At 38.3% G+C, this 1,153,433-nt stretch overlaps 4 protein-coding genes, 3 non-coding genes and 3 pseudogenes across 16 annotated transcripts; 5 read left to right on the forward strand and 5 right to left on the reverse strand.

Annotated features, from left to right (window-relative positions):
• Window positions 1–71,080: 71,080 nt before the first annotated feature.
• Window positions 71,081–71,187, reverse strand: LOC123461811. Its single transcript, XR_006637876.1, has one exon. It is a non-coding gene; the product is annotated as a U6 spliceosomal RNA (small nuclear RNA).
• A 52,688-nt stretch (window positions 71,188–123,875) lies between these two features.
• On the reverse strand, window positions 123,876–124,518 carry LOC101594891 (annotated as a pseudogene).
• A 113,847-nt stretch (window positions 124,519–238,365) lies between these two features.
• Window positions 238,366–755,777, reverse strand: Tafa2 (TAFA chemokine like family member 2). Of its 4 annotated transcripts, XR_006637686.1 has the most exons (8): window positions 754,923–755,777; window positions 754,199–754,565; window positions 467,194–467,268; window positions 385,912–386,018; window positions 277,448–277,600; window positions 276,359–276,483; window positions 250,061–250,296; window positions 238,366–240,512 (listed from the first exon to the last, which is right to left on the reverse strand). XR_006637686.1 is itself a non-coding variant. In XM_045151649.1 (7 exons), the coding sequence occupies exons 4-7, from the start codon at window positions 386,015–386,017 to the stop codon at window positions 240,501–240,503; spliced, it is 396 nt and encodes a 131-aa protein (XP_045007584.1). In that variant the 5' UTR covers window position 386,018; window positions 467,194–467,268; window positions 754,199–754,565; window positions 754,923–755,776; the 3' UTR covers window positions 238,366–240,500. The 4 variants fall into 4 exon arrangements, 3 of the variants coding, with proteins under 3 accessions (XP_045007584.1, XP_004650101.1, XP_045007585.1); XM_045151649.1 differs by lacking the exon at window positions 250,061–250,296 and having other exon boundaries at window positions 754,923–755,776; XM_004650044.2 differs by lacking the exons at window positions 250,061–250,296; window positions 467,194–467,268 and having other exon boundaries at window positions 754,923–755,776.
• On the forward strand, window positions 434,726–436,247 carry LOC123461542 (transcription factor BTF3 homolog 4-like). Its single transcript, XM_045152238.1, has 2 exons — window positions 434,726–434,819; window positions 435,826–436,247. Exons 1-2 carry the CDS (start codon window positions 434,726–434,728, stop codon window positions 436,245–436,247), a joined length of 516 nt encoding a protein of 171 aa, XP_045008173.1.
• Window positions 513,361–513,463, forward strand: LOC123461817. The gene has a single exon (XR_006637882.1). It is a non-coding gene; the product is annotated as a U6 spliceosomal RNA (small nuclear RNA).
• LOC123461819 lies at window positions 620,910–621,012 on the forward strand. Its single transcript, XR_006637884.1, has one exon. It is a non-coding gene; the product is annotated as a U6 spliceosomal RNA (small nuclear RNA).
• Window positions 755,778–755,876: 99 nt separating the features above from the next.
• On the forward strand, window positions 755,877–954,736 carry Usp15 (ubiquitin specific peptidase 15). 3 transcript variants are annotated; one of them, XM_045151648.1, is made up of 22 exons: window positions 755,877–755,958; window positions 841,385–841,512; window positions 849,441–849,571; window positions 859,148–859,274; window positions 866,000–866,145; window positions 872,776–872,837; window positions 890,541–890,627; window positions 898,069–898,213; window positions 925,759–925,932; window positions 929,695–929,853; window positions 929,938–930,162; window positions 936,415–936,498; window positions 936,588–936,682; window positions 936,774–936,965; window positions 939,045–939,160; window positions 939,586–939,858; window positions 940,458–940,528; window positions 941,057–941,172; window positions 942,263–942,412; window positions 943,914–944,017; window positions 949,005–949,093; window positions 954,281–954,736. In XM_045151648.1, exons 2-22 carry the CDS (start codon window positions 841,458–841,460, stop codon window positions 954,473–954,475), a joined length of 2,796 nt encoding a protein of 931 aa, XP_045007583.1. In that variant the 5' UTR covers window positions 755,877–755,958; window positions 841,385–841,457; the 3' UTR covers window positions 954,476–954,736. The 3 variants fall into 3 exon arrangements, with proteins under 3 accessions (XP_045007583.1, XP_045007581.1, XP_045007582.1); XM_045151646.1 differs by lacking the exon at window positions 755,877–755,958 and adding an exon at window positions 816,698–816,835; XM_045151647.1 differs by lacking the exons at window positions 755,877–755,958; window positions 890,541–890,627 and adding an exon at window positions 816,698–816,835.
• Window positions 954,737–1,000,519: 45,783 nt separating this feature from the next.
• Mon2 (MON2 homolog, regulator of endosome-to-Golgi trafficking) lies at window positions 1,000,520–1,125,896 on the forward strand. Of its 5 annotated transcripts, XM_045151509.1 has the most exons (37): window positions 1,000,948–1,001,025; window positions 1,023,024–1,023,087; window positions 1,026,013–1,026,029; window positions 1,036,222–1,036,349; window positions 1,037,148–1,037,279; window positions 1,041,555–1,041,684; window positions 1,046,505–1,046,599; window positions 1,047,182–1,047,307; window positions 1,055,727–1,055,921; window positions 1,059,789–1,059,913; window positions 1,060,337–1,060,473; window positions 1,061,106–1,061,259; window positions 1,064,713–1,064,945; window positions 1,067,433–1,067,514; window positions 1,068,574–1,068,758; window positions 1,069,254–1,069,366; window positions 1,069,745–1,069,849; window positions 1,070,071–1,070,151; window positions 1,070,235–1,070,308; window positions 1,070,393–1,070,483; window positions 1,079,211–1,079,312; window positions 1,080,198–1,080,200; window positions 1,080,390–1,080,500; window positions 1,083,632–1,083,807; window positions 1,085,294–1,085,456; window positions 1,086,780–1,087,073; window positions 1,088,329–1,088,527; window positions 1,093,843–1,094,471; window positions 1,100,886–1,101,029; window positions 1,101,655–1,101,672; window positions 1,101,961–1,102,089; window positions 1,105,354–1,105,544; window positions 1,108,710–1,108,770; window positions 1,111,147–1,111,270; window positions 1,115,448–1,115,655; window positions 1,116,676–1,116,758; window positions 1,124,742–1,125,896. In XM_045151509.1, the coding sequence occupies exons 3-37, from the start codon at window positions 1,026,023–1,026,025 to the stop codon at window positions 1,124,903–1,124,905; spliced, it is 4,992 nt and encodes a 1,663-aa protein (XP_045007444.1). In that variant the 5' UTR covers window positions 1,000,948–1,001,025; window positions 1,023,024–1,023,087; window positions 1,026,013–1,026,022; the 3' UTR covers window positions 1,124,906–1,125,896. The 5 variants fall into 5 exon arrangements, with proteins under 5 accessions (XP_004650102.1, XP_045007443.1, XP_004650103.1 ...); XM_004650045.2 differs by lacking the exon at window positions 1,026,013–1,026,029 and having other exon boundaries at window positions 1,000,520–1,001,025; XM_045151508.1 differs by lacking the exons at window positions 1,026,013–1,026,029; window positions 1,101,655–1,101,672 and having other exon boundaries at window positions 1,000,520–1,001,025.
• On the reverse strand, window positions 1,029,503–1,032,559 carry LOC101595481 (annotated as a pseudogene).
• On the reverse strand, window positions 1,044,106–1,044,579 carry LOC105943865 (annotated as a pseudogene).
• Window positions 1,125,897–1,153,433: the final 27,537 nt, after the last annotated feature.

Raw genomic sequence — 1,153,433 nt, forward strand, 5'->3', positions numbered from 1 at the left:
TATCCAATGTTGCTAGAACTGTAAAGAGGTAGAACTCTTGTTACGGAGGTCGAATATTTAACTATAGTTTCAAGCTAACAAAAATCTCTCCTATACCTGACATAAAGTTTTTCTCTATTTTGTTTTGTTTATTTATTTTTATTATTAGATATGGACATATTTTGTATGTAAACATCACATGTTGGTACCATCCACTCTGCCGCTTTTCTGAAGAGGCCTTTCTCATTGGGGATGCAGTTCAACCCAATGGGGTGTTTGGGGGTGGGGTGAGGAGAGAGGCATATTTCTATGCAAAATGTAACTTGTGGCTCTAAAAATCTTTCCACCTCCTCTTCCCCAAAATTACCTGAGCCATGCTGGGAGCATTTTAAGTCTACTTCAGTGATGGGCGCTTAGAAACATCTGCATCTCTGGTTTGGTAGGTGTTGAGTGTCCTCAATGTCTTTTTCCATCACCCTTGTGCTGATATCAGCTTAACTAGGAAAGCAGCACTCTAACTCATTACCCCAGTTCCTTGGTTGTTTAACCTGGGGCCAGGGTGGAGCACACTGGGTCATTTATCTCAAGTCCAGTTCTCATCAGAAAAAGAGAATTAGATTCTCCAACAGAGAGTGAAGTAAGTGCTGGTTAAATGGGATAACCATTATTAATTTAGAGAGAATTAAAAGGGCTTAGACACTCTTATAGTCTAAGGTTAGTGGGAGCTTGACAATGGAAAGCAGATTCATGTGTGATTATGACTTGTTTCCCAATTCCAGATATGGTTTCCTTTCCACTGAGCAGATCTGTTAGCCAATTCAGGAGCAGTTGGTTACCCACAATGGCTGTGAGCCACTATTTCATTTGGGTGAGCATCACATCAAGTTGTTTGCTTCTGAGTCACTTGCACTTTGAGTTCCTTGAACAGATGGTGGCCACTTTCACATGGTAGCTCATGTAGTGCCTTCCAGCACTATATGGGCTAATTGTCTGAGGACAGTCTCTCCTCCAGATTCCAACCAGATCTCTCTATGGCCCATGCCCAAAGTATTTATTGTCTTCAGCAGTAGGGTCTTACGATTAATGTCTGATGGGTAATCAAGTGCTCTGACAGAAGTCTGACTTGTTTGTTTTGGGAGATTTAGTAGGTCTCTCTGATCAATAGCTTATTGTGGATGTAGACCACATCCTGGTACAAGGAATTACAGTCCATCACCAAGGGGAAAAAAAAAGAAAAGAAAAAGCCAGAGAAGAAAAAGAAAAAGGAGAAATCTGAGGTTAGGTTTCATCTCACTCTCTCTAGGACCCATTGAATCAGGGGCTCCCTTTAAGATCCCCTTGAGGGTTCCAACTTTTAGTCTGACCTCTATGATATAGGATTCTATGGTGCCAGTTCAATTTGGGTTCAGCTTTGTATCCCCCCACACACTTCCCTTTCCCCCAAGCTCTCCCTCCCTATGGTCCAAGCCAAAAGATGGTATTTAGTTAGGTCAGGAACTTGGACTGATCCAGGTTAAGAAATGCATATGAGTGAGATCATGTGACAGTTGTCTTTCTGTGATTGAGTTTACTTAGTTTTATCTATTCCAAGTTTGACCATGTTTCTACAAATTTGAATGTGTCATTTTTTCTTACTGCTGAGTAGAATTCCATCATGTAGATATACCACATCTTGGTTATCCATTCATCCAATGATGGGCACCTGGGTTTATCCCAGTTTTTAGCTATTATGAATTGAGCAGCTATAAACATGGCTCAGCAAATATCTCTGAACTGAGATGTGGAGTTTTAGAGTACATGCCCAGTAAGGGAATAACTGGGTCTGTTGATAACTTTATATTTATCCTGTTCAGGAGTCTCCAAATTAATTTCCACACTGGCTGTACCAGCTTAAATTCCCATCAACAGTGCATGAGTGTTCCTATTTCTCCACAGCCTTGTCAACATTTTTCATTTGAATTTTTAATGATTGTTATCCTCACTGAGGTAAGGCAGAATCTCATACTTGTTTTTATTTGCATTTTCCTAATGGTTAGGCATGTTGAACATTTTTTTAAGTGTGTGTTAGTTATTTGAAACTCTTTCTCTGAGAATTCCCTATTCGGTTCTCTTCCTCACTTTTGGAGTAGGTTCTTTGATTTTTATTGTTTAATTTATTGAATTATTTGTAGATTCTAGATATTAGGTATCTGTCAGTGGTATAGTTGGCAGAAATTTTTCTGCATTCAGTGGGTAATCTATTGGCTCTGCTTATGGCATTTTGTCTGTGCAAACATGGTTGAGTGCTTGTTTAATTTCCTTGGCTACTGAGATTTTGTTCAGAAAGTCTTTTCCCAGTTCTATATTGTGGAGAGTGCTTCCTGTTGTTTTTTTTTTTTTTTTTTTTTTTTTCTTTCAGTAATTGAAGAGTTTCAGGTCTTATATTGAGGTCTTTAATCTATTTAGACTTGATTTTTGTGCAGTTTTCTTCATATGGTCAGCCAAGTTGTCCAACAACATATGTTGAAAATGTTGTCTTTTCTTCAGTCTACATGGTTGGTACCCTGTCAAAGATCAAGCAGCTGTAGTTGCTGGCCCTAAGGTCTGGGTCTCAATTCTGTTCCATTGGTCTATGTTTCTATTTTTATTCCCATATCATGCTGTTTTTGTCCCTATGGCTTTGTAATATAGCTTTAGATCAGGTATGGTGATATCATCAGAGGTGTTTCTTTTGCTGATGACAGGTTTAGATAGCTGAGGCCTTCTTCCATTTCATATAAATTTTGAGATTATTTTTTCAGTATCTGTGAAGAATGATGCTGGTATTTTTATTGGTATTGCCTTAAATCTGTATATTGCTTTTGGTAGAATTACCATTTTCACAATTTTAATTCTACCTATCCAGGAGCATGGGAGGTCTTTCCATCTTCTCAAGTTCCTCGCTATTTCTTTCTTGAGTGTTTTCATGTTTTCATTATATAGTTCTCTCACATCCTTTGTTACTGTCATTCCAAGGTATTTAATTTTTTGTTGCTATTGAAAATGGGACAGCCTCACTGCCCTTTGCATATATAAAAGCTACTGATTTTTGTGCATTGATTTTGTATTCCTCCACTTTGCTGAAGTAATTTGTCACCTTTAGAAGTTTAGAAATTTTGGGATGGACACTTTCAAGTCACTTATTTTTTTTAAGTCATTACCTACATAAACTCTACATAAATCTTGTACTCTAAACTGTTGAATAAAATTTTTAAACTTACTGCTTCTGGACTCATGTACAAAAAAAAAAAAAACCTAGAGTCCCCAGGTTCTGTTGACTCACCTCAGCCACAACTCAATTCCTTGTCACGAGTCATTCAAAACTGAAAATAGCTTCAGCTGGCATCAGCAGATAACGAAGCCAACATACAACCACTATAGAAATCATTATAGAGACTTTCCAAAAAGCTAAAAATATATCTACCATATAACCTAGATATACCACTTCTGAGCATTTATCCTAAGGACTCTGAACTTCAGGCATACTTTTTCATTCATATTTATTGTTGGTTCTACTGACAATAGCTAGGAAATAGATTCAGCCTAGGTGAATATCTACTGTTGAATGGAGAATGAAGACTTTTCATATATTCAAATGTAAACTAAAATGAAATTACAAATTTTTCAGGAAAATGGATGGATCTGGAAGTAATTGTATTGAGTGTAATAAACCAGCTTCAGACAGATGGGTGTTGCCAGTTATCTCACATGCAGATTTGAGCACTGTTTTTTTTTAGTTGTATGTAAGTTGGAGTAACAGTGAATATTGGATGTAAAAAAGATATAAAGAGACTAAGAAGGAGGGCAGAGGAAGGCTTAAAGGGAAAGGATAATAGATATATAAGCAGAGGTATATAATACTGAGGGCAAGAGGGAATTGCTTTCAATGTGTATATATGTAAGAAAATTATAAACAAATATTATACAAATATACACATGCAAAAAAATGAAAATGCCACCTAAAATGAATGAAAACCATTCTTTTGAAATATGAATTTTTAAAAACAACATACAAACTAAAAAAGTATGAATTTTTGATCAATTTTCTTATAAGAATGTAAGCTTTACTGATAATGTAGCATATTGTATTAGGTCATGACATGCTTTATTTAATCAGATACCTAATAATGACTAGGTGGTTACATTTTGTAGACTTTGGTGGTTCTCTAAGCAAATACATTTATGTAATGTGTTTGATAATTTTCTTAGAACACAGGACTAAAGTGGAATATTAGAGCAAAAGAAATATCTTTCAGGCTGGAGAGATGGCTTTGCAGCTAAGGCACCTACTTCCAAAGCCAAAGGACCCAGATTTGATTCCCCAAGGACCTATGTAAGCCAGATGCACAAGGTGGCACATGCATATAACGTTCATTGTAGTTTCTGGAGGCCCTAGCATGCTAATTCTCTCTCTCTCTCTCCCCCCTCTTTCTCTCTCTGTAAAAATTTAAAATGAAACATAACCTTTTCAACCTCAGATACATATAGGAGCATCTATGTCAATAAATAATAAGATGGTTTACATTGCAACAAATATTTTGTCATAGCTTTGCTATGACAAAGAATATATGACAAGAATAAAAGTTTTATCCAACAACATTCCAGAAATGTCCGTCTGTCTATCTATCTATCTATTTATCAACTATAATCTATCTAACTATCTGTTGTCAGTCAATCTATTATCAATCTCTATGTATATGTATTTCTCTTTCTTCTTTTTTATTTCTTCCCTATTCAAGTTCTACCCTCCCTCCTCCATCTCTTTTTTTTTTTTATGTTAACACATTTATAATAAAAACGTGGCACTCATATGCTTTCTTAGGTTCTGGTTTTTTGAAACATTTTTAGTGACCTCAAATATGAATGCTGACATTTTAGGATAAAAGATAAAAAAAAGCAACAAGCTGTGGTGGTGCTTGCTTTTAATCCCAGCACTCGGGAGGCAGAGGTAGGAGGATTGATGTGAGTTCAAGGCCAGCCTGAGACTCCATAGTGAATTTCGGGTCAGCCTGGTCTAGAGTGAGACCCTACTTTGAAAAACAAGATAAAATAAAATAAAATAAAATAACAGGGAGAGATTTTTTAAAAAGGCCAGGTATGGTGGCATACACCTCGCACTCTGGAGGATTGTGGTGAGTTTGAGGCCAGTCTAGGACTACAGAGTGAATTCCAGGCCAGCCTGGGATAGAGTGAGACCCTACCTTGAAATTAAACAATAATAGCAGCAACAACATAAAACAACAAAAGATAAAACAGAGCTGATTGCTTCACACAAGGGACAAGGAAGTGGGAGGTTTTCCTGAAAGAGTATGAAGAAAGTGGAGGAAAGGGCAAAAGGAAAAGAGAAAAAAAAATCTTATACATGGACAGAGGGAAAAGAAGGGAGAGAAAAAGAATGAGAGAAAAGCAGAAGAGACAGAACAAGCATTCACATTATGGAAAGACTAATAAGTTTAATAGCAAAGAAGGTGATCTCATACAAGAAAGCTAGGATCTCACAGGTTATGGAGGTACTTGAAAGGGAAAATAAAGTGCTTTAACAAAAAATCTGATATTTGTAGTAAAGACATATAGAGAAATCTTAAGTAATCAATTTTTCAATTAGTAAATGATGATTTTATCTTTAATCTCAAAGTTCTTAGCTGCTATGGACCCCTGTAACAGCACATAGATTAACAAGAGACAAACACATTTATTAAGATGTACATTTTATCACCTTCTGGCACTAGACACATTGACTGTCTGGGAACTGACTCTCTTCCAGCTTCTAGCCATGTCATTCCATTTTACATGTCAACCGCATATGGTGTCTTCAGCAGTAGGGTCTTACCACTAACCTTTGGTGGGTCATCAAGTCCTCTGACAGAAATCTGTCTTTCTTTTAGGAAAACTTGTAGGTCTCTCTGATCAAAAGCTCATTGTGGATGATAGCCACATGCTGGTACTGGGAGTTACAGGTCAGTGCCCACTAAAAGAAAGAAGAAAAATATAACTAATATAAAAGTTTTAGAGAGAAGAGAGAGAGAGGGAGAAAAACTATAGAAGAATAAGGTCAGTCTTCATCATACCCTCTCCAGTGCCTTGTGGCTCAGGTGTTCCCTCTAAGGGCCTGGTGAAGGTTCAACCATTTGATCTGCCTTTTAGGATGTAGAATTTTATGTTACCATTGCCATTTGGGTCTAGATTTGAGTCTAACACCCCCTCCCTTTCCCTCCCCTCCCTCCCCACCCACCCTATTTTCTCATCCTCAAGACACTTGCTGGCTATGTCAGCATCTTGGGTAGATTCAGGTTAGGTTCTGTAGATGAGTGAGACTGCTGCAATTAACTTTCTGTGATTGAGTAAATTCACTGAGAATGATCTGTTTCAGGTTCAATCACTTTTCCTCAAATTTCATTGTGTCATTTTTTTTTCTTAGTGATATGTAGAATTTCACTGTGTAGATATATCACGTCTTAGTTATCCATTCTTCTAGTGATGGATATATGGGTTGATTACAGCTCTTAGCTATTATGAATTGAGCCGCTATAAACATGGTTGAGCAAATCTCTCTGGCCTGTGGTTTAAGGGTTTTATGGTACATGCCCAGTAATGGAATAAGTGGGTCTGTTGGTAACTCTCTAGTCAATTTTTTAAAGAGTCTCCATATTACTTTCCAAAGTGGTTATACCATCTTACATTCCCACCAACAGCAGATGAGGGTTCCTACTTCTACACATCCTTGCCAGCATTTATTTTTATATGATTTTATGATGTTTGCTGTCCTTACTGGGGTAAGGTGGAATCTCATAGTTGTTTTAATTTGCATTTCCCTGATGATTAGAGATGATGAACATTTTCTTAAGTGTGTGTTTGCCATTTGTATATCTTCCTCTGTGAACTGCCTGTCCAGCTTTTTGCCCCATTTTGTGAGTGGGTTGCTTGACTGGGGAAAAATGACCAATATCTGTCCAAGTAACTCATGGTCTAACCTACTTACCAGTAAATAACCTGTTGTGATGCTCACACAAGTGCAATAGTGGCACACAGCCATGGTGACAAACCAACTTCTCTTGATTTGGCTAACTGTTCCATTCAGTGGAATGAGACCAATAGTTGGAACTGGGAAACAAGTTGGAACAATTTCAAGCACCACCAATCATAGGCTACAAGAGGGTCTACACCTATTAAATTCTCTATTAAAAGATAAGGTTTATTCCATTTGTCTGGTGCTAACTTTAAACTCCATTGAAGAATCTGCTTATCTTTTTAAAATACATGCAGCTCCTAAGGACAGAACCACCTCATCATACTTCAAAAGGGCCCCAGCTGAAACTAAGAATAATTGGTGAAACAAGCAAGGGTGCTGTTTTGTTGGTGAACCGGTACCAGCACAAGGGTGAAGGAGATCAACATAGAGAACAATCAAATCCTACAAAATCATATATCCAGAGGCACAGTGGCCCCCAACACCTCATCACTGAAGCAGACCAAAAATGAACCCAACATGGCTCAAGGAAATTTTGCAGAAGAGGGGGGAGGAAAGAATGTCAGAGCCACATGTTGGGTCATGATACGCAGAGACATTTCTCCTACCCATAACTGTGGGATAACTCCACAATGCATGACTCATATGCCTCAACAAGGAGGGGCCAGGGGGAGGGGGAGCACATGGACAACCCTAACAATGGTAACAACTTGACTGTATTCGCTGAGTACAAAACTAATTAATAAAAAAATAATTTAAAAAATTACATTTTAGATAATGTGCTGGTAACCCTTATCCAAAATAATATACAGGAATGTTTCAAAGTTTTTCAGAATTTGAAATAGTTACAGAAGTTACTGGTAGAGTTTCTCTAATCCAGAATCCAAAGCACATTACTTAGAAAGTTTTGGACTTTGGAGAGTTGTGTATTTTAGAGTTTCAAATTAGATTTGTTCAATTTATATGCATTACAGAGTAACAGTCTATGAGTAACTCTCAAAGAGACTTCATTGAAACCTTCAACAACTAATAATGCATAATAAAGTGATAGAGAAGTGGCAAAAGACTCTGAGTCTTTAGGATATGTACTAGGAACAAGGTAGCTTTATTTGTAGGCAGTTGGCAAGATTCTGGCCCAGTGGAAAGGAATGCCACCTTGCCTTGGGGAAATGACAACTCCAGACTGATTCAGTCTCATCCATGATGTCTTAAGCAGTAGCAGCCTTCTGATTCTTCCTCAACTCTTCCAGGGCTTAGCCCCATGGGCAGAGCCCTTCCTGTGCCATGGCCCTCTTGGGCCCAGTATCTGGTCAAGATATTTCATATTCATTGAAACCTGGCAGAGATACATCCTAATGGGATACCTAATCCATATAAAATGCATCTTAGCCACATGTGTAGGGAGACTTTACAGGTGAGATTCTTCATACAGTCAGCTCCGCTCCCAGATGTGCTGGCTGGAATAAAAAGGAATTTTTCTTGGCTTGGGAAGTGCCATGCTCTTTTTTTGTTTTTAATCTCTCCTATTTCCAACCTATTTTAATAAATCTTACATAACTTACTCTTCTCTTAGTCCATATTCTTAAATTCTTTGCTAGCTGTGAGTGACAATCTGAGGCTTGAAAGTCTTCTGCCTGGGCTTCCATGCCCAGAATCTATCTAGTCTCTCTCCTCCATTACTCCCAGAACATCAATCCCACAATATCTAAAGTAGAAAGTGGGAGGAAGGCACATGATAAGCTTTTCAGTATAATTTGTGTAGATTGCTTTCCTGAGGTACCCAAGTTGATAATAGCCTGGAATTATCTTGCTATGAGTGAACTCCAGCCTTCCTGGTAGAAGGAAGTAGGAACACTTTCATTTATAAACACATGCCTTGCTTTCAGGAAAGTAGTAGGTCTGAGGTTTCCTTGTACCTGTCTCATCTTCACTGGTCCAACTTGAAACAACCCTTATACTAAAGCTCCATGTCTGGGGAACCTCCACCAATATGGCTGTGATTTTGATTCTCAAAATTTCCAGCATGTTGAAATGGGCAATATGGGCAGTTCCAGGCAAGTAAAGACCATCCAGTATTGAGTTTAAAAAACTATATCCAAATTTTGGTGTCCCCTTTTGAGTAATAGCAAAAGAATAAATGTCTCTAGACCAACATTTCTTCACTAGGAAATTTTAAAATATGACAATATCAAGCATTTTGGGTTAGAGTGCTGAGTAAATAATACTTAAACAAAAGAAGAACAATAGTACAATCACTGTCACTTAATACACATCAATAAATGTCTACTGGGCTGGAGAGATGGCTTAGCGGTTAAGTGCTTGCCTGTGAAGCCTAAGGACTCCGGTTCGAGGCTTGGTTCCCCAGGTCCCACGTTAGCCAGATGCACAAGGGGGCGCATGCGTCTGGAGTTCGTTTGCAGTGGCTGGAAGCCCTGGCGCGCCCATTCTCTCTCTCTCCCTCTATCTGTCTTTCTCCCTGTGTCTGTCACTCTCAAATAAATAAATGAACAAAAAATAAAAAAAAATTAAAAAAATGTCTCCTGAGTCCACACACATGTGCTGAATTTACAGAAACTTAGGAAGACAGAAAGCCAGAATAAGATGTAAACATCAGCAGAAACCAGGGGATAAAGAAGCAAAGGGATTTTATAATTGTATAAAGTAAGAATTGTCCACCACTAAACATACACACACTCACACTCACACACACAGAATTCTCCAAATTATTTGCTTTTAATTTGAATCTATCTCCTATACCTAAAAATTGTTATGTTGTCTTTCTGCACAAAATAATATTAAACATCAATATGATGGTTTGAATGTAAAATGTACCACATAGCCTCATGTGCTTATGAGTAAGCCTCTGAATTGATCTTCAGCTGATGGAGCCTTTGGGCAGCAGAATCTGGCTGGAGAGGTTACATCACTGAAGTAGGGCATTAAGGTTTACGAGTCCAGCCAAACTGAGTATTTGTGGCTCAGCTCATTCTGTCTCTTTGCTCACTGCTGCTCTGTATAGATGTGACACCCAGTTGTCTGCTCTTGTCATGCTTTCTCCATCATGATGAAACTATCCTACAAATAAACTTGTTTAAGCTGCATCTGGTCAGTGGTGTGAGCCAGCAATTAAAAGGTAACTGTTACAATCAAGCATATTTGAAAGTTCCTATAAAATAAATACAGTTTTTTAGTGGTTATCTTTTCTTTCCTCAAGTGTTTGAAAAATAGTTTACTTCATAAAATATTTGACTAAAACCCAGCAATATTGTTGATTTTTGACTTCTTAAAAATTCTTAAATATTGAAACTTATTTATAAAATGCATTAAGGTTTTTCTACATTTTAAGTGCTATTGTGTGCTATTTGTATAATTAGAAAGGTTTATGGAGACTGTGTTAATTTTTAGTCTAATAGTGATTTTGATTAATATGGAAATATATTGAATTACTTACAAGACAGTTAACTAAATCCATTTCTTCAGAAAGTATTGACTGAGAAAGCTCTAACAATTTGTTATAAATATATATACAGACTATTTTAAAATATGAATTATTGATCAACTAATAGCTCCAAAAGAGCTATTAACATCCAGCATTCAAATCATTTAATGACATTAAAAAGTAATAATTATTCACCCAATTGACCATAACAATGTCTTTGAATATAGTTATGATATATAACCTAGTATCTAGGTAAAGATATTTAAAAGGTGAAATTGGTTCATTGTAGAAATAAGAGGTTACTCTATCTCTGGGGAGTAATTTTTAACATTGCATCATCAGATATAACAATGGAATCAATGTATCTGTCAAAATAGGTTGGAAGATTAAGTGTGAGGTTTAGAATGACCCTATGAACTGTCTACTTTCCAAATTTCTCCTCATTTCATATTCTCATTTTCTCACTCCCTTCCTCATCTCCCTAATTCAGTTTCTCTTTTAAATATATAAACTTCCCTCCATGTAAAATGTTGAGTATAATCCATCTTTCCTTCATATCACAGCAGACTAGTAAAACATCACAATGAAAATTCATTGTTAGTACACTAAATGTCATGCAGCATGTGCCTGGCATCACAGTAAATATCTTCTACCAGAGAGGAGATGATTCAAAAAGTGCTGAAGGTGTAAAACCTGAGCTTTTAAGGGATGTAATCTTCTCAGATAGCTCTGCAGAGCCAAGGATTATCTACCTATGCTCCATGGTAAGGAATCCATAATTAGGCCAGTCTCTAGCAATCAAGACAGTTAACTAGTTTTCTTTAGAGATTAGCCAGATGCAACCCCATATCTTAGTGTTTGTATCATCACTAAGAGCCCTCTGATATTGTACTGAGACTCCTTGTAATGTAATCTCACAAATGAAAATAAATAAATAAAAAGGACTGTTCTAAGATAGGACCTTGCTATTCCATAGACATGATAACAGAACATGCTAGGTCTTCATTGGGGCTTAGACAAAGAGTATCAAACAAATAGTAATGAACTTGTAGTGAAGTGCTATATGACTTGACTACAGTTTAAGAATATGATCCTTCCTAATGTTAATTTATTTGAAATAGTATCATAATTTGCAAGCAACCACCTTTAACCACTGAGCAATCTCTCCAACCTAAAGCATCATAGTTTGAACAGAAAGGGTTAATATTTACTCAAATGTTTTGATGTATTTACTCAATAATGAGTGCTTTCTTATTACTGGAAAATAAAACTGGGCAGTAAGTTCATGATACCAAGAAAATCTAAAATTTCAGCTTTTGATCCAAAAATTAGTATATAATATAAAAGAGAGAAAGACATAGTACCAGTGAAAATTATTACTGATAAAAATTATTTAAAGAATACAACTCTAGCAAAATTTGTTGATTAAAGTCCCACCTTAAATTTTGACTGAAAATCATACTCTTAGGACTAGGAAAACTCATTTTGTCTAGTGCATGCAGTGTGTCACATCTAGAGACATACATTTTCATTAGCGCACATAGTGACAAGGCATGAAAATAAACTCTGTTATTCTTTGTTTCCTTTTTTTTTTTTTTTTTTTTGGTTTTTGAGGTAGGGTCTCACTCTAGCCCAGGCTGACCAGGAATTCATTATGGTGTCTCAGGGTGGCCTCGAACTCACGGTGATCCTCCTACCTCTGCCTCCCGAGTGCTGGGATTAAAGGCATGTGCCACCACGCCCGGCTAAACTCTGTTATTCTTTATAGTGTTTAATTGTATCCATATATGTGTAGGTTTACAATTTGAAAGATTTAGAATAAAAAATATGGTTATCACAAACTTTAATAGAAACATAATTGGAAGCATGCAATTTCTGTGTATCATTTTATATCAACTTCCATAGGACATGCCCCTGTGTATACACAAAGGCTCTTGTGTAAACTCTATGCTGTGTACATTGGATATTGTAGATAGGTGATGAAAACTAATGTAATATAGTATGATGGTTAATATCTAGAATCCTTCCGCATTGATCTAGAATCACATAGGAGAAAAATGTCTGAGTAAGTATATTAGTCAATTATCATTGTTGAGATACTTCACCAAACCAGTTTATGGAAAGAAATGTTGATTTTAGCATTCAGTTCCAGCTTACAGTCTAAATCACATCAGGGAAAAAATGCTGATAGGAGCTTGAGGCATCTGGTCATATTCGGTCCATAGTGAAAATGCATGGAGTGATGAATGCTGCTGCTCAGCCAGCTCTTTCCATTTTATATAGTCCAGTAACCCAACTTGTAAAATGCTGCCCCCAGAGTTAATGCTGTTCTTCCCACTTAAATTAATCAATTAAATTAAACCTAGTCAACATAATTCCTTACATGCATACCCAGAAGCTAACCTAATCTACATAATCCCTCACAGGTCATTCTAGGTCAGATCAGGTTGACCATCAATATAAACCATCACACCATATCTGTGAAAGATTTTCTATATAGGTTAAATGAGGTGTGTAGTGATCTATATGTATGACCCCATAGACTCAGTCTTGAATCTTGAGTCTCCAGTAGGCACAGCCCTATTGGGAAAGAGGTATGTTACTGAGAGTGGATCTTGGAGTCCAGCTCTAAGGTGTGTTTGGGGGTGAACCTTAAGTACAGCCCTAAGGTATTGTAAGAGCAGTTTGAACACTGGCTATTCTGTCTTCATGGTGATTTCTGACTGTTTACTGATGACTCTCTGCTTGGATCTATAGAAATGAGTCCTTGACAGGATTTGAAACCTTGGTCTAAGAGATGCCTTGCAGTGCTGAAGGCAGAGTTTCATGGATCATTCTAGCCAGAGTTGAAAGACCTGAATACAGTAAAAATTATGGGCTGAGGATTTGGCTTACAAGGGGAAGAAAGAACATTTTGGGACTGGTCTAGAAACAGTTTGTGTGAGAGGCTTGCTGTGTCCTGCCTGCGTGTGTCTTGATAATGTGTGCAGAATAGTGTTATGTAGAAATGTACTGGTATGAGCAAATGTATATGGCCCAGAACGAACTAAAAGCTTTGGACTGAAGACAGCAGCTCAAGCTGGAAATATGGCTTAGCAATTAAGGTACTTGCCTGCAAAGCCTAAGGATCCAGGTTTGATTCTCCTGTACCCACCTAAGCCAGATACACATGGTGGCTTATTCATCTGGAGTTTGTTTACAGATGTATATATATCAGCAACTCGGTTCAGCTGTGATTGTTTGAGCGAATATAAATATTGAGATTGGGCCAGCTGATCTGAATTGAGGCAGCTGATAAAATGTAACTCTTTTGAAATTAAGGGTCTTCAATGCGGAAGGAGTTGTCCTACTTTTATTTTATTTATTTTTTTTAAATTTAATTTATTAGTTTTGTTTTCAATAAATACAGGTAGTTTGGTACCATTGTTTATTTTTTTTATTTTTATTTTTATTTTTATTTATTTTTTTTTTTTTGAGTTGTCCTACTTTTAAAAGTCAACTTTATTCCCCAGGATTAACAAGTTTAGTAGCCCACCTTGTACTCATACTATGGAGTAAAACACATGCTGGAAAGAGAGAGTTACTGGATTTGAAACACAGTTTAATTTCTGGGAAATGGCCATGGACAATGTGAAGTAGGCTTGTTGGAAGTCCCTGCATGGAGCACTGGCAGAACCATGAGCATGAACTGTGGGTTGCAGTGGAGATGCCAGGACTGTGGCATGACTGCCAAGGAGGGCAACAAGCTCAAGTGGAGTTTTTCTATGAGTTTGTTTTAAATCTTGTATTGATTCATCTTTCTTTGCTGTGCCCAATGCCATCTTTTGTGATATGAATGTTTATTCTGTGCCATTGTGTACCTTGGTTTTATGGCTCAGAAACCTTGGACCATGGGAATAATTTAATAGCATTGGGATTGAAAAAAAATATGGAGACTTTTAAATTGGGCTGAACTCATTGCACTTAAAATATTTTTTATGTTTTATTTATTTATTTATTAAAGAGAGAGAGAGAGAGATCAAGAGAATGAATGGGCATGTCAGGGCTCCAGCCACTGAAAATGAACTCCAGACACATGTGGCACCTTGTGCATCTGGCTTATGTGGGTACTGGGGAATCAAACCTAGGTCCTCGGACTTTGAAGTCAAATGCCTTAATGGCTATGCCATCTCTCCAGTCCAACATTGCATTTTATATCATGTATGGATATCAGTTTATGGTGGCCAGAGGTGGAATGTGATTGTTGATTCAGGAATCCCCCATAAACTTATTTGTTTTGAATGCTTGATCCCCTGCTGGTGGCAATCAGAACCTTGTTCGAGGTGTGCTCTTGGGGTTGGGCTCAGGTATGTTATAACCAGCCTCCCCTTGCCAGTGTTTGGCACATTCTCCTGCTGCTGTTGTCCACCTGATGTTGGCCAGGAGGGAATGTCCAGCCTCTGCTCGCGCTATTGTTTCCCCTGCTATCCATGGAGCTTCCTCTCAAGTCTGTAAGCCCAAATAAACCCTTTCCTCCCACAAGCTGCTTCAGATTGGATGTTGTACCAGCAACACAAAGGTAAATGCAACATCATGGGAAGAATCACCTTGAACATGGGTAGTATATTATTCCTATGGGCTGGAGCCCCAGAATGAATGAGAGGGAGAAATCAAGCTAATTTCCAGGGCTTATTGCTGTCTACTTCCTGACTGTGGATTCAATAGGACTAGCTGCCTCAGGCTCCTACTGCCGCATCAATCATTTTTCCTCAAAGTGTAAGCCAAAAGAAGCCCCTCCTCCCTCTAGTTGCTCTTGTCAGGTACTTAGTAGCAACAATAAGCAAAGTAACTACTATACCTACCAAATTGCTTCAGATCATCAGCTAAGTGATTTTGCCTTGATCCTTGAAATGGAGAATGATCAAGATAAATTATATTATAAAACAGTAAAGTTATATTTCTGCAAAAATGACTCTGAACTATAAATGAAGAACAGATGAATTGGGAATGAGTCTAAATTAAATTAAGCTAATCAGTAAGGCATGATTGTATATTGTAAAATTCAGTGTAGAAATAACATGTTCTATAATTGAGCAATGTTATAAAAGGATTGTGATTAAACACAGAAGTGTATTCAGGGGCAAGAGTAATGGTAAAGAGGTTGATAAAATCAGATATTTCAGAGGTAAGGAAAGGAGAAGAAAAGGATTTGTCATTGTTGTTTAGCTGTAGAAAGTGTGACAGGAGAGATCATGTGTTTATTTTTGGACATGTTGATTTTTCTCTGGCTTTTGCCATCTATTTTATGATGTCCAATAGGCACTGAGAAATATAGGTGTAGGCCTGCGGGGAGAGGTCTGAGTGAGGGATATTGGAGACATAAATTTGAGTCATAAAATTGGAAGTCATAAATAGAAGTCATAAAATCTGAACTTAAAGCTGTGGGGATGGCAAAGGGAAAGCCAACAAGATCAGATAAGGAAAGAGCAGATGCTAGCTACAGCTTGAACTCTGCTTATCCCTACATGAACAGGGCAAGTGGTGGAAGAGCAGCTCTGGAAGAGTCTTAAGGAATGAGCCTTCAAGAAGGGAAGAAAAATAGTAAAACAAATTGAGATCATAATATACAGTAACATACAGTATTTCACAAGGGAACAATTTAAACCGCAGTAAATGGTTCAGAAAGACATTCACTTACAATTAGGGAGTATGAATACTTTCAGAGAATGATGTGCAAAAATAAATTGGACTTCCTAAGAGTAAATTGTTGGAGACCAGGGCCAATTAGGAAATGACCAGGAGAAACAGGTCGTACAGGGACAAGTACACAGAGCCAATGCTTGGTGTGAGCAGAAAGAGAGAACATTCCACACGCTGAGAGATACACAGAATGCACACATAAGATCAGAATAAGATCCTTGTTTAACTGTTTCTAAGATTGGACATAGTCTATAATTTGCTTGAAAGAAATCATTGCACACTCAGATGTAGAAAAACATAAAACAACTACAAGAATAGGCTTCGAATAAAGATTATACTATTAGTATGAACAGAAGGAGAGGCAAGTTTTCTGGCAAAGAAGAAGGACAGAAAAACAGGAAAGACTGTAGGGAGACACTTGGTCTCTATTATGATACAGAATGATATTGATATAAGCTGGGGCTCTGAGGACGGTTGATTTGAGATTGAATTCTAGTCACATCATTCATAGTATTTCTTGGACATTTTCAATCTTTTATTTGGAAAAATGGATGATACACCATTTAATTAGATAATACGTATCAAGTGATAAAATACTGCAGAGCAAATTGCTTAATACATTTTAGAAGCTATAATTTTCTTTAGGAAAAAAATGAGGCAATCACAAATGTGTCTTAAAGAAGTCTTCTGTATTATGCAGGTGTTATCTCGTGGAATAGGGATGCAGGTGAGTAGGCTAATCACCCAAAATATTGGATAGCATTTAGAACTTTCTTGAACAGAGTTAGATGATTCATATTATGTTTCTCTGGCACAAATTATTTTGAAACTTCTATCCCATTCTTCCTTTATACCACCATTGATTTCATAATGCTTCAATGGCTTTTCACCAGAATTTAATCTTTCAGTAGTTTTTACTGAGCATCTTCTCTGTAGCACACACTACTCTAGTTGATGGAGAAACAACACTGAACAAGAGACAAAACTTACTGCCATCATGGGATTTCAGTCAAGGAAGAGCCATAAATAAAGGTGAACTAGCAATAGGCTGTATGCATCATGCTAAATGATGGTAGACACTACAGATAGAATGAAGCACAGGAGAAAGAAGGACCCAGAGGAGGTCCTTCCAAGTATACTGTTGCACAAAGACCCTAGAGAAGAGCAAGAACAAGTCCTAAGGATAACTGGGGTAGGGTGTTCTAGGCAATAATGAGAGCAAGTGCAAAAGGCCTGAGGTAGAAACACTCCTGATATGGCCTAGAAACAATGAAGTTAAGAAGATGAGTGAATATGAAAATGGAAAGAGTTCTCAAGGTGACATAAGTATGTGAGAAGGATACCCACTGACATTGAGAAAACCTTACTACTGCAGCATGATCAGCAAGGAAAAAAGAAAAGAACAATCAGAAACTTCTACAAAACACAGGTAGAGAAGCTGGTGACACCTTGAACCAATACAGAGGAGGTGGTAAGGGCTGGATTGACTCTGGATGTGTTTACAAGGCAGAGCCAAGTTTAAGGTACTTAAGATTTTTCTCCCACTGAGTGGATAATCTATTGGCTCTGCTTCTAGTATATTTGCCTGTGCAAAAGTTTTTTAATTTCATAAGATCCCATTGGTTGAGTGCTTGTTTAATTTCCTGGGCTACTGGTGGTTTGTTAAAGAAGATGTTTTCCAGTCCTGTATCATGGAGAGTACCTCCTATTTTTCTCCCAGTAGTTGAAGAGTTTCAGGTCTTATATTGAGATCTTTATAATCCATTTGGATTTGATTTTTGTGTATGGTGAAATGAGAGGGTCTAATTTCATTTTCCTACATATGGTCATCCAATTTGTCCAACACCATTTGTTGAACATGCTGTCTTTTCTCCAGTGTACATTATTGTCACCTTTGTCAAGGATCAAGTAGCTCTAGTTACTTGGCCTAAGGCTTGGGTCTTCAATTCTGTTCCACTGGTCTATATTTCTATTCGTATTCCAGTATCAGGTTATTTTATTTTTTTGTTTGACAGAATTCAGGTGAGAAGCCACTGGTCCTGGACTGGGGAGGTTTTTGATTAACTTTTCAATCTCCATGGATGTGATAGGTATATATAGGAAATTAATCTGCTCTGAGTTCAGTTTCAGTAGGTGGTATGTGTCTAGGAATTCATCCATTTCTTTGAAATTACTCAGTTTTTTTGGAGTACAGGTTTTGGAAATATGGCCTAATGATTGCTCAATTTCATGGGTATCTGTTGTTATCTCTCCCTTTTCATTTCTGATCTTGTTCATTTAAGACCTCTCTCTCTCTCTCTCTCTCTCTCTCTCTTTCTCTCTCTCTATCTCTTTGCTTGACCAAATTGGCCAAAAGTTTGCCAATTTTGGTTATTTTTTCAAAGAATCAGCTCTTTTCTTCATCAATTTTTAAACTGTTAACTTAGGTTCCAATTCATTAATTGCTGATCTAATCTTGATTATTTCTTTCCATCTGGAGCTCATTGGGTTGTATTCTTATTTTTCCAGTGCCTTTATGTGGAAAATCAGGTAATTAATTTGGTATCTCTATTTATACTGAAGGCATTTAGAGCTATGAATTTTCCCCTTATGCCTTCCTTATGTCCCATAAGTTTGGGTAGGTTGTGTTTTAATTAACATTCAATTGTAGGAATTTTACAATTTCTTTTTTATTTCTTCCATGAGCAATTAATTATTTAAAAGTGTGTTGTTTAGTCTCCAGGAGCTAGTGGAGTTCTTGATGTGTCTCTTGTTAATTTCTAGCTTTAAGACATTTTGATCTGACATGATGCAGGGAGTTTCTTCAATTTTCCTAACTTTATGGAGGCATGCTTTATGGTCTAATATATAGTCAATTTTGGAAAAGGTTCCATGGGCTGTTGAGAAGAATGTATATTCTGTAGAGTTGGGTGGAAAGTTCTGTAGATATACATTAGTTCTAGTTGATCTATAATGTTGTTGAGCTCTACTATTTCCCTGTTGGTTCTCTGATTGGATGATCTGTCTATTGATGATAGTGGAGTACTGAAGTCTCCAACTATGAAGGTATTTGAGGTTATTTCTGTTTTACTGTTGAGTAGATTTTGTTTTATAAACTGTGTGGACCTGTGTTTGGCACATATATATTTGTAATTGTGATGTTTTCATTCCCTTGCTGAGTAAGATGTGGCCTTCTTTTAGCTTTTTAATTATTGTTGGTTTGAAGACTATTTTACCAGATATTAATGTAGCAACACCTGCTTGTTTCTTATTTCCATTTGTTTTGAATATCGTTTTACCACCTTTCACCCTGAGAAGGTATCTATCGTTAGTTGTGAGGTGGGTTTCTGGAAGACAACAGATAGAAATATCCAGTTTATTGATCCACCCTAATAACCTGTATCTTTTGATGGGTGAGTTAAGTCCATTTATATGTAAGGTTATTACTTTGAGATTTGAATTAATTTCTGTCCTGATGAGGTGTTTCTTGGGGTTTGGTGCACTTTTGTGTTTTATACTATTTGAGCCTGGTATATTTTGGTTATTGTGATCTTCTTATTGGCTCCTGATATTGGTTGTTTGACTGCTCTGTATGGAGTATTCCCTCTATTATGGGGGATACTTTTGGTAGGTAAAGTAGATTGGATTAGAAAACATAGTTTTTTCAACTTTGAAGTGTTCCATTAAAGGCCTCTGGCTTTCAGGGTTTCCATTGAAAAATCTGATGTAATTCTGATGGGTTTGCCTCTGGATGTCATGAGTTGTTTCTCTCTTGCTGCTTTTAACACTCTTTCTTTTTTTCTGTTGTTGAGAGTTTTAACTATGATGTGCCTTGGAGAGTTTCTTCTTTGGTACTGTCTGTTTGGTGTTCTGTGGGATTCTTGTATCTGGATGGGCCTCTCTTTTGAGAGATTCAGAAAATTTTCTTCAGTATTTTTGTTTAATATGCTTTCTATGTCTCTGGCCTGGATTTCCTCTTTTTCTGGTATACTCATGATCTGGATGTTTGCTCGTTTTAGGGTGTCCCACAGTTCCCTCATAGTATGTTCACTTGATTTTTTTGAACTTAGCAAAGTTTTTGGCCTCTTGATCCATTTCTTCTGTCATGTCTTCCAGATAAGAGGTTCTGTCTTCCATATCAGTAAATATGGTGGTGTGGGGTTCTAGAGAGGTTTTTATAATTTCTATTTGATTTTTTTGTTTCCTCTTGTGTTATTTTGCATCATGTCCATCTCTCTTATGAGGTATGATTTAAATTTGACTTCTGATTTTCTTGATCCTTCCTGGAATTTATTTGTGGGTTCCCATATCCGCCAGGGCCTGGCCATGGTTCCCTGAAGGCACCCAGGCAACCAGGGTGGGTGAGCCACATGGCAAGAAAAATACTCCTGGGAGACAGTTGAACAGCTCTCTTCTTTTATTGTCAGTGAAATGGGTTTATAAACATCTGAGGGTGGGGGGGAGGGCCCTAGGGGGATTGGATGTACCAAGTTCATTTTGATGACTAATTAACATATTGGGACATTCATTCTAGCACATAGGCAATGGCAGGGGTGTGTCAGGTGATCCTGGGTCTCAACTGTTTGAAGGCTGCTGGCTGATAAGGAGTTTACTAGGCAACTGGCCAAACACTACAGAGCTATGGGGATAGCCTTTGTTTAGGAGTGCTAGGCTTGGCGAGGGAGTGGCCTACTGTAGCCTGGGGGTCCTTAGCCATGCCTGGAAACTCAAGGCCCTCTCCTGAAGGCTCCAGCCTGTGCCTGGCAGGGCCTAATGTCCATTCTTGCACTTGATCAGGTCTTCATTAAGCTTAATCAATCTTTTATTTCTTGACTCACCTTCAATTTATTCATAACCTTTGGAGGGTTCAGATGTTTTCTTCCATCATGTTAAGCCTACTGTCAAAAGCTGAATACTCTAGGAGATGATTCTGCTTGATTTCATTGATGTAATTGTTGGTTCTTTGATGGTTTGCTTTCAGTTCAGAGTTTTTTGTTTTTTTTGTTTTTTTGTTTGTTTTTTTTTTTTTTAATCAGAGTCTCATTGGTTGTGATGGTTTCATTTGGGAAGAAATTTCTGTTGCTAGCTCTATGATTTCATGGGAGGCTCCCATTGAAGGACTAGGCATCCTTGGTGGAGATCCCCTCAGTTCTCTGACTTCCTTTCTTTATCATGTTGTTGTCTACCCATTTTAGGGAGACTATTTTATTGAGAAGGAACCAAGTTTTTATCCTTTGGCCCATTCACCCTCTGACTTGGGTGAACGTGAATATTGGTGCCCTGTGGCCAGTAAGGATACAAGAGCAAAAGCCCCAATTTCCCAGCTCACTCAGGGAGCAGGCTTCCCCAAGCAGGGCACAATGGGACTTACCAGGACCAGGGGACTGTGAGGAGCTTAGAGAAGCCAAGAGACCAGGCCACTGCCGTGTTTGCTCACACTCTGTCTAAGCAGGGAATTCAGACCAGGGTGTTAGGAGGAGCCAGGAAATAGGGATCTGGCCTACTCACTCCATACCACAGTGTCCACCTACACAATGCCTGGGAAGGGAACCCAGGCCAGGGCACTGAGTGGAGCAGGGAGACAGGGGTCTGACCTACTCATTCCACACCCACCACTGCACCACTGCATGTAATTATCTTGAGGTGACCCTATATAACAGGATGTTTCTTATTCAAAGCCATCTGACCTCTAGAACTTTTAGTGACTACTATAAAATATGGATAAGAATACCTGCATGTGCAGACAATGTAGTCAAGTATGGACAAAGTCAGACTAAAAAGCAGAAATCAATGTCAATAAATTCTCTGAGACACCATCTATTGATGGGATACCACGCCAGCACAGGTGAGTTCTCCAGGTTTCCCAAGAGCCTTACCTGTGTATTTGCTGGAGGCATTTTTTGCCTATATTTTTCAAGATGTATTTTTGTATTCATATTTTACCGACTGATATAATGCTTTTTACAACAAGTGAATGGTTTCCTAAAACATGATGATTCTAAATGATTTTAAGTCCCTTTACAAAAATAGCAATGCTTGAGAGAACATAAAATAACTTCCTGGATTGAGGAGTATGAGGTTAGCAATATGAGATGTTGATCCCTTTGGCAAATGTTTTCATGACACTATGTGAGGGCTTTTATATTTATATTCAAATATTATACTTTTTAATAAATCATGTATGCAAATACTCTAATTCCTCAGCAGTGAGTTACTTGAAACCAAAGATTACATTTCACTTTTCTGTTTTCTCAAACATATAAAGAATAGACATTTGTGATACATTTGGGGCAAATAGAGACATATATTTTAGAATTGAGCTATGAAAGGGAACATTTGTCTCTTTATATCTTTTTAATTAGAATTTTTATTCCATTAATAATAGATATTTTTATATTTTTTTATTTATTTGAGAGAGAGAGAGGAAGAGGCCTATAGAAAAAGAGTGGCCACACCAGGGCCTCCAGCCACCAAACCAAACTCTAAATGCATGTGCCCCCTTGTGCATCTGGCTTATGAGGGCTTAGGGAATTGAACTAGGGGCATGGGGCTTAACAGGCAAATGCCTTAACCACTAGCCAATTACCCCAGCCTGTATTTTATATGGAATTATTTGCTTGAAGTTGAAAATGATAGCTCTTTTAAAGATATCATTATATATATCTTTATTATGATATAATTCTTTGTTACAAATTAAGAGAAATTTAAGAAAAATATTTCTCATGCTTTTGGTCCATGGATTTTATGTAATCACATATAATCATATATGTATATATAAAGTGAAAGTAGAAGTGAAATTGTCTAAAGGAACAAAAGGACAAATGAGGAAGAGTGGTAAGACAAGGAGGAAATATATTCAGCATTAAAATATACTGTACAAAAATTGTAAAAAGTAAAGCCTCCATTAAAAATATTGTGTTAGCAATATCTGAACCCAAACTGAACTGGTACCATAGAATCCTATATCCTGGAAATCAGAATAAAGGGTGGAACCCTATAGCAAACCTTAGCGTAAGCACCTGAAACAAAGGGGCCTGAAGAGAGTGAGATGAAACCTAGCCTCAAATTTCTCCTGTTTCTCTTTCTTCTCTGGATTTTTCTTTTTTTCTTTTCCCTTGGTTCTGGCCTATAATTCCCTGTACCAGGATGTGGTCTATATCCACAATGAGCTGTTGATCAAAGAGAACTATTTGATCTCTCCTAAAACGAATAAGACAGACTTCTCTGAGAGTACTTGATTACCCATCAGACATTAATGGTAAGACTCTATTGCTGAAGACACGATCGCTGTTGACATGGATCATAGAGAGACCTGTTTGAAATCCAGAGGAGAGCCAGTCCTCAGACAATTACTCCATCTAGTGCTGGAAGGCGCTACAGGAGCTACCAGGGGAAAGTGGCCAACATATGTCCAAGCAACTAAAAGTCTAAGTGACTCAGAAGCAAAGAAAGTTGTGTGATGCTCACACAAGTTCAATAATGGCACAGAACCATGGTGGGTAACCAGCTACTCTTGGATTGGCTAACAAATCTGCTCAGTGGAAAGGAAACCATATCTGGAACTAGGAAACCAGTCAAAATCATATCCAGATAATAATTCTGCTTTCTATGGTCAAGCTCTCATTAACCTTACACTATAAAAATGTCTAAATCCTTATAATTATTTCTAAATTAATAATGGTTATCCTATTTAACTGCCGCTGACTTCACTCTGTTGGAGAATCTGCTTCTCTTTTTCAGATGGGAACTGGACTTGAGATGAACGAGCCAGCACACTCCACCCCAGCCCCAGATGAAACCACAAAGGAATTGGGGAAATGAGCAAGAATGCTGCTATCTTAGTTATGTTGATATCAGCACAAGGGTGATGGAGAAAGATACTGAGTCCACTCAACACCTACCAAACCAGACATCTAGATGCTCCTAAGTGCCCATCACTGAAGTAGACTTAAAATGCTCCCAGCATTGCTCAGGAAATTGTGCAGAACACGGGGCAAGAAGATTGTTAGAGCCAGAATTTGGGACATTTTGTACAGAGACATTGCCTCTCCCCCATAAATGACTGCTGCCCCATAATGCATGACCCACAGTACCCATGGGATTGACCTGCATCCCCAGTGAGGAATGCCTCTTCAGAAAAGGGGCAGGGTGGAAGGAAAGGATGGTACCAACATGTGTTGTTTACATACAAAATATGTCCATATCTAATAATAAAAAGTTAAAAATAAAAATATTGCATTAGTATTGACCTTCCCTTGAAGATCATGAATCTCTATGACCTAAATAAATAGTATAAATATATTTTCAAAGTAGCATATTAAAATTATAATTAATCACTTTTGCTATTTAGGCATTTGAGGTATTCAAAACTATAAATCTATATTAGTTTGACCTCTTTCCATATATAAACATGTTGTAAATTCAAACAAAATATGTGATAGATGAGCTATGGTTACATTCATTTCCCTCTTGACCCAGGGCTTTGAATGTATTTTAGGGTAGCATCTTGTATGAGATTGCACATAATACCAAGACTGTTTTCCTGCACTGTCAAAAAGAGAGAATTCCATACGTGTGATTTGTAAAGTTTCATTAGAAGTCCCTTTCATTATTCTACAATATTAATTGTTTTCAGGTCAATTACAGCCATAAGGTAACCAAACCCCTGTTCACCCTTCTGTAAACAGGGCATGTGATTGTGTAAAGGGGAAGGTCCCCCATCTCTCAAAATCCCCATCCAAGCTCTTTTGTGTCCCCACCAAGTCAGCTTCTTGTCTCCTCATCTTTTCATGTGCCCTCCCACACACCCTTTTGAGTCCTCAAGGCAAGGCAAACACTTCTATTATATACATTGTTCTCTTCTTGTTCCAGACACTAATAATAACAATGGAATTGCTAATTTAGTGTTTAGTATCTCTTATTGCTTTTGAGTAATTTGGGGAAGAATGCAGGAGAAGATCATGTTAATTAGATATTTTCTGTAAATCAATGAAGAAAACCTTAGATATTTTTCTTTTTTTTTTACTGAGGTGAAATAGCATTTTAAGAAATGACTGTCATAATATATTGATCACCACATAGCTGTTCTCTACCTGCAAATTCCCCTTGTCTTTGACCTATTGTTTCTTCCTTACTTCTAACACTGAACAAGCCACATCCACAAGCTCTATTCTGCCCACCAGGAAAATATAAAATCCCTTTGTGGTCTTCAAACTGGGGCAAAAAAAAAAAAAAAAATAGAATACCATTACACAAGATCATTGGCTGTGATTAATCCCCACTCCCCACATAATAGACTATGTTACCTATCTTTGTATATATAAAATTGTAAATACTTGAATTTTATCCTACTTGGTGACCATGTTTATAATCTATACCATCAAAAATACTGTTTCCCTATAACATTTTGTTATAATTGATGTTGTTTATTGCTGTTTTGTGTTGAGTATTCTACCCATTAAACTCATTCCTAAATCTTGCGATTTATACTAGCTTACAAGGCTGTCCATCCTTTTGTAGATTTACAATCTAATATTTTGATATTTTTGATATTGCTTAACTATTATGTTGTTATTCTGAACCTCCTTGAGATTAAAACGTGGACATGTACCCACTTCTACTTGGCTCTTAATTTCTAGCATGCAGCCCATAGCCAATTCTGAAGCCCTACACTTGGCATCAGTAAACCAAATATGAACCACTTATCAACAGAAACATGGACTGCTCCACTAATTTTCTACTATACCAGTCACCTCTTAGCAAGTTATGAATGCCCTTAAAATACTAGTTGTTTTAAATATGCAGGAAATAATATTCTTTGCAGTCTTGAGAAGTTTAGTACATACTTTCTGTTAAGTACTTTGTGCTCAATATTATGTCATTATAAAACAGATAATGTTTTAAGAACCAAGAGAAGCATAACATGAAAAATACAAGTGTCAACTGTCTTAGAGTAAGCAGCTGTGGCCTAGATTGGAATAGCTATAACAGTCAGTGGTGCTCTCATTTTTAAGTGAAGCCTGTAAAAGGCTTGAGTGGCAGATACTCAGAGAAACTATATTTAAATATCCATGTATAAGATTAAAGAATTTTATGTAGACAGCAGTTGGTGTCCTAAACATTTGATCTCCTAAACTAATGTCCTACAAAGCTCTTTAGCTTCTAAATTAATTATAGAAATTTGTGGATGAGTATGCAAGAATTTGTCAATATAAAAGTGAATGCAATGGTAGAAAGTTAATATGTTCTTAATATACTCAAAGAATGACATTCTTTCTCACTTAGAACTGCTATTAACATTTACATAGCACTATTTTGTTAAATATATAATATCATTAATAAATCTATTTTAACTTCAGTAAACATATTTAAAATGAAATTGACAAAACATATGAATTTGAATAAATTGTCATTATTTGTTTCAATGAGTTTCTATATTAGAATGAAATTTAGGAAATGGTTAGTATAAATTTGAAGTAAGGGAATGTTTCACACCAAAGTAATAAATCCAAATTATGTGAACAAAAATACAGAAATATTTAACTAAATGAGTGATAAATATGCTGCAAATGGAGTTCAATGACATGAAAGATTGCAAAAGTATTGGCAAAATAAAAGACAGGTAAAGAGTCAGTATAATGTGCACTAGAATCTATATATCAATTTCTATATAAATATTAGTATAATTTATAGATTTTATGGGTCTGTAAATTGAAGAAAACAATTTCAAGGAAAATCATCATATTATAGAAAAAATATTTGGCTCTGTGCACAGGCTTTATCCCAATAATTCAGAAAACTATCAAATATACCTCAATGACTAGAAGGGTCAGATAGTTCTTCATCAAAAATATCATCCACAGAATAGAAGAAGCAAGTATAAATCTATGTAACTATAGCCACCTGATTTTTGACAAATACAAAACAAAAATCACACACTGAAAAAAAGATAACATTTTCCACAAATGGTGCTGGGGAAAAAAAATAAGTAGAAAGCTACATGTAGAACAATGAATCTAGGCCTTTATCTCTCACCCTAATCAAATGGATCGAGGACCCCATGGTATGACCTGAAAACCTGAAATGACCAGAGCAAAAAGCCAGGAAGACACTTCAAGATACAGGTGTAGGGAAGGACTTTCTAAACAGGACCCTGACAGCCCTGGGAATAGGCAAGCAAACAACAAATGAGGCCTCATGAAACTAAAACACTATTATACAGCTAAGGAAATTATCAACCAAGCCAGGAGCCAACCTTCAAAGTACATATCTATAGCTATATATCTGACAAAGGACTAATTACTAGAATATGCAAAGAACTTATAAAATCAAACAATAAAAAATCAAGCAACCCAATCCTAATAGGTAATAGAACTAAATACAGAATTCTCAAAAGAAGAAATACAAATGACCAAATATATGTGTACATATATATATATATATATATATATATATATATATATATATATATATATATACACATATATATATATATATATATATATATATATATATGAGGTAAGATCTCACTGTAGCCCAGGCTGACCTAGAATTCACTATGTAGTCTCAGGGCGGCCTTGAACTCACAGCGATTCTCCTACCTCTGCCTCCCGAGTGCTGGGATTAAAGGCGTGTGCCACCCTGCCTGGCTATAAATAATATTTTTTAAATGTTCTACATCTTCAGCCACCAAGGAAATTCAAATTAATACTACTTTGAGATTCCATCTAACTCCAGCCAGAATGGCTGTCATAAAAAATAATATGACAAGCTGGGCATGATGGCGCACACCTTTAATCCCAGCACTCAGGATGCAGAGGTAGGAGGATTGCTGTGAGTTGGAGGCCACCCTGAGACTCCATAGTGAATTCCAGGTCAGCTTGGGCTAGAGTGAGACCCTACCTTGAAAAACCAAAAATAAAAAATAAAAAAATAATAATAAATGACAACAAATGCTGGTGAGGGTGAGGCAACAGAGAATCCCGTAGCCACAATTAGTGAGGATGCAAACTTGTGCAGTGATGATAGAAATTAGTATGGAGTTTTCTAAAAAAGTTAAAAATAGATCTGCTATATGACCCATCTATGCCATTCCTGGACATATATCTTAAAGACTCTATACTTTACAGTAGAGATACCTGCTCAGTCAAAATTTTTGCTGTATAATAGCTAAGAAATGGAACCAGCCTAGATGCCCATCAATGAATGAATGGATAATGAAAATGTTGCACATGTACACAATGGAGTTCTATTCAGCTAGAAAAAAATGGGACTTGCATGACAATGGCTGGATCTAGAAAACATAATAATAAAAGGGAAGTAAACTCAGACTCTGAAAGAAAAACAACACTTGTTCCCTCTCACATGCAGATCTTACCTTTGACTTTGTCAGGTAAACAGGTAAATCAGAACAAGAGTTAATAGTAGAGGGCAGGAGGCTAGAAAGAGATCAAGAGGGAGGAGAATGAAGTGGAGTTAAGGGAGAGGATAGTAGACATAAAAGGACAGAATATAGAGGGTGGAAAAATCCCAATGAGATCAGAGAGAAGGAGAGAGGAGGACACAGAGTGCAGGGAGGATTCTACAAGCAAATTGACATGAGCAAACTATATGGAAGCCATCCTTAGCTGATCAAAATGTATAATGTCAGTGAAAGAGAAAGGCCTACTTGGGTGTAGAATAATATGCCCAGAAGTCATAGGTTGTTACAGAAGAATTCCAGGGCCAATGGTGGGACAACCTCCAGCAAGTTGTTAAGTCCGAGATGTCCGTGAGTCTCCTCCCAAAAATACAGGCCCATGCTCTTGCTTACCCACTAGAATGAGATGGTAAGACTTTATTTCTGAAGATACCACATGCTGCAGTCTCAGAACACTAAGAAGTCAAGCTGGAACTGATCTGAAATCCACCTACCAGCTGCCATAGGGCTGGGAAGTGTCATTAACAATCTTAGCCAGCAGAGGATCCTAAATGTTACACAACCAACCAGACAAGTAAGATGTCTCCACTGGTGCAATAGTGGAGTATAATATAACCAAGTGCCCTCTGATTGCGTTTGAGGTATGTTTTATGGAAAGGTATGAAAACTGATTTAAAATCCTGTGGCTCAGAAGAGGCCTTGAAGGGAAGCTACCGCTGTTCATTGACTAATTAGATATCTTGTGGCCATATAATTGCCTTGCAAGAGTTTACGTTTATGCCCATTGGTTATTGCTATTCACACTGTTGGTTAGGAAAACTTCTATTGCAGATGGAGGTAGCAACAGGGGAGATCCAAAACTCATTAAATTGATGATAAGAAATAACACCTGTGTGCTCAATACTAGGTAAAATATCTCTATCAGACCTGTCATGACGCAGGGAACATTGTGGAAAAAGTGGCAAAAAGAACAGTAAGGCTTTAACCACCTAACCTTTTTAGATATGCTGGAAAGGCCCAAAACTCATTAAGTGATGAAAACAAGAGGCTTTAGGGAGTTCGGTTACTGCATGTGACATTTCTATCATATCCTCCAAGGCACAGGAAACAGTGCAGAAGAGAGTCAGAAAGAATGTAAAAAGGTCTGTGGAGATGGCTCAGCTGTTAAAAGCAGTTCCTTGTAAAGTCTGTTGGGCTGGGTTTGATTCCCCAGTCCTCACATAAAGCCAGACACACAAAGTGACATATGTGTCTGGTGTTCATTTGTAGTGGTAAGAGGTCCTGGTATGCCCATAATTATTCTTTCTCTCTCTCTCCATTCTTTCTTATAAATAAACAAAAATAGTTTAAAAATAAAATATGTAAGAACCAGATGGTGGGGATGAGTACCTTGGAACATTATCCTCTGAACATAAAGGGATTGGTGCATTCATGACCTCACAATTGAGGTCACTACTTCCATAAGACATGAACAGTATTGAGATCATAGATAATGGAGGGCAAAAACAATGAAACATAAAAATAGATAGGGGACTACATGGAAGGAGAAGAAGTTTCACTGGTGTTGGAGAGGGGAGCAGGGAGTGATATGAGTAATATAAGAAAAATATAATTAAATTACAGTAAGTTTATGTTCTAAAATTATCAATAAATTTGTGAACAATATGTATCCTGTATCCTTACAATTAATTAATAAATGACACTTTAATTTCTTTGTCAGAAGCCAAATCATCAATGAATCCATAAATAGATTTCTTAACTATTTTATAGCTTAGGAAATGCACATAAAATGAATAATATTGAGTTTTTTTAGATCATTATATTGGCAAAAGTCTTTATTCAAATATATCTGATATATGGGTATGTATAAATGTGCATCCTAAGTTATTAGACGTTAAATTTTCATAAGTATTTTGAAGTCTAACTGGGTAACAACTATTAAAATTAAAACTGCTTGGGTCCATTAAACCTCCCCATTCTGAAAAATAGTCCTACAAAAATGAAAGACTAATATGATAATATAAACACATGCATATACACAAATGCTTGTGTATATATGCAAATTTTTATTGTAGTACTATTAGTAGAAAATTGAATCATGCCAAAAACAACTTAAGAGCAACAGTTAGTAAACAATGCAGTGGGCAGTGATATGCATATGTACATGTGCACATGCACAAGCATGAATAAATAAATAACTTTTACAATAAAACTTGATCATTACTCTTCATTATAATTTTCGTTGATTTTATAATTACATTTAAATTTTATGATATAAGGTAGAGTACCAGTTTGAAATCCAAAATCTTTTTGTCAGTCTGTTTAGTTGGAATATGTTTACTTTATAATTTTCAGAAAAAAAATAGCATTATACCATAGTTAACAAATCTTACCCAAAATATGTACTTTTATAAAATTGTATATTCTTTTAAATATTAGGAGATCATTTGCTCATGGTTTGTATAACTGCCAGATAAAGTATCTGACTCAGCCACAATTGAATAAAACTTAAAAGAGTAGGCTTATGACTAAAGCCTATTAATTAAGAACACTACCAAATTTCAGTAGTCACAAATTATTAGAGGTGTCTTGTTGAAGATGCATCCTATGTTCTTAAGTTTGATAAATGAATAATAGTTATTTAACTTGTTTGCTCTTTTATGCTTTATCTAAGTTGCCCTATGCTAATAATATTTCAACCTACACGAGAGAAAATGACATGAAATTAAGGTTAATTTTTATTAACACTTAAATTTATAGATAAATTATAGTACATTTATCAATATACACCTCATTGAATTATAGTGTTACATATAAAATAACTTTAAATATATTTATATTTAAGAATACTTCCATGTTTAATGTCTATAATTTAACATGTCAAAAGAAAACAAAATTGATACATTTGATAAACCTAGTATAATATGAGAGCACAAGCTAACAATTTACTCTTTGAATTTTCTCTTTTTCTTTTTTTTTCTCAATTTTATTAACATTTTACATGATTATAAAAAATATCCCATGATAATACCCTCCCTGCCCCCCACTTTCCCCTTTGAAATTCCATTTTACATCATATCCCCTTCCCATCTCAATCAGTCTCTCTTTTATTTTGATGCCACTGTTGAATATCTTCACTGGTGGTATTTCTTTCTCCCATTGAACTACATGTAGAATGGCTTCTTCCAGCTTTCTGTCAGCTGGTCTACATGGAGGAGGTTATCAGCTCAGTTCCAACAGGATTTCTCAGTGCCTTGTAACCCAAGTATGTGGAGTCTTCAGCAGTAGGGTCTTACCATTGAGTCCTGGTAGAAAACAAATGGCCTCGGCAATGGCCTATAGTGTTTTGGGGACATCAGGGACCTCGCTGGCCAACAACTCACTGGAGGTATCCCATCCTTGGCACTGAAATTTTTCTAACAACGATCTGTGGCTCCTGAGTGTTGCATTGTCCAAAACCGGAGGATTCCATATGATTTATTTGTATCCTCTTAGATGTTGATTAGCCCTCCCTCCACCTTTCCTTTACTCAATCTCTTCTCCTGAACTTACTTTGGGCCTTTTCTTTATAAAGAATTCTCTTCAAAGAATACTTATTTGCTCTTTCATTCATCATAGTTTTTTTTTTTTTTTAACTAAGTAGAAAGTTTGTATGGACACATCATCTGTTAGTACCATCATCCAGACCCCCATTCCACCTAGTGCCCTCCTTAGTGGAATTGGTGGCATTCACCATTGGGTTGTGGGTTATGATCAGTAGTCAGTTATTGTGTGGGATGGGGATCAATGCCTATGGAACTTTCCTCCCACTCTGTTGGCTTTTACAATCGTTATGCCCCCTCGTCCACAAAATTCCCTGAACCATGGCAGGTGGGTTTTAAGTCCACTTTAGTGTCATACTCACAGAAGCTTCTAGATTTTGCTCTGGTATGTTTTGAGTATTCTCAGTGTGAGTCTCCATCACCCTGGTGAGGGTTGTCAGGCTCACCATGGAAGGAGCACCCTTGCTAATCTTGCCACTTTCTTCATCATGGTTTTAATTACCAAATCTTCTCTAAGAAATGTACTAGTTTTTAAGAATATAAAAATGTAACACAATAGATGGCCAAGAAATTAACCCACACTGCTTTGAATACCTAATAATTGACAAATGAGCCCAAAATATTAAGTGGATAAAAGCAGTCTATTCAACAAATAGTTCTGGAAAAGCTGAGTATCTCTCACTCTGTAAAAGTGTCAGTTCAAAGTATGTTGAAGACCTTAAGCTTAAGCACAAAACACTGAAGCTGAAAAAGGTAAAATAGGATGTAAATTTCAAGACAGGCATTACCAAGAACTTTCTGACTAGGACTCCAACGGCACAGAAAATAGCCCCAAGAATTTACAAATAGGAGTATATGAAATGAGAATTTTTCTGCCTAGCAAAAGAAATCAGCATAATGAACAAAAATCGTATAGAATGGGAGAAAATTTGTTAGTATATTTCTGTCAGGGGTGAATAACTAGATTTTACAAATTACAAAAGGTAAATACCAAAATAAATAATCAAATAAATAAAGCCAAAATAACCAAATGGGCTAATGAAATGGGCAGTTTACAGAAGATGAAACACAAATGGCCAATTAAGTTTTTTTTTTTTTTTTTTTTTAAGGTACAGTTAGCCCAGGCTGACCTGAAATTTACTATGTAGTCACGTGGTGGCCTTGAACTCATGGCAATCCTCCTATCTCTGCCCCCAAAGTGGCCAAAAAGTATTTCAAAAAGTGTTCAATATCCCTAGCCATCAGGGAAATGCAAGTTAAGACTGCTTTGAGACATCATCTAACCCAGTCAGAATGGCTGTGATCCAGAAAACTGACAAGAAATGGCAAGGATGCCAGGGCAGAGTGATCAGCTACTGATGGCAGGAGTGCAAACTAGGACATCCACTATAAAAATCAGTGTGGATTTATCTCTGAGTATTGGAAGTAGACATCCACTATGAGTCAACTATGCCCCAAGAACTCCACACTCTACTGCAGAGCTACTTGCACAATCATGTTTACTGCCGCTCTATTTACCATAGCTAGCTAACAACTAGAATCAGCTTAGAAGCTCATTGATAGATACATGATGAAAATGTTGTCCATATACACAGTGGAATTATATTCAACAATACAAAAAATGAAATTTACCGGCAAATGGATGAATCTGAAGAAAATTATATCAAGTAAATTGGCTCAAACTTAGAGCAAAACTACATGCTCTCTCTTACATGTGGATCCTAGCTTGTAATAACTATAAGTATGTACATAAAAAGGGGTGATTGTGGGGAAAATGTTTAAATGTAGAATGGTAATCAAGCAAAAACAAAGGACAATAGACAGCATGTAGAAAAGGGAAGGCTTACGTCTTCCAGGCGGATGCATCCAGGCAAGAGAGCATTCACACATATTTAAGTGTTGTGCTAGCAAAGATGGGTAGTTAAAATTGTTCTGTTCCATTAATTTTTAACCTCAAAAAATGGTAAAAATAAGTGAATATTTATGAACTATCTCCATCATGCTCATAATGACTACAAATGTTTTTCAAGCCCTTAATATTCATTATTGAAATACCTATTGTCAGAACAGATGTAGCTATAACTACAGGTTTTCATGAGAAATTGCTAGGATAGGAACCTCATTATACCTGTAGTTTACAATTTTGCATTTTTAATCCTTAATGTATTTAATGGAATTAAAGCAATATTATATTTTACAAATTATTTTTAAGAATTCACCCAAGAGCACTAAATAGATGTTGCTATGAATAACAAAGTCAAATTTCCACAGGGAATATTTTCTTCAAAATAAAGCAAAGCAGATTTAGGCATGTTCTATAATGTTTAATATGCAGACCTTGCAGAAAAGCAAAAAGCTAAGACTTAAAAAGGGTCAGAAAGGGCAAACAAAATAGTCTTTTTGGCAGAGGAATTACAAAGTAATTCAAACGGTATCAATATCACTAAGTACCTTTGCCCTCTTGGTACCAAGTCATCTCAGCTTGAGCTCAGTATGCTTATTATGCTTCTTCCCTTTGTTTCCGCACACAGCCAGGTTCGTCCTACCTTTTCTCTTATTTACACTGGCTTGGCCACTGAAGTGTTGACTTACATTTTGAAAGATCCTCCTTGAGAACTATCCATGGGGCTTTCCATGAGCATTCTATCTACAGCACCCTATTCTTTCAGGCACTGACATTACCAGTGGCATGCCTCTCAGTCATTCGTCAGCAGTTTTCTCGTATACAGGGCCAGGCGTTGGACTAGTTGCCAATGAGTAGTGTTTCTCTCGAGACACTCAGTCTACTCAGAGAGAGAGACATGAAAAATTTACAACAGAATGGGTATTGGACACAGTCAAGAAATGCCAAAAAGGATAACAGAGGCAGTATGCATAGCCTTATTTAACTTTTATTTAAACATTACATATGACCTACATATTTCCATATATGTTCTCTTTGTTTTCTAAACTCACAGAAAATACCACACCCAACATGCAGTGGTCTATAAAATGCGAGTCTCTTTCTCATAAAGATAACCAATTATTTTTGATTTTTAATAAATTTAAAACAGTCCTAAGATTAAAAAATGTTTAAAAAACAGTGAAAACAATATCTGATTTACCAAAGTTTCTGTCTATTCAACATACATTCTCCTCTTAATAATTTTTCTGAAGCCTATTTCTTACACTCAAGCTTTTTAAAAATTATCCTGTATTCCCCTAGATCAGTTTAAACAGCAAGTACTAATGGTAGTTTAGAACAAAAAAATATGTGTTCATTTTAACATCATAAATTGAGGCTATCCATTTGCTGCATATTCCCATGGAGCTTGATACCTGACTGTTAAACGGGTTTGCTACTTTACGAAGGGGTCCTTTGTTTTTCTCTGTGGAGGCAACTTGAGATTACATATTACTACTCACATTGTGAAATCTTTTGTACCTGCTAACATCTTATTCTTGTAGCAAATTATTCTAGCTTACTAGCTTGTAACAAGAAAATACATTATTTTACATTTGGGGGAGTTTGAAGCCTGAAATGTCTCTTATTGAACCAAAATCATATATCAGTAGGCCCAGCTGTGTTTTTCTGAGAGATCTAGGTAACTATTTTTCTTGGCATTTTCTGGCTTTCAGAGACTACCAGTTCTTTGATTCCTGGCTTCAGTTCCCTGTCTTCACACCCAGCAACATCAAATCTAACCCTACTCACACTGCCATCCCTCTTAGTCATTCTTTTCAAATTTGTTCAACAAGGAGAACCTAGGTGATTATACTAATCTCACTTATGTAATGCATATAAGATCACATACCAAATATCAGTATCCTTTATTAGATCTGATAGCTAATTCCATCAACCATGTACCTTAACATGCTCATAGACCCATTAGAAAAAGGAAAAAGGATATTCTTTTTTTTTTTGTTTTTGTTTTTGTTTTTTTTCAAGGTAGGGTCTCACTCTAGCTCTGGCTGACCTGGAATTAACTCTGTATTCTCAGGGTGACCTCGAACTCATGGAAATCCTCCTACCTCTGCCTCCTGAGTGCTGGGATTAAAGGCGTGCACCACCATGCGTGGCCTGAGAAAGGATATTCTTGACAGGCTTTCATTCTCTCTAACACAATACTAATTAAATGTCAGCCCTTCTCTGACCAGAAAGAAACAGAATCAGTGTTTCAGGGCTCTATGGAGAATGAAGCTATTTTAAATCTTCCCTTCCCCTAGCAAATGCTAGTCCTTGAATGATGTGGCAATGACCACAGTGTACCTTTTCATGAGTTATAAATTTTCATTTCTAAAAGCCGGGTGTGGTAGCACATGTCTTTAATCCCAGCACTAAGGAGGCAGAGGTAGGAGGATTGCAGTGAGTTTGAGGCCACCCTTAGACTGCATAGTGAATTCCAGGTCAACCTGGACCAGAGTGAGACCCTACCTTGAAAAACCAAAGAAAGGAAAAAAAAAAGGAATTTACCTTTCTAAGGTGGTGCATCTAATGAATCTGTATTGTGTGTGTTAAAGTCATTGAGTTGAAAGCCAAAGAACATGACTTCAGCTCTTTGGAACATCATTTGAATAATTTTGTGGTAGACTGCCAAGCTTCTATTTGGCCATCAGATTAAAAATAATCCTGAAAAGACATTGTTGTAGAGAAAATACAGGCATCATTTCTGTAGTGTGTGAAGCAGAAGCATTGTTTTAGGGGGGTTTTGTACTGACAATGAGTTTAAGCCTTATTAATAATAAGCTGAGGGCTGGAAAGATGGCTTAGCAGTTAAGCATTTGCCTGTGAAGCCTGAGGATCCAGTTTCAAGGCTGGATTCCCCAGGACCCACGTTAGCCAGATGCACAAGGGGGCACACGCGTCTGGAGTTTGTTTGTAGTGGCTGGAGGCCCTGGCATGCCCATTCTCTCTCTCTCTCTCTCTCTCCCTCTCTCTCTGTCTCTCTCTCTCTCTCTCTGTTGTTCTCAAATAAATAAATAAAAATAAACAAAAATAATAATAATTATTATTATAATAACAATAAGCTGGGAAAATCATCTAGTCATTCACTTAACATGAAATGGTTAAATACTACTTTTTGTCAGAGCAATGAGCTAGCAAGTGAGGATCCATTGGAAATAAAGACTGATGAGAGCTTACATAAAACCACATTTTACTAGGAGATAAAATGTGAAACTGCTAATTACACAATCAGTTATTTAGTTTTAACTTTGGCCTGGGCTGTGAAGGAGAAAAAAAAATTATGTACCCAGTATATCATCATGTATCTTGCTCTCATCAGTTAAGTTTGAAGTAAGAGAACTCACAAAAAGCAAATAAAAATTCTACCCATTTGATTTACCACCAAGTATGTATCACTTTGTACAGAGCATGACATTTACTAGAAACTTATTAAATATTTACTCAACGAAATAAGATGCTAGAATGGAAAAACCAGGGTGTTTTTTACGAGGAACTACATTATTAAAAATGCATGCTGTTCGAACAGCAGAGCAGCCTTATGTAAGCCAGGCATCCCATAGATTCATAGGATGGGAGATTTTTTTCTGTATTGGACACATATCCCATCCTATTTTATATCAAGATTTTTGATTGTGTTTGCTCAAATTTTTCTAACCCTACACAAGAGCAATATAGCAAAAAAGCATGGATTGTTATATCGCAGATATTAGAGCAAACACAGCAGGCAAGCCTTGAAGTCTGAGACATAGAGGAAAATCTAAGGCCTGTGCTCACAAAAATCTGTCTTAAATTAAATGGAGCAGCAAGTCTGAAAACAGACTGACATAGGACCCAGAGAGGAACTAGAAGAGAACAGAGCTGACAAGTGCCTGGGAGAAGCAGACAACGACATTGGAATATTTTTCTCAGCATTGCTCTACTTGTATTTGCAAAAATTATGCTCTCTAACTTGAAGTATCTTACAAAAGTTATACAACCCACATCTTATGTTGAGGTGTTAAAGATTTTCAGGACAATCCAAATCTGATATTAAGAAACATCTCTGTAGAGAAACGTGGATGAATCACAGGAGTGCTTTCATCCTGTAAAGCAGCATGAAATAAAATTAAGCACAGAGAGAGGTACAAAATAGTTTTACTGTCCTTGTTTTCAAGATATGTATAATTTCCTATATAGTACAAAATCAGCCCCATAATCTTTTTTATTTTTTTGTTTATTTTTATTTATTTATTTGAAAGCGATGGACAGAGAGGGAGAGAGAGAAAGAGGCAGATAGAGAGAGAGAGAAAAATAGTGGGTGTGCCAGGGCCTCTGGCCACTGCAAATGAACTCCAGACACATGTGCCCTCTTTGCATCTGGCTTACATGGGTCCTGGAGCATTGAGCCTCGAACCAGGGTCCTTAGGCTTCACAGGCAAGCACTTAACTGCTAAACCATCTCTCCAGCCCATAATCTTCCACTTGTATATATCATATTGTCTCCAAAGAACAAATTGGTTGTAGTTTTTCTAATTCCTTTCCTTTCCTTTTCCTAAAATGTTCTGAAAATGAATGAAGAAAGACAAAATAGTTTCATAATACTCAGTCAAAGAGAAAATAACCTTGAAGAAAGACAAAGACTGTCTATCATCTAAGTAGAGATGAAGGAGACATGATTAAATCAGAATTCCCATCACTACATCTTTACTTAACAAAGCAAAATCAGAAGATATTGATTTTTTTAATTAAAAACGATCTGATATGTAAGTACTACATTAGACCAGTCCCATATCAACAAGTCTGCAAAGATATCTACTTGGGGGCTTATACCTCAGAGAAAGGCATGTTTAAACTTGCAATTAAATGTTGCAAGGCCATGATGCATGCTCATCTACCAAAAATTCCCAAAGGAAAGGAGCAATGGAAAAAGAAAGATGTGGGGAAATGAGAAGAACCTGTGTGAAAAGAGGAAAAGGCGACAGGTGTCCAAAACACAAAGCAATGTGGTAAAAGATCCAAAATGAGTACTATAGGATCAAGTGAGAAATTAATGAAATAGCTAATCATTCAAATCACTCAAATCCCCCTAAGCATATAAACAAAGTTATTTTACATAATGTTGAGGATGGGTATAATAGTTGTGCTAAATACCTCCCACTACATGTACAAGCCTTAAAATTCTGAGTAGAATTTATTTTAATTCTATGCCAAATATCATTATCTATAAAGTTAATGTCAAAGATACAGGATTAAGCTTAGAAATTAGATGATATACAGTTTGGCTATTATTTTTACTAATAATTAGTAATAACTAGAATTACAAAGGAAACATCAGCATTATATAAGTAAGCAAGTGGGCAGCAATTTCAGCTTAAATTAATTGGCTAAGGAACAGAACACAATGTACAATTGTCTCCCATACAGTTTGTGTTCTTTTCCACTAATAAGCAGTAATGACTGTAATTAAAAAGGAAATGTCAGCCTTATGAAAATGGCAAGCTGACACAAATTAATGACTTTTTATAGTTGTTTTCTATTTCTTATATATTAGCATTTGTAACATATACAGAAACAATGTAAGAGGAAATATATAGGAATTAGAAGAACAAAGAAAGGCAGGGGATGAGAGAGCAGGGAAAGAGAAAATAGAGTCTAGAGAGATGGCTCAGCAGTTAAGACACTTACCTGAAAAGCCTAAGGGATCATGGTTCAATTCCCCAGAACCCATTTAAAGTCAGATGAACAAAGTGGCTCATGTGTCTGGAGTTTATTTGCAGTGGCTAGAGGCCCTGGCACACCCATTTCTTCTCTCTGTCTCTCTCTCTCTTCCTCTCGCTGACCCTAATTTTCCTCCCTCAAATGAATACATAAATACAACATTTTTTAAGGATGGGAAAATATATGTCAATTTACAAATGGGGTGTTACCACTTCTAATTGTGAGTCATTCCAATGCCTCAACTACTTTGAACTGTCTATCCTCTTCTTTAGGAAGTGGCAAGCATGTATCCCTTGCATCTGACACCATGGTTCTATCATCTCAGCAAGAGCTGTTCCAGTCACATTTACCAACCTGTCCTAAATATCTATTTTCTCAGAGAATTATTAACAACAAATATTTTACTTTGTCCTAGAAATTCTTTTTTGTGTCTCAACAAAGGGTAGTGCTTACATGCAACATGCAGCAAAAAGAAAGAAAGAAAGAAAAAAGAAATAGAGAATTGAAAACTGTAGCAATTTGCAAAATTCTGAACAGTAAAGTAAGGCAGAAAATAGCAGTCACTGGGCCAATAACATTCTGGAGTGGGTGGCATACGACTTGTGTGTTCCACTTGCAGCTGGATGCCATGAAGACATGCCACTGGACCAAGAAGGAAAGGAGAAACATGGGAAGGAAAATAAGAAGGCACACCCCCCTATATTGATCCCTCGGCACTCTTCCCACAGAACCAACACTACGTCAAACAACGCAGGCAGCATGGAGGATCTCCAGTATCACAAAGTGGGCAAAAGAGGGATGATCTGCTTGAGACATAAACTAACAACTAAAGCAAGGTATGCTTAAGGTCACCTGATTTCAGAGGCTTTTCAAGTTTTGAAGAAGATTCTGGACTTAAACTCTTTTAGATATGTTTGAAATCTTGATTATTTTTTCTGTTTAAAATGATTTGTTTATCTTTCAGAATTGGCAACTCAACTGTATGAAATTGTATGAAAGAGCCTATTATTAGCCTATTATTAAGGCATATTTCTAAGTGGTTTAAAAATAGATATATTTTCTCTCTTTTTAAAAATTTTATTTTTTCCATTTTTGACATTTCCAGTACCAAACTTTGCCTCATGTTTGTGAGATTTTCTCTAATTCAGGAGATCCGTATATTATCACGAGCATCCCAAAATATACTTTGCTCTGTTTAAGTCATTAAACATGTATGCCATTATTACAGTACCTGAATATTATAGTAAATATTTACAAATTATTCTCTCCTATTAAGTTTGAGGCCAGCTATAATAACTGCAAAGTCTTCTTATAGTGTGCTGACCTAAAGCTCCAGAAATATCTTTAGAGTAAGCACAATTTTAGAAATAGTTTGTAAGAAATAATTGCATTAAAATAAGCAAGACTGAATTGTTGTATACCTCAAAATCCACTACTGTGAATTAATAACAAAAATATTGAAACATCCCTTACAACTTAGTCATAATTACAAATTAATTCAGATTTTTTGTGCATAGGTATGCCTGTATCTTTAAGAAGTGATAATTTGGGCTGGAGAGATGGCTTAGCGGTTAAGCGCTTGCCTGTGAAGCCTAAGGACCCCGGTTCAAGGCTCGGTTCCCCAGGTCCCACGTTAGCCAGATGCACAAGGGGGCGCACGCGTCTGGAGTTCGTTTGCAGAGGCTGGAAGCCCTGGCACGCCCATTCTCTCTCTCTCCCTCTATCTGTCTTTCTCTCTGTGTCTGTAGCTCTCAAATAAATAAATTAAAAAAAAAAAAAAAGAAGTGATAATTTTACATGAATGTGGTTTTAAAAATAGCACTTTTCAATCCTTATCTGCTCCAGAGTATTCATTTTAGCTAAGTCATTTCTTTGAATTTTATTGGTAATGCTAACATATGAACATACTGTGATTTGATCATGGTACCATCACATCACCCTCTTTTGTCCCCTCCCCCTCCCCGCCACTCACTGATGACCTTTCCTCCTCTTTCAAGGTAGTCCTTCCTCTGCTTTGTTGTCTCATTCTGTTTGCACTCCTCTGTTCTGCATGTTAATGTGTTTTTGAGCTCAGAACAGTGCAGGTCTTGGATTGTCAGTTGTCGCTGTGGGATCATCAATGCACCAGTCAATTCATGTGAACAGTAACCCACAGTAAACCTTCCCACCCTGTAGCTCTTACATTCTTTCTGTCCCTTCTTTTGCAATGTTCTCTGAGTCTTGAAGAGTATGTTTGAAATCTCTTTTAGTGCTGAGTTCTTGACAGTGCCTCATTACTGCTCTAATGGATTTAGAGTCTCTTCAGTGTCTATTGGTATATCAGTAGAGAAGGTTTTCTGGATAGCAATGAAAGCAGTTCTCATATTCCACCTTCCACTTCCTCTGGAAAGTTTCCTGGGCTGTAACTAATGAGATAGAGCTGATTTGACCCATGCAAAGCACCCAACTTTCACTTGTCATTTTGAAGAGTCTTGGGTCTCCCTGGTATTCACCACCATCTATAAATGGACATGTGTAAAAGGCAGATTTGCTGATCCAAAGTGAGAGCAACATTGATCAAAAAGTATAAACATGGGCTGGAGAGATGGCTTAGTGGTTAAGCACTTGCCTGTGAAGCCTAAGGACCACTGTTCCAGGCTCGATTCCCCAGGACTCACGTTAGCCAGATGCACAAGGGGGCACATGCATCTGGAGTTGGTTTGCGGTGGGTGGAGGCCCTGGCATGCCCATTCTCTCTCTGCCTCTTTCTCTCTCTCTGCCTCTTTCTCTCTCTGTTGCTCTCAAATAAATGAGTAAAATAAATAAATATATATATATATATATATATATATATATATATATATATATATATATATATATTCTGTTTTATGCAAAGCTAGGAGCTACACAACACATTAGAGAATAAAAAGATAAATGCAATTCAGTTTCTATCCAACAGGAAATGTATGAACCCAATGAGTGATAGGAATAATGCTTCCATTTTACTTTTAGCTTAATAATTTCATAGTTAACCTCCTTATACAAAAATGACTGGTCATATGAACACCTCTAGACATTCTGAAGAAAGTAAATATATTCCTGTTTCCTGTGCACATGTACACACACACACACACACACACACACACACACACACACGCACACATATTTCCCAACTCCTCACTTCTAGATTTTGTTAAGAGAAGCAGTTTATTAATTTTACATTACTATATGTATGATAGTCACAATCAAACTATGCTCTCTACAATGCTATTTTGGCTTTCCTGAAAACTGATTCTCTTCTGTATAATTTTCCTCAGGTGCTTAGAATTCTATGTATATGCCATAAATTTCATCTTGTATGTCTTTTCAAAACATGTAAATGTCTCCCTAGTAGATTGAAACAATTAGTCATTACATTAATTAATTAAAACTAAATACCTTCCAGAACTCTTTGACCCACACTGAACTCATTGGCCATTACCTATCTTTTAGGTAAAGTAAGACAGCTAGAGCTTTCAATTGTCAGTATAAAGCTGTACTTGATGCTTTCCACATAAGATTCTCACCCACAGCTCTACTTTTTATAGAATAAGCTAAAGGGTTGTTTGGAAAGTAGGAACAGACTTAGAGCATGTTTAGGTTTTTAACTTCCTCTTAAATTGATTACTTCCTTTCCCTTGAGAGTCACATTAGGTTAGTAACTATTTGATGTCTCCAACACTCTTCACAGACATGTTTTTATAACACACTATAAGTTTTTTTTATAATTTTAAGTGAGATATTTTATAGGAAATTTAAGTAAATGTGAGTATTCAATGTAGCATTTTTTTCTCCAAAGTTGAAATGACTGTTTGAGACAACATGAAAAAGATTTTTTTACTTGTAACAAAGTATTTATCTCTATAAATCTCCTTTTTTTTTTTTTTTTTTTTTTTGGTTTTTCGAGGTAGAGTCTCACTCTGGTCCAGGCTGACCTGGAATTAACTCTGTCATCTCAGGGTGGCCTTGAACTCATGGAAATCCTCCTACCTCTGCCTCCCAAGTGCTGGGATTAAATCTCCCTTTTTAACAAGCATTGGTATTTTGGGAATCATTATTCTGTATAATTGTGCTAATTTCAATTTTCCTCAGTAACAGAATAAAACAAGGTTTAATCTCTTCCCCAAACTTCATTTCTCCACTTAGCTAGCAATTTCTGCTATGAAGCGATATCCCTGCTATGTTCCCCCTGGGACTGATTCCAATATCAATGGCTGAGCCTTGGCATCTTCGCTTTCTTCAGAAGTATGGAAACATGATAAGGATGTCTAGTTTGAGATGGTATAGGTCAATTTATTTTGTTTTCCATGAAAAAGACTGGAAACCATATTACTTGAAATGAAGATGTGTGCTTGGCTACTGCTGTTCACAACATTCTCATCCTCTTTAGTTTGCTTTTCTGAATCATTTCCAAGTGTGTTATTTCTCTATGTCCTTTCAGAATCATTACCACCCCCCATTAAAGTCATCGTTTGCATAATCTCTACTCCGTCAAAGTGTCTGGTGGAAACCAAAAACCACTCCAACAATGCACACTTAAATTCAGGAGTGTTGGAGCAGGACGTCTCAGCGCAGGTCCCCTGAGCAGACCCTCTTTCCAACACTGTTTCTGTCCATGATGTGAGAGAGCTGATCAGTCTTTGAACCAGTGTTAATAGCAAAGGGACATAGTGAGTACTCTAAGCCTACAGAAATGCTATTAAGTAAAGTGCTTCAGTACTTCTCCTACCTTCATTCATTTTTTTCTCTAAGGTACATCCCTGAAATTAACTATCAATGTTATAAATATACTTGCTTGTAACAGTTCTGCAGGCTAAACAGAATCTTTAAAAAAGAAACAAAAAATTATTATGCTAATTTTCAAAAGTTTACATTCACTTCTTAAACTTGAATAACCTCAGGACTTTAATTATGTACTCAAATTTGAGGTACCAATGCTTTAAAAATTGATATAGGATAGATTAATATTTCATTCCTAAAATCATTTTGATTAGAGCACACTCAAATTATATAGTGCTCCTTTTAAAAATTAAACTTTATATTTACAAATGTAAGTATGTATACAATATTTTAATTTTATATGTGTTAAGCAAAATGATTCAACAGGTAAGATTACTTGTGAATATTTAACAATTTTAGCAAAACCATGTTTATCTCTCTCCACTATTCAAGCTAATTTATAGCTCTGATTATACATAAACCTTGTTTTGGATAAGGGTAGACAATATAGGCTGGGAAATGGCTCAGCGTCTTAAAAGTACTTGCCTTAGAAGTTTGCTTGTCCAGATTCAACTCCCCAATACCCACCTAAAGCCAGATGCAAAATTTGCCTCATGCATCTGACATTTGTTTGCAGTGGCAAGAGACCCTGGAACACCCATACACAAATACAAAAACACACATGTGCAAATAAATCAATAAAAAGTAAACAGTTCTATAAAGAGTAGAGAATGTTAATATTATGTCATCATTATGCAAAAGTGAATTTAAATCCTCTTAGGAAACATTATCTCTCTTTAAAAATATCAGACATTTGAACCACAGATTATTTTCATTTCTTAAATCACACCCAAGCTGAAGAACAACAGACCATCACAGTATGTGACTGCACAGTGAGCATATGTCACACCCTGACTATTCTAACAAGTGTTCCCTGATACAGATGCACACTAGAAAATATTAACAGAAAGCAGGCTCTAAAGTTCATCTGGAGAAGCTGGTACTTGGTACAAATGAAAAATGCCTAGTGCAGTGCTTTGGGCTCTTTGGCCCATTCTGCTAAATTGAAAGGGAAAATTGAAAATGTTCAATTATTCCATTTATTACTTTGATGAGTTTTTATAACATGAAATGAAATTTGTGATTAATGAGGATTTTATGTAGACTGTACATAAAAATCTCATCTACAAAAGGCAAATAACATTATTTTCTGAATAGTGAAGGTGAAAATGAAATGCAAAATAAAGTTGATTGACAAATTTAATATATAAAAGGTAGCACTAGTTAATAGAGTATTGATTAAAGATATAAAAAGAGATGGTGACAATTCATCAAATATCCTTGTTCAATGTCCTCAGGGTAGTTGTTTAATAAACATCTTTTCTTATAACTGATTTATATTATCATATTATTCATTTTATATCTTGTTTCTTTTTCTAGGTACACATCAGAATGACACAACTCCATTACCAGCATGCATAAAATTATTTTGAAAGCTCTCAGTTTATTTTAACACTTTCAATGAGATTGATTTTATAACAGGATCCAGAGGTTGGGATAAAAATAATTAAAATACATCAGCCTAAATTAGTCAATTAATTCAGGCAAGAAGCAGTAATAGAAAAAAATAGAGAATTGTGTCTATAATATGGATGTTTTAACCTAATATTTATTTAGTAATAATTTTATAACAACTAAATTGGATTTGTAAAACTTATAATTTTTTCTATAAAATATTTGTGGGCAATACTATTTATATGATATATCAAATTAAAAGACTCAAACTTTTTTATTAGTTATGGACATACTTATTATGTAAACAGCATATGTTGATACCATTCTTTCCCTCATCCCTGCCCCTTTCTAAAGGGACCCTCTCCATTGGGGATGCAGGTCATTTTTTAAGTCTTAGAAAAATACTTCATTTTATAATTGAGTTTATTTTTCTCTTTACTGTTACTGAGTGTTATATTCTTTACATGTAGACAATTTCTACACACAAAGTCTAACTTCAATTGAATTCTATCACTGTGGAAAACAACCTACCTAGTCTCTTTCCATGGTTATACAAGGGCAATTATGGGCCCTCATACATGCAACAACTTCCTTGATGTTTTTTCCTGAGGATATGACACTAGGAGTGATGGCCACATCTCTAATAATTACCATTTTTGCCCTCATGAGAGAACCTCATGGGCTACATGTCATTCTGTTACTAACAAGTCTTGAGAGTGAAAGAAATAGAAAGAAAAAAAAAAACCCTCTTACATGTGGAGAATATTTTAAGCACTTCCTTCAGTTCATTAATCCAAGAATACTTTGTCTTATCCTGTCAACCCAAGACTTAGCATGTCACTACATTACTAAAAGAAGTACCAGTCCATCCTATTCCCTACCTTGTGTGGACTAGTAAATAGGCACTGATCCATCAGACGGGGAGGGTCCACTAATCCACTCAGTCAGTATCCCAGTATACATCTAGTTAAAAGCACTTGATGCCTCAAATGAAAATGTACCAAAACAACCCTACTAGGTCCTATTTAAGCTGTTTAGATATTTTATAATAAGTTAGAAAAATAAATATACCATAGTTCACCACATTTATTGATAATAGACAAATCAGGATAAGAATTGCATTATTCTTGCTTGCAAGAAAGATCTCATAGTAGAATATAGCTATTCTTTCCTCTTTGATATTGTCAAGTGGGAGAAAAAAATCCTTGCTACCTTATAACTTTATAAAATGAAGTTTAAGTATGGTTTTGAGACCCACTACACAGGAGAGAATCCATGCCTTGTACTGAAAACAGGAAAAAGCTTAAGGCTGGGAAGATCACAAACTCTAGGAGGGAAGCTCCTACTGTGGTGTGGTTTTAGTATAGATTTAGTATGCCTACCAGATTACCCTGTAAATATTTATGTTTATGTCCATATATTAACGCTGCTTTCATATTTGATTAGAGAAACTTTCCTTTTTAGACAATGATTACAGAGTGACTCAAAACTCATCAAAGTGATAAGAAATGACAGAGGACTGTTCAGCACTGAAAGACGTCTCTGTTACACCCTCCAAAGCTCAGGGGCCGTTGTCGAAGGAGTGGTAAAAAGAACAGAGGAGCCAAAGGACAACAAGGAGTTCCTTGGACACCATAATACTTGACAAGCATTTTTCTACTCCAAACTTGTCCTTTATGGGGAAACAAAATTTGCAGTACATCTCTGTGCAGAGCTTTTCTACTCAAACGGAGTGGTTCTTGCCATTTACCTCCCAGCACATTAGAAACTACTAGCATTGTGCTAGAGTAATGTTTTAGCTTCCTCAATAAGCCACTTCATATGGTTAAGTCACTACTAATCAACAGGTCTGCTCAAGATCAATAGAGATACATGTAAAATTGAGCTCAGACTGAATAATGCCTGGAGATACATTTAAACAATTATATGATACTACTTCATACTTACAGGCACCACACAACCAAAATTTTTCCAGCTCAAATTCAATGATAAATAGTATAGTTCTTTTTTTTTTTTTTTTTTTGAGGTAGGATCTTGCCCTAGCCCAGGCTGACCTGGAATTCAGTATATAATAATGTAATATCAGGGTAGTCTTGAACTTACATTGATTTTTCTACCTTTGGAATTAAAGGCATGTGCCGCCATACCCAGTACTCATTTACAATAAATGCACAAAGCATTTTTACTGTCTGATACATCTTCACACAGTAATAAAGTGAAACATGAATAGTCCTAAGAATTTTTCTGTAGTATTCCTTTTTAATATACAAAGTAGTTTAATTTACTGTGTGAGGGTGAGGCACTTGGATCATGTGTAGTGAGGTATGTGTTGGGTTGTGGTGTGTGTGCAGATGCACATGCCTTTTGCTCACACATGTGGAGGCCAGAGAACATCCTGTGTCCTCTTCTTTACATCCAACCAGATGTTTCCTCAAGGTGGAGTCTTCCACACAACCCAGAGCTGCTGCTCTCAATGTCACTTCTCAACCCCAGCCAACAAGCCCCAGCAATACTCCATTCTCTTGTGCCCACCACTGTAGCAGTGGGATTACAGACAAACATGGCTGTACCCAGCAACTTAAGTGGGTGCTAGAGAATTGAATTCAGGGTACATCAAGCCTTCTCAGCTTGTGTGGCCAGTGCTCCTAGCCTGTAAGACATTTCCCAAGCCCCTAATGTTTATTATTATTATTTTTTTTACATCTACTAGGTAAAACTCCATGAAGTCTCCATTTCAAAGGGGCAACGTTGCTAGATGAAGACCCTACATGATGAGGTCTTGGTAGTTCACCCACGTCTATCTGGATTCTTAGTAGACATGATACAGTCACACAGACATCTTCTAAGAATATATTTTTTTTACCAAGGTACTGGTACATGATATCATTGTCTTTAATATTTCAAGCAATATAGGAGAAGACATAGTCAAAAAATTTAAAGTTGGCCTAAAGGAAACTAAATGCAAGTATGATTCTGAACAGTGGAGGCAGTTCTAAAGTTACATTCATGCCTTGGGGGTGGCTGCTAGATAGAGTTTGCCTAGTTTGAACAAAAACAACATTAAGCCATAGGAAATAAATGTACTCATTACAAAAGTGTGGTGAATTTAAAACATGAACATTAATATTTAATATTCTGTTCAATGATATGGAGTTTATACCTTTTCCCTTTCAACCTGGATGTTGGGGTAGGTCTTGTGACTGTTCAGCCAACACAGTAGAGTGAACATTATACTATATTATTTCTAAAGATACTTAATATAAAATAGGAATATTCATTTTTTTATTGCTTCACTTTTTATTTGCCTACTTGGTTTATTTGGTTAGGATTGGTTTGGGTTTAAAAACATCTGCTTTTTTGAAATCTGAGATTTTGAAACCTTCATGCCATGAAGAAGCCCACATCACTAGGAGAATTGACCACACATATAAGTAGATTCACTTCTAGGCAACTCTGGCCTCCAGCCATTCAAGTTACTATAGCAGTAACTTGAAACATGAAAAACTCAAAGAGAAGGTGTCACCACCATGCTGATTTACAAAACATGTGTGCCATTTTCATGTAATTTCAAGTAAATAATTTTTAGAATATGTCAAAGCAAGATTTTATTCTTCACTCCTTTCTAGGAGGGAGGCTTTGGTGGGACAAATAAGAAAATAGACCCCTTCAGTTTTACACTGCACAAAACAATGTCAAAGAAAGATCATTGTAAGAAGCAAACTGTTTTACAGTCTCTCCTTCTGCTGGGGGAAACAGAAGAATCTTAATTTTCACATTACACTTGGAGTATCTAAACTTCCCCACCTGTGTAAGGATCTGTTATTTGTAACACAGAAGAACAGAAGAAGCTCACTTACCCCTTCAAGAATGCAGTCAGGACACAGAACACAGAACAGGAAGATGAAGTAGAGAGAAGAGTATGTCAGAAGACTTGAGGAGGATACCACTGCAGGAGTGGATGAGTCCAGGAAACATTTGCACCTCTCTCTGGACCATCTGATTCTGGTTAGGGGGGTAATATTCATACAAAACCACTTCAGAATAACAAAACCATTTTGGGAAATAATTCCATTAAATAGTGGCACTAAAACTATTAGCAAAGTTTCTAAGAAGTTACAGGAGTGTAATGTGATAATGTTATCAACAGGTTGGAGGATATCAAAAAGAAATCTATCAGATTCATAGCTAGCAGCTGGGGTAGGATTCCAGACTCTGAGATCAGCAGCGGTGGCACAGGGAGCAGCTAGACCCAGCGGAGTTACACAGCTTCTATTTCAGTTCATTCCTTCTAACCATCTGGAAATAAGAATGCAACACCTGTGACCAACTGAACTAAGCCATGTGAACATAAACAGAATACCTGGAGTTTAAAAAATTTTGTAAGCACAGGGATTACATTTAATTGTTGATATTCACATTGCTTTCCAATTGGCAAAGAGGACCTTCACTTTGCCACTTATTTGAGGGAGTTGAAGTAAAGTGAAATACAGAAGAAAAACAAAAGCCTAATTCAGTTGATTCAATGCTATAGTTCTCACAAATCCTAAAAGCGTAGCTTCTGTCTCAGTCACCAGTTTATGTTTCTTCTGGAAAATTTCATCTGCTTATTGGCAATTTAAAAAAAATAGTCTTTAAAATATGTCTGACTAGTTTATGCATAGTAATAATAAAAGGAAGGAAAGATAATTTGTTAATAAATCAGTGGACAAAAATATTCATGCCTCATCAATGACAAAGACCTAATGTATTTTGAAAGTTCCTCTATTAATAGCCTAAGATGTCTGGGGAGAAGGCAGGAAAAAGGAAGAGGAATAAGCATTGTTTATTTGCATTTTAATAGAGTAAGAATCCCATTTTGAAAACTGCTGCAGTTTCATTTTAAATCAAGCTATGTTTGAATACACCCATTTCAGCATTTTTTAAACGCCCTTACTTCCCATTCCACCACTACATGCATTTAATTTCCTCAATAGAAACTCTACTGAGATAACAACATACAGACAAATGCATGAGCACCTTGGGTACTCTACAGACAAGTGCAGTAGTGCCAATGTAACATGTTACATTCAAGTTCCAAGAAAAGTGCCAGAAAATAAACGAGATAGGTTCTACAATATCTGTAAGTAAGTCCTAATATTACCATAGTTCAAAGGGAAAATTTGTTGTACATGCAGTTGCTTCCACCTTGGCTCTAATACAGATGAACTGATTTATTTTAAATATTTTAGTTTCTGCAGTGACCTTATAAATTATATTATATATTTTAAGGCATGTCTACTGCAAGGTACTTTATTACTAAATATTTACAATAGGTAATGGAAAGAAATTGCTCCATAAAACTGGAATTATTGAACTACTGTTTGTGTAATGAGGTTTACATTTTCTAATTTTAGTTAGTGCCACTTATTTGTCAGGGAAACTAATTTTTACTAAAGTTAATTAAAAATAAATGCATTATATTGACAGATTATTTTACTTGTCAATAAAACTGATCCTAAGCTATTTCAATGCTTGTCACTAGAAAACACATAAATTTTGAAAATTACATTGGTAGTTCTTAATTATCTACAAACTAATTTCTCATCTCCTTTTCTCCTATTTCAGAGCAGAAATTATCCCTAGTCTTTTTCATGACCAATGTCCCTGTGTCTATTCCACTTTCACCCAGGGCTGTCTCACAAGAGAAGTCCTTCTTTGGTGGGAGACTCCGCTAGTCTGGAAAGAGATTGACTTTCAGCATTAAACAGATCTAGATTCAGATTTTGACAGCTCAAAACTTCCTAATTTAAAAAGGTGTGACCTTAGGCAAATTACTTGATCACTTTGTACCAAAAGTAAGATGGCTTGTAAAATTGTTTTCTCTACAACATAAAAATGCAGCCCTTGTTAAGTGTGAAAAAATGAGTCCAGCTTGATAAGTTGTTTCTTAATAAGAAGGAATTATTCATAGCTGACAATGAAGGCATAAATCTGGACTTCCAGACATGCAGAGGTTCGTCTATAGCATCTTCCATGTAAAATCCGAGGAATCCATGACATGGATTTTTCAAGAGTAATTGATTATTTTGCATCTTCTTGATGTCAATCTCATCTCCCAATCCCTGAGCTCTCTCCTGGTCTGCAGTATAGACTCTTACCAAAAAAAAAAAAAAAAAAAAAAGTATGCATGTTGCTTCCTATCTGGCATTTTGTGTCTGTCCTTTTAATCATGCTAAACATCCCAGTGTTAAATATGATCTATGATACTATTGACACAATGAAAAGTTAATTAAATATATTAGTACATGCATCTATGGATTCACATATATCTACATATGTTTCCACACAAATATAGTAATAGGAAGCGCATTGGAGTTTCAGTACAACTGTAAGTTAAAATGTACACCTGTGATTTATGATATTGCTCTTCTGGTAAATTTTATCTGATGAAGTTGCAGCCACTATCTTTCCACATTATTATTCCTAGTTTCTTCTATTAGAGATCTACCACCAAAAGGTGCTTTACGTTTACTTATTCCTATTAATGTACTATGCTGGAGAGACTGCAAGATGAGAACTATAGAATAAGCAATTCATTATAATCTTGACAAGTGTTATTCAAACTGGGAAGGAAAAAGAGTCCTTGGCCAAATACTTTTGGGAAACACACTCAATTAGTTTAAGCTACTCAAGTTTCCTTTTTATTACAATACTTATTTTCCAACAAGAAATGGAATAAGTGACAGAGACAAATATTTTTTCCTTGTGAAATTCCACCTTCCCTTTTTATAAGAATTACTTAAGGTGAGTTTGTGCAGATAACATTTCAGGAAATACTGTCCAAAATATAAAGGTGGGCTCCCTTGGAGCTCTAAGTGTCCCTGGATAATAAGACATACATTTAATTATCTCATGTTTTAAGTGAGGGAAATAAGAATAAAATTCAGTAATCTTCCCACAATCTCACACAACAAGCAATACATCTCTAATGGGTTCACTCTATTATTAATTATAAATTGGGCATTCAATTTCCTCCAAATTGTTTATATTACAGTTATACTATTCCAAAGTAATTACTCCAGATAGTTACACAATAAGATGAGAAGAAAGTAAAACTAGCATTGATCTAAAGTGCAAGATCTCCTTAGGATATTAAGTTTATAAACATTTGGTTCTCACATATGTAACTATTAAAATATTGGTTCTCCATAAAGCAAGATGAAGTATAGCATTGCTTCTACTGCAGAAGTTCTGCCTTGGATCCTTGAATAATATGTCCATGGTTTCCTTACATTTACAAAGTTCTATAATGTTTTCACATCTTGGAAGGAATCTGTATTTAATTCTAACATTCCTTTCTTTGTTTATCTCTCCAGGTTAGTCAGTTTCAACAAAAATCATAAATCAGTCACCACTACATCCTATCACTCACCCCATTGTATTACCTTAACATACATTTTTAAAAAGTATATTTTTATTTATTTGAGAAAGAGAGAGAATGAGAATGGTCATACTCAGAGCTTTTACCTCTTTAATTGAATTCCATAAGCATGTGCTACTTTTGTGCATCTAATTTTACATGGGTAATGGGGAATTGAATCCTGGCCAGCAGGCTTTCCAAGTCAGTACCTTTAACCACTGGACAATCTATTCAGCCCCAGAATTCTATAGATTAGTTGAATAAAACAAGTCTTGATGTATTAAAAACTTAAATATCAAGTATCTTTTCTAAGTGTAAAATTAAAAATTAAGGGCTGGAGAGATGGCTTAGTGGTTAAGCACTTGCCTGTGAAACTTAAGGACCCTGGTTCAAGGCTCGATTCCCCAGGACCCACGTTAGCCAGATGCTCAAGGGCATGCACATGTCTGGAGTTTGTTTGCAGTGGCTGGAGGTCCTGGCACGTCCATTCTCTCTCTCTTTCTCTCTGCCTCTTTCTCTCTCTGTCTGTCATTCTCAAATAAATAAGAATAAACAAAATAAATTTTATGAAAAAAATTAAAAATCAAAAGCAATCAAAATGGATAAGTCACACAAATACATGAAAACAAAGCATATTAGATCATGACTAACCAATAGATTAAGGGAAAAATAAGAAAAGAATAATAATATCTTGAAACACAGGAAAACATATCAAAACACCAAAATCTATTGTATGCAACAAAAGCAATACTAAAAGAGAAGTTCTTTAGAATTTGAATAAATCAAGAAATTGAAAGGGGACTGGAGTGATGGCTTAGCAGTTAATACACTTGCTTGCAAATCCTAGGGACCCATGTTCAATTCTCCAGTACCCTCATAAGCCAGATGTACAAGGTAGCACATGCATCTGGAGTTTGTAGTGACTAAAGGCCCTGGCACGCCCATTCTCTCTTCTCTTTCTCTCTCTCTCAAATAAATAAATAAATAAAATAATTTTTTTAAAAATTAAGGTCTCTGGCTGGAGCAATGGCTTAGCGGTTAGGCATTTGCTTGCCAAACCAAAGAACCCTGGTTCAATTCTCCAGGACCCATGTAAGCCAGATACCCAAGGGGTCACATGCATCTGGAATTCATTTGAAGTGGCTGGATGCCCTAGTGCACCCATTTTCTCTCTCTTTCTCTCCCCCTCTTTCTGTCTCTCAAATAAAAATAAATAAATAAGTAAAAACATAATATTTTAAAAAATGATTAAAGAAAAATGAAGATATGGTTTAAAAAAAATAAGGTCTCATAAAAAAATCTCTCACAGCATCTCACATAGCTTCAGAAACAAATCCATAAAACCAGTGAAACAATAGCTTGTTCTAAAATATACAAACCTTTAGCTAGAGTAAATAAAAGAAAGACAGACAAGTCCCAGAGCAGTGAGATTTAAATATTTGCTTTCTGTTACTATTGACAAAGAAGTGTGGAGACATTATCGAACTCTTTCTAGTATTTTGTGGCAGAAGTCAACCTCCAACTTCCAGGCTGCTATTTATACTATGACCCAATGCAGCTGTCCACAGACTATCTCATATCACAAGTTGTACAATATGCAGGGTTTCTGAAGCACTCTTCTGGTTCTTCTACTGCAACAACATATACTTTTTAAAAATATATAAATTGCCTCTAATGCACAGAAAAGGAAAAAAGAGAACAAGGGAAGAAGTGAAAGAGAAAGGGGAGGGGGAAAGAAAGTATTAAATTCCAAGTAGAGTATCCAGGAGCACTTAAGGTCCACAGTATGATAAAGTAAATTTGTGGTAAATAACAAAGTATTAATTTTCTAGATCTTTATCTACTAGATGTTGTCAATGAACTAACCTTAACCTCTGTGGTATACAGGGATGTCATACTCAAAAACATTTAGTATTTGAAAAGCACACTGGTATACTACAGTCATATGTTCTATGACTTCAGGCATGGTCCTGAAAACAGACACACAATGCTGAAGAAATAGTAATGTATGGAGAACTAGTTAAACTGGATTGAACAAAACTAGAAAAAATGTCCATTTGATTTCAGACACATATTCAGATAAAACTTTTGTTAAAATTTTTTTTGTTTGTTTCTTGAGATAAGGTCTCACTCTAGCCCAGACTGACCTGGAATTCACTCTATAGTCTCATGGTGGCCTTGAACTCACAGCAATCCTCCTACCTCTGCCTCCTGAGTGCTGGGATTAAAGGCATGCACCACCACGCCAAGAAAAACCCATTTTTTAAATGCTATTTATTTATTTATTTATTTATGAGAGAGAAAGAGAGGCAGATAGAGAGAGAATGGGCATGCCAAGGCTTCCAGCCACTGAAAATGAATTCCAGACATATGTGCCACCTGGTGCATCTGGATTACGTAGGTCCTAGGGAATTCAACCTGGGACCTCAGGCTTCACAGGCAAGCCCTTTAACTGCGAAGCCATCTCTCTGGCCCCCAAACCTGTTTTAAGGAGTTAGAAATGTTCAACTTTTTCATTTCATAAAGACATTTGTGAGAAGTCTGCTTTTGTTCTTCAATCCTGGAAAAATAGAGGGTCAACATTTAGTTGTTCTCCAACAAAAATAGTGATAGCTATTGATCACCTCAGAAAAGTTGAACTCCATAAAAATGCAGGCTGACTTGAACCTGGAGAAAATAAGTAGCTGTTATGATAAAGCACAGCACACAATTGTTGATGCTATGTATTCGGAATTTCACAATGACATCTGCAAACCCTTGAGTGAAGTCAGTGGCACATAAGTATCTTGGTTTACATACTGTCTTTGCTTCACCTTGAAAGGATTCCTCAACTGCACAGTCACTCAATGGCATCAGTAAAAATAAAGCCATTACAGAAAAGTGCAACTTTTCCCCTAACCTGTCTTCAGAAGAGCTTCTAAATCACTGTTCCAATCACTTCTTCTGATTGGCTAGCAGCAGGATTTTCCCTAACGTTTCCAACACTCACAGTGGCCTCTTCACACTTGGACAAGTTTACCTTCTGAGACTTTATAGTTAGCCTTCAAGACTGAGAAGAAATAGGGAAACAAATGCACTTTATCTCAACCAGCATTTCAGGTGCAGCCTGCAGGAGACTTTTGTAACAACCAATTTGTTGTAGCCAAATCAGACCCAAGCCCTATGCAGGGGCCATTTTGCAATATAGGTCACCATAGGGGAACAATGACAAGGAAGCTTTGGGGTAACTCGTGCCTAGTCAGCATCAGTAGGGACCTGGCTGCTGTTTTAGTCAAGTCTGTACTTCTCGAGAAAAAGGATCGCAATCCTAGAACTATTATAACTCAAATATCAAAACTTCCAGCTAAACCCCCTCAAAGTAGACAAAGGGCATAAGTAAAAGTTCTCAAAGAGGACAGCTGATGAACTAGATACAAATTATAAAATGGTAACTAGTTAATAAAGATACATTTACAGTCTTCTGTTATATAGTAATAATAAAGCTGATTCAGGTTTAACCAATTCTATCATGAATCTTAAAATTTTTAGCTATAGATACCAAATTATTTTTCTGCTTAATATGATATATGATGATATAAATAGTTATAGTCTTCATATATAAATAACTTCTAAATGTGTAAACCTGTGATGGTTTGAATGCAAATGTATGTGCCTATAGCCTAAGGTATTTTTGTTTAAGCTTGCAAGTTAAGTGTCCAGCAGTCTGCTGGTGGTGCCACTCAGATGGTCAAATCTTAAGTTCAGCCCTAAAGTTTGCTAGAGAAGTTTTAACTCTGGTTATCTTCTCTTTTGGCTGTTTTGTGGTTTCTCTCTGCATCTATGGAAGTTGAGGCAGCTTCTTCTGTCATTTCCCCTGTATTCTGTAAGCCTGAAAACCTTCTGTAAACCTTTGCCTCATATAAGCTAACTCTGGTCTAGTGTTTGTCCCTACAATGAGAAAGTAACAGCAACAAAACCTAAGTGAACATATATTAAGTAGTAAACAACCTATGAAACCAGCAATACACAAATTTTATCTTCTGAATGTAATTGTAGGTGTTACTTCACTAAGTAATTATTTCCAGTGTGTGTGATGCAGTCACCTATGACATATATTTGATAGTCCACATTTTATTGTGATAAAATGAATATATCACAGACCTTCTATTTTAGAAAATTTTAAGTTTGTTTAGTAGATTGGCAATGAGCATATACACATAGTTCTGTAACTATCATTACCACCCTTCTCATGGACTTTCTCCTCTTTCCAAACTGTAATCCTGTATCCCTTCAACAAGAATCTCCATCTTCCAATCTTCATAATCTCTGGCAACCATCATTCTGTTGTTGAACTTGATGAATTTGGCCATTATAAGTACTTACTATAAACATAACCATGCAGTATTCATCCTTTGGCACATTAGTGAAGGAAACAGCTTCATCGCCTTATATTGCATGTGAAATATTTTGCGAAAGGACTGAATGACCTTCCACTGTGTGTACATACACATTTTGTTTATTAATTCCTCTGTTGGCTGGCCCTTGGTTACTTCAATCTTTTGGTTATTGGAAATACTACTACCATAAACATTGCAGTTCAGATGTCTGGTAGAGCTTCTCCTCTCTTTTCATTTTTGTCTATATAAGGTGGAATTGCCTAATCCTATAGCAGTCATGGTTAATTGTCATCTTGCATTCATTGAAAAGGGTTTGCTTTCTTCCTTCTGTAGTAATTAACTAATCTTATGTGCTTCCCCATACTGCTTCTTAGTACTGTTTTCTTCAAGTACCATCTCATTCAGATTTTCCAGTCTTCCAGTGGTTGTTGGTGGTATCCAGTACTCCTTTCCTGAAGTCCAGAAATCCTGTCCTGGCCCTGAGACCAATAAGCTCTTCCTGGACTCTTCTGGCAGTCACAGTTTTTAACAACTAATACTTCAGTCTCATTGATGCATCATACTGATCATTTCAGACACATGTCTTTGTATAGTACTGCCATTTAGTCTCCCATATTCTACAGTGTGTGAGGCAGAAACAAGTAACAACTCAGAAGCATTCTACTAAGAACAATAACCCCAGGTAACTAGCTATAACCCTTTTTAATTCCCCTCTCTGTTTAGAAAAACAAGAATAATACTTCAGGATATAGCTAGAAGACAATGTAGCAGAAACTAGTTATACATATTAATTCTTTATATAAGAAGATTTGTGGCCTGAAACATAATTGGTGGGATCAAGGAAAAAATAATCTTCAAAGGATCTCTGGAAAGAGGGAGCATGCTAATAAAAATATTTAAAGCAGAAAAATGCCTACAATGAATGTAATAGACATTTAAAAGCTAGTAAGCCTCTTGATAAAATTCAAGTTTATAAAATAGAAGGTGAAATAGCTAAAGAACATTTGAAATAATATTTAGCATCAATAAAAATGCAAATTAAAATGAATTACCATTTTACTCATAAATAAACATTTTACAATGATTACAGTCAATCCAGAAAGATTATGACGGGATAGCACTCATATATCACTAAGTAGGATGATTTAAAAATTCTGAAAATATACATCAAGAGCCTTGAATGAAAATCTATAATCTGTAATTACTTTAAATCCATCCTTAAACTCAACCTAAAACATTAAAGAAATAAACAACTCTTTTGAATAACTTCTACTCTTTATTACTTATCTACTCATACATTCCATCATATGTTTGTAAAAGTGATAAAAGTAAAATAATAATATTGCAATTATAGTTTTGCTAATGAGAATTTTGTAGAAAGAAATTAATGGGGAATTTCTTCAGGGAGTCATGGCTTGAATGTACCATGCATATGTCCAAATATTTTATGGTGTTATTGGGGGGAGGTAAAACGTTTAAGATATAGGTATTAACTGAGGAGTTCTTATAATGGGGGTATACCCTTGAAGGAGATACTAGAACTCAGCCCATTTCTTTTCCTATCTTTTGCAAGTCCCAGACACAAAAGAGATAATTTTCTCTGCCACATACTTCCTGCCATATCGTGCCTTGTCATAGGTCCCAAGGCCTGAAATCTTTGAAACTGTAAGCAAAATAAATCTCTCCTCTTTATTAGTGAATTACCTCAGACATATTGTTACAGTAACAGAAAGCTGACTAATGCCCAGTGTATCTTGGCTATAGTATAATAAGGCTCAGATTTAACATCAGATTTGTTATCTAAACATATTACTAAATCCCTGGCATTTTTAACATGCACAGTGTCCATATCTTGTCATGGCATATTAGGTATAATAAGAAAAACACTGAAAATAAACAGGATTTAGTGCTAGGGAACATGATGTTAAAGAACATTGTTTAGGGCTGGAGAGATGGCTTAGCGGTTGAGCACTTGCCTATGAAGCCTAAGGACCCCGGTTCGAGGCTCGGTTCCCCAGGTCCCACGTTAGCCAGATGCACAAGGGGGCACACGCGTCTGGAGTTCGTTTGCAGTGGCTGGAAGCCCTGGGGCGCCCATCCTCTCTCTCTCCCTCTATCTGTCTTTCTCCCTGTGTCTGTCACTCTCAAATAAATAAATAAAAAATGAAATAAAGAACATTGTTTATTCTTAGTCCTATTTTATTCTTCCAAACCCAGACCAGTTCTTAAACTTTGTTGTTACAAGTCAACATAAGCTGTTATATATCCATTACAAAAAAAGGTTCATAAAATGTTTATGGGAAATAGTTACACAATGCATTCTACTGAAAAGAATAAACTTATAAGTAAAAATTACAGCTTTAAAAAATAGATCTTTAATACAGGTCACAGTTCACTCATAGCTGTTTTCCAAATTCTGCCCTAGAAATCCACTGAATCCTTTCTTTACTGTCTAGTATAATCTTCCTCCACTTCCCCCATATCCACAAGAACTGAAGCTCAGATTCCAAATGTCAGCAACTATAATCATCTTCCTTTTCTCCCAATGCATTAATTGCTGCAGGGTATACATAGTAAGAACCATGGAAACTAGCCTATTTATTTTTGTCATTGTGGTTATGAAGCATTAAATAAGATGGTTTTCATTTGTATTTATTTTATATTACATTCTTAGTCACTATTATTTTCTCTCCATATAGAGCGCTCCTTAGAAAGTGAATATGTGGACTGAAGAGATAGCTTTGTGGTTAAGGTATTTGATTGCAAAGCCAAAAGACCCAGGTTCAATTCCCTGGGCACACATAAGCCAGATGCATAAGGTGCAGTGTGTCTGGAGTTCCATTTTAGTGACTGGAAGCCTTGGTATACCCATTCTCTTTCTCTCTGACTGTTTCTCTACCTTTCTCAAATAAATAAATAAAATACTAAAAAGAAAATGAATATGTGAGAAGTATATGCTGAAAGAGAAGATGTTACCTAAAAAGAAAATATCTCAAAATATTAGTAGTAGTTGAATCAAAGTGTGGGAAAGGCTGGGTATATATTTTTGACAAATGTTTTTATATCTTCCCCCAAATAATCATGCACTGCTCTATCAGTAAAAATAAAATAATGAAATAAAAATAATTAATGAGTTAAGCAAAGTACAACAGTGAAAAAATAGGGTATTGAAGGCAGATCATTGTATTTGCAAGCCCAAATTTAGGTCACCATCTACGTGGGTTTAGTGAAATATATACCGCCTCCAATATTTGTTTGTTCATCTAAAAATTAAGAAGGAAACTTTTAACATTCAGCATTAATATAAGGGCTGTGGATAAACTGAATTATGAAATGCCAAAACTTGGCAGAGTAGGTGCCCAAGAAATGGGAATTTTATGTTGTAGAATTTTATGTTTTAAAAGTCCCTCTCTCAATCTCCAGAGAGTAATCAAGCAGCTGTGGCTGGAATTATTCAACTCAGCAGGAAATCCATTAAGACATTTAACTCTAAAATTTCCCAGTCCTACCTGTCTGCCTGAAGTAATAAGTCCGGTCATTAGAACTGATTTTGAGTCCTTTTGCGAGACAGAACCAGTGCTATGACCGACTATTCCAAACACATTCTATCCCCTGTACACCTTTGTTTAAAGTACCTCAATAGCATTGAGGAAGGTAAACTTATATCAGCCCAGGTAAACTCTGTTATCCTCTGGCACAGTCTTACTAAGTCATTAAACGTTCCAGAGTAAATCTTCTTGCCCTGTGGTTTCATAACAAGTCACTGGGAGAGTTGAAATCAATTACTTCCCCACTCCCTGCATTCTCACTACAGAAAAGAACTGATGAATGACACTCGGAGGCCTGGTTACTGAATGTAGTCACTGCTCTCTTAACTGCAACTTAATCAGCACTGTGGTCCCAGTGCTAATGAATATTATTCCAACCTAATTTAAGCCACATGTAACCCAGGGAACTTCTCTAAGGCAAATAAGAAAACGGAAGCTCAAAGAGTGAAAGAACCTCACATTCCCCATTGAGGATGGTCCCTTCGGAGGGGGGAGGACAGGGAGGAGACTAACGAGGGTGTACCAACATGGCTGCACACACACTGTGTACATGACAAATTTTTTTTAAAGTGTGAAAGAAACTGCTGGGTCAAGGGAAAGACCTGGAAACACCCTTAGTTAATGAGTTCATCTGGACACAAGCTAGATTGTAACACACTCAGTTATAGCTGATATATGCTAATAGCTTACTATTATTACATAAGATTCTAAGTGTTTTATATGCAATCTGAGGATTCTTGCCACAAAACATTTTACAGATAAGGAAAAATGGTGTATATAACAATGCAATGACCTCCAAGAACACTTAGAGGATAATAGTCTGTGGGGACCTTGGTTTTAAGTCTGTCCCATAGAATACTCACACATAACGAGTTTATTGTTCCTCAGATTATTCTAAGTCCTGTTTTTCCACTTTCAAAAAAAAAAAACAAAAAACATTACTTGTCTCCTTTTCCCTATAGCATATTAATCAAATCCAGCCACTATCCTTGTACCTTGTTTACTGAATCAGCTTCCTAACCGGTCTTAACTCCAGTCTTCTCTCTAACATTCTGCCCAGTATGGTCTACCGATCCTTTAGAAACACTCACCAGTTCTCTTCAACTAGAACCTCAAAATGATTGTTCTTTATCTTCAGTGTGTGGTGTGGATGCTGCTCATCAGGGGCTCATACAACTTTAACTCTCTCTTGTGACTTTTTTTAAATTTATTAGTGTTCTTTACAGCAAATACAGGCAGTTTGGTACCATTGTTTAGGCTCATCCATGACCTACCCCCTCCCAATGACCCCTCCTTGTCAATGTAAATGGTTCGTGCATTGTGGAGTGAGCCCACAGTTCTTGGTACGATAAATGTCTCTGCATATCATGACCCAACATGTGACTCTGACGTTCTTTCCACGCACAAGTCACATTAAATTTCTTGAAATCCTAAAAGCAGTGCGATCTTTGACCCATACCAGCCCTCTTTACCCTCCTAGCTAACTTCCATGGACTCAAGGTGAAACTGGCACATCACGTTCTTGGGAAAGGATCCACATTCTCCCAAAGGTCTGATGATGCCAGGTTTAAATTCTCCTTGAACTGATTGTTTTTCCCATTCTTAAACTGCAAAAAAATGAAATTTTCCTTCACATCAATAGAATCTATTTCACAAGAAGTTCTAAGAACAAATGTAATAGTTCAATTTAGAACATTCCATATTTGCTAGGCATATCTCTGTCTAAATCCTAGGAGAAATAATTATATCTTCTTTATAAATCTCACTTTAAAAAATAAACAAATGAGACAAAGCTGAACATGATGGCGCACACCTTTAATCGCAGCAAGAGGTAGGAGGAGTGCCATGAGTTCAAAGCCACCCTGAAACTACAAAGTGAACTACAGATCAGCCTGGGATACAGTGAAACCCTACCTCAAAACACAAATAAAAAAGAAAAAGGAAAAAGAAAAGAAAGAAATGAGACATTTTATTATATGCCAAACATGAAGTACTTAACCTTTACCAAATTATCTTACCTAACACTGCTAAACTGGTTCATTAATGTATGAGCAGTTTGTCAAGATGTTTTGCCATTATTAGATTCTTCCTGTTTTCATTTTAGAAGCAGGTAGAAAGCAGAAAAGTGTTAGGGATAACTCTTTTCTAATATTCTCTTCTTCATGCCATTTCTTCCAGAAGGAGTTTACAAATATTTTTAATTCATTGTGTCATGTCACTTAGCAAGATTTTTAAGGGACTCTATATCCCTTTTTTTAATTTTTTTTGTTTATTTTTATCTTTTGTTTATTTTTATTGGTTTATTTGAGAGAGACAGACAGAGAAAGAGGCAGATAAAGAGTGAGAATGGGCATGCCAAAGCCTCCAGCCACTGCAAATGAACTCCAGAAGTGTATGCCCCCTTGTGCACCTGGCTAACATGGGTCCTGGGGAATTGAGCCTCCAACCAGGATCCTTAGGCTTCACAGGCAAGCGTTTAACCACTAAGCCATCTCTACAGCCCTTTATATCCCTTTTTAATAGTGAAGAATGAACATGTTCTTGACTAATGCCCAGGAATACAATATCCATAACTTTAAGATGCAAATTAAGGAGGAGCTCTTCTATGGTCCTCAAAACCTATGCTATCTTATAGACCCTTTCTTCCTCCCTCTGGAAGGAAGAGCATACAGAGAATGTAATCCTCTTATAGAAAAGAGATACAATATCACAGTATACAAAAATAGGCCCATTGTAGATTCTCAATATATGTGCATTCTCTCTCTCTCTCACTCTCTCTCCATGTGTGTGTGTGTGTATCTGTTCATGTTCACAATAGAATACATTATAAGCTAGTGCAGCCATGGCTAATAAAATAGACAAAAGAACTCAAAATCAATTTAACTTTTTCCCTTTAAGTTAATTGAGAATTTTAATGCATGAACATATAGTAATCTGATCATAATCCCATCCCATTAATTTATTTAGCTCCCTCCACAACCCCACCTCACTGGGCCCCCTTATTTCTAAAAAGTCTTTATTCTATTTTGTTTGCTTTTCATTTTTTACCTCCTCCAACATATATGTCAAAAAAACACGTGATGGGCTCAATATTGTGTAGGTCTTGTGGGATAACAACAGCCTACTGCTACTATGAGGTCTTGAGCATACCCCTAACTTTATATGTGGAGGTTTGCTCTCCTCCCCACCCTCTGGCTGTTACGCCCCCCCCCCCACCTCCAGGGCACAATAGAGATTTCTCATTAGTTCTGAACTCTCAACTTCCTCTTATTCTCAGAATTTTGATGAGTTTTGAGTCTTCCCAGTGTCCACAGCCACCTCCAAAGAGAAGCTTCCCTAGCCAACAATGAAAGCACAGTGATATTCTTCCTGCCAGCCCCTCCTCGATATTCCCTGAGTCCTAGTGGGTATGATAGAGATGTCTTATCCAGTGGTTCTCAGCACCTTCACTTCTGTGGTTGTTGCTGTTGTGTGGAAAGATCTAACTTCAGTTCAGGTTGGCCTGGAACTCAATATGAAGCCTAGAATGGCCCTGATCTCACTGTGATATTCCTACCTCAACCTTCTAAGTGCTGTGTTTGTAAGTTATCACCAGATCAGGCCCAAAAGAAATTTTACTTTCCAGTACTCACTAAATGATGGACATCATGCTCAGTCTCACAACCTTTTACCATTTTCCAATTTATAAAATGGGCCACAGGGATGTCCAAAGTGACACACTAGTACAATGCAAAAGCCATACCCTGATTAACCATCCCATGACCAATGGGTGTTACAGCCCAGACCGATTCACAATAAGTCTCATGTAAGCTTTATGTAAATTTAGCCCCATTGCAGACACCTGTATTAGCACATGAGCAAACCCTAGATAAAGCATACACTCTAAAGGGATAAACAAAGTCAAGGTTTGCTATCCAGGAGGCACACAAAGTGAAGAAAGCTTCTCCTTTTAAAGCCACTGTCATTCTGCAGAGCATTTCTTTGTTGAAGGCATAACAGTGTTCTCAAGGATCGGTATGTGCTACTTCTCTTACTGAAGCCTTATGCTTCCAATTTAACTTTGCTTTGTGATAATGCTTTCCAGACACAACAAAAGCATCAAAATGCATTTTGAGCTGGGGAGATGGCTCAGGGGTTAAAGGTACTTTCTTACAAAGCCTGACCACTGGGGTTCAATTCCTCAGTACCCTCATAAAGCCAGAAACACAGTGTGACTCAAGTGTCTGGAATTTGTTTGTAAGAGCAAGAGGTCCTGACACACTCATTCTTTCCCTTCCCCATTCTCTTTCTCACAAGCTCACTTCAGGCCATGTCGCAGTCTAGTTCATATTGCTGGTAGAAATCACCCAACCAAGAGCAGCTTCTGGAAAAAAGAGATTTATTTTGGCTTGCAGGCTCGAGGGAAGCTCCAAGATGGCATGAGCAGAGGGCAGACATCACCCCCTGACCAACATAAGGTGGACAACAGCAACAGGAGAGTGTGCCAAACACTGACATGGGGAAACTGGCTATAACACCCATAAGCCCACCCCCAACAATACACTCCCTCCAGGAGGCATTAATTGTCAAATATCCATCAGCTGGGAACCTAGCATTCAGAACACCTAAGTTTATGGTGGACACCTGAATCAAACCCACATTCCGCCCCTGGCCCCCATAAACTGATGATATCCATACATGATGTAAAATACAATGCATTCAGTCTGACTTTAAAATTCCCTATAGTTTTTATCAATTCCAATGATGTTCAAACATCCCCATAATCCAAGGTCCTTTAAGCCATGATATCAAAAAATAACTTCAAAAAACTCATAATGGTACAGAATAAATATTCACACTGCAATAGATGACATTGGGCATAGCAAAGAAACATTCAACTAATACAAGATTTAAAACAACCAGGGCAAACATCAAACTCTGTAGCTTCAAGTCCAACAACTCTAGCCAGTGAGAAATCTCCAAGTCCAATATTTCTAACCAGCAACAAGTCTCTGGTATTCCAATGCCACCCTACCAGCTAGGCTACTCACAGTCCTGGAAAACTTCATTGGGGCCGTCAGCTATCCTTGGCAGCCATCTCATTGTCCTGGCATCTGCACTAGGTCTCCATTGCAAGCCACGGTTCATCCTCATGGCTCTATGGGGTCTCCATGCAGGCAACCAGCAAAACCTGTTTCGCACTGCCCATGGCCATTTCCAAAACACAAGACCGTGTTGCAAACTCAATGACCCTCTCTTTCCAGCATTTCCTTTACTCCACAATACCAGGTCATATTCCAATTTGCTAATCCAGGGTGAAATAAAGCAGACTTTGAAGAACAGGGCACTCCTTGAGCATTCAGGTCCCTTCAAAAGAGTCTATGTGCTTCCTGTTGCCCCAGCGTATATCAGCTAGCCCAGTCTGTACAGTTGTAATCTCTCAGTTGCAGCTGAATGGGTGACAGTTCACCAAAACATTTTTCTTTCTGTGCCATGTCCCTCTGCTCACAGCAGTTCATTTCTACATAAAGCAGCCCTGCACAACTTCTTAAGACATGGGCATAAGAGCAAGCTTCTCACACAAACTGCTAGCACAGTCCAAGCAAAGCTCTTTCTCACCCTCATAAACCAAACTTCACAGTCCATAGTTCTTACTGCATTCAGGTCTTTCAACTCTGTTCTCTCAGTATATTGCAAGCTATGGCTACTCTACTAAAAGTTGAAAAGGAAAGACAATTCCAAAAAGTCATTATTGTACATCATGTTGCAACTACAGGAACAATAGAACAGAACAGATAACTCACTGAGTGGTCATGAGCAGCTGATTAGCCTGAAGAGCTATGTTTGGAGAAGTCACAAATGTTTGTTTGGTGAATCATGCCCTTCATTTTGGACCAATCACAATCATTAAGGCTTAGGTTTTGGACCCATCACAGCTTTACCATCATTCTTAGTAGTCCCTCTATGGGGGAAGTGCTCCTCCTCTGGCCAATGCGGAACTGATTTATCAGGCTTTTCCTTGCAAAACCTCTGGGACAAACTTTTTCAAACAGCTCTGGCTGGGGCTATGCCTTTCAGCATTCAGCTGAAATCTTTGTGTAGTTGTCCCATGGCAACCATTCAAGATGGTTGGTACTGGTATAAGGGTAGTCCAACTGGATAAAGACTGGTAATACTAATGTTCAAGGTAGTATAGGCAGCGAGACAGAGTCTGAGAGCTACTAAATCAGGAATGAAATTGAACTATCCACCAGTGAATTTTCTTATTTTCAGGCCAATTATCATCAGGAGTACTTCCAATATAAATGTAAAGACCTCATAGTTGAACTTGTATGGATGTGACTGGATTCACACTAGCTTCGGTATGAAAGACAGTCTGGGATATAGAAAAGTTGTGCTAGGGGTGAAGCTCAGTTGAGAGAGTGATTGTGCAGCATTATGTATTCCTGGGCTCATTCCCCAGCAAGCATGAACTGGCCATGTGGGCTTACACCTGAATCCTAGCACTCAGAAGGTGGATGCAGAAGGATAAGAAGTTTAAGATGATCCTTGGCTACATAGCAAGTTTAAGGTCAGCCTGAGATACCTAAAACTTTATCTCTAAAAACTAATTAAATAAATAAACAAATTAGAGATCATTAAATAAGGTAGTTGAAGACTATTATGGTGAAGTGGGAGGGCAAAGGATGACACATAGGCATTGGAAGACAGTAAAGGTTACTTTGGGGCTGAAAAGTTGGCTTAGCAGTTAAGGAGCTTGCCTGGGAAGCCTAAGGACACAGTTTTGATTCCCAGGTATCCACGTAAGCCAGATGCACATGGTAACACATGTATCTTGAGTTTGTTTGTAATGGCTACAAGCCCTGGTGCACCCATATTTTACAAAAGGTTTTCATATTTAATAAATTATAGCAGGTTACACTATTTTATCCCCTCACCTCTATTTCCATTTCTTTGGGGACCTCCTCAGTGGAGTTATGGAACTTACTGAGGGGCCATGAAGGCCTCAGTCAGTCCCTGTGGGATAGCAGGAGGGTCCAAGTCTTAGGGTATTCCCACCTACTCTGTGGTTCTTACCATCTTTATGCCTCCCACCCCTCTGCAATGTTCCCTAGGCCATGGCAGGCCTGTTGGCAGTCCAATTTAGTGGGGAGTTCTCTGTTGTCTCTGGATTTCTGCTTTGATGGGTTTTGATCAACCTCTGTGTCTGTTACCAGCTCCCTAGAGCTGATTGTCAGGCTACCAATAAGATCAGTATTCATGCCACTGGTTGCTCTGCAATTTCTTCTGTGCCTGGCAGATGTGGTACAGGTGGGGCATCTCATGGTGAGGAGTTGGATATTTTTTTGTCTTATGGAATGGATCTTGGTTCTCCTCTGTTTCCTCTGCCTTCTGTAATATCAAACAGATTCTCCAGCCAAGAGTGAGAGCAGCTTGAGTCAAAGGGGATATACAAAATTCTTTGGGGAGCCTTTTCCTGTGCAAGCTCACTTTTCTTTTCTTTTGTTTTTTCTTTTATTTATTTTTTTAAATTTAATTTATTACTTTTCTTTTCAGCAAATACAGGCAGTTTGGTACCATTGTTTAGGCTCATCCATGATCTACTCCCTCCCATTGGACCCTCCTTGTTGATGTAAATGGGTCGTGCATTGTGGAGTTAGCCCACATTTATTGGTACGATAAATGTCTCTGCATATCATGACCCAACATGTGACTCTGACATTCTTTCCTCCCCTTCTTCCGCAAAATTTCCCTGAGCCATGTTGAGTTCATTTTTGGTCTGCTTCAGTGCTGAGGTGTTGGGGGCCTCTGAGGCTCTGGCTCTCTGATTTGGTAGGAGTTGATTTTTCTCTGTGTTGGTCTCTTTCCCCTTTGTGCTGGTATCCAGTTCATCAGGAAAACATCACCCTTGCTTGTTTTGCCAATCGTCATTAGTTTCATTTGGGCCCCTTTTGAGGAATGTTGGGGCAGCTCTCTCCTTAGGATCTGCATCTATCTGAAAAAGAGAAGTGGATTCTCCAACAGAAAGTAAGTTAGCACCCAGAAAATTGAGATAACAATTACTGTTTTGATAGAGAGTTTGATAGGTGTAGGCTCTCTTGTACCCCATGATTGATGGTAGCTTGATATTGGAGAGTGGGCTTATGTTTGGGTATGGTTCTGACTTGTTTCCCAGCTCCAGCTATGGGTCTTATACCAATGAGGGGATCAGTTAGCCAAATCAACAGCAGTTGGTTCCCCACCATGGCTGTGTGCCACTATTGCACTTGTGTGGGCATCACACCAGGTTATTTGTTGCTAATTAGGTTAGACAGTGAGTTGCTTGGACAGATATTGGTCATTTCCCCCAGTTGCCCATGTAGCACCTTCTGGCACTAGAGACGCTGACTATCTGGGTACTGACTCTGTCCTGGCTTCCAGCAATGCCATATTGTTTTATGTGTCAGCTGCGTATGGAATCTCCAGCAATAGGGTCTTACAACTGGCCTTTGGTGGGTCATCAAGTACTCTGACAGAAGTCTGTCATTGTTTTGGGAAACCTTGTAAGTTTCTCTGATCAAAAGCTCATTGTGGATGGTAGCCCCAAGCTGGTAGTGGGGGTTACAGGTCAGTGCCCACTAAGAAATTGAGGAAAAAGATAACTAATATACAAGAGTTAGAGAGGAGAGAGAGAGAGAGAGGGGAGAGGGGGAGAGGGAGGGAGGGAAGATGTAGAAGATTTAGGTTAGTCTTGATCCTACCCTCTCCAGTGTCTTGTGGTTCAGGTGTTTCCTGTAAGGGTCTAGTGAAAGTTCAGCCATTTGGTCTGTCTTTTAGGAAGTAGAATTTTATGGTACCATTGCCATTTGGGTCCGGATTACTGTTTTCCACCCTTTGATGCCCTCCCTGCCCTCCCCATCCATCCTATTGTCTAGTCCATGAGGTGCTTGCTGGGTATGTAAGGTATCTTGGGTAGATTCAGGTTAGATGTTGTAGATGAGTGAGACTATGTGTGGATTTTTTTTCTGTGATTGGGTAAGTTCACTGAGAATGATCTGTTCCAGGTTCAACCATTTTTCCTCAAATTTCTTTGTGTCGTTTTTTCTTATTGCTGTATAGAATTCCATTATGTAGATATACCACATCTTCATTATCCATTCTTCTAATGATGGACATCTGGGTTGATTCCAGCTTTTAGCTATTATGAATTGAGCCACTACAAACATGGTTGAGCAAATCTCTCTGGCCTGTGGTTTGAAGGTTTTAGGGTAGATGCCCAGTAAGGGTATAACTGGGTCTGTTGGTATTTCTATAGTCAGCTTTTTCAGGAGTCTCCATATTGTTTTCCAAAGTGGTTGCACCATCCTACATTCCCACCAACAGTAAATGAGTGTACCTGATTCTCCATATCTTCACCAGAATTTATTTTCATTTGATTTTTTGATGTTGGCTATCGTTATTGGGGTAAGGTGGAATCTGTTAGTTGTTTTAATTTGCATTTCTCTGATTATTAGGGATGATGAGCATTTCCTTAAGTGTGTGTTTGCCAATTGTATATCTTCCTCTGAGAATTGCCTGTTCAACTCTGCGCCCCATTTTGTGAGTGGGGTATTTGTCTTCTTATTGTATAGACTTTTGAGTTCTTTGTAGATTCTAGAGATTAGGCCTCTATCAGTTGGATAACCCACAAATATTTTCCCCCACTCTGTGGGTATTCTATTGGCTTTGCTTATTGTTATTATATGCTTGTCTGTAAAGAAACCCTTCAGCTTCATATGATCCCATTGGTTGAGTGACTGTTTAAGAATTTGAGCCACTGGGGGTTTGTTCATTAAAGTCTTTTTCCATTCCTATATCATGGAAAGTGCTTCCTAAATTTTCTTAAAAATATGGAACGCTTACTGAATTTGCGTTTCATCCTTGTGCAGGGGCCATGCTAATCTTCTCTATATCTTTCCAAATTTAGTATATGTGCTGCCGAATTGAGCACAAGTTCACTTTTCTTCTCCAGAGAGCAGTAGGGACTTCTCTCTGAAATTTATGAGTTTCCTGATCATGGGATTCTGACTTGTTTCCCTGTACCAGATATAAATTCTCCCCTACTGACCAGGTCTCATGTCCAATCAGAGAAGAGCTGGTTACCTGAGAGGCTGTGTCACTATTGCCCAAGTGTATTTATTGTTAGGCTGGTAGATATCGTAGCCTACACAGTTCCCTGTTCTATCCATGCTGTTAGTGATCATTGTCCTCCTGGAGCTCTCCGTAGGACTTTCCAGCACTATGAGGGCTTGGAAGGTGGGAGCTAGTTTCTTTTTCAGTTATAGCATGGTATTGTGATGTTTTGTTACCACAGCCTATATTGTCTTCGGCAATAGGGTCTTACCTTTTAGCTCTGGCAGGTAATAAAGTGTTTTGGAAATGGATCACATTGTTTTGGGAACCAACATCTCACTGTTGGGGGGGACACAATTCTGGTTCTGGGATTTACCAGCCAGAGTACATGGTTTCAAGGCTAAGCTTATTACACCTTCTCTCCAGACCGCCCTTCCTCCTGCTTTATTCATAATTATATCTTGTAGAATGCTAGCCAGAATGAGGGTGTCAATTGAACTGATTCAGGTTGTCTTAACTTTTGAGCAATTCCTTTCCCACCCTCCCCACTCCCTATCCCTCCAAGCTCTTCCTGCTCCCTATTTTCTATCCCTCTCCTCAACTCTTAATTAACTCCTTCTCACCTCTCTCTTTGTTCTCCCTCTTGGTCTCATACTGATTTTATGCCCATATTCCTTATGCTTAATACCATTAACAGGGTATTTAGAAGGAAAGATCATCATTATAGAAACATCAACAATAAATTGGAGATGCCAATTCCCAGATAAAATCAACTAAAAACTAAATGCGGGGCTTAAGATATGGCTTAGCGGTTAAGGCACTTGCCTGTGAAGCCTAAGGAATCATGTTCTAGTCTTCAGATTCCACATAAGGCAGATGCACGAGGTCACACATGAACACAAGGTGGTGCACATGTCTGGAGTTTGATGGTACTGGCTAGAGGCTCTAGCATACCAATTCTCTCTCTCTCTCTCTCTCTCTCTCTCTCATAGAAAAGGGAAAAAACATAAATACATGGATAAAACTATAAGGGCATGCACAAAGACTGAGGGGCAACAGTGATGAAGGAGAAATATTTTTAAACAAAAATTTTTGTGGTCCCCAGGACTCAGTGATGTTCATAAGGAATAGGCACAAAATAGGGCTCAAAGAGAAAGTAAGAAGATTATGACTTACAACCTGACTTAGCTTATACATTCACTGTGTGTCATAGCTCAGCAGCCTGTGATATGTTCTCCCTCCATCCTTTTAATTTTTCTTTTTTTGCTTATAACATTTCAGAGAGATGATGGTTCTTACTACAACATACATCAAACTAATATCCTTCAAGTCTAATTTCCAAATTGTTTTTATAATAGTACGATGTTCTGATCAAGGGTTGATATTCAATGTTTAACATCCACTACTAAATGTCACATTCACTCAAATACAACTGATATGTAAGTGCACCATATGGATGAAATCCATCTTGTCATGTCATAGTGCCTAAGTCTATAAAGTAGATTGAACCAGGGGAGCAACACTGGAAGGTTTAGCTGTCTGTGACCTGAGCTGGAGAATCAAATCTTATGAACTGAAACACATTGAGAGTCCATAGGTCAATGTAGTGTTGCGCTATTTGCTGTAATGGCAGTAAGCAATCATATGGATGGTTTGGCAGGACAAGGTGTGTGTGAATCCCTATTGTAGAATTAGCCTGAGTTTGTTTCCAGTTTGCACTATGGATGAAAGAGCTAGAAAAGACACAGGGTAATAGTTCTAAAGGAGATGCTGAGACTTCCAAGTAGACAAGGCCAAAATGAGTGCCAGCTTATCTTCAGCACAGACAACTGTATGCCAGCACATCCTTGGAAGGCACCAGGCACAGAGCCCATACCTGAAATTCCAAGAGAGAAAGAACACAGGCCTTGGGGATAGACCAGTAAACCTGGTTTTGTACTTAATGCATTTCCTGGCCTCGTGATCATGGGAGATTGAGCTGAACTACATTTCCCCTTCTGAAATAATAATGAATAACTTGTAACATGACATAAGAACTAAAGAAGGTAAAATAAAAAGTGCACAGAAAAATCTTGTGAAGAGAATATGGGTGATCAAAAAGTATATGTTGTTTTTCTTTGCATGTTTTATCTTCTTTGAGAAGGTAGTGTAACTGAAAATACCTTGGGATATTTACAGCAGCATAGTTTTGTATGCACCCCTGATAACTCATAGACCTAGGGTAGTTCTCAGAAGTCTACATGCACCAGCACCCTGATTGATGGACACATAGATGATTACATGTGGAAAATGCCATGTAAAACTCTGTTCCATTTGCTCTAGAACATAAAAGAACTCTCCTGGAAAAACTACCCCCCAAAAGACTCAAGGTTTGGTTCAAAACACACCACCACATAGGACTCAAGTTGCCACAAATGCCCACAACCTCAGTGGTATAGGGAGGTATTCCTTAAGAAGGAATGAGCATAGGATTTTACCTACAGAGTCACTGATAGTGGAGATGATATAAAACATAGACACTTAAATTTTAAAACAAAAGCATAAATTATTTTCTTATTATTTGCTTTGTTCTCATGATTCCTAACATGGGGAGTCAGCTTCTCCTCATTCGTCCGTCATTCAGCAACTCTTTTTCCCATTTTGTACATGCAGCTCATATGAAAAATGATGAGCTATTCCTTTCTGTACAGAACAAGACATTTGATATAGTTTTCCAATGCAGCAGTAAGTTCAATGACATCTTACCTGAACACCACAGCTGTTCATCTCCCTGAGCAGCTCTCATCATTTACCTGGACAGATGTCTTACAATTCTGTCATGGTTTGTGAGTAAACAAACCATTCTCATGCCCAAATATTTTTCCATTCATCTTGCTCTTTAAGATTACTACCACTCAGTGCTCTGGTAGTAATCATCAGCTCTGGACTCCTGGCTTCTAAACCACCTCTGACAAGAAAACCTCATAAAAGGACATCACTGGATAGGCTAGTCTTGTGTCTGATACGATTTGAAGGGAGGCAAAGAACATCAGGGAGAGAAAAGAAGAGTAAAAAGATTTGACCATGAAAAGAGTGAAAGCAAGAGAGGCAGAAAAAGAGGAACTTTTAAAAATAGATTTTAGACAGAAAGAAATGAGAAGAAATTTCTTCCATGTCCCAATCCATTGTAAACCAAATGAAATGGGGTTTGTCAATGAGAATTTATGAGTTAGTAGCAAAGTAGTTTTTAAATCACTCGTCATCATTTCCAAATTCAAGTGTATTTTATAAACCTCCAAAGGGAGGAAAAGTCTCTAAACATGTTTCTATATTTAGAACATTTTAGGGTCCCAGTGAGAAATCAGGGAACTGGTAATCACCACATTGAGTTCTAAGTGCCCCCAAACAATCAGAAAATGGAATTGTCTTCTCTTGAAAGGCTTATGTAGTACAAGGACCTGACTGAGTTCAATCAAGAATAGAACATTAAAGAAAAGACCAAACTTCAGAGGTACAGGGGAATCTGAGCATCACAGAAAAGGGAGAGTGAAAACCATTAGTCTTCAATTGTGCCCTTTTAAGATGCAATATGCTTTCTCAGGTCTACAGTCTTTGAAGATATAAGGTCGTTCATGAAGCGAGAGAAATGAGTGAATGAAGTCATGTTTTCTTTCCTACTTTAAATTTTCAATTTTTTGTTTATTTTTATTTATTTATTTGAGAACAGACAGATGGAAAAAAGGGGTGATAGAGAGAGAGAGAGAGAGAATGGGTGCACCAAGGCCTCTAGCCACTGCAAATGAACTCCAGATGATTGTGCCACCTTGTCCATCTGGCTTATATGGGTCCTAGAGAATGGAGCCTCAAACTGGGGTCCTTAGGCTTCACAGGCAAGCTCTTAATTGCCAAGCCATCTCTCCAGCCCCAAATATTTATTTTTAAATGAGAAGTAATGACTATACATTTTAGTAATACTATGTGGTATAGCACAAAATCTTATTTCCACGTGTAATGACTTAACAGGGTACTAGTGAAGGGATTCACAAAGCTTTACTGTCAGTAGTCATCTCTTTTATAATATATTCTGTGCTACAATTTATGGTTATGTGTCTTTCCACATTCACATTTGTTGCTTATAACAATGAGGTTCACCTGTCTTTTGATTTCATGGCAAAGCATTGTGACTTTTCTCCAATCCTTGACTCCCTATCCCCTATAGTTCTACAGGACTTTGACCCATGCTTTTCTTAGGTCAGCCTGCATGTAAGGCCATGGTAAGGATTCAGATTTATATTAAATTTGATTATTAAAAGACAGAGATGGAAGAACGTTCCTAATTTTACCTATGTGGAAAGTGTTGGGCTAGAGAGATGGCTTTGCGATTAAATCACTTGCCTGCAAAGCCTAAGGATCCAGGTTAGACCGCCCACATCCCACTTAAGTCAGATGCACAAGGTGATGCAGGTGGAAGGTTGCACATACACACAAGTTGGCACACGCATCTGGAATTTGATTATAGTGGCTGGAGGCCCTAGTGCACCTGTTTTTTTTGTGGTTTTTTTTTTGTTTTCTCTCTTTCTCTCCCCTCCCATTTTTCACTCTCATTAAAATAAAAGGCCAGTCTGTTGGGCTTGCCTCAAAAAAAAAAAAAAAAAAAAAACTGTCATGGGGGGGCAGTGGAACTTGATTGCTTGTTCAAGTCTAAAAGGGCAGTAGATAGTGGCGGAGGACAACTGGCTTGATACTCGAGGACCTCGGCAGTTTGTCACATTGGCATTCTGTCCTCCACACCGAGCACAATACCTCACCTTTCTAGATACTAAGTTAATGCTGATTAAAAGTGAGGAATGAGGGACCAAATAGAGCTTTCCACTAACTTCCACACTACTGCCCTGCACAGGGACACTCACTGACATACTGAACACCTTAGTTCACAATCATTCACTAAAATCTTCCATTTTCATGGGCTGTATTGCATATCCTATCTAATACCTCCAGGCACATATAGTCTCTGACGACTTCTAAGAGACATTCCAACAGATATCTTGACCCACATTTTCTGAGAATTCAACTTTTCTGTGTAGGAATACAACCTCTGAAAGTCATAGTGCCTTGTACACACATTGAATAAAATCAGTTTGATTAGGAAGGCTGCTGATTAAAGTCACAGCAATTACATTCTCTCTCAAAATTGACAATTGAGCTGCTCAATTGAGCAGATGAATGTTTAAACTCTGGAGTTAGGAAATAGCCTCTTATTAATGTGCATGCCGAGCAGAAGAATCCAATGTGAACAGAAAGGGTATAGAGGCAGATAGTTGGGGACAGAGTAAAGCAGAGCCACATTTTCACTTGGATTGTGAGTGCTCTATACTTAACTTTCACATCTTGGCTTGCTGCCAGGCTGCCCTTGGTTTGGTTCCATAACTATCCTTTCATGCATGCCCAACACATATTTTGCTGTTTTCCTTGAGTTACTCAGAGAGCTTGAACTATGATCTTCTCCGGCTCTTCTTCAGTCACATAGATGTTGGCAGCACCCCAAGTAGCCCCACCTCCAATATAACTGATGCCAGCATGCCTCATAGGAACACAAAACTTGTGTTTTTACAACCAAGTTTCCCTACCTATTCATTTCTCTACCTATTTCTCTACACCAGTGGGTCCTCCAGTCCTTTGCTACCTTCCTGTCCAAAGCACCCTGTGCATGTTCAGATATTTTCTCACACAGTTGACACCTTATGATCCATCATGCCCACCATTTGCCAGCACAAGTAATGCCTCTGTGTTGGATCTTTTCTAGGACCTTTTCAAAATGTAAATATTAGTAACAACTCCAGCTACCATTTGGATGAATCCAGATATTGTGCCTGTTCCTTAGGAACCTTGAATATGTGAGCACTGGTAAGAAGTTCATTCTAGAGCTCCATGGCCTCACCTCTCAATACAACTGGATTTCTCCAGTCAAGCTGAAGTGTCTCCTATTGCAGTAACGATTTAGAAACAGTTTCATTTCAAAGGTTTATTACATTCCACAAACTCTCTCGTTCTTAACGTGTGTGTGTGTGTGTGTGTGTGTGTGTGTGTGTGTGTGTGTGTTGTAGCAGTAGCAGCACATACCTTGTCTTATCTTTGGCTGTAGGCTTCTTCTTAAAGCACTGAAGATCCAGTAACAGTCACTGTGTTTGGGGAAAGGTATTTTCAATCTGGGCTATACAAGGTAATCTGAGCTTTCTAGTTCAGCACTCAAGAATTTATCTTAGTGTTCCAGGTTTGACACCTGCTATGATCTCTGTAGGATCTCCTTGCCCAAATTTGTACATTGAATTCCTAACTCACAGTATCTCAGAGTGGGATGTAATTATTTGTTGTAGGTGCCATTGGTTAAATTCATAGTACAGTCTATGGTGCCCTAACTTAGCATGACTGATGCCATTATAAAAACTTAAAACAGATATGTATGCACAGGATATAGTGCACAAAATTGAGGGCAGAGACCTTAGTAATATTACTGTAATTCAGGGAAAACCAGGACATTTCAGGCAAACTACCAGAAGCAAGGGGGGAAGCATGGACCTGGTTCTCCCTCAAAGCCCTTGCAGAGAGCTAAGGCTGCAGACACCTTGAGTTCAGATTCTGAGTCTCCACAAGTGTGTGGTTTAAGCCACTCATTTTATGTTACTTTGTTATGGAATCCCAAAAGAAATAACACACCACTTCTTTCTTATTTATTTACTTTATTAATTGAAAACTTGATGGCATAGACATATTGTATACTAGGCATATTCTCATCAGATCCTTTTCTTATGTTCCTTTTCCCCCATCCTCATTTCACTGAGGGCCTCCCTCAATGGGTTTACTGGTACTCACTGTGTGGTCATGGATTTACCACTGCTGAATGCCCTCCAGGAGAGTGTGTTCTTGACTACTGCCATAAGCAACAGGGTGTAGAATACTTGCTGGGAAAATGCCCCTTGCTTGCATACAAACCTTTTAAGATATTTATTTACAAGCAAAGAAAGACATAAAGAAGAGGGAGAGAGATAACGGATATGCCTCTAGACCCTGCAAACAAACTCCTGACTCATAAGCCACTCTGGGTACTGGGAAATCAAACCTAGGCTGCTAGGCTTTGCAGACATGTGCCTTAACCACTGACCCATCTCTTCAGGCCTTAAATATATAAACTTTTACTCAGTTTTCATATTTCAGTATTTCAGGCCTGTACTACATAGTATACACACACACACACACACACACTCCTGTGCTCTTTCCTGCTCGTGCCGATAGTCTACTTTTTGTGGTGCAACATGTTTATAAGACCTGAAACTATATAGAAGATCTTTACTCATTTGGGAGTATGGAAAATTCAACCAGCTTGAAATGTCCCTCTTCAGTAACCTACTTTCTAAATTTATGTGCTTCATAAATCATCTACATTTCCCCTTCTGCTATCTGCCTTCCAAAAATGTAGATTCTGAATACTATAGCACTCTCATTATTACCACTGTGGAGGCATATCTTTCTTAATTTCTTTCTTCTCAGTTTAGTTGATTTTTTTTTTCTTCTGTAAGGAGTAGAGACAGGTATGCATGAACCATTTATCTTCCCTCTACAAAACCCCAATAGCATTTTAAATACTTCCCAATTTCACTTTTTAAATTCCACACTTTCTCTTAGCTACCATTCTGCCAGCTTTGCTCTCATTACGCTCGTTTAGAGCTAATTTGCATGGTACCTTCCTGTTTTGTTACCTCCCCCCAATACTCATTATCTCACCTAGTCTCTGCCACTACACCAGCTTTACAAATGTTACCCAGAAATACTTCATAAGACTTTTCTGTCAGTAAAGCCCATGAACACCTTTCAGTGGATGTCCTAACAGCACTGGCTGGATGCCCATCCCCTGGCTTACTCTTACATTCTCTACCATTGACCTTTGTGACACTTCATCCTCTGAACTTTCCCCCTATCTTCAAAGTGTGTCATTTTTGCTCTCCTTTGCTGATTATAGCTCTTTTATCTGATCTTTAAAGACTGAGCTTTTCCCAGGATCACTCTTAGATACATTTCTCCTCCAAGAACACCCTGTATGATCCTCCCAACCCCATGCTCTGAGAACAATCCATCACCTTTAAAACTTCTGGTTGCAATACTCAACTATCTCTATGGATCTACTAATTTCTGTAGAGTTCATGGAGACATCTTGAGCTAAATATACAAATGATAAAGGAAGAGGTCATGTACCAGGACTATGGCATATGAGAAATAGAAAAAACAGGAGTGTACAACTGAAGTTGCATAGGGACAGCCAGAGGCACAGAGGAAGCTGAGTGCATGTTGCTGAGGAACAGATGAGACTGGAGTTCAGGAAGGCTGAGTACTTAAGCCTTAGAAAGATTTGGTAATGGCCAACAGTTGAAGTAAAGAGGGATTAGAGAAGGTTGAGAAACTTTAAAAGAAGCATGAGGCCTGCAAAATAGTGGCTAAGCTAATGTAGAGGCAGTTAGGGAGGGTCCTGCAGAGCTGCGAGGTTAAATGATAGTGCATCATAAGAGTGTGGGGAAGAACGGAACATTGATATTTTTCTACCTTCATCATTTTTCCTGATGTACATCGTGATTTAATTTAATAATCATTACGCTACTAGTGTGTTAGATATTTATATTTTAAATTATTCATTCAGTGCTAGCAATCACCTCACACACTATAGACATCTGAGTATAGGTGAGGTTTCATTGGGCTGTACACCAGCCAGATCCCCACAGATCATGAATGAATACCCAAAAATCTGTGTGAGGAATGAGGATGAGATGAGGTCAGCAGATGATATCCTATGATGTCCCAGGAATATCTGCTATTCCCTGTATGGATTCTCACTTTTCCTTATCAATGACATCATGCAAACTTTCAAAATGTAAGAAGTGACAAAGTTAATTTCTCACCATTCTTGTTTTGGAATAAACTATGCTTGTTCTGTTCCAACAACTAATTTACCATTGGATACATTGTAAATCAGGAATGTATTTTGGGCCTTTTGGTTTCTTTTCCCAAAGCTCAAAGGGATATAGAACACTTTTCTAGGCTCACCATTCAAATTACATTCTTCTGTCATTTTGATGATTTTTAAATTTAAGTCCATCTGAAACTAGTACTCAAACACATTAAAATTTTAAATATTTATGGGGTGTCAGATCATGTTTCTATTCATGAATACATTATGTAGCTTTTAAATATGTTTAATTGCATCCATGTCCTCTAACATTTATCATGGCATTATGGTGAAAGCAACCAAAACTCTTTGCTCCTAACTTTTTTTTAATATATTTTATTTATTTATTTATTTATTTATTACAGACAGAGATAGGGAGAGAGGGAATAGGCATGCCAGGGCCTCTAGCTACTGCAAACAAACTCCAGATGCTTGCGCCACCATTGTGCATCTGGCTTACATGGGACCTGGAGAATTGAACCTGGGTCCTTGGGCTTCCCGGGCAAGTGCCTTAGCCACTAAGCCATCTCTCCAGCCCACTCCTAACTTTTTGAAAGCACAGTATAATGTTGTTATTTGGAATTATCCTACTGTGTAATAACGTATCAGAACTTATAGTCATTCCCTAAGTATAATTCAATATCCATTGATCATCCTTTTCTTACACCACATTACCCTTTTCCTCCAAGCCTATGAAAACTACATTCCCCACTCAACTTCTACTAGATGAGCTTTTCTTGATTCTATATATGAGAGAGATCATATAATATTTGTTTTTTAGCACTTGACTTCATTCGCTTAATATGGTGCTCTTCATTTCTATTTATGTTGTCACAAATAATGGGGTTTCTTTTTCTTTTCTTTTTCATTTTGTTTTCAAGATGGGGTCTCGCTCTACCACAGGTTGATCTGGAATTCAATATGTAGTCTCAGCCTGGCCTTGAACTCACAACATTCCTCCTCCCTCTGCCTTCAGAGTGCTGGGGTTAAAGACATGCACCACCATGCCCAGCTGTTGGGGTTTCATTTCTGTGAGTGAATAGTATTTAATTTTGTATGTGCATTTCTTTATCCATTCATTTATCAGCTATTGTGGAAAAGAGCTGTAGTAACAATTTGTGCACGGGCAACTCTATTACAGACTTCCCTCATGAACTGCAGATATGTACGTATAAGTGGGATTGCTGGATCATGGGGTCTTATCTTTTCAGAGACAGCAACACTGTTTTCTAAAATTGATGTATGAATTTATACCCCACCATTTGCAGTGGCTGAAGGCCCTGGCATGCCCATTTTCTTCCCTTGTCTCCCACCCCGCTGCCTCTTTCTCACATAAATAAATAAATAAATAAATAAATAAATAAATAAATAAAGTTCTTTTAAAAATATATAAATATTTAGTTTTAGCTGTTTGTTTGTTTTTATTTTGTTTGTTTCTTTGCTATTTAAGAGTTTTTTTTTAGTTCCCTATATATTCTGGATATTAACCTTTTATTGGTTTCAGTTTCAAAATGTTTAATTCCATTCTGTTAATGTTTTCTTCAATCTGTTGATTGTTTTTTTTTCCTGTGTAGAAAGTTTATAATTTAACATAAGCCCATTTTTCTATTTTTATTTGTTTCCTGTGTCTGCCTTCTGAAAAAGATCCTTGCCCCGTTTCCTGAAGTGTTTCTCCTTTTCATCTAGAAGTTCCATAATTTCAAATTCTATGCTGACATCGTTAACCTATTTTGAGCTAACTACTTTACCTCCTGAGGGATGGAGTCAAATTCTTCTGCATGTAGGTACCCAGTTTTCTCAAACCCCTGCCTATTAAGATTGTCCCTTCCCCAGTGTGGTTTCATTGGTTCCTTTTAATTTCCATTTCCTGTGCTTGATCATGGAATCAGCTTTTGAAATTGTTTTTCTTTATTTGGCATGAATACTCACAAGGCTTCATAGAACTCTGCAAATGGACATTACTTATAACTGAGCAGCTGGTCTCTTCCCTTTATTCAGCCTTATTCTTCAGAGTTCTGTCAGCATGTGCTGTTAGCTTGATGTAGTTTTGAATTGTAGCTTATTTGCTTCAGGTAATACTGAGAAATAAAACCAGCTATTTACCCACCTTAAAGATTTTTAAAAAACTGCCCCTCAGATAAATTTGGAATATTTTTAAATGACATAGTGCTTATAAGACACAGAGAAAGTTATGTTTCTGAATATATCTACCCCACCACTTATCCAAGCCACCATCATCTTTCATCTGAATAATCCCAATAAACTCCTAGTGGAATGTCCCACATATGCCTTATTACTCATCTCACATAACCATTCAGTTGTTACTTTTGAAGTGCATTTAATTGTGCCATTCTGTGGCTCAAATCTCCAGCAGTTTTCATTTCACTCAGATTTAAAACCTAAATCCTGACAGTGCCTTGTAAGGTTCTAATTTTCCCTCTACTCCTCCATCTGATCTTTTACTTTTCAGAAAGTAATTTCCTCTCACCCATCTCTTCCTCCTCCTCCTGCTGCAGGGTCCCTTTGTTGTACATAGAACACACCAAGTGTACAGCCACCTCAAGGCCTGTGAACTGAGCTAGACATCATATTCCCCAAGAATGTCTCTTGCTAGTGAGTTCTCCAGATTGGCTCAAGCTTCACTTTTGCAGCTTGCCTTGCCACCTAATACTGTACTGTAATCCTCCCCTAACCCCATGAACTCAACCCTCTACAGATTTTATTTTCCTCCAGAATGCTTTGCACCCTGCTTATTTTGTTTGTGGTTTATATCCTCGCCTGCTGCACACACCTGTGCGCACACACACACACACACACACACACACACTGTAAGTCCCAATGGCTGTGCCTGGGTCCCTGTTAAATATTGAGTGTAAAATAAATATTTGCTTTAGTAGCAGTGAAACTTTTTACACATAACAAAGATTAACAGAAATTCGTCATTTAATCATTCCTCTTCTATCACATTCCATTCTATTCCTATTTGCATCAGACAGGGTGACAACTCAGTCCTTCTGATGTCTTCTCTTAGAGATCCTATGACTTGTTCAAAAACACTGTAGCTAAGAAGATTAAAAGGGGAATAAATTAGCTGTAACATCAAAAATAAATAATCCAAAATGCACTCCAATGTACAGGCCAATCATTTTTCATCAAAAGTGCAGTGAGCATGTGAAAGATGCAGAACAAGTACCAACATGTGCTCTGCATCTTCCCACATCATCCTTCAAAGGAGCGCAGATGCTGGCAGTGCACAAAGTAGATAGGAGGTCATTATCTGAGAATCAGCATTACATCCCTTTGAGGGGCATGAATGCAAACAGGCAAAGGATACTTTTGTGAAGGCATTCCTTAAATTATGGGATGCTACTTAGCAGAAAATGTTTATAACTGATTTTCTTTTTAAGTAAATGCTGTTGGATTTGCTTCTTGTCATGGGCCAGAAGGAAACTAACTAGACATTGTCCTAGTAACCAAAAGTGTAAATATCACAAATGCTATTTGTTCTTCATTGTAATGATTTCTATGATCATTGCTGTGAACATGGTCATGTTACAATTTTCTGTAAAGACAATTAATGACTGATGAAAGGATATTGTTACCCATATACCTGCATATTTATGGTTTATGGGATATGTCAGGCAATTGCTAACCTCTTGTGTATGCAACAACATGCCCAGCATATGGAGTCCACAACACTAGAATATGACTCCAGACTCTTCCCAAACCAGGTAAAGGAGATTTGCAAAGTTAGAAACGCTCAACCACCATGAGACAGCACTTCTTTTTCATGTCATGTGTGGACCACCGTTGTGAGAAGGCCACCTGAGCACAAGCACACACCCTGCCCTACCTCCCGACTGCAGGCCTGACGCGACCAGCACCCAGCCCTCGTGTCGTTACGAACCACATTCCCTCTCATATGGTGAACCCGGACAAACCTCCCCTAATTTGACTTGCTTATTGTCAGGTATTTTTCACATCACTGAGACAAGTAAATAATACAGAAAATCAGTAGTGAGAATCAGGGCTATAGGCATAATAAACATGACCACGTGATTTAGAACTAGTATGTGGCCAGCATGGTTTGTAGTAATAAGGGGTTTGTGATAAGAATGTGGAAAAGATTTGAAGTATGAAACAGCAAAATCCTAGAATGCTACAAGCAGAGGTTAATCACCATTGTTTTGAGACCTTGGAAGACCAAAATGCCAAGAGAAATGTAAGCAGTGGTGTTCAGGGTCACAAGGTTTCAAAGAAAAGAAAATCTGTTTGGAAGCTAGGTAGACATCATTTTTTGCTATGTTCTGGCAACAAGTCGGTCTGCTTTCTTCTTAAGTCAAGCTGAATTTAAAGGAATGGAGGGCTTAAGGAGATGGCTCAGCAATTAAAGGTACTTGCTTATAAAGTTTCCCAACACAGTATTCTATTCCCTAATACCCAGGTAAAGACAGATGCACTAGGAGTACATGTGTCTGGAGTTCATTTGCAACAGCAAGAGGCCCTGGCATGCTCATGCTTTCTTTCATCTCTCTCTCTCTCTCTCCCCCTCACACACACACACTCTCTCTCTCTCTCTCCATATATATATATACACACATATATATATATATATATACCTCTCTCCTTTCAAATAAATTGAAAAGTTTAATAAAAATATAATGTACTAATTTTTAATTTCATGAAGAAAATTTTAGGACACCATAGTACTGAAGCTGTATCATGACTACTTCTCACTCTTCTTAGTCACATTTATAGTGAGATAGCACAAAGATAGGGAAAACTGTGCAGTTTGGCAAGGTAAGGAGCATTAAGGAGATAAGTTGCAGACAAAGAATTTACAGAACTAGGTGCTATAATTGTTAAAGAGACTAATACACACACACACAAAAAGTCCTTTGGCTTTGAACTTGAATCATAGGAAAGATATCTTGAGGTCAAGTACAAATTCATTAGACAAAATTGCAAATGTTGAGAAGGGGTTCCTTCATAAGAACTTCTTTTCCCATGTGTAACATCCAAGGTTTAGGGTAGTCTCTACATTTGTGGTAAGAGGAGATGAGACTGTATCTCTAGCTGGCAGTGGAATTTGGCAGATAGTATCATCCACATGGTGCTGGATTTTCAGGCATAAGTGTTGCAGTATCATGGAGGTATGCACCAAAGTTCCAAACAAGCTGCAAGTTTAGGAAAGGTATGACAGGATTTTATTCACTGCCAAGTTATAATAGACACCTCAAGATTTGTAAGATGACAGGACTGCAGGAAGTCCACTGAGGAAAGCTGTAGGCATGGGGTGCAACTGGCCAACGAGAGAAGCTCTAGATGCTGTCGTGGGATTTTGAGTGGTTTGATGAAGAATGATTAAGACTACTGAGTTCAAGCTTGTGTGCCAAGCCAAATAAGAATTAAAGTACGAGAACAAGAAGGTAAGGCAGTATATTAACTAAAAATAAATGCTAAGAGCAATATTAATATTATAATAAAGTACTAATAAAAGTAGGCTTATTTTGAAAAAGACTCCCATGACCAGGAAAGTTTGCCATAATAAAGATAAGGGGTGACTGAATCAGTGGCTCTAAGCATGGAATACTAAAGTTGAAAAGCCCAAAGTGTCAGGGCAAGCATGGTTAGGATTTCCAACAGCATCAAAAGGACATAAGGAATGGGGAAAAAAAAAAAAAAAGAAAGAAAGAAAAAGTTGGGCTTGAGAGATGACTCAGCAGTTAAAGTACTTGCCTGCCAAACCTAAAAACCCTGGTTCTGTTCCCCACCCATGTAAGGCCAGATGCATAAAGTGGCCCATGCATCTGAAATTCCTTTGTAGCTGGTAGAAGCCCTGAGCGCACCCTCTCTCTGTCTAGCACTTTTCTTTATATCTCTATCTGCTTGAAAATAAATAAATTAATTAATTTTAAAAATTAAGAGCTAGAGAAATGGCTTAGCAGTTAAGGCTTGTGCCTGTGAAGCCTATGGACCCATGTTTGACTCTCCAGATCCCACATAAGCCAGATGCACAAAGGTCAAAGGTGAGGCAAGCTCAAGGTCACACATGCCCACTAGGTGGCACAAGCATCTGGAGTTTAATTGCAGTCACTGAGACACTGGCACGCCAATTCTGTCTGTCTCTCCCAATAATAAAAAAAAAAAAGTTAAAATTTTTTAAACCTTTGCTTTTTGAGGTAGAACTCAACAAAGGGGGTGCAGGCTCAATAGTAAGAGTCTATGAGCAATGCTCTCAGGAAGGAGCTTCCTTAGCTTCAAGTACTGTATCTCTTTAAGGGTATAACTATTCTTCCCACCTCTTCAGCATGTCTGAGGTGAGAGTTGTTCTCTTGGCCAGGATCGTGATTGACAGGCTCCCAGGACCAAGGACTTCATTTCTCTGGTCAGAAGGAGTTATCTCTTTCCTGTCTAATGTTACCAGGGAAACAGGAAATGGGGTACATCCTTCAATGTCCTCTAAGCTTAATGTCTATTTTTCTACAACTCTCCCCTTTAAGGAGTTAAGACCCTAAAATCATTTAGGATATGGATGGTGATTCAATCTAGGTTCTCCACAGACATAGAGGGGTTCTGGGACTGTGTCTTCTGTAATCCCCACCTTAATCTTTCCAGGCAGATCAGCATCTATGTCCTTCTGACATTATCCTTAGTTGACTACCTGAAAAAAAATATATATATATAAATGACCTTGCTCCTAATTTCATACTGCAGGCCCCTGAACTGGAGTGATGGGATGACTTAAGCTGTTGAAGACCAGGTGCTGACATCAAAAACCAAAAAAAAAAAGACTCCCCAATTTTACCATTCTGTATTTCCATCTTGGTTTAGCTCATTCTTTCCTTGCCATACAGCCCTCCCTTTTGCAAATGGGAGTGTTTGCTCTGTACCATTCTATATCACAAGTATGTAAACTTATCCCTTCCTTTCTTTCTTTCTGTCTTTCTTTTACAGTATCTTGTACTTAAGAGATTGCATGAAACTTTTAGATGTTGAACAATATTGGACCTGTAAAGACTATTATAGATACTGTAGATGTAATGAATGCATTTTGAACTATGATATAAATGAGTGTTTAGGGGCCAAGGTGGAATGTTGTGATGTTACATAATGTGTCTAGATGTCAAGTTGACGTGGGTGAACTCGTGATGGTCAGTATTTATTCTCAGTTTGGCTACAATTTATAATCACCTAGGAGACACGACTATGGGCATGTCTGTGATGGTGTTTGCAGAGATGTTTAACTTAAAAGACTCACCATGGGGGTCCTATACTGAATAAAAATGGAAAAAATATAAGAAACCAGTATGAATCCCAGCATTCATCTCCCTGCTGCCTTAGTGCAAATGAAATATGACCAAATGTCTTATGCTCCTGCCATGATTTCTTCCCACATTGATGGACTTTATTCCCCATTAAACCATGAGCCAATATAACCTTCTGTCCCTTAAGTTATTGCTTATCAGGTATGTGGTCACGGGAACATGATGAGTAACCAATACACATTGCATTCTCATATAGCTTTTGAGAGGATTAAAAAAGATGAGTTGTGTAAAGTTCCTGGCACTTAGCCTAGAAAATAGCAGGTGTTTGATAAATGTTAATTTCTATCCAACTCCCCCAGATAATTCAAACCATGATGCCCTTGCTCTGACTAGTTTATCTGATCACCTAATCCATGTTAAGTATGCTATCCTTCACTGATAATAGAAAACATTTCTACTGAAACATAGTTTGTGCCAAATAAGTGATGTAATTGGTAGTGATATAATCTCTCAAATGCATCATAGAAGGGATACCTTTAAGCAGATAAGTACCTACTTACAAGGGTAAACAGACTCCAGAAATATTATGAGATTATTAAATAGCTTGCATAAACAGTTGTTTTACTGCCTGACTTTAATCCACTCTTTGGTTGAAAATCTGCTTTATAAAAACCCATCCTGTCCCCCTCTCATACTGTGTACTTAGAGAGGAGAGAAAGCTGTCTGAGGACAGCCAATGTGAGACATATAGCCAACATTAAATCCAGGAGTACATTCCAAGCATGGCTCAGGTTCTTGGTGCATGTCTCACAGATGGTACTATTTCAAAGGCAAGTTGGAGTCAGTGAGACCTGATTAGAGAACCAGGTTTAAGCTCTAAAATAAATATTTTCTACTTTCTGCTATGCTGAGAGCATTAAAAATGAAAGCTTTGGGATAGGGAGATAACTTAGTGGGTGAAGTTCTTGCTGTCCAAGCACAGAGACCTGAGTCCAGGACTCTGGCTGCCACACAAAATGCTGGACATGTTGGTATATGCCTGTAGTCCCAGTGCTAGGGAAAGAGACAAGGAGTCCCTGGAGGTCAATGGCCAGTAGTATCAGTAAGGGCTAGATTCAGCCAGAGACCCCGTTTCAAAGATTAGATTGAGAGTGATTTAGGAAGATACCTGATGTCAACCTCTGACTTCCACACATATATACACATGAGTAAACACATACAAATAAACATGCAAAACCACACACACACACACATACACACACACACACACACACACACACACACACAACACTGAAAGCCTAAAACTATGAATGGTCTGAAACTGACAGCACTGTAGAAAAAGTGAAATTAAATATGCTTTGCTATAGCACAATTTCAGTCTTGAATTGGAATGTGCAGGAGGTAGATGTCAGTGCTTTGCTCATCACTTCCCTGCAACTATGACTTCTCTGTACCTTGTAGCACCTGCAACTCTTTCTAACTCTACTGCTTCTGGCTTCAGGAGCATTCTCCAGTTACTCACAGAAGTGGCCAAACATACCTGGAATGTATGAGTGACCATAAATGAATGACAATATGTAAAAAAGATGAACCCCAGCTTTCTTGCCCCTCAGTTGATATAATTATGAAATTCTCTTACAACATCATAGCAAGTCCAAATGGACAGAACCTAAGCTGTAGCTATTTGTTAACACACTTTTACTGGGATCACTTCATTTCCTCCCTTACCTTTCCATTTCCCTAACAATGCCTCTAGGAACCCCTTCAAACTGCTAAATCCTGTCTTGGATTCCCTTTCTGGGATAACCAAGTCTAAGGCATATAGTTCATGCATTTACATTCCTAGGATTGTAGACCCTCAAGGTAGAACTCCTGTAACAGATCATTAACTGGTCAACTGATAACTAGGAATCCACTGTAAATCGGCACAATCCAATCCGGTTAAGGTCATTAGCAATCTTACCTGTAGTACATTGTGTGAGATATAAATGGAAGGCAATGCACAGGGTTTGTGCAATATTCCTGCCTTCAAAAGACTTGGGTATGTTGCTAATGACAATCATTACAGAATTTGTTGGCAGGTGTTATTATCCAAAATATTCCAAAAGGAATAAATAAACCAAATATCAAGACATCTTCTTTTTCTGTGGGAAGGAAAAAGATTGTGCTACAAATCAGGGTTAAGGTTTGATTAAAGGGGCTGTGTTACAAAAGTAACTGGACTCACAACACTAAGAAATTTTCCTACGAAAAAGTCAGAAAGTTGACAGAGAAGTAAAAAGACCTGAACCGGTTTTTAGACACAAGGGGATTCAGTTAAAGAGCAGCCATGTTTCACCTGAAAAAGAAGGCTGCAATTTCTTTTTATTTTTTTAAATAATTGTACTTATATCCCACAGCCCCAGCCCCTATTACAGTGAGGGCCATCCTCAGTGTGGTTACTGGTATCCACTATGCAGTCATGAAGGCCTCAAACAGTCTCTGTGTGAGAGGGGCATTCCTCGGGATAATCATACTCACTCTGACTTTTACAATCTTTGTACTCCCTCTTCAGCAATGTGCCCTGAGCCTAGGAGTCATGTTAGCAGTCTGATTTAGAATAGAGCACTCTGCTGCCTCTGGATTACTACTTTGGTAAGTTTTCAGTGACCACTATCTCTGCCACCATCTCTCTGGAGCTAGCTATCAGGCTAGCAGTGAGAGGAGTACTTGTAAAGCCACATACCCTGCACTGTCTACTAGGCCCTGGCAGATGGGAAAGAGGTGAAACATCTGGTAGGTGGTTGGCTATCTTTTCTTGTCCTATTAATAGACATTTGATCTCCCTGGTATTGTCTGCCATCTGTAAAACAGAGCAGTCTACAGCCACAAGTGAGAGCACCCTGGATTAAAGAGGATTAGTATAGTAACTTGAGATATTTTTGATGCCCACATGCTACAAAAGCAACCATCCAGCAAGTAAGCAAGTCAAGCCAATGGGACTACTGACTAGGACACAGTGGACACCCTGGATAGCACTGTGAGCCATATGTGAAACAAAGGGTCAGTGATCAACTCACAAAGTTTAGTAGGCCTTCAACAATCATTAAAAAGTTAACTGTACAGACTTCTGAGGTGTTCTAATATCTCCCAAATTCAAACCAAAGAAGAAACTACTAGACCCCATTCCTCTTCCTTCCATGAAAAAAGAGGCTCAATTTCTCCATAATTGGTAGACCTTTACAATTTAAAGATAATCAACTTACGGAGTGAATTTACGTGGGACAAAGGAGATGTAGGTAATACAAGAATGTATGGTAGATGAGGATACCAGGCTATGTCGTGCTCCCATATGCCCCTTGCCATCCGAACATCCACAGGTAGTTAAGCACTGGCTCTGCCACTGGGCTCTCTTGTCAATGACATGTTCAGCCTGAGAATCAATGTATCTGGCTGCTGTTCTTGGATCAATGACATTGATTGTGCATCAACCTCCTAAGTGCCTCATTCCATAGCCTCATGGTTAGGCATGAAGATATGGTAAAGCTTTGTGCCCTTCTTTGACTATCAGACTATTGACAATCGGACTCTATGAAATGGAAACCTCCCCAAGAATTTGTTGCTGGGAGAAAGATGCTCAGACTTTGAGGTCAGTCAGAGAGTAACTTGTCTCCTGGGAAGATTTACATCTTGGCAAGCTGCCTTGCAAGAGACACCAGAGCTGAGACAGTGATGGGCAGGACCATGTCTTCAACAGAACTGCTTAGTCATGCATACCCCTGACTGTTTAAACCTAACTAAACCTCATGTCAGGACCCAGTTATGGACTTAAGGAGGGATGACCACTGGTCTTCTTTATGCTTCTTCTTAATGTTACCACACTGAATAGCTCTCCTTATTCTGCTTTTCGTCATTACCCATTTACTTACTTGGATTACTGAGGACCAGTGGCTGAATCTGGCTTGCAGGAGGAGCTATCAGGACCCAAGCTCTGACCCTAACTCTAATAACGATTTTTTTTTCCTCATAAAACTCTTAATCACAGTTTACAGTGTCTCAGAGACTCTCAGACAGAGCCTAGGTTGCCTACAATGACAGTCTTATTCATGCATGCTACATATTTCTTCCTTTGCCACTCCACTAAGAGTGTCCAGAAGTCATGTCACAAACCACAAACTGCACTCAAAGAACTGACTACTTGTAGGCTTTCTCCTAAAGAACATTGTTAATGGAAAAACACAGCTCTCACCTCAAAGGACTACAGTGACAGTTTATTCTAGAGCCAAATATGAGTGACCATGGTCCAAGGAACAGATTTAGATTACCCAAGATTCCATGTCCCAACATGTTAACAATTTCATGAAATTTGTATATTGACAGAACGAAAGAAGGTCATCAACCAAGGCATTCTTAAAATACAGTGGTGGAAACAACCAGTAAGCAAGTTACCACAAAGAGGAGAGATCTCTCCTATAGGTCCCAGAGGCTACCCAATGACACTCTTAGGTTTCTACTTGGTGGTAAGTAGGGGATCTGTTTGTATACTTCCAAAGGATTTACTTAAGAGTCACAGGATGTTACATCTGATACAATAGTAGTTGATAAATAGTCATTAAAGGAGTTGAGGTAGCTCACGATAATATGCCTGCGGACCTGGAACATTCCAACTTCTCCACAGTCATTGCAATCAGTCTCACAGAATATTTGAAGGTGCAGCTCTTTTCTAGGAACTTCAGCTCACATTTACCTCAACAAACTCCTGTAGTTTGAACTAACTCTGAACATTTTTGCTAATATAAGTAATGGGATATATTTTTAAATATTTATTTGCAAGCAGAGAGTGGAAAGAGAGAGAAAGTAAGGGAGAATAAATGTGTGTTGAACGGGTATGGTAGGGCCTTCTACCACTACAAACTCCAGGTACATGTATTACTTTGTATACCTACCTTTATATGAGTACTATGAAATCAAACCCAGGCCAACAAGCTTTGCAAATAAATACCTTTAACAATGGGCTATGGAGCTAAATAGAGAGTTCTCAAAGGAAGAAATATGAATGGCATATAAGCATCTAAAAAAATGTTCTACGTCACTAGTCATCAGGGAAATGCAGATTAAAACTACATTGAGATTCCATCTCACTCCTGTCATATTGGCCACCATCATAAAAACAAATGATCATAAATGTTGGCGGGATGTGGAAAAAAAGGAACCCTTCTACACTGTTGGTGGGAATGCAATCTGGTCCAGCCATTGTGGAAAACAGTGTGGAGGTTCCTAAAACAGCTAAAGATTGATCTAACATATGACCCAGCTATAGCACCCCTAGGCATTTTTCCAAAGGACTCATCTCATTTCCTTAGAAGTACATGCTCAACCATGTTTTTTGCTGCTCAATTTATAATAGCTGGGAAATGGAACCAGCCTAGATGTCCCTCAACAGATGAGTGGATAATGAAGATGTGGCACATTTATACAATGGAGTTCTACACAGCGGTAAAGAAAAATGAAGTTATGAAATTTGCAGAAAAATGGATGAACCTGGAAAGTATTATACTAAGTGAGGTAACCCAGGCCCAGAAAGCCAAGTGCCACATGTTCTCTCTCATATGTGGATCCTAGCTACAGATGATTGGGCTTCTGCGTGAGAATGAAAATACTTAGTAGCAGAGGCCAGTAAGGTAAAAAGGAGACATAAAGGGTAGAGAAAGGAAGGGAGGAGGATACTTAATAGGTTGATATTGTATACATGTAATTACAATGCTTGTAATGGGGAGGTAATATGATGGAGAATGGAATTTCAAATGGGAAAGTGTGGGGGTGGGGAGGGAGGGAATTACCATGGGATATATTTTATAATCATGCAAAATGTTAATAAAATTTTTTTTAAAAATGAAAGAAAATAAAAATAAAAATAAATACCTTTAACAACTAGACCATCTCTCCAGTCCAAGTGATAGAGCATTTTTGTTCAGTGCTGGGGATGGTATCTAAGTCCTTGAAGTCTATGCCAGACAAGCACTCCACCATTGAGCTGTACCTGCCCCCACCCCTGTTTCCATATAGTGGTTTTAAACCTGCTTGTGTCAATGTGTAAATTAGGAAGATTTTACAGAAACCATCATAGTGTTATGCTTAATTTTAAACCCCCCAAATTCTTCAGGTTGCTCCACTAACTGGAATATCACCTCTTGGAAGCCTCCCCTGATTCCTCCAGGCCAGTCTTATCCCTAGGGATGTCACATGCACTCTATGGAAGAATAATAAACCACCACGTTATGTATTTTCATCTTTGACATGAAAGCCCAAAGGGCAAGTGTTATAGATTATTTGAATTACTAAAACTGAGCAGATTGCCTGCACAATGAATATGTATATTTTGAAGAAATGTATATTTTGAAAATAACAAGCGGATCAACAAACAAGCATTATGTGTAGCATAGTTTTCATTTTCTTCATGGAGAGAAGAGTCTACAGTGGAAACTGTATATTTATTTGTTTTCCCAAAATCCCACAAAGATGTTCCATATGTTCTCAGAACCATTTCCCCCTTGGCTATGAAGGAAGAACACAGCACCTCATGTCTTCTAATGGACTCTGAGTAATGAAAGGTCATCTATACAGCAATGCAATACACTTCTTTGGATCACAGCCTAGTGGCATATTTCCAATGATGACTTAGCAATGCATTATGTATTGTCAATAAAACCCAGACTGAAGCCAAGTAGCTTTGCATGAGACTAGAGCACAAGGTCACAGGGGAGTTTATGGTGCTTGTAAGTGAACTGTAAAGTCAATGTTAAGTTCAATGAAGGAAATAACACCACTGACAGTATCACTTTTCAGTGAGACAAATAAATTGCTTTTATGATTAGAGATACGTTAAAAAAAAGTCTCCAATTTTCTAATTGACTCCTAACAATGGTCTCAGCTCTCATTTAAGTGCTGGCCTTCAGGACCAAACACAGCACAAGACAACACAGCACCATCACATACCTGTCTCTCTTCACTCAATACAACAAAGAAAATTGCATATTAATCCACAGAGGCAGAGGCTGTGCATTGCCTTGTGCTTCTACTTACCTTGAATTCAGTAGGAAGTTTCTGTTGTATTTTTCCTCCTATACTACTCAATCTTTTCCACTCTTTTCTTTCTTCGTGTAATATTCTTTTCAACTCAAATATCAACTCCTTTTTGAAAACATTCAAGTCCATCCCATTCAAAATAATCCACCCTCCCAGCAGTCTCATGTAATGTCTTATTACTGTTAGTACCAAACACGTGTATCAAATTTATTCCAGAGGAACACTTGCCTTATTTTTCACTTGGTGGTAATCTCCTTGAAGACAAGTAACTTTGTGTGTTCTGTATGATGTCTCAGGGCATAGAAAGATTTCTATTCTATATAAAGTGGTTTCAAATTTTTAAGGGATTTCTGAACAATGAAGTCCTTCTGGGCTCTGGATAGGTTTAAAATTCATCAAGCCAATGGCTCTTGAGTTCTTGTCTTGCAACAAACAATGGCTCTTGAGTTTTTGTCTTGACTAACAAACAGGCACCAAGAAGGATATATGATGAAAGATTTATCTAAAGTGGGAGTAGAGTAGTTCAGAAATAAAATGGAAAAGCTCCCAAACTGGGAAGGTCCCAGAGGGAAAGTCCACATGGTAAATCAGATCAGGTTTTCTTGTACATTTAGAGGTATTAATTAGGCATCTAGTTTGGGTAGGCCTCACTACCAAGTTCAAATGTATGTGGGGGACCCTTATTGGTTTACAGGTTAGGGAGGAGAGTACTGACTCAGAAAGAGACCACCAACTCTTTGAGTTCTTAGAAGGAGAAAACAGGAATCTGTGGTCTCTTATCACCATCTTGAATCAGATTTAGGTTCACATTGAAATTTTCATCTAGTCCCAACAGGGAAGGTTGGCATCTATGTTCCTTTGGGGCCTGTGTCTCTAACTACTTATCTGTGAAAGAAGACTACCTTTCTCCTAATCTCTATCAAAATGTGTCAGGTGCAGTTGTAGCTTTCTCCTTTTCCCATAAGAACAGGTAAATAATCCTACAAAGACAATCTGTGTAGTTACCATTTTAGCATCATTCATATTTGGGAAAAGACAGCTTGCCTGATTTCTTAAAGTGATGGAGCCTTCTCTTCCCAGTAGCAGTCTTTCTGTATAACCTGCCCACCATTAGATGTCTCTCCCTATCACACTACCTTGAGAACTCTTATTCTGTACTACATATATTTATGATCTCTTGAATTTACAAGATTGTTGCAATCTCATTTGTTCTCTACAGCCATCCCATAAAGTCAAGTCGTAACTCATCTCTTCATTCAAGGACTAGAACCGTGGCAATGCTTCACACTTAAACTATACTCTTTCATATCTCCCCCACTTAGGTCGCTTCTTCTGTCCCAATTAAGTCCCTCACAGACATGCTCAATGATTTGTCTTCTTGGTAATCTCAGGTCAAATCAAGTGAATAATTATAATTAACCATCACAGTATGCCCTCAATTTCTTTGAAGAAAAATTGAAAGGCTAGGAATGGTGGCTCAGGGAGCCCTGTAATCCTAGCACTTGGGAGGCTGAGGCAAAAGGATATCACATTTGAGTACTGTCTGGGTTACATACCAAGACCTATTCACCCACATACATTAAAAAAGAGTGGGGGGGGGAATGGAGGAAGGGAGAAAAGAAGAAAGAGAAAGGGGAAGAAAAGAAGGGGAACATGGAGAGAAGGAAAGAGAAAAGAAATGAACTGAAAGTAAATAGGGATAAAGGAAAGCAAAAGAAAGGAAGGGAGAGAAATAAGAGAGAAGGGGTTAGAAATCAGGTTTTGACTATGACAATACTTGACAATGAGAGGAAATTTTTTATTTTTTTTGTTGTACTTTATTTGCAAGCAGAGAGAGAGAGAGAGAGAGAGCAAGAAGAGCAAGATAGAGAGAGACAGATTAAGAGAGAGAGAGAAAATGAGTGAACCAGGGCCTCTAGTCACTGCAAATGAATTGCAGACACATGTGCCACTTTGTGTGTCTGGCTTCATGGGGGATACTGGTCAATCAAACTCTGGTCTTCTGGGTTTGCAGGCAAGCACTTTAACCGCTGAACCATCTCGACAGCCCTGAAAATTTTTACTTTTGAAGTTGAAAATAATTTTGAATTGAAAATTAATGTCGGGCAGTTATGGCACTTGCCACCAAAGCCAAAGGACCCAGGTTCAACTCCCCAGGACCCATATAGCCAGATGCACAAGGTGGTGCATGCATCTGGAGTTCATTTGCAGAAGCAGGAGACCCCCAACATGCCCATTCTCACTCTATCTGCCTCTTTTTCTGCCTTCTTCTCTTTCCCTCGCAAATAAACTAAATAAAAAATAAAATATTTAAAAATGTATTTTAGGGGCTTCCGGTCAAGATGGCGAACGCCTAGCTGCACTACAAACAACGAGGGAACAAAAAGGCAAGTATTCAAGGGAAATTAGGAACTTTTTGAAGAGGGAGGGCACAGATTGGGATAAAAGAGGGAAGCACACACCCCCCGCGACCCACGCCCCGCCACCCCGCCTGCCGCGAATAGCTGCATCGGGCGCGGCCCCGCGCCCAGCGGCCCGGCGCCCCGTGCACACCAAGCCCCACGCGCCCCGGCGGCCCAGCGCACCCCACAACCCCCGTGCCCCACACCCGCCGCACCCCCCCCAGCGCGCCCCTCCCCCCCAGCACGCCCCACGCTCCCTATCCACACACGGCAGACGTGGCCCAAGCGAACCAAGGCTTCCCGCGCCCCGGGCACCCAGGCCTGCCCCGTGCCCCCGCGCCCAAGACCCCTGCGCCCCACCCCCGCGTGCCTCGAGACCACCCCACGCCCGCCCCACCCTCCCGCGCGCCCCACCCCCCGCACGTTCCGTGCTCTCTATCCACACACAGCAGGCACGTCCCAAGTGCCCCGTGCCCCGGGTGCCCAGGCGTGCCCCGCACCCCCGCGCCCCCTGAGACCCCCACGCCCCGCCCCCACGCGCCTCGAGCCCCCCCCCGCGCGCCCCGCCCCCGACTCCCCCCCCCAGCACGCCCAACGCTCCCTACCCACACGCGACAGGGGCACTCAAAGCGCCCTGCAATGTCCAGCGCACAGGCACCCAGGTGTGCCCCGCGCCCCCCCGCGTGCCCCGAGACTCCCCGTGCCCCACCCCCGCGCTCCTCGAGCCCCCCCCCACCGTGCACCCCACCCCCGCCGCGCGTCCAGACTGCCCCACAGCGTCCCGCAGCATCCAGCACTCCATCTTACCTCAGCATGCTCCACGCCCCCTGCGCTACCCGCGACCCCCTGACCCCCTCCGCGCGATCCGCCCCCTCCCCCCCTGCGAGTCCAGAGCACCCCACGGTATCCCACAGCGCCCCACGCTCCTAGCTGCCCCCCCTCCCCTCACGCCCTGCTGTTCTCACATCACTTGCCGCCAGTCAGTTTCTGCTGTGTCCTGATTCCATACCCACATCATCTGCCTCTGCACTACAATTGCACGTGCAGTGGGCCCAGTCCCACAGCAAGAGCCACATAAGTCCACACTGAGTCACTAGCGCCAGCGCAGGTGCCATCCCCTACCTGTACATCGCCACCCATCCCCCACTCCCCTGAGGCGGAAGAGCACAGACTGTTTACAGACCTCAGTGTACCCAGCCAGAATCTAGGCACCTTCAAGGCTTGCTACCTCAGTCCCTTTTCAAGCTCAAAGGCAGGCAGCTTAGGTACATTACTGGGTGAGAATTCAGGCAACTTTGGTGCCCCTGTCAGGCTATAGGTAGGCGGCTTTGGCAAGAGTGAGCAAAAACCCAGGCTGCTTACAACTGCCCCAGGCTGCCTTGGATTTGCATTAAGCTAGATCCCAGGCTGCTCCACCCACCTACCTGCCCATACACTGACATGGGTAGACCACAGCGCAAAAGAAATAACACGAAAAATAAAATGGAAGAAAATCCAGACAGATCACCCAGTCCAACAAGGATCACAACAAACCAAAGCATAGAAGAGTGTTTAGGATCAGAACATCAAGTGGAAGCAATGAACAATGCAACCCTGACCAAACTACTGCTAGATCTGACAGGAAAGCTACAAAGGATAGATAATCGTATGGATGCTACCATCACTAAGCTAGAGCAATATGATAAGACACTGGAAGGAATTCAAAGAGAGCTAAGAGAGTTGAGGGAGAATGAAAAAAAAAGAGGACCTTAAAAATCAGCTGGCCACACTAAATGAAAACATAAAGAAATGCAAGGATGATTTCCAAGAATCATCAAGAAAATCAGAAAATGAGACAAAAAGGGAGCTGGACAAAGCGATGGAAGTGATACATAGGAAAGTAGTAGAAAATGCAAACTTAATTGAACAAGTCCAAAACTCACTAGAGGCTCTCAAGAATAGAGTCAGCGAAGTGGAAGATAGAAATTCTGATCTGGAAGACAGGATGGAAGAAACAGTTCGAGAGTCCAAAAATTTCAGTAAGTTCAAAAGTTCCTGTGAACAGAACATGAGAGAATTGTGGGATACACTTAAACGTCCTAATATCAGAATCATTGGAATACCAGAAGGAGAAGAATTTCAGACCAAAGGCATGGAGAACTTATTTAACACAATAATTGAAGAAAACTTCCCCCGTCTCTTAAAAGAAAGGCCCATCAAGATTCAAGAAGCAAACAGAACTCCTAACCAACTAGACCAAAGGAGAAACTCCCCAAGGCATATTATCATTAAGACTCTAAACATTGACATCAAGGAAAAAATCCTAAAAGCAGCTAGGGAAAAACAGCACACCACTTTCAAAGGAAACCCCATCAGAATTACTTCAGACTTCTCAATGGAAACCCTGAAAGCTAGAAGGGCCTGGAATGATACTCTCCAAACTCTAAGAAACTATGGCTTTCAACCTAAACTACTCTACCCAGCAAAAGTCTCCCTTATAATAGATGGTGAAAGGAAATCTTTCCATGATAAAACTCAGCTTTACAATTATATGAACACAAAACCAAACCTACAGAAAGTACTCCAGGAAATTCTCCACAGAGAAGAAACAAATAACCAAACACAAATGCCTACAAGAAGAAGATCACAGCAATCAAACCCAGAGTAGATACAAAAAAAAAAAAAAAAATTCCATGGAAATGCCAACACACCTCTACCACCACAAAATGACAGGGATAAAATCAAATCTCACAGTCATCACCCTAAACATTAATGGCCTTAATTCACCCATCAAGAGACACAGGCTAACAGGGTGGATCAAAAAATTAGACCCCTCAATCTGCTGCCTTCAAGAAACTCACCTTACCTCTAGACAGAAACCTCCTCAGGGTGAAAGGGTGGAAAACAATATTCCAAGCAAATGGGAATAAGAAACAAGCAGGTGTAGCTATATTAATATCAGATAAAGTTGACTTCAAACCAAAAACAATCAAAAAAGACAAAGAAGGCTACTTCCTACTTGTAAAGGGAACAATCCATCGAGAGGATATTACAATCATAAATCTGTATGCACCAAACACAGGGGCACCGCAGTTCATAAAACAAAACCTACTTGACAATAAAACAGAAATAACCACCAACACCATCATAGCTGGGGACTTTAACACACCATTATCAGTAATAGACAGATCATCCAAACAGAAGCTCAACAGGGAAGTAAGAGAGCTCAACAAAACCATAGAGCACTTAGACCTAACAGACATCTACAGAACTTTCCACCCCAAATCCACAGACTACACATTCTTCTCAGCAGCCCATGGAACATTCTCTAAAATAGACCATATACTGGGTCACAAAGATAGCCTCCACATATTTAGGAAAATCGACATAATTCCCTGCATGATATCAGATCATAATGCTATATTCCTAGAAATCAATAACAAAAAAACCAACAAGAGCCCCAACGGCAACTGGAAACTGAATAGCACACTCTTAAACAATAAATGGATAGTGGATGAAATAAAAAATGAAATTGCAAAATTCCTGGAATTGAATGACAATGAGAACACATCCTACCAAAACTTGTGGGACACAATGAAGGCAGTCCTCAGGGGAAAATTCATAGCACTCAATGCCTTCATAAAAAAGACAGAAAAATCCCAAATCAATAGCTTAACCATCCACCTAAAGGCATTGGAAAAACAAGACAAATCCAACCCAAAGAGCTCCAGAAGGAAGGAAATAATTAAAATCAGAGCAGAAATTAATGAATTGGAAACCAAGGAAACAATTAAGGCAATTGACAAAACAAAGAGCTGGTTCTTTGAAAAAATAAACAAGATTGACAAACCTCTGGCCAATTTGATCAAGCAAAAAAAGGAGAGACTCCAAATTAACAAAATTCAAAATGAAAAAGGAGAGATTACAACAGACATCAGTGAAATCGGCAGAATCATCAGGACTTATTTCAAAAACCTCTACTCCACAAAACTGGAAAATGTGGAGGAGATGGATAAATTCCTGGATGCATATCATCTACCAAAGCTAAACTCAGAGCAGATCAACCACCTCAATGAACCCATCACGCTCATGGAGATTGAAAAAGTAATAAAAAAAACCCCAAAAAAGAAGAGTCCAGGACCAGATGGATTCCCAGCCGAATTTTATCAAACCTTCATGGAAGAACTCAAACCAATCTTCCTAAAACTGTGCCACACAATTGAAGAACAGGGAAAACTACCCAACTCCTTCTATGAAGCTAGTATCACCCTAATCCCAAAACCAGGCAGAGACGCCACAAGATCCTCAACAAAATTCTCGCAAACCGAATCCAACAACACATCAAAAGCATTATCCACCTTGACCAAGTGGGATTTATCCCAGGAACACAAGGGTGGTTCAACATATGAAAATCTGTCAATGTAATACACCACATAAACAAGCTTAAACATAAAAATCACATGATCATTTCGATAGATGCAGAAAAGGCCTTCGACAAGATACAACATCACTTCATGATCAAAACATTGGAGAGAATCGGCATGGCCGGTTCACATCTTAATATAATAAAGGCAATATACAAAGCTCCAAAGGCCCAAATAATTCTTAATGGAGAAAGACTGGAGGAATTCCCATTGAGATCAGGAACAAGACAGGGATGTCCTCTCTCACCTCTGCTTTTCAATATAGTTCTGGAAGTCCTAGCCCAAGCAATAAGGCAGGAGAAGGAAATAAAAGGGATACAATTTGGAAAGGAAGAAGTTAAGTTAGCTCTATTCGCTGATGACATGATTGTATATGTAAGAGACCCGAGAGACTCCATCCCAAAACTCCTGAAGGTGATTAATGCCTAAAGCAAAGTAGCAGGATACAAAATCAATGCACAAAAATCGGAAGCATTTCTGTATGCAAATGACAAAGACACAGAAAAAGAAATAAAGGACATAGTCCCATTTTCAATAGCAAAAAATAAAATAAAATACCTTGGAATAATGTTAACCAAGGAAGTAAAAGATCTATACAATGAAAATATAAAAACTCTCAAAAAAGAAATTGAGGAGGACTTGAAACGATGGAAAGACCTCCCATGCTCCTGGATAGGCAGAATTAACATTGTGAAGATGACAATCCTACCAAAGGCAATATATAGATTTAACGCAATTCCAATTAAAATCCCTACAATGTTCTTCACAGACATAGAAAAAATGATCTCAAATTTCATATGGAAAGGCAGAAGGCCTCGCATATCCAAACATACCCTCACCAAAAGAAATACCTCTGGTGGCATCACCATACCCAATATAATGTTATACTACAAGGCCATAGTAATAAAAACAGCATGGTACTGGCATAAAAACAGGAGTATAGACCAATGGAATAGACTTGAGGACCCGGATTTTGGGCCAAGCAACTATAGCTACTTGATATTCGACAAAGGCCCAAACAATATAGACTGGAAAAAAGATAGCATCTTCAACAAGTGGTGCTGGACAAACTGGATAACCACATGCAGGAAACTAAAACTTGATCCACACATTTCACCATGCACAACACTCAAATCCAAATGGATCAAAGACCTCAACATAAGACCAGAAACTCGAAAACTACTGGAAGAAAATTTAGGAAGTACTTTCCATGATATAGGAATGGAAAAAGACTTCCTGAATAAAACCCCAGTGGCTCAAGTTCTTAAACAGTCACTCAACCATTGGGATAATATGAAGCTGAAGAGTTCCTTTACAGATAAGCATATAATAAACAAAGCCAATAGAATATCCACAGAGTGGGAGATAATATTTGCAGGTTATCCAACTGATAGAGGCCTTATCTCTAGAATTTACAAAGAACTCAAAAGTCTAAACAATAAGAAGACAAATACCCCACTCACAAAATGGGGCACAGAGTTAAACAGGCAATTCACAGAGGAAGAGATACAAATGGCAAACACACACCTAATAAAATGTTCATCATCCCTAATCATCAGAGAAATGCAAATTAAAACAACTATGAGATTCCACCTTACCCCAATAAGGATAGCCAACATCAAAAGGTCAAATGAAAATAAATGCTGGCGAGGATGTGGAGAAGCAGGGACACTCATTCACTGTTGGTGGGAATGCAGGATGGTACAACCACTTTGGAAAGCAATATGGAGACTCCTGAAAAAGCTGACTATAGAAATACCAACAGACCCAGTTATACCCTTACTGGGCATCTACCCTAAAACCTTCAAACCAAAAGCCAGAGAGATTTGCTCAACCATGTTTATAGCAGCTCAATTCGTAATAGCTAAAAGCTGGAATCAACCCAGATGTCCATCATTAGAAGAATGGATAACAAAGATGTGGTAAATCTACACAATGGAATTCTATACAGCAGTAAGAAAAAACGACATAAAGAAATTTGAGGAAAAATGGTTGAACCTGGAACAGATCATTCTCAGTGAACTTACCCAATCACAGAAAAAAAATCGACACATAGTCTCACCCATCTGCAACACGTAACCTGAATTTGCCCAAGATGCCTTACATACCCAGCAAGTACCTCATGGACTAGACAATAAGATGGATGGGAGGGCGGGGAGGGAATCAAAGGGTGGAAAACAGTAATCTGGACCCAAACAGCAATGGTACCATAAAATTCTACTTCCTAAAAGACAGACCAAATGACTGAACCTTCACTAGTCCCTTACAGGAAACACCTGAACCACAAGACACTGGAGAGGGTAGGATCAAAACTAACCTAAATCTCCTACATCTTCCTTCCCTCCCTCTCCCCCTCTCCCCTCTATCTCTCTCCTCTCTAACTCTTGTATATTAGTTATCTTTTTCCTCAATTTCTTAGTGGACACTGACCTGTAACCCCCACTTCCAGCTTGGGCCTACAATCCACAATGAGCTTTTGATCAGAGAAACCTACAAGGTTTCCCAAAACAATGACAGACTTCTGTCAGAGTAATTGATGACCCACCAAAGGTCAGTGGTAAGACCCTATTGCTGAAGACTCCATACGCAGCTGACACGTAAAATGGAATGACATGGCTGGAAGCCAGGAGAGAGTCAGTCCCCAGACAGTCAGCGTGTCTAGTGCCAGAAGGCGCTACATAGGCGACTGGGGGAAGTGACCAAGATCTGTCCAAGCAACACATTGTTTAACCTAAGTAGCAACAATTAACCGGATGTGATACCCACACAAGTGCAATAGTGGTACACAGCCATGGTGAGGAATCAATTGCTCTTGATTTGGCTAACTGATCCACTCAGTGGTACTAGACCCTTAGCTGGAGCTGGGAAACAAGTCAGAACCATACCCAAACACAAGCCCACTCTACAATATCAAGCTACCATCAATCACGGGGTATAAGAGGGCCTACACCTATCAAACTGTCTATCAAAAAAGTAAGTGTTATCTCAATTTTCTGGGTGCTAACTTACTCTCTGTTGGAGAATCTGCTTCTCTTTTCCAGATAGATGCAGATCCTAAGAAGAGAGCTGCCCCAACATACCTCAGAAGGGGCCCAACTGAAACTAAGGACAACTGGCGAAATAAGCAAGGGTGATGTTTTCCTGTGAACTGGATACCAGCACAAAGGGGAAGGAGATCAATGCAGAGAAAAATCAACTCCTACCAAATCAGAGAGCCAGAGCCTCAGAGGCCCCCAACACCTCAGCACTGAAGCAGACCAAAAATGAACCCAACATGGCTCAGGGAAATCTTGCGGAAGAGGGGGCGGAAAGAATGTCAGAGTTACATGTTGGGTCATGATTTTCAGAGACATTTATCATACTAATAACTGGGGGCTAACTCCACAATGCACGACCCATTTTCAATAACAAGGAGGGTCTAATGGGAGGGGGTAGATCACAGATGAGCCTAAATAATGGTACCAAACTGCCTGTATTTACTGAAAAGAAAACTAATAAATTAAATTTTAAAAAAAATGTATTTTAATAAAAGAAAGCAAAATTAATGTCAATATTTTCTAACAAATTTTATATGACATGGATAAAAGTTTATGTATAGTAATATGGGAATTTTTCTAAAATCTACAGTAATATGAGAGCAAAACATAAGTAGATATTTATAATAGGTACAGACAAGCAAACAAAATTGTACCTCTCAGAATTCTTGTAACAATTAGGTATTTTTTCTAGTGTCCATAATTACATAACTACTGACTAAGTAAAAACAAAGAATTATATTAGTGCTTATAATATATGAAGCCACTTGGCTCACTAAAGTAATTTATTTTGAAAAGTAACTTACATAATTAATGTTCAGGAAAAAAGAGTGTGTTGTGAAAGAAAGGTGAAAAACTTAGGGAAAATTGTCTTAGGGTACAGAGAAGGGTATTTTGAATTGAAACTTTTACAGAAAAATATTTTATTAAATATGAAAAGACTTAAACTCCTTTTCCCAAGTACTTCCATATCTAAATATTTGTTTTTAGGCAATTGTAGATAATTTGCTTTATTTTATTTATTGTTAAGATATATCACGTCTGAGAAGATATAATTTGGAAATTATGTTTAAGTAACAATTTCATGTAATCTATTCAGCAGAGGAAATAAAATAATTGTATTTATTTATCACTCATGACATCCAGATGTTATGCATGGTCACCATCTCTTGTTATTTCTATTCTATATTACTAGGAAGGCAATGTATAGGTTTATCCATGAAATAGTCACTTCCAGGCTATTGACATATATTTTTAGCAAAACAACGTAGCAGACTCTGGAACCAGAGTACCTGATTCGAACCCCAGATGCACCACTTGCTGTTTTTATGGTTTATCGGCCTCTCTATTTCCACACGGATACAATGATGATAACAGGAAAGCATCTCACTCATGGATTTGTTGTAAGGATGACATTGAGCTTGATATTTTCAAACATTTTGAAATAATGTTTGAATGAGTAGAAATGTTAAGTGCTCACTGCTTTTACATAAAACTAATTATCTAGTGTAGTATTTCCTTTTCCAGTTATAGTTTTTGTTATAGCTGTTTCCACAGCTTTGGTCATGAAATTGTTCTTGTATGATCATGAACATAAAAAATGAAATGAGCTTATCAAAACACAAATTCAAGAATACTAAAGAATTTAAATTAATATATGAGACACATAGATAATTAGGAGTTAACCAAGTGATTTTATTGGTCAATTTTAAAAAGTCATGTTTATTAAGCAATCAGATATCTTCATAAGTTTAAGAAGTCAATGTGCTGACAAACTAACCCCAAAAAACTCAACACAAAGCTCTAATTTTTAGTTTAAAGATTGCAGTAGTAAGCCGGGCGTGGTGGCACATGCTTTAATCCCAGCACTCAGGAGGCAGAGGTGGGAGGATCGCTGTGAGTTCAAGGCCACCCTGAGACTACATAGTGAATTTCCAGTCAGCCTGGGCTGGAGTGAGACCCTATCTCAAAAAAAAAAAAAAAAAAAAAAACACCCAAAATAAATAAATAAATAAAGATTGCAGTAGTATATATTTATATTGACCTGCCATAGCTAGTTTCAAACTACCACTGGTTTAAAAGTCACTGTGAAAATTTCTAAATATTTTTAAGATTTGAGTCCTGTGACAGGGTATGAGTGAGCCCTACAGACCGCTGGCACAGCAGTACAATTTTACATAGCAGAGATATCCCTAGAGCCACAGGGAGTGCTTGAAAAGTGGATAGAACCAGCACCTACAAAGGCTCTGTCATTCCTTCCTATACGATGATGTTCCATTAAGGAATAAGACACTAAAAGACATTAACAATAACTCTTAGCCAGGTGTGGTGATGCACGCCTTTAATCCCAGCACTTGGGAGGCAGAGGTAGGAGGATCACCGTGAGCTAGAGGCCACCCTGAGACTACATAGTGAATTCCAGGTCAGCCTGGACTAGATTGAAACCCTACCTCAGAAAAGAAAAAAAATAATAATAATAATAACTTTTATCGTGATAACACCTCTATAACAATATGCTATGAAAAAAAAGTTACGTGTGGTTAACATAGTATTTGGGAACAGACAAAGACTATGCGAACTGAAACCACAGAAAGCCTACCACTTATATAGCAGAGATGTCCTTCAGTGACGGGTGCTGAGGGCTGTCTTTGTCTTGTTCTCCCTTTTTTCACTTAGAATCTGTTTTGGCATAACTAGAGCCATCTCACTGCTCAGGCATTTACAGAGTCTCCAGTCATGATGTCACAAGGGTTTAATGTGCTAACTGCCAAGTGAGCCCCAAGCAGCAGGAGCAGCATGGAGTCAGCGGCCTGTAGCCACCAGCCAGGTTCAGCCTTCAGAGGAGTTTTGTTTGATCGCTCAAAAGCTTTCTGAAATACAGAATTAATTAGCGGCATGTACAAATTAAGAGATTTCACATACAAAAAAAAAAAAAAAAACTACACAAATTCTCAGTTTCTTTTATGAAGTTTGAGGATCCGACAACACTGAGCACATACCCCCACACAGCAGTTTCTTCCTGGGACTAAATGGGGCTGCCCTCTTCAAATGAAGCACAAACCCTCCACTTTTCAAAGTGTCCCCAACACTTAATGCTATGCACCAGCCAGTTTGCTCATCTCTATCACCTGTCTGTGCCCCCTGAAGGATTTTTGAGTTGGCATCTGTAGCATAATATAATATAAAAAAAAGAGAGAGAAAGTAAAAACATTTTAGAATTAGGCAACCCTGGGAACTAGTCCAGCCTCTGACACTCAGTAACGTGTGAACATAAGCAAGTGAGGAAACCAGCCCAAGTCTGTTTCTCTGGGAAATGGAAATAGAAATGAAACCTAGCTCACAGGATTATAACAAGAACTAAGCCTGACAGCACATGCAAGCACCTAGCCCGCCACCTGTCACAGAACAAGGCCTCTGCTCATGTCAGTGCCTCGCCCATCTTCCACACACTGATTTCTGCTCATACTGCCCTAGCATTCCTTCACATCTGTTATTTTCTTCCTCAGCTCAGTTGCCTACAGAATTGGTCTCTGTCTCACATAAAGCTTATTTTTTGTACTTCCCTTTTTTGTCCCTGGCTGTAATTTCTTCATACAAGCGCTCTGGAATGTCTCTGGAATGTCACTGGCCTCCCTGTTTTCACATTCTCTCACTCTAGGCACGCCAATCATCCTAACTGTAATAGTCACAAGTACAGCTCCTTACCTGACCCCAGCCTCATCTTTCCAGGGAAAATGAAAGAAAAGAGAGAGAGAGAGAGAGGAAGGTTTCAAATATAGAGAATAGAATGGGAGCTGCCAAGATGTGAAGGAAAGAGAAATACAAACTTGCTACTCAATGAATGAAAAGTTAAGTTGTGTAAGGTCAAGAACTTCTTGAGGTCTGTTTTATAAAATCACAACTATATTTAACAATATATTATTGTGCTCTTCAAACTTAAAGAGTTGGATGTTGTGATAAGCCCTTTTATCTTTAAAAATCAGAGCAAAAAATAAGTTATAGCTGAATAGCTTATAGGAAGGTTTTGGAGATAATGAGTCTGGTTATTGTCTTGACTATGGTGACAGCAACATGAGCAGATGTCCAAACTCATCAAATGGCATGTAGTAAGTCTATGCAAGCTGTCTTTCAGTATATCCGTTATGCCTCTGTAAGTTATTACTAAAAATTGCCAAACAAAATTCTAACTAAAACCTGGTGGCTGACTCTACTTACATATTTGATGTCTCCATAGAGAAGTATTTTGTTAATTTTATCTTTTTTTCAATTTGAGAGACAGAGAAGGAGAGACAGAGAGAGAGAGAGAGAGAAAATGTATGTGAGTAAAGGAGAAAAAAATTCATTCAGTTTCTTATAAGAATGAAATTCATTTATAAGGTTGATTTTACAATATCCCACTAAATGGGACCTTTTTTTTTTTCAAATGTTTACTGACCACTATGTGCCACATGTAATTTGAGTAATGATTTTATAGAACTGATTAAAACAGGCATGAGAGACTAAAATTATAACAACAATGAAAGAAGCTAAAATATGAGCTGAAGACATAGCTTATCAGTTAAGGCACTTGCCAGCAAAGCCAAAGGACTGAAGTTTGATTCCCCAGGACCCATGTAAACCAGATGTACATAGTGGCGCATGTGTCTGGAGTTTGTTTACAAGGCTAGAGGCCCTGATGCATCCATTCTCTCTCTCTCTCTCTCTCTCTCTCTCCTCCCATCTCTCAAATTACTAAATAAACATAAAATATTATTAAAGAATTTAAACTATAATTAATTTTGGTAAAAGGAAAGTTGCTGGCAATAGATAGATGGCTATAATAGCAACCAAGATAATTATTAGAAGTCAGGGAGAATTAAGCTCTAAAATGAGAAGGATTTAAAGAGACAGCAGAGAAAGGGAAGGAAGCATAAAATAACTAAAATATTAACCTGAGTTAAAATTTTAAAATGAGTCAGGTGCACCTGACCCACAAGACACTGGGAAGGGTATGGGGTATGCTGAAGACTGACCTTAGTCTTCTACAGTCTCTCTCTCTCTCTCTCTCTCTCTCTCTCTCTTCTATCTCTTTTATATTAGTTATCTTTTTCTTCCTTTCCTTAGTGGGCACTGACCTGTAACTCCCAGTACCAGCATGTGGCTATCATCCATAATGAGCTTTTGATCAGAGAGACAAGGTTTCCTAAAAGAAAGACAGATTTCTGTCAGAGTACTTGATGACCCACCAAAGGTTAGTGGTAAGACCCTACTGCTAAAGATACCTTATACGGTTGACACATAAAATGGGATGGCATGGCTAGAAGCTGGAAGAGAGTCAGTCCCCAGTCAGTGAGTCTAGTCCCAGAAGGTGCTAAATGGGCAACTGGGGGAAAATGACCAATATCTGTCCAAGCAACACATGGTCTCACCTACTTAGCAGCAAATAACCTGTCCTGATGCTCACACAAGTGCAATAGAGGCAGACAGCCATGATGGGGAACCAATTGCTGTTGATTCAGCTAACTGATCCCCTCAGTGGAATGGGACCCATAGCTGGAGCTGGGAAACAAGTCAGAACCATATCCAAACATGAGCCCGCTCTCCACTATCAAGCAACCATCCATCGTGGACTACAGGAGGGCCTACACCTATTAAATTCTCTATAAAAAAGTAAGGGTTATCTCATTTGTCAGGTGTTAACTCCCTCTATGTTGGAGAATGTGCTTCTCTTTTTCAGATAGATGTAGATCCTAAGGAGAGAGCCACCCCATCATACCTCAAAAGGGCCCCATCTGAAACTAAGAACAATTGGTGAAACAAGCAAGGGTGCTGTTTTCTTGGTGAACTGGGTACCAGCACAAGGGTGAAGGAGATCAACACAGAGAAAAATCAACTCCTACCAAATCAGAGATCCAGAGAACCAGAGGTCCCCAACACCTCATCACTGAAGCAGACCAAGAATGAACCCAACATGGCTCAGGGAAATTTTTGCAGAAGAGGGGGTGGAAAGAATGTCAGAGCCACATGTTGGGTCATGATATGCAGAGACATTTATCCTGCCCATAACTGTGGGCTAACTCCACAATGCATGGCCCATATACCTCAACAAGGAGGGGCCAGAAGGAGGAGGTAGGACATGGATGAGACTAATAATGGTACCAAATTGACTGTATTCACTGAGTACAAAACTAATAAAAAAGTAATGATAAAAAAAGAATATAAAAAATAAAAAAATTAAAATGAAGTATATACAGCTTTGTTGAACAAGACTGGATAAAATTAGCAACCTTTCCAAGGTCATTTTTCTAACATACCAACCTCTACCCAAAACATTCTGGTCTGTTATTGGAACTAGAATACAATGTTCCCTTGTGTGATATTTCCACAAAGTATAAGCAAATATTTGAGCTCAAAATCCCACATTCATTATACCACAATGCATCAAATAGCATGTCCTTATTACTTTTAATAACTAAATATAGAATTTTCATTATACAATATAGTTTCACACATTAAAAGTTACATAGCAATTGAAGAACAATGAGTCCCCTGATAAAGTGTAAAACTATGTTAATTGCATAACTAATTTTATTGATCTAAAAATCCAAATCACTTAATTACCTAAGTCTTATACTTTGGCAGTTTCTATTGACCAATATATTTGGAAGACTGCCAACTCCTCACTCCCTTTTAAATTCCAACGTGAGATTTTTGAGGCTGTTCGTTGTTGTTCTTGTTGATTCATTGTGCATTTTACTGCTCAGTTTACTATAAAACAAAGACCTCTTCAGTGATACTCTTTCTAGGGTGTCATGTTTTCATGTATTCATCTTCCAATTGAGACAGACACATAAATACAGCCATTGGAGTGTTTCTCCTGGAAGAATAAAGTTTCAAAGCTCAAGGTAGACAAACGTCAATTCAGGTTGGGTTACCCTTTTCATAGAGCTCGAGAACCGAGGACAGGTTAGGAAAGCCAGTCGTCATCAGCCTACCTTTATGCACTTGGCCACCTGTCAATGTTCACAACTTACGGTACATAAGGGAGAGCTATAACGACAAGGTACTTTCTAAAATGATCCACTCACTCTTTAGAAAGAAAAATCTAATTGAAAAAAATCTCATTTGGAACAGAAGGCTCTTTCCCTTGGCACACACATACACATGTGCATGTGCATGCGGGCACACACACACACACACACACACACACACACACACTGTTCCCAGTTGTCCTATCTGAAGTCTATACAGCAATTCTAGTTCCTCTTCAATATAACTAGCCCATTGGACATTGTTATGCATCTGTTAAAATGCCGCTACTCACCATTAGAAGCGTAGTAACTATTACATGACACGTGAGTTCTGCCTGCTAATGTTCCAATCTAAGGGAGGGTGTCTCTGATTCTACACCTCTACAACAATGGCTCAATGCAATGATGTTCTCTAGGTTTTGCAGGGCTGCACACTTCAATGTCTCATCAACTGCTCATCTTCCTTCTGGGATGACCCATAAGTTACCAAAGCAGGAAGCAGCTATTACTTCTCTAAGCATTTTCCCAAGTTATTTGTTAAGGGCCCTGATAATGAAACAGAACAAATTAAATAGTTGCTGTTCATATTTTCAAGGCGGTTCACAGTTTGGTTTTGCTGGATTAAATTGAAAGAGAATCTACTGACTCAAATAAGTTAAAAGGAAAATCTTTCAAGCCTAATCATGGATAAGACTGGTAGCAATAGAGTGAAAATCTGAAGGTTGTGTGCCTGTGTTGACTCCATTCTTGACTGTGATGCTTTTTCTCCTAGCAAACTTATCAGATTGACCTTGACTTCCTGGCTTGCTTACATACCCACTTTTAACTGTAAAACTTTGTCTTGGCATTATTCCTTTCTACTGAGTCAGGGCCTGAGTCATATGCCCATCCTAGGAGACATTACCAATCCCACCAACCCATATCAATTAAAAATAACAATTTTTTTCATTTACACCAGAAACAGGAAGCCCAGGGAAATGAAAATATTCATGCCACAACATTATCGGAAAATCCATAGTATCATCTCTTGTATCACCCCAGTTTACCCTGTGATTTCACATAGGAAGGAAATATGGTACCTTTGGAGCCCCTGAGTGATTTCATGTCAGTTAGACAGAGCTCCTTGGTGACAAGCAGTGGCTTTAATTTGAAGAAAACTTGTTTAAAACTAATGAGAATTTGCATCATTTTAATTCAACAACATATGCTCTATATCTAGCAAATATTTTTTACTTAAGGGGTACTCAAAAAATCCTTGCAAAACTATTGCCAACATTTTAAATACACACAATGTTATGACAACCAAAAATGCAAATAAATTATTTCTAAGTATAGATATTTTAATCAAATCTAAATATAAGATATGAAGGTGCATCAATAGAATACAAGGATGTAAAGTTTACTTAGATTTGTGTATTTTTGAAAAGGTGAGGAAGATAGAAAAAGCCTTGGGAAAAGACAGGAAATGTGTATGTGGGATCATAAAAAATAAATAAAAGGAGGAAGGTATCAGTGAAACTCCTTAACTATGAATACAACAACACTCAGTTATTAAAGTTGAAAACCAAGTAAACACAATGTTTGCTTTGATTTAACATTTTCTCCCTTTTATCTCAAAAGAGAAAATGAGAACAGACAGGCCCATTGTAATTTTCTGAGCAGTCAGCTGCACTCACGGATCAGACCATGGGTTCTTCATGGTCCACAACAGTGCACGGAGTTTGTTGATCAATTTGTAAACAATTTCTACAGTATTTAAAATTCAATTTAATGACAGCTTTACCACAAACAATAAGGTTATGATGTTCATTTGAAAGATGAAGCATTGTATTTAAGAAAATACATAACATGAGATATTTCCTCAAGAAACCATTTACAAATATGTGGCATAAACCAGGAAAATTATGTTCTAGTGATGGATACAAAGGTAAATAACTGAGAGAAAGCAATACAAAAAAATAAGTAGAGAAGGAGGGCTGGAGAGATGGCTTAGCAATAAAAGCTCTTGCCTGAAAAGCCTAAAGAGCAAGATTTGATTCCCCAGTTCCCACTTAAGCCAGGTGCACAAGGTGGCACATGCATCTGGAGTTCATTTGCAGTGGTAGGAGGACTTGGCATGCCCATTCTCTCTCTATCTTCCCCTTTATCTCTCTCCCTCCTTCAAATATATAAATAAGTAAAATATTTTAAAAAAATAAGTAGAGAAGGAAATGATGGAGAAGATAGGTGGTGATATGGGTCAATCTCTCTGGGAAAGCACCGTTTTAACTAACACAGAAGTGTGAAAACATTTCTTCTGAGAATGGAAGGAGGTGTTTCCAGGCAGAGAGAACTGCGAAGCCAAGTCTCCAAGGAAGAAAGACATTTGCAAACATAATGAACTGTTAAAATCCAGGTATGGAAGGTGATTAATATGAAGGGTTTAATTGAAAGCAAAAACTAAATAGAGTTTGTGCCACGCAGAACATTGCAGGGCATGACAAAGAGTGTAAGTGCTCAGGATGCATCTGAGAGTATGTGGAATATCAAGGGTGGTATAGCATCTCAGGAGTTTGTGCTCATTCACATACTTTCTTTTTTTAATGTACGTATTCTATTTATTTATTTATTATTAATTAGTTTTGTACTCAGCAAATACAGTCAATTTGGTACCATTGTTAGGCTCCACATACTTTCTTCACGCAGGGTCTTTCCCTCAACTTAGAGCTGTCAATTTTGGTCAGTGAGCCCTAGAGTTAAGCCCCTGTAATATTCTAGTCTCATCCACCAGACTAGGTTCACAGACATGCATGGCCACACCCAGATTTTTATATGGGTTCTGAATAGACAAAATTGGAATCTCAGGCCCTCATGCTTAAGCAGCAAAATCTCTTACTAGCTGAGCCACCTCCTCAGCTGCATGCTGCTATTTTTAACAAGTGCCCAGAACAGACTTTTCAAAAGTATACTTTAACTTACAGAACATTTTGTCTACAGCCATACACACTGGATGTCACCAGAGCACTTCCACATTCACCTATTACTAAGAAAAAAAAATAATTTGACTTAAAACACAAGCAATAACACTTTGCTATGGAGCCACATTAAGCAGATTGTGAGCCATTCAAAGAAATTAGTCACAACCAAATATACTTCACAACTACTATTCCTCCTATATATGAATTGTGCAATGTTGGAAGAAACAATATCAAAATTTTAGATGGTTGTGGTGGCTCACACCTTTAATCCAAGCACTTGAGATGGGGAGGTAGGAGGATCACTGAGAGTCCCAGGTCAGCCTGCACTAGAATGAGAGAGACCCTACCTTCAAAAGCCAAAAAATAATAAATAATGAAACAAAACTTTCAAAATAATTTAAATATTAATATGTCCAACTAACCAATCTAAAATATTTTAAATTGCATAAAACTATATATATATATGGAAAGTAATGGATTATATATAATATAATATGCAATCAGTTATTTTCCTTATTGCTGTGACAAATTACATGATAACAGAGCTTAAGGGCAAAGTTTATTTTGCCTAAGGTCCCAGGACACACCATTCACCATGGCAAAGGAGACATGGCTGTAGGAGCGGGCAGTAGCTGGTCATGTTGTATCCACAACCATGAAGCAGAAAGAGATATATGCTGCTGCCCCAGCAGTGTTTTCTATTTTTTTTTTTCAGTCCAGAACCCTGGTCCATGGAATGGTGCCACTCACATTTAGGATGAGTTTCCCCCATTCAATTAACCTAATCTTGAAAATCCTTCAATCATACCTAGAGATTTGTTTCCATAGAGATTCTAAATTCTGAAAGGTTGACAACCCAGATTAATGATCACAATGTGCAATTTTTTTTTTTCATATGATAGAATAATAGAAGAGTTCATGTTGTAGTCACCTTCACATTGCTGGGACAAAGCATCCAACCAAAAGCCATCTTAGGAGAACAGGGTTTATTTTGGCTTACAGTCTCAAGCGGAAACCTCCTATTGGAAGGGAAAGGATAGTAGGGCCTAGACCGGGCACCCCTTCTTGCCATAGCAGCTGGCAGAAAGCAGAAACAATGTGAGCTGAACTCTAGCTAAAGGAAGACTGCCCCCGGCACCTTAGCTCTTCTCAAATTACCACCAGCTGAGGCTCAAGCACTGAAAACACATAGGTCTTTGGGGGACATCTGATTCAAACTATTATAGCCCATAATTATTAAACTTAGATAGATAGATAGATAGATAGATAGATAGATAGATAGATAGATAGACAGACAGACAGACGGATGGATGGTGACACTCAAAAGAATAAAGCATTCTCTCATAAGTCTATGCAATCCTTTTTTTTGTTCATTTTTCATACTCAAAACTCATTTTTTACCAATTCTTAAAAGTTTTCAAAAAAATAATTCATTTCAAATATTCAAATTACTATGAGATACATAAAATAGAAAAAAAAGAACAACTCCCTTCATTGCATCACACAAAAATAACTACTTATAACAGTGTGTGTTGTTAACAGTCTTAGCAGGTTTTTATTTGTATTTTATTTACATTTATACATATGCATATCTATTCCAAAGTTTATCTGAGCATGCTCTTCTATAGTTTCTTCATCAAGCACGTACATATCACTATGCACAGGCCATCTTTCTGAGATGGGGCATAACATAATCTGTTTAAAAGCATCAACAGGGCTGAAGAGATGGTTTAGTGGTTAAGACATTTGCTTGCAAAGCCAAAGGACCCAGGTTCGGTTCCCCAGGACCCATATAAGCCAGATGCACAAGGTGGCACATGTGTCTAGAGGTTGTTTGCAGCGCATGGAGGCCCTGGCAGCCCATTCTCTCTCTCTTTGTCTATGTCTGTTTCTTTCTATTTCACAAATAAATAAATAAATAAAATTATAAATACATCAAAGTTTGCACTGAAACTAGTAGCCATTCATAAAAATAAATGGTTATTTCAATAAATAGAGGCTGTCTTGAGATTTCAGTACATTTCTATCAGATTTCACTACAATTTCTATCAAACTTTCGATTAATGAAAATGTTATCATGGCCCATTAACAATGAGTCTAGTATCTAAGAATTAAAGAAATGAACTATAGCTGAGGTCAGTCACCACTGTGCCAGTTTAATAGTAAAGTGACAGCCTGATTTTAAAGCAGTTCTTCAAGAATACTCCACCATCACCAACCTCAATGATTTTATGGCTAGCAATGTATATATGGAGTAGCTGTACAGAAAGTTAGTTTGAGGAAAGGCAGTTGTTAAAGGAAAAGCCTGCCACACCAGTCCTGTCGGGTGCTGAGGGTTGTGGGAATCGGCTCTGTCAGAGCTGTAGCTCAGGAAATGGAGTGTAACAGGTCAAGTACAGTATCAATTTGGGGCAGGCCAATGGGCAGAAGTGCTCCTGGCATGGGTCAATGCCCCAGCTGAAATGAAGGAGAATATAAATAGATCCAATTAAAAGCAATCCCCTCTTGGAGGTCATTTGGGCCTTAAAATAAGACAGGCAAGCAGATCTGCCTGTCAGGCTGAATGCTGAAAAACAAAGCAAACAACAGAATATGTCTCTAGCCTTCCACGGCTGAAAGTGGGATGAGTGACCAGAGTAAAAGAAGAGAAAACCCCACGATCACAAATGAAGATTACCTAAATAAACCTATGTTGGCTATCTATAGGCTGCAATTTAATTTCATGTGCAGAAGGGTGACTTGACGAAATTAACAACGCAACACATCACAGCAAACTTTCCATAGAGCATTAAGACCAAAGAAATAGAAGAAGCCAGGTGTAGTGGTGCACGCCTGTAATCCCAGCACTAATGAGGCAGAGGTAGGAGGATTGCCGTGAGTTCGAGGCCACCTTGAGACTACATAGTTAATTCCAGGTCATCCTGAACCACAGTGAGACCGTACCTTGAAAAAAAAAAAAAAAAAGAAAGAAAGAAATAGAAGAACTGCTTACATAATTTGAGGAAAAGATCATTTGAGGCAAATCCACATTTTGTCTAAATCAGTTTCATGGACAGGACACAACAAAATGAGCTAATGATGCAAGATCAACTTTTACTATAGAAATATTGACCACTTGATGTTCAGACAGTGTGCTAAATGCAGTCACTACTTTTTTTTTTCCTAAATATAACCAGGCAAAACTTATAGAAAAACATGTTGTGAAGGCTATAACTCAGACCAGGAAAAAGTTACTTGTTAAAAATCCTTTTTTTTTTCTTATTTATTTATTTATTTATTTATTTATTTATTTATTTATTTATTTATTCATTTATTCATTTATTTATTTATTTGGGTTTTGTTTCTATTTTTAAATTTTTTTTATTAATTAGTTTTGTACTCAGGGAATACAGTCAGTTTGGTACCATTATTAGGCTCATCCATGACCTACCCCCTCCCCTTGACCCCTCCTTGTTGAGGTATATGGGTCATGCATTCTGGAGTTAGCCTACAGTTATGGGTAGGATAAATGTCTCTGCATATCATGACCCAACATGTGGCTCTGACATTCTTTTTAATTAGCATGAGAACTCTACCTAAACCCATTCCTACATATTCCACAACTAGATATTGCCAAATGTTCTAATTTTCATAACAGAAATGAGTTCTGTTACATGTGGTAGTTGCACAGTGACCACTGTCACTTTTTTTTTTTTTTAAGCAGGGGCTTCCTCTAATAATAGAGCACATAGCTAACATGGGAAGCCAGAATTTTATCCATGAGACTACCATTCCCTCGACAGTCCTAGGTAAGTCAGCCTCTCTGCCTTTATTATAAAATAGTTGGATTAGTTATTACTATCTAAGGCCCTTTCTAACCTCCAAATACAACATTTAGCAGTTATTACTATTAGTTATCTGAATTTTGATAGAGATTAAGCCAAGGGGGGTTGAGAAAACACAGAATAAAAGGTAAACTTTTTTTCCAAAACCTAGCCATTTTTATACTCTCAACATTCCTCTAGAATAGGTACTATCATTCCCATTTTACATATCACTTAATAAAACCGAGTCATAAATGGTACAGACAAATCTGTTCTTGCTGACTGCAAGTGACAAAGCCATCCCAAATCTAGATATTCTAATAAGAAACTCAGCACTATTATCACTAGCACTCAGCTGTCTCATAGTCATGGTGGGTGAATTTAATTTATATTTGCTCCATGAGTCCAAAACTCAATTCTCAAGAGCATTGTAAGTGTACAGATTCCATATTTTAACAACATCAAGCTTTTTGTAAAGTAAACTTGAAATATAGGACACTAGCTGCAAATTGGTTACACTTTTAGTGAGTTCAAGATACTTATAAGATCCATTACATTATTTCCTTTCATAAAACCGAAACCAACTCTGTAACACGGCTAAAGAAAATGAAATGTAATGACATTTGTAGTCCTAATATGTAATAGTTTCTAAATTTGAGTGTATAATTCACCTTTTACTCAGTTTCCAAGATCTGTTCTTGCTCTACAAAAGAAAATATAAGAGAGGCAGAGGATGGGGAAGGAGGAGGGCGGGAAACAAGGAGGAGGAGGAGGGAGGGAAGGAGAAGGAAGAAGAGGAAAAGGAGGGGGAGGAGGAGGAAACACACTTGGATTTCTGGAGTTTAGAGTCCACATGCTTTGAAAAGATTCAAATTAAATTATTCCACCCACTGAAAATATTTAAGAGATGAGTAAAAATAATGTTTACACATGTCACTTCAGTAATAGCATGGCTCCTATCCATAAGACTAGTCTAAATCTACCCACACAAACACACACACGCCTCCCTTTATAAACAACTCCTCTCTGTGAAAAATCAACTATTCATAACCATGGCCATCTTTTTGCAATTTACAACAAATTGGTGTGTGCCTATGAATAAACTCACTTCTATGGGAAATATATTGAAAGAACTGTGACACCAATAGCCAAATAATGAGATCTTCTATTGAGGTATAATACCAAGAAGACATGTATACCAAAACTTACTGGTATATAATCTAGAATATGTGTAAATTTCTTGGGGATAATATTAATGGTACAGCCCTAAGTGATTTATATAGTAATGTGTTCTCAAACTGTGAGATGACTTGTTGGATAACAGGGATCATCCACTCATCTTACTAAACAATATCTTGAACATGAAAGTAAGTAAACACCACTTTCAAGTACTTTCTTGTTTCCAAACTATTTTTGTATCATGCATGGAAATGTATTGACTTTCGCAGATACTACATAAACTTTTCTTACTACAGGTAAATAATGGTCTGGGCAAAAAAATGAATTTTAGTCTCAATATTGAGAATATGACCATTGTGATGAGCCTTTCGATACTTCTGGTGCCTGAAAACTTAGCGCCATTTGCCAATTATGCCATTTTTTATCCTCTCTCTACATATACTCTCTTCATTGCTTATTGTTTTGTCTTAAATGATCGTCCTTGTAACAGTTACTGGTACAGATGCCATTTCCTTCAAAAATAAAATTATCTTAGAGACTAAAATATTAATCAAGCTACTGAATTAAAAAAGGAATTTGAGGACAAAACTGAGAATAGGTAAAACAATAAAAAGATCATAATGGTTTGGGATTTGGACAATGATAAGCAAAGTATATTTATATTTTATTTTATTTGAAGATGACATTTGTTTGCCTATGGGAATGCACAACGTAGAACTAGGAACTAATGACTGTGCTAGGGGAAGGTAGCAGTTATGCCTTCATAGATTTCATGATGAATTGCTCCTAAACTACATAGGAAAAAGTACAGAAGTAGAATGTAAGAGGATGTTAGACCAGTTCTTGAGAAGAATAAAAGAAATTTTAAAAGTCAGTGGAATGTAAAGAACACTGGGAGATAAAATAAAATAAAATAAAATAAAATAAAATAAAATAAAATAAAATAAAATAAAATAAAATAAAATAAAATAAAAAATGGACAAAACCCAGCTAACCAAAAGTTGGAAAAAGCCACACTGCATGAAGTTCTATGGGAGAAAGAAGGCATCAGTGGAAATAAACAATAGTGATTGAAAGCCTTACGTTTGGTCAGCCAGGTCATATGAGCCAACTGGTACAATAGTGATATGTCTGCTATGGGGAAAAGCAAAAGCTCTCTAACTGGACTTGATGCCCACACCATGAGAGGGAATACATGATTAATACTGAAAATCTAGTCAAAAGCCTATGATGGGTGGGGGAGGTCTTGAGCTCTAGGGATGTAACATCTGCTGGTGTCTGGCTAGATGGATATATTATGTTCACCAAACTTCTCAGTAAGCACTTTTCTTTCTTTTTTTTCACAATTTTAGTGCACTTTTATTGAAGTAAAACTATCATTTTAAAAATATATTTAAAATAGCATTGTTAGGTAGTCTAACATTCAAATTATGTTTTAAAAGGTTTAGGGCTGGAGAGATGGCTCCACGGTTAAAGATGCTTGCAAAGACTGAAGACCAGGATTGAATCCCCCAGTAGTCATGTAGCCAGATGCAGAAAATGGCACAACTGGAAGTCGTTTGCAGCAGCAGAAGGCCCTGGAGTGCCCATTCTTATTCTCTCTCTCTTAAATAAATATATTTTTTAAATGTTTAAGCTCTCTTTAGTATTTTATAAGACAAATATATTTCTATTACCTATTAGGTTATGCCATTCTTAGGGTCTAAATTTGTTTAAGCTATTGATTAAAGGTTTACATTGTAAAAAGAAAAGCTCACATATGATGACTTCGTTCATAAAAGTCTACAAGAGATCGTCATAAAATAATGTAGTGATGGGCTTGAGAGATTGCTTAGTGGTAAAGGCACTTGCTTGCAAAGCCAAAGGACCCAGGTTCAATTTCCTAGGACCCATGTAAGCCAGATGCACAAAGTAGTACATGTGTCTGTAGTTCATTTGCAGCAGCTGAAGGCCCTAGAGCACCCATTCTTTCTATCTGCCTCTTTCTGTCTCTCAAAAAAGTAAATTATATTTAAAAATGTAGCAATCATTTAACACAAACCAGTACTCTGGCCAGAGATGTAGGTCAGTGGTATATTTGCAGATGTACCATCGAACCAAACAAAAAACTGGAAAGCAATAACTTCTAAATGAGATATATATCCTTTTTTGTCTGTTTGTTTGTTCGAGGTAGGTTTGTAGTCTAGCCAAGGCTGACCTGCAATTCACTATGTAGCCTTAGGGCAATCTTAAACTCACAGAGATCCTCCTACCTCAGCCTCCTGAGTGCTGAGATTAAAGATGTACACCAACATGCCTGGCTGCTTCTTTTTATTATTTGATTATGATGTATGTTTAGTGTATTCTGGAAAAGTAAGGAGGTAGTGGAAATATTCTGAGCCCTCCCACAGCTTGAATGAGCCCCTGTAGGCATAATACAGAAGGGCTTACACTGCAGAAGCTAATCTTGCCCAAGATGAGTTTTAACTTCTGTATGATGTGTATGGTGTGTTATGTGTGGTCTATGCCATATGTGTATAGGTGTGGTACCCTGTGCTCACATGCCCAAAGGACAGAGGAGAACATTAAGAATGCCCCTGATGACCTGAGCTCACCTGCCTACTTCCTTGACACAGTACCTCACTGGTTCTGGAGCTTGCCATTGTGAAAACCCCTTCTCTAGTTTCTTCTCCCCACAGGACTAGGCTAACAGAAACAAGTGACTATACCCACATGTTTATATGGGTGGTGGGAATCAAACTCAGGCAGTCTCAGGCCCAATCACTGATCTCATGCTTCTAAGAAAAGTGCTCTTAATCGCTGAGCCATCTCTCCTTAATGCTTTACAACTGATTACCAATACATTACAGACAGACAGGAAAAACCTAGGGTAAGTACATGTATAAAAACAAATGAAAAACAGTATGGTGAAGGGGAAGAAAGCACAGCTTTTGATTTGAAGAAAGCATTTCAAGATTTTAGATTCTCTCAGAACCTAAAATGTGGGCTGGAGAGATGGCCCAGCAGTTAAAGTGACTTGTTTGCAAAGCTTGACAGCCTTAGGTTTGAGTCCCCAGGGCCCAAGTAAGCAGTGTCTGGAGTTCATGTGCAGGAGGTCCTGGTGCACTCATACTATTTCTCTCTCTGTCTCTCTCAAATAAATTAAAAAAATATTTTAAAACAAAACAAATTCTTTTTTTTTTGAGGTGAAGTGGAAGGCAAATCTTTTATTTATTTATTTATTTATTTATTTATTGAGAGTGACAGAGAGCGAGAGAGAGAGAGAGAGAGAGAGAGAGAGAGAGAATGGGCATGCCAGGGCCTTCAGGTGCTGCAAATGAACTCCAGATGTGTGCGCCCCCTTGTGCATCTGGCTAACGTGGGTCCTGGAGAGTCCTTGAGCCTCAAACCAGGGTCCTTAAGCTTCACAGGCAAGCGCTTAACCGCTAAGCCATCTCTCAAGCCCAACAAATTATTTTTTTATTTACTTATTCATTTGTTTATATACCTAAATCTGAAATTAAGCCAAAAGGATGTCAAGAGTTCGAGGCTGCCCTGAGGAATACATCTGAGACCACACAGTGAATTCCAGGTCAGCCTGAGCTAGAGTGAAATCCTGTCTATCTCGGAAAAAAAAAAAAAAAAAAAAATTAAGCCAAAGGCATGATATGAAATCCCAGAAAACTCATCCTAATTTAAAACACCAAAAAGTGTTTAAGAATTAAATGAATGCAAACAACTATAATTTAACTCAATGGGTTAAAAAAAAAAAGCATGACAGGAGAGTATTAGTGAGGAAAAGAAAGGGTGCTAATGGAAAGGGGAAGAGGACAAGAGAAGATAATTGTGGAAAATAAAGTCAAAATACACTCTATGCATGAAAATATCAAAAATAGGGGGAAAGCAACAAAAAAGAACTAAATAGAAATGCAGACAATATAGTTAATACCTGTAATCCCAACATTCAGGAGACAGAGGCAGGAGGATTACTACAAATTTGAGGCCAGCATGATCTACATAGCAAGTTTTAGGCCCATCCAGGGCTACATAATAAGACCTTGTCTCAAAATAAACTAACAAATGGAGCAAAAGACTTGACTTTAACACTTAACAGTTCAGAGTGTCAGGGAATGTATGCTGTTAAACATCTGTTTGCATTCAGAAAAATTAGAAAACTGGAACGAACAGTATACATCCCAGAATGCATGGCTTCACCTCCCCAGAGCAAGCTCACTCACTTAGACAACTTTCCACCATGCCTTCATATCAACGGCATGTTGTCCATCCAGAGGAAAGAGCCAGGACTCCATACGCCAGATCACACACGCATATTTAATGTTCACTGATTTGGTGGGCTACATGTCCATGGTCCCTCAAGCAGCTTTGACTGGAAAGACAGCCACTGTAAGTCATTTTATTAATAAAGTTAGATTCCTAGTCTTAGTCTTTAACTGATGACCACTTACTGACAACATTCTTATAAAATACAGGCAACTATAAATCCTCTCTCTGTTTTCTCTTCTGAGCTTCGTAAATATGCACATCTCTTTCAGGGTCATAGTGGACTTTGTTCACAGTAAACTGTTTCTCCAACATCGCTAAGAAGTTACTGTCCCATTCATAGCTAAAAGAATCACACAGTGGCTGCTACATAGATGCTCCAGTGTTTGAAGGTCTGTGAAGGTCTCTTCTAAATATATGATATGAGCTCCAAGTATCAGGTCAAATTCTCCAGGTGAAAAGCTTCCCAAATTTTGTCCCCAGGTCAGCTCCTTAACCACAGCTTTGGGTTGGATATGGGGAGGTAAGTTGGCTTGAACATTCGATTTAAGAAATTCTAATGCTACTTTTCGATCCGTGATAGTCACATGAGCACCCAACAGGGCAGCCACTATGCCCACTAGTCCAGTGCCAACATCTAGCTCCAAGGCACAGCAGCCCCTGAGCTCCACAGCACCCATCTCCAGATACGTGGAAAGAACGACGGCCGCATCCCAAACCACCAGCGACCTCCAGTTGCCTCCAGTTCTGCCGGATCTGGATGATGTGGTTTGGAAAGGTGAAGGTGTCAAGAGGCTTGTGCAATTTCTGGAGGCCCATTCATTCCCGCAGTGACCTCATAGGGTACCAGAGCCATTTCTGAGCCCAGGCCCCTGCTGAGACCTGTCCCAAGGCAGAAGGCACGGGAAGGACAGCATGCACACACCACCCCAGGCGCAGCCACGCAGGTACTTACGGCTCTCAGTAAGCACTTTTCTTAATGTTCATACCCATGTATCAATGCTACTCTCACAAAATGGCCTGGTTGTCCACGACCTCACAGTACCTAGCACTGCCTACACAAAATCTTCAAGATAGGAGGAAAAGACGATGACGTCAAAATAAAAGACTAACTGAGAGGGGAGGGGATATGATGGAGAGTAGATTTATGAAGGGGAAAGTGGGGAAGGGGAAGGAATTATCATGGCTTATTGTCTATGATTATGCAAGTTGTCAATAAAAACGTTTGAAAAATTAGTCAACAATATTATGATATCCTTTGTAGGTCTGAACACACACACACACACACACACACACACACACACACACACGTGCTTGATGTTGAATACATGCCTAAGCCTGTCAGTATCTTATCAGTCACTGGATATCTTATCAAGACAAGAGAGAAATGGAGAGGCATGCATAGAAAGACGAAAAGTGTTTGTAAAACCTCTGCCAAAATCTGATTATGAAAACAGGCAAAGCAATTGTGGCAATTCTATTAATCAGCATGATTTATTTGAGCTGACATCTTAGACAAACCCAGGGGCTTTGCATAATAAATGCTTATGTCTTCCTCATGCAGTGTTCAATCATGACCCCATGTCCCATCTAGTGATTCTGCCATCTGGAATGTGTGGCCTTTAAGTTCACTGTGGGATGGAACAGACCCACAGAGGAGGTCCACCAGCTCTATTTGTCCCAGATCTTTCACTCATAGTCTGTGGGCAGGAGCTACCGGGTTTTAGCAGCATTCTCACAGTGTTTGCTGAGTACACACTGCTTTTGCCACAGAAAGTGGAGTAAGATGTGGGGGTCAAGCAACATAGGAGATACAAATATACTTGTTTGTTTTCTAACAAGAACAATCTATGAAAGAGTGAGAGAGATATTTCAGAGTAAGAAACTTCAGAAGACAAAGTTTCATAAGAAAACAAATGTAAATAGAATCCCAAACTGAGGAGAACTAGCCACTGATTATTTTCTCTGGATATCATTGTCCTAAATGAAACACTGGAAAATTGGAGACTTCCTGGGACACATTTATAGTTTTGGGGATGGGAAGATGAAATTGTACCCTCTTGATAACTTCTAACTTCTCTAGCTCACTCTAACATGAAAAAATTATAAGCTGAATGTCGAGGCTATTGCAAGGGCAAGTGACAATCCAAGAGATGAAGAGTTATGAAAAACATGGAATAATTTCTACAAGGACGTAATACTTTCACCTGATTTCTTGTCTCAATAATCAGCTACCCAGCAGGGAAATATTTCACATAGACCAAAGATGCCACATGCTTGTTCATGTTCCATGATTTCATTTTCACTTCTCCAGTGTCCGAACTGTGTTCTCCAGCTCAACTTTGTTTGCCTTGTAAACTTTCATTGATCCTTCACTTCTCCATAGGAATGGAAGTGCTTCAGGGTTTTTGTACCTCCAGCAAGTGTCCATTCCTGCCTCTTAGCCTTCCAGCAATACATATCTTCTCCATTGGATTCTAAGATTTCTGAGATTTTTTAAGCCTGTCTCTTCACCTTTATTTTCATATCTGGCTTAGGGCCAGGAAGAGAAGCTCATAATTGCTTTTGGGCCAGCTATCAGCACTTAGTATAGTATAAATTATGCTGAAGATTGATAATAAAGTTTGTCATTCTAAAAATATGGTAGAAATCTAAAATTTAATTAACTTTCTAAAATACCACTCAAAGTAGCAAAACATGATAGAAATCAACCCATTTTGACTAAGGAAGCTGAGGTGTTTTCTGGCATAAAAGCAGACAGTTCCAAGTCAGAACACTGTAAATAACTAATTAAAAATCTTTCTGTTGTAATAAAAATAAAATGCTTCAAGCAGTCTAACCTGCTTTCCCCAACTCATTTAGTTCCTTCCTCACTGTGTAAATGCTCTTTATAAAATAGACACCAGCTTTGCAGAGAGTATTTTTGAACAATTGAAATATGAAGGCGAAAATTGTGTTAAAGCATACCATCTGCTTTGGTTTTCTGGAGCCCAATGATATTATCTACCCTGAGACTCAAACACCTCACTCTTTATAGCAATTCATTAAAACTTCACTGTGGGGGGGAGAGGGTTTAGGTGAACAGGAGAATCACAGCCATGGGATATGAAAAATAGCTGTGTCTGCCATATTTTCTGTACTCAAAGTTTCCAATTAACTCAGGGTGTTTCTACCATTATGAGCAATTCTTCTCAGTGTTGCAGGCTCCAAAGGCAGGGAAATTTGGAGCTAGGTTCCAATTTGAGAACTCAATTTCTAACCAATCTACACTGACATGATTATGTCTTCCATACCATTGCACAAATCAAATTTTAATCACTACTATTTGGGCAATAAAGTGCTACAATGTCTCGCAAAATCAAATTGAAATTCAGCCTCCTCCGTTTGCCACCACTGCATGCACATTAGCCCACAGTCAGGAAGAAGTGCACAGGTAGTAGAGGCCGATCATGTGGCACTCACAAATGTAAATGATTAAAGGAGAACACTGAGAACATAGTCTTCTGTCTTTAATTAAACTGGAAAAAAAAAAAAAAGTAAATGTTACCTCATGAGTTGAGGAAGCCAAGCCCTCTTTACATGGGAAAACTTGAATAAAATTCAAGAACAAGGAAAGGAATACTGGTCACAAATGTGATAATTTCAAGTTTCAGCCTGAATTCTTTCTGCCACTAATGCAGTCTTTGATTCTCATTTTCATCAAATGTAAAATGAGGGCCCAACGCTTCTTGATCTCCGTCTTTTCTTTTTCTGTTTCTTTTTGCATGGATGTGTATATGATCATTAGTGTGTGGGGGGGTGTACATGTGTTACTGTAAGTGTGGGTAAACATGTATGGGAGTACACGTGCACATGAAAGCTATATGTTGATGTTAGGTGTCTCCCTCAGTTGCTGTCCACCTCACTGTCTCTCCCTGAACCTAAAGGTCACCAAGCCTGCTAGACTGGCTGGTTATCGAGCCTCAGAGATCTTCAGCTCTGGGAGTGAATGCAAGTGTCTGTCAGCACACCTAGCTTGCATGTGGGTGCTGGGGGCTCTGCACTCAACCCTGATGCTTAGGTGGCAAGCACATTACTAACTTCACTATCTTCCAAGCTCTAGAATTCTTCATCTGTAAGATCAAGTTCAGCCTTATTGTGTGAATAAATGCAAAGATGACCTAGATAAATTTAGGTCTCATTGTGAAACCTGTGTACCATTCATGTTTACCAAGTATTTTGACATCCAAGAGGTATTCAAGAAATGTGAATAAAGCAAATGAATGTTTACATGGAGAGGTTAATGAGACATTGGAACACATGAAAATAGAAAGGATCATAGATTACTTAAAAGAAGGAAAAAATACAAGCAAGCTGTTAATTTTTTTCTTTTGGGATCTCTGACCACTGCTTATTTGTGTACTACTTACTTTTTGTAAATGGTGCCGTCTGCTTCTAAACAAGCCGTAAACAGAATTATCAGATAGAAAAGTTTCTCCTTCCTTTAGTAGACAGCTCAGATATTTGGGTTAGAAAATCCAAAACTGATGACAATGACGGGGGGGTGGAGATTATTCATAGAAATTAGGTTGTTCAGAGCTGATGGAAGAAATCCGTGGCCATTAAAAACAGGCTATCTCTGCCCTTTGCTTTCTCCTACTTGAAAGCCAGAGGACAGTCTAAAGCCAAAAATTGCTAGCTCAGTTTGAGAATTTCTGTATGGAGACTTGAGAATGAAAAGGAAAGAACAAGGCTATTGCTCTTTGATGACACATGCAGAAACTGTCCATATCACTTCCTCTCACAGGCAAAGAACATAATGATATGGCGACCAAAAGGAGCTGAAAAATTAAATCTTTTACTGAGAAGCTACTATGAGCAGTTGTGAGTTAAATTCCTCACACAAGAGGGAGGATGGAATAGTAAAAGAGGAATGCCATCTTCCATGGACTTCTGACCAGTAAATGAAATCCTGTTGTATCTCAGAGGACCATAGTGCATCAAGGAATGCCTGCCTAGCTTCTGTCTTCTGGGTCTCTTTCGTTCTTATAACTATTCTTTGTGTCTGGCCAGACTCTCCTAGCCTGAAGGAAAGTAGCCAAATAAACACCTCTATCTTAGTCTACTAAATGTTTACTGTGATGTTTTGTCAACGGGTGTTTGCAGTTTCAGAGGATAACTCAAGATCAGCACTTAAGCCCTCAAATGAAATAAATGTCTTATTAAATATATTCTCATTGGCTATATATTTAAATGGCATAAAGTTGTATTAGGAGACCTTAGGGAACTCAAGTGATACTATTAAGACCAGCTACTCCATCTAGCAATAGGACCAATTTCAGCAAATTTATTGTTTTATTTGGTCTAGTATTTTTTTTTGTCTACTTCTGCTGAACTATGGTTTTCTTCCTCATGCTAATGCCACAAAACTACTTAGCATACATATTGTGGATTTCTTTTTTGTGTGTTTTTTTTTTCTTTTTTTTTTTTTCAAGTTAGGGTCTCACTCTAGCCTAGGCTGACCTGGAATTCACTATGGAGTCTCAGGGTGGCCTCGAACTCACAGCAATCCTTCTACTTCTACCTCCCAAGTGCTGGGTTTAAAGGCGTGTGCCACCATGCCTGGTTTCTTTTTAATTTTGATGCAATAATTAAATGTTATCATCCATATTACATAGGGATCATTGTTTGATATTACTGAAAACTTAAGGTTACATGTTGACCCAAAATATAAAAGCTTCCTCTCTAAATCTTAGTCGATACTGATTTATGGAACAAATGTATTCACATACCATTAATTACATTAAATGTTCAATGAATAGTAGATGTGGTAATTAAACGTAGCATAAATGATTTAAATTACACCTCTTACTATAAGATATTCCAAATTATGGAAGAAATTCAGACCTTAATATGCCCTGCTGTGGCTGTCTATTGCAGCACAGGGATTACTTTGAGTTCTGTATTACGAGTCACTTACCATCCACTCAGTTTGCTTTATAGCTACTATGCTCTACTGGGTGAATTCCAGACTCTAATTTAGAAAGCTAAAGACTGTGACAGCTCTCTATATCTATAGCGTTCTGCATTTTAAAACAATGTAGACTGTGTAAAAATTGTGCCAAAGCATCTGGTAGATGTTATTTCATTTGAACTTGGTACATTTTTACCCTAAAGGCTGGAAATTTTAGGATCATTTAAAGATATCCCAATTATGACCAGGAAGTGAAAATAATGGGGACACAGTTCCATGAACTCCTCCCCCTATAGACAAACATATTCTGCAGAAAACATTGACAGTGTTCCCAAGATACTCAATTCTGATTTTGTCCAAGATAAAAAATGGTACATAAAGTTAGAGAAAGAATCTAAAAAGGGCATGCTGATTCTTCGAATTTATTTCTCGCAATGAAGAAAAAGAATAAAAGGATGGGCTCTTGTCCTGAAGGTTATAGTGACTCAAATTTCAGTGCTCATGAAAGTGCCTGGGAAGCTCTTCAAAGGCAGAATTAATGCAAATCCCCAAAGTTTCACCTTGTTATATGTAGCAAAAAGCACAGGAATATTTTTCAAATCACATGAAACCCCGGAAATTCTGACAGAGCATGTGGCAAGCAAAACTACATACTCAAGAAGACTTTGTCTCAATCCCTTGACCTTATAAATGTTACTTTGCATGGAAAAAGGAGTTTTTCTAGATGTGCTTAAGATTCAGGTATTCAGAATGGAGAAGAACATCTGGAATTAATTAGGTGAGTCTAGCATGAATCCTTAAAAGGCTAGTCACTTTCTCAGCTGCAAACAGTGGGTGACTGGGCTGCAGAAGATAGGTCAAACTTTGAAGCAACAATAAAACAAGGCATTTCAGTGGTTTCCAGAAATCAAAACTCTAAGAAGCAGATTTTCCTCTAGGAGTTTAGAAATGAATGCTGCCTGTTTGATGCTTTGGTTTTAGCCCAAAGAGAACTTTGTTGAACTTCTAACCCAAAGAACGATAGGTAATAAATTTGAGTTGTTTTAAGCCACTAAGTCTTTGACTATAGAAAAGTAATATATTTGAAAGCTATATCTTGAATTTCTATTCAATATCTAGTCATGTTACAATAAAAAATTCAGTGTCATTTTAGCCAAATAAGTGTATCCTATCTCTCACAAGAAATGGCTGTAGTATTTAGTGGTTGCTTAAATTTAATGATGTTATTGTTTTTTATAAGAAGGAAAAATGTATTTTCACTTACTATTTTAGAGTGTGTAGTCCATGATTTATTAGTCCATTGCTTTGGGTGGTGTACCATCATGGTGAAAGTGCAGGATTTTGTTTTGTAAATTTATAGTGCTAATTGAAGATTTTATGGTTTTTTTTCAATTTCACTGAAAAGTAATTAAAAAACAAGAGTAAGTGATATGTAAATGAGGAATAAAAGAGGAAGAAAGGGAAAAATATTAAAGAGACCAAAAGATGGTAAAGTTGAAGTTTTGTTCTTTTATTGGGGTAAGCAGCACACTAAAAAAAATTTAATACTTTGATGCTATAAACAACTGCAAAAGATTTGGGGAAATGGTTTAATAGCCACAGCTGTTCTCTGGTGTAGAAGGGCTTCTGTGTACAGGTGCTGATGTGGGAATGCCTGTGAAGCACATGTGTACCAGGAACTTTGCTTCTGTTCTAAATCTGGCTAATACTCACTACACCAGATTCAACTAAGAATGTTTACATTGATCATGTGCAAACATTTTTTTTTTAATTTCTGGAATAAAATCTCTGACCTTACAAAATACTATATATTTGCCAAATCAATAAATACCTTTTAAAAGCCAAGAACCCAGAGAAATTTTCTTCACCTCTCCTCTGGGCAAACCACAAACAGAACTGTTAACAAAATGATGTGTCTTTGAGTTAAGAGTTTCATTTTGCAAGAGGCAAGTCATGGTCTGTTGAATTGGATGGAATCCCTGGGACTGCATGGAAAGTCCACATATTGCTAACAGGCCCTGAAATGTAGGTATTTGCCTTTCTTTGAAAAGTTTACATTTCTATATTTCACAGCCAAACATGAGATTTACAAGAGGGGGGCAGATCAATCATATACCAGGCAACATGCAAATGCTATCACTCTTTAGATGGATAAGAGTAATAATTTTGGTGACTGGAAAGACTGGGTCACAGTATGAATCTAAGTAAATATGCCACCAAACCCATGGGCACTTGGAATTTCTCCTTTTACCCACAGCGTTTTACCTATTGAATATTTTCATTATCACAAATAACCATGGCTTTCCACCATGTTTGGAGAAGTGCCTTGTTTCTGATGAGACACTATTCCACAGGGAAGTTGGTCTCTCAAAAAACCTTTACTTTCTGATAAAAATCTCTGAGCTCTTTGGGTACTAGACCTTCCACTCTTTTCTCACCCAATGTGCTGACCATCTCAATGACTATGAAATCAGAGCATTATGAACAATCTATAGATATGCTCTGCTTTGGTAAGATGCTTACTATGTAAATATAAATTGTATTAATATGTAAAGACTTTATTTTTTAATTTGGAACATCTAATAAGTTTACAGAGTGCATTTGGTTGTTTTTTCTCTTCAATTTCTTTTTATATCTTAGTTTATGCTTTTGATGATACAGATTTTGTTGTATCTTACCAAATTGTCTTTTGACTATCTCAGACTATTTTGTGGCTTATCTGAAAATTTCCTTATGGTTTAATTAAATTTGATCCTCTCTTATTTTCTGTAAATTATATATAAGTAAAGTCTTGATTAAAATCTGTACACTATTTTTGAGAGGAATACTTCATATGTGGTAAATATGAGTTACTTTTCATTTTCATCCTTCCATCCTTTTTTCTTTCTTTATTTTTTGCTCTTTTTCTCATTTTCATTTATTATTTGCCCTTTCCCCTCAACCCTCTATTCATTCATTCATTCCTTAAATCAACTAGGTCTACTTATTATATCAAAATAATGCATTTAATTGTTCCCTTAAAATTACCAATTTTCAGAAAAAAGATAACATAACAATATGGTCTTCCTAGAGTGACAATTCAGAATCTATAAAAGATAAAGATGAGCTTAAAAATGTAAAAACCATGTATCACAAAATTGTGATAATGTCATAATTAAAATTAGAACTATTTCTTTCTCAAAATTGCATTTGAAATCAATAATGGCATTTATTTCAATTTTGTTTTTAATATTAAAAATTGAAAACAATGGCTACTTGTGGGTTCCTGTGTCCTCTGGACCCTGGCCGCAGTCCTTCTGAAGGTGCCCAGGCAACCAGGGTGGGTAAGAACATGACAAGAGGATCACTCCTGGGAGACAGTTGGACAGCTTTCTCCATTTATTGTCAGGAAACTGGATTTATAAGCATCTGAGGGTTGGGGGGAGGCCCCTAAGAGGATTGGTGGGTTTAATTATTGCTAGCCTATGCCTATAGACAATTTTTCCAGCACATAGGCAATGGGGGTGGGGGGTCAGGTGATCTAGGGTCTCAAGACTGTGTGAAGGCTGCTGGCTGATAAGGTGTTTTACTAGGCAACCGGCCAAAGGACACTGGGTTATGTGCAAAGCCTAAGTTCAGGTGTGCTGGGCTTGGAGAGGGAGGGGTCTCCTGTAGCTGGGGGGTCCTTAGCCATGCCTGGAAGCTCAGGCCCCTCTCCTGAAGACAGCCTGTGCATGGTAGTGCCTGAAAACTCCTTCCATGTTTTTGTAATGGGGCAGTGTCATCCTAGATAAGTTCTTTATAATTTACCATAGGTCCAGACACAGTTAGGTGGTTTACGAGGACTTGATTAGTAGCAACTTTAGCAATATTAGTTATTTGTTATCTGAGAAATTTGATGAGACAGGATGCTACAAGTAATAGGGTTCCTATAGTAAGGAGGGGACTAAGAAGAAGCCAAGTAACTAAAGGGTTAGAGAACCAGGTGGTGGGGTCTTCAGCAGCTTAACAAGATTTGATTCATTAACAAAGAAAACAATATTTTTGTCCCAAGACCGTACATGGCCCCCAAGTTCAGCAGTAATGAAATCTAAGGCTAGCCACACCTGTGAGAAAGTCCAATTGTCTCATCACCGAAGGCACCCCAAGACAAGTCATGCCAAGGCCCACCAGCAGAGGGATGAAGGTCTCTTGCGGTTGGCACAGGCAGTTGGTGCAGGCAGAGTTTGTAGATTTTTTCTTGTAGAGCTACACCTGTGAAACAATGAAGACTGGGAAACAATAAGTGGGAGAGGAAATATTTATGTATGGGATGGTTACTTCTTTTACACAAAAGGAGGGCAGTGTCTTGACTCCACTGGTCTTGATTATGGAAATATTTAGCAGGCATTCAGCTCTAGTTGGCTTAGTGCTGGACAGGCAGATAGACACAACTTGACATGTATCAAACAGAACGAGGCTTGTCCTTTGCAGAGCCAGGCACTCAGAGTACACACAGAAAAACAGTTCTTTGGAACTGGGCAAGAGATAAGAAAATTTTTCTTGTCCATTTTACCTTCTGGGGTCCAGTCACCCTAATCATCTCCCCCTTTTTTTCTCCCTCTCATGAGAAGACACTCTAACTGCCATTAGATGGCAAAGGACAAAGACTTAAGATCCTTACTACTTCTACATGAATGGGACACAAAGTGGCTACTTGTTGCAGTCAGAGAGTCTCTCCCAAAGAGGGGATCTATTCTAATGAACCTGGAGTGTAGGAAGATAGTCTCTGTGGGGCTCCTTCCCAGTCAGGCAGGTGGTGCCGAGGGAAGGACCAGGCCTGCTGGTTCCTCCCTAGGGGTTGAAGAGGATGATGAGCGTCAGACGACTCAGAAACCTCTCCTGGCCACCAGAGAAAAACCACACTGAGTCGGGAGACTTTTTGATGCAGGAACTTGGAGAAAACACTCGCTTTATTACTCTGAGTAGTTGCCTATATCATGTTGGGGACGAAGGCAGGGATTTTAGGATGGAGGAAGAGGTAAGTTCCAATAGTAAACTGTAACTATTGAAATGGTAATTACAATTGCCATGCAGAAGTAGCAGGCCAGAAGCCATTAGGTGTCTTGCTGAGTCCTAGCTGGCCAGAGACAGGTCGCCAAACTTTAGCTAGGCTCAGGAAGTTCCACTAGGCCTCATGCCTGGGCTTTTCAGAGCCCAATAAGTCTCAGAAGAAAACACTGGGGAGAAAGAATGAAAGTAAGGAGTAATGAGAAGTGAGCACAGAGCAAACTGATCCTTTTTGAGGTTGAGGGTATCCAGGCAGACAGGCTTGGATTGTTTCAGGACCATCTGAGCATGTGCTGTTTGAGATTTTCTTCCAGAACTGTTCATCAAATGGCACAGCAGTATTCAATATGGCTTGTAAAACAGATGAGATATTAGCAGACTTATCACTAGCATATACACAACATTTAACCTTGATAATAGAGAACCATTGGTTGTCATTAAAGGCTGTAAAATATACATGTTTGGTCTCAGAACTTATTTATAATTCTAGATTTGAAAATAACCCTTTTCCATCTATAGTTTTATTATTATTATTATAGAATTAGAACTATGGGGAAAAGATGTCTTAAGGTCTTTGTTTCTCCTCTTGGAAAAGCTTGTTGTATTGCTTAATAGGCCATTTGTGTATTTAAGGTATTTTTATCTTGGGTTATGCATTTCTCTCTAAGTTTTTAGCACCATATAGATAGCCAAAATTTAATTAAGGATTAATTTTGGAGGTCACTAATGGCTCTTCAAAGAGACTTTAGGGACCCAGGAGTAGCCCTATAGCTTACTGATGTTTTTTGTTTGTTTGTTTGTTTGTTATGTTTTGTTACTGGTGTTTTCTTTCTGTTAGGATGAGTCAGGGCCATGCTGGCCAAGTAAATTTTCTTTCTTTGGGATGTCAGGACTGATTGTTCCTCAATTGTGACCCTCCTGTTTTAGACTGCACACCAATTTTGTTGAGGTCTTCATATCCCTCCTGCTCATGAAGACAAGTGACTTACCAGGGGGTGAGTATAGAAGTGTCCCATCATCTCCAGCGGCCTCATGACCTGGAAGCACAGGCCAAAATATTGGCCTTTTTTGCCCCAATGATTCCAGTTGACTTTGGCTTCTATATAGGTAATTAGTACAACCTGGATGTATGTACATATAGAGCACATTTGATTATTGAAATAGATTTAGTTGAAGAAGGGCACAAGAGTTTCTAAAATCATTTTATCTAATCTTTTAAATTTTTGTTGTACTGTGGCAGCTTTCTGTAGCTCAGATATAGAAAGTAGGCACATCTTACACTTGAAATATCTAACACTTATAAGTATAGGCGGAATGTGTTACATGTCTTAAAAACAATACCAATTAATTTACAAAAAGAACTAGTTAATTTAACCTAGAAATTGTTAGAAAAGTACAAGTGAGACAGTATAAAGTCTTAGCACCTGTGTTTGAAAACATGTTTGTTTAGTTCAGATACCTTTGTGGGTACCAATTATCCAGAGAATGTTGGAAACAGAACCACAGAGCTTGAATATTAATTTTCTCAGATGAAGACCATTGTTTGAGCATGAGGTTGTACCTTAAAGTAGGGAATATGTCTTAAGAGTTAATTTTATTATAAGCACTGGACTTAAGATGCCAAAAATGAGACAGTTACTTTACATACAATAGAGCAGAATCTGTTCTTTTTTGAGCCAAAACAGCTAGCTAAATTTTATTATAACCCTTGATAAATCTTTCATGAAAGACAAGACACCATTTGACAACCAATGGTTTTGGTACCATAGAAATTTTTATTAACATAAACCAATTTTGTTTTTCCCAAGACTTAAATTTGATAAAGCTTACACAAGCTATCCCAACATATTGTAGCCTGAAAATTAGTTTTTTTATTCCTTAAGATTTTATAAAAAGTTGAAAAATCACTAACTTTAGGCATGGTGTTTAGGTTTAGCCTGAAAATTCTTTCCTACACACACACACACACATGTCTTTATCCACATATTTTAACATTCTGATCTAGATACCCCTCAAAAAGTATTTTTAATGAGAATTCTATGTCCAACACTGAAAAATTCCTTCCCATTTCCTTCAGTCAACTCATTTTACCCAATAATTAGTCATCTCTTTATAAGACTATTAAGAGAAATCATAACAAATTTATTAACCCTACTACTCATTGCCAAGCAAGTAGTCTAAAGACAATTTTGTGGTCATTAATGCCAATAACACACTTGGAAATTATTTTTATTTTACTTAGGAGTAACTAAGGCAAATTTTGTTGCTATCTTGAGGCAGGCAGGCCTGGAAGTCAGGTCAGTTGCCTCCTCCTTTTAAGTCACAGAATATAACAATCTCTTTTTATTTTAAAATACCTGACAAATTATACATCACCACTTCAGAGAGAAATCTGTTGTTTTCACTAATCCTCTATGTAAGTTGAAGTTGACCTAGAACATAAACTCAGTATTAATATTTATGATACCATGTAACAAAGTATGGCATTGTTTATATAACACTTCAGTTCACCATAGGCTTTAGTTAAGCGGACCTTTTTTTATTTTTATTTTTGGTCTCATTCTGCTTCTTGGTGTTGGCACTGTGATGGCTGGGAGGGGCTTGCATACACCTTTATATCAGCCCTAACCCTGCTCCTGGGCACTCACCCAGGTCCGGGTCTGGTTTAGTGGGTCTGATCTAGTACACGTGGAGGTAATGGCTGAGACTGACCGAGACAAATGCCAAAGTCTGAGTCTGGCTACCTGAAGGGGGAAGAAAGGGGGGGTGTCCTAGGAACTTTGGGAAAGACGGGCCTCCAGGACTGCCAGGAGGCCACTGAAGATGAGGGGACCTGCAAGGAGTCACTGGGAAAAGAGAGGGTCCACGGGAGGCCGCTGGGAGAGGAGGTAGAGACATGATGCCTGCACAGACCTAGGCGCCATTGTCGGGCACATGTGAGCCCGCTGCCTGACTCTGACTCCAGCTGCTTTGGAGCACTTGCAAAGACAGCTTGCAGTTTCGCTGCTTAAAGGGAGTGAAGGGAAATTTCTTTCCTGAACTTTTAGTTGCCTAGCCATATAACCTATGCAGGTTCTAGTGTCTGGGCCACATGGATGCCCAGAAATCATCCAAGAGGCAACCTGGAGGACTTCCCAAAAGTAGCTGGCCACTGTCTGAGAGCACTTAATTCCCTTAGCTTCAGAAGAGAGCATAATCTACAAATCTGTGCTTCCTTTTGCTGGAAGACAATACTAAAGGAGGAAAAAGAAAAAAATAGCTTCTGTCTGATGAAGGAAAGAGAAATAGATAGAGAGTTTTTGCCAATACCCAACAGGTTGTCTGGGCCCAGGCAGAAGATGACTGGCCTTCAGTCAATACTGAAGAGTGGCCTCGGCCAAAAGATGTCAGCTGCCAGTTTGTCATGTCTGATCCTGTGCAATGGCACAAACTGAAAATAAAGGAGGAAAAACAGAACCCTACCAGCCCTCAAAAACGTGGAGGCAAGGCCACATGGGCCGATGTCTCCCAAGACCTCTGGGAGAGCACTCACCTACCCTGTCCACCTCATAGGGTCCCTGTTCACGTTCCAGCTGTGGGTTCCTGTGTCCTCCAGGGCCCAGCCATGGTCCCTTCCCCCACCCCAAGGCACCCAGGCCACCAGGATGGGTGAGTGCCTGATAAGAAAAATCACTCGCAGTAGATAATTGAACAGCTCTCTCTGTTTATTGTCAGGGAAATGGGTTTATAAGCATCTGAGGGTTGGGGGGAGGACACTAAGGGGATTGGTTGGTTTAAATGTTGCTAGCCTATACCTATGGACATTCCTTCCAGCACATGGCGGGGGGGGGGGGGGGTCAGATGATCTAGGGTCTCAGGACTGTGTGAAGGCTGCTGGCTGATAAGGAGTTTCCTAGGCAACTGACCAAAAGTCACTGGGCTATGGGGAAAGCCCAAGTTCAGATGTGCTGGGCTTGGAGAGGAAGTGGCCTCCTATAGCCTGAGGGTCCTTAGCAATGCCTGGCAGCTCAGGCCCCTCTCCTGAAGGTTCCAGCCTGTACCTGGCAGTGCCCGACAGCTATTGTTGCAGTCAGCTTCTCGTTGCTGGCCAAAAGCACCTGACCATGAGCAGTTTGTGGGAAAAAAGAAATAAAACGTTTGTTTTGGCTTAGAGTCCATGATGGCAGGGGGAAACAATGGCATGAGCAAAGTGTGGACATCACCCCCTGGTCAACATCACGTGGACAATAACAGCAGGACAGTGTGCCAAACACTGGCAAGGGGAAGCTATCAATAATACCCATAAGCCTGCCCCCAACAATACATCACCTCCAGGAGGCTCCAATCCCCAAATTGTCAAGAGCTGAGGACCTAAGTATTTAGAACACATAAGTTTATGGGGGACACCTGAATCAAACCACCACAGCTACTTTCCCTAAGGAAAAAGCTCCCTCTTTGTCAATGCTTAATCATACATAAGATAATACTAAAAATACTTGGAATGATTTAGAGCAACAGGTATTCCCCCCTCACCCTACTGAGTGCCTCATTTTAAATGTCTGAATTTAGCCAGGTGTGGTGGTGGACGCCTTTAATCCCAGCACTCGGGAGGCAGAGGTAAGAGGATCATCGAGAGTTCAAGGCCACCCTGAGACTTCATAGTGAATTCCAGGTCAGCCTCAGCTGGGGTAAAACCCTACCTCTAAAATCAAAAACATAAAAATAAAAATAAAAAATAGATGTCTGAACTCCCAACCTATGAAAAAGTAAAATTATGTTATTGCATGTCTTCCAGTTTTGGAGTCACAGCAACCTTAAGAAACTATTTATAGAGTATGTAGCCACATATTTAGATTGTGGCTTGTTATGTGAATAAAAAATATGTGGACATTCTACATTATACCCTTAAAATAGCTTTTCTGTTTGGCTAAAATGTGGATTTAAAGATGAGGACATTTTAAATGTAGATAATCAAAGGCAAAAATCTAGTAATCTTAGGTATATGGTGAAGGTGTTGTGGGTACCACACCAGCTTAAATTTGTGTAACACATATATAAAATTCCATTTTTTAAATCACAATTAAGTTAGGAGTTTAACATAGTAGATTAACCTGCAAGCAAAGCAGCACAATAGAAGAGAGAGAGAGAAGCTTTACAAAGCCTAGAATGATCATCTCAAGCAAATGCTCCTGAAAGATCCAATATGGATGAGTACTGAAAATGGAGACTTTTTCTTGGAAAGATTAAAGGCTGTAAAGACTTTGACAAGTGCTGTATAAAGTCAAATAATACAGACAAGAGCATCAGTAGAGAGAGCACAGGAGAGTATGGAAGCAAAATATCAGAGATAGAAAATGTAAGTAGTGCTGTTAGCATTTCACTACAACATGAAAAGAAAGATATAAAACAGAAACTGAAAGTCAAAGAACTATGTTTTTCCACAGTTATCTCAGTTATAGTAACTGGGGTTCATAGTTAAATCTACAAAAGCATATTTTCCAATTTCTGTTTCATTTTTTTCTATGAATTGTAACATTGCTGTTGACAAGATAACACCCGATGAAGAGTTTTCTTTCTTCTTTCTTTTTTTTTTCTTTTTTTCTTTTTGTTTGTTCTTCAAAGTCGGGTCTCACTCTATCTCAGGATGACCTGGAATTCACTGTGCAGTCTCAGGATGGCCTCAAACTCACGACGATCCTCCTGACCCTGACACTGCCACCTAAGTGCTGGGATTAAAGGTGTGCGCCACCATGCTCAGCTACATCATTTCTCTTATCGAGTGAGCATTTGGAACTAGAGCCAGATATTATGGCAAGGAGGCTTTGGTAGCCATGTCAACAGCCCTCAATAAGAGTATTTGTGAAGTTTTACCTTTTCTTTAACTACAGAATTTCCCCACTCCTCAACTTGCCTGGAATATCTGCCAAACACAAGTGATATCTAACTTCATTACTACAAAGAAATCTCAACAAATAGTCCATATTTGTTTCTATGTTTCTGGTTATCATTTATTTCCATGAGCTTATATTCGTTTAAACATTTACTTAGAAGCTACTATTAATCAGAAATAAGTAAAATACTAATGCACTGTTGTTCTGCCAGCTCTATAGTGATTTCCTTGTATTTCGCTATTAGCAAAGAAGTCTGTTCCTGGGTACACTGCTTATCAAGTGTTAATTCAAATGTGAATCTCCTAGGGTTGTCATTTAATGGATCGAGGGTGAGGTACAAGACTTAATAGTTCTAACTAACTCCCAGGTGTCATCTATTCTAGCAATCAGAGGACCACACTTGGAGCAGCAAGCCACAGTGGACATTTTCCAGCAAGCATTTATATTTCCACAGTCAACAACAATACCATATTCATATTTTTATTTATTTTATTTTATTTCATTTCATTGACAACTTCCATGATTGTAAACAACATCCCATGGTAATTCCCTCCCTCACTTTAACCCCTTTGAAACTCTACTCTGCATCATATCCCCTCCATCTCTCAGTCTCTCTTTTATTTTAATGTTACGATATTTTCCTCCTATTATGATGTTTTTGTGTAGGTAGTGTCAGGAACTGTGAGGTCATGGGTATCCAGGCCATTCTGTGTCTGGAGGAGAACATTGTCAGGAGTCCTACCCTTCCTTTGGCTCTTAACGTTCTCTCTTCCACAGTGGACCCTGATCCTTGGAAGATGTGATAGAGATATTTCAGTGCTGAGCACTCCTCTGTCACTTCTTCTCAGCACCATGGTGTCTTCTGAGTCATCCCCAGGGTCACTGCCATCTGAAAAGAGAAGGTTCTCTAACCAACCGTGAGAGTAGCACTAATCTATGAGTACGGACATTAAGAGAAGTGCTTATTGGGCAATTTGGTGAGCACAGCATATACATTTAGCCACACAGAAACAGACAGGGCTCATGACTACTCCTGTGGTAAGTTTTTGTATGTATTCTCTCCCATGGAGAAGGCCTCCAGTCAAATTCAGGAGCAGTTGGTGTCCTCCATAACAGATGTGCCACTATTGCACCCATTGCACGCATTTGGCCTGGTTGGTGATACACATATTTTTAATTACTTCTTTTTAATAGGGAAGAGACATGGTGGAAAAGTTTATAATGCTAACCAAAGAATTATAAATGTTTTAGTATGTGCTCCTTCTCCTCAACCTTTCATTCACTTCAAATAATCTTCTCTATTAGTTATAAACATAGTGTGTATACAGTCATGTTGGTACCATCATTAGCCTCCTCCCTGTCCTCCTCCCTCTGCAGAGACCCTCCATGTTGAGGAATATGGGTTATGCATTGTGGGGTTAGCCATCAGTTATGGGTATGAGGCAATGTCTCTATGTATAATGACCCAACATGCTACCCTAACAATCTTTCCACCCCCTCTTCTGCAAATTTCACTGAGCCATCTTGGGCTCGTTTTATGTCTACTTCAGTGATGAGGTCTTGGGAGCATCTGATTCTCTGGATATCTGGTTTGATTAGGAGTTGAGTGTTCTCTGTGTCTATCTCCTTCACTCTTGTGCTGGTACCAGGTTCACCAAGAAAGCAGAACTCTTGCTCATTTCCCCAATTACTCTTGGTTTCAGCTGGAGCCCTGGTGAGGTGCAATGGGTTGATTCTCTCCTCAAGATCTGTGTCCATCTGGAAAAGAGAAGCAAATTATTCAACAGAGAGTGAAGTTATCACCAGATAAATGGGATAACCATTGTTAATTTAGAGAGAATTTAATAGGTATAGGTCCTCTTTTAGCTCATGATTGGTGGGAGCTTGATAATGAAGAGTGAGCTCATTTTTGGGTATGGTTTTGACTTGTTTCCAATTTCCACCTATGGGTTCCATTCCACTGAACAGTTCAGCTAGCCAAATCAAGAGCAACTGGTTTTCCACCATGGGTGTGTGCCACTATTGCACTTGTGTAAGCATCAAGTCAGGTTGTTTGATGCTAGATAGCTTAGACCATTAATTCCTTGGACAAATTTTGTCATTTTCCCCCAGTCACTCATGTAGCAACTTCTGGCACTAGACGAGCTAACTGTCTGGGGACTGACTCTCTTCCAGATTGCAGCCAGGTAACTCCACGTTCCATGCCAACAGCATATGGCATCTTTGGCAGTAGGGTCTTACCACTAACTTTTGGTAAGTCACCAAGTAGTGTGATAGAAATCTATCTAATTTTTGGAAACCTTGTAGGTCTCTTTGATCAGCAGCTCATTGTGGATGTTAGCTGCATGCTGATATGGGAGTTACAGGACAGCACCAAGAAAAAAGAAAGAAGAAAATGATAGGTAATATAAATGAGATGGAGAGAAAAGAGGAAGAGAGAAAGAGAAACAAGACAAGATTAAGGTCAGTCTTCATCATACCCTCTCTAAGGCCCTGATATTCAGGTGTTCCCTCTAAGGACTTGATGGAGGTTCAATCATTTAGTCTGTCTTTTAGGATGTATAATTTTATGGTGCCATTGCCATTTGGGTCCAGTTTTGTTTTCCCCTCCTCCACCTTTACCCTCCCCTCCCACCGTACCCTCCCAAATGTCTGGTCCTGTAAGTGGTTATTAGGTATGTCAGCATTTGAGGCAGAGTCAGGTTAGGAGCCACAGATGAGTGAGACCATGTGACGATTATCCTTCTGAGATTGGGTGAGTATGCTGAAAATGATCTATTCCAGGTTTGACAATTTTTCTTCAGATTTCATTGTGTCATTTTCCCTTACTGCTGTGTAGAATTCCATCGTGCAGATATACTACATCTTAGTTATCCATTCATCTAATGATGGACATCTGGTTGATTCCAGCTCTTAGCTAGTAAGAATTGTGCAGCTATAAACATGGTTGAACAAATCTCTCTGAACTGAGGAGTGGAGCTTTTAGGGGACATGCCCAGTAAGGGAATAACTGGGTCTGTTGGTAACTTTTTTAGGAGTCTCCATATTGCTTTCCATAGTGGTTGTACCATCTTACATTCCCACCAACAGTGGATAAGGGTTCCTACTTCTCCACATTCTTGCAAGCATTTGTTTTCATTTGATTTTTTAATGTTTGCTATCCTCACTAGGGTAATGGAATCTTGTGGTTGTTTTAATTTCCATTTCCATGATTATTAGGGATGATGAACATTTTCTTAGGTGTGTTTGCCATTTGTATTTCTTCCTCTAAGAACTGCCTGTCTAGTTCTTTGCCCCATTTTGTGAGTGGGCTGTTTGACTTTTTATTTTTTAGGTTTTTGAGTTCTTTGTAGATTCTATATATTAGGCCTCTGTCAGTTGGATACCCATCAAAAATTTTCTCCCATTCTGTGGGTAATATATTGGCTCTCCTTATTGTATGTCTGTAAAGAAACTTTTCAGCTTTATGAGATCCCAATGATTGACTAATTGCTTCAGTTCCTGAAATACTGGTGTTTTGTTCAGGAAGTCTTTTCCCATTCCTATATCATGGAAAGTTTGTTCTATTTTTTTCTTCCACTTGTAGCCAAGTTTCTGGTCTTATATTGAGGTCTTTGATTCATTTAGACTTGATTTTTGTGCATTGTGAGATGTGTGGATCAAGTTTCATATTTCTGCATATGGTTATCAAGTTTATCCAGCACCATTTGCTGAAAATGCTGCCTTTTTTTACAGCCTACATTTTTAGGGTCTTTGTCAAATATCAAGTAGCTATAGTTGTTTGACCCAAAGTCTATGTACTTGATTCTGTTTCATTAGTCTATAATCCTGTTTTAATGCCAGTACCATGCTGTTGTTATTACTATAGCTTTAAAATATCTTTAGATCAGGGCTGGAGAGATGGCTTAGTGGTTAAGCACTTGCCTGTGAAGCCTAAGAACCTCGGTTCGAGGCTCGGTTCCCCATGTCCCACGTTAGCCAGATGCACAAGGGGGCGCACGCGTCTGGAGTTCGTTTGCAGAGGCTGGAAGCCCTGGTGCGCCCATTCTCTTTCTCTCCCTCTATCTGTCTTTCTCTCTGTGTCTGTCGCTCTCAAATAAATAAATAAAAACAAATTTAAAAAAATTAAAAAAAATATCTTTAGATCAGTTATGGTGATGCCTACAGAGGTGTTTCTTTTGCTGAGCATATTCTTGGTTATCCAAGTCCTTCTGCCATTCCATATGAATTTTGAGATCATTTTTTCTATCTCTGTGAAAAAGCAGGTTGGGATTTTTATTGGTATTGCATTAAATCTGCATATTGCCTTTGGTAAGATTGCCATCTTCACAATGTTAATTCTGCCTGTCCAGGACGATAGGATGCCTTTCCATTTTCTCAAGTCCTCCTCAATTTCCTTTTCAAGAGTTTTTATATTTTCATTGTATAGGTTGTTCACATCCTTAATTAATGCTATTCCAAGGTATTTTTCTGTTGTAGTTGCACTGAAAATGGGACAATGCCACTTATTTCTTTCTCTATATCTTTGTCTTTTGCATATAGAAATGCCGTTTGCCTGTGTGACTCACACTGTGCCACAGCCCTTGACTGTCCAACAGTCAAAGAATCTAGATCGCTAGTGTCAAAATGATGATATATCAGTGCTTCACTAATGAGATAGAAATGTTTAAATAAGTACCAAATCTCCAACAGATAAATGTGGGGATGGGGGTCATAGACTTTTTCACAAAATATTCTTTCATATGCCACAATTTTTACTCCCAAAATAAATAGGCAACATATCTCAAGCCACTCTGTTAGTCAAACTACTTAATAATAAAAAGGAAAGGCACCTCACTAAAGTATATAACAAATTTGGATTTCAGGAAGTTGTGCTCTGAATTTCTGATGGATCTGCTTATTGAGGTTTTACTAAGACAAAGCTTGAAACTTTGCTTAAACAATATTTTGCAAAGATGCTGTGCTGCAATCTTTTGAATCAAGGGGCTTTCTTTTTCTTGTCATCTTGAAATAAATGAAATTGAGAGTTTGCTGCGATTTCCAGTTGTCCTAAGGGCCATCTTTGTTAATTTTGTAAGAGCTTGGTTTTAGAGACAAGAACAAAGCTGCTAAGCATATAAAGGGTTGTAAATCAGATCAGCTGCTTAGTTTGTAAACATAAAGCCACCATTAAAACCTCCTCCCTGGCACCTGCAAATCTTAACTCCCATTGGACAAGCAAAAGTCCATGTAGACCAGGCGTGAGCCATGTGTCACAGCAGTTACATTTTAATAAAGAATATTCTGACAATCTCTATTCTTGCCATATGGACAAGGTCTTAGTATTTCTCCTGATTCAACCTATTTGACCAAACTTCAGGTAGACCCTAGACTGTCTTGATTCATTTTCCCCCATCTCTCTCTATCTATTTCTCCCTTCTTTTCCTCCCTTTCTCCCTCATTCTCTTCTTCCCTTCCTCCTGCCCTCTGTCCGTCCATCTGTCTGACTGTCTGTGTCTTTCTGCCTGTCTGTCTCTTTCAGCATTGTAGTACACACTTATAATTCTTGTACTCTGGAGACTGAGGTAAGAGGATCTGAAGTTCTAGGCCAGTCTGATTCTGTTCATGGGAACTTAGCTTATTGACAGAATTCTTTTCTTGCATGCTTGAGGATCATTAAACTCTTTCTCAACCTTTCTGACATGTAAACATTTTATTTAAAGTCTTTTACCAGTTTTACAACCCAGAGGTATCCTTCTCAAAGTGCTGAGATCTAGCTCTTTAAGTATAAGCATCAATGAAAATAGCTCTATCTGTCATTTTCTGTTGAATAGGAGGCTAAGTTCTTGTAGACAGATGTTTTGCTCCAGATTGTACAACTGTTTCCTACCTTGCAGATAGAAGAAATTTTACTGTTCCTTTGGGTGTATCTGACTATCATTGGAGGTCTACTATTCTTATTATATGAGAGCCTTAAATTCCTCCAATTGTTTGTTTTAGTGGAGCTGAGTTCAGATTGAATTCTGCCATCTCTCTTCTATTATAATAACATTGAATAAAGTGTTCCTTCCCTGTTTGACTTAATGCAGTTAAATTTTTCCTTTGGCATTGAGAAATATCTATTATGCCCATTAGCATCATGTAAATGTATCCATGTTCTCTAACATACACAACTAAATAAAAGTAGCAAGAAAGGACAATTTTACAACTAGTCCTAACAACCACAACCACCCATGCAACAGAAGCATAAACCTTTTGAATGAGAAGGTAACAACTAATTAATCCATCTATGAAATCCCAAACAAATATAAGTTAGGCATATTCCATATTCCAGGGAAAAAATGTAAGAAAATAGAGAAACAGCCAGGAAAAGCACACCCTCTTCACTGAGATCCACTTAGTTGGTGTACACTAGGGGCTTCTGAAGTGTAAATCAACAACTGTAATTTGATATGGTAATTGCTTTCTGGGGAGTGCATGCACAGAGCCTTTAGAAGGTCAAAGAGGAGTCTGTAATTTAATGTAGAGGTTTGAGAGAGCAAGTGACACTTTAATTACAACTTGAAGGATCAGTGGGTATTAAGCAAGCAGAATTAAAGAAGCTGATCCAGGTAGGAGTGCAACAGGCACAAATAGTATAAACATAAAGAGACACAGCAGAATTTGATGGTCATGAGTTGGGTGAGGGGCTACATCAAAGTGTGTGTGGACAACCTAACTTATCCACAATGTATTCATTGGCAAGGGCATTCAACTCATCTTCTATGAAAAAGTCGCTCTGTACCCATCTCCTACTTAGATAACTATAAGCCATTATGCTTTGAGCAAAGGCCCCATACTAGACGACCACTAGGGTAGAATTCAGCTCTTTTCACTACTTCCCTCATCACCACCCTGCCCTGGCTATCTTCCTTCCTTCACCTGGACCCTGACAATGGTCTTCCTTCTTCCCACTAATTCTCCCTGATACCTATCTTTGCCCTCCTAAACTGTAATTTTAATGAGAAAAGAATGGGCCTCTAAAAGTGAATTATGTTACTCATTGATTTTTGACAAAGGCTTTCCACTGCCCCTTGAGTAAAATCCACAATAAAATGGGCATGGTGGTGCATGCCTTTAATCCCAGCACTCAGGAGGCAGAGGTAGGGTGAATACCAACAGTTCAAGGCCACTCTGAGACTACATAGAGAATTTCAAGTCAGCCTGGACTAGGGTGAGACCTTACCTCAATTTTTTTTTTTTAATTCACCATAAATGTTAGGACTCTCAGTTCCAAAATGAGGTTTTCCCTCGGTCTCTATCCCAAGAAGTAATTTTAACTACAGGATCTATGAGTTTTGAGAGGAATTACACAGATGGGACTTGGTCCTTTATCTTGTCCACTCCCTTTGTGATTAACAGACTTACAAAAGCCTTCTCTGAATACCTGCTGTCTGCCATCAGGGGAATGTCTCAGTTCAGAGGAATTCCTGAAATAATCACTTCTTATTATTTTGGAGTGCATCTAAAATATCACTTGATCAAACTTCCTAAGGTAAGCCCTCACCACTGTTATAATTTGACTCTGGTATATGCCCCAAAAGTTTATGTGTTGAAAACTTGGTTCCACCTGGTGTGCTTTCAGAGATGCTGGAAACTTTGCAAGGTAGGGATCTAGCTGGATGAAGTGGGTTACTGGGGAGTATAGCCTTTGAAGGGTAAAATTTGTCCCCTGCCCCCTCCCTCTTTCTCCCTCTCTTGCTCTCTCTTACCGTGAGTGAGCAGCTCTGCTCCACCACACACTTCTATCTCAATGACGTTTTGCCTCAACACAGGCCCAGAAACATCACAGTCATCTGACCAGGGACAGAAATGTTCTAGTCTTCCACCAAATAATTCTTTCCTCCTCTGAGTTTATTTTCTCAGGTACTTGGTCATGGTGAAGGTAAGCACACTGCGTTACTAGAAATAGTGTTAGAAAGTTCGTTGTCATTTTCTTTGTGACATCACTAAATGTCTAACTTTTTCATATGGTTTTGTATTTTATGTTATTTTCTGGTGTTCCCATGTAGAGAGTAAATCTATGATAATATAAATATTTTCCTTCTTGGCACTCTTATATATCTAAAACTTATTTATTTCCATACCTAAGATAAAACAAAGATAAATACTTACTAAAGAGCTGAATCTGGAGAAGAAAAATAAAAGGTTAGAAACGAAGAGATAGCCAAGGTCCTTTAATTTCATGTCAAGAAAACGTTGGGGGGTGGAGAGATGGCTAAGTGGTTAAGTGCTTGCCTATGAAGCCTAAGGATCCCTGTTTGAGACTCAATTCCCCAGGACCCATGTAATACAGATGCACAAAGTGGCACATGCATCTGGAGTTCATTTTCAGTGGCTGGAGGCCCTGGCATACTCATTCTCTCTCTCTCTCTCTCTCTCTCTCTCTCTTTCCCTCTCTCTCTCTGCCTCTTTCTCTCTCTCTATGTCTGTCGCTTTCAAATACATAAATAAAAATAAACAATTATTTTAAAAAAAGAAAACTTTGTTTTCTTCAAGTAGAGAGACTGCAAAAACAAAATATTTTAATTAAAAATTTCAAACTTGGGCTGGAGAGGTGGCTTAGTGGTTAAGTGCTTGCCTGTAAAGCCTAAGAACCAGGTTCAAGGCTCAATTCCCCAGGACCCATGTAAGCCAGATGCATACGGTAGTGCATGCATCTGAATGTTGTTTGCAGTGGCTGGAGGCCCTGGCATGTCCATTGTCTATCTATCTGCCTCTGTCCCTCTCTCAGTTTGTTGCTCTCAAATAAATAAATAAATAAACAAAAAAAATTCGAACTTAATAAAATATGAAAATAAAGTAACTCAACTTTCAAATAATATTTTTAAAAAGCGCATTACAAGTTAAAGTAGCCATATGGAGAATACATTGTGTTCTAGAAAGAAATTCACCCATAGAAAGGACTTTACGTCACAAATAATCACATTTGGTTAATTGTTTAATACCCCACTAAGGTAAATCTTCAATTTCCTCACATGTAAGAATCTCAGAAGTGCATCTGAGTATGCTTCCCTTTGTGGCTATTCTCTAATTTTCATTTTTAGTTAATCATTTTTTAAGCATGTACACACATGTGTGCGTGCACACACACACACACACACACACACACACACACACACACACTGCTTCCCACAAATGTCTGTATAGAGACAGTCATTTTGTAAATGGAAGCAGCTGGAACATGACTTAATCTCTGGAACATTCCAGGTGAGTTAAAGGTACAAACTTTTAAGAAATCATGTTGTATATAAAAATAGTTTTTAACTTGCAGTCAGTTCTCCTAGAAACTTACTAGTGGTTTTAAGAATAAAGCCACTAATATGTCTAGCTTCATTTAGAAAAAAAAAAAAAAAAACTAAAGTATCATACATCTGAGACAAAGATATAGATCTTCCTGAGTGACAGGATTTAAATTCCTGGTCTATAGTCTTTAAAACAGACGTATGAATCCAAGGGAAGATGCACAGCGATAACAACAAGCAGAGATATTTCCCCTTTTAACACTTCATTCTATTGATCTCTTGCTTTTATACTCACCAATGAAGCTTGTGAGGCACTGAGGCAACAAGATTATCATTACCGCTGTCAAAGTGACATTTGATTAAGTCAGGCTTCTAGTGCTTATCTTGCAAAGTACTGGATTCTTATGCTAAGAAGTTAATCCTGATATTTCTGATTCAATTACACTTGTAGTAGATTCAACCAGCATTTTTCTAATTCTGTCTCTTTCCATGGGCAATTATTCAGGAAACACTGATAATCTAAGTGGCATCTGCTATTTCTTTGGAGATCTGCAAGAACAGTGACACAGGTGTCCTTAGCAGTTTGCTTTATTGCAAATGGCCTCATGTTTTTATTTTCATAAGGCAGGGAGGTATTCCATTGAAGGCAAAAAGTATAGCCTACTCTCAGTGATCAAAATATATTAGCATTTAGTATTAGACTAGTTTCTTGTTATGTGACACAATTTGTTCAAATATCAAACCATATATGAAATCATTTTGTTTGCAGATCGCAACTGAACTACATAGGCAAGGATTTAAATATGAAGTAACCAAGGAAAACCACAGTTACCTCTCAGTTGCTGCGTCTCCTGATGGTCACAATATTCCTTTATGTTTAAATAGCCTTGAGAGTATAGTTTGATTGTTCCCACTATATCAGAAACTCAAAGGACGAGGACACCTTCCCACACATGTACACTAAAGAAGGGTTTACATCCTCACTAGACATCATATCACTATATCACTTGCTGCAGTTTTGACATACTCACTTTTGTAGGCTTTTCTAGAGGCTCATGGTAAGTAATACCCTCCATAAAAGGAGTATTCAGTCCACTTTGGAAGAATAAATGTGTCCACTTATCCCTATGAACTTGCCACTTGATAAATATTCCTGAAAACATCTTTAGAATTCACAACAATAGGACTGGGGAGATGGTTCAGAAGGCCTGAGAGGGCCTGTTTCATCCTGAGTTCTACCCCTCAGCACCTGTGTAAACAGCTGGAAATGCACACATATGCATGTGATTTCAGGTTTCTGGGAAGTAGACACTGGAAAATCACTGGAGCTCCCTGGACAGCCAGTCTGATGAAAAACTGCATCTATGAGTTCAGTAAGAAACTAGGTCTCAAGGAAACACAGGGGTGAGTAATAGAGGAAGATAACATGTGCCCTCCTCTGGCCTCTGCATGTGTGTACAAGAGACACAGATATCTGCACACACATGTACCAGCACCACACATGAACTTTTTATCCCCATTTCCTTCCCCCAGATGGGACCAGTAACAGCCGCCCACATTTCCTTTCTCTTCACCATGCCTGGTTTATTACATGGGGTGCCTATAATCCCAAACCTGGGAGGAGGAGACACACTGACCCTGGGGCTTGCTGGCTAGCGAGTCTAGTCAAATTGGCGAGCTCTAGGTTCAGTGAGAAACCCAATTTCAAAACATAAGAAAGACTTCAAAACATGAGAAAGAGACTCAATGACAACTGGTCTCCACATGTATGTGCACACACACACACACACACACACACACACACACACACACTTGACCACATTCACACAAACATACATACACACCACACAAACACATAAAAGCCAAAAAAGTTAAATATAAAGAACATAATAAATAAATAAATCATCCAGTTTCAGGTATTTGTTATAGCAACAACAAACAAAGCAATATGACTACTGTATTTTTCCATAGCAGTTTAAAATTTTTCTTTGTTGGGGGCTGGAGCTATCACTCAGCACTTAAGGTGTTTGCCAGTGAAGCCCAGCAACACTGGTCTGATTCCCCAGTATCCACATAAAACCAGATACACGAAGTGGCACATCTATTGGGAGTTTGTTTGCAGTGGCAGGACGCTCTGGTACACCCATTCTCTCTGTCTCCTCTTCTCTTCTCTTCTCTTCTCTTCTCTTCTCTTCTCTTCTCTTCTCTTCTCTTCTCTTCTCTTCTCTTCTTTCTCTCTCTCTCCAAACAAATAAATAATTTTTTTTTTAATTTTTCTGTGCTAACTCTTCTCAAAATAAAATGTTCGAGGTCTAGCGATGGTATTGCAGTCAGGTTCAGTATAGCTTGTAGAAGTCACCCAACCAACAGCAGCTTGCGGGAAAAGGAGGTTGATTTTAGCTTACAGTCTCAAGGGGAAGCTCCACAATGGCAGGGGTAAATGATGGCATAAGCAAAGGGAGGACATCACCCCCTGGCCAACATAAGGTGGACAATAGCAACAGGAGAGTGTGCCAAACACTGGCAAGGGGAAACTGGCTAACACACGTAAGCCGACCCCCAACAACACACTCCCTCCAAGAAGCATTAATTCCCAAATCTCCATCAGGTGGGAACTTAGCATTCAGAACACCTAAGTTTATGGGGGAACACCTGAATCAAACCACCACATTCTGCCCCTGGCCCCCATAAACTGATATCCATTCAAGATGTAAAATGCAATGCATTCATCTAATTGTAAAAGTCCCCATAGTTTTTATCAATTACAATTATGTTCATATATCCCCATAGTCCAAGATCTTTTAACTGAGGCATAATACCAAAAAGTAACCTCAAAAACCCATAATGGCATGAAATAAACATTCACACTGCAGAAGATGGCACTGGGCATAGCAAGGAAACATTCAGTAAATACAAGATTTAAAATAATCAGGGAAACAAACTGTAACTCTAAGTCCAACAACTCTAGCCAGTGACAAATCACCAAGTCTGATAATTCTAACCAGCAACAAGTCTCTGGCATTCCAATTCTGCCCCACCAACTAGGCTACTAACAGTCCTGGAAAACTTCATTGGGGCCATCAGCTTTCCTTAGCAGCCATCTCGTGGTCCCAGCATCTCCACTGTGTCTTCACTGCAATCCACGGTTCATCCTCATGGCCCCATGGGTTCTCTGTGCAAAAACAACAACAACAAAAAAAAAAAACAAAAAACAGCAAACCTGCTTCACACTGTCCATGGCCATTTCCAGAACACAAGAACATGTTGCAAACTCAATGATCCTCCCTTTCCTGCATTTCTTATACTCCATAATACCTGATAGGGTGCCAATTTGTTAATCCTGGGAGGGGGGAAATAAAGCCAACTTTGAAAAACAGGACACTCCTTGAGCACTCAGGCCCCAAGAGAGTCTACATTCTTCCTGTTGCCCCGGTGCAGGTCAGCTGGCCCAATCTCATAGGTTGTAATCTCTCAGTTGCAGCTGAATGGGCAACACTTCACCCAAAGATTTTTCTTTCTGTGCCATATCCCTCTGCTCACACCAGTTCGTTTTTACCCAAAGCAACCCTGTACAACTTTTCAGGACATGGGCATAACAGCAAGCTTCCCACACAAACTGCTAGCCTAGTCCAGGCAAAGCTCTCTCTCACCCTCATAAGCCAAACCTCAGAGTGCACAGTTTTTTGTTTTTGTTTTAATTTTTTTTTTGTTCGTTTTTATTTATTTATTGGAGAGTGACAGAGAAAGAAGGAGGGAGAGAGAGAAAAAGATAGAGGGAGACAGTGGGCGCGTGCCAGGGCTTCCAGCCACTGCAAAAAACTCCAGCCATGTGCGCCCCCTTGTGCATCTGGCTAATGTGGGTCCTGGAGAATCAAGCCCGGAACCAGGGTCCTTAAGCTTCACAGGCAAGCGCTTAACCACTAAGTCATCTCTTCAGCCCAGAGTCCATAGTTTTAACTGCATTCAGGTCTTTCAACTCTGACCAGAATAGTCCATCAAGCTATATTTACCGAACTGCAAGTCATCTCTTAGGCCAAGGTTCAAATCCTTCCACATTCCTCTTGAAAATCAGCTCCAAGAGGCCAAAGCCACACAGTCAGGTGTCAAGCAGCAACCCCACTCTCAGTACCACTTTACTGTTGCAGCCAGGTTCAGCTTTGCTGGTAGAAATCACCCAACCAAGAGCCGCTTTTGGGAAAAAGAGGTTTATTTTGGCTTACAGACTCAAGGGGGAGCTCCATGATGGCGGGGTAAACGATGGCATGAACAGAGTGTGGACATCACCCTCTGGCCAACATAAAGTGGACAATAGCGACAGAAAAGTATGCCAAACACTGCCATAGGGAAACTGGCTATAATACCCACAAGCCTGACCCCAACAATACACTCCATCCAGGAAGTATTAATTCCAAAATCTCCACCAGCTGGGAACCTAGCATTCAGAACACCTAAGTTTATGGGGTACACCTGAATCAAACCACCACAGATGGCTTAGTAGTTAAAGAGCTTGCCTGAAGAGGCAAAGGACCCAGGTTAGATTCCCCATTACCCATGTAAGTGAGATACACAAGGTGGCATATGTGTTTGAGTCCCTTTGCAGTGGCTACAGGCCTGGCTATGCCCATTACCTGCTGCCCTCCCTCTTTCTGTCTCCCAAATAAATAAAAATAAAATATTTAAAAATAAAATGCATAAAAACAAATTGTAAAAAAAAGTTGGATATTTAATCTCATTACTTTTGACAGAATTATCCTAAAACATTAATTTACATACATATGGGAAAGTATTCAACAATTAAAATGATTATATTTTCATTTAAATGCATTGTCAGAAAGTCTCCAATTCCCTGGAAATAATATGAAATTTGTTAATGTAACATTAAAGTCAGAAACCTTGGAAATGTACTCTACTGTTTTTAAGTGATTGAACAGAGAAAACTTATTAATTTGTTTTCAACAAAATGAATTTAATAAGAGCTTATATTCTGCTATTTATTTTACCATAGTAGGAAATACTAATATGTAAATAAAAATTGTCCATTTATATGATATGAAAAGAAGAGGTTGGCTTTTTAACATATTCAAATTATTTTGAAATTATCTACTATCATGCATATTGAAATTATTTCATTTTACTAGCTACAATTAAGCTAGTATATCAATATTGGAATAGTACAGAAAATCAATACTGAAAAAATTTTCTTAGATATTTTTTGTTCAAGAGATAATATGACAATTTTCTTGTGTTATTCCTTTCAGCCTTTTGTTATATATAGCTTCCAAATGAGTGGTGCCTTAAACATGTGCTATAGCAAAGAGACTGTTAGAGGAAAAATACATCTCACAGTGGAGAAGTACATCCATAGCAAGGCTGCTCTGAAAACTCATTGATGAGCACCGCCCCACTATGTGTCAGTGACTGCAGTGGGCATCATGAGCACACTATAAGGGAAAGTGATGATAGATCAGCCATTACAGAACTAACTGCAGAGTGGTGGAAGGAATAGAAGCCACAGCATCCCACGACTCCTGAGGGAAATGACAAGGTAATTGTCACACCCAGTACCACTAAGAGGAAGTAACAACATCAGAAACTTGATAAGGAAAATTTAAAACATGGCTACACTACTAAAATTATGCTGTTAAAAATCAGAAAACTGAATTTATGATATTTAAAATTCTACAAGGTTAACATTAGAATGGGTAACTAGATAGACATAAGTAGGGAAATGACAGATACATTCACCTCTTTTGCACAAGCAGGCACATCCTAATTGAGCATGCCAGGAGTTGTCAATGAGAAAACTCAAGAAAATTACAGCTGCAATGTGGAGGCTGTTTCCTGCTGGTCAAAATGCTCCACTGTGGCTGTATTCTTTAAAGTTTCAGTTGAGATTTCCCCCTATATTAGAAATTAAAATGTCAGGGCATTTTCACAATGACTATATCTCCCAGTGGAGAACATACTGATAAGCAGGGAAGGACATCTTGCCCCTAAAGCACGCACCTCAAACTGTCGTGACCTAGCATGGTGTCCAAGCAGAGGAAGGTAACCAAGACATCACAAGATGGGGGACAGTAAGAAGCTTCTTCAAATCCCGTTGTGGGACCCAGTGGGGTTCCACCCACCCTACTTCAACTTATCCCACTCTATTCTCCCTCCCAAGTATACTATCCCTTTGATTTGATAAATAAACTTCTGCTGTTAAACTGTTTGTGTCTTTAAGCATGTTTCTTTCCTTCAAGAAAACAAGCATAGAGAAACCTTCACCTGGAAGCATTACTGGAAATGAAGCTATGGATACAGCCCCTCAAATGCAGTTGCGTGTGTGACATGATATGGAGGCCACTCCACTGTGCCTGACGATATGATAATCTGTTTTGGTCTTGGGACATTTCCATGGTAGAAGTTCAGAAAGCTGATGTCATGGCTTGTTGCTGTGGTTGTTATTTAATGTGACTTTGGAGAAGGAATTTGAAAGATGTGACTTACTGGTTAATTGGGAGAAAGTAATACAAAAATATAAAAAATAAAAATATATAAATATATAAATATATAAAAAATATAAAAGTATGACAGAAAAAGTAACATTCATTTACTTAATATGTTTTCATTAATAATATACTTTGTAAGGGTGAAGGAGATAGATACAGAGAACACTCAATTCCTACCAAATCAGATATCCAGAGACACAGAGTCTCCTAAGACCTCATCACTGAAGCAGACCTAAAACAAAACCATCATGGCTGAGGGAAATTGTGGAAGAGGGGACAGAAAGATTGTTAGAGCAACATTTTAGGACATTATGCACAGAGACATTGCTTCTTACCTATAACTGATGGTTAACCCCAAAATGCACCACCCACATTCCCCAAGGAAGAGGGACCCTGCAGAGGGGGGAAGACAGGCAGGAGGCTAACAATGGTACATGGGAGTATACACACTGTGTACATAACTAATTAAAAAAAAAGAATATACTATGTCAGGTATTGTTTTTATGTCTGAGGGGTAAAATGGTCAAACCAAAAAGAAAATTTCTCCGCTTTGGATTTAAGTGAGTGACACAGAAAAAGGAATACACAAATTTACATGAATTACTATATAATATGACAAAAAGTATAGATGCTTGCCATGAGAAAAAATGGAGCCAATTTGAAGAGGGATGGAGGGGCGGTAGGTGGCTTAGTACCTTAGATTCGGTGAGCAGGCATAACCTGAGAGATGACATTTGATCTGAAGGAAATGAGGAATGAATCTCAGCATCTACGAATGACAGAAAGGGCTTGCAGGCAAAGGAAGCAGTGGTGCTAATGTCCTAATTGTGAATTTGATAGGTTTCAGAAAATCATAAAGGCCAGTGGGACTGTAGGTAAATGGGGAAGGAGAGAAAGACAAGGAGTTAATCACGGGGGGATATGGGGCCACAGAAAGGTCCTTGGATGTCATTCTTATTTTTTAATGATGGATATGTAATGTGTATAGTGATGGTTGCCTTCCATTCCCTTCCTGTAGTCCCCCACCTTTTCTCCTTCCCACTTGTCTTCTTCCCTCCTCTAATCCCCCTTCTGTTATATACCTTGATAAAAAGGTGGCAGGCTATAAGCACAAGAGGGGGAGGGTCAGACTTGTTTTCAAAAGATCTCACTACTGTGTTGAAAAGAAACTATAAAAGTGAGGATAGCCGGGTATGTTGACAAATGCCTTTAGTCCCAGCACTCAGTAGGCAGAGATAGGAGAATTGCCATGAGTTTAAAGCCAGTCCAAGAATTCACAGTGAATTCCAGGTCAGCCTGGGCTAGAGTAAGACCCTACCAGGAAAAATAAAATAAAGGAGTTAGGGAGCAGAAGTGAGAATAGAAACACAGAGAGTGGGCTAAAGACATGTCTCAGTGGTTAAGGTGCTTGCCTGCAAAGCCTAATGACCTGGTTTGATTGCCCAGAACCCATGTAAGACTGATACACAAAGTGGTGCATGCATCTGGAGCTCATTTGCAATAGCTAGGGGCCCTGGTACACCCATTCTCTCTCTCCTTGCAAATCAATAAATAAGATAATTTTTTAAGAAAGTAATTACAGGACAGTTAGCAATGATAGATAAGAGATTTGGAAATAAAAAGTTAGTTAAAAGAGGAAAAATGTAAAACATTTTGAAAGAGGACTGGCAGAATTTGCTAGTGGATAGAGTGCATGGAGTGAGAACATGAGTTGCTCCTGATGACTGACGTCCCTGGGCTGGAACCACTGGCTAAGGGGGCATACCACTGACTAACATGGAGACTCCTGAGAGGGATAGTTGGGGGTGGGAGGGTAGAGAAGATGTTCTCATTCAGTGCAAAAATAGAAATTAAAAGCCAGAGGATACATGGAAGGTGAAGGTAGAAGTATCAGATGATACTTTGCATGCTGTAATTGTATGAGAGAGAAATTAAAACTTTTAAAAAGTGAAATTATTGGCTTTATAATTGAATCTATTGTCACAAACCAGAAAGTACCTTCACAATCGTCAGCTGACTTTACATGGAAGAGTCATTATATAATCATTGTATTATGGTCCTCTAGTGAATTGCTTTAATGGTATATTAATATGTCAGTTGCTTGAAGCCCTCAGACAAGTAAAGCACAGTGGGTCTGTGTTTTCATGTCATATTGTACAGCTGAGAGAGAAGACACAGCAATCTAAGTGTCTTGCTACTTTGGAGGGTGACGGCAAACCCAGAAGATAATGATCTTCCATGGGGATGACAAATAGCCAGCATGCTGTCACATGTCACAGATGTGTCTTCCCCAACCAATTTATGACTCAGAAGTTTTAAATTTCCCTAAAGGGAAAAAAAATCTCTTCATGTGCACGGGTTTCATTAGTGAATACGTTTGATGGGGCATTTCCTCTTCATTCTATGTCACAGAGCTGTCTCTCTATTAGGATGGTAAAAGTCAGCTTCAATAAATTGGAAACCTATTTAAAATCCTCCAGCTCAGAGCCATTATCTCTCTGTGCCTTTTGGTATTTCTCATTCCCTATTTCTAAGCTAATGGGAAAACAGGAAAAGTGTATCCATCCTAATATAATATATAGCTGTCATTGTTGGAGTTTAACATAACAATTTGTGAATCACAGGCATGTATTACATTAACTTCCCATGCCTGTTTTTATAGATATAAAATAAATAGCACCAGTATTGGCCCTAAAATAAGCAGTTATAACCATTTTTTGCACATCAAACCCTAATTTAATTTCTAACAATATAGCTTTCCAACCTCCCTACCATTTTAATAGAAATAACTTTATTACAGGTGAAATTTTATTTTTATTAACTTTCTGTTGGTAATAACAATAGTGAACATAAGGACACTTACTCATATATGAGGGACATGAAAGAAAGAAAGAAAGAAAGAAAGAAAGAAAGAAAGAAAGAAAGAAAGAAAGAAAGAAAGAAAGAAGGAAAGAAAGAAAAAAGGAAGGAAGGAAAGGAGGGAGGAAGGGAGGGAGAGAGGGAAGGGAAGGAAGAGAGAAAGAAAGAAAGAGGAGGAGAGAAGGAGGGAAGGAAGAAGGAATGAAAGGAGAAAGGGAAGCAGCAAAGAAAAAGAAAGGGAGGCAGAAAGGCCAAGATGTTTTATGAGTAGGAGGGCCAAAACCAACTCAAATTGCTTTACTCCTTTCCAGCACTGACTAAGGCTAGCTCAAGAAGCAGAGAAACACAACTAGGCACTCTTCACAAAACTAGCTGGCAAATCATGACACTATTGAAAACATCAAAATAAAATTCTGCAGAACTGCAAATGTAGGCAGATGCTACTCTCATCCTATTGATATTTACCCCAATCGTCACCCTGCACCAAGATGCTAAGTTTGAACCCCTGAATACATTTAAGCCTGGGTGACCCATTGAAATTGTTCACATATCCTCCCAAATAAAAAATAATAAAATAGAGGTTAAATCTAATACCACCAAGTCACTCCGCACCCCAAAAGAGGGAAGTCTTCAAACCCTTGTCTAGTCTTCTTGTGCAGAGCAATCCCCAGACCATCCCTAGCTAGTGTCTGCTATAAAGGACTCCCTTCGTCAGAGATGGGGTTTGAGCTTCTGTCTGGAAGAAGTCATGTTTCCTTGTCTAAGCTCTTCATCTTGGTAGCTAACACTCAACATGACCTAGAACAAAAATGGATGGATTAACTAATTAATTATAATAGCACAACATCAGGTAAAACATAGCATCCTTGCCTTTGGAAAGTTCCCAGTTGAACTAGTTGGGAGATGGCAGAATTGCTAAGGAGATGATGGTTAAATATCTGAGCAGTACTGAAGCGAGGAGGAAAGATCCTGCTGGCCATAAAACTATACTCCTGGAAGTCCTCACAAATCCATGTCCTTAAGGGAGCCATGAAGAAAAGCTTTAGGTTCTAAATTTCCATGTGACCCGTTTAAGAAAACCGATCCTATCAGCCCAAAGTATCATAAAATACTACAAGGAGACAAAATTCACTGTCTGCTTAAAAACACAAACCATGTCTTGTCATTATTAATTGTTAGATAGACAGATTTGATAGATAGGTAGGTAGGTAGATAGATGATAGATAGATAGATAGATAGATAGATAGATAGATAGATAGATAGATAGATGATAGATAGATAGATAGATAGATAGATAGATAGATAGATAGATAGATAGATAGACAGATAGATTATATGCATCCATTTGTGGTGCTCAGGAATGAAATGTATAAATGGTTTAGAATCTTAAGGGGAAAGTGCATCTAGATGAAGGAACTTTAGTATAGTTAGTGTACACTTTGTTCTCCTTTATGTCCAGGGCAGCCCTTTTGCTTTGCATTCTCAAGGTTACTCTGTCTAAACCTGTCTTAAACATGACAGACAACCTAGAGGAGAGCAATGAGTCTTATTTCAGAAAAGGCAGACACAGAGATTATAATTTTGTTTCATTTTAGAATAAAATGATGAAAAAACAGGACAAAACCAAAACAAAACTAAATAAAAAGGATTCTGAAAGTGAGTTACCTGTCCCAGTTAGAGTAAGGTAATTTTCAGCTATTTAATAAGGGATAAATGAGAAAGAAAAAAGCTCTGCCCAGGAGAGTGGGCACTAAGAAGGCCCTTAGGTAAGATCAAATTCTGTTACTGCTTCCTACAGTCTTTATGGCCCACATCAACCCATATTCTGGCATGCAATCATATATTTCATTGACTTCTTAGAGAAACAATGGCAGGAGAGAAAGATAGGTAAAGTTAAAGGGACATTAGAGTCAAAGGACCTGTTCAACTGTGAGTCTAGTTTAAGTCCCTTGCCAGCTGGGAGTCAAGGATTCCAGCACAACTAAGAAATGTGTTTGGAAGGCTACCTACATGGAGATAATATTCCTCTTATGTAGAGGGTTTTCCAATACAAATTGAAAAATAGCAATAAGCCCTAAGGCCTGTGTGTATATGCCCTTGTCTTTTCCTATGTAAGCCTGCAACTTTCTGAGAATCTCACACACAAATCTATAAATTTTATATACTGAAAACATAAAAATGTGTCTTTAGTCCCTTGTACAATCCTTATCCAGCTCACCTTATGATCTCATTTACCAAAAAAGAAGAGAAAAAAAATTCTAAGAAAGCTTTAAGTAATAAAAGTTACAGAAGTCACCCAAATCATATATGTGGCCACTGCTAAAACATCTACACACAGCTATTTCTTGAGAGGCCCAAACTTGGATTTGTACTATCTTCTTCCTAGGAACCCCTTTCTCTTTCTCCCTTAAAGACCACACTTTCAGCAGTGTTAACATCTCTTAGTAAATCCCAGTGATGCTTCACCCTGACTCCTCCACTCTTTCGCCCTCTTTCCTCCTCCTTCATTCCCCTCTTCCATACCTCCTACCCTTCATCCTTCCCTCTCCCTCTCTCCCATTCCATCTTTACTTTATTGAAAATTGTCCTCTTCACTTTCTAAAAGATACTCTTTAAGGGAATAGAGTGAAGTGTATTTCATTATACTGTGACCAAGAATTTCTTCCTGGTGCCTCCCAAATAGCCATTTACATAAGGAAAATAATGTATTCCCTCAAGTGGAGAGGAGACAAAATAGGAATAATTAAAAAAAAAATCCCTCAGTGGAGTAGGGGCAGGGAGGAAAATAAAGGAATGAATATACCAATACATGATGTAGTCATACAAAGTTTAGACCTAATAAAATAAATAAATAAATAAAATGTAGTTGTGGTGTGATACACCTTTAATCCCAGCATTTAGGAAGCAAAGGTAGGAGGATCATTGTGAGATTGAGGCCAGCCTGGGACTACAGAGAGAGCTCAGGTATAGCCTGGGCTACAGTGACTACATGGAAGTACATGATGTATTTCAGAGGCAGAGACTAAAGATAGAAAAAAACTAATAAATTGGTGGATCAGAGATCTCAAAGTCTTGAAGAAATCTGCAGAGAAAATGCTGAAACCAGCACCTTTTACTCCCAATTAGCAAAGTGTATAATGCATCAAACTCTGCATAGGCCAAGGCACCTAACTTTTTAAAAAATATTTTTATTTCTTTACAAGCAGAGAGAGACACAGGTGGGGGGAGAGTGGGTACCCCAAAGCCTGCAGCCTCTATAAACAAATTCCAGATGCATGTGCCACTGTGCATCTGGCTTTATGTGGGTACTAGGGAACTGAACCCAAGTCGTTAGGCTTTGCAGGCAAGTGCCTTAACCACTGAGTCATCTCTCCAGCCCCCATTGTTTTGTTTTGGGCTTCACTTCTTCTTTCTTGTTTCTTTTTCAGCCTGAAGTTTACTCCACAGGGTAGAAAAGGATGAGAGGCATGAAAAGGTGGAACCTATGGAGAACTGTGAGGATAAAGTCATGTTTCCAGAACCTATAGTGCTATGGTAGGTAGGCCTGCCAAGCCATGAGGCAAAGCGAGAATCTCCTGCAGTCCTTTCAAAGAAACCAGACACAAAACAACCTGAAAATAAGCAATGAGAGATAAGGTGTGAAAGATGCCACACTGCAATCCAGAATATTCCTCCTTTTCTCACACAAGCATTGCTAGTAGAGCCCTGTGTGTATGTGTGTGTGTGTGCATGTGTGTGTATGTGGACACACACACATACACACATATGACCCTCAAAACCATCTCTATATATGCACTCTCAATTTGTTTCCTTTGCTTGTCTCCAAAATAGTTTCAGAAATTAGACTTTGCTCAGTATAGTTGAAAATGAAATAAAAATGATTTCTACCTCCTTTAAAATGCAGTTTTGTTTTGCCTTAAAAATTATCAGCAAGCACAGGTAACATGGGGCATCCCACTGAGCAGGCTGTGAATGTCACTAGGGTTCCTAATACCTTTAAGTTCCTAATTATCACCCAGTTACCACTCTTAAGAATGAACATACTAGTGTATTTTACAGTATTAACAGACCTTTTATTAGCAATTATGTTTCAGAATTGCTTTTCATTTAAAAGCCTCACACTAACAGTGTCATCCCATTGATCTTACCTCAGTGTACTCCTTACAGTCATTTTGAATGGTTAATAACTTGCTATTTTACTTTACAGGTACTTTTTGTACTTTTCTCCGCACTGCTTGTAGACCTACCAGCTCATTAAACACTGAAAGAACATGGGCTTCAGTCCTTTCTTTGAGTAAGCCAACAGGGTGGAATCAAAGCCTCAGGCCTCTTTCCTGTGATGATCTTGATGTCCCACCTCTATAAAGCCAGGAGGTGACATGCAGGGAGTGAGTGCCTGACACAGCCTCTGCTATTGAGGGACAGTTAAAGTTTGGGTGGTATTTTGAAAGTTTTCTTTGAAATGTAGTTTTAATCTTCCTTTTTCTGGCCTATGTCATTTCAAAATCTTGGTTCTATTAGCTGGCTGAATGGAGCATCTGCCAAGGTCAACGACTGAACAATGAAACTGCATTAGAACACATGTCTGCACAAATATCACTAGTTCCAGCCCCATTCATTCCTACCAACACTCAAAAGACTAGCGAGTTGCTGTCGGTTGGCAAAGAAGCATCAGGGCAGATGACGTAACTCTGTCAAGTCCTCAAGGGGAGGTTGCCAACATCTTTTTTTTTTTTTAAAAAAATATTTTATTTATTTATTTGAGAGCGACAGAGACAGAGAGAAATACAGATAGAGGGAGAGAGAGAGAGAGAGAATGGACGCGCCAGGGCTTCCAGCCTCTGCAAACGAACTCCAGAGGTGTGCGCCCCCTTGTGCATCTGGCTAACGTGGGACCTGGGGAACCGAGCCTCGAACCGGGGTCCTTAGGCTTCACAGGCGAGCGCTTAACCGCTAAGCCATCTCTCCAGCCCCTAAAATCTTTAAAGCTGTAAAACACAAGGTTTTTTCTATTCCTAGTAATCATTGTAGGTGGCCTTTCATTATTACCAGATTAAGTTGGAACTACAGCATTTGCCATAGTCCTGTTTTCTAAACTGTTTGCAGGTAAGAGAGAATGTATGTTTGGGCAGTTTATATGTTTAACAAGTAAATAGAAACTGGTTAACAGAAGAACCAATAAGAATTTAGTGATCTCTCACTTTATCACTGTATATTTGTAAAACAACATATGCCTGTAGGATAGAAGGCATCAGAGAACACAGTTTAATTTGAATTCCATTACTCCAGTTAGATTAACACAAAATGACAAAATTGTTCAATAATTGTATTCTTTTATTATACCTACTACTTACACTTTCACATAAAATCATTCAGCTCTTAATAAAAGCTTTCCCTTGCTGTCACAGATCCTCTTAGTGAACGTCTGCCCCCAAAGTCATCAGTCAGAGAAAACGCCCACTGACTTAATTCACTTACCAATATTTCCCTAACCTCTCCTACATGAACATAAATGTTCACGAGCTACCTCCAAGAACTTAGCAAGCCTAATGTAGCCGGGTTCTCAACTCCCATTCCTCTTGGAGGGAGAATGTGTGATGCCAGCAAAATAATGAAAGGCAACATATCAACCTGTCTGCCTAGAGAACTAAACTTGTGCAGAATAAATTAACTTAAGCCACCAACCTGGAGAGCTAAAATGCAAACGAGCCAACATGGCAGTATTATGGCTTCCATCTACGGAGGTTCTTCTCATAGTGCCTCACTGTCCACTCCACACACCACAAGGTTAGCTTTTCCTTTAATGCTATGCAGCCATTACTTTGAGTGAATTATTTTTGGTTTTAATAAATGCTGATAAGTGAAATAATAAAATAATTGAATCCTGAACATTTTCACTTTATTTTTTAAAATAATTATCTTTCTTATTTCTAAAGTATGTGATGCTTACTATGAATGCCATGTTATTTATTCAAATATACTCAAATATTCAAATCTACCATGACATTTTATCTTGTTAATCATGTTTCAAAGATCATTTCAAATGTGACATCCACTATGAAGCTTTACCCATCTGCTCTGATCTCTTTGTGTGAATTCCGACAGCATTCGAAATTCGTTTTTGTTTCAGAGCTTTCATCCCTCACTCTGTAGGTCATTGTATAAGTTTTCTATTTTCAAAAACACACACACAATAGGGTAGAATTTCCCCAAGGATCCCTGTTTCCATGAGCCATTGAGATCAACATGATTCATGAGCATTGCAGGTATTCAATTAAGTGCAACTTAACCAAAAACATTGGCCACAAAATATATGTCTTAAAAGTATTAACAATATGTTTATATTTCAATACAATACAAGACCCTGGCTGTAAAATTCAAAACATGGAAGAACAACTAATTCACCAAAATGACACACGTGTTTAATAGGTTTAATAGTAGTTATGAATAGCTACATAGAGAAAGAATTTTTTAAAAAATTAAAGAAATAAAATTCAGAGAAGAAATAACAAGTATGATTTAAAAAAAAAAAAAAAAGAGCCAGGCATGTTGGCACACGCCTTTAATCCCAGCACTTGGGAGTCAGAGGTAGGAGGATCGCCATTAGTTCGAGGCCACCCTGAGACTCCAATAGTGAAGTCCAGGTCAGCCTGGGCTAGAGCAAGACCCTACCTAGAAAAAACAAAAATAAAAACAAGCAGCAGGAATGATGAGACCATAGCTAACCTTCACTAGCTCTGTCATTTGCTACCTCATGTGGCATTCACAAATGTGAGTGCCATTTAGGTCCCTGCGAAATGGACACAACTATGTCCATTTTATTTAGTATTGTGAGAAGAATAAGAAGACATCTGGAGCTTCATTTAATTCTTAGATGTTAACCAGGCACAAAATGATCTTAAACCCACAGAGGATTTGAGTTCAGGAGCAGAAGGAAAGGAAAATTTGTGGGAGGCATTAAATTAAGGGTCTCAAGGTCAAGGAAGTTTGGATTTGATGAACTAGAAAATAAAATACGTGCATATTTCTGCCATATGTAAAATTCCATGATAAAATTGTATTGACATGTAATAAATGGCAATAATAGTGACTAAAAGATCAGAACTAATGAGAGACAGTTGTAGGAACTTAGGTAACAATCAGAGCCCATCTAAGACAATATGTCTCTCAGAAAAAGAGGAAAACCTGAAACAACCTAGTAGAATATTGACTACAATTTCATGAACCAGTAAGAGAACAATGATGGTAAAAGTATAAAGTTGAATAAAGCTGAGAAATAAGGAAAATGGACCATAGCACAAAGAATAGATCAGGGAATGAGTAGGGAAGCCCATGTGATATCCTGACAGATGTAGCACTGGAAAGAGTGGTCTGATCTGAAGTTGGAGACCTAACTAAATTCTGGACTGTAGCCACATGGGTATAAAGGTTGCTGGGTACATTGTTATCCAGGAAAATAGATCCGGCTCCCAAGATTCTGCACAGACCATAACATAATATACAAGCTTCAAATGTCTCCATTCAGTGACACTTGTCATTTTAAGACACTATTCATCCATGACCTTTTTTTGTCCTGAGGCACTGTTTATTTTCAAATAACCTGGCCTGTTGGTGTTTAAAAATCTCTCTTACATGGTAGAAGTTAACTTACATTTTCAAATTTTAAGTAAGATCATATTAGTTATTAGCAGTATTATAAATGTTATGGTATACAAAATGAAGAATCAAAAACTCTTCACATGTTCACATAGCATTTATGTTCCATCATCTAAAAGACATCTAAAAGATGGTCCACAATCCTCCAGAGATGTTGTAAATAAGATTTTCATATTTCAGACATAGTATTAGCACAGAGACCTTACATTCCTTACAGTTTTTATGTGTGGAAAAGTATAAGTTTTTAATAAGTGTTTGTTCAGTGATATCTGCAAATACTTCTTGATTGGGATGCTTGTGCACCATTTCTGCTGGAATGAATGACAGCGGGTCTCTGTTACTTTTTACTGTTCATCTGAGACTTGTGAAAAGTGCCACAATGTCTCTGAAAAGGGTTCCATCAACTCTTACCAAAATATCTTCATTTAAAGCTGTTGTTTTCAGCTCAGCCTCAAATGTCCTTACACTGTCGTCAACATCACTATCACAGTTTTAAATCATGGAAATTATTTCTGGGTATATCCTCCTACTCACACTCTGAAAAGAAAAGAAAAAGAAAAAGAAAAAGAAAAAAAAATGAGTAGGGGGCAACTCATAGGCTGGCCCTTATTTCAAGAAAGTGACTGTGAGGGTACATTCATCCATCACTCTCTAGAAAGTAATGAGAAGAGTAAAATCTTTGGTAAATCAATAATAAGGTGAGTGGGTGTGCAGGAGACAGATGGTAGACTCTTGAAAATCAGAGAATTTCAATGATAGGGCCTCCTTACTCTAGGTACTACATGAGACACAAAATATTACTGTAAGTTTTAAAATATTGAGTTACAAAAATGACCACTAAGTATAATGTTGAGAATATCAGTGGCACTGAGCTTCCTAATGATTCCCATACTTACAAGACCCTTTCTCTAAGACATACATGATTTAAATCTTGTTTATTAAGTATTATAAACCACTTATGCACAAATTCCTTAGCATAGATGTATTTGTAAAGTCCAAATTTTATCTAGGATATCATTTCATCTATGTGCTCTATGATGAGGATCTATTTCTACATTGCTGTAAATTCTTTAAAAATAGGCACATGTATACATCTTACCAATATATATATTTTTTAATATGCTTTTGTAAGTCAGCAAAAGTATAAGTAGAACCAAAAAAGAAAAAGAAAAAAAAAAAGAAAGGTAAAAGCCGGGTGTGGTGGCACACACTTTTAATCCCAGCAATCATGAGGCAGAAGTAGGAGGATTGTGCTGAGTTCAAAGCCACCCTGAGACGCCATATTGAATTCCAGGTCAGCCTGGGCTAGAGTAAGACCCTACCTCAAAAAAACCAAAAAAAAAAAAAAAAAAAAAGTAAGTAGTTCCAATGATATGTATATTGGATGGAATGGGACTTTGATTTTTCATGTCCTTCAAAGTTTTTATTATTATCATTTCATAAAAAGGGGGGAGCCAGATCCACTGGGTTCCTGCATTTCAAATGGCAATTATAAATCAATCAACCAGTTTCAAGAATGTTAAAAACTAATAGAATTTATTCTTTATAACCTTGTGAATTTTATAAACTTTCTGAAGTAGAAGCAGTCATACTATCTAGGTAGCTTGTTATAAAGAACAAAAAGCTAAAAATCAGAAAACATACTATTCTCATCAAGATTCCTTTAATCTACACAGCTTTCTCTAAGTATTAAAATCCAAAGCAGGGTGGGAGAGATTGCTCAGTGTTGAAAGGTGCTTATTTGTAAAGCTTGATAGCTTTGGTTCTATTTCCCAATACCCACCTAAATCCAGATGCATATGCACCTGATTTTTTTTTCTTTTTGGAAGTGGCTAGAGGCCCTTGTGTTCCCATTCTCTTTCACTTTCTCTCTTATTTGTCTGCTTGCAAGTAAATAAATATATATAAATACTTCTAAAAAATCTGAAGCAATGCTTATTGCTGTTCAACTATTTTGTGGTACTATCTAGGTTTGTTCAAGAATAGAGCAATTCGGGCTGGAGAGATGGCTTAGAGGTTAAGCACTTGTCTGTGAAGCCTAAGGACCCCAGTTCGAGGCTCTATTCCCCAGGACCCATGTTAGCCAGATGCACAAAGGGGGCTCACACATCTGAAGTTCGTCTGCAGTGGCTGGAGGCCCTGGCGCGCCCATTCTCTCCTCTTTCTCTCTCTCTCTCTCTCTTTCTCTCTCTCTCTCTCTCTCTCTCTCTCTCTCTCTCTCTCCCTCTTTCTCTGTCTGTCACTCTCAAATAAATAAATAAAAATAATAAACAAAAAATGGTTAACTTCTTAAAAAAAAAGAATAGAGCAATTCATACCACTTAAAAGGGTCACTGTGGGGCATCAAAAACTAAGACACTTTGAGAAATGCCAAGGAGAAATGAGAATCCTAAAATACTAATTCTTCATATATCACACACTTGAAGTTTTGTGGCAAGGAAAATAAAAGTAATTGGTAAAGGAAATTAAATTTTCCATGTAAATGATGTGTAAGGGAAGATGGTATTCCTCATATTCATATGTAAAAATCAAGAAAGATAGGTGACAGAAGTGATTAATCCTTTTCTTTTTTAACCTTGATTCTGAAAGGCAACACTTAAAGGACAGCTGCCTGGGCCATCTAGTCACATAGGAATAAGTCTGTTTACCCTTCTACTCTACCCCTCCCTGTATGTCATAGGCCTCAGAATGTGAGAGTGAGTATATCATGGCCCTGGCTTCTCCCCACTCACTGTAAACTCCAAGGTTGTCTTCTAGTCAGTGATGAATAGAACCTTCTGTCGCTCCTCAGAAGAAATCTGACTTCTCCTGAGGCAGCATCTTGCCACCCACACATTATCTTTACCTTAAACTGAGGTAACTCTCAGCATTCAAATGAAAATACGGTCACAGAAGCAGAAAATGCAACTATGGGATCATGTAGTTGTACACCAAATCTGATTCAAAAAAATATAAAGTTCATACATAAATCCAAAACGGGGCTGTATGCAGGTTGACATAACGGTATGGGTGATCTGGGGAATTATTTATTATAATGGGGTGCTGGAATGCTTAGGAATAATACTGGAACTCCAAGCCTGAGTTCATGACTATTAATTAACCAAAGAATTGGCAATCCAGACTAAAGAAAATGATTTTTAAATCACATTTTATTTTATCATAACAGGGATGTGAGTGAGAGAAAAGGGCCAAAGGTTCGAGGGTTGAAGAGGAAGAGAAGGGAAAGGAGCTGGGGGAGGGAATGCACACCACGTGATCTGGGAACAAATGTGAATGAACATGGACCTTGGATACCAAAAAATAAAAATTAAAAAAAAGAGTGAGAAGGTTTTGTTTGTTTTTTTTTTTTAAGTGTGCACTTCCAAAGAGATTAAAAAGTAAAAATAGCAATTAAAAAATGCATAAGAAACCCGGCATGGTGGCACTTGCCTTTAATTCCAGCACTCTAGAGGCAGAGGTAGGGGGATCACCCTGAGTTCAAGGCCACCCTAAGACTACATAGTGAATTCCAAATCAGCCTGGGCTAGAGTGAGAACCTACCCTGAAAAACCACCAAAAAAAAAAAAAAAAAAAATGCTGAAGAGGGGGCAGAAAGAATGTCAGAGCCACACATTGGGTAATGATACACAAAGACGTTTCCTCCTACCCATAACTGATGGCTAACCCCACAATACAAGACCCATGTTCCCCAAGAATGAGGGTCCCTGCGGAGTGGGGAGGACAGGGAGGAGGCTGACAATGGTACCAACTTGACTGTATCCACTGAGTACAAAACTAACAACAACAAAAAAATGTATTAAAAAAAAAAATTTCCATTCCCACCCTGGCTGCCCTACAGGTACAGGATGAGAGAGAGAGAACCTTACCTGAAGACTCAGGTGTAGAGTAGTATGCAGCCCAAAAACTAGAGAAGAGAAAATGCAAAAAACAAAAGCAATAAAACCAGGTTTTCCATGAGTTCAAGTTAGAGTTCTGGCCCTTAAAAAAGTGGACACACCTGTATAAGGTGTATTGGCCAGTTGGCTTGTACTCATAGAAAGGATCCAACCCACACTGGGGCAGGATGCGCACTTGAGAGAGAGATTTCACTGGGTGAGACAGGCAGGCATTGACTCCCACAATTGAAGCAAGCAGGGTGAACTGAGATAGGCAGGGCGAGAGGGTGACGTCATAACCGGGCAAGACCCTGTCTGGCTACCTAAAATATATATAACCTGCCTGCTCACATTACCCCTCTCATGAGAAAGACCCTCTAACTGCTGATAGACCGAAAAGGGGTGATAACATCAGATCTTTACTTCCTGCTGTATGGAGACACCGAAATTAGGTCGTTACAGTCTTTGGGAGGAGAGGGACTTTTCTAAACATCCAAGAGAGCCTATCAGTCAAACATTCCATTGTCTGTGGTACATGGACTTTTCTGGCCTCATACAAAAATAGTAGACATTAGTAACATCAGTGTTGGAGCCTGTCTCGGAGACAGAGAAGTGTAGCACTGTGAGGTAGTCCCATCAGAAGTGGCCAGTGTGCCACTCTCAGTGGGTACTCGAGGGGGCTCATTTAGATGGAGTTGGGTTGCTGTAAACCATCTGAGTGTGAGCTGCCTATAAGCAGGCAGAGATAAAGTTAAAACAGAAGCTGAGTATACAAGATCCCAAAAATTAACAAAGTAACTACAAAGTTTATAGTGGGTATAATCTTATCCCATCATGAAAATCTGGAGATCTACTCCTAGAACTATTTACTAAATTTTACAGTAGCATCCAATATGGTCTAAATTTGATTATGCAGGTTTTGTGAAGCAGATGAGACATTAGCAAAGTTGTGAGGAACGCATACAAAACATTCAACCTTGATAATGGTACAAGAGCCACTTTGGGCTGCCGTGAGGATGGCTAGAGCCATGCAATTCTGTATGACCACTTTGCCCATCAGTTGAACATCAGAATTAAGAAGAGAGAGTCCCTTAGCTGTGTCGTTTAAAGACATTTAGGTATATTTAGTGAGAGTTTTTATGTGCCAGATGCTATCTTCTAATTCAATAGAAGGAATGAAAACTGAGACTAAATGATTGTACCCTTGAAAAACACTCCTAGTCCATCAGTATTTTAAAACTTGTAAATTGACTGGGCACTCAAAGATTTTTATTTGTCACCTTTGCATCCAGGGAATTCCCAGAATGTACCTTCCAGTCCCTCCTGAGGGTGACCAGGACCAAAGGTTGATACCACAGAGCCATTTGGTGTCCCTAAGGGATGCCCAGATTATGTTTGGCCTCAGGGTCCATTCAGTAGCAAACCATTCTGAGAGTTGAAGGGTAATGACTTTCTTGCACAAGCCTGAAGAAACCTATCCTAATGATTATTACTGGGATATTTTGAGAGAGCGTTTTTGTTGTTGTTGTTTCCAGCATAAGGAAGCCTTTTGACTTTGGTCAGAGTCATCCACATATATGGATCCATATGTGAAAATAATCATTCTGATATCTATGATTGCTCTCCCTTATCATGGAGCTAGAACTGCTGGAGAGGGGACCAACATACCTTTTCAATACCTTGTCAGTCTCTTCTTTTGAGAAACCCTTTCAATGTCCCTGTTCATTCCTGGTAGATTTGATAAACTATTGAGAAACATTCCATCTAGTAACCTGGGTTAGGAAGGAAACTTAGCCCTTTCCAGGTTAACATATATTTCTAATTGGTTACAGTCATCTTCTTGGAGAGGAGATATCCACCATGAAAGTCCAGAGGTGCTGGAAGTGGGCAAGTGCCCACAAGCCCAGCAATTAATCTGATTACTATCCTATGCATTACAGGGTCCATGCAAGGAATGACTTTGCAACCCAGTTATAGACATGTAGAATGAAGACTGAGTAACAGCAAGGATAGAAAGTGAGGCATGCTTTGTGGAGACAGGAAGAGCAGACTTAGCTTTTTGTGTCTTGTTTTAGGCTTTGATGTACTCCTTTGTATTTGGTTCCACTTTTCTGTCTGTTTAAGAACAGCAGGTAATCAAAATTCAATCAAAGATGTAATTTTGGAGGTCACTGATGGCTCTCCAAAGAAGACCCCAGGGCCTGGGAGGAGCACTGTGGCTTTTCCAGTACTGGTGGTGTCTGTTAGGATGAGTCAGGGCCATGTTGGCCAAGTGGCTTTCCCTCCTTTGGGAAGCCTAGAGGACTTATTTCTCCTTGGTAATGACTCTCCTATTTCAGACTGTACAGAGACATTTTACTGCTGGGTCTCGGTGTCATCCTTGAGTAGGAAGACAGGTGACTTATTATAGGGCTGGTGATAAAAATTTTATAAGTGTCCCATCATCTCCAGTGGCCCTTATGACCAGGGAGCAGGGGCCAAGACACTGGCCTTTTTAGTTCCAATGATTCCAATTGGCTTTGGCTTCTACACAAGTCTTTGAAACACTTAGAAAGGAAATTATGCCAACTTGGAGAGTGGAGACATATGATACATATGAATAGTGAAACAGACCATGTTAAATAATGGTATAAAAGTTTAAAGTCATTTTGTCTAACATCTAAATTTAGTCGTCTGCAACAGTATAGACCATATCTGAAGCCCGAAAAGCAGGTATGTCTTATTCTTTCAATACCTAATAGCTATAAATATGGGCAAAATGTGATACAAGTCCTGAAAACAATATTTTTATCAATAAATTTAACCAATAAATTTGACCTAATGCAGTAGATGGCAACACATTGCTAAGATGAACCTCCAAACAAGGCACTCTTGTGGAAGAATGAAACCTACATGAAGCTTGCAGATCCAGAGGAAGTTCCATAAAGGCAAAAGAAGCTGGTCCACTTTCATAACCAGTGACTGACAGTCTCAGGATTTTCCAATTCTGCCCCTCCAGCTGGGCTGAATAGCCAGAGAAAACTTCGATCGTAGGCCAATAGCATGCTCCATGGTAGCCCTTGCACAATCCTGGTATATCTAAACATCCTTGGCTCTGCATTGCAAACCACAGTCCATATTCCTGTGGTTTTGCCAGCATATCAGGGTCATCACACCGTGATTCATACAGGGTCTTAGCAGCCTTTCACCATGTACAGTTCATGTCACTCTCCACTCACTTTTCATGCTTCTGAAACCAATACCAGATGCATAAAACAAAGCTATATTCTTAATTCAGGAACAATACAAATCATAACCTTGAAAATAAGATTCCTTCTCCAGCCAACTCTTTTCCAAAAGAGATTGGATACGTATCATAGACTTTCCTCAGGCATCACTTCCATTTTTTATATTTTTAAATTGTATAGAAAGTGAGAAAGAAAAAGAGAGGGAGAGAGAATTGGAATACCGGAGCTTCAGTCACTTAAAGGGAACTCCAGGTGTTTGTGCCACCTCCTAATGAACATGTATGATCTTGAGCATGCTTCACCTTTGTGTGTCTGGCTTACATGGTATCTGGAAAGTCAAGCATCGGTCCTTACTTCTCAGGCAAGCACCTTACCTGCTAAGCCATCTCTCCAGCCCCTTTCAATTGCTTAAATGTAAAGTAGTTGGGCCATCTTTCTTCCAAATGCTAATGTATTTGACACACAATAGCAGCTTCTACATCCAGTTTTTGTGCCAGTAATTTTAAACTTGCTTGAGTTTTTCCAATTTTAATTTTTTTATCTCTCATTTCTATATTTAAGCCAAGCAATTCAGTCCATTCCAAATTTAACTTTGATCAAACTCTTCAGGCCTGGGAAGCAGAACGCAACCAGCCCTTATGCCAGTAGCCCAGTTCCAACAAGGGTTTCTTCAGTCTTTCTTTTCGCTTAGAAACTTCATAAGTCAAGCCTCCAAATAAAATTCTCTCTGCACTTACCATTTCAAACTCTTCTCAGAGTAGTCTATAATACTTGGTTTACTGCTATGCAAAGCATCTTCAGGAGCTAGCATCAAATTTCCCATTCCTCCAGCACAAAAGTTCCAAAAAAAACCCCAAAATTTACATTGTCAGATTTATCATGCATCAACTCTATCCCACTCTTTGGTACTAATTCTGTAACAATCAGTTTCAGTTGCTGGGATGAACTTCCAAACCAGGCATAGTTATTGAAGGAAGGAAACTTATGTGAAGCTCACAGACTTAGGAGATGTTCCATAATGGCAGAAAAAGCTGGGTCCCCTTTCATAGGACCAAGCAGAGACAGAGAGAAAACCCAAAGCCACCACCACCAATACAGGCAAACACACTTCAGGAACTCCAGGCAAAGCTCAAGCACTTTTCATGTCTTTAGACTGGAATTACAAATCCACCCCTTCTCCTTAGGGTTAGAACCTCAGACCTACCCACAGTGACACCTCCTCCAGCCAAATTACAAGCTTTAATAATACTCCTGAATCTCTTGGGAGACATTCAAATCTGTCACACCTAAAACTTGTAAGGAAAAGACAAGTAGGACAGCAAAAAGTCTTGGCACCTGTGTTTATAAACAACTTTACTTAGTCTGGATACATGTGTGGGTACCAATTTCTCAAGGAAATTTAGAAATAGAAAGGCAGAGCTTGAAATAATTTTTACTCATAGGAAGAACATTGTTTGAGCATGAGGCAATACTCTAAATCAAGTATATGTCTTAAGAGTTAATTTACTTATATGAAGTGAACTTATAATACCAGAAATGACACAGGTACTTAAACAAAGTCTTGATTAAAACTATTTTGTTTACACATTATAGAACAGAACCTGATGATTGCTGAACTAAAACAGACAAGCTCTAATACAACCCTTCACAAATCTGTTTTGAAAGGGGAAACACTGTTTAAGAAACAATGTTCTTAGCTTAATCTTGAATGGGAATTACTCTGATTTACATTAAAAATTTTTATTAATATAAAGCATTTTTATGTTTTACCCATGACTCAAAATTTATAATGCTTAGGCTAGCTATGCCAACTTATTTTACCTAACAGGAGAATAAAAGTTACAATGACTGAAATTAAATCATTTCAATTTAAATGATAAACATAATGATGAACATTTTGTTAAAATTAGCAGCAACCAAAAGGAGCTTTTTATAAAACCCCAATGTTGTTAGTTATGAAAACCATATTTTAAGAAATGAAGTACTAATAAGTTAAACTTAACCTTAAGACTTACTTTCCCCAATTGACAAATAGAGGAACAGAGATAAGTTAGCTGAGTATCTTAAGGTTAGATTTTTTTAAACATTTTTAAAATTTTATTTATTTATTTGAGAGTGACAGACAGACAAGAGAACTTCCATAATGGCAGAAGTTGGCCTGCTCTTATAGGACCAAACACAGAAGGAGAGAGAGAGAGAAGAAAGCCATACCACACAGCACACTTCAGAAACTCCAGGCACTTTGCATATCTTTAGGCTGGAATTTCAAATCTATCACCACACCTCAGGGCTGGTCTGTAAAATCTGCCCAGTGATACCTCCTCCAGCCACGTGGCTGGAAATTGAAGTTGCTTTAATAAACTCTTGAATCTATTGGAGGTGGGGGAGAGAATCTATTCAAACTACCATAGTACATTATAATTCAAAGGTTTTATTTTAGCTCTATGAATCCCTTTTAATACACAATGCATAAAAAATGCTGATGGATCCATGCCCACTGTTTCTCATCCTCCTTCCAATTGGGATTATGTGTTATTACCACATCTATCCCTGTGGGAACCTTGGTGTCACTGGAGTCAGGGGGTGCAGCATGTAATGTCTAATATCCATTCCCCACTGCTACTCCATGGGTTTGTATCCTTTGTTCTTCAATAGAAGTTAAGATTTGATCTAATATTAATGTAACATCTCTCCAGTGCAAGTTATACTGTTTAGTAAGTTGGTGGAAGACTTCATAATAGTGGTCAGGGTCTTTATACTACCCAATTTCCATTGTATCTGTCTTATTTCATTTTACAGAGAAATGTCTGTGGATATAAGTGACCTAAATTTCTATGGGCCTCTTGTAGAGGATATAACCCTGGGAGCCACTGGGTATCTTCCTTACTAGCACCTTTGTTCCCTGACAGTTAGATATATCTGGGTATGGATGTCAAGGGTCATGGAGTGTTAATGAGGGAGATTTTGGATATGACACCTTGGAAGCTCATTGGCTTCAGAGTGAGAAGCCTTAAGGTCAATAGTTAACCAGGGATGGTTCTAGGCTGGTGCCAGGTGGCTGGAAATTGAAGTTGCTTTAATAAACTCCTTAATCTATTTTTTTTGGGGGGGGAGAGAGAATCTATTCAAACTACCATAGTACATTATAATTCAAAGGTTTTGTTTTAGTGGTTAAGGCAGTTGCCTGCAAGGCCAAAGGACCCAGGTTCGAGTCCCCAGGATACACATAAGCCAGATACACAAGGTGGTGCATGTGTCTGGAGTTTGTAAAATAAATTAAAAAAATTTTTTTAATCCTTAGGAAATCCACATTGTATACCACATTTTGGATTTACACTGTACTGGCTAGGAACCACATTTTAATGTGCCAGAGAAAAAGATAAAAGGATTACATGTTTACTCTAAATTTAAGAATAAGAAGGGAGAGTTACAAGTGAGCCCAGAGTCACCCATAGAATGGGGCAGAAATTGCATGCGGGAAGTTGGGAGAGAGAAAGAGTAAAGCACAATCGACCAGGAACATGGTGAAATACAACTTCTGTTTAAATTCTCCCTTCTGTGGGAGCCCGTCAATTCTCTCCCTCCACTGGAGCTCACCTAGAGGAAGCATTTTAATCTCCCTGTGTTTCTGCTTTCCCAGAAAAGGTTGAAGCATTGAGCTGTGAGCTGTTCTGTCCCCAAACCATGCAAAGTGCTGATAAAAGTGGTGGCAGCCCATCAACTTTTTTTTGTAAGGGAAACTGAACAAAATGTGGCCATTTATATAAAAATCATTCTCAATTTTAATATTTCAATACTCTGGTGGGACCTCAATCTAAATATGGGGAACTATTTATTTACAATCAGGTGCTGGGTTGCTTAGGAATAATTCTGGAACCTCAAGCCCTGAGTTTCTGTCTATTAATTAATCAAAGAATTGATAATCCAGACAAAGAGAATGATTTTTAAACCACTACACATTATTCACACATAAGAGGGCTGTGAGGAAAAGAAAAGAACCGAGAGTTCAAGTGCCAAAAGAAAGAGAAGGGAAAGCAGCTCTGATCAGGGAAAATAGACCAGTTGATCAGAGAGCCCATGTAAACAAACATGGGCCTGGGAGTCAAAGAAATGTGAGAAGGTATTTTTAAAAAAAAAAAAAAAAGGGCTTCCACAAATATGAAAAAGTAAAAACAGTAATAACAAAATTTCCTTTCCCAACCTGGCAGCCAGGCTGGCAGGGTAAGAGAGGGGAAATAAGCCCTATTTCTTATTAAGAACACCATCCTCATTCAGGAAGAGAAGGAATTACTAGAGACCATCTTTTGGAAACTTTTTTGAGAATTACAATAATGTACGCATTTATAAAAAATAAAAATAAAAAAAAAACCTTGTGTGAGGCAGCCATGGTAGTGAACGCCTTTAATCCCAGCACTCAGGAGGCAGAGGTAGGAGGATCAATCGCCACGAGTTTGAGGCCACCCTGAGACTACATAGTGAATTCCAGATCAGCTTAGGCTAGAGTTAGGACTCTACCTCAAAAGAAAAGAAAATTATAAAAACAAAAACATTGTGTAATGATTAACCAACTTATTTAACCACACACTATTTAATTATGACTTTATCACATATGTATTTCCATCCTTACAAAACTATCAACAGTATCTGCAAAACTATACTAAAGGCCAGCACTCTCCAACAGACATATACTGTAATGCATGTGTATAACTGAAAACGTCCTACAATCAATTTAATAGCATGTTTTATTTAACCTAGTATGTTAAAAATATCATTTCATGGGCTGGAGAGATAGCTTAGCGGTTAAGCATTCGCCTGTGAAGCCTATGGACCCCGGTTCAAGGCTCAGTTCCCCAGGTCCCACGTTAGCCAGATGCACAAGGGGACACACGCGTCTGGAGTTCGTTTGCAGAGGCTGGAAGCCCTGGCGCGCCCATTCTCTCTCTCCCTCTCTATCTGTCTTTCTCTCTGTGTCTGTCTCTCTCAAATAAATAAATAAAAAATGAACAAAAAAATATTTAAAAAAATATATCATTTCAACATGAATTCAATATCAAAATTAGTAACAATATTTTTAGGAAGTCTGGTACTATCTCTTTAAACTCCAGTGTGAATTTCATACATACAGCACATCACAAATTCTTAACTGTCATATGGGACCACTCTGTACTGTGACACTTTAGAGTATAAGTTCTTTGGAAGGAATCATGGTCATTCTTGCAAATATACAATCCAACCACTGATTGACAGATTTTCAGATGAATGAATTTCAAAGTCAAAACCTTTTTGTGTGTTCCCCCATGCTTTTCCCCTTATAAAGTGAGAAACCTCCTGTCAATAGTCCCATGCCCATGACTAGCCCTTTTCACTAAAATATAGAAGTGACTGCATGTTTTTTAATTATTTATTTGAGAGAGAGACAGAAATATGAAGGGGGGGAGGGAGGGAATGGGCCCACCAGGGCCTCCAGCCACTACAAAGTAACTCCAGATGCAAGCATCACCTTGTGCATCTGGCTTATGTGGGTCCTGGGGAGTTGAACCTGGGTCCTTAGGCTTTGCAGGCAGGCGCCTTAACTGCTAAGTCATCTCTCTAGCCCATACTGCATTTTTTTAAACATTGTTGCTTTACTTTTTAAAATATTCTGCATATTGCGTTAATTTTATTATGACATTAATAGCACTAGTTTAGCTCATTGCTTTTCTTATTCAAAATCAGTCACTTATTGTTCCTTCTTTTGAAATTTCCACAATTAGCTAGCTTCTATTATTCATCATTTCATATGGGTATTAATGGTAAGATGAAGAGAAAAACCAAGCATAATTTTGTCTTTCTAATGCTATGCTCTTCTCAGAAGTCCTCAATTTCATCTTCCTATATTCTTCTAGAATAATATTTGGAAAAAGATGCTGGCATGTTACATTTCTTGGATGATACAATTAATTGTGGCTATTAATGGCAATTTGACCAGTCTTTTCTTGCTGCCTGTCCATTCAAAAATAATTTTCGGGCTGAAAAGATGGTTTAGTGATTAAGGCACTTGCCTGCAAAGCCCAAGGACCTCCTGTACAACTTTCCAGGTCCCATAAAAGCCACACACACAGTGACATGAGTGTGCAAGGTTGCACCTGCGCACAAGCGGCCACATATATCTGGAGTTCGATTGCAGTGGCTGGAGGCCCTAGTATGCCAGTTCTCTCTCTCTCTCTCTATCTCACACACCCACACCCACACACCCACACCCACACATTAAAAAAAAGACAGTCAATTGGGCTTGCTTCCAAAAAAAAATAATAAGAATTTTGCACTTGGGCCTGGTGTCTCATGTGTGTAATTCTAGCACTTGGAGAACTGAGGATTGTTCTATTATTTTGTGTTTAAGTCCTTTATGCTTTAATTTGGTATATTATATTAATCTAACTTCCACTTAACAAATTTTGTTATTCCATGTTTAGTTTTTCAGTATTATTATTCTTTAATTCTAGAAGGTCACTTTGACATGATAGGTTTTGTTATCTGGTGATATATACACACAGACCGTCATACATTAACAAAGGATTTTAAATTTTCATTATGAAGTCATGTTATCTGTTGATTGGCTTCTAATACTTATTTTTCTTTCAAAAATTGTCTCTCCTCTTTAAAAAATTCTAACAAATTATTGTGTACATTGTACTTATTTATAAAAGAACTACACAAATCCAGAGAATTTCATCTTTCACCCAAGATGAGACCTCCTTTCCTCCATTAGGCACTGTGGAGCAATATGATCTCTACGGAATTCTACTCTGTAAAGTGAAATCTATAGCACTGAATCTGTGGAGCCTTGAAAGGCTATGAGAATTACTAATGACTTAACAGTTCTTCAGGCTGGGCATGGTGGCACATGCCTTTAATCTGAGCACTCAGGAGGCAGAGGTAGAAGGATCACCATGAGTTTGGGCCACTCTGAGAATACATAGTGAATTCCAGGTCAGCCTGGGCTAGAGTGAGACCCTACCTCAAAAAAAAAAAAAAAAAAAAAAAGAGGCTGGAGAGATGGCTTATCAACAAAGGCATTTGCCTACAAAACCTATGTACCTCAGTTCGATTCCCCAGGACCCACATAAGCCAAATCACAAGAGGGTGCATGTGTCTGGAGTTCATTTGTAGTGGCTAGAGGCCCTGACATGCCCATTCTCCTCTTTCTCTCCCTCTTCCTCTCAAGTAAATAAATAAATAAATAGATAAACGAATAAATAAAATATCACACACACACACACACACACACACACACACACACACACAAAAAAAAAAAAAAAGTTCTTCGGTTCAGCTTTTCATCCTCCTTCCTCTATGACTCCATTTTGAAGAAAGACCAGTCAGGCATTTAAACCTTTTCTTCCATCAGGTCTTTGTTTTCTAAATGCTAACAAATCAAGGATTTAATTCTTCTCTTTCAGAGTTTTGGTCTAGCTCTTGAAACTGATACAGCTCAAAATTCAACCAATTGCCGTGGGGAGAAAGCTGCCATGTATTGCAGCTCCCTCGTGTTTCTCATGTGTCACTGAAGCCCTTTCAACTCTTCCTTCCTCTTCCTCCAAGGAGAAAGCCTCCATGTGGACCCCACCTGATGCTGAGAAGAAAATAATTCCTGTTAATGCAAAGTCTTCACAGATCATTCAACTCACTGACTCCTTGTTATTTATACAAATTTCTAATATTCCTAATGATGTAGGTTCTCTTCCATAAAACTGAAGCTTACTGATCTTTTACACCTCTATACCTACTATATCTTATTCAAAGGCAGAGCTAAGACAATCATATTTTAAATTCTTAAAAATAATATTTAGGTCATGTTATTGTTGAAGTCAAACATTTGTATCCTAACTATCCATTCATTTGCTCAACACTTACTCCTATCATGTCTATGAAGCAGTTATTTCCTTAATTATTTTGAGGAACCCATCCAGATACAAGAAGATCATAGAACATCAAATAGATAGGACCAAAGAAGAAACTCTCCAAGGCACATCCTAGTGAAAACTGTAAACAATAATAATGACAGAATGCTAAAAGCATCAAGAGAAAAACAACTCAATAAATACAAAGACAATGCCATCTGAATTACCTCAGATTTTTCGATGGAAAGCCCAAAAGCCAGAAGGGCTAGGAATGGAGTACTTCAAAGTCTCAAAAACTATTGCTTCTAATCCAAAGTACTGTACCCAACAGTATCCCTCAAAATAGATGGAAAAAGAAAAATTTTTCCATGATAAAAGCCAGCTGTGCGATTAAATGAACACAAAGCCAAACCTGCAGGAATACTCCACACCAAAGATTTGAGCACCCTAACTCAAGAGCCTACAAGGGGAAGAACACAGTAACCAAAACCAAAGCAGGCACAGAAACATGCAAAGCCCAAGAAAGCTGCGGACTCCATAAAGCCTCCAACATGGTCAGATTAAATTGAACCTCACAAATATAACCTTAAATAGTAATGGTCGGGCTGGAGAGATGGCTTAGCGGTTAAGTGCTTGCCTGTGAAGCCTAAGGACCCCGGTTCGAGGCTCGGTTCCCCAGGTCCCACTTTAGCCAGATGCATAAGGGGGCGCATGTGTCTGGAGTTCGTTTGCAGAGGCTGGAAGCCCTGGCGTGTCCATTCTCTCTCTCTCCCTCTATCTGTCTTTCTCTCTGTGTCTGTCACTCTCAAATAAATTAAAAAAAATATTTTTTTAATTAAAAAAAATAGTAATGGTCTTAACCAGCAGAAGAAACAAGTTAACATACTGAATCAGAAAAAAATTGACCCTTCCATCTGCTGTCTTCAAGGATCTCACCTTACAAGTAAGGATAGACATCTCTTCAGGGTGAAAAGATGGAAAATGATTTTCCAAACAAATGGAAATAAGAAATAAGCAAATGTGGCTATATCAATATCTGGCAAAATGGACTTCAAACCAAAAGTAATCAAAATGGACAAAGAGGGACACTTTTTACTCATGAAAGGAACAATCCAGCAAGAGAACACCATAATAATAAATCTATGTGCACCAAACACAGGTGTACCACATTTTATAAAGCAAAACTTACTTGACAACAAATCAGAAAAAAAAAAAACAAACATCAGAGTAGAGGACTTCAATGTGCTACTATCATCAATAGACAGATCATCTAAGCAGAAAATCAACAGGGAAATAATAGATACTAACAACACCATAGATCAACTAGACCTAACAGACATTTACAGAACATTCCACTCCAATTCTATAGAATACATATTCTTCTTATCAGCACACAACCACACAACTTTCTCCAAAATATATCATATATTAGGGCATAAAGCTTGCCTCCATAAATTCATGAAGTTGACATAACTTCTTGCATCATATTAAAGCTAGAAATTAATAACAAGAGAAACATCAGAGATTACACCAGCTCCTGGAGACTGAACTACATGCTATTAAACAATGAATGGGTTGTGGAAGAAATCAAAAAGGAAATTGTAAGATTTCAAGAACTGAATGATAGTGAAAATACAACATACCAAAACTTATGGGACACAATTAAGGCAGTCCCAAAGGGGAAAATTCATAGTGCTAAATGTCTTCATAACAAAGACAGAGAGTTCTCAAATTAGTAACTTAACCATCCACCTACAGGCACTGGAAAAACAAGAACAATCCAACAGAATTGTTTCTAGAAGAAACAATTAATATCATAGCATAAATGAATAGTTTAGAAACCAAGAAAATTGACAAAATAAAGAGCTGGTTCTTTGAAAAAAAATAAACAACATTGATAAACCCATGGCCAATTTGATCAAAAGCAAAAAAGAAGTCTCAGATTAACAAAGCTAGAAATGAAAATGGAGGGCTGGACAGATGGTTTAGCAGTTAAGGTGCTTGCCTGCAAAGCCTAAGGACTAAGGTTCAACTTCCCAATACCCACATAAAGCCACATGTACCAAGTGGTGCATGCATCTGTAGTTCATTTGTAGTGTTGCAGTGCCTGGAGGGTTTGGCACCCAAATTTTCTCTGTGTCTGTCTCTGCTTGAAAACAAATAAATAATTTTTAAAAATGAAAAGGAAGGGGCTGGAGAGATGGCTTAGCAGTTAAGCACTTGCCTGTGAAGCCTGAAGAACCCGGTTCGAGGCTCAACTCCCCAGGACCCATGTTAGCCAGATGCACAAGGGAGCACATGCGTAAGAAGTTTGGTCGCTGGGACTGGAGGCCCTGGCGTGCCCATTCTCTTCCTCTCCCTCCCTCCCTCCCTCTCTCTCTCTCTCTCTCTCTCTCTCTCTCTCTCTCTCTCTCTCTCCTTCTCTCTGTCACTCTCAAATAAATAAATAAACAAAAAACTTTGAAAAATTTTTTTTAAAAAAAAGTGAAAAGGGAGAGGTCACAACAAACATCAATGAAATTGGAAAAATAGTAAAACCCATTTCTAAAATCTCTTCTCCACAAAATTGGATAACCTGGAAGAAATGGATGAATTCCTAGACACATAACACCTGCTAAAACTAAATCCAGAGTGGATGAATCTCCTAAACAAACCTATTACATCCACCAAGATTGAAAATGTAACCTTTCGGCCTTCTATAATCCATTATATTCAGATGTAAGTGCCTTCTAAGAGTCTTCATAATGTTCCTTTGTCTTTTATGACACATAAAAACTTTTTAATCAATTATTAGAGAGAATAAGTGCCTCTTGCCACTGTAAATAAACTCCAGGCACAAGTGTAACATTGCTCATCCAGCCTCATGTGGGTAGTGGGACTTGAACCCAGGCCCGTAGACTTTGCAAGCAGCACTTTTAACCACTGAGCTCTACCCCCAGACCATATAGCATTTTTTAAAAACCACATGCCTTGTGCTGATGATTGTTTGCACTGTTTCTTTTTAGTAAAGAAGGTAACTTGCCCAAGATTACCTATAAAAAAGACACGAGATGACCCTTCATTCTTCTCATCATATTAGACTATTATAAAAGACCAGTCTTCAGAATAGAAGACATTGAGTCTAGAAGTTAACACATATGGGAAGAAATGCCCAGCCATGACCGTTCATCCTGTCCAGCTGTGATCAGCAAAGTGCAATGTGTGCCCCCACTCCTTGATTCTCCATCAGAAACAGAAATAAATGAGTTGCTTTACTACAACTTGGCCTGTATTTCTTCTTCATGTAGGTTAGAACATGAAAGAAAGACATGCACACACACACACACACACACACACACACCACAAAAAACACCTTTCACCCTCCACTCTCAACTGCAGAGCTTTAATAGAAAAATCGTACAGACAGAATGTCATATCCTCCTTTGTGCCACCTTCAAATCCCTGCTGTATTATTTCTTAGTAGACGAAGGCCTCGGAGGTGTAAGAATGCACTAATGGACCCAGGGAGGGACCGGTTGTGATTCTGCTTTGGAAACCATCACCACACAGTAGGGAATTGATTGCCAATTTTCTTGTGGCTGCACAGTCTGCATCACAAACCAGAAGCACATAGCAGGAGGACTAAGTCTAACTGTAGCACGTAGGACTATTCTATTTCAAAGTGCTGAAATATTTCATGATAACTATTCCCTGTTATCTCTGGTTCTTGTAAATGGTTCTCAATTTCATATAAATAACACTCCTTTATGCATGGTTTTAGAAATAATCTATTTAGCCAATTAAAACATTAATTCAATGTATACAATGTAAGTACAATGATGATGATAATGAGATAGTAAAAACAGTGACAGAGACTTGTGCAAGTCACCTGCCAGTGACCATCCAGAGGTCAGGCATCCCTATCCTTTGTACCTTACAGAAAAGCAACAGTAGATACAGGAGAAATATAAGGACAGTATCTGCAGTGATCCCAGAGGTAGCTGTTTGAGCCATGGGGAAGCAATTAGAAATCCTGTTTACCCACACCATGTGCTAATGATCTTTTTCTCATAGAGCAAAGCATCTTTTTGCATTAAAGAGATTGGATCCTCTTTTGAGAGACAGATCCCTTGTAAGCTCCTTATGATGGCTGTTTGTGAACTTAACTGAATTAAGAAATACTTAGAGCATCAATGAGGCATACTTTTAGGTTTGCCTGTGAGGGCTTAACTGAAGGGCAGGGGACCTACCCTAAATCTGGTCAGTACAATCCTAGGGCCTGGTGTTACAAAATGCACAAAAAAGGTGAAAAAGATAAAGCCAGGTAAACATCAGAATTCCTTTCTCTGCTGCCTGATCAGATGTGAGCAAGCAAGGTGTTTATACCACCTTCCCTGCATGATGACGGCCTATGCCCTAAAACCATGAGCCAAATAAGCCCTTCTTCCCTTAAGTTGCATCCTACAAGGTATTTGATCACAGCAATGAGAAGAGCAACTAAATACCTCCTTTAAGGCTGATATAAAGTGACTGTTAACTCATTGACAATTGATTCTTGAGGAAACCTTCAGGAGTAGTTTCAATAGGCAATTTTACCTCTCCAGAGACATTCTACATAATGCAACAATCAGGACACTCTTGACCAGCAAAAAACCTCTCCATCCCTAATGTCAGTGTGTTTAAGCTCTGCTTTACAGTTACTAAAATGAAGAACACAGAAAAGAAAAGCATGTGACATTGGGGTTTGTATTATGCAAGTCAACAGACTAGAGAACTTGGACTGGGGAGATTGCTCAGCATTTAAATGAACTTTTTGGAAAGCCTGCTGGCCCAGGTTCCGTTTCCCACTACCCACATACAGCCAGATGCACAGAGTGGTACATGAATTTGGAGTTCATTTGCAGTGGCAAGAGGCCCTGGCATGTCCAAAGTCTAGCTCTAGTGCTCTCCCTCTCTCCTTACAAATAAAAAAGTAAAAATAAGGGCTGGAGAGATGGCTTAGCGGTTAAGCGCTTGCCTGTGAAGCCTAAGGACTCCGGTTCGAGGCTCGGTTCCCCAGGTCCCACGTTAGCCAGATGCACAAGGGGGCGCACGCGTCTGGAGTTCGTTTGCAGAGGCTGGAAGCCCTGGCGCGCCCATTCTCTCTCTCTCCCTCTATCTGTCTTTCTCTCTGTGTCTGTCGTTCTCAAATAAATAAATAAAATATTTTTTTAAAAAGTAAAAATATTTTTAAAATACTAAGAACTTTATATACATTATTTCTAATTGTCATAAAAATAACCCTGTCATGTAAACATTATTGCTTTTATTTTGTACCTCAAGAAAATATGTGGCTATATACAACAGATAGACATATGTTAGATAAATACAAGATAGATAATAGAATTTAATTAAATATAAATATTCCTAAAAAGTATACCATAATATTTTAATTATCTATTGTCCAGGATTCAGAAAATTCCATGATACATCAAATATTGGAATATTTTTCTCAATATCTGAGAAACCCCAAAATTTGAATTTCCCTGAATTTCCGATGGGATTGGAAAGGCAAAAGCTGTGGTGCCACTCAGAGGAGGCTCAAGAAGAGATTTCACACAGTTCTGACAAGTTATTAGACCACCTAACTGGACAAACTAGAGCTGAGACAGTGGTGGTCAATAATGGACAGGATCACATGGACTGCTTAGGTACGTATGTGCGCCATTTGCCCTCTATTAAACATAAATCTTGCGGGCATGGTGGCGCATGCTTTTAATTTTTTTGTTGTTGCTATTTATCTATTTATTTATTTGAGCGTGGCAGACAGAGAAGAAGACACAGATAGGTAGGAGGATAGCAGTGAGTTTGAGGCCAATCTGAATTTCAGGTCATCCTAGGTTAGAGTGAGACGATACCTGGAAAAAACAAAACTAAAATTAAATAAATGTCATGTGAGCACCCCAAAAATAGACTTGGGGGGTCTCTAAAACCCTTTTTTCCTTTTTGTAGAAAAGCCAAGAGAGAGAGAGAGAGAGAGAGAGAGAGAGAGAAAATTGTGCACCATTGCCTCAGCTACTGTAATCTAACTCCAGACACTTTGCTACCTAGTGGGCATGTGCGACCTTGTGCTTGCCTTACCTTTGTGTATCTGGCTTGCGTCAGGTGTGGAGTGTTGAACATGGGTCCTTAGGCTTTGCAGGCAAACGCCTTAACCACTAAGCCATCTTTCCAGCCCTCTATAACTCTTTATCTATTCCTCTTCCTAAACAGTCCACAGTGAGTATATCTCTTTTCTCTGCTTTTTCACTATTGTCTCCTTAATAGGCCTATTACATACTGAGAATGGGTGGCCAAGCCTCACTTGCTAAAACCATCAGGGCCCACACTCTTCTAACAACTTCAATAACAACATTAGGGCGTTTCATTCATTTGAGCCCTTGGGACTACACTGATATCAGGGGTGACTGGACCTAGGAAGGACCTGGCTGTACACAGTCATATGTGTACAGCTCTGGAGAGTTTTGCCAAGTGGCTTTGATACATGACCTACTTCAAAATGCAATCTGAAATAAACATAACTTTGTTGTAGTTTGCATTTGATAAAGCAGAGTCTTTACAATTTTAGGTAAGTTGGGCTTCAATCTCAGACCTTTCTTCTTCCTTCTATTAATTGTACAAGAAAAACCTTTCTCCAGCCGGGTGTGGTGGTGCACACCTTTAACCCCAGCACTCAGGAGGCAGAGGTAGGAGGATCGCCATGAGTTCGAGGTCACCCTGAGACTCCATAGTGAATTCCAGGTCAGCCTGGGCTAGAATGAGACCCTACCTCGAAAAACCAAAAACAAAAAAGCTTTTCTCAAAGCAGTTTCTTATGTTCACCATAAGCGGCCTTCCAGTACATTCCAAACTTTTGAACTGGTGGCACACACAGAAGGTGTTACTGTTTGCCTACTTTGTGTAAATAAACATGTTCTACATTATTGTCCTGTGGCTTCAGCTGTCTCAAACTTCCCAGGCTGCAAGATCTGAAAAGCCAACAACTTCTGGCACCTTTGTTTCAAATTGATGTGTTCTAGACAAAAATTGAGATCTACTTAGCCTCATCTGTGAGTTTTTTGAGATTTCTATTTGCTCCATTGATCACTAAAAGGAAAAAGGCAAACTATTAATAGGAAATCAATGTGGACATGGATTTATATCTAACTCAAATGATTCCTGCCCACCTCAAGTATACTAGCTATACAAACATAACATTTGATTTAATGTAGAAAGACGAATCTGACTACTATTCATAACATTTTTGGATAGATTTAAAGAATAGTGGCCTGTTAAGAGAGCACAGGTGATGAGAATCTTTAACTCAGTATGTTTTCCCTCCTCGTCAAAACAAACTAGAAGGAAAAAAATTATAATTTAATCATGTTCTTTGCTAATGCACCATTAATCCCCATCCTTACATGCTATTATAGTTCACTTTACCTAACAATAACAACATTTGTAATGAAATATTGGCTCAAATTTAGTGTAATGTGTCAGGAAGCAGAAATATGAATCTCTGCATAATAGCCTATCAGGATGAGTGAATTTTCCTCTCTGCCTATATCACATTTGAACCTTTTTTTTTTCTTTCATTGGATTTTTGTCTCTTAAATAACACTTCCCAACACCTATCACAGTCATACCATCATAAATTAAGTTTACAACTCTTTTGGAATTAAGTAATTTCACAGTTTCCTCTTAGCTAATCTTTTTCTCCAATCTAGAATTTGTATGAAATGTGAACAAACTAAATAATTACATGCATCCTATTTCTTAATCGAATGTGATAATTGTGAATAATTTTTGTAGATTTTTCTATTATCATGAAAAATATCTATTTAATTCCTTTCATCAAACATGCTGAAAAGATTGACCATTTGTAGGGCTTCAATATATTAAATGCATAATGCATTAGTCTACTGAATGGATCCTTGTTGGATTATGTTTGGAAGAGGTCTTAGAACATTAAAATATTGTATCTCATCATAGAACATGTTTAGTAATATTTTAGTGGCAAGAAGCTTTTGCGCAATGCTAACATGATTAATTAATTTAGTCTCTGGCAAAAGTATTACTATTCTTATGGAATCCCAGAAAGCAAGATGCCTGATACCTATGAATGAATTATTCAAATTTAGCTCCAATAATTGAAATATATCATCATATGCTCACCCTTTTAATACCAATACCTAATATTTATATTCTGTGCTTTTATCTTTAGCACTGGGGGAAAAAACTTTGTTATTGGCTGTGGTGGTTTGATTCAGGTGTCCCCCATAAACTTAAGTGTTCTGAATGCTAGGTCCCCAGCTGATAGAGATTTGGGAATTAATACTTCCTGGAGCCACCCCTGTTGGAGGTGGGCTTATGGGTATTAAAGCCAGTTTCCCCTTGCCAGTGTTTGGCACACTCTCCTGTTGCTATTGTCCACCTCTACTTATGCCATTGTTTTCCCTGCCATCGTGGAGCTTTCCCTGGAGCCTGTACGCCAAAACAAACTTCTGTTTTCCCACAAGCTGCTCTTGGTTGGGTGATTTCTACCAGAAATGTGAACCTAACTGCTGCAATATTGGCTTTCTATTCATTAAATAAGTGGTTAACTCTATGCAAAATAAATTTTAATCTAAAACCTATTTTAACTGCAACCTGAATAGAATATTATGCATGTACATGCATGTGGGCATAGAAATTTCTTCTCCATGCTTCTTACCAGGTCATTTTTATGAATTGAAAATATATGAAGTCAAAAGTTATTTATAAATCAAGCCAAGTTTGGTGATACATGCCTAATACCTGCACTTGGGAAATGGAGGTAAGAATAAGAAAATCAGCAGTTCAAGGCCACCTTTAGCTACAAAATGAGTCCATATTGAGCCAACCTAGACTGCATAGGACCTTATTTCTACTACAAAAAAAAATTAATAAATAAATCATGACTCAGACTGTAAGCCAAAAATAAATAAATAAATAAACTTTCCTTCCATCAACTGCTTTAGCCCACAACCAAAAAGCAAATAATTAATTACAACGCCTTGCCTTTGACTATCAAATTATTAAAACAATGATTCCCAAAATGTTAAAAATTCTCCACACATTTCAGGTGGGGAAAGGAAAAAAAAATAGAAGAAGCCTGGTGTCCCCAGAAAAGGAACTTGACTAAAGGATGACCCTGCAGAATGGCTGGAGTAGGAGACAGTGGGATAGCTGTGACCAAATCCTCACATCAGGATATAGAAGATGGTCTTGGGAAAGGAAGTCACTGATCTCTTTGTCTCCCCAGTGTGTTCACATTGAATAAATCTCCTTTTTCTGCCTTTGACTGTAAATTTGGCTCTTTTAATTGAATTATTGAGGACTGGTGGCCAAACCTGGTTTGTGTCTTGGGGGATAAGAGGGTTGTAAAGACTCGGGCTCTGACCCTAATAACCCTTGCAACATAGCACTTTTTCACTTGCTTACCTTGCTTCATAAAGATGGCAGCAGAAATGTATCTGGGCATGCTCAGCTTTCTCCAGAGTGGCTATAATTTTGTTTTATTTTACTTTTATTTTAGGGAAAGACACACACACACACACACACAGAGAGAGAGAGAGAGAGAGAGAGAGAGAGAATGGGTGCTCCAAAGCCTCCAGCTGCTACAAAGGAACTCCAGATGCGTGTACCACCTTGTGCATCTGGTTTACGTGGGTCCTCTGGAATTGAAATTAGGTCCCTTGGCTTTGCAGGCAAGTGCCTTAATTGCTAAGCCATCTCTCCAGCCCTAGAATATTTTAAAGGGTACTTTTAGGTATGCTAATTTAGGAGTTAGCCCCTAAAAAGTGCCTATATTGCTTACTAGCTAACAGAAGGAAATAGATTCACTCAAGGGTGACCCTTAGGGGAATACAGTAGACTTTTCTATTTTCTTTCCATCTTGGAAAGAGCAGGTGGATCCAGGAGTGCAAAGTGCTTTTACAGGCACCACATGATGAGACAACAGGTAGGAAGTCGTTAAGTTGAGCCAAGCCGTTCTAGAGTCTCCAAGTAGACTCATACCTAGGACTTGACCTCCTGGGCCCAACACATTCATTTTCTTGGCAGACAAACATATTACTTTTCTCCAAGTCAATTCAGAGAGGAGCAGGTATTAGAAATGCCTCTCTTCAGATCTCAGAATGCCATGTAGAAAGAATGGGTCAGTAAATGACTATGGGAAGGATTGTAAAGGGTAAACGTAACAGTCTCTGGATGTTCTGGATGTCACAAGGCAAATAAAGTAAAAAAACAAATAAATAAACTAGAACATTGAACCATATAAATTAATTTCAGAATAAAATTATTTAAGATTAATTTTCCTTTCATCCTTTCATCTTTCAAATACTAAGTAAATATAGGATACTAGGACCATGGCAAGGACACCTGGGAATGGTGTAAGAGGACATCTAAAGTGATCCCTGAAGTGCGGACGTGGAAGCGTAGATTCAAGCATAAGAACACGAGCATTGACACCTCTTCAGTTCTCAAACAATATCATATTAGGCATGAGCCAGAATATATTGGCAATCCAGACAATTCAATCTATTCTTTGAGGACACTGTGGTTCCCCTGTGACAGCTAGCATCAATCACAGCTCTACTTCTATAACACTGTTTTTAAAATGCTTAGTAGGAGAAGACTCCAAAGAATCCTTTTAATTTGGGAAGTATGAGAAATAATTCATTTTTTTTTGAATTTTGGTAATAAGGGTTAAATGATTATCAGAGTCTTTCAAAACAGTATAAAGCAAATACAAATTAAAAGAAGTGTTTTGTCACTGTTGAAAGTAAAAGAATAGACTATCCCCATGACCCCATTCCTTAGAGAATTTTCTTTATGAAACCTGTAAAATTCTCTCTCTCATTGAAATATATGCAAATCTTTTTAGAACATAAATAAGCCACTTGTGTGCTTTATGAACCAGTGATGTCTCAAGGACCTAGAATTCACTGCTTTGAAGTGCAAGACATCAAGGGAGATGGAACCCCTGCCTAGAAGTTTCTTGGGGAGAGTAGGATGATAATTTTAGTAAAATCCTCCCCCAAATTACAAAACTACCTTCTGTCATGAAAAGGCAAATTTATTTTTCCTTTGTACACAGCCAAGAAACTAACACAGATGGTCATCCCAATTTCAAGGTGCATTTCAGATGAACTATGTGTAATTTAAAGGTGGTGTTAATTCTTCTCACTTGAGAAGTGGTGTTTGCTTATTCTGAGAACTTCAATGATTTGTCAATGCTGGGCCCTATAAAAGGGTACTATTTCTTTCTATCTTAACAAGGTACTAGAGAATTCCCTGTGATTCCCATTATATTTCTGTTTTATATTTAAAGTGTATACAAAAATGATCATCTCTCTGTCACCTTTGTACACCGGTTACCACACAAAAACAAAAAGGGGAATTACATTTTCTGAATTGGCAAACTTCAGGCAATTGCAACCACTGGCCAATTTAGAGTTAATTGGGAAAGAATGGGCCTAGAGTAGTTACATAGTTAGGGACCCAAATCTTATACAACAGCGGCCAGGGAGCGTAGCTATAGCAGGGATGCAGGCACACAAGGACCAGTGAAGACCTGATGGGAAATCCCCGTTCCTTTAATATCTATAGCACGCACGTGCATGCGCAGGCCAGAGAAGAATGGCGGGTGTCCTTGTCTATCACTCACCCACGTGTTTTCCTTGAGTCAGAGCCTCTCACTGAGCACAAAGCTTCTATTTTCAGTCAGACTGGCTGACGAGCAAACTCCCACAATTCTCAAGTCTCAGCTCCCCATAGCAATGGGGTTACAGATGTGCCTAGCCTTGCCCGCCTATTTACATGGTTGTTGAGGAACCAAACTCAGGGCATAGCAGGTCCTCTCAGGTCCTCAAGCTCGAATGCCAATCACTCTTCCCTGCTGAGTCATCTTCCTCGTCCCAGAAAATGTGTTTGTTGATCGACCTGATTGCCCATCTCCCACAAATTACACTGCTATCAAAGCATTACAGATTTTTTTCTTACTGTGAGGTTTTTTGACTTGTGGCCATAAAGTTATACACAGAGATGACAACGAGTGAGTAAAGCAGAGAGAAGCACTTGAGAGAGAAGAAGCCAAACCTGTTCAGGACTTTATCCAGAATCCAAAGATGAGAAAGAAAGAAGAAAAGGAAAAGCCACAGCTTTGGAGTTAGAGCTCAGAGGACTGGACAGGCTCAGTAGTGAGAACAATGGAAGCAGCTGCCCAGGAGAGGGGCTGGAGGGCAGGGAAGAGTACAGTGTCTCATAAAGGGAATAAATACACCTCCCTACTCCTTGGCATGTCTTCAGGTGGGGTGGTTTCCTTCACTTTTTAAATTATTTTATTTATTTATTTGACACACACAGAAAAGGGGGGGGCACACCAGGGCCTCCTGCTGTTAAAAACTCCAGCTGCATGTGCCACTGTGCTTATGGCTTTGTATAAGTACTGGGGAATTGAACCAGTGTCATTAGGATTTTCAGACAAGCACCTTAACAACTGAGCCATCTCTTCAGCCTGGGCATTGGTTTCTTGATCAGGTGAGTAACTGACAGGATCAGTTGGATTATCTCTTGAGGGATGAGACCATAGCCCTGATAACTCCAAGTTCCTCCCTTTCATAAAGTGTTTAAAATCCTCTGGAATGGTGATTATTATGTTTTCTTGATAATGTTACCAGGGAGACTGGAGATGGAGTGCCTCCTTCTTTGGGGTACCAAATGAGCTTTGTAGACTTCCAAATCTGCTAATGTCTGCCAAACTATCACAAAGGGATTATATGATTTGTGTCAGCCCTTGAAATCCCTCCCCCTTGAAAGCTGGGATACTTCAAAGTATCCCCTCCTCACAGAGACCTAGGCAAGCTGGCTTCTAGAGCCCATACCTTCCACGAGCCAGCTCTTATTGGTCAGCTCATTTCATACTAGAAAGGCATAAAAGCTTCTGCCACCACCATCTCTTTTCATCCTGTCCCTTCTGACCCCAGGTGTGTATATCCTGTTTTTACCTTCCATGTCTAGGTGCGCATCTGTCCTTCCCTCTTTATCTGTTTCTCTATCCCTCCCTCTGTCTCTCTCTCTCTCTCTCTCTCTCTCTCTCTTTCTCTTTCTTTTTTTCTCCCTCTCTCCCTCCCTCTCTCCCTCCCTCTCTCTCTCCCTCCCTCCCTCCCTCCCTCCCTCCCTCTCTCTCTCTCTCTCTCTCTCTCTTTGGCTTTTCAAGGTAGGGTTTCACTTTAGCCCTGGCTGACCTGGAATTCACCATGTAGTCTCAGGCTGGCCTCAAATTTACCGCGGTCCACCTATCTCTGCCTCCGAGTGCTGGGATTAAAGGCATGTGCCACCACACCCGGCCTTCTCTTTTTCTCTCTTTCCTTTGTCAGTTTATAGCATGTATGACTAAAGATGGCCCAGGTTTCTCTATATATATTTGCCTCATCCTTCCCTTGTGGCATACCCCTCATCCAGCCCTCCTGGGGCCCAGACCAGCAACACTTAGACCTAAGGGACCTTGCTCTCAAACTCCTCTTTCCCACGCTTGCCCTTCTCTGTCCATTGCCACTCACAGCCTCCTGATGTGCAGGCTCTTCCCCTGGGCCCACAGGACCCACCTGAGACATCCCCCTCTATTTCTTCCTTTCCTGTCTTCTTAAAGATACAGCACTTTTCTAGGCCGGGGCTCCTTCCTCTTGCCCCAAAGCTACACCACTGCCCTAAGTTGGGACAAATTAATAAAATACTTTTATTTATAACATACCTGACAATTGATATTTATATCCTCTGTGTCTAAATATTCTACCTGCTGTTATTCACAGGTTATGGTATTGCAATAGGCAACATTTGCCAAAGTTCAAACATTTATCAAGCATAATTTGTTTAAACTCCCAGCTCTTGTACCATGTACAGGTTGAAGCAGGGATATTCATATTATTATTCATATTAAGGCTTTAGGAGCTATATAGAGCTTTATTATGTTGAGATATGAACTGCCCATACCTATTCTCTCCAGTGTTTTGATCATGAAGTGATGTTGTATTTTGCTAAAGGCCTTTTCTGCATCTATCAAAATGATCTTGTGTCTTTTATGTTGAAGCTTATTTATGTGGTGTTTTACATTGACAGATTTCCGTATGTTGAACCATTCCTACGTTCCTGGGATGAAGCCTACTTGACCAAGGTAAATAATGCCATCTGATCCTGGACTCTTCTTTTGGGGAGGTTTTTAATTACCTTTTCAATCTTGATGGGTGAGATACATTTGTTTAGGAGATTAATCTGCTCTTTGGTAGATGGCATATGTCCAGGAAGTCATCCATTTACTCCATATTATCCAATTTTGTGGAGTAGAGTTTTTGAAGTAAGTCCTGATGATTCTCCCAATTTCACTTATGTGTGTTGTGATTTCTCCTTTTTCATTTCTAATTTTGTTAATTTGAAGCATCTCTTTTTTTCACTTAATCGAATTGACCATGGGTTTATCAATCTTTTTTATTTTTTCAAAGAACCAGCTCTTTGTTTCATCAATTTTCTTAACTGTTTTCTTAGTTTCCAATTCATTAATTTCTGCTCTGATCTTACTGATTTATTTCCATCTAGTAATTTTTTTGAGGTGGATTCTTCTTGCTTTTCCAGTGCCTTTAGGTGGATAGTTAGGTTATTGATTTGGGATCTTTATCTTTGTTATGAATGTATTTAGCACTATGAATTTTCCCCTGAGGACTGCTGTTGTTGTGTCCCATAGGTTTTGTTATGATGTGTTCTCATTGTCATTCATTTCCAGAAATTTTACAATTTCATATTTAATTTCATCTATTAACAATTTATTGTTTAGAAGTGTGTGGTTGAGTTTCCAGGGGCTGATGGGATTCCTGTCTCATCTTTTGTTGTTCATTTCTAGAAATACAGAATTGTGATCTGATATCATGCAGGAAATTATGTCAATCTTCCTAAATATATGGAGGTAAGCCAGGTGTGGTGGCACATGCCTTTAATCCCAGCACTTGGGAGGCAGAGGTAGATGGTTTGCCATGAGTTTGAGGCCACCCTGAGACTACATACTGAATTCCAGGTCAGTCTGGACTAGAGGGAGACCCTACCTCAAAAAAACAAAAATATATATAGGCAAGTTTCATGACCCAGTATATGATCTATTTTAGAGAAGGTTCCATAGGCTGCTGAGAATATGTAGTCTGTGGATGTTGGGTACAATGTTCTATAGATATCTGTTAGGTCTAATTGATCTATGGTTTTGTTGAGCTTTCTCACTTCCCTGTTAATTTTTCTGCTTGGATGTTCTATGTATTGCTGATAGTGGATGACTAACATCCCCAACTATGATGGCATTCATGGTTATTTCTGTTTTGTTGTCAAGTAGGTTTTGTTTTATGAGTTGTGGTGCACCTGTGTTTGGTGCATAAAGATTGATGATTGTGATATCTTCTTATTGGATTGTTTCCTTGATAAGTAAGAAGTGGCTTTGTCTTTTTTTATTACTTTTGGTTTGAAGTCTCTTTTATCTGAAATTGGTATAGCTATGCCTGCTTGTTTCTTATCATTTTCCACCCTTTCTCCCTGAGGAGGTGTCTGTCTTTAGTGGTAAGGTGGGTTTCTTGACATCAGATTGAGGGGCTAATTTTCTGATCCACCCTGTTAGCTTATGTCTTTTGATGGGTGAATTAAGGCCATTAATATTCAGGGTAACAACTGTGATGTTTGATTTAATCCCTACCATATTGTGATGGTTTATGTGCCTTGGTGTTTTCTTGGACACCAATTGAGTTGCATTCATACAATTATTGGTCCTTTGTTGCTTTTCTGCAAGTTCTGCTGTTTGCTTGGTCAGGGTTGCATAGTTTGTACCTTCATTTTGGGGTCCTGTTCCTATTGTCTCTTCTATGTTTAGATTAGAGACATCCACTGTGGGGTTGGACTTGTTGGATTTACTTCCATGTGATATTTCATGTTATTCCTCTTGCATTGCAGTCTGCCCATCACAGAGTAGGAGTCTTATTTAATTTAGGAGGAAGCTGTAGTCTACCCTTGAAGTGTTTTCTGTGATTATTTTCTTTTATGTTTGCTTCCACTAGGCTTCTGATGGCAATGGGGCCTGTTTGTTCAGAAGGAAGGAACCCATGAGGCTGGGGGTGGGGAGCTGATGAAGGGGCTTGTTCCATGATCTGGGGTATGGGACTGTGTGGTCAGGTGGCCCAAGGGGACAGGGGATAGGGAGGAATGGGACAAAGCAGACTGGTATTGGGGCTGGGCTAAGGAGGGGGGAAGATGGGAATGTGTGCTGGTTCTGCAATGCTGGAGGGTGAAGGGATGGGACAGTGGGTCCTTCGGGACCCTGCAGCAGGGGGTGGATGGGACTGTAGTGTCCTGTGACAGGGAAGGGTGGGGATATGGGACCGCTGCAGGTCAGGTGACATGTTGGGGGATGGGCGTAGAGGTCCTCTGTGGTGGGAGAGCCTAGGTAGGGGGGAACTCTAGCTTGGTGGCCTGGGTCTGTGCACAGAGTGGCAGTGGCAATGGTGGCAGTGGGGCATGGAGAGGGTACTAGCCTACTGACCTGGGTCCCTGTATGGAGGTGGGGGGTGGCAGCAAATGGGAGGGTGTTTGCACATGCATGTCCCCTGGGGGAACACTAGCCTGCTGGCCTGGGTCAGTGGGGGGAGGGGGAGTGACGAGTGGTACTGTGTACATGCATGGAGGACCTTGGGGGCTAAGGTAGCCTGCTGGCCTGGGTCTGAGCACCAGTCTGGAGGGGGTGGCGGAGTCCTTGTGTGGAGCTCTGCAGTGGCAAGAACACCTGGAGGGAGACGCTAACCTGCTGACATAGTTTTGAGCACACGGAAGAAGTGGCACATGGTATGGCATTTGCATGTGGAGGTCCCCTGGTTGTACCCTAGGCTGCTGGGCTGGGCATGTGTTTGGGTATGGGGGAAAGCAGCAGTGACATGGCGCTGGCAAGCTTGGAGGCGCGCGTGGGGCTATGGTGGTCTGCTGGCCTGGGTCCCCTTGCCTGTGGTTAGTGCAGGAAGAAGCTTTGGCTGGGACTACAGCTAGGACGCTGTTGGGGGGATTGGGGAACTGGTGGGCTACCCGAGAGCATGGGACTCAGCGGATTTCCTGCTTTGCTCCTCCATGCCCTCCCACTGGAGGTCTATTAGAGTCTATTCACCTTTGAAGACCCAAAGAACCCTAAATGTCTTGCCTTGCCTTTCCCCGAGGTGCAGCTCAGTTAAGAGGACAGAACCTTGACTGGAAGTCTCGTTTGGTTTTTAATCTCTATTCTAGAAACTGGTCATGGCTGTTCTCTGTTCTTTTCCCTATTAACCACCCTTTAATTGAGTATGGGCTCCACAGATTTCCAATCATAGATCATGTTATAGTTTCCTCCTAAATAACAAAGAAGCAAAGGGGGGGGGGAATAAAAGAATTAATTTAAAGTTAAAGAATTAATCTCTACTAAAGTTACCTTAGCTAATTTGCTATTAACATATTCAGTGTTTGTACCATAACATTAAAACTTCTTTTGGGAAAAAGTTTTGCAACCTATAACTTTAAATAATAGAGATGTGATATCAGGATGAGCTCAGGTAAAATTTCATTTCTATCATTTTTGTTAGATGCGGTTCTATAATTTTGAATATTTCTACTCAAGTTTATTAACAGGCTTTACTGCTCTGTAGTATTAAGTTGATGAATACGTAACTAAGCCCTTTTAGTTATAAAAAGTGAGCATATGATGTAGATAGTGAGTGCTTTATTCAATACAGAGATAATTGGCTATCATATCTTAGAGCTAGGGAAAGTTAGGAAAAATGTGTAGATCATATCTCACAATTGGAGATTAGTAAGTGAATAGTTCAAATGTAACTTAAAATAAAAGTAATGACATTTTGAAAATGGGAAAACATTCTTGGATTTTGTTCCAAAAATTTAGGAAAGGAGGTTAGGAAAGGCTAGCATAGAAAAATAAGAAGCTTCATATTTGTAGCAGTGAACTTCTCGTTGCTGGGACAAGTCATCTGACTAAAAGCAGCTTATGGAAGGAAAGGATATACAGTTTCCAAGGGAGGCTTCATCGTGGTGGAGGATGCTGGCTCACTTCTTCATACATCAGTGGTAGGGGGAGAGCAGAAAAAGCAAGCTAGCTCTGAAGGCCCAATAGGCTAGACTAATCACCCTCATGGTCTGTGTCCTGCAGCACACCTCCTCCAGCAAAGGCCCCGTAGGGTGGAGGGGGAACCAAGAAGGAGCTTATTCACAAATATCCAAGGTGCCAGACATAGTGGCATATGCCTTTAACCAAGCACTTGGGAGGTAGAGATAGGAGGATCACCATGAGTTTGAGGCCACCCAGAGACTACATAGTGAATTCCAGGTCAGCCTGAGCTAGAGTGAAACCCTACTTCAAAAAACCAATATACATATATATGCCTTCAAGGTGAGGTTATGGGGAAAGTCTACTCAAATAACCACAGTATTCTTTGGATTTTGAGGATATGAAATACCAGGTGGTACACTGTTAAATATCAAAGGCACTAACTATATCGTGGACTATGAGTTTTTGAAGTAGCTGCTAATTGTGGCATATCTTATGTAGCGCTTAGCCTTAAACTTGCCATCAGTGTGACTACACTTCACACAGGTTTCTTCCTGACTCTAGTCATCTTATCTCTCTTTTCTCAGAGTATTGATTTTAAGGAAACTTACACTGGATTTGATGACACAGGCCAGTAATCCTGGTAATTAAGGAGGCTAAGGCAGAGAGATTGCAAGTTCAAGGCCTACCTGGGCAACATAGTGAGACCTCGTCTCAAAATACAAAGTTAATAAACAAAACAGGGCCAGGTGAAAAGATGGCTCAGTGTGCCAATGCACATGCTACACAAGTGTGGCCACCCGAGTCCTAATCCCCAGAGGACAATCAAAGCTGGACTCAGTAGCACAAATTAGTAATCCCAGTGCATCTAAGGCAAAATGAGAAGTGAATACAGGCAAACCCTGTAGTCCATGGGCCAGCCAGCCTGATGTAAGTAAGCAGTTGTGAACAACAAAAGAAGCTGTCTCAAACAAAGTCAGTCAAGGACCCATGTCCAGTGTTGTCCTCTGACTTCCACACATGCAGTGGCAAGCACATGCCTACACTCTCACACATGTCATACACACACACACACACACACACACACACACACACACACACACACACAGAGAGAGAGAGAGAGAGAGAGAGCAAGAAAGAGAGATTTAAAAATAAAATAAAAAAGACAGGGCTTGAAATATAGCTCAGTGGAAGAGTGCTTGCCTTGCATATATATACAAGGCCATAGATTCAATCCCTAGTATAATAGAAAGAATGTGTTGGGGGGGCGGGGACAGGAAGAAGGGAGAAAGGTTGAATTTAACTTGGTGGTGACAGGAATGTAAAAGCAGAAAGAGAAAATGATGGGCATAACCCTGCGATATCTGCTAGTACCAACTTTGCTGGGCTCGCTCTCCTACCAAGGATGAGTTTCCATTTTCTGTAATACCAACCAGTAGATTGTATAGACCATTTTCACTCTCTCAGGTTTCTGCTCCTTTTTTATAGAACAACCTTATCCCCCTGCCCCAGAAGTGCAAAATCAAAGCTATAGATAGCAAGTTAGCACACCACAGCTCACAAGTCATTATGTCGTAGATCATGTGTATGGAAATGTACCAGTCTCACATACTAGTCTTTACTACTACATTTTTACTTAGCAGATCATAGGCATGGGCTTCTGGCTTTAAAATACAGGCTTCGATTTTGGAGATGGCTCTGCAGTTAAGGTTAAGAGCATTTTTAGCTTAAACATGAGGGTCTCTCAGGCTGAGATCACCAAGTTCAACTCCCCAGAACCCACATAAAAGAAAAAAAAAATGCCCAGAGTGGCTACACAGGTCTGTAACCTCAGTGGGTGGGCGAAGTGAGGGGTGAAGGCTAGAGAATGGCTGTGGCTCCCTAACTTACAGCAGCCCCAGGGTGAGGGAGAGACTCTTCTATTGAGGAAAGAAGTACACAAATGAGCAATAACGAAAGGACACCAGTGCTCTCTGGCTTCTGCACATCGGTGTATGCAGCACGGAAATCTGCACACACGTGCACATGCCACACATCATACATATACTCTGTGTGCATGCACATGCATGCGTGCATGCATACACACACACACACATTTTTTTACATATAGGCTTATAATAACTGTGAGTAATATTGTAAATAATATTCAAAAGATAAATGTCAGGAAAGAACACCCACAAAGAAATAGGATGAATTTTCTCTCAGTTATATTTGCTTTGTTTCTTCATGTTCCACCTTCACTTGATTCAGTTTCTAGTGACAAGAAGCGCATATGCCCTCTTCATAGTTTTGCTTTGTGCAGGGTCCGTGAGGGTACTTATCCAAGGTCTAGAATCAGTCTACATAAGATCTCCAGACATAAACAATTTATTACTTTACACCACTTTTATTATAGTTTAATTGCTAATGTTAATCTATTATTAGTCTCAATTTATAAATTAAACATTATCATAAGCACATATATTTGGATGGGAAAAATACATAGTTTGGTCCATTCACTGGGGTCTTGGTGCTTATCCTTGGAGATAGGAGAAAACTGCTGTGTAGTGCCAAATGAACTTCAAATTTAAGAGTAAGGGATTCTCATTCTCAGTACATGTTGCCACATGGCCCTGGACCTCTTTACCCAAAAGCGAGGCTGCTGATAATCCTGGTAAGTAACCCCCCCACACCCTGACCTCAGGGCAGCTTTAATAAAGACTTTAGTGGCAGGGTAAGGGGACAATAACATTTCCTCTTCTGCCCTTCCCACTGCAGCTCTAATCATTTGCTATAACCATGAATTACCTTTACCAGTTCTTTCAGGGAACAGGCTTCCCAGATAAGATACATGCAGTATTCATCTCTTTCATCAATATCCAGAGTCTATATAGGTTAATAGACAGTTTCTGACTCAATGAGTGGATCATAATGTCTCTGAATACAAATTAGATCAGCATAAAGAAGTCAGTGTCACTGGTGTGCATCTCCGGACAATTGATAATAAGCATCTCAGGAGCTATGGTGAGAAGGACTCTGATTATAGATACAAATGTGCAAATTAATAGTGAGAAAGTACATACACACAGTCACACACTCCATGAAAATATTATCTGATCATCTAGTAATATGTACTATGAGACTGAAGACAACTTGCCTGGGTGACATGCATTTACCATCTTGAGAGCAGATGATGAAAAAAACAACACGTTTCAATTATATCGCATAGTTAAAGACCTCTTACATAACATGAAACATTTGGTAGCAGTAGCAACCTTCCTTCCTGCTTTGCAGATGTGTGAAAAGGCTTATAGGATTTGTTATTTTCCAAAGTTTATGGCTTATAAGGTTAATAACTTGCTAATCTAGGACTGAAACCTAATTTCTAATAATAACAGAAAAATGCCAACGTAACTCCTCACCCCCACCATTGCATTCTCTTCTATTACCTGTGGCTACAGTTGACTCATGTGCCCGAATTCTCAAACAGTATATGCATAGCTACAGTATGAGCATACTTATAGCAGAGAAATAGACAAGTATAAAGTACAAATGGAACAGTTTCATCAGAATGTATCTGAAAATGTTTCTTGAAAAGCCCAGTTGCATCTACAGTTAGTGGTTATATGTTTTTAAACAACTCAGTATAAAGTCCTGTATAGACAAAATCCCTGGAAGTTGTTAAATTTAGTTTAATAATAGAAATGTCCAGATAGTGATTGAGGTGATGGTAAAATGATGCTTGATGTTGCTAGAAAGGTCAAGTTATCATTAGTAAGCAAATGCCTTTAAAAACTATGTTCCAATATAATGAGTGTCAGAAACAGCCAAAAGGACAAAGCAGGGCACCAAGCTCAGATACAGGCGGGTGATACAAGGCACCGCATTTCCAAAGTATTATTTGGTTTTCACTATCTCCCGTTTTACAGTTTATTGCCTAATCTGCATTGTGAGGTGTGGGGCTGGAAATTGATAATCAGCATAGAGTTTGGTGCAAAGATGGCACTGTGCTAAGAATTGGGATCAAGGCATAAGGAAACTGGAAGACTGGTGTTGAGCTCCGTTCAGGAAGGCTGAACATAGATGTGGGAAGATTTTTTACTGTCTCTATACTCTCCTGGTTTCTCCATTGCCTGGATTCTCCATACATCTCATGTTTTTCATCTAACAATTAGGTTAACTCTCAGTTAAATAAATCTTTGCAAAGTACTTAGGAAAATTGTAGGCATATGCCAACCACTCAATAATTGCAAGCCACAAGTAATAACAATAGGTTTGTTTGTTAAAATGTTTTATATAGCCTCTTATAAAGATTTTTCTTAACTTGTTCCTTAGTGTTACTGTAAAATCCAGAGGTCTGTTATAAAGATCAGGGTCCTGCATATTGGAAAAATAAAGAAAAACAGTTTCTTGAGCTAAACTCGTTCCTATAGACAGGCCTACTATAGGTGCCTTTTTCCACCTTTAGAGGTTATTTTTGGAAAGTACACAAATATTTTCTGAAGAAAGAGCATATAATGCTACTATGTCTGCTGCATCATAGGGGAAGCCCAGAGGTACAACTGATTTATCTCACTCTTGACTAGGATAACACAAGAATAGATTCGAATGCAGCTTGGAGGAAGAGAGAAGAGTCAAAAGTGAAACTACTTTTGGAAGGCAGAAGTGTGTAACTGATGGCTGAGCACACAGTGTCAGACATCTGAGAAATAACTGGGCAGAATCAAAGACAAATAATAAAGGTCATTCACAAATAACACATTTCAATTCAGCTAGATCTAGCTCTTCCACAAAGGAGTTTTGTCAGTTTAATTTTTGATTGAAAAAACTGTAAACAATACATTTTCACCAAAATATATAGATTTTTATATGAAAGTCATCTTGAAAATGTTAATTTTCTCTACTTACATTACTAGCATGCTTACTGCAGACACCACATAATGTTTTTTAACCACTGAGAGGGAAAAAAATTAAAAGCCTCTTCTATCCAAAATGATCTGGCCTCTCCTTTCCTCAGGATACACAACACTAGTGTTTTATACTCACTTTACACAAGTGCAGAGCAGCACGGCTGCCTCTGGAAATGTGTGTAATGACAATGCCATCCTGCCAGAGCACATGACAGTGAAACAGGGCATCTTCAGAGGTTCACGGGCAAATGGACTACATCTAATCTGTGGACAGTGGTCACAGCAGTTGTGGCCTACTCAATGTGGAAATTAGCAGTCCTGGGACACTTTCAAACCTATACTTGCATGCTCCAAAAAGTACAGCTATGTTCCCATACCTAGTTTCAAATGTTAATGACAAATGCTGTAACTTACCTTATGTATCAGTCAGGTTCTCTAGAGGAATATAACCAATAGAATGTATTGTATTAACGGGGAATTTATTGAATTAGTTTACAGCAATACAATAGCAGTTTGCAGGCCTAAGAGTCAAGGAACCCGGTAGCTGCTCAGTCCAGGAGGCTGGGTGCCTCAGCAGTCCCAGCCCAGCACTGAAGGCCTGGAGGCTTCCTGGAGAGAAGCTGCTCTTGGTCCACTCTGGTCTGCAGTCCGCCCTGGGAAGCAGCAAGCAGCACTGGTAGCCAGGTGGGAGGAGGGGATCCTTTCCTTCCCAGAGCTTCCTTAGATAAAGGCCCCCTTCCCCACAGGGGCTGCCCACTCTGGGGGAAGGGCTCACCCTGGGGGAAGGATTCCTCCTCTAGTTAATTCTCCAGAGACCCATTTATGAAGAATGTCTGTGGATTCCTGAGCAGGTCAAGATGACACGAACTTAGCCATCACAACTTATAAAAATCATATATCTGTTTTTTTCTCATTCTCTATTCTAATTACATATATTAGGACTTCTCTGAAAGGGGTAACTTTCTCCAGAATCTTTTGAGATATGCTGTGGCAAGACCAATTCATGCACATAATTGTTAATTGCCCAATATTCTACATCATGACCCATGGCATTTCTAATTAATGCACTAATTTGACATGTTCCTTTTTATTTATTCTTTTCTATATAGTTCTAGGAAAGACACACAGAGGTCTTTGGGGTTAAAATTTAAGAGTTGAAGTAAAACTTCACAGAGGAATGAGATATAAAGATAAAGTGAGCAAAGAGAAGAAATATAGATTTAAGTAAACCTTACATCATAAAAGTATTTCTTATGATGTCTTAAAAGCATAAGACAAGTGGATCTTTATGTTACTCTGTATAGCACTCAGCTCAATGTCATCCAGACATACAAACATCACTTTTAGTAATACCATGGCAAGACATCCAAAGTGCCAAATTTTATCAAAGCATTTTCAATGTATTCCAAAATTCCTCAGCTATTCGGCATAGCAAAACATGATAGTTTCTCATCTTATATTCTGGGCCAAAATTCTATTGATATAATACCCTCATCATCTGTCTCAAGGTGCTTTTCATTCAGATTTTGGATGATCATACATGGAGCTTATACCCAAGAATTTATATTTTCATGAATTCCTGTTTGAAGAAACTAGAGGAAGATAGAAGGAATGGACAACAAAACATGAGGGACAACATAGAATGAGAAGGTTCCTCAGTGAAATGGGAACAGGGGAGAAGGGACAAAAAAGAATGAGAACATGATCACATTAAAATATGTTCATATATTAAAGTTCTTAATTGAAAAAAAAACACTTTATAGAAAAAAGAAGAATTCCTCTCTGCAGTTTAGGAGCATAAAAGTGTTTCTGAAGAGCTAGAATGATCCCATTGAGACTAACCTTCAAAGTGAATACTCATACTCCAGAGAGTAATCTCAGAAAGGAAATATAGTCTGGAATGAAGATCTGGTTGCAACATCAAGATCTAGTTATATTTGAATAGTATGCCCAAGTTCTGACAGGACTTGTGTGACAATGAATCTCTTCACACACACAGTCTTACAGACATCTTCTGTACACCATGCAGAAACACCAAAGTACAAAATCCCCACAGGGTCATGGCACCACTGTTGGCTTTGAGGGGTGCTGCAGGATAGCCCTTGGCTGAGGCTGTGCAGGATTCTTCTCTCTCCTGCCACACTGAGCTCCAGCATGTATCTAGCAGGTTTCCTTTTCCAAGCTTCCTGCAGAAGAGACATGTGTCCTACCCACCGAATACTCATACTGAAAATGTGCTTATTTCCCTCCATTCTGAGAGGCTACTCTCCCTTCCACCTTAGGCTCTTACCCCAGCTTCTTTCAGCTCATGCCAAGCCATGATTCTCTCCTTTAATAGTCTTAACATTTTAAATCATTATTGTTATTATTACTAACAAATTAGCTCATTTTCTTACATGTACACCACCAAAATTCATTGTTTACTCTCCACACAAGTGTTATGTCCACTGAAGGGTCTATGTAGCTGTTATTTCAAGGTTTTGGCTTTTACAACCACCACTTCAATGATTTCATGCCCAATGATACTAACTGCATAATGTTTAGTGAATTATTTTCTTCTAGTTATAAAAGCAATAACATAAATAGCAAAGGTGATATATGGAGCCCAGCACTTTGTAGATTGAAGTGGGAGATTTCACTAAATTTGAGTCCAGTTTACAGTGAGTTCCAGCAGTATGGAAGTATTAGTGAGACCCAGTCTGTTAAAAAATAAAATAGTAAAATAAAATAAAATAAAATAAAATAAAATAAGAGATACCTGGAGGTCATGAACACAGCTCTCTTGCAATTGGAATACAATGTTCCAAAATACTCTTCCCCATTCTCTCGTTCTTAAATTCTTTCTGCCACCTCTTCCACAATGTTCCCTGAACCCATCAACATGTCATCATGAATGATGAAAGGAGGGAAGAAAAAGATTACAAAATAGAAGAGACACATGTTGAAGGGAGTTGAGGGAGTACAGTTAAGGAGTATAGGGAAGAGGACAAAAGAGAGAGGTAAGAGGAGATTATGATCAAAACACATCATGTACACATATAAAGATTGTCAATAAAAAGTTAAAAGAAAGTGAGGGACTGGAGGGATGGTGCTTGCCTGCAAAGCCTAAGCATCTAGGTTCAACTTCCCAGAAACTACATACTCCAGACATACAAGGTGACACATGTGCATAAGATGACACATGCACACACAGGTGGTGCACATGCCTGGAGTTTGATTGCAGTGGCTAGAGGCTCCAAGTCTCTCTCTTTGTCTGTCTCTGTCTCATAAAAAAGAAAGTGAGGATTGAGTAAATGTCTCAACCATTAAGAGAGCTTCCAACATGGAAGGGCCTGAGAGTCACAGAGTTTAAGCCTACTTAGAGAGACATACACATCTATAGTACCAGGGAAGGGTAGAGATTGAATTTCTGGGGCTTGACCAAAAGCAGGTTGAGGGAGAGACCCATCTTAAGCCAGTTAAGTGATAGGGAAGGGTACCTGAAGTTCTCTGGCTTCTTCATGCATACACATTACATTTCATCTTTTGGGAAAGAGTTAAAGGAATAAGAGAGGGTCTGGAGAGATGGCTCAGCAGATAAAGCGCTTGCCTTGTCAAGCCAAAGACCCAAGTTTGATCCACTAGGACCCACTTAAGCCAGATGCACAAGGTGATACATGCATCTGAAGTTCATTTGCAGCAGTTAGATGCTCGGGTGCACCTATTCTCTCTCTCTCTCTCTCTCTCTCTCTCTCTCTCTCTCTCTCTCTCTCTCTCTCTATCTGCCTCCTTCTATCTCTCTCAAATAACTAAAATTAAAAAATAAGAGAATCAGCATATTTATGAAAAAGTATAAATCTCACAAACATATTAAGTAGGAAACATGACAGCATAGCTGAATTCACAAGTATATTTAGCCTATTTTCTTGAGCTAGGTCACATGAGAGTCTTGAATCCAAGCACCTTTCCGTGGATGTCCTGATGTATTGATCCCAGCCACATCCAAATATCCTAGTAGAGGCACGCTACAGTTCTGCCAAGCACTGGCAAAATTTTTAGCCCAACTGTTTCATGAGTTATTACAAAATACTGCCATGGTCTCTTCCCAGTCTATAAGCTGCCGTGTCTTTCATTAGTATTTAAATTGTTTGTAAATATGTACACACCATAACATTTTGAGATTCTGTTTTCTTAAATGCCTCAGAGGAGACCAATGGTCAAAGCAGCCAAGATTCAGTATGCCTGGGAGCCTGGCACTTGAGCTCATGGATCTCACTGAAAGTGCCACTTAACGAAATACATCAGCCCATTCCAAATGTCATCTCCAGCCCTATTCTATTTCAAGTTAAACACCATGCAAAAACATATCTAAAAAGCTCCATTGCTTGCTGATTTCCAAGGGCATGAGGAAAATGTCACCAATATTAAAGTAAAAACCAGAATCTCCATAATGCCTCTCAAACAAAATGGTAGAAAGGAAGATTAACAATCATCCATCGCTGGTATTGATCAGTTTATCACTATTAGGAATAATTAGTGCCTTCCGGTCTCCATTTTTTTCTTCAAAAGAGAATCTGTTCATTTCACTGTTTCATAGAATCTTTTTGGTGTGAGACCATTAGTGTATTACTTCCTTGAAAACTCAGTGGGGGAGTGTTCACTCTTCTAAAATGTCACCCTTCATAAATAAGTGTAGTGCAAGCCTTCCATCATTGTAATAGTTAAAGGAAGGCAAAGCTGAGCAGTTGAAACAGAAAGAGAAGTCACCTTGACAGTCCTGTACTGGGAACAGCAGCTTAAGGCACCTGAGCTTTCATTGCAAATGAACTCAGTAAGTTCACATTTATTCAACAAACAAAATATATTTAAATAATATTCCACCTTGGAGACAAGTATAAGAAATTCTTTGTGAATTGTTCAATATGCTATTACAATAAAATATACATACTTTGGAAAATAAAGAAAAAATGTACATCATAGAATCTCTAGGCATTATGCAGATTACTGGTGCCATGCTAGGCTCTTTTACAAAAGGATGTATCTACAATAAAACATAAATGGCGTATTTCCTATTGGTGCTTAGTGCATATGCTAGAAATTCTTAAAAACCTGTTTTGTGTTGAGGTTTTATCATTGCCTAAGGTCCACAAATAGGAACTAGAAAACATGTTAAATTAGGCAATCTGATAATATTTTAGTTATTCCATGTGAAATGAATATTAGGGGGAGAAAGGCTGTAAGAAATTTAGAAATCTAAGCATATTGTCTTGATATACTGACCAGGAGCTATGAAAGATGACTTAGGGGTTACAAAGTACTTGCTGCACAAGCCAGACAACCAGAATTCAAACCCCCAGAATCCAAATAGAGCCAGGTGCATGCAGTGCACAAGTCTGTGATCCCAACATGCCTGCAGCAATGGACGCGAAGTCAGGGGAAGGTTAAAGCGCACAGGCCAGCTAGTAGAGCTTTTTTTTTTTTTTTAAATTTTTTTTTTGTTCATTTTTATTTATTTATTTGAGAGTGATAGAGAGAGAAAGAGGCAGAGAGAGAGAGAATGGGGACACCAGGGCCTCCAGCCACTGCAAACGAAATCCAGATGCCTGTGCCCCTTGTGCATCTGGCTAACGTGGGACCTGGAGAATCAAGCCTTGAACCTGGGTCCTTAGGCTTCACAGGCAAGCACTTAACCGCTAAGCCATCTCTCCAGCACTAGTAGAGCTTTTTCTTAGCATCAAAAGACAAGAGAATTATTGTCTCAAACAAGGTGGAAGGTGAAGATCAACACCTGGAGGTTGTTCTCTGACCTACCGCATTCTCCACGGATGCCTACATCCATGCATACATATAACATATTGATCATTTTTTGGTGAATTAAAATATAATTTTATCAAATCGCCACTCGGCATCATTAACATAGACCCTAGACTCATTTTTGAAAGCTGTTATTATTTTTATGTACACCAGGAAATGGCAGTACTTTTCATTCTAAATGATAAATGTTACTTTAAAATATCACTTTAAGGGCTGAAGAGATGGCTTAGTGGTTAAGGCGCTTGCCTGCAAAGCCAAAGTACTGAGGTTTGATTCCTCAGGACCCACATAAGCCAGATGCACAAGGTAGCACATGCATCTGGAGTTCATTTGCAGTGGCTAGAAGCCCTGGCACGCCCACTCTCTCTGTCTCCCTCCCTCACTCTTTCTGTCTGCCTCGTTCCCTGTCTCAAATAAATAAATAAATGGAATGTGTACCTCATATAAAAATAAAATAAAATATTACTTTAAGTCACAAATATAGAAAATATTTTAGAACTCATTGGGGGAAAACAATTCCATTTTGATGATTTTAAGAGCAATTAAGCAGCCACCTTAATGTTACAGATAATTTTAATCTGTGTACAAATTACTGCATGACTCAAAAAAAGAGGGCTTTTGCAAAATAAAATAAAATAAAATAAAATAAAAAACTTTCAGTCTTAATGTTTATTTCCCACTAAACAGATTTTCCCTAAATTTAATAAAATGTACTGTATTCCTGCTTTGAGACCTGGACATTTCCTATCCCACTTTCAGTGGCATGATTATTTCATCAAAATTAAATTAAATTTGGAAAAGCTTCAAAGTTTAAGTTCAAGAGCCATCAGCTTCCACATGACATCTTTCTGGAAGTGAAATGTAGAGAAAATGTAGAGGCACAGTCATCAAGGATATACCTTTGGTGCCCTACTATGCAAACAGAATTGCTTTCTGGAAAGCTACACACTAATTGCCCAGCTGGGGGTAAATTCAGACCCCCCCCCCCCCAGGCCAACTGGATATGTATATATACCTTTTATGGTGACTCCACATGAGCCAAGGAGCTTTGTCACAGCTGACCCTGTAGCAATGGTTTAATTCACATTCAACTTTCTGGTAACACCTGATATTTCAACTCAGAATTCCTCCCCAACATATTTCCTAAGAGTTTCTTTTTTTATCTTGCATAGCAACCCACAGTTTTTTTCTTCAGTATTTTTTAATTTTCTTCTTCTTATTGTTAACAACATATTTCCTATGGATACATCATGTGTTGGTACCCTCTTTTTCGTTGTCCCGGCTGCCATTCCGTTGGGGACCCTTCTCAGTGGGGCCGCAGGTATTCCTCATGGGGTTATGGTTTATGCATTGTGGGAGCAGTAGTCAGTTATTTTGGGGGGCAGGGAATGCCTCTGAGCATGATGTCTCTTCATGTGGCTCTTATAACCTTTTGCTTCCCTTCTGCAGAATTCCCTAACCGTGGTGGGTACGTTTTAAGTCTACTTCAGTGATGAGCTCTTAGGAGCCTCTGGATCTCTGCTTTTGTACATGTTGAGTGTCCTAACACATACACACACACAAATGCTCATGTGTTAGGTAATAGGGATATTTATGTTTTTATACACCCTTCCAGTGGGACTCACTATTATTTTCCTTTTTGTGAAGCACAATGAATGCTGAGGTTGACACCATAAGACTCCTATAGCACTGAAAATGCAGAATCACCTTCTGGTAGAAAGAAAGATAAGGCTCTTAGATCTGTTTGTGTCCTATCCATAATTCCAAGATCCCAAACTTTGAGGGCTTATTGACAAGTATATACCAATGGAGATTTACTTTACAGAACAGAATAACACTGCATAATATAACACAAGTGTGCTTATGAAGATGGTTGAAGAGAATTGTTTGAAATATGAATTTATTTGAAAAAGTAAGATATCCTCCTAGTCCTAATTATAAGACATAGCAGGGCTGCTCCAAGACTGAGCTGAGGTCATCATTCCAAGCCAGGACATCCGATTAAAAGGACAATAATATTGAATAGAACTATTCCTGACTATAGGTTAAGCTTGATTCCAGAAGTTCTATTAACATAAGTTTTGATGTACTTTGCTGAAAGCAAATTCTTAAAGGGCCAGGCTTGACAATTGTCTTCATATTTAAATGACCTTTTAAAGCTATTATAATAAATCTATAAAACAGCTATATGCTTCTATAATATAATGGAGCCAATGGATATCCTGACATTTCTTTCTTCTACATTATCCTTTTTTGCTTCCACAAGCAATGTTATAAATTTGAAGTACAACCACCCTTTTATAGAAAAAGGTATTTAACATAAAAATCAGCCTTCAGCATTGTTTGACCTGAATACTATCAAATTATAAATTCCTTCATTCTGAGGCAAGCAGTGCTCAGTGTGTCTGATATTTGCTACAATTATTTCATTGCCTCTGCCAGGCTGATGTGCACTGAAAAGCAAATGATAAAATAAGCTACTTGTTAAACTGTCAAGAGTAGTCATTTCAGTTCTGTGTACCATTTTGTTTGCATAAATAAACTATTGATGACTGATTCACTGTCTCTTGTCAGATGACATCCTATCCTTGGACTCGTGGTTCCTGGACAAGTAGCCCCACTATTGTTTCCAATTGCCTTCTCTCTAGTAGAATCACTAGCAGTCCACCGTCGGTTTTATTTGGAACTCTGGGTTAAGGATTGCGGAGATGAGCACAGTTGGCAGAGTGTTTGCCAAGGAAGTGTGTAAAGACTTCAGTTTGGATGCTCAGCATTCACAGGTGTAGCAGTACGCATCTGTAATCCAAGTGCTTGGAAAGCAGACAGAGGAGGGCTCCTGGGGCTTCATAGGTAACTATTCTAATAAAATTGGTGAGCTCCAGATTCCATGTGCAATCATGTCTCAAAAAAATAAGTTAGAGGGTGATGGAGGAAGATATCCAATGTTGACCTTCAGCCTCCATAAGTATACATACACATGTGTACAAGCATACCCCACCACACAAGTGCCCCCACACATATAAACATCTGTACATACTACATGTGCATGCACACTATACACAATACACAAAATAATCATAATTTTAGGTTAATATTTAATCCCATGTGAATATGTACTTTTCTCTATACACTAGACTGACAAATTGGAAAATCTGATCTCCTCAGTTTATGAAAACTCATCTATATGGTATGATACTAGCAGTCACTTTTCTTTCTACTTGTTAAACAGGGATGAAAACTGAGTTAACTCTTGTGACACAATGCTTAATTGCCTATTTGGGGGGCATAAGCCTGAACGTGGGGAAGACTAACCTCTGGAACTCTTCTATCCAGTGGATGGGAAAACTGTGTCTAGGAGCACAGTATGAGAGAGGAGAGAGATAACTCCTGGTACATCGTATCATGAGTGGGCTAGCTGCCTCTAGCGCAGCCTTGGGGAAAAGAAAACTGAAGAGTTCAGTTTACGTCGTTAGTAAACCTGCTGCATCTGCTGTCACCACTGTTCTGATGTGATCACGGCTGTGGGTTCGTTCCTCTGCGTAGTTACTCACTGGAACTTTCATTGAACAGACAATAGTCTTGTAATATGTGAACAAGTAGTGTTGTGTGAGCAAAGGGTAAGGAGCTTTTGACCTTGGATGATCCATAAACATTTGTTAAGGGAAGGGATTTAGGCATATGACCTGCAGGACAGTGTGGATACAGAACACACGTACTCTCTGTTCACAAGAGCAATCACATCCACCTCACCTGTTGTCTACAATGGTACACTCAGCACTTTCTCTGAATGTATGTTTGCTCTGAGTTAGGATTCCAACTGGGCCTCTGAGGAAATTTGACAAAGTGCCTATCTTAAGATATGCATCTCTAAACATTGCTTGCCCTATGTACTGTTCAGGACAAAGGTACGCCAAGACAGAGGAAACCTAGTCACACTGCTTTAAGCAGGTAGAATACCCAGTTGCATGATTAGTTTTAGGGCAAGTAACTGACCGACCAAATATAACCATTTTAAGTAAAAAGGGCCAGGCCTGACTTAGATAGAGAACTAGCGGGTTAATGTGCTGGTCTTTGCTTTTGCAAACTTTACTTGCTTGCTCAATTGCTGCCTTTCTCCCTAAAGTTTCTGAGGCATCTCCACTTCAAGGACAATGCAGAAACACTCCACTGTGGGAGGGCTCCAGCCTCTGACCACCTGCTTAGATAAGAAACTGAGGAATCTCCACTTCAAGGACAATGGAGATGACTTCATCTGCCTGGAGTGCCCCTAGCTCCTGCCCCCAACTTTGCCTGCTGAAACCCCAAGCCAGTCAGAACTGTTTAAATCAACCAGTCATGTATCTATCCCCTACTTCTTTGTTCGAATTCCAATATGAACCCCTCCCCCAAAAAGAAAGGGGCTCTCTCCCTCACTAGTGCTGTGCCGGACTGTGGAAAGGAGCCCAGGCCTAGGCTTGCAATAAAGAAACCTGTTGCTTTTACATTCAAGTGTCTCCTTCTGTGGTGGTTCTCTGGGTGACTCCTAGGTGACCAGGGGGTGGGGGTGAGGGGGGGGACTTGGCTTCTGGTCAGGGGTCTTGGCACAACAGTAAAAAGTAAGGAATTTAGCATCTTACAACACTAATATTACAAAAGTTATTTGTAAGATCCATAAGAAATATTCACACAGTTCTTTCCCATAGTTTATTTACATATTTCATTCTTATAGTTCATTCCCACAGTTTGTTCTTACAGTTCATCCCCACACTTAGTCAACTTTCTCTACAGATTTCAGAAAGAGAACAAATGAGTAAATACCCAAACAATCTGACCAAGGTGTACACACTGAGGCTTGAGAGAGGTCTCAGCAGCAAGAGTGCTTGCTGCACGTGCATAAGGACCTGAGCTTGCTTTCCACAACTCACATTAGAGAAAATCTAGTTATAAGTATGCATGCTTATAGCCATAGGAATGAGGGGGCAGAGGTAGGAGAATCAATGAGTTAGCTAGTGTAACTGAAAAGTGGGAAGTCCCAGGTCCTTTGCTTAGGAAAATAAGACAGAAGTGTTATAGAGGAGGACGCATGACATCGTCCTCTAGCCTCTGCACACATGCATGTGGAGCACACACATCTGTACACAAGTATATAGACCTCATGTGGGCACACACACAGCCCACAACCCTGCACAAGCACAAATGGCATAAAATCCTAAGAATATACTTTTCATAACTTTTTTTCCAGCCTAGTATTTGTGATGTTGATTTATAGTTTCCAGACTTTTTGTTTTCTTAGTTTCCTGAAAATAGATTTAAAACAAAAAAGGAAACAAAATGTAACAGCTCAATTACTAGGATGCCAGAGAAGTCCAGTGTGGGTACCAAGAACAGGGTGCTCTTAGAATTTTAATATTTGCAAACCTACTGTACAAACTTGTAAGAATGCTTGATTTTCAAATCATTTTACCTATTATCATGTTTCAACTGAAATTACTGTTCATATGAATAGCTCTCCAATTGCATCATGGACAGAGAAATAAACAACGGCTTTAAATAACACAGTTCCTGAACAACAAATCAGATACAATTTGTGTTATATGTCACAACACCCAGCATGCCACCATGAAGGGCTGACTAACAAAACAACAGGTTACCACAGAGAAATTTCTCCTCACAGAATAGCTGAGAAAAATTCTGAGTTACATTATAGAAAGAGATGACAAGTATCCACAAATGATTCTACCTTCTAATAGTAGAGTCAACTCTCAAAGGAAAACAAAAATCACACTTCAACTCTTTAGCTTATGTTAATCTTTATGTAAGTATGTTTACTCAGACTAATTTTACTCCAGTGAAAAATTAAAGTGTCCATTATCCAAATGTCTATTTCTTTTGTCCTTTGGCTAACAATATGAAATATAATTTAAATAAGTCTATTGCTCGGAAAACTACTCAATGATATTAATACTGGTGATAATACAGCTTACCTACTACCACTTGCTGGGCATGAATTATTTTACTAAATTCTCCCAACTATTTAATTGGATTTTATGACCCTTGTTTTAGAGATAGGAGATTGGCATTTAGGGAGCACGAATGACTTTGACCAAGAAATGTTTAGAATGAGGTGGGAAATACAAAAGCTGTGCATAGAACTAGAGAGTTCCTTTCTAATCACGGAGTCCAGGCTCTGATCCACTGAATTAAACTACCTCTCTTTTCAGATATGTGTTTTTCCACAGGAAGAGACAAACAGGAAATTCAGCAGACCCCTCCCTTCTGCAGAGTTAAGATTGTTGAACTTCTTTAACTAGACTTTCAATACAAAGAAATGGTTAGAAAAGATGACTCCTTTGGCCCAAAGGCTAGTAAATATTTTTTTTTTGATAATGAATATGCTTATTGTTTTACAGAGGGAGAGTTATGTCAGACCCTACTGCATGAAAAGTAAACCATTGCTATTTCTAGTAAGCTGTTTGCAGCAAGACCATTTAGAATGCAAATTCTTCATTATGTAGCATTTTCTTACCAACAGCACAATTGTTGCACTCCATATGTCCTTCCTCTAGGTGCCTAATGAGCTCCTACATATGAGAAATGACAGGAGAGTCCATCTGAGGAATAATTCCATTAACTATGACATATGGAAACATTGTTTTCAAGCCACTTGCCATGATTTCCAGACAAAGCTGCAAGAAGGCCTGGCAGGAGAAACGAGAAAAGTCGTCATTCCTGCCTTGTACATCTGACTACATCACCTCCTATAACCTCAACTCAGCCTATCAGGTGCTTGGCTGACTGTGATAACGTAAACAAAGCAACATTTCTGTCAGGAACTTTCCACTCCATCCTATCCTGAGCACTCCTTGCCCCTGAACTCCATTTCATGATTCAACCATTATAACCTTTACATTCATCACAGTCAGCTCCATATTATTTCTTGTGTCTACAGGAGTTTCATGATTTGATGCTTGTGAGGTTTGCTCAAATGGATTTTTGTCTCAATGAAGACATTTCCCAATCTATAGCTCTGTCTTTTCTCCATTCATTTGGAGAGTTCCCTGGTGTCTTTGAAATTATATAGTAGAAATATGGAAATGGTGAAAAACGACTCTTGCCACCTCTCTCCTTAAAGACAAGAACTATATGATGATAACTTCTGCATTCCACCCAGAGACATGTATCCACTCATCAATTTCCCAATTCATAATCATTTTTGAGGATATCCTAGGTGGACTGACTGTACATTTGCTTCACATGTCACTCCAATAGAGATATTCATGCAGGCATCTCTGTACTGGTCAGAAGCCATCGCCTGGATTGCTCTTTGATGTTCATGACAAACCCTGACAATATCCTATATACTTTTGATGATTTAACTTTTCAAACAGCTGTTGTTTCAGCTCACTTACCTGCTTACCCACATGTTCATTTTCTTTCATTTCTAATTCTCTTTCTTCTCCATATTCATTCTCCTTCACATTTTTCTTCTGTCCAATCACTTTTTGCTTAATGTAAAATTATATATATATATATATGCATATATATATATATATATATGACACAAAGTGATATTGTAATATGTGAACACAATGTGTAATAATTAAGCTAGTTAACATACCCATCAACTAAAATGCTTATCATTTATAATGAGAAAGGGTTAGGAATTCTTAATTATTATATGTACAATAAATTATTAAATTATTAATTATGTTCACCACACAGTGGAGTAGAGCTTGAAGTAAGCCTAGTTAATCCTTCTGATCTTGGACTCTGTGCCTTTTGACTATCATCTCCTGTTGCAATCCAGGTCTGCATTGCTAGTAGAAATCACCCAACCAAGTGAAGATTGTGGGGGAAAAAGAGGTTTATTTTGGCTTACAGGCTTGAGGGGAAGCTCCATGGTGGCAGGGGAAAACTGTGGCATGAACAGAGGGTGGATGTCATCCCTTGGCCAATATAAGGTAGACAATAGCAACAGGAGAGTGTGCCAAACACTGGCATGGGGAAATTGCTATAAAACCCATAAGCCCATCCCTAACAATACACCACCTCCATGAGGCATTAATTCTCAAATCTCCATCAGCTGAGAACCTAGCATTCAGGACACTTACATTTATGGGGGACACCTGAATCAAACCACCACATCTCCCTCTTCCTATCCTAGCTGCTAACCTCTACTAGCTGTAACCACAGTTCTACTAGCTGTTTCTGAGTTTAATTATTTTAGATTCCACCTATGAGTAAGAGCTCTGCCAGGCCTGTTTTAACTTAGAATAATGGTCCCAAATTCCATATATTTGCACAAATGACAAAATATCCTTCATGCATCTGAACAGTATTCCATTACTATATCTATCTATCTATCTATCTATCTATCTATCTATCTATCTATCTATCCTTATTTATTCATCTGTTGGTGGATCATGTTTGATTTCATAGTTTGATTATTGCTAATAGTACTGTAATGAAGAAAGAGACCACACTATCTCTTTTTTGTTGTTTGTTTATTTGTTTGCTTGTTTTTCAAGGTAGGGTTGTGCTCTAGCTGAGGCTGACCTGGAATGCACTATGTAGTCTCAGGCTATCCTTGAGCTCATAGCAATCCTCCTACCTCAACCTCTTGCACGCTGGGATTAAAAGTGTGCATTACAACACCTGGCCTACAATATGTTTTTGATAACAGACTTAAGTCTTTAAGATAAACACTCAGAGACAGAGTAGCTGAGTCACATGTGTATTTATAAGTTTTAAAGTACTACAATGGAATATCTGACATAGGTTACTTACAAAGAAGAGGTCAATTTAGCATGCACTTTCGAACATAGTACCTGTGTTGATCACCTTGGTTCTAGAGAACATCCCTACCATGCCATACCATGCCATTCTATGCCTTACCATAGATGGTAGAGTTTATAAGTATTCTGAACCATGAGCAGTGAGACAAAGATGGGGCCAAAGGCAGACATTATAACAACTCTCTAAGAACTAACAAGAGACCCCTTAGAACTGGTTTCCCAGAAATGCCCCAGTGACCTAAATACTTCCTACTGGACCAATAATTCCAGTGCCTCCCAACAATCACCAGCTTGGTACCAAACCTTCAATCACAGTGAGGACATTCAAGCTAATCATCCCCACAACAATATGGTAATTATATTGTTATTTTTTGAGGAACTTCCATACATAATTCCATAATAATCATACCACTTAATATCCCTAAGTATGATGTATGAGTTATTTTTATCCCCATCCATTCCAATACTTGCTACAGAAAAGTTTATGGTTTTACATTTTACTCTTAAATCCATAATGTATCTTGAGTCAATTTTATATACACTGTGAAAATTGAGTAAAGATAAGCAGTTGTGGGCTGGGGAGATTTCACAGTGGTTAAGGCACTTGGCTGCAAAGCCTAACCATCCTAGTTTTATCCTTGAATACCCACATAAAGAAAGGTGCACAAAGTGCTGGACATACCTGGAGTTCATGTGCAGTGGCTAGAGGCCCTGACATACCCATTCTATCTGTCTGTATGTCTTCTATCTATTTATCTCTGCTTGCAAATACATAAATAAATAAATAATAAAAGATGTGCTGTTGTTGTTTATAAAATGACTCACAAATTTGTTGAATGTTTCATTTTTACTATCCAGGATGTTGTATGGATTCTCAATTACAGTAAGGGTTGGGGGTTATATTGACCAGTTAAAAACCTTCACTTTCCTTGTTGAAACAAGGAAGTAGGTTAGATTGAAGTGATGCAGAAAGACATAGACCAAAGTAAGTACTGGGTACTTGCAGTTGTAGAGTGAATACCACCCACTGATGACTGGAAGTGGAAGTAAGAAAGAAAAATATGACCAAAGATAATGCTAAGTTTTCAACATGAGAAACTTGATACATGCTAGTTGTACTTAAAAAAATAGAGTTAATCCATGGAAGGAACTTTGGCAGTTGAGACAGAGGAATCTTAAGTACTTTACTGCAAATATTCTGATTGAAATGTCAAGCAGAGGCACAAGAGACTTCCATTCAAGATGGTGTCTGCCGAACACCTGACCTGGGGGGGGGGAAAGGGCAAGACTTTTAGGGTTCATTTGGCATTTTAGGGGTTTGCAGATTCTAGTAGACCTCCAAAGGGAGGGCGCAGAGTAGCAAAGGAAGGAATCCATTGATTCCCATGCTCTCTGGTAGCCTACCAATCCCCAACCCCCTCAAGCAGCCATCCTAGACACAGTCCCACCAGCAGTTAACTGTAGGCTAAGTGAACCCAGACCAACAGGCTAGCATAGATCCACACAGGAATGCCACCACCAACCCCGTCCCGTGTACAGACCAAGGCCAGCAGGCTAGCATTTCCCCTGGGGACTTCCATGATATAGTAATGGGAAAAGACTTCCGAAACAAAACCCCAGTAGCTCAGGAAAACATAAACACTCACTCAACTATTGGGATCTCATGAAGCTGAAAAGTTTTCTTAATAGATAAACATACAATAAGTAGAGCCAATAAATTATGTCCAGGATAGGAGAAAATTCTTGCTGGTTACACAACTGACAGAGGCCTAATTTCTAGAATCTACAAGGAACTTAAAAATCTAAACAATAAAAAAAGAAATCAACCACTCACAAAATGGGGCAGAGAACTGAACAGGGAGTTCTCAGAGGAAGAAATACAAATGGAAAACACACACTTAAGAAAATGTTCATTATCCCATAGGGTAATTGAAGAAATGAGTAAGAGTTCTACTTTCTTGTTGAACCCGGTATCAGCACAAGGGTGAAGGAGAAAGACACAGAGAACACTCAACTCCTGCCAAACCAGATATCCAGAGACAGAGAGGCTCCCAAGACCTCATTACTTAAGCAGACCTAAAAGGAACACATCATGGTTCAGGGAAATTCACAGAAGAGGGGGCAGAAAGATTCTTAGAGCCACATGTTGAACATTATGCACAGAGACATTGCTCTTACCCATAACTGATGGCTATTCCACAATTCAAGACCCACATTCCTCAATAAGGAGGTCCCTTCTGAGGGGGAAAGGACAGGGAGGAAGCTAATGTTGTTACCAACATGGCTGTATATACACTGTACATAACTACTACTACTACCACTACCACTACTACTAATAAAAAGAAATATCAAGGAGAAATCTGAGTGAAAATATCATGTTGGCTATTTGAATAATCAGCTTGCTATTGAGGAAAAAAATAGAAGCTTGAGAAGTCATCAGCATAGACAATACTGCTTAGGGAGAAAAGTCAGAAGAAAAAAGAGAAAATCTCAAATTCTTGTTTTAGTTCAATAATTATTAATCTAGGTGGATTTCCTAAAAGGAATCAAGTAGCCTTCCTAATCCATCTTAGTAAATCTGTAATTCTACCTAAGTATTTATACACAATATTAATCTGTGTTAAAATATTTTAGTATGTTTTATGTAAGGATTTACTAGTGATTTAAATGAGATAATAGCAATAAAATAAATTAAATCTTGTGTGTACCTCATCATACCTACAGGAATACAATTTAGTCATACAAGAGACCTCATTTTCTCATGAATAATCTTTGGACAGTAACCACTATAAAATAAAGCCACCACACACCCAACGTTATTAGTTTTTAACTTCAACAATTTTGATTCCAAGAAGTCTTTGAAATTCCAATGAATTCTCAGCTTTTTTTTTTTTTTTCCTTCTAAAGGAACCCTGTCTAAGTATATTAGTTCTGGATATAGTAAAACGTTTCAACTCTATTTAGAGTGTTTTAAAGATTATATCTAGGAAGAGATATAAATGGATCCCTGTAGATGAAAAGAAAATTGCCTCAGTGATGACTGAGCAATAACAAATAGGAAAAAATACTTAAAATTCTTGATGTGGCTATAGAGAGAGCTCTATGAGAAAAATAATTATTTTAGAAAACAAGACATGTAAAATGCTACAATATGGTAAGTATATATCAATTAATATACGTTTATATAAGTTAAACACAGTATTTCCTTGCTTACTTTAGACTTGTATAAATAGTCATTAAGTGAGACATGTAGAAACTTCTAGTTAAGAGAAATGTTACTAATTTCTCTTAAACACAAACCCCAAATCCCCTATGACAAGATGTTATTATTGCACTGTTAGGTAGTTTGAAAAGAGTACTAAAAGGCATGGAAAAGATCAATGTAATCTGCAGTTTAGGAAGGCTTAAATTTAATATTCAGCTTTTTTTTTTTTTTTTTTTTGCAGCCTTAGGATATAGTTACTCAGTGTTCCCAGTGAATGATTGTGTATATTTCTGCATGACTATAGTAAATGAAATCAAGGAAGTCAAGGCTCTAGTATTATCCTAGGTATACTTTAAATATAGCACCTTTTCTTTAATTCCTGTCATCCTTCTCGCCACTCTCTCAAAGAAAGTCTCTTCTATATTACAGAGGAACAATTAAGAGAGGAAATGTGTCTATAAGGAATGGGATTTACTAAGGCATCCAAGCCTTTGTTTCAGGATCAATGAAAGAGTTCATATATACTTGCAACGAATGTTTGAATGATAATCACTGAGGCCATGGGTAATATAGAAGTTCTGAACACAAGGGTCATTAAAAGCTCTCATTTCTAAAGGGATGGGAGTATGGTTCAGTGGCAGAAGACTTTCCTAGCATAACATAGCGCTCTAGATTAAAGAAAGGAAGGAAGGAAGGGTGGAAAAGAAAAGAAGAAGGGAGGGAAAGACAAGAAAAGAAAAGCAGAAAAAGAAGGAAAGAAGGAAGGAAGGAAGGAAGGAAGGAAGGAAGGAAGGAAGGAAGGAAGGAAGGAAGGAAGGAAGGAAGGAAGAAAGGAAGGTCAAATTGCATTTCAGTCCAAGAACTGGTATCTCCTAGTCTCCATTGTTGTGAGTGACACAGGATTCCACTGACCATAGTGCTAAAACAGCTACAGAGAAGTGGGGCAGCCACATAATTTTAAAGGCATGGAAATATCTCCTAGCTTGATAAAGATTTTATTTCCTCAATAATATAGCATTAATTTAGAGTCTACGCTGTAAGAGAAAGAATATTGGAATGTGATAGCATCCCCTGGGCTAGTTTATCTGTGTCAGTGTTTGAGTACAGCTCTGGTTAACAGCGCAGGGTACAAGTGATCCACGTATGGTGTTTCTTTGTTGTTCATCTCTTGCCATACTTTTAGTTCATAGAAATTATAATCTGGGTAAATAAAACAATATTGGTCTTCACAGATAGCTCTGCATAAGAATCTAGCCTTTAAACTTGACCTTACTCATACAGCACAAAACCAACTAGCCAAGAGATTATAGGCACTATTTTTGTATTGTCCATATGGTTCATAGCATTTCATATGCAGGACTTAAGGGAACTATAATTTTTAACAAACCAGTACTTATGACCAAGAGTTTGCAGCCAGAAGTGGAGGATTTGAATCCACACCATTTACCAGCCGTGTGATTTATGCAAATTACTTTCTCTGCTTGCTTCATTTTCCCTCCCCAGTAAAATATAGACAATGAGGGCTATTCACAAAATTTCTGGGGATTCAATGATAGAAATATGCACACAGCTTGAAAGCATACATGGCATTTCTAAATAAAATTTCATGAAGTAAATACTTGATTAAAACAACTTTTAATCTTACCTTTAATTGAGAGTGCTAAATGACTTAGATATGACCTTTTGAAGAAAACCTTATTTATAATTAGGAGTGAGAAGATCAAATACAATAAGATTCTATACTTAGAATAGTATTAAGAGTGTCACATACATACAAGATTTGCTCAATCTCTCTGCATGTTTAAGAGACAAAGTGTCTTTAATTATTACAATATTAAAATGTGTAAGAACCACAGATTAGTGTGACCTTGCTTTAATTAACAATGTACTGCTGAAACATAATAGCTTTCAGTGATAGAAAATGTTACTCTGAACTATGTATCTTCTCTGGCTCATTCTAGTAATGACAATCAGATTAGAATACATTTGTGTAGCACTTTTAACATTCAAACAAACTAACCATTCATCTATTCATTGTCACAATGCTCCTGGGGGGAGGGAAGATATATTATTTTTATAACATTATAGAATTATTACTTTGGGACTGGAGATGTGATTCAGAGGTTAAAGGCACTTGCTCACAAATCCTTCTGGCTTGGGTTTAATTCCCAAATGTCCATGTAAAGCCAGATGTATAAAGTGGCACATGAATCTGGAATGTGTTTACAGCAGTCAGAGGCCTTGGAGAGCCCATTCTCATCCTCTCTGTCTCTTTCTTTCTCACATGTAAATAAAGTTAAAGAATATTACTTTGAATGCTACCACATAATTTGTTTTTATATTTCAAGGATGAAAAAAAAAATAACTGAGGCCTAAAGAGTTTAATTGGTTTTCTTCCTTAGGTTCATAATTTATTTCCTTCCATGCCCTCAAACAATGCCTAAAACACAAACCAAAACCTTGTGGTACTCTTACTCTATATCCCAAGTACCCAGTCCTCAGAGAGGAAATGAAGCAGGGCTTTTCTGCACAGTTGTATATAGAACAGGCACTACCTAACTCCAAATAGCGCCACATGCAGACAGCTCAATGTCAGTGATGCTCCCAAGATTTGAGCAGTGCCCAGCCTCCATGAACAGAGCAGGTAGATATAAAACAACTATTTTTTCCTATCAAAGAGCAGCATACAGCAGTCGCATTGACATTATGATTTCCATTTCCTTGTGTGGTTTCACAGAGAAGAAAGAAAAAAAAAAGATGAAATCAAACAGAAGCAACTTTAGAGAAAATCTGTCACTCAGGTTGAAATTTCTCTTACTTGAAATTCATCTTGTCTATATTCAATTGAATATAATGGCATCTGATTGAACTGACTGGGAAAGGAAGTGACAAGTTATATCTGGCTTCAGCCTCTCAAATTTGGTTTATTGTTTAGTGCAGCAACCCCTGAAATTAAACACGTGCAGGAGATTCATCCTAATCTCTGGGTAGAATCCTATTCTGGGTAAACAATGCTCTTACAGTCTTCCCAGTCAGGCTCCAAGGTGGACTAGGTAGCCTGCAAAATAAAATTCCTAAGGCTAGAGCTTATTTTCTCCCCATTTTTTCTCCTAACTTAGAAATCTGGTAATTGGATTTTAAACAGCTCCATGTGAAGTAATTATATGTAATCTATTCTGCAGTATTCTTTCTTAGTAAACCTGTAAGAGACTATAAGATACCACATACCTTTTTTTTTTTTCTCAACTCCCTCACAGCTCTACTTGAAACTGGTTCCAACAATGAGTCTCTTAAAAGAGAAAATCAACCATTTTCACTTTCAAAACCTAAATGAGGATCAAGACAAGAAAGAAGGTCTAACGTGTAGCCAGAGGTGAAATGAAAAAGGTCAAATGAGTTTCTCATAAAAAAAATCACCAGAAATGGTGAGCAGAAATCACTAAGCCAACAAAAAAACTTGTTTGTTAGTGTTTAGAGATATTGGTGACTTGTATCTGAAATTGTTCTAATAGTAAATAGTAAAATCAAATAATCAAATTAAATAGTAAAATCAAAAATTTAAAACATTAGCTAGATTAGAAAGCCTTGGAAATTCACATTCAAAAGCCACTGAAAATAAAAAGAAAAATGGCCCGTGCAAGGGCGCCTTTTTCAGTTACATACGTGAAATGACTGACAGATACCAATAGATTGTTTGTATACTCAAGAGCAAACAACTTTTAAATGATAATTGGAGTGTGTTTCCTAATGCTTCAAAATAGGAAGGGCAATATTTTCCCTGAGCTCCCCAGCAAACACTGACAACAGTGATTAGATCCTATCTTTCTGCCACTTATCCACACGGAAATTACGAGGAGCCATTTACTCCTTCAGATAGCTTAGCTGTGACACTTTTGATGCACAGTATAAGAGACCTAACTACTAGACAGAAAGCAAAAGGAGATGAAGGTGACATTTGCACTGCAAATCACAATCAGGCTCCACTTGCCCACCACTTACAGTTGATACTTGGCATTTCCAAGTAGCGAAGAAGCTAGTTAATCATGAGAAGCAAATTCAGTCACTACTAAATGAGCTAACGTGGTAGACAGTAACTCACGCCAAGGTTCACTTAATGAGCAGCGGCACCTGCCTGCAAAGCCCGGTCCCTGGCACACAACGAGATGACCAAGACGAAAAGGCTGGGACTGCAGATATTACATAGCTAACAAATATATAAGCAGAGACAAAGGAAAGCACTAGGGGATTGGAGGAGGGCCACTTAAGTACGGGAGTTCAAGGGGGTTTGTTTGCAGGATAGGGCAGAAGCAGATACTGTTTGCTATGCGTTATTTTTCAGCCTCAAATCATTTCATAATCAATAAAAATGGAAATAGTTTATAATTACCTCACTAGCCACGTCCCCACGTGTGTGTGTGTGTGTGTGTGTGTGTACGTGTGTGATTAATTATTCTTTGTACTAACATGTCCTTAGCTGTCTGGCTTAGGAAAGACTATTCTAAAGCTATATCATCAATAGTAATCTTGTGATAACATGTCAATGTATTTACTTAATCTTCTAGTGGAGTTATTGATTAGGAAACTTTGGTAACTTAAAGTTAAGAGATTAATAGAATTCTACGTCATGAGGGGGGATGTGTTTGTAGGACCAGTGTGTTTTCTAAGACCTAATATACAAAGACTGGAAATGGCAGAACCAGTGTGCAATAGAGTGTCTGACATAGTATGCTTTTGTGGAAATGATAGGAAGTCATTGACAAATTTCAAGTCGATGTGTATGAAAATACTTTATGGATAAAACCTTGATATATGAAGATAATAAAACTAACATTTGCATTATGGCAATTGATTGAAAACTGGCTCCAATTCTTCACCTTTTCTTTATATGACCTTGCATATGCTTCCTTCTCCATCCCTAAAACATAAACTGACCTTGCACCTTGTTCTAGCCAATGGGATGTGGCCCCTTGTGTGCTGGCTCTGAGTTTGAGCTCTTTATCATCATTCTTTCAGAACCCTGTCTCTGGTATAACAAGGAGATGGCCTGCAGGAAGATGAGACATCTGAAGACATCCAGTGAGACATCCAGTTGTTATCCTAATACTATTCAAGACCACCTTACATCCAAGTACACCAAGTCCATGAGAAAGTTTAGACAAATGTAGCAGAACTTCCCACTAAGCCATAGCCACCAGCAGACACAAGGAAACCCAGCCAACACCAGCAGAACCCCTCAATTGACTCTTAGACTTGGGAGCAATAACAAAAGTTTACTGCTGTATACATCACACTTGTCATGGCATAGTGGTGGATAACTGATGCATATGCCACCAGATCTCATCTTGATACACTGGGAATGGACACAAAGACATAAAACTTCACAGCTGAAAACCAATATAATCTCTTGAAATAGAGTATAAACTTCTTGTTTAAATCCTTCTGTAAAGGGGGATGAGGAAGTGGCTCAGTGGATAAACTACTTGCCAAACAAGCATGAAAACCTGAGTTGAGTTGATCCCCAGCACCCATAAACAAAGCTCTGGGTTCAGTAGGAGACATTATCTCAAAAAGTAAGGTAAAGGGCTGAAGAAATGACCCAGCAGTTAAGGTGCTTGCCTGCAAAGTCAAAGAACTCAGGTTTGAGTCCCCAGAACCCACATAAGCCAGATGCACAAAGTGGTACATGTGTTTGAGGGTTTTTTTTTGTTGTTGTTGTTGTTTTTGGCAGTGGCTGAAGGTCTGGGCATGCCCATTCTCTATGTATCTCTTTCTCTACCTTGTCTCTCTCCAATACATAAGTAATTTTTAATTAAAAAAAAAGCTAAGGTGAAGAGTGATTAAGGAAGACATTCAACATTAAACTCTAGCTGAGGGCTGGAGAGATGGCTTAGCAGTTAAGCGCTTGCCTGTGAAGCCTAAGGACCCCGGTTCGAGGCTCAGTTCCCCAGGTCCCACGTTAGCCAGATGCACAAGGGGGCGCACGCGTCTGGAGTTCGTTTGCAGTGGCTGGAAGCCCTGGCGCGCCCATTCTCTCTCTCTCCCTCTATCTGTCTTTCTCTCTGTGTCTGTCGCTCTCAAATAAATAAATTAAAAATTTTAAAAAAAATAAATAAATAAACTCTAGCTGAACACACGTGTACATACAACACACATGTGTACCCACATACATAGACACATACTCAAAAATTCCATTGCTGTGATACCTAATTACTAGTATGACCTCCTCGCATCCAAACAAATGGCTTCCATTTGGAATAGTCTTCCTTTTTCGTCTTCCTCACCTTTTCTTCTAATCTACCACCATTTTATTTTTATATAAATCTTTCCCCAGTATTACCATGCAGCTTAAGTGTTGCATAGGACATTCTGATAATTCTTCCAGCAAACAGATAAAAAAAAAATGTGTTGATTACCTCTCCTAGGAGAGACTTCATTTGAAAGAAGGCAAAGTTACCACTTGGATTTTATTCACTGCATGTCACGTGGTTTGGGGCACATATTTGTTTGTTAATATATGGAAATCTCACTATATTTCTCCCCACTTTAAAAGCTATTACTTTTCTCTCTAGCTCTTCTCTGGATTCATAAGCATCATCTTACTTTCTCTGTGAAATTTTCTACAGCCTTAGCACACACCTTCATTTACTCCATCAGCACTGAGAGTCCTGGGTCTGCCACTTGCTAGTTTGTAACTGGGAAACTGCTAAACCTTTATGCATCCCAGTGCTTTTACAAAGTGGTAACATAGCAATATGTATGTTAAAAAAGCTAAAATTTTAAAAAAGTATATGTGAAGGTCTTAGAAGTGATGACACAGTCTAAGTACTAAAGAAATCCTAGCCATTGTTTGTAATCCTTTTTTTTTTCATGTTTATGCTTGTGTGGTTTGCATGTATGCATATGAGTATGAAGCTCAGAAAGCAATGTTGAGCATCTTCCTCAACAACTTTCCACCTTATTTATTGACACAGGGTCTCTCCTGAATCCAGAGCTCACCAATTCTAGCTATCCAGTTTACCCCTGGGCATCTTCGTCTCTGCCTCTTGATGTCTGAGACTGTGTGCAAGCTGCTATGCCTACCTGCATTTATATGGTTGCTAGGATTCTGCATACTGGTCCTCAGACTTGCATAGCAAGTGTTTTTATCCACAGAACCATTTTCTCAGCACGTTTTCAATCTTGCCCATCCTTCCTCCAAAATTGATCCAGTTCTTCACTTACATCCTTCCTTTGTCAAGAATGCTCTGTTGGAAAGTAAGAGTACGTGCCAACAAGTGCTCCACATTCCACCTTATTGACTTTGCAAGCCTTAATGCCAGGAAATACTAAGTTTGTTTGAAATCGGCCATTCTTAACCCAAGTCCACTTCTTGTCTATTCCACAGATGCATTTCATAAAAGGGTGTCATTTCTCAGTCCCAAGGGTCTTGATCTTATTTTAAATTTTCTTTTTAACTTCATTCATCCTTGTTCATTTAACATTCTCACCTTCACCTACCTCTTCCTCCAGGAAGTTGATCCAACTGATCCCCACTTTCATCCATTTCTACTTCTATCCTGACTCCTTGCACTCAGCTTCTCCTGTTAGAAAATAATTTCACATTGTCTGCTACTTCTCTTGCAGCTTCACAATTTTAGAGAAAAGTTGTTATCTAAATGTAACACCTGTATATCTGCCTCTCCTATTTGGTGCATGGATATATATTTATCCTTTCATGACATATACCTTACAGACTATAACTTTTTTGCCATACATGTCACAGATTAGAGGCGTTCATGTCATACATGTTATAGATTACTTTCTACTAATATGATTTTAAACAAGTGAAGTACAAGCAAAACTAATGTCTTTCATAGTTATAGACTCACCGTTTTAATAAGTGTTACTATATGCTAGGACCTGTGTTGTCATTAATAAGTACTTACCAAATATTAGGAGCTGTGTTTAGTCTTTAAGTGCTTCATGGGTTGGGTAGATGGCTTAGCCATTAAAGGCACTATCTTACAAAGCCTAATGGTCTGGGTTCAACTTCCCACTGTCCACATAAAGCCACATGAACAAAGTGGCATATACATCTGGAGTTCCTTTTCACGGGCAGAAGGCCATGGAATACCTATACTCACTGTCTCTCTCTTTCAAATAAATAAATAAGAATATTTAAAGATCAAAGAATAAGTGCTTCCTATGTACTAGGATCTGTGTTGAGCTTGGCAATGTACTGTGACCTGTGTTATAGCTTTAATAAAAGTCTACTAGGAAGTAGAGCCTGTCTTCAGGCCTTCATATTTCATTTTACATATATTCTCATTGTGTCTTCACAACACCTTGTCCATTTCACAATAAGGATATTGACATTTCATTAGAGTCTCTACCATTTGTCTCTTTGGAATAATAAAGGTATAAATTAGCTAAATGTCATTAGCTCAGGCACAGATCAATAATCAACCATGTGCTCATTATTTCTCCAGTGAGTGAACTTTGACTCATCGTCTATGATAGCAACAATGCTACTATGTTGAAGGAACCCAAAGATCTAACATCATGTTGCTTTTCATTCATCTTGTTCTGATAGAATTTCCATAGAATTTCTCAAATAATATGTATGCATGCTCTTCCCTTTATGAGTTATGTTTTTTGTAACATAAAAGTATAATTTAAATTAAAAATAATGGGGCTGGAGAGATTGCTCAGTGGTTAAGGTGTTTGCCTGCAAAACCAAAGGACCACAATTCAATTCCCCAGGTCCCATGCAAACCAGGTGCACAAGGTGGTACATGCATCTGGACTTCATTCCCAGTGGCTGGAGGCCCTAACACACCCATTCTCTTTCTCTCTCTCTCTATTTCTTTCTCTTTCTGTCCTTCAAATTATTTCTCTCTCTCTCTCTCTCTCTCTCTCTCTCTCTCTCTCTCTCTCTCTCTCAAACAAATAAAAATAAATAAATTTTAAGCATTAAAAATAAAAATAATAGTGAGAAATAAAATGAAATAGAAGGTATTATACATTAATTAGTATTTTTTCACAGTTTGGTTGAAGGTTATTTCTCCCAGTCCTTTAATGAAAGATCTTTTTTAGCAGGCCTTGTGAGTAAAGGGGCTACTCATCTGTTCATGTAAACAAGTTAAGTCACTCTACCCTTATTGCTGAAAACAATTTCCATGTGAAATTGCACATTCTGCAGAAATCCCTCTGTCTGAGATCTACCCCCACTCTCTATACCTTGTCTGTATTGAGTTGGGGATTGCACATCCCTTGACTGGCTTTCTGTAGCTGAGGCTCTGAGGGGTATGCAGGGCTTTCATATGTTCACTGCTTGCTGAGTGCTGTCTTCCAGGGTTATTTTGTTGGTTTGTTGCCTGCAGCTCTTGTTGGAGAACACTAGCTTACACCTACAGGGCTTGGTCAGGGTCAACACATCCTGGCATGCTGCGATCCTCCTCCCTGGCTGAGTCAGTGGAAGGAGTTTTCATCTCAGGCTAGTCAGTCGCTATGGAGAATTCTTGGGGAACGTCAGGTAAGGCAGCTGTACCATACTTCTGACAGAGTTGAAATGATCTGCGCTGCTCTGGCTGTTTCTTTGTCCATGATATGTTATCTCTCCACAGCCTTGTCAGACTTTGTCCAACTCACCATTCTTTATTTTTTTCCAAATTTATTATTATTATTATTTTATTATTATTATTATTTGTGGACACAGTGTGTATACAGCCATGTTGGTACCATCATTAGCCTCCTCCCTCCCCTCCCCCCTCCCCAAGGACTTTTCTTGTTGTGAATGTGGGTCATGCATTGTGGGGTTAGCCATCACTTATGGGTAAGAGTCAATGTCTGTGCATAATGTCCCAACGTGTGGCTCTAACAATCTTCCTGCTCCCTCTTCCATGAATTTCCCTGAGCCATATTGGGTTCATTATAGGTCTCAGGATGAGGTCTTGGGAGCCTCTGTGTCTCTGGATATCTGGTTTGGTAAGAGTTGCATGTTCTCTGTGTCTATCTCCTTCACCCTTATGCTGGTAGCAGGTTCACCAAGAAAGCAGCACTCTTGCTCATTTCCCCAGTTACTCTATGCTTTCACCTGGGGCCCTGGGGAAGTGTGATGGGCTGATTCTCTCCTCAAGATCTGCATCCATCTGAAAAAGAGGAGCAAATTCTCCAACAGAGTGAAGTTAGCACCAGACAAATTGGATAACTATTATTAGTTTAGAGAGAATTTAATAGTTGTAGGCCCTCTTGCAGCCCACGGTTAGTGGGAGCTTGGTAATGGAGAGCAGGCTTGTTTTTGGATACTGTCTGACTTGTTTTCCAGAACCAGCTATGGGTTCTATTCCATACTGAGTGGATCCATTATCCAAATCAAGAGCACTTTGTTACCCACCAAGGTTCTGTACCACTATTGCACTTGTATGAGCTTCACATCAGATTGTTTGTTGTTGAGTAGCTTAGACCATGAGTTGCTTGGATAGATGTTGGACATTTTCCCCAAGTCACTGTTGTAGCACATTCTGGCAGTAGATGAGCTAACTTTCTGGGCACTGACTCTCTTCCAGATTCCAGCCAGGTCACTCCATGTTCCATACCAACAGCATAAAACTGGATAACCAAATACAAGAAAAAGAAACTCGATCCACACATCTCGCCATGCATAAAAGTCAAGTCCAAATGGATCAAAGACCTCAGTATAAGACTAGAAACTCTGCTGCTACTGGAAGAAAAAAATAGGAGGAACTTTCCATGATATATGAATGGGAAAAGACTTCCTAAAGAAAACTCCAATAGCTCAGGAACTTAAACAATCACTCAACCATTGGGATCTCATGAAGCTGAAAACTTTCTTTACAGACAAACAAACAATAAGCAGAGCCAATATATTAATCACAGAATGGGAGAAAATTTTTCTGGCTATCCAACTGATGGAGGTCTAAGTTCTAGAATCTATAAAGAATTCAAAAACCTAAACAATAAAAAATCAAACGGAACTTACAAAATGGGGCAGATAACAGGGAGTTCTCAGAGGGAGAAATACAAATGGAAAACACACACTTATGAAAATGTTCATCATCCCTAATCATCAGGGAAATGCAAATTAAAACAACTATGAGATTCCACCTTACCCCAGTAAGGATAGCAAGCATTAAAAAATCAAATGAAAACAAATGCTGGTGAGGATGTGGAGAAATAGGAACCCTCATTCACTGTTGGTAGCAATGTAAGATGGCACAACCACTATGGAAAGCAATACAGAGACTCCTAAAAAAGTTGACTATGGAGTTACCAACAGACCCAGTTATTCCCTTACTAGGCATTTAACCTGAAAGCTCTATGCCTCCATTCAGAGAGATTTGCTAAACCATGTTTATAGCTGCTCAATTCATCATAGCAAAGCTGGAATCAACACAGATGTCCATCATTAGATTAATGGATAACTAAGATGTGGTATATCTACACGAGGGAATTCTACACAGCAGTAAGGAAAAATGACACAATAAAATTTGAAGAAAAATGGTCAAACCTGGAACAGATCATTCTCAATAAACTCACCCAATCACAGAAAGATACTCATCACATGGTCTCACTCATCTGTGGCTCCTAACCTGAATCTGCCCAAGATGCTGACATTACTAATAAGCATCTCAAGGACTGGACAATAGGGAGGTTGGGGTGGGAGGGGAGGGCAAGGATGGAGTGACACAAAACTGGACCCAAATAGCAATGGTACCATAAAAGTCTATATCCTAAAAGACAGACTAACTGGTTGAACCTTCATCAGGTCCTTAGAGGACCTGAACCACAGGGCCCTGGAGAGGGTATGATGAAGTCTAACCTTGATCTTCTCCTGTTTCTCTTTTTCTCTCTCTCCCTCTTGTCTCTCCTCTCTCTCTTTTATATTAACTAGCTTTTTTTCCCTTCTTTTCCTTGGGGCTTGCCTATAACTCCCAACACCAGCATGTAGTTAACATCCACAATGAGCTATTGATCAGAGAGACCTACAAGTTTTCCCCCCAAAAGACATATTTCTGTCAAAGTACTTGATTACCCACCAAAATTTAATAGTAAGACCCACTCTCCTGCTGAAGACACCATGTCACCTTTCTTAGGGTTTCTATGTCCAGGAGGGAACATCACATACTTGACCATGGTAAATTCAGTCCTTGGTCACCTCTGCACATCCTCATCAGTCTTTTTCCAGATCACCATTCTTATGGTGGCTATGTCCAGAAAAGAATGGCACCTACTTAGCAAAATCATATTCACCCAACAGTAGTGTGCAGTGCACAGATGTATCTTGGTGGTCTCTCTGGCTCCTTATCCTTGGAGGTGTATTTTACATCTTTCCTCAGGTTTTTTTTTTTTTATTTTTTTCCTCTCTTCTATTCTCAAAGGATTAGAGTCTGATTTTATTTTATTTTATCTGGACTCTTCATCCCTAGGACACATGCCAAGATTTGTAATTCAAAACCCTCCAGTTGGAGATTTTTTTCATAGACATAAATAATATGTATATATCATATGTTGGTACCATCCTTTTCATTGTTCCTGACTCCATGCTGCTAGGGCCCTTCTCAGTGCGCTTGCAGGTATCTCCCATGGGATAGTGGTTTATACATTTTGAGACCAGCAGGTAGTTATTGGGGGAAGGTAATGCCACTGAACATGATGTATACATTGTGTGTCACTCTGTCCACACTCTTAGGCCTTCTCTCTCTCTTCTCCCACTGTCTTTCATTATTTTCAACATATAAAAATATATTCTTCTCCTTTATGAAAAAAACAATATCTCCTTTAATTGTGATTTGCTTAAACAACCACTATCTTACTTTTCTTTTCCACTGCCTACTGAAACAGAAATGTACACTGTTATTTTTACTTTCTAATCCCTCTCTCACTTGCCAAACCACTAAATTGGAATTCAGTAACTGTCAATTAAATGCCAGACAATTATAATATCTGCAATAAATTTCATATTCTCTTAGAGGGCAAATAAAGGCAATTAAGAACAACCCACTCACAAAATGGGGCAAAGAACTGGACAGGCAGTTCTAAAAGGAAGAAATACAAATGGCAAACATACACTTAATGAAATGTTTATCATCCCTAATCATCAAGAAAATGCAAATTAAAACAACTATGAGATTCCACCTTACCCCAGTAAGAATAGCAAACATTAAAAAATCAAATGAAAATAAATTCTGGTGAGGATGTGGAGAAGTAGGAACCCTCATCTACTGTTTGTGGGAATGTAAGATGGTACAACCACTATGGAAAGCAATATGGAGAGTCCTAAAAGAGTTGACTATAGAGTTACCAAGTGACCCAGTTATTCCCTTACTGAGCATGTACTCTAAAAGCTTCATGCCTCAGTTCAAAGATATTTGCTCAATGATGTTTATAGCTGCTCAATTCATAACAGCTAAGAGCTGGAATCAACCCAGATAACAATCATTGGATTAATGGATAACTAAGATATGGTATATCTACACGATGGAATTCTATACAGCAGTAAGGAAAAAATGGCACAATGAAATTTGAAGAAAAATGGTCAAACCTGGAACAGATCATTCTCAGCAAACTCAACCAATCACAGAAAAATAATTGCCACATAGTCTCACTCATCTACAGCTCCTAACCTGAATCTATGAGAGATGCCGACATACCCAGCAAGCATCTTAAGAACTGCACAATAGGATGGGTAGGGAGGGAGGGAAGAATAAGGAAGGGGATGGAAGACCCAAAACTGGACCCAAACAGCAATGGTACCGTAAAATTCTACATCCTAAAAGACAGATCAAATGGTTGAACCTTCACCAGGCCCTTAGAGGGAACACTTGAATCACAAGGCCCTTGAGAGGGTATGATGAAAACTGACCTTAATCTTCTCCTGTTTCTTTCTCTCTTTCCCTCCCTTCTCTATCTCTTTCATATTACTTATCTTTTTCTTCCTTCTCTTCTTAGGCACTGATCTGTAACTCCCAGTACCAGCATGTTGTTATCATCCACAATGAGCTCTTGATCAGAGGTATCTACAAGGTTTCCCAAAAGGACACATTTCCCAACTAGGAGGGTCCCTGCAGACAGGGAGGAGGCTGACAATGGTACCAATTTGACTGTATTCACTGAGTACAAATCTAATTTAAAAAAATGAAAATCTACAAAAAAAATTTATAACAGCCACAGTGTTCATTCCCCAACCGTCTATATACAGAACAAAAGAAGAAATTAGGAAGAAATGAGAGATGGAGCGAAATAGCAGTATGGAGGGAGGAATAAAGGAAGAAAGTAAGGAAGGATGGGAGGAAGGTCTTCAACTCAATGAAAGAGTAATGTACTAACATTGGCTTTCTATGAGGCTAATGGAAATAGAAATACCAGTATGTCTCCCTTAACTTTCAAGTTTCCCTACTCTACTGTTTAGTATCATTTTAATTCTTCCCATATACTTTAGTTAGTCAAAATTAGAAAGAGAGGATAATTGATGAAAATATTACTTGATTTCTTTGGCTAAATTTCTTTAGTAAAATTTATATATATATATATATATATATATATATATATATATATATATATATATATATATAAAATTTAGATTTATATAATATGATACTGAGTCACATAAGGACATTGTCATACAACTATATAATGTATTTTGAGCATATGCATTATCTATGAATTGAGAAAATGATCAAAACTTTAAAAGATCAAACCTCACTTAATCACCTAATTACTGGACTCCTATTGTGTATGATCAAAATTTAAATTTCAATTAAAACATATTGTATAATGACAGAGGGTTTACTGAAGGGAGTAAATATCATGATCAAATTATTTTTTCATGCTATCTCTTCCTACCCACTAAAAGTGGTAGCAAATTTTAAATTACCTATTCTACTTGCTGGTATAGAAACTAAATGTTTCCTTGCCCAAATGCAACAAAATGTATGAAAATAGGGATGAAAAGATTGCTTAGTTGTTAAAGCACATGCCTGACCCAGGTTTGATTCCCCAGTGCCCTAATAAGCCAGATGCACAAGGTAGTACATATATCTGGAGTTCGTTTGCACCAGCTAGAGGCTGTGGTACACCAATTCCTTCTCTTTCTCTTTCTCTCTCTCTCTCTCTCTCTTTCTCTCTCCCTCCCTCCCTCCCCCTTTCCCTCTTTCTCTTTCTCTTTCTCTCTCTCAAATAAATATTTTTTAAATCTAGGAAAATAGTTATATGATACATTCCAAAAGACAGAAACAACAAAAGAATTATGTCAAATTGGTAATACTGTACTCTCTCTGATCTAACCCATGTCCCAATATCTTACAATGGCAGGATATCAACTGAATTTAAAAAAAAAAAAAAAAAAAGAGCACACACAGTTGATATGAAAACTGAAAATAATCTGAACAAATACTGTTTTGTGTCTATAGTATTGTACCAATGTCAACTTTCTTGTTTAAGAGTGTTTTGTGATTGTGAAAAGTGTAATCACTAGGGGAAGATGAAAAAAGTATAAACAGAAATCCCCTGTGGTATTTTCTGTAGCTTCTTGTATGTTTTTAAAGGTAAGCTCCTAACAGTTTTCATAATAACATGAATTTTCCATTTGTGCTCACAGTTGATATTCCACCAAGTTTCACAAGTGCAATGTGTCTACTTCATTGTTTCCTGCAAAGCAGCAAATTAGATGTTGGAATCTTATGTAAATGGAAAGATTTGCCACACATTTTATTTAAAAAGGATGTAAGAATTTATGTCAGTTTCTTTTTGGATTCAGAGTTTTACTAGTAAGTAACTTAAGCCAAGCAAACAGATTCTCCAGAGTGGGAAAGAGACTCCATTTTATATCCCAATTTTATTCACATTTTTCTGACACAACATTAACCTACTGAGAATAATCTAGTTAGTATATTTGAAATTCCATTTATTTTTCTATGGATATGCATGTATAACACTTTTATATAATACAGAATTTCCAGTGTTGTTTTAAAGGACATAGTTTTTCAAATGAGAAACATAATCTATAATTTCAAACAAACCAATTTGATAATTTCCAAAACAATATAGTTTTCCTCTTGTTCCAAGAAATTAATTGTACTGGAATTGATGCAAAATCTCTACTACAATGGCTGTTTATGACTTTGTGTAGTTTTGAGCCATTGCAAAACCCACTCAGAACCATCCAGTTAGTATGATTACATAACATGGAGGTGAAAAGTCTTTTCATTCCACATACTTATGGGGCAGTAAGCACTATTTCACTATTCAAAGTACATTTTTCAAATTTAATTTTTATCAGATTTGATGATCTTAGTTGTTCTTCACAATAAAGAGTCTGGGTTAAGGTATAGGTCTTTGAATATTGTTATAGACTAATGGGGACAAATTCCCTAGGACATGTGAGCTTCCACTATGGAAACCAAGCATGTGGCTAACTGGCCATGCCAGTGAGTATTAATGTACAAAGTGTCTTCAAACTTTTACTAACATAATGGGATTCCTGTAAGGACAAAATTAGATGCATCTTCAGATGATTCTAAAATAAGTAAAACCCAGAACCAGAAATCCTCCCATTACATTTGTTCAAACTACAAGTTTGTAAGATATTACTATAGAGTGGCTATGTAATGCTCATTCTTCTCTCCCTCCACACCACAAGTGAAACAAGGAAAATGTAGTATAAAATTATACATTCTGTAACAACTTAGAAAAAGTAAATAAATGTTTAAGGCCTTTAAATATTTATAAGATGTGCCTGTAGAACCAAAAATCATTAATGTTAAAATGCCTATGAAAATGTGGACAAAATACTGGACTAAGAAACTGAATGGAACAACTATAAGCAAATATTTATACCTTTGTGATCAAGGAAAATGAACAATTTATTCTATCAACATACCAAACAAACAAATATATAAGCATTCAAACAGTCACTGGGATCAAGCAAGAGACAATCTTTTAAAATGAGACAAAAAGGGTAGTTTAAAAAAAAATACTATAATTCTAAGTGAACAAAGCTCAAGAGAAGAGATCGAAACTCACATGCAGCCCTGGCAATATTTGGGGAATTAAAAGTTACCTACTGACTTGACTGCTCACTGTTGGTTTCTATGAATGAAAAAAAGCAGTAAGAAGTATGAAAAATAAAGAAAAATTCCACTTAAAAGAAAAAAGAAAAAAAAAAACCTGAAATGGAAGGTTGACCAGCAGTACAAAGTACTATATAATGAAAATGCTTAATCTGATTCTAACTACTATCTATTTAACTGACAGAGCTGCAGTCATGGATTAGCCTTGGGGAAATATGTCAGCCTGTCTATACATTCTTACATGATTGTTGTATTCAGATTATTATTACTTGCCAACAATAGTTTTATCAATGGATATATATTTCCATTCCTTTCACAAAATCAACTATAAGATGGTAAATTGTGTAGACTTTCAGAGATCCCAGGTTAGGATAGCAATAAAAATGCCTCAGTCTACACCATGCCAGAGAAGAAGTTCACAAAGGAAAGGTCATCAAAGCTGTGTACAGTCCTACTTAGACAATGAAGAAAGGACCCAGTAACACATCCATGACAGAAGGACAGTGCACTTGGGAGACAGCTTTCAGGAACAAGAAAAGCAGTAACAGCTGCATCCAGGAACCCAATAGGTGACAGTCTCTGATGTTACCCTAGAAATAGCAACTCCACACCAGCCCTGTGAAAGCAACATCAGCTTCCCTCAGCAGTGCTGCCCTTGGGCACAGTTCAAGTCTGATGATGTCTTTAGGACATCGAAGTTTATGTCCGACATCTCAAAAGTCTTGGTTTCAAGAAGCTGGTAGCAAGCCATGGAATCCCTTGGAAATAGACAGGAGGGTCTTTTCTGAGAGGTATAAAAATCTTCAAGATCACCTCAGGAATCAAGTTTCTAGGCATATGTTCAATGTACCCAGTCTTGAGGATCACTTGAGTTGTCCTTGGTTAATGGGTTACCTGCATAGAAAGCAGACAATATCATCAGCACTTCATAATAGGACAATGTTATGACTGAACCCAAAGAACAGATAATTAGCAGGTAGCTCTGGAACTTGCTCTATAAAACATATTGCTGTATTTAAAATTACTACTATGTCCTTGGGTTTCCACTTATCAAAACAGATTTTTTGTTTTCATTCCATTTCATAATATTTGTAGCCCTCTTTCATAAAGATTCCAATGACTCCAGCCATAACCAAAGTAATCATTTCTGACAGTAGTATCTTTCTCAGACAGAAAGTGACTCTGGGAATCTACTCATTTGCAGGCTTGATAGGTGTAACCCAAAGATCAAATGCATCACACCAGAGCTCAGTTAAGGACCTCTGTTCACTGAAATATAATCCAACCATATACTCAGCTTTTGAGGACTGGCTCTATAAAATCTATTCTTTAGGTATAAAATTAGCTATAAAAATGAAGGGTTTATTTGAATTTTCTATGTTCATAAAAAGAATCATCTGTTCTTAAGAACAAAAAATATTTAGAGAGACAAGGAAGGAAGAAGCTATGCAATGATTTACCAAGTTTCAGTATGCCAGACATTCTTATAAATTTGATTGAATCCATATGCTAATAATGCTATTAGAAGTGTTACAAAGTTTCACAGTAAATTTTCATACCTTATTATATACAGGAATCATAGTGTTGACTACATGCATTATTTATATTTACACAGATAGCCAGAGAACGAAAGAGAGAAAGGAAATGAATTAATGAATTTCAAATTCTACACTCCTATTAAGCAGGGTATTTTTTCTTTTGTTAAAAATATTTTTTGTTCATTTTTATTTATTTGAGAGAGAAAGAGAGAGAAAATGGGCCTGCCAGGGCCTCCAGCCACTGCAAATGAACTCCAGACGTGTGCGCCCCTTTGTGCATCTGGCTAACCTGGGTCCTGTGGAATCAAGCCTTGAACCTAGATCCTTAGATTTCACAGGCAAGCACTTAACCACTAAGCCATCTCTCCAACCCCCCCTTTTTTTTCTTTATTAATTTTGTACTCAGGGAATGCAGTCAAGTTGGTACCATTGTTAGCCTCCTTCCTGTCCTCCCCCCTCCACAGGCACCCTAAGCAGGGTATTTTCAGAGAATAACCTATAAGATCTTCTCTAGCAATGGTTATCACAAAACATGAAGCTTTTAAAGTAATGTGAATCCTTTATATTTTATTAAGTTACATAATTCCTGATACTTTAATAATCTTTTTGTAAGCCGGTTGTGTTTTGTGGTTTTCTCATCAACTGCAGAAAATGGAAATATTAAAGTAAGTAATGAATTAACTCTGGATTTTGCTCTGCCATGGCTGATCTCAACTTGTACTAAAAATGAGAAAATTCAAAAGTGTTTTGAAAATATGAGGGCAGTGACATTGTTCCTGTTTGTAGTAAACTGGCATTCTACAAAAAGGACTTTTTCAAGTGTCACACCTGCATAGAAAAAATTAGATCAGCAGATACAAGAACATTCTGGCAAATTACAGAGCTTCTTGGAGCAGGAAATATCTCAGAAAGGACTCCAATCTTATTATCAACTTATCTGCCCTTGAGTCCTCACTGCAAAAAAGTTCTGTGAAGGACTCCTGTGGTGGTTTGATTCAGGTGTCCCCCATAAACTTAGGTGTTCTGAATACTAGGTTCCCAGCTGATGGATATTTGGGAATTAACGCCTCCTGGAGGGAGTGTATTGTTGGGGGTGGGCTTATGGGCTTTATAGCCAGTTTCCCCATGCCAGTGTTTGGCACACCCTCCTGTTGCTGTGGTCCACCTTCTGTTGGCCAGGGGGTGATGTCCACCTCTGCTCATATCATCGTTTCCCCCTGCCATCATGGAGCTTCCCCTCAAGCCTGTAAGCCAAAATAAAACCCTTTTTCCCAGAAGCTGCTCTTGGTTGGGTGATTTCTACCAGAAATGCAAACCGGACTGCAACAACTCCTGAGCAGAGTCCATGGAAGAAGGAAAAGGGAAAGAAAATATTGTTTTCTATAGATTCTATGTCATATATGTCTGATGGGGATAGTTGACTACTATAAGAAATATAGAAACATTTTAGAATAAAACATATCCATAAGCTTTATTAAAACAATCTTTTGTTCCCATTAGCTCAGTAAGGATCATCTGCTTTTTTCAGAAATTATCTCAGGAGGAAAATTTATGAATCATAATATGGGAACCATATTTCTAAAACTTATGCTGAAATAATAGGAAGAGTGGGAGGAGAGGAAGAAAATGTGGAGAAAGAGCAAATGGTTTAGGCTCAGTTGGGGCTCAGAATGGGCACTGGAACAATATGGTAGAACTGAACTGGAGGAACATGTCACACTGAGTGTATGAAACCAGGCTGTGTCCTCATTCCCATTATGCCCCAGTTCTAAGTCATCTACTAATGACATTGATGGATATAATCTTGATGTAGAAAAAGCTGGGAAGAGATTCCCCAAACTATTTGTGTATTAAAATTTGTTCATGTTATTCCAAAAATATCCAAGTTTTCAGAACAATATCAAAGCTAGTGAACAAAGCCAAGTTTCTCTATCTCTGTAGGGGATGCATATGATAGATGATAGGTAGGTAGGTAGGTAGGTAGGTAGGTAGGTAGGTAGGTAGATAGATAGATAGATAGATAGATAGATAGATAGATAGATAGATAGATAGAATAGATAGATAGATAGACAGACAGACAGACATACAGATAGATGATAGATACATATAAGCACATATAAATATATAATCCATACACAAGAATATGAGACTATCCTAAGTGAACATTCTTAAGATGTTTCTTTTGGACAAAACAATTTTTAGAAAAAATTTAAGTATGAGCATAAAAAGTAATTGCCTAAACAAACAAGAAGCAGTTGTCTAAATAAACTAAAAGCAACTAAAGCAACTCTCTCACACTTGAAATTTTTTCTATATTCCTAGATGACTCTTTTCATGAGCTGCAAATTAGAGAAGAAATCAACTCTAATAGGTTGAAAGTGGATAACATGTTTTGGATTTGATCTTTTTAACTATTTGATTTTGACTAAAGGATACATTTGTGGTTGCAAAAGTAAATATAATTTTAATCTACAAGATAATTTCTCATATTTTCTAAACTTAAATTCTACTCTTTTTGCTCAAGTTGCATTCCTAGAAGATTCCTATCTAGCTTCTAAGGAGGATTTTCAGCAAGTTTTCACTAAAAACTTGGGGCTGCAATGAAGTCAGCTTTATGGTATAGGAAACAGCAGTTGCCGTCATACATGCACAGGGTCTTCTTGATCTGGGGGTACAGGTACACAGTGCACCAAGGATAGAAATGGTCCTGTGATTCCTATGACAATTGTAATTATGCCTTGAGCTTCAATTGCTATAATTACCACCTCAGTTAATTTGCTTTTGTAAGGGCCAGAATTTGTACAACTGTTCTTGTCACTCTTATTCATGTGTGCTGCATAACAACCACTTTGGGGTCATGCAACTGTTGGAATGTGAACTCACGCAAAATGCAGGCATAGCAATAACAATAATAGCCTCCCCAGCTCCAAGCACAGCTTTGCTGATGACGGCCCACCAGGATGAAGAAGCTCATTTTCTAGCATTAAACAAAAAGTACTACTTCTATAAACCAGAAACATCCACTAATACCGGTTCTACTTTAGAATGGTGATTAAATTTCTCCCAAATTCATCTGAAAATCATGTCAAATATATTTAACAATTTAAACTAAGAAAATAAGACCAAGAAAACAGCCTATAAAATATTAGTTATTTTTTCAAATTAATGATGTCAATTATTTTATACTGCTGCATTTTATACTTTGAGCATTGTAAAATGTCATCCATCTATTGTAAAATGAAAGTAATCTATAATACTAGAAGGAAATTCAAGAATCTATTCTTTCCCAGAGTATGCAGGTAATCTTGTAAAACTATTACAATAATATTCATGAAGACTGAAGTTCAAGTGCTGCTGACTAGATAATAAGCAGAACGTATTATACAGACAGCCATAAGACAAAATGCACGAGCTGTGTGGGCATATGGCCAGGGTTCAAATCCCTGTCTTATCACCTTCTAAAACCATGGGGCTGAATAATATTAATTATTTAAATTGTGTGATCCTCAGTGTCCCCATGTGTGAGGATGGTATTGTTGCCTTGTCCCATACATTTCAATCAAATATTACTTGCAAACAGAACATCCCTCTTATATAGTCATTAATACTTGCAGGCAGTATTCATGGTAATTCACAAACAAGATACAAAACGTAGGACACTATTATTATTTGCTTTTAAAATTATTTTTATTAATTTATTTATAAGGAGATAGAGGGAGGAATGGGTGTACCAGGGCCTTTTTCCACTGAAAATAAATTCCAGATGCATGTGCCATGTTGTGCATCTGGCTTCTCATAGGTTTCAGGGAATCAAGCATAAGCCATGAGGCTTTGCAAGCAAGTGCCATTAACTGCTGAGCCATCTCTCCAGCCCATTTTCTTGTTTATCTATGAATATTGACTGAATTAAAGTTAATTTTCCATTTCTTATAGTAACTCATCTTGAAAGTCTTTCTTCTCATAATACTGATAACAAGAAAGGTCATATGTCAATAACGTGACATTCTATTGGCTGGCTTTGGGTGAAAAGGGGTCTTTTCAAACAATTTGATGTAAACTAATGGTTAAGAGGTTGATCCCTGGCACCAAACTGCCCAAAATCAATGGATACTTCTGCTGATGATACTGCATGATCGTAGTTAAGCTGTGTTCTAGAATATCCATACCACAGGTCTGTGAGCTCAGAGGTAGAGACCAACTGCTAAACATAGTGGTGGGCACTTAGTAGTGCTGGAAACAGGATCACCATATATTTGTAACTACATATGCACACACACACTCTTAATAGTGTTAGACACATGACATATATATATATATATATATATATATATATATATATATATATATATATGCACACACACACACACCTATATCTATACACACATTTAAGGCATCAGAATTTAGTCACTGCATTCTTAATATTGCCCTTAGTTCTAAGTATATATAACATCTTCTCAAATTCATGATTCTCTTCCTTCTAACACTTTTCCTGTGTTTTCCATGGTCCAACTTCTTGGAATCTTTTCATGTAGGATAAATATTTATGGAATCAGCATTGTACTTTATCCAGAAATTTAAAAAATTAATGTGGTGTGATTGTGCAAAACAAAATGTGGATATGAATTTTTCTATTTTTATTGATACAGTTATTCTGATATTGCTTTTTTAATTGAGCTCTATACATACTTCAAATTAGCTTTGACTCTCAGCTCAATTTGCAGTCTATATAGATTTGTTAAATCACTATCACAGCTCCAATGCACTGATGTGAATTGTCTATTAGCCTAATTTATAAAATATCATATTCTATTCTCTAATCTGGTCATTAAAATCTTTTTAGGAGGAACTGTTGAACAACATTTATACCCTTGTGTGTATGAATGATCACACAGACCATAATAGAAAAGACAAAACATCATGAGCCCTGCAGTCAGTCTCATTTATTTTTTAACAAAAATAGAGTTAATTTTTTCCTAAAATACCCATATTGTTAGTGAAACATTTATTTTGTCTAATGAACATTCTTTCCTTAAACAGGTAGAAGACTAGGACTGAGGCAATATTTCCTAGAGGAGGCACCAAATTTTAATGTGCTTTGTGTCCAATCTTCATAATATAGCTGCTTAATGACATCACAAATAGACACCATTTTCAGCTAGCATTCCAAAAAAATTAGCCTACTCAATAAATGTAAAAGGAAAGATAGAATAGTCTCATAATCTTAAGGGCTGGTTTGAATGAACTTTTCCTTTCTTGGAATATAAGTGCTGCTCACTGCAAATGCATTTTTTTATGTAGCTCGTCCAAGTACATGAATTAAGCTGTAGCTTCACTGTCTGTGTACTAAATGTACAATTAAGGCATCATTACTCCACAGTAACAGGTTTTATCATTTAAGCTAGAGAAAAACTGCCATTAAGTTGTTCATAACTGTACATGAACACACTTATCCTATCTTCAAACACCTTACACAATGAGGAATTGCAAAATTAACAACACCTGTTCATCTAGCATATCCATATACAAACAAGCTGACCAGCTAGCTTTCAGGAGTAGTTGAGGTATTGTAGGCAAAGACATATGAACCAACTTCATCAATATGCTCATCTCTACAAAAGCCCACATTGTACTTTCAGAGTGATGGGATAATCTTCATAGCTCTGAAAATAACTGATTTTTCATACCACAGCTCAACTTTCCAAAAACCTTTTGGGGCTAGATATGTCAACATTTATTTACACTGCAGTTATTAAAGGTCATGTGTAGATACGCCAGCATGGGTCAGCAAGTGTACCAAATGATCTTGAACGATTTTTAGCTCATCTTTCTAATTAACTCCTTCATTTCAAACAACAAAGAGCATTTCTGGAGCTAACCACTCATGTTGAGGTATAAACTCAATGTGAACACCAGAGTGGAAAGAGAAAGTGGGAAGAGTCTTTGGACCTGGCATGCAATATTCTGTGTTTATAGAAGAGAATCATACTCACTAGAAATGACTGACATGAAGCAGCCTTTTCTTCTCTCAGGATATCAGAATTTTGTCTCAGTGTGGCTATATGCTAGTTTTAGAAATTTGGTTAAGTCATCTTAAAATCTCTGCATCTCTGGAGTTCTTATCTGCCAAACTTGTAACATGTACTGAGTTTCTTTATAATTCCCTTGCCAACCTTAAGCAATACTTCTAAATGGGATAACTTTTTTTTTTCTGACCACTCTAAATTAAGCAGAGGTATCCCACTGGGTAGACTTCCTCCTTCCTAAAAAAAAAATATAATCATTATATTAGCATGCAGAACGAGTAAGCTCTTCTATAATGACACATCTGTCAATGGCTCTTAGCTCCTCATGCTGCACAAATGAAGCTCTCAACCAAAAAGCGAGGCTGAACCAAAGAACCTGCATTATTGATTGGAATGCTGAAAACTGTACATGCTACGAGTTGTCCTATGAGACTCATCAAAGCATGTGACATTTGTCTTCTGCACATCCATCATACAGGAGCAGACCACTGAGCCTCTGGGTGGCAGTCACCTTTAGCAAACACACTACTCTTTGCTTTGTCTTTGGGTAGTTAATAAGTTCCTTAAGGAATTTTCAGAATTTGTTAGGACAAGACTTCTTTTTCCTTCCATGGTCCTCCAGCTCACACACTTTCTTTTTGTTCCCAATGGGATACCACACACACACACACACACACACACACACACACACACACACACACACACTAATAGTAAAGGCAACTGCAACCAATTTCAGGTTAAGAATAAATCTTTTGGAAACCTTTAAAACCTTACTAAGGGGGTGAAGAGATAAGTTAGTGCTTAAGGCACTTGCCTGTGAAGCCTAAGGACCCATGTTCAATTCCCCAGTACCCACATAAGCCAGATGCACAAGGTGGCACATGCATCTGGAGTTCATTTGCAGTGGCTAGAGACCATGGTGCATCCATTTTCTCTCTTTTTCCCTCTCTCTCTCTCTCTTTCCCTCATTCTCTCTCTCTCTCTCAAATAAATAAATAAAAATATTATTTTTTAAAAAACCTCACTAAGATAAGAACATAATCATTTTAAATTCCTAATGGCAATCTGAGTTGATTTTTGAAATATGAATTGCATATACTAGGATTCAAAATTTTAGAGACCCAAGCTTTTGAAAAACTCAATTGGAATGAACTTTACCTGCTAGCTATGATATTACTTTGCTGTTTTTTTAAGACTCATCTCTCATTTCTAAAGGAATAATTTGAATTGATAGCTATATATCCACTTTCTCCAGCAAAGCTTTACTTTAAAAGTTTAATACTGGTGAAAATGCATATTCCTCAAGAAATTCAGATTCATTACATACAATATATAGCAGATGTATACTGTAAAAAATTGTGCTTAAAATGAGTCTAAGATGAACAGAATTTGGAAAAAAAAGTGGGCTGAAAGTTTAAGGAATTCTTCTAGTAGTTTAGGATTACTGACACATAATCATAACTTCCTAATTGATTTGCATTACAAATGCTAATAGCTCTTTCTAAAAACCTTTCTTTGAGACACCTGTCTGAACCAATGAGCTGGTGCTGTCATTTTGACAGGATTTACTGTCACTTGTAGGACAAATACAGCGCCAGCACTTTTTGAAAACATGGCAGAAATAGCACATTTCCTCTCTATCCCTATCTTCTTCCACACAATTAAATTCATTGATTAACTTAATATGTGACAGGACTGTGAAATTATTTATATTAAAAAAATATCTTAGCCAGGCGTGGTTATACATGCTTTTTAATTTCAGCACTTGGGAGGCAGAGGTAGGAGGATCGCCATGAGTTCAAGGCCACCCTAAAACTACATAGTGAATTCTAGGTCGGCCTGGGCTAGAGTAAGACCTTACCTCAAAACAAAAAACAAACAAAATGTTTTGGTACATTGTTAACCTAAAATCCATTCCCTGAAAGACAGAACAACACAGACAATGATGTTTAACATGTAGGCTGCTTTGATCTCCGTCCCCCATCTCCCAGCTGAGAGTTTGTCATTATGAAACCACAATTCAGGAGTATGAAATTTCTAAAGATGTTCAAAATGTAAATCCTTAAGTCTATCTGTTTGTAATAGTGAATGCGCGGGTGTGACGTGACATCTAGCACTGTGCAATTCCAAGGCATACAGAATGGACCACTGGGTAAGAATTCAGTCTGGATTTGGCTCATGGAGATGAAGTGAAAGCTGGGTGGCTTAGTGATTTTTCATGCTAATTTATAAAGAGGCTGGTAGAAAACTGACAGATGTGTAGTAATACACCAGGGTTTTCTTTCTTTTGAGAGTGCTGGGCCTCACATATGTTAGATAAGCACTTGACCACTGACTTACATCCTCAACCAGGTTTTTTTGTTTGTTTGTTTGTATTTTTAAGCAGGGACAGAGTGAGAGAGAATAGATGTATCAGGGCCTCTAGTCCCTGTAAACAAATTCCAGACATATGTACCACCTTGTGAATCTGGCTTACGTCATGGGATCTGGAGAATCAGATCTGGGTCCTTAGACTTTGCAGACAAGAGCCTAAACCACTAAGCCATCTCTCCAGCCCCCAATCAGGTTTTTTATATTCCTTATCTCCTATGGCTGAGCATGCGATATTACAGAGCCATAGCAGGTAATTATAAAGGTAGGGTTCACCAATCACAACATACTTTTTGTGGACACACTGTCCAATATATGGGCCTCAAGAATACTCAAAGAAGATATTCTCTCCACATTTTTATAACAAATTAATTTATCACTTTATTTATTAACCACCAAATCATTCTTTGCACTTGGATCTTTAAAACTGCCCCAAGTTCATTGTTTCCTTTGAATGCTAACTGCAAGAAAGAGTAGGTCACAGTTAATCCTGTTAACATGGCGTACACACCTGCTGCTCTGTGAGAAATAAACCGAGACAGGAGCTCATTTCTGGAGTTGTTTTGAATCTTTACTTCTCAAGGAAACTTCTGCCCCTTCCTTAGCATTCGACCAACACTAGGATTCGCACAACTGCGCTAATGTGGAGCCACAATAATTTTGAATGTGGAAAATCAAAAATTGTCATCAGGCACAGCAGAAACTTTCTACTTCTCCACTCCAACTTGAAGAGTTTTACACGTTTGCCTAAGGAACAAACACATGTCAGGTACTCTACTGTTCAAGGAAGCAAACGGGAGGGAGAAACGAGACACTTTTAATAGTCATAGAGAAACAATAGGACAGTAACTTCCTTGACTTCCAACAAATAGTTTTATACTGCCTTTAGAAGATTACAAATGTTCAGTGTTTTAAATCTCAGGGTCACACATATCCGTAGGTGAACATAATTACACAGCATTTGCAAGCAGGTAAAATAAGGGTAGTAAGCTTTTCCTATGAATATGTAGGGAAACATACTGCTCAAACCAAAGAAAATTATTTAAGTAACTTCAAGCAAGAAAGAACACAGAAAAATTATAACTTAGAAATATCCAAGATTTATAAAAATAATATTATGTAGCAATATTTAAAGACTAAACATTGAAAATTTGCAGTCTTAAACTTTTCTGGGCTGTCTGAATATGCATGCATGTAGTAATTTATGACTTGTGTGAACTTGAATCATGTACCCTTTAGGGCAGATAGAGGGAATAAATTCATTTAACCAACTTTTAAGTTTCACCATCCACAGACATTCACTTTTAATATTCAATATTGCTATTCTTGATTCTATCAATTCTATAATCTTTATTATCTCTTTGAATGCTACACAATGCCATTTACCAGCTGCAATTAATAAATTTTTGAGAGGTTTCTTTTCACATTTTTTCCCAAAGCACTCCAATTATATCAAACATACTATTTTAATTTAAAATTTTTGAATAGAAATTTGAAAAAAAAACATGACTAATAATAATACCAGGTAAATCTTATAGAAGAGAAGCTAGCCATTAGGATCAAATAACAGAAGGGTTTTCATAGACTGCTTTAGTAAAGTAAAACACTGACTACTTGAATTTGAGAGGTCACTACAGTTAAAACTAATCACAAAGAGAAGACTGAATCACAATAGAAATAGCAATTAAAACAGATCTCTTTGTCCCATCATTGCTAACTTTGATCCCTTCCTACCAAACCGGAAAATGTAACTTAAAGTCATAGTCTAAGGAAGGGCTGAATTTCTGAGTCCTGGTTATCCATTAAGACTAGCTGATTTTACATAGACAGATCAGAGTCAAGATAGTCAGGAAGTAGGTCAGTGCCATGACCTATTATTGAGTGCAGCAGAGGCTGAAGACAAAGAGGGAAACTCAGGGAAGTTTGGAAGAGCCTCCTGTCCTTCAGAAGAAGCAGGTCATAGGTGGAAAAATCATACCAACTATATATTTCCAATGTTCCATTTTCTTTGTTTTGTTCAAAACCATGTAGTCTTTTAGGGAATATTAATTCTATGCAGCCCCATTGAAAAGTATATCTTTCTCCCATAGATCATGATCTCTAATCAGCTTCTAGTCAACTTCCTAATCTGCTCCCTACTCTGCCCCATTGTCACTATCTTCCTCAAGGCTTGGTTTTGCACAACTGGGATCATGTTCTGATTTGTTTTGTCCCTTGTAGCCCCTCCTCCTCTGCTTTGCCATCATTACTTAAAAAGCTAAACCTTAAAAAAAAAAAAAAAAGAAAGCTAAACCTATAATACTGTCTCATTACAGAAAAACACCCACATTATTGTTCATGATATGTAAAGCCCTTTATGATTACACTCAATCCACCCATTTTGTCTTTCTTTGTTCTAAAAGCTTCCACAAAAACATAGATGCTCAAAGACATGGTCATGCCTCACTACTTAGTTCCTTAAACTTGTATTGCCCCATGACATACCCTAACTTTATATATGTTTAGCTTTGCCTGAATTGTGCATGCTTCAGTACTCAAAAGAAACATTATATTTTCATGATTTGTCAAGTCAGAACATTGTCCATATTTCTATTCTAATATATGTTTCATTGCATTTTTATTAACCTTTTGATTTCTCCCATTAAAATGTGAGCTACTGTAAAAGAAAAACATTAACATATTTTTTTTCTTTCCTTGGGACCAAGCAGCATTTTAGATACATAAATAATGCCTAATACCTATGAACTAAAATATTAAAACCAATGGTGTATGGATATGTATATGGATGAATAAATGACCAAAGGAAGGAATGAATGTATATAAAAAGAAAAATGATGAACCCTTTTAGAAGCAGGAAACAGAACTGTTTGGATTCTCTATAAGTTGAAAAGAGAATGTTAGGTGACCCAAAAGGTTAGTTCCTCCATCTTTAATTTTGCTAGAATTATTCCCATGATTCTTTATCTTTAGAATTTGAAATTACAGATATTTATGGGTCCTGACATTCGACTTCACAGTTGTACCTCAGATATTTAAATGTATTCTCCTTTGGAAAAGGCCTGATTTTTGAGACTAAAATTAATTCATGAAAATAATAGTGTAAAAAGATAATAGCAATCTGTGATGTTTTAATTGGTATTAGACTAGCCACTTGAGATGTGGGAAGGATTCACATGGATACATCAAGGTTCTTACTAGCATATTTATTACAGTTAATATTATAGCTGTGAATTATCTACTTAAAAAATACTCTAGAGTAATTTTCATATTGCTGCTTTACACTGTCAGTCATTTTTTCTCATGAAATATTTCATGATGACAATTACCCTACACGTAGGAATAGGAATTACATGTTCACTTGACATCAGATATTGTCATGCAATTCAAATGTTATCAAATTGTTTATATTAAATAAATGATAAAAGCCATCCTTCCATATTATTATATATGCAACCCCACCCAAATCCACACAGAGAATATATACCCTTTATTGACATTTCAGGATATTTCTCTGCTCTACCCCAACATTTCCCCCTAAAATATTTAAAGGTGAAGAGCAATTTATCTGTTCTGAGTAAAAATACTGTGGATTTTCTGGTCTGCATGAGCTTGTCAGTCTGTTTCCATGAGATCTGAAGATATTCTGTTATTGAAGACAACTCATGCTTACAAAATCCTCACAATTATCCTGAATAACCCCTTCTAACTATTATCTACTGATATTACTACTGCCCATCTTAATTACTACCCTCATGTTTACAGTAGAGGAAACTAGAGCTTAGATAAAACAAAAATAAGTAAAACTTCTTACATTTGCCCGCAAGAAATAAGTCATAAGCTTGAATCTCTATTTTGACATTCAACCCCAATTGACTTCCACCAACACATGCTCTCACCTCAATCCAACTTTAGGTGGTCAAATGACTCAGAGGCACCCTGTGAGGGCTGTGCTGCCTCTTACTCCCTCTTGCAGTACTATGCTGGAGTTTCCAACCACAAGGAAGATAGATTGTTCAGGGCTCCCTTCTTAGTGACTCAGGCCTACTATGACAATCCCCTGAGGTATACAAGGTAATCTGTGAGATTTCGTTCTGTCAGACCTGACACCCTCTTACACTGATAATTGCTACTCTGGGCTAACTGACTCCCCAAAGTGCTCTAATCTCATTTGATCTTCATATTTCCCTTATATTCTAACTCTTTACTTTCTCTGTAGTTTTCAAGTGCCTGAACATCCAATTTATAAGTTCTTTGGTCTTCTTTTTGGGAACATGAGGAAGAAAGTTTTTACCTTACTGAAAGAGAAAGCCGATTAGGTGGTCCCAACTTTTCTGATATACTTGGTATTGACTGGTTATCCATACAATTCTATATAGCATTCAAGTTTATTTCTGGAAGTCTTCCACCTTCATTGTGTCTCTGCATTTCAATCAAGTTGAGACTAATTCCAATGCTAAAAACAAGTTATATCACTACGGTGTATATTAAGATGACTATATTTTATATATTTTCCAGTTTTCCTGAGACAATCCTGATGGATACCTGTTGTTTTTGTTTTGTTTTGTTTTGTTTTTTACTGCAAATTGTGTTTATCCTAAAAATAATTTACCCATTATGGACAGTGAGTTATATCATCACTGACATAGACAATTTCTCGTGCCATGGAGACCTGAGTTCTAGCAAATAGCTCTTAATTATGATGTCTTTCAAGCTATGAGTGAATGACTAAGAATTTTGGCAATTATGATAGGTCCAAAAGAAGCCTTCCTTTTGAAACATAAAATATTTCAGATACTGAATTACATAGTTTCTAATAAATGTTTAAGGTTAGAATTAAGAAAGAGTTTCCAGATATAGCATCATGCTGAATTTTTCAACATTTCTATCATAAAGATGAGGCATAGGGAATAAAGTATGAAAGCTAGTGTTATAATCTAGGTCACTCTAAGAGTCACATTCAAGTGGTGATATACACTATTAAATTTGAGAAATGATTTACTATAAAAGAAGGGTCAAATAGGCTTCTTACAAAATCTAGGCCTATTTTAAAGCCCTGTAATATTGGAATTTTATATTCTCTAATATTCTTCTAAATTTCTCAACTAGTTCCTAAAACTTTCTTCTATTATATGTTTTTAAATTTTGTATTATGATGAAAACCACATAGGGACTTCAATATCCTCCTTTTTATCATGAATAAATAAAAGTTGAGTAAGTTGCAATGTTTAAAGCTGAATGCTTATTTACTGGCAGTGCTGATGTCAACAATGATGAACAGGGGTTTTCAGCAGGCAGTCAGTATAATGCCATTGTTAAGAGTGTTGAATAAAGAATACGTAATCATGGGGTTATCCTGGTCTGACCATTTATTAACTTTGTGTACCTGTTATTAGCTGTGTGTTTCTATTTCTGTGTACTACAAAATATTTCATTTCCTAACCTATAAATAGAAGTAACCCCTACCTCATACATTGCTGGGAAAAACAACAGCAATTATGCTTCCAAGAGGAAGAAAGTAAACACTCAAATACTTTCAAACCTTATTTTTAAATCAATCTTTTCAAAATAATACATTTGTCTCTTTAGGATTATGCCCATTATCATTTCTGTTACCAAGTATGAAATCTAACTAGATAATACTGCATTAAGCATGGATGCATTATCAGCCTTTTGATACTATTATTGTCCTTTACAGAACTAAACATTTTTTGTACAATTCATGGAGCCAACCCTGTTTCACTTTCAAAAGCAGAACTAGAATCAGGATAAATTACAAGCCATTCTATGCATATAATTTCCAAAGCTTTCTTTTAACATTCTTAAGAGCAAAAATTCACATGTAACCACATATTTTATTTAAAATGTGCTACAGTTTTTTTAAAAAACATTTGCTTGGTTTTATTTGTTATTCCATAAATAGGAATTATTAGCCTTAGCTAATTGCTAAATATCTATAAACACTCTGCTTCAGTTTCCTTAGTGTTTCTGTGATTTAGTGGGAGCATTAATGTTGCGTTAGTAATAGCAGAATGGGCAAGGGTGGCTTGGCATTCGATAAAACAATTCTTTATGGCCACAGCAACCACTCCAAACTAGTTTCCTCTTATAGTGCCAAAGGCACAAAAAAAAAATCCATAAAATTTAAGATTAAAATAAAAAGTAGCTATAGGAAAAACCTAGCACACAAAGTGTCACACTCCTCTGTCTCCAGTTAGCAAAACTGATTAATCATACAAAGATACTTTTTGAGATTCTGTTTTAGAATAATACCTAGAAATATCAGTGGAGTAAAGGTCAACAATTGCAAGGATCAGAGCAACAACAACAACAAAAGTTCATTCACCTTGTAGCCCCAATAAGTCCTCAAGAGATATGACTGAAAAAGCAGTAGTCACTAGCTCTACAGAGGAAGCCAGTGTTTATGCTCTGGAAGCATGTATCTGGGCAGACAAACTTTACAATTAATTAGTACAACAGCTCCCTCCTGGCCCACCACTCGTAACTGGAATCACAGAGATATGTGTCCATTACAAACCCTGGAAACTACTTACTTCAGCTCTAAGGTAAATTTTTGCGACTATTCCAAAAGGAAAGGGGTGCAGTCAGAGTTATCTTTCATTGAATCTGTGCTTCCTCCTTGAGAGCCTTTTTAAAATACAAATGAAGGAAATAAGGGTATATTGAAATATTGTGTCTACATCATTCTATACTTAAGACTGACTACAGTAGAATAATAATGTTCATACTTGAGTTATGAGAAAACTGTCCTATTTTATTTTATTAGCCTTTTAACAACTTGCTTGATTTAGGTATTTCACTCCAGGAGCACATTAATCCAAATGTAAGGCTAGGGACTATTTTAATTGATTTACAATTCTTCACTAATTAAATTCATACAAGGAATCTATGTGATGGGTACATTACTGCCCCAGCTCACAGATGAGAAGGATGTGGGGAGGAGGACAAACATGTACATTTCCCAAGGTTATGAGCTGAAAAACCGCTCAGGATGAAACCTAGGTAATCTGACTCAAGAAACTAGGTCTGTAAACATTACAACATCCTTGAAGATTCTCTTGGCAGAGCTTACCAGCCATCTGGTACCTCTCCAAGGTAAATGAGCTCATAAGATGGATAGACACAGAGCTAGAAGGTCCTAAAAAAAAGTATCCACTGTAAATTTCTAAAGCAAAGGTAATAGAATGCTTGGAGCCATTTTAGAGTTGTTAGCAAATCCATGGATTTTTTTCCCCATTCAAAAAGTCCTAACATAAGTATTGTTCTTTTCTCAGACAAGGAATAAGACTTCCTAGTTTATTTTCAGCTGCTTATAGTGCAATAATGGCAGTTTTTACTGTAAACTCATAATCATATATCCTTTCAGGTAAAGATAATTTGAAATAAATTTTGAATAATTTTTTTTTTTTTGCCTCAGATATGTTTTCAGAGACTTCATTTTCTGAACTAATCTTACATCTCACAGAAATAATGAAGAGCATGTGGTCTTCACCTGTTGGGGAATAATAAGTTAAAACTTCCACTGTACACACATTACTGGAATGGCCTGATCCAGAACACCTTCCCCAGGACTGGTAAGGTTGTGGAACACCAAGAACAGCCATTCATTGTTGGTGGTGAAGCTGACTGGTACCACTCCTCTGGGAAGTAGTGCAGCAGTTTCCCACACAACTAAATGTATTCTTGCCATATGACCTAATAATTCTTGTCTTGGTAGTTGTCATCAAATGTTTACAACTAGAGCTAAGGAAATTTCTCACAGTTAAGAGCACTTTCCACAAGCAGGAGGGCCAAGAAAGCCTGAGTCTTCCTGAGTTCAATTCCACAGGACCCACATAAAGAGCTGTACTTGGCCACCCATGTCTATGACCCCTGACCTGCAGGAGCATACACCATAGAATTTCTGGGGCAATTTAAAACCTGCAGTTCTGTACTTATAGAGATATTCTATCTCAAGAAAATATATACAGAGGAGGACATATGATGTCTTATCTTGTCTCTGCATGTGAATCTGTAAACACTCATGCACATACCATGCAATGCACACACATAGCACACCACACCACACATACTACACATGTGAAAAGAAACGTTTGAAACTATGCCCCCACATAGACCTGTACAAGGATGCTTATAGAAGCTTTATTTGTATTTACAAAACTTAAGAAACTACCAAGCTACCCTTAACAAGATGAAGAAATAACAGTGGTTCATTTAGAAAATGGGCTAGTATTCAGACTAAAGAGAAAAGACCTGTCAAGCCATTAAAGGATATGATGTAAACTTAAGTGCATATATTTATAGAAGGAAACACATTTTGAATATCTATATATTACACAATCCAAAGTATATGATACTGGGGGAAAGTCAAGCTAAGGAAATGACAAGAACAGAGGCCATCAGGTCCTGGGGAAGAAGGAAAAATGAGTAAAGCACTGGGGATTGTAGGGTGGTGGAAATGGCCCTGTGTGATATTTCAGTAAAGGATACATGTCATATTATATTTCTCTGAACTTAGTCTTCTGTAAAAGAATGGCATACACTTTGAACATGAATGAGGAGCAAGTGTGTTGCTTCAGGAATGATTACATAGTTAATAGTGTAACACACTCCTGATTTTGTCATTCCTTCTACCATGTAACCAACAATGCACCTGATTATGTTCACCCTTCAACATTGGTTATGGAATAAAGAACACTTATCACCAATACCAAAAGATACCTATGATGGTGCTGAGGAAGAATAAGCTTTAGTTGCTTAAAGCAAAGAGATCTGAGGGTTGTTTTCTTGCTTTTCCTGTTTATCCTACTCTATCCCATTAGCTTTTGAAAGTATACTTAACTTGATGGAAGAAAATGTTAGAACCCTCCAAAGAGATGTGAATAAATTTAAGGTAAGTCAAGAAATGGAAGACCTCAACAACTGGTTGATTAAGCTTAATGAAGACTTGATCAAATGCAAGAATGAACTGTAGGAAGCATCAATAAAATCAGAACTCAAATTGAAATCATACCTCAAAAAAGAGATGGAAACAATGCAAAAATAACACAACAGAAAATAAAAATCAAACAGAAATTATACAAACATCTCTAGGAACCCTCACCAGCACAGTTACTCATGTGGGACAGAACCTCTGACTTTGAAGATAAGACAGAAATTTACATGTTTGTCCTCCTCCCCACATAGAACAGGAGGCCAAAAAATTGCTAAGTTCAAAAAATAAATCAAGTAAACAGAATACAGGGTTTTGTGGGAAACCCTAAAATGACCAAACATCCAGACCATGGGTATAACAGAAGGTGAAGAAATCCAGACCAGAGTTGTAGAAAACATACTCAACAAAATAATTGAAGAAAAACTTCCAAATCTTGCAAAAGAGAGGCCCATCCAGATACAAGAAGTCCACAGAACACCAAACAGGCAGAACCAAAGAAGAAACTATCTAAGACACATCATCGTTAAAGCTCTTAACAACAAAAACAAAGAGTGTTAAAAGCAGCAAAAGAGAATCAATTCACAACATAGAAAGGCAATCCCATCAGAATTACATCAGATTTTTTAATGGAAAACCTGAAAGCCAGAAGGACCTAGAATGGAACACTTCAGTCTGAAAAACTATGGCTTCCAACCCAAGCTACTTAACTCAGCAAAAATATCCCACATAAAAGATGGTGAAAGAAAAACTTTCCATGAACAAAGTCAAATATATGATTATATTAACACAAAGCAAAACCTACAGAGAATACTTGAGGGAATACTCCATACAGAACAGTCAAACAACTAATCTGAAGAGCCAACAAGAAGATCACAATAACCAAAATAATCCAGTATCAAAATAGTACATAACACAAGAAAGCAGCAAACCCCACAAAACACCTCATCATGGCAGGAACTAATTCAAACCTCACAGTAATAATCTTAAATATTAATAGTCTTAACTCATCCATCAAAAGACACAGGTTATCAGGATGAATCAAAAATCTGAACCCTTGTATCTGCTGTTCTCAAAAAAACTACCATACCACTAAAGATAAGCACCATCTCAGGTTGAAACATGGGAAAACAATATTCCAAGCAAATGGAAATAAAATCAAGCAGGTGTTCTTACATTAATATCTGATAAAAATAGACTTCAAACCAAAAGTAATAAAAAAATCAAAGAAGGCCACTTCTTACTCATCAAGGGAATCATCCAATATGAGCACATTACAATCATAAATATATATGTACCAAACACAGGAGCACCACAGTTTATAAAGCAAAATATACTTCATAATAAAACAGAAATAAACACCAACACCATCATAGTCAGAGACTTCAATAGTCAACTATCAATAGACAGATCATCCAAGAAGAAAATAAACAGGGAAATAATAGAGCTTGATAATATCATAGAGAATCTAGACCTAACAGGTATCTACAGAACTTTCTACCCCAACTCTACAGAACACAAATTCTTCTCAGCAGCCCACAGAATCTTCTCCAAAACTGACCAGATATTAGGCCATAAAGCATGCCTTAATAAAGTCAGGAAAACAAATAACTTCCTGCTTCATGTCAGATCGCATTGTTTTAAAGCTAGAAATTAACAAGAATTAACAATTAACATCAAGAGCTCCACCAGCTCCTGGAAACTAAACACACTTTTAAACTATGAATGGGTTGTGGAAGAAGTAAAAAAAAAAAAAAAATTGTAAAATCCCTAGAAATGAATGATAATGAAAACATTACCTACCAAAACTTAAGTGATTCAGTAAAGACAGTCATGAGGGGAAAATTCATAGCCCTAAATGCCTTCATTACAAAAACAGAGAGATCTCAAACCAATAACCTGATGGTCCACTTATCAGCACTGGAAAAACAAGAGGAATCCAACCCAAAGAGCTATAGACCGAAAGAAATAATCAAGATTAGAGCAGAAATGAATGAATTAGAAATTAAGAAAACAATTTTTAAAAATCAATGAAATGAAGAGCTGGTTCTTTGAAAAAATAAATAAGATTGATAAAGTCCTGGTCAAACTGATTAGGCAAAGAAAACGAGAAGTCTCAAATTAACAAAATGAGAAATGAAAAAGGAGAGATCAAAACACACATCAATGAACTTGGAAGAATCCTTAGGTCATACTTTCAAAACCTCTACTCCACAAAATTAAATAATCTGGAAGATATGGATGAATTCCTAGACACATACCTCCTACCCAAACTAAATTCAAAGCAGAATAATTTCCTAAACAAACCTATCACATTCATGGAGATTGAAAAGGTAATCAAAAATCTTCCCAAAAAGAAAAGTCAAAGACCAGACTGCTTCTCAGCTGAATTCTATATAGAAAAACTGAAAACAATTTTTCTCAAACTATTGCACATAATTGGAGACCAGGGAATCCTACCTGGCTCCTTGTATCAAGCTAGCATCACCCTAATACCAAAACCAGACAGAGATGCAACAAGGAAAGAAAATTATAGACCTATATCCTTAATGAATTTATATGGAAAGATCCTGAACAAAATCCTTGCAAACTGAATTCAACAACACATCAAAAGCATTAACCACCTTGATCAAGTAGGCTACAGCCCAGGGATGGTTTAGCACATGAAAATCAGTCAACATAGGACACCACATAAAAATGAACCATAAGAACCACATGATCATCTCAATTGATGCAGATAAGGCTTTTGACAAAATACAACACAACTTCATGATCAAAACACTGAAGGGTAGGCATGTAGGGTTTGTATTTCCACACAATAAAGACTATATATAAAGTTCCTAAATCCTAAATAATACTTAGTGGGGAAAAACACAAGGAGTTCCCACTGAGATTGAGAACAAGAAAGGGGTGCCCACTCTCACAATTGCACTTCAGCATAGTACTAGAAGTCCTAGCCCAAGCAATAAGAGAAAGAAATAAAAGGGATTTAAGTTGGAAAGGAAGAAGTCAAGTTAGCTCTATTTGCACATGACATGATCCCATATATAAGTAAATAAAAGTCTCCATCTCAAAACTTCTAAAGGTGATAAACTCCATCAGCAAAGTGGCAGGATACAAAATCAATGTACACAAATCGGTAGCTTTTCTATATGCAAAGGACAAAAATACAGAGAATGAAATCAGTGAGGCTTTCCCATTTTCAATAGCAACAAAAAATTATATACCTTGGAATAACATTAACAAAGGATGGGAAAGAAACAGAGGAGGACTTGAGAAGATGAAAAGATATCCCATGCTTCTGGATAGGTAGAATTAATTTTGTGAAAATGGCAATATTACCAAAAGCAACATATAGATTTAATGCAACACCAATAAAAATACCAGGATCATTCATCACAGAGATTGAAAAATTGATTTCAAAATTCATTTGGAATGGCCAAAGGCTTTGGATATCCAAACATATCCTCAGAAAAGAAACACCTCTTGTAGTATCACCATACCTGATCTAAAACTATATTACAAAGCCATAGTGACAAAAACAGCATGGTACGAAACTAAAAACAGAAACATAGACAGATGGAACAGAATTAAAGACCCAGACCTTACAGCAAACACTACAACTGCTTGATCTTTGACAAAGTTGCCAATAATGTAGACTGGAGAAAAGAGCATCTTCAACAAATGGTGTTGGACAAATTGGATGACCATATGTAAAAAAATGAAATTAGACCCACTCATTTTGCCATAAACAAAGGTCAAGTCCAAATGGATTAAAGACCTCAATATAAAAACAAACTCTTCAACCATTGGAAGAAAAAAAATAGAAGACACTCTTCAAGATATAGAACTGGGGAAAGACTACCTGCCCCAGCAGCAAAGGAAATCAAACAAGCACTCAACCACTGGGAGCTCATAAAACTAAAAAGCTTCTGCACAGACAAACACACCACAAACAGAGCCAGTAGGTTACCCACTGAATGGAAGAAAACCTTTGTCAGCTACTCAACTGACAGAAACGTAACATCTAGAATCTACAAAGAACTTAAAAAAAGTAAACCATAAAAATTAAACAACCCACTCCAAAAGTGAGGCAGAGAACCAAATAGTGAGTTCTCAGAAGAAGAATTACAAGTGGCTCACACACACTCAAAAAAATGTTCAACATCCCTAACCATAAGGGACATGCAAATTAAAAAAAAAAAAAAACTATGTGATTCCACCTAACTCCAGTAAGGATAGCAAACATTAAAAAATAAAATGAAAATAAATGTTGGTGAAGCTGTGAAGAAATAGGAACACACACTCACTGTTGGTGGGAATGTAAGCTGATATAACTACTGTGGAAATCAAAATGGAGAGTCCTGAAAAGGATGAATATAGAGTTACGAGCAGACGCTATTATTACCTTATTGGGCATTTACTCTAAAACTGCACATCTCATTTCAGAGATATTTGCTCAACCATGTTTATAGCTGCTCAATTCATAATAGCTAAAAGCTGGAATCAACCCAGGTGCCCATAACTGGATGAATTGATAACCAAGACATGGTATATCTACATGATGGAATTCTACTCTAGAGTGAAAAATAATGACACATTGAAATTTGTGAAAAAATAAAATTGGTTGAATGGAATAGATCATTCCTAGTGAACTCACACAACCACAGAAAGACAACTGTTGCATGACCTCACTCATCTGCAGTTCCTTACCTGGATCATCCCAAGTTGCTGACATATCTGAATGGCATCTTGAGGCTAGGGCTTGGGGGAAGGGAGAAGGTGGAGCGGGGACTCAATCTGAACCCAAATTGGACTGGTACCATAGAATCCTATATCTTGGAAGTCAGATTTAAAGGTGGAGCCCACAAGAGGACCTTAGAGGGAGCACATGAATCGAAGGGCCCTGGAAAGAGGGAGATGATACCTAAATTTCTCCTGTTTCTTTTTCTCTTCTTTTTCTTTTCCCTTGGCACTGGCCTGTGTTTCCCTATTTCAGGATATGGTCTACATCCACAATGAACTATTAATAAGAGAGGCCTACTAGATCTCAAAAACAAACAAGACAAACTTCTATCAGAGCACTTGCTTTCTCACCAGAGGTTAATGGTTAGACCCTACTGCTGAAGACACCAAACACAATTGGCATGGACAATGGAGAGACCATGCTGGAATCTGGAGGAGAGCCAGTCCCCAGATAATTAGCCCATCTATTGCTGGAAGCCTCTACATAAGCTACCAGGACAAAGTAGCCAACATCTGTCCAAGCAACTCAGAAGCAAACAATCTGATGTGATGCTCACACAAGTGTAATAGTGGCACACAGCCATGGTGGGTAACTAACTGCTCTTGGATTAGCTAACAGATTCACTCAGTGAAAAGTAAACCATATCTGGAACTGGGAAACAAGTCAGAATCATATCCAGATAATGATTCTGCTTTCCACTGTCAAGCTCCCACTAACCTTAGACTATAAAACTGTCTAAAGCCTTTTAATTCTCTCTAAATTAGTAAGGGTTATCCCATTTAACCACTGCTGACTCAATTCTTCATTGGAGAATCTGCTTCTCTTTTTCAGATGGGAATTGGACCTGAGGAGATAAGCAAGCCAGTGCACTCCACTCCAACCCCAGCTAAACTACAGAAGAATTGGGGAAATGAGCAAGAGTCCTGCTTTCTTAGTGAATCTGATATCATTAAAAGATGATGGAGAAAGATACTGAAGATACCCAACACCTACCAAACCAGAGATCCAGAGGCTCCTAAGAGCCCCTCACTGAACTTAAAATGTTCCTACCACGGTTCAGGAAATTTTGTGGAAGAGGAGGCAGAAAGCTTTTTAGAGCCACAAGTTGGGACATTTTGCAGAGACATTGCCTCTCCACCCCAAATGCACGGCCCATAATTCCCATGGGGTTGACCTACATCCCCAACGAGGAAGGCCTCTTCTGAAAAGGGGCAGGGAGGAGGGAAAAGGTGGCACCAACATGTGTTGTTTACAACAAATTATTTCCATATTTAATAAAAAATTCTAGTCAGTGAAAGAACATGTCCTTAATCTCTGTCAGAAAAGCCTCAAAATAAAGTATTATACCAAAGTCCTATGAGACAGAATCTACAAACAACATTGTAAAATTCTAGAATTCACAGAAAAGTCTTACTAAAAATAACTAAAAACTAATTCATAAAGTCTTTTTTTATGAGTGCCTATAATGGTGTCAGTGTACTATAATTATGGATGCATTTTGTACAAACCTTGCCCTACACAAAATGAATAATTGGCAGTTGAAAATCAAACTGGTACATCCATGACTCCAGAGAGATTACTGATACTCCACAGGAGAATTCCCTCAGTAGAATGGGGATAGGGGAGAAGAGGAGACAACAATGGTAACCTGATGGGAATGCAACCAACTTCTGTAGGTTCAAATGTTAAATTTTACAAAAAAAAAAAAAGTCATTTCACAAATACATGAATAAACATATGTCCACAAGACTCATCAGAGGTGATTTACATCTAACTGAATAAATGGAGTGATAATATTAATATCCCAGCCTGCTTTTGGCCATTTTCGCCCAACAGTACTCAGGAAGAGATACATATATTATAGGTATTCATCATGAGATACAGTTGACTGGCATTTGTAGAGATAAGGCACAAAGAAATAGGAAGGTGATACTAGGTTTATATCATTGCAAAGCAACTCCTAGTGAAAATGCTGGGTGAAATTGAAAATTAAAACTTGTCCAGTGTTAGAGTTAATCTCAGTTGTTAACTTGACAAGATATAGCATCATGTTGGAGACAAATCTCTGGGCACTGGTGTGAATTTTCTAGATTAGGTTAACTAAAGTGGGCAAACCCACCCTAACTGCCAGACCAAATAAAAAGGGGAAAGTGAGCTGAGCACTAACATTTGCTGTTTTCTGCTTTCTGACTGAACGCAATGTGACCAGCTCTTCCAGGCTGCTGCCACCATACTTTCCCCAGCAAGATGGATGGCATCCCTTTGGACTGTGATCTTAAATAAATACTTTCTCCTTTAAATGGCCTTTGTCACAATAACAAAAAAGGTAACAAACTAATGCAGGTGGCCTTCAACAATGTTTCATTCTCTCAGTATTTTCATTAATCTCAGAAAGGATGGAAACTCTTAGTAAAACCTTATTGGTGTTACTGAAAATAGCTATATCATGACCTGCAGGTTTTGCTAGTCCATACATATCAATATATTGCTTTCATATTGTGCATATTTCCCCTGCAATATGTGGTGCAGTGTCATCAAATAGGTCTTCCTTAGACCATTAGGCAGGTGAAAAATGAATTTGACAAATGTTATCACTAAAACTTTTATCATCAACTTCTTTTTAAGTGAATTTCCTTATACCTCACCTATGAAAATCCTAAATAGTCTTGTATTTTTTTATATATGCAGGGGCACTTTAAACAAGGTCACTTTATTTGTGAAAGATAAACTCAAACAAGGCTTTACTGTCCAGAAATTCAGTAATCTTAGGAATTAATCATATGTTGTAATTGAAGCTGGGAGTTGAGATTTCTAATCATGGTATCTGTCCAGATTCCTCTGTTAGCCAATTTGTCTTTTGAGAATATTCATTTTTATATCTATTAAGAAAAATGAAAGTATTTAGCATATGAATTCTAGGAACAGGATGGCCCTATCTACTCTCCTTATAATTAGTTTTTTCAAATACAGGGGGTTTTAAAGAAGAGAGATAAAGCAGATTTCAGTCAATTACATGCAAGTATCATTTGGAAATGAATCTTTCTCTCTCTTCTCCATCTCCAGAATGAAGGAGAGAATAAGAGAGGAAATGTAAGGGTAAAATATCTTTGTAAACAGAAAACAATCAGCAATAAAAGTAAAGATAAAATTGCCAACAGTAAGCAGAACCTCAACAAAGCAACCCTTTATTGACTTTGGACTAATCTCATCATAAATCATGGGAAGTCAACATCACTGCTTAACAGAAGCAAAGTGCTGTTATACTGAACCTTTGGAGTGAAAATATTTCAACAGCTAAATCATGCTCATCTTTAATAAGTTCAATATTAAACATTATCACAAATGTAATGCCTTGACTTAGTATGAAGATTTTGTTGCTTTGTTTTAATTTGCCAATTTATATTGTATATCTTAGATCATATGCAAGATTTTTCTGTGACCAGTATACATTGATTCAAGATTGCCTAAGTATTATAGAAGCTTAAAATATTATATATATATGTAAGAAAGAAGTAAAAGGAGAGGTACTTTGTTTATAAAATATGAAAAGTTGGGGCCACAGTAACAACACCTCCAATTAAACTGAAAATAAATGTTATCACCATAACATAACCCTTCTTAAATTCAAGAATAATAGTATAATGTCATGCCAGGGACATTTATTTTAGTATTTTGTCTCCTTAGTTAACTAGTAAGTAAACACAAATGCTATATTCTGTAGTTTCAATATTGAACTGATTTGGGGTCTACCATTGCATTTTACAACAAAAGAACAACAAATCCAACATGCTAATGAAATATGTTGCCCACCTTAAGTTATATTACAATGTGTGAACAATCACAATTAAACCTAAGATTAAAGCATACTACTCAGAGTAACATTCACAAATCAACACATGATTCAAATATTATAGAAGCACCTAATATGATGGGAACTTCAAAGTGCTTCTCTGTTGTCCATTCTTCATTGTACTTATGAAAATATAAGTCACATTTGAGAAATATAGTTCTGATGATACATTATTTAGACTTTGCATTAATTTCTAATGACTCTCTTAAAAAAAGGACAAGGCAGACACTCTTGGTCCTATTAAATTACTGTTAACAAAGTAAGCTGCTCTTATTAAAACACCAGGTGTAAAATATTACCTTTTACTAATGTTGCTTCTAGGACACCTAGCAGGTTTTCTACCTACCTCGAACTCAGTATCTCATTGAGAAAAAATTTATCTTCAATGTGCTAATTCATTTCTGTCCATACACCTTTATTAAAAATTCAACATTATTATACTGATTTTATGGTTCTTTAAGTATTTTGCTTCTAATTACCATATTATTTGAAATTTTAGGTCTTGTTTCATATATTCATTCAATGTCTGCATTTCTCATTGTTACAATAGAAATTTTCATCTATTCTTCAGAAATATCAAATCAAGTTATTATATTTCCCATTAAGTTAAATGACTTAGAATTGGTGGATATTAATGCAAAACAGACAAGACGCTTTGTGCACAGCTCTCTCCATCCCATACAATGGCAACACCTTCATTCTACGTGACTGCAACAGAAACTTAATTCAGTGTGACACAGTGTGGCCTCAAATTCATGCACTTGCTCCATTTTAGCCACAAGCACCATGGTCTGCCTTGGATGTGGTTGTTTCCTGAACAGCTCCACCTCAGGAATATGGTATTTGTTCTCACTGACATGTGGCTGTTCTGCTCACCTCCTTAACACCATCAATCAAACATTTAAATTGGCCCAGCACTCATCTCCCATCCATGTTTCATTTTTCTCTGTGACTGAACATAATCTAGGGTACTATTTGTTCTGCTTCCTTTTTTTTGTTTTTGTCTCTTCTCTAATAGGCAGAATCTCAATGATGCAAAGAAGCACTAATTTAAGTACTGCGATGAGGAAAGGGTTTTACAGGTATCATTAAGGTTGCTAATCCCCTGACATTCAAAGAGAGAGAGAGTGTATGTTAAACCTGCTTAGCCTTGCCCCTCCCTTAACCAGGAGTCAGTCAGAGAGATGCAGCAAAAAAGGAAAATAGGAGCCATGGGGTGAAGGCAAGGACAGAGACATTCAGAGTGTGCAAGGACTCAGTAAGCCTACGCTTTCCGAGACAGAGGTGGAAAGTGAGGAGAAAAGGCAGAAAAAGAGGCTCCAGTGACAGACTCGACTCCATGGTGGGATGTTTCCCAGGAACCAAATTCTGACAACAATTTGGATGAGCTCAGGAGGAGTTCCCTCCCAGGCCTCCTAGAAGGAACAACTGTTCTGTTGTGAAAAGGTGGCACATTCCCATTGATTTAGCCTCATGTGACCCAGGCCAGTGAGCCTACTGATCTACAACATGTCTCCATCTCTGATTCGCAGATAATAACTGGATAATAAATTAATTCACTCAAATTGTGATGGTTTGCCACTGCAAAAATAAAAATTGGAAACACTCTGGCAGAAGATAGACCACATAAGGGCTCGAATTGTGATCCTTGTTGTTTTGTTTATTCTTAGTGTCTGTGCACAAAACTCAGAATAGCACCTGAAACTAAAGATGCTTTAAATAATGGATATATTTCACATACACATTGTTTGCCATTAAATCAGTATTTAAAAATTCTGCCCAGCATAGTGGTACATGCTTTTAATCCCAGCAGACAGACTGAGGTAGGAGGATTGCTACGAGTTTATGGCCAACCTGGGGCTACAGAGAAAGTACAAGGTCAACCTGGGCTAAAGTGAGACCATAACTCAAAAAATAATAAACAAATGAAAATTCTATGAAGTTTGTACTCAAAACATACTGGAAAAAATTAACAGTAACATATGAGAAGTGAATAGATTGAACATTCTTTATTCAGCAGTTTGTACAAATCTCATGGAGCAAACCCAGGAAGCAATCAAATACCATTTCCTGTAATAGTAATTTTTTTTAAATACAGCATCCAAGTGATAAAATCAATTCATGAGGATGATATTGGGAGGAAAGAGGGAAAGGAAGAGAGAGGGAGACTAGAAGGGGAGGAGAGAAGAATGGAGAAAAGTAAGAAAGAAATAAGAAGGAAATAAAACCAAAATATCAGAGTGCAACTTTAATTTTAGTGTGGCATTCACAAGGGTGTGTGTTGTGTCACTGGTCACAGGAGAAGATGGAATTCTTACTGTACGGGCCTTAAATATAATTTACAAACCACAGTCTAAAGGTCATTACACTGTGTGCTATGGACCAAAGTGCAATTTAGGGCCTGACTGGTAGTGAGATGAAGACAAATGAATGGGGATGTGCCTGATAAGAGAGGCTGGCCAAGAAAGAACTACAGGACTCTAAACCTGTGCTTAAATTTGCGAGGCAATAGTGAGTACTGGGGTTGAAGAATTCACACAAATTGCACCACCTCATAATAAGGAAATAAACGTTCCTCCTCTTGCTTTGTTCTTTCTTCACCTTGTGTCTGGAATAGTACTTTGGCCCCTTTCAAACACAGAAACAGAGCAATCAGTGAGCACTAATATAAAATCCAGTGGGCAACTTGAGGCTTTAATTGGCAAAGCATCACAGATGTTATTTCTTTCCTCCCTCATAGGGAAAAAAAATTCAAAACCTCACATACACATCTTCCAAGATTAGCCAGGTATTTATGTTATACTAATTTAGCTGAGAAGGAGGTTAGAAATGTTCTTAGAACATGAAGCCAGAGAATAAATGTTGCTTATGAGATCTTGAAATGAAATCTAGCTCAATTTTTTTTGTTGTTGTTAATAATAAAGCTACTGTAAGGACTACTTTATTTAGCTATTTTAACAAGTTTAGTCTTGGCTTATCTGTCATTGATTCCAATGTTTATTGCCAGTGGGCTATAGATAAAGAAAACATACTGAGACATACAGTGTTCATTCCCCTCACTCAAGTATATGCTCCTTGTGGGCAAGAATTACACCACCCATCTCTAGGCAGTCCATATTGTCTATTGTAGTCAAGTAAATTAAATTATACCAGCAAAACAGTAAGTAGTCAATAGCTAAATAAATGCTGTTTGCTTTTATGTGTTTATTATGAATATATTTACTATATAATCTCGTGCACAGAAACTCTTAGCACCTGTTTCCTTTCATTGAGTCACACAAGAAAGTCATGCCCTTAAAATAAATTTTATTTAAAGGTACATCCAAAAAGTACAGTGTTCTTATCTATTTAAGGCATTTTATGTAAATGAATAAGTAAAAAATTCATTCCAATTAGTTAAAATTTCTTAAGTATCAGAAAAATCAATAGATCTAGCATCTGTGATTCACAAAAGATATTCTTTGTAATGACAATATGATGTAATGAATAAAGCAAATTTATGCTCATTCTTCCTTAGGTATGAATCAGACATAACATGTGGTTTGGAACACAGGGCCCATAACAACAAAAATGGGCTGGAAATCCTAAAGCAGAACACAACTTCCTTAGTGCTTCTACAGAGAAATAATATCAAAGTAGTAAAAAAATGAACCACAGTCTGATTTTTACTGATGATTCCAATTACGTTGGAGATTATTTTTTGTAATATCTTACAAGCTCTGCAGCACCTTTTGCCCTGCTACTTCTGTGTTGCATAATTACCATGTAATTATGTGCTCTTTCACACGGGAAAGACTATTCTTTTCTTAATGACTCTAAAACAGTTCTTCATTTATCATTGAAAGTGAGTTAGAAATAAAAGGGATATATGACTTTCCCTTCCTTTTTTAACCTAGAAAATCTTAAAATTAATGCAGGTAATATTATGGATGTCATAGGTAGTTCTGAATTTTCCACCTTTAGCACAAGAAACTATGTTTGGGAAACAGATGTTGTACCTTCTATTCTCTTCAGGTTAAATGGGTTTTGAGGGAGAAAAACTTAATGTCGTCAAAAGGGCTGCCTAGTCCTTGCCTCCTCCTTCCATTTTTTTTTTTTGGAAAGCAAATGGGCCAGAACAAAAGCAGCTTCCTGAATCTGGTACAAAGACAAAAGGAGGCTGTTATTCACATTCACAGTAAGTACAATATAGGGTTCAAATTAGTCCTGAGGAAGCTTGCACAGCCCCTGATTTGTGGTCAGTTATGGGAGGGACTTCTCTCTGCTGAGGCCATGCATGCTTTGTTACTGGTTTGGGCTGACTGCTTTCCCCTCAGCCCTATCATTAGGTTTACTAGAGCATTCTAGGTTGGATATGGACCATTATAGGGAGAGTTACATTATTGTAAATTTTTATGATTTTTGCTTGCCATGATAATCCCATATGACCAAAATAACTTGCTTAAGAAATACAAATACAGGCTGGAGAGATGGCTTAGCAGTAAAGGCACTTGCCTGAGAAGCCTAAGGACCCAAGTTCAATTCCCCATGACCCACGTAAGTCAGATACACAAGGTGGCACATGTGTCTGGAGTTCATCTGCAGTGGCCAGGAGGCCCTGGCATGCCCATTCTCTCTTTCTCTAATAAATAAATACAAATTAAATTAATTTTTTTTCTAAAAAAGAAACACAAATTGCTTTTAGCTGAGAGTAGCACTTGAGTTATTTTGTAACCTGTTCCTTTTTGAAAATATATTTTATTTATTTATTTATTTGAGAGAGAGAGAAGAGTGAGAGAGAGAATGGGCATGCCAGGGCCTCCAGCCACTGCAAACAACCTCCAGATGCATGTGCCACTTTGTACATTTGGCTTACGTGGGTCCTGGGGAATCAAACTGGGATCCTTTGGCTTTGTAGGCAAACGCCTTAACCACTAAGCCATCTTCTCCAGCCCATTTTGTAACCTATTCCTAATTTCTAGGCTTCTTTTTTTGAGGCTGAGACCTGCCAAGTCTAGGATGGAATTTGGGTGTTTTTTGTTTTTTTTTTTTCATTTTTCTTCTTTTTTTCTTGCAACCATGGCTATCTTATTCTTACTAGAAAAGTGGGCAATGAAACCAATGAAGAAGGATTCAGACTTCATCTTAATGCCATTACTACTCAATCATAGTAGAAATTACCTCTGCCCAACTCTGCCCCCATGGACAAAGTCATATATTGCCCCTAGGTATTTCAAGAATGTTTCTTATCTCTATCGCTTTATACCATTTCAGTGGGGATAGCTAAGTAGTAATAACTTCACTACTTAGAAACTTTGATTTTATATGCAATATTTTACCATATTGTTTTTTTTCTTTTTAGATTTTACTTTCATTTATTTATTAATCACAAAGAGAGAGAGAGACAGAGAGAGTGAGAATGGGTACACCAGGGACTCTAGCCATTGCAAACTCATTCTGGGTGCATGTGTCCCCTTATGCATCTGACTAACGTGGGACCTGGAGAATCAAGCTGGGGTCTTTAGGCTTCATAGGCATGGGCCTTAACTTCTAAGCCATCTTTCCAGCCCTACCATATTGTTTTCTGAGTCTGGGTAACGTTCATATTTTCACCAGCCATGGCTTCCACTAGTTGAAAATGTGTAAATATGTCCAGTAGACTGTCTCACAAAGGACAACAAAAGGACTATGATAATGCTCCTTGATTGGACGGAGGAAGCTGCTTCTTTCAGGTAGTTGTATCTGCTCATATGTGAGAATCATAGACTCAGAATCATCAGATGTAATTTAATCCAAATGCCTACTGTTATATTAATCTGAGACAGAGGATAGGAAGCTGCCGCTCCCTTTGGCACTAGGCAAGTGTTAAACACTGTTAAATTCACTGTCAGTGTTAATGGTAAGATCTTTGAGTTCCTATTAGAAAGCCTACTTCTGATGCTCATTTTCCTTTAAGCAAAGATCATGGGAGATGGGACCATCTGACTCCCTAAATGGCAGGTGTTGGATTCTTTCTTGCTGCCCTGGCTGCCTTAAGGCAAAGGACTGTCAGTCAGTAGTCAGTCACATTACCCTTATACCAGCATCTGCTATCTGGAATAATCCCCACATGCTTTAAGAAAACCACATGACAATGATAGATAATTGCCCTTGTCCTGAAGACACAACCTTTTCCAGGGTGGTTTGAAACAATTTCTATAGTACTTTGTGTTATCACAAGACTGCATGAAATGTGGATGATTATGCCACCATATCATCTCAACTAGCAGGACAGTACTTCCCCTGGTGTTCTATCAGAGAACCAATGTGACTGGTGCTAAAAGATAACAGTACAAATGGTACCAAACACAAGCCTCAGTGGCTAAGATTAGCATGAAGATACAAGGCTGCAATTGGTCCAAATCATCCCTCTTGGCCTATATATAAGCAGGCAGCTCAGACTTAGTGGGAAGATACTCTCTTGTGCTATCTCCCTGGTGTTACAATATCAGGCTTAATAAAAGACTTCTCCTATCAGAGCATGGTGGCACATGCCTTTAATCCCAGCACTAAGGAGGCAGAGGTAGGTAGATTGCTCTGAGTTCAAGGCCACCCTGAGACTTCATAGTGAATTCCAGGTCAGCCTGAGCTACAGTGAGACCCTACCGCAAAACAACAACAACAACAACAACAAAAAAAACACAAAATAAAAAGGACGTGTCTTGAGTGGACTTTTCTTGTCTGCTTTCAGTCGTGCAGGCTTCGCGGGTAGCCTGGAGGAAGCAGCAGCAGACACACAGGAGCATGCAGTGCTGGTGGCAGCTGAGCTGTGGAAGGGGCAGGCAGCAAGCTATCTCAAAGCTGGTGAAGCCACTGGAGAGTGTGAGATCAACCAAGGCAGGAAGAAGGGAAGGATAGAAGGAGGGAGGAAGAGAGAGAGAGAGAGAGGAAAGGAGGGAAAGCTGAGACTAAAGAAGGATGTGCTTTAAGGAGTAGGTGGAAAGAACTTGTGAGTTCTGATCAAAGAGAACTGTTCCAAAGACCTGGAAGTCTTCAAGGCCAACAGTTTCAGACGCCAGGCTAAGAGCTATAAACTGGCCTCTGCTAAGGGTTGAAGAATCTTTACACGTAGGCCTGCCTGGAAGCTAGAACGAAGGGCTGAGCACCAGGACTTCTTAGGCCCACAGCAAAGCTCGAGTTTGCAGGCAATATGGGCCTTTTGCTGCACCGTGCGCTGTGTCCTATCTCAGCTGCTACTCAGCTTTGAGGTAAGGGCCTACCCACAATTTCCACCAAGGTGGAATGAAAGAGCCCACAGCCACATGATTGGTGACACACCTATTCTTTAGGGAAGAACATGAAATAAAATTAGAAAATGATGTCTGGCATCATTTTAATTTTGGACTACTGAGAACATGGCCAAAAGGAAGTGAAATAGTACCTTTAAATGGTTTTTGAAAATTTAGATAGCACCATCTAAATCTTTTTCATTTTAAAGATACAGAAATTTAAAGACATTCTTAAAGGTCTGCCTCATATACCAAAAAAAAAACACAATTTTTTTTTTATCACTATCACTTAAGAGTAAGTTAAATCATACATTAAACTTAAGCACAAAGTACAGGTTAAGAGAGCAGATTGGTGAATGGGGCCATGTGGGTTGAATCCTGATTTCCCAATTAATTAGAATTATGACCTTGACAAGTCACTGAAGTTTGGGAAATCCTAGTTTACACAACTGTAAAAAAAGAGATAAAATATTATCTTCTTCACTGGGCCATGAGAAGGATTAAATAATGTTGTACATTTAATTGGTTCAGTGTATAGCATATGGTTATGTATCTAATAAACATTAGATCTCCCTTGACCTCCGATGCCATGAAAGGATAGGATGGTTGTAAGGGTTCCCTTTTATTTTCACTTGTTTCAGACTCTCCCTTCTCTAGTGAATTCCCATTAGTTTTATTTTGGTCTGAGAATCACATTAGGGAAAAATAATTTCATGGTATAACTACCCTTAAATGAAATTTTATAACAACAAAATGTTTATAACAAATCAGTTTAAATTATATCTTTTGCTAACTTATTGATGAATGCAATGATCTTTAGCAATTGTTCAAACACTCAAAAGATTTTGGAAAGATATGTTAACGTGTTATCAACAAATTAGAGTCAAAAATAATTGTTAAACCAGAAAAGTATATTTTTATTTGTGCTATTTGAAACATGGTAACTTGTGTATGTCAGATGTCAATGCATGCAGACATGACTTGACAGACTGGAATATGTTGGGATGATAAAATAAAATAATACCTTTAACATGTACAGACATGTTTTTTTTTAAACTGCCACTTTAAGCAATATCATAAAATAACTAGTGTTTAGTTTTATGTTCCTGTTTATAAAACACCTTTCTTAATTATCCAATTCTCACCAATAATCTGCTCTCTCAGAGCAAATGGAAAAAGATAAAACTTTCATTTACTAACAATTCAGTAAAAGGAATTCAAATTCATATTCAGAATATCCATGTACCTAATGATGAAATAAAAGAATGAACTAATTTTTCATTCCTTAACTCCCAGAGGTAACTCACTGCAGAGCTGAAATACACACTGCCTGAGGGGTATTATTTTTGTGTTGATCCTGAGATTCTGGAAGGCCTCTCCATAGCTACTACAATGGTTGCAAACCTTAATGATTAAAAAACTAGTTAGTAAGCCAAGCATGGTGATGAAAGCCTTTAGTACCATCACTCGGGAGGCAGAGGTAAGAGGATCACCATGAGTTCGAGGCCACCCTGAGACTACATAGTGAATTCCAGGTCAGTCTGGGCCAGAGTTAGACCCTACCTCGAAAACCAAGAAAGAAACAAACAAACAGCAAAAAAACTAGTTAATGACCCCAAATCAAGATCACAATATTTACTCTCATAAGACAGAAAGAACCTCCACTGGAAATTTTTATGGAGTCACATAAACTAAATCTTGTTTTCGAAAATTATTCAGATTACTAGGGTTACCCATCTAGCATTTTAGCATGCATCCTTTGGGGGATTTCATGTTACTGGCAGTATTTTATGAAGAAACAGTGTTCAATAATTAGAAAACATGGCAGTCGATGGAAAACTATAGATGTTATTCTGAAACAAAAATGTGCTATGGAGAAATGAATTAAGGGAAAATGGGAAAAATTGCTATGCAAAACTATACCCTCTTATTCTAAAAACACCATTTAAAGACTCCAGAGCGCATTCTCTACTTATTGAACCACATCTGCCTACCCCAGCTGGCTGTCCACTCACCCGAGTTGTTTTCACTTTATTCCCAGAAGAGCAGCTCCATCCTTTCCGGTCTGGAAGAACTTTACATTCCTCTCCCTCCAAACATGGCTGCATATGGCACCACCATTTCTGTTCCACTATGGAGGCTATAAGGAAAACATCAGCTTAATGTTTTCTATTTGGAACTGTCTACTTAAAGAGGAACAAAAGTCACTGACATAGCTAAAAGATTTTTCACAATGAGAATTTCTTTTATTTAAACCTTTATTTTTCTGTGATATGAACAAAGAACTGGAGAACTAGAATACTAATCACTTTTTGGGTGTGTGACAAAGCAGTGAATATAACCACACAGCTGAAGATTTTCTCAAGTAAAAATAGAAACTTCATGAGAACTAAATACATTGGGTAAAAACTATGTGAATATATGTGCATTGATTTATATATAAATTTGTAGCAAACTGTACTCAGTTTAGAATGAATATTTTTAAAACAATGTAATACCTTCTATGAGTAGGCCAAAAATCAGGAAAAAAATCAGTACAGTTGACACATTTTTCTCCTTTTCTTCATAATGAACAGTAATCTCATCATGAGGATTATACCACTCATCAAATTATTTATAGTTACAACTAATATCCTCCTTATTGTGTGACCTCTCAAAGAATTTGCATACATCTTCCCAAAAGGAGGTTTATGTGAATTCTATCTGTAAAGAGGCATTCATTTGGGTATGTGTTGACTTTTTTCTCTCTCATTCTTAAGAACTATATTGAAGAACCTATATTATTAAACTAGATATTTCATCCTCTCTTTCTAAATTAACTTATATATACACCTCTCTTTTGACCATCTACAAGGAAATCTATTTCATAATATCAAAATAAGAATATTCATTTAATGGAACCTCATTACAATGCCTCTTGTAATAAGACTGCAAAAGGTCTTATGACTCCAGATACAGGATTTATATCACAAAGTGTCCCTGATATTTCATTTCTGCCATATGATTGACAATGTGGACCCCTAGCATGGGCTCCAGCTTGTAGCATTATAGTGGGGTTCCAGTCCTGATTCTGTTACCACGGTGAGCAATGGAAGAAGTCGCACCATCCACACAAGATGGAGCAGCCCGTGTGGTGCCTGCCACCTGCCCAGGGAAGCAGGAGCACTTGACAGTTTGTGACCGTTCTTCTATCTTGTTCTTATTGCAGCATCTGTGGAGTGCCACCACCTCGCAAGTTCCCGTTTTAACATGGTGAGCTGTGCAAACAAAGTGAGAAACAAAAAAACTTTGAGAAAGCTTTGGACACTTCTTTTCCTGTTTTTAATTAGAACTACATTAAATATATCTCTATACGGGACCCGCCATGCATGAAACTAGAAATACAATCGTGTTAACTCCATAATGTAGATTTGATTTCCTTTCTAATTGTGGTGATACCATTTCTGTCAGTAAATGCTCCCTGAAGCAGGAATAATGAGTGGTTACATGAGGAGGAGCTGTTGAAACAGCCTGAGCCTTAGGGGCAGGACAAGGTACCATCCAAAACATATTTGTTTGCATACTTCACACCTTCTTGTTTAATGTGTTAGGCACAGGAAAGTGACGTTTGCATGTGGTGCCTGGCAGTGGGCTGGGGCTAGCCCCATACTTAGCAAGTGGGTATTGGTAAAAATGACACTCTTCTTGAGGGGACACAGTGAAAAGCAAGCAGAGGATACCTTTTCAGGACAGGACACAGGAGGCACAGCATAAGCACCACATCCTCAGGATTCGATGCTCAGGTTTCCTGGTCCTGAACTAACTGGAATGAGCCTTAAAAATGCCACTGTTTTTCTATAAGCTCCATCCAGTCTGAGGATTCACACTCACTTGTCTTGTCTTTCCACTTTGCCCAAGGGGACTAATACCACCAAATGGCAACAAGTGCCGTCCAACATGGGTAGATTACATCTGGCAGCCAGCTGTCTGGAAACCCTGTCTCATAAGCTGTCAGGCTCCCATGCCATTTCTCTAACCTCAGAATAAGATGATTGAACTTGAAAAGTTTAGAGCTGGGAACATATTTTGATAGGGCTCTAGCTGGTCTTCATTGCCATTGCTTTCTCCCCACATTTCTTCTTCAAAATATTCATACTACTGTGAAATGAAAGGCATGAGTTTCTTCTCCTAAAATTAAAAGCAGCTCAAAATTAAATGTTTGCTAAAAGATTATGCTTTCAGAAAATTTAAGGATGTGAGTAATATAAACTTAGACATTTAGAGGGCTAGGGAGATTGCTCAGTGGTTAAACACTTGCTCAGAAGGCTGCTGGTCCAAGTTTGAATTTCCAGGACCAATGTGAAGCCCGATGCTAAGTGGCTCATGCATCTGTGATCCCAATGCACCTACAATGTTGGACGCAGAGCCAGGAGAACCAAGAATCTTATGAGCCAGTATTCTCAGTGGCAAAAACGGTCTCAATCAAGGTGGAAGGAGAGGAAAAATGTCCTGAACTTGTCCTCAGACTTCCACATGTGTTCCATGCACATACAACCATGTACACACATACATACTTCATACATATCACACATGTATATATACATATACATATAATAAAAATAAAAATTTAAGTAGAAAGGTGGGAAATCTGAAGTAATATATAGTTACATGATTTTTGAGACTCCTTCTAATGGGATCAGCACATGATGCATTGATATCAACTTTCAGATGAAATGCATTATACTATGCAGTTAACTCAGGTAAGGGTAGCTTGCTTACATGTTTTTAAGAGAGAGAAAATCATCTCCCATCCTAGTGTTATCCCTGCATGTGAGATCAAGAAACTCAGATGATGTACAACTCTGGTACAAAATCCTCAACTCTCAAAATGCAAGTTCCACTTCCAAAACCACAAATATTTTTATGCCACTACAGATAGAAAAGGGAATGTTCTCAATGTTTGATTCAAGCATGTATCCACCTCTGTAAAAGCTAAAATAATATGAAAACCAGATTTGTGAAACCTATGTCACATTGTAAATGAATGAATATCACACAAGGTGTATTGCTTTGAGTACTGGGGAGGCAACAATGAGTTAGAGTGACACAGTCTACCCCTGACCACATAGAACTTGTATTCCTGTGGGGGGAAAAAAAAACAAATAAGAAGCACCCAAGTTAATTACGTAGCAAACTAATTTAGATTTTAAACACTTGAGGGAAATTCAGGAGAGTGGGGTTGTAGGGTAACAGAGCATGGAAAGAATACATATCTACCTTTGAGAGTTTCAGGAAACTAGAAGTTACCTGAATGGTGAGCTAACTTAAGAGTGTAAATAATCCATTATGAAGTTCTAAGGAAGGAAAAGCAAACACATAAAAGGAAAATCAAATACAAAACTCCAAAACCAGGAAAAGCGAGGTATGCTCCATGGGCAAGGTGGCCTGAGAGGTTGCAGGGTAAGTGAACAATGGGGAGATGAAGGGAAATGCATCAGAAATGTAGGCAGCACATGTAACAGCTGGTAAGGAGACTGGGTATTGTTCTCCTTATGAGGGAAAGTTTTACATGGGAATGACATCCTCAGTTCATGATTTAGCAGGATCCTCAGTCTGCTTATTAGTGACTGAAATGAAGAAGGCAGGAGTGAAAATGAATGGTAAAGTGGTTATAGGAATGTAGACAACATAAGATGGAAAGCAGATGAGTGACTGTAGTGATGTTAGTTTGCAGCAGCAACAGTCCTACGCGTGAGCATGTGCATGCGTGAGCGTGCACACACACACACACACACACACACAAACACACACACACACACAGATACACTTTTCATTTAAAGTTTGATATTTATATAAGATGCCCAAGTGAAGATGACAGTAAGAGAAACATTTATCAAATGAATCTTAGGGGAAATATTTAAGCTAAAGATAAATACTTCAGATCCCTAAACCTATAGGTGGTATGTTAGCCAGAAACTGAACAATGTAGTCATGGAAATATTATCCATAGAGATGAGGAGAAGGATGAGATCAGTCCCAAATCTGGTTGTGGAATAAAGTAGACAGCAAGAAGGCTGACAAAGAATGGCAAACAAGGAAAAGGAACAGCATAGGAAATGAAGGAACAAAAGAGCAAGGAGTAAAACACACCAGAAGAACAGATTCAACAGGTATGTCAAATGCTGGATGACCAAACTAAAAGCAAAGAAGTAATTGTCCATTAAGAAAGTAATATAAAGTGGTGGGGGGTGAAGGAGGGTATTACCATAGAATATTTTTTATAATTATGGAAAATATTAATAAAAATTGAGAAAAAAGTAATATACCCTGAATAGCCAAGGCAATCTTGAGGAAAGGGAATAAATATTTGACTAAGACATCAAGAACACACAGTAGGGAAAGGGCAATCTCTTCAGTAAATGCTGTGGTGACACCTAGATACCCAAAAGGAGAAAAATAGACCCTTATATCACACTGCACATGAAAATCAACACAAAATATATTAAAGATTTATATGGAGGACTAGGACTATAAAACTATTAGAGGAAAACACAAAGGACATGTTCCATGGTATTGGTCTAAGTAATAACTTGTTAATGATATAACATCTAAAGCACAGGCAACAAATGAAACAAAGATAGGTAAAACTGACTACGTAAAACTGAATAAATCTGTGTGGCAAAGGAAAAGCAAATGTAATGGGAGAAAGTTTTCAAAAATTGTAAGTCTGATTAAAGGTTAATATACACAATAAATAAGGAACCTGAAAAACTCAATAGCAAAAAAATATGCATAAAATTAAAACAGCCCAGTTTAAAAATGGACAAAGGACATGAATATACACTCCCAAGAGAGGACACAGAAATAATCAACAGGAATGTGGAAAATGTTCAATATATATAATCATCAATGAAATGCACATCAAAACCACAATGAGATGTCACCTCACTCCATGTAGGCATGCATGTATTATCAAAGATGACAGGAGAAAACTGTTGGCAACAAAGTGAAGAAAAGGGAACTCTTCTTCACTGTTGCAGGGGATATAAGTGGTTCCAACCATCATGCAGGTACCACAAAGAGATAAAAATTGAACCCCATATGATCTAGCAAACACACTAGAGACATAGAGTCAAATGAAGTCAGTGTGCTGAAAAGAAATATATACTCCAATATTCCCTGGGGCTTTAGTCACAAAACTCAAGATATAGAATCAAGCCAAGAGTCATTCAATAGATGAATGGGTAAAAATGTTATGATTATTAATATTGTCAATCTGACTGGACTAGAATCACCTCAAGGGATCATGTAGATCAGGTTCACCTCTGTATACATCTTAGAGGGATTACCTTTCAAAAAAAATTTACCTATTCATTGATTGAGAGAGAGAGAATGGGCATACCAGGGCCTCTAGACACTGCAAATGAACTCCAGACACATGTGCTACCTTGTGCCTTGTGCATCTGACTTACATGGGTACTGAGGAATTTAACTTGGGTCCTTGCTTTGTAGGCAAGTGCCTTAACTGATAAGCTGTCTCTCCATCCTTAGAGGGATTATCTTAAGTTAATTAGGGTGGATAGATCCACCTTACCTGTGGGCATAACCAGAGAGAGGGTCCTACATCATATATCTGTGTGTGTGTGTGCATGCACATGAGAGAGAGCACTGGCTGGGCAGCAACATTGTTAACTCTCTGCATCCTCACTGTGAACTTAATGTGGCCTTCTCTGTTTCAAGCTCCTGCTGCCACACTTTCCCCACCATGGTGGATGGTAACCTGCAAATATAAACCAAACTAACATTCTTTCCTCCCTCAAACTGATTTTTGTCAGGTTGTCCCATTGATGAGAAGATAACTAATACAGAAGATGTGATATGTATATTAGAATACTATTGTACCATAAAAAATGGAATCCTGTCACTAGTGACAACATAGATGGAACTGTCGTACATCATATTATTGAGGGAATAAGCAGTCACAAAAAGACAAGGACTCATTTATATGTGAAAAACAACATAGTTGGACTTAGAAGCCAGAGCAGATAAAGGAACTTTACTTTTATCCAGGAGATGTGATCAGTGATACAAAATTGAAGTTTTAGAAATAAGTTGAAGAGATCTGTTGTACAACATAGTGACTAAGTTAATAATGATGTGCTATATTCTTGAAAAAAAAAAAACATCTGGGAGTAGAATTTAAGTATGAAATAATCCAGATGTCAATGCAGTCATTCTAAAGATGAAAGGAATACAGCACAATATGTAAATTCATAGAATCCACCTTCTTGCAGATGATTGACTTGATGGACGGCATCTACTAATTCTGGACAGTAGTTTTCTTTTTAACATTTAAACCAGGAATATTATTAAAATCATCTTCAAAGGGTTGACTTGTGGATTAAATGAAATGATATGTAAAGCACGCTAAGAACAGTGCCTCACCTATAGTATATATTTCTATAAGTTATTCATTATATTATCAAATCTTGGAGATAAAGTCTACAAAAAACCATCATGTTAAATGGCATAATAAAAATAAAGCATAACTTAAGCAAGTAGCAAACAGATAAAATTGTGCAGACAGTATTAAGATTTATTTTATGGAATTTTTACATGAAGAGAAGAAGGGAATATCTGGGGGGGGAAAAGCATGAGTTTAGAGAACTTTTTAATATACTTATTTGCAAGCAGAAAAATACAGATAGAGTGTGTGTGAGTATGGGCATGCCAGGGCCTGTAGCCATTGTAAACAAACTCTAGATTGTTGCCCCCAACCCTCCCGCCAGCAGGAAGAACGACAACAACAGGATTCTTCTCAAGCACACTTTATTGGGAGCTCCTAGCTGATAGAGAGAAGGACCCCGACCCTATGGAGCGCCAAGCTTATATACTTGTGGTCATGTAGATGTGAAGCGTTGTCTGATTGGCTTAAGTCTTATCAGACGACTTTGCATCACCCAATCGGGATAGGTGAGCAGCCATGTTAGGATAACGTCATATACTCATGTGCAAACGATTAGGATGCAAAAGCAGCAAACAAGCTGACAGCTGACGCAGCAAAGCCTGACGAAGCCAGCGCGGCTCCCAACACTAGATGAATGTGCTACTTTGTGCATCTGGCTTTACATGGGACTGGGGAAATTGTACCCAGGTTGTGAGGCTTTGCAGGCAAGTATTTCACCATTGAGGAATCTCTGCAGCCCCCAAAGAATTTTTTTTAAATGGACATTAGGAAGACACCCTCATTTTCTGGAAAGATCTATTAAATAATCTGTTAATTAAGGAGGAAAATGGGCAATTTAAAAACCTCCGCTTTTCCTGGCTAGTTGTCATAGTACTAAAAAGTAGTAAGTAGCCTCCTGGGGGATAAAAGTCATCAACAGGCTTACTCAGCTATGGATCCACACTGCCTGATATACAGCTGATTAGTCAGGCATTCATTGCCACCAGCTAATAGCTGCACTACTAATGTGAGGGTAAACAGTTGCTCTTTAATTAGATCTGAGACCCATTCTGTGGAAGGGGATTCATCCCCAGCACTGAAAACCTAGTCTAAATCCCATGGCTGTTCATCAACCCCAGGGGGAAACCACTACTGTGGGTAGAATAAAAAGATATATTGTATTCATCAAGTCTTCCTGTAATTTTATATTATATTTATGCATATGGATTAGTTCCGCTCTAACTTTTGATCAGAGAAGCTTTTTTTCAGATAACAGTGACTATTGGGGAGACTTAAAATTCACAAAAATTCTTCCAATTAATGAGGATATGTGATGGCTGAGCACTTAGTCTAAATGAGACCTCTGCATCATATCCTTAAAGGCTCAGGGAATATTGGGGATGAGGGGGCTTAAAAATATAAGAGCCTGATGATAGGGAGGGAAAGTCTTTCTGACTCCATGTCAATCACTTCACGACCTCAAAGCAACTGTCTTTAACTCCACAATATTAATCTCATCAACATTTTGAAATGGATAATGGACAAACAAGTTTAAGGCTGGAGAGATTGCTCAGAGCTTAAGAGTATTTCTTATGCTATCACAAGGGCCTAAGTAAGCCTGAGAGACCACTTGGGCTCAATTCCCAGGACCCACATGAACAGCTGGGAATGGTCACACACATCTGTAAGAAGCAAAAACCGTGGGAAGCAGAGACTGAAGAATTATTGGGACCTTTTAAACAACAACAACAAAAAGCTCCAGTATCAATAAGACACCCTGGCTCAGGTAAGAATGGGTGAAAGGTTAATGGAAAGGGACACTAGACATTCCCCTCCAGCCACTACAGGAAGGCACACCCCACTGCAGGCAAGCATACATGGGTGTCCCATGGACAAATACGTATGCAGACAAAACACATCCTCACCCCCCCACACACACGCGCGTTATCAAAATAGAACAGGTACTACTCATATGGAAGAGGGAGTTAAGTGGAACAGAGGAGAAGGTAGGAGAGTGAAATAAGACATTGAAAGGAGAGTATGATTGAATTACATTATTCCCAAAAATGTAAGTTGTCAAATAAATTTAAAAACTAAGAAAATGAAGATAATCTTAAGAAGGAAGCAGAATGCAGATACCATGAGGGGTATTAGTAGGACACAGGTACACAATCCATTGGAACAAGACTAAAGATGGAAGAAGTAGGCACAGAAGAGAGCAAGGGTACGTGGACTGAGTCGTGAGAAAATATTGTAACATCCGATTTCAGCTATTCTCTTTATGAAATCAGAGCTATTTTGAAAAGAAGAAAAGAGAGTATGAAGCAGATATGTATGAGGGAGAAAAGGTTACTTCACTGGTAAGAAGCAAGAGGGCTGTCTGGCTGGGACACAGCAGGGTGAGCTTACAGAGCAGGGTGGGGCATGAGACATCTGTGATAAGTTACTTGGGATGCTTGGACTTTTGATACTAATTTAGGAAAACAGATATTGAGAGGTGTTGAGATTACTTCTATGGTTTGTATTTTTAACAGAAGGCATGGGGAGATGACGAGGGCTTCTTTGGACAGTGACACCCGTAGTTGGATCACAGAACACAGCCGGCTTGGGAGTGACTAACAGCGGCCGAGCTCTGTGATTTCCCACAGTGTTGTTCAAAAGCAGAGATACACTGAGGCTCCGCTGACCTACCATTTCATCACAAAGGACATTTTACCACTTTCACCACTAGGACACTTTAGCATATTCTAGAAAATAAGAAAAAAGCAAAAATTTCACATTTTCCCTTTGGTCATCAACATTCGATTTTATACTGCTTGACAAGAAATAGTATGTAACAGAAAGAGCTGCCATAGTCATTAGTACTGTTTAGAAAGCACTCCTGACTCACCATCTTCGTGATACAAGTAGTCTTGTACTTCTCCATCCCAAGTGTTCTGACACGTGTGATCTGATATGGCTTGTCTAATAACGTAAGAACTAAAGTCATGTGAAGCCCATCTGAGCAGAAATAAGGCTCTTAGTTCCTTGGAAGCTTTAAGAATTAGCATGAAATTCACTATATTTTTCCAGCCACAGTAAGCAATTATGTTCTTGATAGTAGGGGCTATATTACCCTGAATCCCTAGGAAAAGAGATATAGAATGGTTTCAACCAATCACAATGCATAAATGTGAAGTAAACTGATGCTATTATAAGTCTCGAAATTAGGACCTAATAAACAGCCAAAAATGTAGCTTGTATCAACTACATATTAGGACTCTCTCCTGCTCCCAGATTATGATGTATGCTTCCATTCATGTTGGTTGTAAGATAAATTAATGAAGTCTGGTCATTGTAGCTTATTTGAACCACTGTAGAATGAAGACTAAAAGTTACTGTTTTAAGATAGATGCTATAAAATGTCAGGAGGTACAACAAATTCTATAAACCAAAGAGGGATAATTCTCTAGGCTACAGTTGGCATGTCAGGATTTTGGTGAAAAAACATGTACCTCTTTCTTTGGGTATAGGAAGGAGGCAAAATTATGGCCAAAGAGCACAGTGGGAGAAGAAGACATGATAGCTGTACCAGGGAGGAAGAAAAGCATGCCTCCTTGGACACTCACTGTCAGGAGGTTAATGATAAAGGCAACCAGATCAAGTTGCAGTCTGATGGACGTAGGACTTTTATGTACTTCCCTTTGTCTACACTGTCTATGAGTAAATGTGCACATCCAAGTGCAGAGTTTTCCGGTGAGAAATGAGATTTGGAAAATATTCCTTGCTTTCTGTTCTTTATATACTGAAGATATAAAATTTATTGAAGAGATGAAAAATAACACTTCTAAACAGAATATATGATAGGTAATAGAGATGGCTAGCTAGATAATACATAGCTATAGATAACAGATAGATACATAAACAGAAAGATAGATGATGCTGAAATAGATAATGCATACATACATGATATAAAGTCTTACATTCAAAGAATCTGAAGGCATAAGTAATAAATATATCATATTTTATATGTGCTTCTAGATATGCCATAAAAGTAGGATATATATCAAAAAAGAGAAACAAATCTAGATTTCAGTTTGCTTTAATATGGCATTTTTTGCAAATGTATAGCTTTCTTATTTGCCTTTTATGCATCTTAATTTCTTATTATGGTAACCAAATTCTTGTAGACATGACTTATTTTTCATGTAAATGGCTCAGTATGTGGTATGTGAGTAATAAATAGTAAAGAAGCAATTTAAGAATGTAAAACTAATTCCTGCAGTTTTCCTTTAAAAGGTTAATGAGATGATAGTAAATTCAAGCTAGAATTGTCTACATAGACTCAGACAAAGCTTATGATAAATGAATCTAATCAAATACTAGGGCTTCCAAAATTAACAGAATAGGCTTCACAGAAGACCAGTTAGCATCATGTTAAAATGATGCAAGCCCCCCTGGAGAAGACTTAAGTGAAAAAGAACAAACAATTTTATTCATGTCACAGTTCCCAACACTTCTCTCTCTCCCTCTCTGCCTCTCTCCCTCTCTCTCCCTCTCTCTCTCTCTCACTCTCTCTCTCTCTCTCTCTCTCTCTCTCTCTGTCTCTCTCCCTCTTTCCCTCTCTCCCTCTCTCCCTCTCTCTCTCTCACACACACATACAACTTTTTGTTATTTTTCTCTCCATTGACTTGGGGCTTAAGAATTAGTCTATGTCCTCTTACATGTCTGTGAAATGACAATATAGACATACAGGTTTCACTGAGTTCTAAAATAATAGGAATATGAAATCTTAGCTGCAATTGATGCTTCCAAAATTCTGATCCTATGCAACATTTCAACAATAGGACCATTGACCAGCCCTACAAGCATGGCCTTGAAAGATTTCCTCTTGATTCATGGATTAAGATCTCTAAACATTTTGTGAAGCTATAACTATATTTAGGCAGAGTGATCCATAAGATATCCCACCAAAAGCTGCATGTTCTATAACACCAAAAGAAATTTTCTATAGGAAAAATCCAAATTAAATTTCATATGGCTTCAATGTGTATAGATTTTTTTAACTCATATATGATTAGTAATATTAAATGACTAATATAGGCTCAATGTGGCACATTAGATTTATTAACTGTGAACTAGTAGTAAACACAATGTTAAGTAAAATGAAGTGATAATGTTCAGTTATAATTATGGAGATTAGATTTAATAATTACAAGCAAAAGTATGTATATCAAATTCTATATACAAAAACAATTTATACAACATGGAAACAATATGTGGAATGATGGTAATTACCAACACCTTTGAATATTTACTGTCATAGTTTCATATTATCATTGTAACAATCATTGAGGAGAAAATTGTTACCCCAAATTCACACAATAAGGACATATGGCAGATAAGTATCAAGTACATTGCCCAAGGTAAGACAGCTAGTAAGAGAATCCACACAGGCTGCTTATAGAAACATGATTTTTGTTTGTTTGGTTGTTTGTTTTTGGGGGGTTTTCAAAGTAGGGTCTCACTCTAGGCCAGGCTGACCTGAAATTCACTATGTAGTCTCAGAGTGGCTTCAAACGCACGGCAATCCTCCTATCTCTGCCTCCCAAGTGCTGTGATTAAAGGTGTGTGCTACCATGCCCAGCTAGAAACAAGATTTTAACAAGCACCTTATGCTGCCTTTCTTTAGAAATCTAAGCACATACCACAGACTAAACTTCCCCATGATACGGAAGAATGCAGTAAGTGTATCCCTGTGCCCACAGGCCATGCTTTGTAAGCTCAAAAGGACATGGGCTCTGAAACTGAAATACCCAAGTTTAAACCCAACTTGACCTATACTCTAATAACTAATTAACCAATTCAATTACTTTGCAAATAATTGTTCTGCTCATTTCTAAAATGATTCCATCAGCCCTAATGAACACTGGATGAGATAACTCATGTGAAACTCCTTTAATATTGCATATTATTACTCAGATGTTAATTATATTTATTTTCACTATGTAGAGAAAGAAAGAGAGAGGGAGAGAGGGTGGTACATAAGCAGAAAAGACATACAGAAAGTTGTCTACATTTTATTGGAGTTCTAATTCCATGTATCAAAACTCTACATACACTTAATTGTGTTGACAAAAGATGCAAGTAAGGAATTAAATCTGACACTCAGCTACAAAAGAGGATAAATTTAGCCTCACTTCATGAATTTGTTCCTATTTGGTTTCCTCTCCATTAGATTTCAGTTCATATTTATATTCTGATTTGTCTCATTGATTCTGAAATTTTGTTTGTCTTCATATACTCCTATTTAATCATCTTACCCAGTTGACTAGCTTCCTGGAGAGTCTGTATTATACCTTCCAAGCAGAAATAAAGCATCACCTACATGCACCAATTGGCACCTGAAATACAAGCTAGTTAGTGGATGTAGGTTGTTGTAAATCACTTTGAATGGGAAAAATGTGCTGAAACAAAAACTTTGTGAGAGAGCCAATTTCTCACTTTTATTCATTAGAATGGGAAAATAAGGCCTATTTTAGACTTTCATGCTAAAGCATCTAATTAAAAGAAATGGTCATTTAAATAGCTGAATGAAGTTTCTGGTTCTAACAGTTTATAACATGAGGATGATTAGATTAGGGAAGAAATAGACAAATGACAACAGCTTATCAATGACTCTTGCTTTTTAAACTAGTTTCACTTGTTAAATATGGAAGGAAATGGAAGAAAATTTGAGGGGAAAATGACACTATAAGATAATAACCCTTACATTTCTATTTAACACTATGATGTCTGTTTAGAAAAAATAAAAACTCTCAACTAGAGAATCCACCCATCTCTTTTCATAGAAAGAAAGAATGAGAGAGAGTGTGTGAATATCAACAGGACAATAGAGGAAGTTCCTTTCCTGCAAGACTTTTTAGGCTTGTGCCCTTTAGCTGAATCACAAACATTTATCTCCTGTGTCCACATTTTAAATAAAAATTGATGTCAAGAAAGGTGAACCTAAAAGAATAGTGCTCCTTTTATAAATGGTTCAGCAACTCAGGCTTGTGAGGACTACTCTGAAAAGAGGTACAGGACCAATCAGAACCATCTCTCTGGAAATTTGAACATAAACCACAGAATTATCCTGTGGAAATGGACATGTGAGCCAAAGGGTCATCTGGCCTCCAGAGTCATGTGACACTGGTTGGGGGAGTGCGGATTGTGCACAGTGATAAAAGATGAGGGATGAGATTACTTAGAGTTGCCAGAGAGAGAACCAGGGACCAGAGCAAGGAGAGGTAGGGGACAAAGGAGTGCATAGTGCCTAGAGCTGCCTAAGTGTCAACCTTCCTTCAGGGCTTGAACTCAGAGCCCTACACATGCCAGGCAAGTGCTCCATCACTGTGCTGTACCCCAACCCTATAATTGTATTTTAAGTATCTTCCTTTTCCCTCCTACTAAAATTTTAGGCCCAAATATATGATTTTCGTCTCTGAGTTCCCATCTTGAGGCACAGCATGAGGTTCACAGTAGAAAACAATTGTGCTTGATGAATAGTAATAACGAGTATGATTTACTACAAAGGTTCTCCAAAAAGAGGAAAAACAGTAAATTTAATACTTGTTCAAGTTTAGGCTTAGATAAACTTACAGGAAACGGATTAAATACATGTTTGTGCTCACAATGTGTGCGTGTGTGTGTGTGTGTGCGTGTGTGTGTGTGTGCACGTACGCCACTTTAATTGTGCTAGGAGATCCACATGGGTTTCAAGGGTCAGACACAGTTAGTAAGCCCTGGATTGAGAGGACAGAATCTCTGTCTTCTGCAGTTGGCACTATCACAGACTAACTATTTAATCTCTGGCAAATTTGTTAATATCTCTAAGGTCACACTTTTTCCTCTATGTCATAATGAAGGTGCAAATCTGGTGCTAGAAGGCTTACTGTCATGTTGTAAACAAGAAGTTTTGAGATCAGCTCAAAGCATTTGCATGCCACAGAAGAATGTATCCATGTTATTATGCAAGCTTCTTTAGCAGAACAACTGTGTGGTATTGGTTTCTCACTCTGGAGTATTTTGTTTTTGTTCCTAATTTGATTGGGACAATTCTTTAAGAAAAGCTTTACTTATCTAGATTTCTGTTTTCTCAAAATCTGAAGTATTTCTGCATTTATTTTTAGTTCTCAAATGTGCTATATACTGTCCTATGTACAAGTCTAGGTGGATATTGGTACCAATGACATTTAATTTTAGGAAGTGATTATTCTCTGAAACAAGATAACCCTCTATCTTTTGAGAAGTTCATAACTTCACATATTTTTGAACACTAAGAGGTTTTCTACACATAAAATATTCTTAGGTATCACCAAGCTACTATAAGCAGAAGGAATCGGTGTGTATGAGAATGATCAACATTCTTGCTTTCCAATTACAATAAAATCTTTCCCGTGGAAGATTTGCTTAGTGGTTGACATGCAAAGCAAATTTCAGCTCTCCTTCCTCCATACTTCAGCAGCTTCAATAAGGGACAGCCAAGTTGTGAGTATCACACTAGATCAAAAGGACAGAAATCTTGGGCTGGGGAAATGGCTTAGCAGTTAAGGCATTTGTCTGTGAAGCCCAAGGACACTAGTTCGATTTCCCAGGACCCACATAAGCCAGATGCACAAGGAGGCACGTGTGTCTGGAGTTCATTTGCAGTGGCTAGAGGCCCTGGCATGCCCATTCTCTCTTTCTCTCTATCTGCCTCTTTCTCTCTCTCTCTTAAACAAATAAATAAAAATATTTTAAAAGGTAAGAAATCCTTAGATTATTTAAAAAAGTCTATGTGCAGCTTTAAGTTTTTTTGTAAGAAAAATACTAGTTGTTTTTTAGAAATTTTATTCTATGTTCTTCATTTACTGAGTAAGGATTTTATACTGTTATATCAAATTCATTTGCTGTTATTAATACCTTCTATGATTGTCCTCTTTACAAAGGACTTTGGAACTCATTTATAATATTAACCTCAAATTAGAGAACTGGGAAAGAGTCACATGCAGATCACTTATTGGCATGTCTGAAAATCCTGTGGCCTTATTTACATAGCAATGCTAATGATGAGTTGATAGCCAACTTACTCCCATGTTAAAGTTTCACTCAATATCAGGTAAGTGTCATTCAATGTGGAAATACCTAGTTGTATAAAGTCAAGGGAAAATGGATCTTCATTTTCATGGAGGTTGCAAGATATAAAAGGTAAGAACTAAGAGCACAAAATGTAAAATAACCAACCAAACTGCAGAAGGAGTTAATAGGCCAAAGTTGATTAAAATTAGATTTTTTTTTGTTCTGCAAACAGTATTGTCAAGAAAATAAAAACATAAGCTACAGACTGGGAAAAAATACTTGCCAAAAAACAGATTGGATAAGGACTCTCATCCAAAATATACAAAGAATTCTTAAAACTTATGAAAAGAATATAAGAAGCTTACATTAAATTTGTGCCACAGACCTTAGCAGACACCTCAACAAAGCAGATATGCAAGTAACAAATAGACATATAAAGATATTCCATGCTATAAATCCATACTTCTACACATATGGGGTGCTGTTGTTATTTTGGACTTATTTATTTTGATTTTGTGTTGTTTTTGTTCTATGTACTGGAGAATGAACCTACTGCATCACACATGCCAGACGAGTACTCTACCACTGAGCAATGACTAATAACCAGAAAGTGACAACTAAAAATTCTGGCTAGTATATATAGTAACAGAAATACTCATATTTTTTGTAGGATTATAAAATAATACAGCCACTATGCAAAAAAATGTTGGTTACTTACAAAATTAAATGCACTGTTATCACTTGATTCAATGATTAATCTCTTGTGTTTACCTAAAGGAATCAAAAAATTGTCTTTGTAAAAATCTCCGTGTATACATACATATATTGTAACTTTATCCAAAATTACAAAGACCAAGAAGCATACAAGATGCCCTTCAATAGGTGACTGAATAAACTGTGGTATATCCAGACAATGAAGTTTTACTCAATGCTAAAACTAAATGAACTATGAAGTTATTAAAAGACATGGAGGAAACTTAAGTGCCCATTTCAAAATGAAAGAGGCTGATCTGACATGGCCACATACTATATAATCCAGCCCACGTGTCATTCAGTAAAAGGTAAAACTATGGAGAGAGTAAAGTAGTCAATGGCTGCAAAGGATTGAAGGGAGTAAGGACAAATAGTCAAGAGTCAGGACTGAGGAACAGTAATCATACTCCCTTAAGATACCCTCAGAGTGAATAAATGCCACTATAAATTTAGGTGAGTCTAGACTCACCTAAAGCACAACACTAAGTGGAATCCCTATGTCAGCAAATGACCATGGGTTTGCAAGATGCTTCAAAGCTTATCAGGTTACATCAGCAACATGACCTCATTTTTCTTCCTGATGTAATCTAAATGGTCTCTAAGCTCTTTTCTGGGTCTAAGTACCTTCAGTCTTGTGTGCACATGTAATAAGAGTCTAGAGAGGGCCAGATGCACAAGGCAGCACATGTGTCTGGAGTTCATTTGCAGTGGCTAGAGTCCCTGGTGCACCCATTCTCTCTCTCTCTCTCTCTCTCTCTCTCTCTCTCTCTCTCTCTCTCTCTCTCCCTGTCTCTCTCCCTCCCTCATTCCCCCGTGCCCCTCCCTTCTTCTCTCTGTCTGCAATAAATACACAAATATTAATAAAAAAGAGCCTAGAGAGGTGAATATTTATGCTTTGTTTATAGTGCATACGTGGCAACAGTAGTTATACTATTTAGAATACTACATTGATAGTTAAATATGACCCTTTATTAAGAATAAGCTGTCTCCCAAACATCTCTAACTTTTCATTATTTATCATGGCCAGGAGTAAAAGTACCTGAGGTGTGGTGAAGGTATATGTTTTGTTGAGGGAAAAGAAAGGGACAGTAAATAGCCACTGACCAAGTAGCATCAAATTATTTTTTCTGAAAAGATCCCTTGTGTTAGGTTGCTCTTTTGGTAATTTGTCAGTTGTCCTGACAATGAAGAGATATGTATCACAGCAATGCCTCCTGTGAGCAGGAGAAGCCACCACTCTCCAGCAGTTTGTTAAAAAAAAAAAAAAAAAAAAAATCAAAGGTAAAGCTGCCACCAGTGGGAGGCAGAAGAGAAGAGGAAATCAGACAGGTATTGGTGTGACATTAAACAAGTTACTTACATATGAGCTTCAGTCTCCTAATCCATGGAGCAAGAATATAAGCATGTTTCACAATTTTATTGGGAATATTAACTATGATAAATTAGGTGCTAGTCTTAGCACTGTGTCCAACATGTAAGAAGAGCCCAGTAGGCATTGCCGTCTTCATCGTCTACATCATCATTTTCATCAGCAGCAGCACCATAATCATCACCACCACCAAAGAGCAGAAACATTTTAATAAGCCTTGTGAGAACAGTGTTTAGGACAAGTAGCATAATAGGTGCCAGTGATTCTTAGAAGTTTGCTTCCCATCTTCCAGTGAGTATGCTATGTAAGTAGTTTTATAGTTGTGAACAGATTCTAGGAAAAAGTACTAGGAGTCTAGTTCCAGGTCTACCACTTACTTTCTGGACAATCTTTGGCAAGATACTCAATCCCTTTGTGGTTCCATTTTCTCTTATGTATAATAAGAAAAGAGCCTAGTAACTTCCTCATGGAATTACTACTAGGATATCATTAAATAATACATACAATGCAGTTAGAATGAGGGCTGGCAGCTGTAAATATTCTGTGAATGTTTGCTGTAGATAGAAATGATATTTCTCTTAATACCTTTTGAGAAAGAGGCAACAACATTGGTGAGAGAAAAGGTGGAGCTGGTGGAAACTTCTGCACCTGATTATAGCAGAATGCTCTTAAATCTGCCTTAAATCTAGGAGCTCATTTTCTAAGGTTAGATAGATTTGAACTGGAAACTTCACCTATTGCCTATGAGCTTTTGCAAAGTCTCAGAGGACTCAGTCATAAAATGGAAATCACAGTATTTACTTCATAACATAGTGAGTTTAAGTTGGTGTCCTGAATACCATGCATTTGAATACTTATACTCTGTGGGATTTTGTAAAAGCTCATCCTAAAAGTTAATTGAATTCAAAATTCATTCATAGACCATTGCTCTGCACTGTCTGTAGCCTCAGGGGCAAGAGAGCTGCTAAGAAAATCTGTCAAACTATGCTGCCACCAAATCCCATTGGCACCATGAGACCAAGCCAGGCAGTGCTGCTGACAAGGCCTCTCCCCAAGGACTCTTGCTGAGGTCTAATGACTCCTTGTGAGAGCAACAGTTACACCCTTGCTTTCCCTTTCAGATACCACATCTTGTCTCACTCTCCCCTCATTCAGCTCTCATTCTTAACTCCCTCTCCCACTTATGCACAACTTCAACCATCCACTCATTTACTGTTGATTAAGTGCTTGCTAGGCCCAGGAAAGACAAATTCCCCACTCTCATGGAGAAAACAGATACTGAATATGCCATGACAAGCTTGGCAAGCAGAACAGAAGACTGGATTTGAACCACTTGACCCTTTCATTTATCACCTGTGCTCTTGGGCAAATTATGCAACTGTTTGAGTTTACTTTCCTCTTTTGGGAAATGTGGATACAAAAGTCCACTTTTAACTAGAAGAATAACCCTCCTCTATCACTATCAGGCCTGCACCAACTTCAGAGTGTCTGATCTATACCAAAAAGGAAAATAAATCACTTTACCAGTCATCCTTAACTTAACAGACCATTGGGAAAGGATACTAATCTTAAACATGTGAATTGCTAAAAGTGGGAAAAAAAATAGTTCTTAAAAGGACTGGTCCTATCTTGCTATAAATAAAAGGTCACTAGGACATCCCTGAAGTTTGAAAATACAAGCATGTCCCAGGGGTAAGAGCCCATGCTTATTATCATTGTCATGCAAAACTCTGCACTATGAACACATAGCTTTGCATAGAAAACTGTATTTAAAGTCATTTCCCCTTAAATTGTGTTTAAATAATTGAGTACTTTTTTTTCTTTCATCTTAGAGATATCAATGAGAAAGAGAGATAGAGAAAAGAAAGAGGATAAAGAGAGGGGATATGAGATACTTTACATCTATAACTGCCCATAAGGATATACTCTCACTATACACTGGTGAAAGGTCTTCAGAAGAGTTCCAAACTTGGAGTAACATAGCTAGCAGCCATTTCATTTATCATTCATATTACAGTTCATCAGAGAGCAAAAAGGCATACTGCTGATGGTTATTTGTAAAACCAGGTGTTAAATTGAGCTGTTTGGATACAAACTTAACAAAATTCACCATAGCCACTGCTCAACCTGTCCTGCTCTGCTACAGAATGTCCTGACTAATTCCAAACTAAATACACAGGCTTTAAAACATATGTATCTGTGAACTAATGCCCCATGGACTCCACTGTTCTGGGTGAGAAGATAAATCCTAGGAAAGACTGAAATCAACTAGTAGAGTACAGATTGCCTTAGTGAGTGAGAGATTTTATATAATTAAAAATCAGTCCTATCCTCCTCTTTTGAAAAGCCTGGACAGGCTCCATTGGGCAGAGCTTGAAGCCTGCCCAGAAAGAACACAGGATGCTCCTTCTTCTCACTTGTGGGTGGTATCTGGGATGTGGGGTTGTGCTTTTCCTTTATTGTGTGATGTGGCATATTATTCCCCATTATTTTAGCATCCTTACTAAGGAGGAAAGGGCAGTCTGAGGCCCCATTTGTTTTGGGCAAAACTTTCTAACCAGTGGAGAACATACTATTAGCCTTGGAAGTATGTGTGTTAATATGAAATAAAGAGAACTACAATATGAACACTCATGGTAGTGAACACAATGTAAGACCACCCAAGAACATAACATATTTAATTCCAACCCACAGGACGTGTGGAAGAGAGGACAGGTAGCAGAATTAAAATCAGGACAAATAGGGGCTGAAGAGATGCCATAACAACAGTTAAGGTACTTGCCTGTGAAACCTAAGGACCCAGGTTCCATTCCCCAGTAACCATGTAAGGCAGATACACATGGTGGCATATGTATCTGGAGTTCATTTACAGTTACTAGAGGTCCAGGTATGTCCATTCTCTCTCTCTCTCTCTCTCTCTCTCTCTCACTCTGTGTGTGTGTGTCTCTCTCTCTTAAATAAATAAAATGTTGAAAAAAACATAAGAACAAAACAAAAGGCATGTGTATGATTATTAAGCTAAAATAGTAATGATACAGGAATGTTGGGGTTCCTCTATCAATGTACTAATATATGCCAACACAAGTATAACTTGGGGTTGTTCCAAGATTTTAAATCCATAGACCAGAGGACAAGGAAGGTTCAAAGAGATTTTATTATAGCTTTGAGCTTCAGGAGGGGGCACTTTAAGAGAAGCCATAAGCCCAGAATGTAAGAGAAGGAACCAAGGCCTCATACCCAGGGAGGCAAGAAGGGATTTGAGAAGTCCTATCAGAACAGGCAGAGTTCTTGCCCAGAGAGGCAAAAGAAGCTTTTAGAAACCTACCTGGAGACTCAGATTGGGGTTTTTATATGGTAAGTGGCACTGATTTCTACATGATGAAGACAAGGTTTCACATATTTCTTCTATAAGATGGAGGCAGTATTTCCAGAAATGTTATGTAGGGATCATGGTTTCTGTCATCTAGGAAGGGTGTGGAAGGATGCTAACCCAACCTAAGAAGGCACAGACAAGGAAAAGCCATACCCGTCTAATGTTTCTGACCTGTAGTAAAGTTAAATGACCAAGATTTTCTCCTACAGGCCCAAGGACAATTCCTATGTTTAGCCAAGAGAAAGCTATTCACTTCAGGGGTCTTGTCATAAACCACTTAGCCAGTTTTTATCTTCTACAAGAGGATATTAGATATCATGTCCCTAAGATACTCTCTGAATTCCCAAGATTCTTGCCCAGTCGGTGGGGGGGGGGGGGGGGGGCATGAGAAGTGATCCCATCCATGCTGGAATCTCCTGATAAGTATTATCTAAGTTTTCTGGGAACTGAGCAAAACAGTATCCATGACAAAAAGTGAGTGTGCATATCCACCAGGCATGGCTGTTGTTTAGAATCCCGGTGATGGAACAGAACAGGGCCAACTAATGGTTTCAATGTGTATATCAGCTAACCACAAACGATCCCTCTTGATGTAACACGAAGTGCAGTGCTCAGGCAACAGCATGAGCAGCACGAAGTTACTTGTCCAGCCTGTTACCAATGGGCTCTCCTTGTCAGGAAATGTCCACAAACCTCACATCTCTGGATAGTTTCTTTTCTGTCTTGAAGAACCAGCCCACTGCTCTAATAGCTGGACAGTGGACCACATGGGCATACAGGTAGTGAAAGGAGAAATGCCATCTGTGTGTTGAGAAAAAGCCTAACAAGGAAGCGATGTCAGGTCATATCTAACCCATCAAGAAGAATTAGAACCCTCATAAAAGTGTTGAGGAGAGAGAAACTGGAGGTATGTGTAGGAAATGGAGAAGTATGAGAAGGCTGGTGACCAAGAAGGCTCTAACATTCTTCTTACCAGGACTAAAATGTAAACAGATTTTTCCTGACTTCCCTTTATTTAGAACATTAAAAAAAAAAACATTAATTATTTACTTTCCCCATTGAAATATAAATCTTCTCTCCTTCTCTTGTCCATTTTACAAAATCAGAATGTCGTTTGCACTGAAAGTATCCCTTTGGCATTCATTCAAGAAACTGGATAGAAGCCTATAATCCCAGCAATCAGAAGACTGGGATAGAGGATCTTAAACTTAGGGTTTGCCTGGGATGAATAAGGAGAACTTCTCAGAGATGTAGGGAGGAAAAAAAGGGGAAGGAAGGAAAAGAAAGATAAGTCACTGTTTTAGTCTGTGTGAGAGAGGAGGCTAACTTTGAAAAGCACCAGTTAACAAACACACAACGTGGTAGCCTAACAGTACTGATCATCTTTGCCACTGACCTCTAGGACTCTCCCACTATCATCCATGTATTTAAAAATCCTCCTGCCTCTTATTTCTGTGAAGTTGGGTTCAGTTTCTTCCTTCTGGTTTCCTCTTTACTGCAACAGTCTGGAATAGTATGCTTCACTATTTTAACAAGTATCCGGTGCGACATTTCTTTGGCAGGGGTGAGCTGCAGATATCTGCTTAGACGGCTCTAAACAGCATCAGGTATAAATCAAATTTTCTTGGATAGGGCAACTGTGATTTCAGAAACTCCTAAGAGCCTCGGTCATCTTCACCATCCAAAAACAATCTCCACCTAGCTTGTGGGAGAAAATAAAATTTTTCTAACAAAAAATGAGCCTCTTGTACAATCAGAGATAAAAGCCTGGTTGAGGTAATGCTTCAGTGTGAAGGCATTTCGGTGGTGTGTAATCAGTCCATCAATAGGTATAAATGGGTCATTATCAGATCCCATCCTGTTTGGATTGGTGAGCAAAAAGCATGAGAAAAATAGAAAGACAAGGGCAGAGTCTGTGGAAGAGGGGGGGAAGGTAGAAAAATGAGGGTAATGACAAATTTCACAGGATTCATAGCCTGCTTAGAGTCTGCCTCATCTACCTCCAACTGGGTTAGGATAAAAAGAAGTTGTAGGCTGAGGTATTTTTGTCATGCAGCTGCAAACTCAGGCAGCCACACTTGGCTTGATTAATGGAGATGTTCAGGTTTATTTTGTTAAACATGACTTACCTCTGGCAAAGTAACTTAGACTTTAAAATATCAATGTACTTGAAATCTGACATTGTTTTCAACTTTTACTACTATGATATGCATTGAATTTGTGTATGTGTCATAGGGATAGGCAAAGAAAAAGACTATCATTCCTGTCATAACAGTTATTATTATTATCACTACTGTTATTTTATTCTGAAGCAGTCTCTGTATAGCTCAAGATGCCTCAAATTGGTGATCCTCCTGTTTCGGACTCCCTACTGCTGGATAATAGGTATGTACCAACCTGCCCAGGTCATATAGATATGACCTTAAAAATAGTACACAGTGGTAAGAATGTTAGTAATAAATAACAAATATGTCTTAATATTGCTAGGCAGTATTTTAGCAAGGATTATGTAGCACAATGATGAACATTTACAAAATCTAATAGATTTTACCATTACTCATCACCAGTAAAATAATTACCCTAAAATAATAGTAATTGTAATTAAAACTCAAGGACAGTAAGTTTTACTTTTCTTTAAGGAAAATTAATGATTGAAGAAGTAGCAATATAAATGTCGGAGATTTCAGGTCAGTCACCATTGAAGTTCTTTCCCTGTATTTGGAATGTTTTTCTTGTGCCTCATAATCTGGGAATCTCCAGTGGGAAACAGTGGGAATTGGGGGCAGAAGAAGTTAGTGTGCTATATGGCATATAAATGGCTGCTTTAACCATGTATATGTTCATGGAAATATGTGAACCTAAAGACATGAGCTTGAATTCTGGGCCTGAGACAATTGTGCAAAGATTTTCTTAATCCTTTTCTTAATCAGAATTTCAATTCCACTGTAATTCAGGTATTGTGTAGAAAATTCTTTAACTACAATTTACTTCCTATGTAATAGTCATGAGCTTAAATGGGCAAATATATTTTTTTTCCTGTTTAGTTAGAATATGTATCAGAGGCTTAAAAGCAATTCCCCTAGAAACATTCCAAAGAGCCTTTAACGACCCCCCCCACCCGAATCTTGAGAAGTGCAACTAATGTTTGTGAATTTATTAGCTAGCCATTAATTAGGTAGGTAGGTAGGTGGTTAGTTATTTGGTTGTTTGGTTGGTTTTCTGAGGAGTTTCCAAATTTTAATCCTAAATGTTGAAGAAAATATTTATTATTGAAGAATTTTTATTGATATGTCACAATTTAGTTTTCCACATACTTTTACATCAAAGGGTCAAGAAGTTGTTTGAAAACTTCTTACAGAAGCTACTGCATACCAATCATTAACTACTTGATGGATAGCCCCAGGCAAGAGAGTTTGAAGTGCTTGAAGCCTACAGTTCAATCTGAAATATGAAATCAAAGCCACAAAAATATTGTAAGAAATTTAAAAATTAGCATTTATTTTGTATACAATTGTTGAAAAGCACTTCCCTGTTTGAGATAAAACAACCTCATGTGAACTGGATTTGACTTCATACGTCTATACAAATCACAAGTCAGATTCATAAATCTGGCAATAAAATTAAGAGCTTTGGACAACTCCTCCTTTTGTCCTACTGCTTTACTTATGCAGTTATTGAACTGTATAGTAATAATTGCCTTTCTGTGCTATCATAGGAATATCCTGAATGTAGTAACTGTCAGAGGGTTAGGGTCTAAACTAGAGGACTAAGACCATACCATTTTCTTAGAAGTAAGTTCATTTCTTATTGCTGTCTCGGAGCAGGTGTTTTAAGACTAGGAGGAGGAGCAAGGACCCAAGAGAACAGGTGGTAGATTGCAGCACTGCCAACCCAGAAATGACAGCATGATTTGTAGATTAGCAGGGGAGGGGCTCCAGATGTAAGCAAGTAAGAGAAATGATAGATAAATACACAGACAGAAAGAGAGAATGAGAGAGGCACATGCATAGGAAAAGGTAGAGATATTACATGGAGAGATATGAGGTAAGAGACCATGTACTTTACTTCAGGAAAGAAGAACAGAAAGAAAAAAAGAGAAGTATCTTGGATTTTATGCCCATGCCCCTGAAACAGAGCAACTTGGCCAGGAGAAGGGGAGTACTGTGGATGTGTGGGCTGGCGCTAAGTGAAGGAACAAGATTGGCTAGATCCCCTGTTGAGTATTGGCCTGGTGGTAAGGGAAAGAGGGGGATGGGTAGAGCTCTCTAAGCCAACAATACCAAGTAGGCATTAAATAATACTAAAATCTTATATTATTATAAATACTAAAATACTAAGAAATTTGCCAGTGAGGCAGGCAAGAAAAAGGACTAACATAGGCATCCAAGACCCTGCTTTACTTGGGCAGTAAATGTACCCCTTTCCTCTCCTGTCAATGCACTTGAGAAACCTGTTGTCAACCTTGGGCCTCACCTCCACTAAACTATATATACACTCCACTCCTAACAATGGAGTAGTTTCTCCTTCCCTTAGCAACCATTATTTATGATCAGTTCCTATTCAGATATCTTCTCAGACCCAGAATCAGAATACCAGGGAAGCATCCATCCTGGAATAATTTGGGTGGATGCACAGTTAAGACCCTGTATTCGCCCATTGAATTTTGCACTATCATATGACTATGCAGAACTGAGCATAGAAGGTAAATTATGATTAAAATAATATGCATCATGGAAAGGAACATGAGCAACAGAGAACATGTTATATAACTTAAACCTGTCAATCAAACTAGCAGACAACCCAAACTATGCCCCCTAGCAATGGGTCAATCTTTCCCTACAAAATTCTGTAAAATGCTCAGACCACTTCCTGGGAACCTTGAGTACTTTCCACTCAACTGGCCCACTGCCCTTCTTAGAAGTGTATTTCACACTCTTACTATCATTTTGCTCTCAATACATTTTCTTGCTGCTTTACTACCCACATGTTCCATTTTTAAATGCATTGAATATGACACCAATAACCTGAAAACACCCACACAGACATCATGTAGGAAATATTCTTTGCTTCCTATTCCAGACATAAATTTACCAACCTCACTAATAGAAAAAGATTGGAAAAGGAAAACTGGCAACAGGATGTAGATATCAATAAAGAAATGAGTATATATTTTAAATTATTTTGAATTATACTCATTGAAATTCCACATATTCAATAACTTGGCTACTGCAGAATGCATAGAATGCAGTGCCCTATATTTACATTTTATTTAAAAATGAAATTTTGTTACATTGAAAGGGAAATACTTATTCTTTAAATAATTAGATACCACCATTCTATTTCAAGTGTTTACTTCTTAAAACCAGAGAAAATGAACAGGTGGTGATTTTCATTTAAGTAATGAGTAGGGTCCCTTTAGAGGGGTGAGCAGAGATGAAGGAAAGGATGGTTCCAACATGTATTGTTTACATACTGAATATGTCCATAACTAATAAAAAATAAAATATTTTTAAAATCTGGTAAATGAGAAAAAAATGATTACTAATATAAGATTACATCTTAAGGTCTCAGAAGTCTGCCTTCTACCTTAAATTATCTGAAGTTAGAGAAAATAGGAATGGTCTGAGAAATTAGTTCCTCAACTAAAGATTGACTCAGTACCTGAACCAGCAAGAACCGACAAGCACTTTAAGACAAGGAATATAAAAATGCCCCTCCCCAGGAAGGTATGAGGCCTGATCAATCTCTGACCCATGTAGTATCATTTTAATGCTTTAAGAAATTAACTGTAATATAAGATGCAGCATGAAAATGAAACAAAAGTATCATACCATACAAACACTAAGCAAAAATAATAGAATAATAGTTACTTTCTCATTGTTCTGATTAATACCTGGCCAAAAGAAACTGAAGAAAAAGAATGGCTTATTTTTAGCTTCTGTTTTGAGGGGAAAGAGTCCAACAGAGTTGGGAAAGACATGGAGAGACAACTCATCACATTTCAGACAGGAAGCAGACAGAGAACAGGTAGTAGGATGGGGTTATAAAACCTCAAGACTTGCCCCTGGTGGCACATTCCCTAATTAACACTCCACCTCCTCAAGGTCCTGCAAATTTCCCAAGCAATGCTATTAGCTACGAACCAGACATGCAAATACATCAGCTTATAGGAAACATTTTACATTAAAACCATAACACAGTTTCAGACCAAGGTTTTGTTTCAGTGAAAAGAATATAACAGCTATAAAAAAGAACAATAAAGATAAGGAGGCTCATATCAAGTAGAAATAGCAACCTTAAACATTAATCTCATGAAGCATTAAAAGAAGAGTAAAATTGCAAGGAGAAATAAAGATCATTGATAATTAGAGATTAAACACTTCTCTCTCAATAATTGATAGAAAAAAATCAGCAGAGACAAAGAAAATGTATATCATACTATCAACAAGATTGACCTAGTTAAAATTTAGAGACAATATTGCTGAATGACGAAGAAAAAGTATTGTTTTAGTGCATATAAACACCAGAGTAGAACAGATTTTGGGCCACTTTTTCAAAATATGGTGAAAGAGGCTATGGTGGTCTGAATCAGATGCCCCCCATAAACTCACCTGCTTTGAATGCTTGATTTCCAGGTGATGAAAGTTTGGGAGGTGAAGACTTGCTGGAGGAGGCATGTTGTTAGGGGAAGGCTTAGGGCGTTATAACAAGTTCATTTTTCTAGAGTTAGGCTCAATGTCCTGTTGCTGTTTCCATTTTCTGTGGCAGATGTGATGTCCAGCCACTGCTCACATCACACTTCCCCTGACATCATGGAGCTTCCCCTTGAGATTATAAGCCAAAATAAATCCTTTCCTCCAATAACTATTTTTGGACAGGTGCTTTATCACAGCAACGAGAGGGTAACTGCAACAGAAGCTATCAAAGAAAAAACTAAAACTTGCTTTTAAATGAAATTGTAAGTGAAAATTGAAATATAGTTGATTAAACCTGGTGGGATTCAAGGATTCATTTAACAGTATGAACATGAATTATATATAAAGCAGGATGCCAAATCAATGACCTAAGCTTTCATCCTGAGTTACTATAAAAAGAATGTAAAATTTAATATAAACTTAAAAGAGTAGAAATAATAAAATCATTTAGTTAGAAAATAGAAAAAACATGTATTGACAAACCCAAAGCTGATTCATTTAGATATTCTACAAAAGTTATAAGCTTCTAGCCCAAGGCACCAGAATCAAATATAAGGAGAACAAAATTATCCACAACGACAATTTAAATAATTTAGAAGACATGGCAAACTACCAAACTACCAAAGCTCTCAAGAAGGACTGACCCACTCAAATTGACAATGTTATGTAAGAAACTGAATTGTGAGCTGATCTCCTCACAAAGAAAGCTCCAGGCAGAAGGGGTTGCTTCTCTTGTCTATTCTACAAAGCATCTAAAGAAGAAATCATATCAGTTCCACCAAAACCCTTTCCAAAATATGAAGATTTGCTTAGTTATCTGCTCATTCTGTTCAAAATTTCAAAAAAATAAAAAGAAAGGACAATATATCAGGATGGTTATGAGTCATGAAGTTGGGCTGTTTCTTGAGGATGCATTACAAAGTAATCAAACATGGTCATAAACAAAACTGGAATGATATTGACAAGCAGATAACAAGTATATGACAAATACAACATGTATTCATGATAAATGTCTAAGAAAGCTCAGAACAGAAGACAAATTACTAAACTTGATCAAACACCTTTGAAAAAACTACAACTATGATATATAACTATGGTAGACTGAATACATATTTCCTAAAATTAGGAGCAAGACAATAATGTCCATTTTACCACTTTAATATCTGACTGGATGTTATAATCCACTCAGTCTAGCAAGGTCAAGAAATGAATGCATCATGATTAGATAGGAAAAAGTATTTGCTGGCCATATAGTCACCTATGCAGAAAATCCTATGGAATCTAAAATTAAAATCATAGAACTCAATGAGTAGGATACCTTCAGGAAATAATATTATATACAAAAACAAATTGTGTAACATGGGAAATGCATAACTATAGATGAATATAGCAATGCAATATCCAGTAACAGACACAGGAATTAGTCTATACACTTATGAATGTACATAAAGGCTTGCCAAATTAGAAAGACTCATAAACCAAGTGTTGGTAAAAAGATTAAAAATACATAGAAATGAAAGTCTAATATTCTTTTAATGAAAATATGAAATAAAACAATCACATTTAAATGTAGTTTAGCAATTTCTTAAAAAAATATGTGTTTTTCCAATAGAAATGAAAATGTGGAACTGAAGAGATGGATCAGTGGTTAAAGGTGCTTGATTACAAACCCTACTGGTAGAGATGCACAAAGTGGCCCATGTATCTGGAATTCATTCACAACATCAAGAGACCCTGGTATATCCATATATTCATGTTCATCCTCTCTCTCTCTCTTTCCCCCCTCCCCCCACACACAAATACTCTGCTTGTAAATAAATACATTTAATTATTTTTAAAAGAAATTAAAATATGTCAAAACAAAGAATTCTAAACAAATATGTATTGCGGATAGATTTTTGTGTATCAAAATAATTATATGGTATACCACTATAACTCAATAGAAAGGGATGTAACACTGTCATAGCAATGACATGGGCACCTGTAAAATAACTATAGTAAGTGAAAAAAGCCATATTTTAAAATGTAAATAAAATATTATTCTTTTTTATGTAAACCTCTAGAAAAATATAAAATAATCTATAATTACAGAAAAGCAACTGATTACTGGTTGTCTCAGGATTGTGTAATAGGGTGAGGTAAGGAGGGGCAGAAGGGGTGAGATTTAAAATTTTTTTAAATGGGGAAAGGAATTAGAGTTTTTTATTGTATCTAAGAAAGAAATTTCTTAAATAAAAAGTAAATCAATATTCTCTCTCTCTCCCTCTATCTGTCTTTCTCTCTGTGTCTATCGCTCTCAAATAAATAAATAAATTAATTTAAAAAAAAAAAGTAAGTCAAGAAATGAGATTTATGTGTGTGTGTATATATACATATATATGTACATATATGTATATATATATGTATGTATATATGTGTGTGTGTGTGTATATACATATATATGTACATATATGTATATGTGTATATATATGTGTGTGTGTGTGTGTATATATATATATATATATATATATATATATATATATATATTCTTAAATTTAGCACTGAACAATTTTTCAAAGCATCTTAGGGATGGCTTATCAGAAATGGCATAGAGACTTTATGAACCTGAATGTAGTGACTGCTCAGTTAACACAATACCAATGCAGAAGCATATGTAACAACTGGAAGGAAATATGGGAGAATACCCTCCATTACCCTTTCCTCAAGCAACTGTTACAACCTTTCTTAATCAGACTACTGCAAAGAGAGAGAGTTGTAAATTCCTAAGAGTGATTCTTGGTGTTTACTACACAGGTGTTAGCTAGATATATTGGAAAGCTGATTACCCTGAGCAATTAACCCGTCTAATCAGACTGGATGTAGCAGGGTGAGCAGAGTACACACAGCATCACACACCCGTAGCCTCTCTGGTAAGCCATACTATGGGGCATGGTTCACAGCATAGTACCACATGAAAACTCATCCATCCATTAGCCTGCTGCCAGCCACGAGTGACTGCTACCTGTGAAGGAGGACTTTTACTCTTTGGCATGGGGGAGCGGATCAAGGAAAATGAAAACATGAACATTCTCTGGGGAGCTATGCACTCGTGACCCAGTGAAATTAAGTTCCAAATAGTCCCAGGGCACTGCCATGAACTCTGCTGGACAGCAGCATTGATTTCCAGCTTCTGACTTAGGATATAGCACAAATGGATAACATAGTAAACTGGACTATGGCTTACTTACACTCAGCTAGGCACAAGTCTGAAAGATACTAAAATAAAACCACAGATGGAGTCATCCATGCAGAAATGAGGATCTCGCCAGTTTTCCACAATTTGACTGCAGCTTCCTAGGGTAGCAGGTACTCATCTTGTTCAATCAGCGCTTTGGCCTTGGTGAATCATGTTTCTTTTAATAGGTAATCTCAACTTTCACAAGTCAGGACTCTCCCAAGGCCACCAAGACAGATTAAACCTTTATTGCCATTGCCGCAATTAAAGCTGGACTCTGGCTGCTTCAATGTGTCTGCAGACTTTCTCCTACAGCAATGTTTTGTCATTTAACTTTCTGACTCTCAACTGCAATCAGAAATATATATATCAGGAGCCAGTATCTGTGTATTCAGATATGATTTCCAAACTCATAACTCGGTCTGTGCGAATGGAACATTAACAAGGCATCGATCACACATAATCATAAAGCTAGTACACAAAAGCCAATTGGCTGGGTTATCACAAAACAATCCTCACCATGAGCAATGCACTCATGCTTTATTCTGCTGTGTTCTTTTTTTATGTGCTTAAATACTGAGCACAAACTGCTAAATTTTCTCATGATCAGCAACTGCATCATGACCTGCACTTTGAAGAACCTTGCCCTTGGCCATGTTGTTTATTTTTTTTAATTTTTATTTATTTATTTGAGAGTGATAGAGAAAGAGAGAATGGGTGAATCACAGCCTCCCACCACTGCAAATGAACTCCAGGTGCATGCACCACCTTGTGCATCTGGCTTACGTGGATCCTGGGGAATCGAGCCTCAAACCAGGGTCCTTAGGCTTCATAGGCAAGCGCTTACCACTAAACCATCTCTCCAGCACTGTTTATTTTTTTAGTGTCAAATGATACATACAATAAAATATGCCATTTTTATCATTTCATATTTATAGTTTGGTGTCAAAAATTGCACTTGTGTTGTCTAGCAATCATTATCAATGTCCACCCACAGAACTTTTTTCATCTTCCCTCAGTAAAACACTGTACCCATTAAAAAATAATTACCATCTCTTTTCCCCTCAGTCACCAGTCACTACTATTCTACTGCCTGTCTCTATGAATATGACTATCCTATATACCTCACATGAGTGGAATCATAAAATATTTGTTTTTTCATGACTATTTCACTTGTCATCAGATCCTTAAGTTTCATGTGGTTTTGAACATGTTTCAATTTTTTCCTTAAGCTGAATAGAATTTCAGAATATATATATATATGTATATATATTTCAGAATATATATATGTATATATATTGTGCTTTAATTTAACACATGTTTCTATGTAGTCAGAAAAATATATAAAGTGAAGAAATTTGCATAAATAGCATAGCATCAACATCAAACTGAAAAGATCTGGGCTAAAGAGATGTCTTGCAATTAAGATGCTTACTTGCAAAGCCTAAGAATCTATGTTCAGTTCCACAGTATCCACATAAAGCCAGATGCACATGGTAGCACATGCATCTGAAGTTCATTTGCAGTGGCTAGAGGCCCTAGCATGTTCATTCTCTCTCTTTCCCTCCCTCCCTCTCTCTCTCTCACTCATCTTATAAATAAAAATATATACATTTAAAAATGTAAAGTTCTGTCATACTTCTTGGATCATACTTTCTTGGGTCTTATATGGAAACCTGCCAGACTTAATAAGATATTTAAAATGTTTGATTTATTATTATCTAAGAAAACTGACTGTACAATCTTTCAGGAGAAAAAGAGCCAACAATATTTTTCAGATATAACCTATCTAAGTTTCCAAGCTGGCCTTGAATTCAAAATCTTTCTGCCTTAAAAATCTGAGTAGTTAGCCTCACAGGCAATGTGACACAATGCTCAGTTCCCAACAATTTTTATTTTTCATGTTTTCTCATATAGACTAAGTTCTAATAGCATAAACTAACAAGATGTACATTGATAATAACTTCTATCGAAACAATGTGATAGAAAACATCTTTCTGTATCCAGAAAGCTATAATAAGCTATAATACCATGCATCTAATTTGTACAAATGAAATCACTACCTGTGTGAGTAAAATGTACCTTTCATTTTTAAACTCATGTGATAAACAATAATACTTCCTGGATGGAAAACAGTATTACACAATGTTTATGATTGCCACATCATATCTTTCTCTTTCCTCCTTAAAAACACACACACACAAATATTAGGGCTGGAGAGATGGCTTAGTGTTTTAGGTGCTTATCCACAAAGTCTAAGGATCCATGTAGACACTTCAGATCCCATGTAAGCCAGATGCACAAAGGTGAGGCAAGCATGAGTTTGCACATGCCCACTAGGTGGTGCAAGCATCTGGAGCTCAATTTCAGTAGCCGAAGCCCTAGAGCACCAATTCTTTCCCCCCCCTTCTTCCTTCCCTCCCTCTCTCCCTCTCTCCCTCCTGGGCACACCAAGGCCTCTCACCATTGCAAACAATCTCCAAACACATGTGCAACTTTGTGCATGTGGATTTACATGTGTACTGAATCCAGGCCGTCAGACTTTACAAGCAACTGCTTTTAAATGCTGAGCCTTCTCTCCAGCCCCTAATAGTAAATTCTTATAGTTCAGTATTAAGCAGTGTATTATGTTTCTTTGGAAGGGGATGTTTTTGTTGTTTGTTGTTGTTTTCTGGTTTTGGGCTTTTTTTGGTTTTGTTTTTTGTTTGTTTGTTGTTGTTGTTGTTGTTGTTTTTTCGAGGTAGGGTCTTAATGTAGCCCAGACTGACCTGGCGTTCACTATGCAGACTTAGAGTGGCCTCAAACTCATGATGATCCTCTTATTTCTGCCTCCCAAGTAAGTATATTGGGTTTTTTTTTGTTTTGTTTTGTTTTGTTTTGTTTTGTAACTTTTGGGAAGAAATTCTATAATCAGTGTGCTCAAATGTTTAAATTTTGTCATGAAGTAGGTTGGTCCTATCCTGGAGCCATATTTTGATGTTTTGTCCGGTATTTTGTTCCAACAATAATAAAGGTAACTAATACAGCAAAGAAACCAGCACCTTCTCAGGGTTAGGCCCATTTTCAATGTAAAGCCTACCCTTCCTCTAAGAAAAACTTTCACAAAATACATTAAAGTCCCCCATGTACAGGAAGTAAGTTAAGAGTCCAGAAAGGTCAACACATATGACCTTAGCATTTTAATTAGGGAGACTTTCACTGGTATGACTAAAATACCTAACAGAGACAACTTGGGCAGGAAAGGTTTGTTTGGTTCATCATTTCAGAGAGTTCAGCCCACTTGTTTTATCTCATGTACTTACAGAGAATATCATATTGGTAGGAATATGTGTCCTAAAGGAGCTACTGCTGATTTTGTGCCTGAGAAAGCAGTAAGAACAGGGGAAAGGGAGTAAAAAGAAGAGGAAGCACTTGCCTGTGAAGCCTAAAGGCCCCAGTGCGAGGCTCAATTCCCCAGGACCCACATTAGCCAGAAGCACAAGGGGGCTCACACATATGGAGTTCTTTTGCAGTGGCTAGAAGCCCTGGCATGCCCACTTTCCTCCCTCTCTCTCTCTGCTTCTTTCTCTGTCACTCTCAAATAAATAAGTAAAAATAAACAAAACAAATTTTTAAAAACATGAAGTGACTATGCATGTTATAGATAAAAATATTATCTAAATACAATATCATCATATGCAATATCAATTATATTTCTATTGATATAGTATTTGTACATAAATATAATTCTAAAATTTTACTGCTTTCTATAACACATCCACAGATTTGATTTATTTACTTTTTTCATTTATTTTTATTTACTTATTTGAGAGCAACAGGCAGTGAGAAAAAAACACAGATAGAGAGAGAGAGAGAGAAAATGGGCACGCCAGGGCCTCCAGCCACTGCAAACAAACTCTAGACGTGTACGCCCCCTTGTGCATCAGCTTAACGTGGGTCCTGGGGAATTCAGCCTCAAACCGGGGTTCTTAGGCTTCATAGGTAAGCACTTAACTGCTAAGCCATCTCCCCAGCCCCAAAAGTTCCCATAGTTTTTATTAATTCCAATGATGTTCATACATCCCCATAGTCCATGGTCTTTTAACTGAGCCATAATACAAAAATATCCCCCCAAAACCCATAATGGCACAGAATAAACATTCACACTGCAAAATATGGCATTGGGCATAGCAAAGAAATATTCAACCAATACAAGATTTAAAACAACCAGGGCAAACATCAAACTCTGTAGCTTCAAGTCCAACAACTCTAGTTAGTGACAAATCTCCAAGTCTGATAATTCTAACCAGCAACAAGTCTCTCATATTTCAATTCTACCTCACCAGCTAAGCTACTCATAGTCCTGCAAAATCCTGCTTTCCTTAGCAGCCATCTTGTGGTCCCGGCTTCTCCACGGTTCATCCTCATGGCCCCATGGGGTCTCTGTGCAAGCAACCAGCAAACCTGCTTCACACTGCCCATGGCTATTTCCAAAACACAAGACTGTGTTGCAAACTCAATGACCCTCTCTTTCCTGCATTTCTTATACTCCACAATAAAAGGTAGGGTACCAATTTGTTAATCCAGTGGTGAATAAAGCAGACTTTCAAGACCAAGACATAACTTCAGCACTCAGGCCTCTCCAAAAGAGTCTACATTCTTCCTGTTGCCCCAGTGCAGGTCAGCTGGCCCAATCTCAAGGCTGTGATCTCTCAAACAATTTGCAGGTGAATAGGCAGCAATGTAGGCCCAAAGATTTCATTTTTTCTGTGCCATATCCCTCTGCTCACACCAGTTCATTTCTATGCAAAGCCACCCTGCACAACTTCTCAGGACACGGGCATAACAGCAAGCTTTTCACACAACTTGCCTCTAGCCCAGTCCAACAAAGCTCTTTCTCACCCTTATGAGCCAAACCTCGCATTCCATAGTTCTTACTGCATTCACGTCTTTCAACTCTGACCAGAATAATCCATCAAGCTGTACTTATAACACTGCATGATCCTCTTAGGCCAAAGTTTCAAGTCCTTCCACATTCCTCTTGCAAATCAGCTCCAAAACCACATAGTCAGGTGTCTAGCAGCAATACCACTCCTCGGTACCACTTTACTGTTGCAGTCAGGTTCACATCACCCAACCAAGAGCAGCTTGTGTGAAAAAGAGGTTTATTTTGGCTTACAGGTTTGAGGGGAAGCTCCACAATGGAAAGGAAAACGATAGCTTGAGCAGAGGGTGGACATCACCTGCTGGCCAACATCAGATTGATAATAGCTACAGGAGAGTATGCCCTAATTTTTTGTTAATATCTAAAATATGCATCATGATTAATGCTTTTATGGCTACCAAATGAGTCCTCAAAATATTCAGGCTGGAGAGATGGCTTAGCGGTTAAGCACTTGCCTATGAAGCCTAAGGACCCCGGTTCGAGGCTCGGTTCCCCAGGTCCCACGTTAGCCAGATGCATAAGGGGGCGCACGCGTCTGGAGTTTGTTTGCAGAGGCTGGAAGCCCTGGCGCTCCCATTCTCTCTCTCTTCCTCTATCTGTCTTTCTCTCTGTGTCTGTCGCTCTCAAATAAATTAATTAATTAATTAATTAAAAAAATATATTGGCTATTATGAACATTTAAGGGAACAAAAATATGGAACATATTTGAAATAATCAGAGCAATAACAATAATTCTGAATTATATATAATTTCCTATGTTGCCAGTAAAATTTTACCCTTCTTACAATATTCCTCTTTTAATATTTGTAATAATCCAGCAAAAATTTATTTATTAATGTCACTATTTCAGGCAGGAAACTAAGGCAAGAAATAATATTGAATTCTGTGCGTGTACTCAAAGTTTCCTAATCCAAATTCTCATCTTCAACTGAAAATAGAGTTGCATCTGAAACCTAGCTGCCATATAGATCAAGACAGTAATATAATGACTCTCCATGCTTTAAATTTAAAATATTATGAATCACATTTCTCTTTTAGGTTTCAATATTTAACAAGCAACTGACACAAGTGTCTAATTCAAAATTAATACTGCTTATATCTAAGATATTATGTCTATATCCACATACATCTGACATTAATTATAAACATTCATAAGTGTATCTGCCAAATCCCTTCTAGTTGATGCTGTCTTCCACCACTCCAAATTCAGGGACATTTGAATTATCTCAGCAGACACTCTGTTTTTTTTTGGGGGGGGGATTTGGGGGGATTCTTTGTTTGTTTGTTTTGATTTTTCAGTTTTTTCAAGGTAAGGTCTCACTCTAGCCAAGGCTGATCTAGATTTCACTGTGTAGTCTCAGTGTGGCCTTGAACTCACAGCAATCCTTCTACCCCAGCCTCCCAAATGCTGGGATTAAAGGTGTGTGCCAACACACCTGGAAGATATTTTGTTTTTTATCTTCATGGCAAGATAAGATGATACCTCAACTGAGTCCTTCTTACAGGTATATGCTAATGCCACCATGAAGTAGATAAGGTGAAGTTTAGAGCCAGGAAATTCATTGTATATCAACTAAATATTATATATATATACATACATATATATATATATATATATATATATATATATATATATATATACACACACACACACACATATATATATGTATGTGTGTATATATATGTATGTATGTATGTATGTATAAACAAACTAGGCCAAGGTTTCAGATTCTAGTTAAATTTCTTCATAACATGCTTCTAAAGAATTCTGTGGAAGCTTTGTTCCTTAAAGTGCTTAAAGATTAATAAATTATGAAACCTTTCAATTAATTTCTAAGTCCCATTTTTCTAAGGGCGCTGCACACATCCTTTCTTAAATTTTTTGTAAACTTTGTATAGAGCCCCTCCTATTATTACTCTATTTATCAGATGAAAAATTAGGGCACATAGAAATTAAGCAAATTACCTAGGATTATGCAGCATGTAACTGAAGACCCCCATCGCAGTAATAAGACTTCACAATGGTACCATATTTGAAAACTTACCCAAATCAATCACACTCCATCCTCTCACGAAAACAGAGGAAAAGCCTCACTATGGACATGCATGTGTGCAAGCAACCTTGAAAACATAACTAGTAAGTAACATGGACACTCATGGTTTTCCTTGTACACAGTTAACAATTCTGTTTCCATATTTTCATGAGTATATATATAATACTTACGATAAATATACCATTTTATGGTCAAAATTTTATTTCAAAGATGACTTAGTAATTTAACTTAAAATGAATAGTGTTTGATGTAATAAAATGAACAGAATATAACTGCATTGTAGAAAGATCAATCAAATGCTATTCAAAGGCTCAAACTTCAATGGGTTAGTATTATGAACTACCAAGGTCCTATATTTATTAATTTTGTGTAAAATAAGATGAATTAAAGTATATTATATATTTTTTTCCAAATAAAAAACTTTTGGAAATATTCCTTGTCTATCTCTGAAATGGAAAACACAGTTTAACACTCAATGACACAGTGGAGAGGAGCATAATAACATCATGTGTATATTTAGTAGTTTCTTGGTACAGGGTATGTCCCTCAAGGGGCCCAAGGCAACCCTTGGGATTTCTATAAGCAATGCATATCAGTAGAGGTAGGTATTTATATTTGCTGCAATAATGTAGAAATAGTGACTTGGTTAATTTTATCTTCTAAAAGTATAGAAATTTAAGTAAGCAAAACTGAAAAGATCTTAATATTATAGTGATCTAGTCATCCTTCCTAAACATGCCCTTAATTGTAATTTTTAAATTTATTTTTATTATATATGGACATACGTTGTATGTAAATAACACATGTTGTACCATCCTTTCCCTCATCCCTGCCCCTTTTCCAAAGAGGCCCTCTTCATTGGGGATGCAGGTCAACCCCATAGGGATTGCGGATCATGCATTGTAGGAGCAGCAGTCAATTATAGGGGAGAGGCAATGTCTCTGTGTAAAATGTACCAACTTGTAGGTCTAACAATTATGTGACTCAGAAATACATTGTGGTAACTACAAAGACATTTAAGCTATGGTATCTATAATTAAAACACATAGGAAAAAGGGTAGAAGGTGATAGATTACTGATGATTATTGAGTTTAAGTGAAAGAGATGGTAAAAATTACTATTTAACTCATTTTATCCATATTTTGTTGTGTTTTCACATGAAACATGTGATTTTTAATTTCTCATTATAGTTTTATATAAATGTAGAGTATTTAGAAAAATAGTATAGAGTTGTGAATAGTGTATCCATCTGGCATAGGGAATAGTAACTTCATGAAATTACATGTGAGAGATAAAACTCTGGACAAGTTGATGAGAAAAACAGTGTATGAAGGCATAGAGATAGAAAGGGGAGGGGAGAATTGAATCAGTGTCTTTTTAAAAGTATTTCATTTATTTATTTGAGATAGAGAAAGAGACATATATACAGAGGACGGACACTCTAGGCTGTCTAGACACTGCAAACAAATGGACTCCAGACACATGTTCCACCTTGTGAATCTGGCTTTACATGAGTACTGGGAAATCAAACCTGGGTCCTCAGGCTTTAAAAGCAAGCACTTTAACTGTTGTGCCCAAGTTTCAGTGCTTTTAAAAGCTGTTAGGTGAGACATAAGAGTTGAAATTTCCAAGATGAAACATTAGAAAATTTGGTCTAGAAAGAATAATGCCAAATGGGTTTCAGGAGGGAAAGAATGAAATTTGGGCTGGAGAAGTTATTAGGTACATTTTTCTATAACTATATAGATGTAAGTAGCTGGCAGAGAAATGATTTAAAGCACCTTGTCAATTGTAATCATTTTCTAGTGAACAAGAGCAACAACAACAACAAAAAAAAAAAACATTAACAAACTACTAGGAAGAGAACAAACACATAAGCTTACTGTTCTTTCACTTAGGAGAAGCTTATGTGCATGGCACAAGGATATTCAAGAACTATGGGAAATAAGAATTTGTAAGGGATAGGAACCATGACATAAACATATTAAAAACACAAAGTGTATACAAAAGTAATGACAGTAGAATGTGGTTAAGAGTCTGTGATCCTATAAAATTATGAGAATCTACTTGAGAGCACATACTTGGCAGAAAATACTACTTTGTCCCTTCTTGAATGCATAGACTCCAATAGGCAAAGGCAAAAAAAAAAAAAAATATGCAAGTGAACACATAAATTTCTATAAGCAAGGGCATGAAATGGGGCAGGAGAGATGGCCCAGTGGTTACATGTGCTTCCTGTGCAAGCATGAGGGTCTGAGAGGCCTGAAACTACCTGAGTTCAAATCTCCAGAACCCATGTAAACAGCTGAGTGTCCATGTGTCCCTCCAATGTCAACCCTACAAAGGGGAGCAAAGACCAGGGACTCAACCAGGCATGAAAAATGGCAAGTTCTGACAGTATTAAGAGACTGACTCAAAATGAGAACCAGTGGAAGAGCTATGCTGCAGGACTCCCAACATTCAGCTTCACAGGTGAACATCCCAACCCCCACCCACTGCAGGCTAGTGAATGAGGTTCTGGAAGGTTACATGCGCCTACAGACACCACACACATCACACACAAACATGCAAACACACACACACAAAACAGAGCTTGAAATGGATAAACAATGAATTAGAAAGACAAGTTGGGACTAAATCAGAATGTATTATAAATATCAACTTGCTTCCGATATTATTAAGCAGATAACAGAAACCTGCCAAAGCCCCATGTGAGCTGAACAGATATAATGTCTGAGTGCAGGTTAAACTGGAGCAGGAAATGTAGAGGGCCTAAACTTTTCCTTTCATATTTGTATAAAGATTGTTTTGTGTCTTAACATTTCTTTTAATAAACATCTGATTAATTTAGTAAACAATAAATAAAAGAAAAAAAAAGAGCAACAATCTCCAATGTTGTTTACTTTCATCTCCTCTCATTTTCTCTTGATGAGGTTACCATAAAAATTACTGGAAGTCCTAGCTCAAGCAATAAGACAGGAGAAGGAAATGAAAGGGATACAGTTCAGAAAGGAAGAAGTTAAGTTAGCTCTATTCACTGATGACATGATTGTATATGTAAGAGACCCGAGAGGCTCCATCCCAAAACTCCTGAAGGTGATTAACTCCTATGGAAAAGTAGCAGAATACAAAATCAATGCACAAAATCACTAGTATTTCTACATGCAATTGACAAAGATACAGAGAAAGAAATAAGGGACATAGTCCCATTTTCAATAGCAACAACAACAACAACAAAAATACCTTGGAATAACATTAACCAAGGAAGTGAAAGATCTATACAACGAAAACATAAGAACACTCAAAAAAGAAATTGAGGAGGACTTGAGAAAATGGTAAGACCTCCCATGCTCCTGGATAGGCAGAATTAACATTGTGAAGATGACAATCCTACCAAAGGTAATATATAGATATAATGCAATTCCAATTCCCCTACAGTGTTTTTCACAGAGATAGAAAAAATGATCTCCAATTTCATATGGAAAGGCAGAAGACCTCACATATCCAAACATATCCTCAGCAAAAGAAATACCTCTGGTGGCATCATGATACCGGATCTAAAGCTATATTACAAAGCCATAGTGATAAAAACAGCATGGTACTGGCATAAAAACAGGAGTATAGACCAATGGAATAGACTTGAGGACCCAGACTTTGGGTCAAGCAACTATAGCTACTTGATATTCGACAAAGGCCCGAACGATATAGTCTGGAAAAAAGACAGCATCCTTAACAAATGGTGCTGGACAAACTGGATAGCCACATGCAGGAAACTGAAACTTGATCCACACATTTCCCCATACACTACACTCAAATCCAAATGGATCAAAGACCTCAATATAAGACCAGAAACTCAAATACTACTGGAAGAAAATTTAGGAAGTACTTTCCATGACATAGGAATGGAAAAAGAGTTCCGGAACAAAACCCCAGGAGCTCACGATCTTAAACAGTCACTCAACCAAAGGGATCACATGAAGCTGAAGAGTTTCTTTACAGACAAGCATACAATAAGCAGAGCCAATAGATTACCCACAGAATGGGAGAAAATATTTGCGTGGTATCCAACTGATAGAGGCCTAATTTCTAGAATCGACAAAGAACTCAAAAATCTAAACAGTAAGAAGTCAAAAACCCCACTCACAAAATGGGGCAAAGAACTGAACAGGCAGTTCACAGAGAAAGAAATACAAATGGCAAACACACACTTAAGAAAATATTCATCATCCCTAATCATTAGAGAAATGCAAATTAAAACAACTATGAGATTCTAACTTACCCAATAAGGATGGCAAACATCAAAAAAATCAAATGAAAATAAATGCTGGTGAGGCTGTGGAGAAGTAGGAACACTCATCTACTGTGGGTGGGAATGTAGGATGGTACAACCACTTTGGAAAACAATATGGAGACTCCTGAAAAGGCTGACTATAGAGATACCAACAGACCCAGTTATTCCCTTACTGGAAATCTACCCTAAAACCTTCAAACCACAGGCCAGAGAGATATGCTCAACCATGTTTGTAGCAGCTCAATTCATAATAGCTAAGAGCTGGAATCAATCCAGAAGTCCATCATTAGAAGAATGGATAACTAAGATGTGGTATATCTACACAATGGAATTCTATACAGCAATAAGAAAAAAAATCACACAAAGAAATTTGAGGAAAAATGGTTGAACCTGGAACAGATCATTCTTAGTGAACTTACCCAATCGCCAAAAAAAAAAAAAATCTTCACATTGTCTCACTCATCTACAGCACCTAACCTGAATCTACCCAAGATACCTTACATACCCAACAAGCATCTCATGGACTAAACACTAGGATGGATGGGGAGGGAGGGGAGGGCATTGAAGGGGTAGGAAACACTAATCTAGACCCAAACGGCAATGGTACCATATAATTCTGCTTCCTAAAAGGCAGACCAAATGGCTGAACCTTCACCAGGCCCTTACAGAAAACACCTGAACCACAAGACACTGGAGAGGGTAGGATCAAGTCTAACCTAAATCTTCTACATCTTCCCTCCCTCTCCCTCTCCCTCTCCCTCTCGTCTCTCTAACTCTTGTATATTAGTTATCTTTTTCTTCATTTTCTTAGTGGGCACTGACCTGTAACTCCCGGTACCAGCATGTGGCTATCATCCACAATGAACTTTTGATCATAGAAACCTACAAGGTTTCCTAAAAGAATGACAGATTTCTGTCATAGTACTTGATGACCCACCAAAGGTTAGTGGTTAGATCCTATTGCTGAAGACACCATATGCAGCTGTCACGTAAAATGGAATAGCATGGCTGGAAGCCAGGAGAGAGTCAGTCCTCAGACAGTCAGTGCATCTAGCGCCAGAAGGTGCTATATGGGCAACTAGGGGAAATGACCAATATCTGTCCAAGCAACTCAAGGTCTAACCTACTTAGCAGCAAATAACTGTTGTGATGCCCACACAAGTGCAATAGTGGCACACAGCCATGGTGGGGAACCAACTGCTCTTAATTTGGCTAACTGATCCCCTCAGTGGTACGGGACCCATAGCTGGAGCTGGGAAACAAGTCAATACCATATCCAAACATAAGCCCACTCTCCATTATCACGCTGCCATCAATCATGGGCTACAAGAGGGCCTACACCTGTTAAACTCTCTATAAAAAAGGAAGGGTTATCTTATTTGTCCTGGTGCTAACTTACTGTCCTTTGGAGAATCTGCTTCTCTTTTTCAGATAGATGTAGATCCTAAGGAGAGAGTCACCCATCATACCTCAAAAGGACCCCTGCTGAAACTAAGGAAAACTGACAAAACAAGCAAAGGTGCTGTTTTCCTGATGAACCAGATACCAGCACAAAGGGGAAGGAGAACAACACAGAGAAATATCAACTCCTACCAAATCAGACAGCCAGCACCTCAGAGGCCCCCAACACCTCATCACTGAAGCAGACCAAAAATGAACCCAACATGGCTCAGGGGAATTTTGCGGAAGAGGGGGCGGAAAGAATGTCAGAGCCACATGTTGGGTCATGATATGTAAAGACATTTATCGTACCAATAACTGTGGGCTAACCCCACAATGCATGACCCATATACCTCAACAAGGAAGGGCCAATGGGGAGGGGGTAGGCCTCGGATGAGCCTAATAATGGTACCAAACTGCCTGTATTTGCTGAATACAAAACTAATAAAATATTATTGCTATTGCTTTTTAGCTTTTTTATTCTTTTTATGGTTACATAGTATTGCATCTGCTTGTTAGATCATAAGTAAATATTCATTTATGATAAAATTAGATTGTATTCATTATTTATTGTAAATGGTTAATTTTATGAACAACATAGTCTCATGGCTTGAAATTGTATATCATTGATTATAAGAAAGCTGAGGCTTGTCCAGTGCTTTTAAGATGAAATACCTAGCCAGTCATGTGCTTTTTATACAATTTTTCCTCATTAGTTATAAGATTGCTATATATAATAAGGACACTATTTTTGTATCATATATATTGAAAACCATATCCTAATTTTCCCTATACATGAGTAAATTTTGTCATATAAAACTTAACTAAAAAAAACCCTACAACTTCTACTTTATAATTTTTTTATTTAGGTAACATTTTCTCAATAACAACAGTAAAGTAAAAAATATTAGGCTATAAGTGATGTCAGGGGAAGAGATTGAGTAAAGGAAAGGTGGAGGGAAGTCTAATCAAAACCTAAGAAGATATAAAAAAGTAATATGGAAACCTACTTTTTTGGGCAATGCAACCCTCAGAAGCCATAGATTGTTACTAGAAAATTTTCAGTGCCAGGGATGGGATACCTTACTATGAGTTATTGGTCAGGAAAGTCCCTGGTGTGCCCCCCAAATTATAGGCTATTGCCTAGGTCCTTGGTTTCCCACCAGGAATAGATGGTAAGACCCTATTGCTGAAGACTCCAAATGCTTGGGTTGTAAGGCCACTGAGAAATCCTGCTGGAGCTGAGCTGAAAACTCTCTCCATGTAGACCAGCTGACAAAAAGCTAGGAAAAACTATGCTGCACGAAGTTCAATGGGAGAGAGTAATCACCAGTGAAGACACTCAACAGTGGACACTGTAAGCCTTAAATTTGGCCAACCAGGCCAAATTAGCCAATAGGTACAATACTGGCATGTCTGTTGTGAGGAAATCCAACCATTCTGTAATAGGACATGATGCCCACTCTATGGGAGGAAATATATCCCTGAAACTGAAAACCTGTAAGAAGGGTAGGCATGAGCCCTAGGGGTGTAACACCTGCTGGTATCTGGCTAAATATATACACTATGCTCACCAAACTGACTAGTAATCACTTATCATAATGTTCATACCCATATATTAATGCTACCCTCACTTTTAGTTAGAGAAGATTCTTTTTTCAGATGGAAATGACCTTGGGATGACTCAGAAGGCACCATGGTGCTGAGAAGAAGTGACAGAGGAGTGCTCAGCACTGAAATATCTCTATCACACCTTACAAGGCTCAGGGTCCATTGTGCAAGAGGTGGCAGAAAGAATGTAAGAACCAAAGGAATTGTAGGATTCCTTACTAGTGCTCCTCCAGACACAAAATGGCCTGGATATCCATGACCTCACAGTGCCTGACACAACCTACACAAGACCATCATAATAGGAAGAAAAGATCATGACATCAAAATAAAAGAGAGACTAATTGAGAGGGAAAGGGTATGTGATAGAGAGTGGAATTTCAAGAGGAAAGTGGGGGGAGGAGGCAGGGAATTACAAGGGATATTGTTTACAATTATTGAAATTGTCAATAAAAAGTAAAATTAATAAAAAATATTAGTCTAAAACTTTATCAGTATTTTGATTACATATTTATATATTTCTAACTCTCCACCTCTAAGCTAGAAGAATATCTCTGCTTATTTTCCTCTCAATACATACCTGTGTGCATGCACACACACATACACACTCCAAATGTATATTTGGGCCAAATTATCAATCTAGTTCAGCAACATCAATTAATACTATGAGGCACAGTCTACCATGCCTGGGTTTAATCCTGGTTGAATTATTGGTTTATAACTTTGTTAAAAGTCATTTGCTTCTTTACCTAAATCATAAGATACTAAATGTACCTACCATATAGTAATGGACTAAATCATGTACAATCAGATAATAATTCCTCTATAGGACTTACTTTTATTATTATTGAAGTAGCAATTAAATGTATAGTAACATCTAGGCTTTCTAACTAAGTATTAAAGCATATTAATATATTAACAGATAACAGATATTCAAGCTTCATAAGGAAGCTTAGAAAAGGCGACAGACACTTCATCAGGCCAGCAGCTTTCCTTAGCAGCCATCTTATGGTCCTGGCATCCCCACTAGGTCTCCACTGCAAGCCATGGTTCACCCTCATGGTCCCATGAGGTCTCCGTGCAGGCAACCAACAAACTTACTTCACACTGCCCATGGTCATTTCTAAAACACAAGACGGTGTTGCAAACTCAATGACCCTCTCTTTCCTGCATTTCTTTTTATATTTTTCAGTTTTTTTATTAACAACTTCCATAATTATAAAAAAAAAGTACCCCATGGTAATACCATCCCTCCCCTCACTTACCCCTTTGAAACTCCACTCTCTATCATACCCCCTCCCCATCTCAATAAGTCTCTCTTTTACTTTTGGTGTCTTGATCTTTTCCTCCTCTTATGATGGTCTTATACTGGTAGTGTCAGGAACTGTGAGGCCATGGATATCCAGGCCATTTTGTGTCTGGAGGGAGAATGCTATATGGAGTCCTGCCCTTCCTTTGGCTCTTACATTCTTTCCACCACCTCTTCCGCATTAGACCCTGAGCCTTGGAAGGTGTGATACAGATATTGCAGTACTGAGCACTGCAGTCATTTCTTTCCATCACCATGATACCTTCTGTGTCGTCCCAAGGACACTGCCATCTGAAAAGAGAAGATTCTCAACAAAAAGTGAGAGTAGCATCAATATAAGGGTGTGAATATTAACAAAAGTGCTTACTGGGCAGTTGCATAAGAATAGTATATACATTTGGCCAGGCAACAGCAGACATCACACACCTAGGGATCATCACTACCCCTGTTTTAAGTTTTCAGTATCAGGGACATATCCCCTTCCCATGGAGTGAGCCTCCAGTCCAATTAGAGGGTAGTTGGTTTCCCCCATAACAGACGTGCCACTATTGTACCCGTTGGCTCATTTGGCCTGGCTGGCCAATTACAAGGCACACAGTGTCCACTGACGAGTATCTTCACTGGGGATTTCTCTTTCTCCCATTGAACTGCATGCAGAATGGCTTCTTCCAGCTTTCTGTCAGCTGGTCTACATGGAGGAAGTTATAAGTTCAGATCAAGCAAGATTTCTCAGTGGCCATGCAGCCCAAGTATATGGAGTATTCAGCTATAGTGTCTTACCATCTATTCCTGGTGGGAAACCCAGGGCTTCAGCAATGGCCTATAATGTTTGGGGGGCATCAGGGATTTCCCTGGCTAACAACTCACTGGAAGGTATCCCATCCCTGGCACTGAAAATTTTCTAGCAACAATCTATGGCTCCTGAGTATTCCATTGTCCAAAAAAGTAGGATTACATATGATTTATTTATATCCTCTTATATTTTGATTAGCTGTCCCTCCACCTTTCCTTTAGTCAGTCACTTCCGCAGACCTCATTTTGGGCCTTTTCATCCCCATTAATCTATTCTTCTACTTACATATATACAATACAATCCTATTAAGTACATCCCTTCTTTCTCTTCCCTTTCTATCTTTCCTAGCTTACTGGCCTCTGCTACTGAGTTTTTTCCTTCTCACACAGAAGCCCAATCATCTGTAGCTAGGCTCCACATATGATGGAGAACATGTGGTGCTTGGCTTTCTGGGCCTGGGTTACCTCACTTAGTATAATCCTTTCCAGATCCACCCATTTTACTGCAAATTTCATAACTTCATTTTTCTTTACTGCTGAGTAGAACTCAATTGTATAAATGTGCCATATTTTCATTATCCACTCATCAGATGAAGGACATTTAGGCTGGTTCCATTTCCCAGCTATTGTGAATTTAGCAGCAATAAACATGGTTGAGCATGTACTTCTAAGGAAATGAGATAAGTCCTTAGGATATATGCCTAGGAGTGCTATAGCTGGGTCATATGGTATATCAATTCTTAGCTTTCTTAGGAACCTCTACACTGATTTCTACAATGGCTGGACCAGATTGCATTCACACCAACAGCGTAGAAGTGTTCCTCTTTTTCCACATCCTCACCAGCATTTATGGTCCTTTGTTTTCTTGATGGTAGCCAATCTGATAGGAGTAAGATGGAATCTCAACGTAGTTTTAATCTGTATTTCCCTGATGACTAGGGATGCAGATCATTTTTTTTAAATGCTTATATGCCATTCATATTTCTTTTTTTGAGAACTCTCTATTTAGTTCCATAGCCAATTTTTTAATTGGTTTGTTTGATTTCTTATTATTTAATTTTTTGAGTTCTTTGTATATCCTATATATTAATCCTCTATCAGATGTATAACTGACAAAGATTTTTTTTTCCCATTCTGTAGGTTGCCTCTTTGCTTTATTCACAGTGTCCTTAGTCTAGCTTGGGGTGCGGGGGATTGGAATACCAGAGACTTGTTGCTGGCTAAAATTATCAGACTTGGAGATTTGTCACTGACTAGAGTTGTTTGCCTTGAAGCTACCGAATTTGATGTTTGTCCTGGTTGTTTTAAATCTTGTATTGAATTAATATTCTTTGCTATGCCCAGCGCAATTTTTTTCAGTGTGAATGTTTATTATGTGCCATTATGGTTTGTTTTTTTTTTTTTGAGGTTATTTTTGGTATTATGGCTCAGTTAAAAGATCTTGAACTATGGGGATGTATGAACATCATTGGAATTGATAAATATTATGGGGAATTTTAAAGTTGGATGAATGTATTGCATTTTATATCATATACAGTTATCAGCTTATGGGGACTGGAGTACAATATGGTGGTTTAATTCAGGTGTGCCCCATAAAATTAGGTGTTCTGAATGATATGTTCCCAGCTTATGGAGATTTGGGAATTAACACCTCCTGGATACAGTGTATTGTTGGGGGACAGACTTATGGGTGTTACAGCCAACTCTCCCTTGCCGAGTTTTGCACACTATCCTGTTCCTATTGTCCACCTTATGTTGGCCAGGGGCTGATGCCCACCCTTGTTCATGCCATCATTTTCCCCTGTCATTGTGGTGCTTCCCCCTAGTGCCTGTAAGCCAAAATAAAACACTTCTTGCCCCCCACACACACACACAAAGAAAAGACTATAGACAATAAGTAAATAATTAGCAAAATAATAAATATATGCCCATTTATGTGCAGGAAATGATAGCAGCACTATGAATGAATGTGAAAGGGCTTGACTAAGTGAAGTAGGGCAAGAGTTACCTAGGTGAAGAGTTTGAGAAAAAACATATGTGCTAAAGGGAGCCAGAGATTATAAGCCAAAGGTGAGAAAATACATAGAAATAGTTAATAAGCATAAAAGAAACTAAGTGAAGTAGTGTGTGAGCAAGTTAGAGAATTATGGAGAATTAGAAAGGTGACAGGAATCCCATGATGCAGGACCACATGAAACCGAATAAAGAGCTTAGACTGACTTTAAATTGAATGCAAAAGAGTAAGGTGGTTATTACCTAATTCAGGTACTTGAAGTACTTTATTGGCAATTTGAGGAAAAATTACTTAGAACAAGGAAAGCATAGAAGCAAGACACACAATTAAAAGTATGGTGGATAGAGTAATACCTTCTCTCCCTCGTGAAGATGTCCAAAATCACAGAACCTATGATTTATGATTATATCATATTACATACCTATAGCAGGCAGTTCAACAATGCTGGGACAAGCATCCAAACAACCAGTTTTATGAGAAGGGATTTATTTCAGCTTACATGACCAGGGAAAGTTCCATCAATGGTGGAATAAGCATGCTCTCATTCATAAATTAATTCAAGTATAGGGAGAAACCACCATCAAATAGCAAACACCAAAAGTAGTAAGCAGGCCCTGGCAGCAAGCAGGATCCTGGGCGCTCGCACAAACACTTCTGCATACCTTCCAGTTGGAATTCAGATTTGCCCTAGTGGCATGCCGTCTTTAGCAGGAGTCTGCTTGCTAGTGGCTGAAGTTGCAAAATCAATTTTAATAAAACGCCTGAGTCTATGAGGAACATACATTCAAACTAACACATTCTGCCCCTGGACTCCATAGAATCATTATCATTTCACACTGCAAATTGCATTCAGTCCAACTTCAAAGGTCCTCATATGCTTTGCCAATGTTAAGATTGTTTCAAATTCCCAAGTATCATCTGAGTTTCAAGACTGTCTCTTAACTGTGAGTTCTGTAAAATCTAAACAAGTTACATACTTCAAAAACATAATAGCACAAAGTAAAAATTTCAATTACAACAACAACAAAAATTCTATCTAGACCAATGTAAAGTAAATAACTGTCAGATAAATTCAACAAACATCTGAAATTTAGATCCAACATCTATAAACAGTGATGACAGTCTCTGGGTTTCCAATTTCCATCCCTTTACATGGGCTGAGTATCCAACAACATTCCATGGTAGCCACTGCACAGTCTAGTATATCAAAAACATCTTCTGAATCCACCGCAAACCAGGTCCATCTTCTGATGTTCTCAATGTCCCTCTATCAGGGACATCACACCCTACTCCACATGCTATCTCAACAGCAGATCATGGAACTGTGTGTACTTCATGACTCACTTCCATGCATTTTTCATCTTTTCAAATTCAATACCATGTGTGTAAAGACACAGCCATATTGTTAACTGAGGCAGGAAATAAGTTGTGACACTGAAGAGCAGATTTTTTTCCTTTCAAGTGTTTGCATTACCATTCAGTCTTTGCTGGCTCAGCATCCTTTCCATTATGTAAATGTAAAGTAGTGGAGGCATCCTGAATGGTGGTAATCTCCTTAAGAATAGCAACCTTAGCAAACATTCTCAGGGCCAGTAACTTTATCTTGCTTGAATTTTACTAACTTTAAATCTTATATCAGTTCTGTGTCTTCTGCCAATCACATTAAGTGCATTATGTTCAAACTCAACCTTAATCAAACACTAATCATGGGCAGCAGAACACAGCCAGCCTTTATGGCAGTAGTCCAGTTCCAACAAAGTTCTCTGCAGTCTTTCATTCCCATTATAAAGCTAATAAGAAAAGCTTCCAAACACAATTCTCTCTTTATTTACCATTTTCAAACTCTTACCAAAACAGTCCACAGATTTTGACTTTCCATACTGTGAAGCTTCTGCATCCAAAAGTTCCATGTCCATTCACATTTCTCCTCAAGTACACAAGTTCCAAAACTCCAAAATCCGTATGGTTAGAGTCATCTTGGTAATACTGCCCTACTTCTCAGTACCAAATTTATTGTTTTTTTATTTCATTTTATTTTATTTGCAAGCAGAGAGAGAAGAGAGACAGGCAGAGAGAGAAAATGGGCATGCCAGGACCTCAAGCCACTGAAAATGAACTCCAGATGCATGTTTCACTATGTATATTTGGCTTTATATGAGTACTAGGGAATCAAAAACTCAGTTCTTTAGGCTTTGCAGGTAAGCACCTTAACTACTGAGCAAGAGCAATAACTCCAGCCCCTTAGTACACAATTTTTGTTGCAGTCAGCTCCATGATGCTGACATTAACATCCAAACCAGATAGGAAACTTTCATCACTTGCAAGAGAAGATGCTTCCATATATCCAAACAGAGATAAAAACTACAGCAAGCAGAAGAAAACACCAATACACACCAAAAAAAAGCATCAAATAGGAATAGGCATAAAGCAGCCGAGACCCCAACAGAACTCAGAATATATGCCTATCTTAGGGCCAGAAACCAGATATGCCCCCAAACACACATCAGAACTAGACTCTGGGCTCCATCCCAGTGATACCTCCTCCAGCCAAGTGGCTAGAGATCTAAGTTACAAGCTTTAATAAAATGCCTGAGTCTATGGAAGACATACATTTAAACTACCACACAGGGGTCAATCAGTATTTAGGTGGCAGTTGAAGTTATGAGGCTGCATAAAATTCCCCTTGCATATACTAAAGTGTGTGTGTGTGTTTCTGTAATCTGTGCATACAGTGGTGAACATGTCAAGTACACCCCTCTTCTCATGGAGAGTTTATTCTAGTAAAAAATTAGATAATGGGGCTGGAGAGATGGCTTAGTGGTTAAGTGCTTGCCTGTGAAGCCTAAGGGTCCTAGTTTGAGGCTTGATACCCCAGGACCCACGATAGCCAGATGCACAAGGGGCGCACGCATCTGGAGTTCATTTGCAGTGGCTGGAGGCCCTGGCATGCCCGTCCTCCCTGTCTCTCTCTCTCTCTCTCTCCCCCCCCCCTCTCTCTCTCTTTCTCTTTCTCTCTGTCTCTCTGCCTCTTTTTCTACCTGTCACTCTCAAATAAATAAATAAAAATAAACAATTTTTAAAAAAAAATTAGATAATGCACAAAATAAATAAGCAAAAATACAGAAATAATAAGAATTATTACCATGAACACATATTGTTCATAAAATTGTGTTTGCCTCTGGACTACCTTAAAGACCAGTTTGGAAATTCTTTACCAGGAACTGAAAAGATATATTAGGGTTTAAGGAAGAGTGCCATCTCTATATTGAAAGTCAGAGAGGCTTTTATTTGTGAGGAATCTAAGCTGAGACTGAATGACAAGTCCTAATTACTGGTGGATTTATTACCTTTCTCCTATCTTACTGAACACATGGAGGACAAAAATATGGCCTGTTTTCATATGCACAAGGTCTGGCCCTGATATAGCTATTGTTCTGATATATACTGTAATATGTATGTCTTCAAAAATTTATGAGCAAATGATAAGTATTTACTCGCTACAAGGTTTGGGAAAACAAAAGATTTCATTGTTTGTTTGTTGTTTTTTTATTTTTTTCAATAACCCAGAATCTGTTTGAGGAAATTCTATATAAACATAGTGACTAAGATGGAAATATATGAAGTAGTTTGATGATAATGGTACATTCTACAGTGACTGCAAGGTGGACTTATATTAACAACATGAGATTGTGAGCCTCACTTTGCACATAATACCACAGAGGATCTTGATAAACAATCCAATATCTGAGTTGCAAGTTCCTATTCTTCAAATGGAATTAACCATGCCTTTGTATCCTACCTGTATGTGCCAAGGCCTAGTAAGTCATCAAATGATTAGTAGTAATAATAAATATAAAAATGATATATGAACAAAGGAGATTCTAATTATTAGAAGAACATTTTAAGAGCCTAAATGGCCAAAATTTGTCATTAAGATGAATAATATATGAAGAACTTCTATTAGATGCTTTTGACTTAATACCATAATCAATCCCTAACAAGACATTTTTCTCTACAAGTCATATTTTATTTTTTACTATTCCACAAGTCATCTTAAAGTTAGTGCATGAAAGATGTTTTCTGTGTTAAGTGGCAACTAGGCACACCCTGGGTCTTTCAACACCGAAGGCATGACCCTGCAGTTATGATGTAGATTTGCACAGCACAAGACAACCAGAGAAAGGCCATAGTGGGAACTAGAGAGATGGCTTGGTGATTAAAAGTACCTGCTGCTGAAGCATTAGGGCACCACAGGCTGGAGTAGGCCAATTTCAACTCCCAGAAACCAAATAAAAAATTGGGTGTGACCACACATATCTGTAATCCTAGTACTGTTGGAACTTGTTGATGGACAGCAGCTCCAGGTTGAACGAGAAACCCCGTTTCAAGAAAATACACAGATAAGTGATCAGAGAATATCTGGTTATTCTCCTCTGGCCTCAGCACACACTGGGATGGAGCATCTGCACTCACACATGCATGCTCCACACATCCCACACCACACACACACACACACACACACACACACAGCCAAAGGGAATTATTTTAACCAAAAGCAATTCTAGTGACATAAAAATACCAAAAATAAACCTAAATCATACAGCCCACAATGATGTATGGACACGGTCCTATAGTCTCTTCAACAAACTTTTACCCTCCTTTAGGCATTTTCCCACAAGTTCTCTAAACTTCATTCTCAGAAATTTTAAATCACAGTGGTGGCTCTAGGGAGCCTTGGCTATTCAGTTACCTTCACTCCTTGCTTCCATCATCTATCAGGAACACCCAAGGCTACCAACAAACTAAAGCAGAGCCTCCCAGGTGTCCAACATCAGCTGTGTTATTCCTCCTTATATTTCAGCAGTGGAATGCCTGCCATCCTCCCAAGAATGATGTCCATGTCGTCCTCCACTGGGACATTCAGGCAACCATCTCACATCACTTTTCAAAAGCCTCAACTTTCTCCTTGTCTTTTTTCATCTTCATTAAGTCTCCAGCTCTTTCTGCCTGTTTACACTACCACACTTGTGCTTGCCTTTAGCAAATAGAATCCATTATACCCCATTCCCTAAAAAATATCCATTCTTCAAGTATGTATATATACATACATACATATAGATGTTTATATATATGTATGTATAATTTCACCTGTGCTTACTAGATAAAAGTGTAAAAATAACTGTACACTTCAAGTAAGTGACATAATTTCTTTGGGCCTCTGACTTTTCATCAGGGCAACAGGGATAGCGTGAACTAATTATAGTATATGCCAAATGTATGTTAAGTACTGGGACACCTTTTTCAAATGCTATTGTAGATGATAGACATATCAAGCAAAATCTCCCTATGGAGCACCACTCCAGAGCTCACCTTGTTGAAATATCAATTACCTGTCTTGACAGTGACCCCTGTGAAGCTTCCAGCTCCCAAGACCCCAGGGATCAGGTGGTAATGTTTGAGCTCTGTAATCAGTAAGTCGATTCCAGCCCTAGTGTCCAAAGATTCTATTAAAGGCAGTTATGTGGTAAGAACAGCTGTGTGAGAATTTTGTTTTAAAGAAATGTTCCATAAGAAGTATTTAAGTTTCATCTAATTTTCCCCAATACTAATCACTTTTACTAGTAAAAACATAGACTAAGAGAGTACAACTTGAGCTTACTTAACAAAGTTAAGTGCTCTACAGGCCAGAATGGAACTGAGACCCAGCCTCTTCTAGTACACTGACCCTGTACACTGTCTCTGAACCAGATGATTCATGTTTCCTGACCTAGCTCTCACCTAGCCAATATTACTGCTGAATTAGATTCTCTCTCTCTTTTTCTTAAATTATTTATTTATTTATTTATTTGAGAGCGACAGACACAGAGAGAAAGACAGATAGAGGGAGAGAGAGAGAATGGGCGCGTCAGAGCTTCCAGCCTCTGCAGACAAACTCCAGATGCGTGCATCCCCTTGTGCATCTGGCTAACGTGGGACCTGGGGAACCGAGCCTCGAACCGGGGTCCTTAGGCTTCACAGGCAAGCGCTTAACCACTAAGCCATCTCTCCAGCCCTGAATTAGATTCTCTTATATGATTTATTATAAAAGTATTGGGCATATATGAAACATAGTAGGAACATACTACTGAAAAATAAAATAAAATAATTCAAATATGTTTTCATAAAGCACTAAGAAATGATTTCTACTTAAAGAAAAGGAAGCTATCACTGAAAAAAATTATAATGATAAACATCTATAAAACCCAATATATTTTTTATAATCATGGGAAATGTTTAATAAAATTGAGAAAAAAAATAAAAAACCTCAATATGGCTTTTTAAGAACTTTTTGTACGAACATATTGCACATTAGTCATATTCCCATTGGGTTATACTTCCACACTTTGTACTTTCTCCCACCACCATTCCACTGAGGGTCTTCCTCAGGGTGGTTATTGAAAACCCAGCACTTTTTAAGGAACTAGAAATCTCAAAACTGTTATTTACAAAAAATCCATTTTTAGTTTCTCTTTCAGCTGGTATCATCAGTGCTATAGCCTATGATAGGTTTCTTGTGTTTATAAAACTTCCCAATGACCAGATGTGAAGTCAAACAAATTTAATATTTTCCTTTACAATCAGCTAAATTCCATATTCTTACAATGTCTGCCATGAAATTCTAAATATCCTGGATAACTCTAGAGACAGTATTGGTTGTAGGAGGCATGCTAGATAGACATCTGAACTCAAAACCTTGTCAGAGACTGCACTGCCATTCCTTGAGTATTGGCATGTATCTTTTTATTGGTGTGTGTGTGGGGGAGGGGTACCAAAGTTCTTTATTTGAAGGAATGGTAAAAATAAAAGAACTTAATTGCTATTTTGGTACAACTTTTAGAAAAGGTAAAAAGGCAGCCCCAACGTGCATGCACTGCCTTGGTGACCAAGGGAGTCACTCCACAGCTTTGGCGAAATCAGGTTAACTCTCATCACTGCTTGTCCAAGAGATACTCCACCAGGCCGGATTCAGGGGCTCCCATGATCACCCAGATCTTTGATGGATTTCACCTGCTCAATTCAGGTAATGAGCCTCCATGAAGTCACACAAGTGGGGGTCACTTTTGTCAGTGGCCAGTTTATGCAGTTCCGGTAATGATTGATTCACACATTTTCCTAGCGTGATGCACCCTCCACTGCGTTCAGCACCCGTTCCCAGTCTTCGCGGTCTGGGCTCTTGGTGTCCTGCGGAAAGATCCCGCCGCCTCGCCAGTTCTGTACCTTCAACACTTTCTCAGCGTGTTCCCTCTCAGGAGCCTGGCCAAGAAAGTAATTTTTCAAAGTCCCTCAAAGCCATGCCATCACCATCAAAGTATTGAGACATGGACAGATAGACGAGGAGGTTGATGGCCGGTAGCTCCTGCGAGGGGCCGTGGTGGCTCGGCGGCCACGGGATCAGCGGTGCCCACCAGCGGCGGAGGCCTCGGGGTGGGATCTGGCCGGGCCGTGGCGAGGTGGCGGGAAGGGCTCGGTTCAAGCACAATTGAGGCAGGAAACCTCGGCGACTCTCGCGAACCACATCTCTTGGCATGGATCTTTATTCAGAGTCTGTGTTGCTCTTTGCTTCTGGCAGATGTTCAGGGGTGAATTATGCAATTAAAAATCCAAAATTCCACTTCATCCAGATGCCTAATTTGCTAACTATTCACTTGTCGAAAACACATGTTTACTATCTATTACATAATGACTACAAGCTCAGAGCAGCTTCTGGTTTCCATTTCGTGAGCTGCTGCTGAAGATCTGACAACTGTCCCGGAAGGCATTTTCAGTGCCTGTTCTCATGCAATTCCATTAAATTTCATAAATTTAACAACATCTGCTGAGAGCAAGAAAACTTACACCAAAAAGTTTTAGCTCCAAAATCAACCTTGGGTAAGTGGCAGCGCATGCCTTCAATCCCAGCACTGGGGAGGCAGAAGTAGGAGGATTGCCAGGAGTTGGATGCCACCCTGAGACTCCATAGTGAATTCCAGGTCAACAACAACAAAAAAGCTTGGGTAAATTCATAATAACATTTAATTTGTTCAGTAAATTTTGTATTAAAAGTTTAACTGATCTTTAAAAGAGCCACCAGCACAAGTGTGAAGGAGATCAACACAGAGAAAAACCAGCTCCTAACAAATCAGAGAGCCAGAGACCCAGAAGCTCCCAACACCTCATCACTGAAACAGACCAAAAATGAACCCAACATGGCTCAGGGAAATTTTGCAAAAAAGGGGGCGGAAAGAATGTCAGAGCCACATGTTGGCTCATGATATGCAGACATTTATCTTACCCATCACTGTGAGCTAACTCCAGAATGCATGACCCATATATCTCAACAAGGAAGGGTCACGGGGAGAAGGTAGGTAATGGATGAGCCAAATAATGGTACCAGATTGACTGTATTCACTGAGTACAAAACTAATTAATAATAAAAAGTTCCTTAAAAAAAAAGAAAGAACTACTATCTTACTTAGGACAAATGGGAAAATGTTTTCTTAAGACTTAATAGTCATTGTTCAGTTTCTAAAGACAATTTCATCTGGATTAGTTTTTCCTATCCCCAAAGCTGCCAACACCCCTCATAAGGTCACATCTCCCACTCCCTGGGGCAAGTGATGACACGATGCTAACACACCACTTCATTTACACTAGCAGGCAGAGTTTAGAGAGTGGGGCTATGGCTGCTGAATTCCAACACTTCTATAATATTATGTTCCAACCCTAAATCTCCCTCTATAAATCCAAAACTATAGAGATATGAGCTGAGGTTACCTGTATCATCCAGATTCGTTTCCAGCTGGGTTTTACTCTAGTACGAGTAACCATGTGTGTTCTCTACCCATGCATTTTTCTACAGGAATTCCACATATTTTAAATAATGTCTTTCAGCTTATCAGCATAAGAAATACAAGAAAAAGACAGAGGAAGAAAGAAGAAAGATAAGCAAGGAAGAAGGGAAGGGTGGGAGAGAAAGCTCAAAGAAAGAAAGAAAAAAAATGGTACGTGGTTACTCAACCTTATGTTTCAGCTCTATTAAATAATGCACTTGCTGGGTATTTGATGACTCCGCATAACAAAAATGGGAAAATGATATGGAAGGACTCTAAAAAATCATGAATTCTGGTCAAGCTTCTTTCTCTAAATAATCACAAGCCACCAGCTGTCTTAGAGTACCACATGTGAATTGAAGGCATGTGACTAGATGACCTATAATCCTAGTATTCAAATTATATTTTATATAAATGGAGATTTATATGGAAATTCTTTATGTAATCCGTGGATGTGTGTATATACTAACCTTCAGGAGAATATTTGAACCTCTCTTCTTTTTATTGCCTATACAAACTAGGTTAGTCATTCAATGATGAGCTGAGCTCCTTTTCTTATCTACAGAATTGGCAGGGAATAAGGTAGAAGCACACCAACACATAGAATTAAATCTGCCTTGGAAATAGTCCAGTATAAGATGAACTGATCACATATATGGTGAGCATGTCTGCTAATGTACTATTTAACTTACTGTACTTACAAGCTAAGATGGCCACATCTTCATATTGATAATAAAGTGTTGAAGATACAGGTAAATATCTTGAAAAATCTTAAGATTTATTATAGGAAGTGGTTAGGGAATCAAATGAAAGCCAAAACACACCTACAGTTAAATAAAAGGTCCTTATAGAATGTAAGTTGGAGTTCTCACCTTTAGATGGAATACTACCTCTTAATAAATTGGTTTGCAAGGAAACTGAAGAGAGGTAGAGAGGAAGAGAGGGAAGTAGAGGTTGGGAATTAGAAGACAGGCAGAAAGAAGAGGAGAATGGATGGAGGGAGGGAAAAACTCTTAAAAAGTGTTTCAAAAATGTTCTAGAAACTTCCTCTGCAACTCATATTAACTCATAAATTTGCAAGTAAGAACTCTAATAAGAACATATTTATCCACATGCTTAAAATTCCACAAGTACCTTTCTAATGTTCTTAGAATATTGTATAAGACTCCTGTTTATCCTGTTTTATTCCCCCCAGACAAGGAAATACTTCAAATTAGGGATCAAGTCTTGACTTCTGCCTTAAGCTTGGTATAGTGGCTAAAATGTAATATATACTAAGCTGCAGCACTATGTAAGTAGATAGATAAATGATACACCAGGGAGTAGATACTGAGAACTGAAAAACAGTGAGGACAATGGCCAAGGTTTATTCTCATGATGTTTCATGTTCTTATGACTGATACATACATCTGTGTCCTCTGTAGAAGCTTATGTAACATGTAAGAAATTCATAGTTGTTATTATTAATTTTCTATAAATGATCTAGTGACTACCATATGTATAAAGAGATGGCATTGTATAGAACAAAATTCTTTATCTTTCATGCTCCACAAAGAGCATATTACAATACACCTTTTAATGCTATTATACTAATTTTGAATATTTTATAAAAATGTTCCCAAATCTCTCTTTGGATCAAAGTCAATGTTGGTAAACTATACTTAATGAATTGTAGTGTAGGTAACTTTGCTAAGAGCTCAAAGTTTCAAAGGAAGCTACCACTACAGTTTCAGTTTTGGACCACTGGCCCATACTCCGAGTATTTCTGCTTACAAATGAGTAAACATACAGTTGTAACACAGGACCTCCAAGGATTTGCTGACCAAAGGCGTCAGTACTGTTGTCACTTCTCTGTAAGTATCTTTTTGTGAACTCTGATGGTTTAAGTACTTGCAACAACCAGAAAATAAGTAAAGATTGGATTCCTTCACTGTTTATGTATCAGTGGGAATTCAGGCAGGTAATTTATTGAAAAGTAGAGTGAACTCAGAGACTAATGATTCCTGCAGACTCAAAGTTGAATCTATGTATGTACAAAAAAAGTGGTTATCTGCCAAAGATACTGCAGCAAGACTTTAGATGCATCTCCCTGATGTTCACAGCCTTGAAGAAACCCATGACTGGCTTCTATCTATTGGAAGACAGGAAAAGGATAGAGATATTATTTCGTGCATACAAGATTCTTGCTAACAACAAAACTCAGGAGTCTCTCCTCTTTCCTTCTGTGGAGAAGCCAGCTGCCATGCAGCAAGTGGAAGCCAACACCATGTTTAGCCCCACACTGTTAAAAAAATGAGTTCTGCCAGTCACCTAGTGAGCATGGAAACAAGTACTTACCCAGTGAGCCTCTGATGAGGTGGCAGTCCCTGCCAACATGTGGACTGAAACAAGACAAGACGAGAAGCAGCTATGCCATGCCAGGATATGTGACCCACAGAAGCATGAGAGGCTGTGCTGATGAAATGTGCAGTAAGAGAATACAAATAAAGCTGTCAGGGCAATCTTGGTCTTTTCCTGTGTTTTGTATAGGACATTTACTAGTGCCACATACTTGGGTAATAAAGCTTACTAAGCCATTTTTATCAAAACACCATAAATAGAAATATTTTACTGCCAAAAATAATATTTATTCTCTCAGAGAAGTGAAATAAAGCACACATTATTGAATAAACTGAGTAATTTATACTCAAATAACAAAATTTTCTTTGCCTATCTATATCTAAGGTCTACTAATACTGATAGTAATGTTTTCAATCAAATATTTAAAGAAGTTTTGTTGTTTTGGAAACTGTAAAAATTCTGCTCTGGGGAACACAAATATAAAAGACTACTTTCTTGAGAGAAATTACAACTTTTTTACACTAAGCTTTGAGGCTACATTGTCAATTTTAAAAAGTTTAAATTATTCAGTGATATTGTATGTCTTGAAGGATCACAGCTTCTGAAGAGAAGAAACAAATGCATTATATCAAAATATGTAATCATCACCTTTGTATATAGTTCAAGACCTCAGCCACGGAATAGGAATGGTGATACACACTGTTAAGGTGCACCTTCCCACCTTAATTCACCTATTCAAGATAATCCTCCCCACAGACATAAACAGAGGCTAACCAAATCTAGAAAATCCCCCACAGACATACATAGAGGCTAACCCAAGCTACATAATCCCCCACAGATGATTCCAGGTCCTGTCATTTTGACAATAGAAACCATCACACCACATCAATTTAAGGTTCTGAATTTGGATCTCCAAAACCCATGTGTTATAGAAAGCTTCATATTGCTGGGATCAACATCTGAACCAGACATAGTTTAGGGGTGGAATGGATTTATTTCAGGCTTACAGATCCAAAAGAAGTTCTATCAGTGGCGGAAAGAAGCTGGCTCCCATTTATAAATCCAAACACCAAGAGAAACCACCACCAGCCAGCAAACACCTAAAAAGCAGAAAGCACAAACCAGCAGCAAGCAGGATCCTAGAACACCCACTTCTCTCCATACCTTTGGGCTGGAATACAGATCTGTTGTGTTCCCAGTGGACTCCAGGATCCACCCCCGGTGACACCTCCTCCAGGTAGGCAGCTGGAGATCCAAGTTAGAAGCTTTAAGAAAACACCTGTATCTGTGGGGGACATGCATTCAAATGACCACATTCATGCCTCTAATCTCGGAGGCTGAGAGACAGAGACAGATAGGCACTGGGGCAAACTGAATAGCTACCCTGGCCTAGCAAATTAGCAAGATGACATGTACATTTTAAAATACTGAACCAGGTTAGAATGAAAAGATGGATCCAGGTGGAGGAAAAAGACACTGGATGCTGTCAGAGAATGAGCTGGACAACTAAGTCTATGACACCAACCATATGAAAAATCTCAAATGACTCAAGCCTCATACCTAGGCAGAGGGCACAGAGCATCGGTAACAGCACTAGGAGATGCGACAGGGCTGATAGGATAGTGGGGAAGACTTGGACCAAAACGGCTAGTGAGATGGGAACATTAAGGAAAAGGATAAGGAGAATGAAATTAGGGGTATTGGTAATGACAAGACTACTACTACTGCACTTGCACATGCATAAAGAAGCAAGTTGGTAGAAGGAACATGGAGATCGTGACTTCCTGTCACACTTTCTCAAGGAAGCAAAGCAACAAGGACCCTGAATGACAATATTAGGAAAATTAAAGACACATTCTGTCTAATGGTTTTCAAGTGTGACACTGTCTTCCTACAGTCAAAAGTCAAAAGGGAGCTCTGGCTCTGAGTATTTTCAATATGTGAAAAGAAATGTTTAACCAGACTCCATAGAAACATATAAAGCAAAATCTTAAACATAATTTTGTTCTGTTTGTATGACATGCCCCTTGGAACATAGTAACTACATTTTCTTTCAGAGAAAATTAAAGGGGAAAGACCTTCTGCACTGATTTTGAATATTGTGTGCATGAGTCATTGGATTGTAAAAATGTAATATATGCAGATCTATAGTAAGGAGCAGACTCAATGAAAGTTAGAAAAAAAATCAGATATCCATATATATCTTTGGGTACTTTTCTAATATGCTTTCAATTTCTCAATACAGCACCCTGAGTTGAAGCTATGACAACTACATTCAAGATTGCAACACCTATGTTTCAGCTATGTAAAGGAAATTATTTCTTGTTGATGAGTGTTAGGTCCTGACAAGCAGATAATATCATGCCCACTACTCCTATAATTTATGTTTTGTTTTAGGAATTTTTTCTGTTTTCTATAGTTTTTATTTTTAGAAGACGTGTTCAGTCTGACAATAACTAAATTCTCTCCTTTCTTCATATCTTCCATGGTATTTGAGATGATTCTATACAGAGAATATATTTACAAAATATGTAGTCAACACATTCATATATGTATAAATTCAGAATTGCACAAGAGAAAATATGGATGCTAAGTAGCTAGTAAAGTGACTTACTGATAAATCTGCAAAAGAAATATGAAATCTGAGAAATAATAAAAATGTTTTAAAATGAGAGAAAATTAGAATATAGTTTTAAAGTTCGAATTTACTTTATTAAAAATTAAGAATACTAATTCTGCCATAAGGGAAATAATCTGTGGGTATTTGATATATCTGTAGAAGTCCATGTGACTTTTTGATCCAATGCATATTAATGTCCCAGTGACCAGAGCATCACACTTTAAATGCAAAATGTTACCCTCAGCTTGGACTCACACCCAGATGCATTATGTATAAAACAGCCTGGGTTAATGTCTTTGTTTATTCATAGTATCTCTCTGTTTCTCTTTTAGATATTATTAACATTTTCTACTCTGTTGGGTTTTTCTTAGGTCTTATATGCTTAATGGAATGGCAGAAGAGAAATTCTGGAGGCAACTTTCTTGAGCTGACACTGTAGCCTGTAAGCCAAGACTGAGTTGTCCTCTAACATCCATGCTCTCCTTCTTTCATAGAAAGGAGCTTGGTAAAAATCTTGGCTTCAGGTAAGATCACTAAAAAGAATCAAAGCCCAGGCCTCTGCAGCTTCATGCAACAATGCTGCTCAAGTTTGGTTCAAATGATGCCAAAAGAAGTGTTATGATTTAGATAGGACATGACAGTCCCCCCACCCAAAAAAAAAGGCTAAGGCCTGATTCCCAGTGCAGTCGTGTTCAGAGGTAGGGTTTGGGACATGATTGTTTTATAAGGATGTTAACTTAATCAGCGGGCTAAACATTTGATTGGTTCATAGTACAATGGCATTACTTGATGGTGGTAGAAAGAAGGAGGCTGGGCCTAGTTGGAAGAATAGGTTACTAGGGGCATGTGTTGGAAAAGATATACCTTATCTCCAGCCTGTTCTACCCTGTTCTCCCTCTCTCTCTCCCTCTCCTTCCCTCTCTCTCTCTGCTTCCTGGCTGCCATGCGATGGGCAGCCTCTGCTGTACACTCCCACTTCATGACAATATGCCTCTCCTCTGGCCCAGTATAATGGATTTAGACAACTTCCAACTAAAAACAATAAACCACAGTAAATTTTCCTTATTCTAGACTGTTTCTCTCCAGTGCTTATCAATGACATAAAGACTAACACCAGAAGAATTTTGTACGAGTTCCAAGTCTCACCCGGAAAAGGAAATAGCTTGCCTGCTCCTTCCTCATTTTATGTCTCCAGTGTAAGACATCAGATCAAAGAGGTTTAAGAAAGAGAAATTTTCATGTTTGATGAAACTTTTTGTAGTAGAGTTCCAATATTACTTCTGAATTTTTTGATTAAAAATAACTTTATATCCTGTTTAAAGCAACATTGTTATAGATCATGTCATGGTTTTGAGTTTAAATTCTTGAGATTACAAATGACTCATTTACATTAATAAGAAAACACTATCTACCTGTCATTACTTATTCTTACACATATTTTTGTTTTCTTCCCTTCAAATTAATAACTAGTATTAGAGAGTGGTTATATGTAAAACGTCTCAAGCTGCCTGAAGTTATCTATAACATTTAATTTGGCATTCTCTGAAGTATATTGAAATTAATGGGCAGTATAATTATGCATAAAGGGCAAAATGTCAAAAAAAAAGTTTGAAAAACACCTAAAATTCATTCCTTTCTTGAAGAATCACAGGGAATATAAGCATATAAAAATATAAATAATCCTAAAATAAAGGAAAATGTATAACTCTTTACTTCCTACTACTGCATGACAGATATATTCTAAGCCAAAAATATGTTTTAAGTATTTTTATTGATTTGCATGCCCAAAATATGTTTTTAATATTTTTACTTAATTATTAGCATATATACGTGTGTGTGTGTGTGTGTGTGTGTGTGTGTGTGTGTGTGTGTGTTTGCCTCAGAAAACAAATGCCAGATGCAAGTACCATTTTTTTTTAGTCTCTCTTTACATGGGTACTGAGGAACTGAAATCCACACCAGTAGGTTTTACAAGTTAGTACCATTAATCACTGAGCCATCTCCCCATCCCCCAAAATATATTAAGATACTTTACAACCATTTACAACCATTGTTGAGTGAAACAATCTCTGAAGCATTTGTAATCACCTGATATTTCATAAATCTTTCTTATCTGTGGTAATTTGAATAGATAGACCCCAATATATTCAGTGTTTTAATAGTTTGTAGTTTGCATCAGCAGCCACCTGGCCGGAGGCAGTGTCACTGGGCAGATCTTAATCTAAAAATATGCAAAGTGTGCCTAGCTGGAGTTCCTGAAGTGTGCTGTGCTGTGTGACTTTTGGCTTGTGCTTCTCTATGCCTATGTTTGGTCCTGTGAATGCAGACCAGCTTCTTCTGCCATTATGGAACTTCCCCTGGGCCCATAAGCTTCAATAAATATCCCTTCCTCCATACCTGTGCCTGGTCTAGAGGTTCATCTCAGCGAACCTGAAGCTGTCTGCTCTGCTATCTGTTCAGAAAATGGTTCTTTAATCTTTGCTGAGGTATTGTGCAATAACAGAGAATTCACTATTGTAAAAGATGACTCATCTTCCCCACTTCTCAATTTTGGAAATAAAAGTAATAATTAAGATATAACCACTTCAACCTTTTCTCCTCATGCTCTTGTGTCACCATGCATTAAGGTACATTTACCAGTTAAATGATATATGAAAACTCAGTGGACTCACTGGGAAAAATCTGTACCCAACTTACCTAATTGTTTTGGTAACTTTCATCACTCCTTCACTAATTCATTTCAGTGTGGTAAGTAGTGAAAATGTTATAAAGTAAGTAAAACAGTAAATAAATTCAATCTTATCTCAACTGTCTGGTACCTGCAAATATCCCTGAAATAAACTCAATTATTTCTTGATGATAAAAAATGACCACCTTCATGAACTGTAGTATTATTAGAAATGAAAGGATCATAAAATGAGTTATATGTCCCAAATAGTAACTAAAACATGCATCTAGTTCTTCCCCAGATTTAACATCCTAATCAGTAACTGTTACACCACGCTGTGATAATAAATTCCCATGTGTATGACCATATTGGTATTCCATTAGTCAATACAGCACTCATTAATATAGTACAACATGTTACAGTTCTTAAGATAATATAAATCTATCAAAGTGATAGAATTCACAGTGAAACCAACATCATTCCATAAGTGTTCACAGTCAATACTATTGGCATAGTAACTGCAGTGGCCAATAAAGTGAAAAATTATTCTATTAAGATTACAAAAATTTGAAAAACATACTCAAATGAATTTTGACCATTTTTTTGGTACATATAGTGTGTGTATGTGTACATGTGGGGTGTCCACATGTGTGTGGAGATAAATGTGTCCTGTATGCATGCATGTGGAGGTCAGGGAAGGACATCAAGTGTGCTCCATAGTCAAGCTTCTTCCTTCTTTCCCTGAGATGGTCTAGCATTGAATCTGGAGCTCACCATTTCTTTCAGGTTAGAATAGCTGACAAACAAGCAGCATTATGAGCAATGGGATTTCAGTCATGTCAAGTTAGTTGTTTTTTTTTTTTATGTATAACATGGGTGCTGGTAGTACAACTCTCAGATCTTGGAAAAGGAAGGGTGGTAGGAGGGGATTATGATCATGTTATATTATCTAGATGTATGGAAGTTGTCAATAAGTTTTTTTAAAGACGCAAATCTTTATGCTTGCACATCAAGTATTATGAGACTGGCTGTCATCTCCTTAGCCCTTTGGCCAATTTTCACATCAAATTATCTTTACCAAATTGTTCATGAGTTAATAGTTTTCAGTCAGATAATTTTCTGTCCTTCCTCGACAAACAAATATGTAGATCTAAAGTACTATTTTAACACCTCATTCAATAAATTTAACTAATAAAAATTATTTCAATCAATCCCTGAGACATTTGTTACAGAAGCATTCAGCACTGAATCTCACAAGTTTAATTAAAGAGAATTAGCAGCAATTCCACTGAGCTCTGATTAATGTATAAACCTTTGAGTAGCCATCTGAGAAGTCCACATGGACAGTAGATTTTGAATACCAAAATATTCCTGAATAAATTAATAATGTTCCCATTTCTATTCCCAATTGAAATTTCAAATTAAGTTTATTTAAATTGATTGTCACATTAATAAGATATCTGTGAGTGGTAATTAATTCTAGTCAAAAATGAAAACATCTCAAGACACAGCTGACTTTTAAGATGGCTCTTGGTCACCTCTATTCTTATAGGAAGATGAGCATTTACTGGTGCTGAACCAGTGTTTGGCCTCTGCCTTGTTATTCAACTCAAACCTATTATTGATTTTAGGTTTCAGACATAACCTTGATAAGTATATGTAAAAGCTATTTCTGCAAATCTTTTTTCTTTTTGTGTTTGGTTTTTTAAGGTAGGGTCTTGTTCTAGCCCTGGCTGACCTGGAAATCAGTATGTAGCCTCAGGCTAGCCTTGAACTCACAGCAATCCACCTACCTCTGCCTCCCAAATGCTAGGATTAAAGGCATGTGCCACCATGACCAGCTTCAAAGCTATTTCTGGTATCATTAAAATTGTGTAATACTAGGGCTGGAGAGATGGCTCTTGTCTGAAAAGCCAAAGGACCTACATTCAATTCCCCTGCACTTATATAAGCCAGATGTACAAGGTAGTGCATGCATTTTTAGTTCACTTGCAACAGCTAGAGGCCCTGGTGTGCCCATTCTCTCTATCTTCTCTTTCTCTCCACCAACCCCTGTTGTCAAATAAATAAAAATAATTTTTAAAAATTGTGTATAACCAGTGTTCATGTAATTGGTAGATGACTACTATTTCTAGTCCCAACTTGAACCAGAAAAAAAAACACAAGTCATTTCAACTGATAATTTGTTAACTTGAAAGGCATATACTACCAATGCATTTAAAAAATTTAAAAAACACCTTTTTAAAGATTTTTATTTTATTTTATTTATTAGCAAGTAGAGAGAGGGAGTTACAGAGAGGAGACAGACAGAGAGAGAATGGGTGCACCAGGGCCTCTAGCCACTGCAAACAAACTACAGACACATACACCCCCTTGTGCATCTGGCTAACATGGGTACTAGGGAATCGAACCTGGGTCCTCTGGCATTCCAGGCAAGTGCCTTAACTGCTAAGCCATCTCTCATCCCCCAATGCACTTTTTTTTTTTTTCTTTTTCGAGGTAGGGTTTTACTCTAGCCCAGGCTGACCTGTAATTCACTGTGTAGTCTCAGGGTGGCCTTGAACTCACAATGATCCTCCCACCTCTGCCTCCCGAGTGCTGGGATTAAAGGTGTGTGCCACTACACCCTACTCCAACGCACTTTTTATATTAAGTAATTCTTTCAGTCACTAACACAAAATTATTTTTCTGGGAGTAGAATCCCACAGTAATATTCAATAATTATAATTATTAATTTGAGGTCAAAACATCAAAAATAGGGAAATGCATATTTATAATAAATATTGGGAAAATGATAGTAGCTACATAACTAGGAAAGATAAATACAGTGGTTCTCCTTTTCTATAGTAGTATATTTTCCAAGACCTTTAGTAGCTGTCTGACACTGCAATAGTACCAAACCCTAGATATATTTATTACAAGATGAAACCCAGCTGCAGTTCTGGGAACAATGAAGGAAGGGACAAGCCCAATGGCTGTTTTACTTGTTTGTGGTGGCCGCTTCTTCCTTACCCAATAGAGTCTCTCAGTGATTTTTATATCTTTTAGTGTAAACCTTTTCCTGAACCTATGTACCCATTCCTTACCTTAGTTAAATGGCATGTCACACCTTTCAAGGATCACTTCTGAGTCTTCACATATTTTCTGATATGACATGCTTGCTGGCATTAGTCAGAATTTAGTAACACTGGGACAAATGTGTTCTTGGTTCACTCAAGTACATATATATTCAAATGTATAAGGATTTAATACCTAAGTCAATAATGTATTTATGGCAATTAAATTAAATAAAGTTTGTGGAGTTTTTGTTGACATTCTATTATTTTTCCCATTTAATTCTTTTACAATCCTCAATAGCCTTTTTTACCATTTGCATGTCACATGATGCCATTTTCATTGCCCCCTTCCTTAATACTTCTTTTTCCACTCTCATGGTCCCCTTTCTAGTTTCATGACCTATACCCACCTTATACCCACATAGTTATAAACATGAAAGGCTAGGATCTACATGTGAGAGACCTGTATTTCTCTTTGTAGGTTTAGGTCACCTCACTTAATATAATAGCTTCTAAGTACCATACATAAAACAGAAGGATTCTTAATGTCTCTAAGAATGACCCAATAGACAGGTAATAATTGATTATTCAAAAGAAACAAAAAAATAATCTAAGGAAAAGAAAACTTTGATTTGGTGGCAGAGGACATTGTAGAGTGCAAATTTAGAGGATGTCTTCCACAAGGACATCACCTGGTCAACTCCTCAAAGAAGTTAGAAGACAAAATATAAAGGTAAAAGTACTGCGATAGGCTTGGGCTGTAAGTTCATATTCTCTTCTGATAACTTTTATTTTTCCAAAAAGATATAAACAAAGTCAACAACTGAAAGTCATGAGGTAAGAAGATAAACATTCAGACAGAAAAAAAAGCAAAAAGAAATATAAGTTAGTTTCCTTTTTATAGCAGTGCATTAGCAGGGCAGAGAACCGCATGCTCCTGCACACTGGAATTACCTAGTCATATATATGCAGCCATAGGCTGTGCCACGGCCTTCTGAAGTCAGAACTAAGGCATGGTAACTGTTTAAGAGATACCCATGAAATTCATTTTTCTTTTGTTTGGGAAATTTTTGTTTCTTTGTTTTTGAGATAGCCTCATGTATCCCAGGCTACCCTCAAATTTGCTATGTAGCCAAAGATGATTTTGAACTTTTGATTTTCCTTCCTCAACCTTCTGAGTGCTAATTACAGGTATGTATTAAAACTCCAGATTGTATGAGGTACTGGAATCAAATCTAAGGCTGTGTGCACACTAGTCAACCACTCTACTAACTGGTCAACATCTCCAGCCCCTGAAAGTCTTAATTGTAAGCAACTATATAAAGGATAGGGCAGCATGGTTCTACTCAGCCCTGGTTCGGAAATATTCAAATTTATGTGTCTGATTTTCAGGACTAAACAGATAATCTTAGTTTCTCTTCAATCTTCTAGAAGAGTCAAATATCTCTGTGATAGTGCTCAAGATCCTTCAGAGAACAGCCTCAAGCTAACTTTTAAATTTATCTTCATGCATAGAATTCCCTTTCCCAGAAAGACAGGTCACTCATGACTCCAAATATAACACAGATTTCTATAACCCTTTGTATTTGGTGCTGTTTTCCTTCAACTATAGCCTCAACTTCAATGATTCCAAACCTGAATGTGCATCAGAATAACTGAGGAAGATTTAAAGTATGCCTGATAAATTCCTACCCGTAGATCTGAGACAAAGACCCAGAGATTCTTTAATTTTAGCAAATTTCCCACCTAATTCTTATACAATCAATCTTAGACTCTAAACTCGCTCAAACACTTCATGAGCTGGGGAATATCTTTTTACATCATTGCTTATCCCTACAATTCATTACTGCTTCTTTTCATGACACATTTTAGCCATAATACTGTTTATACCACGTACAAACACTTATCTAAATGCATTTAAACCCATTAGGTCACATAATGCTCACATGCACCACGAAACAATTTTTAGAGATGGTGTTGCCTCTAATCTCCCACACCGTCCTCCAGGGCTGTTGACACGTGTCCAGGTTATAATGATCTTTTGCTTCTTGCCACCCAGGAGACAGAGAAGCCGCATGAACAGGAAATAAAGATCAATAGCATCAGGCTGTCTGGTTCTGCAGCTTGCTACTGGATCCTTACCTGTGTATCAGCTCTTATTTCTGCTATGTATAACTACTAATTTGTAATGCTGACCTTAGCCTGATCCAGTGACTTTGGCCCCTACAGAGGGAAACTGCCAGACTGACAGTGCCCTCAGGCCAGTCTGAAGCTTCTTCTCCAACAAACACCTGCTGCAAGTTGTATGTCTCCTTACAGCTATGAACTGACCTTCTGAACACAACTTTGTTCAGTGTTTCACTAAGAGGTCAGTGCATGATTTCCCAAATCTCATCGTGCAAAAGATGACAACTCTTGGGGAACTGTACAAATTAGATAACTTCAAACAGTGGGAAAAGCCCTACAGATAAAAATAAGGGGAGAAAAATCTATAAACTATATTCTGCTTTAAAATCCTATCAATGCCGGGCGTGGTGGCGCACGCCTTTAATCCCAGCACTCGGGAGTAGAGGTAGGAGGATTGCCATGAGTTCAAGGCCACCCTGAGATGACAGAGTTAATTCCAGGTCAGCCTGGACCAGAGTGAGACCCTACCTCGAAAAAACCAAAAGGAAAAATAAATAAATAAATATACAAAAATAAAATCCTATCAAGTTGATTTTTATCATTTGTTTAGATTCTTATTATTTCTAGATTAAGTGTCATCCTTTTCTCATTATTATCCTCTATTCAATAAAACTGATGATGTCACAGCAATTCTTCTTTACACCTGATGATGTAACTTATTTTTCAAAGTTCTAGTGACTTCAAGTTGAATTCTTGGAATATGACGTTCTTATCGTTTCCTTAATTTTCCCTATGTGATTCTCTGTAGGTGACTATGACCTTCTGCCATTGTGTGTTGTCTACCCTACTATGACTTGACCATTTTCTGCTCTTCTAACTAAATGTGAATCCATTTCCCCACATTGCCTCAGTAAAACATCAGGACAACCTTACACTTTCCTTTCTTCTTCTGACTATGTTTTACATACATAAAACTGATAGATGTAAAAATAAAGAATATACAAAATGATTACTACTAATACTATGTCTTTGTTTTTAAGTTCACCATGTGTAAATATACATAAATTTCATAAATTGGAGATAATACTATATGGTTTTTACCCTAACTAAAATTTTAATATTAAAATTTAAAACTTTCTATGCTCTTTGAAAAGATTGCTAATATTTCAGAAAAATCAATGATTTTAATGGATATATAACAGTTCACCAGATGATTAATTAATTTTATACCATTGAATAATGGCTTTTCTGATTACAAATAATATTTCAATAAACCTTATATAGCTATTTTAAGCTCATGATGAACTTGGAATCAACAGCCTTTAGTATAAATCTATTCACTCAATCATCTGTGAATGGGTACATAAGTTGATTAATATTCCAATTATTGTGAATAGTGCTACAATAAACATGTGAATGAAGATGTCTCTTTGGAATGCTGATTTCATTTCCATTGAAAAATATACATCCATGGTATATATCCCATATAACCAGATGTGAGATAGATGGATCATAAGGTTGTTTTAAAGAACCTCCATAGTATCCTCTTAAAAAAAAAAAAAAAAAAAAAAAAAAACATTGGGCTGGAGAGATGGCTTAGCGGTTAAGTGCTTGCCTGTGAAGCCTAAGGACCCCGGTTCGAGGCTCGGTTCCCCAGGTCCCACGTTAGCCAGATGCACAAGGGGGCGCACGCATCTGGAGTTCGTTTGCAGAGGCTGGAAGCCCTGGCGCGCCCATTCTCTCTCTCTTCCTCTATCTGTCTTTCTCTCTGTGTCTGTCGCTCTCAAATAAATAAATAAATAAATAAATAAAATGTTAAAAAAAAACATTAAAAACTGCTCTGAGTGTAAAATAATGACTAGGCTGCAAGAGTGAGAATGAAGAATGTGATAAGGAAAGGTTACAGACTGAGTACCAAAGTATAGTAAAAATAAGTTATTCTATAACTTATTCTATAAGTTAGAAGAATAAGTTCTGTTGTACTACACAATGTGGTAACTAAAATTCAATGGGCTGGAGAGATGGCTTAGCAGTTAAGTGCTTGCCTGTGAAGCCTAAGGACCCTAGTTTGAGGCTCGATTCCCCAGGACCCACATTAGCCAGATGCACAAGGGGGCACATGCATATGCAGTTCATTTGTAGTGGCTGGAGGCCCTGGCACACCCATTCTCTCTCTCTCTCTCGCTCACTCGCTCGCTCTCAAATAAATAAATAAAAACAAATTAAAAATAAATAAATAAAATAAAATTCAAAATAACTTATTGTATATGATACAAAGATCTAGAACATAAGAGAATGAAGTCTCCAAATATAAAGAAATAAAACAGAAAAATGCTAGCTTTCCTATATGCCAATTTGTTCTGTGCATGCTCCATACATGCATTAAAATATTCTATGGTGGGCTGGAGGGATAGCTTGGAGGTTAAGGCATTTGCCTGCAAAGCCAAAGGACCTAGGTTCAGTTCCCCAGGACCCAAGTTAGCCAAATGCACAAGGGGGCACATGCATCTGGAGTTTGTTTGCAGTGGCTGGAGGTTCTGATGTGCCCATTCTCTCCCTCCCTCACCCTCCCTTCCTCCCACTCTCACTCTCACTCTCTCTCTCTCTCTCTCTCTCTCTGTTAAATAAATAAATAAAAATATTTTTAAAAGTCTTTGGTACCTCATTATTAATATGGTGATGAAAAATAAAAAGAACATGAAATATGACATATGCCTGAATTTTTCCCAATAGAGATTTTTAGAAGTAAAAATATTACCAAATGAAAGATTATAAACATTCTGTACCTTTCATTCAACAAAATCTGCTTAACATGTATTTTGAGTTGGTTATAACTCCAGGAAATATAACCATAGATAGACCCATCCACAGTGGCCTTTAGATCAGCAAGGGAAGTTGTCATTGCTTATATTTACCTTCTTGAAATAGAGGCAAACATAATTGAAATTCCCTTAATTAACTCCTTAGACAATGCTAGATTATCTGATACTCTCCATTCCTACTTATAAATAAATATTTTCCCCAAATAGCATATGTCCCTGCTTAATTGGCTACTTGCTTCTACTGGTTAAATTGTCGACTTACCAAGAAATCTATTCCAAACATATTCATATCAGTTGCCAGTATTAGTATAGGTATATTACTGAATTGACTATTATAAAAATGTATGGTATTTAACTAGGAAATGGTTGATTAAGAATCACCAAAGATGTTTTACTCCAGTAAGGATTGTAATCATTAAAAATCTAACAATGGGCTGGAGGGATTGCTTAGAGGTTAAGGTGCTTGCCTGCAAAGCCTAAGGACCCAGGTTCAATTCCCCAGGACACACATTAGCTAGATGCACAAGGGGGCGCACGGGTCTAGAGTTCGTTTGCAATGGCTGTAGGCCCTGGCACACCCATTCTCTCTCCCTCCCTCCCTCCCCCCTCTCTCTCCCTCCCTCCCTCCCTCCCTGTCTTCCTCTTCCTCTGTCAAGTAAATAAATAAATAAAATATATGTTAAAATCTAACAAAAATAAATGCTGGCAAGGATGTGGGGAAAGAGGAACCCTCATCTACTGCTGGTAGGAATGTAAACTTGTACAATCTCTACAGAATTCAACTTGGAGATTCCTGAAAAGGATAACTATAGAGCTACCAACAGACCCGGTTATTCCCTTGCTGGACATTTATCTTAAATGTTCCATGCATCAATGCAGAGATATTTGCTCAGCTATGTTTATAGATGCTCAATTCATAATATCTAAGAACTAGAGTCAACCCAGGAACCCATCATTGGATGAACGGATAACAAAGTTGTGGTATATTTACACAATGGAATTCTACTCAGTGTTTGGAAAAATGATACAATGAAACTTGTAGAAAAATAGACAGACTTGGACCAGATCATACTCAGTGAACTCATCCATTCACAGAAAGACATATGCCACATGATCTCACTTACCCGTGGTTCCTAACCTGGACAAGTTTTAGTTGCTGGCATACATAAATGGCAACTCAAAGCCCAAACAATAGGAATGGAAGGGTTTGGAGGGGAATGGAAGAGGATAATAAGGAAGAGTAAACACAAGACTAAATCCAAAATAAACTGGTACCATAGAAACCTTTATCCTTGGAGAAAGACTAAAAGATACAGCCCTCAACAGGAGTAAGTGGGGAGCACCTGAAAAGAAGGGTCCTAGAGAGTAGGCAATAAACCCTATGCTTAATATATATATTTTTTTTTGTCTATGGCCTGTAACTCCCAGTACCATAAATCAGTTGCTACCTACAATGAGCTGTTGCTCAGAGAGACCTACAAGGTTCCCAAAACAAGACAGGTTTCTATCAAAACACTTGATTCCCTGCTGAGGTCAAAGGTAAGACCCTATTGCTGAAGATACCATATACTGTCAACACAGGTCATGGAGAGATCTGGCTGGAATCCAGAAGAGAGCCAATCCCCAGACAGTTAGCCCATCTAGTGTTGGAAAGTGCTACATGAGCTACTGGGGGAAAGTGGCCAACAACAGTGGGAGCAACCAGAGGTCTCAGCTGCTCAGAAGCAACACACTGACAGGAAGTACACACCAGTGCAATAATGGCACACAGCCTTGGTGGGTAACCAATAGCTTCCTGATTGGCTAAGAGATCCACTCAGTATAAAGGAACCCCTATCTGGAATTAGAAACCATATCAAAATTCTATGGAGACAAAAATTATGTATTATGTATAATAATAATGATAATGAAGAGAAATAAGAGTCACCAAAGACAAATAACCGAGGAGTTAGGTGAGTCTAAAGTGTCAAAGATCAGAGAAAATGCCATCTGCAAGATTACTCACTCAGTTTATCTTCAAAGTGTCTGAGGCTCTTAGGTTCTTCCCAACCTGAATATTCAGATAATATATTTATGACAACAGTTTATGCAAGAAAGATAAGAGAAACCTCTATTAGCAGACTCTTTCTTAAACAAAAGGTCTTCCTCCTTATAAGGTGAGTGAATAAATATATTTTAGCAGACTAAATTTTAGTTTCCTCCTTAAGCCATCTGTTTGACTGGTCCCAATGACATTGAACAAATTATTCCCTCATAAAACTAAAGCTCTGGTCAAATAATAGTAATCTGCTTCTTCAAAAGTGAGTACCAATTCCATTCCTCAAAAGGTTTTCATGATCTTTCCTATCCATAGGATTCTGACTTGGTTCTCAAGGCCATATATGAATTCCCTCCCACTGAGTGGGCCTCATATTCAGACAGCAGTTGATTACCTCCTGCCCTGTGTGCCACTATTGCACAGGTGCCTATATCTTTCCAGATTGCTTAATTTTGTTTCTTAAAATCCCTTGCTTGTTTATACTGTGGGTGGCCTTTATCCCAGAAGCAGCTCACATAGCACTTTCTAGAATTCTAAGAGCTAGCCATCAGGGAACTGGCTTCCGTCTTCTCAGTTCTAGAATGATCTCTCACCATCATGTTTTTTAAATGACTGTGCTTACCCCTTTGGATCCATACTGTTCTCACTCTTGGTCAGAGAATCTGCTTTTTACAGATGATGGTAGATAGGGAGAACTCAGGTCCATCACTACAACAAGAAAAGACAGCTGACTGGCTACAAGTTGAGTCATGTCTATGGCATCTACCAGGATCAAGAGACATTACAAAAGAAGTGCCGATTTAAACACAAGTGGTTGGCTGAAGAGATGGCTCAACAATTAAGGTGCTTGCCTACAAAGCCTAAGGACCCTAGCTCAATTCCCCAGTATCCACATAAAGTCAGATACACAAGCTGGCTCATGTGTCTGGAGTTTGTTTACAGTGGCTCAAGACCCTAGCATGACCATAATCAATCAATCAATCCATCAATATTTCTCAAAATAAATAAAATATATTAAAAACTCGCCAGAGAAGAAATTCAAAATAATCATAGAGCTCAACATTAAAGATTTGTAACACACCTGCCAAGGCTTAGGTAACATTGTGGACAACGGAGAAGGAAAGATTGTAAAAGCCACAGAGTAGAAAGGAGTGTACTGAGGCTTTATCCCCACCCCATCCCCTGCATAGAAACTGATTGGTTCATTCATGACTCCACAGTGACTGCACTGAGGAGGGGTTGGAGGAGAGGAGACATGAGTATAAACCAATGGGAGAATTACCAAGATGCAATATGTTCATACAGTGAAGTCATAATTAATAAAGAAAACTAAAAAATATTTTGAGTACACTTTGACCATAAATTATAACTTAGTATTAAGAATCTTCACCAATTTGGTATAGATAGAAGTAGAAGAAGAGAGACATGTGTAGATGTATATTCTGATATATATATCACTGTTACGCACTTTCTGAAACTAAACAGTAAAATGGAACCAATGATTCAATGTCTATAGTTCTTTTGAGAATATATATGCCTTCCATTGAGAATTTCCTGATAACATAAAGGTACTTGAGGGAGTTCTTTCTCATTGATTTGTAAAAGATCTTTAATGTATTTAGGTTAGCACTCCATCATTACCTGTTATAAATACTTTTGAATCCTCTTTCTTCTGTTCTTATTTTAACTGTCATATTTTGTAACTTGTCAAAGATTCTAATTGTTACAGAGTAAAATCCATCATTTATCTCTAAACTGATCTATTTTAAACTTACCTATTTTATCTGTTTTAAGATTGACATAACCAACATATTTTATGGGGATTACAATAAATTAATTGCCACAGAAATTATTGATTTTTCCTTAAACTAATTTTAATTTATTTTTACTTTATTATTCTTCTCTTGTGATTTCCTGTGCATTTGTAGAAATAGATCTTTGGTACAACTTCTTAGAAGTAATCACTTATTTCCAGACTTGTTCCTTCTCAGCTTTTTATCATTTCTACTCTCCAAAGATTAAAAAAATTGTATTTTTGTCATATCATAATGCTCAATTTGTGGATGTTACATTGATTATTTAAATAAATTACAAACATTTCTGATATATAATGTCTGAGCATCATTATTGAAATGTGTGACATGCCCTTGGTGGAGATAGTGTTTATTTTGAAGGAAATTCACTCATATTCCTTTAAATAAAACCAATTAAGATCTTTGCATGTCTTTTCAAATGTATCACTTGTATGTCTGAAATATTATGTGTAAAATTTTGTGACTGAGTCCAAGAATTCATGCATACTTCAGTAATTAGTAATCAGATATCTACTCTTTGTAAGATTCAGTGCTAATTACTAAAAGCAACATAGAACAAGACAGGCATGATTACTGCATTCCTGAAACTCACATTCTAGTGGGGGAGAGAGATAGCAAACAAATATCAAATAAAAAAGCAATTATAATTTTAATAAGTGTTATGAATAAGTGAAAAGCACTACAAGAGCTCGTAATTAAGGTTATTTGAGGAAATTATGTTAGCACTAAGCACTGAAGGATGGGAAATAACAAACGAATAGACAATTTGAGTTGGCCACATAACTCACAGAATTCAGAGAAGCTGGTGATGCAACCACAAGGGCTGGTTCATGTGGGAATGTGGCCCAAGGTGAGTCATTCCAAGGAAGAAAGGGGAGAAAATCAATACTTCTTCAGTAATAGTACAGACAGACACCTGTCACAAAGAGGTTCAGTGATCCCAGTGGCTCTAGTCTCTGTGTGTGGAAGAAGCCACAGGAGGGGACAATGAAGTTTATATGACAGAGGCATAAAATGAAAATCAACCACATAAAGGGACTACAACTTAAGCTCCTGCTCCAGTTGTTTCTTATGGCTGGATCACTCCTGCTCTTAATTCAGTTATGTGAAATACTACAGCATGCTCTCCATAAATCCTCTTTCCCATTGCTCTAACTTTTAAGCCAAGCCATGCTAATTCACATAAGCAAGTAAAAAAGTACAGTCACACTCCAGACAGAAAAGATAACATGTGCCAAGGCTTAAACCAGACAGAAAACATTGATAGAATTCTTTAAAATATTCAGAGACATACTCTCAGATGAATCCAGTCAGGCAGGAAGAGCTGGGATCATGTGGACCCTTAGAGGTATGTGCAGGATTTGGGATTTATCCTAAGAGAAATTTTCACATTGATCCTACTAAAGCAGGAAGAAAAGCAAGCAAACAAACCAGCACAAAGACAATTTAATCATTAAGAAATGTGCTCTTCCCAAGCATTTGTTAATAGTCTCAGCAAACATGCTTGAATACCTATTGTATGCCAAATGCTGCAGGAGTTTATCTACACATTGGACAGGAAGAGAAAGGGTAGCCACTTGATTTTCTAGAATGCATATTGAGAAGATATATTTTCAATAATTTTAGAATATCACATTTATAAAACTTACAATAAAAATGAAAACAATAATTCTCAATTGGGCGACTTTTGCTCCCAAATACCTCAGGGCAATCTGTTGGTGACCTAAATACAGTTTTTGGTTGTCATGGTTTGGATGGGGCTAATGGAATCCACAGACATAAGGAAAGCGGCTACAATCATGCAATGCACATAACAAGAGAATGATCCAGCCCTTGGCATTAGGAGTGCTAAGGTCAATGAATCTGCCTCAGAAGATACATGGAGATGTGAAGGTTATGGAGTATGCATGGAAAATTAGAGGGAAGGAATGATCTTGGGTTTGCTCCTCCTGCATGCTGGAGTTGTCTATGTCCTTGGGACAATGGGGAAAGGAAATCCCTTACTCTGTAGAAATTCTAGTTAGGAAGATATGGAAGTAAGGTATCTCCAGAGCAGCTCTGTAATGCTGAGACACAGATGAGCACATTTGCCTGTGAGAGAATGAGAATGGAATATATATCCCAGTCTATAAGGATATGGCCACCCCTCTCCCTACTTTCCAGGAGTGAGTTCTTAGTCCCTACCTAAGAAAGTCTAAGAGAACAGTGAGAAACAACAGCAAAAGACTGGGGAAGAATGAGTCAATTAAAGCTAACACAGATTTTTTTTTTCTTTTTAGGCAGAAGGAGCCTTCAATGCAAAGATATAGAGCCAGAAAAGCGTCCAGAATGCCCATGGTGCTCTGGTTCTCAAGATGTCTGAGGCAGACAGCCTTGCAGGAGCTAGAGACTGGGCTGGTGACACAAGTCCGACCTGTCCAAAGCTGACCTGTAATGCTTCAGAAGTCAAGTTAACAGAACACAGAGTTGTGACTTGGTATATCATGAAGTGGGAACAATGGCATTTTTAGGTTAATTCTGACTTAATATGCTTCAAGTCTATTTTTATATGTGTGCCTACAGTACCTCGGTTCTGCATTTCTCTGTGGTTGGATATTTATACTTAGAGCGTGATAAATCAGTGATAATGTTATTTGGCATGTTTCACAACCAGTCAGTTTGACTGACATTGAGAGCAAATGTAGCATATTTTAAAGTTACTTTGTTATAAGGTTTATTATATATTAAGCATCAGCCTTCATTGTTTCTTGAAAAACCCTCCTTTAACTTTATGTGCATCCTAATGTTTCCTGATACACTCTTCATCCCAGGGGTAAACAATGAGCTGTACAGCACTGCAGAATGTATGTCTCAACTAGGGAGTGAGTTGAGAGATGAAAGAACAAATAAATTAGCCTCAAATTATCAGGTGCAAGAGGTGCTGGAGGGATGGCTTAGTGGTTAAGGTGCTTGCCTGAAAAGCCAAAGGACCCAGGTTTACTTCTCCAGGACCCAGATAAACCAGATGTACAAGGTTGTACATGCATCTGGAGTTCATTTCCAGCAGCTGGAGGCCCTGGCATGCCCATTCTCTCTCTCTCTCTCATAAATAAATAAAATTTTAAAAATATCATGTGTAGAACAATAGAACTGGATGCCAGATGCTAGGGAATCCTCTGTGTTTCTAGAGTAACTCTTTTTGTTGACGCAAACCCAACAGGCTGCCATTTTTATGAGGCAGAGAGAGAGAATTGGTGTGCCAGGGCCTCCAGCCACTACAGTTAATTTCCAGATATGGCCATGCACTTGTACACATGTGCAACCTTGCATGCTTGTGTCACGTGTGTATCTGGCTTACAAGAGACCAAGAGAGTCGAACATGGGTCCCTGTGCTTTGCAGGCAAGTGCCTTGATGGTTAAGCCACCTCTCCAGTCCTCCAGGGTAACTCAATGCAGCTTATTGTCTTCAGTACCTTTTCTACTGCAGAGAACATGCAGGCTTCCTTCCTTATATAAAGATCTGTCACTCTTTGAAATATTCATCATTTCTATTTCAACCAAAGTTCACAATGATACTGATATGTTCTAGAAGATCAAAGGGAAAACAATGATTTGTTTCTTTTCTAGAGGGTTTCAATTTACTTTCTCTTCTAAAAATATCATACTAAGAAAGTGGGGAAGTCAGGATGGTAGTAGACAGTTGAGCATTTGGAAAACTGTTACAAGCTCAATGGCAAAATCTGGAAGATGAGGCTAACAGTTCAAAAGCAAATTTATACAGGTACCAAAGACTATAAGACAAAGCCAAGTCAGTGATAAGATGAAAGAATTAAAGCCCAATTATAAGAAACCTAATATTGGCACAAAGATTCATAAAATTAACTCAACAAGATCTATGAGGGTCCCCGCTTCACACACTGAACTACTCTTCCTACATTTCCTGCAAGAGCAATAGTCAAAGCTGACTGAGACCCAGCAACTCTCCACTGCATGGGTAGGCGAGTCCCAATGGAAATGTGGCCCAGGAGCTCTATTCTGCTGTGGGCACAGGGAGGGCTGTCTTTAGAAGGACAGGTGTAACATTGTCACATCAAGATCTCTCTCCAGTGGCTGGAGAGATGGATTAGCAGTTAAGGTGCTTGCTTGAGAAGCATAAGGACCCACGTTCAAATCTTCAGGTCCCACATAAGCCAGATGCACAAGTTGGTGCATGTGTCTGGAGTACATTTACAGAGCTGGAGATCCTGGCATGTCCATTCTCTCTCTTCCTCTCCCTCTCTCTTTCTCTCGCTCTCTCTCAAATAAATATTTCTCTATTAAAAAAAAGATCTCTCTATATATGTTCCAAATGTGATTAGAAGTCAAAATGGGACTTTTCCCCCCAAAGATACTTGTTAAGAACATGTCTCACAGCAGTATGTATACAGATTATCTAAATTGGCCAAGAAAGAAAACAGAGGTAGATGGCCAGATAGAGAACAGGTCAAGTCATGATATCACTTCCTGCCCTCTCAACTTGAAAACTGACCAGAAAAACAACTTAGAAAAGTAGCAGCAATTTTACAAGCTGTCTTCCTAAGAAAGCATTTTCATTTTGTTTTGTTTTGCTTTTTCATGATTCTAAGGTATAAAGAAAATAGATACACTTAACACTATATCTTAACCTTCTACATAGGTTTTGTAATTGCACATAGGGACGAAAGGAAAAAACAAAAATGCAGTCTAGTTTGCATAGTGAAGTGTTTGCCACTGTGGGAACATACTCTTTATTTGGGAGACCAATTGGCCTGTCTTACATGCAACTGAGTGACTTCCTTCTAAAACAGCTGCTATTTCAGTATTCCTGGTTCCAATTTTTTTTTTTTTAATTTGAACTCTGTTGTTCTTGAAAATGTCAAGTACAAATTCTCTGGAACGTCTGACATTTTAAATTCCCAAACAATTGACTGAGTAAATCCGTATGTGGAATAAGAAGCCAAATTAAAAACCTGGGTTTATTCAGCCTTGTGAGATTTTCTTATAATGAGCCATTTTAAAAGTTTTCTTATCAACGTCCACTGGACTCTATGAAAAGCTTCCTGGAAATAAAACTGAGACATAATATAGACTGAACCTGGAAAATTCAAATAATATTCAATCTTTAAAAAAAAAATGGGCTGGAGAGGTGGCTTAGTGGTTAAGGCACTTGCCTGCAAAGCCCAAGGTCCCGGGTTTGACTCTTCTGGCCCCAAATAAGCCAGACACACAAAGCGGCACAAGAGCACAAGGTTGCACATGCACACAGGTGGTGCGCACATCTGGAGTTCTCTTGCCTCACTCTCACTCTCATATTAAAAAAAAAAAAACTCAAAAATATAAGGAGCCATAATTTTTTTATTTTTTTGCTATTTTTATTTATTTATTTGAGAGTGACATTCAGAGAGAGAAAGAGGCAGACAGAGAGAGAAAGAGAGAGAGAGAGGGAGAGAATGAGTGTGTCAGGGCCTCCAGCCACTGCAAACAAACTCTAGGTGCATGTGCCCCCTTGTGCATCTGGCTAAGGTGGGTCCCGGGGAATTGAGCCTCGAACTGGGGTCCTTAGGCTTCCCAGGCAAGCACTTAACCACTAAGCCTTCTCTCCAGCCCCTATAATTATTTTTGACACTTAAATTTCATCAAAGATGAAAAATGCAAAATAGTCTCCATAACACACGGGAGAAACCAAAGTGTAAGTCAGTACTAGAGTAGACATTTTTCCCCTTGAAATGCTTTACACAAGTCATATTTTCATTTGAGCCACAGTTATTGAGTAGGGCAATCAAATTCTCTCTCCACAAAATCTTCATCTAATGAAACGCGCAAGTCTCAGATTTACTGTGTGGCTGTAAATATAACTGCACAAACTTGAGACCAGATGGGTGGCTGAATTCATGGAGAAGCAAGGCTGGACTGAGGAGCACAGAAGGAACCAGACACACAAAGGACACTGAAGGGGAAGAGTGTGGAGAGAGACTAGTGAAATGGCCGCCTTGCATCACAGAATGTGTTCCCTAGGCTTCTAGGTGGAGGAATTGAGACAACTTCAGAACAAATTTACCTCACTAACAGCTCAGGGGAAAAACAGAGCAATCATGAAAGGCTATTTCAAACAGTTCTTTCTGTCTATACTAAAAATCCAAGGCCCCTGAGTCAGGTAAAGAAATTATTTTCCTGTTAGCTGAAGTACTTTGCTGCACTCTGTTCCTAAAACAAAGTTGGCATACTATTTGGGAAGCAGTGGGATTCCAGATATTAGAAAAATTATATATAAGGGAAAGGAGAAAAATAGGGTTGACCAAACAGTTGCAGAAAAAGCAATAGAAAAATTTCAGAACACTACATTGATCTTTCATTCTGACTTGGATAGTCCTTACACAGAGTGATCTTTAATACATAGAGGTAAATCTTCATGTGATCCTAAAAAGTCTGCTTTGATGATTAATTGAAAAAAAAAGATGTGAATATGAATTCCAACGAAGAGGATTCTAAAAGAGAAGACTAGTGTCTGAAAAAAACTTAGTTTCATTAGATAGAAAGAACAGTCATATGAGGGTGTGCTATTTTCCATTTAAATGGTTGAAATTATATACCAGTTTGAAGGTAGACAGATCTGTATACATATAAAGAAATATGTGTATAAATTTTAAAATGTTCCAAAAAACTTCAAAAAGATTCAAATAATTTGATCTACAAAACATGTAGCCAGTAAGCCACTGAAGTAGAAATCATGATAAGACTTATAAGGGGAAATCTGATTAGGAGTGTTATAGAAGGAAGTCATCCATGGTTTAGTGTCTGAACACATGCCCTTCAAGTCTTTTTCAGTCCTGAAACACTAGGTTAATATGGATCCCAGAGAGGAGAAAGTTTGGATATTATGAAAATAATAAACACCTGGCTTATAAGATCGAATTCTAAAAATGGCCAATAATTTATGCAAAAGTATAAATTGTTTGGGGAAGGTGGTATTTTAAAGGATGACAGTCTTAAAAGTTACTCTGTATTTTCATTATTCACTTAATTATTTCTGCCCTAGAATAGCAAAGATTCCAATTTAAGAGGTTTCTGTTTATTGGCCAATAAAGAAATTCTTGAGCCATAGCCCTAAAACCTTGACACTAAGAGGTACACATCTCCACTTCGAAAAAAGATTTAGATCTTTCAGGGTGGTGTCTCAATTCTGTTTTCAGACATTTTTAGCAACACTAAAATCTAGTCAAGTATAGTTTCAATGGTTTAATATTCTGAAAGAAACCAGTTGGCAAAATAGAAGGAAAACTTTGTCTTATTGCTGTTACAGAGGGTCACAAGCAAGCCAGATTGTCTACATATTCTCAAATGGTTATTTTTTCTTCTTTAGGATATGGAAATTCACATCAACCTGGATTAAGTTATTTAGGTTAAAATGGATCATTATTTTATAGGTATTAGGTTTTAAAGCTCATTACATCCTAAGACTTCCACAATCTAATTTTAAATAAAAGAAAACAGAAACAATATATGATAAAACATGGTATGATAAAACAAAATGTCCCCTTGCTTCTATAAACTATCACAACACAGTTACAAAAGGTCTTGTACATGGGATAAGAAGCAGAACTTACAAACTATTATCCACCATGTGAGAACTCACCATTGGTTCATGGAAACTCATCTTTGTTTGGGGTGTGTGTTCTTTCCTACATGGTATATTATTTCCTTCTTTAAAAATATTTCCAAAGCCTTCCCACCTGGTAGCATCCCAACACTTAAAAGCAGAAGCACCCTGTGTCCTTACGCGTTGATTTAAAACAAACCCTATCTAAAGTTTGACAGAATACACCATGTTGAATGTGTGGTAGCTCCACAGTAACATCTAAGCCACAGGAAACTAAGTGTGATGAAATGATTTCCTTTACAGGGTGACAGCTATGAATTTCTGGGAGGAAATGTAGCAGAGAATGAACAAAGGCATTTCATGAAAAAAGGAAGTCAAATATAAGCTAATAGTCTAACTGTTTAAATTCACTTAAATACAGCCTGTCGGACAAAAAATAAGGCCTTTGGAAACTCTGAATATGTTCAGGAACTTAGTCATCCTAGATTCTGGTTCCCCACGTCCCAAGCCTAAGACGTCTCACTGTGCTGTCAGGACCCATGACACAGAAGCCCAAAACACGAACTGCCTCAGGGACCTTTGTGGGACACAGAAGATCCATAAGTAAACTTTGTCTTGTTAACAAGAGCATGATCTTTAGACAGAAACTATGCTTAGAATGAGTTGGTATTGGGTTTATAAGAGAAGTTCAGATTTGAAACAGTAAAAAAAAAAAAAAAAAAAAAAAAAATTTAATTAAAAAAAATTAAGCTTCCAAAAGCTGTATGACGACAGGTGGCCATGAGACAAAGATGATCCATTTATCCATTTTTCAAAAGGTCTACCTCAGTATGTACAGACACACATCTGAAACTTCCCCAGTATGTCCAGAAGCATAAACAATCACTAGATGACCCTCAATAAAGTCAGTAGCACTTTGACAATAGCAATCATGTAAACAATCCACAAGATAAATTTCTACAAGAACATAAACTGTTCAACATAAGTGATTAGGTTTCTATTCAAAATAATGCCTGGGAAAGATGAGTGGACATCACCCTATCATTTCTATCAAATATAGCATTTTTATTAATGAAATAGTTGCTTAAAAGTTTACAACCTGATGAAGGTTCAGCCATTTGGTCTGCCTTTTAGGAAGTAGAATTTTATGGTACCATTGCCGGTTGGGTCTACATTTGTGTTTCCCACCCCTCTGTTGCCCTCGCTCCCTCATCCTAAAAGGCAGACCAAATGGCTGAACCTTCACCGGGCCCTTAGAGGGAACACCTGACCAACAAGACACTGGAGAGGGTATGATGAAGACTGACCTTAATCTTCTACAGCTTCCCCCCCCCCTCTCTCTCTCGCTCTCTCTCTCCCCTCTCTAACTCTTGTATATTAATTATCTTTTTCTTCCTTTTCTTAATAAGCACTGACATGTAACTCTCAGTACCAGCTTGTGGCTATCATCCACAATGAGCTTTTGATCAGAGAGACATACAAGGTTTCCTAAAAGAAAGACAGATATCTGTCAGAGTACTTGATGACCCACCAAAGGTTAGTGGTAAGACCCTACTGCTGAATACACCTTAGGTGGTCGACACATATAATGGAATGGCATGGCTGGAAGCTGGAAGAGAGTCAGTCCCCCGACAGTCAACACATCTAGTGCCAGAAGGTGCTACACGGGCGACTGGGGGAAACTGACCAATATCTGTCCAAGCAACTCAAGGTCTAACCTACTTAGCAGCAAATAACCTGTTATGATGCTCACACAAGTGCAATAGTGGCACACAGCCATGGTAGGGAACCAACTGCTCTTAATTTGGCTAACTGCTCCCCTCAGTGGTATGGGACCCATAGCTGGAGCTGGGAAACAAGTCAATACCATATCCAAACATAAGCCCACTCTCCATTATCAAGCTGCCGTCAATCATGGGCTACAAGAGGGCCTACACCTGTTAAACTCTCTATAAAAAAGGAAGGGTTATCTCATTTGTCCTGGTGCTAACTTACTGTCCTTTGGAGAATCTGCTTCTCTTTTTCAGATAGATGTAGATCCTAAGGAGAGAGTCACCCCATCATACCTCAAAAGGACCCCTGCTGAAACTAAGGAAAACTGGCAAAACAAGCAAGGGTGATGTTTTCCTGATGAACCAGATACCAGCACAAAGGGGAAGGAGAACAACACAGAGAAATATCAACTCCTACCAAATCAGACAGCCAGCACCTCAGAGGCCCCCAACACCTCATCACTGAAGCAGACCAAAAATGAACCCAACATGGCTCAGGGAAATTTTGCAGAAGAGGGGGTGGAAAGAATGTCAGAGCCACATGTTGGCTCATGATATGCAGAGACATCTATCCTACCCATAACTGTGGGCTAACTCCAGAATGCATGACCCATATACCTCAACAAGGAGGGGCCAAGGGGAAGGGGTAGGTCACAGATGAGCCTAAAATGGTACCAAACTGACTGTATTTGCTGAATACAAAACTAATTAATAAAAAAATAATTTTTTAAAAAAAGTTTACAACCTTGAAAGGAACCCAACCTGGTTGAGGCCCATATTAGATTGGACTCCAACCCTATATCTCCTTTGATGATTCAAGTTCGTTCCCTACTCAAACAAAGAATCAATCATTTTTCTTCAACATCTTAGGGGTCATCAAAACTTACTGGGATTTCTCTCTCAAGAAAACAATTTGGCTGATAAAATGGCTTCTATGCCTCAATGTAATACTATTACAGAAGCTACACGCTTCCACTTATTGACCCATGTCAACTGGAGAGGTCTCAAGCACAGGTTTCCACAAGTACCAGTCAAGAACCTTAAAAAAATTGTCCGGACTTGTAAGTCCTGTCAGCCTTTCCTCCAAGTACCCCCCCCTTCAAAATACAGGAAGCAATCCTCAAGGGCTCCGCCCTAATCAACTTTGGCAAATTGATGTCACACACTATTCTCCATTTGGAAAGCTTAAATATATCTTTCTTTCAGTCGATACCTTCTCCCGCACCTGCTGGGTATCAGCACATGCCGGGGAAAAATCTAAACATGCCATTAGTCATATGCTTCAATGTTTTTCCACTCTTGGGCTACCTGATCAAATAAAAACAGATAATGGCCCTGCTTCATAAGCAAGGCCTTTATAGATTTTCTCCAGGCCTGGAAAATTTCACATTCCACAGGCATCCCATACAACCCCCAGGGCCAAACTATAGTTAAAAGATATAATCAAACTCTCAAGTCTCAATTACAAAAACAAAAGGGGGAAACCTTACCCCCACATGACCAACTAAAAAAGGCATTATTTACCCTAAACATTTTAAACTTTTCTAAAGAAAATAAACAATTATCCCCTTTTCAGAAACATTGGTCCTCATCTGTTACCTACAGTTCTATCTGGGTAAGATGGAGGGACCCATTGACTGGGGCCTGGAGAGGACCTGATACGCTCCTCACAGCAGGGAGAGGGTTTGGATGTGTCTTCCCTCAAGATGAAAAAAGACCCATTTGGGTACCAGCGAGGGACCTAAAATATTTGTCTGAACAAGGGGACACTGACAATCACTTCTCTAGGGAGTGTCCCGCCCCTGAGGACTGTTCCTAAAATGGTCCTTTACCCTGCTAAATTAAATAACTCCCTCCCTTGTGGAGGATTGCTGGCTTTGCCTCCGATCTGGGCCTCTCTGGCTGCTTGCAGTACAGTTGTCCATATGACCTTAAAAAGCTGCTCAGCCATCTTCCTCATCCCCGTCCAGCTTTTCCCAATGTTTCCTCTGGGCATTTGGGCCCTTCCTTCTCCTAATAATTCCAGTATAGATGTGAGATACATTCATCCTTCCTTCTGTAATTGTAACAAAACTAAGCCCAGTACTCAACGCTGCCCACTTTCTGGAATGGCTTATGTTTGCAGAGGCAAAATGGCCTGTAACTTTCTACCCAGCAATTGGATGGGCCTTTGTGCCCCAGCCACCTTAATCCCAGATGTAGATATCATTTCTGGAAGCTAGATTCCTTGGCTAAGGTAATCCTACAAAACAGGAGAGGACTAGACCTACTAACAGCCGAAAGGGAGGCATATGTTTGTTTTTACAGGAAAAATGCTGCTTTTATGCCAGTAAATCGGGAATCGTCCAGGACAAGATTAAGAGGCCCCAGGAAGACATGGAGAGGAGGCGACGGGACCCCCAAGACAACCTGCTACAGACGGGCTTACATGACTTCTTACCCTACATCCTCCCTCTACCTGAATCCTTCTCCTCCTTCTTCTTCTCCTTCTTCTCCTTCTCCTTCTTCTCCTGCTCCTCACTGTCGGGCCTTGTATAATTAACAAAATTACATAATTTATTCACCAGCAGCTGGAGACAATAAAACTTCATCAGGCCAAAATACATTATCATGGGCTGACAACTCAGGAATTAAGTTCCTTAAATGACCCACTGCCACCTCCTCTGCCCTCCATGTGACCAATGACAGGTAAGATCCCCAGAGGGGACAACCTAAGACAGGCCGTGGAGTGGCTCAGTGAGCTAAACACCTGGTACTCAATGATGGGTAAGATCCCCAGAGGGGGACAACCTAAGACAGGGGCCACGGTGACTAATGCTCTTGCAAAAACAAAAGGGGGAGATGTTGGGCCCTGAAAGGCCCAGGCGTGAGGCCTAGTAGAACTTCCTGAGCCTAGCTAAAGTTTGGCGACCTGTCTCTGGCCAGCTATGACTCAGCAGGATGCCTAAGGGCTTCTGGCCTGCTACTTCCTCATGGTAATTGTAATTACCATTTCAATAGTTAAAGTTTACTATTGGCCCTTACCTCTTCTCCCACCCTAAAATCCCCGCCTTCGTCCCCAACATGATATAGGCAACTGCTCAGAGTAATAAAGCGAGTTGTTCCTGCATTGCAAAGACTCCCGACTCTGTGGTTTTTCTCCGGTGGCCAGGAGAGGTTTCTGAGTCATCAAACGCTCATCATCCCCTCAACCTCTAGGGAGGAACCAGCAGGCCTGGTCCTTCCCTCAGCACTACCTGTGTGGGAAGGAGCCCTGCACAAATATAAAGAGATTTCAAGAATTTTAAATTTAGGGTAGAAAAAGCTCTAAATCTAAAGAATCTAAAGATGTTACTCCAGCAAATGTGAAAACACAAGTCTAATTCTCAGAATTATTTCATCAAACACGTGACTTTGTGATCACAGCTTACAGTCATCCTTTCCTCCTTACTTCTCATACAAATTTCTCATTCTTAAAGATGCCTTACAAACACTTACACTTTCCTCGCATGTGAGACATTTAGTCATTCATACCAGCTATCTCTTGCTTACACTGACCCACTCAGGCAGACACATATGTATGTACTTTCAAGTTATTTTACATTTTTACAACATTAAACTGGACTTTATTATTTCTTCTATTATTATTATATATATGGGCACACACATCATTATTTTTTGAATCAATAAGATTTTATTAAATTTTCATTGTGCTCATAATTTGATTAGACAAATTTGTTTTTTTTCTTTAGTTGATGAGTGCTTTGATAAACAGTGATCTACTCATTCTTATGGCAATTAAATACCATCTGTCAAATAAGAGTCAACCTCTATTTGTTGAGTGAATGAATGAATGTATGCATGAATAACTAATTTACTGGAGAAAATGTTGGTAGGGAAAGAATCCAATGAGAATTTTATATTAACTCATAAAGTATTGATATTCAATATTTGACATGAAAAAATACATTGAGAAATCCAGTATCTGGAAAATATATGAGTTATGTTACAATATCATTATGACTGACCTATAGCAATGAATTCTATTCAATTAAAATTAACTCTTTGCTGAGAGTTCATCTAAAACATAGTTTAAAAGTATATAAAATTTTAAAGCTTACTTCACCTATATTTGACCTGACAATCCTCAGGGCAGGAGCATTTTAGAGGAATGTATGTTACAGTGATTCATTAGTCTTGAAGTAGCATTATCTGTTAGGAAAGGGAGTTTTACCAAAGTAACATCTGCTTCAGATAAGATGTTTGCACACATGCTATAACTATTATAAAAGCCCAGTAACTTATTAAATTGCATGTCAACCTATTTTCTCCCTGAATCCTCTCTTAGCAGCATTGCTACTTTTATCTACGGTTGATTTTCATTTCTTTTTATAACTCCAATGCAGTTGCTTTGAAATCAAGAAAAGTTTTTTCAATTGATTTCTCAACATTAACCTTTCAGTAAGCTAGTTACAACTTGAAAATACATCATGAAACAGCTTGACTATTTTTTTTTTTTCCTGCTGACAGGTGATGCTCAGTTTCCTCAAAATACTCCCACAGATACACATTTGCAAAAGCAGATGAGTTTCATGTATGGGCAAAGAATAGAGGTGTTGATCATTACACCATATTTCAAAACAGGAAAAAAAAAGAACTGCGTCTGTTGTCACATGCCTGTAATACCAGCACTTGGGAAGTTGAGGTAGGAGGATCAGGAGGAGTTCAAGGTCATCCTCAGCAATAATATAGAATTCACTGCCTGGCAGAGCTATAGGAGACTTTGTTTTAACAGAGTAAGACAATTTTTCCAACATGACTCATGTTTAATTTCCCAATAAATTCTTTTTAAAACTATCAATATTTATAAGCAAATTGTAAGAATATCTATAACTAAAACAATAGCTTATACTTTATGTTACATTCAAAGAATTGTTATATGACTAATCATTTTCACCTCTACACTACCATAGTGTGAGAAAGTGAATACCAATTATTTCCTATTATCTTACAGATAAAGAAACTAAACTGGTAAAACTTACATGGTTCTTTCTAGGGCAGTAAGATCATACCCTAAATCCTCCTGATTCAAAATTTTCTTCTTTCAGCATTCTGACCAGATACATTTCTTAAGCACAATTTCAAATTAGCTTTTTAGTTGGTTTATCTTATATGTGAAGTTTTTCATACTCATCATAACAGGAATTTTGGAGTTCCTCGTCAATATACCAATATATGCCAATGTACCAATAAATGTAGTGGTATTCCTGGATTGTTATCTTATGATCTCCAAAAATTGAAATCCATAGACCAGGGGTAAGGTTTAGAGAGACTTTATTAGATCAAGAGAAGGAAGTAGAAATAGTTCCTGTCTTGTGGAAGGTGGAAGTGGGAGGTGGGAAAGCTCGCCCTGTGACCCAAATTAGGTTGGCACAGTGGAGACAGCTAAGGCAGGATCAAACACATTTCTGCTTTTTACTTTTGGGGCCCAGTCACCCTGAACTGCCTCAATAATGAACTTATATACACGTTGATCATGAGTAATCATGTAAGCAACTGTCTGACTTGCTAAGTTAATATCCATCCCTGTGTCCTGCTAACTAATGTTAATAGCATTCAAAGGTGAGGACTAGATCTATATTACTAAATAACTTCCTCTTAAGCAGAGCCTCAATACCCTATGTAAAAGTAAAAATCATAAAACATATTTAAAATATTTTCTAACAGTCTAACAACTTGGAATATTGAATATTAAAACAAACTTTCAACTGGTATGGTTTAGTGAGAAGGCATTCTCAACTGTATACTCCAAAATCAACCAGACTGGCAAGAAGTACACACCTGTTCAAAAGTGGCTCACAGCCTTTGCAAGTAACCAACTGTTCTTGGATTGGATTTGTGGCTTGCTTAGTAGGACAGAACTCATACCTGGTACTGGGAAGCAAGTTGGAATTCTAAGGGTAGGAAACTCGGAATCTCCCTCACTGCTTTTTGGCTAAGAAGAACGGGTATACACATCAAAAATTTTCTTAAATAACTATGAAGCAATGTTACTTTGGTAAAACTCCCTTTCCTAACAGAGATAATGCTATTTCAAGACTAATGAAACACCGTGACATGTATTCCTCTATAATGCTCCTGCTCTGAGGACTATTAGGTCAAATATATGTGAAGTAAGCTTTATATTTTTACATACTTTTAAACTTTGTTTTAGGTAAACTCTTAGCAAAAAGATAATATTGAAGAGAATTCATTTTTACAGCTCACTCATATGGACATGCAAATAATGAACCTATAGTGAATGCCAATAACCACACTAAGGAGGGTCCTCCATAGAATTAGGTCAGCAGAGACAGGACATAAAAGTATAACCTTAAAAAAAAAGTCAGGCATGGTGGCACATGCCTTTAATCCCAGAACTTGGGAGGCAGAGGTAGGAGGATCACTGTGAGTTTGAGGTCAGCCAGGGACTAAAGAGTGAGTTCAAGGTCAGCCAGGGCTAAAGAAAGTAAGACCTTATATAAAACAAAAAGAAAGAGAGAGAAGAAAGACAGAAAGAAAGAAAGAAAGAAAGAAAGAAAGAAAGAAAGAAAGAAAGAAAGAAAGAAAGAAAGAAAGAAAGAAAGAAAGAAAGAGAATGAAAGAAATTTCCAAGACCCAGAACAAACGTCTGGTGTGACCAAATGAACATTTTCTATACTTTTTGTAGCCCATCACCTTCTGTTTTACCATTGCACCTGTGAAAAACACAAGGAAGGAATAAATTATAAGGTTGTTCCCAGAAAAATTTTCCACATGAATTCTTTGAGATGAAAATTGTTGATCTAATATGTTATACTAGTCCTCTACAACATTGAAGCCTGTATCTACATGCTGTTAGCACTTCTATAAGCGATGCTTAATGACAGGCAAGGATAGTACTATATGATTAACCAGGTATCATAGCAACAAAAACTGACTAACTCCAGGTCATTCATTTTTGTCCAAGATCATTCCAGCCTCTGAAAACGGGTGAAAATTGGTTTGCAAGAGGTGAAGAATCCTATTATCTTTAGCTTTAAATCACAGAAATACCTGCACCACATAAACAGACATTATATCTGTTGTTTTAAAGTTTCAGTGGAAGAAAAGATCAATGAGGGAGGTGTCTGAGTTTTCCAAAAGCAAGAGTAAAAACACACTGCTTTAAGTAAGCAAGTTCTTTAAAAAATATAATTATTTATTTATTTATCTATTTTATTTATTTATTTATTTATTTAAAACAGAAAGAAAGAGGGAGAGAGAAAGAGACAATGGGCACACCAGGGCATCTAGCCACTGCAAACAAACTCCATATTCATATGCCACCTTGGACATATGGCTTAAGTAGATCCAGGGGAATTGAACCTGGGTCCCTTGGCATCACAGGCAAGCACCTTAACCACCAAGATATCTCTTTAGCCCTAAGTATGCAACACTGTACAAAATAGACTCCAGGTCAAATCACTGAAGAACTCTCTTTCTTTAATTCTTTCTAGGTGTTGAAGACACAATATTAAATTAAGTTTTAGGTAAAACTTGCTTTTTTATGCCAATCAGTCAGGAATAATCCAAATTACACTAGCTTCAGATAGAGATAATATCAAAGAAAGAGAACTTTAGAGACAAGCCACTAGTGATTGATTTCAGCCTATATTTATTTAGTTGGTCTCCCTGGCTAACTTCCCTTGTCTTTTCTATTGCTGCCCCTCTGATACTACTGCTTTTAGGCCTTACCATAGAACCCTACATTATTAATGCTCTAAGTAGGTATATAAAGAATAAAATATATTCTGTTAATCTCATGGTATTGTGGACGCAAAACTCCCTCTTAGATGAAAACACCCTTAGCACTGTGCTTTATGAATCAAGGATTTGACTTAGTATCATATCAGAAGGGGAACTAGAAAATAGAATGTGAAAGTAATGAGATGATCCCTCTGTGCAATGTACCATGACCTTCCTGTATCTTTTTGTTTCTAAATATCTTTGTGATTACATAGCATAGAATGTGTCTTGCTTCAGTTCCATCTATGTGACCTATATAACCTTGTGACTTCTTGTAATAGCCCCCGCCCCTCTTGTTTAACAGTATGTAAGTTTGTAATTTAATGCCCATTCTGTCTTTACTATAAATATCATGTGATTATTTCCAATAAGACTAGGGTGTCTTATTAAGTCTTGTAACTGGGGTCTCTAGTTTCCTGGCTGGAGGAAGTGTCACTGGAGGTAGATCCTGGAGTCCAGCCCAAAGGTGTGTTTGGCAGTGGACCTGGATTCCAGGTATGCAGAGAGGTTCGATCTCTGGAGGTCCTGCTTGTTGCATGTTCATGCTTGCTGCTTTTTGGTATTTGTTCGTTGTTCTTTTTTGTTTGCTTGTTTGTTTGTTTGTTTGTTTGTTTGTGTTTCTCTCTGCTTGGATTGTGAATGGGAGCTAGCTTCTATTTCTATTGATGGAACTTCCCCTGGATCTTTAAGCCTGAAATAAATCCATTCTTCCCATAAAACTGTGTTTGGTTAGATGCTCATCCCAGAAATGTGACTGTCTACTATACCTACCAACTCAATGAAATTCATTCTCCTCATTGTATGCCTGTTCACTTTTGCTAATGTTTTTTAAACTCTTGAACCATTTGCTATAAACATACATGATGGAAGAACTACAGTGAATAAGTATTCCTGCCATAGCCATATCCCAAATAAAATATGCATAAGGAGGCATACTAGATACAATAATTATTTTTATTTGTTTTAACTTTGAATATCTGGAAGTCCTCTAACATTCTACTTTCTCATACTTTCCTAAAAATACACATTCACAATTTAAAAATGAACTCAAGTCCTAAAATTGGGGTTAAAGAAGAAAAACGCATTTTAAATGTAATTTTAGGTTGTTTTATAAAGGCAACAAAAGGGCTAGAGAGATAGCTTAGTGGTTAAGCCACTTGCCTATGAAGCCTAAGAACTCATGTTTGAATCTCCAGGGCCCACGTAGCCAGATGCACAGCAATGCAAGCATGCAAGTTCACACATACACACAGGGGGGCACATGTGTCTGGAATTCATTTGCAGTGACTGAAGGTCCTGGCGTGCCCATTTTTTTTCTCTCTTTCTTCTCTTTAAGCTCCCTCAAAATAAATAATAAAAATATTTTTAAAAAACAAAAAGGCAACAAAATGATGAATACCAGAATACCAGAACCATTGAGAATCCGAGTTCAGTTCCTACCATACATGTAAAAAATAGGTGTGGCCAGGCATGCTAGCAAACCTAGCACTGAGGTGGCCAGACACAAGTGAATTGCTTGAACTCACTGGTCAGCCAGTCTGACCAAAACACAACAGTAAAAGACTCTCAAGAAAATAAAGTGGAAAGCTACAAATTTCTAAAATAAGAAAATGCAAAGGTGCCTGCTACCATCATGTATTTCTCAAACTCTTTTGTGACTTCTGTTCAAAATTTCGAGAACACAAATCCAAATTTCACATTTATCATATTTAAGAGAAGTGGCTATATCATATTTTTTTCTGCTAAATATAAGTAAGAATAGGACATACCAAGCATGAAATACATGGATCTTCCCTCAGAGGGCTTGTAGATGAGTGTTAAATATCAGCATTGACAAATAATAATACAAATAATCAGTCACAATTGTGATATGAGCTTGAAAAGGTACAAGTTGCAAAGTGACTACAAAACACAAAAACTTACACAAAGAAATAAGACAGGCTTTCTAGGGAGATAACAGATATGTGCATAGACCTGAAGTTAGACAAATGCATATAAAATATAAAAAGTATAAAGAGGAAAATATAACAAAAGGAGCAATTAAAGAAATTGCTCAAAAAAGTATTCCTGCATCATTTTAACTGCAAGGAATGGTGCCTAAAGAAGGAAACTTGAAAAAGTCATGCAGTGCTTAATACCCATGTCACAAGCTTGGAAGTTTATCTTAAGGGTTCAAAGTAGGAAAGTAAATTTATCAAACACTTGTTTTAAAATTTACTTTAGTAAGTACATGGTGAATGAACTAGAGCTATGTAATGTGGGATAAGAAGAGAGTTGCAATAGGTCAGAGAAGATAAAGGCTGTGGAGATTGATAGCAACAGAGCTGAAAGATAATTAGGAATTACAAGTAATTGGATTTTAAATCCTTGATTGGATATGGGTAGAGACAGCAAGAAAGAGGGCACTAATTAATTATTACAAAACTCTAATAAACTGGGGACAAAACTGAGTGTGAGCCATGGGTTTGGAAGCAGGATGTTCAGAAGTTTTGGGGTGCTGATTTTTTTTTTTTTTAAATAGAAAAACCAAAAACACTATTTGTAGTAGTTACTGTCTTCTTGTTCCTGTGACAAAAATACCCAGCCAAAAGAAGCCGATGGGAGGAAAGAGCTGATTTTCGTGTACATTCTCAAGAGGATGTTCCATCATAGCATAGGACAGCAGAAGCTGGGCATCACATATTGCCACAGCAGCTGGCAGACAGTTATACAAGTGAGCTAGGTATGGCAAGCGGGCTTCGCACTGTAACACCTCAAGGCTGGTTCTAAGCCTGACAGCTCCTCCAGCAAGACTGCCCCTCCCAAAGACCTCACTAGCTGGGGACTGAGCATGAGGCTTAATCACAAACCACAAGGTTACGGGGGCACTTTACTTTCACACTACCATGCTAATGCTGTTATGATTTAAGAAGAGTAAATTTAAAATGCATTTAAGTGAGCATCAAGGATATCAAAGTGTCAGAATGGAAAGTACTGTCTGGGCTTAGTTTGTCTTGACAATAAACTGATGACATTATTGATTTCTCTCCTTTGACTTCCCTCCAGAGCTGCTCTCTGACTCAGCTAAGAAAACTCACTTCAGGCACCAAAAAAAAAAAAAAGAAAAACTAGGTCTGACTAGACTTAGAAAACAACATTCTGAGCATGCTCTTCCTTTTGGCCATGCTCCTGCTGGGTTTCCAGTTCCTGTCCTGCTATTACCTTACCCACTTGTTGACCCATGGCTAGTCGGTTTCACACATGTACTCACCAACTGACTTTCATAGAAGTCTTTAAAAATTCAAGAAGGTGGAGGCCACCTTAGCACATTAGCATTCTATAGATACACTTTGGAATATGATCATTATTTAACATGTATATATGTATTTCATTCATTAAGGCATCTACCTATTTGTTTTATTATTAAAAGAGTCAAAAGATTATTGAAGGAAATGCTTTATTTTCTTTCAGTCTGGTTCATGTGTTCTGGTGGATGCTTTAGAACTATCCAAACAAAAATTACAAGGAAAAGTAAAAGTTAAGACAAACTATGAAGCATGCCTAATTAATGAAAGAATGTATGAAAAATGTATGAAAAAGAAAAACATGAAAAGTATATACACTAATGCAGGTGAAAACAAGAAAGAGGTTACTAGGTAGAATAAAAATGATTACCTAATTAGATAGTAAAGTTCCTATTCTGGGGAGGGGGCAGCAAAAGAAAAGATAAAAACATTAAAGACAAAATTAAAGATTTCTTAGAAAGCCTGAACAAAACCTTGAAAAGATTCACTCAGTAATTTAATCCTAAGGAGGGAGCTGCCCCAACATACTCCAAAAGGGGCCCAACTGAAACTAAGGACAATTGGCGAAACAAGCAAGGGTGATGTTTTCCTGTGAACCGGATACCAGCACAAAGGGGAAGGAGACCAACACAGAGAAAAATCAACTCCTACCAAATCAGAGAGCCAGAGCCTCAGAGGCCCCCAACACCTCAGCACTGAAGCAGACCAAAAATGAACTCATCGTGGCTCAGGGAAATTTTGCAGAAGAGGGGGCGGAAAGAATGTCAGAGCCACATGTTGGATCATGATTTGCAGAGACATTTATCCTACCCATAACTGTGGGCTAACTCCACAATGCATGACCCATTTACATCAACAAGGAGGGTCCAATAGGAGGGGGTAGATCATAGATGAGCCTAAACAATGGTACCAAACTGCCTGTATTTCTGAAAAGAAAACTAATAAATTAAATTAAAAAATAAAAAATAAAAATAAAAGAAAAGATACAAGTTGGCCTATGACGGCAACATGGTTCTGCTGTCATAAGTCCAAAAAAAAAAAAAAAAAAAAAAAAAAGATTCACTCAGTAATTAAGGGAGTGGAAACCTAAATAGATATTGGCATTTAAAAATAATTTAAAGAGTAAATAAATCATCTCAAAAGTGTTCATATTACTCTCCTCTCTCTCCTAAAAACTGATTCTCTACAGCTAGTATAGGAATAAGCCCACAATTAAACACAGACTGTTTGGATCCCTGAAACTGGGCTCCAAGGCCTATGCTAATAGACTGAGTATGTAAAACCAAAATGGCAAATGTTAATCATTTATCAAGCACTCTCATAAAACCACAAGAAAAACAATATCACATAAGAAAAGCAATGGGAAAAACATGGGAGGGTAATTAATAAAAATATTAATTATAAGTAAATCAGTAAAAGGGCTATCATCACTAATAATAGGAACAATAAATTAAAACAGCATGAAGTTGGCCAAGATTTAATAGGATGATAAAAGTCTGTGTTGACAAATGTTTATGAAAAAAGAAACTCTCATTACCCACTGATGGGAATGTAAGCTGAAATATTTTTATACTGACAACATATCAAAATATAAACATTGTATCATGTATTAATATGTGCATATTTTATGAGTCTAGTATCATTTGATTACACTAGTGTTTATTTATATATTTTAAATATCTTAAAATCAACAGAAAAAAATTACAATTAATGTCATTGTCAAGATATAATAGCATTTAAATTTTTAAATCATTTTGACCTAATAATCCCCTCATTAAAAATAAACCTTACATAACCCTCCATAGGATAGATCATTGTATACATTAATACTCAGTGAAACATTATTATTACTAAGGAAATTTTAATACTTATTTATTTAAAAGAAAGAGAAAGGCACAGAGAGAGAGAGACAGAGAGAGAGAATGGGTGTGCCAGGGCCTCCAGCTACTGCAAATGAACTCCAGAGGCATGCGCCCCCTTCTGCATCTGGCTTATGTTGGTCCTAGACAATCAAACAGGGATCCTTTGGTTTTGCAGGCAAATGCCTTAACTGCTAAGCCATCTCTCCAGCCCTACTAAGGAAATTTTAAACAGCTCAGTACTTTAGGGTGGTTAAATAAATATTTTCAGAGGAACATGAAGAAATGTTCATAATGATAAGTGAGAAAGGAGGTAACAAATCTATGAAAACTATATGAATGATAGTTGATAAGTAATCATAGTATATGCATACTATGTGGTTTTAAGTTTTTCTCTATGGTTTATTTCTCCATTTTCCCATATTTTCTCATTATATCTTATATCCTGAATTACATGATTACTTTAAATAACTTCAAATTTGAAAAGTAGGTAAACTGAGAAATGTACAATGAATATGACTTAGTTTTAAAAGTTACATAAGGTTCTCAGAGAAATCAATAAAGCCATTAACCTGAGGGTTGGGACCATAGCTCATGGGTAGAGCACTTGCTTAGCATGTGTTGAGGCATTGGGTTTCACCCCCATACTGACAAAAAACGAAAAAGAAAAAAAGAAAACATTATTAAACTGTCAAAAGAATTGATCAATAATCCAAAATAATAGAAAATGTAAATTACTTAAAAGCTAACCTTTATCCACTTATACTCAAAAGTATGATTTAAATAAATAATAAGAGAGTATATGTAGAGATTTTATAAAAAAAATTTTAGCAACCAATATACTTTTTTTGGGGGGGGGGCTCGAGGTAGGGTCTCACTCTTAACTCAGACTGACCTGGAATTCACTATGTATTCTCAGGGTGGCCTTGAACTCAGGGCAATCCTCCTACCTCTGTCTACCGAGTGCTGGGATTAAAGGCATGCGCCATCATGCCCAGCACAACCAATATTCTTTTTTTTTTGTTGTTTGTTTGTTTTGTTTTGTTTTGATTTTGTTTTTGTTTTTTGTGTTTTTTTTTTGTTTGTTTTTTTTTGTTTGTTTTTTGAGGTAGGGTCTCACTCTAGCCCAGGCTGACCTGGAATTCACTATGGAGTCTCAGGGTGGCCTCGAACTCACGGTGATCCTTCTACCTCTGCCTCCTGAGTGCTGAGATTAAAGGCATGCGCCACCACGCCCAGCTATAACCAATATTCTTAATGATGAGATCAGAAGTCATTTGATTCTCAAGAATTTATTCTTATATTTCCTTCCTGCATTGAAAAAGGTTAAGAATTTTGATAGGATGTTTTCCAGAATCTGTTGCCATCCGGTTTCAGGTAGGTTTTGCCTTTGGGAGTATAGCAGCTCCTAGGACATGCTTGTCTCTCAGAACATAGCGGCCTCCAGTGGCTCTACCTGAGGATCCACAATCCTGTCAGGTCACACATTCTCCTGGCTGAGAGACCGAGAGCTACAGAAATATGCCGCCCTGCCTGCCCATTATGGGACTCTAATTTCTCTCCCTCTAGTGTCAATCTTTACTAGGGATTCTCAGCTGGCATGAATAAACTCTTCAAACCTATGTTCAGGTTTGAGTGCCTTCCTCCTAAACCTTCCTCCTTCCTTCTCTTTGCACGTACCAGGCCATCATTGTGGTCTGTAGGCCTGTCCCTCTCATCCCTCTACCCTCTCCTTTGTACACTGGTTGCACTTTGAGCTCTGTCTCAGAATCTGTTTCTTGAACCAATGACAAAGGCATCTATTTCGAATTGGGCACAGGGAGGACAGCACTTCTGCCCGGGCTTTGCCAGCCTCGGCAGAGCGGAGCTCTGTGGGCAGCAACCAGCCCTCCAGGGGGCTTCAACAGCCCCCACTGCACCTGAGATCTGGGCTCCAATTCTCTCCTCTAGAAAAGACTTCCCTGAGTCCTCTCCAGTGACTCTGCAGTTTACTTATTTTTATCACCCTGAAATTTTGTCTTTTGTCACTATAGTATCATTTGTAACTAAATATTTATTTGTGTCATTATCTGATATACAGCATCCATGTTTTTCTTCCTAATTATATGATGAGCATGACTAGGGCACCAATTATGTCCATTTTGTTCACTTTCATGTAACCAGAACTTGACTAAAAACTCAGAACTTAAAAAAATAAAATAAAATAAAACTCAATGCTTAACAGACAGTGTACTTTTTTGTCTCTTGAATATCTCAGTGAATGGATGAATAAGTCATTAAAGTAACCAAGAAAGAAATAAAGAACTGCTTTTAAATTTCTAACGGCTGTTCTGTCACACATAGATCAAAATCCTTATATTTTGCTTGTGTTTGAAAAATCAATTCTAGCAAAAGTTTTAACTTGGATGGTGATTTTCTTATATTACAATGAGGGTAGTGCATATTTCATACAAGTTAATAAAACTAGCTTACAGGTGTTTCTTTTTATTATATAACTCCTACCTGTATCACTTTAAGGAAAAAAAATACAGATGCTTTTCCAAACTAAATACTTAGTGATGACTCATTCTTTAGATTTTCTTTAGATGTGGTGGATAGAGGAAGAAAAGACAAGAAAACATATTAGTTTTTGAAGATTAATGACTATATTTTTCTTTGGGGAACTTGGTGTCCTAAACTAAAATGTTTCCTCTCTGATCCCCAATATCTGAAGCTGAACCTAATGTAATTGCTTCCAAGGGGGAAACACTGCCTATGTTTTCTGACTGGCTGTCACAATGCTCTGAGTTAATCCCTTCCGAAATGCCCAGCTCAATATAATTGTAAGAATCCAGGCAGCATCTTTTTGAGGCAGTGAGAGCAATAAACTTATTTGTCTCTGTGTGAGGGGCTGTTAATTCCCAAAGCACAGAAAATTTTATTAAGAAGATGACATCCTATTCTGATTTTTGGATGCTTGTTTTTGTTTTCTGCTTTTTTGTTTTGTTTTTCATTTTTGAAATTATGTGCTGTGGATTAGTAGAGTGTCCCTATGTCATATTAAGAAACAAGAATGACACAATTCTCCATTTAGTTCCTCTTGAGAGCATGGTATTATTGCACTGGTATTTTGGGGGAGCTATTTATGTAGTTAGCTCTTTCATCTTCCAATTTGCCTGTTCTGAAATGGCCTGTTCACCACCCTCTTCACACAGACTCTGCTGTATGCACACCACTCTCCTTGTGATTTCTCATTATTTCCAAGCTCTCTTGAAGGCATCCATACTTATTGATGTTCTGCCTGGAACATTCTTCTCCTTGATATTCCCCTGGTAGAAATGTAAGGTTCTACCCCAAGGGCTTATTTAAAATTGTAATTCCTCCCTACCATTTCCTCTCCTCCTTCTTTCCTTGCACATTTTTCAGGGCATTTATACCATAACGTATACCATTTTATTTCTTTTTCTTTTTATTATATGTTTTCCCACTTCACAGATAAAAGTTCATAACGATAAAGATTTTTGTCTTGTTTATGTACTACTATATTTTTAGTCTGATGCTGGCACTCAGAATCATTGAGTAAGCTAGCAGCTTTTCTATGGAAACTATCCAATCTACAATATTCCTACAAAGCATAAAGATGATGGAGTCCAGGAGTACTTGTCCACAGGCAGGAGATGCATTCCCCAGGGGAAACAGTTCCACGAAGTAAATGCTTCCACTACTCCTGGAGCAGACCAGGATTCTCATACTTACGGAGTGACAAAAGCATAGGGGTTAAATATGTTTTAGGCAAATGATGCTGGAAAGATGCTGTGCTCTGGAGGAATATGTGAAACACTCTGGAGACCTCAAAGAATATCATAGGTACTAGGATGGCCCATTGGTACATCCCATGGTGTTCCCATGGGCAGCTGAATAAAGATGAATATTATGATCACCAGGGCTCAGGACTCTCAGAACATCAGGCCTGGCTGGGCTAGGTGTGTATCATGTGTATCAGCATGGCTTGGGCACTGCATTGTTGTGGGAGTCAACCACAACACCCCAAGTATGTTTATTTAGAGCTTGTGACCAACCTAAACCTTGAGTCACCATGGTCTAGACATGATAACCCTAAATGAGAAGCACCTTGGTCTAGGGACTATAAGCAAGAAACTGTGGTGATATGGTGTCGATCCTCTACCCACTATGGACTTTTCCTCCACTTGCTCCAGGCGTTAGTTTATTCCAGTTCCCAGCCTCCTTTTTCTTTGAGGATTGACCATCTTTAAAAAGTAGCCATTGTTCAAGGAGGCTACTCCCTGTCATGGAGAATAGACTAATAGCCAAAGACAGAAGGACAGAACCACCTGCCCATCTGGCCTCAAGCAAGTGCAGTATTTGTAAAGTAGCTATAGACTGCTTCTCCAGCAGACTTTGCTGAGCCCTCATCTCCTCTGGGTCACATCGCTTGCTCTCCTAGAGCATTGTTTAATAAATCACATGAACAAGAATTCCTGGCATAGTTTCACTTCTAAGAAAACCTACCAGAGAGACATGTGGCATCTGTAAAACATCTTGGAAGAATATATCCTAATCTTGGGCCTAAAAAAATCTCTCAAATATGATTTCATAACTTTAGCTCAGAAGAAAAGGAAAGTAATCCCAAAACTCTATAGAGTAAATATGATAAGTGAGAGCTACTAGAACTAGAATATAACATTTTATAAAATAAATGAGAAAACATATATAATATAAAAATGTAAAATTGCAAACAAGAGTGAATAACAAAGGCTGGGCGTGGTGGCACATGCCTTTAAAACCAGCACTTGGGAAGGCAGAGGTAGGAGGATGGTTATAAATGCAAGGCTAGACTAAGCCTACAGAGTGAATGCCAGGTCAGCCTGGGCTAGAGTGAGACCCTGCCTTGAAAAGCACAAACAAACAAAATAAGAAAGAGTGAGTAAAATGGCATCAAATGCAAGCAAGTTATCAGTAATAAAAGGAATCATTAGTGGTAGGTAATAAATTAAACAAAATATGAGGATTAAAGAAAAGATTAGACATAAGGGAGGAGCATTAATGTTCTGGAAAGATCTGAATAAATATTCTAAAATGCAACACAGATTTTAAAGGTGGAAGATATAAAATAAAGACACAGAGCATTGTTAAAAAAAAAAAAACTGGCATACATAGCATATCTAACCAGAATTTTACCTTAGCAGCAGAAGAGACAGAACATCTAAAATGCTTTGATGTTCATGAGTAATACCAGTATAAAGACTGAAAACATCACAAAAACTCCAAATACTTATCAAGGTGTTATACATCAGAAACTTAGTTATGATTCATTGTGTAATAAATGATAAGTGAATGGGCCTAACTTTCCTAGGCCTTATCAGGTCAAATGTCCTGCATGAATGGTGGAATGCTGCATTGGAAAATGACAGATAAATAGAGATGCTTCCTATATAAGCAAGAGGAAACAGATAATTCCCTCTTATGCCAAGAAGAAGAAAAAATGTCTTTTGCTGCCTTAAGCCTGAATGGAAAGGAGTTTACTTTGTCACCTACCCACTTAAAATCAAACGTGCCTACCCCAAGACCTAATACACTTCAGATGTCTTCCAAGTTTTGGCTTACTACCTAAGCAAGAATACCAGTCTTTCTATTATCCTAAGAGCTTAATCCAGGGCCATAATGCAGCTGTAACCATTTAGACCTTTTAAGGAAATAAGGAGTATTTCATTACCCGTTTGAACCAAAGTAATTAGCTGTACAAATGACTCTAGATCTAATCCTGTGGCAGGTGACTTCTCAGGCACCTGTGTCTTTATATGGGAAACAGAAAGCCAGAGAAGGCTTAATTCCCTGCCACAAGAGATGGGCACATAAATAACAGTACTTCAGTGTTTGCTGTGTCAATAAAAGTACAGCCAATTAATGAAACAATAAAGATGATAGCAAAAAGCTATAAAGCACAAAATGTTATAAATAAAAGAATCAACAAAGGAACAATTGGTCCTTTGAAAAACTAATAAAATTAACCAACATCTGAACAGAATACGCAAAACAAGAGGAGAGAAATACCCCAGCTAAGAGGAGACACAAAGAGAGTTGGAAAGAAAATGCTTTGAATAACTTTATTAATGTTCTTGCATTGAAAAGCCACTTGCCATTATTTTGTAAAATTGAACCCATGCGTTCTCTGTGATTCAACAGTTTTGCTCCTAGTGATGCTGCCTCAAGGAAACCTTGCCTGTGTGCATACAGACAGCAGTATAAGAATGTTCCTAGAATTTGTGCTTAGAAGAACAAAACAAAGCCGGGCGTAGTGGCACACGCCTTTAATCCCAGCACTCAGGAGGCAGAGGTAGAAGGATCACTGTGGGTTCGAGGCCACCCTGAGACTCCATAGTGAATTCCAGATCAGCCTGAGCTAGAGTGAGGCCCTACCTCAAAAAACTGAGTTTCCATGAAATAGAGTGAACACTATGTTTGTAGTGACTTCCCAAAATAAGGGATCAACAAAATTTCATATATTATCACTACATACAATACATTATAGCAAATCTTACAAACATTGGAAAAACAGGAAAATTGCAAAATAAATATAATGGAAAACTATTTATGTAAACTCAAGGACTAGTGAGAGTACAGATTTCTGGCTTGAACATAAAACATTCCACGTGTGCGTCCAGCTAGTGGCACTGTTTGAGAAGGTTGTACAACTTTTAAGAGGTGGAGCCTTGCTGAAGGAAGTGGGTCACTGTGGGTGGGCCTTGAGGTTTTATAGTCCAACCACACTTCCTGCTCACCCTCTGCATTCTGCCTGCATGATGTGAGGATCTGTCTTTCTACTCCTGCCCTTTTGTACTCAACACTAGAAGCCAAAAATAAGCCCTTCTCTTCCTTAAGTTGCTATTGGTCAGGTATTTGCTCATAGCAACAAAAAATGTACATGAATACTTAGGAAAAATATCATTTAGTGATGTATAGCCATACTTACATGGAGAAATAATTATAAAAGCAAAGAAATTATAATTAAAATACCAAGAACAACGGTTATACTAATATAAGTAAACAGAATGTAGGGAAAGCCAAAGTAAATAGCATGAAAAATACTATTATTCTCTATTGACTGATGAACAGACTAGTGCTCATTTTTATGTTACCCTTACTATTATGTATGAGAAATCTGAAATCACTCAAAACAAACAAAAAGTGAATAAGGAAGGAGGGAAATAAAAGAGGGAGTAAGTGTTGGGGAAAATGAGAAAATCCTATAAAAGTTTCTCCAACATTGTGGAAGAGGATATAGAAAGAACCACCAGGTGGGAAGGAGTATTCTGAGGCATTGTCCCCCACAAAGACTGACTGATGCATTCATGACCCCAGAGTAAACATCAATAACCCCACTGAAGAGGGCCATCAGTGCAATGAGGTGGGGGAGAGGGAACATAAGAGTATTATTCAGTGGCTGGAGAGGTGACTTAGTGGTTAACACACCTGTCTGTGAAGCTCAGGGACCCAGGTTTGATTCCCAAGGACCCACATAAGCCAGATGCACATGGTGGCACATGTTTATGGACTTTGTGTTCAGTGACTGGAGGCCCTGATATGCCCATTCTCTCTCTCTCTCTTTTTCTCCCTCCTCACTCTTAAATAAATAACTAAGTGTATAATACAATTGGGATATGACCAACAAGCAGTATGTTCATACAATAAAGTTCACAATCAATAAAAATCTCTTCTAAAATACCCATCACAGAATAGAAATGGGACATCAAACCCAGTTCAAATGCTTTCTTCTATAATGTAATTAATTTAGCAGTTAAATTTTTCTAACCTAATATATAACATTTTATATTCAGAATGCATTTTCTTAGCAAATAGTAAGAAGAGATCTTAGTTTGGTAGTTAACATAAGACACAACATGACATAGAACTCTGAAAGGCTGTTTTAGCTATGCATGGTATGAAGTATATATCCTGAGAAATCTTTGTGAGTGAATGTTTTTTGGACCCCATTGCTTGGCTTTTGTAATGAGAAAACATCATTAACAAGGACATGTGCTATGCTGGCCTGATTCTCACCATTCCTCTGCTTCTCTCACTCTTTTATAGGTTGGGAATGGATACTGGGGGATAGTAGGAATGGAGTATGTTTTCTAAGCCTAAGACAGGGCATGGCTCACACTGTTTGCAGCTCTGAAAAGTAAGTATTTAAAGAACACTGCTTTGACCTTAGGCCAATTTGGAGCTGAGGGAAACCACCTCGACATCTTTTTCATTATACCTTATTTATTAAAGAGAATTTAAAGTTTGATTTACAGATCAGTGTCCTTTATTAAATAAAACAGTGTCGATTTACACACATACATATCTGTAGGTCAAAAAAATGGGAGGATAGGGCTAGAGAGGTGGCTTAGCAGTTAACACACTTGCCTGTGAAGCATAAGGACACATTGACTCTACAGGTCCCACATAGGCCAGACACACAAGGAGCCTTAAGCATGCAAGGTAGCACATGCACACAAGGTAGCACAAGTCTGGAGTTCAATTATAGTGACTGGAGGTCCTAGCATACCAGTTCACTCTCTCTCGCCTCCACTCTCACTCCCTTGCATAAAATAAGAAGGTCAGTCTGTTGGACTTGCCTCAAAAAAATTGGGACAATAAAACATGAGCAAACTCTCCACAAAATGTTGTTTCACGTAAAGTCTCTTTTTGGTCTTAAATATAAAAGAAGGGATTTGTTCTACAGGAATCAATCCCTCACTTCATATCTTTATTCTCCCTGGCATTCAAAAAAATGTTTCTTCTAATGCTAACTAAGACCATGTGTGTAATTCAGTGTTTTAAAATTCAAAGAAGTTAATTTCCCCTTCATCTCAAAATAGAACAGGAAAGTAAATTGTTGGTCTCTAGACTTTATAATGGACTGAGAATTGAATAATAAAACCATATTTCACAGGAAATTCTAAATTGACTTCTCATGTTATGAATACTTGACTATGGTAGGTGTAATGTAAAAATAGCCCCATTTCAACTCATTTGGAAAAGTTAGTTACTCACTATGCTGAGTCTAATGACCAGGAAGGAGAATGGAAAGGACATAATTTTGAGCTGTCAGCACATACACATAAAACAAATAGTCTCACTCTCTTCTGTGGCAGAACTAAACCTGAAGAGCCTGGTAGAAATAGTGCCCAAACGATAGTGGAAGAGGGATGCTGGGAAAATAAACCCAGGCAGAAGTGAGAAGGAAATGTTACATATTCTGTGGTACATATTATTAAAACATATACCATGAAGAATATTTCTCTATGAAGATGAATGCAATCGGGAATTCATCTTTATTATATGCCAACTCAACATGTTCACATCACTGTCATCAAAACAGAGGAAAGACACCATTAAGACTTTATATTATTTTAGCAGCATTTGCAGAAATGGCAATAACTCTAGAAATATGTTTCTCTTGCAACTCTCTGTATTTTACTTGAAGAGAACTCCTGGAGTGTGGGGGGAGAACTTGTACCTAATAAAATTTAACAGACCAGTGAAGACAGAATTGACAGTCTGTGTTCAAAGGAGTCATCATACACAGAAAAACAAATAAAGGAGAAGTGCTTACCTTTGTGATGGTTTGCACTGGACACAACGTTCCCCCACAAGGTTACAATAACTATTATTATCAGCAGCTTTCCTTTTGTCACTTTCTGTAGGGATCTCTTACTCATCCTGCAAGGAAACAAAATTATCATAAAAATCAAAAGCATATAAAATAGTGCTTTTCCATTATAATTTTCTATCGCATTTAAGCTTTCCATTACACCTTGTCACATTTACCTCCTGAAAATTATATTTCTTGAATTTAAAATGATGTTCATTATATATAAACTATATTTAGTCTTGCTGTTGCTATTGTCTGAGACTTGGTCTCACCATATAGCCCAGGTTGATTTCAAACACACTCAACCTGCCTCAGATTCCCCAATGCTGGGGTTTTAGCCTTGAGTCACCATGCTCAACTTGACATAAACTCTGAACAAGGGATGGAAAACTTTTTCAAGCAAAGCATCTTCATATGAGTCAAGAATCTAGCAAAATTCTGCTACAGCCAGGCTTTATTCACTTAATAATAATCTAATTCAATTCTAAACTAGGACCATTTCCTTGTTCAAGTAAGCACAGATTTAACTTATAAAAATTTAAGAGGGCAGGAAGAAATGGCACAGTGGTTAAAGACACTTGCTCACAAAACCTAATGGCCAGAGTTCGATTCCCCAGGACCTACATAAATCCAGATGCACAAATACAAAGTGGTGAATTTATCTGGAGTTCATTTTCAATGGCAGAAGGGCCTGGCATACCCATTCTCTCATTCATTTTCTCCTCTCTCTCTCTCTCTCTCTCTCTCTCTCTCTCTCTCTCTCTCTTTCTCTCTCTCTTCAGTTTTCTCTCCATCTCAAATAAATAACTAAATATTTTTTAAAAAATTAAAGGCACAGCTATGGAAGCAACTCAAAATTCATTAAACTGCAGATAATCAGGGACTATAGAGTGTTCAACACTACATGAGCTATCTATATGATCCTCTTCACTGCTCAGATAACAATGTGCAAGAGGAGGCAGAAAGAATCTGACTGAGTGCTGGAGGATGGAGAGGGAGTGCTTTGGAATATTCTCATCCCTGCTTGATATGATGATCACAATCATGACTTGAGTGACTTTGTAACCTGCATAAGACCCACTCAATACTGGGCTCATTTACATGCCATCTTGGATGAGGCAAGAGGGCATGAAGTCCCCATGCCTCTCTGAGTTTTTGACAGCTAATGGTGGCTGGTGGGAGGCATTCATTGCAATGGTATTACCACTGGTGGGACCCAGGTACACTGACAAATAATCTCCCACCCATGCAAATTTAGGAAACCCTAATTAAACTTAGTGGGTCACACCCTCACACAAGAATAAAAAAAAGATATTAAAAAGCAGATAATAGGCTGGAGAGATAGCTTAGCACTTAAGGCACTTCCTGCAAAGCCTAAGGACTCATGTTCCATTCTCTAGGTCCCACATAAGCCAGATGCACGGTGTGATGCAAGCGCACAAGGTCGCACATGCTCATAAGATGGTACATGCATCTGGAGTTCCAGTCCAGTGGCTGGAGGCCCTGGCTCGCCAATATTCTTTCTTTCTCTCCCTCTCATAAAAAAAGAAAATTGGGCTGGAGAGATGGTTTAGCATGTAAGGCATTTGCCTGCAAAGCTAAAGGACCTTGGTTCAATTCCCCAGGATCCATGCAAGCCAGATGCACAAGGTGGCAGATGCATCTGAAGTTTGTTTGCAGTGGCTGGAGGCCCTGGCTTGCTCATTCTCTCCCTCTTTCTCTCTCTTTCTCTCTCTCTCTCTCTGCATGTGTGTGTGTCTGTCTGTCTGCCTCCCTCCCTCTCTCTATCTTAAATAAATATTTAATAAATAAATAATTAAAAAGAGGGACTATATGGGAAGAAGAAGAGATTCATCAGAAAGAGGCAGAGAAAGGGGTCAGCAGAAGATAGTAAGAGGGGATTATTATCAAAATACATATTATGCATGCATAAAAGTAGTCAGTAAATAAAACAGAAAAATTTAATATACAGTCATTTGAATAATCTTTAAATAAAAATTTTACAAAGATTCGTGTTCACTGCCAAGTCAAATGTTTCAGATGAACAGTTTAGATAAAATTGCTTAGATAAATTTCTGCACAGAACAAAATCACTTCAAATTTATTAGTACTTGTATTTTAAAATTCTTCTAGTGACATATCTTCTTTATTGTAGGCTAATCTTGTCAATCTAACATGCACCACTCCACTACTGGAGACACAGATTATGAGAATTCACCTTAATGCATTTTATCAAAAGGAGTAAAAAAAAAAAAAAAATGCCAAATTAACCTTTTCAAGTACAGCCCATAAAACTTAGAAAAGGAAAGGGAAAAATTGCAGCAAAATGATAGCTCCCTACCTGTGGTAGTTTGAATGTATGACCACCATAGAATCAGATATTTTATTAACGTTTGTAACTTGAGTCTCCAGCTGGCTGGCTAGTGTGTTTGGGGGCCAGATGTACAGGGTGATGCAAACTCACAAGGTCGCAGATGCGCACAAGACTGTGCATGCATCTGGCGTTTGATTACAATGGCTAGAGGACATGGCTCGCCAACACACTCTCTCTCCCTCCCTCTCTCTCTCTCTCTCTCTCTCTCTCTCTCTCTCTCTCTTTCTCTCTCTCTCTCTCTCTCCCTCCCTCCTCCTCTCCCCACCTCTCTCCCCCCCTCCCTCTCTCTCCTTTCATTTATGAATGGGAATGAGCTTCTTTCGACATTGATGGAATCCCTGAAACTATAAGCTTGAAATAAATGCCTTCCTCCCTTAACTGTGTCTGCTTGGATATTTGTCCTAGCAATGTGGAACTGTCCACAACCCCAGTGATAATAAAAGATCAGCACCTGGCAGAGTATTCTTTTGTTTGCCAGAACCAATCTATTCTCTAGAACAAAAGGTCTATCCCCATTTTATAGATGATGAAACGTGGAAGTTTTCTTCAGGTCACATCTAATGATAGAGTAAAAGTCCAAATCCCAATTAATATAATTCAGAAATCCTTACATAATCTGGTACCTTGGTAAGGGGAAAAGAAAAGTAATATGGGATAGATTCAAGGTGCATGCATTTATGAGGGAGCTAAATTACATGTCTTCCTAGAGCCTTTCAGATTTAGAGCCTACATTAAATGCTTTTTTTTTTTTTTTTTTTTTTTTTTTTTGAACTAGAGATTCTTGTCACAGCTTCCTGGGTCCTTCACAGATAAATTACTTTTTCCTCATACCTTTACTTTTAAAACATTGTGTCTCTAAAACCATGACCCAATGGTAACAATTGATGTGAAGTGTATAATTCAGAGATACCTTCTACATGGATAAATGCATGTAAAAATAGCTTTATATTATATGTTAATATATAATTATGATATTAATGAAATATATAACATTAACATTTCTTAGCTTGAGAAAGTATATATATTAATTCAGATACTGCAAAAGCAGGTATATATGATTGAAATATCAGTTCCTAGGTCTGGGGTTTGAGTTTAAGCTTTTTGTTTTTTGAGGTAGGGTTTCACTCTAGCTCAGGCTGTAGTCTCAGGGTGGCCTTGAACTCACAGTGATCCTCCTACCTCTGCCTCAAGTGCTGGGATTAAAGGCATATGCTACCATGCCCGGCTAGAGTCCAGGATCTTTTGATTTCTGATTATATTACCTTTACACAATTTTACTTTCTTGGATCTCTAGCTTTTGTTTCTCCTGTAAGTTCTTAATGTTCTATTTCAGTTTCTTCTACGGTAATATAAGATTATGTATATGAGATGACTGCACACTGGTTACTGTGAACTGGAAGTGTCCTGTGATGCTGAGATTATCTAGTCATTTGGTCATGTTTGGTTGTTGAGTCTAGGGAGGTTGGTTCTATTCATGACATGAACAAAGGAAGTTTTAGGTGCAACACTGGTTGCAAACTTTGTATGTCTTGTGGCATGTCAAAGAAAATGTAAAAGAGGATAGTATTTGGACTTTTTTGAATTTGTATTTGGTTATTTATTTGAAAGAGAGGGAGAAAGATACAAAGAGAGGGAAAGAGAAAGGAAGAGAGAGAATGGGCATACCAGAACATCCAGCCACTGCAAACAAACTCCAGATGCATGTGCCACCTTATGCATCTGGCTTAGGTGTGTCCTGGGGAATCGAACCTGGGTCCTTTGGCTTTGCAGACAAGTGCCTTAACTGCTAAACCATCTCTCTAGCTATGAGCTTTTAAATTCGAATTTAGGTTAAAACTCAAGTTTCTTGCTCATTGGATTAGGACTCTTAACAAATTCCTTAATACTTTGGTGTTTTCATTATTAGTAAACCAATAATTATAATGATGATGATGACACCAACCTCATAGTGTTGTTGGTACGAATGCTAAATGAAAGAGTCCATGTAAAGTTTGATACTTAACAACAGATGATAAGTGTTCAATATATGCTAACCACTAGTTGGTCATTAATTAGACTATATCTTTATGTGGGTTCTCTAATGTAACAATTCCATACAATATTAATAAGACGGTTAGTAAAAATCAAAGGCAAGGGATATATTTGTAAAATTCTCAGTTTTGTAAATATGAGCAGATTTTTGAAGAAACATATTGTCACATGTGCCTTCTCAGAATCACTTTCCGATATCTTTTTCACAGACTAGCACACTATCCTTGCATCTCCAAAAGCCTTTAAAGAAATATGGAGCTATAACAGTAATCTTGTTTACTATTCTTTCTCAATAAGGTAAGTATATGCTCTAAATATTCCATCCTATTGCTTTTGTTTCCTCTCTGTTCCCTTACTCTTAGATTGGTTGTTAAATTCTCCTCTTCTTCTTTTTTATTTTAATTTTTTTTGTTCTATTTTTATTTATTTATTTGAGAGCAACAGACACAGAGAGAAAGACAGATAGAGGGAGAGAGAGAGAATGAGCATGCCAGGGCTTCCAGCCATTGCAAACGAACTCCAGACGCGTGCGCCCCCTTGTGCATCTGGCTAACGTGGGACCTGGGGTACCGAGCCTTGAACCGGGGTCCATAGGCTTCATAGGCGAGCGCTTAACCGCTAAGCCATCTCTCCAGCCCAAAGCATTCTTTTTTTTTTTTTTAAATTTATTTATTTGAGAGCGACAGACACAGAGAGAAAGACAGATAGAGGGAGAGAGAGAGGACCAGCGTGCCAGGGCTTCCAGCCACTGCAAACGAACTCCAGACGCGTGCGCCCCCTTGTGCATCTGGCTAACGTGGGACCTGGGGAACCGAGCCTCGAACCGAGGTCCTTAGGGTTCACAGGCAAGCGCTTAACCACTAAGCCATCTCTCCAGCCCTCTCCTCTTCTTTTTTAACTTTTCAAAATGTGCCTCTCATTCTGCAGTATGCCACAACTGTATCACACAGCTTACCATGTAACAGAATGAAAAACAAAACTTATCTGACACGAAGAGCTGCTTAGCATAATTCTTGATAATAGCTTTGCTAGTGAAAATGTCTCTGTCACAAGGTCAATGGCCCATCATATTTTTTTCCCTGAAACAATTGTATACCCAGCAAATACGATGACATAGGAGACAGCTTGCCAGGCTGATAACTAGACAAATGCAAGTGGAAACACCCACAAACTCACTGAGCTGCCAAAGGAAAGGAAGAAAGGAGAATGCAGGTCAACACTTAGAAGTCTGTAACCAGACTATTTTCTCCCTGTCATACCGGCCCCAGCCCTGTCCATTCAGACAGTATTTCCTTCTGAATATCTTTTCCATTTACATCTCTTACATCTGTCTTTACCACTGATACTACAATCCAGGCCTCCAAAATATCTCACTGGCCACAGCATGCTAACCAGAATGTCGCCCTCTGAAAGAATATATCTGGTTAGTCAAAAAATAATAATAATAATTGCAGTATTCTAATATTTGCATGGTCTGATGGATGCAATTGACAATACAATGAATGTTCGACACTGTAGCAAAATAAGCACCTGTAATGAGATACCAATGCTTAAAAGCTTCATATGATCTTCCTCTATCTTCAGAGACAAATTCCATGGTGCTTAGTAGAATAGATTCTTCTGTCTAATCTTATGGCTGTTCTGCTCATCTGTCTATGCATACATAGCCTAAATTGAACAAATTTTCTCAATGGTCTCCAACTAAATCTCTTTTATGTTACCAGAAACCTATCAGCCATTTATACCAACTCACTCCACCCCTCAGAATAGCTAACTTCTATCCACTGGTCGTGCATGGTTAGAATTCCTCTTATGTGATTTGCTCAAGACAATGTTAATTCTCCTTTATGCACAATGGCCACTCACTATACTGCATGACAATCCATTTACTGATCTCCATCTACTAAAGAGAGAGAATGCCCACATATTTCTATGGATGGATGATCCCATCCAACTTTTAGCTTAATGACTGATAAATGAATATGTGTTGAATGTTTGTGGCACCTTGAAAATGAATATATTATGTAATTGTTTCCATAAAGAAGAAAGTTTGCATTGTTTCTTAGCATTTCTTAAGAGAAGACAGATAGGAAGAAAGTGAGGAGAAGTAGGACAAGAAAGGACATAATAAAAAGGAGAAAGGAAGATTCAATTTTGAATTTTTTTCTCTTTTTAAATAAAAATTAACATAAACAAAGTGAAACATATGGAGTAATTAAGGATTCCTGATAAAGAGGAAATATCAAAAAGGGAAAATATTGAGTGTCACTTTTTTTCAACTTTGATTGGGGACACAGGAGGTAGAATTCTTCTTACTTGATTTTCTAACCAACAAATTGCAAATTAAAATTTGCTATCACCAAGACTCTACTGCTGAAGACACCACATGCTTCAGATGCAGGACACTGAGAAATAAAGCTAGAGCCGAGCTGGAAACCTCCTCCCTGTCAATTAGCTGTCATAGACATAGAAACTGCTAAGCAGTCTGCTGAGGGAGAAAACTCATCAACTGTCATAGCCAGCAGTGGATCTTGCAAGCAACACAACTGGCCAGCCAGGTAGGATGTGTCCATAGCACAATAACGGCATGCATTTTTATGAGGTAACCAACTGCTCTCTGATTGGATTTGAGACGTGCTCCATGGGAGGAAATTCATGTCTGATTCCTAGTCAAAAGCCTCTCTCTAGGAAGGTGATAAGCCTTACTGGGGAAGCTACTATAATTGTATGCATAAATCGATGTAGTGTGTCAGCAAATTGCCCTCTAAATATTTATGTTCATGCCAATATATCAATGATGCTCTCCCTTTTGGTTAGAGAAACTTTTCTTTTTGGATGCTAGTGACTAACTACTGAAACCTAAAACTTGTCAAGGTGCTGAGAAAAAGTGACACTTAGTCATTCCATACTAAATGAAACATCTTGGGCCTATGGACCATATCAGAAGAAGTTGCAGAAAGACTGTAAGGGCCAAAGGGTGGGGAAGACTGCTGTCCTCCAAAAACAAAGCAGCAGTTGCATTCTTGATCTAATAGTGGCTGTCAGTACCTGCACAAATTCTGCATAATATTGGGCCCATCAACCTCATGCCATGGATGATAGAGAAGTGTAAAATATGACATAAGAATAGAAGGGAGGGCCTGGAGAGATGGCTTAGTGGTTAAACGCTTGCCTATGAAGCCTAAGGACCCTGGTTCACGGCTTAATTCCCCAGTACCCACGTTAGCCAGATGCTCATGCGTCTGGAGTTTGTTTGCAGTGGCTGGAGGCCCTGGTGTGCCCATTCTCTCTCTGTCTCTATCACTTCTTTCTCTCTGTCTGTCGCTCTCAAATAAGTAAATAAAAATAAATAGAAAAGAGAATAGTTGGAAAGAAGAGACTTGGTGGATGGAGTATGGAAGAGGGCAGCGGGTGGGGATTATGATCACAGCATATATATATACATATATATATATATATGTATATATATATATATATAGAGAGAGAGAGAGAGAGAGAGAGAGAGAGAGAGAGAGATTGTGAATTTAAAAAAATTCTACCACAAACTAGAATTGTCACATTCATCTATAAAAAAGCAAGATTTCAGGGAATTTTTCCATCCACAAAGACCAAGTGAACAGAAACTGAAGGCTAATGGATAAACACATACAGAAGATGAAACCTTGAAATTGCACCTCAAACAGCAACAGCTGGCAAGAAACACAAGGGAAGCAGGATAATTGAGAAGCAGTAACCTTGGCACTGAAGGATGTTGAAGTGAAAAGTTGTCAAAGTAGAGAACTGACAATTAAATCTCCAACTTTCTCCCATTCTTCCTTTCTGTGTTTTCAGTTATATTCATTGAGGTTTAAACTTCTGTTTTTTTTTTTTTTTTTTGCTTTTGTTTTGTTTTTGAAGCTCTCCACTCATTCCAGTGTGAAAAATACATGTAATTATAATCAATCAGAAATTTAAAACCTGTTATGCTAAGAGAAATTGCAATTCTTCATACAAGCAGAAAATAAATTTAACTGGTCCACAGAAGGGAAAAATTAAGGGAAAGAAACTTGATATACCAAAAAAAAAAAAAAAAAAAAAAAAGGTGGGGCTGAAAAGTTGACTTAGCTGGTCTGGCACCAAACTACAAAGCAAAGGGTCCAGTTGCAATTCCCCAGGACCTACCTAGGCCAGCACAAGGTGGTGCTTACATCTGGTATCTGAAGTTCATTTGTAGTGGCTGGAGGCCTTGGTACGCCCACTCATTCAATCTCTCTTTCTCTTTCACTCTCTCCTTGCCTCTTTCTCAAATAAATAATAAATAGAAATGTTTTTAAAAGATGTAGTACAGGACCAAGTGCCTAGCCCCCTCTTGGATGAACACATTTTTATGGCATTAAAAGTCATATACAAAAAGATCTACTTAGGACTTTTCTCTATTCTTCAAACACTGTTACAGACTTTAGCAAACCAGCCTAGTATGAAAATTAACAATTTTAATTTTATTTATTTATTGTTATTATCAGCAACATACTTTGTATGGATGCATCATCCCTTCCCCTTTCCGCTGGGGACCCTCCTCAGTGGGGGTTCAGGTAAACCCAATGGAGTTGTGGGTTATGCCTTGTGGGAGGAGATTCCATGCTGAACGTGATAATCAGCGCCAGCGTGGTGACAGACCCTGAGGATACTCAACACTTGCTAAAGCAGAGAAAATTGATTGTATAGAATGCTTCAGTGAATAAAGCTCATGTCCTATTTCATCCTAGACACCAGAATGTTCTTTACAAGATGTAGATGGAATTACACATTATACTACCATGCTTTGCTTAAAATTCTAAAATTTACCCACTCACTGGAACGAGAATAAAATCTAAATCTCTTTCTGAAGAAGGAAGTCCCATTGCCTCACCCTCTCTAAGCTCAGGCGCCATCTCTGACCCTCATTCCCTCATTGGCTCTCCCTCTCTTCTAAACCAGAATGTGCTCTAAATGTTGCTCCCCCGGAAGTCTCCTCCGTCATTCTGGAGGGATCTTCTTTACCTGATCACCTCAGCAGAGGTCACATCCTGGCTGCCTTGGCCTCTGGACTCCAGAAGACCACTTGCAGGCTGTCTTTCCCAAGATCCTGTACTATCTTCTCTTCTACCACAATCTGAAGTTACCCCATTCTTTTCCCTAGTCCTTTGTTTATATATGCATTTTCTTCTTCCTGTTAAAATTTAACTTCCTAGTGGGCAGAAATCCTGTCCATGAGTCACTGTTAAAACACATACAACATAACCTGGATTTTAGATTTCAAGTGATTTTTAGCGAAAAAATAGATGTGATTGTTTTATAATCAGAATAAAAGGGGAAGGTCTTTTTAGTGAAGAAGTTACATTCTTTTTTATCTATTTTTTTTATTTTTAAAGAATTTTTGCTACCTCGGATATTGAGGAGTATTTTAAATTTTTTTTATTATTTATTTATTTGAGAGCGATAGACACAGAGAGAAAGACAGATAGAGGGAGAGAGAGAATGGGTGCGCCAGGGCCTCCAGCCTCTGCAAACGAACTCCAGATGCGTGCGCCCCCTTGTGCATCTGGCTAACGTGGGACCTGGGGAACCAAGCCTCGAACCGGGGTCCTTAGGCTTCACAGGCAAGCGCTTAACCGCTAAGCCATCTCTCCAGCCCAAGAAGTTACATTCTTTAATTTAAATTTCTGCACTGTATAGCAACGAGAAATGGTGGTGACAAGAACAGTATATATGTTGAAGGGGTAACAGAAGATGAAACAAGAAGAATAAATGGGAGAAGAAGTGATGGAAACAGGTGAGTTGCTCTTTCAAGAAACATATATATATATATATATATATATATATATATATATATATATATATGTCTATTATATATATATTTATATATATTTATATATATATAATTATAAGGTAGTAAATCTATTGAGATGGCAGATGAGACACATGATAGCTAGAGGAAAGACAGATGACAGCTAAGTAGATAAATGATAGATGGATAGATAGATGATAGACAAGATTACATGAATATAGATGGATGTTAAACACAAAGATGTGTCTATGTTGTCTGCATAAACACAGGTCTCACACTAAACCCAGCGCTCACCCATTTGGTTACACTAGCTAGCCAGCCAGCCTTGCATATTCTATCACTGCCTCACCAAGGCTGGTATCACAGGCATGAACCATCATGTCCAGCTTGCACATAGTTACTGGGTAACAAATTTATGAAATAATTGTTAACTCTACCAATTACAGTGTGTTGTATTTCATATCATCCAGATGTGAAATGGTCAACTTTAATCACATTTCTAGTAATCTTTATAGTTCATTCCATATCATATATCCAAATATCACCACATATATATATATATATATATATATATATATATATATATATATATGCCTTTGAATGTGTGTGTTGTATGCATGTGTATATGTGCTTGAATATATGTGGACATATATGTGTTGGGGAAGTACATGTGACTGGTATGCATGGAGGCAAGAGTATAATATCAGGTGTTTATCTCAATTGTTCTTTGCCTTTTTTTTTGTGATAGGGTCTTGAATTAAGCCTGGAGTTCATCAATTAAGCTAGACCAGCTAACCAGTAAGCCTCAATGATTCTCTTGTCTCCACCTCCCTAGTGCTGGCATGGCAGGCACACACCATCATACTCAATTTTTACATGGGTGCAGGAGATCCAAACTCAGATCTTCAATGCTGTGTGGCAATCACTTCACCCAATGAGCCCTCTCTCCAGCCCCCACAGTATAGTATTTTCAACCACAGTACAAAGCAGAGTATTTGAGCCAGAATCTCCCTATAAAGAACTGAATTTCTTATGAATTATCACAAGAAGTTCATAAAGTTGTATTTTCATATATCATTCAAACAATTAACATAATTAGATCATATTTTCTTAAGTAATTTTTAAAGCAAAGGTTTTAGAAACTAAGTAAGTTTCTCAATACATTATGAATTAAAACAGTTGTTTTAAATGCTCATAATACTTGATGTATATGTATTATGTATAATGTATTATGATGAATCCATATTTTATACTTTCATCCATTTCTCCACAATATTGTGATCTTGTTGGGCACAAGAATATGAGAACAGGATTTATTTATGCCTAGCAATGTATAGACAAATTGTCAGATTTTGGCAATGCCTTTGCCACCTACCAGTTGAAATGATATGGAAGAAATGTATTATCATTTAGATGATTTCTTCAGAAAAATACAATATTCTAAGGCTCCAGGCTCTAATACTGAAACCAGGAAAAAAATGCTATAAAGCAGCAAGAAAGCCCTCTAAGATTTATGAGAGCACCAGAAGAACTCCTGAAATGATCAAGACTGGACTACATTACTGTGTATTTGTTATTACAAGTAAGTGACTTGCCCTCCTTTCCGATCCATAAAGTGGGAATGGCATCTATTTTCTCAAAGAGAAATATCATTATAATAAATAATAAATCGTGTGACATTTGAACTTAAAAGGAAGGTACATAAAAGGTTACTTTTTTTCAAAGGTCCTTCCCTCAGAGATTAAGCTTATAAGCCAGAAAATCTTATCCAAATGTTATCCTGGGCCCTAAGTCATGGTAGTTAAATGAATTTGTCAAATTTACTTAACAACTGTGAGCCTTATTACCCATATATTGAATGCATGAATACTGTTAGGTATTGGTATTGGTAAAGGGTAAATACTATGTAATTTAGAGTATCTAACAAATAGCCAGGCATAGACCTTTCTATTTTATTCTAGGTCATCCATATTATTGTCTCAAACACAATATCCTTGCTAAGAATGAGCTAGAAGTAAAAGTCTTAGCAAAGAAATCTTAAAAGCATGCATGTTTTAATTAGAGGTGAGGACTTAAGCTATCTTATAGGACTTGATCCTAAATCTATAATATTAAGGACAGAATATAAAGTATGGCTAAAAATGGAAGCAAGATTGATCCAGTGTATTCTTTGGTAGATCTGAAATGTGAACAGATCCTGGGACTTAAGAGAATAAATATTAAATCTATAAATATATAATATTTAGGATCATTTAATCTATAAAAACTATTCATTAAAGAGGAATTACATAGAACACAGAATGCTTACTGAAGTTAATAATGTTACTATGGGTGTGCTTACAGTTTTATACTTAGAATTAACTGATTCATTCAACATATCATTGAACCCTAGTGCTAATGTTTTTAACCAAATTCTGCATGTATTAACATCTGTACATAAAATATTAGAATCTGAAGGAATAATCTGAGGACAGGTAATAAATGATAAAGGCAGATATTGGATCCAGATCTGCTGAACATAGGCTCAAGTCTCCTCTTAAAATTGATTGGCCCAGGCATGGTAGTTCACACCTTTAACCCTAGCATTCAGAAGTAGGAGCACTATGTGTTTTAGGCCAGCCTAGTTGAGATAGTAAGTTCTAGGTCAGAATGGGATATAGTGAGACCCTGACTCAAATAAATCTGGTTGGACAATGTACCACACATTCTAATTATTTCTAAGCACAGAATGCAATATCACTATATTAGACAAGTATAACTAAGAAAAAGACTGAAATGAAATCCTTGTTTTTTGTTATGAAAAATTTGCCAAAAGGAAACTACCTTATTGCTGTGACACTGAATAAAGTAAATACTATGTGGTATCCCATTTTTGTGTCCTATGCAGCTATAAAACAATAAAGCATTAGAAGGTATACCATTCGTCATTCATACAGATGCTATGGTGTAGTGAGCTGTGAAGTAGTGCTTTTGGAGCTAGGTGTTTTGCTTCTTCAGCCTGATGACATCATTAGATCTAATGGAACACCTCCCTCATAAATGGCAACCTCCCATCTGGTTGTCAGTTAAGACATGAAGGTTTTCTACTTGTATTATCCAACATGCTATAGAAATGCTCTTTGATTTCACAGAGTTTAAATTTTTAACTTTTATGATATTTGGATCACAGTCTCTACCTCATTGACCTGTTAAGATGTCAAATAAGTTAATTTATGTAAAGCACTCATCACAAATAGTAATATATAGTAAGGAATTTATAATGATAGCTATGGTGCAATCAGTTAAGATGTTTCTGTGGCAACCTCCTTTATTCAATAAGAAATAATCAGCTTATTAATTTCCTCACCTATTAATTAGGGACAACAAGGTATCAAGAAGACACCATTAGGGACTGAGGAGATGTCTACGTGGGTGGTAAGTGTATTTGCCCTGCACTCACAAGACCCTGAGAAGGCCTGATTTTCCCAGGGTTTGATTCTCTGGCACCCATGTCAAAATTTGAAAGGTGGACACAGTCATTCATGCTTCTAACCCCCCTCTTGTGGGGAACAGAGACTGAACAATGGCTGGAGTTCACTGGTCAGCCAGTTTGATCAAAGTGTGGAAGAGTGATAGATGAAGACACACCTGTATGTTCTCCTCCTGCCTACACATTGGCATGCAACACACACACACACACACACACACACACACACACACACACCCCATACTGCCCTAACACACTACAGAAAAGACACCATTTCAATGAGTATCCTTTATTCTTACATGATATATTTTATTCCTTTCCCAATACCTAAAAGTAGCTTGTAAACAGGGTACTTATCAGATTTCTACTTTCTCTTTGCACATCTCAATAATTACTTTAAACAACAACACATCTCTGCTTTTCTGTTTTATATTCAGTGCCCTAAACTTCATACTTGTTCATTGATTTAAAAAAATATGAACTATTATTTCTACAATGCATATTTGTTGTTTTTAATAGCAATTTTTAATAAAAGATAGGATAACTATTTTGAAAGACCAAAAATGTGATTTCATGGTCAACCAGTAGAGAGAGAATTGTATAGGATAAACAAAGCCACCAGAAAATTTGAATCTATGTAAGCAAAAATTTTAAATGTAAAACAAATATTTGTTATTATAATTAACCCTAATTTATATGATTCAATAAAATTATATACTTACTACCAAAATGTTGACAGCATTTTTGACAGAGAGAAATGTAATTCACACAACACAGCCTCTTCTCATATTGATCTCCTATCCTACAAGGACTTCAGGCAAAGGGGCCAACATGAGAAGAGCTGAGATTCATCATCCCTCCACATTCATAAACCAATAATACCACATAACACTATTATTAAAAGATACTGTTGGGACATAGGAAGATACCATTTGGACGTATATAATACACGAAACAGCAACTCCTAAATGATATTGATGTGTTGACTTTTCACAGCAGTTAGTGTAGCATCATTAAATCCAACAAGAAAAACAAATTCCGCCAACTGCATGTACCCATGAAGAGCTGATGAAATCAAATGCAATTTTTTTAAATTTTTTTTTGTTTATTATTTTTATTTATTTATTTGAGAGTGACAGACAAAGAGGCAGGTAGAGAGAGAGAGAGAGAAAGGGCGTGCCAGGGCCTCCAGCCACTGCAGATGAACTCCAGATGTGTGTGCCCCCTTATGCATCTGGCTAACGTGGGTCCTGGGGAGCTGAGCCTCAAACCGGGGTCCTTAGGCTTCACAGGCAAGCACTTAACCACTAAGCCGTTCCTCCAGCCCTCAAATGAAATTTTGTAATAATTTTGTGAAAAACAAAGGCAGTCTTCATATAAAATTTGAGTTCTATACAGAGTTCAAAACAAAATATTTTCCTTATTTTTCATGTAAAACATTTATAGTTGTTAAACCAAAAAAGTGCTATAGTAATGAAATAAGTTCCAGTTGCTCTACACACCAGGGCCACCAGGATTGGTTAGGTAGTGTTACTCCCATTTTCTAGTGTACCAATTCTCTTGGGAAATGAAGCCACAGATGAAATTTACTTTATCTCATTCCTTCATACACAGAGGTAAAAGCATGAGTGAAATTACACTTTAAAAATAATGTTTAAGGGTTATTTACTAGGTTCAAGATTGTGGTCCACAAAAGCACATTAATTTGAACTGTGGCTAGAGCTTTGAACATGAAGACTGCTTCTAATTGTTCATTCTTTCATCACGACCAATTCCATCAAACACTATTTAGTGAATAGCCCATACTCAAATCAGAAAAAAAAAAAAGCACCACTTTTTTTTTAACCAGTAAACCAGTTAATACATGGAGACATTCTCAATACAGAAGCTTCTCAGAGATAAGTAACTATAGCTGTATAATGTGAAAATCTCCCCTAACAGATCCATCCTGAGAAAGCACTAACACTTCCCAACCTTATATCCAAAAGTAATGGAATCCAATACACTGTGTGTGATGGTTATGTTTGTGTCAACTGATCTGGTTAGGAATCCACAGATATTCCTCATCAGTGGTTCTCTGAGGTTGCTTCCAGGAGGGATGAACTAAGGGAGAATTCCTTCCCTCAGGGTGAGCCCTTCCCCCAGTGAGTGGCCCCTCTGGGAAGGGAGGCTTGATCAAAACAGGCTCTGGGAAGAAAGCTATACTCCCCTCTTCCCACCTGGCTGCAGTGCTGCCTACTGCTGCTTGCCAGCGTGGACCAAAGACCAGCGTGGACTGAAGAGCAGCGTCTCTCCAAAACACCTCAGGCATTTCAGTGCCCAGTTGGGACTGCTGAGGCATCCACCCTCTAGGACTGAGCAGCTACCGGGTTCCTTGACTCTCAGTCCTGTGTTTTTAATTTGCTTGAGGTTTTCCAGCTTAAAAATCTTAAGTCTCGGGCTGGAGAGATGGCTTAGCGGTTAAGCGCTTGCCTGTGAAGCCTAAGGACCCCGGTTCGAGGCTCGGTTCCCCAAGTCCCACGTTAGCCAGATGCACAAGGGGGCGCACGCGTCTGGAGTTCGTTTGCAGAGGCTGGAGGCCCTGGCGCGCCCATTCTCTCTCTCTCTCCCTCTACCTGTCTTTCTCTCTGTGTCTGTCGCTCTCAAATAATTAAATAAAAATTAAAAAAAAAAAAATCTTAAGTCTCTTAGTCAAATTGTCTTTACCCAAGCACAGAAGCTTCTTAGAGATAAGCAACTACAGTATATAACGTGAAAATCTCCCCTAATAGATCCATCCAGAGAAAGCACTAACACCTCTCCACCTTACATCCAAAAGTAAAGCAATGGGATCCAATATACTGTGGAAAAGATAGTGGTGGCTATGTGTGTTAAAAGGCATGCCATTCTGGCTTAAAAAAAAAAAAAAAAAAACACCAGAAAGAAAGAGATTCATGAAGAGCCTGTTTAACCAAGTTCACCAGAGATCCCCTTTCACTATTACCAATAGTTTAAACAAAAATTTTGAATAAAAAGTATACTAGCATCAAACCCCAGCACAGCAGTTCTCCACAGTGCACAATAAAAGACAGACAAGGAGGCAGGCACCTGCATACATTTATGACTGTATTTTATACATACTCCTTTTGTATGTTGAGATATCTGCATATAACCCCATATATGTTAATGAAATGACATGACTGTGGAGGTGCATGCAGACCCCTTGGTTGGACACAAGTATTCTTCAGCAACAGGCAGTCACACTTTAGCACTATCACCAAGTGGTTCAATGTACAATCTTGAGAAATTTTCTCAATGCTGTGATTTATTACATTGTGAAATTATGTCTCAAGGTGATGGTGAAGGCTCAATGTATTTTAGAGAAATGCCCCCACAGGATAGCCTGAGCAGATGGAAGTCCTACATATCAGCACAAAGAAAGTATTGGTCTAAACTATTTGTCATCTTATATTTTGCTAAAAGTCTACTAACCTTATTTAATCCAAATGTATGTCCTCTTACTTGACTTGGTGGGACAAGAATTCAAGATGCATCAAGTAAAATATTATATAAAAAGTGGTGCCATGTACTCCTACAATTCAGCAAAACTTAACTTCAAAATGGGTAAAATGGAAAATTTATATTGTGTCCATTTTACCATAATAAATATAAAGGAAGGAAAGATTATACAGCAAGTATGATAGTAGAACTGCTCTGCTCATTGACCATATGATAAAGCCTATATTATGCTCTTTATGGCACTTAACCATGTTTAAAATAAAATCTATTTACTTTTATTTATTTATTGGAGAGAAACGCAAAGACAGAGAGAGTGAGTATGGGCACACCAGGGCCTCCTGCCACTGCAAACAAACTCCAGACTCTGCCACTTTGTGCATTGGCTTTACATGGGTACTGGGAAATTCATCCCAGGCCTTCAAGTTTTTCAAGAGTGTCTTTAACCAGTGAGATATCTCTCCAGCACTCCCCTACACATTTATTTTTAATATTCTCTCCCTTTAGTAAAATTTAAACTGTTCTGAGAGCAAAAAACTAGCCCTCCTATTTTACTTCTTTGTTTGAACAATTTCTAGTACTTATCATAGAGTATTTAAAAGGACAAGTGTCTGTGAAATATATGGATTTATAAATGGAAGAAGTACTATATATACCCTTTTAATTTTGAGTTTGGCTACCCCTGAAAGAACACATATTTTCCCATATTTGATTATATTTAATGTCTGTACTGCTTTTAGGCAGTACAATATTTTCAACTGTTATTTATATCATATATAATCCTGTGTCTGTAAACAGATTCTAAGCTCCTTGAGAAACCATATGCTAGAGCTCTATTTCCTGACAAAGTATCTTACCCTTGCCTAGTGCCATATGGCATACTAAGCACTTTCATACCCATGATCACATTTGACACACACAACCATGAGGCTGGCAGTTTCACTCATCCCATTTGCAGAGAGGAGGAACCAGGCTTACATAAGTGGAATAACTTGTACAAGGTCAAAGTGAGTGAGTGTCAGTCAAACCCAGATCTAACTCCCAGCCCAAAGCTCTTTACATATATATATATATATATATATATATATATATATATATATATGCACATATATATGTATATATATATGTGTGTGTGTGTGTGTGTGTGTGTGTGTGTGTGTGTGTGTGTGTAATTTGTTTATTTTGGAGAAAGAGGCAGGGAGATAAAAGAAGGGACATGCCAGGGGCTCCAGACATTGCAAATGAACTCCAGATGCATGTTGCACTTTGTGCATCTGGCTTAAATGGGTCCTGGAGAACCTGGGTCCTTTGGCTTTGCAGGCAAGCATCTTAACTAAGCCATCTCTCTAGCCCCCCAAAGCTCTTTTCACCAAAAATGTGATAATTAAAACAATGATTCCGATGTCATGTCTTCCAAACTGTAACACTGAAGCTTTTACAATAATTCCTACTAATAACCTGCTCTAGAGAGATGAGGACACTCAAAGTGTATCAAAACAGAACCCCAGGAGTTGCTGAAAGTTTAACATTGAAGTGGACATAACACACTCATTAAGGCTCAGGGAACATTGCAGAGGAGCAGGCAAAAGACTGTAAGAGCCACAGGGTGAGAAAGAGTAACCTGAGGCATTGCTCCCACCACACTGTGATTAACTGATGCATTCACAACCCATGTAACCTCATGGTAAATACCAGTAACCTCAATGTGAAGGGCCCTCCGTGGAAAGGGAGAAGAAAACATAATAGGATAATATGAGGAAAATTGGACCAACACATGATTTGGCAAGATAATAAAGTTCCTAATTAATTTTAAAAAATCCGACTAGCTTGTTGTGGTGGCACACACCTGTAGATACTGCTGAAGAGGTAGAGACATGAGGATCAGGAGCTCAAGCTAAGCCTGGGCTACCCATACAAAAAAAATCCTACTAATTTAAACTAGGCTTATGATAAGAGATACACTTACAGTGTTGCAAGGCAAAATAATAATGGATATAAATTTAAGTGAATCTTTGTCAATAGAATAATATACAGAGTGAAGATTCTTTAAAGATATATGATGAAGCCAGAAGGAGACAGGCAGGTGAAGCAAACGACATGAGGGTCCAAACCGAATCACATCAGCAGGTTCAAAGAGGAGCCTGAAGCTGCCATGCTTTCCTGTTTCCCATGAAGAGCCAGAAAAGATAAAATCATGCCTGAAATCTTTAGACTTCTAAATGTTTTCGGTTAATCTTACTTTTTCACAGACTATGTGCCAACTACCATCTGTGGGAAGACAATGGCCTCATCATCTACCTAAGTTTTATTGCTGACAGAACTTTTAAATCATAAACTGTCTAAACCATGGTTTGGACAAGGTAAGAAAAAGTAAAAGCCAAGGAGAGCTCATCTAAATACAAAAAATGACCTTTGGGCTGGAGAGATTGCTTAGTGGTGAAGGCACTGGTCTGCAAAGCCTAAGGACCTAGGTTTGATTCCTCAGTTCCCAAGTAAGCCAGATGCACAAGGTGGTGCATGCTTCTGGAGTTTGTTTGCAGTTGCTAGGGGCCACGGTGAATCCATAATCCATTCTCCCTCTCTTTCTTTTCCTTTTCCTCTTCCTCTTCTTCTTCCTCTCTCTCTCTCTCTCTCTCTCTCCCTCTCCTTCTCTCTCCCTCCCTCTCTCTTTCATATATACAGTATATTTTAATGGACATTAGGGCTGGAGAGATGGCTTAGCAGTTAAGTCATTATCCTGAAAAGCTGAAGGACCCAGATTTGGTTCCCAAAGAGTCAGGTAAGCCAGAAACACAAGGTAATGCATGCATCTGGAGTTCATTTGCAATGACTGGAGGCCTTGGGGTACCTGTTCTCTACCCTCCCTCTTCTCTTACTCTCTCTTCTCCCTCCCTCTCTCTCTCTCAAATAAATAAATTAACATTAAATATTGTTTACAAAGACCTTAAATACTTTGATATTTTCCCTGTGCTGCCTCTTTACCCCAAGGAAAATTGTACTAAGCTTTATGGACTTCAAATGAGTGCTGTTATATTAAATAACAGTAAGGAAGAGTATGAGAAAGTCCTTTAAACTGAAGATAGTGTTATAACTTAAGACAGATTGTACTCCACGAGAGATTCTTGAGGCTGAAGAAAGAGCAGTGACTGTTGCAAAGGCAAAGTCAGATATATTTCCTATCTTTTAGTAGGGGCCACATAAAGGGTACAGTTGAGAACGAAGGACAGAAAAGGGCCAACTGGAAAATAGATGTATTGAGCTACAGCAGCAATCACAACGTCTGCATTTTGGGTGCAGACTGGAAAACACTGGAGGAAAACAATAAAGCAAGATGTATAAAAATACCAAAGAAGTCAGCTGGCTCTTTTCAGCTGATAACAAAAACTACACCAAGTACAAGAGGCTAGTCAGAAGCCTGTGGTCAAGTTTAAAGCCTTATATAGCTTATGGTCCAGATAAGCTGGGAAATGGAGGCAAAAATAATGAGAAGAAAATAAAATGGATACATGTAGCTGTTCTGATGTTGTAAAGGTTAAAGATCAATGAAAACCACCTCAAATTCAGACTCTTCTACCGCCAAGCTCTGTTTCCAGGACCTTCCTCCTTGGCCAACACCAACATTAGCGTCAGTATGTACATGTTCCACCCACGACATGTCTGCACGAAAGAACCCTGGGGTCAAGACAGACTTGGTTGCCTGTTTAGGTTCATTTCTCTGAACCTCAGTTGATCATTTCTTTAAAAAATGAATAGCATAGTATTTGTTGTAACTCCCCCGGAGGACTGTTTTCAGGATCAAGGGTTATATTCTAATCCTAGTAATATATTCATCATTCAGTGACAATAGAGCCACACTGACCTTCAACAAATATCATTAAACATCTACTGTTTCTTTAAACTGGTCACACACACACACACACACAAAATCTCCATGACAATGAGGGTAAGGTTCCTGCACACATGGAGTATATGTTCTAATTAAAGTTATCAGCTTTTTTAATGTTTTATTTTATCTTTATAAAGGGAAGTTATCAGTTCTCTTAATTTGAAGTTTCATGATAGCATAATAAACAGAATAAAGATCTTTTGGCTAAGAGTTTGTGGTAATGTTACTTGTTTTCCATTAATTTCCATAGAGGAAGGAATAAAATGGCATGAAGTATTTATTGGGCTGGAGAGATGATTTACTGATTAAGGCACTTGCCTGCGCAGCCTAAGGTTGCCAATTTGGTTCCCTAGAACCCTCACAAAGCAGATGCACAGCATGGCACATATGTCTTTAGTTCATTTGCAGAAGCTAGAGGCCCTGGTGTGCCCATTCTCTCTCTCTCTCCCTCTTCCTCTCTCTCACACATACAAATAAATAAATTGAATATTTTTTAAAGTACTTATTTACTATACATGTGTCACTGGACATAGTAATTATTAAATAGTCACCACATAAAATTTTTATTTTATTTATTTATTTTAAGATTGACCACTTCCATACACACACACAACTGATCTTAATCCCTTCCCATCATCCTCCTTTGTCCCCTCTCCCCCACACCCCCTCACCTAAAATCCTTCTTCATTCCAACTACTCCCTCTTCTATTTTGATGTTCTTCTTTTTTTGTGTTGTTTTTCCCTCCTCCATCCTCTGACAACATGCTGATGGGATCAATATTATGCAGGTTTTGTACAGGCAACAGTAATAGCTACTGGCCACATACATTTGTTATCAGGAAAATTTATAGAAAATACAGCTTCTTACTCAAAGTTTGACTTGAGGAAATACCATGTATTTACTCAAAGTAGCTATTATTAAGTACATATTTTAACTTGCTTATTGATAATTTCATGTATGTACCTAATGTATTTTGATCATAATCCCCTCCAGTTAACTTCGTTTGTCCCTGTTACCTGTACCCTGAACCCATTCTTTCCAAGTAGTCCATCTTCTATTTTAATGGCTTTATTTACCCTCCTTCACTATTTGTGATGTAATATTGATGGACCCACCATTTCTTTGGCAGATAATGACTACTGCTGTGAGGTCATGAATGTGAAACCATTTTGAGTCTGGAAAATAGCCTTCCAAAGCACTCTTCTTCATCCTTTGGCTCTTAAATTCTTTCCACTTCCTCTTCCAAGTGTTCTCTGAGTTTTACAGGGTATAACAGAATGCTGAGCACTCAGCAGTCACTTATTCGCAGCAGTAAGTGCATATTTTTCTTTTTTGAGGCAAGTCCAACAGACTGGCCTTTTTTACATGAGATAGTGAAAGCAAGAGTGAGAATGAGAGAATTGGTACACCAGGTCCTCCAGCCACTGCAATCAAACTCCCAACTTGTGTGCCACGTAGTGGGCATGTGCAACCTTGCACCTGGCTTACCTTTGTGGCTCTGCCTAATGTAGGATGTGGAGTATTGAACATGGGTCCTTAGGCTTTGCATGCCAGTGCCTTAACCACTAAGCCATCTCTCCAGCCCAGTAAGTGCTTGTTTTTTGCAAAGGCCTATAACAGACATTGTCAGGGGTACCCAGTGGGCAAGCTTTAATCTCTTCCTTACTTCAAAAGACTTATGATAAATGAACACATGGTTTATAAGATCATATAAGTAAAAGGATGCTATGTTGAATATTAAATAAAAGATTACAGTGGTGAGGAAGAAAGAGAGAGGAACACCTATAAAGTCAAAAGCTACATTCACAAAACTTTGGCAAATACATCAAAGCACCAAACCAGGAGTCAAAATTCCACCTTTCATTCTCATCATGTCTTAACACAAGTCCAGCAATTTTTTAAACCAATTTTCTATTTATAAAATAAAGAAATCATTACCAACCTCTACCCTTCTCAGATCCTTTGGAAACTCAGAATAGAAGAAATGTATCAGAATATCAGAAACATTGTGGTAGTGAGAGTCACATTAATTAATATATATGAAGCCTCCACATATCTCTTGACACCTAGGAGGTCTGGAATAAATACTGAACCTGTTATTGAAGGGGGGAATGTGTGGACCAACCCATGAAATGTGGGTCAGATTATAATAGACAGGAGTGAGGAGAGATGTGTCTGGTAAATGGCTCTGGGGAAAACAAGGAAATGCAGTGTGCAAGCAGCATGCCATGTCATTTCATCTGGCTCCACTCCATGAAACAGAGTCTTAAGAGGCAAACTTGGAAAGATGGATCAACCCAGAACACTAAGGATGCTGAGGGCAATATGAAAGTGTTTGTCCTTAATGCACTAGGTGTCAATAAGGCACTGAGGTACCATGTTTAAGGAGTTAACAAGCACAAGACCTCAGCTTCAATGTACAAATCTATATACATCCTTTCAGCATAAGACTAGTAAACACTCCAAAGAAGACAAGTCAACAGGCTTTTTGTATAATGTGTTTGCCACTAGCTCATGCCAACATTTCTATTCCTAATTAACATAGGAAACATTCTTTGCAGATTTTTAGCTTCAACTATTTAAGTTCTCATTCAGTAGGAGCCTGATAGATGTCCTTTAATAGTAAATGCATTGTATTTTTCAATATTTATTTTTTATCAAATGGTCTCAAAACTTTCAGAAGCTAAATGGAAAGATTTTTACCAAATAAGTACCAAGTTACATTTTTCATAAGGTTTTTCATTCATGAATCAATAAGGGATAGCATATAAGCACAAAGGAAAATGATGCAAAAACATGTGATGTAAAGCCAAGTGTGGTAGCTCATGCCTGTAATTCCAGGACATGGATGAAGCAGGAGGATTGCCCTGTTTGAGGCTAGCCTGGGCTATACAGTGAGACCCTTTCAGAAAATAACAGAAACAACAGCACAATAATCCTTTAATTATCATGCAGCCTGTTTGTAACAATAACAAGAGCAATGCAGAATTTAAGTGAAAGAAAAACAAGCTCAAAGAGAATTAGTAAAGCTAAGTAGAAGAGAAACAAATCTGACATTGTACTCTCTTTTTGAGTTATCTATTTCTTCCCAATAAGAAAATTTAACCACAAAATTTCTTTAGTAAAAAGTAAAACAATACGTACTAAGTTTCTCTGATTGTAGGAAGTATGAAAAATTAGTTTCTAGTGTTTATGAATGTCTTTTAAGTGGACAGACTGTTTTCATAGTTATAATGCAACATAAAGTATTTTTCACCTGTATTATAAAATTAAAGGGATATGAGTTTATGAGCTTATATGACTTGCCTCCTGGGCATAACCCACATCCAGACATCCTTATCACAAATTCCCTGTTCCTCCTCCATTACCACACTAAGGCAACATTAGTAGGCATATTATAAACCAGCTGAGACCAAATGGGACAAGTTCCTGGCTGCCCCCGTATTTGCTATTCTGAACAACACAATGCCAAGGCCCGGGGCCGCTCTGTTCCTTTTTTTTATTCCTATCTTATAGTCTACACCTTCTGTACTGAGAATTGTATAAAAATAATCAAGTTCACAGAACCCTTGCCACCATCTGCTGATACTGCACTATACAAACCTCAAATGTGGATGACAATAGAATTAAGTGTTAATCTGGTTGGGGGCATTATCCAATTTGTGACCTGTCTAGGGAACATGTGTACTCAAACTCTGTTCACCTTTGCTGGTCTCCTGACTCTGTATTCTTCTTCTTCTTTCTCCCTGCAGGTGTGAAGACTAAAATCTGACCACTATATTCTATACCATTTAGTTTAGTGACTTTGCCATGGATATCATTCTGTGTTTTTACAGGTTAAATTCCCACGAATTTGGAAGGATAATAGACTAAATGATTCTCTTCTCTTTTTTTTATTCAGATTTTTTTTTTATTCTTGTGTTCATGAGGTCTTCACAACATACAGCCAGAAAGGAACTTACTATGTACAACTAAAACAGGGCACCTAAATCTAGAAGTACCCCCATGTTGTGACAAATCATAAGCAGGCCTCTCCCTAACAGGAAAGAAAGTGCTGTTGAAAAGTTGGGACCTGCCTCCTCCTTTGCTAGGATCACACCTTCTCCTATTTGCTGGGTTCACTGTTAGCGCATGAGAGGAGAGATCAAAAGAAATCTGTTCTGGTATCACAGGGCCCCTTTCACATTTTCCAGGCTGGCTTGCATGCAGTGCTGCAGTTCCAGAAACTAAGCTTCTGCCATTTTCCCAGGTGTGATTCCTCTTGGCAACCTGTAAAGGACTTTCTTTTGTGCCACACCCTAGAGTACCGATGCTGAAACTCTGTCCTTTTCTTTGCTACTGCTTGATTATTTCCAACACTGATTGCCCACATGGAAATCTCCTGTCATCCACAAGCTGCATTTCTCTTCTCTTGTCACCTAGATGCCATACTTTTATTAACAGAATCAATTCTCCACATCTGATCTGTGCCTGATCTTACAGTGGGCTCTCATAGTGCCAATGAGTACTTCTCATCTCTGTCCTTACGCATTACCAATGTCAACTGCTCAGGGACTACAGTATAATCGAAAGAAATGTATGTTTTAAATGATTGAACCTTCACTAGTCCCTTACAGGAAACACCTGAACCACAAGACACTGGAGAGGGTAGGATCAAGACTGACCTAAATCTCCTACATCTTCCCTCCCTCCCTCTCCCCCTCTCCCCTCTATCTCTCTTCTCTCTAACTCTTGTATATTAGTTATCTTTTTCCTCAATTTCTTAGTGGACACTGACCTGTAACCCCCACTTCCAGCTTGGGCCTACAATCCACAATGAGCTTTTGATCAAAGAAACCTACAAGGTTTCCCAAAACAATGACAGACTTCTGTCAAGAGTAATTGATGACCCACCAAAGGCCAGTGGTAAGACCCTATTGCTGAAGACTCCATACGCAGCTGACACGTAAAATGGAATGACATGGCTGGAAGCCAGGAGAGAGTCAGTCCCCAGACAGTCAGCGTGTCTAGTGCCAGAAGGCGCTACATAGGCGACTGGGGGAAGTGACCAAGATCTGTCCAAGCAACACATTGTTTAACCTAAGTAGCAACAATTAACCGGATGTGATACCCATACAAGTGCAATAGTGGTACACAGCCATGGTGAGGAATCAATTGCTCTTGATTTGGCTAACTGATCCACTAAGTGGTACTAGACCCTTAGCTGGAGCTGGGAAACAAGTCAGAACCATACCCAAACACAAGCCCACTCTACAATATCAAGCTACCATCAATCACGGGGTATAAGAGGGCCTACACCTATCAAACTGTCTATCAAAAAAGTAAGTGTTATCTCAATTTTCTGGGTGCTAACTCACTCTCCGTTGGAGAATCTGCTTCTCTTTTCCAGATAGATGCAGATCCTAAGAAGAGAGCTGCCCCAACATACCTCAGAAGGGGCCCAACTGAAACTAAGGACAACTGGCGAAATAAGCAAGGGTGATGTTTTCCTGTGAACTGGATACCAGCACAAAGGGGAAGGAGATCAACGCAGAGAAAAATCAACTCCTACCAACACCTCAGCACTGAAGCAGACCAAAAATGAACCCAACATGGCTCAGGGAAATCTTGCGGAAGAGGGGGCGGAAAGACTGTCAGAGTTACATGTTGGGTCATGATTTTCAGAGACATTTATCATACTAATAACTGGGGGCTAACTCCACAATGCACGACCCATTTTCAATAATAAGGAGGGTCTAATGGGAGGGGGTAGATCACAGATGAGCCTAAATAATGGTACCAAACTGCCTGTATTTACTGAAAAGAAAACTAATAAATTAAATTAAAAAAAAAAAAAAAGAAACTGGTTCAGGAATTTTCATATCTTGCAATTCTTAGCTGCTATAGGGACTTCAAATTTCTAAGAATGAAATGGTGTGATGCACAAATTGGCAAGCTTTGCAGCTAGAATTATGAACTCCTGATTTGACAGCAGCATTATAATGGCCGCATTAACAAGTGGACAACTCAGAAGATGTGCCTCCTGGATTCACATTCCGCCTCTGACATTTCCCAGCTTTGAGCCCTTAGAAACAGCTAGCAAATGTCTCGATGTGTTTAGCTATGAGGTGCTATCTTGAAGAGCTATGGGAGGTCAGTATGTTGTAATATAAAGTTCTTAGAGTAGAAGTAGACTTAAATGCTCAGGTAACAAACAAATAATAAAGGTCACAGAAAAAAGCAAATAAAAATGACAAATCTACCATTAGTTCTTCTAAAAAGACTTCTCTGAGCATTCCCCAAGAAGTTGACGTCTCTACTGCTCCCACAGATCTGGAACTGTTCCCATGATAAACTATTCAGCAAGAGACCCAGAGCACCAGGTCCTCTTCATTATTTTTATTATTTATTGTATTTTATTTTATTTTGGGGGGGGGTTTCAAGGTAGGGTCTCACTCTAGCCCAGGCTGACTTGGAATTCACTATGTAGATTCAGGGTGGCCTCGAACTCATGGCAATCCTCCTACCTCTGCCTCCCGAGTGCTGGGACTAAAGGCGTGCACCACCAAGCCCGGCACCAGATCCTCTTTAACAATATTACCTGTGGGAAATTTTTCTATCTGTTAAGCACAGGAAAAAAAGGTACATGCTTTATAATCTGGTTAGCCTCATTATTAAATTAGATAGACAATGCATTTAGATTGAAAACCTGTAATGTTAACTAACTGTTAGGTGTGTTCACACTGTAGTCAGGGAGAGTACATGAAACCAACAAGTCCCTCAGCAAATAGCATCCGGAGGCAACTGTGCTTCTCACCAATGGGGAATTTTTCATGATCTCTGGCCTCAGTCAGGCCTCATCACATTTAAAGTAAATTCAAATCTTAACAGCAGCCTGAAGGAGAGCACGCCACATGGGACACAAGGTAGAGCACTCAGTGCAGAAAGAAGTGTCAGGACCCACCCTCCCACAAAGAGAGAAAACAGACCAGGCACAGATAGCAAGGACTGAGAAGAACTCATGTTAGGTAAAGCTTGTAAAAGATGTAGTTTTGTAAGAACCTCAGTGAGAGATTTCTCTTAAAATGATCAAGTGGATAAAAAGATTCATAAGAAAAACAAGGGGCCCCAAGCAAGGATGCAAACCAATGCACAGTGGTAAAAAGAAAGTAATATCTGGACACAAACAGGGTTAGAAGAACCTAAGAGAATAATTCTTTTTATTATTACCGAGGTGAGTCCACATTCTTAGTAAGTTCCGGAAAGGAATGCCTGAATCCCACTCTATACCATTTGTAGTGATATGTAAACAGCGATATAATAAATTATAGGGTATATTCCTTATTCTAAACTCTAGATTCACTTATTTTATAGCAAATGCCTTTTTGACCCTTTCCCTGGCCATTCCAGTGGATGTTAAATTGCCTTAGGAGCATCAGAGACAGTAGAGCCCGAGGTAGTCACAACATGCTTGGTTGTTAACTAGCTGTGTGACCTTGAGCATCACCTGGTCTGTGCTAATGCAGGACTATGTCCAATGGGGAAAGCACAACTGAGTTAGCTAAAATAAGGTGGCATTTAGGATGGTGCATATTACATGAAAACTATGTTGCACATTCTGTTGTCTCATTAAGTACCAAATTATAAGATGTTATTTATCATGGCTATTTTTTTACATCTGAATTACATGGACTCTGTGGAATATTACAATTGATTCTTGGGGCTAGGGCTCAGTGGATAAACTGCTTGCTATAAAGCATGAGTACCCGTGTTAAGATCCCTATACCCCATGTAAAAGCTGTATTCTGTAGTGGGCTTCTGTAATATAAAAATGCCTATGGAAAGATGTATAGACACATGAGATTTTCCCAGAAGTTTACAAACCAGTGAGTCTGGTAAACAGAACGGTGAGCAATGAAACAGAGACCCTACTTCAGACAAGGTGGATCATGAGGACTGACACTGAAAAGTCATCCTATGACCTCACACATGCTATGCCATGTATGCACTCAGACTCACATACCACACACACACACACACACACACACACACACACACACACACAGAAAAACCTGTGAAGTGGAGGAAATATTACCAAAAGGTGGCAAACAACATCTCTCTTAGGATGTTCTCTCCCTTGAATGAAGAGTTTGAGGTAATCTTTACACAGGAAGACCTTGTTTCACAAGCAAGATATCTGTCCTGCCTGATCCCTATGGTTCAGTCCTAACAACTACACTAAACACATTCAGATTCTCTGAATTTAGTTTATATTATGATCTGGTTTTACAAGGAAGGAGTTGCTTGAGGCCCTGATTCATTCCTTTGATCTCTGTGTATTCTTCATTGAATGGAGGTCCAGGTACAAGTTGGCCTCAAAAAAATAACTGATAATTAATCAACAGATGAATTTCAAATGGAAAAAAATGTCAGTAAACTTAGGGATGCTTGCTTAAAGCTCACCAACGAAACAAAATTACTAAACTCATTGGACCAGGTAATCCCAGAAGGTTAAGGCAGAAGGATTAAAGCACAAGGTCACCCTGGGCTACACAGTGAGTTTGAGGCCATACTGTGATTCATGAGAGCCTATCTCAAAAGCAAACCTAAAAACATTAGTAGTATTTTAATGTGTTCTTACTAGTTTATAGCTAAAGGCATTGGTAGTACTATTTAAAGTGAGTTGTGCTGCTATTACATTAGAAATCTTGAAGTAAGGGCTGGAGAGATAGCTTAGCACTTAAAGCACATGACTACAAAGCCAAAGAACTTAGGTTCAATTCCCCAGTACACACATAAAGCCAGATGCACAAGGTGGCACATGTGTTTAGAGTTCATTTGCAGTGCCCAGAGTCTATCTGCTTCTCTCTGTCTCTCTCTCTGTCTCTCTTTTCCTCCCTCTATATTTCAAATAAATGAATGAATGAATAAATAAATAAATAAATAAAATACTTAGAAATCTTGAAGTGACTTAACCAAATATTGCTACCATATCCTTCTATCACATGGAGGAAAAAGATGCTCTGTTTGCACAAGTGTTCTGAGACTCTTTTGTGGCCTCTGCCTTGTGCTGCCTACACAAAGAAAAAGTCATCTGCACCCCTATCAACCACTGATTTTTCCATCACCAAATGAGAGGCTCTAAAGGCCTTCAATGACTAAGATAAATGACTCCATATCTTTCATTTTGTTAAAGTAGATATTGTATGTGCCTACACCACCAAATCCAAGATGAACACCAGAAACAGTCTGCGAGATGAAGATTCTCATTTATAAATGGCACCACAATTTATCCTATTTCTTACTGTTCTATGAATATTATTCAATACAAGTATTTGTTTCTTAGGCAGGTATACACAGCTTTTGCTTAGTATCAGCTTCCCAGTGTAAACTGGTGATTTAGAGGTATATCTTCCCAAGATAAGGTCACTTTGTGGAATTCCCACTTGTATGACCCCAATGTGTTTGCATAAATATAAATTTGCTCTATTACATTCTTGTCATGTTTGCTCAGTGAGCAAGTAATTTGCCACTCTCGTTATTCCAGGTACAAGGTACCCTGTGAAAAATCAATCTTCTCTCTGCTTCATACATCACAGCTTCCCCCCAGTCATCCAGTGCTTTGTGACTCTGAAATGAAGCTGTGTGACAAAGACAGGTCTATTTCAGCAGGCCACATTATCCAAAGGGGCTAATGAATGTTACACCTCACTGGGAACCTCATCCTGGGGCAGGGGAAACATCTATGCACAGAGCAACAACACTGTCTTGTACAAAGTACTTCCTGTACTGGAGGGTGGGAGGGAGGTCTTCATAGTAGAACAAACAAGTAGCTCTAGGCTGTGGAGTACACAGTTTTTCAGACATATTAATCTACCATCTCTTCAGGCCACAAATCATTTTTTTCTACCTCTTGACAAGCTGAATGTTGACTTTGAAAGACAATCCATGTAAGACCCCAGACTGTCTATAATATGTCAGGCTTCTCCACAGGGACAGACCAACCACACCAGCAGATGAAAACACTTTCTGTGCTGTGACTGGTGCTGATGACTGTTTTATCACCAGTGTGCCCACCTCAACATCAGAGCATAAATGCCAGCAGGGGAAGAAAAAAAATCAGTGGAAACACATTCATCCTGCCTCTATTTTCAAATCTAGAAAAAGGTAGCTGCTAGAATTTTCATACTACCTTATGACACAAATCTATTTTTTAAAAAATCCAGGGCTGGAGACATCACTCAGTAGTCAAGGTTCTTGCCTACAAAGCCTAAGAACCAGGGTTTAATTCCCCAGGACCAATGTAAAGCCAGATGCACAAAGTGGATCATGTGTCAGAAGTTCATTTACAGTGGCTGGAGACCCTGGTGCACCCATTCTCTCTCTCTCTCTCTCTCTTGCTCTCATATACACACACATATATAATATTTTAGAAATCCACTAATTCAATTGTCAGCAAATGTTTAATACATTCTTTCTATGATCTATTATGGTATCTTAGAATAATGTAATCAATCAAAGAAACAATCTCCCTCCCCTTATGGAATTTATAATCCTGGAGAAAGAAAACAAATGAATATCTCTCTTAAAAGGACAACTGGCGAAATAAGCAAGGGTGATGTTTTCCTGTGAACCGGATACCAGTACAAAGGGGAAGGAGATCAACGCAGAGAAAAATCAACTCCTACCAAATCAGAGAACCAGAGCCTCAGAGGCCCCCAACACCTCAGCATTGAAGCAGACCAAAAATGAACCCAACATGGCTCAAGGAAATTTTGCGGAAGAGGGGGCGGAAAGAATGTCAGAGTCACATGTTGGGTCATGATATGCAGAGACATTTATCATACCAATAACTGGGGGCTAACTCCACAATGCACGACCCATTTTCACTAACAAGGAGGGTCTAATGGGAGGGGGTAGATCACAGATGAGCCTAAATAATGGTACCAAACTGCCTGTATTTACTGAAAAGAAAACTAATAAATTAAATTTTAAAAAAAAAGAAAACAAACCCACAAATAATAAATTAACAAAGAAAATAAAAAAAAAACTAAGTAATGTTTACTGTTGTTAAAATAAGTTTAAAAAATCATGTTATGGAGAGATGAGGGGTTAAAGCAACGTGATATGTGATTATGAAGAGGATTTAGAGACAGGAATTTGCTGTGAAGAAATAAAATTTAAAAAGTTGTGAAAATGTACTATGAGGAAAAGAATAAGAATGCTAAAAGAGAAATAGTGAAATAGATAAAAGGCACTATGGCTAGAGGAATAAGCATGCATCAGAGAGTAATACTGTAAAGAGACTAAAGCTTTATTAGCTTCAATGAAAAGAAAAAAAAATAAGTTAGGTTTATTTTAACTGCAATGTGAAGCCACTAGAAAGTAGAAGTGGAAGAAGATACAAAATAAGAGGGCAATTCGCAAATTCTGTTTCACACTGACCACAGTGAAAAATGATGTTGTGCTGAGCATGATGGCGCACACCTTTTAAGACCAGCACTCAGGAGGCAAAGGGAGGAGGATCACCACATGTTCAAAGTTAGTCTGAAACTACAGAATGAGTTCCAGGTCAGCCTGGGGTAATTACAGTAAGACCCTACCTTAAAAAAGAGAGGAAAAAATCAAAGGGGATTTGTGGATTAGAAGCAACATTCATTGTCCAGGCAAGTTATGATGATAGTTTCACCTTTGGAAGTATCAGTGGAGAAAAGTTGTGATATATTTTAGATACATATTTAGAACCCAGGACACATTCAAAGACTTGGCAAAAGGCTAGGAAAGAGGAGAGACGTCAAGGAAACAGTCCAGACCTTGTGCTTAAGGAATTGAATGAATGTCCATGTTATTAGTAGGATGAAGCTTAGATGGAAATGATTACTTCTCCTTTGGACATACTACACTTGAGAAGACAGATGCCCAACACATTCTGAAGTTGAAAGTACAAACCTGGTCTTAAGGAAAGAAGAACACACAGAGTGCATTCTACACTGAATATCCCTCAGAGGAGCCCACCCAGGGTAGAGGTGCCAGTGAAATATGAATTTCCAACTCAGTAATAATGCTTGCATACACTATGTCCAAAATACTAGATGGGACAAAAAAAAAGAGTGTTATGTGTGCATGTGTGCTCTGTATGTGTATGTGTTTGCTTGCACAAGTGTGTGTAATATACCAATATAAATCATACACAAAAAAACCTCCTCAAATCCAAATTTAATTGGGAATACTCTACTTTCACATGCTGCTACCCTACATAACCCTCCTCACAGGACATAAGTCAAGAAGGCACCCAAACCAAGGAATACCCAGATTAAGCAGTAGAGCAGAGGAAGAGGAACAAGCAAAGAAGACTGAGGAAGATGCAGACAGGCAAGTATAGCATACAGGCTCTGAAAGAAAAATGGTATCTCAGGATGGAGATACCAAGCCCAGGGTCTGATTGCTGCTTAGGGGTAAAGTGTGATAAACTCACAAGGAGTCACAACATCTGGCATGATGGAAACATGCATTGGTGCTAGAAAACAACAGCTACAGTGAAGTGGGAAGATCAGAGCCCTCACGGGAGTGGAATAAAGACATGTAGACATGTAGACACGAACCAGGAATTTCTATTGTGCTACACTAGAAAGAAAGAGTGAAAATGTGGCAGCTATGGAGAGACACAGTACTGGGGTGACAAAGGTGACAGAGAGGAGAAATATAAGGACCAAAGTCTTTGAGAGATGAACAGGTTGAGACAATAGAAATAATTATTCCATTTTACCAGACAAAAAAAAAAAAAAATGGCAAATGTTGGTGTAGTATATGTTGGTTCTAAATTTTATCAGTAATTTCATAAGCATACACAAAATATCCTGCTAATATTCAAATATTTTCCTGTTTTAGTGTGCAAAACCTGTCCAGCTATTATCCACTCATGTAATCAAATACAGGCACGTTCCAAATTAGTTGTATCAAGCACTCTGATACCTAAATAAATGATTGCTAGATAATTATTTAGGAAAAAATTTCATATTATAATCAATGTTCTCATGGTTTTCTCTATTTTTCATAAACATGGGAAGTATAACATAGCCTCTAGAATATTACAAGACCAAAAATGAGATTCTTTTACATAGGAAACAAAAATTCCTAAATAGTATTCCAACTGTACCATGGAATTGTTCATTAAATAAAATAGTTTTGTTTAAAAAAAACTGAAAAGGCTGGAAAGATTGCTTAGTGGTTAAGGTGCTTGCTTGCAAAGCCTGAGGACCTAGGTTCAATTCCCCAGAATCCACATAAGCCAGATGCACATGTATCTGGAGTTCTTTTGCACTGTCTAGAGGTCCTGGCATGCCCATCTCTCCCTTATAAATAAATAAAAAATATCTTGGGCTGGAGAGATGGCTTAGCGGTTAAGCGCTTGCCTGTGAAGCCTAAGGACCCCGGTTCAAGGCTCGGTTCCCAAGGTCCCACGTTAGCCAGATGCACAAGGGGGCGCACGCGTCTGGAGTTCGTTTGCAGAGGCTGGAAGCCCTGGCGTGCGCATTCTCTCTCTCTCTCTCTCTCTGTCTGTTGCTCTCAAATAAATAAACAAAAAATTTTTTTAAAAAAATCTTAATTATTTTTTCAAAAAGCCTGAAAGCAAACATGAGTGAGTATTGCTGTGGAAATCAGCCTTTGGACCTGCTAACATTTGCCTTTGCTGCATGAATGTGAATATTTGTATTGGGTCTACTGCAAGATAAAAATCAAGCACTGAGATATAATTCAGTCATGTAGTAGGGAGACACAGCTATATTCTGGAAGCACACAGAGAAACTGGACATTTTTTAACAATACATAGAGTATTTCTCTAAGTATCAGGCAGTCATCTGCTGATTACCTGATGAAATTTGTCAACAAATACAATTTTTTGGCTTCTAACGCATTAGGTCCTTATCAGCAACACAAAGATAGCATAGTAAAGAAAATTTTTTGATCTTTTAGAATGATTAACTATGTCTACATGGTTCACGTTACTTCAACCCAGCATTCATGTTAAAAATAGCCTTGAATTCTTTTCAATACTTAAAGGAAAATGTCTTCTATCCATATCCTAAATTTGAGATAAAATTGATACTACCTTTATCCATATCCTGTATTTGAAGTCAAATTGATACTATCTTTAGAACTTATAAGATATGGATACAGAAAAAATTAATCCCTACTATTAAACTAATCTGTCAGTAACACTAACCAGATTAAACAAACATTTTTTCTCATTATTGCAACTTAAATTTTCCTTTCTACTTATAGCATCTTTTCATTTATCATGGTTTTCCTACTTTCCTACCTAAACAGGAGGATAATGAACAAGATTGGCCTTATATGCCTTTCAGGATACAGTACCTAAGAAGAATATATAAGGATAGATAGATGCTGGCTGGATGGAGGATGGATGAATGGATGGACAGGCAAATGTAGTGAGCAGGGAAGACAAAGCTATACTATGTATTTTGGTGCTAAAGAAAAAATCACAAATACACTCATCAGGTGAGAAAAAAAAAGACTTAGACAAAAATTTCAACTTCTTGCCATCCACACTTCTTAAGGCTAGAGCTCAGTCACAGAAACCTTAACCCCATTTTTGAAACCAGCCCTTCTACATCTTATTTTCAAGAATACATTTTCCACCCTCCAACCTACCCAACTCATTCACTCAAAAAGTCTTTAAAAAGATTTTAAATTACTTTAATGATATGTCAGATTTATAGCCAGATACTCAGTACTTCCTTAAAAGTCCAAAAGCAAACCCATATGCAAGGGAGAAGAGAGTAGGAGAGGAGTCCACAAAGGCCAATATTACCAAGAACACTGCCACGCTTACTTGTAAACAACCATAACAGTCTAGACTTTTAGCATTCACACCTATGAATGATAAATTGGTGCAATCCTTTCAGATATGAATGTTTTAGAAACTAGAACTGTTCTGGTCTCCTCTGTAATTCCAGCACTGTCACACAGAAGGAACTCAACATAGGTGTGAACTACATCAAAGAACAAGCAAGACTGCAGAAATACTTGTCTAGGTACCATGACAGGAACTAGAATTCAACCCAGTCACATAATGTCCTAACTCAGTGTATCAGAGAACAGGTTGTGCATATTCTTCAAGGGTTTGGTTTTAAGTAAGGACTATCCCTCCAGCTCCAAAAATAATAATCATAATAATGATTTTTAGAATAAGTATTATGTAGCCAAAAATCTACCCAACAATTATATAAAGAGGAGAGAGAGAGAAAGGGAGAAGAACATAAAGAGAAGAGTTTAAAAATTAATGAAATGACTGGCAAGCTTACGAGAATGAGGCACACGATGAATGAGAGGAGGGGATGCTTGGCAGGCAAGCGGAGGGACAGGATGCAGAGGGTAGAAGGATCATGGAGCATCATGACAGGGATAAGGGAAGTTAGAAAGGGGATTACACAAACCAGTGACAGCATAAATCAGTACCATGCAAAGCTTTCTCGTGGTTACATAATTAAAAAATATAATTCTTAATAAGAGAGGATGGAGAATTGTCCAGGCAGAGAAGTCCCCTGTAGGGGTTGGAGAAATATAGCCCTAATACCATAGTCCTGGAAAATTCCAGTGCCAGAATTGGGTTAGACTCTACAAAAAGATGATGGTCAGGAAGGCCCATGAGATCCCCAAATCCTATTTCCAAAAGCACTTGACTACCCTGCAGAGCTAAAGGTCAGACCCCATTGATGATGACACCACAGAAATATAAGAGATCATGCTAGAACTGAGAAGGAAGCCAGTATCCTGCTGGCTAGCCCTCATAGGGCTGGAAAGTGCTATTCAAGCTGCTGGGGAGATAATGGTCACCAATAGTGTGACCAAGCATGGTATACTACAAATTACAAAATCAGCCAGCTGAGCAAGATGTATGCACCTGTACAACAGTGGCATATAATATATGTAGGTAATCAACTGCTCTCTGACTGAATATGGTCCTGCTTAGAAACAGGGAAGTCATTTATACCTGGTACTGAGAACAAAGTCCAAATCCTATGCATAGGAAGGTCACAGACTCTAGAGTGAAGTTTCTATTGTTCTTTGGTTAAGAAGAGACTGAATGCCCATCAAAAAGACTTTGAGGGGCTGTACAGATTGTATAGTCATTAAGGCACTTGCCTGCAAAGCCTAAGAACCCAGGTTCAACTCCCTAGAACCTTTGTAAACCAGACATAATGAGATTCATGCACACAAGATCGTACATGCAACTACAGTTCAAATGCAGTGGCTGGAGGCCCTGGCATGCCAATTCTCTCTCTCTTTCTCTGTCACTCTCTCTCTTGCTCTCTATTTCATAAAAATAATTTTTAAAAGTCTTTGAAAGTACTATACTTATTCTCTTTGATCCATGCTGTTCTCACTCTTGGTTGGAGATTCTGCTTTTTACAGATAGCAACGAGTACTAAGGAGAACCAAGATCCATCAATACAACAAGAAAAGAGAGCTTACGGCCTAGCATGAGATCAGTCATCTATATCACATCTTCCAGGACCCAGGAGACATTACAAAGGAAGTAGAAACTTAAACATTAGTGCTACTTTCACTGCTAACCTGACAACCGCCTCCAAGGAGATGGTGGTAGACACTGAGGAAACTCCAAACCATCAAAGCAGAAATTCAGATGCAGAGAGCTCAACTGTAAAGGAGACTTAGATCTACCAAGGCTTAGATAACGTTACGGAAGAGGGAGGATATTGTAAGAGACACAGGGTGAGAAAAAGTATCTTTAGGTATTGTCCACCCCACAGAGACTGACTGTCACATTCAAGCCTCCACAGTGAATACCAATAACGCTACTGAGGCCCTTAGTGAATGAGGGTAGAGGAGAGGAGATATAAGAGAACGACCCGATGGGGATATGATCCATATGTAATATGTTCATACTGTAAAGGTCATAAATTTAAAATAATAAGAATATTGAGAAGTGAATAGTATGATTCCTAAAAGCTACATCCATAGATGGTCAAAGAAGAGCCAGTTCTTTATTTTCTTTTGCATTTCTTTCCCTTTTGTGGATATTTATTTAAAGCCTTAAGCATAGCCAGAGCTGAATATGAACTATACTCAGAGACTAATGACTCTAAGGTCGAGAGTTAATAAAATTCTGGAATGAAAAAATAATAAAAGCAATCAAAAGCAAAAGCCCAGCCAAGATCTAATCATATTATACTTCCATGAATGCAAAAAATATTATGAAATATTTAATAATCTTCTGAACTCCACATTTTTTATATACCCAGGGATTCCACAGACTTGTATACTATTATCTCTTCAGTTAATACACAGCCCTTGACACGTACTTGGATTCACAGCCACATCATCATGTCAAAACACAAGGCTACTTCAAGTACTTGAAGTCTTTCCTTTACAATCTTTGTGCTTGGTTTTGGGTTATTGAGCTTTCCATCTGCTTGTTGAAATCAGTACTGCAGTACTATCTGCCTACACATTATATGTGAGCCTTTGGGAACATGACTTATTTGATTTTTTAATTCTTATCTTGCTAGTACTTCTAAAACTGGATGAAAAAAAAAAAACAGAAAAGGCTCCAGAGGGACAGAACATGTCATGTTGTCAACTGAGATGTTAATATGTATTCTGATTTCTAAAAGACCTCAGGACCTGCATTAAGCTTTTAAATAGAAATGTAACTATCTTGTCAGAAAATGGATAAATATAGACTTATCTGATAACATGGTAACCCCAGTGGAAAAACATATCTTTATTGTCAGTCAAGATGATCCCAGTAATTACTGACTTCATAAGATATTAATCTTGTAAAGTAGATGACATAGGTAGTCAGGAAGCCTAATAATAACAAAAGAAATATAAAGTACCACCTATTAACCTGTTATATTATATTATCAACCTATGATATCACTAATTTAGCAACAAAAACATCACCACTGTTCTTGAGGATATTTTGTGCTGTGCCAGCCAGTCTCCTGGTTCTGCTCCTCTGAAAGTACTTATTAGTCTTCCCTTTAAAACAAGCACAGCCTCGGTGAGCATGTGTCCATACATGTACATGTATTACTTCAATTTGTATTCAGCTATAAAACTATTGTGTCAATTGTATGCAATCTCCTGAAATTTACTCCTGGTAGCTGAACATTACGTCTCAACAGTGCACTTGCATTGTTGCGCTCAACTGCAACTCATCTTACAGTTGTATAATTTGTTTAGTGAACTTAACAAGGCATAGCAGCACATTTCATGTCAATAGACAGTTGTGTTGTCTCCTATTCTATGTTAGTCTAAATGATACAATCTAGAACTGTTTGTACCCATATGTCTTAATTCCGTGTATAAGAATTCTTTTGTATTTATATGTGAAGAATATTATCATCGTAGAGAATGCAGGTGTCCAACTTTACAAGGTGATTCTGACTGCTCCCCAAAGTACATGTCTTAGGATACATCCTCAGCAATAGTAGTGTATTAGTTTGTATTGCTCTATAGATTCCTTACTTTTCTTGTCACTGTGGCAAAATCCCTAACAGAAGCAATTTAAGGGAGGAGAGAGATAAATTGGCTCAGGGCTTTAGTCTATCTTAGCAAAGAAGGCATGGCAGAGCTCAAAGTGGCCAGAGCATGTGGCAGATGCTCTTCACATCTTGAGCTTGAAGCAAGCTCAACTATAACCCCCAAATGCCTGCTCCAGTGATGACCTCCTCTAGTCATGCCTGCTCCCCTATCTCTCTGACTTCTCAAATCAATGCCACCAGCTACGGACCAAGTGCTCAAACATATAAGCATCTGATATGACATTTCATGTTTAAGCTAAAACACCCTGCCTATTACCAGCACATGCTATAAAAAGGCTTTTAACTTTCTAGCATTCTAGTGAGTATAAAGTGGTATTTATTTACTTTTGGTCTTACCTTGCATCATCATGATAGTCACTGGCAATCAGTGATGTTTTTATTTTTAATGATGTTTGTTTTTTAACTCTATGACTTTGGTTGATATTGATTACTTTCTGAACAATACATTTTTAAGTAAGCAACCAGTATCATTCCAGAGCTTACAATGCCAAGGTATGAAGAGTATGCATACTACCGTGGTATTAAGAGTATATGTTTTTCACTAACTTGGCCAACTATGTGATTTTTGAGTTCCTAGTCAAATGTTAGAATTTCTTTAAAAAATTTTTTCAGTCTCTTCCCAGCAACCTTTTAAAAATACATTCCTAAGAGAGTCAGTCCCCAGACAGTATGTCTAGTGCCAGAAACTGCTACATGAGTAACTAGGGGAAAATTACCAACATCTGTCCAGGCAACAAATGGTCTAACCTACTTGGCAGCAAACAACCTGATGTGATGCTCACACAGCTGCAATAGTGACACATAGGCATGGTGGGAAACCAACCACTCTAGATTTGACTACCTGATCTGCTCAATGGAATGGAACCCATATCTGAAGCTGGGAAACAAGTCAGAACCATATCCAAAAATGAGCCCACTCTCCATTAAACTCTCTCTAAAAAATAATGGTTATCACATTTATTTGCTGCTAACTTTACTCTCCATTGGAGAATCTGCTTCTTTTTTTCAGAGAGATGCAGATCCTAAGGAGAGAACCACCTCAACATACCTGAAAAGGGCTGCAGCTGAAACTAAGAATAACTGGAGAAACATGCAAGAGTCCTGTTTTCTTGGTGAACTGGGAACCAGCACAATGGAGAAGGAGATAGACACAGATAACAATCAGCCCCTACCAAACCAGATATCCAGAGACGCAGAGGCACCCAAGACCTCAACACTGAAGCAGACCTAAAATGAACTCAACATGGTTCAGGAAGATTTGCAGAAGAGGGGGTGGAAAGAATGTCAGAACCACACGTTGGGTCATGACACACAGAGACATTTCCTCCTACTCAAAGCTGAAGGCTATTCCCATAATGCAGATACCCCAACAAGGAGGGTCTCTGTGGAGGGGGGAAGACAGGGAGTAGGCTAACAATGGTAGCAACTTGACTGTATTGACTGAATACAAAATAAAAAAATAAAATAAAATACTATGATTAAAAATGATATTTTATACCCCTCAGCATCAATTTTTCTTTAGAAATGAAGCTCCCTATACCTCATCTTCTTAATTTTCATAAACTATAGAAATTATTACATCAGAGGTTCATTTGTAAATGTCAATAAAAATCTTTGAACTATAAAAAAATGCATTCATACATGAGTTTACTTCACTACTATCTTTCCCAACAGTGTTTTATACATTTTTCCAAGTATAATTGCTCTAATACTGCCAAACCTATTTTGCTTTTCAAGTTTAAATTAATCACGTGTGTGTGTGTGTGTGTGTGTAAGAGAAAGAGTAAGAAACAGAAACTCGGTAGTATGGAATTTGTGACTCCCCTTATTCCACCTCCTGAATGCTAGATGCTATGATCACAGGCCTGCGATCTTACCTCTGTATCAGCTTTCAAAATTGCTTTTAAATAGTTTTTAACTCTATACCAATATTTGGTAGTTGAAAAAAAAAGCTTTATAATCAATTGCTAACTATGTTAAAACAAATATATAAACTCATACAACAGGAAAAGATACATAAACTACATAACCAATGCAAAAACTTTTCTTTAACAGGCAATCTGAAAAAAAGTATTCAGCCTGGGCTGGAGGGATGTCTTAGGGGTTAAGGTGTTTGCCTACAAAGCACAAAGTTCGATTCCCCAGGATCCACATTAGCCAGATGTACAAGGGGATGTACACATCTGGAGTTTGTTTGCAGTGGCTAGAAGCCCTGGCATGCCCATTCTCCCTTTCTCTCTTTCTCTCTCTCTTCTTCTCCTCTGTCAAATAAATAAATAATATTTTTAAAGTATTTAGCCTGTGAAATTTTTTTTCAGATAAGATCTAAAGAAATAAAATAGAAGTTGACATTGCACTGGAGGCACTGCACTGAGCTAACATCTAGCTTTGTCTTATCATCAGTCTCACATCACACTAGAAAGCAGTTATACTGTCTGCTAAAGACAACAGTGAGGCAAACAAATATACCAATTTAATAAAATAACTGATTAAAGTCCCTAACCTTAGGTAACATCTTCCTTGAATATCTGATTCTCTAGGTACCATATTTTACAGGTTACAGATGATGAAGAGAGCAAATTATGTTCTATCAAATATAGTTTTTCCAGGTGTCGTCATGCATATCATTAATCTTGGCACAGGAGGCTGAGGTAGAAGGATCACCATGAGTTTGAAACTACTCTGGAGTACAATAAGACCCTGCCTCAAAAAAAAATCATCAAATATAGTTTCATAACCATTCATAATCATAGCTGTGGCTACAGCTAAAAAGCTTTGGATGGGGCTTCTGTCTGCACCAGTTAACTTTTTACATCACACCACTGGCTTAAGCATGAGACATCAACATTGAAGAATATGTCTTATTAGGTATCCAGCATAGTAATAACTTAAGCTGTCTACAAAATTAAGTAAGCTATGAGTTATAACTAAACTATAGAACCTAAGTAATAGATATAATTTCATTAATAGCTCCCCATTTAAAAATGACCAGTTGCCAATACTTTTAACATCACCAATGCCATTACCGTGATGACCAGTGCTATCCAATTCTGAGCTGAAGAGGACATTCCTACAAGTACTCAGATTACTGAAAAGCACAGAAACTGCCACCTGTGTAGGGTTAATGTTACTGATTCATTTTCTTGGCTTCTCTTTAATATAAACATGGTTAAGAATGCCCTTCTGGGCTGGTGAGATGGCTTAGTGGTTAAGCGCTTGCCTGTGATGCCTAAGGACCCTGGTTCGAGGCTCAATTCCCCAGGACCCACCTTAGCCAGATGCACAAGGGGCTGCACACGTCTGGAGTTTGTTTGCAGTTGTTGAAAGCCCTGGCATGCCCATACTCTCTCTCTCTCTCTCTCTCTCTCTCTCTCTTTCTTTCTTTCTCTCTCTCCTCCTCTCTGTCACTCTCAAATAAATAAATAAAGATAAACAAAAAAATTAAGAATGCCCTTCTTTTTCAACATATTTCTTTCTGCTAGGCACCAGACATCCTCACCCTGTCATCTCTCTCCCTGCTTTGCTTGCCCTTATTCTCTGGACCCTTTGCTGCTATTTGCTGTTCTGCTGATTTCCAAATGCTTATTGCAATGCCTCAGGCTTTCTTAAAGGATCTTTGACTATAATTTCTCCTACATAATCTCATCTAGTCCCAAGGAATTAATATTATCTCCTCACTGCTCATTTCTAACGCTTTTATCCAATCTTAATATCTTACCTGAGCCTGAATTGCATACTCCACTAAAAATTAAGCATTCCCAGTTAGTTGGCTAGTAGCCATCTCAAACTTCATATATCCCACCTACAGCAATACATGTCTATCCTTTTTCTCTGCCCACTATTCCTCTCCCATTCTTTATTGCACCACCATCCAAACAAGTAAAAAATGTACAGATAATTTGTGAGTCCTCCCCTTCCTTACCCTCATTTCCAACATTTCAGCCCTTCCTATGCTAAATACCTTAAGCATGTGTTAAATTCATGCATGTGTTTTATCCCTTTTCTTGTCCTACTGTGGCCTTCCCTACTCTTTCCTGTACATCTGTCTTTCCACCACTGTATCACTCTAACAACACAGAGAAACGTAATTTTCTTCTCTACATACAAACTTCATCACATCACTTAAAATTAGCCAGTGTGCAACTCCTTTACTGCTATGCAGAATAAATTCTGACTCCTTGCTCTGGCCTGGTAGATGGTTGGTGACAAGCCCTGGTTCCACTCCACCCATTTGCTCATTCTCCTTCTCTCTTGCACACATTTCCTTTGTAAAAATTCCAAACTTCAAATTCTTTGCACTACTCACTCTCCATATCACTATTCAAGCTTGGCATCTTAGGAGAGGCCCCATTGGATTCTGGATGTAGTTTAGTGCCCAGTTTACTTCCGCCACAAGGAATATTACTATCAATGACCATTCACTTTTGCATCTGTTTATACATTTTCTGACTCCCGCCATCAGTCTCTAAGCTTCAGATGAGAAACTTTTCTGTCTTTTTTTCCACTGTGTTCCAGAGTACAGGTTCTCCAACAGTGACTGCCTTAGAATAAGCACTCAAATATTTATTAAAGAAATAAATTTTTAAAAGCTTTCTCTCCAAATAACAACCACAAAACAAGACTCTGAGTTCTTTTTATTTTCATGTCAAGTGTAATAATCTTGGGGAAATTGCTTGATTTGTGCATTACCCTTTCATCCTAAAAAAATGTCATTTAAAATTTCTTCAGTTTTACTATATGTCATCTACTCTCTCTGTAAGCCAATTGCAATTGCACCATGAAGTCAAAGGTTCACTTTTATTTTTACTTCCAAGGAAATCAAAGAGCCGCCTCTGTGCAAATGTTAGTCATAATTTACACTCATTAAATTATCTGCCATTTCAGACAATGGAATGATAATAGTATAAATGATCCTAGAAAAATGCCTGCTTTTTTCAAGTATTGCTATTCTTTTCAAGGTCTGTCACTGAAATTACTGATGATTTCTTTACCTTCTCAGATCTATGTACTGTGGACACTGAAACCTGAGACAATTTCATAGCAATTATTAGTAGAAATATCAAACTACCCTTCTGTATCAACTATAGTAGTGATCTGATGGTAAATGATAAATATGATTTACATCAATATACTCTGCCAGGGTGGCAATCTTATAATGTTGGAGCATACACTAGGGCCCCTGGCTTTGCAGATCCAGATTCTATTCCCCAGAACCCATGTAAGCCAGATGCACAAGGTGGCACATGCGTCTGGAGTTTGAATTTGACAAGCCTCTGAGCAAAGAGGAAAGAACAGGGTGGAGAGACTCCTGGGCTGGTGGAAGAGAGCACCAGACAGTAGGGTGCTGTCACAGACCCAAATGCCCCACCCATGCTGACCAACCTCTGGGCCAGCAGGAGAGCACAGCAGCTCAGGGAACAGGGACCTCCCCCTGCAGACTGACCTGGGTGCGAGGACAGGGAACACAGGGGTCCAAAGCACAGACACATTTTCCTCTCTTTCTTTCTTCCACCTTTTTCCTCACTCTTCTTTTCTTTAGTTGTTATTAGTTCACTTGTTGATTGGCTTGCTAAGTGCACATTTTTACTCTATTTTTCTTTTTGGATAGTTTCTTATGCTTTGTGGAATCCGTTTTTGTTACTTTTCATGACATTTTAGTAAATTAATGGGTCTTCCCATATGGTCTTCTTCTTTTTATTCAGAGATAAGATTTACTGTGTCATTTTAAGGTGAGAAGATATGCTTTTTTATTGTTATTAGTAGTAGTACTAGAAACTTTGTCTGGACACATCATGTGTTGGTACCATCATTCCCCTCCTTCCTACCCCCACTCCACTACAGGACCTCCTCTATGAGATTGCTAGTAACCATCATGGGGTTGTGGGTTCTGGGTTGTGAGATCAGCAGTCAGTCAATGTCTGTATGGGAGGGGAGAAATGCCTCCCTCCCACTCTGTGGCTCTTACAATCTTTCTTCTCCCTCTTCCACAAAATTCCCTGAGCCTTGTGGGGTATCTTTTAAGTCTACTCTAGTGTTGAGATTTCTGCACTTATGGATTTCAGCTTTGGTACTTTTTGAGTATCCTCAGTGTCCATCACATTCTTTTAAAAAAATTTTTTTTTATTTGTAAGGAGAGAGAAAGAGACAGTGTGTGCATGCCAGGGCCTCCAGCTGCTACAAATGAACTCCAGATGCATGTGCCACTTTGTGCATCTGGCTTTATGTGGATACTGGGGAATCAAAGCCAGGTCATTAGGGTTTGTAAACAAGCACTTTAACTGCTAAGCCATCTCTCCAACCTCTATCACATTCTTTACAATGACTTTCACCCTTGAACATTATTTACCCACTACGTATTAAACTACAGCTCACCATATTATGACTTTATGACTGTCCCTCACTTTTCTAACCCTACAAAAACTTTCTCCTCTACATTCCTTCTGCTGAACTCTTACCACTACCTCTTCCTTTCAACTATTAATCTTCCATGAGTGCTTACATTAACAATCTAGACAGTGAGCTGGAGAGAATGGCTTAGTGGATAAGGCACTTGCCTGTGAAGCCTAAGGACCAATGTTCGACTCTCCAGATCCCATGTAAGCCAGATGCACAAAGGTGAGGCAAGCGTAAGTTTTCACATGCCCACTAGGTGGCGCAAGCACCTAAGTTCCACTCTAGTAGCTGAGGCCCATGCATGCCAATTATCTCTCTCAAAAACAATTTTTTTAATCTAGACAGATATTAAACAAATATAATTTAAGCAATTTATAAAAACTAAGACAAGAAGTCAACACCAAAGCAAGAAGACATCTGGAATCACAAATACCAAGGTAGAAATTAGTGAAATAGAGACTAAAAGAACAATACACTGAATCAATCAATTGGTTATTTGAAAAAGTTAACAATCTTGACAAAAAAGGAGTCGACACAAATGTCCCCAGTGAAATCCAGGAAGTCATTAGGGAATACTATGACAACTTATATCCCCCAAAACTGGAAAACCAAGGTCAAATGGCTAATTCTCTGAATGCAAATGACCTGCCAAAATTAAAGACAGATGACATAAATAATTTAAATAGAAATATAACAAAGAAACTGAGTCAGTAATTTAAAAATCTTCCTACAAAAAACAAAAACAAAAACTCTGGACCAGGTGGTTTGCTGCTCAATTCTATCCAAGTTTTAAGGAAGAGCCAGGTATGGTGGCACACGTCTTTATTCCCAGCACTCAGGATGCAGGTTAGGAGAATTGTTGTCAGTTGGAGGTCAGCCTGAGACTACATAGTAAAATCAAGGTCAGCCTGGGCTAGAGTGAGACACTACCTCAAAAACAACAACAACAACAAAAAAAATGTTTTAAGGAAGATCGAAAACCAACCTTTCTCAAACTGTCCCACAAAACAGAGGGAAGGAATACCAGCTAAGTCACTATGATGCCTGTGTTATTCTGATACAAAAGCTGGATAAAGATAGGAAAACTACAAAGCAATTTCCCCAGTGAACATAGATACAAAAATCCTTTAAAAAAATACTTGCAAACCAAATTCCAAACACAATCTTAAGAGGATTACACGTCATGACCAAATTGGTTTTATCCTAGGGATACAAGGTTGGTTCAACATATACAAATCAATAAGTGTAATTCATAAAATATGTAAACCTAAGGACAGACATTATATAATCATCTCAAAGGATGGATCAGAGATATTTGATAAGGTACAGTACAGCATACCCTCATGATGAAAATATTGGAAAAATTAGGAACAGATAGAACATGCCTCAAAATAATAAAAGCCATATATAATAAATCAACATCATACTTACTGGAAAAATATTAAAACCATTTCCTCTAAAAATCTGGAATAAGACAAGTGTGCCCACTATCTCCTCTCTTATTCAATATAGTGCTGAAAGTCTAAAAGCAATAAGACAAGAGAAAGATATAAGATGGGTAAATATAGAAAAGAACAACTAAAACTATCCCAATTTGTAGATGACATGATTCTGTTACTTAAGGGACCTTAAAGACTCTCCAAAATAACTCTTAGATTTAATAAATACCTTTAGCAAAGTTGAATGATGCAAAATCAGCATAGAGATATTCTGGTTTCTCTTCAGATCAAATAAATCTTTCATCTTTTACTTTTAAAAAATCAACATAGAGAACTCAGTGGTATATATGTCATCTATGTCAACAATGAGCATGGATTGAAAGAACAGTCTATTCACAGTAGCTCCCTAAAATAAAGTACCTAGGAATGAACATCCCCAAGTTCCTATAAGACCTCTCTAAAGAAAAGTTTATGACACTTACAAAAAAGAAGAGAAGTGAAGAAGGTAGCTGATATTTGAGAGACTTTCCATGCTTTTGATTTGGCAGAACTAATATTGTGAAAATGGCTATATAATCAAAGAAATCTACAGAATCAAGGCAATTACCATTAAGGTTCCAATGACATTTTTCTCCAGACTAGAAAAAAAAATCTTGCAATTCATACAGAAACATAAAATATCATGCATAACAGAAACAATCCTAAGCAGAAAGAACATGGTGAGCATTATCACAATTCCTTACTTAGAAATATACTATAGAGCATAATGGCAAAGATTGTATGGTACTGGCATATAACCAGACACCACACCAATGCAGTAGAATACAGCACCCATAAGCAAACCTGTGAAATTTCTGTCACCTAGTTTTCAACAAAGGCATAAAAGATACACTGGGGATAAAAGACAGCTTTTCAACAGATGGTGTTGACAAAGTTGGAAATCTACCTGCAAAAGAATGAAATGAGATCCATGGCTCTCCTCCTGCACAAAGATCAATTCAAAATAGACCAAACACTTTCTATTAAAACCAAAAATGCTGATAGTACTAGAAGAAAACAGGAAACTCACTAGAAGTTGTTATTAGTTAAGATCTGAAAAGGACTCCCTTAGCCCAGGAAATGGTCCTAAGAATCAACAAATGACAGTACATGAAATTGAATTTTGTTTTCTAAGCAGCAAAACAAAACTACAGTGAAATTCCATCTTAACCAAGTCAGAGGAGACAGAATCAAAAAACAAACAAAAAAAAAAAAAACAAATATTGGTGCAGACGTTGGGAAAAGGGTACCCTACTTACTGTTAGTGGGAATGGAAAGTGGTACAGCCACGCTGGGTGTCAGCGTGTTGATTCCTCAAGAAACTATCAAGAGAACTGCTATATTCTCCAGCTCTACTCTTTTGGGTATATACCCTAGGGACTCTAAGAGAGCATACTATGGAGATACCAATACATGTATGTTTATTGCTGCATTCTTCATAATAGCTAAGAAATGGACCCAGCTCAAATACCCATTAACAGATGAGTAAATAAAATATAGCATGTATACATAATGAAATTTTATTCATCCATGAAGATAAAGGAAATCTTGACATTTGCAGGGAAGTGGATACAATCAGAGATCATTATGTAAAACAAAATAAGCCTGACTCAAAGGAACAAATAGTACTTTTTTCTCTAAAATGTTCCCCCTAGGGGTGTGTGTGTGTGTGTGTGTGTGTGTGTGTGTGTGTGTGTGTGTGTCATGAAAGTAGAAAAGTAGAAAAGGGGTTGTGATACAGTACATGAAAGCAGAAAGGGGGTCTTTTGGAGGGGAAGAAGGTGGCCAGCAAGAAGATGATGGAAGATAGGAAAGGGATTGAGTTGGATGAATAAGAATACAGTAAAATTATATACATATATGAAAATACCATGTAAAACTCATTACTTTGTGTTCTACCTTAAATTTTAAAAAGATATAATTTTTAAATTAATGATGCTAGAAACAAAAGTGGTGCTTACCAAATTTCAGTATCCTTAAAGGTTTACTAAGGAAGTCTTTCATTGGCTTCAACTCTGGTTCAACAAAAAGTACAAAAATACACTGTGTTGACTTTAATTACTGGCCATGATATTTCTAACAAGATGTCTGCAGCTAATTGCCATTAAAGTACAGATGCTGAAAAGCAATTAAAAGACAATGTACAGTCAATGCTCTTTGGAGATCCAAGATATTCCTACAATTATCTCCAACTATTTTATGATATTAACTGGCTATGTCTAGGAATATGTCAAAATAGCATTATTCAGCTTTACATCCAACTAGTGTATCTAATTCAGTAATGCACAAGACATCAGGAACAATATTGCTCGTGGCACATGCTGATGGTGTAGGACTCTCCCTGCTACAGATTTTCCACCACAAATTAAGAAAGAATAGCCCAATTTCTGTCTCAGGGACCGATATGGGGCAAAGGTACAGTTTGCACAAAGAAGAAAGTGGTGCATAGAACAGCTACAGATGATGACCAAAAGCTCCAGAGTTCTCTAAAAAAAACCAACCTGGTTGTAAATAACACAGCTGGTACTGAAGAAGTGAACATGATCAAAGATGATAGAACAGTTACTCATTTCAACAATCCCAAAGTCCAAGCACCCCTCTCTGCGAATACTTTTGCAATTACTTTGGCAGAAGCCAAACCAATTATAGAAATGCTTCCTCGAGTATTAAGTCAGCTTGGGGCTGGCAGCTTAACAAGCCTTGGAAAGTTAGATGAACAGTTCCCACCAAAGCAAGTGTTGGAGAGCAAAGCACCAAAACCAGAGGACAATGATGAAGAGGAGGGTGACTGATGAAGCACTGAAGAATGAGACTAACTAAAGTCTTTCCTGTGGTTTTGAAAGCTGTCATGGACTAGATTTAATTATCAGCTATGTGGTCCCAAACTTTTAAGACACAGAGAAAATCCACTGTTACTACTTCAGCAAAACACAAATATTTTGTATATTAATAATGCTGTTTATTGGGCATTTATTAGTCATTTGATTTTGTATTTTATACTTCCTCCCAGAATAAAACTTTTAGTTAAACTATGAAGTATTGCTGTTTGAGAGTATTTTGGTTTCTGATTTTTTTGTTGTTGTTTAGGGGAAGGAGTATTTTTTAATTATTATTAGTTATGTACACAGTGTGTATACAGCCATGTTGGTACAATCGTTAGCCTCCTCCCTGTTCTCCCCATTCCAAAGGGACCATCTTCATTTGGTAATGTGGGTCATGCATCAATTATGGAGAACAGGCAATGTCTCTGTGCATCATGTCCCAATATGTGGTTCTAACAATCTTTCCACCCCCAATTCCATGAATTTCCATGAGCCATGATGGGTTCATTTTAGGCCTACTTCAGTAAAGAGGTCTTGGGAGCCTCTGTCTCTAGATATCAGGTTTGGTAGTAGTTGATTGTTCTCTGTCTATCTCCTTCACCCTTGTGCTGGCACCAGGTTCAGCAAGAAAGCAGCACTCTTACTTATTTCCCTAATTACTACATGGGTTCAGTTGGTGAGGTGCAATGGGCTAATTCTCTCCTTAGTATCTGCATCCATCTGAAAAAGAGAAGCAAATTCTCCAACAGAGTGAAGTCAGCACCAGATAAAAAGGGATAACCATTATTATTTTAGAGAAAATTTAATAGGTATAAGCCCTCTTGAAGTCCATGATTGGTGGTAGCTTGATGATGGAGAACAGGCTCATATTTAGATATAGTTCTGACTCATTTTCCAGAACCAGCTAGAGGTTCCATTCCACTGAGTGGATCTGTTAGCCAAATTAAGGGTAGTTGGTTACCTGCCATGGCTGTGTGCCACTATAGCACTTGTATGAGCATCACATTCGGTTGTTTGCTGCTGAGTAGCTTAGACCACATGTTGCTTGGACAGATGTTAGTCATTTTCCCCCAGCCACTCATGCAGCACCTTTTGGCACTAGAAAAACTAAGTGTTTGGGGACTGACTTTCTTCCATATTCCAGCCAGGTCACTCCATGTTCATAGCAACAACATATGGTGTCTTTGGCAGTAGGGTTTTACCACTAACCTCTGGTGGGTCCTCAGGTACTTTGACAGAAATCTGTCTTCTTTTGGAAAACCTTGTATATCTCTTTGATCAACAACTCATTGTGGATGTTAATTATATGCTGGTACTGGGAGTTACAGGCCAGCACTAAGGAAAAGAAGGAAGAAAAAGATAGGTAATATAAAAGAGAAAGAGAAGAGAGAAAAGGGGCAGAGAGAGATGAACAGAAGATTAAGCCTAGTCTTCATCATACCCTTTCCAGGGTGCTGTGGCTCAGGTGTTCCCTCTAAGGACCTGATGAAGGTTCAACCATTATTCTGTCTTTTAGGTTGTAGAATTTTATGGTACTGCTGCCATTTGGGTCCAGTTTTGTGTCACTCCATCCTTGCCCTCCCCTCCCACCCCAACCTCCCTATTGTCCAGTCCTTGAGATGCTTATTGGATATGTCAGCATCTTGGGCAGATTCAGGTTAGGAGCCACAGATGAGTGAGACCATATGGTGATTATCTTTCTGTGATTGGGTGAGTTCACTGAGAATGACCTGTTCCAAGTTCGGCCACTTTTCTTCATTGTGTCATTTTTTTCCTCGCTGCTGTGTAGAATTCCATCATGTAGATATACCACATCTTGGTTATCCATTCTTCTAATGATGGACATCTGGGTTGATTCCAGCTCTTAGCTATGATGAATTAAGGTGCTATAAACATGGTTGAGAAAATCTCTCTGAACTGAAGTATGTAGCTTTTAGAGTAAATGCCCAGTAAGGGAATAACTGGCTCTGTTGATCAACACTTTTAGGAGTCTCCATTTTGCTTTCCATAGTGGTTGTAGCACCTTACATTCCCACCAACAGTGAATGAGGTTTCCTATTTCTCCACATCCTTACCAGCATTTGTTTTCATTTGATTTTTTTAAATTTTTTTGTTTATTTATTATTTATTTGAAAGTGACAGAGAAAGAGGCAGAGAAAGAGAGAGGAAGAGAGGGAGAAAGATAACAGGCGCACCAGGGCCTCCAGCAGCCACTGCAAACGAACTCCAGACACATGAACCCCCTTGTGTATCTGGCTAATGTGGGTCCTGAGGAATCGAGCCTCCAACCAGGGTCCTTAGGCTTCACAGGCAAGTGCTTAACCACTAAGCAATCTCTCCAGCCCTCATCTGATCTTTTAGTGTTTACCTTCCTTACTGGAGTAAGGAGGAACCTTGATGACTAGGGATGATGAATATTTTCTTAAGTGTGTGTTTACAATTTGTATTTCTTTCCCTCAGAACTCCCTGTCCAGTTCTCTGCCCCATTTTGGGAGTGGGTTATATGTTTTTTATTGTTTAGGTTTTGGAGTTCTTTGTAGATTCTAGAACTTAGGCCTCTGTCAGTTGGATAGCCAGCAAAAATTTTCTCCCATTCTGTGGGTAATCTATTGGCTCTGCTTATTGTACAATTGTCTGTGAAGAAACTTTTCAGCTTCATGAGAACCCAATGGCTGAGTGATTGTTTAAGTTCCTGAGCTACTGGGTTTTGGTCTCATTCCTGTCTCATGAAAAGTTCCTTCTATTTTTTTCTTCCAGTAGTAGCAGAGTTTCTGGTCCTATATTGAAGTCTTTGATCCATTTGGACTTGATTTTTGTGCATGGCAATATGTGTGGATCAAGTTTCATTTCCTGCATATGGTTATCCAGTTTGTCCAGCATCATTTGTTGAAGATGCTGTCTTTTTCCAGTCTACAATGTTAGGGCCTTTGTCAAATATCAAGTATCTGTAGTTACTTAACCCAAAGTCCAAGTCCTCAATTCTGTTTCATTGGTCTATAATCCTGTTTTTATGCCAGTAACAAGTTTTTTTTTATTACTATGGCTTTGTAATATAGCTTTAGATCAGGTATGGTGATGCCTCCAAAGGTGTTTCTTTTGCTGAGGATATTCTTGGATATCTGAGGCCTTCTACCATTCCACATGAACTATGAGATCATTTTTTCTGTCTCTTTTCTTCCCTGGGAGATAAGGTGTGGTTAGGCAGATGCCATCTTGGCCAGAAGTCTAGAAGGTACATTTTTTATATATGAATGTATATGTGTGGAGCTGGGTATGTGTGTACATGGTGGAAATTAAACTGGAAAACAACTCTATTCATTCTCTTCCTCCCCCCCCCCCCAGTAGAAATAAAACAATTTTTTACATTTGACCAAAAAAAAAGCAAGACCATTATATATCTTGTGATTATCTTTAAAAGGCAATTTAGTTTCTGATAAAGTAAAATATTATATAACTGTTCAAAATTCCAAGCTATTGCCAAGCCCTCTCATAAAAATTGTGCTAGGTATTTGAATTGATGAGTTTGACCACAGAGATACAGCAGCTCACTGTCTGCTCCTTGGAGATTACAGTTCAATAAGCTAAAATTGCTACAGATAGCATCAAGATTCTGATTTCAAGAGTTATGAATAACACATTGTAAGTCAAAATTAAAAACAATAAAAGAATCCTTATCTTAATCTCTCAAAACTAAGATGTTTTAGCATTATGTCATTAATATCAATGAAGATGGTGAAATTTCAAATAATGAATTCACATAATGCACTATTCTAAATAAGCATATACAATTAACATTGCCAGATAATCTTAATATCATCAGAAATGTGGAATTTCAAAGGGGAAAGTGTCGGGGGGAAGGGAGGGAATTACCATGGGATTTTTTTTTATAATCATGGTAAATGTTAATAAAAATTTAAAAATTAACAAAAAAAAAGAAATGTTGTATATATTAAAAACCATGGGGATCTTAAGGACAAATGTCTTCACATAGAATTATCCAAAACAAGATTTTGATCGGAAGAAAAGCTCTTATTCTTCACAGTTGTAAAAGTGAACCAGTATTCCTTTTTCATGTGTAAAGGAAATTAGCCTTTTACTATTAATAGAAAGCCAACATTTATTATGTGACTCTCTTAATGAAATATCTTAACAATGCACTAGGCACATTGGCACACTTCAAACAGAAGGCCTCAAACTCTCATTTTTAATACTTACCAATTCCTCCAGGTATACATGGAGAACACCTGAATTTGATAATCATCATGTTAATATACACCTTTGCTACCGTTAATTCCCCTTTAGCCAAAGAGTATATTGCCTAATTCAGAATAACTGCAGGCCTTAAATCACTCTGCTGCCCACCAAGCACAAAAAGAAAAAATGTAACTATCCTAAAAATTGAGAGTTAACTTGAAAGTTCAGAAAAGGAACACATATTCTACATTGTAGCAAAATATTACTCTTGGAAAATTATGAAGATGACATCAAAACCCTATGAAAGAAATGTGGATTCAAGGACAACCCAGAAAACACAAAGAATATAGGCTTTAAAAATGTCTAGCCCAGAAATTTGTGCTTTTAAGGTGCCTTAGAGCCATACATTCAAACTACCAAAATAGGATGCCAAATTATGATACAATGAACACCCAGTAGTCAGTACTCAACTTATCCATACAAGGTATATTCCAAAAACCCAGATGATGCCTAAAACTGAAAATACTCCAACAGGCTATAATTTGCCCTCTATAATCCTACCTGATTATTTATCTAATTTATAAGTTAGGCCCAGAGAGAAATTTAAAACAAAAATAATTAAATAAAGCAATTCTAACAATATAATGTAATAAAAGTTATGTGAATGTATTGTCAGTCAAAAGACCTTCCTGCATTGTGGATCTTAGCAAATTCAACATATGGTTTGTTTCTTTCACTACTAAGTCAAAGATAATCACCTCTTCCCATAAAAGAAAGATTTTGGAGGTTCTCCTTGGCACATCTGAGTAGCCAGCCAGCATGACTAGTAGTGAACATTGGCATCATAAGCAAATAGGTAAGTAATAAGGTAAAGGCAGTAAAGTTTATTGGAGACAGCCAGTGATTGTCCAATAGCCAATAAATGACAAATTTGAGAGCAGTGCATATAGCATGGGTATGGTGGAAATAGGCACAATCACATTTGGGGTACAATGGAGTAGGAGGGTATAAAATTTCATTATGACACTCAGAATAGCATGCCATTTAAAACATACCTGGCATATTTACGGAATTGCAAGTTTAATATATTCAGACTATAATTGCCCATGGGTGACTGGGACCATGGAAAGTAAAACCTTGTATTGAGGGGAGAGGTGACTGTCATTAGAGACCATGAATTTATACAATTCATACAAACCTCTTCCTGCAGCAGCATGAACATATTCACGTCCATATTTACACATTATCTCTTGTTTTTCCCCATCCATATATTTGATTGTATGATCAGACTGCTTGCTCTACTCTTACCAAAAAAAACCAAACTGATTTTAACTTTTCTCCAAAGTCCATCTATTCTTTGATCTGAAGTGTAATCTTTAATCCCAGAGTGATTCAACAATGCAATTTCAGGAAGCAAGTTCTGCGTGAAGGAGCCTACACTTCACTGTCAGAGAGTTACGAGAGATGACAGTTTGTAATCCCATGGACACAGTGAACGATGTGCACATATCAGGAAATCTGGAGAGAAAGACATCCAGGGCCCTGAACAGAATGAGTAGTCAGTCACAGATTCGTAAACTATAACAAGCATTTTGACCTTGAAGTCATAACATTTTCAAGGCTCCATTTTCTTACTTATAAAATGGATGTGAACTATTAAAGTGTGAGCAAAGTCATCCAACTTCAGAGTGTCCTAATAGCACCTAAGACATGAGGACAGGAAAGCACAGACTCATTTCCGGTCTCAAAGATGCCCAGCAAGGTGCTTTATTCTAAGGACTCTGTGCCCAGAAGAAAACACCTAGATTATAAAACACACATGTGGGAGTCATGGGTATGTGGGAGACAGGGCTGAGAGGTAAGATCACATTAACCAGAAAGAGTTCGTGTTAGCAGAGGTGTACAAGATACATCCCAGTACTTGAAAATATTTTTAAAATGTCAGAGTCTGAGAAGATGGCTCTGCTGGTATATAATCATAAAGACCTTAGTTTGTATTGTTAGAATCCATTTAAAAGCCAGACGTGGCAAACAATAATAAACCAAGTGCTGGAGAGATGGAGACAGAAGAATCTCTGGGACTTGCTAACTAGCCAGTCTAGCACAACTAGTCAACTATAAGTTCAGAGAAAGATGCTGTCTCAAAACCTAAGATGGAGAGTAATTGAGGAAGGCACCCCACATCAGTGTCTGGCCTTCCCAGGAGTGTGCGCACACACAAGCATTTTACACACACACACACACACACACACACACACACACACACTACATGTGAAAATATTTCTGAACAATTTTATGGTTTATATATGAGTTAAAACATAAATTTAAAGAGAAGGAAAAGATAAGTACCAAAGATAAACACATGATAATTGGCAGGACAGGTGTGACAGTTAGACACAGTAGGGCTAGTCACATGGCAAGGAACTTTTAATAGTGTTATATGCAGTAACAATTTTTAGAAAGATAGAAAACCACTCAGTAAATGTGTATAGAATAGTGACAAGGAATTTAGGATGGTCATACCTAAAGACCCCTAGTTTTTCCACAAATGAAGAGGAATCATGACCAAAGTATAAGATTTGTGAGCATCAAAGTTTGGAATAAATAATTATTGAGGGAGATGAGAAAAATGAAAGGACCAAATAAATTATCAATGATCAGGTATGGATGTGCACACTCATGTGTGTGTATGTGTGTGTGTGTGTGTGTGTGTGTGTGTGTATTATGATGTAAGTGGTAGAAAAAAATTTAAGAATACATTTTCAAGCTAGAAACCTGACTGAACCCTTGCCTCCCCTTTTTTGCTTACAGTTTTGTCGGAAGACCTGTCCTTCCCAAATGGATGCTGCAGACTTCACCAACACTGTCCTTCCCACCACTAGAACTGCTGGTACCCACTGTGCGGCAGTAGGAGAGGAAACAATGGGCACACATCCTGACTTACAGCTTCTATTATGCACGTCCATACTAATGATAACATGACCCTGGGGCATCCTCACTGTACAGCTGTGTCCTGCTTACAATGCGTTACCTAAGTATCATAACTGACTCCCCTAAAATGGTTCCCTACCCATTTCTTCATGGTTTCTTATTGTTGAAGAATTTTATACAAATGCCCCCCCAGCTAAGTAGCTCTAAAACCTGTCTATAAAAATACGAACCCACCAGAACTCAAGGGCTGGAGAAATCTGGAGCATTGGCTCTCTAATATACCAGCATAATAAATTTGAGTTCTCCACTCCGAGTGACATTCAGTTTGCTCACTGACCCAAATCCAAATTTCTGCAATAATGAGGCTGCGGGTTATGTTGCTGTACCCACACTCTGTCTTTCAACTTCTCGAGACACAAGATATACATTAACAGATTATCCATAGGATCTAGAGGTATAATCCACAGTGGAAAGCATTATTATCCTACTTTATAAATTGATAACACAGTGTGAATATTAAGAGCTTAATTTAAATGATTGAAATCAGTCATTTCATACCAACTTCAACAAAAGTACAAAGCTAACTGAGTACAACCAGTGAGCGCCAGGTGATGAACCAGCGCTGACTCTCTTCTAGCCTCTCAAGTCAAAGAATACCCCCCTCCCAAGAGGTTGATCCTGAGACCAAATATAGTCCACAGACACCTGTTTGGTGGACCTTAGCGTGGAAGAGGTCCCATCTCCAAGGAGTGCTTGATAAAATATAGACATAAGGGGCTAGAGAGATGGCTTAGTGGTTAAGCACTTGCCTGTGAAGCCTAAGGACCCCGGTTCAAGGTTCAATTCCCCAGGACCCACGTTAGCTGGATGCACAAGGGGACGCATGCATCTGGAGTTCCCTTGTAGAGGCTGGAAGCCCTGGCATACCCATTCTCTCTCTCTATTTGCCTCTTTCTCTCTCTGTTTGTCACTCTCAAATAAATAAATAAAAATAAACAAAAAAATAGATATAAGAAATATTCAAGAATAATAAGTCCTTGAATGCAAGTTGTCCCACAGCAGCCTGATTCTAGTGTGTGAGAATAGACCCAATATGTGAAGAGACTGAAGAGAGGGCAGACAGGGGTTTTTTAGTATTTTTTAAATTTAATTTATTAGTTTTCTTTTCAGCAAATACAGGCAGTTTGGTACCATTGTTTAGGTTCATCAATGATCTACCCCCTCCCAATGGACCCTCTTTGTTGATGTAAATGGGTCGTGCATTGTGGAGTTAGCCCCCAGTTATTAGTATGATAAATGTCTCTGCAAATCATGACTCAACATGTGACTCTGACATTCTTTCCGCCCCCTCTTCCGCAAATTTTCCCTGAGCCATGTTGGGCTCATTTTTGGTCTGCTTCAGTGCTGAGGTGTTGGGGGCCTCTGAGGCTTTGGCTCTCTGATTTGGTAGGAGTTGATTTTTCTCTGTGTTGGTCTCCTTCCCCTTTGTGCTGGTATCCGGTTCATCAGGAAAACATCACCCTTGCTTGTTTTGCCAATTATCCTTAGTTTCTGCCTGTATTTATTGGGGATTTGCTGACAAAGAATGAGCCCTGCACAGTCAGTAGTAAGACCAGCTGGATCCCTGCAGTTTGGGTTCAAAAGAGGGGCTTACGCCTGGCTTAGTACAAAAGTGACTTTATCTGAGCTGGAATGTAGTTGATTTACCTTAAGCTCATATCAGAGTCAGGTACATCCTTGGCTCCAGGGTCACATGAATAGCTCTACATGTACTGCAATGGTTTTGTTTATTTATAGTTTCCTGAGAAACTATGTAAGAAAAATCAGCAGGAGTCATCCTGGTACAATTAATAATCAAGTTACTAATCAAGATGGCTACACTCACATCCAGATGAATCCACATACCAGTCAAGACAAGAGAGAAATTGGCCCCAGATTACAGCAAAATTCTTACCAAATTCATTCTATAGACTAAAATTACTTAAAGAAGAAAGAACATTTAAGGTGGGAAGTACAACCGAGGCAGGAAATGGTGCTGGGTCAAAGGTCAGGATGCCAAGCCGCAAACCACCCACTCCTGTGGTAAGCACCCAGCCGCCGCTTTGCCATCGGGGCTGATGCACAGCCAGTGCAGCTCCAAACCATCTGTGCTCCTTCCAAGCCCAACACTGCCAGTGATTTGGGCAATTCTATTTTAGGAGACATTTGTTTCATAGATCAGATGTTTGACTGTTTCTTTGTCTTTAGGATTTGCAATATTGAGACAAGCATTTGCCTGTTTGTTCCCTACATTCCTGAAGAGTGACATCATGGCAGATGGTGATAGGTTTCATATTTTATTCTTACAATTTTCAGAAGAAAATAACAATATTCAATTTACCTTACACTTTCTGGGCCAATTATTTATGATTGAATTGGGAAACTTCTATGGGTTTAGATTTTAAAACGATTGTTAAAAATATTATCCTAATTCACTTTTATAGTGAACCAGCAACAGGAGGAGGAGTCCCTGACTCTTTGATCGGTACTGCCCCCTTTCCTTCACCCCTCAAGATGCAGACTTGGCAACATGTTAAGCAAATAGGAATAAGACTGGCACAATCCTCTGACAATGTCAGTCAACAACGCTCCCATTCCTCTTACATCTAGCAAGTTTCATCACCCACACCAAGCTTAACTGTATTTAATCCTTTGGTTTCCTTTGTTAAACTATGACATTTTTGTACCCACAAATTTTAAATTAGTTTTGTCTTGGCTACCAAATTAAATGCTAAAAACAATTTATTGCCAAGATGAGGCACATGTTCTAAAGACAGCCTCAAATCTTTAGAAAGCCCACATTCAGTCAGATGTGCTCAATGAACCAGGCTACTTGTCCAAGATTATTGTCTGGGGCACAGCAAGAACAAAACCAGGGTCACTGATAGAAGTGGAAAGTAAGCCTCTGGTCTAGACCAAAAGTCACAGCAGAATTAGGGTCAAACCAGGTTAAATAAGAACTTGAGAAGGTGAAACAACACCGGGAAGCAGGGAACAGAAGCAAGGTACTGAGCTATCATGTCCCAAACCTCCTAGACACAGAAAGGCTGTGAAGTCAGAGGAGAACCACACCAACAGCAGCCAGAAGTCGGTGCTTCATCCTGGGTTAGCAGCTCCCACCCAGACTTTATGAAGGGTGAAGTTCTTTAAAAGTTTATGCAACCTAACAATACTGACTGTTACAAATGATAACATGACTATGCACTGAGCACTGGGCATGCTTTACCTCATTTAAGCCTCAAAACAACAGCAAGAGAATGTATTCACACTCAGTTTACACATGAAAAAAAAAAAATCTGAGGTTCAGAAAAGTTAAGTGACTTCCTTAAGGTCACCCAGCTCATAAAACTCAGAGCTTAAATTCATGGTGTTCATTTCTCTATAGCATGATACTTCCCTGCAGCACCATGTATGCAGTTCTCACCTTGCTACAAGCCATGTTTCTCATTGGAGTACTTGAATTGTGACTGGTAGCGCATGCCAAAATTACATCTTATAGATATTTAGCTAAATGGACATTTTGAACATTAACCTATTTCTTTAACAGTTTATAAAGCCAGTTAGAATATATATTTGAATATGTGTGTGTGTGTATGCATATATTTAGCTCATATTATATTTCCACTAATCATTACTACTCTATTCTATAAACTCAGTTATTACTGATGACTCCTTTTTGTTAAGAAAAAGCACAGAAATCATATATCGTTTGACAAGGGGAAAAAATGGAGAAAAAAAGCCAACCAAATGTCCTGCCCTTGCTGCTGCCCTGTCTTACTGTTGTCACTCTGCACTCAGATGTGGGGAAAATGCTTCTCTTATTCTCCCTTATTACAGCTAAAAACACATTTGTCTCTTTAAAAATACTTTTTGAGTAATTGTGAGGAACCAGAAGTAAGTCAAATAAAATTAAATGAAAGATTAAACAAACATGATTAGAAATCCAAGGCTTCAATTTTGACCTTAGTTAATCTGTGTAAGAGCTTTAAATTTCATCCTGTCTCAAACAGGAAAGAGCCTTATCTCTGGGTTTGGATTACATACTTAGAAACTTCTAGAATCTATGCTAGTCCCAGAAATAAGAGAAGATGATCTTGTGCAGCCCCATAAGGAAGGGAGTAAATGTGGTCCACAGGTGGTTAAAGTCTACCTAATGTCATCAAATATTCAATAGTGAAAGGTACTCTGTACTAATTCTGGAGGAGGTAAATCAGTCTTTTTCCCCAATTTTCGGCTGTCAATTCTAGTCCACTGAAGTAAAAGCCAAGTTGAAGAAGAATATCAGGGGACAGACAGGAAATAATGCAAATGACCAATATATAGGACTTCATGAAACAGAACACTATTGCACAGCAAAACCATCAACCAAATCAAGAGACAACCAACAGACTAGAAGATAATCTTCATCAGCTAGAGATCTCTGACAGAGGATTAATATAAAGACAAATAATTTTTTGAGGGGGGTGTTAGAGGTAGGGTCTCACTCTAGCCCAGACTGACCTGGAATTCACTCCATATTCTCAGGGTGGCCTCGAACTCATGGCAATCCACCTACCTCTGCCTCCCGAGTGCTGGGATGAAAGATGTTTACCATTATGCCTGATTAAGAATAATTTTTTTAAAACTTAAAAAATACAAGCAATATTAAAACAAACAGCCCAATAAAAAATGAGCCATGGAACTGAACACACAGTTCTCAAAAGAAGAAATAGCCAGACAGGTATCTCAGCATTCAGGCGGCAGAGGTAAGAGAATTGCTGTGAGTTTGAGGCCATCCTGAGATTACATAGTGAATTCCAGGTCAGCCTGGGCTAGAGAGAGAACCCTACCTTGAAAAACATAAACAAAGAGAGAGAGAGAGAGAGAGAGGAGAGGGAGAAGAAGAATAAATATAGCCAGCCATATTCTGGCACATGCTTTTAATCCCAGCACTTGGAAGGCTGAGGTATGAGAACCACTGTGAGATTGAGGCCAGCCTAGAGCAAAGTGAGTTCCAGGTCAGCTGGGCTGAAGTGATGGAGTGAGACCCTGCCTCTCAAAAAGCAGAGGGAGAGGAAGGAATAATACAAAAATTAAAATGACAAAATATATCATTAAAATGGTCAACACTTTAGCTATCATCGAAATGCAAATTAAGGCTACAGTGATAGCTTAGTAGCTACAGTGTTTTCCTATGAAGCCTAAAGACCCAGGTTTGATTTCGCAAGACCCATGCAAGCCAGATGCACAAGGTGATGCATGTATATGGAATTCGTTTGTGGTGGATGGAGGACCTGGCATAGTCATTCTCTTTATTTTCCTCTTTCTCTCTCTCACTCTCTCTCTCTCTCAAAATAATAAATAAAAATATTTAAAAGAAATGCAAATTAAAACTACTTTGAGATTCCATCTTAGTCAAGTCAGAATGGCAATCACTTAAAACTCAAATGAAAACAAATGCTGACAAGGATATAGGGAAAGAGGAATCCTCATTCACTGTTAGCAGAAGTGTAAATATATATATAACAGCCACTATGAAAATCAGACTGGAGTTTCCTCAAAAAGTTAAAAATACATCTATTACCCATGTCTACCACTCCTGGGCTGTACACTGTGCTATGTAGACACCTACTCATCCACATTTATTCATAGTAACCAGGAATCAAATCAACTACCATGAATCAGTGAATGGGATCATGAAGATGTAGTACATATACCCAATGGAATTTTACTCAGCTGAAAAACAATAAAATTAGAGGAAAATGGATGGACCTGGAAAACTAGTTTACTAAGTGAGGCAACCCAGCTACAGGAAGAAAAATACCACATGTTCTTTTTCATATACAGATCCTAGCATAGAGTTTTTAGATTTGAATATGATGAAATAGTGATCTAGCCAAGAAGCTAGAAAGGGATGGGCTCTAAAGAAGGGGATAGAAGATATGTAAAGAGAGAGAGAGAGAGAATAATACTAGGGATGGCAGGATCTAAGGGGATTGGGGTGAAGAGGAATTGAAGAAGAGAGTGAACTGGGATAGATTTAACTAAAACCAAAGTTAGTATGAATAAACCAAATGGAAACCAACTTTTTTAGTAGGTAATTAAAAATAAAATTTAAGTCACATGTTTCATAGGAAAATCCCAGTGACATGGTGGGAAGCTTTCCAGTGAGTTGTTGGTCAGGGAGGTCCATGAGCCCCAAAACAACACAGGTCATTGCTAATGCTTTCTGTTCTTCCCCAGAACTAGAACGTAACATCCAATTGCTGAAGACACCATGTGAGTTGGTTACTAGACACTGAGAAATCCAGCTGGTACTGAGTTGCCTCCTCCCTGCTGGCTAGATGGCATAGTGCTAGAAAGTTCTATGCAGAGTGCTGGGAAAGAAAAGTCATCAACAGTCTTTCCCATCAGTGAAGCCTACAGGCTATGCAAGTGAAAAGCCAGGGAAGATAAGCCCGCTGGTGCAATAGTGGCATAAATGTTGTGGGAGTGACCAACTGCTCTCCACTTGGATTCATGAATTCCCAGCAGCTGTCATTACCTGTCCAATATCGGGCCCATCAACATCTTGTCATTGATGATGGATGGCAAAAACAAAATAAAGTCATCAAAATACAGGAAGGTCTGGTTCAAGGGAGAAAGTTGTTCAGTGGAGGGAACATGGTTTAGTGGGGACTAGAGCGTGAGATGGGAGGGTACTATGATCAAAATGTATTTTATACATATATAAACATTATCAATAAAAATATTCTTTAAAAAAAAAACAGATGGTGGGTAACATGCTAAAAAAGAGCACTGAATAAAAGTGGTCCTGATTACTACACACAGCGTGCGTGCTGTGGGACCCAATAAAACTGTAGCATTGCTTAACATTTATAACATGCTATGATCTTCTTCTAATTTCTCAAAATATTTTATGGATAGATGTTTGTTATTACTCACAATAACCCCTGAAGCCAACTCTAACTGAACAGATTTTGTAAACACACAAGAAACCTGGGATAAATTGTCATGAAAAACTCTACTCAAGGCTGCACAACTTAACATGGCACTGAGACAGCGTGCCCAGGATTGTGGCCTCAGCCTGTGAGTCACATCTCTCTCTGTTTCTTAGATGGAAGCCAGGAGAATGCAAATCACAGAAAGCAAGTGCATGGGGACCATGTATCTGTAACATTCTGTGTATCTGTAAAATTCCTAATTAATATTTGTTGTGCAGCTTTCTTTCTGGGTCATTTAATTTCTAAGGAAATAGATAGCATCAGCAGTAACAGAAACAGGTTCCCTTCACAAAAGAAAGCAACAGTCTGGTCTAAGAAGAAAGTATGCCTCAAAGGTATTGATGCGCAGTCTGAAAAAAAAAAAAAGTTAAGGATAGTAAAAAGAAAAATATTCTGGGTTCGATATATCCCTTTAACAGGTGATACATATGCATAAGAGGACCTTGGTTTATTCTATCTAAACAAGGTGGCAAGAGGAATAATATTTATATGTGAATCTTTGGAAGCAATTGTGTGGCTTAACAACACAAGCACCTGACTGAACAAGACCCTCCTGGCTCTGCTGGCACCACCATGACTGACCTGACACGGGACAGAAACAGTTCTGGTCTTTCAATCTCATCTCAGTACTAACACATTGGAATTATTTAATTGAAATACTTAATCACTTTATCCACTTGAAATGATTAGAATAATGTCATTTAAGGATCAAGTCTGTCTTTATTATAGGCCAAAGGAATGATGAAACACCAAGAAATTCATTTTAATCACTCCTTTATCTCCCCGTACCTGTCCATGATAGCTTAAGAGCAAAGATTCATGGGAAGATCTTCAGACGGTGTGAAAGAATAGTTTTTAACAGTTCAATTATGAAGGCATTGTGGACATGAGTTTCCATTTGATGCTTAAAGTTCCTCATAAATCAACAATACAGAGGAGACCGAGCATGGTTTGTTTTCATCACACTGCCTCCTGCAGTCTGCTCAGAGGTGCTCAAGCCTAAGAGTTTGGACAGTAATCTTGAGTGTCCATAAATCTGAAAGAGCAGACATAGAAGCATTGTTATTTGGTTTCACTACACCCCATGGAAATGATTAGTACACCAGTAAGCAAATCCTATCAGAGATATTAGACAATGGAGAATTTTCTTTTTTTTTTTAATTTAATTTATTAGTTTTCTTTTCAGTAAATACAGGCAGTTTGGTACCATTATTTAGGCTCATCTGTGATCTACACCCTCCCATTAGACCCTCCTTGTTAATGAAAATGGGTCGTGCATTGTGGAGTTAGCCCCCAGTTATTGGTATGATAAATGTCTCTGCATATCATGACCCAACATGTGACTCTGACATTCTTTCCGCCCCCTCTTCCGCAAAATTTCCCTGAGCCATGTTGGGTTCATTTTTGGTCTGCTTCAGTGCTGAGGTGTTGGGGGCCTCTGAGGCTCTGGTTCTCTGATTTGAGAATTTTCTTTAAAAGAGATTTTCTAAATGTCTTCATGAGTACAAATAATATGCCCTCAATCTGTGTAATTTTTTCATTGAGAATTACATGTGAATGCTATAATTTGATTACATTCTCTCCCCAATCTCTCCATTCCACTGAGCATCCGCCTCTTTCCAAATTGTCCTCCTTCTGTTTTGATGTCTCATTCTTTTTGTCCTCATCTTCCCTATGTATCAAAATATTAGTGGACACAGAATTTTGTCAGTCTTGTGGTAGAATGATATGCACAGTGAGGTCATGAAGGCATCAGTTAGTCCATGCCTAGAGGACAGGGCCCCGAAATATTCACCCTGTGGCTCTAACACTGTCTCCACCGCTCTTCCACAGTGTTTCCTGATCTTGAGGGACTTGATAAAAATGTGCTTATTTAGCCTTGAGCACTCAAGTATCACTCAGATTTTCATCATAAAATTATGACATATCATTCATTTATTCAGCACTCTTTTTACTGTAGTTAGAATTAAGGAAAAATTAGGTAAATAAGCTTTTGGTTCTCTAAACCACTTTCTTTTTTTAAAAATTTTTATGTGTTTATTTATTTATTTTGAGAGTACAGCCACTGCAAATGAACTCCAGACACGTGTGCCCCGTTGTGCATCTGGCTAACGTGGGTCCTGGGGAATTGAGCCTTCAACCGGGGTCCTTAGGTGTCACAGGCAAGCACCTAACTGCTAAGCCATCTCTCCAGCCCTAAACCACTTTCTTTATAGTTAAATACAAAGGCTTTAAGAAATCTTATTTTAATTAAAGTTGAAGGGTAATAGGGAAAAAAATTAAGGATGGATAAAGGTGGGAGATGAGTGAGAGAAGGAGGTGATAGGAGGATGAATCGAAACTAATGATATGTGAATATTCTAGACAAAAAAATTCCTACTTGGTAAGACAATTGAAACAACAAAAAAATTAAACAGAGTTTGAACAAAATTCTCCTACATGGGTGAATAAAGATTCTTATAGAAGCCATAGATTATTAATCATTAATACCAGTGCCAAGGATGAAATGCTTCCAAATGAGTTGTGTATAAGGGAGGCTACATAGATCACTAAAACAATATGGGCTCTTGCCATTGCTCTTGGTTTCCTGCCAAAGCTAGATTGTCAGTTCCTATTGTTGAAGACACCATATGCTTCAGTTGCAGAACACAACAAAACTAATCTGGAACTGAGCTGGAAGCTTCCTCCTTGCCAGGTAGCATTTTTGTACCAGAAGCTGTAGTGTAAGCTGCTGGGGGAGAAAAGATATCAACATTCCTACATAGCTATTGACCCTAGGTCTTCCATAACCAACTTGTCAGGCAAGATGTGTGCACTGGCACAATAGTGGAAAGAATTTAATGGGAGTAACCAACTGCTTTCTGATTGGATTTGAGGTCCAATCCACAGGAGAGATTGTGTGCTTGGTACTGTAAACCTGGCCAAAAGCCTAAGAACAGAGACATAAGCCCTAGCAGGGAACCTATGACTGTGGTTATGGAAAATGGACAGCCTGTCAAACTTCCTTCTCAATATCTATATTTGTCTCACAGGTAAGTACTGCTTGAAGCTTTTATCACAGAAGTTTCTTACTACAGTGAGCAGTGGTTAATACAAAGATGCATGACTGAAAAATTTGCTGAGAATAAGTGAAAACTCTGTGCAAAGCCTCAAACAGAACATCTTAACCACATTCTCCAAGGCTCAGGGGACCTCACTGAAGAGAGGTGGAAACACTAGAAGAGCAAGAGGATTGGGAGAAGTGATGTGAAACACTGCCTCCTAGATAGGAAATGGCTGTTACACTTATGAATTCATAGAAGCTGTGGTTTCCCACATAAGACTAAGCCTGTCAATACTTCACCATTGGTGGGGGAAGGATGCATGAGACCCTATAGCTACTCAAGTTACTAATGGCAGCTAATGGTTGCAAGGAAAGAAGAATCAGGTTCATCAGTGGTGTAGCCACTGGTAAGTTGCCCATTCTATGGTAAATAACTTTTTCCATGATCATGCATGGCACTCTGATGCAATGGGTAAGAAAATAGGACATGAGGGAAAGATATGATTAATGGAGAAGAATCATGTTACTAGCAGTGAGAAAGAGATGATAGAGGATAATTTGGAGGGGACATAAGATCAGCATACACCATATATAGAAAATAAAGGTTATTAAAAATGAAAGAAAAATTTGTGTATGTAATATGAGAAAAAATTGTGCCAAATTATAGGTGTGGTTTACAACTGGTTGTACAATACTATTATCTAGACTAATACAGCTTAAAGCATGAAGTAAACCATATACATAAGGCCCATCCATCCAATCCTCACAATAAAATTCCTACATATTCCAGAAATTATTTCATGGAGAAAAATATACCATGGGTAATCTATTAAGACAACTCCATTTCCAAGTAGATTCTTATTTTAGAATATGTGTTTCAATGTAGTTTATCTGGAAAGAAGAGACAATGGGATGCATAGAGATATAAAGGAAGTTATTTATCATAGGTAGCAGCCCATGCAATTGTAGAAGGCTCTTCTGGGGATACCATAGCCCAAGAAGAAGCATAGCCACTCACTTTCCACCTTTTTGTTCTATCTGCACCCTTAGCAGATTGGATAATACTCATTCATGATGGTGAGGGTGGATTTTTTAAACATTTTATTGACAACATCCATACATATATACAATACACCAGGATCATTGTCTCCGTCCAGAGGAAGGATCTTTAATGCATCTGCTAATTTACTGCTAACATCTTCAGAATTAAAAAAAGAAAAGAAACAGGGCTGAAGAGATGGCTTAGCAATTAAGGCACTTGCCTAAAAAGCCTAAGGAGCCATGTTCCATTCTCCAGGACCCACGTAAGCTAGAAACACAAGGTGCTGCAAGCTCACAAGGTCACATTTGTGCATAAGGTGGCATACACATCTAGAGTTCAGTTGTAGTGGATGGAGGCCCCAGCATGCCAATGCTTTTTCTCTCATAAAAACTTGCAACAATCAATCAATCAATCAATAAAAAACAGCCTTATAAGATAGACCCATAGATATTTTTATCAGTTATCTGGTTATTCCTTAGACTGGTAAAGCTAATACATAAAATTAACCATCACAACATATAGATTACATCAGTCTCTATCCAAAACAACATTAGCTGTCAACATTGCTCTTCATTGCCCACCAAAACTAGATGGTAAGTCATAATTGCTGAATACACCACACACTTTGGTTTCAGGATATAAAGAAACCATACTGGAAATGAGCTGAATTCTTCCTCCCTTCCAGCTAGCTTTCTTCATGCCAGAAGTCATCAACAGTCCTATCCAGCTGTGGACCATGTATACGTCAAAAATGACCTGCAAAGCAAGATGCACACACTGGCACAATAAGTCATGGAAGTTATGGCAGTAGCCAATTGCTCTTCAATTATATTTCAGGTCCATTCTGTAGAAGAGAAATCATACCTAGTACTGTAAGTCTGGCCAAAAACATGTGGATAGGAACATAGGGCCTAAGGTGAAAACAACATTGTGGTTATTCTAAACAGACAGCCTGTCAAATTGCCTTCTAAATATCTGTTTGATTGATTGGTACTGTTTGCATATTAGATCATAGAAGTTTCTTTATGCAAAGGGCAGAAATTAATGCAGATATGCAGAGCTTACAAAGTTACCAAGAATAATGTGCACTCAGCCCTTAAACCACTTCTCCAAGGCTCAATGGACCTTGTGGAAGAGGGGGGAGAAAGAATGTAAGAGCAGGAAAGTAGAAAAGAGAGGTTCAGAAAGCTATCATCTGGACACCATATGGATATTACACTCATGAACTCACAGTGGATGTAGTTAACTGCACAAGACTGAGTCTGATAATTTTCATTATGGAAGGGGACAGGTTCATGACATCCCATACCTTCCAGAGTGGTAACTGATGATTACTAGAAGAAAAGAAGTTATATCCTTTAGGGGTAGAGCAACTGATTTGTAGGCTGCCCATCCTCAAGTAGATCACCTCACATCCATGATCATATAGGCAACCCTAATTAAATTCAGTGGATTCAAAAAAACAGGCATGACAGTAGTATGGGAACTCAATAGTAGGTAGAAGAGCTTTAAGAGGAATAAACAAAGGATGAGAGAGAGTAATTGGGGGAAAATGGAATAAAAATATATAATATACATTTAACAAAGTGTCAAAAATGAAAAGAAACAATAATAATGACAATGATTTTTGAATACTAGCTGGCAGTGGCCATTGATGCTCATTATTCTAATCTATCTCCAAGGGATTTCAGCCTTTCTTATGAAGGAGTATGAAATCCTGTGTCACTGAAGTCTCTCTCTTATGAGTAGGTCTCAGGTTCATCCATGTTCCTCTTAGAATATGATATCTACATATAAATGTAATGAAGGAATAATATACATTATAATACTTAAAATAGGCAAAGGGCTGTGCTAGGTCATATTACATCCTCAGCTCTAGAAATGCCAACTGTAACTTTTAGCAAGTAAATTAACCTTTCTAACTCGGTGTTTCAGTATTGAAACTTTCACACACAAAAAAAGAATAGAATTCATCAACTTCATCAAATACTGATGGCAAGGACTAAATGTGGTAGAGTCTGTATCAGACAAGGTGTCATATCTGGTGCACAGCATAAATTAAATGAATGGTTGCTGCTATTATATTATTAATATCCTCGATATACAACTCTAATCTTACTAGTCCAAAGTAAGGTGTATATGTTGAGTCATCTTTGGAGTTGTTATATTTATTTGGAGACTTTCTTTTGCTTTTTTTTTTTCCTTTGAACTTTTGATTACAAGACCATCCTTTTCTTTTTTAAGTTCCTAGTTTCTTAATTTTAGTAATTTACCTACATATGGATTTCTATATCCTTCTGTTTTTAATTAGGAAAAATGAGTGGAGTACCTAAACCATGTGACTCAACAAATCTGAAGTAAAATATTTTGGGAGTAGAGATATAGATCAATTGGTAGAGTGCTTGCCTCACATGCACAAGCCCTAAATTCAATCCTCAGCAACCATAAACCAAGAATGGTGGTACAGGCCTACAATCCCAGCACTTGGAGAGTAGAGGCAGGAGAATCAAAAGTTCAAGGTCACCCTTGGCTAGAAGGTAACCTAGGATAATTTGATTCTGTCTCAATTAAAAACAAATGACTAATCAGTGCACATTCAAATTCATCTAACATGCTCTTCATTTCTGCCTGAAAAATAAGGAAGGACGTAGTTAAGTTTATGCTTCCTTATACAAATTATATACAGATGCTGCATGGAAATGTGCTCTTAATAGCTACATTAACTATGTTAAGTTCACTCACATCATTGTCATTCATGTCTAATTAACCTAAATGCCCAACTGGGATCAGTAAGAACTTGCACAAGGCAAAGTGAGTGAGCCATGTGGGTCTGGCCATCTGCATATACAAGGCTGGAAGAGGGAAGTGACAGCACAGGTTCAAGACTCAAAGGGCCACCTGTAAGACAGCCTTGAGCACCACCTAAACTGCAAGGTCTGAAGCCATTGTACATATGAAATCTTTGTTCAAAAGGAATAAAACAGTAAAAAGTTAAAAGGGATGCTTTTCTTCTGTCACAAACACTTCAAATACCTTTTTGGAATAGTTGTATATTTTCCTTTCATAAAACACTCAAACTACCATCACAATCTTTCTAATCATTGCATTTTATATTTCATTATATATTATACAATTCACTTTATATTTTCTTACTTCATTATATATTATGTTGGATAACTTTAAGTATATAATGTTCAAATGATTCATTTATTTCATTTGATCATTAGGGCTAAATCTATAGTGAGAGTAGGAAGAGGGAAATAAAGTAATGAACAATAGCTTATTTCTCAACCCAAAACAGTAAGGTCTATCTCAATTGCTTAATTTAAGAAAGTATATTTTTGCCTCACTTATCAGCATAATATTCTCAATTTTCCACTCCACTTTCTTGATGTTGATATGAGCTAAAATACTAAGTCTCATTAATTCATTACCAATATGCAATTACTGTATGCAAAATTTAAAAATAATGTAATGATTTCCATGGAGTTTTGAGCTGCTTGTAGCATTACCAAGCATTAAAATTAAAATATCACTAGTATCAATATAATAACCAATGGGGTCAATCAGCAGTAGCTTAGAAGTTAAATGGAGCAGTAACCATGAAGAAATTTTCATTAGTTCAATTGACAATTGAATACATTATAATAAGTATACTGTTGCTATATATAAGAATGTATCACCCCAAAATATGCCACTTTGACATAAGTATAACTTTGAGCTGGATATAATAGAGAATTAACACAGATAGAGCTGCTCTCTCTAACTAGAAGCAAAAACTTCTGAGAAATGAAAAATTGCCATAAATTCTTTCCCCAAGGGAACTTTTAAGACCATGAAAAAGATGAAAAGTTGCTATCAATCTGGGTCAGCAAACAAACCTTACTAAAATAACCCTTATCTTCCATTAGTTTACTCTGGATATTTATCTTACCACAGTACTGTCCCTAAAAGCCTAAACCTTTTCTCTTTTGTGCCACTTGTCTGCAGATTTATAGCTTATTGTTCAGGTGAAATATAGGTTCAAATTCTAGCCACCTCTTTGAGTTACTCATTACTGAGTTCCTTGTATAAATATGTGTGCTGCATGTGTTAATAGAGTCTGTTGTTTCTCTTGTTGATCTACCCTCTATCAATTTACTTTCTGAGATTCCACCTAGAAAACCTACAAAAGATAGAGGGAAAGAATTCCTCCACTATATAAAATAGCAAAACATTCCAATAATAAAATAGTTTAATATCAAGTGGACATATATCAACATTAGAAATTAGAAATTAAGTGAAATTAAGGTACAATTAAAAAATAGAGTGTTCACAGTGAAACCATTATTGAAAATTCACATAACTGAAGGAGATGATGGAGAAGTCAGGTAAATATTCAGGTCAAAAATTACCTTCTTAAGTGCCAGTGCACAAAGATAGGGGTGCAGTGTGACTGTTAGGTTCAGAAGCCAGTGTGGCTACAACAGAGGAAGCAAAGGCAGAAGGATACCATACCAGAATGACAATGGTGAGCCAAATCATCACAGAGCATATTTACCACTGTAAAGAGTTAGCATTTACTCTGAGGGGGCAAAGAGAAGCACAGGAGGACCAGAGCACAAGAATGGCAAGGTCAGTGACGAGTTTCAACTTAAGCACTCTGGATCCTTGTTTACAATATCTTATGTGGGAGCAGAAAGGACAGGTAAATTCAAAGGCTGTAGATTAACGTGGGCCAGCAATAGTATTGGGTTAGGTGAGAAGTGACAAGAAAATGGATATAGTTTAAATAATAATAATTTTCTAAAGAAGACATACTGATAGTTTAGATGTAAACATAAGAAACTCAAGATTCAAAGATAATTCCTATGTATCTGGGATCTGAGCAATGAAAGAATAGAATTAAAAATGAGATTAAAAGGCTCAGGATGAAAGAGGAGATGTTTCCCATATTTGGATTGGTGTTTGCTGTTCTTGGGGTATGGGTTTAAGAAACTGAATTTGAACACGCTATGTTTGAGGTATCTATTAGTTCTCTAAATAGAATTGTTGAAGTAAAAAATTGAAAATGTAAATGAGTGGAGAAAGCAGAATAAAAATGCTGGTCAATACACTGGTATTATTTAAAAGCATGGAAAGAAATAATAAGACTATAAGTCAATGTGGACAGAAAAGAAAACAGGAATAAACAGTGAGTCTAGCTAGGTATGGTGGCATATGCCTTTAATCCCAGCACTTGGGAGGCAGAGGTAGGAGGATCACCATGAGTTCAAAGCTACCCTGAGACTACATAGCCTGGACCAGAGTGAGACCCTTCCTCGAAAAACCAAAAAAAAAAGAGTGAGTCCAGGCTTCACCAACATTAAAAGGTCAAAAATTAATAGAGAAAAAGTAAGGTAGACTACAAACTGAGAGTATCTTATAAACCAAGTAAAATTACCCAGAAATGTGTTATATACAAAGTTAAATACTGGTAATAGACCAAGAAACATAAGAATAAACAATTAAGTGATATATTTGGCAATATGGAAGTCTTAGATCATCTTGATTACATCAATTAAGAAGGAATGATGACATAAAAACTACAACGGGTTTAGTGTGAGAGATAATGGAAGGAGAAGTTTTTCTACCGATAAATGAAAAATAATAGCAGTGGTAGAAAAATGTAGTCTACAGAAATTGGGGGGGAAAAAAGCAACAATGCATAGTCCACACTAGTGAAAATGACCCAGTAGGGAGGTAAATAACTATTGATGGAAACAAAGAGGAGAAACTAGAATTACATCATTGTAAAGTAAGGAATAGGGTCCAGTGACTAAGTGGAGGGACTGAAATTAGATAGGAATGGTGATTCTCCTCAGGTAATGGTAGTCAGCCCTGCCTGACAAAAATACCTCCGAAAGGAAGTGCTTTTCAGACATCAATATCCAGCCCCCAGATGGTAGGTTCTGAATTAGTGGGTATGGTAGCTTGAATGTAAAACGTCCCCCACAGACTCTAGTATTTGACAGTGACTCCTCAGTCTGCACTGTTTGGGAAGTTCGTGGAGTTGTGCGGGAGGCATAGCCCTGCTGCCTGAAGGGTACTACGGGGTGGGCCCTGGGGTGTTATAGTGCAGCCACACTTGGTACTTTTGGCTTTCTACTTCCTCCCTGTTGAAGTTGCAATGTGATACTGGCCACCTGTTCCTGCCCTGCTTTCTCAGCCATGATGGACACTTCCATTCAAAACTACAGGCTGAAATAAGCTCCTTTCTTCTCTGTGTGGCTTCTGGTCATGTGCTTTGTCCCAGCAGCAGCAGCAGCAACAACAACGAATTAACTGATACAGTTGTTGTGGCACACCACTACCATTACAAAGCTCCATGGTAACTGTAGTGCACCCACCTGTTTATCTCAAGATGTCATTAGTTACACAAGCACAGACCAAGAGGAACTAGATATAAAGAAGGCTGTGCTCTTCCAAGAAAGTATGAAGATGCAAAAGAAGAGTGAGTCATATACTCATACAAAGCAGTGAGTATAATTGACTATTCAATTTCTATTATATAAGGAAGGTGAAAGAGCCCCATCAAAATTCCAATTATGTTATTCAAAGAAAAACTTTTAAAAATTTTTTAAATTCATCTGGTAGTAAAAAAGCAAAGCATTTCTGAATAAAAAGAGTGATGCTGGAGGTATCACAGTTAATGATTCAAATTATAGTAAATAGCACAAAAGCAGATACATAGATGAACAGTAAAACCAGACAAAATTTAAATGAACCCATTCACTTACAGCCACCTGATTTTCAACAAAGGTACCAAAAACACATTGAAGAAAAGGCAGTCTTTTTATCAAACATTACTGGAAAAACACTGAATTTCACTTGCCAAAGGTTGAAGCTAGATCTGTTTCTCTCACCTTGTACAAAAGTTAATTCAAATGAAATTAAAGATTATAATACAAGACTTGAAACTACTGGAGAAAAATTTTCTGATTAAGATTCCAATATCCCAGTAAATAGTCCCCCAAATTAACAAATTAAAATGTATACATATTTTTTTTTTAATTTAGAAACAGAGTTTCATTGGATAAATGGATAATGAAGTTGTGGTACATATACACAATGGAATTCTCAGTAGTAAGAAAAAAAAGATGTAACAAAATTTTTAGGAAAATGGATGGACTTAAACCAGATTATACTCAGTGAACACACACAATCACAGGAAAGCAAATGCCATGCATTCTCACTCGTCTGCAGTTCCTAACCTGGGTCTGCTTGAGTTGCTGGCACACTAGACAGACAACTTGAGGCCTAGACAATAGGGATGGAAGGGTCTGGGGGAGGGGGAGGGAATAGTGGGGGGATAAACTCAAAATGAAATGATACTATAAAAACCTTTCTCCATGAAGGTAGACTAAAAGATTTAACCCTCAACAGAAGTATAGAGGGTGCATCCCCCCCCCAAAAAAAAAAACGGCAGTGGAGAGGGTGGGATGAAGTCTAACCTTAAAAAATTTTGGTTTTGATCTTTACTTCATAGTGCCACAAATAGGTGCTACCCACATTGAGCTGTTGATTGCAGAGAACTACAGGGTCCCCCAAAACAAGATAGGCTTCTGCCAAAGCACTTGATTGCCTGCTTGAAGCAAAACGTAAGACCCTGTTGCTGAAGACGTCATATACTGCCAATACAGAACACAGAGTATTCTGGCTGGAATCCAGAAGAGAGCCACTCCCCAGAGGATTAGCCCATCTAGTGCTGGAAAGTGCTACATGAGCTACTGGGGAAAAGTGGCCAACAATGGTGTGAGCAAGCAGATGGTCTAAGCTGCTCAGAAACAATCAGCCTGACAAGAAGCACAGACCAGTATAATGGTGGCACACTGCCTTGGTGGGTAACTGATGGCTTTCTGATTGGCTTAGAGATCTGCTCAGTGGACAGATGCTGAGGATACTCAACACATACCAAAGCAAAATGCAGAGAGGCTCCTAAGAACTCATCACTAAAGTATACTTAAAACACACCATCCAAGGCTCAGGGAGTTTTGTGGAAGAAGGGGTGGAAAGATTGTAAGAGTCACAGGTTGGGATATCATGGCCAGAGACATGGCCACCATAGGGAATAGCAGCAACCCCACTGAGGGGAGCCTCCTGCAGAATGGGGGCAGGGAGGTGGAAAAAGATGGCACCAACACAACCAATATTCATACAAAATATATTCTTGATAATCAAAAATAATAATATATTAATCAAAATCTTACCATGTTCCAAAAAAAGATGAGCAAATAAGAGACAGCCTACAGAATGGGAAAAAAAAAAAAAAAATCTGTGTCAGCAATTTACCTGATAGGGGGTTAGTACCCAGACTACAAAGAGAACTCAAGAAAGCTAAACTCCTAAGAGCAAATAATCCAATCAATAAATGGGCAAATAAACTAAACAGACAATTCTCAAAGGAAACATAAGTTCCTAATAAATATTTTTAAAATGGTCAACGTCATTAGCTATCAAGAAAAGGAAAATCAAAATTATATTGCAATTTCATCTCACCTCCCTCCATCATAATGCCTATCATGAAGAAAACAAAAACAAGAGATTGCAAGAGTATGGGAGAAAAGTGACTTTAATACTGTTGGTGGTTAGAATGTAAGTTAGCTCAGTCTATGGAAGTAGCTATAGTGGTTCCTAAAAAAATATTTAAAAATTACAAGTACTATATAATCCAGTTATGATTACATTTGGGCATATACCCAAAGGAATATAAATCAGATAATTATAGAGTTCCTTGCATACTCATGTTTGTTACTGCACTTTTTACAATAGCCAAGTTGCAGAATCATCCTAGGTGCTCATCAATAGATGAATTGATAAAGAAAATAGAGTTTTATTTAGCCATAAAAAAGAATGAGATAATTTCATTTTCAGGAAAATGGATGGAGCTGGAGATCGTCATGTTAGCAAACTAAGACAGACTCATAAAGACAAATGTCAGGGTTTTTTCTCATATGTCAAATCTTAAACACACACTCATACACTCACATACACACACACACACACACACACACACAAGTATTATTAAGGAAGAAGAAAACAGGAGGGATGGAGACATTTTTAAAGAAAGGCTTAGAGACAAAACACACTAAAATGGTAGAACTAATGAACTAGAGAGGGGTTAAAGGCCTCATGATGGATATGAAAAATATTGGCATAAGAGCAATTAAATTAAAAGATCATAGAAGAACTTAGTTGAAGTTGAACTTACGTGTGTACTACAGTCTTTGGTGATGTAAGGTGACGTAAGGTTAGAGCCTGAGTGTGGCAGTCAGTGGGTGGGGCAGGGAGCAGGACAAGAGCACGAGAGAAAGGAACTCGGGACTGAACTCAGGTTATTAGGCAGATTATGTATGTACATGTTAAAATTGCTGCCAATTAATATAGGAATAAAAATGGACAATAAAAGAAGGTGAATCATCACAAAATGTGAAAGGATAATTCAAGAATCCGTTGGAAGAAACACTGAGAAATAGAGAGTGAAGTATTCTGATATGAGAGGCAATCCTCAGGAGAGAATGCTGAAACGTGGTCACAGTAACAGGAACCCATCCCCATGTGTAGCCTTAATGGTAGGACACTAGAGGAGAGCCCTCACTGGGAATTCCTTCCAGGAAGGCAAGATCAATTAGTTTCCTACCGGCACAAGAAGTGAAGAATATGTTCAGAGAAAATGCTGTGGCTGTATGGAGAGAGAATTATGAAGGACTCTAAAATGCCAGAGAAAAGGATTTTGGAGGTGAGTTTTTAAAAAAGCAGGGGAGACAGAACAGGAGGTACGTAAACATAATGGGAATTAAAATGTAGGAGGAGCCTGTAGTTTTTCATGAAAACTAAGTTGAAAAGAATAAAGGACAATTAAACCCAGTCCTGATAAACCCACAAAACACTGCAAAGTATAGGAGAGTTTTGAGGAAAATGGAAAAGGAATCAACAGAGCTCACTTTCCCCCTTGTTGCATCAGGAAACTAGAACAATGAGTTCTAATTCCATAGTACACATCCCTCCTGAAGATGTCCTGATGACTTGTGTGAGAATGTAATGGAGGTGTGGTCTCAGCTCAGATGTTGTTGGAGCATAGGCCTGTCTTTAAATTTTAAACCACTTTTTGGTTTTAAGAAGAAACAAGAGGTGTATTATTTTAGAACATCAAAGTGGTGATGGCAACAAGGAAAAAAAAGAACAATAGATTTGGAAACAGAGAATTTGAGTGTAAATCTCAAGTATCATAACCAAACCAGTTGTTTCCACAGTCTTCTTCACCCATTGTCCATTGACCAACATAGCCCTGAAGACATTTGTGGCCACACGAGTTGTCCCTAAGCACCTCCCTCAGTTTGTATTAACCTCATCGCTAGCATATTCTTCTGGAAGATTCACACTGGCTAAGAAGCGAGATGATAACTGCAGTTTGTCATCATGGAACACAGACTGCAAGGGCTGTAGGGAAAAAAGGCCAAAGGAAGAACAGGATGGAAAATTCAGCATCACAAGTTAAATGAGACCACATCTGCAGAGAGAGGCCACTAAGCCCAAATTATTCTCCACATCATTTCCACCTGCAGGGAGTAACAATATATCCTTACCACAGAAGCACAAAAAAGCAACATGGACCTCTTCATGCTCTATTGATGGCAAAATAATCCAAAAGACCTTGGAAATAAAGGACTCATCTCTGTCTTATTTAGTAGGAACTTTGTATGGACAAATCATGTGTAGGTAGCATTCCCCTCCTCCCTTCCGCCATTCCTCAGTGGGTTGCTGGTATTCCCCATGGGGCTGGGGGTTATGAGTTGTGAGAGCAGCAGTCAGTCATTGTGGCTGGGGGGCAATGCCTCTGGATACTTAAAGGATCCATCTTGAAGAGAGGGGAGGAAAAGCAAAATATAGAAATTTTGAATCCACTTATTCAAAATAGATACATATTTTAAGCCATATGTGACTGTATAAACCTTATTGGAAAGATAAACCTTATTTCCCAAGCAAAAATAAAGGCTTTAGAGCTAAACTACATTTAGATAAGGAAGCCAAATATTCATATTACTGAATACAAAGAAGCTATTTAAATAATGGTTAAAAACATTTAGCACAATGCCTTAGCGGTTAAGGTGTGCTTGCCTGCAAAGCCTAAAAACTCATGTTCAAATCACCAGGTCCCACATAGCCAGATGCATAGTGCCACAAGCACACAATGCCTCACATGTGCCACAAGGGGGCGCACACATCTGGAGTTTGTTCACAGCAGGCTGAAGTTCCTGGCATGCCCATTCCCTCTCTCTCTCTCACACTCTCTCTTTCTCTCTCTCTCCCCCCAACAAATAAAAAAATAAACTTTAAAAAACACATAGCGCACACTTAGTACACTATCTGGTAGGCTTTTGCTTAGATGTTATCATATTCCTCTTCTCAGTGACCCCATGAGTACAGTATTATCTTCTTTACAGATAGGAAAGCTCATACAGGGCTTAGCAGTTAGGGAATTTGCCTGCAAGGCTTAAGGACCCAGGTTTGATTCTCCAGTACTCATGTAAGCCAGAGCATAAGGTGGTACAAGCATCCGGAGTTCATTTGTGGTAGCTATAAAGCCTGGCACAACCTCTCCCCTACCACCTGTCTCTCAAATAAATACATAATTTTTTTTTTTGAAAAAGCAAAAGAAAGCTTATATCTACTCAAGGGGGAAAAGTAGTATTTGAACCACTGAAAACAATGCCCCTGGGTCTAATCCTGGTGCTCTATAAACCTCTAGTATTTAAACTATTTGCACATTCAGTTGTTTAGGGCAACAATTAAGTATGTTAGATTCAGTGAATATTTGAAACAGACTCACTTCTCCACCAGAGTTAAGTTCCTCAAAATTTTGGAGCATATTTTCAGATTTTTGGGTTTCTTCTAACAAAACTTTGCCTGAGGAAGAGAGTAAGTAATTCCCATGAATAGCAATGTCTGCCATCCAATCTGTCAGGAACCATGAGGCACAATGACTCACATGAGGCCAGCACTTCCTTTGATAGCCTTGTTGTTAAATCCTAAGAGGATCCATGGCAGAAGTAATTTGGTGTCCCCATCTCTATAAATACAGAGAGAAGCTGTCTCCCAGTGAAGCCTGATAATAGTTGGTTTCATAAAATAAATGACTATCCAAACAGAAGAGAGATCATTTATTTCTTCTTACTACATGTCAAAACAGCTAAGGAAATTCAGCAACTTCTTGTTCCCCATACCACCCTCAGTTTAAATGTTATCATAAATAATTACAGCTTCTCATGAGGTATTCTGCATTCTGTAATTAAAGTGTATTATCATTTTTTTCAATTTTGGGATTACTGGAAACTGATCCATTCTGTATATGTTGTCTTCCAGCACTGATAATTAATCCCTGCTATGAGCACACCAGCATTAATCCTCATGCTGTCTGGTTATATTTAGATTGGAAATCTCAGCTACCCTAGTCCATCTCACACATGAAAATAATTTTATATGCAAATAGTGTAACAATGTAATAAAAAGGGCACAATGTCTGATCATATGCTGTGTGAGCACTTAGCACCGTCCAGCTGCTGTGAAATTGGATACCTCTTAATGCCTTCCTGTAATAAGCAGACTCTATGAGAGCGATGAATGAGGAAGCCACAAGCCTACCATGTAATTTTTGTTACAGCTTACCTGTGGTCTTTTGTGAAACTCTACACAATGCACAAAACCTTGGCTCTGCTCTGCTTCTCCCAGTAGTTTCAACAACTGAAAGGAAATAAGCTCTTTTAGTCTCCCGCTTGGAAGGTACAGTTTAACTCCAGCTCCCTCTGTCCCTGGTGGTCATTGTCATTTTGTAACATTACAGAGACTTCTGTTTTAAAATGCACAGTGGGTTTATATAGCAACTTTATCAGTGGAATTATCTTCTTTTGGAAATCTCCTGGAGCATGAAAAGTAATATGCAACAGACAAATTGTACCTGCTATGTGCCAAGAAACTTCTACACATAATCAAAATTCTGTATGCAGAGGTCTTGCCTATCTACAAAACACTATATTAGGAGATAACTCTGCTTCATTAATGTGTACATGCTTATAAATTTACTCTTCTACCTCATACCTTCCTTACCTGAAGTATACCAAGTAACATTATAACTCACACACTTCCTAGCTAATTTCCTATTTAAATAATTTTCTGCATTATTGTAATGTGCATTTCAGTATGTATAAATGAAAAGCACCAGAAGTAGTATTTTAAAGAGAGCATATAGTTTGTATTGTGTCCTTTTAGAGAAAGGACCTCTAAGGGCCATCACAAATATGGGCTCCTGATTCAGCAGATTAGTCCCAATTACAACAGGAGATGAGGTCCTGTGCTGTAGATCACTTTCCTGCTTTCTTTCCTAAGGCTGGGATAACAAGTAGCTAGAGGGACAAAAGGTGAAAATAGATGGTGAGTCCAGCAAGATAGGAATGATGTCATCTGTACCCCTAACTCTTGTAGTGTCCCAGAAAAAGAAAAGCACATTTTTTTCTACTCAGTAAGTCTGTGACTTTCTTAACCCAAATGGCTCTATAAACCTTTACAAAACTGCCTTATTTCTGGCAAAGTTGATGCCTTCATCTATTAGGAGAATACACTGGAAAAAATTCTGTGTGGTTGATTCTTGGCTGTTTCATATAATCACCAAGCCCAGTGTTAGACAATTGTTACCTTCCCTGAGTTGCAAGTTGATGTCTCCTGCAACAGTGAGGTAATGAAAGTCAAGAGGCATTAAAGGCAACCAGGAATGAAAGTATAGCAGTGAACTTCCCAAAATGAGATCATACCAAGTTCACCAAGCCATGGCCACTGTTGACAAGTAGGATCTATTAAGAGCAAGGTAAAAGTAGTCCTTAGGCTAGCCCAAGAACAGACATTTGCATGCTAACCCAAATTTAACCCACTTCTAAATATAACTCTCCCTTCACTGAATCAAGGAAATAGCAAACAATTCACAAACAGACCAGTCAAATCTCAGTTGATTCTCATATACTCTTTAAAAAAAAAAAAAGCATTCTTAACAGCTCCAGCTGTAGTTTCCAGCTTTAGGTGATAAGTAGGTAACATCTACCTTACTAATTCTCCTGAAGATTAAATAAGATAATGTTTATATCTCTACTGGTACAGAACTTTAACCAAGAGTCTTAAAATTTTCCTATTTAATTAATTGACAATTGTCTAAAATAATTTACTACAAGCAGCTTTTGTAACAGTAGTAGATGTAATTAGAACAACAAGCCTTTTATTGAACGCTTTAATAGCACACTTAGTATTTCTAAAGCTCATGGAAACCCCACAATATGCATGTCATGTCATTTAAAGTTACTTAGCAGAAAAGGACACCTGGCATGTCCTACAACAAGGATGCAACTGAACAGGTGAGGTTCCATGCTTCACTTTGCATAAGGGTTTAGCAAGCAAACTAACATGTCATTTGACATCCTTCATTTACATAGCATACATCCTCTTTATATATCCTAGTATATAATATGTCCTGTTTATGTAACATGCAGGAAGCCAAACAGTAAGAGATCTTTGAAGTGCAAGTACTTAAATCATGATGCACGTAGCATAAGGCTCTCAGATAAATGCCATTTTCCAGAACTCTCTTAGTCAGAAGCCTGTGAACCAATTTGATACGATACAATACCTATCAGGGAGTAGGGAAGGCCGGCAGCTCTAGTCTGCCTCCTACTTCCTCAGGAGAAGGGCTGATAATGACCCAGGCTCAAACCTCACATCCAGAAGAACACAAAATCATGACTGAAGAACAAAGCAAAACTCTCTCCAGATGCCATGACTCAGAAGACAGGAAGTTCTGTGAGAAAGCGGAGGATACTTGATCTGGTATCAATGCTGAGTGCAAACACCACCTATAATTACATTCAGTACCTCAGAAGGCAATCAAATTGTATGAGTACAAGACCCTTCCTCCACTTCTATATCTGAAAAAATGGATAGGATATAATCTAGAATATAAGGTAAGACGATGCCCAGGGCCATCAAACATACACCAATGCGATAGAAATACTTTTCTGCGTCTAAGTGGCTGTATTCAGAAAACTGGGGCAGAAATAACATTTCTCTGGAGAACATATTCCACACTCATTCCTTGCATTGATCACAGCAAATTCAATGGATAATTTTAGGAAGAAATAAGAGGTACCTAGGTTGGATCAAAAACAAGATCCTCAGGGCTAGAAAGATGGCTTAGCAATTAAGTGCTTGCCTGTGAAACCTAAGAATCCCGGTTTGAGGCTCAACTCCCCAGTACCCACATAAGCCAGACGCACAAATCAGTGCATTCATCTGGGGTTTGTTTGCAGTGGCTGTAGGTCCTGATGCATCCATTCTCATTCTCTCTCATTCTCTCTCATTCTCTCTCTCTCTCTCTCTCTCTCTCTCTCTCTCCCTCTCTCTCTCTCTCTCTCCCTCTCTCCCTTTCTCCCTCTCTCCCTCTCTCCCTCCCTCCCTTCCTCCCTCTCTCCCTCTCTCCCTCTCTCCTTCCCTCTCTCTCTCTCTCTTTCTCTGTAATAAGTAAATAAAAATAAAACAAAAAATTTAAAAAAACAAGGTCCTCCATTCTTTGACAGAATATAGTTTAACAGTAACTCTCCTACCATGTCTACACATGATTCTACCTACATGGCTAGTACTCCTCAGTAAGTACACATAATGCATACAGTAAGGAACCCCTACACATTGTAAATCAGGTGAGAGTTATAAGAAACTGGACATAGCTGGCTAAATTCACAAACATTAACCAAACTTGGCGTGGATAAATTAAATAACTGGTTATTGGCTAAAACACATCTTCAGTTGAATGAAGATGAGAAACAGAACTGCACCATGCCATATGCAAAGTGCCAGCTTTTACTGATATATCTATCCCCACACTGAGAAAATGCTAAATGAGTTTATTTTTAGAATGTCTGGTTCTGACAGCATGATCCAGAAATAATTATTCAATAGTGTTTGCCAAGAAACTCAAGTAGCAAAGTGATAAGAAATATTGTAAGCTATCTTTTCCAGAAATGCAATCTGTTTCTCATTGGTAGGAATTCATCATAAGCCACTGCATATATCACAATTCTTCAGAAAACTTTACCATGCTCTAATTCATCAAAAACCACCAGACCAATGTGCCATATAATCTTTCTCTTTCTTTAAAAGAGAGAGAGAGAATTGGCTTGCCAGAGCCTCAGCCACTGCACTCAAATTCCAGATGCTTGTGCCACCTAGTGGGCATGTGTGACCTTGCGCTTACCTCACCTTTGTGCATCTGGCTTACATGGGAAGTGGAGAGAAATCAAACATGGGTCGTCTCCAGCCCTGCCACATAATCTTTCAATTAAGGATATAATTCATCTAGCTATTTATAAGTTCATAAATTTCTTAATAATTCCATGATATGGTATACCACACCAAATTCAAAGTCTATACATTGTAACAGAAATGTTAATTGTTGCCATATATTTGCTTCCATTACACATTTAGACTGACGAACAAAAATTTTAAGAAACAACGTAAATTCCTCAGTGTACTTATTACATGGAGATAGAGGTCAAAAATTGGTAGGCATTCTTCAAAAACAAAAGTATGAAGCAAAGTAAAAGCATCATCTTTAAAAGATTAACATTGCTTGGCATGGTGGCACATGACTTTAATCACAGCACTGAGGAGGCAGAGGGAGGAGGATCACCGTGCGTTTGAGGCCACCCTGAGACTACACAGTGAATTCCAGGTCAGCCTGAACTACAGTGAGATCATTACCTTGAAAAACAAAAACACAGAAGTTTTAGGAATGTAGAGCCCAGCAGCCTCATTCCTAAATAGTGGTGTAATCCTAGGCAACATGAGATTTTGGATTCCTATCTATGAAATAGGGAAAAGTCATAGACTTGTTATGTGACATGTGATATCACTTATTATACACATAAAAGTATGCAATGCTATTATCATGGCCAATTTTACAATAAGGGATGGAGATGAAGAACTATATTGGGTAGCTGCCTCTCTCCCTTGTGTAACGTCTTCCTCATCCACTTAAAGAGAAAGAGGCAAAATGTTGTCTGCAGTAGGATCCAAAGGATATAGTGAATTATTTTTAATTTATTTAAAATTTTTAACTTCATATTGTATTCTGTCATTTTAAAACTTACTTGTCTTGAGCAGTGTGGGCATACAAATCTGTTTTTACACATAATTCTGTAAAATTTACATATATATGATAAATTTCTGATGAAAATTTGTGTTCTGAATTAGGTAGGATGGAACAATAGACTACCACTGAATTTTGAAGATTCAATACAGAGAAAATACTTAAAATATGTCATTAATAATATTTATATTGATTTTGTGTTATACTTTATCTTCCTTGTGAAGTTGAAAAATTCTCCACTGAGCAATCATAAAGCCAGGCACCATCTGTATATTAAACATATTAGATCAATAAAATAGATCATTAAATTGATTTGACCTGTTACTTTTTTATTTTTAATGTGACTACTAAAACATTTTAAATTATGTAGTAGTTTATATTATATTTTATTGGAATATGTTGGTCTATTAGATTAATAAGTAGGCAAAATTAAGTTTAACCAAAATTCAAACCCTTGTCACATATCACATCACAAGCTTCTTGACAGCTGACAATAAAGATAAATAAAAATAAAGCTGAAAACTAAAAACATAAAAATAATGATTTGCATGAACCTGTCCCTGCTCTGCTGGCTTATTAGGGAGCCTTACCCTAGATCTCCAAGCCAATTTCCACTCAACATTTTAAATTTCTGCTCCAATAGCATATGCTCTAAGAAAGTCAAGTCTCTGACCCCTGAAAAAAATCAAGATGCTCTCATTTCCTTGTCTGTGGTACATAAATAATGGCACTAGTTCACTGTGCTTTGTGAGACAGCACTTTGAAGCAAGGCTGTGTCATTCATTTCATCTTCCCAAGAGTTTAGAGCAAGTACATGGTAAATGTTTTCTGAATAAAGTGTTAGCAGAATATGAGGATAGCGCAGATATAAGGACATACACAAGGACATTTTAAGTGACATCTCCATTTATACAACGGCCAGACTTATATAAGCCTCAAATATCTGCAAAGCAACCACATAATTCGAAAGGAGAAAGAAAACAGAAATTTTGTAAGAATTGCTGAGTACCTGCTATTTGCCAGAAAATACTCAGTTAAGGTTCTTGCTCTTAGTCCACACAAGAACCTTGTAAATAAATATCGAGTGTTATTATCGGCCAAACATTGTTGTAAGCACCATTCATCATAACTTTACCTTTTCATCTTCACAACTTCATAGCATCAGTTCTACTATTACACAAAGCAAAGACATAAAGTACTATACACAAGATTACATATCTGATTGGTGTCAGAGCCAAGATTAAAATCCAGGTAGTCCCTGGTATTTAAAATCTGAAGTAGGCACACTCTTAATGCAAAAGACTCTTATAAATGTTTACAAATCTCAATACCAAGAAAAATTGACTGCAGGCAAATGCAGTTCTTCACAGAAGTATAGAGACAAATGATACATAGATCTCTTGCTCGTGTATTTCTTTATCAGGTAGTCAAAGACCCTTGGAGAGCTTGCAACTACAGGAAAGATGATCAGAGATGTGAGAAGTCACTTTAAAGACAGACTAATATTTGTATTTGTTCCCATAATAATAAGGAGGGACAAAGTTATATTGCTTAATGATGCATATGTATGCAGTAAAAAAAAAAAAAAAAAAAAACAAGCTAGTAATTGTCATAAATGACAGGATAATGAGTTCCCCTTGGGGAAACAAGAATGGTAATTACGTAAGCCACAGGGTGGCTCTTAATGATCTATTTATTGGCGTAGGTGGTAAACATTTGAGAGTTTGCATTATATTCTTAAAGTTCATATATGTGCATGCAAAAATAATAACAGTAGTACTTCACTATCTTTAGAGCATTTTTCTAGAGAACAAAGTGAGGAGGGTTAGGTAATAATTTCTTCCCATAGGTGAAAGTAGCTCATCACTCCTATCTCACCTTAAGTATCATTGCTCCAGCCAAGTCTCTTGACCTCTGCTGCTTAAATGTCTTCCCCATCAGTTCATTTAGCAATTTGACAGCAAATTTCATGTATCAACTTAATTGGCCCCTGCACTCCTGCTGCCTGACTCCTAAAACCGGGCATTGCTATTTCCTGTGTTTAGAGTCAAATTGAAACCTGGTCCTTCCTGAATCTCGAGCCTTCAGGCTTTAAAATGAGAATTTATATAACCAGCTCCCTTGGCTCCTAAATTTTCAGATTTAGATTAAGACTAAATCACCAAGATTCCTGGGTCTGGGACAGATCCTAGGTCTTCTGGGTGGCCATTATCAAGGGAGACCATTATTTATAGTACACTGATAACTTGTTATCTTCTCTCTTTCTCTGATAGTAGCCATTGCATGGAGTGTGACATCTTGTTATTTTCATTTATATTTCTCATCTGATTATGATATTTAGAATGTTTTCACATGCTAATTGCCATTTGGAAAAATGTCTATTCTAGTCCTTGGTCCATTTTTTTGGTCATTTAATTTTTGTTGAGTTGTAAGAATTCTTATGTAGTCTAGCTATTAATGTGTTATGATATATATGATAGATTTTTATAATAATGATAACTTTGTTGTTTATGCCTGGTGTTTCCACCACTATTGGGAGCTCGACAAAGTTCACGTCTATTTACTCTTTGCCATATACTCAGCACCTATCACACTGTTTATGGTAGGAAGCCAGTCTATAGAACCTGTGAAACAAAGAATAAATAAATAGTAGACAGCTAGCAGAGTAAACACTGAGCTTTGAACCAGTCCTCTACCAACTGACCTCTGTGTAAACCTTCCTACAAAAGGCGAGATCTTCACAGACTAGACATGTGGGGGCGGGAGGGGAGGCTTCTTACGGCTATATTATTTAGCATACATTGTCATCTGTCTGGCCCTAGACTGAGCTTTACAGAGCAGAACTGTAAATTAGATGCTAAAAGCTTGAAAAAAGATAACAAGCTTAGAAAGAAATCCTGTTAAATGGCTCCCTGAGAGGTGAGATGTAAGAAAAAGGAAAAAATGTCTGTGTGCCATAGCAAACTGGGAAGATCAGGGGTAGAAAAAGTGGACCTTACACTTCTGGCTGTACTCCAAGGACTTCCCAGAGCAGGACCAGTGACGTCCACCAAGTCATCTTATCATGATGAGACTAAACCATGTAGTTCTTATAGGCAAACGTATCATATAATTACAAAATTTGTTATGTTCCCCATCCCTTTCAACTGGACCCCTTCTTCTTTCCAAATAATCCCTCTTCTATTTTGATCTTTTTGTTCTCATCATCCATGATGACATGATGATAGACCCAATATTATGCAGATAATGGCAGCCAGAAAGAATGCAATTTTAAAAGTTTTAAAACATGTTGACTGTGATGATAATCTTATTTTATAAAAGAGAAATTTCAAAAGCACAGACAATTCTCTTGCCCAGAAAACCTCCTGTAGTTGAAATTCACAATAAATAAAGGGACTATACATATAAACAAATACTATGTCTCTACTTAGACAGTGAACTGTTGGGTATCTGGTGAAAATCAAGTATAGAAAACAGGGGAAAGGTCATAGTCATGCAAGAAAGCTTTAGAAAATCCACCAAAAACAAATGCTGCCGAGAGGAAGGACATAAAGGCATAAGGAAAAAAAATAAAAGTAGTATCACAAAGAAAATTCAGTTTATCTTTTTTATTTTTTCCTTCCTCAGATGACACTGAGGAATATAGCACAAGCTTCAAAACATGCCAAGAAATCAATATATAAACTTAAAATGGGGCATAATTTTGTCCACCAGTCCTGGAAATCCATCAATAATGTCACTTTAACATTCTTGGAAAAGTGATTTGCAGTGACATCGCACCCCTTTGGGCATATATGAAGTAAGGACACCCAATGAATAAGATGGAGACCCACAGAATCATGGTAGCCATATGTAACTATGTCAAAGCTTATTATACCTTAATTCTGGCTAATGAGATAATCTGTCCAGATTGCCACTGTATAATACCTCTGACTATATGGACAGTATATATACAAGAAGGCTAGGAAATTAATAATAGCAAAAATTAAAGTAATATATGATTTCACCCTTGTAAAAAATTTTAGTAAATTCATGTACTAATGCATCAGCACAAAGGTCCCATCTATGAAGTAAGTCAACATTTATAAAGTGTGATTGTTAAGGACTATGAACAGATAGGTAGAATGCTTGCCAAGCATGCACAAGACCCTGGGTTTGATTGCTACCACTGCATTAATCAAAAATTATGTTACATGGCTATAATGCAACCTTAATACTTAGGATGCAGACGATCAGAAATTCAAGGTCATGCTCAGTTACACAGTGAGTTTGAGGAAAATTTAAGCTACATAAGACCCTGGGAAGGAAGAAAGGAAAAAGGAAAGGAAAGGAAAGGAAAGGAAAGGAAAGGAAAGGAAAGGAAAGGAAAGGAAAGGAAAGGAAAGGAAAGGAAAGGAAAGGAAAGGAAAGGAAAGGAAAGGAAAGGAAAGGAAAGGAAAGGAAAGGAAAGAAAGAAGGAAGGAAGGGGCAGAAGGATGGGAAGAAAAGAGGAGAGGGAGGGAGGGAAAGAAAAGAAAGAACAGAAAATAAAAAACAGAGGCAGACAAAAAGGGAACAAGGAAGGTTGGTTTTAAAGCCTTTTTAAAATGTAACAATATATATATTTTTATCAAAACACTGCCTATTTTATTGTGTGTTTGTATAAAATCCAAGTAGACAACAAAGCTTTGCAATCCCTCTACTATGTCCTATTTCCATATCAAAATCTTGAGGATTTTATAAGATGATAAAAAAAAATCTTGGTGGCAGGTGCAAAGTAGGCCAGATCCCTGTTCCCTGGGGCTTCTCCCAGTTTTCTGGCCCCAGTAAGTACCCCTTGTCTGGGGCTGCTTAGACCCTGCCAGCAAGCTGCAGAATCAGGCCCTTCGCTCTACCTTTCTGATCAAAGTGCCCCTGGCTCCCTGAGAGTGCACACTAGAGGGTGCACATGCACAGTGAGTAGGCCCGATGCCTGTTCCCTGGCTCTTCCCAGTTTCCTGGTCCTTGTAGGTCCCCTGTTCTTCCCTTGGAGAGGCCTGGCCCCTGTGTGAGGGCTGTGGAAACAGGCCTTTAGCTCTGGTCCCTGGGTACCAACATCACTATTTCCCTGAGTCAGAAGGAGCATGGGCCACTGCATAAGACCTCTGGCTCTCCAGCTTCCTGGTGCCTGGCTCCCCAGCCCATGATTCCCAAGTGCTGAAGAGTGTGTGCAAGTGGAGGGAGTGGCCCAGAGCACCCAGTCCCACAGGCACCTTTGATGCACCTGCAATCTCCAGAATCTGTGCATCTGTGCTTATGGTCCCATCATACACCAATATACCAATCAATTCGCATTTAAAGCAGAAAACCCTCTGATCATCCTCCAAGGACAAAATCTTGCCTCCCCATCAACAGAATAAACTATCTCCCCAAGGTGGGCAGACCACAATGCCAAAAAGCCAACAAATGTCAGAAACATGAGAGATCTCCACCAAGAATGCCTAGCCCCACAATGGAAGCCTCCAGTAAAATCATGGAGGAATCAACAGAAAATCAATCCCAAAATGAAAACACAACAACCAATGTGACCCTGATCAAAAGAATTGCTGAACTGGAAGCAAACCATCAAAACACCAACAATCATATCAATGAAATTAAATAATCTTTTAGAGGGCTCAGATTTTATAGTAGGCTTAGCTTGACTGAAGAAAATGTTACAACCCACAAAAGAGAATGAATTGAAGGTGAGTCAAGAAATGGAATAATCTTAATAACTGATTGATTAAGCTTAATGAAGATATGATCAAATAAGAAAGAATTCCAGAAAGCAACAAGAAAATCAGAACTCGAACTGAAATCATACCTTAAAAAACAGACACCATGCAAAATAACAAAACAGAAAAGAAAAATCAAATAAAGCTTTTGAAAATCTATCTAGAACCCCTCACTAACAGTTACTCATATGGAAGACAGAAGCTCTGACCTGGAACACATGAAAGAAGAACTTAATCAGGAGGCTAAAAACTTGGTAAGTTCAAAAAATCAAGTGTACAGAATACGAGGGAATGGCCAAACATCCAGATCATGGATATACCAGAATAAGAGCAAATCCAGGCTAGAAAGATAGAGAACATATTCAACAAAATTAAAGAAATTTTTCCCAATTTCTCAAAACAAAGGCCCATCCAGATACAAGAAGCCCACAGAACATGAAACAGACAGGACCATAGAAGAAACTCTCAAAGGTACATCATAGTTAAAACTCTTAACAAAGAAAATAAAGGCAGAGTGCTAAAAGCAGCAAGAGAGAAACAATTCATTGCATACAAAGGAAATCCCCATCAGAATTACCTCAGATTTCTCAATGGAAACACTGAAAGCCAGAAAAGCCTGGAATCCTTCAAAATCTGAAAAACTATGGCCTCCAACCCAAGCTATTCTACCCAGCAAAAGTATCCCTCAAAATAGATGGAGAAAGGAAATTTTTCCATGAAAAAAAGTCAACTCTATGATTACATGAACACAAAGCCAAACCTACAGAGAATACTTCAGGGAATGCTCCACACAGAACAATCAACCAACCAATCTCAAGACCCAATAATAAGATCACAATAACCAAAACTAAACCAGGCTCAAAAAAATGCAAAACACAAGAAAGCACCAAATTCCATAAAGTACTTCAACATGGCAGGAATTAATTGCAACCATAAATATTAATGGTCTTAATTCACCCATAAAAAGATGTAAGTTCTCAGAGTAGATGGAGAAAAAAAAAAGGACCCTTGTATCTACTGTATTCAAGAAACCCACCTCACCACTACAGATAGACACCTCCTCGGGGTGAAAGGATAGAAAATGATATTGCAAGCAAATGGAAATAAAAAAAAAAAAAAAGCAGGCAATGCTATACTGATATCTGATAAAATAGATTTCAAACTAAATGTAATTGGAAGGGACAAAGAAGGCCAGTTCTTACTCATCAAGGGAATGATCCAACATGAAAACATCGCAATCATAAATCTATATGCACCAAACACAGGTGTACCATAGTTTATAAAACAAAACCGAAATAAGCACCAACACCATCATAATTGGAGACTACAATACTCCACTATCATCCATAGACAGATATCCAAGCAGAAAATCAATAGGCAAATAATAGAACTCAACATTACCATAGAGCACATAGATCTAATGGACATCTACAGAAGTTTCCACTCCAACTCTACAAAATATACATTCTTCTTAGCAGCCCACAGAACCTTTTCCAAAATAGTCCATATATTGGGCCATAAAGCATGCCTCTGTAAAGTCAGAAAAATTGAAGTAACTTCCTGCATCATATCAGATCACAATGCTTTAAAGCTAGAAACCAACAACAAAAAACAGGTCAAGAACTCCACCAGCTACTTGAGACTAAACAACACACTTTTAAACAATGAATGAGTCATGGAAGAAATCAAAAGAGAAATTGTAAAATTCCTAGAATCGAATGATAATGAAAACACAACCTACCCAAATTTAGGGGACACTATGAAAGCAGTCGTAAGGGGAAGTTTCATAGCACTATGCTTTCATTAACAAAGACAGAGGGATCCCAAATTAATAACCTAACTGTCCACCTAGAGTCACTTGAAAAACAAAAAAATTCAACCCAAGAATTCCAGACAGAAAGAAATAATCAAGATCACACCAGAAATTAATGAGTTGGAAACCAAGAAAACAATTTTTAAAAAAATCAATGAAATGAAGAGCTCTTTATTTGAGAAAATAAAATAGATTGATAAACCCCTAGCCAATTTGATCAAGCAGAAAACAAAAGAAGTCTCAAATTAGCAAAATCATAAACAGGAGAGGAGAGGTCACAACAGACATCAATGAAATTGGAAGAATTATCAAAGCACATTTCCAAAATCTCTACTCCTCAAAACTGGATAATCTGGAAGAAATGGATGAATTCCTAGACACATGCCACCTACCAAAAGTAAACTCCAAGCAGACTAATCTAAACAAACCTATCACATCCATAGAGATTGAAAAACCTTTTCAGAAAGAAAAGTCCAGGACCCGATGGCTTCTTACCTAAATTCTATCAAACCTTCATTGAAGAACTGAAACCAATTTTACTCAAACTGTTTCACATAATTGGACATCAGGGAATCCTCCTCAATTCTTTTTATGAAGTTAGCATCACCCTAATATCAAAACCAGACAGAGATTCAACAAGAAAAGAAAACTATAGGCCTATGTCCCTGATGAATTTATATGCAAAGATACAGAACAAAATCCTCACAAACTGAATTAACAACAATCAAAAGCATTATTCAACTTGATCAAGTAGGCTTCATCCCAAGGATGAAGGGATGGTTCAACATACAGAAATCAGTCAAATGTGGGCTGGAGAGATGGCTTAGCAGTTAAGCTCTTGCCTGTGAAGCCTAAGGACCCCAGTTTGAGACTTGATTCCCCAGAACCCACGCTAGCCAGATGCAAAAGGGGGCACATGCATCTGGAATTCGTTTGCAGTGGCTGGAGGCCCTGGTGCACCCATTTTCTCTCTCTCTCCCCCTCTTTCTCAAATAAATAAATAAAAATTAAAATAATTTAAAAAAAGAAATCAGTCAAATGTAACACACCACATAAATAAACTTAACCATAGGAACCACATGATCATCTCAATTGGTGCAGAGAAGGCCTTTGACCAAATACAACACCACTTCATGATCAAAACATTGGAAAGAATGGTTTATATCTCAATGCAATAAAGGCTATATATAAAGCACCCAAAGCCCAAATAATAATTAATGGGGAAAGACTCAAGGAATTCCCATTGAGATCAGGAACAAGACATGGGTGCCCACTCTCACCACTGCTCTTCAACATAGTACTAGAAGTACTAGATTAAGCAATAAGACAGGAGAAAGAAATAAAAGGGATTCAAAGTGGAAAAGAGGAAGTCAAGTTGGCCTATTTGCAAATGACATGATCCTCTACATAAGTATCCTGAAAGTCTCCATCTCAAAATGTCTAAAGGTGAATAATTCCTTCAGTAAAGTTGTGGGATACAAAATCAATGCACAAAAGTCGGTAGCCTTTGTATATGCAAAGGGAAAATATACAGAGAAAGAAATCAGTGAGGCTATCCCATTACCAATAGCAACAAAAATAAATAAATAAATAAATAAATACCTTGGGATCACATGAACCAAGGATTTGTAAGACCTATATAATGAAAACATTTAACAAAAGAAATCAATGAGGACTTGAGAAGATGGAAAGACCTCCCATTCTCCTGGATAGGCAGAATATATATGAAAATGAAAATTCTACCTAAAGCAATATACAGATTTAATGCAATACCAATAAAATTATCAGCATCATTCTTCACAGAGACTGAAAAAATAATCTCAAAATTCAAATGGAATGGCAATAGGCCTCAGATATCCAAACATATTCTCATAAAGAAAAACACCTCTGGAGGTATCACCATGCCTAATCTAAAGCTATATTACAGAGCCATAATAGCACAATCAGCATGGTACTGTCATAAGAACAGAAACATAGATCAATGGAACAGAATTGAAGATATAGTCCTTAGATCAAGTAACTACATCTACTTGATCATTGACAAAGGAGCCAATAATGAATGTTGATTGGCAAAAAGTTAGCATCTTCAACAAATGAGGTTGGACAAATTAGATGACCATATGTATAAAAATGAAACACACTGGAAAGGTATGATGAAAACCAACCTTAATCTTCTACAGCTTCTCTCTCTCCCTTTCTCTCTTTCTCTCATTCTCCCCCCCCCAACCCTCTCTCTTCTCACTAACTCTTTTATATTAGTTATCTTTTTCTTCCTTTTCTTAGAGGGCACTGACCTGTAACTCCCAGTACCAGCATGTGGCTATCATACACAATGAGATTTTTTTTTATTTAATTTATTAGTTTTCTTTTCAGCAAATACAGGCAGTTTGGTACCATTGTTTAGGCTCATCTATGATCTACCCCCTCCCATTGGGCCCTCCTTGTTGATGTAAATGGGTCATGCATTGTGGAGTTAGCCCACAGTTATTGGTATGATAAATGTCTCTGTAAATCATGACCCAACATGTAACTCTTCACAATGAGATTTTGATTAGAGAGACCTACAAGGTTTCCTAAAACAAAGACAGATTTCTGTCAGAGTACTTGATGACCCACCAAAGGTTAGTGGTAAGAGCTTACTACTGAAGACACCTTATGTAGTTGACACATAAAATGGAATGGCATGGCTGGAAGTTGGAAGAGAGTCAGTCCCCAGACAGTCAACACGTCTAGTGCCAGAAGGTGCTACATGGGCAACTGGGGGAAAATGACCAATATCTGTCCAAGCAACTCATGGTCTAACCTACTTAGCAGCAAATAACCTGTTGTGATGCTCACACAAGTACAGTAGTGGCACACAGCCATAATGGGAAACTAACTGCTCTTGATTTAGCTAACTGATCCCCTCAGTGCTATGGGGCCCATAGCTGGATCTGAGAAACAAGTCAGAACCATATCCAAACAGAAGCCCACTCTCCATTATCAAGCTACCACCAATCGTGGGCTACAAGAGGGCCTACACTTATTAAATTCTCTATTTAAAAAAGTAAGGGTTATTTCATTTGTCTGGTGCTAACTTACTCTCCATTGGAGAATCTGCTTCTCTTTTTCAGATAGACGTAGATCCTAAGGAGAGAGCCACTCCATCATACCTCAAAAGGGCCCCGGCTGAAACTAAGAAAAAATGGCAAAACAAGCAAGGGTGCTATTTTCTTGGTGAATTGGGTACCAGCACAAGGGTGAAGGAGATCAACACAGAAAAAAGTCAACTGCTACCAAATCAGATTTCCAGAGACCCAGAGGCCCCCAACACCTCATCACTGAAGCAGACCAAAAATGAACCCAACATGGCTCAGGGAAATTTTGTGGAAGAAGGGCCAGAAAGAATGTCAGAGCCACATGTTGGGTCATGATATGCAGAGACATTTATCCTAACCATAACTGTGGGCTAACTCCAGAATGCATTACCCATATACTTCAACAAGGAGGGGCCAGAGGGAGGGGGTAGGACATGGATGAGCTTAACAATGGTACCAAACTGATTGTATTCACAGAGTATGAAACTAATTAATAAAAAAAAAATTTAAGAAGAAAAATGAAACTAGACTCACTCACTTCTCTATACCCAAAAATCAAGTCCAAATGGATTAAAAAACCTCAATATAAATCATGAAACTCTTCCTCTTCTGGGAGAAAAAGTAGGAGACACTCTCCATGATATAGGAGAGGGGAAAGACTTCCTAAACAAAACCCAGTAGCCCAGGTAATTAAACAATCACTCAACCAATGGGATCTCATGAAGCTAAAAAGCTTTTGCACAAACACACTGTAAGCAGATCCAATAGATTACCCACTTAATGGGAGAAAATCTTCACTAGCTGTACCACTGACAGAAGCCTAATATCTGGAATCTACAAAAAACTCAAAAACTAAATAAAAACTCAAACAACCCACTCCAAAAGTGGGACACAGAACTGAGAAGAGAGTTCTCAGAGGAAGAATTACACATGGCTAATACACACAGAAGTAAATGTCTAACATCCCTAACCATTAGGTAATACAAATTAAAACAACCATGAGATTCCACTTTAATCCACTAATGATGGCAATCATTAAAAAAGAAAAAAATTTAACAACAAAAATGTTAGTGAGGATGTGGGGAAAGAGGAACCCTCATTCACTGCTGGTGGGAATGCAAACTTGTACAACCACTATGGAAACCAATTTGGAGATTCCTGAAAGGATGAACATAGAGCCACAGAAAGACCCAGTTATTCCCTTACTGGGCATTTATTCTAAATGCTCCATGCATCCATACAGAGATATTTGCTCAACTATGTTTATAGCCGCTTAATTCATGATAACTAAGAACTGGAATCAACCCAGATGCCCATCATTGGATGTATGGATAATGAAGTTGTGGTACATTTACATGATGGAATTCTACTCAGCAATAAGAAAATATGATACAATGAAATTTGTAGAAAAAATGGACAGACTTGAAACAGATCATACTCAATCAACACACAATCACAGAAAGACAAACACCACATGTTGTCACTTATCTATAGTTCCTAACCTAGACCTGCTCAAATTGTTGTCATACCTGATAGGCAACTCCAGGCCCAGAATAGGGATGGAAGGGTTTTGAGGGGAGGAGAGGGGAAGGGAGGGGGAAACAAACAAATTAAATCAAAAATGAGCTGACACCATAAAAAGTTTTATTATTGAAGACAGCCTAAAAGATATAACCCTCAAAAGGAGTAGTGGGAGAGCATCTGAAAAGTAGGGCTCTGGTGAGGTTGGGATGAAGCCCAGCCTTAAAGAAAAAAAAAAAAATCTGCCTGTGATCTGTTCCAGTTCCAGAGATTAGCTGCACCTACATTGAGCTGTTGATCAAAAAGACCTATGAGGTCCTCAAATCAAGACTTGTTTCTGTCCAAGAACTTGATTACTGGCCTGAGGCAAAAGCTAAAACCCTATTGCTGAAGACACCACATGCTGCTGACACAGAGCACTAAGAGACCTGGCTGGAATTCAGAAGAGAGCCAGTCCCCAGACAGCCTGCCTAGTGCTGGAGAGCAGTACATGAGCTACTGGGGGAAAATGGCCAAAACAATGGTCTGAGCAGCCACGGGTCTAAGCTGCTCAGAAGCAAACACCCTGGCTGGATGTACAGGCCAGTGCAGTAGCGACACACTGCCTCCTTGGGTAACCAATAACTTTCTCATTGGCTAAAAGATCTGTTCAGTGTAAAGGAATCCTTATCTGGAATTGGTACCCGGATCAGAATCCTATGGAGACAAAGATTATGTTCTCCAGTGTCAAGCTCTCACTAGTCTTTGGCTAAGAGAAGGATGACATACATCGAATTCTCCCTAAATTAATAATGCTGATTCCAACTTAAATTATGCTGACTTCACTCTCCAGTGGAGAATCTGTTCTTTTGCAGAAAGAAGCCAGAGCAGAGGAGATAAATCACTCCTCTCACTTCAGCCAAGCCACAGCTCACTGCACAGAGGAATGGAGAGATGAGCAAGAGTGCTGCTTCCATGCTGTTCCTGATAATCAGTACCTGAGGATACTCACCACCTACCAAAGTAGAGATCTAGAGGCTCCTAAAAGCTCATCACTGAAGTAGACTTAAAACTCACCCATCAAGGCTCAGGGAATTTTGTGGAAGAAGGGGTGGAAAGATTGTAAGAGCCACAGGTTGATATATCATGCCCAGAGCATTCCCAGCCCCAAAAGATAACTGACTACTGCTCCCACAACCCCATGGGGAATAACTGCACCCCTACTGAGGAGCATCCCCAATGGAAGGGGGCAGGGATGAGGGTAACAACACATAATGTATCCATACAAAAATCTTGTTAATAATAATAATAACAAGCATTAAAAATTTTTTGCTTGGGAAAGATATTCCCACTTTGAGTAAATCTATACAGTCTACCCTTCAGATTTTATTTTAAATATAAACATTGAAATCACGGGACTAAGTAATTGTTGAAATTACATGATTTTAATTTTGCTACTTTTTTGCTTCAGTGTCTGGAAGAAGGATTAAAACCAATAACAAGAAAAGGCACATCATAAATTACAGTTCACACAAGTACTGCTCACTTGCATTTGTCTCATTTAAGACTAAAAAATAAGCTTGACTGGGCATGGTGGCACATGCCTTTAATCCCAACACTAGGAAGGCAGAGGTAGAAGGATCACCATGAATTTGAGGCCACCCTAAGACTACATAGTTAATTCCAGGTCGACCTGGACTAGAGGGAGACCCTATATCAGAAAAAAAAAAAAAAAAAAAAAAAAAAAAGCTTGCTATAACAAAGAGATAGCAATACTGTTTTTCAAATAATCAATTAAAATTTAGCTAGTACTATAACCATTGTTAATAAAAGCTAGATTCTATGCATGGTTGAATGGAGGACCAAGGAAATTGTGAAATTCGCCTGAAAAAGGATGCTGGGACTTCCTCCTCTGTGCATCTTGAAGGTGAACAGGTCCTAAACATTAAAGTACCTTCCACTCCCAGGCCACCCCAGCTTACCCCAACAGGTTAAAAGTAAAAGGAATATCAGTCATTGTTTATCACCCTCACTTTATGTGGGTGGTTTGAAGGTTAAATGCCCCCTCCTCATAGTCTCATGAGTTGTGAATACTTGTTTCCCAGCTGGTAGCAATTTTGGGGTGGAGCCTTTCTGGAGGAGGTGTGTTGCTGGGGACAGCCTGAGGGGTGTTATAACCCAGCCTCCCTCTTGCCGCAGATAAGTTCACTGCTGCTGATTTCTGCCAGCTGCTGTGGCAAGATGTGCTGCCCTGCCTCTGCTCTAGCATCCTTTTCTGGATGTGAAGCTACTCCTCCAGAGCATGAGCCAAAATAAAACCTTTCGCTTCCATCAGTGAGAAGGTAACTAATGTACTTTACAAAGAAAACCACCAAGACCCAAAGAACTTAAACAACTCACCCAAGGTCACACAATCAATATTAACCATGCCCCAACTACACTGTGCCATATAATAAACTGGCTTAGCCAGTTTATTAATGTTTAGGATTTCCAGTGTGCCATGGTCATGCAGTCTTATTTTGGTCATTTGTCACCATTCATAAACTAAATAGTCTTTCAGTGGGTCTCCTACTTCAAAATGTCACACAATCTTTACAACACAGAAAAAATTATAGATATAGATGATATAGATATAGATATAGATATAGATATAGATATAGATATAGATATAGATATAGATATAGATAGATAGAGATAGAGATAGAGATAGAGATAGAGATAGAGATAGAGATAGAGATAGAGATAGAGATAGAGATAGAGATAGAGATAGAGATAGATAGAGATAGATAGAGATAGATAGAGATATAGATATCATCCTGGCTTCAAAGTATCAGAATTGAAACTAAAGTTATATTTCTGCCAACTATAGATATAGATATACATATCATCCTGGCTTCAAAGTATCAGAATTACAACTAAAGTTATATTTCTGCCAACCAATGAAAAGGTTCACCTCTTTTGGAAATTAAATATTCTTAATATGTAAAGCTTCAGTCCAGAGTTTCTGTAAATTGTGTTATTTGCCACATTTTTAAAATTAAATATAGCTGAACTAAAATATTCATGAGAAAAATGCAAAACATTTTAAGCATTAATTATTAAAAGTCAATGTGTATCATGTACTTTCTCACTGCTTGGACAAAATACCCAGCCTAAGGAAGGAAACAGTTTACTTCAGCTTACAGTTCCAAGTTACACTCTGTCATAGTGGAGAAGCCATGGAAGTAGAGCTGGTCACGTTCAGCCCACAGTAGAGAAGCAGAGAACAATGGAATGCTCTTCCTTTCTTTTCAGTCCAATCTCCAGGTTCATGGAAAAATGATAACCAAAGATAGGGTGGGGCTTCCCACCTTAATTAACGTAATCAAGATAATTCCCCCCCCCCAGGAATGCCCAGAGACTAACCTAGTCTAGGTGATTCTAAAGCCTGTCAAACTGACAGTCAAAATATCCTGTCACACTCAGTAAATGATATCATCTGTTTAAGCAATAAGTGACAGTAAGGAAGACAGATGGAGCCATGGTAAGATCTGTGTGCTACCCATTTTCTGCCAGAGACCCTCCAAGGTAAAAAATGTTCAACCAGTTAATCAATATAACATTTTCATTATATAATTTCATTTTTTTCTATCAGATAATAAGGAAGAAGCTATTAGCATTTCAACTAAAATAGGACTATAAAATTAAATTATCAAATATTAAGGTTTTATATCAATTTTCCATACTCTACATTTTTCACTGCTCTTTCAGAGTTTTTAGATTTTTATCTCATGTTCTCATGGTCAACCTTTTGATTAAATCAAGTTAACATATTCTTCCCTAGATTTCCAGAAGCTAAATACTTACCTTTCTGAGAAGAACAAAACCTAATGAAAATTAACCAAATAAAAACAAAGATTTAGAGCACAACATAGTATTGTACTCCACTATATTCCCAAAAGAGAATATTTTGTCTCCCTGTATATAAACTTCATGTGTCTACATCACCTTCTTCCAGTTTGTTAATCTTTATCACTTTCGTTATTCTTTTAAAATTGTGTACCAAAAGCCATAAGATCTTTATTATATGAGGGCTGGTGAGATGGTTTAGTGGTTAAGGCAACTGCCTGGGAAGCTTAAGGACCCATGCTCTACTCTCCAGATCCTACTTTATGCACAACAGTGAAGCAAGCACAAGGCCACACATGCCCGCCAGATGGTGCAACCATCTGGAGTTTGGTTGCAGTAGTGGGGGCCTTGATGCACTAATTCTCTCTCTCTCTCTCTCTCTCTCTCTCTCTCTCTCTCTCTCTCTCTAAAAAGAGAGTAAATTAATGATATAAGTTTAAAAGGAAGCATTTGCAAGTCTCAGAATCACACATTCTTTACTGAGAAAATGTGTGATAAATATATATATATATATATATATATATATATATATATATATATATATACACACACATATATGTATGTATATGTGTGTGTGTGTGTATGAGGGGTGTGTGTGTGTGCACATGTGCACACATGCACACAATATGAAAAGATTCAAAGATCTGTTTTTGCATTCAAAACTTTTTAGACCATTTCTCCTCTTTAAGCCTACCATCCTATTGTGGGTAGCACAGAGAAGTATCTTTCAGGAGTATCTTGTGATTTTTAAGTAAAATTGCTAATGTGATGCAAGCTTCTGGATATATGTGATGTGTAGATCTATTACATAATGTCCACTTGATTTGCTGGCCAGCCCTTAAGCTCCCATTATACTTAAAAACTATTAATACCTATGACTTCTAATTTCAGTAATTGAACAGTATTTCTTAGGGAGAAATACCACAAACATATAAGAAAGATTATCCATGTTTTTAAGGGATGTGTAAATAAAATAGTTTAAGAGTCCAAAGAGAAGGAAAGAACATATCCAGTAAGGGGCATAGGAGAGGGCTAGCTCCATATAGACACTGAAGGATATGATCCTGGAAAGGTGGATCTAAGGGGACAGAGAAAGTTCCCTTCCAAGGACACACTATAAACAAGAGGAAAGAGGATTTCCATGCATTGGAACAACTGAGTATGTCGGGAAGGAAGAGGCTGAGAGAGAGTAGTTTGGCAGTACTGAGAGACTAGTAAAAGACAAGCCAGATTTTTATTTGATTTAATAGATAATAAAGATGCCACAAAAATGTCCCCAAGGCAAGACTATGAATGACTCTTCCTTCTCCCCATCATGTTTATCATGTCCTCCATAAAGAAATAAGGCTTCCGAGGAGCAATGAAGATTCAGCCAGTCAGCACCTAAGAATCTATCACCTCAGCCTGAAAGCACTGAGAAGGCATTGCTTACATTTTCCAAGGGGAAAAAAAGTGACACATTCAAGAAAGAAAGATAGAAAGGAAGAATGGAAGGGAGGGAAGGAGGTAGAGAGGTAGGAGAAAACACCTTTGAGTCGCCACCATCTATCTACGTACTCTGTATTTTTATTTAGTCATTTTGTACTTTTTGAGACAGATACTCACTTTATAGACCAGGATGGCCTTGAATCTTACTGGCTCTTACTCCATAGTGCTGGGATTAAGCATGAGCCATCGTGCCTAGTTCCTACTCTGTGTTTCTTTCTGCACGTATATGTGGAATATTCCCATGAGTGTGAGTATAAGTGCATGTGGAGATCGGGAGTCAGTGTCACTGTCATCCTCAATTTCTTTCCACCATAATTTTTGAGACACTGTCTCTCACTGAGCCCAGGCCTCACGAGTTTTGCTCATTAAGGTAGCCAGCAAGCCCTGGGGCTCCTCTGCATCCACCTTGCCAGCACTGGGATAACAGGCACAGCTCACCATGCCCAACTTTTATGTGGGTGCTATGCATCCAAACTCAGGTAGTTGTGCTTACAAGGCAAGCATTTTACCCAGTGAGCTGTCCAGCCAGCCCCTCCTACTTCTTAATGTGGCTATTTAATTTGGATGCTAGGTTCTTATAACAAAAAAAAAAAAACTTAAAAGATGCTAAGACACTGCAAAATAGGTACAAGTTAACACTACATTTCATGTCAAGAGAATGACTAACCAAAAAAGAGTGTGATTTCAGTGAAGTTACACTGGAGGGTAAAATTATATGAGATGCAGCTATGATTATGCTTTCTCTGAAACCAGTAACTACTGTCAACCATTAAATGAGAAATCCAAATTATTGTGTTATGAGATAAAGAGAAAGACGGAGAGAATTGACACAGCAGGGCTTCTAGCCACTGCAATCAAACTCAAGACACATGCACCAACTTGTGTATATGTGTGACCTAGCACTTGTGTTACCTTGTGCATCTGGCTTACATGGGATCTGGAGAGTAGAACAAGAGTCCTTAGGCTTTTCAGGCACATACCTTAACCATTAAGCAAACTCTATGGCCCAAGAAATCCATATTTCTTATTGCTTGTGTTATATTTATTTGTTTCATTTTTATGGGCTTTTCTCACATGCAGAACAGCACATGATGTTTACATTATTCTTGGCTTTAACAAGGAAGATAGTTATTAGCATACCTTAATTGTATGAATTATTCTTCACTGATATATACATATACACAATGTATCCTCATCCCAACCCCTTCTACCACCCTTGTTTGTCCTCTACTACCATCTCCCTTGAACCCCTCTTCTTTCTTCTTAACAAAGATTCACATGATTTTGGTCCAGCTGGAAGAGCCTGCTCGGCACCTTTCTCAGTGTAGGAGCACCTCATCCACCAAATGGTAGGACATGGTTGGAAAACCAGATCTACAGAAAGCCATGTGTCACATGGACACAGAAGCCAGAGCAAAGTGTGGCAAGACCAGGTTCAGAGAAAGGACATTTTACTGATAATGTCACTACCCTCCTAAAGCATTTTTTGAAAAGCATTTTAAAGGAAGGTGTTCTTTCTTAATTTAAATCTTTCTATTTCCTGGATTTATTTAGAAATAGTAGTTTAGAAACAAGCTTTTAAAAGATGATCAAGTTAAAATACGGACTTAAACAACTGCAAGGCTACTAATAGGAATGAATCCAGTAGTTTTTCTAAACATACACTCAAGACTTTTTCTTAAAGGCATTTTTCCTTTTAATTTTAAGGGTATGAACACTATTATGATGTATTTGGACTTTGTAATATATAAATTTAAGCTCAAGTATGTTACTAAGAAAACAAGAATCATCTTACTCGATGTATGGATTGGACCATCCTCAATATTTTTCATGTTTGTATAAAGAGCCAAGTTAAAAAAAATAATCACCATTTGGTATGAATGCAATACACTAGTGGGGTGGACCCAAGTGATAAGGCAACATGACTTTAGTACACAGAGCAGATATTCGTATACTGAGCTGCTTCATGGAATTTCATCCAAATAGCACTTATTGGTGTGTACTACTTACCACAGTGTTTAGTGCAACCTGAGTTTACTACAGAAAGAGAAAGTCATGTGCATGAATAACATTAAGCAACCTTACCACCTGAAAGTAGAGCAGACAAAATCATCTCAAGCTACTATATACCACCAGATATTTTGACTCAGCAATTTTTCCCCTGGACACATTCTATTTCAGGGTTCATTGACCTGCAAAACACCATTACACCACAGAAATGATTTGCTAGCCTTGTCTTCAATTATTTAATAACTTAGATGCTTACCAGGTATTAAGGCAATATAATCCTCCTTGAGCACACATATATTACTATCCCATAAAAGAATATGTTAAAGATGTTAATATAAATAGACTGTAGTATCTGGAAAATACTATTAGTTAAATTAATAAAAATGAGTCTTAAATTCACATACTACTAGAGAGGTAAAATAAGTTACATATGATAAACGGGTTATCTGTTACTTAACATATAATTTACAGATGTTAACATAGTTTGGAGAACACACAATGTATGTAGTTTAAATTGAATACTACAGCAAAATATTATCTAGTGTTTGCCTTCAAACATTTGAGGTTTCTAGAAAAATCTTAATAAAAATGTTATATACCAAACTAATCTTGACTTTCAAGTCTGTATAAGACTCCTATAGTCAACATGACAATAAGTTTTTCTGAAAGGAATTACAAATTTGAAAATCAATGGATATCAACTGGTAAGCTAGGCAAGACCTACCTACTAGCGTAACAGTGTCGTGACTAGCATGGGATAACCAACTGCTATTTGCTGATTGGATTTGAAGCGCATTCCACCAGAGGAAAATTTATGTTTGATACTGGAAACCTAATCAAAACGCTATGATCAAGAAGATCATAAGCCCTAGAGTTGGCGGACAGAGCTACTTCTGTTTTTAGATAGATGATAGATAGATAGATAGATAGATAGATAGATAGATAGATAGATAGATAGATAGATAGATAACCTCTAAATATTTATGTTTATGCCAATATATTATCATTGCTCTCATATGTGGTTAGAGAAACTTCTCGTTTCAGAATGGTGGTGACTACTGGGGAAATTAAAACTCATTAAAGTGCTGATAAGTGACAATTGAGTGTTTAGCACCACATAATACATCTCTATCACACCCTCCAAGACTCAAGAACCACTGCAGAAGAGGTTACAGAAAAAATGTAAGAGCTAAAGGATGAGGAGGAATGGCTTGGAACACTGTCTTCCAGACTAAAAGTGGCTGGTAAATTCATGACCTCACAGCAGCTGTTGTGAACTGCACAATATTAGGCCCATCACCCATGTTGTCATGGATATGGAGGAGGGCAAAAAAAAGGACATCAAAATAGAACAGGGCTATTTGGAAAAAGAAAAGTTCAGTGAAGAGGGTAGAGGAGGAGGACAAAGGAGGGTGGTGGAAGGGGATTTGGATCAGGGTACATTGTGTATATGTATGGAGACTGTCAGTGAAAAACAAATTTTTTAAATTAAAATGAAAGAATCCATGGATCTCATAATTTTAATTTACAATGAGATGTAGGTCTCAGGCTGGACCTCTAAGTAGAGGAAGACATGGTTCAACAATGAGAAAAACACATATAAGAATTCATCTTACAATTTGCCTGGGGAAGAAAACTTAAAATGTTCCAAATATTATGATACTGTTTTATTGAATTTACAATTTAAATAGCTCAATACTCTATGTGAAGTTTTCAAGTTTGTTTCAATTGTAATTCTTTGGAGGATAGGAGCATGGAATTTATGTGGGAACAATAACATGGTGATCAGAGTTAAATTCTTAGTATCCTACTAACTTATGAATACTATAAAGTTCAATATAAAAATACTTTTGTTCTATATTTGCTAAAAATTTTGGGGCATTATATAGCAGAGTCAAAAGTTCCTATTCAGCTTAGTTTTGTTTCAGTTGAGGCTTTTGCAATGAATTCTCAAGCAACATGTTTCTTTCTTGGCTTTGTACACACAAACTTGCATACACAAATATTTCTCTAATTGAAACAAATACAAAATCCTTATCTTTTACAAGTAAATGATTTAAATGCTAAAGTACAATTATATATCTCATTTGGTGTTATCTCTTCCCCTCTAATCTCAAAATCCCAAAGAGAGAGAAAACATTTATATCAGTTTAGTGAGTCTTCACCTAGATATATTAATAATTAAGGTTGCAAAATGACTACATTTTCAGTATTCACAATAATATCTGAAAACACAGTTAATCTGGTTTTTATGTTTTAAGAATCTGAAGTTTTGTTTCACAGAAAACTAAATATGTTTTCCTTTCTTTCTTAGATTTGAGAGTAGCTAGAAGAATTTTGCTATTTTATTTTGTGGGGTTTTTTTTTCTTTCTTCAGAAAAACAGGTGTAATGATTATGTTCTCCTGAGACTGTATTAGCACATTTAACTATGAAGTTCACAGGCAGCTATTGCGATTCTTTTCTAGGCAGATGGTGAAAGTGATTTTGAAAGAGGAATAAGGAATTTTCAAGAACCATTTCAGAACACTATGAGATCTGTTCTTTCCCCAGTGGGTGTGTCAACCCCTGATGAACACTAATGGAATCACAGAACAGCATCTCCAGTGCATTTGCCTTTAATTACTTGACAGTTATCCAGATTTGGTGAAATTACTCTCACATTATCCAACAAAGCATTATGTGCTCGCAGTAACTTTCTTCAAATCACTTTACAACCATTAGCTAATTAAAACTTCACAGTACTCCTACAAAATATGTACGTAGGTATAAAGTTTCACAAGCTTCATTTTACTGAGTTCCCAGATATGTCACTGACAGAGACAGAAGTTAAATGTAAGGCTTAAAGTCATAAAGTTTTATCTTCCATGTCAACATTTGAGCCTTGAATGGAAATGGTTGCCTGGTAGGATGAGGTGACCTTTAGTATGACAGTTACATTACAGTTGAGTTGCTTCTCCATTGCCCATGCTCTTTTTTCCCCCCTTCATAGCTAATACAAACCTAGTTCTGTTCATAGTGACCATCACTAAAGAGAAACAATTCTAGCCGGGCGTAGTGGCGCATGCTTTTAATCCCAGCACTTGGGAGGCAGAGGTATGAGAATCACCATGAGTTCGAGGCCAACCTGAGATTCTGAGACTGCGTAGTTAATTCCACACCAGCCAGAGCCAGAATTAGACCCTACTTTGACAAAACAGAGAGAGAGAGAGAAACATAATTGTGATTCTTGTTAATACAGTATGGAAGAAGTGATTCATTACTATGTGACTATGTCAATATGAAAAAAATTGGGCTCAATTCTGAATGCAACAAAGACAACTGGGGATTTATAGGTGAGGATACAAGGGGGTGGGGATCAGTAAATGAAAACCCACTCAGAGGAGACACCAAGGATAAATATGTGGTGTCTTGTAAATGTATCTACCAGGATTCTACTTACAAGGAAACCAAAGACACGTATCAAAGGTGAGAGATGAGGAATGTGACCAGATACCTAGGGTGATCATGTCAAAACTAACTTAGCAGGATTCTTTGCTAAGATTGTCTGGAAAAGCCAAAACCAGTGCAAAGCAAAACCTGGTTGAGGACAGGACTCTGAGGAGGACAATTAAAGCCTTTGCCACTATGTGCTTGGCCAAAGGTCTGAATCTCCCTTGCAGCTGGGTGTTCTTCTATATTGCATGGTTTCCTGACACCTATAAAATAGCAATGTATTAGGAAAGCTTTGGGAAATCTGTCACTTTTGGAACATAGACATTATCTCTTTTCTTCACTTTCTCCTACATGGCATGCAACACTATTGTGAGCACATGCCAAAGAAAGTGGAAAGAAACTAAAGGCTTCAGAAGAATAAAGAAAGCAGGGAGCTGTTGATATCCTGGCCTGCTACACACACACTAAATGTCATGTAGGGATAAACTAAGCAACCATAGTGGTTTCTTGTATTTTACAGTAAAAGAAAGATTGCCTGAGGTCTTCACAATTACATGACTCTTATCATAAAGTCCTGAAGACAATGTTATCATATGTGCTTTGTAAGAAAGTTTCAAAAGAAAATTCTGGGAAAATTAAATCTTTAAAGTGAGCCATAGAAACATTTTCCTTCAGCATCCATGCAATGCTTCTTTGATAACAGGAAATGCAGAGATGAAATTTGGTATATAAGGAATGCTACTATTAAAAACAAACTCAGCAGGAGTTCATATAATCTATGTACCCAAGTGGAACAGTAGAATACTCAATTAAATGAGATTTAAAGTAATCTATCATTAAAATAAAATTACAACATTCTGAGCAATCACATAAGCATTTTAATTCTGCAGTTTTCTGAGCTGAGTGTTTCTACCTGGGCAGCAGGGCAGCAAGTTCAGACGAATAAAGTCTACCATGAAGTCTAGCTGAGCTGCATGACCTCTTCCATTAACCCAATGTTACCAGCAGGTATTATCACTTTCTACAAGTGCAATGAGGTAAAAATAATAAAATAAAATAAAATAAAGAGGAACCTGATATAAATATGGATTTTTATCAGTGCATATTAATTGTATAAAATAAATGATTTCATTATGATGTCTCCTTATGTTGATTATAGCCAACCCTCTAGTGCTGTTTGTCCTCCCTTTCCCCTTCTCTCCCTCTTCCCATTTCCTTCTACATCCCCAGCACTTCCCCTTTGAGCTTCATGTCTGTCTTTCTCCTCCAACTTTCCACATGTGAGAGAAAACACACAATATTTGTCTTCTTCAATCTGGCTCATTTCATTTAACAGAATGTTTTCCAGATGCACCCATTGTGCTGCAGGAAACAATTTCTGTCTTGCTTCAAGCTGAGTACAGCATCCATGTGTATGACATCACATTTTCTTCATCTCTCCATCTACTGACAAGCACCTAGAGTTATTCCATAATGTGGCTACTGTAAATGGTGCAGTGATGAGCATGGGCATGTTGCTATCTCTGTAGTAAAATGACTGATTCTTTAGAGTATATACCCAGGAGTGGTATGACTGGAGCATATGAAAGTACTATTCTTAATTTTGTGGAGGACTTCTGTACTAGTCTCCATAGTGACTGTACTAACTTTCACTTAAATGAATAATTAAACCAATAAGGGATTCATAAGGGCTTCAGTTTTGAGGGGGAATAACATTTAATTTGTTACAAAAAACAACAGTATGCCCAGCATACTGATGCATACCCGTAATACCAGCACTTAGGAGGCTAAGGCAGAAGGGTCATCAGTTCAAGGTCAGCCTGCCTGTATTTAAAAAAATGTCTGAAAAAATGATCTGCTTTTAACTTTCTCTTGTATAAATAAAGGCTAATCAGTTAACCCTTCAGTGCTATTTCTCTTGCTAATAGTTCAACAACAGCCTATTTATTAACTCCCCTAATGGAAATCACAAATGTAGACACACATAAGTACATAAAAATATACAGAATTTGATGGAGGATTATCTTTTTCCCTAGTTCTCTTTTTATTTGGCTTCCCACATTTCCTGATACTATACCATATCCTCACATCTCCAACTAAAGCAGCATCTCAGCCTCAATCCTCAACAAACCTGCATTAGCAAGCTGGTATACATGCTTTCAGAGTCTTTTCATGCAATCCTACAAATAACAGCTAAATGTGCACCAAAATCTATGCACAGATACATGCACAGAAATTGCTTCTCATTATTTGTTTTAAATGAATGAAATTATTAAAACTTTTTCTTACACAATCAACAATCTTTTCTCTATATCCTTAACAGTAATTTTATGTTGCTTTTTCATTTTCTGTCCTTGTGATGTTATGTGTTCATTTACTTCTCTCTATATAAATTACAACATACTTTCATGTTCTTTGACCATTTATATTTGCTATTCTGAGAATTGTGGTTTCACATTCATCAATTTTGCGTTTTACATGCATTGGTTGTACAATGGGTTTCATCATGAAATCTCCATACAAGTACTTTGATTACATTCACCCCTTTTTCTATTTTTTATAATCCCTCCCTCTCCTCTTCCATATCTCAAACAATCCCCACTTAACTTTCCTATTTTCCTCCTAGATTCCAAATATGAGAGAATATATGTGATAATTGCCTTTGTGAAGCTGGCTTGTTTCACTCATCATGATGATTTTCACTCATACCTACTTGCTACAAATGACATAATTTCATTCTTCTTTATAGTGGAATAAAACCTCATTGTGTGGGGAAGCCAGGGAGTTCGTGGGTTGCACATCACACTTTCTTCACTCAAGTGTTGATGAGTATGTAGGCAGGTTCCACACTTGGAAAGTTTGAATGGTGTAGACATAAATGTGCCATGCACTTATCTCTGTAGTACCCTGGCTTTGGTTCTTCTGCGTATATACCCAAAAGTGGTCTGACTGCTTTTGCCTGTGGTTTCCTCCAGTAGTGTCAAAGTTTTAGATTCTAAATTAGTCTGATTTCTGTACAAGGTGAGAGGTAGAAATTTACTGGTAGTTATCCACGAATATATATATCCAGTTTCCCATCAATACTTATGAAATAAATAGTTTTTTTTCTGTTGGGAATATTTATGTCAAGTATTCAGTGCATTTTCCCATTTTTCTTGGATTATTTGTCTTGGTCTTTCCAATTTTCTGGATATTACACATCATTATTAAATATATTTTCCATATCACTTGGGCATTTATCAATTTTGTAGGTATAGATTTCCATGTATATATGATTTTAAGTGGCTGAAACAATCTTTCTCTTTTTGCTTTATGAGTAGTGAATTACCTGTCTTGGTTAAGGGTGTGTTCTTCCCCAGTATATTTTTGCGTCATTTGTACATTTCATTTTTACTTTTTTATTTTAATTTGGCTAGATTTTATTTTTTAACATGTTATCAATTGAAGATATTTTTATTTGTGTCTAGAAGAAATTGAAGCTCCTATACTTGTCAGTATTTATTCCTTATATTAAGTATCTTCATTAGTCTCGATTTTCTTCCACCCAGCCATGTTCCTATGATACTTGATTATAAGTGCTTTGGAGTGTACTGTGATTCCTGACATTTAAAATACCTTTTTGGCTTTTCAAACCATTATTGGTTGTTCTCAGATATTTATTCTTGCATGTGAACTATGAGATAATTTTATCTGATTAAAAATTTACCAGTTGGAATTCTCATTGAAATGGCTGAAAATACATATTTAAGTTTTGGGGAGGTTCAATTTCTCTATTGCCTTCAACATCCAAAAACATGATCTGCCAATCCTTTTGTTCATATTTAGTTCTATGGTTTAATTAGATGTCATTTTTTTAATAGTACCTGCTATTCTTTGGGTTAAATTTATTTCTGAACATTTAATAGTACTATCAGTATGATGGTATAAATGGCAGCATTTGTAGGGATTTCTTGCTAGAATAAAGACTATTACTTCTGTTTATGGAATTCATATCTGACCAACTCATCAATTCTGCTAGTTATTTTTGTTCATTGGAATATATAACTTAACAATGCCTTATTGAATGGGAACAAAGAGGTGGAGCAAAGATATGATCACAAGAATTGCATCTAAAATTAAATTAGGGGGCTGGAGAGATGGCTTAGCGGTTAAGCACTTGCCTGTGAAGCCTAAGGACCCCGGTTCAAGGCTCAGTTCCCCAGGTCCCACGTTAGCCAGATGCACAAGGGGGCGCACGCGTCTGGAGTTCGTTTGCAGTGGCTGGAGGCCCTGGTGTGCCCTTTCTCAATCTCTCTCTCTGTCTCTTTCTCTCTGTCACTCTCAAATAAATTAATTAAAAAAAATTAAAATTAAATTAGGTACATGAACATAAACCTTTATGCCCTATAGAAAGACAGAAATATATAATGTCTTCTTTTTTGTTTGTTTATTTTTCAGTGTAGGATCTTGTTCTAGTTCAGGCTGACCTGAAATTCACTATGTAGTCTGAGACTGGCCTTGAATTCACAGTGGTCCTCCTAACTCTTCCTCCCAAGTGCTGGGTTTAAAGATATGCACCACCTTCCCCAGCCCTAGAATATGTTCTTGAGAGAGGTAAGAAGTTTAAAAATTCTAACTAAAGTTTTATGACTCACTTTTGGTCAAAGAATGGCATGGGTGATTTATATGCTACAATTTGATTTAATTTTTAATTTCACATTTTAAATTTACATTTATACTTCATGTTTAAGAAACTAATTTCCTTATCATTCACAACATTTAAAACTTTACTGATGGATTGTTTTGAGGAGAGTGAGAGAGAATGGCACTCCAGGACCTCTTACCACAACAAACAAACTCCAGATACATATGCCACTTTGTGATTCTAGATTTACATGGATGCTGGGGAATTGAATTTGGGCCAGCAGGTTTTGCTAGCAAGTGTTGTCAACTGCTCAGCCAGTCCCAGATCCTCTTTCACCATAGGTAACTCAGAGTTACTAAAGTATGTATAATACTTAATATCATGATCCTATTTTCAAAGTCCTACTCCAAAAAGTATATCTGTGCTCCGAACTCCTCCCTGAAGTCCGCATTCATTCTATGTGCATCTCTATTGAGTGACATTGAGACACCACAAAAGATTTCTGCCCTATGACACTGTTTGCTCTTTAAGGAAACTAACTATACACTTTTCTTTATATATGTTCATACTCTGTAGCTCAAGATATACTGAACTCACTATGTGGAACAAACTGTCCTTGAATTCATGGTAATTCACCTGCCTCAGTTTCCAGAATGTTGGAATTATAGGTGTTAGTCACAATGCCTGGCACAGAACAAACTCTGCCTAGCTATCATGGTATGTGAATAGAATTGCATGTCAATACAGGACAACCCATGACTAGGTTTATTTTATGGCTAAGATACTGTATCATTTTGTTATCTACTAAGTTTATATTGACTAAATTTGGTTTTTAAAATACCTTGTGAGAACTGCTTTATGATTATTCTCATTTCTCAGCTTATGAAGTATACAAGCAACTCATGGAGTAAGTATTCAAGGACTATGCTTGGTCTTTTGATTCCTCTCTCCATATTGCCATTGGTGTCACCTACATTTCTGTAATCTGCATCCTCCACATGGCAGAAGTACTTTTGTCTGGCTAGTTATCAATCCTGCCTCTCAACCAGTCTTACTACCTTTCTACAGATTTGTGTTCAGTACCCTCATGTGCAATTTTTTTCAATTTTTTTTTTGGTGTTTTTATTTATTTATTTGAGAGTGACAGACAAAGAGAGAAAGCACCAGAGAGAGAGAGAGAGAGAGAATGGGTGTGCCAGGGCCTCCAGCCGCTGAAAATGAACTCCAGACGCATGCACCCCCTTGTGCATCTGGCTATCATGGGTCCTAGGGAATCGAGCCTTGAACCGGGTCCTTAGGCTTCGCAGGCAAGCACTTAACCACTAAGCCACTTCTCCAGCCCTCATGTGCAATTTTTAATTAAGCAGTTTACTCCTATTTACCCTCCTCCAACAATTAAACCTTTCAATTTCAAACTTGCCTTGGTCCTAACATAGATATTTATATTACTTGCACATGATGAGTATAGACAACCTGATAGAAATAGCTAGCATAGAGCAAGTTCCTTATTGCATTTGCTATCACCTTTGGCTTATAATTTTTACTTGGATATATACTGTCTGTTCAAGTTTTCATGTTACATAAAAACAGTAGGGTTAGGAAGATGTTTCAGTGGATAAAATCATGTGCCACAAGGCTTAAGAGGGCTTGATGCTACCTGAGTTTCATTCCCCCAGGACCCAGAAAAAACAGATGTGCATGGCCATATACCTATATAACTTTAAACTGTGGCAAGCAGATTCCATAGAATCAATGAGGCTCATGAAAACATCTCCATATTCAAAGAAACACTCTGTCTCAAGGAAATATACAGATGAATGGTACAGGAAGGATACTCAATGTTCTCCTCTGGCCTCCATGGGCATGGGAGTATATCTGCACATACATGCTCATACTCCACACGTACAGATATTCACCACCACCACATACACTACATATGAGGAAAAGAAAAATAACTGATCAATTTTGCTAGAAATTATATTTATGGTTTCCAATCTAAAATTAAATTCTCATTTTTATCTGGGAACTTCTGATTTAATATAATGTCTCATAATCTATAGAGCATTTTATAAGTTTAACATCAAGGATACAGCTCATGAACATCTTCTTTTATAGATTAAGAAGCCCAAGGAGGATAAGGACTTCATCCAAGGGCACAAAAAGACAGGAGACAGAGCAGGAACTCACATCAGCTCTCATATCACAGTCTATGGAACTGAGCTTTGACTCCTCCTCCACAAGATAGGATAAAATCTCAGGTTTTTCATGTGTTTGACTATTTTTGTTTCTTTGTTTTAAAATAATATACTGGTACCTTTTATTGTTTCAGTCTTTCCTGGACTGTCAAGACTTTACTAGGACAATTTCCCAAATTTATATTGCTTACTACTCAAAACAGAGTCATCTAGTGCTTTCCCCACAAACTGGAGATAAAACTCAATTTTTAAAAATTAACCCATTTTTATCTACCTGGAGAGAGACAGATAGATAGAGAGAGTGTGTGCATGAACTCCAGGGCCTCTTGCCACTGCAAACAAATTTCAGACGCTTTGGGTATCTGGCTTTACTTGGGTACTGGAGACTTGAACCAGGTCGTCAGGCTTTGCAAACAAGCACTTTCACTGCTGAACCATCTCGCCAGCTCAAATTCACCACTTTTAATGTCACTTAATCCTCCTAATTTGTGAAAAGCTTAGAAAGATACTATTGCTTGCTTCTAACTAAAGTTATTAAGTCAAACTTTTCTCATACTAACCATTTTAATTAACAACATTTTATACCTCATGTTGACTTAATTAATGCAGCCCAATACTACATTTACTCTTCATGCCTTATGCTACGGTGCTTCACATATGTGCTTCATTGTTCACACAGAACTCAACAGAGCTCCTGTTTGTCCTCACACCCAAGAAGGAAGTGAAGTATCTGTGTCATAGCTGTAATCAAAAGCACAGTTCAAGTACAAGTTACTTCCCTGAAAGAAATAATCTTTTGTGCATATAAAGCTGTATCTGGTCATTTTTTCCTATCACGCTGTTCAATTCACTCATTATTCCTTATACTAAAAGTATAGAATTATATAGCCAACACAATAATTCTGAAAGATGCAGTCACAAATGGAGAAGAACAGGAGCCATTACAGTTTAATTGTTGATGTTTTTTTCTTCTTAGTTATTAATGTACTTTATAGTCAATTTCATAATTTTTACACTTCTTCACAAATGCCTCTAAGTCATTAACATTATCTCTTAAGGTCCAGTGAAATAAAGTCGGAAAAGAACCTAGCTCAATGGCACCCAAGGAAAATAAATGTGCATTTCCAGGCTGGAGAGATGGCTTAACAGTTAGAACACTTGCCTGCCAAGCCTAAAGACTCATGTTGGACTCTTCAAATCCCACATAAGCCAGATGCACAAAGTGACAAAAAGCACACAAGGTCACACATGCCCACAAGGTGGCGCACATGTTTGGAGTTCAATTACAGTGGTTGGAGGCCCTAGGGCACCAACCCCCCCCCCCACCCTCTCTCTTTCTCTCTCCCTCTCTCTCTCTCAATCTCTCTCTTGCTCTCACTCTCTCATTTAAAAAAGAAAAAAAAAAGGCCAGTCTCTTGGGCTTGCCTCAAAAACAAAAGTACATTTCATGATGTAATCCTCTCACAAGGGAGCTTGGAGTATAGCCTGTGTTTGTTTATTTGTTTGTTTTCGCTTTCACCTATACTAATTCTACTTCATTTTTCTTACTTTTGCATGATTTATTTGAAACTATAACTTTTTAGCATTAGAATACATTTTAGGAATTAATTTCAAATTCCACAGCTTGTCCAGTCAATGAAACAGTCACTTCTCTATATGTATCTTTCTACATGTATTGCTTGTGCATTGTCAAATAAGTTTACATATAAACAGTAGATCTATAGAATATATAGAAATTTAATATCACTTACTTTTAACTTTTGCAAAGTCATATATTTATATGTATAATGCATATATTACGATTGAATTTTAAAATTGCTCCAAGTTAAAAATGAGAAGAACTAAGTGACAGCTTCACAGGCGGTCTTGATCTTTTCCTGTAGTCAGGCTTCAGAATGAATAGGACGTTTGAGTGTATTGTTTTCTATCTGCATATGCTATTGTGTTAAGTATTCACAGAAACATTTGTGTTTTTCTGCAACAATGTAATAATGAATCAATCAAGATAAGCTAGTTAATTACCTGCTAAATATAAACACTGTGCTATGCCTAGTAGGATAAGAGAAGAAACTAAGGAATTGATTTATTCACAAGAAGTGACACGAACTGGAAAGAATCAGCCTGGCTCCACAAAGCTCTGATACCAAAGGAAGAACAAAGCCCTCTCATGCAAAAAGTGTAAATGTACAGGGTAAGGTAAAGAAACTATTGTATCCATTCATGATGGTTTGAATCTAACTGTCCCCATGGCCTTAGATATCTTTGATTAAGATTAGGCTTCCTACTTAGTCTTCAGCAGGCAGAGCCCTGGTGAGGGAGGGTGTCACTAGGGGTAGATCTTGAGTACAGCCCCCCTAGGTGTGTCCTGAGTCAGCTTGTGCTTGCTGGTGCTGGTGTTTGTCTCTCTGCTGTGGATATCTGATGAAGCAAGCCATCTTCACCTTCATGATAAAGCATCCCTTGGAATCTATAAGTCTAAAATAAACCCTTTCCTACTATAAGCTGCTTCCGGTCAGGTATTTGTCCCAGCAATGAATGAGAAAGCAAATGAAACCCCATTCTAGTAAAATGATTTTATTCCAAAGACCAATACTACACTCTTACTGCTCAGCCTATCTGTTTGAATGATACATGTCAGTACACCACATGCATTCCATCAAAAGTCCTGTCAGGCCAGCACTGTTCTTTCAATCTATAATAATGTAAAAATTTGAAGTAAAGCTTGAACCAATTCGGTGAACCATTCGAAGTTATGTTCATAGAAGCATCCCTCTTTGGAATAGCAAATATTTCACTTCAGAACTTGAACATCAATCAAGAATAATGACAGAGGGAGTGAAAATATATCAGAAGCAAGCAAGCCAATAAGCACTTACAGTCAGGATTTATGAAGTCCCTGCTTCTGTGTGGAGTGTTACAAATGGGGGAAAAAAAGATAAAGATGATTTCACCATTGGCATCAAAAATGAAGATTATTATAGTAAGTCCAGACATGATAGATGCACAAGCAATAAACCTTACACACATGTCTACTTCACAGACTTCTCTAATACTAGTCCTGACCTGGTAATATCATGGTGGTCAATCTTTGCTTAATAAGATCTTCATAGTGATTCAATAGGATATTTATCATTTCACAGATAGCAACACCTCATACTATCATTTAATGTCTTCGTCCTTGTTCACATCTCACATTTACCACTATTTTAGGTAGCAGTAGGGATGTTCAGATATTTAAGAATCCTTTTAAAAATCAAACTTCATTTATACTGAGCCTTTTGCATACTTATCTTCTACAATCCCCCAACATTTCCATTAAAACTATATGTATTCTTAGTCTTACCTTTCTTTAGCTTCTCACTAGTATTCCATGTACAAGTTACAGCACAATAACCCCCTCACTTTATGTGACTTCAGAAGATGCATTCAATCAACTTGCTCTTTTTAATACACCAGACAACATGAGACCACCCAGAACTCAATCTCAAAACCAGTACTTTAAGCCCCACATGCAGCATTTGTGCTTATTTGAATATTTAGGTTTGTTTGGCTTATGTATTTTTCTGAACCACTATAATATGTAATTAAAATATACGCAATTGTGACCATTTTTGATAGCTTTCTGTGTTCCAGTCACTTTGCTAATCATTTTTCACTATTATTTTAGTTAGTCATTAAAATAATGCTATCCCATTGTGACACTATGAGAATTATTATTCCAACCAGTTACATTATCAGAGAATGAATTTGCCCTACAGTTCTTATCTTTAAGACCTCTCACTTTATTAAAAATAATGTACTAAATCAAGAACACAATAAGAGTGTTGGCTTTAAAGACATATAAAACTGGCCAACTTCTAATTCTATTTTTAAAAAATGTATGGTTTGAAAATTGCCCTGAGTAAGCTCACTAGCCACTTTGAACCCCATTAATGAAATAATGTAATTGTGAGGTTTAAGTGAAATTTTGCATATGAAATATAAATTACGTGACTGTCAGGTATAAAACCCTTAGTATTATTTCTTTTTTCTTCTAAATAAATTAAAAGTTTGTTAAGTCAGGAATCATTTTTATGATATTGGGGTATTCTAACATTTCTAGCATTCCTGGTACAACTGTGTTATTGAAATCAATAAATGCAATACTGCTGAGCAATATACATTGGAATTATTAAGGAAAAATATCACAGTCTAGCCAAACTGAAGCTTAAAATTCTTAAAGAGAATAATCTTTAATTAGCTCACCTGTAATTTCTGTACTCAGAAGCAGAGGCAGGAGGACTGTTGCAAGTTGAAGGCCAGCCTAGGCTACATATCCAACCACTATGTCAAACCCTGGGCTACATTTTTGTTTTACAGATTGTGTTAAGAGAAAAGTGTATGAGTCAGGTGTTCATAAGTATTTCAGGTAGAAGACCTACTTGGTACTGAATAAAACAAGGAATGAAACCATGCACCTGATCCCAGTGAATTCCTAGTCTCTAAGGAAAATATGTGTAACATAATGTAGTAAATAGATGTTTGGGATCTAGAAATAATGATATAATAACACAAAGGAAGGAGACTGCACAGATCTTGAGAATGAAGGAACTCCAGATGCATTTGAGCTGACCTTGAATAAAAGGACAAATTCCCAAACAATGTAAGGGCAAATTGTGAGAACAAAGACACAGATGTGTGAAAAAGTGGTTGTTAAATATTCAGAGAATTTCAAGAGATCCATTTTTTCTAAAGCAAGGGACAAATAAATATAGTTGCCCAGAAAAAGTATCAGAAAGAGTTTGAACTTTTTGTTGTTGTTGTTGTTCATTTTTATTTATTTGAGAGCAACAGACAGAGAGAGAAAGAGGCAGGTCGAGAGAGAGAGAGAGAGAGAGAGAGAGAGAATGGGCGCACCAGGGCTTCCAGCCACTGCAAACAAATTCCAGATGCATGCGCCCCCTTGTGCATCTAGCAAACGTGGGTCCTGGGGAACCGAGCCTTGAACCAGGGTCCTTAAGCTTCACAGGCAAGCGCTTAACTGCTAAGCCATCTCTCTAGCCCAGAGTTTGAACTTTTAAAGACCTTGAGAGTCATGAAACAAAGTACACATTCAAAGGAGTGTGGACTCTACTACATATACACCACACCCGCTACCTTGAGGATGTTTTTACCATACAATTTTGACCTAGTTGTGCTCCAAATTCCAATGCCCCATACCTGAAATAAAAATCTGTCAGTTATCCAATGAAAATGGAGACTATTGGTAGATTTTATCAAATGAGTGACAGTATAATATGTAAACACTATATTAAAAAATGGAACTGACCATAGCTAAAGTTTTATATGCCGAAATATGTTAACAATTAAAAGCTTACCAAAACTGCCAGCTGTGGTGGCGCACACCTTCAATTCCAGCACTTGAGAGGAGAGGTAGGAGAATCGCAGAGTTCGAGGCCACCCTGAGACTACATAGTGAACTCCTGACCTAGAGTGAAACACTAACTAAAAAAAAAAAAAAAAAAAACTTATATTTGACATATTTTTTTGAAAACAAAAGAAAAAATACAATGTCAGAAGCTATTGTTTTTTAAGTGTAATAAGAATAAAATTGGCTTTAAATGATTTTAAAAAAAAAGCTTTAGATAAGTCAAAAAGAGTACACCTTAAGGGCATCCACTTGGCCAGAATAATTTATTTAATCAGAAATTATGGTATTAAGAATAAATGCAGATCTGAAATACTTTACAACATGATAGACAAAACCTTAGTTCTTCCGTAACAAACTGGAAAAATTTAAAAACTATTTTTAAGCTGGGTGTGGTGGCAAACGCCTTTAATCCCAGCACTCGGGGGGCAGAGGTAGAAGGATTGTGGTGATTTCAAGGCCACCCTGAGACTCCATAGTGAATTCCAGGTCAGCCTGGGATAGAGTGAGACCCTACCTCAAAAAACCAAAGCAAAACAAAACAGAAAACTAATTTTAAATAAGTGACTAGTTAAGAAACATGAACTAAATAACAGCCAGGAGGAAGGAGTCACTTAGAAGCAGTAAAGAAGAAACAAGCTGTTCATTAGACTCTACCTCATGCAAGGTCAACATGAACACCCAGGCCAGGCAGGTCACATTAAAAATGGAGAAGGAAAATTCAAAAAGGGAACAAAAATAATCTTTAGAGAGTCATAACATATACATATTTAAAAAACTGGCAAGCTAGTGAGTATATTGTCTGACATATCTACGTTTCACTCTTGGAATTGTAAAGTGCAGAGAGTAATCTACAATGTCTAGTTCTATATGAATCAGGTCACTGTGTATGCTAAACAGGGCATTGAAATTAGAAAGAAATGGAAAGGAAGTATGAGTAGACAGGAAGCAAGCCTGAATATGAATTGAATGAAAGTCAGAGACACACAGAGGATGAATACAGAATGCTCGCTTGAGAGGCACATGGGAAAGGGTAATCAGGGAAGAACTTGTCAAAAACTAGAAAGAAAGGGGTTTCAAATGATAGAAATCAAGATAGAAAGAGTAAAAGTAGTAAATGGTTCAATACTCTTGAATACTCAGTCTTACTGCTCCCAAACAGCCCAGTTAACAACAGAATTTCCATTTGACACTAAGGAAGATTCCTGGGCAAAGGCTTCAGTGCAAACTTCAAGTTGGATGAGAGATGTGTCCAACTGGTAAGGACTGATCTCCCAAAGCCTCCATTCCAAAGTCTTCCCATTTGAAATTCACAGAAAATTCTGCATTCAGTTGTCTTTGCCAAACTGAACTGATGTGAACTGTAGGAGGGTAATTAGAATCGGAAAACTCCACCAAGATAGAAATAGGGAAAGAAGTGAACAGAAAAGAAAATCACTGAAAGAATTATAAACTAATGGAATCACTTGCTAAAAAGAACAAGTAATTTTTACCTTAGAACAAAGATTATTTGCCAAAACTCAGTGACTTGAAGACAGCTGAATAGCAGGATAAGACACCAAAGAGAAGGTTAGAAGTGCCTGAGGGTAACTGGGAGGCAACCACTGAACAGGTCAGTTGCAGCAGATAGCTCAGACCCATGATTAGGAGCACAGGACCTGCTTACCTGAAAAACAGAAGACTCAGGTTGAGTAACTCATGCTTGACAAATGATTTTCCACCTAATAATCACTCTATTCAAATGTTGGTACCACTTACTATAGAACCAGTTGAGATTTAAAAAAAAAAAAACAATTTCCTGAAAATTGTAAAGAGAACAGCTCATTTTTTCCCTTTCAGCAATGTAACTAAATGCTCATTTTTATATACAAATCAAGGTTAAATTATAGACACAGCCAGAAGACGTCACTTGGGTCCATCTCTGGTACCTAAGAGAATTACTATAAAATTAAAATAAATGCATACTACAACAATGCTGCCAGAGCTCCAAGGGTCTCTGTTACTTTCATGTGCACAAGTGAGAGGAACAAACGTTTCACATTTGATTTTGAGTCTGTGTAGTATAGGTTGGATGAAATCTCAGGATCCTCCAAGTCAGCCTCCCAACTGGAGATAGAGGTACACACTCCTAAACCCAGCTTAGAAGATTTTTGTATCTTAGTTTGTCAAGTCCATTTCCTAAGTTCTCCTTTCCTGGAAAAGAGCTACATTACTATATATTTTTAAGTTAGCATACAAAGTAATGGGCTTCACAAGGGCACTTTGATATATGTGATATATGTGTACCCATGATATTTTGTTCTTACTCACTGTACATTCTGCCCTTACCCAGTTCCCTGCCCCCTCTTGCTGGTCACCATCCTCCCCTGCAAATAGTCCTCCCTTCTTGCACATGTATCCCTGAATATGTTAATATAGATTCCTTCAGATATGTCCCTAGGAGCTACAGAGCTGGTCAAGTGGGGGTTCTCTCAGTTTTTTGAGGAACCTCCATGCTGACTTCTATAATGGCTGTACCAATTAACACTCCCATCAGCTCGGTACAAGTGATTCCTGTTCCCCACATCCTGGCTAGTGTTCATTGCCTTTTTTTTCCAGATGGTAGCCATTTTGTCTGGGATGAGAAAACAATTTTATTTTGCATTCTTCTAATAACTAAAGATATTGCACACTTTACCAAATTTTGTTTTGTTTTGTTTTTCGAGGTAGGGTCTCACTCTAGCTCAGGCTGACCTGGAATTCTCTATGTAGTCTCAGGGTGGCCTGAACTCTCAGAGATCCTCCTACCTCTGCCTCCCTAATGCTGGGATTAAAGGTGTGCACCACCACGGCAGGCTCACTTTACCAAATTTTTATTAGCCGTTTGCATTTTCTTTTTTTCTCTTGAGAACTCTATTCAGTTTGTTAGCCCATTTGTTGATTGGATGATATTTTGGGGTGTTTAATTTTTATAGTTCTTTATATATTCTACACATTAATCCTTAATATGATCTGTGGGTGGCGTGGCTGTTTGAATGTAATGCCCAATATGTCCTCGGGTATTTTTTATTAAAATTAAGCTTGAGGGCTGCAAAGATGGCTTAGCGGTTAAGGCACTTGCCTGCGAAGCCTAAAGACCCCGGTTTGTTCCCCAGTGCTCACATAAGCCACAGGTACAAGGTGACACATGCATCAAGTTTGTTTGCAGTGGCTAGAGGCCCTGGCATGTCCATTCTTTCTTCTTTTTCTGTCTCTTTCTCTTTCTTTCTCAGACTCTTAAATAAATAAATAAAATATTTTTGATTCAGCTTACTACTGAAGTCTCCAGGAGGTGGCCCCCTGCTGGAGGAGGTGTGATCTTGAGTCCAGATCTTGAGTGCAGCCCTAAGGGGTGTCCTGGACCAGAGTGAGGTGTGTTTGCTGGCTTTTCTCTCTCTGCTATGTCCAAAGTATGTTTTTGATACCTTTGTTGAGAACGGCTGTAACAGAATGAATTTATTTCTGGGTCTTCGATGCAATTCCATTGGTCTACATACCTGTTTTGTGCCAATGCCATGTGGAATTTTGCACTGTAGCTCTGTTGTACAGTTTGAAATCAGGTACTATGATGGGCTCAGGATGCTCATTCTGCTCAGGCTCCCTCATTCTTTTAATTCGTCCATAGAATTTTAGAAATTTTTTTCAATCTTGTGAAGCATACCATTTTGATAGGGATGACTCTAACCTGTACCACACTTTCAAGAATATTGCTATTTTTACAATATTACTTCTGCCAATCCATAAGCACAGGAGGTCTTTCCATCTTCTAATGTCTTCAAAATATTTCTTTAGTGTCTTAAAGTGTTCACTATAAAGATTTTTCAGGTCCTTGGTTAAGTTTGTCCCTAGGGATTTTCAAGGTTGTTGTTTTTTTTAATTATATGTTAACATATTGAGTCCCAAATTTGTCTTTACAGTAAAATCATACAGAATCCTTTAAAAACTTCAAATTCCTAGCCACTAGCCAAAGTAATTAAGTTACAATCTTCTGGGATGAGAAAAAGACCTCATTGTCTTAAGTTCGCACAGGTAAAGCCAAAGTGCAGATTTGAAGCCACCATGTAAATACTGAAACCTTTAAAGAAACCTCTTTGGGCTTTGCAGGTAGTGGTTTTCAAATTCTCCTGTGCATAAGAACCACCTAAGGAGCCGGGTGTGGTGGCTCATGCCTTTAATCTCAGCACTTGGGAGGCAGAGGTATGAGGATCACCATGAGTTCAAGGCCACCCTGAGACTCCATAGTGAATTCCAGGTCAGCCTGGGCTAGAGTGAAACCCTACCTCGAAAAACCAAAAAAAAAAAAGAACCACCTAAGGAATTCAAAAAAAATCCCCAGGCCACAGTCAAACTTCAGGCCAATTAAATTACAATCTTGAGGGAGGTTGAGAGCCTATCATTATTGTTCATTTTATTGATGTTTTTATCATTATTATTTCTTTATGCTCCAAATATACTGCCAAGTCTTAGAACTAGGGCATTATACTGGAGGAGAATTTGTAATACTAATTAAAACCATTAGCTGTCTGGGAAAGGAATTTCATTGATACAATAAAAAAAAAAAAAAAGAACAGACAAGAAAGTGTATTATGTTACGTAAAGAAGATGATACTCTAGCAAGTAGACCAGCTATTATGTTATCTACAACGTTGAAAATTGGAACAGAGACAGAAAAAAAACTAAAACAAAGGGAAGAAGTATAATCTATTATCTTCTTAGATATATAATTAATAAAATATGCCCCTCCCCTATCCACTACACTTAGCAAATGTAATTTTTAGAGAATTTGAAAAGAATGTTAGTGGTAGAAAAAGTTTCCAAGTCCTCAAGTTTGAGAATAAGTGAATGGATTTTTTCAAAGCAAGAAAGTACTGCCTCTTACCTCTCACTCCCATTGTAATCAGTAGTTTCTGGGTACTCTTCGGTTCTTTTGAAAATTAGTTCAGTACAAACAAAATGTATATGATGCTTGAAATGCAGCAGCAGAAGAGATGACTTCATGATATAACTTTTATGTGTATATTTAATCTTCACTTTTATGTAAATATATTTCAGTGGAAGTTTTAAGTATCATTTAAAACAGGTTTTATAAAGTACAATTAGATTGGAAGAGAAATTAAGTATGCAATTTCCACTGCTGCAACTGCAGTGCCATTGAGGACCACTAAACTCACAGCATAATGCACCCCAGGCTTCAAAGCACACAGGATTAAAGATCTGCCTGGTAAAGTGCCTAGTAAACAGATCGGTTGTTACCAGCTCCTCTAAGTTAGCAACTAGGCATGAACTACCAACTGACAATGTGTGTGCAAAAGTGACAGCAAGCATCCACATAGCCAATAATTTGGTGGAAGATTTAGTGGGTTTAATAAATGCCAGCCCCTGAATCAAAGCTGGATGAGCCAACCACTTTATTTTGTTAAGTATAATCCAGATGTGGAATATACTACTTTGATGGGTACCTACACAGTGAACTGACTGTTATAGTCTAGCCAATTAATACATCTATCACATCATGGTAAGCTTTTTTTTTTTTACAAGAGAATACACAACTAAACCTGAAATTTTCCAGTGTACAAGATAAAATACAGTACTCATGCTGCATATTGGATCTCTAGACATATCCACTCTATAGATGTGACTTTAACCCTCTGACCTTCATCACTCTGTGTAGGTCATTTCACTTCCAACTCTGGTGATCACCTTTCTACTCTAAATGCATTTGAAACTTTTTAGGTTCCACATATAAGGGAGCTCCTGCAGTACTTTCCTTCCCATGTCTGTCTTATTCTATTAGTTATCGCCTCCAGAGTCATTCATGTCAGAAGTGGATCCTTTTCTGAAAGGCTGAATAATATCCCATTAGATATATGATAGATAGATGGGTAGACAGATGATAGATATACGTATAGATATAGATAAATATACAAAATGCATATGTATCTATATGCATGCATACATAGATGGCAATAATGATGATGATGATAGATGATAGATAGATAGATAGATAGATAGATAGATAGATAGATAATAATGAAGATAGATATGTTTCCTTTTTAAAGTATTTTCTTTTATTTATTTGAAAGACAAAAAGATGGAGAGAGAGAATGGGCATGCCAGGGACTCTAGCCATTGCAAATGAACTCCAGACTCATGAACCACCTTGTGTATCTGGTTTACATGGGTACTAGGAAATCAAACCTGGGTCTTTATACTTTGTAGGCAAGTGCCTTAACCACTAAGCTATCTCTCCAGCCCCAGGTATGTTTCTTTATGTACTGATCAATTGTGAGTAATGCTTTAATGAAGATGGTACACACAGCTGCTCACGGAGAGCCAGGTATAATCTAGCTATGCATGGCCTCATGCTAAGATGATGGCAAAGGGCACAAACTTTATCTTATAAGATAAATAATTTCAATTCTAGAAAACTAATATACAGCATGGTGACCAGAGCTGGTAAAAATGTAGTGCTTGCTTCAGAAGCAATATACTAAAATTGGAATGATACAGAGAAGATTAGCATGGCCACTGCGCAAGGATGACACAAATTTGTGAAGCATTCCAATTTTTTTTTAAAAAAATGTATTTCACAACTAAAATAAGTCAATAGGGAAAGTCACCACCAAACAAGTGCTATGTGAAGTGTAAATTATGTAAATAATTCAATCTTGAATCATTTACCAATGCCCACAATCTAAACATCACACTGTTAGCTGGGCGTGGTGGTGGCACACGCCTTTAATCCCACCACTCGGGAGGCAGAGGTAGGAGGATTGCTGTGAGTTCGAGGCCACCCTGAGACTCCATAGTGAATTCCAGGTCAGCCTGGGCTAGAGTGAGACCCTACCTTGAAAAACAAAAAACAAAAAAAAAAAAAAAAAAAATCACACTATTAATCTGTAAATACATGTAATTTTATTTGCTACTCAAATGGCATTAAAACAGGGGGAAATCATCTCAACAAATGATGTCATTGGGGAACTTTTTTTGTCTTATGGCTGCCAGATATTTTTTTTTTAATCTGGGAATTTTAATATATTAACATATAGTAATTTGATTATGTTCCCATAGCATTATTCTCTTTTGTCCCTTCACCCCCATTGTCTGAGGATCTCCCTCACATACATTTTAATTCCAGTTTTAGACTAAGCCATCATAGAACTCATTAGTTACCCAATCCAAATATGAAATACTCTTTTCCCAACAACCAGCATCATTGTAAGACACATCCATAATCACCACTGTAGCCTAAAGTCTTCTCCTGCATTAAATATATTTATTCTTGTCTGATAAACAATGTGCTGCGATTTGGGGTGGTACATAGTTCACAATTCATCCATAATTTTAAAAATAAAGATCATAAAACCATCATAATATAGACCATTCTAGCAAATAAAAAGAAACATACGCAAATCATCCAGATAAACTTTTATTTTAGCTTTGGTGAACAATGCCTAATCTAACCCAAACACTACAGAAAAAGTAAGATAATTGAAAAAATCGAAACACAAAACATTTTGCGACTTTGAATATGAATCTGCATTATAAACTTCCTATACTTTAATTTCAAATGAAAGACACAAGTACACTTTCTACTCTAGCTTCACTAAATGGTTGATATGATTGGCATGACACTTCTCCTCTTAGTAAAATCTTTGGATAAACATAATATCTCATCTCCAATTTGTAAATTGTCCCATGTGTTTTAAGCAAGCATTTTTAAGATTGTCTCATACCCTAATAGATGCTCTGTGCTTTTCCCATCCATAATAGAAATACTATAATGAACTCCAAAAAAAATTTTTTGTAAAAAATAAAATAATTTTTTTTTAAAGATGAAGGCATTGGCATGGTGGTAAATGCCTTTAATACCAGCACTTGGGAGGCAGATATAGGAGGAAAATCATGAGTTCAAGGCCAATCTGAGATTACATAGTGAACTGCATATCATCCTGGCCTAGAGAGAAATCCTACCTCAAATTTAAAAAAAAAAAAAAAAAAAAAAAAGATGATGGGCTAGAGGGATGACTTAGCAGTTAAGGTGTTTGCCTGCAAAGCCGAAGGACCCAGATTCAATTCCCCAGGACCCACATTAGCCAGATGCACAAGGGAGTACATGTGTCTGGAGTTCGTTTGCAGTGTCTGGAAGCCCTGGCACACCCATTCTCTCTCTCTCTCTCCCTCTTTCTCTGTCAAATAAAATATATTTTAAAAAGATAGCTACCTTACTGTGAGACCATGCCTGCTCAACCTTGTCTACAAGTGAGCCAAGAACACAGGACTTCCATTGGTAAACCACACACAAGGCATGTGCTACTCTCAGCAAGCTCTCCAATAAGATGCCTCCTCAGTTTAGAAACTCATTTGTTAGCCCTATGCCTGGCCTACGCAAAAAGGAAAAAAATTACATGCCTGTGTCTCCTTGCTGGTAAATGGATGAAAAAATTGTCACTTTCCAGGCACGGTGGTGCATGTCTTTAATCTCCACAGTTAGGAGGGAGAGGTAGGAGGATCACCATGAGTTCAATGCCAGCCCAAGACTACATAGTGAATTCTAGGTCAGCCTGGACTAGAGCAAGACCCTACTTAAAAAAAAAAAAAAAAAAAAAAAAAGGAAAAAGCCAAGCATGCTGACACACACCTTTAATCCCAGCACTCAGGAAGCAGAGGTAGGAGGATCGCCACGAGTTCAAGGCCACCCTAAGACATCATAGTAAATTCCAGGTCAGCCTGGACTAGAGTGAGACCCTACCTCGAAAAACCAAAAAAAAAAAAAAAATTGTCACCTTTGTAATATGCAGATTTCTTATGGCTGTTTTCCCTTCATTCCACAAACAAGCCTCTGCAGTTGCCTACAGCACAAGACCATTCTTTCATGGAACTCACGCCACAAGGCAGATCAATGCAAATGAGCCATTTCTGTGCATACCAGTCTCTCAGCTGACTCTCACATATCATAGCAGTCCCTTCTTTCTTCCAATCATGTCTGATACATCATGGGCATTGGAAGGAGATAGGGAAAATGGAAAGTGTTCTATGGGTTGCTTTTCCACTAAGAATTCTTTTTATAAACATGAAAACATCCCTGCAATATTGTCCAAAAGCAGAAACAGCATCTGCCAAACAATAAGCACTGGAAAACTGGGTGATGGTCAACTCAGTTATTTAAGTTCTGTGTGCTATGTTTTTACATGTAAAAATAAACATATTACTACACTTAATAGGAGATTTGTAGATTAAGTGGTATAATTAATTGTATAATGCACATGTCACCTGAGTAAATGTCCAAAACTTAATTCTCCTTTAAAGCAAAATATAAAGATCTCAAAAAAGCCTACCATCCTCTGTAATACCTAAGAAATTTAGCAAATATATCATCCTAGCTAACATTTACCACATATACCAAATCAAACATTCCAAAATATATACCTACTAATGTCACGTACTGTGTGACAAATACTCTGCAGGACCTAATAATTTCTAAAATGTGTTTAAAACTTAAAAAAAAAAAAGGAGAGCACAATTCTTATATGGGAAGTAAAAGAAGGATTAGAATGTGCTGTGTTGGGAACAAGGAAATGCCCCACAGGTCTGAAGACACATCCCACATGGATTTCTTTCTGCTCAGTGTCTCTCAAAGTTGAGAAGTCTTGAATTCACCTGTGGAACATCTGAATCATTTGGATAAGCTCTGTGTTTAAAAATACAGAAACTGACATTTGACGGGAATCCTCTGCCAGTCACAAAGTCCCAGCAGTGATTGTATATGTAAGTGGTTCCTGCACCAGACTTGGAGTCGGGAGCTGAGCAGGAGCTAGCCATGCTCATTCTAGCCAGTCTGTCTACATGTTCATTTCCTTCTCAAACTAGGCAAACATAGAGGTGATCAAACTGCCTCAGTGAACACTTGAATCCAACTCCCAATCAGAGAACCAAGAGCCCAGTTCTCAACTAACCAGAAATGTGCATGGAATTCATTTTCTCTGTAGATGTACTTCGCTTCTTCAGTGCTAGGTTGTCATCTGAAGCCAAATGATATTTGCCATTGTTTATAATCTAACTAAACTTATCCTCCTTTGCTATCCAGTGAATTACCATTCAAATGAAGGCTTGCTCAAACTTCCCCAAATGCCACAGTTGCTTTATAATTGTACAGTACATTGTTTAATTGCCCTGCTACTGCATAGCACTTACTACATAATTAAGTAAACAGTAATTACCCTTGAGGAAGAATTAACTAAGTGTAACCGGTACATAGTAGAGTGAACCTCAGCCTTACTGGATAAACATAGGAAGGAAATTTTGAACAAAGGCTTTGGAATTAAGCCACTGAAGAACATATTACTGGCCATAAGTTTTAGTTGATTTCACACAAACAAGAAAGGAAAAAATAGACAACACTTAATGGAGTCCTGATCCATCTACTACAACATGTGGAACTTACAATGACAGGATAAGTCTGCCCTTTGAATGGAAACATAAATCAAGTAGGCTGGAGAGGTATCTTTCTTCCTGTACAAGCATGAAGGCTTGAAACCGTCCAAGTGTGAATCTCTGGATCCTACATGAACAGCTGGACTTGGCTAGCCACACATGCTTACTACACCAGTCCTACAAAGGGGAGCAGAAACCAGACTCTGTCTGAAGCTTGTGTGCACGCGCGCACGCACACACACACACAAGCAGCAAGCTCTGGTATGAATAAGAGACTACAGTTCAAATAAGAATGAGCAAAAATGGAGGGGGTTGGCTGAAGAGATGGCTTAGAGGTTAAGGCACCTGCCTGCAAAGCCAAAGGACTTCGATTCAATTACCCAGGACCTACATAAGCCAGATGCACAATGGGGCTCATGTGTCTGGAGTTTGTTTGCATTGGCTGGCATACCCATTCTTTCTCTCTCTTTCTCTTTCTCTCTCTCTCTCTCAAATAAATAAATGAAAATAAAGTAAAAATTTAAAAAAAAAAAAAGAGTGAGCAAAAAAAGGTTGGAGATATGGCTTAGCACTTAAGGCATTTGCCTGCAAAGCCCACGGTCACAGGTTCAATTCCCTAGCACACACACAAAAAGTGAGTGACATGTGCATCTGTTGTTTGTTTGAAGTGACTATAGGCCTTGGCACACCCATTTGTTCTATCTTCCTCTTTTTCTCTCTCTCTCAAATAAATAAATAAAATATTTTTTAATGAGCAAAAAAATGGAGGGAGACACAGATGTTCTTCTCTAGCCATTACAGGCAAGCATCCCCCCAACTGCAGGCATGGGGTGGCACAAGGGCTCATACACGTGTGTACACCACACATACACACACACGCAAAGCAAAATCAAGAGCCAGAGTATAGACAGAATATGAAAGCAGGAAGCTAAAGTATATTCTATCAGTTCACTGAAGTACTGCCCTAAAATGAAGAGTATGTTGTGAGAATTGGAAAGGAAAGAGGAATTGATAAGGAAGCCATTAAAAATTCACAAGCAAAGAGAAAATGAGAGGAAACAAACTAAAAATAAATTTAAAAAAATAAGCTCAAAGAGAAAAATACTATTGCCATCAAGTAAGAGCACAATGCCGCTGGCCACCCCGAGGCACCTCCGTCACTATGGTGATGCTGTCTAGAGGAGTGGTTAGTGCAGACACAGTGAGTCAGACAGGAAGAGAAGTCACCCAAAGGACACCTCTAAATAAGTCAAAAGGCAATGTTCATTCCCTGCCCCATGTCCACAGGTACTGTTTAAAATGTTATTAAATGCCACACTGACTAAAAGCACTCTCATAAGTGCTTATTTAGAAAATAACTTGCTATTTTATTTGTTATTTATTTTTTCATAAATTATCTTTAAAATGTATGTCATGCACATAAATTATTCTGAATGACTTTCACATTCTCTTCCTCCATAAGAATGTATCCCTGGAAACACAATATAAAAGAATCTGTGTAGCTTATTTGATCTAAGGAACAGACTCATCTGTGACTTTCTTTCTCTTTTGAATCCCAAGTACAGAAAAATTAGTTCTTATTCCTCTGCTCATAATACATGGTCATCATTATAAAGTCTCAGACTTGCTTTAGTTGAATTTCCAATTTATTCTTAATCTTCTCTTGTTCCATAGGCCTCATTTCTTACATTACTTGCTATATATGCTTAAATACTGAGAGATAGAGAGCGAGAGCAGGTGGGGGGGGGAATGGCCATGCCAGGGCCTCCAGTCTCTGCAAACGAACTGCAGACATCTGTGCCACCTTGTGCATCAGGCTTACTTGAGTGTTGAGAAGCAAACACAGGTCCTTTGGCTTTGCAGGCAAATGCCTTAACCACTAAGCCACCTCTCCAACCTAAATATTCCCAACATTTTAAAAACAATAACTTTATATGAATGTATTTAATTTAGATAAATATGAAACTTGTTTCTGCCTTTCTCCATTTTTTATTATATTAGAAGGTTGGAGAGATGGCTTAGCAGTTAATCACTTGCCTATGAAGCCTATGTTCAAATGCCCAGGTCCCACATAGCGAGACACAGTGACACAAGTGTGCAATGTTGCACATGTCCCATCTGGAGTTCATTCACAGCTGCTGAAGGCCCTGGTATGCCTTCTCTCTGTATCTCTCTCAGTATCTCTGCCCCCCTCTAAATATATACATATAATATGTGTATGTGTGTTTCTTAATAACGATGCAGGTTCCTAATAGCTGTTCATGTTACTTTATTTATATCTAGTTGTTGTCTTATGTACACCATGTTCAACATGCATGCTCCACATTGTACTTTCTCAGCCCCCACTTACAATCTTTGTTGCCTTCTGGTCTCAAGTATCACCTTCATGAACAACCACATAGACAGATAAAGATCCTTATCGAACACACTTCTTTCCCTCTGCAGAAGTGTCCTGCAGCTGCAGGGTGGCCTAGGTCTACTGTGGAAATGAAACACCACCACATGCCAACAAGTTCTCTTCCAGAATGACTATACAAAGTCACACAGAAAATGATGGGGTTTTATTTCCTTAAAAATTGTGACCCATGGGGCTGGAAATATGGCTTAGAAGTTAAGGCATTTGACTGCAAAGCCTAAGGACTCAAGTTTGATTCCCCAGAACCCACAAAAACCAGATGTACATGGTGGCACATGCATCTGGAGTTTGTTTGCAGTGGCTAAAGGTCCCAGTGCTCCTATTCATCCTATCTATATATATATATAAATAATTAAATAAAAATAAAAAAGAAGCCAGGCATGGTGGTGCACACCTTTAATCCCAGCACTGTGGAGGCAGAAGTAGGAAGATCATTGTGAGTTCAAGGCCACCCTGAGACTACATAGTGAATTCTAGGTCAGCCTGAGCTAGAGTGAAACCCTACCCTGGGAAAAAAGAAAAAAGAAAAGGTTATGACCCAAAGCTTTTCATATATCTAAGAGTTCTTTAATTTACTTTCCAATCCCATGGTTCCAAACTCTACCCGTAAGAAGTTTGAAAACAAATGAAGAAAAAGAAAAGCTTACTCTAGAAAGCATGCGTCAACAGCTGGGATGTAATTTAGGTTGAGTAGGAGATAAAATACACCACAGTTTAGAAGGTGCAGACTTCTAAAGGAATAGACTACTGGGAAGCTAAAAAAAAAAAAAAAAAAAAAAAAAAAAAAAGCTATGCTATGCTAGAATATAGTGCTTTTGCTAAGGAACATTCTAGTTTCCTTTATAATCAGCTATTCTCCCATAAATCTACCCTCTAGCTTATTCTGAGACCCAGAATGTTACCTCTGGGGCTAATAACAAGAAGTTCCCATTCAGGTTAAAGCTTATTCTCAAAGATACATGCCACAGTTATGAGCAAAACATAAGAACTGGAAAGGGCTAGAATTCTAGGACCTGTCAGAGCTTATAATCAGCAGCCTAGAAACCAACCTTCAGCCCATATATTATGAATGGGAAGCCAGCCACACACTGCTCAGAGGCTGAAAGTACAAGTTAAAAATCCTACGACCAGGGCTGGAGAGGTGGCTTAGCAGTTAAAGCACTTGCCTGCAAAACCTAAGGACTCATGTTCAACTCTCCAAGTCCCAAATAAGCCACATGCACAGTGACACCAGCACACAAGGTCACACATGTACACAAGGGGGGTACATATGTCTGGAGTTCCACTGCAGTAGCTGGAGGCCTTGGTGTTCTGGTGTACTAATTCTCTGTCTGTCTGTCTGTCTGTCTCTCTCTCTCTCTCTCTTTCTCTCTCTCTCTCTCTCTCTCTCTCTCACACACACACACACACACACACACACACACACACAGAGAGAGAGAGAGAGAGAGGCCAGTCCATTGAGCTTGCCTCAAAACAAAAATTAAAAACACTACTACCAGATGAAGCTAATGGTCACAAATCCTGATGCTAACATCTCTATCACCCCAGGTTCCTCCACTCAACTCTGTCTGCATTTATTACTGTTACTATAATACGGCCACACTGTGGGTGCCAAAGTCTCTTGCTATTCACACTGCCCTAAATCCTCCAACCTTTTTGAATCCACATGGCTCATTCTCTCCTTTTCTTCCTGGCCTTGCTCAAGAGTCAATTAAGCAGAAAAATCTCACTCATCTACTACTTTACGGAGCACCAGATCCCACATATGCACAGAGGGAGAGAGAGAAAAACCATCTATTTCTATTTTTAACTTTTCTCTATTTTTTTCAAAGCACTTATTTTATTTACTTCCCCACTAGAATACAAATACCATAGTAACAGCAAAGAATTTTGTCTATTTTACAAATTGTACTATCCTCAGCTCCTACAATAGTGCCTGGAACAAAAAAAAATGTACTAAAATATTTATGTAACAATCTTATTTAGAATATTATTGAATCTGATGGCACTATAACAAACAAGAGCACTCAGTCTCAGCCCTCGTGAAGATCATGCCTATGTAAAGAAAAAGAACAGCTTACAGAACTTGCCGAATTCAGAGCTTCACTCTGTCACAGTCTGCAACAGTTGAGGTTTGACGATGTAGCCACAGATGAGGGAAGAAGAACATCAGCGGTGAGGCTGAGAAAAGAGCACTCTGAAGGCTGCAGTGCTGACTTGCCTTTTGCCGTCTTGGATCTTGAAAGGCTTTGTGGGCTTTGTAAAGCCTCATTCAGATGAGTGGTCACAAATGAGGAGGCAGCCATGAGGACTGCTCACAGGCTTGTGTTATTCTAAGGGGCATGTTTCAATTCTTCTCTGTATGAGGGATAGCATTTACATTTTAAATAAGTTATCACGATAGCAATTTGGCCAATGTGCATATATTTACACATGTACATAACCACATGAACAGTTTAACAGTGGGCACAGCAACTGACAACTGGAAATGTCGGAGGGAGGGGGTTATGTAACTTGACCTTATTAAGCTGCGATGGATGGTTATTTTCTCAGAGAATAGAGGACAGCATCTACAGCCTTATTAGAATTGAGGTGGTGTTGTGTCGGCAAGCAAGTCAGGAAACAAAGCTCCATCCATAAGCACTCGAATGGGAATAAATATCCTATTTTGTATTGTCCGCCAGACCCTGCTTGACTGAACTTGAAGGAAGTGAAAGGTACTGAAGCTTTAAATATGGTCCTAGAGACTAATTGAGAGAGAGGGTGAGGGTGAGGGTGAAGGCTGTTTTGAATGTGAAGTGGGCTGATCATGCAATTTACTCTGTAGAAGCCCTATTTCATTGCTGTTGATGGACAATGCTGTCTGACAGCAGAGAAGCCAATCATGTAGACTTTGCCCCTGCCTTGAGAGCGAGGGACTCATACTCAAGACCAGAAGGAATACTGGCTTATTTTCAGTTAGGAAATATAGTTAAATACTGGTGAAGAAAGGAGAAGAGACAGGATTTGCAAATAATTTCAATGCAAGTTTATTTTGTCCCAATTAGGCTTCAGCACTCGGGACCCATTAAAGGCCTTGTCTTAGGCTTTAGAAGGAAGAGCAAGCTGTATTTGTTTATTACACAGGTATATTGACATAGAGCACACTGGATTCTTATAGCAATGTTATATTATTTAGATGTCTTTTTGAATATTTTATTTTTATGTATTTATTCATTTGACAGAGGAAGAGAGAAAGAGAGAGAGAATGGGTGTGCTATGGCCTCCAACCACTGCAAATGAACTCCAGACACGTGCACTCCCTTGTGCATCTGGTTAAAGTGAATCCTGGGGAATTGAACCTGGGTCTTTGGGCTTTGCAGGAAAATGCTTTAACCGCTAAGTCATCCCTCCAACCCATTAGATATTATTTTTAAAGAGTCAGTAGACATGATCTCTGGCAAGTAGAAGTCAAATAAAATATCTTCTGTTCTAAGACACTGTTATAGCATACTGGACTGGAAATATTTTTTTAAAATTACATAAAAGAAAGTCCACTATTAGCTCCTTCCTCTTCAGTTTTCCAGTTTTGACTTCCCTAACTTCATAATAACATGTTTCGTTGCTATTTTGGTATGAGAGTAGAGAATCTTATTTCCATAAATTATGATTTTCTGAATTACCAAACAAGACTTTTTGTTTTGAAAATTAATAAACTCTGTTATATGTAAAATGATTTCAACTACTCTGTTTAGATGTAAAATTTGGGTTTGTAGGCATCCTTGTAATGTTTTGTCATTGAATGGGGCATGCATTGGTTATCACAACACTGAGGCACTCTGGAGTCACCAGCCTTCTTACCTAACAGCCGCATTCAGCACCCCTAATTCCCTTCTCCTCATAATAACATCATATGTTGGGAGAGAAAGTATCTTTCTTTTTCTTTCAAACTCCAAAGCAAAAAACAGAAAAAGGCATGCAGCACAGTCTTGCACACACAATGTTTCAGCAGCTCTGCACTCATAGAGCAGAATGTGCTTCCTCGCAGCACTGTCTTTTCAGGTAGCTGAGTTAGAAAACACAATAAGGACAAAAGCCTCACTAGGTTCTGTTGAGTGGATGTCACATCTCTGCATCTCTGTATGATTCTCAAGCCAGTAATCCATCAAGGTTCATGGAAAAGAAATAAATAGTGTTGGTCAGTTCATCAGTGAACAAATGTACCAACATACTTCTCTGGGTCGAGGTGTCATTACTGCACAGCCTGGACATCATGTTCAATTGGTGTTTTACCCTGTTCAGAACGAAGATCATCTTTGTAAGAAGCTACCAGAAAATATTATACCTTGCCATCTCCTAAACTTCCAAGCACAGGCACCCTTCCCTTCCTAAGCAAGGGTTGACCTACTAGATATTGTACTACTACTTCTTTTTTTTTTTTTTTTCCAAGGTAGGGTTTCACTCTAGCCCAGGCTGACCTGGAATATTCACTATGTAGTTCTCAGAGTGGCCTCAAACTCTCAGCAATCCTCCTACCTCTGCCTCCTGAGTGCTGGGATTAAAGACATGCACCACCACGCCCAGCAAGATATTGTACTTCTGAGAATATGATGAAATCTAAATCAAAAGTAGGCTAATCTAAAAGTTTTCCTTCACCTAAAGTAGGATGGCAGAACTGGCAAATACAATAATAACGTAACATCTTACAAAGGGTCTCTTTCATGGAAGTGAATAGACAGGGACATAGCCTCACAACGTAGCTTGTTTTGAAAGCTCAGGAGGAAAGCCTGCTGTTCTTGTAAATTGCCCAAATTAAATTGAGGCTCTGGACAAATGTTTGTTGAAGCAAATTAAAATCAATGACTTTCCCTAAGGCTTAAGTCACATAAATCATCACCACAATGAATCTGTTCAGTCTGGATTCTTGAATGGAGGATGAATCGAACTTCTGACAGACTCAGTGCAGTGCAGCCAGGAGGACGTTTTGTCCTGGCAGGACTCACACTGTAAGAGGATGCCAGAGGGTACCAATGGTCCAATGCTAAACTCCACACAGCACTTAGCACCTTCCAGAGGCCTCAGTAGGAGGATCTCTTTCTCATCAGGTAGCTTTTTGGACAAAATTCTTTTCCTCATTCAATATATGTCCTCTTCACTTACCAAAGAGACTTGATTTCATAGTGAAACTGACTAAATGCATTCTAAAATGCTCCAAGATTTAAAATCAGAATACCTTTATAATATAGCATGTAAAATAGCTATATTAAAATATTAAGATCAATCAAAAATCATTTAGGAAGTAACACAATCAAAAGAAATATGTGAACTCATATGGAAAGTCAAGTGCTGTTGTGATAAATCAATGAAGAGTTTTTCAAATGATTCTTGATATAAGGACACCTGAAGAACTCCATTTATTCAACAACTGTTTATTGAAAGCAACTACTGTGTTCAGTACAATTTTGCTTAATAAATATTCCTTGGATGGCTATTTCTTAACCTCTAATCAAAGCTAAGGACACATACTTACTACTACATGTATGTAGTCTGACGTTTCAGCTAAACATCATAATCTGCTGGTGTAATCAAGCCCAGTGGAGTGCAAAGGCTGGTGAATCTCATTGAATAGCTTTCTCTTAAACTACTGTTGCAAACACACTTCAGCAGGAGGCTGCCTGTCCAGACCACAGCTCTACTGAGAAATGTGGGATGAAGGATTCTAGGTGGTCCTTAATTGATGTCAGACAAACAGAGTAAACATTTTATTTTCACACATAGAAATGCAACTCCATCCTTGTTTCAGTAGAAACAATCCTGCCTGATATATGAGCAGGCTGCAGGGATGCCAATGAACAGAATCTTTGTGTTCTTTTTTTTTTTTTTTCTCAAATGTGAATGTGTTTTCAACTGCTCAAATGCCTTTTACATAGGAAAAGACATAGGTGGTTTTTAACCAGAAAAAAAATTTTAAGGAGTGTATTTGTCAACTGCCCACAGCATTGATTATAGTGCCTTAAGATAATAAATTTTAAGGAGCCTTGCATCTTGTTGCTGCCCCATCAAGATGAGTTAGGATGCAAATGGTCCTCAGGCTTGCACTCACAGGTGCAGTATGGCAGCATGGAATATTAGTGAGGCCTGTTTCCCATTGCCATAACGTGGAAGAACATCTAATGACACACACAGGAGGACAAGTGTAACATGTGTATCATGAAATAATAAACAGCTATCCTTCCTCCCAAACAAGACATACTGATGTGAGAACATCCCGTTACCCTCCCCCCCACACACACACAGCAAAACATTGACAATTGTATATGACTTTGACAAATATCCATCACTTTCCAGCAATTTGAGAAATCACTTCTAGCTGACAAGAAATATAAAAATATGTGCTCCCCACAATATAACTCCTTTCCAAAACCCTCAGCACCACCGCTGCCAACACCTTCCTCATCCAGAAGGACTCTTTGCTGCCTTCCTTGTATAAGGCAGGGCCAGAGGCAGGGAGGCAGAAACCATACACAACCTGTGTTAGGAGAGGGAAGTATGAAGTTGACATTTCTTTGCCTACCCACAGAACAGGAATAGTTAGAGTAGCATCTGGCAGGCATCTAATCTTCTGAAGCAAATATATAGAAGTGTCCCAGATAGGATGTCAAAAAACATATTGGCCTCATAGCCTATTAAAAAGTGGATAAGAGAGATGCAGAGGAAAGATACCAATTATCTAGGCTGGAGTGTGCCCAAGTCGGAGCGACCAGCATGCCTTAGACGCGCTGTCACCCTCAGTCCTTGAATGATTTTAGTAATTGAGAATCATCCCTCGTTCATCCATCCTACCTCCAAAGCGGCACTCCTCGCAGCTCAGTCTATATTAGCAATCTGCCGAGACATTAATTGAATATTGACCGAAAGAAATGTCTGCTACCTGTAAAATCAGTACTGCTCTCCAACTGAAACTCAGTTCTAAAATGGAGATACACCAAGTAAGAAATTCCATCTCACCACAGATTATATTCTAACTGGTAGTACATAGAAGATAAAGCATTCTATTTAAAAATAAGGACTAAAAAAAAATCAAGACAACTACAGTGTAATGAAAAAAACTCTAGACTTGCAGGAAGGAGTTTCAGCTTTCAATGAGGTTCCATGGTATGATGTTTAGCACTCTGAACTCTGAAGGAGTTTCAGCTTTCTATTTATGCTTTGTTCTTCCAACCTCTGGCTATGACTATGAGCACTTTACTCATTTACTCTATTCAACTATTAATTTATGTGTCTAATCTGAGATAAGCACTGTATCAGTTTACATCAGTCTCTAATTTTTCATTTGTTCAAAGGGCAATGTTTATATCTATTCTAACCCAAGCTATTGTGCACATTAAATGGAATTGTTTACATGGTAATGCTTACCAAACAATGAAGAAACACTATGTAATTATAAAGCAGTTATTATCAAAAACATCCCAATAGCTGAATTCTGCACTTGATTGTCACAGATGAGGGAGGTAGATATTTCTATGTATATGACATGTAAATTATGCACAATAATAAGTATACTACATATGAAGTTTAACAAATAAAATATAATTTTTTGAACAGAAATAGAATGATTAGGTTATGGAAATAGTGCCCATTTTTAAGTCTCTAGACTCAAGGATGTAACTCAGTTGTTAGGGTACTTGCCTAGCATGAACAAGGCCTTGGGTTTGATTCCCAACCCCACATAAACTGGGTCCGGGGTGTATGCCTTTAACCCCAGAGCATGGGAGATAAAGGCAAGAGGATCAGGACTTCAAGGTTATTCTCTGATACATAACGAGTTCAAAGCCATCATGGACATACGATGAACTATGAAGAAGAAAGAAAAGAGAAAGAGAAAGAGGAGAGGAAGGAAGGGAGGGAAAGAAAAGAAAAGAACAACAGTACATGGAGTTAACAGTGGTTTGCCATTTAGTGGACAGTAAACTAACAGCTGTACTAGAACAAGGTGCTTCGTGCTCTATTACAGAGCCACATTGTCTGAGTTCTGTGACAACTTTACAGCATGTAGCTGTTATCGAGGAAAAGCTACTCAATCACTGTGCCCCAGTTTCTTCCCTCATAAGATATGGTCAATTGTAGTATTTACTTTCTGGAATTGTAGGGATTAAATAAACTAGCATATTCAAAGTAAGTTTTACATGGACGATTGTAAGTCTACCTCAGGATGAACTATTTACAAGGCAGACTTTACTCTCTTTTCTACTTAGGAACATTATCAAATGCAGTGATATTTGTAAATCAATTCAGTGAATATTACTATAAGTATGTATTTTACATAAACAATACAAGACTACTTCATGTTACCTTCCCAATAATCAAAGTGATCCACTGGCTGTTAAAATCCTAAGCTAACACCTACTATCAACCTTTTCTAAAAAGTACCTTACATGAATTCTTCAGTTCAATTAATTCCTTCTCCCATCTGCCCGTTCCACTAGCACAAGCATACATTATATCACCTTCATTTTCTGACCTTCCTTTCTTCTTTCTTTTTATAACAAAGTTCCTTAAAAGTGTTGTCTGTTTAAACTATGTTTGCTTCTCTCTCCAAGCTATTCAAATTGGTTTGTAGTCCCTGGTAGTCCCAAGCACCTCCTGTCAAAGTGGTCAGTGGGGCTGGAGATATGGCTCAGTGATTAAGGCACTTGTGTGAAAAGCCTAAAGACCAGGTTCAAATCCCCAGTACCCATGTAAAGCCAGATGCACGAAGAAATCCATGCATCTGCAGTTTGTTTGAGTTTGTTTGTACCAGCTGGAGGCCCTGGCCCACCCATTTTCTCTTTCTTGTCTCTCTCTCTCTCTCTCTTTCTCTCCTTGCAAATAAATAAGTAAAATATGTTTTAAAACATTTTTTAAGTCACCAATGTGGCTGGATAGATGGCTTAGCAGTTAAGGTGTTTGTTTGCAAAGCCTAAGAACCCGTGTTTGACTCTTCAGATCCCACATAAGCCAGACAACAAGGTGACACAAGCACACAAGGTCACACATGCACACAGGATGACACACACCGCTGAAGTTCTCTTACAGTGGCTAAGGCCCTGGCACACCAGTTCTTTCTCTCTTGCTCTCACTCTCACTTTAGCTCTTGCCCTTGCTCTCTTGCATTAAAAAAGCCAGTCTATTGGGATTGTTTCAAAAAAGAACCCAAAAAACAAACAAACAAACAAAAATCAGTCACCAATGATCTTACCATTGCCTAAGCACATGTCACTTCCCAGGGCTCATCCTACTCCTCTGTTCAGCAGACGCTCCTTAAACCACTTTCTTCTTTTGAAACAGGAAGTGATATCCAGAACACTGCTCCTTCAATGCTACATCACTTCTCAGCCTTCTTTGTTGATTCATTCTTATTTTCCTGACCTAGATTCCTCAGATATCTAGTCTATCTGTCTGCTCTCTCTCTCTCTCTCATATCAAATTAATTATAGTATTTGTTTGCAGACATGAGAGACTATAGAAGCAATACAATAGGAAAAATCTAGAGTATATTGTATTGTCATGTCTTGTTAATTATGGAGATTAAAACAATACTATAAGTCAGAAGCATGACTTTTCATGAATTTTTGTAAACTTGGAGATTACTTATCACAGGGAGTGATTCCAAGAAAGCAAAGAAGGTTACTTGATTTCAGTGACAAAAACTAGAGTCAGGAACAGGGCTCTATAGGAACTCCCCATAGAGTTTCTTGTTTCCAGCAAGTTGGGACCTTTGTTGTCTATTTCCGGCCTTACACTGTAACAAACTAGTGTAAGGACGCTTCAGAGTCCTGTCTGTGAACTGAGATCACCAAGATGGAAGACTGGGGATGCTACTTACTAACAAGTGGAAAAAGACAGACTTTGATTCAGCCAAGATGTTTGTTTCATATGTTTTTAACCTTCTGTCCTTTTCACATTAGATCACTGAAACACTAGATTGCTGTGGATACCGTAAGCGCTAGTCACTTGGAAATGAAGTAATGTGTTCCTCTGGATCTTATTTTTCCCAATTTGGGACCTTTGAAAGGCACTGTGAATTTGAATTTGCTATTTTGATGTGCTATTATTGATGGACGTTTGACCACTCAGAATTTGCTATTGATGTGCATGATAGAGAACTGACCTTTCAGAACTGGTCTCTTGCCAGCCAAGGTTGTCTGGTGTGATGGTGTAATCTGCCATAGGAAGGTAAAATATTTCATTAGTCCATTCTGTTGACAGAGTCACACTGTGCAATTTAATTTCAGTGAGTCATTAAATGGAGCCTATTATCAGAGGTTTCAAAAACAATTTGCATTTCGATGCCTAAATAGAAATGCTTTCACACCACTGATTACGTTTTTCCTATTGTTTGATAGGTTCTAATGACTACTTTAGTGTTGTCAGAATTGTTGTTTTTTCTTAGTAATATAATGGACATTATCTTGCTTAGCTTCAGTTGAAATTGCCTTACCAAGTTGATATGACTTTCTTGTTAATATTATGGCCAATAATATTTTGGTTATTATTTTGATTAATGAATAAAATTTTTATGTAGTTTTATTTTCTGCTATTCCTTTAAAATTAGCTAAAGGTAGAAACATCTTCAAATTCAAATTCATCTTTTCAGATCACTTTTATCTCCTTAAATTTACATTTAACTCCGATTATTTAGCTTTATTTAGCAGTAATTAAAAAAAAAATCTCAACTAAGAAAAATTGGTGAAACAAGCAAAGGTGCTGTTTTCCTGATGAGCCAGATACCAGCACAAGGGAGAAGGAGAACAACACAGAGAAAAAATTTAAAAAAATTTTAAAAACTCCTACCAAATCAGAGAGCCAGAGCTTCAGAGGCCCCCAACACCTCATCACTGAAGCAGACCAAAAATGAACCCAACATGGCTCAGGAAATTTTTGCGGAAGAGGGGGCAGAAAGAATGTCAGAGCCACATGCTGGGTCATGATATGCAGAGACATTTATCTTACCCATAACTGTGGGCTAACTCCACAATGCACAACCCATATACTTCAACAAGGAGGGGCCAATGGGGAGGGGATAGGTCATGGATGAGCCTAGTAATGGTACCAAAGTGACTGTATTTGCTGAATACAAAACTAATTAATAAAAAAAAAAATTTTAAAGAGTGAGTATAGCGATAAGGATAGGCAGAGCAAGGCAAGGAAAGGGAAGAAAAGAAATAAAAGTTTGAAAGAAAAAAGGAAGAGTAATATATTGAGGAAAACGAAAAGTACACTATTGGTCAAGAACCACACATGTGCCATCTTGGAATAAGCTAATACTGAATCTCCAATAAATGCCAATGCCTGCATCCTATTTCCAAATTCATCACTAATAAAAGTTACACACACTTAAAAAAAATCTCAAAATTATTATGTCCTGCATAACTCTTGATTATTTCTCTCATGCCTGCCAGAACCACCATCTTCCTAATTTCAGTAAAGGGAAGTCCATTCAGAATTACTTTTCCACATAGCCCTCTTCCTCTCAAACTCTACCCTCAGGTCATCATGGAGTAAGTACCTCTTTCTTGGAATTTAGCCGCTGTCCATCCAGACATCATGGTATCCATCACTATGTAACCCAAAGCAACCTTTGCTTCTTATTTAATGTTTTTCTCTCTTCCCCATATGGTTTAATCCCACAGAAGGTTAAGGCTCATGTAGTAAGCCCTTTCCACTAATAGTCAAGCCCCAAGGCCTTTACCAAGGCTGCAGGGGCCCTCCCTGGTGGAGGTCACTGACTCTGTGACCTCATCCATCATCCACCCTACTTACCCAACCTTATTTTCTTCTACCTATGCATGATTCCTCCTTTGCTCCCAACATACATCCTTCCACAGATGCATGAAATTAGAGACTTAAATGCTTAAAAGGTATATGTCCCCGAGCTGTGAACAGTGCCTAGTGATTTCATATATTCACAAGAATGGACTGACTAAATGAACAATGAATTTCAACCCCTATTGCTTCATAATAATAGTACCTACACAGTGAGGGTCCAGCTCAATGCCTACAATGTGCTAAACCTTCACGGACACTGTGAAAACAGGCAGTATTCTCCCTATTATGTAAATGAGAAAGGTGGAGCTCAGAAGGTTATGCCTCATGCCCCAGATCAAACACTGGAAAGTAGAAACTAGGGTTCTCACTAGGGTCAATGCTCCTTACATCAGGCCTCACTGAACGCGTCATACTCACTAAAAGCACACAGTCACTTGTATTCCCTACACCGGCTGGTGTTCTTACATGTCAGAAGTGTCCTTCCTTTTGAGTCTACTGCAAATCAGTTCTCTTAACAATTCCCATGGCTGACACCCTACTGATCCATATAAATTATTCTTGGTGTGAGTATCTTCATTCTCCGGAATGAAGCTCTTAAATCTATGAAGTACCACAACTCCAACTACAGCTGATTTTCCAGCATTCTAATCTTTAAGTGTGTGTTAGTGTAATCTGCTCAAGCACACACTTCAGGACATTAGCTTAAGTTATCTCATTTAAATATCTTTCGGCTTCATATATTTATCACCAAGACTATCCTTAAGAGGTAAATGACATGTCTATTAAGCTAAAATGCAGATGTAAAAGAACACAAAGAACTTGAGCACAAAAGCTACATGGCTCATTGTTGTCATTCAGAAATTCCTTGCTCTTATCATTTTTTGATACCATAGTACCTGTTGACAATAAGTACCATATCCTCTTTGTTTTCCATGCCTTTATCCTCCCAGCTTTCTTCCTGTTTTCCTAGGGACTTCTCTCTTATCTCAACTTTAAATGTTGGTTTAGGACTGGATCATCTTCTCATTTCATGGCTGTTTATCCTGAACAAATTCATGTCTCTGTATCTCTAGCAAAGAGATTATAGTATCATGGGCTTAACAGCTATGAGAACACAAGGTTATTTCACAATTCAGTTAAGTCAAAAAACAAATTAAAAAGTGCTTATCACTATGCTTAACACCAGATTTCTAACTTGGATGCTCTGCAATACAGTGACAGATGACCTAAGTGGGTTCACTTGCATGTGTGTGCTTATGTATGCATTTAAGCTAGAAGTCAATGCCAGATGACTTTAACCAGTCTCTACCTTATTTGTTGAATCACTGTTTCTCAATGAACCCATAACTCACCTATTTGGCTAGTCTAGTTAGCCAGCTTGTCCCAGGAGTCCTCCTGTCTCCACCTGCCAAGCACAGGGGTTCCAGGCACACCCCCAAACATGCTGGCATCTAGGTAGGTGCTGGGAATCTGAACTCAAGTCCTCACACTGGCACATCAAGTGCTTTACCCTCTGAGCCATCTGCCCCAACCCCTACAGAGGACTTTTTTTGAAATCTTCTGTGATTTGATATACATCAACATGAAAAATGTGAAATTTTTCAATCTTCTGTGCTGTGTTTCTCTGCTGCTTTGTAAACATGGCAGTCTCTTCCACATACAGTCATGTGCAAGTCACACATTTAACAGAAACAGTCGTGGTGACTGAACAGCAGCACACTACGTGCCTTCCCACCCTGCCCGACATGGAGTTGTTTTCAAACCAGCCACTATTTTGCCAGCTTCTTTAGGCTGCATGATGTCACAAATAAGTGATGCATTTTTAGCCTCAATTTTCTGCCATTGCCATGGTATAGGTAATCCTTTCCCCACTATTTGTCATTCTACTACTATTATGTGATTTTTTTTTTAAGAGTGAGGATTGTAGTTCTTAAATTCAGATTTGAGAATTTTAACACTTGAAAGTTTAATCTTTCAGGGTTATAATTTGGGAATTTTTAGATTTTAGAAATTTTCAACACTCAAATATTTTGATCTTTCAGGATTTCAACACTTGGGATAATAGTATTCAGGATGGTATCTTTCAGAACCATAAGCAATGCTAGATCCCCTCGTGCCTAGGTTAGCACCCAGCTCATAATGTTTACTCACGTGGAAGCAATGAGGATACCACAACTGAATACATCTCAGTGTACATCTATAACTCCATCTGCACAGGACTTCCAAAATAGGCAAAGCAATAGGTGCAGATGGTGTTTGATGAGGGCATGGAAGACAAATAATGGACATTATGAGTAGGGGGTAGTTTTAAAAGTTCTAAAAATATATTATGCTGGTGGTTGTAAAACTCTAGCGATATACAACAACTGATAAATAGTGTGTTTTAAATTTGTAAATTATGTGGTATATTAGTCATATCCCAATAATGCTGGTCCCACCCCTCAAAAACTACATTTGATTAATATGTTGAAGGATTTTGAGATTTTTTTCCTTTTTAGTTTATCAGTAAGTTATTTATAATCCCATACATTACTTGCTATAGGTTTTAATGATCTACAAAAATTATGGGGACTGGAGAGATGGTTCCATGGTTGAGGCACTTTCCTGCAAAGCCTAACAACCATAATTCAATTCCCCAGTACCACCCACACAAAGCCAGATAAACAAAGTGACACATGCATCTGGAATTCATTTGAAGGGCTAGAGGCCCTGGCATTTCTCTTTCTCTCTCTCTGTCTCTCTCTCTCTCTCTGTCTCTCTCTCTCTCTCCTTGCAAATAAATAAAAATGTATTTAAAATTAATATGGGATGATGGTAATAAGAAAATCAAGACAGGATTGTTAGGGCTAGAGAGATTGCTTAGTGGTTAAGGTGCTTGCCTGCAAAACTTAAGGACTAATGTTTGATCTCTCTCCAGATCCCATGCAAACCACATGCACAAAGGTGATGCAAGCACAAGATCATAATTGTGCTCTAGGTGACACAAGCATCTGGAATTAGAGTGCAGTGTTGCAGTGGCCGAGACCCTGGCATACCAATTCTCTCTCTCTCTCTCTCTCTCTCTCTCTCTCTCTCTCTCTTTCTCAAAAAAGAAAAAAAATGATTGTTTGGGCTGGAGAGATGGTTTAGTGGTTAAGGTGCTTACCTGCAAAGCCTAAGGCCCATGTTCAACTCTCCAGGTCCCATGTAAGCCAAATGCACAAGGTGACACAGTGCACAAGGTCGCACATGCACATACGGTGACACACACGTCTGGAGTTCAGTTTCAGTGGCTGGAGGCCCTAGTGTGCCAATTCTCTCTCTCTCATTAAAAAAGTTACAAAAAGTTGTTAAGAAAGAAAGAAAGAAAGAAAGAAAGAAAGAAAGAAAGGAAGGAAGGAAGGAAGGAAGGAAGGAAGGAAGGAAGGAAGAAAGAAAGAAAGAAAGAAAGAAAGAAAGAAAGAAAGAAAGAAAGAAAGAAAGAAAGAAAGAAAGGATTGTTTTACACTTACATATCATGCAAAGCATTGAAGATAACCCAAGAGTTTTATCCTTACCTTACCTTAAAGGGTACAGTTTCAACCTTTCCCTTAAAGATTTTGAAAACTCCTGATTGAGGGAAAACAGTGAAGATCATTGAACACCTCATCAACAATCTCCCATCCTTTGTTACCCCTTTCCATTCCAGATAGTGCTTCAGCAAACAGCTATATGCAGGTGTCACCTACAGTGGCTGACCACCACTGTCTACTAGAGTTTCTTTTGCAGCCACATATGATATTGCAGAATTGCTCAACCATGCCTGCAAACTTACAGCAGGCAGGAGTTATACTTGGCATAAATTTGAGTTCTGTAACTGATAACACATAAATACTCCACTCTTCTGGGTCTCCAGTGTATTGTACACCACTCTTCAATGATTGCACAGTAAAACTGAGGCACAGTTACACACAGCCATAAACAAATGAAATAATGTACCTTAGACAGCTTTTACTCTCTTTCTCATTCTCTTTTCCAAGCACTCTAGTCCCATGGCCACATCCTTAAATACACTACAAGAGTGAGGGCTCTGACGGGCTCTACCTTGGGGAAAGAAGAGCTAGGTCCCAGAACTTTCCATAGTCTGTTTCTCTATTCATATGACCTTGTCAGGAGGAACCCAGTATCCTGAACTGGAAACATGACAATTAAATAAGTCAGCCATGTGTTCTGCTTAGGTCTGCATACTTGTCAAGCTAATTCATTCATTCTCTCATAAACTATTAGCCATTAACTATACTCTATGCTAGTTTCTAGGTTCTAAAAATATAGCAGTGAGCATAAAATATATACAGTACAAAGGTTATTTTCCCAATAAAACAAAATAATCAGTAAGAAAATATGTAATGTGCCAGATAATGATATTTTCTATAAAAAATCCATAAGGGGTAGGATATGTATCTGTGGATAAAAACGTGCTTGTCAAAAACAAAGACCTGAGTTTGGGTAGCCAGCACACACATGAAAGCTATGGCTGCCCACACCAATAATCTTAGAACTGGGAAGGCAAAGATAGACTGATACCTGAAACTTGCTGGCTGGCTAGTCTAGCTGAATTAGTGACTCCGGGTTCAGGGAAATACACTATCTCACCAATACATACAAGCACACACCACACACACACCTTTGCAAAAATAGGGTTAAGTAACAAGAAAGAATCCTTGAAAGGGTGATATTTCAGCAAAGACTTAGAAGAAGTAATTCATGACAGTATGGGGTGGGGTGGGGCATCGAGTCAGACAAAGGGAACTGCAAGGTCAGAGCCCACTGGAGCTTGCCATAGCTGGGGAAGGGAAAGCCTGCAGGCCTTACTGGGGATAAACACGAACAGAGAGCGCAGGAAGGAGACAAAGTGGCTCTTACAGGCCAAGGTATGAAAGTCAAATCCAGTTTTGAAAACAAAAGGAAGGAGTTGGGATATTTGAAAAGAAGCATGTCATAATTAGGTTTACATTTCTACAAGGTCCTTCTTGTTGCCATATGTCAAAAGCCACTGTTGGAAGAGCAAAACCTGAAGCAGCGGTAACCATGGGAAACAGTGGAGACAGACGGAAAGAAGAAGAAACATGTAAATGAATAAACCAAGAAAATAAAAACTGAACATGTCACTACTGCTCGTGTGGTTCTCACATAAACATTGGGACAAAAAGCTGTTCTCTTCTAAACAAGAGAATTTTTAATGACTTTAAAATAAAAATATAAATCTGTATATATTGGGGTGTTAAAAGGTTTCATTCTACTTACTAAGAAAAATGAAGTCTTATTTTTAAGCATCTACTTTAAGAGAAGATCTTACATCAGTCCACTCAGAGTCACAATCAACAGTAAATCAGAGATTGATCATGTTTAATTTGTACAAATTGGAGGGGCAGGAGAGAGTGATAAAATTCTAAATTCAGTCTTCTAAAGACTAAAAAAAATTAAAGTAGCCAGGCATGGTGGTGCATACCTTTAATCCTAGCACTCAAGAGGCAGAGAGAGGAGGACCACCACGGGTTCAAGGGCAGCCTGAGATTAAGTAGTGAATTCCAGGTCAGTCTGGGCTAGAGTGAAACCCTACCTCAAAAAAAAAAAAAAAGAAAGAAAGAAACTTAATAAACAAATGTTTAAAAACTCAAGCAATAAGCGAGAATAAGTGAAAAGAATTAGGAACTCTTCCTTAAAGGTACACTTGTCCACTCCTTTCATTTAAGGCCTCAATATTAGAAACAACTTGAGGATTTAGCTAAAGCTACTTGTTTCAGATTCACAGAGTTTAGTGGTAGGGATATGTGTTATACTTGCAGTTGGGGTGATGGCTCAGCAAGTAAGAGTCCTTGCAGCAAAAACATGACAGTTTAATGGGCTCTGAGTTTGATCCCCAGGACCCATGGACAAAATCTGGGCAGGAGCACAGCCACCTGTAGCCCCGGGGCCTGCAGGGGCAGAGATAGCAGAACCACTGCGGCAAAATGGTCAGTCAGTCTGATGTACAATAGACAATATATGTATATATGTAGTTTTCAATTTCAGAAGAAAAAAGTAAGGTCAGAGAGTATACACACAGAGTGAGTAGGCCAGAGCTTCTGGTTAGTTCCCAACTGCCCAGCTTCCTGACCCAGTACCCCAGCTGCTGGTATGGGGCCAGCCGGAACCCTACGAGTGTGCTGTGGAAGCAGGCCTTTTGCTCTAGCATCCCGATTGACCAGCCCCTGGGTCCCAAACTCCCTGTTCCCCTGAGCCAGAGGGTACACAGGCCACTGTGGGAGCTGGCCTTTTGTCTCCAGCTCCTCAAGCCCAATTTCCCTGTGCTGAAAAGTGTGCACAAGCAATGAGTAGGCCTGAGCTCTCAGTTTCTCGGGGAACTTTGGTGCACTTGCAACCACCACAATCTGTTCATCTGTAGTTATAACCCCATCCTGCTCCAATCTGATTTAAATTTAAAACAGAACACCCACTGAAGTTCCTACAAACACAAACACTTGCTTTGTCCCTAATAAAATAAGACTTTTATCCCAATATGGGTAGACCAAAAAAAAAAAAAAAAAAGATGGGTAAACTACAATGTAAAAAGAAAAAACAACATAAGTCAGAAAACTGAGAGATCTCTGTGGTAGTTTGAATAGATGTCCCCCAATGTAATCAATGTTTTACTGGTTTGTAGTTTGGATCTGCAGTCACCTAGCTTGAGGCAGTATCACTGGGTGGATCTTAAGGTGTGGTGGTGGCTTTGAGATTTCAATCTAAAGATATGCAAAGTGTGCCTAGGTGGATTTCCTGAAGTGTGCTGTGTTGTGTGGCTTTTGGCTTTTAGTCTTCTGCTTCTCTACCTGTGTTTGCTCCTGTGAGATCAGGTCAGCTTCTTTTCCCATTATGGAACTTCCACTGGATCTGTGAACTTTAATAAATCCATTTCTCCATAACTCTGCCTGGTATGGAAGTTCATCTCAGAGAACCCAAAGCTGCTGTTACAATCTCCATCAAGGTTGCCAGTCCAACAATGGAAGTTTCCAGTGAAAACAAAGAAAACCATAGAATGTATCCCAAAATGAAAACACAACAAACTATGTGACCCTGACCAAGCAAATTGCTGAACTAGAAGCAACTCATCAAAAAAAAAAAAAAAAAAAAAATCTCATAAATGAAATTGAGCAGAATTGTCTCTTAGAGAACACAGCTTCTGTCACTAGGCTTAATTTAATTGAAGAAAACCAGAGAGATCTCAAAAGATAAATAAATGAGTTGAACGTGAGTCAACAAATACAGGATACCAATAATCAGCTGATTAAGTATAATAAAGATATGATTAAATGGAAGAATAATTTCCGGGAAACATCATGAAAATCACACCTCAACCTGAAAACATACCTCAAAACAGAGATGGACAAGATCAAAAAAAAAAAAAAAAATCAGAAAATAAAAATCAAATAGACCTGTAAAAAAAACTCTCTAAAGGCCTTCACTAACAGAGACACTCACATGGAAAACAAAAGCTCTGAGCTGTAAGAAAAAAACAGAATAAATTGATTGGTAGTCTAAAAACTGCTAAATCCAAAAAAATCATTCAAACAGAATATGAGGTAGCTATAGGATACCCTAAAATGACTAAACATCCAAATAATGGGTATCCCAGAAGGGGAAGAAATCCAAGCCGGGGCATAGAGAATATACTCAACAAAATTATTGAAGAAAATTTTCCAAAACTCGCAAAAAAAAAATATATGCCCATCCAGGTATAAAAATATCACAGAACACCAAACACACAAGGGCAAAGAAGAAACTCTACAAGGCACATAATAGTTAAAACTCTAAATAATGAAAGCAAAGAGTGAGTACTAAAAGCAGGAAGAGAGAAACAACTCACTACATACAAAGGCAATCCGATCTAAATTACCTCAGATATCTCAAGAGAAAGCTAGAATGGCTTGGAATGTAACACTTCAAAGTCTAAAAAACTACAGCTTCCAACAACAAAAATAATAATAATAATAATTTTTTAAAAACATGTACTGAGCAATGGTAACCCTCAAAATAGATGGTGAAAGGAAAACTTTCCATGATAAAAATCAACTGTATGAAAAACAAGAAGATTCCAACCCTAAGAGCTCCAGATGGAAAGAAATGATCAACATCAGAGCAGGAATTAATGAACTGGAATATAAAAACACAATTCAAAAAATTAATGAAACCAAGAGATGGTTCTTTGAAAAAATAGAAAAGATTGTAAACTCTTGATCAATTTGATCAAATGTAAAACAGAGAAGTCTCAAATTTAATAAATCAGAAATGAAAAAGGAGAGGTCACAATAGAAATCAATGAAATTTGAAAAATCAGCACATGCTGCCAAAACTTATACTCCATAAAATTGTATAATGTAGAAGAAATGGATGAATTCCCAGCCACATACCACCTACCAAAGCTAAACTCATAGAGAATTAATCTCCTAAACAAACCTATCACATCCATCAATATTGAAAAGATAATCAAAAACCTTACCAAAAGGGAAAGTCCAGGACTGGATAGCTTCCCAGTCAAATAATATCAAACCTTCATTGAAGAACTGAAACCAATTTTTTTCAAAGTGCTTCACGTAATTGGAAAGCAGGGAATTCTCTCCAACTCCTTTCATGAAGCTAGTATCATTCTAATACCAAAGGAAGACAGAGATACAACAAGAAAACTATAGGCCAATATCCCTGGTGAACTTAGATGCAAAGATCCTGAACAAAATCCTCACAAACTGAGTTCAACAACACATCAAAAGCATTATCCACACTGATGAAGGATTCATCCCAGGGATGCAGGGGTGGTTCAACATATGGAAATTGGTTGATGTAATACACCACATAAATAAACATAATCACAAGAACCAGATGCTCATTTCAATATATGCAGAAAAGGCCTTAAACAAAATACAACATCACTGCATGCTCAAAAACCTGGAAATGGGCTAGAGAGATGGCTTAGCAGTTAAGGTGCTTGCCTGCAAAGCATAAGGACTCATGTTCAATTCTCCAGTTCCCACATAAGCCAGGCACACAGTGATGCAACTGCGCAAAGTCACACTATGCACAATTGTACACACACATCAGGAGTTCAATTGCAGTGGCTGGAGGCCCTGGAATGCCAATTCTCATTCTCTATCACTCTTGCAGAAAAGAAATGGCAGTCTGTTGGGCTTACATCAAAAAAAAAAAAATGTGGAGAGAATAGGCATGAAGAGTTTATACCTCAACACAATAAAGGCTATATATAAAGCACCTAAAGCCCAAATAATGCCTAATGGGGAAAGACTCAAGAGTTCCCACTGAGATCGGGAACAAGGCAAGGGTATCCACTCTTACCACTCTCTTTAACATAATACTAGAAGTGCTAGCTCAAAAAATAAGACAGAAGAACGTGATAAAATGGATACAAATTGGAAAGGAAGGAGTCAAATTAGCACTATTTGCAGATGACATGATCCTATACATAAGTGACCCAAAAGTCTCCACCACAAGATTTCTAAAGGTAATTAATTCCTTCAGCAAAGTGGCAGAATACAAAATCAACACACAAAACTCTGTAGCCTTTCTATATGCAAAGTACAAATATACAGAGAAAGCAATCAGTAAGGCTGTCCCATTTTCAATAGCCACCCAAATAATCAAGTATCTTGGAATAACACTAAAAAAAGGTGTGAACGACCTATATAATAAAAACACTCAAGAAAGAAACTGAGGAGGACATAAGAAAACAAAAAGACTTCCCATGCTCCTAAATAGGTAGAATTAATATTGTGAAAACAGCAATTCTACCAAAAGCAATATTCAGATTTAATGCAATACCAGTAAAAATATCAGCATCATTCTTCACAAAGATAGAAAAAATGATCTCAAAATTCATATGGAGTGGCAGCATACCTCGAATATCTAAACATATCCTTAGCAAAAGAAATATCACTGGAGGTATCACAATATAAAATCTAAAGCTATACGACAAAGTTACAGTAACAAAAACAGCATGGCCCTAGTCTAAAAACAGACATTTAGACCAATGGAACATAACTGAAGAGCCAGCCCTTACTTAGGTCAAGTAATTATAGCTATTTGATCTTTGACAAAGTGCCAATAATGTTATATTGGAGAAAAGACAGTATCTTCGACAAATGGTACTGGAAAATTGTATAATCACTTGTAGAATAAATGAAGCTAGGTGATTTGCTCTCCATTTCTGGTGAAGATGGCATCCACTTAACAGCATGCCACCTCCCAGGGAAGGAAAGGTAAGACATTTAGGGTTCATTGGTTCTAGGGGTGAGCAAACTCTAATAGACCTCCAGTGGGAGTGTGTGGAGGAGCAAAGCAGGGAATCCGCTGATTCCCATGCTCTCGAGTATCCCACCATTCCCCTAATCCCCTCAAGCAGCCGTCCTAGCCATAGTCCACTGCAGGTTCCTCCTGCTCTAACTGCAGGCAAGGGGACCCAGACCAGCAGGCCACCATAGCACCACCCGTGCCTCCAGGCTCACAAATGCCGTCCCACTCGCTGCTGCCCGCTCTCCGCCCCCATGCATGGACCCAGGCCAGCAGGCTAGTGTTCCCCCAGAGAACCTCCATGCTCAAACTCTATCCCACTTGCCACTGCCCCCTCCCAGTGCACTGATCAAGGCCAGAAGGCTAGCATTCCCCCAGGGAGCCTCCACGCACTGGCTTGTAACTCCCAGTACCAAAAATCAGTTCTACCCACAATGAACTGTCAATTGGAGAGACGAGGAGGTCCCCAAACAAGACAGGCTAGCACTTGATTATCCACCTGAGGTAAAAGATAAGACCCTATTGCTGAAACTACCATATGCTGCTAACACAGAGCATGGAGAGACCTGGCTGGAATCTGGAAGACAGCCAGTCCCCAGACAATGAGCCCATCTACTGCTGCAAAGTGCTACATGAGCTACGGGGGGAGTCTGAGCTACTCAGAAACAACCAGCCTGACAAGAAGTACACACCAGTGCGTTGGTGGCACAGTCTTAGTAAGTTAACCAATGGCTTTCTGATTTGCTAAGAGATCCACTCAGGGAAAGGAAACACTGTCTGTAACTGGGAACCAGGTCAGAATCCTATAGAGACAAAGAGTATGCTCTCCAGTGTCAAGCTCCCAATAACCTTTGGCTAAAAGAAGGGCCACATCCATCAAAATCCCCCTAAATTAATAATGCTTATCCTACTTATCCTTTGCTGATTTCACTCTCCACTGCAGAATCTGTTTTGTTTTGTTTTGTTTTGTTTCGTTTCATTTTCCTTTTCAGAAGGTAGTGAGGCCTGAGGAGACAAACCACCCCTCACATTTCAGCCCAGGCCAAGGTGAAACCACAGAGGATCTGAGGAGATGAGCAAGAGTGCGGCCTCCATAGTGAACCTGATAACAGCACCAGGGTGAAGTAGACAGACTCTGAGCATACTCAACACCTTCCAAAGCGGAGATCCACAGGCTCCTAAGAGCTCATCACTGAAGTAGACTTAAAACTCACCCACCACAGCTCAGGGAGTTTTGCAAAAACAAGGAGGTGGAAAGATTGTAAGAGTCACAGATTGGGGCATCATTGCCTCCCCCTAATAACTGACTGCTGCTCCCATAATTCATAAGCCACACCCCAGGGGGAATACCAGCAACTCCACTGAGGAGGGCCCGAGTGGAATGGGGACAGGGTGCAGGAAAAAGATGGTACCAATACACGATGTAGCCATACAAAGTATGTTCTTAATAAAATAAATAAATTATAAATTATAAGCTGAAATAAACCCTTAACACCATGGGGAAAAAAATGTTTGTAAACTGAAGGTTAGGGAGATTTCTCAGTGGTTAAAGACACTTGCTGCTGCCCTGGGTCCAATTCCCCAGTTTCCACATAAAGCCAGATGCACAAAGTTGTGCATGTGTCTGGAGCAACCCAAAGTCCTGGAATGCCCATAGTCTCTCAATGAGAGACAATTTTTTATTCATATATATATATATATATATATATATATATATATATATATTGTGTGTGTACAAGGGGTGCATGCATCTCACACACAATTGCATTCATACATATACCACATGATGCTACAACATACATACTATACACATACATACACCAAAACAGATATATAGCATATAGCATAATGTTTAAAAATTTCCAGAAAATTTCATTTTAAAAAATACCACTTGTACCAAGCATGGTGGCAATATGCCTTAAATCCCAGCTGTCTGGAGGCAGAGGTAGGAGGAAAGCGAGGCCAGCCTGCGACTACATAGTGAATTCCAGGTAAGCCTGGGATAGAGAGAGGCCCTACCTCAAAAAAAAAAAAGACATCATTTGCATATGCATTTATGTTATCTTCCCCTTTTATCTACATATTCAGAAGATGATGCAGAAACCCTAGAATGGTGTAAACTGAGCTTTGTGGGTTATCCTGGTGGCAGTTTGAAAGTCCAGGATACCAAGAGAAACCACTGGCTCATAGTCACATTAAGACACCACTGCGCTTTGTAATATATAAGTGGTGGCTTCATTTAAAATTTTTTAAAAATCACATCAGCTTGGGAAGGATGTGTTTGAAGGAAAGAGAAGGACTAAGAATACACTTCTCATCTCATTAATTCTGCCAACATAAGGGAAAGTGCAAGTGACATTTTATAGTCCTGCCAAATATCTCACCTGGAAGGCTGAAAAATTCACCTTCCAAATCTTACTCAGCCTGAAGAATTTTCTCAGTTGTAGCAGTTAACTGCTCACGTGTTCCATGAGGATACCAGGGTTCACACCAAAAAAAAAAAAAAAAAAAAAGAGAGAGAGAGAGAGCTGTGTTTTTATTCACTGTAGGAATGAAACCAAGTGGTAGGCTTTCATCTTATACTAAGGATGTTATCCAAGGCTGTAAAACACCCTGGCTGTATGAGGAACTTAATATGAGAGAAAAAAGTCCTGTTCAATTCATGTTCTAAAAGTCCCACTTGATGGATGAAAAACTCGAAGTACCTCAAACAAAGCATGCTCTTCTTCAAAAGTCATCTCAAGATTCATATAATTTACATCCTAGTTTTACTGCACAGATTACAATTAGCTGACTTTGTTATAAGCAATGGCTTTCATTCAATCATACTAATTATGAACTATAAAAATCCTAAGAATATTCATCAAATGTGGGTATCTACATTTTCTAGATATGAAATCTAAAATATATAAGACTTAAAAGCCTTGCATAGAACTACATAACTAGATGTGATATTTTGAAATTATGTGGCCATATCTTCCTAAGTATGGAGATCAGATGTTCAGATATCAGCTAAAGACTAACAGATGGCATGCACCCAGATCCATGCTAATGGAATAGAGTTTCATAGATTATTATTTGAAACTCTGAAAAAGAACATCATGTCCCTATTCTTGCCCAACCTTGGAATTCAGCATTTTATTATATACTTTGTGGTCTGTCTTTTAATGTCTCACGTGTTTTAACTATGATGAGTAAAATCTAAAGAGGAATTGCCCCACTCCTTTCTGCTCACTCCCAACAGCACCTTGCAGCACAGAGTAGGTGACTAGTTCCTTCGGTGTGGAAATGAAAGCTGCCAGCTGTACTGTATGCAAGGTGTTAGCAGTTATGTGGATCTCATGGAGCTCTCGGGCTTTGCAGGAGTGAGGGAAAGCTGGCATGGCACTGTGGGATAATGCTTAGTTTGTTTACAAAAGCTGTGTGTATATGTACCCCATGACTTAGCAATTCCTCCATGGCATATATGGAGCACATATAAATAAAGTAATATCAAAACAAGGCATGTATAGAGCTGCTCAAGGGCAAGGAAGATGGTTCAGCTGGTAAGAGTTTGTTGTAAGCATGAAGGCCTATGGTAGCCTGTTGAGGCCTGGGTGTTTTTTGTTTTTTGTTTTTTTTTCCCAGAACACGTACAGTTAAATGTGGCCACACACATCTGTAACCCCAGACATGTGGAGAGCTGAGACCAATCAAAGGTGCTCTTAGGAGAAGAGAGGAAAAAAACAAACATGCGGTTTCACCTTTAAAGAGAGATTCTGTCTCAAGGAAATATCCAGATGAGAGATAGAGGAAGGACATCTAATGTCCCACGTACCTGATGGCAATATGCACATTAAAATGCATTAACATACACACTCCATACCACACACATACAGATGCACACACACAGATGTACATACACACACACACACACACACCTCACAGTACACCTACAAAAAAAGAAATGTTCAAAATAATATTATATGACATAAAACCAAAACAATAAAACATTTCTTCTATAATGTAATAAATTTATTGAATTATTTTATAGTCATATCATAGAATATTACATAGCAAGAAAAGTAAGATACTACCTTTCCCATCAATATGGTGAATCTATTTACAAAGATAAGAAATTAAATCAAATCCAAGGAAGTTCATATTCTATGATTAAATTGTCTATTTTTATTTGGGGGGCATGTGTAGTGTGCATGCTTGCATGTTTGTTTTTGTGTGTGAGAATATAGATGTACTGTGTGTGTGTGTGTATGCGTGGAGGTTAGAAGTCAATGTTGGCCATCTTCCTCAATCACTCTCTACCTTATTCTTTTTTAGTTGGGTACTTTATTGTATGAACATATTAATCATAGTTCCACTAAGTTATACTCTAATGTTCCCTCTCCCCTATCCCACTCCCTTGAAAGCCGTCCTCAGTGGGTCTTTCTGTAACCACTGTGGAATCATGAATGCACCAGTCAGTCTCAGTGGGGTGGAGCAATGCCTGAGAATACAAGAATACACCTTCACACCCTGTAGCTCTTATATTACTTCTACCCCTCTCTTCCAAAATGTCCTGAGTCTTGGAGGTCATGTTATAGATCTCCTGTAGTGTTGAGCTTCCTGCAGCCAAATTTTGTGCTTTGATGAGTTTTGAGTCTCCACAGTATTTCCCAGCATCTCTCTGGAAGACGTTCTCAAGCTAACATAAAATTAACACTCATATTTAATGGGCCACTTCCTTTGAAATGTTCCCTGGGCCCTGGCAGATGTGATAGAGATGACTGGTCTTCTACTACATAGTCAGGTTTATTTTTCTTGTCATACTAATGGATCTTGGATCTCCCCAGTATTCACTATCATCTTTAAATAGCAGATTCTCTAGTCAAGAGTGAGTGCATCATGAATCAAAGGGAATAAATATAGACATTTAGAGGCTATAACTCCTCCCCTTAGAATAGTGGGAGCTTCCTTCTAGGGACTACAACATTCTAAGATACAGGTTTCTGACTTGGCTCTCAGTACTGAGCATAAATTTCTTCCACTAAGTAAGCCTCATATCCAATCAGAGGACAGTTGATTACCCTCACAGGCTATGTGCCACAGGGTGTACATCTTGCCAGGCTGGATGACTTTGAAGTTTGCAGGATAAACTACTAGTTCTGCTACTGGTGACCATTATGTCTTAGCAGCTCTCATATCACTTTCCAATTTTATAAGAGCTAACCAGCAAGAAGCAGGCTCCTATCTCATTTCCAGCATCATCTCTTGCTATCCTGCACTGCAGAACTGACCAACTGGGCAAGACGAGCTAGCCAGCAAGCCCTATGATTCCTCATGTCTCTGCACATTTTTACATGAGTGGTAAGATTCACACTGTTGTCCTCATGCTTGCACAGCAAGCACTTTACTCACTAAGTCCTCTCCCAAGTCCTTATGATTATATTTATGTAACAGTAAGAAGCAGGCAGAATGAGTCAATAAAGATAAAATCAGAATAGTGATTATCTTCGTGAGAGGGGCATAGAAGAAACTTCCAGAATATTAGTTTAAAAAAATCTTTGAAAATAAAAACCATCAAAATCAATATCATTGCCTCCACTCCTTCCCTCAGCCTATTAATATCACTGTAATTTATGAATATTCTACAGGAATTACAAAAGATAGAGAAATGATATTATAACAAACATATCAACATTGAGACTTCTGTAGTCTTATTGCTGCCTTGAACTAGTACAAATTTCCTCAGATTGCTAAAATTCTGTGTACTCCCTCATCTCTAAAAAAAATGAATAAATGAACTGATAATTTATCACCTGAACAACCTAATAAGTAGTAATTTACAATATATGTATAAAGAAAGTTACAATCATATATATCTAAAACTATGAAAAATCAAAACTATAAGAAATAGAAAAAAGATAAGTAGTATTAATTATCTGCTTTTAAATAATTCCATTAAAAACTGGTCTTGGAGACTTCTGGGTAAGATGGCAGCATAGCAGCCATGCCAAACCAGCCTAGCAAGAGATTTAAGCAAAACCACAGCAAAATATACTCTTCTTTTGAAAAGTAAAGATATATAGGTTTTTTATTAGCCACAACAGAGAAGCAGGAGAGACCAAGATCCACCAGAAAGGAGGGAAATGGCCAGAATCCTACTGAGGCAATTGCAACCCCATTAGTATTATACAAGCACCCCTCACCTGGCTCTGAGCTGCAGGAGTAGGGACCAATCAAGGGGATCAGCCTCCTTGTAACATGAAGAAACCTGAAGGGGAGACAACTGAAGTCAGCTAGGAAGCTGAGGAAAGAGATACCAGTGGGACCAGCTAAGCAGTTCCAGTACAACTTCCAGGCTTCCTGCACTCTCCCATCCCCCAAACATCAGAACAATGAACCTCCCAGGAATGCATTCAGCCCCAATAGAATGGCATCCAGTACAGCTGATCAGAACATCAGCTCCACGGCACAATACAGAGGGATCGAGGTGGACACTCAACATTGGTGAGATTGGAAACCACCCCCAAAATTAATGAGGCCAACTGACAAAAAAAGCAGGTACATAGGCCTACACCAGAAGCACTAATCTCTCTTTCCTTGTCAGGGCAGGTAATGGGTTACATATTTTAGGTTGGATTTACTATTTTCAACTAAGCTGTATTTGGGGGTTGACTATTGTTGCCTTGGATGATTTCAGCTTTATAGGGCCTTTGTCTTTTGCATCTGTCATTTATGACAATTAAGCCATCTCTACAGAAAATACCTGAAGGAATCCTTCACGCTCACTAGAAAGCAAAACACACACATGAGATTCAAGTAACAGTTAAAACAAGTGAGAAAAAGAAAAACAGGAAGCACTACAAAATAAGAAGAATGGAGAGAATAAATACATACCTTTCAATAATAACTCTTAATATTAATAGCCTCAATGCCCCAACCAAAAGGCACAGGCTTGGAGACTGCATTAAAAGGTAGGATCCTACATGTGTTTTATCCAGGAAACTCATCTCTCAATAATAGATAGACACTGTCAGGCTGGAGAGATGTCTTAGTGGTTAAGACATTTGCCTGCAAAGCCAAAGGGTCCCAGCTCAACTCTCCAGGACCCATCTAAGCCAGATGCACAAGGTGAAGCATGCATCTGGAGTTTGTTAGCAGTGGCTGGAGGCCCTGGAGCACCCATTCTTTCTCTTTCTCTCTGCCTCTTTCTCTCTCACTCTCTCAAATAAATAAATAATTTTTTAAAAAATAGACACGGTCTTAAGCTAAAAGGATGGAAAATGATGTTTCAAGAAAATGGGTCCAGGAAACAAGCAGGGGTTGCTGTCCTAATATCTGACAGAATATACTTCAAACCAACATTAATAAGGAAAGATAAAGAAAGTCACATCATTCTGATTAAAGCAACACTCCAATAGGAGGGTATTACAATTCTAAACATACATGCACCTAACATGGGGGCTCCCAATTTCATCAAACAAACACTATTAGACTTAAGGTCACAGATAACATCAAACACAATTTTAGTGGGTGGCTTCAATACCCCACTATCATCAATTGACAGATCATATCAGCTAAAAGTAAACAGAGAGACAACTGGTTTAAATGATGTCATGGAACAAATGGACTTAACAGATATCTACAGGACATTCCATCCAAATGTTGCAGAATATACATTTTTCTCAGCAGCACATGGAACATTCTTTAAAATAGATCATATATTAGGGTACAAAGCAAATCTTAATAAATGCAGGAAAATTGAAATACTCCCTTGTACTCTGACCATAATGGGAGTAAACTACAAATCAGCAACAAGAAAAACTACAGAGAATATAGAAATCCATGGAGCCTAAACATTACACAATTGAATGATGAATGGGTCATTGAAGAAATCAAAAAGGAAAGAAAAAAAAATCATAGAATTAAATGATGATAAGAATACAACATACCAAAACCTTTGGGACATAATGAAGGTAGTCCTAAGAGGGAAATTTATAGCTCTAAGTACCTATCTTGAGAAATTAGAGAGTTCTCTACTAAATAATTCTTCATCTTAAGACCTTGGAAAAAGAGGAACAAGGCAAACAAAAAATCAGTAGATGGGAAGAAACAATAAAGATTATGGCAGAAGTTAATGAAATAGAAACCAAAATTGAAAGAATCAATAAAACAGAGTTGGTTCTTTGAAAGAATAAACAGGATTGATAAAACCTTATCAAATCTGACTAGAAGAGAGAACAGACAAAAATTAATAAAATTAGAGACGAAAAGGCATGATTACAACAGATACCAAAGAAATTCAGAAAATCATAAGGACAAACTTTAACAATATATATGCCTTGGGATGGAGGGATTGTTTAGTGGTTAAGGCATTTGCCTGCAAAGCCAAAGGGCCCAGGTTCTATTCCCCAGGACCCACGTTAGCCATATGTACAAGGGGGAGCATATGTCTAGAGTTCATTAGCGTGGCTGTCAAATAAATAAATAAACAAATAAAAATATTTTAAATCTTTTTTTTAAAAAAAGAATATATATACCTCTACATTTGAATATCTGAAAGAAATGGATAATTTTCTTGATTCATATGACTTACCAAAATTAAATCAAGATGAGATAAACCAATTATATACTTCTATTACAAGTATGGATAACCAGGCAATTATAAAAAGTTCCATCTTGGACTGGAGAGATGGCTCAGCAGATAAGTGCTTGCCTATGAAGCCTAAGGACCCCAGTTCGAGGCCATATTTCCCAGGACCCACATTAGCCAGATGCACAAGGGGGCTTACGCATCTGGAGTTTGTTTGCAGTGGCTAGAGGCCCTAGGATGCCCATTCTCTCTCTCTCTCTCTCTCTCTCTTTCTCTCTCTCTCTCTCTCTCTCTTTCTCTCCCCCTCTGTCTGTTGCTCATAAATACATAAATACATAAATACATAAATAAATAAATAAATAAATAAATAAATACAAACAACAAAAAACGTCCCTTTTAAGAAAATTCCAGGCCCAGATGGATTCACTGGTGAATTTTACAAGACTTTCATGGAAGAACTAACACCACTGCTTCTCAAACTTTTCCGTAAAATACAAAAGGAAGGAATTCTACCAAACACCTTCTACAAAGCCAGCGTCACCCTGATAACAAAACCAGACAATGACAAGACCAAAAAATGAAAATTACAGACCAATCTCCCTCATGTACATACATGCAAAAATTCTGAACAAAATATTGGCAAGCAGTATACAAGAATGTATCAGAAACATTATTCACCCTAACCAAGTGGGCTTTACCCAGAGATGCAGGGATGGTTCAACATATGCAAATCGATAGATGTAATAAACTATATAAATGGACTGAAGGACAAAACTTACATGATAATTCCAATAGATGCAGAAAAGGAATCTGACAAAATACAACATCCTTTCAACGTAAAAGTCTTACAGAAACTGGGAGTCGAAGGAACATATGTCAACATGATCAAGACTATTTATAACAAACACGCAGCAAACATAATACTAAATGGGTAAAAACTTGAAGATTTTCTATTAAATTCAGGAGGACAAGGGTGTCCATTGTCCCCACTTTTATTTAATATAGTACTAGAAATCATAGCTATAGAAATAAGGCAAGAGATACCCGTAAAAGGGATACAAATTGGAAAGTAAGAGATCAAATCATCATTATGTGCAGATGATATGGTTCTATACATAAAAGACCCTAAAGTTACCAACAGACCCAGTTATTCCCATACTGGGCATCTAACCTAAAACCTTCAAACCACAGGCCAGAGAGATTTGCTCAACCATGTTTGTAGTGGCTCTATTTGTAATAGCTAAGAGCTGGAACCAACCCAGATGTCCATCACTAGAAGAATGGATAAGATGTGGTATATCTACACAATGGAATTCTATATAGCAGTAAGAAAAATGACAATGAAATTTGAGGAAAAATGGTTGAACCTGGAACAGCTCATTCTCAGTGAACTTACCCAATCACAGAAAGAAAATCACCATAGTCTTACTCATCTCCAGCACCTAACATGAATCTACCCAAGATACCTTACATACCCAGCAAGCATCTAGTGGGCTAAACACTAGGATGGATGGGGAGGGAGGGGAGGGCAATGGAGGGGTGGGAAACACAAATCTAGACCCAAACAAAATGGTACCATAAAATTCTACTTCCTAAAAGGCAGACAAAATGGCTAAACCTTCACCAGGCCCTTAGAGGGAACACCTGAGCCACAAGACACTGGAGAAGGTATGATGAAGACTAACCTTAATCTTCTATAGCTTCCTGCCCGCCTGCTCACTTGCGTGCGCTCTCTCTCTCTCTCTCTCTCTCTCTCTCTCTCTCTTCTCTTTTCTCTAGCTCTTGTATATTAGTTATCCTTTTCCTCCTTTTCTTAGTGGGTACTGACCTGTAACTCCCAGTACCAGCATGAGGCTATCATCCACAGTGAGCTTTTGATCAGAGAGACATACAAGGTTTCCTAAAAGACAGACAGATTTCTGTCAGAGTACTTGATGACCCACCAAAAGTTAGTGGTAAGACCCTACTGCTGAAGACACGTTATGTGGTTGACACATATAATGGAATGGCATGGCTGGAAGTTGGAAGAGAGTCAGTCCCCAGACAGTCAGCACATCTAATGCCAGAAGGTGCTACTTGGGCGACTGGGGGAAAATGACCAATATCTGTCCAAGCAACTCATGGTCTAACCTACTTTGCAGCAAATAACCTGTTGTGATGTCCACACAAGTGCAATAGTGGCACACAGCCATGGTGGGGAACCAACTGCTCTTGATTTGGCTAACTGATCTCCTCAGTGGTATGGGACCCATAGCTGGAGCTGGGAAACAGGTTAGAACCATATCCAAACATACGCCCACTCTCCAATATCAAGCTACCATCAATCATGGGCTACAAGAGGGCCTGCACCTATTAAACTCTCTATAAAAAAAAAGTAAGGGCTATCTTATTTGTCCTGGTGCTAACTTACTCTCTGTTGGAGAATCTGCTCTATTTTTCAGATAGATGCAGATCCTAAGGAGAGAGCCACCCCATCATACCTCAAAAGGGCCCCAGCTGAAACTAAGAAAAATTGGTGAAACAAGCAAGGGTGCTGTTTTCCTGGTGAACCAAGTACCAGCACAATGGGGAAGGAGACCAACACAGAGAAAAATCAACTCCTACCAAATCAGATTTCCAAAGACCCAGAGGCCCCCCAACACCTCATCACTGAAGCAGACCAAATATGAACTCAACATGGCTCAGGGAAATTTTGTGGAAGAGGGGGCGAAAAGAATGTCAGAGCCACATGTTGGGTAATGATATACAGAGACATTTATCTTACCCATAACTGTGGGTTAACTCCACAATGCATGACCCATATAACTCAACAAGGAGGGGCTAAGGGAAGGGGTTAGGTCACAGATGAGCCTAATAATAGTATCAAACTGACTGTATTTGTTAAATAAAAAAGTAATTAATAAAAAAAATTTTTTAAATAAAAGACCCTAAAAACACTACCAACAAACTGTTAGAGCTGATAAACATTTTTAGCACTACTGAGGTCTGAGTTCCTTGTGCAGTCAGTGTGTGAGCAGGCGCACTGGTCTGGAGTGAGAAGGCCAGACTCATTCCTGGTCCCCTTCCAACACCCGGGTCTGAATTCCTTCTGTTGTCATTGTGCAGGTGGGCACAGTTATCTGGAGTGAGTAGGCCAGACCCATTTCTGGGCTCCTCCACCCTCCTCCTGGTTCTGAGATCCTTTCAAGGACAGTGCCTGTAAGGCACAGTGGTCTGAAGTAAGTAAGCTGGAACCATTTCAGGTCTATTACCACTGCCCAGGTCTGAGTTCATTCCACATCAGTGTGTGGGCAGCCATGGCCAGACCCCTGTATCTGGGCTCCTCCCACCTTCCCAGTCTCAGTTGCCTGCACCAGTCTATGTCCTGGAGGGCTTAGTATGAAGTAGGAGTGATCCCTGTTCCCTTACTCCTCCTAGTCCCCTGGTCCTGGTAGGTCCTATTGTGCCTTGCTTGGGAAGGCCTGGCCCCTGTGTGAGCTGTGGAATCAGGCATTTTGTTCTGGTATCTTGACTGGCCACTAACAACTAACATCCCTGTTCTTCTGAGTCAGAGGGTGAATGAGCCAAAAGACTCAAACTTGCATCTTCCTCAATAAAATAGTCTTCCTAAAACGGTAGACAACAACGAAAAGAAAAAAAAAAAGCCAACAAAAGTCCGAAAACTGAGAGAACTTCACCAAAGATACCTAGTCCTACTTCGGAAGGCTCCAATGAAATCATAAATAAATCAACAGAAATTCATTCTCAAAATAAAAGCACAACAACCATTGAGACCCTTATTTAAAAAAAAAAAAAAAAATCACTGAACTTGAAGCAAACTATCAAAGAACCAGCAATCTTATCAATGAAATTGAACAGAATCGTCTACTAGAGTGTTCAGCTTTTGACAGTAGACTTAACATGATGGGCAAAAACATGAGAACTCTCCAAAGAGATATGAATTAACTGAAGGCAAGTCAAGAAATGGAACACCTCAACAACTGGTCAATTAAGCTTAATAAAGATTTGATCAAATGCAAGAATGAACTATAAGAAGCATCAAGAAAATCAGAATTTTAATTGAAATCATACCTCAAAAAAGAGATGGACATTATACAAAACAACACAACATAAAACAAAAATCAAATAGAATTTATGAAAAGCTATCCAGAACCACTCAGCAACAGAGTTACATATGTGGAAGACAGACCTCTGACCTGGAAGATAAGATGGAAGAAATTTATTGTGAGGCAAAAAACATTGCTAAGTTCAAAAAATCAAGTGAACAGAATACAAGGGAACTGAGGGACACTCTAAAATAACCAAACATTGGGATCATTGGTATACTAGAAGGAGAGGAAACCCAGACAAGAGGCATAGAAAACATACTCAACAAAATTATTGAAGAAAAATATCAAAATCTTGCAAAAGAGAGTGCCATCCAGATATAAGAAGCCCACAGAAAACCAAACAGGCAGGAACAAAGAAAAAACTCTCCAAGACATATTATAGTTAAAACCCTTAACAATGAAAATGAAGAGAGAATGTTAAAAACAGCAAGAGAGAAGCAATTCACAACATAGACATAGGCAATCCCATTAGAATAACATCAGATTTCTCAATGGAAACCCTGCAAGCCAGAAATGCCTAGTATGGAATACTTCAAAATCTGAAAAGCTATACCTTCCAACCCAAGCTATCTTACCCAGAAAAAGTATACCTCATAATAGATGGTGAAAGGAAAACTTTCCATGAAAAAGTCAACTCTATGATGATATGAACACAAAGCCAAACCTACAGAGAATACTCCATCACCATCATATTTGGAGACATCAATACTATACTATCATCAATAAACAGATCATCCAAGTAGAAAATCAACAGGGAAATAATAGAGCTCAAAAACATCATAGAGCAAGTAGACCTAAAGGATATCTACAGAACTTTCCACACCAATGCTACAGAAGACACATTCTTCTCAAAAGCCCACAGAACCTTCTCCAAAATTGAACATATAATAGGCCATAAGATATGCCTTCATAAAGCCAGGAAAATTGAAGTAACTTCCTGCATCATGTCAGATCACAATGCTTTAAAGCTAGAAATTAATAAGAGACACGTCAACAACTCCACCAACCCCTGGAGATTAAACAACACATTTAAACAATAAATGGGTCATGGAAGAAATCAAAAAAGAAATTGTAAAATTTCCTAGATTTGCATGATAATGAAAACACAACCTACCAAAACTTATGAAACTCAATGAAAGCAATCATAAGAGGAAAATTCATAGGCTTAAGTGCCTTAATAACAAAGACAGAGAAATCACAAATCAATAACCTGACCACCCCACTAAAGCTGCTGCAAAATCAAGTGGTATCCAGCCCAAATTGTTCCAGGTGGAAAGAAATAATAAAGATTAGAGCAGAAATTAATTAGTTGGAAACTAGGAAAAAAAATTTTAAAACTCAATGAAATGAGGAGCTGGTTCTTTGAAAAAATAAACAAGACTGACAAACCTCTAGCCAAAGTGATCAAGGACAAAAAAGAGAGGTCTCAAATTAACAAAATCAGAAGTGAACAAGGAGAAAACACTACAGACATCCATGAAATTGGAACAATCATCAGGGCATATTTCCAAAACCTCTATTCCACAAAATTAAATAATTTGGAAGAAATAGATGAATTCCTAGACAAATACCACCTACCAAAACTAAACTCAGAGTAGATTAATCTCCTAAACAAACCTATAACATCTATGGAGATGGAAAAAAATAATCAAAAACCTCCACCAAAAGAAAAGTCCAGGACTATATGGCTTCTCAGCTAAATTCTATTATCCCACCTTCATGGAAGAACTGAAACGAATTTTTCCAAAACTATCTGCATAATTGGAGACCAGGAGATCTTCCCTGACTCACTTTATAAAGCTAACATCACCCTAATTTAAGAAAGAAAAAAAACAGAGATGGAAAAAGGAAAGTAAACTATAGGCCTATATCCCTAATGAATGTGGATGCAAAGATCCTGAGCAAAATCCTTGCAAACTGAATTCAATAACAAATCAAAACCATTATCCACCTTGATCAAGTAAGCTTCATCCCAGGGATGGTTTAACATAGGGAAATCGGTCAACGTAATACACCACATAAGTAAACTGAACCATGAGAACCCCATGATCATCTCAATTGATGCAGACAAGGCCTTTGACAAAATATAACACTAATTCACAACCAAAACACTAGAAAGAATACACATGGAGGGTTTATATCTCAACACAATATAGGCTATATATAAAGCTCCTAAAGCCAAAATAATTCTTAATGGAGAAAAACTCAAGGAGTTCCCCCTGAGATTGGGAAAAAGAAAGGAATGCCCACTCTCACCACTGCTCTTCAACATAGTACTAGAAGTACTAGTCCAAGCAATAAAGGATTCAAATTGGAGAGGAAGGTATCAAGTTAACCCTATTTGCAGATGACAAGATCCTATATATAAGTGACCCAAAAGTCTCCATCCCAAGACTTCTAAAGGTGAGAAATTCCTTCAGCAAAGTGGCAGGATATAAAATCAATGCACACAATTCAGTAGATTTTCTATATGCAAAGGACAAATATACAGAGAAAGAAATCAGAGAGGCTGCCCCATTTTCAATAGCAACAAAAAAATTAAATACCTTGGAATAATACTAACAAATATGTGAAGAAACTATATAATGAAAACATAAAAACACTCAGGAAAGAAATAAAGGAGGACTTAAGAAGATGGAAGAACCTCCCATGTTCCTGGATAAGTAGAATTAATATTGTGAAAATTGCAATTTCTACCAAAACCAATATACAGATTTAATGTAATACCAATAAAAATACCAGCATCTTTCTTCACTGAGGTTGAAAAAATGATCTCAAAATTTATATGGAATGGCAGAAGGACTTAGATATCCAAACATATCCTCAGGAAAAGAAATACCTGATCTAAAGCTATATTACAATGCCATAGTGACAAAAACAGCATGGTACTGGAATAAAAACAGAAACATAGACCAATGGAACAGAATTGAAGACCCAGACCTTAGGGCAAGCAACTACAACTGCTTGATCTTTGACAATGGTGCCAATAATGTAGACTGGACAAAAGACAGCATCTTCAACAAATGGTGTTGGACAAATTGGATGACCATATGTAGAAAAATAAAATTAGACCAACTCATTTTGCCATACACAAAAATCAAGTCTAAATGAATTAATGAGGTCAATATAAGACCTGAAACAGGGCTGGAGAGATGGCTTAGCGGTTAAGTACTTGCCTCTGAAGCCTAAGGACCCCAGTTCAAGGCTCTATTCTTCAGGACCCACGTTAGCCAGATGCACAAGGGGGTGCACGTGTCAGGAGTTCATTTGCAGTGGCTGAAAGCCATGGTGTGCCCATTCTCTCTCTCTCTATCTGCCTCTTTCTGTCTCTGTCACTCTCAAATAAATAAAAATGAACAACAACAACAAAAGACCTGAAACAATTTAACTACTAGAAGAAAAAATAGGAAGCGATACAGGAATGGAAAAAGACTTCCTGAACAAAACCCTAGTAGCCTGGGCTGGAGAGATGGCTTAACGGTTAAGCACTTGCCTGTGAAGCTTAAGGACCCCAGTTCGAGGCTCAGTTCCCCAAGGACCCACGTTAGCCAGATGCACAAGGGGGTGCACGTGTCTGGAGTTCGTTTGCAGTGGCTAGAGGCCCTGGCACACCAATTCTCTCTATATATATATCTGCTTCTTTCTCTGTCTGTCGCTCTCAAATAAATAAATTAAAATAAACAAAAAAAATTTAAAAAATAAAAAACCCTAGTAGCCAAGTAAATTAAACAAGCATTCAACCAATGGGATCTCATGAAGCTAAATAGCTTTTGCACAGACAAACATACCATAAGCAGAGCCTATAGATTACCCAGTGAATGGGAGAAAATCTTTGCCAGCTATTCCACTGATAGAAGCCTAGTATCTAGGTTCTAGAAAGAACTTAAAAAAAATTAAACAATAAAAAATCAAACAATCTGCTACAAAAGTGGAGCAGATGACTAGACAGGGAGTTCACAGAGGAAGAATTACAAATGGCTAACACACAGTTAAAATGTTCAACATCCCTAACCATTACGGATATGCAAATTAAAACAACTATGAGATTCCACCTTACCCTAGTAAGGATAACAAACATTAAAACATCAAATGAAAACAAACGTTGGTGAGGATGTGGAGAAATAGGAACACTCATTCACTGTGGGTAGGAATGTAAGCTGGTATAACCACTGTGAAAATCAATTTGGAGACTCCTGAAAAGGATAAATATAGAGTTACCAGCAGACCCTGTTATTCCCTTACTGGGCATTTACCCTAAAAGCTCCACATATTGGTTCAGAAATATATGCTCAACCATGTTTATAGCTGCTCAATTCATAATAGCTAAAAACTGGAGTCAACACAGGTGCCCATCATTGGATGAATGGATAACCAAGATATGGTATATCTACACAATGGAAATCTACTTGGCAGTAAAAAACAAATATGACACATTTAAATTTATAGAAAAATGGTTGAACTTGGAACAGATCACTTTAAGTAAACTCACACAATCACAGAAAGACAATCATCGCATGATCTCACTCATCTGCAGTTCCTAACCTGGATCATCCCAAGTTGCTGACATAACTGAATAGCATCTTGAAGCTTGGACATTAGGGAAGGTAGTGCTTGGGGAAAGGGAAAGAGTAGGGGCACAAAAATTTGAACTCATATTGAACTGGTACCATAGAATCCTATATCCTGGAAATCAGACTAAATGGTGAAACCCTCAAGCAGATCTTATAGAGAGCACCTGAATCAAAGGGGCCTGGAGAGAGTGAGATGAAACCTAACCTCAAATTTCTCCTGTTTCTCTTTCTTCTCTGGCTTTTTCTTCCCCCTCCACCCCCCCCCCCTTGGTATTGGCCTTCAATTCCCTGTACCAGGATATGGTCTACATCCACAATAAGCTATTGATCAGAGAGACCTACTAGATCTCCCAAAATGAACAAGATAGACTTCTGTCAGAGCACTTGATTAACCACCCGAGGTTAATAGTAAGAACATGTTGCTGAAGACACCAAATGCTGTCGGCATGGAACATGGAGAGACCTGGTTGGAATCCGAAGGAGAGCCAGTCCTCAGATAATTAGCCCATCTAGTGCTGGAAGGTGCTACATGAGCTACTGGGAGAAGTTGGCCAACATCTGTCCAAGCAACTCAGAAGCAAACAACCTGACATGATGCTCACACAAGTACAATAGTGACACACAGCCATGGTGGGTAACTAACTGCTCTTGGGTTGACTAACAGATCTGCTCAGTGGAAAGGAAACCATATCTTGAACTGGGAAACAAGTCAGAATCATATCCAGATAATGATTCTGCTTTCCATTGTCAAGTTCCCACTAACCTTAGATTATAAAAGTGTCTAAGCCCCTTTAATTCTCTCTAAATTAATCATTGTTATCCCATTTAACTGGTGCTATTTCCACTCTCCCTAGGAGAATCTGCTTCTCTTTTTCAGATTGGAACTGGACTTGAGGAGATAAAGGACCCAGCACACTCCACCCCAGCCCCAGCTGAAACCACAGAGGAATTGGGGAAATGAGCAAGAATGCTGCTCTTTTAGTTAAGCTGATATCACCACAAGGGTGATGGAGAAAGATACTGAGGATACTCAGCACCTACCAAACCAGACATCTAGATGTTCTTAAGTGCCCATCACTGAAGTAGACTTAAAATGCTCCCAGCATGGCTGAGGGAATTTTACAGAAGAAGGTGCAGCCACAAATTGGGACATTTTGCACAGAGACATTGTCTCTCCCCCATAACTGACTGCTGCACCTATAATGCATGGCCCACATTCCCCCATGGGGTTGACCTGCATCCCCAAAGAGGAAGGCCTCTTCAGAATAGGGGCAGGGAGGATAGGAAGGATGGCACCAACATGTGATGTTTATATACAAAATATGTCCATATCTATTAAAAAAAATAAAGACACCCCATTTTCTTTGATTGGAAGAATCAATATTGTGAAAATGTCAATCTTACCAAAATCAATCTATATATTTAATTCGATCTCCATTAAAATTCCAATAGTGTTCTTCACAGAAATAGAAAAAAAAAATCCTAAAATTCATTTGGAAGCACAAAAAAACCTCGAAAAGCCAAAACAATTTTGAGCAACAAAAATATAGCTGGTGGTATCACCATACCCAACTTAAAGCTATAATACAAAACCATTGTAACAAAAAAAAAAAACATCAGGGTACTGGAACAAAGACACGTAGATCAATAGAACACAATAGAGAACCCAGACATTAATCAAGGCAGCTACAGCCATCTGATTTTTGACAAAAATGCCAAAAATATTCATTGCAGAAAAAGCAGCCTCTTCAACAAGTGGTGCTAGGAAAATTAGATATCTATATGTAGAAAGATGAAAATAGATCCTTGTCTTTCTCCATGCACAAGAATCAAGACCAAATGGATCAGGGACCTTATCAGATCTGAAACTCTGAAACTACTAGAGGAAAAGGTAGGGGAAATGCTCCAACATATTGGCATAGACAATGACTTTCTGAATATAACCCCAATTGCTCAAGAAATAAAACCACTAATCAACCATTGGGATCTCATGAAATTACAAAGCTTTCGTACAGCAAAGGACACTGTGAATAGAGCAAAGAGACAACCTATAGAATGGGAGAAAATCTTTGCTAGATAAATATCTGACAGAGGAATAAAATCAAGAATATACATAGAATTCAAAAAACAAAACAATAAGAAATCATACAACCCAATTAAAAGAATGGGCTATGGAACTAAATAAAGAGTTCTTAACAGAAGAAATAGAGATAGCATACAAACATCTAAAAAAGTGTTCTACATCCTTACCCATAAGGGAAATGCAAATTAAAAGTACTTTGAGATTCCATCTCACTCCTGCTAGAATGGCTACCAACAAGAAAACAAATGACAATAAATGTTGGTGAGGATGCAGAAAAAGGGGAACTCTTCTTCATTGTTGGTGGGAATATAATCTGGTACAGTCATTGTGGAAATCATTGTGGATGTTCTTGAGACAGCTAAAAAGAGATTTGCCATATGATCCAGCTATAGCACTCCTAGGCATATATCCTAATGACTTGTCTCACCACCTTAGAGATACTTGCACAACCATGTTTATTGTTGTCCTATTCACAATACCTAGGAAATGGAACCAGCCTAGAGGTTGCTCAAAAGATTAATGGATAACAAAGATGTGATACATTTATACAATGGAGTTCTATTCATCGGTAAAGAAAAATGAAATTATGAAACTTGCTGGGAAATGGATAGATGTGGAAAGGATTATGCTAAGTGAGGTAACCCAGGCCCAGAAACAAAACACAGCATGTTCTCTGTCATATGTTGATCCTAGCTACAAATGTTTAGACTTGTGTGTGAGCTGGAACCAAAAAATTCAATAGCAGAGGCCAGTAAGCTTGAAAAGGGCTATAAGGGAGCGAGAGGAGGAAGGACTTTAGGGGAATGGTATTGTATACAGAACAGATTACAGGGAGTGGAATGGCCTAAGTGAGACCAAGGGAGAGACTGAGTAAGAGAAGGGTGGGGAGGGTCAATCAAAATTTAAGGTATTCTGAATAATACATAAGAAAGCCTACTTCTTTGGCTAACAGCACATCCAGAAGCCATAGATTGATACTAGAAAATTTTCAGTGTTAGGGATGGGATACCTACCAGTGAGTTGTTGGCCAGGGAAGTCCCTGTTGCCTCCAAAACATTACAGGCTATTGCCAAGGCCATTGGTTTCCCACAAGTAACAGATGATGGAGCTGGTGAGATGGCTTAGTGGTTAAGTGCTTGCCTGTGAAGCCTAAGGACCCCAATTCAAGGCTTGATTCCCCAGCACCCATGTAGACCAGATGTACAAGTTGGCACATGCATCTGGAGTTCGTTTGCAGTGGATGGAGGCCCTGGAGTGCCCATTCTCTCTATATATGCCTCTTTCTTTCTCTGTCTGTCACTCTCAAATAAATAAATAAAAATAAGCAAACAAACAAAAAGGCTGAACAACAACAACAACAACAAAAACAGATGGTAAGACTCTATTGCTGAAGGTTTCACATGTGTGGGCAGCACAGTCACTAAAAAATCAAGCTGGTGCTGAGCAACAAATCTTCCCCCTGTAGACCAGCCAATGAAAGCTGGAAAAAGCTGCACTGCATGCAGCCCTATGGGAGACAGAAGTCTTCAGAGGTGGAAACAATGGACACTGGAAGCCTCAAATTTGGCTAGACAAGCCAAATGACCGAAAGGGTGCAATAGTGGCATGTCCGCTCTGGGAGAAACTGACTGCTCTCTAATTGGACTGGAGGCCTGCTCTCTGGGAGGGAATACATGCCTGGTACTGAAAACCTAATCAAAAGCCTATGGCTGGGGAGGTCATGTGCCTTAGGGGCATAAATCCTGCTAATCCTGCTTGTCTGGCTAAATGCATATATTATTCTCACCAAACTTCCCTGAAAGCACTACACTTAATGTTCACATTCATATAGCAATGGTACTCTCACTTTTGATTAGAGAAGCTTCTCTTTTCAGATGGTGTTGACCACTGGGATGACCCAAAAGGCAACATAGTGCTGAGAAGAAATGATGGAGGAGTGCTCAGCATTGAAATGTCTTTATCACACCCTCCAAGGCTCAGGGTCCATTGCAGAAAAGGTGGCGGAAAGAATGTGAGAGCCAAAGGAAGGGTGTGACTCCTTAAAATGCAACTGTCCAGACAGAAATTGGCCTTGATATCCATAAACTTGCAGTGCCTAGCAATATCTTCACAAGTCCCTCATAACAGGAGAAAAAGATGATAACATCAAAATAAGAGTGACTAGTGGATGGAGAGTGGAGTTGTGACAGGGAAAATGAGGAGGAAAGAGAAATATCATGGTTTATTGTATGTAAGTATAGAAGTTTTCAATAATTTTTTTAAACCTGGTCTCAATAAAAACATAAAACAGTGATTGCCCTGTGCAGTGGCTTTTGCTTTGTTGTATTTAAAGAGAAACTATACAGTATATATTGCATCTTATATATCTTACATATTGCAAGTATTCTGTAATATTTGTAGATTTTTATATGTTGTGGTTAAAAAAATAAGGTTTCTATGAGACACATACTTTAGCCACAAAAGAAATTTCTTAATTTCTCCTTTCAGTGCAAAAGTAGCCAATTCTTAACTTTTGTCTTTTCTTGAGCAGAATCTTAGGTCGTCTCTGAGTGCCCTGCCTCTTCCATCTCTTTCACAACCTCTGTGCAACAGGACCTGGACATATATCAGGTGTCCTCTTTGCTTCTCATTATTGCTGTGTGGTCATTTTCCCTCTCCTCCATGAAATTTTCTAGTTATGAATATAATCTCATCAGATTATATCACTCTCTAGTATTTACTCTTGATGACATCAACTGATACCTGAGTTATTTCCAATTTATTGCTTGAGTAATTTAGCTCCCATACACTATGACCTCCTAAAAAGTAGCTCCAATCGTCATGTTCAGCTATTTCTATTTATACATAGAGATACTCCATATCCTAGCTTCTCCGTGAGGCCCCATGAACATCACACTGTGCATCACACCCACGTCACTCACTCGTGTCACTGGCACATCACTTACTCCCACATCGCTCACTCCCCAGTCACTCATTCACATGTCACTCCCTTATCACTCAATAACAAGTCACTCACTCCCAAGTCACTAACTCCCATGTTACTTTCTCACAAGTCAGTCACAACTCACAGTTGTCATTTTATGATTGCACACAAATCCTCCAAAATCCAAATTTTGTGCATCCTACCTCTCAACTAGCCAAGCCTGTTTTCATGCTCAATCCTACTAGGACTTCCAGTCACTCCAGTGATGCTGAACTCACATAGGTGCTTGCAGGGCACTGCTCCTACTAACTCTTCACTGCCTTTCACCCTTCTGAGGCCTTCTCCACCTTGAATATTCAGATTACATTCCTTTACCAGTCATTTCAGGAAATCTGTCCCTTGCATACCTCCTGTGTCGCTGCCATCACTTCTCATCTGGGTTATTGCTTTGGTCTCCCAACAGGACTTTAAAATTCCATCATTATCCAACTATAGTGGTAGTTACCTTCACGTTGCTGGGTGAGAACACCTGGCCAAAAGCAGCTGATGAGAGCAAAGGGCTTAGCTGGGCTTACAGTCTTGAGGAGAAGCTCCCTGGTGGCAGGGAAAAGATGGCAGATCAGAGGCTGAACATCACCTCTGCCACAGCAGCTGGCAGAAAGCAGCAAAAAAGGGAGCTGAATAAGTACTAGCTTATTCTACAACTGGGAGGGGAGACTACTAAATGCCAAGATCTGGCCCCAGTAACACATCTTCTCCAGCAAGGCTTCACATCCCAAATCGCCTCCCAGCTGGGGACCAAGCATTTAAAACATACGAGTTTATGACGGACATCTAATTCAAACCACCACAATAGTCCATCCTCAATTTAGCTACTGGATCATTTGAAAATATGGATTGAGTCAAATAGCCTCCGTCTTGCTCATAGTAGGAATCTCCATCCAATCAGAGGTTTACGAAGCCGGCCATGGGCTGTACCCACTGTCTCTGCTCTCCTCCTGCTCTGCTGCACACTCCACCCAGATAGCTGCACAGTCGCCACACTGTTCCTCAATCCCACCAGACATGTCCCCAGCTCAAAGTCCGTGTGGACTGCTTCCTCTCCCTAGATTTCTAAAACCTCAGCTTTGGAATGAGACTTACTTTGAAACCCATTTAAAACCACAGCACAGCACAGCACAGCAACCTCGTACTCCCGACTTGGCACCTTGCTTAGTTTTTACCATCACACTTTTTTACCTACCTACTCTATTATACAATTTCATTATCGCTAATTGCCTTTCCTTTACCATTTTAGAATTGAGACTCCATAAGGAATAAAAATCTTAATCTGTCATTTAATTATACATTCCAAATATCTACAATGCATAAATACATTAAATCTGTGATTTCTTGTGTTCAAGATAGCTATAATCAAACCTGTATCTAAAACATTCAGATACCTCATTTTTCAATCATTCTGTAGGAAGTGGATGGGAAAAAATAGAAAATTTTTAATTGACCTTAGATTATACTCTAAAAGTTCATTTCTACATTCTTTCACATTGGGAAAAAATTATGTCCTAATTATAGCGCCATATATCCATCTAAAAAATCATATTTAGTAGTTATCTAAAATACTGTAAGTGAATAGTAGTGACTAAAACCATTTCACAAAAGGTGAACATTTTTCTCTTGAACACTTAAGAGCAGCTATATTTAATTAAACAGAATGTGAAAAAGACAAACTTTTATGCCAATTCTGAAGAGGACTTCAAGGCCATTCCTTCCTTAATAATCTATGTTGCATCTATTTTCACTTCAAATCATGGTTTTCCTCATGCATGTTCAAGTGGGTCCCAGCACTGCTCTTATATGGTTAGTGCACAGTTTTGTTCTTTTCAGCTCTTCTAAACGAAACAGAAATCCAGGAAGGGAGAGGAGAGCAGGTGTTTCTAATATATATTACTAAGCAACAGCTGGAAAGGCAAGAGGCAAGGAGGTGTTTAAAAGGAGAAAAATTACTTGTGTTGAAAATAGCTGTATTGTAAAAGAGGAGCAAGCATCTAATCTCAGCTCAGACACAAGGAAAAAGGAAGAAAAACTGGTGTGGCTAACTCTGGTGAAGAATGTGATAGGGTGCAAATTGCCTTTAAGATAAGCGGGATCAGCAAGATAATTGTCCAATTAGAGAATCAATGAACAAGTGAGTGAAATCATATGTCATGTGTATACTAACCCAAAGCTGCTTTCATGCTGAAAAGGAAGCTGCTTAGGAAGATGTGTTACTATTCTACATTTTTACTGTCTGGACATAGGCATAATTAACTACCTTTAAAGGTTCTCAAAATAATTTTAAAAATACATCTATCTTATTTTTTGTATCCATGACCTCATAGTGACTGTCAGCTGTTATTACATTAGCAAGACCAGAAAAATATTGAACGCATCAACATTTCAACATGGATGGCAGGGGTGGGGAAGAAAGAGAGGGAGAGAATATAACGAGGTCAAAATAGAAACACAAACTTATTGGCAAGAAGGAATTTAATGGGATGGGAATGGAGTAAGGATAACAAAAGTAGGTAATGTGGGTATTGTGATTAAATTACAGCATATTCATGTATGAAAATTCTCAATAATATGGTTTTTTTTCGAGGTAGGGTCTCACTCTGGCCCACGCTGACCTGGAATTCACTATGGAGTCTCAGGGTGACCTCAAACTCATGGCGATCCTCCTACCTCTGCCTCCTGAGTGCTGGGATTAAAGGCATGTGCCACATGCCTGGCTTAATAAAATGCTTTTTACAAGAAATATAATGGATGATTGAATTTTAAAAAAAAAAAACTGTCAAATACTATAGCACTCCCTCCTTGGGTATGTACACAAAGGAAATGAAATCAGTGCAGTGTAGAGCTTGCTGCTCTTTCTGATACAAATATCTATCAAGAAAATCATGTCTAACAACAAAATTACTGAAAGATGAGTAAACACTGTAATCTACCCTCAGGTCATCTATTTCTGAAATTTCTGATTTCAGTATTTTCACATGAAGCTCTGCAATGAAAAATCAACTTTTTATTCTCTTTTTAAAGAAAATGCTGGGCTGGAGAGGTGGCTTAGTGGTTAAGGTACTTGCCTGTGAAGCCTAAAGACTCATGTTCAACTCTCCAGGTCCCACAAAAGCTAGATGCACAGTGATGCAAGGGCACAATGTCGCATGTGCGCACAAGGGGGCGCACATGTCTGGAGTTCGATTTCAGTGGCTGGAGGCCCTGGCATGCCCTTTCTCTCTCTTGCTCCCTCTCCCTCCCTCTCTCTCCTTCTCTCATTCTCTCTCTCACATTAAAAAAAACAAAAAATCTGTTAGGCTTACCTCAAAAAGAAATATTTCTTAAAAAATGTATAGCTTGAATAAGTTGTACCTTTTCTTCTCAATTTATAGAAACTATCCTACTTTCCTCCTTTGTATTATTTAGAATATAAAATCTACCTTGATAAGAAAATTAATGACTAGATATTTCAATTTTGATGATTTTTGTTTTGTAAAAATGTATAATGATATTTAAAAGTTTATCTGGTTTTTGAAGTTCATTTTGTATAGTTGGGTTTGTTTGTTTTGTTTTTATTTTAAAATAATAAAAACTTCCTTTCTAATTCATCCATACTTTTTGCTGACAGTTAGGTTGTGAAGTGTGCCCTCTGCTGGTAAGAAGAGGAAAATTGTCAATATGCTTCACTCAAAAAGATATTTTGAATGCATGTGTATTTCTGGTGTGTCAAAAAGACACCACCACATTAGAATATGGATACATCAAGTTGGAAAGAGAATAGATTAACAAAACACTAAGTCTGAACTCTGAATGATAGGATTAGATTTACTTCAGCATTTTTTTTTTATTTTATTTATTTATTTGAGAGCGACAGACACAGACAGAAAGACAGATAGAGGGAGAGAGAGAGAATGGGCGCGCCAGGGCTTCCAGCCTCTGCAAACGAACTCCAGACACGTGCGCCCCCTTGTGCATCTGGCTAACGTGGGACCTGGGGAATCGAGCCTCGAACCGGGGTCCTTAGGCTTCACAGGCAAGCGCTTAACCTCTAAGCCATCTCTCCAGCCCTACTTCAGCATTTTATATTAGCATTGATACTGAGGTCTATCAGAGGCTACCATGAGAAACAAAATCTCACCCTCAAGTCAATGGAGCCAATTCAAGGTTTAGCATTCTTGCCACATCTTACTAAGAAAACTATCAATCTCATCTATTTTGTAGTATAAACTACAAGCAATAACAAAGTCATGAGAAGCAAGTGACCAAATTCAGTAATGGACATATCCTGACCCAACTTATTTTTTCTTACACGGTTCCAATAAACTTCCATCAACCTCTTAACTACTTGATGTTAAGGCAAAAAGAGAGAGCCTGAAGCTTATCACAATAATTAAACCATGATCCATACCCATATCATAATATTCTTTATTTTATAAGATTGGGTGGAGCATGTTCCTTATTGGGAAACCCTTAGGGAGGGCTACCAGACCTTTCATTGCCATCTGTCACCTGGTTGGCTCCTCATACCCTTGTGCTTTCTGACCTGTCCGTACTATCCTCCTCTTTCTATTCATATATTGTGATAACACGTTGTCATAGTCATCACCATTTCCCCACCCCTGTCTGGGGAGGAGTGGTGTTATGGTCTAGGATCCCTGACTTCTATAACTATAGATTCTTTACACAGACAGCACACATCCAGGTCCTATAGGCTCTGTGCAAATGCCCCCATATGAAAAAGGACCTCTTCCCCAGATTTTTAAATTAACATTTGTGATTTGATTCAGGCGTCCCCCATAAATTTAGGTATTATGAATGCTAGGTTCCCAGCTGATAAAGATTTGGGATTAAAGCCTCCTAGAGGCAGTGTATTGTTGGGGGCAAGCTTTTGGTTGTTATATCCAGTTTCCTCATGCCAGTGTTTATTACACTCTCCTGTTGCTGTTGTCCACCTGATGTTGGCCAGGAGGTGATGTTCACCCTCTGCTTATCCATCCCTTTCCCCTGCCATTATGTAGCTTCCCCTCGAGTCTGTAAGCCAAAATAACCCTTTTTTCCCTACAAGATGCTCGTGGTTGAGTGATATCAGTCAGCAATGTAAAGCTGACTGCAAGAGTAAAGCTGGTACCAAGAGTGATGTCATTACTGCTTGAAACCTGACTGTGTGGCTTTGGCCTTTTGGAGCCGATTTTCAAGAGGAATGTGGAAGGATTAGAAACCTTGGCCTAAGAGATGCCTTGCAGTGCTATAAGTATAGCTCCATGAACTATTTTGGTCAGAGTTGAAAGACCTGAATGCAGTAAGAACTAAGGACTGTGAAATTTGGCTTGTGATGATGAAAAAAAAGCTTTGTCTGGACTGGGCTAGAAGCAGTTTGTGTGAGAGGCTTGCTGTTATGCCTGTTGCCTGAGAACTTGTGCAGGGTTGCATTGTGTAGAAATGGACTGGTGTGTGCAGAGGAATATGGCACAGAAATGAAATTTTTGAGCTGAAACTTCTGCCTGTTTAGCTGCAATTATGAGAGATTACAGCCTTTGAGATTGGGCCAGCTGACCTACACTGGGGCAACAGAAAGAATGTAGACTCTTTTGCTGAAGTAGTGTCCTGTTCTTCAAAGACTGCTTTATTCCCCCTTGGATTAACAAATTGGCACCCCACCTGTTATTATAGAGTATAAGAACTGCAGGAAAGAGAGGGTAATTGAATCTGCAGCACAGTCTTGTGTTTTGGAAATGACCATGGGCAGTATGAAGCACGATTGGCTGCATGGAGCCGCAATGGAGCCATGAGGATGGGCCATGGATGTCAGTGGAGACCCACTGGAGATGCCAGGACCATGAGATGGCTGCTAAAGAGAGCTACAGGCCCAGGATGAAGTTTTCCAGGACTGTGGGTAGCCTAGCTGGAGGGGCAGAATTGGAACTCCAAAGACTTGTTGCTGGTTAGAATTTGTCACTGACTAGTGTTAGACTTGAAGCTACAGAGTTTGATGTTTGTCCTGTTTAAATATTTTATTGGTTGTATATTTCTTTGTTATGCCTAATGCCATCTTTTGCAGTATGAGTGTTTATTCTGTGCCATTATGGGCTTGGGAAGGATTTTTTTTTTTTTTTTTTTTGTATTATGGCTCAGTTAAAAGATCTTGGAATATGGGAATGTTTGAACATCATTAGGGTTGATTAAAAACTATGGGGACTTTTAAAGTTGGAATAAGTGCATTGCATTTTACATCATGTATGGTTATCAGTTTATGGGGACCAGGGACAGAATTTGGTGGTTTGATTCAGGTGTCCCCTCCCTCCATAAACTTAGCTGTTCTGAATGCTAGGTTCCCAGCTGATGGAAATTTGGGAATTAAAGCTTCCGGAGGCAGGTGTATTGTTGGGGGCAGGCATATGGGTATTATAGCCTGTTTTCCCTTGTCAGTGTTAGGTATACTCTCCTATTGCTGTTATCTAGTTGATGTTGACCAGGAGGTGATTTCACACTCTGCTCATGCCATTGTTTTCCCCTACCATCAAGGAGCTTCCCCTCAAGTCTGTAAGCCAAAATAAACCTTTGTGTCACACAAGTTGCTCTTGGTCAGGTGATTTCTGCCAGCAATGTGAACCTGACTACAACAACATTCATTCTCACTTCATAGTGAGATGTTTTATTTTTGTTTTTATTTATTTGAGAAAGAGAGAAAAACAGAGAATGATAAAGAGAGTGTATGTGTATGTATGGGTATATAATGGCCTCTTACAACACTAAAAATGAACTTAAGACACATGCACAACTTGGTGCTCCTGACTTTATATGGGTACTGGGAAATCAAACCTGGTAGACAGATCATGCAAACAAGTCCCCTGAATTACTGAGCAATCTCCCTAGTCCTTTGTAGTGATTTTGTTTGTGAATTACATGTCTTCCTGTTGGGAACAAATTCTTTGCAGCAGACACTTAACTTCTTTGGTTCACTGCTAAGAATAATATGGAAGAGTACCTAGGCAAGGCAAAGCAATCAGTCAATATTCACTGAATGAATAAATCAGTGGATTTATCAGTAATATTACAGATTTAACTCCTACTACGTGTAGGATAGGAGTCTACTGACTTCTAGGACCTTATGCTATGATTTTAAAAGATTATGTTTGCAGCCAGGCATGGTGGTCCACACCTTTAATCCCAGCACTCTGGAGGGGCAGAGGTAGAAGGATTGCCATGAGTTTAAGGCCACCCTGAGACTACACAGTTAATTCCAGGTCAGCCTGGATCAAAGTGAGACCCTATTTCCAAAAAAAAAAAAAGGATTACATTGGGAAAAACCCTCATCTTTTGATTGCTTGAGTATCCTTAAAAGATACTTAAATCTTACTGCAAAGAAAAAACATAAGAAAATCAACTGAATAAATTTTGAAGGCATCACAAAGGGGTTGATTATGTATTTAAAATTTCTCAATGCATGACCATGTAAATTACCTTTCTTCTGTGTTACTCTTCTTTCCTTTTGGTCAAGCACTTGAGAAAAAGTATAACAAGTAAGAATAACTTATAAAATGCCATATTCCCAAGAATGATTAAGTGTTTACATTGTTAAATATTTTGCCTAGTGTGTCTACCCATTCTCAAACTGAACTTAAAATGGTCCTCAAAAGCAAAAAACAGCTGGAGAGATGGCTTAGCTGTTAAGGTATTTGCCTGTGAAGCCTAATGACCCAGGTTTCATTTCCCAGAACCCACAAAAGCCACATGCCCAAGGTGGCACATGCATCTGGGGTTTGTTTACAGTGGCTAGTGGTCCTGGTGCATCCATTCTCTCTCTCTCTATCTGTTTATTCCTCTCTCAAATAAATATATAAATAAATATTTTTAAAAAAACTAAAAAAGAAAAGCAATAACAAAAAAAAGTGTTGACTATGTGAGTTTATGCAAGTATGTATCATTCTTGATTATAACATTTCCAAATACTATTAAATAAAAGTACTTTAACACAACATCAAACATGAGAACATCTAAGTCTATTCCAAAAAAGGGCATAAATAAATTTCCTGGTAAATAAATATGAGACTCTACTTAAAGTGTAACTATTACCAAACCCAAATTTGAAGTAAGCAAAGCCAGGGTGTGCTTGTATTCACTGAGAATTTCTAAGACAATAAAATTGTGAATGTGTCCAAATGTAAGTAGCTGGCTGCTAGCATTGCTACTTGTCCAGATATAGCAGAATTACATACAAGGAAAAAATGATAGCAGTCATTTGGTATCTTGAAAAATTCCTGACACTATCCATTTTATTGCCAACATTTTAGGCCTCATATTGCACATGATGAGAGAACTGACCTTTGAAAGAAAATTGTGGGGTCAAATATAGAAACATCAAACAACAGAAATAAACCTGTTGTGATCATACTTCAATTTCTTCTAAAATGACCAACTTTTCTGACTAGTAAATTTTTATTATTTGATCATGTTTCTCAATGGAAATATCCCATCCAGTAACAGAAGAGCAAAGGAAAAATGCAATGGCATATAAAATCAGTTTAGAAAAAAGAAGAAAAAAAGGAAGGACTAAGAAGATAGCCAGTGGATAAGGCACTTCCTGAGCAAGTATGAGTACTTGGGTTCAGATCCCCAGGCCCCATGTGAAAAACCAGAAGCTGTGGCCAACTTCCATAATTCCAGCTTATGGTAAGATGGGAAGTAGAGACAGGAAAATTTCCCAGGACAGTCACAGACTAGCTAGCCTGGTCTATGGAGTGGTGAACAATGAGAGACTCTCTTAAAGTGAGTAGGAAGGTGAGAACCAACACCCAAGAGCTGTTCTGGGCCCTCCACATGTTCTCACCCTCCCCCACAAAGCAATGTCACGGGAATTTCAGGGTCTAGTCATGAGGATAATCATATTGAATGCATAGTTGAGTAACTTCATAACATTTCACATTATAAATTAATGAAATACATTGCTTATAAATCTATTAAATGAATTAAGAGACAAAAATAAAGTAAGTCCCTTTAATCAAGGAAGCATTATGTTTCCTTGTACTTTCTTCTTAGAGATACAAAAGGGAAAAAAAGGAGAAAAAGGAGAAAGCTCAACACCTATAGATATGTTTCTTTGCTCATTTAATAATTCTATGTGCTATGGCCAGAGCTCCAACTCCTCTAGAGCCAAAGAAAGAATAAAAGCCTAAGTATTAAATATAGAGGAACTCATTTTGTCTTTCCAGATATTTTTAAAAATCCTAACTAGACCTTCAGAATAATACATTATGTTATTCTATTTCACTTTTACAGAGTTACAAGAGAATTATATTTCATTCTTTCAGATGAGTAAACCAAAATTCTGAAAAATCTGTGGCCTATAAAGTGACCAGAACTGTGGTCTTCTAGCTCCTGGCCCATGGCCATTCTCATTACACAGATTTCTCCTTTTGGGTGCACTCATCTTTCTTCCTTCCCATCGTCAAAGACTGATGGGAATGCCACAGTGAAAAAGTCATATGTTTAAACATCTCATTATCCTCTAAAACTGCCACTAAATAGTTTTTCCAGTGTCACAACCATAAGAAAACTGGTCAATTTTCATAGTGTTAGAAAATGCTGCCATATAGCCAACACACCATACTCCGCTTATGTGTACATGTCCCACTATTTGCTTTTCTAGTATTCAAACACTGATAGGAAAATATTAACTGAAACTATAGTATAAGATACCAGTGAACTTCTGGGCTAGAATACATAGGCAAAAGTCAAGACACCAGCAACTGGAATAAAGTCTTCTCTAAAAGTGCTTGTCTCATCTGTAAAATGGAAATACAATTGACTACCACATTTGTAAAATGCTTGACTTAACTTTCATACATGAGTATAAATAAACCATAGTCCTGTAAGTGTTCACCTTGGGTAAAAGGGCAATTATTCACATATGATTTATCAAACCTTCTTAAATTTTATCACTATGCCTGTTCTGCTAGACTCTGGAAAAACCTAGAATTTCAAAGGCTTAAATTGTCATACCCAATATATGTTAACAAAAGTGATTTAGAGATGAAGAACTCCACCACACCTGATACATACCAGTGATAAATGTTAAGTATCTGCCTGTAACACTATTAAATGTTTGATAATCTTGTATTTCTCCTAAGGAAATATAAAAACAAAACATTCTGTAAGTAATAAAACTTATTTTATCATTCTCTTCCCTCAGGTGAATATGACATACTGAAGCCAGTAAGAGGCACATTTATTATCTTTCTCATATTTCAGCATGCTTTAAAAAAAAAGGCAGGGGAAAACTGTTGGTTTATAATAGAATGTTGTGTGGTTTTTAACCTCAATAAATATTCTGCGATGACACAAGGCGCCTGTAGTTAGAGAATTTCCCATTTTTATAAGTATTTCAAACTTCCACGGTTTACAATCAGAGCACAAAGTTGTCAAAATCTCTACAGGAGCAAAACTGTATTCAAGCTGTCCCTGCTCATACTTCCTTTGTCTTACTCCTAGAAGCCCCCCACCAAAACAAATATTTAGAAATGTAATGACCAATAATCCAATCTAAAGCATAGCAATCAAATTTATATTTACCAATAACAAACAGAACCAGTGTGTTTTATACTAAACTGTGTCTAAATAGTTTACAATAAAATGTACTCAGAAGAGGAAAAAAATTCTCTTTGCCAGATTATTACAAGGTTAGAAAATAAGTCATTTAAATCTAAATAATGGATTGAAATGCAATTTGCAGAAAATAAGGTAAGTGCACTCATGCTGGGGACAAAAACCACCCTCAAATCTGGTCAGTTAACAAAAGAGCCCAGAGCCTCAAAGCTCATTTACCCACCCTTCTTATTAAAAAGCTGAAAATTAATCCCTTGCCTAAGAGGTATTCATGGCCTCACATTTAAAACCACAAAGGTTCAGAAAGGGAGCATTCAGATTATCTGCAGATGTATTAAGCAAATTTACCCCTATTATTGAGCTTTTACAGTTTACTGGGGGGGAAAAAAAAAAAAAAAACGAGAATTTCAGCAGGATGTCCTGAAAGGTTAGATAATCAGATGATAAATGAGGTAAAATGTTACTACATGGAAATCCATAAGGTGAATTCAAGTTTTGTGGGTTATTCATCTAGGGTATTTACAATAAGGGCGGCACAGGAATGCCTGCCGCTACCCACCCACAGATGTCAAATCATATGTAGCATGCAAGAGCTTTGATCTCATGCAGGATCAAGTACAATACAATAGTCCTGGTTAACGTATTGTAAAACCAAGTGTGTTAATAATCACACAAAGGGAGCAAGGAAAGAAGACCTCCTGCTGCTAATGGATACCATTTGAGACTTAAGTTAATAGTTAGGTCTAAAATTCCAATATCTAATTCTTCATGCAAACACAACACCCAGAAATTTAACACCACACATGTCATCATCACACAGCATGGTGGCTCCACTGAACTCAGTCTATTATAAAAATCACTCTTATTACCAGTCCAATACCACAGTGTGAGTAATGAATTGCACTGTAAGCTGTATAGAATCATGTAATGAACTGCAATAATATGAAATTGCTTTCTCATAGAATGTGTTGAAGTAAGGTTGTTCCACTTAATAACCCATCTTATCAAGCAACTATTCAGTCCTTAAATCATGATAATGCATAGTTACAACTCTGGAAGATTCAATATGTAAATAGGCAAATTAGTTTAAGGTAAAAGATAATGTAAGGTCACCTTCAAATACCGTGACAAACAAAAGCCTAAATACCATTGCATCAGTTCAGTTATAAGAATGTGTTTTACCTTATAAGACTTCTGTCCAAACGCCAATATATACATAATGGAAATTAGCGATAATGAACCAACTTCCCAAGAATACTAATTGGGACATATAATTCCTCCTGAAATATTTGATATGTTGACTGATATGTTAGTGAGCTACTGTGAAAGAAACATCTTTAAAATATGCACTGTCCCACTGGGTTATAGAAACATGCATTAAGCAATACCACTGGCTTCATAACCCTTATTTAAGCAGCTAAAGACAAGGACTTGTAAAGCTTCCTCCTAATGACATTTCATGCATTTCCTGTTAAGTCAGGACAAAATGGAGTCACAGCATGATGACAACAGATACATAAGGAGGTGGGTCGTGCACATTCCTCATTGAACCATCCAGCCATTATCCCTTCCTTGCCTAACAATGCCCCAGGTCTAGGTTTCCTGCCTCCTTATCTCTCACCTGTTCACTTCTGGTCTCACACCCGAGCTATATGAAATGGCTAAAGAACAAAGGAGTTCTTTTCACTTCTTCACCTTCCCCCCAACTGACATATAGCCCAGTGTCAGTAATCTACAAGTTGGCTGTGCTCCACTCTTGAGAGAGTCAGTCCAGGCAGCTCATTTTTTCCCTGAATAAAAGCTTCCATCTTCCCCTCAGAGTGGTCTCCATGGTCTTGGTCACTCCTGAACCTTACATTTACCACATTAATGGGCCAAATTTGGCAACATAATAGCACCATTTAGACCAATAAGAAAATATGTTAATCAACATAGCTAATTAATTAATATTGTGCTTGCAAGCTAGAAAACAGGTAAAATCATGCCAACTTTTAGGATTCTATTTGTGTTGGTTGAAATAAAATTAAATATGTCATAGAATAAACCAAAATAAAAATCATTTATTGAACAGACCATTAACTACTAATACGAAACACTTGTGTACAGACATACCACCCTGCATGTGCCCAGCCCCATCTGTATATGAAACACTACACTAACCCTTTCACATAAAGCAGTAATTCTGATGATCAAAACCCCTCTCAAGCAGGAATACACAACACCACAAAGCTGTACCCATGTAGAGCCATGGGTAAAATAAAAACCCTTGTATAGAAGGATATATACTTTGTCTTTGAATAGGACTTTCAGCACAGATTTGCATAATCTGTCTTCTAAAACAAGATACTCTAATACCTCAAGTCTTGCAAACAAATCCCAGTCTGCCCTATATGCAACACAGATCTTCACAGATATGAGAAATTATGCCCCCCGTCCTTAAGTTTAAAGTGGTCTCCCCCATTTTTTGATCTTTCTAGAAGCATTCTCATTCACAAGTCTCATTGGACACCTAAAATATTGATTATAGCTCATGACCTCTGCTAAGAATCTGAGTTCAATGATCATGTCTACTTTGTGCACCACTGAACAGTCAGTACCTAAAAACTAACAAATACTCAATAAACTTTTCTTAAGTCTTAATGAAAGCATAAAGAAATTACCTGAATGTAGAAGCTTATAATCTTAGGCCTGCATCACTATAACTCATTTTTAGAGAAAGTCACAGGAAAAGAGTAAGAGTTCCTGATTTAGCTGGTCTCATACAGAAGAAAATCTCAGTAATTCACTGTGAATAATGCATATAGTTTTCTAAATGAAGACAAGCAAATATGTATACATTTGTTCATATATATATATATATATATATATATATATATATATATATATATATATATATATATTCTAGAATATACAAACAATTCAGCTGACATTGGTGATAGAGTAATGGGTAGAACACATTCACATCTTGCCCTCCTGATCCTCATTATATGATAATAAAATTTGACAGGTAAATAAACAGAAGCAAAGTAGAATACTTATTGAAAGCATTGAGTTTACATCCTTTCATACATTTGGCAATGAAACATCAACTGCAATAGTCAGGTGATAACCACAACAAGAGATGACAGGAGATAGTAGGTCTCAATTCAAACTATAAGTCATGAGCCATAAAACTGAAACATGAGTAGTCTAACTCAGAGATACAGATAAAATAGAATAAAATAGGTGGTTGTCAAATATTGAAGAAAGAGGAAAATAGAGAGTCTGGTTTTAATTGGTACATAATTTTAGTGTAGGAATATGAAAAGTTTTGGACATGGATATGGTCTGATGCTTAATGCCACTGAACTTCCCACTTAAAAATCATTGAAATGGTAAAGCTTATATTGTGTATATCTTATGCCAATGCTTTTTTAAAACCCTACACTTTCCAAGAATATAGCAGTAATTTATCATGTACCTGTGGAGGGACAGAACTCCTGATCCTGAGCTTGTTTTTGAGTTCATAAGCACAAATATAGAGAAAAAGCACAAATAGCAAGAATTCCAAGTGAAAGGCAACAACTGTACCTGACAAGTGATATATGATTATGTTACTAGCAAGAAACATCAAGGGCACTGACAGCTCATTTTTACCTAAATTCTCTTCTAAGAAAGCCTCTCCAGGACTATAAAACTGAGTATTCTTTTTTAATTCTCTCTCTTCCAAAACACAAAGAGGTTATTACGTCTTGAGTTAAAAATCTAACCTTTTAAAATATCCCAAGACATACCATCAGAAATTACTTCAGGATGAAATTGGGAAGTGCTAGTGAAGCTAAATGGAAGATGTGAGCTCTGTATGAGCACTTAGACTGTTTCCTTTTCACAAGGTACCAGGGAAATAAAATTTAAAATCAAGATACTGGTAGCATATTATGGAGCAGAAATTCCTTCTCTAATATAAAATGTAAGATGTACCCTTAACAGCATTCTTATGAATTCTCAGAATCAACCATCTTACTGATCATTCATACAGAAAACAAAACCAAAAATAATGTCGCTGCCAAGCTGTAAAAAACATGTATTATTGTGTGTACAGGATACTAGTAAATGTTACAAAAGGAAAACATCTTCCTTTGCCCCCAGAAAGCTCATAATTGGAAGGATAATGATTTGTTCCTTCCATTTTGGTCAAGGGAGTTGGGGTGCAATGATGTAAACAGCCTGGACTCTGGAGGGAAACAGATCAGTGACGTGACTTAATCCCACCTCTACGACTCTTTAGCTGTGTGATCTTAATAATAATAGCTAAATTACTAAAAGCTTACCACACACCAGGAGGTTTGATACATAATCCACCCCTGTTAATCCTTGCAAATTCTAGAAAGTATATACTTCACACTAACTCAAGTTGTTGTTTTTTTAATTTTCCTAAGCCTTATTTTCACTTGGGGCATGGGGAATTAATACCAAGTACATACATTGCTTTATAAATTAAATGATTTAATACATAAAATAGCCAAGGAACTGACTGTATGCAGATATTATCATTTAAATGTTAAATGTTGGGAGCTAGAGAGCTGTTAAAATTCTTGCCTACAAAGCCAAAGGACCCAGGTTCAATTCCACAATTCCACAGTACCCATATAAAGCATATGCATCTGGAGTTCATTTGCAGTGGCTAGGGTCACTAGTACACCCATTGTCTCTCTCTCTCTCTCTCTCTCTATATATATATATATATATATATCTGCCTCTGCCTCTCCCTCTCTCTCCCTCTCATAAATAAGTAAAATATTTTAAAAATGTTACATGTTTATACAAACAGCATACATTGGTTAATAGTTTTTTGGAATAACATTTTTGAATCCATTATCTTTCCACACATAGAACTGTTCATAAGTGCTATTAATATAGTAAGTGCGTGTATAATTTTTATATTCAAAATATCATAGCCATGTATTAGAATGTGTCCACAGACACATGGCACAATTCCTATCATGAAGGAGCATATAATCCAGAGAATTTATAAAAGAATATACACTATATTAAACTGATCACAATTAACCAATATTCTAAGATTTGAGGCATGTGGTAAATATCACTATTCTAAAGTGTGTTGTGTTATATTCTCCATTACTATTTTTTCTCATAATTTCAGGGTTATTTTTATGCCTGAATGTAAGATTTTTTGATAATGTTTTGTAAAAAAGGTAATTGCAGCAAATCATGGTTGCTCTTGTTTTTTGCATTAATATGATATGCATTTTTCATAAACACCTGCATGTGTTAAACACATACTGATTTCTAATGATCTGGCATGCAATCCACTAGATAAAAAGGACAAGCAGCAAGCATTCGTACACTGTGTCAACCTAAGCCACCACTGAAGCTCTGTGATAATTATAGGAATGAATGAAAACAAATAATCAACAGTGAGAAGGCTTCTTTTCTTTTCACATTGAGATGAATAAGAAGCAATATGTTTTCAATTCCAAGTGAATTTCCCAAGGTACTTATGGTGAAATCTACCTAGAACATTGATCTCCACTGAAAAGTCTTATAGCTTGAGAAGATTCAGGAAATTTCCCCATGGAAATAGGGAGAAATATGATACAAGGTACTGAATATCTCTGCAGTAAATGAATATTGAACAAGTATAAAATATCTGAGAAACTTTATAATGGACATTCTAATTACTGTGCATTATAAAATGTCTTTCATCTCTCAAAATAGATTTTTTAATATATATATTTTTTGACAACTTCTATACTTATAGTCAACAAACCATGGTATTTCCCTCCCTCTCAAAATAGATTTTTGAAAACATTTAACTTTCTGAAATATCAAAATCATTAGCCAAACTATATTACATTTCATCATCAAATATCCAGTATGATCACTGTCCTTTATCTTTTCAGGAACCAACAGCAGTATAAGAATATTGATTAGGTACCTTTTCCATAAGAGGCATTTTGCTAAGCAGGGATCAGCAGATATAACACAAGCCAATGTTTTCCAAAACAATCAACATAAGAATACTATTTTGTGATAACTAAATGTCCATGGCTATATAAACTCCATTTAAATTGTTGTATTTGTCCCATTATGCACTGTCGACAGTTGCTTTTATAGAATTAAGCATATACATGTGTATAAATCAGAAACTCAAGAGATAGAAGCAAGAGAATAATCATAAGTCTAAGGCCAGCCAGGCTGCACAATAGACCCTGCCTCAAAAAAGAAAGAGAAAGAGAAAGAGAGAGAGAAAAAAAAAGACAAAGAAAGAAGACAGACAGACAGAAAGAAAGGAAGAAGGAAGGAAGGAAAGGAGGAAGGAAAGAAAGAAAGAGGGAAATGGAAATGGGAAAGGAAGGGAAGGGAAAGGGGAAGGGAAGGCAAGGCAAGGCAGAACTAACTATAGTGGCATGAGATGGAATGGGTTACAAAGCATAAGAAAAGGCAAACATTTTCTGTGCTTAACACTGAGGAACAAAATATGCTTATTATAAAAATGAGAGAGGAATTAGACCTACACAACTCACCATGAGAAGTGCTGGGTACAAATAATCTCATAGTACTGTCAGAACACACACGTGGAACACAGTGGGAAATGGTTGTGAATAACAAAACGCTTTTGAAATTGAATTAAATGACTTTGAAAGGCCAAATAATGTGTCACACTAAAAACCTCACATTTCATCTTAAAGAAGATAGCAAGCATTTGTTGAGTCTTAAAAAGACCTGTAATATCATCAGTCTTATATATGAAGTACTATCCTGGCAGAAATGTGTGTAATTATACTTAATTTCTTTTTCTGTCATAGGAAACACAACAGTTAGATACTAACTTGCCCTAGGAAGAAATAACAAGTCTTCTTATCAAGCAATCATCATTATTATTCATTTTCTCTCTCTTAATAAAATAATAACAATGATAGCTGATACATATTAAGTATTACTACAAGCCAGGCACTTGCAAAGTATCTTAGTTCTATTAATTCATTCAATCTTCCCTTTTGTAACCTATATAAGTAACTGTTCTTCAACTGGGCACATATAATAATGTGGTTATATTCAAATCTTTCCTGGATGAAAAAGTTTCTTGTATTCAAACCATAAATTCTTTCTGTTCCTATATGAATATACTGAGCAGTTGTGGCATAATTTTAACTCTCTTTGTCAGAAATATTATGGTTGAACAATCCAATAATCTACTCCCATTATTGACTCAGTGTCAATGAGGAGTTGTGCAAGAAAAGCATTGAAATACAACGGTAAGTGACTGCCATGCCTACAGGTTCCCATGACCAAGATAAGAAAGCAAACATGATATTAATCTCAGGCCTAAAACACAATCATTGTTTATTCTAGCAATCATGGATTACATGACTCATTATACTTGACTCTGAAAAGACTTTTTAAATATATATTTATTTATTTATTTGTTTGTTTGTAAGAGGAGAGAGAGAGAGAAATAGAGAATGGGTGTGCCAGGGCTTCTAACAACTACAAATGAACTCCAGCATGTACCACTGTGCATTTAGCTTTATGTAGGCACGGGAAAATCAAACCAGGTCAATGGGCTTGGCAGTCAAATACCTTAACCAATGAACCATCTCACCATCACTGAACAGTCTTCTTAAAGTACCTACCTTCTGAGTAGCTTTGTGGGTAGATATTCTGGAAGGTAGAGAGACCGATACAAAGATAGAGACAAAAAAAAAAATCAATGAAGATTGGTCATGAAAATGAAGCCAAGAAAAATAGAAATAAAGCCTTCAGAGATGTCCAAATACTGGCATTTGGATATTATGTTCTATCAGCAAAACTGATGAACCATAGCAGACTGCTACCTTGTGGAACTGAGTTGGCAGTAGAGGAAGATAAGCAGGGAAACAGGCATGGTGAGAAGGAAAGGATGCATAGTTTTTTTACTTGATTTATATTATTCTTTTCCTGATTTTTGTTTTTTTCGAGGTAGGGTCTCATTCTATCTTAGGCTGACCTGGAATTCACTATGTAGTCTCAGGTTGGCCTCAAACTCACAGTGATCCTCCTACCTCTGCCTCCCGAGTTCTGGGATTAAAGGCCTATGCCACCACAACTGGCTTGATTTATATTATTAAAGGTGCAGAAAATATTCTGTTTACATTAAATAAACTTGAATTGGTGTTCATATCTAAATTTAGTAAGTGTGTGGGCATCAAAAATAGACTTAGTGGGGTTGGAGAGATGGCTTAGCAGTTAAGCGCTTGCCTGTGAAGCCTAAGGACCACGGTTTGAGGCTCAATTCCCCAGAATTCTCCACATTAGCCAGATGCACAAGGAGGCACATATGTCTGGAGCTCATTTTTCAGTGGCCAGAGGCCCTCATGCACCCATTCTCACTCTCTCTCTCTGTCACTCTCAAATAAAAATAAGCAAAATATAAAATAAAAAATATATAGACATAGTGAATTTTATACATTCAATCCCTTATTGGGAAATTAGATAAAATCACATGACAAAGAAATTATCATTTTATTAAATCACTGCCCACATAGTACAAGATTTACAAACCAAGACTTATTAACCATGACTTAAACATGATTTTTATCTGAAAAAGTGCAGAAGTACATCTGGAATATTCTCTACATTTCCTAAAGTAGCAACATGCCTTTGAGATTCACCAGGAAAATAATGTTCAAAACCAGGGAGAAGGAATGGCAGCATGTTGTACATCTGTACTTTTTCACTCTGCCTGTGATGGATAGTTTCATCACTAAATCCAGTTCTTATGATCTGAACATGACCTACTGCCAAACAGAAGGAAAAGAGAGAAAAGATAAATGGATACAAGGAAAACCTTCCCACAAACATATACCTCTCACCTAATTTTTCTTTTATTTTTGTTGGCATTTTAATATTCTTTTTAAATATTTATTTCATTTTAATTAATTTATTTGAGAAAGAGAGAGAGAATGGGCATGCCAGGGCCTCAAGCCACTGCAAACAAACTCTAGACACAAGCACCACCATGTGCATGTGATTTATGTGGGTACTGGAGAATCAAACCTGGGTCCTTAGCCTTCGCAGACAAGTGCCTTGACCACTAAGCCATCTCTCAAGCCCTTAATCTTCTTTATTAATATTCATATTTAGTTTTGGTTAACCCTCTCCCTCCCACTCCTCTGCCCCATCTGCCTGCTTTCCTAACCTGCTCACAACCTCCCTGACATTTTCCCTTCAACCTTCATGTCACTTAATATCAGCTAGGATCACCAAATGAAATAGAACTTGTGGTGCTGACTTAATACAGTATTTTCCAGTTCTGTCCATTTTCCAACATATTTTATAAGTTTCTTTTCTTTTATGGTGGAATAGAATTTTATTGTATATTTGGTCCACATTTCTATCATCCATTTCTCCACTGAAGGACTGATTCCATTTCCTTATTTTGAAGAGCATAGCAACAGCCATTGGTAAACAGTGTCTCTATATAAGTGCAGAGTCCGTGGGGTGTATTCCCTGGAATGCAATAGCTTGGTCATATGGGAGTTCTATTTGTTACCCATTTCAGAAACGTTCACACTGGTTTCAAAAGTGGCTTTACCAGTTTATACTCCTACCAAGTGAACCCTGCACTCTCACCAATATTTGTTGTTTTCTTGATGAAAGCCATTCTAACTGAAGTATGAAATCTTAAAAGTAGCTTCAATTTTCATTTTCTTGATGGCTAAAGATGTTGAAAACTTTAAAATATTTACTTGCCATCTGTATTTCTTCTTTTGAGAACCTCCATTTAGTTCTTTAGCTCATTTTAATTAGGTTCTCTAAGTGTTGTTTAATTTTTGGAGTTCTCTGTACATCCCAGATAGTAATCCTTTCCCAAAATATAAAGCTGGCAAAATCTCTCTCCCTTTCTATAGGTTGTCTCTGCAGTCAGCTAAGTGCTTCCTTTGCTGTGAAGAACGTTTTTAATTTTATGAAGTCCCATTTGTGAACAGTCATCAAGTAGCTTGAAGATCACAATATTCATGTTTTTTGGTTTTATGTGAAGATTTATGTATATATTATATATTTATATATATATAAGTCTAATATATATATATATATTTATACATATATATATATATATATATTTTACACTTATATATTCTGCTGACAATACAGACTACAAAAGCCACACATAAGCTTCTGACTCTACTTTGGCTGAAAATGAATGGTCCTGGAAATAAATAAATGGTTGCCTAGACACAGATATAGTTGTCACCAAGAACAACTTCTAAAATGACAATGAGATAATGTTCAAGGAGCCTACTGCTTGATAATAGCCTAACCTCTGTTGATTCTGTTCATATTTGCAGCTAGATGAAATTAATGTCCCAAATGAGAACGCATCATGATTTCTATATAATGACAAATTAATATTTGACAATCTTCTCTCAGTACGACATAGATCAAAGAGCATGTTATTATAGATTGTTTTGACTGACTTATAAGGAACAGTGTCTACATAAAATTTACCCATATTAAATCAGAGAAGGTAAAATTTATCCAGAACATTTTATTGCTACTGTTTTGCTATTGGTATTATTTTTCTTTAAAACTCATTACAAACTTAGTAGAATATGATAATCATTGCATTTTAAAGCCATCAAATATGAAAAGTGTTACATGAAAAAATTAAAGCAAATACAGTTTTAAGTTTTATGTGTGTGCAGGTGCACAGGTGTGTGTGCAAGTGTACATGCATGCATGTAAGTGAAGAGGTCAAAGAACAACCTCCAGTGTCATTTCCAGCAATACAATCACCCCCCCACTTCCCCCTCCCCCACAGTCTCTCATTGGTCTGGTGCTCACCGATTTGGCTACAGTGGCTGGTCACTGAGCCTCAGGAGTCATCCTGCTCCCTACTCCTCAACACTAGGATCACATGTGTTACCATGCCAGGCATGTTTATGTGCTTACTGGGGATTGCACTCATATGTTCCTGGATATGAGGCAAGTACTTTACTGACTGAACTATCTCACACCCTTCAAATTTTATTTTCTACCTTAATTTGTACAAATTAGCTGTCTTATCTTTTGTTAAGATATATTTTAAATACCTATTTATTTGAAAGAGAGAACACCAGGGACTCTGGCCACTGCAATTGAACTCCAAATGCATGTGCCACCATGTGCATCTGGTTTATGTGGGTTCTGAGGAATTGAACCTGGGTCTTCAGGTTTAGCAGGTAAGAGCCTTAACCACTAAGCCATCTCTCCAGCCCAGTTGTTTCATCTTACTTGCAATGAAAACCAGTGTTTTTGTTTGTTTGTTTTATTTTTTAGATAGGGTCCCCATGTATTCCAGATTGGCTTCACATTTGCTGTGTAACCAATGTCGACCTTGAATTGCTAATCTTCTTACCTTCACCTCATGAGTAATGGGATTATAAGTATGGACTACCATACCCTGTTTTATGTGGTGCTGGAGATCAAATTTTGGGCTTTGTGCTATGCTAGGCAAGCACTCCGCCAATTGAGCTACATCCCTAGCCCTATGAGACTCAATTTTTTACTTAAAGAAAAATTATGCCTAATAAAAAATATTGTAGACCTACCATGTGAACTTTGGAGAAATCCAAGATAATGAAGCACTGTAGTCAGGATTCTAAGTTAGCCAGTCATATACATTACATGGCAAACAACCAGCTCTGCTTCATTTTCTAAACCACATATGGTTCAGTACATGCAGAAGCCTAATGAATGAGGATCACTAATATTTCATATCCAAGGACTTTTAAAACCCTACTAATAACATAACAATTGATTAGACTTTCACATTACCCTCTTTTTTGTTGTTGTTTTTTGTTTCTCGAGGTAGGGTCTCACTTTAGCTCAGGCTGACCTGGAACTCTCTATGTAATCTCAGGGTGGACTCAAACTCACCTACCTCTCCTCCTACCTCTGCCTCCCGAGTGCTGGGACTAAAGGCAAGCGCCACCATGCCTGGCTTACTTTCACATTACCCTCTTAGGTGAATGCTAATATTAAATATAAATAGACTAAAAACCAGCTGATTTCCTTTCCCTAACCTTCTGATAAATTACCTGTGGAATGGAGAGTACCAAAATGTCCTGTTTGTGTGATTTCCTTTGCTCACTTGTTTCAGAATTTATCTGACTATATGTACTCAGTCAAATAAGGCACAAAAAGAAGATAGAAAAAGGAAACCTCTTTTCGATCTATTCAAACCTAACCTCCACCGCACGCGCACGCACATGCACACACACACACACACACACACACACACACACACACATGCATGCACAAACACACACAGTCATCATCACCAAAAGGCATACTGAGGTAACCCATATGAATGGACCTCATGATTGCACATGTGAATTTCCAGTTTTCTAGAAAATTCTGAAAATGTCACTAGAACAGGTTCTACTTATTCACTTGATTTTCTCTCTTCAGTTGCAGCTCAACTTGACTTTCCATATTGTAAACTTCACCTGCCACACAAACAGCTCTGATTCCTCCTTCTGGCAGACAGTATACACTTGTTTTTAATATTTTATTGATTGATTTGATTTGAGAAAGAGTGAGAGTGATTGAGAAAGAGGCAGATAGAAAGAGAGAAAATGAGTGTGCCAGGAGTCCAAGCAACTGCAAATGAACTCCAGATGCATGCATCACTTTGTGCATCTGGCTTATGTGGGTACTGGGGAATCGAATCTGGGTCCTTAGGCTTCACAGGCAAGTGCCTCAACCACAAAGCCATCTCTCCACCCTCCAGTGTTCACTTTCGTCCAACTTGGTATCAGATTGCAGAGCCTGATAAATGGTCCGTGTGTTTAGAATTTGCTGAATTGTGACATTAATCAGATTATTCCCTGAATGTTCTATTTTTATCAAAAGTGTCTATTTCAAAAGGTACTCAAAGTCATGATAAATCTATTGGGGATTTCAAGCTTAAACAAAATAGCTTCAACAAAAGAAAGTATTTAGAATTATAAATTTGCATTTAAATGCCTGACTGTGATGGCATCAGTTGTGTAACCATATCAAACAGCATGAAATAAATCAGAAAACAGCTTGAAATTATAGTCCTAACTGATTTGATTTCATAATAATTTTAGGGTCTTTCCTTTAAAAATCAATAGCTCAAAGACATATTTTTCCCAAAGAATTCTTTTCTCTTTCTGAATAATGTCTCCCATGGTTCACAAATTGGCACATATTGGAATGCTATTTCTATAATAGTTACTCCTAATTTTTAAATTTAGCTAAACAGCACCTACCGCATATTTATAAGTACAAAATTAGACAAAAATCATTGAATTGAAAGTAGACTAATTAAAAATGTGTAAGTGAAAATTGTCTGTGTTGGACCGAGTATTTACATATAAGTAACTATTTTCAAACGGTATTGGTGTGACTGAAATTAACATGCAGCATGTGGCCCTTGTCATAGCTCTAGAAACCAGGTAGAAAGCAAGAGGATAGCATTTACAATCTGACAAATTACTAAACTAGGGTGCTGCTCACAGGGCACAAAACTAGTAGGAAAAAATCAAATTATTCTCAAGACAAGTTGCATACATTTAAATTTTTAAGAGTAAATTCATTGCAATAAGCAAAACAAGAAAATATTCATAGTACTTTTGTGCTGATGTTATGAATTATGATCTCTGTATTTGTGTAACACTTTTTGTATAAAATTTCCCAAACAACATGATCTTTCCCTTGTCCAGATACCACTGCTGCTCCACTTTACAGAGAGGAAATTTTACCCAGTGCCCCCACCCATGAACTTCATATGTTTCACTTTGGTAGATAGCAGCCCCTCTTCAGTATGGTTTTTGCTCTAAATCATATCCAGCTAATGTTATTTTCTTCTCAGAGAGGAAGAAACTGGAGTACACAGGAATTTCTTCCCTTACCCAATTTGTCATAAAAAGGGAAAGGTGAAAACAGAGGTTGCAAACCTATGCTTTGTCTCTAGAACTTACGTGCCTCTCTGCAGAAACTCAAAATCAGATCTGGATTTCTGAAGCACTATAGGCTAAGAAAGAATCCCCTATTGCATGTTTCTCTGCTCAGCCAGCTGCTTCCATGTTGAAGGGCTCCAACTGAAGCTCTGAGAATTCACTTGCCATTGAGGCAGCAACCGGTGTCAGACAGACAGAATTCAAATCTCGTACAGCCATGTTATTGTTAAAGAAGGACAATGCCCTTATGTTTCAGTTTTTGGAATGAAACTTTCCAAAATTGACTACTATATCAAGTTATTGAGGAATGTATCCAAAGGCAAACAGGCATACTTGTTTTCTATGCATTAATTCCAGCCAACATGGCAAGCGAGGCTAGGCTTAATGTGCTAGTCAGTCTGGCATGAGCTCATGGTGCTCAATGGCCCCTCATATTGAGCCCATCTCTCTCCTTTCTTTACTCTGTACCTTATCTTCTTAGCTGCAGAAGCCAGTGGAACTATGAAAATGAGTGTTTATCCTACAGCTCAAAGCAGAGGCACTTATGAAATGACATTCAGTTACAACTATCAAATGCTCACTGTGTGGTTAATTCTGGTATCCACCATGGACAAGTAGTTTAACCCAGAAGGAAAGCACTATGGGAGTCACCAGACTCGATCTTAACTTACATGTAAGTTTACATAACTTATATAAATTCAGCTAGCTGTGCTGAGTCCTCTACTACTTTCATCACAACAGAAGGCTCTCCGAGCTCCTGACAGCCAGCAGTCTCACAGACCACTACAGCCTGACTGGCCACCTGCTGTGTGGTGAGGAGCCAAGAACAAGTGTGAGTAAAATCAACTTTGTTTATTAATCAGGAAAAGGGACATCTGTCACAACTGCCAGTACACCTACCCCAAAGGACAAGCCATGGCCCAGACTACTTCCCGGTTCCTGTTTGCTTCTGTTCAGCCCCGCTTCCTGTCTAATACAGGAGTCTATACAATCTATTATCTTCACTGTCACAGCATCCTCCCAAAGAAGACTTAGTTTTAGTTTTAAAGCTTATTTTAAAACATGCTTATGCATTATACAGTTAGAAATGATTAGAAAAATATATAGTTAGGTATCTGAAAGTCTGAATAATATGTTAAATACTGAAGAATAAAAATATTCTGTGTTTAAATTTTTAATTAAAAATTACATAATATGTTAAACAATATTTTACTGTTTTGATTCATTTCAGATGAAGTGTCTCAAATATTGAGCTAGGATTTCTTTTTTAATTTTTTTATCTTTATTTATTTATTTACTAGAGAGGGAGAGAAAATGAGCACACCACATACTTTGGTACTTGAAATGAACTCCAGACACCTGCACCACCATTTACATCTGGCTTACATGAGTTCTGCAGAATCGAACCTGGGTACTTAGGCTTCATAGGCAAGTTCATTAACCATTAAGTCGTCTCTCCAGTCCCTCTTTTTTTTTAATTAAGTAATTACTTTGTATGGACACATCATTTCCCTCCTCCCTACCCCCATTCCACTGAGGGCCCTACTCAGAAGGATTGCTGGTATTCCCAGTGGGGTTGTGAGTTATGAGTTGTGAGAGTAGCAAAAAGTTATTGTGGGGCAGGGGGAAATCCTCTGGATATTCCCTCCCAACCTGTGGCTCTTGCAGTCTTTATGTACTCTCTTCCACAATATTCCCTGAGCCATGGTGGACATGTTTTAAGTCTGCGTCAGTGTTGCGTTCCCAGGAGCTTCTGGATTTTGGCTTTAAGTGTTGAGCATCCTCAGAGTCTGTCTCCTTCCCTCTGGTGCATGTTGTCAGCTAAGCTAGGATTTCTAATGAGTAAGGGAAACAGGTATTAGCAGCAGGGGTTGAGCTAGCCACATCTACAGGAAGGAAGAAACCTGCTAATTATGAAAGATGGAGTATACATCTGATAGGCTGGACAAGTTGGCTGTATGCTTTCTTTACAAAACTAGAATCATGGTAAAATGGAATTATCATAACTATTTTACAGATAAGTTTGTTACATTTTTCAGATATTAGCAGACTCATCTAATGTCATACAGCTATTAAGTATCAGGTCTTCTTTTTGTAAAATTGCCAACCATAGAGAATCACATAATTTATAGTCAGCATGTCTTATGCCTAAAGAAGTTAAATTTATTTGAGAAGGTGGGAAACTACCAGATAAGGTGGCATGGCATCCTGCACTGACAGATTAAACTCTTCTTTAAAAACAAAAGCAAAAATGTGGACTATAAGGGTAAGAGGCAGTACAGTCACTCTATTTCTACATCATCTTATTAGTTAGCTAAATGTCAAGATCTGTGTATGATAACAATGAATCCCATAATTCAGATGTGGTGATTTGAATGTAGATGTATGCCCCCTCCTGTAGCCTCAGGAATTCTTGGTTAAAGTTAAGCTTCCTAATTAAGTCTCTAGCATCCAGCTGGAGGAGGTGTCATTGGGGGTGGATCTTGGAGTCCAGTACTAAGATGTGTTTAGAGCCAGTTTGAATGCTGGCTATTTGTGCTTGCTGGCTATTTGGTAGTGTCTCTGTGTTATGCATCTATGGAAGTGAGCCAGCATCATTGATGGCACTTCCTCTGATTTCTCTAAGCCATTCATTTCACAAGCTGCTTCTAGTTTCCTTGGCCCAGCAAACAGAAAGTAACCATCTTGAGGTAAGTCCTCTCTGATCCAGGCCACTTGAAAAGCAAAACTTCTCTCTCCCTCTCTCCCTCTCTCTCCCTCCCTCTCTCTCTTTCCCCCTCCCTCCCTCCCTGTCTCTCTCTTTCCCCTCCCAACCACCAGTAAAAAACAAAAGAATTACCCCATCTTCATCCTACCTACCATTGCAGTGTGCAGTAATGACAGAGCCCCTGGTGAAAGCAGAATGCAGAAGAACCCCAGCACCCAAGCACGAAAGTGGAATGAACGTTGGAAGAAAATCTGAGATCTAGCGAATTTTGCTGATGATGGACCATGAGCTCTAGAAAGTCTGAACAAAGAGTTTTGAGTCAGGGAATACAGGAATATAGAGACTGGATAGAGGCACGCAAGAAGGCTGAAATCAGTGTCGAGGCCATGGCAGGGTGTGATATGCAAAGCCAAGCATTCTTATTATGACGGACATAAGACTAGAAGCATAAGGAGATTTGTCTCACTAAACTCAAAACAGATGGTGAACGAGAGCTGAGCTTTCAGGGCCACCCCTTCACCTTTAGTGGTGCAAGGGAAGGTCTCGGGGTACTGAGCACATAGTCACAGTGCACAGCAAGTCCTTGCTATGACCCCGGGCAACAGATCCTATTATTACTCCATTTCTGTATATGAGAAATAGACTGACATCTACCTCTGTCTGCACTGTACTTGAAGGTGCAGAGCAAAGGCACATGGACTATTGGGACTAAATTCTCTCTGCTTTAATAAAAGGGCTCTCTACCTGAAGACAAAGAGAAGCTGCAGAGAATCAAGATAAGAGTCCCGTGTACAGGTGCTAAGACCCTCTTCCTGCTACGAAGGCCAGGTATGCCCTCTGAAAACTAAGAGGCATGCTTACCAGCTTGTACATATGTACCTTGAGAACTTGGGGAATAAAAATTTAGTAGTCAACTACATTACATATATCTGCTTTCAGCAGAAACACAAATATCTCAATGAATCAAAATGATGCCACCTCTGAAGACATGTATTTTGTAGAATTTGGAGGATCATTTGAATACTTGTGATGGCCTTCTTTATTCTTAGAGTTTATTTAGTATATCATCATCACCCAAGAATAACTTTTACAGGGCAGCTTAGTGTCTTATCTAGTAAGATGTAGATAGTATATCATGAGGCATATCATAAAGAAAAGATGAGTTCGTTTTAGTAAAAATTTTACCTATTACCTACTTGTCTTCTATTATCAGGAAATATGAAAAAATATGGTTACAACATGAGTAACATTGGAAGTTAGGCTATACAGGGTACTTAAAAAGCAGTTACTTGTGACTTAATACCAACCTGAGAATTTGTAACAATTCCAAATCAAAGAGATCAGTGGGAAATGAGGAATCACAAGCATCTCTGTTGATAATTTTAAAACTAAAATGATGAGCAAAATATGATGTAGGAATATACAGCTATGAGGAGCAAAAAAAGAACACACAGGACAGTGTCATTAAGTAATATGACCTTTCATAATTGCATTCATCCCAAAATCTCTTTACTGGAATTCAGTAATAAGCATTGACATTGATTGATATGCACATTACAGATTAATCAAGCTTTGCTAATATCTCTAACAATGTTTCTGAAACTGGTTTACATATGAAATATAGTGGAAACTTGGTAAGGAACAAAAAGCATTATATTTGTATTAATAATTGTATCTGTAATAGTAATAATAGTGTTAGAATATTCCTACTCAGATCAAAATGAAGTGTTTATAGCCTCAGCAACCCCTGTCATAATAAGAACTTCTAATCATATCACTGTCTTATTACTTGAGGTTATTTAAATTTCATAGTGGTGATGGGTTTTGTCCAAAAAAATACAAAGTTCTTAATATTTAAAAATAAATATGTGCTCTCTTTTCTAACAAGGCAAAAATAACAACCCAATTTGGAGCTCCTTGTATTTATGAGCATCAAGAGTTTATCTTCTCTTGATCTGTATCAATCAGACACACAACAGTACATGGACATCCTTATATTTGACTATCTAAAAAAGTCAAAAAAGGAACAACATTATCACATAAGAATATCTTTGCTCTCAGCTATGATTCCCATTTAATCATGAATCTTATGATCATTCTACTGACAAGGGATTTAGGAGGTAAATAAAAATTTATGATCCAAACCTTAATCTCTTTCTCTTCCCCAGCCAAGAATCTGCCCTGCAAGGAAGCACATACGTTAACTGCCAGCCCATTTGAAGCATGTCCCACTGGTGCCTAGGAAGTTATTCCATTCTGTGCAGCAGAGATGAGCTCAAGCTGTTAGCCTTGCTTTTCAAGAGTTGAAACCATCGTGGGTTATATTATCCTTCCACAGAAATACCACCTTCCTGCATTTCCTTACAACACATCACCATATGCCCACTCAAACCATAGTGCTGTTCATGAACATATTCTTACGTGTCTGGAGGGCTGACTGTCTATAATCTAAGGAATTTCCCAAATTCTAAGACTAAGAATTAGACAATGGCTCAAAAAATGGTATTTATTCATTAAAGATCATTGATATAGGAAAGATATTTACTCAGAATAATTCTACATATTTCCCTGAATTTGATTAGATCCTAAAGAATCCACTCCATAGTGCTGTATTTTTTTTATCATTGAGATCAATGCCTTGAGAAGAGGCAGATAACCCAATAATAGTGATACCGTCAAATAATCTCAATTCATCTCTAATTGCTAGTCTTTAGCCAAAAAAAAAAAAACAAATCAAAAAACTTTCAATTAATCCTACTGTCACAATATATAGCTTGAGCTACATTTTCCTACAGTCACTGATTTAAATTGTATTTAGGGTCTCTGGCTAGGCTATAAAATTATATTTGAACCATGAAGTGCCTTAAAAGCATACAAATACTAGGAGAGAAGTTATATTGTTTGGCAAGTTAGACATACTGTGACCATCAGATTTCCCTCTACCAATTTATGTTTATGCCCATATTAGTGCTGCTTTCACCTTTAATCCAATTCTTTGGGCATTTGGTGGTGACTACTAAGGAAGACTTAGAACTCAAAGTCCTAAGAATGAATGGCAGTCAAGTATTCTGTGCCAGATGGCACATCTGCATCATTTACTCCAAGGATCAGGTAGTATGGCACAAAGTGGGGAGGAAAGAATGTAGAGGCAGAGGATGGGGAGGAGTGCATTGATACTCTGTCTTCCAGACATAACATGACCATTGCATTCATGACCTCACAGCAACTGTCATTACCTGCACAAGACTGGACTCACTAACAGTCCATCAAAGTAAGAGGGACTAGTTGGAAAGAAGGGATCCAGTGGAAAAGAGACAGGGAAGGGGGTACAAGAAAAGATAACTAAAGATGATCACATTCTAAATACATTATATACTATAAGAAAATGGCTAATAAAAAGTTGAAAGAAACCAGGTGTGGTGGTACACACCTTTAATCCCAGCACTCGGGAGGCAGAGGTAGGAGGATTGGCATGAGTTCAAGGCCACTCTGAGTGAGACTACACAATGAATTCCAGGTCACCTTGGGCTAAGGCAAGATCCTACCTCAAAAAAAAAAAATGTTTAAAGATTATAAATAGTACAATTCCAAATTTGTTTCACTATTGATGCAGTATTTCTATTAAAAAGTGAATAAAAGCTTTAGATTTGTGTTGGGCTAAATACAACTTTGGGGGGGGTGTTGTCGTCGTCGTTTTTGTTTTTCAAGTTAGGGTCTCACTCTAGCCCAAGCTGACCTGGCATTCACTATGTCATCTCAGGGTGGCCTCAAACTCTCAGTGACCTCCTACATCTGCCTCCCAAGTGCTGGAATTAAAGGAGTGTGCCACCATGCCCAGCTGAAAATGCAACTTGTGTAGGTCAAAAGTAGCTGAACATTGGTAGTTTCATATAACAACCTGACCATTCATGGAAGAAGTATTAATATGCACAATATACAAGTAGGGAAAAGACTATATGAGTCCTTAACTTTACAGACCATCACATTCAGTTAACACATAAACAGCTCTAACAGTTACATGACCTTATGATCAGCAATTCAATGCATTTTGACTCAAAAAAAAAAAATCTAAAAACAGACCACACACTTTCTAATTACCAAGCAATATTAAGCAGCAGGGGTCTTCAGTGTTAGCTGAATCTCCTTTGCCAGCCCCACGCACTAAGCAAGAGTATGAGGATCAAGCTCCACTCCTCAATGGAGTGAACAGGACTCAGATTATTAGACTCATCTGCCCCAGGAAGAGCCAGTGAGTCAGCCCATTCTGAGCAAGTGAACTCATATGCAATAGTGCTCAGTTCATTTTGCTTTTACTCTCTTTAACTGTGATGTTCATTCTCATTTGTGTTGGGTAATAAATAGACTAATCAACTTAATAAGAATATTCAGTCTGTTTGCCTTTTGAAAAATCTACAGGATGAACCCTCTGGTTTGTGTAGGCAGCCCAATCATGCTAACTACCTTTGACGGAACATAGATTATACAGGGAGCCAAGCAGGATGTTTGGCTTATAATATGATCCCGATTCTCTACTCCAAATTGCATCATTAATCTTTAATTTAATTTCTCACAGATTCCTTGGCCAACAGTAGGTATGTGTTATATTAATATTTTTAATCTCCTATAAAATTATAGTTTGGAGAATTGAATGGTATGATCTGAAGACTCCAGTACATCTTCAATACAATTTGAAATTTTAATCATCTTTGTAAATATTAAAAAATAATTTTCATTATTTTTAATAATTAATGTAGCAGTAAAGTAGAAATTGAAACTCTGTTGCAATTAAGGTGATAGGAGTACAATAAAGAAAGCAAGAGGTGAACATGAAAAGAAAAAGGAGTAAATTCATTTATGAAAATAACAATATCTAGGGTTGAGAAAATGGTTCCGTGTAAACTACTTGTCAGGCAAGTATGAGAAACTCAATTTGGTTCCACAGCACCCATGTAAAATCTGGGTGTGGTGGCACACTCCTGTAACCCCAATTCTGAGAAGCTGTGCACAGAAGAATCCCTGGGCTTGCTGGCTAGCTTGTCTAGCCCAATCAGTGATCTTTGAGTTAAGTGAGAGTTCCTGACTCAAGAAAATAAGGTGAAGCACAATAGAGGAAAATACTTGATACCCACCTCTAACTTCCAAACGTGAACATGCACACTAACACACATAATACACTACACACATACACTTGCAGAAAAACTTAACAACTTTGCTTTTGTTATAGTACCAGGCCTCAAATCCAATCCGAGAGCAATTGGTCCCTCGTATAACTCTTCTGCTATTATCGTACCAGTGGGCACAGCTTGCCTAGCCAGTCAGTTATGAAGAGCACAGGGTCCACAGCTGGGTAGGAATATTAATGTTTTTTCTTCCCCAGCAACTGGCATAGCACCTTCTGGCATGCAGAAAGCCAGCCAATAGGGAGTAAGTTTTCTGTTCAGTTCCAGTTTGGTTTCTTTACTTACTGAAACCGAAGTATGTAATGTCTTCAGCAATAGGGACTTAACATCTAATTTTGGTGTATAACCAAGAGGACCCCAACAGCCAATATTGTTTTGGGGACCTCTGTGGCTTCCTTAACCAACAAGTCATTGGGAGGTATCTTATCCCTTGTATGGAGATTTTTTGATTAAAGGTCTATGGCTTCTGGAAGCACCTTTGTCCATCCATGTAAGGAACCTTCATTTAAACTTTTTAAAATATATATATTTAAGTCTGCTTACCAACATCAGGTTTCCATATGGCTTATTCATATGTCCTTAGTTTTGATAAATCTGGTCAAAAGTCTGTGGCTAAGTATCTAGGCACAAGGAGGGAACCCAATATGGTAGTTATGCTAATTAGATAGCATGTCAAAATATCTTCTAAATTTCCGTTTGTTCCTCTATACTGGTACTATCTGCAGCCTCAAACACAGAAATGTTTTATACACTGTATTACAGAAATCCACATATGACAAAGTTGCCAAAAATAAGTGATTAATTTGTCCTCAGCCCTAAACATGACATCTAAACCACAACCTACAAGGCTCAGGAACACTCTCGGGAGAGAGGACAGAAAGAGCACAAGAACAGCAGGGTGAGAAGTGGAGCTGCAGAATGCTGCCTTCTGGGTACAACAGAGCTGCTGCACTCATCTCCTCACAACCCGACGAGGTTGCCCGTGCTTGACTGAGCTTGTCACCATCTCATCATGGATGACGGAGGGCTATATGAGACCCCGCACGTCCCAGAGTAGATAGTAGAAACTGCTGGCTGCTGACAGAGAAGTGGTGTCCTTTAGTGGAGTAGCCACAGGAGGATTACTAGTTCTGCAGTAAATAACTTTCCATTCATCAAGGTTTCCTAGTATAAATCAGTGGGTCAAAAATATATGTAGAGAGAGCCATGCATGGTGGTACTTGCCTTTAATCCCAGCACTCAGTAGGCAGAAGCAGGAGGATCACTGTGAGTTTGAGGCCACCCTGAGACTACATACTAAAAGTCCAGATCAGACTGGGCTAGAGAAAGACTACATCAAAAAAATTATTATATTTATAAAATATAATTAATAAGGCATAGTAGTAGGCTAGGGATCGAATGGGGAGAAAGGGTAAGAGAAGAGATCAAAAGCATTGTATACATGTATGAGATTGTCAAAATTTTTTAAATCCTTAGTGAAAAAAAAATCATTATATATCCTACTTTACCTATAATTACTACATAAAATCTTATGGGATTAATACCATAGATTTTTAAAATAGAAATGCACTATACAATTAAAGAAAAGAGGGCTGGAGAGATGGCTTAGCGGTTAAGCACTTGCCTGTGAAGCCTAAGGACCCCAGTTCGAGGCTCGGTTCCCCAGGTCCCACGTTAGCCAGATGCACAAGGGGGCGCACGCGTCTGGAGTTCGTTTGCAGAGGCTGGAAGCCCTGGCGCGGCCATTCTCTCTCTCTCCCTCTATCTGTCTTTCTCTCTGTGTCTGTTACTCTCAAATAAATAAATAAATAAAAAGAAAAGAAGTCATCTCTTTATGGGTCTCATTTTTTTTTTAATTTTTAAAAATTTTTTTTGTTTTATTTTTATTTATTTGATAGTGACAGACAGAGAAAGAGGCAGATAGGGAGAGAAGAGAGAGAGAATGGGCGCACCAGGACCTCCAGCCACTGCAAACGAACTCCAGACACTTGCGCCCTTATGTGCATCTGGCTAACGTGGGACCTGGGGAATCGAGCCTCGAACCGGGATCCTTAGGCTTCACAGGCAAGCGCTTAACCGCTAAGCCACCTCTCCAGCCCTGGGTCTCATTTTTTATAAATAACTATTAGATATAGGAAGAGAGACCTTGAAGAAATAGCTACAAATTTTTTAAAATATTTTTGCTGTTTATTTTTATTTATTTAAGAGCGACAAACAGAGAGAGAGAGAATGGGTGTGCCAGGGCCTCCAGCCACTGCAAACGAACTCCAGACACATGCGCCCCCTTGTGCATCTGGCTAACGTGGGTCCTGGGGAACCGAGCCTCGAACCAGAGTCCTTAGGCTTCACAGGCAAGCACTTAACTGCTAAGCCATCTCTCCAGCCCTAGCTACAAATTTTTTAAAAGCTATAAAATACTCCCCAGATCCCACGTAAGCCAGATGCACAAGGTAACATAAGTGCTCAAGGTGGCACATGCATCTGGAGTTTGATTGCAGTGGCTGGAAGCCCTGGCACACCAATATTCTCTCTCTCTCTTTCTTCCTCTCTCTCATGAAAACAACAAAAGCTAATAGCAAGTACTGACAATGAAGAAGTTGAACACCATAAGCACTAACTTTTATTTAGTTAGTCTCCTACTAACTTAAGACTTTCATTGGTGAGAACCAAAATTAGTCAACTGTTTGCATCCCTGATAATTGGTTTCCTTCTGCTCTTTAGGAAAAACATGCAACTTCTCACTGAGGAATCTTGCTACTCCAATTCTGCTGCATTTCTAGTTGTTTTTAGTCTTAATGAGTCAGAAGGTGCTTGTCACTTAATTTAATGGCATGAAAAATTTGTAATTTACAATCGTATTTGGAAACATGAGTAAATAGGGCATTTTCTACCATGACCAGGTGAATATTTATTTCTCTCAGCCCCTTTAGTTCCCACATACATATTTCCTTCTCTTTCTCAGTCCCATGTGTGGGCTTTGCCAGTGAACTTACTGTTCTGCCTCCATCTGTGCTCACACACTATTGCCCATATGTGCGGGATGAGTTTCATTCAAACCAATAACCAAGAAGCAAGATCATTATGTCCTAAACAAGCTAAAAGGAAAAACATTGCCAAAGGAATTCCTCAGGCCCACAAGCCAGGCTATTTCCAGCAGCCCATGCTGCCATTAAAACAGTTCTCACCTGAGTCCTGGCTTGAAGTTCTAGGCAAACTCCTCATTATTAAAAGAGCACATGATTCGTAATCCAATCATGACATATGGTATTGCTTCTGGGTATTGGCAGCAAAGGGTCATGAGCTGGGGTGGATGCCAGAACTACCTGCACACTGCCCTTTGCGCATACATGTGCCGGAACCCCATCAGAGAATATGGAATAAGGTCCACCACAACAGTTCCTCTAGCAATATTTTTCACAAAATTCCAAAGAGAAGTAACTTGCACACCAAATTCCAGTGTACACCAAAACTTAAGAAAAACTGCTCTGTAAACTACAGAAATAATTGGTAATGGTTGTACAGTTCACTATTAATTTGCCAGAGATAAAAAATAAAAGTGAGGGCTGGAGAGATGGCTTAGCGGTTAAGCGCTTGCCTGTGAAGCCTAAGGACCCCGGTTCGAGGCTCGGTTCCCCAGGTCCCACATTAGCCAGATGCACAGGGGGCGCACGCGTCTGGAGTTCGTCTGCAGAGGCTGGAAGCCCTGGCGCGCCCATTCTCTCTCTCTCTCCCTCTATCTGTCTTTCTCTCTGTGTCTGTCACTCTCAAATAAATAAATAAAAAATTTTTAAAAAATAAAAAAATAAAATAAAAGTGAGAATGGAAATTATTATAGCTCCAATGATTAGAGAGTCTCCTTTACCTACTGAAATTTTGGGAGAAAACAACATATCTTAATTACCTTTATCTCACAGATCCAGTTTTACAGCAAGTATTTAATAAAATGCTAGATCAACTGCTTTAGGAAGTTTTCTCACTTCATTTGTATGTATGAAAAAAACTATACTTCATAATTTCATTTAACAGGTAAAATCTAATTTATTCAGAAGTCAAATTCACAGAGGTGAAGAATCAAGCAGGGATTACTAGGTACAGAAGTGAACAAAAATGGGAGACAAAGTAGCACATACATACAACAGACAGGTCTAGAGATCAAATACACAACAGAAGAACTGTCATAACATATTGTACAGACAGTTTATTAAAAGCTCATTTTTAACATTTTAGTACCAAAAAATGAGTGGCTACATTGGATGAGATATATGTTAATTTAAAAATATTTATCTATATGTACATCAAAATATCATGTATACTTTAACATATACAGTAAGACTATTTTTTAAAACTTGGGCATGGGGGTCTCCCAACTACAACTCCAGTATTTGAGACATTTGAGGAAGGAGAATTGATGTGAATTCATGGCCAGCCTGAAACAAACAGTGAAGTCATGTCTCAGAAAAACAAAAATAATAGTTTCAAAGAAAATGTCCCAGACATATACAATGGTAGAGAACAAATGAAACACCAAGGCCTTCACTTCACTTGATCACATGGAAATTGCATGGTACAGCCTACCAGGTTCCCAGAAATGCATGTTCCTCCCACCCACCTTAGCTAACATGATTGTATTTTACATTCCAATTCTGAAAAGAAATGAAAATAAGCCATGCTATATTTGACAGTCATAAAATCCTCTTAAAAAATTAGTAATTCTCAAATTTGTCTGATCTTCACCCTTCTGCATCCCTTTATGTAAACTGCTCAGCATAACATTTTGTGTGTGTGTGTGTGTGTGTGTGTGTGTGTGTGTGTGTGTGTATAAAATTTTTATCTATTTGAGAAAAAGAAGTGGATAGAGAGAATGGACATGCCAGGGCCTTCCGCTGCTGCAAATAATCTCAAGACGCATGTGCGTTCATGTGCATCTGGCTTATGTAGGTCCTGGGGAATTGAACCTGGGTCCTTTGGTTTTGCAGGCAAGTGCCTTAACCACTAAGCCATCTCTGCAGCCCACTACATTATATTTTGCAGCATTTTACAACATCCTTTTCTAGAGATGTCCTCTTCTGCAAAAACAGAGGGATACTTTATGTCTTTGTCACAAACTACCCACAAAAACATTTCTAAACACCATACCCTAAAATCTAGATCAAGAAATGGAGAACTAGAATTACAAAAGTGCAAGTGGAAGAACTCCACTACTTTGTAACTCGCATTTGTTTTCTTCATTACTGGGCAAAATACCTGACCAGAAGCAGCTTGTTTTGAGGGGATGCTTCTTCTCAGCTAGGACAACATTAACAGGAGGAGACAGCTGGGCTTCCCATCTCCACAACAGCAGGAAGGAGGGAAAAAGAGTAAGTTCATTAGGAAAACCCAGTAGAGCTGAACTAATATACCTTGAGGTCTGTCCCCAGTGACACACCTCCTTCAGGAAGGGCTCCATCTCCCAAAGACTCTACCAGCTAGGGTCTGAGGATGAGGCTTAGTCACAAACACACATGAACTATGGGGGACGTTCTACATTCAGACAACCACAGCAATATTATACAAAACATATGCATATGGTAAACTTTTTTCACCTCTTGATAGTTCTCTATTTTACTTATTCTGTCTGAATCTGTCCAAAAATAACAAGTGTCTTCTTACAAAGTACTCCATGAAAACTACTGAGTAAAAACACCATAATGGGTTCTTTGTCCCAAAAATACCACCTTTATTTATGTTGTACACATCCTACTAAGGAGGGTAATAGGCTCAAACAAACAAAAACCACCTTTCACTGGGTTCTGACTCACTTTAGACAGACAGTTGTAAAATGAAAATGTGATGGTTGAGAGCAGAGCATTAAGCAGTTTTGCAAGAGATCAGTTGTCAAATGGAGCTTAGAATAGGACTTTTAAAGGTAACTGAGATGAAATTAATGTTACATTGCCTCAATATCAATACTGTCTTGGCCAGAAATGTCACTGGAACTGATGCTAAGAACTCGAGGAAGAAGCTAGAGTAGACCGCCCTTCCACTTGTTGCTTCAGCAGCCTCAAGACAGAAACACTTGTGCAGTTACACCCAAAACCTCACACTGTCACCAAGAAAGATATCTACAGTAACCTGCAAATGCTCAGTCCAGTTCTTAATTTGAAGCATGCGCAAAAATCACCAGGAGAATTTAAGACAGACAAATGAACTCCACCCCTGGAGTTCTGATATACCAAACTGAGACTGAACTCAAGTACTTGAACATCCAAAAAAATCTCACAGGTCATATAAATGCTGCTGGTCTTTAGACTATATTTTGAGTGAATGACATTTTTCCAGATTTTTTTTCCTGAGTCAAGACAATATGATAACACACAGAGAGTGGACATCCCATGACTGGAAGCTTTACTACACCACACATTGCTAGATGCCAAATAAGGCAAAGAGTTGTTCCCCTCTAGAGGGTTAGGGAGAACATGATTTCGGGAACACCTTGATCTCAAACTTCCAACCTCCACCTTGGTAGCAATTCATTTCTGTTATTTAAAGCCACCCAGTTTGGGGTACTTTGTTACAGCAGCCGCAGGAAACTAATATACCATTACTGACAGGAACAAAAGGAAGATCCAGCAAAGAGGCTAAGAGGCCACATTTAATGGAAGAGGAGCACTGTACCACAGGACCAAAGAGGGAATAGGTCAAACTGAATTTAGATTAAAGAGAGACATGTAAGAACTTCACAGAAATTTCCTCAACAATTGTTTTCCCTCTAAAAGTGACCTTTCTGATCAGGTGAACTTCAACTGTGATTAGAAAATCTCAAAACATTTCTGAGCATTTGAATTGAACATTTTGAGATGTTAGCAGGAAATAATCATAATGAATCTTTATAAGGCTAGCAAACTTTCATTATTCTGAATGACTTTTATTATTTATTCTCAAAACAATGTGATGAGCTCTATTTATAATAGCTAATAATTGAAATCAGCCTACATGCTCACCAACAGATGAGTGGGTAATAAAAATGTAGTACATGTACACAATTGAATTTTATGATGCAGTATGGAAAAAATGAAATTATGGAATTTTTAGGTAGTTTAATGGACTTGGAAAAGTTATATTAGGTGAAGTGACTCAAGCTCAGAAAGACCAAAACTGCATGTTCTCTCTGATATGTGGATTCCAGTTTATAATATCTAAAAGTATACATATATAGGGAATAAATATGGGCTAAACCTATAAAATGGATAGCAACCCAGAGTGAGTATCAAGGGATGAAAAGGAAGAGGGATGAGTGAAGGGCGGAAGGGCAAAAGGACATGTGGCATATAAACAGAAGGGGAGGTCACTGTGGGGAGGAGAAATGGAGGGAGATGAGGATTAATGAGATGTAGAGGAAACAAGAAGCAATGGAAACAAACTGTTTTGGAAAATGCCAGTTTGAATAATACCTAAATTTCTGTATGACAAATAAAAATGAAAAAGAATGTGGTTGGTAGGCAGTATCTCTATTGATTAAATAAGAAATGGAACCTGAGTTAGAATGAATCTTTACATGAAGTTGCAAATGTGCTGACATTATGTTACCAATTTAATTGGTTACTGATTTATTATCTAAAGAATACATAGAAAGGGTCTTATCTACTTTTCACAGGTTAGAAAATACAGAAATGTTAAGTATATTGAACATATATGTATATGTCTATTGTATCCAATTCATGTCTCATGTCCCCAAAATTCATATCCTTTTCATGATACCCTGACTCCCATGTGGCCTGCTGGTATTTATTAAATAGTTATTAAAGTGAAATTGATTCTGGCAGTGTATTTATGATACTGCAGTTTTACAAAAATATTTACAAATTACTGTCACACATTTTACGTAATATATAGTATAAGTTCTTTTAATAGCAAAAAGACACTTATCCTAGAAACTTTGTGCATTATGTCACATCATTTACATTGTTAGAGTTCATTACTCCCAAAATAAAATACTTTTCTCATATGTGTACTAATAAAATGGCTTTTCTGCTCACTGAACAAGTGTCACCAGCAGTGTGGTCAGGTATCTCAAGGCAGAATTTGGAGATCACCATCTGAACCATGTTAACATTTATTCCTTGCCTTATAAAGAATAGTAGAAAATAAACTTGAAGAAGAAACCATATGCTATATTACAAGATTAAGGCATTTTTATTAGCATCATGTTTCCTTGCCACGATGAAGATTAAATAAAGCTTTATGGTTTAATAAAGTATCTATGCAGGGACTGGGAGATTTTTTTCAAAGATTATCCTACTTTATCTTAAGGTAGTTTTCCATCCAGCTTTAAGTTCTTAAAGAGTTTAATATTGTTCAAAATATAAGGATGAAGAACAGAAAATAATACAGCCCTTCTTCTTATCATTAAATGTTTATTTGCAAATCACAGGGTTCTGAAGGAAATCTAAGAGGAATCTAATCTATCTATGTACTTTTAATACCACCAATAAATGTCTTAAATAATGATCTTAGTGATAATGCTCTGATAACTGTCACAATGATGGCATCGGCTTTATACTTAAAGAGACATCCAACGCACACAGGAGTCCTTTATGGGGACTCCTACCTTTCCCATCCTCACCTCCACACACCCAAAAGCACCTAATGCTTCAACTCTGTCTACTGGCAAGACCAGTCCTGATCTTGAGGAGGCATGCTGTGAATTAATCTTTCCCAAAGCATAAGGTCAACAGAATCAACATGAAGTTCTATGGCCACTGGCCCAGTCAGAGTCAGGTGCTGGCTCTTCATCCACAGGATCCAGGTTCAGTCCTAATTTCTATATTCATATATTTTGATATTTTTTCATGTGTTGTTTGGTTGTTTAAGCTGGAAGTGTGGTTTCCATTTGATAACATGCAAAATGAATACACTCCTTCAGAATGGACACATTGCCTTAATCTAGCCATTCTCCTTGCTGGATGAATCTTGCCCTCAATTCTATTCTATTAGTTTAAAATCTTGAAATTCGCTGAGTAATTTTCTTCAGGCTTACCAACCTGTATGTCTGAATGAACTCTCAGTACCTGTGCTGTATTACTCTATCCTACCTATCAAAAGGTTTACAGTTTCATAATGAGCCCATATTTTGCCTGTAACTATACCCATTAATAACATGCCCTGCACACAATCAACAGTATTGAGTCATCTCAATACTTTCCCATTTCAGTGGAGTAGGCCTCAAGTATTCTCTGTCCTGTCGTGGCTAATGGTGCAATATCCAGCACAAGCTTTTTCACTAGTTATGTACACAGTGTCCAGCACAATCTTAAACACAGTCTATGTGGTGACCATTTATCAGATCCACTCCAATACATAGCTGTCAGTACTCTGTTTTCCCTCCCCCACTTTAAGGTCTACATCATCAAAACTCCATATATTCAACATATTTCCATGTTTTATAAAGTAAAAAATAGATCTTTCCAATAAAAGGTGAGAATGGGATGCCAGTGCTAGACGACAAAAGACCAAAGTTACACTGATACATAGTTGCTTTCTGTGCCTAGGGTAGAAATGTTAAATATGCTAGTTTTAATTAACAATGCCTCACTGCATTAGGTAAAGCCTGCTTCATTTCAGAAGGGCTAACGATATTTTCATTGAATTAAAACTATAGTAATTAAATCTCAAGAGATAATTACATACCTTGAAATCTTTGCTTCAAGTAGAAGTTCTTCAAAGGAAAAGGTGACATCTTTCATAGAATATATTATATCTTATGTTCAATACATAGATATCTATACATTGACATTTTATTAAGATTAAAAAACTATCCCTGACATTAGACTGAAGGCTGCATTAACATTATGATGACTACTTTGGAAAATAAAACAGCGGAAAACACAAAAATGTCACAAGTGGCACTTGTTACAATTCACTTAGGTAAATATAATCCTCTTCAACTCAAAATTCTCCTGTTAATTACCCTGATATTCACAACTGTTCTATACACAACCTACAGGCTTTTCTCCATATTTGAAATGCATATTTTTACATACAAAATTATTTAAGAATCCACTAATAGAATGATCTTAAAGGTCTATATCCTTCCTTCTAAGGAAAAGATAAAAGTCTCATGGAATTTTCAAAAATTAATCATTCCTTACTTTGAAAGAATATAGGCAAGCAGTGTTAATAAGCTGAAAAAAAATTTCTGAAACATTCCTGAACATTAAAATTATAAACCCTCATCTAATCATCATGCATTCCCTGTTGTTTGATTTGGCCAAGGTTTCTTAAAGCTCTGACCACTAGTAAAACTGGCATTAATCTGGTAGTCTTAAATATTGTAAAACTGCTATCACTTCTACAGCCCTTCAACTAAAGCTCTAGTTATAAAGAAAGTGAAAAAGAGAAAATGGATCATAAGAACCTGAGTTTGGGAAGGGGGGCCTCTAGAAGGAAGCAAAGATCAATAGGTTCTGGGGACACAACTAAACTAAGCACGTGCAATTCCCAAACGTGAAGAAGCCTGACTAGCCTGGTTCTGGCTGACACCATGCAGGCAACGTGAGGGCACAAGCCAGAGAACCACCGTGAAGGTGGTGAGTGACTCCTGCTGTTTTAATCTGGTGCCACTTTCTGTCTACGGAAAGAAAATCAACATTTTTATTAGACACTTTTCTCAGTTTCATAGTGGGAAACAAATCAGTTTTTGAAGAGTCCATGAGACTTTTTTCTTCATCTTCCTGCCTTTTGCATACCGCTTAGCCAAATGTGAACAGAACAGCTGGGCTTGAAATCTCTCCCAGGTTCAATGGGAAAAGAAGGTTAGCCATTAATCTCCTTCAAGCTTCCAAGCCTTGAGAGAACACATTAAGACCTGGGATGGTCGGGCTGGTTCCTGCTTCTCAAATTTGGCAGAAAAATATCTCCATCTGTTTTCCTTGGGCCTTTGAAAATCAGTGTCTGACATTTTAAAGCCCTGGTTACTAGAGATAGCACTCCTTCCACAGGGAAGAACACACAGAGCAACCCCTGGGCACAGCAGGGGGTTTCCTTACGGGGAAAACCTACCTCACCCCTTAGACATCTAAAACACAGGTCTGTACTAGATGTGGACACAACGGAAGCCATAAGGGTAAGAAACAAGACTAGAGCACCAAGGAAAATAACCATACCTGCAAATTAAACGGATTGCGTTCATGCTCCAGTTGTTCTTTTCATTTCTGACAATTTTGATGCTGATAACCTCTCTCTCAACTCCACTGTTCATGGTTGGGCTCACACACCCTCTTAATCTGTTAATTATCTGTATTAGTTTTTCATAAAATACTATATGCTTTTAGCGGGAACCCAACCAAGATATTTTTTTTGTTTCATACTTTCACATGAATAACTTCCAGTGAGCAGATTTCATCATACAGAACACAAAATATACTTCCTACATAAATATCAATGTCATGCATCCATTTCTTGCAAAGCAAATTATGCTTAATCTGAAATTTTATTTATTTTTATTTATTATTTTATTAATTAGTTTTGTATTCAGTGAATACAGTCAAGTTAGTACCATTGTTAGGTTCACCCATGTCCTACCCCTTCCCCTGGCCCCTCCTTGTTGAGGTATATGGGTCGTGCCTTGTGGAGTTAGCCCACAGTTATGGGTAGGGGAAATGTCTCTGCGTATCATGACCCAGTGTGTGTCTCTGACATTCTTTCCAGCCCCTCTTCCACAAAATTTCCCTGAGGCGTGTTGGGTTCATTTTGAGTCTGCTTCAGTGATGTGGTGTAGGGAGCTTCTGTGTCTTAAATTAAAGATGTTCAAAAACAACAGAACATTTTATGGATAAAGATGTTCTGCTTTCAAAATTATGCTCAACAAACTTTTGCTGTGTCTTCTATTAGAACACATGAGCCTAGAGCTGAGGTACCACAAACTAACCTGGGGCTATTTCAAATGGTCCTGCTTTAAAAATTGAGAAATACTACATGTGGAGAATCTAAATGGCTTTTTTTTTTTTTTCATTTTCTTCTCCCCTTACCAAAATCAATCAAATTACAATGGCTATCCAGAACAGTATGAGAGAAACCTTATCATTCATAACACATATAAACCAAACAGCAAGGAGGCACCCCAGACCAGCATGGCATGCAGAAAAACAACAAAGGAAGGAAAGAATACAAACTGCCTCTTCCAAGAAAGACCAGAGCAGGAGAGCTGAAGGCTAGCAGACAACTGTGATCTAATGAAAACTGAGGGAGAATAAGATGAATGGTGAAACCAGAAGGAAGGAAACAAGATAGAGAAATAAGGAACCCCAGATACACTGGGACATAAACATCAAAGTTTTCCATGGCTGTAATGAGGGATTCAAAAACCAGGAATTATTCAATTTGCTCTTTAGACACAAAAACTAGATTCAAATGATTAAAGTGTGTTTGTGATAGTATTTGACCCTAAAATTCAACCCTCTTCCATGTTTGTTATATATCAGAGCTAGAAAATGAGTCAAGATAAGTCAGTTCCTACATTGATTTATTGCTATCCAATTAGGAAGCTCTTGGATCACTGATCAGAAATGAAGATTAAAGGAAAAATATATATACTATAAAGGCTAAAACTTCGCAATCCTCTCTCACACTCGACTACACAAAAAGATATGCAGAAGCTAATTTAGTATAGGTTATAAATCACCTCAAGTGCTACAGAAAAAAACACAGATATTCACATTTGGACATGTTTCTTCTAGACTTTGGTGTATTGTTATCTCACTGATAAAAGTATGTTTCAAATGAAGCTAATAGTGCCCTTAGTTTGACCATCTACACTGAATAAATATAGCCAAGGTAAAGCAATGCTTACACTAGAATGGAACACAGTACAGACCTGAATAAATATTGCTCTTACAATTGTTACTCAGCCTGCCTTACGCTAATTGCCTAAGCCTTAGTAAAGCCACAAAGATATTGGTCAACATCAAGACATGAGTAACTAACACCATGAAGCTAAGGGATCTGACCTGTCCTGACAGCGCACTTAATGACCACTGCTGTGGTCATTACAGGACATTAGTACTTCCACATATTAGCTACAAAATCTAGTGGTTAAAATTACAGTTTTATCTCTTTAGTTTTAGAGTAATACACAAGGAAAGGATGTGCAGAAAAACAAAGATGTAAAAGTTAGGAAGGTAAAACAGCCCTAATATTAGTTAGGTCAGAAAATGATATACCTATTTATTGATAGGTGTTAATATAAATATTTTATAAGTTTCTGTCTGTTCAGTACTCTAGTTGTAGCAAGATCTACAAGCCAGCAATGAAGGAGTCAACAAGCATAGGAAGGCCAGACACATAAAGGGTGAATTGCAGCTCCTCTACTGAGAAGCTATAATATCTAGCACATCATAACTTGCATAAGCCTCAATTTTTCTTTAATATATCAGCTCATCTGATGTCCCAGGATCACTATGATGATTCAATTAGATGATGTAGGTAATATTTTATATGATGAATTTCTATATAATATAAATTTATTACTACTACCAATATGCAGCTCAAGAGAGGAAACAACCTCAGAAATAATGAAGAATAAATTTGATTAGGTGTGAGGTTTATTAGATCACAGAATACTATTAAGGTTCATTAACTTAACTTCAAATGTACATTTTTAAACTTATTTATCCAAAGTGTTGGCTGGCATTTTTATAAGTACTCATTAAACAGGAAAACAGAATTTAATCAGACAATAAATTATTTTCTTTCCTTTAAGCATACATAGTCATATAGATAAAGCAACAGTCATGTTTCTACATAAGCGATTTTTAAAATAATAATAATCATAACTTATCAGTCTACAATTGTCAGGAATTACATAGGTCCAAATTTTCTTGAACGACAGAATGTCTAAGTAGAGATTTAAAATGAGAATGGGAAACTGTTTTCTCAGTTGGAAGACTCCGGAAAAGAGCTTCCTTGCAAGCCCCAAATGTATAGAGCATCAAAATACCACAGAAGAAACAAACAAGCACCAAGAAAGTCATCGCACTGAGTCCCGTATTAAAGAAAAATATGTCGTAAAAAGTGATATCTGAATCTAATTTTTTCAAATAATTCTTTATCTGGTGATCACCCTGAGAAAATTGTAAATTGCTTATGATTGGATAAATTATCTCTCAAATGTCTGAATTGAATAGTCTTTGTAAAGCAGATATAAGACCATAACAATACCCATGGGATGCTGGAAATGAAATCAATTTCACCTGATATTTCCAAAAGTTCTGAGTCTTCCCTTATTGCCCATTACCGCTTGATTTTCTGCTCAATCTTTGATCAAACTGCTATTATAGAAAACTCATTGTTGCTTTTGCCCCCATTGGTTTCATTTTAAATAAACTTTAGTATGACTAAACAAACTACTGAAGCTACTCAAATAATAGAATTAGTCAAATAAACACGTAAATGATTTTTCATAACTCATAACTTAACATTATCATCATTGAGTTATTACATGGTAAATGGTTGCAGCCACCAGCAAGATGTGACAATTTCAGCTGGGTATTACATACATAGTAGACACAAACCGGCCAAAAAGATCAATGGCAGAGCACATTAAGAGGCAGACTAGCATGCCTGCTCATGTTCTTAAGAAACCACCAGTGAAATATAAGATGGAGAACATTATACTTACATGCAGTCCTCTCAAGGAGAAACTATATGAACGAATACTTTGACAAGTCCCATAATGAAAGGACAATCTCCAGTGTCCAAGCAGCTGTGCGTGGACTTCCAGGAAGGAAGGTGTGGACTCACTGAGCAAACCATGCACATTGGACAACTCCACCTCCCCACTCAATAATATTCCTCCAAGTGTTGAAGGAAGAGAAATCAGGCATGGTGGTACACACAAGGAATCCCAGCACTTGGGAGGATGGGTCAGAAGGATTTAAGTTCAAGGCCATGGAGGCCAGCCTGTATATACTATATAAGCAACACATTTTCAGCTGAAAAATAGGCCAAGAAGCCACTACCTTAAATTCAGGAAGAAATGAGAGTAGACTGCTCATCCTTAGTCCATCTTATGAAGACATGCTTTAAGTAATCAATAATCTTAGGAGAAAGTGAACTTTTATTTTAAAAAGGGGAGAGGAATAAAAGGTATAAAACCAAGATTTCAATATTAAACTGATTTTAGATATATAACTATATAACTATATGTGTGCATGTATATATATATGTATATATATACCCACTGAGTGATTTATTAACAATATAAAAAAAGAATAGTGGGCTGGAGAGATGGCTTAGCAGTTAAGCGCTTGCCTGTGAAGCCTAAGGACCCCGGTTCGAGGCTCGGTTCCCCAGGTCCCACGTTAGCCAGATGCACAAGGGATGCACGCGTCTGGAGTTCGTTTGCAGAGGCTGGAAGCCCTGGCGCGCCCATTCTCTCTCTCTCCCTCTATCTGTCTTTCTCTCTGTGTCTGTCGCTCTTAAATTTAAAAATAAAAAAAAAAAGAATAGTAAAGAATACTTACCAAGAAATAGCAGCATAAATACAAGTTTTATACCTAGAATACAGAGGCTGACCCCGTGCTATAGAGAAAGCATTGTTGCCAGTTACCTATAACAGAAAATGGCTTAGGAAAACATCCAAGTTGTCACTTGAACATTCAAAATTAATAATTTAGTTAAACATGAATTAGTCTCAGAAAATTTTGATTTCCAAGTGGAACACCCCACTACCCATTAGAGCAATTGCATTTCGCTGACACTAGAGTATAAGGGGAATTCCCAAGGCTGTCTGTTCCCTGTAACATCAAGACAGCTCATTCTTTCAGGAGAACTTTGAAAATGCCTTTACTGTTGCTGCAGCTGAAGGGCAAAGTAAACACCTCAGACCAAGCCCTCCAGCCTCTCAGGGGCCTCACAGTTTGAAAGTTACAATTGGCTCCCTTGTCAAGATGTCAACAGATAACAGGGGAAAAAATCTCAATTATAAGTTTTATGTCAATTGCCTGTCCTCCTGAAGATGCAAATCAAATGGTCACACGCTATTTAACTAGTTACCAGCATAAAGACCTCCGTAGAGTTCCTACTCACCCGGCAGCCAAAAACTGATGACAGCTGTTGCTGGCACTGACTTGTGCTGGTTCTGGAGAGTGAATTCAGCTCATTCTTTTCCAGCTCTGCACGGTGACCACAGGTCAGTCACTTTCACTAGCCATGGTGGGAGTATTTATACCACAGAAACAAATTCTTGCCCCCTTGAAGCATACTGATTGCTAAACCTTTACCAACATACCACTACTCAAAACATTCTTTTCCTAAGTGCTGAGAAGCCGGCCTTGACTGCTTCCCATCTCTCAAGTCTGGAAGAGTTCTCCAGGATATCTATAGTGCCAACACTTTCAAATCTAAAAGCTCACTGTCCCCAGGGAAACACACCTTAACAGCATCCTTACTGTCACTGAATTATACCTGGGGTGGACACTTTTTTTTAAAGTCAGCTACTGGCATGCATTGCCCTAATATTTCAGTTCCATGCTTCCTGACAGATGGGAATCTAATTACCACTCTCCCTTTCACCCACTCAGCAATCTTTGACTATTCCATCTTCAATTCAGTAAGGCACATAGATTGGCCCTGACTGCCTCCTCTAGTCAGGATTTCATCTGTATCCTGAGGCTGATGCCTGTTTACATGTAGTAAGGAACAATTACCATTACCCATAGCTCTGCTTCTTATAGCCCCAGCCCCTGCTTTGTGAGTATTGGCAATAAAAAGATGACCAGCACAGTCCTTCTTCCAAAGGTCTGTGAGGTCAAGGTGTAAGAAACAGATGTTTAGACAACTGCTTTACACCGCATTTTTAAGTAAGCTTGCAGAAGAAGTAGAAACAAGAAAAATTTGAAACTTCCGAAGAAATTTTTAAATGTATGATTTCCCATTACATGGATTCTTTAACTAATTTACTTAGTACCCACAGGAAGGCAGGGACTGTGCAAACTTGTCATTGGCCACAGAAGAATAGAAATGTAATGGCAAATGCCCCCATGCAACCATGGAAGTTAAACCATGTTACTAGCAACATGTAAAATGCTACTCAGCAGTAAGAGACATTTTGGCCCTTAAAACTATATATGTGGTTATAATAAATAATATATAGATTAAAAACCAACACACCTATAAACTGTTATTCTTTCAAATAATAATTTTCTTAGTCCCTCTTAAAGATGATGCTAATAAAATACATTCTATCGACTACTATATGTTGCAATGAAAGAAAAACTGGACTTCCTGTGTTGCTGGAGACAGGAAATTAAAGCAGTAATTTTGGTCAGTAGCATCAAGCAGACCAGAAAGCGCAAGAGTGAAAGTGTACCCAGTAGCCAAATCCATGGGCTCAGTTGTACATCCACTCTGCCTGTGCACTAACTCACACACAGATTCATTACTGAAAGGTTGTAGAACTTGCCTTTCCCGCCCTTTCACCATTAGAATCTTAGTCTAATATGAAGATAGTTCACTGTATTGCCAACAAAGTAACACCTCAAAAATAAAGTTCTAGGACAGTAAAGCATAAGCCCAAGGTCACACAAGACCTCGGAGTTCTCTTCAGTGTCCTCAACCTGATGGAAATGGATGCAAGTCTAATACCAGCTAAAACCGGTCTTTTTGTTGTTGTTGTTTAAAGAGAGGGAAGGAATACTTTAATGTGAATTGCACTGTAAAGCAAAGGCAATATAATGGTAGTTCTGGAATCCCATAAACTTTGAATAAAAATGGAGTTGTTCATACTTATTGCTTTTTTATAAAGCTCTTCTAGATGCTTGAAATATGAAAGCCGCTACTCTACATAAAACTATATTTATTCTATAAAGCTGTGTTCTAAATATATAACACTTGGGTACATTTCATGGCATTTTAAAATGCATTGTTTTTTGAGACTGGCATTTACTGGTGATCTCAGGGGTAAAGACTTATAAAACAGTGTCACAACTGAAACTGTGATGAAACATAATTTCATCACAGAATCTCATTTTTGCGAGAGTATTTTTATCTTCAAATAAAATTAAACAACAGCAAAACATCCTCATACATCTCTAGGTCACTAGTTTATAGATCTATTACTGTAGACTAAATTGTCCCTCTAAAATTCATATGTTAAATATTAATAAACACCATGATGGTATTAAAAGTCGAGGTGATTTGGGGTAATTAGATCGTGAATGAAATTGAAGCCAGAGATCTCCCTCCTTCTTCCATGATGCAGATACTGCCATCTATGCACAAGAAAGCAAGCCAACACCAGACATGGACTTGCCAGGCACCTCGACCTTGGATTTTCCAGCCTTCATAACTGTGAGAAATAAATTCTCTCATTTATACACCAGTTATTTTCATTTTGACATAGCACCCCACAGCTATAGCAATCAATATTTAACCTACATCTTTCAGAATGATTTTTAAATGCCTGAAATAGAAAATAACCTTTCCAGTTTCTTCCACATACTATTTAGTTAACTTGTTGTAAAAGTATGGTTATTTCTATATTCAGTTTTCACTGGTTTTAATTGTGACCATTAGCAGCATAATTAAATTTATCAGAAATGATTGCATTATGTAGGTCCCTATTGCCATTTCAATAACAAACTAGAAATACTGAAAAAAAATAAATGATTTCAAGTGATTGTGTTTAATAATGGAGATCAACCAATATCTAAAGGGATGCTACCAATCTAATTATATTTTAGTAATACTTTTTCAAAACATAGGTTTGAAACCTATTAATGAGTCCTAAAATCAATTAAATAGTTCATAGCATACATTTTTAATTAAAATGGTAGGCTAGGATGAAATAGGAGTGTTAGAATGCATCACATCTATAATCAAAGTATCTTTTCATGAGCATATTTTCAAGTTAGCTTGAGTATGTGTGAGTATATTTGATGGCAATCCAAATGTATTCATTATTATAGGTTACCACCAAAATCTTTGAAAGTCATGGAGCTATTATGCATAAGTACAAATATAGAAGTAAAATGCAAACTGTTATTCTTTGCTTCTACATCATTACTTCCTATTTAAACCTAATAATTCTCACAATATCAAAAGTTCTAATAAGTAGAGAAAGAGCATTCTCTGCATTTGAGTCCAAATCCATTACTGATGTTATTACTTACATTTTTTGTAAGCTAAGAATAATTTTTCTCTCCTCAGACTCTTTTCAGAATGTGTAGACATAACTTAGGAAAATTAAACCATTGCATACAATCATCAGGGCGGGATGTAATTAAATTTAAATTATCATTATTTGTACATAACTGTTGCAACACTTTTCTTGGGGTAGGTATACTTCTATTGTCCCCAGTGTAATGACAGAACAGAGAAAGAATCCTGTCAGACTCCATTTTGATTAACCACTAACATCACTGGAGTAAGAGTGAGAGGTTACCTACAGGAACATGGGTGACTCGGGCAGCTGATCACTGAAAGGCCCAATGGCTGAGGAGATGAGCAGTGCCAGAGGGCTCTGCACAAATGTGACAGCTACACAACTGAAGACGTTCCTCCTTCCCAGCAATTGCTCATCACCTATGACACACTGAGCAATGACAACATCCCCTAGCAGGCTGAAGAAGTGCTGCAATATCCCCCAAGATTGCCAGAAGATTAGCTGTACTTTGTTTAGGGTGTTTCCACCCTGTCTATAGTTTTCTTCTCTCACACTATCCTTTCCTGGACTCAGTGTCAAGAGTGAACTTTACCTCTCATCATTGTTCTCTGGAAAGACTGTGGCAGAATGTTGGAAGAGTTTGTTCTTTGAATGTTGAGATAACTTGTACTGATTTGATTTAATGCTTATAAAATTATTCAAATTTTTAAATTTAATCTTCAATTTTAGTAGAACATGATTTCTTTTTTCTTTTCTTTTTTTTTTTTTTTTTTTACATTTTGGGTTAAGTTTTCAACTTTATAGCCATTAAAGTTTTCAGTCTTTCTCATTTTTTTTCTTTCTCAATTGTGTGCCCTTTTCAAATTTTTAATTTTTCTTTTCTCTTGATCCATCTTGCTAAATGTTTGCTATTTATATTTGTCTTTTCAAAGAACCAAATAGTTACTTCATTGTTCCTATCACTGAAAGTGATTTCTTCCTAAATTACTGTTAATTTGGGTTTACTTTACTACATTATTATTATTTTTTTTCCAAGATAGTGTCTCACTCTAGCCCAGGCTGACCTAGAATTCACTATGTAGTCTCAAGGTGGCTTTGAACTCCTACCTCTGCCTTCTGAGTGCTGAAATTAAAGGCATGTGCCACCGTACTCTACATTCTTCCTTTAATTTATTAAGTTCTTTCTCATTCCATTTTATACTTTAGTTAATTTAGAAATTATGAGATTTGTTCCTTTTCTTTCATAATCATTAAGATTTAGCTATTCCTTCTTAAAAAGGTAAAACCAAAAATTACTCAGAATTATTACCCTCCTTTCAAGGAAAGTAAATGTGTGGCTGGAGAAATGGTTCGGTGGTTTAAGGCATTTGCTTGAAAACTAGCCAAGCCAGGTTTGGTCCTTTCCAGAACCCACACAAAGCCAGACACAAAGTGGTACATGTATCTGTACTCCCAAGGTGCTTGGAATAATGGATTCATAGCTAGGAAAATGAATTTGCAGTGACCAGAAACACTGTATAAAAGAAGGGAGATGAACAGACACCTTGAGGCTGTCATCTGACCTCTACAGGCACATCATGGCATGTGCACTTGTGTGCACACACACACACATCCATATAAACAGACACACATTAATTGACTATTATTTTTAAACACATGAAATTGCAGACACTTTAATTTTGTCACACTGCACCATTTACTATATGCTATTGCCAGTTCTGTAAGTTCCATCATTTTTATATCACTAATGAGACCTCGTTAATAATGATGCATGGGGGGTGTCAGTCTGCTTTGAACACAAAGGTCTGGCTTTCTTCAGTTTTCATTTCCTCTTGCATTCAGCATTCCCTTGACAGTTATGTAAGTCATTACTTAGAATTCCCTGTAGTTAAAGATTGATTGATGGCAAGTTTTAATTGTCTTTAAAAATCTGTGTTCTTCAGGCCGGAGAGATGACTTAGCAGTTAGGGTGCTTGCCTGCAAAGCCTAAGACCCATGTTTGACTTTTCAGACCCCACATAAGCCAGATGTGCAAAGGTGAAGCAAGAGGACACATGCCCACTAGGTGGCGGAAGTGTCTGGAGTTCTATTCAGTGACTGAGGCCCTGGCACAACAATTCTCTTTCTCTCTCTCTCTCTCAAAAAAAAAAAAAATCTGTGTTGTGATGGAGGGATGATCTAGTGGTTAAGGCATTTGCCTGAAAGCCAAAGAACCTAATTTCAATTTCCCAGGATCCATGTAAGCCAGATGCACAAGGTGGTGCATGTGTCTGGAGCTCATTTGCAATGGCTGGAGGCCCTAGTATGCCCCGTCTGTCTGTCTGTCTGTCTGTCTCTCTCTCTCTCTCAAATAAATAAATAAAACTTTTTAAAAATATGTGTTTTTCAAAAAATTTTGAAAGAATGATTTTCTAAATACAAAATTGTTTTCTTTGACTCATTTTTTAGATATTATTCCACTGTCTTCTGGATTCCATTCTTGTTATTGAAAAGCAAACTATGTCATTCCCTTGTACAGAATCTGCCTTTACTTTCTAGCTGATGGTAAGATCTTTATATTATCATAATGATGGGCCTCAAGTATTGATTTCATTATGTTTACTTAGAATTCCTAGGGTTTTCTTAACCTAAGAATTAGTATTTTACACCAGTTTTTGAAAATGAAAACATTCTGCCATCATTAAAATGTGGTTTACATTCATTATCTTTGTACTTATTAAATTTATCAAAAGCTGTCCAAAAAATTTCTAGCCATGAGTTTTTCAAAGCTTGCTTCTGTCTCATTCTTTCCATTTTCCTCCTAAAACTTTGGTTAGATAGATATCAAGCCTTTTGTTCATAATCTTCTTTTCCAATACCAGCAGTATATAGTATATGCTGGGCTTTGACCTAGACACTGAAATATAACCCTGCAAGTCCTTCCTACCTACATTCTATCAAGGCTGGGGGACTAGACACTGTGTCTCCCAGCCTCTTCATCGAGTACAAGAGGAGTTAGTTGGAAAGAAGGGATTCAGTGGATAGGAGGTGGAGAAGGAGGACAAAAGAAGGTAACAGGGGAGGATTATGACCAAAATGTATTTTTAAAAATACTATAATAAAATAAATAATAATAATAAATAAAATAAAAAATAATAAATACTACAAAGAAAAATCAAGCTCAGAAGTGATGGTTTCTGTTCTAGAGGGGAAGATCAGGGAATATCACCAGTTCAAGGAATCATGTGGACAGAAACCTGAAAAAGAAAACACTGGAAGAGTAAGCCATCTGAAGAAAAATGTGCAAAGTAGAGTCAAGCGTAGGAAGGTAAGTTCACCCTGAATAAGTTCTTTAGGGGAGTGCATGGAGGGGGTGTGCACACGCTCATGTGCCCATGCCCATGTGCCCATGCCCAGGTGTATACATGTGGGTAGTGGCCTAAAGTCACCATCAAATGTTTTCCTCACTCACTTTCCACCTAATTCTTTGAGACAGGATCTCTTACTAAACTAAGAACTCATCCATTTGGATGCACTAGTTAGCCAGCAAGCCCCAGGGTTTTCCTGTCTCTACCTTCCCAGCACTGGGATGACAGGTGCTTGCCATCCCACCTGGCGTTTTATGTGGGTGTTAAGGATCCAAACTCAGGTCCTCATGCTCGTCACCTCCCCAGCCTCCCTCTTCAGACCTCTTCATAGGCCACAAGCTCCACAGCTAAATCTTATGCTGGGGCTGTCCACTAGTTTTAATATCACCAATTATATTTAGATTATTCGTCCTTGCTCATCTCTTAATCCCTTCCTTTGTCTCCTCCAACTATGTTAAATACATTTATATGTTTGTAGCAGATTATTTTATTATCTGAAGGTTACTTGTTTCAAAATACTATAGCCATAAATATAGAACGTTTAAACAATGTATTTATTGTCTCACAGTTTCTTGGGTCCAAGAGTTGGGGCCTTGGCTCTCAAAGCTGCAGTAACCATGGTGCCCTACAGAGTTGTAGTTTCATTTGAGACCTAATGTAGAGAAGAACTACATGATTCACATGGTCATTGGCAATATTCAGTTTTCTGCAGCATTACAGTATTACATCTCAAGTCCTTGGTTTCTTTCGGCCTTTGGAACAGATTCCTTAGACAATGTCAATACAGCATCAGGTATCATAACCACCAAGAGAAACATTCGACCATCTGAGCCATATTATACTAGGAAGAGCCACATTTAAGAGAAGGAGTGTGTGGAACTGGCAACCAGGGGTCATGGGGCCACTTCATAGTTCTATAAAACTAATTCTACTCCCTAATGTTTCTGATTTCCTCAACTGGGGCATTGTTTCAACTTTAAAGTCATTTTCTTTGTTACCTTATTTAAGAACATTCATAAAGTCCTACACAGAATAAATTTTTCATTTTCAGGAAAAATGAAATCCAGAACACATTAAAACCAGCTTTGAGCTTATGGTTTCTTAATGGGCCACATAAATGGAAAGAATTCAAATCTTAAACTTCCAAGAGGGCCATACTGCTTTTATAAATTCTCAAGGAACCATTTCTTCCCAACCCTCAAACCATTGTTAAGGTAACACATTTTTTTACCTTGCCTTTATGCACATTGAGTTCTTGCTGGTTTGCTTTTTTACTGTGGGTTTGGCCCTGAGTCTCTGAAACTGCCCCCTCTGGGTAGGACATGGGCTTTGTGTCCTTTCCTCTGTTCTGAGCAGCAACAAACAGAAGACCCTCTAGGCAGGTGCCTCTAGGGAAATTTTAAGTATTAAATATATACTTCTAAAAATAACATGGTACTGGAATAAAAACAGAAGTATAGAACAATGGAATAGAATTGAGGACCCGGACTTTGGGTCAAGTAACTACAGCTACTTGATATTTGACAAAGGTTCAAACAATGTAGGCTGGAAAAAAAAAAAGCACAGCATCTTCAACAAATGGTGCTGGACAAACTGTAAAACCATATGCAGGAGATTAAAACTAGATCCACACATCTTGCCAAGCACAGCACTCAAGTCCAAATGGATCAAAGACCTCAATGTAAGACCAGAAACTCAGCTACTACTGGGAGAAAATATAGGAGGAACTTTCCATGGTATAAGAATGGAAAAAGACTTCTTTAAGAACAAAACCCCAGTACCACAGGATCTTGAACAATCACTCAACCAATGGGATCACATGACACTGAAAAGTTTCTTCACAGAAAAACATAATAAGCAAAGACAGTGCGCGCTTCAGCAGCACATACACTAAAATTGGAACGATACAGAGAAGATTAGCATGGTCCCTGCGCAGGGATGACATGCAAATTCCTGAAGCGTTCCATATTTTTGAATGGGGTCTGCAAAAAAAAAAATAAGCAAAGCCAACAGATTACCCACAGAATGGAAGAGAATATTTGCTGACTATCCAACTGATATTAGAGGCCTAATCTCTATAAATTGCAAAGAACTCAAAAACCTAAACAATAAAAACTCAAACAACCCACTCAGAAAATGGGGCAAAGAACTGGAGAGACAATTAACAGAGGAAGAAATACAAATGGCAAACACACAACTAAGGAAATGTTCATCATCCCTAATCATCAGGGAAATGCAAATTAAAACAACTATGAGATTCTGCCTTACTCCAGTAAGGATAGCAAAAATTGAAAAATCTAATGAAAATAAATGCTGGTAGGGATGTGGAGAAATAGGAACCCTCATCCACTGCTGTTAGGAATGTACAATGGTACAACCACTTTGGAAAGAAATATGGAGACTCCTAAAAAAAGCTGACTATAGAGTTACCAACAGACCCAGTTATTCCCTTACTGGGCATGTACCCTAAAACCTTTAAACCACAAGCCAGAAAGATTTGCTCAAACATGTTTATAGCGCCTCAATTCATAATAGCTAAGAGCCGGAATCAACCCAGATGTCCATCATTAAATCGATGGATAACTAAGATGTGGTATATCTATTTTCATGATGGAATTCTACACAGCAGTAAGGAAAAATTACACAATGAAATTTGAAGAAAAATGGTCAAACCTGGAACAGATCATTCTCAGTAAACTCACCAAATCACAGAAAGATAATTGCCACATACTCTCACTCATCTGCAGCTCCTAACTTGAAAAAGATGCCAATATACCTAGCAAGCATCTCGAGGACTGAAAAATAGGGTGGGTGGAGAGGGAGGGAAGGGCAAGGGAGAGGTGGGCACACAAAACTGGACCCAAATGGCAATGGTACCATAAAATTCTACATCTTAAAAGACAGACCAAATGGTTGAACTTTCACCAGACCCTTACAGAAAACACCTGAGTCACAAGGCCCTGGAGAGGGTATGATGAAGACTAACCTTAATCTTCTATTTCAGTTTCTGTTTCTCGCTCCTCTCTCTACCTCTTTTATAATACTTATCTTTTTCTTCCCTCTCTTCTTGGGCACTGACCTGTAAATCCCAGTACCAGCAGGTGGCTATCATCCAAAATGAGCTCTTGATCAGAGAGACCTACAAGGCTTCCCAAAAGAAGACAGATTTCTGTCTTCTTTGATGACCCACCAAAGGTTAGTGGTAACCCTACTGCTGAAGACACCATATGTGGTTGACACATAACATGGAGTGACATGGCTGGAAGCTAGAAGAGAGTCAGTCCCCAGACAGTTAGCATGTCTAGTGCCAGAAGGTGCTCATGAGCGACTGGGGGAAAATTATCAATATTTATCCAAGCAACTCATGGTCTAATCTACTTAGCAGCAGACAACTTGATGTGATGCTCACAAAAGTGCAATAGTGGTGCACAGCTAGGGTGGGAAACCAACTGCTCTTGATTTGGCTAACTGATCCAAGGGCTCAGTGGAACAGAACCCATAGCTAGAGCTGGGAAACAAGTCTGAACCATATCCAAAAATGAGCCTGCTCTCCATTATCAAGCTTCCACCAGTCGTGGGCTAGAAGAAGGCCTACATCTATTAAATTCTAAAAAATAATGGTTATCGCATTTATCTTGTGTGAACTTTACTCTCCATTGAAGAATCTGCTTCTCTTTTTCAGATACACACAGATCCTGAGGAGAGAACCACCCGATCATACCTCAAGAGAGCCCCAGCTGAAACTAAGAATAATTGGGGAAAAAAGCAAGAGTGCTGTTTTCTTCATGAACCTGGCACCAGCTCAAGGGTAAAGAAGATAGATACAGCGAAACAATCAACTCCTACCAAACTAGATATCCAGAGATACAGAGGCTCCCAAGACCTCATCACTGAAACAGACCTAAAATGAACCCAACATAGCTTAGGGAAATTTGCGGAAGAGGGGGCAGAAAAAATGTTAGAGCCACACGCTGGGTCATGATACACAGAGACATTTCCTATGACCCATAACTGGTGGCAAACCCCACAATCCATGACCCATATACCACAACAAGAAGGGTCCCTTTGGAGAGGGGAGGACAGGGAGGAGGCTAACAATGGTACCAACTTGACTGTACTCACTGAGTGTAAAACTAATAATAATAAATAAATGAAATGAAAAATAAATGTTATATCCTTCATGGAGTGGTAAACAATTAGTCACCATTGTAAGAGAGAAACACACATCATTGCTATAGTCTCCAATTTAATCCAACTATCACTAAGAAGAAACAGGGAAAGCTACAAGGTGCCAATGAGATGTAAGAAGGCGTCAGTCATTCATTTGTTCAGCATCTGTCAAATCCATCATAAAACGTTTGCTACATCTACCAATGATGTAACCTGTCTTCTAGTTAGGGAACTCAAGCAACCTGCATCCGAATGGGGAGACAGAGAATAAGATTCAGAAGAGTATTAGACAAGGATATGGGCTTTCCGCATGACCAGTCAAAAGGTTAAGCACCTTCACTTCCTCAGTATGTGGAATAAATTTTTAAGACTGATTTTTCTTTAAGATTTTTTTCTTGATTTTCAGCATTATATTGAAGTATTTGATGTTTTGAGGTACTTTGCCTATTTAGCTTTGCTATTTCAGGAATAAACCTTCCAAGAGTCATGTTCAAGAGGTCCTAGAAAAAAAAAATGCACAGGAAGCTTGGTGAGACTGTTTTCAGTCTTAGGTCTTAAGCAGGAAAGATGAGGGATGCTCAAAGTTCAAGTATCTCCCAATCTAGTTTATGAAGGCCAGAGGTTGAAGCCAAAATTTACAGTGACAGATGGAGCTCATATCGAAGTACTTGACCTGGAAGTTTGTCTCATGGAGGGCTAATCAGTGATTCAGCAATGCAGGTTCCAGCCCAACCTGGTCTCTCTCAAGCCTGAAACTACCTGTGAGACCTAGCATCACTATCCTTTGATCCTAGATTACTTGGCATGGTATGGAGAGGTGACTCCACCTAGATTAACTTTTTGTTATTGTATAGCAAATTTTGTAACTTAAAGCAAGTGCAATTTATGGTCCCACATTTCTCTAGGAAAAGAAAAAAAAAAAACACGAAGTCCCAGCAAACAGAAGACAATGTATTTTGACATACTACTCCTTTCTTGAGCCTCTAGGAAGAAGCCAGCCTTGGATCATTTATGTTGTTGACAAAGCTAAAAGCCCTGCAAGTGAGCTACAAAGGTCTCCATCATCCTGATGGCTATAAACTGAAGGCCTTTCTCAGCTTTTCAAAGTCATATATTCCGCTACTCATGGCCCTCCCTTCTGGATTTCAAAGCTAACAAAAGAGGTTGGAATCTCTCTCACATTTCACACTTTATATCCTTCTTCTGTCTCATCTCTTTGACCCAGCAAGAAATGGTGTTTTACCTTTAAAAGACTCAGGTGATTAGAGGACCCACTTGACTAACCTGGGAAAATCTCCCATCTCCATCCTCTTTTGCTCAATCATATCGTTTGCAGGGTAAGGTGTCATAGCCACAGCTCTGAAGATTGAGGCACAGTCATTGTTCTATCATACAGCCCAGTGGTTTATGCTACCCCATGCTGCTGGTTAAGGATCAAAGCTGCCCTCACTGGGCCAGAGAGATGGCTGAGCGGTTAAGCGCTTGCCTGTGAAGCATAAGGACCCAGGTTTGAGGCTCGATTCTCCAGGACCCACGTTAGCCAGATGTACAGGGGGGCGCACGCATCTGGAGTTCATTTGCAGTGACTGGAGGCCCTGGCGCGCCCATTCTCTCTCTGTGTCCCTGTCACTGTCACTGTCAAATAAATAAATTTAAAAAATAAACAAAAAAAATTTTTAAGAATTTTTTTTCTAAAAAAAAGCTGCCCTGAGTAAAACCACAGTATAGCTTAGAAGGTAAAGAACATCGGTCTCTGGTCATACACAGTACAAAATGTAAGACTTTAAGTGATCACAAGAGTTAAGCCACTACTACTTGAGTGATTTTAGAGAGTTTCAATGCAAGAAATAAACTTTTTAAATATAGTCATTAGAACAGAACTTTGTATTGGCATGCACACATTTTGTGATATAAAACTAACAATAACTTAGCCAACCACATAATATTAAGTTCCAAGTACACAACAGAGAACTGTTGTTTCCATAACAACTTAAATAATGACAAATTAAATTTTACACTAAAAATGCATTAACAATGCATTAATTTCTTTCCATAAGTTTATACTCTCTTCAGGATGATGGCCTTTTTGTAATACAAGTCTTTTCTATTAATTCAATCTGAAATGGCAAATGGAAAGCTCCTCTTTGTGATTTCTGAATACATTTACTTTTCTCTTTAATAGATTGGTTTCTTTCACAGTATTATGCATCCATTTTAGTGTTCTTATACACGATAGCTGCTTGGCAGAGGGTAAGACCAGTTATAATCTCTTACTGTTAAAATTTCCCCTTAATCTTAACACAAAAAAAATCATACAATTCCTGGTGCTAAACTAAACCAATAATTATAGTAATTGAACATTCATGTATCGACTTTGTGCTATGAATAAATCCAGAAGTCATACTCACTTATCTGCTAAGGGTTTTCCAAGTCCACAGAAATCTATATTGCATTTAGTTTGAGTCAATCTTTAGTTGGCCACCCAGAACTTGCTATAGCAATAGCACCCAGTCAGTATGCTAACTGAAAAGGCACCTTTGACAAATAGGCAGATATAGGGGCACTTAATTCTTATAGTCAACCCTAAAATACCTTAATATTTATTTAGTCAAAGCTACTCACATGGTAAATTCTTTATTATGAAAACAGATGTCAGTTGTTTGGATAATTTGCATGTGGTAATTAATAAAATCATAAAACATATAGGTTTCCTGCAATTATAAGAACAAAATGTGATCATTGTTTGTGATATTGATATTTGGAGAAATTAACCCAAACACAAAGAAGGTCAGTTGTTTTGTAGAAAAATGACTTTATGTATACAAACCAGATTGAATGATCTTATAGTCTATGGGCTAGACAAGAGAAGTAACAGTAAAAACCAGTGAGAACTATTTGTTGTTACTCTGTTACCAACACAGTGTTAGTTCATTAATATTCAGTAATGCAGTCCTTACAGCAACCACTAATTTATGTGACATAACCATTTCAGAGATTGGAAAATAAGTTTAGAGGAAATTTCAGAAATGTATTCAAGGTCCAATAGCTAAAGAATGAATAACATCATGCTTTAATCTGAGTGTAAAGTCTAAAGTCATGTTCCTTTTAAACTTCACTAAACACTTTAACTAACAGTTTTTTTTTTTATTCTGGTGGGGGGAGATGATTTTGTTTATTTTCCCATAATATGTGAATGTACATAGAGATCAGAAAATGTTTGTACCAACTTAAATGACCATTGTCAATGATGATCAGTTTTACCTATGCTTGGTCATCAGCAAATTGTCAGAGAATACTCAGAGCTAATCTGAGCCAAAAAGAGTAAAGGAGCTTAGAAGACATACATATCACACTGATCTGCCAGATTTTGGTTTTCAAATACGGCATCAGTGGATTTAAAACTGACTATGGCAGCTCTCACATTCTCTGCCCATCCAGAATGTTAATGACCATTGATTAACTCCCCAGCCCCTATTATCCAAAACAATCAATACATTTTCTTTATTATACAAAAAAAAAACTGACTATGCAAAGTCTTAACATTATTAACCCAAAGAGAAGTATGGTTCTATTTGATCACATTTAAACTACCCACTTTTGTCACATACATTATAATTGTAGAATGTAGAATGAAACAACATGACTGTAATAGTAATAAATAGTAAGGTTCATTGTATATTAACCCAACTGTAACAAAATAGTGGCCAACTCTAGCTTTAAGTGATGTGATTTCCATATAATGTACAATACTTCCAATAATCATCGCTGTAGAAATATCACTGGGAATCCTCACTCACACTGAATCTTCTAGTGCATTTGTACCATTTCATAAACTAGAGATACAGCTTCTGTTGTCTGTATTTTACTTTCATTAATATTCATTGGACTATTTTGAATAACAATATAAAGTTTTGGGAATGCATAAATCAATGCTATGTCTAATGTTACTTTAGGTAGTTTGTTTTTTTTTTTTTTTACTATATTTGAACATTATGCTCCCTCAAGATAGAAATTATGCAGCCTTGTTTTCCTCCAAGGAGCTTAGTTCTAGACCTAGTCATGGTAAAAATCATTTTCTGCAAGCTATTTTCATAATGAGTACAAGCTTTGCATGAAATTAGACTGCAATGTACAACTTGTGTATTTGATTTAAAAGGAGCTCATGAAGATGATAAACATGGTTTCTAGGAAAAACCTAAGCAACTAACAACGTCAATGATATTTTTATGAGGAGTAAATGGGAACAGGAGTGTCCAAATTACAGAAGTTAAATATTCAGCAACCTGGTACAAGCTGAAGTTCCGTGAATAATCACTGGCCATAGTGGAGAGACTCTGGGTTCTCATTTTCCTGCCTACTCGTAGCAATGAAAATGTCATAATGATGTTGGAAACTACACATTGAAAACTCCAAGTCACCTCCAGCCTCACAAAATCAGCACTGGCTGATAGGTGTGATAGAAAATCTCCTATAATAGGCCCAGAATCTAACACAGTATAAATATTTTTGCAGCCATCTGAGGTGGTTTGATTCGGATGTCTCCTATAAACTTAGGTGTTCTGAATGCTAGGTTCCTAGCTGATGGACATCTGGGAATTAACAACTCTTGGAGGGAATGTATTGTTGGGGGAGGGCTTATGGGTGTCATAGTCAGCCCCCCCCCCCCCTTGCTTGTGTTTGGCACACTCTCCTGTTGCTATTGTCCACTTTATGTTGGCCAGGGGGGTGACATCCACCCTCTGCTCATGCCATTCTTTTTCCCTGACATCATGGAGCTTCCCCTTGAGCCAAAATAAACACTTCTTTTTCCAAAAGTTGCTCTTGGTCTGGTGATTTCTGACAGCAATGAGAACCTGTTGCAACACTATCCTTAGTGTGTCTCAGTAGCACTCAAACGATGGATGATTAGTGGTAGTCATTTTTAAATCATGCACTTTGATTAGCCAAGAAACATCATGTGCTAATAAAAATTCTGATAGTGACATGGCTGAAGACATGGCTTAGGGGTCAAGGCACTTGTCAGCAAAGCCTAAGGACCTGTGTTCAACTCCCCAGATCCTACATAAACCAGATGCACAAGGTGACAGATGAGCAAGGTCACACATGCATACAAGGTAGCACACATGTCTGGAGTTCCATTACAGTGGCTGGAGGCCCTGGTGCACCAATTCTCTGTCTGTCTCTCTCTCTCTCTCTCTCTCTCTCTCTCTCTCTCTTTCACTCTCTCTCTCTTTCTCTCTTGCTCTCTCACTTAAGAAGAGGTCACTCTATTGGGCTTGCCTCAAAGAAAAACATTTCTGATAGTGCTGGGGTATGGCAGCACAAGCCTCTAATCCAAGTAGCAGAGGTAGGAGGATTGCTGCAGCCAGCCTAGGACTACAGAGTGAATTCCATGTCAGCCTGGGCTAGAGTGAGACCCTATCTTGAAAAAAAAAAAAAAAACCAACAGTGTAGGCATGTGTTTTGGTTATCACTGGGGGTAGAAGCAGAACTCTGAGTTCTGCCCATGGCATTTTTCACCTCAAAAATAGCACGTAGAGCTGTTTCCAGCTTGATTACCATCCATAGTGATAAATGAAAAATCAAGAACTTTTCTTGCTTATTGGTTACAGAATACACCAACCACCTCCAGAGCCACAGTGCTTTAGAGCTTGACACAATTAGAATTTTCAGCGCCATCTGTGAAGAACCAGAGCACGATGAAACTCTCCAGATAAACCCTGTCATTTCACTGTCACCATGGGCAATACTTTTTTCAGAAGGAAAGAATTGCTGAGAGTAAATAGAAAGCAAAAATGGAATTCCCCTTTCAACTGAAAGGTCAAATACCCCATTTTTATCCCTAGAATAGCTTTACTTCTTTTAATAGTAAAGCATCGGAAAAGGCTTTACCATCATTACAACATTAAAAGGAACTTTCAAGAAATAGTCAGATGTCTTTTAAGCAGTTAGGTATCAAAGGAAAACCTAATAAAACATTAGCTTTTTGCAACTAGATTGCATTTCTCTTTTTTTGATGTATTTTATTTATTTATTTGAGAGAGAGAAAGAAAGACAGAGAGAGAGAATGGGCATGCCAGGGCCTTCACCCACTGCAAACGAACTCCAGATACTTGCAACCCCTTGTGCATCTGGCTTACATGGGTCCTAGAGAATCAAGCCAGAATCTTTTAGCTTTGCAGGCCAATGCCTTAACTGCCAAGCCATCTTTCCAGCCCTAGATTTGCATTTCTTTGTTACTGAAATTATTTACTTCAACTTGACTATGTATCTCATTATTTCCCATCCCTTTTTAGTAACTTCTGGGTTTATATTTTGCTTCTTTCAACTTTTTTCTGAACAGGAAGGTTATTAGTCTCAGATCTTCAATTCAACAAACTCCATTCCACAAAACCACAACGATTCAATTCCATCGCCACTGGCCCATAATTACTTTTATAGAAGTCTTATTTATCTCTCTCACTTTGAAAATATAAACCCCAGCACAACTTGGGGCTGATCTTTATATTTTTTTTAACTATAAAAAACCTTGTACTGTGTGTTCTCCCACATACAGTGACTAGGTCTACAATGAGAACCTTCAAGAAGTTTTAAGTCACCGACACTCCACATGAGCTGCCCTTTGCTCCTATGGCCTCTCTTCAGCTGCAATGGTGCATCCTCATCAAAACAGGCAAATCAGTCACATGGGCACCATGGCACTAACAAAGCTGCAGGATGGATTACTGAAAGAAAAAGATAACACAGGATTCTCTTTTTATAACCTCACCTCTGCTCTCTTTTGAAGAGCTGAAAAATATCAAAGCTAAGCTATTTTCCCTGCTGATGCCCACAGAGCAATTATGTCTTCTTCCACCTACCTCCTTGGAATAGGTCTTACAATAGTTAAGCACAGGGTTCATATATTGTGCCAATCAAATCATCAAAGGTCTCACTTTCTGTTAGCTCATAAAAGTAGAAAAATTCATAGACTCCAAATATTATTCAAGAAATCAGTTCAGAGGGTTTCTCCTTCACCAGTCCAAATCTTTGAGTTCATAGAAAGTACTGAAGATGTTTAATACTACTCAGCCATCACTAGGAAATATGAGCCAGCAGTCTACATGGTTGAAATATATTGCACTTGCCTTCACCCTTCTGGCGCAAAACACCCAACCAAGAAGTGGAAACACGATTTTTTAATAAGACATAGGCTCCAGAGTCATTAGCAGTGTAGAATGTCCACTTAATATTTTAGCACATCTAGTAATTCACAACTTCATCTGTGCATGTTTTTTTATTTTGAATAGATTTATGATATTGTGTCTTATGCATTTACAACTTATTTTCAAAGACAAAAAAAAAGCAGCTGATGAGAGGAAAGAGTTTATTTTGGTTTATAGACTCAAGGGGAAGCTCCATGATGGCAGGGGAAATTGTAGCATGAACAGAGGCTGGACATCACCTCCCAGCCAACATCTGGTGGACAACAGCAGCAGAAGAGTGAGCCAAACTAACACTGGAAAGCTAGAGCTAGCTAATAAGCCATCAAGGTCCACCCCAACAACACACTTCCTCCAGCAAAGCCCTACCTCCAAAATTACCATCAGCTGAAGATCAAGCATTCAGAACACATGAGTTTATAAGGGATATCAAATTCAAACCACCACGTTCTGCCCCGACCCTCATAAAATCACAACCATCCATGATACAAAATGCAATTCATTCAGTCCACCTTTTAAATGCATCCAAGTTTTTATCAATTCCAATACTGTCCAAATGTTTCCACAGTCCAAGTTCTCTTAGCTATAAGCCTGTAAAATTAATAATAATAATAATAATAATGGCACAGAATAAGCATTCACACTGCAAAAGATAACATAGCAAAGAAATACTGAAAAATACCAGATTTAAAACAACAGGCAAACATCAAGTTCCATAGCTCCAAGTCCAACATCTCTACCCAATCTTTGGAGTTCCAATTCCAATCCTCAGCTGGGCTCCTAATCTCAAATTGCCATCAGCTGGAGACCTAGTATTCAGAACACATTAGTTTCTGGGAGGGGCACCAAATTCAAACCACCACACAGTCCACTGGAAATATTTATGGGAGGGGCTAGAGCGATAGATCAGTAATTAAGGGGGTTGCCTGCAAAATCTAAAAACCTGAATTTGATTCCCCAGTACCTATGTAAAGCCAGATGCACAAAGTGGTGTGTGCATCTGGAGTTTGTCTGCAGAGGCTAGAGGCCCTGGCACACCCATTCTTTCTCTGTCTTTATCTCTCTCCATCTCTCTGTGCTTGCAAATAAATAAGTAAAAAATGCTTTTTAAAAGAAATATTTACAATCATAGGTAATCATATAAAAGTAAAAACAATGAAGTCTTATACTGATTGAATCCATCAGTACTGTCAGCGTGAGTACCCACACAAACAAGTGATACTGTGACGGCCACAATTTTCTCAATAATTTATAAGTCTCTTAGGTCAAGATATGGATTCTGTTGATATAAGTAAAATCAGCTTGATAATCTCAATCGCAAAGAGATGATCTTATGCCATAATTTCCACTGAGAGGATTATTTTATAAGTTCTGCTGAGTAATCAATAAAGAGCTTCTGGGCTCCACAGTGGTCTCTTGTTCTCCTAGCTCACAACTTTCTTGTACTCCATGACACCCTGTTCCTCTTTCCGCTTTATCTGTGACCATAACAGCAAATCCAAAGATGGCAAAAGGGTAGCACAGAATCAAAGCAGAAATTTCTTTAAGATTTGTGCTGCTCATTTTCTGGAAATCACTAATTTAGTGCTAATATTGAGTTTTTTAAGATTTATTTGTTTTTATTTATTTACTTAAGATAGAGAGAGAGAAAGAAAGCGAGAGAGAATGGGCATGCCAGGGCCTCTAACCACTGTAAACAAACTCCAGATGTATATGCCACCGTGTGCATCTGGCTTACATGGGACCTGGAAAATTGAACCTGGGTCCTTACACTTTGCAGGCAAGTACCTTAACTGCTAAGCCATCTCTCCAGCCCTAATATTGAGTTTTAAGAGGACAGGGATGGCATTTGTCCTTTACCCAAATAAGTTTCCAAATTTAAGGGAATGCTGAACTAAGGCCTTGGAGAGCTGAAGTTACATTGTGTGTAGTCTTCTTCAGACATTACCACCCTAGGAGTACACACAACTTGTGTTTTAATTCTATGACCTTCCAGATATAAACAAAGAATAGACAAGAAACATCTTACAATCCCCTTTCCTAATCTTTCCTCACTTCACTGTTCTCCAAACCTCATCCTAATTTCTAAATAGACCAACACTATTGCTGCTTATTAAAATTTACAAACAAATCTAATTATTCCCAAGTTGGGATCCACATATAAGAGAGAACCTTCTCTATGGAGATGGCATTAGATACTAGGTAAACTCAAAACTCAATGCAGAAAATAAGAGGCAGTTGAGACCTCAACAGTAAAGGGGACATCAAAGGATCAGAGAACAGTGCAGAAAAAAAATCTAAGAGTCATAGTGTAGGAAGCACCCCATGAGGCACTGTCCTCCAGTCCAGAACTGACTGGTGCACTCATGACAGCGCAGTGCCCTCACTGAGGAGGGTCTGTAGTGCAGTGGGAGCAGGGGAGAGGGGACAAGTAGGATAACCTGATGGGAATATGACCACTTTACAGTATGTGCACATGCTAAAGGTTTTTTTTTTCTTCAAAATAAAAATTTATTCAATCTGTAACAAGAACATTGAATCTGCACATTTGCACACAAGTTCATATGCTAAAGTTTGTTTGTTTGTTTTTTTCTGAGGTAGGGTCTCACTCTAGCCCAGGCTGACCTGGAATCCACTAAGGAGTCTCAGGGTGGCCTCGAACTCATGGCAATCCTCCTACCTCTGCCTCCCGAGTGCTGGGATTAAAGGCGTGCGCCACCATGCCTGGTTTACATATGCTAAAGTTTTTAATAAAAATTGTTTCAAAAGAGAAAAAGTCAAACTCCGTAATAACACCAGCTAATTAATAGATGGTGAGCAGTTCCTATGTGTCAGGTAATGTACAGGGGCTCCTGGTACATACATATTGAATCATAGTTCTTGCTTTTTTATAGAAGAGAAAAAGACAAATATATTTCTAATCAAGCTCAATTTCTCCATTTGGTTGTTTGAATTTTAGTCCTTCCATAAAATAGTACCAATAAGAGTGTCTCAGTTTCATTGCACTTGTCCATTGCAGACATCATTAACACATTTTTAAATAACACTCTTATTTTCAGTAAACATAATGTTCATGTGCCATGTACATATCTTGTTTTTTCCTAATATTCTTAATGTTGAAATGTAACTTTGCTTCATAAATTCATTTATACACTTTCCTGGTAGTCTTGGGAGTAATACTAATTTATCCATCCATTCTTTCTTTCTGTCATGAGCTGAGACCAACTGTCCACAAGAAACTAGAGAAAATTCCTAATATGTAGAGGTCAGCTTCCTTTTTAAAATATTCATTGCTTATGCCGCTTTATTTTTAGAACACAATTGAGAAATTTGAGCTGAAAATGTCGATTAAGTATAATAATAGCTATGGACAACAGAGATTTCTTAATCTCTTACTAACACTGAAATAGCTGACAGCTGTTTTTAGGCAAACCTCAAACAATACAATGTTTTCATATATACAAGTATACAAGTGTCTGTGGGATGGGGGGGAAAGAGAGAGACAGAGAAACAAGACAGACAGGGTCAGAGAGAGAAAGGCTACAAAACTTACTATGTGCTAAAAAAGAAAAAACTATAAATTATCCAATGAATGAAGGTAATCTGATTTTAAAAAATCAAAAATTATTAGTCAAAAGATATCATCCATTAAAAATTGATTAAATTGAATACTGAATACTTCCACTGAAGGTTAAGCAGACATGAATATTTTGTTTTATAACATAAGCTGCCAGTACACAGTTTGTAAAATCATTTTTGTTTTCATGTTTCAGAAGGTAGCATATATAATCTCATTTAACTTTTGGTCATAAAACATAAATTTTTCAGCCACAAAAGAATCATCAAGTCTGAACACATAATGTATATTGACACAACTTAGTGCCCTCTCATAATTAACATGACAGTAAGTCTTGTTTAATATGTAAACTACAAAGAGAGTTACTCCAATACAAGGTTCTTCAAAAGGCTTCAACTGCAAAAATAAACACCAATTTAAAAAACCATCCAATCAATAAATGGACTAATGAAGTGGATAAACAGTTCTTGAAAGAAGAAACCAAATGGCCAGTAAATATTTGAAAGAGTGTTCAATGGGCCAGGTAGATAGCTTAGTTGGTAGAAAAAAATCTTGTGTAAGCTTAAGGAACGCAGGTCAGTTTGGAGCATCCATGTAAATATTAAGCAAGCATGGAAACCCACCTGTCATGCCAGCACTCAGGAGGCAAAGACAGGTTCCTAGGGGAAGCTGGCTAGAGAGACCAGCCTAAATCAGTGTGCTCTGCTTAGAGCAGAAGGTCTGTATCAATACATAAGTACAACAGAGGAAGACGCCTGGCTATATCTAACCTCTGCCCTCCACACACCCATGCATATGCACCAAGACGTGTGCATGCACCCATACACATGTGAACAGACATATACTCATGTACTCACATACATACTACATGGATAAACACACACACACACACACACACACACACCACATATACACATGTGAAAAGAAAAAGTGATCAAGGGCTGGAGAGATGGCTTAGTGGTTAAGCGCTTGCCTGTGAAGCCTAAGGACCCCGGTTCGAGGCTCGGTTCCCCAGGTCCCACGTTAGCCAGATGCACACGGGGGGCGCACACATCTGGAGTTCGTTTGCAGAGGCTGGAAGCCCTGGCGCACCCATTCTCTCCCTCTTTCTCTATCTGTCTTTCTCTCTGTGTCTGTTGCTCTCAAATAAATAAATAAACAAAAAATATTTAAAAAAAAAAAAGAAAAAGTGATCAACATCCTTAGCCAAGAGGGAAAATAAATTAAAACTCACTGGGTGGTGGAAGAGGGCCAGCAAGAGGAAATAAGGAAGACAGGGGCTGGGACTAAGTCAGTATAAAGCATAAAAGACCCTGTCTCGAACAAAGGTGGCCAGCATACCTGAGCATGACACTCTAGGTTGTCCTCTAGTCTACACACCCACACACATGTATGCCCATACATGTACAAACACATATATGCATGTATACCACAGACACAAACTTTAAGCAAAACAAGTTTAATGATATAGTATATGAAAATGCCATAATGAAACCCATTATTTTGTAAGCTAAGTTTTAAAAATAAATTAAAATGACAAGGGACTGTACTCAAAATACATCATATACACGTTTCAAAATTATCAATAAAATGAATATTAAAAGCCCGTAATACAAAAATCTTAATAAATATTGTTAACCACATCGCCATTGTAACAACTGTAGAAACAGGGGTGAGAAGAACATGCGGCAATCCTCTCATGAAGGTTTGACCTGACTGAAAGGGGGGAAATGGTCCAGGGAAAGTAACAGCAGCCATATGGTGGGTGGGAAGCAGCAGGACCAGCTACCATGTGAGGGTGACATTTAAGCTAAAAACATGTGGTGTAGAAGGAAAGAACTTTCCACGTGGGGAAGTTCAGCCGGTGGTGGCTAACCTGTAGAGTAAGAATGAGAGGAGGATCACAAAATAAACTGCGAGAGAGCAGGCCAGTGAGGGTCATGGAGGACTCTGGAAGCCTGATCAAGCCGAGTGGATTTTCTTCTAAGAGATACAGTAGGCTTCCAGGGAGTTTAAACAAGAGAAAGCTATGATCTCACTGACGTAAAGCATTTCTTTAACTACTTGTCAATCATAACCACCTGTCAGTTGGAACGGGGTTCAGTTGGTAGAGTTGTTTTCTAGCATGCACAAAGCTCTGTGTTGCCTCCCTATCTCTGCTTAAGCCTTACCTGGAGGTGCATGTCTGTTGTCCCAGTACTTGACAGCTAGAAGCAGAAGTATCAGAAATTCAAGAATTCCTTGACTACATAGTGAGTTCTGGGTCAGCTCAGGCTACATACCTCAATCAATAAATAAATAAATACCTGAAGGAAGGGATGAGTAAGTGTGAGGCATAAGGCTGTATATTTGGCTTAGGCAGCTGACGTGGGAAGAATTTGGAAAAGTAAGGAGGAATATAGTATTGTTTGTGTTCTATTTGACAGATTGTGATATTTTATCAAGCAACAAACCTCAGTACCAAGACATCTATAAAAATTAATAGTATCCCAATAGGTAGGGAGGCTAAACTTCTTAATGTTGTGCTTTAGGCACTATTTGATCTAATTTACTGTTCTCCAAGCACTCTGGCTTAGACAAAGTGGTACCTTTGGAGAAAGAGAGTAAGTTAAAGTGGGCAAGAGGGTCAGCATCCTTGGGCAACAGCATCTTTCACCTTCAAACTGCAGAATGCTCCATCCTAAAGCTTCAAACACTGGCAGGTTACAACAGATGGAGCTGAGAGAAAAAGAGCAAAATTCCCTGATGTATAAACAAACCTGGCTGCCATGCCAGACCAGGTTATTTTTGCAAGATGAAACTTGTTTACTTACAGAGATTAACAGGAGAATGCAGTTCTTAGATGATATAGGCAAGGTCACACATGTCCACTAGATGATGCAAGCATCTGCAGTTTGACTGCAGTGGCTGAGGCCCTGAGCCAATTCATATTCTCTCTCCTTTCTCTCTCTCTCTCTCTCTTTCTGTGTGTGTGTGTGTGTTTGTGTGTGCGTGACCAAAAAAATAAATAAATAGGGCTGGAGATATTGCTTGTGGTTAAGGCACTTGCCTGAGAAGCCTGACTTCCCAGGTTCAATATTCCAGGTTCAATACTTCAGGTCCTACATAAGCCAGATGCTCATGGTGGCACCTGTGTGTGGAGTTCATTTGCAGTGGCTAGAGGCCCTGGCATGCCTATTCTCACTCTCTGTCATTCTCTCTGTCTCCAATAAAAAATGAACAAAAATCAATCAGAAAAAAATTTAAATAAATTAATTTAATTAAAAATAAATAAATCACTGATATCACTATTACTCCCCATCTTTATTCTTTTTTTTAATTTTTTTTTATTTATTTATTTGAGAGTGACAGACACAGAGAGAAAGACAGATAGAGGGAGAGAGAGAGAATGGGCGCGCCAGGGCTTCCAGCCACTGCAAACGAACTCCAGATGCGTGCGCCCCCTTGTGCATCTGGCTAACGTGAGACCTGGGGAACCGAGCCTCGAACCGGGGTCCTTAGGCTTCACAGGCAAGCGCTTAACTGCTAAGCCATCTCTCCATCCCCCCATCTTTATTCTATGTACTATGCAGTTTAGATATCTTCAGTTTAATCAATTTATACTGCAGGCCTATGTGGAAATCTATACTACACAGATGAAAAAAATCTTGTACACTAGGGAGACTAAGCTTCTTATGTTATGCTTTAGGAAACATAGTATAGCACAGCTGGCGTAGAGCCTAGATTTAACTTTATGTCTGTTTAACCTAAAAGCTCATTTTAAGGCCTTCCTGTTTTTATAATTTGATAGACACACTTCCAATCACATATTAGTACTCAGTATAGTTTATGTTTTCTGCTATTATAAAGTGAGAGATCATGAACCAAGTGGGGCACTGAGATCTCTCTGTCCCATAACTATACACATAGAAACCCACCTTTGTATGGAATATGAGAACAGAAACAGGTCCTAATGAAATTAAGCATCCCTTACACATAAAACCTGCTTTAAAAATTAGCTATCTTTTGTCTTGGTCACGTTATAATTTATAATAGAAAGTGTTTTTAAAATATTTGTCCTAAGAACATAATGAAAGAAGGGGTAGAAAAATTGTAAGAGCCACGAGGTACCAGGTAGGAATGTCCCAGGGCCGGGTCTCCCTGCCAATAGTGACTATAGGCCTCAGGACCCCACAGTGAATACCAATGACCCCACTGAGGAGGGCCCTCAGTGGAATGGGGGTGGTGAAGAAGTGATATGAGTATAACCTTTAAAAAATTAAGTTAAACTTTTCAAAAGTCTCTCAAATCTGAGATCGGTAGACACAAACTTGCTTAGAAAATTACTAAGCAGTAGCTGAACTCCTTCTCATTAAATGTATCATTAATTGATACAACACAGTGGTTTGAGTCATATAGATAGATAAAAGATTAGTTAGATAGATAGATAGATAGATAGATAGATAGATAGATAGATAGATAGATAGATAGATAGAAAGACTCTTTATTTCCTGAGTTAAAACACACACACACACACACACACACACACACACACACACATACTCACTCACTCACATACAAGATTATTCATGGAAAATCCAGCACTGACTTTGGATTTCCATACCCAGGCAATATACATGCCATCAGATACCACAGCACTCCGTCTAGCAGGGTCACACAGGATAAGCGTTTGCAAAGTGTATCTTACTAAGTAATTTATTTTTACATTATAAAAATTTTCCTATAACCTATGTAAAAAAGTAAATAAGATCTTGCTTAAATTTTAAATTGAAAGGTTCATTTTATAGGAAGGATTGTTGTAAACACCTTAAAATTCCACACTCCAAGGCAATCTAACTGTTTGGGAAGTGTTGTATCTTATAATTCATAATTCATGAAAAATTATTAAGTGGTGATAAATATGTTAATTTTGGAGAGGCTTCCATGAGATGATATACATTCCAAAGCTTTTGGAGCTAATAAATCCACAGAGACAGAATGCTTAGAAAACAAAAATCTATTTCACCCTAGTTGGTGAAGCATCCTTCATTCGATTGATTTTCACAACAGACAACATGAAGCAAGCTTATAAATACAATATTAACACTGGGAACACCCCAAGTGTTTTCATGTGTATGATTTTTAGATATTTTAAAAGTCAAGAGACATTATCCATGGAAGGTGGACATCAGTGGTATTACATCTTCAGGTGTGATGACAGGTCAGTTCTGGTGTCCACTTCATAAGATTAGGACTCTAGTACTCTAACTTCAGGGTGAGTCTGTGAGGAGGCTTCCAGACGGATGGATGAAAGAAGGAAGAGCTTCCTCCAGAGTGGTTAGCACTTTTGGTAGTGGACTATATATGAAGAAGTTTCAAGACAGCATATTGCAAAATGCATTCAGTCTATTTACGATGCACTTGATAGCCTTAGAAGTACCAACACAGTTCAGAGCACAAGTTCAAAGTCTCCTGTGATATTCAAAGCCTCTGCAAAGTCAAAATAAGTGATATACTGCCAAAATATAATGTCATAGAGTAAATATTCCCATTCAGAAAAAAGAGAAATAAGAGAATCTCTAGGAAGGATTACATCAAGGCCAGAGTGAAACTCAGAAAGACAAACAGTCTGTTCTGTAGCTCTGTACCCAGCATCTGGAGCATGTGTCATAATATGAGCCCAATAGACTAGGGCAGTACCACGTCTTGTGGCCTTGCCAGCAGCTGCCCTCATAGCCTTTTCTTGGGGTTCACTCTCATTCCTCTGACTTCCTGGGCAGACAGTCCAAGGGATGCTGTCAGCTCAAACAAGGTCTCCCCAAGCCATGGATGCAGCGACTTCTCAGTGACAGGAGAAATAGACCTGGGAAGACTTCCTTAGCTGTCCCTGTATAAGTAGGGCCACAGCAACAACATCTCTCTATTTTCAAGTGAAAAGTGAGTTGAATTTTTACACTCTGGAAACTGTGTTGAGAGGGGCCTGACCAATTTGAAAGTTTCTTAAGGCATCTTTGTGACAGTATCTTTAATGTTCTATTTGGGAAGCTAAGCTGATTTGTGGAGAAATATGAAAAAGTTTAGTCTCTTAGAACAAAGCCTCCAAGTTATCTTTAGACTGTGTTAAATTAACTCAGTTAAATTCAAGGCATTAGAAACATATTCATTTAATTAAATCTTTCTAGGTATACATAGGTCAAGACATCACATTTTAACTCATAAATGTGAATAATTTTTTAATTAATATAAACAGATTAAATAAATATTGCCAGTGAAAATTTTGCCTACTTGTTTGACACTAAGTTTCTTGCCCTCCATTTCTCCAGTCTTATTATTGGCAGGATGGTTAGGATAGCTATATGTATTTTTGCTTCCTAAGACTTTTCCAAAGGATTTTTTAATTTTTTTGTTTATTTTTATTTACTTATTTGAGAGCGACACACACACACACACACAGAGAGAGAGAGAGAGGAAGAGGGAGAGAATGGGCACAACAGGGCCTCCAGCCACTGCAAACAAACTCCAGATGCATGCACCCTTTGTGCATTGGCTTACATGGGTACTGGGGAAACAAGCCTCGAACCGGGATCTATAGGCTTCACAGGCAAGCACGTAATCACTAAGCCATCTCTCCAGCCCCTTTCCAAAGGATTTTTAAGCTATCATCCTCAATAGAAATTTAATGCTTTCCAGGGCTGGAGAGATGGCTTAGCAGTTAAGTGCTTGCCTGTGAAGCCTAAGGACCCCGGATCGAGGCTCGGTTCCCCAGGTCCCACGTTAGCCAGATGCACAAGGGGGCGCACGCATCTGGAGTTTGTTTGCAGAGGCTGGAAGCCCTGGCATGCCCACTCTCTCTCTCCCTCTATCTGTCTTTCTCTCTGTGTCTGTTGCTCTCAAATAAATAAATAAATAAATTTTCAAAACAAGAAATTTAATGCTTACTTGACAATACTTCCAAGTTATTTTTCTAAGAATAGGCATAACTGGCCTTCCATAGAATAAAACAGTATTTTCCTTGTTGTGCACATAAAATAGAATAAATAAGAAATATAGCATCAGGCATGGTGGTGCATGCGTTTAATCCCAGCACTTGGGAAGCAGAGATAGGAGGATTGCTTTGATTCAAGGCTACCCTGAAACTACATAGTAAATTCCAAGTCAGCCTGAGCTACAGTGAGACCCTACCTCGGAAAAAAGAAAGAAAGAAGGAAAGAAAGAAAGAAATCATATAAGGCTAGGGATATGATTTTATGAATAAAGTGCTTTCTGCATAGACATGAGGACCAGGATTGGATCCACAGCACGCATGTAAATCCTGGGTGTATTGTAGCCCATGTGTAATTCCAGGACTACAGAGGTCAAGAAAGGGGCTTTCCAGGACAAGGTGCTAGCTAGACCAGCCAATCTCTGGGCTCGAGTGAGGAACCCTACCTCTTTAAGTGAAGTAGAGAGCAAGAGCAACTGAGTACCTCTGCTCACACACACAAATGAACATGTATATACACGAGTATGCGTGATGGTACACACCTTTAATCCCAGCACTCAGGAGGCAGAGGTAGGAGGGTTGCGGTGAGTTCAAGGCCACCCTGAGACTACATAGTGAATCCCAAGTCAGCCTGGGCTAGAGTGAGACCCTACCTTGAAAAAAATAATCCATGTCAAATGGTAAGACATGGATTAGTATTTTTCTTCTAAAGGTAAAACAAATGACAATGAATCTAAGAAAAGTTAAAATCAAGAGCAAATTCCAACTTCCTTCTCATGTGGCCCATGGTGCTTCCTATTCCACTGTTGCTCCTATCATTTTTTTCCATCTGTCTCGCCAATAGTTTTATGGTTGCCAACCCAAATCACATTACACACACACACACACACACACAAAAGGCATGTACACCATTTACAAATCAAAGAATTTCAACTTGAGCCAGGCCTGATGGCTCACACTTTTAATCCCAGCATTCCTAGAGCTGAAGTAGAAGGATTTCCATGGGTTTGGGGTCAATGGAGGCTACATAGTAAATGCCAGGTCAGTGTGAGCTCGAGTATGACCCTGCCTCAAAAAAAAAAAGGAAAGAAAGAAAAGACATTGTTGATGTTGAAAAAGAACTTAAATTCTTTTCCCAAAATGTTATAAGAGAAAGAAATGTGGGGTGTGTGTGTGTGTGTGTGTGTGTGTGTGTGTGTGTGCGCGCGTCTGGTGTGTGTACATGAATAAATAGTAAAGAAATTAGTATAGGACGGTATTAATGCATTGGAGCATTGATGGGCCACCTCCATTAGTGAAATGTCTGGCACATTTTCATTATATTAGTAGACTTGGAATTTATATGTTTTTTTTTTACTTTTTATTCACTAATTTGAATTCTTTCCACATTGCTATTACTTGGGGAATGTTTCATTCTCATTGCATGCATGTGTTTCAAAGGATACACATATAAAGAAATGCATCAGTATTCCCAGAGCATTTTTAAACTGAACTCTACAATTCAAGAGATTTATGGTTTAAGTATGAATACACAAGTGCATTTTCAAAAAAGCCAACCTTTTATCAAAATCTGCAATAGGTATGCAAAGAGAGACAATATCATCTGGCAAGTACACTACATTTTTCTAATATTTTCCTTCACCTTTTTATATTCCTTTTCCTCCTACAATTTTCAAATCAAAGTTGGCAGAAAAGCTTTCTGAGACCACAATACCACTTCCCAATTATATGCTTAATACCTAAACACCGAACAGCTTATCTAATACTTGTTTAAATAATGAGCCCAATTATGGCAATCATTAGCATTTTTCCATTTGCTTTTCTCTAATTATGAGCATAGCACAAAGGTAGCAATGTAATACAAATGATGCTGAGCAGCACAGTGGAAATTCCTGTGTAAAAAGTGAGACAGGTCCTCTGCCTTATTTACTGAGACAAAGTTGAGAACATTTGCCAAAACCTGAGAGCAATATTTGGACATATGTCTAATATTTTTTTATAAGAGGAGAAATTTTGCTCCCCAAAAAGGGGAGAAAGAGAATAATTAAAGAGAAGTACCTCTCTCCAGGGGTTTATTCCTTCCTAATTAGCAGGTCTCATGCCTAGAGGATCACACAGACTCAAGCCTAAAGGAAAAGGCTGGACAAAGAAGTGGTAGTCACCAGGAACATATATGAATACAATAGCTTTAAGAAACACTCTAAAACTCACTTGGGAATTTAGCAAATTCCAAAGTAAGTATTCTACTTTTCAAAAACCAGCAAGAGAAAAACACCATCAAGACATATTGACATCAATGAAAACACTTCCAAGGTTTTCCCGACATAACAATAGCTCCCTCATGCCACATCATCCAAAGCATATATTCAAAACGAAGTTCTTCTGAATCAATATTAAAGCCTCTTTCCATTTTGGATGGAAAATATTAGAGTCTCTTTTCCTAGAAAACAGCAAAGCTGTTTCACATGCCCCAGAAATCAGTCTTCTCACATATGACCTCAAAGTTTAGAATTTATGAGGAAACCCTTGGTTATTCCACTAAGAAGTTAAAAAAAAAAACAAAACAGTACTGGTCTTGCCAGACCCTGTTACAAGCAAAATAAAAGCCTGTTTGTCTGAACAGGTTCCCATGCATCTGCTGTACAGCCACCCACAGTGCCAACCCTACTGCAGGCTACACCAGGCTGCTTCCAGTGTTCCTAACTCCAGAAGCCCCCAACAGAAAATTCGTCTCTACCAAGTATTAAGAGTTCTGGGGGGCTGGATAGATGGCTTAGTGGTTAAATGCTTGCCTGTGAAGCCTAAGGACCTTGGTTCAAGGCTGGATTCCCCAGGACCCACGTTAGCCAGATGCACAAGGGGGTGCACATGTCTGGAGTTCGTTTGCAATGGCTGGAGGCCCTGGCATGCCCATTCTCTCTCTCTTTCTCTACCTGCCTCTTTCTCTCTGTTACTTTCAAATAAATAAATAAAAATAAACAAAAATAAATTTTTTTAAAGTGCTGAGGCCAGGGAGTAGCTCAGGAGGTAAAGGGCTTAGCATAGCACTGCATAAACCAGGCATCCTGACAATGCTTATAATACGCACACTTAGAAAAGGATCAGAAGTTCAAGGTCATCCTTGGCTACATACTGAGTTTCAGGCCAGTCTAGGATACATGGGGCCTTTTCAAGGGAAGGAAAAGAAGGAAGAATGGAAAGGAGGGGAGAGAGCAAAGGGGGAGGAGAAAGGAGAAAAACAAAGACAATGCTAAACTTTTAAGTCCATTTCCTCAATTTTTGGTATTATCATTTGCACGGTGGTGTGCTAACAATCACAAATAAGATTTGTTTCCTCAGGCTAAATGTAGTGACAAAAATTGAAGTGAAAAGATATATCACAGGTAAATTAAAAAATATACCAAATCTAGCTAGGCATGGTGGTGCACACCTTTAATCCCAGCACTGGGGAGGCAGAAGTCGCAAGATCACTGTAATTCTGAGCCCAGACTGGGACATCAGAGTGAGTTCCAGGTCAGCCTGGACTAAAGTAAGATTATTCTACCTAGGGAAAAAAATATGTGTACCAAATCTACTCTAGGGCTTTTTGTCTTATTTCTTCTCCAGATGATAGACAGGTGTCAGCACTGTTTTAGTCCAGTATGAGCTAGGCTAAAGTCACAAAATCAGTTAGCAAAGTTGCCATACAGCTGGACATGATAGAGCACACCAGTGTTCTCAGAACCAAGGAGGCTGAGGCAAGAGGGTCTAGAGTTCAAGGACAGTCTGGGCTCCATAGACTAAAGGAAGGAAGGAATGAAAAAAGAAAAAATGGAAGGAATGTAGAAACAAAGGGAGGAAGGAAGGAAGCAACAAAAAAGGAGAGGAGAAAAAATGAAGAGAGAGAAGGGAAGGAGGGAAGAAGGGAAGGTGTGAGGAAAGTTAAATAATTGATTCTTATGGTGCCACAAGTTTCTATGAATCTGAGGAATAAGCATCATCATTTTAATTATTCACTAGAATATCATCTATTTGTTTCAAAATGCCAATCCCTAATTGAAAGAATGAGTATACAATATAGATTTACACAAACATGATCCATTATTTCATGGAAATATGAACATGTGTGTATGTATGTATGTATGTGTGTATGTATGTATGTGTGTATGTATGTGTATATATATATGTATGTATGTATATGGAAAATATATAGTGGCAAAAAGTAGACTAGAGGTCTGGAGAGATGGCTTAGTGGTTAAAGCACTTACCTGCAAAGCGTTAAGGACCCATGTTCAACTCTCCAGATCCTACATAAGCCAGGTGCAGAAGGTGATACGTGTGCAAGGTCATGCATGTACACAAGGTGGCTCACACATCTAATGCTTGGTAGCAGTGGCAAAAGGCCCTGGTGCACCAATTCTCTCTCTCTCTCTCTCTCTCTTGCTCTCACTCATAAAAAAATAAGACTAAATGTTCCATACATCAGTACAGAGACATTTACTCAACTATGTTTATAGCTGCTCAATTCATTATAGCTAAGAACTGGAATTAACCCAGATGCCCATCACTGGATGAATGGATAATGAACTTGTGGTTCATTGACACTATGGAATTCCACTCAGTTGTAATAAAAAAATGATACAAGGAAATTTGTAGAAAAATGGACAGAGCTTGGAAGAGATCACAGAAAGACAAATGTCACATGGTGTCACTTATCTGTGATTCCTGACCTGGACCTGCTCGAGTTGCTGTCATACCTCAGACAATAGGGATGGAAGGTTTTGAGGGGAATGGAATGGAAGGGGAGGGGGAAAACAAACAGAAAATTAAGTCCAAAATGAGCTGATACCATAGAAACCTTTATCCTTGGAGACAGACTAAAAGATACAACCCTCAAAAGGAGTAAAGGGGGAGCACCTGAAAAGTAGGGCTCTGGAGAGGGTGGGATGAAGCCTAAGCTTAAAAGAAAATTTCTTTTCTGTCTCTGGCCTGTATCTCCAAGTACTGGAGATTGATTGCTACCAACACTGAGCTATTGATCAAAGAGACCTATAAGGTCCCCAAATCAAGACAGCTTCCTATCAAAGCACTTGATTACCCACTTGAGGCAAAAGGTAAGATCCTATTGCTGAAAACACTATATGCTACTGACACAGAGCACAGGGAGACCTGGCTGGAATTCAAAAGAAAGCCAGTCGCCAGACAGCCTGTCCAGGGCCAGAAAACGCTACGTGAACTACAGGGGAAATGGCCAAGAAAGGTCTGAGAAATCAGAGGTCTACTCAGAAGCAAACACCTTGACACAATATACATGCCAGTGCAATAGTGGCACACATCCTCAGTGGGTACCCAATAGCTTTCTGATTGGCTAATATGAGATCCACTCATCTGGAATTGGGAACCAGATCAGAATCCTATGGAGACAAAGATTATGTTCTCCAATGTCAAGCTCTCAATAGTCTTTGGCTAAAAGAGGGGTTACATACATCAAATTCTCCCTAAATTAATAATGCTTATCCCATTTAAACTATGCTGACTTCACTCTCCATTGGAGCATCTGTTCTTCTTTTTCAGAAGGTAGCCAGACCAGAGGAGATAAATTATTCCTCACACTTCAGCCAAGCCACAGCTGAATCCACATAGGAATTGGGGAGACAAGCATGGGTGATGTTTCCATGCTGACCCCCATAATCAGCCCTAGGGTATAGAAGACAGACCCTGAGGATACTCAACACCTACCAAAGCAGAGACTCAGAAGCTCCTAAGAGCTCATCATTGAAGTAGACTTAAAACACACCCACCACAGCTCAGGAAATTTTGCAGAAGAAGAGGCAGAAAGATTGTAAGAGCCACAGGTTAAGACATCATGCCCAGAGGCATTCCTTCCCCCTCCCCCCCAAAAAATAACTGACTGCTGCTCCCACAACACATAAATTACAATCCCATAGAGAATACCTAAAACCCCACTGAAGAACATCCCCAATGGAATGGGGGCAGGGATGAGGGAAAAGAGGGTACCAACACATGATGTATCTATATAAAACATGTTGTTAATAATAATAATAATAAAACCTTAAAAATAAATTAAAAAGTAAATTAGATATCATACATTCTATAAAAGTGAATCAACAAGCTAAAACTAATGCAAAGGAAAACACTAGAAATTTTATGGCATTTGGAATGGTTGCTTAGATATGGTATCAAATGCACAGACAGCCAAAGAAAAAGTAGACAATTTGGAGTTCCTCACAGTTAACTTTTGTGTATCAAAAGACACTATTAAAAAGTTAAAAAGAGCCAGGCGTGGTGGCACACGCCTTTAATCCCAACACTCGGGAGGCAGAGGTAGGAGGATCTCCATGAGTTTGAGGTCACCCTGAGACTCCATAGTGAATTCCAGGTCAGCCTGGGCTAGAGTGAGACCCTACCTTGAAAAAAAAAGAAAAAGTTAAAAAGGCCAGGTGTGGTGGTGCATGCCTTTAATCTCAGCACTTGGAGGCAGAGGTAGGAGGGTTGATATAAATTCAAGGCCACCCTGAGACTACATAGTGAATTCCAAGTCAGCCTGAATTAAAATGAGACCATACCTCAGAAAAAAAAAAAAAAGTAAAAAAAAAAAAACTCAACCCATAACATGAGACAATACATCTGTAAATCATATATCTAATTAGAGATTACTATCCAAAATATATAAGGAACCCCAGCAATTAAACAGCAACAAAAAACAGTTACAAAATGTACAAAGGACTAGAATAGATATTTCTCAGATAAGCAAATAGCCAATAAGCACATGTAAAGATGTTCAACCTAGTGATCTGGGTTTGATTCCTCAGTGCCCACATAAAGTCAGATGTACAAAGTGGCGCATGCATGGGGAGACATTTGCAGTGGCCACAGGCCCTGAAGTACCCATTCTTTCTCTCTTTCTCTCTCTCCCTCTCCCTCACCTCTCTTCTCCACCTCTCTCCCTGCATGACAGTCCAAGCACTCAGTGTGCTGAGGCAAGAAGTCTGGAAATTCAAGATCAGCCTGGGTAACATATGAAGAACTTGTCTCCAAAAAAAAAAATTATTAAGATGGTAAAATTTATGTGATGTGTATTTTACAATAATAAAAATGTATAACAAGGAATTTCAGATAGTTCTATTAAGAGAAAATAAAGGTGAAAACAGCATAGAATGAGTTCAAGCACTCAGCACAGGTGACATTTGACTGAGATGTGAATCAGGGAGTCAGAACGGGAAGGCCCAGGGGCAAAAATTTCAGGCAGAGAGAAGAACAAATACGAAATGCCTGAAGCAGGCATGAGCTTTGAATGTTAAGGGGGAAAAAAGAAAGAATTGTCAGTGGAAGGAATCCAAGAATATTGATGTAAGATGACCTACAAAAGACAGTAAGAGACTATAGGCATGGAAACAATATGAAGATTCTTCTAAGGACAATATAAAACCTTGGAGAATTTTTGGGCAACTGACATAATTTGTAAAAGACTATTTGGGTTTGTATTTAGAGAAAGAATCATATGAGGCAAGAATTGAAACGTATCCATTAGGAGTTGCTGTAACAGCCCAGAAGACAGAGAATTGTGGCTTGGAATAGTAAAGACAGAAAGACATTTAATATGTTTTGTAGGGGAAACCAACAAATCTTCTGATTTAGTTATGGACAGGGTAATTCAAGTTGGCCAAGGACAGACTGGTTTCTTTCTTTGTTCCCATGCTTTCTACGGGTAGAGAGTTCTTTAACTCTCAACAGTATCTCTCTTGGACAGACATCATATGTTTGCCCTGGCTACAAGGAATAAAGAAAAAATAAGATGCAAGGGAAGTTCCTCAACTTGAGTAAACAGAAGTTCCCAGTGTTAGTGTTTGCCTAAGGCTCACTGTTTAACAGTATTGTTGATAAAGAAAAGAAGGTCACTAGAAACCTGTATTCAAGATATTTTATTCATGAGCCCTTTGTGTCCGTAGTACTTTGATACTCTCATATTCCAATGCAATGCAGTGCAGTGTTTATACTTAAAGTTCTATAGAAAAGATAGAAGGCAAATTGAAGTGGCCAGTGAAATGACAGTTCAAGTTAACCAGTCATAAAATACAAAAGAAAAATATTTTTTTTTAAAAAAAAGAGCTGGGCATGGTGGAGCACGCCTTTAACTCCAGCACTCAGGAGGCAGAGGTAGGAGGATCGCCATGAGTTCGAGGCCACCCTGAGACTCCCTAGTGAAGTCCAGGTCAGTCTGGGCTAGAGTGAGATCCTACCTCAAGAAAGAAAGAAAGAGAGAGAGGGAGGAAGGGAGGGAGGGAGGGAGGGAGGGAGGGAGGAAGGAAGGAAGGAAGGAAGGAAGGAAGGAAGGAAGGAAGGAAACAAAACAAAACAAAGCTGGGCACGGTGATGCACACCTTTAGTCCCAGCACTCAGGAGGCAGAGGTAAGAGAATTGCTATGAGCTTGAGACCACCCTGAGACTACATAGTGAATTACATGTCAGCTTGGGCTAAAGTAAGACCCTACCTCAAAAAAAAATCAAAATAAATACATATATAAACAAACAACCACAGGAGTTCCCAGGAAGGAGCAGCATGCACGGGAGTGGCTCGTGGAGTAAGTGTGGTCTTCTGCTGAGACGGACACAAAGAACATGTGTCTGTATCACTGGTGTGGTGGTTTGATTCAGGTGTCCCCCATAAACTTAAACTTGTTCTGAATGCTAGGTTCCCAGCTGGTGGATATTTGGGAATTAATGCGTCCTGGAGGGAGTGTATTGTTGGGAGCAGGCTTATGGGTGTTATAGCCAGTATCCCCATGCTAGTGTTTGGTACACTCTTCTGTTGCTATTGTCCACCTTATGTTGGCCAGGGGGTGATGTCTACCCTCTGCTCATGCCATCGTGGAGACTGTAAGCCAAAATAAGCCTCATTTTCCCAGAAGCTGCTCTTGGTTGGGTGATTTCTACCAGCAATGCGAACCTGACTGCAATAATTGGTCTGCAAATTGAGGTCTAATGAGCTCAGTCCTGGAGTCTAGAGCCTTGGAGTGGTTTGTACTACCAAGTCAGAAGAACGAAAGACTCAGGGAAAGGTGTTTCACACAATGACTGCTTAGACCATGGACAAGTGACTCTGGCAATGAATAGGTTAAACAAAAACATTAAAAGTGATTAAAGGGCTGGAGAGATGGCTTAGCGGTTAAGCGCTTGCCTGTGAAGCCTAAGGACATCGGTTCGAGGCTCGGTTCCCCAGGTCCCACGTTAGCCAGATGCACAAGGGGGCACACACATCTGGAGTTCGTTTGCAGAGGCTGGAGGCCCTGGCACACCCATTCTCTCTCACTCCCTCTATCTGTCTTTCTTTCTGTGTCTGTCGCTCTCAAATAAATAAATTAAAAATAAAAAAATTATTTTAAAAAAGTGATTAAAAAACAAAAAACATTAAAAGTGATTAAAAGTGAGAGTTATAGTATCACATGACATCTTGTGTACACACAGATACACACACCTCTTATAGATTATTTCTTTATCCTTCCCTTTAGCCAAAAATATAATAGTGAAGAAAAGTATTGTCTAAAATTCCTATATTTATTCTGAAGTTAAAAAGACACCCACAGAGCAAAAAATATTGTCTAGTGCAAATTTGAAATAACCTTTAAAAAAATCAACACCAGAACAGAATCCTTCACTTAATATTTGAAAGCTGGTTAGTTAGAATGAAAGCTTATTATAACACCATGAGCCCTTATGCTTAGTAAGTGATTGATAACAATTGGCTGGAGACTGTCAGTGAAGCTGATAGGAGCAAAGAAGCAAACAGGCTAGCTATGTTTCCGCAAATGAATTGTACTCTTCTGTTCACCATAATTTCCAAGCTATTTTAAGTCCTGGTTTTGTGATTTGTCTACATCCTGTGATTTCCAGTATTACCCTAAATAGAAGAATCTTAGAAGTTCCCAAAGACTCACTACTACGTTTTTTTTTTTGTTTGTTTGTTTTAATTTCAGTAATTGGCTTTGGCAGTTGATGGCCTTAGGATAACTCAAACAGGCTATGAAGAACTGCATGACTTCTCTGGAGTTGAAATGTGGCTACAAAATCATGAGGGATAAAATGTGTCCCTGTAGACCAACCCAATCTATATGCTTGCTAACTTGTTTCAGCCTCTTAAATATGTATGCTTCATAGAAGTATCTGAGTGATCTTTTGAAAACCAAAGAGTTAGACCAGAAAATTTCTAGAGTTATTGGACTGAGGTTTAGGTGAACAACATTATTCTTTCATGTTTTCAATATAACAACAGCTGCAAGTAACATGCCGATGACATCCATGCTGCCACCATCACTTCTTGTCTTCCCTTAACAGAGTCGTTTCATCAGAGATATTTCCATAAAACCTCCCTCTTTATTGAATCTGTTCTGAATTAAGTAGGTAACATTTAGATGCCATCTTTTATGAGTTAGATGCTACCTAAATATCATCAGTTATCATAGAACTGCCTGAATATTGTGGTCCACACATAACTACTTTCAAGCCATTGCAGTGATTGCTCACTTTACTAAGCATTAGTTTCCCTTGGATTTCAATTCTCATTCAGATCTGTGCTTTTCCAGCAGATAAAATAGAACATGATTTCAAATAGTCTCTCACCTCTAGTCCAATAGAGTGAAACTCTCAGGGACTTTCTTCAAGAATTTAAATTAATGGGCTGAACTAGAAAGCTTTTTTCCTACAAATAAATGATGAGCTATATAGGAAATTGGACTTTGAACAAAATCTCCTGACAGTCATTTACCCATCCATAATCTAATCGAAAATGTTCAAACCCTACCACATATTAAAATTATACTACAAAATCAAAGATAACATGTTTCTACTTTGAAAAAGGAGAAGCAAGCTTTTACAGACTGAAGAATAGGAAGGTTTCTAAACAAAAACTGGCACCCCCTTGAGCTGTCTGCTGTAGAAACAGAAAGAGCTTGCCTCAAGGCTGTGAGTAAAACATTTTTCTTTGGGAATGGGAAAGGACTATCTGGGGACTGAAATAGACATCACCAGTCCTCAGGGTCAGCTGAAGAGCCGGTCTGTTCATTACTCTTTCCTACAATCACTTAATTATTCTCTTCCTAGTCTTGTGGACTTGGAAAAAAATTATTTTTCTAAAGCATTTTAAATCCCCATTATAGTTCATTTCCAGGGAAAATATTCCCAATTAGATTAAGATAAACGAACAAATCTATATCTCCTGTGGTTGTTTAGTCTCTTTTCTAGAAATCTGCCACTTTTGTTGGACTATTTCATAAATTCCTCTGAGGATAGTTGGTTTGGGCCAAAATTAGATTTCCCATAATTAAGACTGTATAATGCTGGCAAAGCAAAATGTGTAATGTAATATACATATTTATGTCTGTACTGCATTGGCTTGCCACTTTCAAACAAGCGATCTTTTTAAAAATATTTTTTAATTTATTTGCAAGGGGAAAGAGAGAGCGCATGGGCATGCCAGGGCCTCTTGCCACTGCAAACTCCAGATACATATGCCACTTTGTGCATCTGGCTTTACCTGGGTAAAGAGCCTAAGGACCAAGGTTTGATTCACCTGTACCTATGTAAGCCAGTTGCACAAAGTGGTACATGAGTCTGGAGTTTATTTGCAGTGGCTGGAGGCCCTAACACACCCATTCTTTCCCCCAACTCACTCTTTCTCCCTGCCTCTTTCTCAAATAAATACATAAGTAAATATTTTTAAAGTGTCTTAAAACACTGAGCCATCTCCCCAGCCCACCCATTTTCAAATAATTTGAACAAAATATTGGAATATTTTCACAGAATATATACCAAAATTGATCAAGCGTTTTATGAGTGCTTAATATGTCCTAAGCATTTTATTCAATGCAAATGGTGCATTAGTTTCTTATCTCAGGTACTAACACAGACTTGGCTAAAACTCCTACCTCAAGTTACTTTTTTTTTCTCATGTAAGAGGTTTTCTGCACATATTCCAGTCCATGGCAATCTTTTCTCTAAGCAACTACAGAATTTATGTCTGTGTTTCTCATTCTTAATTCAAGGCAGTAAATTCCATTTGACATTAAAAAAAAAAACATCATTACAGAGCTTGGCACAAGTTTTGCATACAGTAGATGTGCATCTACTGTATTAAATATTAAATTAATATTAATATTTCCCTCCCTCTTCCACATTGTGTATATGCTAACATAAATCCATGAAAACCCATTACATAATGTTGCTTCAGCTACAGATCTTACTTCGGGAGCTTCTCTTCGTGTTGGAGGGGGCGGGGAGGGTCAAAAACAAAACCTTACATTTGCTTGACAAATACTTTTGAAATTGGGCCTTTTATTTTTGTGGAATAGAATTTATAACCTCACTGTCACTAAGAAAAAGAAGAAGGTGGTCATCAAACCACCAGGAAGCTGAGACTGATGCAGGTAGAGCATCATGACTGGTTTGCCCAGGATCAAGATATTTTATGCCTGTTTTTCATCTTTAGTCATTACTCATTTCCCCAGTGTCTGTATCTGAAGGTGCTATATTAGCATTCACTCCTAGATGACCCCAGTCCTTATAAGTCCACTCAGCAGTGTGTCATACCAAAGGTAAAGTACAAGCTCAATCACAACAGTGTCACATAACTGCTTTACACCCTCTGTAGGAAAGAGGTTTTAAAGCATTATTTGAAGAGTTGCTATTAAGTGTTTTTAATGAGTTTCCAAAGCAGAGTAAAGTGACTGTCAACAGAGTATCAAGTTGAGTGACAGTGTGTTTTCAGCTCAACCTTATTTGGAGGGCTACTAAACAGCAATATTGAACCTTTTGAGCATTTAAAATTATTTTTAAGGACAAGTGGCACCTTTTGGCATCTATGCCCAAACATGAAGCCTTTTTTCTTGATTACATGGATATACTATTTGTGCTCCTGGCTAAGCACAACCTTAAATTTGTGCCCATAGAAACCAACACCATTTTTTCTCACATACACAGACTGTCCTTCTAGGAATCTTGACCCAAACACACAAATATGCTGTGACTTCCATTTACTGAATCAAAATAAATAAATAAATAAAAGGTTTTTTTTTTCCATTCCCACTGAAACATGATCATCTTGTCTTCACTATTTTCTACAACATTCCCTAGAGGAAGTGTTGAAAATACTATTTTAAATGTCTAGCTTACCATTTTCTCTAACCAGGAATTCTCCCATGCCAACAACCACTCCTGACTGGGTCACAAATAATGCTCCATTCTGATAAACTGTATGGCCAATTTTTAGCATTTGTATCACATGAAGTAAATAGTGCAATTTCTTAAAACATTTCTTCCTCTGACTGCTTTCTACTCCTTCTTAGCCTTCTTCCTGATTCCTGCTATTCCACAGGTTTTAATTCATCAAATGTCTAAGACAGAACCTACAACACAATATACACACAATATTCATCCAACTGACTGAGTAAATGGTTCTACCTCATTACCTATTTCTTTAGAGCAAGTGAGAAAGAATTGGCATGCTAGGATCTCAGCCACTGCAATCCAACTCCAGATGCTTCTGCCATGTAGTGGGCATGTATGTGCTACCTTGCTCTTGCCACACCTTTGTGTGTGTGGCTTACATGGGATCTGGAAAGCAGAACATGGGTTCTTAAGCTTTTCAGGCAAGTGCCTTAACTGCTAAGCCATCTCACCAGCCCCTCATTACCTATTTTGATAAATTAGGAGATGGCTCTGAGGCCAAGAGTATGATTTTTTTCACATTTGCCTGTAAATATAAAAAACAGTATAATATTTTGGTAGTTTGAGAGACATGAGACTTTAAGTCTCCTTTCAAATACCATACAATTTTTAAACACCATTATAATACAAAAATAACTACCATTTATAATTCTTCAGATATTAAGTTTCCAGTCAAATTTATCAACTGGGATTTTATTTACTGTATGAAGATCATTGTTTATTAATATCTTCTTTGTAATCAATATGCACAGTCTATTTTGTATAAATTATGGAACATGATTATAACTTTTTTATTTTAGATGATAATAGAGAACTTCAATATTAAAATGTCCCTTTATAACACATTTATTATCCCCTTTCTCTGACTTACTTGATTTTGACTCATTGGTTAAGAGCAAAACTTCCAAGAAGATTATCTCTTTAGGAAAATATTGTCTGCTTTCATATAACTCTCTTCAGGAATGTGTTGTAATGGAAAATTCAATGAATACATTTACATGGCTATTCCATAAGCCACTCTTGTATGCATCCTTTCAATTTGTTCAAGTAGTATTAATGGCAGAAGTGAAGATTTTTAATAGGTACAATTAGAATGATAAATGTTTAGTGTCAAGGTAAGCAATGATGAAATAGACTTATTGGCTGTTGTCTTCTACATGGTAGAATTCTCATGCTCATGTAAACTCTGGATTCAAACTGGCTATGTGGTTTAAAAGCCAAGAATCAATAGGAGCCAGTGTGGAGTAATTTTAGCTATAAAAATAATAACCACTCAAGTTTATACATTCAAATATATCTTGGTCCCCTCAAAGTGATTGCCTTGCAAGGCTGCACCATACCCCAGTGTTGGTGGCCATGTGTGCAGAATACTACTGGATATCTACCTTCAGAAATGTCACCAATCCCTGTATCATACTCCTTATGGTCTTCAGAGAGCCACATGTTCATACTTTGTGGAGAGAATTTTTTTAAGAACCAAAATTATTCGGTGTCAAGTTCAATAAATCAGGTGAATGATAAAGTTCAGTAATACTATCCTGAATCTGAAATGAGACTTAACTACAAAATAAAAAGGCAGATGTCCTTGTGAAAACTGCAAAGTTGCTCTGAAGGCAACTCCAAGTGAGCCTGTTACTGAGCAACTGCAGCAGAGAAGAGTATATGCAACCTCCAGTGGTGACTGCTGTGAACGCTTTCAATCACTCTGATTATAAATTCAGGAAACTTTGTGCTTAAAACAATCCTCCAGCATGTATTTTGTGACCTTAGGAAGCTAAGACACTACAATCCAACTTGCCCTATCCTCAGGATTATACTTCCTGGCCTAAAAAATGGTGTGTTCAGGTCTGGAGAGATGGCTTAGCAGTTAAGCGCTTGCCTGTGAAGCCTAAGGACCCCAGTTAGAGGCTCAGTTCCCCAGGACCCATGTTAGCCAGATGCACAAGGGGGCACTCGCGTCTGGAGTTCGTTTGCAGTGGCTAAAGGCCCTGGCGTGCCCATCCTCCCTCCCTCCCTCTCCCTCTCCCTCCCTCTCTCTCTCTCCCTCTCTCTCTTTGCCTCTTTCTCTCTCTCTCTCTCTGCCTCTTTCTCTCTCTGTCACTCTCAAATAAATAAATAAAAAGTAACAAAAATTTTTTTTAAATGGTGTGTTCATTGACTAAAGTAGCCTTTGACTCTACGTAAGGAAATAATTTTTCAAAAGAAAATAGCTTGCTTTTGAAATCTTAAAATGTATACATAACATGGAACAAAACAGAACAAAAGTAATTTTACCCAGAATTATGTAATATATTTGTGTGCCTTGGTGAATACTGAGTATCTACTCTCCTCCAGATACTATTCTAAACACGTTGTGCATATTAATTCATTTCCTCTTTATAAAAACCATGAGAGATACACCCTATTAACTTCATTTACAAATAAGGAAGGTGAAATTGGAAAAATTAGGAGACTCTCCCAAAAAAAATCCCCAAACCAGAAGGTGAGGAGCCAGGACAGGACCTCAGGTAACTCAGTCTACAACTGATTTGCGAGCTACAGTGCCACATTGCTCAGCTGAGGATACTGACCAGTCTATCAGGACACATTCAGGAAATGTTTTCCTCAAACGTAGAGTAAGGAAGCTACTAGACTTGGTGGATTCCTCCCTCCTGATCAACTTCAGGTCCCACTTCTCGTGTCCCTGTGAACATACTGATTTCAAGGAAAGGGGAGATAACACAAATGCCCCGCATTAGAATTTAAAATATTATGTGAAAGAAGTCAGGATGTAAAGAGCACGGACACACCAACATTCCCCCCTTAAGAATTATTTCAAATGGGCCTGTGAATCACCTGAACAGGAAAATATTTCAGGAAAAGATATCTAGTAGGTAACCTGCCAAACCATGTAAGCTGGCACAGTGGTTTCTAGCCATTGTCTACTTTTACCTCTCAAGAATATTTACTCTAAGATGACCCCTCTGGTCATTGTCTACTCTTAAGCTTGAAGATATCTCATGTTATCCTGTAATAAATATTATATACTTTGCTCTGTATCTCATCTGAGTTCATCCAGTGGAAGCAAAAGGGCCAAGAAGCCAAGAGATGGCAGAACGTAATAGTTTCTTCTGCCAGATATTTTGTTATAGAGACAAGAAAAGTAACTAACATCGATGTCCAGAATTATAAATCCAAGTTATATCTGGAGTATTCCCTTTTGGAAGTAGTCTCAAAAAAAGTTGTATGGCCAAATTATGCCTTTAAATTACAATGAAAACAATCTATAGTGCCTGGTATAGCTTCCAATATTTTAATATATCATTAATAGAAATAAAGCCAAATATCCTAGTATGGCTGGGATAGAAATGCACACACGAAAGGTTCAGCTTGTCATTCATGTGCAATATTCAGGCCTTTCCCTGAGCTGCTAAGCTATACTGACTGCCAGACCTTTTGAATGTCATGGCAATTCACTCAGGAACTGTTGTGCAACGGGAACACGTGCCTGTGCATGTCCTAGTGGTATACATGCTTGAAATCACAGAGCTTCATGCCCCACATTGCAACAATGTTCTGAGGGATGTTTGGATGCATATCACTTACTACATCACAATATCTCCATTTACTACTCCCTCCCCAGTTTGGTTTTGCAATCACCTGTCACAGCTCTTTCTGTCCTAATAATTCTCCTTCCGTTTCCTCTGACTATTAAAAAAAATTTGTTTGGGCTGAAGAGATGGCTCAGTGGTTAAAGGCATTTACTTGTTTGCAAAACATAACAGCCCAGGTTTGATTACCTAGTATCCATGTAAATCCAGGCACACAAAATGGCACATGCTCCTGAAATTCATGCAGTGACATAAGGACCTGGTGCACCTATTCACTCACATTCTCATATTTTCCCTCCCTCCCTCTCTCTTTCTCTCTCTCTCTCTCTGTTTTACCCTTCCTCTCCTTCTCCCTCCCTCTCTCTCTGTCAAATAGATATTTTAAAAACACAGAAGCATGTATTGAGTAAGAGGTATGCCCCAGCACTGTATTATGCACCAAGAGAACAAAACAGATATGATTGCTTTGTACATAGTGCTTATGATGCAAAGAAGAGCACAATATTAAACAGGTACATATATCATTGCAACATGCACTATCACAGTGTAACAGAAAGGAGTTCACATGGACTGTGGCTTCAGAAGACCTCTTTAAGTGAGTAAAAACTAAACCCATGTCTAAAGATATGGAGAAGAAAAGGAAGAGGGAGAGTGGAGTAAAGACATTCAGGGCATACACAGACTAAGGCCTGGGAAGAAGATGAGCATGGCGGGCGTGGGGGGAGGAATGAAAGGCCAGACAGTAGCGAGAATGACCCTGGCATTGATGTGGTGGTAAAAGAAGTCAAAAGCAGAGTGTGACCTGCAGATCATGTTAGATATTGTTATGCCTTCACCAATGAACAATACTGACATGCTTAGTTATATTTCAAATAAGCTGTCATGTGAAAATGAATTTTAAAAAAGTCTCAAGATTAAAAAAAAAAACAGATGCCAGTTACGGGAACAATATATTAACACTGGTAGACTCTTTTCTACTCACACTCTGATTTTTCACAGAAGATCTCAACAGAGACAGTACCTTTTTTTCCAAGAAATCTCTTTTTCTTTTTTCCAAGTAGAAAAAGCAAATAATTAACTTGAGAAAAATTCTGGCTCTTCGCAGCTATGTTCACTGTTCCTAGAAGCTGCTTTGTCATAAAGTTTAAAGACATCTTAAGCTTGTGAAGTTGATAGCCAGATAACAAAAGACTACACTCCCTTGTATTACAAGGAGATATTTTCCTGAGCTCTGTGTGACAAACATTTCATTTGGAAGTGAAAATACATCTGTCAAAGTTTGATTTCAACCCTTATCTGGCCTGCACAGGCCCTGGGTTTGATTCCATAATTGCAAAAACAAAAGGCTCGATTTCAATGATGAATGCTGCAGCCTTACCATTTTATAGCCGGGGATATAATGTGAAGTCCATAAACCACTGAGGAAAGACCATGAAATCCCCGAAAGCTTATGAAAATATCGAGATGCCATTTTACTTGGAAACTTTGCTGAAACTGATCAGAACATTCACCCTATGTTCAGCTGGGTTCTAGAGTGAGTAACCAGGATCAACCTACCATTGGCATGCAAGCTTTTCCACCTTATGGGCACATGACCAAAGCCAGCCTAGTCAGAGTCTTCTGTGACACTGGCAAGCCTCAGGGGAATCAGCCTAATTCCCTGCAAATTGGCAAAATGCTTCCAATGTAAGACAATATGTAAACAAAATGAAAATATGGGTAAAGAATAGAACAAGACTAAAAGATTATCACCATCACACATTTGTGCTCTAGGTCTTTCTCTAATACTAGAATGACACCAGTGTTTTTCTAAGCTACTTTAACTGATTATTTCTCTCTTTTTATACCAGCTTTTTAAGTTGGCATTCTCTGTCCCTTGCAAAAGAAGGAGTCCTATTTTATAAAATGGCACCACAAGAGTTTCAGAATCACCTCCTTAATGTAATGACCTGATGTCTATATTTCAACTAGCTAACATTCAAAACTATGGCTGACTTGGATTGCTCCATATATTTGCTGTGTTTAGTCCTGATGGCAGAAATTAAAGACTAATTACACACCTGTGATAAGTTTATTACATTATATTCACACATTAAATGTTTGCTTAATAAATCTAATAAACCATAAGAATACTTGAGGTTATAAGGCAGATGGAATATTTTACATAAATTTAAAGAACTTAGAGAGTGCCTAAAGTTTTCTTAATCTAGTATATGGCATAAAGTTTCAAACAATTCTATGATAAAAAGGGACTTTCAATTTGGCCCTAGTGTTAATAATGATATAAGGAGTAAAAATGGGTAAATTACGAAATATAGAAACACTCTATCTAATCAATAGTGTAAGTCTCTAGAACATCCTCCAAATCAATAAGATATATAATAATGACAAGAGGCACCAAAGGGTAAATGAAAGAAAAAAAATACCAGAATATAACCCAGCCCAGAACCGTTATCTGAATTATATTAAAAGTGCATTTTACACGAGAATGTGATCAGTCTTCTCAACTTCAATAGCACTGTCAATAAATAAAGTTGATCTTCTCTCATATACTAAAAAGTCATAATGTTCCAGAAACCTCGCTCAGCCAGAAGACACTTTAGTGCCTTCATGACATACATCTGCCAGCTTTCAGCAGTACCAAGGTCATTCAGAGATTAAGTTGTTTTTTTTTTATAATTATGGAGTTCAATGACCAGTTACTGCTTGGAATGTACATTGTAAATCTACTTTCCAGTCAAAGAAATAGCACTGTGATGAAATCTGATTGAGAATGAAGTTTTTTCCATCAACACGATTCATCAAGTAGGTGAAGACGCAAATAGTACATACAGAGTCAGCCATGGGCCAGGTATGCACAATGTCATCTTAGAAGCACAGTCTATTTTCAAGATGAAAAAATACAACTGCAGACCAGAAAACCAAAGCTCACTACATAAGGCAACTCACAGACATAACTTAATATAAAGGCTGGATTTTGAATGCCCACATATCCTGCCTTTTCACCACATCATGCAGCCTCCTCATAACTACCAAAATGTCCACTTAGACCATGTTTTAGTCAATTAATGCTTGAAAAACTGGAGCAAATTTCATGGTGTCCCTCCAGGCCAGGCTTTCCATTATGTCACTTGTCATGTATTTTGCCTGCCTTTCTTTACAACAGCAGCTAAAAACACACACAAACACATGCACACAATTTCAATTATGCTTTTACAATCATCTCTGAATGACAAATAAGAAAAATATGTGTTCTAAGTACTATATGTTTCTTGAGAGTCATTCAGATCTGGAATAACCCAAAATTCAGTTCAGTTCAGTAGGCACAAGGTCTCTCAGAGATCTCTTGGTTTATTTCTTGCTCACTACTATTCTAAAGAACTGAAGTTTCACAAAAGAAGATTGAAGATAGAAACTTCACATCCAGAGCTGAGGAGATATCTACATTTATGCAGTGTGGTATGGGATTTCTGATAAATTATCTAACTTCTTAATACAGACTGTATCAATAGTTGGTGGGATACATTATATTCTATCCACATTTTCCAAATTAACATAATTAGAAAATATTATTTAAGGATGATGGTATAACCTCTTATTTCAACCAGTAATTCAAGAACAGTCTAAATCTTCCTAAACAATGAAGGTCATTATTATTGGTTCATTTCCCCCATGCCAAGCAATGCACATAGATCTATCCACACAGTGACTCATCAGTTCTCATAACCAAGCAAGTCTGCTCAGTGTGGCTGTGCATTCCATGCTCTCAAACCTCAGTGATCCCTGTCATATAGACAAAAGTGGAATGTGCTTCTTGAGACAAAAACATGTCAATTTGGACTAGGGCAACAGTTCAGCCAGTAAAGTGTCATGCAAGCATGAGGAACTGAAATCATTCCCCAGAACACAGGTTTAAAAAAAAATCCAGGGGTTCCATGTGTGGGGATAGATGTGGCAGCAGTGGGGTGAGTAGGCCAGACCCCTGTATCCTGGCTCCTCCCAGCTGCCAGGTATGGGTACCCTACACCAGTGTGTGTGCTGGCAGGCAAGGAGGTGTAGAGTCAGTAGGACAGTCCCCTGATTCCTGGCTCCTCCCAGGTCTCTGGTCCAGGTTCCCTGCACCTGGACCTGTGTACTGGCTGGTACAGTGGCGTGCAGTGAGGCCAGACCCCTGTTTTCTGGCTCCTCCCACCTCCCTGGTCCAGGTTCCTTAGGCCGGACTATGTATGCATAGGCTCTGCATATGAGTAGGCCAGATTCCTGTTCCCTGACTCCTCCCAGTTCCCTGGCCCTGGTAGATCCCATTGTGCCTTGCTTGGGGAGGCCTGGTCCCTGTGTGAGGTATGGAATCACGCCTTTTGCTCTAGTATCCTGACTGGCCACTGGGTACCAACATCCCTGTTCACCTAAGCCAGAGGGTGCATGGGCCAAAGGACAAAAATTTGCTTCCTCTGCAAGAAAATAATGAGTCTTCCTAAAATGGGTAGACAACAATGCAAAAAGCCAACAAAAGTCAGAAAACTGAGCCATCTACACCAAGGTTGCCTAGTCCAACAATGGAAGCCTCCAATGAAATCAAACAGAAATCAATAGAAATTCACTCCCAAAATGAAAACACAACAATCAATAAGACCCTAATAAAAATTTTTTTTTCACTGAACTGGAAGCAAACAATCAAAGAACCAAAACTCATATCAATGAAATTGAACAAAATCATCTCCTAGAGCATTCAGATTTGGACAGTAAGCTTAATTTGAGTGAAGAAAACATTATAGCCCTCCAAAGAGAAATGAATAAATTGAAGGTGTGTCAAGAAATGGAAGATCACAACAACCAGTTAAGCTTAATGAAGATTTGATCAAATGCAAGAATGAATTCCAGGAAGCATCAAGAAAATCAGAACTTGAATTGAAATTATACCTCAAAAAAGACATGGACACAATGCAAAATAACACAACAGAAAACAAAAAATCAAACAGAAATTATAAAATCCTCTCTACAACCCCTCACCAATAGAGTTACTCATGTGGAAGGCAGAAGCTCTGACCTGGAATAGAAGACAGAAGAAATTGATCGGGAGACCAAAAACTTTGCTAAATTCAAAAAATCAAGTGAAAAGAATATGAGGGAAATGTGGGATACCCTAAAACAACCAAACATCTGGATCATGGGTATACCAGAATGAGAGGAAATACAGGCCAGAGGTATTGAGAGCATGTTCAACAAAACTATTGAAGAAAATTTTCAGAATATCTCAAAAGAGAGACCCATCCAGATACAAGAAGCCCACAGAACACCAAACAGACAGGATCGAAGAAAAAACTCTCCAAGACACATCATAGTTAAAAGTTTTAACAATGAAAACAAAGAGAATGTTAAAAGCAGCAAGAGGGAAACAACTCACTATATATGAAAGCAATCCCATCAGAATTGCCTCATATTTCTCAATGGAAACCCTTAAAGCAATTGTGGTGGTTTAAATAGATGTCCCCCAATATATTCCATTTTTTTATTTGTTTGTAGTTTGCATCTGTAGCCACCTGGCTGGAGGCAATGTCACTGGGTGGCTCTTAAGGTGTGGTGGTGGGTTTCAGGTTTCAATCTAAAGATATGAAAAGTGTGCCTAGCAGGAGTTCCTGAAGTGTACTGTGCTGTGTGGCTTTTGGCTTGTACTTCTCTCTGCTTGGTCCTGTGAAAAGACAGGCCAGCTTCTTCTGCCATTGTGGATCTTCCCCTGGATCTGTAAGCTTCAATAAATATCCCTTCCTCCATAACTGTGCCTGGTCTGGAAGTTTGTCTCAGTGAACCTGAAGCTGTCTGCTACAGCAATAAAGACCTGGAATTGAACACTTCAAAGACTACTGGCTTCCAACCCAAGCTACTTTACCCAGCAAAGTATCCCTCAAAATAGATGGTGAAAGGAAAATATCCCATGAAAAAAGTCAACTGTGATTATATGAACATAAAGCCAAACCTATAGAAAATAATTGAAAAAAAAATAGAGAATAATTGAGGGAACACTCCACATAGAACAGTCAAACAACCAATCTCAAGAGCCAGCAAGAAGATCCCATTAACTAAAATAGGCCAGTCTCAAATAGTACAAAACACAAGAATGCACCAAACCACATAAAACAATTCAACATGGTAGGGATTAAATTCAAACCTCACAGTAATAACCTTAAATATTAATGGTCTTAACTCACCCATCAAAAGACACAGGTAGATCAAAAAACTAGATCCTTCTATCTGCTGTCTTCAAGAAACCCACCTCACCACTAAAAATAGACACCTCCTCAGGGTGAAAGGTTGTAAAATGATATTCCAAGCAAATGGAAATAAAAAACAAGTGGGTGTTTCTATATTAATATCTGATAAAATAGACTTCAAACCAAACATAATCAAAAAGGACAAAGAAAGTACTCCTTACTCATCAAGAGAATCATGAACATGAGCACATTACAAACGTAAATAAATATGCACCAAACACAGTTGCACCACAGCTTAGAAAACAAAATTTACTCAACAATAAAACAGAAATAAATACCAACACCATCATAGTCACAGACTTCAATATTCCACTATCATCAATAGATGGATCATCCAAGCAGAAAATCAACAAGGAAATAATAGAGCTCAACAACATAATAGATCAACTAGACCTGAGAGATATCTACAGAACTTTCCACCTCAACAAGACAGACTACAAATTCTTCTCAGCAGCCCATGGAACCTTCTCCAAAATTTGCCATATATTAGGCTATAAAGCATCCCTTCATAAAGTCAGGAAAAATGAAGTAACTTCTGGCATCATGCCTGATCACAATACTTTAAAGCTAGAAATTAACAATAAGAGATACATCAGGAGCTCCACCAGCTCCTGGAGACTAAACAACACACTTCTAAACAATAAATGGGTCATGAGAGAAATTGTAAAATTCCTAGAATTGAATGATAATGAAAACACAACCTACCAAAACTTATGGGACACAATGAAGGTAGTCCTAAAGAAACATTCCATATCCCTAAATGCCTTCATTACAAAGACAGAGATACAAAATTAATAACCTGACTGTCTACCTAAAGGCACTAGACAAACAAGAAGAATCCAACCCAAAGAGCTCCAGATGGAAAGAAAAAAATCAAGATTAGAACAGAAATTAATGAATTGGAAACTAACAAAACAATTTTTAAATCAATGAAGCAAAGAGCTGGTTCTTAGAAAAAATAAACAATATTGAAAAACCCCTGGCCAATTTGATCAAGCAAAAAAGAGAGAAGTCTCAAATTAACAAAATCAGACATGAAAAAGGAGAGTTCACAACAGACATCAATGAAATTGGAAGAATCATCAGGTAATACTTCCAGAATCTCTATTCCACAAAACTGAATAATCTGGAAGAAATTTATGAATTCCTAGGCACATACCACCTACCACACTAAGTTCAGAGCAGATTAATCTCCTAAACAAACCTATCACATCCATGGAGATTGCAAAGGCAATCAAAAAAGAAAAATCCAGGACTGGATAGCTTCTCTGCTGAATTCTATCAAACCTTCATTGAAGAACTGAAACCATTTTTCTCAAACTGTTCCACATAATCAGAGACCACCTAATCCTCCCCAACTCTTTTTATGAAGTGAGCATCACCCTAATGCCAAAACTAGACAGAGATGACAAGGAAAGAAAACTATAGGCCTATATCCTTAATGAAGTTAGATGCAAAGATCCTGAACAAAATCCTTGCAAACTGAATTCAACAACATGTCAAAAGCATTATCCACCTTGACCAAGTAGGCTTAATCCCAGGGATGGGGCTGGAGAGATGGCTTAGTGGTTAAGCACTTGCCTGTGAAGCCTAAGGACCCCAGTTTGAGGCTCGATGCCCCAGGACCCACATTAGCCAGATGCATGCATCTGGAGTTCATTTGCAGTGGCTGGAAGCCCTGGCATGCTTATTCCCTCTCTCTCTCTCTCTCTCTCTCTCTCTCTCTGTGTGTGTGTGTGTGTGTGTGTGTGTGTGTGTGTGTGTGTGTGTGACTCTCAAATAAACAAGTAAAAATAAACAAAAAAAATTAATACCAGGGATGCACGGACAGCTTAATATATGGAAATAGGTCAACATATTATACCACATAAATAAACTGAACCATAAGAACCACATAATCATCTCAATTGATGAAAAGAAGGCCTTTGACAAAAAACAACACTACTTCATGATCAAATCACTGGGAAGAATAGGCATGAAGGGTTTATATCTCAACACAATAAAGGCTATATATAAAGCTCCTTGTTGCAGTCCGGTTCGCATTGCTGGTAGAAATCACCCAACCAAGAGTAGTTTCTGGGAAAAAGAGGTTTATTTTGGCTTACAGGCTCGAGGGGAAGCTTCGCGATGGCAGGGGAAAACGATGGCGTGAGCAGAGGGTGGACATCACCCTCTGGCCAACATAAGGTGGTCACAGCAACAGGAGGGTGTGCCAAACACTGGCATGGGGAAACTGGCTATAAAGCCCATAAGCCCGCCCCCAACAATACACTCCTTCCAGGAGGCATTAATTCCCAAATATCCATCAGCTGGGGAGCTAGCATTCACAACACCTAAGTTTATGGGGGACACCGGAATCAAACCACCACATTCCACCCCTGGCCCCCATAAACTGATATCCATACATGATGTAAAATACAATGCATTTAGTCTGACTTTAAAAGTCGCCATACTTTTTATCAATCACAATGATGTTCATACATTCCCATAGTCCAAGATCTTTTAACTGAGCCATAATACCAAAAAATAACCTCAAAACACCCATAATGACACAGAATAAATATTCACACTGCAAAAGATGGCATTGGGCATAGCAAAGAAACATTCAACCAATACAAGATTTAAAACAACTAGGGCAAACATCAAACTCTGTAGCTTCAAGTCCAGCAACTCTAGCCAGTGACAAATCTTCAAGTCCGATAATTCTAACCAACAACAAGTCTCTGGCATTCCAATTCTGCCCCTCCAGCTAGGCTACTCACAGTCCTGGGAAACTTCATCGGGGCTGTCAGCTCCTCGGCAGCCATCTCATGGTCCCAGCATCTCCACTGGGTCTCCACTGCAAGCCACGGTTCATCTTCATGGCCCCATGGGGTCTCTATGCAGGCAACCAGCAAACCCGCTTCACACTGCCCATGGCCATTTCCAAAACACAAGACCGTGTTGCAAACTCAATGACCCTCTTTCCAGCATTTCTTATACTCCACGATACCAGGTAGGGTGCCAATTTGTTAATCCAGGGGGAATAAAGCAGACTTTGAAGAACAGGACACTCCTTGAGCACTCAGGCCCCTTCAAAAGAGTCGACATTCTTTTTGTTGCCCCAGCGCAGGTCAGCTAGCCCAGTCTCAAAGGTTGTAATCTCTCAGTTGCAGCTGAACGGGCAACAGTTCACCCAAAGATTTTTCTTTCTGTGCCATATCCCTCTGCTCACACCAGTTCATTTCTACGCTAAGCAACCCTGCACAACTTCTCAGGACATGGGCACAAGAGCAAGCTTCTCACACAAACTGCTAGCCCAGTCCAGGCACAGCTCTTTCTCACCCTCATAAGCCAAACCTCACAGTCCATAGTTCTTACTGCATTCAGGTCTTAGAGCTCAGACCAGAATAGTCCATTAAGCTGTACTTACAGCACTGCAAGGCATCTCTTAGGCCAAGGTTTCAACTCCTTCCACATTCCTCTTGAAAATCAGCTCCAAAAAGGCTGAAGCCACACAGTCAGGTGTTTAGCAGCAATCCCACTCCTCGGTACCACTTTACTGTTGCAGTCCGGTTCGCATTGCTGGTAGAAATCACCCAACCAAGAGTAGCTTCTGGGAAAAAGAGGTTTATTTTGGCTTACAGGCTCGAGGGGAAGCTTCACGATGGCAGGGGAAAACGATGGCATGAGCAGAGGGTGGACATCACCCTCTGGCCAACATAAGGTGGACACAGCAACAGGAGGGTGTGCCAAACACTGGCATGGGGAAACTGGCTATAAAGCCCATAAGCCCGCCCCCAACAATACACTCCTTCCAGGAGGCATTAATTCCCAAATATCCATCAGCTGGGGAGCTAGCATTCACAACACCTAAGTTTATGGGGGACACCTGAATCAAACCACCACACTCCTAAAGCCCAAATAATATTTAATGGGGGAAAACTTAAGGAGTCCCACTGGGATCGAGAACAAGACAAGAGTAGCACTCTTGCCAGTGCTCTTCAACATGGTACTAGAAGTACTATCCCAAGCAATAAAACAGGAGAAAGAAATGAACGGAATTCAAATTTGAAAAGAAGTCAATTTAACCCTATTTGCAGATGACATGATCCTGAAAGTTCAATCTCAAAACTTCTAAAGATGATAAATTCCTTCAGTAAAGTGGCAGGATACAAAATCAATACACAAGGGGGTATAGCTCTGGGGTAGAGCATTGGACTGCAAAACCAATGCACAAAAATCAGTAGCTTTTCTATATGCAAAGGAAAAACACATAGAGAAAGAAATCAGTGAGGCTGTCCCATTTTCAACAGCAACAAAATATTAAATACCTTGGAATAACACTAACAAGGATGTGAAAGACCTATAAAATGAAAACATAAAAATACTCAAGAAAGAAATTGAAGAGGACTTGGGAAGATAAAAAGACCTCCTATGATCCTGGATAAGACAAACAAATATTGTGAAAAAGGCACTTCTACCAAAAGCAAGATACAATGCCGGGCATAGTGGCGCATGTCTTTAATCCCAGCACTTGGGAGGCAGAGGTAGGAGGATCGCCATGAGTTCGAGGCCACCCTGAGACTCCATAGTGAATTCCAGGTCAGCCTGGGCTAGAGTGAGACCCTACCTCAAAAAACCAAAAAAAGAAAGAAAGAAAGAAACAAACAAACAAACAAACAAACAGATTTAACACAATACCCAAAAAAACCAGCATCAATCTTTACAGGGATTGCAAAAATGGTCTCAAATTGCAGAAGGGTATCCAAACATATCCTCAGAAAAAAAAAAAAAAAAAAAAAAAAGACCTCTGGTTGTATCACCATACCTGATCTAAAGCTATATTACAAGGTCATAGAGACAAAATGGGATGGTACTGGAATAAAAACAAAAATATTAACCAATAGAACAAAATTGAAGACCCAGACCTTAGGTCAAGTAACAAAACCTGCTCTATTTTTGACAAAGGTGCCAAAAATGTAGACTGGAGAGAAGACAGATTTTTCTACATATGATGTTGGACAAATTGGATAACCATATGTAGAAAAATGAAATTAGACCCACTCATTTCACCATACACAAAAATCAAGTCCAAAATGAATTAAAGACCTCAATATATGACCCGAAACTCTTCAACTCCTGGCAGAAATAATAGGAGGCCTGCTCCATGATATAGAACTGGAAAAGACTTGCTGAACAAAACCCTAGTAGCCCAGGAAAATAAACAAGCACTAACCAATGGGATCTCATGAAGCTAGAAAGCTTTTGCACAGATAAATATGCCATAAGCAGAGCCAATAGATTACCACTGAATGGGAGAAAATCTTTGCCAGCTATATCACTGACAGAAGCCTAACATCTAGAGTCTACAAAGAACTCAAAAAACTAAACAATAAAAAAATCAAACTACCCACTGCAAATCTTGCTGGCATTATCTATTTTAGAGCTGATCTTTTTGATGTGTGTATGCATGGTGTATACATGTGTGTATGTGCTAATGCCCTCCTCTGTGCACACACATGTGGACGCCAAAGGAGAACATCAAGTGTTCTTTATTGTTCTTCCACTTTATTTCCTTGAGGAGAAGTCTCTTATTGAACCTGGAGCTGCCACTGTTTTCCAGACGGGCTGACCCACAAGCCCCAGTGATAGTTGTGTCTCTATCCCCTTCAGAGCCAGGGTTAGAGGCATGCACGCTGTATCCACTTTCCTATAATGTGTACTGAAGGCTGAATTCAAGTCCTTGGAGAGACGGCCTCTTGCCTGCTGAGCTATCTCCCTAGCCTCAGATTTGATCTCTCTGTGTGTGTACATGTTCCTGTATCAGCAGTGCTGAGAAAGGAATTATCTCTGTCTTTGTATAGACCAGGAGATTGGAGGGAGACTGAGAAAAGTCAGTTTTCTTCACCAAGAAGCTGAGGTAGGGAGATGTCAGAGCAAGCTTCCTCTCACTGTATAATTAACTAGGAAAGTATAATGGGAAATTTTTTCTAGCTCTCATTACAGCACTACTTTGTCCTCTCTTGATTATATTTTCTTTGGGTTTAAATTAAGTAATCAAGAAAAGAATCACCAGGCTGTTATTCAAATGAAAGAGAGATTCAGGCCCAGGTAGTAGCTTCTGCTATTTTTTAAATATGCTTCTAGGTCCATTACAAAAATCAAACAGAGCCTCTTGACTTTTCAATGGCTAGTGTGAAAATGTGAGATTCTTTTCTTCAAAAAGTATAGCATAAAGGTCACAATTAAATTAAACATCAACATTTATTAACATTAAGTCAATACATTCTGAATATTAGGTCCTTTTCCCCAGTGTGCATTTAAATTGACAGTTGGAGAGTGGATTAACATGTTCCACATTGTTGCACCCTAATAACAAAGAAGCCATTATGAAATGTAAAATTATTGTTGAGATGTTGATCTCTGAGATCTTTCCCCAGTAAACCCCAAGTCTGGAACTATGTTAAACAGTGTCAGGAGATATGTAAATTACCACACCATTACAAAATCCTTGTGCTCTCTCCTGAAGCTGAACTGCTCCTTTCGAATAGTGCATTAGTGCACTCTAGAGCCAAAAAAGGAAGAAAGAAAGAGAGGAAAAGAAAAGATTGTCAGAGGGAGGGAAAGACAGCAACCCAAACATGACTTTGGGACCATCCTGAGCAAAGTTATTCCACCATCTTTTTCTCTGTCTTATCAACAGCCACCACAGTGTTTCCAACATACAGAGAAACTTAGGCTTCCTGTGTATATTCTGGATGATACAAGCCTCGATTTCTCTTTCTACAGTTTATCCTCACACATACACAACCTCTAGCCCTATCAACAAGAGATACATGAACTCAATTACACAAGTTCCATTCATCTGATGAGAGTTACCACTGAGAAAGGTTGGCCCAAAGCACCTTTCAACGCTATCACAAGCACCTCACCCGAAGCCGTCATTGATCAAAGTCCTACTTGCTGCCTATTCAGAAAGGTTGCGTCCCAAGAACTGCTGCTGACAGAGACCCCTTGTCATCTGTGGCACCTGCCTCATGGCTCATTGGACAATTATTTCTGATCTCATTCTAAGGTTGAAGTCACACACTTACCCCATAATACCTAGCAAAAATGATCTGCTACTGTCCACTCCCAGATCTTCAAATTAAAGCAGCAATATGAGTTATACAGAACGGCTGTTTACAGACTACACACTTCCTTATAATCAAACACCTAGTGGCTGGCAGGACGGAATGTTATGCACTACAGGAAATGATACAAATGAGCAATGTCTCATTATTCAGACATTGCCCAAACTCAGAGACAAAGGCGAGAAAACTGAGAGTTCAAGATGAAACCCCATCCCTCTAACCCTATTGTGCCTGTGTACTGCAGTACATATTAATGTAACGTCAAGTCCTATTTTTAGACCTCTGCAATTCCAGAGGCATAAATCATTCCTGTGCCACAAGTCACCTCTGAGTTAGCAATGCCAAGTTTAACATTTTGCAAGATCCTACAACAATATAATTGGAAGCAAGTGATATTTAAAATGAATAGTGATAACTTTCATAGAATAAGATTACCCTAAAAATAGATTTTGAGAGAATTTATTAAGTAATAATTAAAATAAAAAGTGACAAACGTGCCACTTAGCTAATCCTACCTTCACAATAGCTTTCACAGTTGAATTTAGAATCCTTTTCTTAGGCAGAAAAAAAAAATGCTAATGAAAGTCTTGTTTTCTTTTTACATAATACTGACTAATCCTCAGTGATTTTTGCCACCAGGGTTCTCTCTGAAATGCACATCTGATTAAAGAAGGAAAGAATCCATACCACTATAGGACAATCTGGTTAAAGTGCTATTTTTATAATACTCCGCATCCACCATTGAGGAAACAAAATTAAAACCAAAATCCTCCTCAACCCAGAAACCTCCAGTAGACAGTAAGAAAGAAAACATTTTTATCATTGAATAAGCAAAGACCCGCTGAGATGCAAAGACTAAAGGAAATGTCACCTTGCTAAACAGCCAAGCAAATAGATATAATCACATACATACTTTCAAGATGAACAATAACAAGTCCTCAAGCAAAGAAGGCTACAAAACCATTTTCCACAAACAGTTCATCCTACGTGTACCTGGTAATTGGGGTGACATCTGTGTTAGCCAACTGGCTTTATCAAGAACAGTGACAAACTTCCCACATCTCCCTGACAAGAGGTAGTTTTGTAACTGGCCTCACTTTTCCCCTTTGAGCATCGTGGCTCAGTTAGGTTCCTACCTTCCCAGAGAAACTGAAAGCCAGTGATGCTATCTCCCAGGAGGGTTATATTTCAAAGGGATGGATTTCAGACACGGGATGAGGATATTCTTGGTCATTAAAGGTGACAAAAAGATTGATATACATTTCAAAAACAGGAGAAAGTACTTACAATTACAAGGAAGAAAGATGTTTTCTTTATTTTCAGCCAAAAGAACTCCACGCCTTATGTTTAATTTTTGTGTACAGGTTACTCTAACCACCATACTGAAAACTCATCTACAGAAACACTTAAAACTACTGCAAGTCCCTAGGAGATAAAATCAAAAACACAAGAGCAACTCCACAATGGTAATAGTTTCTCCACCATTAAATCAGTTCAAATTAATATAACATGCCAAACCACACACATTAAGGACTGCAATGATTATTGATAATATAGTTCACCAGGGGAAAAGCAAATTCTTAATAACCTTTTGTTTTCCTGCCCATTTTTTACAAGGATGATGATTTCATTTTTAATTTGTTCAGAAGTAAATTTATAATGATAACCAAAGGGAAACAATTTTCTCCCTTGTATGCGATTATCTATACAATCATTTGCCATTAAAAATGTATTATATGGAGTGCCATGGAGAGTGGGGCATCCATCTAAATAATGTATGTTACCCTACAAGAACAAAATGCAGAGCAGAGATAAGGCAAATGAGTCAACTTACCAAAATTCCAAATCAGTCTTACGGCAGTACACATATTTGGTGGATGATGCATTCCAGACACATAGTTCAAACTTTTTAATGAACTTTCTACCTATATATGGTGATTTTCCACTAAGTGCTCTTATAAAGCATCTAATGTTAGCATTAAGAGGGATGTGTAATACCAATCAATAGCCAAATAAAACAAAACCACCACAAGTCAGAAGGGGATAATGCGGAGAGTAATGCTTTCTGATGAGACCTTCAGAGGACAACATCAAAGAACAGATCCAGAAGCTGCCGCCGTTAGTGGAGCTCATGCCAGGTTGGTGAAGTTGCTAACCCAGCTTCCTATGTAACGAGAACTAGGCATAATCATGGCTCTTGCTAAATGTTCTTATGCAAAGAAATGCCATAAACAAAAGGATAGAGGTTTAGGGAAAACACTGAGTCCCCAACTCGGTCACTATCCCAAAAGCTCTCTGGCTTCTGATGTCTGCTTAGAGGGAGAAGGGAAGAGATGTTTCAAATTCTGGAGTTGAATTTCAGCATGGTCAGATGCAATGTGTTTGGCAAAATAAAAGAAAGCCAGAAAGTATAAGAGAATTGCTGAAGATGACACTCTGGCCTGCTTGCTGAGAAGCCATAGAGTCACAGTTCACTTTTCTTCAGAATTTTCTCCTTCAGTTTACATGAACAGAAAAGCTGCTTCTGCAGCACTCACCCCCCACATCCCACTGTGAAGACAGCTGTCTGCTTTGCCTTTCAGCAAATTACAAGTTAGAGTAGCTTCCCTGTGAGGAGCAGCAGCAGTTGGGAGACTGGTGTAAGAGCTTCACTTTTCCACGGCCCTGGTTAGTTTCCCTAGCATCACCGGGATCTCTGACTTGGGCAGTCGAGTCTGGTACCCTTTATTCCTTTACTTCCCCTCTATGGGCCCCTCTGTGAGCCTTGTTGGCAAAGGTCAAGACATCAAGACAAAAATTCCTAAGGAGAAAAGTGTTCGTCTCTTAGTTTTTCTCATTGATTTCTGCTTTCACATTCTTATACTGCTAAAACCCACCTCCATCTGCCCCCAGGAGTCAAAGTAATTAATAAAAATTAAAAGCAAAGGCGAAATTTAGATTACTTTCAAGGCTGGTAAAATGTGGAAGATGTCTTTCTTATCTTTCAAAATAAAGAAGTTGAGGTGAGGAAGAATCAGAGTTAATGAAGCTGGGGGTGGCGGGGCGCTGGGAGGTTTGTACCAAAGAAAGAAATATCAAGAAAATTCTATCAGAGACCTATGCTTGTACTACACTTCCTTTTTCCAAGTAAACCAAATCCTTTCTCAAAGTGAAATGATAATGAATTGTTTTTAACTTGCTATGTAACCCCAAAGCCCTCACCCTCCTGCCTCCACCTCCCAAAGGCTGGGATTACAGGACACACCACCATGCCCAGCTTGCAAGGGCGTTCTGGAGACCCAACCCAGGGCCTTGTCCATGCCAGTCAAGCAAGCTACATCTTCAGCACAAAGGTAGTAAATTCCCAAAGAGTCTTAAAGCCATGTTTTCTTTTTTGATTAGGTTGATTTTGGTGTAGACAACTGAAATTTAAGTTGGCATTAGATATGTTTTAGTATTCTGACTAGCAGTAATGAGTCAAGGTTACTTCCTTAAGGAAGATTAATGGAAAAGAAACTAAACTAGGGGAGGTAGGGTTATTTCTTTAGTCTGACATGACGGGACATTTCAGCTCTTCTGCTTTCGTATTTTCTTGTTATGAACTCACACCAACCTCCTCCCTTATTCAGTGACAAACGCCATCTGCTTCATTTCAGCTAAAAATTTCTTGGACAAATAAGAGTAGCACTAAACATGATACAAATGACTGCAGCATTTATTACTTTAACATTGTTATTAGCAATTGCCAGAGGCCATTAAAATTACTTTGCTTAAGAAGCTATAAAAGAGTATTATCTAAAGGATTTATTCTTAGGAGTTTGGATTGTAATTCAGTGAAAGAGTACATGCAAAGCCAGGCATGGTGGCGCACGCCTTTAATCTCAGCACTCAGGAGGCAGAGGTAGGAGGATCACCGTGAGCTCAAGGTCACCCTAAGACTATATAGTGAATTCCAGGTCAGCCTAAGCTACAATGAGACCCTACCTCGAAAACAGAAAAGAAAAAAAAAAGTGCATGCTAAGTGAAAGAGGCCCTACTTTGTTTCTCCAGCACCAAAACAAAAAATCATTCTTCATTCACTGTCTTTTACTCATTGTTTTCTGTTTGCTTTACTTTGTAATTCATTTACACATGAAGGCTCTTTATTATGTACCCATGATTTTTAACATATACAAAAATTAAATTGTTTAGAAATGCAAAGTCCATAATGGCTCAGTAGTTGAAGACATTTTGTTAAACCAACCAAGAACAACATTTTAGAACATGGGTCAAGATGCTAAAGAGTTTCAATTAATAAAACCTTCAGCAATAATAAAATTATTACTATTTCCAGGCACATTTATGGTGTGACTACATTGACTGTTTGCAGCTGCACTGTGGAGTAATATTTGTGTTCCCACTTTGTATAAAGGCTAGATACATGGCCAAGTGCACATATCTACTCTGATGAGAGTCCACCCGAACCTCAAGTCTGGGCTTTAACCATTCATCATCTGAACATTCTCAAGCATAGGTGAGTATAGCATCCCTGTGGGGATTGCATAGGTTACTTTTCTCAGTATAACTCATAATACTAAGCATTCCCAGAGATTGCTTCCAGCATGTTCTTTTTATTAGTAATTTTTCATAGACCCTAAATGAGCCTATCTCAACTCATCAACTTAATTAAAACTTAGTTGATCTAGGGCTGGAGAGATGGCTTAGCGATTAAGCGTTTGCCTGTGAAGCCTAAGGACCCCAGTTCGAGGCTTGATTCCCCAGGACCCACATTAGCCAGATGCACAAAGGGGTGCATGCATCTGGAGTTCATTTGCAGTGGCTGGAGGCCCTGGCACACCCATTCTCTCTCTCCTCTGCCTCTTTCTCTTTCTGTCTGTTGCTCTCAAATAAATAAAAATAAATATTAAAAAAAACTTAGTTGATCTGGACTGGAGAGATTGCTTAGTGGTTAAGGCATTTGCCTACAAAGCCAAAGGATCCAGGTTCAATTCCCCAGTTACCACATAAGCCAAATGTACAAGGGGCATGTGCATCTGGAGTTCGTTTGCAATGGCTAGAGGCCCTAGCGTGCCCATTCTGTCTGTCTGTCTGTCTGTCTTCGCTCTAACTCTCCATGTTAATAAATAAATAAATAAATAAAATGTTTTTTTAAAAAGAAAAAAAATAGTTGATCTAATTCTGAATTGGTTAAAATAGTGTGTGATGTTTGTCATGTAGGCCAAGACTACTTTCTAAAACTAATACAGTGCCTTAATTCTAAAATACTTTCTCAAAATACTAACTTCTCTCAAATAAATCTTCCCCTTATAATTTGGTTATGTTCTGTTTCTATTTTAACTCTGAACCTATGAAGAAGACAATCTGAGCATGCTGGCTGCCGCATTATTAAACCAAAGCAACCAAGAGTAACCTTCCCATGCATGCCACGGCTAAGCTTGCCTCCCTTTTGTTGTCCCCATTTCCCAAGTTTAGATCTCAGATCTTCTTCATTATTGCTTCACAAGGCCAGTATTTCTCACTGCACTGATGTTTTCCTATTGATGACAGCATATTACAGGAGATAAGGTAAAAGTTTTACAGCTCATGAGTCTCTAGACCTGATCCAGCTATGCCGCAGCTCAATCTTTCCCAGTCCTTGTTACCAGAGACCATTGTATGTAACCTGAAACGTACAGACGTCACAGTACCACATCCTCATGGCATACCATGAACCCAAGTACCTTCCATACCTAACTTTTTGTATTAGTTATATTTCTATAACCGTGTGATGGAAACAACATCTCAGGACATTTGAGAAAGCATCCCTCCTAACCTCACAGCTACCCTCACCTGTCCTCCCTGCAAGCCAACCATGTCCAGTCTCAACCATATAAAGAAGGCTTTTGACTCAATTGAACAAAAGTTCTGGTTCAAGACCCACCACCAATTTAGTCAGCTGCTGTTTCTGACTTACAGGTGCATGTAAGTCGCTTTCCTGTGCTTTACTCCATACAGTGTATTCAAGACTCTGGGGGAGCAGCAGGGGTTTTCTAGTTCCTTTATTAATAGTTAATTCTCCCCAACAGCTCAAGGGAAGAGTTTAGTTCTTAAAGAAAATGACAGTGAATTGGAGATGATGGCATTTACAAATTTAATATCATGTTTTCCCTCAGATCAGTGGTCCTGTTTCTTTCTCTCATGTATTGTGAGGTATGGACTAAAGCTTTCCTGCTCTGCTCTAACATCTAAAATGGGACCTGGAAGACAGCAGGAACTCATTATTAGTCTCTGGCTATGGGAACAAGAAAAGGATAGTGCCAGGGACAGAACTGTGACAGTTAAGTTACAATGAAGCTGCTGGGATGAGCTCTAACCCATAGGTCTGCTGTCCTCTTAGAAAGAAGAAACACCAGGAATGTACACAGAAAGGAAAGACAAGAAGGCGGCCCTTAGAGAAATCACATCTGGCAGCACCTTCATCTTGGATGTCTAGCTTTCAGAATTATAAGCAAAGAAAGTTCTATAGCTCATTATCACTCAATTTATGGTATTTTTATTGGAAGCCCCAATAAATTAAAACACATATGAATAAGTATCTAGGTTTCATTACAAAGTAGTATCTTCAAGTTTGAGATCTGAAGACTGCCAGTTCATTTTGTAAGCTGATATTTCTACCCTTCTTACTGATTCACTGTCATGTTTGTTTGGATATTGTAACAGCCCCATTGCATTTGTATTACATTACATCTGCAGCAATGCACAATATATTTAATTTTGCTATTCTAGGATAGGATGCTTCCAATTACCAAACATAGTGTATTTTAAGACTCAAATTGTAGAATATTCAATGATTAGATGTGAAATTCTAGAGATAATTCAGCCCACGACCTACATATTTCTAACAGATGTGTTTAGACTGACTGTTTAAATACTCAACACTTCAAATATTTCAAATATCTTCATGAGCTTTGAATAGTTTTACATTAACCTTAGGTTTAAGTAATTTCTAAAGAAGCTATTTATTTAGAAAATAAATGAAATATAATTTAAATGAGCACCAAAATATGAGTGTTTTCGGTTTCCTTTTAACATAATAGACAGATTATCTAGTAGTGAATTTTTAAATGTTTTTCATGTAGTAATCTAAAAATGCATGTATAAACAATATAAAGTCAAGAACCAAATATGTGCCTATAGCTTGGGTGGTAAAGTGCTTACTTAGCATGGAGAAATCCCTAGGTTTGATCCCCAAGCACCACATAAAACCAGGAGTGGTCATGCAAGCCTGCAGTTCCAGTACTCAGGAGGTGGAGTGAGAAAGATCAGGATTTCAAGCTCATTCTCAGCTACATAGTGAATTCAAAGCCAGCCTGGACTACATGAGACCCTGTATTTAAAAAAAGGGCGGGGGGGGGGGGAGGAATGGACTGAAGAGATTAAGGCGCTTTCCTGCAAAGCGTAAGGACCCATGTTCAACTCTGCAGATAGCACATTCACAAGTCACACAAAGGTGAGGCAAGCGCAAGGTTGCACATGACCACTGGGTGGCACAAGACTCTAGCGTTCGATTGCTGAGACCCTGATGAGCCTTTTTTTTCTCTCTCTCTCTCTCTCTTTGTCTCTCTCTCTCTCTCTATGAAAAGAAAGGAAGGAGTGGAAGGAGAAAGGGAGGAAGGAGGGAAGACTGGCTGGGGAGATGACTCAGTGGTGAAAGATGTTTGCCTTCTGGCCTAGGTTCAGTTTTCTAGTATCCATTTAAAGCCACATGCACACATTGCATGCATGTGAGTAGCAAGAAGCCCTAGCTTGCCAATTCCTCCTCTCTCTCTCTCTCTCTCTCTCTCTCTATCTATCTATCTATCTCTATCTCTATCTCCCTCTCCCTCCCTCCCTCTCAAATAAGTGAATAAAAAATATTCAAAAAAAGAAAGACAAAAAAGAAAATAGTCTGCCATGTCAACTATTAGTATATAGAAAAATACTAAATTTCCTTATTACTCATTTTAGGAAGATATTTTTGCCTGTTTGTACCTCAAATTCACAGAATAAAATTAATCATAATCCTTGGCTCACATCATATTCCTATTATTGTTGCCATATATGATCCACTTTTATTTCTTTGTTTATTTATCCATTTTCTATTCATCTACTTTCAATAATAATGTAAATACCCATGAATTTCTCAAAACAAACAATTATTTGGACTCCAATCATAATCTATATTCAACTATGTGGTCACCTAATATGACATCCTCTCAGTACCTGGACTTGACACAAACATGATTATCTCAAATTCTTCTTTCCCTTGACTCTCTTATTTTATAGAATTTCATCTTCATGTATTTAAAAATACATTTAAAATAGCTTATCAATATAATTGGATAAATTTTTAATATCTTATTGTTATTTACTTGAGAGAGAGTGTGTGTGTGATAAAGAGGAAGAAAAAGGGGGAGAGAGAGAATAGGAACACCAGGGCATCCAGCCACTGCAGACAAACTCCAGACACATGTGCCACCTTGTGGTTTACATGGGGCCTAGGGAATCGAACCTGGGTCCTTTGGCTTCTCAGGCAAGAGCCTTAACTGCTAAGCCATCTCTCCAGGCCTAACTTGTTTTTTTAAAATAACTGTAATGTTCTAAATCTATCCACATTTGTAAATTCTATGCATTATTTGACTGCTATGTCATATTTTATTGTATCTACACCATAGTTTATTCATACACTTTTCTGTAATGTCCACATACGTCAGTTTTGAGTTGGTCTTAAAACAGCACTGGTTGGAGCTGGAGAGATAGTTTAAAAGTTAAGGCTCTTACCTGCAAAGCCTAAGGACCAGGGTTTGATTCCTCAGTACCCATGCAAAGCCAGATACACAAGCTGGTGCATGTGTCTGTTCATTTGCAGTGGCTAGAGGTCTTGGCGCACCCATTCTTTCTGCCTCTTTCTCTTCCCCTCACCCCCCATACAGAAATAAAGATTAAAATAAAAACAAGGAGGCCAAATGTGGTGGCATATATTTTTTTAAAAAAATAGCACTGATATGAACATCATTATGTGTTTCTGCTGCACACATAATAAGAAGTGAGTTTTACTATTCATTAGGAACAGGGTTGTAGGATAGATAGGTGGCCATTTTTTCCAAAATGTTTAATGCTTTCTAAAAATGATTGCACCAGTTTGCATTCTGACCAGCAAAGAACATTCAGTGTGGATATATCTCTATTACAATGATTGATACTACCTCACTTATAATACTGTAAAAGAATATTGTATAATTGTCTTTTCTTTTACACAGTCACAAGTGAGGTGATTCAAGATACTGAACATTCATCATACATTTGTTGGCTGTGTCAGTTTCTTCTTCTGTGAAGTGTGTATCATCAATGCATTTGCTCACTTTTCTAACTGAAAATGGCTGCTCTGGGTTCAGTGAGAGATGTTGTCTCAAGGAAGTATGCTGATGAGTGAGAGAGGAAGATAACCAACATTCTCTGTGCTCTGTACTCCCACACACACCTGCATACATACACATGCACACAGCACACATTGGAGGTCATTGTTATTACCTCAAAATTGTAATATTGAAATAAAATAAAATTATAATATTGGAACAAGATAAAATATAATAATAAAATAAAGGTGATATTGCCTCAAAATTATAATATTGAAATAAAATTCTAATGACTATATGTTATATCCCTAGATGAAAGAAAATCACTCACAGTAGGAATTAAGGTTGCTGCTTTCAACAAATATAATAAGAATGATCATAAAAGGAAGGAAAGCATGGTCATTTCCCTAATAATTAAGTATCCCCAACTCTCCCACCAAGGTATATTTAGAAATCTATTTTAACTAACTAACACACACTACACAGAATGTAACAGCAATGTGAAAGAAAGGCAAGTATAGGGCTAGAGAGATGGCTTAGCAGTTAAGCGCTTGCCTGTGAAGCCTAAGGACCCTGGTTCAAGGCTCGGTTCCCCAGGACCCACGTTAGCCAGATGCACAAGGGGTGCACGCGTCTGGAGTTCGTTTGCAGAGGCTTGAAGCCCTGGAGCACCCACTCTTCTCTCTCTCCCTCTCTCTCTCTCCCTCCCTCCCTCCCTCCTTCTCCCTCTGTCACTCTCAAATAAATAAATAAAAACAATTTTTTTTAAAAAAAAAGGCAAGTATAACCACTTCCCCACATATCTGCTTACATCTCCATGCTTTGCATTCTTACTGTGATTTAATTTGTTTTCAAGTCATTTTACATTAGTTATTTTCAATACTGCTTAAAATGAATTTGAATCCATCACTACCTTATAAATAAGGTCACAAATGATGAACTGGCACAGCAAAAAATAATTATTAATGTCAATATCTACTGTGCACTAACTCAGAGGAGATCTTGTTTCTCTGTTCTGCCTTATCATCCTATTCCTTGCCATCTCTGTAAAAAGTAAAAAGTTTTAACTTCCAAAACATTTAATAAACATCTATTAATCTACTTTGGGCAAACACTACACTAGATACTATACAGAACAAAACTTCATTTTGCAGAATAATAAGGGAGTCATAAGTAAGTAAAAAATGAGACCAATTATGATGTTCGAAAGCAGAACTACCCACAGATGTATGTTTGTAATGCTCAGCACCTAAGAGGACATGGCATTGTGTGTTTCAACGGTCTTAATAAATACACATATTTAAAGAGTCCATTTAGTAATTTCATGATATAGGACATCTAGATTAACAACAGTCAAATTGTTAGAAGTTGTTAGGTAAAATCTATTTCCAGGCAAGCTCCGAGAAACACTGGAATAGCAGATGAAGAATATTACCATATTTGATAAAGAGTTTTCTTCCAAACCAAAACACAGGAGAAGAAAGCAGAGTCTTTCAAGCCCTTCTCTTCCTGTAGTATATACAGTCAGTCACAATTCCAGCCTGCTCAGTTAGTACCTAAGTAACCTACACTGTGATGGGCTTCCAGCTGGCCCCACAGCATGACTAGCTCCACATAAAGTTAAGCAGTTCTTAATGCTCTCTCCATGTCTTCTGCTTTCCAGTCTCCCCTTCCTGTTAGTTTTCTGCATTCCTATTACATTTATGCAGGCACCCAGTGGGGCATCCCCATACAGGTGCTCTATTTCCTGTGGATGCATCACGAACTTCTCATTCTTACTACCCTTCCTCCCTCTTTAAGGCTCTGCTCAGTCTTACATCCACTAGGAGCCTCTAAGATTCTTCTAAGATAACCTATATGACCTCGTAAGTTAATACACACCAATATGTGAAATTTAGAAATGCTTTATCCTTTGCAAAAAGAGTGAATATAAGGACTAGAGAGATGGCTTAGCAGTTAAGAACTTGCCTGTGAAGCCTAAGGACCCTGGTTCAAGGCCTTACTCCCCAGGACCCATATAAGCCAGATGCACAAGGTGGCACATGCATCTGGATTTCATTTGCAGTAGCTGGAGGCATTGATACACCCATTCTCTATCTGCCTCTTTCTCTCTGTCAGTCTCAAATAAAAATAAATAAATAAAAATGTTTAAAACAATAAAAAAGAGTGAATACAAGTATAGGGCCTCCAAGTTACTTATTATAGAAAAGATACAGAGCCAATAAATCAGAGGAATATATTTTGCACTCAAAGTCAAAGAACCTCGGATCAAATCCAAAACCTGTCATAGTTCATGTATGACATTGAATCAGCTTATTAACTCCACTAATACTCAATAACTAAAACTATTAATTGGTAAAAATACCAAAGATTTCACATAAATGCTGTAGGAAATTGCATGATGTGTAAGAGTATTTTAAACTATCTTATGGCAATGACAGACACTGGGTAAGATATTTTATTAGATATCTTTCACATCATCCTATAGTAATAACTACTTGGGACAGAACTTCCCACAAATTTATAGGAAAAAACAAGGATGATGTTTCCAACCATTGCTTCATTCAGCCGTGGACCCCAGTCATGAAACAAAACTGAATGTCAGATACAGAAGACAGTAACAACTGCTGTGGCCTCATTCTCATAGAGCTTATATTCTGTCAATGGTCCAACACGGCTAAAATGTTTGGAGACACCTCACATTTAAGCAGGACCACTGAATTCCCAGGTGAGCACCACTTTTTCTGAAATGAGTATCACCACTATGAAACAAAGAAGACCCTCTGATTCATGTCAACAACCAGCCTGTGAGGCCAGCACAGTCTTAACCATATCTGCTGCACTGCTCTTAACTAACAGAGAAGTTCAGGAGAGACACGAGATTATCGTAACTGCAAACCTAATGAAGTATTTCTACCATTAGAACAGTACAGCTGGGTGTGGTGGCACTTGCCTTTAAACCCAGCACTCTGGAGGCTGAGGTAGGAGGATCTCTGTGAGTTCAAGGCCATCATGAGATTACGTAGTGAATTTCAGGTCAGCCTGGGACAGAGCAAAACCTACCTCAAAAAAAATCTAAAAAGGTACTTGTTATATGCTGAAGTGACACTTTCTCTTTCTAGTAATAAGTTATCACTCAGGTCTCAAGGGCTGTAGGCATTCTTTAAGTAGATGACATTTATCTCATTGAAGTACAACCCTGTTGCTGGGACTATTATCATGCCATAGATGAGGGAAATAAGGCTCAAAGGAGTTCATAAACTTGTCCAAGACACACAGCTATTTCAAATCTAGGCTGCCCTGCCTCTCCAGAAATTCCCTTCAATAGAGCAATTGACAGTTACAATATACAAAGAATTAGAATATTCTTTGTCTGTTATATTTCATATTGTATATACATTATATAATATTGTATATTAGGATAACTCCAGTCACTCCAGAATACCTTCCAAGGTATGGAGTTATTTTCAGGGACACCATTCCAATAAATTTGATTCAACTAGCACCCCTTAGGGGTATGAAAAGTTCAAACAGTATCCTAGTAGTAACATATCCTAAATTAAACTTGGTCTCTCAACACCTTTCTTTCACCTCCCCATATGAAAGTCCTATCTTCTCATTCCCTCTCTAGCCCTTCACTCCCCTCTCCTTCCTTCTTTTCTCCTCTTCTTTCTTAGCTTAAAACCAGTCATCATTCAGCCCATGTTATCCTTAAAGCTTTCCCTACCTTTCCCAACTGCAAGGCTCTGCCTACACATCTGTTCTCTGTACAACTACTTGATGTTCCATTTGTGTTTACTTTGAAGTACTGCTCAGCCCCTGATTGCAGGTTTCATGTTTTGCCAAACACATTGATTTATTCAGGTGCATTGAAGTTCATGACAGATAGACAGCAGTTCATTCTCTCTCTCTCTCTTCCTCCACATTCCACCACACACACACACACACACACACACACACACACACTACTTCATAAAGTACTAAAAGTTCAATAAATAGTGTTTAGACAGTTGCTTGGCTAATTGATTAATCTATTGAGTAAACATTCACCACAACTTAAATAGCCTCCAAGAATTCCTCCCTCAGACATAGATACACACACAATGTGTGGGCCTGTGTGAAGTGGACTGAGAATGGGAATAAAAAAGGCTTTTGCTGAGCAATCATCCTATATATATAAATCAGTAGAAATGGAAATGTACAAGGATTCAATCTGAAAAGTTTTAAAAGGAGAACTGAATAACTGAAAAGTAAGAAAAACTTGCTTTATGCATTTAGCAGTAAAGTACCTTCTTGAGCTCTGAAAATAAAATGCTTCTCCCCATCAATCTGTCATTTTCATTCCAGAAACTAATATATCTTCCACATTTCAACTCTCCTGAAATTTTAATAGACAGCATCTTCTACTGCTTTCTTCTGCTTTTCTCTAACAAACACACACACACACACACACACACACACACACACACACACTCACCCCTGACCTCATCTCGTACCTACACCCCAAATCACTCTCGAAGTTGTATTGCTACTTCAGTCATCAAAACAGCTCCTGAACTTTGTTCATGAACTTGGGCTCCCTCTGCTGGGTTTGAGGCAGGACAACGTGTATTTCTGCAGAGTTGAAAATAAGGGTACTCATCACTAGCCACAAAATTTTCTCCTATTTAAACTAAAACTTAAATTTGAGTTTACAAGTCTACAAAATATGATATTTTGAATACAAAAAAATCAAGATTTATATAAGTTAGTTAAAAACAAATAAATATCAGTGCTTTTCCCCTGCATATTTTTGCCTGTAGTAGAACAGTAGAATAGAAAGGGACTGCAAAAATCTCAGAGAAAATGATACAAAACTGCTCAGAGGACAGTAGCTACAAGAAATAAGACCTGGATTATTGTTTTCCAAAACCAAATGCAAATGAGCATGGCCACAAGTTCAGTAAATTCTTTATGCTTCTAAATTAAGTGAAAGTAGCTATTTAGAATTACTAAACTGTTAGTAACATCACTGAATTGTACTACCCAGATTGACAGTATATAGTATGAGACTACACTATGTATCTCACACACACATAAAAACAAAATTCAACTCATGAAGGACATTCCACATTTACTAAAAACAACAGAAATATGACTCACGTTAAAGTGGAAATGGTACCTATTGATTTCTGTTAAAAGGAAATGTTATTTCTCATTTAATTGATTTGGTTCTTATTATAAAAGAAAGTGGTTAAATTGATCATTAAAAAAATCAGGCCAAGAAAGGGACCTTCAAAAATCTGAAAATTGAGGGCTGGAGAAATGGCCTAGAAGTTAAGGCATTTGCCTGTGAAGCCTAAGGACCCCAGTTCGATTCCTCAGGACCCACATAAACCAGATAGATACACAAGGGGGTGCATGCATCTGGAGTTTGCTTGCAGTGGCTTTCTCTCTTTCTATCTCTCTCTCTCTCTCTCTCAAATAAACAAATAAACAAATAAATAAATCTGAAAATTCTATGTCATGGTCTGTATTTCTTTTCCTTAAGATAGATTACTATTCTGCAATAAATATACCTTTAGGTCATCAGCCTCAGAGTGATCACGTAGAATCATGAAGTGCTCGGGGAACTGGTATTCCACAGCTTAGACATCTAGAATCGAAGCTATTCTTTGCTGAGCCCAGCATGGCAGGAGCTCAGGTTTCTGACACAATCAGTACACTTCCTTTCTCCATCACCAAGCTGCCACAGAGAATTAAGCAAGAGATCATTCCACCACTATGTACTCAGAAATGCACCATGCACAAAGAAAATGTGAGACCTTTGTTCAAAAAGCACTGGGAATTTTAATGAAATTTTACAGTTAATTTTTTCCAAGTATGTTAGAATCTAAGTCATGGAAAATCAGCTGGTTGTCTGCAGGAAATTTGGTACTTAAAATGACAGCAAAGTAGGAGATCAAGCAAGGCTACCCTCCTCAGCATGGCCCTTCCAAGCATGGAGTCTTGTGTGACCACTTAGATCACACATACATCTATGAAGCTGGCCCAACTGAATCCCAAAGTTGACTGGAGGTTAGTAACAATATTATCTTCATGAGTTACCATCCCCAACAATCACAGACAAGTATAACCTCACATTACCATCTCAAAAAATTTGCTTTGTAGGAGATATGTCATTTCTAAAACATAATGGTTCAAATTAGTTACGCAAATGCACACTGAATCTTGCTGATAGTACACACATATCTATGTTCTGTTAGTCCAATTTTAGTTTTGGAGACAGAGAAAAAGTTTATAGAACTTAGTTTCCTTTCCTATATGAAGAGTTGTACACTTTAAATGGTTAAAACAACTTTCAGAATCAGACTCCCTAAACTTCAGTTAAATAACCATTAACCTTCATAACTTTAAACAAATTACTTAATCCTTTTGTATAAGTGTTACTTTAAACTTCCTAAGCCCTCTCAGTCCATTTCAAATAGCCAGAAATAATGGCATTTCTCAAAAGGTATATTGAAAAATTATTTATAGAGTTTAACTCAGTGCTTGGCACAGAATAACAAACATCAATTTTAATATGACATAAAATATTTTGCCTAAATGTTGCTAGAGTCTGTATCATGGAAAACAAACTGATTGACTGCGAGAAACCAGGCATTTACCATTCAGTCTGAGCAAGCCAAAAATGGTAGCCCATGCCCTGGGATTGCAAGTGAATTCCAGGCACCAGCCTGGCAACATGAACGTTTGCTACTGCTCCATGTTGGCTACATTTCATATGTGTTGATTCTCCACATCGTGCTGGATAGTAGGAATGTAAAGATGGAAAGGATTGTCTGCTTTAAGAAGTATCACTAGGGTTGGGAAGATGGCTCAGTACTTAAAGGCACTTGTTTGCAAATCCTACTCATCTGGGCTTGATTCCCCAATCATATAGAGCCTGACACAAGGTAGTATATACATCTGGAGTTTGTTTGCAGGGACAAGAGACTCTAGGGTACCCATATACACATTTTCACAAAAATAAGCAGATAATATTTTATAAAAGAAAGTCTCAAGCCAGGCATGGGGGCACATGCCTGTAATCCCAGCATTTAGGAGGCAGAGGTAGGAGGATCGCCAAAAGGAATACACACCCCAAAAGGAATACATTCTCTAAAACATAATGTTAATGTTACTGTTTCAAGGAGTTACTCAATTTAGTTGACTGACCAGTCTTCAGCCCAAGTATCATATTGAATATGCTTGAACAAAGCAGCACATTTGGGCTAAGCATGTTTGAGTGAAATGGGGTGACAGTAACAGGGTATGGTTTGCATGGATACACCAAGGTCGTCATAGGCTCAAGCAATGGATGTTTTGTTCCAAAAGTAGGCTATCGATGATGAAATGAAACTTGAGTATAAGGTATTCATAAGCACAAAAATGTTCAAGAATTATAAAAATGAGGTAGAAAGAAAATATCACCATTCAAATATTGATTCCATTATAACCTACCTACATCATCTGTCATGTATTTTCAGATATTTTCTTCCTCCTTCATGTTACACAGAAATTTATTTTCCTTACTTTCAAAGTGTTGCTTATTATTTATGTAAATCCATTTCATTGTTAAATTGTTCTCTTTTCTACCTATGAATATTGTTTAGCTATCTTAAGTTGGGATGAAATATATTATGACTTTTCTCATTAGAATTAATGGAATTTTATTTTTAACTTTTAGCTTTTGACTTAGCAATATGTTCTTAAAAATGAATTATAAAAATTGAATGGGAGGTGGGTGCACTTTGAATTTTGTAATAGGCTCTGAAAAGTCAATGAAGATCTAGAAATGATAACTGGCTATTGGAGTCGTAGTCACTGGTTATAAGCCAGTGTGCACTAGTCCAAAGGCCTGAGAGTAAAACCTGACTCAGCCACGTACTGACTGTCATGGAAAGCAAAGTTCTATTTCCTTATGCCTTTGTTTCCTTGTCTTTAAGTTAAGAACAATGATAATTCTGACATACTGTGTGAAATTTGAAAGGTTTACTATAAATTAATGGCTTACACAATTCCAAGTACATAATACTCAAATTAATGTGGTTATCTGGTAATATTTTTATTTTCTTCACATTGGTGGCTTCTATAACATGCTCTGACAATAATGTGGAGACAGATGGCAGTATCAAGAAAGAAATTTGGGGTTGGAGAGATGGCTTAGTGGTTAAGCACTTGCCTGTGAAACTTAAGGACCCCGGTTCAAGACTTGATTCCCCAGGACCCATGTGAGCCAGATGCACAAGCTGCACATGCATCTGGAGTTTGCTTGCAGTGGCTGGAGGCCCTGGCATGCCCATTCTCTCTCTCTCTGTCACTATCAAATAAATTTAAAAAATAAAAACGAAATCCTTCTGAGGCACAATCAAGGCAAGATAATTAAGAAAAAAAAAACAATCTTAAGGTGGGACATAATACATTCTTTTTAAAAATTTATTTATTTATTTGTTTGAGAGAGTGAGAGAGAGAAAGAGGCAGACAGACAGAATGAGCACACCAGGACCTCCAACCACTGCAAACAAACTCCACAAACATGTGCCACCTTCTGCCTCCGGATTATATGGGTCTTAGGGAGTCAAGCTTAGGTTCTTTGGCTTTGCAGGCAAATGCCTTAGCCACTAAGCCATCATTCCAGCCTGGACATAATACATTATTATTTGGACATGTTGAGATCAAAAGAGTGGCATTCTTTTTTTCTTCTACCTCAACACTTTGTTCTGGTCAATTTTTATCACTGCCTTCTAGAACCAAAAACATTTAAAGTTAAATTAGGATTATACTTGGAAATAGAAACTGAACAATATATAAATTCAAGAATTTTCATTGTTTATTCAATGATAATCTATTCAGAGAAACAGCCTTAGAAGCCACAGGCTTGTTACTGTTAACTGACAAAAATCAATGCACTGGTTTTGCTCTCAGATATTCATTTCCTTGGAAACTCAGAGGTTGTCAAATGATCATAAATTAAGCTTATGTTTACCTTGTTCTTCTCAAAGCTAATTATTCAGAAAAACTGAAAGGTAAATGTTTCTAGCAGAAATGGTGAAAAACAAACATATTCTAGTGAACGAAAGGTTAGAGATATAGTAGCTCAGTCCGTTGGTGGAGTGCTTGCCTAGCATACACAATGTCTCAAGTTTACTCTTCCATAGCTCATAAAATCCAGGTGTGGTAGTGCACAGTTGTAATCCAGGCACGCAGGAGGATCAAAAAGTCAAAGCCATCTTTAGGATATAGCAACATTGAGTCCTGGGATACATGAGACTTTGTCTTTAAAAAAATAAAAAAGGAAAGGGCTAGATGGCTCAGCAGTTAAGGTGTTGCCCTCAAAGCCTAAAAATCTCAGTTTGATTCCCCAGAACCCATGTAAAGCCAGATGTACAAAGTGACACATGTTCAGTTGCAGCAGCAGGAGACCCCAGTGTGCCCATTCTCTCTACCTTCTATCCCTCTCTACTTATAAATAAATATTTTTTAAAAAATAGGAATGATGGTCTGGAGAAATAGCTTAGTGGTTAAGGTGCTTGCCTGTGAATCTTAAGGACCCAGGTTCAATTCTCCAGCACCCACGGAAGCCAGACGTACAAGGTGATACATGCATCTAGAGTTCATTTGCGGTGGCTAGAGGCCCTGGTGCACCTCTTCTCTCTCTCTCTCTCTCATAAATAAATAAAATATTTTTTAAAAATAGGAAGAGAGAGGAAGGAAGGAAGGATGGAAGGGAAGGAAGAAGGTAAAGAGGCTATACAGGTATAAGTGGAAAATATCCTTTCATACTTGGTTTATGCTCTTTTCTCTTAGAATACTTCACTAACCACAAACCTAATCTACCACTACTCCTGCCCCATTGAACACAATGAAAACACTTTCTCCCTTCCCTGACCAAGTGGCTCCTTCACCCAAAGTTGCATGATTGCAGACTATTCCTCATTCATGTTTATGTCCCTTCTTCCCAGAATAGCATGGCACATATGAGGTATTTAATGTATGCTCAATAAAGAAGCCATCATTGATTGCAAAAGCCCACTTCCTGATAAGCTCTTTAATTATTTCATAACTGAAGAGTGAAAGTGTGTATAACATCAGAGCCATACAATAGGCAGTTTCTAGAAACTATCTATGGTTGTAAATACCATATATTATGTTTGTGAGAGATTACTAGAGACACAAATTAATTTCAGTCTGATGCTTTAAACTATTCCAAATAATTTCATGAAAAATTCTGTATTACTCACAGCTCTAGCCTGACTGTGAAAGAGTCCTCAATAAATATTTAACTCACTAACTAATAAACAGATTCCTCCAGCTTTTCTTCTCAAAAGCTAATGCTTTTCTCTTCCATTTTCTTAGATTTTTTTTTTCAGAAAGAAACTATCCAAATGATAACAGAAAATTTTTTCTTTTATCTTAGGTTCTCTCAGTAACCTAAAAATAAGATCATCAAGATACTGGAACAACAGCTGTGCCCACAGAAGTACTCTTCCAAGACCATGCAACTTATGATTTTTAAAGTAGATTAAAAACTCATTAACAAAGATCAAGCTATATTTCACTTCTGTTGTAATGTGGAAAGTAAATAATCCTCTCTATAAGAAAGACATAAGTAGTGGTTGTAACTCAAACAGCTACTGTGACATAAGAAATAATGAGCTTCCTCAGATAACAGTACCACCGCATAACAGCTCTACTCATCTGGCAACCAGAAATCTTCTTAAACCCAACAATTCTAGACTTCACCAATGTTGGGGTAACCAGCAGTGATAATGAATGAAAATGCTGGAATTTCAGAAATTATCATCTAAGGAAAAGCCACTGTCATCCTGTATTTCAAATGAACTTTTGCTGAAACATTTTTTTTTAAGTGCTAACTACTGAACAGGGTTCCTCAAACTCAGAGCCTGACATCAGGCCTGATGATTCCTTATTGTCACGACTAACCTGTGTGTACCAAGGGATGTTTAGCAGTACCCTAGTACTATATGCACTACATGCTAGCAATACCTCTCCTTCCATCCTCAAACAAGCAAAAAATGTTTGGCACGCTAGAGAAATTGCTTACCAGTTAGGACGTTTGCCTGCAAAGCCAAAGGACCCGGGTTCAATTCCCCAGGAACCAGGTAAGCCAGATCCACAAAGTGGTGCATGAAACTGGAGTTTGTTTGCAATGGCTGGAGGCTCTGGTGCACCCATTCTCTATCAACCACTCTCTGCTTCTTTCTCTCTTTCCCAAATATATTAATTAATTAAAATATTTTTTAATTTAGTTAAAAAATGTTTGAGAACATTGCCAAATAATACCCTAGGGTAAAAAAATTGCTTCATTTGACAACCATAGTTATGGAGGGTACAAAGTATAGCAATTCTTGAAGTTCCCAAATACTATGATATTCTATTTCCCAACCATTAGGGATAAATGAGAAGTTTCTAAGTTATGATTTAGTAACACTTCATTAAACAGCATATTAGATTAATTTATAAATCCCATGTCCCAGTTATAACAGATAATAAACATAAATCCAAAAATACTCCACTCATGAACTTAGCTTTCAGACATTTTAGCAGTTATTTTTAACAATAAGTTGGAAGACAAAGGGGAGTTCTTATGAGAAGCTGCCCCCATCTTCTCCAGTCACTGGGGGCCCAAGGGACCTAGAACATGTTATCCCCCATAGCATTTGTATTTTCTCTGAGTAAACAAGATAATTCCCATATTTTCAACTAATATCAGGATCAGGAAGCCTCCAGAGTTTCTCCTGCTATTGCTAAAACCCACACAAAAGACAAATTTTGAGAGGGAATAAAATCATTACATTTTAGCTCAAAATGAAAGTGATAAAAAAGAAAATACACACTTCAAAGACATAAGGAATATAAACTAATATTGCTAGTAAACCAATTCAGGACATTTTAACTGGCTTAATTCATTACCCAAGATGTATAATGGTAGAGAAAAAGAATATCATTTTGAGTTCCCTGTTTTTCAAACTAAGAAGGTGGTTATTTATGAACAGTCTTCATTTTGTTTCCTCTTATGCTTGGCGAACATTTGACACTTTCGAGCACTAAGGGGCAAGCACAGTGCTGAAGATATTCAGACTTTGAGAGTGTGCTTACACACCAATCTCTATGACATTTTCCACGCAATGACCTTCTCTTGTGTCACTAGAAACTTGCTGACCAGTATTTGATCTGTTCAGAACGGCCATCTTTTTAAAAACAATAATGTTTTCTTGAGAGCAACATATCTACTCATAGGTCAAGGTCAAGACATTGGTAAGTTGGGTAACATTTCAGTAAGCTATAAAAATTGCTTTCTGAACAAGGAAGAGGAACTTACGGCAGTGGTTAAGCAAACTGAAAACCTGACAAGTGATAAGCATCAACAAATTGCTTAACAAAAATGTTAGCTACCGATTGCAATATTGATACAAAATGGGAAAAGCCAGCTGCTATGAATAACATGTGAAAACCAAGGCCTCGCTAATGAAAAGGGGCACTACCATACAGCTTGTTGGCTTTCACAGAAAGAATGGTGCTTGCAGAGCAATGAAAAAACAAGCACTGTGGTTCTCTACAATAGCTAGAAATTCAGGGCACAAAAGCAAAATGTCAAAGCCACTTCTCTACTGACTAATTACTAAATAAATGGATCATCTATGACTCTATGAGCTGTAAGGACTCTAGGTGATATCCATTCACAGGCAGAGAAAGAAGTGATATTTGCACTGTATGCACTGAAGCTTAGTCAACAGCAAGTGCTTAGTAGCTCCTTATTTAGAGGAACTTCTCTAGGCAAATCTATTCTGTTCCTAAAGCTTACAAAAGCCCTGGGAGTGAAGAGCTTTGGGAGTCGTGTGTGTGCAGTGCTCCACAAATCCCCTTGCAAAGTTCAAACGTGCTTCTGAACACCCAGATGGAATTCTTAAGCCATACCCAGAATACTTTAGCTAGTGGCCATATCTGAAGTGCACAAGATACATTATGACATTGTTTTAGTTTTTATTTTAAATTTAATTCACAGTAACAGATAAGGGGCCCACTTCAGTGTAGGTGCTATCAGTAGAACACAATACATTTCCACAATCTAAAAGGTACATTTTCAAATCTTCTATGCTTTTTAAACCTGCTTTCAAGGAATTACATGTTTGTATAACTCCAGTGTACATTAATAGCATATTATTCAGCCTACTAAGTAATCCAACCACTATTCTCTATCTCTGTATTTACTGCCTTCCATTTCTATTCTTTGGTTGCTTCTGTGGTGGTAGGTGGTAGGAATTTGCCACTGCAGTCATTTCTATTCACAACTTCATGGCCCGATCACTAACAAGCCTTATAGATGCTTAAACCAGGCACTTGGTTCACAACATGAAAATGAGACGCAGTGCACTCAAACAATGAACAAATGAGAGATGCTCACACAAAACTAAATGAAATCCAAGAAGGTTATATAAATCCTACAATGAGTATCTAGGCATGCAACACAGTGCAAAAGGATATGCCTATTAGCATTGTGCAAAGCCCTCAGGTCAGACCTGACCACCAAAATTAAAGGAAAAAGAATCTACACTAATAAAGTAAAATTTTTAATCTGAAATAAAATTTGTAACACATTTCATCCCAAATTAGCTTGCTTTTTAAAAATACATATTTCTTTGAGGGGGGGGGGGCAAACAAAGTATGGGCGTACCAGGGCCTCCAACCACTGCAAACAAACTTGAGACACATGCACCACTTTGTGCAATTGGCTTATGAAGTACTGGGGAATTGAACCTGCCCATTAGGCTTTGCAAGCAGATGCCTTTAACTGCTAAGCCATCTCTCCAACCCCCAAAATTGTTTCACTCTTCTTTTTGTTGTTGTTTTTCCAATGTAGGGTCTCATTCTAGTCCAGGCTGATCTGGAATTCACTCTAGTCTCAGATTGGCCTCAAACTCACAGTGATCCTCCTACCTGTGCCTCCTGAGTGCTGAGTTTAAAGGAATGTGCCACCATACCCAGTTTATTTTTCTTTTTAAAATGGATAGTTTGTGCTCATATTTACAAGAAAAACATCTTTTTTAATATTTTATTTTTATTTATTTGAGAGAGAAAAATAGGCATATAGATAACTAGAATGGGCCCACCAGGGTCTCTAGCTGCTGCAAATGAACTCCAGACACATGCACCACCTTGTGTATCTTAGCTTACATGGGTCCTGGAGAATTAAACCTAGGTCCTTTGGCTTTGCAGGTAAGCACCTTAACCACTAGGTTATCTCTCCAGCCCAAGAAGAAATATATTATCTAAATTTTCCTTCTGAACATATGTAACTTTTTTTTTTTTTTTTTTTGTTTTTTTGAGGTAGGGTCTTACTCTAGCTCAGGCTGACCTGGAATTCACTATGTATTCTCGGCGTGGCTTCAAACTCACAGAGATCCTCCTACCTTTACCTCCCGAGTGCTGGGATTAAAGATATGCACCACCATGCCCGGTGTATGTAACATTTTAAATACTAAACTCTATTCACTTCCATATTGAGAAAGACCCATATTTAGCAATAAACCAGGCATCCAGTGGCAATTTGGGCATCTCTACAATATCTTCACCCCTCTCATATGCCATAGATATTAACATGGGCCTCTAATTCTGAGAATGGACTATTATTATGTGTCTACACCAATGATTCAAATCCTAGTAGACAGTATCCTTTACATGATGAATGTTTTAAAATATCCCATTCTATATTAAAATATGAGAGTGAAAAAGAACTTTGCCTGGGCTGGGCTAGAAACAATTTGTGTGAGAGGCTTGCTGTTATACCTGTGTCCTGAGAACTTGTGCAGGGTTGCATTGCATAGAAATGGACAGGTGTGAGCAAAGGATATGGCACAGAAAATAAATTAAATCTTTGGGCTGAAACTGCTGCCCATTCAGCTGCAATTGTTTGAGAGATTACAACCATTGAGATTGTATCAGCTGGCCTGCACTGAGACAACAGGAATAATGCAGACTCTTTGGAAGGGGCCTGAATGCTGAAGGAGTATCTTATTCTTCAAAGTCTGCTTTTCTCTCTCCTGGATTAACAAATTGGCAGCCCACCTAGTATTATGGAATATAACAAATTCAGGAAAGAGAGGGTCATTGAATTTGCAACATGCTTTTACTTTGGAAGCAACCATGGGCATTGTGAAGTTCAGCTTGTTGAGCTGCTTGTTCACCTGTGTGGAGAACCTATGGAGCCATGAGGATGAATGGTGGACTACGGCAGAGACCTAATGGAGATGCCAGGACTATGGGATGGCTGTCAAGGAGAGCTGCAGGCACCAGGTAAAGTCTTCCAGGATGTGAGTAGTCTAGCTGGAGGGGTGGAACTAGAACTCCAGAGAATTGTTACTGGTTAGAATTATCAGACTTGGAGACTTGTCATGGACTAGAGTTGTTGGACTTGGAGCTACAGTTTAATGTTTGCCCTGTTTAAATCTTTTATTGATTGAATATTTCTTTGCAGTGTGATTGTTAATTCTGTGCCATTATGGGTATTTGGGGGGGGATTTTTTTTTTTTTTTTTTGGTATTATGGCTCAGCTAAAAGACCTTGGACTATAGGAATGTTTGAACATCATTGTGATTAATTAAAAACTATGGGGACTTTTAAAGTTGGATGAATGCATTGAATTACACTTTACATCATTATCAGTTTATGGGAGTCAGGGGTGGAATGTGGTAGTTTGATTCAGGTATCCCCCATAAATTTAGATGTTCTGAATGCTAGTCAACCCAACTGATGGTGATTTTGGAATTACAGCCTCCTGGAGGCAGTGTATTATTGGGGTGGGCTTATGTATATTATAGCCAATTTCCTTTTGCCAGTGTTTTGCATGCTCTCCTATTGCTCTTGTCCATCTGATGTTGGCCAGGGGGTGATGTCCACCCTCTGCTCATGCCATCATTTTCCCCTGTCATCATGGAGCTTCCCCTTGAGTCTGTAAGCCAAAATAAACCCTTTTTTTCCACAAGCTGCTCTTGGTCAGATGTTTTCTGCCAGCAAAAAAAAAATAAAATAATGTTCAAAATAAAATAAAAATGGAAATAAATTTAATTGTTAAATGCATTGTAATATGTAAATTACCGGGCATATTATGATGGTCAGATACTTACACTTATGCATGAGTTTTCAATGAATGAAACACCTATAATCCCAGATAATAAGGTGTGTTTTACAGAAAATGTAGCAATCAGAGTATCACCCTATTTCTATTAATTTCCAAATGGCTGAAGTACAATATTCTCAACAATACACCCAATATATTTCTAGAAAATACAATGTATATTAAAATAGCGTCAAAAATCATGCTCTGCTAAAGTCTAGGTTCAGGTGGTTAAATAATTTTTTTCAGAAACACATTTTGTTCAGAAACACATTCAAAATCACATAGAGCATGGAACAATTCAGAGGGGCAGATGTGTACTGTGCATTGCAGGACCATTAGCACCCTTGGCCCTCGTTCCATGTATCACATTCACCCACCCTCAATACTGTGACTATCCAACATTCACTCATAGACTTCCATGCACTGTCTCCACACGTCTCCATCCTGTTGTATGGCAAATTCCTCTGAACTGAAATATGCCCTCCTAGAGAGAGAAATCGGAAGGTCAACAAGGCTGAGAAAACTGAAACTTAAAAGGCCACATGACCATTCCAAGGCTATGGGAGCAGTAAGCAATTTCTAAGGGGCATACTCTGACCAGTGTTGTAGCAATTTTCTAAACATAAAAGGCTTCCAGGCCCATCTCTGTGGGTATATAAAAGGTAAATAACTGCTTGGAAAGAGACTGACCAGCTGAGCTTCCTGCAGGTTGGGTAAGGTGCTCCAGAGACTCAGCTTCTATGAGTCAGCACTGAGGCTGGGGTGGGTGTCTTCATGACGTGTCTACCTTTGAGTCATCCATGTTCCTGAAAGCAGCCCCTCACCTTGCTCTGTGACTGACCGCAATAAACTCATGGCTTCGCCAGGCCTGGTTTTGGTGCAACTGTGTTCCTACGAGTCCTCTGTGCCCTCTCAGAGGTGAGCGGGCTTGTGCTCATGTCTCAGCAGGAAAGAAGGTTCATGGGACACATGCATATATGTTCCCAAATGATGACAGGGCTCCCTGCTGATGACAATTGGGAGTACCTTGCTACAATGACTAATTCGGAAATAAGGACGGAATCCAAGGCTAAGCCAGTTAGCATAAGTAGTCTGGCTCTAGCAGGGTCAATCCAATCAGCACAAAGCTCAGGACCTGATGAAAATTCTAGGATACTGTCTCCTTTTGGACACAAAATCTGAAACCGGGAAATGCTGGAGCACAAAACAGGAAAAAGCTGAGATTAGAAAAAGTGAAAATGGAGATTTATTCTATCCTCCGAGAAGCTTTATTTCTGTTACGTGAGCAATCTCCTTATACTCTAAGCTCATTTTGAGTTTTGTTTTCCTATTGCTTGTAGATACAATTTCTCTTTTCTTTCACTTGTCCTCCAAGGATGCAACATGACTCGGGGGGAGGGGGCAGAGGGAAGATCCTCATGAAGGCAAGGACCTTTGATATCTGGCTTCATGTTGCATCTCCAGAACATAACATAATGCCTGAGTACCAAAATATATATATATTAGCTGTTCAAGTGAATAAGCAAGAAACCTAAGTGTGGACCAACAATCACAGAAGAAAAAGGCTTAAAATAGCTCTATATCTCTGTCCTTTTGACCTAAGAAACCTGAGCAAATAACCTCTTCATTTCCCTGCCTGTAAAACTGAGCACAGAATCCCACCTGCTAACCTCTCCAACTTCATCTCACAATTCTTGACACTTAAATTGTTGTGCTCCAAAAACACAAACCTCTTGGTAAAATCTCAAACACTTCAGTGTCTTTCCTGAGACATGGAAAGACCATTCCCTCTATTTGGGGTGCTCTTTCTCTCCCCCTTCTGATGCTTAGCATTTCTGGTCCATGTTTCAATTTAAGTGACACTTCCTCTGTCAGGCTCTCTCTGCACATCCTGTGGCCCTGTTCCAATTTATATGAACTAACCCTAATGCCCCATGTGATGATACTGGAGAGGAGGCATTTGGGAAGTAATTAAATTTAGATGAGGTAGACAAAGAGGTGCCCTTACAAGAAAAGACAGTCCATCTCCTTCTAGAACTGGTAACAGGTTAATGGCACTGATGTCAGTTCACACCTATGGCTATGCTTCTTATGGATTGATCAAATGTGTCTTTCACTAGAAAGTAAAGTCTTCTAATGGTAGGAAGTATATCTATCTAGTTAAGTCTATAACTATCATCCACAACATTACTGTCAATACATAATTGTCCCACTTCCTATCATACCAATCAACCTCTATAGTCAGTAGCTACAAGAACTTTTCAATTCTTCCAGCTGTCTTTACACATGCCATTGACCTTGTCAGAGCACGTCTTCTTCTATCCATGCATTGAAAAATGCTCTATGCTGCCCTGCTTCTTCATCTAGTCAGGTATGTAAGATCTTAGTTTGGTATTTTTCTTTTCCAGAAGGTCTTCTCTGGTCCCAAATACTAAGTTCAGACCCTCTTCTCTCACAGAAGTCATTCCACTTAATAATAATATTAATCATACAAGCTGGAATGATTATTTCACTGTCTCTTGATCTACTGTAAGTTATGTGGAAGCAAGAACTATTTCTTAGTAACAGATGATACATGAAATAGGCACTCAGTGAAACCTATTTCTGAGCACAGTAAAACTGTTCCCTTCCTTCTTCCAATAAAATTGGTGCCTAAATCTGAGGTTGTTACCAAGAGCATACTGCACAAGAACCCATCAGATTACTTCCAAGTCAAATAATCAAAGTAAAGCTACGTTCTTATAAAGTCTGGTTTCTCTAATTTGACATTAAAAAAAAAAATGTCCTAAGGATTAGCTACTTCAACAAATTGCTTAAGAGCCAGTGACTAGCATCAAAAGACTTCCATCAGATTTATGATTTTGAAATACAACTTTTCAACAAAAATGAAGATCTTTTCATTCCAAGGTTATCAAGCCAGCCATGTATCTCTCCCACAAGATAAGAAAGACTTGGAAACACATGACAGAACTAAAGCAAGGGCTTATTTGAAAATGCAATTAAACATTAGAAATAACAATATATACTTCAAGTTGATCTTCATATAGTTTCCTTTGTCCATTTTTGTATCTCAAAATTTCTTTTTATTAATAGTGTAGTTAATTATGAAGCCAATAAAATAAAATTTGGACTAAAACAACAGAAATAACAATATATAATAAAAATTGGTTTTACAGACTATGATAAAACAACCAAACAATAACATAAGTTTTCCTTCAGAAAGACAACCCAAAGACTGACAGACTACCTTGGAATTATTCCACTTATAAAGGGCATCAGTTCAATTAAGTTAGCAACAAATCCTTCAATGTGTAGCAAAGTGGAAATCATAAAACCTGCAATCAAGAAAGCTAAACTTTGGATTCATAAGTAGCCAGATAAATAATAGAATTTATTTATTCTATGATGTGAACTGATGAACAATAAAAACTTGAGGGAGAGGGCTGGGAAGATGGCTTAGCAGCTAAGCGCTTGCCTGTGAAGCCTAAGGACCCCAGTTCAAGGCTCAATTCCCCAGGACCCACGTTAGCCAGATGCACAAGGGGGCACATGCATCTGGAGTTAGTTTGCAGTGGCTGGAGGCCCTGAAGTGCCCATTCTCTTTCTCGATCTCTCTCTCTCTCTCTCTTTCTCTCTCTCTCTCTCTAACTTCCTCTTTTTCTCTCTGTCTCTCTCAAGTAAATAAATAAAAATAACAAAAAAAAAGAAAGAAACTTGAGGGAGAAATCACATATATAAGAAGGAAATGTGTGACTTCTTCACCCCACTTGACCTTTTCCACACTCTGTCTTGAGAGAAGGCTCTTTTCCATGTCAGATGAGAAACAATGAATGCTGATGAAACAATATGTGATTCATCACATCCTAGAGGGTTATTTTGCATATGGTCTTTCCATTGTTTCATCAATTTATACACATAGCAATACTTAGAGCTTGATTCCTAGTTAACCAAAGGACAAGTGTTTCTTTTTTTTAAGTTATAAAGACTTTGTTAGGAGAAAATATATGTTCATTTTCATTAACTTGGTAAAATTTACCCAAGAATATAATTTAAATATCTAAGAATTTTAAAATTGATTTTATTTAGTACAATGATCCACAATTGTTGATAGTCATCTCATGTTAGCATGGGCTACTCCTTTGTGATTCTTCTTTCAAAGAAGAGATCTATTTTTTCCATTTATGAAACTATCTCAATTTAACATTTAGCAAATATAAATATCAAAGGATAAACTTTTTCAGAATATGATTTTCCCCACAGAGTTTTGGGGAACACCACACAGAAAAAAAAAGTTATCCTTGTAATTCACAATGCCAATAAATGCAAGTATAAAGACATCCAAAGTATTTTTCTATAAGCAGTGTATACGTAGAGAAGTTTATAATTAGCAAAGGTTGGGCAAAGACAGGATATTGATGGACTGAGAAATGTAAGAAGCCAGAATAACATCTTCTAACCACAAAGTGTTTTGTGGTGAAATATTTGTTTAGGAGAATTAGTAAGAGTGGGTAGCAAGTTCTCTCACATTCTGGGACAGACATTTAGAGTGATTTGGCTAAGTAAAGCTTTCTAGAACAGTGGTTTGTTATGTTGGGGAGCCATGTACCCCTGTGAGAAAATTATCTTCAAGTTCTTATTACTAGGAGAAAATAAACACATGCACAAATTTTTCATATAATTTGTGGATGTTCCTTGAAGGCCCTAAGTCTATCTTTAGAACCTCCTTACACTCCCCTCTTCAGCAGCAGTCTCCTTTGGAAAGGACCCCCACCATAAACATGGACTGATGCTCTCAGGGGAAAAAAATGCACTAGGAATTTGTTTTCAATGCAATTGTAGCATTTTTACCAGAAAAAAAAAGAAAAACAAAACTATTTCTACATCTGCTACCTAACAGGCAGACATATTACAAAATTCTCTGCATAAGATTCTTCCCAAGGAGTCAGATGAATATATTTATAGTTCACGGGAAAATATGCCATGATCTATTGAACTTACATTGTAAATGACCATAGTTAAGCTAATGAGGAGTTGAAGGTAATTAATATTTATGAAGTCCTTAGTATGCTAAGCCCTCTATGAGCAGCTCTCAAACATTACCAATTAAATCTTGACAAGAATTCTGAGAAGTAATTCTTATTATGCCAAACAAACAAAACCACTAGCTCTAAGAGATAGAAAGACTTGCCCAAGGTCACATTTCTCATAGATGATAAAAATTGAATGAACTGGGATTTCTTAATTCCAAAGTTTACAATATATAGCTAAGTTTATGGCATAGTTGCTGTGATGATTAATCTCAATTGTCAGTGTGGCTGGATCAGGAATCAAGTAAAAGACATACCTCTGGACAGACCTATGAGGGTATTTCCTGGGAGGATTACCTAGGAGGTAAGATCTTCCCTCAGCATGGGTAGCACCCTCAGCAAGAGTTGGAAGACAGACATAAAGAGGTCTAAGGAAAAGACAGAGCTACCTTTGTCTGCCCGCCTTCACTCCTTACTGGTGCATGCAGCTACCCGGTTTGTTGCTATCCTCTGTGGACATCAGAACCCAGCTTCTTTAGCCTTCTAAGATGGACTGAAGATGAACAGCTCTCCAGGCTCTCAGTGCCATGCTGGGATTGCTGAGAAATCCAATCTCATGATTAAGCAGCTACCAGGTTCTCAGATTCTCCAACTTGTACACAGCCATTGTTGGACTACCCAGCCATATCATGTAAGCCAAATTAATAAATCCCCTTTGTGGTATAGATATTCATTCTATCAGTTCTCTTCCTCTAGAAACTCCTGCCTAATACAGTCACCCAATGTGTCTGAAACACAAATCACAACCCTTATCAAGACCCTTATCTTGGGGCACATGCCTAATTCAGCCCAAAGAATCCCAAACCATTCTCACAACTTCTACCACAGCCCTTAGTGTGACACAGTCTCTTCCCCAGCTGCAGTATTGCTAGTGCCTCAGCTTCTCCCCATCAGCAGGTGATCTAATCTTAACAGAGCAGTCAGTGAGCCTTTCATGGCGTAAATACGATCACAGCATCACTCTGCTCAAGCCCTGTATCCCCTCCACATACTCAGAAAAAGTAAAACTCCAGATGCCTTCCAAAGGCCTGCAAAGTCCACCTGCATCACGGCCATCCTTATCCCTCTGACCTCACCTGGCATCTTTGGAACCCCTCCTGATCAGTCACCCCAGTCTAGCTACAATTGTCTCTTTCATGTACTTCTTGACTTTTGCCCTGCTTATTCCCTCTTCCTGGAATGTTCCCTGAAAACCCCATTGCAAATAGCCTTGCACTCGTTAAGTCATTGCTGCAAATGCCTCTCCTCTGTGAAGTCTTTCCTGACTAGTCTACTTAAAAGTATATTCCAGGGCTGAAGGGATGCTGTGATGGTTAAGTTGTGTGTCAACTTGATCTGTTTAGGAATCCACTTTCCTTTAATTGAGTCTCTGAGTTTGCTTCCAGGGAGAAATAACTAGAGGAGGAATCCTACTCCCAGGGTGAGCCCTTCCTCCAGAGTAGGCAGCCCCTGTGGGGAAGGGGGCCTTTATCTAAGGAAGCTCTGGGAAGGAAAGGATCCCCTCCTCCCACCTGGCTGCCAGTGCTGCTTGCTGCTTCCCAGGGTGGACTGCAGACCAGTGTGGACTGAAGAGCAGCTTCTCTCCAGGAAGCCTCCAGGCCTTCAGTGCTGGGCTGGGACTGCTGAGGCACCCAGCCTCCTGGACTGAGCAGCTACCGGGTTCTTTGACTTTCAGGTCTGCAAACTGCTATTGTTGAACTGCCATAAACTAATCCAATAAATTCCCTTTTAATACAATTCATTGTATCAGTTCTGTTCCTCTAGAGAAACCTGACTAATACAAGTGCTTGCTGCAAAACCTAAACCAAGGTTTGATTCGCCAGTATCCATGTAAGCCAGATGCGCAATGTGGCACAGGCGTGTGGAGTTCATTTTTTTTGCAGTGGCTGGAGGCCCTGCCTCTCTATTTCTTTCTCTCTCTCTCTCTCTCTCTCTCTCCCTGAATTAAATAAATTAATTAAATAAATGTTTTTTTAAAGTATACACCAGCTCATTTGCTGACATACCCAGTCCTTTCACCCTTCTTTATTTTTCCCGTAGCCATGCATTATCATTTGGCATGATTTCATATTAGTTACTTGTTTCTGCTTTGTGTCCTCCCTCCTATAGCATATGTTTCTCAAAAGCAGGAATTTCTGTCTCTCGCTTTACTGTTGAAGCTCCATTTCCTAGACCAGTGTCAGGCATACAGTAGGTGCACAGGCAGGCTTTAATGAATGAATGAATAAACAGTCACTGGCTCTTTAAGTGTAGCCTTCTAGAGCCTACTGGCTTGTAGCTGCTGAGGCTTGCCTCGCAACACTCCCCTGCCCACCAATTAAATGTTGCCTTTGAGTGTGTGTGTGCACTTCTCAGCAAAGCTTGGCCTCCCCTGCTACAACCAAATGGCTGCGTCGTGACTCCTTTTCCATTCAGTGCACCACTTAAGACATCTAAAACAATGGAAACTGAAACATTCCTCTTAATTTAAAATATTTTTTTTTTCTGGAAGAGGTACAAGCTTTACATTATAAACAAGCTTGCCCACTTTATCCTTAATTAAATGAGTGCCACATGAATAACTAGATCTCATGACACCTAAAAGAAAAAATAAGGAAACAAATAATGCCTTTCTTTTTAGAGTAATTAGATATAGATATATAAGTTAATAAACCATGTGCTCTCATGAAATGGTAAGATGTGATTAAATGAGGGTTGCAGAGGCATGAAAGAAGGGACCCTTTCTCCATCAGTTCACCTTTAACACCAACCAGCAAGCAATGTTGTCAATCACTTGTTAAAAGGTGTGCTGGGGGTGGGGATGGGGGTGCTGGAGAGATAGTTTAGTGGTTAAGATGATTGCCTATGAAGCCTATAGACCCAGGTTTGATACCCCGGTACCCACGTCAAGTCAGATGCATATGGTGGTGCATGTTCTGGAGTTCATTAGCAGTGGCTAAAGGCCCTGGTGTGCCTATTCTCTCTCCCTCTCTCTTTCTCTCTCAAATAAATAAAAGTTATTTTTTAAAAAAAGGTGTGCTGGGGAAAATAAAATGAAGACAAATAAATAAGTGTGTCTCAATATTCCTGAATACCCAACAGCAAGACTTATTCTAATTACTTGGTGCTTTCATAACCAGTGCATCCAGTGCTGCAGGATGAAACTTCTGATGGGATTACAGAATGTCTTAACATGCTCAAGTACTTTGGGATTCATGCCCTTACTTAGGGACTGCGGAATAAACCGAACTATTCCATCCTAGAGTATCAGCACTGCAAGTCAGTTACTCAACAAGGAGATGCAAGGCACACGTGCAATGATAGAGTGAGGGCTATACCTTCTATCTTATACTTCATATGTAGATCTAAGATAAAACTAAACACAGCACTCACGGAATACATCAACCTTTTCTTGGTTGGAAACAGGAAGTGGGAAACCCCAGCCAATGTCTCTACCACATATACAGTTTTTCTACTTCGTAGACTGTGATGCATGACAAACAGGGTAAAAAAGCATTGTTTCAGCCATTGCATGGCCTAAGGAGCAAGCAATCTGGAAAAGGCTTTCTTATAGCTAAAGTCAGAAAACAATAGTGCTGGAAGGAAACTAACCCTATTTCCTCACTATACTAACAAAAAAATTGATATTTGGACTTGAGAAGCAGCTTGCCCAAGGTCATATAGTGACTGCACCAGGATGGAAACAGTGTCTCAACTCCTAATGCAACATCTTTCTAGTACACAGTGGGTACTCAATGACTATTGGTTTCTCTTTCTTTTAAGGAACAGGAGGAAAGACAGAGATAAAGGACAGTGTCATTTATTACTGTTTGCTTGTACTCTTTAATATAAAGACTTAAGAAAGACAGTGCCAGAGTGGCAGAGTGTATTTTATTTCCCCAGAGCATGATGTGCTCTTGGGTGAATGTGTTTTATGAAGAGATTTGTCCTGGGAACTTGGCAGATTTTACTGTAAATATTTTAACAGTTTCCTATTATTTAGTTGTAGGATTAAATTTTTATCCTATTCGAGCCTCCCCTAGACTAATGTCTATAGATTATAAATGGCTTTAAGAGTGAGTGCCTACAACAGGAATTATGGCTTTGTTTATTAAAGAATATTGTGGTAGACATTAGAAGAAAACTTCCTCCTGTCCTATAAGAAGTTAGCTAGTTTATTTTAAGCTTCTCATTAGCTGCAGAGAATCCCTTCCTAGATGCCTCCAGATCACAGCATATGCAAACAGCATCAGGAGAACTTGGCATAAATTCAGGATAACTATGAAGAACAAACTCACTTCAGGGCTCCCCACCAGAATGACCAAGACTTTCTGACACATGCATCACAACTCTGCTTTTCCCTCCACCTAGTCTCTTCCTTCCTCTTCATCTTCACAGGGATGAATTCCTAATACATAGCTCATGACTAAACTCTGCCTCAGTGTCTGTTCCCACTCAGCTCTTTGCAGCACATTCCTGCTTTCTCAGGCAGACACCCTAGACATAAGCTTTCACACAGCCCAGGATGCTGCCCAGTTCAGGCAATTACCAGCTTCCTCTGTGCTGAAGAGCTGTCGGAAATAGGGAAGTTTAAGAGGCAGGAACGTGGTGATGCAAACTTTAATCCCAGCACTTGGGGAGCAGAGGTAGGAGAATGGCCATGGGTTCAAGGCCACCCTGAAACTACATAGCGAATTCCAGGTCAGCCTGTGTTACAGCAAGACTACCTCAAAATGCACAAGAAGATGAAAGAAAGAAAAAGAAAAAGAAAGAGAGGAAGAGGGGAGGAAGGGGGAAAGAGGGAGGAAGGGAGGGAAGAAAAAAAGGAGAGAGGTAGAGAGGGAAAAAGAAGGGGTGGGCTGATGAAAATCTATAGGCATTGCCCATGCCAGATCAAAAATGTTGCACACAGGGCTGAGTTGAAAACAGCCCTGGCTGTAGAGCCGGAAACCCTGGCCATGTGAATTTCAGGGAAGAGCTCTCTGTTTATAATTTATTATGATTAACCAAGCATTGAGCTGATTTATGTACATTCTCTCTCTAAATCCTTATGGTCACCTGGTCTTTAGGATAGTTTTTACAGTTTTGGAAACAATCTTAGAGAAGCTAAGAAATTCAGTCACTAATCTGATCATAGATGCTCAGATGACTCTAACATTGAACAAGTTCATCATTCCTCATGGAAGGTTGGTATGAAGTCCCTAGGCATCCTTGGAGATGGAATGTTCATAGAGAGCATGATTAAGTTTCCAAAACTATATATTCTGTTCACGACACCTAATTGAGGCTGCCTGCGCCATTGGGGCTGGCAAGCTTTCTCTGAGGTGGTTTAAGATAGTTGGTGACAGCCCCCATGGTTCCAAGTCTTGACACTGCCAATCAGGGTTTCTGAAGAGGTTTTGCTTTTGCTTGCCTGCTTCTATGCTCCCTGTTCCAAAGAGTAAACCTTGGACTTGCTGTTTATAGCAGTCAAACAAAGAATTTTGCTTGGCTTTTTGTTATTTCAATATGTAAATTTTATTGTATGTTGCAGCTGAATGGTTTTGTCTCTTTTGAGCAATCTTTTGATTTGGCATTGTATTGTCTGCGTTGTTTTTAATTTCCATGAAAAGTAAGAGACAACTCAAGCCAAACAATTATGATGAGAGCTATGTCTCAAACAGGGGAAGTCGAATGCTCATTTTAGATAGTTAATTTGGCATGGGTCGCTTCATCCATAAGGGTGAATCTTAAGTAAATCCCAAAAAAACAGTGAATAAGACTGACAGAGCCATATTCATCTTTGATCCTGCTGATTTAGGGAGGTCTAATCAAATTTTCCTATGGAAAGGCGTTGAAACTATCCTTATCACTAAATTATCAATGTTTCTGTGGCTATGATCAAACACATTGAATGCCCACTAGTGCCAAGTTTTTTGGATTTTTGGACACTCATCAGTAGAAGTATTGTATTTCCCTATGTATTGGTTATTTGTATCATGTCCTTTTTAGGTTAAGTAATATGCTACTCTTATGAACTTATGATCTTATGAAGCTACTTTCTTTTTTTTTTAATTTTTTTTTTAATTTATTTATTTGACAGCGACAGACACAGAGAGAAAGACAGATAGAGGGAGAGAGAGAATGGGCGTGCCAGGGCTTCCAGCCTCTGCAAACGAACTCCAGACGCGTGCGCCCCCTTGTGCATCTGGCTAACGTGGGACCTGGGGAACCGAGCCTCGAACCGGGGTCCTTAGGCTTCACAGGCAAGCGCTTAACCGCTAAGCCATCTCACCTTTCAAGATCCTTTTTATCATAATACCCCTTTAAATATTTTCTTCCTCCAGCCTTGCTTAAACAGTTCTCCTCCTCATATCCATCCTTTTAAAGTTCCTAGATGGTTGACATCTATGTGATAGATATGAGTTGGACCATACTGTAAAGACGACAAGAACAGGCTCACATTTAAACTATGTTGACTTCACTCTCTGTTGGAGAATCTCTTTTTCAAAAGGTAGTGAAACCAGAGGAGATAAACTACCTCTCGCCTATCAGCCAAGCTACAGCTAAAACCACAGAGGAACAGGGAGACAAGCAAGAGTGCTGCTTCCATGCTATTCCTGATAACCAGCACCAAGGTCTAGGAGACAGACCCTGAGGACACTCAACTCTTACTAAAAAGCAGAGATCCAGAGGATCACTGAAGCAGACTTAAAACTCACCCAACATAGCTCAGGGAATTTTGCAGAAGAGGGGGTGGAAAGATTGTAAGAAACATAGGTGGAGACATCATGCCCAGAGGCATTCTCCCCCTTCCCCACAAAAAAAAAAAAAAAAAAAAAAAAACTGGAAGCTACTTTCTATCAAATATAAAATGAGAAAAATAATCACCAGAGCCTAGCCAATGCCCTTACCCCTAAGTGCTGCCTTGCCCATAATAATCCCCCCATTAACATTTCTTTGATGAATTAAAGTCATATAAAGTCATAAGGACTGAATGTGATGAGAATTAGAACCAGCCTATAAAGGCTGACAAGGATGGTGTGGGACATTATTGCCAGCAAGAATTGAAAACTGGTAAGTAGCAGGCCAAGAATTCCACCTTAGTCTCACAGGTTCCAGATGCCTAAGTCCCTTTCACTCCACTGCCACGTGTCAGATCACGACACTCACTTTCCCAGAACAGTGGGGAGCAAACCTAATGCCACACCACAAGTCAGCGTCTCCCAAGATTATGGCCTAGTGTTGAGAACACTGTGGCACAGAGAAGAAGGCAGAGAGAAGTTCTACTGGGGCCAGACATTTCAGTGAAGCGCCTCAGCTCTCCCTCCAGCCAGGTTCCCTGTGACATGCAGCAGGGGAGATAAAAGTCATCGTCACCTTAAGTGTGGATGACTTCTTGAAAACATACAACTAAACAAATCCACCCCTCATCAAGACAGTGCCAGAGGTAATAAACAATGATAAATATGTACAAGATTGTAACCATTTCCCCAGAAATATTTTTTCCATTCCATGTGAATTCACACATTTAATCCTGGTGATACTCTTACATGCAATGCTATTATTCCTGTTTTCTAGAGAATGCTAAAGTGTTTAGAAGTGAAGAAATGGGCTGAAATTCAAAACCAGGCATCCTAACACACTGAAGACATCTATGCTACCTTTGCTCTTATCATTTTTTAAATTTAATTTAATTTATATTTATTTATTTGAGAGAGAGAGAGAAAGAAAGAGAGAGAAAACAGATGTGCCAGGGCCTTCTGCTGCTGCAAAGGAACTCCAGACACATGTGCCACCTTGTGCATCTGGCTTACATGGGTCCTGGGGAATTGAACCTGAGTTCTTTGGCTTTGCAAGCAAGCACCTTAACTGCTAAGCTCTCTCTCCAGTGCTCAGATTCCTTTGCTCTTAAAGAAACCTAAGAACTGGCAAAGTTAAGAACTATACCAGATGAGATTTCACAAAACAGACACGGCCACACTATGTTGTTATGTCACCCTCTTTTTTGTATCAGTCACAGACTGAGAAGACCCCATAGTCTTTGTTTTATTATTAATCTTGCAAAACAAGGGGATTTCATGATGATACTTTTATACTTATTTTCATACTTATTCAGCCCTACTAGCATCTTGGGTCCCTCTCTCCCATTTCACTAGTCATCCCTCCACAAATAGTTCTTTTACTTGAATGTCTTTTATTTGTCAAATCTAAATTCCACTCATGAGAGAAAATATGATATGTGTTCTTTGTGGGTACATATATAACACTTTATCCATTCTTCTGTTTCTATGACCTACAGAACTCTATAGTCTTCCATGACTAAGTCCTACTCACCTTCCTTAAAATGGTAATGTCAAACAGCATTTCAAGAATCCCTTCCACACAAGCAGTTAGCTGAAGGCCTCCTAATTGCATTTTCAAATTTATTTAGGAATGGACCAGTATCATTAAGGGTGTGTCTTCTAAAAACAGCATGCAGAGCTTGGCCTTTAAAACTAGTAGTATATGGGACTTCTTTCTGTGGTTAAATTGCTAAAAGACTCTGACCAGCCCAAGTGCTATCTGACTAGGAACTTTCTTTCCTCTTTAAACCATGTCCAATATAACATTCCTAATGCCACCACCGAGCACAACTCCATCACGTGTCTGTGTGAAGGCAGCTGCTTAAATCTATGTAGTGAACAAACTGAGCAGCTGTGAGTAGCAGCCCTCCCTCCTAGATTTAATAACAATCTGAAAATCTTTTCCCAGCCTGGCCCCTCCCACATTCCTATTCGTCATGTAGCCTTTAATCCCACCATTTGAAGGCACAGGTAGGAGGGATCGCCATTAGTTCCAGGCCACCCTGAGACTACACAGTGATTCCAGGTCAGCCTGGGCCACAGTGAGACCCTACCTTAAAAACCAAGGGAAAAAAAAAAATCTATAGACCTACTATGTACACTTTATATGAATCCCCATAATATTCCTTTAGATTTCTTTTGTCATTTCTCAAGATTTGTAAACCTATATAAAAATTTATTTCATGTATAAATCTAAAAAATCGAATTGGCATAGATGGGAATTTGCTTAAGAATTTAACTTGGGAGTTAAAATTCATGTCCTATTAAATGGTGGAGAACAAGAGATAATACCTACCTAAGTAATGCTAAAGATTGTAAGAGGAGATTTTAAAACCATTCTGCAGAACTCAGATTCTTAAGGGGTCTCATAGAAGCCTTGGTGACATCACAAAATTCAAGTGACTCACTCCCTTTCTTCCTCTTTCATGCACTGTCAAACAAAGTAGATTTAATTTCATCTGCTTTACACATTTGGCTTCCATCTTAGATTCTTGAATAAAAAAATAATTTTGCTGCCCAAAACATTTGCTATGTGAATTTCTTTAAACCACCTATAACAAGTAAGAATAAGCAGGCTCAAGAAGCAAGTGAACTTGCTAAGCAATTATTATCACAAAACAACTTGGTAGTCACTATGTCCAGATGCAAGCATCATTATGAGACTCACGGTTCGATATTTACCTGCACTATACAACCTCCTTCAACTCTTGCCTAGACACACACACACACACACCTCTATAGAACTATAACTTATTAATGTGTTAGCCTTTATCAGGAAGATATAACAGTATGACTACAATATGGCAAACATTTCTAAAAATGGCTATCGAAAAGAATATCAATGTCCTTTATGTAAACATCCAAGCAGTGAGCTCTTCTCACAGCCAAGGATTAGAAAAATCTTCTGTTTCTTTTGCTAAGAGACCCCGGAACATGCACTTCTCCAAGTTTGCCTTTAGCTGCCAGTAAACGAAGGGTTAAAATCAGCATTTAGGACAGGAAAGAAGATGTACCTTCAGATGCTGTTTTCTGACCCAGTTATCACCCCACTCTCCTTTACTTGTGGCAGCATTAATTGAGCCTTTAGATGCTAAGACCGAGAAGTACCAAGAACATAAAGATGATTCAAACACCACGGTTGCCCTAAAAGTGATCATGCTAAAATAGCTCTTGTTCTTTTATTTTTTATGATATTTTCCTATATAAACACATTTATCTGTAATTTATATTTATTATTGAGAATATACACTGTACTGTTAATACATTAATAAAATAAATTTGCATGTTGTGGAAATAGAAGACAGATTTAATATTGCCCAGAGAGGTAGATGGCTATATAGTAGATTTTTCTCATGGCCTTCTGCCTTGTCTCACAGAGTGGACCAGATTAATTTCTTAACAGGCTTAGTCTGATCACATACTCATTCTCTACTCAACACTAGCAAACCGCAACCACCATACATGTGGCCATCAAAAAAAAACAGTAAAATTGTAGCAAGTTAGAAATAGACTTGGAGTACAGAACAGAGAGACTACCTAAAGCTTCATCCCCCAGCCCACTGCGTATGTGTTTTATCACTGGTGGGGCCTTGTAACCAATTCCTAGATTGAAATATTCACATTAAAGTACTGAGAGCCATGTCATTCCAGAAAAAAAAAAAAAAAATGAGCAGACCAAATGGGAGAGCTTGAATGTAAAATGCCAGCCCCACCCCATAGCCTCATGTATTTGTGATTAAGCGTCATACTCAATCCAAAGCTTATGGCCATTTGGGAAATGGAGCCTTGCTAAAGGAGATGTACCACTGAGTGTGGACCTTGGAGATTAATAGCCTGGTTTACCAAGCCAGCTCAATCTCTTGCTACTTCCTTCCAGCTGCTGTAGCAAGATGTGATGCCCTGTCTTTACTCTGCCATACTTCTCCACCATGATGAAACTTCACCTCAAAACTGTAAGCCTCACCTCAAAACTGTAAGCCTGTTTTCCCTATAAGCTACTTTGGGTTGAGCATTTGTTCCTGGCAATGAGATGTTAACTGCAATACCAAGAATGGTCACAATAAATTTGTGCCCATGTTCACCTGAAACATTTATTCTCTAACCATCTGGGATCTTACATAGCCAGCATATTATTTATTGACATTATTTCCCATCATCAGTATCACCAAACATAAAGGGAAGGGCAAGTTTGCAGTTTCTAATTTGTGGCTTCAATGTGCCAAGAATCTGATGCCTACAGCCAGAGGGGTTTCAAGAGATCTCTTCAGATGAAGACTACTTTCATTCTCTTTGGCAGAAAGGTATCTGTTTCATCCGTTACAAAAGGAACAACCAGAACAAACCGAGACCCAAGATGCCCATCAGCACCCAACCTCCTGGCCTGGGTGTATTCGTGTGGTACAGTATGTGGCCAGTGCTGAAAGCTACCCACCATAACTACACAGTGTGTGCTGGTGTGCTCCCTGGACAAACCCTAGACCTTAGCTGAAAGTCCTTCTCCACAGAGGCAGATGGTCTTCTTAGATTTTGTCACTTGCAGGGGAGTCTAAAATGTTCTATAAAAGGCAAGTCTTCTCTAATTGGAGAAGAACATCTAGGATGACAGTACATATAGTCCATTTACAGTATCTGATGTTTGTACAGTTTTCAGCATCATACTGAAAAGGCTTGATGCTCTATGATAAAACTTACATGACACTTATGTATATGAATGAAGAAAATCCTTTTGCTCGTTTACTCTGATTTCAACTGTAATTTTTCCACTATTCTAGCCAGAGTGTTTGTAAACTAATTTCTCTCTCCCCCAGATTTGTGTATATTGTACACAAAATAGAGATCTGTATTTCTATACACTCTTTAGTCCAAGAAGGCTTGCATGCCATATATTAAAATAGACTATATTATTTAGAGAAGTATATTTATGGAGCTAGGAATACTAACAAGACTCACAACGTAAGTCTTTCAGTTATGTTTCACTTACTTATCAGATGCAGTTACTCGGTGAACAAGAGAAACAAACTAATGTTAGTCTTTACAATAGATGTTTATGGTTCTGGGGAGGAATGGTAAACACAACGCAAGGCTATAGTGCAAACTATTTTCAATACAGCAGGCATTTCTTATTTAGTGCATCCCTCCAGAACAGCAGGCCTGTAAAATACCCAACAGGATGATATGGGTTTTGGAAAACGTGCTTGTACCCTTACACTGCAGTCAACTGCATCTACAGGGGAGAAAAGATGATGTCTGGAAGGTTTCCTGCCACATTCATTAGAGAGCATTTTTAATTATATTCACATTCCCAGATACTATTTTGTATGCACAGTGAACTATGTAGTGAAAAAAGTTATAATAGATATGATTTCCTACAAACGACTAGGAGAAATGTGAATTTGTAGTAGTTCCTCACACAGACACAGTAGCTTGGCATTAGGAATGTCCAGCAAGATAAAGCACCTGTCCCCATCCCAACCTGGGAACCCACTTTTATCTCAAGTGATAAGTCACTTACTTATTGATCGAAGTGATCCCACTAAAACATGATGAGTCATCCATTTACGTAGAGGATTTTGCTTGTTTATTTAAAGAGGTCCCACATTTGGAGACTTAGATGCCAAAACGGCTTAATATGGATCTGAAGGATAGACAAGAACATTCTGGCAATGTTCTCTGTTACATGCTGATGCCTCTCCTGTTTAAAGATTTGTGTCATGCTGTTCTGAATCTCAGGGTCACTCTCCCATAGAAGTGAGGAGCAGAGCTCTGAAAAGGGGCAGTGGGTAATTTTAGCCTCGTTGTACACAGCTGCAGCTACTTGCATGGGTAATTGCTTTTGCCCAAATCACCAGCTTAATTGTGGCTCTACAGACATAGATTTAAAAGCCACTGAAGTGTCAAATTATATTACAACAATAGAGCCAATTCTCCAGAAATATTCATGTTTTAATTTTAATCAGTCTCCAGAAATGTGGTGAACCCTTGCTATAGGGCAAAAAAAAAAAAAAAATGTCACAGTGTTATGATATGCTGATGTCTAACCTGACAAACGGAAGGGTGCTAACTGCATTCACAACTAGACTCTTAAGGCTTCATAATAAAAAGAGTCATAATTCTAGCACACCACCTCATCACAGTATTGACATAAAGCGAATTCAACAACTTGTTAAAATGGAATATAACTTCTAATTTCCACTACTGAAATTAGAAATCTGGAGTTTAGAGGTAGAAAAGTTCTTTTTGAAAATAGCTAGTGATGGCTGCCCAAAGCAAGGTGACATGTCAACAGAGAGGGATTTGTCTTCCTCCTCTACTACGTGGTTGGGACACAGACACCTCATCTAGCACATTATTGCACTAGGTAATATGGGAAATTCAAGAGAAGAATCTTAGCTCCTGCTCTACAATTTACAATCTTGTTAGGCAGGGGTTCTGAAAGACAAAAAAAAACAATAACGATGCACAACCAAAACGCTAAGCCAATTATGTGACACAAAGAAATGCTACAACACAGCATTTTTAAAAAAAGCATGGCTGGGGAGATGGCTCAGCAGTTAAGGTGCTTGCCTGCAAAGCCTAATGACCCAGGTTTGATTCTCCAGCACCCACATAAAGCCAGATGCACAAAGTGGTGCATGTGTCTAGAGTTCATTTGCAATAGCTAGAGGCCCTGGTTTATTCTCTCTCTCCCTCTCTCCTTGAAAATAAATAAAATATAATATAATTTTTTAAAGTAAAAGATGTAGAGTATAAAAGACTTAAGTCCCTAAGATTGTCATTTAGTCATTGTATGCTGTAAATCAAATCACTAAAATTCTAACCTGAGATACAAATGATACATTTTGACTAGGAATGGGTTGCATGCAGACAAGGCATGGATAATCAAATTCTATGTAAGAAGTCCAGGAATAAGGAGTTACTGAAGTTGGTTTGGTGGCTTAAGGATAATAACAGGGTTCACTTGACCTTTCCCTTCAGCTTTATAAATCTATAATTCAAGCCCTGAGTCTGTGCTATAAGGAAGAAGAGAGAAGAAAGGAGAAGCTTTTCTGGAATGTACAAAGCTTTCCAAATCCAAGTAAGACTTCCACTTTCAGTTCATTCACTAAAATCATATCACAAGCCACCTCTGGTGCTTTTAAAGCCAGATACATTTTCAAAGTGTCAACATCAGGGCTGTGTTAATAATGAACAGAAGATTTCAGATGGTAAGCAACATAAGATCTGAGACAACATTTTTTATACTGTTGATGTTACAGACTACATATTGTGTTGATCATACAGCTAACGAAGTTGAATTTTGCTAAGTGTAATAAATGGGCTGCTTTAATATACATCCAGTATCATGAAAAAATTTTTTTAATAAAATGCTTTTAATTTTCTGATTTATAGACACATTATATGTTAGTACATTATCAGAAACAAGTGAAGGTGAGAGTATTCCTTGTGTATTTTTGACAATATAAATTAAAATAAATTAAAACGTATACAATAAGATCTATAATATTAAGGCAATATACCACATTTTATTTACTCTTTGTTCTGTCTCTCTATAATTACATAACTTACTTATGTATTTATTTATTTATGTATGAGAAGAGAGAGATAAATAGGAAAGACACAGAGAGAGAATATGGGCATGTCAAGGCCAGCACAAACTCCAGATACACGTGCCACTTTGTGCATATAACTTTTCATGGGCACTGGGGAGTTAAACCCAGGATACAGACTTTGCAAATGGATACTTAAACCCCTGAGCCATCTCTCCAGATCCATACCTTTACTGACTCATTTTTATTGTATAAAAATATTATATCAAGAGCCAGGCATGGTGGTGCACGCCTTTAATCCCAACACTCAGGAGGCAGAGGCAGGAGGATCACTGTGAGTTTGAGGCCACCCTGAGACTACATAGTGAATCCAGGTCAGCCTGAGCTAGAGTGAGACCCTACCTCAAAAAACAAAACAAAAAAAAATTATATCAATATCCTTAGACCTCAATCACATGTGATAAAACTAAACCTGGCCTGGAGAGATGGCTTAGTGATTAAACACTTGCCTGTGGAGCCTAGGGACCCAGTTTGAGGCTCGATTCCCCAAGACCCATGTTAGCCAGATGCCCAAGGGGGTGCGTCTGTCTAGAGTTCGTTTGCAGTGGCTGGAAGCCCTGGCACACCCATTTTCTCTCTCTCTCTCCCCCACTCCTTCTCTCTGTCTGTCACTCTCAAATAAATAAAAATAAACAAAAATTAAACCATAATTATGCAGGTGGTGGATTTATATGTCTTGGAATATTGTGCTCCTCTCTGAATAAATAAATAATACCACTATTAAAAAAAAATACTTAAAGCCAGGCATGGTGGTTCAGGCCTTTAATCCCAGCACTTGGGAGGCAGAGGTAAGAGGATCACCATGAGTTCAAGGCCACCGTGAGATTACATAGTGAATTCTGGGTCAGCCAGGGCCAGAGTGAGACCCTACCTCAAAAAACAACCAAAAAAATTAAATTTATCACCATGTAATAGGCTTATACTTTTTTTGTTCTCTTAAGAAGTCTATGAGAGGACTGGGGAAATGTCTGTCAAGTAAGTACACACTGCCCCTGCACACATGTGTGCCCACACACACATGCCCACATACATATGTGTATGCATACAGACATCCTACAAATATACACAAAAAGGCTATGAATTTTTTCATATATCAGAAAATGGTTTGGGGAGAAAATGATTTTTTAAATTAAAAAGTCAATTCAGGAAAGAAGAAACTAGGAAAATATTCTGTCTCTGTGACAATATAATTACAGTGCACTGTGAAGAAGTACTTGCCACAGTAATCTCATTTTTATTGAATAGCAGAGCATGTATGACATTAAAACGCAATTTGAACATGTGTGCGTTAGAGTCATCAGTGGCATTAGGAAGCAGATTGTTTGGAAAACGTCTGCAAACACCTTAGCTACACCTATGCCACATCATGGCCCAGGGGACCCTCGACAATCAAGCCTGGCCCCCACACCCATGCTGAGGATCAGGAGACCCTCTGCCACCCAGTCTGCCTCCTTCACTCACTAAGGCACAGCCTTCCCCACCACAGGCTTTTGTACTCACTGCCCCTGCCTGCCGTGCCATGTGGCTGTCTCCTGTTTCTTATTCTGGGGCTGCCTCAAAGGTCACCTCTCACAGAGAGCTTCTCTGGTTATCCAGCTGAATGCTGACCATCCCACCCCAAAGTAGCCATTCACCAGGCTCCTACACGTATTTTATAGTATGTGCCATTTGCTGAAATCTGCCACACCTTGTTGAATTCCCCTGTGTCTTCATGCTGACATCAATTATAAATTCCAAAGAAACAGAGGCACTGTCTGCCTTGTTCACTGCTCTATCTCCAATACCGAGAACAAGGTTCATCATTACAAAAGTCCTCTGTGTAGATTTGTTGAGTGACATGTGGGGGGGCGGGGGGGCCTCATACTTATGTGGTTCTGATGGTCTTACAGATTCAACTCATGTTCAACATTTCTGAAAAAAAAAATACATTTCTGGTTTTTCCCAAAAAAGTTCCATTAATTATAATCAGCATGTCTATAATACTTAGTGTAGCCCAAAGAGATATAGCCTGGCAAATAATAGATCTCAGTAACTGATAACATTGTTATTCAAATTTACATACATTTTTAGATTTATCACATAGTAAAAAGAAATTATTTGTAGAAGACTAAACTGTTTCATATAGGTGTCCATAATAGGTAGTATCTCAATCATAATTATGATTCTTACTGACACAATGTTTTATTAAAACAGTATATTTAGTGCTGGCATATAGAAGGGATTCTAAATCCTTAAAGGAAACAATTAAAAATTAACTCAGCCGGGCATGGTGGCGCACGCCTTTAATCCCAGCACTCGGGATCGGGAGGCAGAGGTAGGAGGATCGCTGTGAGTTCGAGGCCACCCTGAGACTCCATAGTGAATTCCTGGTCAGCCTGGGCTAGAGTGAGACCCTACCTCGAAAAAAAAAAAAAAATTAACTCAGACATTCTCCTACTGAGTTTCTCTCAATTGACATTCTCACAAAAGCTATTGATTTTCCATAGAAAAAAAAGTAAGGTGAGTGTTCATAGATCCACATGCTAAACCCTTTGGACCCAGAACTCGAACTGCCACGTTCTAACCAAATTTTAGTTCAACAGTAAGTTTTAAAAGTTTCATTGCACTCAGGTTGTTTAGAGGAAACATGCTCCTTTCCATTCCCATGTTGTTACTTAACATGGCACCGCAGAACTCCTCCATTCTGTCACTGTGTGAGATGTGACTAAAAGACACTTTTAAAAAGCACAAGTTGGGGCTGGAGAGATGGCTTAGCGGTTAAGCGCTCGCCTATGAAGCCTATGGACCCCGGTTCGAGGCTCAATTCCCCAGGTCCCACGTTAGCCAGATGCACAAGGGGGCGCATGCGTCTGGAGTTCGTTTGCAGAGGCTGGAAGCCCTGGCACGCCCATTCTCTCTCTCTCCCTCTATCTGTCTTTCTCTCTGTGTCTGTTGCTCTCAAATAAATAAATAAAATAAAAAATGAACAAAAAAAAAAAAGCACAAGTTGTTTCCACAAAGTATTGCCTCATGCAGTGCTGTAGTTAATCACTTGCCAAAAGGTGGATGCAGGGGAAAATAAAACAAAAACAAATAACAAACCAAAGGATTTTAATAATTCTGAAGAATCTAATATTCAGTGTAATGACCATCAATAAAAATCTCCACAGTCAGTGCGGGCAGAGCTGCCACCATAAACTGAGCACACTCTGGTGAATTAGGGAGCGTCATAAAATCCTTAAGTATCTTGTAGGATGCATTTCCTCCACTTAAGAATTATAACTCAGAAAAAAATACTCTAGAAGGAATAGCTTGTTCCTCTGAGTGTCAGAGCTCCAAGTTGTTTTAATGGAAAACCACAATAAATATTTTTATAGCAGAATTTAAATAATATTCTGGCATTTTCCAACAGGGCCCAGATTTTGAACTAAGCCTGGTAACAATCAAGATAAAGTAAGGAAGAGAGATATTTCGTGCTCCTAGACTCCCCATGGTTTGCATGTTTCTCAACTCTTTGGGAGTTCTGTCCCAAATGCTCATGGTTTTGAGCCTCTTCTCTCCCCCTCTCTATCCATTATCCACATGACTCAGCACAAGAAATGAGGAAACAAACATACTTTAGGTGCCAGTTTCATGGATTTAATATCCAAGAAGCAAGGTAATGGGTGTTAGAGATACGTTTGCAGTTCTTCCTGACAAATCTCCTAGGAACCCAGCTACGCCACAGCCCTTCCCCCAACTAAAGACCCTTTGTTGGTCTTTCTTCTCCCTCTAACAGCTGTATAATCCCCAACGATGGTTAGGTACATACATACAAAGGAAATAGCCAATGTGACCATGAGTGTGCAACTCAGCAGCTGACAGGAAAGAGTTCTACCCAGGTCTAGTGTTACCTCTTTATGTGAAGCTCTCTGGAGTCTTCTGGGTAGCACTCCTTTGAGCACTGACAATATTTTGTCCATACTTCCAGTACAGGCTACGGTTTTTCTTAATGAATTGCGGCCCTCCCATATCCTTATTTCCGCCCATAACCCTGAGCACAGTGTCTGTATCATAGTGAGTACTAAATAAATGTGGATAAACATGAAAGTAGGAGACCATGAGCTTCATTTGCCTACCATCCAGGGGTGCCAGGTCGTGCAAGGATGAAGCCCACACATTGCTTTAATATATGACAGAAAGTGATGTCTTAAATCAATGCAGGTGTTTAATGTCAGCTTCCAGCTTCCTCAGTGTGATCAACTGTAAGTGCTTAGGCACATGAAGGCAGGTCTACTTTCCTTACTAAACCATAAGAGGTCTAAAACTAGGATTGTTGCCCTTGGAGTGGAATTGTAATGATAAATGCAGACCCACAAAGCTAAACTCTTCCTGTTGAAAATAAGCAGACACTACCCGCCAATGTCTGTTTTCTTAAGAGTGCTAATAGGAGAAAACATAAGTACTTTCTCTGTTTCTTTGAAATTTGTATAATTCTTTTTTTTAAGCATACATAATCCTCTTGCTGGTTTTAAAACCAAGAATGTCTTTGGGAAATACAAGCTTCAAGGAAATAGAAACACTATCTCCCAATTTATGTAGAAGATTATCAGTCCTACTCACTCTAACTTGTAAAAATTCCTTCCTATCATAAAAATAGGAGAAACTTACTGTTTTGTTTCATTTTGTTTTGGTTTGGTTTTGGTTTTTCAAGGTTGGGTCTCACTATAGCCCAGGCTGACCTGGAATTCACTGTGTATTCTCAGGATGACCTCAAACTCACAGCAATCCTCCTACCTCTGAGTGCTGGGATTAAAGGTGCCACCACGCCCAGCACCAATTATTTAGATAAAGCTAATTAGCTACAAGAGGTCACTGCCATTACCAGGTCTCTATAGGATGAGCTATGTGTGACACACTACACTGTCATGTGCTAAGTCCTCTGGTTTGAGCCCTTGGGTCTTGTTTATTTTGAAAACATATATGTAATGCATTATACCTACTTGGTCATATAAAAGGGTAAATTTATTTCAATCTTTAAAATCTGTTTGCAGACTGCCTGTGATATACATCACTTTTTTGTTCACTATTTAATAATGAAATTGTTTCTTCTCTATATGCCTTTATGGAAATGTTTTCTGGGATGGAAGAAAATTTTACTCTTAATTATATTTCTCCAAAAGTATCCTAATTTAACTCTATGCATGGACTGAAGTCTGCCTAGCCAGCAGCAAATTTATCGTGTGTACTTCCCTGAGTCCTCTTGACTTCCGACCTCAAAGGACAATGAAATCTTATTACTTGAAAGGAATTTAGATCACTAAAGAATTCTGTTCCTACTATATATCTATGTGTACTCCATCAATGGAAATAATGTTAACATTATGACTGAGAAATTCCAGAGCTCCTGAAAGAAATGTCATCTAAGGTCTAAAAGATGGGAGATCCCTCAAATGGTAGAAATGTAGGAAGGTGACATTACAAGCAGAAGATGTGAACAAATTACAAAGGAGAGCTTGAAAGAAAAAATGTTTGAAAAATGCAGAGTAGTCTAATCCAGATGTCACATGTTCACAGATGCCTAGAAGAAACAGCCAGCATTGGAATTTAGGACAAGAGTGCAGAGATCTGAATGCAAGGATAAGGCATTTTTGCCTGGGTACCAAGATATGTTATCATCCATATTTAAGGGAATAACTTAACAAGATCTTTCCTAAGTACCATGAAGGGATATGTCAGTTACACTTCCTTTACATATCTGTAGCCTGAAAGAAAACACAAGTCACTTTTCTCTGTTCTTAGGAGGTGGGCTCTTTATATGATCACAATTATTCAATACTATCTTCATAATAGCTACCAGCAATTTGTGATGATGTTACTAAGAGGCCATGGCTATTTAAAAGAACTATTTCTTTATTGCCCACTTCTCTTTGGGGCCAGAAGCAACCACTGTTTTTCCTTTTCTTATTGCCTTAGCAGCTAAGGCAACTAGCTTGGCTTTTGCTTTCAACTTCCTTCTCATTTTCAGAAAGGTATCTTACCTATTTAAAAGTGATTTGTTAAAACCATATGAGCAGTCTAGGAACTGTAATATCCTCAGATATCCGCAGAATATCCTCTTTCTTTGGCAAAATCTACATTCTAAGTCAGATGCTTTTAGAGACCTGGCTGCTATTTAAATATGGTAAATATCCCAGCTTGTCTTCAAAGTAATGTAAATCCCCCATGGGCTTATCATAACTGCAGTGAATCTTCAATAAAGAAAAAACAGCAAAGTGAAGAAAAGCCACCAGCAATCACCATTTGTATTACCATATCATATTTCTTTTGATGGGTACATTAAAAACATAAGGATTAGGAGGAAGGGAAGTTAAAAAAAATAAAGATGCATTTTAACTCTTTGCCAGCCTTTATTAACAAAATTTTTATTTCAGCAGATACTAGTACAATCATAGCTGAGATATCATTTATTTTTTGGAAAACAGAAAATGAAAATGTTAAAAATAGTCTTATTTCAGGCAATCAAAGAGAGTAGAACAGGAAGTTAGTATTTGTTTTTATAATGATTCAAAGAATTTCTATGTTTGTGCCATGGGTCCTACTACAAAGGCTCTCTCAGAAATTCCAGTAAAAGCTGACTCCGTGAATCTGCGATCTGGTAAACTTGTAGGTTTTGAAAGATGACCTCTTCTCTAAGAAGAAATCCTCTGCCTCCCTCTCACTGGTTCTTGGTCTCATACTCTCTCACACTTGAAGCAAGACCATCTATCTTATTCCTCAATAATTTAGGAATTCTTGTGACATTTTCATTCTCAGGAAAACCTTGTGCTAGACTTTACCAACAAAAGGCAGGCAGTCTTACAGAGACATTGAGTTCCTTTTAAAGAAGTATTTCATTTAGATCCTTAATAAACATACCTGCCTTTAGTAAATATATATATATATATATATATATATATATATATATATATATATGCCTAAAACTACAGTGGTTGCATCCTGTGGGTATTTTAAGTTTTAAATCTAGCCAGGGCTCAGGCCTTAGATATTAACATGCACATAATTCAAACAAGATGTAAGATAAGTATTGTTTTTAATACATATAGTAATTACTAAAAGTAGAATTTTTTCAGACATAATCCTGATTCATTCAGAATAGCTCTCAATTATTAGTATTTCCAGAATAACTCATGAAATTTCAGATTACATGGACATGAGAGAGTAAATAAGGGAAAGAGTGGCTGAACTTTAATTTCTCCGAGGGCACCCTAGGGCCCAGAGTTCGCAGGCGCTGTCCTCGTGCCCCGGCTGCTCCCCACAGACTGCCCACCACCTTGGGCACTGCTCTCCAGGCTGTCACCAGTCCTTTACAGAGGGCTGAGTTTGGGAAACTTTAGGAGAAAAAACAAAATTTGCCTGGGAGTCTGAGCAGGGGGAGCATCAGAAACAGGACAGGCAGGACCAGAGAAATGGTGACCATGGTTTTAGAAACCCTGAGCAGTGTGAAGGCAGTGACCTGTCCCATTGCCTTGATCTCATCATAGAACCCCTGAGCATAGGCTGTGGTCACAACTTCTGCCAAGCCTGCGTCACTTTGAACTATGAGTCCACAAAAAGCCAAAACGGGCAGGGGATGTGCCCTGCATGCCCAGTCTGTTGCCAGTTTGAGAATCTGAGGCCTCATTGGTATAGCCTACATAGCAGAGAAGCCCAAGGGGGTCCACTTGAACCCAAAGCAATAGAAGCAGGAGTCCCACTGTGCACACCACAGAGAGACACTGCAGCTCTTCTGTATGAGAGACAGGATGGTCATTTGCTGGCTTCGTGACTGTTCTCAGGAACAACGTGGTCACCTGACATTCCTCCTGGAAGAAGTGGACCAGGAGTACGAGGAGCAGCCCCAGCAATTCTTATCACTCTGGAGACATACTCCTGTTTCCTTTCTCCCTCTGTCCTTATGTCCCCAAAGCATGGGATTTCCAAACTTAAACTCAGGAATCTCTGTAGTACATCCTCCCAAATCATGTATTCCCAAGCAATGTCAGTATGAAAATAACTTCAGAACATTTATCTTCAGCCCCAATCTTCGCTGGTATCTACCAATAGGTTTCCAGTTTCCATTAGTACTAACACCTAGATGTGACAATGCTGTCTGAAAACTACCATGTCTAGAATCAATGTCATCACATTTCCCTCAAAGGTAGCTCAAATCCTATTTTCAAAACACATCTCCATAATTCTTCAAGCCTTAAAAACCAGATAGCGGGCTGGAGAGATGGCTTAGCGGTTAAGCGCTTGCCTGTGAAGCCTAAGGACCCCGGTTCGAGGCTCGGTTCCCCAGGTCCCACGTTAGCCAGATGCACAAGGGGGCGCACGCATCTGGAGTTCGTTTGCAGAGGCTGGAAGCCCTGGCGCGCCCATTCTCTCTCTCTCCTCTCTCTGTCCTTCTCTCTGTGTCTGTCGCTCTCAAATAAATAAATAAAAATTAAAAAAAAAAAAGAACAGAAATCTCAATCTCCTAGTTGAAAAAAAAAAAACCAGATAGCATTTCTGAGTCTCCTCTCCCATCCTAATTCTATTCTATATTTTCTTTTCTTTTTTCTTCCTTTGCTTTACCACAAATATCACATGAGCTTAGTTTCCCACCACTAAATCCAGAACATCTCCAAGAGTCTCTTTGCACATGGCTTTGATTTAGTCCACAGATTTACAAAATTCCTGATTTAGCAGGCTTAGGGACCCAGGATTTAGGAGTTTTCCACCTGGTCTAGGTTTTTGGGGGCTTTTTAGTTGTTGTTGTTGTTGTGTTGTTTTGTTTTTTAATTGCTAGTTGCTGAGGGTTATTAAATTCCCTCTCCTCTCTTCTTTCTTTTCTCTCTTCCTCTCTCATTCTACTCTTACTTTCTCTCCTACTCTTCCCAGCCACTCTCTCCTTCCTTCCCTACCTTTTTAAAATGTGTGTGTGTGTGTGTGTGTAATTTATTTGAGAGAGAGAAAGAGAAAGAGGGAGAGAGAATGGGCATGCCTGGACATCCAGCCATCTCAAACGAACTCCAGATGCATGCACCCCCTTGTGCATCTGGCTTATGTGGGTCCTGGAGAGTCAAACCAGGATCCTTTGGCTTTGCAGGCAAATGCCTTAGCCATTAAGCCATCTCTCCAGCCCTTTCCATACCTTTTGTTGACAACATGTTTTAGATTTAGACTAATCAGATTCCATAAGTGCTCACTTGGGAAGGTTACTATCTAGATTCCCCTGCAAACAAACATCTCTAAGAGTTATTACTTAATTTTTCCTCATCTTTTATTTTTCTCTCATATATCTCCTTTTTAAATATATACATCTGTGCAAATTGAACCTGAATTAAATACTAGTTTTCAGCTATAAAATTGAGATAAATTTGGAAAATTCACAATATATTCTTTTGTCAGTTTGTAGAAAACTCAGTATTTCATACAATGCTTGTGTTAATATGGAATGATAACCTTATAAGGGCAACTTGGCAAAGTCATATGTCAGACTTTGTTCCAGTGATATCATGTCTCAGAATGCATCACAAAATAGTACTAACAAAAATGCAAAAGCTTGAGGGCTAGAAAGTTGGCTTGGTGGTTGAGGTGCTTGCCTGCAAAGCCAAAGGATTCCAGTTCAGTTCCTCAGGACCCACGTAAGCCAGATGCACACAAGATGGCAAATGCATCTGGAGTTCATTTGTAGTGGCTGGAGGCCCTGGTGCACCCATATTCTCCCTCTCTCTCTCTCTCTCCTCTCCCCCCCCTTTCTCTCTCAAATAAGAGAAAATAAAACATTTTAAAAATAAAAAAGCTTATTTTTGCAGCACTATATAACAAACAGTAGTAAAGTAAACTGAAGTAATTTATAAATAGATTAGAAAAAAATCAATTTCCCTTGCTTCAACTTTTACTAAACTTTCTTATCTTTCCTTGTTTCCTTTTCCCCATCCTCCCTTTCAGCTACTCTACCTCCCCTAAAAACCATCTAACTGCAAGGAAGATAATGTAGCTCTTTAAAGAACTACTCACACCTTTGCCAGAAGGTAATTGTACCAGTGACTTCAAACAGGAGGCAAGATGAGCAGCTGGGGGACGGCTCTGGGTTAAGGGTGCTTGCTTGCAAAGATGGCCAGCCCAGGTTTCATTCCCCAGTCACGCACGTAAAATAGGATGCAAAATGTGGCACAAGAATCTTGTGTTCCTTAGCCGGGCCTGGTGGCAGATGCCTTTAATCCCACCATTCGGGGGGCAGAGGTAGGAGGATCACCTTGAGTTCGAGGCCACCCTGAGACTCCATAGTGAATTCCAGGTCAACCTGAGCTAGAGTGAGCCCTGCCTCAAAAAAAAAAAAAAGAATCTTGTGTTCCATTTGCAATAGCAAGAGAACCTAGCCCATACAGCGCGCGAGTGCGCGCGCACACACACACACGCACACGCACACACGTGTGTGTGCAAGTCAAAAAAAATAAGGAAAGGGGCTGGAGAGATGGCTTAGAGGTTAAGGTGCTTGTCAGCAAAGCCAAAGGACCCAGGTTCGATTCCACAGTACCCACATAAAGCCAAATGCACAAGGTAGAGCATGCATCTGGAGTTCATTTGCAGTGGCAGGAGGCCCTGGCATGACCATTCTCTCCCTTTCTCTCTCCCTTTCGCTCTGTTTTTTTTTTTTTCCTCTCTCAAATAAATAAAATATTTTTTAAGAGGAAAGATAAAGCAAACAGTCCTAACTGCTCCAATAACAATTTCCATAGCATTAAAAGTCAAGCACTAGGGGTATTCTGCAAGACAAAACCACTGTCTTCTTCCTCTGGGACACACCAATTCTGATGCAGCTCCTGATACACATCAGGCAAACAAAAGTTTTAACTTTGATTTTAATCATTTCAATTAATAATTTTCTTTGACAAACTCAAGTTCCTATAAGGATTGGCTAATAAACTGAGATCTGGAAAAAAAAAAATAAAAGAACTTAGGAATGTTTCCATATGCCATGATGGAATTATCTCTACAGCCACAAGAAAAGTCAACGGAGAAACAATGTGGACCATTCTATTATGTTCTTTATCTGAGGAAGACAGATATAAGTATGCTATGTCCATAACTAAAGAAAATCAAAATATTCAAAGGTAATTATACAAGGAAAAAGAATAAGAGGAAGGGAGATAGAAATAAAAAGTTAGACTACTCTGAATATTCTGTGTTCTCTAATACAACTAAAATTGACATAAAACTAGTTGAACTGTTTATAAGCTGATTTTAAATGTTCTTATCATTTGGTAGTACTAGTATTGTTGTACAATAACTGTGGCATGTAAATTGTGGGATAAAATAAATGAGTAATTATGTTGTTGTCACTGGTAACAAGGATTTTCAACATGGGAAAAGAAGCAGATATAAATCAAAGAAATTAAAAGGTATTTAGTTCTAAATTTGAACTGAAGGTTTTATTATGCATTTAGAATTAATTTTATCTTGAAAAGCTTACATTTTCTGAGCCAAAGAAGCTAAGCCAAACATGCCTACAATCTAGCTTTCGTGAGACAAACATAAGAGTATGGTGAGTTTAAGATAAGCCTAGACTACACAGTGAGTCCCAGGCTGGCCAGGGGCAAGTAGAGTGTCTCTGTCTTAAAACATAAAAACTTTATATTTTCTAACCCTGTACAGTAGAAACACCTTGAAAATAGCATTCCACCTACAAGCAATGGAAATCCTTAGTTCCAAAATGGTATCTCTAAGTACCATTTCTTACTAAAGAAAAGGGAGGGGGAGCTAGAGAGATGGCTTAACAGTTAAAGCACTTGCCTGTGAAGCCCAAGGATGCAGGTTCCACATAAGCCAGATGAACAAGGTGGCACATGCATCTGGAGTTCATTTACAATGGCTAGAGGCCCTGGCATGCCCATCCCCCCTCTCTCTTTCCCTCTCTCTCTGGCTCAAATAATATAATAAAATTCAAAAAAAAGTTTTAAAAAGAGTCAAGTCAGCTTACCAAGATACATATTTGGGGCAGGAAAAGTATAAAAATACACAGGAAACATCTTGTCTCATTGTACAAAAAGACTCATGGGACAACATGAAAAGCTGCTCAACCAATTAGAATTTTATAAATATATAAATCATACTAATGAGTGAAGACACACAGAACAGTTGGTACATTAGACTTTGAGAAATAACACAAGAAATTGTTTTTAGCTGGGCATAGCGGCTCACTTCTTTCACCCTAGAACTTGAGAAGCAGAGACAGAACAATTGCTGTGAGTTGAAAGCCGGCCTTGGGTACAGGGTGAGACCCTGCCGAAGAAAGTGGATAGCACTCAAGGAACAATACCCAAAGCTGTTCTCTGGCCTTCACCTGCACGTGCATACATGCGCGCGCGCACACACACACACACACACACACACACACACACACACACACAGAGAGGAAATAAGTTTATGATATGAGCATACATCTGAAAAGTAAAGTAAAACGCCAAAACCATTTCTATTACATGACTTTCTAAGTTCTTTAAAAGCGCCACAACTGTCCTCTTGTTTATCTTGTGCCGGTGATTTATGGAAGCCAGAAAAGAGCATCACCATCCTCGGGACCCCAGAGCAAGATTTAAGAGCACCCTTGAAGCCTTAATTAAATTGACATCCCTTTGAAAAATGCAGAACAAAGGAAACTGTATGTCAGAGCCCAGTGTCACCATTCTCATAATTAGTAAAAACTACTTTTGAAAGTCAGATGAATATGATGTGGAACCACTGGTTCCACACTGGGTGTGTGTTTTAGAAAACTGCTTTAAAGAAATAGCTAGAGTCAAGACGCACCTTTTCCTGAAATGGCGCCAGCAGCTGCAAGAAATACTAGTTTTGAAACTTTTCCAAGTTGCACTTCAAGTTAGCCAGAACCCTGAGGCAGACAGCACTGCTTTGATGTCCTTCCTACAAGATGTATCTAGGAGTTTATTACTTCTCTACAGGTTATACAAAAAAGGACCATCTAACCCTCATAAATCCCAATGGCAATATAGAGTTTGTCAGATAGAAGATATCTGGCTGTTCACCTATTATGATGGCATTAGCCAACAATGTCTGTTACCCACATATTTTTAAACTATGTCTAGTCTTAATTGTATCCTAAACTATGGTGGCATTTCTTGATTAATTCATATTTTAAAACAAAAACCTTGTTATTTTTCATTATTCTCTCAAAAATAATTCACCCCAGTCAAGATATAAGTTTCTTATTATTTTGGTTGTCATTATTTTAGTTAAGCATCATTACTGTATTAAGATTGATTAACATTTCTTTACCACTAGGTAACTTATGTAGATATTGTATCATATTTGAAAAGAAAGAATATGAGCAAGAAAATCTTCCATTTATCTTTTTTTTTTTCATTCCACAGTGCTGAAATTTTACATTGCAGAACATTTCTAGATTTGGAAACGTAGACCTCATGCTTTCACAATATTCAAAGAAAATGGTAGCTACAACTAGCACAAAATTGGAGCAATGACAAGAAACGTTACCTACATGACATTTCCCTCAGTAATAACATGTATTCCAGAGGTAATATATTCAGAATTTGGAGTCCCATCCCCCAGAGCAGTGGTGGGACATTTGGGAGGTGATTAGGTCCTAAGGACAGAGCCTTCATGAATAGAAACAGTGACCCTGGGAATGGACAGATGGCTCAGAGGTTAAAGGTGCTTCCTTGAAAAGCTTAACAGCCCAGGTTCAACACTCCCAGTACTCACATAAAGCCAAATGCCCAATGCGTACTTGTATCTGGAGTTCTCTGGCAGTGGCAGAAGGCCCTGCTGCGCCTGTACGCCCTCACACTCCCGCTCTTTCTCTCTCATACTCTCCTCCTCCCCCTCTTTCTCTCTGTGTCTCTCACTCACATACATACAAATAAAAACAATTTTTTAAACAAGAAATAGTGGCTCTCTAAAAGAGAATGGAATGAGCTTATTTGTCCCATTCCACAAGTTAAGATTCATTATTTGTGGGCTGGAGAGATGGCTAAGCGGTTAAGCGCTTGCTTGTGAAGCCTAAGGACCCTGGTTCGAGGCTCGACTCCCCAGGACCGTTAGCCAGATGCGCAAGAGGGCGCACGTGTCTGGAGTTCGTTGGCAGTGACTGGAGGCCCTGGCATGCCCATTCTCTCTCTCTCTGCCTCTTTGTCTGTCTCTCGCAAATGAATAAATAAAAATAACAAAAAAAAAAAATTAAAGCCGGGCGTGGTAGCACACGCCTTTAATCCCAGCACACGGGAGGCAGAGGTAGGTGGATCACCATGAGTTCGAGGCTACCCTGAGACTACATAGTGAATTCCAGGTCAGCCTGGGCCAGAGTGAGACCCTACCTCAAAAAAAAAAAAAAAAATAATTAATTAAAAAAAAAAGATTCAGCCGCTGGGCGTGGTGGCGCACGCCTTTAATCCCAGCACTCGGGAGGCAGAGGTAGGAGGATTGCCATGAGTTCAAGGCCACCCTGAGATGACAGAGTTAATTCCAGGTCAGCCTGGACCAGAGTGAGACCCTACCTCGAAAAACAAAAACAAAAACAAAAAAAAAATAAGATTCATTATTTGAGGTGGTAACCATGCTCTCAAAGGGCCTTAACTAGATACCAAACCTGCAGCACCTTGATTTTGGCCTTCCTAATCCCCAGAACTATGAACAATAAATATACCCAGTTCGTGGCACTTAACTATAGCAACTCAAATCAATGATGACAATAATGAGTTAAGGAAGGGTACCCTTCCACACAGATGACAATTTTATAAGATACTTTTAAGAGATGTCCTTTTTTCACCTTTGTTGATATCATACAGAAAATACTAAGATTATGTAAGAATAAATATAAAAATCTATCACAATATCAAAAAATTGTTTGCAGGCTCGCATCCATCACTTTTAAAAATTCATGGGAGGATAGGAAAATAGTCATATGTATACTAAATGTTATTGGAAACCTACTAAAATAATCACAAAACCTTATTTTTGTCATAAAGAAAAACAGTATAGATCATGGGGTTAAAAAAATAATGCTTCAAAAAATGAAAACATTTCATGCAAATTTAATAGTCTTTTTTTTCAAATTTAATATTCTTCTTAGACAAAATTATAGACTCAGGGCATAAAAGACGAGAATATCCTCCTACTACTCTTTCTTTTCTTTCTTCTTTGATCTTCAAACATTACCTAAGGGACAACAATGTGCCAATTGCAAAGAATAACCACTGTCCTCAACTGTAATTTAATCTAAGCACTAGATTCCACAGAAATAATGCAGATGTCTTAATAGCCACAATTAAAGTTGAATATGTGTCCAAAAGAGGGCCCCAGTAAATCCATCTGGATATAAGTATCTCTTCTGACATAGTCATTAATATGCCAAAATGAATTTCAAAGACCACATAACTACAATAGTTCAGTAGAAATGAGGTGCTACAGGCATTAATCTTGGATCCAGCACAGTTGAGAATGACTCTCCACTACATCTATAATGGATCGAACAGGATGCTCAGAGATTCTGGCCAATGACATCAGCAGCTCTTTCAAAGCGGGGGCTGACTTCTGCCTCTTTTTAGTGGGTTTAATGCCCAGTATAAGCACAAAGAATGTGCTGAATACATGCTAATTGCACATTCAAAAATAGATGAAGATGGAAGGAAAATGTCAGGTGACCGTGTTAAGCGAAAAATGTCAACATAAAATAAGTAAAGACTGGAGCAAGGCTTTGTTGTTTTGTTTGGTTTTGGGGGGTTTTTTTGTTTTGTTTTTTGAGGTAGGGTCTCATTTTGGTCCTGGCTGACCTGGAATTCACTATGTAGTCTCGGGGTGGCCTTGAACACACGGTAATCCTCCTACCTCTGCCTCCCAAGTGCTGGGCTTAAAGGCGTGCGCCACCACGCCCGGTGTTGCAGTCCAGTTCGCGTTGCAGGTAGAAATCACTCAACAAAGAACAGCTTCTGGGAAAAAGATTTATTTGGGCTCACAGGCTCCAGGGGAAGCTCCATGATGGCAGGGGAAACAATGCCATGAGCAGAGAGTGGACATCCAGTGGACAATAGCAACAGGAGAGTGTGCCAAACACTGGCACGGGGAAACTGCCTATAACACCCATAACCTCGCCCCCAACAATACACTCCCTCCAGGAGGCCTTAATTCTCAAATATCCATCAGCTGGGAATGTAGCATTTAGAACACCTAAGTTTGTAGGGGACACCTGACTCAAACCACCACATTCCACCCCTGGCCCCCATAAACTGATAACCATACATGTTGTAAAAAATGCAATGCATTCTTGTAACTTTAAAAGTCCCCATAGTTTTCATCAATTCCAATGATGTTCATACATCCCCATATTCCAAGATCTTTTTTTTTAACTTTTAAAATATTTTTATTTATTTATTTGAGAGAGACATATCGACAGACCAGGGCCTCTTGCCACTGCAAACAAACTCCAGATGCATGAGCCACATTATGCATCCGGCTTTACACAAGGCCTCAAACCTGAGCCTATAGGCTTTGCACTGAGCCATCTTTTCAGGCCACACCATAAATTTTAAATGCTTACCTCTAAGCTGCCAAGTATCAGATCTGAGCCATAATACCAAAAAATAACCTCAAAAAACCCATAATGGCACAGAATAAATATTTACACTGCAATAAATGGCATTGGGCATAGCAAAGAAACATTCAACCAATACAAGATTTAAAACAACCAGGGCAAACATCAAACTCTGTAGCTTCAAGTCCAGCAACTCCAGACGGTGACAAATCTTCAAGTCTGATAATTCCAACCAGCAACAAGTCTCTGGCATTCCAATCCCACCCCTCCAGCTAGGTGATTCACAGTCCTGGGAAACTTCATCTGGGCCGGCAGCTCCTTGGCAGCCATCTCACGGTCCCGGCATCTCCACTGGGTCTCCACATGCAAGCCACGGTTCATCCTCATGGCCCCATAGGGTCTCTATGCAGGCAACCAGCAAACCCGCTTCACACTGCCCATGGCCATTTCCAAAACACAAGACCGTGTTGCAAACTAAATGACCCTCTTTCCAGCATTTCTTATACTCCATGATACCATGTAGGGGGCCAATTTGTTAATCCAGGGGGGAATAAAGCAGACTTTGAAGGACAGGACACTCCTTGAACACTCAGTCCCCTTCAAAAGAGTCTACATTCTTCCTGTTACCCTAGCACGGGTCAGCTAGCCCAGTCTCAAAGGTCGTAATCTCTCAGTTGCAGCTGAATGGGCAACAGTTCACCCAAAGATTTTTCTTTCTGTGCCATATCCCTCTGCACACACCAGTTCATTTCTACACAAAGCAACCCTGCACAACTTCTCAGGACACGGGCATAAGAGCAAGCTTCTCATTCAAACTGCTAGCCCAGTCCAGGCAAAGCTCTTTCTCACCCTCATAAGCCAAACCTCACAGTCCATAGTTCTTACTGCCTTCAGGTCTTTCAGCTCTGACCAGAATAGTCCATCAAGCTGTACTTACAGCACTACAAGGCATCTCTTAGGCCAAGGTTTCAACTCCTTCCACATTCCTCTTGAAAATCAGCTCCAAAAGGCCAAAGCTACATAGTCAGGTGTCTAACAGCAACCCCACTCCTCAGTACCACTTTACTATTGCAGTCCGGTTCACATTGCTGGTAGAAATCACCCAACCAAGAGCAGCTTCTGGGAAAAAGAGATTTATTTTGGCTGACAGTCTCGAGGGGAAGCTCCACGATGGCAGGGGAAAACGATGGCATGAGCAGAGGGTGGACATCATGCCCTGGCCAACATAAGGTGGACCACAGCAACAGGAGGGTGTGCCAAACACTGGCATGGGGAAACTGGCTGTAACACCCATAAGCCCGCCCCCAACAATACACTCCCTCCAGGAGGCATTAATTCCCAAATATCCATCAGCTGGGAACCTAGCATTTATAACACCTAAGTTTATGGGGGACACCTGACTCAAACCACCACACCCAGCTTATAAGGCTTTGTTTTAAAATTCAAACCACCTGGGTTCAAATTCTAACACAGCTGAGCACAGTGCCTGACAGAGTGCATGCCCTATAAACAGTGATTACATGAATTAGTATATTGATAAGCAGGGTTATAAACTCTAGAATAAACTATTGAATGAAATTTTAGCATGCCTTTCCCCACTGATTTTTTTTCATAATTGGATCAATGCAAATATAGCTGCTAAGTCAGTTTAAGAAAACAACATAGATCGGGGGCCCTCTCAAACTCTTAGCACTTTGAGTCTAGGACAAACTGATAAAGACCAGATGTAATGAAACATCCACCAGGAAACTGAGGCACCTAAGTTCTAGACCTCTCTGGGATCCTTCAATAGTGACCTTGGGACCTCATAACTAAAGTGAAGATTTTGAATTTTATATATTCCTGGGTCTTTTCTTCATTGAAAAAAATTGTGTAGGGTCATGTATAAATATTATAATAAAATATATAAAGAAAAAATATTTGGAATACATATTTATTCTGGCCATATTATTTCTTCAAACTTCATGTTTTTCTTCTTATTTAAATCTATTTTTACCTCTAATAATATCCTTTTATGCCATACTTTTAGTTTGCCATATTCCCTAGTCATTTGTAATAAAACTTCCCTATCTTCCTCAATAAAGAGGCTCTTCAAATGAAATGACATTGTATGTTATGACTCTGGGTCTTACCTCTAGCAAAGGCCCTTTCTCTTAGACCCAACGAAAATCATTGCTACAATTTATAATTTTAGAGTACAATTTATCATGATAACCTATTGATAAATGATACAAATTACCATCAATTCCTATAGGCCAGAATTGAAACTCAGACCAAGAAAGTGAATCTAATATACAAACATACAACAGATACGTGCCATTCTTTCAAAGAAATTTGGATGTACCTATTATTCTAAAAAATAAGACATTCAATATGTCTACCTTTTCTAACATTCAGTTCCAAAGACAGATGGCAAAAACAATACAATATAGCTGCGAAACACCACTCCTCCTTTGATGTTGGCCACATATTAAAAATATCCATAACCTTCGAGAATAGAAGCCTTCTATTCATATTATTATGCAATGTCTGCTGCCTACATTATCATATGATTACCAAAACTCTGTTTGCAGATATATTTTCTTCTTTACTATGCCATGTGTTAAACATGAAATTAATTTTAAAAAAGATTTACTTAGAAGGCATTGTCTGAGTACTTCCAGTATAATTAATGTTTTCATGAGGCTTTGCCATTAATCAGAAAATTAGAAGATCGTATTGTTTGATACCCACTAAGCATTCAGCATTAATTAGTCTATACTGATGTTGTGCAAAGGCAACCAAGAGATCTGCAACCCAGGCTGATGCAGAAGCTCTTCCCATTCTACTCCCAAGAAACCCACTTTTTTACACACCAAAGAACTCAATAATATTTTTGGAAGATAAATGTCATAGTACATTTGAGCTTGAATTTAAATTCCAGAAAAAAAGACACAGTCATTTACACTTGCTTAGGAGTTGAGCTATTTATAATTCCATTCCATGGAATTAATAATTGAGTATATAAGTTCTTAAAATTGTCTTAAATGCTACTTCTTTATCTTATAACTTAGGAGCTTAAAGCTTTTCATCAAATAAAATGGAAAAGCCATAGAATGCTGTAAGGGGAAATCTCAGACTCATTCAAAGAGCTATATGGATATTAAAGGGTAGTGTGGGGAGGGTATATGCACACGTGTGGACAGATACATGCATTGCAGAGGCCAGAGGAGGATGTCTTATATTCTATATCACTCATCTACCTTATTTCTTTGAGACAGCCTCCCAGGAGCTCAGGCCATTTTCTTCACTTAAACTGGCCTCCACTTAGTCCCAGTGACCCTGCCTGCACACTTCACTCAGTACTGGTGTTACTGGCATATGCAACCATGAACAGCTTGCTATATGGGTGCTGGTGATCAAACGCAGGTCCACATACGTTGGAGCAAGTGCACTTACCCACAAAGCCATCTTGCCATCTCCCAGTTCATTTTATTGATACCAGAAATATGGGCATAAAACTAGAGTGAGACCAGGAAAGAACTCAATGGCTTTGGATGTGAACCCTCCCCTGCTATACAGGTACAATTTTTTTAAATATTTTATTTAATTAGTTATGTAGTTATGAGAGAAAGAGAGAATGGGCACTCCAGGGCCTCCAGACACTGTGTATGAACTCCAGACACATGTGCCCCCTTGTGCATCTGGCTTATGTGGGTCCTGGGGAAATCGAACCTGGATCCTTAGGCTTTGCAGGCAAATGCCATAACTGCTAAGCCATTTCCCCAGTCCCTACAGATACAATTTTAAACTTGGGAAAAGAAACAGGTCCTACCTGAGCTTTCCAGATGTAAGTAGTGTGAACCAAGAAAATTCTTTAATCAGCATTCTGTTTAACAAATTAAACCTAATATTTTATGAATATGATTGACACACCATTATGTGTGGCAATAATACACCCTCCCAAAGGTAAGATGTTCAATTCAAGATTCATATCTACTTCTTAAAAGCTGTGTGGCCTGTATCAAGCCACTTATTTATAATTAAGAGACGTATTTTATTACAAATATTAGAAATACATGTGAATATTATAAATAGTAGAAACCTATTTCAATACTAAAGTATACCTTATATTATATATTACACTGTATTATAAATATCATATTATAAATTGTGAATTTATATAATACACTGTATATATTATACTATATATATAATGTTAAATACATAAATGTACATATATATATTGATATTAATATATAATGCACATTATGCTATGAATTATATTATAAATGTATATCTATTATAAATAGGAACAACCATCTGAAATTCCTGTGTGCACTAAAAAAGATAATTTACAAAAGGATTTACCATAGTGCCTAGCGTGGCGTCAATGCTCAGATGGCTAAAGATCTCCACAGGGAGCAAAGACCATGGAGAAAAGTCTTCATCCTCATAGTGCTCCTGCCTGGAACAGCTTGCAGGCGCACAGCCAGGGTATTCAAGGATTCTCCCACACACACCGCAAGCAGCATGGAAGCAGGGCATTCTGGGATTCTCCCATTTTCCTCCATAGATCTTCCTTTCTGAGGACATCAGCTTCTCTAGAAGAAACTTAGCCCCCAAGTGTGGACTCCATCAGTGGTGACAGCAGGTTATTGCAAGCAGGACAAAAACTCAGAAACAGAAAACAGGAAGAAAAAAAAAGGTGATTCTTCCAAAGGACATTTTTTTATTAGCACAAAAAAAAATTCTGTTTCCTTATGGTATATTCAAACAAATTTTTGTTTTAGTTTCCTTTTCCTCTTCTTTTCCCCATCTGTATCCCCTTAGTGCTCTCTCCCTACCCCTACAGCTTCCTTCCCACTTCCCTACTTCATGATTTTGAGGGTATTTTTAATAACTGAAATTCTTTTATCCATGCTGTTGTTCCTCAGAGCTCTAATGACATTTTTTAACTCAATACTGAGTTTTTAGAAGAATTCAGGCACAAGTTGCACACTGGTGACTCCCAAATTTATACCTATAAACACAATTGTAAACCAAACTATACTACTCCCTTTCACGTCCTCGTGGCTGTCCCCAAGACAAAACACTGAAGTTCAAACAACTCAAAATTCCTAAAGGACAACTAACATGAGCCAGGAGTCATTCTTGACTCTTTTCTCTTGAGTCCCCACACATTTGATCTCTAAGAATAGAACCATTTCCTAGTTGTAAATTCTTTTCCTACTTTTGTTTTTCCTCACTTCTTTTTCTGTCCACTCTTCCCCAGTGTCACCAGCATGAGTGAAATAGCTCTCCAGCTAGTCTCTCTCAGGACTTCGTGGAGTCTATTTCTACACTGTTGCCTAAAGGACCTTTCCAAATGTCACAGGAGGGTGGGCCTCGAGAGGAACCACATTACAGTAATTCTTAAAGTCTGGGGAAAGTATAACAGGTTACCTGTTTTGTTGTAATTTTACCGAGAGTCACAACAAAAATTATCATTCTAAGCCAGGCAAAGGAACACAGCTCTACTTGCATAAGAGGAAGAGACACTACTAAGAACTATGAAGTTTCCTAGGTTGGAGAGATTGTTCAGTAGTTAAAGGTGCTTGCTTGCAAAGCCTAATGGCCTGGGTTTGATTCCTCCATACCCACATAAAGCCAGATGCACAAAGTGGCACATGCATCTGGAGTTCTTTTACAGTGGCAAGAGGTCTGACATACCCATTCTCATTCTTTCTCTCTCCTCTATTTCTGCAAGGTGTCTGAATTTTTTTTACCTTACTTGCAAACTTACAAGCAAGCCTGCAATATGTCATAGATGTTCATAAGAGACACAAGATTCCTGGGGCAGAGACAAGGGACAGTGATGTTCCTTCTACAGTATGTAGACCAGAAGTAGCATTTAAGTCAGTTCTTCCTGTTTCCAGATCACACAGGTATAAAGCAAAGCAGCTCACATGGCTACTGCTTCTCATTAGCTTGTGTCAGCTGAGGAATGCTGAGCTGAAGGAACTTCCATCTTTTTCTTATTTAAAATGTATAGTTTATTTTGACACACACGTAAAGCTGTCACCATATTAGAGGGAAGGAGCATATGTCCCATTCCCTTTTGTCATCTCTCTTGCTCCTTCTTTATGGGAATCACAGATCTACTTTCTATTGCTATAAATTAGCTTCTATAAAAATGGAATCATATAGTATGAATTCTACTTCTTATTTGTGAGACTTTCATACATGTATACAATGCAGTTTGACCCCACTCCCTGCAAATAGCCTTTCTCTTCTTCCCATTAGATTCCCATTCTGCTTTCATCATTGTTTTTGCTTTTTGTTTAGTTGGTCTTTTGACCTACTAATTTAAATTAGGGTCACTTGCATGATTATGGGTAAGAGGTTGTTAACTTGAAAATGGATAACCAACCAGAGGATAACCATTAAAAGTCATGTATGACTGCACACTCTCCAAGCAATCATAAATTTCCACTATTTATTCTGAAAGGTATGGGGTCTTAAAGACCCCCTCACTAATATGTGATGAAAAATTAGCATTCAGTCTTGTGCAGGAAACCATATCTGCTGTGAGTTAATGAGTCTAGCAGACACCATACCCGGAAGACATCATTCTGCAGCCCCATGCTCCATTCTCCTGCTCTTAAATTCTTCCCACCTCCATTTCTGTGAGGGGAAACGCAATCTTTCATAAAGTGCTACAAGTCTTTATTATTCCTGGTGAAAGATACTATGTTTATTATACCACACATCGAGGAAGTCTGTTGAATGAATCAGAAAGAGATGCTGTCTCCAGAGCTGATCGCTTTTCAAACACTTGTGAAGGGATATTATAGAGCAAAAGGGCAGTGAGTGTGCTGACAGACACAGGAAGACTTGGCATCTAACAGTCAAGCTTGGAATTCAAACCAGCCTCTGGCATTCATAAGTGGCACAACTTCTACCTTTCTCTGTCAGTTTCCTCATATGAAACTGAGAAGGCCATCATCCTTAAAGTAGCCATTTTATCATATCAAATGAAATTATATACATGAGTTTTTATAAGCAATATAGCATTATGAAAATATAATTATTCTTTATGCTTATGAAAATACTTTGTTGTTTCTTATGGAAATGGAATGGAAATAATTTGAAATTTCAGAATAGAAAATTTTAATGTCAATTAATAAAATGTTTTCTAAATAACTTATTTAAAGTTTGGTTTGGGTGATTCAGAGTAAAGAATAAGACACATTATTGCAATTACCTTCACATTGCTGGCACAAAGCACCCAACCAAAAGCAGCTGATGGGAGAAAAGGGAAACTTTATTATGGCAGAGGAAAAGATGGCACCAGCAGAGGCTGGACATCGTCAGGTGGACAATAGCAACAGAAAAGTATGCCAAACACTGGCAAAGGAAAGCTGGCTATAACAGCCATAAGCTCACTCCCAACAATACTCCACCTCCAGGAGGCTCCAATTCTCACATTGCTACCAGCTGGGGAACCTAGCATTCAGAACACATGTTTATGGGGGACACCTAATTCAAACTATCACACACATTATAGGACTAGGAAGATGGTGAAATATTTAAAGGCACTTGCTTGCAAATTTGGCTGGCCCAAGTTCAATTCCCCAGCACCCATGTAAAGCCAAGCAAGCACCCATTTGCAGCACCAAGAGATCCTAGTACTCCCATAAGCACACACACACAAATACATAAATAAATAAAAATTTTTAAAGTTATATAAAAAAGACACAGTGACCTCAAGATTTCACAAGTTAACAAGTCAACACAAAAAGCAAATAACCTTGGTAAAAATAGGTAAAAGAGTTGACTACACATTCCTCTAAGGAGGACAGGTAAAAGCCTAATTGTCATGAAAATGCAAAACCTAAGCCAAAATATAATATCACATCATTCCATTTAGAATAATTGTTATCCAAAAAATACAATAAAAAACATTCCAAGGGTATGAAGAAAGAGAAATACTTTTACACTCTTGGTGGGAATAAAAATTATGTCAGCCATTGTGCAAACCAGTGTGGGGATTCCTCAAAAGAATAAAATGAAACTTCTATCTGGTCCAGCCATCCCAGTGTTAGATATTGAGCCAAATGAAATGAAATCATTATGTTAAGGAGACAGCTGCATCCCACATTCATTGCAGCATCATTCACAATAGCCAAGACACAGAATCAACCTAAACACCCATCAGTGAACAAATGGATCTATAAATGTGGTATATATGCACACTGCAATTTGTTTTTAAAATGTCATAGTTTAGAGAACATTATACTAAGTGAAAAAATCAGGCACAGAAACACAAACACTGCATGATGTCATTCATAAATAGTGTCTACAAAGGGTGGCCTCATGGGATACACAGTAGAATTGTGGCTACCAAGAGCTAGGAAGGGTAGGGAAGGGGAAGGATGAGGAGAGACTGATCAATGATATAATGTTATAATAAGATAAAAAATCCTAGTGTTCTACTGCAGCATGAGTGCAGTTAGCAATAAATTATTACACATATTTCTCTATAAGAGAGGACTTTAAATGTTTTCAGTATAAATTAGAGGTATTTAAGATGAATATACTATGGTGATTTATCATACAATGTATACATACATAAAAACATTCATTTCATCCCATAAGCATGTCTGATTATGTGCCAATTAAAACAGTAATAATAAATATTTGAACTAAAAAAGGTTAATCTAAATAAGAAAGAGTGGAAAATATTTTTTTCTTTTAGACCAGCAGAGACTGTAGGAAGATTTAACATGCTCGCCATCAGAGTCTCACAAAGAGAGAAGAAAACAATTGGGTTAGAAAAATTTCTTGAAAAGTTGATAGATGTTAGATAAAAGGAAAGAGTTTGAGTCTTCTATTGCACAGTTTAGTTTATATAATTAATAAAAAATATATATGTCAAGATATTTAGAAGAGGGCTACAGAGATGGCTTAGCAATTAAGGTGCTTGCTTGCAAAGCCTAAGGACCCATGTTCAACTCTCCAGATCTTATGTAAGCCACACAAACAAAGGCAAGGCAGGCACAAAGTCACACAGGCCCCCTAAGTGACCCAAGCATCTAGAGTTCAATTGCAGTGGCTGAGACTCTGGCCCACCAATTCTCTATTTCTCCTCTCTCAGTCTCTCTCACACTCTCTCTTTCTATCTCTGAAAAAAAAAAAACGAAAAAAGATATCTAGAAGAAAGCTTATTTAATACTCTCACCACAAAGAAGTTACAAATATTGGAATTGATGGATATGCTACTTGGGCTTTATTACACATTACACAGCATATACATATTGAGCAGCACACTGTTCTCCCTCCCTCCATAGACATGTACAAAATTAAATGTCAATTCAAATAAAAGCTGTTTTAAAAATTAATTTCACAGCATAGACAGAAAGCAGAGAGTACAGTGTGCAAGGCATGTTCAAGTAATGGAATAAAAGCATGGGTGCAAGTAGTTAGTTCTCACGGACTCAAAAACCTGATGGGACCTAAGTAATCATCAAATTAAACCATCTTATTAATTAGTAATGAAAGTGGCCTTCATTAAGGTCAGAACGAGGGCCCATTATTTTTTTACCTTTAGTTTGGTGACAGAAACTTCTTTTTCTGGGACAGAGTTTGACCCAAACATAGGGGGAATCCGGTTTGGCACCCTGAAATTTTCTCTCCTCTATAGTCTTGTGCCCATTGTCATTTCACTATAAGTTCATTCTTTAAGTTCTCACCACTTTCAAAAGTTGAAGACCTCTTCCTTTTGTATACAAACACTAATAACAACAAATTTCCCCTCTGACCTCCATTTTCTCTCTCTCTTTCCCTCCATCTGGCTTCCTACTTGATATCTATTGTTCCTCTTCCTACCCTGCAAAATGCTAACCCTGCCACTGCCTCCATCCCCACGGCCAGTTACTCCGTCTGCTTTTCACTCTCAGTTCACTCCAGTCAGCAGCCCCATCTGCCTAAACAACCTGATGCACACTACACAAATGTAAAGTGGAATATGAGCCAGAAACCCTGAGTTCCATTTAAACACTAGAACAAGCTATTAGGAAAAATAGTAGCCAAAGAAACCATAACTCACTCAGACTTCTTGGCAGCATAACAGATTCTGCCCCAAGGTAATATTCACCCATGTGCAGTAAGCTTGATTAATTCTATTTATTGATTTTGAAAATCATTCTAAACTTTTCACTAATCTCATATTGGAATTGAGTTGGGGAAGAACAGATATATATTTTTCAATAAATTCTACAGTTGCCTCAACTCAATAACCTTAGATAATAACTACAAGTCTGGATGTTTGAGGACAATACAGGGGAAAAAAGTTCCATCCAATTTAAAGCCTGTCTATAGTATCATTTGAGTCTCAAAAATATATTTTGTAGTCCAAAAAGTGAAGACATCATATGTAAGGACTTTAAGAAGTTTTGAATGTATAGACATGTAAACATAGTTATAATAAAAATCTTATAATATATAATCTTATAATAAAAATGAACACAAAACAAAAATATTCAACTTTAATTTTTATGATCTAGTAAACACCCATAAATTTATGAGAACTCTAATTCTACTGAGTTAACTTTTTAGGTTTTGTTAAATATGCTTTTCTTAATGATCAAATATGGTCAAAGAGTTTTAACTTTTTTGAAACTTTCTATAACAGCAAGCATTTAAAAGCTTTACTTAGGCCAGAAGAACTAGAACAAAATCAGTAAATATTTTAAAGCATTTAGTGTTTAGAATTAAAACAAAAAAATGTTTCAATTCATTGAAGTCTAGAACAATGGCCATTAAAGGCGTGTGCCACCATGCCTGGCAACAATAACAATTTTGATCAGCATGCTTATTTTATTTTTCTTCTTTGCCTTTTACACCATAGATAGATAGATAGATAGATAGATAGATAGATAGATAGATAGATAATTCAAATTAGAGATAGAAAACATACTCAAAATTAATGAACCCACAGACAATTAGAATAAATGAAAATTCTTCACAGAATACCTCCTGGCATATTGAAGAAGTCTACAAAACATACATCCTATCAACATGTAACTACTGATCATATTCCGATTAAGTTTATTATATATCCACTATGTGCCAAGCACTACTGTAAGCCCTAGAAATCAAAGAAATAAGATATAAATAACTTTGCCTCACAGAACTTACAGTCTGACAGATTGAGTACAACTAATTCATGTCATTAGTCAGCTATAAAAGAGCTTTTCTATATGCTAGAAACATACAAGCACTTAGAAGAAAGAAATGGAGTTATATTTAATAGTATGAATATTACAGGTCATACTAATCTTGGAACAATACAAACTAATTTACTCCCTATGTCTGCAATGTCTAAATCTAATATCAGCTTACAATTAATATGTCATTATAAGTGAACACAAAGGTCTCCATAGAATTGATAAAATATATGACAAAGGATTTTACCTAGTGACCAAAGCTTGTCACATAAGAATCAGGTTATATGAGTTATAATTCCATACCTTCTGATATTAGTGAAACTGGATACAAAAGGGAACTGATGCATGCTGACAAAATGTTCCAAGTCCCTAAATCACACAGCATTGTGTCTTCAGGCCTAAAGAAACTTCTTTGGGAAAGTTTCTAGAGATACAGCAAGAGCTCATCACTTTAGGTCTCTAACCCACTGAACACACATGAAAATTCCAGTCTACTTCCAAGCCCATCCTTCCTCCTGTTCACAATTCTACTCACATAGAACAAAAATCTTGACATTGTGACCAAAATCTTGACACCTAACCACTAAAAGTTTGAAGCTACTCTTGAAATTCTCCCCCCCCAAAAAAATGATCTAGAGAGCTGAGATTAATCTTATATAGTAGAATATAAATATATGATAAGGCCTTGGTTATGAAATAAATAAGCTTATTTCTTCCAACTGTAGGAATCAAACCAAACTTTCATTAATATGTGAAAAACAGGTAAGTTCTGGTTATGCTTTGTGTGGAAATATGCTAAGTAGAAAGCGAGAAGCTAGGTAAAAGCGCTTATGAACTATATGTTCAGATAAGTTTTTGAGAAATGTTTTGTCAGTGGCAGGGTTGGCCTGCTTACTACATGAAATAATCTGTCAAAAGTGTAGGAGTTGGAATGCTACCTGTGTGAATACATGGGGTGATATTCAGGTAAAATGCTCTGTAAAGCCTCCCAACCCAAACTGCACACCATGAACAAACAATACAAGCGTTGCTTGGAAACTTGTCAGAAATGCAGCATCTCAAGCCCTAGTCCAGAACTTGCATTTTAGCAAAATTCCTCCATGTGATGTGTGTAAACACTTAGAAGTTTAAGATATTATGGCCTAAAGAAGAAGGCATTATGAAACTACAGAACCCATTTCAAATATGCAGTATAAAGTTAAGTTTCTGTATTTCTAGTGTAATCTCTTAAAGCCTCAAAGGTGTTGCCCACATCAAAGTGAGTCCAGCATCAAGGACTCACTGGAAGAAATGAAAATTGAAGGCTAGGGTCAAACTGAGTCACTCATCTTTCTCATTCTGTGCTTCCTGATGAACCTTTTACCACCAACCAACCATACTGCAGATGCATGGGGCACTGGGAGATTATGGCTGTAGATGACAAAAGAATGATCATGCATCTCTCTAGTCAGCCATAGTTAAACCCCCCTGTCTACAAGAAAACAATTATAGTCTTTTACTTGAATAATGCCTTCATATATATCTGTTAACCCACAGATGATTTCATATTTGAATTTACTGCCATGATATATAAACCTAGAATGTTCACATTTAAAGGTTTGAACATTGAAATTCTATTCTACAAATTAGAAAGGCTGGCAACACATTTAACAGCAACATGTTGATGCCCAGGCTCAGCTGTCCCAATTATATGTTGGCCAGATTCTCTGCCACTCGCTGAGGTCTCCCAAACATTGGCTTTGTCATCTTCTATTTGGTCTGTTTCATTCATTGGTGCTCCCACCCAGCCTGACTTCCTATAGGGCCTTGGATTTCTAACTCCTTAAGGAAAGTCTAGAGCATATTGTGTCTCTGATCTAAAAATCACTCAATATACATAATTCAGGAAAAAGAGCTACCGTTGGTGTCACTCCATTTGGTGACCGATTTCAAGTCAACTCACAGTGCACCTCACTTTAAATACTCTACACTGCTTTGCTTCACAATCCATCCCAACTTGGACATTTTATTTACTCCAAGAATACAGAGGATGCTTTCCATGCATAGAACATTTGTGTTCACTAAAAATTCCTATGTTGAAGCACCCCCCATCACAATGTCATGACACTTGAGAGTGAGGCCTTTGTTAGATACCGGGTCCTGACTACGGAGTCCTTATGAATGAGTGTGCCCTTAGAAGAAGAGACATGAAAGATGATTCATTCTCTCTCTTTCCCTTCATCTTTCCCTCCCACTCTATCCTGTCATCATCCAGTGAGACAGTGGCTGTCTTCAAGCCAGGAATCTGACCTTTACCAGACAAATCTGTTGGCACGTTGATCTTGAATTCCCAGCCTCTGGACCTATGAGAAATGAATGTTTGTGTATAAGCCCCCAGGTCTAAAGCAAAACTGGCTGGCAATATTAAATACCTACGGAATTTACAAGCAGATCTTGAATATTCATTTTCAAATAACATGTGAAGATCATACATTTGCTAACTGGCTTTATTTGGGTTGACCAATTCATTGCAATTGACACCAAAAAAAAAGTGCTATAGAGTAAGGACATGTAACTCTAATGAGCCTGAGACCCTTGGCCTGTCACTACTGATCTCACAACAGAAGAACATCATGCAGACAAGTATAAGTAAGCTAAATTACAAGACTTCATCTGGTTCAGTTTTATGTACCCAGGTCTACTGTCCGTGGTCACCACCACCACGACTTCTGTCCTCCTCCATAATGATCGTCATCATCATCAATTCCAAACTCCACTAAAGAAATACGTGGTGGACCCAGCACTTGGGAGGCAGAGGTAGGAGGGTTGCTGTGAGTTTGCAGCCACCCTGAGATAACATAGTAAATTCCAGATCAGCCTGAGCTAGAGTGAAACCCTACCTCAAAAAAACAAAAAAAAAAAAAAAAAAGAAAAGAAAAGAAATATGTGGTAGAGAAACTGAGTCCCACAGAAATAAAGTGATTCTCTTGTGGCTACATGGTTATTTATTGTTAGAGATATAAAAAAGATCTCCAAAATTCTTCCCACATACTGCATTTGTTTTTATAATGGTCATGTTCAAAATGTATCCCCTAACCAAACTAGCAAGCTAATGAATTTTAACCACTTAACAAATAATGTGAAGAATGAATGCATCTTCAAGTGTAAATTTTGACTGAATTCTTAATGTAAATTTATAAACACGCCAACCATAAGCCCAAAGGAATTTGTAATAAGGGTAAATATACATTCTAGAAGAAAACTAATGTTATATATATTCTAAAATCTGAACATAAAAGTCTTCTTAGGTTAAAATTTTTTCCTTGAATTTAAAGCTTCCTAAAACAGAAGCTGTTTCATGGTATGGGATTTCGGTACCCTTTATCTGCCCTGTTGGCCTCTGGATTGCCTTACCAAAATGTGGATCAACTACTTTCTTGCTCCTCAGAGACTATGTAACAAAAGGAAACTTGGTACTATTTCAGTCAATTCAACATAGTGCTCTCTCAGGGAAAAAAAAAAAAAAAAAAAAAAAAAAAAACATGACCCCCATCACTGCTACAAATGTCTGCTGGCCATTTCTCAGGAGAATCTAAACACTCCAACGCTAGCAAATTTGAGTGGCCATTCACCATAAACATACATGAAGGTTAAACTAAGGAATAAATTTTTCTACCTTCAATAAGGCAGTAGGGAGTAATGCCTCTGTGGATCTGGAAATGTACAAAAGTTAATGTAGATAAAAAGTTTATTTTTCTCCAATATTTTGAACTAGCTATGTGGTGGTTTGAATATAATAGGTGGCCCCCAATACATTCAGTTGTTTATTTGTTTGTACTTTGCATTCTACAGCCACCTGGCTGGAGGCAATGTCATTGGGTGGATCTTTGGGTGTGGTGGTGGGTTTCAGATTTCAATCTAAATATGTGCAAAGTGTGCCTAGCTGGAGTTCCTGAAGTGTGCTGTGCTGTGTGGCTTTTTGGTTTTTGGTTTGTACTTCTCTCTCTCTGCTTGGTCCTGTAAAGGCAGGCCAGCTTCTTCTGCCATTATGGAACTTCCTCTGGATCTGTAGGCTTCAATAAATATCCCTTCCTCCATAACTGTGCCTGGTCTGAAAGTTCATATCAGTGAAACTGAAGCTTTCTGCTACAAGCCATTTCTAAATTCTCAGCTGATGGGAACAGTCACAAATTTATTACATCAGTACATAATGCTCTATTGTTTTACTAAAACAAGTCTTAGAGTTGCACTCTTAAGGAAAGTATTCTTTAAAAAGTCCATGTTCTGTCACTTGGATAATCTGTTATTAAGAGTCAAATAAACACATGACACTTGGTTCTTACCTGTACAATCCATAAAGACAAAAAAAAAAAAAAATGTAAAGCCAGGACAAAACAAATGGGAACAAATAACACACCTTGCTTTTCTCATAGTACATGATCTATGTCAAAATAGATCCAGTATATCATGGATGTTAGGAAATGTGAACATCAGAAGAAAATAAGCATATTTTGTCGGGCGTGGTGGCACACACCTTTAGTCCCAGCACTGGGGAGGCAGATGTAGGAGGACTATTGTGAGTTCGAGGTCACACTGAAAATAAAGAGTGAATTCCAGGTCAGCCTGGACTAGTGGGAGACCCTACCTCAAAAAAAAAAAAAAAAGAGAGAGAGAGAGAATAAGCATATTTAAATTCTGAGCTATTTAAGAACAGTTCTAAGTGTACATTTTAAAAAGAAAGAAAATTAAATCCCAAATTAAAAAATATCATGGCAGGATTTTCACATACAAGTAATAATTTTAAATTATAGAGCTGTTGTTACTCCAGAAACAATCTGTCTCCTCACAGCCCAGGCCACTGTGACTTGAAACTTAACTTCCAAAATACAAACACACCTTTCCAGAAAACCTTCAATCTAGCATCTATGGTGGATACTCTCACATATGTGTCTATGAAGAGCTAAATAACTCAACAGAGAAAGACAAGATGCTGCTCTGTAGTAGTAAGCTCAACAGAAAGTTCCATGCATAGCAACAGGAGGCCACAGGCAATTAACACTGCAAATGGGAAGGTTTAGAATCTTTGCATGACCTTTAAAGGGCAACACAGTTGCCCACTCACAGGCATGCAATTATATAGTGACTAATTCATAACATTAGAAAGTATAAATACAAAAATATTTAGCAGAACAGGCCTTGGACTCATCAAAACCTACTTTGAACTCTCCAGGCTTCACATGAAGAGTTGGCTTCCAGATGCTCAAGAGTAAAGAGCAAAGGAGATGTGTTTGGCTGGCTGTCTCCATTTTGTCCAAGCATTCAATTCACCCTATCACCATAATTGCTAGAATGCAGTAGTGTCACTATTCAATCTCACTGTACGGAGTTCTAACATCTGCTGTATAAAGGAAGCAATATAAATATAAGTTCAATAGAATGGCTGTGTTTGTGCTAGTCCTACGAGGGAAGAAAATGTACCTTTGCTAACTGGTCATTCACGGGAAATCATAAAACAGTTACAGCCACTGTGGAGTAATTTAGGAGCTGAAAGGAAGTGATTAACAGGGCTTCATGTAATACAAGCAAATGTGCTCTGGTTCCTAAGTTATAGTTCATATGCCATATGGACCACCGTGAACAAAGTGGGATATTTCCTTCAATTTTTATTTAACTATTTGTTTGAGAAAGAGAGAGATGGTGGAAGAGAGAGAGAATGGGTGTGCACCAGGTCCTTTTGCCACTGCAAATGAACTTCAGACACATACGCCACTTTGTGAATCTGGCTCTACATGGGTACTGGGGAATCAAACTCAGGCCAGCAGGCTTTGCAACCAAGAACTTTAAGCCACTGGCCATCTGCTGAGATCCTAATTTATAGTTTATACATTTACTTTAAACCTGATTTCCAAGCAAACTAATTAGCCAAGTAGGCCAGACTGATGCTGGCTTGTCTATCATTAGAGCCCAGGATGAAATCCAGCATGAATATGTGGCATGCACATTGTAAGGAGGTATGTTTTAGGAAATCTAACATGAATTATAATATCAAAGCATTACTGGAAAATTGTAGATACCATTTTCAAATCACAACAGTATTCACCAATGTGACTTGAAGTTTGTATTTTAACTGTGGAGGAATATGCTTAATAAAGGCACAATATAGACTTATTCAGTGCTTAATATCTGTTAGCATTCCCACTTGTACTTCACATGGGGCAAAACTGAAGAACTGAAGAAAAAATATATATATATATACTACATAACAATGACTCAAAGAGTGAAACTCAGGCTAGGGAAATAGTTCAACAGTCAAAGGCACTTACTTACAAAGCTTAGGCCCAGGTTCATTTTCCCAGTACTCATGTTCAGGCAAATACCCAATGTGGCACATGTATCTGGAGTTCATTTGCAGTGGCAGGAAGCCATGGAGTGCCCCATACTCACTCTCTCCCCCCCCCCCCCTCTCTCTCTCTCTCTCTCACACACACACACACACACACACACAGAGAGAGAGAGAGAGAGAGACACACACAATAAATAAAAATATTTTCAAAAAGAGTAAAACTCAACTGTAAGTAGCCTTTTTAAGCTATGAAGACAGTTGTGTGGTAGGTTAGACCATATATATTAATGGAAAACTAAGTACTGAAAATAGAGTTGCTATAAAATTTTTCTTTCCTCCTTTAATACAAAATCAGTATCTTATATTAATTCTACTATAAACATTTATATGTATATATATGGCTATAGAGATCATTTACAAATATATCACCTATTACATAGAAACATTTAAATTCTACTCTATTCACATTCTACTAAGTCTGGTCATTCTTCAAAATTTCTATATGATTAAGAAATAGAAGACAAACATCATCAGCTTTGACTTTACTAAGGACACTGAACAACTGTACTAAATGAACAGAATCAGGCCTTCTGAGAATTACCCAATAATGCAGTGGTATGTGACAACTGAGAAACAGCAATGAACTTGTGGGTCTCTGTTTGCTAAGCGTACCTGTCTATCACCCACTTCAGTCTGTGCTCCAAACCTAAAATCAGACTGTTCTCTAAAAGGATGATAACTCATCATAAAATTATCCCTTATCTACCAATGAAGTAGTTAAATAACTCATATGCTTTAAGTATTTGAAAATAAAGCTAACTAAAGAATTTTCAAACAAAATGGCAAATTCATCACATTGCATGACATTACAAAATCAATGACTCGAAAGTGAGATGTATCACGTGAAATACATTGCAAGTGTGTGGGCCACGTGTGATATTGATTCAGTTGGCTTGCCTTCATATCTAGTAGCAGTTGGTATTAATGCCTTGCTTCTCTTTGTTTTGATAGGCCTCTACTAATAACAGATTAATGAATTGCACTTGCAAAGATCAGGCATAGATCAAGGTGGACTATTATATTACTTCAATTTAGGATTTTTCACCAAGAAAAAAAAACTGCATTTACATGGTAAAGTTTCTTGTTTTTACTTGAATTTTCAATGAACAAAACAGATGCAGAATAATGTGACTTAATGAGGCATCCCTAATAAAATACTGCAGAATTAAAAGCAGGGGCACTGAACTGTTTGTACTCTGGTTGTTTCATCTTTTCAAATATATTAGAAATGACTGACACTTTGGAACATGCATTACAGAACTCATCAGTAAATGTGCGTCCGTTTGCAGTTACTTGTGAACTTGAACATAATCTGACAGGACTGATTTTTAAAGGCCATCATAAGAAATGGCTGAGAGATGTTGGAGAGACACGGGCTACCTTGCCTGTACAGGGTAATGTATAAGCTGTAACTAGTGAGTAAAGCAACTTCAAGATGTACATCTCAGTGAAAATGCAATTTAAGGTGGTTATCAAAACATGATGTCGAAGATACTGAATCCAGAACTACTAAAATAATCTAGTACAATTAAACTGATACTGACAAATTAAGCTGATCTGATAAAATGAACATAAAATAATTTCTCTAAAAATTTTCAATCTTCCCTTGTTTCATTATTTTATGAATTTTTCAAAAGAAAAGTGGCCACGTCTAAAAACAGACTTCTTTACAGCCATGTCATCACTTTTTATAACTTGGATGGTAACCACTCCATGCAGCTTCTAGGCAATGGATATCCACGGTGATAGATCTGTGAGCATCTTCAGTCTTCAACAGACCATTGCTAAAGTAGCTAGTATTTTCCCATTCAAAATTACACATACTCAGAACACTTAAATCCCCCTCCAGTACAACTTATTAATACATAGGCATTTGACATCAAGGTGTCTTGATTCTTCTTTAAGCGGCATGTATCATATATCTATATGTAAATGTGGTTGTAAGCATTGCTAATTACTATTTTTCAAGGAACAAAAATAATCTAGACTCATCTTTTAAAAAACATGACAATTTGAATACATCACCACAGTAAAACTCAAACTGTGCTTGCACCTCACAAGACTCCCTATGCCCAAGTATTCGGTTGACAGTGGCAGCGTTCTCTCTGTCTTACTCTTACACATACAATAACACAGCCCAGTTGTTCTCATTGACAATTGGGAAAATTACTGATAGCTTTTAAGTGGGGAGTGATGGCTTTAAAAGTTAAGATTCTAAAAAAGAAATAAGATGAATCTAAAAAATAAGTCAAGACCCAAATAACTGAACCAGGGTGGAATCCAGAACAGAAGAAAAGAAAAAGAAACAATCACACACCTCTGATCTTTTATAGCAAATAGAAGACATTAGGTGTAAATTTTTAATTGGTAAATTATTCACCAGTTTGGAAATACATGTGCAAACATGGAAAGAGAGTGAATGCAAATAACCCTAACACTATTTAAAACTATATTTTAATCTCCTTGACTAATAATTTCATAGATGACTTCATATGGATATCTTAAATGAATTACTCATTTGTCTTAGCTTATATTGCCTAATATGAGCAGTTTTAGGGTGTTAATGGATAGCAGTCCGATGGGTTATGTCTAAAACATCCTAGCTGAGAAGACAGAAACCAGGTAATTACCATCAAACCAATAGAGTTTGGCATTCATCTGGTCCAGAGAGAAAGACCCTCAGACACAGAGTGATTTGGGGTGGAATCTCCAGAGTAAAGGAGTGTAGGCTTTGGGAATTCAGGTGAGGGGTTTTACCCATGAAAGACTTGTGGAAAATGCTAGAGATCTCACAATCACAACACAAGGATGTTTTCTTTTCTGTCTTGTTGTCAGCACAAGGTGAGGAGAGGCTAGCCACAGTAGTAACTACACATTAGATTCCAACCTCTTCAGGCAATTGTTAACACGGTCAGGAAGTGGAATACTGACTAGGAATGCACGGTCTCCGTGAGGGCTTTTAAGGATGGTTGTTCCTTCTCAAGTGGACGCTGGAAAGCCCAACCTACAGTTCTAGGAGAAACAGGGCAACCGATCTCAAACTTTCCCTTTGACCAAAGCAGTTTCTGGAAATACGAGGTTCCCTCGACTGACAAGTGAAGATCCGCACGTAGTCTAAAGAAAATACATCTTGGTAGACACCTGGTCTTTCAGAATGGGGAAGGGAACAAAGCAGTTGGCAGAAAATAATGAAAGAAATAGTGTGTACTATTGTCAAGATGTGGGAGACCTCTGCCCAGAAAGAATGAAAACCCAGTAGTTTCCTCTGTGCTTTTTCTGAAGTGTTGGTTAAAGGATCCTTTACTGGAGCTATCTTGTAGTCGCCTTTATTTAAAAAAAAAAAAAATTCTTCCCCAATAAAGTGTGTGTTCCCAAATCCAAATAAGCCTTTAAATGGGTGAGGCTCGGGAACGCACAGGCATGATTGCTTATGAAGATAGTTGGAGGTGGAAGGATCGATAGCCCCACGGAAACGCCCACCCTCTGCAGACAAGCCTGAGAATTAACTAATCAGAAGTGGACAGAAAGTAGGGATTTCAGAAAAGGCAATTTGACTGACCCGCATTCATCCTCCCTTGATCAAGACCCCCAAATTCCTTATGAGGAGGCCAAGATGGTCACTAGGCAGGATCGGTAAGGGATTTGAATTCAACCCCACTTAAGTCCTCCAGCGTGAGAGGAAAGAGGGGGACGCCTCTCACCCAGCCTCTTCTTGCGCGCTTGGGTCCCGCTCAGTGTCCCTCTTCTGTGCCCTGCCCTGACCGCCTGTCTGCAGGACCAGCATCTGCCTACCTCGTGGCCTCTCATTAGGTCCCCTAATGTCCCGGACCCCCGAGGAAGCAGAGGGACACGTGCGCAACCCCATGTCCCTCTCGGAGGAAGGCTTTGGGGCCGCTTGGGGGTCTCCAGGGCAGAGGAGCAAACCTACCTGCAGCCGGGCTTCCCGGTGGCGGCAGCACCTATCGAGGGTCCTGTAGCTTCCGCGGGCCGGCGCCAGCCTCAACGCTCTCGCATCGCTCCGAAGATGCCAATCCGCCGGCACCATCCAGGGGCATAGGGACCCGAAGTGCGGCGTGTGCGCTCGCGGAGGGCGAGCGAGTGTGGCCCCGAGCGTGCGTGTGCGCGCGCGCGCCTCTGTGCGTTAGCCTGCACCGGTGGCCAGACGGTGCTCGCGGCGACCTCCTCGCATCCAACCTGGGATCCCAGCGAGCGAAGCAAGTGGGAGGTGGGGCTCGCGAGGCTGGTCCCCGGTGTCTGCTCTTATTCCACCGCGTGAAAGTAATCAGAAGATGGGTCTATTAAGGAAAAAAAGGGAGAGGATAGGGGGGAAAAAAAAAGCCGGAATCCCGCGGCCCTTGCTCGGCAGCGGCGGCAGTAAGCCGGCGGTCCTCGGGGCTCCCGGCCCGAAGCGCGCGGTGCGCTTGGCTCGGCGCGCGCGAGTATGGGGGCGCGCGGGCGGTCGGGCGGGCGGTTAGCGCTCGGCTTCCATCGCGGACGCGTTCGCTCTGGTCGCCGCAAAGACTTTTCCCCTCGGCCCGCGTCGTCTCTGCCTTTCACACTCACACCACCCCGCTCTCACGTCCGCCTTCCCTCTATCCCGCCCGCCCTCGCTGGGGCTCTCTGGAGAAAGGCAATTGGACGCGAGGATTCACCTTCAAGGAAGCAGCCCGGGCCGCGGCCGTCTCCTCTCCACTTCGCCGGGGCTGGCTCTCCTCGGGCCGCGGCTCTCCAAGTGCCCAGCAGTTACCCCGCGAGTAGAGGCTGCGCGCTCGGCCACGGTCCTCCCGGCAGTCCGCAGACAGCTCCCGCTCGTGGTGCCTTCGCGGAAGACTTGGCGCCGTCCACTCGAGTCCACTTTAGCAGGAACTCATGGCCAACTGCAGCCCCTCGATCCCGCCCCGGAGCGCTGAGGGTCGAGCCGCACGCAGCCCACCCGCTGCCCCTCTGGGCATCGTGTGCTTGGAAGGACCGGAGCCCCTCCTCTGTTCACCACCCCCTCAACCCCGTCACCAGTGCGCTTGGCACCGTCACCAAGAAGGTGCCGAGCCCCAACCTCAAACACCAGAGGTGTGTCACTTCGCTAAAGGCGGGAGGAAGAAAGAAGGGAACAAGGGGGCAAGGAAACAAATGCACACCACCAGGGGGGAGGGGGCAGACACCAACGAAAAGCCAAGTCTCTGCTCCTCGCCGGTCCCAGGCCAGCTGTGGTAATGTCAAAACAGACTAGCTGTGATCGTTACAAAGTAACCACCCCTAAAAGACTATGCTCCACCCTAGCCCCTATTCCACACCCAGGCAGGCTGCCTGCCAGGGCGGACCGAGGGACCAGCTCCGATGAGCGGTGCAGAAAGAAGGCAGGGCAGGATAGGTCCCGGCACTCCGGGCAGAGTTAAGCAGTCAAATGGGATGGCCTGGCGGCGACGCCTCCCAGTGTCCCTCCCAACTGCCAGTTCTGTTGGCAGTGGCAGCTGCTGCCGGGAGCAAACAGCGGTCCTGCAGAAAAAGACAGACAGTCCTAGAAGACAGAAGGAGGCCATCGCTATAAATGCTGGACTCTGTCTCCCTCTAGAGGGAGAAGCGGATTAGAGAGTTTTTACCGGATTAACTAGGACTCCAATTCTTCCACAAATACAAAAGAAAATGCTATCTGATTTCAGCTCCAACCTCCAACCTCTAACGGTCTCAAAGGTAGGATTTTTCACTGCAGCCCTATATAAGTCTATTCTTTGCAAAAGGAATTTCGCGACGGTTACAGAAATTTCATAGCTCCAGCCTGGAAGGTCATGTCCTTAAGGTTTGGTTGCATTGAGTGTTGGTTTAAGCAAGTGTGCATATGACCTCAAACGGAGGGTCTTCTTACGTTCAGCTAGCTGTGATCGTGTTTGTGGTGGAACAAAACTTTAACCTGGTGCTTAGATTATTAAGAGAAATTAGTCAACCCTAAAAATAGATGTAGAAAAGAAAAACGAAACAAAGAAAAAGAATGCTGACTCAGGAAATCTTACAAGACTTTGCAAGGTGGGGTAACTCAAGGATCTTGTTTTGTAGTCAATACCTTGTTCAGCTAGACGAAAGTGTCAAGACAGCTAGATTGCTTCCAGCTCTAAAGTTTTGGGTTTCCGTAGTTCTGAATCACTGAAGACATTGACAAACTAGTTATCACGTTCTCCCCACCGGCTATTCAGCCACAGTAACGTAGTCACCATGTTTACAAGGGGGACATATGCTTCACTTGGTGAATATGGCTTAATAATTAAGCCATATTTTCTATCAAAAAGAGTTCAAGTAATTAAGTTGGGGTTGTCTTAATGAGATGCTGTTGCAGATGTTGCACAAAGGTTTTATTACGTCAGCCAAGTTCAAACCAAGTCCACCTGTAACTGTGATATCTAGATTTTAGGAACTTAGTATCTGAGTGGAAGCTTGCTTCATTTTTTTAAAAAATTATAAAATATGTATTAAGGGTACAATTGGACGTCTTTTGTCTTACTTTCAGTTTTTTGGAGCCATTCTTTTTTTAACTTGAAAATCAGACCTGGTTTAGTCTTAAAGAAAGAAAATGATTTCCTTTTAAAGAAATAACTGACACTAATTGAAGTCATTTTAAACAAAGAGCCAAAACTAAAAGATGTAGGGTTACTATTTTAATTGATTTTATTAGGTTTGAGAAACTCTAGGACATGACAATGATTTGTTTCCAACATACCCTAAATGACCTCTTTGAAAAGATCAATGTCTCAGGTGATTAAAGATTTTCATTTCATTCTAGTTACACAGTAAATCACTTTCCTGTGAAACAAAGTTTATATTTTAAAACACCTGGCACTGTTCCATTGCAAATCTTACAATAATTTTCTGACTACTCTGTTAAGTAGTCTAGATTCCAAGCAAGAATGACATTGAAAACCTGGACTCTGCACTATAAGGAAAAGCCAGTTTAAACACCACTTTAGAACATTGGCCTTCTTTTCTCAAATGGATTAAAGCACGTGTTACCATTTTTCTAGCTTCTAATTCAGCGAGTGTGTGTGTGTGTGTGTGTGTGTGTGTGTGTGTGTGTGTTTGCAGGAACATCTATAATTATATCATGTTTATTTTTTAAAAGTGAAACATTTCATCTTTAATTTTGCTAGTTTAATCCACTGTATTTCTTATTTTTTATAATACTTTTGGGGGGCTTCAATGTATGAATACCTTGCAAATTGGTCGTATTTCCTCCAGATTATGCTATCTTTGCTCTTTTGTCCCCTCTTCAGCCACAAATCCACTATATTTTTAAAAATATTTTCTTTTTATTTATTTATTTATTTATTTGAGAGCGACAGACAGAGAAAGAGGCAGAGAGAGAGGAAGAGAATGGGCGCACCAGGGCTTCCAGCCACTGCAAACGAACTCCAGACGCGTGCGCCCCCTTGTGCATCTGGCTAACGTGGGTCCTGGGGAGCCGAGCCTCAAACCGGGATCCTCAGGCTTCACAGGCAAGCGCTTAACCGCTAAGCCATCTCTCCAGCCCCACTATATTTTTTATACACACAAAGTTAGTAAAGATAATGTATAATGACAAATTACAACAGGCATTTTTTTTTTTCACAGAAGGAAAGCTTTTTATTTTGGCTTACAGTCTCAGAGGGAAGCTTCATGATAGCTGGACATCACCTCTGCCACAGCAAGTGGAAACCAGAGGCAGGAGAATGAGCCGACTAGCAATGGCAAGCTAAGGGCTAACAAACCTCGAGGCCCACCCCAGCAGTACACCTCCTCCAGAAATGCTCCGCCTCCCAAACTGCTACTGGCTGGGGTTCAAGCATTGGGAACGCACGCATTCATGGGGTACATCTGATTCAAACCACTACAAAGGGTTTATTTTTCTTCACAGTTTGAGAGGGTATTCAGTGTATTGTGGATGAGAAGGCGTAGTGGGCGGCTCATGAAGCAGCCGGGAGGATTGTGTCTGCCATCAGGTCTGCAGTCAAGAAGCAGAGAAAGATGTGCGCTGAGCTCAGTTAGCTTTCTCCTTTTTATACAGTCAGGAGCCCAGCCCTCGAAGATGCTGCCCACATGGAGGACGTGTCCACCACCTCAATTAGCCTAGTATAGAAAATCCTCCAGAGACCTGCCCCAACATTAGTTTCCATAGTGATTCTAAATCCTGTCAAGGTGACAACTGAGATTAATCATCACAGACAGTATAGAATTCAAAGAAATTGTATATACTGGGTGGGGTTGTTTTTTTTTTTTTTTTGCATGTGTGGGATGCATGACGTGTATGTGCAGATGGACATGCACTAGGCATGTGTGTATGCGTGCACAGAGGCCAGAGGAGAATGTTGGGTGTTCTCTTTGTTTATTATTTATTGATATTTTTATAAAAAGTTGTACTCTTAGACTCCCCCCACCTGCCTCAATTCTGCTGACGGTCTTCGGTGGGGTTAGCAGTGTCCATTGTGAGGACCAAGACGCCCCAGTCAGCCTCTGCAAGCAGTGGGGGGTGAGGAGCCTCGTGCCTCAGGTTATTCCCATCCACCCTGAGGTTCTCACAATCTTTCTGCCCCTCTTCCACAGTGTTCCCTGACCCTTGGAGGGCAACATAGGGATCTGATTGATTTAGTGTTACTTTCTCTGTAGCCTCTGAATCTTGGTTTTGATGAGGTTCGAGTGACCACAGTGTCTGCTGCTGTTTCCATGGAACTGGTTTTCAGGCTAGCAGTAAAAGCAGTATTGTGTCACCACTTTCCCTGTAATGACTTCTTGGCTCAGGCAGATGAGGTGGAGGTGACCCATCTCCTGGCAGACAGTCGGCTCTCTCTTCTTGATGTACTGATGTATGCTTGTTCTCCTTAGTGTTATCCTCTATTTGGAAATTCTCCAACCAAAAGTGAGACCAGGGGGTTGGAAAGATGGCTCAGCAATTAAGGTTCTTGCCTTCAAAGCCTGAAAACCCAGGTTCAACTCCCCAGTACCCACATAAAGGCAGATGTACAAAGTGGCTCATGCATCTGGAGTTTGTTTGCATTGGCTAGAGGCCCTGGTGTGCCCATTTATCTCTCTCTATCTCTATCTCTATCTCTATCTATCTATCTATATATCTATCTATCTATCTATCTATCTCCTTGAGCCTATTGGTTTCCTGTCCTAGGGAATCTGCCTTGGTTTCCAAAGCCAGATATGAGTTCTCCCCCACTTAGCGGATCTCATGTCCCATCTGTGAGCATTTGGTTACCTACAACAGATGTGTGCCACTATTGCACAAGTGTATACTTCTTGCTCAGCTGTTTGATTCTGTAAATGAGGGGGGGGGGTTATCCTGCTTATTCAATCTACAACAGGTATTTTTTAAAAAAATTCTGATTTATTTATTATTATGAACAGGGAGAGAGAGAATGGGCACACCAGGGCCACCAGCCACTGCAAACAAACTCCAGACATGTGCACCACCTTGTGCATCTGGCTTACGTGGGTCCTGGGGAATCGATCCTAGGTCCTTTGGCTTTGCAGGCCAATGCCTTAACCACTAAGCCGTCTCCCCAACCCTACAATAGGCATTTGTATCCAAAGCCTTTGTATTGCTGAAATTCTGCAATGTCTTTTTGCTTTCCATAAATCTCCAGGTAAAAAGTTCCTTATAATTTTTAAATCAAGATACTAAATTTAGCACCATCAAGACTTTGAAAGAAAATCTTTTGCATACCTACTAAAACCCTAGATTAATAGAAATCTTGAGTTGATATTTTATAATCTATTTATTTAAACTACTTGCCTCCTCCATTTCAAGCAGTAAAAAGTAATTTCTTTGCATGCTGACCTTAACAGGACTGTACTGCCATCACAGCTCCTCATGCTCTGAGAAGTCACAGCAATAGAAGTGTAACACACATCAAGCTTTCTTCTTTCTGCAATAAAACTTACCTAATTGGGGCTGAAGAGATGACATAGTGGTTAAGGTACTTGACTGCAAAGCCTAAGGATCCAGCTTCAGTTCCCCAGGACTCACATAAGCCAGATGCACTAGGTGACACATGCAAATGGCTGGGAGACCATGGCACATCATTCTCTCTCTCTCTTTGCCCCCCCTCTCCCTCTCCAGTAAATAAATAAATAAAATATGTAAAAAATTACTTAATTGGAGCATAGCTGGCATGCATTTGCCTTTACAAAATTCTATAAGTTGGATCATGTGTTATATCTTTTTTTCTACCATCTTCTTTCCATCAGTATGATTATGTTGAGATTCATCCATGTTGTTATATACATAGCTCATTCCTTTGTATTTCTGAGTAGTGGTGTTTAACTGCTCATCTCTTCTATTAGTTCTGTTTTAGAGACATTACAAACAAGTCTGTGAAAAAAATTATGAAGAAATTCTTCAATGGGCCTATGTTTTTATGCTGTTAAGTAAATATCTACAACTATAATGGCTGCATCTTGTGTTAGTAAAAATTTAAAAACAAAAGTTGTTTAGTGAAATGTGTATGCCATTTCATATTCCTTTTCACTGTAGTGGAGACTTTTAGACTCACTTGAAGCTCTCAAATAGAAGATGTGTAGGTTATCTCTACCTCACATCTCAAATCCTCACAACATCCAATAAAATAAAATATAACCCCATTTTACACATGAACAAACTGAGAAATAATTCTCCATCATCAAGAGGTAGAGAAAGGATTCAAACCAGATCTATCAAATTCAAAGCTGACTATTGATTTTGGTTTTGGTCTTGATTTTCTTTTCCTCACCACCCCCATCCTCATCACTAAAACATGCTATCTCTCATACTACTGGGAGATGAGTATGCTATCACTCATGCTATAAGGAGATCAAATATGCTATCTCTCATACTACAAAGAGATTAAATATGCTATCTCTAGTACTAGAAGGAAATTAGAGTCAATTGGGAAATGCCTTAAGTATAAAATTTGTGGAAATAGCTGGGTGTAATGGCACCTTTAATCCCAGCATTTGGAAAGCAGAAGTAGGAGGATCACTGTGAGTTCAAGTCCACCCTGAGACTACATAGTGAATTCCAGGTCAGCCTGGGCTAGAGTGGGACCCTAACTCAAAAAAAAAAAAAAAAGTTGTAGGAATACAATGAAGCTAATAGTGAAAAAGAGGATTGCTTTACAAAGTGAAATGAGAAAGAACTGAAATGGGAGAACTGCCTGGTCATAAGTGACACAATGTGCCCCAATATTCAATGGCTTGAAAAGATGTTTATTTGGCTTGCAATTCTATGGTGTGGCTACTTGGGTTCCACTCAGGCTGAGCTTGGAAGTTCACCTGGACTTAGTTGGACTGGTTCATATGTCTACAGTCATTCAGCAATGTATTGCATTGTCTTACTCATTGTCAGACAGCTGACCAATCATAAGATCCAGTGTTGAGGATAGAAAAGCCTCAAGGCTTTTCCCATTCAACAGACTAGTCTATTTAACAGTGTGATAGTCACAGGTTTCTAAGAGTATCAGCAGGGGAAATTTAAATGCCCAAGTCCTTTCTGCTGGTGTCATGTTTGCTACAGGAACCTTGCTTACGCAGTTTAAGGGGTAGAGCTTCCACATACTGATGGGAATAACTTGATAAGCACATTTATGAGCATGGTTCAGAGGAAGAAGTTGGTTACATTTTGGCAGTCCAGTACAATAGCTGTCCCAGAGGCTAATATTTTGCAAAGCAGATGAAATCAAGTGTCCTGGAAGCTGACCTGCACAAAGTAGTGTTTTCATGAAAGGCAACAGGACATCGGCTTTGAGTAACAGCAAGAAGTTCGTCCAGAATATCAAGTCTGGACTTGCTCCCATTAGTAAACAATGCTGTCAACAGCTTCCACCAATGCAACGGAGCATGTCTCTATAAGTCTGCCTCTCTAGGAAGCAAAAACATTCCAAGATTTAATCTATTTTCATTTTATCCATTGAATTAATCCTCTGTGACTTTAATTTACAATTCAATTGTACTTATTGTATACTAAAGTCTGACTTATTAAACTAGAAATCAATAACAGCTTTTATAAGGCAGCGGTCATGCCAACCTTAGCACATGGACCTGATAACATCTGCCTCAGTGGTTCAATTCCATCCTTAGTGCATGGACCTGATACCATATATGTCAGTGGTTCAGTGCCACCCTTCGTGCATGGACCTGGTACCGTGTTCTCCAGTAGTTCATATGCTTTATTGACTTTCTGATGTTCATGAAATGAATGATGTCAGCTGTAAGTGGTTTTCCAAATATCCTTGATTTAAACCATTGGCACCAGCATATTGTATCAACCCCTTCTTTTTTGACTCATTTGTTAAGGCTTATAATAAGAGTTACCTCCTTTAGAAAAGCATCTGTGAGCCTTCTAATCTACTGACTTAATTTTTTCATATGTGTTCTCAAATATCTATGCTTCCTTCCATTTTTACACAGAGCACATTGTACTATACTTGCCTTAATTTTTATTGCCCATTCCATATTAGACTATGTATCTCTTAGACATATAGGGCATCTTTGTGCCACCTACAAAAGCTGTATATATTGATACATCAATAAGTAATATCTCAAATAATAAAATTTGGAATTATATATGTTCACATTTACTTTTCTATTTAATAGTTATTTTGAGTTTCTATCCTGGTAATTGTAAAAAAAATAATAATAATAACATCTAGCTGTGGAATTTCCCAGGTTGTTTCTGGAAATCTTGAAAAATATTTATATTTGCCTTTCTTCATTCACTACACATACACACACACAAATAAGGCACTCAAAGACACCTTTGCTGATTTTCAGAGTCCCACCTGATGCTCGTTTTCTATATTTACCTATTTCCACATACATGTGCTGAACAACCCTCTTTTCACAATAGCAACTAACCAGTTTGTTCCAGTAGCTGAACCATAGTGGTTCTTAGAGTGAATAAGTTCTCAAAATCAGATAAATAGACCTCAACTCCAGAATCTCCAAATTTCTTCCCATAATTGACTCCTGTGAGTTATAAGCATATACACTTCAGGGTGTCCAATTATTAGGCTAGCTTAATAAGAGAAGACACCTAGCATGATTTCCATGCTGAGTCCTTCCTTCCTTGTGCTACCATGAATACTGGTACTGGACATCTTCTTGCCTTATGAGCACTAAGGTCTGTCACAGGGGAGTGAGGTAAGGCAAGATGGGTAATCTTGATCTTAATCTTAATCCCTAGCTGGGTATTTTCTGAGTTTTAGAGACCAGAGTGAAAAAGACCATTTGGAAGAATCTAAGATTTGCATCCTAGAAATTTGGAACAAAAATGAAATTAAAGAAAAATGCCTGCTTCTGGTCAGAGACATTAATGTAATAGAAAAACAAAAAACTATTTCTTGCTTTCACTTAATGGCTATGCCTGTGTATTAATGTGCAACATATTAGGGTCAATTAATATTGGTCTTTTAGGTAATTTGGCTCTGTAGTAAAAGGCAGAAAGAAATTATTTATAGACACTACTTGCTAGTAGAAAGAAGGTGTTAATTACACAGTAGGTTGTGATTTCATGATTTCTAGAGTTGTGTAATTCACACACCAAAGACTGCTTTCAAGTGAAGCTAAGTACAAGGCAATGTTTACAAATTTTTAATCAAAAAGGGTAGGATTGGGTACAGATTCACAAACTCCAGATATATGAGAAATGAACAGCCTACACAATGACTTTAAGTCTCAGCAGTATAGATTTGAAAGGGGATAATGAGGGCTGAGTATACTTTCTTACAAAACACCCCTCCATCAAAAATGAAAATACCCATTCATTTAAGGCAGAAAACCAGAGCATTTAACCTTGCCCCATTTAATTCTTTGACTGTCTTGCCTCATGAGATTGTTTTTTACAAGTTAACCAAAAATTATCCTTCTTCAGTCTCTACCCAGGAATGATATTTGGCCTTCTGTCAATATTACCAGTTCAGTTATCTAACTAACTTTCTCATGCTGGTAGTAATCTCAATTATTTTTTTTCTAATCGTCAGTCTTCCTGTCTGATTTGTTACATAAACTCGATTGTTTTTGACCTTGGACTTACTTTTTGCCCTTTCCTTACCCCACTTCATCAGTGCAAGGTTGTGAAAGCAGACAGGTTCTCTCTTTAGCAGGAAATCAAAGAATTCACAACACAAAATATATTCTGAAAGTACCAACTATAGTGAGTGTCAACTTGCAATACCATACGTAAAAAGGCAAAAATCCTTCACCTTTAACTCACAATCCCATTCATCTCAATTATTTGCCAACTAGACAGATATTAATAATACATAGTTTTGTCTCTGCTCAGAATGGAGCTTAGAGTGAGAATCCCCTCAACTAACTGATCACACACTGAAGACTGCTTTCAAGTGAAGCTAAGTTCAGGGCAATGTTTACAAATTTTTAGTCAAAAAGAAAAGAAATACCTCTTTTCCTCTTGTAACAATTACATAAAATATGTATTGTCTGGTAACTAGATCCTGAGGCTCAGATTTAATAACCTGCCCAAGAAATTTAGGTAAAAAGTATGGCAGCCAGAATTATAATTACTTTGGGTTTTTTTTGTTTGTTCGTTTGTTTTGTTTTGTTTTGTTTTGTTTTGTTTTGTTTTGTTTTGTTTTGTTTTGTTTTGTTTTACAAAGTAAGGTCTCACTCACTCTAGCTCAGGCTGACCTGGAATTCACAGTCTCAGGATGGCATTGAACTCATGATGATCCTCCTACCTCTGCCTCCCAAATGCTGGGATTAAAGGCATGCACCACCATGCCCAGTTTATAATTACATTTTTTAACTCATGAACACAAACAAGTTCTCAGTAAAGTGTGCTTTTCTTTTTTTTATTTTTTTATTTTTTGGTTTACTTTTATTTATTTATTTGAGAGCAACAGACAGAGAGAGAAAGAGGCAGAGAGAGAGAGAGGAGAGTGGGCATGCCAGGGCTTCTAGCCACTGCAAACAAACTCCAGATGCGTGCACCCCCTTGTGCATCTAGCTAACATAGGTACTGGGGAATCGAGCATTGAACCGGGGTCCTTAGACTTCACAGGAAAGCACTTAACCGCTAAGCCATCTCTCCAGCCCAAAAATGTTCTTTTCATTCTATAGATCATTGTGATTTAATTATTTCCCCAAAGCTGAATATCATGTATTCAAAATATCTATAAATCCATATACAAAATTTCTTATTTTTAATATCACATGAGATAATCTCTACCATCCAACATGATCAAAATGTGTGTAGAAATTTCTTTATACATATTGGCCACCCAGCGTCAAAACACAGCAACTGCAGGCAGACTGTAACTTCCCAGCAAGCTTGACAAGACATGTTTTACAGCAACAGAAACAACTCATGGCAAGAATTTCTAAAGTCTTTGGATCTTAGAAGCTTGTACATGTTGAATATGCCCCCACAACAGAAACACATCAAAATGAGCAGCCAAAATTTTTAAATGAAAAAATTTAGTATCATAAATAAAAATGATATATTCATTCCAAAATGCTGGGGAAAAATTTTTTAAGGGGGATTAAAAGAAAATGAGATAAAATGTAATCATATGTGCAAATGCAGCCAAAAATAAAAGGAGTTATATTCAATGTCTTCACACGTTTTTAATGTGGGAGTTAATTAGACAGTGTAATGAGCCACAAAAGGAATTAGTAGAATTGCCAATATTAATGGTACACAGAGAAATATCTGCCTAGACAACTGATGGGAAACCTATAGAAATCAAGTTCTACCAAGTAGTAATGACAAACACAAGTGAACAACACGCAGTAAGTTAACTGCTAGGACACTGTCATCGAAGTGGATTTACTACATACTTGACTTTATATAGTTAACACCTGCCCTTAGTATAATTCAGTAAACTAAAAATGATCACAATATCACAAAATACAGCTATTGGCTTTAATAATTACATTTTATGAATGTCCAAAAGGCTGAAATTTACTACTATGTTTATTTTGAACTTTAAGTTTAGAAAAATGACCCTATAACTCTATGATAAGGAAGGAATTTTTTTGTATTTTGTTTTGCTTTTAACTTTTTTTCTTCTTATAAGCAAGAAGCATGGTTAAAACTATAGTAAGACAAAACTGAAGAGTGCTGAGCCCAGGCTTTAGAATTCAGAATAGAAATATCTTTAGTTATGCTCTTTTTGTTTTGTTTTGCTTTGCTTTGCCTTTTGAGGTAGGGTCTCATTCTAGCCCAGACTCTCATGCCACTCACTCTGTAATCCCAGGCTGGCCACGAACTCACAGCAATCCTACCTCTATCTCCTGAGTGTGGAAATTAAAGACATGCACCACCACACCTGGCTACTAGTTATACTCTTTATGGACAAGCTGTTCAGTTACTTAAACAGCTTAAGTAAGTACTGTTTCTTTAATAATTACCAGAAATGCACAAGCTCCTATTGGGTATTACTGTGTAGTACTATACTTTGTGAACACACATGACCTTATCTTGTAGATTCATAATATAAGCTAAAGAATAAAAAGCATTTTAGCCACTGAAATCTACCAAAAACAATTATTCTTCTTTATTTCAATGGGAAATAGACTCAACTTATGAAGGGGGTGTCTTTCAAGAGTTTATTTGTTGTTGAGAATTCAGTGTGTCCCTATTCTATGTAAATAATGATTAAAATGGAAGTTATATTGCCATACTTGTGTACAAGAAAATAAAACTTCATAACAAAAGACAATGAATCAAGTTCTCCATTTACACCCATACCAGTATAGAAACATCATTTGAGCTCAACATTTAGATACCCAAGGAACATGATGAGGAGACATACTTCTGACATTTCACAAATTGTTCCAAGAAGCCCCAGTCCCCTGAACCACCCAGGCACCTGGGTGAAGAAGGGTTTATTTCATCCTGTCAATGAAAGGAACAATCCCAATTGTCATGGGCTGAATTCTGTGTTCCCTTACCTCTAATGTCTCAGGATTTTGAGACACTGTCTTTTCAAAAGTAATTAAGTTGTAACCTGGTGTGGCAGGCACTCCGGAGGCAGAGATAGGAGGATTGCTATGAGTTCGAGACCACACTGAAACTACTGAGTGAACTCCAGGTCAGCCTGGGCTAGAGTAAGACACTACCTTGAAAAACCAAGGGGAAAAAAAAGTAATTCAATTAAAATGGAGGTCTTTAGAGGGAAGAGGGAGCACTAATCCAACCCAGCCCTTATGATAAAAGGGAATTTGGACAGACATGTACAAAAATAGAACACCAAGGGGGAGGCATATCTGTAAGCCATGGAAAAGGGCCTTCAAAGAAACAAACCTTACCTATATCTTGATCTCAGGACTCCAACATCAAGAACTGTGAGAAAATAAGCTTCTGTTGTTTAAGCCACCAGTCTATGGTACTTTGCTTTGAGACTTCAAAGTAATACACCCCCCTTTGTCAACAACTGTAGATACAACATGCCTCAAAGCAGAAGGAGACCACCCAGGAAGCAGCATCTTAAGCAGTTCCAGTTCTGATTTTGATAACCAGCCATACTTATGCCCCTGTGCTGACCCATTTTCCTACTCAAAATAAAAAAAAAAAAAAACATACATGTCTAGAAAGAGAAGAATGTTGTAAAATGCACACACTTAAGAGAGGAAGAAAAAAATCATTATTGTTTTAATTTTATTTCTATTGTATTTATTTGAGAGAGAGAGAGAATGGGCATGCCAGGGCCTCCAGCCACTACAAATGAATTCCAGATGCATGTGCCACCTTGTGCATCTGGCTTACATGGGTCCTGAAGAATTTGACCTGGGTCCTTTGGCTTTTCAAGCAAACACCTTAACTGCTAAGCCATCTCTCCAGCCCCCAAAATCACTATTTTCTATACAAGTTTTTGTTGTTGTTTTTTGAGGTAGGGTCTCATTCTGGTCCAGGCTGACCTGGAATTAACTCTGTCATCTCAGGGTGGCCTTGAACTCATGGCAATACTCCTACTTCTGCCTCCCAAGTGCTGGGATTAAAGGCGTGCACCACCACGCCCAGCTCTATACAATATTTTTTACAAATCAACAGAAGACAAATATTTCCAACATGCATATATCTCCAGGCTTCTGAACTGGAATACAAGACTATTTCTGCTTGTTCATATTTGGGTTATTACGAAGTGAGTAATTTTTTTTTTTTTTTTTTTTTTTTGGTTTTTTGAGGTAGGGTCTCACTCTAGACCAGGCTGACCTGAAATTCACTATGTAGTCTCAGGGTGGCCTTGAACTCACGGTAATTCTCCTACCTCTGCCTCCCAAGTGCTGGGATTAAAGGCATACACCACCATGCCCGGCATTATTTTTAAAATTACTTATTGATCACATGTAGTATACAGTCACTAAGAGCAGTCTTTTGTATACTATATACAGATGATTAGAGTTTTCACTTCTCAGTAGCTGCCCTAACAGTGGGAATACCCTGAAATGGAAAAATGTCTAGTGATAGAATAAAATAAGAAATTTTTCAGAACATCCCATAGCCTAGGGAAGTACTGACATTTTCACCTACTCTCTTGCCATTCATCTCTGCATTTCAGACACAAAGAATTTTCTGAACACAATCTTACACAGGGCAAATTTACTGCAACCATGGCCTCCCCAGGATAATATTTAGCTTAAGAAAAAAGAACATTGTTTCTCAAACCAAAAACAAAAAAAAAGATAGGATTTTTAAAAAGGTTCAACTTGCTTTCTGTGTAACGTAAACTTCCTAAACCTTGGCTTATATCCATGTCAGGAAGACATTTATACAATAATAGCTATTCTAATTATAAGAGTTGTGAAGAACATCCAATAAAATTATTATATAAGGATTTCTATTTGTAAAGACCAGTGGGATTTTGATCATTGAAGAATAGGTCCCAAGAACCCTACATCAGCATAGCAATTGAATAAGGTAACAATTCTTAATCCTTCCCTAAAGGGTCTTTACCTGAAGCTATTTTCTGAACTACAATAAAAAGCCAAGTATTTCAAGAACTTATGGGCAGAATATCCGCTCTAACACTTGAAGCTTGTGTTTCCCATTAGAGTTCCAGCACATGGAAGGTAGCGAAAAGTCCTGTGTTGAGCTGGAGAGATGGCTCAGCAGTTACGGCACTTGCCTATGGAGCCTAAGGACCCAGGTTCATTTCCACAATACCCATGTAAGCCAAATGCACAAGGTGGCACATGCGTCTGGAGTTGATTTGCAGTGGATGGAAGCCCTGGCACACCTACTTTCTTTCTTTATCTGCCTCTTCCTCTCTCTCTCTCAAATAAATAAATATAATATTTTAAAAAAAAAACTTTAAATGTCCTGTGATCAGAAATGGAGTCCTGGATGGATTCCAGCAACAGTGTGCCTACATACCCACCTACTAGTCACCGCTTCCATGTCTAGCAATGTACACACGTGGCAACTAATAGAATCCTTGCATCAGTTCCTTGGGTTGTTGAACAAAATCTACATAAAAGAGAAAGCTAGTTAAAAACCTCTTATAGGGCTGCAGAGATGGCTTAGCGGTTAAGCGCTTTTGTATACTATATACAGATGATTAGAGTGAAGCCTAAGGACCCTGGTTCAAGGCTCGATTCCCCAGGACCCACATTAGCCAGATGCACAAGGGGGCGCACACGTCTGGAGTTCTATTGCAGTGGCTGGAGGCTCTGGCGCGCTCATTTTCTTTCTCTCCCTCTCTCTCTCCCCTTCTTTCTCTGTCTGTTGCTCTCAAATAAATAAAAATTTTAAAAATATTTAAAGAAAAAAAAAACCTCATAATTGCCCCTCCAAGACATTAATTTTTTAAAAAAAAACACAATATTTCTTCCTACGCTGGCCAGTGAGGGATGTGGCAGAAATTAAAGCTAGCCATAAAGGTCTAAGACATGTATGATTGCTAGTTCTCATCACATCCTCTCTCCTCTCATTCACCCAGTGTAGGCCTTATAAAACATAGATATACCCTGAACAATTACAGTGGGAAAGGCATATTCAATCAGAAAAGGAGTCCCAATTGCAGATATTGTGCCAGATATGGCTGTGTTGGTACAGCATATCCTCATGGCCTTGGGTATACAATATGTTATCATTATTCTATAAACACTTCATTTTACATCATTTGTAGAAAGATCAAAGAGGTTTTATTCACTTAAAGTAAATATTTATTTAGTTATTTATTTATTTACAGTCTGAATCATAACTAAGTTAATTCTTTGGCTCTCTGCCAAAATATAGCCCAGAGATACCTGAGCTGCTCATCTGGCAAAGTGTAACTCTGACCTATTATATTGACAGCATTATGATAGCTAAGTTGCATAAGAAAACTGTCTCATGTACAAGTATTATTGCATATAACATAATTATTCCAAGGAATTGGAGGCGTTTTAGTTACCTTCACCTTACTAGCATTCAACCAAAAGCAGCTGATGGAAGAGGAAAAAAGTGGGGGGATATTTTGGGGTTTTTTTTGTTCTTTTTTTTGGCTTATATTCTTGAGAGGAAGCTTATCACAGCAGAAAAAGGATAGTAGAGCAAAGGCTGGCCATCACATTTTGCTATAGCAACTGGCAGGAAGCAGCAAGACTTAGCTTAACTCTGGCAAGTTGAGCTATAATATTCCAGAACCTTCACCCAGCAACACACCTCCTCCAGCAAGACTCCTCCTCCCCAAGTGCCACCTGCTAGGACCAAGCATTCAAAACACATGAGGCTATGGGGTGTGTAGCAGACAGATTCAGGTTCACTGAGATGAACTTTCAGACCAGGCACAGTTATGGAGGAAGGGATTTATTGAAGCTTACAGATCCAGGGGAAGTTCCATAATGGCAGAAGAAGCTGGCCTGCCTTCACAGGCCCAAGCAGACAGAAAGAAGCACAAGCCTAAAGGTCAAAAGTCACAGCACACTTCAGGAACTCCAGCTAGGCACACTTTGCATATCTTTAGATTGAAATCAGAAACCCACCACCACACCTTAAGATCACCCAGTGACATTGCCTCCAGCCAGGTAGCTAGCAGATGCAAACTACAAACAACTGAATATATTGGGGGCCATATATTCTATTCAAACCACCACAGGGTGCATCTCATCAAACCACCACAGGAGGCAAATGCCATGTAATAGTATGTAGGACAAGTAATAAGTTGTATGTAACAATCCAGGCCAAGATACAACATCCTCTCTAAACAAGAAGAAATTATTTTATCTTGTATCTTCCCTACAAAAAAGTAAGCATGAAACAATAATTAAAGAAAAAAAGGAGCCAGGCATGGTGGTGCACACCTTTAATCCCAGCACTCAGGAGGCAGAGGCAGGAGGATCACCTTGAGTTCAAGGCCACTCTAAGGCTTCATAGTGAATTCCAGGTCAACCTGAGCTAGAGTAAGAGCCTACCTCGAAAAAGAGCATGCCTAATATTCTACTTTGGGTGCAGGAAACAACATATTACATGCTAGTAAATGCTACTAGAGATAGCATAAAAGTCTATAAGCTTAAAATGAGATATAAAGCAGGAAAGAGCATGGTGGTAGGTCCATATTACAGTATTTGGGCTATGTGATCTAGAAAATCCTTTAGTAATGAAGGCATCAGTTATGGGGGGGAAAAGATAGTATGTGTGATTTATGACAAGTGCTTAAATGGCATCATAATGTACATCCCTAGGGTTTGGATCAAAGTAGTATCTGAAGCAGTGAGTTATAAACCATGAAAAAGAAAAGGAGGGGACTAGAGGGGGAGAAAGGGAAGGGAAAGAGAAATGGAAGGGGAGGGAAAAAGGAAAGGGGGAAATGGAAAGAGGAGGGGAGGAAAAGACAAAGAGGGCATAGAGAAACAAAGGGAAGGAGGTGGCTGGGAGGAAAAGATAAAGGAAGGAGAAGGGAATAAAAAAGAGGAGGGAAGGGAAGGAATGGGGAAGAGAAGGAGAAGTAAATGGAAGAGAAAGGAAGGGAAGATGATGGAGGGAAGGGGAAAGGAAAGAAAGTAGAAGGGAGGAGAGAAAATGAAAGGAAAGAGATATAAAAGAACAATAAAAAGAAAAAATTCCCCTTGGAGAGTTATTTGAACCCTGGTAGCCAAAGACAGACAACCTGAGATCACTTGACCAATGGACCAAAACTGACCATTATAAGTGTTCTGCCAGATCCACAGAAGCCAGATACGGCAGTTTGAAGCAGATATTTCCTCACGTGTTTTGAATGTGTGGTCCCCAGTTGGTGGCAATTTGGGAGGTGGAGCCTTGCTGGAAGAAGTGTCACTAGGAGTGGACTTTGAGGTTTATTAGCCCACTTGCAAATGCTAGCTAGCTCACTTGGACTAGTTTCTTCCCCTTCCATCTTGCTTATGTTATGCTTTCCCTGCCATGATGAAGCTTCCCCTTGAAACTCCAAACTGAAATAAACCCTTTCCTCCCATCAGCTGCAACAAGAGTCTGCTATACCAGACTAAAGCCCTTCAGTGACTAAGACAAATCAAGTATGAAGCCTCAGTCCCCCTTCAAGTTGAGACACTTGAGTGGCCAGCAGCAGTTCCAGAACTCTCACCTTGAGACTCAGAGACCATGTTTGCTACTGCATGGAAGCTCTGCTTCTGGCTGCTCACTTCATGGAATGCCCACCAACTATTGTCCCAAAGGACATTCTTCAGCAAGTTTCTCACAAACCAATCTGTAGTTCAGAGTCTCGTTCCCAAGTAAACCTGCCTAAGATAGAAACATTTTAAAACTCTGTTGAAATTCATAAATTAAGTTCAGGAAATGGAAAAAGGATACCTTCCTTCTGAATTTTTACATAATAAGACTGAACTATTTTCAATTTTATCAAGAAGAAAAGACTGTAGGAGAAGATGACAGGTTTTTTTTTCCACTCTATAATTGAGTAACACATCTCCCTTATTGCTTCAAAGTTACTATATAATCAGTTATATAGGCCTTCACATTCCAAGTTCCTGAAATTAGACCTGGGGGAGTAGATGTAATCCCAGATAAACACTGCCATTGATTTTTTCAGCAAAGTCAACCTCACAAACTGTACTCATTTTTGACTCCTATGAAAATTCCAACTTTTTCTCATTCATGCAGCAAACATTTACTAAGCACCAAAAATATGCCTGCATTCTATAATTTAACACTACTCTATGTATACCTTCAAATACATGAAGCAAGTAAATGTTTCAAATATGCTCGGATATGAAATTGTTGGTAACCATTCAATTTCTCTCTCCTTTACATTTTGTTGCCTCTTCATTGCAAGTCACAAAGTCAACGAGGCAATGATAATCAGAGTAGATATCAAAAGGACATTTAAATTGGAATCACTTTCTATTTACCAAAGATACTCTGAAGGACATTTTTTCCAGTCAGTTGCACATTTACATACAGAATTCAATAATATCATACTTGCAAAGTAGCTAGACATTTTGGCATTCTGGATTTGAGGTGAGAGGATTAAAAGGCATTATATAAAAACTATGATTTATACTAAATGAGAAAGGGTAAGGGCAAAATATCATTTTAATTACTGACAATAAATATGTCAAGGTGAATGTAGCAAAGGGAAAATATTAAATTGGAAAGCATTTTTGAAGAAAGCAGAAAAAAACATTTAGACGTTCCTCTTATTAGTACTTTATCTCTGTAAATTGAAGAATAAAAATATGTCCCAGCTCCAAATATAAAAATGTTGATTGACTTGGAATTCTAATATAGAACTAAATGAAGCTACTTTGGTTATGTGAAGGGTATGAGTGAAAAATTATCTTTGGTTAAAATTATAAGTGAAACCAGAGGTCAAATTTTATTTATATTTAATAGAGAACTTAATGAAGAAGTTACTAACCAAAGGACTTTTAGAAATATGAAACATAGGTAGGCACAGGAGAAGATTGGAGAATATTTACACATAGCGATCACAAACTTTAAATCAAATCTGTACTTAATGGAAATGAGCACAAACCAGGTTTTCTGCATACCAAGGGAAAACAGCTGTTCTAGAATATTCAAAATTCTCTTTAATAGTAAATTCTAAGTACTGCTGACTCAAACTTTGAGATCATATATTTGTTTTAAGGAACATTTATTTGCTAAAGAAAATGATGTTAATTTAAAATTGTAAGAAATATTTGAATTTGTTCACCAAACTTAATGATAATGAAATCACAGACTATATTATATGCTTTTACTATCAATTATCTACCTAACACACAAACCTGTGCTGACTTCCACTATGTATAACTATCTTCAAATGTTCTTTTACTAGCTTATTACAATAAGAATACAATTCTGACACATTACCTTTAAACCAAGACAACCTCCTTCTTTCTACACAGGGAGTAGTTAACAGCCTATGCTGTAGACCTGAAATTTCTTTTTCAAGCCTCATGGTTAGTAGTAGATCAAGATGATGTGAGATAAATACTGAAAAAACTTACTAAGTTTTTCAAGGTGAAAAAACTCGTGAACAAAATTACTACAGATTTTTAAATCAAGTAAATTGCTGAAATATTACTAAAAAAAAAAGCTCAAAATCCTCTTATAAAGACTAAAGAAACAGAAAGCAACTACCAGGGGAAGAATAAGCCTGAAAGACCTCAGAACTAGATTAAAGTCTGTCATAAAAACACAAATAAATTAACAAACTTGCAGAAAAGCAAATACAAGTTAACACATATTTTGAAAGTAAATTTACAATTAAGTCCTCTTACCTAAAAGAAATAAACACAAAATAATGAAATGGGGAATGAAATATCAAAGCCAAAATACAATATTGTTTGAAAATATTTGATTAAAACAATAATAAAATAGCAGTACATTAGAATAGCCAAATGCTGAGCCCAGGTAACAGCAAAGTTTGGAGGGAAACAGAACACCAGGAGCTTTTATGCATTGCTGGTACCCATCACAGGCTTCAGGCGCCCCTAGGAGATTGCCCCAGGATGTCAGAGAGTACCTCCAAAGTACCCTGTTCCTATAGGAACTAGACAGAAGTGTTTCCCTGGGAATAGCCATTGTGGAAGAGAATCAGCAATTTCTTACAAAACAAAATATTCTCTTACCATTTAATTCAGCAACTATATTATGTGATATTTGCCAGATTAAGTTGGAAACTTTTGTTAATATGAAAACCTGTACACAGGTGTTTAGCTTTATTCAAAATTTGTAAACATAGGGCCGGAGAGATCAGCCGTTAAGGTACTTGCCTGCAAAGTCAGTTCAATTCCCTAGTTTCCACATATAGCCAGATGGATAAACTATATTGCATCCAGATAATGGAATTTATTTATTTATTTATTTAAGAGAGAAAGAATGGGCACACCAACACATCCAGCCACTGCAAATGAACTCCAGATACATAGATGCATGCACTACCTAGTGCATCTGGCTTATGTGAGTTCTGGGGAATTGAAACTGGGTCCTCAGGCTTCATAGGCAAGCACCTTAACCACTAAGCTATGTCTCCAGCCTGGAACATTTTTTAACACACACACACATACATAATCTATCAAATCATAAAAAGTTATGGAATAAATTGAAACACAAAATACTAAGTGAAACAAATCTGAAGAGTCTACTGTATAATTCTAGACTTGTGGCATCCTGGAGAAAACTGTATTTAGTGATTACAAAGGGTGAAAGTGAAAGGAAATGGATAGGCAGAACACTGAGGGATTGTATGCAGTGAAAGTACTTTGTATGATATTATAATAGCAGATACACATAGTGGTACACATTTGAGTTTCTCAAGATACTCTCAGATACCAAACATGAAGCTATAGTATTTAATATTTGCTCTGCTGGTGGTATTTGGTGTGATTCCACATTTCTGGGCCCCTATTTTTTTCTCTCTCTCTTTTTAATGAAATGTGTTGTAGTTACCTTTACATTACTGACACAGAGCACACAACCAAAAGCAGCTGATGGGAGGAAAGGATTTATTTTGGCTTATAGTCTCAATGGGAAGTTTCATGGTGGCTGGGGAAAAGCATGGCAGGAGCAGAGACTGAATGTCCCCTTTGCCACAGCAGGCAGGAAACAGCAGCTGGGGAGCCGGCTGTAACACTCCTAAGCCCACCCCCAGTAACAAGGCAAGGCTCCACCTCCCAAAATGCCACCGACTGGGGACCAAGCATTCAAAACACATGAGCTTATGGGGGATATCTGACTCAAACCACCACAGAATGCTTACTGTGATGTTAATACTGATTGCCAATAGACAGGATCCAGAGGTAGCTAGCTGATCCTCCTCTGACCATGCCTATGAGAAATTTTATAATTAAGTGAGAAAACTGACCCTAATTTGAGGCAGCCCCATTCCATGGACTGGTGTCCCAGGCTCAATGAAAAGGAAAAAGCTAGCTGAGCAAGAACATTCATGTCTCTGCTGCTTCCTGACTGAGGATACAATCTGACTAGCTGCCTCTTCTGACACTCAGCTCCTCCTCTGTGGAGGGCTGTACCCTCAAACAACTTGAATTGTCTTGACTCCTACCACAAAAACAGCTTTGCTTAAGTTGATTTTGTCAGGTCATTGCTGCAACAATGACATAAGTGAATAATATATATTCTCTATCATTGCATGTGAAAACATATAACTTGGTTTTCTATTTTATAAGGGCTTACAGGTAATACACTGCTTTGAGGTTCAGTGGAGACCAAATTTTGGAACAGTGGTAGGACTGTAAGACTGAGGGGACTTTTAAAGACTTTTGAAGTTGAACTAAAAGGTTTTTTTAATATTTATTTATTTACTTAAGAGAGAGGGAAGAAGGGAGTAAGAGAGAATGGCACACCAGTGCCTCCTCCAAACTCATGCACCACTATGTGCAGCTGGTTTTATGTGGGGACTGGGGAATTGAACCCAGGCTAACAGGCTTTGTAAGGAAGCACCTTTCACACACCCACCCCCCTCCCGGCCCCCAGTCATCTATCCAGCTCCAAACAAAATGATTTTTTTTTTTTTTTGAGTTAAGGTCCTGCTCTAGCCCAGGCTGACCGGGCATTCACTATGTAGTCTCAGGCTGGCTTCAAACTCACATTGATCCTCCGACCTCTGCCTCTAACTGTGGGCATGTTGATGGCAGGGGCAGGTTATTATGGTCTAAATCAGTAACATCCCCCATAGTTTATGTTTTTAATGTTTTGTCTCCAGCTGGTAACACCATTTTGGGAGGTGTTGGAATATTGGAAATAGAAGAAAGCTGGAGGAAGAAGATCACTGGGGATTGGGCCTTGGGGCATGTTATTACTGGCAACTTCACATCACTCTGCTTCCTGGCCCAAGCTTCTCTGCCATGATTTCCCCACCACAGTGAAATTAATGCTCTGAAACTTACCAAAAATAAGTCCTTCCTCCACTGTATCTGTCAGGAACTTCCCACAGCAATGCTAAAGTAATTAATTTATGGGGGACAGGTAAATAGGGCAATAACTCAGAATAGATAATTTAGAAAAATATATTCATTCATGAACACCTTGCATATGACAGGAGTGGCATGAGCTAGTAGTGGCTAAAAGATGGACTTTTTAACAAATGGGTCTGGGATAATTAGACTCTGACTGTACACCATTCATGAAAATTAATTCCAGTAAGATTGGAGAGGTAAATATAAAAAAAAAAAAGATGACAATTTTAGAAGACAGTGTTGAGAACCTTTCTAAGACTTTAGAGAAATAAATTATTTTAAAACATGAAAATAAGAACAAACTGTAGACTTTAAAATTCTAGCATTTTTAATCTAAGAGAATTATGTTATCAAATGGCAACATAAATGGGTGTAAACAGAAAGAAAGCTACAAATTGGGGTGTTGTAGTTGCCTTCTCATTGCTGGGATAAAGCACCCAACAAAAATCAGCCAATGGGAGGAAAGCTTTTTATTTTGGCTTCTGGTCTTGGGGGGAAGCTTTGTGATGGCAGGGAAAATTTGGCATGAGCCGAGGCAGGTCATCCCCTCTGCCACAGCAGGTGGAAAGCAGCAGCAGGAGAGTGAGCAAAGGGGAGCTAGATACCTCCTCCAGCAAGACTCCACATCCCAAGTTCATATTAGCTGGGAGCCAAGTATTCAAAACACATGAATTTATGGGGTACATCTGATTCAAATCACCACAAAAGGAGACTATATTTTCAGCATACATTGTTACAAATGCTAGTAGCCAAAATACATTTTCAAAATATTTTTTACAGGGACTGAGGATGTAGCTCAGATGGTAAAGTACTTGTATAGTACACACAATGCCCTGGGCTCAATCTCCAACCCCATATAAACTGGACATGGTACGTCTAATCCCAGCACTTAGTAGATGGAGGTAGAAGGATCAGAAATTCAAGGTCATTCTCAGCTACAATGAGTCTGCAGTCAGCCTAGTATACAATAAACCTTATCAAATAAATAAAGATAGATAACTCTTACAAGCCAGTATACAGTGTATTGAAGGAAAAATATTTCTGATGTACCGTTCTCTCTGTCCTTCCCCTTTTACAAATAATGAAGTTGAGACTTGCAAAGATAAGTAACTTGTCCAGTGCTAGGCATTTTTGATCCACAATCCAACTCTGAAGCCCTAAAAATGTCAGTGGAAATTTTAAATCAAGCCTTCCTTATAAGTTTAAGGGAATAATTATATTTTATCCATTACAGCCTTGACAACTAGCATTGTCTGAACATTCCATGTACTTACTAAGTGCTTGTTGAGCTAAACCTAATACTGAGTTGTGTTGGGAAGTTATCTGCAGAGCCATAATATACAGTATTTGGATATGCAGTTCTTTTTTGGTATTTATATGTACTTTGGATGTGATTGGGTGTCTTTAGTCCACTCTTACATCATCCTTTAAGAACTAGGATCAATTTTTTCAATCCTTTGAAACAAAAGTCTGATTCTAATGGTATTAATAAGTATGTAGATCTTTGTAAATCAGAAGAGCCAAACATCCTAATTCCTTTGAAAGACCTAGGATGTTTTCTCAAATTTTCAATTTTGACAGCACCCAGACTTTCTCTCTCTGTGCTACATTTAGTTACCTCTACCTCCAGAGTCATCCCTGAATCTGGAGTGTAGGACAATTTAGCTAAGGCTTATAGGAATTTTCTATCTTCACTGTAGCAGATTATGTTTTCCATCCGAAGATGACCACAATAAATCCCATCCCATGAGTCTGTTGTGTTTGGGATTTCCTTCTTAGTTCACAACTTTTTCTTGATACAGTCTTCCTCAATTATACTGTTTCCTATGCTTTTGCTCACATCAGCATGCTAATGCCCCCTAAAAGGCCAACACTGATCTTCATCCTCAGACTTTTACCCAAATCCTAATTTAAAAAAAATCATATTGATGTATAACACTCATGTTCCTCACAAGTAACACTTCTTCTCTTAAGTCTGAACAGACAATTAAGACTGCTCCAACTAATAAAGAGTGGTGACTAGCTCATAAAAATATGCACTAACGCTCAATCTCTTGGGTTGCTCTCTCTTTTGGCCCAGCTAGCATGCTTGTCGTAACAAAGCAGCCACATGGAGAGGCCATATGTAATTGATGCAAGCATCTGACCAAGAGCCCCAACTGAGGCCCAGAAAACTGCTGGTATTAACTGTCAGTGTGGTGGTTCGAATCAGATGTCCCCCATAAAGTTATGTTTTGAATGCTTGGTCCCCAGCTGGTTGCAGTTTGGGAGGTGGAGCCTTGCTAGAGGAGGTGTGTTGTTGGTGTTGGCTTTAGAGTATCATAGCCAGTTCCCCCTTGCTGGAGCTTGGCTCACTCTCTTACTGTTGTCTTCCATCTGCTGTCACAAGGAGTGATGCCCAGCCTCTCTGTTCTAGGATTATCTTTCCCCCTGCCATCATGAAGCTTCCCCTCAAGACTGGAAGCCAAAATAAATCCTTTTCTTCCATCCACTGCTTTTGGTTGGGTGTTTTGTCCCAGAAACGTGAAGTTAAATATGACAGTCAGGTATGTAAGGATATCTTCACATGATTCCAGTCCCATGCATATAGTTCTATATACCATCCCAGATAATAGCTCAAAACTTAAGCAGTCTTGGATAAATTCTGCTCAAAGTACAGATTCATTAATAAAATCAGTGATTGTTGTTGCTTGAGTCATTGAGTTTGGGGTGAGCTGTAATTCAGAAAAAACAACTGAAACAGTTATTCCATGCTTCTCTCATCAACACTACAGATCCACTCTCCATAGAAAATAGAGGATAAACTGGGTGTGGTGGTGCACACCTTTAATCCCAGCACTCAGGAGGCAGAAGTAGGAGGATTGCCATAAGTTCAAGGCCACCCTGAGACTACATAGTTAATTCCAGGTCAGCCTGGGCCAGAGTAAGACCCTACCCTGTAAAACAAAAAAAAGAAAGAAAAGAAAATAGAGGATAAGCTGGGGGTGGTGGTGCATGCCTTTAATCCCAGCACTTGGCAGGCAGAGGTAGGAGGATCACCATGAGTTCGAGGCTACCCTGAGACTACATAGTGAATTACAGGTCAGCCTGACTGTGACCCTACCTTGGAAAAAAAAAAAAAGAGGATAATAAAAAATATTTCTAGTCATATTTGTTATGAAATTAATATATTGAATATGTTTTCTATAGTATATAATTAACAGTATTAAACAAAATAATATTAGTAATAAATTTAATGTACAGTAAATTTATTATAATTTATTCTATAGTTTATAATAATAATGCTTACATGAGAATTTAAATTACAGGCTAGAGATAAGGCTTAGCCTTTAAGGTGCTTGTCCGTGAAGCCTAAGGATCCAAGTTCAGTACCTGCATAAGCCAGATACACAAGGTGGCACATGCATCTGCAATTAATTTGCAGTGGCTAGAAGTCCTGGTGCGCCCACTCTCTATCTGCCTCTCTGTCTATCTGTCTCTGTCAAACAAACAGATAAAATAAAATGTTTTAAAAAAGAATTTAAATTATTATAGTAGGGCTGGAGAGATGGCTTAGCCATTAAGGTTGTTGCCTGCAAAGCCTAAGGATCCAGTTTCAATTCCCCAGAACCCACATAAGCCAGATGCACAAAGTAGAGTTCATTTGCAGTGGCTGGAGGGCCTGATGAGCTCATTTTCTCTCTCTCTATCTCTCTATCTGACACTTTCTCTCTCTCTTTCCCTCTCTCAAATAAATAAATAAAACATTTTTTTAAAAATTAAAAATAAATTATTATTATAGTGCTGAGAATGTATCACAATGGTAGAATGCTTAGTTAGAAGTATGAAGCGGGCTGGAGAGATGGTTTAGCCGTTAAGGCATTTTCTTGCAAAGCCAAAGGATCCCAGTTTGACTCTTCAGGGCCCACGTAAACTAGATGCAAAAGGGAGCTCATGCATCTAGAGTTCGCTTGCAGTGGCTGGAGGCCCTGGCATGCCCATTTTCTCTTTCTCTCTCTCTCTCAAATAAAAAAATAACAATATATTTAAAAAAGAAGTATGAAGCTGCCGGGCGTGGTGGCGCACGCCTGTAATCCCAGCACCCGAGAGGCAGAGGCAGGAGGATCGCCATGAGTTTGAGGCCACCCTGAGACTACATCATGAATTCCAGGTCATCCTGGGCTAGAGCAAGACCCTACCTTGGAAAACCAGAAGAAAAAGAAGTATGAAGCCATGAATTCAAATCCTAGTCCTGAAAAACAAACTAATAAATAAATAAAATTATTGAACTAATTATAATGTTATTATTGTTGGTGTTATTTTTATAAATGTTATCATTGATTCTCAAGACAAAATAGAGGACTTTATGAATCATGATAAAAAGATAGGCAAACAGGATAAATCCCTTTGGGTCATTATTTAAATTTTGACATTGGGGAGGCAGAGGTAGGAGGACCACCTTGAGTTCAAGGCCACCCTGAGACTATGTAATAAATTCTAGGTCAGCCTTGACTAGAAGGAGACTCCACTTTGATAAACAATAAAGGGGGAGTTGAGAGATGGCTTAGCAGTGAAGGTATTTGCCTGCAAGCCCAAGGACCCAGGTTCCTTTGCGCAGTGCCCACGTAAGCCAGATGCACATGGTAGCACTTGCATCTGAAGTTTGTTTGCAGTGGCTAGAGGCCCTGGCATGCCCATTCTCTCTCTCTTTCTCTCTGTCTCTTTCTCCCTCGCAAATTAACTAATTAAAACACCAAAACCAAGCTGGATGTGGTGGTACACACCTTTAATCCTAGCACAAAAAAAAAAAAAAAAAAAAACTGGAACAAAAAAAAGTACATTTGGAGATCTACAATGATGAACCACAACAAAAGGAAGCATTCATTGCAGAATGTGTCCTATGAAATCTTATTCCTGTCTACCTGTGCAGCATGTTGCATACACTCCCAAGGAAGTATGTCTCATTTGGAGTTTGGTCTTTTCCATCATCAAGCACAATACAGTGAATTAGTACATTTTGGGGATCAATAGTCCTCCAGGGGCACATGATGATATTCAGAGTTGAGGACCCTGAACCAACAGTGATTAAACAACAGTGACAGACCACAGTGGCAATTGTTATCTGGATTGCAACTGTCCTTGGTTTTCTTCCATATGTATCATAAAACTGATTTTTCATGGCTGCTAATCTAAGAGATGCATGATTATTCAAGCAGCAAAAGATTTCTTCTGTAGAGGTCAAAGTTAATTTTCAGATTCTGGACATTTTTAGCTTTACTATATAAGCTGAGTAGATTCATGAGGCAAAGGTTGAATGAGAGTCAGTGTGAATTTGTAAATATTGTTGCTTTTATTCATTGCACTATAATTTATGATTCCCTTTGCTGTTCAGTTTTTAAGTCAGTAAATAGCCTTCCTAATTACTAGGCATGAAGATATATAATAATTAAAGGTGGTTTCCATTTTACAGTTGTTTTCTGACATAGAAAATTATACATTGCAAGCTTGGGTACGCCCTTGAAGATTCTTGTGTGTGTTACTCATCTTTGGAAACATTGTATCTAAACATTGTCTTAATGTTTTAAATTATGTACTCAAACATGGAAGAATCAATAATACTGACCTACTGCTGACTGTTTCCTTATTGTCACATACCATAAACTTCTAATCTGTTTTCTCAATATCAAGTAACCCACTAAAGGGGCTGGAGTTTTTCTATGTAACAAATATATATTGATTAAAATAAGTCTCTGTGGTGCATGCTTTAAGAGATATAAAAATGGATTTTTTTTAACCAGTTTATAGGTCACGAGGCAGAGATGAAGATGGTGAAAATAATTTATACTTAGCAGAGGGAACTTTTAAAAAATTGTGGACAGTTTTCATACATGCATGCATATACAATGTATTTTGATCATAATCCCCTCTAGCAGTGTGAACATAAAATGCACCCTAGGCTGGAGACATGGCTCAGCAGTTAAAGTACTTGAATGCTTAATTACCTGGTTAAATTTCCCAGTACCCATGTAAACCAGGTGTACACAGTGGCTCATGCATCTGGTGTTTGTTAGCAGTGGTTAGAGACCCTGGCACACTCATATTCAATCTCTCTCTTTCTCTCTCTCTCTCTCTCTCTCTCTCTCTCTCTCTCACACACACACACACACACACACACACACACACACACACACACACACATCTCTCTGCTTGCAAATAAATAAAATATATATTTTTTTAATATACCCCATAGTCTCATATGTTTTGAATACTTGGTTCCCCACTAGTAGCAATTTGGGAAAGTTGGTGGAGCCTTGTTTGAGGGGGTATGTCATTGACAACAGGCCTTGAGATTAGTCCTGCCCCTCTGGGTGTTTGGGAGCTCAATCATGCTGCTTCTTTCCAGCTTCTATGATAAAACATGATGCCCGCTGTCTGTTCTGCCATGCTTTTCCTGTCATAATGAAACCTCCCATTTAGACTAAGCTTGAATAACCCCTTTCCTTCCATAGTTTGCTTCTTCTCAGGTATTTTGTTCCACCAACAAGAATGTAAGTGCTATACCTTCCAGTTCTTAAGTTTTCCCCCTATTGTATCCTCCTTTGACTGAACCCCTTCTTCCCCACTAGTTCCTATTTTGTTTTTCAGTTATCAATACATTGATTGGTTTCATTCTTTTTTAAAGAACTTTTTATTATTTAATTATTTATTAGAGAGAGAGATACAGAAAAATTAGACATGCCAGAGCCTCCAGCCACTGCAAATGAACTGCAGATGCACACACCACCTTGTGTGTCTGGTTTACATGGGTCCTGGGGAATTGAACCAGGGTCCTTTGGCTTTGCAGGCAAACGATTTAACCACTAAGCCATCTCTCCAGCCCAGCTTCATTCTTATACAGGATTACATAAGGCCATTCAAATGCATGTGTACACTGTACTTTGTTCATATTCCCCAATAATACTCCATTACTCTTCCCCTTTCTCCCTTCCTTCTTCCTTTAGTTCCATTGTTTCCCAGACAGTTTCTCATCTATTTTCTTATCATATGTACTAATGTTCATATGCACTTTCATGCACCTAAAATATGTGGAATCCATTAACAAGAGAAAATGTGATATTTGCTATTTAAAAATAGCATAATTTGCTTAATAGGATTATCTGCAGTAGAATCTTTTTTTTTTTTTTTGGCAGAGGGGATAACTTCATCCTTATTGTGTGTGATTGTGTGTGCATGTGGGTGTGACAGCATTTGTGTGTGCAGGTGTGTGCAGGGCCAAGTTTAGTTGCCATTATATTTTGGTATTGTTTTTCCCCTCCTCCATCATACACAGTAACATATTGACAGGCTCAATACTGTGCAGGTAACAACCACTGTGAGGTCATGAATGCGATAGTCATTCCATGTCCAGAAGACATTTCAATGTACTCCTCTCCATCCTTTGGATCCTACATTCTTTCTATCACCTTTTCCATAATGCTCTCTGAGCTTCTTTGGCAGTTGTGATAGAGAAGTCTCATTTATATGAGCTCCCAAATATCATTTATTTTTAGCACTTTAATGAGTTTTGAATCTTCCCAATAACCACCATCTGCAAAACAGAGTTTCTCTGACCAAAACTGAAAGAAGCCCTAATTTATGGGCATAAACATAAACACTTATAAGGCAATTGAATGGGAACGACATCCCCATTTGGCCAAACAATAGTAGTAGCACCTTCCCCTCTAGGGCTTATGACCTGCCAAGCCAGTGGAAGCCATTGGGTTTTCCTTCCCATGAAATGGGCCTCAAATCCAATCAGAGAATAATTGGTTACTCCCGTAACAGTCAAGTCACTATTGCACCAATGGGCACATATGGCCTGGATACGTGGTTGTGTAGCTCAGAGGGTCCATAGCTGGTTAAGACTCTTGGCATTTCTCTGCCAGCAGCCTACATAACACTTCCAGCAGTATGATAGTCAGCAGGAAGGAAGCTTCCCCCTCAGTTCTAGCTTGATTTTTCAGTGTCCCAGAACCAAAGCAGGTGGTATCTTCAGCAATAGGGTCTTACCAACTAGCTCTGGTGGTCAACCAAGAGCACTAGCAATGGCCTGTATTGTTTGATTGGGGAGGGGGCTCATTGACCTCCCTGAATAACAACTCCCTGGAGGTATACCACCCTGGCATTGGGATTTTTCTGTAACAAACTACAGCTTTTGGGTGCAGCATTCTACATCCCCACAGGATACTTCTCCCAAAACTCTTTTTTTAATTATATATTTTTAAATTTATATATTTATTTATTTATTTATTTATTTAAGAGAGAGAGAAAGTATATGGGACCCCAGGGTTTCGTGCCACTGCAAACGAATTCCAGATACATATGCCACCTTGTACACCTGGCTTACAGAGGTCCTGGGAAATCAAACCTGGGTCCTTTGGCTTTGCTGACAAGTGCCTTAACTGCTAAGCCATCTCTCCAACACTTTTGCCATTTTTAAAATTTATTGGTTGTTTTTGTAAAAATACTGCACACATGGACTTCCTATTTCCCCCACCCCAATTCTGCCAAGGGTCTTTGGTGGGGTTATTGGTCTCATTGTGGGCACCAAGAGGCCTCCATCATTCCCTGAAGGGATGGAGGAAACATGGTATGTCAGGGTATTCTCACCCCACCTGAGGCTCTTACAATCTTTCTATCCCATCTTCCATGATTCTATGGCTCATTTTCGACTGGGTTGTTTGATTGTTTTTGTTTAGGTTTTTTTTTTTTTTTTTTTTAGTTCTTTGTATATTCTAGACTAATCTTCTGTTAGATATATAGCAGATAAAGATTTTCTCTAATTCTATAGGTTATCTTTTTTATTATTTTTTAGAGCGAGCGAGCGAGAGAGAGAGAGAGAGAGAGAGAGAGAGAGAGAGAGGATTGGTGCTCCAGGGCCTCAGCCACTGAAATCAAACTCCAGACACTTGTGCCACCTAGTGGACATGTGTGACCTTGCCCTTGCCTCACCTATATGTAACTGGCTTATGTGAGATCTGGAGCCACAAACATGGGTCCTTAGGCTTTGCAGGCAAGCGCCTTAACCACTAAGCCATCTCTCCAGCCCTAGGTTATCTTTTGACTTGATTGGTTTCCTTAACCGCTTTTTAGCTTCATGAGGCTAATGCACCATTTTTTTTTTTTATTGTTTGCCTTATATACTGGGTCCTAGGGTCCTATTCAAAAACTCCTTCTGTATATCTGTATCTTTAAATCTTCTTTTTTTTTTTTCTAGAGTCATTTTGGGGCTTTATTTTTCTTTCTTTTTTTTTTTTAACATTGAGTCTTTGATACATTTGGCATTGATTTTTGTGCATGGCAAGAGATAAGGGTCTACAATAATTCTTCTACATGCAGATGTCCATTCTTCCCAGCAAAACTTGTTGAATATGCTATCTTTTTTCCAATGTGTATTTTTTTACTCTGTCAACAATGTTATGCAGACTTATACGTGTATACTCTGTTCCACTCTAACCAACATGATTCTTTTGCCTGGGAGATTTTATTTCCATTTCAGTTCATTACTTGCTGTAGATCTGTTTAAATTACCTCATCTCAGTTTGCCTTTGACCAGTCATAGGCATCAAGAAATTCATCCCTTTTTTTGATTTTCCAATTTGGTTTTGAAGTATGTCCTTAGAGTTCTCACAACTTCATTGGTATGTATTATAGTGGCTCCTCTCTCATGTCTAATCTCCTTGACTTGGGTCATCCCTTTTTCTTTTAAGTAATCTGGTTCAGTTTATAACCTTGCCTCTTCAAAGAACCAACTTTTTATTTCATCAGTTCTTTTCATTATTTCTTTTTTATTGAGTTCTGCTCTGACAGTTTTTATAACATGTTTTTAATTTTTTAATATATTTATTTGAGAGAGAAAGAAGGAGAGGGATATTGAGCAAAAGAGAGAAAGAATGTGTGCACCGGGGCCTCCAGTAACTGCAAACAAACTCCAAATGCATGTGCCCCCTTGTGCATCTGGTTCATGTGGGTCCTGGAGAGTCGAACTGGGATCCTTTGGTTTTGCAGGCAAATGCCTTAACTGCTAAGCCAGCTCTCCAGCCCTGCCGTAATATTTATGATTTCTCTTTATCTGGTACTTTTGGGTTTGGTTTGGTATTTTTACAAAGCCTTTAGGTGTATTATTAAGTTAACATATTTGAGTTGTCTCTATTTTTATAATGTATAATGCATTTAGAGCTATAAACCTTCCTCATAGGACTACCTTCACTGTGTTACATAGGTTATGTTGTTTTTATTTTAATTCAGTTCTACAAATTTTTTCATTTCCTTCTTAATTTCTTTTTTTAATATTTTTATTTACTTGACAGAGAAAGAGAGAAGAAAGCAGAAAGAGAAATAGAGTATGGGCATCCCAGGTCTCCTTGCCACTGTAAAGAAACTCCAGATACATATATCACTTTGTGCATCTAGCTTAATGAGGGTACTTGGGAAGCAAACCCAGGCCATCAGGTATTGCAAGAAAGTGCCTTTAACCACTAAGACATCTCTTCAACCTCGATTTTTAATTTCTATGTGACCAATCACTTGTTCCAGAGTGTGTTGTTTAATCTCCAAGAGTTTGTGTGTTTATTATATTTTTTCTTGTTAATTTCTAACATTATTGCATTGTGGTCAGATAAACTCCAAGGTGTTATTTCCATTTTCATAACTTTTTTGAGACTCACTTTGTGTCCTAATAAATGATCTACTTTATTGAAAGTACTATGAACTTTGGAGAAGCATATGTCTATCCAAACAATATCTCTATTGTTTGGAAGGAATATTGTGAAGATGTCTCTTAGGTCCATTTATCTATGGTGTCACCTAACCTATTACTTCTGTTTTAAACTATTTTTTTTTGTCTAGATGAACTGTCTATTGGTGATAGTGAGGTATTGAAGTCACCTACTATGATTGCATTGGGATTTATCTCTAATTTTGTATCTAGTAGATTTTGTTTTATAAAATTAGGTGCACCTGCATTTGGGATGCATGTTTAGAATTATAATGTCCTCTTGATGAATTGTTCCTTTGATCAATATGAAGTGACTTTATCTCTTATGAAATATTTTGACTTGAAGTCTATCTTTTCAGGAAGTATAATAGCCATACTTTGTTTCCTGGTTCCATTTGCTTGGAATATCTTTTTCCATCTTTTTTCTGTAATAACGCATCTCTACTGGAGGGAGAGGTAAGTTTCTTGACCACTGCAAAAGGATGGATCCTGTTTTCTGATCAGCCTGTTATTTTTTATCTTTTTACTGGGAAAACTGGAGCATCAATATTCAGAGTTATTATTCACAGTTTAAGTTAATCCTTGTATGTGATAATTTTGTACAATTAGGTGTTTTCTCTGTCTTCATTTGCTTAACAATTGTTCTAGCATTGGTAACTGATTTTTTTTTCTCCTGTAGCCTCTTGAATATGTTTATTGTTCTGTTCAACACAAAATATTCCATCCACTATCCTCTGTAGGGCCCATAGATGCCTTTATCCTGCTTTTATCAGGGAAAGATTTTCTTTCTCCTATTATGAGATAATTTTTCTGGGTATAATGGTTTGTTTGAATTGGCATAGGTAGTCTTTCAATAATTGAAGTATATCATTGCAACCCCTTCTGGCTTTTATAGTTGCCATTGAAAAATCAAATGTTTTTATTGATCTGTCTATATAGGTGACTAGATATTTCTCTCATAAACTTTCAGCACTTGTTCTTTGTTCTTTTAATTTAACATTTTGATTATAAAATGACATTGTGAAATTTCTGGTTCTATTTGGTGTTCTACATGCCTCTTGTACTTTGTGAGTATTTATTTCCCTTGATTTGGAATTTTATCCTGCAATTTTATTGAACATATTTTCTATGCCATTGACCTTCTCTTGTATGCCCATAATTCAAATATTTGATCATTTCAAGATGTCCCCATATTTCTCTAATGTCCCATTTATGTATTTTTTAACTCATTGGTTTTGGCTAATTTATACAATTCCTCTTCCTTGTCTTCAAAGCTTAATACTCTTTCTTCCACTTAGTCCATTATATTGGTGAGGTTTCATTGGAACTTTTTGCTTGACTTATTGTATTCTTCATTTTGAGCTTCATTTAAGTTTGTTTTTCCCTCAAGATTTCTATTTCTTTATTGAGTTCCATCTTCATATCCTGGTTTGACTTCCTCATTTCATCTAGTTGATTGTTCATGTTCACTTGGAATTCATTTAGACATTTATTTGTGTAATATTTTAATTCATTCAGAATTTCATTCAAACATTCATCTAGCTTTTGAGTTTTATACATATTTACAATCAGTTTTTAGAGTTTCTTCTAGGTAGCTTTCATGGGGGTCCTCTACTATGGAATTCATATTTGCAGCAATATTTTGGCTTGGTTTTTTGAATTATGTTAAGACTTATACATTTGGAGATAGTGTGTTGGCCAGGTCTTCCTGGCACATCTGTTAAGTGAGTACTCAGAACAGTGCTTGATGTTTCTATGTGTTCACTTGTCTTTGCTTTACTGTGCAGTCCCTGAAGTTAAGTCTTGGAGATTTTGAGTACTGGTTCACGGATGGGATAGGTGAGGTAGTCCAGTTTGGTTGCAGCTGTTCTTCATGATGATGTTCATGATGAACAGAGGAGGACTACTGAAGGGAATCCTGGTGCTGTAACAGCATGAGCCCCAAGCCCCATGGTACATTATCTGTACCAGCCAGGTGAAGGAAAAAGCTTTAGTGAGGATAATGTGAATCCTGAAACTTGAACTCTAGTCCCAGTCACAATGGTGGATTGTCTGTGCCTTGAGGGTGACAGAAAGAGGATTCCTAAAGGGAATTGAGGTGCTAGAATTTAAGTGCTGGTCCTAGTCAGGCTCTATTCACAATGTGGGGTCACGTGATCCCGGGCAGTCCATATTCTGGAATATACAAGACAATCTCAATCAGATCCTAATCATAAAGGCGGGTTATGAGCCCCTAAATGGGTTGAAAGGCAGAGGATTCCTAAAGAGAATATGGATGCTGTAACTTACACACCAGGCAACCCTCAGAGGGATCTTTTCCCACCTCTTTCCTCCATTCAGGTAGTCAGGCTTCAGAAAGAAGATAAAAGAAAAACAAAGGATGTTTTAGGATGTTTTAGTGACAGGAAAGGGAAATTTTAAGACAACAATGGGCATCAAGACAGAGAGTGCAACAAATTCAGATTTCAGATAGGCACAGTGTTGATGTTTCCATGGGGAAAAACAGGATAAATTATCTTAAGGCTTATGTCTAATAATATATATATATATATATATATATATATATATATATATATATATATATATATATATTTCCCAGAGGCTGAGGTTTCTAAGCCACATCAGCATGCTGATTTGAGTTCAGATTCCCAGCACCACACCAGGAATAGTAATAGATCCCAAGGGCTTGCTAGTAGTTTAGTCTAACTAAATCTTTAGAGCCCAGGCCAATAAATAAGATAAACAGCAATTGGGAAAGATGCCTGTTGTCAGTTTCTAGCTATACATCCACACATGTACACACATAAGAACATGCATATACTTGTGCATGTATACCACACACACACACATACACACACATATAATTATACTGAGATATATTTTATGGCGATTTTGGAACTATGGGATAATTTCAACCAAACTTTTTAAAACCTAATGAATGAAAATGTAAAATTCAAACAATGATCAACTTAAGAAAAAAATCAATAGAAATAAACTCATGCACACATTGCACAATTCAATATTTATACTTTTGGATACATACTCAAGAGAAATTCACATATCCTATGAGATATTCCTCCAATATTCATTTCAGTATTGTTTGTAGAAACAAAATACTGACCAAAACAAAATGTCCATCAAAAGGAGAGTACTTATATAAATACATTTTAATAAGTCTAATGATAGACTTTTAAGTAGCAGGTAAAGACATACCAGTAATTATATATATATCAACATGTATGTATATATCAACATGACTATACGTTAAAAAAATTAATGAAACAAGATAGTTTGTACAGACAGGATTAACCCAAAGTTTGAAACACAACAAGCAATGTTACTGAATTTGTTAGTTCCATTCTTACTCAGTATTTTTTTAAATGTTTAATCATTGGCCAACAAATGTAGAAGCACAGCTCATGCTCAAAAGACAATTTCTTGCCCAGCAGGTTTGGGGTCTAGTTTTACTAAAGATAGTATATAAGAGGTGTGGTATTATGTCATCAGAGTTTATCATGGAAGGGGAGATTCCCAGGGATAAGAATGTCATATCTTTTCTTTCCTAATCTAGGCATGTTCAGGTCTGTTCTAGCAAGGGCATGTGGGATTGTTTTTGTTTTCCTCTCTTTATATTTTATTTTTATTTATGTATTTATTTGACAGAGGAGGAGCAAAAGAGAGAAAGAGGGAGAGAATGGGCATGCCAGGGCCTCCAGTCACTGTAAATGAACTCCATATGCATGTGCCCCTTTGTGCATCTGGCTAATGTGGGTCCTGGGGAAGCAAGCCTGGATCCTTTGGCTTTGCAGGCAAATACCTTAACCACTAAGCTATCCCTCCAGCCCCCCACCCCTTTTTTTAAATTGCCACAATGAGATAATGAGCTCAAGTTTTCTGGAGGATGAATATGGTGTCCAGACCAGATCAAGCCACTAGTGTCCCACTTTACTCCCCTGCAATTAATTGGGTGTATGTTATAATGTGATAATTGGATGGTCGCTGATGGAGACATGTTATTATAACCATCCAGATTTTAGCTTTTGCAAGCAAACAGCATACAGACAGCAAGAGGCTATAAGTAATTTATGGTTGAGCTGGTGACAGCAATACTATTTACTGTCTGGATATGTGTTTATGTATATAAAAAGATAAAAAATTAATGGAAGATAGAAGAAGACACATTAAAATTTTGGGGGAACATGAAGTAAACAATTCTGGACTGAGTGCACTAAAACTCCAGGTTTTCTTTATCTTCTATATTACAAAAAGATAAAGTAGGGGGCTGCAGAGATGGCTCAGTAGTTAAGCCACTTGCCTGCAAAGCCTAAAGACCTGGGTTCAGTTCCCAAGTATCCATGCAAAGCCAGATGCACAAAATGGTGCATGCATCTGGAGCTTGTTTGCAGCAGCTGGAGGTCCTGGTGCACCCATTCTTGCTCTCTCTCTGTCCCTGTAATTAAATAAATAAATATATTTTTTAAAAGATAAAGTAAATATGACCAATTCTTAACTGTTGAGGATTCTTGCTGGTTATTTTACAGGTGTGCTTTATTTATAGGATTTATCATTTTAAAATATAAATTTTCAGATTTAAAATTTTTTTTTAATTTTTTTTGTTCATTTTTATTTATTTCCTTGAGAGTGACAGAGAGAGAAAGAGGCAGATAGAGAGAGAGAGAGAGAGAGAATGGGCACGCCAGGGCTTCCAGCCACTGCAAACAAACTCCAGACGCGTGCGCCCCCTTGTGCATCTGGCTAACGTGGGTCCTGGGGAATCGAGCCTCGAACCGGGGTCCTTAGACTTCACAGGAAGCGCTTAACCGCTAAGCCATCTCTCCAGCCCAGATTTAAAATTTTAATTATACACTTTGATACATCTAACTGTGACCATATCTACAATGAGTATAATGATTAAAAAGTAAAGCTTCATAGTCTGAGAAAAATCAATTATTTTGAAGTAAAATTAATGTAGATTGAGATACACATATTGTTCTAAACATAATCTATAAGTAATAAGAAATAACTGACTCATAAAATTGTCATCAAACACTTCTTATTTTTAAAAACTCACCTTTCTTCTCAAAACCCAGTTTCATTTAATGAGCTATTGGCCCGAGAAGTGTGTAATTGATGTGTATATAATTGTATTGAAACTATAGGCTAAGCTTTTAAGATTTAAGTTAAATACAATGATTTTTAGTATATGTGGAGCCAAAGCAAATAGTACATACAATAATTTTTAAATGCTGTAAGAGTAGGAAATAGAAACCCCTTTAATTCTGAAAGATTTTCATAATAATAATAGCCATTGGGATGTCAGTTTTCTACTGCAAGGTTTCCATGTAGTGACTGTCAGAGTGTCAAGCTGCTGTACTTAGTAACCTCACTGATAAAGGAATGTGTAGCAAACTACATTAGTGCATACGATGATGGACCTGCAATGTAGCTTTGGCATTTTGGACTTGAGAGCTGCCTTATTACATATTTATAAATGTGTATCATGTATCTTTTTCTATTATCATGTATCTTATGGGCTAGAATGCAGCCCTGTAGCCATTTCAGTTTATCAAGCAAGTGACATAATTTTTTTTTTTAAAATAAAACTATGCAATCAATTAGACTCAGCAGCAAGATATGCTCATTATGATTGTAAAGGCCACCATGTACGGACTGATTTTCTGTTTGACTGTGTGCTTAAATGGCAGGGACTTGCACCAGCAAAAACTAACTACATTGTGCAAATACAGAAAGCTGAGGTGACAGCTCAGTAGAACTCATCTCTAATTATTCCAGCTATTATTTAACGGTCACTGCACAGTGGCAGAATTCTAGCCCTTGCATAAACTGCCCGTCTTCAGTGGCTTATGGCAGGTCTCCATTTTCCTCTGTTCTGGACTTGAGCTGCAGCCTCGATTCTTATGCTCCTGAAAGAGAAAAAATCCGGCAGTAGCACCGCTAGCTGTTGAGACTTTAATTAGAGGCTGGAGAGGCGGCTTCGCGGTTAAGGCACTTGCCTGCACAGCCAAAGGACCCAGAACCCACATATGCCAGATGGATAAGGTGGCACATGTGTCTGGAGTTCATTTGCAGCAGCTGGAGGTCCTGGCACACCTATTCTCTCTGCCTCTTTCTGTCTCTCTCGAATAAATAAATAAAAATAAAAATATTTTTAAAGACTTTAGTTAGAACTAGCAGGGAAGTAAGACTATACTATTTAGAAAAGAGTATGCCGATCCTGGCAGGCTTGGGGTTTATCATCCTCTTCTTCCTATCATCCCCTCCCTTGTGTCTCCTCCAGGGTGATCACTTCCAGGAAAGGGGTGTGCTTTCTTTGGAAGCTCATTTTATCCAGAATTCAGTCAGTTATAAGAAGTTTATACTTATGAGTTAAGTGCATCAAAGGGGGAGGGGAAAAGGGTGACGGCACTCTGCATGAGCTTCCCAGGTGAGGAGTAGACCACCACCACCACTGAGCTAGCCCCGCTGGAGTGGCCTCTACTGCTTATTGTTCTTTACATCCTGGAGGGTCCACTGGGGAGCCCTCCACACACTAACCTCCTGCCTGAAAGGTTTACCTAGCTAGCATTAAGAGTCAGACATTAGGGCTGGAAAGGTTGCTCAATGGCTAAAGACACTTGCCTGAAAAGCCTGCTAACCAGGATTCAATTTCCCAGTACTCATGTAAGCCAGATGCACAAAGTAGCACATGCATCTAGAGTTAGTTTGCAGTGGCAAGAGGCCCTCATTTCTCTCTCTCTCTCCCTCTCTTGCTCTTCCCCCTCTCTCCCTCCCTCTCCTTTTAAATAGGTAAAATATTAAAACAAGAAAGTCAGACAATAACACATAACTGAACTCTTAAGACTACCTGCTTTTTTTTTTTTTTTTTTTTTTTTTTTTTTTGGTTTTCAAGGTAGGGTCTCACCGTAGGTCAGGCTAACCTGAAATTCACTATGTAGTCTCATGGTGGCCTCAAACTCATGGCGATCCTCCTACCTATGCCTCCCAAGTGCTGGGATTAAAGGTGTGTGCCACCACACCCAGCTTAAGACTACCTGCTTTTTATTCTCCTTCCAAATTGCTCAACATGTCCACCATTACATGAGTGTATTACATGCTGCAGTACTTATATTGGTTTTTGGAGAAAACACCTGATGAGAAGCAGCTTATAGAAGGGAAGGTACTTTTAGCTTGTAGCTTCAACAGGAAGTTTCATCGTGGCAGAGCATCCCAGCAGACAGCTGGAGCATCACATCTTGTCACATCACTGTGGAAGAGGCAGCAAGTGTGATTCTACCTCTAGTGACATGCCTCTTCTAATAAGGCTCTACCTCTCAAAGGCTCTACAATGTTCCCAAAGTACCACTAGCCAGGGACCAACTATTCACAACACATGAACCTATGGGGGGAAGTGATGGTTAAGTTTTGTGTCAATTTGATCTGTTTAGGAATCCACAGACATTCCTCCTAAGTGGGTCTCTGAGGTTGCTTCCAGGAAGGATTAACTAAAGTAGGAATCTTTCCAGAAGCAACCTCAGAGACCCACTTAGGAGGAATGTCTGTGGATTCCTAAACAGATCAAATTGACAGAAAACTTAACCATCACAAGTGGCTTTAACTAAGGAAGCTCTGGGAAGGAAAGTGCCCTGTCCTCCCACCTGGCTGCCAGTGCTGCTTGCCGCAAGCTGCTTTCCTGTGTGGACTGAAGACCGATGTGGAATGAAGACCAGCGGCTCTCCAAGTAGTCTCCAGGCCTTCAGCGCCGGATCAGGACTGCTGAGGCATCAGCCTCACGGACTGAGCAGCTACTGGGTTCCTTGACTTTCAGGCCTATAAACTGTTATTGTTGGACTGCCTTAAGCCAATTCAATAAATTGCCTTTTAATACAATTCATTTTATCGGTTCTTTCCTCTAGAGAACCCTGACTAATACAGGGGACATTTAATTTCAACTGCCACACATCTTACCTGGAAAATTAAGATAAAGAAAGAAAACTTGAGAAAGAAGTGGGCGGGGAATCATTCAACCAGTCACCATTGTTTGAGTATTTCATCCTCTCATGCCCTATGGATAAGGTTATACAAGCAAGATGGAGACAAAGACACAAATAGATATAATTACATATGTATGTATGTATGTATGTAGTTTTAATGCTTTCAATGAGTTTATTATTGGAATTAAACCAAAGGCCTGGCTCTGTGGATATTAACAAACCAAGTGGGACCATCTGTCCCAAAGGCCAATGGAAGGGACCATGGTATTCAACACAGAAAAGGAATGTATTTCAGTGTGACTATATGAGGAAGAATGGAGCAGCAATGGTAATCTTGGGGATACATAGAAAAGGAACATGGGCCAAGGTCCAGGCCCTTCATAGTTGGCTACCTTGGTCAGGTTGTGGTCTGATAAATCATTATCTCAGGATGGTCAGATAAGAGTTTGGGGAAAATAAGAATGTTGCTATTGCCCAAGAGGTAGTTGTGACCCTTGTCACAAGATGTTTATCAGTTAGACCTGCTGTTTCTGGACTGCTGACCAGAGAATGCCTCCAAGAAAGGAGTGTGAAAGGCCAAAGAGAATGAAAAAGAACAAGTCAGAAAGGCAAGATGGACTTAGTTAATTCAACATCTGGGCCCTCCTTCAGAATAAGAGTACATCGATACTTGCCTCATATTATGATATGCTTCTCCAGAAATAATTTTTTGCACGTCTGTGTATGTGTGTATGCGTGTATAGGCACATGTTTGGACAAATGTGTGTGCATGCTGAAATAACTTTTCAAATGTGACAGTTTTCTGACTGGTGTCTGTTACATTTGGTATAGAGGTACTGAGAGTCAGCCTGTCTTGAAATAGCTAGGTATATTTCATATGGGCAAGAGAGCTCAGAAGGGGAAGGAAAGGGGAACATGGGCCTTAGGGGAGGATCAGGGGGAGAGGGACAAGGTTTTGGAAGGCATCAGGGATAGGAGTTGGGATCACAAGGGCCTGGAGCTTCAGAAGAAACACCACATGGAAGCAACTGGCTCCACAGGACAGGTGTAAGGGAACTTTGGGAATCCTGGGGTGCAATAGTGAAAGGGCAGAAGGGGGTGCGAGGGCAAGCCCAACCAGACACTAAACCAAGAAGGGGAGAAAGTGAGAGAGAAGAGAGAGAGAGAGAGATAAAGAGAGAAAGAGAGAGAGAGAAAGGAACGGGAGGTAGAAAGAGTAAATAGAAGGAAGAGATAGAGTGGAAGGAAAGGTTGCAGAGAGACGGAGAAACAGATAAAGAGATGAAGAGAGAGAGAGACATACCTTGTCTCAGGAATAAGCCGAGGAGAAGAGAGAGAGAGAGGAACGCCAGGAAAGGCCTTGTATGTGCCCCCTTTGGGGAAGTACTTTCCTGCAAGGGAAGGGCCTTGGGTATGGTGTGGAGGTGTGGACTGGTGGTCTGGTGGCCTGGGAAGGAGCCCTGTCGAGCTCTTAGGGGGAAGTGAGGAGTAGGTAGAGAATGAGTTCAGGGCTCTCAGACAGTATCCAACACTCTTAAGTCTTGTGCTATGGCTTACTACTTGGTTTATTTCTATTTTGCTGAAGTAAGTAATGCTGGGATAAATATACACAAAGGTACCAAGATATAAAATTGCTGATGCCTAAGGTATGAACATCTATAATGTAACCAAATACCAGGTTGTCTTTTAAAGTGGCTTTTTCTACTCATTCATCTATAAACAAAGAATTAGAATTCTCATTTTCTTTTCTTCATTACATTCATTACACTTGATAATGTCAAACTTAAAATAAAATTCCAAACTGATGGATAGGAACTGGTATCTCACAGTGCTTTTACTTTGCATTTTCATATTTACTAGTTTTACTGCTTATTATTATTGAGGTCTCCTTGTTACATGAATGGTTAGGGTCAAAGCTGATGTCCAGGCAGCTCTAACAAGCTAGATTTCATCATCCACTCCCCAATAGGCCAATTAAAGGGACAAATAATAGTAAAAAGCAAAGAAAAGGCATTTATTCCATGTGGCCACAACATTGGGAAGAAAAAGAAATGAAGAAGTCCAGTGACTCCATCTTCAGGGTCCTGACACAGGTTTTAGGTTTAAGTGTCTCTGTGTGTGTGTGTGTGTGTGTGTGTGTGTGTGTGTGTGTGTGTGTGTGTTTGTGAGTCTCCTTGGTCCCACCCATCTTGTGTGGCAAGTTTTCAGAACTTTGTGACATCTCTTCCTGGAAGACAAATTCCTCTTCTGCCTAGCACCAGGCTTCAGCCTTTTTCTTCTACAGTGAGATTCAGGGAGTGATTCTAATTCCTTGGAGTTCGATAGCCACATGTATCTCCTAGAATATTCTCCTTTCTGTCAAGATGATTAAAATTCTGTTACTGTAAATGTTGCTATTGTCTATATCCTAACAGAAAGTTTTCTCTGTACAGAGTTCATAAATATAGTTCTTAAACTTCTAGAAAGCTTTAAAGCTGGTGTGGTGATACACTCCTTTAATCCCAGCACTGGAGAGGTTGAGATAAGATCCCCAGGAGCGGGTGGGGTAAGAGGAATCTCCAAGAGAGTTTGAGGCCAGATTGGGGCTAGAGTGAGTTCCAGGTCAGCCTGACCCAGAGTGAGGCCCTACCTGGAAAAAAAAAAAACAAAAACGTATTTTATTTTCTCTATGAATATCAGACTGCTCCCATGCCACATAAAGAGCACTACAACTGTGATATTTAATCCTGCCAACTTGATGGGATTCAGAATCATAAGAGAAACAAACCTCTGGGCATGTCTTTGAGGGTGTTTTTAGATTTTTAAGAGAAATGTAAAGACACACCTTAAATGTGAGTGACACCATTCCATGAGCTGGGGGAAGGGTCCTGGGTTGTACCCCTCCAAAAGGAAAAATAAGTGAGCTGAGCCCCAGCAATCATTGCTCTTTGATCCCCACTATACGGAGTATGACCAGCTGCCTCAAGCTCCTGCCACAGTACCTTTCTAGCCATGATTGACTGTGTCCTAGAATTAGAGCTGATTTTTTAAACTTTATTTATTTGAAAGAGAGAGAGAGAGACAATAGGCACACCAGTGCCTCCAGCCATTGCAAACCAACTCCAGACACATGTGCCACCTATGCATCTGGTTTACAGGGATACTGGGGAATAGAACCTGGGTTCTTAGGCTTCATAGGCAAGCACCTTAACTATTATGCCATCTCTTCAGCCCCTGTAACTGATTTTTCTGTCAGGTATTTTGTCACAGCAATGAGAAGATAAATGATACAAATCGGTAATTTTCATAATGTAGCACCACTAAAAAGAAACCTCATTCTCTTCATTGAGACAATAGGAAACTACTTTGAGGTCAAGACTCCACACACCAAAGGCTCTAACTTGTGAAAATGAGAATTCATTTAGAAGGAGAGAACATAAACAGAGAATTCTGCTATAGGAGTTACTATGACTTATGTAATATGAGGTCAGATATTGTGATACCTTCAGCATTGTTCTTCCTGCTAAAGATTGCACTGGCTTTTCTTTTCTTTTTTTCTTTTCACAATTTTTAGTAACATTTTCCATGATTATAAAAAATATCCCATGGTAATACCCTCCCTCCCCCCCTGCACTTTCCCCTTTGAAATTCCATTCTCCATCATATTACCTCCCCATCTCAATCATTGTAGTTACATATATACAATACCAACTTTTAAGTACCCTCCTCCCTTCCTTTCTCTTCCCTTTATATCTCCTTTTTAAATTACTGGCCTCTGCTCCTAAGTATTTTCCTTCTCACGCAGAAGCCCAATCATCTGTAGCTAGGATCCACATATGAGGGAGAACATGTGGCGCTTGGCTTTCTGGGCCTGGGTTACCTCACTTAGTATAATCCTTTCCAGATCCATCCATTTTTCTGCAAATTTCATAACTTAATTTTTCTTTACCACTGAGTAGAATTCCCTTGTATAAATGTGCCACATCTTCATTATCCACTCATCAGTTGAGGGACATCTAGGCTGGTTCCATTTCCCAGCTATTATAAATTGAGCAGCAATAAACATGGTTGAGCATGTACTTCTAAGGAAATGAGATGAGTCCTTAGGATATATGCCTAGGAGTGCTATAGCTGGGTCATATGGTAGATCAATCTTTAGCTGTTTTAGGAACCTCCACACTGATTCCCACAATGGCTGGACCAGATTGCATTCCCACCAGCAGTGTAGAAGGGTTCCTCTTTTTCCACATCCCCACCAACATTTATGATCATTTGTTTTCATGATGGTAGCAAATCTGACAGGAGTGAGATGGAATCTCAATGGAGTTTTAATCTGCCTTTCCCTGATGACTACTGACGTAGAACATTTTTTTAGATGCTTATATGCCATTCGTATTTCTTCCTTTAGGAATGCTCTATTTAGCTCCATAGCCCATTTTTTGATTGGCTTGTTTGATTCCTTATTATTTAACTTTTTGAGTTCTTTGTATATCCTAGATATTAATCCTCTATCAGATATATAGCTGGCGAAGATTTTTTTTTCCATTCTGTAGGTTGCCTCTTTGCTTTTTTCACTTTGTCCTTTGCAGTGCAAAATCTTTGTAATTTCATGAGGTCCCAGTGATTGCACTGGCTTTTCCAAGGTCATTTTTGCTTCCATATGAATTCTAGGATTTTTTTCCTAGTTCTACGAAGTATGGCACTGGAATTTTAATGGATATTGCATTGACTCTGTATTTCACTTTTGGTAGTATAGTCATATTTGCAATAGTGATTCTGCCAATCCATAAGCTCTGGAGGTTTTTCCATCTTCTGTCTTCTATGTTTTTCTCTAGTGTCTTTCTTGATCACATTTATTCCTAGATTTTTTTCAAAACTATTGTAGAGTTTTTTTCTCTGATTTTCTTCTTGGCAAGTTCACTAATAGTATATAGAAAAGCTACTTATTTTGTACCCTGGTACCTTGCTAAAAGTGTTTATCAAATCTATGTTTTCTGGTAGTTTTTATGGTCTAATTATAGAATCATGTTGTCTGCACACAGGGGTGTGGTGCTTTGATTCAGGTGTCCCTCATAAGCTTACATGTTCAGAATGCTAGGTTCCCAGCGGATGGAGAATTGAGAATTAATGCCCCCTGGAGGCAGTGTATTGTTGGGGGCGGGCTTATAGGTATTAGAGTCCGTTTCCCCTTGCCAGTGTTTGGCACACTCTCCTGTTCCTATTGTCCACCTGATGTTGGCCAGGAGGTGATGTCCACCTCTGCTCATGCCATCATTTCCATTTCCCCTGCCATCATGGAGCTTCCCCTCGAGTCTATAAAGCCAAAATAAACCTTTCATTTCCCACAAGCTGCTCTTGGTTGGGTGATTGCTGCCAGCAATGTGAACCTTACTGCAACAAGGGATAACTTGGCTTCTTCCTTTCCTAATGGTAACCCTTTTACTTCTATTTTCTTATTGCTCTACTTGAGACTTTGAACATTAGATTGAATAGGAGTGAAAAGATAGTTTAAAAAAGAACATAAAAATTTTTTAAAAATGTAGGGGCTGGAGAGATGGCTTAGCAGTTAAGGTGCTTGCCTGCAAAACCTAGGTTCAATTCCCTAGGGCCCATGTAAGCCAGATGCACAAGGTGGCACATACATCTGGAGTTCACTTGTACTGGTTGGAGGACCTGACGCACCCATTCTTACTCTCTTTCTCTCTACTAAAGTATTTTTAAAAAGAAAGCAGTAGCAAAAAGAATGTAAGAGCCAAAAGAAGGGGAGGAATACTTTGTAATAGTGTTGCCAGACACAAACTGATGAAGGTATTCATGACATCACAGTGGCTGTTGCTACCTACACAAGACCTGCATGGTAGGAGGGGAAATGACAACACTAAAGTAGAAGAGAAACTCGTTGAAAAGAAAGGATTCAGTGGAGGGGCATTTGGAAGGGGGAAAAGGTAGGGCAGCAGAAAGGGATTATAATCATGGTATAGTATCTTTATGTACAGAGGGTGTCAATAAAAACTTTAAAAAAAAGAATGTAAAAAATGGGCAACCTTGCCTCATTCAAGGTTTCAGAAGAAATGCTTTAAACTTTTCCCCATTTGGTACAATATTAGCTATAATTTGTTGTATAGTATATATATGCAATATTATATATATTATGTATATAAAAATACTTATGTTTACTATATAGACAGGTATGTTCCTTCTATTTCTAGTTTCTTCAATGCTTTCATCTTTGTGGAACTTTGTGGAAGGCTTTTTCTGAACATTGAGATGGTCTTGTGATTTCTGTCCTTAAGTCTATGTGGTAAATTATGTACTTCTTTATTTGTGTTTGTTAAAGTTACCTTTCATACCTGGAATGAAACCAGCATGGACATGGTGTATGGACTACCATGTTTCTTAGCATGTTCAATTTCAGTTTGCCAGAGTTTTTTTCTTTTAATTTTGAGAATTTTTGCATCTATGCTAACTGAGGAATAGTTTTCTTTTTTAGATTTTTGTTTGTTTGTTTGTTTTTCAACATAGGGTCTCACTGTAGCCCAGGCTGAGCTGGAATTCACTATGTACTCTTATGCTGGCCTGGAGTTTACAGTGATTCTACCTTGGCCTCTGGAGTGTGGGGATTAAAGGCATGCACCACAATACCTGGCTCTTTTTTTAAGGTTTTGTCCTTATATAGTTTTGACATCAAGGAAATACTGACTTTGTAGAATGAATTTGGTAGAATACCTTCTCTATTTCACAGAACAGTTTGATGAACATTAGTGTTAGCTCTTCTATAAAGGTTTGGAAGAATATGATGCTTGAGGTTTTTTTTTTTTAATTTGTACTTTATTTATTTGAAAGCGACAGACACAGAGAGAAAGACAGATGGAGAGAGAGAGAATGGGCGCGCCAGGGCTTCCAGCCTCTGCAAACGAACTCCAGACACATGCACCCCCTTGTGCATCTGGGTAACGTGGGACCTGGGGAACTGAGCCTCGAACCGGGGTCCTTAGGCTTCACAGGCAAGCGCTTAACCGCTAAGCCATCTCTCCAGCCCTGATGCTTGAATTTTTAACACAATAGTCATTTAAAAATAGTTTACACATTTATTTTTAAGAATAGGGAGGGAGGGAGAGAGAGAGAGAGATTGAGAGAATGAACGGGCATGGTAGGGCCTTTAGCCACTGCAAATGAACTTCGTGCCCTGTAACCCCATCAGCTGTAAGTGATATGGGGTGATGCTAGAGTAGACAGGAAGTGGAATGTTAACTGAAAGTGGGACCCCATGATGCAGCTTCCATGAGGTCATCATCCATGACTATGATGCCCAGTTGTGGGGAATAATCCATACGTCTATAAGTAATCGCTCACCCATCTTCACAAAAAGCTCACTGGTCCAACTTTGGTGGAATTCTTATTTTGGTCTATTGTCTGTGCTCTTTCTGGGGTAAACAAACATTGGTTCATGTTTTGCTGAAATTAAATAATTCTTGAAAGTTAGGGATACATTTGTCCTACCAAGAACTGACAGTCTAGACTTAGAGCTACAGTATAATTTTGTCTTTGTTGTTTGAATGTTGGTGTTTCAACCCTCTGCCCCATTCCTCTGCCAGGTTTTCATTGCAGAAGGTAGTATCATTGTGAATTTATAAAAATGAAATTCCCACCTATATAGTTTTAATTCAACATATCTGTGTTTGGACCAAAAAAATCTACACTTTAAAATGCACCACAAGCATGTATGATACAACTAATCTATGACTTCCCTTTTAGAAATACTGCCTTAGGCTGAAATGATTTTCTTTTCTAAACTTCTACTCATTAACAGTCCACTGGGTAAGTAATATTAATACATCTTTAGGTAGCTAGAGAAAGGAAATTCCAGTGAGTTTCATCATCTTTAAACAGACGTTCACATGAAGAATTGCATGGTTTTAGTGACTTCTAACCTGACTTACAAAGTTTTTTTTTTTTTCAGACATGAGCACAAAAATTAACTTTGTAGTATTCAAATCTTTTCTTAGAGAATACTATTTCTCTTTTTAATTTGTGCATGTGTGCATGTGTGTGCATGTGTGTGTGTGTGTATGGGCACACAAGCAGGCTATGGCATATGTCAGAGGAGAAGTCTTTAAGACAGGATCTTCTACTTTTGTATTCTCCTGGCTCTGTCTCCTATTGTCATAGGTATATTGGAATCACAGATGCACGTGCCACTTGTGTCTGGCTTTACATGGGTGCTGGGGAATTTAACTTGGGCCAGCAGACTGCAAACAAGTGCCTATGACTGCTGAGGCAACTTCCCCAGCCCAACAAACACCTTGAAGTGGCTTGATTGATTTCATCATAAATGTTCCTGTACATCATGATAGTAACTATATAATAAAATATAATAAAAACTATATAATAAAATTCATGGTCAAAATGTCCTTTCTAGAAATCTGTAAGTTCCTTTAGATGAAGATTTCTGTTACTTTCTTTCTTTAAATTTTTTTAATTTGTTTATTAGTGAGAGAGATAGGCAGGAATAAAGAGAGAGAGAATGGGAGCACCAGGGCCTCCAGCCACCACAAACAAACTCCAGACGCATGCGCCCCCTTGTGCATCAGGCTAACATGTCCTGTGGAATCGAACCTGGGTCCTTTGGCTTTGCAAGCATGTGCCTTAACTGCTAAGCCATCTCTCCAGACCTTCTGTTACTTTCTTTAGCAGAGTTTTAAATTTCTTTCAGTCCTGAAAACTTTTTTTGTGTGTGCTTGTGTGCTTTGAGACAGGGTCTCACTATATAAGTCAGGGGGGACTCACTACATAAACCAAGCTGGCCTCAAACTTGTGACCACTCCCCACACCCTTCCGACTGCCTCCACAGAGCTAGGATTACAGATGCAGTTTTTACTGGCTTTTGACTTTTGCAATAGGTAAATAGAGTACTTGCAAACATAGATCTTGTTAACAGTGAAAACATTTTGTGAAAACTTTACTTAGTTTGAAAGTTGGACAGTTCTGAGCTGTCTTAATTTGATTTTAGTACTTTCTCAGGAAAAGTTTGGAACTGATTTTTCTTTAAAAAGACTGAAGGAAATTTGTTGTGCAGCACCATTTGGATTAGCCCTTGAAAAGCAGAGTACTGCGGAGTCTAACGGGCATTACATACAGCCATTTAGCCTTTGTGCTAGTAAAAGTTTGAGTTCTTATTTTTATCTATTTCTACCTTCCATTAGCCAGTGTAGGTAGTCAGTAGACTTGAATTTTTTTAACTTCCCTGAAAGTCATTTTATTCAGTAACTGCTGAAACTATTGTTTATTTATAGTTGTGCAAAATGCCTTTGGAGATAGAAAAGTGTTAAAGGAGAAATTGAATGGAAAGGAAAGAAGGAGATAAAGAAACTTTTGGGTATGTGCATTGATTACCAATCTATCTGGGCTAACAATGATAATGATAACACACCTTCTATATATTTATGGTTCTATCATTCATAAGCCACCTGGCTCAGTTTCCTCTGATTGCAATATATGAATGCGATGGTTGATTTTATGTGTTGACAGAGTTAAGGATTCTTAATAGAAACTTTCCTGGAGGACATGAACACACATCTATTAGCCACAGATAGGGCACAAAGACAGATGAAAGCATGGTTACACTAAAATCCAATTTTGACCAACCAATATGTTTGAGTTACTTATAGAGTACAAGTGAGGGGTTACTTACAGGAACATGGATGACTCAAAGGCAGATGCTGGAAAAAGCCCACTCCAGATTAGGTGATGACTTAGGAAGTTGCATCTCTGGAACCCACTGAACAACTGGTTGGAAGCTCAGCTGGTTGGGGACTCTCCCCCTGAGCAATTGTTTACTACTTCCATAACCTTGGAAAGGAGCCTTGTGATCTTTTAAGTTTCAGCTTTCCCAGACCAACTTATCTCCTGAGTCTCACGAACCTTCCTCCTCCTTGCTGGAAGGAATGTTTCAATTCAGAGGAAATTGCTACACAACACCCATGTTATTAGTAAAACACAATTTCTGGGTGTATTTCCAGAAGAGAGTATCAACTGAATCTAGAGACTGCTTAAAGATCATACTAACCAATGCCAGTTGGCATCATCCAGTCCTTTAAGGACAAGAAAAAAAAAAATTAGAAGTGCAAATTCTCTCTGCTTGAGGTAGGACAACAAATTTCTCTTGTCCTTAAATAATAGCACTCTAGGTCTTGAGCTTCCAGATTTAAACTTGGACTTACATCACCATTGGCTCCCCTGCTTTTGGGTTTGGACAGTTCTGTACCATTATCCTTTCTGGTTCTCCAGTTTATAGACAGCAGATTGTAGTCATCATAATTGTATAAGCCAGTTCTTTGTATGTATGTCTATGTTTATAACTTATGGATTCTTTAGCTCTGGAAAAGCCTAATACAATGAGGCTGATCTAATGGCTGTCTTAGCTTCCCTGAACTGCTTCAGAGATTCTACTAGCAAGTCTTCATAGCATTTGTTCTGTATGGTTGGCCAATATTTTTCTGCTGCAACTTATCTAGAAGGTGTTTAGTTATCTACTGTCACCTATCTTTAGCATATATCTGGCACAGTTAAAATATAATGAGAATAATTTATAAGCTCTAGGTATTCACTTGTTGATGGGTAGTCAGTAAATTTTTTTTTTAAATTTTTATTTATTCATTTGAGAGTGACAGACACAGAGAGAAAGACAGATAGAGGGAGAGAGAGAGAGAATGGGCATGCCAGGGCTTCCAGCCTCTGCAAACGAACTCCAGACGCGTGCGCCTCCTTGTGCATCTGGCTAACGTGGGACCTGGAGAACCGAGCCTCGAACCGGGGTCCTTAGGCTTCACAGGCAAGCGCTTAACCGCTAAGCCATCTCTCCAGCCCGGGTAGTCAGTAAATTTTTATGTTAGGAATCTGTTGACATTATCCTTAAGGACTAGTACTTGGAAGCTGTCTCCCAGTCACAAAATGAAGTGGTCATTGTATTCATGACCTCATAGCATCTGTCGTTACATGCACAAGACCTTCATAATTATTGGGTCCATCAGCAGGTTGTGGTGGGTGAGTGGGGGACAAAAAGAAGACATAAATACAGCAGAGGGAATGGCAGGAAAGAAGAGGGGATGCAGAGTAGTATGGGGAAGGTGGGGAAAAGGAGAGTAATAGGAGAAGATTGTATAAATGTTTTAATAAAGTTTTTATTTTAATATTTTTCAAAACATAAAAGGGTTGGAGATAGGGCTTAGCAGTTAAGGTGCTTGCCTGCAAAGCCAAAGGACCCATGTTCAATTTCCCAGGACCCAGGTAAGATAGATGCACAAGGTGGCGCATGTGTCTGGATTTCATTTGCAGCAGTTGGAGGCCCTGGTATACCCATTCTCTCTCTCTCTCTCAAATAAATAAGAAAATAAAATAATATCATAATGACTGAAGACTTAGGTATACCTATTACTTCCCTTATTGTGTCAGTTTATAGCTCATTGCTAAAAATATCTTATATCAAGTTGTAGTAAAGAGAATATCTTATCCTATCTGATTTATTATTGGTATCCATGATATATCATTTATCTGTTTAGTGCCATAGTAAATGGACAGTGATCAATTTCAATTCTGAATAAATTTTGCTTTGCTTTAATTGTCCTTAAGGTAAGTTGTTCTATTGTTTGTCTTGACCAATTTTGTACTGTTACAATAATCAATTATTAAAAGTCTAGTGGCCTGAGACAAGAGAAGTGTATTATTGTATGCATGTATAGATTAGTCAGACATCTGACACAAATCTTGTTGGACTAAAAGCATGCTATTGGAAAGATTGTGTTCCTTGCTGCTGGCTTTAGAGAATAATTTATTTCCTTGCCTTTTCCAGCTTCTAGAAGACCTCCATATTCCTTAGCTCATGACCCCCTTTTCCCATCTTCAAAACTATTCTCTACTAGTCATATCACCTTCTGAACATGGCAGAAAGGTTTCTTTTACTTTTAAAGATTTGTGTGATTAGACTGGACCCAAATGGATAAGGAAGGGTAATTTCTTGACCTTAAGATCTTGAACTCTAATCATGCCTGAATGTGTTCCTATCCTTGTTAGGTAACACATTCACAGGCTTTCAGATCAGAACATCTTTAGGGACAACTAGTCTGCTTTCACAGTCAGCCCATAAATGAAATGACTTCATTTCTTCATTTCATATCTTTGATCTCTTGTGCATGTTTATAACTAGAGAACATTCATAAGCATATAATATATTTTTGTATCATACTTATTCTACTATCAGATTATAGATATATTGTTTTATCCCAAAGAAATCTTCATACAAACCAGACATGGTAGAACAAAATTCAGGAGGTGGAGGAAGGAGGATTGTTAATTCTAGGCCAGTCTGGCCAAAATAGTAAATTCTAGGCCAGCAAGACACAGCAAGACCCTATCTCAAAAAACAAAAACAAACAAACAAAAAAGACACTCTAAAACCAACACGAACATCTTCACATAAAAGGCTATGAGTATGGCTGGTGAGATGGCTTAGCGGTTAAGCGCTTGCCTGTGAAGCCTAAGGACCCCGGTTCGAGGCTCGGTTCCCCAGGTCCCACGTTAGCCAGATGCACAAGGGGGCGCATGCGTCTGGAGTTTGTTTGCAGAGGCTGGAAGCCCTGGCGCGCCCATTCTCTCTCTCTTCCTCTATCTGTCTTTCTCTCTGTGTCTGTCTCTCTCAAATAAATAAGTAAATAAATAAATAAAAAGGCTATGAGTAAAACTAGCTTTTAATGAGTGTGGCATGTATGCATGTATGTGCGTTCGTATATGTGTGGATATATGTGTGTATGGGGGGGCAGGGGTCAATACGAGGTATGCTCCTTAGTTGTCCTGCACTTAACTTTTGAACCTAGAGGTCAATGAGTTGGCTAGACAAGTATGCTAGTAAAGCCCTAAGGCTCTTTGAGTTTCTGCCTCCCCCATGCTGGAATTAAAGGTGTGCCACCACACCCAGGAATTTTGCATGGGTACTGGGGAACTAAATGTAGGTCTTCACACTTGTATGGCAAGCATTTTATCCACTAACCTATCTCCCTAGCCACAAGCTAGACTTTTAATATTACCTTTTTAACTCCTTGAATAATTGTAATTGTTAGAATTGTATTAATTAGTATTGGGTGACTTAATTTACAGTTTTGTGATCTTAATGAATTTGCTTAAACACTCAAATTTAGCAGTGGCCCCATGTAACACAAACATATATTTGGTAAATATATATTGAGACCTATTATTGCTTTAATATTTATTATTAATTCACTATTTGAATGAATCCTATTAAATTATTCCCATTTTTAAAATGAGGAAACTAAAACTCCCAAGATTAAGGAATATTTATAATATTATAAATTTATAATTTAGTGTAAATTATAAAATTATAATAATAAACTAATGCACAGAAGGGAATATATGTGTGTGTGTGTGTGTGTGTGTGTGTGTGTGTGTGTGTAATTTCTTCTGCTTCCCTTATGTTGTAGAAATCATACCTATGCAGCAGTCTCAGGCCACTAATAATTTATAAATACATAATTAACATAATTCAATAGGACCTAAACATAAATATTTTGGCTAGCAACAAAAAGCAATGATGAGTATTTTTTTTTAAAAGTCCCTCTTTTTTAAAAATTATTTTTATTTTTATTTATTTATTTATTTGAGAGTGACAGAGAAAGAAAGAGGGAGATAGAATGGACATGCCAGGGCCTCCAGCCACTGCACACGAACTCCAAACGCGTGCGCCCCCTTGTGCATCTGGCTAACGTGGGTCTTGGGGAATCAAGACTTGAACCGGGGTCCTCAGGATTCACAGGCAATCGCTTAACTGCTAAGCCATCTCTCCAGCCCATGATGAGTATTTTTGTAGTATAACTAACCTTGCTTTCCTCCATTTGTGTTGCCTTCAAATTTGACCACAACCTAATGTCATCTCTAGTATTCTGTTGCTTAGCAAGAAATGAAGACAACAATCTGAAGAGTGCCTTCTCAGTGCTTCCATCAGGATCAGTGCACAGATAGTCTTTAAGAATTGCCATTATATTTTTCTAAAACTCCTTGTAAGCAGTTTAAACCTTTTTGCTCTCTCAGCCAAAAGGAAGAGAAGGATTGCCCAAACAGGAAATCTGAATAATTCAGTCCTCTCTTGGGAGAAAACACTGTTAATCTCTCTGGAATCCACACAATTGCAAAGTCCATGGGTCACGCCACAGCTTTTCTTGACTTTGGTGGTATACAACTGAGATTTTTGAGCCTAAAAATGTTTTCAAACTTTTCAATCAAATGATATATAAAGGTATAAAGGATGTTGCATAGAACATTAAGGTCATTATTGTGTTAAATTTTACTTTCCCATTTCAACCAATACATCAGCATCTTTGAAATCACCTAACACTAAGGCCCATTCATTAGCATCAGGGTTTGGAAAGCACCCAGAAGTTTCTATTTAAACATTTTTATCTCTTTTATGAATAAATTTTTTATCAATATTGATGTCTGTCCATAAAGATAATTTTTAAAAAGTAGAAAAATATAAGTTTCCCAACATACACAAACATTTCACTTTAAACTATCTAGATGGGCTGCAAAGATGGCTCAGCAGTTAAGGTGCTTGCCTGCAGACTAATGACCTGAGTTTGATTCCCCAGTACCTACATAAAACCAGATGCACAAAATGGTGCATGAGTCTGGGGTTCTTTGCAGCGGCTAAAGGCCCTGGCATGCCCATTCTCTCTCCCTCCCTCCCTCTCTCCCTCTCTCTCTCTCCCTCTCCCTCTCTCTCTCCTTGCAAATAAAATACCTAGATGGGCTAGAGAGATGGCTCAGCAGTTAGAGGCATTTGCACTGTCTAGTGGCCTGGGTTTGATTCCTCAGTGCCCTTGTAAAGCCAGATAAACAAAGTGGAGTGTGCCTTAGGAGTTCATTTTTGTTTGCAATGTCAGGAGGCCCTGACATACCCATATTCACTCTCTTTCAGTCAGTCTGTCTCTCTCTCTTTCTCTTTTTCTCAAATAACTAAACAAAAATATTTTTAAAAGAATTATCTAGAAATAGGGCTGAGATAGTGGCTCAGTGGAAAAAGGCACTTGCTTGCAATGCCTACAAGCCAGGGGTTCCATTCCCACGCCACCCATCTAAGCCAGACACAAAAAGCAGCTGCAAGTTGGCAGGGGGCAAGTGGCCCTGGTGAACAAACATGCACACACTTACACGTGCAAATAAATAAATAAAAATTGAAAATATATCAAGAACACACAGACTATATGGTATTTTGGGCATAATCATAAACCTACTTGACTGGCCTAATTTATTGACTCAAATCAGCTTAACTTTCTCATCATTTAGTAAGAAGTATTCATAGCACAAACTGCTATTGACATTTAGGATCATTTTACCTTTCATAGCATTTTGCATGTGCTTCCAAAAAGGAGGCTACAAGTAACAATCTAAATTAACTAATTTGCAGATTTGATGCCTATGCCCAAATTACACTTTCTAAATTCTAAGAACAGGAGTTCAAATTTCATTGGTTCTAATTCCTTTAATTTTGATACCTTTATCGGGGACACACAGTTCAACGGAGTCCCCAAACTGTTTCTTATCTTAGTGCAACCTTGCTTTACCGACTTAGCCAAGGTATATCTACACTCTGCCATCACTTGAGGTTTAGTCCATGATGTATAATCACCTTATGCAATGAGAAATGCATGCTCTCAAAGATTAAATAACTTGGCCAAGGTTATTCAGTTAGCTAGTGGCACAAAGCCAGCGCCCAAATGCCAGAATGCTGGCTAATATGTTGCAAAATAATGCTATATTCAACTTACTATTTTTTCATTCTTTTTATCAGAATTTAACATTTGTCTGAGGAGGTTCTGCTTATTATAAGCTTTAAAAACTGCCTTGTGGCACTTACAATTTTTATTCACACTCTTTAAGTTTCAAAATATCATTAACAGATTAGGCATATTACTACGTGCTATTTTGGTGTTTGCACTACTCCCCTGCCTTTCCACTCTCTTCTAGCTGTTCAGAAAGCTGGTGTAAGGCGAAGGGAAAATAATGGTTCTGAAGGGTGAATAAGAATGAGTGGGTGGGTGGGTGAGTGAGTGGGTGGGAGTTATGGCTGGGAATAGCTACAAAAGAACAGGGGAGAAGGAACAAGTGAGACAGTACTTCCTGAACACGAAAGATAAGACCTATTGCAAAATAACAACAGCCAGGTCACCAAACTTTGTTCTTTTAGTAAATCTGTCTATGTATGTGTTTGGTGGTCCCCTCAGATTTCTGGTAAATTTTCCTTTGGCTTCATGGAGTCACCATCATACAAAATTTTAAAGTAGACAAAGCTTATTTTAGAATGTATACTTTCTTCATTTAGCTTTATTAATAGTGTTTTCCCCCATTCTTTGTTCAGCCTAGGCCAAAAACAAACTCTTGTTTGACACCTTAAGTTTTAAGTCTTCCTCTCGAAGTATTTACACACGAAGACCACTCTCTTCATCACTGAGTACAGGAACCTTTCAAGTCTGAACAAGGTGACTGACTGTTCAAACAGCATTGAGGAGAAGGGTAATTACTAAAAGGTCAAGGAATCCCTCCTAGAGTATCTCTAACTTCAAAACCAACTTTGACTTCATGTGAGACCCACTTCATTCATACCAAGCCTTATTTCTAAAGTAGAAATACTTTACTCTGCACTCCTTTCCCCTACTCAAATTCTTAAGTTCACTTCCAATGAACAAGAAAAGTACAGGGTCTAACAGCACTCAACAGGCAAATCACACAAGTATAAAAAGTCAACTTAGAAGAAACATCACTATTCTAAAAGAGCAGGTATGACCCCTGACATATTCAAACACTTGTGCCATTCCAAGTAATTCAAGGTATATTCTTGTTAATTTACCTATTTACTATTCCAAATCTATTTATTTGTAAATAATACCTTATTTTTCTTCATAGTTAAAAGAAGTACCAGCGAAGTAAGTAGAATTTCCTTGAATTGATAAACAAAGTTCACTCTAAATTTTGGAGTCAGGTTATGTGGTTTTGAATTTGAGTCCTGCCACTTTCTTGGCATTGATTCCCTCTCAACTAGAACAATAATAGTACCTTCTGTGAGGACTAAGCTAGTACTTTAAATGCTCAGAACTATGTGAGGCACTCTACATGCACTTGTTAAGTAAAATATCATAACAACTTTTTCATTGTGATAGTAACTAGTCAGGTCTACAAAATGATCTCATAAATCTGATGTATAATTTGAATTGACATTGTATTTCTGCATCTTCATCAGTTAACTCACTTCCCAGAGCATAGTGAAAGTGAAGTAAAGATTATTATAGTTTGTTTTGTGGCTCTAGGCCCTAACAGTTCTCTTGAAGGTAGACTGGCCAAGAATGTGAATGACACACTGATTTTTGTTTATGATTATAAAATGACAGAAAACATAGTTTTGCCTTTAAAGTCCCTAACACTTAATAAAAGAAAATTGAGATATAACTCGCATATAACTTTGTAAAAATGTTGATACATAATTCACATACAACATAACTTATGCTGTCATCAGTCCAATTCATCCTGCTGTTTTTATTCATTTTTAAACTTTCTATCTGGACTGGTCATAATACATCTGATCTCTGGATTTTTTTTGTTTCTTTGTTTTTTTTTTTTTTAAGAGCTTACTTAGTATGCTCTCTAGCATATATATATATATATATATATATATATATATATATTTGTATATATATATAGATATATAAATATATAGATAAAATTTAACAGAGAAAGAGGGAGAGAGAATGGGCACACCAGCCACTGCAGACTCCAGACGCATGTGCCCTCTTGTGCATCTGGCTAACGTGGGTCCTGGGGAATCGAACCTGGGTCCTTTGGTTTTGTAGGCAAATGCCTTAACTGCTAAGCCATCCCTCCAGCCCAGGTTTTTTTTTAAATTGTTTATTTATGTGTGTGTGAGGGGTGTCAGAGTCCCTTGCTGCAAGAGAATGTCCATCTGGCTTTATGAAGGTGGCTGGGGAATTGAACTCAGGCAAGCAGGCTTTGCAAGCAAGCACCTTGCACTGCTAAGCCATCTACTTGCTAATGATTATTTGTTGACTACTAATCCCAGTAAACAAATACATATTGTTTCATTTAATCACCATAAAAATACATTAAGGTGGGTATTAAAATACTCCAATTTATAGTTGCACACCAATTAAACTCTTGGTTGTAGCTAGTGGTTGAAGTGATGTCTGAACTTGTGTGTGTGGCTGTAGCATATCTTTTTTTTTTTTTTTTTTTCATATGTTCAAGGTAGGGTCTCACTCTAGCCCAGACTGACCCGGAATGGATAGGCTGGTCTTGAACTCACAGTGATCCTCCTACTTCTGTGTCACTACGCATATTCTTTCCACATCATGCTACTTGCCTTTGGCAGAATATTTCGTTCTTCATAGAGTGGTAGAAAGGGGGCAAATATAACTTTTTCTGAATACTCTGGTTAGGGAATTTTTTTTTTTTTTTGAGGTAGGCTCTTGCTGTAGTCCAGGCTGACCTGGAATCCACTATGTAGTCTCAGGGTAGTCTTGAACTCGTGGTGATCCTCCTACCTCTGCCTCCCGAATGCTGGGATTAAAGGCGTGTATCATCACATCTAGCTCAGAAATCAATTTTTTAATTTAAAAGAAGTTAAATAAGAAATAGAAATAACTGGAATTTATTTTCAGACTTCAAATTGAAGTCAACATAATACAAAATAGAATTGTGCAGAAACAAACCATCCTAATAGTGATATATCTAAATCATAACACCAATATACCCAAATTATAACATCTTCACTTGAAATGGTTCAGCATTTCTTGCTATTGTAACTACACCTCTCTTTGCCCACCAAATAAATTAGGGTAGGCAAGAAAAAGAAAGAGGGCTGGCAAGACAGCTTAGTGGTTAAGGCACTTGCCTGTGAACCTTATGGACCCAGGTTCAATTCCCAGTCCCCAAGTAAACCGGATGCACATGGTATGGTAGCATATGCATCTGTTTGTAGTGGCTAGAGGTTCTGGTGTGCCCATTCTCTCCCCAACCTCAAATAAATAAATAATTTGAAAAAGAAGAGATTCTTGTCCATGTTTTCACATGTCACTATCATGTAAAAAGATATCAGTACATATCTTCTTCATTTTTGGAAATAGTTTTTCCACAATTAATTCTTGAATATCTGTTTCTTACGTTATTCAGGACTGTGTTAGACACAAGTGCAGAAATTCTCTCTTACACACACACACACACACACACCCTGGAGATTATGAAATGAAGTGTGTTACAGCTCCTGTGGAGTTTCCATATTAGTTCAGGCTTTCATAAAAAGAGGTAGTGTTACAGTGTGATCTGAGTACTTAGGATTTGGAGCCTGAGTTATAAAACTTGCCATCTCCACTTGCTGTGTGACCTTGTCATTTGATTTTAAGACTCGATCTCCCCTCACCCCCCCATTAGTAACAATTTGTGGGCTTCAAGTGAAGGCCGGTAGTTTCAGTTCAGATGTGTGCACCAAGGAGGTGACTAAGGAAATGTTAATCTCACACAGAGGTGTGTGCTGCTTACACGTCTGGAGTGCCTGACCTTATCCCATGCACAGTTCACACCCAGCTCGCCCGCAGCCGGGGGACGTGTCTTTCTCGCTGCGGCTTAGGTGTGGGCCCGGGGAGGCGTCACAAAGAGCCTATAGAAAGGTCCCCATCTCTGCAGCGCGAGCGGCCGCGCTGCTAGAACGTCGGCCGCCAAACGTTCGGTTTCGGCTTGTTGTTACAACTGTGTCGCTAGTCACTGCGTTCGGGTTCTGCGGCTAGGAAAAAAAAAAAAAAATTTTTTTTTTTTAAATAGGAAAAAAGAAAAGCGAAAGAAAAAAGCCCAAAGTCACCGCGCTGGACATTCTCTCTCGGCCATATCTCCGCGGTCCCCAAGTCCCCGCCCCGCCCCGCCCCACCCTGGAGCGCGAGCGAAGGCGCAAAGAAGGGTTTGCAGGCGTCTGCGGGAAGAAAGGAGGGGTCGGCGCCGGCCAGGAGGGACGGGCCGGGGCGACGGCGCGGGGTCCCCGGCCGGGGCAGGGGAAGCCCGGGGGCGCCGCGCCGAGGCGGCCGCGCCGGGACGCTGCTCGCGCAGGCCACCGGGTGGGGGGGGGGCGGCAGAGCACGGGCGCGCGCCGGGCCGGCCTGCGAGCCTCCCGGGTTCCCCGAGGCACACCCCACACCCCCGCGCCCAGCTCTCTCTTGGTTTCGACCTGCCGGCTGGGCGGGGCGCGGCCGGGGCCGCCATTCCCACAATGCTCTGGGGCGTGCCGCTGCCGCCGCCGCCGCCGCCGCCGCTGCCGCCGCCGCCGCCTCCGCCTCCGCTAGTGGAAGAAGATGGCGGAAGGCGGAGCGGCGGACCTGGACACCCAGCGTTCTGACATCGCGACGCTGCTCAAAATCTCGCTCCGGAAAGGGGACACCTGGTAGGGGCCAGAGGCTGAGGTGGCCGCGGTGGCCCCGCGGAGGGTGGCGGACCGGGCGGGAACGGCGGGCTGGCGTCTTTGGCGGGTGACAGGTGCGGGCAGGTCGGGCCGCGGGCGGCCCGGGGCACGGCGTGATTTGGGGGCAAAGGTTGGGACGGAGACGAGGGCCCGCGGAGGGCGGCGGCGGCGCGGTCCTCGGGGCGCTCGCGGGGCCGCTCCCACCTCGGGCCTGTGCCGGGGGGCCGGGGAGCGACGCTCGCCGCCGGCCCCGCGCGCTTTGACAGATCCCCGTCCCGCCGCCCCAGCATCCCGCCTCGCCGCGCTTGCCCGGTCCCCTTCCATCCGCCGGCCTCGTCGGCGTCCGACTGGCCCCAGTGATCCCGACTCTCGCAGTCTTCCGGGACTCGGGCTTGCAGGATGTTTGCGGTGTGCACCACACAGGTGGCGTGTGTCCCGGCTCCACTTGAGAACCCGAAACCCTGTAATTTCCACTTGCCTCTTCCGGAGGAGGGAGGCGAGGAGCCGGGGACCGAGGGGCTGAGAGAGACACCACGTGGTCCCCTTCTTCTGTAGCGGCTGGGTGGCAGCCGGCGGCGGCGGCGGTCCTGTTGGAAGTGCAGCCCTTCCCTCCTGTTGGAAGGATAACGTAGGCCTGCATAAAGTAGATAAGTCCACTTGAAGCCAAAGTCTTGCTAAATATTCAAACTTGCAAAATGCCAAAAGGCGTACTTGTACTTGTACTGCTGAAGGAAGCATGTGGACATTTTGATAGTAGTCAGCCATAGTCAGTGACATCTAGAATGACTTAAATTTATGGATATATGACATAAAGGGAAAGTGCTGTATTAGGGAAAGGGGAGTGTACTTTTTAAATACAGTAAAAAGTTATTTTCACTTTCGCCTGTCTTTATAGCTGGTTTAGCAGTTTTGTTTTTTTTTCCATGTGCTCCATCCAGTGTGGTTTAGTGGAAGGACTAAGTTCTACCACTTGTCTTGTAACAGGACTTTGAGGCAAATGGATTTAAATCATTACACCTCAGTCTATGTACAAAAATGGGACAGTAGCCATTTTTATGTTAGATGTTTTATCTTGACTTAGTTAAATATTCTCAAATGTTTGCTGTATATGAAATACTAAGTTATTTCTGCTATACAAACTGCTGTAGTACTGGAGTCTTTCAAGTAAGGTGATAGATAGGTGACAGACTTGGCACTTGAATTTAAGTACTTTGATCGAATTGTTGGAACTTTTTTCTCTACTTAGGTGCCATACTGTGTTTCTGTAATATAGACCCCCTAAATGGTGCAAAAACGCACTTGTTGCATTACAGCAGACAGTATGCCCTCCTGGTGACTTAAATAGTTTTTGTTCATATTGTAATGTTCCTACATCGTGTTGTTTATTACTGTGGAGAAATTGGACATTGCCTAGAACACCAAGAGCCATGAAGTTGTAAAGATGATGCCAGGCTCTGCTCTTACAGGTTAAAGAACATTAAAAAATAATTTACTTGTCGGGCGTGGTGGTGCATGCCTTTAATTCCAGCACTGGTGAGGCAGAAGTAGGAGGATCATCATGAGTTTGAGGCCACCCTGAGATTACATAATAAATTCCATGTCAGCCTGAGCTAGAGTGAGACCCTACCTCAAAAAACCAGGAAAAACAAAATTTCTTTTTACTCAGCCTATGTGCCACTTCCTAAAAATATAAATATGACTATAAAGTAGAAATCTGTATTTAAAGTGCGATGTCAGTGTCCTGCAGGATATTGGAGGAATGTGTGTATTATGTGTATTCAACTTTATAAAGTTTGTATTTTTCCAAGGCGTATGTTTTTTCTTCTTGACAAAGTCACTGTGTTACATGTGACAGTACCTACAGGACAAGTACATACACAGGTGAGGGATGTCAGCGCTTTCACCTCAGATTGCATAGTGTCTAGTCAAGAAGATGCAAGTTTTACCTTTTCATTAAAAAAAAAAAAAGCATGATACTGGGGATTTGCCAAAGCCTTTTTGATTTATGTGAGCCAGTTTACTTACAAATTGGCAAGGAAACTTGCCCCCTCCCCAAAAGTGTGAAAGTTTGATTTGGAGTTTAAGGTTTTAAGCCATGGATTAGTGTATTATGGATATTTAGGCAAATCCTGTTTTGTAGGTGTCTGTGTGCAAATAGAACATTGTCTTGACATATGGGTATGATCGTCTCAGAAAGACTGATTGTTCATTGAACTATTAAGACAAAAATTGTAGCCAGTCGTAGTAGTGCATGCCTTTAATCCCAGCCCTTAGGAGGCAGAGGTAGGAGGATCATCCTGAGTTCGAGGCCACCCTGAGATTACATAGTGAATTCCAGGTCAGCCAGGCTAGAGTGAGACCCTACCTCAAAAAAACAAACAACAACAAAAAAGTAAGGTTTAATGCAGATTGTTAAAAGTTTGACCAGCTGTATTCACTAATTAGCACTTGAGCATTTTTCAGATAGCAGTTTCTTATAACCCTCTCAAATACTTAGATAACATTTGATTCTCCATGAATATTCAAGGTTCTGGTTATTTATAAGTAGTGAGCGTTATTTACCTGTAAGCTCATGGTCTTGTAGTTAATGATGGTATGAGTCACTCAACTCTGAGGGGAGAGCAACACACTGCATAATGGCACCACATCCGAGTTGATGCAAAAAAGTTGATGAAAAAGATGAATTAGAAGAGTTGTCAAGAGTAGAACAGTCATCTCATTATTTGTTGATCTTTGTTTCAATTCTAACAAGACATTCAGAAAGCTAAGAACATAATTGGTTAGAATTTAGCAACTATGGAAAAAATTGAGAAATTGAAGTTGTTTAGCTTAGGGGCTGGAGAGATGGCTTAGTGGTTAAGCGCTTGCCTGTGAAGCCTCTCCTCTGGTTCTAGGCTCGATTCCCCAGGACCCACGTTAGCCAGATGCACAAGGGGGTGTCTGGAGTTTGTTTGCAGTAGCTGGAAGCCCTGGTGCCCCCATTCTCTCTCTGCCTCTCGCTCTCAAATAAATAAAAATAAACTAAAAAAATCATCTAAAATTTTTTTTTAAAGTTGTTTAGCTTAGAATGAGTTTAGACACCTTTCAGATACATGATAGTTTTTTTTTTCTGAAATATCAAATTAGCTTAATTTTCATGCTTAATTACATGTGAACATTTTAAGACACTAAAGAATGATAGCTAAATGAATGAGTTACAAGCGGAAAAAATGGGCTGTAAAATGCTTTCTTTGGAGATTTCTACCTATGGTGAATATATAACTACAGATCATCAAAACCACTCCTTTGTTTTCCCAAGTTTTACTAAATTTTATGCCAGTCATTTCCAGTAATATTGATGTGTTATGTTTAACATAATGTGTAGCTAACTTTACATCTAATAGGCTTAAGGTCACTTTGTAGGGTAATCTCAATTTGTATTTACTCATTTAACATATCTTCTTATTTCAGTACATTTCCAAAGAATCTGGTACAATGAGGTTTTAGATGGCATTGATTTCATTGTTTAAATTTTCCTTCCATTCCTTCTGTCTTACTTCAAAATCTTTGGGGCCTAATTTTATTTAATCCCTTGGGTTTAAGCAGCTTCAACATGACAATAATCTTATAGTCACAAATCAGTTAATAATCTACAGGGCACTATGAACATAAATTCCAAATTATTTAGCTAATACTTATAAAGAATTTTTGACATTACATTACTTTAGTTGCCCCAGAGTGTTTACTGCCAAAAAGGGTGTGTCTTTTATCACTTACAGAAGATGAAACTAGAAAGAGAAACTTAAAATATTGATGCTTTGTTGAAAATAAGAATAGAAATAGTTGTATTAAAGCATATTTTCATATTTTAGATACTTAAAATCTAGAGAAGCAATTTTTCTTACTTTAACTCTTTTTGTAAGCTTATTAGTGAATCAAGGGTCAAGGAACCTGATTTGGCCAAGATGATCTGGAGCTAGTCAGTGGTTTCATACATCTGTTTTGTGATAGTCAGGTTTTTATGTTTTCTAAATTAAACACTTTTCCCATTGGCACATATAAAGTTTTTACGAAGTACTTTGTGAATTATTTACTCTTATATGTAGTAAGAAAAAAATTCGCTTGTAAGGTCATGACCTACAATAGCACATTTAAAAGCACTTGTGTGTCAGTTGCTGCTATAAGGATATATTGACTTAATTGTTCACTGCGACAGTTAGCGAACTGGTAGTATTGTTCAGATTTGACAAAATAGGAGTCTTAGGCTCAGGGACACACAGCAGTACAATTTAGAACTTGACCATAAGTAGTTTGGATTCTAGGCTCATGCCTATAAATCACTGTACTAAACCAACTCTTACTTCATTTAAAATAGTTTCAACTTTAAAGAGAAAATAGACTCCTTTTCCTCTATAGATGGAGCCTATTTTATATTTAGCAGCGGAATTCTTGCATTTTTATCCCACACTTGTCTCTTGTGACTGTTCAGGTTAGATGTGTTGGAGTATGTAGAAAATCTTAACATTTTACTTCTGGAAATTAATCATGCTTAAAGATAAGCAAATATCTAGATATATATGTATAGGACAATTGTCATTTGATCAAAACTACACTAGGACAGAACTAGCTAAGATCATTTATTGGAGGGGCAATTTTGATATTCAGTTTAAATTTATAATAGAGACAAGACCCATTCTCATTGTTTTATACAATAAGCAGGTAGGGTATTTTATTTTAGTAGTTTGTCTATATTTGAAGTGTGTTGGCTATTGCTACAGATACATAAAGCTATTTTAAGATAGCCCTACAAGAACAGCTTAGCATAAAAAAACACATATTTTATGTTCCATGTTTAACAACTGATTTTTTAAAATACTATCTTAATGAATTTGTGAAGTCGAAGTCATACAACACCTTTGTTTAAAAAAATGTATTTTATTTATCTGAGAGAGAGAGAGAATGGGTGCGCCAGGGCCTCCAGCCCCTGCAAGCGAACTCCAGATGTGTGTGCTCCCGTGTGCATCTGTCTTTTGTGGGTCCTGAAGAGTCAAACCGATATCCTTTAGCTTTGCAGGCAAGTGTCTTACCCGCTAAGCCATCTCTCCAGCCCCATACAACATCTTTTAACGTGCCTGTGCATGTGGAAGCTAGAGATTGACTTCAAATGTCTTCCTCATCACAGTCCCTACCTTGTACTATAGGTTCTCACTAAACTTAGAGCTCACTGAATCAGCTAGACTAATTAGTGAACTCTAGGCCTCTAGTCTACCTCTCCAGCTCTGGGATCACAGGTATATACCACCACGCCTAGCTTTTATTGGATGAGTTAAGGATCTGAACTCAGGTCTTCATGTTTGCTTTACTCAGCAAGCACTTTTACCCAGTGAGCCAACAAGATGGTCTAGGCATATTCATGTTGATGCCTCTTTAGCATCTTTCTGAAAAACTGGTGGTTCTGTAGCATCAATGCTACTACAACAATCAGTTTTGGTATTTTAGTCTTGGAATGTATCCATTTTATTATATGAGGTTAAAGTTATTTTTCTTTACTCACCCTGAGAGCTACTTACTAATATTAGCTAAAATTATGGATGAAAAAGAGTTGAAATCATGGCGTATATTCAGAAGCTGGAGGTGGAGTGATGGCTTAGCAGTTAAGGCCCTTGCCTGTGAAGCATAAGGATTCAGGTTTAATTCTCCAGGTCCTACCTAAGCCAGATGGACAAGGTGTCGCATGCATCTGGAGTTCGTTTCCAGTGAGTGGCTAGAGGCCCTGGCATGCCCATTCCCCCACCCTCTAATAAATATATTTAAAAAAAAAAAAAAGAAAGAAAGAAGAGGAAGCTTGAAAATAACTGCTAAGGGTTGATTAGTCATTATCTTATTTGATCTTCAAGATAAAGTATCAAAATATTATTTTATATTTATCTTTCTCTCTCTGTGTTTCTCAGTTTGATTTTTTTGAGGTAGGGTCTCATGTTAGCCCAGGATGACCTGGAATTAACTATGTAGTCTCTGGCTGGCCTTGAACTCATAGCCATTCTTCTACCTCTACCTCCCAAGTGCTAGGATTAAAGGCATGCACCTCCATGCCCAGCTCTTCTTTCTCTCTCTCCCTCTCTCTCTCTCAAAGATTTAAAGAGACTCTTAGATTAAGAGAAAAAAAGACTTTAAAAAGCATAGAGAGCTTCTGCCATGTGGAAGGCAGGAAGAGGGTAGAGAAGACCCTGTGGGAGTAGCCCCCACCATCTTAGCCCAGGTGGGCTACGGACGAGGGAAGCTTACCAGAGCAAGGACCTGGAAGTTCAAAAGCAATGAAAAGCCAAAAAGAGCATATCTGAGAGGGCTTGCTTATGGTTCACATGTGATGGTACCTCTGCAAATAAACCATTATTGAATTGAGTAGCCTCAGCCAGTCAGCCATTACTTTAAATGTTTATACTATGTACCTTTTAAAGTACATTCCTTTATCCCATTTGATTTCAAAGCTTTTTAAATACCTGGTTATAATTTACAAATAGTGGTGCTGCCAGTTTCTCCTTAGTTACTACTCAAATATAATTCATAGTATTTTACTGAACCATGGAGTTTTTTCTTCCTTCATAATCTACATTTAGAATTTTTCAATAGTTGCCTGTTTTCCCTTCCTTGTAATGCCATTCCAGTTTGTGACTTTGATTTTCATTTTCTCAGTTGTGACTGTAATTTATAATCTGTATGCCATTTATTTCCCTGAAGTCATTTCTTCAGACTCTTCCGTGTAGACTAAAACAGAGAAATACACTTCCTTAAAATTTTGTCATCCAATTTATAAGGGAAAAAACCTACTGAAGAAATCTAGCATATTACTAACCCTAAGTGACTTCACCTTTTAGTACAGATTAAATGTCTGAGGGAAGGATCAATAATTACTGTTTAGAAAGAAGGAAATAAATTCAGATTATGAAATAAGGTAGACAACCCTTCTAGGACTAACCTACATTTGGTTATGACTAGACTGTTTTTACCGCTGGCCTCACTGAGATTCTGCATGATTTCTTTACAGCTTTTTAGAAAGCAAGGGTGAATATGGTCTACTTTTTCTCCCCAGGAGGAGAGCTAAAAATGCTAACCATCCCTTCTACTCTCCTTTTGAGTAGACCCACACATTATGTGATAACTCCACTGTGAGAGAAAATTGCGTAGCAGAGCTACTTGTGTAAAGGTTTCCCTTTGTTAAAGAAGTTGAAGGACCTCACAGACAAGCCCAAGAGTATCTTTAAGGGCAATTAAATCAAAACCTGAGAACATTACAGACAAAATTAATCACATAAAATGGCAACATTTTCCTTTATTATGGCAAAAGGTAATTTGGTTTCTTTCTGTTACTCAGCTTTGTTTTGTAACTTGTCAATGTAGAGATGTTCTTTGATAATGATGGAAAATTCATATTGATTGAATTTCATGATGAAGAACTTTTGACCTGAGATGATAAGCAGTTATTTATGCCATATAGTTTGGGCTACGGTCCACAAGTATTGTTAATTAATTGTGCTAAGAGTCTTTTTACATGTATGAAATATACAGTATTTTCTTCATGGATTCAGGACCCAAAGTTACAAAGTCCTACATGGTAATATTGGACCATTAGTAGAAAAAGGTTTCTAACGGATAGTCTAACCTTCTGAAGCCTGTATAGATGGTTGAGCCATTCCCAGATTATGGGAACAACCTAAAAATTTTTGTTTTGTTTTATTTTTGAGGAAAAAGAATGGGCTCACCAAGAGTTTCCTGCCATTGCAAACGAACTCTAGACACATGCGCCACTTGGTGCATCAGGCTTTTTGTGTACTGAGGGTCATCAGGCTTTGCAAGCAAGCACCTTAAACCAGTGTGCCATCTCTTCAGCCTAGGAAAATCCTTTTTTTTTTTTTTTTTTTTTTTTTTTGAGGCATGCAACATAGAAAAGTTTATTTTACACAAGTTAAAATAGTCCTTTATGAGTAGAGACCCAGAAATATGACACACCAAATTTACATCCAATTCAGTCTGAAGAAATTTCAATATAAAGTTCAACAAAGTCCTTTAGAAGCAGTTGCTTTTGGATTCACAGCGGTACTATTTGTTACATTGTATGTCTTATAAATTTCAGTTGGTCAGTCTACAATCTCACACATACTATTTTGAGGAGAAATTATTATGAATTGGGCATTTTTTTGTTTGCTCATAAACTACAGGGAAATATACTTGTAGTGGTGAAGAGTAAATGCCAAGGGCAGTGAGCTGAGTGTTTTCTCTCCTCCTGGAAGGTTGAAGATCTTTTAACTTTTCTTAGGTGGTCAAATACTGAACGTGACTCCTTCAGAGAAAGGGTGCAAGCTCTCACCAAGCTATAGCTCTGCATTCCTACCCAATGTGAGCATTTGGTAGTTTTTCTTTATTTGTTATTAGGAACTAATTAATTTTTAATTTTTTAGGTTATTTGAGAGAGATGAGAGGGAGAGAGAGGAGAATGTGGACATGCCAGGACCTCCAGACACTGCTAACAAACTCCAGAAGCATGCACCACTTTGTGCATCTGGCTTATGTGGGTCCTGGGGAATCAAACCTGGGTCCTTAGGCTTAACAGGGAAGTGCCTTAACCACTAAGCCATTTCTCCAGCCCAGGAACTACTTAAAAAAAATTATTTGAAACAGACAGACAGACAAAGAGACAGAGAGGATGGGTATGTCAGGGCCACTGTAAATGAACTCCACATGCATGTTCTACTTGTACATCTGGCTTTAGGTGGATGCAGGGGAATTAAACCTGGGTCTTTAGATTTTTACAGGCAAGAGCATTAACTGGTAAGTCATTTCTCTAGTCACTGGAATATCTTTTTGGAAAGTGAATTCTTAGAAGTTTTAAAATCAGAAAGCAATTTTGTCAGACTAGTGAAGCAGCATTTCATCTGTTACCCACATGGGCAATCTGTAGTTTTATATTGTCATAGTTCAGCCTTTTAGTGTTAGCTCTCATGTCTATTACCTCTGCCTTGAGGCTGTTGTTTTCTTCCTGTTTCCTGCAAATGCCTTACTCTTTCCTGCCTTATTAGGTCTTATACACAATTCCTACATTTTAAATCCATCTTTCTGATTCTTGACTTTGCCCTATTTCTGTTCCCGGCTCAAAGTTGATTTCTGTAAAATCATCCCTTAATCCACACAGATCTATGATATCTCCATTCTGGTTTTTAAATAAATATGTAACAACAGCCTTATTGTAATGTAATTTTCATACCATACATTTTTCCAACTTAAAGCAGACAGTTCACTGGGTATTAGTATATTCACAAAGTTGTGTAACATCATAATCAGTTTTAAACAATTTCACCATTCCAAAGAGAAACCCTGTGCCCACCTCTCCTGGTCTGTGCAGTCACAAATCCAGTTTCTGCCTTTATACAATTGCCTATTCCAGACATCTCTATAAACAGAATCATGTAATATGTATAGTGTTTGTGTTTGGATTCTTTCACTTACTGCAATCTAGGTTTATCATGTTGTACAATGCACGTTTTTGGTATCACTGACCATTGTATATTAACTCTGAATTTATTCATCAGTATATTTCACTTTTTGAGGAACTGCTGAGGAACTGCTGCACTGTTTTCTAAAGCTTGTATACACTTTACATTATATTGTACATTCTTGTTGACCATAAGTATGAAAGTTCTGTTTTTCCATATCCCTGTCAGCACTTACAGTCTATCTCATTTTATGGGAGTGAAGAGATACTTCATTATAGTTTTGATTTGAATGTCCATGGGAACTAATGAGGTTGAGCATTTTAGCTGTTTATAATGTTTCTTTCAAATATGTGTTAGATCCTTTGTCTGTTGTTGACAGTTGTTTACTTTCTTATCATTGAGTTGTAAAAGTTCTTTAGACACTTGATCTATCACTTATCTGTAGGTTATTTGCAAATTTTTCTCCCTTTCAGTAGATTTTCTTATACTTTCTTAATATAATATTCATTGGAACACAAAAAGCTTTATTTTAATGGAGTCCAGATTGTCTATCTCTTTTGCTACTTTTTTGGGGGGAGGAGGGGGTGTTCAAGATGGGGTCTTGCTCTAGCCCAGGCTGACTTGGAATTCACTATGTAGTCTCAAGGTGGCCTCGAACTCATGGTGATCCTTCTACCTCTGCCTTCCAAGTGCTGGGACTAAAAGGGTACACCACCATGCTCTGCCTGTATTGTTTTGAAATCTGGTACTGTTGAGTCCCCCAGCACCACGTATTTATTTAAAAGTTACTAAAAAATAAAATTAATAAAATATGTTAATTTTACCTGCCTTATTTATGATACATACAATTGTTACTTTGTAATAATATTAAATATATATTGGTGTTTCAATATTAGTGACTCACTTTTCTTTTTAGTAGACTATCTTAACCCTTCTCATTGGCAGTCTCTTCCCCTTTATTTCTTAGACAAATAGCCACATAGTGAATATTGTGTGTCATTTTTACCCAGAGATCTTCCTCGCACTGCTAACCTCATACCTTAAAGCTACAAATACTAGTTTGTGTTAAGATCTGTGCTAGTTAAGGTATTAATGTGGGAGAAGGAAGAATTTCAGCAGCTAGAAAATAGTGTGACATCCTAAAATGGGGATAAGTCTGTATTAATCCTTCAAGTGTAAATGTTCAAAATAATAAGTGTTAAATGTTCAAAATAATGTATATTGGGTTTAGAAACTTAGAAAAATTATGCAAAAATATACAAAACATCCAAGGAATGATAACTGCTAAATGTGGGGCAAGTGTGTGCAAAGAGAAGGGATCTAAGGAGGGAATGTTTTGTGTGTGCATGGATGATTGCTTTCAGTACTGTAAAGTATACCTATGTGTCAAACATTTGTAAGTGAGGTTGCTTGAAAGGACTTTTTGTTTTGAGAATGTCTCAGTTTTTCTTAGTATTTTTCCTTCTTTAATTCTTTTATACCTTAATTCCTTTCCTTTCTCCTCTCTCCCTCCCTCCCAGTTCTTCCAGTGTAGAAAACTTACATAGAGGCCAGAGAGTTTATACTTTAACGGCCAAACATTATTCGTTACTATTTCCTCCTTCCCATATGTTTACCAAAATTTTCATGTCAAATACAGTTGTAGGAGCTCTTTACTATGAAAAGCCATGTATATTTAAGGCAACAAGGATTACATATACACATTCTGGATGCATACTTGGCCTCCTTATTTGTCTCAGGTTAGCTTTAAAAAGAGGTCATATAATTAGTTCTTGTTAACTGATGGAGTTAATCTTTAGAGCAGTTATAAATAGGTTAGAGATGTCTGCAGCTTGAGCATGGTGATAGAAAGAGATGGTAAATCAGGACACTTACTTATCTAAAGTTATTTCATAATTTTCTTTGGATTTACCAAAACAGCGAGAGTCCAAGTGTTAGTAGTACTTTTAAAATGAGACTATACATATTATATAATGATATATATAATATTAGATGCTGACAAATACCTCCTCAATGTTAAAAATGGCTCTTCAGAGCTGACATTGCAGCTCAGTGGTAGAATATCCTGAGCTGTTGTGTATGATCACTTAACGTGAAAAGAGCTTATATCTATAGTAGACCTCAGGGTTTTTTATGTTGCTTATTTTTTAGTGAGCAAATTTCCTTTCTAAAAGGAACCTCATAGCAAGCGGGGGAGGGGGGATAAGAAAATTAGAAGCAAAATAATTGTGAAAACAAGTTGAGATGGAATGTAAAAGATCACCCACAACTTAAAGTTTGTAATTCTAGAAAACCCAAAAGAAAAATTGTGTTCTTTAAATATATATATGTATTTATGTGCACATACATACATACGTACAAGCAGAGAGTGGGGGAGTATGGATATGCCAGGGCCTCCCACCAATGCAAATGAACTCCAAGATGTATGCACCATTTTATGCATTTGGCTTTATGTGGATACTGGGGGAAGTGAACCCATGCCATCAGGCTTTGCAAGCAAGGCTATTAACTGCTGATCCATCTCCCCAGCTTAAAAATAGTGTTTTCAAAAATTGTTTTATTTTTATTTATTTATTTATTTGAGACAGAGAGAGTGGGAGCACCAGGGCCTCTAGCCACTACAAATAAACTCCAGACGCATGCACCACCATGTGTATCTGGCTTGCATGGGACCTGGAGAATAGAACGTGGGTCCTTAGGCTTTGCAGGCAAGTGCCTTAACAGCTAAGCCATCTCTCCAGCCCCAAAATAGTGTTTTTTATGTGTGTGGTCTTAATTGATGTGAAAGTATGACTCATAGGTGTAGCACTGAAATAGAGGCATAGAGTTCATACTTGGGCTTTCCCAAGATCTAATATTTACCAAGGTTAACCGGCTTTGACAGTGCAATCTTTTTCCTTACCCTCCTTCTCCTCTTCCCCTTTCCCCATGCCCGTTTCTTCCTTTGGGCAGTGTTTTGTGTATTCCAGACTGGCCTCAAACTCACTAAGTACCCAAGATTGAGGTTGAACTTCTGATCCTTCTGTCTCTTATCTGCTCTGAGTACAGGACTGCTCTGAGTACAGGACTGAGTACTGGACTGCTCTGAGTACAGGACTGTCAGGGCATTGTATATGCTAAGCAAGTGATCTACCAATGGAGCTACATGCCCAGCTTACTTTCTTTTAATAAACAAACTAAAATTACTTAATTACTTGGACGTTACATGTGTATGTGTGTAAGAGAGGAAGAGTGTGTGTGTGTATGTGTGTATGGATGTGACAGGATCTCTTGCTGCTGCAGTTAAACGCTTGTCCAGCAATTTTTGTTTGTTTTTTCCAGGTAGAGTCTCACTCTAGCTGAGGGTGGCCTCAAACTCATGGCGATGCTCCTACCTCTGCCTCCCAAGTGCTAGGATTAAAGGTGTGCGCCACCACACCTGGTGCTTGTTCAGCTTTATGTGGGTGGCTGGGAAATTAACCCAGCTGGCCGGCTTTGCTAGCAAGTGCCTTTAGCCACTAAGCTAACTCCCCAGGCCTCTCAACCTTGTTTTCTTAATAAAAACAATGAGTAAAGTTTGGTAGACACTTTCTTTCAAATTAGTTTTGATTCATATTCATTGCCCTGTAATAACATAGTCTGTTCTCACTTTTAAAAGAGAATCCTGAAAGAATGAGAAAGTTTTTTTTAAACAAAAAAATTGAAAACTCTGCATTAAACCTTACATAAACACACCGTATATATTTCAGTGGTGTAGATATTAGAGCTTTAAAAAGGTGTGGAGTGGCATGGAGAGATGGTCCAGTGGGCAAAGCACTTACCCTGAAAGCTTGAGAACCTGAGATTTGATCCTCTGCACCTGTGTACAATGCCAGGCATGGTGACATACACCTATAATCCTAGCACTGAGGAAGCAAAGAAAGGTGCTTCCTGGGGCTTGCTGGCTAGCTTGTCTAGCTGAATGGCTAAGCTCTGAATTGAGTGACACACCCTTTCTTTAAAAAAAGTTATAAGGTGCAAAGTGATAGAGGAAGACAGTATCTTTCTCTGGCCTCCATGTACATTCACCCATGTGTCCACACACACAAGCACACAAGAACACACATTGCACATACATGCAAAAATTTTTTTTAAAGAAGTGGGTTTGGGATGTAGCTATGAGTGCTGCCTAGTCTGTACTATCCCCCATATTGGATTCCCAGCACTTAAGAGAGTTGGAAACAAGAAGGAGGATCAGAAATTCAGCCATCCTTGCCTCTTTTTTTTTTTTTTTTTTTTTTTTTTTTTTTGGTTTTTCGAGGTAGGGTCTCACTCTGGTCCAGGCTGACCTGGAATTTACTCTGTCATCTCAGGGTGGCCTTGAACTCATGGCAATCCTCCTACCTCTGCCTCCCGAGTGCTGGGATTAAAGGCGTGCGCCACCACACCCAGCCATCCTTGCCTCTTTTAAGGCCAGTGGCAGTAGCACAGTAAGACCTATTATATGAGGCTGGAGAATAAGTGAGAAGTGAAGTAGAAATATGAAGAGAGGACTGATTGTAAAGCCATACCAGAAAAGTATAGATCGGTGAAGGAATGAATATATGCACTAAGAAGGAAAAACAAGAGAGAAGAAGCTGTCTTTTGGGAAAATCTCTAAGGAGGTAGAAATAAGTTGGATCCAAAGCATAGGAATAAAAAATAATTGGCCTAGAATTTAAAGAGAGTTATAGTCCACTGACCTTTAAAGGAATCAGGTGAGATTAAGATACAGTACAATGAAGTTGGGCAGAGTCATTGTGTCTAGCTTCTTTATAAAGTGGGTATCAAAGATGTCTGCTCAACCTAATGAGTTAAGACTGTGAGACTAGAAAAGATTGGAAATAATTACTAGGAATAGAGAAGACCATGTTGTAAACACGCACAAGGATTGCAGGTAATCCCTGAAAAATTTTGAGAGATTGAAGACCATAGATTTTTAATCTCTATTAGATTTCTTTAGTAATTCTGAACTCACATACTACAACTGTGATAGGTATGCTTTCATATTTATGTACTGGTGTGTAAGCATCAAGGCAAATGAGCACATATAAGGCATTCAGGTAAAATTCTTTGTAACCCACTGGCAATGACAAATGATAGTTACTAAACCACAATTAAAGGTCTTCATCATGAATAAAATGATCTTTCCGAACATACATGGGTTCATTTTCTCCATTACTGCTTACATGGGATTGTACATATATCAGTAGTGTATATAAATACTTTACCTTGGATTGTATCTTTGAAGCATAGCCTCCTCTGTATTAAAAAAAAAAAAGTCTAAATTAGTATACTAGCTGCAAAACAATTACTACTATGTACAGTGAGGAATTCTGGCTATTTGAACATAAATACTTACGTAGTCTCAGGTCTGTATAACTAAATGTACTTGCTTCTCAAGCTTGATCAGCTTCAAGTTAGCAACCATGTCAGTTTGAGGATTGTCATTGTGCTATGTATGTGCTATGTGCTTTGTATGTTTCTTAATTGGTCTCAATATATTGTTTTTTGCTTTCTGACTTATTAACTGGTTGCTTTATTTATCAAAAAGTAGTATTTTTTCAAAACTGAATATGATACTGTATATCAAAATCATACTTGATCACTAATTATACTTATTCAGTGAAAATTCTTCAAGGCCTATTTAGATTTTTTTTGTTATATCAAATGCAAGTTTATTTGTTTAGAAGAAAAATAGAAATATGAAAATAGTATAAAATTAATTTCTTTCAAAATAAATAGTAGTAACATAATATATTTCATGAATTTTGGTGCAAATATTGTTTTTTTTCCTGAAAAGAGCAACCTATAATATTTTTCTGGGAGTAGGAGAGGGCAATTTAAGACAGAGTCTCATTGTGTGCAGGTATTCTGAAACTCCCTAAACAGGCTGGCTTCAAATTTACAGCAGTCCTCCTATCTACCTCCCAGCTGTTCATAGTATGTGCCTATGCCACCACCTAGTACTCTCTTTTGTTAAACAGGAGACTTCAATTTCAACCTTAGTAAGTTTACTCAGTTTATAAATGATATGTTGCCTTTTGCTCTAACTCTCTGTTAAATAAGAATTTCCTTTGTATCTTTAGATGCTTTTACGTTCATATTTATTGGTTTTCTTTCTCTCTCTCTCTCTCTTTTTTTTTTTTTTGAGGTAGGGTTTCACTCTAGCTCAGGCTGGCCTGGAATTCACTATGTAGTCTCAGAGTGTCCTTGAATTCAGAGATCCTGCTACTTCTACCTCCCAAGTGCTGGGATTAAAGGTGTGCACCACCACACCTAGCTCTGGTTTTGGTACTAGGTTTTTGAACACAGAGCCTTTTCAGGTACATTAGTTACTTTCTTCAGTGATGTAACAGAATACCTGACATGAAGCAATTTCATGAAGGAAGGGTTTATTTTGGCTTAATGGTTCAAGGAAAGTCTATTGTGGCAGGGAAGGCCTGCTACTTCACACCTGCAATTAGGAAAAGAGCCAGATGCAGTCTGGAGCTCTAGCACATGGAGTGGTACCCCCTGTGTTTATAAAGTTGAGGCTTCCCACTAGAGTTAACCTAATCTAGAAAATCCTTACCAGACAGACCCAGGTGTTTGCCTCTATTGTAATTTTTTTTTAATTATTTATTTATTTATTTGAGAGTGACAGACACAGAGAGAAAGACAGATAGAGGGAGAGAGAGAGAATGGACACGCCAGGGCTTACAGCCTCTGCAAACGAACTCCAGACACGTGCGCCCCCTTGTGCATCTGGCTAACGTGGGACCTGGGGAACCGAGCCTCGAACCGGGGTCCTTAGGCTTCACAGGCAAGCGCTTAACCGCTAAGCCATCTCTCCAGCCCATCTATTGTAATTTTAAATCCCATCAAGTTGACAATGAAGATTAACCCCAGGAAGTACCTTACTGCATTTTACTTTTTAAGTCCATCTAAAAATTTATTTTCTACAGTTCCACTGTAAAACAGCTTGTGTTTCTAAAAATCACCCTGGCATGCAAAAAAAAAAAAGAAAAAAAAGAAAAGAAAAGAAAGAAAGAAAGAAAAAGTCAGAGTTAAAACTACCGGGCATATGAAAAAATTAAGGTTATAGCACTCAAAACTGTCATTGACACTTTAAAAAAAAACTAATAAAAATGGTAGCACATATTAAGTGGTTAATAAATACACATGCTATAAAAATAGAATGTTTTATTTTTCAAAGACTAGGCATGCTTATGAGTGGCACTGAAAAGTATTACATTTGTAAATTATTGTGAAGTAGTACAAGGTGGATTTTCCAGTCTTTTCAACATCAAGACATTTTAACAGTAAATATGGAGTCTGTGGCTTGTAGCACACCTGATGAATTAAGGTAGATGTTTTAGTTGTATGTGAGTTTGTGCATGTCTGTAGGCTAAGTACAGGAAGGTAGTTTTCTGTGCTCACAGAGTTTATATGTCAGACAGAGTTAGAACTATGACATGGCACCTAAGAGCAGATCTAAAAAGACATTCGTGGCCATGCATATAACTTGCTTCAACCTAATTCTGCCTCCAATTATGAATAAACTTTTTAAGCATATAATACAATGCAATTTTTTGTATTCAAGTTGATCCTTAATAAATTAATTTTTTAAAGATTTTATTTTTGTTTATTAGAGATAGGGAGAGAGTGAGAATGGGTGTGCCAGGGTCTCTAGCCACTGCAGACAAACTCCAGATGTATGCACCACCATGTGCATCTGTCTTATGTGGGACCTGTAAAATCGAACCTGGGTCCTTGTGCTTTGCAGGCAAGCCTCTTAACCACTAAGCCATCTCTCCATCCCAATAAATTAATTTTTTTAAATTAAGAACTCTTGATTGGTACTGCTTGCGTAGGAAGCCTGGACTTCTTGGAGCATAGTTGCAGGAACCTTCGCGTACTGACCCTGGGGAAGCACTTCTAGGCAGCTGCTTTCTAGGAGCTGGGAACCCCGCCTTCAGTGTGTGTGGGGTTACCCTGAGGCCCCTTTCCTATTGTCCCACTGCACAACAGTGGGCTTCTTTTTAAAAAGATTATTCTCTTAATCTTTTTAACAGTTCCAGCTGCTTTCTCAGCCTGCTTGTTGGAGGAAATTTTAAACTTGATCCTTTCTGCATAGATAGCAGGTTTTTCATGTCTGCTCTGCTCATTGTTCACTTTTCACTATAGATCTGAATAAAGGCAGTGAGCAATGATCATGTGTCTTAAAATTGGGACTAGGGTGTGATTTCCTGAGTTGAGATCCCCCAAATCCAAGCAAAGACACTTCTGTATCAAGATAGGCAGTAGAGATAGGAAAATCTGCCACAAGCTTGTGTGCCAGCTAGCCTTGTATAGTGCATGTACACAAGAGAGACTGCCTCAGACAAAGTGGAAGGTCTGGACAGGCAACCAAAGTTCTTCTCTGACATCCACACATGTGCCATAGCATGTGCATGCACACTCACACACTGATTGAAAAGAAAACCTAGCTGGGTATGGTGACGCATGACTTTAATCCCAGCACTCAGGAGGCAGAGGTAGGAGGATCACTGAGAGTTTGAGGCTGCCCTGAAACTATATAGTGAATTCCTGGTCAGCCTGAGCCATAGTAAGACCCTACCTCGAAAAAAGAAAAAAAAGAAGAAAAAACCCTAAAATCAGAGAACACTGAATAGCATTCTAAAGAATAAGAATGTATAAATTAGAGGTGTTTTTATTTGATTGAGAACTTTATCATATGAACACATTGCAATTTTTAATTTTATTTTTATTTATTTGAGAGTTACAGACAAAGACAGAAAGAGGCAGAGAGAGAGAGAAAGAGAGAACGGGCACACCAGGATCTCCAGCCACTGCAAACGAATTCCAGATGCATGCACCACCTTGTGTATCTGGCTCCCTGGGTACTGGAGAGTCGTGCCCCGAACCAGGGTCCTTGGGCTTCACAGCAAGCGCTTAACCACTAAGCCATCTCTCCAGCCCAACACATTGCAATTTTATCATATTCCCATCAGGTTATCTATCTTCTTACATTGCTACTCCCCCATCCCCAATACATGGAGTGCCCTCCTCAGTGGTGTTGTCTTTAATCACTGTGTGGTCATGAATGTACCAGTTGGTCCCTGGGGGTGGGGGCAATACCTCAGAGTAAAACTTCCTGCCCCATGGCTCTTCATTCTTTCTGCCTCCTCTTTCGTCTACAATGTTTCCTGAGCTGTGGAAGGCATTTTAGAAGTTCCTTTGATGTTGGGCTCTCAGCACTCTCTCATCTTCTCTTTGATGAGTTTTGAATCTCGTCAGTGTCTACCACCATCTCCATGGAGAAGATTTTTCTGGCTATCATCTGTAATGCTTCCTGGGCCCTGGCGCCTTGTCTCATGCTAGACAGTCAGCTTTCCTTTCTTGTCATTCTGATAGGTCTTGGGTCTCCCTGGCATTCTCTACCATCCACATTGTGTTCAACCTAGTCTGAAGTACCAAGGGTGTGTGTTGGGGATTTTTCCTCCTCACTGTTATGATTTTATAATTTTATTATTTTGACCATGTAAATAAAGGAATATCAGGATTTGGGCATATTTTATAGATTTAGGAATACGGTTATAACAGTGCAACAAATTTATTTTATGGTATTTAAGTGGAACTTATTTATATGCTTCATATAATTGCATCTTTGGGGGGATGCCTATTGACACTCTGTAAGGCTTTTTTTTTAGCCTTGTTAGGTTGCAACACACATTGTCTTTACAGAGCTCACACTTGAGAACCGCATAATCAAGTTACAAAAGATGATCACAGGAAAATATTCTCATCATGTTTTAACTAAATTTATGATTTTGTGCTGAGCTGCATTCATAGCTGTCCTGGGCCAGATGTTGCCACAGACCATGGGTTAATAAACATGCCTGCAAGTTTATTTCTAGTATAGATGCTTTATTTGTTTCTATTTCCTGACTTGTCATTTCCACAAAATCCTATAAGATACTGGTGTCCATTAATAGAAATATTAGAATATAAATAATAGATAATAAAAAATAATAAATATTAGAATATAAATAATAGAAGCCCTTTTTCAAGTGAAGGGAGTGTTGAAAGCCATTAAATGAGAATGTTTCTTATGCTAATAGTGTCAGTACATACAAAGTAGTCTCTCCAAGATCAAGACAAAGAAGGATCATTGTGAGTTTGTGGCCTCCCTGAGACTACATAGTTAATTCCAGGTCAGCCTGCACTACAACAAGATACTACCTCCAAAACCCAACAGTAAATAAATAAAAAAAGGAATGTTCTCAATAGTCTATTAAAATCTCAGATGATTTACTCAGTACTTTAGATATAAATTCTTATCATTAATGTGAACATAAGATGACTGTTGATAACTATTATACAAGTAGTTTTTATTGTAAGGCATTTATAATTGCAGTATTAATGTTAGCTCAAGTCCATATTTCTACTTTTAATACATATGCTATTAACTATTTGAGAAAACTAATTGGGAAACCTAGGTTTATTTTCAAGGTAAAAGTCAAAAGTATTTCAGTAAATTAACTGTGGATCAAAATCAGCCCTCCCAAACAATATCAGACCCAATACCTTACATGAATAGTGAATATGAGTAATATGAATAAGTACTGCCAAATCATTAAGGAACAGATTTACCTCATTGTTACAAGACCAGTTTTTTAGATATAAAAGAGGAAAATCTACCCTAAAGGAAAGGGAAAAACATCCTGATAAATATAGAAAAATTTCAGACATTGCACACTTAATCACAGTAGTGTAAAAACATTAAGTAGAAGGGCATTTCTTAAACAATCAGTATTTTATCAGAAACATATATTTTACTGAATGGTGAAATTAGATATTTTAGCAGTCCAAGTCAGTGATCAGATTAAAAAAAAAAAAAAGGTTGGAATAAAGTTAGAAAATACTGGGAACCACATTATTCTCATCAGGCAGATGTTGCCTAGCCTTAACTTCTAGTCTAGCCCAGGGACTTCCAGCTGAATGAAGAAGAGGGCTGCCTGTCACATTGGCATTCTCTATTCCAAAGCTACTGACTGACAGGAGCTGCTGTTCTGTGCCAGGTGCTCAGGACTGGAGTCAGACCATCTGTCCAACTGTTTACATGTCCACACTTTTATCTGGTCTTACTCCAGGGGGTGGAGGCTTGATATACATTGTAAATCCCACCCGTGCAAAATCTAGGGAAGTCTGGCATGGTGATGCTTGCCTGTAATCCTAGCTACTTGGGAGGCTGAAACAGGAGGATTCATGAGGTCAGCCTAGGCTACATAGACCCTATTTTTAAAAGAAAAAGAAGAATTCAAGGGCATTTCCAACAAAATAGAGCTATTGAAATCTCAGGTGGATATGAAATTTGTCACTTTTTGAAAAAAAATAATCAGGGCTGGGCAGATGGCCAGATAAAACAAGCACTTGCTGTACAAACCTGACCAGAATTTGGATCCCTAGAACCCACATAAAAACAGATGTAAGTAGCACATGTGCTTGTAATCCCAATGTACCTATGGCAACGGAAGGCAGTGTCAGGATAATCCTGAAGCTAGTTTACAGGCTAGCTGGTATGAATTTGCAGCTACAAAATGAGAAGTCTGTCTCAAGCAAAATGTAAAGCAAGAAGCCAAGGTTGTCTTCTAACCTCCACATGAGCACCGTAGCCCACATACACACATACATATACATAAAATAATATTTTTTGACTAAAACTGAGAAATTTTATTGAAAATGGTAATACAGAAATACCAGATTCTCATTTTAAAGTGAAATTGACAGCATCTTCCAGAACTTTTTACTTCACCTTTCCTGTTATTACACAGAACAAGGTTCCAGATCCAACAGCAACAGAAGAGTGTGTCAAACACTGGCATGGGGAAAGTGGTTATAACACCCATAAGCCTTCTCCCAACAATACACCTCCTCCAGAAGGCTTTAATTTCCAACTGCCATCAGCTGGGGAACCTCGCATCCAGAATACTTAAGTTTGTGGGGGACACCTGGATCAAACCACCACAGCATTCATAAAAACATGAAATTCTCTTAATTTGCAACAATGTAGATAGAACCAGAGATCATTATGTGATATAAAAGAATGTAGGTACACAAAGTGAAATGTCACATGATCTCGCTCATGTAGAATAGAAAACATTGATCTTATATCAGTTGAGGGTAGAATGTTAGGAAAGTCTGGGAGAAGTTAGTTGATTAAAGGCACTGAGGTATTGTTAGATGGAAATAAAATGTTCTGGTGGTCTGTTCCACTGTGGTGGCTATAAATAATGATAATGTACTATGTATTTCAAAGTGCTAGAATACTTGCCATGCGTATGAGGACCTCAATCTGATTCCTATTAAAAACCAACCAACTAAACAAACAAAAACTGGGTGTAGTGATACTCACTGGCCAGCTCTTCTAGTGTATTTGGTGAACTCCAAGTCAGTGAGACATCCTTTCCCAACCAGTGTGGACAGTGCCTTGTGAGCAACACCCAAGGCTATTCTGTCATTACATACATGCGGGTACACACACAGAGACACACAACACACGCACACACGAGAGAGATTAAGACAATGATAAATACATAGATCAATGGGATGGGACAATGTCTAGTGTGTACTGATTTGCAAAGTAGTCACATGTTTAGATATCTTGCATAAATTTTCAGGGAGAAAAAAAAATCTTCCTGAGTGATTGCTGGAGTCAGGTTCTCATTTTCTCATTGCTGACCAAGAGCAGTTTGTTGGGGAGAGAAAAAGGTTTATTTTGACTTACAGACTCCAGAGGATGCTCCAAGATGGCAGGGGAAAATGATTGCATGAGCAGAGAGTGGACATCACCTCCTGGCCAACATCAGATGGACAACAGTAACAGGAGAGTGTGCCAAACGCTGTCAAGAAGCAGCTGTTTTAATACACCCACAAGCCCACCTCCAACAATACACAGCCTCCAGGAGGCTTTAATTCCCAAATACCATAAGCTGGAGACTTAAGTTCATGGAGGACACCTGAATCAGACCACCACAGTGATTTTTCTATCAGTAGAATTACTAGCCCAATTCTTACTTCAGCCTTAAATTTTACTGAGGACTTTCAGTTACATAACTCTAGCAGTGAGTTTGGAATACTGTATATAATTTGGCATGCCCACTTGTAGGGAATTAAATAGGTCATGAATATTCTTTTAAGAATTAGGAGATTTTGTTAAATTGTTGCATTTACTTCAGTTATTTTGGAGTAACTGTGTGTTATTTTCCTAGTGCAATGCATAGTAAGCCCAGAAACATTACAGTGATGGTCCCCTGAAAAGCCTATATTACCACAGAAGAGCTTTAAGCATCTCATTAACCTTTACTTTTGATTTTGTCTGCAATTGAACCTGATTAAATGGGAGGGAAATGCCCCAGAATCTGTTGCTGTATGATGAACAATCAGTGAAAAGTATAATTGTTAGAAAACTTTAAAAAATATATTTTATTTTTATTTATGAGAGAGAGAAATAGGCAGATAGAAAATGGACCCACCAGGGTCTCCAGCCACTGCAAACAAAGTCCAGACTCATGAATCACCTGGTGCAGCTAGCTTACTTGGGTCCTGAGGAATCAATTCTAGGTCTTTAGGTTTTGCAGGCAAGCACGCCTTAATCGCTAAGTCATCTCTCCAGCCCATGGAAAACTTTTTGATAAACAATTATACTTGAGGATTTTAAAGTCTGATTATAGTCATCATAAGCACCTTTTAAACCTTCATAAGAAGCTTTTCTTTCTTCGAAAACAAAAACCACTAAGATGTGCAAAGTAAACACACTATCATTCTAAGAACCATGTTTTGGTCTGTGACTATTTTTTGTGCCATTACCATGCTGCCTTTGTCACTATGGCTCTATTGTATATTAGATAAGGAACTGTGATGCCTCAAGCAGTGTTCTTTCTGCTTGAGTTTGTTTTGACTATATGTGGTTTTTTGTGTTACCATATGAATTGTTAGATTGCTTTTTCTAATTTCAAGAAAAATGCCTTTGGAACTTTGGAAATTGCATTGGATCTGTAAATTACTTTTGATAATATAGCCATTTTTACAATATTGATTCTGCCAATCAAGCTGCATGGAAGTTCTCTCCAACATCTGTATCTTTTATTTCATTTTTCAGTGTCATAACGATTTCTTTGTAGAGGTCTGTCATATCCTTGGTGAGTCTTACTCTGAAGTACTTTATTTTTTGGAGCTATTTTGAATGGGAGATTTCTTTCTCCCATTTCTTTCCCAGCAAGTTCATTGTTGACTATATGAGAGCTACTGCCTTTTGTGTGTGGGTTTTTGTATCTTGCATCTTTACTGAAAGTGTTTATTAAATGTTGAGTGTTCTGATAGTCTTTTAGGATTATGTAAATACAGAATCTTGTTATCTGCAGTAGGAATTCCCATCTTTATGCCTTTCTCTTGTCTTACTGCTAAAGAGCTGTTTTTGTTGTTGTTTTGGTTTTGTTTGTTTGTTTGTTTGTTTGTTTGTTTGTTTGTTTTCAAGGTAGGGTCTCACTCTAGCCCAGGCTGACCTAGCACTCACTCTGTAGTCCCAGGCTGGCCTCAAATTCACAATGATCTTCCTACCTCTGCCTCCTAAGTGCTGGGATTAAGTGTGTGCCAACACGCTCAGCTAGAACATTTTTTATGTTTTATTTGACCACACTGCATGTAAAAATGTTTTGATTCTTGTAATTATTTCAATTTTTGTTCAATTAACAAGTGTTTTCTTATGTACCTATCACTTGCATGGTTTGAACAGTGTTACTACGGACTTTTTAAAATTTTTATTGTTCTGTCAGTACTTATCTTTAAGTAGTAAATATTCACAGAACAGCAAAATGAAGAATTTATACAAATCATTTCTTCCAAATAGTAAGTGGCATTACAACTGTTAAATTATTGTAATATAATTGTAATTTTTTCTCAGTAATCCTTTGTAGCAAGCATATCTTTAACACACAATGAAATTTAAAAGCAATAAATTGATCTTGTGCTGCTCTTATGCTTTCTAGGAAGTTTTATTAACCAATTTCTTTTCTTTTCTTAGGTACCTAGTTGATAGTCGTTGGTTCAAACAGTGGAAAAAATATGTTGGCTTTGACAGTTGGGACAAATACCAGATGGGAGATCAAAATGTATATCCTGGACCTATTGATAACTCTGGACTTCTCAAAGGTCATTATTTTCTTAATTTCTTCAAGGCGTAAATGTGTTCAATTTAACTTGTAACTGTGAATGGATACTATATGGAAAATGGTAATAAAACAAATGAGTAAATTAGGCATTTATTTGTGAGCATGGTGTGGTAGCACTTCTCTGTAATGTTAGCACCAGAGACTTAAGCAAGAAGATCAGAGTTTTGGGCCAGCCTGAGCTACATAATGAAACCCTCATGTTCTTATTTAAGGGAATAAAACATAACTATCAGAATTTCTGTTATGGAGAAACAAGGGACCAGATTCAAGGAGATGAAATAACTGTAACCCTGACAAAAGTAAATAAAACAGTAAAACTCTGGTCATGGGCAACCAAAAACAGTGGTCCCTAAGAAATGACAAGTAAATGATGTAAGTTCTTTGATAGCTTTCAACCAATGAATTGGAAGAATTTCCTTGACATATTACCAGAAGGAGAAACCCATGTAAACTGGCAGTATCTTAGGTAAGAAGACTAAGTTTGAAGTTCATGAAGATTTGAGAGAGACCTAGAGATCTGCAGACAGTATCTCGTGAGTGTTTAAGTGACTACTGATCAATGCCTGCATGTGAGTGTACTCCTGGGGCCAGGGAAAGAACCATTCAGAGTCAGGGAGCACTCAGAGTTCATAGGAGACCAGGAACTGTTTTGCTTTCTAGCAGCTAGTGTGGAAAAGTCTTATTTCACAGAGTAGACTTCTGAAAATGGTTTTACTTTTACAACAGGACAGAATTTTTGCCCTGTTATCCTGAAAGCATCAAGCTAGTTCCCAATAATTGCATTTCAGAAGAAAAGAATATGGGAATAGGAAAATATCCAACATAATATTAATAATGTCTTAGGTCTAATCACTTGCTACATGGTGTGTGAAGAAACATGGAAGGAACAGCAATCATTAAAAATAGACCTCCTTCCCCAAAAAGGTCAAAAAAATGTACAAAGAACAAATGAACTAAATGTAAAACATGCTAGATTTAAACCTAGATCCATAAATTATCAACATTTAGTTAGTGGTGGAGATGAAAAGTTAAGACAAGAACCAACAGTCTAAAAGAAATCCACTTTTAGGGTCTAGACAAAGCTAGATTAAACAGCTCGGAAGAGGTATTTCATGTTGTGATAAGGAAAGTTCTAAAACTTGACGCTCTACCCCCACTCCTGTACTCTTGTATAATTCTTTTTCCTGTGAATAGGATTATATGTCATTCCCATGGTTGTATTAGAAAGGAGGAGGAAGATTATTCTGATGGGTTTAATAGGCCTTTTAAAAGCAGAAAAATTTTTTAGGCCTTATAAATACAAGTAACTGAATTTTGCCAGCAATATGTATGGGTTTTGAAAGCCATAAAAGAGCCCAGCACAGCTGACATCTTCAGCCTTACGAGATCCTAAGACCTGAACTGCTTTCACACAGAATTCTGCGATAAATGTATGTGGTTTTGAACCACTATGATAATTGATAAGAAGTAGTAGAAATGAGTATGCATGCCAACACTGTCTAAAGATCAGAACTGCCATGTCAATACTAAGCACTGAGTTCCAGAATAAAATTTCCTGGAATAGAAGGTCATTTCATAATTCCAAATGGGATGGGAAAGTTTATTAAGAGAATATAATCTGCCTATCCAAAGGAATAATTTCAGTATTTGAAGAGCAGTGGAATTATTAAGATAGTCGAACAGAAGAAAGATGGCTTTGCATTTAAAGCGCTTACTAGCAAAGCCTAAGAACCCATATTTGATTCCCCAGTACCCATGTAAGCCAGATGCACAAGGTGGCACATGCATCTGGACTTCGGTTGCAATGGTTAGAGGCCCTGGTGTATTCTCTCTCGAGCTGCTTTTCTGTCTCAAATAAATAAATTAAAATTAAAAAAAAAAAATAATTGAATAGGAAAACCCTTCCCTTGATGTCACATAGAAGCACTGCCCTAGCAGTAAGTAATAAGTACTTTTATGGACCAATCAGGAACCAGCTAAGAAGTTTCAGTACTCCAGATTAGCACAAAACTAAAAATAACCATATTGCATCAGAAAGAAAAGCAATTTCATTTTACCTGCCAGACACTCCTCCGGGCTTGTACAACTTAATATCAAAACAGATTATGCAAGCACAAAAATGTCTCCCTTTGAGAGACGAAAAAGGACAGCATGTGTTTAATTTCCCTGATTTCAGTGTGATGCTTGCCTAAATGGTTCATGTTTTATCTCACAGAGTTCTAAGTGAACCAGGCTAGTTCTGGTACCCAGGGCAGTTAACAAAGGAAAATTGGTGGTGGTTTCTGTAGCCAGAAGGTTCTGTGAGATTAAAGGAAGTTGAAGAACTTGAGGCTTTTCTCTCAGGAGGGAATGAACAGGAGACACCCTCCATCATCCTGACCTTTTAATGCAAATAGCTGAGGGTCTGGTTTCTATCTAGGATCACCATGACTGACTGATAAGAATCTTCATACTAGGAGAAGGTACAGAACCTGAGGAATAAAATGACCTTCAGTACCTTACTGGTACATCGTGCTGACGAAAAGGGCAGATTTCTGTCTCATCTCAGTCAGTATGCTAATGGATAGTTTGGATAGGGAGAGTTAGAAATAAAAGCAAAGGGCAGGTAGCATATGGTACCCAGCACAGTTCTGCTGGGCTTCACAGGAAAGAAGATGACAAGTGAAGTATGCTTCCAGCATTCTGGCGTTTGGTATGTCAATCAAACATTAATGTCAGGAAGGGACTATGGGATTCGGGGGGGGGGCGGGGGTAATCACTAATTACTAATTAATCTGCATGCTGAAGTATAGATAAAAACATCCATAGAAAAAAAAATTAAAAGGCTCATAGAATCTCTAACCAGCCCAATCAGTAAAGGTATTTACCATTCAGAGCCAATCCATAAAGAATAGAATAGAAGAGGTGCTGTTTCTTCATATGCAGAGACTAATGTTAAGCTAAAGAAACATGAAGAATCATAGAGACATGACACAGTAAGTTTCTATATATTGACTATAGTGAATGTGAATCTGTGAATGGCCCAATAGAGGATTTAAAGTAATTGTCTTAAGTTCCAAGGAAACAGACAACTAAATAGAATCAGGGAAATGAAAATTAACCAAGTGAATAGATAACAAAGAAAGAGTTACAAAGATTTAAATGACTTCTGGGTGTCATGAGTACAACTGAAAAATTTAATCGAGTTTCTCAGCAGACTATAAGGGGTTTGGCAAACTTGAAGACAAATCATTTAAAATTATACAAGACATAATTTAAAATTACACAATCAAAGGACTAAAAAGAAAGAAAAATGCTAAGTCATTTGTGACACTATTAAATTATTCTTAGCATTACAGAAGTTCAAGGAAAGGCAGTGTGGTAGTTTGGATAGACAGTCCCCAATATACTCAGTGTTTTATTAAGTTTGTAGTTTGGATCTGCAGCCACCTGGCTGGAGGGGGTGGATCTTTGGGTCCAGCCTAAGTGTGATGGTGGATTTGAGATTCCAATCTAAAGATATGCAAAGTGCCTAGTTCCACCTGGAGTTCCTAAAGTGTGCTGTGTGGCTTTTGGCTTGTGGCAGCTCACTCTCTCTGCTTGGACCTATGAAAGCAGGGCCAGCTTTTTCTCCCATTATGGAATTTCTGGATCTGTAAGCTTCAGTAAATATCCCTACCTCCATACCTGTTCCTGGTTTGGAAGTTCATCTCAGCAAACCTGAAGCTGTCTGCTACAGGCAGAAAGATTATTAATAAAGAAATGGCCCCAACTCCCTAATCTGTAGAAGGAAATAATTCTCCAGAACATACAGCCTAATAAAAAAATTGAACAATATTGTCAATCAACTGATTGTTATTTACACAACACTCACTGAAAAGGCACAGAATAAAATTTATGTTCAGTATTTTTATATGCAGAACATTTACCAAAATGGACCATATTCTGGAACACAAAATTTGTCTCGATAAAATTAAAGCAGTCACATCATATAAAGTATATTAGCGGGCTGGAGAGATGGCTTAGTGGTTAAGCGCTTGCCTGTGAAGCCTAAGGACCCCGGTTCGAGGCTCGGTTCCCCAGGTCCCACGTTAACCAGATGCACAAGGGGGTACATGCATCTGGAGTTCATTTGCAGTGGCTGGAAGCCCTGGCGTGCCCATTCTCTCTCTCCCTCTATCTGTCTTTCTCTCTGTGTCTGTCGCTCTCAAATAAATAAATAAATAAATAATTTTAAAAAAAAAGTAGCATAATTGAAGAAAACCCACTTTAAGAAAATATTAGCCAGTGGGAAAGTGGATAAAAGGTAGAAACATGATAGGCTGGAGAGATGGCTTAGCAGTTAAGGCGCTTGCCTGCCAAGCCTAAAGACCCATGTTCGACTCTTCAGATCCTGTGTAAGCCAGATGCACAAGGTGACATGCATCTGGAGTTCAATTACAGTATTTTAAATGAGTGTTAAACTAATTCATGTTTGAATTGAGTCTTCAATCTCCTCTATATGAAACTCTCTCTGTCTTACTCTCGCTCTCTCGCATAAAAAAGGGGGGGCACCCTTGTTCTTGCCTCAAAAAAAATGATACAAATATGTTAACAAAGAAGAGAATAATATTTGCCAAAAACACATGTGAAGATGCTTAGCCTCATTACTACAAGAAGTGTGTATTAAAACCACAGTGATGATAACCAAAGATACAGCCCAGTGGTAGAGCACCTGCCTAGGATGCATGAGGCCCTGGATTTGATCCCCCAGACCATCAAACCAAACAGAATCACAATGTGGTATGAAAATGCATGTGATTGAAATGGTTAAAATTGACTTATCCTTAAAACACATTAAGGATGTAGAGCAAAGAGATTTAAAGTTAAACATATTTACCATACCCGGTCATTCTACTCCTAGGTATTTACCTAAATGAAATTTAAACATTGTTATTTGTAATAGAAAACTAAATGCAAATGCCCAAGAACACCTGAATGGAGAAACAAAATATGTCAATAAAATAAAGTCCTACTATGCATTTAAAAACAAATGAATTCCTAGTAAATGAAAATATGGATGGATTTCAAAATGGTTACATAGTATGGATGAGGCCAAACAAGAAGAGGACATGCATTTTCTATGTAAGTTTTAGAAATGCCAATTTGTAGTAGCAGAAAGCAGATACAGTTTCCATAAAATTCTAGGCTGGAAGTTAGTACGTTAAAAACATATATCAGAGGGCTTTTGCATACAAATCTCTGCATCCTGGCTCGGCAAAGGGCTGAGATTGCAAGAGCCACAGGAGAACTCCTAGGTGTGATAGATGCATTTATCATTTTGTGAGTGATGGTGACTTCATACTTGTAGATGACTCTGTAGGTCACATTTAGTGATCTGTAATAATAGTACAGTTATAGCAATTACATATGAATACATTCAAAAGTAACAAATTTTATCAGTTCTCTTTAATTTGAATGTGTTCTTGTTCTCTAAAAATATGAAGTAATCATTATTTTTTTCTATCTACTAAGCATAACATTATTTGAATTCATGATAAAAATTACTTAAATTCAGCCAGGCATGGTGGCACACACCTTTTATCTCAGCATTCAGGAGGCAGAGGTAGGAGGATCGCTGTGAGTTCGAGGCCACCCTGAGACTCCATAGTGAATTCCAGGTCAATCTGGGCTAGAGTGAGAACCTACCTCAAAAAAACAAAACAAAACAAAAAAAAAAACCACACAAAATAATTACTTAAATTCAGTTATTGGAGAAAACAGCACATAAGATTTGATTTTTAAATTTCCCCAAGTTTTCTTCAGGGTCCATTACAAGCAAATATGTGTTAAAACAAACTGATTCATGTTTGAATTGAGTCTGCAGTTTTCTTTGTATGAAACACCTTAGGAAGTTACTTATCTCTTGGTCTACTTACTAATTAAAGTGGAAATATCTATAGTGTTAATTTGAAAAGTAACTGAAATAAAATGGTTATCCTCTTGCTTCCTCTCCTCCCTTATTTCTTTATTTTGAGAAAGACTCTTTCAGCCCATGTTGGCCTTGAACAGGATAGCTAAGGATGACCTTGATTCCATCTCCCAAGTGCTGGGATTAAAGGCGTGCGCCACACTTAGATTTGTGTAATAAAATATTTCAGGACTGGAGAGATGGCTTAGCCATTAAGAAGCTTGCCTGTGAAGCTTAAGGATATGGTTTGATTCCCCATCACCCATGTAAGCCAGATGTACAAGGTGGCACATGCATCTGAAGTTTATTTGCATTGGCTACAAGCCCTGGTATGCCCACTCACATGTTCTCTTCCCCCCCACCTTTCTTCAAAATAAGTAAATAAAGTATTGCATATGTGCCTTGAGAAAGTTACTCAGTATCTGTGAATACATATTCTGCTTGAAAATGAGTATATCTGTCTTTTAAATTGCTTTGACAATTGACTATCGGTTGTCTATTGTAGTAACTACTGTATTATGTTTAACATTGCATGTTGCTTAAAATGTGTTACTTTCCTTCTCCCAAGTTTTTGGAAGTGTTTGCCAAATTGTTCATTCACATCACCAATTTAAAAGTTACAACTAAGGTTTTAAAAAGCTGAGTATAAGGGGCTGGAGAGGTGGCTTAGCAGTTAAGGTGTTTGCCTGTGAAGCCTAAGGACCCAAGTTCAATTCCCCAGAACCCACATAAGCCAGATGCACAAGGTGGTACACACATCTGGAATTCGTTTGCAGTGGCTAGAGGCCCTGTCATGCCCATTCATATTCCCTCTCCCTCCCTCCCTCTCTCTCTCTCTCTGTCTCTCTCTTTGCCTCTTTCTTAAATAAATACATAAATATTTTAAAGAAAACTGAGTATAAGCTGGGCTTGGTGGACATACCTTTAATCCCATCACTCATAAGGCATAGATAGGATTACTGTGAGTTTGATGCCAACCTGAGACTACATAGTGAATTCCAGGTCAGCCTGCGTTAGAGCAAAACCCTACTTTAAAAACCAAAAAAGGGGGAAAAAATAGAGTATAAAAATTAACACTTAGTTTGACATTCTACTGAAGATCACATGAAATTCAAAGTTTTCCCATTTCTGTTTGGATATAAAACATACCTTTGTCAGAATTTAGAAATCCACAGGTAGAATCTGGAAAGAATAGCATCCTTTTAATCTCTTCTGGTTTTTCTCTTGCTTCTTGATTTATATTGTTATGTTGTTGGGAATAGTATGTTTTGTTACAGTAATACTGCAGAGACCAGTATTTATTAATTCAGAGCAAGAACATCTCTTAAGTTAGATATAGCTCAGTCAGTCAGCTCTGTTTCTGTACCTTGCAAATTTCATGGGCTCAGTTAACAAATGAATCTCAAATTAGGACAGTGACATAGCTTTGACTCGGGAGATATATGCCCTGTGCTGTTAAAAAAAATTCAATTTAGCTAGAAATTAAAGGTTTATCATAGAATTAAAGCCATATCTGAAATATTACTACCATTATATATTTTGGGAAGAATCAAGAACAGGCCTTCTGGGGTAATGAGATGGTTCACAAAATAACCTTTTCCATAATAGTTTTCACTCCATATGTTTTGAGCCCATTTTAGAAGGTTATTGATTTAAAATATAAAAATGCATATTTGATACCATCTTGGGACTCTTTTCTCAGGCATCTTAGCTAATAAGTATTGTTAATATTTTAAGAATCTAATAAAATTATATTTTTGAATACTACCACATACATTTGCATAATTGCATACATTCAAAGCTTTTCAAGCAGAATATTACTTTGAAATATGTAAGGTATATCCCCGGAGCTTTTTTAAGAAGAATTATTTGAAATATCATCCTTTCCATGGGTTTAAGTTACTTGTGATATGTAGAATTGAATGTATTTAGAGATAAATGCTATTGGGTTTTTTATATATTTATTTTTCTCTTTGCAGATGGTGATGCCCAGTCACTTAAGGAACATCTTATTGATGAATTGGATTATATACTGTTGCCAACTGAGGGCTGGAACAAACTTGTCAGCTGGTACACATTGATGGAAGGTCAAGAGCCAATAGCAAGAAAAGTATGTTTGAGAATAAGTGAATATTTTATTGTTACTTCAGTGATTCCTGAAGTCTTTTCACTTATCTTGGGGAAAAGACCAACACATTATGATAATAACAGATAACACATGTAGAAATTTTTTTTTTTTACTCATCATTCTAAGGATATTATGTGTGATTAACTAATTCATACTATAAATAGTATTTATCTAATTTTACAGATAAGGAAATGAAAACAGAAAGTTAAAGACTTGGTTTTCTATGGCATGCTGCCTTTTGTCAAACAAAAACTAAAACTTATTATACAGTTTTTAACTTGAAAATAGTAGATTTCTATTTTATGTTTTGCAATTGCACTGTTAAAATGGGCTGAAGAGATGGCTCAGTAGTTAAAAGTGCTTGTCTACTTAAACTTGAGGGCCTCTCAGGCTGGAGACCTCAGAGTTTTACTCCCCAAAACCCACATAAAAAGGTGTGCATGGTCATACACTGTAGTGGTGGGCAGGGGAGGACACAGCAACCAGAGATTTCCTGGGGTTAAATGAAAACAGTTCTTCCTTGCTGGGCATGGTGGCACAAGCCTTTTATTCCAGCACTTGGGAGGCAGAGGTAGAAGGCTTTCTGAATTCGAGGCCAGCCTGAGACTACATAATGAATTTCAGGTCAGCCTGGGCTACATTGAGAGTCTACCTTGAAAAACCAAAATAAAATTTAAAATTTTTAAATTAAAAAAGAAAGAAAGTAGTTGTTCCTGGTTAAGGGAGAGACCCTGACATACACACACAAAAAGAATGGTTAAGTAATAGAAAGGCCACTGGAAGTTCTCCAGATGACTCCCACATCTGCACAAACACTACACCGAAAGGGCTGAGATGATAAACTAAAGCATACTTGCACTAATGAAACCAGTTTTGGTGAACCAGTGGGTTTATTGGGGTTATGTATAGGTTTTGTATTGGGTGACTCAGAGGCAGCTATATAACTGCAGTCACCTCCCATCCTGGATTGCAACCTCAAGGAAGCTGCACCATGAAATCCCACTTTCTAGTTCAGATTCTATTTCTATATGCTCTAGCTTTTCCTAAGATCACTTGCAGCTGGGGTAAAGGGCAAGAGGGAACAATAGTAGTAATCCCAAGTGATGGTCTGTGACCCTCCTCTCCTATGTACTAGGGGGTACCAGAAGCTCAGTACCATGGCCATAAACCTGGCTATGACTGTATTGATCTACTTCAAAGTTGCCATGGCTACCTGGCTAAAGCATTCTCTACTCCAAGATGGCATTACATACTACGCCCTACACATGCACATACTGGCACTAAAGTGCAAAAAAAAAAAAAAATAGAATGAAGATAAAAGAAACATTTAAAATGGGCAGTTTTTTTTTTTTTATAAATAAAGAATGTGAACTATAAGTGAAAGTTTCACTATACTAGAGTACAAAAGTTTTATAAGGTAGGTCAGTCATCCTTACATAGATAATTGATTTACTACAATTTGTATAAAGAGAAATAGTCTAGTTGCTTTATCATTCTTGGAGAATTGAGTATTTGACCAATGGAACAGTACCTATTACCTGTGAAATTGCTCTGAAAGAAAAGCATCATTTCTAGAGTAAAGGACAATGTGATTAAAGTGTCTTCAGCTGTATGAAATTAATGATTTAAATTTTCTTCTTATGCATGTAGTGCCTTATGCACTATAAGGTTTTAGCATGGTACTAGATCCCCCAGCAACTTTATTGGTATTACTTTTTTAGAAAGGACTTACGGAGATTTTGGGGTTTTTTTGAAACCTGTGTCTAAGTAGGAGGTTTAAAGTGAAAAGAATAAAATCATGAAAAGCTTACATAGTTAAAGAGAGAAAAGTGTATAAAGTCTGTTAGGGCACCATACATCTGTTTTAAACAAGGTGAATGTAACAGTTTTCAAATTTTAATATACATAAAATTACCTGGAGTCCTCATATAGCAATACACATAATATTATCTCATAGTTCTCATGTAACTTTCTCCAAAAATAAATGGGTAGGATTGGGAATTTGCATTTTTACTAACCCTAACCTTACCAGAGTCTGAAGTCCACACTTGGACTTTGGATCTTACCAATCTCTGCTTACATTCAAAAACTTGGGGTTGCTTAATACCCTTAGCTGTAACAGAAGCAGAGTTAAACATCTGGACCTCAGTCTCTAAAATGTTTCGACTACCATTTCAGCTACTCAGTCTTTAAGCATACTAGCAAGAAATACAGTACAACCAAAATCTTAAAATTTAAAAAAATAAAAAGTGACAGTAGAAATAGACCCAGGAGGAAGCCAGTTAGCAATAAGTATTGTGGCTTCTTATGCTCAAAAAATAAAAGACAAAGTAGAAGAGTAGTACAAAACTATTAAAGAGCCCAAACTCTAATGAATGTGATAAGCAACAAGCTTCACATTGGGGTGTAGTGTTCATCAAACTGAAAAGAGGGTTTGTAAATACAGTGATGTGTTAGTGGAAAACAAAAAATATGGGTAATGGGGTGTTACAGTCAGCTCCATGCTGCTGGGATGTACCTCCAGAACAGACATAGTTTATGGGAGAAAATGATTTGTTTTAGGCTTATAGGTCCAGAGGAAGTTTATAATGGCAGAAAAAGCTGGCCCCCTTTTGCAGATCCACACAGTGAGAGAAGAAACCATCAAAAGCAAGCATACACCAGGGGGCTGAGCTCAGGCACTGCACACCTTTAAGCTCGAATTCAGATCTGCTTACAGTGCAGTGACCCTCTCTCCCCCAACCAATAGCAGGAGTTGGCCTGCTAGGGGCAGAAGCTGAAAACTCAATTTTAATAACAAGTGATTCTATTAGGGGACATAGATAAAACCTATTACATGGGGACATGGTCAAAAATACATTCTGTACATGTACACAATTATAAAACATATAATAAATTTAAAAAAAACAAACTAGAAATAGATTAACCATTTGACTGAGCTATACCATATTTGGCTGTTTATTTAAAGGACTTCCCTCTCAACATATCACAGAAATACTTGGGCATAAGTGTTCTTTATAGCAATATTCATAGTAGGTAAGTTAAGAAACCAACCTAGGTCTCTAATAATAGAGGACTGGATAAAGAAAATGACATAAGCCGGGTGTGGTGGCACACACCTTTAATCCCAGCACTCAGGAGGCAGAGGTAGGTGGATCCCCATGAGTTTGAGGCCGCCCTGAGACTACCTAGTGAGTTCCAGGTCAGCCTGGACTAGTGTGAGATCCTACCTCGAAAAAAAAAAAGAAAGGAAAAAAATGATATATACATACACACACAGTATATGCAATGGAGTTTTGTTAATGAGTTAGAGATTCATAGTTGCAAATATCAGTAGACCTTATTCTTTTTATCTTTGTATGTATATGTGTATTTAAAATTGTATCTTGGGGCTAGAGAGATGACATAGAGGTTAAGACACACTTGCCTGCAAAGCCAAAGGGACCCAGGTTCATTTCCCCAGTACCCAAGTAACGCCAGATGCACAGAGTAGAGCATGTATCTGGAGTTTGTTTGCAGTGGGTACAGGCCCTGACATGTCCATGTATCTACCTCTTTGCCTGTCTTTCTCTTTAAAATAAATAAATGAAATATTTTTAAAATAAAATATTTAAAATTACATTTTCCATTGCTGTTTAAAAGCCATGTTTTAATTTAAAACCAATACTATTGTGAAGATTTAAAAATATTATGAATTTATGCTGTGAAACAACTTACCAAATATGACAGGTCTAAGGACATAAGGGGGGGAGAAGTGAGGAAGGGAGAGTATAGAGGAATGAATAGGAGTGGATATGCTAGACAAAAAATGCATGCCCTTAAGAAAAAACTTAATAGTAACCAAATAAAATTAAAGAAAAAGAGTGAGTAAAGTAATTCTTAAAAGGACAGTTCTATCTCAAATACAAATGTTTGAATACATTTAACATTCTGTAGAATGAAAGTCTGTTTTTTGAAGAGGTTATAAAAGGAAATTAAGTATAATAAGGAAAAAAGAAAGAAAACAAGTTTGGTGACTAGCACACCCCTGAGGGTGTATCCATTAATTACTTCATTAGATCTTTCATTTCACTCAGTCATGTTTTATAATTTTCAGGACAAAAAAAACATAGTTACTATCATATTTGTTGAATAATCCTAGTGTTTAAAATTCAACTTCATTTGTTGTCAGTAAGTATCAGACAACTTGGCTCACTTTCACTTTTATTGTTGTAAGTACATAATTTTGGAATTTTGAATCTATGCAGTTGTTATCTTGTTTGTATTTTTAGCTATATTTACCCTGACTCCAGGAGCTAGCTTCTGTAAAATGTTAGATTTGCCTTCAGGTCTGGTGTTATCAAACTTGTTTTACAGTGCCAAATTTCTCTGAACTTTTTTTTTTTGTCTTTTTCTCTGACCACTCTTGGAGTAGGGAGGGACACTTGAAATAAAAAAGTTATCTGCAAACAGTACATACATAGAAGCTGGAGAGATGGATCAGTGATAAGAGTAATTGCCACATGAGCATGAGAGCCTTATTTACCCTGAGCTCAATTCCCAGCACCAGTGTAAAGAGCTGGATAGGACCACACATGCCTATAACCCCAGTCCTGTGTGCAGTGAGGAATTGGTAGGGCTTACTCGTCAGTTAGACTGGCCTAAAACAGCAGCTGTGGGTTCAATAACAGATATCCTATATCTCAGCACACAGCAGATAATAGAGGAGGGATACACGAGGTTCTCCTCTGGCCTCCCTATGTGCATATAGGGTACATGCACGTGTACCTACACCATACTACACATATTAAACACATACACACCAAGTGTATACACATGTATACAAAGAAGTCAAATGTCAGTTTGATTAAGTATATTTACACAGCAGAAGTGAGAAAATAGAATGATTTATTTTATGTTCTGGGTATACTTATATTTCTCTTCCAGACTTAACAGACTTTGCCTTTATTATGGCTGAACTAATGAAAATACAAGTTTTCATCCTGGAACCAGATTTCCTTTTGTATACATTCTTATGAACATATAATAACATCATTAACAAGTCACTTAGAGCAAACACTATAATTGTTACCTCTAATTCTGAAACATAAATATCATTTCTGAGTAATCTTACCTCCAAATGTTTTTTTTGTTGTTGTTTGTTTTTATTTATTTGAGGGCAACAGAGAGAGAGAGGCAGAGAGAGAGGGAGAATGGGTGCACCAGGGCCTCAAGCCACTGTAAATGAACTCCAGATGCTGCGCCCTCTTGTGCATCTGGCTAACGTGGATCCTGGGGACTTGAGCCCCAAACCAGGGTCCTTAGGTTTCACAGGCAAGCGCTTAACCACTAAGCCATCTCTCCAGCCCCACATGTGTGTTTTGATGGTGGTAATAGGTAAATATATTTTTGTACTATTTTTTCATATGCTTTTTCTTCCTGTTACTATTCTTCAGTCTTCCTGTTAATCTTCAAAATTTTCCTTTTTTTTTTTTTTTTTTTGTTTTGTTTTGTTTTTCGAGGTAGGGTCTCACTCTGGTCCAGGCTGACCTGGAATTAACTCTGTCATCTCAGGGTGGCCTTGAACTCATGGCATTCCTCCTACCTCTGCCTCCCGAGTGCTGGGATTAAAGGCGTGCACCACGCCCGGCTAAAATTTTCATTTTTTTTTTTTTAAATTTTTATTTATTTATTTATTTTATTTGAGAGCGACAGACACAGAGAGAAAGACAGATAGAGGGAGAGAGAGAGAATGGGCGCGCCAGGGCTTCCAGCCTCTGCAAACGAACTCCAGACGCGTGCGCCCCCTTGTGCATCTGGCTAACGTGGGACCTGGGGAACCGAGCCTCGAACCGGGGTCCTTAGGCTTCACAGGCAAGCGCTTAACCGCTAAGCCATCTCTCCAGCCCTAAAATTTTCATTTTTAATGGTTATTTTCAGTTCATTTTTAAAACTTTTTAATTGACAACTTCCATAAATATAAATAATAAACCACAATCATAATCTCACCCTTCTTTTTCTCCCTCCTGAATCCCTCCACTGAATCCCATTTTCTTTCCAATTATTCTCTCTTCTAATTTGATGGCATTTTTTTTTCCCTGCCACTATACAGGTCTTGTGTAGGTAGCATCAGCCATTGTGAGGTCATGAATATCAAGGCCACTTTGTGTTTCGAAGATAGTATTATAAGCAGTGTTCCCTTTCCTTTGACTCTTACATTCTTTTGGCCACCTCTTCCACAGTGGTCCCTGAGCCTTGGGGAGAATGTGGTAAGATTACTCAGAAATGATATTTATGTTTCAGAATTAGAGGTAACAATTATAGTGTTTGCTCTAAGTGACTTGTTAATGATGTTATTATATGTTCATAAGAATGTATACAGCACAAAAGGAAATCTGATTCCATGATGAAAACTTGTATTTTCTTGGCATGAAATTTTTCTAATAACTTCTAGGTTCAACATTATCATCCTCTCTAGGATACTTCAGCCTAAACTCTCCTTTTTAACATATATATTATTACTTCTACCACATTCTCCCCAAGGCTCAGGGACCACTGTGGAAGAGGTGGCCAAAAGAATGTAAGAGTCAAAGGAAAGGGAACACTGCTTATAATACTATCTTCGAAACACAAAGTGGCCTTGATATTCATGACCTCACAATGGCTGATGCTACCTACACATAACATATATATTGTTACTTTTCAGCACTATGGTTAGTTTGAGTCACCCTACTGGTCGCTGTCATCTGAAAAAAGAATCTTCTTTAACATGACAGTAGAATATAATCATAACTATTTAGAGAGAAGCGTGGGGGGCATAATATATGCATTTACCCTGCCAACAGTAGTAGTTCCCCCCCGCAGCATACTTGTTAACTAGGTTTTCAGTACCAGGCAGGAATTCTGTTCCATAGCGCTGGCCTCAAGTCTAGAGAGCAGTTGTTTCCCTCATAACAGAATCCCACCATTACACAAGGTGCTACATTTGGCCTGGCTGGCCACCCTGAAAGCTTGCAGAGTCCGTTGCTGGTTAGGATTGTTGGTGACTTTTCTTCCCTCTAACAAACTGCATAGCTCCAGCTTGATTTCGCAGTGACCTGAAGCCCAAGCATGTGAAGTCTTCAGCAATAGGATCTTACCACAAAGATCTGGTGGGCAACCAGGAGGGTTGTCAATAGCCTGTACTGTTTGGGAGATATCTGTAGTCTTCCTGGCCAACAACTTACTAGCAGGCACCCCACTCTTGGCATGAAATTTTTCTAATAATAATATGACTTCTAGGTACAACATTATCAACCTCTCTAGGATACTTCAGCCTAAACTCTCCTTTTTAACATATATATTACTAGTTAGTAAAGAAGTAGGTTTCCATGTGGTTTATACATAACATTTTAAATTTTGATTAACTCTCCTCCTACCCACTCCACTCCTCCATCCCCTTCCCTAACTCTGCTTAAGCCCTTTCACCCTCAGTATTCTGCCCATATACTTAAATATCTACTATGCCCTTTCCTGGAGCCCTCCCTTCTCCTTTTCTCCTCATGGCCCCTTTCTAGGTTTCTGGCCTCTACTACTACCACTACTGACTTTTTCCTCCAACTCACATACAGATCTAAACATTTGAAGCTAAAATCCACATATGAGAAAGAACATGTGGTGTTTGACTTTCTGGGCCTAGGTTACCTCACTTGGTATAATCTTTTCCATCTCCATTCATTTCCCTGCATAATTTGCAAATTTATTTTTCTTTACAGCTGAATAGACTCCATTATGTAAATATACCATGTCTTCATTATTCATTCATCAATTGAAGCGCATCTAGGCTGGTTGCATTTCCTGGATACTCTGATTAGAGCTGCAATAAACATGGATAAGCTAGTATCTTTTACAGTAATGAGTAGAGTCCTTAGAGTATATCTCAAGGAGTGGTATTTATAGCTGGGTCATATGGTAAGTCTATTTCAGGCAGCCTCAGGAACCTCCACAGTGATTTCCACAATGGCTATATCAGTTTATAGTCCCGCTGATAATGGAGAGAAGGGTTCCATTCTTAATAATAATCTACATATGATCATAGTAAGACTGACTCACAAGTATACCAAGTTACTTTTTGCTGTGATGCAATAGTTTTCAATCTTTAATAATACATATAAAATGGCTATTTTAAATTTCAGTACTTAACAGACTGTTTTGAGAAGCAGTAAGACACAGTTGTAGTACAGTATTCTGAGTGGTGACAGTGAAGCTCTAGCACTTACGATGTTAGAGAAACGAATGAGGAAAAGTCTGAACCCTTAAAACTGGATTTTGAAATAATCTTGGTATTTTGTTTTTGTAAATCTTAGTGACTTTTTGGCAGTCAGATTACTACATTCTTTACATGAAAATATATTAATATTCTAAAAATTATTTTCCCTTAAAAACTACTTAAAATGTATTGCTAATATAAATTAAAATTTTTAAATGTAACTGACAAAGTATATAAAGTCATGTTACATTATATAGTACATGCTAGATAAACTATTTAAAAATTCTGAGCTGAAACAATTTTCCCTGGATGAGAAAGATGAGTTTGTAATTCTCACGTTGAATTTGATGCAAGCTTGCTCGTACATCTTGAGTCATTAGGAGCCACCCTTTTGCCATATTTGTCTAATGTATCACATATCAGGCCAATTACTATTTTCAGAACAGTACTCATGACTGACATCCTACAGTTAACCTTTAGAAGATCAAAAGGAAATATACTTATTTAAAAGGTGAATCTAATGTATAAATGTTTTTTCTTTGTGTTTTACTGCTTGCATGTTTAACTGCTTTTTTTGTGGTTATTTGTTGGAAAGAATTATGAAGTACATGGTAAAGGCCCAAGTCATTTTAGAATGAAACTAATATGTCTATTACAAGGCCATAGCTTAATATTTTTGTAGCAGTCATTTGGAATTCATTTTAAAAGAATGATAGATAAAATTAGCATTGTTAGATCAAGTTGTAGAAATCTTTTTAAAAGTATTTTGTTTCAGAGTATTACTAAATGTAGATATCTATATCTTAAAGCTGTACAAATAAAGAGTATCTAGACAAAAAATATATGCTTAGTTATTTTTGATAGATTTAGGCAAATGTACATATTATAGCCTGTCAAAGTATTTTTTTTTCTTTTATTTATTTATTTATTTTTGTTTGTTTGTTTTTCAAGGTAGAGTCTCACTCTACCCAAGCTGACCTGGAATTCACTGTATTCTCAGGGTGGCCTCGAACTCACAGTGTTCCTCCCACCTCTACCTCCTGAGTGCTGGAATTAAAGATGTGTGCCCCCATGCCCAGCCTAAAGTATTATTAATAGATTAGTAGAATGCCTTTCCCAATTGTTAGGATTTTAAGTTCAGATTTTTTATGCTATAAATTTCTTTTAAAAAAATCAGCTATCTACTGTCTTTTGCTTTGTGTTAGGAGGTTTTAATAATTAATTTTATTTCTCTATAGACCTGCAGTTTTTCCTATAGTCTCTTTAGAGAAAATATGTTGCTATACTATTTTAATATATTGATGTAGTTCACAGGAATTTCTTTCTTTTAGGTGGTTGAACAGGGTATGTTTGTAAAGCACTGCAAAGTAGAAGTTTATCTCACAGAACTGAAGCTCTGTGAAAATGGAAATATGAACAATGTTGTAACTCGAAGATTTAGCAAAGCCGACACAATAGGTAATGTAAGATCCTGTTTCCAACATCATTAGTAGATACTTACTTGAGATTCTTTTTTATATGATAGTATAATGATAACTTTTAAAGATTGTATTTGTAAACACTGCAGTTTTTTAGCCTGGGTGCACGACATCTTAGCATAGAGTTGAACTATTAGATTTAATATTTGTGTCATTTTGCTTTAAATATCATGTATTGTTCTAATGCAGCATTTGAAAATATATTTCATGTTTGTGAAAATACAAATTTAAGTAAAGATTTAATTATAAACTTGTTAAAATAAAACTTAGTCATGTGGTATAAGAATGCTAATTTAGTCTCAGTTTATTTTTCTGAGCTTTAACTCCAGGTAAGTAGCTAAGGCAGTAGGATTAGTTTTACCTTGTGTGTTGATTTTGTTCTTCATTAGGAAGGTAAGAACATAGATTCTGAAACATCAGTGGACCCAGTTCTCTATTTCTTTCTATAAATATATATTTTTTGAGGCAAACCCAACAGACTGTCCCCTCCATCTGTGTGTGTGTGTGTGTGTATTTATGTATATATACGTATGTGTAAATATACATATATATATATAGAGAGAGAGAATATATTAGTGTTCCAGGGCCTCCAGCCACTATAATCAAACTCCAGACATGTGCATCACCTGTGGGGATGTGCAACCTTAGGCTCTTGGGTCACCTTTTCTGTCTGGTTCACGTGGGACCTGGAGAGTCGAACATGGGTCCTTAGGCTTTGCAGGCAGGCACCTTAACCACAAAGCTATCTCTCCAGCCATAAATATGTATTCTTAAAATAGAATCAATTTAAAAATCAAGGTTTTAAAAATTAGAGTTTATGGTATTTTAGTATAATTTAAAATGAAAATATGAAAGGTGGTAATTTTCAAACAATGTTTTTGTAAAGATATTAATAGCACTAACGTTGATCTTCTTGGAAAGTGCAAATGAACAAGAAATATGACCTGTAGAACTCAGTATAAGAGACTTAACAAGTTAAGTACTATCACACAATATACAATTTCCTTACAAGTACATTTTGTTTTACCATTTATCCATTTCACAACATGAAAATACTTTTAGCTCATATTGTTTACAAATTAGTACCATGCTTTAACTGCCCAATATTTGATTAATCCTATTTTGTTAAATAAAATATTACCTTATAAATTCTTTATTTTCTCATTTTCTTTAGCCAGAACATTTTATAAGTTCATAATTCTATTTTAATCTGCATAGTGTTATCTTTCTAAATTGATATTAGGACTTCCATATTTAAAAGTTATCTCATTATTATTATAGATAAATTTCTTCATATTTTGAGTATCCACATTTTTGGAATCTATTCTAAAGAAGATAAAATATGAAATAATAAAAATTGCAACATTTCAGTATATGAAAATTACCTCGATACGAACATAGTCATATATGTAAGTCTAACAAGATTGGTCTGTTAAAATTTATTCAGAGACTCTTCTCTGGGTTTTTTGTAGTTGGCATAGAAATGAGAAGCATTAATTTATTAATATTTTATAGTTATTTATAAAGTTTGATATTTTAATTTCTCTTACCTCATTTTAAATAAGAATATTAAAATTTGAGGCCATCAGCAATTTTATTTTTTACTGAGTATTATAAAATTTGTAAGGTCTGGGAAGATGGCTCAATCATTAAAGTGTTTGTCTCATAAGTACAGGGACCCAAGTTTGATCCCCAGCAACCATCGTGGGCATGATGACTGCACCTGTAAGCACAGCACTGGAGTGTTGGAGACAGGAGGATCCCGGGCCTTTCTAGCGCCACTATAGTCTAAATTTAGTGAGTTCAATGCCAACGAGAGACCATCTCCCTAAAGATACAGCATTTGAAAAACATTTGGAAAAAAATAAAGCTATAAAAATCAAGTAATTTAATTTCTGAATTCAGAATGACCATTGTGGTTGTTTTTGTGAAATTTGTGAAAATTTTACTTAGAATTTAATATGATACAGAAAATCTCTGCTTCAAAGAATTTGATATAGCATTGATTTTAATAGCATACATTATATAGTCACATACTTTTAAAAGCCGTATAATTGGATATATGTCATAAAAATGGATCTGAATTGAGTTTTTTTTTAACATCTGTAAAGTCTGTTAAATGTTTTTCAAGCCTGTTGCTTACTATTAGGTGTCTCATTAAATGATTATGGAATTAAAGTATTGGATGAAAGATATAGGAACATAAAATATCAACACATACATATATAAGTATACTGTCTGCTAAGTCACAATTTCCTACTGTAGTATTGAACGCTAAAGTTTGAAAGTTTGTTAGATAAAATTTGCTTTCTAAACAAAATTTTATAAAAATTAAAGGGAGGAATTTTAGAAGAAATTCTGGTTTACAGTTATCATTGATGTTTATTATGACAACATGTTTTAGGCATTGTAGGAATGCTCTTATTTGAATTGCAACAACCATATTTGATAGACCTTAGCCTGTGATCTTAGTTCATGTTAGTAGAGCTGTTACTTTAACTATAAGTAGGGCTTTTATCTCAGTCTTACCTCTACCCTGCTGCCTTACACAGGCTGTGTTTGCTAAAATATTATTTGATAGTATAAATTAGATTGATTTTACTTTTCTAACACAAATTCTTTGTCTTAAAGCAAGAAATTTGGATAATGAACTAGACATGGATACATAATTCCCCTATAGTCTTTTCACAAATCCTAACTGAAACAATCACAAAAGCTGTATTATGTAAACAGAATTTAAAAATATATGTGTATTTGTGTTAGTAAATTAATAAAATTCCTTTTCCAACTAGTCCAACCCACATTTGTAGTAAAATGATAACAAAATTAAATAGTTTACTATACGAAGACTAAAATTCATGCCTTTGAATACTTTTCAGCCTTAATTGATGAATCTGGACACTAAACAGATAAAATTCAGTTTTATATATTTTTAAAACTAAACACTAAAAACATAATGCTGTTTGTAAAATTTATAAATAAAAGTAATTTTTAATTAAATATTATCAGAAATGTTTTTCACATTTTACCTTTTAATGTTTCTTTTTTCTACTTCACTGACTAATAAGGTCAGATTAATACATGAAATAACAAACAAATGCTTAACTTACTACTTAGTTCAGTGAAATTCTCAACTATAGAGATCCTGATAAACCCTCGGCCACCACTTTCCTCAGCTATGCCTTAGACCTTCCTTGTCTTTAACTCGGCAGCCTCAGTTTTTGCATCGCGCTTATTAGCCACCACTTCCTCTGTTCTTTCTCTGGAGCCCAGTCTTCAGTGTCAGTAGTCTCTGATAATTTCCCATTTCCAGGTTCAGTGATAAGCTAGGAATTTCCTGTTTTCTTGGCCCAGCAACAGAATTTAACATAGTATGCTACTTCTCTGTCTAGAAACACTCTTTTTCACATGGGTTCCAGGGCATAAAATGTCTAATTAGCTGCATCTTACCTGACTTCTTCATATTCCTGATCTCCAGACATCAGTGTCACCATATTTCATCCTTAGGTCTCTTCTCTTTTCCTTGGTGATCTCATCGAGTCACCTGGCTTTAAATATTTTCTTCGTGTTGATGTCTTTTAAGATTTTTTTTATGTCCTACTCAAAACTTCTTCTAATTCCAGTTTCAACTATTTCATATCTTCGTTTGAATATCTGATAAGAATCTCAAGATAATTATACATAAGACTGGAGGTGAGGTATAAGTAGGAATAGAGAGATGGAAAGGAAGGGAAATGAAAAAGGGTCAAAACTACACAGTCTCAGGCTGGCCTCAAATTTACAGAGATCCTCCTAACTCGGCCTCCCAGGTGCTGAGATTAAAGGCATGCGCCACCACACTAGGCCCATTCTCTCTATCTACCTTTCTGTCTCTCTTAAATATATAAATAAATCATCAGGTGCAGAGGTACACACCTTCAAAGAAGAAACAAAGCGATTAAAATACCCTTGTCAAGGTAGAAAGCAATACTAACAGTTTAGTTTTTATGTAAATCCATTAAACATTCTAGTTAACCTGTTTTAAGTTTTGAGATACATTGTAAGGTTTACTACCCACTTAAATGCCCTCATTGAGATTTCTTTAATTTCAACACTATTACAGACCATTATTTGCTGAGTATGACACAGGTAGAAAATAAACATCAAGCTAAATTTATACAGAATAGGCATTACTTTTTTTTTAAAGTTCATTTTTTAAATTTTTATTGGCATGTGTATAGAGAATGCACATATGGGTGCAGGGGTGCATGCATACGTGCAGAGCTAGAGAGAACATTGAGCTTTCTTTTCTTCATTCATCTACCTGTTTCCTTGAGATAGTCTCTCATTCAACCCAGAATTGTTTGCACTGTTTATTTCAGTCAGCAGCCCCAGAAATTATTGGACTGGAGTTAAAGACGCGTATGGCTATGCCAATTATTCATGTGGGTGCTGGGCAATTGAACTTGAACAGTCTCAGGTCCTCTCAGGCCCTCATGCTTGCTCAGTGAGTAAGTACGATTAACTACTAGGCCATCTTCCCAGCCAGGGTAGAGCGTTCTTAATTCAAAGAACATGTTAAAATTTTTTAGTGTTGTATAATTTTTTCTAAAGCTTCTGAAATTTACTTTCTATATTTAGGACTGGAGAGATGACTTAGCGGTTAAGCGCTTGCCTATGAAGCCTAAGGACCCCGGTTCGAGGCTCAATTCCCCAGGACCCCTGTTAGCTAGATGCACAAGGGGGCGCACGCATCTGGAGTTCGTTTGCAGTGGCTGGAAGCCCTGGCGTGCCCATTTTCTCTCTCTCTCTCTCTCTCTCTCTCTCTCTCTCTCTCTCTCTCTCTCTTTCTCTGTTGCTCTCAAATAAATAAATAAAAATAAACAAAAAAATTTAAAACTTTATTTATATATCATAAAATAATTATTTCCTCAAGTTTGTTAAACAAATTAATTTATTTCTACCTTCAGATTTTAACTATAAGTACTGAAAATTACCTCTGTCCTCAAATATGTAGGTCCTTTGTCTTATTTTCTGCAAATGAAGTTTCTGATGTTAAAAGAATCACTTCATTCCAGAAGATATCATCTATAAGATAGTTTGTATAGAGAGAAGGCAAATATATGATGCTACCTGAATGTAAGAAATTTTGTTTAGTAGACATAATAGAAAAGGCACTTTCTGGGGCTGAAGAGATGGCTTAGTGGTTAAGACGCTTGTCTGTGAAGTCTAAGGACCCAGGTTTGGTTCCCCAGTACCCACATAAGCCAGATGTACAAGGTGATGCATGCATCTGGAGTTTGTTTACAGTGGCTAGAGGCTGTGGTGTGCTCATTCATATTCTCTCTCTCTCTCTCTCTCTCTGTGCCTCTTTCTCTGTCTCTCAAATAAATAAAATATTGCAAAAGTCACCTTTTTTTGTTGTTGTTTTCAAGGTAAGGTCTCACCCTAGTCCAGGCTGACCTGGAATTCATTGTGTACTCTCAGGGTGGCCTTGAACTCAACAGTAATCCTCCTAACTCTGCCTCCATGTGCGCCACCATACCCATCTGAACTTTCTTTTTACAAAAGTATATATTTACTTATTTGTAAGGAGAAAGAATGAGTCAACGAATATGAGTATGCCACAATTCTACCTGCTGCATACTAACTCCAGGTGCGTGTACCAGCAAGTATCTTTAACCACTGAAGCATCTCCTCAGCCCCATTTTCTTTTTATTGTGTCCATATATTCATATTAGCTGTTAAAACTGTAAGTTATTTGCTTAGTATCAATTTTTCTTAAACTGGTTACATTATACATATTTTCTATCTTCAGCATCTCCTAATCATACTGTAATTTCTAAGTCCTACATATCAGAAAATACGCTGATTTTATAGTGTGTCAAAACATACATTTTGGTGTTAATTTGATTGAACTCTTTTCTTACCTTTTGAAGTCTTAAATTCTTCAAGTAATCTTGCATAGTTACAAGTACCAAATTCCAATTACCTTAAAAAACAGCTTGTCTTGCCGGGTGTGGTGGTGCACGCCTTTAATCCCAGCACTTGGGAGGTAGAGGTAAGAGGATCGCTGTGAGTTCGAGGCCACCCTGAGAATACATAGTGAATTCCAGATCAGCCTGAGCTAGAGTGAGACTCTACCTCAAAAAAAAAAAAAAAAAAAGAAAGAAAGAAAACAAACAAAAGCTTGTCTTAATACAGAACTGTATTCTTTGTACATTTCTTTCTAAAACATTTATATGTGCATGCATGTATGTGTGCCTGCATGTTCACGAGAGACTATTATTGCTGCAAAGGACACATACACTACACATATGTGTCTGGCTTTACATGGGTGCTGGAGAATTGAACGTGGGCCAGCAGGCTTTGCAAGTAACTTTTTTAACTGCTGAGCCATTGCCCCAGTCTTGTTATTAGAGAATTTCTTACATATTTATTAGTTAGAGACAGCGGCAGAAAGAGAGAGAATGGGCACAACAGGGCCTCTAGCCACCACAAACAAACTCCAGATGCATGTGCCACCTTGTATATCTGGCTTACATGGGTACTGGGAAATGGAACCTGGATCTATAGGCTTTGAATATAATCACCTTAACCTCTAAGCCATTTCTCCAACCCTATATCCTTATTTTAAATTGAGAATGTTTACTCTGGTATGCATTTAGCTTTGTGATATATTTAAAATTTTAATATATTCACAAATTTTCCCTTTTTAATTTTTAGATACAATTGAAAAGGAAATAAGAAAGATCTTCAATATTCCAGATGAAAAAGAGACCAGATTGTGGAACAAATATATGAGTAATACATTTGAACCACTGAATAAACCAGATAGCACCATTCAGGATGCTGGCTTGTACCAAGGACAGGTATTATTTAGCAATAATATTTATTTTAGGCATATTATACATGAGGTTTTTTGAATTAAAAAACTTTATTAAATATCCTGTATTATTTAATGGCTTCCACTGTAGATTCCTCCTAATCTCTGCTCTATCTTTACTGTTCAGTAACCAACTTCTGATGTCTTCATTGAACTTGGGAATAATCTGCTTGTTAAGTCATTTTTAATTAAAAAAAAAAAAAAAAAGCTGGGTGTGGTGGCACATGCCTTTAGACCCAGCACTTGGGAGGCAAAGGTAGGAGGATCACTGAGTTCAAGGCTACCCAGTGACTACATAGTGAATTCCAGGTCAGCCTCCTTTTCTAGAGTGAAACCGTACTTGAAAAACCAAAAATAAAATAAAATAAAAATAAAAAAACAGCCAACATTGTAAGCTAGGTTAGATAACTTCCTATAAAAATTTAAATAATAACTATTTTGTCTGCACAGGCCACAAAGCGTCTATTCAGCATAACACTGCATTGTGTAGCCTGAAAGCACCACAGAAATACAAAACCAAGTAGGCATATCTGTGTTACAACAAAATATTTTTAGCAGGGCTGAAGGCTAAGTCTACCTTAGTTGGCCAATCCCTGTTAGCAGCTATCATGTCCCAATTTGATTTTCTGTATGGTGGGTGGGTGAGTGTGTGTGTGTGTGTGTGTGTGTGTGTGTGTGTGTGTGTGTTTTAGCCCAGGCTGACCTGGAGTTCACTATGTAGTCTCAGGGTAGCCTTGAACTCATGACAATTCTCCTGCCTTTGCCTCCCAAGTGCTGGGTTCAAAGGTGTGCGCCACCATGCCTGGCTATGGTATATTCTGTAAAGAATATCAGTGTATTGAGAAATTAAGATACTTATGCTTACAATTCCCAACTAACTCTACCTTGTAGATACCTCTTGAATTAATTTCTGTGCCTTTCCCAGCCCTTATCTTTCAGTCTTAACAAATTTTGCCACCTCCAGTTTCTTATGTGCCCATTTGGGCTTTCTTGTGCTAAAATATTCATTCTAAAATGTAAAATCTGGCTATTATCCTTTTATAAATCCGGTCTTACTCCTTAAAGATAGTAAGTCCAAGGTACTTTAACCCAATATGCAAGTCAGTGTTTAGCCCCTTTAGATTTCCATCCTTAGATTATTGTTGTACCCTGTAGCAGTACCAAAGTGAGAGTATGCAGTTCTTTGAACATACTGCATTATTCCTATTACTGTGCTTTTGCATGCATTTGTCTAATATGCCATTCCATCTCTCTGCCTTCATCTGTCAAAAATTCCATCTAGCAACTCAAGTGTTAAAGTTATCTTTTTCCATCACCTAGGCATACCTCATCACATTACCCATCCTTCAACTTTCAACCCAAATGTCTCATCATCTCCTCAGCCTTCCCTGTTTTTCTCAGTGTCTATTGATTTTCCTTTAAAGAATAACTTCTCCCTTAATTTTATGTTTTGTTATATGTACTTGGACTGTGAGGTTCATGTTTTGATTAGACTTTGTGTGTGTGTGTGTTTAATTGTTAGAACCTAACACAATGACTTATGACTTAATATGTGCAAATTTAGTTCTCTTGTTTTATTTGAAAATTGCTATTAGCATCTATAATACCATAGAGGTGTGAAAACATTCAGAGAAACGAAGCTTAGCAAATGCCTTTTTTATGTCATCTATTACAAAAGCTATGAGTAAACAATGACTTTTAGTTGGTTGGCAGATGGCTCAGTGGGTAAAGCACTTGCTGCACAACCTGACTTGAGTTCTGATTCTTGAAACCCACATAAAATGGGATATGTAGCAAGAGCGTCTTTAAGTCTGCAATTCCAATGGCCTACAGAGAGAAGTAGAGAAAGGAGAATTCCAAGGCTAGCAGGCCTGGTAGCCTAGCAAGCACAGCTGCCATTAATGAGATCCTGCTTCAAAATAAGGTGGAAGGCTAGGACTGACATTCAAGGTTGTTCTGTGGCCTCCACATGTGCTCAGTGCTATGCATGTACCCACATACACACACAGCACACAAATAAAATAAATTGCCAAAAAACAATTTTCAAACTTATTTTAGCCATTATAATCTCAAGTGAAATCTTACAAAATCTATTCTATCACAGTGATAGGGAGTGATCTGGTTGAAGCTAAAGTGATGACCCTGACACTTGATTGGTTAGCAACCATCCCCTGCTTCGCCAACTCCCTTCCTCTGTCTTGCACTAGACATAAGCATTTCTCTTTCGTTATGATTCATTAGACCTTGAGATAGCTATAGCAGTATAACTTTAATTTATAAAATTATTTTGTTTGATATTCTTAATGATTTTATGAAATAGATGTTATTTCCTTGTGTATATTAGAAAACTGAGACTTAGTGAAGCTAAATAACTAAATGTTCTTGATAGGTAAGCATATATCAACTTGAAGATGAAAGAGACATTAGTTGAGTGGGAGTAATACTCCCGTGCTGTGGAGACAGCTCAGCAGTTACAGGCACTTGCTTGGAAAGCCTGGTTTCCATTCCGCAGCACCACATCTGTGATCCTAGTGTACCTCTGTCATTGGGGGCCAGAACCAGAAGAACCTTAAGCTCCTGGGCCAGCTAAACTGACCTTTATTTGCAGTGAGGCAGCTTGCATTAGCAAGAGACCCTGCCTCAAAGAAGGGGTAGCACAGTTACTAGGGGTTATCCTCTGACTTCCATATGCACACATAAAATAAACAAGTAGTTTTTAAAAGAATTATCTTTTGCCAGGTGTGGTGGTGCACGCCTTTAATCCCAGCACTTGGGGAGGCACAGGTAGGAGGATCGCCATGAGTTCGAGGTCACCCTGAGACTCCATAGTGAATCCCAGGTCAGCCTGGGCTAGAGTGAGACCCTACGTCGAAAAAAACAACAAAACAAAAATTATCCTTAGGGATTTTTTTCATCTTCTGGGACTGGATGTGTTTCAAAGAAAGTACATACTAATTTTTTTAGATTTTAGAGTACTTTTTTGGAGTATGATAAACATCCTGGTGTTCCTTCCCTTTTTTAAAAAGTGAAGTTATAAGCCGGGCATGGTGGCATACACCTTTAATCCCAGCACTCGGGAAGCAGAGGTAGGACAATTGCTGTGAGTTCGAGGCCACCCTGAGACTCCATAGTGAATCCCAGGTCAGCTTGGACTAGAGTGAGACCCTACCTCAAAAAAACAACAAAACAAAAATTATCCTTAGGGATTTTTTCATCTTTTGGGACTGAATGTGTTTCAAAGAAAATACATATTTTTTTTCGATTTTAGAGTGCTTTTTGAGTATGATAAATTAAACATCCTGGGCTTCCTTCCCTTTTTTAAAAAATGAAGTTAAAATCCAGACATGGTGGTGCACACCTTTAATCCCAGCACTCAGGAAGCAGAGGTAGGACAATTGCTGTGAGTTCGAGGCCACCCTGAGATGCCATAGTGAATTCCAGGTCAGCCTGGGCTAGAGTGAGACCCTACTGCAAAAACACCAAAAAAAAAAAAAAAAAAAGAAGTTATAGTTCCTACTTAGAAAATAAAATAAAGGGCTAGAGAAGTGGCTTAGTTGTTAAGTCACTTGCCTGCAAAGCTGAAGGACTCAGGTTCAATTTCTTAGTACCCCCATAAGCCAGATGCACAAGGTAGCATGTGCGTCAAGTTCATTTGCACTAGCTGGAGGTCCTGGTACCCATTCTCTCCCTCTCCCTCCATCCTTCTCTGTAGTTCTACTCTCTAATAAATAAATAAAAATAAAATATTTTTCAAAAGAAAATAAAATAAAGATATAGATGGATGGATGAATGGATGGATGATAGGTAGGTAGGTAGGTAGCATGTGGCATGATGTGTGTGGTGTATGCGTATATGTATGCAGAGCACATGTTTGCTACAGCCAGAACTTTGATTACCCTTTATTCTTGTTCACCTACATACTTCCTTGAGACAGGGTCTCTCCCTAAACTTGGAGCTGCTGTTTTCTGGTCAGGGAGCCTGTGTGATTCTCATATCTCTTCTCTCTCAGACTTGGATTACCAATTTGGGTGGCCATGCCCAGCTTTTTACATAGGTTCAGAGGGAATTGAATACAGGGGTTAACAGGCCCTCTCAAGCACTCTTGAATTTATTAAAGCATGCATTCATAACCACTGAGTCATCTCTCTAGTCCATCAAAGACAGTTCTTGATGATTTTGACTCCAAAAAAGTGGTTGTACTTTTCCTCTCTTTTTGTTTGTAATTAAAATACTTTAATCCTAAAAGTTTTACAGTAAGTAAAATTTTGCTCAGGAAATTACACATTTGAATAAAGGAATGGGTTTTAATATTTCTGGTAGCCTTTAGTATCAGTGTCTGTGGCAGTAAAGACATGGAATTTTACATAATGCTATCTGATATTAATGTTGTTAAACTGTGTTCAGCATATAACTGAAAATTCCTAGAGATAAAAAATCTTGTCTTATGCCAGGTGTGGTAGCACATGCCTTTAATCCCAGTGATTGGGAGGTGGAAGTAGGTGGATCATTGTGAGGTCAAGGCCACCCTGAGACTGCAGTGTGAATCCCAGGTCAGCCTAGGCTATAGCGAAACCCTACCTCAGAAATCCAAAAAATAAAAAACAAATTTAAAAAAATCTTCTTGTTGTATAACTGAATTAACTCTCATCAGATATCATGATGTTCATGTATATATGCATGGAGTTTATGTGTATCACTATAGTTGTAAATTGAACCTAAACCATAATTTTCAAAAGACGCAAGTCACTGAACTCACTAAATTCCACATCATACATTTTAAAAAATACATCATTATTGCAATGACATTTAGAAAATTGAGACAATGCCTACATCGTAGTTTAAAGAGAAAAATATGCTCAGTCAGGATCAGAACGATGGGTACCGGGTATACTTACTCTGTATATGCTCTGCTCACATCCGGGATCAGGAGGGGTGGGTACTGGCTGTCCTTGTTCTCTATATGCTGTCCTCACATCAGGGTGGAAGGACAGGTACTGGATAAACTTACTCTTTACTGTACACACATCAGGTTAGTTTTCTGAATGTAAGAAATGTTAGGGTTTTGTTTTTTTTTTTTTTTTGAAAAGACAACTTTGGTGTTTAGTTAGTGTGCTCTCTTAACAATATTTCATGATATTTGTGTTAGTAATACATTCTCCATTCTGTGTACTCTGAACAAGGTGACATTTTATGTGGCTACAGTCTAAAAGTCAATTAAAAGTAGCCTGCAGGCTGGGCATGGTAGCTCACACTTCTTTAGTCCCAGCACTCAGGAGGCAAAGTTCAAAGTGAGTTCAAGTCCACCCTGAGACTACATAGTGAATTCCAGGTTAGCGTGAAGTAGAGACCCTACCTTGAAAATAAAAAAAATAAAAAAAATTTAAAAAGTAGCCTGGGAACACACCATCCACAAAGGTATATTGCTAGAGGGCTTGGGAGATTGCTCAGTTGGTAAAGTGCTTTCCACACAAGCATGAAGACCTGAGTTTGCACCTCAGCACTATGATGCATGTCCATAATCCCAGTGCTGGAAAAGCAGAGACGAGGACCCCTGGTGCTTGCTGGTTAGCTCCCTAGCTTAATAGGTGAACCTCAGGTTCAGAGAGAGGCCCTCTTCCAAAAAATAAGACAGCTAATGAGAAAGACATCAGATATTGACCTCTGGCCTCCACATGCATGTGTCAAACACACACAAGAGAATGTAGTTACTTACAAATCTAAAACTGTAAGAAAGAGTTCATGAAACTGAAAATAGAGAATAAAGTAAGGTTTGTAATTCATTGTGTTTACTCAATTCACATTGTCTGTACCATAGCTTTCCCATTGGAATTTAGTTTTTAACTTATTGATAATCTCATAAATTTCTTTTTTTCATTTAAATATTTTTCTTTTTTAATTAAGTTTTTCTTACACAGACTTAACCAATATTAGAAAATAGAAGAAAGGCTTCTTTCTTACTTTGGAAGAGATAAAGAAGGATGTGGGGATGCTTTAGAATAAAGAATAGCTCTACCTTAGCCAGGATTTTTCATTTACTACATTCAATTTTTGTATGCCTAAAACATGATTCCAGAAACTTTAACGTGATCCTCATCAGTGTTACTCTAAAGGTTCTATAGTTTGTATGATGATAATGTAAATTAACATTCCCTCAAAACCCCAAGTAACTTGTATAACTTCTATAACTTGTAATTATTTGTGTCACTGTTTCTCAGTAGTAGTTGCATAATAATAGCTAGGATCATACAGAACTATGACCACTGATTGAACATATTATTTGCACAATCTTGTGTTACATACTACCAATGCAAATAAAAGGCATATGGTTGAAACTCAAGGAATTTCTATTCTCTTTACTTGGTTTGTACTTTCTTAAAATTACAGAACCAATGCTTTGGCTAATCTTTGTTCCTTCTTAGTATCAGTGCTGTCTCTCATTTGAAGTCTTTCTCTTTCCCTTGCCCAGCTTTGGAATTCAAATGAAAATATCTTTTATTTTGTCCACTGTGCCCCTTAACTAATCAGTTACTTCAGTTTCTTAGTGAATTCAGCTTTCCTCCTAAGTATTTCAACTGTCTAGCTATGGAAAACATCCTTTATTGTGTCATATTTGCAGGTGTTAGTGATAGAACAAAAAAATGAAGACGGAACGTGGCCAAGGGGTCCTTCTTCTTCTAAGTAAGTGCTCCCATTTGTGGCTTACTGCATGGTTTTGAAGGCTTTGATTTCAGATAATGGAGTCCAGCATGCTAGAAAAAAATCTAATGATGTATTGCAGAATACATATTCTTTATCATTGTTCATGGAGAAATTACTTAAGTTTGTACTTAATATTACAAATTTAAAATCTTCCCAGTATAGTCTCTTCTAGAATATGGTACAGTGCAAGCAAGTGTAAATTAGAATGTTGAATTGTCTAATGCAGTCAAGTCACTAGGCATTTTGTTTTATTTTCTTAAATTATGTGGTTTATAAAATATTATCTTTTAGTGAAATGCCTCGTTATGAAACTGAGTATGGTTTATTTAAATTAATGCTTTAGAGTGTCAGTGCATGTAAGAGTAGCTGTTGATGGTAAGTGAAGGATGAATTAAGAATCTTAAATTACCAGATCCACACTGCACTGTCAAAGCACTTATACGTAGACTTGTCTTTGAGAAATAATGCAGTCCATGTGTCTGTAATTGGGCATGTAGAGTCCAAAGGGGGAACTATATGCAAACACATTGAGATTCTGTCAGCAAATACTACTGCCCGTTGAGGTAAATGAGAACTACAAATAGTCAGATCAGTTCATATTAGGTTGTAGCCAAATGAATTTTTAACAAGTTTAAGCATTCGGAACTTTAGAATTTCACTTCTTTGATAAGAAATTAGGAATCTGTATTTTGAAAAACTTCAAAATAATGATTAATGACTAACTTAATAATTTAGTAGGTGCTAACAGCAAATGCTTGCTACTTAGGCTGGAGAGATGATTGCTTAGTTGGTTCAGGCACTGGCTTGCACAGCCTGATTGCACCAGTACTCATATAAAGTCAGATGCACAAGTAGCATGTGTGTCTGGAGTTGGCAGAGACCCTGGCATGTCCATTCTCTCCCTCTCTGTCTGCCTCATTCTGTCTGTCTCTTATGCAGACAAGTAAGTAAATAATACTGTTTTACAAAAAAAGCTTGCTACTTTGCTACTTATTTTCTAAACTAAAATACACCTTCAATAAGTGTTTATCCTTTTTTCTTATGGAAAGTTTATTCCAAATATATAAATATGTTAATCACATGGAAGTGATTTTTATCCATAACCTTACATAATTGGACATAATGCTAGGATAAAATCTAATATTCTAGGCAGAATTTCAGTAGGAAGAATGAAAACGTGAATTATATATATATTTGACAAATATTTGGAAGTTAGGGATGATTTCTTTGTGAGTATGTACTTGGAGTGTTTAAATTAGAACCACTACTTGTAGTGTTACAATAGTTTCTGTATCTTTTTTAAAAAATATTTTATATTTATTTAATTATTTGAGAGGGAGAGAATGGGCATGCCAGGGCCTCCAACCACTGCACACGAACTTCAGACCCATGTACCACTATGCTTCTGGCTTACGTGGGTCCTGGGGAATTGAATCTGGGTCCTTTGGCTTTGCAGGCAAGCACCTTAACTGCTAAGCCATCTCTCCAGCCCCAGTTTCTATATCTTTAAGTAATTCTTAAAATTATAAAATTGGCTGTGAATTAATATGATATGGTCTAAAGATTGGTAAGTTTTTTTTTTTTCCTTCAAAACAGTTCTGCTGTGTTGACTATAAGTATCTGATTAAGCAGTCCTCTCATCTCAGCTTTTCATGTCATTGGCACTAGATTAAAGGCATGCTTCACATACTCAACCCCAAAATATTTTCTCCTCAATATATTACTGTACTCAAAAATCTTAAGTACCTATTTTGTATAAAAGAAAATAAGCATTTCTCACAAAATACCTGATGCAACATATCTATGTAATAAATATTGGGCAGTGAAGATATAGCACTACAGATGCATGAAAGTATAATAAGGAGTTCACTTAGTAAGGATCGCCAATGTTAGCACATAAAAAGTTAAATATTCATTCAGTGTGAAATATAAGATATATTATTCAGAAATATGTCTTGTATTGCCAAACAATGTTTAACCAGAACCAAACAGTTTGATATTTGTATTTGTGTTTTAAGAAGCTGAGAAAGCTAACAATAAAGAAAATCCTGCAGGGCGTGGTAGCACACGCCTTTAATCCCAGCACTCGGAGGCAGAGGTAGGAGGATCACCATGAGTTCAAGGCCACCCTGAGACTACGTAGTGAATTATAGGTCAGCCTGGACTAGAGGGAAACCTTACCTTAAAAAAGAAAACAAAACAAAACAAAAAAATTAGAACATAGAACATGATTGCCTAATATAAACCAGTAGGCTTTTTCTGTGTCCAGAGGTCAGCAATATTTGTGTATTTGTGATGTGGTGTGTGTACATTTATGTATGAGGGCACATAGGGGGGTTGCATGCAGAAGCCAGAGTTTGACATTTTGTGTCTCCCTCATCTCCATCTTATTTACTGAGGCAAGATTTCTCACTTGAATCCAGAGCTTGCCTATTTAGCTAGTCTAGCTAGCCAGCTTGCCCCAGGGATCCTTGTCTTTGCCTTGTGAGTTCTGGTATTACTGGACTGCCACCAGGCCCACCTGTAATTTATGTGCTGGGGATTTGAACTCTAGTCCTCACATATACAGGACAAGCACTTTTTCTATTGAACTATCTCCCTAGCCCAAGTCTGTTTGTTTGGTACACAAACAGATAACATATTTTCAACTTAGTTCATCATATAGTCTATGCCAAAATATCTTTGCTGAAGGTAGCCTAAAAGAAGCCTTAGACATTGTGTTAATAAAGAGGTGTGGTTGTGTTCCAATAACATTGTATTTAAATGCAAACCAAAAGCTTGGATTTGGCCTGTTAGCTATATATCTCTGTCTCTGTTATAAGTAGTAAAACATGTAGAAAATCATGTGATAGAAACCTTATTAAGAATGTATAAAACATAATGGGAAAATTCCAACTTATTTATATGACAAAAGGTCATTTTACACTATGTGATTTAACCTAGTTATATATATTTTCCTAATGTGTTCTGTCATTGCCTCCTATTGAAAATGTTACTCTTTTTTAGAGGTTTTGTTTTTTTGTTTTGAGGCAGGGTCTTACTCTAGCCCAGGCTGACCTGGAATTCACTCTGTAGTCCCAGGCTGGCCTCAAACTCATAGCAATCCTCCTACCTCTGCCTTCCAAGTGCTGGGATTAAAGGCGTGCACCACCACACCTGGCCTACAGGTTTTGTTGTTGTTGTTTTGAGACTAGTTGGCACTATGTAGCTCAGGCTGACCTCAAATATGTTTGATGCTCCTGCCTCTGGCATTACAGGCATGTGCTTCCATGCCCAGGGAAAAACTCACTTAAATTGCCACAGACCATCTTGGACAAAGAGGAAAGAAGAAATATACCTGCCAGATAAGATAAACATTAGGTTATGGTAGAAGAACCATATAATTTTGGGGAAGACTGACTCTAGAAACTAGACTCAAGTATTAAATGTAAAGCTTTAAAGTTCAAAGGGGTATTTGAACTCTAGTCCTAACATTTAAGTGGAAAGCACTTTTATCTATTGACCCATCTCCCCAGCCAAAAGTCTTTTATTTGTTTAACAGAAGAACAGATAACATATTTTCAACTTAGTGGGTCATATGGTCTATGTCATAATGCTCTAGAAAAACTAGACCCAAGTAAGAAATGTAAAGCTCAGAGGGTGGAACTTTAAAACTGATAGAAGCAGTTTTAGAAAATATCTGATATTCATGTATTATGGGTTACAGAACAACATCTGAGAAATGGGTTGGACTGTAACAAGGTTACTTAAGGCTTTCTGTTAAAGCATTGCACCCAGTTAAAACTCAAATATCAACTTTTGTTTTATCTAAACCTTATTGGCATTATATTAATTCCAATAATATGTAAAGAACCATTTATAAATTAACAGAAACAAAACAGTCTTAGAAAATTGAAAAAGATATGAATAGGTATTTGAAATAAGAATGCCAGATGCTGACACAGAGGATAGACAAATTCATTAGTAATTAGAAAACAATAAAAACAAGTACAAGATGCAACCTTCTACCACTTGGAATGGCAAAATTTTACAGGTTACTGATACAAAATGTTGGGCAGGATATACAAGTAATTTCCTAATGGTGGAAGTATAAACTAATACTACCAGAGTCTGTATTTACTTAGATTTGGAGGCATTAATCTTTCTGAACCAGTACTTCGAGGATATAATTTTATAGTGTATTGTTTGTAGTAACGGGAGTTACAGGCATCCTACCTAGCTAATATCCATCACTAGTAGAGTGCATTTAAATAAATTGAGGTGGTTATAAGTGCAGAAAGATACAATACTGGGTGAAACATAGTTGAGAGAGAAAAATAAAGTTCAGTACCATTTTTTTTCAAAGTGAAAAGACATTGCATAATATAAATCTCTTTTAAGAAATTACAGTAAACAAACTAGAAATTAGCAGAGAGGGGGAAAAAAAGTTTTAGGAAGTATTACATACTTTTTTTTGAGGCAAGCCCAACAGACTACCCTTCCCTCTACCCCCTTTTTATGCAAGAGAGAGCATGGGGGAAAGGGGAGAGAGAGAGAGAGACTTGGCACATCAGGGCCTTCAGCCACTGCAGTCAAACCCCAGACACATGTGCCCCCTTGTTTGCACGTGTGACATTGCACGTTTGCATCACTGTCCAACTGGCTTACGTATGTATGACCTGGAGATTTGAACATGAGTCCTTTGGCTTTGTAGGCAAGTGCCTTCACTGTTAAGCCATCTCTCCAGCCCTACATAGTTTTTATATTTGTATTGTTGAAGCAAGGCTACATTTTCTTTTTTTCTCATTGAATATTAGCCTTAAAAAATTCATAAGGGATTGGAGAGATGTCTTAGTGGTTAAGAGTGCTTGTTGACAAGCATGAGAACCTGAGTTCAGTTTCCAGCATTAACTAAAACAAAAACTAAAAACAGGATAGCCAGGCTTTTGGCTTGCACCAGTAATCCCAACACTTAGGAAGCTGAGACAGGAGGGTCTCCACTTGGACTTGGACTACACAGTGAATTGTAGGCCAGCCTAAGCTAACAGTGAGAACCCTGAAAGCCCATTGAAATGGCCATTATAAGCATATAACTTAGGCCTCTTTAGTATAGAGGGCATGTAGTTTTAGATTTTCAAGAAGAAACTACATAATACTAATATACAGAACAGTTGTGGTGTTTTTATATATATATACAGTGACTCATGTAGCTCAGGTGTTCTCAAATTTGCTATGTAGCTAAGGCTGTTTGGAACTCATGATCCTCCTGCATCAGTTTCCCACATTCTTTCCACCTCCTCTTCAGCTGTATTGTTCGTATTGTAGGGTTTCTTTAGCCCAGAGTTCCAAAGTCCTATGAATTACATTATCAGGTTTGTCTCAGCACTAGCCCAATTCCTAGTACCAAATATCTGTATTAGTTATATTACTTGTTACCAAATACTTAACAAGAAGCTATTAAGAAGGAAGAAGGGAAGGAAGAAGATAGGAAAGAAGGATGGGAGGAAAGAAGGGAAAGAGAAAGGGAAGGAGAAAGAAAGAAAAGACTTAGAGTTTCAAGGAAGAGATACAGAAGTAGAGGGCAAACAGGAAAAGTGGCTGTGCTATAAAGCCTACACCCCGGAAACTGACTTTATCAATCGGGATTCCATCTCTTAAAAGGTTCCACAACCTTCCCAGACAGTGCCGTCAGCTGGGGACTAAATGTTCAAATACATGAGCCCAGGGGGACATTTTACACTCAAATGCATTTTTTTTTCTTTTTTCAAGGTAGGGTCTCCCTGTAGCCCAGGCTGACCTGGAAATCATTATGTATATAAGAGAGAGGAGGAGGAGAGAGAGAGGAAGGAAGGGGCTCGAGAGATAGCTTAGCAATTAAGGCATTTGCCTGCAAAGCCTCAGGACCCATGTTCAACTCTCCAGTTCCCATGTAAGCCAGATGCACAAGTTGGCGCACCTGTCTGGAGTTTGATTGCAGTGGCTGGAGTCCCTTGTGTGCCATTTCTTTCTCTCTCACACACACATAAAAAGTTAAAAATTAAAGGGAATGAATAGGTATAATAGGATCTCTAGCCAATGCAAACAAACCCCAGACATGAGTGCTGCTACTTGGTGCATCTCACTACTGAGAATGGAATTTGGGTTTTTAGTCTTTTGGGGCAGGTGCCTTAGCATTGAACCATCTCTCCAGCCCTCAAATAACAACAAATTTTAAATGCTTCTCAACAGTAGCATGCAAGAATGCTCCCACAGTAGACACATGGGAAAGACCTGTTATTGTCTGAATATGGGAGCATTAGTATTTTAAAAGTATTAAAACCAATACAGCTGGATGTGGTGGTGCATGCCTTTAATCCCAGCACTTGGGAGGCAGAGGTAGGAAGATCACTGTGGGTTCAAGGCCACCCTGAGACTACATAGTGAATTCCAGGTCAGCCTGAGCTAGACTGAGAGCCTACCTAGAAAAAACAAAACAAAACAAAAAACCTATAATGGCCCATTGTAATCTGAATCGGAACTGTGTGTGTTAAAGCATAAATTTTCAGGGGGCTCTTGAGAAGAAATTGTAAGTATAAATATCAAGGGTTGAGATATAGTTTTTTTTTTTAAGTATAAATGTACATGTTTTTCTAATTCTATAAAACAGTCTGTATATCTAAAAACTAGCTTGGTGTGGTGGCTCATGCCTTTAATCCCAGCACTTGGGAGGCTGAAGTAGGAAGATTGCCAAGAGTTCAAAGCCACCCTGAGACTACATACAGTCTGGGCTAGAGTAAGACTCTGCCTCAAAAAACTAAAAAAAAAAAAAAAAAAAAAAAAAAAATTACCTAAGAACCACTCAAAAGTTCTGCTAAATATCAATACAATTTTAAGTTTTAATATTGATAGACATGCTACATACTAAAAATACTTATTACTGTTTTTTTTTCAGACCTAAATTTCTAATTCACCTTCTAACTATCTGAGTTTTTTAACCGCTGACCTAAAATATAGTCTTTTCCAATCATACCTTTAAAAAGGGCTTTTTTCCCTTCTATTTTTTATTGTATTAAGTATATCAACTTTTTCAAGAATATTATCATTGAATGGATAATAATATTGGAGATTTAGTGGCTTGCTAAATCTTGTATTTCTGAAGAGCATTAATGAGAATAATTGTGGAACCTTTGGGGTTCCTGGAAGGAAGAGAAACTTGTAGTAAGAACACCTTTACTTTGCTGTTTGTTCCTGAGATACTATAATTTTCTCTATTCTTCCACCTAGACAGTAAAGTGAGATGAATCCCCTTTTAGAATTGGCTCTTTATTATGAGAGAATTAGGATCATTTCTCATGTAGCTTGGTGAGGTTCTGAAGTCAAAGCTTAAGTGGCAAAGTTTGAAAGGAGGCATTCCTTTTTATGTACTTCTGGCAAAGGAGGTGTGTCTGGACACAAGCTGGGGAAGAAATCCCTGAAGACAGTGGAAGAGTGAATGGGAGATTAAAAGGCCTCTGGTCCTTCAAGATCTCAAAGGGGGAGGCACTGTTCTGCTTTGCTGCCCTTCTCCTCCCAATGTCAGGAAAGGTGGCTGGAGGAAGGCAGGAGGGTACTAGATAGGAGAAGTTGTAATCAAAGGTTGTCTCAACTCAGGCAGCAGAACTCTGAGCTGCTGCCTTTGAACAGCAGGCCTCTTAAACTGACCATATCTACATTGTAGCATTAGGTAGAATTATTTCAAAGAATGTTTTTGAAATTACTAACATACAAAGGATCTAAATTTTAGGGTAAAATTTAGATTAATATATTTAAATTTTTGAATTATATAAATTTTCCTATAAATTTGGGGTTAGGTAAAAATATTCTTGTAAGATAGCATTCAAATGAACTCACTCCATTTTCATGAAGCATTCAAAAATGGCAAAAGATATTTAAATAGGAATTGGGTGGAAAGAACTTAGTCATTGGTTTTGAAGAGCTCATTCTCATGGATGAGAAAATATCTACAGAAGAATTTTCTGTCAACCAGATAAGACATGAATGAGTGGAAGAAAAGCCATGCAAATAATTGTTACTCTACATGGTTTCTCTATTTGTGTGGTTTTGGTTAACAGACATAGATGACTGAAATTTTAAGTGTGGCTTTAATCCAGTGTTGTAATGGTATTGTTCCAGAATTCTGCCAGGAGAGAAGAAACACTATAAATACAACAGTTACATACCTCTTTCTTCTTGGAACATATAATCATGTAGGTGACTCAGCATTTTTTTTTCTGTATTTCTACACCATCTATAGTAAGCACATCTTTAGAATTTTTTTTTTTTTTTGGAGAATAATGAAGGGGAGTTTATAAATGTAACTGTTATGCTAAAAGGATTAGGAACTGGTCATGGACAATGTACTGTTATTTTCCAGTACGTTTCTTTTGTATTACTTCATTTTAGTTGTCTAAATTCAAGTCTTTTATGGAGGAACTTATGCATGCCTAGAAACACACAACTAGCTTATACCAGGAGGTCATTTCATTTCATTAAGCTCTGAATGTGTATGTGAATTTCTCTTTGAAATGTATTAAATCTGCTTCTAGAACTTTATTTTAACCATTTAGTTTGTGTTATAGAAAGGTAATGTACACCCTAATTCTACACTTATTGAACGGAGTTCCAACTAAGAATAGTGTTAAAAGTTGATGTTTTAAAAGCTGTATCTAAACTTAATTGAAGTTATAAAATTAAGACAGCGTATATAGTACAGATGTAAATTAATGTAATGTATGTGTAGAGTTTTAAAAGATACTTGATGTTCATAAGTACCCACAAGTAGTAACAGGTTGAGTAGTCCTAAACTGAAATGCTTTGGCCCAAAGTCCTTTTGATTTTGGATGTTTATGATTTTGGAAAATTTGTATAGCTGAGCATCCTTAGTGTAGAACTCCACACAGTTCCACAAACTGAATCTGTTTGAGTGTCATATCGGTTCTAAAGAAGCTTTGATCTTAGATCTTTTCATATTTTTGATTCTCAGATTGAGGATGCTTAATATAAACATTTCTCTGTTGAGATATCTAAAAAAGAAATTAAACAATTTATAATAGCATGTCAGATAAGGTTAAATTAATCTAGTGTGTGTGTGTGTGTGTGTGTGTGTATCTGAAATCAAGACAAATAGAAAAATGTCATAGTATGAGATGAAATTAGAGAAGTTAGTAATAAGAAACTTTGGTAATAATTAAATTTCTTTGCAAACATATATTTTAAAATTTTGATTTAAGCTAACCAACTAGAATGAGGTTATATTTGAGGTGTTGTAGGGAAAGGTAAACATAGATATTAGATGGCACTAGTAGTATATAGTCATTAAAACAAGTTTCCTTATCTGTTAGGGATGTGTGATATTCAAAAGTTAAATGATAGCTGTCTAGAATTTATTTAAAAGTGATTCAGAAAAAATTGGCAGAAAAAGAAACTAGGAATTGAGGGTATTAGGAATAAAACAAGAATGTGGACAGAAATATGGCTTGTTGGTAAGGGTCTTGCCCTATAAGGACCTGAGTTGGGGTCTCCCATGCCCATATGAAATGCCAGTTGTGGCAGCAAATACCTGTTAGATCTGAGTCAGGACCAGAACCAACTTGAACGCCATGAATATGAGAGGAAACCAGACCTCAGTGACTAGACTGCTTTATTGGGGTCAAGCATTGAAGGACTCCAAGACCTCTTCTCGGGCTTGAGGCTACAGTGGTGTTCTTAGAGCTGAGTAGACTTATACAAAATGAGGGTTAAGAAGAATGTAAGCAAGGCTGTGGGTTGGGGAAAACAATTTAGAAACAATGCTATTTCCCTTGTTCACAAGACAGTTACAACTTTTAAGATTAAATTGTACTGTCTTCAGGATATGAATATGAATATAGAAGAGGAGCTTTTCATTGAACAAGTGTTTCTGTTTCTCTTTCGAGTCTAAGGAATTTGACTTCATCGACAAGCCTATGTTTTAGGGCCAGCTTGTATTAGCAGCTTTAGAACTTTATTAACCCTTCAAGCAACTCTAGGACTTCAGTACCTATAATCCCAGCCCTGGGAATGTGGATAAATGCTTCTTCCTAGAACTTGCTGGCTAGTCATTCTAACCTAATTTGGGAGTTCCTGGCCCATTAGAGACCTTATCTCAAAAAGTAGTGGATGGCATTCCTGAGAAACAACACTCAAGATTGTCCTCTGTCCTCTACGCGCATGGACACATAAACACAATAAGAATGACAGGATGACAATTTTTGTAGCCTAGTTACTGATAATGAATATATGAGATTTTTTATATGTTTGAAATATCTTAAAGGCTAAAATAAAATTAGTTGCATACTTGGTACTTAAATTCATAATAGCAGAAAAAGGACAGCAGTTTCATTTTTAAAATTGGAATGTTTGGTTTTAAATACTTTTTAAATATAAAGTAATGCTGCCAGCTAGGTGTGGTGGCGCACACCTTTAATCCCAGCACTCTGGGAGGCAGAAGTAGGATGATAGCTGTGAGTTTGAGGCCACCCTGAGAATACAGAGTGAATTCCAGGTCAGCCTAGACTAGAGTGAAAACCTACCTCGACAAACCAAAAAAAAAAAAAAAAAAAGATACTGTCTAAACATGAAAGAAGCTGAGTATCCAGGCTCCATGACTGTAATCCTAGTGCTGGTGAATCTGAGGCAGGTTCATGAGTGCTGGGATTAAAGACATGCCCCATCATGCCTGGCTTAAAATAGAGATTTAAGTTTGTTGTTTTACTTTTTTATTTCCCCTTTGACATAGGGTCTCACTGTAGTCCAGGCTGACCTGGAACTCATTCTGTAGTACCAGGCTGAACTTGAATTTACTGTTATTCCCCTACCTCAGCCCTCTAAGGCCTAATGCCTTTGCAAGGGCTAAAGGTATGTACCACCAGGCCTGGCTACTAGGTTTTTAAAATGTCATCTTCCCATGCATATAAATCTCCCACATTTGAAAAGATAAATTATTAACTTTTCCCAAGTACTTTTTAACTTTTTACCATTAAACACCCAACTTTTGAGATGGCTATACCTACTGTACTTTAACCACCCACTCATAATTTAACAAAGTCCTTATTTGTCTACTTTTTAAATTGACATTCTTGGATTTTTTTTTGACAGCTGTCTCCTGTCTTTCTCTACATTATATATGGTATGTGTTTGTGCACGCATGCGTGTATATGGAGACACTGGTATGTGCATGTGGAAGCCAGAGGGCACCCTCAGGCATAATCCTCAGGAACTCTGCCCAGTTCCTTTGAGACAGGGTCTTTCAGTTGGCCTGGAACTCACCACTTAGGCTAAATTGTTTGGCCCTCAAGCCCCAACATCTTCCTGTTGATGCCTTCTTGGCACTGGGATTACAGATATATACCTGGTATTTTGTGTGGATACTGGGCATCAACTTGAGGTCAAGCACTTTGTCCACTGCACTATCTCCCCAGCCCAGGATTTCTGCATTTGAATCCATGATAGTTGGCTACAGGTACCTTCTCATAGCTGGGACAAAACACACCTGACCTGAAGAGAAACATTAAATGGAAGGAAAGGGTTAGTTGTGGCTTCATCGTGGTAGGGAGAGCACAGTGCGTGCAGAGACTGAGCATCTTCTCACATCAGCTGGGAGGTAGCAGCATGCATGAGCTAGCTACTGAACACCCTGTAGGGCTGGACTGATAATCCTCAGGGATCTGTCCCTTATTGACACATCTCCATCCAGGCTCCACTTCCCCATCTCCAGCAGTTGGGGATTGAGCTTAAGGGTTAATCTAAAACATAAGAGGCTATGTGGGACATTTCATGTTTAAGCCAACAGTGTCTTTTTGTTTGTTTGTTTTCAATGCCAGTTCTTAACCTGTGACTTGTCCTGTCTGTGTAGCTCTCTTCCTCAAGAGTACCACATACAGGAGCTGGAAGGAAACATTCACATGCAGTCTATGAAAGAGTCCCTGGTGTGGCACACTATACAGCTTCACTAGTGTATGCAGCACCTGTGCTTATCCTTAAATGCATTGATAATCTACAGATTTAGCTCAAGGCCTTCTTGCATGCTGCAGTATGGCTCAGCATCAGGAAGATAGGTTCTATGCTAGTCTTCTCCCATAACTCAGTCTCTCACAGTATGACATTCTATATTTCTGGTCATAGCTATAATCTGTTTTTTAAAATATTTTTATTACTACTTATTTATTTGACAGAGAAAGAGAGAGAGAGAGAAAATGAGCGTACCAGAGCATCCAGACACTGCAAACGAACTCCACATGCATGCGCCTCCTTGTGCATCTGGCTAATGTGGGCAAAAACATATTTTTAAAAAAATTTTATTCTTACTCATAGCTATAATCTAAATTTCAGTTTTTTGTAAATGTCAATAGGACTTACCACATCAGATTGAAAAAAAAATTGCTGTTTTTTTGTCTCCTCAAACTAACATGTATTCATTTTTCATATTTCCAGCTTAAGATACCTTCTTCACCTTCTTGATTACTGCCTTTAGCCTTACTGTCTCATCTACTTATCTATCTTGCATATTCTACCCCTAAGCATGAGGCTTACTAACATTTTGCTATCCATGTCTTATTCTTATGTCCATATAACATTCTTTAAAAATTGAAAGAGGCTCAGGATCCATTACGGAAGAGGTGGCGGAAACAATGTAAGAACCAAAAGAAGAGTAGGCCTCCTTACAATGCAGTGTTCCAGCCAAAAAAAAATAGCCTGGATACCCATGACCTGGCAGTGCCTACACAGGACCCTCATAATTGGAGGAAAAGATGATGACATCAGAATAAGAGAGACTGATTGAGAGGGGGAGGAAACATGAAGGAGAGTGGATTTGTGAAGGAGAAAGTGGGGCAGGGGAGGACATTATCATGGGTTATTGTTTACAATTATGGAAGTTGTCAATAAAAAAGTTTTAAAAATTGTAATAGGTGCTGAGGTGATAGCTTAATGATTAAAGACATTTGCTTGCATAGTCTGCCATTCTAGATTCAATTCCCTACCTTCCACATAAAGCCAGAAGCAAAGTAATGTATGCATCTGTGCACCCAACTTTTTATAACAGTGGGAGTAGGACTAGGAGAACCTGATGCTCATGACAGTTGTTTGCAGTCTTGACAGTGATTTGGCAGCAGCAAGAAACCTGGTTGCCGATTCGGAAGATGGCTCTGAGGTTAAAGGTGTTTGCTTGTCAAACCTGATGGTCCAGGTTTAATTCCCCAATGCTTACATAAAGCCAGATACACAAAGTGACACATCTCCCTTTCTCTTATAAGTGAATTTTAGCCAGGCATGGTGGTGCACACCTTTAATCCCAGCACTCGGGAGGCATAGGTAGGTGGAGTTCAAGGCCACCCTGAGACTACAGAGTGAATTCCAGGTCAGCCTGGGCTATAGTGAAACCCTACCTTGGAAAACCAAAAATAAATAAATAAATAGATAAATAAATAAATGAATTTTAAAAAGTTTTAATAGAGAGACACCTCAAAAAGATGAAACACAGACACTTAAAGGTTTTTTTTTTTAAACTTTAAAAACTATTTTATTTTTATTTGAGAGAGATGAGAGAGAGAATGAGTCGCTAGGGCCTGCTGCCAACGAACTCCAGATGCATGTGCTACTTTATGCATCTGGCTTACATGGGTCCTAGGGAATGGAACCTGGTTTCTTAGACTTCATAGGTATTCGTCTTAACCACTAGATCATCTTTCCCATCCTAAAATTATTTTTTGACCTCCATATATATACTGTGGCATGTACTGCATATACTTACACCCTTGGATATGTATACATACACATCAATGAGTAAATAAAAAATAAATTAGGTCTTGACTAAAATATTAAAAATTTACTAATGATCCAGTATAGTTCTGTTTTTATGGTTTATATAAATGTTTATCATAACATAAAATTTAAGATATTTATAGCTTCAAGCCTATATATAGATACAGATTTTTTTTTTAATATTTATCTGTTTGAAAGTAGAGACAGAAGGGAGAGAGAATGGGTACTCCTGGGCCTCTAGTCCCTGCAAATGTATGCCAGATGCATGCACCACTTTGTGCATCTGGCTTTACGTGGGTACTAGGGAATTGAACCTGGGTTGTTAGGCTTTGCAGACAAGTGCCCAAGCCATTACATGTTGATAGAACTTTCTTCGGTTTTTTGAGGTAGGGTCTCATTCTGGTCCAGGCTGACCTGGAACTCATTCTGTAGTCCCAAACTGTCCTCCAATTTACATAGTCCTCCTACTTCTGCCTCCCGAGTGCTAGGATTAAACATGCACACCACTGTGCTCACTAGTCTCAGGGTGGCCTCAAACTCAGTGGCAGTCCTCTTACCTCTGCTTCCCAAGTGCTGGCATTAAAGGTGTATACCACCCTGCCCAGCCCAGTAAAACTTTTTTGTAAAAGTAAAATTTTCTAAAACTTTATACTGAGAATAACATTGTTTTACTCTTTGGCAATTTTTTAATGTATAAGTTATTATGCTTGTGCATTTTACATATTGTGATATCTCATTTGGATAAAATGAATGATGAAAATTCACTTCTGTATACACATGTACTTGGAAAGGGAATGGAATTTTCAGATACACCAAAACTTGACTAGTGATAATGTAAATTCTAAAGATTCTGTGCCGTATGGAGTTCTGAAATCCTGTCAATTCACTTCTTACTTTTTTTTACATTATGTCTTCTAGATTTAACTATATGCAAAGTCATATGAAACATATCAATTTACACAAACCCTCAAACCATGAATATAATCCTTTATATAACTTTTGTATTTTTCTGAGGTGGGCTCTCAATGCTAACCCAGACTGACCTGGAACTCATTCTGTAGTCCCAAGATGGCCTCCAATTTAATTTACATAGTCCTACTTCTGCCTCCCGAGTGCTGGGATTAAAGGTGTACACCACTATGCTCAGCCCTATACAATCTTTTTTTTTTTTTTTTAGTTTTATACTCAGTGAATACATTCAAGTTGGTACCCTTGTTAGCCTCCTCTCTGGCCCTCCACAGGGACCCTCCTTCCTTGTTGAGAAATATGGATCATGCATTGGGGGGTTAGCCAGTCAGTTATGAGTAGGAGGCAATGTCTTTGTGTGTCATGACCCAACGTGTGGCCCTGACATTCTTTCCACCATCTCTTGCACAAAAGCATTATACAACTTTTTAAAGCATCATCAATTTTATGAAGAAAAATTCCTTGGAAATGATCAACTTCATGGTCAAAGTTGTGGCTTGAACCCTCAAATTTTGTCATTTGCCTTGGAGTGGTATGCTTCCTTTATCCATTTTTGAGACAATATCTATAGCATGGTAAAATCTAACTCCCTAAAAGCACTAGTTTGTTTTCATGTACAAAAGTGCAGAATGGTGGGCAGTAACTAGTTACACATGCATTTCTGTTTTCCACTCAGGACATCATGGTGCTTCAGTAACTAGCAGATATGCTATTATGTAAACTTCCAGTTTGTCAGGCAGTTATAAAAGAAATGTAGCTAAGGGTCAAGATTTAATAAAATCAATAATTTTTATTTTTTAGTATTAGATTCTGAAGTGAAACTGTGTTTTGGTTGTGAGTGAAGAATATTGATGCAAGTATGGCTTTCTAGTGTGTCGATAGTTCTACCTACCATTGCTTTTGCATCTTAATACAGACACCCACTCAGTGAAGGCTGTCCTGTATTTACTGAAAGGAAGACATAGTAATCAATTAATATTTGAGTAAGTTTCATAGAAATTATTATCACACTATAAATTAGGGGTTGGTGAGATGGCTCAGCAGTTAAAGCAAAGCCAGGCATCCCAGGTTCAATTCCCCAGTACCCACGTAAAGCCAGATGCACTAAGTGATATGCCTGGAGTTTGTTTGCAATATCAGGAAACCTTGGTGTGCCCAGGTGCTCTCTCCCTGTCTGTCTCTCTCAAAAATAAAATATTTTTTAGCTATGTAAATTAACTCCATGATATTTCATTCTCTTTGTAGTATCTTTCAGGTAGAGTTAACTATTGAATAGTTAAGATTGCAGATGGGCAAAAGAAGAATGCATTTACACACACACACACACACACACACATCAGCTTCTTTATTAAATGAGGTAGCATGTCTTTATTTCTGTCATTTTTAGTGTAACTAAATAGAAGGAAACATTTTGTTTATCTATATATTCCTAAAAGTTCTACTTAATAAATTTTTGAAAAGATATGTCCTTAGGTATAACCTTAGATTTTTTTCCCTTAGTCAAAAATTCTTAATATGGGCAGCAAAATGTGAAAGTATTTCTGTCTTGTCTATTGGTCTTTGAAAGTTACTAGCTAAGACTATTATAGTTACCCAAACTAAAATATGTCCTTTACATTATTTTTATAAAAACTTGGTTTATTGCATTTTGTGTTTTAACAGTATGGTAAAATAACAATCTTGGCTGAAGAGATGGCTCAGCAGTTAAAGGCCCTTGCTTGCAAAGTCTGATGGCATAGGTTGTATTCTCCAGTACCCACATAAAGCCTGGCCTTGGCATGCTCACTCTCAATCGCTCATTCTCTCTATTTCTTAAATAAATAAAAATATTATTTTGATAAGGGGACTTTGGTTGGACACATAAATAAAAAGTCCTACTTAACCCATCCATATGCAGGTTTGTTTTTGTTTTTAATAAAAAGAACCAAATTCAAAAGGGAAAGAAATTTTTACTGGGAAACTTCAAATACTGAATTTTTTTATATCTTATTAACCAACATTTACATCAGTGTAACATACATACATATGTGTGTGTGCATATGTATACATAGGTACATATCTATAGATATATGCTAAGTTAAATGGATCTTGTAGGCTTTACTTTTCTGCCCATTGACCATTTCATTATTCATTAGCTCCTGAGTAGAGGAAATAACAGTAATTTTTAAGAGCCAGAGCCTCACTAATTTAGAACTTCCTGAGTTAGTACAATACAGCTCTTACAGCCTTTAATTGCTTCTCAGACCTTAAAGTACTTTAATCATTTCTATATAATAAGTTTATTTGTATTAATTAATTTAATTAATGTTAATTTGTATTTAAAATATATTTAATTTTATAAATTGAAAACCAGTGGTGATTGAGATTTCACCACAGAAGATTCTAAATTAGTGAGGTGTGTGTTACAAAGACAGATTTATGTCTTTCCAGTTTTTTCCAAAGGTAGTTTTGGCTGAATATTACTTCTTGGGAATACGTTTAGAATTTTCTTTTGCTAGTCTGTCTCCATTGACAAAAGTTTTTATGAACTGGTAAAGGTGTTTTAGCCCTGTGTCAGTGTTGTATAATGAAAATGCCTTGGTACCTACCTACTGAGAAAGTGAAATAGCTTCATTCCCTTGATTTATGGAAGTTGATTGTAAAATGTTAATAATTGTTTCCCTGAGAAATGGGAGTATGGAATTAGTAGATTTGCAGGAATAATAATAAGCTATTTAATTCGACAAATTTTATTTGAAAAAGTTCCCTTTTGTATCATATTTTAAAGGAAAAAATATATTGAAAATTAAAATCCAAGGGATATATAATTATTTTGCTCATAAAATCTGTTTTCCAGCATTCATTTACTACAAACATTGTCATCTGTCAGCTCTTTTCTTTATTTCATAATTTCATAATTCTTCATTTTTTATCTAATTTAACATTTTCATATTTTTAAAGGTCCCCAGGTGCATCCAATTTTTCAACTTTACCAAAGATCTCTCCTTCATCTCTATCAAATAATTATAACAACATCAGCAACAGAAAGTAAGCACTGAATCTTAAAAAATCTTTGTTTAATTGATGGCCCTATTTTGGTTGCAAAAAAAAAAATCTCTTGTATCTAACATTTAGGATAAAAGTCTCATGCATCAAAACTTGTTTTTTTGTTTTGTTTTGTTTTGCTTTGTTTCTATTTTGATATAGGGTTTCACTCTAGCCCAGGCTGACCTGGAATTCACTATGTAGTCTCAAGCTGGCCTCAAACTCATAGTGATCATCCTACCTCAGCCTCCCAAGTACTAGGATTAAAACTTATTTTCTTTTAAATAACTTCAGTTCACTAGGCATTTCACAGGAAAGAAAGCACATTTAAAAACTATTTAATACAAATACTATAATATTTTGATCAAAGAAATAAAGCACTTAAATTGAAATATATATTGAATTTGTTACAACTCAAGTGTTTAGGACAAACATAAACTTCAGTTGTCATTTTAGATCTGGTCAAGTAATCACATATAATAAAATATGCATCAATGATTCTTAACCAGAAAGCCTGTATTTATTTTTATGTTTATGAGAAGGGAAGTTTTCATAAAGAGTTTTAGAAAAACAATTCCATACCCATGATAAAATTTAGAACTAAGGACTTTTTCAAAATGTATGCTATGCTACTGTAAGTAAAAGGGATGAAAATCACTTAGGTTTTACAGTAACTGACTATGGATGGGTGGAATTGAAATTGTCTTAATAGAAAATGATAGAGTGAGGGAGATGATTCTTAATTTATAATTAAACAGTTGAAAACATTTACCCAAAGATTATTCATTTTCCATGTGTGTTGTTATTAAGTATTGTGTGAACAGTTTAGATTTACAGTTTGTCCACTTCACAAATGGCATCTGATTATTCCAGTGTGTAAATTCAAAAAGACTAAAGCAGTTTATGTAATAATCATAAATAATGGCAGTAATTAAATTTGTAAATTTAATTTCACCTTCAATTTATATGTTTGGAATCTAACAAAAGTCCAGATTATAAATAGATGAAAATAGCTCATGATTTTAAAAGTAAAAATCATGAGAGAAGATTAGTTACATAAATAAATTTTCAACAGCATAGTTTTGTCTTAAGAATATACTTGCATATCAATGGAGTCAGACAAGCATGAAACAGAACTTGAATGAATCAGAAAGCTTTCTAGACTAATGAAAGGTAACAGATTATCCCAAGAAATATCATTTGAAGCACTGTATAGCACTTGATAGTTTCACTTCAGGACTCTTGAATTCAAGGTAATTATCAAGCATTATAAAAAAGGAAAATAATGAATATGAATGAAGGCTACCAGGTTCATTAAAGGTAAAATAATTTCTTTAAAAATTAGGAAAATGGCCGGGCATGGTGGTGCACGCCTTTAATCCCAGCACTCGGGAGGTAGAGGTAGGAGCATCACAGTGAGTTCAAGGCTACTCTGAGAATACAGAGTGAATTCCAGGTCAGCCTGAGCTAGAGTGAGACCCTATCTCGAAAAACCAAAAAAAAAAAAAAGAAAAAAAAGAAAATGAACAAGTAATACAATGAGATTCTTTTTAAAAAGGAATGAAATACAAACTTTTCTGATGCTCAAATTCACCACTACATGGAGCTTTACAAATTAAGACTATACAAAATTTCATGTATTCCTCTTAAGCATATTAGGAAAAATTAAACATTTATATCCAGTTATGTAAGGATTTCCTTTGAGTGATTGAAATATTAATACACCTTTGCAGAAAATGGATTTCCCAGTATGAACCAAACAAATATACAGCATTCATACCTGTAGGCCAGTAATTTTTTTAAAAATACGCACCTTGTATATGTCCATTACACTATAGTGAAACAGTGAAACATTAAACAGCATAAATATCTAGAGTTGTACTTATTTCTCCTATTTAAAAAAAATATATATACATAGGCAGATTGAAAAAAGTATTCTATAATTTACTTTGTGTTTGCTGTATGTTTTAATTCATAAAAATGAATTTTTGTAAGGTATGAAAATATTATTTTGTTCCTACCAATTACAGATTGCTCCCACATATACTATAAAGCAAATTACAGGTATGATACTCATTTAGTCATTTTTTAGAGCAATTTTTAACTTTGTGTATAAGTGGTATTGAATATAGACTGTTCTTTGGCTGGAGTCATCATATCAGTATATGTGGACTGGTATGTTTCTCTGTCTAATTTTCTCCACTCACATAATAAAAATATCAGAATAAAGTCTAATCTTTTTGCCTCTGAATACAGCTATGATTGAGAGGAATTGAATTCACATGTTCACATTAGAGAAATAGGAAAACTTAATAGTAATAACCTACCAGGTTACTACCATGCTGTGATCATTTTGAGCTTAAAAATAAGTTTGATGTATGATTTATCTGTCACAAAAATGAACAAAATTTAAACATTTATAAACTGCAAAAGATTGTTTTTACTTTAAAAACTTGAACTAATATATTTAGGCCATTGTTTTACATAAAATTCATTTCTTCTGTTTCTACTTACAGAAAGAAATAGCAGCTAAAGACTAGAAATAATTATAGTAAAAGTAGGTTAACTATATAATGATCTTTTTAGATTAAATAAACTTTGAAATGTCATGTAGATGGAGTACTGTACAAGTATAAGTTATATTTTGAACCCAGTAGTAACTCTCCATACTGAAATTACATATTAAAACAATAACATAATACACAAGTTTATATGAAACATCCAACACACTGGTCATTCCATACTGATACATTACCAAGAGATAATGTTTTCATTTCTAGGAATCACAATGTTACTTTAAAAGTTATAAAACATAATTAAAATTATTTCATTTTAGTTCAGCATAGCTTTTTAATTAATCCAATATTGTGAAGAATCCAATTTTATAGTAAAGTTTATTTACCCTGGATAGTAACTTAACTTACCATAGAGTATTTTTGGCTTTAATTATGCTGCAGTATTCTTTCACTAGTAATTTATTGTCTTGATATTACTCGCGGCTATTAAATATATTTTGATTTATGTATTTAGTACATTCCACATTAAAATACATTTCTATTTGCTTGAAAATTCATTTAGATCTCTTTGAGATAGAAACAATTTCCTGTATGGAGTTAGAGCAGGAACTGTGGCTTTTGTAGGCCACCAAAGATAGTATGTCTCATTAGATGAAAGTATAGTTATGAGGGTTACATGTTTACCAAGTTAAAGGCAATACTAATTGAAAAGTTATTTTTAATTTTATCAAAAGTGAGATTTAGGGGAAGAGGGGGGAAATCAGTGTTTTTTGTTACACAGATATTCCAGTTTTATGCACCTTCATTAAAGAGGATTTATAATATGGAATTAACCTAATATAGTATGAAAATTCTAATATTTTAAATGTTAACAGACTGGGAAGATGGCTTAGTAGTTAAACTACATGTTTACAAAGCCTGCTGGTCTTTGTTCAGTTTCCAAGCCACCCAAGTAAGCCAGAAGCAGAAAGTGGCAAGAGGCCCTGACACAGGCACACACATGCACAAATAAATATTTTAAAAATAGATTTCTGTACACTTATTTTTGCAAAGTAGTATAAAGCTTCAAAGGAAACTACTAGTTTATGATCATTAGGAAATAATAGTTATGAAGATAATAAAGACTTTCTTTAGAGAGTCTTGGAAAACTTTTTTTAAGTTTCCATGTATTTTGGTCAAGTGTTTAAAAAATGTTAAGCTTTTAAATTTTCTATAACAAATTTTAGTATAAAGCATATATATATATATATATATATATATATATATATATATATATATATATATATATATATAATGTGGGTTGTAAGTGACAGATCAAGATCTGTAATTACAGTGTTTTGAATTGGTTTTCATTCTCATCATTACATTGCTTAAACTGTTAATCTCTGGACAAGCCTCATTTGAAGCACTGTCATTTACACTAAATTATGAATTCCCATAAAGATTCAGTTTTAAAGGACCAGAACACTGCTTTACAAAATAAAGTTGTTTTTTTTTTTTTAATTTCCCAGAAAGTAAGAATTCTATGTCACCCAACTTCATTATGCTGCCACAAAGAAAAGTTAAGCTTCCAGCATCCTTTTGTTTGAAGAAGGGGAGAGGGAGGAGGGATCTGAATATATATATTTTTGGAATAAGATATGTATGCCTGTAGTTGTGTGTGCATATCTGTGCATATGTGTAGATACATAAGTGTATGTTAAGACATTTTCTTTGTGCTCTAGGTACTTAATTTCTACTACACTTTCACAGGGTGTTTCTTTGTTTATTCTCTGCCATAGATTGTAGGAAATGCAGAACATATTTTAAAAACTAAACAAAAGTAATCGTTTTTAAAACAAATATATTATTTTTGTTTTTGCTTATTTATTTTAGGGGGTGGCACTCTGGGCCTTCTGCCACTGTAAATCAACTCCAGATGCCCATGCCACTTAATGTGTCTGACTTTATATATATAGGTACTGAAGGAATTGAACCTGAGCAGCCAGTCTTTGCAAGCAAGTGCCTTTAACCACTGAGCCATCTCTCTAGCATTGTTTTAAAAATATTTTAATTATTTGAGAAATAGGATAGAGAATGGATGCAATAGGTCCTACTGGCACTGCAAACAAACTCCAGCGTATGTGCCACTTCGTACATCTGGCTTTACATGGGTACTGAGGAATGGAACACAAGTCATCAGGCTTTGCAAATAAGCACCTTTGACTGCTGAACCATCTCCAGCCTCTAGAACTTTTTAAATATATAGATCTTGATTTTTAGTACCACTAGTAATAATAGAAAAGCCAGATTTTTCTTAAGTTCAGCTTGTGTTTTATGTCCTCAAAGTTAGATTTAGTAATTCAGTCATGAATGAGCATATGTTGAATTACCAATAGGTGCTTTCATTTTATTGGTTACTGGGACTATAAAATAAAATGTGAATATAATAAGAATAATGGTCTTTATTTAGAAAAATAATAACAGCTTAAATTCTATTTTTCAGCTCTACACATTTAAATTTAAAAAATAACTACAAGTCTATCCGTTGGTAATTTGATTTGATCAGGGTTGCATTTCTATGGACCTTGGTATTATCATTTAATCTTTGAAAGCCAGAGAGTTGTTCTTTTTTGTTTGTGGAAGAGAAAAATCTTACTTTAAAATGCAAAAGTGTTAAAAGACTGAACTTATGCTTTCCTGTCACACAGGTTCTATTTTGCACGTCCTTATTCTCATGTGTAATAGAATTTAAAAACAGGCTTAGAAGGAAACTGTAGAACCATTATATTGAAGTTTTAAAAAAAAAAAAAACACAGAGTAGGCAAGCTGTAAATTTAGACATATGCTAGTGCTAGTGAAATGGATAGAGGAAGATAAAATGCCATGTTTTTTTGAATTTAAAGTCGGCAAACAAGTTCATAAGGGAAGGAAGGTTTTACAGAAACACTGAGAATGCCAGAGTGTCATGGCAAGTGTTTATGGGATTTACACAGGTAATAGAAAGAAGGAAAAAGAAAAGTTAATGCTTTTTGAGTAGAATTAAGAGAAGCCAGCATGCTTAGCAGTGAAGATCTGCAAGTAAATGCATTGAGGGTATGGGTTCTGGGACATAAGTACATACCTTGTTAAGGAGAAAGTCATTCCTCCCATTTGACACATTTTTAGTTGTATTAGCTTTCCAAAGTAGTAGTAGTCTATCCAGATGGTTGGCTGGTCTGTATGTTTTTGTAATCTTAAAATCTCTGGTTCCGGTTAGAATGCCAATCTCTATCCAGGGCCAGAGGAAGCATTCAGACCACATTCTATTATTGTTATTAATTTGCAAGCAAAGAGAGATAGAAGATAATGGGTATGCCAGGGTCTTTAGGTGCTGCAAACAAATTCCAGATGCTCCCGCCACTTAGTGCAGCAGGCTTTATGTGGGTACCAGGGTATCAAACCTGGGTCGTTAGGCTTTGCAAGTAAGCACCTTAACCCCGAGCCACCTCTCCAGCCCCAGATCCCATTCATTTGACCAATAACAATTGTTTTTTAACTAGAGAAAATAAACAGTAAGTGAATAAAATAGCCATGCTTTACCAGAAGGAAGTGGCTTTCCCTTGATGGTCTGCAGTAAAGCCTTCATCTACTCAACTTTCTTCCTTTCATACTGTATTTGAAGTCTTTCAGGAAGCTGGGATGCTTCTTTCCTCCTTTAATGTGTATGGTATTATCCTTTCTTAAAATTAGTGTATTAAAAGGTAGTTGGTCCAAGGCTAATCATGAGCAAGGAGGTCCACTGTTAATGACCTTCAAGCCTACTAATTGTCTGATTAACTTCTTAATAATCATGCATATAATTTTGAGTTGATTTGGTTTTATCTAATATTTTACCTGTTTGGTATGGTATGATATAGTGTGTGTGTTTCATGTAAACTATCAAAATTATTGAAAACATAATATGTACAGTAGCAAAATTACGTGTTTGAAATGATAAATGTTTTAAATAATATCAGAAATAAATTATAACCAGTTGGTATTATTGAAGTTACTAATTCATCATGATTTTTAGGATTGCATTTTGTTTATGTCATTGTTTACATTGAGCATAGGACCTGGATTCTCATTCAGGTTTATTCTAATGAATAAAAATGAAAAGATTGAAACTATGCTTTCTTGAATTATATCTAAAGTATGCATCAAAAGAAGAAATACTTATTTGTTTCTAAAATTTCACTGACTTTCTAAATTCTAGATTATACAGGTTTTTAGGTTAGCATTTGTTGTACTGATAACAGAAATGTTTCTCAGTTTATTTCTCAGGCTAAGTAAGCTACCTTATTAAAACAAACTAGAAGAAAGAAAAGGCATGTAGTAATGCTTGGCTGTACTTGCTTAGAATCATCTTGCATTCCTGACCACCAAGCTTTTTCCTACATTTGGAGAATAGATTTTTCTGGCCTGGCTTAGAAACTCAAAATAGATCTTCAGCATCAGCAGTGATGTTACAGTGACCTTGGAACTGTCCTCTCTCTCACCTGTGGTTGAAACAGTTCTTCGTGCTTGTGCTGTTCTTGCTCTCACAGAAGCAGTATGCAGAAGGGTACATGATGAGATGATTTTTTGCTGTGGGTGGTGTGGAAAATGTGATTGTTTCCGTTTTCATGGAGCAGTGTGGAATGGAACAAGTTGTGATGCTGCCTCTTTTCACCAGGGCTCAAGGCTATGATCACAGCTCCAAGTCATTGGTGTGCCAGATGATGCAGTGCTCTTGTTGGTTGGATAGAGAGTATCTTGAGGTGGTTTTGTATCTTAGCATAGTGTCTCAAAAAGATACATGAATTGAGTGTTTTATGAAAGATTTAATTATTGACCACTATCTTCATAAAAAGGCTTGAGGTACTCTATTGATTGTAATTTGGTTGTGATATAATCAGCTGTATTTTGATGAATATTTTTTCTTCTAGTGTGAAAAACTCAAATTATTGTCTCCCATCATATACTGCTTATAAGAACTATGATTATTCAGAACCTGGAAGAAATAATGAACAGCCAGGCCTCTGTGGCTTAAGTAACTTGGGAAATACCTGTTTCATGAACTCAGCTATTCAGGTAGGTCTTTCCAAACAAAGTGAAACTCGAATTCATGGAAGTCATTGATACAAAAAAAAAATAGATTTTTTTTTTTTTCATGTCAGTACCTAAATATAATAGCTGTGTTGGCAGTTTATATTTCTTGGGAGATTTAAGCATACATATAAGCATACCTACATTCATTCTATTGCTGTAGTAGGATGTTGTCGTGTTCTTTAATGGGTAATATGGTTTATTTCTGTATTATAGATTGTATTTGATGTCACTTTGTGGGAAAATGTAATTCCAAGTACTATAGTTAAGCTCCCTAAATTTTAAAAAAAGTGATATTTTCCTTTTAGTCAGTACTATTGCTTGTTTTTAAACATTAATGGGAAATTAAGATTTACACATGGAAAAAATATTGTGACCTTTTCTATACATACTTTATAAACATTTTCCCATCAAGATCTTTGAATATGCAAGGAAAAGATCACTGCTTTCCCAGTTCTCTTCATTCAGCGTTCCTTGTTGTACTGCTCTGCTCTGTACCTTCTTGTGTACATAAGAAATATTTATATCTTTGATTCTGAAGAAAGAAATAAGTATATTAATCTCATTGTGTAAAAAATTAGAGCTGGCTGCTTTATTCCTCTTGTATGGATAAAAGTTTATGTTTTTAAAAGCCCAGGTACTGGAAGGTGACAAAGTAGTTAAAGGCACTTGCCTGCAAAACCTACCAGCCCACATTAGTTCCCCAACTGCCCGTGTAAAGCTTAACACAAAATGTGGCGTTAGTGCCTAGGATTCCATTTGGAGTGGCAAGAAACCCTGGCTTGCACATTCATGTGGACTCATACACCTTCTTTTAAGCTCCAAATAATTGTAAGGGTATTCTTTATATAAATTTAACTAATTTTTGTGAATTGTTAGTTTTAAGTCTGATATTTTGCTCTTTTCATATTTTAATATTCAGTTTCTCCCACACAGGAACCAACCTCCACAGATAACAGATACAGATTACAGATTACATATAGAATATGGCTTGGTGAAAATGTTGGATTATGACTCTTTATCATCCAATACTCTAAGTGGATATAAAGTATATTATCATTAATCTAAATGAACCATTCTCTTTATATTGTTCTTGGCCACCAAACTAGTCAGGAATCCACCATGAAAAGCTGAGATGGGGCAGTGGGGACATAATTAGTCAATTTCTGATTTCTTGGTTTAAAATTGGGAGACTCACAAAATAACCTAAATACTAAATAAATTAAGGAACACTTCCTTTAAATTTTTTTTGAAAGAGTAGCATTTTTAATAATTTAATGCACATAGCTTTATTAAGAATTATTTTTCATGGGATCCTTGTAGTTAAACAACATCATTTAATATTTTATTTTTCTTGAACAAAGACAAGTGAGGAAAGCAAGCTAAAGTACATTCTACTTCTGGTGATTATTTAGATAACAGTAAAATCATAGGTAATGTGCTGGCAGAAACAGGTTGGGAACTTGCTCAGGTAGTTGAACTGTGCTCCCTCCTTGAATAAAAGTTCTCTTTGGTTCCCTTCTCCAGAAACAAAGATTTTTACATAAGTGGTGACTACACCCAGTACCTGAAAACCTGTCTTTGGATCATCAGATCATATAATTTTGTGCCTAATCCTTAACCTGCCAAAATTATTTTGGTTTCAGAGACTTTATAATAGTTTGAATATTTTCTGTTTTGTTCTAATATTTTACTGTAGAAAATCTCAGTGTTTTTCATAAAGATCTAGTGGGTAAAGAAGATAAAATTCAAAATATGTTTCTTTTTTACCTTAGTATTATTGCAGTGGTAACATTTATCATCTCTTCTATTTTAACAACATAGTCATTAGAAATTTGGATCTGTCCAAACAGAAGAGATTAAGCTAGTGATTTCTGGGAGGCTCTGAACAACATTAAGAAGAAATGCTTCAAGGCAATATTGCACTCTTGTTTTCCTATGTTTACAGTAGTGTCTTCATATTGTTAAGTGCAGTTTCTCAAGAATGAGTATTATAATTAAATCTTTTCTTTTGTTTGTATTTTTGTTTTTTAATTTTGTTTATTTGAGAAAGGCAGAGAAAATGGGCGAGCCAGGGCCTCCAGCCACTGCAAACGAACTCCAAATGCATGTGCCCCCTTGTGCATCTGGCTAACATGGGTCCTGGGAAATCAAGCCCCAAACCAGGGTCCTTAGGCTTCACAGGCAAGCGCTTAACCGCTAAGCCATCTCTCCAGCCCCTTTTCTTTGGTTTTTGATGCAGAGTCTAACACTAGTCCAAACTGACCTGGAACTTACTTTGTATCCTAGGCTGGCCCCAAATTCACAATGATCCTTCTAGTTTAGCCTCCTCAGTAATGGGATCAAAAGCATGCAGTGCCATGCCTAGCTAAAATTACATCCTATAACCAACTGTATTGAGATAGAGTTGACATTTGTTTTGTTTTCTTATAAATTTTAAAGTATAAAAAAATCTTCATTTTATTTTTGTTTCTGTTCAGAGCCACTTTGTTGACAGTAAATTTTGTAGAGCCTGTCTTTCAGTAGGTTTTACCTCAGATGCGGTCATGAACTTTCTGATTTGTCATTTTATGGTATCAAGCATACATGCTTCTGTCTTAATTTAGTTAAAAATTATACTTCAAAGCCAGGCATGGTGATGCACGCCTTTAATCCCAGCACTCGGGAGGCAGAGGTAGGAGGATCGCCATGAGTTCAAGGCCACCCTGAGATGACATAGTTAATTCCAGGTCAGCCTGGACCAGAGTGAGACCCTACCTTGAAAAACAAAAAAAAAAAAAAAAATACTTCACCTAAAAAACACTACTCCCTATAAATTAGAAAAGGAGAAAAATGAATTTATTTTTGCTGTTAGTCTTAATATAAATCCAGAAATTGCAAAATTAGGACTTTGGTTTATCTTTTCAGAAGCTGTTACCTCATTTATGCTATCATCTTGTTTCCTTGTAACTTCTTTAAAATTTAAGATAACACTTGACCTCCCAGAAGTGTTCTAACCCTTCTACCGAAAGTGAACTTCAGTGTAACCTATTTCAGTAAATCCTGGATCCTAAAAATCTGAACATTTAGTTTATCAGATAGCATAATTGTGGATTTATTTATCAACATATGTGTGAGAAGCATCTCTCTAATAAGAGCGAGTTGTGCTTAGCAATACAATTTTGTTTTGTTTTGTTTTGTTTTGTTTTGTTTTGTTTTGTTTTGTTTTGTGGTAGGGTCTCGCCAAGGCTGATCTGGAACTCAACTCTGTATGTAGCCCCCAGCTTGGCCTTAAAACTCACAGCAATTATCCTACCTCTGTCTCCCCAGTGCTGGGATTAAAGATGTGTGCAACCTTACCTGGCAGCAGTGCAGTCATTGGATCATCACTGTTTAAGAATTAAATGTCATTCATTTAAGATTACTATTAGATAATTATTGATACTATTTTCTCTAACACAATGATATGTTAACTTTTTGTAGTAAATTAAAGTGCTGGCAAATGGTTTCAATTTATGTAGTCAAAACATACCAAATATATGTGATATGCATTTTTTAACTTCTATCCCAACCTTTATAAATATTATGTTCTGATACCATGATTATCAAACCTTTTTTTCTTAGTATCAACCTTTATTCAATTATATTATCTGGACTGAAAATATGGCTGTCCTGCTCATTAATTATTACCCCCTAGACAAGTTATTTCTGTAACACATATTTCTCATTAAATAGTGAGAAAAGAGCCAGACATGGTGGCACATGCCTTTAATCCCAGCACTTGGGAGGCAGAGGTAGGAAGATTGCTGTGAGTTCAAGGCCAACCAGAGATTACATAGTGAATTCCATATCAGTCTGGGTTAAATGAGACCCTACCTTGAAACACACACACAAAAAAAAAAAAAAAAAAAAGTGAGAAAATAATAATACCCATAGTTTAAGCTTAAGAGTGTGTAGGGATTGAGGCAATAAGCACAGTTTATATAGTAGTCCCTAGCTGTGGTGATTTGAATGAATGTCTACAATTGATTCATTAGTTTATTAAAAGCTTGTAATTTGGATCTCCAGCAGCCAGGCTGGAGGAGGTGTCACTGTGGCGAGGTCCTAGGGACCAGTGCTAAGGTGTTAGGGTGGATTTGGAATTCCAGTCTAAAGATATGCAAAGTGCTTGAGCTTTGCCTGGAGTTCCTGAATTGTGCTTGCTTGCTTTTCAGTGGTGGTTTTTCTCTCTGCTTGGACCAGTGGAATTAGGGCCAATTTCTGCCATTATGGAACTTACCTTAGATCTGTAAGCTTCAAATAAAGTCTCTTCTTCCATAACTGTGCCTAGTTTAGAGGCTTATCCCAGTGATCTGAGCCTGACTACTACTACATGAGCTCATAATGAATACTGGATATATTCTGTAATTACTGTTTTGTTCTCTTTATTTTTCAAAAAGGATGATTCTGGAAAAAAAAATCTGTCTTCTATGGTTCATGAATTCCCTTTTGCAGTGTTTGTTTTTAATAAGTGTAAACTTTTATTGGACACATCATTTGGTGGTATCATTTCCCTCCTCCTTGCCACCATTCCACTGAGGGCCTTCCTCAGTAGGATTGCTGGTATTCACCATGGGGTTGTGGATCATAAGATGTGAGAGCAGCTGTCTGTCACAGGGGGATGCATAATGCCTCTGGATATTCCCTCTCACCTTTTGACTTTTATGATCTTTCAGCTGCCTCTTGAACAAAACTCCCTGAACTTTGATGGGTGTGTAGTAGGTCTACTTTAGTGTCCACACATGCAGCAGCTTCTGCATTTCTGCTTTGGTACATTTTTAATATCCTCAGTGTCTACATTACCCTGGCATAGTTTGTTAGACTCACTGTGATAGCAGTACTCTTACTCATCTCCCCAATTCCTCTGTGATTTCACATGGGCTGATATGCGAGGGTGGTTCATCTCCTGCCAGAGAGTCAGCTATCTTTTCTTTCTTGTTGATAGATTTTGGTTGTCATAGGTTTTCCACTGCCTTCTGAAAGAGAAAAAGAAATTCTCCAATGGAAAATGAGGTCAGTATAGAAAAGGAATAAACATTGTTCATGTTCAGAAATTCTGATGGGTATAACCTCTCCTTTGGCCAAAAACTAGTGGGATCTTCTCATTGGAGTCCATAATCTTGGTCTCCCTAGGATTCTGACTTTGTTTCCAGTTCCAGCTATGGGTTCCTTTCCACTAGCAGATCTCTTAGCCAATTAAAGAAGGCCACTGGTTACTTACCTAGGCTGGGTACCACTGTTGCACAGGTGTGTGCATCTTGTCAGGTTGGATGTTTTCATATAGCATGGTCCCCTGCTTGTTCCTAATGTTGCTGGCCATTTTCTCCCAACAGCTCATTTAGCACTTTTCAGCAATGTATGGGGCTAACCATCTGGGAACTGGCTTCTTTCCAAATTCCAGCTAGATCTCTTGATGTTCTGTGATGGCAGCATATGGTGTCTTCAGCAATGGGGCCTTACCTTTTACTTCATGCAGGTAAACAAGGGCTTTCACAGAAGCCTGTCGTTTGGGGGACCTTGTGGGTCCCTGCAATCAACACATCACTGTAGGTTGTAACAGATTTTTGGCACTGGGGGTTACAAGCCAGAGTCATATGTTTTTGTTTTATGCTCCATCCCACCCTCTCCAGGGCCCTTCTTACCAGATGATCCCCCCATAAGCATATTCAGGATTGTGTCTTTTAGTCCTATCCAGGAGGAAGGTTTCTATGGTACCAATTCATTTTGGGTTAAGTTTTGTATGTATTTCTTCTGCATTCTCCCATTCCCCTCCCCAAGCACTTTTATCTCTGTTACCTGTCCCTCAAATTGCCTGTCAGATATACTTGCAACACAAGATGTTCCAGTCTAGGAACCACAGATAAGGGAGAAAACATGTAGTGTTTGTGCTTATGAGTTCAGTTACCATCATAGGTTCCAAGTCTGTCCATTTTCATACAAATTTCATTGTATTATTTTTCCTTATTGCTGGGTAGAATTCCACTGTGTATGTGTACCACATGTTCATTATCCATTCATCAAATAATAACATCTAGGTTAATTCTAGTTCTTAGTTATTGTGAATTGAGCAGTTATAAACATGGATTGAACAAATCTCTCTGCAGTGAAGAGTAGAGCCAAGTAGAGGAATGGCTGGGTCAACTGATAGCTCTATATTCATCTTTTTCAGGAGTGTCCATGTTGATTTCCATAGTGGTGGTTGTACAAGTTTGCACTCCCACCAGCAGTGAGTGAGGGTCCCTCTTCCCTTACATCCTCTACAGTATTGATTGTCATTTGATATTTTAATGATTGCCATCTTAACTGGGGTAAGGTGGAATCTCATAGTTGTATTAACTTGTTTTTCCCCAATGATTAAGGATACTTAACATTTTCTTAAGTGAGTATTGGCCATTTTTTGTATTTCTTCTTCTAAACAATTCCCTATTCATTCTCTGCTCCATTTCTTTTAGTAGATGGTTGGATTTTTTTTTTTTTCTTTGCTTAGTTTTTTGTGTTCTTTGTATCTTTGTATTAGACCTCTGTTGGTGGTATAGCTGGCAAAGATTTTCTCCCTATCTATGGGTAGTCTGTTTGCTCTGTTTATGGTATGTTTCTCTGTAAAAGATTTTTACCTTCATGAGTTCCCACAGGTTGGATTGTTCAGTTTCCTGGGCTACTGAGGTATTGTTCAGGAAGTCTTTCCTCACTTCTATATCATGGAGAGTTCCCCATATTTTTTCTTCCAGTTGTTTAAGAGATACAGGTCTTACATTGAGGTCTTTAATACATTTGGAGTTAATTTTTGTGCATTTTTTGTTTGGTTTGGTTTGGTTTGGTTTTCCAGTTTCTCAAGGTAGAGTCATGTTCTAGCCCAGACTGACCTAGAATTAGTTTCAGGGTAGCCTGGAACTCACAGCAGTCCTCCTGTTTCTGCTTCCTAAGTGCTGGAATTAAAGGCATGTACCACCATGCCTGGTTATGGAGTTGATTTTTGTGCACAGTGAGAGAAGTGTGTCTAGTTTCACTTTGTACATGTGGTTATCCAATAGGTCTAGCAACATTTGTTGAACATACTATCTTTTTTCCTTGTTACTTTGTTGGCTCCTTTGTCAAAGATCAAGTAGCTGAACTAAAGGCTAAGTCTTCAGTTCTGTTCCTTTGGTCTGTTTCTGTTCTTATGCCAGTACCATGCTATTTTTGTCACTATGGCTTTGTAGTATAGTTTTAAATTGGGCATGGTGATACCTCCAGAGGTGTTACTTTTTTGAGGTTGGGTCTCATTGTAGCCCAGGCTGTCCTGGAATTCACTCTGTAGTCTTAGGGTGGTCTCAAACTCACGGCGCTCATCCTACCTTTGCCTCCCAAGTGCTGGGATTAAAGGCATGCGCCACCACACCTGGCCAGAGGTGTTACTTTTGCTGAGAATATTTTTGGATATCTGAGGCCTTCTGCCATTTCATATGAACTTTGAGATTATTTTTGCTCTCTGTGAAGCATGAGGCTGGGAATTTTATTGGTATTGCATTAAATCTGTATACTGCTTTTGGTAAAAATGCCATTTTCATAATGTTAATTCTTTCCATCCTTGGTTCATGTTATTCCAGGATATTTAATTTTGTTGTTATTGTTGTTGCTGTTGAAAATGAGACTGCTTCACTGATTTCTTTCTCTGTATATTTGTCTTTTGCATATAGAAAGGCTAATGATTTTTATGTGTTGATTTTGTATTCCTGCTACTATGCTAAAAGAATTTATCACCTTTAGAATTTTTATGGTAGAGTTTTTTAGGTTATTTGAGTGTAGGATCATGTCATCTGCAAATAGGGCTAGTTTGACTTCTTCTTTTCCAATTTGTATTCCTTTTATATCTTTCTCCTGTGTTATTCGTTGGGCTAGGACTTAGCTAATACTATGTTGAAGAGCATTAGTGAGAGTGGGCACCCTTGTTCTTAATCTCAGCGTCTTTATTATGATTTGGGCTTTAGGTGCTTTGTATGTAGCCTTTATTATGTTGAAATATAAACCCTACATGCCTACTCTGTCCAATTTTTTTTGTTGTTGTTTTTGTTTTTGGTTTTTTTTTTTTTTTTGAGAGAGAGAATGGGCATGTTAGAGCCTTCAGCTGCTGTGAACAAACTCCAGACGTGTGTGCCCCTTTAAGTGTATATACGACATTGTGTACTTGCATCACTGTGTGTCTGGCTACGTAGGACCTGGATATGCGAACAAGAGTTCCTAGGCTTTAAACCAGGCATGGTAGTACATGCTGGCCAGGGTTGAATTTCTAAGTACCCATGTGAAGCCAGATGCATAAAGTAGTACACATGTCTAGAATTACTATACAGTAATAAGAGGGCCTGGTGTATTCATATAAATAAATAAATACATTTTTAAAAATGAGTATTATTGGGCTAGAGAGATTGCTTAGTGGATAAGGTACAGTTTAGGCACTTGCCTACAAAGGCTGTAACAACCCAGGTTCAGTTCCCCAGTACACCAGCAAAGCCAAATGCAAAAGTGGTACATGCATCTGGAGTTCATTTGCAGTGGCTAGAGACCATGATGTGCCCATTCATTCTCTCATGATGTAGACTTTAAAAAAGCAATGTCCAGTCTCTTGAAGAAGTTCATGAACTAGTGAATGGGTAGACTCATGAACATACTGTGAGCATAAATATTCTGGGCACAAAGAAAAGAAAGTTATTAGGAAATAAAGGAAGCTTCACTAAGAAGTAATAACTGATTTTTTTACTTCTTTGTTTTTCAAGGTAGGATTTCACTTTAGCCCAGGCTGACCTGGAGAATGGGCATGTCAGAACATCCAGCTACTGCAAATAAACTTCAAATGCATGCATCCCCTTGTGCCTCTGGCTTTCATGGGTCCTGGGGAATTGAACCTGGTTTCTTAGGCTTTGCAGGGAAAATTGTGGTCATTATTTAAATATATTATAACATGTTATACCCTCTTATCCCCTTGCCCCTGCTCCAATTACTCTGGGACCCTCCTCTGGGGGGTTTTCATAGTCACTGTGGGATCATGGAGGTCTCATTCAATCTCTGTGGGGTAGTGGGGACAGTGCCTCAGGATATTCCTACCCACTCTGTGGCTCTTTCAATCTTTCCACCCCTTCTTCCACAGTGTTCCCTGAGCTAAGGCTGGTCTGTTGGCAGTCTGAGTGTTGAGTTCTCTGTAGCCTCTGGATTTCTGTTTTGATAGGTTTTGATTAATTGCTGTGTCTGTCACCATCACCCTGGTACTGGTTGTCAGGCTAACAGTGTTTGAGCATTATTCTTCTTATCACTTCCTTTTCAGTTTCTCCTGGGCCTTGGCAGATGTAGTAGATGTGGCATGTCTCATAGGTCTCATGGTAGGCAGTTGGCCATCTTATTTTTTATCAATGGATTCTAGTTCTTTTCCATTTTCTCTGCCATCTGTAAATTAAAGCATACTCAACAACCAAGATTGAGAGCAGCTTGGGTTAAAGAGGATATGTAAAGATATTTGAGAGCCTGCTCTTCTCCAGAGAGCAGTAGAGGGTTCTTTTCGTAGTCTTGAGGTTCCTGACCATGGGATTCTGACTTGGTTTCTAGTTCCAGATATGAGGTCTCTGCCACAGAGTATGCATGCCATTATTGTACATGTGTGTACTTCTTGTCCAATAGGTTGATTTTATAGTCTGCAGGATCCCCTGCTTATTTATGCTATTGAAGACCATTTTCCTCCAGGGGCTCCCAGAGGGCTTTCCAGCACTATGAGTGCTAGCCAGGAAGTGCCAGCATGACATTCTGATGTCCTGTGACCACAGCCAATGGTGTTTTCAGCATAGAGTCTTGCCTTTTGCCTCTGGCAAGTGATCAAGTATTGGTAAAGGCCTACATTGTTTTAGGGACCTCATGGGTCTCCCTGACCAACAGTTTCTGTGAAGCGCAACCCAATTGTGGGCCTTGGATTTACTAGCCACAGCCCATGGTCTTAAGGTTAAATTTTTCCCCCTTCTGTCTGGACTGTCCCTCCTCATTCTTTATTAGTGGTTATATCTTGTAGAATGCTAGACAGAATCAGGGTTCCTATGGAACTGACTGATGATATCTTTTGTGTAATCCCCACCCTACCCTCTTTGCTCCTACCCCTCCATGCCCCTCATACCCTCAATAATCTGTCCCTCCCCTACTGCCGAGTAGCTCCCCCTTTCTCCCTATTTCTTCCGTTTGTTGGTTTCCTATTCCTGGTCTTTAACTACCATTTGCAATCTTTTCCAATTGATCCCAGTTAGAAACTTCAGATGAGAGAGTATATGTGCTGGTTGTCAGTCTGAACCTGCGTGAGCTCACTTAGAATGATTTTGTTCCAACCCCATCCTTCTTCATGAAAATTTCATTATTTCCCTTTTCCATACCGCTGAGTAGAATTTCATTGTGTATATGTACCACCTCTTCATTAACAATTCATCAGTTGATGGTTATCTGGGCTGATTTCCAGTTCCTGACTATTATGAGTAGAGCAGCAACAAACATGACTGAGCAAGTATCTCTATAGTAAAGAGTGGAGACTTTAGGGTATATACCTTGGAGTGGTATAGCTGGATCAAATGATAGATCTATTTTCAACTTTTTTATGAGTCTCCATACTAGTTTCCACAGTGGTTGTAAAAGTTTGCACTGCCACCAGCAATGGGTAAGGGCTCCTCTTTAGCCACAGCATTGCCAGGATTGTTGTCATTCAGGTTTTTGATGAATGCCATCCTGACTGGAATAAGAGAAAATCTGAGTTGTTTTGATTTGCATTTCTCTGGTGACTAAAGAAAGATGTTAAGTATCCCTTAAGTGTGTATGGCCATTTGTATTTCTTTCTTTGAGAATTCTGTCTTTAGATCTCTATTCCATTTATTGTTTGATTTTTTTTTTTTTTTTTTTTTTTTTTTTTTTTTAGTTTTTTATAGATTCTAGATATTAGACCTTTGTTTGGTGAAGATTTTTCTCCCATTTTGTGGGATGTCTACTGACTGTTGGATGGCTTGCTTGTCTTATACTGTAGATTTTTAGTTTCATGAGGTTGCAATGGTTGAGTGTTAATCTAATTTCCTGTACTACTGGGGGTTTATTTAGGAAGTCTTTCCCTATGCCTGTATTGTGGAATGTTCTCTTTTTCTTCTAGTTGTTTTAGAATTTCAGGTCTTATATTGAGGTCCTTAATCCTTTTAGAGTTGACTTTTGTGCAGAGTGAGAGATTTGGATCTAATTTCATTCTTCTACATGTAGTTAACCAATTTCTCCACCATTTGTTAAAGATGCTGTCTTTCTCCAGTGTGTATTTTTTTGCCCCTGACAATTGCTTGAACTTAAGAGATGGGTATTCTGTTCCATTGATCTCAGTGTTTGTTTTTGTGCCATGCTGTTTTAGTTACTATGACTTTATAGTTTATCCAGACATGTATCTTTTGTTAAGATTAGTTTTGGCTGTCTGAGGCCTTCTATTCTTGCATATGAATTTTGAGACTTTATCTCTGTAAAGAACATTGCTAGGATTTTAATTTTAATTGCATTGAATCTGTATAATGCTTTTGCTAGGATGGCCATTTTCACAATATTAATTTTTCCAATCCATGAGCATGGGAGGTCTTTCCATCTTCTCATGTCCTCCTCAGTTTCTTTCTTCAGTGTTTTTATGTTTTGATTGTATAGTCCTTTCACTTCCTTGGTTAATAATATTCCAGTGTGTTTAATTTTGTGTGGCTATTGAAAACAGGATAATGTTGCTTATCTTTTCTACATCTTTTAAAATTATCTTGTGATTCTTGTGTTCATTTATTTTTGTTGTGAATTATATTTATTGATTTCCATACGTTGACCCATTCCTGCATCCCTGGGATCAAACATTTTATTGAGGTGGATGTTACTTTTGATGTGTTCTTCCATTAAGGTTGTGAGGACTTTATTGAGAATTTTTACATCTAAGTTCATTAGGGATATTGGTCTATAATTACCTATTTTTTTTTTGCATCTCTCTCTGGTTTATCTATTAGAGTAATTAATGATGGCTTCATAGAAGGAGTTTGGGAGCATTCTCTCTTTTTCATTTGCGTGAAATAATTTGAGAAGAAATGGATTTAGTTCTTGCTGCTGAAGGTTTGGTTGAACTGAGCAGTGAATCCTACTGCACCTGAATTTTGAGGTAGGGTCTCACTCTGGCCCAGGCTGACCTAGAATTCATTCACTATGTAGTCTCTGGCTGGCCTCAAACTCATGGTGATCCTCCTACCTCTGCCTCTAAATATGCCACCACACCTAGCTTTTTTTTTTTTTTTAATTGGGAGAATTTTGATTACTTTTTTTAATTTTGTTAGAGGTAATAGGTTTGTTTAGGATGTCTATCTGTTTTGGAAGATGATATGCATTAAGGAACTCATCTGTTTCTTCAAGATTTTCCAATTTTATAGAATACAAATTTTTGAAACATGCTCTGATGATTCTTCCAATTTCATTGGTATCAGTTGTTATGTCTGTTTTCATTTCTAATCATGTTGACTTGAATCTTCCCATTTTTCCTTTAGATCAGTTTGCCAGTGGTTTATCAATCTGTTTATCATTTTGAAGAATGAGCTCTTAGTTTAATTTTTTTTTTTATTTATTTCCAGTTAGTTTCTCCTTTGATCCTGATGATTTCTTTCTGTCTGGTACTTTTGGGCTTGGACTGTTCTTGTTTTTCGCACATCTTCAAATGGATATTTAAGATATTTATTTGCGATCTCTATTTTTGCAATACAGGCATCTAGTTCTCTAAGCTTCCCTAATAGAAATGCCTTCATTGTGTGTCTTAAGTTTTGGTATGTTGTAGTTTCATTGTCATTCAGTTTGAAATTTTTGTTGATTGCTTTTCTTGTTTCTTCAACAACCCATTGTTTAATAGTTTTGCAATTTCTAGGAGTTGATATGTTTTCTGTTACTATGCTGTTGATTTCTAGTTTTTTTTTTATTTATTTATTTGCAAGCAAAGAAAAAGGAAACAGACAGAGAGAATAGGTGTGCCAGGGCCTCTAGCCACTGCATACGAACTCCAGATGCATGCACCCACTTGTGCATCTGGCTTACGTGGGTACTGGGGAATTGAACCTGGGTTCTTTAGCTTCACAGGCAAGCACCTTAACCACTAAACCATCTCTCCTGCCCAATTTCTACTTTTAATACATTGTGGTCTTCGGTTTTTCTGAGTTTGTTATGACATGCTTTATGCTCTAATATATGATCTACTTGGGAGAAGGTTCCATGAACAGCTGAGAAGAGTGGGTATTCAGTGGAATTATAATGGAATGTTCTATGGATGTCTTTTAAATTTATTTGAACTATGGTGTCTAGTTCCATTGTTTCTTTGTTTATTTTCTGCTTTGTGGATCTATCTGTTGATGATAGCATTAAAGTTTCCTAATATTATTGTATTGGGATTTATATCTGTTATATTGTCTAGTAAATTTTGTTTTATAAAATTAGATGCCTCTTTATGTTTAATGCATATAAATTTATGATTGCAATATTTTCTTGTTGAATTATTTCTGGATTTTTGTTTTTTCTTTTTCTGAGGCAGAGTCTCAGGCTAGCCTCTAACTCACAATGATCCTCCTACCTCTGCCTTCTAAAGTGCTAGGATTACATGTATGTGCAAAACAGGCCATTCTCAAATTGTTTCTTTAATGAGTATGATGTGGCCTTCTTTTTCCCTTTTGATTACTTTTGATTTGAAGTCTATTTTGTCAGAAATCAGTACAGCCATTCCTTCTTAGGTTTGCTTGGAATATCTTCTTCCATCTTTTCACACTAATGTGGTATTTATCTTCACTTGTAAGGTGTGTTTCTTGGATGGATCCATCTCTGATCCAGTCTGTTAACCTGTGCCTTTTATTTGGGGAGTTGAGACCATTAATGTTCAGAGTTATAATAGTAAGGTGTGAATTGATCTGTCTTTTTTATTCTTTTTCTTTTCTTTTGGTTTTTCAAGGTAGGGTCTCAGTCTAGCTCAGGCTGACCTGGAATTCACTATGTAGTCTCAGGGTGGCTTTTTTTTTTTTTTTTCCACTCACAGTGATTCTCCTACCTCTGCTTCCTGAGTGCTGGGATTAAAGGCATGCGCTACCATACCCAGCCTGTCTGTTCCAATTTTTCCTTCCTCATGTGCATACTGGTATCCCAAATGTGGAGTACTTTCTGTTGGGCTGGCTTGGTGCTCATGTAATCATAAAGCTGGTTTATATCATGAAAGGTTTTTCTTTCACCTTCTATTTTGAGGAATAATTTTATTGGGTATAGTAGTTTGGGTTGGCAGCTGTGGTCTTTATCTTTTGAAATACTACTTTCTGGGCTGGAGAGGTGGCTTAGCGGTTAAGCGCTTGCCTGTGAAGCCTAAGGACCCCGGTTCAAGGCTCGATTCTTCCAGGACCCACATCAGCCAGATGCACAAAGGGGTGCACGCATCTGGAGTTCATTTGCAGTGGCTGGCGCGCCCATTCTCTCTCTCCCTCTTTCTCTGTCCATCGCTCTCAAATAAATAAATTTTAAAAAATTAAAAAAAAAAAAAGAAAGAAATACTACTTTCTAAGCTTTTCTTACTTTTAAGTTTCCATTGAAAAATCTGAGGTAATTCTGATGGGCTTACCTCTGTATATAGTGAGCTGTTTTTCATTGATACCTTTTAGGACTCTGTTTTCTTTGTCTAGTGTTTTAATTATTATATGATCTGATAGTTTGATTTGGGTGTCCCCCATAAACTTATGCGTTCTGAATGCTAGGTTCCCAGCTAATAGAGATTTGGGAATTTACACCTTTTGGGGGCAGTGTATTGTTGGGGGCGGGCTTATGGGTGTTACAGCCAGTTTCCCCTTGCCAGTGTTTGGCACACTGTCCTGTTGCTATTGTCCACTTTCTGTTGGTGAGGGGGTGATGTCCACCCACTGCTCATGTCATCATTTTCCCTGCTATCATGGAGCTTCCCCTCGAGCCTATAAGCCAAAATAAACCTCTTTTTTCCCACAAGTTGCTCTTGGTTGGGTGATTTCTACTAGCAATGCAAACCTGACTGCAACAGTAAAGTGGTACCAAGTCTTATGGGGTTGCTGCTAGACACCTGACTGTGTGGCTTTGGCCTTTTGGAGCTGATTTTCAAGAGACATGCAGAAGGATTTGAAACCTTGACCTAAGAGATGCCTTGCAGTGCTATAAGTATAGTTTGATGGGCTATTCTGGTCAGAGTTAAAAGACCTGAATGCAGTAAGAACTATGGACTGTGAGGCTTGGCTGATGAAGGTGAGAAAAAGCTTTGCCTGGACTGGGCTAGAAGCAGTTTGTATGAGAGGCTTGCTGTTATGCCTGTATCCTGAGAAGTTGTGCAGGGTGGCATTGTGTAGAAATGGACTGGTGTGTGCAGAGGGATACAGCATAGAAATGACAACCTTTGAGATTGGGCCAGCTGACCTGCACTGGGGCAACAGGAAGAATGTAGACTCTTTTGAAAGGGCCTGAGTGCTCAAGGAGTGTCCCGTTCTTTAAAGTCTGTTTTATTCTTCCCTGGATTAACAAATTGGCACCTTACCTGGTATTGTAGAGTAAAAGAAATGCAGGAAAGAGTCATTGAATGTGAAACATGGGCGTGTGTGTGAGAACAGCCATGGGCAGTGTAAAGCAGGTTTGCTGGATGCCTGCATGGAGACTTGATGGAGCTGTAAGGATGAACCGTGGTTTGCATTGGAGACACAGTGGAGATGCAGGGACCACGAGATGGCTGCCAAGGAGAGCTACCAACCCTGGATAAGGTTTTCCAGAACTGTGAGTAGCCTAGTTGGAGGGCTGGAATTGGAACTCCAGAGACTTGTTGCTGGTTAGAATTATTGGACTTGGAGACTTGCCACTGGCTAGAGTCATTGGACTTGGAGATACAGAGTTTGATGTTTGCCCTGTTTAAATCATGTATTGCTTTGAGTATTTCTTTGATATGCACAATGGCATCCTTTGCAGTGTGAATGTTTATTCTGTGCCATTATGGGTTTGGGGGGGATTTTTTGGTATGATGGCTCAGTAAAAAGATCTTGCACTATGCCGGGTGTGGTGGTGCACGCCTTTAATCCCAGCACTGGGGAGGCAGAGGTAGGAGCATTGCCATGAGTTTGAGGCCACCCTGAGACTCCATAGTGAATTCCAGGTCAGCCTGGGCTAGAGTGTGACCCTACCTCGAAAAACCAAAGAAAAGATCTTGGACTATGGGGATGTATGAACATCACTGGAATTAATAAAAGCTATGGGGACTTTTAAAGTTGGATGAATGCACTGCATTTATATCATGTATAGTTATCATTTTATGGGAGCCAGGAGCTTAATGTAGTGGCTTGATGCAGGTGTCCCCCATAAACTGAGGTGTTCTGAATGCTAGGTTCTCAACTGATGGAGATTTGGGAATTAACGCCTCTTGGAGGCAGTGTATTGTTGGGAGCTGGCTTGTAGGTGTTATAGCCAGTTTTCCCTTGCCAGTGTTTGGCACACTCTCCTGTTCCTGTTGTTCACCTCATGTTGGCCAGGGAGTGATGTTGACCCTCTGCTCATGCTATCATTTTCCCTGATATCATGGAGCTGCCCCCTCAAGCCTATTAGCCAAAGTAAACCTCTTTTTTAGTTACTATGACTTTATAGTTTATCCAGACATGTATCTTTTGGGTGATTACTACAGGCAATGCGAATCTGACTGTAACATATGACATGGTGTATCTTTAATCTTGTCTATTTGGTGTTCTGTGCCCCTCCTTTACCTGGATCTGTCTTATTTTGTAAAGTTGGGAGATTTTCTTCAATAACTTTGTTAAAAAATGTTCTCTGTGGTCTTGGCCTTTATTTCTTCCCCTTCCTGTGTACCTATGATATGAATATTTGGTCTTTTAAGGTGTCTCAAAGTTTCCCCATGTTCTCTTCACAAATTATTTTGAACTTTGCACTGTTTTTGGATTACCAGGATATTTCTTTGTCTTGTCCTCAAGTTTCAAAATTCCTGTCCTCCATGTGTTCTATTCTGTTGGTGAGGCTTTCTTGGGAGCCTTTTAAGAGGTTATTTCATTTCTGTTTTCTGTTATTTTTTCTTCAGCATTACCATCTCTTGCTTGAAATCCCATTTCATTTCTTGTTGCTGGTTTTTAAAGTATATATTTATTTATTTTTAGAGAGATTGGGTATACCAGGGCCTCCAGCCACTGCAAACTAACTCCAGACGCGTGCGCCCCCTTGTGCATCTGGCTAACGTGGGACCTGGGGAAGCGAGCCTCAAACCGGGGTCCTTAGGCTTCACAGGCAAGCGCTTAACCGCTAAGCCATCTCTCCAGTCCTAAGCCAGTTTCTTTACACCATCTATGGAGTTCTGTTTTCTTCAGTCATTGATTGGGTTGTTCTTATTGATTATCTTCCATTTCCTTCATTAGTCCTTTGAGTTCATTTTGCTATCTTTCTTCCAATTCATTGAGCCATCTTTTGATTTGTATTTGGATTCTTTTTGCAGATTTTCTTCCATTTCCTTCAGCCATTTTTGGAGTTCCTGTTTGATTACTTTTTGTCCAGTTCTTCCCATTCAACCAGCTACTTGTTCATGGTCTCATTAAGTTTATTTAAAATGTTGGTTGAGATTTCAGTTTGGACTTCTCTGTCTTGGCTTTTTTCTATGCATTCATTGGGATTTGTCATTATGGGACTAGGTGATGTTGCTGAGAATCCTTTTGTTTGATGTCATGAGTTACTTGCTTTGCATTGGGGTCTGCCCTTCCAGAGATTAGTTGTCTCACTGAGGATACTGCAGTAACAGTTCTTCTGTAGCCTGTGTTGGATAGCCTGGTCTAAACTGATCACGGTAGATGTGGAATTGAAGACTATCCACTATGTTGAGGGGGGTGCGCTTGAGCCTGCACAGGCTCTACTTGTTGTGTATTACCTCTCTACAAATCTGGATAAGACCTTAGGCGGGTGGAGGTGCTTGCTTGCCTAGTGTTCATGCTGGACACTGTTCTTCCAGTCATCTTTGCTGTCTGGCTTTTTGGAGTGAGGTCAGCTCCAAGTTTCTCCTGGGGGCTAGAGCCAGTACACAGTTGCCCTGTGATTCAGCCCATCATTGGGTTTTGGAGGCTTGCAAATATGGGTGTAGAATGCAAGTTGGTTGGCTGCCTTCTGTTGTCCTTCCCCCCTGACTTGCTCCCTCCCAGGGTTCTAACCCTGTCCCACAATGTTGTGCAGCCCTGCTCCCCTCTGACCTTCAGCTGGTTTGCACTCTCCCAGGTAGGCGTCCTGGAATGGTGTTTATCCCTGGCTTGCAGCCCAGTTTTACAAGGGCACACAGCCCTGCTCCCCTCTGAACTTCTGGTTTGTACCCTCCCAGACATGTACCCTGGAATGGAGTCTAACTCTGGCATGCACCCCCATCTCACGATGTCTTAATTATGATTCTTTTCTTTAAAATTAGATTGTTGCTATCATAGACTAGTAGTTTTAAAACCTCATTAACATATACCTTACCTGCTCTGTATCCTTGTTGATAGAGTAATGGAAACATATCACAGAGACTTGCAGATTTGAAATCCAAAAGGACCTTCTATCCAGTGTCTTTCTGTTTTCAATTTGGAAATCAGTGATCTTTGCATAATCATGACTTTTTAAGAACAGTGACATTTGTACTTAAAGGATTCACTTTATTGTACATATAAGGTAGTGTTTTCCCCAAATTTAGGGCTATCCTTCCTATAGATGGAAGAGGATATCCCATCAGTTTTCATACTTAGCAGAATTTTGATAACAATTCTTCATTGAATATAACTAGTAAATAAAGAAATGCCATAAGGAAGGGGAAACAGTTGGATTTTCAGTGACACAACAAGCTAGGGAACACACTAACAAAAGGTGTCAGAACAACATCTTTGCCCAACTCAACACCCTGCCCTTGGAAATGTATGTATTTATCTGGCTGCAGTGGCACATTCCTGTAATCCTAGAATTTGAGAATATTCAGGGCCAGACAGAGCTGCATAATGATTTCAGATCACCCTAGCATCACTGTGTCAAAAGAGGAAAGGGAGGGAAAAAAGGGGGGATTCCTATTGGTAAAATTCCAGTATTTTTCAATAGAGTAGGCTGGTTCTCACTTTATTATTGAAAGAGGGAAAATGTAGTAAGAGGTATATGAGACAAACTATATCCATTTGTATTTTATTTACCTAAATATGTTCTTTTTCTTAAAAGGCTTTAAGAATAGAAATATAAATTTAGAGCCATAATCATTTGCTATCGCAAAATATGTCGAGCTTTTCAGAATTCATCTGATATCTGATGAAATTTTACTTTTCTAGAAGCATTTTTAAGAATATATTTGACTATGGAACCATGTATATGTGGTTCTTCATTGAGAAAGCTTGTATCAGACTTTCTAGTACCTTCTGTTTTGTTATAAAACTAGAGTCACTGTCACTATCAGAATTCTTTGGATTGATGTATTAAGTGTTCACAATACTAACACTGTTGTCATGACAAAGAAGACAACTGACATGCAATTGAGAATTCTTCATTCATCAAAGTTCCACGGGGGTGGGGGGAGGGGGATGACTTTAACCATGGATTACCCCAGGTTTCATATGTTAAATAATAATAAAGTAAGCATGGATTGGGATTTAATTTTTAGCGTGAAGGCACAGCTGTTTTGTAGAGTGGCATTACATTTTGATCAGTTACAGAATGAGTTACACAACTCAGAAGCTTTAGGCAATCAAAACTTAAGTTTGTTTTCTTTCCTGTTCTAGTTACCGGTTTACTAAAGTAGTGAGCATACATGAACACTTGAGAATTGGGCTTCTGGAGCACCTGCACAGAGAGGGAGTGGTTCATATTCAGCATTACAAAAGACAACTTTCTCTTTTTGAAGGGGATTACTTTGACTATTTTCCAGGTACTGGGGAAATTCCAGATTCATTACAAGTAATGGGATGGCTATTAATTATTCATTTCCTAAAATATATTGAGATTCTGTTGTACAGTAGTACTTTATTGACTTTATCACTTAAAAAACAAAACCTATGTAGAAGTTTTTAGTAAAAATACAAAATTGGGATTCTTTTTTTTTTAATTTTTTTATTTATTTATTTGAGAGCGACAGACACAGAGAGAAAGATAGAGGAAGAGAGAGAGAATGGGCACGCCAGGGCTTCCAGCCTCTGCAAACGAACTCCAGACGCGTGCGCCCCCTTGTGCATCTGGCTAACGTGGGACCTGGGGAACCGAGCCTCGAACCGGGGTCCTTAGGCTTCACAGGCAAGCGCTTAACCACTAAGCCATCTCTCTAGCCCAAAATTGAGATTCTTACCATACATCACTGAAGTTTTTCCAGAGGATTATAGAACTATCAGTCAAACTGATCAGAATAGTGGAAAACTAAGTTTTACTTTCAAAGAATAGTGTAATTATAACAGGATATATACATGTGTGTAGAGAGCAAAGTGAAGTGCAGTGCTTTCCATCTTTGCAAGTAAGTAATAAGGAAACTTATTTTAGTGTGTTTGATTAAGGAAGGAAATTTAAATAGCTAATACTTTATAAAGTATTTGAATTTGAACATTATGAAGTATTTGAAAAAATACTTTATGAAGTATTTAAATCTTCATTTACTCTTCTCGAATGCAGTTCCTGGAGTTTGCAGGTCTACATACATTGAACCTACATGGCAAAATGTGCTAATACATTTTTGATTATTTAGAACAATTTTTTTTGAAATTTTTGTTTTGTTATAGGTTAAAGATTTGTAAAAACAACCTTCATAAAAGTATGCTTACAAGTATACTTCCTTTACATATCCTTTATTTAGTTAGGTGTTCTGGATATTCACAGTAATTATTTACCTTCATTAAGAATCCTTTAAGAGGCTGAAGAGATGGCTTGGTGGTTCAGGCAGTTACCTGCCAAGCCTAGCAACCCAAGTTCAGTTCCCAAGCACCCATGTAAAGGGGCAGTTACACAGAGTGGGCATGCATGTGGAGTTCATTAGTAGTGGCTGGAGACCTTGGTGCGCCCATCCTTTCAGTGTGTCTCTTCATTGTATCTCTTTCTGCTTGCAAATAAAATAAATAAATAACATTTAAAAGAAAATGTTTGGGCTGGAGAGATGACTTAGCATTAAGTTACCTAGGTTCAATTTCCCAGGACCTACCTATGCCAGATGTATAAGGTGGTGCAGGCCTCTGGAGTTCATTTGCAATGCCTGGAGGCCCTGGCACACCCATATTCATTCTCTTTCTCTCTCTCTCTCCCTCTCTCTCTCAAATAAATAAATAAAATCTATTCAAATTTTTTAAATGAAGAAACTTTAAAAATTAAAACTAGTGTAAACATCATGAGGATTTGTTTAACTTCTAGATAAGTTAGTGTTAGTAGAGTGCAATTCAGATGTCCTTTTTATGTTCATTGCCTTCCCAGTGTTGTGTGTCTAAGGACCACTCCCATTCTTTCTTCCATGTAGACTTTCATTCAGTTAATACTTTGTTTGAGCTATTTTGCAGACATGCTAGATCCTGAGGTACAGTAGTGGGTGGCACATTGACACTAAAATATGAGTGAACTGAAAACATGAAGTTAACCCTGAAGAAGAAATACTAGTTCTTCCTTGATGTGCTGAGGAAGGTGTCTTGTGTAGATATTGAAGTGAATGTCAATGAATTTCTAGGAATTTCTTAAAGGAGAAAATATCTCTAGTAGTGAAGTTTGTGTGAAGGTTAAGTCTTAATGCATTAAACTAAAAAATATGTCTTAAGTTTCCTTATTCAAATTCAAGAATAATTTTGCACTCCTTTAATCTTAGCACCCGGGAGGCAAAGGTAGGAGAATTGCTATGAGTTTGAGGCCAGCCTGAGACTACATAGTGAATTCCAGGTCAGCCTGGGCTACAGAAGATCTTACCTTGAAACCCCCACCACCAAAAGAAATGGATAAACTTTTACTACGTGCAGTTTTCAACATAAAGCACACAAGCACCTGTATAGATGCACTTTGAGAAGCAAATACTGAGCAGTCACTTCTCACTTTCATCACTTGCTGGCACATTCACCTTTCTTACCATTCCTCCTAAATTAACAACTCTTCATAAGTAGCTTATATCCTGAACATTCTCTCTCATCATTGATCATGAAAGCTAAATTAATGGATGTCAAAAGACTACCATATTCCAAACATGAAATCTTACTTTTACTTCTTACATTTGTTTTGTTCTTGGCCAATCCTGTATACTACTATTAACTTGCATAGAGATCATTTTAAAATATTTACATATTTAACCTAGTTAACAAGTATATTACCTATTCACTACTGTAACTTGTTTACATTTTCCTCTTTTGCATTGAGTTGGAGCTATTGGTGCAGAATCTCTTCTATTGATTATTGTTTTTTTCTCTTTTTTAGTGTAGTTTAATTTGTTTCCTCATGATATTTTCATGCATGCTGTTACTCATTCTTAATATGATCCTTGACAAAATTTACTCAATTTTAGGAGCAATTAACTCTAGACACAGCTACAGTAGAAACAAAATATGACTTAAGATACACATGTTTTAATGCCAACACTGGAAAGGCTCTGGCTGGAAGATCATGACTTCATGACCAGCCTTAGTGCATATAATGGGCTCCTGTCTCCAACTCTTGCAGAATATATATGTATATGCTTTATTGGCAGTAGTATACATCTTCGTATTTGGACCTCATTAATAACTATAGCATCTAGTTTCCTAAAACACAGATAGTGATGTTTGTCAATATAGGCAGCTGGCCATCGGTAAAGTATCAGAAGCATAGCTTCAAAAAAACTTGACTAGTAGACCTGCCACAAGTGTCATATGAGAAGTGACCACAAAAGTGATATACTTACTAGTACTGTTTTATGTTTATATTTATATTTATATATATTGATTTTTGTGATGTCTTTATATATTTTTTTTCTCAGTTTTTGCTAAGAGCAGCCATATATATTGCCAAAAAGTGAGGGGGTTTGTTTTGTTTTATAGTCCTAGAAATATGAATAGTATAACACATGGGTGACTTTTAGTCCGTATGTCATTCAATGTATCTTTTCAATTAAAAGGGCAATTTCCTACCATATATGAAGGACTTTAAAAGAGGGATCTTTTTTTAAAAAATGGTGTATTTAATAGCAGCCAGTCCGAGTGTATGTGAAATACTTTAAGTTATGAATTTATGGTTTAAGAGAGTCTTAGTGAAAAAATTTAATAGTGACAACCAAGTTTAAGAAACTGGCTTCTCTTTTTCTGCCAGGACGATAGCATAAAATATTATCAGAACATCCCCTGGTGCAGGGAAACATTTAGTTGCTTGACCTTTATTTCGATTATGTCTTGAAATGTAACTAGAAAAGTTATATTAAAATAAATATTTTAACTGCTCCTTACACTATTTCAAGGACACAGGGGCTTCTAATGTAACACTATTTTCAAGATTAGAGAGAAAAATTGGACATCCATTAGTTTTTAAACTAATAGGATTTATCTGTTAAAAAACAATAGACTAGAGCCAGGTATGGTGGCGCATGTCTTTAATCCCAGCACTTGGGTGGCAGAGGTTGGAGGATCACTGTGAGTTATATAGGCCACCCTGATACGTGAGATCCTGACTCGTAAAACAAACAAACAACAAAAAGATAGGCTAGTTATTGAGTTTTCTGTATTTACATTTGTACAAATTGTACACCATTTAAATATTATGTTCAACAAATGGGATATTTTGTTAAGACTAAAAAGTTTTAACTTTCAATTTTGATTTTAATATCTTCATATAGACTATCACTTAACTAAAACTGTTTTATTGCTAATTTGCTAATTTTAAATTATAGTCAGGTTCAAATGTCTTGTCACTGAAAATAAGTCCTGGTTAAAGTCAACACAGGTTCATTGACTGACTAAAAAATCTAACAAAACAGTGGAAAGCTTTTATTATGTAGTGCCCTTTTAGTTTCATATTCAAGTACTTAAACAATACTTTGAGAATTATAAGTTGTAAGTAAATACATAATGACCACATACAGTACTATTTCATTTGACAAAAAATATATTAAATTGGTAACTGTAGCAAAACATTTTTATTAAGTATATAGTCATTGTACTATATTAAGAACCAGGTGAGAATGTTACTCGGTGCTGGAGCTATAAAGGCTTTTTATATAGTACCTGCTGTCTTGGCGGTCTCAGTCCTTTTAATACGACAGATTAAAAAAAGTATATTGCCTACAGCAGTGGAAGGTGATAGAAGAGAATCCTAAAACTCATGGGCAGGTAGTCTCGTGTTTACAGCAGCAAAAGAAAGACCCCATCTCAAAACAAGGTAGATTGCAAGGACTGATATGCCCAGGTTGTTGTCTGGCCTCCATTTGCACACTGTGGCACACATGTGCCCATACATACACAAATATCTCTCTCCCATATACCAAAAAAAAAAAGATCACCTTAGTTAACTATTGGAAAACTAAAAAATTTTTTGTTGTATTTTGGGAACTGTTTGCAAGATAAACGGGCATGTGAATTATTAAGTAAAACTAAGTTCAGAAATAATTCATATTTGCACAGCTTGTTCATTGAGCTAGTTGATAAGAGCCATAACTAGGTTCTTTGTATGAATTTGTAGACTCTAGTCCATGTTATGTTATCAGTAACCCTGAGCTGATCAAATGTAAGGCTTTTTACAAGATATTGCTATGCCCCCCCCCCCAATTTAATGTTGATTCTACTTAGGGTGAGTCAGAGGATACTCCTAAGTAATGGCACTGGCCCTTCTTGCAGTGCTGGGCTTAAAATTAAAAGGACAAAAGCCAGGTGTGGTGGCTCATGCCTCTAATCAGCACTGGGGAGACAGAGGTAGGAGAATTACTATGAGTTCAAGGCCTCTCTGAGACTACATAGTGAATTTCAGGTCAGCCTGGGCTACAATGAAATCTTACCTCAAAAAAAAAAAAAAAAGAAAAAGAAAAAGAAAGAAAGAAAGAAACTCAGAAGGAATATAAGATGTATTAAAATATAAAAGAAATTTTTATAAAGAAATTAGGGAAAATAGAAGTATCCATTCCCTTAATTATCTCCTACATTATAACCTACCCCTGTCTTTCTCTTGTCACATATATACATTTTTATACTTGAAATAATACATAAAGGGCTCTTAATGTCTATATAGCCCGGCCTAAACCTTGAAAATAGTTCATATGTCCTTTAATAGTAACTAAGCCTAGTATTGCAAACCTGTAGTTCTAGATACTTTGGAGACTTAAGGCAAGAAGATTGTAAGTTCAAGGCTTTCCTGGACTATAGTGGGTTCAAGGCCAGCCTGTGCAACTTAGGGAAAACTGTCACAAAAGCAAAAGTCAGACTGGGGAGATGGCTCAGCAGTTAAAGGCAAAGCCTGGTAGCCCTGGATTGCCCCAGTGCCTACTTAAACCCAGGTGCACAAAGTGGCACATGCAAATGAAATTTGTTTGCAAGAGGTGCTGGCTGGCCCATAATCGCTCTCCTTTTTTTCTTCTCTACTTGCAAATAATTAATTTAAAAAAAAAAAAAAGCAAAAGTAAGCTGGGCACAGTAGCACATGGCTTTAATTCCAGTACTCAGGAGGCAGAGGTAGGAGGATCACCATGAGTTCAAGGCCAACCTGAGACTACACAGTGAATTCCAGGTCAGTCAGGGCTAGAGCAAGACTGTACCTAGAAAAGCCAAACAAACAAACAAAAACGACAAAAATGAAATAAAAGAGCTAGGAATGGTGTTCAGTGTTAGAGTACATGCCTATCATGCTTAATTTCCCACTTCCATCCCAAGCATTTCAAAGATGAGGAGAGTGAGAAGGCGAGAAAAACTATGTTTGAGGCCACCAAAATAATTTACTTAAAAGGCCTTGGTAAAAAGTTGAGTGTGCTTATTTTAGTGTTTGGGCTAAACTGCATGATTTAGTCAGTTTAAACCAAAGCATCCAAGTTACCTGTCTAAACCCAGGCGGGATCCTTCCCAGCTACCTAATTGTTTAACCTAATAATGCAATATTATAGTGAGCTTTGCAAAATGTTGGTTTTCATTATGGAGATATAGGTGCTCATCAAAGGGTTGTTTAGTATTTTCGATGCTAGCAACATTACCTTCTCAAACAGTACTTTGTCACTTAACTCCAAGACAAAAATATTTCTGTCGAAAAAAATATATATGGTTTCTTATATGACTTGTATCTGTATTGGACATTGCATATTTATGGTATCATTAATAAAGTAATGCTGCATTCACGTTGATCAAATTCGATAGTGTCACCTTAAAACTTTTCCTTCCTAAGGTTAAAAACTATTTTGGAAAATACCTGTCCATCTGCCATCTGTTTAACTTTTGATACTAGTTTATTTAATTCAGAATGGAAAAAGATTTAGAAAAGTAGCTTTCAAGTAGTTCATATTTTGCCATTTAAAAATCCTGGATTTTTATGTCAACAGCTATCAAAATGGCAAACCTAGCATTCACATACCTAAAGTTTGTTTTCTTAAGCTCAGCTCATCTGCATGGCACATTCTAAAGGAAGATTTAAAGGCTGCTCTTTCATGATAAAGAATTGATCATAGTAGTACATACAATCATTCCCCCAGTAGCTGAGATATTGGCACCAAAATTCATGGGTGCGCAAATCCTATCAAACAGTGTAGTGTTTCCATATATGCCACATAGATCTTCCTGTGTTCTTTGAAGCCTCTCTAGATTACGAGAACACCTAGTACAATGTGGATGCTGTGTAAATAGTTTTTAGATTGTGTTAAGAACAGTGAGCCAGTGTTCAGGGCAGACAGTTCCCCCCCACCACCACCAGATATTTTTTTCTGCAATTCATTGAGTTCATAGATACCACAAACCAACTACCCCCCCCCAAAGTTAATTTTTTGTTTGATCCTATCTCAATTTTTACCTATTCAGGCTAATTTGCAGGTACCTGGGATGAGTAGGCAATCATAATATCTACCAATCAAGTAAAAGAAGAAAACTCCCAGTTACCACATAGTTTGCTGGAGTTAAAATTAATGCAGATTTGTAGCAGCAAGTGTTATCATTTTCATTGATTATAAATATCTTACTGAGGGCTGTAGAGGTGGTTTAACAATTAAGGCGCAAAGGATAATGACCTGAGTTTGATTCTCCAGTACCTGCATAAAAGCCAGATGCACAAAGTGGTGCATGCATCTGGAGTTTGTATGCAGGGTTAGAAGCCCTGGTGTGCCCATTCTCCCTGTTTTGCTTCTCCCTCTGCTAGCAAATAAATAAAACTACTTGAAAATAAATAATAAATACATTACTGAAAGTTTGGGAAATGAATAGTTGGGTGCATTGTTTGTTTAACAGTTTCTTAGTACAAAAGACTTTTTACATTTTTCTCTGAATGTTTCAGCACATCAACTTTTTTCATTTTAACATATTTAAGGGATATGTATGGTTATTTTACGTGACAACATATTTTGTTCTTTGCAGTGCTTGAGCAACACACCTCCACTTACTGAGTATTTTCTCAATGATAAGTACCAAGAAGAGCTGAATTTTGACAATCCTTTAGGAATGAGAGGCGAGATTGCTAAGTCATATGCAGAACTCATCAAGCAGATGTGGTCTGGGAAGTTTAGCTATGTCACTCCAAGAGCATTTAAGGTTAGTATGGTTAAACTCTTACAACAAAGGTAAAACCTGGTTCTCAGGTGGGAGGGATAAATTATAGCTATTACAATGGCTACAATAAGTAGATATGTAGTATATCTGTCGTAGAAAATTTCAGAGCACTGGGAAGTATGGGTCATTTGGTTTTTTAAAAAAAAGTCTAGAAAAGGTCTAGACATAAGAAGGAAGGAATAAAAGGGAAAACTGAGAGCCTATTATGGTATAAGAACAGCTACAGTATGTAAGGAGTATGTACAAAGCTGTTTTAGGATATCTCTGGAAACCTATGAATATTTGGGGGAAAGTATGTATATAATATACATGTGCACATGCAAGCCCCCCACACAGGCATGTGGAGGCCAGAGGAAAACATAGGGTACCCTTCTCTATTGTTCTTTGACTTTGTTTCCTTGAGACAGAGTTTCACTGAACCTGGAGCTACCATGTGAGCAATGAGCCCTGTCAGTTTTCCTGTCTCTGCCCCACTCCACACTGGGGTTATAGGCCCACATAGCAGCCAGGCCTGACTTTTGATGTAAGTGCTAAGGGTTAAATTCAGGATCTTATGCTTGCGCTCATGAATATTTTATATGAATATCAAGAAATACATTTGGATATGTTATTGATGACTATAAATGACCCAGTTAATTTTTACATTCATGGTAAAATTTTAAAAAATATTTAACAAAATAAAACTACTTCATCTTTTTAAGTTTATTCCCATTTGTGAGTTAGTTACTTCTCAGAATTAATAAACTTCTAAGTAATCCATTTAATCAAATAAGAACTAAATTGAAATTTAGCTTTGTAATATATTTAGAAGCTTTTTCTAACTAATGATACAGGTAAGACTTAGGAGAAATCTTCATCTGTCAGATCATAAGCCATTTTAAGCCATTGTTTTTTTTATAGTTAAATGGCATTTGTATAGAACATCTACTAGGTACTGTTTTGTTAAATACTTACAAAAGTGAGAAGCAACCAACAAATGTAACTACCCTGTATTTCTTCTTTAGCATTCTAAACCTTGAAAAGAAAATACAGTCAGGGAAGCCATTTTTATCCCAATGTTTAATTTTGCTATATTTTTCTCTCTTCAAATTGGGTGTCCCCACACTTGGGAGGCAGAGGTAGGATCATTGTGAGTTCAAGGCCACCCTGAGACTACATAGTGTATTCCAGGTCAGCCTGGGCTACAGCAAAACACTACCTCAAAAAAACCCCAAAGAAAACAAAACAAATTGGGTGTCAATATACAGATTTGACTGTTTCTTTTAAACTGTGACTTGTATTACATTTCCTTGAAGTTTTTAATTTTATTTGTGTATGTGCATTATACTTGGTACTGTACTAACCGAGGCTATTTTTATAATGTATCAAGTATCTCCTGTGCATTGAGTATATTTCCTACTTCCTACCCATCCTTCCTATTTTCACCCTTTCATTACGCCCCTTCTTTTATGTCTTATCCAAAAAACATTCCTAGGACTTGAGGAAATGACTAACAAGAGGACATGGTGTGCAAGCAGGGGCCCCTGACATGACCTGAGTTTGATCCCCAGCACCCACATAAAAAACTGGACATGACCACACATGTCTGTAACACATGAGATGCAGAGACTAGAGAAGAACTGAAGCTCGCTGATCTGGCAAAAACAGCAATTCAGAAGAACAGTAGGAGGAGGAAAAGTGTGCACCTGCACACACAAACACATACACTGTGTGCACACGCACGCGTGCACACACACACACACACACACACACACAAAATTTTTAAAAAGTTATTTCTAGGACTAGAACTGGGGTTGTGTTGCTCAGCAGTAGAGTACTTGACTAGAATCTTGACATTCTGGGTTCTAGCCCTAGCACCACCCAAAAAAGGGAGGGAGAGAGAAAAGGAAGGGAGAAGGAAAATAAAAAACTATTTTAGTACTACAAAGACTAAGGAAAACTGTTTATGAATACGAATGTTATCTCTGAGACTTATCTTCTTTTTACAAATAGCAAATAATGAGAAATTCGTTGATTTGTAGTGATCTCAAACAAAATATTTTTGAATTTTAACTCTTCATTGTTTCCCAATACTTTGTACAAAAATCTGCAGTATTTTCTCCTTATTCTTTCTTCAAGTAAATATTTTTAAAATCTTATAAAAATGATTATTTCAGCCGGGCCATAGTGGCACATGCCTTTAATCCCATCACTCAGGAAGCAGAGATGGGAAGATCACCATGAGTTCAAAGCCACCCTGAGACTACATAGAGAATTTTAGGTCAGCCTAGGCTAGAGTGAGACCCTACCTTGAAAAACAAAAACAAAAACAAAAAAAAAATTATTCCAAAGGGCTTTTAAATAACTATCACAATGCTGCCTTCCAGAAATGTGTAGGAGGTAACATAAAGACCTAGTGCTAAATTGATAACATTGAAACTCTTTTGATAAATAATGAAACAGCAATTATTGACAAGTAAATCTAAGACCAAACGATGTGTGAAAGTCTGGACACTGGCATTCCTTTCTTGATATTTTGCTTGAGTGCTCAAACAATGGGCTTCATGCCCCTGTGCCCAGATTCCATATGTTGGTTTATTTTGTTCCAGATAAGATTTATTACATGGTATATAATTTTGTTTTATATATGTTTATATATAAGGACTCTTTATTTAATATGTATTTTAATTAATTCATTGACATTGAATTCATGCCAACAACATTGTTATTCACTCCTTGATGAAACCTACCAAGTTGTATATCCCTAAAAGGTGCATTATTGCCACGTTGTGTTTATGAACTCTAGCCAACACTGACTATGCTTGCAGGCCATTTTTAACACCTAATAAACTGGTCAAAAAACACCTAAACATGTGAAAGGAGGAACACACAAAACACTAAATAAACCACAAAAGGACACTGAAACAATAAAACAGTGTATTGGGCTGGAGGGATGGCTTAATGGTTAAGGCATTTGCCTGCAAAGCCAAAGGACTCAGGTTCAACTCCTCAGGATCCACATTAGCCAGATGCACAAGGGGGTGCACACATCCGGAGTTCATTTGCAGTGGCTGGAGGCCCTGGCATGCCCATCCCCCCCCCACTTCTCTGTCAAATAAATAAATAATATTTTTTTAAAAAGCACTGTGGGGGCCTGGAGAGATGACCTAGCAGTTAAGGTGCTTGCCTGCAAAGCCAGAGGACCTCAATTCAATAACCCAGGACCCATGTAAACTATATGCACAAGGTGGCACATGCATCTGGAGTTCATTTGCAATAGGTGGAGCCCTGGCACACCCATGTTCTCTTTCTCTTTCTCTCTCTCTTTCCCTGTTTCAAATATATAAATAAAACTAATTTTTATTAAAAAAAAAAAAAAACCCAGTGTGGTCTTATTCCCCAAATAGCAATGTGCACATGTGATGACAGATTTTTCACTGAGAGCGTATCCTCGAAGAGCTGAAAATATGACATCATTTAATTTAATGGCTACAAATTTTCTAAGAATACTAATAAATTTTTAATAAGGAAATTCACAAATGTGGACTCAAGAATAATGATAATAGAGAAACTAATTGGAAAGAAGGGTTCAGTAGAAAGGGTATTTGAGAAGGAGGGAAGAGGTGTGCTGGGAGGGGATTATTATGGCATTGTCTATATTTTTGGAAATTGTCAATAGGTTTTATTTTTTTTAAATGACAGTCAACTGCATACTTCTAAAGGAATCTTGCCTGCAGTTGATCTTATGTTTGGTTGTTCTTACAGACGCAGGTAGGACGTTTTGCACCTCAGTTCTCTGGGTATCAACAACAAGACTGTCAAGAACTGTTAGCTTTCCTCTTAGATGGACTACATGAAGATTTGAATAGAATTAGGAAAAAACCATATATACAATTAAAGGATGCTGATGGAAGGCCAGATAAGGTAAATTTCATGATGTTATTATCATCATTATTATAATTTCCTTATTTCTCTTTATAATTTGTGTCTTACTTATTTTCCTTTTAGGTGGTTGCTGAAGAAGCCTGGGAAAACCATCTAAAAAGAAATGATTCAATCATTGTCGATATATTTCATGGCCTTTTCAAATCAACTTTAGTGTGTCCTGAGTGTGCTAAGATTTCAGTAACATTTGATCCGTTTTGTTATTTGACACTTCCATTGCCCATGAAAAAAGAACGTAGTTTGGAAGTTTATTTAGTTAGAATGGATCCACTTACTAAACCTATGCAGGTAAATAACAGTTTTCTTTGCATTTATTTTTATTTAAAAATTAATGATGAATCTATTTTAAGACATTGGATTCTTAAGCACAATTGGATGATACTTATTTGTGAAAGAGATTTTATAAGCATAATACTTTAAATCTTGAAAGGTTAAAAGTATCACAGGAAACTGATGCTTGACTTCACAATGTTGGGTAATTATTACCTTAGTAAATAATAGTTCTGTTTTCTTTTGTTTTTATTTTTTTTTTATTTATTTGAGTGAGACAGACCAAGAAAGAGGCAGAGAGAGAGAGCGCCTCCAGCCACTGCAAACGAACTTCAGATGCATGCGCTACCTTGTGCATCTGGCTTACATGTATACTGGAGAATTGTGCCTCGAACCAGGGTCCTTAGGCTTCACAGGCAAGCACTTAACCACTAAGCCATCTCTCCAACCCTCTATTTTCTTTTATAACAAAACTTGTTAGGTTAATTATGATTTGTCTTGTCTCTTAGAGATAGGCCTGTTACCAGTTTTTTCATTTATAATGTGATATGTTCAAATATCTGTGATTTTCAAGCATTTAAACAAATTTAGAAGAGAAATATTAATTTAGTCAGTATAAAAATATTTAGGGACTGGAGAGATAGCTCAGCACTTAAGGCACTTGCCTACAAAGCCTAAGGACCCAGGTTTGATTCCCCAGTACCCATATAAGTCAGATGCACATAGTGGCATATATATCTGGAGTTCATTTGCAGGAACTAGAGGCCCTTCTCTCTCTCTCAATCTCATCTTCCCTCCCTCTAATAAATAATATAAATAAAAATAAATTAAAAATATTTGGCTGAATTATGTTCAAACCTTTAATGCTTTAAGGTATTTTATTTTGTTTATCCTATGAAAGGTCCTTGTGGTTTGAATTATTTTCTGCCTTACTCCATAACCTAGAGTTGTAACTGGATTATTGTATTTTTGTGAACAAAACACCACATCTTCTACCTTTTTAATTAATGATTCCTTTTACTTTCAGCACTCCCAGAGAAAGTAGCTCCTTCCTCTGTTTCCCTAAATCCTGTCATATCATTTAGCAAATTCTATTTGAACCTTTGGTTTACTTTTCTCTTTTCTTACCTTACAAAGAGCTCTTAGAAGACAAGAAACTTGTTTTATTTCCAGTGCTATGACATGTAGATATTAGTGCAAAAGAAGTATCCAACAATTTTATTCACTCGAATATTAATTGGGCTTTGTTCACTAAACAAGACAGATATGGTTTCTGCTTTAGAAAGCTGTTATTTTTTCATATAATTCCTTAGGTTAAGCTTCTAGCCAAATAGTACAAGTTTGTCACTTGCATAATAGAAATGAAATCCACATGAAAGATATCTATTGTATAATATTATGATCTTACCATTAATGCTAGAAAGTGTTTGCTGTCAACAAGATCTGGGTCTTTCAGTCAGAGTAATTAAAGATGTATTGACAAATCATATACTAAGTCATACAAATTTTAGCTTTTTTTTTTCTTCTTTACATTTCCTTCATTAATTCGTCAAATTTAGTGCTTTGCATTAGTATTTGATCAGGTACTTTTCCTTATATATGAGCAGGACCAGACAAGGTCTACTTTTACTTTTATAGGAAAATAAGTGATCATTTGTCAAAATGATTTTAGATTGTCATTTATTCACTTGCTTCTGACTGCAAGATTGTGTACTTTTTTGTTTGTTTGTTTTTTTCCTAATGGAGGACAATACAACAGTGCTGAACTATACCCTTACTCTAATTTCTAACTATTCACAAATACACCAGTGGAGCCAGGGACCATAGTATGGGTAAATGAGTAAAAACCTATTGCAATAAAAATAAATGTAAAGCTGTATTTCTCTACAGTACATCTGTTAAAGACAGTACTCTCCTATGCCAGTAATGTCATGCGTGTCATGTAGCAGCAGGTTGCATTTGGACTGCATGTTAATTAGTTTATGAGGCTATGAGATATATGCTGATTGTTCTGTAATTTTGATTGGTCATTTTCTTTTTAAGATTTATTTATTTAAGACAGATGGGGGGAGGAGTGAGAATGGGCGCACCAGGGTCTCTAGCCACTGCAAATGAATTCCAGATGCAAGCACCACCATGTGCATCTGGCTTATGTGGGACCTAGAGAACCAAACCTGGGTCCTTCGGTGTCACAAGCATGCACCTTAGCCACTAAGCCATCTCTCCAGCCCTAAATGATTGGTCATTTTTCCAGCAATCTAAGTTTCATTGATTACTTTGTTTTTTAAGATAAGGTCTTGCTCTAACCCAGGTTGACCTGCCTGAAATTCACTATGTAGTCTCAGGGTGGCTTTGAACTCAAAGCAATCCTGCTATCTCTGCCTCTGGAGTGCAGGGATTAAAGGCATGCACTACCATGCCAGGCTTCGATTTTTTTTTTAATTTTTAAATAAATTTTTTTAAATATTTTTTAATTAATTAATTAGATACAGAGGAACAGAGAGAGAGAGAGAGAATGGATACACCAGGGCTTCTGGCCACTGCGAATGAACTTCAAATGTATGTGCCATGATGTGCATCTGGCTAACATGTGACCTGGAGAATCGAACCTGGGTCCTTAGGCTTCATAGGCAAGCACCTTAACCACTAAACCATCTTTCCAGCCCTAAATAAATATTTTATATATTTATTTGAGAGAGAGAATGGGCACACCAGGGCCTATTGCAACTGTAAATGAACTCCAGTTACATGCACCACTGTGCATTGGCTTAACATGGGTAGTGGGGAATCTTACCCAGACCATCAGGCATTGCATGCAAGTACCTTTAACTGCTGAACTATCCTCCCCAGCCCTGACTTATTTAGTTACCAAAAAACAGAAATTCATAGGCATGAGAACCATGACCAACACAGAGGAATTCAGCATTTTGAGTATGGTTTTCCACTTGGAAGCAGTAACAATTTAAGTATAAAATGGCATCCTCCTCAACATCATGGCTTGGAAGTGAAATTCATAGATTAACCTGATGGATGAGTTTCCCATCAAGATTGATTTAGGTTATAGACATTTATTTGTTAGTCATATTGAACAAGGGTGGTTCAAGGTTCTGGAAATGTGGAGGTGTTTCTAGTCCTTGTTCTCTGGAAGTTTGCCACGGTGTGAAAAGTTCTATGAAAGGGCACTGCAGGAACTCACAGGCTGGTGTTGGTACCTGGGATGAATCTTGAGAAATGGTTAACTGATTAATAAGTAAAACTGGGAGTAAAAGATTTTAGGCTCAGAAAATGGCATGAAGGTCAGGATGCAAAAGAGAATATGGGCCGCTTTGTAAATCTGCAAATAGCTAAGGGCAAGCAGGACCTGAATCATAAGAAATGCATTTTAGTTTTTTATTTGCATGTGGTGGTGGGGGGCGGTGCAGATTCACAAATGCCCATTTGGCTTTACATAGAAGGCCAGGGAATGAACCTGGGCTGGAAACGCTTTTAAGCAAGCACTTTTGATGACTGAGCCATGTTCCCAGCTCCATACAAATAAAGGGGCGATTATTAATTTTCAGTGCTATGACCAAAAGGTTAGACTTATCCAAGGACTGGGGAATCATTAAAACTTATTAAGGATACAGGTCTGGAGAAATGGTTTACCACTTAAGATGCTTGCCTGCAAAGCCAAAGTACCTCAATTTGATTTCCCCAGGACCCGTGTAAGCCAGATGCACAAGGTGGCGCATGAATCTGGAGTTTGTTTGCAGTGGCTAGAGGCTCTGGTGCACCCATTCTCCTTCTCTGTGTCTCTCTCTTGCTCTCTTGTATGCTCACTCTCTTTCTCTCTTAAATAAGTAAATAAAATATTTTTTAAAAGTTATTAAGGATACAAATGATATGGATAGATTTATATGTGAGAGACTGTAAGAGATGAAAACGTAGAATGGTAGAGCACTTGCCTACTAAAGACTCTTGAGTTTTTAATTCCTGGCTCAGACAAAATAATAATGGGAGTTTGATAGAACTTGTTACCGATGAGAAGTGGAATGTATAACTGTATTCAAGGTGATACCAGTTTCCTGGACTGAAAAATTGAGGCTCTCTAGTGGTGCTTCTTGTTTTAATTGATTAAATAAAAAGAACAGATAGATGTTGGCCATGATAGTTTAGTGTTGGGTGTACTGACTTTGGGATGCAAGAGGAATATTTGTATGCAATCAATAATCATTAAGCTCATATGTTTAGATTGAAAGGATTGGGATTTAAATTGGGCATTGAGCTTTATGGAGATGGTACTTAGTGGATTAAATGTATGTGTTCACGAAACTCTTGAAAATAAATCACTGAACCATGTCCCCAGCTTCACCTAAATAAAAGGGGCAATGATTAATAGTTACACTGGGGCAGCAGCCTAATCCAGGAATCGCCAAAGCAAATTGGGATACATTGTCACCTAACGTAAGAAATGTGTATGGAATTGAGAAAGAAAGCCTATGACAAAACTTAAAAGAAGAATTTCAAAAAGACTGTTATTAAAGTATTTGTAAAGACTTATGAAATAGGTAGCTGGGCATGGTGGCGCACACTTTTAATCCCAGCACTTGGGAGGCAGAGGTAGGAGGATTGCCATGAGTTCAAGGTCACTCTGAGACACCATAGTGAATGCCAGGTCAGCCTGGGCTAGAGTGAGACCCTACCTCAAAAAAAAAAAGAATTATGAAATTGGGGGTTGGAGAGATGGCTTAGCAGTTGAGCGCTTGCCTGTGAAGCCTAAGGACCCTGGTACAAGGCTCAATTCCCCAGTACCCATGTAAGCCAGATATGCAGGGTGGCTCATGCATCTTGGACTTTGTTTGCTGTGACTGGAGGTCCTGATGTGCCCTTTCTCCCCCCCCCCCCTTCCTTTCTCTCTCTCAAATAAATAAAATTAAACAAAAAAAAATTTAATTATAAAATATTTGAAATTGAAAAGGGTTGAGTTATATGACACTGTTGATTTTCTGGGAACTCAGTTAAGAGCAAAATTCAAGAAAGTGGCTTGAGAAGTAAGTGAGGGGAAGGAAAAATGCTATCAATAGAGATACTGTTAAAATTGTTTATAAAACAGAGGAAGAAAGGGGAAATACTGAAAGAATACAGTGGAGGACTTTTGTTTTTAAAAGACTTGTATTTATGTTTATGCAAAATTACCAAGAAAAAACGTAAAGGGGCATGATGGTTTAGGTCTCAGAAAAAGCAGTAAATGATAAAGAAATTCAGGGCCTGCAAGCTAGGGATAGCTTTGAATGGGAGGAAAGGCACATTCCCATATCTTTACAGAGACAGAAAAAAACAGCCAATGTGAATTCGGTTTAGAAATTTCCCACCTAACAACTTCAGTTTTGTTAGTAAAATAAGAGTTCTTCAGAAAGGGGAAGAAGAAACAGTGAAATGGGAAGGCCTAAGAAACAGTAAAGGTTTTAAATAGTGATTGAAAGTAAGTGCATGTAAGTGCACACCAAATTATTCTGGACACTGTTAAAGAACCAGTTGAAATTGGACAGTGTCTCTTACAGCCCACCAACCTCTAAAGTAGGGAAATTTTCTCTCCAGCATATCTGAACAGCTCTTAGAGAGGTCAGCAAGAGTAGAACTGAGGGCTGGAGAGATGGCTTAGCGGTTAAGCGCTTGCCTGTGAAGCCTAAGGACCCCGGTTCGAGGCTCGGTTCCCCAGGTCCCATGTTAGCCAGATGCACAAGGGGGTGCACGCGTCTGGAGTTCATTTGCAGAGGCTGGAAGCCCTGGCACGCCCATTCTCTCTCTCTCCCTCTATCTGTCTTTCTCTCTGTGTCTGACGCTCTCAAATAAAGAAATTAAAAATTTTTAAAAAATAAAAAAAAAAGAGTAGAACTGAGTAACAAAGACATTAAAGGGTTTTCCCAGATTGGTTAAAGTGATGAAGAATTTGGGGGGGATGAGGGTGTCATGACAGTAGAGAGAAAACTGAGTGCCCAGAAGACTAGAACTCTCCATGCAAACTAAGAATAGGTAAGAAGTAAGAAGACTGTTTACCCAGTAGCCTATAGAAATGAAGATACCAGAAGTGGAACAGTTTGCAAAAGTGTAGTACAACTACAGATCACTGAATTGAGAAGCTGAGGAACAGTAAAGTGAGGATGAGTCATCTATATGTGGATCACCCAAAATGGAGCCAAATGGTGTGGAAGTAACCATAAGGTCAGCCTCATCTATTCAGCAGTGCTTTTTCCAGTATAATAAATTCACTGTTATTTTTTGTTTTTTTAGTACAAAGTGATTGTGCCCAAAATTGGAAATATAGTAGATCTTTGTGCAGCATTGTCTATCTTGTCAGGAGTACCAGCAGATAAGGTAAGATGTTTCTGAGTTTGAAGTTATAAGTTGCTACTTAGTTTCTCAGTGTTGTAAATCCAGCTTAATAGAAATTTATTTCTTCCTAGATGATAGTTACTGATATCTACAATCATAGATTTCATAGAATTTTTGCCGTGGATGACAACCTAAGTAGTATTATGGAACGGGATGATATTTATGTGTGAGTATAAAATAAATTACACAAAATATTACTTGAGAAAAAAATCGAAAGGAATAATGTTTTGAGAGCTTATGGTCAGTTGTCTTTGTAGGTTTGAAATTGGAATCAATAGGACAGAAGATACAGAACATGTGGTTATTCCTGTTTGCCTAAGAGAAAAATTCAGACATTCAAGTTATACCCACCATACTGGTTCTTCACTTTTTGGTCAGCCTTTTCTTATGACTGTACCACGAAACAATACTGAAGATAAACTCTATAATCTCCTACTTTTGAGAATGTGGTAAGTGCCAGATAATTCTACTATATAAAATAAATACGTAAGCTGGGTGTAGTGGTGCACGCCTTTAATCCCAGCATTAGGGAAGCAGAGGTAGTAGGATCACTGAGTTTGAGGCCACCCTGAGACTACATAGTGAGTTGCAGGTCAGCCTGGGCTAGAGTGAGAGCCTACCTCGAAAAACCAAAAATAAATAAATAAATATGTAAATATAGAACAACTAATTCAAGGAGATGTGATGTACTGGCAGAATGTAATTTAAAGGTCTGCATTATTTCCGCTATGTTTATGCAAGTAGCAATTTCAAAACTCAGCTTACAGCCAGGTATGTTGGCACCTACCAGTAATCCCAGCACTTGAAAGTGTTGACAGAAAAGTCAGGAGTTTAAAGCCAGGCTAACCTATACAGTGACTTTCATGCCAGCCTGAGCTACTTGAAACGTTGTCTCAAAAATAGATAGGGTGCCAGGCATGGTGGCGTGTGCCTTTAATCCCAGCACTTGGGAGGCAGAGGTAGGAGGATCACTATGAGTTCAAGGCCATACTGAGACTCCATAGTGAATTCCAGGTCAGCCTGGGCTAGAGTGAGACCCTACCTCTAAAAACCTAATAAATAAATAGGGCCATGTGTGGTTGTGCATGCCTTTAATCCCACCACATGGGAGGCAGAGGTAGGATCACTGTGAGTTCAAGGCCAGCCTCGACTACAAAGTGAATCCCAGGTCAGCCTAGACTAAAATGAAACCCTACCTCAAAAAAATAAAAAAAGATATTCTAAATAAAAATTACAGTCCTGGGGCTGGAGAGATGGCTTAGCGGTTAAGCACTTGCCTATGAAGCCTAAGGACCCCGGTTCGAGGCTCGGCTCCCCAGGTCCCACGTTAGCCAGATGCACAAGGGGCGCACGCGTCTGGAGTTCGTTTGCAGAGGCTGGAAGCCCTGGCGCGCTCATTCTCTCTCTCTCCCTCTATCTGTCTTTCTCTCTGTGTCTGTCGCTCTCAAATAAATAAATAAAAATTTTAAAAAAAAAAGTCAGTGTGACTTAAAAAAAAAAAATTATAGTCCTGTCCACTTTGGGGGGGGGATATTACAGTGGAGTCTCACTCTAGCCCATATTTATTGGGGGAAGGAGAGAAACAGGTGCACTAAGGCCTATAGCCACTGCATAAGAACCTGAGATGCATGCGCCACCTTGTACATCTGGCTTACATGGGTACTGGGGAATGGAACTGGGTCCTTAGACTTCACAAGCAAGCGCCTTAACCACTAAACCATCTTTACAGCCCTCAGTCCACTTTCTTAATCACATAACACTTTACAGTTAAAAGTTCTTAATTGATGAGTACCTGTTACGTAAGAATAAACTCTGAAGCCAGTTTTGGTGGCACACATCTTTAATCCTAGCACCTGGGAGGCAGAGGTAGTATTGCTATGAATTCGAGGGCACCTTGAGGCTACATAGTGAATTCCATGTCAGTGTGGACTAGAATGAGACCCTACCTTGAAAACCAAAAATTAAAAATAAATAAAATGCCAAAATCATGACATGTCAAATGCTCCATTCTTTATACATACTACAAACTCAAGAACTCATACTAAGTCTTATTGGAAATGAGAAACTTTCAGGATTGATATTGTAAAAAATTACATGATATCATTTTTTTTTTTTTTTGCTTTCTTGAAAATCTTTGAATTTTAAGGTAAAGGCAAATACTATTTGATGCCCTTCTTTTATTCTTTATGGCTGACATATATTATTTCTTATGCAACCTATCGTTATAGTTTTGTGGCCCATGCATAAAAATTATATGACACAAATATGTGTTATCCACAATAATATGTATCATCTAAATAAAATGTTATTTATAACCCAGTATGGTGGTACACACCTGTAATCCTAGCACTTAGGAGGCAGAGGTAAGAGGACAGCTGTGAGTCTGAGATCACCCTAAGACTACATAGTGAATTTCAGTTCAGCCCGGGCTAGAGTGAGACCCTACCGCAAAAGAAAAAAAAGAAAAGAAAACTTCAGTTTTAAACCTTTATAGAACTGAATTTGTTTGTTATCTGGTTTGATTTAAGCCGGTACGTCAAAATATCTACTGAAACTGAAGAAACTGAAGGATCCCTACATTGCTGTAAGGACCAAAATATTAATGGAAATGGCCCAAATGGCATACATGAAGAAGGCTCACCAAGTAAGATGTTACATGTAAAAATGAGGATTAGCTCTTATTTATGTTTGTGTGTACGTGACATGTTCATTTGTGTGTGAAACCCAAGTTTTATGTCCAGTGTCATCCTCATTTGCTCTCCATTTTATTTTTGTAGACAAGGCCTCTGTCACTGAACCTGGAGGTCACCAATTCAGCTAGCCAACAAACCCTTGCTGTCTGCTTTCCCAGTACTATGCTTTCAATCACAGGCCACAGGGTCCCCCTTTGTGATGAGTGCTGAGAATCCAAATTCAGTTCCTCATGCTTGAGTAGCACTTTACTGACCGAATCAGCATCCCAGCCCCAAAATGGGAAATAGTACACTAAAAAATAACAGCAGATCCAGAAAAATAATAATTAAAATTGCAACATGGAGTTTGATTAAAGATTTATAAATCTAACCTTAGGTGAAATGGAAACAGATGAACCTGATGATGAATCCAGCCAGGATCAAGAACTTCCCTCAGAAAATGAAAACAGTCAGTCTGAAGATTCAGTTGGAGGGGATAATGATTCTGAAAATGGATTGTGTACTGAAGAAACTTGTAAAGGTCAACTCACGGGACACAAAAAACGTTTGTTTACATTCCAGTTCAACAATTTAGGCAATACCGACATCAATTACATCAAAGATGATTCCAGGCATATAAGATTTGATGATAGGCAACCTAGGCTAGATGGTAAGTATTTGTGAAAAATAGCTTGAACACTAAACTTGAGCAGAACATACTATTTTTTAGGTGAGAACCATGAAATTCAGCCTGATCATGAAAATACCCATTAGTTATCTAAGCATTTAATGAAAGGCCTTAACATCTAAGTATACTCAGACATTCGTGAATCATTTTATTAGTGAGATTGAATATATATTTAAGTTACGTAACTGCTTTATTAAGCTCAGCTTTTCTCAGTGGCTTAGAACCATCTATTTACTCTAATCTCCTAGTGCAATTAAAAATATTGTTCCATGTTTGTTCTGGTATATATACGAATATTAAAATATATTAATATTAGGCTAGAGAGATAGCTTAGCTGTTAAGGCACTTGTCTGCAAAGCCAAAGGACCTAGGTTCAATTCATCAGCACTCACGTAAGCCAGATGGACAAGGTGGCGCATGCATCTGGAGTTCAGGTACAATAGCTGGAGGTCCTGGTATGCCCCTTCTCTTTCTATCTGCATTTCTCTTTCTCTCTCTCTCAAATAAATAAAAATAATTTTTTAAAAAATATTAACATTAAGGCATATTCCATGTTAAAGAAACAATGTTTTCTACCATAGAAAGAACTTTTCTTGCATTGGATTGGGATCCTGATTTGAAAAAGAGATACTTTGATGAAAATGCTGCTGAGGTAAGTCATTGTTCAATGCTGCTTTTATCTTTTTATGATTTTCTTTTAATTACTAGAGTTAACCAGACTTCTGTTTTACGTGTTGATTTTTGCCAGTAAGACATTGCTCATGAAACATTTTATTTTTAAAAATAGAGTTGTTTTTGAACATGCTTTCTTTTTTTTTTTGTTTTTTTTTGGTTTTTCGAGGTAGGGTCTCACTCTGGTCCAGGCTGACCTGGAATTTACTCTGTCATCTCAGGGTGGCCTTGAACTCATGGCAGTCCTCCTACCTCTGCCTCCCGAGTGCTGGGATTAAAGGCGTGCGCCACCACGCCCGGCTGAACATGCTTTCTATTCATTTGCTCTAGTCATCCTACCTATATTTATTCAGGAATTAATATAATACTAATTTCAGCTAAAATAAGCTTTATGATCCTTTTGATAAAGTAAGTACAGGAGTGTTCATTATTATTCTTAGTAAAATGGCATCATGAAAATGAGTTTTGTTTTGTTTGTTTTCTTAACTCAAGAAATACTTCTCTTTAGGATTTTGAAAAACATGAAAGTGTGGAATATAAACCTCCTAAAAAGCCATTTGTGAAATTAAAAGACTGCATTGAGCTTTTTACAACAAAAGAAAAGCTAGGTGCTGAAGATCCCTGGTAAGAAGCAAAACTAAACAGTTGTTTCTAGTTATTTTCTCTAAGGACTTATTCTAAGGTATGTGCTATATTTTGTTGGAAGCATGGTAACTAATTGTTCTTTAAATTATAAATAAATGTTTCTTTATGTGATAAGTTACAGTCTGAGAAGGCATTATGATGTCTTTAAAAGATGTATTAGTATTAAAGTTTGATTTTATTTTATTGGGTTTTCCAGGTAGAGTTTCCCTCTAATCCAGGCTGACCTGGAATTGACTATGTAGTCTCAGGGTGGCCTCGAACTCATGGCAATCCTCCTACCTCTGCCTCCAGAATGCTGGGATTAAAGGCATGCACCACCACGACTGGCCTCTATAATCCATTTAATATTTTTACTTGTTCTAAGAATTTTTAGCTGTCTACTCATTTGAAGAGAAGCTTTTTAGGAACGTTTTAGTGGTACATTGTGTGATATTTCACTGGGTCTAAAAGTTTTGAGATTTTATTTACTTTTGTTTGGCTCTGGGACTCAAACCTAGGCCTTGAGCACTAGACAATTTGATCTAATACTGAGCTATACTTTAACCCCTTGACTTTCTCAAATACTTGTATTTCAGTACACATTTGTGATATACCTGTGTCTTTTTAGCATACTAAAATGAAAATAACCTAATATTCATTGTTTATTTTAAAATTTATATGTTGGGCCAGGCATAGTGGTACATGCCTTTAGTCCTAGCACTTGGGAGAATTGTTGCGAGTTAGAGGCCAGCCTGAGATGACAGAGTGTATTTCAAGTCAACCTGGGCTAGAAGGAGACCCTACCTCGAAGAAAAGAATATTTATATATTATGATGGTTAATCTTTACTTGCAAATGTACTAGAGGTAAAAAAATAATAATAGAAAGCACTCTAAAATTGGTATATACAGATGTGTTTATACAAAGTTACTATCTAATAATTTTTTTAAAAGATTGGCATATGCTAATTACTGAAAAAAATTATAGCTTCTTCGATGTTGATTTTTTTTTTTTTTTTTTACTTTGCTATTTTCAATAAAGGGAGTTGCTTGTACCTCTGCCAAGCTTTCAGTGTTGCTCTTTGTTTTTAGGTATTGTCCAAATTGTAAAGAACATCAGCAAGCCACAAAGAAATTAGACTTATGGTCTCTGCCTCCAGTACTTGTGGTTCATCTCAAGCGGTTTTCCTACAGTCGCTACATGAGAGACAAGTTGGATACTTTAGTTGATTTTCCTATCAAGTAAGTAATATTGGATGTTCTAACTAAATAAACATTGGACATTCTAACCTGTATTGAACTTGTTGTCTCTTAGTATAGTTGGATCCAATTTCAGTTTTTAAGTCCCAGAACTTGGAAGCCTGAGGCAGGAGGATCATGAGCATGAGCATGTTCAAGGCCACCCTGAGCTACACAGTGAGACCTTGTCTCAAAAAAAAAAAAAAAAAAAAGGCATGTGTGGTGGCTCAAGCCTATAATCCCAGCACTTGGCAGACTGAACTAAGAGAATCATATGAGTTTGTGGCTCGAGTGCGGTTCATAGTAAGCTCCAGCTCAGGCTGGGCTAGAGTGAGACCTTGCCTCAAAAAATTAAAAATAAAATTAGCAGGGCATGGTGGTACACACCTTTAATCCCAGTACTCAGGAGGCAGAGGGGTAGGAGGATTGCTGTGAGTTTGAGGCCAGCCTGAAACTACATAATGAATTCCAGGTCACCCTGGGCCAGAGTGAGATCATACTTCAAAAAGCCTAAAATAGGCCAGGTGTGGTGGCGCACACCTTTAATCCCAGCACTGGGGGAGGCAGAAGTAGGAGGATTGCAATGAGTTTGAGGCCAGACTGAGACTATATAGTGAATTCCAGGTCAGCCTGAGCTAGAGTGAAACCCCACCATGGGGGTAGGAGGATTCTAAAATATAAAAACAAGTCATTTTCTCTTTAACAAAACTGTGAGCCATAATTTAAAAATATAAATATTTATTTATTTGAGAGAAAGAGAGTGGGTGTTTGACCTTCAGCCACTGCAAACAAACTAGACACATGCACTCCCTTGTACATCCGGCTTACATGGGTACTGGGGGATAGAACCCGGGTCCTTAGGGTTTGCAGTCAAGCACCTTAAGCACTAAGCCATCTGTCCAGCCCCATAAAATTGTTAAGAATACTCCATTTTGACAATGTAAGTGCAAGAAAGCTTGACTCTTACTAGCAGTATATTTGAAATTTAGAATCATTATTTTCTAATGATAAAAGTATAAGAACAATGACCAGAAATAATAATAATAAGCTATTTACAAAAAGGTCATGTTCCATGTTCTTGCACATAAAGAGGATGTTGTTAGTTTCTGGTGTTTAGGTCATGCAAACCAGAAAAATATGGAAGAAAAAATTTTAATTCTTCAGTTTCTAAGAAAGTTGCTTCTTATTATCTACTTATTCTTTCCTGGCGTAGTGAAAGTTAAATGTAATAGCATGAAAACATTAGTCAGAATAATAATACTCAGCAGTGAATTTTTAAGTTATCAACTACTAGCCAGGATTTTCTCAAAACATTCACATCTCAAGGGTACATGTATGAACTGGTTTTTGTTATTTGGTGCTTGGTAATATCGTGAGATGTATATGTTATGTGTATTGTGTATTAATGATATAGATCTAATAACAGATAACACTTGTAGAAGGGATTAGAATTTTGCATATTTAAAGAAAGAATAAACTTAAATTTGATTTCTTTTTTGAACAGTGACTTGGATATGTCAGAATTCCTAATTAATCCAAATGCAGGTCCTTGCCGCTATAATTTGATTGCTGTTTCCAACCACTATGGAGGGATGGGAGGAGGACATTGTAAGTTGGCAGTTATCTTTTAACTTAAATTAAGATATTTAAGTCTATAGACTTTTTTAAATTAAGGTAGTTATTGTTTCTTAAATGTGAAATGTCAGATGAACTTTGTATATAATAGCTATTATTAATGAATAAATTAGCTTTTTGAGTATCAAGTGTACAAAGGATTTGTTTAATCCTGCTTCTTAGTTGAACACAGAACATTTGGAGTGCCATTCTTTCCTCCATTCTTCCTCTTCCCTTTCTTATATAATTGATTCTCATGCTCTTAGAAGCCGTGAATATTTATTCACGTATGCAGTTGATAGTATCCATCTCAATACATTTTACTTCTTGACACTTTTTCCTCATCCATTTTACTTAGTATCTGTTTAGTTATTGCTTCTTAACCACTTATGGTTTACATCTACCATACTGTATCTCTGCACTCCAAATTGCATTTAATAAGGCTGATAATTTTATTACTTCTGGTCTGCTACGTGCAACATTCCAGCTTTGAGTATTCAGGCACTGTCAGGTTGCTTTTCAGGTTGATTGTAAGTCTAAACTCTCCACTTGGAAGATTTTTCTTTCATTGTATACATCCTCTGTATCTTTTTGTAGTTTTTGATAGACAGTTAAATTTCATTGATGAATTAGAACTGTTGCAATTCCATTCACAAGTGAAATAGTCTTGTAATATTTTTTATATTGTTACTTCTCTTTGAAATAAAATTTACAGTCATAAGACAAGCTGGAATGCTTCCTGGTTTCTGAAATAACTAGAACTATATAGGAAGTAACGGCTTCTGATAGTCTACTAGAATTCACCTGTCAAAGTATATTTATGTCATTATTGGTCTCCTGGGTTTTTTTGTGCGTATTTTGATATTTTGGCTTTCTAGAAGTATCAATTTCATCTGTGCTTTCTAGCTACTTGTTTTTGTTTTTGTTTTTTTAAACAATTTTTTTAAATGTTTTATTTATTTATTTGAGAGCGACAGACACAGAGAGAAAGACAGATAGAGGGAGAGAGAGAGAATGGGCGCGCCAGGGCTTCCAGCCTCTGCAAACGAACTCCAGACACATGCGCCCCCTTGTGCATCTGGCTAACGTGGAATCTGGGGAACCGAGCCTTGAACCAGGGTCCCTAGGCTTCACAGGCAAGCGCTTAACCGCTAAGCCATCTCTCCAGCCCTAGCTACTTGTTTTTTATTTTGTGTTTGTTTTGAGGTAAGGTCTTACTCTAGCTCAGGCTAACCTAGAATTCACTATGTAGTCTCAGGGTGATCTCGGCGGCGATCCTCCTACCTCTGCCTCCCGAGTGCTGAAATTAAAGGCGTGCACCACTATCCCTGGCTTGTTATTTATAACTTAGAAGTTCTTAGAAGTCTCCCCATAGTTCTTCTATCTTACTATTCTTTTCAAGTAATCTTAATTTTTTTGTTAATTGTATTCATTCCTTCTGTTGAATAGATCATTTTTTCCCTTTATTACATCTTTTCCCTGTTCATTTGGGTTTGCTACATTGCTCTTTTTCTAACTTCCTGTCTTCCATTGTTTTTCTTATGTTGAGGACAATAATTAAAGCTACAACTCTCCCATGAAGTGCTGCTGTCTCATGAATTTTGAAATGGAATATGTATTTTTAAATTTTCCCTTAGGCTTTTCTAATTATCTAAGGGCTGCTTAATTACATGTTCACTTGGCAAATGTATGAGTTTGGTGTTTGCTGTCATTTTGTGCTTAGTTGTATTTAAATATTGACTGTCTTTAGGGAATTTGAAGCCTCAGTGGTAGCCTGTTTCACACAGTCTGTCTGTTAAATTTTCATATGCTTGAAAATATATACATGTTCCCTCATTGAGATAGACTTCTGTACATCTTTAATGTCTTCTACTTTTATGAATTCTGAGAATGTTTCTTTACTTTGTCAATGCACTGTCACTTTCCAGGATCTTGAGTTCAGAATAGCAAAGTCACAACCTGTGGTAGGCTTTACCCAGAAGACTACATTGACTTAAAAATACACAGCCAAGAGTAGACTTTGCCAAGCAGAGCAAACAGACAGTAACAGAGCTCCCAGGTGGTGGGAGCGTGGGAGGAAGTGTCCTAGAGAGTGCTTCCGACTAAGTCTAACCACTCAAGTTGCCAAGAATTTTGTTAGCCCCATTTGAGCAGTACTGTACCTCTGATACAGGTGACCTGATTATTGTTGGTTTCTGTGACAAAAAAAAAAAAGGCAGCTCTTGTCTCACAGGTGAAATTTAAAAGCTTTTTTGTTTTATTTTGTTTTAAATTTTTTGTTTGTTTTTATTTATTTATTTGAGAGCAATAGAGAGAGAAAGAGGCAGAGAGAGAAAGAATGAGCACGCCATGGACTCCAGCCACTGCAAAAACTTCCAGATGCATGTGGCCCCTTGTGCATCTGGCTAACGTGGGTCCTGGGGAATTGAGCCTCTAACCAGGGTCCTTAGGCTTCACAGGCAAGCGCTTAACCACTAAGCCATCTCTCCAGCCCATTGTTTTGTTTTTGTTTCCAAGGAAGGGTCCCACTCTAGCCCAGGCAAACCTGGAATTCACTATGTAGTCCCAAGGTGACCTCGAACTCAGCAATCCTCCTACCTCTGCCTCCCAAGTGTTGGGATTAAAGACATGTGCCAACACACCTGGCAAAAGCTTTCTTTGTACCTTTCATTACTACCTTCAACAATGTTTTCCTTTGAATTTCCATTCTCTCTGCTTTTGTGGTTTTATCCTTGTTTGATTTTTTTTTCTTTTTTTAATTTTTTAAAATTTATTTGAGAGAGGGAAAGAGGCAGAGAGAGAGAATGGGCTCACCAGAGCTTCCAGCCACTGGAAACGAACCCCAGATGCATGTGCCACCTTGTGCATTTGGCTTATGTGGGTACTGGGGATCAAACCGAGGTCCTTTGGCTTTGCGGGCAAGTGCCTTAACCATTAAACCACCCCTCCAGCCCTGTATGGTTGATTTTGGAGGAAAGGAAATCAGTAACAGAATAGAGGCATCTCTTTCACCTGGTTAAATACTGTTGAGTGGCTGACAGAGGGCCTTCGTCATTGTATTCTTTTTTTTTTTTTTAATTTATTTATTTTAGAGAGAAACTATGGGCACATCATGGCCTTCAGCCACTGCAAACAAACTCCAGATGCATGTGCCACCTTGTGCATCTGGCTTATGTGGGTCCTAGGGAATTGAATCTGGGTTCTTTGGCTTTTCAGACAAAAGCCTTAACCAGTAAGCCTTCTCCAGCCCCTGTCATTGTATTCTTTATGTGCTTGGATGACCAGTTGCTTTGTTGTCTTTTTTCGTTTTTTAACTACCTTCTGGCACTCAGTGGACCCTTCCAAAGATGAAAGGCTTAAACTGGGCATGGTAGTGCACACCTTTAATCCCAGCACTCAGGAGGCAGAGGTAGGAGTTCGAGGCCACCCTGAGACTACGCAGTTAATTCCAGGTTAGCCTGGACTAGAGTGAAACTATACCTCAAAAAAAAAGTTTAAATTTTATATTCACACTCAACTCATTTTAAAGTCATTCTATTTCCCTGTAAATATCACTCAGTCTGATAATTTCATGGGAAAAATACATTGTCTTTTGATTTCAGCCATAACAAAGACAGCCACTTCAATTTATTACTCATTTCTGAAATAAACAAAAATAATTTTTATTTAGTAATGGGCAGCATTACTTAGAAGCCATGCCCTATAAAGTATTACTTTAGACACTATGATTAATAGTTTGTTTAAATAAAAATCTTACAATTTGGGGGCTGGGAGATGGATCAGGGGTTAAGGTACTTGTTTGCAAGCCTTCCAACCCAAGTTCCATCTTCCTCAGTGCCCACGTAAAGCCAGACACAAAGTGGTGCAGGTGTCTGTTATCCTAGTGCACCAACAGCAGTTGGAGGTGAAATCAGGAGAAACTGGAAGCTCTCAATTAGCTACAGCAAGAGATAACCTGTGTTATAAGTGTGGAAGAAGAGGAGAAACACCCGAAGGTTGTCCTCTGACTTCCACGCACACATTGTCGCAAGCACATGCCCCCACCCCCAACATATATGCACACAAGTAAATAGTAAAAGCAAAAAATTATTAATGTCTTACCATTTTCTTTGTCTGTTACTAGATAGTTTATACAAAGCATGAGATGGGGAAGAGGACTTTTTTGTAACTTACAGGTTTTTGTTTCTGGGGGGGGGGGGTTTGTTTGGTTTGGTTTTGGTTTTGGTTTTGGTTTTTGGTTTTCCAAGGTAGGGTCTCACTCTATTCCAAGCTGACCTGGAATTCACTCTGTATTCCAAGGCTGGCCTTGAACTCACAGTGATCCTCCTAACACTGCCTTCCAAGTGCTGGGATTAAAGGCATGCACCTCCACACCTGGGAGATCTATTTAAACTGTGCAGATTATTTACTTTCTTTGCTTTTTACTTTGTAAATAAATAAATAACAGATGAATAAATTGAATTTTCAGAAAAGAAAATGTCATAGAAAACTTAAAATAGTAGTTGAAATTACAGACTTCAGAGTCTGAGGCAGTGACTGGATTTAAATCCTTATTCTGCTATTATAACAGTTCTAGTACTTTGAAGAAATTAACCATCTTTCTGGAGTCTTAATTTCCCAGCTGTAAAGTGAGAATAATATATGATTATACCTTCTTTATGAAATAATACATATGTGAAATTCACAGTGCTATGCTTGGTACACAGTGATCACTACAAATTAATAACTACAACATACCATCATTATTGCCATTGTTATGTGAATTAAAAATTAACATTCCTGACCTAATGGTACAAGCTTCAACCTAGATGTAAAATATTTCCTAGACATTTAAATTGTTGAAAATTATTTTAAAACTTTTAATAGTTAATCAGTTGGCTATATAATAATTAGACCCCATAGATTATTATAGAGTTTGGAGGATTCCCCATAAAACCATGGATGTTTTAATCATGGAAGTAATTATGTATTTTGTTATTAGATACTGCTTTTGCCAAAAATAAAGATGATGGAAAATGGTACTATTTTGATGACAGTAGTGTCTCCACTGCATCTGAAGACCAAATTGTGGTAAGTGCATTTTATATTTCTTAAAAATCATGGTTCAGCTGTTTTTTAGGGACAAATATAAATTTAACGAAAGAAAGGAGTGAGAATATAGCTCAGCCTGCAAAGATTTTTGTTTAATATGTGCAAGGCTCTGAGTTTAATCTCCAACCCCCCCCCCCCAAAAAAAAAGTCTAGTTAAAGGCATTTGAGGGGCTTGGGAGTTGGCTAAATGAGTAAAGCATTTGTCACACAAGTGTAAGGACCTGAATTCCTAAAACCCTCTAAAAGCCAGATGTAAGAAGCAAGTGTTAATTAATCCCAGTCCTTCCAAAGTGAAATGGGTGGCAGAGACGGCAGAATTCATTCAGAAGCTCGCAGGCCAGCCAGCCTGGTGTTTGCAGCAGAGAAAAATAAAGAGATCTCAAAGGAGGTGAAAGGCTAGGACTACCACTTGGGACTGTGCTCTGACCTCACACGTCCAACAGACATGCATGCACACACCCACACTTAGATGCACATAAACTCTTAATTTGAAAAAGAAAGAGGCCTTTGGAACATTGTTCTAGCAATTCTAGTAGCTAAGGTACACTTGTTCTGATTCAGGTCTGTGAAATATTGTCCAATGGAAATTTTGTCTTCAAAATTTTCTCAATGTCAAAATCTAATTGGGTTGTAAAAATTTTTCCTGGCAGTTTTTCATAAGTCAAATTTCTAATGAAAAGTAATTTTTCTCTAGAAAAGTAGATTCAGCTCTCAACTTTCCAGACATTGACTACTTAGTGTTTTTTCAAGTACCTTAGCAGATATGTGGGCTTTTTTTTTTTTTTAACTCAAAACATAAATAAAAGAATTGAGAGCTTTTTTAAGAGTAAGAAATCAGTACTTGCTCATTTTATTTCCTGTACAGGTTTTTCATATGGTGTTAGAAACAGTGACTCCCTTGATTCCCAGTTTAAATTATATATTAAGAAGAGAGTCTAGATTTTACTTACTTCAAGTTTTCAGTTCATTAAAGCAAATGAATAAGCTTCTGGGCCAAATTATTAACATCACTTTAACCTCTCATTACATGAATTGTTTCTGTTACTGCCTTCTCCCCCACCTCCCACGTGTGTGCATTTGTGGGTTATAAGGTCTTCTATCTTGTAACATCAGGGATACAATCTGAGAAATGTGTTGTCAAGCAATTTTGTCATTGTGCAAACATCAAATAATACAGTCACACATACCTAGACTATATTATAATCTTAGGAATGACCATTGATACTATTATTATGTGTTTATATCTAATTCAGTACTTTCAATTGACATTTAAAGTCCCCATTTCTTTTAAGTCTCTCACATTTCAGTTCTGTTTTCTTTTTATCTTCTAGCCAAAATATCCTAAAATTGCACCTTCCCCTCAGACAGAGTCTATTTAATAATGCTGCCCTAATATTCCCTTCAAATGATACTTGATCTTGTTTATAAAATTACAATTTCTGAACTGGGTGTGTAGCCCAGTTGGTAGACTGCTTCCTTTTCTTGAGAGCTTGTTTGGAGGTTCTAGCAGGGGAGCGCAGCTACTCGTATACCCTTGACCGAAGACCGGTCCTCCTCTATTCGGGGAAGGTCGTCCTCTTCAACCGAGCGCGCAGCTTCGGGAGGGATGCACATGGAGCGGTGAGGGAGGAAGGGGACACCCGCCTAGCCAGCCAGATCAGCCGAATCAACCCTGGCGATCAATGGGGTGACAGATGTCGCAGCCAGATCGCCCTCACATCCTGCTTCCTTTTCTTGTGAGCATAAACAAAGCTGTTAGTAAGGTATAAACCTTACCACACTGAGCATGAGATGGAGGAAGGACGATCAGAGCTCAAGTTCCTTCTTGAGGTCAGCCTAGAATACATGAGACCCTGTCTCAAAAAAGATAAAATACTTTAACAAAATGATTCCTCATTTAGTCAACAAGTATTTAAGTACTTTACACATAGGGACATACAGAGAGGGCTGCATTCTAAACAGGGTTAAAAGCCAGCTATCTGATTTGAAACGTGTATGTTATGTAGTCATGTGTCCCATAGCAACAGAGAAACAGACAAATCAATACTTAAATTTTCATAATTAGCATCGGATATGTGTCTGTGGCCACGTAGAAAGGAAATTGCATTGGTTTGAGGATAAAAGATGATATAGGAAGCCTGGTATATTATGTCTGATGGTGCAAATAAGAGTGAATTAAACAAATGAACTTTCCTTTCCAAGGAAAGAAGCTAATGCCTGTAAAAGCAAGGAGGTAGGACAAAGTGTGATATTTGAGAGAAACAGAAAATAATTTGGCATGACTGAAAGAAAAGTTTGTATAAGTTAGGGAAAGAAATTTAAAGTCAGCACTCCATAATAAAGGGAGCCATCCTAATTCTCCATGCTGTTTTCATCATGAGTACAGCCATTAGGTGAGTTTTGAGCAATAGAAGAATATTATTTGTATCTTAATAGCTCTCAGAACATGAAAGGAAGATAGATGTAAAGGCATTGTTGAGTGAAAAAATCAAAAAGCAGAAAGGCTATCATAGTTATTTAAACACTTCTAGCTTGTTTGTTTTTGAGAAATAGTCTCACACTATAGCCCAGGATTAGCCTCAGGCTTGTGACAATCCTCCTGCCTCAGCCTCTCAGGGTCTGGGATTGCAGATGTGAACCACCACTCCCAGGTGAGAGCTGGCTTAAATTATGAATGTGAGTTGTCATCCTACCTTAGCTAGAAGTGAAGCCTAGGTTTGAGTGAGACACCATTAGAGACACAGAGTGAGAAAAGAAAGCGTGGTGGGCTGAAGAATCTGGTAAGAACCTGAAGACTTTGTAGCTCTAAGAAGTGGAGTTACAAATGATGGATGTTATTAGATAGTGGAAAAAGTTGTAAAGTATTAAATGCTTCTGTGAGATTGACCAAAAATTCATTCAAAGAAGGCCAAGTTATTAGATAAGTATTCTGATAGACTATTGGAGACAAAGACAGTTGGCTAGCATCTAGAAAGGGAAAAGCATAGTAGGAGATGTAGGGTGGAAAAGATATTTAGTGTGGTGTGTGTATATGGTGTAAGCATGTTTGTGTTAAGGTGCACATGCCATATATTTAGTTAGATAGTTATATGTGTGTGTGTGTATATGTGTGTGTGTGTAAAAGCAATGCCAAAAGAGAACACTGGTTGTCTTCCTCTGTCACTCTTCCTCTTTATTTCCTTGAAACAGAGCCTCTCGCTAAACCTGGAGCTGACATTTTTTCTGTTAGACCGTCTGACCAGCACCCCCTGCAATTTTGTAATATCCATCCCCATCAGCTCAAAAGTTAAAGACATACATATCTATGCCCAACTTTTTTTTTTTTTTTTTTTTTGAGAGTGACAGAGAGAAAGAGGCAGAGAAAGAGAGAGAGAGAGAATGGGTATGCCAGGGCCTCCAGCTCTGCAAACGAACTCCAGACGCGTGTGCCCCCTTGTGCATCTGGCTAAAGTGGGTCCTGGGGAATCAAGCCTTGAACCAGAGTCCTTAGGCTTCACAAGCAAGCACTTAACCACTAAGCCATCTCTGCAGCCCCACGCCCAACTTTTTTACATAGTTGCTAGGGATTGAACTAAGGCCCACATGCTTGCTCAGCTATACTTTTTCCTGCTGAGCCATCTCCTTAGCCCATTCTTTAATGCCAAAGAGAAAAGCCTAGTAAGGCACATAGTAGGGGTCTGAGGAGATGGTTCAGTGAGCAAAGATACTTGTTTGGGCTGGGGAAATGATTTAGCGGTTAAGGTGTTGGCCTGCGAAGCCTAAGGATTCCAGTTCGATTCCCTAGGACCCACGTAAGCTAGATGCACAAGTAGCACATGCATCTGGAGTTCATGTGCCCATTCTCTTTCTCTCCATCTGCCTCTTTCTCTCAAATAAACGAATATATATATAAAATATTGTGTGCGTGTGTGTACACTTGCTTGCAAGCTTGCTGGTGCAAGTTCAAGTCCCAAAATTTGCACATGCACTTAAGATCCCACCACACAGCAATTGAAGACAAAGCCAGGATAATCCAGAAGCTTGTTGGTCAGCTAGAGTGGCATATACACAGTGAAAAAAGCAACAAGGGAAACCCATCTCAAACAATGTTGAAGGAGAAAACACACCCCGAGATTGTCCTCAGACCACCATTTGCCCAAACACACACACATGCACTTAGATAAAAGAAAAGAAAAATATATACAAGGACTAAACAGGTTTAGTAGCATACAGGAGGAGTGACCAGATCTGGTGGCACATTTTAGCACTCAGGGGCCTTACAAAGGAGGATCACAGAATGGGTTCCAGGCTAGCTTGTGCTACATTGCAAATTCCAGTCCAGCCTGGGCTCTTCATAAACAAAAAGACAGGATGACTGATGGAAAAATATTCTTTTAAAGTACTTTTTGTCACTGGCATATATTAATTATGCGAAGTTGGGCTGGAGAGATAGCTCAATGGTTAAGGCACTTGCCTGCAAAGCCTAAGGACGTAGGTTCAGTTCCCCAGTATCCAGATAAGGCCAGATGCACAAGGTGGTAAATGCATCCAGAGTTTGTTTGCAATGGCTAGGGGCTGTGGCATGCCCATTCTCTCTATCAAATAAATAAATATGTGAAGGTTCATACATGTGTTATAATGTACTTTGATCATATTCAACATTGATTCCCTTTTTTATCCCTTCTATTCACTTTTCTCATTCTCTGCTGGTCCCCTTGTACCTTCATGTCTTTTCTATAGTTTATCAATAAGTACAGGAAATAAATATTCAACATACTTAGCCATCATGGGAAGTAGTCTTACTGTAACAGGAAAAGTTTGATTAGAAAGCAATTCTGGAATGAAACAACTCATATTTGTAGACACCTTTTCCTTAGAATGAAAAGGAACACAGATGAATTGCATCTTATGTTATAAGCTTATTAACATGTGTTTTAGTTACATATATTTGTCTAAATAATAAAGTAATTCAAAAGGTTTTTAAAGAATAAGAAATTGCAATTTCAGAGACTGTTCTTTCTATATATAATCACTCTATGTGTAACCAATATTACTGGCCTCCATTTGATGTGTACTTTTTCTATGTATACTTTGTCATCAAAACTAATTACCAGATAAAAAATCTTCCTGTACTGAATGTAATCTCTGAGAATCATAACCATTAGCATGCCTTGTTTGTTTTGACAGTCCAAAGCAGCATATGTACTCTTCTACCAGAGACAGGACACTTTCAGCGGAACTGGCTTTTTCCCTCTTGACCGAGAAACTAAAGGTGCTTCAGCTGCTACTGGCATCCCCGTAGAAAGTGATGAAGATAGCAATGACAATGACAATGACAATGACAATGACTTAGAGAATGAAAACTGTATGCACACTAATTAATGGAAGTCCTAGGAGCCATAAGAGAGACTTTCCTGCTGGTGGTATCTATGGAAATGAAGTCACCCACCACATTAAAATAAAAGTCTGAGATGGGGAGTTTCAGATAATCGAATGTAAATCCTTTATCAGATTTTAACTTGTGCAGTACTTGAAGTGAAACACAATGAAAACTTTAACAGAAATTGTCTCTTAATACATTTACAGTCTTGTATTTACAAGCTAAATATATAGGAAATCACAAATAAATCCCTTTTAAGTTTGCTGCTGTTTTGATGAATTATGTTTTTTTTTTTAATTTTTTGGATGTGAGTTAATTGATGACAAATGTTAAATTTGTGGATGTTGGTCATTAATTTTGCTTTAATACTGCAAGAAAACTATGGCTGAACTTAGTTTTTGGATGATCTAGTTTGTGTGCGTTAGGCTGCCAAATACACTACTCTGAAACTTAGCTGCAGGACCAGTGTGACACAAATGCTGCAGCAGTGTCCTTGGAAATCCACATTTCAAGTCTGTCCCAGGAAATCAAGATGGATCCATTAAAATCATAACATGAGAAGCAGTCTTGGAAAAGTAATTTCCTTTTGTAGTTGTCAATAAAAAACATAGAACATGACATTCATCTTACTGCCACTATGGAAACAGGTTCTAGATTCCACACTCCATCTAAAGTCATTTTTCTGCTACATGTAAGTATTTTTTACTGCTATTAGAATCTATTCCTTTGACATTCAAATTTGTTTTACTTGCTTTAAAATGCATATCTTTAATTTGGTGTTGGTCCACGATTAAATTTTTTTGCTGTCATTCTCTACCCCCCTTTTTTTTTGTTATTTGGCAACTTTTAGCTGTCCCAATTATTGTAATATAAAGACAGATTTAATAATATTCTGTATCCATAGTAATAATTGCATCAAGCTTAAGTGAGAGGTTTTTTTTTTTTTTTCCATATATTAGCCTTTAAATCATTAATGGACAATTGGCTATAAAGGTAGGTCTGTTAACTTTCTTTGTGTGTTCCGGATGGAATTCACCATAGCCTTACAGCTTTCTCAGAAGGTAACTTGTTATAGAGAAATGGCATTTGCATGTTCCAGAGTCAGAACCTGTACAGTATGTAAAGCATACAAACCTTGAGTTTAATTTTAGTTCACCACATTCAAGGATCCAGGATGCCAAATATATGTGTGAACATCCAAAACATTTTCTTTGCTGCTTTCTCTCCCTGTGACCTAGTTAAAGAATGTATTGTCGATTGGCATACAATACTGCCTTTAATAGAAAACTAAATGCTGGGGCACATTTCACATAGGACTACCTGAGAATTTGCTTTGTGTCCCACTGTTATTAAAGCAAAAAGTATAATGTTCTTCACTTGAACTAATCAAATACAATAGATTATAAATTGTGTATTGTAAATAAAAGTTCACTCTGTGAGTGCACATTTTGGTAAATTATTTATTTATGTTAGCATTTTAAAGTAAAAACAAAAAAAAATGCATTTGACCAGGATAAATGAGGTATGTTGATCATGGCTTTGCTTTATAATTGATTATTAAAGCTGGGTTTTTCATCCTGGTATTTTAAACGCTGCTTTGGTTTTTCTTTTTCTTTCCCTTTCTCTCTTCTCTTCTCTCTCTCTCTCTCCCTCCTTCCCTCTCCCCCTCCCTCCCTCCTTCTCTTCTCTCTCTCTCTCTCTCTCTCTCTCTCTCTCTCTCTTTTAAATGTAAACTAACCTCCTGCATGACAGAGGTTAAATTTTGTCTGCACTTGGGTTCACTTGAGTTTACATTTGAAATGTGCATGTTTATTTATACAGATTTCAATAAAGCTATTCAAGGCCTTATTTAGTCTTTTGTTACTCTGAATCTGTTGGTAAAAACTCCCTCTTTTATGGATAGATGACTTTATGCTCAACTTTTCAATTACAATATAGATAATGCTAGAAAGAATAAAGTGAATCCTATTGTTAGTGAATATCACACTTTAATTATATGTTAAATATTATATGGGGTCACTTCATCCTTATTTATGTACTAACACCATTTCTCAAAATGAAACCATAAATTTAAAGTCTTTTTTTCTTCAAATATAATTTATTTTTAATCTGTGTGAAAAAGACACAGCTGGATTTCTTTGCTCTTTTCTTTCTTTTGGCTTTTTGAGTTAGGGTCTCACTCTAGCTCAGGCTGACCTTGAATTTACTATGTAGTCTCAGCGTGGCCTCGAGCTCACAGTGATCTCCTATCTCTGCCTCTTGAGTGCTGGGATTAAAGGTGTACACCACCATGCCTGGCAAATAACTTCTTTAAATAATCTGTTCTTTTAAATATAGTAGTGCTATATTTACCGTCCTTTCTGGATAACTGAGTATAAAGCCACCTAAAACACAAAGAATATCAGCAAGTATTCAAACATGCATTATGAGGGCAGTGTTTTTGCATGAGGTGAGGGTATCTTATAAGAAATAAGCCATGAGACTATGAGAGAAAAGTGATGTATCTTTCAGTGACATACCAAAGGAGGATGGGGAAAGAAGAGGAATTTTACATCTGAGAGGAGGAATTTATTATCACTACATTCCTTTATACTGGCACATTGCAGTAAGAATCAGGTGAGTTTTCAGTATGTTGTACACTATTTTTGAGTTCTCTACAGACTAGATTCCTGCTTCCCACCCTGCCTATTTGTTTCTGGTATATAGTTGTACAGAGTAGATGTGCACATTCTCACCAGTTTGGTTTTTGAGGTAGTAATATGAGATAATCTTGTGTCCTACATATATCAGGAGAAGCAACTGGATGCCTAAACTATCAGAAAATGATAAATCTCATTTCTGAAGTCAAATAATACTAGCAATCTTTCTTTAAGTATTTTATAATAAAATAAAATTTTTATTCTTTGAATAATATAACCTGCCTGATGAGTTCCAAAATAGCTTCTCTTGAAAAGATATTGGTACTTCCAAATAATTCTTTAAAGTGCTACTTGACTAATAGCAGGGAACAGGGCTGTGTATCCTTGCACTTGCAGAGGTATTTTATATATTCTTTCATTATCCTATTTTTCTTGTGAGAATTAATTTTTGAAAACTCCAGGTTTGAGGCATTTTGATTCAGTGTACATGTGCTTTATGTGTTTAATTCGTAATTACTATGTGGTAAGGAAAAGAATGCTAAATAACTCAGTTCGATTCCCCAGTACTCACATAAGCAGGTGCACATGGTATCACATGCATCTGGAGTCATTTGCAGTGACTAAAGGCCCTGGATCACCCATTCTGTCTCTCTTTGAGTGATGACAGCATTTAAATTGTCTTGATTAAAATGAAGGACTGTTGGAGTCCCAAGCCAAAAGCCAGGGCTGGAGAGATGGCTTAGCGGTTAAGGTGTTGGCCTGCAAAGCCAAAGGACCAAGGTTCAATTCTCCAGTACCCACGTAAGACAGATGCACAAGGTGGTACATGCATTTGGAATTCATTTTCAGTGGCAAGGGACCCTGGCACGCCCATCTCTTATCTGCTGCTCTCAAAAACAAAAACAAAAAAATTTGTTTTGTTTGGTTGTTTTTCTTTGTTTTTGTTTTGTTTGGAGGTAGGGTTTCCCTCTAGCTCAGGCTGACCTGGAATTCAGTATTTAGTCTGAAGGTGGACTTGAGCTCAACGGCGATCCTCTTACCTCTCTGCCTCCTAAGTGCTGACATTAAAGGTGTGTGCCACCACGCCCAGCAAATAAAATATTTTAAAATAAATAAATAAAATAGTACAGGGAAGATGAATGTGAGTTAGTCATGCTTGTTGAGTATATGGGATGCCCTCAGCTTGATCCCTGTTACTACACAAGATTGTTACATGAATAATGTAATATCTAGACTCAGTACATTTATGAAGTTTGGGATGTTCAAAATGTATGTTGATTTGCACTTAAATTAGTTTCTAAAACTAAAGGTCATCCTCTGCCTACGTGGTAGAAAATCTTTTCACATATTAGTATTTAAACTTTACTTATGTTTTATTGTTGAATTATTTACAGCTTAGTTAGCTTAGTTATGACTTGGGTTTTTTATTTTGTTTAGTTTTTCTTGAGTGCTGTCAGTGTTCATGATTTTGTTTTTTTTTTTTTTCTGAAATGATATGTTAAAGTCAAAAATACAAATAAGGGGCTAGGAAGATACAGCTCCATGAATCACCTGCTTGCCTTTGAAGCATGAGAACCTGAGTGCACCAGGTGTGATGGTGCCTGCTTGCAAACCCAGCACCATAGAGGTGGGGACAGGGGATCCCTGACACTTGCTGGCCAGCCGGTCTGGCTTACTTGGTGAGCTGCACATTAGTGGGAGACCTGAAGAACAACACCCAAGGTCCTCTGACCTCTTCATGCACACTTGCATGTGCACTCACATAAACACAGCATGTATACACAAAATAATAAAATATGAGTAAAGGGAAGTGATTTACATTTTATTTGTATTATCCAAGGGGATTTTTATTTAAGGAATTTTTGCTCTAATAAGAAAGACTGCTATCTCTTGCTCCTGTTGAAGTGTTCTGAAATTCCTTTTGTCTCACAGGATGAGGCTCCTGGCATCCTTCCACAAAAACAATATGCTGTTATACTATAATATGCCAATAAAACTGTTTGTTTGAGGTGTGGTCTTGCTCTAGCCCAGGCTGACCAGGAATTCACTACATAGTTACGTAGCCTCAGGCTCGCCTCGAACTCACATTGATACTCCTACCTCAGCCTCATGAGTGCTGGGATTAAAGGCATGCGCCACCATGCCCGGCAAGAAAGTCAAACTTTGTCTGTTTAGCCAAAGATGAGGAACTTACTCATGATTTGGTGTTTTGTTGTTGTTTTTGTGTGGGTTTTTAATTTTTATTTATTTATTTATTTGAGAGCGACAGACAGAAAAAGAGGCAGAGAGGGAGAGAGAGGGAGAGAATGGGCACGCCAGGGCTTCCAGCCACTGCAGGTGAATTCCAGATGCCTGCGCCCCCTTGTGCATCTGGCTAACGTGGGTCCTGGGGAATCGAGCCTGGAATCGGGGTCTTTAGGCTTCACAGGCAACCACTTAACTGCTAAGCCATCTCTCCAGCCCTTGTTGTTTTCTTTAAGCCTCATTTATAGTTGGGCCTAACCCATTATAACCAGTGAATGAGTCTAGAAAGTGGGTCTGCTGGCATGCATGTGGGAAATTCTTTGGTATTAAGGAAAGGAAGAGGGACAAATGGTCCTTTTACCAAAGTTAGTTTTACAAGTGTTATCTAAAATTGTCAGGTGGCATCTTAGAACTTGGATTAGAGTGCAGAGGCGTCATTGTAACCTTTATCATACTCTAATTATCTATGGCCAGTATCCAAAATTTAGTCCTCTGGTTCTCAGTCAAGAATTCTTCCTAACTCCCCTTAAATCACAAGCTTTGTACAAAAAAAAAAAAACCAAAAAAACAGCCGGGCATGGTGGAACACGCCTTTAATCCCAGCACTCAGGAGGCAGAGGTAGGAGGATTGCAGTGAGTTCGAGACCACCCTGAGACTACATAATGAGTTCCAGGTCAGCCTGGGCTTGAGTGAGACCCTACTTTGGGGGGGAAAAAAAGAAGAAGAAAAAACTTTGTATTCTGTCACATGGCTTTTGCAAATGAAATCCAAGAGTTTGGGGACTTGTTTTAAGTTCCCTCACACATGGTAAGCAAGCATTCTACACTGAGCTATACCACCTGTCTCTGGGGTAATCATTTCAATAGTACATTTCACTGTACAAATGAATTCATAGGGTATGAGTAGGATGTATGATTGATTGCCCCTTATAACATTGATGAATGTCATAAACATGTTTTGTCTGTGAGTCTGCCTACTTCTTACAGCATCTTTTACCACTTTTCTAATGTACTTAGCATCCCCCTTGCTTTTTCAGTTTTTCTCGTCCTTAGCTATACCACAAGGAAAGATAACTATCATGGATAATACAGAGTAATGAGGTAAGTTAGTTTTGATTGGTACATTGTAATTTACAAAAACTGAAAGTTAAAGAAAATCATTTAAAATTAAGAAGTTGCGGGCTGGAGAGATGGCTTAGCGGTTAAGCACTTGCCTGTGAAGCCTAAGGACCCTGGTTCGAGGCTCTATTCCCCAGGACCCATGTTAGCCAGATGCACAAGGGGGCACATGTGTCTGGAGTTCATTTGCAATGGCTGAAAGCCCTGGCGCGCCCATTCATATCCCCCCCCCCCCCTCTGCCTCTTTCTCTGTTACTCTCAAAAAAATTTAAAAAAATTTTTTTTAATTAAAAAAGAAAGTTGCTCAAGAATTAGGCAAGTCTGCACTACATGTGACCCTATGTCAAGAAAAGGAAAGAAGAAAAAAAAAATCTAAAGAATAGGAAAGAATAAAATCTCTGGGAAGTCACGTGTGATGGTGTACACCTTTAATCCCAGCACTCGGGAGGCAGAGGTAGGAGGATCACCATGAGTTCGAGGCTACCCTGAGACTCCATAATGAATTCCAGGTCAGCTGGGGCTAGAGTGAGACCCTACCTTGAAAACAATAAATATATATATCTGGGAATGGTGAACATGTGGACAAATTTAAAGCCAACTTTTCTTTCTTTAAAAAAAAAAAAAAAAGTGACTCAGGCAGGCATGGTGGCTAACACCTTTAATCCCAGCACTCAGGAAGGCAGAAGTAGGGGGATTGCTATGAGTTTGAGGCCACCCTGAGACTATACTGAATTCCAGATCAGCCTGGGCTACAGCGAGAGCCTACCTCAAAAAAACAAAAATAAAAATAAAGATAAAAACAAATATGGTAGATACAGCTTAGACATCAGTAATTAAGCATGAATGGACTAAGCCCTCCATAGAACACAGAGATGGGGGGGTGGATCCAATTAGATGCTACTTCCAAAAGACATACTTTAAATATAAAGACAAGGCAGGTTAACAGTATTTAAAATGTAGACAATTGGGGTTGGAGAAATGGCTCAGGAGCTAAGTTGCTTGTCTATAATGGCTAACGACCAAAGTTCTATCTCCCAGTACCCACAGGTGGCACTTGCACTGGAGTTCATTTGTAACACCTGGAAGCCCTGGCTCTCCCATTCTCATTCTCTCCCCCTCCCTCCCTTCCTCCTCCCCTCTCTCCCTCCCTTGCTTTCTCTCTCTCCTTGCAAATAACTAAATAAAAAAATAGACATTTAGGGCTGGAGAGATGGCTTAGCGGTTAAGCGCTTGCCTGTGAAGCCTAAGGACCCCGGTTCGAGGCTCGGTTCCCCAGGTCCCACGTTAGCCAGATGCACAAGGGGGCGCACGCGTCTGGAGTTCGTTTGCAGAGGCTGGAAGCCCTGGCGCACCCATTCTCTCTCTCTCTCTCCCTCTATCTGTCTTTCTCTCTGTGTCTCGCTCTCAAATAAATAAATAATAAAATAGACATTTATAGTACAAACTAGCATATGAAAATTAATATATGGCAAAACTAAATTCCAATGATTTACATGTTGAGAACTATGCACACAACATATGAACATGGACTAGTCATTAAAACAAACCAAATTGGGCCTGGCATGGTGGCGCACGCCTTTAATCCCAGCACTCGGGAGGCAGAGATAGGAGGATTGCCATGAGTTCAAGGCCACCCTGAGATGACAGAGTTAATTCCAGGTCGGCCTGGACCAGAGTGAGACCCTACCTCGAAAAACCAAAAAAAAAAAAAAAAAACACTGGGCAGTAAATTAAATTTCAGTAAATCACCAAGGATTAATGCCAAGCAGAGTATGCTTTCTTACCACCAGGTAACCAAGTTAGATATCTGCAAACTCAGCATAGGATCTTGAAATGTATTCATGACTGACCATGGAAATGGCATCAGATTTTGTGGGATGAAGCTATGACTATGTTTGGTGGAGATTTATAACTTGAAATGTTAATTTTAGGAAAGGTTTAAAAAATTATTTAGTAGCTTTACATCTAAATTTGACATGAAATTTCAAAAAAAAAAAAGCCCAAATTCCCTTAAAGAGAAAAATGAAAGGAGCTCACTAAAAACAAAATAGATCACCTGAAAAGCACCATCATGTAGCAATATAAGAAAAACAAGTCAATATTTCTTATGTAGACACATACTCCCAACAAAGTACTGCAGGTGATTATGTTCTGGGACTGCAGGCTTGTCCCAGTAATCAAGAGTGAATCAGTATAATTCACCGAATTAACAGACTAAACTTTGATTCAGTAAGTGAAGAAAAGACATTTGACCAAAAAAACACATTTTTTTCATAATTTTAGAAGTGTCAACAACTGAGGAATAAAAGATATATTTCTTAAATTTTACAAAATCATGTACATATATATACCAATGAAATATGCTTTTCCCCTGGGATCAGATGCCTCCTCTCAATATGTCTTCATGTAAAAAGTTCTATCCAGCTCAATAAAGAATGAAAAAGAGCCAAGCATGGTGGCACGTGCTTTTTTTTTTTTATTTTATTTTTATTTGAGAGCGACAGAGAACGAGGCAGAAAGAGTGGGCATGCCAGGGCTTCCAGCCACTGCAGACGAATTCCAGATGCGTGCACCCCCTTGTGCATCTGGCTAACGTGGGTCCTGGGGAATTGAGCCTCGAATCGGGATCTTTAGGCTTCACAGGCAAGCACTTAACCGCTAAGCCATCTCTCCAGCCCGGCACGTGCTTTTAATCCCAGCACTTGGGAGGCAGATGTAGGAGGATCACTGTGAGTTTGAGGCCACCCTGAGGCTACATAGTGAATTCCAGGTCAGCCAGGGCTAGAGCGAGACCCTACCTCGAGAAACCAAAAAAGAAAAAGAATGAAAAAGAAATATAGCCAGGAGTGGTGGTGCATGCACAGTACTCAGGAAGCAGAAATAGGATTACCATGAGTTTGACATCACCCTGAGACTACATAGTGAATTCCAGGTCAGCCAGGGATAGTTAACACTCTGTATCCAGGCGGCAAAAGCATAATTGTCTTCCTATAAATCTCAAGGAATGTGAAGAAACAGTAGTGAAAGTAATGTTGGTTTAGCAAGATTACAAGAGCTCAGGTTAGTATCAAACATGAGCTGTATATCTCTCTACAATGAACAAATAAAAATCATTTTAGAGGCTGGAGAGATGGCTTAGTGGTTAAGGTGCTTGCCTGCTAAGCCTAGGAACACTTGTTCATACTTCCTGGTCCCATATAGAGCCAGACACAAAAAGTAATGCAAGTATGCATTGGAGTTCTTTCACAGCTGAAAGGCCTTGGCATGCCCATTCTCTCTTTCTCCATCTCTGTCTCTCTCTCAAAACTTAAAACAAAAAAATTAAATCATTTTAGGGCTGGAGAGATGGCTTAGTTAGGGCACTTGCCTGTGAAGCCTAAGGACCCAGGTTCAATTCTCCAGGTCCCACATAAGCCAGATGAGATGGTCCATATGTCTGGAGTTCCTTTGCAATAGCTAAAGTCCCTGGCACAATCATTCTCTCTCTGTCTCTCCTCTCTTCCCCTCTCCCCTCTGTCTGTCTCAAATAAAAATAAATTAATTTTTTTTAAAAACTCACTTTAAAGTTACATTTACAAAGAGATTAAAACCCCAGTAAATGTTTTGTACAATTGAAAACCACATAATTTTTTGTTTGTTTGCTTTTCAAGGTAGGATCTCACTCTAGACCAGGCTGACCTAGGATTCACTATGCAATCTAAGGGTGGCCTTGAACTCAGAGCAATCCTCCTACCTTTACCTCCTGGGTGCTGGGGTTGAAGGCATGAGCCACCATGCCTGTCCACATTGTAAATTTTATACAGAAAATCAAAGAACTATCCAAAACAATTTTGAAAAACAATGAGGACTTACATGATCTCAAAACTTACTCATTAAGAGTACTGTGTTGGTGAAAAGGTAGACACATTAAATAAACAGATTGGGATGTAGAAATCACTCCAGGGCTGGAGAGATGTCTCACGGTTAAAGGCGTTTGATTGCAAAGCCTGATGGCCTGGGTTCATTTTTCCCAGAACCCACATAAGGCCAAATGCACAGAAATCAGCCCACATACCTGGGCATGGTGGCACACACCTTTAATCCCAGCACTTGGGATGCAGAGATAGGAGGATTGCCATGAGTTTGAAGCCACCCTGTAACTCCATAGTGAATTCCAGGTCAGCATGGGCTAGTGAGACCCTACCTCGAAAAACCAAAAGTGTGTGTGTGTATTATATAATTTATTTATTAAGAGAGAGAGAAGGGGTACACCAGGGTCTTTAGCCACTGCGAATGAACTCCGGAAGTATTCACCACCATGTGCATCTGGCTTACATGGGTTCTGGAAAATCAAACCTGGGTCCACAGGCAAGTGCCTTAACCACTATGCCATCTCTCCAGCCCCTTAAATATAATTTTGTTGCAAAGCCAGAGAGTCCAGTATCAATTCTCTAGGACCCACGTGAAGCCAGACACAGAAAATCAGGCTATGCATCCATCATTAGTTGACTTTTTCATTGATGCCAAGGAAATTCCATGCGGAACAGATAATTCTATACCTCTGTACTATTTTCCATTGCTAATGCATTATTTTATGTTCTCATCAATAACACAAGTTCCAGTTTCCTCAGATATTTTCCAGTAGAGGTTATTTTTAGTGTCAGCCATGCTAACAAGTGCGAGATATTTTGTTGTAGTTTAGATTGTCTGTCCTTAGTCCCCCCCAAAAAAAAAAAAATCTATGCAAGTACTCTACCACTCAGACATGCCCCAGCTTTTCCCCACAAAATCTAGTAATAAATTCAACATTGCAGGATACAGTTTCAACTTACAGGGCTGGAGAGATGGATCAGCAGTTAAGGTGCTTTCCTGCAAAGCCTAACAATGAGATTCAGTATCCAAATAAGGCAGCTGTACAAAGTGGTGCATTTTTCGGAGGTTCATTTACAGTGGCTAGAAACCCTAGTGCATTCATTCTGTCTTTCCCTCTGTCTTTCAATCTCCTAGCAAATAAATAAATAAGAAAATATTTTAGAAATCATTTATAAAAATCAATTCTAGCTGGGTGTGATGGCACATGCCTTTAATCCCAGCATTTGGATGACAGAGGTAGGAGGATCACCACAAGTTCAAGGCCACACTGAGACTACAATGAATTCCAGGTCAGCCTGGGCTAGAGTGAGACCCTACCTCAAAAAAAAAAAAAAAAAATGCTATTTCTATACACTAGAAAAGAAGCAACCAGATGGCAATTAAAAAAGCAATCCTGGGTACTTCCAGGTAAGATGATGGCGTAGAAGCCATGCCCAACCAGCCTCGGGAGGGATTTAAGCAGAACCACAGCAAAATATACTCTTCTGAAAAGTGAAAGAGTATAGGCTATTCTTAGACACAGCGGAGAAGCAGGAGAGCCCAAGATCCACCTGAAAGGAGGAAAATGGCCAGAATCTCACTGAGGCGCTTGCAACCTGCTTATCTGTGGCATCTGCACACCTGCAACAGCACCACCCCGCCAGGCAAACCAAGTGGCAGTGGCAGGAGCAAAGACCAAACAAGGGTTTTTTTTCAACTTCTTCAGCCTTCTTGCAGACTTAAAAGATCCGAAGGAAAGACAGCTGAGGTCAACTAAGGAGCTACTGAAAGGGATACAGGCAGAACTGCGTGAGCAACTCTAGGTTTCCTGCACTTGGATTCGCCAACCATCAGGACTGCGCACCTCTGGCATTCACTCCCCCACTCACACCGGTGGCAGCGCAGCCAGCACAGTAGATCAGTGGTCCAGCTCCACAGTACAATACAAAGGGATCAAGGTGGGCACTAAACATTGGTGAGATTGGAAGCCACCCCAAAAGGTAACAAGGCCAACTGACCCCCCCCCCAAAAAAAAATGGCAGGTATGTAGTCCTGCATTGGAAAAGCTAATCTCTTTCCATGTCAGGGCAGGTTATGGGTTATATATTCTTGGTTGGCTTTATCATTTTCAAATAAGCCATATCTGAGGGTTGAATATTGTTGCCTATGATGCTTTCATATTTATAGGGCCTTTGTCTTCTGCTTCTGTCATTATTGGGGGCAAGGTCTGAATCAGATCCAGGCTGCCTGGAAACCAATTCAGAACAGAAATCTCTACCTTCCAGCTGATTAAAGGTGTAGAACAATACACACCCTTAGGGATTTGGGTTTTGTAAGACTATCTGTTTTAATCGCCACAATTGCATTCTCTGTACTGGCTTTTATTGAATGTATCTATTTCTCAGTTGAAGTTTAGAATTTGCCAGTAAATTGTTCCACCCAGTCCACTAGAATGCTTGCTTAGCAAACAAGTGCAACACCTAGGATTGCTTCTGCAGCTGGATTGGGGTACAACAGTTACACTTAGCAGCTTCAACTCATATCTGAAAGTATATAAAGGTGGATTGCCACATCTAAGAACAATTCAAATAAGTAGAAGACCCAAGCATCAAATAATTCAGAATGCAAAAGTCATTACATTATAATACAAGAAACACAAAGAATCAGGACAATACAGTCCCACTTAAAATTATAAATCCATCAGAAATTATCACCAATGAGACTTTTGGATTAAATGCCTGACAAAGATTTCAAAAAAATTATATCTATACTCAAAGAAATCAAAGAAGAAATGAAAGTCAAAGAAGAAAACAAACTCCTGAAAGAGAACACAGGAAACCAGCTTAATGAAATAAAGAAGTCATTACAAGATATGAGCAAGGAAATAGAAATTCTGAAGAAAAACCAGGCTGAAATTCTAGCTCTGAGGAACACAGTCAAATAAAAAACTCTGTGGAAAGTCTCCCCAGTAGAATGGATGGAGAGAACAGAATATCTAAACTAGAAGACTAAGTGGCAGACCTAATACAGTCCAACAAAGAGAAAGGCAAGCTAATAGGAAGCTACAAATGGAAATCTCAAGATATCTGGGACACTATGAAAAGATCAAGCATAAGAATTCAAGATACAATAGAAGGAGAGGAATTTCAATCCAGAGGCTTAGTAGGTGTTTTCAACAAAATCATAGAAGAAAAATTTTCCCAAATTGGGAAAGAAATGCCAAAAGCTTTTAGAACACCAAACAGACAAAACCTGGAAAGAATTCTTTGCCATGTTATGATTAAACTACTAAACACACAAACCAAAGAAAATACATTGAGACCAGTTAGAGAGAAAAAGCAAGAAACCTACAAAGGCAAGCCCATCAGAATAAATGCAGATTACTGAACACAAACTTTAAAAGCCAGAAGGGCTTGAAATAATGTATTCCAAGTTCTGAAAGATGACATCTGTCAACCAAGATTTCTTTATCCTGCAAAACTATCCAAATTGATGGAGAAATAAGGGCATTGCACAACAAAAACGGCTAAAGGATGGGCTGGAGAGATGGCTTAGCAGTTAAGCACTTGCCTGTGAAGCCTAAGGACCCCGGTTTGAGGCTCGGTTCCCCAGGTCCCACGTTAGCCAGATGCACAAGGGGGCGCACGCGTCTGGAGTTCGTTTGCAGAGGCTGGAAGCCCTGGTGCGCCCATTCTCTCTCCCTCTATCTGTCTTTCTCTCTGTGTCTGTTGCTCTCAAATAAATAAATAAAAATATTTTTAAAAAAACGGCTAAAGGAAAATACAGAAAATGCTTGAAGAAATCCTTCACACTGAAGGGAAAGCAAAACACACACAGGAGGAAATAAAACCATACTCAACAGTTAAAACAAGCGAGCAAAGGGAAAACAGGAAACAAAATAAGAATGGTGAGAACAAACACATACATACCTTTTCAATAATAACTCTTAATATCAATGGCCTCAATACCCCAAGCAAAAGACAGAGGCTTTCAGACTGGATTAAATAGCAGAAACATGTCATTTGTTACCTCCAGGAAACTCATCTCTCAGTAAGAGACAGACACTGTCTTAGGGTGAAAGGATAGAAAATGGTATTTCAAGCAAATGGGCCTAGGAAACAATCAGGGGTTGCTATCCTAATATCTGAGAGGATTGACTTCAACTTTAGTGAGGAAAGATAAAGAAGGTCATTTTATACTGATTAAAGGAACACTCCAACACAAGGACATTACAATCCTAAACATATATGCACTTAACATGGGGACTTCCAGTTTCATCAAACACTGTTAGACTTAAGGTCACAGATAATACCAAACACTATTGTAGTGCTGATTTTAATACCCCACTCTGATCAATTGACAGATCATCTCAGCAAAAAATAAACTGAGAAACATCTGGATTAAATGATGTCATAGAACAAACAGACCTAATGTCAACAGAACATTCCATCCAAATGCTGCACAATATCCATTTTTCTCAGGAGTACATGGAACATTGTCTAAAGTAGACCATATACTAGGACACAAAGCAAATCTCAACAAATACAGGAAAGTTGAAATAATCCCTTATGCTCTGTTGAACCACAATGGGATTAAACTGCAAATCAGCAATAAGAAAAACTACAGAGCATACAGAAAATCATGGAGACTAAACAGTACACTATTGAATGACAAATGGGTCATTGAAGAAATCAAAAAGGAAATCAAATTCATAGAATCAAAAGATGAGAATACAACATGCTAAACTTTTGGTGCACAACGAAGTCAGTCCTAAGAGGGAAATTTGTAGCTCTAAGTGCCTATATTAAGAAATTAGAATGTTTATAAATAAACAATTTAATGCTTCACCTTAAGGCCTTGGAAAAGGAAGAACAAGACAAACCAAAAGTCAGTAAATGGGAAGAAATAATCAAGATTAGGACAGAAATGAAATACCAACTTAAAAAAAAAAAATCCAAAGAATCATTGAACCAAAGAGTTGGTTCTTTGAAAGGATAAACAAGATTGATAAACCCCTAGCAAATCTGACCAGAAGAAAGAGAAAAGAGACAAAAATTGATAAAATTAGAGATGAAAAAGGCACCATTACAACAGATACCAAAGAAATCTAGAAAATCATAAGGATAATACTTTAAGAATATATATGCCTCTACTCATTTGCTTTACTCATTTGTTCTTGGATTGGAAGAATCAATATTGTGAAAATTCCAATCCTACCAAAAGCAATCTACACATTTAATGCAATCCCCATTAAAATTCCAATGGCATTTTTCACAGGAATAGAAAAAACAATCCTAAAATTCATTTGGAAGCACAAAAGTCCTCAAATAGCCAAAACAATTTTGAGCAACACAAATAAGACTGGTGGTATCACCATACCTGAGTTTAAGCTATATTACAAAGCTACAGTAACAAAAACAGCATGGTATTGGCACAAAGACAGACATGTAGATCAACAGAACAGAATAGAGGACCCAGATGTTAATCCATGCAGCTACAGCCATCTGATTTTTCACAAAAATGCCAAAAATATTCATTGGAGCAAAGACAGCCTCTTCAACAAGTGGTGCTCGGAAAAGTGGATATGTAGAGGATGAAAATAGGTCCCTGTCTTTCTCCATGCACAAGAATCAAATCCAAGTGGATCAGGGACCTTAATATCAGACCTGAAACTCAGAGATTGCTAGAAGAAAAGGTAGGGAAAGCCCTTCAACATATTGGCATAGGTAATAACTTTCTGAATATAACCGCAGTTGCTCAGAAGATAAAACCACTAATCAACCACTGGGATCTCAAGAAATTACAAAGCTTTTGTACAGCAAAGGACTCTGTGAATAGAGCAAAATGACAAAGAATGTGAGAAAATCTTTGACAGCTACACATCTGACAGAGGATTAATATCCAGAATATAGAAATTACTCAAATATCAGAACAAGGGCTGGAGGGATGGCTTAGTGGTTAACATGTTTGCCTGCAAAGCCAACAGGCCCAGGTTCAATTCTCCAGGACCCACATTAGCCAGATGCACAAGGGGGTGCACGCCTCTGGAGTTCCTTTGCAGTGGCTGGAGGCTCTGGCATGCCCATTCTCTTCCCCCCTCGCCCCCCCCCCCCGCCTTTTCCTCTTTTTCTGCCAAATAAAGATAAAATGTTTTTTAAAAACCAGAACAATAAGAAATCAAACAACCCAGTTAAAAAACAGGGTATGGAACTAAATAGAGAGTTCTCATTGGAAGAAATACAAATGGCATGTAAACATCTGAAAAAAAAAAGTGTTCTGCATCCTTATCTATCAGGAAAATGCAAATTAAAACTACTTTGAGATTCCATCTCACTCCTGTCAGAATGGCTACTATCAAGAAAACAAATGACAATAAATATTGACGAGGATGCAGAAAAGGGGGAACTTTTCTATACTGTTGGTGGAATTTAATCTGGTACAGCCATTGTGGAAATAAGTGTGGAAGTTCTTGAGACAGCTAAAAATAGATTTACCATATGAACCACCTATAGCTCTCCTAGACATATATCCTAATGACTCTTCTCACTACCTTAGAGATAACTTGCACAACCATGTTTATTGCTGCTCTATTCACAATAGCTAGAAAATGGACCCAGCCTAGCTGTCCCTCCACGGATGAATGGATAACATTTACACAATGGAGTTCTACTGAGCCGTAAAGAAAAATGAAATTTGCAAGGAAATGGATGGATCTGGGAAGGATTATACTAAGTGAGGTAACCCAGGCCCAGAAAGCTAAACATCACATGTTCTCTCTCATAGGTGGATCCTAGCTACAAATTATAAACTTGTGTGTGCTGGAACAAAAAATCAGTAGCAGAGGCCAGTAAACTAGTAAAAAGCTGTAAGGCAGGGAGGACTTAAGGGGATGGTATCGTATATATGTAAATAGAAGAACAGATTACAGCTAGCAGAAAGGCCTAAGTGAGGCCAGAGGAAGAGATTGTGTAAAATCGGGGGGTGGGGGGGACGGGAGGAGGTTAAAGTCAATCAAAATTCAAGATATTCACAGCCAGGCATGATGGCTCATGCCTTTAATCCCAGCACTTGGGAGGCAGGGGTAAGTGAAGCCCTGTGAGTTTGAGGCCACCCTGAGACTACATAATGAATTCCAGGTCAGTCTGAGCTAGAGTGAGACCCTACCTTGAAAAACCAAAAAATTAAAAATTCAAGATATTCTGAATAAGACATATGAAAACCTACTTTTTTGAATAAGGGCACATCCAGAAGCCATAGATTGTTACTAGAAAATTTTTAGTGCCAGGGATGGGATACCTTCTAGTGAGTTGTTGGCCAGATGGGTCCCTGTTGCCTCCAAAATATTACAGGCTATTGCCTAGGCCCTTGATTTTCCTGTTAGTGGGAAAGTAAACTGGTACAGCCTTTGTGGAAATCAATATGGAGTTTCTTGAGACAGCTAAAAACAGATTTACCATATGACCCCATTATACCACTCCTAGGCATATATACTAAGGATTCATCTTGCTGTCTTCGAGATACTTGCACACATCCATGTTTATTGCTGCTTTATTCACAATAGCTAGGAAATTGAACCAGCTTAGGTGTCCCTCAACTAATGAAAAGATAATGAAGATGTGGGGCTATAAGGGAGTGAGGAGAGGGGAGGACTTAAGGGTATTGTATTGTATATATGTAAGTAGATGAACAGATTACTGGGGATGGAATGGCCTAAGTGAGGTCAGGGGAAGAGACTGAGTAAAGGAAGGATGAGGGTGGGTAAATCAATATTGAAGATGGTATGGATATGTCATATGAAAACCTACATTTTTGGACAATGGTACATCCAAGAGCCATAAATTGTTACTAGAAAAATTTCAGCCCTAGGGATTGGACAGCGTCCAGTGAGTTGTTGGTCAGGGTGGAACCTGATGCCCCAAAACTTTTCAGGCCATTGCTAAGGCTCTTCTTTCCCACCAGGAATAATCCACATGCTTGGGCTTCAGACCACTGGGAAATCAAGCTGCAGCTGAGTTGTAAACCTCCTCCCTATAGACAGCTGGCAAAAGCTACATGGCATGCAGCCATATGGAAGGAGAAGTCATCAGTGGTATTAAACAAGAGTGGACAGTACAAGCCTTAAAGTTGGCCAGCAAGGCCAATTGAGCTAACAGGTGCAATGGTGGCATGTCTATTAAGGGGGAAATAACCACTACAAATGAGCTGGAGTCCTGCTGCACAGGAGGGAATACATGCCCAGTACTAAAAATCCAAATCAAAAGCCTATGATGGAGTCGGGCATGGTGGCACACACATTTAATCCCAGCACTCAGGAAGCAGAGGTAGGAGGATCACCGTGAGTTTGAGTCCACCCTGAGACTCCAGAGTGAATTCCAGGTCAGCCTGGACCAGAGTGAGACTCAACCTCAAAAAAACAACAACAGAAAAAAAGCCTATGATGGGGGAGGTCATGAGCCGTAGAAGTGTAGTGCCTGCTCTTGTCTGGCTAAATGCATGTAGTATACTCACCAAAGTGTCCTATAAGCACTTGTCTTAATGTTCATACCCATAAATTAATGCTATTCTCACTTTTGGTTAGAGAAGCTTCTCTTTTCAGATAGCAGTGACCTCTGGGATGACTCAAAAGGCACCATATTGCTGAGAAGTGACAGGAGTGTTGTTAGCAGCAATAATTAAAAGTAAAAAATGGGAAGTTAGAAGTAAAATGGGAACTGCTAAAAGCAATAATTAGAAGTAGAAGGAGGGGATATGATGGAGAATGAAATTTCAAAGGGGAAAGTGGGGGGAGGGAGGGTATTACCAAGAGATTTATTTATTTATTTTTATTTGAGAACAACAGAGAGAGAGAAAAAAAAGGCAGAGAGCCTTCCAGCCACTGCAAACGAACTCCAGATGCGTGCGGCCCCTTGTGCATCTGGCTAACATGGTGTGGTGGCTTGATTCAGGTGTCCCCCATAAACTTAGGTGTTCTGAATGCTAGGTTCCCAGCTGATGGAGATTTGGGAATTAATGCCTCCTGGAGGGAGTGTATTGTTGGGGGCGGGCTTATGGGTATTAAAGCCAGTTTCCCCTTGCCAGTGTTTGACACACCCTTCTGTTGCTGTGGTCCATCTTATGTTGGCCAGGGGGTGATGTCCACCCTCTGCTCATGCCATCGTTTTCCCCTGCCATCGTGGAGCTTCCCCTCGAGCCTGTAAGCCAAAATAAACCTCTTTTTCCCAGAAGCTACTTTTGGTTGGGTGATTTCTACCAACAATGTGAACCGGACTGCAACACATGGGTTCTGGGGAATTGAGCCTCAAACCGGAGCTAAGCTATCTCTCCAGCCCACCAAGGGATATTTTTTATAAGCATGGAAAATGTTAATAAAAATTTAGAAAAAAAAGAAGTAGAAATGGGACCATCACTCAGCAGTGACAGGGTCACCATGGCAACCAGAGGCCAAGACCAGAGACTGACTGTGTACTGATATACAAAGGAGCTAACCGAGGCTGGAGAGATGGCTTAGCGGTTAAGCGCTTGCCTGTGAAGCCTAAGGACCCCGGTTCGAGGCTCGATTCCCCAGGTCCCACGTTAGCCAGATGCACTAGGGGGCGCACGCGTCTGGAGTTCGTTTGCAGAGGCTGGAAGCCCTGGCGCGCCCATTCTCTCTCTCTCCCTCTATCTGTCTTTCTCTCTGTGTCTGTCGCTCTCAAAAAAAAAAAAAAAAAAAAAAAAGGAGCTAACCCTAAGGTGGCTCTCTGCAGCCTGGATGACTAAAGAAAAAATGGGTATAAGAATTCCAGCAAAGACTCAGGAAATTGTCACTCAACTCACAGAGGCAGACTCCACATCTCTCTCTCTGTGTTGACACGTGTCGTGAGGAGAAACAGCAGCCCTTGGGACCCCTTGGCAGCCTGGGATAGAAAGGAGCAAGGCCTGGCCCAGAAGTTGCTGCCTGTGGACCAAGTGGAGTCTCTGGTGAGTGCCCCATGGGGTTAAGGCCAGAGGCTAGGGAGTTGAGAGGATAAGGAAAGGGGAGTTGACTTAATTAACATGTGTGAAGAGTGAATAAAGTATGTACATAATTGCCTCTTGACTAATGAGTTTCATGCTGGGGACAAGTGTTCAGCACTGAAACATCTCTATCACTCCTTCCAAGGTTCAGGGTCCATTACATAAGAGGTGGTACAAAGAATGTATGAGCCAAAGGAAGGGTAGGACTGCTTACAATGCACTCTTCAGACACAAAATGGCCTTGATATCCATGACCTCACAGTGCCTGGTATTACCTACACAAGACCTTCATAAGAGGAGGAGAAGATGATGACATTAAAATAGAACAGAGTCTTAACTGAGAAAGAGAGGGAGGAGATATGATGGGAAGTGCATGTGTGAAGGGAAAAGTGGGGAAAGGGAGGGAATTATCATGGTTATTGTCTATAATTATGGAAGCTGTCAATTAAAAGTTTTTTGTTTTTTTTTTTTGTCAGCCTGAGCCAGAGTGAGACCCTACCTCGAAAAACCAAAAAAAAAAAGTTTTTTTTTCTAAAAAAGAAAAGAATCCCACTTATGATACCACCAAAATGAAAAGAAACTTGGGGATAAACTTAATCAAGAAAGTAAAAGACTTGTACATGGGAAACATCAGATACTGATGGAACAAATTAAAGGAGAAACATGTAAGTGGAAAGATAGCCTATGTTCACAGGTTTTAGGCAATGCTACATGGTCCAGATTACTCAAAGCAATCAATAGATTGAAAGTTATCCTCATGAAAACTCTCCTCCTTTGAAGAATCATCTCAGAAATTAAGTCCTATAGCTTATTGAAGATGTTTTCATTTTTAATGTTTCATTTTAATTTCTATTTCAGTGTATTAAGACTCATGAATTTTTATAATTTCTAGTGTGATGTTCATCTCATGCACTGTATTTTTAATCCAGGTTAATGTTGGCTATCACTTATATTTTCTAACTCTCTAAACTAGAATATATATGACACAGTTTAGATACCAATGCCTTTGCTAATTGTAATGTCTATATCAGTTTTGATGGCTTGATTTTTCTTCCATTTGTAGATTGTGTTTTTCTGCCATCCTATGTGTCTGATAATTTCTTATTGGATGCTAGATACTGTGAGTTTTAACTTCTTCTGTGCTGGACATTTGTTAATTTTCCTGTAAATACTCTCGAGCAGTATCCTGGGATGTGTTTCAATTACTTGGAAATTGATTGTCTCAGACTTTGCTTTTATAGTATATTTGGTAGATTCGAAGCAATTTTGTGGTTTTTTGTGTGTGAGTTAGTGAGAGGGCGAGAGAGAAAGAATTGGTGCACCAGGGCCTCTATCCACTACCTTTGTGTGCATGTGTCACCTTGTGTGCCTGGTTTACGTGGCTTTTGGTGAGTCAACCTGGGTTCTTAGGCTTCACAGGCAAGTGCCTTAACTGCTAAGCCATCTCCTCAGCTTACAATTTTATTGTATTGTTAATTATCTCCATTACTGAATCAATTTTCCCTGAGCATTAGTTCCAGTGTCATATTCTTTGAGTTGTTCCTGTGGCTGATGTAAAAAGGCACTCTTCCCAATCCCATGTCTCTGACTGTCATTGTTACTCTTCCTCTTTCTGTGTGATTTCCCCATACTCAGGGTGTTTTCTAGTACATGTACATGAACTAGTCCCTTGACCAAGGCTCTGCAGATGTGTTTTCTGAACAGGTGCCTCCTATCTAGTACTTTGTCCTAGGTTTTCTTGGCCTCTCAGCTCCATCTACTCACTTTAGTGTGTTAACTTAGGTTCTACCCTGGGGCATATGACCTGCAAAGTAAACTGGAGAGACCACAGGCCTAACTTTGTTTCTCACTTTCCAGTGGTAAATGTTCTGTAGTGGCTAATACCCAGTGTCTTGAGTGATGCTATTTCATCTGTTTTGTCTTATATATTTGGTTGTCTATGGAAAGAGAGAAAATCAGTCCCCAGAGCCGGGCATGGTTGTCCATGCCTTTAATCCCAGCATTCAGGAAGCAGAGGTAGGAGATCACCATGAGTTCGAGGCCAGCCTGAGAGTACATAGTACATTCCAGGCCAGCCTGGGCTAGAGGGAGAGACCCTAACTTGAAAAAAAAAAAAAAAAAACAGAAAATCAGTACCTGTGTTGTAGTTATTTTCTAATTGCTGGGACAGAATACCTAACAAAGTCAGTTTAAGGGCTGGGGAGATGGCTTAGTAGTTAAAGCACTTGTCTGTGAAGCATAGGGACCCAAGTTTGATTCCCTACTATCCATGTAAGCCAGATATACATGGTGCATGCATCTAGAGTTCATTTGTAGTGGCTATAGGTCCTGGCGATCCCATTCTCTCTCTAAAATATTTTTTTTAATCAGCTTAAAGGAGGAAGGGTTTATTTCAGCTTATAATTCAGGTTACAGTCTGCCATTGTCAGACATAGGCAGAGCCCTGGGTTAAAGCAAACCTAAGCTGTCTGACACGATGGCCCCAGGCTATGGAGGGGCTGCAGCAGCTTGAACTGCTACTGGTCATATTTTGGGAACAGACCAGCAGGGGAGCTCCTCCCCACATTCTCAGGGGTTGCAGTGAGCCAAGATCCTTAACATTTCCTGGACACCAAACACTATTTTAGGACAATTATATTTGAATAAGAAAAGTACCATCCTTATCTTCTTGTAATAAGTCAATTACCTGCAGCTCTTACTACCTAACAAGGTAGAGGAAGGGAAAAGCGGAAGTGCAACTAGTATGTGCTTGCGTTCCTCTCTGTCTCACTTCTCTTTTCTTCCCCTCCCTTGCCTCTCAAAGTAAACAAGCTAAGAAACTTGCTAGTCAAACCACAGAAGGAAATAGCATTTTTTTTTTAAATTAGAAAATTTGGGGTTGGGGGTAAGTAGGAGATTCGGTCAGTGAGTCAGTTGCCACCAACTCTAGCCAGCAGGGGGCAGCTGTGTCCAACCACATAAACCATACTTTCAGCTCTCTAGCACTACATGAGAGACTTCCAACATGACCTGTAGAATCTTTAAAATCTTACACTGTCCAGCTGGTGCACAGAAAACAATAACTGTTGGTATTATCACACTACAACTGGAATAAGTTTCTATTGATTCTGACTGCTTTCCCAAAGATTGGTCTTGCCTCAAATCTCTAAGAAACCAATAATTTTGCCTTTATGGTCATCAGATATTGGAAAAAGGATGAAGGGAAAAGAAACAAAACATTTTTCTCTCAATACAGACAGCATCATCAGTTGGACAACTCTGGCTTGGAAAGTAATTTCTGCCCTATATCTAGCTTGATTTCTCTCTGGTGGGATACCTTCAACAACAGAGCCCTACCTCTCTGCCCTGGTGGGCAGCCAAGACTCTCTGCAATATCCTGTGTCACTGTGAGGATCTTAGGGGATTCCTTGACCAACAACTCATTGGGAGGTATTCTATGCCTGGCACTAAGCATAGCCACTCTATGTGTCTGGCTTTACATGTGTACAAGCGAATGGAACCCAAATCATTAGGCCTTGCAAGCAAGCATCTTTGACTACTGAGCAATCTCTCAAGCTCTTAATATTTTTAAAAATATTTATTTATATATGAGATACAAACAGAAATAAAGAGGCAGACAAGGAAAAGAGTGTGAGTAAGGATACACCAGGGCCTCCTGCTAATGGAAATTAACCCAGATGTATGCACCACTTTGTATATCTGGCTTTATGTGGTTACTGAGGAATTGACCCAGGCTGTCAGGCTTTGCAAGAATGTGCCTTTACCCACTGAGCCATCCCTCCTGCCTCCAGACCTTAATTTTTAAAATATATTTTATTTGAGAGAAAGAGGGAGAAAGAGAGAGAAAGGGCATGTCAGGGCCTCCAGCCACTGCAAATGAACTCAGGATGCTTGTGCCTGTTAGGTTAGGACAAAATGGAGTCACCCAGGACAGCAAGATGGCAACAGAGGAGTGATCCACATTCTTCAAGAAATTGTCCAGCCATTATTCCTCCCCTGCCTAACAGGGCTCCAGGTCTAAATTTATGGCCCCCTTATCTCTCACTGGGTCACTTCTGGGCTCACTCTATGGCTAATGTAAAGAACAGAGAACAAAGAAAATTCCTTTCCTTCCTCACCTTCCCCCAACTGAAAAGCCTATAAAGCCCACTATCTGTAACCCCAAGCTGACTGCTCCACTCTTGAGAGTCAGTCCTGGCAGCTCGTGTTTTTCTTTGAATAAAAACTTCCATCTTTCCTTCAGAGTAGTCTCCATGGTCCTTGGTCACTCCTGAACCTTACATGTGGTGCCTGACTAAGACAGGAAGGCTTCTGATTGCCCTCTTGGGTGGCCAGACCTCCCTTCCCTGACCAGACCACCAAGCTGCCATTCAATCCTCTGAAGGCCTTGGACCATCTCTGCCTGATACAGGCTCTCACACCCACCATGATTTGGCCTCACTGTTCTTTTCTCCGTTGTCTCCTCCCTGCTTCTCAGTAAGTGTCCCTGAATCTTGGGTTGGTCTGTCTCGGGTCTCATCCCTCCTTGTGGAAGCTGTGCTGGCACACCAGGCTACACCCCTTGGCTGCTAGGCCCCAACCCCAGGTCTCCAGAAAGATGCACTCTAGACACCTGGAGTCTCTCACTTTCTGGTCTACCATACTCTAAGGGGAGCCTTTTGGTTTGGTTGCACCATCTCGGGACGATCCTCTCCCTCTCTCCTTCTTCCTTTCCCTTCTGAGCACTCATCTTCCACTGCCAGCCACTTTCATCTTCCACAGCCAGCAGCTTTTGCCATCTGGAACACAGTCACCCTCCTTGCCCACTAAAAGACTAAAAAGCTGACAGTTGCGACCTGTACAGCCTCTGCCCACTTGGGAGATGCAGGCCTCATTCACCCTAACAGGCCAGGGGTCATATTGGTGTTCTGTGTAAACCCAGTTTAAGCTCTGGTTTATTTTTCTCTCACCCTTTTGATCTTTCCCTGTCTCCTTAAGAATTTAAAGCCTCTATATCTCTTGGACAACATCTTGTCTTTCTCTGCAGCTCTGCTTGGCCACGTCCATAATCTGGACAATGGGACCAAATGGCTTGAGAATGATACTTTTGATTTCCAAATTCTCACTGAATTAAAACAAACTTCTGCCAATTATAGGCAAATGGTTCACAGTACCCTATTTTTCACTCTGTATGCAAGGCCTTCTCTCTACTCTACCTGTCATTCTCCCCAGGTCCTAGCCAAGGTCTCAGAAATGCGCTCTCACTCAACCCCTCCCCCATACTTGTCCTCACCCTCTGCTTTTGACCTTGACGCCCTGTAGAGAACCTCACCCCAACAGCTCCTCTGGCTCCTCGGGGTCCCTCAGCCTCTCCTGATACCCTGCCTGGTAACAAGGTTTGCTTTTAGACTCTGGAGTTATAAATAGAAATTTAAAATAGGAATACATAACTTCTGAATACATAAATGAATGAATGAATGTGTGAAGAGGAAATGGTTGTCTAGAGTCTATATGAAAAGTGCACTTGAGCCGGGCGTGGTGGCACATGCCTTTAATTCCAGCAGAGGTAGGAGGATCGCTGTGAATTCAAAGCCATCCTGAGATTACATAGTGAATTCCAGGTCATCCTCAGCTAGAGTGAAACCCTACCTCAAAAAAACCATAAAAAAAAAAAAAAGTGGACTTGAAATGATCATTCCCTCTCTTTTCCATGAGACTTGTCTCCTTTTTTATTAGGTCATGGCAGTATGGTATGTTAAATATAACTAAAGTAATTTCAAAAACTGACTTATAGATTGGCTAGACATCATCATGCCTGGCTAAAACTCTCTAATTTAAGATGGTTCTTGTCTTGTTCATGCTGGTTTTGCTAGATGATTATTGAAGGGTCAATGGCTTCCCCTGAAAACCAAAAGAGAACTAAGGAGTTAATGGCTATCCCTAAGGCTCAGGGCAATAAAAGAAACAACAGAGGCATTCAGGCCCACTACGTTTGATACTTTTCCTGATTGACATACTCCCCATCAGCCTAGAGGCCTTGAAAGACCAGGGACCATCTGAGTATCATCCCTTAGACATTCCTGACTGAAGAAGTCTATTCTGAACCAGGACACAGACAGCTATAATTTTCTTATCAGCTGCACCTGGTAGAGCCTGGATTTTCCATAGAATTCTCCTTATAAACTTGCACCCTAGCCAGGCTCAGTGTTTCAGCCTCCATCCCACAGGAAAGCTGAGGTTCCTTGCTGTTTTCTCAGTATTGTTACGAGATCAAGTCCAATGTTCTCTATTGCTCTTCTCTTACACTTTCCTTACAATTATCACTGAGGTTATAATATAAGTCTTATAAAAAGTGACTTATTGCAATATTTCTTTAGTTAAGCCTTAAAATGGTTCAAAAGTAAAAATTGCTTTGTGTCTGTCATATTTTCTCTAATGCATGTTAGAATCAGGCTTGCTTAACTCAACAATAACAAAGTTTTATTTTATTCTTGAGCTATGTATAATCAGTCTCAAACTTTCATTTAGTTGTCTCATTTCATTACTTATAGAGATATTGATACATGTTTCCTTCTCTAGAAAAGTAATCTTAAATTGCTGTTCTACTTCCAGTTTGAGGGCAATTGCTACTTGCATTAATATACAGATTGTGGTGGTTTGAGTCAGGTGTCCCCCATAAACTTAGGTGTTCTGGATGCTAGGTTCCCTAGCTGATGGCAATTGGAAATTAATGCTTCCTGGAGGTAGTGTATTGTTCAGGGTGAGCTTATGGGTGTTATACCCAGTTTTACCATGCCAGTGTTTGGCACAATCTCCTGTTTCTATGGTCCTCCTTATGTTGGCCAGGGGGTGATGTCCACCTTCTGCTCGTGCCATTGTTTTCCCCTGCTATTGTGGAGCTTCCCCTCGAGCCTGTAAGCCACAATAAACCTCTTTTGCCCACAAACTGCTCTTGGTTGGGTAATTTCTACCAGCAATGTGAACCTGTCTGCAACACAGACTAACCAAAGTTGTTTTCAAACACAGATGCTAAGTTTTTATACTGTCTTGTCTTTTCCTAACATACAATGTCTAAATTAAATCAACTGTCTTAAAGTTACTGATTTAAAAAATGATAAATATTCTTTTCAGGGCTACTAAAATGTTCTGCCTATACTTATAACTGACATATACTTAAAAGATAGAATATGTAGGCTTTCTATGTCCCAGATATAGATTGCACTGTCACCTGACAACTAAACTTAAATGTTAATCATAATAATTTTAAACTATTGTGTCATTCTCTAACCAGATCTGCTTTGCTAACTGATATGCTCTGCACACTTTTTTTTAAATTTTTTTATTTATATATTTGAGAGCAACAGACACAGAAAGAAAGACAGAGAGGGAGAGAGAGAGAATGGGCGCGCCAGGGCTTCCAGCCTCTCTGCACCCTTTTTAACTAACCTGTTTTGCTAATCAGATATGCACAGTCTCTCTGAGTGAGTAATAACCATATGTAGAAGCCAAACTCTATTGGGAACGTTGGAGTTAAAAGAATAACCAGGACTGGAGAAATGGCTTAGTGGTTAAGGCACTTGCCTAAGAAACCTAAGGACCCAGGTTCAATTCCCCAGAACCCACGTAAGCCAGTTGCACATGGTTGTGCATGTGTCTGGAGTTTGTTTGCAATGGCTAGATACCCTGGCACTCTCATATTGTTTCCCTCTCTGTATGTCTCAAATAAATAAACATAAAATGTTAATAAAATTATTTGTTAAAAAAAAAAAAGAATAACCAATATTTTGGTTTCTGCTTCTGGTCAAAAGGCCACAGGAGATGATGGGACACTTGAACTTCTAGCCTCTGGTAAGTTACCTGTCTTCTTGATCAGAGAGGATATGGAGACCCAGAAAAGAGTTCCAAGTCAGTATATCTGCAACAAGAGAGTTACATCGGAGGAAAATCAGTCCTCCAGGCTTTCCAAAAGAGGGAAGGCCACTTGGTCAGCATGGCCTTAACTTATCCTAGCAGATGACAATGCTGAGAGTCATAGAACTCCTCACAGGTCCTTGAAAGTCTCTCCTACAGAGCCATTATTGACCTCCAAAGTATACAGTTAAGCCTAAATGGTCTTAATCAGCCAACAAGAAAAATATAACCACAATATAAACAATGAGTCAGACTAATAGACTCCCCTGTCTGATACTGATTTACAATACTAAACTCTAACATTAACTCATGCCTTCTGCCTCTGCCTATCCCTGATTAAGTTCATGTACCCTGACCCCAGCTCCTCCTACTTGCCTTAGCCAGAAATAGAGCTATTCCTTGGACCCCCTCCTTCCTTAGCCCTTACCCTATTTCATCCAGGGAGAAGTACACTGCCACCCCAAGAGATACTGTCAAACTCTCTTGTGTTCCTACTCTTCTCCTGACCCCAAAATGCCCCTCTGCCTTCTCTCTCTTACCCCAAGCCCTCTATCTCTCACCTCTGAATACTCATCCTCACTTTACACCTGGCATATTGACAATATTAACAAGCTCCTTTATTCTCCCTTCTGTCTTCTCATGGGGTACACAGAGCCCATCTTCCTCACCTTCTCTATAACAGGTGCCTGCCAATGACTGCCCTAAAGCTAGTTCAATACAGAGATGGTATCTCACCACTCTGCCACCTCTAGCCACCATGGCCTCCTCCTCACCTGCCCTGAAGAGAGACCCAAAGACTGCCTCTCCCATAACAACTCATCATCCTTATGGTCAGCATGAACCTTCATCTCTTATCATTAACAAAAGGCTAGAATGTTAGGTCAGGACAAAATGGAGTCACCCAGGACAACAGGAGGGCAGACAGCAGGATGGCAACAGAGGAGTCATCCAGATTCCTCAAGAAATTGTCCAGCCATTATCCCTCCCCTGCCTAACAAGACTCCAGGTCTAGATTTACTGCTCCCTTATGTCTCACTGGGTCACTTCTGGTCTCATCCTGTGGCTAATGTAAAGAACAGAGATTTACCGCCCCAACAAAGAAATTCCTTCCCTTCCTCACCTTCCCCTAACTGAAGGGTCTATAACGCCCACTATCTGTAACCCCACGCTGACTGCTCCACTCCTGAGCCAGTCCTGGCAGCTCATGTTTTTCCCCAAATAAAAACTTCCATCTTTGCCTCAGAGTGGTTTCCATGGTCCTTGGTCACTCCTGAATCTTACAGCGCCCCCTTGTGCAACTGGCTTACATGGGTCCTGGAAAGTTGAACTGGGATACTTTGGCTTTTCAGGCAAATACCTTAACTGCTAAGCCATTTCTCTAGCCCCCGAGACCTTAATTTTTTATTTTGGTAAAAATGGAACTCACTCTGTAGCCCAGGTTGGTCTAAAATTTACAGCAGTCCTCCTACCTCACTCTCATGAGTCCTGGGATTAAAGGTATGAGGCACCACAGGATCATGACTGGCTCCCATTCGACTTTCTATTTACATAAATTTGACAACTTCAGAATCAGAGATACCTCATATAAAAGGCATTACACAATAGTTTTCATTACTATGGCTTATTTCTTTACCATTATGTCCTCATATTCATCCATGGCATAGCACATGATAAAATTTTCTTTTCAATTAGGTTGTTTAATCCCAGCACTTGGGAGGTAGAGGTAGTAAGATCACTGTGAATTTGAGGCTAGCCTGAGACTTCATAGTGAATTCCAAGTCAGTCTGGGCTATAGCGACATCCTACATGCCCCCCTGCAAAAATGGTTGATTAATATTCTATTGCATGTAGTTATTTTTCTTAAAATTAATTTATGAATGGATATAGATGCTGCTTCTAACTTTGGCTTTTGTGAATAGTGCTATAATGAACACAGGCGTAGCAGACAACTTCAGGTTTGCTGAGATGAACTTCCAGATCAGGCACAGTTATAGAGGAAGGATTTACTGAAGATTACAGATCCAGAGAAAGTTCCATAATGGTAGAAAAAGCTGGCCTGCTTTCACTGGAACAACACAGAGAAGCACAAACCCAAGAGCCAAAAGCCACACAGCACAGCACACTTTAGGAACTCCAGATAGGCACACTTTGCATATCTTTAGATTGAAATCTCAAACCCACCCCCACACTTTAAGATCTGCCCAGTGACACTGCCTCCAGCCAGGTGGCTGCAGATGCAAACTACAAACCAATAAAACACTGACTATATTAGGGGCCATCTAGTCAAACTACCACAGTAGGTATGTAAACAAATATCTCAAGACCTTGCATTCAACTCATTTGGATATGTACCCAGAAGTGGGATTGTTAGATCAAATGGCAATTATATTTTCATTTTTTGACAACCCCCTACACTGTTTTCCACAAATAATGCACTATTTAACATGCCCACCAATGGTGTAGAAAGCTTTCCACTTTTCTGCATTCTTGTCTATACTTGTTTTGTTGTTTTTTGTTTGTATATGTGTGGTGTGTGTGTGAGTGGGGGCATGTGGTATGGTGCAGTATGTTGCGGTGTCGTGTTTGCATGTGCTGGTGTAGTGCAATGTGAAAATACTTGCCTGAGGTGATGTGTGAGCTTGCCTATTGCTGCCAGAGGAAAACATCAGGTTTCCCTTTGCATCACTCCTCTGCCTTGTGACACAGTCTCCTACTGAGTCTGGAGCCTGTGTATCACAGGCCCTAGTGACACTCCAGTCTCCAAAAGTGCATGACCATATCCTGCTGTTTTTATGTGGGTTCTGGACATTCAAACTCTGGTAAACTCAGGCTCCCTCAGGCCTTCATGTGTAGGAAGTGCACTTAACTGCTAAACCATTTCTCCAGCCCTATTTTTTTATTTTTGGATAGTAGCCTATTTAATGACTATGAGATGCAATCTCATTTCAGGCTTGCTCTGCATTTCTCCAATTAATGATTAGAGATGTCGAGCATTGTTTTATTTTTTCCTTTTTCACAAAATAAAAACCTGTATTAAAAATTTATATAATACCCTCCCCCTCCTACCCACCATTATCGTCCACCCATGCCCCTCCACTGAACACCCACTTTTTTTGTTGTTTTCAAGATAGAGTTTTACTCTAGCCCAGGCTGACATGAAAGTCACTCTGTACTTCCAGGTTGTCCTTATACTCATAGCCATCTTCCTACCTCTGCCTCCATAGTTCTGGGATTAAAAGCATGTACCACCACGCCTGGCCTGAACCCCAACTTTTTACATACTATTACTTCTTCTATACTGATATCTTTTCCCTTCCCCCATCATTCATGACAACCTGTTGATGGTCCCAATATTATACAGGTTTTGTGCTGATAACTACAGCTGTTGTGGGGTCATGAATATAATAACCATTTTATGTCTGAGAGTAAGCATTTCAAAGCACTTTGCCCCATCCTCTGGCTCTTACATTCTTTTTTTTTTTAATATTTTTTTAAAATTTATTTATTTATTTATTTGAGAGCGACAGACACAGAGAGAAAGACAGATAGAGGGAGAGAGAGAGAATGGGCGCGCCAGGGCTTCCAGCCTCTGCAACTGAACTCCAGACGCGTGCGCCCCCTTGTGCATCTGGCTAACGTGGGACCTGGGGAACTGAGCCTCGAACCAGGGTCCTTAGGCTTCACAGGCAAGCGCTTAACCGCTAAGCCATCTCTCCAGCCCTCTTACATTCTTTCTACCACCATCTTTAATATAGTACCTGAGCCACTGGGAGGGAGGTTTATGTTTCCCCAGCAGTCACTGACATCTGAAAAGAGAGTCTTTTCTAACAAAAAGAGCAGCACTAATAAATGTTCATAAGTATTTAAAGGCAATTTGGTGGGCATAACATATCCAAATAGCCAAGCAACAGTAGTAACTTGCCTCTAGGGTTTGTGACCCTCCCAGATATAGGCCTTTAACTGTGTTTTCAGAATCAGGCTGGAATTCCTTCCCATGGAACAGACCACAAATCAAATGAAAGATCAGCTGGCTACTGCCATAACAGACATGCCACTTTTTAGCACTAGTGAATGCATCTTACCTTGGTGACTAGTTGAGTAGCTTGCCCCTCCAGCAGGCTGCATAGCTCTTTCCAGCACTATGACTGCTAGTAAGCAGGGAGGAAGCTTCCAGCTCAGTTCTAGCTTGATTTCTCAGTGTTCTGAAACTGAAGCATGTGATGTAAGCAGCAATAGGTGTTACCATCTAGATCTGGTGGGCAACACAGAGCCTTGGCAATAGCCTGTATTGTTTGGGAGATATCAGGGACCTCACTGATCAACACCTCACTGGCAGGTATCCCAACATGTGTAAAAATCTATTTTGATCATAACCATCCTCATTACCCTCTCTTGTCTCCCTCCCATCAAATACCTTCTGCTTCCCAATTAATCTCCTGCCTTCTTTCGTGTCTGGGATTTTGTTTGTTGGTTTTGTTTATCCTTGCTCTAGCCCAGGCTGACGTGGAATGCACTATGTAGTCTTAGAATGGCCTCAAACTCACAGCTAGGACTAAAGGCATCCATCACCATGCCTGGCTTCATGTCTTTTGTGTGTGACATACTAAGTTAAATGAGGGTGGCTTGCATAAACAATGGTAAAGAGTTATTAACTGTAGAATGGACAACTAACCAGTATCTATACCACTGAAGAACATGACTCCCCCTCCTCCAGCAACCATTAATTACCAATAACTATTCTGGGAGGAATGAGGCCTTGTGAACCTCTTCCCCATTCATGATTGAATGTTGATGAGATCGATCTTATCTCAGAAACTCCAGCTGCTGTGAGTTCCTGAGTGTAATGTATATATCATATCCAAAAGAAAGTACTCCACAGTACTCCTCCCTATTATCCAGATCTTATATTCATTCTGTCCTCTCTTCTGCCATGTGTCCTGAGTCTTGAAGAGGATGACAGAGATGTCCCACATAGGGCAGAGCACACAATAGTCACAGTGTCAGCACTTTTGCCAGCTGTGCAGATCTGCATTAAGCTCTGCCCACTGCAAAAAGAAACTTCTGTGATCCAGACTGAGAGCAGCATTAATGTATGGGTATATTTAGCAAGCAATTTGATAACCCATCCATTTGACATAAGAACAGTAATAGGTTCCTCCTTAGGACCTATGACCTCCCTAGCCATGGACTTTCAATCAGGTTTACAGTACCTAGCATGAATTCTCCCCTGTGGGACAAGGCTCAAATCCAATCAGGGATCAGTGAATTACTCCCATTACAGACATGCTACTGTGGCATGAGTGTACACATATTGCTTGGCAAGTTGGTTGTAGAACACACAAGGTCCACCACTGCATTAAGACTGTTTTTGACTGATCTCTGCCAGCAACCTGCACACCACCTTCCATCACTGTGAAAACTAGCCAAAACAGACAAAGCTTCTAGCTCAGTTCCAGTTTGATTTCTCTGTGCCCTTAAGCTATAGTGCATGGTATCTTTGGCAATAGAAATTTACATTCTAGATTTGGTGGGCAATCAAATGTCATGACAATAGTCTATATTGTTTTAGTGGCATCAGTAAAAGGAATCTCATCCTTAGCAATGGGACTTTTTGATTAATAACCTATGACTTCTGGCAGCAGCTTTATTCATCCATGTAGGGACATGTTCAAACTCTTTTATATTTTAATTAGATTATAAAATAGATTTCTACAAGGCTTTTTCATATGTCATTATATGGCCTCAAACTCACAGCTGGGACTAAAGGCGTGGATCATTATGCCTGGCTTCATATCTTTTTCGTGTGTGACCCACTAAGTTAAATGAGGATTGTTTGCTTGAACAAGAGAAGAGGATTAATAAAAACCCTCCATTCCCTTTGCCCCTTCTGTGCTTAAACTTCCCACTCACTGGAAGTTCCTCCTTCTATTTTCATATCACACACCCCTGCCAAAGAAATCTCTTTCCACCCTCTCCTCATGGAAACTTTCTAGCTTTCTGAAATCACAGACATTAACTCCAATATAACAACCTTAAAATCTGAAGCTGGAATCTGTATATGAGAGAGAATATATGGTATATATCTTTTGAGGATTGGGTTACCTCTTCCACTTCCACCTATTTCTCTGAAAATCTCATTTCATTTTTCTTTACTGCTGAACATAATAACTCCATTGTGTATATGTTCTATATCTTCATTACCCATTCATTGGTTGATGGACATCTAGATTGATAACATTTCCTAGCTATTATTATTATAGCAGAAGTAAACATGAATAAGCATGCATCTCTCTGAGAGAATGTGGAGTCCTTAAGGTACATGACCAGAGGTGGTGTAGCTGGGTCATATGGTAGGTCTATTTCTAGCTTTCTGAGAAAGGCTTCACACTCATTTCCATAATGGCCACATGTTTGTATTCCCACCAACAGTGAGTGTGCATGCCTTCCTCTTTCCTACACTCACACCAGCATTTGTTGTCTCACCTCCTGAATGTGGAGTAGTCTATGAGTATTCCCTGTAGGGCTATCTTAGTGCTCATGTAATTATAGGGCTGGCTTTTATCAAGAGAAGTTTTCAAAAATATTTGTATATTGGACTGGAGAGATGGCTTAGTTAAGGCACTTGCCTACAAAGCCAAAGAACCCAGGTTCAAGTCCCCAGTACCAAAGTAAAGCTAGATGCACAAGGTGGAGCATGCATCTGGATGGAGCTCATTTGCAGTGGCTAGAGGCCCTGGTATGCCCATTCTGTATCTGCCTCTCTCTGTCTCATAATTAAATAAATAGATTTAAAAAGATTTATTTATTTAGTTGCAAGGGGGAAGAGAAGGTGTGTGTGGGTTCACCAGGTCATCTAACCACTATAGATGAACTCCAGATGCATGCATCACATTGTGCATCTGGTTTTATGCAGGAACTGGGAAATCAAACCTGGGCTGGTAGGCTTTGCAAACAGCACCTCCAACTGCTTAGCTATCTCCGTAGGCCTATCATGGAAAGTTTTTCTTTCCCCTTCTATTATGAGTGATGATCTTGCTGGGTATTAGTAGTTTGTGTAGGCAGCCATCATCTTTTAAATTTGAAAATACTCCATTCTAAGCTCTGGGGGCTTTTAGAGCTGCTATTGAAAATCAGAAGTAATTCTGATGGGCTTACTTTTGTAAGTAATGAGCTATTTTCCTCTTATAGCTTTTAATACTCTCTCTCTTTGTTTTCTGTTTTAATGTTTTTACTACAATGTGATGAGGGGAATTTCTTCTGGTTCTATTTGGTGTTCTGTGTGCCTCTAGTACCTGGAAGGGCCTCTATCTTATATGATTAAAATTTTTTCTTCAATAATTTAATTGGAAATATTCTCTATTCCCTTACCATTCTTGTATGCCCATGATCTGAATATTTGGTCTTTTTAAGGCTTCCCATATTTTCCTCATGGTTTAGTAGTTTTAAATTATTTATTATTTAAATTATATTTTTGTTTATAAGCAGAGAGAGGTTGAGAGAAGAGAAACAGACAGAGAATGGGCACACCAGGACCTCCAGTTGCTGCAAATGAACTCTAGACACATATATCACTTTGTGCATCTGGTTTTACATGGATACTTGGGAAATTGAACCAAGGTCATTAGGCTTTTCAGGCAAGCACCTTAATTGCTGAGCTATCTCTCCAGGCCCTGTTCTAATAAATTTTACATTTTTATTTATTTGAGAGAGAAAGAGTAAGTGAGTGAGCATAGGTGCTCCAGGACTTCTTGCCACTGAAAATGAATTCCAGATACAAACACCACCTTGTGTGGATGGCTGGTTTATAAAAGGACTTGATCCAAATCTCTACATGAGATTTTTTCAGTTTCCTCTCCCCCTTCCCAATGCCTCTTGGCTTGGGAGCTTCCCTACTTCTTTCCCCTCTTAACTCAATTCTCCCTAATATAGATTTTCTTAATTCTTTGCTAGCAATCAACAAGATCTTGAGACTTGGAAACCACTGGCTTGGGAATTCAAAGCTCTCTCAGAGCCCAGTCACATTATGGAGATCCAATCCTATAACCCTGTATGTCATCTACTTCTCAAGTTATGACAACTGAAAATATATTCAGACATCCTCAAATGTTCTAGTACAGGGGGAGCTGAGAGATGAAAGGGTTCATTTGCTCCCAGGTAAGAATTATGGGACTATGTCTTTTGAGCACTGCTCAATGGCAGAAGCCAAGATAATGTGGTAGAAAAGAAACTAAAAGTTGAACTGATTCACTGAGCTATAGTAAGATTTAATTGCTAATGAACTAAACTTATCTTTGTCAGCAGATGGAAAAATACCAAAGAGATAACTGTCCAGAAAGGGCCCAGAGAGACAATAAGAGAGAAAGTAAGTTTAAGCTAAAACAAAGTAAAATGAAGTTCATTTTTAGGATGGCCTGACTATAGAAATGATTGAATATGCAAATTGCCACATCTTGTTTGTTCACTTATCCCTCCCCTAGGCTATGAAAACTATAAAATAAAAATAAAATCTCGGCTCAAGGCCACGCTTCTTTGGAGAGGTTTCTCAAGCTCTTTGGCCCCCAAGTAAATAAACTTTTCTACTTTCACTCATACTGGCATTGGAGTGAACTTTTCAGAGAATTTCTGCAATACCTCTGGAGGCCCTAGCAAGATTTTCCTTTGTCACGTTGCCACTCCTGGGATTTACAGCCTGCCAGATGGCCCTGGAACTGGGAAGTGTGAGCCCCTGAAATGATTTTGGAGTCCCTTTCCAGGTGGCCCAAGTTGACTGAAAAACCCAGGACTGGAGTTCCTGAGTGAAAGGACATGAGACTGAGCCAGATGTCCTGACCAGGTAAGAACTCCCTGGGGAAACTGGAAATTGGAAATTAGAACTTAAAATTGATATTGTGATTAGTCAGGTCTGAATTATACTTGAAGTGATTTTGAGGTCTGGAGGAGCCAATGCAGACTGATCTCTGCAGGAGGTGTTCTGAACCTTGAGGTGATTCTGAGGTGGTGGCCCTCTTTCTGTCAGGACTGAAGTTGTTCCAGTCTTGGCAACTAGCTAGATCAGGATTGTCAGTGGGATTAAATAAAGGAAAAAACTATTTAAACTCTGAGTGAATGAATGTGTGAGAGGGAGATAGCCATCTGGATTCTGAGTTAAAAGTGTGCTTAGTGGGCTACAGAAATGGCTTAGCAGTTAAAGCACTTTCCTGCAAAGCCTAAGGACCCAGGTTTCATTCCCCAGTTCCCATGTAAGTCAGATGAATGAGGTGTCAAATTTGTCTGGAGTTTGTTTGTAGTAGCTAGAAACCCTGGTGCCCCAATTCTTTCTCTTTGTCTCTCTCTCTCAAAATAAAATAATAAAATTTAAAAAAAAGAAAAGTACACCTGATAGGAATGCATGTGTACAAGTATGTATGTAGCTCATAGCCCTAAGGCTACAGAGTGATTTCTGTCCTGTGCAGCGCATGCTCAGGAAGGCTTTGTATTTGTGTCTGTTCTGCAGCCCCAACACAGTGGGAAATTCATTGTGGGGGAAGTCCTCCACCAAGCCCACTGTCCTGAACTGCATGATCAAAAATAAACCATATTTCAAAAGGGAATATTCAGGAAATTATAATACTAAGATGACACAAGGAAAATGAAAGGCCTCTGTGAGTTAGGATGGCCCCCACAGTAAACACTGAGAGTAAGAAAGATTATATGCAGGGGAAAATGCAAGATTCTCCTACTCTTAAAAGTTATAAAATGGCCGGGCATGGTGGTGTATGCCTTTAATCCCAGCACTCACGAGGCAGAGGTAGGAGGATTGCTACCCTGAGAATACAGAGTGAATTCCAGGTCAGCCTGGGCTACAGTGAAAAACAACAAAAAAAGTTACAAAATAGCAACTGGGTCTTTCATTCCTGAACAGATATAGTTCTTTTTTTTTTTTTTTTTTTTTGGTTTTTCGAGGTAGGGTCTCACTCTGGTCCAGGCTGACCTGGAATTAACTCTGTCATCTCAGGGTGGCCTTGAACTCATGGCAATCCTCCTACCTCTGCCTCCCGAGTGCAGATATAGTTCTTTACTACTACCTTGTATTATATCCTTTCCCTTCCACAGGAATGTCTGTTTCTTTTTGAGGAATGTGGTGCAACCCCCTCCCTCTAACTGTAGGAATGCCCTGTGCTTTCCTCACAGTAGGGTTAGTCACAGTCACTCATGCTGGAAGTCAACAAGTCCGGAAAAGGATAGCAAGACCCTGCCCTAATGGTATATAAAGATAGCATCCTTTGCTTGGAGACCAGACTCTCCTACTAAGTTTCCTGTAAGTCATGTACTGTGCTTGAGACTCTCCAATAAGCCCAGCTGCCTGCAGATTGTGCAGTGTGCTCCAAAGATGCAGCTTGTCACCTATACTGGGCTGTGCTTTTCAGTGATGTAGCTACCTTTGAGTCATTCATTGTTCCTGTGAGCAACCCCTCAGCCTGCTCTATAAGTAACCCCAATAAATTCACTGGTTGACCAAAACTGGCTTGGTGTAATCGTCTTTTGATCTGTTGTCTGTGTCTTATCTGGGGAGAAGATATGTGTTTGCATTACCCCTGGGAGAAGGTTTCCTGTGGCTGGTTTTCAGTGTGAAAGTTGTCAGTGGAGAAGTGTTTAAGTGTGTGGAGGATGTTTAAATGGTGTGGTCTTCATCTCAGGAACAAGGCTGAAAGCAAACTAAAAAGAACAGAGCACAAGGACTTAAAGAGGTATACAAGTTCCAACTATTAAACAAGTACCTCTTCCACCTGAAAACATCATTGTTGTTGATATGAAGTATGACCAGAGTTCTGCTACAAATGAGGTATCTGCAATCATCTAAGCTGTGACCATGCTGCTGGGGAACACCGGTCTCCATCTCCATCTCTCAACATAAAATGATATAGATCTGTATACTGCCCTTACTCCTTTGCTGGGTGAAACATGTAGTGAGCAGCCAGGAGTGAAGGATATCAATGGGGTGAATGCTGCTACTGCTTTTTCATAAAAGATATACTTGTGCATTGTTGCCACTCCTGAAGCTGATGGATGTAATGGTTTTAGAAAGGCTCAAATAAAAGATGTTTTATATTAAAACTTGTCAAAACTCTTCATTCGTTTTCTTTTTCTTTTAGTTTAGTTTTTTTTTTTTTTTTTTTTTTCCGAGGTAGGGTCTCACTTTAGCTCAGGCTGACCTGGAATTTTCTATGTAGTCTCAGGGAGGCCTTGAATTCTCTGCAATCCTTGCACCTCTGCCTCCTGAGTGTTGGGATTAAAGGCATGCACCACCACGCCCAGCAAAAACTCTTACTGACAGAGAATGCTCAGTACTGAAACATCATTATCACACCTTCCAAGGCTCAGGGTGCATTGCAGAAGAGGTGATGGAAAGAATGTAAAAGCCAAAGGAAGGGTTAGACTGCTTACAATGCACTCTTCCAGACAAAAATGGCCTGGATACCCATGCCCTCACAGTGCCTGGAAATACCTACCCAAGACCCTCATAATAGGAGGAAAAGATGGTGACATCAAAATAAAATACAGACTTATTGAGAGTGGGAAGGGATATGATAGAGAGTGTGGTTGTGAAGTGGAAAGTGAGGAGGCAGTTATCAGGTTTGTTGTCTATAACTATGGAAGTTGTCAAAAATATTTAAAAAAAACCTCTTCAATCTTCATTATTACTGCCATGTCTCATAGAAAAGAACAAATTTTGATATGCCACATATAAAATAATTTTGTCAGGCTGGAGAGATGGCTTAGTGGTTAAGGTGCTTGCCTGTGGATCCTAAAGACCCAGGTTCGATTCCCCAGAACCCACATAAGCCAGATGCACATGGTGGCACATGTGTCTGGAGTTCGCTGGGAGTGGCTGGGGTCCCTGGTGTGCCCATTCTTTCTATCTATCTTTTTCCCTTTCTCTATCAAATAAATCAATAAAAATAAAATATCTTTAAAAATTATTTTGTATTTTTAAAGCTATTATAATAAAGGCATATTGTTTTTAAACTTTTGAGAGTAACTATAAGAAACATATAAAAACTTTATCTAGGGAAGATATTGTTACAATAGTAAATTGGTTTTCTATTTACTATATATTTATTTATTTATTCCTTGTTTTTTTGTTGTTGTTGTTGTTTGTTTTTTGAGGCAGGGTCTCACTCTAGTACAGGCTGACCTGGAATTCACTCTGTATTCTCAGGGTGGCCTCAGACTCATAGCAATCCTCCTACCTCTGCCTCTTGAGGGCTGGGATCAAAGGCATGCACCACCACACCTGGCTCATAATCATTTCTTTATTTCTCTGCAAGAAATCATTTGCATTCTTCTGTTATCATGTAATTTAAATTAGTTGTAACTTACATTTTTTTTAATTCTGAAAATTAACACTTTGACAATATGCTTTAAGAAATTCATAGACCATATAGCAGTTGGAGCCAAAGATTAACCACTCCTAGATGAAGGAAGTTGTAAATTTTAGAAAAGGTAATTCAGAGATGAAAAATTAATGATGATAAGGAAAATAACTATGTTAGTAATTATAAATTTTTGTGGTTGCAAAAGCACAGCAAAATTGGAATGCCCCATGTATATCCCATATTCTGAACTACTTAAAGTGTGTTTAGAAGAGGAAATGTGATGCATAAAAGAAAGCACACACAGAAGGGTAGAGACAGAAGTTAGACAAAAAAAAATGAATAAAATCATCAGAGACCATGAGGGAGCAGAAGATATGAGTAAGCTAAAAAGGATGGAGAAAGTAAATGAATCAGAACATTATGAAGGAGGGTAAATCAGAATTTGTCTCAGATATAGTGAATGGAATATCAGGAAAATCTTACTGATTTGGGGAAGTAGATGAATGATAGGGCTTTTCTTAGAAGTAGGCACCACAGGAAAGTACATCTTTCAGTAGCAATCTGAGGCCCCAATGAGACATCCAGGCAAAGATGTCCATAAGCAGCTGAATGTTCATGTCTGCATCTTAGATAAGCACTCTGGAGTTGTATATTTGTGTATAAGGACTTCATATCATAACTTTCATACAAAACTAGATAGCAACATTTTTTTGTTCTAGACTCAGGAGTAAACTTGGATGAGACTATCTTATTATGGGAAAGTTTACAACAAATGATTTGTTCCTCATGGTACATTAGCCATCATATTGTATATTTAGCTGAGATGGATGAACTAGTCTGCCTAAATGACATGGTGCCTGGAGAAGACTATGCATAGAACTAGTCCAGTTTTATGCACATAGGTAATAATAGAAGAGAAACTTTCTAGTGTGTTGCAGAAGGTGTATTTAGAAAGTTTAGAAGCTTGCACTTGCATCTCTCAGCTGATACTACAGTGAATTCTCTGGCTTATCTCTTAGATAAGGAAACCACAGTGATGTCTATGTTGTGGTATTTCTGTTAATATGCACCTTCCATTGGCATTTATCACATCAGGGTTTTATACATGGTAGTATAAATAGGCTGGTAATGTTTGAAGTCATCAGTGTGCATGAGATCACTGACAGAATAAACTGAAAAGACCGTAGAGAATAGAAGTTCTAAAATATAGGTGAAAGGAAAGTTTAAGACAGGAACAAATAGAAAACTAGATTGAGTCATACCAATATTTCATCATTAAACTGGGTCAGAATATTACAGAAGTTTCCCAGTGACATATGAATGGTTAAATAGACAAATTTTCTAAAATATTCATAAAAGGGCTCAGAAAAAGGCATAGACTTCCCAATTTTCAACTAGAAGGGTGGACATCAAAAACTAAATTCACTGATAATTATGGTTAGAAGTTAGTGAAAGACTTAGTATGAGTGATAACAGCCCAACTTACCTTTTTTCTAATACTAATTTAAAACACCTGATTTTGGCTCTAATCCTAAACAATACTACTAATACACTGTAAGAAACACTCAAAAGGTAATGTGCACAAAATGCCATTCTTTGCCTGCAATATCTTATTTAAGTTCATATCAACTTCTTGAGGAAGTCACTTTTGTTTTTTTCACTTAAAGATAAGGACAGTTTACATAGTAAGGACTGATGAAAATTAGACAGATTAAATAATTTGCCAGTTTTACATATCCAAAAGCACTGAGATTCACATTTGGGACTTTTTGTTTTTTTTGGAATACGGTCTCACTGTAGCCCAGGCTGACCTAGAATTCATTCTGTAGTCTTAGGGTGGCCTTCAACTCACAATGGTCCTCCTACCTCTGCCTCCTGAGTGCTGGGATTAAAGTAGTGCACCACCACCCTGGGCTCACACTTGGGGCTTTCTGACTGCAGAGCCTGGAGCTGAATTAACTATATAAGAATACTTTGACAGCTTAATTTATATTAATGCAAGGTTAAATACATCAGGTATTTAATAACTACTATGTAGTAATACTGTGGAGCATCATTTACATTAATACAACAAGTACTTAATAACTACTGTGTGATAATACTGTGATAACGTCATTGATGTTAATACACGGTTGAACACATCAGGCACTTACAAAGTAGTTTTAAATGCAGAGAGCTTCTGCAGCCACAGAATTTTATTCTTATACCAACACATACAGATGCAGTAAAGTTATAAAATAATTACTACTTGTCACATGTGAGAACAAAAGTACGAAAGTAGAGGGGCATAATACTAGGATTGGAAAGGTTTGAGTGCATATAGAGTGGGAGGATGGAAAAGAGGGTGAAAGGAAGGTTAAGAAAAACTGAAAGACGTATGAAAAGGCCAAATGAAAGCATACTTTCTCAAATTAGATATACATCCAAGGATATATCCATATCCTTGAATAATGCTGCCTTCAGAAGCCATGGGTTATTATGGTGGCAAGGGTGGGATACTTCCCAGTGAGTTGATGAGGGAGGCCCCTGACCTTCCTGAGGCTCCACAAACAATACAGGCTATTGCTACTGTTGCAGTAAGGTTCACTGCTGGCAGAAATCACACAACCAAGAGCAGCTTGTGGAGGAAAAAAAAAAAAGGTTTATTTTGCCTTACAGACTCAAGGGGATGCTCCACAATGGCAGGGAAAATGATGGCATGAGCACAGGGTAGACATCATCCCCTAGCCAAATGAGGTGGACAATAGCAACAGGAGAGTGTGCCAAATATCAGCAAGGGGACACTGGCTATAACACTCATAAGCCTGCCCCCAACAATACACTGCCTCCAGAAGGCATTAATTCTCAAATCTCCATCAGCTGGGAACCTAGCATTCTGATCACCTAAGCTTATAGGGGACACCTGAATCAAACCACCACATTCTGCCCCTGACACTCATAAACTGATAACCACATGATAGAAAATAGAATGCATTCAGTCCAATCTTAAAAGTCTGCATAGTTTTTGTCAATCCTAATGATATTCAAACATCCCCATAATCCAAGGTCTTTTAACTGAGCCATAATACCAAAAAAAACCAAACTCGTAATGGAACAGAATAAACACTCACACTACAAAAGATGGCATTAGGCATACCAAAGAAATATTCAACCAATACAAGACTTAAACAGGGCAAACATAGAACTCTATAGCTTCAAGGCCAATAACTCTAGTCAGTGACAAATCTCCAAGTCTGATAATTCTAACCAGGAGTTCCAATTCCACCCTTCCAGTTAGGCTACTCACCGTCCTGGAAAACTTGTTCTGGAGCTGGCAACTTTCTTTAGCAGCCATCTTGTGGTCCCAGCATCTCCACTGGGTCTCCACTGCAACCCACAGTTCAGCCTCACAGCTCCATTGGGTCTCCATGCAGGCATCCAGCAAACTTGCTACACACTGCTCATGGCTGTTTCCAAATCACAAGACCATGTTGCAAACTCAATGACCCCTCTTTCCTGCATTTCTTATACTCCATAATACCAGGTAGAGTGCCAATTTGTTAATCCAGGGGGGAATAAAGCAGACTTTGAAGAACAGGACACTCCTTGAGCACCCAGGCTCCTCCAAAAGAGTCTACATTTTTCCTGTTGCCCTGGTGCAGGTCAGCTGGCCCAATCTCAATGGTTGTAATCTCTCAAACAATTGCAGCTAAACAGGCAGCAGTCTCAGCACAAAGGTTCCATTGTTTTTCTATGCCATATCCCTCTGCTCACACCAGTTCATTTCTATGTAAAACAACCCTGCACAAGATCTTAGGACACAGTCTTAACAGCAAGCCTCTCACATAAACTGATTCTAGCTCAGACCAGGCAAAGCTCTTTTTCACCCTCATAAGCCAAACCTCACAGTCCATAGTTCTTCCTGCATTCAGGTCTTTCAACTCTGACTAGAATAGCCCATCAAGCTGTATTTATAGCACTGCAAGTTGTCTCTTAGGCCAAGGTTTCATATCCTTCCACATTCCTCTTGAAAATCAGCTCCAAAGGCCAAAGCCACACAGTCAGGTATCTAGCAGCAATCCCAGTCCTCAGTACCAACTATTACTATTGCATTCAGGTTCACATTACTGACAGAAATCACCCAACAAAGAACAGATTTGGGGGAAAAAAGGGTTTATTTTGGCTTATAGGCTCAAGGGGGAAGCTCCATGATGGCAGGGAAAATGATGGCATGAGCAGAGGCTGGACATCACTCCCTGGCTAACATAAGGTAGACAGTAGCAACAGGAGAGTGAGCCAAACACTGTCATGGGGAAACTGGTTCTAATACCCATAAGCCCGCCCCAAACAATACACTGCTTTCAGGAGGCTTTAGGTTCCAATAGCTGTTAGCTGGGGAGACTAGTATTATGATCAAGATACATTATACACAAGTATAAAATTGTTAATATGATTTTTTTTTTTTTGGTTTTTCGAGGTAGGGTCTCACTCTGGCCCAGGCTAACCTGGGATTAACTATGTAGTCTCAGGGTGGCCTTGAACTCATAGCAATCCTACATTTGCCTCCCGAGTACTGGGCTTAAAGGCATGCACCACCACACCAGGGTCTGTTAATACACATTAAAAAAAATCTCATTTGGGCTGGGGATATGGCTCAACAGTTACATGTTTGCAAAACCTACTGATCTGTATCCAATTCCTAAGCCACACACTAAGTGAGACAAGCTCCTGGTGTTCATTTGCAGCAGCAAGAGTCCCTGACACACATACATCCAACACCTAGGCAAATAAATTTTTTTTAATTTTTTTTGTTCATTTTTACTTATTCGAGTGTGACAGAGAAAGACACACACACACACACACACACACACACACACACACACACACACACACAGAGAGAGAGAGAGAGAGAGAGAGAGAGAGAGAGAGAGGGAGAGAATGGGCGTGCCAGGGCTTCCAGCCACTGCTAACGAACTCCAGACACATGTGCCCACTTGTGCATCTGGCTAATGTGGGTCCTGGGAATCGAGCCTCGAACCACGGTCCTTAGGCTTCATAGGCAAGCGCTTAACCGCTAAGCCGTCTCTCCAGCCCCTGCAAATAAATTTTTTTAAAAATACACTGATGGAGGGCTGGAGAGACGGCTTAGCAGTTAAGTCATTTTCCAGCAAAGCTAAAATACCCAGGTTAGATTCCCCAGTACCCACAGAAAGCCAGATGCACAAGTTAGCGCACCTTTGCAGTAGCTGGTGGCGTTGACACACCCATTCTCTCAGTATCAACCTCGTTCTCCATTCATTCATCAGGAAATAAAGGGGAAAAAAGCAACAATCATAAAAAATAAATATATGGAACTTTTACTGGGAAAACAACTGGTGAAGATGAAGAGGACGTGGTAAACTGGAGGCGTTCTGTCATTTACTTCAGGTAAAATGAGAACCCAGTACAAGATCTGGGACCCTGGCAGTTTTCACCGACGATTTACAGGAACATAACGGAGTACTCAGCAGCTCAATGAGCCAATTGTACTAACTACTCTGTGAATGGTTTGCCATTTAGGTCTTCTGGTTTGGGCGGGGGGGAGGGGAGGGGAGAGTAGGAGCGAGCCGCGGGTTTAGGGTCGTGAGTTCTCAGGGACTCCAGGATGAATGGGCCAAGATAAACTAATTAAAAGGAAAGTCACTATTTATGCCAGAATAAAACGTGACACAAACATACGCAGAGATACATCAAAGCGTCCTGACACTCTCTTCAGGGATCTGCCACGGAAACAGAAGCAAATCGCTACACCTCAACTCCACCTCGGAGGACGCCGGGGGCGGGGCTGCGGACACCCGGCCCAGCGGTCCCCGCCCAGTCGGCGCAGGCCCGGCTCAGGCCCCGCCCCGCCCGCCGCGCGCCTCCTGATTGGCCACGGCGGGGGCGGGGCCCCTTCGCCCCGGAAGTGCGGCTGACGTGTCGGGGCCGCGCTCGGAATTGTGGGCAAGTCGACTAATGGCGTCGGCGAGTTTGGGGAGTTCGGAGAGCTGAGTGCCGAAGCCTGTGGCCCAGCTTGTCTGGGTGGCGCCGGCTGTGGCCCCGGGGGAGGGCCCCCGCGGACGCCGGAGAGCGCTTGCGGGTCTTGTGGGCTCCTAGTCCAGCGCTGGCGGAGCCTCGCGGCACTACTGCGACTGCGGAGGCGTCTCGCCGAGGAACAGGCACCGCCGCCAGGACGCTTCGGGGTCGCAGCCCAGGCCCGGCGGAGTCCTTACGGGGCCCAGTAGTCTCTGGTGCGGAAAGGACCCCAGGGCTCCGAGTTCGCTGCTTGTCGCCCCTCGCGAGCTGACAGTGCCGGAGCTTTCTACTGCGGTTCGGAAATCGGCTCCGACCGTGGCGTGGGGGGGGATCATGTCCGGCACCAACAGCCCCGAGGCGGTGAAGAAGCTGTTGGAGAATATGCAGAGTGACTTGCGGGCCTTGTCACTGGAGTGCAAGAAGAAATTCCCACCTGTCAAGGAGGTAAGCTGCGGGCCCTGGTCCCTCCCTCCTGGCCCCATTCCTGCCTTGATTGCATCCGGCCCTTCCTTAACCTTTGCAGGTGTAAGTCCGCAGGTGGTTCCACCAACTCTTTTTCTGGTCGCCCTTTGATAGGTCCCGGGGCATTTGAGTGCTCCCGAACTCCTGGTTAGGAATGAAGTTCGTGGAATGAGCCAGTTCAGTGAATCACAACCACTAAGTGTTGGACACACTTTTTCTGGTCCTGGCTTTTTTTTTTTTTTTTCATACTCAAACTTGGCCAAGTCAGAAATGTTTTCCTCGCTCCTAAAAATGAATGGTGATGAAATCTGTACTACTCACCTATGTAGCATTTGTATGTCATTCAGTGGGAGACTTTTCTTTCTTGGCGGGGGCCATTCAGCTTTACTCTCAATCTCCTGGAGTATTAATAAATCTGTTTGGAACACCCAGTTTATAGCAAATATTAAAGACCTACGGTAACTGTCGTTAAACCTTGTTGTGAGCAGAACCGTGGTTTTTGACTTGGAGTCAAAACAAATGCACCTGAATTTAAATGTAGCAATACAGTTTCCTGGAGCCTCAGGTTTTGTTTTACAGCTGTTTAATGAGGTAAAGCTGTCAAATAGGGGTAACTTTTTTTTTTTTAAGATTAAAGTCATCACAGGAAAAGTACTATAAGGGAAGCTCAACTAAATATATACTTATTAAAAATCTCCAAATAAGCCTGGCGTGGTGGCGCACGCCTTTAATCCCAGCACTTGGGAGGTAGAGGTAGGATCCCTGTGAGTTTGAGGCCACCCTGAGACTGCATAGTGAATTCCAGGTCAGCCTGGGCTAGAGTGAGATCCTACCTCGAAAATAAAAACAAAAACAAAAACAAATCTCCAAATACTGGGCTGGAAGGATGGTTTAGCGGTTAAGGCGCTTGCCCACATTAAGCCACATGCACAAGATGCGCATGCATCCTAGTGTTTTTAGTGACTGGATGCCCTGAATCGCTCATTCTCTTTCTCTGCTCTCCCCCTATCCCCATTCTCTTTCAAAATGGATAACTAAAATTTAAAAAATAATCCAAATATTGACTTGAAATGTTGCCATTTAATTTGATAGCCATTGTCTTTTCCTATTAAAGTTTTTATTAAATTTATTAGTTTTAAAATAACTTTCTTTGAAAAACTTTCTCACTTTCTGAAATATTTTAATGCCACTATTGTAAAATTACCTAATTTTTATTCTTACATAATGTCACTTGGTATATTTGCAATTTCATATATTGTTTGCCAGAAAATTCAAGAGACTTCTTCATTTTAAGCTTTAAAAATATCTCACCCTTACTGTGATCAAGATTTTGTAATTAGACCTTGACCAGAAAGGTTTAGATATTAGGCTTCTAAGGAATTTCTACTTTTCTGTGCCTTGTTTCTATCATTATTCAACAAGAAAAAAATCCTTGTAGTTCTTTAATAAGCAAACACCACCTGGTGATGTAAACCTAGTGTGCCATTTTGGGGAGATACTGTGTTTGATTTCACATAATTAATACTTTGGTGTTGATTTTCATTGTTGTCTCTAGATCACGTGTCTGTTTAAAATTATAACAAGTAATTTTAAAGAATTTCAGGTATTTTTAGCCAGGCATGATGGGATTCAGGGGCTGCGGCAGGAGGACTGTCATGAGTTTGAGGTCAGCCTGGGCTACAATGTGAGACCCTGTCACAAAAAAGAGTATCTTAATTGTAAGAGAAATGCTGTCACATAGAACATGCCATGTCCTATTTTTTCTTAATTTTTTTGTTTATTATTTATTTATTTGAGAATGACAGAGATAAAGAGGCAGATAAAGAGAGAGAATGGGTGCGTCAGGGCCTCCCAGCCACCAGCAAACAAACTCCAGAAGCGTGCGCCCCCTTGTGCATCTGACTAATGTAGGTTCTGGGTTCTGGGGTATCGAGCCTCCAGTCGGGGTCCTTAGACTTCACAGGCAAGCGTTTAACCACTAAGCCATCTTTCCAGCCCTCACGTCTTATTTTTAATATCAGCAATGATGTATAGAACTGACTGTTACCAGTTCTAATAATTTACATTTTGTGGGTGTTGCAGTCAGTTTTTTGTTGCTGGGACAAACACTGGCCCAAAAGCAGCTTTATGGGAGAAAAGGGTTTATTTTAGGCCTACAGAATCTAGGGGAAGTTCCATCAGGACATAAGATAGTCCATGGTTGCATAGCAGAGAAACACCACCAAACAACCAGCAAACACACAGTCAGAACTCAAACTTAAGATATGCCCACAGTAACACACCTTCCAGCAGGCTGCTGGAGACTTAAGTTGCAAGCTTAATCAAAAATATCGTGGGGAAAGCGGGGCGTGGTGGCACACGCCTTTCATCCCAGCGCTGGGGAGGCAGAGGTAGGAGGATCACCATGAGTTGGAGGCCACCGTGAGACTACATAGTGAATTCCAGGAGAGCCTGAGCTACAGTGAAACCCTACCTTGGAAAAAAAGAAAGAAAAAGAAAAAAATATCGTGGGACTGGAGAGATGGAAGCTTAAGGACTCAGGTTCAACTTCCCAAAACCCATGTAAGCTAGATGCACAACAGGACGCATGCTCACCAGGTGGCGTCTGGAGCTCGTTTTCAGTGGCTAAGGCTGTGGCTCTTGGGAGCATGCTGATCTTCACAGGTGCCATTCCATCCTGTCTGGTCCATGTACATTTGCTGTTGCCACAGTCCCAGGGCCCTGGTCCAGGTGGGTCTGATGGCAGTGGCACCTGGACCTGAGCTAGTCAGGATAGGTTTCTGGTGTCTTTTTTTTTTCCCTTAGGTTTTTCTTGGCTTCCAGCCTCATGGCCCCACTGTGAAATGTCTGGTGACCTCTCCCTAGCCAGGCACAACCTTACTAGAAGAGCCTGAAACCTTTTAGGGGTTTTCCAGTGGTCATGTAGGCCCACATACCTGGGACCTTTGTGTTTTATCCAACAATCTTTTTGGTTTTTTTGTTTGTTTGTTTGTTTTTCGAAGTAGGGTCTCACTCTAGCCCAGGCTGACCTGGAATTCACTCTTTTCTCAGGGTGACCTCGAACTCATGGTGATCCTCCTACCTCTGCCTCCCAAGTGCTGGGATTAAAGGCGTGCGCCACCATGCCCGGCTGTTATCCAACAATCTTGATAATAGCTTTTGGTCTTTTTCTTTTCAATGCTTTTATTATTTTCTTTTTTTCCCCCCCAATTTAAGTATTTATTTTATTTGAGGGAGAGAGAAAGAGGCAGATAGACAACGGGCATGTCAGGGCCTGTAGCTGCTGCAAACAAACTCTAGATGCATGCGCCACCATGTGCATCTGGCTTACGTGTGTCCTGGGTAGTTGAACCTGGGTCCTTTGGCTTTGCAGGCAAATGCCTTAACTGCCAAGCCATCTCTCCAGCTGTATTATTTTCTTTATTGTGGATATGACATCTTGCTGTGTTACTCAGGCTCTTTTCACACTTCTGGGTTCAGGTGGTGTATCTATCTCAGCTTCCTATGTAGCAGTGTTTACAGGTGTCATCACTACATCTGCCTCAGCTTTTGAGGTTTTGGTGTTTTGATTTTGTTTTGTTTTCAAGGTAGGGTCTCACTGTAGCCCAGGCTGACCTAGAACTCAGTGTAGTTCCAGGCTGCAGCCTCTATAATTTTGAGATCAGCCTGGACTATAGAGTGAGTTTCAGGTCAGCCTGGGCTAGAGGAGTGAGACCCTGTCTTAAAAACAAACAAAACACAACAAAAAGAAAGAAAGAAAGGGAAAAAAAGGTATGCATCCTTTACACCAGATATTCATTTCTTTTTTTTTGGTGGGGGCTGTGTTGAGGTAGAGTTTGACTCTAGCCCAGGCTGACCTGGAATTCACTATGTAGTCTCAGGATGGCCTCAAATTTATGGCGATCCTTTTACCACTGCCTCTTGAGTGCTGAGATTAAAGGTGTGCGCCACCACACCCAGCCTCACTTCTTTTGTTTTTTTTTTAAATATTTGTTTATTTTAGAGAGAGAGGCAGAGAGAGAATGGGTGTGCCAGGGCCTCTAGCCACTACAAATGAACTCCAGATGCATGCTCCATCTTGTGCATCTGGCTTATGTGGCTACTGGGGAATCAAATTTGGGTTCTTAGGCTTTGGAGGCAAGTGCCTTAACTGCTAAGCCATCTCTCCAGCCCCCATATACTCACTTCTAAGTCTGTATTTTGATTAGAAGATTGTTCACAGCCCTATTCTTTCTGGAAATTTGCAAACAACTAGAAGTCCTTTGCTGGGAGCTGTCTGGTTATATCAATAGCAGGAATGTTGTACTTGGTAAATCCATCTGCACTAAGTTGTGTCAATTCATGTGGATTTATTGATAATTTACAATGTTCTAGTTAGAAGGGGCTCTAGACCTACTTGATGTGAACTTTTGTAGGGCTGGAGAGATGGCTCAGCACTTAAAGGCACTTGCTTGCAAAGCCTTATGGTCTGGGTTCAATTGCCCAGTACCTTTGTAAAACCATATGCACAAACTGGTGCATGTGTCTGGAGTTTCTATGCAATCAGAGGGCACTGGGACACCCATACTTTGTCTGCCTGTCTCCCATGCTCTCTCAAATAAATATCTAAAAAACTTTCTTGAGGGCTGGATGGGTGGCTTAGCGGCTAAGGCGTTTGCCTACAAAGCTAAAGGACTCAGGTTCAAGTCCCAAGGACTCACATTAGCCATATGCACAAGGGGGCGCACGCACCTGGAGTTCGTTTGCAGTGATTGGAGGCCCTGGCTCACCCATTCTCTCACTTCTCACCCCCCCCCCCGCCGCCTCTTTCTCTGTCAAATAAATAAATAAAAATAAAATAGTTTTAAAAAACTGTCTTGATTGGCCAGTAGTGGTGGTACCCACTTTTAATCTCAGCACGTGGAAGGCAGTGATAGGAGGATTGCTGTGAGTCTGAGGCCAGCCTGGGACTACAGAGTGAGTTCCAGGTCAGCCAGCATTAGAGTGAACCCCTACCTTGGAAAAAAAAAAAAAAAAAAAAGAAAAAAATCTTGGAATTTATGAGACATACATTCCTATTCAAACTACCACAGTGGACTAACTTGGGAATTTCATTGTTCTTTACTGTTATTTATTTCTATTGGAAAATGCATTCAGAACAATAAATGGCTAACTTAAAAAGTTTTGGACCTCAGCCCATTCTTAATCGTAGGAGTTTCATTAAAGCTTTTTTTTTTTTTTTAAAGGCATTAGGTAATTGTACCTACCTTTTGCAATAATGGCAAGCAACAGTTGTGATTCTCTCTGAGTCATAATCTTGTATGTGGTATATGCTCTAAAACAATTTTGTTGAAATAAAGAATCTTATTAGCCATTGAAACTTGCTTAAAGCTGTACTTCAGGAATACAGATTTAAAACAAGGAAGAAGTAATTAACCTACTAGTGATGATTTTTATAGGAGGAAGCCTTTACTTTAAAGAAATACTTGATTGAATTAATTTTCTCAGGTATGCTAACAGTAGTGGCTTTGTTCTTTAAGGAACTGGTAAGTTTTTGGCTTTTTCTCTTTGGGTGCTAGATAAACCATTGGGCAGAGCCATTCTAAATAATCTTTTCCATCTGCAATGGTTTGCTATTTACTACTCTCTCTCAGTGTCTGTACCAGCATTATGTGAAACACAAGTCATTCTGAGCTAAGAAACTTAACACCTGTGGTTGTATATGTGCTTTGAAAGGGATGCCCTGATACTTCTTAAATAAGTTAGAATGAAATGTGACATTTTATATTTAATTTTATTTCAAGTTTTTAGTAATTTCTCATTTTTGCCCATGAACTTGACTATAAGTTTTTAAATTAATAATTTGTAATTTTGCTGGGTATAGTGGTACATGCCTTTAATTCCAAGTACTCAGGAGGCAGAGGTAGGAGGATGGCTGGGAGTTCAGGGCCAAGGGCCAGTCTGACACTATGTAATGAATTCCAACACAGCCTGGACTAAAACAAAAACAAAACCAAAAAAAAATTGTAATTTTAAGATTTCAAATCTGGTAGAAAAACAGGAAAACAGTATTATTTAAAAAGGATTGTCTTCTTTATTGACACTTGCTTCCTATTTTTCAGTTTTCTACATAGTTTTCCCTGTTTTATAAATCTATGCTTGTATATTATTTTGATTATGGTTATAATTTTATTTTACAATTTTTATTTATTTTGTTTCTATTTTCAAGGTAGGGTCTCACTTTAGCCCAGGCTGACTTGGAACTCACTCTGTAGTCCCAGGCTGGCCTTGAACTCACAGTGATCCTCCTACCTCTGCCTCCCAAGTACTGGGATTAAAAGCATACCCCACCCTGCTTTGTCATTTTGGAATAAAGGTGACAATGAAATAACAAAGATAAGTTTCTTCTTTCTTTTGTCTACTTAGTTTTTAGTACTTAGATGCAATTCTTTATGTTTTAAAGAATAATATTTTTAAATTTTTTTTGTTTATTTATTTATTTGAGAGTGACAGGCAGAGAAAGAGGGGGAGAGAGAGAGAGAGAGAATGAATGGGCACACTAGGGCCTCCAACCACTGCAAACAAACTCCAGATGCATGTGTCACCTTGTGCATCTGGCTTACGTGGGTCCTGGGGAATCCAGCCTTGAACTGGGGTCCTTAGGCTTCACAGGCAAGTGTTTAACCACTAAGCCATCTCTCCAGCCCCTAAAGAATACTACTTTTTAAAGGATGACTGAAGTAGCTCATGTATTAGGAAATATTGGTATGATTTTTTTTTTTTTTGCCTTAAATATAACTTTGAAGGCAGGTTGAATGGTGCACATCATTAATTCCAGCACTTTGGAGGCTGAGGTAGGAGTATCCCCATGAGTTTGAAGCCAGCATGGAAGAGACTACAGAGTGAGTTCCAGGTCAGGCTGGATGAGTGTGAGACCCTGCCTTATAAAACAAAATAGCTGAAACCTTCTAAAGTCACTTTTATGTGATATTTTCAGTGGCTTTTAGAGGCAGTAACCTCTGAAGCTTTAGGTTATATGTATGTTTGCACATTAGAACTTTTTGATTATATTCCATTTGCAGGCACTGCTATGGAAACTGAGTTTGGAAATGTGGGTTGAGAGAATTTGTGATTCTTGAGCTGAATTTGGTGGTAGAATGAGAAGACAAACAGAGGGAAGAGACCCTTCTTGTCAGAGGAAATAGCACATCTTGCTTATATTGCATGTAATGAAGGTGATTGGGAATCATTCAGCTCTTTAAGAGTCATGATTAGGGCTGGAGAGATGGCTTAGCGGTTAAGCACTTGCCTGTGAAGCCTAAGGACCCCAGTTCAAGGCTCGACTCCCCAGGACCCACGTTAGCCAGATGCACAAGGGGGGTGCAAACATCTGGAGTTCGTTTGCAGTGGCTGGAAGCCCTGGCGCGCCCATTCTCTCTGTCTACCTGCCTATTTCTGTATCTCTCTCTCAAGTAAATAAATAAAAATAAAGTATTTTTTTAAAAAAAGAGTCATGATTAAGTTCAGTTTTTCTAATATCACCTTGATAGTAGTACTGATGGGAAGAATTAGAGGATATTGAGACTGAAGCAGAGCAAAATTGTAAGAAGTGGTAAATGCCTGTATTTAAGTAGTTGTAATGATACAAAGATCATATATATTGCGCAGCCATGAAGGAGGAGTATGGATTAAAGAGAGATATAGCAGGCCAGGCATGGTGGTGCACACCTTTAATCCCATCACTAGGGAGGCAGAGGTAGGAGGATTGCCATGAGTTCGAGGCCATTCTGAGACTACATAGTGAATTCCAGGTCAGCCTGAGCTAGAGACCCTACATGGGGAGGGGGGGAGAGAGAGAGAGAGAGAGAGAGAGGGAGGGAGGGAAGGAGAGAGAGGGAGGGAGGGAGAGAGAGAAAGAAAAAGAAAAAGAAAGAGAAAGAGAAAGAGAAAGAGAAAGAGAAAGAGAAAGAGAAAGAGTTAGATAGCAAGTGAAATTACCAGGGCATGATGACTTTTGGAATAACAGACAGAAATCTGTGATTATTCCTAGGTTTCTGGCTTTGGAAGGTTTCTGGCTTTGTTGGATCACTAAAGTAAAAAATACAGGAGGAAGAAATGTTTTAAGGGAAAACTTTAACATTTATGTGTAACATCAAAGTGAAAGTGACCAGTTTGTGTTTGAATAAGTTATCTTGATACTGAAGAGGGAACTCTGAGATTTCAGATTTAGAAGTGTCTGTTTAAAGTTACTTTGTGTGTGTGTGTGTGTGTGTGTGTGTGTGTGTGTGTGTTTGAGAGAGCGAGAGAGAGAGAGAGAGAGAGAGAATAGGCATGAGAGAGAGAGAGAGAGGGAGAGAGAATGGGCGTGCCAGGACCTTCAGAGGCTATAGACAAACTCCAAACATGTACACCCCCTTGTGAACAGGTGCGACACTGCACACTCACACCACTGTGCGTCTGGCTTATGTGGAACCTGGAGATTTGAACATGAGTTATTAGGCTTCACAGGTAAGCTTCTTAACTGTTAAGTTATCTCTCCAGCCCAGGAGTGTCTATTTATATGTGACATTAGAAAAACATTGGAACAGGTAACATGGGTCTTAGAGAATATATTCAGGACTGAAGAAGGAATTTGAAGAAACAATAGTAACTAAGGAAAACAGGCAGTTGGGTAGACCAAGGTTCATTTCAGAATCAGAAAGATGAGAAATACTACCTAGAGGCAGGTCTTTTTTAAAATTATTATTTACTTATTTGAGAGAGAGGCCTTGCAGATAGAGAGAATGGGCATGCTTGGGTCTCTAGCCATTGCAAATGAACTCCAGACTCATGCACTACCTTGTGCATCTGGTTCCTTGGGTACTAGAGAATTGAACATTTGTCCTTAGGTTTTGCAGGCAAGCACCTTAACCACTAAGCCATCTCTTCAGCCCTAGAGCCAGTACTTGAGAAAGTAGAATTGCATAAATATGTGAGCTGGATTTCAATGGGAGAAGGGAAACAATCTTTTGGCACAAGAGGGAAATAGTACCTGATCCATTTGAGAGAGCTATAGTATAGAAACTGCATTGCTTAAAATAATCAGCGATAAATGAAGTGATGAGTGGGAGGTTACAAGCAGTGGGATCACTTTGGAGGGTAAGTTTTGGTACACTTTAACCTCTCAGCCAGAAAAAAATGGTGGCTCTTCATTACATTCTCAAAGAAAGAAAGGAAACCTGATAGCTTCAACTTATTGGAAAAAATTCAAAGGGTTAAGAGACTAGCACCTCTAGGTTAGTCAGAGTCATGGAGTTGAAGAGTATAAGAGCTGGGAGGGTAATGGTTGTGGTTATAGTGTGGATCTTGGATTCCAGATTATCAAGTGGAGATGTTGGAGATGTACCAGAGGATGATGAAGTTCAGGGAATGAGGAAAGGAAATCAAGGTCATTTGAATTAAGGTGGTCAGGCTTAGCATTGTGTGTGTGTGTGTGTGTGTGTGAGAGAGAGAGATTTGTTGTTGCTGTTGTTGTTAGGGTCTTGCTCTATTCCAGGCTGACCTGGAATTCACTATGTAGTCTCAGATTCATGGCAATGCTCCTACTTCTGCCTTCTGAGTGCTGGGATTAAAGGTGTGCTCCACCATACCTGGCCAGGCCTAGCTTTAAAAATATCTTATTTTTATTTATGGAGGGGAGGTGGAGAGAATTGGTGTGCCAGGGCCTTCAGCCACTGAAAATGAACTCCAGATGCATGTCACCTTGCACATCTAGTTTACATGGCTCTGTACTTTTTTTTTTTTTTAAAGATTTTATTTATTAGAGACAGAGGGGGAGAGAGTGAGAGCAAGCGAGCAAGCTAGGGCCTCTAGCCACTGCAGACAAACTCCAGATACATGTGCCGCCATGTGCATCTGGCTTACATGGGACCTGGAGAATCAAACCTGGGTCCTTAGGTTTCACAGGCATGCACCTTAACTGCTAAGCCATCTTTCCAGCCCCCTGGCTGTATACTTTTAAAGTTTTCTATTGATATTCATACCTGATAGAAGTTTTTTGGCAGAGATTTTTGCCTATAGAAGATGAAAGATTGTCTGTGGTAGAATTCCTCCAATTTAGCTTTTCTGGGTTAATGGCTGAGAGATACTTTTGGTAAAAGAGGTGCCTTCTGCTTACCATGACAGTATTTTATTTATTTAAAGATTTATTTTTTTATTTTTATTTTAAAAAATTTATTAATTAGTTTTTTACTCAGTGAATACAGTCAAGTTGGTACCATTGTTAGGTTCATCCTTGTCCTACCTCCGCCCCCTGGCCTCTCCTTGTTGAGGTGTATGGGTCATGCATTGTGGAGTTAGCCCACATGATTTATTTTTATTTAAAGATTTATCCAAAGAATTATTTTTATTTATTATTAGAGACAGAGAGAGGAGAGAGTGAGTGAAAATGGGTATGCCAGGGCCTCTAGTCACTGTAAATGAACTCCAATGCATGTGCCACCATGTGCATCTGGCTTATGTGGGATCTAGAGAATCAAACCTGGGTCCTTAGGCTTTTGTAGGCATGCACCTTAATTGCTAAACTATCTCTCTAGCCCCTTGACAGTATTTTCAGCTTAACCTTTATATTTGAGGACTGAGGCTTAAGTCCTTGGCACTCTTGGAAGTATTCCAGCCTCGTTTTCAGGACTTCTATAGTGAAAAATGAGAGCTGGATAATCTTTCCATGTTCAGTTTTGAGTTTTGGTTTAGTGTTTTATGCATTTTATAGTTATTTTCTCCTTGACATTTGTGTTCTTTCTCCCATAAGTCTCATATAATAAACTTGTGGCACTTACTTTCTTGGTACTGTGCTTTGGTGACAAAAATAAAAGACAGTGTCTCTGACATATAAATCAAAAAGGAAGACATACTTCAAAGCTTGAGTTTTTTCCCCCTATTCTATAAGGTTTATTTTCAACCCTATATAAAGTTTTGCTATTAGTGTTAAAATTTAAAGCAATTATTAATCTCAGTTTCATTGCAGGAAATAAATGAGAAGCTGCTTTTGTTTTCATGAAGTTAACTCATGATTGAGTAAAACACAGCCTTTAGGCTAGGAATGTAAGCATTTTTTTAAACTCTAGTACAACCTGTTGTTCTAAGTATTTCATTTGACATCCAGGCATTTTGGCAGACACCTTTAATCCCACTACTCAGGAAGCTGAGGCAAGAGGATCACAAATTGCAGGCCAGGTAGGGATACAAGCAAGATCAAAAAAGAAAAAAGAAAAGAAAAAAGAGCTGGAGAGATGGCTTAGCGGTTAAGCACTTGCCTGTGAAGCCTAAGGACCCTGGTTCGAGGCTCGATTTTCCCAGGACCCATGTTAACCTGATGTGCAAGGGGGCACACGCGTCTGGAGTTTGTTTGCAGTGGTTGGAAGCCCTGGTACGCCCATTCTCTACCCCTCCCTCCCTCCCTCCCTCCCTCCCTCCCTCCCTCCCTCCGCCTCCTTCTCTCTCTATCACTCTCAAATAAATAAATAAAAATGAATAAAAAGTGTTTTAAAAAAGAATGAAGGATAAGGTAAATACTTCATTTTATAGATGAGGTTTAGAAAGGTTCAGTAATATAGATACAGTAGTAAAACTGGAATGTGGGAAGAACTGAATGTGAAGCCACGTGCCTCCATTTCTAAATCCTCTCCCCCCTTTATATGCAGCAAATGCCTTTAAGACATTGTAAACTTGTGTTAATCATTGTTCCCATTCATCTTTCTGCATATTGTTTATTATTATTATTGTTTATCATTCGAATTTTCCATCTTGGAATGTTCTCATTTCTTCTGTAACACTTGATGTTCCTATTTCTTCTCTCAGTGTTCCTCCTCCCCATTTTTTTTTTTTTCAAGGTAGAGTCTCACTCTAGCCCAGGCTGATCTAGAATTCACTAGGTAGTCTCAGGGTGGTCTTGAACTCTTGGCAGTCCTCCTACCTCTGCTTTCTGAGTGCTGTGATTAAAGATATGCACCACCACACCCATCTTCCTTCCCTTTTTATGTGTAAGTGTGCCCCAGTTTTGCCTTCAACCTTTCTTCATCCTTATCTCCACAGCACTCTCATCTACTCCCATGACTTTTGGCTTTAGCACAATGCCAATGCCAGTGGCTTGTAAATCTGTATTCATTCTGCTTGCTTTACTGAATTGAGACCTGTGTTTTCATCTGCCTGCTATTAGCAGAATATTTTTCACATGTTTCAGATATGCCTTCTTGGCATTGAACTTATATTTTGATGATAATAACCCCTCTTCCAAAGCTGTTTCCTTTATTACTGTTACTTACCCTGGTCATTTTGCCTGTCTTTTTCCCCTAGGCTGTCATAGTTCAGTACTGTAGTTTCTAACATCCCTTTCTTTTTCCCCTGTTTTCTCAGCTATTATTCCAGTATGTCATAAAATTATGCCTGGCCTTTATCATGCATTTATGGCATACATAAGTAAAAACCATTTCTAGATTTTATCACCAAGTTTAATACAATTAAAGCAGCTCAGAAGCCCTTACTACTGTGTGCTTATGGAATTTTACAGTATAGCTACTTTGTGCTTACAGAATTTTATAGTATAGCTACTGTGTGCTTATGGAAATTTATAGTACAGCATTTACGATTCTCTTGATCTTCCCTATGTTCCTCTCTGTCTTCCTTACCTCCCTTACATGCCCTTAACTTTGAGAAAAGGGCATTTACAAGTATGCTTTTCTAAGTGTCATGGCTTCTGTGGCTCCTGAGGGTCCTTTGATTAGCTGAGAATTGGTTCCCTCATATTTAATTTTTCTAAAGATGCTTTATTTCTTTTAATCCCAGTTTAAGTCTTGCCAATTCATTTATTGTGTGAATGAGCAGAACTTACGGAAAATTTTCTGATTTCTTCATTCATTCAAGAAATAGTTTTTGAGCAACTACTATGTACATGTACCAAGTGCTAGCTAGTTGCTGGGGCAAAATCACTGTGGCTTCTTCCCAGGCTTGTTAGTCTAGTGTATTTTCCTCTGCTTTCTTTACTTTTCCATAGGCTCATTTCACAAGTTCCCTCCTCCTCCCCCAGGTAGGGTCTTGCTCTATCTCTGGCTGATTTGGAATTCACTGTGTACTGTCAGGTTGGCCTCGAACTCACAGTGATCCTCCTACCTCTGCCTCCCAAATGCTGGGATTAAAAACGTGTGCCACCACACCTGGTTTATAAGTTACTTTCTTATATTGCTCATATTTTACCTTCTGCTACAGTTTTCAGATTTGTTTTTCTTTTCTAAACAAATCCATATGGGTCAATAGTACACCATATTTATCTTGCTATCCACTGTAGGACAAACCATTTGTATACCTAGGGAGTGTTAAGTAGTCTGCGCACGCACACACACGATCTACATGCATTCTGCATATACGTTCCTGCCTTCCATAGGTTGAAGTTTATTTCCTAGAAGCTAGGATTTTTGTTTTATTAACAACTTCCATGATTGTAAACAGTATCCCATGGTAATGCTCTCCCTCCTCCCACTTTCCCTTTGAAACTCCATTCTCCATCATATCCCCTCCCGCTCTCAATCAGTGTCTCTTTTATTTTGATGTCATGATCTTTTCCTCCTATTATGATGTATTATGGGTAGGTAGTGTCAGGCACTGTGAGGTCATGGATATCCAGGCCATTTTGTGTCTGGGGGGGAGCACGTTGTAAGGAGTCCTACCCTTCCTTTGGCTCTTACATTCTTTCTGCCACCTCTTCCGCAATAGACCCTGAGCCTTGGAAGGTAGATAGAGATATTGCAGTGCTGAGCACTCTGGTCACTTCTTTCCAGCATCGTGATGCCTTCTGAGTCATCCCAAGGTCACTGCCATCTGAAAAAAGATTTTCTACCAAAAGTGAGAGTAGCCGGGTGTAGTGGCACACTCCTTTAACCCCAGCACTCGGGAGGCAGAGGTAGGAGGATCACCGTGAGTTCAAGGCCACCCTGAGACTCCATAGTGAATTCCAGGTCAACCTGAGCTAGAGTGAGACCCTACTTCGAAAAACCAAAAAAAAAAAAAAAAGAAAAGAAAAATAAGTGAGAGTAGCATTAATATATGGGTGTGAACATTTAGAGAAGTGCTTACTGGGCGAAGCTAGGATTTTTTAAAATATATTTTATTTATTTATTTATTTGCAAGGGTGGGGAGAAAGAAAGGAAGGAAGGAGGGAGAGAACAAGAGAGAAAATGGGCATGCCAGGGCACTCCCTATATGTGTGCCACCTTATGCATCTGGCTTTACATGGGTACTGGGGAGCCTGGGTCATTAGGCTTTGGAGGCAAGTGGCTTAACTGACCGCAGAGCCATCTCCTCAGCCTGAAGCTAGAGTTTTTATGTTGTTGTTTTTGTTTTTTTGAGGTAGGGTCTCATTTTGGCCCACGCTGACCTGGAATTCACTATATAGTCTCAGGATGGCCTTGAACACATGGTGATCCTCTCCTTCTGCCTCCTGAGTGCTGAGATTAAAGGTGTGTGCCACCACACCTTGTTTAGGGTTTTTTTAAAAATAAATTTTTAATAATTATTAACTTTACTGTATGTACAAAACCACATGTTGGTTGTATTCCCCTTGGGTTATTTTCTTAAATCCCCTCTTTCCTGCCTCCATTCGTTGAGGGCCTTCTTCAATGGGGTTATTGATGTGCCCTGTGGGGTTATGAATGCATCATCAGTTAGTGGGGGGGGGGAAGGCCTCAGGATATTTCTTCCCACCCTGCAGCTCTTAAAATCTTTCTGCCCCCTCTTTTGCAGTGTTCCCTGATCCTTGGTGGGTATGTATAAGTTTTTAGTGTTAACCTCTCTGTGATCTCTGGATTTCTGCTTTGATGAGTTTAGAGTGTCCACAATTTTCCTAGAGCTGGTTGTCAGACCAGCAGTCAGAGCAGCACTCATGTTTAAATCACCACTTCCTCTGTAATGTCTCCTGAGCTATGCAGGTCTATTAGAAGTGACTCATGTTGTGGTAGGTAGTTAAGCTAAGTTATCTTTTCTTGTCAAATCAATGGATTTTGGTTAGATCTTGGTTCTCCCATTAAAAAAAATAGATTCCCCAGCCAGGAGTGAGAGCAGCACAAATTAAAGGGGCTAAGCATAGTTATTTAAGAGACATTTTGATGGGTATATCCACTCTTCTTGGCCAAAGACCAGTGGAAGCTTCTCTCTGGAATCTATGACTTTCGTATCCATAGGTTTCCTATTTGGTTCTCAATATCAAATGCCAATACTCAATACCATGAGTTCTGTCCCACTGAATGGGCCTCATATTAAATCAGAAAGCTATGGATTACCCACATAGGTTGTGTGCCACTACTGTACAGGGGTGTATGTTTTTTCTGGCTGTTGGTTTTGTAGCTCGCATCATTCCCTGCTTGTTGATGTTGTTTTGGCTATTAACCCCCAGCAGCTCACATAGCATTTTCCAGCACTACGAGGGCTAGCCAGCAGAGCTGGCTTCCTTAAGTTCTAGAGTGATCTTCCCATGTCCTGTGTCTATGGCCCATAATATCTTTAGCAATAGAGTGTTACTGTTTAGCTCTGGCAGGTAAACAGGTGCCTGCATTGTCTTCATGGGTCTCCCTGACCAAACAGCTCTCTGAAGGGTGTAACCCAGTTTTAGTTTTGGGACTTACAAGCCAGAGTTAATGGTTTTAGGATTAGGCTTTCTTTACACTCTCCAGAGCCTTTTGGCTCAGGCAGTCCCCACACCCTTATTAAGGGTTTTATTTTTTAGTTTGCTATCTAGGAGGAAAATTCCTTTGGGACTAATTGATGCTGTCATTGGTTTTGTGTATATCCTTCACCCTCCCTTTTTTCCCCCATCCTTTCAGGGCCCTTCCACCTCCTTGTATTTTGTCCTTCAAATTACCTATCAAGTATCCCTTCCTTTCCTCGCTCCCTACTCCACTTTCTCCTAAGCTAGGGAGTTTGAATAAAACGCCTTATAGACATGCATCTTTTGAAACTTTAGGGTTGTAGAATAGTTGAAGAATATCTCGCTCATTTCAGTGAACGAATTGCTTTTTTAAGTCTGTTGTTCTTTGGAGAGTATTCGAGATCTATCATTATTTCCAAATGTGGATTTGAAACCTTGAGTTTTAAAAAATATTTTATTTTTATGTATTTATTTGAGACACGGGGGCAGGGAGAGAATGAGAATGGGCCCACGAGGGCCTCTAGCCATTGCACTCGAACTCAGGATGCATGTGACATCATGCGCATCTGCCTTACATGGGGCCTGGAGAATTGAACCTGGGTCCTTAGGATTCGTAGGCAAGGCCTTAACCACTAAGCGATCTCTCCAGCCCATTGAAGTCTTGATTTTCAGCCTGTCATTTAAGTCTTCAGGCATTGCCATACCTCCATTGTGTCTCATGAACATTATGTTATCTGTGATGTAACTAAGATTTCATTTGCTTTTTGGCTCTTGTTTCAGTATGTCCTATGAATAATTAAATTGGACATTTGGTAGATTTGTTTTAATTTGGGACATTTTTCTCATAGAACTTATAAAAACATTAAAAGCCGGACAGGAACTTTTATGAAAGGAAGCATCATTTTCAAAGTTTTTATTTTTTTCCTTATTAAAAAATATTTATTTGAGAGACAGAGATAGATGGATGGATGGATGGATGGATACATACATACATACATACATACATACATACATAGAGGCAGATAGACAGAGAGAGAGAATGAATGGGTACATCAGAGCCTCCAGCCACCACAATGTCCAGATGTATATGCTCCCTGTACATCTGGCCTTATGTGGGTTCTGGAAAGTTGAACCTGGGTCCTTAGGAACTGGTCTCAAACCCAACTTCCTCCTGCTTCTGCCTTCCATGTGCTGGGGTTATAGGCATGTTCCGCCACACAGAGGTTCAAAACACTTTAAAACTTAATCTGTAATAGTTCTATCAGTAAACATTTGCTAATTTCTTCCCTTGCATTTATTCCCTTTTCTTTCTTTCATTGGAATTCTATCCTCTTCACCCCTTTTTGGATTTAAATTGATTAATTCTATGTCTGATCTCCAGAATACCTTGCTTAGCTGAATCTACTTTAAACCCTCTTCACCACCCTTCCTCTAACATTCTCGTAATACCAGTTAATATTCCTAGGAAAGAAAAGTTTTCCTCCTCTTTCTCAAATTCTACTAAAAGACATCCGTCCTTTCTTCTTAAATAGCATGATGGATTTGTGAGATGTGGAATAGTTGGAACTATCTCTGTTACAGAGACTGGAAGCAACTTTATAAGCCTGTGCATGGAACAGGGCAGAGATAAACTTGCAGATCTGGCACTGTGAATGAATCTCTGGATGAAACTAATTTTGGATTTTTCACTTAGTGAGGCAGTGTTCTTCCTTTTCCCACAGAGGAGACTGAGGGTCTGGGAAAGAAGTGACCCTACTTCCTGGCGATGTCTCTCACTCTTCCATCCCTCTCCCTTTTAAAATGAGTTTGAATTTTGTTTTTGTTTTTTGAGGTAGGGTTTCACTCAAGTCCAGGATGACCTGAATTCACTATGTAGTCTCAGGGTGACCTCCAACTCATGGTGATCCTCCTACCTCTACTTCCCAAGTGCTAGAATTAAAGGCATGCAGCACCATACCCAGCGAGTTTGAATTTTGACATTATGACTTTTTATTTGAAATATTTATTATGTAGCTACTATTTGAAAGCTGTGTTAATCACTAGTAATGTAAGGGCTAAATAAACAGCTGTAATGAGATGAAAGGGTTAAAGCATTATTGGTATAAAGCCTAGACAAGACTAAATATAGAAAGGCTTTTCAGTAGTCATCACAGGAAAAAAAAAAAAAAAAAAAGGTCCAGTGGTACGGTGTGGTGGCTCATACCTGTAATTGTAGCACTTGAGAATGAAGAGAATTACTTTGCATTCAAGGCCAGTCTGGACTATATATTGTGTTCTAGGTCAGCTTTGGTTAGAGTAAGACCTTGCCTCTAAACAACAACAAAAAATGATTGAAGAAATGCTAATATGAGTTTTTCTTTGTGAGTTTGTTGATGTTATAATTTTAAGAGCTATAAAGACCTTTTTGATATTTTTATTTATTTGCAAGGAAAGAGAGAAAATGAATAGGGGTGCACTAGGTCCTCTAGCCACTGCAAATAAACTCTAGATACATGTACCATTTTGTGCTTTATGTGTCCTGGGGAATTGAACCCCAGTCATTAGGTTCTGCAGACAAGTGCCTTAACCACAGAGCCATCTCTCCAGCCTGTGTTCTGTTCTTTTCTTCTCTTCCCCCCGCCTCTTGTTTGTTTCCTTCCTGCAGTGCCAAAGATTAAACTTAGGACTTCATTCATCTTAGGGTGTACGCCACTGAATTACACTTCAGCCCAAAGAGTTTATTCTTAATTGTATTTATACATACATATACTTGTAAGTGACTCAGTAGGTCTAACTTTTTTTTTTTAACTTTTAAAAGATTTCTTTATGCTGTCTACTTTTGAGAAATTATACATTCATTTGCTAGTTCATTCATTCATTTGCCATGCAGGATATTGAACCTTATCTATCAAGCATCCAGTTATAACCCTAACCCACAATTCTGAGAAATTGCAATAGTCTCCTACATTTAACTGTATATAGAAATTTTTAAGTCTCTAAAAATGACTGATATATGGCTCCCACCAGCAGTCATTGTGACTTATTTGGAATGGGCTGTAACCTGAGCCTCAGGATTTTTGTAGAGTTTCCTTTGTTTCTAATATGTACTGCTTCAAATAATCAGAAAAACCAATAATTGTTCCTTAAAGCACCGATTTTGATTGTGTGTGTGTGTGTGTGTGTGTGTGTGTGTGTGTATGAGAGAGAGAGAGAGATAGGAGCCCTGTTAATTTAATTTGGGACATTTCATTTCATACTGTTTTAGAAGTAAGTCCTAGTATATCCATTCCCTCCCTCCCTCCTTTCTTCTTCTTCCTCTCCCTCTCCCTCTCCCTCTTCCTCCTTTTCTCTCTCTCTCACCCAGGCTGACTTGGAATTCCCTATGTAGTCGCAAGCTGGCCTTGAACTCAGAGCAATCCTTCTGTCTCTGACTGTGCTGGGATTAAAGGTGTGTGCCACCATGCCCGGCTTCTATTACATTTCTTTTTATTTTTTTCTATTACATTTCTTTTTTTTTTTTGACAACCAGGGTCATGGGAAGATTTATTAACAGCAAATACATGAGTCTTTCAAAGAGCAATCAGCTGTGGCAGGCCTGCTTAAACCTCCTTTCTTCCCTTCCATCTATTTGCTTTAACATCGAGAACAATACCAGGATGAGGAAAGTATGTTTTTCAAACAAACTCCTTTAACTGCTAAGCCATCTCTCCAGCCTCAAGTATATTTTGTTACAAAAAACATTATTAAAAAAAAAAATGGGCCAGCGTGGTAGTGCACGTCTTTAATCCCAGCACTTAGGAGGCAGAGGTAGGAAGATCTCCATGAGTTGGAGGCCAGCCTGAGACTACATAGTGAATTCCAGGTCAGCCTGGGCTAGTTTTCCTCCTGGAGGGAAAACCAAGGCTCCCAGCATAAACAGGGCTATATGGGGGCAAAAGATTACAAGCACTTGGACATGGAGACTTGAGGCTGCAGAAAGCACTCAGTGTTCTTCAGGTAAGGAAAACTGGTCTGTCTCAGGAAGACTGTAAGCCATGGGGGAACTGCTGTCCAGAGGCTCATATGATGAGGCACGTTCACACATGGAGCACTTCATGACCTGGAGCATCAAGACCATACACAATACTAGATTCACCCAAGAAGACGTCTGTGAAAGAGAACAGGAGTGTGAGGAGTAGTTATCTTGGATCCAGTCCTCCCACCATCTGTTCAGGGTCAGGTTGACAAGCCCCTAAATTCATCTCAGCTTGTCAGTGTACTCTTATAGGTATAGGTACTTATATGAATCTCAGTGGAGCCCTGCATCTCACTTCAGCATTGTGTAGGTTGGAGTAAAATTGGACAGTTGATCCACGAGGTGTCCATGGGATTTTCTGGGCTTCAGAGCAGCTGGGTCCAGGTGAGCTCCGCGGCCGCCACGGCTCCGCACAGGAAGGCAGCAGCAAAGAGTACGAGCTCCACAAGATGCAGACAGCAGCAGCCCCTCTATTACATTTCTTAATTGTAAGCAATGAAAGCAAACTCTACGTAATTTAAACAGAAATAAAGCTTACAGATTTTACAGAATTAATAGAATGTTGGGTGGAGCCAGCCCTCAAAAAGGTACACAAGCAAGGGGAGGATAAAAAGCTAGGAGTATAGCAGAACTCAAGCCAGCAAGATCATTACTGTGCTTTGCTGAATACAGAGTGGGTGTCATGCATAGATTACATTACTTGTTTTATTGAACACTCCAGGCCACCTCTGAAAGTAGATGTTGTGTCTACTATTGCTGTCATCAGAAATATTTTTCTCGTCTATACTTTTCTGTTCCCCTAGCGTCCATATTCAGAATTCTTGGTGGGTGCTTCTGTTAGGGTAAGCATAGGCTGCTAGAATTTGAGATATCAAATTATCTTGTATTTTCTATTTCAGTACAAGGTAAGCTCCATCTTCTATTAGTTCTCATAAAGTAAAGAACTCTCCAAACTTCAGTAACCACTTTGCATGCTTGGAGGCACAACATGACAGAGTTCTATTACCCACACGAAAGCCTACAGTGTGCTCCTTATGTTGATGCATTGACCCACTGATTATCAGACCAGGGCCTCAAAGAACACTGTGTTCTTCCAAAATAATTTTTAAGCCCCAAGAGCCTGCTTCTACTTTTCCCTTAGCAAGAACAGAAAAAGTAAATGAGCAAAGTAACACAAAAGCTTGGACATAAAACTTCTTGAGTATTCTTTGAGGTAGACAATGATTTTAAATATAAAATAGCCATGTTTTGAGATAGTAAAAATGATCTACATTTTGGTGATGAAGATAACATCAATATTATATGTTAGTATTGTACAGTAAAAATATAATGTGTCTATTGTAAGCCATATATGTTCTTTTAAATTTCTTTCAAAAGTAAAGAAATAGACATTAAATTTTTCTAGCATTTTGTTTACTTATGCCAATATATTTTAAAAATAACATTTCACTAGGTATTCATTATAGTCAGTGACCCTTTATATTGACTAGCAAGGGCTCCTACAAAACACATACACACAAACATTAAATACAAATTTAAAACCTAGTGTGTATTTTATACCTCCAGTAGAACTCAGTTTGGATTGACCATCTCAATTGCTTAATAGCTATATGTTGCTAATGGCTGTCATATTGAACAGTGCAATTCTGGGCATTCAGTGAAGTGTGGTAACATTTGCAGTACTGCCAATTAAATAAACTGATTAAATATTTTAGTTATATTATTAAAACTGAAAGCAGTGTTTAAAAAAGGTATCCATAAAAATATAACTGAAGAGTAATTGAAGCAAAACTTTGTTATCTTTTTCCTCCCAAAACCAAACAGGAGCATTTAATTTGAGACATTCCATGGTGGCACACATCTGTAAGGTGGATGCAGGAAGATGAGGAATCCAATGTCATCCTCCGCTACATAGTGAGCCAGCATGGCCCATCTAAAAACTGGCTCATTTTTTCCAAAACATAATTTTACTTGATTTCACAGTGATTTGCAATTTGAGGTAAAAGGAGTGGCGATGTGAAGAGAGGAGAACAATGCTAATTTTTTAATTAGATTTTATTTTTACTTACTGTCTTGTCTGAATATATAAGAGTGTGAAGTATTCAGATATTCCAGGTATGCCTTAAGATAGAATAAGGCAACATTCATAGTGCAGTTTGCATGAATCAAATTAATATTTCCTTACATCTTATACATGTCATTACTAGACTGCTGATGTTTTAAAAATAAAGATTATAGTATGTATATCATTTTATCCATCATATATAACTTCTTTCCCCAAAATAATTAATGTTGACAGTAAGTTTTATTTTCTAATTGTTTCTGTTCTTGCAGGCTGCTGAATCTGGAATAATAAAAGTTAAAACCATAGCTGCAAGAAACACTGAAATTTTGGCAGGTAATATTTTACATTAAAAATTCAACAATTAGTGAAAACTTGACTAATAGTAAAAGTAGACTTTGCAAAGAAATCATCAAGTTTTCTGTGACACCCTTTTCTCATGCACTTATGTGTTTATTCATAATGATGCAGAATATGTGCTTGCCCTTAATTTGTGAACTGATCGCATTTTCCAGAAGCAAATGCAGAAAATTGCCTGAAATTGGAGAAGTAATACCGCTAATGCCTTGAAAGCAAGAATATTTTTTGTACCTTTGCTTTCTCTTCCACCTCTTGCTGCTTACCTCAGACTTAACTTGACCCATAAAATTATTACTTGTTTCAGTGAATTGAATGACAATTTGTTTCTTAATATATCTTTCAACATATATTTTATCTTCAGTGTAATTTAAACAGGTCATAAAGTAGTATTGTCTATTTAGTAGTACTGTATAAATTTTGAGCCATGGGACTAAGAATATGTGGTCATGGGGTATAAAAAATAAAATAGTAGAGTTTTTGTTGTTGGTGTTGTTAAATCTTGATTGGGCTTAGTTCTTAAGAGCAATTTTCAAGAGTTTCTCTGTGGCATAGTTTTTCTACTCAGTCTGCTTTTTCTTTTTTGGTGACTCCTTTTCTAGCCACAATAATGAACAAGGAAAAGATGAAAACAGCCTTTTAATACATATTTAAAAAATTATTTATTTATCTGTTTATTTGAGAGAGCAAGAGAGGGAAAGAGGCAGAGAGAGAGATTGAGAATGGGCATGCCAGGGCCTCCAGCCACTGCAGACAAACTCCAGACATATGTGCCTCCTTGTGCATCTGGCTTATGTGGGTCCTGGGGAATTGAATCGAGGTACTTTGGCTTTACAGGCAAACACCTTAATCACTACGCCATCTCTCCAGCCCCCACCTTTTAATATTTTTAAGACTGTTTCATGGTTAGACAATTTTGTGGAAAAATGTTATAATCTTTATTATTTCATAGAGGAGCAAATTGAGATGCAGTGAGATTGAGTTACTTTCTGAAGTGGTAGAACCAGATCTGAACTCAGGAGCGTTGGGAGCCTGCTCCTTCTCTTGCAGTGTGCCGCCACACTACTCCTCTCAGGTCCTGCGTATTCATGGCTCACTTCACTGCGCCTTCAGTCTCATTTCCAACTCCAGTAGTGCCTTTAATTTCAGCCACTATAGGAGAAAAGCCATCCTAATTTTCACAAAGTTCAAAGTTTGGAGAACTTCTATTACTTATAAACTTTGAAGTTTTAAAAAAGATGCCAATAAATCCCCAGCTTATGAGATTTCAAGATGTAACAAAATGAAGTAAGAGGAGGGGCAAGAATGGATTTCCTTTCGACCACTCAGCTTGGCTGGGAGTTTGCCATTAATATTCTCCTAAATGTTTTTTTTTGTTTCATTCTCCTTGATTTGAAGTAGTTTATCAAAAATATCACATAGTAGGGCTAGAGAAATAGCTCAGTGATTAAAGGCACTTGATTACAAAGTTGGTCAACGCAGGTTCAATTCCCCAGCACCTTTGTAAAGGCAGTGTGCTTTGTAAGAAAGCCTGGCATGCTTACAAACACACGCGTGTGTGGAAAGTAACAGTTTAAAAAATACCACATAGTTTTTTAAAATTATTTATTTATTTATTTTATTTTTATTTATTCATTTGACAGAGAAATGGGGGGCGGGGGAGAGAGAGAATGAGAACAGGTACACCAGGGCCTCCAGCCACTGAAAACAAACTCCAGATACATGCACCCCCTTGTGCATATGGCTAACGTGGGTCCTGGGGAATCGAACCTAAGTCCTTTGGCTTTGCAGGCAAATGCCTTAACTGCTAAGCCATCTCTCCAGCCCTTTAAACAGTCTTTAAAGCAGTGAATAATGCTCTGTGTGCATATTGAGGATTGTAGTGAATGTATTGGGTAAATGTGAATATTTGGGCTGGGGGAATGGGCATGTAGGTTTTAGAAGATGTATGTTGTGTGTGTTAGCTTCCTAGGTACTGTGGAGAAATGTGTGTATAAAGATAATTTATGACCTGGATAAGTTGGAGACTTAAAATTGTCTAAACATGTTAGAATGTCACTGTAAATAATTCTTTGCAATTATCATTGCTGATATCATGGTAAGTCTAATTTTTTCTCTAATAATAGAAAATTTCATTGGTTCTATGCTTGGTGGGAGATAAAAAGTGATTTCTTCAAAGAATCACTGTGTGTTCCACTGTTCTTCACTGAATATAATGTCTAATTAGCTTAAGCTTAAGGAGGAAGAGTAATACATTTTGACTTAGTTGGTATGAGGTACTATTGTACATGGATTATTAATTTTATTTTAATGCAATTAGCCATATTTAAAACCACAAGTCAGAACAGATCTTTATGTTTAATTTCTATACTCAATAGAGATAGCTACATAACTAGGTATTTTGGCATTTAAACTCCATCCTAGCATTTTTAGCTAAGTGTTTGTAGAAGTTGGTTATAGAATATAGATTTATTGGTCACTCTTATCTTGAAAAGTCAAAGGCTCTCATAAAGAGTTTCAATTGGTCAGTAAGTAGTATTTAAATTACATAGTTAACCCAGTGTAGTTTTGAGATGATTTTTTTTTTCCTGAGAAGTATTTACTTCTTTATAATTCTTGAAGTGTTGGGATACTGTTGTGCTATGACAGTTATCAAAGATCCCACATAGTTGAGGACTCAGAGTTGCTGTTGAACTTAGAACCCTTAGCTAATATTAATTGGTCTATGCAATGATACTCAACATACATGTCTAGCCTATCTTAGTTTTCCTAGCTTTGTTTTCTAAGGGAAGGTCATTCATTTTGCAGTCTAAATCTTTGCTTTACATTCCCCCTTCTTTTAAGAACCCTCCTTTAATGTTTATTTTTCTTTGTTTTCACTGCTGTCATGAATGCTGACATAAGTGGAAATGCTATGCCAGGTAATGTCAGCATTGATTCAGATATATAGGTCATTATCTCAGAATTTCCTTGTCCATTAAAAACTGAAAAGGAGATAACTGCTAAAAGCCTTTCTATTTACAAGGCCAGTTGTCTTAATCTTATATTTGAGTGAAATATATTACAAGTTAACTTATTATCCTAGTTTATAAGATTCTAGAAGCTGAGAAAAGCATGTTTTACAGAAAAATTGCATAATTTTTTGAGTTTATATTTTTTTTTGAGTTTATATTTGTTACAAAGAAGTATAGTGAAGTTGCAAAATCCTTAAAAATTATATATTTAACCCATAACCAAATCTTCAGTGGGTGCATTTACCCATGGCTCTCAGCTACTGTCAGTATACCTGTAGAATTTTTGGTTTTATGTATGTGATTTATCATGATTTTCCCTCATCTTTTCATATTTTACACAAACTTAAAACTAAAAGAAATCTAACTTAAGTAGCAATGAGATACTCTGAAATTTTTTCTGACATAAAATATAATTTACCTGCTTATTTTAATATCTTATCAATACATATAGTTGTGAATTTTACATCTGTAAATGCAGTATATCCTTTAATAATAATTAGTAGTGGAGAAAGGAATATGGATAATGGTTTTGTGTCAGTCTGTATTTTTGTGTCAACATATCTACTTATTTATAAAAGTCCTTTTTCAGAAAGTTTCTTTCTAAAGTTAACATACTTCATAAAATTAGAGTCACCATCTTTTCTTTCTTATATTTCCAGTATTTATCACATTACATGGGAATACTGAGCCCTTCTTTAAATGTAGGCTAATGGAATCTCATTATAATCCAAGCTAGGCTTGTTTTTCTAATTCTTAATTTTGCATGCTACAGTTATTTGAGTTCATGATTTTTGTCATCCTTAGTTAATGACAACTAAGTAAAACCATAGACTTGTTTTCTTTTGTTTTTTGAGACAGGATCTTGCTGTGTTTTCCTATATTTCCAATCTGGCATTGAAGTGTCACCTTGTAGCTCAGGCTGACCTCAAGCTTGAGATCCTCCTGCTTCAGCTTCCCTAGTAATGAGATTGTAGGCATGTGCCACCATGCTTGACTCCTAATATAGAGTGCTAATACTATACAGAAAATGCAAAGATGAAAATACGTGCAGGTTATTATGGCAGTAGACCAGTTTGGAAAACTGAAGCTGAATCTAAAGGGCATAGTATAGAAGTGAAGTGCTTAATAAATACATGAGGTATAAAAACAGCTTGATGTTATTTGCATACTGTTGGGGCATTACCTGACTATAAAGTATGAAGAGGGAATGCAAGGGCTCTATCTGGTCCCATCATCTCCTGGCATCGTCACTGCCTTCATACCTTCATAATGCCCAATACTGTCAAAAAGAGAACTAGGAAGATCATCTGGCACTACTCAGCCTGAAGAGTTGGCAACATGGTATAGAAGACATTTAAGGGCAAGATCCTGATGCCCAATGTCAGGAACAACAAGAAAATAAAGCACATACTGTCCAGGGGCTTCCCGAAGCAGCACATCTTGCTTTAGTGAGCTCACGGCCTTCATTCCAAGAACCACAAAGTCATGGAAAGAGGCCTAACAGCAGAGTTATCAGTCCCAACACTTGGCTGCACAGTGAACACAGTAAACACATGTCTTGTGTGTACATTATATTTGGGCTTAAATAAAACCACAAAATTGACTTTGCCCCCCCAAAAAGACCATACCAGGATGACCAAACCATTATGTGACATCTTGAGAAACTAGATGGAAAGAGTTTGAATCATGAAGTGTGTTCATACTGATTTTTCTTTTTTTTGGAGGCAAGCCCAACAGACTAGCCTTTGTTTTTTTTTTTTTTAATGCAAGAAAGCAAGGGGAGCAGGTGTGGGAGAGGGGAGAGAAATTGGCACACCAGGACCTCCAGCCACTGAAAATGAACTCCAGACACATGTACCACCTTGTGCATCTGGCTTTACGTGGATATCGGGGAATCAAACCTGGGTTCTTTGACTTTGCAGGCAAGCCCCTTAACTGCTAAGCTATCTCTTCAGCCCTAGAAATATTGCTTAATGTTAAATTAACAGAAATAAAAGCACAAAGTGTTAAAAAGTATTAAAATGTTTAAAGTTCTTGGAATGTGTTACTAATTGTTTTTCTGGAAATATTTAAAGTTAAAATCATTGCCAACAATGTATAGGTGGATTTTCATAACATCCTTGCCAGGATTAGTAGTTAAATTAAAAGCTCTGTTAATTGATTTTTTGACATTGGACATATTTCTATATATGCATTAAGTTATTTTCCTTTTTAATTTTACATTTGTTTCTTCAAATTTTTGTGGTTTCTATATCAAAATTATTTAACCTATTGATATAGCAAAAATACTACCTTCCTATCATAGGAATGCCATATTTTTACCATGTTGTACCTTTTGATTGTTTTTTTAGATGCTTTTTATTTTTATATAATGTAAATAATTTTTAAATTTCTTTCGTTGCTTTGTGATTAGAATGCCTTTTGTCATACAGTTTGTAGTTGTTTTTATTTTCTTCTGTTTTTTCTCTGTTTTTCCCCTTAATTTATGATATATGCAATGGTGTCTTTTTTCTGTTGCAAAATTAATTGTAACAATATTATTTGTTGAATTATCTTTCCCTTTCCAGTAGTAGAAAGCTCTCTATGCTTTTATTTTTCTTGTTATTCTTGAATTATTTAAGTATGTTTTTGAACCTTTTAATCTTATTAATATGTTAATGTTATTAGAACTATAATTCTTCCCTAGTACTAAAGGCTTTAAGCATTTTGAAGATACAAGTGATATCTACATCACATTTTATTTTTTTCATAAGAATTAAAAATGTTTCTTAATGACTATTAAAATTTATCATAAAAGTTTAATTAGCCCCTGTTAATGTGATTTATAGTGGGGTATGCTAGTTCAGTTTTCTTTCCAGGATAAAATGCAATTATGCAATAAAAGTGCTCAGAGCAAGGAAACCCCTATAGGATAATGGGGACCTGCTGGACCTCTTTCAGGTGTGTGAACATGCATCATTTGATCTCATAGTTATGTACTTAGAAACACATTTATTGAACATACCCTGTTACTCTGTTAAAGAGTTATGCTTGGGCTGGAGAGATGGTTCAGTGGTTAAGGCACTTACCTGCAAAACCTAACAACCCAGGTTCGATTCTCCAGCACCCACGTAAAGCTGGATGCACAAAGTGGCATATGCATGCATAGTTCACTTGCAGGGCCCAGAGGCCCTAGTGTGCTCATTCTTCCTCTCTTCTCTCTGTCTCTCTCTCTGCTTGAAAATAAAAAATATATATATTTTTAACTAGTTATGCTTATTAAGGCACTTAAGGTAGAAAATCAACTCTTCTACTGTCTAAAAAAACTCTTCCTCTCTAGTTCTTTCTGGAATAACAAAATGCTTTTATTTATTTATTCACTTTAGGTTTTTAAAATTTATTTAACAATCTAGGAAGTCTGCAGCCATCAGCAGTTGTAGTGCATTTTCAGGTACAATTGGGAATTTGAGAATCTCTGTGGAGCTGTTAGTGTAGTGAACCTTATAGGTAAAATACTTGCACCCTATCCTTTTGATAGCACGTGTGAAGGGATCTCTCTAAAGCTGAACTCATTGGTTTCATTCTCAGCCCACTCAACATGGCTTTTATTGTTCCTGGTATTGGTGCCGGTTCTTTGTTTACAAGAAATTTGTGACCATCAGAAGTATTAATTTGACATACATGACATCAGGACCTTCTCAGCCACCATAGGTTTTTCTCCTCTCCATCCATATGCTCTTGTAAAATTCTGTCTGTATTCCACAGGAATTTTAGTAGTTTCTAGGCATCTTCGATGGTTCCAGCCAGAAAGGAGCTATTTTGGTGTATTTTTGTTTTGTTTTTGAGGTAAGGGTTCTGTGGTGGTTTGATTTCCATGTTCCCCATAGACTTGGGTATTCTGAATGCTAGCTTCCCAGCTGATGGTGATTTGGAAACTAACACATTCTGGAGGCAGTGTATTGTTGGGGACAGGCTTATGGGTATTATAGCCAGCTTCCTCTTGCCAGTGTTTGGCATACTCTCCTGTTGCTGTTTTCCACCTTATGTTGGCCAAGAGATGATGTCTACCTTCTTCTTGTGTCATCATTTTCCCCTGCCATAGTAGAGCTTTCCCTTGAGTCTATAAGCTAAAATACCCCCCACCACATACACACACACACACACACACAAGCTGCTCTTGGTTGGGTGTTTGGTGCAACAGTTTTGCTCTAATGCAAGATGACCTGGAATTCACTATGTAGTCTCATGCTGGCCTTGAACTCACAGCAATTCTCCTACCTCTGCCTCCCAAGTGCTGGGATTAAAGGTGTGTGACACCATGCCTGGTATGTTGTTATTTTTTTTAAAGATTTGTTTATTTTTATTTATTTATGTGAGAGCAACAGATGAGAGAGAAAGGCGGGGGGTGGGTGGGGCAGGAGAGAGAATGGGTGTGCCAGAGCCTCCAGCCACTGCAAATGAACTCCAGATATGTGCGCCCCCTTGTGCATCAGGTTAATGTGGCTCCTCGGTAATTGAGCCTCTAACCTTTGTCCTTAGGCTTCACAGGCAAGCGCCTAACTGCTAAACAGTGTCTCCAGCCCTATTTTGTTTTTTTGAAGTAGGGTCTTGCTGTAGCCTAGGCTGACCTGGAATTTTCTTTGTAGTCTCAGGCTGGTCTTGAACTCAGAGCCATCCTCCTTCCTCAGCCTCCCAAGTGTTGGGATTCTTAAGGTGTGCACCACCATATCTGGCATAAAACACTTTTAAAGCAAGGTGCTTTTTATTTATTTATTTATTTATTTATTTATTTGAGAGCGACAGACATAGAGAGAAAGACAGATAGAGGGAGAGAGAGAGAATGGGCGCGCCAGGGCTTCCAGCCTCTGCAAACGAACTCCAGACGCGTGCGCCCCCTTGTGCATCTGGCTAACGTGGGACCTGGGGAACCGAGCCTCGAACCGGGGTCCTTAGGCTTCACAGGCAAGCGCTTAACCGCTAAGCCATCTCTCCAGCCCAGCAAGGTGCTTTTTTGTATTGATGTACAACCTTTGCTTCAAGATTTGTAAAAGTCTCTACCTCTAGGAAGGTATTTACATAAAGTTCCCCTTACATGGCATATCTTTATAATTATTGCATATGGAAAGTAACTATCTCTTAATTAAAAGAGCCAGGTTTATTCCAGCTTCCTAGGCTCACTGTTATCAGTTAAAGAAGAAAAACTGGGAAGGTGGCTAAGCAGTTAAAGATGCTTACTTGCAGAGCCTTCTGGCCATAGTTAAATTCCCCAGCATCCACATAAAGCTGGGCTGGCACTTGTTTGCAGCAGCAAGAGACCCTTGGCATGTGCATGGGTACATGTTTGTGCACATGCATTCACACACACACACACACACACACACACACACACGCACACACATAAATTTGAGAAAAACAGTAACTTAGTAATTTATGATTTTTTTTTAATTTTTATTAACATTTTCCATGATTATAAAATATATCCCATGGTAATTCCCTCCCTCCCCACCCCCACACTTTCCCGTTTGAAATTCCATTCTCAATCATATTACCTCCCCATTACAAACATTGTAATTACATATATACAATATCAACCTATTAAGTATCCTCCTCCCTTCCTTTCTCCACCCTTTATGTCTCCTTTTCAACTTACTGGCCTCTGCTACTAAGTATTTTCATTCTCACGCAGAAGCCCAGTCATCTGCAGCTAGGATCCCCATATGAGAGAGAACATGTGGCGCTTGGCTTTCTGGGCCTGGGTTACCTGACTTAGTTTTTATGATTTTTTTGTTACTGAGTTATAATCTAAAGTTGATAAATATGTGTTTGTTTGCATATAAAAATGGAGAGTAGGTAAATAAATATCATTGATTATTTTGGAAAACAAACTTCTGGGATTTAAAAATATCTTATTTGCATGCAGGGGGAGGGAGAAGAGTGGCTTCTTGCTGCTTCAAACAAACTCCAAACACATGATCCACTTTGTGCTTCTGGCTGTACATGGGTACTGGGGAGATGAACCCAGGCCAGCTGGCTTTGAAAGCATGTGCCTTTAACTGCTGAGCCATTTCCCTAGCCCCGAAACTTCTGTTTTGATCATTTTATTTTCTTACAAATTGGGAAGAAAAGAAGTATTATGAAAGATAAGTGTTTGAGTCCTATAAACTATATTACAGTAAGATTTAAAAAATTAGTTTTATTACTACCTTAAGTTTACCTCAGCTGGATAAATTTGACTGTAAAAGATATATATGTGTGTCTATATGTATTATGTATATAAGTGTATATATATATTTTTTTTTTATCAAATACCTTGTTTTATTGATTTTAAAATGTACAGTAGTTTTCACCTTTTAACTTTAAATTGGTATGCAACTTACAGTTGATGGCATACTAAAATTATTATAGGTCACATGGTGGGTTTGTTTTTCTGTATGTGTGTGAATTTACTCACAGTTCATATTGTCACATTCATTTATGTGCACTGTTGATACAGTGTATGTTGAGTTTAATTGCTTTTTACAGTGTCACTCGATTGTCAAAATATTATTAAAATCTCATGTTAATATTAAAAAAACACAACCACACCAGAAAATGAGGAATGAGTGTAAATGGCTTGGACATTAGTGAAGTACTTAGTCAAGATATAAGATATCCATAATGCTCTTGGTGGTTGTATTAGTTTCTTTCTTGTTGCTCGGGCAAAGGACCTGACTAGAAGCAGCTTAGGGAAGGAGAGAGCTTATTTTGGCTTACAGTTCCTAAGGGGAGAATCCATCATTGTGAGGTAAGCATGGCAGGAGCAGAAAGCCTGTGTCACATTAGGGAAGAAGCAGAGAGAGCAAGAGATCAGCACATGGGGCTTGGCTATAATGCCTCGAGACCCATTCCCAGTGACACACTTCCTCCAATAAGGCTCTACCTCTTAAATAAAGGTTCTGCAACTTCCCAAGTAGCACCACTTTGTTGGGTTCAACTGCTCAGACATATGAGCCTATGGGAGATACTATGTTCTAATCACCACTGTGATCCAGAAGATGAAATTGTGAAGAAATATTTTAGGTGTTGAGAAAGCATTGTGTTATTTAATTGGCGTTGATTTTCTCTCTGTGAAATTATGAATGTGTTGTAAAAATCACTTATGTTAGACTTGTGAAATATATTGTTTTTCTTTTTATAACTCTTTTCTTTGTTTATCTGAAGACTTTAAGCAGAAAAATTATAAATATAGATGACTGAGTTCTCTTTTAACATCTTTTATTATCAGGATGTTATTTACCTTAAAAAGTCAAATGGGCCAAATGTGGTGGTACATGCCTTTAATCCCAGCACGGGGGAGGCAGAGGTAGGAGGATCACCATGAGTTTGAGGCCACCCTGAGACTACATAGTGAATTCCAGGTCAGCCTGAGCTAGAGTGAGACCCTACCTCAACCCCCCCCCCAAAAAAAAAAGTCAAATGGCATCATAAGATTGTGGGAAGAATAGTGAACCAGGAATATAAGTTATATTTTCAGATTCTGGCTTAAATACTTAAGTGTGTCACATGGGGCAAATCTCATATAAATCATTTTTTTTTTGTGATGCTTAGGTGAAATACACACTATTGCCATAAAAATTAAAACTGCAAATTGTTGTAGAATACTGGGCAACATTTAATAAGTAAAAGTGTTCAGCAGAGCTGGGGTAGCCTCTGACTTCAATGATTTTATTAAAGCTTTATGATTTAACTTTATAGATATATTTTAATAATTTTCAGTGTTTGAGCCATTTTTAGAGTAATTTGGGTACATCTGGTTTACATGGATTCTGGGGAATTGATCCTGGGTCCTTAAGCTTCACAGGCAAGCACCTTAACTGCTAAGCATCTCTGCAGCCTGGAAATTGTATTCTTTTTAAAAAAAATCTTTATTTTTATTTGTTTACTTGAGAGAGGGAAAGATGCAGAGTGAGAGAGAGAGAATGGGCATGCCTGGGCTTCCAGGTGAACTCCAGATGCATGCGCCTCCTTGTTCATCTAAATTACATTGGTACTGGGAAATCAAACTGAAGTCCTTTGGCTTTGCAGGCAGGCATCTTAACTGCTAAGCCATCTCTCCAGCCCTGGAAATTGTATTCTTAATTTACCATGTCATAAAGAGTGTTTTTGGAAAAGAAAGGTGGAATTTAAATAAGAAAAGTAGTATTAACACTGGCTTTGTACTTTCAGTGTTTTTCTGAATGACTTTCTCCCAAGTTCTTTTGAAAAATATTCTAAAACTCTAGTAGTCAGTTTTGCGTTGCTGGAACAAAACACTTGGCCTTAAGCAACCAATAGGAGGAAGAATTTATTTTGGCTTATAGTCTTAAGGGAAGTTCTATTATGGCAAGGAAAGGATGATAGAGCAGAGTTTGGCCTCACTTATTGCCACAGCAGTTGGAAAGTAGCAGCAAGAGTGAGCTGAGATCTGGCAAGGGGGAAGCTGGGCTATAACACCCCAAAGCCCGCCTCCAGCAAGGCTCCACTCCCAGATCACCACCAGCTGGGGACCAAGAATTTGTAACATGAGCCTATGGTTCCAAACCACGAAAGACTCAGATGTGCATGTCTTTTTAACAGATGCCTTACTTCAAAAAAAAAAAAAAAAAAAAAAAAAAAGAGAGAGAGATGGTTTAGTGTGGTTAAGGCGCTTGCCTTCACAAAGCCAAAGAAAGGACCCAAAGAGTTAAATAAAGGTAATATGTTCATCTGGAGTTTGTTTGCAGTGGTTGGAGCCCCTGGCATGCCCATTCTATCCCCAATAAATAAATAAATAGAAATAATTTTTTAAAAAAATAATAAAATATGGATTTTATACCTTGATACCTTAAGTTTAATGTCTTTAATGTTCATTTTTATTTATTTATTTGAGAGTGACAAAGAGGCACATAGACAGAGAATGAGTACAGCAGGACCTCCAGCCACTGCAAACGAACTCCATATGCATGTGTCACCTTGTGCAAGTGGCTTACGTGGGTCCTGGGGAATTGAGCCTTGAACCAGGGTCCTTAGGCTTCACAGGCAAGTGCTTAACCACTAAGTCATCTCTCCAGCCCCCTCTTACATTTTTATTACCTTAAAATTCTGAGAGAGTTGGAGTTAAATTTAGGTTTTGGATGCCAGTATATGTATTCAGTGAGTTTACTGTATTTGTTTAGCAATAATAAATGCTGTTGTTTTTAAAGAGTTGTGTTTATATCTTGAAGAAATTAAGGCTACACAGATTTAAGGCATATAGTGAAGTTCTAAGGAGTTTATGAATTGGTAGTAGAGTAATGAACATATTACCTTTATTACTCTTTGTTCTCTAGAGTATGAATTCCTACTTACTTTCCTCTTATACTACATGAACAAGCACGTTCTCTGAACTGTGAGAATCCATGTCCTGATAGAGCATATGGTTGATGGGGAAGCAACAAAAGATGGATTGCTAAGAGAAAGGCAGGGAAATAGTCAAAGTTCAGAGTCTACACTGCCTATCTGAAGTATTTTAATTCTTGTTGATTTTTATTTTATTATTTATACATAAAGGGAGTTATATAATCTAAGATTCAGAGATTCATGTCTTTATATGAGGTATCATGCTACAAAATAAACATTGAGAGACTGGGTAGATGGCTCGGTTAGTAATATATACTTGATATGCAAGCCTGCAGACCTGGCTTTAGATCTTCACCACCCACAAGAAAGCTGAGCATGGCAGCATGAACCTGTAATTCAGTGCTGGGGAGATAGAGAAAGGAGGATTCCCAGGACTTGCTGTTTAGTTAATCTAGCTGAATCAATGAGTCCCAAGTTTGGGTTCAGTGAAAGACCCTGTCTCAAAAAATTAAGGTGGAAAATGGATTGAGGAAGACACCTTATGTTTTATTGTGGTCAGCACACATATGCATGCCTGTACACATGCATGCACACCACACACACACTAAAAAAAGGAAAACAATTCGTGGGCTTTGTTCCCTTCAAAATGTATACAAGTTTTAATGTTATCTTAACTTGGAGTTATGTGGTTGTATTAAGATTGTCTTTGGCTGTGTTTATATAAAATATATTACTCAATTATAAATATATTTAATAATTTCTTTTATATGTATTCTAAATAAAGCATTGAAAGAGAACAGCTCCGAAGTTGTACAGCCTTTCCTAATGGGTTGTGGAACCAAGGAACCCAAGATTACGCAGTTATGTTTGGCCGCCATTCAGAGACTCATGTCACATGAAGTGGTGTCTGAGGTAATGTGAATCTAATCAGAATTGTGTTGAAAAATATCAGGATGAAGCTGGGCATGGTGGTGCACGCCTTTAATCCCAGCATTTGGGAGGCAGAGGTAGGAGACTTGCCGTGAGTTCGAGGCTACCCTGAGACTACATAGTGAATTCCAGGTCAGCCTGGACAAGAGTGAAACCCTACCTTGAAAAACAAAACAAATAAACAAAACCAGAATGAATGATTCCTAAATCTCTGTGTGCTAACTACAAAAAATTAAATTTTAAGCCAGGCATGGTGGCGTACACCTTTAATCCCAGCACTCAGGAGGCAGAGGCAGGAGGATCACTGAGAGTTTGAGGCCACCCTGAGACTATATAGTGAGTTCCAGGTCAGCCTGGACTACCGTGAGACCCTACCTTGAAAGACCAAAAAAAAAAAAAATAATAATAATAATAATAAAATTTTAGCAAAAGAATTGTATTAGTAGCTTTTGAAAGAATGAAATATATCTGATATTTGGTGTAAAACAATTTTATGAAAACAAAAAATTTTAAATATTATTGGTGTGTCCTCATTAAACACTTATAAATAATGAGTAAGGATGAAATATTAGTCTTACAAGTCAGTAAATACAGGTGGTGATTTTATAATCAAGCACATTTTCATTATTAATTTGTTATTTAATATTCATAATTTTTTAAAAGGTAGTGTATTGTTTAGATCTAATCTGATGATGATAAAACAAAAAATTATTACAAATTTGTTTTTCTTTGAAAGAGCAAGGATTTTACCTTAATTTTATACTCCATAATATTTTACAGACTGCAGCTGGAAATATAATTAACATGCTTTGGCAGCTAATGGAAAATAGTCTTGAAGAACTTAAACTACTTCAAACAGTTCTTGTTCTTTTAACAACTAATACAGTAGTTCATGATGAAGCACTTTCTAAGGTAAGGCACATGTTTGTTAGTTTATAAATTCTTTGAGATAGTACACTGATGAAAAAGTGTGACACCATTTGAACTAAAAGCAGCTAAGTTTCCTGTAACTGTCGTAATGATCAAGATTGTAATTTAATACACATCAGTGCCCTTTTCATTCCAGATTTGAGGGAATTGTGTTAGGTTGTTTAAAGAGTCATGGGCTGTTGATGAGTATAATTATGAATAATAAATAGAAATACAGAAGAATAGGAATAGAGGACGAGGAAAGAAAATGTGTTGTCGGGCCGGGGAGATGGGTCAGTGGTTAAACATGCTTGCTTGCAAAACCTGCTGGCCCAGGTTAAATTACCCTGTACCCATGTAAAGCCGGGCACACATTTGGAGTGTGTGTCTACAGTTGATTTGCAGTGTCCTGGTACACTCATACTCTTTTCTCTCTCAAATAAATAAAAAGTATAAATATTAAAATAAAAAGAAAACATGTTGTATTGCCTTGGATATTTTATATTGTCTATGATAGGTCTTGCTTTCTTGTATTATAAAAATAATTCCAGGGCTGGAGGGATAGCTTAGCAGTTAAGGTATTTGCCTGCAAAGCCAAAGGAACTAGGTTTGATTCCCCAGGACCCATGTTAGCCAGATGCATAAGGGGGTGCAAACATAGGGAGTTGGTTTGCAGTGACTGGAGGCCCTGGCAAAAAAAAGTAAAAAAAAAAAATAATAATAATAATTGCAGGGGGCTGGAGAGATGGCTTAATGGTTAAGGCACTTGCCTGTGAAGCTTAAGGAACCAAGTTTGATTCTCCACGTCCCATGTAAACCAGATGCTCATGGTGGCGCATGCATCTGGAGTTTGTTTGCAGTAGCTAAAGGCCCTGATTTGCCCATTCTTTCTCTCTGTCTCCCCCCCTCTCTTTGTCTCAAAAATAAATTTAAAAAATAAATAATTCCAGGGCTGGAAACATGGCTTAGTGGTTAAAGCATTTTAAGTACCCATGTTCCACTCTCCATGTCTCATAAGCTAGATGCACAAGGTGACTCAAGTGCAAGATACCCCCTTCTCCAAAAAAAATTAAAAAATATAAAAAAACAAGAAAAGATTTTCACATGTGTGCATTGTGTAAATAAACCCAACAGTTCAAGCCTGCCTCTTTAAGTGGGTAAAAAAAGTCTCTTTTAATCATTTGTACTGGATAATGCTTCCTAAATTATATCTGTGCTTTTATTTTTTCTCTCTTTCTGGAAAATTTCTGTTCTGCTATGCATTTACATGTTTAAAAGTTTTTTGTAAACTTTGAAATACTCCTAAGGGAAAAAAAGTAGTCTTTAACTTATAAAGGAATGTTCTGGACTTCCACTAGTAGTTTTATTATAATAATTAGGCTCTTAAGCATGAATAAGCCTACAAAGATTTCATTACATTATACATCTCATTGTAATCTTTTCTATTCACGTGATGTTCTTGTAATGGCAGATACTCTTTTTAGCTCATTTCTCCTGTTGCATCCTTACACATTTTATATACACATTGTTGTGTACAGTTGCATTTGTATTTTAACTATTAAATCATTCTTCTGATACATGTATTTTATATTTTTATGAAAGGGGTGTGGAGATACTTCTCTTGTTAAAAGGCTTGCTGTGCAAACTTGATGAATGGATTTCAGATACCTAGAATCCATGTGAAGTTGGAACCAATGTATATAAGTAGCCTACTTGTCTCTAATACCGATTCACGTATGGCCATGAGAAGCAGAAGCAGGATAATCTCAAAACTCATGGGCCAGGCTTGCATTTGCAACAGCAAACAAGAGAGACCCCATCTCAAGCAAGTTGAAAGGCAAAGATTGACACCCCAAGGTTGTTCCCTGACCACACACATGCAATGTCATGCACGCACACACACATACATGCCATTTTCATAAAAGGCTATCAGATGACTTAAGTAAATAAAAACTAATTACAGGATTTATTTTGGTATGCTAGATAATTGAAAATAAAATATTTGGAAAAGTCAAATATAAAGAAATAATAGAAAATTAAGCAATATGAAAGTTTCTGTATAACTATATAATGTGTCTTTATGTTGAAATTTAAGGGCAATAGTGATATCAAAGGCTAGTTTCCTTTAGCATTTCAATATAATTAAGTTCATAAGCCTAGAATCTAAATTACTTTTATGTGTTTTTCCCCCCAAGAATAACCTATTTTCAAATTATAAAACTTTTTTTAAAATTTATATTAACATTTTCCATGATTATAAAATATATCCCATGGTAATTCCCTCTCTCCCCACACCCACACTTTCCCATTTGAAATTCCATTCTCCATCATATTACCTCCCCATTACAATCATTGTAATTACATATATACAATATCAACCTATTAAGTATCCTCTTCCCTTCCTTTCTGTACCCTTTATGTCTCCTTTTTACCTTACTGGCCTCTGCTACTAAGTATTTTCCTTCTCACGCAGAAGCCCAGTCATCTGTAGCTAGGATCCACATATGAGAGAGAACATGTGGCGCTTGGCTTTCTGGGCCTGGGTTACCTCACTTACTATAATACTTTCCAGGTCCATCCATTTTTCTGCAAATTTCATAACTTCATTTTTCTTTACTGCTGAGTAGAAGAACTCCATTGTATAAATGTACCACATCTTCATTATCCACTCATCTGTTGAGGGACATCTAGGCTGGTTCCATTTCCCACCTATTATCAAATTATAAAACTTTTAGAAGTAAACAATCTTTGTGACATTGGGTACACAATTTTTTAATTTATTTGAGGGTGTCAGAGAAAGAGGCAGATAGAAAGAAAGAGAATGGGCACGTCAGGGCCTCTAGCTCCTGCAAACAAACTCCAGATACATGCACCACCTTGAGCATCTGGCTTATGTGGGTCCTGGGGATTTGAACCTGGGTCCTTTGGCTTTGCAGGCAAGTACTTTAACTACGAAGTCATCACTCCAGCCCCTCCCCCTACAAATATTTATTTCTTTAAAAAAATTTTTTTTGTTCATTTTTATTTATTTATTTGAGAGTGACAGAGAGAGAGAGAGAGAGAGAGAGAGAGAGGCAAATAGAGAGAGAGAGAGAGAATGGGTGCGCCAGGGCCTCCAGCCACTGCAAACAAACTCCAGATGCGTGTGCCCCCTTGTGCATCTGGCTAACATGGGTCCTGGGGAATTGAGCCTCGAACCGGGGTCCTCAGGCTTCACAGGCAGGCACTTAACCGCTAAACCATCTCTCTAGCCCCAAATATTTATTTCTTAGATACAAAAACTATGAGCCATAAAAGAAGACACAGAGTAAATGACTCATGTTTTGCTGCCAGAATTACTCTTTGGGGAATTGGCAGTTACATCTGTGACCCAGTCATTGTTATGCCTAGCTATTGATCCACACAAATGAAGACATATAGAGACCTATATGTGAATTTTCATGGCAGCTTTATTCAAAGTAGCACCAACCTAAAAACTGCCTGTATTTCCATCAGCAGATGAATTATTAAGCTTACTGATATCATGGAATCTCCTCAGTAGTAAAACAGGAACAAAGTACTGAAACACAGAATGCCATACACAGATTTCATAAGTATTTTAAGTGAAAGAAGCCATACACAAAAGAACCTATGCTAAATGAATCTGTTTTAATAAAAGTGTAAAAAAGTACTGGGTAGTCAATAGTGAAAATAATAAATAGTTGCCTTTGGCCCAAATAGGTGGGCTACAGAAGTACATGAGAAATGTTTTGGGGTAATGGAAACATTTTGTACCATGATTATTTTCATGGATTAGTGTCCCAGTCAATACTCATCAAAGTATTTTCTTTTAAGGACTACAATTTAATGTGTAGAAATTATACCTTAATAAGGTTGATTTTTGAAGAGAGAAAAAAGAATGTCCCCTTGTAAAAACAATATGATTTTATTTATCTGTTGATATGTTTAGCAGTTTTTATTATGCTTTTCCAGATGATTTAGTGATACTGCACACTTGAATGATTTAGTAGTTGTAAAGCAAGGCATTCTGGGGCATAGAACAGCATGATACATCAACCAGATTTTAAAAACTATATTTTAAATTATTTCAGCTAACCTTAGATCATTATATATTGACTGGAAATGAACTATTTTGAAATCTCAAGAATTTTAGTTTGGTAAAAAGTAGGACTTTAAATACCTACTTGTAATAACATCTAATTGGAGGCTATATATATTAAAGTTGGTATTCATGTTCTTTAATCTTGTTTCACACTAAACGAAAAAAACATTTTTTAGGCAATAGTTCTTTGTTTTCGACTACACTTCACAAAGGACAATATAACCAATAATACTGCTGCTGCTACAGTTCGTCAGGTTGTTACTGTTGTCTTTGAGAGGATGGTTGCTGAAGATGAGCGACACAAAGGTAATGTGATGAAGTGGTTTCCTTTTCACTGTGAGTGCTTTTACATGCATAATTTCCCTGTTATTTAGATGCAGCTTCTGCATTATGAACTAGTAATACATGAAAATAGAAAATTTTAACCTATGCTTATGTTGGAGCCATGCATGCTAGTGAGCATGTATAATCCTAGCACTCAAAGATTGAGGTGGGCTGGAGAGATGGCTTAGCAGTTAAGGCGCTTGACTTTGAAGCCTAAGAAACCATGTTTGACTCTCCAAATCCTACATAAGCTAGATGCACAAGGTGACATAAGCCACAAGGTCCCACATGCTCACAAAGGTGGCACGCATGTCTGGAGTTTGATTGTAGTGACTAGAGGGTCTGGTGTATCAATTCACCCCCCCTTCATTAGAAAGAAAAGGAAAAAAAAGATTGAGGCAGAAGGGCCACTGTCTTAAAAACAATACATATGTGTGTGCACATGTATGTATTATATGACAATTTATAAAAATCAGTTCCTTGGGCTTAGTTGGAGAGATGGCTTAGCAGCTAAGTTGCTTGCTTACGAAGCCTAAGGACCCAGGTTCAATTCTCCAGAACCCACATAAGCTAGAGGCACAAGGTAGTACATGCATCTGGAGTTTGTTTGCAGTGGCTTGAGGCCCTGTTATGCCCATTATCTTCTCCCTGCCAAGAAAAAAATTAATTAAAAAACAAGGTGTTTTTTTTTTTTTTTTTGAGATAGGGTCTCTCTCTAGCTCAGGCTGACCTGGAATTTACTCTATAATCTTAGGGTGACCTCAAATTCAACTTTAGTCCTCCTACCTCTGCCTCCTAAGTGCTGGGATTAAAGGCATACACCAACATGCCTGGCTCAAAAATCAAACTCCTAAATCAGTTCCTTTTTTTTTTTTTTAAATTAATTATTTATTTATTTAATTGAGAGCGACAGACACAGAGAGAAAGACAGATGGAGAGAGAGAGAATGGGCGCGCCAGGGCTTCCAGCCTCTGCAAACAAACTCCAGACGTGTGCGCCCCCTTGTGCATCTGGCTAACGTGGGACCTAGGGAACCGAGCCTCGAACCTGGGTCCTTAGGCTTCACAGGCAAGCGCTTAACTGCTAAGCCATCTCTCCAGCCCAAGTTCCATTTTTTTTTTTTTTTTTTGGAGGTAGAGTCTCTAGCCCAAGTTATTCTGGAAATCACTATGTAGTCTCAGGGTGGTGTCTGCCTCCTGAGTGCTGGGTCTAAAGGTGTGCACTACCATGCCCATCTGACTTCCTACTATTTTTATCACTCTTAAGAAGTACTGTTCATTTTCCATATTTATTTCTAATGTGTGAATAATCTTAAATTGGATACAATTAATAGTTGGATTATATGGTATAAATATTCTGTAATTTAATGACTAGTCTCCTATTGGATACTTGCCTGTTTGATATTTTGGAACTGTTTCTAGTGTCAATCTACATGTATTTTTTTTCCTATTTGAATAATTTCTTTTTTTTTTTTCCCCCAAGGTACATGTCACTGTAGCTCAAGCTAACCTGAAATTCACTATGTAGTCTCAGGGTGGCCTTGAACTCTTGGTGATCCACCTACTTCAGCCTCCCAAGTGCTGGGATTAAAGGTGTGCACCATGCCGCCTTTCAGGATTAATTTCTAAGAGTAGGCTGCCCTAATGTGAACTTTTATCTATACCTATTAGAGATTATTAGTTAGTTGTATGTTGATCAGGAATATTTATATAACAATGAATCTTTTATATTTTCTTTTTTTTTCCAAGGTAGGATCTCACTGTAGCCCACGCTGACCTGGAATTCACTATGGAGTCTTAAGGTGGTTTCGAACTCACGACAATCCTCCTACCTCTGCCTACCGAGTGCTGGGATTAAAGGCGTGGGCCACCATGCCTGGCAGATTTTTATATTTTTAATCCCCTTGTTATAATTTAAAGTATTCTGTTTGTGATTCAAAAAGAAATCTTGGGCTAGGGAGATGGCTCAGCTGTTAAAAGTGCTTGCTTGTAAAGGCTGTTTGGGTTCTAGTCCTCATTATCCATATAAAGCCAGATGCACAAAGTGGTGAATATGTTGTTTGTTTGTACAACAAGAGGCACTGGTGTGTGCCCATGGTGTCTCTCTTTCTAGCAAATATTACACAAAACAATTTTATTTTAATATTAAATGGGATCATCAGGGCCTCAAGCTACTACATATAAACTCTACATGCATGCAGCATTTTGTGCATCTGGCTTTATGTGGGTACTGGGGAATCAAACCCAGGTTGTTAGACTCTGCAGGCAAGTCACTTAACCACTGAGCCATCTCTCAAGCCCCATAAAATATATTTTTTTAATTATTATAAATTAAACATGGATAAGTTTTTGTTTTCTCATATGCTGAAATAAATCTCTTTTTTTTTTAAGTGGGTGGATTTTACTAACTCTTACACAATATTTTGTCTTCTGGTTTGTTGAAGCAGTAAGTCAGACAACACTTGACACAGTAATGTATGTCAAAGCAGCTTGCCATAAAACCCCCAGCCCCACACTTACCAGGACACTCTTGACGAAAGTGACTATTTTACCATTTTTATCCACCTTAAAATATGTCAGAATAGCCAACTGACCATTCTTTCTCTTGTGCTTATTTTTCTTGGGAGTGGTGTAAGAGTTCTTTTTTAGCACCACCACGAAGTCTCAGCACAAGATGAAGAGTGGACTCCTTTTGAATGTTGTAGTCAGACAAAGGACGCCCATCTTCCTAGTGCTTACCAGCAAAGATCAGCCTCTGCTGATTAGGGGGAATTTCTTTCTTATCCTGGATCTTGGCCTTTACATTTTCTGTAGTGTCTGAGGGTTTAGCCTCGAGCGTGATGGTCTTCCCCATAAGGGTTTTCACAAAAATCTGCATCGTGGCGGCAGCCCCACTGCAGATGGCAGATTGGAAAGCTAAAATAAATCTTGATTACTTGTCAAAACCAGAAGAAAGGAAAGGAAAGAGAAAGTAGAAGAGGGGAAGGGAGTGGAGAGGAGAAGAGGAGGAGAAAGGAAAGGAAAAGAAAAGATAATGGAAAGGAAGGAAGACCTGTCAGAGATGTTTTGACATGTTATAAATTTCCAGTATTTGTTGGAAACTTTTTTCAGAAATTGTTATTGGATGAAAAATTTTTCCCATGATCTCTTGGAATGATTCAAGAGTACTATGGTTATTATTCACATTTTTATACCCTCCAATAGTTTATCATTTTTGTGATTTTTAAAAAATTTTTTTTATTTTTCAGTGTAGGATCTGGTCTCTCTCTCTAACCCAGGTTGACCTGAAATTCACTGTGTAGTTTCAGAGTGGCCTCAAATTCACAGTGATCCTCCTACCTCCTTCTCTAGAGTACTGGGATTAAAGATGTGCACCACCGGGCTGGAGAGATGGCTTAGCGGTTAAGCGCTTGCCTGTGAAGCCTAAGGACTCCGGTTCGAGGCTCAGTTCCCCAGGTCCCACGTTAGCCAGATGCACAAGGGGGCGCACGCGTCTGGAGTTCGTTTGCAGAGGCTGGAAGCCCTGGCGCGCCCATCCTCTCTCTCTCCCTCTGTCTTTCTCTCTGTGTCTGTCGCTCTCAAATAAATAAATTTTTAAAAAAAAGATGTGCACCACCATGACCAGTTCATTTCTCTAAATTTTGATATTATATGCTTAATAATTTAAATTGATTTTATGGCAATACTGGTAATAACGAGCAATCTCTAGAAAGTAATGGTAATTGTGGTTAATCGAATAATTAATTTGTGTTTTCTGATATTGACTCTTAGATTTTTCAATTAGGTCAGCCATTCTTAACTGTTTGTTAACAGTGTTTCCACTGACTTTGGGATATGATTTTCCTGTGTTTTCTTTTGGGGTGAAGACATAAGTAGATGAAAATTCTAGTAGTTTGAAATGGCAGGCAGTTACTCAAAAATTTTAAAAGTAGGACAGTTTACCAGTTCAAATATCTCACACATTTTTAACCTCTGTGTATTTCCTGGATTGATATTTTTTGCTACTTTTATCTGGTCGCTGATATGCCATTTGATACTTTCTAAGAAGATAAAAATACTTAGAACCCCTTTCTTTTCAAGTAGTTACTGAATGAACATTTATGTAAAATGGACTTTCATAATTTACAGAGAATGTTATCTTTTTAAAAATATTTATTTTTATTTACTAGAGGAGATAGGTAGATAGGTTTAGGCAGAGAGAATGGGCACACCAGGGCCTCTAGCCACTGCAAAAGAACTCCAGATACATGTGCCACCTTGTGCATCTGGCTTACGTGGGACCTGGAGAGTCAAACCTGGATCCTTAGTCTTTGCAGACAAGCACTTTGACTGCTAAGCCACCTCTCCAGTCCCTCCCCACCTTTTTTTTTTTTTAAATTAGTAATGAAATACTGAGTAGGGAATCTTCATTGTAGTTGAATCTTAGCTCATGACTGTAACTGACAGTAATAATGGTAGAGCAAACAGTTCATTCTTTTTAAGATGAGACTGCAGAATATTAACCATGTGGTTAACTTTTATGTTTGACTTTTAAGACACATTCAAAGATCATGTGAGAAAAAGGGTGTTATATTAGAAACTGGGAAAATCAAATGTATGGGCAAAGATACTAAGCTTATTGAAGTAAATGTAAGATATGAAGAGCAATTTTATTTTTTGGCATTTTTGGAGAAAAACATCTTTTTATTTTGGAAATAGTTCTGAAATTACTAGTTTAAAGCATTCTAAAATGTATATATTCAAACAGAATATGTGATGTATTAAAGGCCATTATGAATCCTACGACTTCTCTTTTGACTACAGATATACAACCACCAGTATTAGTCCAAGGTAATAGTAACAGAAGATCTGTCAGCACCCTCAAACCTTGTGCCAAAGATGCCTATATGCTCTTCCAGGTATGCCAGTAGATAACAGTAATGTCTATTGTAGATTGTAGCTTTGTGTGCATTTTTGATTTTAGAAGTTATGTTTATTTAACTTTCCATGTTAAAATATATAAAAAGTAGTATTAGAATAGTTCCAAAGATTGAAGAACATACTCTACATTTATTGTTGAGCTAATTAATATGATAACATTTTATGACACAATTTAAAGTAAAATCAAACCTAGAACTGGAAAAATTGGTGTGCTAGGGATGACTAGTCATACAGAAATGTTCCTTGAACAAGGAAAAAGGGTCTATTTAGTATAATTTGAAACACAAGTACCTGTTTTTTATACTAGTTGGTATAAATCATTTTAAAGACAGTAAGATTAAAAGGTTTATTAAAAGGCAATGAATCATTTATCTGTCTGCTCTGTATTCTCGTGTTTATAATTCTACAAGAGTTTTCTTATGTAAGATATCAGGATTTCATTCCTGTTGCCAACTTTCTAAACAAGAAAGGGTATGTTGTGACTGATGGATGCTAAGCTTTGAAAAGCTTCTCTTATCACAGCACTTGAAATTGATTGATTGTCTGCCTTGCTTTCCCAGGACCTTTGTCAGTTGGTTAATGCTGATGCTCCTTACTGGCTGGTAGGAATGACAGAAATGACGAGGACATTTGGCCTTGAGTTGCTGGAGTCAGTCCTCAATGATTTTCCACAAGTCTTTTTACAAGTAAGCAAATTAATGTTACCTGGTAACAAAATTAATCTTTTTTTGTCCAGATAATTTTCAGAGAAGCAGCCTACACATTATTTTTTTCCATACTAGAAGATGAAATGACATAGACTTGGGCTGTAGACATAACTTAGTAGAATATTTTTGTCTGGGGATTTGTGTTTTTTGTTTGTTGATTTTTCTTTTAAATTTATTTTTATTTAAGATGGGGGGGGAATGGACATGCCAGGGCCTTTAACCACTGCAGGTTTCCAGATGTGTGTGTCCCCCTTGTGTGCATATATGACATTGAACACTTGAATCACTGTACATTGGGCTCACATGGGACCTGGAGAGCATGAGTTCTTATGCTTCGCAGGCAAGCACCTTAACTGCTAAGGTATCTCTCCAGCCCTTGCTTATGTTTTGACGGGGTCTTACACTGCAGACTAGCCTTGAAAATAAGGTGTTCTCTTGCCTTAGCAGGAGTGTTGGGTTACAGACCAACATTAATTCAGTGTTACCTTTTTCTTTTGGTACTATATCCAGTATTTTGAAATTTCAACATTAGAAGAAATCTCTAGAGACATAGTTAGGTGTCTTCCTAAGTATAGCATTATAAATGTATGTGAGGTATTTTTATAATACCTAAAATCCTAAAGAAATTACATATTTTTATTATTATATATGCTGTTTCTTTGAATAACTTAAATGGCAGCAAGTAATCATTGTTTGTAAATGTATTGTGCAATACAAAAAATTCTAAAATGAACTTAATAAGGTAAGAAAAGAAAGTAAACATTCTATTTTACTTTTAAGAAGCTAAAGTCCAACATTGAGTGACTGATTTTTCACAAGGGTCTTCAGTAATTCACAGGTTATAACTTCAGTGTACAGCTTTTAACTACTAACCTAATGCCTACTGTCTCCCTTTCTAAGTAATCTATTTTGTCTTGTTTCTAGAAGATGTGTTGATTAAATGCCACAATCAATTGATCTTTTGGCCTGGAACTTAGCAGCTGAAATTATTTTTATATGATTCATTATTTTTAGTATACATTAGGTAATTATTGTTTTGGAGATAATGACTATTTACTGCTGAGTCCATTTCAGTACAAGAAGACAAACAGTAGTTAGATAAACTTGTCTAACATTCTTGTATAATGTGAGAGTCATAAAAGTTACCACTTTAAAAAAATATATTTTATTTTTTATTAGGCAGTGGTAGAGAGGCAGAGAGAGGGAGAGAGAGAGAATTGGTGCACCAGGGCCTCCAGCCACTGAAAATGAACTCCAGATGCATGTGCCACCTTGTGCATTTGGCTTACATGGGTCTTGCGGAATTGAACCAAGATCCTTTGGCTTTCCAGGCAAACACCTTAACCACTAAGACATCTCTGCAGCCCAGTTACCACTTTTTGACAACTGTCAACATTCTACATGCCAAATTTCTTACATCCCATATTCTCTATAATTTTTCCCAGAGGTCCGAGAAACACTAGTTATTCCTATTTTACACTTGGGAGAAGAGGCTTGTAAAGGGTTAAATAATTTGTCTAAAGTTTTATGAACTGTGATAAAGGATACTTGAACTTGGGTGGAGGTAGGAGGATCACCATGAGTTCCAGGCCAGTGTGAGACAACATAGTGAGTTCCAGGTCAGCCTGGGCTAGAGTGAAATTCTACCTAAAAAAAAAAAAGGGAGGGGGCTGGAGAGATGGCTTAGCAGTTAAGTGGTTGCCTGTGAAACCTAAGGACCCCTCCCCCCATTCGAGGTTGGATTCCCCAGGACCCACATTAGCCAGATGCACAATGGGGCTCACGCATCTGGAGCTCATTTGCAGTGACTTGAGGCCCTGGTGTGCCCATCCTCTCTCTCTCTCTCTCTCTCTCTCTCTCTTTCTGTCACTCTCAAATAAATAAAAATAAGAAAAAGTAAAATTGTATGACTTTGGAAAATAATATTTAAAAATAAAAGCCGGGCATGGTGGTGCATGCCTTTAATCCCAGCACTTGGGAAGCAGAGGTAGGAGGATCACCATGAGTTCTAGGCCACCCTGAGACTACATAGTGAATTCTGGGTCAGCCTGGACTAGAGTGAGACCCTACCTTGGAAAACTTTAAAAAAAAGCTACTTGAATTTATGTGGATCCAAATTTGAAATGTTTCTCCTCTTGCCCTCTGTTTTGTATTTATATTCTATGCCTCAACCATCATTCTTCAGAATATGTCTAACATCCAGTCAGTTCTTATGTTAGTTTCCTAACATCTTGCATATATCCCTGTCCTGCTCTGTTGTAATTATTTTGTCAGTCCACATTCAGAATGATCTTTCAAAAGAAGTCAGAACTTTCAGTCCATTGTGAAAGTGCTTTGGGCGAAGAGTCCATTTCTTTTTCTTTTAAAAATGTTTTTACGAGAGAGAGAGAGAGAGAGAGAGAGAGGGAGGGAGAGAGAGAGGGAGGGAAGGAGGGAGGGGGAGAGAGAGAGTGAGCGCGTGTGTGTGTGTGTGTGTGTGTGTGTGTGTATGTGTGTGTAGGTAGGCATGCATGCCAGAGCCTCTTGGTGCTGCAAACAAGTGCAAGATACATGTGCCACTTTATGCATCTGGCTTTACATGGGTACAGGAAAAATGCCCCTGTGCCAGACAGTGGCTCTTACCACTGAGCAATCTCCCCAGCCCTTGGTTCAGTCCTTTTTACCCAGTGTAAGAGGTGATTATGATTTATAAAACTTGACATAATTTAGTCTCACATTACTTGATCTTTTATCTCTTTACCTTCTTCCCATTGTCCTCATCCTTTAGCCACACTTATTTTTCTTTAGATGACCTCAAGGAGACTCCTGCCCCAGGGCCTTTGTCTTTTCTGTTTTCTTGATGGGGACAAATCTTCCACAACTATGTTGTATAAAATGGCAGCCTTTTTCTTTTTTTTTTTTTTAATGTCAGCACCTATGTCCTCCTTACTACCCTTTATTTTGTTGATAGCACTTATCACCTCCTCATAAATAATACATGCTTTAAACTTACTCTACCCCTAAAATTTATACTCTTAGTATTCTTACTATAATGCAGGAAGAATAGAATAATTGCATTAGTTCTACAAAATTTTCTTCAAACAATTTTCTTTTGTTCATAATTTACATATCTACCCCAAATTTAGGAGTCATTTATAATATGTTGACCTGTTTGTTGCATGCCAGTAATACAACAGTTAAATAAGGGGGTAGAGAGATGGTTCAGTGGTTAAGGTACATGCCTACAAAGCCTAACAACCCAGGTTTGATTCCCTAGTACCCATGTAAAGCCAAAGGCACATGCATCTGGAGTTCTTTGCAGTGGCTAGAGGCACTGGCATGCCCATTCTCTCCCTCTCTTCCCACTCCGCTTGTAAATAAACAAATAAAAATATGTTTAAAAATTAAATAAGACTGACAAAACCTTACTCTTAATGGCACTTAAAAGTTTTATGGGGAGTAGCCGGGCGTGGTGGCGCACGCCTCTAATCCCAGCACTTGGGAGGCAGAGGTAGGAGGATTGCCGTGAGTTCAAGGCCACCCTGAGACTACAGAGTTAAGTCCAGGTCAGCCTGGACCAGAGTGAGACCCTACCTCGAAAAACCAAAAAAAAAAAAAAAAAAAAGTTTTATGGGGAAAAAGGCTTAAGTGAGAGGTAAGACATGGTGAATGTTGTAAAGAAAAAATATTTTAAATATTTAAAATTTTAAAAATTTTAAAATGAAAGGCTGCAATATACCTCAGTGGTACACTGATTCTCTAGTATGCACAAGACCCTGGGTTTAATTCCCAAGCCACTCATGTAAGTTGAACACAAAAAGTGTCACAACTGTTTGGTGTCCTCTTAAAGCATCAAGAGGCCCTGCTGCTCCCATGGAGACACACACACACACACACACAACTAAAAAATAATGTAATCATGACCCAGACCTGCATACATTCTCAGAAGAGATTAGCACTGCTTGAGGCTTCCTCACAGAAGTTTCTTACTGCAATAGGGAGTGATTACTGCAGAAATGCATACTTGGCAAAATTACTGAGAATAGGTGACTGCTGTGTCCTCAGCCTCTAATGTGACATCTGAGCTACCTTCCAAAGTTAAGAGAACCTCCTGAAGAGTGGACAAAAAGGATGTAAGAGTAGGAGGATGGGGAGAGCAGGGCTACACAATGCTGTCACATTGTTATGACTTGGCCAATACACTCATGAAGCTGTGGTTTCCAGTACAAGATTGAGCATGTCACTATTTTACCATCACTGGGGGAAGGACATATGAAACCCCATGCCCCACAAAGTAGCTGATAACAGCTAATGGTGAAGCTGGGTGAAGGGAGTCAGGTTCATAAGTGGTATAGGCACTGGTAAGTTGCCCAGTAAATAACCTTCTACCTATGCTTATGCAACTCCTAATTCAATGAGTTAAAGAAAATGCATCATCTTTGGTGCCATTGTTTAGTTGTTTAAAGCCCCTGCCTAGTTAAAAGTAAAAAACAAGTGAACCGGGTATGGTGGCACACACTTTTAATCTCAGCTCTATACCTGTATGTATATAAAGAATTCAACTCTAAGCAATAAAATAAAAAAACAAAAATAAAAGAACCCATTCAATAAATGAGCTAGTAAAATGGACAGTTCTGCAATGATGACATGCAGGTAGCCAATAAACAGGAAAAAAAAAATCATTCTCACTATCCATCAGAGAAATGTAAGTTAAAGTTGCACTGAGATTCCATCTCTCCCCACTTAGAATGGTATTTACTAAGGAAACAAATCCTGGGCTGGAGAGATGGCTTAGCAGTTAAGTGCTTGCCTGTGAAGCCTAAGGACCCCGGTTCGAGGCTCAGTTCCCCAGGATCCATGTTAGCCAGATGCACAAGGGGGCGCATGCGTCTGGAGTTCGTTTGCAGTGGCTGGAAGCCCTGGCGTGCCCATTTTCTCTCTCTCTCTCTCTCTCTCTCTCTCTCTCTCTCTCTCTCTCTCTAACTGCCTCTTTCTCTCTCTGTCACTCTCAAATAAATAAATAAAAATATACAAAATCTTTTTTTAAAAAAAGAAAACAAATCCTGCTGTAGATGTGGACAAAAGGAAACCTTTCTTCATTGCTGGTAGGGTTGTAAACTATGCCAACCACTATAGTAATCACTGTGAAGGGTTCCCAGAGACCTGAAAATAGATCTACTGTATGACCCAGCTGTATTTACTCCTGGGTAGTTACCCAAAGGACTCCAAGTCTACATATCATAGAAACACTTGCTCATTGATGTTTATTGCAGTACCATCGACAATAGCTAAGTTATGGAACCACTTCGCTTCCAACAACAGAACTAAATAAAAATAATGTATATCTACATGCTATAGCCATACGGAAGATAAAGTTATGTTGAACTCAAGTAGTAATGATCATAGGTAATAAGTGAATGAAGCCATGTTTCCTCTCACTTCTGCTTCCTGGGTCTCTTAAAAAATATTTATTTATTTATTTACTTTTAAGATTGGGGGTGGAGGGCTAGAGAGATGGCTTAGCGGTTAAGCGCTTGCCTGTGAAGCCTAAGGACCCCAGTTCGAGGCTCGGTTCCCCAGGTCCCACGTTAGCCAGATGCACAAGGGGGCGCACGCGTCTGGAGTTCGTTTGCAGAGGCTGGAAGCCCTGGCGTGCCCATTCTCTCTATCTCCCTCTATCTGTCTTTCTCTCTGTGTCTGTCGCTCTCAAATAAATAAATTAAAAAAAATAAAAAAAAAAGATTGGGGGTGGAAGCTGGTGCGCTGGGGCATCAGCCACTGCAGTCAAACTCCAGGTGCTTGTGCCAAGTAGTGGGCACATGCAAGCTTGTGCTTGCCTCACCTTTGTGTGTGTGCATGGGTCCTTAGGCTTTGGAGGCAAGTGCCTTAACTGCTAAACCGTCTCTCCAGCCTTTATTTATTTATTTATTTATTTATTTATTTATTTATTTATTTATTTATTTATTTATTTATGAGAGAAAGAGAATAGCACACCAGGGCCTCCAGCCACTACAAATGAACTCCATATATGTCACCATGTGCATCTGGCTTATGTTGGTCCTGGGAAATTGAACGTTGTTCCTTTGGCTTTTGTAGGCAAGTTCCTTAACCACTAAGCCATCCCTCCAGTCCTTCCTGAGTTTTATCTAGATACATAAGTGATAATGGTATATAGGACATGAAAAATAGGCAAAACTTGGGAATAAAAGAGCTAAAAAGGGAAGTGAAAGAAAGAAGAAGGTAGAGGGTTATGAGTTTGGGATATGCTCAATGTACAATATATACTCTATAAAAAAATGTCCTCTGGGGGTTGAAGTTAAAGCTGTTGGTCTAGGTTCGATTCTCCAGTACCCACATTACCCCAGATGCACAAAGTGGTGCGTGCATCTGGAGTTTGTTTGCAGGGGCAAGAGGTTGTGGTGAGTTAATTCTCTTCTCTCAAGTAAATATTTTTAAATTAAAAGTAATAACATTTTTCTTATGCTTCATTGTACTTCTTTTGTACATTTAGTACACAATGAATTTTTTTGATGTGCTTAATACATTTTATTTGGCAAGTCAAAGAAATTGACAGAAGTGAGTAGATTTCAATTCACTTTGTATGGTAAGAATTAAAAAAACATTAAAATATATGAACATTAAAAGGATATGTGGGGCTGGAGAGATGGCTTAGCGGTTAAGCGCTTGCCTGTGAAGCCTAAAGACCCAGGTTCGAGGCTTGGTTCCCCAGGTCCCACGTTAGCCAGATGCACAAGGGGGCGCACGCGTCTGGAGTTCATTTGCAGAGGCTAGAAGCCCTGGCACGCCCATTCTCTCTCTCTCCCTCTATCTGTCTTTCTCTATGTGTCTGTCGCTTTCAAATAAATAAATAAATAATTAAAAAAAAAGGATATGTGTCAGAATTTCACAATGATTAACTTACCTATAAGAAATCAGCTTAGTGAAGACTTTCATTTTTATTATTTTACTTATTTGTATTTTCTGTGTTTAAAAAGAAATGGATTGGAGAGCTGGCTCAGCAGTTAAAGTTGCATGCTTGCAATGCCTGTCACCAAAGTTTAACTCCTCATTTTAAGCCACATGCACAAAGTGACACATGCATTTGGAGTTCTTTTGAAGCAGTAAGAGGCCCTGCCTATTCTCATTCTCTGTTTACAAATAAGGAAAAAGGAAAAGTACATTGAATGAGCAAATAAGTTGTCCTGTGGCATGTTTTACTTTTTTGTAAGATTAATTAGGTGGGATGATTTTTAGCATTCTTTCATAGTTTCAATGAAATTTAGATAATAAGACAACAAAACAAAGGGCTGGAGTGATGACTTAGCCATTAAGGTGTTTGCCTGCAAAGCCAAAGGATCCTGTTTTGATTAGGATCCACATAAGCCAGATGCACATGTGTCTACAGTTCATTTGCAGTGGCTGGAGGCCCTGGTGTACTCATTCCCTCCCTCTCTCACTCTCTGCTGCTTTCTCTCTCAAATAACTAAATTAAAAATATTTAAAAAACAAAATGTTAGCACTTAATCCACAAATGTAAACTGGGTCTTATATTGTCACTGAAATGAGATGATTTTTAGCTAAAATATATGGGGTTTAACAAGAAAGCCTTTCTTCTTAATAGACCATTACTTTAAATGAAATTTTAGTATTCTTCTTTTAAACTTTTTTTTATTGGTTATTTATTTGCAAGCAGAAAGAGAGAGAGGGAATGGGCGAGAGAATGATATGTCATGGCCTCTTGCTACTGCAAACAAACTTTAGAAACATTGTGCTTTGTGCATCTGGCTTGATGTGAGTACTAGCGAACCAAATCCAGGCTTCAGGCTTTGCAACCAAGTGCTTTAAACCACTGAGCCATCTCCCCTTCCCGAAATTTTACTATTCTTTACCAAATTCTCCAACTTGTAAAATAATTGTGCTTATTTTTTCATTGGATGTCTTATCAGCTCATTGTGTTCTGTTTGAGCAGTCCAGGTAAAATGCAATTTTAAGTTAATAAATGTCTTCATGTGTGATGTTTTGCTTAGAATAGCATCAGTGAATTACATAATTAACTGTACCTTAATAATCAACATTTTACTCTTCCACTGTTTGTTTTAAGTGAGTTTTCTTGCATTAGTATAATCTGTTTTCTTTCTGATCTGTTTTCATTATCTATAGCCAACTAAAATCAAAGGTACTAGTAATAAGACACAGTCACTCAAGTTTTCTACTGAGCTATATCCTCCCGAGTTACTCACTTCTAAAATCATTTATGTTTCTTTTTCAAATGTATATTAATTTTTAAAACTTCAGATATTATCATTGTTTTTTTGTTTTTAGAAGGGCAGTGCGAATTTCAAAATTGTGTCTAAACTGTCAGATAATAAGATATATAGAAGTATTGGTACAAGCTAATTTTTTTTCTTTTTCTTTTTAGCATCAAGAATTTAGTTTCCTCCTCAAAGAAAGGGTTTGTCCTCTTGTGATAAAGCTCTTTTCTCCAAATATAAAATTCAGACAAGGGTCCAGCACTTCATCTTCCCCAGCCCCAGTTGAAAAACCCTATTTTCCTATCTGCATGCGCTTGCTGAGAGTCGTGTCTGTTCTGATCAAGCAGTTTTATAGCCTTCTGGTAAGTGCTTGTTTGCATACACGAGTGTGTATATAATTGTATGCATCGTGTTGGTTTTCTGTCTGATAAAATACCTGACATAATGACTTAAAGAAAAACATGTTGGCTCATGTTTTCAGAGGTTTTAGTCCATGTTCAGCTCCATTGCTTTTGGACAGAGGCCAGGTAGAAACATCAGGATAGTGGAAACATATAATAAAAGCTGCTTACTTCATGGTGGCTAGGAACAGAGGGGGCACACCTGTGTTTGGAGGCAAATTTTCATTGTACTTGGGTCCCCAACTTATTGGAGGTACCATCCATATTTTGAGTAGGTTTCCCAAACCCTTTGTTAATCCTCAGGGTATGCCCTCACAGATACACTCAAAGGTGAGCCTTATTAACGTTCTAGGTGTTTCTTATCAACCTGATAGTGGAAATTAACCATCACCTGGTTTTTATATACGGATAAAACACATGTCAGTATATGGTATGGATTTTAGTTGTATATGGCAGAGAAAGGATACAGTGACACAAGTACAATTTTTTAAAATATTTATGTGGGAGGGAAAAAGGCAAATAGAGAGACAAAATGGGTGAACCAGGGCCTCTAGGTACTGTAAATGAACTCCAGGTACATGTGCCATCTTGTGCATCTGGCTTATGTGGGTACCAGGGAATCAAACTTGGGCTTCACAGGCAAGCATCTTAACCACTAAGACATCTCTCTAGCCCACTAGTACAATTTTTGAGTTTATTGCCTTGCATCTTAATAAGCCACTGGCTCTTTTAATTGCTATTGTGTCACAGATCAAATGTCAGTACACTGAAAGTGACAAATGATTTTGCAGTGTTATGAAAATATTACTGAACTCACATGTTCCATTAAATGGTCTCAAGTAGCTCCTAGGGGTCTAGTTGTCACACTTGCAGAGATACTGCCTTAGAGAATCATGTCGTCCCACAGCTTTCACCAGTTTATTTCTTTCAAATTGCTTATAGTGAAGGTAACTAATCTTCAAAGTGTAGTGACCTTGAGTAAATAGAGGAAATGAAGTTATCACATTTATCCAAGTTCAGATATATGAAATTGGAATATTTCCTACACTTCCTTCTTTTTATCATCTGAGCTAGGTACTTCTCTGTCTTTTAACCACTGTCCAGATATTTTTAAAAAAAATTTAGAACTTACTATTTTAAGTGGCTAGCATATCTCTTCCGTGATTGATCCACTATTTTTACAAAAAGTGCTGTGAAATTGAATGATCCAACTTAATTTTATATGTCTTTATTAATATTTCTCTAGAAAAAGATCCTATCACTAACAAGTCCCTTAGCTGTAATGTTGTTAACAAAGTTCCCAACAACTAGACTCCTGTGTGTGCAGGTTCTGTGGCACTGTTCATCAGCTTCTTCCAGCTGGTAGCTGCAGTGTGTATGTGACTCTTGTCAAGCAACTGTCTGATATAATGAATAGAATTTCCACCTGAAAATTTAAATTTTTACACATACATATTTTCGTGCAGTCCAGGCTAGCTTGGAATGAACTCACTGTATAGCTGAGGATGACCTTGAACTATTCCTCCCACCTCTACTTCCCAAGTGCTTAGTTTTTACACATGAGCTGTCACGCACGGTACTTTGAGTAAACTTAAGCCATCATTTGTCTTGACTATTTTCTAGTACCAGAGTATTCTAGGAATTCAAAAAATTCATTAGCTTTCATGTTGGTATAGAGGAGTTAAAAAATATCTTTGTGACATAAATATTGGACTCAGGTCATAGATACTGCTCATTTCTGTTTCTCAGTGGGTGAAACTTGTTGGGAGGAAAATCTTAACATAGTCCTGGTAGGAGCCCTCCACTGAGGCCCTTGAGGCCCAGTAATGACGTCACCACTATAGCTTTCACATATGGCCAGAAGAGTTGAAGGGAGAACAGACTTCAGATCTCAGAAGAGAGGCTCTTTTACCTAAATTAGAAGATTTTAGTGACTGTCATGTGAATTAAAGTAATAAATTTATTTGTCTTGCTACTATACTGTCTTAGATAAAAAATGGTACTGATCTTCAAGGCAAGTTTTATTGTATTATTATTTTCTTTGGCTATGTTATACTTGATATTTTTGGATTCAGAGTCTAGAGTGCTTACCAGTATACCATGGAATGTATGCTTAATAGTTTTAAGAGCCTTCTTTAATTTTTTTTTCTTTATTTGAGAGAGAGGGGCAGATAGAGAATGGGTGCACCAGGGATTCCACCCACTGCAAACGAATTCCAGACTCACATGCTACCTTGTGCATCTGGCTTACGTGGGTCCTAGGTCCTTTGGCTTTGTAAGCAAGTGCTTTAACCACTAAGCCAGCTCTCCAGCTCCCTGAGGACCTATGTTTTCTTGCCTCAGAACCTAGCTGATAAGCCCCAAATTCTACCATGGCACTTCTCTGCAGTTCACACTCTACATCTGAGATTGTACATTTAGAAGGACATGTTAATTTACAAACTCTGCAGTGGAGAGATCTATTGCCCAATGATTCACTAGCATGGTTCTTTGTTTTTCAGTGTCCCCCTCCCACCAAGGAGAGAGCATACAGTTATTAAAAAAAAATTCATGCTCTTCATTTACATATCACTTCATATTTAAGGAATTTCTTTGCTTCTCTATCTCCCCCTCATTCTCTTGGAGAGATGTTTTTCTTTAATTTTCTTATTTGATTTCTCAGCAAAGCATGGGTAGTTTTGCCCTTGCCAGAAAGTCTACTTGGCTTTCTTGTCATCCACAGCATGGCTGGGTAAAGAAGCTGGGTCATCTGGTTGCTGGTACAGTTCTTCTCACTGTTTAAAACAGTTATAGACATCTGATCTATGATCTCCATAGTCTAAGCAGTCTAAGACTAAACTTTTTAAAAATTATTGTTCCTACTTATCTTCATGGTTATCCTACTTGGAAGCATTCATGAAAGATCCTGAAATCCTTTAGAAAACATGAACAGCTAGGCTTGAGGCTCAATCTTGAAGGCTATTATGCTTTCCACATTTCCTGCCCAGTTAATACCTCTCCCATTTTTGGAGTATTCTCAGCTAAAACATTCACTTAATTTGCTGTCCCTGGTATAGAGTGAAGCAAGACTCAGTTTGGTTTAGTAATCCCAAAGTCAGTTTATTTCCTATATTGCAGATTCTTTGACTAATAAAAAACAATCCATTCACCTTTACACTGGTTAGTTTTTGTTTGCATGTCATAAATACTGAATGCATTATTAAAGCTCTTTAGACACTATTGTATAAAGAAAATGCTAAGCACATACTCCATAGTAATAGCAATAGTGATAAATAATAAAGCAGTACTAGTGCCTGTTCTAAGTACTTCATATAATTTGCATCTGTCAACTACTATAGGTTTCCCCTTATTTTCCTTTCTTTTTTAGTTTTATGTTTTTTGAGATAGCAGCTCTAGTAGCCCAGATTGCCCTTGAACTTGCCATCCTGCTCTCTCACCTTCTTGCGTTCTGGGATTGAAAGTGGGTACTACCACACCAAACTGCCTCTTTGATTTTTAAACACAGAAATAAAATAAGGAAAACCTTCTGTAGTATTACTGAAGGGTAGAACATATACCTCTTAGTAGTTTGCATAATATATGCTAACTGGCAATTTGCAGGAATAGAGAGCATGATGTCGCACAGTGCCTTCTACACGTAAGGATAAGGGGATTTTACTCATGTTCATAGTTGGTTGGTTACTTCAGGCTTATACTTAGAAACTCTGGTTTGGTTTATAGTTACCTTTTCTACTTTTACACATTCTCACTATTCACCTTATTTTTCACCTAAAGATAATTTATTCCACTTTCACTCAAAGAAATATTAAGAAATCATGTATTTTTTAGGTAACTGAGTGTGAGATATTTCTGTCACTTCTGGTGAAATTTCTGGATGCAGATAAACCACAGTGGCTCCGAGCTGTTGCAGTGGAATCAATACACAGGCTTTGCGTGCAACCTCAGCTGTTAAGGTGAAATCTCCACAATATTTGTGGTTAAACTGATGGGCTAATAACCTAGTTAAAGATTAACCAACAAAGAAGAAAAGTTTGAGTTTAGTACTTATTCTTAAATATTAATGATATTTAAACAAATAAACTTGAAGGTACAGGGTGGAGGTAGGGAAAAGACTGAGAGTCAAACATGGAGGCAGTAATTGCCATTGGTCTTACTGGGTGCACCACTCAGCTGTAATGAATAGTGGACTGAAGGGAGCCAAACATGTAGGCAATTATTACCATCAGTCTGAATTTACTGGGTAATCTGCCCAGCTATAATGGAGAATGGCACTGAGTATGGTAGTGAAAGTATAGCACCATTACTTGCTATAAATATGTTAAAAGTTTTAGTACCTTCAACTGTCTTTTCCAGAATCATTTACAATTATTTTACAGGTCATTTTGTCAGTCATACGATATGAAACAGCATTCCACCAAGGTTTTTCGTGATATTGTTAATGCACTGGGATCTTTCATCCAATCCTTGTTTCTTGTCCCTCCTACTGGAAACCCTGCTACAGCCAACCAAGCTGGTAAAGGCATATTCATATTTTGTCTTTATATTCTAATACGGTTTGCACTATTCTCTAATGAGAGGCTGTTTTCTGGAAATCTTCTGACTGGAGGTACAGAAATTTGATATCACTGTGGCAACTATGATTATTTCTTTTTTCCTGAGTAGATTTTCTTTTCTGATTCCATAAAGACACAAGTGCAGATGCTCATCTTGATGTTAATGTCTTTACTTGATTCCTTTAAGAGTATGATGGTTACTTCTGATGAGGTCTGTTTACCATTTAGTAAAAGTTGACACATATGCGTTACTTTATTTGGGAATCAGCATGAGTCGTTTTGCTTTTCTTCCTTTCTTTCTCTATGACTTTATACTTTTTTTTTTTGACTTTATACTTTTTGACTAGTGGCCTTTTACATTTCATAATGAGCTCTAACAAAAAGTAAAACAATTTTAAGCATACTTATATTTGTTTTAGTAACTTTAAAAAAATAAAATACTTAGGGGAGTAGATTCTCTGGTAGACAAAATGGGATTTGATACATGTCATTTAAAGGTTTCATACTTGTTCTGATAATACAAGTGTTTACATTTACTGATTTGTGATCAACTAGTAGATGAGTATCTGTGCTTTTCCCACTTATCTAACAGGAAACAATAATTCAAGTGGCCCAGTCTCAGCACCAGCTAACTCTGGGATGGTGGGGATTGGTGGAGGTGTCACTCTGCTCCCAGCATTTGAATATAGAGGAACGTGGATCCCTATTCTAAGTATAACAGTTCAAGGAAGTGCTAAAGCCACCTAGTAAGTAGTAGTGACATCGTTCTATAATTGATAGTACTCAAGATGATAGTGAATCCTAAATTGCTTCTCTATGATATTTAGTATTTTAAGCTCATTATTTATAATTTTAGACCTGTCTTTTGTTAAATTTTGAGAATTTTATTTAGGACCAGATTTTGTTCTCTTATGTGCTATTTGCAGATTGCTAACAATATGATACAGCAACATGTTACCTCTTTTTTGTAATGTAATTATTTATTTGAGACAGAGAGAAAGAGAGAGGAAAATGGGCTGCCAGCGCCTCCTGCCACTGCAAACATATTCCAGATACTTCTGCTACTTTGTGCATCTGGCTTCATGTGGGAGGGAAGTGGGGATACAAACTCTGGCTATCAAGCTTTGCAAGCAAGGGCATTTAACCACTGAGCCATTTCTTTAGGCTCAATGATTTCTTTAAAAAAAAAAAACCTTAAATGTGTGTGTGTGTGTGTGTGTGTGTGTGTGTGTGAGAGAGAGAGAGAGAGAGAGACAGAGAGAGACAGACAGACAGTGAGAGGGCGCGGGTGCAAGCACATACATGTGCACACCAGGGCTTCTTGCCATTGCAAGCGAACTCTACAGATACATGCACCACTTTGTGCATCTGGCTTTATGTGAGTACTGGCTAGTAGAACTGAAACAGGGAGGTGGAAAATATGTGCTTTCTTAAAGCACATAGTATAAATAATAAAGTAGATTTTTTCCTGTAAACTTTTCTGTTGCTTAAAATCTTTATTACAGGGATAGAGGGATGGCTTAGCAGTTAAGACACTTGCCTGCAAAGCCAAAGGACCCAGGTTTGATTCCCCAGGACCCATGTTAGCCAGATGCACAAGGGGGGCACACGCATCTTGAGTTCATTTACAGTGGCTAAAGGCCTTGGTGTGCCCATTCTCTTATCTGTTCCCTTCCTCCCCTACAAAAATAAAGAAATGAAATAAAACATCTGTACCACAGAATTCAAGAATTAAGAGTTTATCACATTTAGAATTTTTTTTTTCTGTTCTAGGTACTTTTTTTCTCAGTAGATCACACATATTCTTAGGTAGCTGGAGTTTGTCTAACAGGATGTTTAACACTGACTTATTATATGGGTTGTTTTTTTTTTTTTGATGCTAACTGCCTACATGGATTAAATCCATGAACTTTAACTCTCTTCATTGGAACTTAGATATCTTCATCAATAAAATGGACATATTTCTAACAATTACCAAAATTTAAAAATGCTCAGAGTTGGTACATATTAATAGATATGGTGATTAGGCTCTAGAGTCAGATGAGTTAAAAACTGCTGATTAATAATGGTCATCTTCATACTCAGTTTCCATATCTAAGTCTTAAGGTTTTGTGATGATTTTAATTACAATTAAAGAAAAATGAATTACACTGTGATTGTCCAATAAATGACCAGTATATTTATATGTTCTTGTTCTGAGTTCTTCATTTCTATATATGATTATCTACCTTGTCTAGAATCTGAGGTAGGCAATTGATACATGAACTTTTCTTTTGGGGATCCTTAGTAATTTCAGCTTTGCTTTTGAGATACTTTACATATCATAAAATTCACTCTTTAGAGTATATAGCTCATGCTTTCAGTGTATTCAAAAGCTGTACAACCATTGTCACTACCTACTTGGACAACAATTCATCACCCCCCAAAAAAAAACTGCATGCCCATTAACAGTCACTCTCCAGTCTTTCTTCTCTCAACCTCTAGCCCCCACGAATCTATCTCAATTGGCTTTCCTTTTCTGGTTAGTTCATATGAGTTAAATCATACAGTAAATGTCCTTCTGCATCAGGCTTCTTCCATTCTCTTAGAAGCTCATCTACATTGCAATATGTATTTGAACTTCACTCCTTTTTATGGCTGAATAATATTATATGGGGATCTCATGTTTTCTTTATGCCTTCATCAGTTGATACATATTGGAGCTGGTTTTACTTTGGGGTTATGGAATTAGTTGCTTTTCTCATCACTGATAAAATACCTAACAGAAATAAGGAAAGGAAGGAAGGATATATTTGGCTCACCAGTTGATAATATTGTCAGTCCATCATGGTGGGAAAGTAGTTGGGTTCATGGTAAGTGGGAGCACAAGGGTGCTAGTTACATCACCTGTCAAAAGACATCAGGAAGCAGAGAGTTGGGGGAGACAGGAATGAGAGAATGATGCTGGAAGTTGAGCTGAGCCTATTCCCAACCCACTTCCTAAAGATTCCACAGCCTCCAAAAATAACACCAACATGTAGGGACAAGTGTTCAAATACTAAGCCTGTGGAGACTGGATATATCCTAACCAACACAGTTATGAACATTTGTCTATAGTTTTCCTTTTTCTGAGAGAAAGAGAAAGAATGGGCACCCCATGTCCTTCAGCTGCTGCAGACGAACTCCAGATGCATGTGCCACCTTGTGCATCTGGTTTATGTGGGTCCTGGAGACTTGAACCTGGGTCATTAGGCTTCGTAGGCAAATGTCCTAACAGCTAAGCCATCTCTCTCTCCAGCCCTGTGTTTTCATTACTTGTGGATATGTAGCCAGGAATAGAATTGTTGGGCCTGACAGTTATTTTATGTTAACTTTTGAGGAGTCATGTGACTTTTCCCAAGTAGCTATACCATCTTTCCCCTATCAACCAAGTGTGGGGTTTCAAATTTCTCCTCTTTCAAAGCTGGCCTTGTCATTGTTCATCTATCTGTCTGTCTGTCTTTACTTTCTTCCTCTCTTCTCCCCTCCCCTCCCCTTTATAATCTTTTTCTTTCTTATGTTTTATATTTACGTTTTTGCAGTTCTCATATCAGTGAGTAATGGAAATGCTGACACAGTGTGGGGAGAAGTTATGGTGATAGGCTTTCATTTTTATAATCAATTTCTTAAAATAATATAAAGGGAGGAATCCTCCTCCAAATGAAATAAGCTCCATAATATCTATTTTTTACTTCCTGTTGATATTTTTTAAATTATTTACTTATTTATTTGCAATCAGAGAGATACAGACACACAGAGACAGTGACAGTGACTGTGAGCTCACTGGGGCCTCTAGTCAGTGCTAACAAACTTCTTATGTATGTGCCACTTTATGCATCTGGCTTATGTGGGTACTGGGGAATCAAACCCCACTCACTAGGTTTTGCAGGCAGGTACCTTAACCATTGAGCCATCTGTCTGGTGTCCTCCCCCCTTCACCACCTTGGGATAGGGTCTCACTCTAGCCTAGGCTTACCTAGAATTCGCTATGTGGTCTCAGGCTGGCCTCAAACTCACAGTGATCCTCCTACCCCAATTTTCCGAGTGCTGGCCTTAAAGGCTTGTGCCACCACGCCTGGCTCTGTTCATCTTGATTTCTAGCATCTACAGGTTAATGGAATAGTTTTCTGTGTTTTGTTTTTGTGACATATCATTGTGACCTTATTTTTTCCTAATTTCAGCCTGGAGATGCTGGACAAAGTTGAGCCTCCAACCATCCCAGAAGGCTATGCCATGTCTGTGGCATTCCACTGTTTGTTAGACCTTGTTCGTGGAATCACTAGTATGATAGAAGGAGAGTTGGGAGAGGCAGAAACAGAAGATCATACTATCACTGAAGAAGCTTCTTCGCCAACACAGTCATCAGAACAGCAAGATTTACAGTCAACATCAGACCAAGTCGATAAAGAAACAGGTATGTTAGCACTCTGTATATTTCTGGATTACTTTTCAATAATTTGAAATGTTCCCATGTATTACTCACCCTTTTTACTAGTTATTTTTTCATTGCTATGATAAAATATGTGACAAGAAGTAACTTAAGGAAGGAAGGGTGTATTTCAGCTTACAGTACCGGGTTATAGTCCATTATGAAGGGAAAGATATGGCAGTAGGAACTTCAGATCACTTTCAGTCCGCTGTGAGAAAGCAGAAAATGTTGAATGCCACTGTGCAGCTATCTCCCCCCTAGGGTCTCACTCTATAGTCCAAGCCATAAGAACTAGAACGCACTCTGTAGCCCCAGGTTGGCCTTATGGCCATCCTCCTGCATCTGCCTCTTAAGTGCTGACACTAAAGGCATGAGGTAGGGTCTCAGTCTAGCCCAGATTGATCTGGAATTCATTGTGTAGTCTCAGGCTGGTCTTGAACTCACAGCAGTCCTCCTACCTTGGCCTCTCAAGTGCTGGGATCAAAGGCATGCATCACCACATTCAGCCCACTATACCTTGTTTCTAAACTTTTTTTGTTTTTGTTTTTGTTTTTGTTTTTGTTTTTGTTTTTGTTTTTGTTTTTGTTTTTGAGGCAGGGTCTCACTCTAGCCAGGCTGACCTGGAACTCACTTTGTAATCTCAGGCTGGCCTTGAACTCACTTGCCTCCCAAGTGCTCGGATTAAAGGCATGTACCACCATATCTGGTTTGTTTCTGAACTATTTGAGAGTAAGTTCTAGACATGATTCCACAATAATACTATAATATTTTGGTGTGTGTCTTCTAAACTGAAGGCTAGTCTCCTTCATGATGCAGCCCAGTCACCATCACAAACTGGAGTTAGTTCTGTACTTTCACCTCATTCAAATCTTGACAGTTGTCTCAGCATTTCCCTGGTGCCCCAGCATTCATTGTTGAATTTATGATATGTTGATACTCTCCTTCACCGTGGAACACATTTCCTTGGTTTTTCCCCGTTTCATATGACTTTTTATGTTCCTTCTTAGATTTCATTTACTTATTTTTTGGGAAGATTAGCACAGAAAGGTTACTGTGATGTAATAAAATATATCAATACATTGGGAAACAACTTAGCAATTTGTTTCGTTAAAGGTGATATACGTCTTTATCACTTGGTTAACATGTCAATCTGTTTTTTTTTTTATTGTGTAGTTATTTACTTTGTGATATATTGAAATCTTTACTATAAAAGTACTTTGCTTTCTCCTCCCCCATTTATCAGACTTTCCTCCTTATTTATAATGAATCAAAATCCATGGATTTCTACTTTATCCAAAGAATGATAATCTGTAGTCATCATTTGATTTGAAGCTGTCCCATTTTTAGCATGTTTTATATCCTTTTGCTATTCTCTTGAGTATTGCCTTATGATTTAATGAAACAAGGTGTTCTAAACTGATACTAGATGGTTCTTGTCCTATCCAAGTATCAGTCAATTTTCAAGGAGCTGTTCAGAATCATAGTGAAATTAACATGGGCACTAGGTTTGCTGCTTGGATAGGTTTCCTACATGGACAGAAAATACACATACTTATATCCATACACACACACATACACACATACATACATACATACATCTTGGCCTGGCATGGTGGTGCACAGCTTTAATCCCAGCACTTGGGAGGCAGAGGTAGGAGGATTGCCATGAGTTCGAGGCCACCCTGAGACTACAGAGTGAATTCCAGGTCAGCCTGGGCTAGTGAAACTCTACGTTGAAAAAACAAAAAATCTCTCTATATCTTGAAAATGTCTTCTTATATCTATGTTGTCACACCAGATTCTCCAGTTCTGGTTCAGTTCGACCTGGCTTGTTTTTTGATTCTTGATGTAGGGTGTCTCACTATAGCCCGGGCTGACCTGGAAATCACTATGTAATTTTAGCCTGGCCTCAGAACTCAAGCAATCTGTTTACCTTTCCTTCCTGAGTACCGGGATTAAAGGCATGTACCACCACGTGGGGCAAGGCTTGTTTTTGAATTTACATATTTTTAAATCCCAACAGTAAGGTATGTAATCCTACTTTGTTCAGTGTGTTTATATTGCCTGATTACCAACATATAAATTAGTATGCTGACTAAGTAGACATTCTTTGCTATAGTTCAGGCTCACTTCAGCTGGTCACACTGATCAGAAGTTTTGGCTTTTGAAGGTATAGGGAGTGGGAACTGATACTATATATATTTTTAAAAGTATATCAGTTAATTCTTGTACTGAAATATTTTATAAAACACATTTTAAAACCTTAGTTTTAAGAATTCTTGTAAGGTGAAACTGTAGTTTAGCTTCTAAATTTTTATTTGGGTATAGTTTTTAAATATCGGCAGTTTAGTGTTTAATATTGAGATGTTGATAGAATATTTTATGTTGCTAAATGATCACAGAGATTATAGAATTTTATATTGATAAATACTACCAGATATAATTATCATTAAGTATTGTCTTTTCTTTAAGTTAGTAGAGCTGTTTGGGAAGAAATGGTGAACGCTTGCTGGTGTGGTCTTCTTGCTGCGCTCTCCCTCCTTCTTGATGCCAGGTACTAAGTCTTTGTAAGTTTTATATTATATCCTAGTACTTATAAAAGCATTGAAATAGTTTACTTAAATTTGTCCCAAGAATTTACTTTTTATTACTTTATAGAAGTAGAACACATTTATGTTTTAACTTTTCATACTATAGATTACACCATGATTTTAAAGTACATGAGTACACAGTGTAACGATCAAATCAGAGTGCTATCTCCTTATCATTTCTTTAAGAATATTGTCTTTCTGTCATCCCCCTCTTGCATCTTGCCTTTTCTTTGCCCTCGCACTGTACTTGTAACATTCCAATGGAAAACACACTGCTAACATTATGGAGTACCTCTTAAAATCACATTGACATTTGCTGCTACTTTTGTAGTGATGATAATTAGATTAGAGGTCTTTGGTGTTTTTATTCGAAGTTAATTGATTTAAAAATGCTGATTGCCAGGTGTAATGGCTTACACTTGGGACAACCTTTAGACTTCAGGCAGGTGGATTGCTGTGAGTTTGAGGCCAGCCTGGTTAACAAAGCTACTTGTTGGACAGCCTGGACTACAGAATGAGACCCTTCCTCAAAAAAAATCTAAAAACACATGGATGATAATAAACCAAGTAAATGAAATGAGTGCCTTTTTAAGTTAAAGTTTTAAGTTGTTCTTTTATATTTTTATTTATTTACTTTATGAGAAAGAACAAAAGATAGAAAATGAATGGGCACACCAGGGCCTGTAGCCATTACAAATCTAGACACATGTGCCACCATGTGCTTCTGGCTTATGTGGGTTCTGGGGAATCAAACCTGGATCCTTGGGCTTTGCAAGCAAGTGTTCTAACCACTAAGGCATCTCTCTAGCCCCTAAAATTTTAAGTTCTTGATCATTTTTTAAAATTACATATTGTACACTATATGGTTCTCTTCTTCAGATAATATATGAACTGATTACATTTTTTCCTGTGTATATTGATTTTGATAATTTTCTTTCCTTAAAGCATCATTCTACATCTTGTTTTGTAGTGTAATTTAAAAATGAGTTAATCCGATTAAATAAAATACTTTATCTTTTCAGCACAGATGAGGCTGCCACTGAGAATATTTTAAAAGCTGAACTGACTATGGCTGCTCTTTGTGGAAGACTGGGCCTTGTCACGTCAAGAGATGCCTTTATAACTGCAATATGCAAAGGTTCCTTGCCTCCGCATTATGCGCTTACTGTATTGAATGCCACCACTGCAGCTACACTTTCCAATAAATGTAAGAGTTAAATTTACCTAACATTCTCTCTGGCTCAAGGTATAGTGAAAAGATTTTAGAAATTCTGAATTCAGATCTTCTGCTGTTATATTGACTGACTGTGTTACCTTGGGGAAGTGAAAGGCTAGGACCAAACTAAAAGTGGTAATCTGTTGATCTCCATATGTGCACCATGGCATGCACCCAAACACACACACGCCCCCAATAAGCAAACAAAAATACATTTTAAGAAACCACTTACTGTGTCCTACTTCTGTTTAGCTTATAAAACATGCTAGTAAAGTTTAATAATTTTCACAACTTTTATGGAAAATTTATATGTTCTTGTCTTGGTTTTTGCACCTTGTGAATTTTCAAGATGTTTGTAGTTAATAGAAGTTACTGTTTAATTGTTATGAGTGAACTTGACTTAATCAAATTAATGTTTATAACATAGCATTTAAATTAATATAAACAGTATGTTTTTACTTATTTAGGCTTTCCTTTGTATTCTAGCATATTCTATTCAGGGCCAAAGTGTTATGATGATAAGTCCATCAAGTGAGTCTCACCAGCAAGTGGTGGCAGTGGGTCAACCTTTAGCAGTCCAGCCTCAGGGGACAGTTATGGTAACAAACTTGGTTTTGATTATCGATTAATGATGAAGAAATCTTTTGTATGTTTTGTTGGTTTGCTTGGTTTGTGTGTGTGTGTGTGTGTGTGTGTGTGTGTGTGTGTGTGTGTGTGTGTGTGTTTGCCAAATTATTTCATTAATTATTTTCTTTTGCTGGAGAATATTTTTCAAAGAAATGAATTATCTACAAGTTAATATTGTAATGACTAACCAACTTGATAACAAATGTAAATTTGTTTTTTATAAAACTATTCAAACTTGTTTCTTAATATTTTTTTTTTACTTAATCCTTAAATACATTAATGCTTAGTTATAAGCTTTTAATTTTAAAAATACTTAACAGTTGTTACAAATATATGCTTTTTCAATATAGTTAACTTCCAAAAATATTCAGTGTATGAGGACTCTCCTTAACTTGGCACACTGCCACGGAGCTGTTCTTGGAACATCATGGCAACTTGTCTTGGCAACTCTTCAGGTATGTTTTAGGAAGGGATCAGATGCTAGATTGGTCATCGTAGCAGTTAGATTATTGTATACAGTGCTGTTGGTGCTTTAGGTGGCCTTATGTTAGTTATTGATTTTAATTTTTATCAGAAAAATACTGACTTAATTTTTGTCACTGGAAGTTACCATTGATTTTTTCATTATTAGAATTTCTATTGTTTTATAAAAGTTTGTTTTGTTTTAATTTTTTAGCATCTTGTATGGATTCTGGGATTAAAGCCAAGTAGTGGTGGTGCCTTGAAACCTGGAAGAGCAGTGGAAGGACCCAGTACAGTAAGCTATAGCCCTTAGCCCTTCTTGTCCACTGAGTGCTTCTGAACATGTCACACCTCCATGTAACCATATCCTTCTTTTAGGTTCTAACGACAGCAGTGATGACAGATTTACCAGTGATTTCCAACATACTTTCAAGATTATTTGAAAGTTCCCAGTAAGTCAGTGTTGTACATTGATAGGTACAGTGCTACTAGCTATGTATTCTAGATGAAAATATCTTACTTCATTTTCATTTTAGGTATCTTGATGATGTATCACTACATCATTTAATAAATGCACTTTGTTCATTATCTCTAGAAGCAATGGATATGGCTTATGGAAATAATAAGGTATGATATTTACTTTTCTGTTTTAAATATTAATTAGTTATATAAGGTGTGCATGCATTATGATCTTAATGTTTTACTGGTGGGCCTAATACCTTGTTAATTAACAATAGTCTGTTAGGTTTTTACCATTGGTAGTGGTTACTTGTAGAAAGGAGAACTAGGAGGACATAATATGGCTTGTGATTAGTCTAAATATGTAATAAATTATTTTGAATTGTATCCATATTTTGGGGGTACTGAATATTGTTAAAAATACTTTTATTAAGTGGGCATGGGTATAATCCCAGCACTTGGGAGGCAGAGGTAGGATTATCACTGTGAGTTCCAGGCCACTCTGAGACTACATAGTGAATTACAGGTCAGCCTGGGCTAGAGCAAGATCCTACCCCGAAAAACAAACAAAATGTGTGTCTATGTGTGTGTGTCTGTGAAAATTAAGTAATGCTATACAATATTTACAAATAGGCCCCATAAAATACCATAACAATATATGTAACTATAATACAAGTTTTAAATTAAGAAATAGGAATCTCAGTTTCTTTTGCCTTCAGGGGAATGGAAAATAAGGAGCTAATCATTTCTTTCTGAAGGTGATTTTTCTTACCTCTAAATTAAACTTTTTAGATGTTCATTGGCCAAGTGAATAGAATAGGAGTTTTGAATATTAACATTCCAGGAACATTTTTTTTCTGTGCTCAGTATTTCTCATAATACTTATAAAGCACAGGAAAATTTGGGCTTATTTATGTTTTAAAAATTCATATTTAAAATGAACTGGCATGGGAGCTGAGAGGACAGCTTAGTGGTAGACTGCTAACCTACCATGCGGGAGCCCCTGGGTTTGATCACCAGCACTACAAGAAAATAATTTAAAAAATAATAAACTACCTTTGGGCTACGGATAATTCATAGTGCTTGTCTAATATGCCTGAGGTTTCATCCCCAGCACAAAAACAAAATGAAGTCCTTTCAACATTTTAAAATAAATAATTTGTGCACATATATCTCCATCTATCCCAGAATATCTTTAAAAAGCGTTAATTACTATCTAACTTGACAGCCTCAAAACACATGGTCTACCTAGTCATTAATTATAATTTTGTGCACTGTGGCTTGTCATCTTGGTTTATGTAGCTCATTTATTTTCTCAGAAGTTCTTGGAGTTGGAGATGGAGTTGGTTAGTACAGTGCTTGCCTGGCATACACAGAGCCCTAGATGCAATCCTTAGCACCTCATAAAACTCTGATTGTGTTTGTACATACCTGTAGTCCCAGCTCTTAGGAGGGTTTAGAAGTTCAAGGCCTAAGCTGGGCATGGTGGCGCACACCTTTAATCCCAGCACTTGGGAGGCAGAGGTAGGAGGATTGCTATGAGTTTGAGGCCAACCTGAGTCTACATAATGAATTCCAGGTCAGTCTGAGCTAGAGCAAGACCCTACCTTGGAAAAACTTAAAAAAATAAATAAATAAAGTTCAGGGCCATTCAAGTAACATGGAGCATAGTTTCATATATAGGGGTTGAAATATGTATTATAATTTGTTCAAGGACAATATAAAATGAAATAATAAGCTGTTAATAAGTATATTAATAGCTTGAATAATTTATAGTTTTGAGATAAAGTTTTAAGAAGAAATTATAAGAGTATCTAAATGGAAGATAAGCAAACTTACATGATGTTTTGAGAGTTTACCTACTTGACCAACAGGATACTTACTCCATTTATGACACTCTGGCTAGAGATAAAGAATATGAGATTTCTACTCAAAGTGTCTTAAAATTAGCTGGTCCTGATGAAGTGGTAGTTAATTTGACATGTCAGTCTAAATAAATAGTATGGATTTGTTTTTGTTTTTTAAGGTAGGGTCTTGCTCTAGTCCAAGCTAACCTTGAATTCACTATGTAATCTCATAGTGACCTTAAACTTACAGTGATCCTCCTACCTCATCCTCCTGAGTGCTGGGATTAAAGGCATGTGCTACCACACCCAGCTGTGGATTTTTTTTTCACAATTTTTATTAACATTTTCCATAATTATAAAAAAATATCCCATGGTAATATCTCTCACACCCCCCTACTTTCTCCTTTGAAATTCCATTCTTCACCATATTACCTCCCCATCTCAATCATTGTACTTACATATATACAATACTAACCTATTAAGTACCCTCCTCCCTTCCTTTCTCTTCCCTTTATATCTCCTTTTTAACTTACTGGCCTCTGCTACTAAGTATTTTCCTTGTCACGCAGAAGCCCAATTATCTGTAGCTAGGATCTACCTAGGAGGGAGAACATGTGGTGCTTGGTTATCTGGGCCTGGGTTACCTCACTTAGTATAATCCTTTCCAGATCCATCCGTTGTTCTGCAAATTTCATAACTTCATTTTTCTTTGTAATATATTTCTTTCATTTTTCTTTTTGTATACACACACATACATACATACATACATATATATATATATATGTACATATACATACATATACATACATACAAACGTACATACACACACAGATATATATATATTTATTTGGTTTTTCTAGGTAGGGTCTCGCTGTAGCTCAGGCTGACCTGGAACTCACTAGGTACTCTCAGGGTGGCCTCAAACTCACAGCGTTCCTCCTACCTCTGCCGCCTGAGTGCTGGGATTAAAGGTGTGCGCCATCACGCCCAGCTTTAGAAGCATATTTTTTTTCACTTTTTTTTATTAACAGCTTCCATGATTATAAACAATATTCCATAGTAATGCCCTTCCTCCCCCCACTTTCCCCTTTGAAACTCCATTCTCCATCATATCCCCTCCCCCTCTCAATCAGTCTCTCTTTTATTTTGATGTCATGATCTTTTCCTCCTATTATGATGGTCTTGTGTAGGTTGTGTCAGGCACTGTGAGGTCATGGATATCCAGGCCATTTTGTGTTTAGAGGGTGCATATTGTAAGCAGTCCTACCCTTCGTTTGGCTCTTACATTCTTTCTGCTTCCTCTTCTATAGTAGACCCTGAGCTTTGGAAGGTGTGATAGAGATAATGCAGTACTGAGCATTCCTGTCATTTTCCAGCGCCATGATGCCTTCTGAGTCATCCGAAGGTCACATACATCTGAAAAGAGAAGCTTCTCTATCAAAAATGAGAGTAGCATTAATCTAAGTGTATGAACATTAAGATAAGTGCTTACTGGGCAGTTACATTTAGCCAGACAGCAGCAGATGTTACACCTGTAGGACTCATGACTACCCCTGTTTTAAGTTTTCAGTATCAGGGATGCATTTCCTCCCATGGAGTGGGCCTCCAGTCCAAATTAGAGGGCAGTTGGTTTCCACCATGACAGATGTGCCACTGTTTCACCCGTTGGCTCATTTGGCCTGGCTGACCACATATAAGGCTTGCAGTATCTTCACTGGTGATTTCTCTCTCCCATTGAACTGCATGCAGAAGGGCTTCTTCCACCTTTCTGTCAGCTGGTCTACATGGAGGAGGTTATCAGCTCAGTTCCAGCAGGATTTTTCAGTGGCCTTGCAGCCCAAGTTAGGAGCATATTTAAAAAAAAAAAAAAACTCAGAGGAAGCAAATGCTGAGAAAATAAGCATGCTGATTGAAATGGAGACATTTTCTTTGAAATGGATTTACATCTCTGATTGATTGATTTATTGAGAGCAACAGACAGACAGACAAAGAGTCAGATAGAGATTGTGCGCATCAGGGCCTCCAGCCGCTGCAAATGAACTCCAGATGCATGTGCATCTGGCTTATGTTGGACCTGGGGAATCAAGCCTTGAACCAGGGTCCTTAGGTTTCACAGGCAAGCGCTTAACTGCTAAGCCATTGCTCCAGCCTCTACATCTCTATTTTCAGAGTAATTTTGTAAAGTGAATTAGTAAATATGAAATGGAAGTCTGTAACCCTGTGCTACCTTGAATACACCTAATCTCATCAGATACAGAATGGGAAAAAATGCCTTATAAAAATGCTTAAGAGATTGGAAGGATGGCTTGTTTAGTAAGGTTCTTGCTACACAAGTAGGAGGACCTGAGTTCAGATCTCCAGCATCTGCAAAAAAGCCAGGTAGAGTGGCATGCTTCTGTAATTTCAACTGTGCACGCAATGATAGTAAGATCCTTGGACTTTCTAGTTAGCTAGTCTAGTCAGTTGTGAGCTCCAGGCTTAATAAGAGACACTGTCTTAAAAAATAAGGTAGCGAGCAATTGAGAAAGACACTCAGTGTTGACCTCTGTCCTAATGTACACTCACTCACATGAATATGTATAACACACACACAAAACAATGTTGAGACACAGACTTCTGGTTAGGGTTTCCCAGCATATGACAGTATTTAAGTATAAGTTATAAATGTATTCAGTATAAATTTAATAATTTTTTCTAGATAGACAAGTTATTTTAATTTATTCATTCTTGATATGCAAATAAATTTTAAACAAATAATATTTTCATATTTTGTATAGTATGTTTTTAAAGGTTTAGCAATGTATGCTATTCTTAGTGAGTTAAATATTCTATGGATGGTCTACAAATCCCAGTTTTAGAATTACTTGGTTTGGGCTCCCCCCACCCAAGGTAGGGTCTCTATCTGGTCTAGGCTGACCTGGAATTAACTATGTAATCTTAGGGGGGCCTTGAACTCAAGGCAATCCTCCTACCTCTGTCTCCCGAGTGCTGGGTTTAAAGTCATGTGCACCACCACACCTGGCTTGGGCTTTATTATTATTTTTTTATTTTTAAAAAATTATTATTATTTGGCTTTTCAAGGTAGGGTCTCACTATAGCCCAGGCTGATCTGGAATTCACTATGTATTTTCAGGGTGTCCTCAAACTCATGGCGATCTTCTTACCTCTGCCTCCCAAGTACTAGGATTAAAGGTGTGTGTCACCATGCCTGGCTTTTAATTCTTTTATTTTTGTTTATTTATTTATTTATTTATTTATTTGAGAGACAGAAAGAGAGAGAGAGAGAGAATGGGCGTGCCAGGGCTTCCAGCCACTGCAGACAAACTCCAGATGCATGTGCCACTTTGTGCATCTGGCTTACATGGATCCTGGAGAATTGAACCAAGATTCTTTGGCTTTGCAGACAAGTGTCTTAACCGCTAAGCCATCTCTACAGGAGAGTATAAATAAGAGAGAAGAAAAGCAGGAAGGCTCCCAAGCTGAGGGGGTTTCCCCTACTCCTAGCTGGGAAATCCACGTGACGAATTTGGATCAGTCTTTTTATAAATTAGGCATTTGATTAGGATGTGCTTTATTTCAAAGGGCTTGAGAAGAGAGCACAGGCTCAGAAGGGACCTCCCATGGGGCAACAAATTCAGTAGAAGAACCAGGAAGCTGTTCTTTACTGCCATCTTGAATCAGAGTAAATTAGTCTGGAGTTGTAGCCTTGCCAGGGCAGGGCAACATCTATGTTCTCTGTTCTGAACCTGTGTCTCTAACTGACTACCTGCAAAAGAAGGTTGGTTGGTTACCTTCCTCCTAAGCTCTGTCATTCTCTCCTCCTGAGAGGCAGCACTAACTGCTGCTAGGGAAATGGGGAGATGACTGCTCTAACTTCTTCAAGCTGAATAGGGTCACAGAACAGGGCAGTTAGAGTTCTCTCAGAGGGAATCTATCTAAAGGCCCATGGTGGAGAGATTCCTCCATTTGTTGTGAACCAGTCTAATGTCTCATCGCCATATGTGTGTTGATCCTTTTTTGTTTGTTTGTTTCTTTCTTTTGAACTTGGAATAATATTTATAAAAGATAAACAGCTAAGAACATTATGGTTATTATTAAGACGGTATCAAAGGATCTTATTGTGTTGGAAGTAGGCATAATTCTAAGTAAGAGCTTAGCATTATGAGCTCTAAGCACAGGGCCAAGAGAACTGGGTATCTATATTTAACGTTAAATAACTAAGACTATAAGCCGGAATTTTTCTTTATATTACAATATTCTTTGGTTATATGCTCATGCTGGTGTTTAAAACCAAACAGCCCAAATTTAATTATGTATGTGTTTCCTTTTTTTGGATCAGCTGTGGCTCATTAGTAGTAACTCTCAGGTACCTGGGAGGAACCTGATGTCTCTTTTAGCATTTGTGCCATCTGCTGGGATGAAAGGGCCTTGCTGACCATATTGCTTCCCTTGGAGGTATTGAGGATCTTTCCTTCTGTTCTGACCCGCCTCTTCGCAAACTGGTTGGAGTCCAATCTCTGGGTCTCCATGACCTCTCTGATGAATAAGACAGGTGACTTACCAGAGCTGTAGGACAAGTTTGGGGTTGTCCTCTTACCTCTTGGGGCCTGTTTGTCCTGGGAGCTCTTTTAGCCCTGAGACCTTCATTGGCTTTGGCTTCTACATAGGGTTTTTGAACACCCAGAAGGACAGTTACACTAGTCTTGAAGAAAAGTGTGGAAACAGAGTACATCTGATCACTTTTTGTCTTTAGCAAAACAGATCTAGTTAAAGAATGGCATAGAATCTGAAAATCATTCCGTCTAACATCTAACTTTAGTTGTCTGGTAACATTGTAAGTCAATTTAAAACATTGAAAGCAGGTATATCATATCTTAACCACTTTCAATTTTAGCCTTAAAGTAACTGGCCTCTCTCTCTCTCTCTTTGCTGTCTTCTCTCTCCCCCTAGCTTCTTTCTTCCCTTTCTCTCCCCTCCCTTCCACTTTCCCCTCTCCCTCCCCCTCTCTTGTTTTATTTTTATTTTGCTTTATTTTATATTTTTGTTGTTTTGAGGTAGGGTCTCACTCTAATTCAGTCTGTCCTGGAATTCACTATGTAGTCTCAGTATGGCTTCACACTCACAGCAATCCTCCTACCTCTGCCCCCCCTCCCCCCGTGTGCTTGGATTAAAGGCATACACCACCACACCCAGCTTCTTGCTTTATTTTTTGAGACAAGATATCACGTAGACCAGGGTGGCCTCAAGCTGGCTATGTGACTAAAGGTGAACTTGACTTCTGATTCTCCCGCCTTCACCTTACAAATGCTAGGTTTACAAACTTCACTATCACACCCAGTTTATACGGTGCTTGGGTTTGAACCCAGAGCTTTGTGTCTATTAGACAAACAACTCTACCATCTGATCTATATCTCAACCCTCAATATCTCCATTTTTGGTTTGTTTTAAAATTTATGTTATTCTGGTCATTTTTTCCAAATTCATGTCATTTATTAAAAGTTTAATTGGTAATGCTGTGTGTGTGGTGTGAAGCCCCATATGCTCACATGTGGTGGGGACATTTGCCTATAGTGACTAGAGCAGAATGTCAGGTGTGCCAGCCCATTGCTCTTTTGCCTAGGCTTCTTTTTGAGTCTCTGACAATTCTAGGATCACTGCTCCCCTCTGGGACTGGGCTTACAGGGGTGTGTGGTCATACTGAGCTGTTTACATGAGATCTTGAAATTTGAACTCTAAAGTCTCAGGCCCTCATGCTTGTACAGGAAATGCTGAAGTTGCTGAGCCATCTCTTCAGCCCCTCTTCTCCATTTTGGGAACTTCTGCTAATGAATTATGGAAATAACTTACCAGAAATTTGCTAATTGTGTGTGTGTGTGTGTGTGTGTGTGTGTGTGTGCGTGCGTGCGCGTGTGTATGTGTATTTTCAAAAAGGGTCTGTAGCCCAGGCTATCTTGGAACTCTGTCATTGGTCTCAGGCTGGCCTTGAACTCAAAGTGATCCTCCTACTCTGCCTCCCAAGTGCTAGGATTAAAGGCGTGTGCCACCACACCCAACCACAATTTTTTTTTAAGTTTTTTAAAAGGTGATGCTGGTGATGTATCTGCTGGCTTGTCACCAGCTCTGCACAGTAGCAACAAAGATGGCAGAGCAGGCATTATTTACTGAGAGCTCACTATATTAGAAGCACTAACTTATTACCTAATCATTTAAAGCAACTCTTAGTTTCATTGGTAGTCTACCTTTTTACAGATAAAAATATAACCTGCCAGAGATCACCTATTTAGTCATTGATAGGAATACAATTTTTTTTTTTTTTTTTTTTTTTTTGAGGTAGGGTCTCACTCTAGCCCAGGCTGACCTGGAATTCGCTACAAAGTTTCAGAGTGGCCTCAAACTCACGGCAATCCTCGTAGTTGTGCCTCCCGAGTGCTGGGATTAAAGTCATGCGCCACCATGCCCGGCTAGGAATACGAATTTTAACACATGTCCCATTTCAAAGCTTCATTCTTAACTAATATGGGAGTGGCTCTTAACTTGGTGTGTCAGTCGTGATGCAGATTTTAGAACTTGCTGAAGAAGAATCTCTGGGCATGTATCCTAGATATTGCTATATTGTTTTAAATACTACACAGTTCTTATATATACCCTGCTTAAATGAAGAGGAAGGAGTAGTAGTAATATTAGGCAAATATCACTTGGGGAGATTTACTATATACAGTGTAAACATTCCACACTATAATTTTTACCAGTTCCATTAAAATGGTAGTAACATAGAATGTGAAAGAATTTTGGTCTGTAGATATTTAGACTAGAGCCTTTATTTATTCATTCTTTCTGCCAGTATAATTGTTTAATCAGTTAAAAACTGTTTGGGGTGTTTAAGGATTGTGGAAGACTTAAGACAGGTTCTGTTATATTTCTTGCTAATAGTTTATATGCCAACTAATCATATTTTAACCACAATAATGTTCATCAAAATACTCCATTTCATTTACAGAGTACTCAGAATTCTCCTTATAATATAAAAATGATATGTTTATGTCCTTAGGAACCATCTCTGTTTGCTGTTGCCAAACTGTTAGAAACTGGTCTGGTTAATATGCACCGAATAGAAATTTTATGGAGACCTCTAACTGGCCATTTACTTGAGGTAAACAATTTTTCTTAAATGCTCCTTTCAGTTAGTAAAGTCATGTATGTTAAGTTTATGAGTTCACATAGACAAAGAATTTACCTTTTCTCTCCCTTTCCTGACTCTGTGTGTTTTATCAAGGGACTAAAGTAGTAATTGGTTTGGGGATGGAGCAAGTTGCTTTTGTTGGATAAACATAGGTAAACATTTCAAAGACAGAAATTAGATGTCAGTTTGGGATCTCCTCTTCTGTCATGCAATGTCCTGATGTACTTCAGTTCCATGTAGTTCTGAAATTTCAGGGTAGTTGGGGATAAGAGTTAGTAACAAATTCAGCTCATTTACAGCTGTGAGATGGCTTATGAGAGAAAATCTGTTTGTAATCACTGAATATAGATGAGAAGGAATTTTGTTTAGATTTGTGTTATCTTGTGTTCAACCAGGAGTGCTTAGAAATTAGTGACTGCTTCACATCCAGCTGCTGCTTTGAGTGCATATGTTTATAGTTTGCTTTACTGGGATCATTTTTGTGTTACTTTAACCTGATAAATATACTATTCTTAGTAAGAAAAAGTATATACCTTTTGCTTATGTTATTAGGATTAAATTTATGAATAGAAGATAAACGTAGATTTCTTTCACTCTTGAACCTTCTTGTCAGATGAGCTTGGCCTCAGTGTGTGTGATTAGAGCTATAAACTCATCCATCTTATCAAATGATGAGGCCCCGGGTTCAGACCCTGGGTGAAGAGGGGCAGAGGGCACACAAAAACAAACACTTAGGATAAGCTTACTGACTCTGATGGCATATCCTTTACTTTCATGAAATTTTCTGTGACTTGTTTTAGTTTCATCTTTTTTCTTGTTGTTTTTTCTCTATTGCTTCCTCTTGCCCTTATTCAGAAGGTAAGCTTACTGACATTTTTAGATATAATTCTTCAACCCCTTACTGAACATTTGGTTCTGTTGTTGTTGTCATTGTAGAAAGAACAAAACATATAATACTGTCATTTTTCTTCTCCAAAATTGATGTTATTTTCAAACCTTATATAAACAGTTGTGTGTGTATTTTTTGTTCAACATGTGTTCCTTCAGGTTTGTCAGCATCCAAACTCTCGAATGAGGGAATGGGGAGCAGAAGCTTTAACATCACTTATTAAAGCCGGGTTAACATTTACCCATGAGCCTCCACTTTCACAGAATCAGGTAAAAATAAAACATAAAGTGATTTTATCTCTAAGCCTCACTGTTAAATTATTAACTTGCTGATATTCTGACGCAATTTTTAAATTTTTTTTCTGTTTTATTTATTTATTTGAGAGGGACAGACAGAGAGAATGAGGCCAACAGAGGGGGGGGGGGGAGAGAAAGGACACGCCAGGGCCTCTAGCCATTGCAAACGAACTCCAGATGATCCAGATGCATGTGCCTCCTTGTGCATCTGGCTAACATGGGTCCTGGGGAATCGGGCCTCGAACTGGGGTCCTTAGGCTTCACAGGCAAGCGCTTAACCACTAAGCCATCTCTCCAGCCCTTGACACAAATTTTTTTAAAAACATGTTCGAGACAGGGTATCATGTAGTACAGGTGGTCTCAAGTCTTATGTAGCACAGGATGACCTTGAACTGATCCTTCTGACCCCACCTTTTTAACCTCACAAGCGCTGGAATTTCAGGGGTTCACCTCTATGCCCTATGTCTAGTATAGGGTTTTTAAACTTACTATTTTTATGTAGGATACAGATCTCTCATTGTAGGTAAAAAATTTAAAGGATGATCTTCATTAAAATTCTTTAAATAAGACTAAGTTAATTACTTAGAATTGGTCTTTAATCTACAGTTTCCTTCATGATATGCTGGGCATCATTTTGGGGCCTCTTATGCTCTGACAGATCCTTACCTGTCAGTGCTTTTTCTCTTACTGCTCTAATATGGGGAACAAACAAATGGCAGAAGCAACAAACACAATAAAATGGATTAAAAAAATACTGTATTTTTCTTTGTTTATTTGAGAGATGGAAAGAAAAAGAGGCAGCTAGAGAATGGGTGTGTCAGGGCCTCCAGCTGCTGCAAATGAGCTCCAGTGGCATGCACCACCTTGTGCATCTAGCTTACATGGGTCAGGAAGTTGAACCTGGGTCCTTTGGTTTTGCAGGCAAGTGCCTTAACTGCTAAGCCATCCCTCCAGCACTGGATTTTTATTTTTAAATAATTTAAGGTACTTTATAGTTTCAGATGTGTATTTTTTTTTCTTCATTCACATATATCTTACACAGATTTTTTGTTTTGTTTTTGTTTTTTGAGGTAGGGTTTTGCTGTAGCCCAGGCTGACCTGGAATTCACTATGTAGTCTTAGGATGCCCTCATGGCAGTCCTCCTACCTGGGAATAAAGGCATGTGCCATCATGCCCGGCTTTATGGTTTTTTTTTTTTAAGTATATTTATTTATTTGTGAGAGAGAGAGAGAGAAGGCAGACAGAGAGAAGGGGGTATGGCTGCTCCAGGACCTCCTGGCCCTGCAGACAAACTGTACAAGTATGTACCGCCTTGTGCATCTGGCTTTTTACGTGGGTATGGGGGAATTAATCCCAGGTCATCAAACTTTTGCAAGCAAGTGCCTTTAACTGTCGAGCCATCTTTCTGGCCTACACCTATGTTTGTTGAGCGCTTCCCATTTCATGATTTTAATTTTTTCCCCCTACTTTCACTTAATGGGTTTGTAGTGGTTCTTTAGGTTGAGCCTAGGGAACTGCACGTGCTAGGCTAGTGCTGCTCTGCCATCCCAGCACTTCAGCACTTGGGTTTTTTTGCAGTGGGACCTCTGTGGAACCCAGCTGACCTCACACTTGTAATCCTGGGGCCTTGGCTCCTGAGCACTAGAATTTCAGGCATTAATGCTTTTTAGAAAAGAAATTCTTTATTTTCTTGACTATCTTCTATGACTACTTTGCTGTCTGTTGTGCAGTGAAGGTCATAAATACTGTATTCTGAATAAAAGAAATCTTGGAGAGAAGAAAGTTAAGATGCAAGTGGCTTCAGATCCTGACAGGGATAAACTTTTTAATAAATTTCATGGATTTTTGTCATCTTTGTTAATTATTATTAAAGCATAAAAAGTTAAAACATACAGCTTTTTTTAAAAAAAGAGAAGACAGGCTCTTCTTTTTTAAAAAATTTATTTATTCAGAGAGAAAGAGGCAGATGATAGAGAATGGGTGTGCCAGGGCCTCCAGCCACTGCAAATGAACTCCAGACATGTGTGCCCCCTTGTGCACCTGGCTAACGTGGGTCCTGGGGAGTCGAGCCTCAAACCTGTGTCCTTAGGCTTCACAGGCAAGTGCTTAACCACTAAGCCATCTCTCCAGCCCACATGTAGCTTTTTTTTTAATATCATGCTTTAGAATCTTAGATATAAACCCATATGCATTAATAGAAAGATAATACCAGAAGTTGGGAATTAATTAATTTTCAAATATAGCTAAAGATATATTTCCTTTAGTGAGATGCATTTCTATATGGGCCCATATTTAATACCTTCAAGTAAGGTGATTACTGTGAACTGAAAATCGGTTGGTTGGTTGGTTGATTTTCCTCTCATGTAAAGATAGTTGACAACATAAACCTCTTAATGATTATTGTTAGAGAAAAATGGCATTCTTTGTTATTTTTACTGAAAAGGTGGCTTACCACAGTAGTGTGAAAACATGTAAATTTGAACTTAAAAAGAAAGAACAGAACTGGAGAATGCTTGTTGGAATCTCCAGCTCCTATGTAACCAGACACCAAAGTGACCCAAGCATGCAATGTTGCACATGTGCACAAGGGGGCACTGGCACCTGGAGTTCATGAACAGCAGCTGAGAGGCCCTGGTGCACCCATTCTTTCTCTCTCTCTCTCTCTCTCTCTCTCTCTCAAAAATTAAAAAAAAAAAATAAGAGGTGGAACAAACAAGAAATACTTGTGTATCCTTTAGCCCCAGTATTTAAGAAGCTGAGATGTGAGATTCCAAGAACCTTTATTTTTTTTTATTTATTTATTTTTTTTTTTTTTTTTTGGTTTTTCGAGGTAGGGTCTCACTCTGGTCCAGGCTGACCTGGAATTAACTCTGTCATCTCAGGGTGGCCTTGAACTCATGGCAGTCCTCCTACCTCTGCCTCCCGAGTGCTGGGATTAAAGGCGTGCGCCACCACGCCCGGCTCCCAAGAACCTTTAGAACAGTGCCTAAACAATAAAATAAATGACATCTTAAAATAAAAATAAAAAAGATGTGGGGTATAGTAAAGTTCTTCCTGTTTTTCTGAACTTCTTTTCCTAATTAGCTTTTTACCTACTTTTTAGAGGCTGCAATTGCTTTTATTGAACCCATTAAAGGAGATGTCAAATATTAACCATCCAGATATAAGACTCAAGCAACTAGAATGTGTATTGCAGATTCTGCAGAGTCAGGGAGACAGTCTTGGGCCTGGATGGCCCTTAGTTCTTGGAGTCATGGGAGCAATCAGAAATGATCAAGGGTAAGTGCTTAAAATTGAAATCAAACAAGTAATAGAGGCAGAAGGAGAATCCATTCTAAAACCTTAAAGTGAGAACTTGTTTTGTATGTCCTTCCTGCTCATGTCCAAGATCTGTAGTGGTTTCTAAAAAAATATTGCATTTATTTGAGAAGGAAGGGGGGAGGATGGGCGTGGGGGAGGGATAGAGAGATAGAAAGAATGGGTGCACCAGGGCCTCTAGCTACTGCAAAAGAACTCCAGATGCATGTGCCATCTTGTGCATCTGGCCTATATTGGTACTGGGAATCTAACTTGGGTCCTCATGCTTTGCAGGAAGTACCTTAACCACTAAGCCATCTCTCTAGCCCCTATAATGGTTTTTTTAACCTCACCCACAAGTTGGCTACAGGGAATTTTCCGGTATTACTTTTGCCTTAAAAACTGAAAAATTTGTTGTTTTATGGCCTTTATGTTAGAATATAAGATTCTCATAAGATAAACCAGTCTAACAAATTTTACAACACATAAAAGAATGGCTAATATATTAGGAAATATAATAAATTGCTTTAAATGATCTTTTTTTTTTAAGAGGCAAGAGAATTGGCTTCCAGGGTCTCAGTCACTGCAATTGAACTCCAGGTGCTTGTTCCACCTAGTGGTCATGTGTGGCCTTGTGCTTGACTCACCTTTATGTGTCTGGCTTACATGGGATCCGAAGTGTATAACATGGGTCCTTAGGCTTCGCAGGCAAGCGCCTTAACTGCTAAGGCATCTCTCCAGCCCTTTAAATGATGTTTTATTCAATATGTTTATTAAACATTTGTTCTTTGCTTAGTGTTTTTCAAATACTATGCTTGTTACCTCTTCTGAATACACAAATAAATGGTCCTGTCCTAAAAGTAGGAACCAAATAAGAAATAGTATGCTATGCCACAAAATAAAGCATTAGTGGCATTATTATTATTTGGTTTATTTGCACTAGAGTCTCACCCTAGCACAGGCAGACCTGGAATTTACTGTGTTGTCTCAGAATGGCCTTGAGCTCATGGAAATTCTCCTACCTTGGCCTCCCATGGTGGCGTGTGCTACCATGTCTGGCATGATCCTTATTTTTGGTTAAGAAAGCATATCTTTTTTACATTTATATCATTGTTGAGGTGCTGCACAGTCTATATGTGGGAGGATTTTCGTGTTAAAATTCTAAGATAAGGGCTGGAGAGGTTGCTTAGTGGTTAAGGTGCTTGCCTGCAAAGCCAAAAGACCCAGGTTTGATTTCCCCAGGACCCATAGAAGTTAGATCTACGAGGTGGCACATGCTTCTGGAGTTCATTTGCAGCAGCTAGAGGCTCTGGCACACCCATTCTCTCTCTCTCTCATAAATAAATAAAAATAAAATGTTTGAAAGATTCTAAAATAAAATTTTACTTGGTTTATAGTATTGTAAGGTGTATAATTTTTACCCTTCCCTTTTAAACACATTAGTGTTTTAAAACTTTTGTGTTTTCAGAGAGTCATTAATACGAACTGCATTCCAATGTCTTCAGTTGGTTGTGACAGATTTTCTGCCAACAATGCCTTGCACTTGTCTGCAGATAGTTGTAGATGTTGCAGGTAGCTTTGGACTTCATAACCAAGAACTTAATATTAGTTTAACTTCAATAGGTTTATTGGTAAGTATCATTGCATTTTCATGGTAATACAACTTAGAAATTACTATTAAGCAATTGCAAGTAAATATGAAGCAAGTAAAGTTTGGATTCTATGGAAATTGTTTAAATGAGTCATTCATGAAGAATTAAACAACAGAATTTAGGAAATAATACATTAATGTCAGCAAATTTGGAACAATTTTGATACACTGAACTGAAGTATGAACCAGTAATAGTTGACTCTATGTTGATGATTAACTGCTCTAAAGTATTCCTTTAATAATTTCATAGACTGTCTAGCAACAAAGCTTGAATAAAATGCTTTAAAACAATCTACATAGACCCACAGTCTGTCGATAATATTCTTTGGGTATTAGGAGACAGCATATCATAGTGGAATGCTCAGAAAATTTTTAATTATTTTAATTATGTTTAACTTGGTGATTATTAACTTACTGACTTCTTGAGTCTCATCTCACATATCTTTTATATGGAAATGATATAAGTTACTGTATTGCTAATATAAGAATAAGCATTAAAATAACTATTCTCAATATATATTTAAAGGCAATTGTTTAAAATTTCTTAAAAGCATATTATAATTCAGAAGCTGATCTTAAAATTTCTCTTATAAACCAGGTAAGTTAATATTTAAGGCCCTTATTTAAAATCTCCTAAATGTGTATTGTCACTCAGAAGTTTTATAAGAATTGGACTTTACATTACCTTTATAAGATAGGTTATAATAGGTTATTAGCATTTTTCTATGAACAACATAATTATGGACAACATTTTCAGTATCCCATGTATAAATTTGCTCGCATAGAGTGGTTGGTTAGTTTAGTATTAAAGGGCTGATAGATGTCACTCTCTTCATTTTACGTTTACAGTAAATCTACTACATTTTTATCATTGTATAATCATGCTTAATTCACATATTTTCCTATGGTTGGGAGTGATATCATGGATATGTTTTAGAATAACAATGTTTTAGAATAATAACCCTTCCTTATATATGATTATAAACTTATTAAGTAATATTAAGTAATTATTTTGTTATGGTGGTAATAGCATTATGGTTATGTTTTTTATAATTAACTATTGTTATGCCTAGGTGGTATGTATATTGAGATACTGAAATTTATATTTTCTGTACATACTTCATTTTTATTTTAAAAAGTGAAAAAAATAATGATAAAAGCACATAGTAGTTCTCTCACATTCTTTTTAAATTAGATAGAGACACTAACTAAAGAAATATTTTTATTGGATCTATTCTTCTGGAGATTTCTGAAGTTTGCATTAAACTTAAGTAAAGTGATATCGTTGTGCTTTTCCTTTTAGTGGAACATCTCAGACTATTTTTTCCAAAGAGGGGAAACTATTGAGAAAGAGCTGAATAGAGAAGAGGCAGCACAGCAGAAGCAGGCAGAAGAGAAGGGAGTAGCTTTACACCGGCCTTTCCACCCAGCACCACCATTTGATTGCTTGTGGTTGTGTCTGTATGCAAAATTGGGTGAACTGTGTGTGGATCCCCGTCCCGCTGTAAGGAAGAGTGCAGGACAGACTCTGTTTTCTACAGTTGGTGCACATGGAACATTATTACAGCATTCAACCTGGCATACTGTTATTTGGAAGGTATTGCAAAATAGTTTGAACTGTTAGCTTTTAGTTGGGACAAGCATATTTTTTCAATTAAACTTGTTATCTTTCATTTTTTTTTAAGTTTTTAAAATTTTTTTGTTTGACAGAGAGAGAGAGCGCGCGCGCGCACCAGGGCCTCCAGCCACTGCAAACGAACTCCAAACACATGTGCCTCCTTGTACATCTGGCTAACGTGGGTTCTGGGGTATCGAACCTGGGTCCTTTGGCTTTGTAAGCCAAAAGACTTAACCACTAAGCCATCCCTCCACCCCTTATTATCTTTCATTTTAAGGTAGTAATTTGGGAGTGGAGAGGTGGCTTAGCAGCTAAGGCATTTGCCTGCAAAGCCAAAGGATCCAGATTCAATTCCCCAGGACCCACTAAAGCCAGATGCACAAGGTGGCTCATATGCCTGGAGTTTGTTTGCAGTGGCTGGAAGCCCTGTGTGCCCATTCTTTCTCTCTCTCTCTCAAACAAAATAAATATTTAAAACAAGAATAATTTCCATGCATTCATTTATTTGACAGAGCAAACAATTTAGCTTTGTTATAATTTATTTTAAGAGTTTTATTTATTTATTTGCAAGCAAAGAGGAAAGAAGATAGAGAATGGGTGCACCAGGCCTCTTGCCACTGCAAACGAACTCTAGGCATATGGACCACTTTGTGCATCTCGCTTTACATGAGTACTGGGGAATCAAGCATGGGTCGTCAGGCTTTGCAAGCAAATACCTTTAGCAGCTAAGCCATCTCTCCAGCTCTTGCTTTGTTATATTTTAAATCACACCTCACATAGATCAAATTAATTTTAAAAGCTTTATTTCTCTTTCTGTTTTCATCTGTTAATAGGTCTGTGTCAATTTTTGTCCATATTCTATTTCCACACTGGTTTCCCAATGGTGAACCAGGAGTTAGTAAGCCACAGAACATAGTCAGTCCTTTAAATGGCATATAAAGCCTTTTCTTTTCCCCTCCTTACCTCTCTTCCTTTCTTCAACACCTGTCTTTGCCTCTGCTTTCTTAAACATCACCCTATAGCTATTTCTTTGTTAACAAGTCTTATATGATCTATATAATTGGTTTTACTTTTTCATATCCCATATCTTTAAGGATAATCTTAAGAATTTTTGGTTACCTTTGCTGATCAGTTTCCTCTGATTTTGAGGGACTAGTAATTAACTTTTAATTTCTGATGGCATTACTTAAGATATCATCAGCACTTTTGACATGATTGTTGCATAAATATTTAGGTGCTCTTTCATCTACTGGACCGAGTTCGAGAGTCTTCTACCACTGCAGACAAAGAAAAGATTGAGTCTGGAGGTGGAAATATTCTCATCCACCATTCAAGGGATACGGCAGAGAAACAGTGGGCTGAGACCTGGGTATTAACATTGGCTGGAGTAGCAAGAATCTTCAATACCAGAAGATATTTGCTGCAACCTTTAGGTATACAAATTTACTTTTTCTGATTACACAAGTAATGATGTTAAAGGAAATTTAGAATATATAAGCAAGATTCTTTTAGAATTCATATCCAGGCTACCACTGAAGAACAGTCAACTTAAAAAATCTTTGTGCTTATGTATGGTATGGTATGGTATGTGTATTCACTGAACAAATAATGCTTACCTACTGTGAACTAGGTTTTAGGTATACAATGATGAACAGAATGCGCACTTGTGTTTAGGCCTGAGTGAAGAGCTATAATCACATTCATAAGTGCAGAATTGCTACAGTGATAAATGCTATACAGGACTGTAATGCATTGTGAGCCTAGTGAGATAGACCCCTGAAAAAGAGATAGTTTATCTGAGACCAGAGGGTAAGAGCACATCACACAAAGGGGAGGGTGAAGTGAGGAGAGCCTTGCATTCAGAATGAACACTGAGGAGACAGGACAGGCATAGTGTGGACCCTAGAGTGTTTGAAAATCTGAGATGAGAATAAAGAGAACCACAATTCTCAATGATGTTGTAGTAAAGAGAGGCTAGACCACCATAAGTGTGTGTAGAAGTTAGGACCTCATTTTGAGATGAGAAAAAAATATTTCAAGATTTTAACCCATGAAGTAACTTGATTATATTTGTAATTTAAAAAGATCACTTGGGCTGGGCATGGTGCTGCCTTTAATCCCTGCACACGGGAGGCAGAGGTAGCAGGATCACCATGAGTTCAAGGGCAACCTGAGACTACATAGTGAATTTCAGGTCACCCTGGGCTAGAGTGAGACCCTGCCTTGAAAAACAAAACAACAACAACAACAATAAAGATCACTTGGGTTGGTTTGTGTGTGCATAAGGTAGTGACAATATGGATGGGTGATGGTTAGTGAGGAAGATATTGGCACATTATTGGTGGTCCTTAGGCAAGACCAGTTTAATGTTCTTTCTGCTTTGTTCTGTTTTTTTTTGGGGGGGGGAGGTAAGGTCTTGCCTCTAGCCCAGGCTGACATGAAATTCACTATGTATTCTCAGGCTGGCCCCAAACTCACAGCAGTCCTCCTCCCTCTACCTCCCATGTACCACCACATCCATCCTTTGTCCTTTTTTGTTTTTTGTTTGTTTTTGTTTTTGTTTTTCGAGGTAGGGTCTCACTCTAGCCCAAGCTGACCTGAAATTCACTATGTAGTCTCAGGGTGGCATCGAACTCACGGCAATCCTCCTACCTCTGCCTCCCGAGTGTTGGGATTAAAGGCATTCGCCACCACGCCCACCCCTTGTTCTTCTTATTTATTTTATTTTTTAAATTTTTATTTATTTATTTGAGAGCGACAGACACAGAGAGAAAGACAGACAGAGGGAGAGAGAGAGAGAATGGGCGTGCCAGGGCTTCCAGCCTCTGCAAACGAACTCCAGACGCGTGCGCCCCCTGTGCATCTGGCTAACATGGGACCTGGGGAACCGAGCCTCGAACCAGGGTCCTTCAGCTTCACAGGCAAGCGCTTAACCGCTAAGCCATCTCTCCAGCCCTGTTCTTTTTTATAGAAGACTTTTTGCTACTTCTGGAGATAGTTTTGGTGGTCACATGGGAAAAGAATGGGCACTCCTGCCATCTCCAGGGTTTGTGTAAGGTCTGTTACACATCCTATAATGCACAAGACTAGGAATGCCAGTTGTTTAGAGGCTGAGCTTCCAAAAGCTTCAAGGTGAATTCTTTCAATTTGAGTGGTGGTGATGGAGATAGCACAGAAACATAGACAGAGATGCCAGTGCAGTTAGTAGCCACATGGTGCATATGAATTTTTTTCATCATTTGATGTTTGGTATTTTTTAAACTTGCGTTTAAAGGTCAGCATATTCACTCTTTCCATGTTTATTTTTGCATATTCTTCATGTGCACATTTTCCTTTTATCTAAAAGCAAATAATTTGATACTGTAAGTCTTCAAATGAAGGTCTTTAATTTTCATGTAAAAATCACATATTGATAGAATACACATTTTAATTGTGTGTTACTAAGTGTTTATAAAGCTAAGCTTTATTTGCAGGATCTCTGTATTTACTTTATCCTAAGGGATATGGTCTGAGAGATGTGAACTTAGATTTTAATAATTGAAGACAAAAGGCAATTCAGGTGGCTTTGGTAATTTTTTATAATGTGAAGACTAAGAAATTTATTTTTCAAGTAACCCTGTGAAATACATAATTAGATACAGACTTTTTAAAAGTTTTTTTTTTTTTTTGTTTATTTGTTTTGTTTTTCAAGGAAGGGTTTCACTGTAGTACAGGCTGACCTGGAATTCACTCTAGTCTCAGGGTGACTTCAAACTCACAGTGATCCTCCTACCTCTGCCTCTCAACTGCTAGGAGTAAAAGCATGCGCCACCATACCTGGCTAAATTGATTTTTTTTTTTTTTTAAAAAGGTCTTGCTTTGTAGCTCAGGCTTTTGAAGCTTTCTCTGAGCCCAGGCTGCCTTCAAACTTTCTATCTTCCTCTCAAGTGCTGGGATTACAGGTGTATAGCACCTCTTTACACTTGGGTACTTTGTGGACATGAAGTACATTAATAGTCACAGGGTTTTTTGTTTTGTTTTGTTTTTTACTAGGTAGTAGAAAATATTCCAGATCTGAGATTAGATTACCGTTCAGGTTGACAAATGTGTGACTTGTAATTTTTATGTTATTTTATTTTTGAGAGAGAGAGAGAATGGATGCACCAAGGCCTTTCAGCCACTGTGAACAAACTGCAGATATGTGTGTTCCTTGTGGTGAATGTGCAACATTGCCTGCTTGAATCACTGTGTGTCTGGCTATGTGGGACCTATAGATTTAGACATGCATGCTTAGGCTTTGCAGGCAAGCTCCATAACCACTAAGCCATCTCTCCAGCTCTCTTCTAATTTTTTAATTGACATAGAAGCAGAGAACTGTTTTAACTTGGTAATGTATCTTTGAATAATTTATTTCCAAATAGGATTTTTTATTTTGTTTTTGTTTTATGAGGTAGGGTCTCACTCTAGCCCAGGTTGACCTGGAATTCACTATGTAGTCTCAAGGTGGCCTTGAACTCAGTGATCCTCCTACCGTTGCCTCGCAAGTGCTGGGATTAAAGGTGTGCACTACCATGCCTAGCTCTAAATACGATTTTTGTTTGAGAGAGAAAGAAATTTTTATTGTAGTAAAATTATACCTCAATATGTCACAAAAAGTATGTAAAAGTAAGGTTTTTAATTTTCTTTAAAATAGAATAGTACCTGTTGGATTGCAGAAAGCCTCTTTAGCATTCCCATTGACTGAATGCTTCTTTAGGCATTTGCGATTACCTTTTTTTGTTGTTGTTGTTAAAAAACACAAATTTTAGGGCTGGAGTGATGGCTTAGCGGTTAAGCGCTTGCCTGTGAAGCCTAAGGACCCCGGTTCGAGGCTCGGTTCCCCAGGTCCCACGTTAGCCAGATGTACAAGGGGGCGCACGCGTCTGGAGTTCGTTTGCAGAGGCTGGAAGCCCTGGCGCGCCCATTCTCTCTCTCCCTCTATCTGTCTTTCTCTCTGTGTCTGTCGCTCTCAAATAAATAAATAAATTAATTAATAAATTAAAAAAGCACAAATTTTGTCATAGCCTTTTCAAAAATGAAAAAGTCCTTAAGCTTCATTTATATATTTTATGTCTTATTTATGTTATTTCCTTTGGAAAATTCAGTTTATCTGATTTCTGTTACTTTAATGCTAAAGTGAGATAGCTATCCATATTATTAAAGCTATTGGGTTTGATTGCCATAGGAAAAAAATACACATGTATCATTATGGAATCATATTATGCCAAACTATAGTGCACTTTATTGTAAGTGTATTTGTTCTGTTATAGGAGGCAGGGAAGAATTGTCGCTGGAGAACAGCAACTACCATTTATCCCGTGCTATGTTAATGATGTACTAATAGACTCACTTTCATAGTGATGAACAAATTTACTATAAAGAAAATTTTTTTTTTTTTTTTTTTTTTGAGGTAGGGTTTTGCTCTAGCCCAGGCTGACCTGGAGTTCACTATGTAGTCTTAGGCTGGCCTCGAACTTACAGCAATCATCCTACCTCTGCCTTCCAAGTGCTGGGGTTAAAAGCAGGCGCCGCCACAGCCAGCACAACATTGTGTTGATTATGTGATCTGCCTTATAACTCATTAATGCCTGTGAAACATGTTTAAGAAAACTTGATGAAATTATTTTAATATGAAAACGAAAATGTAAAGTTAGAATTTTATAGAGTATGAGATGGCTCAGTGGACAAGAGCACTTGGCTGTGTAAGATCTAAGTTTGATCTGCAGCATCCACATAAAAAGTTAGGTGTGTCCTCATTCACCTGTAACTCCAGTGGTGAGGGGAACAGAAGCAAGAGAATTGCTAGAGCTTGCCAGTCAGCCAGTCTGTCCTAAAAAGAGCAGCTGCAGCTTTAGTGAGAGACTCAAATCTCAGAGAAATAAAGTGGAAGAGCAATAGAAGATGACATTTAACATTCTTCTCTGGCCTACACACATATCTCATACATTCATGCATACATAGTATGCACACACCATACACATACAATTTAAAAACTTCTAAAAATATTTAAACATATTAAAAGCTTGTATCAGTCTGGGGATAGAGCTCAATTGGTAAAGTACTTGCCAACACACAAAACCCTAGATTCATTCCCTAGCACCTCATAAACCATGTGTGGCAGTGCATTCCTATAATCCCAATTCTTGAGAGATGGAGGTGGTAGGAGGATCAGAAGTTTAAGGTCGTCTTCAGCAATAGGGCGTTTGAGGCCAGTCTAGGCTACTTGGGACCTTATTAGTAAAGTAGGTAGGTAGGTAGATGATTGATTGATTATTGATAGATAGAGATAGATAGATAGATAGATAGATAGATAGATCGATAGATCGATAGATCGATAGATAGATGATGGATGGACAGATGAGACAGATAAATATTAACATAAGTAAATAAATCATTATTGTACTGGTGTAAGTTAGGACTTTTGAACATGATTAAAGATGAAAATACCTTAGGCTGGAGGTAAAGCTCAGTGGTAGAATAATTACTTGGCATGTATGAAACATTGAGTTAAATCCTTACTACTGCAAAGAAGAAAAGAAAAAATGACTTTTGTGTTGTTTTGAGACAGGGTCTCACTCCAGCCCAGATCAACGTGGAAGTATAGTTCTTTTAGTCCCATGGGAACTTAAGCAGATGATAAAGCAAATAGGCTTCAGAGTATCTAATTTTAAGAAAAAACTTGGTTATTCTTATGTTGTTTTTTTTTTTTTCTTTTCTTATTTTGCTATAGGAGACTTTTCCAGAGCATGGGATGTTCTCCTTGACCACATACAGTCAGCAGCACTCAGCAAAAATAATGAAGTGTCTCTAGCTGCTTTGAAAAGCTTCCAGGAAATCTTACAGATTGTGTCCCCTGTCAGAGACTCAGATAAGCCCGAGACACCACCTGTAGTTAATGTACCTGTGCCAGTCCTTATAGGCTCCATTTCAGGCCCTGGCCTGAATAGGCCATTTTTAAGAACAGATTCCATTGGAGAAAGACTTGGAAGATACAGTAGTTCTGAGCCACCCATAGTAACTGATGAGCTTGAAGATTCGAATCTCTGGTGGGCGGCATGGAATACCTGGTACAGAATTGGTTCTGAAAGCACTAAGCCTCCTATTACTTTTGATAAACTTACCTTTATTCCCAGCCAGCCTTTTCTTACAGCTTTAATTCAGATATTCCCAGCTCTCTATCAACACATAAAAACTGGTTTCAACATGGATGACTTGCAGAAGTTGGGAGTCATATTGCATAGTGCTGTTTCAGTTCCAATAAGTTCAGATGCATCCCCTTTCATCCTTCCATCTTACACTGAAGCAGTTCTGACGAGTCTACAGGAGGCTGTACTTACAGCTTTAGATGTCCTCCAAAAGGTATTGTCATTTTAATGGCTATCTAAACAATAGTGAATATGTTTTTCTAGATTTTTGTTTGTTTGTGTTTGCTTCTCCACAAGGGTTGGGAGATAGATTTTGAATCATCAAGATTGTTGTACATGTATGCCATAGATTCAAGTTTGTCAAGCCCTAGTCACTTTAAAATCTTGTGTTATTCTGGTATTTTCTTTTTTTCGAAAAAGATTTAATTATTTATTTGAGAGAAAGAATAAGAATGGGCACACCAGGGCCTCTAGCACTGCAAATGAACTCCAGATGCATGTGCCACCTTGTGCATCTGGCTTTATATGGTGCCGGGGAATAGCCTAGGTCCTTTGATTTCGCTGGCAAGCTCCTGTAGTTCCAGGCTAGACTTGAACTCATGGTGGTCTCCTACCTCTGCCTCCTGAATGCTGGGATTAAAGGGGTGCACCACTAAACCAGACTTCAGGTGTTTTCTTTTGGTTTTTGAAGGTAGGGTCTTGCTGTAGCCCAGGCTGATCTGGAATTAGCCATGTACTCCCCTCACCTATTTTCTTTTTAACCAGAAACAAAACAAACAAAAAACATTAAATTTTTTAAAGCAGACATAAAATTATTGCACAAATGCAAATTAAGAAGCAAGACCAGATTAAAATAAAATTTTTTTTAGATTATCAAGGAAATTTCTACTGCAATTCTCAACCATCAAATGCTAAACAAATACTGGGTCTGGTGGCTCACACCTAGAATTTAATTTTATTTTTATAAATCTTTATTTATTTGAGAGAGGGGAAGAGAGATCAAGAGAAGGGGTTGTGCTAGGGCATACACTGCAAATGAACTCCAGACGCATGTGCTACATTTGGCATCTGGCTTACGTGGGTCCTGGGGACTCAAACCTTGGTCCTTTGGCTCTGCAGGCAAGCGCATTAACCACTGAGCCATAACTCAGCCCATACCTAAAATTTTAGTACTTGGGAGGCTGGGATAGGATTGCTAAGAAGTGTGAAGCCAGCTTGGGCTACAGGGTGAGATTGTGTATCAGAAATCAAACAAAGGTTGAAGAGATGGCTTAGCACTTAAGGCACTTGCTTGCCCCTGGAGCCTACCAACCTGGGGGTTGGTTCTCCAGTATCCTTGCAAAGCTGTATGTACAAAGTGGTGAGTGCATCTGGAGTTTGTTTGCAATGGCTAGAGGCCCTGGTGTGCCTATTCATTCTTTCTCTCTTTCTGTCTCTCTCTGCTTATAAATAAATACATTAAAAAATTTAAAACTCGAAAAACGGGCTGCAGACATGATGTAGTAGTTAAGGTACTTGCCAGCAAAGCCTAATGACCTGGGTTTGGTTCTCCAGTGCACATGTAAAGCCACATGCACAAAGTGCCACATTCACCTGGAGTTCATTTTCAGTGGCTAAAGGCCCTGCAGTGCCCATTCTCTCTCTCCCCTCTCTGTCTCTGTCTCTCTCATAAATAGTAAATATTTTAAAAACCAATAAAAGTGCTAGACAGAAACAACAAAAATATCTCAGCAGGTAGCCATCCAGTACAACAAAAGTGGTTAAGTCTAGCTAACAAAATTGAAGTCCAGTACATTCTGACCACCATATGTATGGTCATTTGTGCAATGTAAGTCATGCTTTCTGACTAGAGAACTGGTGGTGATGCGAATGCTCATGGTAAGAATGGTAATAACCATGATACCCTTTAATTGCCTCAGGAAGCAGTCTAGCTAAGCAAGAACATTTGTTTAAAAGTAGATGGATTGTACAAGAAACAAATTTTGGACAAACTACAAATGTAAGAGAATCTGTACTTTTAAAAAGTATTTTATGAGTAAGGATTTCCACAATTGAAATCAAGATAAAGTTTTTATTGGAAAACAATGTAGTTTATCAATAATTAATTTCCCTTTCAGATTGGGCATGCAAGTAAGTGTGTATAGACTTCTTTAAAAAAAAGTGAAAAAGTGGGGGCTGGAGAGATGGCTTAGCCATTAAGGCACATGCTGCAAAGCCTAAGGACCCAGGTTTGATTCTCCAAGTCCCACGTTAGCCAGATGCACATAGAGGCACATGCATCTGGAGTTCGTTTGCAGTGGCTAGAGGCCCTGACATGCCCATTCTCTCCCTCCCTCCAACCCCCCCCCCTTTGTTTCAAATAAATAAAAATAAAATCTTCATTTTTGAAAAAGTGTTCATCCAGAGAGGTATAATTTATAGCTGTCATGTATACAATCAGTGCAAATTTTTATGTGTGTGTGTGGTACATATGTGTATATGTGTGTGTGTATATATATAAGAGAAGAAAGAAAAACTACTTAAATTGTTTTCAGTGGTGGGGAGAATATCTGCTTTAACAATAAGAGAACAGGAAATCACTCACCCCAATTAGTAGAAATTTGTTCTGAGCTTTTAATATCCCAGAAACACACACATCGATCTGAAATGTGGAAAAGCTTATTCTTGTCCATTTATTTCCAATGATGCCATTTTTTGCATGAAGATATTAAAGACCACACATTCCAGTTTTATGAAAAATCAGATAATCACAGAAGGAATACAGATGTTAGAAGTTACACATAAAATTTACTTCCTTTGTAACCTTTTCTTTAGTAAACTATTGGACATAAGTTTTTCTGGTTAAAGGCAAAGCTTCAATTTCGTGTTTTTCTAAATAGGAACTTCTGCATTGTTCTCAGTATCCTTTCATCATTTAAGGATTCATACTTTCAGCTGTAGTTCTCAAAAGACTAGTGCCCAATTGAATATGACTCACTTATGTGTGCTAATTGATTTGAGAGTGAAAGAAGGAGGGAGGGAGGAAGAGAGAGAGAATGGGTGTGCTAAGGCCTCTAGACACTGCAAACGAACTCCAGATAAATGCATCCCCCTTGTACATCTGGCTTACGTGGGTCCTGGAGAATCGAACTGGAATCCTCTGGCTTTGCAGGCAAATGCCTTAACCACTAAGCCATCTCTCCAGCCCCTAATTGATTTTTTTTTCCAAATTATTTTAGTCTAAGTGAGGGGACTAGGAATTTGGTTATCTGCTGTGCATATTTGCTGTAGTATAAAATCTGATGTCAAGTAACTGCATTGCTAACCTTCCTAACATTCAATAGCTGGATATCATATTTACTTCTAGGACTAGGGTGCTGAAACTATACCTCAGGAATCACCATCACATTGTATAATGAACAGGATCCTTGGAGTTGGGTAATAAAACTATATTTTCTAAGTAATCCAGGGCAAGTGTCCTAATCCCTCTGTACTCTTAACTTCCTTGTCCAGGAAGTCAAAATCATGAATTGACAGCATTTTGTGTTCAAAAGGAATCTTTGTATAGCATGCAATGCCTGGTACAAGTTATTTTCAATAAATATTAGTTCTTAATTTCTTATTTCCATCACTGAACTTTCTGGGAAAGACTTTAGTACATGGTACTTACCAAATGCCTATTTAATGAAACCTGGAGCCATATCAGAAGTTATATGAGCAGTTTCTTTTCTTATTTTTACACATGTGGTTTTCAAGGACTTAATAGGAAATGGTGTGCAGATTGCTTATTGACTGAAATCTGTTACAAGTTCATCTTGTAGGTTATGTGATAAATGAAATGTCAGAATAGTAAAAAAAAAGCCAGTACAACCTTTTTTTGGATAAAGTTTCTTCTAAAAAAAAGCAGTAATGGGTTTAACTATATACATTTTAAGGTTGCAAGTTACTTTATAAGTCAGCACAACACTATGACTGTGCTTTCAGACTACTGAAGATCAGAATCTACAGTCAAAAATCACTATTAAGTACTAAGATACTTCCAGAGAAAGGGTGTACTTAATTTTCTTGAGTGTCCAAACTGGCTTTTTTTTTCCAGTCATGGAAGATAAAGTAATCCACTTAAAGTATTTCAGGCTCTTTTTGGTTTTTCAAGGTAGGGTCTCATTCTAGCCCAGGCTGACCTGGCATTCACTATGGATTCTCAGGGTGGCCTTGAACTCACGGCGATCCTCCTACCTCTGCCTCCCGAGTGCTGGGATTAAAGGCATGCGCCACCACGCCCGGCTTTCAGGCTCTTTTCCACAGCATTTGTTACTTCTGAGAGTTGAGATACAGCAAGAAGTTAATAGAAGAAGTATTACAAGTATACAAAATTTAAGCTGTATGAACTTCATTTAAGTTCTCCACTTACTGTTTCTGAGAAAAATAACCAAACATTGAGAATTGGTATTAGATAAATAGAAGATTTGTACATATCTTCTTTTCTTTTTTGTCTGTTTTGTTTTTTGTGGTAGTGTCTCACTGTAGCCTAGGCTGACCTGAAACTCACTCGTAGTCCCAGGCTGGCCTCAAATTCACAGCAATACTCCTACTTCAGCCTCCTGAGTGCTGAGATTAAAGGCATGTGCCACTATGTCCAGCTCTGTATATATCTTTTAAAAGAAATTCCTCATACATTTTAAATGTGGGGCTTAGAAAATGGCTCAAAGTAAAGTACTTGCCACACAAGCATGAGGACCTGAGTTCAGATCCTAATCATCCACATAAAAGCTGGGAATGGTTGTACATGGCTGTAATCTTTGGGCTGGTGAGGCACCAGGAGAATTGCCATGGCTCACTGGCCAGCTAGTCCAGTTGAATCAGTGATCTCTAGGTTCACTGAGAGACCATGTCTCATAAGGTGGAGAGCAACCTGACATCAACCTCTGGCCTCAACATACAGTATACATGCACCCATACACATTTGCTCACACAAATATAAATATATATACACTACATATTAACAAAAATGTAAATGCTGTGTGAGGCCCTGTGTCTGATTCTCAGTACTGCAGTCAATCAATTGATGACTTTAAAGTTTGATTTAATATTTTGAACGTGCACTGAGACTACCCTCAAGTGTAATGTGATTAGAGGCTTTTACTGAGTAAAAGTACGAGTATATTTGAGATAAGTGATACTTGAGAAAAATAAGACCCTCAATAAGAGCCTAAGTGGCTAGCAAACAAACAGTTGAGATTTATTTGAAGAACTTTTAACAAATTTGAAGTCATTAAAATCTATAGTATCAAGAAATGCATTATGTTATCTTTTTGTTGTTTAAATTTTTATTGATTTATTTGAGAGAGAGAGAAAGAGGAAGGGAGAGGGGAGAGAATGGGTGCACCAGGGCCTCCAGCCACTGCATATAAACTCCAGATACATGTGCCTCCTTGTGCATCTGGCTTATGTGGGTCCTGGAGAGTCGAACCGGGATCCTTTGGCTTTGTAGGCAAATGCCTTAACCATTAAGCCATCCCTTCAGCCCACATTGTGTCATCTTTCTGTCATGTTATTTGAAGTAGTATAGAAAAACTGTGTACTGTTCATTGAAATGTTATTTCATTTATATTAAAAGTATTTTACTTCTCTTATTTTAAAGCAAAGCTCTGTCCAGAGGCAGTCCATGTTAAATATGTATTACTTATTTAAAAATTAGTATTTAATTTCTTTTAGAAATAAATTTTCAGGGCTGGAGAGATGGCTTAGTGGTTAAGCACTTGCCTGTGAAGCCTAAGGACACAGGTTCAAGGCTTGATTCCCCAGGACCCACGTTAGCCAGATGCACAAGGGGTCGCACGCATCTGGAGTTCGTTTGCAGTGGCTGGAGGCCCTGGTGTGCCTGTTCTCTCTCTGTTGCTCTCAAATAAATAATAAAAATAAACAGCAACAACAACAAAAGAAACTTACCCTTGCTCTTTAAAAAAAAAAAAGAAACAAATTTTCATAGGTAACTTGTTTTCCCAAGTGCAATGCATTTGAACATTCACTAAAGTCAGTACACCATGCATGGTACAAAAATACTTGTCATGTCTGTGAACCAGTATTATTTAAATAGAAGCTAAGGTTATCTTGGTCAGTGAAGTATTCTTGGTCCAGTGGTCGTATTACTGAAAGTGATCAGATATTAGGACCCAAGGACTGCCTTTTAAAATGCTTGTTTGAAAATGCTTGCCATTTCCCCACTATATTAAGAAAGAAATTATACTCTATTGGGGGGGGGGCAGAGAAATGGCTTAGTGATGAAGGCACTTGCCTGCAAAGCTCAATTATCCAGCTTCAGTTCCCTAGTATCCCCACATAAAGCCAGATGCACAAAGTGGTGTATGTATCTGGAGTTCATTTTGCAGTGGCTAGAGGCCCTGGTGTGCCCATTCTCATTCTCTTTCTCTACTTGCAAATAAAATTTAAAAAGCATTTTTAAGCTGACATAATAGTTAGAGGCTGTACTTGCTCAGTAATAGTTTAAATGTCCTTTAAAGTGTATAAAGGATGGCATATGCATAAAATAGTACAGCTTTATGATTCATTGCTTAAACAATAGCATAAACAGTAAAGAACCTCGTGGAATCTGGATTATGCATTCTTATGTTTATGTTTTGCTCTGTAGGCTATCTGTGTGGGACCAGACAACATGCAGATAATGTATCCAGCTATATTTGACCAGTTGCTGGCATTTGTAGAATTCTCCTGTAAACCTCCACAGTATGGACAGCTGGAAACAAAGCACATTGCAAATGCAAAATATAATCAGGTAGGTTACAGTGTATTTTGTAAGAGTTCATGGTTTATAAATATAGTCAGTTCCACTTAAGATGACTTTAATTAACTGAGGGCAAAAATTTTTTCATTCACATTACATATGTGCCTATTAACATTTTAAGCAGAATAGAAATATAGTTTGAAAAACAATACCGTTGTTCCTTTTCTTCCTTTTTATGACTTTACTCCTCCAGCTGCTCCTTCACAATGTTTGGCTTTCCTCTTTCTTTACAGTACATGTTTCTTGAAAAATGAAAGTTCCTTTGTACCTCTCTCATCACTACCCAGCCTTCTACAGATGGCTTTGAAATCCCTAAGCCTAATCTTATTCCAAATAGCTGTCAACAATGCAAGATGAAGAAATCTGTGTGCATTAAATAAGCTGTTCATGACTGGTGTGAAATTTAGTTGGATTTTTCATAAAATTTTTATAGCTTTACTTGACAAACTATAGTTTTATTTTGGCTTAGAACAAAAGTAAATTTCTGAATGCATGTACATGCTGATTTTGTTCATCCAACATAAAAATTATAATTATAATATAGTTCTAAAAATAGTTTAATATGTATTAATTTTTCTCATTCTATTTGTCTTGCATCACAATGGAATCACAATAGATCCAACTATTTGCACCGGTGAGTTAAATTTCCTAAAATTGTCCTAACCTATTGGCATCAAGTAAAGTACATCTTTCCAGCTCTTGATCGATGGCTCTTTGTGCGTTTTCCAATAGTTTTAATTTTTGCCTGACTGAAAATTTATTTTTCACGTGAAGTACATATCTTTTTGAAAACTGCATGTGGTGTAATCTGATTTAAAACCATGGCCTGAACCTGTAAGATAACAAACTTTCTCTTCAAAAACAGTATGGTTTCCTCTAATCCCATTTATTTTTAAATCTGTGTGAAAATATTACTTTCTAGGCAGAATGGGTAGCCTTGAATTATGTACCATTTGCTGAAAGATCTTTAGAAGTAGTTGTGGATTTATACCAGAAAACAGCCTGTCATAAAGCAGTGGTGAATGAGAAAGTTCTTCAGAATATTATTAAGGTATCTCTTTTCATTTTTATACTTTTATTTGATGACTAAGAAATTACTGAATTTACTCTTTTGTTAATATAGTTATATTGAGATAAATGAGAAATATTCCTATTATCATTTACAGTGACTTCAAACTTATAAGTTGTAGTTAAAGTATGAGATGGTCCCCCTTCTAAGTATTGAGGATTGAACATAGGGTCTCTCATGCTTAACTAATGACTCTGCTATTGAAACATATTCCCAGCTCTGAGATTTTCTTGATGAAAAATATTTTGAAATAAGTATGCAATAGATTTGTTCTAGCTCTTAAACTTTGCCATAAGGATCTTGTTTCTTAAGGCAATATCCCTCAAACCTCCAGGTTGATTAGTATTCAAAGAAAAATTTACTGCACTGCTCATCAATTTATCTGGTTATGTAAATTATAATTTTTTTCAAAGTCAGTTCCCTGGTATGTGGACGGCTATTTAATTTTTTGTTGGTGGTGTTGCTCATCTTGTTGTATCTCTTTTGTTTCTTGATTTCTCCTCTGTTTTGTAAACTTCAAAAAAAATTTTTTTTTCTTTTTGATTTTCAAGGCAGGGTCTTGCTCTAGTTCAGTCTGACTTGGAATTGGAATTCACTATGCAGTCTCAGGGTGGCCCTGAACTCATGGCGATCCTCCTACCTCTGCCTCCCAAGTGCTGGGATTAAAGATATGTGCCACCACACCCGGCTCTTAAATTTTTTTTTTTTTTTTTTTTTTGAGAGAAAAACAAGCAGAGAGGGAGGGAAGGAGGGAAGGAGAAAATGGATGTGCTAGGGCCTTCAGCTGCTGTGAATGAATTCCAGACATGCGCACATGTGCAACATTGTGCACTTGCGTCACTGAATCTGTCTTACGTGGGACCTGGAGATTCGAAGATGAGTCCTTAGGCTTTGCAGGCAAGTGCCTTAACTGCTAAGCCATCTCTCCAGCCCTCCCCTCTATTTTGAAGAACAAGCCTAAACCATATATATACACACATACACACAGGTTCTGTTTTAGTTTGGTTTTTCAAGGTAGGGTTTTGCTGTAGCCCAGGCCATCCTGGAATTCACTATGTAGTCTCAGGGTAGCCTCGAACTCACAGTGGTGGTCCTACCTCTGCCTCCCAAGTGCTGCAATTAAAGGCATGTGCCACCATGCCTGGCCTAAACCATATTACTTGCATTTGAATGATCCATTTATTGAAATATTTGCAAAGGAAGGCAAAGAAGATGAAGGCTCAGCTGGTAAGAGCACTTTCTGCACAAGCATGAGGACCTAAGAGAGCCTGAGCTCAGTTGTTGTCATCCACATAGAAAGCCAGATATGGCCACACACTCCTGTAATCCCAGTCCTGAAGTGGGGGAGGGAGGAACAACAAAGATTCACTGGGGCTCACTGGTCAGTTTGGCCAAAAAACAGCATCTCCAGGTTCACTGAGAGATGTGGTCTCAAGGAAACAAGGAGGAGTGACAGAGGGTGACACCCAGTATTCTCCTCTGGCTTCCACACACATGTGCCCAGGGCATGTGCCTCTAGGCATATATGTACTTGTACTTTATTTACACAGACAACACACAAAAAGTATTTGCAAAGGAAAAAGCACATTAAGATACTAAAAATGGGGCTGGGGAGATGGTGAGTGGATAAAGTGCTTGCTTTGCAAGAACAAAGACCAGAGTTCAGATCCCCAGCACCCAGGTAAATACTAGGTGAGTATGCCAGCCTGCCTATAATCCCAGTGCTTAGGAGGTAGACACAGAAGATTCCTAAGGCAAGCCTGCTTTGTAGACTAGTTAAGTTAGCAAGCTCTAGGTTCAAGTGATCAACCCTGTAAATAAAGGAGAGAGTCATCAGAAAAGATAGCTCTCATTAGCCTCTGTCTTCCATAGGTACATGAATATGCATACACATGCAATAAATAAATTAATTACATAGATAGATAGTAGATAGATAGATGGAATTAAATTGAAAAATATTACAGTGGAATATAAAATTTAAAAACTAAAGAGAGAAAACTTAAAATTTCAGAGAAATGATATTTTAGGTTGTATTTACTCTCTCTTATTATTGGAAAAAAGTGATCTCTTTTGGATGGACAGTAGCATCAACAAAATTACTTTCTGCTAGAAGAATCATGGCAGGATTTTTTAAAATCCATAATACCAAGTTGATAGAAAAGCAAAACTGTTTTTACTTTTACCCTTAAACTTGTAGCTATATCCCTATTAGAAGCAAACACAGGTTCAAAAAAGTAATCTGTGGGGAGATGGCACAGTTGATGACTTGCTAGCTGTGGAAGCATGCACACCCAAGTGTGGTGACACACACCTGTAATCCCAATTACACCTGTAATTCCTTGGGGAAGTGGAGATAGGAGCACTGTAGAGCTTTTTGACAACCTAGTTTATCAGAATCACTGAGCTCTAGGTTTAACAAGAGGAGCCTGTGTCAGAAAACAAGGTGGAATCTATGGCCATACTACTGTGATGTTGCCTCATTTCATCTGATCCAGGTAGTTAGGTATAGCCTGGTTAGTACTTGGATGCGAGAAAATACATTGGAGAATGACTAAAGAGGACACCTGACATAGACCTCTGGCTTCCACACACATGTGCCTACACGTATACACATGCAGGCATACCACACTACAAGAAAAAAAGTTAATTCAGTCATTGTCTAGAAAAATGGAGACAGTATTTAGAAGTGGTTCCATCCATACACACCTATCTTCTTAGGACTCATGAGGCTGAAACAGGAAGATGACAAGTTTGAAATCAACCTGAGCCATGTAGCAAGTTTACAAGATGTTTATGGGCTGCAGAGATGGCTCAGCAATGAAGCCTAACAACCTAGGTTCAATTCCCCTGCAGCCAGATGCACAGTGGCACATGCATCTGGAGTTTATTTGCAGTGATAGAGGCCCTGGCACGCCCATTTTCATTCTCATTCTCCCTCTCTCTCTCTCTCTCTCTCTCTCTCTCTCTCTCTCTCTCTCTCTCTCTCTCTCTATCCCCCCTCCTCCTGTATCTTCCTTCCTTCCTCCCTCAAAGTAAATGAAGGAAAGAAAAAGATGTTTAGCTTTCTGAATTGAGAGTGTAGTCCAGTGACACAAATCATGCTTAGCATACATGAGGCTCTTGACTCAGTTCTCAGCATCCAACGAATAGATAAGTAAAAGAATATCTTTCTATGACTTAAGATTTAAGTGCAACTGTGTGTATGTTTTTAACTAATACTTATCTTTAACCTGTCTCTATCTTCAGACTCTTAGAGTCCCCCTCAGTTTGAAGTATTCGTGCCCTTCTGAAAGCACATGGAAACTAGCTGTGTCTTCTCTCCTCAAAGTTCTTTCCATTGGGCTTCCTGTTGCCCGACAGCATGCTGCTTCTGGAAAATTTGACAGTATGTGGCCAGAACTAGCCAACACTTTTGAAGACTTTCTCTTTACTAAAAGGTCAGCTCATTCATCCTCAAAATGGAGACAGTTTTTAAAGAATTTACAGTTATCAAAAATTGGTTTTTATCTAAATGCATTAATATACATTGATTTATAATCTTGCTAGACTGTTTACAAAACAACTGGATTAGACAGTTTTCTGTTACCCTGGACACTGTGACAGGTACTGACAAAAAGCAACTTAAGGAAGGAACAAGTTTTTTCTAGTTTAAGGTTGAAAAAATATACTCTTGTTATGACCAAGTAAACCTGGCAGCTAATGATTCAGTGGTAGTGGGAGTATGTGGCACCTGCTCACATATTGGTAGGTCCAGAAGCAGAAAAGAAATGTGGGTAGCAACCATGGCTGGACAGTAGCTTATAAGGGCCACCACCAGTGGCTTACTACTGAGAGCCTAGCTTCTAAAGGTCTAAAACTCCCAAAACAGTGCTGCAAGCTCAGAACCAAGTGCTCAAATACATGACCCTCTGGGGATGCATTTTTTAAAATTGTTTTTATTTATTTATTATTTGAGATAGAGGGAGGAATAGGCAGAGAAAGAGAGAATGGGTACACCAAGGCCTCTAGCCACTGCACACAAACTCCATATGCATGTGCCCTCTTGTGTATCTGGCTTATGTGGGTCCTGGGGAATTGAACTTGGGTCCTTTGGCTTTGCAGGCAAGTACCTTAACCACTAAGCCATCTCTCCTGTCCTGGGGGCACATTTTACATCAAAACCATAACAGCATTCCTTCCTTAAGTACATTATTTGTGAGGAATGGGTTTTTTGTTGTTGTTGTTTTTCTGGGCAGTGGTGGTTTTGGTTATTAGCTAGGAATCATGAATACATAATTTAGGGAACTGTGATTTTTGACCCAGTGAAACTAACTGAGGCCTTCTTGGCATTGCAAGAGTAACAAATAATTCTAGAAAATTGGTAGCTTTTATATTCATACAAATTTATTTAAAAATACTTTATTTACTTGCAAGAAAAAAGAAAAAAGAGAGACAGACAGAGAGAATGTGTGCCCCATGGTCTCTAGCCTCTGTAAATGAACTCTAGGTGCATGCCCCACTTGGTGCATATGACTTTATGTGGGTTCTGGGAAATCAAACCCTGGTCGTTAGGCTTTACAGGCAAGTACCTTAACCACTGAGACATCTCTCTAGCCCCAATTGCTGCATTTCATTTTTAGTTGTTTTTAACTAGATAACATTTCAGTAGTTTGTACAGCTCATGAATTAGATACTGGAATCCATTTTGATTTTTTTTTTTTTTTTTCAAAACTACTGATCTCTGTACTCGCTGGAACAACTTTAGTGTTTTAGAAAGTCTAACCAGGTCTCCTCTTTATAATCATTCTTTTGCCTTTATTGTAAATAAAATATAATCCATTTATTACAAATTATAGTTAATGGGCTATGTCTGAGGAAATAATTTAGCAACCTGACCAAGGCTCTTTTAAGTCACTGTCAACATAAATGAATTCAGGTATCATTGTGGTAATTTTTGTTATTGTGTAGGTTTGTTATTTTGATGTATTTAATTTCCTCTGGTTCTGGGGATTGAACCCAGGCTCATACTTATGCTGGGCAGACACTCTACAACTGAGCTACAGTCCCAGCCCTAATGTTTGCTATTGGATTAGATGTGATTTTTACTTTTCTGTAGTTTATTCATGCATAGTACTGGGAAAACTTTAGTTGTACAGGTTTTTAGTTCAAGACTTGTTTATAATTAGCATAGTCATTTACACTGACAACTTTAATTACAAGTTATTTTGTTTTGGGCTGAGAGATAGCTCAGTGATTAAAGGCACTTGCCTACAAAGCCTGATTGCCTGGGTTCAGCTCCCCAGAACCCACATAAAATCAGATACCCTAAGTGGCACACATATCTGGAGTTTATTTTCAATAGCAGGAAACCCTGACTACTCTGTCTGCTTCTTTTGTCTCTCTCTTTCTCTATTAGGTCGATAGATTTTTTTTTATTTTTATTTTTTAATTTATTTATTTGAGAGCGACAGACACAGAGAGAAAGACAGATAGAGGGAGAGAGAGAGAGGAATGAGCGCGCCAGGGCTTCCAGCCTCTGCAAACGAACTCCAGACGTGTGCGCCCCCTTGTGCATCTGGCTAACGTGGGACCTGGGGAAATGAGCCTCGAACCGGGGTCCTTAGGCTTCACAGGCAAGCGCTTAACCGCTAAGCCATCTCTCGAGCCCAGGTCAATAGATTTTTATATATACATATATATAAAATTTTTTGAGGTCAGTTCTCACTCTTGCCCATGCTGACCTGGAATTAACTATGTAGTTTCAGGGTAGCCTCGAACTCATGACAATCCTCCTACCTCTGCCTCCCGAGTTCTGGGATTAAAAGTGTGCACCACATGCCCAGGTAGATAAAGTATTTTTTAGAAAACTGTACTTTTAAGTAAATCATGATGTCTCAAACTGGGTGGGGAGAACTGGTTTACTTTTTAAATTTTTTCTTAATGTTTTTTATTTATTTATTTACAAGAAGACAGAGAGAAAGTGAGTGAGTATGGGTGTTCCAGGGCCTCTAGCAACTACAAACGAATTCCAGATGCATGTGCCACTTTGTGCATCTGGTTTTACATGGGTACTAGGAATAGAACCTGGGTTGTTATGATTTGTAGGAAAGTGCCTTAACCGCTAAACCAGCTCTCCTGTGCCAAAAAGAATTTTTTCTTTTGGTTTTTGTGAGGTAAGGTCTCATTCTATCCCAAGGTGACCAGGAATTCACTACGTCATAGTCTCAGACTAGCCTCAAACTCACGGTGATCTAACTACCTCAGCCTCCCGAGTGCTAGAATTAAAGGCATGTACTACCATGCCTGGCCCTTAAATGTTTTCATGTATTTATTTGGAAGCAGAAAGAGAAACAAAAGATACAAAGAGAATGGTTGCACCAAGGCCTTTAGCCACTGCAGACAAACTCTAGATGTATGTGCCACTGTGTGCATCTGCCTTATGTGGGTACTGGGGAATCGAACCTGGGTCCTTAGGCTTTGGAAACAAGCACCTTAACTGCTGAGCCATCTCTCCAGCCTCCAGAACTAATTTTTTAATCATATGAGTGTTGTGTGTTCTATTTTTTGGAGTTTTCAGGATATACTTCACCTTTGAAGATCAAGTATTTTGTTTGTTTTTCTAGCATACCTCCAGATAATCTGTCTATTCAAGAGTTTCAAAGAAATGAAAGTATTGATGTTGAGGTAAGCAAGCTATTTAGAACATTTTCCTGTCACTTGTAAAGCTAAATAAAAGAAATGTTGAAAATATAAAATTGCTAAAAGAGCAAGGTAAAGTAATAGGTTAAAATTGACCTAAAAGTGTTAAAAATTACCTAGATTAAAGGTTGATTTCAAAGCGTGGACATTTAAAACTGACTTCCTTAGTCTAATTAGTTTTGTGCTAGGTACATGTATGTGCAGATTCATGGCTGGGTTAATTTCATATGTTTAACAAGCAAGTTGATTTACCAAAATAAATTTGAGAGTTTGCTGTATAATTTGTTAAATCAGGTATTTGTAGTTGAAACTAGCCAATAAATTGCCTAGAGTTTTCTGTTTTTAACCAGTTCTACATATAGTTTGTGGAATTTTTCAGGCCAGTAGTGCTTTTCAGTGCATTTTGTTTTGTTTTTTTTCAAGGTAGGGTCTCACTCACTCTAGCCTAGGCTGACTTGGAACTCACTCTGTAGTCCCAGGCTGGTCTCAAATTAATAGTGATCCTCCTGCTTCTGCCTCCCAAGTGCTGGGATTAAAGGTGTGTACCACCACGCCCAGCTTTTTTTTTTTTTTTTAATTTTTCATTTATTTATTTGAGAGCGACAGACACAGAGAGAGAGAATGGGCGCGCCAGGGCTTCCAGCCTCTGCAAACGAACTCCAGACGCGTGCGCCCCCTTGTGCATCTGGCTAACGTGGGACCTGGGGAACCGAGAACTGGGGTCCTTAGGCTTCACAGGCAAGCGCTTAACCGCTAGGCCATCTCTCCAGCCCACGCCCAGCTTTTTAATGTGTTTTGAGAATTATAAATGGAATTTTTTTAGCTTAGAAATTTTGATTAATGAAGGAGTTGAGATTTATTATATTTAAGTGAGTTAGGGGAAATTTTCAGTCAATCAAATTATTTTAAAATATGGGTCTTCACTGGATTTTAATTTCTTAAACTGTTCTCCCCACGTCCCACAAATAAGTTTTACTCTTTGGCGATTTTCTTCACTTGATAATGCGCTAGCTATGAACAGGTACAGCTTTCCCAGTGTGCCCCTTGGCTTGCTGCATCCCCACCCCAGACCTGCCAGTGAGACCTCCCTGTGCTTCCAGCCAGGTGATTTCAGCCCCCCTCCCCCAGGAGCAATGTCTTGGGAGTAGTTAGGTCCTGACTCACCTTACCCTTTTAGTGGGGGGATTACCATTTGTGACATTTTCAATGTCACAATGTCATTTGTGACATTTTCAATTCATTCTCAGTCATCTTCATTTACAGGTACGCTCCTTTTAGTCATTCTGGTATTAGAAAGTATTGAGATACTGTTGAAGAATTTAGGTACAAATTCACATGAGCCACTGCTACTAAACGTGTTCAGAATGAATTTGAGCAGATTGTGAATAAACACCCTTTGACATCTTGTTTTCCTTCACAACCTTGATTCTCGTCCCCAAAATCAGAATGAATCAAGAGAGCTCCTATTTCCTTAAGGCAGAGTGGGTTGGTAAAGTCCTGAGATGTCCCTTCAAATAAGGAGTTATTTTTTCTGAATGCAAATTGGGGAGGGGCCAGAGGGCTAATTGTGATTTTAAAAGGAAAAAAAAAGTGTGATACCTTATTCTGTAATTGCAACAACTTTGGAAATTGTACTTGCCTGGTATTCTGCGAGCCATCACCACCCCGCATTTGATTGTGCCCGTCCTCCTCCCCATCACCTGCTCTCCACTCTAGGGAAGGTGGGCAGCTGGCTCACTCAAGACTTGCGTTTTTTTTTCTAATGAATGAGTACTCCAGGTTTCTTCCCTGTGAAGGTTGTTTCAATTCATTCTGCTGTTTCAATTCAAAATAAAAGAAACTTATATGAAAGTTAAAAAAAAATGGGTCTTGTCCTGAAGATACTTAACATTTTGTTCTATTACTGTTTTAAAACTTGTATGAAATTTTACTTTAGAAGACAAACTACCCTATTTGTTAGAAATAAGCTGCTCCACAAAAATGGATATAACTAATTTCTTTCATAGTTCATAGTTTCTGGTTATAAAAAAGTGAGTTAAATCTTAAATTTGGATATTTTATTTTAACGTAAGTTTTATATGCTGACTGCGTATGTATCTCTCTCTATATATTTGTACTTACGATGATCAACATGTCAAGTGGTAGCATAGTAAAGAGTATAGTGTGACTGTTTTGTAACCTAGTAGTTGGAAACAGACTAGTGTTCATCCTATCTATTAATACTAAAATATTCATGTACTTCTGTCAAAGAGGGTTCTTTAATGTTCTTTTTTTTAAAAAAAGTTCTACTCTAGGAATTATAATTTGAGTCAGCCTCTTTTAAAGAAGAAAATGATTTTGAATTTTCCCTCTGTGTTTTAGGTAGTTCAGCTTATCAGCACTGAGATATTACCTTATGCCAATTTCATTCCGAAGGAGTTTGTGGGACAGATCATGACTATGCTTAACAAAGGTTCAATTCATTCTCAGTCATCTTCATTTACAGGTACGCTCGTTTTAGTCATTCTGGTATTAGAAAGTATTGAGATACTTTTGAAGAAGCTGACATAACATGTCTAACCCTAAGATTATGATAAACATGAAAAAAATGGCAAGGTAATTGTTAAAAATGTAATATAGAATGCTAAGCTTCCAGGTGTGCTCGCACACATCTTTAATCCAGCGCTAGGGAGCCTGACGTAGGAGGATCAGCTTTGAGACTACAGAGTGACCTGGACTAGAGCGAGACCCTACCTCAAAATAACAACAAAGATAAAAATAGAATGCTAAGTTCTGTGAACAGACACATGAGTGTTCATATCTGTAAACTTGGATAAATGAAATTATATATCACTTCTGGAATCTGATGAAGTCATATAGGCTGACCAGAGTTACTCATTTTATGAAGTTGTAGAATATTAGAAGGACTATAGTATAGGAGAAGTGAAGGTATATTCTACTATTTAATATGGTGGTTAACTTCTCTTGCATCTCAGTTTTATAATATTTAAAATGAAAATATTAGGGCTGCTGAGGTGGCTTGGTGGGGAAAGGTGCTTGCTGTGCAAGCTGGACAACCTATCTTTGTATCCCCACCTAAAGCTTGATACAGTAGCAAGTGTCTAATTTCAACCCTTGTTAGGAGAGTTGGGAGTTGAACACATGAGCGTCTCAAATGCTCATGGGCCAGCTACCCTGGTTTACACAACTGTGAACAGACCCTACTTCAAGCAAGGTGGAAGGCATCCAGTGTCCTCGGACCTACACACACATTAAACACACACATAATGGTGCTTTAAAAAGGATATCAAAGCCAGTTATCAGGACTATAAATTCAGAATCCATTGGGGAAAAAGATGTTGTAGCATTTGTTAAAGGACAGTTAAGGCCTGCTGTGCACAAAATATTATAGTAGAATGTTATGTTGTTCCTCAAAAATCTCTATGATAAAACAACACCATATTAAAGAAGGCAAAATGTGTTTAGTATGGTTGAAAAAAATTGCGTATAATCTTAAGGCTGGAGGCTAAATCCATACTAAAAGACTGTAATTGGGAACTGACATGTAAGTTGTGTTTTTGCTGTTACTTTTATTTAAACTCCTCTTCAAGTCAAATAATTGTTAAATCACAGTGTGATTTTTGTGGCATAGTAAAACATAAATATGTGCAGAGCTTGTCCTGAACCCTCAGAATTTACTGGAGCCATGACTAATATTTTGTGCTATTTTAAAGAGCGTTTATGTATAGTTTGACCACTAGATGTCTCTCATACTGCTTAATTAACAAACCAGTTTTTTTTTCCCCTAGCTCCAACAATTTAAAAAACTGGCCTGAAGATTCAATCAGCATGAAAATTTCAGAGAAAAAAAATAAAGTCTATTCAATGCAGTTGATTTTTAAAATTAAGACTATATTAAATAAAGTTCTAGCCGGGCGTGGTGGCGCATGCCTTTAATCCCAGCACTCGGGAGGCAGAGGTAGGAGGATTGCTGTGAGTTTGAGGCCACCCTGAGACTCCATAGTGAATTCCAGGTCAGCCAGGGCTAGAGTGAGACCCTACCTTGAAAAACCAAAAAAGAAAAAAAAAAATTCTAGATATATTTTAGTAGAATACAATTAAGAATTTGGTATAAATCTCCCAAGCTAAGTAAGAGCTAAGTTATCAACTATACTTTTCTTAGAAGTTTTTTGATACTGTCTCCTGATGTTTTATGGCATTCAGTATGCTGAGACAAGAAAGGTACATGCAGATTTCTCAGCGACTTTGCAAAGCATGTATGTCTTCTTAATTTAAGTTTAATATGGAAGGGATTTTTTTGCATGTGAATATGAGTAGTTTGTGTGGTGTGGTGTATGAATGTGCAGTTCACACACCCATGTATGAGCATATAGGTCAGCAGGGAATGTCGTTGTCTTCCTTTGTCACTTGTTGCAGAGTCTCTAACTGAACCCTTAGCTGCCGGGTTCAGATAAAATTCCATCATAGAGAACATAAAATCACAATAATAATTAGGAGACTCAAAGGATAATATTTTATAAATAAAATTTTTTAGAAACCCAAAGTAAGGGTAGGACTGCTTACAATGCAATCTTCCAGACACAAAATGGCCTGAATATCCATGACCTCATAGTGCCTGGTACTACCTATACAAGACCATCGTAATAGGAAGAAAAGATGGTGACATCAAAATGAAAGACTTAAGTGAAGGGGAAGGTATATGATGGAGAGTGGATTTGTGAAGAGGAAAGTGGGAGAGGGGATGGAATTATGGTATTTTGTCTGTAATTATGGAGGTTGTCAATAAAAAAATACAGAAAAAGAAACAGTAAGAACATGAAAGAATTCAGAAATAAACATAAAAAAGATAAGTAAGTTCAATGAGAGGTTGGAAGAAAATATAAAAGAAATAATGCAGGGCTGGAGAGATGGCTTAGTGGTTAGGTGCTTGCTTGTGAAGCCTAAGGATCCTGGTTCCAGGTTCGATTCCCCAGTACCCATGTAAGCCAGATGCACAAGGTGGTGCTTGGCAGTGGCTGGACGCCCTGGTACACGCACACCCCCCCCACCTCTTTCTCTCTCAAATAAATAAAAATAAACAAAAAGTTTAAAAAAAGAATCCAGAAAGTAAAGAAAAATCAGTAAACAAAAATATTTATAGTATGAGAAGAAAGTAATAAACTGAATTTTAGATGTCTCACAGCTGGTCTTCTAAAAGGAGAACATAGAAAAATAGAGGATGTCATCAGAAAATATCAAAATACTTTAGAACAAAGAAAAATTGCTAAAAGGTTGAAAAAAAAAGGTCTGAATGACATTGGAATTCTTGATAGGAGCACTGGATGCTGAGAGATACGAATCAGTTGTGTTTTTGTTGTTGATGTTTGTTTTTGTTTTTAGGCAGGGTCCCATTCTAGTTCAAGTTGAGCTAGAACTCACTCTGTAGTCTCAGGCTAGCTTCAAATAACAGTGATCCTCTTACCTCTCCCTTCTGAGTGCTGAGATTAAAGGCCTGCACCACCATGCCTGACTTGCTTTAGTTTTATAAATGAAAAGAATGTTTATTATGGAATGGTAGTTCTCAGAGTTCCACCTGGAAGGCAAGTGATGCACTGTGTTTCTGCTTCAGTAAGACTGGGTGGGGACTGAGAACTCACATTTCATACACAGCTGCTCTGGTGGGGTTGATGTTGCTGGCAACCACACTTTGATCACTATAGTAAAATAATTGATATTTGCAGAAAGACAACAAATATTTTACCTTTCAATCCTTCACTCTCAGAATATGCTTCATGAAAGCAAAAGCATAATTCAAGAGTACTGAAGGCATAGGTCTCAGAACGAGTTCTAACACAAGAAAGGATAGAAATAATTCCCAGGGTGACAGCCAAAGACTATTGTCAGGTTATGGCTAGTCAGCATGACTCAAAGAGCTAGTCCAGTTCAGAACAGACCTTATGTTCCAGAAACATTAACAGGAAAGGAAAAAAATAAAATAAATACAAAGCCAGGCACATTGGCACATGCCTTTAATCCCAGTACTTGGGAGGCAGAGATAGGAGGATCTCCATGAGTTCGAGGCCACCCTGAGGCTACATAGTGAATTCCAGGTTTGCCTGAGCTAGAGCAAGACCCTGCCTCAAAAAACCAACATACACACACACACATACAACGAGAGAGAGAAAAAACAATTTATTATGTGCTTGACTTACACTAAATTATTGAGGACTTTGTTTACTTTTTTTTTTTTTTCCAGGTAGGGTCTCCTTCTAGCTCAGGCTGGCCTCGAACTCATGGCAGTCCTCCTACCTCTGCCTCCCAAGTGCTGGGATTAAAGGTGTGAGCCATCAAGCCCGGCTACTTTTGAGACAGGGTCTCACGTCTCCCCTAGACACACATTCTACCATCTGAACCAATTCTTAGCTCTTCAGAAGTAATTCATAGTTCTGTCAAGAGCTATATAAGACCAAGACAGAAAAAAAAATGATGAGCGGAAGTGATGATTGTGGACAGCTTTGATTGTTTTTGCTCTTCCAAGGGGTCAGATGTTGATTAATGTATGGTAAGTGTCATTAACTACAGGTTGTTCCTTGGTTCCTTCCTTTGCTTCTGTTCCTAATTTGCTAGATTTGTTATTAAGGTGCTTTAATTTAACATTTTATTAATCCTTATTAATTTTACAGAAGCAGAGATTGATATTCGTTTGAGAGAAGAATTTTCTAAAATGTGTTTTGAAACATTGCTCCAATTTTCCTTCAGTAATAAAGTCACAACACCTCAAGAAGGCTACATCTCACGAATGGCACTCTCAGTGCTTTTAAAGAGATCTCAGGATGTTCTGCATCGATACATAGAGGATGAAAGGTTGAGTGGAAAATGCCCTCTTCCAAGGTATGTTTTTGATTAAAGAAAGAAATGCACTGATGTCATAATTATATTCCTAAGTGATCTAGACCTGAGGTGGTTTATAATTTTATTTTTCCTGTACATATAGTCATAGGCTTCATTGCAGATACATTGAGGGTTTAGAGAGAGTGTGTGTGTATGTCTCTCAGTGTAGTTCATAATTTTATTTACCCTGTGCATTGTAGTCATAGACTTTGTTGCGGATACATTGAGAGTTGAGAGAGAGTGTGTGTGTGTCTGTCTCGGCATGGCACCTTTGCTTGTGCCTGCACAGGAGAACTTTGAGTATTCCCCTCCATCACTCACTAGTTTGTTTTTCCTTGAGACAGTCTTTTACTGATTCTGGAGCCTACTATTTTTCATGAGTCTGATCACAAAGCTTTAGGTTCTATCCCTTGCAACAAATAAACCAGGTGTGCTGGCACACACTTATAATCCCAGCACTTGTGTGTGTGGGTGGGATGGGTTGGAAGCAGGAGCATCTGAAGTCCAAGGTCATCCTTGGCTACATAGTGAGTAGGTGATCAGCCTGGGATAAATATACAACCCTGGGGCAGGGGATAAAACCAAAAAGAAGGCTTGAAATAATGCCCTGTTATAGTGTTAGAAAAGTCTTCTCTATAGTATGAAATTACAGATTTTTACCAACAAGAGTGGGTAAGGGGAACTGTAGAGCAGAAGACCTTTCTTTCTCTTGGAAGAAAAGAATCAAAGTACTTTTTTAAAAATCCATTATGACATATTTACTCTTTTTTATAATGTCTCCAAATAGTGCCACCTCAGAACTGATTTCAAGCATGTTTTGTATATTAGAAAAATACAATACAGAAATAAAAAAATGTCATAAGTAAAACATTTTAGTTTTAAATAGTTACATCTAATAGCTTAGGTTCGTGTAAGTTGATTGCCCTCTACTTTTCCAAAGTACATCTATTCATGTAAATCCTGTTTTAAAAAATGTGACATATTTCATAATCCTGATGGAAATCATTTCCCTTTTTTTAGGCAACAAGTAACAGAAATCATATTTGTTTTAAAAGCAGTCAGCACTCTAATTGATTCACTTAAAAAGACTCAGCCTGAGAATGGTAGGTGCTTTGAAACTTGGTTATTATACAATTTATAACATCATGTCCTATTTGTTGGTATATGTCTGTACTATTAAGTTAACTGAGTTTTAGGAACATAGCCATTAGGCTTTCTTTTTTTGTTTGTTTTTTGTTTTTGTTTTCAAGGTAAGGTCTCACTCTACCCCTGGCTGACCTAGAATTCACTATGTAATCTCAGGGTGGCTTTGAACTCTTGGAGATCCTCCTATCTCTCCCTCCAGAGTGCTGGGATTTTAAAGGCATGCACCACCACACCCAGCCTTTTTTTCTGGTGGGGGGAGGCACTTCATTTCCTTGAGATAGAGTCTCTCACGGAACCTGGAGCTTAGATTGTTTTTCAGTTAGACTTCTGACCAAGGAGTCCCAGTGATTCTCCTGCCTCTGCCTCTGCCTCCTCAGGGCTAGAGTCATGGCCACACCCAGTACTTTACAAGTATGCTAGGAATCTAGCTCAGGTTACCCAGTGAGCCATCTTTCTAGCCTATTTGTTTTGAGAGGGTCTTTTTATGTTGCCTAGACCTGCCTTAAATTTATAATCCCCCCCCCCCTCCATACACACTTTAGTTCCTGCCTTCTAAGTTCTACTCTTACAGATAGGAGCTGCCACATCTGCTTCCTTAGAGATCACTTTTTTAATTCAGGTTAGTTTTTTTCAGGTTACTTTCTTCAGTTAGTTACTGATTTCCTTTGTATATGCAAGTTGTATAAGTAATTTTGAGTCATTTTTGTAGTTCTTTTTTCTTTTTATTTTCTCTTTCTTTTTTTACTCACTCCTGTCCAGTTTTTAACTTTTTATTGACAACCTCCATAAATATACACAATACATCATGATCAAAATCTCTTCCCACTGACCCCCTTTTCTCCCTGCCAAATTCCCCCTCCACTGAATCACTTCTTTCCAACTAGTCTCTCTTTTGGTTTTTTTTTTGTTTGTTTTTCAAGGTAGGGTCTCAATCTATATAGCCCAGACCAACTGGGAATTCACTTTGTAGTCTCAGGCTTGAACTCACAGCTGTCCTCCTACCTCAGCCTCCCAAGTGCTGGGATTAAAGGCATGAGTCAGACCCATGCCCTGCAGCTCTCTCTATTTGGATGTCATCATTTTTTTTCCTTTTTCTTTTCCTTCTTTCTTTCTTTCCTTCTTTATTTGACAGGAGGAATGGGGGTGTGAGAGAATGGGTGCACCAGGTCCAGCCACTGCAAACAAACTAGATGCATTCACCCTCTTGTGCATCTGGTTAACATGGGTCCTGAGGAATCGAACCTGGATCCTTCGGCTTTGCAGGCATACACTATAACTGCTAAGCCATCCCGCCAGCCCTGGATGTCATCATTTTTTCCCCCCTGCTATTATGTAGGTCTTGTGTGGGTAGTGTCAGCCAATGTGAAGTCATGAGTGTCAAGGCCACGTAATGTTTGGAAGATAGTATTGTAAGCAGTCTTCCCTTCCTTTGGCTCATCAGTGTTTTCACCCCCTGTTCCACAATAGCCCCTGAATTTCGGAGGGTTTGATAGAAATGTCTTAGTTCTGAACACTCAAATGACACTTCTTCTCAACACTATGGTGAGTGTTGAGTCACCTTAGTGGTCACCACCATCTGAAAAGAGAAGCTCATCTAACCAAAAATGAGAATAGCATTAATATATGGGCATAAACATAAATTCTTAGAGGGAAGTTTGGTGTGAATAATATATGTATTTAGCCAGGCATCAGTAGTAGTTTCACATCTAGGGCTTATGACCTCCCCAGCCATAGGCTATTGACTAGGTTTTCAGCATCAGGCATAAACTCCCTCCCAAGGAGCAGACCTCAAGTACTATCAGAGAGAAGTTGGTTTCCCCCATAACAGACATGCCACCATTGAACATCATTTGGTGTATTTGGTCTGAGTAGCCAGTTTAAAGCTTGTAAGGTTTGCTAATGGTTTAAGACTGTTGACTTTTCTGCCCCCAAAGGCTGTGCTGCTGTATAGCTCTTTTCAGCATCCTGACAACTGGTCAACTGGGAGGAGGCTCCCAGCTCAGCTCCAGCTTGATTTCTCAGTGACCTGCAGTCTAAGCAAGTGGAATCATCAATAGGGTCTTACCATCTTGTTCTGGTGGGCAGCCCAGGACCTTGGCAATAGCCTGTAATGTTTTGGGGGGTATCAGGGGACTTCCTGCCAACATCTTTCTGGAAAGTTTCCCACCCCTTGCACTGAAAATTTTCTAATAACAATTAATGGCTTCTGAGCACAGTGTTATCCACCTCCACAGAACACTTGTGTCCAAACTTTCTTTTTTAACATATTATTTATTATTAGCTAGCAAAGAAGTAGGTTTCCATATGCTTATTCATAGTAACATCTTAAATTTTGATTAACCTTCCTACCACCCCCTCCTCTCCTCCATCCCATCCCTTGTCCCACTTAGACCATTCCACCGCCAGTACTCTGCCCTCTACTTACATATCCACTCTCTACTCCCCTTAAGCCCTCTTCCTTCCCTCCCTCCCTTATAGCCCTTTTCTAGCTGTTGGCCTCTACTACTGACTTTGGCTCCAACTCACATACAGATCTAAACAGTTGAAGTTAGGATCCACATATGAGAGAATACATGGGCCTGGGTTACCTTACTTAATATAATCTTTCCAACTCCATCTATTTCTGTGCACATTTTATGATTTCATTTTTCTTTGCAACTGAATGAAACCCCACTGTGTAAATATTCTACATCATTATCCATTCTAATCTAATCTTTATCAGAAATGATTTTTCTAAAGCACATCTCTGATTGTTCATTTCCCCATCCCCTCAAAACACAAGGTGACTGACCAGCTGCATCAAATCTGGGCATGGTGGTGCATGCCTATAGTTTCAGAATTTCAGGAGGTAGAGACACCAAGACCATCACTTAAAGGTCATCCTTGGCTACACAGGGAGTTTGACCCAGCCTGAGCTACTTGTCCATTTAGCTAGTAAAGAGCTGAGTACTGCAGTTTAACTTCATTCTGGTCATGCTTTATTTTTTATTAGATTTCATTTAACCTTTTCTCCCACTATGCTAAAATTCTCAGTCTTCCCAAATACCCCCAATCTTTTGTTACTCTGTTCTACTATCTATATTGCATGGTTCTGTTGGACCAGCTACAGATGTGAAGAGTTGGTTACTATAGATTATTTGTGTCACCACAAACAATTTGGTTCAGCTGATGCTTTATCTTTTCTTTTTGTATGTATATATATAAATACATGTATATATACACATACATACATACACACATATATATATACATATACATATATATGTGTGTGTGTGTGTGTGTGTGTGTATATATATATATATATATATATATATATATATATATATATATATATATATATATATATTTTATGGTACCTTGCTGTACAGGCTGACCTGGAAGTCACAATATAGTCTCAGGGTGACTTTGAACTCACAATCCTCCTACCTCTGTCTTCCAAGTGGTGGGATCAAAGGCGTATGCCAGCACACCCAGCTTCATGACATTTTCTTTAAAAAAAAAATACACACACACGCACACACACACAATTTATTTGCAAGAAGAGGGAGATTGGACATGCCAGGGCCATTTGCCACTACAGATAAATTCCAGGTGCATGTGTTACTTTGTGCATCTGGCGAAATGAGTACTAGAGAATTAAGCCCAGGCCAGCAAGCTTTGCATGTAAGCACCTTTAACTGCTGAGCTGTCTTCCCAGCTCCTATCATTACTTTTCTTATACTTGGCCAGTTACTCTAATTGGTGGCAGAATATTTATATTTTTGAAATTCAACCACTGTTGTTTGAGCTAGAAATGGTATTATACTAAATATTAAGAGGCAGTACATTTTTTTGTGTGTCTTTAACCCAAAGATTAGAAGTGAGAGAGGTGAAATCTCTAAGAAAGAAACCATTCATTGATGTCTGAGACCACGAAAACTATTTGATCATTGGATAGACTTGACTCTTCAAAATGTCTTACACTTAATGCCTGGAAGATAGCTCAATAGATAAGTATTTGCCATGCCAGCCTGAGGACATGTGTTCAGATACCCAACAGTCAGGTGAAAGGCCAGGCCTGAAGGTATGCACCTCTAGTTCCAGTGTTGGGAAGATGGAGACAGAGGATTTTTTGAACTTACTGGCTAGCTAGTCCAGTCAGATTGGTGAGCTCTGGGCTTAATGAGACAACTTGTCTCAAAAATAGGGCAGATATCTTTCCCTCTCTCTCTCTCTCTCTCTCTCTCTCTCTCTCTCTCTCTCTCTCTCTCTCTCTGCCACTTTCTCTGTCATTCTCAAATAAGTAAAAATAAACAAAATAATTGGGCAGAAAGTGATTGAGGAAGATACCAGTGTCAACCTCTGGATCCATATATGTGTGCTCATACACAATGAATTTGTATATATTCATGCTGATCATACACGGTCACAAAAAATGTATTATACTTCAGACATAACTAACTATACAATTCTCTATTTTTCTCCTTATTGCTAGAGTTGTACTAAGTATACCATGTAACCAATATATTTAAGTGCATAATATGTGCATTATTTTGCAGCATCTCTATAGATAGCTGTCCATAACTTAATTAAACGATAAAGGGAAAAATGAAAAAGAAAACTCAGTGACTATTTTATATCCAGTGGGCCATGGATAAGGCAGTGTAGCCATGATAGGTGATGTAATTAAATTAATCTTAAAAATAACTTGCTTCTGGGTACAAGTGAAATTGTTTTATTCAATATAACTTTAAGTTATAATATAACATATTAGCCTTTAAAGATGCCAGCCTTAAAGAAGGTAATGAGGCCAGGCATGGTGGCACACGCCTTTAATCCCAGCACTTGGGAGGCAGAGGTAGGAGGATTGCCATGAGTTTTGAGACCACCCTGAGATTACATAATTAATTCCAGGTCAGCCTGGACCAAAGTGAGACCCTACCTCGAAAAACCAAAAAAAAAAAAAAAAAAAAAAAAAAGGAAGGTAATGAGAGGGGGTTATGATCAAAATATATCATCTACATGTATGAAAATCATCAGTAAAAGTTTTTTGTTGTTATTTAAAAAAATAAAAGGATGCTAGCCTTCCCGGTAGAAATGTACTGGAGTGCACATAACTAGGCCAGGCCCAGTTCAGGAGATTGGCTGTAAAAAGTTAGACCCAGTATGCCCTGGAGCTATTCACAATATTTTTTGTCCTAGAGTTTTTGTAGTTTAAAGGACGTAGTGGAGACTTTTTGTCTGAAGGGATTTTACTTTCATCATTTTACTTGATATTTAAAATTTTGAATAGTTAGTATATGTACAAAAATTGAAATCTTGCAACTGAATGAGAGAAGGGTATGATGGCACACACCTTCAATCCCAGCATTTGGGAGGCAGAAGTAGGAGGATCACCATGAGTTTGAAGTCAACCTGGGACTACAGAATGAGTGCTAGGTCAGGCTGGGCAAGAGTGAGACCCTACTTGAAACAAAATTTAAAAAAGTATTTTAGCCAGGCACAGTAACACATGCCTTTTAATCCCAGCATTCAGGAGGCAGAGATAGGAGGATCGCTGTGAGTTTGAGGCTACCTTCATGCAATAATAATGAGTTCCCTATCTTGAACCCCCCCCAAAAAAGTATACAAGAAAAAAATTAGGGTGATACTTCCCCTAGTCTGTCTGCTCAGCACAAGCATCCATTTTCATTATTAGTTTGTGGGTCTATCTAGAAATGTGTCTTTTAAACAGATTCCAGTTATCCCCCAGTGTTTTATGTAAACAGATACGAATTATCTCTCCATATCATACCTACTGTTCTTAACCCTTTTTTTCTTTTTAGAGTACTATTATTCTTTTAATATAAACCCTTAATGAGTCTATATGAATTAATAGTCCTGAAGAGGAAAGATACATGTAACATCTGCCAAACTTATTTAGATACTAACTTTTTTTAAGAAATAAGTTGAGGGGGCTGGAGAGATGGTTTAGCAGTTAAGGCACTTGCCTGCAAACCCTAAGGACTCATGTTCAATTCTCCAGGTCCCACAAAAGCCAGATACACAGATGTAAGTGTGCAAGATCGCACATGTACATAAGGGAGCACATGCACCTGGAGTTCAGTTATAGTGGCTGGAGGCCCTGGCATGCCAGTTTATTCTCCCCCGCCACCCCCTTGCATAAATTTTAAAAAAGCAGTCTATTGGGCTTGCCTCAAAGAAGAGAGAGGGAGGAAGAGAGTGGGGGAGGGAGGAAGGAAATAAGTTGAGGGACAATAGGTTAAGAAACTCATTTCCTTATTTTTTACATCAGTAGTTGAGATAAGATAAAGTTAAATGACTTGACCAGGACACTAAGCACTACCCTTAAAAAAAATAAGAAAAGAAGCCAGGTGTGGTGGTGCACGCCTTTAATCCCAGCACTCGGGAGGCAGAGGTAGTAGGAGGATTGCCATGAGTTCGAGGCCACCCTGAGACTCCATAGTGAATTCCAGGTCAGCCTGGGCTAGAGTGAGACCCTACCTCAAAAAATAAAAAAATAAAAAAAACCAAGGGCTGGAGAGATGGCTTAGCGGTTAAGTGCTTGCCTATGAAGCCTAAGGACCCTGGTTCAAGGCTCGATTCCCCAGAACCCACGTTAGCCAGATGCACAAAGGGGCGCATGTGTCTGGAGTTCATTTGCAGTGGCTGAAGGCCCTGGTGCACCCATTCTCTTTCTCTATCTGCCTCTTTCTCTGTCTGTCGCTCTTAAATAAATAAATAAATAAAATAAACAAAAAAATTAAAAAAAAAAAAAGAAATAGAAACATTTTATTTTTGTTTCTTGAGGTAGGATTTCACTTAAGCTCAGGCTGACCTGGAATTCACTATGGAGTCTCAGGATGGCCTCAAACTCACAGCGATCCTCCTACCTCTGTCTCCCGAGCACTGGGATTAAAGGTGTGCGCCACCACACCTGGCTTCCTTACATTTGTTATCGCATTCTTTCTTGTATACTACATTGATTTGAGACTTACTCAGCACAGTATTATGAGATCTATTAGCAGACTTTATTTGGGGACTTAGTCTTGCTCAATACTCATCAGAAAATAAGTTCAGCCTGATGGCACAGGTCTATAGTCCCAAGTACATGGGAGGCTAAGGCAGGAGGATTTCAGTTCAAGGCCTTTCTGGGCTACAATGTGAGCTTAAGACCAGCCTGGGTAGCTTAGTGAGTCTCTGCATCAGTATATTGTTTAAAAGGGGGAGAAACAAAAAGAGGACCTGAGATATAGATTAGTAGTAAAATGCTTGGTTGGCCCTAGGTCAATCTTTGTAACTTCAAGTTAAAAAGAAAAGAATGCAGAAAATAAAAATGTAATAGTAATCTCAGTGAGATGTATAACTTTTGCCTAGTCAATAAATAGCATTCACCTGTTCATTATTGTAGTCTGGAAATCAGATAGGCTTTGTCTCTTCCCACTATAGTCTACATCTAGAGATAACACATTAAAGACTAGCAGACAGTATAAGAAAATAGAGATCTATGAGTTAGGAATTTGACATTTAAAATCAATATCAAGGGCATTATAGGGAAATTTGTGGGAAGTCATTTTTAGTGACAACTGAATAAAAGATGAATTGTTATTTGTTTTTGAAATGTTCCCTATATTCTTTGGTAATGATGTAGAAAATGACAAAGATTTGGATTATTCTTGTTTGTTAGCTTCTAAAATCTTCACAGACTGAAGTGCATTTAAAACATTGATTGGTTTGTCAGCACTGACAGCCCCCTGCTTTGACAACTGGCCACCTGTTTTGTTTCCACATCTTGTTAAATATAACAGGAGCTCTTCTAAAGAGTAAGAATGAATACTTACTTTTAGTTTCTGCAAATTTCATATTTTTTTACCTTTACATTGGAGAATTGTGTTTGTTAATAGATGATCTCTGCTGTTTATATACACCCTGTTTTGAGATTGATACTTTTTAAATTACAGTTGATGGAAATACCTGGGCACAAGTAATTGCCTTATACCCAACCTTAGTAGAATGTATCACCTGCTCATCTTCAGAAGTCTGTTCTGCTCTTAAAGAAGCACTCGTTCCCTTTAAGGATTTCATGCAACCACCAGCATCCAAAGTTCAAAATGGAGAATCTTGACTAACTACAATGCATTTGAAGGAAGAAAGATAGCCTAAGAAGTTTTCTCCTGAGTTTTCTGGAAGGATATTTCTTACTACAAGTGATTCTTGACAGCTGCTGTTGCCTCCTTTAAATCAAATTGTAGTTCATAAGAGCAAGCATACATGCCAGCAGAGGCCTCTGAATGAGTAGCAGTGCAAGCTTTTACTAAGATAAACTGATGGGAGGGAGAGAGAATTAATACTGCATCACATCGGCTTCCATATCTTCAGTTGGTGATTTGAAAGTGAACTTATGTACAGTTTGTGATGTATGTGTCAATGATGTACTTTTTAAAAAGAGAGATATTTCCATTCAGTCAGATTTACTAGGCTGGTGTTTTTGCATTCTTTTCAAGTACAAAACTGTACTAAAATTTTATGCAAGATAGTACTGTAACATTCCATATTATCTACAACCAGCCTTTGTAAACAAAGGGACTTGATAGACTGTGTGTATAATAAATGGTACAGTTCTGTATAAAATAGTTGCATTTATTTAAATTTTTAAAATATTGATAATGTTAAATGCTTGAAACTGTATTTAATGTAAAATTGTTTGCTTACATTTTTCCTTATAATTTGCTTTCTTATGTGGCAGATAAACTTATCATGTAACCACAGTTATCTTCATGCTTATGTTAAGTGCTTTATTAGTGACCTTTTAAACATGTGACCAGAATTATGTGAACACAGCAGCAAAGTTTATGGTTTGATGACTTCACAACTTGGATACAGCTTATTAACTTATATTGAGATAGATTGTAGCATGGTAACTCCATCATACCTCATTTCTTTAACTCTCTTCAAACTTTCACTTGTCTGTTTTATATTTGCTGTCTGAATTTTAAACAGTTTTCACATTTTATATTTCTACTGATTTTTTTTCCTGTGACTGACTACATTTGTCACTGTCTTTGAATTGTGACCCAGGCAAGATGATTTCAGATTTCATAAAGTTTTGCCTGTGAGGTTTTGTTTCTTCTAGTGGTTCATTTTCTTACGTCTTTTCAAGAAGAAAAACAGCTATCCTAATCTACAAATATAAAATGTGTGTGTTACAGAACAGTGGCACATGTTTTAGGGGACAGTCCAGCATTTAGAAGTGCAGTTAAACTTACTGTCATAGAGTACAATGCTCAGGTCATTTCACTTTCCAATCCTAATGAAAGAAAGTGTTTTTAAGCCAGGTGTGGTGGTGCACGCCTTTAATCCCAGCACTTGGGAGGAAGAGGTAGGTAGGAAGATTGCTGTGAGCTCAAGGCCACCCCGAGACTACATAGTGAATTCCAGGTCAGCCTAGGCTAGAGTAAGACTCTACCTTAAAAAAAAAAAAAAAAAAAGTGTTCTTGAGTACAGTAACTTGTTTCTTACAAAACAGACTTTGGCGTATAAGTTTTCATAATCACTTATTGAAGATTTGAAGATGTTTAAAACGCTAATGATAAATAAATCAAGCTGTTGGCATTTTTCCAATGTACTCTGGAAGGCTTTCGATATTAACAAAACTCATAAATTTTAGCCTCTCCATAGTAATCATAAAACTATATGGAGACATTAGAGTTGAGTAATGAGTAAGATGCAGTTTTGATGCTATTTTACTTATATACTAATTTAATTTACATTATTTTCTGTCCTCATTTAGTAAATCTTTTTGTGAGGGAGTATTTTCATTTACATGAATCAGTGACTTCCTATTTCATTTCACCAAAGATTAAGGTAAAATATGGCATTTCATAGATTGTGCTTTCAGAAACATTTTCTTTAAAGTTGTATAAAAAAAGCTCAAACCATGTATTTATTTTTTGTATTTGAATATATTCAGTTGTAGACTAAAGAAATACATGAATATCACTGAAAAAGTTTTACAATAATAGCAAGGGTAGAAGTAGCATGGTAAAAACACTGCCATGGGTTTATATAAAGCAAAAAATTTGTCTATTCTTGAGAAATAGATCATTTGCAATCTGAATGATTTTTCTCCTTGAGTCAAGGGTGTACAGATATAAACTGAATAGTTTTGAGCTAATACTGCACTAACTTTCAGTAACAGAATTATGCTACATACTTCAAAAAATATGATCAATGTGTGTTCATTTATATAGTCTTCGTGTCAAGCAAGTGGCTGTTCCCTTGGAATAATTGACAGGCTTTTCTTCCCAGAATATCTCCCACAACTCTCCAGAAGTCACTACCAGCAACTGTGCCCATGAATCGAACATTCCTCTAGGCTGCATTTTCTAAATGTGCTGCAGCAACTAGAACTGAGCTGAGTGAGATTACGACATATAAAGAGATTCAAAAGGGAAGCTCCCAAAGGCACATTCATTCTGTTGCATAATAAAACTAGTTCTTTAAATACTAGTAATATAATTAGTCTTTGAAACAGTTTCCTATGAGTCATTAAAAATATAGAGGGCTGGAAAGACTCAGCTAGAATACTTGCCTGACATGGGTGAGGCCCCAGCTTCAGGCCCCAGCACTGCCAAAACAAACATCCCCTCCCCCAGTTTTAAACCTCATATAATCCATTTTTGTCATTGACTAATTACCTGAGTTATATAGATTGCCAGACAATAGACATATGCCAATGATAGGATGACTAATAAGGCTCTTCATCATAAAATAAGCAAAACATACATTAATTTTTAGTTTGCAACAATGCCAACACTGCCAAGAAAGAAAAGATAATTTCTAGTGTCTTACTAAGTATTCCTAGTTTTTAGACAGGGTCTTAGCCCAGACTGACCTGGAACTCTCTGTAGCACCGGCTAGCCTCAAACTCATGGTGATTCTCCTACCTCAGCCTCCCAAGTGCTAGATTCGAGACTTAGTATTTCTTTTGTTGTTGTTGTTTGTTTTTAAACATTTTTAAAAATTTTTATTTACTTATTTGCCAGTGAAAGAGGAGGATGGTGGGGAGAGAGGGAGAGAATGGGCATGTCAGGGCCTCCAGCCACTGCACATGAACTCCAGACACATGCATCCCCTTCTGCATCTGGCTTACATGGGTCCTAGGGAATCGAACCTGGGTCCTTTAGCTTTGCAGGCAAATGCTTTAACTGCTAAGCCATCCCTCCAGCCCAAGACCTAGTTTAGTGTTTCTTTATAACTAGTTTAAAATTTTTTTTTGTTTTACTACATACATTTGTGAATACCATTTATTAAGAATCTATTATATGCCAAAAGGAAATACAAAATGCTGTAAGTTTGGCTTAGAAAGAACCACTTCTAAATTATTTTCATTTCTGTTACATCAGATGCTAAAAATCTGTTGTTTTCCACCCATTTTCTCCTGTATGGTTACTGACTCAATGCTTAACACATTTTAAAAAATTGTATGCAGTGTCAGGAGGAAATAGTGTGTTGGGTGTGGTGGCACATGCCTTTAATCCCAGCATTTAGGAGGCAGAGGTAGGAGGATTACCATGAGTTTGAGGCCAGCCTGAGATTACATAGTAAATTCCAAGTCATCTTGGGATAGAGTGAAACTTTGAAAAAAGGGGGTGAGAGGGAAGGAGGAGGAAGAAGAAGAAACAAAAAAACAGCTAACAATTTATTGTACATATTTTGTCCTGGAGAAGAATATTCACTTTTAAGTAGCCAACCAATAACTAGGTTATTTGTCTTTATATAACCCTACGAGTGTTTTATTTATTATCAGTTTCACAGTAGTCCCACCCAGTTGAGTACTGGGCTAAGGGTCAGTTAAGAAACCAAGGGTAAATTGGCATGCAGCTTTGAATAATTCTACACTCATGCTACATTATATTTGTGTCAGTAAAGGACATGTAGGATATAGAACAATTCAGATAGACAACCAACTCTTTTAAGAGACTGCTTGCTATAGGTGACATCTGTCTAGCTTGGGCAGAACACTCCAACCTGGTCATGCACTGCCTGATTCCCATAACTGTCACAGAATGTCTAGTTAATTAAGGGGAAGCATGATGTCCAGTCCCAGACTATTGTGGATTATGCATTTTTCTAGGAAACTCTGACAGATAAAAGAATGATTTCTTCAAAGTATTGCTAGCAGACTATATGTTCCTTAGATTCCCATGCACTAGATTTGGTATTTGAGCAGATATACAGAGTTGTGTCAGGTAATACATTTTACTGTGCAGGGCAGTATTTATATTAGGCTGAATTATGCTTTAAAAAATATTAATGAGAGGGCTAGGAGTTCTATACCACAGGTTCACATGTTGTGTTGTGGGTTTTAAGAAGTGGGGTCTCACTCTGTAGTCCCAGGCTGGCCTCAAACTCAGTGATTCTTTTACCTCTACCTCCAGAATGCTGAGATTAAAGGCATGCGCCCCCATACCCGGCAATTATGTCTTTTAAATTCAGTAATTTTGAATCAGTAGCAGTGCTGGCTCTTAAGGGAGCCTGTCAATGGGCAGGGATGTAGTTCATGCTGTAATCAGTTCTGCCTGGACAGAGGCTGGAAGAAGACCACCAACTGAAGGTGAGCCCAGTCTATGTAGCAGATTCCAGGCCTGGTGAGACTTCCCAATGAGACCCTGCCTCAAAACAAAACAAAGGGAAGAATAGATGGTAAGTCTTTGTGACTATGAAATAATCTTGGAAATCCTGACTTGTAAGGCAGCTGAGCTGCTCGTAAGCTAACTTTTCAAAGCTGCTATTTACTTATTTCTAAAACAATGGCGACAGTAAGCTATTTTAATCTTCTTTCAATTTATTTATGAGAGAGAATAGGCATGCCAAGACCTCTAGCCACTGCAAACAAACTCCAGAGCATGTGCCATCATGTGCATCTGGCTTACATGGGTTGTAGAGAATTGAACCTGGGTCCTTAGGCTTTGCAGGAAAGCACCTTAACCACTGAATAATTTCTCTAGACCCTATAAGCTGACTTCCTGATAAGGTGTGGTGTCATACCCAATGAGTCTTTTTTGAAAAACAAGTTTTCAAACATAGAGGGCAAGAGAGAATGAGAATGGCCGTCCTAGGGTCTCCCATGTGCCACTTTGTGCATCTGGCTTTACATAGGCACTGGGGAATTGAATGCAGGATATCAGGCTTTGCAAGCAAGTGCCTTTAACCACTAATCCAACTGTCCACTCCTCAAAAGAGTTTGTTTTTTTCCTTCGGCATCACTTTGATTTCTTCTTTTTGATTTGTTTAAAATTATGTATGTTTATCTTACTCTGATTTCTCTTGATTTTTCTCTTTCCATTTTTTTATTCTCTGTTCAGCTCTTCCTCCAGTTTCACCAGTTCCTTCCTTATGAGACTCCAAATCTCTTCGTGCTGACTTGTTATATGAGAGATTAGAAATACCTTCCACTTTGACCCAGTTGTGGTGGCACATGCCTTTAATCCCAACACTTGGGAGTCAGAGGTAGGAGGATCACAGTGAGTGTAAAGCCAGCCTGAGACTACATAGTGAATTCCAGGTCAGCCTGGACTAGAGTAAAAAACAAAAAATTCCATTTTGGCCACTGTTGCCTTTTTGCAAAGGCAAAATTTCCCTACCATAGAACAAATTTTCCCTACCGTAGAACAGATTAATTTATGTCTACTATATTTCTGAATCCACAGGACTATACAGCCAAGATGTTCATGAAATGGGATTGCTATAAATATGATAGATTCACAGTTATGTCTTTGCCATGGTGTGAACAGTGAGATGATGATGCTTTTTTTCAAAGAGGAGTACTTAAAATCTATTCACATGAGATGATTTTCCTTTCTTGTTCATGTTTTGTGGGGCTTATTAAGCCTTCGGGGCAAGATACACACACACACATATATATATGTATGTATGTGTGTATGTGTATGTGTGTGAGGCAGCAGTCTCACTCTAGCCCAGGCTGACCTGGAATTTGCCACGTAGCCCTAGACTGGCTCAAACTCCTAGCTACCTTACTTCAGTTTCCCAAGTGCATGGGACTAAAGATATGCACCACCATGTCTGGCTTTAAGATACTTTGTTTTTGGAGGCAGGTGCTCTGAACTAATTTAGATTTGTGTTATCTAAACTACTTATTGGTAATGTTTGCATTGCCTATTTCCAGGAAGGATTTGAAGCAGCATATGGCCACCATATTTTATCTATTTCTGTTTTTCTGTTGCAACACAGTAATTTTTATGGTAGACTTAGAATATTGTAGTTCTTATTTCTTCTTTATTTTTGGTTTTTCAAGGTAGGGTCTCACTCTAGCCCAGGCTGACCTGGAATTCATGATGGAGTCTCAGGGTGGCCTCGAACTCACGGCAATCCTCTTACCTCTGTCTCCCAAGTGCTGGGATTAAAGGTGTACACCACCATGCCTGGCTTATAGTTCTTACTTCTGAGTTTGTTGTTGTTGTTTTTTGGTTTTTCGAGGTAGGGTCTCACTGTAGCTCAGGCTGACCTGGAGTTCACTATGTAGTGCCAGGGTGGCCTCAGGCTCACGGTGATCCTCCTACCTCCTCTCCTGAGTTCTGGGATTAAAGGAGTATGCCACCATGCCCAGCTTCTGAGTATTTCTAGGGTATATTTGGTTCTCATATTGCTTATGGTGGCACAGAGGTAACATGATGCACTCTTAATTACACTGTGAGATTGACTAACCCCTCAGGTAAGAACAAGACAATGATTGGATTTTGAGACCATTTTCAGTTGCTGCAAATGTAGTTCTATCAAGCTTTATTTAAACTAAAACTCAGAAATTAATGCAGTCATGGAAGATCCTTGATGCCATATTTAGAAAACCATTGCAACTTCTTTATGTGATGCTTCACTAGATTGAAGAAAAAGTTAAGATATAATGCAGTCTTTTCTTCTAGGAAAAATAAAATACTAAGCTTTAGACTAGCTACAAATTACATTTTCTTTCCAGCTTTTACTACCTGTGTCATAATTTTAACACATAACATCTAGCTCTTGTCTCTTAATGCAGTTACCATGTAGCATTTATGTGAGACTGGTTATATTTCTCTAATTTTGTGAGATTCCTCTTTGGCTTCCAACACTGTTAACCACTGTTGTACTTTCTTCTTAACGATTTTTATGTTGTTGAGATGTATCAGTTATGCATTATAACCATTCCACCAAAGCTGCATGGTTATAACTCTTACTGTATAGATCCTTGACTTGCTTCACATCACTAAGTATGCTCCTCCTCCCTTTTACTTACATCTCAGCAGTACTAGTTTTCTCATGATAACCTAAACTATAACTTCTCACCGTGTACCTTCAGATCTCAGTAGTAGTTGAGTTTTTCCTCAAATGTACTTTGTGCTTCTTTCCCATCTGCATTAGAATCAAAACACCAACAACCCTCCTCATGTGACTGTTTAAAGATATTATGACTGTTTTGATGGTTTGATTCAGGTGTCCCCCATAAATTTAGGCATTCTGAATGCTAGTTTCCCAGCTGATGGAGATTTGGGAATTAACGCCTCTTGAGGCAGTATATTTTGGGGGGCGGCCTTATGGGTATTATAATCAGTGTCCCCTTGCCAGTGTTTGGCACACTGTCCTATTGCTTGTGTCCACCTTATGTTGGCCAGGGGTGATGTCCACCCTCTGCTTATGTCATCATCTTCCCCTGCCATCATGGAGCTTCCCTTCAAGTCTGTAAGCCAAAATACCCCCCCACCACCAAGCTGCTCTTGGTCAGGTGATTCATACCAGCAATGCAAACCTAACTGTAACAACTGTTGATCTAAATATGTCTAGGACAAGTCACACATACAAAGCTTGCAAACAATATTATGAATATGGAATCAAGGGAAAATGATTTTGAGGATCTCACTAAAACTGTTGATTAAAAAAAAATACATGGTTAGAAAGCTCTCCTAGAGTATCTCTGAATAGTTTTGAAAGAAAATAGATTTAGAACTTTGAATAAAAATGTTAGGGCAAGTTAAAACTGGAATCCTGGGGCTGTGTAGATGGCTCAGTGGTCAAAGGCACTTGCTTGCAAAGCCTGCCAGCCCCAGTTCATTCCAGAGCCATCCAGGTAAAGGCAGATGTGCATTCATTTGCAGCAGCAAAAAAACCCTGACACACCCATAAACATGCCCCCACAAATATATGTACATGCAAATATGTAAGATTTTTTTTTAAGTTAGCCTTGTAGACTTGCTGCTTAGGTTGAACCTAAGGTTTGTACCTGCTAAGTGGGCTGTGTACATCCCCAGCTTAGACCTCTATACTTTGAGAGTATTTTTTTTTAATTTTATTTATTTATTTGAGAGCAAGACACAGAGAGAAAGACAGATAGAGGGAGAGAGAGAGAGAATGGGCACGCCAGGGCTTCCAGCCTCTGCAAACGAACTCCAGACGCATGTGCCCCCTTGTGCATCTGGCTAATGTGGGACCTGGGAAACTGAGCCTCGAACCGGGGTCCTTAGGCTTCACACACAAGCGCTTAACCGCTAAGCCATCTCTCCAGCCCCTTTGAGAGTATTTTTAAAGAAGCTCTTTTGAGACTACCTACATCAATGTCAGACCATCATCCTTCCACAGCTCAGAAAATGCATATGTGGGCTGTGGGGATGGCTTAGCAGTTAAGGCATTTGCCTGCAAAGCCAAAGGACCTAGGTTCAATTTCCCAAGACCTAAGTTAGCCAGATGCATAAGGGGGAACACATGTCTGGAGTTCATCTGCAGTGGCTGGAGGCCCTGGTGTGCCCATTCTCTCTCTCTCTCCCTCTTTCTCTGTCAAATAAATAAATATAAAATATTTTTAAAAAGAAGAAAATGCAGATGTCACCCCCCTGCTACTCCAGAAGCTGAGACAGGAGGATCACTTGAGCCCAGGAATTAAAGAGAAGACTAACCTAGGCAGCAGAGTGAGAGTCTGTCATTTAAAAAAAGTTTCAAAAAAATCCTATTTTCAGGGGCTGGAGAGATGGCTTAGCGGTTAAGCGCTTGCCTGTGAAGCCTAAGAACCCCGGTTCGAGGCTTGGTTCCCCAGGTCCCACGTTAGCCAGATGCACAAGGGGGCGCACGCGTCTGGAGTTCGTTTGCAGAGGCTGGAAGCCCTGGCGCGCCCATTCTCTCTCTCCCTCTATCTGTCTTTCTCTCTGTGTCTGTCTCTCTCAAATAAATAAATAAATAAAAATTTTTAAAAAATCCTATTTTCAGACATGAAATAAAGAAGGATAGAGAAACTTTCTCATATTACTTCGTACTACGGTCAAGCACAGTAATTTATTTCCTGGTTTTAAACCACCATTCCTAGAGTTACCTAGGTAGTAAATATGGTTGCTAGTTTCGTGTTTTACAGAAAAATCATTTCAGCTCCAAGTCCTACTAAAATAAACTGAAAATATTTTGAGGTAGTTGCTGTTTCTGCAAATACACTTGGGACAAGTACACTTTAATATTACAAAGATCTTCAGAAACTAAGGGGGTAAAGATCTGTTAATAACTGACCTCTATATTTGTCCAATTTTAAAATGTTTTTATCTGTTTAGGACATCTGATTTGTTTTTAAGAGGATATGTTTATATAGGCAAAGCATACTGGTTAAGCAATTAGTCTTAAGACCAGGCTTTGTGAGTTCAAATACAAGGTTGGTTGTATACGAAATGTGTGATCTGAGCATGTTAGTCACCCTGGTTTGGGTGGTGTCTGTGAAATGGAGTTAGTAGTGATCAATACATACAGTTGTTTAATAGAACTAAAATGGCGTGTTATACATCTTAATATCCATGAAGTGTCTAGAAATCCAGACTACACATTATAAAAATGGGGAAGAGCATGCTCAACTACAACATGGTAGGTTTTGGGTAGCAACAGAAACAAACACACTTCATACACTTAATTCAAGAAGTGGCCAGAAATGAAAATGCCTTAACTGCTAAGCCATCCCCACAGCCCACATATGCATTTTCTGAGCTGTGGAAGGATGATGGTCTGGCATTGATGTAGGTAGTCTCAAAAGAGCTTCTTTAAAAATACTCTCAAAGTATAGAGGTCTAAGTTGGGGATGTACACAGCCCACTTAGCAGGTAGAAACCTTAGAAACCTTAGAGAAAGAAAGAAAGAAAGAAAGAAAATGAAAGGAAGGAAGGAAAGAAGAAAGAAAGAAAAGAGGGGCTGGTGAGATGGCTTAGTGGTTAAGGTGCTTGCCTGTGAAGCCTAAGGACCCATGTTCAACTGACTCTCCAGATTCCAAGTAAGCCAGATGCACAAAGGTGAGGCAAGCACAAAGTCACACATGCCCACTAGGTGGCACAAACATCTGGAGTTCGATTTCAGTGGGTGAGGCCCTGGCATGCCAATTCTTTTTCAAAAAAATGAAAAGACAAGAAGAAACCACATACCTAAAATAATATGATTGATTAAGTACTGAAGTGTCATTAATATGCTGGAGCTCCTATATCTCCCCCTGTAGCATTCCCTTATAACGAATATGACCTTTAAGAAGTGCAAAATATAGTGAAAGGCAAGTGGAGATTAACTTGGTTATCTGTGGCTACAGTTAATATTGCTATTAATATTTCAAAAATTAAACCTATAAAGAAAAGGATAAGTGATATATATAGAAATTAAAATGAGCCTTAATGTTCAGGAGGGTTTTGAATGGATCTAAAAGATTTTGGAGGGTATTTAGGCAAAGATGTAAGAAGGTGTACTTTTGGAATAGTGCATTTTGGTACTGTGTGAAAACAAGGTTGAAATTGATCTAATCATGAAATTCCTTAAAAGCCAAGAAATTTAGAGATGGCATGGGTTTATTTTTCAACAAAACTAAGGAAGATAAAGTTAGTAGAGTATAGGAAATATTAAAAAGAGAAACTAAAAAGTTGATCGATTTCCTGCTGAGGTGATGATAAAGGAATAGCTAAGGGTAGTCATGTTTGGGAAGGATGCTTAGAAGCCAAGTATGCCTGTAATCCCAGCGCTTGGAAGCAGAAAGCAGGAACACAGTTGCAAGTTGGAGGGCATCCTGGTCTACATAGTAAATTCTGGACTAGCCCAGACCCTGTCTCAAAATCAAATACTAAGAGAGGGGAGTGGGTTGGTTAGAGTCTGCTTTTTAAAAAAATAATTGAGAGAGAGGATATGTCAGGGCCTCTAGCCACTGCAAACGAACTCCAGGTGCATGCGCCCCCTTGTGCATCTGGCTTACGGGAATCAAACCTGGGTCCTTTGGCTTCAAAGGCAAATGCTTTAACTGCTAAGTCATCTCTTCAGCACTAGAGTCTGCCTTTTAGGATACTGGTGACAGTGCAGTGTGTAGGTGTAGATGATGCCTATATCGATGAACTGTCAACTGCGGGCTCATTGTAGAAAATGACAAAGGAATGCAACGGCTGGACTAAATTCTGTTGCAACTTTTTTTTAAAAATTATTTATTTATTTGAGAGCGACAGACACAGAAAGAAAGACATATAGAAGGAGAGAGAGAGAATGGGCGCCAGGGCTTCCAGCCTCTGCAAACGAACTCCAGACACGTGCGCCCCCTTGTGCATCTGGCTAACGTGGGACCTGGGGAACCGAGCCTTGAACCGGGGGTCCTAAGCAACTTTTTATTACCCCTTTAAGACCCAACACTCACTTGATGACCACATAAAAGTCTATGCCACTGTGAAAAGTAAACTTGAGCAGTAGCAGTGGGAATGGTGGCACAGCAGGCCAGTCATTATTTACTTAGGCAGGATAGTGTCCGTCCATACTATAGTGAGCATCACATGTGTGAAGGATGGTAAATTACCATTTAATGACAGTTGTGTTGTACATACACTCATAAATACAAAAATATTAACTGCAAGTAGTTTAGACTGGGCATCCCAGAGATCCATCAGCAGTTGCTTCACAATGCTGATTAGCACAACGTTGGAATCCATAAGTACATCCAAACAATCTGAATATACACATACTTGTATGGAACAGGGGCAGGTTGCCTAATTTGGAAAGTGTACTTAAAGAAATTGAATCCCATCATCTATATGTACCTTGTAGAATAGAGGCAAAAGTGTTCACTTGTGGTGGGGCTACTGGCTTCAGGATTTCCTCCTAAATTATACTGTAGTAGAGAGGGAGAGAATGTGTGTGTGTGTGTGTGTGTGTGTGTTTTGCATGCACGGGGGTTGGGGGTAGGCTTCTTTTTTCAAAAAGTAAATATATTTGGGTGTCCTGTGCATGCCAAATTTTGCTCTGAAGAACCTCATGAAAGATTCCAGTATAAATAAGGTCGCAATTTGTAACTGAACACGCTCTATTTCTGCATACATTCCTTATTTTTGTAATGTGTAGGCTGGTTTTTCTCAGAAACTTTATAACTAATACGACTGCTACATAAGTAAAAATAAAACGTCTAAATAAGTTTGAATTTCAGATTTAAAAACAGCACTGATGTACCTGGAATTCCAGTTTTGCTGAGCATACTGTATTTTATCTGGAAAGCCCAAGTAACTTAAAAATTAGTGCATGTCCTAGAAAAGCCCGTAAATGAGAAACAAAAAAGTTATCCGGGCCAAGAGTAGATGAGCGGCTGCCTGGCAGTAGGCCTTCGCCCAAATTTGGCCTAAAAGGAGGGGGGTAGAGTGAAAACAAAACCCGCGGTCCCAGGAGCCTGCGCATTAAGGCGAGCTGCGCACAGCTTTCCCGCCCGTTTTCTGCGGAAGGCAGCGCGGCCACGCCGCGGGGGTGGAGCTGGGGCGCCGTCGGCGGCCGGGCCGGATGGGAGAGGAGGCGCCGGAAACTTTCCCCGCCGGCCAGGGAACGACGTGTCCATTCGGGCGGCGGAAGGCGCCGCCATCTTCTCCGCGGGCGCAGGCCGGGACGGGGGAGCTGCCCCCGCTGCCGAGCGGAGCGGGGCTGTGGCCCGCGGGCCCGGCGCCCGGGCGACGTGGAGGCGGGCGCCCCCAGGAGCGGGCTTCTGAGCGCCGCGTCCAGGCTCGCCCCGGCGGGGAGCGGGGCCGCCGCTGGCCCGGATGTAAGATGGCGCGGGGGCGGCCGCGGCGGTCACGTGGTGAGAGCCTCGCTCCAGCCTCCTTAAGGGATCTCTATGGTTCGTCCGCACGCACTGGAGCCGCCGGCGCGAGACGGGCCGCGTGTCCGCGCGTGCCGAGCCGCCGCCCAGCCAGGACGGCCGCCTCCCGGGCCGCCTTCCCGCCGCCGAGCCGAGCGGGACTTGCCCGAGGTGCGCCGCGGAGCGGCGGCGCGGCGACTTCCGGGGGGAGGGCGCGCTCGTCGGGCGCGGAGAGTGAGCGGGCGGCGGCGGCGGCGGCGGCGGGGCGCGGGCCCGGGAGGGCGCGGCCGGAGCCCCGCGGGCGGAGAGCGCGCGCCCCGTCCCGCTCCGCTCGGGCGGCGGAGGGCGCGGCTCCCCGGCCCCCGCGCGGCCGGCCTCGGGGCGGGCTGGGCGGGGTCTGCGGCGGGCCGACGGCGGCGACGAGGACGGAGGCGCCGAGCCGCTCGCCCCTCCGCGTGGTCCGGCGGCCCCGACACCATGGCCCTGGCTGAGGTAGTAGTTTGTGCTGTTGGTCGGGTTGTGACATTGCCCGCTGTGGAGATAACTGCGCAAGCTACTGCCTTGCTAGTGCTGGTGATGCTCAGCGCCGCGGAGGACAATGGCTGGGAATCCCCTTTGTTTTCCGGGGCGCGGGCACCCGGGGCGCCCCGGGTGCTGCAGGACGGCGTGGGCGAGCCCGCAGAGCCGGGGCTGCCCCGCGGGACGCCGACAGGCGCGGCGCGGGACGGGCCGGCGGGCCGCGGCTCTCGCCGTCGGGGTGGTCTCGATTCGCCGCGCAACTTTGCTTCCAGGCGGTTTGAAGCGGCGCGAGATGGAGTTTGTCTGTCTGCCCTCGTTCTTGAGCTGTCGGCGGCGCGGTGCACATCTGGTACGGGAGGGAGGAGGGAGGCAGCCAGCATGGTAGACTCCCTCCTTCCAAACTTTATAACATTTTAGATTTGGGTTTTCATATGTCTAGTAAATTTCAGTTTCTCTTAAAATGTAAGCCTAAAACTATGTTTACCTTCCATTTAAACTTTGTTTATAATAACCCCTTACAAAATCGCATTTATATTTTAAACGAACTGCTCAGATTTTTAATTGTACCAAGCAAAAATAAATAAATAAATTTCTTTTGCAATGTGCTGTGGTGGTTTTCTCCCCTTCACCTCCTCCCCCCCGCTTTAGCTTAAATTTGGAAGATCAAATAAATCCTACTGGTGTTGGGGGTGGGTGGGTTTTCCTGGTCCCCCCCCCCTTAGCTACTGACAATGTGCTTCTTTATATTTGCATTTTCATAAAAGATATTATAATTGAAAGTATAGTTTCTATAGACGTTGAGTTAAAAGTCCAATAGCATAGATTCTAATAGGAAAGAAACCAATTTTATAGAGAAAGTTTAGTATGAAGAACCAGTGAAAACTACCTTGTATATTTTTTACTTTTATTTTCACTCAGAAAATAAGGTAACTTCTTCTCTGTTACTTTTATTTTAAAACTGATTTATTTGATTTATACACCAAGCAGTTTCAATGCACTTTCACAATTTTCTGTGGCAATTTGATGCCTTTTTTTTTTTTTAAGGCAATTCTTTGCCAAGGGGAACGGGGGGGGGGGGGGAAGCACAATGAGAAAAAAAATGTTTTAAGCATCAGGCTCTATTGCCCTTTTCAGTAGCGTTCCATGCTTCTTAAGTAAAAAGTGATCTAATTGCCATGAGGATGGTCTATTCCTGGAAGGTGACCCCTCTCCGTGTTCCTCAGCGAGTGGCCATGTCTTTCAGGACCGGAAAGAATGTTGAATCTTGTGCTGCAGAAAAACTTAACTGGCATTAAGTTTGGTTTTCTGGAGAGCAAAGAGCAAAGTGAATTCAGGACTTGTTTTTTAATGATGGAAGCCTCTGGTGTGCGAGTCCTGTTTTATAAAGAAATTAGTAGATTCTGTTAGGATTTTGTTTTCCAAAATCCTCCATTTAAGCAATCAAGCTAATAATGATCTGCATCCCCCAAACACCACAAATTCTGTTGTTAATTGGAGTTTAAGCAAATTGGGACAGAGCCACTCAGTCCTATTTTATCTTGTATTTCTGAGAGCTTTGCCAAAGGTGTAGTGTCCACAGAGTAAGTTTGTGTTTTTAGAAATGCAGGTATCCTACAAGATGAATTTACCTTCTCAAAAATATAGCTTTACAGCAAGTATTACTAGCAGTTAGTACAGTTAATATTTTGGTAAAGGTCTACTGTCAAGCATTTAAGTAATTTGCTGGTGCAAAGAGCCACTGATGGCAAATGTTTTGAGTCTTTTCTCAATAAGTACTGAACCAAAGCAAGGATGGGCTGTGGTAATGACAGTTTAATAAATGCCATTCTGGGGGAAATGAAGATTTTTGGGGTGCTGAGGATGTGCCATAGGGCAAAGATTATTGGGAAACAGTTTTGCTTCATGCTTTAAAGTTGGGTTCCTAGTAGCTAATTGTATATGTGAAGACTTCATTTAAGCTATTTTAAAATACAGTCATCTTTTGTTTGCTATCAGGACACTTTTGTGTTATGTATTAGCCTCCCTAAAGCATTATTGCCAGAGGCACTTGACACCTTAGCTCCTTGCTTTGTAGAATCCAGATGCCAAGAAGGCTGTGAGATGTCTTCCTGCTCCTCATTACACCCCACTGCTTCCATGATACACCTGGCAGGCCAGCTATTACTTTCTCACTGTATAATTACCCAAGAAACAAATGGAGTCATCTTCAAAAATGAATTAGGTCGGTAAGTAACACCCAAAGGAAAATTATATGAGCATCGTAAAACATGAAAAGCCATCGGTGCTATGATTATCTAAAAGTCCACTGAACGTTTTTGTGGGATTCCAATGTTGGGCACCCTAACCAAAGCAAAATAATTGTACAGCTGAGTCACTGTTACAAGGCAAACAAAAGGTGCATGAAATGTCTAAGAATCAAAATGTGGGCTGATGATCTGGAGAGATTGCTTAGCAATTAAGGCATTTGCCTGCAAAGCCAAAGGATCCCAGTTAGATTCTCCAGGACCCACGTAAGCCAGATGCACAAGGGATGCATGCATCTGGAGTTCATTTTCCGTGGCTGGAGGTCCTGGTGCCCCCATTCTCTCAAATTTTTAAAAAATGTGAACTGATGAAAGTAGTGACTTTCAGTCGGTATCAGCGTGGGTTAAAGAGCTAAGTAAGGAGTGAAGTATGTGACACTTGGATAGTTGTCAAGATTATGGATGGTGCCTGGGGTCTTGGAGACAAAGTTGTACTACATTCTAGTTTGCTAAGGTTTTATTCCTGTGTAACTTGAGATGTGTGTATATATAAAGAACTTGATTACTTATATTTCAATTTAATAGTTTCCTTGTAAAAGTCCCTTCTTTTTATTCAGTATCAGACCACATTATGCAAATATGCCACTCACTTTTGAGTCAGGTTTCAGTTCCATTAGTTTCACTATAGTATATAATTGAGAGAGTGTATTATCATGGAGGTCAGGGTTTCTCAGAAGGCCAAAGTGCCAAATGTTGCAGAAAAGCAAATTAAAGACTTCAAAGTGTCCACAGACAATGGCAAGTTAGACCACTTACATAGTTGGAATGCTGTTTTCTGCAATAAAAACTCTGGTTGAATCATAAGTCAGTGTTTCATATCACCGAACATAAACTGCAGTCTAAGTACTGAGATCCAGAAGTTGCTATTTTAGTATTTTGTACAGCGTAAAGGCTCAGAAAAGATTGTTGGTAATGGGTCATGGCCTAGTTTCAGTCACAGTAACACAAACTTACTACAATATATGGCAGAAAGCTGAGGAGACTAAAAAGTACACTAGTAAATTAAAATGTTTTCTTGAATGTTAAAACATTTACATATTCAATATGACTAGGTGAATTGAGAAAGAGTCAGAGAACGGGCTTGTCAGGGCCTCTAGCCACTACAAATACACTCCAGATGTATGTACCACCTTGTGCATCTGGCTTTACGTGGCTAACTGGGGAGTCAAATCTGGGTCTTTTGCCATTGATGGCGAGCACCTTAACCACTCCAGCCGAAAATGAATTTTAAAATACTCTCAATTGCTATATATAAACCTTTTTCAGATCCTAATTTGATTAAAGCCACCTAGAAGAATGATGATGGGAGTGACTGGAATGTTTAAACCGAAGTTAAAAATGGTTAAGTTTTGACAAAGGTTTTTTGTTATTTATGAAGTGCATATTTAGGGGTTTGGGGAGATGGCCCAGCAATTAACGGTACTTGCTTGCAAAGCCTGCTAGCCTAGATTCAATTCCTCAGTACCACATAAAGCTGGGATGCAAAATGACACATGCATCTAGTGTTCATTTACATTGGCAAGAGACCATGCACATGCATGCACACACGAAATGTTTTTTTTAAAGCAGTGCATATACTAAAGAGCTTGCCCATGAGTGAAAATGTATGGACTTTATGCTTCAAAAGAGTCTGTGGGGGTGAGAGTGCGCATAGCTGGGCCTCCAAATGAAACAAGCTGTGTGATGGGTACATGAAGGGTGAGTTACACAGTTTTCCTTCCATATACATCTGGAATATTCCATTACCAGAAACTGAAAATTACAAAGAAAATGTGAGAAGATTCCTTTGGTCAAGAGAGAATCATCAACGAGAAATGAGAACAGTAAAACCACGAGAAGGTCAGCAAGGGATAGGTAAAGGGCTTAGCGTAGCTTCCCTGCCTGGAGCAGGATCTACCTGAACAGGATAGTGTGTGCATTTAACATTTTTTGAAATACTTTATTTATTTAACAGGAGAGAGAATTGGTGCACCAGGGCTTCTAGCCACTGCAAACGAACTCCAAGCGCTTGCACCCCCTTGTGCATCCTGCTAACACGGGTCCTGGGGAATCATACTTGGGTCCTTTGGCTTTGTAGGCAAACGCCTTAACCGCTAAGCCATCCCTCCAGCCTGAGTGTGTGTTTCTTATAATCTAGATCAGATCTATTGACCTGATAGTAGAAGTCTCATGCTTACAACAGGATAAGTTTACATATACTTACACATAATAAAGAATAAGAAATTTGGAACTTGTACTGAACACATATATACATAAAACTGTTAACCAGGTAAACATAATTTTTCCTTTTAAGTGTTATTTTACTGGTTATCTATTCTTTTTATAGATGTAGTCCTTATTAGCATACTTGTAAGAATTGTTCTTGCTGGGCATGTTGGCACATACCTTTAATCCCAGCATTTAGGAGGCAGAAGTAGGAGGATCACTGTGCATTTGAGGCCATCCTGAAACTATAGTAAATTCCAGGTCAACCTGGCTTAGAGTAAGACTCTACCTCGAAAAATTAAAAGAAGGGGGCTGGAGAGATGGCTTAGCAGTTAAGCGCTTGCCTGTGAAGCCTAAGGACCCTGGTTCGAGGCTCGATTCTCCAGGACCCACATTAGCCAGATGCCCAAGAGGGCGCAAGCGTCTGGAGTTCGTTTGCAGTGGCTGGAGGCCCTGGCGCACCCATTCTCTCTCTCTATCTGCCTCTTTCTCTCTGACTGTCACTGCCAAATAAATACATAAAAATTAAAAAAAAAATTAAAGAAGAATTTAAGGAAGGAAAAAGGTTCTTGGGCACTGGGCAGATGGCTTAGTAGTTAAAGGCGCTTCTTTGCAAAGCCTGGCAGCTTGGGTTTAGTTCCCCAGTAACCATGTAAAGCCATATGCACAAAGTGATGCATGTATCTGGAGTTCACTTGCAGTGCAGGAGGCCCTGCTTGCTAATACTCACCCTCCGCCTGTCACTCTCAAATAAGTAGAAAAGTATTTAAAAGAATTGTTCTGCCTGGTGTGGTGACACACCTTCAACCCCAGCACTCAGAAGGCAGAGGTAGAAGGATTGTTGTGAGTTCAAGGCCAGCCTGGGAGTACAGAGTGAGATTCAACGTGAGCTAGAGTGAGACTCCACATTGGGGGTGGGGGTGGGGACTTTAGAAAAGTGTTCTAAAAGAAGTACTCTAAAGTTATTGAGTAAACTTAATTTTGGCTCCCATTCTGAACTACCTTAAATTAGTAGTTTTTCTTTCTTTCTTTTTTCTTCTTGTCCACTCCTAAGTGAAACTTGATTCCTTTGGCTAACATCTCCCTATTTCCCTCCATATTTTGCTGCCTGTGAGATCATGCCTGCATCTGCCTTAATGTTATTGGGTCAGGATACTTCCTATAATGTCCTGCAAATTAGTCCATGTTGTGGCAAGCAACAGGATTTTTCTTTTTGAATGATCAACTGTCATTGTCCTGGCCCTTTAAAAAATGTCTATTTCTATATAATACTTTATTTTTTTAACCTGTTATCTTTCTTCGCTGTATATGTTTTATGAATATAGTATACTGGGTACCCAATTAATATGTTAACTCTCATAAACTAGTTAACTATGCTTCTATTTATGTCATTATTATTACTCTAACAACCTAAATATCTGTCTACTGTTACTTTGGATGTAGAGGTAGACTACAAAAATATATGTCTTTGACATATGCAATTTGCTATGGGTGAAAAGAATGACTTTGCATTTTACTAAAGTCAGAAATCATGTTCGGGTTTTGTTGTTGGTTTATCTTTTTGTTTTTTCAAGGCAGAGCCTTAGTCTCTTTTTTTGATTTTTTGAGGTAGGGTCTCAGACTAGCCCCTCCTGACCTGCAATTCACTATGTAGTCCCAGACTGGCCCTACCTCTGCCTCCTGTGTGCTGGGATTAAGGGCATGTGCCACTGCACCTGGCAGAGATCATGTTATTGAATGCCTACAATGTGCCAAGCATATACAGTGTACATAACTAATATGATATTAAAGGAAAAATGTGAATTTATTTAAATTTAGAAATACTATAGCTATCAATCACTTTTGTTTCAAGTAATACATCTGACTTTCTAAATGTAGTACTTCTTACTTCATGTACTTGGGAAGCTGCCGTCTGAACTCAGTAGCTAGATGTTGAACTTAGCTGTGCCCTTCTGTGCTACATGCTTGGCATTTTCTGTTTTCCACACCAGACTTCATTTGCTTAGAGGGATGTAAAGGACAGCCGCTGTTTGCGTAGGTGTTTGGTCTAATTGTGTTCACAGGGTGCCCACCGTGCCGCAGGCAGGAAGCAGCTCGGCCAGAGCCGGAGGCGGGCGCATCCTTCAGAGGCCCTCCCCTGGTGACCTATGTCTTCCAGCTGTGCTCCATGTCCCCCAAATTCCAAAACAGCACCACCGTCTGGGAACCAAGTGCTCAAAACATGAACCTGTGGGGGAACATTCCAGAGTTAAAACATTACACAGGGCTGAAGAGACGGCCCAATGGTTAAGACGCTTGCCTACAAAGCCGAAGGACCCAGGATTTCATTTTCCCAGCACCCACGTAAAGCCAGATGTACTGGCCCATGCGTCTGGAGTTTGTGTGCAAAACTAGAGGCCCTGGCTGCTACCTCTCTCTCTGAAATAAATTAAATCTCAAAAAAAAAAATAATAATAACATGCCTAATGTTCTTTAGTAGTTACCCATGAGCCTCTGTAGTCCGGACGCCCATGAAGGGGGATTTGACCCATTTCTACGTGTGCATGCCACAGCGCGTGAATGGAGGTTAGAGGACAACTTGCGTCTCAGTCCTCACCTCATTAGAGGCAGGTTCTCTCTCTGGGTGTTGCTCTGCTGTTGTTCTTTGAGAGTTTCCAGGAAACTGTCATCTCACTTTTTAATATGCTGGGTTTACAGAAGCCTGCTAGGGCTTCCAATTTTTGTTTGTTTGTTTGTTTGTTTGCTTTTTGAGGTAGTGTCTCACTCTGATCCAGGCTGACCTGGAATTCTCTATGTAGTCTCAGGGTAGCCTCGAACTCATGGCGATCCTCCTACTTCTGCCTCCCAAGTGCTGGGATTAAAGGCGTGCACCACCACACCCGGCTTGAGATTCCAGTTTTTATACATGGTGTGGTGATGGAACTCCGGTGCTCAGACTTGAGCAGTGAGTAGTACTTTATCCACTCAGCCATCCCCCCAACCCTACCCATTACTTCTTAAGCTACATATAACTTCCTCCTTGTTGACTGTTATGTTAGAAGGATTCTGAACCGTTCTTCACAGTTAAGCATTCTCCAACAGTTACCTCAGGTCAGGAACAGGGTACCCAGATTAAAAAAAAAAAAAAAAAAAAAAGTTCCCCTCACTGCTGTCAGGAATCAGGAAAAACGGCAAACATTATTCTTGAAGTCAGTATGCAGGTTCCTAAATGACCTCTTGGGCATTTGGGTCCATGGTCATTTTTCCCTTACCATGTATTGGACTACTAGTGTATTCACTACACAACAAGATGACTAGGAAATAATTTCTGCCCTCAAGGAAACAGACATAAATATAAATAGCTACAAAGAGTAAAACAAGTGTTACATAAACAGAGAATGTGGAACCTCGACCAGTTTTGAGCACGGATACATGGGGAAGACATATATGACTTAGTATAGTAAGAACACAGCAATGGGCGTTGCTGTGTGGATGGATAGAAACAAAATGGAGGAATGAGAAGATGTGAGCTTGAAGATGTGCATAGTAATAGATACAAGGTCCTGTTATCACACTTCACCTGACTAAGAAAACATACATATTAAAAACACTCTGGGACTGGAGAGATGGTTCAGTGGTTAAAGGCACTTGGTTGCAAAGCCTGATGGACTAGGTTTGATTCCCTAGTACCCCAGTAATGCCAGATCCACCAGTGGTACATGCATCTGGAGTTTGTTTGCAATGGCAGGATCCTGGCACCCCTCTCACCCACTCTCTCTTTCTCCAAATAAATAACACTCTGGAGGTGTATTTGCTATTCTAACTCTGAAGATCATTGGAAATATTTGAAAGTGCTTTGGAATGAGGATTAATAAATCTTTTCAACGGGGTCCAAGAAGCCTTGTGAGCCCTATCTTCTGTTGCTGTCCTTTGCTTCACATTCAGATCTGTGTGTTCTGGTCTTTCCACAACACAGTATTTGGTGTTTGTTTTATTTTATTTATTTATTTTTACTAATTTATTAGAGAGAGAGAGAGAACATGAGCATGCCAGGGCCTCCTGCCACTGCAAACGAACTCCAGATGCATGTGCCACCTTGTGCATCTGGCTTATGTTGGACCTGGAGAATGGAACCTGGGTCCTTAGGCTTTGCAGGCAAGTGCCTTAACTGCTAAGCCATCTCTCCAGCCCTTGTTTTATTTTTCTATGTTGTATAAAATTGAGTTATTCCCTACCTATTTTCATCTTTTTTTTTTTCCTTCTTTGCTTGGGTTATTTCTTCCCTCTATTTTTTTTTTGCCTAGTTTCTTCACTTCCTACTAAGTAATCAGTGGTCACCTTTGAGAAGGGCTGTGGTATGAGTCACAAGAGGCAGACTCACAACGATACCCAGCTGATTCAATTTAGGACCACCTAGGCAAGTCATAATCATGAGGATGCCAGCGACAGTGCTGCTTGGGGAGTCATTTTGCTGAGTAGATGACCTCAGGCCTTCAGCAGCTAGACTCCTATGCATTCCGTTTGCCACATTTACCTTAGGCCATAGATGAATCTGCAGTAAGCTCCTCTGCAAGAGAAGGCAAGGGCTGGAGAGCCAGTGAACCATTTCATAGCTTGGTGACCTCACATGAATTGTTTCTGTTTCCTTGTTTGTAATGTCTCCAGCAATGTCCTTACACAGGGAGGTGTTTTATAAAGCCACTGTTTGAAGTAGTCTAAAAGATCTTTTCCCAATACTTTACACCAAGATGATTTTGATCATGATTTCTCTTTGTCTCTATCAGTATTTCTCTCTTTCTCTCTCTTACATGTGTGTGCATACCCACACACACAATTTTACATTGTAACCTCCTAAAGTTGTTTATCTAGTCTGCTGTTTTATATGTGTGTGTGTGTGTGTGTGTGTGTGTGTGTGTGTGTGTGTTTGTAGTGAGGGAAATGGCACCTACTGCCACTTTAAAGCCAATTTAGGAAACAGCTCAGAAAAGATAAAAAGCAGATTATCATTATTGTTATTATTGTTGTTATTATTAATGTAGCAATTCTTGGAGACACTGAAACATTCCGCACCTCACATGTGCTAAGGAAGCACTCTATCACTAATTATTTTCTTAAAAAATTGTTCTTTGGCAAATTGAACTCATCTTGCCTTGATGTCAAGTGTGGAAACAAACAAACAAACAAAAAAACAAGGGCTGGAGAGATGGCATAGTGGTTAAGGTGTTTGCTTACAAAGCCAAAGGATCCAAGTTCGATTCTCCAGGACCCACATAAGCCAGATACACAAGGGGGTGCATGCCTCTGGAGTTTGTTTGCAGTGGCTAGAGGCCCTGGCAGCCCATTCACTCTCTCTTCCTTTCTCTCTCTCCCCCTCTTTCCCTCTCTCAAATAAATAAATAAAATATATTAAGACAAAAAAAAAAAAAAAAACCAGTAACAACAAGAAGCCAGGCAGTCTGACTCATTTCAAACTGCTATCAGCTGGGAACCAAGCATTCAAAACACAGGAGTTTATGGGGGGGACACCTAATTCAAACCATCACATTCCATCCCGAGCCCCCATACACTGATAGCCATCCATGACGTAAAATGCAATGAATTCAGTCAAACTTCACTTTTTTGTTTTTATTTTTTTGAGAGAGACGGGGGAGGGAGGGAGAGAGAGAGAGAGAGAGAAAGGGCACACCAGGGCTTTTCAGCTTATGTGAAAGAACTGCAGACACACACGCCCCCTTGTGGGCATGCTGGCATTGCATGCTTGCGATACTGTTGTGTCTGGCTGTAAGTGGGATCTGGAGGATTCAAACAGGAGGCTTTGCAGGCAAGCACCTTCAGGGCTAAGCCATCTCTCCATTCTTAGTCTAACATTCAAAGTCCCTATAGTCTTTATCAACCCCAACACTGCTCAAACATACCCATAGTCCAAGGTCTCTTAACTATGAACTGTAAAACCAAAAACCACACAATGGCAAAGTTGAATAAAATATCCACACTGTAAAAGATGACATTGCAAAAAAAAAAATTGAACCAATGCAAGATCTAAAACAAATGGGGAAAACATCAAATCCTATATCTCCAAGTCCAACAGCTATAACCACCGACAAAGTCTCTAGAGCTCCAATTCTACCCCTCCAGCTGGGCTGCTCACAGAGAAAGGATCCTGAGCGGGAAGCTCTACTTGGCAGTCATACCATAGTCCTGGCATCTCCTGGAGTCTTGGTTGATCTTCATGTTCCATAGGCCTCCACACAGAGACTCTAGCAAACCTATCTCACAATGCCCATTGGCCATTTCCACTTTCTTTCCTGCATTTTTAATACTCATATAGGACTAGGTGGGCTACCAAATTTGTTAATCCAGTGAGAATAAAGCCAACTTTCAAGAACAGGACACTCCTTCGGCATTCAGGCCTCCATACTTTCAGGAGTCACCATTCTCCCTTACTATCCCAATGCAGAATGGTTGGCCCAATCTCAAAAGTGGTAATCACTCAAACAATTGCCACTGAATGGAGCTGTTGTCTTCCTCCTGTGCCATATCCAACTGCTCACACCAGCCCATTTCTATGTAACACAACCCTGCACAATTTCTCAAGCCACAAGATGAATGTAGTAAGCTTCCCATACAGATTGCTTGTGGCCCAGTCCAGACAAAGTTCTCTTCCTCTCATAAGCCAAACCACACAGTCTACAGCTTTTACTACACTTAGTTTTTTTTTAATGCTGACCAGAATGGCCCATCAAATTCTTCCTTCAGCACTGCAAGCTGTCTCTTAGACCAAGGTTTCAAATCAGTTCCAAAAGCCACGTGGTCAGGCTTCTAGCAGTAACACCTCACTCTTCTGCTACCAGTTTTTTGTGCTGTAACCTTCTCAATGCTGGAACAATGTGCCTGACCAAAGCAGCATATGAGAGGCAAGTATTTATTTTGACTTACAGTCTCAAGGGAAGCTCCATAGTAACAAGGGAAAGGATGACATGAGGAAAAGCTGGACATCATCTCTGCCACAGCAGGTAGAAAACAGCAGCAGGAAAGTGAGCTAAACTCTGGCAAGGGGGAGCTGGTTATAACAACCCTAAGCCTATCCTACCAACACATCTCCCCCAGCAAGGCTCCACCTGTCAAACTGCCATCAGCTGGGAACCAAGCATTCAAAATATGTGAGTTTATGGGGGACACCTGGTTACACCATTACACCAATCACTGAACATAAGCAATGGGCTAGAAGTGTCCTAAAGATACTGGCTCATTAACAGAATAAAAATCCCTTCCCTTAGAGGTAAGCCCATTACTCTGTGTCTCCAAAGAACCCAAGATCTTCTTCCTTGGACACAGACAGGGTATAAGGAAGAACATTCTGTAGTTTCAAGTTTCTCCACCACCTTTGAGAAGTTTTAGGGTTGCCAAATAATGCCTTGATATCATTTCAACATGTGTTATAACTTTTATCGGATGACATCATATATTAATGAATTAAATCTTTAAAAGGGACTGTATATTTTCACAGCCCATCATGATCTGGGCATACTTTCTTCCAGGACTAATTTTTTTTTTTTTTTAAGAGATAGGGTCTTTCTCTAGCCCAGGCTGACCTGGAATTCCACTATGTAGTTTCAGGCTAGCCTTGAACTCACAATGATCCTTTTACCTCTGCCTCCCAAGTCCTGAGATTAAAGGTGTACGCCACTACACCTGGCAGGGCTACATTTTTTTTTTAATCATTAAAAGTAGTAGGGGGCTGGAAAGATGGATCAATGTTTAAAGATTTTTGCTGGCAAACATTTGCTTGCAAATCCTGATAGCCTGGATTCAGTCCCCAAGCCACCAAGAAGGACACAAAAATCATCTTAAGTGTTTGGCATTTGTTCCTAATGAGAAGAGGCCCAGGTGTTACTACACACACACACACACACACACACACACACACACACACACATACACACACACACACACACACGCACGCACGCACACACGCGCGCACGGTTAAAAAATGTAAGAGGGGCTGGGAGTGGTGGCTCATGCCTTTAATCCCAGCACTTGGGAGGCAAAGGTAGGAGGATCAGTCTGAGTTCGAGGCCACCCTGAGACTACATAGTGAATTCCAGGTCAGCCTGAGCTAGAATGAGACCTTACCTTGAAAAGCAAAATAAGGAAGAGGGAATTTTGAACTATCTAACTCTAACCATGCAGTTGCCACAGCTGTTTAACTGGTCTCCTTGGCTTTTCATCCTCCAGTCTTGCCCATGAACTATTTTTTATATTAATTTTTTTTCATTTATATTTATTTATTTGAGAACGACAGACAGAGAGAGAGAGAAAGAGGCAGACATAGATAGAGAATGGGCGTGCCAAGGCCTCAAGCCACTGTAAACGAACTCCAGACCCATGCACCCCTTTGTGCATCTGGCTAACGTGGGTCCTGGGGAATTGAGCCTTGAACCAGGGTCCTCAGGTTTCACAGGCAAGCGCTCAACCACCAAGCCATCTCTCCAGCCCTTGCCCATGAACTTTTGTTAGCAACAAGCAACACTGACAAGCACTCTTTCTTCCTCCTTGGTCTCACCCTCACCTTCCTCTGGTACTTGCATCTCCATACTGTGGGTAGTTTCTTCTCCCCACCTCTTGGTGGTAGCTTGTCTCTGAAGATAACCATTACTTTCATCTCTTCTGTGAAAACAATGCCACTCCCACATGGAAAAATGCAATCTATTCCTTTGCCCTCTTGAGTCTGGGCTGGCTTATAACAAATTCCACCAAAAGAATATGGCAGAGGTCACTGTCAGTGTTGAGCCTTTGCTTTTGGAGAACCGATAGTTCCTTCTTCCCATTTCTCAGAGTCCTGAATTGACATTACTAAGCCCTGGCAACTTTTGGAGAGAGAAGTGGAGGAGTCAAATATATAAAGGAGTAATATTGGATAATCAGCAGAGTGAAGCCTCAATACTACAGTTCTTGTTGATTGTAACTACACGATAGCTCCCAGGAAGGACCACCCACACAGTCATCTCACAGACCCATGAAATAGCAGCAGGTGGTCAGATGACAGGTGGTCAGTGTTTTGATGACGGTTTGTTGGGCAGCCATAGAGAGTCTCAGTCCCATCCTTCCGAGTTCCAAGCCTAGGTGTTTCTTTCAAGCTTTACTTTACCAGTATTGTAGCTATCTTCACATTGCTGGGACAGAACACCTGACCAAAAGCAGATGATGGGAGGAAAAGGTTTATTTCAACTTACAGTTTCCAGGGGGAAGTTTCAGCATGACAGAGAAAGGATGATAGAGCAGATGGTGGACATCACATTTTGCCACAGCAGTTGGTAGAAAGCGAAAGCAGTGGTGAGATGAGCTCTGGCAAAGGAGAAGCTGGGCTACAAAAACCCAAAGCCTGCCCACAGTAATGCACCTCCTCCAGCAAGGTTCCACCTCTCAACTTGCCACCAGGTAAGGGTCAAGTGTAGGCTGTGGAGGACATTCTACATGTAAGCACTGCACCAGCCTAGTTAACAACGATTTCTTTTCTTTATAATTCCCCAAAGAACTTACTTATACCACACATTCCATAATTGTTTTTCTGTATGCTAATGTAGACCTAATGACCAAATAATACAATCTGTTGCAGTCAGGTTCACACGGCTGATAGAAATCACCCAACCAGGAGCAGCTTGTGGGGAAAGGAGGTTTATTTTGGCTTAAAGGCTCGAGGGGAAGCTCCATGATGGCAGGGAAAGCAATGGCATGATTAGAGGGTGGACATCACTCTCTGGCCAACATAAGGTAGACAATAGGAACGAGAGAGTGGGCAAAAACACTGGCAAGGGGAAACTGGCTATAACACCTATAAGCCCACCCTCAACAATACACTTCCTCCAGGAGGTGTTAATTCCAAAATCTCTATCAGCTGGGGACCTAGCATTCAGAACACCTAAGTTTATGGGGGACACTTGAATCAAATCACCACATAATCTTTTTAAAAAATTTATTATTTAAAAAAATTGTTGCTGGGCGTGGTGGTGCATGCCTTTAATCCCAGCACTTAGGAGGCAGAAGTCGGATTGCTGTGAATTCATGGCTACCCAGAGACTACATAATGAATTCCAGGTTAGCCTGAGCTACAGTGAGATCTCACCTCAAAATAACAAAACACAAACAAAATTATCACTTGCACACACACTTGTGTGTAGGTATGGGTGCAACAAGGTGTCTTGCCACTTCAAATGAACACAAGATACATATAACACTTTGTGTCAAGCTTTACATGGGCATGGGGAATCAAACTCAGACTGGTAGGCTTTGCAAGAAGTACCTTTAACCACTGAACAATCTCCTAGCCTCAGACAACATAATCTCTGAAGATACTAAACAATGCAAAGATGTCTTTTGTAGTCCCTTTGGCAAGCTGTAGTATTAGACAAAAAATGTAAATAATAAGCTGTTGAAGTGATTTAAACTGTTCTTGGTCATCTTGGATTCTGCTGACTCTATTAGCTTTGACTTCTCTTCATAATGTCTTTTAGAGAATTTTTTGAAATCATGGTAGGAAAAGCATGGCAGCCCTTAGCATC

The sequence above is a fragment of the Jaculus jaculus genome, chromosome 6, assembly GCF_020740685.1.
Source record: "Jaculus jaculus isolate mJacJac1 chromosome 6, mJacJac1.mat.Y.cur, whole genome shotgun sequence".
Lineage (NCBI taxonomy): Eukaryota > Metazoa > Chordata > Mammalia > Rodentia > Dipodidae > Jaculus > Jaculus jaculus.

Coding starts and splice junctions, on each gene's coding strand:
- Mon2 (XM_004650045.2), top strand. CDS start 1,000,915: ATGTCCGGCACCAACAGCCCCGAGGCGGTGAAGAAGCTGTTGGAGAAT. Junction 1,068,759..1,069,253: donor AGCTACACTTTCCAATAAAT/GTAAGAGTTAAA, acceptor TTTGTATTCTAG/CATATTCTATTCAGGGCCAA. Junction 1,105,545..1,108,709: donor GACTTTCTCTTTACTAAAAG/GTCAGCTCATTC, acceptor TTGTTTTTCTAG/CATACCTCCAGATAATCTGT.
- LOC123461542 (XM_045152238.1), top strand. CDS start 434,726: ATGGAAAGTGGTACAGCCACGCTGGGTGTCAGCGTGTTGATTCCTCAA. Junction 434,820..435,825: donor CTCCAGCTCTACTCTTTTGG/GTATATACCCTA, acceptor CCACAAATTAAG/AAAGAATAGCCCAATTTCTG.
- Usp15 (XM_045151646.1), top strand. CDS start 816,747: ATGGCGGAAGGCGGAGCGGCGGACCTGGACACCCAGCGTTCTGACATC. Junction 936,683..936,773: donor GAACGGGATGATATTTATGT/GTGAGTATAAAA, acceptor TTGTCTTTGTAG/GTTTGAAATTGGAATCAATA. Junction 941,173..942,262: donor CTAGGTGCTGAAGATCCCTG/GTAAGAAGCAAA, acceptor CTTTGTTTTTAG/GTATTGTCCAAATTGTAAAG.
- Tafa2 (XM_004650044.2), bottom strand. CDS start 386,017: ATGAGTAAGAGATCCCTACAGAAAGTGACAAAAGGAAAGCTGCTGATA. Junction 277,601..385,911: donor CAGTGCAAACCATCACAAAG/GTAAGCACTTCT, acceptor TTGTTTGCACAG/CTCACCATGTTAAAACGGGA. Junction 276,484..277,447: donor TGCTCCATCTTGTGTGGATG/GTGCGACTTCTT, acceptor TTTTCCTTATAG/CCTCCATAGTGGAACAGAAA.